Source organism: Lissotriton helveticus, chromosome 2_1, assembly GCF_964261635.1.
Source record: "Lissotriton helveticus chromosome 2_1, aLisHel1.1, whole genome shotgun sequence".
Taxonomy (NCBI): Eukaryota; Metazoa; Chordata; class Amphibia; order Caudata; family Salamandridae; genus Lissotriton; species Lissotriton helveticus.
In genome coordinates this window covers 55,025,974-56,179,406 of record NC_136059.1, presented here as the reverse complement: position 1 = coordinate 56,179,406, position 1,153,433 = coordinate 55,025,974, and positions in this window count along the sequence as shown.

Here is a 1,153,433-nt window from a genome sequence, read left to right as displayed (position 1 = left end):
ATGGTGCCTCTACATCAACAGGAGGAGCCACAACATCAGGGAGAGGACGTGCAGCGGAATTAGAGATGATTCCGAACATTCAACCTGTTTTTAATGATATTACTATAAAATGCAGGCAATGCGATGAATTGCTTTGCTATGGGGAGCAGAGCATCAACCTCATTACACGCAAGAGGCAAGAACACCGCTGCCCTCCCCAGCACTAAATTGTTCCCCTTTTTTTGCTCCTGTTGAGCAGTTTTGCATTCCCTGTTTTTGTTTTTGTTGAGAAAAAAACGAAAAAAGAAAAAAAAACAGTTCTTTTTAGAACTACCTCCAATTCTCAAAAAAGAGCTGTATTCTTAACAAATTCAAAAGGAGTAACTGAGAGAGGAAAGGAAAATGAGTGAGAAAGCAAAGAAAGGGACGAGAGGGGAAGGGAAGTGAAGTAGGGGGACTGAAAGAAGGTGAGTATGGGAGGTGAGTGAGGAGAAGGAGAGTGAACAAGTGGAATGAGGATAAGTGAAGAAAATGTAGTAAAGGAACGGGGTAGTTGAAGGGTAAGAAAAGAGCAGTGATGTTGAGGAAAGAGTGGAGATACAGACTGGATAAAGGCAAGTGAGTGTGAGACAAGGGGAGTAAGGGAGTGAAGAGACAGAGAAAGTGAAAGAAAAAGTGAGAGTAGAGGACTGATTGAGGGAAGAAAGAAACATAAGTGAGGGAGTGTGGCTGTGTTATAGGAAATGAGCGTGATAGAAGAGGAGTGACAAATTAAGGGGTTAGAGAGAATGAGGCTAACAGAGAGAGAATGAGGGAAGGGGAGGATAGAAGTAAGAGGACAGAGGGAGTAAGAGAAGGAGTTAGTGAAGTGGAGTATGGAGAGTAAGGGAAGAGAAAAGAGTGAAGGAGCGAAAGAAGGAAAGAGACAGGAAGGGAAATAAAGGAGAAGGTTTGAAAGAAGATGAGTGTGGGAATATGGCTGTGTTATAGGGAGTAAGCGTGATAGAATAGGAGTGAGAGACTAAAGGGATGTAGAGAATGAGGCTAACAAAGAGAGAATGAGGGAAGGGGAGTGTCGAACTAACAGGACAGAGGGAGTAAGAGACGGAGTTAGTGAAGTGGAGTAAGCAGAGTAGGGGAAGGGAAAAGAGTAAAGGAGCAACAGAAGGGAAGAGAGAGGAAGGAAAGTAAAGGAGAAGGTCTGAAAGAAGGTGAGTGTGGGAGTATGGCTGAGTTATAGGCAGTGAGCGTGACAGAAGAGGAGTGAGAGACTAAGGGGGACGGAGACAATGAGGCTAACAAAGAGAGATTGAGGGAAGGGGAGTGTAGAAGTAAGAGGACAAGAGAAGAAAGAGAAGGAGTTAGTGAAGTGGAGTAAGGAGAGTAAGGGAACGGAGAAGAGTAAAGGAGTGAAGTAAGAGAAGAGAGAGGAAAGAAAGTAAAGGAGAATGTCTGAAAGAAGGTGAGTGTGAGAAAGGAGTGAGGAAAAGGGGAGTAAACGTGGGGATTCTGAATAAGTGAGGCAAGCGCAATAATGGAACAGAGGTGTTGGAGCATCAGAGAAGAGTAGTGAGGTTAAGGGAAAGAGTATAGGGAAAGTAAATTTTGTACATCAAACTTACCTTATAAGTAATGTAAACTTATTTACATATTTTCATTAAAATTTATATCTGTGAAAGATAAAAAAAATAAGTTAGAATATTTATAATATATATTTTACAATGCAAGACAAAAAGTAGGAGATTAAAAGTCATAAAAGGTTAGTAAGAGATAAAGTAGAAGTGAAGGACTCAGAAAGAAAAACAAAGGAATGGTGAAGGTCAGAGAGAGTTAAAAAGAAATAGAGAGAGAGCAAATTACTAAAAGGATAATGACATGGATACATTCAGTGACAGTGAACAAGAGCAGGAGAGAGAAATAAACTGAAGGTGAGTAAGATCCTAAAGGAATATGCATTATGAAAACTAAAGGCAGAAAGGGGAGGAAAGAAAGGGGAGTGAGTGACAGTGAAGCAGGAGTGAATAACGGTGGATTAATGACAATGAGGCAAGAAAGGTGAGTGAGGGTGAATATAGGGTTGTAAGACAGTGAGGAGACAATGGGAGTGAAGTTAACAGAGAGGGAGTGAGGGAAGACAAGTGAGAATATGAGAGAACAGAGGTGAGTCAGAGAAAGAGTGACTAAACAGCAGTAAGGTGAGTGAAGGAAGGAGAATGACTGAGGGAGCAAAGGAAGGAAAGAAAGGAAAGAAAACTGGAGAAAAAAACTGGGAAAAGGTGGGTGTGTGATGAGAGAAAGAAGAAGGGTAGTTAAAGATGATGAATAAGCATAACTGTAGAAACTGAAGTAAGGGAACAAGAGTGAGGGAGGGTGAGTGAAGGAGACTGAGGCTGATGAAAAAGGGAAAATAAAAAGAGGATAAAAGCAAGTGAGCTTCAGACAAAGAAAGTGAAGGAGTGAGAACATAGAGGTAGTGCAGGAAAGAGTGGCAGAAAGGAACTGTGTAAGAGAGCAAAGAAAGATAAATAAGGGAGTATGGGTGAGTTGTAGGGAGTAAGCATGATGGAAGAGGAGTGAGAGAGTGAGAGGATCGAGAGACTGAAGATAAGAGACAGGGAGTGATGGAAAGGGAGTGAGGATGTGACAGGACAGAGGAAGTGAGAGAAGGAGTGAGTGAAGTGTAATAAGGTGAGTGAGAGAAGGGGAATTATTGAGGGAACAAAGAAAGGAAACAAGGGGAAGGGGAGTGAAGTAGAGTGACTGACAGCTGGAAAGTAGTGGATGCGAGAGAGGGAAAGGGCCGTGAAGAAGTGGAGAATGAGGATAAGTGAGGAAAGTGGAATAAGGGAAGGGAGGAGAGGGAGAGTGAAAAAAGGCCAGTTAGGGTGAGTTAAGAGGAGTGAAAGAGGGTGGAAATAGGTAAGTGAGCATAACAGAATGGAAAAATAATGTATATTTAATAATAGAAAATACAAAATGATTTCAACAACATGTTACATGGTTTATTTTTGCTGTTCTCAGAATATATTGAATTTCACTTAAAACAGTGACTTCAATAGTACTCATCATATAACAGCGGGCAAAAAAAACCAAAATCAAAATAATTGTGTTTAAAAAACCCATACAAACTTTTCTTAAATAATGTAAAATTTTGAAAAAACATATCTAAACTCACTTTTGATCCATCTACTTTTCCACAAGGCCAAATAGTATATGGAAAGTCCTTTTCTTTGGAAATTAGTCAAGAGTCTTCTTAATCTCTCATTTACCCAAGTTTCTGAAAGAAAAGCTCCAACATCTTTTACATTATGAAACAATAGTTTTATTTCCACCTCTAGCTTACTTTTTACTAATATTTTCTATAATACTCACAGCACATACTATGTGAAATACATATACTACCTCTATCAGAACTACATGTTTTTGATTATCTTCATCACTGTCACTTTGAAAGTAATTTTGAACAGCAAACTACATTTTAATAACTGCTGTAATCTTCATAGGCCAATTACCCTTCCCTAAAATTTCGGTTGTAAGAACACTAGGTAAGAATTTTGTAAGTCAGAAGGCAAACGTTGTTTGAAAGTCAATTGAGTATCATTACAGTGAATCCATCCTTTATGACACTTTAAATAAGCTGTGTAATGTCCTGATGTTGTTGAAGGACCATCATGGTAAATAATTGCTGCAGTTGTAAAGGTTCTTCCTGAAATTGGTAATTGAGAAGCCACAACATTTTTTATTAAAGTTGTCAATTTAGTTCCATCAGGTCTACATTGGAACATTAAAATTACATACTGTCCATATCTTTGTATGAATAATGTTGATAGCATTGCAGATTTACATTGAGTACAGCTTGTATAACTAGATTATTAAATGACATTGATTTGCGGTCTGGTAAAGTCAAATATATAAATCTTTCAGTGTTTATTGTAGTACTACTTGAAAAGGAGTAATTGTAGTCGTCATGCTGCCATTTATAAGAAAGGCCAAAAAGATTTTCTACATCTACACCTTCATCTTGTAAAACAACCAGCATATACATTAGAAATTCCTGACAATCTTGCTGAATATTCTGTGAAAATTGTTTTTGACCAGAACATATGTCTAAAACATTTTGAATTTCAGAAACACTTTGTATTTTTGTTCTATCACTGCTACATTTGTCAAACACAGAATTTATTAAAGAACAAAATGTTTGATCACAATTTTCAGCAATCTGTTCTTGTACAGTTTGGAGAGAAAAAACAACGTTAACCACTACATTAGCATAGCAGTTGACACCAGAACTGTTTTCAAACTGAAATCCAACAACATCTTTACCTGAATCCTTTTCCTTTCGGCTTACAATTACTGGTTCATCTTCTTTTTTTCTTTTTGCTACAACTTCACTACAATTTTATAATTTCTTCTTTTTCGGCCTACCACACGCTTTTCAAATAGAGGATATTGATGTAAATTTGGAGCATACTCTCTTCTTAACCTATTATATTCTTTTACACAATTTAGATCTGCATTTATCTTTGTCTCATCAAAATCAATCAAGTACAATCCAGATAAAGTTCTGACTCGAGATAAAGCAACATATGCCATACCCTCCTTGAACACCAAAGCAGTATCCACACTTAAACCTTGAGATTTATGAATAGTCACTGCATATGCCAAAGAAACAGGAAACTGTTTTCGGCGGACATATACATTTTTCACAAGCAAAAACGACTGATTTGTTGTACTTCTTCAATACCATCAAATTTAATTTTTATAAATTCAATTCCATCTCTATTTCGGTAATTCCCAAAATCAACAACATGACCATTTGCTCCATTTACTAAACCTCTTTCCACATGTAAATTACGTCGTAAAATTATACGACAATTGAAAGATGCATAGAGAGTCTTTTCTAATCCAGCAGTTTCAGATATTGTCTTCTCTAAAGAATCCAATTTTGATTTCAACTTTTCAGACAAAACAATAGTTGCTCCTTCGTGTCCTATTTTATCAATAGCTTCCAGTTTCACAATCTCTTGATTTTCCAACTTTAACATTTTGTTGTTGAAGATTGAACATTCTTTTAGAGTTGGCATCAAGCATATAACAGATTTGTTTTCAGGAATTTTCATAAAAATATTCTCTGTTAGAATGTTTTCTTTTGGAAACAAATTTGAAATTAATCGTCCATGTAAAGCTTCTTTGCCATGCTCAGTTAGTTTTCCAATTCTTACATCTTGTAGAATATTTTTATAATCTTCATCCTTTGCCTGTCGCATATTTTGAAGCAGTTCTGCATATTTGAAATTTAACCATATGTTAACATTTCCAATGCTTTCTAGGCACTTCCTGGTATCTTCATGCGTAAGCATTTTAAACACTGGCTGTCCTTTCACTGGAGTTAGTTGCAATAGATCTCCAAAAACGATGATGTGTTTGCCTCCAAATAACACATCATACTCTGTTTTAAGAATTTCTTGCATTCTTAAATGATCAAAAGCAAGCAATACATTTGATACCATGCTTACTTCATCAATGATAAGAAGTTTCATTTTCTTTAGGACTCTTGAAACTTCATAACAAGCTTCTCCAGATAGCTTGTGGTATTGTAATTTGTTATCATGCTCCACTGGCAGCATCAATAAGCGATGTAAAGTAATCCCTTTAATGTTTTGTGCTGCCAACCCAGTTGGAGCAGTAACAACACAAGAGAGCGATGACTCCGTTGTTTTCTGCAAATATGTTGCAATCGCTTTAATCAGGAAACTTTTTCCAGTTCCTGCTTCTCCACTCACATACAGTCGGACAGGTATAAATGATGTACATGAGCACTCTTTTTTGTCATGAGATAAACCATGCTCAAAGTGTTCTCTGACTTCATCATATATTTGTCTCTGCTCAACGTATAGTTCTTTTTCCAAATCTTCTAAGTGAACTCCATCCTCCTGAGCTTGTTCCATGGCTCTTTCGACTTCATCCATGGCAGTGGCAGCTTCATTTTGTATAATTGTTCCTCCTAGTGGATCCTGACTCAATGAAGCAGAACTCTGACAATCTTGAGAACTGTCTCTAGCAATCTCTGCTGCAATTGTAGCTTCTTGCTGTATTTCCTCGTTCAACATTTGCAGATAATTTGAAAAAAACAGGACATTCTATGGTATCCTTGGTTGCATTGAACGAATCTTCATAAGTAAGAAAATCTCCAAGTAGTTCCTCTTCTGTACGCCAAGGCTTAAAGAGTTGGAAAAGAGCTAAGTAATAAAATTCTCTATTGTCTGGAGATTCACAACTCAATTTTTGATGATTAATCAAATGGCCTTTTCTTTGTTTCACTAGACAGCCTTCACAACCAATTACTGCATATACACCTTTATTGATGTCTTCTGTGATGTTGTTTTTGAAAGTATAGGTTTGCAGAACTTCATAGAGACAAACGTTCTCAAGGTGAGTACTTCTATTTGGATAATATGTATCCAAAAGGTTTGTCTTCAAAATATCTGTACTATCTGGTTCTTTCTCCATCAAATACTCTATTTTTTGTACAGATTTCAAAACTCGGTTTCGTGTTGCAGCAAGACCTAGACTCACCCAAATGATGGTTCTAGATTTGCCATATAGACTTGCTGATGATAACCGATCAGAACATTCATATGCTCCAATTTCTCGATGCGACAACATCTTCAGACTGTAACTGTATAATTTCTTGCTTAGACTCTTTTCAATTGAAATTTCCTTCCACATTTCTTTCAGTTCTGTCTTTTCTGATTTTGTGATGTAAGACGTCACATATCGAGCCACAGCAATAGAGTTGTCAGCCACATATTGAATATCCATGTTTGCATTCCACATGGACAAAATTACTGGGTTGTAGTCATTTATGTATTTGGACTCCTCATTTCTTCTTAGGTTGTATGTATTTTTGGGTGATTTTCTTGTCACAGTATGTCGCAGAGAAGATATAAAATTGTCGACTTTTCCTTTCGATGTTACTGGACGTGGAAATGCAAAACGACATTTCGTGTAGAACTTGTCCTTGGATTTGTATTTTAGACGGCAGTATTTCCCACAACGATGGGTTTGAATGCGTAAAACTTGATGTCTTAAGTTATTTTCTTCTTACTTTTCGGAACAACACATGTAGAATTTTGCTCAATGAAACTCATCACTTTCCCATCTGAATCTGTTCCAAATTTTGGTGCATCTTTAATCCATAGCAGCATATGTATGTGAGGAGCACCTCTTGCTTGATACTCCTTTCTCCAAAAGAAATCCAACACCTCTCCAAGCGGAGGATTTTTTTTGTTTGTAATAAAAGACATCATAGCTTCAAACCTATGATTGAAATATCTGCATACATTAACTGGATCCAAAGAGCACAGTTCTCCAGGTGTCTTGTATTCAATATTTTCAATGTTTTTTTGCCTCTCGTAGAAATTCAAGTAAGTCTTCCCAAGCATACTCAGCACAGCTAAGAGTGAGGAACCATGTAGGAGTTCCTAAGTTTCTTAGCATACATTTCAATTCCCCATGACGACGGTACCAATACTCGTTAGTACCACGCTGACATGCCATGAGATTAATTTGCTGAGATTCCCAAACACTGTCTTGCAGTTTCACTTTATCCATAAAATCCCTTGCCGAAACATTTTGAAGATGTGTTGCACTTTTCAGTATGGTTTACTGCATAGGAAAGTCCAGACAAATCACTCTCAAACAGTAGATGGAACAAATATGGAATGCATTGACAAAACCGTGGATCTTCTGCATATAATCTTGAAGTCCGGTATTCAGATGCAGGAATTTGAACAGGTCGGTCGTCAAATCGTCCACCTTCACCTGTTGGAAACAACTGTGGAAAACAACGAGCTTCTAAACTTTCTTCCTATACACTAATGGGACTTCCTTCGGCTTTTTTCATCTGAAACAAGTCAATAGCATTCCCCATTACTTCTTTGGAATGCAATGGATGAACACTATAATGTTCATAAATTTCTTCACTTCTAGAGACATCAACTTTTTCTATTTACCCAGCAGAGACATCAGTGTCGTCTTGTACAGTTGTTTCCTCTTCTCCCACATACACATTTTTATAGTACTGATTATTTTTTACCAGATACAACGTTGCCTTTTTGACTTTGGTAACATCCATTAATTCTTGCCAGATTTTCTTACTTTTTGTCGGAACACCATTAACTAAAATAACCAGAGGTTCCTCTTCTACTTTTTCGACACCAATTGTATCAATATTTTTCTTAAAATCTAGAGGCAAATAAACATCTCTTCCCTTTAATCCTCTCTGTAAATCTGAAGGAGGCAATTTCCCTGTATTAGGCTCCATGCGAACAATAGCCTGAAAAGGATGTACACATTGAATCAGAATAGATTCATAGGTATTTAAATCCATCAATTCAGAAGGAATGTCTACCAACTCCAGATTATTATGAACAGCTCTAGCAGGCATTCTGTTTTCATTTAATTTATTACAACAATATTTACAAATACGTTGATCAGAGCCCAAATCAAAACAATTTTCTACCAAGAAATAAGTTGCAAAATCCTTCCACTCATTATTATTTACCTTTTTGCTTTTTACATATAAATCATCTAATCTAGTCTGATGCTTATAATGAGTTCGTTGACAACACACACAAGAAAAATTAGACCTTTCACTTGAATTGACCTTAAACTTTGTAATTTCATTTTCGAATTTTTCTGTATTTAAAATCTCTACATTCTCTTCTACATTACCTTCTATTACTGTATCAATTTCTGGACTGACCTCTTTTTCACCAAAGTAACAAAACTCAATTTCATCACAAATGTTTTTGACATCTAATTCAGTTCCATGCAAAAGAGCTCTGTTTAACTGTTTTAGTTTAAGTGCTGGACTTTTGCATAATACAACCTTCTCACTAATTTCCTCACTTTATTATGATGCACTGCTAACATCCTAAAATGGTGAAAAACACTCTGACATACTTTTCTTGAAAGACAAGCCAGTGAATGCCCTTGCAAACCTGTTTTTTCTCTCACTCTACAAGGATCTAACTCTTGTAAAATGTTCATTTTTTGTTTCACACTTTTCTTAGTATATGTCTGTTAGAAAGTGTGAAACAAATTAATTGAATCCTGTTGCACACTACAAATACTACTACAATTCCAAGTATACACTGGAGCCTTAGGACATCTCCCTAAAACGTCATCAGCTAACACCTCTTCTGTATTTCTAGGCACAATCTCTTCTTTTTCAACCGGACAACCGTCCTTCACCTCATATGCTCGACAACTGGTGTCAACTGCATGCATCACATCATTATCCTGAAAGTAACTTTCTTCATCAAAAATGGCTCAGAACTTGAACTATGCTTCCATTCTCCAGAAAAAACATCACAAAAATTAGTCTGAATAATTACTCTCCTCCACTTACATTTTGATTTGAACACATTGATTACCTTATCGAGTGTACGAATTCTATTCATTACTAAACTAAACAATTTATTTTTCACTTTAAATGCTTCATCCACAATCTTAACTATGTTTTATTTTTTCTTGTAAAAAGCGGTCTTTTTTGATACCTCTTTACATTTTCTAATAAATTTGATACTATTCTGTTATAAAACATTCATCTACGAATTTCAATAAATTGATTTCTCCTTCTTTTTTTATACAAAATATCATCTCCTTGTACAGGTCTAACATTTTTAGAATGACATCCTGTCTTCTTTCTAATTACCGGTGTTTCATTCTTGTTTGCAAAAAACATTTTTTTTCTTGACATTTCAATAAGTTCCTGAGAAAATTTTTTATTTGCTTACCAGGAGCATTTTTTTTCTCTGAAGATTTTATTTTGGTTGGTTCTTGATTTTCTTTCTCCTTAGACCTTAATTTTCTTTTATAAACTTTTTCACGTCTTTCTTTCGAAGGCTTTTTTTTCTTTGTTTGTATAGATGATTATAATCTGTGGTAAACAAAAAATAACATATTATAGACCACTACAAACATATTACATAGCAATTACAATAAGTAAACAATAAAAACACTAGTATAGAACAAAAGGCTGATTTACATTACATGTGCTTTGCTTTGTGTCAAAAACGATTTACTAATTAATGTTATGTCTTGCTTATATATAGGTGGCCTGTTTTTGGCCTGTAGATACAGTGAAATAATATGAGCAGAGACACACATACTGCTTGCAGAGACAGAGATGGTGGATTATATGTAATATTGTGGATATGTGCCTAAGATCACACTGTTGGGTGAATTAAGCTTCACTCACAGTGTGATCTTAGGCAGATTAGCAGGATGTTACATGTAATCTACCATATCTGTGTCTGCAAGCAGTATATGTGTTTCTGGTCATATTATTTCCCTATCTCTACAGACCAAGCACAGGCCACCTATATATAAGCAAGACATAACATTAATTTCTCATTACATGTAACATCCTGGGCATGTGCCTAAGAACACACTATAAGTGAAGCTAGATTCACCCATCAGTGTGATCTTAGGCAGAGACACACATACTGTTTGCAGAGACAGATATGGTACATTACATGTAACATCCTGGGCATGTGCCTAAGATCACACTGTAAGTGAAGCTTGATTCACTCATCAGTGTGATCTTAGGCACATGACCAGGATGCAAAATGTAATCTACCATATCATTAAAAAACATGTACTTCCATATTTTTAAAGACAACAACTAATCACATTATTCACCCAGATCCTTTTAAAATCAAGCTTGACTCACAGTGTGATCTTAGGCACATGACCAGCATGTTACATGTAATCTACCATGTCTGTGTCTGCAAGCAGTATATGTGTTTCTGGTCATATTATTTCCCTGTCTCTACAGACCAAACACAGGCCACCTATATATAAGCAAGACATAACATTAATTTCTCATTACATGTAACATCCTGGACATGTGCCTAAGATCACATTGTAAGTGAATGTAGATTCACCCATCAGTGTGATCTTATGCACATGACCAGGATGTAAAGTGTAATCTACCATGTATGACTCTACAAGCAGTATGTGTGTTTTAACTCATACAATTTCACAGTCTCATTAAATAAATCATATATCAGATTACACACAGGCACAAAGTAAAGTGAGACACATGCAAAGAATACTCTTTAAGCTAATTGAGGCAAACTGTTACAAGGCACAGGTGACATTATTGAAAAATGTGAAACAAACAGAAAGTCAGTGTAATGCTTCTCCAAAATTTAAAAAGCAGACTTTTTTTCCAGAAAAGATTTTGCATACTAAATCGTTTTTGACACAAAGCACATCTCATTTAAATGACCACTACAGAAACAAAGCAGAAACCTAACTCATTTTCAAAATACATTTCCAATATGCACCATTTTATTTTTAAACAACATTACAAAATAACATGACACAGAATACAAGAATAAAGAAGCACAATATGCTTCTTAATCTTCCCCATAGTGCATACAGCACTTTATCTTTATTAAAAGAATCATTACTTACCTTTAAAAATACTTTGAAAGATGTAAAACAGTGTCAGTCACACTCAACAGATTTTCTTAAGCAGAATCTCTGAACAATGCTTCTTTCACTGGAGCCTGAGAATAATGGCACAGATTCTTACTCATTTCAGACCCATATTCTTGTACATAACCAATCAAAATTGTTCCCACACAAATTCAAAACCAACTTGCACATTTTAATTGGTTGTACATTTCAAGACTATGAAACTCACATAACATTCACCCATCCCCCCAGTGCTCATTCACCCTGTAACCATGGTAACTCCCTCCTAACCCAGCGCACAGTTCAAAAGTTCATCATACTATGTTGCAAAACAATACAGCAAGGGTGTTTGACCTCTCAATGTACTCGCTAATCAATTGCAATGTTTCTTTAAATTACTATTTCTCAACCATTGAAATGACTTCTTTCAAAAAAAGCATGCACCCTAATTTTCAGTGGTTAATTTTAAGAAAGCACCAATCATTTCTTGTTTTTCAACTGCACTGAATGTCAACCACTTTTTTCATAATTCCTACTTTCAAACTGCCATTTCAAACCACAACTCATTTGACTAGAAGCACATCTACCTTCAAGATGCCAAAAGTCTGGTTTGTGGGTCATAGCTATGTCTTCTGGAGTGAAAAATTTGCAAGCAACAGAGGGATTTACAACCTTGATTTACCAAATGTGGACATTGTGTGGATTGGACAGAGAGGATTAAGAAGTCACCAATTGATACCATTGGTAAAATCCTTTATGCATTTACCACAGCCTGACCTCATAATTGTGCACTGTGGTGGCAATGACTTGGGCACTTTGACTGGGGTAGGTCTGGAAATGCTTTTAAAGGACATCTTTGGGCAATTGATGTCACTTTTTCCAAAAACTGCCTTGGTATTTTCTAATATATGCCAAAGGGAAAAATGGAACTGGTCCAACCAATTTTGTCCACAGATTGAGAAAGCAAGGAAACATGTAAATAAACTGTTTCTGCTTTCCTCAGAGACTATGGTATGGGTTCCATTTAGCACAACAACTTGCGTTATAACATGCAAGGCATCTACAGGAGATATGGTGTTCATTTTACAGATGAGGGGAATAGAGTCTTCCTCTTGAATCTGAGACTCTGCATTGGTACCTACTTGTAGGTACAAAAAACACCCACATAACACAACAGCTCTTTTAAGAGCTAACTTACCTCTAAACACTCTACATTATTTTTTTACTCTATTTTTTAACACTGTTTTTCCCCGGGGTGCGCTCAGGGTGCGCATACCGGAGAGCATACCCGGGAACACACCCAGCACTTACCTTGCAAAATAAAAAATAAAAAATGTTTGGGCCCTTCAGGGTCCTTCTAAGCCTCCCTCAAAAAACCTAGGGGGTCAGGGGGTGTCTACCCTGCCCCCTTTTAATCATTTCCCCCCTTTTTTTTTACCTCAGGTGTCTCGATTTTCCCGAGACACAAGATGGCGGACTGTCCGGACTGTTAAGAATGTTGACAGACATCATACAGCCAATCAGCTTTCCGCTCGCGCACTCCCGTAGCGCGCCGGGTACGCTCCCCGGTACGCGTACCGGTGAGTGCTCGGAACGCGCCTATTGATATATATGTTTTTTTGAAGTTGCCTTTCATAAAAACCACAGGAGCAATTTCAAAGAAATATAAAAAAGGCCCTACTATATACCAGTACCTATCATTTTGCCAACTTTGGTGTAATTCCATTCGTCCGTTCAGGCTGTAGCCGTGTCTAAATGTCCTATGGAAAATTGCAAGGGGAAAACACATTTGAAAGTATTGAAATTTAGAACCAATCAAAATATTACTTTAGTTTTGAATTTGAGTGGGATGAAGTTTGATTGGTTATGTATATAACTTAAATGAGAGGAAAACACTGCCATTTTGTGATACCCCAGTCTGAGGTACTTTTGACAGACAATTTGGGTGCTCAATTGCTGGACTTAGAATAACACAGTACTAACTCTTCTACTTTCAAAAAGGTGGGTTGTTAATTTGTAAGAGGAACTATGTTGTACACTTTAAGCTAATTTGGAAAATGTTTTCTATTAGTTATTTACGGTCCTTCTGTTATAATTATTGTTTAAGATTGGCTTCATCACATGCAGTGCTTTATATTTCTAGTTCCTGTCTGATACTATACACTGCCCAATTAAGTTTAAAGAACTAAATACTTGATTAAGCTACTTTTATGTTATGTATTACTAAAAACGATAATTGAAAGTGATTACCTTTTTCTGCAATTCACAGCAAGAAATTTGAAATTAAAATGAATCCAAATGAGGAGACCAAGAAAATTTCATTTGAAATTTCAACGATATTTACTGAAATTCAAAATGACACGGATAATTTTTGGGATGAATCTCTTGACGAAGAATTAATCGAATGTTTGGATAAAATAGAATCATCATGGCACACTTATAATGAGGACATTCCTGATCATATGATTGAAGAGTAAATTCCATATGAAGACATGCTACACGTTCTATTAAATTATGAAAATTGCAAAAAAATATATAGTTTTTTTGCCCTTCAGGGTCCTTATAGGACCCCTCAGAAAACCTAGAGGGTCAGGGGGCGTCTTCCCTGCCCCCTTTTAATCATTTCCCCCTTTTTATTTTCACCTCTTGTGTCTCGATTCTACCGAGACACAAGATGGCGGACTCTCCGGACTGTTTAGAACATTGACAGACATTCGACAGCCAATCAGGTTTACGCTTGCGCACTCCCGTAGCGCGCCGGGTGCGCTCCCCGGTACACGTACCGGAGAGCGCTCGGAGCGCGCCTATAGATATATATGTGTTTTTGAAGTCAATTTTCATAAAAACCACTGGAGCAATTTTCACCACATATAGCAAAGGCACATCTGCGTACCAGTCCCTACAATTTGTCAAAGTTTTGCGTAATTCCGTTCAGCGGTTCGGGCTGTAGACTTGTCAGAACGTCCTATGGAAATTAACATGGGGAAAACACGTTTTTGGACCCCCCTTTTTTCTCAGCCCCCACTTAACGAATCCCCCCGAAACTTTCAGGGAAGGAGCGGAGCGGAGCTGGCCAAAATTGTGGAAAATTACATGCAAATTCTTCAACCGGCGCCAGAGTTATTCCCAATAGAATGTTGCGGATTTCCTATGGTAGCTAGGTCCTAACTATAACTACCTACTATACATTACCTACTGGCGGTCGCCAGTAGGTAGTTATAGTTAGGATCTACTTTCCATAGGAAATTCGCAACATTCTATTGGGAATAACTTTGGCACCGGTTGACGAATCTTCGCGAATTTCTCAAAGAAGATGGCCCGCTCTGCTCTGCTCCTTCCCTGAAAGTTTGGGGGGGATTCGTTAAGCGGGGGCCGAGATAAAAGGGGGGTCCCAAAACGTGTTTTCCCCATGTTAATTTCCATAGGGCGGTTGGACTCACTTTTAGCCCGAACGGCTGAATGGATTTCCACCAAACTTGGCAAAATTGTAGGGACTGGTAGCCCGATGTGCCTTTGCTATGTCTCAAGATATGTGCTCCAGTGTATTTTGAGTAATTTAGGTTCAAAAAAATATATATATCTATAAGCGCGAGCGGAAAGCTGATTGGCTCTCGGGTGTCTGTCAACATTCCAAACAGTCCAGGGCGGCCGCCATCTTGTGTCTCGGTAGGATCGAGACACAAGAGGTGGCAAAAACAAAGGGGGAAATTACCAAAAGGGGGCAGGGTAGACCCCCCTGACCCCCTAGGTTTGATGTGGGGGCCATAAAAGGCCCCCGGGGAGCGTACCGGGGAGCGTAACATGGGCAAAACCCAGTGTAATAGTAAAATAATAATTGAAAGTGCTTAGAGGTAGGGTAGCTCTGAATAGAGTTGTTGTGTTGTGTGGGTGATTTAAGTACCAACATGTAGGTACCAATGCAGAGTTTTAAATTCAATGTAGACCGTCTCCTTTGTAGATAATTTGCATGTTGTTACAGAAGTTATTGTGGTATATGGAATCCATAGCATAGTCTGTCAGGAAAGTAGAAACAGATCCTTTAAGCACACCCTGAGAAGGTCTAGGGGATCATAGGTAGTCTATCCTGCTCCCTTATGATGTTTTCCAGTATTACATTTAATCTCTTCTAAATCTACACAAAATTGGCGGTGATATCGTGCATTAGAGACAGACAGTGAGAGAAAGGATGCAGGAGGTGAAAAACAGATGTCAAATACACTTTGGAGATAATGTAGTGGGAGAAAGGAAGTAACTATGAGCAAAGTTACTATGTAACTCCAAAAAATTGCACAGTATAGTATAAGTCTCACTTTATAATATAATCTTTTTGGTACGACTTCAAGAATTACATAACAATTGCATATACAAATGAATAATGTCTGAAACAATTTTTAATTATTAAAGAAAAATTTATTGTTGAGATTTTTCATACACTATTAAAACTTCTAACATCAGATTATCTGGAATCTCCTCCATAATTTCATTGCACGATTCCATTGCTTCAAGACAGTTTATTAGTTCTTGATCCCCAGACTCATCCATGAAATCAAAGTCTTCGTTAAGAATGTTGTTCTCCATAATTTCAAAAGAAATTGTATTGGTCTCCTCTTTACCTTCCATTTTTTGGCTGTAAATTGCATAAAAAATAACTATATTAGTAGAGTTAGGGCACTGTTGGGTTTAAGTTCAGACAGGTACTTCTGAGTTTTTACCAATGAAGTTATCTTTGGGCAGTGTATGGTATCAGGCAGGAAGTAGAAATATAAAAAAGTGCATGTGACGAAGCCTAAGTAAATTCATAATTATACTAGAGAAGCCTAAATCAATCCATAACTACAACAGAGAAGCCTATCTGAATCTATAACTATAACAGAGGGACAGTATCATCATCATCATCATCATTTTATTGTTTGATTAATTAAAATCTTTACAATATTTACTGATAATAAAAAAACAGTACCGCAACAAGTTTTAAAATACGAGTTAAAAAAATGTTGTAGAGTCTGAAAATTGTCTATCAATAGTCTTTATGGTTGTCATGGTCCCCGGACACAGCGTGTTAGGTCCGTTGGTTTCAGTTTAGTCATTATATATTCCTTAAGTCTGTTCCTGTTCTAATATCTGTTTTGTTGCCATGGACATAAATTTGATTCCCCGACATGATAGTGTGGGGGAGGCACCGCTTAACCATCGTATGACCGCCTGTCTGCATGTTTGGATTTTCAGTGTGTTGAAGATTGCCCGCAGATATCTTCTTCTTAAGGCTTGCAGTGCGGGACATACACATAGTAGGTGTTGCACTGTTTCGTTCTTGTATCCGCATAGTCTGCAGTTTGCGCTTTCTTTTTTTCGTTTCCAGGAAGGCATTAGGTCTTTTGTGAAATGCATGCCCAGACGGTACGCTATTAGAGTTTTTTTTAAGTACTGACAGTAGTGTTGGCCTAAGTAAACTTGTGGTTTTTGGGTGGAATAAGAGTTTACTACTGTCCAGGCGTGTCTCCGTTTGCTTAGAATTATTTTGTCTTTGACCAAGGAGATCTTTTTTGCCGCACCATTTGCTATTTTGCAAAACTGCTTGTGATCGATGTTTTTTTTCTACACTTCATGGAGTCCCAGGGTTAACAAACTCTGGTTAAGGAATTCTCCCCAATGTGTGGTGTTAGGCTTTTCTACTAAAAGGTTTATTTTCTCCCAGCACATGTTGTCCAAGGAGTCACTGGGTGCGGATCGGATCTTGTGGCAAAATTTTACAAATGTGGAGTTTGACCTAATGTCTTGGTTTTGTAAACCAAATTCTAGGCGAACTTGGGCTGCCGATGCTGTTTTTGGCAACCCAAACACCACTTTGTATATTTTGTTTTGAAGGCTGTTTAAGATTACCGATTCGCTCCCAAGCCATCCGATTAGACCGTAAGACAAGGTAGGGATTATTTGAGCGGCCATGACTTTCAGTAAGTGGGTATAGTTTGGACCACCCACAGTCTTTTGCAGTTGTCTGTATGCGTATATTAAAGATTGCGCTTTCCCTCTTATTACCTGAATGTGCTTCTTTTTTGTATTATCCCGCTCGATGGTCATCCCCAGGTATTTGTACGAGTCCTCTTCTTCGAGGAGAGAATTATTAATTGTCCATGTGTATTTCAATTTCTTACGCTCCGTAATTCGAAGCACTTTGGTTTTGTTTTTGTTCAGCTCCAGGTTTTCCTCAGTTAAGTACGTGACCAGCGTATTCCCTAGGCGTTGCAGCCCGACCGGTGTTTTGCTTAGTAAGACTATGTCGTCGGCGTACTGCATAATAGGTACCGGAACGTTGCCTAGTTTCGGTGCATGGCTTTCTATTCCATCTATTTTTCTTCCGATGTTGGCAAGATATAGGTTAAAGAGGGTGGGTGCGAGGACGCAGCCTTGTTTTAGTCCGTCTTGTGTTTCAATTTTGTTGGTAAGGCTGCTACCGTTACCTAGTTTGACCTTGGCCCATGTCTCTTTGTATAGTCTTGAAATTGCATTTATTAGATATTCGGGCATCCCCCAACCTCTTAATTTGCTCCACAACCTGGGCCTGCTTACGTGGTCGAATGCTGATTTTATGTCGACGAAACACGCATATAGGTGGTGTTTTCTTTTTTTGGCTTTCTCGGTTAGTAAGCACAGGGTAACCAGGTTGGTTGTTGTCCCCATCCCCATTCTGAATCCGATTTGAAACCTAGGTATTATTTTTGTTGAGGTTTCCCAATCCTGCAGTTCTTTCAACAGGCATGAGGCGTACAGCTTTGCTTCTACGTCAATTAATGAAATTAAACGATAGTTTCCAGGCTCCTTCCGATCCCCTTTCTTGTGAATTGGGTGGATGATGTTACCTCTCCATGTTTCTGGAAGGATTCCTTTTTTTAAGATGTCATTGAATAGTGTAGTTAATAGGTCCGCCCAGAAATCCATGTCTGTTTTGTAGACTGCGGTTGGGATGCCATTTGGCCCCGGGGCCCCTTCTGATTTTAGTTTCTGTAGTAGCCTTCTTATTTGGGATTGGGTTATCGTTGGTTCTTCCTGGTTAAAATTTGGTTCTGTGGTGACACTCACCAGTGGGTTTGTACTATAATCCTCGCTCTCCCTTGGGCTCCCTTGTTCTTTTTTTTGGGTTCTTTTGGGATCCTTTGTTAGGTAGAGATTCTTTACGTAGTTCTCCCATTCCATGTTGCTGATCCCGAGATCCTGTTGTAGTGTTTGTCCCAGATTTAGTTCATTAATGATTACCCAGAACTCTCTGGAGGAGGGTTTTTTGGTGGAAATCCGTAGCCTTGTCCATACCTGGACCGTCAACAAACAGCTGGCCGCCTTCCTCGAGACGAATGGATCCCTCGACCCCTCACAGTCTGGCTTCCGAGCGAACCACAGCACCGAGACCGCCCTCATCGCTGCCACCGATGACATACGAACTCTGATGGACAACGGAGAAACAGCGGCCCTCATCCTCCTGGACCTCTCCGCGGCTTTCGACACTGTCTGCCACCGCACCCTAGTACAGCGCCTCGGCAACATCGGAATCCAGGACAAGGCACTGGAATGGATCACCTCCTTCCTCGACGGAAGAACACAGAGAGTCCGCCTACCACCGTACAAGTCAGAGGCCACCAAAGTCATCTGCGGCGTCCCCCAGGGATCCTCACTGAGCCCCACCCTCTTCAACGTCTACATGAGCCCCCTCGCGGCCATCGCACGCCAACACAACCTCAACATAATCTCCTACGCCGACGACACCCAGCTGATCCTCTCCCTGACCAACGACCCCACCACCGCCAGAGCCAACCTGCACGAAGGGATGAGAGATGTAGCCGAATGGATGACGACCAGCCGCCTGAAACTGAACTCGGACAAGACGGAGGTCCTCATCCTGGGCTCCTCGCCCTCCGCCTGGGACGACTCCTGGTGGCCCCCCGCCCTGGGCACCGCACCCAAACCGACGGACCACGCACGCAACCTGGGCTTCATCCTGGACTCCTCCCTCTCCATGACAAGTAAACGCCGTCTCCTCGTCTTGCTTCAACATCCTGCGCATGCTACGTAAGATCTTCTGGTGGATCCCCACCGAGACGAGGAAGACGGTCACCCAGGCCCTCGTCACCAGCCGACTGGACTACGGCAACGCCCTCTACGCCGGAACCACCGCCAAGCTCCAGAAGAGACTCCAGCGGATCCAGAACGCCTCGGCCAGACTCATCCTCGACATCCCCCGACGCAGCCACATCTCCGGACACCTGAGAGATCTGCACTGGCTCCCGGTCAACAAGAGAATCACCTTCCGTCTCCTCACCCACGCGCACAAAGCCCTACACGACCAAGGCCCGAGCTACTTCAACAACCAGATCAACTTCTACACTCCCAAGCGCCTCCTCAGATCAACCAGCCACGCCCTCGCCGCCGTCCCCCGCATCCGAAGAGCGACAACAGGAGGAAGATCCTTCTCCTACCTGGCTGCCAAGACCTGGAACTCACTCCCGACCGACCTGCGCCTGACCCAAGACCACCTCTCCTTCAGGAAGAAGCTCAAGACCTGGCTGTTCGAGCAGTAACGGCACCCCCCCACCCCAGCGCCTTGAGACCCTACGGGTGAGTAGTGCGCTCTATAAATGACTTGATTGATTGATTGATTGATTCTTTATATAGGCCTTTTGCTGCCCCTAGTTTTCGCCGGTATTCCTTTCTCATGTTTCTGAGATCTACTATGTTTGTATATTGGCTCTTTACTGCTGTTCGCTGGATCCTTGCTAGTTTCTTTTTTTCTTGTTTTAGATCCTTGTTAAACCAGGGCGCTGGTGCTCTTGTTTGATTTCTATTACCTCTCGGATGCGCTGAGTGGTTTTCAATTAAAACCTCCAACAAATTTTCCCAGATTTTTATTGGATCACCATTGTCGAGGCTCCCGTGTTGCAGCATAAAGTTGGAAACAGTAGTCATTATTTTTTGTGTGTCCTCGCCCCTCCATTTTATTTTTCGTAGGTTGAATTTTTCTGTTTCTTGGTTTAATGGCCTCGTTCTCTCGGCTCTGGGTGCAGTGATATTCAACCTGAGAATTTGCGGATAATGATCACTTTCCAGGCGCTGGACTATTGTGTATTCCACGATTAAGTTTGTCAGGTACGTTGTTACTAGTGTAAAGTCCAGTACTGATTTAACGTTACCGCTCACATAGGTGATGCATGGTTGAGTCAAACCTTCCTTTTTTTTACTTTTTAATATTGATAGGCCCATTTTTTCTATTTTCCTCTGGTTAATTTGAGTGGTCGCTTCTGCTGCCCCTTTATCTCTGTTCGTTCTGGTCATTTTGATGTTGTGTAAATTTTGGTTGAAGTCTCCTGAAATTATCATGGAGCATTGTTTGTTGGTTTTTTGTAAGGTTTTGATCAGGGTTAACAGTGTTTACATTTTTTCCTTTTTTGTTTTCCTATCTGGATGTATGTAAATGTTTAGTATTAGCAGTTGTTGCCGGGGCTGTATTGTGATTTTTATGGCTTGAACCCAGTTTAGTCCAACATCCATTGTTTCTTGGGTCCAGTTATATTTCTGTGAGATGAGGATTGTTAAGCCTCCCCGGGGATGTCCATATTTTGCATGTTTTTCTGCTAGTATATGATGTTCCGTGAAACCTGGGATTCCTATTTGTGTTAAGTTCCATGTTTCTTGTAAAAGTATTATGTCCGACTTGTCAAAAAATGTTAGAGTTTCATGGTCCTGCTCCATGGAATTGAAGCCATGCACGTTCCAGGAGCATAGTTTAATTTGGTCTCCACTTGTATTATTCTTTTGTCTGCCAGTTAATTGTTTTCTGAGTATAGTTGTTTTGTGAGTTCTAGGAGCCCTTTTTGCTTAGTACAGATGGAATCCAAGACCAGTCTTGGTTACCGCCTTGGTGCCGGTAAATGAGTGTCTGATTTTTTAATCCGGTTTTTGTGTTTGTTCCTTTTTCTGGGGAAGTAGCTCTAGCTGCTTGTAAACATGATTTCATTTGGGGCATTTGGGGCTCCTTGTCCTTTTGATAATCCGAGCTGTTTTGTAAAGGATAAGGGTATTTCGGTTGCTTGTGTTGAAATATTTTAATTCCCCAGTTCTCAAATGTTTCTTTGTGTGCGTAGATTTGTGCTGCTAACTCTTTTGATTTCCAAGTGGTAACTGAGTTTTCTATTCCTGGCCCTGCTCTATTTTGCTGGAACTCTACAGTTTCCATGTCTTGGGAAACAATTCCCTTTAGGGCTGGAATTTCCTTGAACAATTTTAAGATGTTTCCTCTGTTGAGGATGTCGTGTTTTCCCTTTGTTTCAAATTCTGGCATGAATGTTATTACTGGTTCAATTTCCTCTGATGTTGATCTCATGTTGTTCGATTGAGATTCTGTGGTATTTTTTGCACTTGGGGTCCCTAATTTTGGATCACTTTCTGTTTCGTGGACTCTTAATGTCTCCCTACTGGTTTTTGCTTGCTTCTTTAATCTGATTCCTGAACATTGAGCTGGTTCCACAGGTTCGCGAAGATCTTGTTTTGTTGTGACACACCTGCCTATTGCGTTAGTCGTAATCTTTAAAGCTCTCAGATAATGATCGTGTTGTATGGTTTTTTGTTCTCTTACGGCCATGCTTGCATTTTTGATCTGGTGCTTTTTGTCCGGTTTACTTGTTTCCTCCTCCTCTTTTGATTCGGATACTGAAAAAATGGGGTGTAAGTTGCCAATGATGGTATGGATGACCTTATCTTTGTCCCCGGCAATTAGGCCGTGGTCAGCATAAGATACTATTCCTGGAGATTCTTTGGTATTGCGTCTGGGTTTGGTTTTGTCTTCGATTGATTGTTTGGGTCTTGTTGGCCCGTTAGGGGTTTTTGGTTCTGTTTTTTGTGTTTCTTCCGTCTTTGCGGAATTTTCAAAGGAAAAGCTTACCCTTTCCGTGTTTTGTTGATCTCGAGTACTTTCCGGGTTTTTGTGCCTGTTTTTTTGTTCTTCAGGATCTTGGCTTGGTCTCTTTCTAAACATTGGAAAGATATGGTCCAGGACACTGGTGAATTTTTTGTTTTGTTTGGGCTGAGCCTTCCTTGCTCTTTTTCGTTGACGTTTTGTTAATTTGTCCTGATGTTCGGTCAAAAGGGTTGGCAAGCCTTCATTCATTTGCTCTTCTTGGCTTTCCAACAACCCGTTGTCTTGTCCATTAGCTATTTTCTTCTCTACCCTATTGGGGGGTTGTTCCTGGGTTTGTCTTCCGGGTTGACCGATTGGGGTTCTTTCCTTGTGTGTACCGTTCGTTTGTTCCCGGTTTCTGTTTAGTTCGTCGGTTGATTTGACTACACCCAGGGTATCAGTTAGTATCTCTGGTAGGGTGGCCAGTTTTTCAATTATGCTGCCACAGTTACAGCGACTAAATTTTGTCTCATTTTTTGTTTGGGATCCGTTTCCTGAGTTTGTACGATTTCTGCTTTTGTTTACGTTGGTACCCCCATTTTCTTTTTTGGGTAATGAGGTTAGTATTGTGTCGACTTTAGAGCTTATTTTGGAAATGTGCTCGGCAATGATGTTTATCAGATCTATTTGTACTTCCATTTTGTCCGATTGGAAATTTAGTGCCTTTATTGCCTGGTCCAATGTACTAATTAGGGATTTCCCCCAATTTTGGTTGTGTTGAGGATCGGCTCTGTTACCTGTTATCGCGCTAGGCTGTTCGATCATGCTTGTCGATGAGATTAAAATGTGGTCCATCTGGACTTGGTTTGTAGCTTCGTTACTGGTAGTGCTGGTATCGTCAATTAGAATTATTCGGCTACTGTCGTGGTCTTTTGTGTTTCGTGGTGTGGAGGCTTTCTGTTCGCGTGTACGCCCCTTTGTAGAAGGAGATACGGTTGTCAATTGGTTGAAGTCTAGTGATCTTTTTGTTTTTTTCTTGATTGTATTAGTCAGCTTTGGTGTGTATTTGATTGAAGTGGGCTTTTCAGACTCTATCTCACTGACGATTTCCTGACTTGGTATTCCTCCCGTATCCGCTCCTTCAGCTAGTTTCTTGTTATTGATGTATTCTTTATGACTTGTGTTTTGTAGATTTGATTTGGCAAAGAGACTTTCTAGCGATTCTTGGTCTTGCATTGATGACAAATACATTTTAGAGTTCTTTTGGGCCTTTGTTTCTTGAACATGTGAGCTAGTTGAGAGTTTATTGTCGCCTTCCTGAATGGTATCTGTTATCTCGGAGGGACTGAAAACGTTGTGTACTTGGACCTGTACTGTTTCTGTCTGTTTAATCATGTTGTTGGTTTTCCCTTTATTTTCGGGAATGCCTTGTAGATTTTCCTGTGTGCTTCGATTTTTTAGCGCACTTTCCTTGTTTGCAACCCTTGTTGTATTGGACGATTTAGTTATCTCTGGAAGTATTGGGCTCGGGAGATTTTGTGACTCTGCTGTGACGGAGAAAATCGCTGAAACCGGGTCCTTCAAAAAGAAAAATGTATCAATTTTTTGTTGACTTTGAATGCGTGTCGGTAAACAAGCGTTCTCCGGTATTGCCACCAACTTTCCCGGTATCGTCACTGACTTTCCCGGGTCTTGCCTCTCCGTTGTTCTCTCGTTCTCTTTGTCTGATGGTGAAGTTAAGGACCCTTTACACACAATTCAGCGAAGACATCGCCGACTTCATCAGCCCGCACGCCCTCTGCTCCACTGACTACATCCTCTTCGGAGACCTCAACTTCCACATGGAGAAGAACAACGACCGCAACACCACCACCCTGCTGGGCAACCTCGCCAAACTGGGACTCAAGCAACTGGTGACCACACCCACCCACTACGCCGGACACACACTCGACCCCGTCTTCTCATCCAGCAAGGGCATCGCCTTCAGCCACGCCACCGGACTCCACTGGACGGACCATAGCTGCGTCCACTTCAACTTCGCAAGGACCACGATCCACCACCACCGGCAACAGGCTGCACGCAGGAGCTGGAACAAGATCACAGCCGACCAGCTCGCGTCCTCCCTGAGCATGAACCCTCCCACCAGCACAACGAACCCTAGCCAGGCGGCCACCAACCTCACAAAGTGGATCAGCGATTGCGCAGACGAGCTCGCCCCCCTGAGGACCCCGCCCAGCAGACCCGGTAGCAAGAAAGCCCCATGGTTCACCGACGAACTCAAGAGCTCCAAGAAGAACTGCCGAGCCCTCGAGAGAACCTGGCGCAGAGACCCAACACCGGACAACATGACTGCCCTCAAGCTCGCCACCCGAAAACACCACCAACTCATCCGCGCCACCAAGAAAACTGCATTCAAGGAACGACTGGACAACAACGCACACAACAGCAAAGAACGCTTCAACATCGTCAAAGAGCTCTCCAACCCCAACGCCGGAAACAACGACATCACCCCTTCGCAAGACCTCTGCAACTCCCTCGCCTCCTACTTCCACAACAAGATCGCGGACATACACAACAGCTTCAGCACTCAACCGATGAACACCACGACCGAACCACCGCCCCCCACCACCACCCTCCGCGCCTGGTCTCCGATCAGCACCGAAGACACCGTCCGCACGATGAACTCCATCCACTCCGGATCTCCGACCGACCCCTGCCCTCATCACGTCTTCAACAAGGCCGACGCTGTCATCGCACCCCACCTGCGGGACATCATCAACACATCCTTCGACACCGCTTCCTTCCCAGAGAGCTGGAAGCACGCCGAACTCAGCGCTCTACTCAAGAAGCCATCGGCTGACCCCACCGACCTCAAAAACTACCGCCCCATCTCGCTGCTCCCGTTTCCTGCAAAAGTCATCGAGAAGACCGTCAACAAGCAGCTGGCCGCCTTCCTCGAGATGAACGGATCCCTCGACCCCTCGCAGTCTGGCTTCCGGGCCAACCGCAACACCGAGACCGCCCTGATCGCAGTCACCGATGACATCCGAGCGCTGCTCGACAACGGAGAAACAGCGGCCCTCATCCTCCTCGACCTCTCCGCGGCCTTCGACACTGTCTGCCATCGTACCCTAGTACAACGCCTCAGCAACGTCGTAGTCCAGGAGAAGGCACTGGAGTGGATCATCTCCTTCCTCACCGGAAGGACACAGAGAGTCCGCCTCCCTCCGTTCAGATCTGAAGCCACCGAAGTCATCTGCGGCGTCCCTCAAGGCTCCTAGCTCAGTCCAACCCTCTTCAACATCTACATGAGCCCCCTCGCAGACATCGCACGCCAGCACAACCTCAACATCATCTCCTACGCCGACGACACCCAGCTGATCCTCTCCCTTACCAACGACCCCGCCACCGCCAGAGCCAACCTTCACAAAGGGATGAAAGAGGTAGCCGAATGGATGAAGAACAGCCGCCTGAAACTGAACTCAGATAAGACGGAAGTCCTCATCTTGGGATCCTCACCCGCCGCTTGGGACAACTCCTGGTGGCCCCCCGCCCTAGGCAGCGCACCCAAACCAACAGACCACGCACGCAACCTGGGCTTCATCCTGGACTCCTCCCTCTCCATGACCAGACAAGTCAACGCCGTCTCCTCGTCGTGCTTCAATATCCTGCGCATGCTACGTAAGATCTACCGGTGGATCCCCACCGAGACCAGGAAGACGGTCACCCAGGCCCTCGTCACCAGCCGTCTGGACTACGGCAACACCCTCTACGCCGGAACCAACACCAAACTCCAGAAGAGACTCCAGCGGATCCAGAACGCCTCAGCACGACTCATCCTGGACATCCCCCGCCGCAGCCAAATCTCCGGACACCTGAGAGACCTGCACTGGCTCCCGGTCAACAAGTGAATCACCTTCCATCTCCTCACCCACGCACACAAAGCCCTACACAGCCAAGGCCCAGGATACCTCAACAGCCGCCTCAACTTCTACGCTCCCAAACGCCAGCTTCGATCGACCAGCCACGCCCTCGCCACCGTCCCCCGCATCCGTAGAGCCACCACAGGGGGACGGTCCTTCTCCTACCTCGCCGCCAAGACATGGAACTCCCTCCCCACCCACCTCTGCCTGACCCAGGACCACCTCGCCTTCAGGAAGCAACTCAAGACCTGGTTGTTCGAGCAGTAGCAGATCCCCCTCCCCCAGCGCCTTGAGACCCTCTGGGTAAGTAGTGCGCTATATAAATGCGATGATTGATTGATTGATTGATTTAGGGATTGATTTCACTTTCGTTTTTTTTTGCTTTTTGCTGGGATTAGTTTGCCTTTTAGTGCCAGATCTCATCTTGTATCCTAGCTTTCGTGATCCTGGCCCGTCGGACAAACTGTTGCAAGGCTAGGTTCTTAGAATTGGGGTCCTTGCCTTCCCCTTGTTGGCTGTGTGTTTGAAGAGAACAGTTACAACGGCGGTGTGGTTGTCACAGCGCACCTACCGCGCTCACACCTGCCCGCCAAACCGCTTGAGCGTGCTTGGCTAGTCCTGGTCTCAGTTCCTTGCTTCTCTTTGCCGGTTTTGTTGATTTTTGTCGGTATACACTTTGTGAGGGGTCTGAAGTGCTCTTAAATGCTCAGACTACTACTCTGGGCTGTGGCTCGTCCTCCGTCAGGGCATCTGTGATGCAGCGCAAATTGTTTCTGCCCAAGGCTACCCTAGCGTTGAGGTTGAGGTTGTTTTCGGCCCCCTTCGCGACTCCTTGGAACTTGGGGGCTCTCCCTCTTCCTTAATGAGAGGATGCTTTGGTGATGGTTGGGAAGGTGGGAGGGTGTGTGCAATGTAGGAGGCCCTGTTGTAGCTGTTGTAGCTAGTGCTACTGGTGCTCAGCACACACACCCCTTCATCTCCTCTCCGCTACTCCTTCCCTCAATCCTCTGCTACCTGCCCCCCCCTCTGTCTGTCGTCTGTCTGTCGTCGTTGGTGGACAGAAGTGGCAAGGTTTTGGAAAAAATGGCTTTAGGCAATTTATTCAGAGTCTTTTTCTCTTTTTTTCCCCTTATTCTTTAAAAAAAAAAATTGTTGCCAGGTGTTTTTGTTTTATTTTGGCATTGACGGTCCAAGGGACAAGAATGGCATTGACGGTCCCGGGGGCGGCAAGGCAGCAAGGTGGCAGGGTGGCAGGGTGGTGTTGTTTTCACCGCACTGCAGCGCTCACTCCGCCCGCCTCCTCACTTTCCTTGCTTTTCAGCCAGTCCCACCCTGTGTCTCCTTACCGGCTGGGTCCCCGCAATCATTCGGATTACTCCTCCAGTTGCGGGCTTGCACGGGGTTCGCGGCACAGGGGAAGGCTCTCGTGCAGTCTCCTACGGTCTCTCTCCAATGCCCAATGCCCTTTGTCCTCGGTGTGGTGTGGTTCTCGAAGTGGCCGCGCTCCCGCGGCTTTACCGAAAACTGCTTTGCAGCTCCCGCTGCCGCCGGGGCGTTCTGGCTTTTTCCGCGTCCACCCGCAAGGCTGCAAGGGAGACTGCTCTGGGACTCGGGAGTGAGATCACCAGCAGACAAAGCGTCCCTCCTTGCTCCCTTTCTGCTCCCGGCTCAAAAACGGCCAAGGACGGCTCCCAGGCCCAGCGCAGACCACAGGAGCAGACCACAGGAGCTTCTCGCGTCCCTCGTAGGTTGCTCACGACTATCGTCTGACATCTTTGTCTTCCTGCTGACGGCTTGCTGCTGCTCTCTAGTGGTCACAGGTACTGCCGAGTCGAAGGGTTCGGGAAAAAACAGAGGGACAGTAGAAAACTATCAGAAAATGTTTTTTCCAATTTAACTAAAAGTGTCAGTCAAACCACTTTATTTGATTAATTAAAATCATAAAAGTATGCTATACAATAATACAAACAATTAAAAGCATGATAAAAAAATTTAAATTATACAATTCCATTCAAAATACATTTCCATAAAAAGCCCAAGTTAGTGGACCTATTACGATTATTCATCGAGGCCATTTTTCCCAGGTACGAGAGCTTATTTAAAGAAAATTAGCTTACAGCGTTAAACATCCAGTCTAGACCTCCTTATTCTAACAGATGCTGCCAAAGCTGGCCACACAGTACATAGTTTCAGGCGTTTCCATCATTTGGAGAAATAATAAAGCAGGTTTATGTTGTTTAAAGTTCATCTTTTTCAATAATGGTGTAATAAACCGTTTCCGAGGGATGGAAAACAAGCTACAGAAAAGCAAGAAATGTACAGTATCTTGGGGAGAGAGGTCATCATATTTACAAGGGGAAATGTCCTCCGACCTACCCCAGCCTTTCACATCCCATAATACCATAAACATTTGATTGAATCGAAATTTCGTCAGTAACCATCTGTGGAAGAAATTTGTCACAACCGACAGATAGGGAGCCAACATTAAAGACGTGGTAACCAGTACGTGGGCCCTTACTGAGGGTTTACCTAGCTCCACCGCTTCACGCTTGGCTTCACAAAGCCTAACAAAGTTAATCTTGACCCACACTAGATCAGCTTTACACAGAGAATCTGGTCTGGAAAAGATCTCTGGACGCCCAAGCTTCTCAGCCAAGCTCTTAATATAGGACAGCCACTGGATTTCCCTCACATGATCTAATTTAAGACAATCAATTATAATTTTATGGTTTAGGGAACGTTTTGGATTCAGCCAAATCTTGATCCATAGCAAGATAGGTGCTAATTTAATTATATCTATAATGTATCCCAGACACAGCTCAAGATGGATAGAATAGGTGGCTGTAGACGATGGGAGACCAAGAAGAGACCGCAAAAACTTGTTTTCCTCAATTTGAATGCGGTCAGAGTTAATGAACCCCCAAATTGCTGCCCCATACCTTGCAATTGAGACTGTCTTGGCTTTATAAATTGCCAGGATTGCCTCGGTTGGTTTCCCCCCTAATCTTTTGGCAAACCCCAATACTGCAGCAGAGGAGCTTCTCACGGCATTCGATTTTGTAGTAAGCTGTGGGGTCCAACTATTCCTGTCATCGAATAATACTCCCAGGTAGGTAAAAACCTTTACTCTGCTAATAACCTCAGTGCCACAATAAAAAGTCTTAACATTGTTTTTTGATCTTCCCATAGACATTATGTGGGATTTCCCACTGTTAATTACCAAATCAAGACTATTCATAAAATTACCGAAAGAGTCAAGCAGCCTCTGCAGTCCGATTGGAGTCCTTGCCAATAAGACCGCATCGTCGGCATAGAGGAGCACCGGGATTGGCATTCCCCCCATGCACGGAGTATCCTGTGTAGCTGTTGTCAGGTCAGTCTCCAACGAGTTCACGTACAACGTGAACAACATTGGGGCTAGAATGCAGCCTTGGCGCACCCCCCTACTGGACTTAAAACTCGCTGTGCATTTCCCCTCATTAGTCATCCTAATTGAGGCCCTCAAATCCTTATGCAACTCTGCCAAAAAATACACCAGCGAACAGTCAAGGCCCATCTTAAGCAGCATGGTCCACAGCCTTGATCTATTCACTAGATCAAAAGCTGTGGACAGGTCCATAAAACCCAATAAGATAGAGCCCCTTTTAGCCCTCGTGTATTTGGCTATAATGAGGTTAAGATTAAGACATTGGTCCTCCGTACTCCTCCCTGCTCTAAAACCATATTGAACGTCTGTCAATATGTTATTCTCCGAGGCCCAAGATGTTATTCTGGCCAAGACAACCTTCCCCAAGATTTTAATAGAGGAGTCTAGGAATGAAATAGGCCTATAACATCTCGGGTCTCCCCTCTGACCTTTCTTAAACACAGGGATTATGATCGATCTGGACCAAGATTTGGGGAATCCTACTGTTGCTGAGGCATTGAAGACCTTAGTCAAGATATCGGCCCAGTACACAGGGTTAGCCTTGTACATATCGGTAGGAACCCCATCCGGTCCTGGAGCCTTATGCCCCGCCGAACTCTCAATTGCTTTAACCACTTCGGCTGTCTCAAACCTTACTGGAGCCACAATGGAATCAGGAACGGAGGCCACCCAGGTATCCAGCTCCAAATGGCTACCATATATTTTTTCAAAATGACTAAGCCAGTCTTCTTCAGAGATATTTAATTCTAAGACTGAGTTTTGATCTCTAGAAAACAGGGGGGTGTTGATAATAGACCAAAACTTGGCACTGTCTTTTAGGGTAGCTTTATCCATGAGCTCAGCCCAGGCTTCACGTTTTAACTCCCTTTTTCGCTCCTGAATTGCCTTTGAGTACTCCCTTCTAAGCTGAGATACCAAAGCTTTGTTCCTCGGGCAAACATTAAGGGCCTTTTTTTAAATATTATGAGCTTTACTGCATTTTTGGTTGAACCAGCCCATTGCTGGTCTATTTATTGCTACTTGACAATTAAGCGTCAGTACCTGTGACACTTTAGAAAAAATGGTCTCATACGATGTTATTACATCTTCCCCTCTGGAGTGAGGATTTACACAGGTATTTAATTCCTGCTCAGCCTTAGATGTTATAGTGAGGAAAAAGTCACCGGGCACGATCTTACCCCATTTGATCCTTCTCCCCTGGTCTTTAGCTTTAACCGACAGAATGGCCTGTGGCGGGACAGAAATGTTTAAAAGAGAAAACCCGTTAAGTAGTTCAATCACCACGGGGTTATGGTCACTTAAGGGCATCGGTATAGCATTATAAAAGATAACATACTTTAAAAGACCTGATGATAAAAAGATGTAATCAATGATCGTTTGACAGTCCCGACCAGTATAAGTTGCAACCCGGGTTTTGTTATCAAAAAACTCAGCTTCAAACAAGTCATTACTGGACAATAGGTTTTCAAGTGCCTCCCCCTTCTTGCTATGTTCAAAATGTTGGGGGGATATACTATCCGGACCGTCTGGGTCAGTTAGGTCACAATGTAAACATAAATGTACATTAAAATCACCCATCAAAATTAGATGACAAAAAGTGGTTTGCTTTTCTTTGTAGGAAGAAAAAAAGTCGTTTAGCCATGCTAAATGCTCATCTGCAGAGACCCCTTGCTGTGAATTATAACAGTTCACAAGGATTAGTTTGGTGTTATTAACCAAGGTTATCTCCACAATGAGAAAATTATGTGAGACACAATCAACCTTTACAATTTTACCCCTGACATTCACCGAAACCAACAGCACAAGACCACCTTTACTTCTTCCGGCCGTCGAGCTCAGTGCAGGGACAAAAAATGAGGTAAAGCCATCCACCCAGAAATCGCAGTCCTTATCCCAGGTCTCCTGTAGGGCAACAATGTCATGTTGTTTAATAAAATTGAGCCATTTGGGATCTCCTATCTTAGCGCGCAGACCAGCAATGTTCCAACTTAACAGCCTGACTTTATCCCCCAATTCAAGATTCCCTATTACGGGGATAGCGCAACCACTCATAGGTGAAGATACAGGAGCCATGGGGGTCAGATCTGTGGTTACCTCACCACCTGGTCCCTCACAAGCCTCCCGTCAATCACACAAATCCAGCCCAGAAAGAGCATCGAAGCTATTATGAGTTACTATGTTCGGACCGGGATTTATGCCCCACTTATTATTCATATTAACATCCCAACCTGGAACTGGGGTTTTGGGATAAGTGACATTTTGTTGTTCATCATAAAAGAATTTTAGGGTGAGTGGGACAACCGTACCGCTTCTTCGTTGTGGCGGGAGCAAATTTGCAAGGACATTAGGCAGAACTCCCGGGTGTGAAAACGTCACCACCACACAGTCGCCTTTAAACTTTTTGGGACGGTTCCCTATCCACGGGACCCTTTTCGCTGTCTTAATCTCTGTCGCCAGTTGCTGTTTCCCTCCAGGGGCTAACTTCATATTCCCTGTTAACCAATGTAAATCCTTACTCAACAAGGATGCGGGTGGCTCTACCAAGCCGCGTTCTAGGAGTGGAACGTTAGCGAACACCAGAACCACAGGCGAGGCTTCAACAATAAATTGAAGAGGGTCTGTTTCCTGACCTTGAAGAGGGGGAATGTTATCTGTTAATAAGGCGTCATCTTTAACAGCTAACTGGTTAACAATATCTGCCGGAACTTGAGCAGGGGGGTTGGATAATATCGATACACCACCTACCCCTCCCCCACCCAGTATATTCTCCCCTGGGGAGATTGCTATGTTTGATACAAGAGTGGTTATATTTTCCACCTCTCCCACGACCTTAGTTTGTAAGCCTCCCAGTTTCTTGACCTCGTCATTCAATTTGTCAATTTTAGCCACCAAAGGTTTAATTATGACTTTAATTTTACTTTCAAACATCTCTGCAATCCTATGGAGAAACTCCTCGTCCATAGAGTACTTTGTTTTATCCTCGCCATGGTCCATAGTTGTTGCCTTTGATATGCCTGGAGTGATGACCCTTTTCCTCCTAACCCCAGACCGCAGCCCTCCACATTTTGGCTGTTTTTTAACACATGTTTGTACCGGCCGGGACACCTGATCTGAGGAAGAAAGTTCATCTTCAGTAGGTCGCATCTGGGCCCCATGATCAGAATCTATATCACTCTCGGGATCAGTTACGAGAAGTATATCAGGGGCAACCCCAGAGTTTATATTGGAATCGTTATTAACAGATTCATGGAAGGTAATAAGAGGAACATCAATGCCTATGGCCTGTGATGGAGTGTCTTCCAAAGAGAGTGGTAAAGATGTATTTAAGCATTGGAGATTGGGAGATTGACTCAATCCCAGTGATTCTCTCAGTTGAACATTTATCTTCTTCACCGTTTGTACCAGATAGTTATCAAGTGTGTTAGATGTGGCAGCAACAGCTCTCTTCGGCATTCTGAGATTGTACCCGGTAACCCTCTTTAACAGTGTAGTTGATTCTCACAAGTTAAGGCAATACTCAACAAGTAAATATCTTACTAGTGGGTGAGGTCTTGACGTCCCAGCGGCAGAGTGACTGGTCCTGTCCGATCGCGTCCTGTCGCGGACTATCGCAGACTGTCCCGCCCTTGTCCCGGGCTTAGCCCGGGCTCTCCCAGGCGAGAGGCGCTCCTCTCTCTTAAGGGGCGCTCCGCTGATGTCAGGTTGGTCGCGCCACGCCCGCTGGGATTGCTGGGAAGTGTAGTCCCTGCGGCGGTGGTGGTGGCTTGCTGCGACTTCGGAGGCCGTTCCCCTCACGGCGGCGTTAAAACTACTGCGGCGTCACTCCCAGGAAAGGTCCCAGGAAGGGTCAAAGAGCCGTTCCCCTCAAGGCAGCGTTTGTGGGCAGAACAGGTAAGTTTCTCAAGCGTTCTCGGTGTTCACTCGGCGCTCCTCCCTCTTAAGGGGCGCTCCGCTGATGTCAGGTTGGTCGCGCCACGCCCGCCGGGATTGCTGGGAAGTGTAGTCCCTGCGGCGGTGGTGGTGGCTTGCTGCGACTTCGGAGGCCGTTCCCCTCACGGCGGCATTAAAACTACTGCGGCGTCACTCCCAGGAAAGGTCCCAGGAAGGGTCGAAGAGCCGTTCCCCTCACGGCAGCGTTTGTGGGCAGAACAGGTAAGTTTCTCAAGCGTTCTCGCAAAAGTGCAGAACATAGTTCCCCTTACAAATTTACAAATTACCTTTCAGAAAGGAGTTGATGTTTTCAGAGGAAATCCTTTATAAATGTACCTCAGGTAGTAGTACTCAAAATGGCCGTGTTTCCCTCTCATTTTTCATATATATTCATGTCCATAACCAATGAAATGTCAGCACATAAAAATACAAAATGAAAGTAACATTTTCATTGGTTGCAAATTCTAACACTTTCATATGTGTTTTAGTCATGTAATTTACCTCAGGATATTTAGACAGGGCTACAGCCCAAATGGCTCAATGGAATTCCACCAAATTTGGGAAAATGGTAGGGACTGCTATAAAGTAGGGCCTAATCTATATATGGTGAAAGTCTCTCCAGTGGTTTTTAAGTAAATTGACTTCCAAAAATTTTTAAGGGCGCTTTCTCCTCCTCCGCTTTCTCCTCCTTCTGCTACATTCTCCCAGTACCTCTACTTTAGTCTTCTTCCTCTCTCTTCCCTTCTTTCGCTCCGTTATTCATTTTCCTTTTCTCACTTACACCCTATTACACCTTCTCTCTTTTTTACTATGTAATAAACAATCCCTCTGTGTTGCTCCCTCTAGCTCTCTTTCTCTTAACATTACTCTCTCTGTGTTCTTCCCTCATGCTCACTCCTTCATTAATTTTTTTTTCTTTTTTATGGGTGCGCGCCTCGGTGCGCGCCCCGGTGCACGTACCGGTACGCGTACCCTGCAGAAAAAAGATTGACAGAGATTCTTTAAAAATATAGGTTTATTTTTATAAATTAGAGGTAGTTCTAAAAAGAACTGTTTTTTTATTCTTTTTGTTGTTTTATATTTTTTTATTGTTTTTTTGAACATTTTTTACTTTTTTTGGCTTTTCTGAACAGTTTTAAATTTTTTATGTCTTTTTTATGGGGAGAAACAAAAAACAGGGAATTGTAAACGGCTCAACTGGAGCAAAAAAAAATCTGAAAAAAATTGAGGTTTCTTCAGGCATTTGTGGTTATCACCAGCAACGTTGATGAGCGTAATGCTTTGCTCACCATAACAAATTGTTTTGCCACAATATTTACAAACAATTTTGTATCCCCCAAACTTTGGTTGTATACTTGGAATCATCTGACTTGCCTCCGGACCCGATGGAGTTGGTTCTTTCGTTGTTGAGGTTCTGGCAGATGATTGGGGTAGGTTTCTGCAGAGTTCTCTCATCTCTGCTGCAGAATAGTTGTTGGGGTGCAAACGCTGCATGTGCCGAATCATCGTATGATTCCCAAAGGAATATTTTTTTGTAGGTTTCCCCTGGATAGCACAGCACCACAGATCAAACAGGTTACCTTCGCAGCGTTCACTTTTTTGAACCCCTTGGGATTTTATAAAATTCCAATATGAAGTGCTCCGTAGGTTTGTATGGGGCATTGTCTTCAGGCAGGAACTGCCTTGTCTCTTCCTCCTCTCCTCCTCCTCCTCCTCTTGTCCTTGACCACCAATGTAATGTTCTGGTGGTCCTTGTGGTGGCGGTGGTGGTGGTGGTGGGGCAGATGCTCCAGCTGCTGATAGTACTGTAGCCATATCTGTAAGAAAAAAGCAGGTCTTCCTCACTCAAAGAACAAAGTGAGAATGAGGAAAAAAGGTGGGGGCTTTCATCATTTGGAAAACAAAACTGTTCTGAACCAATGAAAAGTGTTATTTTCAAGTCACGTGATCCAGGCTTTCATCATTTGGAAACCAAAACTGATCTGAACCAATGAAAATTGTTATTTTCAGGTCACATGACCCGACGCGCTTACGCTACGCGCCCCGGGGCGTGCCCGGCGGCGCTTACTTTGCGCAATGGTATGCGCTTGGGTGCTTCCGGGTGCGCTTACGCAGTGCGTCATATGACGCATCACGTGGCTATGCGATACGTCACAATGTTGTTTTCGTTCGTGGCAATAGCGCTAACGGGACGCTCACCGGTGCGCGCCCCGGGGCGCGCCGTAACACTGCGCATCAGTACGCGCCCTGGGAGCGCTCCGGGGCAAAATAAATAAATAAATAAACATTAAAAAAATACTATTACATAATTATACAATATAAAATTCGTTATAAAAAATATTACTTTTCATACCTATAGAGAGTTGCTATTAAAAAACCTTTGAAATTCACTGAAAAAACCATAGGTTTCACACCAGTTATAGTTAGGAATTATCATTTAAAAAACCTTTTAAATTCACTGAAAAAACCATAGGTTTCACACCAGTTATAGTTAGCTGGAAATTTTACTCGCATAAAACCATTGAAATTCCCACGTTATAGTTAGTTGGACTCACTATAACTTACGCGTGTAATGCACTGCTGATGACATCACTCATGACATGGTCAGTGACATCACTCATTACATCACTGATGACACCATCCTTGTGACAGAGTGACAGATCTCCTTTCACTGTAATATAACCCTTGAACACATATTCGCAGCCAGTCACAGCCAGTCAAATTTGCTTTATTCGGGGTAAAAACTCATAAAAGCACAGTACATTTAAAACCGTTTTCATTCTTGATAAAAGATATAAAATATATTTACAAACTCCAATACATTTCCTTATTATCCATGTTACATAAAAGAAACAGTAGTTACATATTGGGACTTTAAAAGAATGAAGCATTTTGGCTTTACTAATATTAAAAAACCAACGATAAAACTTCAATAAAAATAATAGTACGGCCAATAAGGACCCATCAACATGGTCAAAACATTCCTTGTAATTAGCCCAGACACATAGAAGTGAAGACTTGATCTCCACCAGCCTACTATCATGCTATCAATTTCCTTCTGATAGCCCATGCCCATCCCAAGAATTTTGCAACCGTCACAGATACAACCGGCTGGGTGCTAGAACAGATTATTCTTAAAGCCACCTTACTCTCTCTCGTGCCAAGCAATCTACACATCGCCTTTAACCAGACACGACGGGATGTTGAATATACCCCACAAACAAAAAGAAGGTGGCCAATGGACTCAATGATATTATTACAAGCTGGGCAGATATTGGAATTAGCTTCTGCCCATCTTCCTGTTAGCGATCTAATTGGGAGCGACCCCACTCTGAGCTGGAAATAAAGTTTCCTGTCCTGCGGCCTAGCTATAATATCCCAATAAGGTTCCAGGGACGGGGAGACCTTCGCTTCTAAGAAGCAACCTTCCAGAGAGGTGGGATCTGCATCATTCCAGTCTCGGTTTGCTACCATTTCCCAATACCTTGTTTTTATGGAGTCTTTAGTCAGGAATTGAGCCAACTCTGTATTCTCCCATAATCCCTTCATGCCCATTTTTTCCAGTGTTCTACGCAAATCCTTTAGCCAGCCTATCTTATGGAATTTATCCATTTTAATTACATCCAGGAAGCCCCTCGCATAGTGCGCAAGTTCCTGGGTAACCCAGATGCGCCGCCAATATAAAATTGGTCGTAGCCTAGCCATGTCAGATATGGCTTTCCTACCTAGATCATAGTGTAGTGGCTTCATGGGTGTACTTTTAGGGAGGCCAATAAGGTTTCGCAGGAATTTGTTTTCAACAAGCATTAGAGGGGCCAAGTTGTCTTAGCCCCATAGTTCGGCGCCGTAGAGCGCCGCACCAAGAGCTTTGGCCTCGTACACCTGGAGAGCTGGCGAAATTGGTTTAGTCAGGGATTTCTTTTGTTCAGCACTTATGGCCCAACATTTTGGCGGAGCTGCCATTTCAGTGTGCTTTCCCCATTTTACGCCCTTACCTATATGGATTCCCAAGTAAACGAAGTCCGAAACCATTTCCACTCGTTGGCCATCCATGAAGAAGTTCCCTTTAAAGCTAGCATGAGGGTTAAATACCATGAGCTTCGTTTTAGCTACGTTTACTTCAAGCCCACGATCAACACAGAAACCCTCAAAAATTTTCAAGGCGTGCTGCAGACCACTAGGGGTTTTGGATATGATGAGCGTGTCGTCTGCAAATAGTAGAATGGGCGTTTTCACTCCATCCAAGGTAGGAGCATCTACGGAGCCAGACAACATACGCTCAACTACCCCATTAATATACAGTGAAAAAAGTGTTGGGGCCATGGCGCAGCCTTGGCGCACACCCCGCTCTACCTGAAACTCAGCAGTGACCTGCCCATGCCTCCCCCACTGGATGTTGGCATAGTTTGTCTCATGTAGTCTCATTGTTAGTGATAAGATTTCCAGCGGCATGCCCATCCCAGCTAACACTTTCCATAGCAGGGACCGGGGGACTAGGTCGAAGGCTGCTCGTAGGTCAATAAAAGCAGCATACAGACTGCCCTTCCCCAGCTGCACTACCTTCCAATGAAGCAACGTAAACCGGAATATCTGGTCTGTGGTACTGGTTAGCTTACGAAAGCCAGCTTGATAAGGAGACAAGATGTTATTTCCTTCTACCCAGGCCATAATTTTTGCTAGAGTCATTTTACCTATCACCTTTTGTACCGTGTCTATTAAGCTGATGGGCCTGTAATTCCCTGGGAGTGTCTTGTCTCCTTTTTTGTACACAGGGATTATTACAGCCCCTTTCCAAGACTTTGGTACAGGTGCCCCTAGCACCACCGCATTAGCTAGCTCCAGAATATACCTGCCCCATCACATTTTCTCATGAAGGAAGACATCCGCGGGGACCCCATCAGGTCCGGGTGTCTTTCCCCGGGCAACTGTGTCCAAGGCCTCTGCTACATCAGCGTTGTTAAAAGGAGGGACAGCGAATATGGTAATGGCTACAGGCTCCCTGATCTTATCCTCGGGACGACACCTATATTGGGGTCCAAAATAATCTAGCCAACTACTCTGAGAAACATGGTTTGACGGTGGTTCGGGGAGACCTCCCTTCCCCCACTTGACGATATTCCAGAATAATTTGGAATCCTTAGCAGAACTGGCAGCTTTAAGGTCTTGCCAGTGCTGTTCGTCCCATTGCTTCTTAGCCGTGATTAGACTGGCCTTGTAATTTCGTCTTGCTTCCCTGACGGCTATAGGGTCTCTCTTTTTAATCGCTGTACCCAGAGAAGTTCTAGCCTTCTTACAGAGCGCATTATACCACCCCATTTTTGGTGGGCGATGGATCTTGCCTGTGGGGTGTGGGGCTCTCTTGTAGAAATGACCCTTGATAGCATCAAAAAATTCACAATGCAAATTAGTGATTTTGTCCAGATCAACACATATTCAAAAATAAAAAAATAAAATATATACACATCTACTCATTCACCAACAGTTCTATGTAGTCACTCATACATATACTCACTCATCATATGTAGTGATACACCTATATATCCTGTTACACACCGACAGTCATCCAAAAGTTACTCACACACATACTCATACATGCAAATAAACTATTGAACATCCATTTATTTGCATATACAGCTATACAGACACTACCACCTTACTTCTAAGAAAACATACACATATTGACTCTCTTAAACAATCACTTCTAGAAACACATACTTATTTAAACAGGAACTCTTACAATCTCTTACTCTCACATATACTCAATTATATACATCAACATTCACATACACTAGATTAAAACATAAGTAGTTACTAATAAAGACACTAGTGAGGCAGTCATTCACTCACTAACACACACATATACACACTCATTCACCCATTCACTCCTGCACATATGCTGTCTTCAAAAACACATATAAACAGAAAGTCAGTCATTCATACATGTATGTGCTAATTAATACCCCCACTAAACCATACAAACACTCATACTGATACTAAGAAAAACATCTAATAACCCATATACATACACATGTAGCTACTCACCAACCCATGCAGCCACTTATACACAAAGTGAAACACTAATACATATATTTAAATATTTAAACATTACTCACTAATATATGTATTCACTAAGATACACTTAATAAGCCAGTTAACCAATCAATTTAAAAAAAAACATTCATTTAGACACTTATTTAAACATTTATTCTTCCATCAACTTTTACATATACATATATAAAACATATTTATTTTTCAGAACGGCACACATTCACTGGATGGTGTCATCAGTAATGTCATGAGTGATGTCACTGACCATGTCATGAGTGATGTAATATGTGACGTCATCAGCAGTGCATTACACGCGTAAGTTATAGTGAGTCCAACTAACTATAACGTGGGAATTTCAATGGTTTTATGCGAGTAAAATTTCCAGCTAACTATAACTGGTGTGAAACCTATGGTTTTTTCAGTGAATATTTTTATATATATCTGAGTGGGTATGTACAAGTGTATGAGTGGGTGTATGTATATGATATGTATATGATTGGGTGTTTAAGTGTCAGAGTGAATTTGTGAGTGTGTACATGAGTGTGTGACAGTGACCAGCGATGGTGTGTGAGAGTGTGTGTGTTTGTGTGTTGGACTTGTAGCACAAATGAAATTTTGAGGCTCCCTCTTGTTTTTTTTGCTCCGCCTCCAAGTCTTATTGACATACTCCTCATGAAACTTCCCTTCCTTCGGTCCTTCTCCTTGACTCTAAAACACATTTTCCCTTTTACAATCTGCAGGCCATCTTCAAGTCTCCTGCATGAATGAAAGGTGAAAGCTGAGCTCAACACTCACCAGTCCAGACAGACACCAAACAGTGGACATTCCCGAAGAGAATGTAGATGCACAGCCTAATTTTCTTTTAAAATTTATATTTAGAGAATTGGGTGGGTTGGTTCCCTTCCCAACTTTGAAGACAGAATATTTAGATATCTGATAACTTGGGTCTTGAGGGCAGAATGACTATTCACAATGCATATCTGTACTTTGTCATACTCATGTCTTTGTTTCCTTCCATAACAGATTGATGACAAATGATGTGCTGCTCATTGCCTAGATTAATGTTGTCCTTGAGTAGTGTTTGTCTTTGTTAAACATTTCCCAAAATCCCCCTTCCCATCTATTCATCAAACGCATAGCCTTCTTCCCCCGGGCTGACTGAGGTATTCTGATGTATATCAATTTATACCATCAATAGATCACACACTTGGTGGGGTGGATGTGGTGAAAGCAACACCAGCTTACTGCAGGATCTTCTAAGCAAGAGCTCACACTGGCCCATTTACCCACCCGCACATGAAAAGTGATCCATATCTTAGATATAGAATGAAAAAAATCTGCATCATCATTCAGGCCCTGTGTTGTACAACTGTAAAGACACTCCAGACTTTGAGTCCCTGTTTTATAACTCAAGGATTTTGCAAATACTACTAGCTCCCCATTCGACAAAAAGCACTGATATTGCAATTTTTTTATATTTTAGCACTATCAGGTATTATTGCTGTTTCATCATGTAGTACTCTGGTGTCAAAAAGCTTTCATAAAAATGTAACCCATTAACTCAGTCTTTTTTATTTCCATTTAGTTGCCGACCATGGAATATCAATCATTCAGATGAATCCCTGGGTAAAACTGGAAGTGGGACCTCACTTGCAAAGTTGAGATGCCTTCCCTGTTATTGCTTCATTTATATTCAGTTAAGACAACTAGTATGGATTCAATTGAATGAGTTAACTTAGTAAGTAAGTAACTAACTCCTACTATTGTTTATCAAGTTTGATGTAGGCAATATAGGTCATGAAAAGCATTCCCCGAATCCTATAGGCTCTATACTCTCTCTTACAGCTACAAGTACATGAACAGTGCAAAGTAAAAGTTAAACTAACTACTTCACGCATAAATATAGCTTAAAAAAAAAGGGTTCCCCCTTTATTTTTTTACAAAGAAACCCACCTGGTCCACACAACCAACATGCACAAACCTCTCCCCAATTAAACTGACTCAAGCCCCAATGTCCCAAAATTCTAAAAGTTCCATGAAAGTTAAACTTGGTCCCAACTCCCTTATCACCCTTGACACCTAGTCCCAACAACAACAAGTCCCTCCCACCAAAACAAAAAAAAGAAAAAGGGCTTAAAGAGGGTATTTTTTATATGTCGGTCCAGATCTGGTCCCGGATCTGTTCCATTGTGGTGAGTCGACTCTCGATTGAGTCCAGACACTGCCGGATGTGGTTCAGCAATGGCCTGGTGGGTTGTCAGTGTGGGAGGGGGTGGCAGCAGTTGATGGAAGCTGGCAGCGGTGCCAACAATGTAATTGCTGGGAGTCTGAGGGGGGCCGGCTGCACCGGGGCCCTGTTGAGAGGCATTTGTTGCTTACTCCTCCTCTTCCAGGACCACCAACCAGCGGTACTCTTGCTGGATATGCTCCAGCCTCAGCTGCTGTAGATGGGCCACTAGCTCCTGCCTTTTGTGGCCTATGGGTGGGCTAGCAGGAGTAGCTATATTGAGAAAAAACAAAAAACACAAATTGTAAGCAATGCTCTTTGCAAATAATTATTTTAAATTACTGGGTGGCATTGGAACAGTACATTGCTGTACCTCCAGGGCCATTGGCATTTAATGTGATTATGATTATGAGAGTCACATGGCCAATTGCATGTTTTACCCACACATGCCTTGAAAGCACTGTAGTAGAAAGAGCATCCCCAACCTCCCAAAGCATGGTTTGTGTTTTGATTGTAATGATGGTCGTCATTTCAATGAAAAAAAACCTGAAACTTAGTTTCAGTTTTTCAGTTTCAGTGCTTGTGGGGCTATCTCAGCCCCCCCCCCGAGCCATGGCACTGTTCCCTAGTGAATCCTTGCTTCGGGGCCACCAGAGGGGGCAATCCCCAAACAAGGATCCACGCACTAGCCACCAGGGAGGGAGGAGTGGCCCCTTGGGCAAGAGCCTTTGCCCCCATAACATTTTGCCACCAACAGTCTTTCTGCCCACCCCCGGGGGGAAGATGGGGCAGTAGCCCCCATTCCCCCCGGGGGGGGGGGGGCAGAAACCACCTAGATGCCATGGATAATGTTTTTTATAGGCAGGGGGGAATGCCCAGAATGAGAATCCCAATGCCCCCACCCAACCGCCAAAGTAGAAAAAAGACTTACAGCCCCCCAAGAGGCAGATGGGGCAGAAAGCCCACCAGGCACTAGAGATTTTTTTTATATACGTAATGGTTGGGGCTTCTCAGAAAGGGCATGCCAATTACACCACCTAAGAAAAATGCTACAGTCTTTCTGACCCTACCTGGACAGCTGATGGGGCAATAGCCCCTTATATGCCCCCCGGGGGGGAAGAAAGCTCACTAATCACAAGGGATTTTGTTCCCAAAGTTCAGGGTGATGAAGTCTAGAATGGCATGCCAATGCCCCCACCCCCCAAAAATACCACAGTCCTTCTGCCACTGATCTGGCCCCCGGGAGGGCAGAGAGCCCACTAGACATCAAGGTTTTTTTTATATGTAGGGGTGGGAGCTGCCCAGAATGGCAGAGGAGGCAGATAGGGGCAGTAGTCCCTGATCTTCCCAATGGGGGGCTGAGAGCCCACTAGGCGCCAGCGATTATGCTGGCTTTGTTATACATAGGGGTGGGGGATGCCAAGAATGGCCCAAATCGAAGTTTGCAGGGAATTCTGGGAAGGGAAACGTTGAGGGATCCATGCAAGCCATTCCTCCCTGGACTCCTCCTGGTCTCAAGTTTTGAGACATGTGTGAGTTTTTTGGTTTCCCTAGATGGCCGTCAAGTCCAGGACCAAAAACTCAAGAGGACCCCTGTTAAGGTTAAAAGAAAGATCCGTAGTCCAGGTGATGTAGTTCAGGATCATAGCTTTATTCTTGAGATCAGATCCATATTATAGAGGCCCATATTAAAGACCCCACCAGGAACAGCACTTCACTGTTCAGCCCTTGACACCAACTGACTTACAATCAACCCTCTCAACATTCCGATGATATTGTGTAGGCCAAGCAGTTGAGCAGGGGGAAACCATAGGGAGGATGCATAAACACTTGCTAGATTACAACACATCCCCCTTCATCAAAATTGCAAAAGAAACATGTGAATTATAATGCACACATACAGTATAATCCGCAATAAGTAGATGTGCAAAGATGTACATATTCATAAAGAGAAAATTGCAAAAGCAACATCTGAGTTAAAATGCATACATACAATATGACCAACAGTAAGTAAATATGCAGAGAATGAAATAGCGCAAAAAGAAGGTCAACAAGCTTCAGAAATAAAATAAAGCTCCAATAACATCAATGTTCAACCTTCAAAATCCTCAATCTTCAAACATTCCCAACACATTTATGAAAAGTTCCACAACACTTGGACACACCCAAAGGTTATATGGTATATCCAGAAAATGTCAGGGACTAGATTTTTCCCACCGACAATGAGAGAACACATACTCCCAATACAACCACAAAAGTAAAACATTGCTTACGGGGTGACGGTTAAACTGCCCACAGCAGGGAGAAATTGTGCACAAGTCCAAGCAGGCAAAGTAAACAAAACATCACTTCAGCACTGCACTACATCAAATAGAGCAACAAATTTCCGCCTCATCACCAAGCAGAGAATATTTCCTTTTTCTCTTTTTCTCTTTTACTGACTTGTCACGGTTCACGGGGGTGCATCACAATTCACCGCTGCCAATCTGGGCACATATCGCTGCTGCCACTTCATTTGGGATATTTATTTAATGCGTTCGAGCAATACTTCCCAAAGCTCATCCAAAAGTTATTAGACGGTCCGGACACTATGGGGTTAAGCGCAGCTCAATAAGTAACACCGGGGCTCCACATATGCCCCCGAACAACACACTATTACGATGTAAATCCACTATCATAGTATCCAAAAGGCAGATAGCACAAGTCCAATTGCACAGTACAGATGATGCTCTACAAATAGAGGTTACAGTTCAACAAAGACAGGTAGGCTTTAAGACAAGGAAGGAAACTGGCACTTACAGGAAATGTTTTTTTCAGCTAAATTTGAGGTTTGCAGGAGATTCTGAGTAGGGAAAGATTGGTTGATCCACGCAAACCATACCTCATTATAATCCCTAAGTAGTTTTCAAAAATGTGTGGGTTTGCTAGGTTTCCCAAGATTTCCATGAGGCTGTGGCTAAAAAACCTGGTGTCCCCCGCAAAAAAGTTTTATGATAGGTCATTTTTAAATTTCCACAGTATGATTTGGTCCATTTGCCGTTGCAGCCACTATGCCTATCCACAAAAGTGAGCTACCATTTTTATTGGGAGACCGGGGGGAATGCTAGGTGGTAGGATATCTGTCTCAGCCTGGTGATCCAACAACATGCCCACACAGACAAATGAGGAAAATGTGACTTTTTTCATCACAGTTTCAGGTTTGCAGGTGATTCTGGGTAGGGAAACGTTGGGGGATCCATGCAAGTGAGTCCTACCTGGACTTCCCACGGAGTCTTATTTTCAGAAATGTGTGGGTTTGGCCAGTTTCTCTAGATGGCCGCTGGGCCTGGTGCCAGAAACCCAAGTGTCCCCCCCTTGCTAAAGCAAGTCGTTTTGTGATAGGTAATTTAAATGTCTCAAAATATGTTTTGGGCCCTTACCTGTCACAGGTGCTTGACCCACCCACACAAGTAGGGTATCATTTTTATCTGAGTACTTTGAGAATTGCGGGGTGGCGGAATTTTGTGGATCCATGCAGAATTTAGAACTTTCTATCAGAGAAATATGGGGAAAATGTTTTTTTATTTTATAAAGTTTGCAAGGGATTCTGGGTAAGAGAACCTGGTGAGAGCCACACTGGTCAAATAATCCTGGATTCCTCAGGGTGTCTAGTTTTCAAAAATTTATATGCTTGGTAGGTTTCCCTAGGTCCCTAGGTGCCGTTGCCTTTTGAGCAGTTTCCTGTCATGGACACTGGGCCTACCCACACAAGTGAGGTACGATATTTTGGGGAAGACTTTGTGGAATGCAGGGTGGGATGAATTTTCTGGAACCACACAGATTCCAGAACTTTCTATCACAGTACTGTGAGGAAAATGTGATTTTTGACAATTCTTTTTATTTTTTTAAGGGATTCTGGGTAAGAGAACCTGGTGAGAGCCAGACAAGTCACGCCATCCTGAATTCCCCTGGGTGTCTAGTTTTTAAAAATGTATCGGTTTGGTAGGTTTCCTCAGGTGCCGGATAGTGCTAGGGTTCAAAATATCATTCAAGGTACTTTGCAAAAAAAAGAGTCAGTATTCACTGTAAAAACGTTGTGTGTCCATGCTGCGTTTTGCACCATTTCCTGTTGTGGGCACTAGGCCTACCCTCACAAATGAGGTACCTTTTTTACTCATTTGGGGAGTGCAGAGTGGCAGGAATTTCAATAATCCATGCAGATTCCAAAAAATGTCTTCACAGAAATGTGAGGAAAATGTGTTTTATTTTTAATAAAGGTTGATGTGTGCAAGGGATTCTGGGTAAGAGACGCTTGTGAGAGCCACACAAGTAACCCCATCCTGAATTTCTCTTGGTGTCTAATTTTCAAAAATGTATAGGTTTCCTGTTGCATGCACTAGGACTACCCATAAAGGTGAGGTACCATTATTCTTGGAAGACTTTAGAAAATGTAAGGTGGGAGCAATTTTGTGGGTCCACACAGATTCCAGAACTTTCCATCACAGTAGCTTGAGGAAATTAGTTTTTTTGATGTTATAGGTTTGCAAGGGCTTCTGGGTAAGAGAACCTGGTGAGACCCAGTCAAGTCACCTCATCCTGGATTCCCCTGGGTGTCTAGATTAGGAAAATGTATAGGTTTGCTAGGTTTCCCTACGCGCCAGCAGAGCTAGGGTTAAAAATTTACAGCTAGGCACTTTGCAAGAAAAGGGTCAGTTTTCACTGTAAAAATGTGTTGTGACGCAACTCTGAACTGGTGCTGCTGCCTTCGAGGGTCATTGCCACTGCCCGCTTACCTGCTGGACGGGGTCTTGTTCTCTACCCCGACTCTACCTGCCGCCTAGGAACTGCTGCTGCGGGCTAGTGCGCCGCGACAAGTGAGAGGGACTACATCCCCCAGAACTCTTTGCGGGTGTAGCATCACCCATCAGCGCCAGGAGGTGCTCAAATTGACCCGAGCTCTCCCGCAGCATGGGACGCGACTCTGAACTGGTGCTGCTGCCTTCGAGGGTTATTGCCACTGCCGGTTACCTGCTGGATGGGGTCTTGTTCTCTACCCCGACTCTACATGCCACCTAGGAATTGCTGCTGCTGGCCAGTACGTCGGGACAAGTGAGAGGGACTGAATCCCCCAGAACTCTAGCGTCACCCATCACCGCCCGGAGGCACTCAAATTGACCCGAGCACTCCCGCAGCACCCGTCAAAGCCAGGACAAGGCAGGGTAGGGCTACATCTCTTTCATCTGAACATCGTTCCGCCTGCCTTGGACCAGTGACTGTGGATTGTGGTCAGTGACTATTGATTGTGTTTTCCCTTTCTTATTCTCCAGCAGTGCATGTACATTTATATTTTCGTTTGATTCTCTGCCATTCTAATTGACAGTTATTTATGGCCATGAATAAGATTGGTGATAAGGAGGCGGAGGGTTCACGGGCGGGTGGGACTCTCGACTCTTTTTTGATAAGAGCGGAGTCAGTCCTGTGTCGGGAAATTGAGCTAACTGAAAAACGTTTGTCTCTGGAACATCGCCGCTCCTCTTTTGGTGTCCCTGCTATTGGTTCAATAGTGCTGTCAGAGCCAGATGCACTTCACTGGAGCCATCAGTAGTAGATCTTCCTGAAGAACGGGTTTTATCCCCTTCCCCTAATCCTCCTTCTCCACCTAAAACTCGGACTCGACAACAATGTATGAATAAAGCAAATCCAGGTGAAAACACTTGTAAATGTTACCTCAGTTAAGAGGAAAGCAGGCAGCATCCCGGTCACACTACAACAGGCCAGCAAGGTGTCTAAAAAAGGGGGTGACAAATGGGGAAAGAAGGGAAGTGCGGGTGAGGCAGTTGGCACAAGTGCACAAACTCTGTTGGACATAAGCTCTCAGGCAGGTATAGAACAGATGATGTCTGACCTGGAGAATCGAATTGTTTTAAAAATTGAGGAGAAGTTATTAGAACCTTTGGGACCCTTCTCTAGTAAACTCTCTAAGATAGACTCCAGGCTTGAGAAGATTGAACAGCAATTGATTTCTCCAGTAGCTAATCGTCAGAGTGGAGGACCTAGTAACTCTATTGCCCCGTCTGGGCCAACGGGGTCCGAGTCTATGCAGACCCGTACAGTGGTTGACATGGGGGTTGTGGCATCTTCTGATTTAGTGGGTAAGCCGGGGCTGTTACCCAATGCAATACTAAGGGAAGGTTCACGGGTTGCCACAACCAAGCCCATGGGTCGGGGGATCCATGTACTTCAGTCCACCCCAGAAAGGATAAATCTCCCCCCTGAGGCAACTCCATACACTGTTATCTTGATAAACGTCCCCCCTCTACAGAGTGGTGTGGAAGAACAATGGGTGTCACTGCGCAACAAGGCGCTACATCACGTAAATAATTTGACTGGTTTGGGGGGCTGTTTATTTAAAGAATTTAAAATGACACGTAGGATACCTTGGATAGGAATGTCTGATAAAACCTATAGAGGAGACTGTGTTATATTGAATTTTGCCTCATCGCAGATTGTGAGATTGATACTGGAGAGGGCAGGCACGAGGCACAGCTCAGAGGAGGGCATTGGCATGGTTCCCCTTGGGTTTTTCTATAGAAATTCCGCAGCCGTGTCAAACGTCATCTCAGCACGCAGATATCTACCCCTCGGGAGAGAACCCTATGAATTTTCTATACTCGTTCAAAATAGATTCGATGTCTTCTCAAATTTGAATGATATGGAGTGACTAGTAACCCCAGAAGTGCCATCCACTGTTATTGAGGCTCAAAGAAAATAATCATTAGCATCAAGTGTTCCCCCACAGATAGCATGGGCTTGACTGATACCAAAGTATGTACCAAGTTCCTAACCTGGAATATTGCAGGCCTCAAAAATAAATTAGATGACGCCATTTGGAGATGATCCTTATGGGGGGCTGAAACCTGGGATACTGAGGATCTGCTTTGTTTAGACGGTTATACAACCCATTGTATCCCAGCAGTCGCCTCTAGCATGGGGAGGGCAAAGGGTGGGTTGGTAACGTTGGTTTCGGCTAGAATCCTAGGTACTTATACTCAACTGGATACAGGGTCACCATACTGTTTGGCAGTACACATTGCCTGTAGCACCGTGGGTACCATTTTGATTATTAATTTTTACAATTCCTTTAACAGAGCTTCTACGAGTGAGCGCCTTGTTGGCCTTAATCATTTCCTTGAGGATTATAGAGAAGCTAACATAGACTCTTGCGCGATCATTGTCTTAGGAGACTTTAATATTCATGGTTGCTCTGAGAAATGCCAGGTTATGGATTGTTTAGGCCCTCCAGATCACGGAGATATCCATTTTGAGCACTCGGCTCAAGAAGAAATTCTGGAAACTTTATTGGCCGACAATGGACTAATACTCCCCTGTATGTGGAATGAGGTCGTACCCACTTTTAAAGGGAATGGAACACCCTCAATTATCGATTATATTTTTATCAGTTCTAAGGCTGGGTGCCAAGGTTCATGGCTACTCAGCCTCTTGGTCTACTTTTACTGACCACAACCCAGTGGCCATTATCATGACGGATCTGATCGACAAACCTAAGTTCAGACATCCAGCCGGTAGATTAGGCCCGTAGAATTAGATGGTGTAGAGTAGTACCTGGAGATTTTCACACCAATCTATTAACAAAGGTCGGAACAGAGATGCACATTTGTATGAATGAGCAAGCAGGGGATAAGGAGGTTTCAGAGGCATACATCAAAATTTGCTTCCAGGTCGCGGATGATCTTAAACGGCCGGGCAAGGTGAAAGATCTTCTCCCTCCCAGCTGCTCCTCCCTCCCACTGGATACTTAAGGAGGTGTCCGCGAGGCAGGGAGCTGTGACCCGACCTGACCTCGTCAGCGCCGGTTCGCTCCACCCGCCGCGTGGTCCACCCTGAGTGTGCCCGGTCTCCCCAGCCGCCGCCACTGCCAGTAATTGTATTTTGCTTCTTTGTTGTGCCAGTATCTCTTTTGCACGTCCACTGTTGTGCCCCTGATTTGTTTTCATTGCTTCCACTGTTGTGCCCCTGATGTGTTTGACGTTGCTTCCACTGTTGTGCCCCTGATTTGTTTTCATTGCTTCCACTGTTGTGCCCCTGATTTGTTTGTCGTTGCTTCCACTGTTGTGCCCCTGATTCTATTTTTGTGCTTCTACCGCCGTTCTCTCCCGATGTTCCACCCCGCTCCCTGCCGCTGCTCCCCCGCGACCCCACCCCTGTTTCGTTCTGTTCACCGCACCGCTTCCCTCCCCACTCGCCACCCGCCTCCCAGCTGCTCCTCCCTCCCACTGGATATTTAAGGAGGTGTCTGTGAGGCAGGGAGCTGTGACCCGACCTGACCTCGTCAGCGCCGGTTCGCTCCACCCGCCGCGTGGCCCTCCCTGAGTGTGCCCGGTGTCCCCTGCCGCCGCCACTGCCAGTAATTGTATTTTGCTTCTTTATTGTGCCAGTATCTCTTTTCGCGTCCACTGTTGTGCCCCTGATTTGTTTTCATTGCTTCCACTGTTGTGCCCCTGATGTGTTTGTCGTTGCTTCCACTGTTATGCCCCTGATTTGTTTTCATTGCTTCCACTGTTGTGCCCCTGATTTGTTTGTCATTGCTTCCACTGTTGTGCCCCTGATTTTATTTTTGTGCTTCTACCGCCGTTCTCTCCCGCTGTTCCACCCCGCTCACCGCCGCTGCTCCCCCGCGGCCCATCCCCGTTTCGTTCTGTTCGCCGCACCGCTCCCCTCCCCACTCCCCACCCCACTCCCGCCTCCCAGTTGCTCCTCCCTCGCTCCGCCCCCCCAACTCTCCATTTATGGCAGAGTCCGCACATACGCGCAGCGTGCCCGCGCAGCGGGCTCGCCGATTGTGCGCCAAAGGCGCGCCAAAGGCAAGCCCATCTGCCCCGTCCACAGCTGGACCGCACCCAGCGCCAGACCCCCTGGCCCCCGCAGATGCCAGTGCACCCGCCAGACTTACGCCGCCGTCACCCTCAACGCACTCAACAACGGATGGATCCCCAGCTGCTACTGAACCACCCCAAGACGCACTCACGGACCCTTCAACTGCCAATCGTGCAAGTTTTCCTGCATCCGGACCTGTACCGCACCCGCCAAGCCGAGCACCAGCAGCAACCACCTGAAGTGCATCCTGCTCAACACCCGCTCCGTCCACAGACACGCCGTAGAACTTTGGAACCTGCTCGACACCACATCTCCAAACGTCACCTTCCTCATGGAAACATGGATGAAAACCTCCTCAGCGCCCGACATCGCCATCGCCATCCCGGACGGATACAAGATCACTCGGAGGGACCGCGTCAACCAGACAGGAGGAGGCATCGCCATCGTCCACAAGAACACCATCCGTATCACGACCAACTCCGACGACACCATCACAACCACCGAACATCTTCACTTCCAGATACACACCGACCCCAAGACCACTCTCAGAGGCACCCTCATCTACAGACCCCCAGGACCCCGCACAGAATTCAGCGAAGACATCGCAGGCTTCATCAGCCCGCACGCCCTCCCCTCCGCCGACTACATCCTCCTAGGGGACCACAACTTCCAGCTGGAGAACAACAACGACAACAACACCACCACCCTGCTGGACAACCTCGCCAACCTCGGACTCCAGCAACTGGTGAACACCCCCACCCACTACGCCGGACACACGCTTGACCCAGTTTTCTCCTCCAGCAAGTACATCTCCTTCAGCCACTCCACCGGACTCCACTGGACAGACCACAGATGCGTACACTTCAGCTTCAGAAGGCCACGACTCACCACCACCCGCAACAGGTTCCCCGCAGGAGCTGGAACAAGATCACCACCTACCAGCTCACCAAATCACTGAGCCATAATCCCCCCGCTAGCTCAACGGACCCCAACCAAGCAGCCAACTACCTCACACAGTGGATCACCAACTGCGCTGATGACCTCGCACCTATGAAAAACCATCCCAGCAGGCCCGGCAGCAAGAAAGCCTCCTGGTTCAACGACAACCTCATGAACTCCAAGAAGAACTGCCGCACCATCGAGAAAGCCTGGCGAAAAAACCCGACTACAGACAACATGACCGCCCTCAAGCACGCCACCCGCAAACACCACCAGCTGATCCACACCACCAAGAAGACAGCATTCAAGGAACGTCTCGACAACAACGCACACAACAGCAAGGAACTCTTCACCATCGTCAAAGAGCTCTCCAACCCCAGCGCCGGAAACAACGAGATCACTCCCTCACAAGACCTCTGCGACTCACTTGCCTCGTTCTTCCACAGCAAGATCGCCGACATACACAACAGCTTCGGCGCACAGACCACGCACCCAACCACCGAACCGACGCCCTCCACCACCACCCTCCGCGCCTGGACCCCGGTCAGCACTGACGACACCATCCACACGATGAACACCATCCACTCCGGATCACCAACCGACCCATGCCCCCCACCACATCTTCAACAAGGCCGACTCCGTCATCGCACCCCAACTCCGGGACATCATCAACCGCTCCTTCAGCACCGCCACCTTCCCGGAGAGCTGGAAGCATGCCGAACTCAGCGCCCTCCTGAAGAAACCATCAGCAGACCCCACCGACCTCAAGAATTACCGCCCCATCTTGCGCCTCCCTTTTCCTGCCAAAGTCATTGAGAAGACTGTCAACAGACAGCTCGCCGCCTTCCTCGAGATGAACCGATCCCTCCACCACTCGCAGTCCGGCTTCCGAGCCAACCACAGCACCGAGACCGCCCTTATCGCAGCCACTGACGACTTCCGAGCCCTGCTCGACAACGGGGAAACAGCGGCCCTCATCCTCCTGGACCTCTCCGCAGCATTCGATACTGTCTGCCACCGCACCCTAGTACAGTGCCTCAGCAACATCGGAATCCAAGAGAAGGCACTAGAGTGGATCATCTCGTTCCTCACCGGAAAAACCCAGAGAGTCCGCCTCCCCCGTTCAGATCCAAGGCCACCGAAGTCCTCTGCGGCGTACCACAAGGATCATCACTCAGCCCCACCCTCTTCAACGTCTACATGAGCCCCCTCTCAGCCATCGCACGCCAACACAACCTCAACATCATCTCCTACGCCGACGACACTCAGCTCATCCTCTCCCTCACCAACGACCCAGTCACCGCCAGAACCAACCTACACGAAGGGATGAAAGACGTAGCCGAGTGGTTGATGAATAGCCGCCTGAAACTGAACTCAGACAAGACGGAAGTCCTCATCCTGGACTCCTCCCTCTCGATGACCAGACAAGTCAACGCCGTCTCATCATCATGTTTCAACATCCTACGCATGCTCCGAAAGATCTTCCGATGGATCCCCACCGAAACCAGAAAGACGGTCACACAAGCACTCGTCACCAGCCGACTGGACTACGGGAACACCCTCTACACTGGAACCACAGCCAAACTTCAGAAGAGACTCCAACGCATCCAGAACGCCTCCGCACGACTCATCCTAGACATCCCCCGAGACAGCCACATCTCCGGACACCTGAGAGACCTGCACTGGATCCCCACCGAAACAAGAAAGACGGTCACACAGGCACTCGTCACCAGCCGACTGGACTACAGGAACACCCTCTACACCGGAACCACAGCCAAACTTCAGAAGAGACTCCAACGCATCCAGAACGCCTCCGCATGACTCATCCTAGACCTCCCCCGACACAGCCACATCTCCGGACACCTGAGAGACCTGCACTGGCTCCCCTTCAACAAAAGAATCACGTTCCGACTCCTCACCCACGCACACAAGGCCCTCCACAACCTGGGCCCCAGGTACCTCAACAACCGCCTGACTTTCTACACTCCCACCCGACAGCTGCGATCGACCAGCCACGCCCTCGCCGCCATCCCACGCATTCGAAGATCCACAATGGGAGGAAGATCCTTCTCCTACCTGGCAGCCAAGACTTGGAACTCCCTCCCCATCCACCTCCGTCTGACCCAAGACCACCTCTCCTTCAGGAAGCAACTCAAGACCTGGCTGTTCGAGCAGTAGCGGACCCCCCTCCCCCTAGCGCCTTGAGACCCTCCGGGTGAGTAGCGCGCTATACAAATTTATTGATTGATTGATTGATTGATTGAGGGCTGGTTCGATCAAAATTGTTCGCTAGCACTCCGAAATTTAATGGTGGCCCTGAAACATAATCCAGTGGATAAGAACGGTGTGGTATCTTTAAGGAAAGCCTATAAAGCTGCCCTGGAAAGCAGAGGACAATAAATCAGGGATGGGGCTTGGGAAGAACTAGCCACTACTGATGTTCTCAACAATAGTTCCAAATTCTGGGCAGTTGTCCAAAAACCTTTTTTAAATGATTCCAATAATGGCCAATTAGATTGTGACATACAGGAACAGGTGTGGTGTTCCCATTTTAAATCAGTCTATGAAGGGGATGAATCGGGGGTGCGGTTACATCCCCACTCATTGAGGATCCTTATACTTTATCGGTGACCGAGATAGAGGTGGTAGAGGCCATCAGCACGATGACAAGTAATAAGGCCCCTGGCCCTGATGGCGTTCCAGCCGATCTCTTTAAATCGGATGTCAAGACATGGTCGAAGGTTTTATGTAATGTTTTTAACAGTGTGTGCAAATCAGGCTTGCCGGGTACCTGGTCTGAATCAGTTATTGTACCCATTTTTAAAAAGGGAAATAGAGGGGAACCCAGCTGCTACCGCCCCATTTCCCTTATCGACTCTGATGTCAAAGTCCTCGGCCGGGTGGTTTTAGGTAAACGTACAGGGTGGTTGGCTGAAACAAATACCCTTTCAGGTCTACAATTTGGGATCAGGAAAGGGAGAGGCACAATCGATCAAAGCCTCAACCTCCAACTTTTAATTGGGAAGTACACAATCCCCAAAAGGGGCACTCTATACTTAGCCTTTATGGACCTTTCCTCGGCCTTCGACCGAGTGAATAGGTCCAAATTATGAGTGATGCTCCTTCATTTGGGCGTGGATAAAAACATTGTGTACTTCCTCGCTGATCTCCATAGGGACCTATCTGCCTCATTAAGATACAACCACAAGGGTAATTGCACAGGAAAGATTCGTTTCACCAATGGTGTGAGGCAGGGTTGCATTTTGGCCCCCCTACTCTTCACCTTATACATTAATGACCTAGGTACTGTTTGAACAAAGGTGTGTAAGGACATACCAAGGGTAGGCGAGCGATTCATCCTGGCATTATTATATGCGGATGATGCCGCCCTCTTAGCACGCACAGCAGTAGGGTTGCAATGTCTCTTAAACTCATTTGCTGATTTTATGAAAGCGCTAGATCTTAGTGTCAATTTCTCATAATCTCATATAATAATCGTGGGCATCAAATCAAAGAGGGCAAAAACGTTATCTGTTGAATGGAATCTCTTGTCTAGGGTCTCCACTTTTCCATATTTAGGCGTCATCTTTGATGAGAAGTGCAAATGGTCACCCCAGATAGTAGCTAAACGTAATGTCTTTGCAAGATCCATTTTGGCTATCTTGGGCTTTGCTCGAAAACTGGGAGTTAAACCTCTGCAAGCTCTGTTGAAGATATATGACGCCAAATGCATCTCCCTAGCTATGTGCAGAGCGGACCTTTGGGGGTTTAAGAATGTGAAGGCCATTTAAGTGGCTGAGGATAAGTTTCTGAAATCTATCTTATCCGTCCCTCAATCTACCTCTGGTTATATTGTCCACCAGGAGTGTGGGGTGGGGTACTTGGAAGATCGTATAGCTATAGCCCCACTGTTAAAAAGGATTTCCTCCTGGTTGAACCCTGAGTTGGAGCTGAATCACGAACTACTCAGAGATTGCCTAGCCCTTGACCGTGGCCATTATATCCCCTGGCTGAGTTATGTTCAAAATTACCTGCTAAATTAGGGCGTCCAGAACTGTTTAACTCGCCTAACAGCCTAGTGAAGGGGGACCTTAAGTGGGTCAAAGACTCCCATAGGCCAGAGAGGACAAGGAGCTGGGTAAATCTACAGTAAGGGCTCACCAACTATTAAAAACTTCAGGATTGATTGAACCATACCTGAAAATCGTAAACAATGCGAACCACCGATTCTTACTGACGAGATTCAGGCTCAACAAATTCCATCTTCTTTTCACTGACTCCCCAGGGTGGACTAGAGAGAAAGATCTGGGGATCTGTTCATGTGATGGCTTCTCCATAAAAGACACTGTGCATTTTATCTTTTTTTGGGAGCACTTTTGTCCCATTCGCAAACGCTTCATCATTCCACTTATAAAAGACAAAGCTTTACGCAAGTTAAACCAGCTCTCCTTTACTTGCAGTTACTCTCGAACGTGTGGGAGATTTTTAATATAGCCAATTTTCTCACTAAGAGAAAAATCAAATGGAATTATTTATCATGGCGATATGTGAGCAAAGGAATTCTGATGGAGCATTTTACCCTTTTTTTATCAAAATGTTTTAAAGGTTTGAACAGATATTTACATTAGTAATGATTGTTTGTACTGTATACATTCTTATTTTTTTTAATTTTTTTTATTAGTGATGATAATTTGTACTGTATATAATGATAATTTGCTTCTTTTATTATATTTAAATCTGGTCTTGACATAACATGTGTAGTATTCTTTTATGGTTTTTGTTATAAACCAAAGAAAGTATTTTGACTGACTGTGTTGTGTCCACATTGCGTTTTGGGCTGTGTCCTTTCGGGGTCACTAGACCTACCCACAGAAGGGCGGTACCATTTTTATCAGGAGACTTAGGGGTACACAGAATTGTAGAGCAACTTTTATTACCTTTTGACTCTTGATGAACTTCTGCCTTCCAAATGTAAGACAATGTGGGAAAAAAGGGTCAGTTTTCATTCTAAAAATGGGGTATGTCCACATTCCATTTCGGGCCGTGTACTTTTGCGGGCACTAGACCTGCCCACACAAGTGAGGAAGAATTTTTATCCGGAGACATAGGGTAACACATAATTGTAGAGCAACTGTTAATACCATTTGACTTTTGCTGCATTTCTGCCTTCCAAATGTAATACAATGTGTTAAAAAGAAGTCACTTTGAAAAATATCCTGTAATTCACATGCTAGTATGGGTACCCACAATTTCGGAGAAGTGCAAATAGCTCCTGTTTCTAAACTCTATTTTTTGTTCCTTTTTCAGAAATACATAGTTGTCTTTTATACCGATATTTAACTATTCATATTTCCCAAATGAATTACTATATACCCGGCAAGCAATGAAAAACCATTGCAAGATGCTGCACAGTTATTGGCTCTGGGTTCCTCAGGTTCTTGGTGAACCTACAAGTCCTATATATCCCTACAACCGGAAACGGCCTTCAGACGTAACTGTATATTGCTTTTAAAAATATGAGTTACTTAGAAGAAGTTACAGGTGAAAACATTAGCACACATTGCTGTTTCTTTCTACTCATTTTCAATTTTTTCTGTTTTCAACAGTTAGTTTCTATAAGAAAACCTTGATGGATCTACACAAATGACCCCTTGCAGAATGCAGAATCTTGTCCACTGTTTAGAAATGTATAGCATGCCAGGATCCATTATTGATTTTATTCCCATGTTTACCATTATCTGGATGGAGGTTGAAAGCACAGAAAATAGCTAAAATAGTCTATGATCTAGTAACATGCCAAAACTGTGTAAAATATTTAGCTTTTCTGACAAATGTCTGTCAGTTCCTGAAAGAAGGATTGATGGGGATTTAATCACCATAAATCCATTGTCTAATGACATTACTGACACAAAGAGCCTATGATGACATCAGGAAAGTAGGAACATTTTAGAATCATAAAGTTGAACTTTTAAAATAAATAAATAAAAAAAAACTAAAAAAACTTCACTGCTTACGAACCAAGGAAATGTGAATGTTTTATTCTCTTTCATTAGAACTGTACTTTTATTATTCTTTGTTCTTAACCTATTTTTTTTGTACTGTAATGGTTTTAAGTAACTATGCGAAATAAATTACTTACTTACCATTGTTGATACAATTTGCAGGGAGAATACCAGAAGCTTTAAACTGCAGCACTTTTTCCCATTAACATTATTTTCTAATTTAGAAGTATTTTGGCAAATATCAACAAACCCTTAGTACCTTTTAAATCCCCATGATGTTGGAAGAAAAAGATGCAAATTTGGCGTGGATAATTATGTGGTCAAAGTGTTACAGGGGCCTAAGGGCGTACTACACCAAACAGCAAAAAAAAGGTTTACCACAGGGAAGGAAAAGGCATAGCAGCGAATGGATTAATAACACCAGAACATTGCAAAAAGTGAAATTCTGGTATCACTGATTCACTATATCTATAGGAGAACATTCTGCAATGGCTTCTTACTTAATCAGCCAAAGCAAGCGTCAGTGATAAGTACAATTAGGTACCGCTGAGCACCTGCCTAGCAGAAACTAAACACTAGATCATTCAATAATATTGCAATGTAACCTAAGCATAACTTGCCTCTGAGTGTGAGCAGCATGCTATTTGGAAAAAAAAGGTTGGTATTGTAGAACAAAAACAGAGAAAATATTTGTAAATATACACAGAGCCCTAGAATCTTGAATCTTAGCAGGTCGAGCAGTTCCTGTCACTGTCAAAAATAGCCATCCAGCAGTGCCTCAGATGCTGGATGCTGCGCCTAACCAGGCTGATGCGCCACATGCACCGGCGCACACTCCCCCAGCACCGCCGATACTCTGCGCAAGGAGTATCTGCAACTGGCCCTGCCTGCATGGAGGGGAGGTGGCACTGCACAAAAAAACGTTTTGCCACATCATCCTCACCAAAGTTCACACGGGGTTGCACACCGGTGAGGCGGTGACGCCCACAACACAGCCACCCTGCCTCTGCTATTGCACTGGGTGGGGTTGAATAAAAAGAAAAGGAAAACAAAGAAGAAAGATCAGCAAGTAAAGGAAAATTAACAAAATGTCACAAAAAGAAAAAAAAAATCCCCAAAACGTAAAATAAACAAACATAAAGATACACACTAATATAAAAAATTTAAATGTTATGGTATGTTAAGTGGCGTTTGTAAAATACGCAGCTACTCAGTTGAGTGTCCCGGCTCTGAGGTGTGATAACAACATTAGCTGTGTGCTATGACAGTCCAGGTTGATTGTTATTGCTGGAATAACCAGGTTTTTAAAGACGTCCTAAATGCAAGAAGGTTCTGCATTAGTCTTAGTTCCAGTGGCAGACTTTTCTGCTTGTACCTGAAAGGAATGTCCCCCTATCCACGCTTGAAGGTATCTGAGGATGCGTGCCATCTGAAGTACTGAGGACCTTAATGTGCAATGAGAGCAGTAGAACTGGACTCTCTTCTTGATGTACCCGGCACCTATGCCGCGGAGAGCTTAAAAGCCAGGCCCATGGCCTTAAAATGGATCCTCTTGTGGACCATGAGCCAGTGTAGGGATTTCAACTGTGTGGACATCTGTGCTCTTGGGCCAAGCATGAGTATTGCTCTGGCTGATGTGTTCTGAGCCACCAGCAGCCTTACTAATAGATGCTCTGGCAAACCTAGGTACAGTACATTTACGTAGTCCAACCTGGAGCCTACTAGTGCTTGTACTACCGTTTTCTTATGCATGATAGGCAGGAGAGGCAGAAACTGCTTTAGCATTTTCAACACAAAGAAGGATCCAACCACTGTCTGAATCTGTGCCTGCATGGAGAGATTCTGATCCAGCTTCACCCCTAAATTTTTCACCGTTTTTACGGAAGTTGTAGGGGGAGACATATCAGCTGTCCATCAGTTACGACAAAAGTTGCTGGGGGGTGACCAAAGAAGATGATCACCGACTTTTCCAGATTGCATTTAAGCTGATTAGACTGGAGCAAGGAGAACCCTTCTGTTAAGCAGGAGTTAATTATGTCTCCTTTAAAATCTGTATCTTTATCGCAGGTAAAGAGAAGCTGCGTATCGTATACATATGATACAATTTTAGCTCCAAGCCCCTCCTCCAGAGTAGCTAAGGGTGCCATATATAGATTAAAAAGGGTTGGGCTCAATATTGAGGCCTGAGGAACTCCCTCCTCCAAAGGGCAGATAGGGGTAGCAAAAGGCGGGGACCAAACTGCTTGCTGGCGATCCTTTATAAAGGAGGCAAACCAGTTGAGTACCGTAACCCCAAAAACGCACTCCTGAAGTCTTACTAGGAGTCGATCATGGGGGACGGTATCAAAGGCCGCAGATAAGTCCAATAGTATAAGCACAGCCTTGCCACCCTTATCCCAAATGTCCTGTAGTATTGAATTGGTTTCTACAAATGAGGTGATGGCATGATTCACAACTTTTTCCAGGGCCTTAGAAAAGAACGGAAGCAGAGGTATCAGCCTGTAGTTAGAGGCTAACTCTGGGTCCAATGTCGTTTTTTTTAATAAGGTAAGAATTTTTGCCCTTTTCTATCTATCAGGGACGTGCAGAGAGAGATGAAGGATCCGATTTACCGCTGTATTATTAATATTTGCTATTGATGCCAGAATGGCAGTAGGGCATGGATCAGGGGGAGAGCCGGATTTTAGGCCTTTCATGATTTCTAAGGATTTGTCCATGGAGACCAATGGGAACTGTTCCAGAGATAGTTCTCTGACTTGAGTTAAGGAGGAGTCAAACTCACAACTGTCTCTGAGTGCCGGAAATGTTGTCGGAAAGTTCTCCCGAATATTTTTGATCTTGGCATGAAAAGAGGAGGCCATACGGTCACTCCATGCCTGAGAAGGGATGAATGGCATGGCTGCCACTGCAGGGGAGGAACATTCACTAACTATTCTAAAAATGTCCTTTTTTTTGTTAATTTCAAGTTCAATTTTAAAGGAGAGAAAAGGTTTTTTCTCCACAAGAACTTGTTTGAAGTGAGCCTTCAGTGCCTGTTTGTAAATACGTTTTTATAATTTGTGTCAAAGTGCTTGCGCCAGATCCTTTCTAGGTGTTTGCATATCCTCTTACTTTCTTTAAGGGTAGTCATTAACCAAGGAGCAGGGGATCGGACAGTCTTTCCTGGACGCAAAGGGGTGCAAGTTCCCCTGCCTGAAGCTGGAGCCAGTTACGCAGGCCCGCCAACATCCGCCTCCAAATCTCCGCTAAATGAATTAAAAGTAATTCGATGAAAATGAGGGGTAGATTAGTTTTAAAGGAGGGAGGTTTAGACAGATAAAATAGAGATTACATTTTATGCCCAGTACCATACTGAGATCAGACAATCAAGATGGCCACGCCCATGTGAATTGTGTGGGCTAGTTCGTGCAACATTTATAATACAAAAACGCACTTGAGAACCGCGTGATGTTGTTTCCATGTAATATGGAAAAAGAGAACGGATACTGTGTTCCCATTGCAATGCGAACAGGTGCGCTGGCAAACTTCGCCCGCGAGTGGAACTCTACTTTGTGCAGCAGAGGTCTTTTGCGACGTTGAGCAACTCCCCGATTTCCGCCCATGACTAGTAAGTAATATTTACGTGCCAAAACAGTCACCTTTAGGCCAAAATATCATAAAAAATTCTGACCATGCACCTGACTCACATGTGTGGCATCTCTAATTTGGGTGAATGCTAATTTAAATGAATCTCTAATGTCTGAAATTAGAAATACTAGTGTTTTGCCCAACTAACATTAACTAAATATTGCTGGGTTTTAACACACCTTTAGCTGGTTGTTTACCACACAAAACAAAGGTAAATATTGGTGTATAGGTAAAAGGGAAAATATTTTGCCTGAGGAGAAAATAAATAAGGGAAAAATATTTTTTTTTGTTAATTTCACTATGAATTGTTCAGTAACGTGACATCTATAGAGATAATGTGGTGAAGTACATCCATGAGCAAAGCATACACAAAAACATGGTCATCAATTATTTCCATATATTCTTGTGACTTCGGAGTCAATGGATGCAAATGGAATAACAGACTTCAGAGATTCTGTATAGATTTATACATTTAAATAACTGACTCATAAAAAGAAACCCATATGTTATTCTTCCGTTGTAATTACAACAACTGAAGATAGAGCGAGTCAAGCATCCTCACTGTATCAAAGTGTACGCAGGGCATAGCTTAGAAGGGATACCTGAGGCAGACTTGCAATGACAGATCCATTTTGTGACCCATTGAAATGCCAGATGAGGGTGCTCTCATTGATGGAAAGCTGATGTCCTGGTGGTGCTGATTGATCAAAAGTTCCAACTTGGACTCTTGAGATGGTTTCATTAGGAAAGAAGTCCCAAGACAAAACATCAAAAACAGCTGGCACTTCTCCATTGCCATTAAAACCAAACTCAGCTCCAGCCGGTGTCTTGAAATTAATCTTCTGAAGGAATTCATTTACCTAAAAATAAGATAAAATATATTTGATATGGGTGAGAGTTAAAGTATGATAGCATTATTGTTTGTATACTTCTGAGTCATTAATTATTTAATGCCTGTTGAAAATAACACATTTGTTAATCAGTGAGATAAATTCTGGCACACTAGTATTCCACATTTTTTAGAGCTTCTATTTATTGATTTTGGGTGAATAAAAATAAATTGAGTGAGAAGAGAACCCATTATGAATATTTGCACTTTATTCATGCCAAGTACAGTTTCAAGTGAACTACAGATTAAAGTCAAGTGGGCCAGTGCAGTTTAACTGTTAGATGGAGCATAGTTCACAAAGCTTGGGGTTGAAGAGGTGCTCCTTATTAAATAAGGTAAATCTGTGTGCACCTAATGTAGGTTGCAGAGGTTGTTTGCACTTAGGTCCACAAACCATATGGGACAGTGTCACAATTATAATATGATGTCATCAGTGATCTGTCACATGTCATCAAAGATGTTATTTCAGATCATGGTGCAAGAGTACCTGTGTAGTAAGCAGGATTGTTTTTGGGCAGGAAGGTGCACCTCCCTGCACAAAAACAATTCTCAGAATGCAGTACACATTGAAATTAACAAAGAGAAATAAAGGTATTTCTCCTTGTTACGCCTCACCAGGGAAGGCTTACCATTTTGACTCATTCCCATGTCGGCCAGTTTTGATAATATTTAATCTGAGAATGTACCAAAATCCACTGTTGACTATGTGCGAACCCCATGCCCCACCTAAGGAACACCTCCCTAGGACAGGGTAATGCAACACAGTGATTTGCACCGCATCGCGTTACTCTAGATTTATCAAGCCATGCAATGCTTGACAAATCTTACTTAAAAGTTGCATCGCTCTTGCTCCACATTGCTTGGCGCAAGGGCGATGCAATGCTTTAAGAAATATGCCCCTAGCTATATATGCATGTTGATGTCTACATTGATCTTCCTACAGAGTTTAAATGATGTTCCATGTTGTGTCCTGTATTGCAAATACATCTAAAAGTTGCAGATTCAAACAAGATAAAAGGAAGGGCTTTCAACGTACTCAGATGAAATGCAAAGATCTAATGCACATACTACAAAATGTAACTGAGCGTGTAATAAGTTGCAATGACATTCGCAGCCACTTAGTCTTATGGCCCCTTTTGATACCTGGGATGCCCGTGTTTGGGGCTGACAAGAAAAGTGTGAATCTAGGAATCCCTCTTTTAGAGATAACAAATGATAAAAATACGTTAAGTATATTTGGTCCAGGGATATGGGGTGATGATCAGGTACTGGACCAGGTACTGGATGATCAGGCATTCTTAATTCCGGTAAAAATGGATAATGTAAATAAAGGGTGCTCAGAGCCCTGCAGATCTTTCATTCTTGGACAAATATGACATTTTACCCAATGTTGATGGTCACATTATAAAAAATATAAACAGATGATATCTGTGTATTGAAAAGTGTACTAAATACAATGAAGGTAACAACAAGGTGCACTTGACTTCCATTCGAATAAACTTGAAATCCAGGTGGATCTGTTAAATACTTTCGCAGTCTATGTGGCCGGTATTGACTCAAAATTACAAAACCTGACAGGATTGGTGGTTAAGGCCCAGGCCGAGGTTAATGACCAATTTATAAGATGTACATGTTCTCATATGTTGGATAAAATGTCTGAGCTCCAAGAAATGTTAGGTTCTCTTGTGAAAGACGTTAAAAAAACTGCAGGGAAACTGGTTTTGGATAGAAACTTGGTTTGTACAAAGGGAGGGGGTGATAGAGTATATTGTGAAAAAAAGTTGCGGCGAAAGTGGGTTGTGATAACTCTGGTTTGCTAAAAGAGGTAGATGGGGAGGCCAAGGTCAGTCTATGTCTAGATGTACATTTTGAGGATGGTCATGTCTCCAATGGATTCAAGAAAGGCAAGTCACTATCTACTGCCAAACCCCTGTGCATTAGCTGAGGGGAAATCTTAAGTGATTGCCCCCATTATCTAAAGGTTCAAGGAAAAGGCTGCAGAAAGAGCAGAATAAGGCCAGAGGACAGTTGCCTTACCAGCTACAGCAGCAAAATCTACAGATTATTATCCTATATTTAAACCAGCTGTTAAGAAATGCTTACATCAGGTCCATGTTGTAGCAGGCGGGGATTCCTCTATAGTATTGTTGTTACCAATGAGGGATAATGATCAGGGATCTGTAAATGGTAGTAATATTTAGGCTCTTAGACCTAAAGGCATAATAACATCAGACTTGGTAGATATCAGTAAGGAATGTGGGATTAAATTGGATAATAAACCCCAGGTGCCAGGACTTTTGCCCAAAGAACAAGTTGTTGATACACGGAAACGTTTAAGTACCATAGAAATGCTAGAATCTGCTAAAGTCTATCACCATTAAAAATATTCCCTAAATCAACTTTACCTAAAGAAAGTAATTTAGGTTTATTAAGCCCCATGTGTGGCCAACAGGAATGCAGAAATGGGGACACCAAACTAGTAATGCACCCCTTGTATGTATCCCAGGCATCCTATGACAGCCTCAACAGGGGTTTAATTTTGAAAATCATTTCAACTATCCCTGACATAGCATATATTAAATCCACTGATTTGGTGTTGGTACAATTTAGACAGGTACAGCCCAACACTCCTGGAGAGTCCACTATTACAACTTGGTCTTCAAGTGATATTGTGACTAAGATTTTAGGATCAAGTATGCACTTTATGGAATGCGGAATTAAGGTCAAGATCTGGGCCAGTGTACAATATCCCCTGATCTTGAAGGTATTGGCCCTTAAGGTGGATAAAGTTTGCAAAATAGTTGAAAGTACCAAGCCAAATCCAGTACTTAGAGGAGCAGCGGGTCAATCAAATAACCAATCTTGCAGTTCTGGTCTGTTGATTACCAATCCACAGTGAGGGGGTCGGGTTTCCGAGTGGCTACCTGAAAACAACGTGCAAATGGAGGACTGGTCTTGACTGCCAGCATCATTGGCAAAGGTGCCACGTGGAGATAGCAACTGAATAACCGGAGCTATTGATATTAACGTAAATGAGATAAGTCTATGCTCCTTGAATGTCCACAGACTGAATCATTTATTCTCTGACCCAGATACATCATTAATTTTAAATTCATTTGCATTTCTATTCTTCCAGAAAACATGATGAGAACAAATGACTCCTTTGTCTGGATTTAATGAATATAGTATTCCGGCAGTAAAAACCAATACATTTGGCCATGCAAAATGTGGATTGGTGTGTTATATTGCAGCCGACTTAAACCTAGTTGTGGAAGTGGTAGACTTTAATTTGGGTTGGCTACAATGCCATGTGGTAAACACCATTTACTATTGATTTAAGTTTAGTTATTCTTAACGTGTACCTGAGTGCCAATAAAAATAAGTCTGCACAGTTGTATATCTTGCAGGATATTCTGAGTGCATTAATAATCCAATATCCAGGTGTTTGCTTAATAGTATCAGGTGATTTTAATTTGCAACTATTTTGTTTTTCAGAATCTGATTGTAAGTCGGGAGGTCTGGCAAAGGACTGCTGTGACATTACCTAGAATTATCTAGAATTCTAAGCAAGGTTCAATCATTGAGTATACATTCATTTCAGACAATTTGAGATCACGTATATCTCAATGCAAGGTAATCGGCCGGGCAGAAAGTGATCACAACCCCTAGGTTGTAAAATTGTATTTTTCTGTAGAATGTCATTCTAAATCCAATGATCTTCCCAACATGGCATATTCTGCATATACTTGTAAACAACAAGAGAGGTAGGGTTAAGAGACACTACTCTACCCCAGTTCAGAATATATATAACAACAAAAGAGTGACTACTGTTTGATGGCAAAACACGAAGGGACTAGTGTCTTGAACCAGGAAAAAAGTAAGGAAAGTAAGAAAAAGTGAAGTATGTAACAAAGTGTTAAAAAACCTTAGAGGTTTTTAAGAAAACCCTCACTCACCCACCTAGTGGGTGACATGCTTCATCATCAGGTTCCACCGGGCGGGCAGAGTGCTTACCCGGTGTGCTACAACACCTGCAATTGCAGTGGAGCTGGTTTTTCGTGTGTGAATAGTGCATTAGTGACAAAGTGAGGTTAAAAAAGAGCGAACTTTAGCCAAAGATTAATTTTAATAGAGGCAAAGTAAGCTTATATTAAAATCAGATAAGGACAAACAATTGCCCATTAATTTCAGCCGACTGTATCCAATTAGTGTTCAAAAGGTCGACATGTTTCTGCTCTATATAGCCCAATCGGCTGAGCGTTTATCAGGACCACATAAATAGTGAAGGGAATTACCACTGGGCGGTGTACACATGCTAAGGCATAACCTAACCTCAGTGTTGTGTGTGAAAAAATGCAAAACTCACAGTTTTGTACCAGACTGTCCTGGCATTTCCAGGTGTCCCAACCTGTGAGGAAAGAAAAAAGGACATACAAACAGAACAACATTTAAATTTGCATGCACCCTTTATCATGCAGGTATTAGCTGAGTTCAAATGTCAACCCAGTTTAGTGTACACACCACACAATTCTAGCACCAAATGGTGATCACAGGAATCCCCTGCTCTAATATGCAGAAGACGATTTTGCCACAATATTTATTCTTTATAAATATAGGCCCCAAAAGGAAGCCTAATCGGCTCTTTACCCTATTGTCATATGCCCGTTATGATATTTTTGACGCTTAAGAAGGTAGTCACTATCGCGTATTTTTTTATAAATTTTTCGGACTTGTGCGCAATAAAGAAGGCTCGAAAAATAACTAAGTAGTCCTATAAACAGTATTAAAAGCACCCAAGCATGGAAGTATGGCCAAGAAACAAAGAAAGAAGTAAAGTTAAAATATTTTAAGTGAAAGCACTCTACGCCTCACTTCATGGGACCGGTGGCGGGGGTTACTTCACGTCAGAGAAGCTAGGATGAAAGAGAGGGGAGTGGTCAAATGAATTTGGTAATCAAATATCCGGTAAAGCGACTATCCGGTACGCTCCACAGGGCATAAAATAACCTCTCACTTACTTCACTCCAGACTAATCCCAGCGTGTGACCTAGCCTGCTCACATCCATTGCCCGAATACTAAGGTTTGTGTTTGGTCTGGATGTTGAAAAAGCTTCACGCTCAATCACGTGAAACCCTGAAGAAAGTGCTGTTTTGGAAAAAGGATTAGGCTTTATACCCAGAGCACGGTTGGATCACTTTAAATTACATTGCGAGCTGTCTGAGTTTTTTCACAAATTACAACGCACATTTTTTTTTGAGAATAGGACAGAAGAGGGTTCTCAGTCTGTCACCAATTATATGGTATTCAGAGTAAAATCTACCTTTACCCCTCCCCTCCATGCTGTTCCACCGGAACTTATTCCTTTTGAGCAGGCTGTGTTTAATGAAGTGGAAACACGACAAGAGCCGACCCCATTCAAGAACATGAAAGCCACTGAATATCAGGCGTTACAAACCCTCCAACAGAACCCTAAAATTGTCATAAAACCCGCTGACAAAGGGGGCGGGGTTGTAATACAAGATGCCACTGCATATGATGCTGAGTGCAGACGCCTCCTGAGTGACGGAACCAACTACATACGCCTTGAGGTAGATCCCTCGGCAGCTCTTCGGGATGAAATCATTGAGCTAGTGTCGGAGGCAGAACACAGTAATAATATTTCTAAACAAGAGGTGGATTTCCTCACTAGTTCTGAAGGACAGTACTCAAGGCGCCACCTAGCTTGAGCTCTTTGAGGGCATTTGTGAACCATGCTTTGGACGGAGCACACTGCGATTGTCTTCTGGAGAAGGGTTTGGAGATAGAGTCAACCCCCTGGCTAATCCAGGTGGAGAAGCTCTCCACTGCCTCTTCCACATTTGGTGCAGCAGCCGGACCAGCCAATACCAGAGCTTCGGACAGAGCTGGAATGTTAATCTTCAGGGGCAGCGGACCCGTTGGCAAGGGGGGAAGAAAAGTGGCTTTCCTATGCCCCAGGAAAACCTGATTGGAAAGTGATCTGACCATGTAACCGGGGTGGGATCTACATCAAAAAGAAGAAAGGTGGAGCACACTATGTCGATCAGATGGCCACATTTATGCATGGCCCCCTTGATCCACTGGGTCAGGTGAGCAAGATTGCATGAGTCCATAAGATCCCTGGCCCCTGGGGCCTCAGGGCTATCCAGGTGAATATTAAAGTCAGCCAACAGCAAGAACTTGGAAAAGCAGGGAGCCCCCGAGGCAATGGCGTCGTCAAGCGATTTCAGAAAAGCTCCAGGAGGGCCAGGTGGGTGGTAGACCAAGGTACCACCCAGCGTAAAGTGGGGGGACAGGACCAATGAAAAGTCCAAGGCCTCACCATCCTCTATCTCCTCGGAAATCTCACTGGTGAAATTGATTGCGCGTGTCAAGTTGCCATCTAGTAGGTCCGTGGCCGTGTGATAGATCTGTATACCGAGGTATTTAAAGGTGTCAGGAGCTATGTGGTAGGTCCGGAGGCCGAAAGTAAATTGGCTGATTCTCGCTGAATTATAAAAGAAATATGCATACGACTTGGCTGCATTAATAGCCAGGCCAGAAAGTTCCTGGAATGACTCAAAGAAGGAGGGTATCAGGTGTGCATCTACTTCCATTTCTTTGATATAAAGAATGAGATCATCTGCATATGCGGAGACAGTGTGAGATACACAACCCCGCATTATTCCCCTACATCCTGCAAAAGAACGGAGTCTGTGCAGAAGCGGCTCCAGTGCTAGGATAAATAACAACGGGGCAAGGTGCAGCCCTGTCGTGCCTGCGCCATAGTATTCGTGTACTGCAGGCGCACTGATGCAATATATTTCTCAGGGAGACCAAATCGTGTGAGGGCATAGAACATATAATTCCAACGCAAAGAGTCGAATGCCTGCCTCAAATCAAGTGATATACGGCCTTCCCTGGTACCCGTGCCAAGTGTGCCCAACATGACCCGGTGCAGGCGTCTGATGTTAAGTGCCGTGTTCCTACGAGGCACAACCCCACATTGATCAGTATGAATTAGTGTGGGGATAAACTGACAAAGGCGGGTGGATAACAACTTACTCAAAATGTTATAGTCCGTGTTAAGGAGTGATAAGGGCCTATAACTCGAAATGAGAAAAATATCCCTCCCAGGTTTTAGCAAAGAAACACTAGTGCTTGCAATGAAGTAACAGGGAGCCCACCCTTTTCCAAAGCCTCATGATAAATGCCTTGTAAATGAGGGACTAACCAATCGGAGTATATTGTGTAGAACTCAACCGGTAGGCCATCGTTCCCCGGGGTTTTATTGCAGCAAAGCTTTAATCGCCAGTCTGATTTCCGCCCCGGTTATTGGTCATGTTAATTCATCACGCTGTTCTTGTGTGAGCTGCGGTAAGTCTAGTCCGCCTAAGAACGGTTCAAAATCAGTGTCTGTAAGTTCCGGCGATGGACCATAAAGATGCTCATAATAGTCCCTAAACGCGGTATTAATGTCTATTTGCGTGTTTACCACAGCACCCTCCCGTTGCGAATTTTCAATAAGGGTGTGGCCGAAGAAAAGTTTCGGACCAACCGTGCCATCAATGGCCCTAATTTGTCAGCCTATGTGTGTTGCTTCTGTGTGTACAGTCGGCGATCAACAATGCGTAGTTCCTCTAGTAATTCAGCGTACTGGATGTTAGCCTCCCGTAATTCCCGTAATTGCGCCAATTGCTCATTTGTCCCTGAAGCCTCCCCTTCCAACACATCCAAACTACCCTCAACCTTGGCTATTCGGTCCACCAGAGCAATTTGAACCCCAGTCTTACTGCTAATAACCACTCCCCTGATGACCGTTTTAAAGGCATCCCATTCCATATGGCGAGTACTAGCAGTCCCCGTGTTTTCTGAGAAATAATGTGCAATCGCTTCCGAGATGGCATCACGGAATACTGGGTCCTCTAGCATCAGGGGTTGTAGTTTCCAAGTCGGTATGGGAGTTGGAACCTTGCCCCACCTCAGCATTAATTCCACCGGGTTATGATCCGATAGGGTTTTACCCATATGGAGCACAGAAGCAACAGACCCCATTAGGGCTCCAGAACAGAGGAACCAATCTATCCTAGTGTAGAGCCTGTGTGGTGGTTAATAAAAAGAATATTCCCTGTGTACTGGGTGTTTTACTCACCATGCATCATGAATTTCCCACCCCTCTGTCCACCTCTTGAGTGCTTCAGCTTGTCTTTTGCTTTCTGTAGCATGCAGTGGGGGATGAGACCTGTCTCACTCAACGCTCAATACCGCATTAAAGTCGCCGCCTAGCACCCAGGGGTATTCTGCCCAGTCAGTCAATGCTATACTTAGGGTAGCCAAATATGTATCCTGGTCAATGTTTGCTGCATATATATACAACCCATAACCACATGAGCCCCGTCAAACAAGCCATGAAGTATCCCATATCTACCATTAGCATCTATTTTCTGCCCTAGAAGCCTAAAAGGAACATTACTTACGCACCCACACCGCCGCTCCACTGGAAAAAGCTAATTTGTGGTGAACAGTTGCCCCCTCCACTTCTTCTGTAGTTTGGCTGCCTCAGCAGCATTAGGATGGGTTTCCTGTAAGGTATGGCAATCTTCCTCCTATTGAGTTGTGCCAGGATACGGTGTCTTTTATGGATAGAACCCATGCCCCTCACGTTCCAGGTGCAGTAGGTGTACTTATTAGGTACTGCCATCGTGGTGCAGATAGTGTAGTTGCCACATGAGATGTGGAGACCAAATACCTGTAAACATGAACTGCACATAAGCCGAGCATGCGACAACATATTAATACCCCAATACTAGGTTCCCACAGACAACATCACATGACCAAACATGGATTATGAACAAGACATGCCATATAGCAATTGCCTGGGGGGAGAAGGCCTGAACTGTGACAGTTCGTATAAACAACACATTGCCCATTTGGAACTGTCCTGGTTACATTAGCATAGTTCCCTATATAGCTACTTCACTCCAGACCCACTCAAGAAGCCATTCTACATAATATACATTGCAGAACCCCATTATACGTTACTACTAGTCAGTAGTTAGTTAGAGCGCACTGTGTCCGCATCCGATGAGTGCACCAAAGTCACAGCATCTTGGGCATCATGAGCAGCCAACGCCATCGCCGTCAGTAGTGCATCGTTTTGGCTGTTTGTGATGTGTTCCGACATTGGGCAATTGTTTATAGTGTTCCCACCACTGTCATGACTCGGTCCGGGTATCCCAGTAGATCATATCGGAGAGGCCCTGCGCAATTGTCCCGATGGAAGTGAGGTTTGAGAGGTCGCCGGAGTAAAAGTTATTTCAAGCTAGTCCGCTGCTTCCTCCGGGTGTTCAAAGAAATATGATTTTTGTCCATATACTACTTTCAGCTGGGCTGGGAAGAGCAATGCATATTTCAAGTTGCGTACACGTAAGTTCTTCTTGACTCCTAGAAAACTAGCTCTGGCTTTCTGGTCTGCCGGGGAAAAATCTGGGTAGAGAGAGATTGTCTTGTTCTCAAAGCGTATGGTAGCATTCTCCCTGGCTGCCCGCAGGATCGTGTCACGGTCCTTATAATGTAGTATGCGTGCTATCAGCGGACGAGTGGTGCACCCAGCTGGGGAGGTCTGGAAGGTACCCGGTGCGCCCTTTCAACACCGAACAGGGGTGTGAGGCCCTCTTTCGCCACGTAGTCCCTTAACCAGTCCTCCACAAAGTGTGTGGGGTTAGATCCCTCACTGCGTTCCGGTATTCCAAGTATGCCGGAGTTATTGCGCCAAGACCGCACTCCTGCTTCGTCCACTCTATCCTGTAAACCCAAGTTGACATTGAAATTGTTCCAGTTGAGGGCCAACTACCCCTCTTGTTACCACCAGTAAATCCCACACAGTAGGATTGCTGTTATAGTTAGTTGAGCTAACTATAACCTGCGCCCCCGCAATGCACATGTTGCATATTACATCATTCTTGACATGGTTAGTTTCCTCCCTGCTGACATCACTGTTGACATCTCAAATGACATCACTGATGACATCACCCACGTGATAATCTGATGCACCTCCTCATACCCTAATATAACCTTTGATATACCCACTCTAAAATACTGACTACCATTTTTGAAGCCATAGGTACACCAATACCAGTTACTACATACCCACTCACTGATTCCTAGGTCTACACACACATCCACTCATTCACCTATAGTCACTCATACTTGCAGTCACTCATCAACACCAAGAGAAGCATTTAAAAAAAAAAGAGAAAAACAACACAGAACAACTGGTATGCGTAACCACGATCTGCCCTCGTACCACTTTTTTGAAAAAGGTGATCAATCAAAACTACCTCCTGGTTCAGAAGGTACATAATTCCTGCACCAGACTGCTGTTTGCCTTAAAAAAAGATTAACGCATTGGAAATTTGATCATCCAGCCAGCAGTGCCCAAATCAACAAACAGGAAAACCTTAAGGGCACAACTCAGTTTATCCCCTATTGCGGGACACCACAAATGTGGCACATGTGTGTGTTGCTCACAAACGATTGAGGGATCACTCTTTACATTCAAAGGTACAAATTGAAACACAATGCTTTTTGGAACTGTAAAACAAAAAAAGTTGTATGTGGCATTTTGTGTCCATGTCCCAAACTTTACATTGGGAAGACAAATCAGGAAGCTTGTCAGCGAATTATACAATATATGTCAAGGATTCGCAAGAAAACAGCGAATGATGTCCAAAACTTTACATTGGGAAGACAAATCAGGAAGCTTGTCAGCGAATTATACAATATATGTCAAGGATTAGCAAGAAAACAGCGAATGCACCACTAGTCAATCATTGCACAACACATAATCACACTGTAAATGAGCTCAAATGGAGCGTGCTGTCAAAAATCAGAAAAACACATGGAAAGGATATTAATGCAAAGATAAGCAATGCTAATTGTTAAATTTAACAACACTGTAGACAGACTGAATGAGCTATCAGAAATTGTATTATCTATTACACATTCTTGCAGTGCTAACCTAACAGACTGAATGAGCGATTGAAAATTATGACTTATGTACAGACCACCTTTACAATGCAGCCCGATCTAACTTATAAGCTGAAGTCCTATGAGAAATTCCTACTGACCCGTTTTAGGTTTAATATCTCCCATCGTTTGGTGACTTTTCCAGAACCAAATGATTGGTCTAAGAACTCTGTCTGTCCCTGTGATGATGTATCTTTTCCATCTCTGATTCATATAGTTTTATTTAGTAAATTTTACAAAGAGCCTAGGAAATATTGGATTATACCAATTTTAAAAACGTTGGGACTGCGTAGCTGTTGCCCTGCTTTTCTGGTCCTTCAATTTTTGGAAGCAGAAACGTATGCAAAAAATATTGCCTGTTTCCTAAAGTTTTGTGTTAACCATCGATCAAACCTTGGTTAAATCTATGCCTAGTCAAATTCTCTTAACAATCCAGAACTAGTTTACAACTTATCTGTCTAGATATTTTTATTGTACTTTAATGTCGCCAATTTTAAACATTTTTGGAATATTGTAATGTGATGATTTAAATATATTGATTGTATGTGTTTTTAGTTGTACTTTTATGGTTTTCTATGAAATTTTGGAAACCGAATAAAGGAATTTGAATGAAAAAGGACTTATGCACATGCTTACAACACTGCGCCACCTTGGAGCGATAGTACATGTCCGACTATCCTAGTTTGTATACCTCTCTTAACTAGAAGTGGAGTCAGAAGAAGGATGCCAGCCCACATTAAGGGGGTCATTAGGATGGCGGATTTCCCGCATACTCCGGGCCGGCGGAAGCCACCGCCGGCCCGGAGTATGCGGGAAATCCGCCGAGGAGGCCTGAAAGACCCACCGCCAAATCAGGATGGCTGGTGGGTCTCCCAATCCGTCCGCCGCTTTTCCGCCGCGGTCGGAAGGCGACCACGGCGGAAAAGCAATAACATGGCTGGCGGTGTCTATCAGACACCGCCAGCCATATTAGGATGCAGGGTGAGTCATGCTTTTCCGCGGCGGCTTTTCCGCTGTGGAAAAGCATACGGACAGTCACTTTGGGGGCCCGTTGCGGGCCCCCTGGGTGAAGGTTGCGTGGGGGGTGCACATGGGGGGTACCTATGGTACCCCCCTGCCCTTGCGTGCACGAAGCGGCAGGCACCGCGCGGTGCCTGCCGCTTTGTGCATGCAAATGCACACCTTTCGTTTTTTCCATTGCGGCGGATGCTGCTTCAAGCAGCATCCGCCGCAATGTAAAACATACAGGATGTGACCGCCAGGGTGGCGGTCACATCCTAATTGCTATGGAGGGACCGCCGCTGCCCATGCGGACGGTCCCTCCAACTCAGGGGTGGCGGACGGACGCAAATCCGTCCGCCATCCTAATCGGCCCCTTATTGTTTTGAGCTTAGTAGGCACTGACACTCACAAGTGTCCATGCCATCCTGTTAAGGTTACATTTAAACATAAATATGTTATGTACAGCAGGCACAGCCATCTGCAAGTGTCCTTGCAATCCTATTACGGTTATAGTGAATCATGTTGTCCAAATAAAAGTGTATGGATTTTGACAACCCTTTTTTTAAACTATAAAAATAAGCTAATCTAATGTTTTTAAACAAACATCAAGTGTTTCTTATTCGTTTGTCTCCAACAGCTTTAATCAGATATGTGGATTGATATAATCCCATCTACATGATTGTAAGCGCAATGAGAACAATAAAGTTTATTGAGAAGATCAGACGCTGTTTCGCATCATCAACCACTGGGCACGGCTTCTTTGTCATAAATGGGCAGACACGAAGAAACCAGGAAGTGGCCACATTGCGGTGGAGGAGAGATGCGGAAGTTTCTCAGAGGAGCAACAGCTTTCTAAACAGCAAACAAAAGGTATGTGGACTTTGGCCCCATTTCCATTCTGCTCCAGCTTGTCATAGCTGACATAGGATTTTAAGAGCAGTTTCCCCTGGTGGTTCCGTTTTTTAGATTACATTGACAGTCATTTTCACAATGGACATACGCATGCCGTAGATATCTCATTAAGGTAAACCAAAGCTCCTTTCATTTTTCATGTTAGTGAAATTGGACTTCTCCGGGGCCGGTTTCAAGTTTCTAAGTAGGGTTTAGCCCATCTCTTCAAACTTTGTGTTTAATTTCAAAACAAATGCTATCTCAGTCAGTGTGTACACATTTTCTGCCTCAGAACTAACAATATAACTCTTCGATCTTCAAACGCAGGAATTTTGTAGCATAGGCGACAGCTTGGCGTAACATAAGACCCCCGCTTGACTGATTATCCATGCTTCCTTCCTCAATTTGAAGAGTATTTACAAAGCTCAACTTTCACGACAAACAAGCTTGATTTTGAAGATAACCTGGTCATGCAAGTGCTTTTTAACTCAAACGTTTCTGACAACAGGAGCTCGTGTAATCCAGAGACATGTGTAAATCTTGAGACAAACTGACACGGTCCTTTTTCCTATTTGCTTTCCTGCTGACTTTCTCCATTTTTCTTTCTTTCTCTATTGTTGTCTCTACAGTTATCAGCCTAACTAAAAGTGGCACAAATACTGTGTTGGATGATAGCCCATATAAGGTAATTACAAACTTGGGGAAATAGGTTTGGAGTGTTTGGATAAATGAAAGGATGGATGGTAACACAAGCACCTTTTTCTTTTCTTTGTTTTAGCTCACCTGTAACAAGGTCCTGAGGAGAACCCTGTCCATAGTCTATTAGGGGTTTGAAACACGTTGATCTGTAAAACCTGTCCATACTAGCTAATTAGAGAATAAAATATCAGGCTAACCCTTCCCTTTTTTTATTTGTGTATGTAAAAAAAGAGTCTGAATCTTGATTGATTTTTAGCATCAGAGCGGCCTGAATATATTTCAGGTTGGACAGTGCCCTGTATGGGGTTGTGTTGTTCTTGAAATCTCAAAAAGTTGGGTTCTAAAAATAATTCTCCAACCCCCTCTCCTGGGTTCCTTTTCTTTTTCTGTTTTTTTCTTTTTTTGAAAAAATGTATTTAATTTATTTGATCCTTTTATGTACTAATAAACATAGGGAACCTGAGCTTGCACGTGCATTTGTTTATTTTTGCACTTTGCGGCATGTGATGTTTATTATTGTAATATACCTGTGAGTCAAGAGTAATGTCATACATCTGGTGAATTTCGTATGTGGTCTATTTGAAATAGTTGAATTGGTTATTGAATCACAAACTGAATTGATAAAGTTTTGATGAAATTGCATTTTTTACAAAATAAAAATTAAAATATTTTTCAGTCACTAGGAGTGTCACGTGTGATTGGTTAAAATAATTAATATAGTGAACATCAGTACTGGCAATCGTGTTGTTGTTAGAGACACTCATCAATACAGCACTATCATATACACTCATTGTCAGATGTTGTTTTCCTCAGGGTCTGACGCGATGACACAATGGCCCACCTCTCGACACCTTCAACTCTGACTTTTACTTTACAGAGTATTGAAGTGATCAAGTGGGGGGAAGGGATTTAGGAAGGGGACAGCAGGGAAGAAGATCTGAAAAGTAAAAGTTAGTACACAAAATAATAAGCATTCAACATTCTAATATGGCTCTTTGCAGCTTTATTAGATGTACCTTAAATAAATACCACACAAAGCTTTTGTCATTAAACTACTATTGCTCAATTGTGACTCTAGATTATTAAATGCCACCAAAAACCACTAATCTGTTTGTCTCATACTTATTCAAAAAACAATGCTGCACTAATAGTTGAATACTCCTTTTAGGAATGCATCAGTTCGGAATACTAAAGGTTAAATCACCTGTAAATATGCAGAAATATTCACTTTGTAAAGTCTCAAAACTACAAATTATATTCCAAATAGTTTCCAGTAAAATAATCAAAAACAAAACCTAATAACATGAGCAAAGAAAATCAATTGCAGTGTTTCTTCTTTCTGATTCGGCAAATATGCAAATGAGCCAATTCTCACATGAGAAATAAAGGGGCACATGCATCAACATTGCAGTTTGCAATTCCTTAATTGTGAAAAATAAGGAATCGCAATTAAGGAATCGCAAACTGCAATGTATCAAGAAATCGCTAAATAAATTGCGATTTCTTAAAATTCCTTAATTGCGATTCTCAATTTGAGAATCGCAATTAAGGAATCTCTTCCCATTCATTCCTTTGGGACTAGAGGCCCATAGGAATGAATGGGAAGACATTCTCAATTTGCGATTCTCAATTAGAGAATGGCAAATTGAGAATGTAATTTCAAGGGTGCAGGGGGGGTCCAAAGGACACCCTGTTGCACCCCTGAAATCTACCTTTAAGTACATTTTTCACACACACATGCCCCAAGGGCATGTGTGTGTGTAAAATGGAACTTTGAAAAATGCACTTTTGTGCATTTTTCAAAGTTTTCGCAAATTACCATGAAGGTCAACTTCATGGTAATTTGCACCCCTTATTTGCAAATTCGCAAATTTTCAAAGTTTGCTGCATTGCATTTACGGAATCTCAATTTGAGATTCCCTAAAGGCAATCGCTGCGATTTCTTAAATTGCAAAAAATTAAAAATGCATAATGCATCCCAAAAATGGGAATTGCATTCGCAAACGGCCGAATTTTGCGATTCGCACCGTTTGCGAATGCAATTTCCCCTGTTGCATGTGCCCCTAAATGCTTATAATATTCATTAATAAGTAGGATTCTACCCTACCTACAGAGTACAACCTACTCTGTCTTCTTTAAATCTGAGGAATGGACTTCAGACAGAGTTTTCTGCGAGAGTCGGCACGCGCTGGTAAAAGGATGATATCCTTTGAAGTGCCGCATGAAACTGGCACGCATCACCGCACAAGAAGAATGCCGTAAATAGAGCCGCGGGAGGCGGACTCAATCCAGAGCCTCCCTGAGAGGCCAAAAAGGTAAGGAAACTCCAAGAATGGAACCCAAGCCCCAATGAAACAAACAAGCTCACTGCAAATGGGGCACAACCTCTCCAAAGGCCCCAAACACCGGAGCTCCAACAAACGATCCACTCCAGCCAACGTCAGGGGAATAGTGAGCACAGAGAGAAGAGCGTGGTTGCTGACATTGAACGTGACCACGTCCTATCTCTCACTTGGCATGCTGGGAAATGCAGTTATCAATAATAGAAGACTGCATATGTTTAAACAACAAAGAAGGAATTCTGAACCTGTGAAATAAATAGAAATTTTATAAACAGCAGACTTTTTGTGAATCAATAAATGCATAATGTGCAAACAAGAATTTTATAATCATACTTTGTAAGTTGTCATACATGCATATCAATGCAAATGAGAACACAGTAACCACCAGCGACTTATAGAGGCCGACACATGCGCTTTGCCACAAAGCGTCTTTGCACATAATGGCATGCATGAGCGAGAGATGAGTGGGGCAGACCCTAGACCGCGCGGTGCCACCCTAGTCCTGACACTCCTACACCTATACAGAAACTCATACACTGCCACTCATCCATAGAGTTACTTACACACCTAGACAGTCATGCAAAGAATAAATCACACTCCCATCTACACACCTATACAGGTATGCACACACCACCTCACTTCCTTTATACAGATACTAACACATACTTACTCTCCTTTACAATCACTGATATAAGCACACACTCATCCATACAGCCACTCTCACAATCACTCACTCTCACATATAGTAATGTATATACTCCAACACTCACATACACTGCCTTTCACATATGTAGTTACTCACACATATACCACTGAGATATCTATTCACTAACCAACATACCCATACACACGCTCACCCACCCATACATCCGTTCCAACATGCAGTCTGAACTCATACACCCAATGAATCACCCACTCACACATGTATGCACAGAGTCACACACTCCCAACCCACCCTCGCAGACACTCAGGCACCATTCAGATAGTCAGACAACCAATCAATAACCTATATAGAAACTCATGTAGCTACTCACCAACACATGCAGCCGCTTACACGCCAACTATCAGACTGATACAGACATTCACACAGTTTAATCACTCACCCATGCATTCAGTAAGACAAGCTTAATCACTCACTTATACAGTCAGTCACACACCTACTAAATCATCCATGTAGACACTCAAACACCCACTCATTCTTCAATACACCTTGGCATTTAAATGTATAAAACATATTTAAACTTTACAGAAACACAAAGTCACTGGATGATGTCATCAGTGATGTCATTTGAAATGTCATCAGTGATGTCCCTGCCCATGTCATGAATGAGGTAACATGTGACGCCATGAGCAGTGCATTGCGGAGGTGTGAGTTATAGTTAGCTCAAATAACTATTACAGACACATTTTTCTGATTTTGTATGAGTGAAATGTCCAACTAACTATAATGTCCCTGAAACCTATTTTATTTCAATGAATTTCTAAGGTTTTTTAATGCTAATTTCTAACTATAACGTCACTGTTTTTTTCAGTGAGTTATAGCTGTGTTGGTAAGCGAATGGATGTCTTAGTGGTATATGTGTAAATAACTACCTACGTGAAAGGCAGTATATGTGAGTGTTGGAGTATATAAATGTGTGTATGTGACAGTGAGTGATTATGACAGTGGCTGCATGGATAAGTGAGTGCTTATGTCAGCAATTGTTGAAGAGAGTACATATATGGTACTACCAGTATGAATGAGTGGGGTATTGTGTGTATAACTGTATAGGGGAGTAAATGGAAGTGTAATCAATTCTTTGGGTGACTGACTAGGTTTTTGAGTAACTCTTTGGGTGAGTGGCAGTGTATGAGTGTCTCTATGAGTTTATGAGTGCATGCGTGTCTAGGCTTTTTCCTATTGACAAGTTAAATGAAAATAAACATACAAAAACTTGTATATATTGTTTACTACATGCCCTGCAGTTACGATTACTGTATGCCGATTCTGTCATTTATGTGCTAACATTTGATATCTCATATCTTGGTGAGTAATACATTGTGAGATCCCATTGGGAGGTACAAAGGCAGGACAGGGCTGGTGACAATCACAAAATATGATGGCCAGGTTGGCTGAGGTAATTCCCTCTACCACTCTAATGGATGGAGTATATCATTCCATACTTTAATCATGCCCTACATCAAAAGGTAAACTTTTTGACTCAGTCGATGCACTAAACTAAAATAAAATATCCTGCTCTCTTGTTAACTTTTCTTGATATTTAGCAATTAATTGTGGTATTGTATATTGCACTGTTTTTTTGAATTTTTCTTAGTGTGTTGGTACTGCTAAATACTTTAAAAAAAATCTAAGTTAAGCCTGCTGTGTACCATATCTACCATGGGTTGACCCATGGTTAAAATATGATAATTTTAGATTAGGATGAAAGCTTTGTGGACTTAGGGCCAGATGTATAACCTTTTTTCATGCACAAAATTGTTCACAAAGGCCCACATGCATCAAGCATTTTTGTAGTCGCAAACGGTGCGATTCCTTAAAATCGGCCGTTTGCGAATGCAAAAGTGCTTTTTGGGATGCATGAAGCAATTTTAGAATTCGTAATATTTTTGCGAGTTCTAAAATTGCGGGTGCTTTTAAGAAGTCGCAGATGTGCGACTTCTTAAAAGCAATGCATCATTACTTTGACAAGTTGAAATTCGCAATTAGGGTGCCAAATTTACCGAGTGGTTGAACCACTCGGTAAATTTGGAAAAAGTGTTTAAAATGGTGAAAAAGTATTTTTTTCAACATTCATGTTTAACACACACATGTCCTTAGGACATGTGTGTGTGAAACATGATGCGAAAAATACATTTCAGGGGTGCATGGGGGGGTCCTTTGGACCCCCCCCTGCACCCATGAAATTTTCTAAGTGCCACTCGCAATTCCCATTGACTCCTATGGGCCTTTTGGCCCATAGGAATCAATGGGAATTGCGAAAATTAACTTAAGAATTCGGTATTCATTTGGGATTCGGTCAAAATTGCGATTTTTACCGAATCACAAATGAATACCGAAAATAATGATGCATAGCATTTTGTACTTCTTAATTTGCGATTCCTTATTTTTCGCAAATTAGGAAGTGCAAAATGTCACATTGATGCATGTGGGCCAAAATGATTTGCACACAGAAAAATGGTTGTATACAATGTACTAAAGGCAATTGCAATTGCAATTGCCCTAATTCTTTTGTGAGCAAATACCAAGTCCCAAAATAGGCACACACTTTTTGCGTTACCAATTTGCGACTCACAACATGTGACACGCAAAATTGCATATACAGAGCAGTCGAAATTGCGACTAAGCGCAACAAAGTACATTTGTGCATGCAATTTACCACTAAGCAGAAACAGGTGGTAATCAGGAACAACCTAAAAAAACAGACCCAGAAAGCATCACAATCCTTTCCACAATGGCTGCCCTGTCTGTGTTAGCAAGGAGGGGGCGGATAATGGCGGCATTGCAGAGGAGGAGAGGACAGAAGAGGATATTCAGAGTCAGGCTGACTTTGTTGGATGAGACAGAGGAGAAGGTTTGTGGACAAGCCAGGCTAAGTAGCAGGGTCATACTAGACCTCATTGAGCCACAACTTAAGCGCAGAACCTTGCGCATAAATGCAATTCACACACATATACAAGTATTGTGCTCCTTCCACTTCTTGGCCATTACAGTGGCTGGTGGTGTGTCACAGAGTGCGCTTTCATGTTTTTTCCATAATTTCCTAGACGCCATGCTATACCACATCCATCAACACATATACATGACCAGAGATAAGGAAGTAGACCAAGCAAAATTAAATTTTACAGAATAGCAAGGTTCCCACAGGTCACAGGGTGCATAGAAGGGACCCATGTGCCCATATGTCCACCACCCCGCATTGAATACATTTTCGTAACAGAAAAAGCACGCATTAACTCAATATCCTAGTAGTGTGAGACCCTAAAAATCTAATCACAGACATTGTAGCCAAATTCCCTGAAAGTACCCAGGCTGCATATATTTTCAGGCACAGAGGTCTATACCAAAGGTTAGAAAGAGGTGACTTTGATGATGGATACCTCCTAGGTAATGTTATTACCAGTCCCCAGACAAATGTTTATACACTTGTATGTTTGTAAGTATTTAACTTCACCATCACATATCTCACAACAGGTTACAGTGCATATGCCCTGCGTCCGTAGATACTCACACCGTATCTGTCTCCCAACAATATACATGAAAGGCAGTACAACACTTCACATAGGCGCACAAGGAGAGTGATTGAGTGTACTTTTAGAATATTGAAATTGTGCTTCAGATGACTACATAAGAGTGGTGGAGCTCTGCAGTATGCACCAGATATAGTTTGTAAAATATTGGCAACATGTGCCATGCTGCACAACATGGTTTGCAGGGGTGGAATGCCCATGGATGTGTCTGACACAGATTCTAAGGATGAGGACCCGGGACCACCTGCCATACATCAAAGGGATGGTAGGGCTGCAACAGAGGGGAGAAGTTGCAGGGACCATATTGCCAACAGCTATTTCTGAAAGGTACATACACATCAGTTATACACTCAGCTGTACATAAGACAGAACAATTTGTGAATATCAGGTGGGTGTTTTAATTTTCAGGCATCCACTCTCAAACTTAGGATAACATGTCCATCAGTAGCTGTAGGCATAAGCAAAACAAAAGTAATTTGGGATTACGTCACCACAGATATTAAGTCATTGAAAGGTTGATTTGGGAGACAAAAAAGTTAATTTCCTGCCCCTCCGTGTAGCCTGGCCGGAGGGGCAGGAAATTATAGGACACTACCCAACCCAAGGTGCCGGCTGCTGCTTCAGCGCATCATTGGTGTCTCTGTGGCTAAAATGCTGCTACGGCTTGACACTTCTCTGTCAGTGCCAGCAATGCCAACACCACCAATGATCTGATTGGTCTGCAGTGTTTCCATTGCTGCAGTTACTTTCTCAAGGCCACGAGCTATATCCTCACTGTTGTGGCCCTACAGGCCAAGTGTGCGCTGGCTCTGTTTGTTTGTAGCATTCGCCAGCCTATTGATGGCCCTGCTCAAAGTATCAAGTTTCTGGTCCCTGCTGCGCTCCGAGCACCTAAGACTTGCCCTTTCTCTCTTATGCTAAGCCTGCCACAGTGTAGGTGAGGGCATCCAGTTTTGATTCAATACTGGCCTGATTCTCTGCCAGCTTGTTAGTGATCATGCGGAAGTCCTGGGACAGCCTGAAATTTGGTTGTCTTTGGATTTTGTTTTGCAGGCGCTGTATTTGCAGCAGTTTACGGTCTAGTGAGGCAGACATGGCCTGACTGACTGATCCAGTGGAGGACAAACCTTTGTTCTGACACAGGGACTGCTGTGTTGGCTGTGAGAAATGCAAATGGTGGACCGAGGGCCTCGTTGTGTTGTGTCCTGCTGTGCAGCTGAGGTGACAGTGGGTGTGGACTCAGAAGTGGTTGCAGCCACAGTAGAAGGGACATCAGAAGTCCTGTGCCCACCTTTTTCCCCAACGTCCTGCCCTTCCTCTATCTGTTCCGGCTTGTGGCTACCCGCTATGTCTTATCAGTGTTGTCTGCTTCCAATTGTGCATCTATAAGCCGACAAATAATAGAAAATAAAAAAAATATGTTTTAGTGGTGTTGAAATGTTTATCAGCTAAAGTCATTCCCTCACTACACTGAATTTGTCACAGACTACATCTTCCATGATGCAACACTAGTATTGTTTGTTGTTCGTACATGGATGTTTGCTTGTGGTTGATTAGTATGATTGCACAGTACAGACGTTAGTGGCTATTCACACATTACATGCACATTTTTCACTTACCAGGATTTATTGATGGCTGGGGTGTATCAAGGCTCACAAAGCCTGCTACAGCTGCCCTCTCCAGGGTAGCTTCCACCATTGCTTCAGCTGGTGATGGCTCTGCTGAAGTGGATGGTCCCCCTCCGGTTGTTTTTGCCTCTTCCAGCCATGCTGCCACCCTCTCCTTTGCCCTGGAGCGAAGATCATACAAGTGCTTTTTAATGTTGTCTATGGAGCGGTGTGCAATCCTAGCGCATTTATCCGTTGCTGCATACGGCACCAGATTTTCCTCTTTTCAGTCTCGGGCATATGGTGTGAGGCACTACCGAATAGCTCCTTGTGGTGGTTGCAGCATTCCTCCGTGATTATATCCACCTCTTTCTCTGCAAACTTCAGCTTTCTCAGCCTCGCCTTGCTTCCCTTCGTGCTGTCCTTGCTGATCATGATGTCTCTGGTCTAAATCAGCGTGTGTAAAAGTGCTGCTGCAACTGAACTTATGCCTGATATTTGTTCAGGAGTATCCTTGGGCACTGCTTCCTGTTTTGGGGTCCTTCTTTTAATGGATTTCGCTATTTGCGAGTGCCTTATTGACCTGTTTAATGCACACTTGCAAATAGTGGATGCAAAATAGGTCTTTTTGAAGAGACATTAGCGACTCGCAAATAGCGAATGAGCCAAATAGCGTTGTGATTCAATATCGACTCGCAATCATGTTGTCTGTGGTGATATTATGTACCAAATAGCGACTCGCTATTTGCGAATCCCAATTTGTCACAAATATCAAGTTGCTAATTTCACGGGTGGTACATCTGGCCCCTATTCCTTCTGGTGGATGTATATCCACTCAAACTAATAACCCTTACAAACTCTTCATTGGTAGTTAGTTGAGGTCCACACATTAATGAGCAAATATACTCAGGTACGAAGTAATGTTTATAGGAGCAAAATCTCCTGGTCCAATGCAGCTGTCTTGAAGAAAGTAGAGGTGCTGAGAAAGTTGGGAAATAAAACAAACTGTGCTGTTAAATAAAATTGCAAGACTTAACAACAATTCCTGCCCATCGGGCTATATTCCTTGATGTTAAGTAATCTATGCCTCATTTTGAAGCTCACTTTGTGTCTGGATAAATGGTTTATACACCCATAACATATGGGTGAAATTACCAGTTATTGATAACATGAACCAATTGCTTTAAATGCATTACAGCCAGGATGACATTGCTGTGGTGCAACTATTACAGCAGCACTTCTTCTGAATAAACAAGAACACCTTCCTCACTCAACATGATAATTTATCTTATCGGTATCGAACAGCTTTGCCAAGTGCCATGGGATGTTTCTTGTAATACTCACATTTCCAAGGTGAATATAAGTGTTCATAGTTCTGAGACTCCTAAAAGATTCCATAGAATGTATTCAAGTTGAAATACTCCTATTGTGTGATAGCTTTAGGGATATTTGAAAAGGTTCAAAAATGCAAAATATGCTGACATGGACCACTGAAAAGGCAATGGGACATTAATAGTACTTTCAACAGAGAATGTTGATAAAATATTTCTGTTGTAGCTTACTGCTGTGCAAAAGAAGCGAGAGAGTACCTATAAGAATCCGGACACTCCTTGGTACGGCCCATTGAAAATCACCTCAATAAATATTTTGAAATATGATCTCAAAATGTTCTTCCAAAGCAGATACTCTAAGGAGAATTTTCTCCATACCATTGATCTTAATGTATAATATTATCCTTAAGATCCTGTTGTGGTCTGTTGCACCTTACCACAGCAGTATTTCACTATAAGGCATCCACCTTGATTATATTTATTTTTCCTCAGAAACCTCGCCACAGGATGTGTATTTACTTGTTGAAAATCATTTTAAAAGGGTCTTGCTTCAATTATACTTCTCAATGCTGTTCATTCAATACCTATGTCATTGCCCTTGACATTTTGGGGTAACACCTAGTAGATTGTCAAAATTAAGGTACACCCTTTCCCGAGAAAGGAAAACCAGGCACAAGTCCCACATCACTCTCACATAGCTATGCTTTTGTGGGTAGATGTGTTCAGAAATAACAAACCTGCCAGAGAATCACTTACCTTCGGGTAATTTTATACCGAGTCTCATAATAACTATTCACATGTGAATTGCTATTTTATAATTTATTATTATGCTTTTTTCTTTTATGTGCCACTCTTATGCACAAGAATAAATTATTGCCATCATTATAAATTAATAGAAAGGTGAAGGTCAAATACACTTCAATCACATTCCATTTCAATTTGGAGTCAGTGATCGACAATTTACTATCTCATTGGTTGATTGTGTATATTTTATACCAACTTGTGTACAGCCTAGTAAATACTTTGATGCCATTAGACCTAAAGCTAGAGCAAGTTTGTAATCATCCCTTTCAGCCATCTTTCCCCACTCTAATGAGATATACTTGTTATACTTTTTCATTAGATGGTTATTTATAAAGAAAACATACCTTACTTGTGCTCAAGTCCTGATTTGGTTGTATCTCATAATAAATATAATATAAGTACTGTGACATAAGCACAGTATTTTAAAATAAACAATACACTGTGTGTCAAAATTGAGAAAACAAAAATAAACTGTACAGAATTTTGCATACATAAATATTAATACTTAGCACTTTTTTTTCAAACCAAAATGTTATTTACATTTCTAATTATATGATCAATATATATTAAAAAAAATATTTGGCAAATTATTGATTATTTAAAGTAACAAAATCTTGCACGTTGTTTAAGCAGACTATATTTTTGCCTTAAATATATGTGTTTTTCGGTAACTACACATAATTATTAGTTTATTAAGAATTATTTAACTGTACAAAACTGTTCTTCTAAATTAAGTTTAATAAAATACAAAACAATTACTCTTTTATCGACAAGTGTTAATACTTGAAATTGATATTTTTATATCCAAAGGGCGCATTGTTCTTTACAACCTTGGAATTTACTATGATGCCTATTTGTTATAAATATTTTCAACCTCTGTCTAAAATGTCAAACATTTCAGGAATAATTTTAAATTTTATATTAAAACCAAAAATATTGATGAGAAAAATGTGAATTTCCTATACTAATCCACTGCTACAAACAGTGGGGCAATAAATAATCCAGTTCATATCAGTAGAATTCTAAAAATTAGAGAAAATATTAATTTTTGTGGAGAATAATTTACTTTTTTAATCAGACAACAATCATTGAGGCAGTGGTAACTATTTGTATAACTCTAGCAGAGCAACATACTATTCAATGTAGGGGGGATATACTTCCCATATTAATGGTTTTACAATACATCAAAAATACACTAAGATTAAAGACGTTATGTAAATGTGGGGGGAATCATATTCCCTATTCTAACTCAATCCCCAAAAGACTGCGAAAAGTGCATAAATCATACTATTTTAACTTGACTATTTTGGGGTGAAGAGTAAGAATAACAAATTTGAATGTAAACCCCTATACATAGGGGAGAGTTCCTACAACTAGGGGTGGGGTTAAAATGCAATATTATCTATCTGTTCCTGCAAACATTGTCAAAAGTGCTCACATTTGGAGGTGACTAAATCCACTTTTATAACTCCAGTCCTACAATCAATGTAGAAAATATACATTTGAAGGGATGAGATTTACTCTTCTAATTATTGTCTAAGAAATATTAGGCAAAATGCATACATTGACAGGGAGGGGAAGGAGGAGATTTGAATAATGTAACCGCAGTCCCTCTAACATAAGGAAAAGTGCATGAATCAAAGGGCTGATATTTGTTGTTGTAAATTGCAATGACACAAACATTGGGGAAAGCGTTTATGTTTGTGAAATGGGGTGTCAGATTTACTAATGCAATTCATATCTCACAAATAAAGGGGGCAATGCATAAAAATGTAGGGGGTCAGAGTTACTATTCTTTGTCTCCGCTCTGGGAGACGTTTTCACACCTTGTCTGGGAGTGGGCACTCAGAGGTCTGCAGCTGGAGGTTAATGCAAATTAACCTCCCAAAGATTTAGGTATGGAAAATGTCAATGATTAAAAATTCAGTTTTACTGTCAAACTGGATTTTGAATAGCAATTAAAACAATTGTTGAGTTATAAGATGATATTTTCCTATATGACACCCCAATCAGATAGCATGGAAAACTACCAAACTCCATGAGAATAGTCATCCTCATGGAGGAAAACCAGGAAAGACCCCAAGAATTGGTATACATTCTTGTAGGAAAATGGACTCACATATGCATCAGCTATCTGGGTGTCCTGTAGTGTGTCTGTACCGGGAAATAAGTCCCAGATAGGTATGGACTCAGTTGTTTCAGTGTGTAGACTGCTGCAAATACTTCTCTCTCAATTGAACTGCACCTCTGCTCCCTGGATGTGGTCATCTCCCATGTAGTTCCCACTAATCCGTAAAACCTGCACATTTGTTTGGACTACATAAACTTCAGGTGATGTGGTTCTGAAAATTCTTGACTCGTGTAATAAACTTTGTCGTAGCATGATGATTTTTATATCAAAAGACCGAGAATGGCTAGTACACTATGTACAAGCATTTTCGTCATATTCCAGTAACGATTTCACCTCGAAATCGTTATTTTCGTCCTGAACCCTTGGCTTCCATTTTGTGTACGGCAGCCATTTTGTGAGTTGCCCTCACATAGGCTTATAACTACAGCCAAATTCGATTTCAAAGGACACGTACACCTTAATTGACTTCTCTGTGACCTGGGCAAGCTGGAACCATTGCCCCAGGCCAAACCTGTTCGGTCAGTTCCTCTCCCAGTGGCCGAACGAGATAGCATCAAGGCACAACATGCCATAAACCCTTTTCATCGCACACACACCCTGCCTAATCTTGCTCACACCTGTCCCTGTTTCTTTACACATGTCTTGCTTTACGAGGAGGAGGTGCCCGTTTTTATTGGGGGTCCACTGATATCTGATGAAAATGTTGGGCCTTGCCGGGTAATTTGTTGTGGGCTGGACGAAATGAAATGTGGGCTTGTCATCATGACTCTGCTTTTTCTTTGTAGTGAAAATATGTGAATAGTCTACTGTAAATCTAAGAATGTTTGCCTGGAGCTTAATATTTTGTATAAAAAGAGAAGCCTGGCTTTGTAAGATTGAGCAGTCTCCTGAGAATATACACACCGTGTGGTTGTACTTCTAGGACGCCTGTGACTTGGTTGCAGCCAATAAATTCGATCTTTGACTTCACCTAGAAGACTCTGAGTTTCTGTGTCTGAATCAGGAAAGTACTCGAGGTCTTAGGGTGTACCCTGACACCGCTGGGTTACCGGTTCGGTACCGGTTCTGAAAAACCCAGTACCTCAGCTGGCGCCCAACGTGGGGCGATACCAACGGTACCAGTCCAAGCCAGAGGTTCGTGAGGAGCTTTGTGTGAAAATTCTGGAGGAAGGCCGCCACTTCATCGACCCCTGCATGTCGACGTGGTCCGAAAGTCTTTGCTGCGAGGTTCCCCGCTTCCCGACGGCTACGAAGGACTGCTGCCCTGGCTATCGCCCTGATTTGGACCCTTGATGTTTGGTAGAGCGAAACGATAGACGAGTCTTCTGCTGACGTCATCGATATCTCAGTTAATTATAAGTGGAGCGTCTCCCAGTCCTTAGTTGGTCTTAGTTTGGGTATCCCCTTGGGATCTTTGATTTGGAACTTCCAAGTACCAAAGCCGAAGGACTTGTGTATTCACAAGAATATCGTAATCGATAATCCTTTGAAGTTTGAAGCTAGACTAGAGAGCGAAGATGCCTGGTCTTAGCAGACTTGGAAATTTGTTTTGTTGTGGTAGTAATAGGGATTCCCAATTGGAGGACTCGTGTCCGGTTCCTCCGATTGGAACTCCAACTTATGAATTATATGTGAAACATGGAGTAGGCCCCATCACATATAATGAAGTATGGATCCGATACACCTGAAAAGATGGTGTTTTAAAATGGCCCCAATATGGTAGCTTTGACACGGAAATCTTAGATAACCTTGAAGTTAAACTTTTTAAGAAGAAAGCCCGGCCGGCGATGTTTGACTCTTTCCTCCTATGGCGTAAGGAAGCCAAACAGAAGCAAATTAAATTAGCGAAGAAAAATAAGAGAGAAAGGGGTATTTCGATCATGCAAGCTGCTATGCAGTTTAAAGATAACGAAGAGGAACAGATGAGTGAGCAGTTGCACAGGCAACGTAAAATGGCAATAGATAAATGCTATCCAGTTTTGCCACCTCTTCAGCAAGATGCAGCAAAAGAGCTTGAAAAATACCCCCTAATGTCACATTTGTTAAGTTCGCCACCCCCTTATGCGCAGAATGCTACGGCACCTCCGCAACCTTTAGCTGCGCAACCTCTAGTTGTTTTGCCTCCTGCTCCTCCACAGCCACCAGCTGCTCTTCAGTTGGCTCCTGCTCCTCCGATGCAGCCTCCTCAAGGGCCACCGGCTTTTACATCTGCTCTTCCTATACTTCCTACAACTTTGACTACTATATCGACTACCACTCCTGGTATTCCTCCTGACACTGCCTCTACATCTGCCTTGACTCCTCCTGCTTTCCCTCTTGTCTTTTCATCGACTTCTCCTTCTGTTCGACAGAGAGTGACTAGTACTGTTACTAGTCTTCTATATCCTTTCTTTGGGGTGACAAGTACGACTCCTACTTTAGAGCGTACACAGTTGCGTAGCCGACTGCCTCATTCTAGGGAGAAGGAAACGTTGAATTATTTGGCACATAGATGGATGACCGAACCGACAAAATATGGTCTAGCGTTTGTTATGGATGTCTTCCATCAGTGGGAAGCATCGAAGCAGAGATACGTTTTTGAGAAAATGTGTGCTTTTCTGTGAGAAGATTTAGAGGACAATGATTTGGAACCTAATCAGCCCGAGTTGAGCCATGTACGGTTCGAGTTTTCAAAAGGCGCAATTGTGGGTTCGGATGTTGAGAAAGCAGTTGCGACGTTGTTGTCGCTTAGGACTGAAGGTGTTTCCAAGTCGTTGTTTGAGTCTGATTCTTCTGTCAAAAAGAAGGGAAGACAATATCCCATGAGAGAAGTTCCTCCAGTATGGAAGGAAGAAGTAGCGGCTGGACCTGGTAATTTTCCACCAGCTATAACAGCACATTTTCAGCGTGTGTGGGTACATGTTCCATGGAAGCGAGCTGAAGTTTTGGCCCTTAAGCAGACATTACCTGATCCCCGTAAAAATCCTGCAGGGTATTACAAGGAATTGTCACAGACTGCAGGGTCATGCATCATGAATTTAGCGGATATAGCCATGTTGTTTGGGAATGTTGTTCCACAGCCTTTATGGGGAAAGATTCGTCATGCATATCATGATCAGGAGTTAGGCGACTCATGGGCTAATATTACGGCTGCAGATGGCCGACAAGTTGGTGGTGCTAAACCTGAGCCTTTAGTAGCAGAACTTCCTGGTAAGATCATTGATTACATGAAGACTTTAATGCCTGCGATGCGAGTAAATTGGGATAAATTGTCTGCGTGTAAGCAGAAGAAAGATGAAACGGTGTCTGATTTCTTCACCAGGTTTGAAGAGACGTTTGTCGACCACAGTGTTCAAGATATGAGTACAGAAGGTGGTCAACGGTTGTTCGTCGATAAATTTGTGCATAATTTGCTTCCCGAGTTGTGTAAAAAGTTGAAAGATTCAGAGAGTTCTTGGGCAGTTTCCTCTTCAGCACAGATATTGGCTACTGCACAGTACTACGAAAATAGGGACAAAGTTGAGAAAGATAGAGCAGAGAAGAAAACTAAAGAGTTAAAAACGAAGGTTCTGTTACAGCAAGCGTACCCGCCACGTGGTGGTCAAAATAGTGGTGCTCAGAGTAACTATCAGAATAACTATCAGCAGCCTCAACAGTTTCAGAGGAACTCGCAAAGAGTCGAGTATACTCAACCACGTGTCCCTGTAGGTCCCAACCAGTGTTCGTATTGTAAGGAAGAGGGTCATTTCAAGTATAGTTGCCCTATTTTGTTACAGCGCGCAAATGGTGTTTCTGGCTCAAGAGGTCGAGGTGTTCAACAAGCACCTAGAGGTAGAGGACGTGGAATTTTCCCCCTGAACGCTCGTTCCCTTCCGCCTCAAAATTCAATGAATAGTTTTGATCAGCAGAATAACGCGTCTGGTAGGACGGCTCAGTACTATGCTGATGATTACTATGCAGAAGATGAGCATGTGGAAGGTAATGATTGCTAGGACAGCCATAGACAAAGAGAGGGAGTTGTTTCAGTTCCAGTAGATCAGAGTGGACCTTACGTTGAGGTGATTACATCAGGTGTGTCAGAGCCTTTTCTGTTGGATACTGGTGCTACAAAGAGTTCTATTATGCACTCCAAATTCCCTGGCACACCTTTGTCTGGCGAAACGAATGTATCAGTAGGTTTTTCTGGCGCCCCGGTTAGAAACCAAGTTTCTAGGCCTATGTCTCTTTCTGTTGGTCCTTGTGAATTCGAAGCACCCCTTATTCTGACAATAGGTTGTGGTGAAAACTTGTTGGGATTGGATCTGTTAAAAAGATTGTATGCGACTTTGTACTGTTCTCCTTCGGGAGTACAACTTACACTGGGTAAGAAAGTGGTTTCTCCAATGTATTTGTCAAGGGATAAACTTCCGACAGAATTGTCGTTTCTTCCTAATATTCTTTGGGCTACTGGTCCTAATGATGTGGGTCTCTTGGAAATACCGCCATATGTTGTGACATTGAAAGCTAATGTTAAAATGCCACGAATTCCCCAATACAAAATTTCTTGTGAAGGTGAAAAAGCTTTACTAGCGATCATTTATGATCTGATTGAAAAAGATGTAATTGAAGAGACAAGAGGCAACGTTTGCAATAGTCCTGTTCTGCCTGTTTTGAAACAAACTGACCCTTCCCAGCCACCTGTTTACAGATTTGTGATTGATCTTAGAGAGGTGAATAAAATAGTTGTGCCACATTTTCCAGTTGTTCCTGACATTACTGCCCTATTGACTATGATTCCAGCTTCTGCCACCTGGTTTTCGGTGATTGACTTGAAGAATGCTTTCTTCAGCATCCCGATTGCTGAGGAGAGTAGGGATATTTTTGGCTTCAGTTTAGGAGGTCGAAGCTTTTGCTTTAAACGCGCTCCCCAGGGCTACTGTGAAAGTCCATCAATATATAGTCAAGCTTTAAAAACACAGCTTGATACGATTGTTTTACCTGATGGTGCTACCCTCATTCAGTATGTTGATGATTTGCTTATTGCTGCAGATACTGAGGAAATCTGTAAAGAAGCCACGTTGTCTTTGTTGCGTCATCTGTGTGATTTGCATCACAAAGTGTCTCTCTCAAAATTGCAATATTGTCGACAAGAAGTGACCTACTTAGGTCATCTCTTATCGAAGGAGGGAAGGAAACTGACCCCACAAAGAATTCATGCAATAGCAAAATTGAGTGTGCCAAGAACACAGAGAGAAGTGCGTGCTTTCTTGGGTATTACATCGTACTGTAGACAGTGGATACCAAATTTTTCCTTGCTGGCCAAGCCCTTGGTGGCATTAACGTGTAAAGATACACCGAACCCCCTTCCATGGTCTGAAGAGTGTCAGAAAAGTTTTTCCGAATTGCGCACAGCATTATGTTCGGCTCCTGTGTTGGGTACCCCCGACTACAGTAAGCCCTTTACATTGTATGTCCACGAGAAAGAGGGTTGTGCATTGTCAGTGTTGACACAGTTGTTTGGAGACAAGCAGCGTCCATGTGCGTATTTTTCGTCGACTTTGGATCCAGTAGCTAAAGCATTGCTGAGTCGTTTAAGAGCAACAGCGGCAGCAGCTGTTTCTATTCAACAGTCTGCTGGTTTAGTGATGAATAACACGTTAATTGTGATGGTTCCACATGCAGTGGACACGTTGTTAAACAGAACCAAGACACAGCACTTAACTAGTGCTCGATTGTCAGGTTACGAGTTGACATTGTTAGAGAGTCATGTGCACATAAAAAGATGCAACACTCTTAACCCAGCTACGTTGTTGCGGAGTGTAGAGGAATTAGATGCTTCAGAACAGCATGATTGTTTTCTTGGAACAGAAGAAGAAACGAAAGGGAGAATAGATCTTAGGGACACTCCTCTTGTAAAATGTGATGGTACCTTATGGGTGGATGGTTCATGCTCCAAGCTTCCGGATGGTAATACGACTGCAGCATATGCTGTCACGACTTTACATACAATTGTTGAAGCTGCACGTATCCCACATAATTCAGCTCAAGCAGCAGAGTTGATTGCACTTACAAGAGCATGTGTGTTGTCGAAAGGAATGAAAGTGACTATCTATACCGACAGCCAGTATGCATTTGGAGTGGCTCACAGTTTTGGACGATTGTGGAAAGAACGTGGGTTCCTGACTTCGCATGCAGCTAAGATACAGCATGGTCAGTTGGTGAATGAGCTTCTTGAGTCACTTACTTTGCCGTTGCAAGTTGCGATTGTGAAATGTAGCGCACACAAGAAGGTGACTGATGATGTTGGTCGTGGAAATGCATTTGCTGACTAAATCGCAAAAGAAACAGCGAGGAATGTGGTCAGCCGAATGTATGTTGCAGGCCCTGCAAGATGGATTTGGTGACGTTGGAATGTGTGAAGACACGATAGAGAGTGTGAAATCGATCCAAGCTGAAGCTACAGAGAAAGAGTTGAGTGTGTGGAGAGAAAGTACGGGTAAAATGGATGCAAATGGTTGTTGGGTTGAATTTTCAGAGCATCAGAGATGGTTGTTACCCGATGGATATGTGCTTGCAGTGGTTACAATGGCCCATGGAATGGCTCACATCAGTGTGAAAGGGATTTGTAAGTTGTTGGCTCCGGTATGCCAAAATGCTGGAATTCCCAAGTGTGCATAGAATGTGGTCAAGAATTGCATGGTGTGTCTAAAATACAATCCTGGTAGGGGAACCCCAACTCCAGCTGGTCATTTTGCACCTCCTACGTATCCGTTCGAGGTTTTGCAGCTAGATTTCATCCACATGGAAAGGTGCAACAATTTAAAATACGTACTCGTTGTTGTTTGTGCCTTTTCAAGATGGGTAGAAGCATACCCCCTAAAGGACAACACTGCCTTGTCCATAGCTAAAGCCCTTGTGAAAGAATTCTTCCCTAGATTTGGAATGCCGAGAATGGTCTAGAGTGACAATGGAAGTGAATTTGTGGGTCGTGTGATGAAGAAAGTATGCGAAGGGCTAAGCATCCATCAGAAATTCCACGCTGCAAATCACCCCCAATCAGCTGGACTAGTAGAATGCTACAATGGCACGTTAAAACTTAAATTGGCCAAAATTCAAGCGAGCTCCGGTCTTAAATGGCCTGACGCTCTGCCCTTAGCACTCCTATCAACCAGAATGACTGTTCATTCGCGAGTGGGACTTAGTCCCTATGAAATAGTTTTCGGCCGCCCGGCCAACATATGGGGAGTGCCAAGGCCTACAAAGTTCAGTGAAATCGAATACCCTGTTTTGCTTGACTATTTGTACGAATTGACGGCTAAATTGCGTGTTTTACACCAACAGGTGCATGATACACTGCCTCAGGTCTCTGAAGCTCCAGGTCATCAGATAGTTCCTGGATCCTGGGTGCTGGTCAAGAACTTCCAGTGAGCAAAGAACGACCAGCCCAGGTGGACCGGCCCACACCTCGTCCTTCTGTCAACAAGATCAGCTGTTCGAGTAGAAGGGAAAAAGCACTGGATCCACGGTTTACACTGCAAGAGGGTGCCTTTGCCTCTGCCGTACGACCGGTGGGTCCAGGAGGGTGTCGCCGACTCAGAGACTGAAACTGTGCCACGTTTTCTGCCTTTCAGTGATGCACGTATAAAAGGAACAATTACTGAAAAAGAGAGTGACAATATTTTGCAACCAGCTGTATCACCATCAGTTCGATTGGACACTACAGAGCCTGAACTCCTGTTTCAGGACCAGACAGTACCTGGAAAGAAGCGCTATATTTTGAGGCCGAGACCTATGGACAAATAAAATGGTTTTTTTTTCGCTATTTTTGGATAGCGCAGCTCTCCCATCTGAGAAACTTGCTCTTTTTTGCTTTTCGAACCGCCATCCGGGTTCCGCTGCTAGGGTCGCGATTGCCCAAAGTCTTTGGGGTGCAGCTGACGACGTTAGGTCGACAGTTCTGGTTGGTCTAAGGGAGTTGCCCTAGACTGACAGAAGCATTCCTTAGCAGAAACAACCTACCATCGCGAGCAGCATTTTAGAGAGGATGGAGTTTTTCGAGATGGAGGGATCTGCCAAAACTGTGAACTTTAAAGCTAGAATATGTGAAATGATGACAAAAAAACATTTTCTGATAGTATGCATTTTTGTTCTATTCAGTGTAATGACATTTTTAATAGGATATGTTTTATTCTCTTTTCGAGTGACATTTGCACCCACTACTTCGCCCATACCTCTTCCTTCTACTGTTTCCCCACACTCTTTTCAACCTCTTCCTGAACATGAATCCGCTAGGAGATTAAAGTTTATTAATAACTCCTTCGTTCAGCTCTTGCACCAACACCAACTTGTAATGAACGCGATTAACTGTTGGGTGTGTGGTCTTATGCCTCACACAACGGATAAAGGTATCCCTTATCAGGTCCTGCCTTTCAGCCATAATGACTCTGTGTGGGCATACAGAACAATGTTCATCTATGCACATGAAGTCTACCCCCTACGCTCTGTAACAGACAATCCTAAAAATAGCGCTCTAGTTAAGGGTATAGTAGACATGATTAAGGAATATATTTCCTACGAGACTATCCCGAGAGATGAGACACTAGTATACATAGGATGGAACGTGACCGGATATGGAGCTACTCTGAGTGAGAAACAGCAAGCTAAGAGATCTTCCCCGATTTGGATTGTACCCCATCAGGGTCACCTGTGTCTGCAAGGTACTAGCAAGAATCCCAGAGCTCAGTTAGGGAAGAGTGTCTGTACTGAAACGTATGTTTTTGCATCTCAGACTTCCCCTTCGTTTTTAGCAGCTAAGGGTACCTATTTCATCTGCCATGATAGAGCCTATACATGGTTGCCCCCTGACTTTTCAGGCACATGTTTTGTTTCGTTCCTGTTGCCTCCCACCTACACAGCAGCGGCAGACTACCACAAGACAAGGATAGTTAGAGGTGTCTTGAGTAAAGAAGACACTGCAGGACAAGAATTTGGGGACTTCGTAAAGGGTTTTCTGCCGTTCTGGGGACCAATGGTTAACAGCAGGAACATAAGGCAATTGACAAGGGTGGTTGAATCCACCGTAGTTGAAACTGCCGGCGCCCTTAGTAACTTGACTGCTGAGCTCCAGTCGGACCGTCTTATGACCCTTCAGGACAGGGTCGCATTAGATGTCATACTTGCAGACCAAGGTGGGGTATGTAAATTGATCCAATCGAGGTGCTGTGTTTTCATTCCAGATAACGCTTCAACAGTGTACCAGGCCATCTCCAAACTGCATAAGATTTCCGAATCTATTCATGTGGATAAAGGAGATTGGTCGTTAATGGGATGGTTCTGGGAACTGATATCCGCCTGGGGATGGAAAATTCTGATGGTCATTTGAATGGTCTTAGCCATTCTTTTCCTGTTCTGTCTGTGCGTGCAGCGTGCTCCTGCAATATGTGGCCTCTGTGCTACATCATGTGTAAGGAAACCTGTATCAAAAGAGGAACTAAGTAATAGGATGATGTTACAGCAACATCTCAATGACTTTAGAAATATAGACCTGGACTCAGATTAGCATGAGGATAGATTAATTGCCTATGTAAGGGCAAAAGGAGGGTTTGTGGTTCTGAAAATTCTGGACTCGTGTAATAAACTTTGTCGTAGCATGACGATTTTTATATCAAAAGACCGAGAATGGCTAGTACACTATGTACAAGCATTTTCGTCATATTCCAGTAACGATTTCACCTCGAAATCGTTATTTTCGTCCTGAACCCTTGGCTTCCATTTTGTGTACAGCAGCCATTTTGTGAGTTGCCCTCACATAGGCTTATAACTACAGCCAAATTCGATTTCAAAGGACACGTACACCTTAATTGACTTCTCTGTGACCTGGGCAAGCTGGAACCATTGCCCCAGGCCAAACCTGTTCGGTCAGTTCCTCTCCCAGTTGCCGAACGAGATAGCATCAAGGCACAACATGCCATAAACCCTTTTCATCGCACACACACCCTGCCTAATCTTGCTTTACGAGGAGGAGGTGCCCGTTTTTATTAGGGGTCCACCAATATCTGATGAAAATGTTGGGCCTTGCCGGGTAATTTGTTGTGGGCTGGACGAACTGAAATGTGGGCTTGTCATCATGACTCTGCTTTTTCTTTGTAGTGAAAATATTGAATAGTCTACTGTAAATCTAAGAATGTTTGCCTGGAGCTTAATATTTTGTATAAAAAGAGAAGCCTGGCTTTGTAAGATTGAGCAGTCTCCTGAGAATATACACACCGTGTTGTTGTACTTCTAGGACGTCTGTTACTTGGTTGCAGCCAATAAATTCGATCTTTGACTTCACCTAGAAGACTCTGAGTTTCTGTGTCTGAATCAGGAAAGTACTCAAGGTCTTAGGGTGTACCCTGATACCGCTGGGTTACCGGTTCGGTACCGGTTCTGAAAAACCCAGTACCTCAGTGACATGCCTGGAATGATCCCAGGTACCCCACAGGATATGTTGGCCTAGACACCAGCTAGCTCACAGTGCTAATGTTAGCTCCCCCTAACTTTACCAGGGAGTGAATGTTTTTTGGCAACCACTAAGCGTGACAACCCTGACTCCTCAGAGATTTTGTGGAAACAGATCTGAACCTTTTGCTTAGTCGCTAGTCCTGACTTGTGCTCAGAGAAATACACAGAATACACAGTGGAACATTATCAACATATTTATTGAACCAACGTTATTCTTGTGTAGAATACCTGTGCTGTCATAATCAGTAGACAGAAGCAGATAACAGTGATTGCGAGCATCAAAAGAGTAAATACCAGGTACAGCTCTACCATGGTGCTTAAACAATGTATATATGCAGGCATATAAAGAAGGCAATAATCTGGCATACTCCTATTATGAAAACCCCTACTCTGAGTATAGCTAGAGGGTGTGTAGGTGTAGAACCAAGAATTGCCCCCAGGGATGACCCAACCTCATTACCTGGCGGGTGGAAGGAAGGACCCCGCCTTGGTCAAGAATTGGACACCCCATATGAGATGCTAGACCAATGCATGGTAGAGCCTCAACATGCAGGGACCCTAGGCATCAGCTGAACTACCTCCTCTGCTAATCTATCAGGATGCTCATTATTTATGATAGAAAGCAGCCTTGTGATGTAGGTTGTAAATTAGTGATGTTACGAATATGTAGAGAGCTCTGTCGCCCAATGGATGAAGATTGAACAACATTTGTACATAATGCGTCGAAAGGCCTAAAGCATGTTGTTCGAGGCATCATGATAATGTTGTGCGAAGCTATATGTTTAAACAAAATAGATTCAGAGAAACAAATCCAATATTGTTGTGTATGAAAATATGTGCAAAAGTTCACAGCAGAAACGGTATTGTGAAAAAGTGGACAATGTCATGAAATGAGCAGTTTCAATACATGAGCTTAACTCAGGATCATAACAATCTACTGATGAAGGCTACAGGTTGATCTTTCCTTCCTCATTAGGCTGTGAAACCATTTGTCTATGCAGAAATGTCATTGCATTTGGGAATCAGCTCTGTCAGGGGTAATAGAATGGTGCCATCACACCTTGTAAACCCCCAATAATATCCAATGAGGCTTAAAAAAGGTTCTTACCTGGGTCTTGTCGAGGGAGTCTCCTAGGCCAGGATGGTCTGATTTTTGGGATGAACAGGCTGTACATATCCACAAACTACTAGGAGACCCATGTACACAAGAGAACAGTGCCCTATTTGGCATATACTGGTCTTGATAGTCATGTCTGATTACTTTAGGACATAAAGTAATTCCTTCACATTGATCAGGTGGAGCTGAAGACAGCTATGTTATCCAGGTAAGTAGCAATGAAGTACTCCTATCTAGCCAGGTCCCGGTTGACCAAACTTTAAAAGGTGACAGGGGCATTCCTCTAACCAAAGGGCAGGACACGGAACTACAAGTTATATTCTGGTGTGGAAAATGCTGAACTTTCTTTGGCTGCCTTAGTTAGAATGATCTGCCAATTCGGTACTACCAAGTAAAAAGTACTGAGGAACATGGAAGCTCCTAACCTATCAAGATCTCATCAGTACCAGGGATCTGGTGTATCAGTTTTTTTGACTGGATTGAAGCCCTTGCAGTCCACATAAAACCACAGTACTGGAGTGCTACTTGGTGAGGCAGCCTTTAATACCATTACCGCTGTGCTCAATCACCTGTATATCTTGGACACCTAATGCTTGATGCTGGCTCTCACCCTATCAGACAGCCTGTAAACTTTGTTTTTGATTGTCCTTGTGTCCCCTGAATAAATGTCACTGTTGCATCATTTTCTGAGTAATATGGTTAGTAAGAACATTGAGGCAAATTGTCAACTGTCATCTCAGAACCATCAAGGGCAACTACCACAAACTTGAGAAGCTAAGGCGCGCCACTAAGATACCCTCTTTCAGAGCCGCTCACAAAGCAGCCCTCAGCAACTACCGCCTGTGCATCAAGGAAGCCAAGAGACCAGCCATCACTGCTTTCATCGATACCTTGGCCAACGTGGAAGAGTTTTTCTAAATAGTCAAGGAATTCTTCAACCTGACAGCACAGAGAACACCATCATCCCTTCCCAAGACCTTTGTGACACTCTCTCTGATTACCTCCACAACAAAATCACCCCATCTACAACAACTTAAACTCCCATACCACCTCTCTCAGCCTCGACAATCTCAACCTCACAGTCGTTTCCACATACTTTGCATGCTCCGCAGAATCTTTATCTGTATCACAATCAACCACAGAAAAAATTCACATATGCCATCATCATCAGCCGCCTCAACTTTGGCAATACTCTCTATGCTGGAATTTCCACAGAGCTCCTCAGAAGACTCCAAAACATACGGAACATTGCAGCCTGACTCCTCTTGGACCTCCCCAAATGGACCTATGTCACCCTCACCTCAGAAATCTCCAACGGCTTCCCATCCAGAAAAGATGCCATTAAAGCTCTTCTTGACCAAGGAACATTCTACATCAACCACTGACTGAAACTTTCATCCGCCTTCAAGACACCTGAGCTTCTCCTCACTCACCCTTGCACATACCCCAAATCTACTACAGAAATAGCGGGGCTACTCCTTCTCCTACATAACCACCAAGACCTGGAATGACCTCGCCATCCACCTCTGAACAGAACCCTCCCTGGGGGACTTTAGAAAAAAACTCATTATCTGCCTATTCAACCAAGACTTGGCATCCTCAGCATCCAGATACCCTTATGGGTGACAGTGCTGCACTTTACAAATATTAATTTAACAGTCCCTCTGATGGCCTTCTGTCGGTGTGGGGGACAGAATTATTCTTTGATTTCATTCAGCACCGTCCACTTATATTGAAACATTCAGAGCTCCATAGGTTCTCCAATTCATACTTCATGGCCGGGTTGGTATTCCACTAGAGTGGCCTACTGGTCATGCAATTGTTTGATCATTTCCTGACTGTCCTCATTTTCAGTGGCCTATTTCATGCAGCATCTACATTTTATGAGGGTTATTGCTTTCTCCCATCCCTCTTTCACAAGAATGATAAGTCATTTCACAGAGTGCCCTAAAAAAACCCTCTAAGGCACTAAAGCCTGCTATCTTGTGTACTACCACCCTGTAAGCAAATATTAGGCATGGTAACAAGGCATCGCAATTGCTTTTTAGAGGGTGAAAGAGGCCCATGAGTATGTCCCCAGGGTCTTGTTACATTTTGCAACACGTCCATTGGTCTGATTGGTTGATAACTCTATCTGACACTACCCAAATAGGGACCCCAGCAAAGGTAACAAAAGCCCCATCAGTTCCCTGGCTACCATGGGTATAACCCCTGCATACAGGGTGGCACGGTCCACCATCACCAGGATCAACCTTTCCGCTGGGGCTGTCTTGTGATTAATGGGACCAACAATGTTTACACCCACACTGTCAAACGGAGAGCTAACATTGGTAAATTCTGGAGGGGAGCTGTGCACTTTCAAACAGACTTTTCAGTGGCCTGACAAGAAATACAGGATCTGTAGAATACATCAGACTTGATCGTTATCTGAGGACAATGAAATTGGATGACCAGGCAGCCAAGGGTTGTCGGCCTACCCCAGATGTCCTTCCAAGGGAATATCATGAGCCAGCTCCAGTAGGAAGGACCTATAAAACTGGAGGAACATCAGCTCTCTGGTTGACACAGGCTTAGAGAAATTAGCATCACTATACAGGAGAACATTATGATAGTAAATGAGGAAATCACTACAAATGTTTACATTTTCTGGGCCTCCGTCTGTCACCATAGGCCCTCCAGAGTGGAACACTCCCTCTGTGCCTTGCACAACTATGCCTGGGACGGTCCTCCTGCAGTCTGCCACCCAGCCTTGGTCAGGAAGGTCTTCCATGGCGGAAATGTATTCACCTGTAGTTAAGATATCAGGTCTTCCACCTCAGGATTTGACTCCTTTTTGACTCTGGGAAATATGTGGTCTGATTTCCATGCAGACTGACCCCTCTCTCACTCTGGCACATTCTGGCTCCACTGCTTCAGGCTCTGGGTCCTTCCGACTCCCACGATAGACTGCCCTGGACACTCTGGTCATAAGCACCCACTCAGGCAGTCAAAACATCTAATGATGTAACCAGAGCTCAACCTCGTTCTCTTCTGGTCATACCCTAGCAGACAATCACAGGTATATCTAGAGTCACAGCTACCTTCTGTAAGCAGAGGATGAGATTTCCTTTTCTAACTCCAGTTTCTCCGAAATTGACAAAAGTGATTAAATTAACAGGGTGAGATTTATGGTTCTAAATTATACCAGCACAAATATTGGGGCAGTCCATATATTAGTAGAATGGGGTGTCAGATGTACTACTGTGACAAATATTACCTTAGCTACTTGTCATTTCTTTTCACTTCAAATGATTCTTATGTGTTTAGGGTTTGTAAGACATTTCACGACAATTACTTATTCTATTCAGAATGAATCATCCATACTCATTTAAACACTGGCTGACTGTCATTACCCACCATCATGTTGTACTATGTGCTGGCTTGTCTCTCTAGTGTCCTTGTGTAATACAGCTTAGAATGTGTTCAACATCTCATGTTAATCCTCACAAAACCCGTTTTTACTTGTTGCACATGTCTGTACACTACTCATAGTTTCAAAATGTTTTTCATTTTCTTTTCCTAGGGAAAATACTGGCATGCTTCTCACATTTTATCATTAATGTGGCTTTTTTTAAGTATTCTCTCGTGCCACATATGTTCTTCATATTGTATGGAATAATCGGGAAATAAATCAGCAGTTTCTGGGTATTGTCCAGTCGAAGATAGACTGATAAAAAACTTCAGGTGAAATTTCAGATTTCCTAGTGGTAGGTTAAAATATTTTTGGGAACCAAGATGGCTGCTGAGACTTTAATATGTTTGTTTTGATTAATTATGATCCTGTTAGTTTACTTGATCTCTTAACCTTGCATGGACTCATCTATCTGTATGATGATGTATTCTACACATTTGTACAATATGTTACACTAAGAGAGCACCAAAATAAATAAGCATTACAACCTTACACCCTTCTATACATCAGACAGCCAAGAAACAACCGATGCCACAGTGCTCCTGTGCATACAATAGCTCCCCGGCGTCTGCACACATGGCACAGGCAATCCCTCTGGTGCCCCCTGTGCACCGAGGCACACTATAGAGGTATCATTGCAAAGAGTAGAATCTCCCCTTTCTAATGGTTCCCCTCCCTAGTGATCCCTGCTTGGGGATCACTGATGAGGAAACCAGGGATTTTTATTTTTATACATTTAAGGGTGGGGGCTGCCCAATTGGGTGTGCCAATGCCACCACCTGTTAACAAATTTCCACAGTATTCCATCCCCTCCCTGTGAGGAAGATGGTGGCAGTAGCCCTTGATCTGTCCCCTGGGGGGCAGAAAGCCCCCTAAGCACCAGGGATTATGGGTTTTATTATGCCTAGGGGCGGGCACTAGCATTCCCTTTTTGGGCAGCCCTCACCCCCTACTAATTAGACAGTCTTTCTGCCCCTCTTGGGGGCAGATGGGGAAATAGTCCTAGATCTGGGGGGCAGTAAGGCTATTAGGCAGCCAGGAAAAATGTTCTTTTGCAGTTGAGGGCTTAGGCCTGCCCAGAGTGAGCATGCCAATGCCCCCACCCCCTAAAACAATTTGCCAAAGTCTTTCTGCCCCCCTGGGATGCAGGGTGTCTAGCGCGGGGACACGTCGAGAGACGTCACCAGGCGCTTTATAAGCCCCTATAATAATAATAATAATAATCTGGGAGCAACAGCCCCTTATCTACCCCCAGGGACGGGGGGGGGGAGAAAGCCCACTAGCCACCAGGGTTTTTTTTTTTTTTATTTAAACGTAGGTATTGGAGCTGTCCAAAGTCGGAGTGCCAATGCCCCCACCCTTCCAAAACTAATTGGAGAGCTGATGAGGGTAATATATCCTGATATGCCCCACTAGAAAGCCAGGGACACCTTTTTTTGTAAGTCAGTGGTGGGGCCTCCTGGGATGGGCATGCCAATTCCCCCACCCCCCAAAAATTGCTGCAGTCTTTCTGCCCCCCCCCCCAGGCAGAAAGCCCACTAGGCAGAGAGGATTATGTCTTTCTATATGTAGGGGTGAGGGCTGACCAACATTTACATGCGGGTGCCCCCAAACACAAACTAAACAGTCGTTCTGCCCCCCCTGGGGGCCATATGGGGGTTATTACCCCGATCTGCCCTACAGGGGGGGCAGAAAGCCCACTAGGCACCAGAGATATGTTTATATGCAGAGTGGGGGCCCATGGACAAGGGTTGCTCACCTTTTTTTAGGGACACATTTTATCTGTTTGTACCCCTTCTGGGGCAGATAACCAATATTTAAGGGCTCATCTGACTACCATGGGGGGCATAAAAACCACTACATACCAGGGAAAGTTTGTGTGTGTGTGTGTGTGTGTGTGAAGTGGAGTTCTGCTGACAGTCTGCGTGTACTGGCATTTGGCTGGCTGTATGTCTACTGGTATTTTGTTGGTGGTGTATGTGGACTTGTACTTGGCTTGTGGTGTGTGCATGGACTAATGCTTGCTTGATGGTGTGCATATACTGGCGCTTGGCTGGCAGTGTGGTTGGACTAGTGCTTGGCTGACGGTGTGCATGGATGGTGCTTGGCAGGCAGTGTGTGTGGATGTTGCTTGGCTGGCGGCGTGCGTGGATGGTGCTTGGCTGGTGGTGTGCACCATAGCAGCAGCTCTTCCACTATGGCAGAGGATCATCACCCCCCAAAAAAGGGCAGGAAAGGAAAAATAAAACAATTTTAAACACTCAATTTATTTGCCTTTTCTAGCCCAGTCTATGGGGCAGGGCAAGGTGGGGAGGCTGAGTGGAGTGGCAGATGCACTCACTTCAATGTCCATAGCTATTTGGCCAGCTGTCTCAGGTTGGATAAATCATCATGTGCAGTGAAAGCTCTCTTCAACCCAGCAATGCAGCTGAGAGCAGGCACAGACTCACAATTTATCCTGGAGAGCCAATTAAGGGTGTTCAGGCCAATCCTAATTCTGCTCTCATGTGTGAGTGCTGCTTCAGGATTGACCACAAGGCATCTGGGAGCCTGTGCTGCCTGGAGAAGAAGAGAAGAGCATGGCACGGCCATCTGCAGATAGGTTTTACATTTTTATTTTTTATTTTTCCCGCCTGTGACACCTATGCCTGCCCCCTTCGCCAATGCCGCCGCTCATTCAACACACTGGCTGTGCCTGGGTGTGCACGAAGAATCTGTGTGACTTGCGTGGATCCCCCAGTGCTTTTTTTACGACAAACCTCATGTTTAGATAAAATGTAATATTTTCCGGACATTTCTGTGTGGAACCGTTGTGAGATCACTGATGCCAGTAAAAATTTCCTAACACCTAGTGTACCCCTTGGCCTATTGATCAAAATGATACCTCCCTTGTGTGGGTGTCCAATGCAGAGCCAGCTTAAAACATATATAAAAATAACGCAGGCAAAGGGACCCACCACCTTACCGGGCTACTTGGGAGCACTCCTCTTCTTCCCCCGCCGCCGCAGCTCCTCCATAGTGGCCGCCAAGCGGGGAAGGATTGTAGGAGAAAGACTACAAATCCCAGCATCCCCTGGACACCGGACACCGGGACCGCAACCTCGCACTTCCTGCCTGCTAGGCCTAAACTCCAGCAGCCACTCCCGCCTCGCGGGACACGCGCGGGCTGAGCCCGGGCAGAGGGCGGGCCGTCTGTGGCCGTCTGAGGCAGAAGGAGGCAGGGCCGGGCCACCCCCCTATCATCTTCCATGTTGTGGGTAAGCGCAAAAATCTTGCAAGCTTGGATGCAGGGGGGAAAAAAGCAAAGGTTGCAAGACAGTCTGACTCAATCATGTCCTACCTGACAACAGCTGTAGGGGCCCTATCTAAAGAAATAGAATCTGCACAGCAAGAACTGGGTCTGATTGCCAACATACCCACCACACCTCAAGCGACTTTGCAGCCAGCCATTCCCTTGGAACCTGCTATAATTATCACGAATCCCATTCCCAACACAAATCCAACACAAGGCTGCGCCCCTACAGCCCCGCACCCCGCCCTTCCTCTTGACACTGCCATCCAAGGAAAACCAATGAACAACAAGAGGAATAAGGGGGAGGGGGACAAAACTGCTAAGAAAGTGTTCGTGACTGTGGATCCTTTTAAGGAACTCTTGGAAGCACTTTTTGAGGAACGGATTGAACCCCTGTTAGTGGGCATTGCAAAAGACATCATTGATACTATGAACACGTGCCTAGAAGGGTTACTAAAGAAATGCGTTCTGATTGACAATCTGCTTAAAAAATTTGATAATTTTCATTCACTGCAGCAATGTTGTTCTCAGGGGCTTGAGGGAACTATTCAAGCTTTAGTTAACGCTCTGTTACCTTTACCTACAAATACGCCCATGGTTGCAAACAGTGTAGGGGCAGGCATGAAAGACTCCATCAGGTCCCGCCACCACAACTGCGGCTCGCACGTCTACACAGTGTAAGGCACACCTAAATCTTCCCCCATCTGCTGCTCCCTTTGTGGCGGTCTTTGTAGGGGTACCCACATTAGCAGAAGAGGAAGTCGAATCAACCACAGCACTTATACAAAAGGGTAGATTATGGTGTGACGATAACAGTAGTAGAGGATTAAAAATTGCATCTAGTATAATTTTTGCTAGAAGAGTGGGTTGGGTGGGTCATCGAGCCAAAATAGTGCAGGGTGACTGCGTAGTGGTGAACTTTGAGAATATACAATGCCCAGACAGACTTTTCTGGGATGCCTCAGAAATCCGAGAAAATGACACTCTTAGAGCAGTACCTTTGGGTTTTTTCTACCCCCCTCAAAGGCGGACCACTCTATCTGGGAGATATTCCAACATACTCCCTAGAAAGGGCCCAGTGAGAAATGAGTGGCAAACTGTACCAAACGGTACAAATCAGTGTAGAACTACCCTCACCAATACTGACTCCAACTTGGCATTGGTACATAGATTTTCCCCACTAGCAGACCTTGACACCAATGACTGACAACCAGCTTTAGTACAACTACCCACACGACCATCTTTGGGGGTGGGGGCCTTTAAGCCATGTAAATTCATTAGCTGGAATGTTGCAGGTACAAGAGTTAAAAGGTCTGACCCTCTTTGGGTCAACTTTATTTCCAGATACCATGTGTTAGCGTTTCAAGAAACTTGGGATACCTCACAGGGTTTTTGGTTAGATGGTTTCTCAAGTTTCACTGTCCCAGCAATACCAAGTAGTGCAGGGAGAGCGAAAGGGGGCCTCATCTCACTGTTTTCTTTAGATCTGGTGGGGTCCTTTAAGCAGTTAGAGTCCGGTTCCCATAACATCCTAATAATTGAATGGACAGTCTCACCTGGTTGTATCGTCCTGGTAATTAACTTTTATAACTCATGGGTAAGGGCAACTGATAAAGATCATGTGGACCTTTTGGAAATCTTTTTATACAATTACAGTCAAAATGCACATACTCAGTACGAGCTTATTTTAATGGGTGATTTTAACACCCATCAATGTAAATTACCATGTCACATAGGATTATTCGAGGGTCTAAATGGTGCCGATTCCCCGCATTTCGAACATACCAAATCAGGGGAGGCACTTGAAATTTTTCTAGCCAGTTTTAATTTGTACGAACCGGGGGGTAGTGATATGGTACCCACCTACAAAGGCTCGGTCAACGGGTCGACCATTAATTATATTTTCACCTCCCTTGGTCTGATTCCGAGGGTGGGGGAATATAAGGCGGTGGTCTCACCCTTCAGTGACCATAATCCTCTGCTAGCTGAGTTAATCTGGAGTGACTTATGGCGCAAACAAGTGGGTCATCCCAAGGTTTGTCCCGCAGCGGTGCCCAGTGATCAGGGCAGATGGCTAAAGTGGGGTAAGGTGGTACAAGAAACCTTTATGGCTAACCTATTACCAAAAATTGAGGGGTCAATGGCTATCTGTTTGGATCAAACTGTTTCCAATCACCAAATTATTACGGCCTTTGACTCCATCTGCGTACAAATTTCCAGGGATCTTACAGTACCCCAATCACAACTCCCTCCGAAGCCCTATAAATGGTTTGACACCAGCTGTTCACGCACTTGCAGATCTTTGAAATGTGCACTAAAGGCTATTCCGAGGGACAAGGCACTAATTTCCAACCTGAGGCGGGATAAATTAGCCATAAAGAGGAGGAAAAATAACATCAAAAACAATGCTCGGCATGATCTCCTCACGACAGATGTCCTTAAAGATAGTAAGAGATTCTGGGACATCATAAAGCACCCGTTCTTTACAGGGGATGACAATACTGCCCTAGATTGTGTTATACCAGATGAAAAGTGGGTACAACATTTTAGTAATGTGTATGGTGGTAAGGGTAGAAAAGCTTTTAACACTATGGTGGAGGGCCAGGTCTTACCAGAGGTGGAGTTTAACGAGGAGGAGGTGCTCAAGGCAATTATTGAGTCCTCTAAAAATAAGGTGCCGGGACCAGATGGCGTACCGGTGGACTTCTTTAGACACTCCCCAATAGCTTAGTCTCAGGTGCTCACGAGAGTTTTCAGGGCAGCTAACAATAATATATTCCCGGCAACATGGGCAACATCCATCATAGTACCGATTTACAAAAAGGGAAGCCGTGAGGACCCTGGGTGCTATAGACCTATCTTCCTCATTGACTCTGCCTTTAAGATCCTGGGCAGAGTATTACTAGCTAAATTGAGGGATGGCCTGGAGAGTTGTGGAGGACTTTCTGAAAATACAGTACGGTTTTAGAGAGAACCGGGGCACCCTGGACCAATGCTCAAACTTGCACCTTTTAGTCTCCAAATACACGGTGGCCGGGGAGGGGTCTGTATATTTGGCTTTCATGGACCTCTCCTCGGCCTTCGATTTGGTGAATAGGTCCAAGCTATGGTCCCTACTATATGAGCTCGGAATAGAGGCCCCTTTAGTAGCTCTCATTGCAAACTTGCACCAGGGTCTCTCAGCCAAAGTGCGGGTCTCCAAGGAAGGTAGGTGTACCGATAGTTTTCACTCTGAGAAGGGGGTGCGCCAGGGTTGTATCTTGGCCCCCCTTCTCTTTACGATCTACATTAACGGATTAGGGAAATACCTTGAAGCAGGGAATGCTGATGTACCACGTATAGGAAGAAAGCAGATCCCGGCACTCCTATACGCGGACGACGCTGTCTTAATAGCGCGTACAGGCAATGGCCTACAGATCCTTTTGGATCTTTTTGGTTCTTTTATGGAGAACCTAGACCTAAAAGTTAACATAACAAAATCCCATACTATGATTGTAGGCAGTCAGAGACATAAGCTGCACGCAAAATCCTTCACTTGTAGGGGAGAGGCACTCTCTAGGGTCCCTGTCTTCCCATACCTGGGGGTCCTATTTGATGAGAGAGGTTCATGGGGCCCCCGGATAAAGGTGAAGAGTATATCTCTTGCCCGTTCTACATCAGCCCTCCTGGCTTTTACAAAAAGATTGGGGGCCAAGCCTATGGAGGCAGGGTTAAAGGTTTATAATAGCAAGTGCATTCCTATTGCTTTGTATGGGTCTGCCTTGTGGGGGTATGTCAACCAGGATAAAATTCAGAGGGTGGAAAATGGGCTTATTAGACAATTTTTATCTGTCCCTAAGTCCACTCCGACCCTCCCTATCCACGAGGAAGTTGGTCTGCCCTATATAGCGGATAGGCTTAAGTTGACTCCATTAATTTTTTGGGCTAAAACATGGATGAACCCTGAATTGACACTCAACCACAGCATATTGGAGGGTGTGATCTCACGGGACCGAGCTATGAGAATTCCCTGGTTGAAATATATTAAATCCTCTTTCACGTCACTAGGGAGACCGGAGCTTTTTTCAACTCCACTAAATATTAGGAAGGAGGATGTAAAAAGGATTAAGCAGGAATTTCTGGTGAGGGCCTGTTTACAGAGAGAGGAGGTGGAATTAAGAAAACCTCTTGTAAGAGCTTATTCGATTTTAACTACCACTCCTTCTCTGGAACCCTATTTAAAAATTGTCATTAACCCCCTCCACAGATCCCTGCTAACAAAATCTAGAATGAATCAAATTCACTATTCACTTGGCTGTTTTCATTCATGGGCTAAACCTGAAGATGCTCCGCCCTGTGGCTGTGATAAGTTTTCAAATCAGGACACTCTCCATTTTATGTTTTTTTATGGGTATTATACTGTTGAGAGACAAAAATATTTAATCCCAATCCTGAAGGATACCGGTTTTTCCCAAGTCAGACCAGCATTAATTTTTTTGCAAACACTGCCTAACACTTTTATTATGTTCAGTGTTGCAAGTTACCTAACAGCTGCTCTTAGATCAAGGTGTAAGAGGGTGCCGCAAACTGTCCCCTTTTAACCTGTTTACACTCTTAATTAAATTGTAACATATTTTTAATGCATTATTAATATTTTAATGATTATGAGATGTAATTATGTATATTGTGCATTTTAAATTTGTTCGTACTATATTTGCTTTTTATGATTTAAAAAAAATCGAATAAAGTGTATTTTGACTGACTAACTTTTGATATATAAAAATATAGTGCTTGGAGGACACTGTACTATCCCCTCAATCTCGATAGTTTTTGCCCTTCCCTGTCACTATCTCTTCGCCAACTAACACAAGTAAGGTACCATTTTAATGTGAAAACTGAGAGGAACGCTGGGTGGTAGACAATTTGTGTAGGCGCGGCGATCCCTCACAGAAATGAGAGAAAAATTAGATTTTTTTTATCTGAATTTGAGGTTTGCAGGGCAATCTGTGTTGGAAAACATTGGTGGATCCATGCAGATGGCAGCTCCTTGGACTCCCTTGGGTGTTGTTTTTCAGAAATGCCTGACATATTGTTTTAAAATATGTAGAATACATCATCATACAGCTAGAGGAGTCCATGCTTCAAGGTTAAGAGATCAAGGAAACTGATAGGATCATAATTAATCAAAACAAACATTTTGAAGTCTCAGCCGCCATTTTGATTCCCAAAATATTTAAAACTACAAAGAAGAGTATTCCTTGATATGCAATCTGAAATTACACCTGCAGTTTTTTTTATCAGTCTGTGTCCTACTGCACAACACTTAGAAACTGTAGATTTATTTCCGGATTATTTCATACAATGTGAGGAACACATTTGGCAAAGCATGAATACCCTAAGAATGGAAAGAAGATTTAAAAAAGTCAAATAAATGATAAAATGTGACATGCATGCCAGCGTTTTCACTAAAAAATGAAAATGAAAAGCATTTTTAACCTATTAGTAGCAGACGTGTGCAACAACTAGAAGGAGGTTGTGAGAGGATTCACATGATCTGTTGAACACAGTCTGAGTTGTATTACAGAGGGACACTGGAGAGACAAGACAGCACAAAGTACAGCAAGGGTAAAAATTAGGCCTGTGCAAATGTAACTATGCTGGAGTAATCAGAGTAATTTCAGAAATTACACATTACTCTTGAAATGCGAAATTACTGATGTTACACATTTTACTCCAGCTCGAGTAATTAAGAGTAATTTGGGGCAAGATTACTACTGCAGGAGCGCAGGAATAAGGATCTTATATAGAGCAAAACGTCAGGTGGCTTAGCATTGCCTGGACCATTTAGAGCTATTGTCTTAGTGCAAAATCCACCCTCAGGCCCCGTTTGGACACAAGGGTGTATCTCTAAGAAAATAGTGCTAAATGCTGGATTATGCTTCTCGTGTAATTACGTATAATTATGATAATTGCGAGTAATTGCGCTATGTAGAATTACTCCAGTTACGCCAAGCCTAGTGAAATCCATATATGGGATTATACACTATGTAGCATATTTTCTAACACCATTCTATTGAAGATAATATGACATATCATGTCGGGTGTAGCTCATATCAGTAGAGGTTTGATCTGCCAGTATTTAACCGTTCCTTCAACCGAACATCCAAAGAATGCTTTACCTTATGCAGCAAACTCTCAACAGATATATTTAAAATCTATATTAAATTAAATACATGAAGCTACTGTAAAAAAGTCATGGCAAGCGGTTCAATGTTATTGTGGAAAGAGACACATATGACATTGTAGGTGTTTGCAAGATCCCTTACCATCCAGGGCTTGAGTTCCTGATGGAAGCTCCCAGCAGCACCAGCTGTTCCTTCCTTGGAGTGTGATTCAAGCATCTCATGTAAAGCGTGTGCTAGAGCATAGACAGCTGTGTAGACACTGAATGTATATCTAAAGTTCACTACATCATATTCAGTCACATCAACAGCTTGCAAAGTTTCATTTCCTGAACAAAAAGGGTAATTAAACCCACTCTTATTCCCTCTTCCAGCTTGTGTACATTCAAAAAACCCTTCCCAGAGGATATCTAAGGGACCAAACTCTGGAAACATGTCAGGATTGATACCACGAAGAACATCTGTAAATCCAATGATTTCCCCTTTCTTGATTGAAAATGTTATGATTTTATTAAATGTTTTCCAGGCACCTGGTACATTAAATATGTTCTCAATAAGGGCTTCACCTGATACAATCCAAACTTTCTGAGGCACATGGTTCCAAAGAGTAAACGCAAAAAAGTGTCCCATTACTGTGCCGGTGTCATACAGAACGATGACCTGAGCGGTGAACCTTTTGATAGCCCTTGCGATCAGCGACAGTCTGTCGCTATTCACTCCTGTAACTGCAACAGGTAACATATAAAAGAACTCAACACATCCTCCGCTCTCGGTGATCAACGACATCAGTTGTCGCAAAACTCTCTCACCGCTGTCATTCTCTGGAACAAGAATCCCAACCCATCTCCAGGAAAAAAGTTTTAACAACTGAGAAATACCTTCCAGCTGGGAGAATTCATTGGGAACAGTCCGGTAAAAGGATGGGAATCTCAATTTGTCACTAAAAATGGGATCCATAGCCCCAAAACTAATCTGTAAACGAGAACAAAATATAGAGAGAGCTAGTGAAAACTTTCAACACACTCTTATATAGGCTATGAGAGAAAGACAATATTTTAACATAAAAATGGCTAATTAAGAGAGTAAACATACAACAAAATATCACTGGTACGAATGAAGTAAAAATATTTTAATAGCAAACACGATCTTCAAAAACAATGATTAAATATTTAACAAAAAATAGATTCTAATCAAAACATTTTGTGTCAAGATATTTTAGATAAAATATCTGTTTCACCTCTGGTTATTTGCAAAGCATGTCTATAAACAGTTGGATTGAGCTTCATGTCTTCTTTCAAATATGTTGATATGCGGAGCTCCTTTTTTTCTAAAACATGCGCACAGTGTCGTAATTTGGCAGCAACTGGATTAGCATTTAGCTCAGCTACGAACTTTCATTGTTAACTTGACCAAACGTGCGGGGTCCATTTTGTATTTGTTGGCTTCCATTTTGTATGAACATGCGGCCTCGTGGTCAGCATGCCCTTTCGTCCATCCTCCATGCCAATGACCATTTACCTTGCCCAGCAACAAGCTATTTTTAGTACTGGTCAAGCTCACGCATGCGTACTTGAACATTTGAATTAATGAGTGGTCACCTCTTAGGAATGTTCTCTAAACTGACCAGTGGTACTAAACTCCTCCCACATGCTGGTTGTGTTCCAAAAATGCCCTTATATGTACCTAAATTGTGAAAAGAGTATACCGCCTACCTTTTATTACTGTTGAAACTGTATAAAAGAGGTCGCGCACCGATGTTCGGTGTGATACTTCTTGCATTGCCGAAGGGTGCTGTAGGAATGTACCACCACCCCATGGGGTCTTAATAAATTTGTCTTTTGCATTTTCCAGTTTCCGTGCCAACCTCTATTCTATGGTGTTCGAGAGTTTTGCAGAGTATGTAGACCTGACGAAACCCAATACCACAAATTGGCGACCACGAAGGGACTCATCGGCGACTCGGATGCCCGAAGGAGAGGTCGCGACGAAGGACTGGAAGCTCGCCATGGACGCGTACGCTGCCACTGAGTGACCCGAGTCTTGGCATCCGCGGTGTTTCTTCCTTTCCTTCTGACTCGACCTTCCAGGTGGTGCCGGTCCTCGACTGAGATCCTGATCGGTTGGGTTGTCGTGCAGTGCATGTTTGGCTGATTCGATTATGGAACTTGGCAGTTGGAACCTGGATGTTTGAAAATATTTGGTAAGCTTGTGATTGGTAAGGTAGTCTACTGACACTTACTGTGGATTTTTGAATTTGTTTGAGTTATCTAACGTTTGGACCTATGATTTGAGTTATATGTGGAGTGCACCTCACATAGACAGGCATGTAGAGATATTTCTCTGACTTTGTATTTGTTTGAACGGCACACCGTGTGTAAAACATATTTAAGTGCCATTTTATGTAATATCACGTTTTCGTGATATTTTGACATGCCTGTTCTAAGCACACTTCGAGGAATGTGCTGTTTTGGAAATGGTAACACTTATCGACTAAATGAATCTCAGCCGGCTCCCCCAGAGGGGACTCCTAATCGCGAAATGTACATAAAATTTGGCGTTCCTTCCATTATGTATAGTACATTATGGCATAAATATACAAAAACTGATCGTGAATTGCAATGGCCACTACATGGGTCGTTTGATCTGCGAAACGTTCAGTATGTGGAGCAGTGTTTGTTTCAGCGCAGGTCTAGACAGGATATGTTTGATTGTGTGCGTATGTGGGAGAAAGCGGTGCGTGAACGAATGAAGCGTGAACAAGCCTTGGCAGACAAGGAGCAGCAAAAGGTTGCTCGTGATAAAGCTTTATAGTTACAGGAAAAAGAATTGCAGGAACAGAAAGAGAGGGAGATTCGAGAATGTAATTTGCAGGTTAATGGTCAGTTTCCTATTCGAAATCCTCTTTATCCTGTCCTTACTAATGAGTCGGAGGATTTTTCATTGCTAGATCGTTGCCCACCTCCGTATGTTCTGCCTACGGCCCCGAATGAGGACTCGAGCGAGGAAGATCAGGATAATCAGCGTACCAGGTTAACGGCTGAGTGAACCACGGAACTGCGCTCGGTTGCTCGCAAACTTAATACAAATGCTATAACTGTTTTAGAGGTTGATGGTCTTATGAGTACGTGGTCTGAAAAGGAACGATTGTATTTTCTAGATCATTTTGCAGACAAAGTTGTTGAGCGGTTTAGGCTGTATTCTCCTGAGTTGGAACCTAAAGTTATATCAGTTGGTCGTGAGAATTTCCGTAAAGGTATTTTTGTTCTTGCAGATGCATAAGAGTTTTTCCAGCGTTTGGTTAAGCTACGGGATGAGGCGACACGGCAGCGAGCGGCGAAAAAGGCATCGAGTTCGTCTACACCTGGATCAACGGAAGCATCCAACGAGTGCCCTATCTTTGGAACAGATAAGAGCGCTGCAGTTCATGTTATGCCTATGCGGGAAGCTGCGCCTTTGTATGTCCCTCCTAAAGGGCAAGGCACAGATGATGATTAGAGGTCTAAAGATGAGAAGGGTTATTTCGTGTATAATTGGGTCTATACGCCATGGAATAGAACGGACGTTATGGCGCTTAAGAATGCTTTACCTGACCCCCGTAAAAATCCAGCAGCTTTCTATGAAGGAGTGGAAGGTGCTATTTCTTCGTGTGTTATGACATTAGTTGATATTGATCTTTTCTTTGGGTTGATATTGCCTCCTGATATGTGGAGAGCGATTCGTAAGTTTGATGATCGAGCGATTTTAGGTGCAGAGTGGAAGGAAATAGCTCGAGCTGATTTGGATAGAGAACCTGCATGTAAGCCATGTCAATTGATTTTAGATCTTCCAGTGGCTATTTTGAATAAATTAAAAACGCTTGTTCCTCCTAAGAAAATTGATTGGACGATGTTGGCTTCTTGCAAACAGAAACCGGATGAATCTGTTTCTGATGTCTTTTCACGTTTTGAGGAAGCATTCCATGATTACAGTGGGCAATCATTAACAGAGGATACGGAGATGCATTTGTTCGTTGATAAGTATGTGGCTAATCTCCTACCGGAGATTGCAAAACATTTAAAAACTAGTGAAAGTTCATGGACCAAAGCAACCCGCGCTTCTTTATTAACTATGGATCAGTATTATGAACAACAGGAATTGGAGGCTAAAGAAAGTAGTGATAAGAAAGCGAAGGATTTAAAGACGAAGGTGATGTTGGATCAGGTTTATGCGACACAGTCGAGAGGGAACGATAGGGGTAGACGAGGATCGTACGGTCCGCCTTCTACTCGTACTGATTTTTCTGAGGATCAGTGTGCATACTGTAAACAGTTTGGACATTGGGCTTCGGATTGTCCGGTGCTTCGAGAACAGCGTAATCAGCGTGGACAAGGGAGTGGAAGGTCACGGAATAGTTATGCAGGATCGAGAGGTGGAGAGAATGATCGTGGTAGGTTTGAGGCAAGGGGTCGTGGTCAGACTGACTATAATACTTTTGATCGACGGAATCAGTATCAGATAGCTGAAGGAGAGTTTACTGAGCCTCAGGATAACAATTATGCATAAGAATGCGTAGGATGGGGTGTGGAATCGGTTGAAGTACCAGTCGATCAAAGGGGTCCATATATATCAGCACATGTTTTGGGTTCTACTGATCAGTTTCTGGTCGATACAGGAGCTACTCGTAGCGCTCTGTCCAAACACTTGGTTCCAAGGTCTCCCCTGCCTGGCGAAATAATTACTTCAATAGGGTTCGACGGAACACCTTCTCTCAGCCCATTGTCTCAACCCCTTACATTTCACATTGATAAATTCACTGCCCCATGCCCGTTTCTGTTATCTCCAAACGCACCAGATAATATTGTGGGACTTGACATGTTGAAACACTTTCGAGCAACAATACGTTGTGCCCCTGAAGGGGTGCGGGTTATTTTGAATGAGAACTACCCAGAGGTTGAGAGATCGTGCCTCATGCAGGAGGCCGATGCTTTAGCTCCTCTTCCAAGCACTTTATGGGCCTCTTCTGACACTGATGTGGGTCAAATGATTATTCCTCCTGTACGTATTACTGTTAAGGAGGGAGCGTCTTTGCCTCGGGTACCAGAGTATAAAATCTCCAGAGAAGGCGAGATAGCTTTGACACATATTGTGAATGACTTGATAATGGCAGGGGTGGTGGAGGAAGTTCCCTATAATGTTTGTAACAGCCCAATTCTTCCGATCCTAAAGAAAGACACAGACACTAAGATCTATCGTTTCATTATTGATTTGAGGGAAATTAATAAGATAGTTGTACCCCAGTATCCGGTGGTGTCTGACATTACCACCTTACTCACTTTGATTCCACCCACAGCCACTACCTTTACGGTAATCGACTTGAAAAATGCTTTCTTTTTGATTCCCATTCATCCTGACAGTCGATATTTGTTCGGCTTCACATTAAATAACAAATCATATAGATTCTGTCGAGTTCCTCAAGGCTACACAGAAAGCCCTAGTATTTATAGCCAGGCTTTGAAAAGACAGCTTGATTCTTTTGACTTACGGTCTGGGGTGGCTCTTATTCAGTATGTTGACGACATTATGCTTGCAGCAGACACGCAGGATCAATGTGAGGAGAGTACTCTCTCCCTACTTTCTTTTCGGGCTAAAAATAATCACAAGGTCTCAAGGAAGAAGTTGCAATATTGTAGACCAAAGGTGACCTACCTCGGTCATCTTTTGTCTAAGGAGGGGCGTGCATTGACATCAGATCGAATTCAAGTAATTTTAGATACACCAGTCCCTTGCACTCAGAAGGATGTTCGTGCCTTCATAGGTTTGACGTCCTTTTGTAGGCAATGGATACTAGTATTTTCGCACATTGTAAAACCCTTGTTAGCGTTGTTGTCCAAAACTGCACCAATCCCCCTTGAATGGACAGATGAATGTCAGAATGCTTTTGAGCAATTGAGACAAGCTCTTTGTTCTGCACCAGTGTTAGGTACACCGGATTATACAAAGCTCTTTACAGTATATGTACATGAGAAGGATGGGTGTGCATTGTCAGTCTTAGTGCAGTTACACGGGGATAAACAGAGACCTTGCGCGTACTTTTCAGCAGTACTCGATCCTGTGGCTCGAGGACTGCCTGGATGTTTACGAGCAGTTGCAGCAGCAGCAGTGGCTATACGACAGAGTGAGGGAATAGTTCTGTCACACAAATTGTTGGTGTTAGTTCCCCATGCGGTAAATGCTTTATTGAACCAAACGAAAACACAGCATCTAACTAGCGCTCGTTTAACAGGATACGAGCTAACACTGTTGGCGCCACACATTACACTGAAGAGGTGCGCCACTTTGAACCCTGCTACGTTATTGCCATATCCTGTTGCTGAGACCCAGAAAGAAGAACATCATGATTGTGTTTTTCTGACTGAAGAACAAACAAAGGGTCGTATCGATTTACAGGATACGCCACTTCCAGATGTAGATGGGGAACTGTGGGTTGATGGATCGTGTTTGAAGCTGCCAGATGGCACGACTTCCGCAGCCTATGCGATCACGACACTTAAAACAGTGATAGAAACAGCACGAATACTGCAAAAATCGGCCCAAGCAGCTGAATTGATAGCCTTAACGAAAGCATGTGAGTTAAGTGCTGGATTATGTGTGAATATCTACACTGATAGCCGTTACGCTTTTGGAGTAGTGCACGTTTTTGGCCTACTCTGGAAAGAACGAGGGTTTCTGACCTCACATGGAGCACACATCATGCATGGAGAGTTGGTACGTGATCTCCTGAATGCACTATTATGTCCCAAGAAGGTAGCGATAATTAAATGTAGTGCACACAAGAAGGTGACAGACAAAACAGGACAAGGAAATGCTTTTGCAGATCGCATAGCGAGGGAGACTGCCATGTTACAAAATGTCTCTCCTATGTATGTGGTGAGATCACAAGCTGAGCGATGGCATGACGCTAGAGAGGAAATTTTAGACATACAAAAATCAGCATCTGAAGCAGAACTCGCAACCTGGGCAACAGAGGGAGTGCTGGATGATGAGGGTTGCTGGCGTAGTAAAGATATGGAGAGATGGAAATTGCCTGCCGCTTACTTGCAAGCAATGGTTCAAATGACACATGGGCTGGCACATGTTGGAGCTCTTGCAATTACTAAATTGCTTACACGAGTTTGGGAGCATCCTGAGATTGCCAGCATGGCCAAGAGAGTAGTACAGACCTGTCTGATATGCCTACAGTACAATCCTGCTAAAGGGACTTATACTCCTAAAGGAGGGTTCGTTCCACCTACTGCACCATTCGAAGTACTGCAAATGGATTACATCCAGCTTGAGCGCTGTAATAACCTCAAATATGTCCTGGTGGTGGTGTGTGCCTTCAGTAAATGGATAGAGGCCTACCCCATGAAGGTTAATACAGCATTGACAACAGCTAAGGTGTTACTCAAAGAGTACTTCCCACGCTATGGTGTTTGTAAATTTTTGTGGAATGATAATGGTCCTCATTTCGTTGGGAAAGTAGTGGAGTATGTCCTGAAAGGATTGGGGATTAAGCAAAAATTTCACGCTGTATTTCACCCGCAGTCAGCAGGTCTAGTAGAAAGGTATAATGCGACTCTGAAGCTGAAGCTAGCAAAGATTGTGGCATCCACGTCTTTGAAATGGCCGGACGCTTTGCCTTTGGCATTGATGTCTATCTGATCAGTACCACATTCCCGATCTGGCCTCACACCCTATGAAGTGGTGTTTGGAAGGCCGATGAACATCTGGGGAGTTCCAAAGCCTCGTCTGATACATGATGTGCCTTGTATAATGATGAACGATTATTTGGCACGATTAACAAATGATTTACTTTCTATTCATCAACAGGTTCGAGAACAACTCTATTGGAGAGGCTCACGATCTCCGTCCTGGGGACCACGTGATGGTCCGCGCGTTCGAGAGAGCCAGTAGTTTGGAGCCGAGGTGGCATGGCCCATAACAGGTGTTGCTGGCAACTCGGACGGCTGTGCGAGTCACGAATAAGAAGCTGTGGATACATTCAACTCACTGCCGACGTGTCTCTCCGTATGTGGTGAGCCCTGTGGTGCTGTCTGATTATCGAGACATCCTGGATGCGGAGAAGAGCCCAGCTGTTACGCCTCACGAGTCGGAGGGAGCCTTCCCGGACCACACTGTTTCTGGTGGAGCGAAGTATAACCTACGGCCAAGAAAATAAAGTTTTTTAAATATTTTTTCGAGACTGGTTAGTAACCGTTCCGAGGTTTGTGAAAACGGAAGCCGGGAATATCAAGGGGGGGGATCAGTTCTGGCCAGTGTAGCGACACCCGTCTTGAATCTCGGAGAAGAAACCAGCGGCAGCCTCGGTTCTCAGCACTCAATTTTTATTTTTTAGTTTGATTTTTGAAACTTTGTTCTTTGTACTATGGAACCTACGACAATGAGAAACAGAAGAATTTTGGGTGCAGTTCTTTTTGCTACAACTATAGTGGTAATAGCAGTAATAGCTTGGACTATGGAACGACGGCTTCCTGCACGAGAATATTTACTGCCTACCACTCCAATTCGATCTGAGCATTTCCATTTTAATTTGCCCTATCATGAAGAGAGACATAGAAAGACTTACTTAAATAATAGCTTTATTCAAAGTCTGCATCATACCCACAACATGACGAACACGTCGAACTGTTGGGTATGTGGAATGTTGCCTGGACATCAAAAGAAAGGAGGAACTCCGCTCATTCCTCTTCCGTTCTCACATAATGGTTCTTGTAATGCTTGGTACACTCTTCTTTTTACTCTGAGATGGCCAACAAAAGGTGGACTACTTTTTCGACTTAATAAAATATGCTACAATGATAGAGATGGCTACCCACAGGCAGAAGGAACTAAATTTGAGTGGGAAGAATATCGACCGGACAATGTATCTACACCTCGTGTTTTCACCAATCAAAGATTTATAAATATGTCTAGTTTGCATGTGATTACGGTTATTGATACTAAAGCTGATCTTTGCATAAGAAATAAAGGAACAATTCCGGTAGGGAGAAGTGAATGTAATACTACCCTCACATTTGACAGACCAAGTGGTATTGCTTTTGTAGCCTCACGAAATACTTATTTTATCTGTGGTAATAAAGGATATCATCGTCTTCCCCTTGAATGGTTAGGGACTTGCTATATATCTTTTGTACTACCCCCTGTATTTATTGCCCCGCCTATGTATCATAATGATTTTGTACTATATCATGACTTTATATTAAATAGGGTTAAAAGAACATTAGAGATTGAAAATGTGGACCAAACAGACACCTCCTTACAACAATATGTAGATTTTAATTTAGGCCTGTTCTCTTTTGTTGGTGCTGCTTTAAACAGCAGGAAAATAAGACGGCTAACACGTGTTGTGGAAGCTGTTGCTAATGAAACTGCCTCTGCTCTAGGGAACTTAACTGAGGAACTCCAAATTACTAGAATTGTAACACTTCAGAACCGAATGGTTCTTGATGTAGTATTGGCTGATCGTGGGGGTGCATGCCGCATTATCGGAAGTAGTTGTTGTGTTTATGTTCCAGATAATTCACCGTCTGTGTATGATGCTATTTCCAAATTGCACAAAATTGCTGCTGAAATTCACCCCGAAAATGGTACATGGACATTCTCTAATTGGATCTGGACTTTGCTTAGTACTTGGGGTTTGAAATTGCTAACTATCCTTTGTATGATTATTGGAATACTCTTTTTCCTTTGTTTATGTATCCAATGTGGTCCTACCCTATGCTCTATATGTATTACGGCCTGTATTCCATCTAAACGAGCTATCCCTAAAAATGAGCAAATGGTTAATACGGAAGTGATGAAAATAATGATGATCAATATTGATGATGAACATCCTGACTATTTCCATTATGAGGTAGCTTCAGCTAAATGCTAAAAGGGCCGTCTGTAGTAATTTGGCAGCAAATGGATTAGCATTTAGCTCAGCTACACGAACTTTCATTGTTAACTTGACCAAACGTGCGGGGGCCATTTTGTATTTGTTGGCTTCCATTTTGTATGAACATGCGGCCTCGTGGTCAGCATGCCCTTTCGTCCTTCCTCAATGCCAATGACCATTTACCTTGCCCAGCAACAAGCTATTTTTAGTACTGGTCAAGCTCACGCATGCGTACTTGAACATTTGAATTAATGAGTGGTCACCTCTTAGGAATGTTCTCTAAACTGACCAGTGGTACTAAACTCCTCCCACATGCTAGATGTGTTCCAAAAATGCCCTTATATGTACCTAAATTGTGAAAAGAGTATACCGCCTACCTTTTATTATTGTTAAAACTGTATAAAAGAGGTCGTGCACCGATGTTCGGTGTGATACTTCTTGCATTGCCGAAGGGTGCTGTAGGAATGTACCACCACCCCATGGGGTCTTAATAAACTTGTATTTTGCATTTTCCAGTTTCCGTGCCAACTTCTATTCTATGGTGTTCGAGAGTTTTGCAGAGTATGTAGACCTGACGAAACCCAATACCACAACAGTTTGGATTTAAACAGAATCATAAACTGCTTACTGGGTGAAGAGAATTTGTTAATGACCAAGTGTGCACCAAAAGTACAACTTTAGTTGCATTTTCCTTAGTGGTCAGATTTAATGTAACCAGGTACGTTTTTTAGCGTGAAAAAATATTTTTGCAACACGATCTTTCAAGCTCTGTTATAGATTATAAGTCCCTTGCTTTCTTTTCAGTCATCTACTTTTGTTTTGGAAGAAGTTGACACCTATTTATTTTTCCAGTAGCACTACTTCTAGTTTTATTCAAACATACAACTGTTTTGGGTAGGTGTTGCTGTTTGATATGTTGGGTTCCGGCTGACACGATTCTGAGCTACACTTGCTTGTGGCTTGTGACAGGTTTTGAAAACTGAGTAGAGTACGGGAGGTACTGGAGATTGAAAAGCCTCTGAAGTCCCCGGACTGGTTTATGACCGATGTTACGTTCTTCCGAGAAAGTAACAAAGCGAGGCCCTCTCCACTAGATTGTTTTTTGGTATTAGATTATGATGGTTTCATATGGTCAGGTGACCTCTGCTCTACGTAATTTATTTACGGCATTATCAAAATAATTTTTTTCCAAATCTTGTATTTTCAATGAAATAACCACCGAAGACTCTGTTTTTATATTAAAAACATAGCTTTGGACAATACCATTTCCCGCTGAAAGGCAATACTTCTCTCCATGTGTTCCCTCCCATACCTGGCTTGTCACCCAATTTGGTGCTTACTTTTCCCCAAATTAAAAAACAGTAAATGTTTCAGCACCCAAGCTAATGTGCTGCATGGCTAAATACATACAAGGCCCCAAAGGCGAGACCGATGCATTGCAAATACTTGTTCTATCTGTGCCACTCATAGAGTGATAAAACAAGGTAACCTGGGTAACGTATGCAGTTTTTTTAATGTGGTCAGATGCAACATATCTTACCTTCTAAGGACAGCACATAAAAAGGATTAGTGTAGGGTTCTGATTGTCTTCATCCCTGGAGTTTTAACAGGAATGCATTGCAGCTCATAGTTTTTAAGTTTCTTTAAGATTGTGTCACAGATGCTTCACACCTTCCTCGCAGATTTACAGACCATGCACCCACTCAGATAAAACTGCAAATTCCACCGCAATACGTACAACCATTTAGCTGGAGATTCCTGTCAAAGGCTCTGCTAGACCAGGTCTTTCGCGAAGATATCAGGGAGAAACTTACTGAATATTTCGAGTTAAACAAAGGATCAGTCCAATCGTCTGGGACACTGTGGGGGGCTTTTAAGGTGGTCACTAGGGGACACTACATGGCTCTAAAGACGGGGGTGCTAAAAACTATACGAAACACACTACGAAACTTTGAAGGAGATATTAAAGACCTAGAAAGGTAAAACCAAGAACACCCATCCACTACCACTCAGGCTACACTTCGGGCAAAGCTGACTGAATTTCAGGAGGAGGTGGAGAGGGAAACAGCATACCTACACAAATATGCTCAGGCCAGGCGGTAAGGTGAGGGGGGACTGGGCAGAGAAAACACTAGCTAATCTATTGCGCGCTCCGAGGAGAGCAGAATTCATTACTGAGCTTCACACGGGTGCTGGGGAGGTAGTCAGAACCCCACAGGGTGTTCTTCAAACTATGACCAATTTCTATCAGTCACTGTATACATCCCACACCAACCCGCCACAAGCAGATATATCTAACTATCTAGATACCATAGCATTGTCATGGTTTACTAATGGTGCTAGAGAATACATGGAACTTCCCATCACAGTAGATGACGTGAAACAGGTGATATCTGGTATGCCAGCCGACAAGTCTCCAGGGGAGGACGGACTTAATGCGGCCTTCTATAAGGAATACGTAGTTATGGTGGCCCCTCGTTTACTTCAGGTATACGTGGAGGTGATGGAAACTGGCATGCTCCCTCCTACCCTTAGAGGCCACAATATTCACCCTGTTGAAACCTGATAAGGATCCCACTAAGCCAGATTCCTATTGCCCCTTATTGTTGATTAACCTGGACGCTAAAATATACGCTAAGCTCCTACCTAATAGATTACAGCCCATGCTCCCACAGATTGCGCTGCCTGATCAATCCTGGTTTATACCGGGTAGGTCTACGTCATACAATCTAAGAGTGATATTCGGACTGCTACACTACTTGCCCCACATGTCCAGGCAGTAGCAGCGTTATTGGACGCAACTAAAGCGTTCGATTTTCTTGAGTGGAAGTTCCTCTCCGCCATAATGTCCAAAATGGAATTTAGCCCTATATTCATGAAACAAATTCAAAAAACATATACCAACCTAACGGGACGTATTGCAATTACAAAAATGGTCAACCTACCCAAACTATTATATTTATTTGTAAATATACCCATGCCACTAAACACTCACTTCTTTAAACGACTTTGAACAGGGATCATCAAATTAGTCTGGGCGGGTAGACAACCCTGAGTATACTGAAAGCTACTGACTCTCCCATTTTCTCAGGGCGGTCTAGGGGCTCCAGACTTTGAACATTACGCCTACATTGCACAAGCACAGTACTTGAACTACTGGCAACACCCAACCCCGTACCAGTCACATGTGGCTTTAGAATTAGATATAACTGCGCCCACTCTACTGAATACAGCAGTTTACCACCCATATATACGATCTCACTCGGACATAAATACGGTTAAAACTACACGTTGGGCATGGAGAAATATAGCAAAGCGGGCGGGCTACAAAGAACTTAATGCCCCATCTATGCCGCTGGGAGTTAATCCGCTAATTGGTCCTTTAACGGACAAGGCGGTCACTGAACATGCAACGGGGCATGGTTTATGGGTGAGACAGGACCTATACCCAGATGCCGAGTTCTTGTCTCTTCAAAAGATGTGTGACCCAGATACACCCTCGGCATCTGATATGATGTTATACTACCAGCCCAGGGCGGTGTGTAGGGCGAGATATGCTGGGTTCCCATGTGCTCCAGACCCACTACCGGCGCTGGAAAACATTTTGTCAAATAATTCCCCTCGGAAATTGATAACACAAATTTATAACCTAACAGAAGAGACATCCCCCATCATTTTAAGTACATCTAAAGTGAGTGGGAAAGGGAAGCAGATATTACGATCACGGACAAACAGTGGCAGTTCTGCTGTTCTCAATTGGAACTTCTCTCACCAAACTATAGGCTACGACTCATACACTTTAATTACCTGCATAGAACTTATCGCACACCTATACAGCTACATCGTATGGGACTACAGCAGGATGCAAATTGTTGGAGATGCGGAGGGCGGGAGGCATCGTTCCTCCATTTGACTTGGCTCTACAGTCGGATAGCGCACTACTGGTCCGACATTATTGGACACATTGGACACATTATCGGCACACAGTTGCAGGTTACTCCACTTGTGGCACTTTGGCATTTGTCCTGGATGTGCATAGAGCTTCCCGCAAGTTGGCATCCATGTTACTGCTGCTTGCCAAGCGCCAGGTAGCGTTGCACTGGAAGAAATCACATCCACCTACCATAGCGGGTTGGATAAATGCGGTCATATATTGCAAAGACCGATTGTCGACCTATTGGGAACTTTTGCCCAGTGGCTCTAGGCCTTTGGATGTGTGGGAACCTTTCGTAACTTGTTTGGGACAGGGGGGCTCTGACCTTTGAGCAGATTAGTATAGTGAATAGGTCTCAGGTGGCAACCATATGGATGTGGTACTTACCAGGTTGTCAGATTTCAAAACATGAGTGAACTAACCTCTCAAGGCAGGATACAGCAGGAGCGATGGTGATGCTTAATTCCACTACCCCTATCTGCAATACCCCGTTGGAGCGATGTTAAACAACTCCACCACAGGCATCACACACGGGGAAGGGGAAAAGTGGATAAATAAACATAAAAATGCAGCGGTGTAAATCAGCAGGTCTTGATAGATCAGAATGGCAGAATCACTTCTTCCAAATCAAGGACCAGTAATCACTGCTGCAGATGGCAATACTCAAAACAGCACAAAAGAGAAAAATAAAGTAAAGATAAAGAAAAAACGATAATGGCAGCAGATAGCCACTCTCTTATACACAGAGAAAATATTCCTGCTGCGCGTTCAAACCCTTCATTCGCTACTTATCTGACCAGTGAGAGTCCTTTGTAGTTCTTGGTCCGCATAAAGCAGTATCCGTTGCAACTGCTACACACTCGTTAATCTCACGAGTCGGAACCTCTCTAATCCAGCGCGGCATGCGCGAAGAGGCTAACTACAGCGTCTTGAAATCCTGCACGACTTGTAAAAGTCCCCGCGACAGTCTTTCAACAAAATCAAGCGTTTCCTCACGCTTCCAGAATTGCACAGCGCCTCTAAACAGTCCGCGCCTCAGCAATACGAATAATAATCTTCGCGGTTTCCAATCCAGCGCGTTATGCGCTACCGCACAAACAGGGGAAAACAGCGTTTTCTCTTCTCGGCTCCAAAACACGAGTGTTCCTTCCAGGACCAGGACTCTCACTGAAAAACAGGTGACAAGCACCGGAGCACAGGAAAAGGAAAGCCTAAATGCGTGAAGGGAGAAATAGAAAGAGGACACACATAACGCCAGGCATTCTGGGAGTAGTAGTTCCATCAAATCCAACCCTTAAAAACACACACTCACTCAGAGTCATGACAGAACCCCCTCACAACGACCGACGTCCCGGCGGTCCACCAGGCTTTCCAGGAAAGCGAACATGGAAACGCCGCAAACGGGCTGGACAATGCAAATTAGACCGGGGTACCCAAGAGCGATCTTCAGGCCCATACCCTTTCCAGTCGATCAAGTACATCACTCTGCCCCGAACCCTCTTGGAGTCAAGAATCGCCCTCACTTCATACTCCAAATCACCCTCCACATCCAAAGGACAAGGCTTCAAGGGTAGCCGAACGCCAGGAGCACAAGGCTTTAAAAGGGAAACATGAAACACTGGATGTATGTGCCACTTAAGAGGAAGGACAAGCTTAACAGCAACAGGATTGATCACACTATGGACAGCATACGGCCCCACAAACTTTGGCTGCAATCTGGTGTTCCCTTTGAATTTCAAATGCCTAGTGCTCAACCACACCATATCCCCTATTTGATAGGAAGGCTCCTCTCGTCTCTTTTTGTCAGCATAAAGCTTATCCCTATCCCTCGCTTCCCCCAAATGTAACTTAGCCTCCTTCAACACTGATCGTAAATTGGCATGATGGCGTTGTATTGAGGGATGTGAGGAAGTGACAGGATGGGTAAAAGGCAACATATTGGGATGACAACCTAACAAACAAAAGAAAGGTGAACACCCTAATGAAGAGTGAGTGGCATTATTATAGGCAAATTCGGCAGTCCATAGAAGTGTACTCCATTCAGAACAATGCTGGAGAGTAAAACAATGAAGATATTGTTCAAGGGTTTGGTTTAACCTCTCAGTTTTACCATCTGTCTGAGGATGGTAACTCGAAGACAGACGAGCATCGATATTCATACTAGTACACAACTCCTTCCAAAATCGTGATGTAAATTGCGTCCCCCGGTCAGTTATCAAAACTGATGGAAGGCCGTGTAATCTCACAACATGTTGCAAAAATGTCATGGCCAATTCTCCTGATGTAAGCAATTTAGGCAAGGCAACAAAATGTCCCATTTTAGACAAATGATCGACAATGACCAAAATGGCAGTGTTTCCATGAGAAGGGGGCATTTCAACAATAAAATCCATAGAAACTGTATGCCACGGGGAAGGAGGCACTGGTATTGGACGCAACAGACCACTTGGAGATTGATGACTTGACTTAGCTTGGGCACAGATAGAACATCTGGAAACATAATCTATAGTGTCTTTTCTGATCGAGTTCCACCAAAAAAAGCGAGACATGTTCAGTAAGGTTTTCTGTTGTCCTAAATGACCCCCTAGAGAAGAATCATGAATCCATTGCAAAGCTTGTTGACGCAAAGGACCCACAGGAACATACAGCTTGTTATCTTGCATCAGCAACCCATCCTTCATGCCTCGATGAACAGGATCCAAATCCACCCAGGCCTGTGTATCCGGTATATAACATTGGCTCCTCACATCGTCCAGAAAACTCGCAGATGTAATAACCGCTGTCAAACCCTCCTGATATATGGCGTTACGAAGAATGGATGGCGGCTCCTCCTTTTCATCAGGACAACAAACATCTGCCGGAATTGCAGGTCTAGACAAAGCATCGGCCTTTCCATTCTGTGGACCTGGACGATACTTAATAATAAAATCGAAGTCCGCAAAAAATAAAGACCATCTGAGTTGGCGAGGTGTCAACGCCTTGGCACTTTTCAAAAAGAGGAGATTACGATGATCTGTATATATTTCCACCGTATGCCTGGCCCCCATTAAATGGTGTCTCCACTCTTCACATGCTCTTTTTATCGCCAACAGCTCTTTATCTGTAATGCTGTAATTTATTTCAGAAGGAGTCAACTTTTTTGAAAAGAAAGCAACTGGATGGATTTGCCCAGATTCAGGATGTCTTTGAGACAGGACACCCCCCAAAGCATAGTAGGATGCATCTGTTTCCAGCATGAATGGTAGATCAGGGTCTGGATGTCGTAAAACAGGAGCACTAGTGAAGCATCTCTTCAAAGTCTGAAAGGCAACTTCTGCGGCCTCAGTCCAACAAAAAGTAACTCCTTTCCGCAACAGCAATGTCATTGGTTGAATGATGGAAGAAAATCCTTGTATAAACCTTCTGTAAAAGTTAGAGAATCCCAGAAAACTCTGCAAGCTCTTCACACTGGTAGGGGACTCTCACTGAATGATGGCATCAGTCTTCTTTTTGTCCATGAATATACCCCCTGGGCCAATAACATAACCCAAAAACTCCACCTCTTTAGCAGGGAACAAGCATTTCTCCAGTTTCACAAATAAAGTATTCTGTTGCAATCGTTGCAACACCGCCTCCACATGCTGGACATGTAGGTCGATTGTCTTGGAATATATTAAAATATCGTCAATATAGACCATACATGATACGTCCAACAAACCTCTTAAAACCTCATCCATGAAAAACTGGAAGGCGGCAGGGGCATTGCATAGGCCGAAAGGCATCACACAATATTCATATAGGCCGTATTTCGTTCGGAATGCAGTCTTCCACTCGTCGCCCCGCTTCACTCTCACCAAATGGTATGCACCCCTGAGATCCAATTTAGTGAACACTGTGGCTCCTTTCAGCTGGTCCATAAGCACCGGTATCAAAGGCAATGGATACCTATTCTTTTTTGTGACCCGATTTATTGCCCTGTAATCAATGCATGCCCGCAAACCGCCTTCTTTTTTCGAAATAAAAAAAAGCGGCGAAGAGGCAGGTGAGGTAGACGGTCGAATAAAACCAGATGCTAACATTTTCTTCAGGTAGGATTGCAAATAAGCATTTTCGGGCTCCGTGAGTGCATATATCCTACTACACGGTATGCTTGCGCCGGGTTCTAACTCTATTACGCAATCATACTCCCTATGGGGAGGTAATCTACTCGCTTCCTTCTCACAGAACACATCCTGGTAGGCCACATATTCCTCGGGTAAAGTTGATACAAGGCATACTGACTGTACACCACACCCAGAGGCCAGTAACACAGCCGGGTTCTCCTCCTTGAAGGTATCAGTTGCATAATGTGCTCTAGTACAATGCTCAGCGCAGAATATCGAATTCATATTGATCGTTCTAGCAGCCCATTGAACATGTGGATCATGCGTGGTGAGCCAGGGCATTCCCAATATCAACTTAAAATTTGGGGCGTCAATAAGATCAAATTGAATTTTCTCAAAATGCGTTGTTCCCATTTGCATCACAATAGGGTGCGTATGATAGCACACTGGCCCAGAAGTCAATGCTGTCCCATCCACTGCCTTAACAGGTTCTGGCTTCAGTTTTCGAATACAAGGAATGCCCAACTCATGAGCATACGTTTGATCTATAAAATTCCCTGTAGCTCCACAATCAAGCAGGGCATGTACCAATTCCTGTTTTCCAACAGCCACCTCCAACGTGACACACACATTCATGTGGGCAACAGTATTTTGGATTGTATTAATCAGAAAAGAAGAGACATCGTTTTCCTCAGACCTCAAACAAGGCGTCTCCTTCATGCTTGAGGTATTCAGTTTTCCGCCGGCTCTTCAGCCCACTCCACCACAGGTACCTTTTTTACAGCTTGCCTTTCTTTATAGGGGGTCTTATTTCTCATGGAGAAGTTTTGTATGAAATGGCCCGCCTTCCCACAGTACATACACAACTTCAGCTGTCTTCTCCTCTGTCGTTCTTCTGCACTGATAGGCCCTCTAAGGCCCCCTACTTGTCTTGATTCAGTTCCATTCAGATTTGATGAATTTCCTTCTGCCAGCACTCTGGGCCTAATATATGGAATTTTGAATTCACCACGTTGCCTATCCTCCTTTCTTTCCTGCAACCGATGGTCCAACTGCACTGTTAAATCTATAAGACCCTCACAAGTGATAGGTAGGGGAACTACTGAGGCTAAGACATCCTTCAAGTCACTACGCAGCCCCTGATAGAATAATGAAATACGTTTTTCTTGAGGCCACTCTGTTTCTACCACTAATCTATTAAAATCGGTTATATAGGGCAATAAATCCTGTGTGCCTTGTTTTAATGTGATTAGTTCCCTATCCAGGGACAGAGAATAAGCCTTCCTATCAAATAACTTCCTCATTTCATCACAAAACTTAGTAAAGTCGACAAGAACAGGGTCGTTTCTTTCAATTAACGGAAAAGACCATGTAGCCGCATTGCCACCCAAATACGACATAACAAACGCTGTCTTGGACTGATCATCAGGAAAAACAGCCGGCTTACACATAAAGTGCAAGCGGCATTGTCCCAAAAAGATGTTAAACTTCTTTGGATCCCCAAAGAATCGTTCAGGCGGTGAAAGAGGTAGTTGAAGGGGCTGTATGACCTGTATAGTAGAGGGACCAGCACCCCCACTTTGACCTTGTAATGTTTCCTTCGTAACCGGAGGAGGCAACGTCCCTGCCTTAATATAATGACCTCCCTGTGCACCAGCAGGACCACCCCGTGAAAAACCTGCGATTTCCCTGCGCACTGTAACCATCTCAGAACGCATAGCAGCGTGTTCTCCTCTCAAAGCCTCTACCTCCATCCTTAGGGCAGACAATGTTTCCAACACTGAAGTTAACACAACATTAGAATCCATCGCTCAGGCCGTATTCAATCCGTGGGCTTGTCACTCTGTCAGATTTCAAAACATGAGTGAACTGACCTCTCAAGGCAGGATACAGCAGGAGCGATGGTGATGCTTAATTCCACTACCCCTATCTGCAATACCCCGTTGGAGCGATGTTAAACAACTCCACCACAGGCATCACACACGGGGAAGGGGAAAAGTGGATAAATAAACATAAAAATGCAGCGGTGTAAATCAGCAGGTCTTGCTAGATCAGAATGGCAGAATCACTTCTTCCAAATCAAGGACCAGTAATCACTGCTGCAGATGGCAATACTCAAAACAGCACAAAAGAGAAAAATAAAGTAAAGATAAAGAAAAAACGATAATGGCAGCAGATAGCCACTCTCCTATACACAGAGAAAATATTCCTGCTGCGCGTTCAAACCCTTCATTCGCTACTTATCTGACCAGGGAGAGTCCTTTGTAGTTCTTGGTCCGCATAAAGCAGTATCCGTTGCAACTGCTACACACTCGTTAATCTCACGAGTCGGAACCTCTCTAATCCAGCGCGGCATGCGCGAAGAGGCTAACTACAGCGTCTTGAAATCCTGCACGACTTGTAAAAGTCCCCGCGACAGTCTTTCAACAAAATCAAGCGTTTCCTCACGCTTCCAGAATTGCACAGCGCCTCTAAACAGTCCGCGCCTCAGCAATACGAATAATAATCTTCGCGGTTTCCAATCCAGCGCGTTATGCGCTACCGCACAAACAGGGGAAAACAGCGTTTTCTCTTCTCGGCTCCAAAACACGAGTGTTCCTTCCAGGACCAGGACTCTCACTGAAAAACAGGTGACAAGCACCGGAGCACAGGAAAAGGAAAGCCTAAATGCGTGAAGGGAGAAATAGAAAGAGGACACACATAACGCCAGGCATTCTGGGAGTAGTAGTTCCATCAAATCCAACCCTTAAAAACACACACTCACTCAGAGTCATGACACAGGTAATGTTTGATTTGATTCCAAGTATGGCTCCTTGTGCGTGATGTGGGGTGGGCATCTGTAGTTGAGGATGGCTGAGACATGTGGCAAGTACTCTTGGGTGGGCAAATGCAGACTTAATCTAGGTATACTAATTTGTTGATATGCAGGGGGACGAGGGTAGTTCACTAGTTTTGGAAATATGCATTCTATATTGTAAAAGACACTTAACATCATCCATATCGAGCACAAGTTGATTAGCATGCGCATTAGAAATCCTGATCCGCAGCCTGGCCCCCGGGATGTCGGATCAAAGGCAGTGTTCTTACAGGAAACACAATTTTCTTACATGCTGCCGGCCCCAAGGTTGTAGGCAAACAGCTGTGTTCCTTGTGCGGATAACAATAAATGTTTTTGAAAAAAAAAGTCCTATCAGAGACCGCTTAAAGTCCCTAACGGACACCAACAGTCTGCTCCATGCTCTTGAATGATCCATGGATGACATTGTTGGAGTCATGACTCTGAGACAAGACCAACAGTCAGAGTGGCTCTAGCGATCTCATCAGGGAGTTGGGACAGATGCGGATGGCCATGGAAAACATGGAGCAGAGGCAGGTGGAAAGAATGGCTGCCATGGCTGCACACCAGCGAGATGGGGCTGGGACCTTCCATTCCCTGCAGATCCTCATCAGGACATTGCTGCCACAAGGCATGGCACCAATGAATACTGCTGCTTCTACTTCTATATCCACATCTCCGCCCCCTGATGTGTCAGTGCCACAAAGTGCGGCAGACATTCCACCTCTGCCCACATGTGAGGCACATGAGACATCAGAGGAGGAAGATGTGGATAAATCTGCATTAGTGGTAAGAAGGAGCCAGTAGCATTCATCTGCGCCATATAGCCTGTTTCTGCTTGGTTCTGCCCTCTGCATCGTCACTTCTGTGACACTCACCTTGGACCTTGGCATGGACTGCCAAATTCTGTTTGGTCACCAATGACACAGTTATCAGACTGCGGACTGAACTCTTCCTCTTTCGATATACTTGTCATTCCCTGAAGGACTCTGGCTGGCCCTCCACAGGCCGACAATGTAAAGTGGGGTTTGCACAGCCCTGTACTGCTCCAGCTACAACACTCCCCTGAATGTGCATTAAACATTCCAATTCACACAGATATGTCATGTCTGTGATCATTCAAGTATGAAAATATGGATGAATGTAGGGTCAGTGATTCCCCCTTATGTCAATGTTGCTCATGCTGTAGTACTTTAGTCACAGGGTGCAACATTACAGATTGCGGTCCGGGTGGCGCCGACACTACAACAGACACATAAGCATTAGTTACTTTCGTGTCCAGTCCAGAACTGAACCACGCCCTGAGCCCCGGGGTCATTGTTCACACCCCTACGCTGGACTGGCATAGGCCAGCCCAGCCAATTCCGCTTACACTTACAGGGGGGACGATTACGCTATATGTCCCAGGTCTTCCCTGTAGTGATCTGCTGATCACAGGTCTAGCGCCCATCCAGCACAGGCATCACAGAATATGTGATCCTGCCATGAAAAGGGGCCGGGCGCACATGCTCGAGACTATTTCCATATCTATCTGAGTGTGTCCGTGTGGTCATTATTTATGCATGAGGTCCTAGGGCCCTACCACATCATATTCCCCACAGCGGGAAGAGACATGATGGTGTCCACACCACAAGACTCAATCATTAAGGGCCTATGACTTCTGGTGCACAGAGTTGGTGGCAGCCAAGGAACTTTGGCTAGCATGGCCTACCGCCACGGGACGGTAACTTGCAGGGCACAGAGTTGGTGGCAGCCGAGGTACTTTGGCCGGCACAGGCCTACCATAATGGGACGGTTAACTTGCAGTGCACTGAGGTAGGGGCACCGGAACAGCAAAGCAGGTGTGCAGCCGGCGATGATGTGTAGGCTTTGCTACACCATCCTGCCAATCAAGATTCAATTCGAATTGTGAGCCCAGCTGGACCGCAGTGTACGCCAAAGGCAGCAGGCTTCACAGACATGGCTCCGCAGTGCAGTGCAGCAGGGTGCGCTGGGGGCCTGTGGCATGGAATCCAGTGATTGGCTGAGGAGGTTGCACCGGCATGTGGTGGGCCCTCTTGGAGACATGCAGGTGGCGGCAGGTGAGCATTGAGGCCTAGGTGCACAGGGGCAGGCAGTCATTGCTGGGTTGCGGACTGGAGCGGGGACCAGGGCTGTGGTGCAGCAGGCGCACCCCAGCCCCGGTCCAGGATCGCGTAGGTACCACCGGTCACGGTGGCGCCCTCGTGGCTGGGTGGGGGGAGTGAAGGTGCAGGAGTATCAAGCTGATACAAACCGTGATGCTTACAGGTCTGGGAAATCCTGCATCAAGAGACCATAAGAGAAGTTTGTGTGACCGTAACCTTCCTTTTCTTTCCTATGAAGGTTACGACCACACGCACTTCTGTTACGGTCTTTTCATGCAGGATTTGTCTTTCCTGTAAGCATTCCTGTTTGTCCAAGTGCTATACACTGTATCATATTAGGTTTGTGACTTTACGGTGACTTTTGTCACCATTTGTCAACAGGTTTCTGGATACTGACTTCTGGAGTATGGAATTGTATTGGGGAGTTCCCGCAGCATATGCAGTTGCTTGAATCCACACGTTGCCCTGATGAGGTTCCCCGTTGGGCGTAGGGTGTACTTTTCGTATTGTTTATTTGTGTATTTGAAATAAAGGACTGTTTTTGCAGTACTGTTGACTACTGGACTTCATGACCATGTGCACCCCCATTACAGTTACAACAATCTTGGTTCTGGGGCACAGAGGTGTCTGGCAATGGCTGGCGTTGGGGTTGGTTGCGCAGGAACACTACAAATTGGGACTGTTGTGTGGTGGTGATACAGGGGCCCACCCTTGCTATTGTGGGCATGCATCCAAGACATGTGTAAGGTAGTGTGATAGGGCTGGCCTTGAGACTCCTCTGACAATGGCAGTTGTTGGTTGGAAGGTACCAGGGGCCAACAGGTGCAGCACAGCCAGCAACTTTGGCTGCTGAGGGATGTTGGTTGTCCGCTGTGTTGGTAGCGTCAGCCTGTGGGCAATGTGGGTCAAGATGTGGAGGATCATTGTCCTTTTGTGCCTGTAGTGGGCAAAGACTTCCTCTGGCGTTGAGTCTCTGAGGCTGGTCTGTTTTAGGAACGTCCGCTGTCCTATTCTGTACTACATCAGTGGTAGTCTGGGGAGGGGTGTCGTCCTGGGTGGGGGCATGGGAGTGGTGGCTGTAGGTGTTGTGGCCCTCTTGAGTCTCCGAGCTGCATGATCAATGGCTCCATGACATGTGTTGGTGTTCAGATGTGGATCTGAGCTGGTCTCCCTTTCATGCTGCAGGTTGTCGTCCTGCTTAACACCAGTAAAAGGCAGGTGTTTAATCCCTGCTGCTAACCAGCCATATCGCCTGTTTTTGGATCGCATCGCAGGTCTGTCTGGTCATTGAGAATATCGCGAAGTGGTGTTTTTGCACAGGAATACCTACTCTGAATCTCATTAGCGTGAGTTGTCTCTCTCGTCCGTGGCGTTGTTTTTTGCAGAAGCTATCGTTTGAAAACTGGCGATATCGGCAGTTTGCACCAGCTTGAGAATGGGCTGATAATTCTTTCACCACTTTTGCTGCACTAAAGTGTGGATAACTCAGCGATAAGTCCTTGACAAGAGGTGATGGTGGCATGCAAAGCACAGTGAGTCTCCATCAATATTCTAAGCTGTCAGCACGCAAATGGGTGGTGGGAGACAGCACACAACAGCCTCACTAGTATTTCAAACCAAAACACAAGTCAAGGGAATGATTGTGTTTCTGTCACTGCTGCAATCCACTCACTAACTTTATTCTATCCAAAAATCCAAATAAATCTGCATTTGGTATGGTTTCCCCTATGAGGCACAGAGGTCTAGTTCAAAACAGTGACTGCTTGTCACTCTCCAGTCTATAAGATGTCAGTCGCATTTAATACAAGTTTGAACCATTTAAACTCCATTATTGGGTTTAGTTAGATGATCATCTTTGTTCATCTGTGTACATCCAGAGTTCAGCAGGCAACACTCTTAAGATTTCAGTCTTTGAGTTCATTGTCTGTGGGGTGTCTGATGGAGAAGACACTGGTGAGGTTCAGAGCATCTCTTTCTCTCTTCTTAAGTCTTCAATCTACCTTCTCTTCTTTCCTTCACATGTAGGTTCGCTTTCCAATCCTCAGTAAGTAGTATTCAGGTAGCCGGTTCATATAGGTGAACAGGTTATAGGTTTATTGAAGAGGTTTCAGGTTACTTCATAGAATGCCTCAACAGGAGCAGCATCCTCTCTGTTCAGCTCACTTTCTCCGTCACACATTCATTCCACTCACCAAGATTCTTGACATCACACACTGCCTGGCAGGGCAGGAAAGCTGTGCACAGAATGTAATACAACCACCTCAGATTATAACAGAATGTGTGTTGTTTGATCTTTGTTGTTTGTGATAGTTATGCATTTATTTTCTGTGAACGTGGCAGAAAAGGAATGCAAAACATTGAGGGTTAACTTGTGGGATCTACAAATATATTACTGGTGGAAGGAGATTGGGTCAGGTATCATACAGCACTCACTTGTGTTTGGAAATACCGACAGGAGACATGCATCTTGGCACAGGTTTCAAGGTAACACCCATAATCAGCCAGGCTATCTTGAATCCAGTGGTGCAGAGATTGCATTGTTCAACATTCTGTCCATCATCTGTTGTTTTTGCATTTGTCTATTTAAGTGGGAAGGGTATTCTCAGACGTGGGTCCCGTGCGCTCTGCATTACTGGATTCAAGCTAGCCTGGCTGTTCATGGACGATATCCCGAAACTGGTCCCTGAATGCTTGTTTCGGATCCAGGAAAGACCTGGCTCGGCGGTTCAGGCTGGACTGTTCCTTTGCATGTGGGTGGGTCAAAACTGGGGTGGGATGTAGGTAGTAACACAATGGATTAAACCCGGATCTGTTGACTGGGGGTGAATGATTGCAATTATTAACTTTCCGTCCATTATCTGTTCTTTTTGCAGTGCATTTCAAGGTAAAAAGAGGTTTCTCAACTTTGGTCTCCCCCACATTGATAATAGGCCATCTCTTGTTGATCACTTTTCTGATGCCGCTGATGTCGGGGTGAACGTAGTCACATAGGTCTGTTTCTGGTTAGGTGTTCTGCAGCTTGGGCCAGGATAGCCTCCCGGGGGCTATTGCGAGCTCTCTTATTTTTATGATCCTCTTGGGTCGTTTCTCTCCTGTAGTTTCTTTTCCAAAACATCAGATTGTTTTCCAAAAGTGATAATATAACTGCAATTACTCCAGAGCCTGAGAACTTGGCTGAAAGGTTGATTACTCCTAGATGAGTGGGGGTGATGATTCCCACATAACTGAATACTATTTGGGTTTGCCGGTTTGTGGAATGTTTTCCTCTTCAAGCGGCCCTTTTACAAAAATATTGTGAGGCAAAAAAAGTAGGTTATTGAGTTGAGATGGTGTTGGTAAACCTTAGATAAGGGTCCGGGATATTTACCCAAGATGGGAATCTTCCTGTGTTCATGATGTCCCATTTCCAAATGATCAGGATATCATCACTGTTTCTCCATCATAGTTGAATTCTTAGGCCAAAAGGGTTAGATGGATCCAGAAAAAACGTATTTTCCAAATTATGCATATATAAACATTACATACGTGGGGCAAAGGTACTGCTCATCAAAGTGCCCTAGTATTGGAGGAAGAATTATTGTCAAACTGGAAGAAATTTTCTTTGAGAGCAAGAGTTGCACAAGTCATCAAATGGTCTGTGGGAGTCGCAACAACTCAGTCTTTTCTTCTCAGGATATTTTCAATCACCTCTAAGGTTGAATCTTGGGGGATGTTAGAGTATAATGCTTTGACTTCCAGTGCCATCAGTAAATCCACATTGATGGTGGTGTTGATCTATTCAATGAGGTTCAGGATGGCCTTAGTGTCTTTAAAATATGTAGATGTCCTCTTCACTGGGATACAAGGACAAACCCTCAACTGGATCCACTCCTTTCTCTCTGGAAAACCCACAGATATCAACTGCAGAGTACTACAAGGATTATCACTCATCCCCATGCTTTTTAACATCTAAATGGCCCCCCTCGCCACTACCGTCAGACAGCATGGGCTCAGCATAGTATCTTACGCTGATGACACCCAGCTCATCCTCTCCCTCACAAAGAACCCCGAAGACACCAGACTCAGCCTCCAGGAAGGAATGAAGGACGTCGCAGCCTGGATGAAAAACAGCTGCCTAAATCTCAACTCGGTGAAGACTGAGGTCCTCATCCTCGGACCCTCCGCCTCCGCCTGGGACAACACCTGGTGGACCCACGCTCTCGGGAGTCTGCCTACCCCCACAGACCACACACAGAACCTCAGCATCATCCTTGACTCCGCCCTCACCATGACCCACCAGATCCAATCCATTGCCTCCACCAGTTTCAACTGCCTCCGCATCCTCCGCAAGATTTTCAAATGGATCCCCCCGAATGCAGAAAAACAGTCACCCACGCTCAATGCACTCTATGCCGGAATCAACAAACTCTCCTACACAAGCTCCAAACCATCCAGAACACCACAGCCAGGCTCGTACTCGGAACCAAATGGCACGAGCACATGACCCAACACCTACAAGACCTCCACTGGCTGCCTCTCGAGAAGAGAGTAACCTTCAAACTGCTTACCCCCGCCTACAAATCCCTCCATAACATTGGACCCGGATACCTCAACGAAAGAGTCTCCTTCCACGTACCCAAAAGGAACCTCCGCTCTGCCGACCTCACCTATGCAGAGACCCCTGCATCCGCAGAACCAGAGCAGGCGGAAGAGCCTTCTCCTACGTCACAGCCAGAGCCTGGAACGAGCTCCCAGTCATCATCAGACGCTCCCCGACCCTGCACACCTTCTGGAAGAACCTCAAGACCTGGCTCTTCAAATGAACCAGAGCTGCACCCCCCACGCCTTGAGACCCTCACGGGTGAGTGGAGCGCTTTATAAATCCCTGATCGATTGATTGATTGATGTTCTCTATGCATAGTGGGTGCCAACATCTTTATATGATACAGAGGATTGTGCAGAGATGTTTTATATTTAACACATACTTTTATATTCACTATCCACCTTTTGTAACAGCTTTTGCATACCTGATTGTGTGTAATGTAGTCATACATTACTTATATAAAAATATTAAATACTGAGTATGGAAAATAAAGTGTATTTATCATTTATCTACAAAATGTGATTTTTGTGAGTTGAAACATGCATCTTTGTTACTATTAGAAGCCCAGAAATATTAAACATGCGTATCACATGGTTTGCCTTAAACAAGCATCTGGTTAATCATATAATAACATTGTCAAATGTAAATAAAAGGTCATATGTTGTTTCTCTAATTTATTCGTCATCTATGATGTACGATTCACATATGGGAGGTAAGATTTCAGTTTTGCCTAACCGTACAATTTACTGCTTCTAAGATTCCATCCAAGTAATTCAGCAGTGTCTGGAAGTGTTTACATTTAATATTTGTAAGGCCCAGCTCTAGTCATAGCGATGATATAACTGACCGCTTGACAGACCTACCACTGACTTCCAATTCTTAATTTCAATTTCTTCCAAACGTTTAATGTCTTTCGCTTTATAAAATGTCAGACTAATAAAGCAGCATGTTTGCTATTTTGTTATGTTTTTTTTTTATATACACTTGATATAGCACATGAATTGCTCCTGAGCAGTGTGTCTTGGCACTTTGCAAGCTTAGCAGCCCCTTCACATCCTAAAACAGCCAGGTGATTCAAGGTACATGTCTCCCTCAGCACCTCCAACATTGAATGGCTTATCATTTCCCAAGTAAAAGTTTGCATTTGATGGACACAAAACTGTGTGAGACGGATTCTGAGAACACCATTAAGATATGTTGGCCTAGGTCTTGCTAGCTCACAGTGCACCAACTGTACCCCTAACTTGGCAAGGTAACAAGATTGTGCGCCCTCAGAACATGACAACCCTGACTACCCAAGCAAATCATGGAGACAGATCTACAACATTTCAGTTTGATTACTTACACATACCCAAAGAGATGCACAAGAAATTCACAGTGAAACATCTCAATATTTATTGAAGCATTGTGAATCTTGAGAAAATACTTGTGCTGCAATAATTAATAGACAAAATAGAATAAAGAAATTAGCATTATGAGAATGGTGAAACAAAATAAACAGTTATACCATTTTCCTGTAACCGAAAAGTACTGTAATATGTTGTACTCCTACCTAACGCTACCTAACCTAACCTAACCATCTGCCAGATCCCTGTAGGGTGATCTAACTCCTGGTTACCTGTGGGGAAGTGTCACCTGGGTGCCCATCTTGGTACAAAGCTGGGCAGCATTTCTCATACGGGGTAAATAGGAATCAAATGGGATGAAATTCTGGCATGCGTGACTTCTCAGTGCCATCAAAGTACTCCTCTGTCTAAACAAGGAAGTAATGTTGTTTATATAATAAACATTGTCTATGTTGCCATGCCAAAGTCTCAGTCAGGCTGCTAATATTTATTCAATTGTGATAGCCCTGTCGCCGACCAGACAATATTATCAATAATAATTTGTAGTGCAAACTTATCCCTTGTACAGAATGTTCATGGTAGTGTGATAATTTGCCTATGAAGTAGAAATGTAAGCAAAATTAGTGCAGGGAGTATTATCTTGCACTGGCCCACAAGCGGTTGTGTGTCAAATGTCACAGTTCTTACAAAAGAATTCAACTTAAGAACGTGAACATGTAAAATGGTGGTCAACCTATTTAGGCATAATGCAACCCGATGACACCACTGAGTTGTTGTCAAATTCCTTATTTAGTCTCACAAATGCACCTGCCGCTGTCACGTGGCCCATTGTCGTTTTCTCTAAGTTAGCATGGGCACGCTGCAGCTTGCCTGCTGCTTTGTGCACGTTACTACACAACTTTATTTTGCAATAACTTCTATGGCTGTTTTCACATGAGATCTCATCGCTGTGTTCACTCTCTGCATGTTCCTGGGATGTATACTGAACATTGTGAGCAAGGTCAAACAACAATGTCCCTTGTTATTTTGTTCTTGCCAGGCCTTAGCCCTTAGACAAAACATACCAATGCAGCTATTGTTTGGACAAACGTACTTTGGTTTTATTAGAATACACAAATAGGTAGCACCCACTTGGATAGGGACCTTTCCAGAGAGAACTGTGAAACAGAACCTATGATCTAGATCTACCATCTATAGGCTAAGGTATGGGGCCTGCTGACAAAGCCCAGAGATCTTCTAATATATACAAATACTGCTTCCTAGCAAGGGGAGGGAGGTTAGGCTCTATTGTCTTTTCATGATGACATCTCCCTACATGATTTATGGAATAGCTGCTATGCTGACTGTGTTTCCTGCTTGTTGTGGCACGTACACTGCACGTTAGGGCACATTAGTTAAAATACATATTTTAAACTGTTTCATATCTCTTTCAGATCTTACTGAGGAAAAGTTCAAGAGTGTGAGTGTAGGAGAGTAGGGTCTGCTATCCTATGGTCACCCCAAATTTTTGCTTTTTGCTTCACTGGTTTATGACTCAATGTGGCTGTGGGCCTGCTAATCAGACCCACAGCCTGCTGTTCTCTCCCTAAATTGATGCCAATGCACACTAGGTGCATTACGAATTGGAACTGGTTCACCTTATTGGCCCCTGTAACAGTGTACCCCAGGTACCCAGGGCATAGGTGTTTCCAAGGCCTACCAGGGGCTGGAGCATGTATTATGCCACCCCTGGCCTGGCCTCCATATTTGACACAACTGGCTGATCACTCAGCTGGGGCAAGTCGGTGTAATCACCCCTTGCTTAGGTATAGTCTGCCTGTACCTAACCTAAAATGGACACATATGTTCCTATCAGCCACTCCTATGGAAGGCCTCATCAATCCTGGAGGCAGAGTGCTTGGAAATATGTGAGATGGTGCTCTAGCATGAGCTGAGCCTGTCTGCAGCTTTCGGAACCACTTCCTGTAGCTGTTCCATGATACTACCATACCATATACTCTTAAGTGCATTATAATCCTCCTGGTTATTTGCTAACTTTGGTTTGGCTTTATCAAAACATGTCGAGTAAGGTGTCATACGATTTGGAATACTATCCCCTCGACAGTTCTGTCGACGGGGATAGCATTCCACCCTTCTAGAGGGACACGACATGTACATAACCTGAACCCCGGTTAAAGTTAACCAGAGCCTCAGCATCACAAAATGGATGCTGCCACACAGACACAAGTCTGACCTCCTGCTGCTGGGAGTCCTTCCAGCGAGGGAGGCTTGGACAAAGGGTTTCCTGCCTTGGGAGGTGCGAGCACCACCCCAGACAGGATTTTGTGTATTGTGTAGGACAGGGCTGAATAGAATCAAACATGCCTGGGGCACACAAGGTGTCCCTGGGCATAAGCCAGTTCAAACCGGTGCTGGGGCTCGCCAGCCCCAGCCCTGGTGCGAAGCTGGACAAAGGAGAGGGGGTGTAACCACTCCCCTTCCTGGTCCCACCCAGAGGAGGGACCTAGCATGTGGTGCGGTCCCCAGATTTGGAATAAGAGTTGGAGCTGTATCCTAAGACTTCAGATCATCCTGCATCAACTTGAAACTAAGAAGACGACTGGACTTCGACATTCTGATGCACAGAAGACTGAAGAGCATCTCCCTTGTGGCCTCGGAGTGGCCACCCTGTGAACACAGGCACCATCCAGCAACTCAACGTCTGCTTTTCCGCTGCCTCCCGCCGGAGCCCGAGCCCAGAGCCTGACGAGACCCAGACTCCCAGACTTCTCACAGCCCGATCCACAGTTCCTGCAAAAAAGGGACCCGTGGAGGCACAGAGAGACGTGGGACCGGACATCTTGAAAGACCCAGAGTAGCTGACTACGCAGCACCCGAGGCTTCCTCAACGCTGTACTTTGGGGATTAAGAAGCCCCACAACCGAGCAGCCCCTGCACCGAAGATCAGCCCCCCAGCATCTCCACGATCTGTGTGGGGCCCTTTTGCCTCGTACCACTCGATGTGCCACCCCGGCCTCTTGCCACGTGGTCAGCGGCCATCTTGGCGACAAAACCTACAATTTACACTGCAGGTCTGGTTGCTCCAGATTTGCCCTCGCTCCTGTAAAAAGGAGCACCCGCTCTGACCTTGCTGGTCCGTGTGAGAAGCTTGCATTGATTCCTGCGTGGCTTGCATTAGCCAAGGCCTGTTTGCTTCGATCAAGAAGCCGACAACGCCATCAGCTAGAACCTTTGTGGGACAGCTGATGACCAACGCCTGGACATACTCGACCTCTTCGTGTCCACGTGGCTGCAGAGACAATCTTCACCTCATCGCCTGTTTGCACCCGACATCGCCTGGTTCCATCCTGGTTCCACGGTAGTCACTGGCTAGTGACTTTGAACATTGTCCCCTCTGCTTTCAGGTCTTCATCACTTCAGATCCACCCTTGGATCCACCGGAACTCTTCACATCGAGCCGCCTGCAGCATCTTCAGCTCCAAGCACCATCGACCTGCGTGATCAAACCCGACACTAGATCGCACCTGTGCACCCGCTTCCTGTGGGTGAGGTAACTCAGAAACACCGGTGTTCCCACACTGGTACACACCTTTAGTGTCTGTGTCTAAAGTTTCATTCTCCTAGGTCACTCGGAAGGTTCCTTAATAACTAACTTTGTAACTTTTACGCACCATTGACTTAACATTGGTATATGCGTGCACTTTCCGCACTGCACCCGAGTCCCGCGGGCCTTTCCCGACTTCTTCACTGTTAGTCCCGAACAGCTCCAGCGATTCCCCAGGCCCTAGGCCTACTTCCTTTCAGCTATGTGGTTCTTATACCACTATTTTAGTATATGGTTTAGGTGGCCCCTAGGGCTCATCCATATTGTGCAACTTTTGTGTATTTATACTGTGTTTTGCTTTAACGCATTTGCTTCTGTGCTCCTAAAGAGTATAGGGGATACTTTTAGTAATAAATATATATATATTTTCAATATATATCTGTGTGGTGTCCTTTCATTTGGTATTCAAGGAGATTGTATATGGTAAAACAGCTTGCTTCACATGCTTTTACAGAGTTTAGCCTAAGACTGCTTTGTCCACGCTACTAGGATAGCTGGTCTATAAGGTTGACTTACAACCAATCATCATAAGGGTTGCTTGGCATGGTACAAGGTGATCACTAGAACTAGTGAGCTTCATATACCAGGCCAACTTCTCACGTTGGTGAGCAGCGGTTGGGATTTGAGCTTGCTGTTGTTTTACCATTACAATCTTTGAAAGTATCATTTGAAAGATCATACAGGTACCTACTAGGTACATATAAAACAAGACTAGTATACTTAAGTTCTACTGAACGTAGTTGTTGTAGAGGATAGGGAGTAGCACACCCTGACTACAACTACTAGATAGGTTTAGTAGGTAAACACCACTGTAGGTAAATTGCAACATATCCACCCACACTAGAGCAATGTCTGGAGCAGAGGGGTCCAGTGGACTTACTCCTGTTGAGAGTGACCCTCCAAGGGCACCATCCAAATTTGCTATACTTAATTTTAAAGAACTGAGGCAGATCTGTACCTTAAGAGGTCTCAAGACTGGTCCATCCCCTACCACAGATCACCTCAGAGAGCTTTTAGACCAGTCTGAAGCTCTAAAGACCTCCAAAACAGACCCCACAGGGAATGTGGATAGAGGCTCTCCCACTGAAGATGACAATACTGACACCCCTGTCCCTGTAGTCCAAATAGATGAGGATGACCAAGTCACTGGAGATATTCAGCCTGAGGAGGAGGAAGAAGAGGAAGAGGGGGAGAGCAGTGAGTCTGATGATGATGATAGAAATAGTCAGGTGCTGGTCAGCAGACTGAACCAGGCTAACTTAAGCCTATTTGGGACTGATACTGGGAACAACCCATTCAGACCCCCAGGTGGACTTAACCAGGAGCCTAGGTGGAGAAGGAATCACTCAGGTGACTCCAACAACTCCCATGCTTCTAGAGGTTCTCATGGTCACTCCAGAAGGGGGATGACTAGCCCTCAGAGAAGAGAACATGAGGCCAAAATGAGAGAGGCTGAGCTTAGGATCCAGAAGCAAGAGTTAGAGGTTGCCCTGGCCCGAGAGAAGCTTGCTAGAGCAAGACAGCCTAGAGAGAGTGGGTTAGGACCCACTGGTGGCAGCATTATCCCAAAGGATAAAGACATGTCTTTTGATAACAGAAACCTGAGTAAGATTGTGCCCCCGTACAAGAGTGGGGATGACATCCACAAAAGGATGACTGCACTTGAGAGAGCCTGCAGAGTACAGCAGATCCCTCCAGAGCAGTGGGCAGCAATCTTGTGGCTCTCCTTTGAAGGTAGAGGCCGAGACAGACTCCTCACAGTTAGTGATGGGGATTCTAGAAACTACCTGGTCCTGAAGAGTGCTCTGATTGATGGGTTAGGATTAACCACTGAACAGTACAGGTTAATGTTCAGAGAAACCCAGAAGACACAGACTCAGGACTGGTCTGAATTTGTTGAATGTGCCACTAAGGCTCTGGAGGGATGGTTGCTGGGAAGTAAGGTTACAGACTATGAAGGATTGTACAATTTGCTTATGAGAGAACATTTTTTAAATAATTGTCAGAACCAGCAGTTGCATCAACATTTGGTTGACTCAGATCTGACCTCTCCCCAAGAATTGGGAAAGAGGGCAGACAAATGGGTTAGAACCAGAGTTAAGCAAAAGAACCAGAACCAGAACCAGGGTGGTGACCAAAAGAAAACAGACCAGAAGGGTGGGGAGCAGAAAGCTAAAGACCAGAAGTCTTCAACAGGGCCCCAAACTAATACTGAGGGTGGGTCCCAAACTTCCAAGAAGAAGAAGAAAGAAGGTCAAAGAAAACCCTGGTGTAGTACTTCAGATCAAATAACTTTATTCGGTTATTCATAGTAACAACCATAAAAGTGCATTTCATAAACATACATTGTTAAAAGCAACATCTAGTATAAAGTCACAAGCAGTATAGACATTTAAAAATATAAGTTATATTAATTAAAAATATATCTATCCACAGCACAATTACCCCTCCATACTTTTCCTGAATTTAAGTGCTAATTTTAAAAAGCTGCATACAAATAAAGTGCAATCACAGCTTAAAAGTTGAAGGTAGTAAAGTGCTGGTTTGATTTGTGCAAAATTCAGCTGTTTGAGGCATGGTGTTAGATATAGCCTCCGTGGTACAGTGTAAAAGGGGCAGATGAAAAGAAAGTGTGCCAGGTCTTGCAGAGACTTTTCGTCGCAGCCGCAAGCTGGCAGCACTTGGCCACGATGGGCCCCCCTAGGTACGGCTAATAAAGATGGAATGTAGGCGAAACCTTGTCAACAAAAAGCGATCATAACCTGACAAGGGCCATGACAGGTACGGTTCCATGCGCAATGATGTTTTTAATAGCACATGTTTCCGTACACTGTCTTTCATTAGTTCGCCCTCCTCCCGGGCTAGATACCTAGATGTAGTAAAGGTCTTTTTCACAAAGATAACATCAGATTTAGTTATAGACGTTGGGGTTACAAAAAGATCGGGCGCCCTAATTCAGAGAAACAGTTGCTGATGTATTTATTCCAAGGGACTTTGAACCTGTTATCCCATGTTAAAGATTCTTGCAAGATTTGTTGTGTAAGGGGTAGATCAGTATTTAGCCAACAGTTTAGCCAACAAAGTAAAGGGTTTACGGCTATTCTGTCGCATAAATATGACATCATGCACTGAAAAATTAGCTGTTCCCCTTGGGACCCTCAAGATCCGTTTTAAAAAACTATTTTCTGCGACCTCCAGGCCACCAAGGGAGGCATACCCCCATAACTCGCTTCCATAACATGCAATAGCAATACTCTTGGCTTGATAAAGTTGAAGCAGTGCGGCCACTGGACTGTTACCCATTTTGCTTGCAAAGTCAAGTATTGCTGCATTTGATCTGGTTATCTCGCCCGTTTTCCTCTCTACTGCAGGTCCCCAATTTAATTGATAGTCAAAGAGGACACCGAGGTACGAAAATGTTTTAGCTACAGGTATTTTTTCGCCGTTGACGGTAAAAGAATTTGGCTTTTTTTTCCCTTGGCCTACCTTCATGACATATGATTTTGAGTTATTAATACTCAGGTCCCGGGACGTCATAAAGGCGTGGAAAGAGTTTAACAGAGTTTGCAGGCCAATTGCAGTCCTGGATATCAGGACTGCGTCATCCGCATAAAGCAGGACCGGTAGGCCTTTCCGTCCGACATAGGGGTAATCTGCTCCTGTGCTTAAAAGATGCTCTTCCAAGTGGTTAATATATAAATTGAAGAGGAATGGAGCTAAGATACACCCTTGTCGGACGCCCCGATGAATTCCAAAGTCCCTCGTTACTTTTAGGTCTTGTGTGTAACGGACCTTTGCTCTTGTGTCGGAATGCATGTCGGCTAACAAGTTAATCAAACTCTGCTCCACTCCCATTTTTACCATGGCATCCCATAGCCTACCACGGTCTACACAGTCGAAGGCCGACGATAGGTCCATGAATGCCATGTGGATTGTACCTTGCCGGGCCATAGTGTATTTTCCTATAATCATATACAGGTTCAGACACTGGGTAACTGTTGAGTGACCAGGCCTGAAGCCGTATTGAATCGGGGAAATTATATTATTTTCATCTGCCCATGCTGTTAGCCTGTTTAAAATTACACCCCCCACTACTTTCACTACAGAATTAATTAAAGATATTGGTCTGTAGCAGTGGGGGCTATTACGGTCACCTTTTTTAAACACAGGTACTATAGTGGAGATCCCCCACGACTTTGGGCAACCAGAGGCCGCTGCTGCATTCACTACAGTGGTGAGAACAGGAGCCCATAGTGATGGACAAGATTTAAAAAGATCTGGGGGAAGGCCATCAGGCCCTGGGTCCTTATTACAGGTTAAACCTTGAATTCCTTTTTCAACCTCATTAATTGAAAAATGCAAAAGATTCTCCTTAGGAGTGACAAAACTATGCTCAGCTTGTGGCTCGTTGCTTTTAAAAATGGTACTAAAATAGGTGACCCAATCCTCCTCTGGGATATTTGTGCCAAGAACGGTATTACTTGGGTGTTCAAACAAGGGTTATTAATAATATCCCAAAACTTGGTACTATTAACCAAAATTTTGGGATCCAGAAGGGACTCCCAAGTACTTGCCTTTACTTCTTTTTTTCGTGTCGCAAGTGATTTATTATAATTGGCGCGCATAGCCTTAATACGGGCCGGATCTCTGGGTCTAGCTTTTAGGGCAGTCTTAAGGTCTCGACTAGCTTTAGAACAGGAGTGATCAAACCATTTAGGATTACTGCCAGCATGCCCATTTGCTGGCACCATTAACAAAGACCCTACTGTTGATACAACCCCATCAAATGCAGACAGGGTTTGACGAGGGGATGATGTAGGTGATACACAAAGTGAGAGATCAGAACTACATAGGTTATTAATTGAGACATACAAGCTATCATGGTTCACCAATGTCCATTTCAAGCGACGCTTTCCGTTTATACACTTTAAAAACCCAAGGCCTTTACGTTGCTTTCGCATTTCAAAGATGCCTCCACCCAGTTTGATAGAGATTGGGTTATGATCGCTATGAATATTCATTTGGATACAAAAATCTGAGGCAAAGTTGGCAAGGTCAGCAGATAATAGGATATGATCTATATATGATCCGTTTATGTTGCCTTTATACGTGGGGACATGAAAAAGTGTATGCTCCGCCATCACAGACATGGCTGCCACTAAATTGTTTTCGTTCATCACGGTGTTAAGTTGGGTTCCTCGCCGAGAGTGATCAAAGTGAAAGCCTTCCTGGCTAATACACCCCAAATGTCCCATGGGCGTCACTCCTGGGTTCCCACATGTATGGGTGTTAAAGTCACCTGCAATCAATATGTGGCGCGGCAAATTTCCCACATTGGCTCTCAGAAAGTCGCACAACTGTAGTAAGTTACACTCTCCATGTTGATTCACTGCATTATAGAAGTTGATCAAAGTCAGAGTATATTTGCCCCTCTTTAACTCTAGGACTTGGATATACCTATTGCCTAAGTGGCGATTGTTTATTTTACAAATGAGAGCCAGATTAATGTAAGTTGCCAGGCCACCCTTTGCTCTTCCACTACTCGATGGTTCAGCTGGCATGAAGAAACTTTGATATCCCTCGATGTGGTTATTTTTCCCATCTACCAACCATGTTTCTTGGAGGCATATCACTGCATGTTGCTTGACAAAAGACAGCCAAGTGGGATCACAATCTTTATCAGCCAGGCCCGCTACGTTCCAGGAGACCAAGCTTTTGTTACTTGATGGTATTATGTCTGCTTCGACGACTGTGTCATTGTCGGCTAGATTTAGGGCAATACCTTCTGTGCGTATAACTACCTGCTCTTCCATGATGCAGGGATTTTATTCTATACAGGTTGAAACAGGGCTATAGGCCTCTAAGAAGTCAATGGGTGAACTCGGTTTATCTTGTAAAAGCGAGCTCTCTAGTAGGGATCTCATTTCTGGGCCTATCTGGTCATCTAATTTTGGCTCCTCAACAGGGATGGATTCAATCAGTCCCTTTATGTCTGCGTCTTTACCAGATGATATGTCAGGGTGTACATGCTCAGCATAGACAGGGGGGATTAGTGTTGCGGGTAGTCAATCGACCCCCTCCAAACTGCTCTGTTAGTACAAGGCATTAAACTATTTGAGATAGAACGTTGTACTGATTATGCAAATAAGTTGAGTGGGGATACACTTGTTGATGTACTTGATGTATACCTTCCCTCCTTTCTGGATGCCTAACATTGTGGTTAGCATTTCTATAGGCCCTGGGTATGGCTTGATATGAATATGATGGATCAGTTGGCGTATATTCACCATAATTCCCTGTATTATCCCAGTATTGGTATTGATTAGCAAAAGTATAGGATCTCCCCTGTTCCTGGGAAAAATTTTGGTACATATTATTTAGCCCAGGATCGTTTGAGGGGTAGAAGTAGCTAAGATCCATAGTGCGAATCAAGCTATTTGCGAGGCCATCCCTCCAGCTACAAATATAGCCTGCCACATGAGTGTCGCTGAAACTTACAATGATGCACTCGCCCTCGGTAGACTTGAATCTATGGCCCACCCAATCTACTCTCCTAACATGGGATATTTGCCCATTAAGGTGTGAGGGGAGCGGTCTATGTGTAGTTAGCCAGTGGCTCACTTTATTTTTTAATTCCCCATACGTTTCTGTTTTCCCCTCACCCAATTTCGGGACGCCTATCATTACTATCGTATATGGGTGAGACTCAGGGGGAAGATTGATATAAATTGGTTTTTTAACTGGTATGTGATTTAAGGGTTTCTTGGGGCAATCATTTGTGGGCATATTTTGAGGTACTATGGGCCTTAAAAGCCCAGGCTGGTCAATTTGTTTATCGGTACATAAGCCCTCTGCAGCCCATTCGCTCTCATCATTTTCAGTCGTAGAAGACTCAGGAGCTATATTAGGGTCTAAGACCGTTACAGATGCTTCTTTAGCAGTAGGGATAGCTACAGGAACAGATATAGGAACAGATATAACCGTCTGGGCTGTACCTGAGCCTACCAACTCCTTGTTGATCGCTGGAGTGGGAACTTTTTCCTTACTGGTTTTAGGTAGCTTGGACAGTTTAGTAACAGAGGGTGAGATGACTCTGAGAGTGGGTTCAACGAGGCCCTTAACATCACGTTTGATCCTTTTTAGGTGGACCTCAATCTTTCTCAACCTCTCTTCTAGTGGAGCTAACAGGAGCTCAATAGAGTCATAGATAGCATTAGGCTCCACCCCTCTGTGGCATTTCTTGGCTTGGTGACCCATCTAAGACCTCTACTGCCCTACTTGGCAGAATGGAACCTGTTAAAACAAGAGGTGAATTGGCGACAACTTGCACCGCAATAGGTGGATTTGCTTTCCTGGCCTTACGACCTTTATTTCTCCCCCCACCTGTATTATTAGATAATTGGTGGGTCTTTTTAGGTATTGCCCCTGGGTCCTTCCCACACTTTTGCCTAGTATTATACACCTTTACTGCTCTAGGTGCGGTGAGAAACATTTGAGGCGACAGCAGCAATGATTCTGAGGCTGTGGATTGGCTGCTAAGGGTTGTCTGTGACAAATTACAAAGGGGAAGCTGTGGAATTGGGAGCTCTAGAATGGGGGAAGCACTTAAGCCACTATTGGCAATCAAGTTATCAGGAGTCCGAGCGTTCGCGATTGGTCCCATAGACGATCTTCTTGCAATGGCTAGCTCATGCGAAACACGTCGCTCCATTATAGTAATCCCCTCATCAACAACATTGTTCATCTTAATAATGAATTGGTCCATAGCTCCTGTGAATATTGCAGCACCCACCCTCCCCTTGGCCTCTTTAGTAGGCATTCCAAGATCTCTCAGTTCGTCGCATAGAATTTTAATGATAATGTACTCACTCAGGTGTGCAGAAAGGTAAATGGAAGGGGGGTAGCCCGGCCCGGCCTCTCAGGTCTTGAACGGGCCCGCCCTTGGCCCGGGCTTCGCCCCGGGCGCTCCCGCGACGCGGGTGGTGACGGCAATTTGAGGCGCCTCCGGGCGCATGTGTGCCGTGTCCGCCGCAAATCCCTCTGGGAAGAGTAGTTCTCCGCTCGGCGGCCGCTTGGTTGAGATAGCGGCGGCGGGGGGACTGCAGGGCAGGGCCAGCGGCAGTAGTGAAACGATGGTGCGGGGCTCCCAAACACTGTGCAGGACCAAGAAACAAGAGTAGCACCTGGTCCCAGGAAGCGGAATCGGCAAAAGCGGAAGTACATACTAGTAAACACCTATAGTTCCTATAGAAACACCCTCAGGTGTCCCGATATATTAAAGGCGTAGTACTTGTAAAAACACCTCTCACTGGACAAGTGAGTGTAAAAAGGGTGGAGCCCCCAACACTGCAGCCCCTAAGGCACCTGCACCCACTAGTACAGTTAGCAGTGTTGGTCCACAAACTAAGGGGGTAGTGGGTATCACCTTGGGAACTGAGGGAGATTCTGGCCTAGTCAGAACCCCTACACAGGCTGTTCTGATTTGTGATGGGGAACTGGATTGGACCCCTACTGTCAGTCCCAGTAATCTGGGCAAGTACAGGCAGATGCCTTTGATTAATCAAAAAGTGGCTCAAGCTTACAGGGACACATGTGCCAGTGTCACTATGGTGACACCTAGCTTTGTGGACCCTGGACAATACCTGCCAGGTGATAATTACCTGGTGACCAATTCCAGCAATGTCACCACTACACATAGTGTGGCAATTGTTAACTTTTCCTGGGGAGGGGTAACTGGCCTAAAAAGAGTTGTGGTTAGTGCTGATCTCCCAGTTGAATGTTTGTTGGGCAATGACCTGGAGAACTCTCTATGGTCAGAAGTTGAGTACAGGACTCATGCAGAGATGTTAGGGATATCATCACACGTCCTTGCTGTGACCAGGTCACAGGCCAAAAAGTGCCTCTCTGAACCTCAGGTCTTGGATCCTGGAACAATGGACCAATCACCTTCCAAGAAGAAGAACAGGAGGGTAAAGGATGTGCCTTCCCAACTGCCTACAAGTGAGGATCAGCCTTCACAGGAAACTGATTTGGAGACCCCTGAAGGAACTGTCCCTGAAGAACTTGAACCTGATCAGGTTGCGTTTCTGGGGACAGGGGGACCTTCTAGGGCAGACTTGGGGCAGGCCCAGTTAACCTGTCCTTCTCTTGAACCCCTCAGACAGCAGGCTGCTGCTGAGGCTGCTGGGAATGCTCAAGGTACCCATAAAGTTTATTGGGATGATGGGCTCCTTTATTCAGAGGGTAGAGACCCCAAGGCTGGTACAACCAGGAAGTTGGTCATACCTCTGCAATTTAGGGGCTTCCTTCTTACCTTGGCCCATGATATTCCTTCAGCAGGACACCTAGGCCAGAATAAGACTTCGGACAGGCTTGTCCCTCACTTTCACTGGCCTCACATGTCTGAAGACACCAAGGAGTTGTGTCACTCTTGTGTAACCTGCCAAGCCAGTGGCAAAGCAGGTGGTACCACAAAGGCCCCCCTGATACCACTACCTGTGGTGGGGGTGCCCTTTGAAAGAGTGGGGATTGATATTGTAGGACCAATGGATCCCCCTACAGCATCTGCGCACAGATTCATACTGGTGGTGGTGGACCATGCCACCAGGTTTCCAGAGGCAATTCCACTTAGGACCACAACAGCTCCTGTTGTGGCCAGGGCCTTACTTGGAGTTTTCTCCAGAGTGGGGTTTCCTAAGGAGGTAGTATCTGACAGAGGTGCCAACTTCATGTCAGGATACTTGACAGCTATGTGGAAGGAATGTGGTGTCAACTACAAGTTCACCACTCCCTACCATCCACAGTGCAATGGGCTTGTTGAACGATTTAACAAGGCCCTAAAGGGTATGATCAAAGGATTACCTGAAAAGCTCAGGCAAAGATGGGATATCCTTCTACCCTGCCTTCTGTTTGCTTACAGAGAGGTCCCACAAAAGGGGGTTGGCTTCAGCCCCTTTGAATTGTTGTTTGGGCACCCTGTAAGAGGACCCCTATGTCTGGTGAGGGAAGGATGGGAGTTACCTCTCAAAAAGCCTAAACAAGACATAGTGGACTATGTACTTGGTCTCCGCACCAGGATGGCTGAGTATATGGAGAAGGCATCCAAAAACCTTGAGGCTAGCCAAGAATGACAGAAAGCTTGGCATGACCAAAAGGCTGTCTTGACTGAGTATCAGCCTGGACAGAGAGTATGGGTGTTGGAGCCAGTGGCCCCAGCAGCACTCCAAGACAAATGGTCTGGGACCCATACTATAATTGAAAAGAAGGGAGAGGTTACCTACTTGGTGGACCTAGGAACTCCCAGGAGCCCCACAGGGTGCTCCATGTTAACAGACTAAAGGCATATGTTGACAGGGCAGACATGGGCTTGCTCATGGCTACAGATGAGGGGCAGGAGGAAGAGAGTGACCCTCTCCCAGACCTGCTGACTCAGAACCCCGAGGATGGCTCAGTTGATGGTGTGGCCCTAGATGGCAGCCTCACTGAACATCAGCAATATGACTGTAGACGAGTTTTGCAGTCATACAAACATATGTTCTCATTGACACCCAGTCAGACTAACTGGTGTACCCATGTGGTGGACACTGGTGACAGTCTTCCTGTGAAAAACAAGATTTACAGGCAACCTGACCATGTCAGGGACTGTATAAAGACTGAGGTGCAAAAGATGCTGGAACTAGGTGTTATTGAGCCTTCAGAGAGCCCCTGGGCTAGCCCAGTGGTCCTGGTCCCCAAACCTCACATCAAAGATGGCAAGAGAGAGATGAGGTTCTGTGTGGATTACAGAGGACTCAATGCTGTCACCAGGACAGATGCACACCCTATTCCAAGGGTAGATGAGCTCATTGACAAGTTGGCTTCTGCCAAATATTTGAGCACATTTGACTTGACAGCTGGCTATTGGCAAATCAGGTTATCTGAAGACTCCAAAGCCAAGACAGCATTTTCTACCCCAGGTGGGCATTACCAATTTGTGGTGATGCCCTTTGGTTTGAAAAATGCACCTGCCACCTTCCAAAGGTTGGTGAATCAAGTCCTTACTGGGTTGGATGACTTTTGCGCAGCATATCTGGATGATATTGCTGCCTTCAGCTCCACCTGGGAGGAAGACCTGGTCCACCTGAAGGAAGTGCTAGAGGCTCTTCAGAAGGCAGGCCTCACTATCAAGGCCACCAAGTGCCAGATAGGGCAGAGTAAGGTTGTATACTTGGGTCACCTTGTAGGTGGAGGCCAAGTTCAGCCACTGGAGAGCAAGATCCAGACCATAAAGGACTGCTCCCCTCCAACTACCCAGACTCAGGTCAGAGCTTTCTTGGGCCTGACTGGGTACTAGAGGAAGTTTGTTAAGAACTATGGGTCCATTGTGACTCCTTTTAATGATCTGACATCCAAGAAGATGCCCAAAAAGGTTCAGTGGACAGTAAACTGTCAAAAGGCATTTGTGACCTGAAGAAGGCCATGTGCTCTGCACCTATCCTGAAGAGTCCTGACTACTCAAGAGAGTTCATTGTCCAAACAGATGCTTCTGAGTGTGGAGTGGGAGCTGTGCTTTCACAACTTAATGTAGATGGTCAAGACCAGCCCATTGCTTTTATTAGCAGAAGGATGACCCCCAGAGAGAAACGTTGGTCAGCCATTGAGAGGGAGGCCTTTGCTGTGGTTTGGGCCCTGAAGAAGTTGAGACCATACTTGTTTGGCACTCACTTCAAGATTCAGACCGACCATAAGCCCCTCTTATGGCTTAATCAGATGAAGGGTGAAAACCCCAAACTACTCAGGTGGTCCATTTCCCTACAGGGGATGGACTTTACAGTGGAGCACCGCCCAGGGACTGACCATGGCAACGCAGGTACTTCCACTTAGAACATGAAGACACAACTGGTCAAGGTTAGTCTAATGTCCCTGCGTTTGGAGGGGGGGTTGTGTAGGAGAGTAGGGTCTGCTATCCTAAGGTCACCCCAAATTTTTGCTTTTTTCTTCACTGGTTTATGACTTAATGTGGCTGTGGGCCTGCTAATCAGACCCACAGCCTTCTGTTCTCTCCCTAAATTGATGCCAATGCACACTAGGTGCATTACAAATTGGAATTGGTTCACCTTATTGGTCCCTGTAACAGTGTACCCCAGGTACCCAGGGCATAGGTGTTTCCAAGGCCTACCAGGGGGTGCAGCATGTATTATGCCACCCCTGGCCTGGCCTCCAGATTTGACACAACTGGCTGATCACTCAGCTGGGGCAAGTCGGTGTAATCACCCCTTGCTTAGGTATAGTCTGCCTGTAGCTAACCTAAAATGGACACATATGTTGCTATCAGCCACTGCTATGGAAGGCCTCATCACCCCTGGAGGCAAAGTGCTTGGAAATATGTGAGATGGTGCTCTAGCATGAGCTGAGCCTGTCTGCAGCTTTCGGAACCACTTCCTGTAGCTGTTCCATGATACTGCCATACCATATACTCTTAAGTGCATTATAATCCTCGCGGTTATTTGCTACCTTTGGTTTGACTTTATCAAAACATGTCGAGTAAGGTGTCATACGATTTGGAATACTATCCCCTTGTCATTTCTGTCGACGGGGATAGCATTCCACCCTTCTAGAGGGACACGACATGTACATAACCTGAACCCCGGTTAAAGTTAACCAGAGCCTCCAGATCCACATCAACCCCAAGACCACCCTCAGAGGCACGCTCATCTACAGACCCCCGGGACCACGCACACAATTCAGCGAAGACATCGCCGACTTTGTCAGCCCGCATGCCCTCCCCTCCGCTGACTACATCCTCCTCGGGGACCTCAACTACCACCTGGAGAACAACAAAGACCGCAACACCACCACCCTGCTGGACAACCTCGCTAACCTCGGACTCAAGCAACTGGTGACCACCCCCACCCACTACGCCGGGGACACACTCGACCCCGTCTTCTCCTCCAGCAAGGACATCGCCTTCAGCCACGCCACCGGACTCCACTGGACGGACCACAGCTGCGTCCACTTCAGCTTCAAAAGCACCACGATCCACCACCAACAGCAACAGGTTGCACGCAGAAGCTGGAACAAGATCACAGCCGACCAGCTCGCAACCTCCCTGAGCAAGAACCCACCCACCAGCGCTACGAACCCCAGCCAAGCGGCCACCAACCTCACGAAGTGGATCAGCGACTGCGCAGACGACCTCGCCCCCCTGAGGGCCCCGCCTAGCAGACCCGGCAGCAAGAAAGCCCCATGGTTCACCGACGAACTCAAGAACTCGAAGAAGAACTGCAGAGCCCTTGAGAAAGCCTGGCGCAGAGACCCAACACCGGACAACATGACTGCCCTCAAGCTCGCCACCCGAAAACACCACCAACTGATCCACACCACCAAGAAAACTGCATTCAAGGAACGACTGGACAACAACACACATAACAACAAGGAACTCTTCAACATCGTTAAGGAGCTCTCCAACCCCAACGCCGGAAGCAACGACATCACCCCTTAGCAAGACCTCTGCAACTCCCTCGCCTCCTACTTCCACAACAAGATCGCGGACATACACAACAGCCTCAGCACTCAACCGACGCACGTCACGACTGAACCACCGCCCCCCACCATCACCCTCCGCGCCTGGACCCCGATCAGCACCGAAGACACCGTCCGCACGATGAACTCCATCCACTCCGGATCTCCAATCGACCCTTGCCCTCACCACGTCTTCAACAAGGCCGACGCTGTCATTGCACCCCACCTGCGGGACATCATCAACACCTCCTTCAACACCGCTACCTTCCCGGAGAACTGGAAGCACGCCGAACTCAGCGCCCTACTAAAGAAGCCATCAGCCGACCCCACCGACCTCAAGAACTACCGACCCATCTCTCTGCTCCCGTTCCCCGCTAAAGTCATGGAAAAGACCGTCACCATGCAGCTGGCCGCCTTCCTCGAGACTAACAGATCCCTCGACCTCTCGCAGTCTGGCTTCCGGGCCAACCACAGCACCGAGACCGCCCTGATCGCAGCCACCGATGACATCCGAGCTCTGCTCGACAACGGAGAAACAGCGGCCCTCATCCTCCTAGACCTCTCAGCGGCCTTCGATACTGTCTGCCACCGTACCCTAGTACAGCGCCTCAGCAACGTCGGAATCCAGGAGAAGGCACTGGAGTGGACCATCTCCTTCCTTTCCAGAAGGACACAGAGAGTCCGCCTCCCCCGTTCAGATCAGAAGCCACCGAAGTCATCTGCGGTGTTCCTCAAGGCTCCTCACTCAGCCCAACCCTCTTCAACGTCTACATGAGTCCCTTCGCAGCCATCGCACGCCAGCACAACCTCAAAATCATCTCCTACGCCGACGACACCCAGCTGATCCTCTCCCTCACCAACGACCCCGCCACCGCTAGAGCCAACCAACACGAAGGGATGAAAGAGGTAGCCGAATGGATGAAGAACAGCCGCCTGAAACTGAACTCGGACAAGACGGAAGTCCTCATCCTGGGATCCTCACCCTCCGCCTGGGACGACTCCTGGTGGCCCCCAGCACTGGGCAGCGCACCCAAACCAACAGACCACGCACGCAACCTGGGCTTCATCCTGGACTCCTCCCTATCCATGACCAGACAAGTCAACGCCGTCTCCTCGTCGTGCTTCAACATCCTACGCATGCTACGCAAGATCTTCCGGTGGATCCCCACCGAGACCAAGAAGACGGTCACCCAGGCCCTCGTCACCAGCCGACTGGACTACGGCAACTCCCTCTACGCCGGAACCACCGCCAAACTCCAGAAGAGACTCCAGCGGATCCAGAACGCCTCAGCACGACTCATCCTGGACATCCCCCGTCGCAACCACATCTCAAGACATCTGAGAGACCTGTACTGGCTCCCAGTCAACAAGAGAATCACCTTCCGTCTCCTCACCCACGCACACAAAGCCCTGCACAACCAAGGCCCAGGATACCTCAACAGCCGCCTCAACTTCTACGCTCCCAAACGCCAGCTTCGATTGGCCGGCCACGCCCTCGCCGCCGTCCCCCGCATCCGAAGAGCCACCACAGGGGGAAGGTCCTTCTCCTACCTCGCCGCCAAGACCTGGAACTCCCTCCCGACCCACCTCCGCCTGACCCAGGACCACCTCACCTTCAGGAAGCAGCTCAAGACCTGGCTGTTCGAGCAATAGCGGACCCCCCCTCCCAAGCGCCTTGAGACCCTCCGGGTGAGTAGCGCGCTATACAAATGCTTTGATTGATTGATTGATTGAGCCTCAGCATCACAAAATGGATGCTGCCACACAGACACAAGTCTGACCTCCTGCTGCTGGGAGTCCTTCCAGCGAGGGAGGCTTGGACAAAGGGTTTCCTGCCTTGGGAGGTGCGAGCACCACCCCAGACAGGATTTTGTGTATTGTGTAGGACAGGGCTGAATAGAATCAGACATGCCTGGGGCACACAAGGTGTCCCTGGGCATAAGCCAGTTCAAACCGGTGCTGGGGCTCGCCAGCCCGAGCCCTGGTGCTAAGCTTGACAAAGGAGAGGGGGTGTAACCACTCCCCTTCCTGGTCCCACCCAGATGAGGGACCTAGCAGGTGATCCGGCCCCAGATTTGGAATAAGAGTTGGAGCTGTGTCCTAAGACTTCAGATCATCCTGAATCAACTTGAAACTAAGAAGACGACTGGACTTCGACATTCTGCTGCACAGAAGACTGAAGAGCATCTCCCTTGTGGCCTAGAAGTGGCCACCCTGTGAACACAGGCACCATCCAGCAACTCAACGTCTGCTTTGCTGCCACCTCCCACCGGAGCCCGAGCCCAGAGCCTGACAAGACCCAGACTCCCAGACTTCTCACAGCCGGATCCACAGTTCCTGCAAAGAAGGGACCCGTGGAGGCACCGAGAGACATGGGACCGGACATCTCAAAAAGACCCCCGAGAAGCTGACTGCGCAGCACCCGAGGAACCCTCGATGCTGTGCTTTGGGGATTGAGAAGCCGCACAAACGAGCAGCCCTTGCACCGAAGATCATCCCCCCAGCATCTCCACGATCTGCGTGGGGCCCTTTTGCATCGTGCCACTTGACGGCCACCCCGGCCACTTGCCACGTGGTCAGCGGCCATCTTGGCGACGAAACCTACAATTTACACTGCGGGTCTGGTTGCTCCAGATTTGCCCTCGCTCCTGTAAAAAGGAGCACCCGCTCTGACCTTGCCGGTCCAAGTGAGAAGCTTGCATTGATTCCTGTGTGGCTTGCATTAGCCAAGGCCTGTTTGCTCCGATCAAGAAGCCGACACCCCCATCTGCTAGAGCCTTCATGGGACAGCTCTTGACCAACGCCTGGACGTCCTCGACCGCTTCGTGTCTACGTGGCTGCAGAGACAATCTTCACCTCATCGCCTGTTTGCACCCAACATCGCCTGGTTCCATCCTGGTTCCACGGTAGTCACTGGCTAGTGACTTTGAACATTGTCCCCTCTGCTTTCAGGTCTTCATCACTTCAGATCCACCCTTGGATCCACCGGAACTCTTCACATCGAGCCGCCTGCAGCATCTTCAGCTCCAAGCACCATCGACCTGCGTGATCAAACCCGACACTACTTCGCACCTGTGCACCCGCTTACTGTGGGTGAGGTAACTCAGCAACACCGGTGTTCCCACACTGGTACACACCTCTAGTGTCTGTTTCTAAAGTTTCATTTTCTTAGGTCACTCGGAAGGTTCCTTAATAACTAACTTTGTAACTTTTACGCACCATTGACTTAACATTGGTATATGCGTGCACTTTCCGCACTGCACCCGAGTCCCGCGGGCCTTTACCGACTTCTTCACTGTTAGTCCCGAACAGCTCCAGCGATTCCCCAGGCCCTATGCCTACTTCCTTTCAGCTAGGTGGTTCTTATACCACTATTTTAGTATATGGTTTAGGTGGCCCCTAGGGCTCATCCATATTGTGCAACTTTTGTGTATTTAAACTGTGTTTTGCTTTAACGCATTTGCTTCTGTGCTCATAAAGAGTATAGGGGATACTTGTAGTAATAAATATATATATATATTTTCAATATATATCTGTGTGGTGTCCTTTCATTTGGTATTCAAGGGGATTGTATATGGTAAAACAGCTTGCTTCACATGCCTTTACAGAGTTTGACTTACAACCAATCATCATAAGGGTTGCTTGGCATGGTACGAGGTGATCACTAGAACTAGTGAGCATCATATACCAGGCCAACTTCTCACAGTGAGCAAAAGGGTGTGTCTGTTACCGCGGTTCCTGAGAGATCTGGGAGTGTTGTCTTTTGGGGTGTCTAATCATTTGTTTCTCTGTGAGTGAGTAGGAGAATAGGTGAAACACAATAGCTAGTTGGTCCCGGGATCACGGATACTAAGGTGGTAGAATGACTCAGGGGCATATTATCAAGGGGTTTATCTCCGCTTTTTTGGCTTTAAAAGCCAAGAAAGCGGAGATAAAATTATCTTCCTATTACCAAGCTGTCGCTAACACCAGTTAGTGACAGCTAATAGGAGATATCGACCATCTTGGGCCCCGCTTTGCATGTCAGTGATATTTATCACTAATGATATGCAAAGTGGGCGTGCCAAGATGTTAGCGACTGGAAACAGTCGCTAACATCGCTATCTCCTATTACCAACTTTTGGAGATATTCGCGCTAAGCGCGAATATCTCCAAAAGCTAACACCTGCCCTGAGCAGTTCTTCACCATGTTATCCAATGGGAGGTGGATAACATGGCTAAGAGCATTTGCTCGATAATGCATGAATATCGCTGACTTTTCAGCGATATTCATGCATTGCGGCCGTTTTTTATCGCATTTGCGATAAACCTTGCTAATAGCAAGGTTTATCTGCGATAAAAATCGCCGATGTGCGGCGATAATTTTTGTCTCTAAACAAGTTAGAGACAAAAATTATCGCTAGTTGTTGGTAATATGCCCCTCAGTTCCTATATATCAAGGTCCTATAATCCTGCGCATAGTTCTGTTCTTGGGCAGAATCCCTGCAAAATTGCACCACCAACGTTTGGTCTGGTACTTATTCACGAGACCCCTGAGTTGAGCTTGTGGTTATCCTCTCTACCCTCTCACCAGTTCCTGGGGAATTCCATTGTGGGAGGGCATAGCCTCATGTATTTGTAGGGTAGCCCTATTTATATAGGTTTTTCAAGCTTGAATTTTGAAAGGTTTTGTGACCGAGTTTTGGCCTACCATTTTGTTAGTTGATTTCTTTATAAACATGGCACAACCGGTCACTATTGTGGCACCTAACTGTGCGGCAGTTACAGCACATTTAACTCAATACAGAGTCCCCAATTCAGGGACTACCATTTTTTTGTGGTCGAGGCCGACCCAGCTTACCACTTAGAATTTTTCTATCCTTTGGTTTCCTTTGCCACTGTTGATGGGAATGATAATTTTTTTCATGAATATCAAAGAGGAGCTTCTCCAGTGACGTATCATCCTCATGCATTACTTGAAGTTCCATTGACGTCCTGAGCACATACTATTAGGTTTAATGGAGCCCTTGCTCACCATATCTCTATTGTTTGTATGGACTCCTTATATGTTGATGGGTCCACTTGACCGGTTATGGCTGGTTTCACATCACATCCCAATTATCTGAATGTTATTGTTGCAGAGCTGCATCTGTTATATACACAGTTGCTTCATATTCACATAGGCACCCTGGTTCTCCGAATACCTGAGACTTCTAAGGCAGGGGTGTAGGAGCAGCGAGAGAAGTTGGAGGAAATCGTGGGATCCCAAGGATCGGGAGGTTCATAAGTCCGCTTTGCGGGAGTACAAACGGAGAGTGGTAATGGAAAAGCAGGAGTATTTCTCCAATCTGACAAGTTCCCTAACTTCATCTAGGGAACTTTTTAAAATTGCTGATTCATTATGCTCTCTTCAACTCCCCGATCCAGTGGTTAGTTCTCAGGATCTTTGTAATGACATCTCGGACTTCTTCCACAGCAAAATTTCAGACATTCATATCTCTCTAGAAGCCCAATGCCACTCGCTGGATAAGGATGTCCCTCCTGCCATAGCCAGTCTGGATATTTTGGGTGAAGGCCCTTCCGAAGTATTCACGCAATTTCCACTACTGTCTTTGGAAGGACTGAACCTCCTACTTGACAAGATTAAATCCTCCTCTCCAATGGATCCCCTACCGCTTAAAAAATTTAAAGAGTGTAGAACCAGCATTCTTCCGCCTATGCTGGAAGTCATGAATAGGGCCATTGTCCAAGGTTCTTTTCCACCAGTGTGGAAGAAGGCTATTGTGAAGCCTCTCCTTAAAAAAACGTCTTTGGGCGCATGTAGACATTAAAAAGTGCGGGGCTCAGGGAGGAGCCCTGAGGCACCCCACACTGCAGCAGCAATGGCATCCATTTGGAAGTGGCAGAATCGTAAAAAATTAGAAAGGACCGATCTGCAAGGAAGGACTCAAGCCATTTGAGTAACATTCCAGTCACCCCAATCTCACTGAGTCTTGCTATCAATAATGGATGATTGACAGTGTCGAAGGCCGCGCTGAATTCTAATTAAATAATGGCAGCAGACCCCCTGACATCCAGAATTGTCCTGGATTCTTCAATAACCACTAGCAGGGCTGTTTCAGTACCTTGCTGGGGTATAAAGCCTGTTTGGGAGGGATGTAGGCAATTTTTCTCTTCCAAAAAAGCAGAGAGAATGGAATTAACATACTTTATGTTCAATTTAGCAATCCCAGGCAAAAGCGTGATTGGGCGATAATAAGCAAGGGAACAGCCCCAGAGGAGGAGTCCCAGAGGAGAAAGAGCTGTTGACCAGATCAAGAATAACAAGGGCAATCAAATCAAATACCTGATTAAGGATGATGGGGGATGCAGCATCACAGGGTGAGCCAGATTTTAGACGATCAAAGTGCATTTTTAAAATGTCCATATCCATGGGTGGGATGGATTCAATGAAAGGGTTTCAGAGTTGGGATTGGTCCTTGGTCAAAGGGTAACTTGCCGCACTTGCCAAGGCAGAAAGGGAGGGGAAAAGCAGAATAAATACCTTGGATTTTCCTATAAAAAAAAGTATGCCAATTTATTGCACCGTCCTGGGGCATCTTCAGGGGACAAAGAGGGTCCAGGAGGTTACAAGAAAGAGTGATTTAGTTATTTCAAAAATGTCACCCTGGTAATTGGAGGCTAAAAGAATATTCTATTTGTAATAACCAGATTGGGCAGTTCTAATTTTTGCCTTATAGTTCTTAACGGTATCTCTGTATTTAATATTCTCAGATGTGGAAAAATCCTTTCTCCAAATTCCCTCAAGGTGCTTACATAGCTGTTTCAATTTCGGGGAGTCCCATACTGCACCTTGTCCAACTTTTTTGCTATTTGTCCAGTTTTTAGGGATTGCATTGTCTAATGACGTCTCAAGCCAGTGATTAACTTTAATATTTTCAGATTCAGGGTTATTACCTAACACAGGTAAACAAGGGTGACAAGGGTAAAGAAAAGAGAAAACGCCGGTGATAATCCAGCCCCAGTACAGCACAGGGAATACACTGTGGGACATCAACAATGACAACGGGGAATTCCCTTATTTCAACTTCAAAACAGAACTGCGAACTCGTCTCAGAAGACTCCTGGAGTCTCTTTTTACCATGAAAGTCCACAGTCCAATAACTACAATGGGCAAATCTGGCAGCACTCTTGTCCCTCCAGGCAAAACTACCCAGGGAAACATCCTTCCAGTGCTCCCCTAGCCGGGCAGCAAATAAATTCTAGTATCACTCTCTTCACCCCAGAGTACGACTCTAAAGAGATCTGTGACACCCTGAATAGAGGGAATATTCTCCAAGTACTGGCCACAATACCAACCTTAAGAGACATCAACACAACCGGTCTCCTTCCCATGGAATTTATAAAGGCAGACAGGGCCAGGGTAGGGAATCCGCTAGGGCCACCTGGGGCTCAAATAAAATTACAAAGAAAGTCTTGAACAAATGGTTTCAAATCATGGGGCAGACAAACCTCACCATATCACAACATAGGATTACCTGTCCCACTACTTGCCACCAAGCGGCAGACAACCACTGGCAACAGAGAAAAAACATCCTCAGTGCTCGGAGGTGCTTTAGGCCGGTCACCTCAAAGGGAGCAGGCACCGGGCACCGAAATAGGCCACAATCACCATCATCCAACGCTTCCTGTAAACACTCAGATTTTTAGAACTATCAATATAACCGGACCGTCTCAATGACAAAAAATAGCACATAACACCCAGGAAAACCATGACAAAACAACCCTGAGACTATGCTCATAGAACATCAATGGGCTGAACAGTAATGTAGGGATGCTGAATTCCGTGCATACTTAAACACCTTTGACATTGTCCTCCTGCAGGAAACATGGTTCGTGGATCCATATCAACTACAGGGGTACAGTTGCTTCCATACTCCAGCACTGATAACATCCAAATACGGTTACCTATCAGGGGGCCTAGCCTCCTATATTGCCATAACAAAATTTGATATTGCACAAGAAATTCAATCTCCAATGCCATCAGTAAACTCAGTCAAGATCCACCTAAACCTCAGTGGTTCTAAAGATGAGGTGCTAGTGGTCAACACATATATAAATCAGAGACAGAAAAAGCAAGAGTCAAAACAATTAATCGAACATCTGCTCACTATCATAAGCTCACATAATACCTCCAATCTCATCCTCTCTGGGTATCTAAACCAACAAATCTTAGGCACATCATCAAACGATGACATAAAGGCTCAGTCTTTCTACTGGAACATACCAACCCAAAACAAAGGCAGTCATGGCAGTCCACCCAAGATAGGGATAGGGCTGCTAGAAGACATGGAGCACATCAACCTAAGGGTTCTAAACTGAAGATTTACTGATGACTCCCCTCTGGCCGCCTCATTCTACTCGGAAACTGCAAACTCCATCATAAACTACAGTACTTAGTGTCTCTATCTTTCTTTCAATACGTATCACGATTTCGCTTAGGCGACATAGAGGACAGTGATCAAAGGCCCCAGGAAGTCTCAATCCAAGCATTTCCGCACAAACTGATGCTTAATCCAGTTGGCAGGCATGCATGCCACACAATAACCTTAAATCTTAAAAAACCTAGTAAACTCTAGGGAGGTGCTCCTGGCTGCATATCATTGCTAGGTGATCACATTAATTTCAGTGTCATCCCAAAAAGTTCATGGGAAACCTTCACAGTTACACTTGCAAGTTATAGCCAGATGCACCCCTTCAAGCGATGCAACAGTTGAGGGGAGGGCCATGAGAGGACAATGAACCAAAATAAAATTGCTCGAAAAATTGATAAACTTCTTAGATTGTTGAGGCTTCACCCTGGGGACTTGGGCCTAAACCACCAACTCCGCCAAAGGAAAGCCCAAACCAAAAAACTCAAGTGGGACATCAAAATGTCCAACAAAACTGCATTTTAGGCAAAACTCAACCACGACTCCCAAGCAACTAACATCGCGCGTTTCTGGGCCACTGTGCACAAAACTTTACAAACAGCACAGGGACGCCTAACATCATATATCACAGAGAACTCATGGACAACTTTTTTAGAATCCCATTTCAACCAGCAAACATCTAGACAACAAGCAATTCTGAACAACCAACTAATCCACCAAACACAACTTGAAAGGAACCTAGAAATGAAGTAAAAACAATTAAGAACCAAATTATAAAAGGAAGGAGAGAAGGGGCCCGAGCCTAACAGGAGTCCACCAGCTCTCTTTAAACAAGACCCTGACTACTGGTCAGAAATACTGGCCTCCCTCTTTCATACAGGACTCCTACCCGCTTCATGGAAGGGTTCCATAATTTCTCTGACTTTCAAGGATGGCGACAAAAGTTCCCTAAAAACTATCGTCTGATTGAATTTTTAGATACAGAGGCAAATACTTCACTGGTACCTTACTCATAGAGCTTCAGGACTGGCCAAAAGAAAAGAAAATAATACCCCCTTACCAAACAGGGTTTTGTAAAGACACAGAACATCAACCAATATACTAACCATGTCATTGCTTATTGACAAGGCATTGACAAGGCAAAATCATCCAAACAGGGAATTCACTTTTGTTTCATCAACTTCAAGGCAGCCTTCGACAATGTGAACCGAGCAAGACTGTTGAGAAAGCTGGCCTCCTGGGGAATTCCATCATCTCTTTTGAACCTTTTAATACACCTCCATTCCAACACATGTATACAGGTAAAACTGGGTAACGGATCCCATCTTTTGAGGCGTATCCCAACTACCAAAGGGCTTAAATAGAGATGTGTGCTTGCACCAACACTGTTCAACCTGTATACAGCGGATATGACACAAGTCCTCGGCACCTGCAATGCCCATGCTCCACGGCTCGGAGGCACAGCTATCTACAGTATTTCGTATGCCAACGACGTTGTCCCAATAAGCCACACTCAAGTCGGCTTGCAACACTTACTCAATAAAATACAGGAGTACGCTGTGGAAAACCACTTAGAAGTGAACATCAATAAAACAAAAGCTTTGACAATAAATGGCAAACGACGGGCCCACTCTTGGTATTTTTGGAAAAAACTAAAAATTGCGAACACCCCTGCCTACAAATACCTAGGCGTAACCATCAATGAGAACAATCAGTTCTCTAACCAACTTGAGACTATCAGGAGGGAGGGGGTGGCAATAGCAATAGCACTAAGATAGTTAAAAAAAAAGCTCACAGAACCTATCCTCTCACCTTTCCACCGGGTCGTCGAAGCCAAAATCCTACCCTCCATCACATATGGCAGTGAGGCACTGAGAGGCAGGAATGCAAAACTGTTGGACACCACCATCGCCAGGGCCTATAGAGTTATGTTTAACCTTCCAACTTACTCCTCACTCCACAGATACGTTTAGAGTTCGACCTAACTGAACAACTCTTGGCAAGGCAAGATTCTTACATAATGTGCTGGCACAAAATTAACAACTCTACACGCAACACATTGAACCATCATCCATGGCAAGAATTTTGTAACATATCCAACTCACCTGTCAGAAAGTACTTTGTGGACTCACTTGCTACTACCCGGCTAGTCTATCTATGGGAAACTCAAATTACCCATTCACTCTTTAAGCAAGTAGTAAAAAAGGTCATCAAAGAAATCTCTCTTGTTGACGATAAAGCCGCCATTGATAGCAGGAGCCACACCTGGATGACTCTGAGCGGCTACTTCTGTCACAGGTGTACTTCAATCTGGGATACTCCGGAAAGACCAAATAACAATTGTTAAAATACAGGCTTAGAATGCTGCCAGCCACCCCGCACCTTCCACCTTGGCAGAGGGAGAAATATGGAAACACATGCAGACTATGTGGGAAAGGCACGGAAGACATGGAACATCTAATCTGCTCCTGCACCAAACTAAAAGCGCACTTTAACGAACAAGAGATTCAAGCCCAGAGTGATTGCATGCTTTGACTCCAAAGACCCGCAGGTAAATGGGAAGCTAGTGAAATTCCTGTCACTAGTAGAATTCAAGCAAGGAAGAGTAGCGCCACGTGTACATGCAAGTACCAAATAAGGACGTTTTAACCTACATAACCAAAAACGTAGAGCACAGACCTTTGAACTGCTTCATAAGAAGCTGAACAAAGTTGCTTCTTTTGTCTCAATACGTATGAAATCTTTTTAACGTGTAGTTTTGTAACGGTTGTAATTAACCAAAACCAATAAAAAATGTACTTACTATGATAAGCTAAGCAGACTCAAAGTGCTATTGTTTCAACAATAAGTGGCTCTCACATCAGTTCATGAGAACTTTATATTGCAGGTGGCAAGAACCGCAAGGGGGATTAGGGGCATATTAGCAAGAACCTTGTTCAAATTATCGCCGTTTTAGTGGCAGGAAACTGCAGCTAAAACGGCGATAATGGGCTTGCTAATATGCGTTATATAATTCGATTAGAAGCCCAGGCTAGATGTGCAGGTCATCGAACCTGGGCTTCTATTGGAATTCTATAATGCGTATTAGTGCATTATCCCCGTTTTAGCAGCAGTTTCCTGCCACTAAAACGGCGATAATTTTAACGAGGTTCTTGCTAATATGCCCCTTAGTCATTGCTAAACACAAATCTCCTACTCTCTTTTGTAGAATTAATATACCAAATATTTAATGCGTCTAATACAGAGAGCCATGCCCACTTTTCTAAACTTATGGGATCCACATTTGTCACCTCCTTTTAGACTATTTTTGGAGTAAAATCCGCTTGTATTAATTCTATTTTTTCCAGCACCTTTGGGGGGTTTCTTCTGACGCTCCTGCTAATTTGCTGCATACTTGTATTTCTATTGCTGCTCCACAATGGCTGCTCGATCTGTGGAGCTGTCAAACCTGGTCCAGTTGCAGCTATATCTTGATCGGATGAGCCAGATTTTTGGTTCAATGCCATTAAAGATTCTTAACATCAACTATTGGCTGTCCTTCCATTATGTCTATTTTACTTGCCTGCAACCTGTGTTTCACTGCCTCAGGTGCCCTTTTCAATGGGCCCTGGATGTCTGCCTCTTCAATACAATGCACACTGCCCTGGATTATAAACTGTTAATGAGTCCGTTGAAGGCCCATGACCAGTAATGTTCCATGGGTAGATGCCTAACGTGCAATCTTCTACTTGGGCTAACGGCAGACTTGAGTACCTGTGCTCGGGCACAGCTCCTCTTGGATCGGAGTTTCATCGAAGTTAATGCAGGTTGTCGTGATATGCTCCTAACGGTCTATGTATATGAGGAGCATGTGTGCTCGTTCAACTTACTTAATTGGATGGCATATCTTTTTACAATGGAAGGTACAGACAACATTCTGGAGTTTATGACATTCCGTTTTTCCCACAACATTTCTGACTCTGAAGATTTGCTATGAATGGATATGTTTTTGGGTATCTAGTTGACTATTTTTAAATGTAAAAAGAAAAAAATTGGTTCTAATATATTCTAATTTGGATATAACTGAGAAGCTTTGCCTCTGCTTACCTCTGATTTTAGTTTTAGCCCAGTGCTAATATCCTGTCCAAGGGCAGGGTGTCACGTGGTCCATAGGAACATTGTCATTTTCTGTAAGTTAGCATACGAACGCTGCAGCTTGCCTGCTGCTTTGCGCCTATTACTACACAACTTTATTTTGAAATAATATCTATGGCTGTTTTCACAGGAGAACTCATCGCTGTGTTCACTCTCTGTATGTTCCCGGGATTTTGACTGAACATTGTGAGCAAGGTCGAACAACAATGTCCAGTTTTATTTTGTTCTGACCAGGCCTTAGCCCTTAGACAAAACATACTGAAGCAGCTGTTGTTTAGACAAACGTACTTTGGTTTTAATAGAATACAAAAATAGGTAGTACACACTTAGAGAGGGACCTTTCCAGGGAGTAGAGCGAGACAGCCCCTATGATATTGATCTACCATCTATAGGCTAAGGTATGTTGTCTGCTGACAAAGCCCAGGGATATTCTAAAATATAATAATACTGCTTTCTAGCAAGGGGAGGGAGGTTAGGCTCTATTGACTTTTCATGATGACATCTCCCTTCATGATTTATGGACTAGCTGCTATGCTGTCTGTATTTGCACTATGCATTTTTCTGTTTGTTGTGGCACATATACTGCATGTTAAAATAAATATTTTAAACTGTTTTGTGTCTCTGTCAGATCTTATTGTAGACAAGTACAAGTGTGCAAGTGAGAGGGTGTGTCTTATTACCACAATTCATGCGAGATCTTGGAGTGTTGTGTTCCGGGGTATCTAGTCATTTGTTTCTCTGTGGGTGAGTAGGAGAGCAAGTGGGACACCGCAGCTAGTCGGTCCTGGGCTCATGGGTACTAAGGTGGTAGGGTGACTCTGTCCCTATACACCAAGGTCCTATAATCACGAGCATAGTTCTTTGCTTTACTATTCTGTTCCTGTGCTCTGAGATGTGTTTTCAAATTGACATTCCAGCTAAAGTTCACACCCAGATAATTACATTCTATTTGAAACTCGGCACATTGGCCGGTTTTCCTTAATTTATGCTTATATATTTTAGACATAGCTTTTGTTTTGACACATGGTTTGCATCCTATCTGCAACATCGGTCTCAGCAAATAAAAATAAACAGCTGTCTCGAGACCTGCTCCAGCTCTGCAAGGTAATGTAATGTAATGTAAGTATGCACTTATATAGCGCGACTGTCACTCCAGGGAGCATCTTGGCGCTTGTAGCCCGTAGCCTAGATGGAAAGGCCGGAAAAAGTCAGCTCGCACATCTATCTCATCTATACTGATCACCCTGTGTCTAGACCAAAATCATACAAACTCTATCTGGGAGGTTGAAAACCCAGGTTTTCAGGGCCTTACGGAAATTTTTCTCAGCAGAAATAAGGCGCAGGTTAAGTGGAAGTTTATTCCAAGCTTTTGCGCCCAGTGTTGCGAGGGATTTTCCTCCTTTTGTTGACAATCTGAATTTGGGGGTCAGTAACAGATTCATGTTGGCTGATCTAAGGGTGCGTGTTGGTGCGTACTGTTTAAACCAGGGGAGAAAGTATTTGGGTCCTTGTTGGTGATACGCTCTGAAAGTGATCACCAAGATCTTAAACAGTATAAGTTTATGGATGGGTAGCCAGTGTAGAGCCCTGAGAGCAGCCGAGGCAGATGACCTCCTAGGCCATTTTAAGACCAGGCGGGCGGCAGCATTTTGGACAACCTGCAACCTACGCAGGACAGATCGATTTAATCCTGCATATAAACTGTTGCAGTAGTCCAAGCGAGATGTTATAAGCGCTACTGTCACCGTCTTCCTGGCTGTCAAAGGGAGGAAATCAAAAAACTTTCTGAGTCCTCTGATGATATTAAAACAGGACCCTGCCACTACCCCTGCCTGCTGTTTAAAAGATAGGGCACTATCAAACCTAATCCCTAGGTTGTGGGCCGTATCAATAGTATCAGGGAGAAACTCCGCATCCAGTGGCCACCATAGACTGGGGGAAAAGGGGTTTTGGGGGCCGAACGGTATAATTTCGGTCTTCCCGGTGTTACATTTTAGGTGGTTCTCACGCATCCAAATAAAGGTTGCGGTAAGGCAGTCTTTTAGATTTTCCTCTGCCTTTCCATTTTCCCTGTCTAATACCAGAATGAGCTGAGTATCATCAGCGTATGATATGGTGCTGATGTTAAAGGACGAAATCAGCTCAATCAAGGGGGTCATGTATAGGTTAAACAGTACCGGGCTCAGACTAGAGCCTTGAGGTACCCCTGTTTGTGTGATTTTTTCTTCGGAGCAATATTCTCCCAACACCGTGACCTGTCTGCGATGGGCAAGGAAATTCTTCAACCAGTCCAGCACAGTGCCCGCTATCCCCGCTGCTACCAAGCGACTGATCAGTATTGAGTGGGACACCGTATCGAAGGCCGCCGATAGATCAAGTAAGATAAGGACAGCCTTCTTCCCTTGATCCATGGCGGTCTTCAGTGTCTCCACGGTGTACAGGAGGGCAGACTCGGTGGAGTGTGAGGCCCTGAACCCAGATTGATTAGGGTGCAGAATGTCCTCATCCTCCAAAAACTTAGTCAGTTGTTTGTTCGCCACAGTTTCAGTCATTTTAAAAAGCAGCGGAAGCAGGGAAATTGGGCGAAGGTTGGAGAGTGTTGAGGGGTCTGGCAGGGGCTTTTTTTGCAGAGGTTTTACTGCCGCCAGTTTCCATTCAGATGGAATCCCGGCAGAGGACAGAGATGAATTTATGATGTTATTTATGGTGGGGTTGACTGTATCTACTAGAGCATGTAACAGCATGGGGGGCAAGGGTCAAAGGGGGAGCCAGATTTAGTAGACAAAATCAATTGACGTGAATCTTCTGAACTAATGGGCAGGAAATCACGAAAATGTACTGCTCCAGGGGCAATTTTTTCGTCCTCTACTACCTTAACAGCAGGCTGTTCAGGAAAGTCTTTAGTGAGGTTTAATATTTTCTGCTCAAAGAAATCTGCAATCGAGTTACATAAAGTAAGGGAGGGAGGGATCTCTGATAGGAGGAACCTTGGTTTCATAAAATCGTTTACTTTAAAAATCTCCTTCTGTTTAATATTCGAAGAATCAATTGCCTTTAAGTAGTATTCCTTTTTGACAGTTTTAATCTGTGCGTGGTACTGCCTCCTGGATTCTTTATAATGGCTAAGATCTTCTTCCCTGTATAGGCGGCGCCATTTCCTCTCCAATATTCTGACCTCTGCATGTTTCTCTTTCAGGGAGAGTGAGAACCAAGGTGCCGATTTTTTATTATGGTGTAGTTTGCTAGGGTTTGTGGCCTTAGGTGGTCCACAGATTTCCTTAATTCAGTGATTGAAATTTTTGATATCTGTCTCCGTGACACCCGTGGGTATAGGTTTAAGTTCCACAGCTCTCCGCTGCAGGTCTGGATCATTACTTATTTTCTTCCAGTCATGTTTCATACGGGCGTCAACCCTAGGGAGGCCCTTTCTGATCACCTTCCCCTCCACTAAGAGCTCCAACGGGATGAACATGTGGTCAGTCCAGGTTAGAAGGCGGGGTGGTTTTACCTTTAAAGATGTTAAATTTGTACATACGCAGTCCAGTAAATGTCCTGCCTTGTGGGTGGGGTCCCGTGTCAGTAGGGTCAGCCCTAGTACATCTATTAAATCTTTGAAACAGGACGCATTTGAATCTGAATCAGAGTCAAGTTGAAGATTTAAGTCGCCCAATAATGTGAAATTTGCGAATTTGAGGGCGAGATTACTAATCACCTCCGCCAGACTATCGAGGAAGTTTTTCTGTTGACCAGGTGGCCGGTATATCAGTGCTCCAGAAAACGTAATAGTATTATATATATGGAGATTGAAACCCAGGCTTTCCGCCCCCCTGATATCTGGGAGTTCAAATGAAGTACATTTGATCGAGTCGCGATGGATAATGGCGAGTCCCCCCCCCCAGCGTTTTTTCTGCCTATCCAATCGCTGGATGTGATACCCTTGCGGCAAGGCTGAAACAACATCAGGGGTGCACCAGGCTTTAAGCCACGTCTCTGTAACGAACAGGCAATCAAGATGGTTTTCCGCAATTAGATCATGTACATGCGCTCCATTTTTGCACATTGACCTAGCGTTAATGAGTCCTCCTCGAAAGGTAGTGAGGCCGTTAGGCATTGCAATTTGTTTCTCAGGGATTAGCTCTACTCTGCAGTGTTTACAGCATGTTGGTCCCTGCCAGGTGTCTGCTTGTAGTATGTTATAGCAGTGACTATCCTGGGTCTGTAGCGAGTATATCTTATCTCTGGGGATGTGTATATTGAGATTAGGGTGGCTAAGGGGGGTGTCCCTGGGCCCGGCCGCGGCACGGACGGGCACAGACGGGCTTACCTCTGGCGCACCTCCGGCGCGCCATCGGTGCACCCGCTGCGCGCGTCCGCTGCGCGTCAGCCCCATGTGAGCTTTAAATAGGAGGCTCCTGATGGTCCTAGTGCAACCACTAGACCGTCACCTCTCTAAGATGGCCCCCGGAAGTGAGGGTGATGGACTCCCTCTGTACCGCGCTAGTCCACTCCCTCCACAACAAACAGCACAAGCTGCGGTGGAACGGGGAGATGAGCGGTGTCATTAACACAAAAGGTACAGTTTTGCTAATGTGCCCAACAATTAAAAGATTATACTGTGCAAATTGTAATCATTTACTGACAGTACATACGGTGATTTTAAAAATGTTATAATGCAAGTAGGATCAATAGCATGCTAGCGTGCTCAGGTAATTCAGCAGCGTGTCAGCAGGTCAGGGTTTCTATGCGAGTGAGTGCTTCAGCGCGGCAAAATTCCTCACCCTAAATAGGAGGCTCCTGATGGTCCTAGTGCAACCACTAGACCGTCACCTCTCTAAGATGGCCCCCGGAAGTGAGGGTGATGGACTCCCTCTGTACCCCGCTAGTCCACTCCCTCCACAACAAACAGCACAAGCTGCGGTGGAACGGTGAGATGAGCGGTGTTCTTAACACAAAAGGTACAGTATTGCTAATGTGCCCAACAATTAAAAGATTATACTGTGCAAATTGTAATCATTTACTGACAGTACATACGGCGATTTTAAAAATGTTATAATGCAAGTAGGATCAATAGCGTGCTAGCGTGCTCAGGTAATTCAGCAGCGTGTCAGCATGTCAGGGTTTCTATGCGAGTGAGTGCTTCAGCGCGGCGAAATTCCTCGCCCTAAATAGAAGGCTCCTGATGGTCCTAGTGCAACCACTAGACCGTCACCTCTCTAAAATGGCCCCCGGAAGTGAGGGTGATGGACTCCCTCTGTACCGCGCTAGTCCACTCCCTCCACAACAAACAGCACAAGCTGCGGTGGAACGGGGAGATGAGCGGTGTCCTTAACACAAAAGGTACAGTATTGCTAATGTGCCCAACAATTAAAAGATTATACTGTGCAAATTGTAATCATTTACTGACAGTACATACGGCGATTTTAAAAATGTTATAATGCAAGTAGGATCAATAGCGTGCTAGCGTGCTCAGGTAATTCAGCAGCGTGTCAGCATGTCAGGGTTTATATGCGAGTGAGTGCTTCAGCGCGGCGAAATTCCTCGCCCTAAATAGGAGGCTCCTGATGGTCCTAGTGCAACCACTAGACCGTCACCTCTCTAAGATGGCCCCCGGAAGTGAGGGTGATGGACTCCCTCTGTACCGCGCTAGTCCACTCCCTCCACAACAAACAGCACAAGCTGCGGTGGAACGGGGAGATGAGCGGTGTCCTTAACACAAAAGGTACAGTTTTGCTAATGTGCCCAACAATTAAAAGATTATACTGTGCAAATTGTAATCATTTACTGACAGTACATACGGCGATTTTAAAAATGTTATAATGCAAGTAGGATCAATAGCGTGCTAAGGTAATTCAGCAGCGTGTCAGCATGTCAGGGTTTCTATGCGAGTGAGTGCTTCAGCGCGGCGAAATTCCTCTCCCTAAATAGGAGGCTCCTGATGGTCCTAGTGCAACCACTAGACCGTCACCTCTCTAAGATGGCCCCCGGAAGTGAGGGTGATGGACTCCCTCTGTATCGCGCTAGTCCACTCCCTCCACAACAAACAGCACAAGCTGCGGTGGAACGGGGAGATGAGCGGTGTCCTTAACACAAAAGGTACAGTATTGCTAATGTGCCCAACAATTAAAAGATTATACTGTGCAATTTGTAATCATTTACTGACAGTACATACGGCGATTTTAAAAATGTTATAATGCAAGTAGGATCAATAGCGTGCTAGCGTGCTCAGGTAATTCAGCAGCGTGTCAGCATGTCAGGGTTTCTATGCGAGTGAGTGCTTCAGCGCGGCGAAATTCCTCGCCCTAAATAGGAGGCTCCTGATGGTCCTAGTGCAACCACTAGACCGTCACTTCTCTAAGATGGCCCCCGGAAGTGAGGGTGATGGACTCCCTCTGTACCGCGCTAGTCCACTCCCTCCACAACAAACAGCACAAGCTGCGGTGGAACGGGGAGATGAGCGGTGTCCTTAACACAAAAGGTACAGTTTTGCTAATGTGCCCAACAATTAAAAGATTATACTGTGCAAATTGTAATCATTTACTGACAGTACATACGGCGATTTTAAAAATGTTATAATGCAAGTAGGATCAATAGCGTGCTAGCGTGCTCAGGTAATTCAGCAGCGTGTCAGCATGTCAGGGTTTCTATGCGAGTGAGTGCCATAGGGCTCAATCCTCTCCACAGCTTTATTTATATTTATTCTGCTCATGTAATCCCTCACAGTTATTCTAAATCAAGAAGGGGTCAAATATCACCTATATGCTGACGACACAAAACTCTACTACATCACCCAGAGATGTTTGCGATCTAACTACCAAACTAAATACGATGCTAACATGGTTAAACTCCAATCACCAATACTAAACCCCAGCAAGAATGAACTAATACCCTTCTCCCTAAATAATCCTGTACAAATCCAAGAATGGGTCAAGAATCAGAATGCACTAAACTGTTCTCTTTTACTTTTAAACACGGTAAAGTTACTCAGTATCACACTGGACCAAAACATGTCAATGAAAATCCACATCAACATTTCCTCCCAAGGGATGTTTTTCACCCTAAAAGATCTCAAGAAAATTAAGCCATTTATCCCACTTGAAGATCTAAAGAGTGTAGTGCAATCACTTGTCCGCTCCAAGCTTGATTACGACAACTCCACACAGGCACCAAAAGATTTGACCTAGTCTCAACTGGCTCCAAATAGAAGGAAGATGCATCTTCAAGACAGCTTATATCACACACAAAGCTTTTCACACAGCAAATTCCTTGTATATAGAACATAAACGTGCAAGGGGGGACAGAAATAGGGCCCTAAAGAGCTCCAACTCACTACTTCTCAACCCTCCTAAACTGAGGAAAGATTCATCCCAGAAATTATCTCTCCCAGGGAACGCTCCAAGACCTCTGCTGTAATACATTCTATACTTGTTAGAAAATAGAATGTCAAATCACTACTGATGAACAAATATTTCAACTTGCTCTGGTGAACTTGCTACACCAACAAGGAACATTTGATACAGTCACCAGACCCGATGTAGCATTTTATTCTATCATCAGTGCCTAGGAGGGATGTAATATGTGTAATATTTTAGATTTACTTATATATTGCTGCACTATTTTTCTTCTTTTCTCACGTCCTAGAGATATTATGTCAAATGTGAAACGTCCAACTCCTTGTCCTATTAAGCAATATGTTACCTTTGGGTCTAGCTAGCACTAAATAAAACTCTCAAATAAATGCATTGATTTATAAATCATCAAGTTGTTTTCAGTACAATGACCTGACAAAGCCTCTAAAAATCTCTGCATACCAACTAGTGTAAGGTTCATAATGAGAGTACAGTATACATAGAATAAATACAGTATTCCAATTTACCCTAACCTTGGCAGAAATGACCTCACTTTCATCAATGTACTTGGGATGTCTTTTATATAAATAGAGAACAAAAGAGGAGCAAGGAAACAACCTTGCCTCAAGCCATTTGCGGTTTTGATTTTTTGGGAAAGTACATGATTATTCCCCAGCTTTATTTGTGTCCACATACCTTGCATAGTTGGGCTAAGTTTCCAGTAAACCTCCTGGAATTCCCCAAGTTCTAATTTCTTTCAGCAGCCTTGGCCTGCTGATCTTATTGAAAGTAGATCATAGATCAATATATGTCACCTATAATACCTGATGGTCACATAAATAATATTTTTCTGCAAGCAGCTTTAATGCTAAATATCAATCAATTGTTAAGGGACCTTTCTTAAAGCCGAGAAATATATTGAAAATATGAATACAGCAGGAAGAATAACCCAGATAAAAGAATTAATTATGAAACTGAGAAAATGGGGAGATGTGAATAAATGGAGAATAAAATGGGCAAAGAAAAAGGAAGAAGCCAGTGATAAATCTATATTGGCTTTTCCTGTGAGAGAAAAAGAGACAGTTGCAAATGAATTCCCAATGAGAGATATACCTGGAGGAGGATATGTGCATGTTCCGTGGTCGAGACAGGACATATTGTCATTTACAAATGATTTTCCCCGTTTGAGAGAAAAACCAGTAGAATGGTATTGACAAGTAGAAAGATTTGTGAAAGTTTCAAAAGTATTGTGGGTTGATTTACATGGATTGTTTGACATACTTGTACCAGCAGATCTGTGGACTGAGTGTAAAATATCCATAGACTGGCCGAGGGAAGAATGCCCTTGTGATAAAGTAACAGGTGCTCCATCACCCGAAGTTATGCGAAAATATGAACAAGTGATAGTGTTTTTGAAGAATAAGGTTCCACCAAAAGAGACAGATTGGGTTAAAATAGACAGAACAACACAGGAACCGAAAGAATGTGTACATTCATTTTATGAGAGGCTGCTGTTGGTATTTAAACAATACAGTGGATATGAAGAATTGAGTGAAAAGGACATGAGTCATTTTATATATTGATTTGTATATGGATTAAGACCAGAAATTGGAGATATGATCAAGAATAACATGATTGGTTGGCAATCAAGCAGTGTAGATGATGTTTTGAGAAATGCAAAATATTGTAGTGAAGAGATTGATGCTAAACAAAAGAGACTGAAAGAAAAAGCTATGTGGGCACAAGTAAAAGTGGCAGAACAACAGTTAGCACAATTAGAGAATAAGAATACTGATGAAAATCAAGGGAAATTCAAAGGGAATTTCAATAAAACAAAATTGGTAGGAAATACAGAAGAATTGAGGAAGAAATTCCCTTGTCATAATTGCGGCAGGATAGGGCATTGGAGAAAAGAGTGTAAGTATCCACCAAGAGGTAATCCCGAAAAAGCATCATTGAATCCGCAGATGCAGTATGAGGTAATTCAGCAGCAACCGCCACAACAGCAGGTTTTTGTTTTTTTGTATGTCCTTATATAGCGCTCGAATCACCGGGAGGCATCTCGGCGCTTGCCTTGGGAACCCGTCCTGGCTTTTCCCTGTGAGATAGCCCCTACAGGGCATTCCCAAGGTGAAAGCCAGTCATCCCGCCGCGGGGGGCCGTTGTGGAGATTAAGCAAGCTTAATGCCCAGAGTTGCAGAGTGTGAACCCATGATTAGGGCAGGCACCGAAGCGAGAATTATCGAGTCCGTGGACATTTGAGCTCAAGACCCTGCTGCGTCAGGAATTGAACCCTGGTCCCGGGTCTGACCTCTGCTTCAGGGTCTGCCTGCTCTAACCAGTGAGCCACACTTCTCCACTCCAGCAGGTAGTTACTCAGCAAAGCCAGGTGCCACAACTGCCACTTCCACAGTGTAAATCTACAGAGGTACAGTGCAGAAACGGGATTCAGCGGAGGCAAACAGGTAAATCAATCACCTAGAGTGAATGTGAGTCCCCAGTATTGGTTGCAAGAGGAAGGTGGGAGTAAGTTGGACGATAGTTTCTGACGTTGCCTGAGAGAGGAAGAAGAGTGTGTGCTTGGAGCCACTCTCGAGGTAGATCAATCTGGTCCGTTTGTGAATGGAAAGGTGAATGATGTAGAAGTGACTTTCCTTGTGGACACAGGTGCTACCCTTTCTACTGTTAGATCAGTGGAAATTCAAAATCTTCCTCTCTCAGGTGATCACATCCAAGTCATAGGTGTAGCTAATAGGCAAATTAAAACCTTCTTAATTGAACCAGTTGAAGTAGAAATTGGAAATCTCAAAGACATGCATTGATTCGTGGTGTGTGACAGCAGTCTCGTTAATCTGTTAGAAAGAGATATTTTGTGTAAAATAAATTGTGCCATATACTGTTCACCAGATGACATAGAGCTTCAATTCCCAGATGAAGATAGTCTGTACAAAATGACTATGGCAATGATTGAATCAGAAAGAAGTGAACTATTTCCCGTGTTTGATAAAGAAAAGATACTAGCAGAATTGAAAGAGACAGTGAAAGAGCAAGTTTGGGATGAAAGGTGTAGATCCCGTGTAGATCCTGTGAAAGTGTCTGTGAAAGAAGGAGCTAGTTACCCAAACATTCCTCAGTATAAAATGACAGCAGAAATAATTGAGGGAATAACGCCAATAATAAACAAAATGATTGAACAGGGTATTTTGAGAGAAATAGAGAGCAGTCCTTGTAATTCACTGATAATGGGATTGAAAAAGCCAAACGGAACATTTAGGATTGTACAGGATCTTAGAAAGGTTAATAAAATTGTTGTCCCTTGTTGTCCAATTGTACCAAATCCAGCAGTGATTCTATACCAGATTCCACATGATGCAGAATGGTATACCATTATAGATCTGTGTAACCCTTTTTTTACGGTTCCATTGCATCCAGAAAGCCAGCCAATATTTGCGTTCTGTTTAGGAGATCGTATTTTGGCCTCGTGCCAAATTTCTCAAGGGTATACTGAAAGTTCATCCATTTTTAATCAGTTGCTAAAGAAATCATTAGAAGGTTTAAATATGCCCTGGAGAGTCTATATTGGTTCAATATATCGATGACCTATTGGTGGCATCAAAAACAAAAGATGAATGCATTCAAGATGCAATTGCTTTGCTAAATCATTGAGCCAAAGAAGGACATAAAGTAACTCCTTCGAAGTTACAATTTTGTCAAAAGGAATACCTAGGTCATAAGATTGCAAAAGGGACTAGACAAGTCACAGCAGAAAGAATAAAAATGATACAAGCAATGCAACCGCCAAAAACACAGAGATAAGTCAGGATGTTTCTAGGGATGGTAATTTTTTGCAGACAGTGGATCAGTGGATTTTCTTTCATTGCAAAGCCCTTACAAAGACTCACAAAAGCAGATATAAAAGACCCCATTGTGCTGACTAAAACTGAAATGGAAGCATTTGAACAGCTGAAAACGAGTTTGTGTAAAGCTCCAGCGTTAGGAATGCCTGATTATAAGAAGGAATTTGAATTGCATTGCAGTGAGCGAGAAGGATGTGCATTGTCAGTACTAATTCAGAGACATGGAAAACGGAGAAAGCCAATCGCGTATTTCTCAGCAGTTTTAGATCCAGTTGCAAAAGCTTTGCCAGGATGTTTGAAAGCAGTAGCAGCTACAAGTGTGAGTTTGGAACAGAGAGAAGGAATTGTGATGAGATTTCCTGTGAGAGTGTATGTACCTCATTCTGTGGAGATTCTCCTCACAAGGACAAAAACTCAGTATCTCACCAATAACAGGATGACAAAGTACCAAAAGGTCATTCTGGGTGCAGACAATGTGACCATTTCCCGTTGTGTGAATGTCAATCCCTCTACATTGTTACTTGATACCATGGATGTGGAGATGAAAAATGAAGTTGATCACAAATGTTTGGACGTTCTTGAGTACTGTACAAAGCCAAGACCGGATATAAGAGATGAACCTTTACCTGAATCTGACTATGTGATGTTTGTTGATGGTTCATGTCTGAGAATGGAAGAGGGTGCTGTAAGTGCTGCATATGCAGTGTGTACTGTTGCAGATGTTTTGGAAGCATCTTGTCTGAAAGGAATTCGTTGTGCTCAGATAGCAGAATTGTTTGCTTTTATTCGAGCATGCGAGTTGGGAAAATAGATCAGAGTTACCATAGTGACTGACAGTCAGTATGGGGTTGGGGTTGTCCATGATTACGGGCAACTGTGGTCCCAAAGAGGTTATTTGACTTCTGCAGGATCCCCCATCAGGAATGCTGAGTTTGTGAAAATGTTGATTGATGCTATACAACTGCCAGACAAAATAGATGTGGTCAATGTGCAGCCCCCAAAACAGGTGATGACTATATCACACGTGGAGATAGGTACGCTGACTTAATTGCAAAATATTGTGCCAGAAACCTTGCATTTATAAATCGGGACAGGGAAAAGGAGAATGTTTCAAGTCCTTTAACGCTAACCACAATAGTTAAAACTTGGCAGGAAGTGAGACAAATGCAGGAAGAAGTTAGTGAGGAGGAGAAAAACATTTGGTTAAAAGCAGGATGTAGGCAAAGAGAAGAAGATGACATTTGGGTTTACAAAGATGAAAGACCAGTCATGTCTGACAGCATGATTTCCAACATGGCTCGATTGTACCATGATCAGGCTCATATTGGAAGGGATGCCATGATTAGGCTGTTCAGACAAACCTGGTATAACCCGAAATTTAGAATAATTGCTGAAAGTCTGTGCCAGAGATGTCTGATCTGCCAACAGTTCAATCCAAACAGAAAAACTGTTGTAAGCTTGGGAACCATAGGGCGGGAGGGAAGTCCATTCACTCGAATGCAGCTTGATTTTATCGAATTGCCTCCTCACAACAAACTGAGATATGTACTGGTGATAATCGGTTTGTTCTCTCGGTGGGTTGAAGCTTTTACTTAGTAGGAATGATGGAATAACTTTTGCAAAATTGCTTTTACGAGAAATCATACCAAGGTATGGGTTTCCAGTAATGATTGAAACTGATCGTGTCACTCATTTTCATAATAAGTTGTTGCAGATGATATGTGAAGCACTGGACATTACATTGTGCTTACAGACCAGAAGCTTCAGGGGTAGTTGAGCAGGTGAATGGAACAATCAAAAACAGGATTGCAAAGATGTGTTTGGCCGGATGCATTACCACTTGTTTTGATGACCCTAAGAAGCATGCCAGATAAAAAGACTGGATTGAGTCCACATGAGATTTTGATGGGCAGGGTCATGAGACAGGCATATGTACCAGTTGATAAACTGTTAACTATTAATGATGATATCATACTGGAGTACTGCAAGAATCTGTCTAATGTGGTAACTTCTGTGTTCCATCAGGTGGGAATGATCTAGTTCCTGGAGATTGGTTGATAATTAAAGTGCACCGAAGGAGAAACTGTTTGGTGCCTCGTTGGCAGAGGCCCAGACAAGTCATTCTGGTTAGCACAACTGCAATCAAGTGTGATGGAGTGAAAAGATGGGTGCATGCCAGCCACACAATCCGTGTGCCAGAATCTGAAAATCCTCACGAAGAAGGTGAAAGTACAACTGACTCTGACTCAGAAGATGAACCAGAAAGAAATCCATATATTGAAGATTGACAAGAATGTCGAAATATGGAAGTATCAGACGCAAGTTCTGCATCAGAAGGAGAAGGTGAAGCTGTTGAAATGCCACATTTTTAAGATCGACCTGAATGTCAAGATTTGGTAAGAAGTGAGACCAGTGAAAGTGTTGAGCAAAGCACAGAAAAGACTGGTGATCAATAAGGTATTGAAAAGCAGTCAGAAAACTCTGAAGGCAGGGACCAAAATCCTGACACTGGAAAAGCGAAAGTAACTCACGACCAGGATGAGATTTCAAGTACCAGTTATGGAGATGTTCCTAACAGAGTGGAGCTGCCGAGTAAAGAAAAACCTGATCTTGAGAAAGACACAGATATCATAAAATTCATCGTAAATGAGACTGTTGAAAATACAGAAAGTGAAACAGATGACAGTGGAGATGAAACAGAACTGAGAAGAAGTTCCTGGAAAAGAGCTTGGAGAGTGGAGCATAAAACTCTGGAACCAAAGACAAAGAAAGCTCGAAAAGGAGATAATTGGCCTGAAGAAAGTGATGGAATGAGATTTAAATTGGTTAACAAAGCAACAAAACCAGCTGAGCAAGTGAATGAGATAACAAGTCAGAAAGAGTTAGTGGGAAAGAAAATCGAAGTGGTTCAAAGGCCAAAAAGAGTGAAGAGACCAAATCAGAAATACAGATCACCTGAAGGGACTTATATCATATTGCCTCCTATTGAAGAAGTAGGAAGTAGTCAAGAAAACCTGGACATTAAAATTGGGGAAAAAGGAAAGTGAAATAAAAAGATTAAGATTCAAAGAAGGAAAAAGAATATTGAAATTCTGACAATGAGAAATAAGACTTGTGAAAAACTGACATGTAGACAAGCATTATGAATGCATACTGATTTATTGGAAAAAAGAATAAGAATAAGGGTAGAAGAAAATTTGTTAGTAAAACTCGCTGTGCTAAAAAAAAAAATTATGGCTACTATTCAACGAATTACTAATTGTTCAATTTTCAGAAGTTGTTGTAAAAGGTCTATGATATGCACAGTATTGATAATTTTAGTATGGTTCATTTTAGCTGTTATTATTCCTTTTAGACATGATTTTGAAAAATTGAGACCTAATGTGACTAAGAATGAATTGAAAACTGATAAACAACATGTGTATAGACCAGAACTTCACCAAGATAGATCTATGAGTGATTTCCCAAGAAATACTTTTTCAAGATTGTTGTCTGAATATACTAGAACAATTGGTGCCAGTGATTGTTATGTTTGTGTCAAGCTGCCAGCATCTGTGTCAGAGGGTGTAACTTACCATCACCTCCCACTTACATATGGGGTGACGTGTAGTGTCATAGCAAGTCTGTTTTATAATACTGGAAAGCTGGAATATTATTATTCAAATTCTGATGATATATTTGCAAAACTGAAAGTTTTTAATGCATTGAATAAAGTCATGGGAGAATTGTTCTTAGTAACACAGGAACTCACTCACGAGTATGCATTTAGACATAATTTGACTTGTAAGATGAGGAGTGAAGAAAAAGCATTTTTAGATATGGTTGAAGAAAGGAGGGCTATGTACAAAAGAAATGAGAAAATGAAGCACACAAAATAAAAATGTTGGCAATATGAAGATGAGAAATTAAATGGTCAAAACATGAATGTTGCTATAAATATAGATACTCCATCTTTAGGGAAATTCTGTATTCGAAGAGATAACACTTTGTATGACAATTATTTTGTGGGAGCGAGTCAATGTGAAGACACCTATCGTATAATAGGGGTTTGGGAATTCAAAGGTGGTAGAGATCCAATATTTCCTTGGATTTATTTTGTTTGTGGGAACAAGGCTTATTATAAGCTCCCTGACCATTGGTATGGGACATGCTATGTTGGATTTGTCTTTCCTAAAATCTTTCAGGTAGATAGAAGCACTAGGGGAACATATGAGATACGCAAACATTTGAGTCGTAGCTGAGCACTGATACCGATGGTGGGGATATCTTTTAATGCAAACAGAATTCGAAAATTGTCAACAATAGTAGACCGAATATCAACAGACACTGCAGGTGGATTTGTAATGGTAAATACTGAATTAGTTGCTATGAGAGCTATGGTGATGCAGAATCATCTTGCTCTTGATATAATTTTGGCAAAAGAAGGAGGAGTTTGTGGAACCTTACATGTACAACCCTGTTGTACCTATATTCCTGATAAAAGTCAAAACATTGAAAAGTATATTAGAAATATTACAGAGTTGCATAAGGAAATTGAACCACTAGAGGTTGATGGTGTTCTCCAACGAATGGGTTAAGGTTTTGAAGCAGTCAAACATTGGTTACATGAAATAAGAAGTTCTATCATAGGTAAAATAGTTTTTCCAATAATGATAATATCAATAGTTATATTAGTATTAAAGGTATGTTGTATGATCAGAAAAAGGAGGAATGTGAAAAGAGCAAAGAAAATAATGATTAAAGAAATACAAGATAGAGAACTAGAAATGGTTGATATAGAGATGGAGGAGTTACAAGAATTAGTGTATCAGAATAACAAGAAGTTGAATGAAACAAAAGTGTAGATTAATACTAATAAAAGAATTTGAAACATGTTCTTATGAAAATTTGCTAAATTTTGGGAGTGATTTGGTGATAAGATAGCTTGTTAAATATTTGTTTACCGTAAATGATAATATTGTTTTGGGTGAAGATATATGTTTTTAGCTGCTTATGAATGATGGAGGTATTAACCTTTCAATAGATTTGCAGCATTCAATGTCCGTAAGCATAGGTACATGGTCATGTGCTGACATCAATGGCCACTATCTGATGGTGAGGTGACCTAAAATGTGTATGTTTTGAGGTCAGCCACTACAATTTGCTACTGAAAGTCATGTGACGGCTTTCCGCACATATTTCAATACTAGTGCTCAATTGACTTGCCATAGTTCTTTGGTTATAATGTTTATAAATACACTGTGTGGTTCTTTTTCACTGAACCTATACCAATAAGATTAAGATCTGGTAAAACAAGTTGCTTTACACTCCTTCTGGACTAAGCTTGAAGGCTGCTCTCCACAGCTACCAGTTAGAGACCTTTCTAAGGTTGCCTAACACCACTAAATACACCATAATTTTTGTAACTTGGAGAGCATACTTCTTCTTCCTCATTGCAAATCTTCAATATCCTGGAGGAAAACTGCTAAATCATTCAAGAATTAACTGGTGAGAATCCTTTTCCTATAACCATGCCATCCACTGAAGCTACTTTGCAAAGTGGTGCATCTTCCTCTGTTGTTACCCCTGAGAGAGTTAATAAAGATTGACCTTCTCCAGGAAAATCGCCATCAACAATCTCCATGGGCTCCTTTTGAAAGACATTAGTGCTCTGAAACCTTATATGAAGGAAAATAATAAAAAACGTTGGCACGCAGATGTGGCGCTCTACAAGATGTTTCTCGACAATTTCATCACCTTCAGGTTGATGTAGGTCATCTTAAATAACATGCTGAGGAAATTGAAAATCATAACCGCACAAATTATCTTCGTATTTGTGGCTTAGGAAAAGGCTCTGATTCTATCACGTTTTTTTCCAAATCTGTTACCCAAATTTCTTGAGATGCCTGCTAACATTAAATATTCAATTAACACATTGTCTTCGACACCCTCCCAGAGGATGTTGATGACAGCGACCTAGTGGTGTCATTCTCCTCTTTTTGTAATATACAAACCTCCTCAAATTCCTATGAGTGGCTGTTGGAAGTGGGGGTCCTTACTAGGGGTGGGCGTAATTTGCATAATCGCGTTACGCAAATCTTTGTGAAACGGAAAAAAATCTCGGCAAACACGCAGAAATTCTGCCAACACGCGGAATTGCTTGTTCGCAATGCTTTTTTACTGTTCACAATCGCTGTTTGCGTGCTTGGGGAGAAATATCTTGCGAACATGCATTTGAGAGCGCAAACAAGCAAAAGATTTCGGGAAGTCGCGGAATGCAGGATATTGGGCAATTTCGGGTTTTCTGCAGAACGCAAAATTACCCAAATTCCGCAAATTCCACGAGCAGAATGGAATTTGCCACCCAGCCCTAGTCCATATCCCTCACCACCGCCACCAAATGATGGAGGCGGGAGTCTCTGTCCCACACTGCTGTTGCCAGGTGCGAGATCCGGACCCCTCGTTTCAACGTTAGGCTAAGTAAGGACATCTTCTGAGATATCTCCAAGGCGCGAGTGTACATTATGTGCAACCACACTCACAGCAAGCCAATGATGTCACCACAAATAGACTCCACACGAGTTTTTATAAAAACTAATATAATCTTTATGAAGGAAGATATATGATATGACCGCATGATACAAAACCAACACATAAGGATGGGTAGTATTCCTTTCGGTGGAGAGGTAGGTTCCTATTCCAACCACAGCTTCTAACCAACAGTTAAGCTTACTTCTAACCGTTTCCAAAAGGTTAGGCTGGTAATATTGCTAGAATCCCACATGTTGCAAAAAAAATGAAATACTGCGATGCGTAACGATATACTCTTGTACTGTGCAAGAGAGAAACAATGCACTACATAGCACCACAATCGTGTACTTTGCCTTAGAAGGAATAATGCAATGAGTATCACTACCAGCATGCCCTGTGCAAGGAAGAAACAAAGCAATGCGTCACGCTACAATCATGTACTCTGCAAGGAGAACCAATGCAATGCGCCACGTTATAATTATGAACTGTGCAATAAAGAAACAATGCAATGCACCATGCTACGATCATATACTCTACAAGGGAAAAATAATGCAGTGCGTAGCCCACCAAGCACGTAGGTTGTCAGGCACAAATATAGTCAGGAGTCATATGACAGTGCGATAGTTCGTTAGCAGCAATAATGCAAAGTGTAATACAAGAGCCTAAGTGCTCCACCAACAGTTGCCCCCAACACGGAACAATGATGACAGAAAAGTACAGCTTCTCACTCTGGCACCAGTACTGCCCCTCCTTGGGCTAGCAGGGGTCTCGATCTCAGCCGAAGCAAAAGGCTCAAGCAGCTGACAGAAGCGAAAGGCCGAGAGAGTGTCCCTCCGAACTTGCACCCAACTCCAGGCTCGCACCTCACTCCAGGTAGTGATCCACGCTACCTGGGGAGGGGGGGGGGCGCAAACCCACTCTCCTCTCCTCCTTCAGCAGTTTTGGCCTTGATCCAGAACTCCGTCGATGGGCACGGCGAGCTCGGGCTGGCAAATTGGCTCCTCCGGGGCTGCCAGTCTGGGCTGCTACTGTATAACTCTGAGGGCCTGATGATCTGGCCCTCCTTCCAGCAGACTCAGTGGACACCAAGACCCATAATCAGCACTGTGGAGACTTGCTTTGATTTCAGTGCACACAATACCCAGGCACTCCTCACCAGCCCCTCGAGTTGCACCTCGACATACACTCCGCGCATCAGAGACTCGCCTCTACTCTGGTGCCCACAATGACCAGGCGCTCCTCACCAATGCCTTGGCTTGCACCACCACAACCAGCCTGCGTGTCCAAGTCTCACCTCTTCTCCCGGTGCACACGATAACCAGGCACTCTTCACCAACGCCTCAGCTTGCACCACGACATGAACCCTGCGCTACCGAGTCTCACCTCTTCTCCCGGTGTACACAATGACCAGGCGCTCTTCACCAACGCCTCGGCTTGCACCACTACACGCACTCTGCGCGTCCGAGTCTCCTCTCTTCTCCCGGTGCACACGATGACCAGGCGCTCTTCACCAACGCCTTGGCTTGCACCTCGACATGTACTCTGTGCATCCGAGACTCACTTCTTCTCTACCGGTGCACACAACGACCAGGCGCTCTTCACCAATGCCTCGGCTGCACCACGACATGCACTCCGCTTGTCCGAGCCTCACTTTTTCTTGCGGTGCACACAACGACCAGGCGCTCTTCACCAATGCCTCAGCTGCACCACGACATGCACTCTGCGCGTCCGAGACTCAGTTTACTTCAGCGTGCCCACGATCACAAGGCAAAACATCTAAGGGTCTGAAGCTGTAAAAGCACACGCACAACGCGTTGCCTGGGACTTCTCCGGAAACTTTTATGTTCCTGTGTTTCCAAACAGGAAGCCAGCTCACCTCGGATCCTTGGAGTTCGGGACACAGCGCAAAGCGCAGTCCTGTTGAAGAAGGGGGGGACACCACCCACAGTAATGTCCTTTCAGTCTCTTCCTTAGTAAAAGCTACAAACTGCAGGGCAGCCCCAGATCACAAAGCCCGGGTCAGTCCTATCCAGCAGTCTCTTCAGCAACTTCTTCCTTGGCAGAGGTTCTTCCTGACCATGAAAGAGGTCAAAGCCTTTGCAGACTCCACCTGTCTATTTCTCCATTCAAAACTACATCAAATTCTAGGGGGTTCAGTTCTCTTAGTTATACCCCTTCATGTCTTTGAAGTTCTTTGTGCTCAGGGATCCCTGACCCCTGCCTAAATCAGTTCTGGGTGTCTCCCTTCCAGTGTCACCTTTCCCCCTTTGATACTGGGGTCTAGATCCTTAATCACTCAGTTGGAGATGGGTCAATTGTTTTATAGCACCAACCCAGGCTTTTTTGCCTCCCCCTGCTCTCCAGATGCGGGCCAGCTTGGTGCCAGCTCAAGCCCCTCCTGGGTCAAGACCTCTCCCAATGCCTCTCACCTCCCAGATCCAGACAGTCAATCCACATTCAGCAGAGACACACAGAAATGCTTAAAGCACAAAACTCAGCCACTTTGTAAAAGAGTGGTTTCTGAACACACAGTGACAAAACCACCTTCATAGAAACATGCGTTATGACACTGTGAGTTCATAGAAACTCAGCTTAACTTCTCCATTTTAAATCTATAGGAAACTAGGTTAACACACACAACACCAAGACTCCCCTATTCTGTCCTATGGGCAGAATGGCCTTTCACCAGTGAAAACAAAATGGAGTACATTACACCGTCCGAACATAGCACACACCTCAGCATATGTCCTGACTTTTACCTACACTGCACCCTGCCCAGGGGTTACCCGGAACCTGCCATAGAGGCACCTCTTGTGTATGCAAAAGGGAAAGTAAGGCCTGACTAGTGGTTGCACTTGTCAGGACAACATGCTAACTTAGCAAACTGCGTGCAAGCCATACACTGCAGGCCTGAGTTCCCTTCTCTGCTCACCCTTGCATTACTAGCCCTGGCACACACAATGCACATCACTAGGGACTTTACTAGTAAGGAAAATATACCAATCATGGACAACCAAGTACCATTATAGTTTAAGCAGGGAACTTCTGCACTTTGACACTGATCAGCAGTGGCAAGGCACCCAAAGAAGCTAAATCTGCAACTCTATGTCAGAAAAACGTTCTAGGGGGAAAGCAAAAAGTTTAGGGAATCATAGCCAAAAAGGCCAAGTCCTACAGTGGCTAAACTCAAAGGTCAGATATCTTAGTATGGTAGTAATCTCTATTTTAACCAAGACTTGGCTATGTCTAATGCAGATCAATGAAGGAGAGAAAAATCATCATTGACTCCCAAAATGTCCATAGAGTTTCTGGGATTCACTGTAGATACAATACATTGTCTTCTTCTTCTCCCCTGGGAAACAATCTCAAAAATAAAAAAGGAAATAAGGTATGTTTTGAAACATCAGGACCTACCCTTGAGGGAACTTGCCAGACTCTTAGGCCTTCTCTCATCTTCTATCCAAGCCATATTTCCTGGACCACTCGATTATCTGGACCTTTAGAGGATCAAAGGAAGAGCCCTGAGATCCGTACTTTGGTACAGAGATCGGATTTGTTTGGACCAAGAAGCCTGTTCAGAATTGAATTGGTGGCTGAACAACCTAGAAGCGTGGAATGGCAAAGTAATCTTTGGTCCGAAACCAGAAATTGTTTTGGAATCAGATGCGAGCCTTCATGGCTGGGGAGCCTGTCTACTCAATCAAAACCATGGTGGTCTGTGGTCTCGAGAGGAATCTCTTCACCACATAAACTTCCTCGAATTAACTGCCGGACTGTACGCCCTTATTAGTTGCAAACACTCTCTTCAAGGAAGATCGGTAATTCTAAAGATGGACAATGTAAATTTATACTTGTATAGCGCACTACTCACCCGCAAGGGTCTCAAGGCGCTTGTACGAATACCGCTGTGGAACCTATCCTGGCTTTCCCTGTGAGGCGTCCACTCCTGGGCACCCCCAAGGTGGAGGCCAGGCATCCTTAGCGTTGTGGCGGCTGTTGTGGAGATTAAGCAAGCTATTGCCCAGAGTTGCAGAGTGGGACTCTATGATTGGAATAGGCACCGAGGCGAGAATTATCAGGGCCGTGGAATTTTTTAGCCCAAGACCCGCCGAGGCGGGGAATTGAACCCTGGTCCCGGGCTAGACCTCTGCATCAGGGTCTGCTGCTCTAATCATTGAGCCACACATATGTCGGCTGTGGCTTATATCGACTGTCTGGGTGGCACGAAATCTGCAGATTTATCGAATCTAGCCAAGAAGCTTTGGATGATTTCCCTCAAAGCGGAATATCTTCCAGGGAAAGCAAACTTCTCGGCGGATTGGAACTCGAGGTTCCTTATAGATTACAGTGATTGGAAACTGAATGTTTCCATATTCAATGGCATGAACAAGTTCTGGGGCCCACTAGAGATAGACTTGTTCGCAAGCAGATTGACTTTCCAAATCAAGAACTACTTCAGCTGAATGCCCGACCCGGGTGCTCTAGCAGTCAAGCCTTTCTGCAATTTTGAAAAGAGATCCGAGGTTATGCCTTTCCTCCCTTTGCCATGATTCAAAGGGTTCTACAGAAAGTGAGACAAGAATAGAGTTGCCTCTTATTGATAACCCTCTTCTGGCCTTCTCAGGCTTGGTTCCCGACCATTGTAGAACTGACTTGCAGTTTCCCCTTTTTAATTCCTTCTCTGGAAGATTTCCTTACAGACGTAGACGGTCGAATTTACCTCCTAACTCTGAATGGGAGTTTATCCCTTCTTGCCTGCAAAGTGTCAGGAGATCCAATGAAATCTCAGGCCTTTCGGAGAAGGCTTCAAATCTCCTCAGAGAATCTTGGGCACCAGGCACACATTACAGATATAATAATATCTGGAAAGTATGGGTACGTTGGTGCTTGGAGAGGAATCTGGATCCCTTGGAGGCCCCTATTGTTGACATAGTCAACTTCTTGGTTGAACAATTTGAGAGGGGCCTGAGTTATAGATCTATCAATTGCTATAGATCCTCTATTTCCTATGGTCATTCCCTCATCAATGGTAAGACTATTGGTAAAAATTTCATTATCTGTAGAGTCATGAAAAGTATCCGCTTGAGGAGACCTCCTAAAGCGAGATATGAGACACTTTGGGATGTCAATCTAATTCTGGACCTCTTCAATAATTGGCCATCTAATTCTCTTCTTAACAGGAAACACCTTTCTATTAAACTAGCCACTCTTTTGTACCTAATCGCTTGTAGAAGAGCTTCTGACATCAGAGCTCTGGAAATTTCAAGACGTTCTTACAATGTGTTTGGTGTCAAATTTGATATATTTAAGAGAACTAAAACTATGTCTGGTTCTAACTTTTATCCTCGTTTCGAGCTTTGTCCCAAACTCTGCGTTATGGAGTGCATGAAAGAATATGATCAACGGATGGTTCACCTTCGTCCTCAAGGTGTTAATCAATTGCTCATTTCTTCTGTTAAGCCCCGCAAAGGAATGTCCTCCTCTTCTATTGCTAGATGGGACAAAACTGCTATGATTCTAGCTGGTATTGATGTAAATAGATTTCAAGCTAATTTATTAGGAGGTGCTATGGCCAGTAAATCGCTCTGGTCGGGAGGTAAGTTGGATGACATCCTTAAAGCTGCTGATTGGTCCAATGCCAGTACTTTTGCATGTCATTACTGTAAACCTATTGAACACATGTCTATTGTTGTTTTAGATAGCTACCAACATGCATAATGTAGCCTCCGGTCTTGTAATGAATTGCGATTCTCATATTAACATGACTAGAGAATCTGGATTTAACATTTCATTGTAATGCATTCTATTACTGTATTATGCTGGAATTTTTGCTTTTTGTCAATTATTTTGCGCTCTAATTTCCTTCTCTTTTCAGATAACCCTTGAACTGGTTTTTTATCATTATCATCAATGGATTCCTTATGTCATCTATCTCCTCACCGATGGAAACCTTCACTTTCTCCATTCGTTCTGAAGATTAACTTGGACTCTGAGGCTTCAACTTCTTCCCTTTGGATTCCTCAATCATTTAAAAGAGGCTGATTATTATTATCTCATAGGCTTTATGTGTTGCCTTTATTCTGTTTTGGAACTTTACTTATTGTGATGTATGCGGTTGCTTGGGTCTGCGTTAAAGGAATATGCATAATGTCAGCCTCTGTGTCTTTAATGAAATCCATATTCTCTAGTCATGTTAATATGAGACTCGCAATTCTCAATTGATGTCCGTTTGCCTAAAGAGTCTAGTTTCCTTGTCTGTATCGAACTATTACTAATCCCTATTTTGCAGGGTCTACGAGCCAGGCCAAGAACATGCCAGCTTTATCTCTTTCTGCATGAGTTCTGATCATATAGGCTTTATAATCAAAGTATCTAAGTCCTTCAATATGCGCTCCTACCTTCTGCTTAGCCTCCAATAATGCAGGCTGGAGGTCTGGGCTGAACGGTCTATGTTGTTCAAGGTCCCTCAATGCTCCTTCTGAAGCTAACACCTTAACCTCTTGCATGCTCATGACGGAACGGTTCCGTCATCAGCGTCGGTGCTCCGGTGCTGATGACGGAACATTTCCGTCATGAGCCAATATGCTTTTAAACCCTTCAGCACTGCAGCGAAATTTGCGCAGCACTGAAGGGGTTAAACAATAAAGAACTCCCCGCTGCCACTGATTCAGCTATACATGTCCCCCTGAGAGCCATCTTCAAGGTATCCAACTCCGCCTTGAGGAAAGATGGTCTTCTAGATTTGTCCTCAAAGAATTGTCTAATTCCATGTCCCACTGATTCCCAGGATACGTGGTCCTCTAAGGATTCTGATTTTAGATTCCACGTGGGAATACACATCAAAAGTCTTCGCCATCCCAATTGTAGTAATACCGGGTTATGATTGGATATGTTTCTAGAAAGATATTCTACAGTGGGTACTGATTCACCGACATCTGGGGTGCAGAGAAATACATCCAGGAGCATGTGGAGATCATGAAGGATTAGTTCTGCTATTGCAGGTGGTAACGCCGCCAGGAGTCAACAAGTCCCCATTCTGACTGGCTACTCGAATAACTGGAGAGTCCCTCTGCGAGGTTGAGATCGGTCAAGAATGGGTTTTGCAACATAATTATAATCCCCTCCCATAATAACAGAGCCACCTCAGTATGGGACAAATTTCCTTGATAGCTCAGCTAAACCTCCCCTTGATCCTTGAGGATCAATGACATAATATTGACACTCCTAAAATTGAACAACAAAATTATCAACGCACTAATATCGTCAATAAAAATATCGACATCCTATATTTATTTGAAAAAATATACAAACGTTGAATTAAACATATTGTCAGTAAAAACATTGATACATCTAACATCGAAACGCAAATATTGTAAACAAAAATGGGCCTCATTACGATGTTGGTCGGCAACGCTCCGAATGACATTCTTCCAACCGACTCAGAAAAATTTCCGACTGACCAATTACGATAGAAGGTAACCATTTGGTCTTTCTGACTCGGTTCTGACCAGCATTTGGAGAAACCGAGTCGGTCGAGCTGAATCGTACAGGTTAATTGACCGCGTTTTCGGCTGACGTGTTACGATGTCAGATTCAGTAGCCTTTCCGACTCAGTTTGTCAGACTGGCTGTTGGAAACTGACTTTGGGGGCCCATTGGAGGTCCCCTTCACCCGGAGGCCTCTAGGTTGGGGCCCATGGGGCTACCCATGGTACTCCTCTTTACAACCATGCATAGTGTGGCAGGTCCCATGGGGTGCCTGCCACAAAAGTTCAAGACTTTCCGCAATGACCACTTTCTTCAATAGGAGCTTGTGATGTCGGTCGAACATAGGCTCCCATTGAAGTCAATGTGAGTCCGGCCGAAAAGTGTTCGGAAACATCATAATTGGTTGGTCGGACTCACTGACCCTGAGTCGGTCGGAAACCATTCCGTCAAGGGATCGATCTGAAATCTTCATAATGAGGCTCAATATCGTATTGTATTGGGCCGCTTGGTTCACTTTATGACTGCCTCATTATGATGGAGGCGGTTGGAAAGTAAACCACCTGGTCATTCCTGCTGTCTTCCGACTGGCTCAGAGAGCCTGTCCACCTGTCGAAAGCCAGCTAGTAATCTCAAGGGGGGTCATTCTGCCCATCTGATTACGATGCACGGTTTCCGCCATGTTTTCCATGCCAGCCTGTCCGACATGGAAACCATGTCAGAAAGAGTGTTTGGGGCCCCCTTTGCTGCACGGCCTCTGTTTGGAAGCAGAGGGTACAGCTATGATGCCCCTCTGATAATCCCTGCACCTTGTGACAGGCACCTTGTGGCACCTGCCACGGGGTTGCAGAGATGAACTGCACCCCCATGTCCTCAATGGGAGCCTATCTTACAGGTGGTTTACTGGCATAACATGAGCTCCCATTGAGGAAAGGGAGCATGTGACTAAACAGTGTTCAGTCACATTGAAATGAGTCAGTCGGGCTGCCAACCGGCTGTTGGTCGGTCCTAGGACCTAGTCTGTGCTTCTGCCTAACATAAAAATAAGCCCCATCATATTAATAATATAAAAAAATCCACACACAAACAAAGATTAATTAACTAAAAATAAATGTAATACTGAAATAAACCACCACTACACAATATGCAACCTTACTATCATCACAACATAAATAAATGTAAGAAACAAAGTAACTAAATAAAAATAAAAATGTTATGCATTTACTCATTATTATCTAATAAAGAAATATTTAAATATTTCTAAACTTAAAACATATAACAAAATAAACCATTATTTATCATTATTTAGCATTTTCCAAATAAGGAAACAACTGCCAAAACAATTTTAACCCAAGCTTTAAAAACCAATAAAAATTAACTACAAACCAAATCAACCAATAAAAATGAAAATGAAATTAAATAAATGCTATAAAAACAAATTAGAAATCAACATAAATCTGTATATACTAGCAAAATTTAGATTTTTCACAGCCTGCTTGGCAGAAAATCTGGATTTTATTAATGACACGGAGGCCTTATTAAGCAAATCTCCTTTAATGCCACACCTCAGCAGCAACAATTAAACAACATAGAACTTCAATAAACATTCTAAAGAAGCATAAAGTCCCATCGTGACCAGTCATCTTCCTTCTTTGTTGCTGCTGCTCAGAAAGATAAGTACACCCTTTCAGCTAAAGCTTCTATATTTTGTTCTCATTATCTATATATTCCATGACTGAATTCGAGTGCTTGCTTACTATTTTTTATTTATCTCAGTGTCTCTCCTTTGTGTATGATGTGTACACTCAAGACCATTATGTTATATGTACTTTTTTACTCTCTATGACGCTCTTGCCTTGTGCCTATATCTCCCACTTGACGGGCTGACACCTCTTCCCCTATTCCCCTGCTACTCCCTTCACCCCGGTTCTATTTCAATATGGATTAGGCTTTTAGTTAGACATATTTACTTTTACATTTTGCCTACCGGTCTCCGCTTTTCCGCACGATCACGCTCCTGCTTCACTCGCTTCTGTGCCTGTTCTGGTATCTCGGGTCTCCCCCCGTCTCATCGGCATGACGGGCATCTCTCTTGATACTTGTGCCTCCCTAAATTGATTGATGATCTTTTCAACCACATTCTGGCCCCCGCGAAGCGATCCTTTGCCATAACGAGGAACGGACATGAACTTTGAGGAAAGTACCTTGGGAGCAACCCACGCATGCACGTTGCATGCGTGGGGGAGATTTTGAGATTTTGGGACACTGCCCTTCCTATCCTACAATCGCGACCGCATAGTCAGCTGTTCTGACATCTTTTCCCTACTGGCAGTTGAAATAACTGTCCGTTTCCTTTGCGATCAGCTGCTCGACTCCAATCGACTGTCATTTTACCTTGCTAGGCTACTAAGTAAGAATTCACTGCCCAATTATTATAAAAATAAATAAAAGAGAAAAGGGTGACAATCACTTATAATATTAAGAGCTTCAATAATAATTTGTCTATTTTTTTAAAATAAATCAATTACAGACACAACAATATCAGCAACGTGTCCCCACGCCCCTCTAATAGCAAACAGGCAGGAACAACTAAGGCTCCAAAGAAGAAGGCTTCTGGAGGCAAAGAACAAAAGGACTCAAAAAAAGCAAAGACCTCCATCCCCTCATCACGCTCCCAAGGCGGTGACAAGAATGGTGCCTCGGGCACCCCATATTGGCAGGAAGAAGGCCCTGAGCTCCCTATTGATATTAATAGTGACAAAAGTTTTGATCCAGAAATTGAGCTTTCCTTGTCTTCTGACTTTAATACAGAGGTGGAGGAGGCACAAGCAAGGGGAATGGGAAGCTCTGAAGAGGCTTCTAAGGCCTCAGATCCTAACATGGGACTCTTGGATCCGTTTGGAGATCTAATGTTTGACCCATTACTAATAAAGCACCCTTTATCCCCAGAATGGACCCCATCAAAACATGTAGCTGACTACCTCTCCTTTTGGTTGAGGAAAAATATCCCAAAGGAGGTTAGATCTAGACTCTGTTCTGAATGTTCGAGACGCTCCCTTCCAAATAAAGTTGCTGCAACACCAGAATTGGACCCCCAAGGTGGTAGCCTTTATATCAAAAACCTTCATAGATCCAATGAAGGGCATAGATAAAGGTGTAAAATCCTGTCAGGACTGCCTTCTTGATACCATAGGCCCACTTAAAAAAAATGTTGAAATGGCTGAATCAGCCTATTTGGGAGACTGCCCAGTTGACCCTAATGAACTATGGGCACCCACGAGGAGGCCTATCAACATACGTGTCGCAAAAATTTAACTGGGAGACAGAGGAAAAGGACGTAGGGCTAAGCTGGGTCCAAGTTACAAAAATCATAATAAAGCCTCAGCTGCAGCTGCTATTTTTAAACGTTTACATTCACCCTGACCGAGAAGCAAAAAAAATAAAAAATGGCAACGCTTACAAAACTAATTAAAGTACTACAAAAATCTAACAAACAAAGCCCACTGATAATAACAGGGGACTTTAACTGCAATCTAAGGAGCTTTGATAAGGGTAGCAACAATCAGAAGAAAGGTTCAAATTAGCCTCACCGTGTAAACTTAAAACAATGGGCCTAATAATCCTAAACAGCGAAAAAAACGGTTACTCTCCGCCGGTACCAACATACATGAGTGGCAAGGTTAAGTCTACTACAAACTTCACAATAGTAAGTGACAGTCTAAAAAACGCCATTGAGGATTACACCATAGTTTAACGCATAGAAAGTGACCACCTCCCCCAAATTTTACGGATGACCGTTGCAGTTTCTAGGGCTGAAAAATTGTCCTCCTTATTGCAACAACATGAGAAATTTAACCTCCAGAAAATAAAGTGGAGGGGAGGAGAAACGAGGAACATTCAGACCTCAGTCAGTAACTTTATGACAAAACGCGGCCACTTAGAAGACGGAGACCTTGTGAAAAACTGGGAAATCCTGGTAGAGGATCTGATGGAAAAGCACTCCGCTCCACGAGGGACACAAAGAACAGTTAAAGTACAGATAGAACCCTGGTACAACACCGACTTAAGACTCGAAAAGAGAAAAATAGGCCGGAAGTTACAGACCCAACGGAGAATGGAAAAACAGGGAACTAAACCAAATTGTAACATCATTAGGAGGTTGAGGAAAAACTACCAGAAAAAGTTGTGGACCGCTAAGGCAGTATATAAGGAATCGATTTGGGAAATCTCTTAATCATGAGCAAAAAAACGAATTCTCGAGAATTTTGGAGTATCATAAACAATCTAAACAAAGGTGAAGCACTGCACCAGGACCCTGGAATTGGGGATACAGTTTAGGGAAACCATGTGAGGAACCTTTACTTTAAAAAGGAACCACACAGCAACGAGAAGAACCAAGGAACATCAAACGATACGGAAAAGGTTCACCTAAAAGCAATCAAAGTCAGTGAAAGAACACACAAAGACTTGGAAAGTGAAAAAGAAGGTTTTCAACAATCCAATATGACCACATGCACCCAATTAAAAAAACTAATTCAAAAACTGAAAGCAGAGGGGGCCCCTGGTCCAAATGGTCATTCTCAACTTGGTGCCCCACCTCGCGTGCCTTGCCTGAAGTAGTATTATCTCCCCCACCGGGCCATCACCATTAGGTCATGGCAGTTGCAGGGAGGGTGGGTTTTATGCAAGGGCCGCACAGGGAGGCAGGTTTTATTTGCCCATTATCACCTACCCCCAACACCTTTGATCAGCAGCAGTGTGTTTCGTGACACCTCCCTTGCCAGGTAAATGCCCTGAGGCTATAATGAAAGGGATGATCACAGAATGGGGGCCACTTTCTTTTAGAATGCCCAAGCCTAATTTTGACCCCAATCCAACCCTGGTTCCGTGTCATGTTGTGTATGTCAAATAAAGTAATGTCCTCATCAGGCATGTACATTCAAACCACAAAATAATCGGAGAAATACACATTTTTTCGTTGGAACAGGAATGGCCATGTGCACATATATGTATGTATCACAAAGTGAATGCATGAGCACACCACAACACACAATTAAAAGTCACAGGGGAACTGAACTTCAATGTACTCACAAAAGTATGTCCACAGAGACATATTCACTGGCACCATGCCTGCAGCTACATGCATGTGTTCCACAGGCTAAATCCTAATATCTAAAACACATACAAAGACCACAACATCTAATGTCATAGGAAGTCACATTGCAGCAAGTGACACCATTCATCCTAATTACCTTGCTACTTACAAAATGCCATAACAGAAGTACATTATCTACTCTGGATAGCTTCAAAAGAAACAACATGTATAAATCATACAGGAAAGTGAAGTCAAATTCTATTGCTTATAAACCAAGTAGCAAGACCATACATCCACCCAATCAGATTGAAAACCTATGCCTAGCTTGTTTACTATCTCACACCTCACTTAACCGGATGCAACAATTATTAACAGATCAATACATGTCTACACAAAAGCTTGTACTGCCACTCCCCCATCAGCCCAATCACACAGTCCCACATCATGTGACCTGATGAGTACAGCAGTGTCAGAGTAGGCATCCAACAAAGCCTCCATCACTATTATCTCAGCCTCACCGCAGGGCACGTAGGCATGTCATCACAGGGAGATACAACCAGAATGGGATGCAGGATATGTCAGGAATAACATAATGAGAAGGATCCAGCTCAGAGCAGACCAGAGCAGGTCGCAAACAGATGAATTCCTTACATACAATCCTTACCATGAACACAGGTAACTGCATGCACACCGCACTCAGGTACATTGGGACACAACTATCTTGGGGCACCCTATGCTTTGCCATGCCAGGTGACACGCCCCTAGTAGACCCATGCCATTCACCAACCACTGTTCACTCAGGCCAGCCAGCAGGGCATGGGATGCAATACCTACCTGTACAGTCAGGGCATGGTATCAAAATGTCACACTTGCATTCACAGCACTCAAAAAAGGTATAAACTAATAACAGTCCGCACAGAGCAGGCATCAAATCTGCAAGTGCACAAGGGATGGTTCATCATCCAACAGCTTGGATGAAGGAAGACACACATCTCCAAACTAAAACAATTTCTCACATACAAAAGACAGACACAGGGAAATGTGTTTTCTGGCTTATGGCACAATGATTGTTCTTGCATACGAGTCACAAGACATTTCAACATCAAAACCAAAACCTCACTGTCAGGTCATTATCATGTCCCGGGCACAAGTTGGGATGGATAGTAATTCATCTCTCATTAAGCAAGAAATGTAGTTCTGGTCAGATGGGCAGAACAAACATCCAGCAATGAGTCAAGCATACTACAACAGGAGCATATGGAACACAATCAACAACACGATAAACATAAAGAGAGAGAACAGCACAGAAGGATCATGTGTATTTGGAAGGTCAGCAACACACACACCTCACAACCCAGGCATAGGGGGTTAGACCGCAGCCTCTAATACAATAGCCTTTGTCAACAGTTGACATTATAGTATATGTGTAGTCTAAAAGACACCCCTACAATTGAACAAAGGAGGAAATGTCATGCAGACAGTCTGCTTCACATGACAGAGCAGCTGCCTCCTATAGCCTTGTCTGGAACACCTCTCATAGGTCCACCCATCCATCTCTGACGCTCACCCTACAACGTCCTACACCCATCCAGTGGCTCTTCATGTAACAAATTGTCCCACAGCTTAGCTATTGCAATCCTCTGGAGGCGCACAACTCACTCACTGTGCTGTGCAGTAGCCTCAGCCCGACATCATAAGCAAGTCACTGTGCACAAGTGTTGTAGGTTAGGGAATGCAGTGGCATAGAAATGTTTGCAAATGGCCTAACATGTGATGAGCATTTACAAATCTTTACTTTCATTGGATACCTTTAAAACCATCATCTGCTGGAATTTCCCTCTCAGCATCTTCTCCAATGAAGGAGGTTGAACTAACCTCTCACTCTGCCAAGTAAATCTGTAACTCCACAACACAGGTTTGCAACATACAGCCATGTCTAGAACATATGTATCAAAATCAAATTAGGTGCATTACATTGTGTGTACAATGGGCAGGGCACAAACTTTCTGGGTCAGACAGTTGAGGTGATACATGCCCTGTGTCAGATGTCTAATTAAATGGACTGGATTTTGGTATCAGGAGATATTGTACATCTGTAGTGCCTCGGCAGTGGAGGACTCAAACTATATCAGTGTCCCATAGCTAGTGAGTAGGTGATAGTGATTCTTCATGTTTGCAAGCACATGAATAAATAAGATCACAGTCACCAAACTACACACATGACGCGCAAGCCATGGATTAGGGGCCAATGTGCAGAATCAGGATATGACACTCAGCCATTATTGTGCCATGTGCCAAGAAATGGACCTTTGCAATGTCAGGATCTTCCTGCAACTGGACACATGTTATGTGCTCCCACACCATGATTAGGTCCCCCACTGAGCTCAATCCTATGTCTCTCCATGCTGTCAGTCCTTCCCAACAATGGTTTTATGGAAATGATCCAGGACGTGCATAATACGAGACTGAGAGTATGGGATCCTATCCCTCAGTAGCCACAGGCCTACTACCCCCAAAACACATTTTCACCAGGTTGTCAGCTCCACAAGTGAGCTGTGCTCAGGGAGCATCATTGATCCTGCTATCTCATGTTCTCTGCCATTTGAGAACATGCTTGCTTTGTACAACTGCCTAACAATCAAACTTCGCACTGGCCATTGCAGTGGTCTTGCCACATAACATTCCTTTCAAAATGCACAGCCTGGACAGCCTTTGCTTTGCCAGATGCAGCGTACACAGAGCCACACTTATCATGCCACTATAGGAGATCAACCCGCACAGCATGGTGTCAAACTCACTCGAGGTGGCACCAGGCGCAGCCACTGTATGGTAATGGCAAGATAACAAGAAGCAGGAGAGCAGTGTCTCCTCAGGAAGTGAAAAGCAGCATAGGCCTGTAACTGGAAGAGTGATAAAATAAAACATCTGTGGACTTAATGAGGATATGGCCATGATAAGATTTACACAATGAGATACCTTGCATCATCACAGTTACAGCTCCATAAGTACCGAAAAACATTAAGGTCACACATGACACTCTGCTCATCCGCCATCACCTCTTGTGTAGGATAACCCATACAGAGGGCAAAAACACAACACTTGGCACATTTAACACACAAACTCGACACATTCTGCAGATCAGATTGTTTTACAGAATTATATGAAATGTCCCTGCAGATAGACTGGTTGTAGAGCAGCATGTTGTCTGCATCAATGGATACTATTTTGTTCCTCATTGTCCAGTTAAACTCCTCTTTATTAACACCCCTGGCAAATTTGTTGGCTAGTGGCTACATTAGCAGGGCAAAGAGAAGTTGGGAAAGGGGACAGCGCAGATGAGTCCCCCTGCACAATCTTAAAGAGGGTGACACTTGACTTGTGCAGTTGGCTTGGCATCAAAAACACATCTGTGTTGTTGCAGCTGCCCTGCCATTTCCACCTTTGACAGAGTGGCAAACATGTATACACAATCAAAGGAATTGTATGCTTTTACCAATAGAAGCACCAAGCAGGCTACTTAGCAACACCTCACGTGGACCAGCTACAGCACACTATTTTGCATAAGAATGTCAAGCCTTGTGGATCTATCAGGGATAGATTTCTTCTTCACACCATGCACTTGATGCTGTTGGTGTACCAGCAGACAAGGCGCCTATACTATACTAAGGATTAACGATTCCTTGCAAACAGGGATTAATGAGTTTGGGACCATAAGTCCCTGTTGGGTTTTACCAATGCATGACAAGCAAATTACCACATGGTTTGAGGGTGTCTTCAATCACTAAAAGTTGCCCAAGAGCGATACAGTCACCTGTGTTCAAGTACAAGCTCATAGGCATCATCAAGACTAGGCAGGAGGCAAAAGGGTGCAAAAAAAATAAAATAATAAAAATGGGGAAAGCGAGCTACCGCTGTCAAGATCAGTTTAAGTTTGAATTCAGCCAGAGGTTTTTCTCCTGGGATTCCAAAGGCGGTGTCATCGTCTGGTATGTTGGGGGGGTTCCTCTGGGGGGAGAGGGGGTTGGGGCTCTGGGTGGAGGGCGTAGGGGGGGGAAAGATAAAAAATCCTCATATATGGAAGAAGTTCTTTTATACAAGGTTCTAGATGGGCGGGAAATAAGAGCTGGGTCATGAGTAGGTTACACAATTTTAAAACCCTCTCATGGAATGTGAATGAGTTGGGGGAAAGAAGGAAGCAGTCCCGGGTCTGTGAGTTTTTAAGAAATTCAGAAGCGCACCTTATGATGCTTCAGGAAACCCATCTTGAGGCAAATGCTTGTAGTGCACTTTTTAGGAAATTGAGGTGGGTGCAGGAAATTGTATGCTCCAGGCATATGGGAACAACTAGGGGGTCACAATAATTATTCGGGCAAATAGAGGGATTTGTCTGAAAAAATATGAAACTGATCAGACAGGAAGATGGTTGGTGGCAGTTATATCCATTTATTAGATCCCTTATACGTATGCTGCGTACTATGGCCCCAACGATGATAACCCTGGTCCGTTACTTAAGTTAGCGGCAGCTTTACTTGGGACCATGGGCCCAGTGATCTTAGGGGGTGATTTTAACCTGGTTTTTGATCAGATTCTAGATAGAACCTCCAAAGCCAAGTATCACGCTCCCACTAAATCACTCTCTGCCTTAGGCTGTATGATGAAAGACTTCAACCTGTTAGACGTATGGAGGACTAAATACGGTTCTACTAGGGGGTTTACATTTTATAGTAAAAAGTACAAACACTATTCAAGGATAGACCACTTTCTAGTCGTTCAACACCTTCTCTCAGATATCAGCTCCATCTCATTTACACCTGTTGGGATATCAGACCACGCTGTTCTGGAATTGGTCCTCCTATTAAGTTTGAGTCCCTTAAATACCAGATGGACATTGGAGAGGACATTGCTACTTGGTGATCAGGTCAAAAGAGAAGTGAGAGAGAAGACTAATGAATTCTTTGCAATTAATATCGGCTCCTCTACCCCTCAGGGTGTCTGGGAAACTTACAAGGCCTTTTTGAGAGGGGTCCTGAGTTCTCTAATGGGGTATAAAAGGAAGGCTATAAAAAACAAAAGGTGGGAAGAACTGGAGGCTATAATCAGAAAAGACTCTGAGTTACAAAGAGCCATCTCTTCAAACACAGAGAGGATCACGGCATTAGAGAAGGAGCTTTCAGATTTACAACTTCAACTTAAAATCAGTGACGAGAAAATCATAAAAGAAAAATGGGAGACCAGCAAATTAAAGAACTTTGAATATGGAGAAAAATGTGGGGCCCTCCTAGCGTGGAAATCTAGAGAGGAAAGAAACAGGAATAACATTAAAGTTCTAATTCAGAGAGAGACAGGGGTCTTAATTGTGGAAGATGGAGGTATCAGAGAGGAAACCAGGAGGTTTATGCAAAGTCTCTACACCGAGGATAAGAATCCAGAGCTAGAAGAGATCAAGACCTGGCTGACCCAGAGAAATCTACCCCAAATTTCTGATCCAGATAGGAGGTATTTAGAAAGTGATATTATGGAGGGAGAAGTAATAAATCAATTAAAGAAAATGAAGCGGGGCAAAGCCGCAGGTTCAGACGGGCTACCGGTCGAGGTTTACTTAGACGATACAGAACAACTGGTGCCCGTCCTTACTACACTTTTTAATTGTTTATTGACCCAGGGTCACAGTATCCCCCCTACATGGGCTGAAGCTACAATAACGCTTTTTGCAAAACCCAATAAAGACCTTAAGAAAATAGAATCTTATAGGCCAATTTCCCTACTGAACTCAGATATGAAGTTATATTCCGGGATTTTAGCTACTAGACTTGCTAAAATAATAAAATCCATAATTCACTCTGATCAAAGGGGTTTTATCCCGGGAAGACAATTGAACGAATTAACCTTTCAGGTGATAGGAGCCATAGATTACGCTGAAGGTAAAGGCCTTCCGTTAGCCTTGGTCGCAATAGACGCGGCCAAGGCTTTCGATCAGGTTAATTGGAAATATCTAAGGGCCACTATGGTTGCGTTTGGCTTCCCTCCAACTTTTATAGAGGGTATTAAATCATTGTATCAGAACCCACTAGCAAAAGTCTTGGTTAACGGGGCTCTATCTGATTGGTTTAATATATCCCGAGGAACCCAGCAGGGTTGCCCCCTGTCCCCCGTTTGGTTTGACATTTATATGGAGACTTTTGTTTGTGGTATTAGAGAAGATAATGTAATTCAACCCTTTAGAATGGCAAACATGGAGCTAAAAACTGCCTTATACGCAGATGACCTTCTCTTATATACCTCTAATCACATAGAAGCCATACCTAGGCTATTTGCCTTAGCTGAGGAATTTGGAAGGTTGTCAGGCTACCAGATTAATAGGGAGAAGACAGAAATAATGGGGTGGAACAACAATATTCCTATTCAGGGGGTAAAACAAAAAATGCGATATTTAGGAATTTACTTAACTCAAGAACTAAAGAATATCCCGAAAATCAGTTGGCAGACTGTAGTGAAAGACATTATTAAAACATTAACAAGATGGGGTAGTCTACCATTAAATATATATGGATGAGTTAATCTCATTAAAATGTCCATACTTCCTAAGTTGACCTTTCTATATAACTCCATCCCTTTATCTTTTCCGTTGAAAGAAATTGCGAACCTTCAGGGCAAGATTGACTCTTTTATTTGGGCTTGCAAATCTCCCAGGATAGCCTGGAAAAAATTAGGGAGGGGTCTAAAGATTGGGGGTCTGGCCTTACCAGACCTATTATTGTACTGTCATGCCTTCCATTTTAAAAACTTCAGGCTACTCGCTAACGTATTAGATTCATCTTCACAGGGCCGTTTATTTCAGGCTTTATAACATGATTTATCAAAAGGCCAAGAGTTTTTTTTTTTAAGTTTGGCGACCAGAAATTCTTTAAGAAAGTCCATCTTAAGATTTTGCAGACCGCACTTAGGAATTGGGGGTTTATCCGGAAGGCCTTGGGAATTCCATACTACCACATATATACTCCAATCTGGGATTCCCCGGGCACACAAGTGTGTCTTCAGGACCAGCTATCTCTGCCTCTGAGAACAGCTGGAGTCCAGAAATGGGGGGATTTATGGGTGGTCTCAGGTCTTATGGATTGGAACTCCCTGATGTCACTTACAAACGGGTCACTGACATGATTTAAATTTTATCAACTATCCGCATGGTGGTCAAGCTAGGCATTACAGCGGGAAAAAGATACTGGAATTCTTGACTCAATTTGCAGGGGGGGCAGGAATCGAGAAGTGTCATTTTGGTATAAATTGCTCACAGAGGCAAAAGGAAATCTAGATCTCGAGCTGATAAGCCTCTGGGGTAATACCATAGCTGAATATCCCGAAGAGATTAGTAAGATATGGACAGATTCTTTCTCCTTGTCCCAGAGATTAATAAAACCAGCTAATTTAAGGAGGAACCATCTGTTTACGGCTTATCGGGTGTATTGGACCCCGGCTAAATTGTGTAAGGTAACACAGGAGAACTATTATTGCCCCTGTTGTAAATTCTTAGCAGCAAATGACATGCATATATTCCTAGAGTGCCCTGAGATTCGGGAGTATTGGAGGGCGATAGTTGGCTTTCGGGGGGAGGTCTTATCAACAACTATTCCCTGTTCTCCTAGGCTAGTATTCTTTGGTCTCCCATGTGAGTATAATATTAACAACTTTTCCTCACAGTTTATTTTCTACGTGGTAGTTATAGCTAGGAGGGAGATATGTAAAGAGTGGAAGTCAGTGGCTCCTCCTAGATTTGCAGACTGTTTAAAAAGTATTATGGAAGTTTGTAAGATGGACAGGGCTGGTCGAGCTGAAAGCTCAGAGAATGTATGGTCGAAACTAGAGGCCTGGTCAAATAAGTAAACGGTCCGATGATTATGCCAGAGGTTTGTGTCGGTCTTGTCCTCCCCTAGTCTGAGGTACTCCATCAAAAGGTAGGGGAGTTGGATAAGGAAACAACCCACCTCTGGGAGATCTCTGTCAGCTATATAGTGACCCCGGGGCGGCTTCAGGAATGTCAGTATAGAAGGCAACAGAGAGACCCATCTAGAGCATATAATATCTGGTGGCATATATGAGGACAAAAAAAAGAAGAAAAAAAAAAAGACTAGGCAGGAGGCTGTCCAACGCATGAGTGGTCAATGTGGCAGTGCGCAGAACCACTCTGAGTATCTCATGTACCAGCCAATGGGGTGTTGATGACTGCATGTTCTGCCAGATCACGTACAGGTAGATTCAATCCAGTCAGGAATCTAGAAACATCTAGCTTGCGTTTTTACACTAAGGGGAATGTATAGGCCACAACAACACATCGTGAAGGATTCATTGATGGTTACTTGACTAGCGTGCATCTGGGGCAGTTGATCCATAAGCATATAACATCTTCTAGATTGTTGTTGAGCAACAGAGGAGGCAGGACAGGAGATGCCCTGACTTATCTTACTCTGTGTGCATTCCAGCTTGTTATGTTGCAAAGTAAAAGCGAAGCATTTACTCAATCTGATGGGGGTGGTGTGTTTAAGCATCTGTCAGCATGGCTAACATCACAGGTTGCAACTGAACCACAGTCTATTTCTGACATAGTGATGCCTCAGTCTACAGCCAAGCTCTGGGGATAGTGGCCCTAGACAACTCGCAAGTCCCCAGACCCAGAAACTCAGTACTGATTACAGTACTTACCACTACAACAATCTAGAAGTTATAGTGTCCCAGTTGTCACCGAAATATTGGGAGACTGAATCCCTCAGGAATGTGAAAAATGCATGGACAAACAACAACGTAGGATGCCGTCACCATGTGTGTACTGGGGGCACTGCATAACACACCCAATATGTATGTGTATTGGGTCATCTTCTTAGAATGTTATTCCCAGCTATTCAGTATCAAGCTCCTCAGGATGTAGTGTCAGCTGCTAATGAATAATAACATTTAGAATATGCAGATTATGTACTGGAGAGTAGTAGGAGAACTCATGAGTCTCTGGATGTAGGATCCAACAACAGTGTTGGAGGGACCAGTGAACAGCCCATTGTGTAAGGTAAGCTGCCAGCACTAGCGAGGATGCTGGGGGACAGGGTGCTTAATCTGGGGCTCTTCCACACAATTGACATAGCCATCCTTAAGCCAGAGGATATGGGTACACCATGTGAGGATGATTGATATTTGCAGAAAGAAGTCTGCTTTGTCCACATTCTGCACTGAAACACAAACCCCTATTCTTTAAAAACATCAAGGATACCCTTTCCTAAGACATATAGCCCTCCGGCTCCGTGGCAGTGTTTAATGGGCTAAATGGCATCCCGTATGGACCCTCACAAGGGCTACCCTAGCCAAACGACAATCAGAGGATGAAAAAATGTTGACAATACAACGACTTATGGAATTGGGTATAATGTTCCGGTGTCACATGTTTCTCTTGTAACAGAGCAATCTCTTATCATTAGCACATCCAGAGATATCATTCCAATACGTTTCGCTACCTCAATGTCCCCATAACTCTGACATTCAAAGTCAGAATGCCATTAGTTCCTGTGTGTGTGTAATAATAATCCACATTTATAAAGCGCGAACAATCACCTGTAAAGGTCTCTAGGCGCTGGGGGCCGTCGGGAAGATTAAGCAAGCTATTGCCCAGAGTCACATGGTGCTGGGCTAATCTGCCGCCGGTGCCAGGGATCGAACCGTGATCCCCAGATTCCAGCGTCGCCCTGGCCACGGCACCAAACCTCTCCCTGTGTAGTATACTAGCAAGTGTGGGGATGCGTTCCAGGAGTAGTCTGTCCCCAGGTGGTCCACCACCACACATCCTTGACTTTTCACTTCCAGGGGCTATGGCCCTCTAAGCAATGGACTGCTATCCAATGCTTCTGCATCATGACAGTACAATATGAGCAATCAACACCTCCATAACAGGGCAGTATCAAAGGGCAGGAATGAGCAATCAGTGAAACCATCTACCTACAAAAGTGTAACATAGCACTTATGCCCCCACATAACTCAGCCAAGGAAAGACTAGGTGGAGGCAACATGTCCTGTGATGCCAATAGGTTTTGCATATGCCGGTGTTCTCAAAGCGGCCATTTTAACAATCTGTAATGAACATTCAGTGGCATACAGCAAGCTGCAGCTAAAACATACTACATCCTCAACTTTAACTGGAAACTGTTTTTGCTTACTTACATCCACATAATCTCCACAAGTGTACATTTCAACATTACATCTTGGCCTGCATAATCTCTACTTGTGTGGGTATGACCCCTCTGAAATCCACTTCAAAGTACATGTTCATCTCTCGAAGTATCCTACACACACCAGCTCTTGTACCCAACCAAAATCAGGATGGAATGACTGATATCTAAATTTTAAGGCACTGGCCAATCAAGACCACAGACACCTTGCCTAACAGGAATATCTGCAGAAAGTGGATTCCTTGGAGTTAACAGGGTAGGGACACTGTCAAAAAAATGCGCACCTTATACTCACCATGGGGGCAGAACATTTATCAGATGGTTCTACAGCCTTGATGGGTATTGGCCTACAGTGGCATGCCACCTATATCAAAGTTGTCATTGTCACTAGTCAGATACCAGATTTATAGAAGGCACAGACATGGGCCCACCACTATCTACTCACAAACAAGTCTTGTAACATTACTTTGTGTTAATGAGTGTGCCCCAAGTCACTACCATGTAGTCATAGTCCATATGTACCCAGGTGTGCTGTGGAGACAGGTGCACATTACAAACATATGCAGCATGCTTTTGAAAAACTGTTGGCCTTTGCCACACTTGCACTACGTTGACATCTGAAACCATGAGCCAGGTGGAACTGTGCTTTCCTAAACAAAGCTGTGTGACTTCATGTCACACTCATTAACTGAACCAATGCTAACATTGACATCAAGCCAAAGTAGGCACAACAACCTAGGATCCACACTAACCAAGTGCTTGTACTCCATGGACCATATGCAATCCACCCCAGCGTCGTTGTATACCAACATCACAATTTACACAGGAAGGACATTTCAACCAAAATTCATTTTGAGGACACAGAAGTATGGAAAAATAAATATAAAATGCTTTATTCAGCAAAATCATATGTGTACTGTGGTAAGAAAAAAGGCCAATGGCCAGTCCAATAAATTCCAAAGCTTGGAGAGCAACAAATCATAGTTTGCATTGCTTTCCTACACTTTGCTTTCAAAGAGACACCTCCCATAGAAGGGGCATTTAAGGGGCATGCCAAGCACCAAAGGGACACACCTAGAGGGGACTGGGTTGGGTTTGGGGAAGAATGGAATCAGGAAGGATGTCTAACTGTAGTGGCAGGGTCAGATTGAGAGGGGTTGGTCCACTGCATTGGTAGGGATAGATTGAGGGACAGTGGGTTCACTGCAGTGGTAGAGTCAGAATAAGGGGGTCATCTATAGTGGGAGGGCTAGAAGAGGGGAATGGGATGGGCTTTACAAGTTTGGAGATGCAGTAAAGTGGAATGGTATAACAGGAATAGAGGGAAGTGGATTTTTGGGACTGGTTATTTTGGGTTTGGAGGTACTGGGCTGGGGAAGTATGGGTTACTGGAGGGTGTTTGGATTTAGGAGACTGGGAGGGATTTTCTAGTAAGGGTGATTTGGAGCTCTTTTTTTCTCAGTGGGCGGGTGGTGGGCCAGATGTAGATGGCAGGCCCGGCGGTGGGTTTCCTCTTCTTGGGACGGGGTTGGTAGGTTTGAGTAGGGAAGAGGTCAAAGGCACAGACGTGGAGTTTCTGGGCTGCGTGTGTATGAGGAGAGGCAAGGATAGAGTTGTGGAGGCAGAGGGTTGTGTGGTCTGCGGTGTGTCTGTGGATGCATGTGTACTGTCTGGTGGTATGTCTGTGGGGCGGGTGTGCTGTCTGTCTTGTGAGTGTGCATGCATGTGGGTTTATCCTTGTTTGTGTATTTGTGTGCTGCATGTAGATGTTGAGGTAGGGAGGGTATGCACCTGGAGAACATTCAGCACTGCTGTCTGTCCTACAGAGATCTGCCTCAGGATGTCAATGTCCTCCACACTCAGGGCAACAGGGGAGATGGGGGCAGGGGGTCAGGTGTCTGTTGCAAAAGAGACAGCTTCCATTCTAGGGGAGCGGCCAAGGACAGTGGGATGAGGAGCAGTTGGGAGGATTGAGATGTTAGGGGTGGTGGTGGACTTGGATGTAAATGATTCAGTTCCTGGGTCCTCCCCCACCACATGAGAGTCCTAACTGGAGCTCAAATTGGTCAGTGACCCAACAGATGTTTAGTCTGAGGTGCCCTCAGTAAGGTTCCCCTCACTATCGGTGCCACAGGTTCCCTCCTGCTCAGACTCAGCACTGTGTCAGTTTACCAAGCGGCTTCCCCTTGCTGCATGGTGCTGCCTCCACTGCTGGCTGGTTCTGATGCTGTGAACAAGATGGAAAATTAATCAAATTAATTGTCCGTATGTAGTTGACACATAGGTATCACCGCAAATCTCAGAATGTTGTGCACATTGTAAATGTCTGACCAGTTTCTCATGTGAACAATGATCAACACACAGCCAAGTCCAATGACTGCATCTCCACAATACTTTATGTGGATCACTAGGCCACTGGGCCATCTGGGTGTATCGTCTGTACAGACTTTCAGTAATGAACATTTTTTCTCTAAGAGTTTAGTCAACAGTGTGTACTATTCTGTCCAGACTGCATGAATTCACATTTGTACCAGCCAACTCTGAATGTCCCTCACTTCTTTTTTACATTGTGCTCACTTTGTCTAGCTTATTTTGCTCCTATTTACCAAATATAATTTTCTTTAATCACAGTGATGTATCAAACGTATTACTTAAAAAGGCATCAAGTATGTAAATGTAATGTAAATTGATACTTGTATAGCGCACTACTCACCCGCAAGGGTCTCAAGGCGCTTGTACGAATACCGCTGTGGAACCCATCCTGGCTTTCCCTGTGAGGTGTCCACTGCTGGGCACCCCCAAGGTGGAGGCCAGGCATCCTTAGCGTTGTGGGGGCCGTTGTGGAGATTAAGCAAGCTATTGCCCAGAGTTGCAGAGTGGTACTCCATGATTGGAATGGGCACCGAGGCGAGAATCATCAGGTCCGTGGAATTTTTTAGCTCAAGACCCGCCGAGGCGGGGAATTGAACCCTGGTCCCGGGCTAGACCTCCGCATCAGGGTCTGCCGCTCTAACCATTGAGCCACACTTCTCCACTCCAAGTATGAATAGTCAAGGGCATTTACACATATGGAAACCATTATGAATGTGAATCTCACATCATACCTTACAATTCTAGCCCTGTTTCCACCAGTGACCACCTTTGTTTGCCATAGAATGGCATGTGTCAACACCATTGCAGAGTCAGACACATGGACTCATTCTTGTGAATGGAGAGAATATTATACCCGATCACGTGAAAGGCCAATGTGACAGGTGACTTGAGTTAACAAACTTGTAATTAGCACATGGGATACATTGGAATACACTGAGCAGCAGTGCCGGGACCTAACATTGGCACACTGACCAATCCAAACTCACCAAGTCCTCATCATAGACATCCTCAGTTAAGGGGATGTATAGCATGGGCCTTTCACACTTGAGTGCTCCAACAGCAACATACCTCACAGATTTGGTGTGACCACAATGAGAACAGTTCAGACATTAGTCAATGTGCTGATACATATTGAGCAATCACATTATTCCTGAAGGTTATCTCCATGTACATGTTGTTGTCATTTGTTCAGATCACATGAGCATGGCACTACTGTCACTTCAGTGAACATTTTTTCCTCCCATGTTCTAGATGAGAGGGGCATAAACAGGCATGTACTTATCCATGTGCATATGCATATTTTAACACTGAACGGTGGTTTTGGGTATCTTGCAACTTGTAAAAGGCCAGCAGGCTAAGATACTTCAAACTGCTTGGTCAAAAAAGTTGTGCAAAAATGCACATACTCACCGCCTCCTTGCTGCTGTGTGGCTTTCAAATTCCCACCCATGTCAGGGAAGGCCACCACTCGGATGCATAGCATGTGAGTGGTCAGTGTCCGGTGTGCACCCTTCTTGCCTTGAGGTGCCAGGTCCAGCTGGACTTCTGAGATCTTCTTGGTCCAGCCACGAAAATCCTGCCACTGTTTCCAACAATGATGGGTGCTCCGATTGGCGACCCCCATGGAGCGCACCTTCCTGTGAATGGTCCTCCACAGCTTGACCTTCTGATGGGAGTTGACCTGTAAGGATTACATGGTGAAATGCCCTTAGTTCACATGCAACATGTTTCTGATTCACAAAAAGTTGCATACATAGGTCATGGTAGATTGACAACACTGTTTTAGGGTTAGGCAAGTGGCAGTGGTGTAACAAAACGTGAGCCCCCCCCTGCAAAGACTACTAAGAAGGGGGACCCCATGATAGATAAGGGCAGGTAAACAGGGGAACAAATAAAAGACCTACAACAAGGACTACCTGCCCTGACAGATGAAACAAGGCCCCACAGGAGGGGTCCTTAGATTAACACACTGTTACCGGAGTAATTTAAGTGCAGAGAAGATCAGTTACACCAAGATGTACAAACATATACAAATTGTTATTCATTTTTAACAATTTTTTCAAAAAGATAAGATACTTTTCATAATACAAATCAGTACATCAAAAACAGAGTATTTCAAAATGTCCAATCCCACACTCCTCTTTCATACTACACATTTAGTCATTCACATATTGCCAACAATCAACACACAACTCCATATCTCAATCAAACAATTCACCACATTCACAAAGGCAGAAAATAAGAAAATGCCACAATATGGTCCTGAGACAGAATAATACAGCTCATCATGGCAAAGGGGATAGGGGTAGATATCATCCAGCTTCCTCTTCATGAAAGACGCCAACGCGCGTTTCAGTGTGTTTGCCCCAGCCGGGGCTACACCTTCATCAGGGCTAAAAAAGAACAAGGAATAGAGGGAGGGGTCAAGAATCCTGTAAAGGACATGGAGAGCCCCCCAGGCAGCCTGGCCCACCACCTACCACTTTGCCCCACCACCCAAAGATCTGGTGATGAGGCAGCGGCGAGGTGCAATGACGGCAAGCATAATGTAAGTTACGTAACCTACCACTTCTCAGATGTATGTGTGTAGTGTTTGTTGGCTGCGCGGCCACGGAGCGGGCCCCTCGAGCACAGGTCTGTCTTACGCCCATGGTTTGAACTGTTGCACAAACACTTTACACACAGCCTCTAAAGTTAAGCCTGACTGCCCAGTGCCAAGCCACAAGACGGGTGCACACAGGCTAATTAAGGGGTTGCCTACCTCTTACCTCGACTAGGATTTTGGCTGTTTTTTGACCAGGGCTCATATCTTAATCCCAATGGAAGGAAGTTACCAGCCATTTTAATTGGGGTCTGAGGTTTGTGGTGCCAGAGGAACCAGCAACTCTCATTCTGGAGCAGTCACTCTTGATAGGATCTCATCCCATGACTCAGCCCTCCTCTACCACACATTAAGGTGACCAAGGCAAGTTGTTGCCATGATCTGGAAGAATAGGAAGGTACCGACTGTTCGCTTTCGGTCACAAGGGTCTAGCTTGCATTGCCAATGGAAAGGCTGACAAGCAATATGAGTCACATAGAACACACATTCAGCAGAAGTTGATGCAATGTTTGCATTACCGTATTATTTATATTTTTTTGCTTAATCTGTGTGTTTTGCTGAGTTTATTGAATGCTACTCTCCTGTTTTTTAGTTGTATATTGTTATTTCTCCCTTCCCTCATTTTTGTTCCTTCCCTTTTTCCAGGGCCCGCATTAACACTGGTGGCGCCCTGTGTGAAAATGTCTGTTGGCGCCTCCCCAGTGACCAATTCTGCTACACTCCTTCACTAGCACCCTTTAGGATGCCCCTCAAGTCTCCATGACCACTGTCTCTCAGATTCATTTAGTTTTCAAGCACCTCTCATACCAGTGTAAGTGTCAGAGCACTTTACATAATGCATACATTCCACAGAGAGAATCAAATGTGTGTAAATCAGTGTATAGGAAATGTTACATCAGACAGGACTACAAAGTATAGGAGTCACTTGTCATCGATAGTGGTAGGCAACTTAGTTTAGGAGTTCTAATTCTGGAACAGTACAAATTCAGAATTTAAAAGGTAACACCATTGTTAGGGGTTCTCTTTAATAATAAGAATTGCTTTCTACCCAAATGAACTCTTTTGGCAAGATTAGAATAATGAAAGACAAGGGTAAAAAACATATAGCTCTAACATATACCTTGCAGTTTTCATGCAGCTCTTCGAAGACAGTTAATAGCTCACTGTTCTCTGTTAGGATTTTAGCATACAAATTGCAAGTAACAAAAGGATCTCTCTGTCAAAAGCAGTAACCTACTGACCTATTTACATTATGTGCACTTTGTGATCTGTATGGTATAGGTCTTAGAAGCAGGCACATTAACCCTCTGCGCTACCTTACCATGAGTCAAAACTTCCACTAGACAAACCTCTGCCTCTTTCCAGAAAGACGATTAATCACTGGAGTTATTTTGACATTTTAATTGATGCCTGAAGTTGCTGGAGGCAAGGATCGATAGTTTTTATGTATTTCATAGTTGTTTTGATATGCATATTTTCCATGTCTTAGGTTCTTTTTCTTAGATCTACTTATTATAATGTATTTTGTCTTTAATAAAGCTGATTAAACACAAGAAGTTGATGCAATAACTGAGATTTGTGGTGGGGTCTCTGCGCTCACCTAAACCTGTTTAGGCGAACAAATACGTGGGAGACTACTCCAATATCTGGACATGATGGTTGGGTTCCTTCTTTATATCTGGACATGATGGTTGGGTTCCTTCTTTATTATCTTTTACTCTTCAAACATCACCGGTACCTGTGGTATGGGGTGATTAGGAAAAAGAGGACTAGAGGTGTAGGAGAAGTAAAGCTGTAAGTGCTACTGTTTAGGTTAGCCAAGATGGTTTGAGGGGCTTTCAGCCAGCATCTAAATGAACAATATTCTCAGATGCTTTGAAAAAGCAATGTTACATGCTTAACAGCATATAACCAATTCACAAAAATGAACTATTACAATGAAAACATTAGGTAATGAGAGAGCTGATGATTTTGGGGTCCCCCTAACCTAGGGGGAGCACCAAGCAGATGCCTTGAACACAAAGAGCATAAACAAAAAGCACATTTTGTTGAACTTCAGTGGTGATCCCATCATTTTAGGACCACCCCAAGCACAGTTATTGGCAAAAAACAATCCCAACCAAAGGCCCTGCAAAGCATTATGGGACAAGATTAGCAGTGGCAGTGAATATTATAGTATCCAATATCAAAATAATTCTACAAAGAGCTGCAGTTCCACTGGTCGTCCCTAGATGTCCCTCACAAGTCAAATGCAAAGCATTGAAATTATTCTTATATCAAGCTGTAGTTACACTGGTCGTCCCTAGATGTCCCTCACGAGTCAAATGCAAACCATTGAAACCCTTTCTTCAAGCATTTGCATTTGACTCGTGAGGGAAATCTAGGGACGACCATTGGAACTGCAGCTCTTTGTAGAATTCTTTTGATATTGTATACTATATAATATTCACTGCCCACTGCTAATTTCATCCCATAATGCTTTGCAGGGCCTTTGGTTGGGAATGTTTTTTTGCCAATAACTGTGTTTGGGTTTGTCCTAAGAGGAGGGGACCACAACTAAATCGCTCAATAAGATGTGCTTCTTTGTTTTCAAGGCATCTGTTTGGTACTCTCCCTAGGTAGGGAGGATCCCAAAAACATCACATCTCCCACTGCTTGACAATTTTTTCAATTTCACAATTGTGAAAGTACTATATGCACTTTAGCATATAAAGATAGAAAAGATTATTTTATCATATCTGGTCATGTACAGGAAGCTTTTTGCAATTATTTTGCAATTTTAGCACAGTACAGACAAGTACACAGTGTCTTCAGCTACGTTAAATATGTGTGCTTCCAAACTAATTGCTTTCCATGACACCTTTGAGAAGTGATTGCAAGGACTAGCAAGGATATGAACATTGTGAAGATTGGTTTGGGCGTATTTCTATGCTGCTGTAAATAGTTAAGTTTGCTGGGGAGCTACACCCAGGGAAGCGTATGTTTCTTGAGGGGAACAGCCAGACCCAGAGAACCCAACTACCATGCGGCCAAATGTAGCACATCAAGTTTCCACTTCGTAGGATTGCATAGCTGCGAGAAAAGCATTCAATCTACATTAAGCATCATCCTGTGAAACACTGCAGAGTTAGTCAATAGCTGGCACCCTGGCCCCATCATGAATGTGGCTGTATGCTGCTCAGCCCACCCCACCCTCTAGGTGAGTCCTGGGCCTCGGTCCTCCAACAGACTCACCTGAAGCCTGGCCTGCCCCCCTCCTGGAATGAAGCCATGTTGCTTTGATTTTAAAACCATCTAAGTCACCTAGCCAATGTGATTCATATAGGCCCATCTGCTTGGTTTGACTTTCCACATCATGCCAGCGCCTCTTGACCTCCTACATTGACCTCCTCAACACTCCGACTGCATTCATGTTATTCATGAAGGACTGCCATGTTTCCGTTTGTGTTGCCATGAACACGTTGGAGGTGACGAACAGTTGTTGGTAGTGTTCTATCACCTCTGTGACGATGATCCAGTTTTTCTGCAGACTGAACCCAGTCTTCCTCTTCCTCTTCTCCTTGCCCTTCCGCATCCCTGGGGTTCCTGGCTGGTCCTACGTGGGGCTTGTGGGATTCGAGTTGTCCTCTGCACTTGGTCCGGGTGCATCATGATGCAACGCAGTTTATTTTTGTTTGTATAGTGCATTTTGCCGCATGACGTATGGGCATTGCAGGCCTGTCACAGGTTATCACTGATTTTTGTATAGAAATTTGGGACGTCAGCAATTTTTTTACGTTTGTGTTTTGTATTTTTTTGGCGTCCCGTTAAGTTTTACACATCATTTGTCATGTTGTCGTGAGACTATCGCATGGTTCCACCGTGTCGGGAATACTACGTTAACACAGTGTTATTTTCCCGTGGTGTGCAAAGTTGCATTAAGCTAATTTTGCGATAATTGACACGTGTTTTTGAGAATATCCCCAAAGAGTGTTGTCTCACCTAGCTAAATTGAAATGCCATGTTGTTTTATTAGAAGAAACTAATTTTAAGGAACAATATATACTCTCTTTACATAGACAATGGGTTTGAAATGTTTTCCACTCTCCAGCAGTAAATTAGAATGGTGTAGTAATATTATTTCACAAATTGTTAAGTATTCTTTTGCTAAATGAGATTAAGGATAATAATGGTAGACATCTCTTACTGAACATTAAAGTAAATAATACTCCTTTTTCTATATGGAATGTCTATGGTCCCAATGGTATAAATTTAGTATTTTGGAATGAGATTTCCACTGTTCTCTCTTCTCATGCTTCAGAAAATCTTATAGCGTGTGCTGGATTTAAACCAAATTTATTTCAAATAAAATGCAAACGACCTTCCACAAAGCTATTACTTCCAGAAGGTTGACAGATGTTTGGAGAATTTCTCACCCTGATATCTTGGAGTTCTCCTTCTTCTCCCCTGTTCATAGGGCTCATTCTAGAATAGATTACATATTTTTTCACCCAATCATTTCATCAATTTATGACTCATGCTGAGATAGGCTCAATTCTTATCTCTGATCATCCCCCACGTCATTGTAGATCTTGAATACCCCACTTCCACAACTATCTCGCGGAGATGGCGATTTAATAATGCCCTTTTGTTGGACACTCAATTTACAGAACAATTTTCATAGTTTTTACAAGAATTTTTCAAGAATAATCTTTCATCGGACTCACTGATGAACTTTATTTGGGATGCATTTAAACAACTGCCAGGGAATTTCTAATAGATTTTGTCGCCAAAAAAAGAAGGCATTTAAAGACCCGACATTCATTTTAAAACAAATAAAGGCCTTAGAACATGAATATTTTACTTCAAATTGCAGTGACACTCTGTCCAATCTTATTAAAGCTATATTGCAATACAGCAAACATTCCTGGGATAATGCTTGCTGTAGTCTGCTCAAATTGAATGCTAAAATGTATGAATAAAGCTGGCAAATCCTAAGCTCACTACCTTAAAATGAAAAAACTGAAATCCAAGAAATGCTGATATTACGGACAGCACGGGGGTTAGGCACATTAGCAACTCTAAGATTTTAGAATGCTTTACTGATTATTATACTACTCTGTATAATCCTGAGTCCTCCCCTTCAACTGATCAGATAGATCAGGTCTGGCTTGACACCGAGAGAAAATGGCTGCTCGCTAAGTGAGCTCCTTGGTGGCTCAGAAGGAGTGGCGGCTTTTCTCACTTCCACGTTGCTGGTGAGCGTCATTACCATTCAGCTGTGGCAGGACTGTTTCCCTCCCAGGGCTTGCGCCCGCCATTTTGTTTTCTGATACGGCCCGTATTTTGTAGATGACGGAAACGGGACCGTTCAGGAACTATCTCTAATGCCTGATCATATTTCAGGGCCCTATATTATTTTTATTAATGGGCAATATTTATGAATATGTGGAGGACACTGGAGCATGAAAAAATATATTTTTACTAAAAGAGATTTTCCACTAGGTCAGTCTTGCATTGCCTCAAATGTGCACAGAACTGCGGTGAATGACTTAAGATGGAAACTTTACCAAAGTGAGTCTCTGGTTTTGTTCTAACAAAAAATCGAAAGTAGAATTAACTGTTTGGAAGGTACCATTTTGCTCTAGATTGTGCTTTTTCCCCACATGGGTTTTGACGCTCATCATTATGTTTCATTATGGTCTCATGTCAAGCAGGATTGGACTATAACTAAGTTGAGTTCGTTATGGCTTAAGATTATTGTCTGGTTTATTAGTCTTAACCTCTTTATTTCCAAGGGAGTTCTTGCTGTTATTTCAACAACGGTTTTCTTTTGGCTGCTACAACACATCACCTTTGTGTTCCTAGTCTGAAACTACATTTTTACATCATATTTTGCACGTTGTGAACTGCTATTTTTAGTGATTTCAATTCACACTCAGCATTTTATGGGGAGAACAAAATCTATTTGTCGTGTTACTGGTTCTTCATTACCATTCTCATCTTTGGCAGACCATAATCCTTATTCTGTTCTTTCAACAAATATGGAGAACACTGAAAGCAATTCATCACTTTCCAATAAGGAAACATTGGTAGCTTCATCTAATATTCCACTCCCAACAACAAGCGTACTTCTAAATTGACCACTTCATCTATATTTGTCTTCCAGAAAACGCATCAAAAAGGATCCTCCTTCATCTACTGCGTCTCCTCCACCAAGTACTATGGATGTGCCTCTTGAAGAGATACTGGTACTTCGACGTTACATGGAGGAAACTAATAAAAGGCTCCAAGCTTTGGATGACAAGTGGTCTACTATGGAGAATAGGGTGATACTGATTGAACAGCAAGTAGACTTTGTTCAGGGTGTGATGAACCTAGTTCCTTCAATGAAATCCGAAAGTTCGCTACCCAAATGTGGAAAATTTGGAGAACTGTAACAGGCATAATAACTTGCGCAATTATGGTCTGGTAGAAGGCTTAGAAGGCTCGACTCCATTTCATTCTTCAAATAATTCCTTCCACAAGTTCTTGGTATACCTAACTCCTCTGTCTTAAACATTCACAGAGCCCATCATTTGGGTCGTATTCCAACAATGGCAGCCTCTTCAGCCAAACCTCGAGGAGTAATTATATACTTCTTGGAATACACAGATTTATTGAAAATGTAACAAGCAGCTAAACTCAAAGGCCATATTTCATGGCAAGGCTCTAATCTCTTCTTTGCACAGGAATATGCCAAAGGAACAGTGGATTGAAGAAAGAAATTCCTAGATATGAGCCCAGCACTCCGTTCTCTCAATGCCAGATTTGGTCTCTTTCATTCTTGTCTTTTCAAAGTGACATATAAGAATAGCATTACGAAGATCCTGCTTTACTACAAGGGTTCGTGGAGCAGTGCAGAGAAGAAGATATGGATGTGTCCAGACACGCTACTGTTAAATCTCTGCTGTTAATGGTCTAATATGCTCTGTTGTTCAGATTATTTTGTTTTTGTTCCTGTCTAATTAAGTTTCTCAGATTTCCCTATGTTATACCTACCTGTCATGTTTTGCTCTTTTATTAGGTGTGGTATTTCCTCCATGCAAATTTTTTGTTATCCCCGGTCGGCTTGGATGAGGTCCTCCCTCCCTGGTCCACCCTGAGTTACCTTGTAAGTTTTGCCATTCCCCTCATGTGGCTTCACCACCCTAATCTTGTTGATGTTTTTTGTATTCAGGTATTATGTTTGTGGTATATGTTTTTTGTTTGTTGTATGTGTTTCTCTCTCCATGTCTTTTTTCAGACACCGTTCTCCCTTCTCCAATGATTTTTTCTTTTACCTCTTCTTTCTTTACACTTTCCCGTCCCTTTCTGTTTATACCTGACTTTCTTATTTTTTCCTTTTTCCATAATCACTCATTTCCTCCTCTATGCTATTCACCTTTGCTGGTACGATTTTGCAAATGTTTTGCTGAATATCATTACGTATAGCATATTTTTTTAGTTGTTTTAATTATTGTTACATAAACTATATATCTTATTGATTAATATAGATGGCTTTGAAGGTTGTTTCATGGAATGTTAAAGGTTTGGGTTCTCCTGTAAAACGTCAACAGGTATTCTGTCATTTATCTAATTTAAAATGTGATCTAGCTTTGTTACATGAAATTCATGTTTTAGAAAAAGAAATTCCTAAACTCTAACGAAAATTGGTTGGAGATGTTTTTGCCTCTCTGCGCACAAGTATTCATAATGGTGTAGCCATTTTATGTCATAAACGTCTTGATTTATGAATTCTCTCAAAAGATACTGGGGATGTGGGTTTCTGTTTCACTGTCATTGAATAATATTCCCCAGGACTCTTTTTATTCTGTATGCACCTACTGCCCCAGATATTGTTTTTTAGCCTAAAACATTATCTAAACTGATGTACTTTCATGATGAATACTTATTAGTTGGTGGGGATTGTAATTTGGTTATAGACCCTATTATTTACAGTAATTCTCAATCCAAATTAATTTCATATCCTCTGCATTCTCAATTCATATCTACTATTCAACAAAGATCACTAGTGGATGCTTGGAGATTATGCAATTCTACACTTGGAGAATACTCTTTCTTTTCCCAAGTACACTATTCCCAATCTCGCTTGGATTATCCATTCACTTCAAAAGCGCTCATTAAACATATCACTCATTCGGATATTGGTTCTATATTAATTTCCGATCATGCCCCTGTTACCTTAGATTTGGATCTTCTTCTTCCTATTGAGGGTACACGGAGATGGAGATTCAACAACTCCCTCCTCTTAGACTTCAAGTTTACTCAGCAATTTGAACCCTTTATCACCACTTTCTTTCTTGAGAATTAAACTTCATACATCTCTCCACAGATTACCTGGGATGCTTTTAAAGCAGCCCCCACAGACTTTATTATTTCCTTTGTGTCCCAGTGAAAGAAATCTTCTTTACTTAGTTTGTAATCACTTACTGCACACAATAAACAATTAGAATATACCTTTTTCCATACAAATTCTAAAACCTGCTTGGATGAGCTAGTCCCATCCAAATTCAAATTAAACAAAATATCTACTAAAAACGCTAACTAATTTTTGCTCACACTCTTAGCCAAATACTATGGGGCTCAAAATAAAGCTGGGAAACCTTTAGAAAATTATCTTAAAGTTAAAAAGTTTGCACCAAGATTAGTTCTATCCTTTCTTCTAACAATAACATAGTTTCCAGAAAGAAGATTTATATTAGAATTCACAAAAAATTTTCAAGCTCTTTACACTCATGAGTCGTCGGTACCTCGGGATGCTATACTTCAATACTTATCTTCTATTAATCCACCTTCTTCCGATCTAGATTTTCCAGAGAACTAGTCATCCTTTCTGCTATTCGCTCTATTAAACGTGGTAAAGCTCCAGGACCTGATGGTTTTACGATTCAATTTTATTCTTATTTTTCTCGAACTCTTATTCCTAAATAACATCAATACTTTCACTTCTTTATTTCTTCCAGAAAGTCCAGTGGCTCGTTTAAGAAGCTTTGATATGCCTTCTTCCCAAGGAAGGTAAGATCATACTCTATGTAAAAATTACAGACCCAATTATTTAATTAATTTTGACTAAAAAATGCTCTCAAAAATTCTAGCCTTACGCTTCGAGAAAGTTTTACTCCTATAAATTGGGAGAGAACAATGTGGATTTATTAAAGGTAGACATCTCTCGGACAACACTAGACTTTTCTTTAACATCCTTACCACGGCCAAATCGTGTAAAGTTTCCTTAGCGGCCATCTCTTTGGGTGCTAAAAAAGCTTTTGATACAGTCTGTTGGTATTACATTTCGGGGTCTCTAATTGGCAGGGGTAGGTACCTTTGACCAAATAGGGACCCTTGCATCTAGTCAGGGTAAGGGAGTACACTCCTAGAATATCCTCTGCTCATCCCATTGGTAGCTTGGCACGAGCAGACAGGCTTATCTCAGTGGCAGTGTGTAAAGCATTTGTGAACACATACAGTAAACCAATGACAAAACTACAGATGGACACCACACACGTTGTAGTATAAAAAGAAGTATTTTTATATAGACTCAACACAAGACCATAAATGACAAAAAATCCACAATACTGTACTTTAAAATTTTTTGATATAGCTTAGTTCTCTTAAGATGGTAAATCCGACACTTTGAGTTCAAAGTGCCTTGGGATGCATAACGCTATACAACAAAGTGTTGCAAGGAAGGTGATGCGTCGGCTCCTTACATGCAAGAACGGTGATGCGTTGGGTCCCTACTGATGCGCAGGGGATGAGTCGGTTCTTCTCTGCAAGGGGAGGTGATGAGTCGCTTTCTTACTGTGCTTCCATGGCGGTGCGACCAGCAGCGATGTGATTCAATGAAGATCCGGTGCAATGGGTACAATTGTTGATATTGTTAAATATGTAAATTGAGGTGGGATTGAATTTTTGAAAATCTAATTTGATGAAATTGCTGAAGTACAACAAGTTAATCATTGTGCAGCTCGTTTTTTGCTTGTAAAAGATGTGTATGTCTGCAGAAAACAGTTTCCGGTTTGTTTGGCATATGCATTCATCATTCATAAATCTCAAGGTTTAAGTGTAGATTGTGCTTTAGTGAATATTGGAAGTAACATGTTCAAAGATGGCATATGTTGCTTTGTCTCGAGTGAGAACTTTATCTGGATTGTACTTGATTGATTTTGATGAGACAAAGGTTTGTGCAGATGCAAATTGTGTGAAAGAGTATAATAGGTTAAGAAGAGAATATGCACCCATTGGGGTCTTCCAAAAACATTAATGGAAACATTAATGGCACTATATAGTGGAACATGGGCAAAAGTAAAACTGGGAGACGGAAGAAGAGTATCCGCAGAACAAAAAATAACTAACGGCCTCAAACAGGGCTGCGTGCTTTCACCAACCCTTTTTAACATATATCTGGCTGATTTGAAATGTATGTAAATGTAAATGTATAGGCATTTATATAGTGCACTACTTACCCGTAGGGTCCCAAGGCGCTTCGACCGCTGCGAAACCCTTCCTGGCTTCCCTGAGAGATGGTCCCTTAATGGGTATCTCCAGGGTGAGACCAGGCATCCCCGGCGGTCTGGTGGGGCCGTTAGTGAAGATGAGGCAAGCTAATGCCCAGAGTTGCCGAGTGTGAACGCTGATCAGAGTGGGCACCGAGGCGAGAGAATTATCGAGTCCGCTGACCCTGGTCCAGAAACCTGCCGCGCCGGGAATCGAACCCTGGTCCCGGGCCGTCCTCTGCTCTCGGGTCTGCCGCCTCTAACCAGTGAGCCACACTAAAGACCAACTAAAAAACGTGAACGGACACCCGCCTAAACTGGCAAATGAAAGCATTCAATTCCTCCAATACGCGGATGATATTGCAATCTTAAGTCAAACACCAATAGGCCTACAAAGAACAATAGCCGAATTAATTATTTTGAGAGAGAAGGCCTGGAACTAAACATCAAAAAAACAAAAGTGGTGAGATTGTCGGGCTCCAGTAAAAGATCTTTTAAGTGGTTCACAAATGGCAGACAGATTGAGGAAGTAACGGCTTACAAATACCTAGGGGTCTCAATAAGCAAAAACATGTCCCTTTCAACTCAAAAAAGAACAATCGCTGCAAAAGCACAATCACTGAGCTTTGCGTACAAAGTTCTCCAAAAGAAACTGCAATGTCCATCACACGACCATCTGCTAAAAATAATGGCAGCCCAAGTTCTACCCTCTCTCTCATACGGACTGGAAATATGGCATGGGAAAGAAGCAGCCGTTTTAAATACCCTCCAGACAAAAATATACAAATCCGTGTTTCACCTACATAAAGGATCGGCCCCGGCCCAAATTAGGCTGGAATTTGGTCTACAAAACCAAATATACCAAAGGAAAGCTGCCCCCACCGAAATGGTGCTGGAAATTGAGAACGGCAGAAACAGGATCCTTAAACAATTTATGTTGGCAAGAAATTAAAAAACAATACGACCAACAGGAATCTAACTCATGGGGCAATGATCTGAGAGCATCTTTGGAAACCCTCAAAATGGAGGAGATCTGGAAGAATCCACCAGAAGAAGCTGCCTTTAAAAAGATTTGCAAGCTAAATGCAAAAGCCTTATCTCTGGTTGAAGATAAAAAGACTCTGGCCAAACTGCGACATGCATGGACTATTTTAAACTCGTATAAATGTTTAAAACCTCAACCCTACCTCTTGGCGCACTTCAGGCTATCCTTAAAAAGAAAATTTATGGCCCTCAGAATGGGTGATCATTTCTCTAAAGACTTGATTCCATCATGGAAGGACACACATCAGGGACCAAGATGTAGATCATGTGATTATCACAGTGAGACTCTGTGCCATCTACTGTGTACATGTGTGCCCTTAAAAGAAAAGAGGAACATTTTATTGAAACCTATTTTTAACATGCTACAGATTTGTACCTGCAGGCAAGCTGTGATCAGCTGGATGGGAGGAGGCTCAAACATCCTATCATGCCGCGGGGTAAAATTTATGAATTTTGTAGAGTCTCAGCTTCAAAAAGTAGAGATAGATCACAGATAAGGCCTGAGACAAAGTGTGTAATCAATGAACGAGAAATACATTTTAACTAAATGATTTTTTTTTTTTAACTTGCTGCTATTTTATATGGAATTCTTTTTTTGTATATGCATGCTTTATGGTTATGACTAACCAAATAAAGTAAACTTTTGACTGACTTGACACCCAATTTAGGTCAATATCCAGTAGTTGAAAAGCGTGTGGTAGGTAGAAAAAGAAGATTTGAGAATATCTGTTGTGAAATTGTAGAGAAAGAAAAAAACACAAGATGAAGTTGCCCTTGCAACCAAAAAGAAAAAGGACAGTGTTGAAGAGAATGTTGGTTATCGATTTGAAAATAGTTGTGGTGTCAACTGCTATGCTAATGTAGTTGTTAATGTTTATTTTTTCTTGAAAGTTTGCAACAGCAAATTGTAGAAAATTAGGACAAAAGATTCTGTTCATTGTTAAATTCTGTTCATGAGAAATGTAGTAGTGATAAAAGTAAATTACAAAGTGTGTCTGATATTCAAAATGTTTTGGACATATGTTCTGGTTGTACTCAATTTACACAGAATATTCAGCAAGATTGTCAGGAATTTTTAATGTTTATGCTTGGTGTACTGGAAGATGAAGGTATAGATGTTGAAAACCTTTTTGGCCTTTCTTATAAATGGAATAATGAGTGTCGAAATTGTTTGTTTACATGTAGCACTGACATGAACACTGAGAGATTCATATGTTTGACTGTAAATCAGTGTCTTTTAACAATCTAATTAGAGGAGCAAGTCAAAACATGGAGTGTAGCCAATGTAAATCACAAATGTCATCAACATTACTTATACAAAGAGATGGACAGTATGTTATTTTAATGCTGCAATGTTGTAGAGCTGATGGAAGGAAATTGAAAAGTTTATTAAAAAATGTTGTAGCTGGTCAATGTTCAATATGAGGAAGAACTTTTGTAGCTGTTGGTATTATTTTTCATGATGGACCTTCTACCACATCTGGACATTACATTGTTCATTTAAAATGTCTGAAAGGTTGGATACATTGTAATGATACTCAATTAATTTTTAAGCAACGTTTGCCCAAAGAGTTACCAAATTCTTACCTAATATTTTTAAAGGCAAAATTTTAAGATGAAAATTTGCCCTTTAGGATTACTGCTGTTAAGGTAGATTAGTCTGGTGTTGTAGAGTATTTTGTAAGTGAGGGTGAGGAGCTTTAAGGTGATCCTTTTGTTGATATTGAGGCATTGTAGTTGTATCAGGTGTTGGGTGATGTGGGTGCAGCCGGGGACTTTGATGATCACTCAGATGGAGGTCTTTTGGATTTTTTGTAGTTGTTGTAGGTGTTTGGCTGGAATTCATGTGTGGAGTGTTTTTCCACAGTGTAGTCTGCTGCTGATGAGGGCCTGTGTCGCTCTTGTTCTTCTTTTGGTTAGGGTCCACTTGTAAATGTTGCGGAGCATGTGGAGGGTGTTATAGTGGTACAAGGAGATGGTGTAGACTTGGTTACACATGGAGAGGGAGGAGTTGAGGTTGAATCCTATGTTGTGGACATGGTTGATAGGTGTTAGTACTGTTCACAGTGTAGTCAGGTAGCAGGAGTTGTGTGAGGTTGAGGGGGTGGGTCTGATGATGAGTATCTTCATCTTGTGCCAGTTTGTGTTTACAGTGCTGCTCTTTATGTAGTTGGTGACGTCCTTCATTGTATTGTGGAGGTTGCTTTTGGTGGTATGTGGCTTCTTGGTGAGGAAGAGGATGAGGTGAATGTTCTTTGTGTAGGAGATGTTGTTGAAGTTGTGATGGTGGTCTACTTGTGTTAGGGTGGCCATGTAGATGTTGAACAGCGTCCAACTCATGGATGAGTCATGGGGGACCTGTAGATGATGTTGGTGGTTTTGGATCACAAGGCTGGGAGGCGGACTTTCAGGATTATTATTCAACAACTTCCAAACAAAGGACTTGATGCATACTATTTGGCCGTAAGGAAAAGTGTGTGAAACCATTAAGGAGTTTTTGCTGTGTATTTTGTCAGCATATATTTGTAAGTAACATTATTTATAGTGTAAGAAAATTTATCATAATGTTTTGTTATTTTATGATTGTTTGAGATGTGTCATATTTACGTAAGAAATTGCTCTTAGAAAAAAACATTTACGATATGTTTTATTTCAATTTTTTACATTGTTATTGAGAATGTTGAGTGTTTTTTTTTAAGATGTCCTTCTGGATTGTCTTTTTTTTGCCCGCTGTTATTTGATGAGTACTATTGAACTCACTATTTGTAGTAAAATTCAATATATTCTGAGAACAGCAAAAAAGGCAAATGAAATGTTTTACAAATTATTTTGTTTTAAATTATTTACTGTAACTGTGTGTTTTTTGTATCTTCCACAGGTGATCATTTTATAATATATAATTTTTATTTTATTTATGACTCAGCCGCGGCACATGGAGGCAGTTGTGGTGGGGTAGGCAGGTGGGGCGGGGGAGGGGCAGGGTGGGGGGTTATAAACAGCAGAATCGGGATGATTGCAGGTAAATAAACAATTAAATTAATAAAATGAATTTCGTATCTTGCGCCCTGCATCGCAAAATGTGATGCTGGGCACGGAAAGAAGGGGCATATTATCAACCAAAGGTGATAAATTATTGCCGCTTTTATCTGCAGGAAACTGACGATAATGGGCTTGATAATAGGGCCTTGGAAATTCCCATAGCAGCCCAGGTTCTGGTGTTAAATTGAGCTGTTATGGGAATTCACAAGGGCTTATTATCAAGCCCTTTATCGCCGCTTTATCAGCAGTTTTCCTGTCGATAAAAGTGGCGATAAGCTAATGCGTTTTGTTGATAATTTGGCCCGAAATTCGTTTTATTAATGTAATTTTTTACTTACCTGCAATCATCCAGATTCCGTTGTTTATCACCCCTCACCCTGCTCTTCCCCCGCCCCCCCTGCCTGCCCCATCGCAACTTCCTTTACGGGCTGTGGCTGAGACACGTTGGCGGTCTAGTCATTTACCACAGACCTGTGGGGAATCGTTGGTGAGGTGCGCGGTCACTAACGAGTGTGCACTTCACCGAAGACGTTCCGGAGTTCAGACCCATTTTCAATTGCTCCTTAGACATTCCTGAAGAGGAAGTGGAAATATTTCAGTGAGAGTTAAAGAACGTTGTTTGACAAGTTCGTGAGTAAGTAAACTTACCTGACATTATAGACAATATTGAATGTACTCAGTCAATGTATTATCTCTAACTTAAAAGAAGAAACAATAACGTTTGTGATAAGCTAGGTCTTAAGGGAAAAGAACACATATAGTAAGAAATAGTAGAAAGAGTTTTGAATTAGGAAGGAACATTATTGAAAAACACAAGGTATTGAAGGATTGACTGGATACGTACCAAGCAACTGCATAAAGAAAAGTTAGTAGAAGAACACAAGAAAATTAATAATATAAAAATGAGATAATAAACTGAGAGGCCTAGGTTAATGAATCTTACGTAATTATAGGTTATAAGCAGTGATAAAAATAAAGAATCTGTAAGCTACAAGGTTGCAGATAAATAGTAGAGGAGAGGCTAGTTCAAAATTGGAAGGGGTAGGTAATTAGTAGGGTTAGACTAAGTTATAGATGAGGAATAGCGATAGAGTAAACACATGAAGTATTCAAAATGTAGTGTGATAATGATGTCTAAATATACACAGATACACAGTGTTATTCTGGAGAATGAATAATATCTTTTCCGTTTTAGTAAAACACATTTACTATTTTCGAAAGGGTAAGGTGAATAGACATATTCTACATTTATTTTTTAGTAGTGTATTTTACTATAACAGCCTGAGTCTTTTCCTATAGTCATAAGGAGTGACTGCTTTCAAAATTTAAGAAAATCTAAGAACAGGATATCCTTATAAGTCATTATAGATGTATAATTTTGCAAACGACTAAAACTCTACTAATGGAATGTTATTAGATAATACTATTTATATATTATTTTTGTAGGTGAAAACGGTAGGTTTTGTGTTATATATTACGAAAAGTGATAAAATTAACTGTTTATATTTTTATACAAGGAGGAAGAACATAAAGGAAAAATGTTGGTAAGAGAAGAGCCTCATACTCAGGAGATTTTGGATATTACTTTGAGTATAATTGAAGAACTAATCGTATCTGTCACAAGCAATGAAAGTGAAGAAGGGGAAATTAGTCCTGGAGATATGAGGTGTGATTTTGAAGAGGAAAGCTTGGATGGAGAACTTCTGGAAGCATTAAATTATGTTGAAAGTTTAGAACAAATTAATTCAGAAACTGCTAATGAGGGAATTGATCTGTATGACATATCTGATGAACTTGTATTGGAATGTGTGTTAAATTATGAGATGTTAATAGAATACATTTATTGTTTAAAAATAATAAAGGGTAGAGCACTCTCTACTAATGTATTGTTTGTACTAAAAGTGAAGCACTTATAGATTCAGTTATATATTCTTTAAATGTTTGCATTGATTTGAAATATGCAAAGTGGGTCTGAGGGTATGGATTGCTTAAACTCCATATGGAGTATACATGCAGTCTTGTATGCACCTGTAAACTTGTGTTTTATGCCTTTAATTCACCAGTCTGTATCCTTGGACTTCCTCCGAATACTCTGACACTGCTGTTTTAGTATTGTAGTGAGCCTGTCAGCAGTATGTTCTTTTCCACTGTACCGTGGTAAAACTGAAGTTGTAATAAATTTAGTGAGGAACATTCTTTGCAGAAGTGTAAGGATCCAGTCAGTATCTAGATACTCATGGATTGAAAGAGGCCTTAGTCCATAGGCTGTTTCACAGCTCTGTAGATTGTGCATGCATTGTTCTATGCACCAGCAAACTTATATTGTATACGTTCAATTCCTTAATGTGTATCCTTATACTTCCAGCAAACATTCTCACACTAGTGTTTCATTATTGTAGTGAGCCATTCAGCAGTATGTGTTTATCTGTATACTGTGGTAAAACTGAGGCTGTTATGAATTCAATCAGGTTCTTTTTCTTGCAGAACTGTAATCATGCAGTCATTACCTAAGTACTCATGCTTTAAAATAGGTCTTAGGGCATAGACTGCTTCAAACCCTTATAGACGATGTATGCAGTCTTCTATGTACTTGCAAATTTGTCTTTTATATGTTCAATTTACCAGTTTGTATCGTTAGACTTCCACCAAACAGTCTGTCACTGTTGTTTTAGTTTTGTAGTGACTCATTCATTGATATGCAGTAATTCATTTACTACATTAAAACACTATTGGGCACATATACAATAACTGGCATATCCCCAGGAATATGTCAGTTATTGTGCTCCGTGACACCACCACCATGGATGTGCCGTGTTTACAATGTGGTGTGCCATGGGATAAAAATGGCACATATATGTGATGTATCTGTGCTGTAAAGGTGGTGCATTGTTTGAGTTATGTTGCAAGTGCAATGCTTCTCCAGCAATGCTGTGATGGCCTATTCTCAGAATTCTTCTGTCAATCCTTACATCTGCTTCAAGGTAATGCAGGGTTTTGACACAGCATGAGCCCAAAAGTGATAAAGTGAAATCTTGTAGATTTCAGTCAGCCACTTTTAGGAGGTGTTCATGCGCCGGAACACCCCCCACCCCCCATGTAGGAATGTCTCCTTCTGGTACAGGGATTTACAATGTGACGCACCTCCCAGATACGTCACATTCTAAATACCACATACCATGGCGCATCTTTTGCACCACTGCTTCATCAGAAAAGTGATGCAACGGCGGTATAAAAGAGGCACAAGGGTGTTGTAAATCTGCCAGTAACAAACAGTTACAAATGCACCCAGTCAGTTTCACTAGTAGTGCATTCTTTTTTAATTTACTTTTGTTATTATTTTACATTAAAAATGTGAACCGTAACTTTAAAAATAAAATAAATATAAGTAATTATAATAAAAATGTAGGAAATTACTATAAAAAGAAATAAATATATTAATTAGTACATTTTAAAATTATCGTTTACAAAACCTTAGAAATTCCCTGAAAAAAACCCAGGTTTCAGGCAGGTTATAGTTAGGAATTAGCATTTAAAAAACCTTAGAAATTCACTGAAAAAACCATAGGTTTCAGGCACGTTATAGTTAGGAATTAGCATTTAAAAAACCTTAGAAATTCACTGAAAAAATCATAGGTTTCACCCATGTTATAGTTAGCTGGACATTTTTCTCATACAAAACCATTGAAATTCTTCCGTTATAGTTAGTTCAGCTAACTATAACTCGCGTGCCCGCAATGCACTACTGATGACGTCACATATTACATCACTCATGACATGGTCAGTGACATCACTCATGACATCACTGATGACATCATCATTGTGAAAGAGTGGCAGACCTCCTCTCAGCGTAATATAACCCTTGATACAGACATTCAAAAATAGAAAGTAACATTTTTAAAAAATGGAGATACCAATTCCAGTTCCAACAACCTATTCAGTAATTCCTAAATCTACATACATATCCACTCATTCACTAACAGTTCGATATAGACAGTCATACATGAACTCACTCATCATATATTCTCATACATATATACATCCTGTTACACAATGACACTCATCCATAGAGTTACTCACACATATACTCACACATGCAAATAAAGTTTCAAACATCCATTTGATTGCATTATTATTATTATTATTAAGGCTTTTATATCGCGCTCTATTACTAAAAAAATAGTATCCTGGCGCGTTGAAGGCAGAGCAGTGTGGGAGAGAACAGATGACTGGAATTACTAAAAATGGAGAGTTTTAGACAGTGATATTGAAGAGGTAAGTTTTAAGGCCTTTCTTGAAAGCACTAAGAGTCGAAGCAGTTTTTAAGGAAAGAGGAAGAATGTTCCAGGATTTTGCTGCTCTCACTGAGATTGATTGGCCGCCGTATATAGCTATACATACACTATTACACTTCTTTATACAGGAATATACACATACTAACCCTCTTAAACAATCACTTATAGAAACACATACTTATTTATACAGGAACTCTACCAAAGTCTCATTCTCACATATACTCACGTATATACATCAATATTCACATATACTAGTTTAAAACATATGTAGTTACTCATTAAGATAGTATTGAGACAGTCAGTCACTCACTAACACTCCCATACACACACTCATCTACCCATACAGTCCTGCACACATGTTGTTTTCAAAACACATACAAACAATGAGTCAATCATTCATGCATCTATGCGCTAAGTAATACCCCCCACCAAACCATACACACACTCATACTGATACCCAAAAATAGCCCATATGGACACTCATATAGCTACTCACCAACCCATGCAGCCACTTATACACAAAGTGAGACACTGATACAGATATGTATATATTTAAACATTATTCGGTAATACATGTATTTAATAAGGTTTACTTAATAAGTCAGTTATACAATCAATTTTATAAAAATAACAATCATTTAGACACTTATTTACCCATTTATTCTTCCATCGACCTTTAGATATACATATATAAAAAATATTAAGACACACATTCACTGGATGATGTCATCAGTGATGTCATCAGTGATGTCATTTGAGATGTCATCAGTGATGTCATGAGTGATGTCACTGACCATGTCATGAGTGGTGTAATATGTGACGTCATCAGTAGTGCATTGCGTGCACGTGAGTTATAGTTCGCTGAACTAACTATAACGGAGGGAATTCAATGGTTTTGTATGAGAGAAATGTCCAGCTTACTATAATATGGGTGAAACCTATGTTTTTTTCAGTGAATTTCTAAGGTTTTTTTAAATACTAATTCCTAACTATAACGTGCCTGAAACTTATGTTTTTTTCAGTGAATTTCTAAGGGTTTTTAAATGCTAATTCCTAATTATAACGTGCCTGAAACCTGTGGTGTTTTCAGTGAATATATATATAATTCACTGAAAAAAACATAGGTTTTAGGGTTGTTTTAGTTAGCTGGACATTTCACTCGTACAAAACCAATGAAATTCCCCCGTTATAGTTAGTTGTACTAACTAACTATAAGTCGCGCGCCCGCAATCCACTGCTGATGATGTCACATATTACATCATTCATGACATGGTCAGTGACATCACTGATGACATTACTGATGACATCTCGAATGACATCTCGAATGACATCACTGATGACATCACTGATGACATCTCAAATGACATCACTGATGACATCACTGATGACATCTCAAATGACATCACTGATGACATCATTCTGCAAATGTTGTTTGGTTCGATATTTAAATATGTATTATATTACCTACTGGCGGTCGCCAGTAGGTATATATAGTTAGGATTTTTTCTCTATGGGTTTTTTGAAAATTCTATGTCTAATAACTTTGGCGTTTGTGGACGGAATCGGCTGAAATTTTCAGGAAAATGGCACATTTTGTTTCTGAGCAGCCCTTGAAAATTTGGGGGGGGTTCGTCCAGTGGGGGCCGAGAAAAAAGGGGGGTCCCAAAACGTGTTTTTAACATTGAGTTTTCCATAGGGCGGTTGGCCTCACTTTTAGCCCGAACGGCTGAATGGATTTGCACGAAACTTGGCAAAATTGTAGGGACTGGTAGCCCGATGTGCCTTTTGTAGGTCTCAATATATGTGCTCCAGTGGATTTTGAGAAATTAACGTTTAAAAAAAGATATATATCTGTAACAGCGGACCGGTTAGCGCTCTGGTTCGCGGACTTTTCGCGCAACGGAGCTTTGTGAAGCGAAGCTGATTGGTTCTCCGGTGTCTGTCAACATTCCAAACAGTCCGTAGCGGCCGCCATCTTGTCTCTCGGTAGGATCGAGAGACAAGAGGAGGTCAAAACAAAGGGGGAAATAACTATAAGGGGGCATAGTAGATCCTCGCTGACCCCCTAGGTTTGATGTGGAGGTTTTAAAAGGGCCCCGCGGGGCAAAAAAAAATAATAATAATAATAATCGAACGGCTGAATGGATTTGCACGAAACTTGGCAAAATTGTAGGGACTGGTAGCCCGATGTGCTTTTGCTAGGTCTCAATATATATGCTTCAGTGGATTTTGAGAAATTAACGTTCAAAAAAAGATATATATCTGTAACAGCGCACCGCTTCGCGTACTTTTCGCGTTACGGAGCTTTGCGAAGCGAAGCTGATTGGCTCTCCGGTGTCTGTAAACATTCCAAACAGTACGTAGCGGCCGCCATCTTGTCTCTCGGTAGGATCGAGAGACAAGAGGAGGCCAAAGCGAAGGGGCAAATGACCATAAGGGGGCATAGTAGATCCTCGCTGACCCCCTAGGTTTGATGTGGAGGTTTTAAAAGGGCCCCGCGGGGCAAAAAAAAAAAATAATAATAATAATCGAACGGCTGATGACCATAAGGGGGCATAGTAGATCCTCGCTGACCCCCTAGGTTTGATGTGGAGGTTTTAAAAGGGCCCCGCGGGGCAAAAAAAAAAAATAATAATAATAATCGAACGGCCGAATGGATTTGCACGAAACTTGGTAAAATATTAGGGACTGGTAGCCCGATGTGCCTTTGCTATGTCTCAATATATGTGCTTCAGTGCATTTTGAGAAATTAACGTTCAAAAACAAGATATATATCTGTAACAGCGCTCCGCTTCGCGGAGATAAAATTATATCTGTATTACCTAGCTGTTGCTAACACCAGTTAGCGACGGCTAGTAGGAGATAGCGACCATCTTGGGTCCCACTTTGCATGTGAGTGATATTTATCACTAATGACATGCAAAGTGGGCATGCCAAGATGTTAGCGACTGGAAACAGTCGCTAACATCGCTATCTCCTATTATCAACTTTTGGAAATATTCGAGATAAGCGCGAATATCTCCAAAAAGTAACAGCTGCCCTGAGCAGTTCTTAGCCATGTTATCCAATGGGAGGTGGATAACATGGCTAAGAGCATTAGCTCGGTAATGCATGAATATCGCGGAGTTTTCAGCGATATTAATGCATTGCGCTCGTTTTTTATCGTATTTGCGATAAACCTTGATAATAGCAAGGTTTATCTGCGATAATTTCTGACGGTAAAAAAATCTTTGCAATGCATCGTTAGGGATAAATATCGCTTAACTTTGGTAATATGCCCCAACGTCTGTTAACGTTCGATTCGAAGGAAATCAGGAATTGTTGAAAAACATTGTGTGCGCCATCTTGTCTTTTTTCAAATGCCACACTTTTGTCGTGCACGGCAGCCATTTTAGATGCCTTGACCAGATCCACTCTGTGCACGCTGTCGATCCTTAGCATGGCTCCCCACCCTCGCAAGCATCTCCCCCAGGCAGTGGTCACCCCCGCTCTCTGTTTTATGCATGGGTAATAAATCTCCCCCCATCTGCGCTGTTCTTCCCTGAGAATCACACCCTGTGCCCGCCCGACACCTCCCTTTCGCCCTATTCACTACCGCACCCTCTGACACTCCTTTTCCTCTGTGTCCGATTGTCCAGGCCGGTCCTAGGCTATCAGCTAGCCCTGCAGATGTAGTTTATGGCCACAGCTGTAAAGAATCACCCGTCTTCAAAGGAGTTATAGTAGATCAAGGCCCACACTCGATGAGATCCGTCACAGCAGAAGCGTTGCTATTATCTGAAAACCATCCTGTATTGTGATTGGGGAGGGGACCGAGCGTGAAGCGGAAGATTCCAGGGATGACTCTTTGTACATCAAAGTTTTTACAATTATGTGTCACATTAAAAATATATAGCACTCCGACAAAGTAGTAAGATTATAAAACTTTAATAATTTATAAATATATACAAGAAAACAAAAATAGTAATAACATATAAACATTTTTAGAGAAAAACAACGAAGTAGCGGTCGGCTGTGCGAATAGTCCCAACGCAGCACAACGTCCAGATTTCCGGCGTGGGGCGTCGCGGGGGGTGGGTCATCAGTAGCAAACTGTTGTGCGAATAGTTCCAAGGCAGCAGAACGCGCCGAAATCTAGATGACACGAAAGTGATGTCTAGTAAGTTGCCACCCAGCAAATAACGGCGTGGGGCGTCGCGGGGGGTGGGTCATCAGTAGCAAACTGTTGTGCAAATAGTTCCAAGGCAGCAGAACGATGGCACCAAGGTGATGTCCAGTAAGTTGCCGCACTGGTTTTGGTATCCTACAATGCTGCTCCGAATAACGGCGTGGAGCGCCCCGGGGGAGGCGGCGTGAACGGGCCTCTCCAGGTGGAGTCTCATCTGTTTTAGTGGGGCGCCCCTTTACCGTTTCAGTTGCCATTCCGTCCGCTTTTGGTCCACTGTGTCAAAATCCGCCATTCAGCTGAGTTGCGCCCACTCTTGCGGTGCAGCGATAGGCGGCTGTCACAGGACTCTCAAAATGGCGGCAGGCTGTTTCCTTTTTGGGCCTGGTCCACTGAAATGGCCCTGGGACACCTTGGAAATCGGACGCTTGTCTGCTAGGTCTTGGACCCCATTCTCGAAAGCGTCCCCTCCGCCTTGAGAATTCATCAAAAGTTTTGGGGGCTCCGACTCCTGCAGGCTTCTGGTGGGGAGCGGCTGCCATGATTGCTCGCGGAATGACCACGACTGAGCTACGAGATGGTGGTGCTTTCATGCTGACGCCAGCTTCAGTCTGAAACATCCAGAAACAAGGTGGGGCTTTCATCGTTTGGGGGAAAAAAAAAGTTTTCATCCAATGAAAAGTGTTGTTTTTAGGTCATATGATCAAGCCTTCCATCATTAGGAAACCAAAAGTAAAATGAACCAATGAAAAGTTTTATAAACAAGTCACATGACCTGTTATGCGGCATAGGGTATAAAATGCGGAGAAAATACGTTGGCACGTGAGGCGGCGTCAGTAGCGGACCGATGTGCGAATAGGCCGAAGGCAATACAACGCGCCAAGATCCGGATGGCACCGAGGTGGTGTCATAGTTGAGAGTTCTGAGCAGCGGTTGTAACACTGTCTGAAGCTTATTTGCAGCTGCTGCAGCTTCACTACGCGCCAAGATCCGGATGGCACCGAGGTGGTGTGTAGGAAGTTGCCGCACTGGTGTGGCCATCCTACAATGCTGAAAGTCGGCGTGGGGCGCCCCGTTGGCCTGTGAGTTTGCGTCAGTAGCGGACCGATGTGCGAATAGGCCGAAGGCAGCACAACGCGCCAAGATCCGGATGGCACCGAGGTGGTGTCTAGTAAGTTGTCGCACTTCTGTGGCCATCCTACAATGTTGAAAGTCGGCGTGGGGCGCCCCGTTGGCCTGTGAGATGGTGTCAGTAGCGGACTGATGTGTGAATGGGGCCAAAGGCAGCGCAACAATATTTTCTACTATATTTCCGGTGTAGAAGACACCACAAGGCGCTGAGATGCCAAGATCCGGATGGCACCGAGGTGGTGTGTAGCAAGTTGCCGCACTGGTGTGGCCATCCTACAATGCTGAAAGTCGGCGTGGGGCGCCCCGTTGGCCTGTGAGATGGCGTCAGTAGCGGACCGATGTGCGAATAGGCCGAAGGCAGCACAACAATATTTTCTGACTGACACCACAAGGCGCTGAGATGCCAAGATCCGGATGGCACCGAGGTGATGTCTAAGTTGCGGACTGATGTGCGAATGGGGCCAAAGGCAGCGTAACAATATTTTTTGTATGGAAGATACCACTAGGCGTTGAGATGCCAAGATTCGGATGGCACTGAGGTGATGTCTAGCAAGTTGGTGTGGTCATCCTACAATGCTGAAACTCGGCGTGGGTCACCCCATTAGCCTGTGAGATGGCGTCAGTAGCGGACCGATGTGCGAATAGGCCGAAGGCAGCACAACGCGCCAAGATCCGGATGTCACCGTGGTGCTTTCATAGTTGAGAGGCACTTCATCTGCAGTGGGGCGCCGAGATCCGGATGGCACCGAGGTGATGTCTAGCAAGTTGCTGTACTGGTGTGGTCATCCTACAATGCTGAAACTCGGCGTGGGTCGCCCCATTAGCCTGTGAGATGGCGTCAGTAGCGGACCGATGTGCGAATAGGCCGAAGGCAGCACAATGCGCCAAGATCCGGATGTCACCGTGGTGGTTTCATAGTTGAGAGGCACTTCATCTGCAGTGGGGCGCCGAGATCCGGATGGCACCGAGGTGATGTCTAGCAAGTTGCTGTACTGGTGTGGTCATCCTACAATGCTGAAACTCGGCGTGGGTCGCCCCATTAGCCTGTGAGATGGCGTCAGTAGCGGACCGATGTGCGAATAGGCCGAAGGCAGCACAACGCGCCAAGATCCGGATGTCACCGTGGTGGTTTCATAGTTGAGAGGCACTTCATCTGCAGTGGGGCGCCGAGATCCGGATGGCACCGAGGTGATGTCTAGCAAGTTGCTGTACTTGTGTGGTCATCCTACAATGCTGAAACTCGGCGTGGGTCGCCCCATTAGCCTGTGAGATAGCTGTTCTTTGGATTTGGGCCTGGTCCACCAAAATGGCCCTGGGACACCTTAGAACTCGGACGCTCGATTTTTTTTTCCTTTCCTGTACATGCAAAAAAAGGTAAATGCCCGGTACGTTACACGCTTCATCTGCCACGATGAACTCTCCAGAGGAACCGAAAAAAAATATAGTTGTGGTAACTATACCATGCATCGTCATATGGAGAGGTGGCACCAATTAATTATAGTGCTGCATAAAAGAGAGATTTGGAGGAGAACCCCTGACCTGCTAGTACATTCATCAAAGAAGTGGCACTGAGAGCTTCAGAGGCAAGGGAAACGGTCCCAAATATTTAGAAGAACTTTGGAAAGATTAAAATGACATGTTTAGATTGTGGCAAATTAATTTCATGTGGACAGATGAGTGTTACTCTAATAAATACAGCATATGAACATCATCATAGTCGATGGTTGGTAGAGACATTTTGACTATATCCTGGACCTGCCCGTCCTCGCCCAAAATGGCGCCAGAATAAATGGGACTCGTAACTCCTTGTTGTGTACTGGTTGCAGAACCTTGAAATCACGAGATACGTATGCAGTTTTGAAGCACATGGCGGGCGGGGACGAGAATTGATTGAATATTTCGACATCCCTATTGATATTAAGTTCTGATGTGTTATTGATTACTGTACTGTTGAAAGTTCGAATTAACGTCACCCATGGTACTTGCCCGCAAATGTATATCTAGATAATTTTATTGTAACTGGCCCTGTCGTATTTTAATTATAAAATGTACGTCCACCGATTCCGTAACTGTTAGACACCTTAGTTCTTGCAACCTAATGGCCCGCCCGTTACGTTCCTCTACAGTGTAAATGTCTATTCATCATATACGATTACAGTTTGCTCCGTGGCCGGCCCACGTGGTTATAGGCTCGTATTTGTATAATGAAATTTTCACAATAAAGGTTTTTAAAAGAAAACATGGTAGTAGTATATACATTGGTAAAGTTTTTAATAATAGTCACTGTTTTAGAATCATTAAAAGGCAAGTGAAATAAAGCAGACCAATTACATGAAGGGTAAAAGGTATAATACGAAGGAACGCAGTAAAGATAAATGGTCAAGGGCTGTTGTGTTTTCTATTCCTGCAACATAAAGTGATCGATAAGAATCTCATATTCAGGCGTATCGGCGACTAAGACAGCAGGTCGACCCTCTTTTGCTCAACGGCTCCGTCATGGGACGAAGAAACGCTCTTTTTCTCGAAAAAAGAATATATTTTACTTGCAGGACAGTTGTAAAATTTCCGGGAAAGTACATTAGCCTGGAACATTATAACATATATTTAAGAAAAAATAATGTTCGGAAGTAATGAAAAGCGTAATTTTTAGGTCATATGACCAAGCCTTTCATCATTACAATAAGAAAAGTAAAATGAACCAATGAAAAGTTTTATTAACAAGTCACATGACTTGTTATGCTTACGTTACGCGCTGCGCGCCCCGGATGACTTCCGGATGCGCTAACGCGGCGCGTCATATGACGCATTACGCGACAACGCAGGTACAGAATATAGTCAAAATGTCTCCACCAACCAGCGGTCGGAACACAACCCCTTTCAGCAGGCTAAATAGTTCTGTTAAATGACAACAGAAGGGACAGGCAACAAGAACCATCAGTCAAAGAGGGGAGGGCTAGTTCTTCTCTACCGGGTTACATTGGGGCGCTACCGGAACTGATCGAATTGGTAGTCTACAGTGTTTCTGGATGTTTCAGACTGAAGCTGGGGTTAGCATGAGAGCAGCACCATTTCGTAGCTCCGTCGTGGTCATTCCGCAACCAATCATGGCAGCCGTTCTTTATCGTTATTTTGGGCGGGGTGGGTGGCGGAGCCGAGCTGTTTTGCAGCCATCATTGTGTGGAGTTCAGTTCATCTCACTAGTTTTGTATTTGTCATGAGGGGTTGTTCCTAATGTTTCTATTTTAGCGAGGTCAAAAAGAGATCCCATTAGTGGCCTACTGATTTTGCTCGATTCCTTTTCTTTTTTTTTACACGATTTTTCGTTATCTGCAAAGACTAAACAGAGTATTGCGACTCTGTGTTTGTTTGTAAATAGAGAATGAACCAAAGAGAACTAATTCTAAAACAGTAAATACTTGGATAACAATGAATCAAATGGAGAGAGAAGCAGGCACGACGGATTACAATGGGGGCAAAGACCTGCGTTAACTACCTTTCACTATCTGCAAAGAGAGAGTACTCCTAATAGAAATGAGGGGGGGGGGCACCATTCAAAGCAGATCAGTGTGCATAAACACGAAAATGTTTTCACTTACCACGTACTTGACATTCGACAGCTTATGATATTTGCTATTAAAAAACCATTGAAATTCACTGAAAAAACCATAGGTTATAGACCATATATAGTTAGGAATTAGCATTTACAAAACCTTGAAAATTCACTGAAAAAACCATAGGTTATAGACCATATATAGTTAGGAATTAGCATTTAAAAAACCTTATTTTACTCACACAAAACCATTGAAATTCCATATATAGTTAGTTGCACTAACTATATATCGCGCACCTGCAATCCACTGCTGATGATGTCACATATTACATCATTCATGACATGGTCAGTGACATCACTGATGACATCACTGATGACATCTCAAATGACATCACTGATGACATCACTAATGACATCTCATTTGACATCATTCTTGTGCTAATACGATAAACCTCTTCAGACTCTAATATAATCTTAGATACAGTCAGTGTATACAGACACTCACACACTTCCACTCATCCATGGAGTTACTCACACACCCAGTCAGTCATGCAAAGAAACAATCTCATCTCCATTTCTTCAACTATACAGTTAAACACACCTTACTTATTGAAACATATACTAACACATATTTACTCTCTTATACAATCCCTGATACAAGTTCACAATGATCGATACAACCACTCACTCATTCGGTGGCTCTCATGCACAGTTATTTATATATGCCAACTCTCACATGTACTGTGTTTTACATATGTACTTACTATGACATGTAGCATTGAGATATCCATTTACTCATCAATACACTCATGCACACAGTCAACTGCCCATGTAGCTGTTTCCACATGCACTCTTGAACTCATACACCTAGTGAATAAACTGTTCACACATCTATGCATAGAGTCACACACCTTTCAGCCACCCCCACACAAACTCAATCTCCCATAGAAATACTTGGGCAAGCAATTAATAACACATATAGCCTCTCGTATAGCTAATGATCAACACATGCAGCAGTTTACAGAACAACAGACATAATGATGCACAAATTAAGACAGTTTAGTCACTAACCCATGCATTCAGTGAGACACATTTAATCACTCACTCATACAGTCAGTCACGCACCTACTAAATCCTTGGCTTCATTCTAGACTCCTCTCTCTCAATGTCCAGACAAGTCAACGCCGTATCGTCCTCCTGCTTCAACGTCCTTCGCATTCTCAAAAAGATCTTCCGCTGGATCCCCCTCGAAACAAGAAAGACTGTCACCCATGCACTGGTCACGAGTCGACTGGACTATGGCAACACTCTCTACGCCGGTATTACAACAAAATTGCAGAAAAAGCTCCAGCGCATCCAAAACGCATCAGCGAGACTCATATTAGACATCCCGCGCCAAGAGCACATCACCGGTCACTTAAAAAACCTCCACTGGCTTCCCGTCAACAAAAGAATTACTTTCCGCCTTCTTACCCACGCACACAAGGCCCTTTATAATCTAGGACCAGAATGCCTCAACTCCCGACTGTCCTTCTACTATCCCACCCGCCAACTAAGATCATCCATTCAAGCCCTCGCCGCAGTCCCGCGCATCCGAAAAACCACCATGGGCGGCAGATCCTTCTCCTTCCTGGCTGCCAAGACCTGGAACTCACTCCCCACCCACCTCCGCCTTACTCAGAATCACATCTCCTTCAGAAAAGAATTGAAAACTTGGCTATTCGATAAACAATGAACCCCTCCCTCTAGCGCCTTGAGACCCTCTGGGTGAGTAGTGCGCTTTATAAATGCCTGAACTTGAACTTGAACTTCATCCAGACACTTATACATCCACTCATTCTTCAATATGTAAGATATATTTTAACTTTACAGAAACATACAGTCACTGGATGTTGTCATCAGTGATGTCATCAGTGATGTCATTTGAGATGTCATCAGTGATGTCATCAGTGATGTCACTGACCATGTCATGAATGATGTAATATGTGACATCATCAGCAGTGGATTGCAGGTGCGCGATATATAGTTAGTGCAACTAACTATATATGGAATTTCAATGGTTTTGTGTGAGTAAAATAAGGTTTTTTAAATGCTAATTCCTAACTATATATGGTCTATAACCTATGGTTTTTTCAGTGAATTTTCAAGGTTTTGTAAATGCTAATTCCTAACTATATATGGTCTATAACCTATGGTTTTTTCAGTGAATATATATATAGCAATCAGCATTGAAGAATGAGTGGATGTATAAGTGTCTGGATGGAGCATTTAGTAGCACTGTGGTTGACTGTCTAAGTGACTAATTTAAAGTGTCTCACTAAATATATGGGATAGTGATTAAACTGTGTAAATATCTCCTTCACTGTATCTCTTGTTGTGTAAACTACTACATAAGTTGGTTTCTACCTCAAAGTCTTTATTACTATTAAGTAGTTAAGTGGGTATCTCTATGGGATAGTGAATGTATTTGTGGTTGGGTGGGAGGTGTGTGACTGTCCAAACATGTATAAATAGTTAATTTAGTAGTTATATGAGTTTAATCCTGCACGTGGAAACACTTGTTTGGGTGAGTGAATCTCTTTATGGGTGTGGTGATGAGTAAATATATTTCTCAATGACACATTTCCAACAAAGTTGAAATATAAAAGGCAGTGTATTTGACACATGGTGTTTATAAATAAGTATACATAAGACTCAGTGATTGTATGAGTGACTGTATTGAAAACTGTATACCTGCAATTGCGATTTTATAACACACTAAGTATAAGTTAGTATCTATATGAATAAATAAAGTGTTTTTTTAGAAGTGTGTAGCTTAGTAAATGTAAGTATGATCAATTGTTTGCATAACTGTGCATGATGACTGCATAAGTGAATAAGATGTGTGCTGGTGTGTAATGTTGATGTAGGTGTATAAGTATATTTGATAATGTTCTGTTGATCTTTGTTAGCATGTGTGAGTGAATCTATAGGTAAGTGTTTAGATGTGTGTAGCTGTGGGAATCACTTAGTGGCTTTTTCCAAACTTGTATTGGTGTGTCAATAGTTTCAAACATGGTACTCCATATTTTATATTGAGGGTTAAAAGGTTATGCTACTGTATGATGAGGTGTATCAGATTGTCACATGGATGATGTCATCAGTGATGTCATCAGTGATGTCATTTGAGATTTAATCAGTGATGTCATCAGTGATGTCACTGACCATGTCATGAATGATGTAATATGTGACATCATCAGCATTCGATTGCGGGCGCGCGAGTTATAGTTAGTACAACTACCTATAACGGGGGAATTTCAATGGTTTTGTATGAGTGAAATGTCCAGCTTACTATAACACCTCTAAAACCTATGTTTTTTTCTGTGAATTTCTAATGTTTTTTAAATGCTAATTCCTAACTATAACATGTCTGAAACCTATATTCTAATTTCGAAGGTATTTTAAATGATAATTTTTAAATATATTTATTGTTTTTTTAAAATATTTTTAGATATGTTATTTTTAAATAACATTACACGTATTTTTTATTTAAAAAAATTAAAAGAAAAATATATATTTTTTATTATTTGATATTGTTTAAAATATACTTAAATTATTTTTATTAGTTTTTTCTTGTTTTTTTGGAGTCCGCACCCAAAGCACACCCTTCTCGTTCACTGCGCGGAACATGTCCGTCATTTTAGGATTGCTGTGTAGGATCTGCGTAGGGTGTGCGACTTTCCCAACACGGATGCTACTCAACTGGTACGCGACTTATAGCGCATACGCGACATGTACGTATTATGCAGCGCGCCAGTCGCGCGGTTGCGTGTGACGTCAAACACGCATCGGACGTGGTGGGTGCGCGACTCCCGCAAACATTTTTAATGTTCAAAAACGTATATATATATATTTAAAAGAAATATTAAGACAAGACAATATCTGAACTAATCGTAAAAATAATATTCTTTAACTTTAAATAAAGTTACATTACTTTAAATGATGGGTGCGAGTTGGGTGCAAGCTGCGTGCGCGCACCCTACGCGGACCCCATGGGACCAAAAAGAAAGAGATTTGATTGGTTCATAACACTTCCTATTCTAAGTATTGAAATACCCCACCCATTTCAATCGCTCTTCTAAGACCTTCCTTGGGAGAAGACCTCTTCCAAGAAGACCTTCAATTTTTGGGAGATTAGAGACCTGGTTGTGTTCCAACTATCAACAATGACTTCACAACAAGAATCTTCAGATTCTGAACCCTCTCATCAAGAAGAATTTGTTCCAGAACCACCACGTCCCAAAAAGTATGAATCCATTGTCTGGAAATGTTTTACTTATCCAGAGGGACTTAAAAAAGTCAATGCCACGAAGGTAACCTGCAAAATTTGCAAGTCAGTTTTATCTCGTGGAGAACCCAACAAGAAATATTCTTGTGCAACTGAGAGCATGCTTAAACAGTTCCAATGCTTGCATCCAGTAAACCTTGCAAAAGAGGAATGCAGAAGACTGCAGAAGGGTGTACCACCAGCACCACAGGCTCCAAGTACTTCGGGAGCGTCCAGTTCAACATCTAATTTGGACATACGGCCTCAACTGGCTAACGCAAAAATATATTGCACAAAATGCAATAGATTGCTGTGCTATGGGGAGAAACCTGTTGATTTCGTTTGCAGGGCACTGGATAACTATCACTGTTAGTTTTTTTTTTTGTTCATCCCGTTGATTTTTTTTTCATTTTACAAAAAAAAAAAATCCCAAAATTGTTCCAAAAATATAAAACAACAAAAAGAAAAAAAAAGTCCTTTTCAGAACTAACTACTATGGTTAAAGGAAGAGCTAAACTTGTATGCTAGTGTGTGAAAGTTTACATGAATGTATGTCTAGTAGATAATTGAGTGAAAGAAAGCCTTTGTGGTGTATGGTGAATGGATAAGTGCAGGACTATAAGGAAGTGCTGCAGCATGATACTGTAAACTGTTTAGCTACAGCATGCTGTGGTACTTCCGAAGCACATGGATGCAACATATGTATATAAATATGTTGCAAGTCTGTGCTTCCCTCTGCACAGCTGCTTAAACTGCAGCCATGTGGTGACACAGGTACCCTTGCACCATGGTGCAAGGATGTCTGTGTTATGCATGGATTGTTTTTGCTCAGGAAGGGACACTTTCCTGCACAAAAACAATCCTTCAATATATGCTGTGCATTATAGCATATATTTAATGAGAAAAAAAGAATAGAAGTGAAAACAATTCTCCTTGATGTGCTTTGCTACACCAATTGGAGGATGGTGCAGCATTCACAAACAAGACCAGATGTATCATTTTTTTAAAAATTGGACATATGTCTTGTTCTATGAGTGTTCTGTGGAAACACACACAGCAAAACCTAAAGAACACCTTTTCAATTAAATGTGCTGTGTATGATGAGATTATATTTACATGGAAAACAAAAAGTATACAGAATGCCTTTTTCTAACCTTGTAAATAAGAAAGAGAGTTAATGGCTAGGCCAATTCCTATTATAGGAGTACATTTCTGTACTGCTAACACATAGCAAGATACATTTATAAGTACTTATGTTTTAGGAAACTTATAGCACATATTTATATATGACTGAAGAGAATGGATGGGGCCTACTGTGACACGTGCAAAAACACTCAGTGATGTGCTTTAAATTTAATCGTTTTATATCTTATAATTATAAAATTACCAGGACCTACAAGACAACGATATGTCTCTATTATGTACTATACCATGTATCTTGCAGACAGGTGCTCTGAAGCTGTCTCCTATTTGATACCTGTCTGCAATGGAATTCTCTGGCACAAATTTAGTCCATCCATCTTCCTTTTTTTCAACTGTGTGCAAACAAAGGCCATTGTGCGTTTTAAGACTTACTTAAACTTACCTCAGCAGTAATACATCTAAAAAACGCTGCACATTTTATTCCATTGTTTTTTGTAATGTAAAATATAGTAAATTGCATATTTTAGAATTAGGATGTGTAAAAGAAAAGAAAAATAGTTATAACACATGTAATAATACATGTTTAACGGTGCACAGACATAATATCGACTCCAAAATATCGTTTGGACATAATATCGACTCCAAAATATCGTTTGGAGAAAATATCGACAGGACAGAATATAGACAACCAAAATATCGTTTTTAAGGTAAGTGAAGTAATATCGTTTTTAAGGTAAGTGAAGTAATATCGTTTTTATTTTTAGGGTTCAGGGTCAGTTTTGGGTTTTTGGGTAAAGGGGTATTTTTAGGGTTCAGGGTCAGTTTTGGGTTTTTGGGTAAAGGGGTATTTTTAGGGTTCAGGGTCAGTTTTCAGTTTTTGGGCAAAGGGGTATTTTTAGGGTTCAGGGTCAGTTTTCAGTTTTTGGGCAAAGGGGTATTTTAGGGTTCAGGGTCAGTTTTCAGTTTTTGGGTAAAGGGTTATTTGTAGGGTTCAGGGTCAGTTTTCAGTTTTTGGGTAAAGGGGTATTTTTAGGGTTCAGGGTCAGTTTTCAGTTTTTGGGTAAAGGGGTATTTTTAGGGTTCAGGGTCAGTTTTCAGTTTTTGGGTATTATTGTATTATATTTTATTACTATATATATATGTTTAATAAATATGAAATAAAAAAATATTTATTTAACTTTCATTAATTATTTAATTATTATAAGTTAATTTAAGTAATTTTAAGTATATTTTAGTAATTAATTATTAATATTAATTTAATTTAACACTGTTTTTAGTAAATACGATATTTTTTACAACTATATTTTTGTTAACAATATTTTTAACTCGATATTTTTGTACTTACCTGTTTGTAGATAGAAACTCGATATTTTGACTGTCGATATTTTCTCAACGATATTTTTGATGGTCGATATTCTGTCCGTCGATATTCTTTCAGTGATCCATTTTTAACAGCACTATGGGATTGCATGTACTTATGTGTCTGCAAACACATCAACCAACCAAATCATTCTCTCTCAATTTTCCCAAATGGACACTGACTCACAGTGTGATTCTAGACAAATAACAGTATTTCTTGCACTTCACTGAAAGGATTACTACATGCTAATGAAAGAGTCACTGTGGGATTGCAAGAGCACTCACACGGTGTTTACTGGAGTATATGGATACTAACTAGGGAATTGTAGTCCTGAATCAGAAGTGTGAAGGTGGTTACACTACTACATGCATAGTGCATAGGAGTTTCAAGTACTGCGTACCCTAAAGCCTGGCTCACTGCAAAAGTTCATGTACTTATGTGTCTGCAAACACATCAACTAACCAAATCATTCTCTCTCAATTTTCCCAAATGCACACTGACTCACAGTGTGATTTTACAAAAATAACAGTATCCATTGCAAAGGATTACAACATGCTACTGAAAGAGTCACTATGGGATTGCAAGAGCACTCACACAGTGTTTGTTGGAGTGTATAGATGCTGACTGGGGGAATGTAGTCGTGAATCCCAAGTGTGAAGGTGGTAAGACTACTACATTCATAGTGCATAGGAGTTTCAAGTGCTGCGTACCCTAAAGCCTAGGTCACTGCAAGAGTACATTTATTTATGTGTCTGCAAACACATCAACCAACCTAATCATTCTCTCTCAATGTTCCCAAATAGACACTGACTCACAGTGTGATTCTAGACAAATAAAAATATTTCTTATAAATGGAGTAGTAGGGTAGTACAGTGGTGTTTGGGTAGAGTAGTGGGTTGGTGCTAGTATACTGTTTTAGAGTTTAGGGTAGTGCAGTGGGTAGCGTAGGGGGTCGTGGTAGAGTAGATGTAAGGTTTAGAGTACTGCAATGGTGTTTGGGTAGTGTAGGGGGTTGTGCTGGGGTAGTGTTTTAGCATTTAGGTTAGTGCAGTGGTGAATGGGTAGTGTAGGGGGTCATGCTGGAGGTAGATTTTGGGTTTAGGGTGGTGTATTGCTGTTTATGTAGTGTACGGGATCATGCCGAATTACTCTTTTAGCGTAGTAAAGTGTTATTTCGGTAGCGTAAGGGTTTGTGCTGCGGTAGGTTTAAGTTTAGGGAAGTTGAATGATATTTGGGTAGTGTAGGGGGTTGTGCTGTGGTAGTGCTTTAGGGTTTAGGGTAGTGCAGTGGTGTTTGTGTAGTGTAGGGGGTTGTGCTGTCATAGTGTTTTATGGTAGTGCAGTAGTGTTTGGGTAGTGTAGGGGGTCGTGCTAGAGGTAGTGTCACTGACAGAGTACATGTACTTATATGTCTGCAAACACATCAACCAACCAAACCATTCTCTCTCAATTTTCCCAAATGGACACTGACTCACAGTGTGATTCTAGACAAATAACAGTATTTCTTATAAATGTACTGTATAGATACTGACTGGGGAAATTTAGGCCTGACACACAAGTGTGAGGGTGATTACACTACTACTTGCATAGTGCATAGGAGTTTCAAGCACTGCCTGCCCTAAAGCCTGGCTCACTGCAACCGTACATGTACTTATATGTCTGCAAACACATCAACCAACTAAATCATTCTCTCTCAATTTTCTCAAATGAACACTGACTCACAGTGTGATTCTAGACAAATAACAATATTTCTTATAAATGGAGTAGTAGGGTAGTACAGTGGTGTTTGGGTAGTGTAAGGGGTCGTGCTGGGTTAGGTTTAAGGCTTAGTGTAGTGCAATGGTGTTTGGGTAGTGTAGGAGGTCATGCTGAGAAAGTGTTCTAAGGTAGTACAATGGTGTTTGGGTAGTGTAAGAGGTTGTGCTGTGGTAGATTTAAGGTTTAGGGTAGTGCAATGGTATTTGGGTAGTGTATGAAGTTGTGATGTGGTAGTGTTCTAGGGTAGTGCAGTTGTGTTTATGTTGTGTTCGGGATCATGCTAGGGATAGTGTTTTAGGGTTTAGGGTAGTGCAATGGTGTTTCAGTAGTATAGGGGGTCGTGCTAGGGTAGTGTTTTAGGGTTTAGAGTAGTGCAGTGGTGGATGGGTTGTGTACATGGTCGTGCTGGATGTCGATTAAGGATTTAGGGTAGTGCAGTGGTGTTTGTGAAGTGTAGAGAATCGTGCTGGGGTAGTGTCACTGCAAGATTACATGTATATACATGTCTGCAAACACATCAACCTACCAAATCATTCTCTCTAATTTTTTCCAAATGGACACTGACTCACAGTGTGATTCTAGACAAATAACAATATTTCTTATAAATGGAGTGTATAGAAACTGACTGGAGAAATTTAGGCCTGAAACACAAGTGTGAAGATGGTTAAACTACTACTTCCATAGTGCATACAAGTTTCAAGCACGGCATGCCCTAAAGACTGGCTCACTGCAACATTATATGTACTTATATGTCTGCAAACACATCAACCAACCAAACCATTTTCTTTCAATTTTCCCAAATGGACACTGACTCACAGTGTGATTCTAGACAAATACTAGTATTTCTTATAAATAGAATATATAGATACTGACCGGGAAAATGTAGGACTGAAACACAAGTGTAATGGTGATTACACTACATCTTGCTAAGTGCATAACACTTTCAAGAACTGCTTGCCCTAAAGCCTGGCTCACTGCAACAGTAGATGTACTTATATGTCTGCAAAAACATCAATCAACCAAATTAATGTCTCTCAATTTTCTCAAATGTACACTAACTTACAGTGTGACTCTAGACAAATAACAAAATTACTTATAGAGAGTTTAGATACTGACTGGGGAAATGTAGGCCTGAAAGACAAGTGTGAAGATGCTTAGACTACTACTTGCATAGTGCATAACAGTTGCAAGCACTGCATGCCCTAAAGCCTGGCTCACTGCAACAGTAGATGTACTTAAATGTCTACAAACAAATAAACCAACCAAATCATTCTCTCTCATCTTTCCCAAATGAACACTGCCTCACTGTGTGATTCTACACAAGCAACTCTATTCCTTGCATTTTACCAAAACAGTTTTGCTCTCATTTTGCACACATATACACCTTAACATCAAATCACAATGCTTCCCACATTAATTCAAAAGCAAACACACATTTCTATTGGTTACACATTTCAATCCTTTTCAAATGACATACATTTCAACCCTACCCCCAATCTGCCTTCTGCCTGTTACCATAGAAACAGTTCATTGAACACGTAACTGAGCACACAGGTCAAATGTTCATCACAAAATGTTTTGCTAATCAAAACAGCAAGTGTTCTTCCCTTTTCAACATATCAGCTTATCTTATATAATGTTCCTTTCAATCAGTTTTTGTTCACCAATAAGAATCATGCTTTTTAAAAAAAAACAATCATTTATTTTCTCTTTTCAAAACTGCATCTTATCCGCCATTTTAGAAAATCATAGTTTTCAAACTACTATTTCATTTACAGAGACCATCTGAGTGCATCCCGACCTCCCTTCAATATGCTTAGAGTGTGGATTGAGGGACACAGCTATATTTTCTGAAACTAGAGGTATAAAGAAAACAAAGGAATTCACAACTACCTAGGTTTACCAAATACAGAAATTAAATGGATTGGACAGAGAGGTTTAAAGTGGCACCAATTGATGCCATTGGTTAAATCCTTGTTGCATCTCCAACCCCCTGACTTCATAATTGTGTACTGTGGTGGCAATAACCTAGGCACTTTGATTGGGGTAGGACAGGAAATGCTTTTGAAGGACACCTTTGGAAAATTGATGTCACTTTTCCCCCAAACTGCCTTTGTCTATTCTAACATATGCCAAAGGCAGAAATGGAACTGGTCCAATCAATTTTGTCCACAGATTGAGAAAGCTAGGAAACATGTGAATAAATCTGTTTCTGCTTTTCTCCATGACTATAGAATGGGGTCCATTTACCACAACAACCTATCACAAATTTTTTTTATCCCTGGGGACCCCATCCCACGGGGCTTATAAAAAATGTTAGGGACCGTGGGGGGAGCTCCAATGCCCCCACAGTCCCAGACGGCTCTACGCATCTTTCGGGAGCCGACATTGCTTTTCCACATGGGAAGCAGCTAACATGCTTTTCCCCCTGTGGAAAAGCAATCTTCGTTTCTATTTGGAAGAGAGAGAAGGTTTCCTGCTCTCTCTTCCAAATAGGAAAGCAGTTTGCAAAGACAGGTTGGGAGCCACAAAGCTCCTGCCCTATCATTGCAAGTGGCAGTGTCCAAGGTTGGGCTCCCCGGGACACTGCAGGAGCCTGCTTAAAGGGGTGGCAGTCCCCAGGGCCATCTTGGGCTCCAGGAGGGGGGCCATGTGGCCCCCTCCCCCACTTTCAAGAAGCCCCATGGGGTGGCAGTCCCTGGCTCTGGGGGGGCCTGAGAGCCCCCCACCCATTTTAAACAAGCCCCGGGGGGTGGCGGTCACCGGGGCTGTGGGGGCCCAGTGAGCCGCCCTGCATATATTACCTTAAAGGGTGGTGGGCCCCGGGGGATTGTGGGGGGATTGGGACCTCCCATACTATTTTTTTTCAAATGCCCCTGGGATTTTGCCCCCCCGGATTTGGCCCCCGGGGGCTAATAACCTTTAAAGCGCGGGACTCATACTTAGTTTTTTTTTCCAGCAGCGGGATACGCTCATCCTACGTGCATCCCGCGATTAAAAAAAAAAAAAAAAAAGAAAATTTGGGGGGGCTTTGGGGGTCCTTTTGGAACCACATGAGCAGGCCTAGGGGATCAGGGTGTCTCTACCCTTCCCCCTGTTCAAGTTTTGCGGCGTTTTTTGGGGGGTTTCTTGTGCCTCGGTTCAATAAATACCTTTTATTGAAAACGCCCGTCTCTCTATTTTCTCAGCCGCTCAATTGACTGAGTGAATTAGTTATCTATTGTTTCCGCGACTCTAGAGATTTGATTTCTTATTCTTGGGAAACAAAGTTATCATGTTTATGCGGTTGTCAGAAACTAATCCCTTCTTGTGAAATCAAGAACGTTTCTAGTGACCTCTGAGCTAGCTGGCACTCACAATTAAGTCTAATATATTCGGTAGAGACCTAGTAGACCTCAGTCCTACGTCTAAGCTACAGGATATATCATTCCAATGTGCAGAGCCTATTGGGAGTATAGGAACTACACTAAATGGCGCCCAACGTTTGGTAAGGCGATAATTTAACACTAGATACTAGAGTAACTCAGTCGTGCTTCTCACACAGACCCCTCTTTCAAGTAAAAACTCTGATAGACGTCTGGAGTGGGTGATAATATCCACCAAAGCTAAGTAGGTCGAGAATCCTATGTATTAGTTTTTGGTTTATTCAACATTGAAGGATACAGTTTTCTAAAATATGGTGCACATAATCTTTGTTTCCTTGAAACTTGTTCTGCAAACTTTCATTAAACAATGCCGAATAACGGCGACGAGAACGCAACCGGAGGAGCTGCAGTTGATGCAAACCCACCGGGTTCAGACGTTACAGGGTTTAATGAAGACGACAATGATGCTATGATCATCCCGGCAAATATAAGAAAAACCATAACTATAAAACTTATAGAAAATGGGGTATCATCGAGAGGTGGTAAAGTTATTTTTGTGATAGAGGCACATGAATATCGGCAGACAGAGGTATTCTGTTCATAGATTACTTTTCCACAAGCAAATCCAGTAACACTGGAGTTCCACTACTACAAAGCAGAGGAACCTCCAGCGGAATACGTTTCTTTCGAGGACGTTGAAATTCCACTAACTTACCAAGAGCATCAACTCTGGTTTAATGGTGCCCTACAACATCAAAATCAAATTACCAGGCTCGGTCCACTAGGTAGACCAGGAGCAACATGGCCGGTACTAGCCAGCTATACACCACATCCTGACATAGAAAATATGACAGCTCAAGAACTTTTAACACAGCTGAAACAGTTAATAAAAATACATAGACAATTGGTTCAATATGTCATGAGGACTTTAACAGTCCGACCAGCAATAAAAATTCCACAGCACACCCTGTACCAGGGGAACACAAACAAAATTACACCACAGACTATCCAGTCAGTCATTGGTAAATTGCCCGCCAAGAGGGAACAAATTCCGTTTTGGCTAGCACAAAACATCACTCAAATAGAGGCTATATTTCCCGATAGTACACCCGATAGTACACCTAACCTCATATCTGTTTACCAATGGAGATTGCACCACATGTGGAGAACTGTGATACTTGGGGTACAGTCTTTGCTTCAATCTACACAAAAACACATGGTGTACCGTCCATGGCGGTAATACCAGACGTTCTGAGACAAATTCAGAATGAATATGGCCCAGAACCAGCCTTAAATGTAGGTATGAAATTACTGAAAGATTTCAAACAGGTCTCAGCTATATTATTAGCTAACATTAGAGGTGAAGCAGCATCCGTGGCAATCCGCCAAAAATTGAAAGGAACAGATATAGCAGACCAACCATTTGAAATTGCTAGAATTATTGAAAAATCATATGAAGAATTAGGTAGAGATAGTTTGGGTGGAAAACCGGTGAAGCCCCAACTAACTGAAAATCATGAAAAAACTTTTAATAAAAACAATCTCACTAGTGGGAAAGTAATAAACAGACTCCTCCTAGGGAAAAATATTCTCAGCCTAGGGGAAGATCTCCCCAACAGAGAGACAAGTCTCCCCAAAGGGAGCCCTCTGAAAAGAGATATAATCTTAGGAATAGGGATAATTTGAAAAAACCTGACAGATATCAAGATAATTATACACGTCCCTCTCGATCTTTTCAGACTTGGAAAGAAGAGGACGGTCAGAACACAAGGAAGAATGCTTCAAGTCCAAAGACAAGGAACCCGTTCACCGAAGTAAAAAATCTAAATTTTCCAAAAAGAAGGTAGCAAGCATAAAAGTCAGACATGCCGAGGATCTTGAGGACACAACTCAAGAACGGGGAGTGGGCTCAGACAATGCTAGACAGTGCAGCAGAAGTAACCATAGTTCGCAGGATCCTGAAGGATCATCTGGAGACAGTGGATTGAATTAATGCATTCAAGTTGAAACTGCGGACACCAGGGTTATTGTACCCCACAAGTTATATGAAGTAACACTCCGGATGGAAGGGAACATAACTAGAAAAATAAGAGCTTTCTTTTGGGAAAAGCTCTCTAAGGGCTATGACATTCTTTTAGCAGAACGATACTGGCCACCTGAATTTGTCAGGGATTGCCCACATGGCAAGGAGATAATTATGCCAGACTTCTCTAATCACATTCCAATTCATAAAAACTATACATATGCCAGAAAATGGGCAGTAGCTCAGGCTCCAGCTTTGTATATAAATCATGTATGATGGGATGAGGACTCACCTCACCACAAAATCCAGTTAAAAAATCAGCCCACTGCACAACGGCAGTACCCAGTTAAGCAAGAAGCTAAAAAACAGGTCAGGGAGATTTTAAATCAACTTGAATATCAAGGGGTGATTGAAACCAGCACCTCGCCAATGAACAATCCTTTGTTTCCTGTCTCCAAACCAGACAATACATATCATCTGGTATTGGAATACAGACACTTAAACTCTTGTTGCAAAACATTTGCAGTACAAAACTCACACAGTGCAGCACTGATGAATAACATAGTGGGCAAAAAATATAAAACAACATTAGATATTTCAAACTGATTTTTTGTCGAAATATTGCACCTGAAAGCAGGCATTTGAGCGCTTTCTCAATTATGGGGACCAAGCGACAATTTTGCCGTCTCCCCCAGGGATACAAGAATAGCCCAGGGTTATTTTCAGCCAGAGTAACAGAGTTACTACAAACGTACAATGATGAGGCATTATCTTATGTCGAGGACATCTATCTTACTGATGACGACTTGGACAGACACTTGAAGAGAGTGAACACCATAATACTTGGGTTCGCTTCTGAAGGGTATAAATTCAACTTTAAAAAATCATGAATTGCCCACCTCAACGTCCAGTTTCTGGGATATGAGTTATCAAGTGAAGGCAAAAGCCTAGCAGCAAACTTTCTAGGGAAATGTGCGCTGCTCCAACCTCCAAAAACGCGGAAAACTTACAGTCAATTCTAGGTTTCCTGAATTTTGGAAGAACGTACGTTCTGAACTACGCAGAGACGGTTAAACCTCTCTACGAATTAATCAAGCCTGATTTTAAACCAACACAACAGAAATTTTGCGTTCAGTCCAGACAGACATGTTAACAAAGACAAAAATAGACACACGTGAAAACGTGTGCAACCTTGTAATCCGAATGATCCCAGGAAGATGCGGATTCACGTACCTCACCTTTAATGAAGGACAAACGGTACCAATAGCTTACAAATCACACTTGTACACACAAGCAGAAATGAAGTTCACTACTACTGAGAAAATTCTGACAGCTGTTCAAACTGCTGTAGCAAAAGAGAGAGCTCTCGCACAGGGTAAACGCATAATGATCGTTACACCTGTACCTGCCTTAGAGGCAGTGACAAAGGCAAGCATCCCAAATGCGAAAACCTTACATCCGAGATGGATACAATGGGTTAACTCTCTTGCTGCAACAGACGTTGAATACTTTTTTGACCCGAAATTAAAGACACAAGAATTTCTCCAATATGAACACGAATGTCCTCTGCCGACCGAGATTCTGCCTCTTGAACATTGTGGCTGTATAATATATACTGACGGTTCAGCACAACCCGCAATTGGGGGTAAACAGTACCTATAGTGCTGCGTGCGCGATAGTTAAAGGTCGCTGGCGCGAAGGCAAATTCAGACCGATGGTCACTAAAACTCAATCACTTAGAGACTGTACAGCTCAGCGAGCTGAACTACATGCTTTCAAGATGCCGCTTGATAAGTACCGATCGCGAATTCCCCACACTAATAGTGTGCGATTCGTATTACTGCGTCGAGTCTTACAATGAGTATCTGCGGAACTGGGTTCAAAATGGTTTCAAAGACGCTAAAGTTGGTACAATAAAACATAAGTTGCTTTGGGAACAAGTAGTTCTTTTACAGAAAGAACTACAAAAGACTCATGATACATACACTGAGTCATCAGTGTGATGGCGTTCACGTTGCAGGGAATTCATTGGCTGATGAAGCCGCAAAGGCAGCTGTGCAAACTGCTTCAATAGCTGCTATCACACGGTCAAAAACAAAAATAGACAGCGAAATAATGCAAGCTGTTACTGCTTCAATCAAAGACAGTTGTAAAACACTCCCGAAAGGCTTTCCAGTAAAGTACTCATATATAACTGATGCAAACAGTGTTCCTTTTGCTCAAATCCCTGGAGTGGGGGATAGGGCAATTCCAAACATGGAACATAGGTTAGGACTAATCATAGCAGCACATGAAGGGCTCGCATCTACACACGCAGGAGTTTCTGCCACTGTATCATTATTAAAACAGAGATACTGGTGGCCGCGAATGAGGAAACAAACTAGAAACTATGCCCAGAAAAGTAAAGTTTCTACAGTGAAACATCCTGCACAGACGCCCCTTCTGATTTCAGATAAACCACTAGCATGTGTTTACCTGGACCACAGTGGTCCCTTGACACGGGATGGCAACTATAAATATATCATGGTCGCAGTGGATTCCTGCACAAGATTTATTTGGATGTGGCCCCAGCGCTCGGCTGACGCCAGAACTGTTATAAAGAATCTGCGAGAGCCTTTATCGGCACATACGCAATTGGCACGCTACATTCTGACCATGGTCCTGCGTTTAGCTCTCGAGCTTACATGGAGGCCATGGCTAGCTTGGGCATTGCAATGTGGTATTCTAGTCCCTTCCATCCTGAGGGTAATGCGGTAGTGGAAAGAAAAAAACGTGACATAGCAATCCATAACAGCTAAGGTGTTAGGATCAGGTGAAGGGTGGGTCAAACATCTAATAAGTGTCCAACGTAGTCTTAACAATCTGCCAAGAAATTCTCTGGGGGGAATCACTATTTGGAACTAGAATGATAATTGTGGATCTCGATTGTCATACTTCAGTGGTAGAACAAAAACCCTTTGATATCAAAGATCGTTTGGCTCTCTTACAGGACTTAAATGAAACAAGAAGAAGTCTGAGTAATACAACACAAAAGCCAAAAGCCACTGAAGATAAACCACCTGTCCCAGCAAGACCTGTCTGTATTCCAAAGATTGGGAATCTAGTCAGGGAAAAAAATAGCGGTGAAGAAGGAATTTGGGCCTTCTTACAGAAAAGCAGTACCTGTATTAGGAATACAAGGAACAAGATCAGTAGTACTACCGCCCCTTGCTGGTAAAAAGGAGAACAGAGTCATGTCCATCGACCTGGTAAAACCACAACATGTGGCCGATAATAAGTAGTAGGCCAAGTGAGCTCCCAAGATGTAGCAGACAGCCAAACCTTGCTATGATCCAAGAGGTTCAAACTGAAAGACTTATCACATTTGATAAACCTGCAGTGAGAAAAGAAGGACTATGCAACAAAGCAATGGAACTCATGCCTCTTGAGACCCAAATAACAGTTCGTCCTGAAACTCCAGTCTACAATCATGTAGCAACTGAATATACAAATATGAAAAGGAAATATCAGTTCCAGCAATTTCAACAAACCCGGATGCTATTCAAACAATTGACAGAACTGCATCTGAATACTTCATCAACTTTGATAGCTTTTCTTAGGATCCCAGTGAACCGGAAGAAATAACAGCAAAAAAAAAATAAACTCTCAAAGAAAAAACAACAGAACTTTTTCATCAACTTGAAAAAATATTTAGGTGCATTTTTCCTCCTGCTCTGGCTAATATTGGTTTTAAGCTTGGGACAAATGATAGATGGAAAATACAGTACAATGGACACAGCAAGTCAGAAACTCAAGTTGGTCCTAAAACCCCACAAATCATTGCATGTTGAAAAAAAAGACCTGTGATGAGTGAACATCACAGCCATCCCTGTACCAGGTTGTATAGCATGGGATAGAACTGACTATGATATATATGGCCTGGTGGAGATGCTGAGGATTCCACATCAGTTTAAGGTTTCTCTGAATGACTTTGTATCACCCAGCACATTCTCTGATGATTGGGACTTTGAGACTATTAATAACATGATGTCAGATTTAGAAATGTCAGCAAAATATACTGAACATGACTATTTAGAAGGGTCATCAGACTATGAACAAAGTTATTGTTTTAATCATTATGGTCATCATTATTTACATAAATCGGCAAACCCTAGAAATGTTTTAAAATATAATCAATGGGAACATTGTCCAACGCCACCAAAAGGCAGCTCTAAAACATTTATTGAAAAATGTCCTTATTTCTCAGGATTTAATGTTACAGATCCAGAAACGTTTCATTTTAAAAATATGAATAAGACAGGATTGAAAACAATGTTGACCAATACCAAACAAATGTATTCTGTAAACTTTTATGCTAAGTTGTCCACACTAGGTTTTGACTTCTGGAAAGACAACATAGAGGCAAAGACTGTCTGGGGCACAAAAGAGTGGCAGGTGCAAGGTCTAGAAGCTTTATTCAGAGCCTGTGTTATACCTGAACAAATAATGTTTTTAAATGACACCGTGCAACCAACATCTTGTCTGGGATTAGCAAAAATAAAAGATCTAAATAAACCGTCTATACCAAAGCACATACCTGAAACTAATGATATTACAGAAAGGGAGATAGACGTACAATATATTTTTAATCAGAACAGAACTAGTCCAGAGTGGAAAAAATGGTTAATCTGGCCCACAGACACAGATAACTGTCAAGATAGATTCCTGAACAAAACACAGGGGTTTACATTTAACAGGCCAGATCCAAGATACTCCCAGAGACAACATCCAGGGATAGTAACAACATATAGTGTAGGGAAACTATGCCTTGAATGGCTGAAAATATCTACACTCCTGGAAATTAAACAACACTTAGCTTTACTTAAAGAAAGCAATGATTTGCAAGATTTCTTATTGGGACCTCGCAAGCCACGGCAGAAACGTTTCATATACACCGGTATATATGCTGCGTACAACGAAGCTTGGAAAATGACACAATGGGTTAACGACTCTGTCCTCCAGAATATATTCATTGGACAGCATTGTATCCTATGCCATAGACATAATGGAACAGGACTTGCTAATGTTACAACATGGGCAGTCTCAATTACGTTCTATAATGCAGCTTGGATGGACGTTGCAAAATCTGTGTTCAGGCTACGTGCCATGGAGGCTAATCAACACAACGTCACTGTTTTCTGTGTTTAACCTTACAGATAAACAAATCTCTTTGGCACAAAGAGGAGCAGACTATACGGTGCTGAGCATTGAAAAACTGGAAAGATTACCATGACAGTTTTTGAGAAACCTGTCATCGAATGGATAATTCATGGCACCATCATGATACCAGTGACGATTTTCCAGTTTCAGTATTGTCTACAGCATATACCAGAAGGCCTGTATGAAAGGTTGGGTAAAGAATACATTAAGTCAACATGGACTTTACCATATACACACAAATGTTGGAACATGGGAAAAGAGGTATTCCTTAGCGGGAAGAATTGTAAAAACTCACTAAGTGGTACACTTCTGTGCCAAGGTATTCATTTACACGGAGCCTGTGACGGTTCTGAGAATAACCTTTCATGCCACCTGCATGGTACTCCCTCCACACTGATATAACCTGTTTTCAGGCAGCTATCCAATGGCAGTTACATTATGTTGAATGATCACAGCTGCTGTGGCATGGTGCCAGGAAAAGTTTATCTGGTTAGTGTGTCGTCCATGGTCACTTGTTGTATGCAAGTATTGTATCCAACTCGCAAGTCAGACAGTGAGACGGCAATATGGCCTTCACTGAATATCTCTTCTATACGAATTGATACTTTAAGCAGACCAAAGGCTATTCTTTTGCAAAAATCTGTGCCACTGACATCATCAAAAGAAAAGTATGATCTGCAAGTTGCAAGGACATCTGCAGAGATACATTCATTATTATCAACAAACTGCCCTATACATTTCGCAGAAATGTTAAGCCAAATCTTAAACATGTCTGATACCAGTGGCATCGCACATGTATTTAAGAAATTTTTTTCTGGACTGTTAGCACCATTTGAAGCAGTCCTCTGCATTTTTCCAAATTTCGGGCACTCTGTGCTCGGCGGCCTGCCTCTTATCTTGGGACTCGTAGCAGGAATACTATTTTTATTTCTTCTGTCCGATATAGCAAGTCCGGTAACCAAGGATACCCAGCACATCATGGAACAAACGGTCCATGCCCAGAGGTATCGTGAGAGAATAACACAGATTCTCAGCTTGGCTCGTTTAAGAGATCTGAATACGACATGGCTTCTCTCGTTCAGACCAATCTGGCAAGATTGCATCTTACCTGTTCTACGATGCCTGCTTTGCGGAGAAGCAGTCCTGCCATCGGATGTCGGCACCCTGCTAGGTCCGGTAACGGCTCATGCTTTGTGTTGTCCCCAACGGCTACAAATCCTGAAGACGGCATTCATTGAGATCCCACCACTAAGTCTGACTGAAGGTGAAATACAAGAAACAACAGGCACACAGGTAGCATCTGATATGTTTTATAAACAAAAGGAATCCATTAGGAAGGGGGAAGGGGGTGTCCATACGATGGTTGGGAACACACTGGTTGTTTTTTGGTACCCCTCACACACCAACATGCCCCTTGGTGTCATGCTTCATCATTGGGGTCCTCGCACCCCTCTACGGGATGTGGTGTGCTGCGACCTACGGTTGTGTGGGAGCACTTGTGGTGGCTATGTGTGGTGTGGGTGAGGGAATTTAAGTGAGTGCTGTGGTGGGGTTTGATAGTGAGTGAAGTTTAAAAAGTGCCTGGCTCGTGGGGTAACAAAAGCTTTATTTGGCCCCCGGGCTGGTACTAATAAAAAGGGTGAGAGAGGAGGTATTGACGTAACCTATGTGTGTGTCAACATGTTTCTGTGTAAAAACACCTTCTTCAGGACTGGGGTACACAAATCCCCACCTTACTCACGTTTCTCTACTTTTGCAGAATATTTTATACTAAAAACGTGAAATTTACAAGTGCAGGTAATAGAATGTACCTACTGGATAACCGCTATTTAGCTGACCTGTAAAGGAAAAGGACAAAACATTTTTTCTGGTGGTCCGTTCCTTAAAAAACCATAGGTCTGTCGACCTGTGGATACAGTGGAGAAGTATGGCTCACTGGTTAGAGGAGGCAGACCCTGAAGCAGAGGTCAGACCCGGGACCAGGGTTCAATTCCCGACGCGGCAGGGTCTTGAGCCCAAATATCCACGGACTCGATAATTCTTGTTTCGGTGCCTACTCGAATCACAGGTTCACACTCTGCAGCTCTGGGCATCAGCTTGCTTAATCTCCACTACGGCCCCCCCACGGCGGGATGCCTGCCTTTCACCTTGGGGATGCCCAGTACGGGTATCTCACAGGGAAAAAGCCAGGACGGGTTCCCAAGGCAAGCGCCGAGATGCCTACGGGTAATCAAGCGCTATATAAGAACGCATAATAATAATAATAATAATAACAGTCATAAAAAGGTGCGGTTCGGGTTTCTAGACACGTTGGTGTCATTCTACACATGGAGAACGTGCCTGTAGGGAAAATGTATAAAAAAGACAAATACTAGACAAACACACATAGAACATAAAACACACACTCTATTATTAGGCGGATCCTGGGTTTTAGTTAGCCCCTGTGATTATCGTTGAGTCAAAAACATATTGTGGGAAAAAAAATACTCTGTGAAGCTCACAGTGGGCATAACATACTGTTTTGTCAGGAGTCTACTACTCCATGAGACCGTGTTTAACGTAGGGGTCCCTCGCGTTTCCTTGCTGCCTGTGGGGAATAAACAAGAAATACTGCTTTGCCCGGTACTTACATATTCGAAGAGGTGGTAAGATAGTTTTGTTAGGTTTGTATTACTCGCGAGTCTATGAGGAGAATCCCTCTTCGCTGCCCCTTACGCCGGCTCCGTTGGTTGTGCAGTGGTGTTTGTAAAGAGTCCTTTGATACCGTTCGTGACTCGCCTAATTGAATAATTGTCAATATAGTGGACCGGGTATGCCCGTATTTGGTTTGCCGGTAATTGAATCTGCCTCTCTGCTCTTATCACGACCGCGCATGCGTGGTCGCGTGTTTACAAAGAGAGGCGCATGCGCGTTGGGTTATGAGGCCTTTCTATCCGACGCGCATGCCTGGAGAGGCTTGTACTTTCACTAATCTTTTTACCAGTAGAATGGAGTTCGTGCCTGCTCTGCTATTGATGTTACATTAAAGAAAAACAGAAAACAAATCGGATCAGTCCGATTTTGATAAGGTTGTGACATACTCAGGCATGTCAGTGGTAAAAAAGTACAGAATAATAAAAGGAGTTGGCTTATCATTTAGTCTAATACCTTCCATAGTAGTTCTGTCGACTAAGTTTACCTAATTTCCTTTAATTTGGACACATCCACTATGGAGTATTCCGGGCTCAATATATTATATTTCTTTTATGAAAATTGTCTAAATTCAAAATAGGGGGGTGTTACCGCCGTTAATCCAGGCTGATACATACGGATATGTTTTCTTATGCGAGTAGGTCAAGGCATCATCCGAGTAGCTCAAGGTTTCAGTTGTCCCCAGGGAATGGCATCGTTCAGCCCAGAGATGTGGGTACTGAGGCGGAAAACCCAGCGTTGTTCTTTCTCAAATAGACCCTGCTCTGTGGTAAATTGCTCGATAACCGTTCATTTGACGTTGTTATCGTAGTGCTCCATCTCTAGGAAATGAGCCGCCATTTTAGTGGTACTCTTTTTGCAGTGGATGTTACTCTTATGTTCATTGTTTTTACGGCTCTGGTGGTCATGCCAATGTACTCAAGGTTGCAGGGACACACAATCATGTAGATTACGTTCTTGCTGTTGCAGTTCGTAAATTCACGTTGATCCCAACTTGTTCCATTGGCAAAGGTCAGCTGCTTGCTTTTTTTGGTTAGGTGGCAGCTTGCACAGTTGCCACAAGGAAAATGTTTTTGTACTCCTTGTATCGGAAGTTGTTGTTGTTGCTGTGGTTTTGGGCGGGTGTGGACTAGTATGTCTTTAAGGTTCTTTCCGCCTCTGTGGGAAAACATGACCTGTTTACTCTGACTCTACAGCAGATCTGCTGACCTGGTTCTCTGGCTCTAGAGCATCTATGCTGACCTGGTTCTTAGGCTCTAGAGCAGCTCTACTGACCTGGTTCTATGGCGCTAAAGTAGCTCTGCTGACCTGGTTCTCCGGCTCTAGAGCGGATCTGCTGACCTAGTTCTCTGGCTCTAAAGCAGCTCTGCTGACCTGGTTCTCTCCCTCTAAATCAGCTTTGCTGACCTGGTTCTCTGCCTTTAGCGCAGCTCTGCTGACCTGGTTCTATGGCTCTAAAGCTGCTCTTTTGACCTGGTTCTCTGGCTCTAGAGCAGCTCTGCTGACCTGGTTCTCTGACTCTAAAGCAGCTCTTCTGACCTGGTTCTCTCCCTCTAAAGCAGTTCTGCTGACCTGGTTTCTCTGGCTCTAAAGCTACTCCGCTGAGCTGGTTCTCTACCTCTAAAGCAGCTCTGCTGACCTGGTTCTCTGCCTCTAGAGCAGCTCTGCCGACCTGGTTCTATGGCTCTAAAGCAGCTCTGCTGACCTGCATAACAGAGCTAAACACCAGAGAGATAAGGTGCATTGATGATACAGCAGAATTCCACATTTTACGAGGGTGGGGGGGCTGAATTAGGAGAGGCTGTCAGGGGCCAGTAAAAGTGTGTGGACGGCGCTGCAAATTAGAAAAAAAAGTGCTTGTTCGCAAGATATTTCCCCAGAGCACGCAAACAACGATTGCGTACAGGAAAAAGACATTGAGAACAAGCAATTCCGCCTGTTATCGGAATTTCTGCGTGTTCGCGGAGATTCTTTACCGTTACACGGAGATTTGCGTAACCCGATTACGCAAATTCCGCCCACAACTAGACAAAAGTATGGCACACCTGAAGCCATCTTGATTGGTATAAACTGGTAACACTTAAAACATTTAATTTAAAAAGGAACACAATGAGGGGGTTCATTTTGTCATACAAATTATGATTGGTGCTGAAAAAGAAAAATGAGGGCACATTTTGAGTGACTTCTCAAACCCTTTTCTATTTCAATAAAGAATTCTGACATGCAGACTGAAACATGCACTTTGAATACCAGCAGCAGACTTCCCTGGTGAGCAGTAGCTTTACTACAGTGATCTAATGGGCAACTAGAGTGCTAACATTCTGAATTCATGGCAAATGTTTGACACATCTAATTGCCTTCTTGATGGAACCAAGTAAAAAAACTAAAAGTATTTCCTACTGAGGAGACTGTAGTAAATGAGGAAATTAGGAAACTTCATAACAAATAAGTCTCCTAAGATGGCCACCAGAGACAAAAGAGCCCAAATGTAGGACAAATATCACCCAGATGTAGCCCAAGTATATCCCAATGACAGAATGTCCCAGAGTGTTCTAAAGAACAACTAGAGCGCTAACAGTCTTACTTATGACAAAAGTATGGCACACCTGAAGCCATCTTGATTGGAATAAAGTGGTAACACTTAAAACATTTAATTTGCAAAGGAACAAAATGAGGGGGTTAATTTGCCATAGAAATTATGATTAGTGCTGTGGAAAGAAAAATTAGGGCAACATTTTGAATTCTCAAATCCTCTTCTATTTCATTAAAAAATTCTGACATGCAGACTGAAACATGCACTTTGAATACCAGCAGCAGACTTCCCTGGTGAGCAGTAACTTTACTACAGTGATCTAAGGAGCCACTAGAGTGCTAACATTCAGAATTTATGGCAAATGTGAGACACATTTGAATGCCTTCATGATGGAACCAAAGTATACTTAAAAAATGGCCTAGCAGCTAATACAAGTGCAGTTATAATATTCTGTACACTATGCATGCAGACCTTTAACCAGCTACATACAATTGACAAGCTCTTCTAAATATCCTGTTAGTACCCATGCAGTGTAAGAATTCTCATTGTCTGTCCCATGCATTTCTCCAATCACCCATCCAGCACTAGCTACTTATCCTATCACTCCACCAATACATAAGCACTTATAATAACTGATTTCTTTAGCATTTTTTTATATGTACTACTGTCAAGTTAAGATTAAGTAATCCAAACACTATCAATGCACAACTACATTCAGCTGTGCATTATATATATAAACCTCTAACCAGCTGCTTAGTAAAGTACTACCCATGCAACCTCGGAATCCTCCTGTCTGTCCCATGAACTTCTCCAATTGCCCATCCAGCACTATCTACGTATCCTATCACTCCGCAATAGCTAAGCACTTATAAATTCAACATGTACTCTTTTTGCAGCACTGAAAGTATTCTAGTTATTAGTCATATACTTAAGGAATGGCCTAGCCACTTACACAAGTGCAGGTACAATATTTTGTACACTATAAATGCAGACCTCTAACCAGCTACATACTATTGATATGCTCTTCTAAATACCCAGTTAGCACCTATGCAGTGTGGGAATCCTCCTGTCTGTCCCATGTACTTCTCTAATCACCCATCCAGCACTATCTACTTATCCTATTACTCCACCAATACCCAAGCACTTATAAATTCACTATACACTCTTTTTGTAATACTGTAATTATTCTAGTTACTAGTCATGAACTTATGGAATGGCCTAGCTACTAACTCAAGTACAGCTATAATATTTTGTGCGCTATCCAAGCAGACCTCTAACTAGCTACATACTATTGATACACTTTTCTATATACCCTGTTAGTACTCATGCAGAGAAGGAATCGTCCAGTGTTTCCCATGCACTTCTTTAATCACTTATCTACCACTATCTACTTATCCTATCACTCCACCAATACGTAAGCACTTATAAATTGAGTGTTCACTCTATTTGCAGCACTGTCATCATTCCAGTTACTAGTAGTATTCTTATAAAATGCCCCAGGCAAGAACACAAGTACACATAAAATATTCTGTGCGTAATGCCTACAAATCTCTAAGCAGATACATATTATTGATACAGTACTCGGAGATTTTAATTTTCATTTGGAAAATACAGCAGATAAAGATACATCAAATCTCATTGATGATTTTAAGGCAGCTGGGCTAAATCAGCTAGTCACCTCAGCCACGCATACTGCAGGCCATATTCTTGATGGCCTATTTACGAGCAATCCAGCTATGACCCCCCCCACGGTTGTCCCAGTTGTGTGGTCAGACCATGCAGTAGTGGTCTTCCACATCCCCGTTAAACAACACAAAAATGTACAGATGGCTAAAAGTAATCATAGGCTATGTAGGGACTGGAAAAACATAAATACCAAAGCTTTAGCTGAGAAGCTTGAAAACAACAAACCACTTATAGTGTCAGATTCTCATCTAGCAGCCAATAATTACAATCAATGGCTCACAGACACTATTAACCAAGTAGCGCCCTTAAAGAAATTGCGCCCGAATCGCGTAACACCATCGGCCCCTTGGTTCTCAGAATCTTTAAGACTGGAGAGGCAGAAATGCCGCAATCTTGAAAGACGCTGGCGAGTCAGCTATGACAACAATGATAAAGAAAGATATAAACGAGCATGGTCAGGCTAGCGAAAGACATTAAGAACGGAAAAAAGCAGATACTTCTGCGAACAAATAGAGTTGGCCCAGAACTCCAGCAAACAACTATACCAGGTAGTGGCAATATTATCAAATACCCCAACTCCCACAACCTTAGATACGAATCAAGAATTCTGTAACAAAATGGCTGATTTTTTCAGGACTAAGGTCACAGAAATCTTTGACAAATTTAATAACATTACAGAAGTGGAACCCTCGAGCTCACTGAACAACATATCGCCCACTACTCCCTCTTTGGTTGAATTTAACCCTCCATCTCTGCTAGAAATAAAGGATCTCATTAAAGCCACCATGTCGGGTTCTCCTCTGGACCCCTGTCCACCGGCCATTATAAAATCATCCATCGACGTGGTGGCCCCAATATTGGAAAATATTTTCAATACTACCTGCAAATCAGGGAATTACCCTCAAAGCTGGAAATCAGCTATAATAAAGCCACTTTTGAAGAAACCTACTCTTGATACCTCAGAACTAAAAAGCTATCGTCTGATAGCAGCGTTGCCTTTCCCTGCCAAAATACTTGAAAAGGTAATAAATAAACAGCTAGCGAGCTACATTGACCAGAACAACATGCTTGACAACACCCAGTTTGGGTTCAGAGGAGGCCATGGCACGGAGACAGCGCTTATAAAGGCCTCTGAGGAGATCAGACAGATCATGGACCAGGGTGGCACGGCAGTCCTGATTCTGCTGGATCTCTCAGCGGCCTTTGACACGGTCAATCATAACACTCTGATCGACCGTGTCACCGCCATGGGCATACAGGGAAAAGCTGTCGAACTCCTGGCTTCTTTTCTGTCGAACAGGGAGCATTCGGTAAAGATGGGAAGTTTCTATTCGCCGACCTTTATGTTGCCCTGCGGAGTCCCCCAGGGATCCTCGCTAAGTCCGACACTCTTTAACATCTATGTGTCGGACTTGGCGAGGGTCATCAAAACCTTTGGGATAGGAGTGACTTCGTATGCAGACGACACTCAACTGGTGCTGGTAGTGAGAAAAAACGGGAGTGAGGTCGCAGCTAACTTCCAGTCAGGCATGAGAGCAATTAGTCAATGGATGGATAGGAACTGCTTAAAACTAAACACTGATAAGACTGAGGTAATGGTGTTTGGAGATCTACAGCCATCATGGTCTCCAACTTGGTGGCCTTCGGAGATGGGTAATCCACCTATCCCGGTTCCGAAGGTCAGAAATCTGGGAGTGTTGTTTGATAACAAGTTAAACTTTACCAGTCACGCCAACGCGGTGGTATCCTCATCCTTTTTTACGCTTCGTAAGGTGAAAAAGTTGTTACCATTCCTTCCTCTATCGGCTGGAAAAACCCTCATGTCCTCCTTGGTGTTGTCCAAGGTGGACTATTGTAATGGGCTTCTGTTGAAGGCCCAGGAGCAGGTTTTTAACAAACTACAAATGGTACAGAACGCAGCCGCACGAATTCTGACCAAAACCCCAAGGTTTGCTTCCATTTCCCCCATTATTCACCAACTTCATTGGCTCCCGGTCAGAAAGAGAACTAAATTTAAAGCTTTATGCATAACCTACAAAGCATTAAACAGCTTGGGACCTGAGTTTTTCAGGGAATCTCTGTGTAGATATGTCCCTAACAGAGTCTTAAGATCTGCCTCTTCTGCGGCTCTATGTATTCAACGGGTGAGAACGGTCACATGGGGAGACATACGCTTCCTTGTGGCCGCATCTAAACTCTGGAACTCTTTGCCTACCCACATAAAAAGCAGCCCATCTTTGATGATTTTCAGAAAGAAACTGAAGACATGGCTATTTACTCAATAATTTACAGGGAGTGCCGCCTTTTTTTCTGCTAACTCAGCGCCGAGACACCACTCGTGGTATTTGTTGCGCTCTACAAATCTTAAAAATAAATAAATAAAATAAATAAATTGATCCACTCCGTTAAATACTGAAGTAGTAGCTATGCAGCATTGGATACCTCCTGTCAGTATCATGCAATTCTTCAATCACCCATCCAGCACTATGTTATTACTGTATCAGTCTGCCAATACCTAAGCACTTATGGGGAAGATTTACAAGCACCCTACACCACCAGTACGTTACTGTTTGTAACGTAGTGCCACCCTGCGTGGTTTTTCCTCTCCTTGTAAATACGACCGCTTCATACACAGAACTTTGCTTTGAAGGGGGTTCCATAGGTGCTGCTGTGGTTGTTCCCATGCAACACCCATAGAACAAGACACATCTCCAGATTTATGAGAAATCGTAAATCTGGAGATGTGTGTGAATGCTGCACCATCCTAAGGGTGGTGTAGCAAGAGGCAACAAGGAGAATTGTATCATTTCTCCCCTTTTTTTCCTCTTTCAATGCATGCTGCATTCCACAGCATACATTGAAAGAGGAAAATGCCTTTACTGATTGTTTTTTTGCAGGAAGGTTTCCCTTCCTGCACAAAAACAATCTCCGCACGACACATACATCATTGCACCATGGTGCAAGGGTGCCTGTGTCACCGCATGGCTGCAGTTTGTGCAGCAGTGAAGAGGGAAACACAGAGTTGCAACATATTCATGTACATATGTCACATCCCTGTGAACTTTAGAACTTTAGAACTCCTAAATGCCTTCTGTGAATACCGAAAGTCTTAAAAATTGGATTTTTCTCAATTTAGTAGTAGTAAAGTTAGGACTCCTAACTTTCAGACTCCTAAATGACTTCTGTGAATACCGAAAGTCTTAAAATTAGGACTTTTCTCAACTTTACTACTACTAAACTGAGAAAAATCCTAATTTTAAGACTTTCGGTATTCACAGAAGGCATTTAGGAGTCCGAAAGTTAGGAGTCCTAACTTTACTACTACTAAATTGAGAAAATCCTATTTTTAAGGCTTTCGGTATTCACAGAAGGCATTTAGGAGTTCTAAAGTTAGGAGTCCTAACTTTACTACTACTAAACTGAGAAAAATCCTAATTTTAAGACTTTCGGTATTCACAGAAGGCATTTAAGAGTCCAAACGTTAGGAGTCCTAACTTTACTACTACTAAATTGAGAAAAATCCAATTTTTAAGACTTTCGGTATTCACAGAAGGCATTTAGAAGTTCTAAAGTTAGGAGTCCTAACTTTACTACAACTAAACTGAGAAAAATCCTAATTTTAAGACTTTCCGTATTCACAGAAGGCATTTAGGAGTCCTAAAGTTAGGACTCCTAACTTCTGTGAATACCGAAAAGGGTAAGTGTCTTCTGTGAATACCAAAATGAGTAAGTGCCTTCTGTGAATACGAAAATGGTAGTAAGTTTAGGATTTTGTCTTAAGTTAGTTCTGTGAATCGGGCCCTCTGCGCTCATGAAGCACGCACCTGACGCAACTTCCCAAAAATATATTTAAAAATAATATAAATTTATTATAAGTACAAATATATAATTTTTACGAATATCTTAGATAACCTCTTGCCCTGATATGTATATTAAAGACACATACACATCATTTTAGAACATTAAATAAATTGCGGGACTCGCGCACCGAGCATGCCCCAGCACAAATATGACATCACGCGGGACCCGCCACGGCGCAAGCATCGCGTACCCTAATGTGCATGTGTTGCAAATGCGCAGGAGCAGGAGTCGCAGACTGGTGGCATACCAATCGCGCACATCACGTAATAATACATTTATATGATGTAACTGAAAAACACGCAGCTGTCGCAGACTGTAAGTGGATCCTTCATGACTTTTCTAAAATGGTGGCTAGAATCCGCGCACTCATCGTGATGTGTAAGCTTTGGTTCAGCGACTCAGAAAAAAATCTGATTTTTTTAAAGATAATAATATAAATATATTAAAAGGAAAAAAAATAAACAATATTTCAGTTTGATTCCCCCCCCAATTTTTTTTTGCAATTTTCAGAAAAATATATCATGTTATTTAATGAATAAAATATTCATCAATAACCAGTTAAATAACTGTAGAAAATCAGTACAAAAAAATTGTTATAACTATTATTACACTTAAAAATTACCATTTAAAAAAGCTTTGAAATTCACAGAAAAAAACATAGGTTTTCAGAGACGTTATAGTTAGAAATTAGCATTTAAAAATTCACAGAATAATGCATGGCTTTCAGGGGTGTTATAGTTAGCTGAACAGCTCACTCATACAAAACCATAGAAATTCCTCCATTATAGTTAGTTCTGCTAACTATAACTTGTACGCCCGCAATACACTGTTGATGATGTCAAATATTACATCATTCATGACATGGTCAGTGACATCACTGAAGACATCTCAAATGATATCACGGATGACATCACTGATGACATCATCCACATGACAATCTGATTCCCCTCAACATACACTAGTATAATCTTTCATCACTCACTGTAAATTACAGAGTACCATATTTGAAACCATTGACACACCAATACTAGTTACTACATACCCACTCACTAATTCCTAAGTCTACAAAGACAACTACCCATTCAACAACAGAATCACTTATACATGCGGTCACTAATTAATAGAACACTATCACATGCACTTATACACATATATAGACATTGACACATCAGCAGTCATCTTATTCGGTTATGCAGTCATCCTACTCACTCAAAAAATTAATCACACTTACATTTACTCACTTACACAATTATACACAGAACACAACATTTATTCAAACACATAGTAACTCATGGTTAATATTTTCAAAAAAGTCACCATTACAATTATACACTCATTCATATAGTTACTCTCACAATCACTGACTCTTACATACACTTATTCATATACACCAACTCTCACATACAATGCCTTTTATTTTTTTAACTTGGTTGAAGATGTGCAACTAAAACATATATTCGTTCACCATCACACAAATAAATACACTCAGTCACCCAAACAACTGTTTCCACATGCACTCTTAAATGTATACACCTAGTCAATCAACCATTCACACACCGATGCATAGAGTTACACACACCCCATCCAACCACACACAAACTCAGTGTCCCATACAAATACTCACCCAACTAATCAATAAATAATATACACTCATACAACAACAGAGACAGTGATGCACATATTCACATAGTTTAGTTACTACTCCATGTATCAAGTGAGACACTTTTAATTATTCACTTATGCAGACAGTCAGACAGCTACTAAATCCTCCATCCAGACCATTATATATGCACTCAATCTTCAATACATATTGGTATATATATATAATACATATTTAAATTTCAAACTAAACCACATTCCCTGGATGATGTCATCGGTGATGTCATTAGTGATGTCATTTGAGTTGTCATCAGTGATGTCATCAGTGATGTCACTGTCCATGTCATGAATGATGTAATATGTGACATCATCAGCAGTGCATTACGGGTGCGCAAGTTATAGTTAGCCGAACTAACTATGACGGAGGAATTTCTATGATTTTGTATGAGTAAAATATCCAGCTAACTATAACACCCCTGAAACCTATGTTTTTTTCTATATATATATTACTCCAATCCTTGGTATTTTCAAACCATAAAGAACCGAGCCAAAATCCTTAGTGTGTGGTGAAATTAATTTATTTCAGTCAGCGGAAAAACCTTGCCCGACGTGTTTCTGAGCTAAGCTTCTATGTCACGGGTCAACTCAGTTTGTTTTAATAAAGTATAAATACACATGAAAAAAGAGTGAAACCATCACAAAAACATACACATCAAAATAGGACTACTACACCACATCTAAGGCTTAGTGAAAATAGCAGCCATCTTAGAGTGTTGGTGAAAAGTTCATATTAATGTCTTTATAGTTCAATGGATCAGAACTTCATCTCATATGTAAACATGGTATGCATGAATTAAGTATATGTCCTTATTTTCAACTTAATACAGTTGAAATATTATCATTTATGTTTAAAAAGAAAATAATAATAAACAATTCCGCCCCAGTGAGCAAACAATAATCATATGTTCAAAGTTCCAAATAAGTACTCCATATTTATCTTCATGGTATAATATTATCAATTCTGCCTATGTGGGCTGGTTCCACAATACAACATGTGCAATTCAGGCTTCTCACTAGTCTCCCCATAATTTAATGATGATGTCTCCGTCTCCTATGATAAAAACATACAAGTGATCAATATTCATCTAATATCAATTAAAATATATACAAACAACTTACAGGCTACTCTATTTCTTTTACACAGTGCATTACATCATCCTAAATGAACTGACAGTTCCTCATCCTTGCTCAACCCAAGGGGATACTTTGTCTCATACTTTCTAATCATTTTAGATTCTCGGCGCCTTAATTCTTTTAAGCGATTCCCTCCCCATTCCATATATAATGCTCGTAATGTGCATAGGGGCAGATTTACAAGTTCATTGCGTTACTATTGCATCACTTTTAAGATGGGAAAAGTTACGTGAAAATGGCGCAAGGGGGTTGTAAATCTGTTACACAGTGTTCTGTTTTACTTTGCTTTCCTTTCTGTCATGTAGAAGATCATGGGTAAATATAACGGTTTCTGTACAGCCAGTACCTTTCAACCCTACCCCCAAACGGCTTCCTGCCTGTTACCATAGTAACAGTTCATGGAACTATTAAGTGAGCACAGAGGCTAGAAGTTCACCACACTATGTTGCTAATCAAAACAGTTAATGTGCTGGAGTTTTAAAACTTTTCCATAGGAACCGTTAGTCGTCGCTATAGATTCTGGTAAAGAGCTGATAAAGAGTTACCCTCAGTATTATACTTCAAATTATAAATATAATTTCTATTTTTAAATGTTTTCTAACTATATCAATATCACACTAAATAATAGTGAAATGTCAGAAAAAGAAGACGTATATACTTTTTTAAATTACATTTTAATAAAACAATAATACATAACTGGAAGCGTAACTTAAAGATAACAATGTAATAAATAACTAGAAACATAACTTTAAAACAACAATTAACCCCTTCCATGCTGCGGTCGGCCGTTGGCCGTCGCAATCCCTACCTCACTAGTGCTGCGAACGTCCAACGGCTGACGCGGCCCAGCCCATTTTGCAGAAGTGCCGCACTGCCGCGAAATCGCGTCCGCAGCAAAGGGGTTAAACAAAATGTGATATAGACTCCAATAGTAGTAGGGTCGGTAATCTGCAAAACAAAAATGAAAACAAGTGTTCAAAATTAGATCGATGTGAGTAAATGAGGTCAAACATTACAAGTTAAGGTAATACTTGGTGATATTTGGTTTTTTGCACGTCTGCAGTGTGCCTGATACATTTCACCTTTCTTATAGGCCCGCGTTCATGAGGTGTCTGTATGGAAGTGCCTACTTCGTCAGATTTACACTATGGACCAACAGGTTTTTAAAATGATTCAGAGATGAGACAGAATTAGGTGAGATATCAAGTCATTATGCAGGACAGTATTCTTTAGGGCTTATTTACAAGACTCTTGCCCCACTTTTCCCATGTTGAAAGTGACACAAACGTGGGGCAAGGGGCTTGTAAATAAGCTTGTTTATATATAATGCATTTAATCTGAGGCATTTTATATGTAGGCCGCTCTGCTCACCTTTTGTGAACACTGCGGAAAACAGAGTTCACAACTTGAACTTAGCTTTGGTTGTACACGCCAGAGTGGACAGCAGCTTCCATAACTTTAAAAGAGAAAGAAAAATGATGTGAGACTGCACACATATATTTTTGCTTTATTTATTTGTACACTCAGTATAATTTACTTCATCAACTTCCACTGTAAGAAGGTGTCTGTGAGCTGTTTGTCTTCCAAAGTAGTATATCCCATGCACTCCCACTGCATAGTGGTGAGTTCTCAATATTGTGTACCTAGACTGTTGCACCCCATTGACTCGCAGAGTGCGGAGGTGAGTGTTTTTCTTGGGAAGTCAGAGGCATATTTACAAGCTCCTTGCGCCACTTTTCCCCATGTTAAAAGTGACACAAAAGTGGCGCAAAGGGGCTTGCAGATCTTGCCCTCAGACTGTCACTGCCCTGAGGTAATTGTACATTCCTACACAGTGAAGCTGCTGCACACTATCCACTCTCTTTTTTCACAGATGACTTGTCGTAGTTTCATAAACAAGCTTCTTTGCTCACCATGTGCCATCAGCGTGATTGAAAGAGGGTGCACCACATCTCTTAGCAACCTTCTCAGGCGTTGTTACGATGGACACGCATCATCGCAGAATCCACAAACATCGAGCTTTGAAGGTGTTTTGGGGGGGATGACGCCAATTTGTGAAACACAACCTGTAAGATAAAAAGGAAGTTAACATTGTGTGTCATTTTTTTATCAAAGGAGAGAGGAAGTGAGAGAGTGACTGAAAAGAATATTCAGAGCTCACTTTTCTCTCACTGGTGTGTTTTTCACCACGTGCCAGGACATAATGCACCCTGAAGCTCTACATATACAAGATAGTAAAGGAAAGATGTTATGATTGGTGTTTGTTACTATGTTCATGTGGAGTTCAAGTGAAGTAGGTTTTTAGATACTTGTATTGCTGTGTCAATGGAATCAAATATGGTACTCTGTATTTTACAGTGAATAATGAAAGGATATAGAAGTCCATGATGAGGTGATTGTCACATGGATGATAAAACAGTGATGTCATCAGTGATGTCATCAGTGATGTCACTGACCATGTCATGAATGATGTAATATGTGACATCATCACCAGTGGATTGCAGGCGCGAGGGTTACAGTTAGTACCACTAACTTTAACGGAGAAATTTCAATGGTTTTGCATGAGTGAAATGTCCAGCTAACTATAACACCCCTGAAACCTATGTTTTTTTCAGTGAATTTCTAAGGATTTTTAAATGATAATTCCTAACTATAACCTGCCTGAAACCTATGTTTTTTTTCCAGTGAATTTCAAAGTTTTTTAAATGATAATTCCTAATTATAATGTTCATTAAGCATATCTGTTTTTTTCTATCTCTTTTAATTATCAGAATTCAGAATTCATAAATCTTTATTTCGGTAAATTATCACCATAAAAAATATTGAAGCAACATTTCATTAAGAATTATTAAAACATTAAAACATTATAACATTGCACATCCAGCGGAGTCCATAAAAGTATTTCATAGTACGAGGTATAACAGTTTTACTACGGTAGAATTCAGAGACCGGCCTTGAGGCATTGTCTTCTCAGAGACCACATTGAACCTAGAAATTTAGCCACAGCAAAAACAATGTGGTCCGTCAGGTCAGTTTTAAGCACTCTGAATGCGGCCAGACACTCCACAAACCCCAAATTCCTGCATACAGGAACAATCCATTTCTTACGAATTGCGCTATAAGCCGGGCAGAAAAAAATTATATGCAGCTCAGATTCCTTGGACACTCTGCAGGCCGGGCATGAACTGACGGCGTGTTCACTCCACTTGCTAGTAAGGGCTCGAAGTGGAAGAGTCCCGTGCCTCCATTGCAAGTAGAGTTTCCTAAGTAAGGCAGGGTATAAATTGTCCAGGACTAGTTCAAAACTGTAGGTGTCCTTGATACGTAAAAATGACTCCGTGAGTGTCCCAAGGTTTGATCGACAACAGAGTACCGCTATTTTGCTGTTGTGGTAAACCTTTGCCAGCCTCTTTTTGGGAATTAATGGACAGGTGGATAAGGGGTCAGATCAAAGGGTCAGTAGGCCTAGACCCTCCAACTCAGTTCTAATAAATGTAAGCCATTTAATTTTCCCTGCATTAGGCATAGCAAGCACCTCCTGGAGCCCCTGCCTATAGCTAATCAGTTCTGGAACCGCCCACAGCCTACGCCAATAAACCAAGGGACGCAGTGCCAGATCTTCATCAAGAGGTCTCATCCCCCAATCTAACCTTAATGGGACAAGAGGCGTGCTGGGGTGAAGTGCTACCACCCGCCTGATGAACTTATTCTCCTCTTTCACTAGGTCTGGAGAGACTGCATGGCCCCAGAGCTCACTGCCATACATGGCAGCCCCTCTTGCCTGTGCCCTGTAGATCTGGAGGGGTGGGCCAACGGGTTGGATGAATGACCTATTTTTCCCCACGAGCTTCATAATCCCACCGAGTACTGTGCCAGTTTGAGTAGTGCTTTCTCTTGGTGTGGGCACCAAGACATTTTCTCGTTTAGCGTGACTCCAAGGTACTCGAAGGTTCAGACCCTTTCGAGTCTACTTGGCCCGATGTGGGGGATAGAGAGGAATTTTGATGGGGGATTGAAGGCCATAAATTTGGTCTTTAGAGTGTTAATTTCTAGACCGTGTTCCCCGCAAAAGTCCACAAAACCATTAAGAACACGCTGGATCCCCATCGGTGACTTTGAAAGCAGCAGGGTGTCGTCAGCGAACATGATCGCCGGCACCCTGCTGCCTGCCAGCTTAGGAGCGTCAGAGTTATCAACCCCATTCAGGTGGGAGATTACCCCGTTGACGTAGAGGCAGAACAGGGTCGGTGGAAGCACACAGCCCTGCCTTACCCCCCTGTCAACGGGGAATCTGTTCGATAGGGCCCCCTCCTTACCACACCTTACCTGTGCAAAGTTGGCAGTGTGGAGGCGGATAATCATCTCAATTCAGAAAAGGGGGTGGTGATGAACAGAGTGTCTGAATTAAGCAGACCACTCTTACCCAGTCCAAAGATCAGGGCTTGATCCATCACCGTTATTTAGCTCACTGCCCCCATCCCAGCTCAGAACCTGGCTATATGCAAATTAGTCTGTCCCTGGCCCAGTGCATCATGGGAACAGGGCAGACCAAACTACCAAGCCAATTCTTCACCAGAAAGGAGACAAGCTTCCGGGGACCGGTTTCTGCCATATCAGGCGTCGTCGGCCCGGCTTGCTTGAATCCTGATGGAGCAGTGAGCAAGGGACTCATGTCTGAGTATACCCTGCCACACCTATAGTGGCCAAAAACGATTCAGAAAAGGGGGTGGTGATGAACAGAGTGTCTGAATTAAGCAGACCACTCTTACCCAGTCCAAAGATCAGGGCTTGATCCATCACCGTTATTTAGCTCACTGCCCCATCCCAGCTCAGAACCTGGCTATATGCAAATTAGTCTGTCCCTGGCCCAGTGCATCATGGGAACAGGGCAGACCAAACTACCAAGCCAATTCTTCACCAGAAAGGAGACAAGCTTCCGGGGACCGGTTTCTGCCATTTCAGGCGTTGTCGGCCCGGCTTGCTTGAATCCTGATGGAGCAGTGAGCAAGGGACTCATGTCTGAGTATACCCTGCCACACCTATAGTGGCCAAAAACGATTCAGAAAAGGGGGTGGTGATGAACAGAGTGTCTGAATTAAGCAGACCACTCTTACCCAGTCCAAAGATCAGGGCTTGATCCATCACCGTTATTTAGCTCACTGCCCCATCCCAGCTCAGAACCTGGCTATATGCAAATTAGTCTGTCCCTGGCCCAGTGCATCATGGGAACAGGGCAGACCAAACTACCAAGCCAATTCTTCACCAGAAAGGAGACAAGCTTCCGGGGACCGGTTTCTGCCATTTCAGGCATCGTCGGCCCGGCTTGCTTGAATCCTGATGGAGCAGTGAGCAAGGGACTCATGTCTGAGTATACTCTGCCACACCTATAGTGGCCATAAACGATTCAGAAAAGGGGGTGGTGATGAACAGAGTGTCTGAATTAAGCAGACCACTCTTACCCAGTCCAAAGATCAGGGCTTGATCCATCACCGTTATTTTGTAGTGTAGTTCCTATTATCCCAATAGGCTCTGCGCATTGGAATAATACCTTCAATAGTATAGGCCTAGACCAGACGTTAACTAGGTCTACTACTGTCGATATTAGACTTAAAGTTTTGGGTTTGCCAGCTAGCTCAGAGTTCACTAGAAACTTTCTCGAATAGGCAAGGATGAGTTGAACCTCCCTGGATAGACAAGAAGGGATTTAGTTTCTGACAACCATAGAACATGACAACTTTGCTCTCCCCTAATCAAGAGTGTATCTCGAGAGTCGTGTGAACAAAAGGCAATTTATTTTACTCAGTCAGTACGTGCATTCTTAGTCTCATCAGATTGTAGAGAAAAGGAAGAGACGGGCGTGTTCAATAAAAGATGTTATTTATTGATCAGTCTCTTTTCTCATACAAGAGAAATGGATCGATATTATTGCAATACTTATGGTTAAGTAAAGTGCATACATTAAAAGCAGAAGTATAAAATAATACTGTAAAAACATTGATATGGTTTCTAAGCCATATGAAGGTTTAAAATGAATAAGATATATTACATACACATATACATTTGACTACTCGTACTCAACTGGTGTTTCTAACTACGCCTACCCCGTGTACCTGACCTAAGTCTAATGCGTGGGCGGGAATAGAAAGTTACAGTTTAAGTTAAGTTTGTTTTGCCAAGTGACTGACTAAAGAATTCTCTGTGAGGGGTTATTCAGTTCTGTACCTGGAGTCTAGGATGGATGAGGGATGGTATCTCTCGTCTCTGGTCTCGATATTCCAGGCTGCCTGCGAGGGCTACCCGGAAGCGCCGGAGCTGGATTTCTCGGCAGGAGAATAGACAGCTTCTCGTTCTCAGCGCGTCAGGAAGGCGGGGCTGCGCCAGCGGGGTCTGCTCTGCTCTGGGCTTCGGCAAGTCTGGCTGCTCCGATCTCGTCACCACCGCGTGTGTTTGCATAGGGCAATATCGGTAATATTTATACCTTTAAGGTGCCGAGATTGACGTAAGGATGGACATAGATGCGTCAATAAGGATGTCATACGACCAGGTCGTTAGCACATTCTTTTGCTGAAGTTCTCGGTGAAATCAAAACAATGGCCGCAGGGTTTTTCCCAGGTTGTCATAGGTTTGATTTGTTTTGAGAACTCCGTATGCCTTATCAGGGGCTGGAGGAATATCGCTTGTCTAATTAGATGGCAAGCGTTATGACCTAATCAGATAACACGTTCCTGTGCCGTAGTGTGGCTTTATCAGATAACGGTTCCTGCATCATGGGGGTTTTCTGCCTCATGGGATGGCTGCTAGTTACCTTGTTAGTTTGTTAACCAGAATAGGGTCAGGAATAGGGGGATCGATACAGAACCTATAGGAATACATCACAATTTAGCTCACTGCCCATCCCAGCTCAGAACCTGGCTATATGCAAATTAGTCTGTCCCTGGCCCAGTGCATCATGGGAACAGGGCAGACCAAACTACCAAGCCAATTCTTCACCAGAAAGGAGACAAGCTTCCGGGGACCGGTTTCTGCCATTTCAGGCGTCGTCGGCCCGGCTTGCTTGAATCCGGATGGAGCAGTGAGCAAGGGACTCATGTCTGAGTATACCCTGCCACACCTATAGTGGCCAAAAACGATTCAGAAAAGGGGGTGGTGATGAACAGAGTGTCTGAATTAAGCAGACCACTCTTACCCAGTCCAAAGATCAGGGCTTGATCCATCAACGTTATTTAGCTCACTGCCCCATCCCAGCTCAGAACCTGGCTATATGCAAATTAGTCTGTCCCTGGCCCAGTGCATCATGGGAACAGGGCAGACCAAACTACCAAGCCAATTCTTCACCGGAAAGGAGACAAGCTTCCGGGGACCGGTTTCTGCCATTTCAGGCGTCGTCGGCCCGGCTTGCTTGAATCCTGATGGAGCAGTGAGCAAGGGACTCATGTCTGAGTATACCCTGCCACACCTATAGTGGCCAAAAACGATTAAGAAAAGGGGGTGGTGATGAACAGAGTGTCTGAATTAAGCAGACCACTCTTACCCAGTCCAAAGATCAGGGCTTGATCCATCACCGTTATTTAGCTCACTGCCCCATCCCAGCTCAGAACCTGGCTATATGCAAATTAGTCTGTCCCTGGCCCAGTGCATCATGGGAACAGGGCAGACCAAACTACCAAGCCAATTCTTCACCAGAAAGGGGACAAGCTTCCGGGGACCGGTTTCTGCCATTTCAGGCGTCGTCGGCCCGGCTTGCTTGAATCCTGATGGAGCAGTGAGCAAGGGACTCATGTCTGAGTATACCCTGCCACACCTATAGTGGCCAAAAACGATTCAGAAAAGGGGGTGGTGATGAACAGAGTGTCTGAATTAAGCAGACCACTCTGACCCAGTCCAAAGATCAGGCCTTGATCCATCACCGTTATTTAGCTCACTGCCCCATCCCAGCTCAGAACCTGGCTATATGCAAATTAGTCAGTCCCTGGCCCAGTGCATCATGGGAACAGGGCAGACCAAACTACCAAGCCAATTCTTCACCAGAAAGGAGACAAGCTTCCAGGGATCGGTTTCTGCCATTTCAGGCGTCGTCGGCCCGGCTTGCTTGAATCCTGATGGAGCAGTGAGCAAGGGACTCATGTCTGAGTATACCCTGCCACACCTATAGTGGCCAAAAACGATTCAGAAAAGGGGGTGGTGATGAACAGAGTGTCTGAATTAAGCAGACCACTCTGACCCAGTCCAAAGATCAGGCCTTGATCCATCACCGTTATTTAGCTCACTGCCCCATCCCAGCTCAGATCCTGGCTATATGCAAATTAGTCTGTCCCTGGCCCAGTGCATCATGGGAACAGGGCAGACCAAACTACCAAGCCAATTCTTCACCAGAAAGGAGGCAAGCTTCCGGGGACCGGTTTCTGCCATTTCAGGCGTCGTCGGCCCGGCTTGCTTGAATCCTGATGGAGCAGTGAGCAAGGAACTCATGTCTGAGTATACCCTGCCACACCTATAGTGGCCAAAAACGATTCAGAAAAGGGGGTGGTGATAAACAGAGTGTCTGAATTAAGCAGACCACTCTTACCCAGTCCAAAGATCAGGGCTTGATCCATCACCGTTATTTAGCTCACTTCCCCATCCCAGCTCAGAACCTGGCTATATGCAAATTAGTCTGTCCCTGGCCCAGTGCATCATGGGAACAGGGCAGACCAAACTACCAAGCCAATTCTTCGCCAGAAAGGAGACAAGCTTCCGTGGACCGGTTTCTGCCATTTCAGGCGTCGTCGGGCCGGCTTGCTTGAATCCTGATGGAGCAGTGAGCAAGGGACTCATGTCTGAGTATACCCTGCCACACCTATAGTGGCCAAAAACGATTCAGAAAAGGGGGTGGTGATGAACAGAGTGTCTGAATTAAGCAGACCACTCTTACCCAGTCCAAAGATCAGGGCTTGATCCATCACCGTTATTTAGCTCACTGCCCCATCCCAGCTCAGAACCTGGCTATATGCAAATTAGTCTGTCTCTGGCCCAGTGCATCATGGGAACAGGGCAGACCAAACTACCAAGCCAATTCTTCACCAGAAAGGAGACAAGCTTCCGGGGACCGGTTTCTGCCATTTCAGGCGTCGTGGTGCAATGAGCTAAAAAACGGTGTTGGATCTAGCCCTGATCTCTTGACTGGGTGAGAGTACTCTGCTTAATTCAGAGACTCTGTCCATCACCACCCCTTGTTGTAAATAATTTTGTCCACCCTCAGCGTGGAAGGGTATACTCAGATGTGAGTCCCTTGCTCATTGCACCATCAGGATTCAAGCAAGCCGGGCCGAAGACGCCTGAAATGGCAGAAACCGGTCCCCGGAAGCTTGTTTTCTTCCCAGTGTAAGAATTGGCTTTTGCAGTCTGGTCTGCCCTGTTCCCATGATGCACTGGGCCAGGGACAGACTAATTTGCATACAGCCAGGTTCTAAAACTGGGATGGTGCAATGAGCTAAAAAACGGTGTTGGATCTAGCCCTGATCTCTTGACTGGGTGAGAGTACTCTGCTTAATTCAGAGACTCTGTCCATCACCACCCCTTGTTGTAAATAATTTTGTCCACCCTCAGCGTGGAAGGGTATACTCAGATGTGAGTCCCTTGCTCATTGCACCATCAGGATTCAAGCAAGCCGGGCCGAAGACGCCTGAAATGGCAGAAACCGGTCCCCGGAAGCTTGTTTCCTTCCCAGTGTAAGAATTGGCTTTTGTAGTCTGGTCTGCCCTGTTCCCATGATGCACTGGGCCAGGGACAGACTAATTTGCATACAGCCAGGTTCTGAAACTGGGATGGTGCAATGAGCTAAAAAACGGTGTTGGATCTAGCTCTGATCTCTTGACTGGGTGAGAGTACTCTGCTTAATTCAGAGACTCTGTCCATCACCACCCCTTGTTGTAAATAATTTTGTCCACCCTCAGCGTGGAAGGGTATACTCAGATGTGAGTCCCTTGCTCATTGCACCATCAGGATTCAAGCAAGCCGGGCCGAAGACGCCTTAAATGGCAGAAACCGGTCCCCGGAAGCTTGTTTCCTTCCCAGTGTAAGAATTGGCTTTTCTAGTCTGGTCTGCCCTGTTCCCATGATGCACTGGGCCAGGGACAGACTAATTTGCATACAGCCAGGTTCTGAAACTGGGATGGTGCAATGAGCTAAAAAACGGTGTTGGATCTAGCCCTGATCTCTTGACTGGGTGAGAGTACTCTGCTTAATTCAGAGACTCTGTCCATCACCACCCCTTGTTGTAAATAATTTTGTCCACCCTCAGCGTGGAAGGGTATACTCAGATGTGAGTCCCTTGCTCATTGCACCATCAGGATTCAAGCAAGCCGGGCCGAAGATGCCTGAAATGGCAGAAACCGGTCCCCGGAAGCTTGTTTCCTTCCCAGTGTAAGAATTGGCTTTTGTAGTCTGGTCTGCCCTGTTCCCATGATGCACTGGGCCAGGGACAGACTAATTTGCATACAGCCAGGTTCTGAAACTGGGATGGTGCAATGAGCTAAAAAACGGTGTTGGATCTAGCCCTGATCTCTTGACTGGGTGAGAGTACTCTGCTTAATTCAGAGACTCTGTCCATCACCACCCCTTGTTGTAAATAATTTTGTCCACCCTCAGCGTGGAAGGGTATACTCAGATGTGAGTCCCTTGCTCATTGCACCATCAGGATTCAAGCAAGCCGGGCCGAAGACGCCTGAAATGGCAGAAACCGGTCCCCGGAAGCTTGTTTCCTTCCCAGTGTAAGAATTGGCTTTTGTAGTCTGGTCCGCCCTGTTCCCATGATGCACTGGGCCAGGGACAGACTAATTTGCATACAGCCAGGTTCTGAAACTGGGATGGTGCAATGAGCTAAAAAACGGTGTTGGATCTAGCCCTGATCTCTTGACTGGGTGAGAGTACTCTGCTTAATTCAGAGACTCTGTCCATCACCACCCCTTGTTGTAAATAATTTTGTCCACCCTCAGCGTGGAAGGGTATACTCAGATATGAGTCCCTTGCTCATTGCACCATCAGGATTCAAGCAAGCCGGGCCGAAGACGCCTGAAATGGCAGAAACCGGTCCCCGGAAGCTTGTTTCCTTCCCAGTGTAAGAATTGGCTTTTGTAGTCTGGTCTGCCCTGTTCCCATGATGCACTGGGCCAGGGACAGACTAATTTGCATACAGCCAGGTTCTGAAACTGGGATGGTGCAATGAGCTAAAAAACGGTGTTGGATCTAGCCCTGATCTCTTGACTGGGTGAGAGTACTCTGCTTAATTCAGAGACTCTGTCCATCACCACCCCTTGTTGTAAATAATTTTGTCCACCCTCAGCGTGGAAGGGTATACTCAGATGTGAGTCCCTTGCTCATTGCACCATCAGGATTCAAGCAAGCCGGGCCGAAGACGCCTGAAATGGCAGAAACCGGTCCCCGGAAGCTTGTTTCCTTCCCAGTGTAAGAATTGGCTTTTGTAGTCTGGTCTGCCCTGTTCCCATGATGCACTGGGCCAGGGACAGACTAATTTGCATACAGCCAGGTTCTGAAACTGGGATGGTGCAATGAGCTAAAAAACGGTGTTGGATCTAGCCCTGATCTCTTGACTGGGTGACAGTACTCTGCTTAATTCAGAGACTCTGTCCATCACCACCCCTTGTTGTAAATAATTTTGTCCACCCTCAGCGTGGAAGGGTATACTCAGATGTGAGTCCCTTGCTCATTGCACCATCAGGATTCAAGCAAGCCGGGCCGAAGACGCCTGAAATGGCAGAAACCGGTCCCCGGAAGCTTGTTTCCTTCCCAGTGTAAGAATTGGCTTTTGTAGTCTGGTCCGCCCTGTTCCCATGATGCACTGGGCCAGGGACAGACTAATTTGCATACAGCCAGGTTCTGAAACTGGGATGGTGCAATGAGCTAAAAAACGGTGTTGGATCTAGCCCTGATCTCTTGACTGGGTGAGAGTACTCTGCTTAATTCAGAGACTCTGTCCATCACCACCCCTTGTTGTAAATAATGTTGTCCACCCTCAGCGTGGAAGGGTATACTCAGATATGAGTCCCTTGCTCATTGCACCATCAGGATTCAAGCAAGCCGGGCCGAAGACGCCTGAAATGGCAGAAACCGGTCCCCGGAAGCTTGTTTCCTTCCCAGTGTAAGAATTGGCTTTTGTAGTCTGGTCTGCCCTGTTCCCATGATGCACTGGGCCAGGGACAGACTAATTTGCATACAGCCAGGTTCTGAAACTGGGATGGTGCAATGAGCTAAAAAACGGTGTTGGATCTAGCCCTGATCTCTTGACTGGGTGAGAGTACTCTGCTTAATTCAGAGACTCTGTCCATCACCACCCCTTGTTGTAAATAATTTTGTCCACCCTCAGCGTGGAAGGGTATACTCAGATGTGAGTCCCTTGCTCATTGCACCATCAGGATTCAAGCAAGCCGGGCCGAAGACGCCTGAAATGGCAGAAACCGGTCCCCGGAAGCTTGTTTCCTTCCCAGTGTAAGAATTGGCTTTTGTAGTCTGGTCTGCCCTGTTCCCATGATGCACTGGGCCAGGGACAGACTAATTTGCATACAGCCAGGTTCTGAAACTGGGATGGTGCAATGAGCTAAAAAACGGTGTTGGATCTAGCCCTGATCTCTTGACTGGGTGACAGTACTCTGCTTAATTCAGAGACTCTGTCCATCACCAACCCTTGTTGTGGATAATCATCTCAAGCAAGCCCTTAGGGACCCCCAATTTGGCCAACACCTCCCAGAGTTTTCTGCGGGGAACCAGGTCGAAGGCCGCCCTTAGGTCCACGAATACAGTGTAGAGGCTGCCACCCTCCAACTGTACCGTTTTCCAGAAAATAAGGGCCAGCCTAAAGACCTGGTCTATCGACGAGACCTTCCTTCTGAACCCTGCTGGATATGGGCTCAGAATGTCATGTTCCGTCATCCAATCCGACAGACGATCCAGAATTAGCCTAGTGAAAAGCTTCTGGGAAACGTCTATCAGGCTTATTGGCCTGTAGTTGGCTGGGAGCAGAGGCGAGCCCTTCTTGAATATGGGCACTATCTCTGCCCCCAGCCAAGTTGGGGGGATCGTCATGCCATTCAAGATCGCATTGAACAACACCCTAAGATACGGGGCCCAGATCTTAACTTCGTGCCTGAAGAGGTCACCGGGGATCTTGTCTAGGCCTGGGGCCTTTTCAGCAGCAAGGCCCATAATCGCCATAATGAGCTCCTCCAAAGTAAACCCATCCATAGGGGATGTGCGTTCAGTGGGTTGGGCCATTGCTACTTCGGATGGGTTCCCCAGTTGGTCCAAATCGACGGCGCTATACAGGGTTTTGAAATGGTCCTCCCACACAGCAGATGCAATATTTGCGTCTACTGCCGCAATAGGTTCAGCAGAACCATGCTTGACGATCTGCCAGAATTTCCGGGCATCTCGTAGTGCGAGGGCAGCCGTCATTTCAGACCAGTTATCATGGTCCCATTCTATTTTAGCATTGCGGAGGACAAGCTTGTAGGCCAACCACTTTTCCCTAATCATACTGGGGGTTTTCCGAATTTTGAGGGACTCCAAAAGATCAGCCTTTGCTCTCCTGCAGGAAGCATTGAACCATGTGGCTCTCCTCCCCTTGGCCTTTTCTATCCTAGCCACAGGGTACAGTACCTCTGCTAGGGTAGAGCAGAGCTCAGAGTGAATGTCCCCAAGCACGGTGAACTCAACAGAGGTGGATAGCTGGGGGATAAGATCCACAACTTTTTCAAGGGCAGGCACCACAATCGCGTATAACCTCTGGATATCATTGGGATTCTCCAGGAGTTTTGGCCATCTGATTCTACGTCTGTTGCTAGTTGCAACTAACCCGGCAGGAAATGCTGGATTTTCTTCTTGGGTACTGGTGGGCATTCCCTGGACCACGAACCTCAGCGATAGTACTTTGTGGTCACTGTCGGTCCTTGTGACTATCCCAAAATCCCTCACTTTAGCCCAATCCTTCGTTGAAACCAGGATATAATCTATCCGTGACTCCTGGCCCACTCTATTAAACGTGGGCTTAGGAGGAATATCTCCCTTGAACCGCCCATTACAGGCCCTCAGTGAGTGGGATAAGGTAAAAGATGGTTTTTGGGTGACTAGAGGTGACCATGACTTTACAGGAGGGCCCGACAGGGTAGGTATCTCCCAAAGATCATCCTCTTTGCTAGTTACCCCTTCCAAAAAATCCGGGAGGGGCTCATACTGGGTATTAAAGTCCCCCCAACTACAAGTGAGGGACAGAGGGTGGCAGAGTCGAGGAACAAAGCTAGATCCTCAATTGTCCCCGAAGTACCTGTTATCCCAGCCGGTCTTGAGTATACATTTATTAATGCCACACTCTCACCAGATGCCCACTCCAAGACAACGCACTGGAAGTCCGCTGAGTTGGTTTCAAGGTTTTTCGCCCTACACCCGAGGTGGGAACCTACCCAGATCAGCAGGCCACCAGACGGTCGTCCCTTCCCACCCCATTTGGCCGGAATGTCAAAAGAAGCGTACCCTGTGCGGCACTGTTTTTCCCTGGCCCACGTTTCCTGAAACAAACATATGTCGTGTTTCTCAATGAGTTCCACCCACTCCGGGGAGTCTATTTTATTGGCCAGCCCGGCAACGTTCCATGAGAGTATGGACACTGCGCCGAAAACCCCCGCCTTATCATTGGTGTTAGATACAGAGATGCACCGGCCTGCCCTGCACTGACTGAACTTAGGGCAGGGCAGACCCTCTGTTGGCAGCTTTGGGAGAGAGTTAGCCTTCGTGTTTTGGCCACCTGGATCTAGATAGATGGTTTTATCAGTCATTGGGTCAGGGAGTGTACCACCCGCACGATCTTCAACAACATCCCCTTCTGTGTACTTAGTTACTCCTATAGTTAGATTGCTGTTTCCAGGGAGACATTGTGTTGGTCGAGGGGCAAGGCGCGGTGATGGGCAAGACAAGGAACAGTATGAATCTGCTGAAAACTGTGTATCAAGAGCCCTGTGAGAAAGTCAATCCACGTCCTCAAGGCACCCAAATCTGTTGTAAGTGGGTGCCCCATTCCACCCGCCATGTGTATCTTGCCAGAAGTTGGATAGCCCACCCTGTGCACAGGTTCTCGCCGGGATCCAGGTCCAGTTTCCCCCCATATTAGGATGTGATCGCGGGGGATAAAAATAATTTAGGGGTCTAGGTGTAATGGGCGAATTTACTCCGTTGTTGTTCCATGAATAAATATGGTGTGCTGTGTTGGGGTCTTCGAAAGAGACAATAACACAATCACCTGTGATAGATTTGTGCGAGGGACCTATCCAAGGGACCCGTCGCACCATAAGAATTTTGCTTCTCAGGTGATTGGGTAGTGGCCTGTTTACATTGAACGAATGAATTACCTTATTTTTTAATGACCCAAAGTCTTCCTGCTGATGGTATGAAATTTCCGGCACCCCCGTTAACACAACTACATAGGGTCTTACATCTGGGGGAAGATCAACATAGCCCCTGTAGTGATTTTTATTAGATTTTATTCTCCGTGGAGTGTGGTGGTAAGTATTGTGATCTTTAGCTCTCGGGACCGCCAAGGTTTTTGGGGCTGATGCAACTTGAGCCGGCAGCTGATTGTCGCCCTCCACTACTCTATTGGCAGAAGTAGTTGTATTGACCTTATGTCGAGGTTTCGGAATAGGTTTAATCACTGGAGCCGCTGGTGGAATGACAGGGGGCACTGGTGGAATAGGATTGACGGCTGGTGGGCTGATTGGTTTATTTTCGGGTATGTTCAGGGTTGCTAAAGTTAGGATTTTTTTTCTGTCTCAAGCAGCTGGTTTTCTATTCTTGAGAGTCTGAGTTCCAAAGGGGTTAAGAGTTTTTTTAACGTTTCCCAAACTATCGTCAAAAATTCCACATCCTTCCCTTCTATCGTGCAGAGTGGTACCTCGCCATTCTCACTTTCTATTGCGAGATTGTCATATTCCCCCACCGATTTTGCTGAGCTAGATTCTATTGCGGAGGGGCAATTGTTTCCCATAGGAAAGGATGCGTGGAATACATGAAGCAGTGCATGAAAGGGTAACTGGGGAGGGGGGCAACCCTCCCCCTTAACATTAAGCTTTGTCCCCGTAAAGAGCTGAGCCTCTGCAACCTTAGCCTTTTTCCTAAAGTAGGCAGATGTGTTATTGCGCTTTCGTTTGTGGATGGCGCCCTTTTGGGGGGTAGGGGAAATCCTCCCACTCATTACCTTACACTTAACAATAGATACCATCTCCAAGGGGTCCCCCTCAACCCTTGCCGCCCCACCTAATGATGGACTAAGGATGGGGGGGGATGAACATGGAGACCCCACCATCGATGCAGAGGCTGGAAAAGATACGACTGCTGGCTGATGGATAACTGCGTGCGTCAAATTAGGAGCTGGTCCCATTGAGCGTTCAGGTGTTTTGGCAAGAGCAAAGTGACCTAAAGAAGACTTTTTGGCCATAGTCAGCTCCTGGGATAGCCTTCTAGCAACGTCGAGTTCGATGGAGACCCTATGCTGCATTTTATTGATCTCCATATCTATTGCGGAGTTAGTCCTGGTGATAAAATCATCAAGTGTTCCATTTTCCAGCTTCCCTTTGGCTGCCCTACTTCTATACTCACGCGTAGACATGACACCTTATGGTCTGCGAGCGCCTCAGACAGGTGGATTTGCGATAACAAAGTAGAGGCCAAGGGAAGTAGTCCAGTCCAGTCTCCACCGGTCTCGAACGGCCTCAAACGGCCCGCTCTTTGCCCGGTCTTCGCCCGTGCTTCTGTCCGCGCGCGTCCCGCGTTCGGGTCAGGAGGCCGGGCTAAGTAGGAGGAAGGGGGCGGGAAGAGGCACCAGGTGCACGTGATATCCTGGCGCAAGCACCTCTGGACCTCACAGTCCCGCTCCCGGTGTCAGGGGCGTAGGCTTTCCCCACAGCAGCACCCAGCAAGGATAGCAACCGAGCACACGGGCTACCAGGTTGCAGGACAAAGTTACACCGTGGAAAAGCAGGCGTTGGCAGGAAAGTCTCTGCAGCGTGTGTGTCTCCTACGACTATGAGCGGCTCCCGCGAATCGGGGGGCGTGAGTCGTGATATGGTCCACAGGAAGGAGGGGGCGGGAAGAGGCACCAGGTGCGCGCGATATCCTGGCGCAAGCACCTCTGGACCTCGCAGTCCCGCTCCCGGTGTCAGGGGCGTCGGCTTTCCCCACAGCAGCACCCAGCAAGGATAGCAACCGAGCACACGGGCTCCCAGGTTGCAGGACAAAGTTACACCGTGGAAAAGCAGGCGTTGGCAGGAAAGTCCCTGCAGCGTGTGTGTCTCCTACGACTACGAGCGGCTCCCGTGAAGCGGGGGCCGCGAGTCGTGATATGGCCCACAGGAAGAAGGGGGCGGGAAGAGGCACCAGGTGCACGCAATATCCTGGCGCAAGCACCTCTGAACCTCGCAGTCCCACTCCCGGTGTCAGGGGCATAGGCTTTCCCTACAGGAGCACCCAGCAAGGATAGCAACCGAGCACACGGGCTCCCAGGTTGCAGGACAAAGTTACATTGTGGAAAAGCAGGTGTTGGCAGGAAAGTCTCCGCAGCGTGTGTGTCTCCTACGACTACGAGCGGCATTTAAAATATTTAGGCAAAGCACTTGAACCGTAAAACAAACAACAAACGGGGTTATTATCTCTGTCCGCCCCTGCTGAGATTCGAAGGGTTTAATTATCATCCCATTCTCAACCTAGTAAAAACTGCAAATATTATCACTCTTCAATGTATTGCTTCCTCCAAGAAATCGCTACACACCAGAACCAAAACTAACATTTGTTGGTACTGGCCCTTTTTGCTTCTTCCTCCCTTATTTTTCCTGACCTGTGGCTGTTGGCAATAGGACTCTGGGCACTTTTCCACTGCTGATCAGTGCTAAAGTGCCTATGCTCTCTGTGTAAATTGATATTGTGATTAGATATACATGATTGGCATATTTTTATCACCAAATAGTCCCTAGTAAAGTGCATTGGGTGTGCCAGGGCTGGTGATGACAAATGCTACTAGTGGGCCTGCATCACTGATTGTGCCACCCACATGAGTAGCCCTAAAATGGTGTCTCAGACCTGCCACCGCAGTGCCTGTGTGCAGTCTGTGAACTGCCATGTCCTCCTGGTCAGTGTCCCCAATGACCGGGCCTAACCATTCCCTTTCTGTGCACATTGGTCACCCTTATGGAAGGCCCAAGGTACCCCCTTGGGCAGGGTGCAGTGTATGTGAAAGGTAGAGCATGTACTGGTGCAGGTGACATGCTCTGGTAGTGAATTACAGCCATTTTCGTTTTTCACTGCTGCAAGGCTATCTTCCCCCATAGGCTATCATGGTGGATGCTGGCTACAGTGGCTACCAGCATTTCTTCCCATGGGAGCAAGATAGGACATAAAAGTCTGGTATCCCTGAACTCAGAATTTAATAACACATCTTTTAGGAAAGGTTGTTTTTAAATCCTGTGTTTGAGAACAGCACTTTTAGAAGGTAGCTGTTCTCTTGTCTGACCTTTATGTGTGCCTTGGCCTGTTTGTAAATTGACTGTCTGGTTTGTGAGAGGCAGGGGCTGGGTGTCTCCCAAGAGGCTGAGTGGGCCATCCCTGGACTGAATGAGTGCATCTGCATCTTGAGTGAGGGGAGGGGATAGCACCTGGGCCTGAATAGGGCTGTCCCTGCCTTCCACAATGCTGGCTCCACCTCCAGCTGGGCGGCTGATGACCCTGCCCCTCTCTCTGAAAGGAAAGTGGAAGCCATGAATACAAAGTGCTCAAGGACCACCCAGAGCTGGCCCAGACCGGGCTAAGAGCGCTCCTGCACAAAGGGAACAAATACTTTTAGGGGTATAAGAACAGGACCCCTGACAACAGAAAATGTGATCATCCTGGAATCAAGAAGGAACGTCTGCCAAGGAGAAAGCTGAAACTGAAGAAGGAAGATTGTCCTGCTGTGTGATGCTGGATTGCCCTGCTGTTGCTTTGCTGCCATGGAGAGGGGAAGGACTTTGCTTTGTGCTTTGTGCTGTGTCCCCTTGCTTGAAGGAATCTCCAAAGGCCTGAGAAGAGCTGGCTCCCTGTTTTGAAGTTCCAGGAACAAAAGCACTTCACCCCCACTTCCCTGAGCTCTGCTGGGAGAGCTTTGTCCTTCCTGGAGTATGTGGCCCATGTTTGATGCCTTTGGAAGTGGTACCTTTGTTGGGAAGCTGGAAACCAAGCTTTTAAAGAACATTCTGCAAGTTTTGTCGCTAACCCGGATGAGTGAGAAAACTCCTGCCGCTACGTAGACCGAGATCGTCGCAGCGCCTGCCGCTGCTGCCCAAAGACGTCACATCCTTCGTTAGCGGGGAGATTTCCGCCGCTGCGAACATTGTCGCGGAGCCTGTCACCGCTGGGTGAGATCACCGCATCGCATCACTGCGAGAATCGTCGCAGAGCCATCGCATCGAGTAGCTGCGTGAGGAAGATCGCCGCTGGACCGCGCATCGTCACCCCAGAGATCGTCGCAACCTCCGAGAATCATCACATCGTGCCTTTGCGTGAGTAAACTTCCTACGGAACCTACGCATCAGAATCCATACAAGTGGCCTTCCTCCCCATACAGACCGGATTCATCGCTACACTCCCGCTGCTGCAGCAGGACTGTTGCTAACGCCTCCCTAGGGTCTCAGGAACAACGCATCGCTTGTTTTCCATCGCTACAACTTCTGTGCTTGGAACTTTTTATCGCTAACAAAGGTACGGTGGCTAAACGTGACGCAACTGTGATCTTTTCACGCAACTGTGGATTATTTTATTGCTAACATTAACAACTCTTTTGCAACCATATTCTTGAACTTTGTTGGATTTTTGTCATTTTGGTCTTGCGTAGTTTAGATTAAATACCTTTATTTTTCTAAACTGTTGTGGAGTCAGTTTGTGGTGTTTTCACTGTGTTACTGTGAGTGTTGGTACAAACACTTATACATTGCCTTGTCTGCTCGTGCCAAAAAAAACATCCATTTAGACATGTATTTACCCATTTATTTTTCCAACAACCTTTAGATATACATATATAAAAAATATTTATTTTTCATTAAGACACACATTCACTGGATGATGTCATCAGTGATGTCATCAATGATATCATTTGAGATGTCATCAGTGATGTCATGAGTGATGTCACTGACCATGTCATTAGTGATGTAATATGTGACGTCATCAGCAGTGCATTGCGGGCACGCAAGTTATATTTAGCTGAACTAACTATAGCGGGGGAATTTTAATGGTTTTGTATGAGTGAAATGTCCAGCTAACTATAACATGTGTGAAACCTATGTTTTTTTCAGTAAATTTCCAAGGTTTTTTAAAAGCTAATTCCTAACTATAACGTGTGTGAAACCAATGGTTTTTTCAGCAAATTTCCAAGGTTTTTTAAATACTAATTCCTAACTATAACTTGGCAGAAACCTATGGTTTTTTCAGTGAATATATATGCACTGGAAAACTAAACACCCACTTCCTTTACAAAGAAATTGAAAGTTTGCATCTCTGCAACCTCTCTAATTGTTCACCTTAGTCATCTTCCGCTCAATCAACACAACAACTACAAATACACACACCTACTTGCTACCATTCTTGGCTGAGCTTATCAATTATTCTCCTTTAATTCAAATTGAAAGTGCAGGCCCTTTATTCAGCCTTCTTGGTAACTACTACCCGTGAATAGCAGTGGGTAATTTGCACACTTCCGTCCTTTCTTGCGTCTTTTCTACCACACACTGGGGGAGGTTTACAAGCCTCTTGCGCCACTTTTGCATCATTTTTCCCACGAGCTTGTAAATCTGCACAACTGTGTATACTTTATGCAATAGCTTTCTTCCTTAGATGTGGTACTAGTTTCTCTTGCTCCCACTGCGGAATCCAACACCCTATCTGTGTAATGACCTGGAAATTCAAAGATCCACTTCACTGACAATGCAGTGGGTAGTTTGCGTCTCTCCAGCCTTTCTTATTTTTTTTTTCATCTTCCTCTCAATCTACACATCATCCACACATACACACATCTACTTGCTGCATTCCTTAGCTGTGATTATCAACTATTCTTCTATTTGATATTCATATTCAAAGTGCAAGCCCTTTATCGAGCCTTTTTGTTGTAACTACTGTTCCAGGAATTCTGCTCATACACAGAACTATGCATAAAGACTTAGGACCTCAGTGAATTACGGTGTACCAAAACCCACCTTACTACACAAACCCCCTACCAGACTAGCAATCAGTGACTCATTGGTTCTTCGCCTTAGAGCAAAACACCAATGACTAGTTGTGAGAAGTTGGCCTGGTATATGATGCTCACTAGTTCTAGTGATCACCCTGTACCATGCCAAGCAACCCTTATGATGATTGGTTGTAAGTCAACCTTATAGACCAGCTATCCTAGTAGCGTGGACAAAGCAGTCTTAGGCTAAACTCTGTAAAGGCATGTGAAGCAAGCTGTTTTACCATACACAATCTCCTTGAATACCAAATGAAAGGAAACCACACAGATACATATTGAAAATATATATATATATTTATTACTACAAGTATCCCCTATACTCTTTATGAGCACAGAAGCAAATGCGATAAAACAAAACACAGTTTAAATACACAAAAGTTGCACAATATGGATGAGCCCTATGGGCCACTTAAACCATATACTAAAATAGTGGTATAAGAGTCACTATCAGGAAAGGAAGTAGGCCTAGGGCCTGGGGAATCGCTGGGGCTGTTCGGGACTAACAGTGAAGAAGTCGGGAAAGGCCCGCGGGACTCGGGTGCAGCACTTACAGCACACGCATGCACCAATGCAATGTCAATGGTGCGTAAAAGTTACAAAGTTAGTGTTTTAGGAACTTTCCGATCGACCTACAAGGACAAAACTTTAGACCTAGGCACTAGAGGTGTGTACCAGTGTAGGAACACCGGCGTTGCTGAGTTACCTGACCCACAGGAAGCGGGTGCGCAGATCGATGGTGCCTGGAGATGAAGATGCTGCAGGCGGGTCGTCGCGGAGAGTTCCGGTGGATCCAAGGATGGATCTGAAGAGGTGAAGACCTGAAAGCAGAGAGGACAATGTTCAAAGTCACTAGCCAGTGACTACCGTGGAACCAGGATGGAACCAGGCGACGTCGGGTGCAAACAGGCGATGAGGCGAAGATTGTCTCTGCAGCCACGTAGACACAAAGAGGTCGAGGACGTCCAGGCATTGGTAACTAGCTGTCCCACAAAGGCTCTCGCTGATGGCGGTGTCGGCTTCTTGATCGGAGAAAACAGGCCTTGGCTAATGCAAGCCACGCAGGAATCGATGCAAGCTTTTCACTCGGACCAGCAAGGTCAGAGCGGGTGCTCCTTTTCAGGGGAGCGAGGGCCAGTCTGGATCAACCAGACCAGCAGTGTTGATTGTAGGTTTCATTGCCAAGATGGCCACCAGCTGCGTGGCTAGTGATCGGGATGGCGCATCGAGTGGCAAGATGCAAAAGTGCCCTGCGCAGATCGTGGAGATGCTGGGGGGCTGATCTTCGTTGCAAATGCTGCTTGGTGGTGGGGCTTCTAGAACCCTAAAGCACAGCATCGAGGGTGCCTCGGGTGCTGCGCAGTCAGCTTCTCGGTGGTCTTTCAAGAAGTCCGGTCTCAAGTCTCTCGGTGCCTCCACGGATCTCTTCTTTTCAGAGACTGTGGATCGCGCTCTGAGATGTCTGGAAATCCAGGTCTTGTTGGGCTTTATGCTCAGGCTCCGGCGGGAGGTGGCGGCAAAGCAGATGTCGAGTTGCTGGTTGGTACCTGTATTCACAGGGTGGTCACTCCTTGGCCACAAGGGAGATTCTCTTCAGTCTTCTGTGCAGCAGAATGTCGAAGTCCAGTTTTCTTCTTAGTTTCAAGTCGAGTTCAGGATGATCTGAAGTCTTAGGACACAGCTCCAACTCTTATTCTAAATCTGGGGGCCGGATCACCTGCTAGGTCCCTCCACTGGGTGGGACCAGGAAGGGGGGTGGTTACACCCCCTTTCCTTTGTCCAGCTCTGCGCCAGGACTGGGGCTGGAAAGCCCCAGCACCGGTTTGGACTGGCTTATGCATGGGGACACCTTGTGTGCCCCGGGCATGTCTGAATCTATTCAGCCCTGTCCTACCCAATACACAAAATCCTGTCTGGGGTGGTGCTCGCACCTCCCAAGGCAGGAAACCCTTTGTCAAGCCTCCCTCACTGGAAGGACTCCCAGCAGCAGGAGGTCAGACTTGTGTCTGTGGTGGCAGCATCCATTTTGTGATGCTGAGGTTCTGGTTAACTTTAACCGGGGTTCAGGTTATGTACATGTCGTGTCCCTCTAGAAGGGTGGAATGCTATCCCCGTCGACAGAACTGTCGAGGGGATAGTATTCCAAATCGTATGACACCTTACTCGACATGTTTTGATAAAGCCAAACCAAAGTTAGCAAATAACCGCGAGGATTATAATGCACTTAAGAGTATATGGTATGACAATATCCCGGAACAGCTAAGGGAGTTGTTTCCGACAGCTGCAGACAGGCTCAGCTCGTGCCAGAGCACCATCTCACATGAAACCACGCACTCTGCCTCCAGGATTGTAGAGGCCTGCCATAGGAGTGGCTCACAGGTTAACATGTGTCCAGTTAGGTTAGATATAGGTATACTATATCTAAGCAAGAGGTGATTACACCAACTTACCCCAGCTGAGTGATCAGACAGTTGTGTCAAATATGGAGTCCAGAGGTGACACAATACATGCTGCAGCCCCTGGTAGGCCTTGGATACACCTATGCCCTGGGTACCTTGGGTACACTGTTACAGGGGCCTATAAGGTGAACCAGTTCCAATTCGTAATGCAACTAGAGTGCATTGGCATTAATTTAGAGAGAGAACAGCAGGCTGTGGGTCTGAATAGCAGGCCCACAGCCACATTAAGTCATAAACCAGTGAAGCAAAAAGCAAAAATTTGGGGTGACCATAGGATAGCAGACCCTACTCTCCTACACTAGTCAACCCAGAGCATGCGACTTAGATTCCATGAAGTAAAGTGGATAACAAGAGCACTCTTACATTATAGTCTTACACCTGTCCAAAACAAGATGTAAATAAAGACACGTGCAACTTTGAAATATTTATTTCTAACACCATAATCTCATGCACAGTACCTTAGATAATACAACCAAACATATTATCAGAAACAAGGTTGTCAGCATTGTTACTATTCTATGAAATACAAACGGAAAAAGCATCCTATAATGTTAAAGGTAAACAAATTTAAAATATACCTATATTTCACCCTCCCTACCTAGCAGATTCGTTTATAACTACAGAAAGTCTCATAGGATTACATGGGCAGACCCTGTAGTCTGCAGTAGTGGATCACATTCAGTGCTCCACAAACTGTCAAGATACGAATGTTCTCCAACTGTGTGTAACTTTGCCTCCACAATGCATTATGAAACGCTCAAGTATCAGAGGTGGCCACAGCTGCATATGTGTTATGTCTTGAACATGCGAGGATCATTCTGAATAACAGACACAGTATTCAAGATAACCTTGATGTTCCATGCTCTCACTATACATACAAAACTAGCGAGGCAGTTTACAAATCTAGCATACCAAATTATTCTCATATAAACCAAAATACTCAGCGTTCTCTAAACAATATCACAAGTACGTGTCGTGTGCAAAGCAGAGCCGGAAAGCAAAAGTAGCGTGTAAGCTTCTATTAAACCCATGCTAATTTAACAGGGTGTGAGTGTAAGGCTTAGCCCCACGGCACCCTTCCTTGATCGAAGCACGTGATATAAACGTGGGCGAATAAGGAATGCAGAGTCAAGTTCACATTTCCCCAAAAAAGTTATTCGCTCTTTGATAGAAAGCAGTAGCTAAATAACAAAGAATACGTAGAAAAATCAAAGAGTCTTAATCCAACAGCGTGTAAGCACAGTATGTAGCACATCTGAAAACATTTCACCCATCCAATTCAATAGTGGGAATGAACATAAATGTTGCTCAATGACCGTAACCTCTATCACCATCAGGGGAAAACTCGGGTCATCTTCAATGTAACTGCATGCCAGGAAGTCATGTGCCGCTGCAAAAACATTCCAACGTCCCATTATTCCATGTATCAGCTCAGGCAATGGAACACAGGTTGAACGCATGAAAAAAAGGAAAATCGAAACGATAATCCATAAGCTGCACTCAATGTAGCCAGAGGCAGCGCTCCATAATAACTAATCATGCGGTTGTCAACCATCAACAGCAGGGACATATTGTCGTCTGCTGCAGGATGTGCATCCATATTTATGTAAACAAATTAATAAAAGCACACCGTCAACTAATGTGAGTATTAAGCGCAATCCACCAAGGGTGCTGGAAAAAATTGAATGAAGAAATTCCGAAAAGACACAAAATATACTTTCTACCTAAGTCACAAGGCCACTGCTTCTAACTTTAAAAAAGTAAGGTAACCACATATTCAAATACACATTAAAGATACTCTAAATTAACTCCCCAAAATTCAAGAGCACATCTGTATTTAATAAAGCATGCGCTTCTGTGCGGGTGTTTGCTACATGAAGGACAAATGTTTCTGTAGGAGATATAAGAGCGACCTCTTTTTGAGACAATAGCGCTCTTTTACGACTCATTTGGTTGACTCTGCTTTCAAGGTTTGAAATCGAAAGCCAGATGGAAACATCCAGCTTCCCATGCAGAGGAGTTAACACAACTTTTTTTTTTTTCAAACCACACGCTCAGTTACCGTAATCATGTAAGCGATGCCTGCTAACATTGCACAACAATCTCCATTATTTCAAAGTAAACAACTCCTGTTTCCAGTAAACTGAACGTTGTTATGATAGCAGGTGTCGGACTACCTTTCAAAACTCAGTCCAAATTATGCGCATCTTGTTTACAAGAGCCATGCAATTGTATGTGTCTACAAATTAATGAGTGATCTGGTACTATTGTGCAATCCTCGCCATTCACATAGACTTCTTTTCCCTCCCTCAGGCACCTATATGTAAATGGTAATAACCAAGCTTCATGGAGATAAGCGCTGCCTAAACATCCATATCTGCCTATAGCATAGTATTTCATGCAAACCTCAAACTTAAACAGGTAAACAAATAACGTTATGATATTGTGGATAAGCCACACACCTGAATTGGATCTCCAATGAGTGACCACTTCTAACCATTCTCATAGCACGCCCTGTGCTCTGATTTGACAGTGAGAGAGTGATCGCACCATAGTTTGTACTGCTAATCATTTTCAGCATACGCTACGAATATGCTTTGACGTTACGCGTCGCATCAAAGCTTCCGTGTGACGTCATGTACGGTGCCCCGTACGCGAAATACGCGAATGTTTTTAATTGTTTAAAAACATATATTCATGTATTTAATGAACATACTAACAAAAGACTTAATCTAGGATAAACATGAAATCATATTTTTACTTTAAAAAATCCTATATTACTTCTATATTGTATGAGTGGAGCTGCGTGGCCCTCCGCCTGGTGCCCTAGACTCCACCACGCCCAGACCACGGTTCATAAGCACGCGTGATCCTTACCACAAAACCATTAGCACGCATATCGCTTTACCACACATGCTTTTACAACTAGTATGCATTTACCACGCATGATAAACGCATAATCTTAATATTGTTTTTTTGTTGACGAACACGCGTTGTAATGGCTGTGGCTTACGTCCTTCAAATTAGTTTCTAGTTATACGTGTGACCAAGTCTGATAAGATCAGGGGCCAAGGACAAACACTGTGGTGTCTGTGGCAGGAAATCTCATCGATCACAGAGAAAATATGTGCAGGGTAAAATGAAAGTAACAGGTATAATAAAAATTAAAGGAGGAAAACTACTAAAATGGCGGTTGAACGGAGTATGTAATTAACGTTTGCCGCCTCGACACCACATTTCAAAAATACATACAATATGTTTATTAATATATTACAAAAGTATAACACCGGATGACACATACGACCCAGGAAAAGAAAGCAGCAAATTTAATACCTAAAATCAGGAGAGGTTTGCTTGGCGAACTTGAAGAAAAAGAAAAAAAAAGAGCACTTGCAAACAAGGCTGTACATGCGTAGAGAGTACAACTGATGCAGGAAAAAAAAAACGGAATGTTTTACATATTTGCTCCCTGAGACCTAATGAATAAAACAGACTTCTACTTTTTTTCCCTTTTTTCCACCTCGTACGAGAACCATACGCGTATGCCGCAATTTTTTATTTAAAAAAAATAAAAATTGACCCTAAAAATCCATGTACGACCCCCTGAGCAAGCCTAGAAAGTCAGGATATTTCTACCCTGCCCCCTTTCCTTATTTCTCAACTTTGTTTTACTGTTTTCTTGTGACTTGCTTCTAGCGACGAACAAAATGGCTGCCAACACTTCCTGGTTTGCAGTGTTCACAGACAGTTGACATCCAACCAGCATGCAGCTCGCGCTCGTAATTCAACGGATCTCCGTCCGCGTCTTGAAATCTGTCTCTAGATATCGCTATGATTTTACTTGTAATTTTCTCTGAAACTACTGAACGGATTTACACCATTCAACAAAACACACAATCTGCAAAACAAACTCTACCTCTCTGCCAAATTTGGTGTAATTCCGCTTAGCCGTTCGGGATGTAGCCCTGGCTAAAGGTCTCGATGGAAAATTGCATGGGGAAAACATGTTTTGGAATCCCCCTTTTTCTCAGCCCCCACTTTAAGAATCACCCCCAAACTTTCAGGGAAGAAGCAGTACTGAGCAGGCCATTTTCTTGAAGAAATTCAGGAAGATTCGTCCTCCAGGGCCAAAGTTATTCCAAATAGAATGTTGTGGATTTCCTATGGAAACTAGGTCCGAACTATAACTACCCACTGGCGACCGCCTGTAGGTAATATATAAATATATATATATATATATATATATATATATATATATATATATATATATATATATATATATATATATATATATATATATATATATATATATATATATATTTATATATTACCTACTGGCGGTCGCCAGTAGGTATATATAGTTAGGATTTTTTCTCTATGGGTTTTTTGAAAATTCTATGTCTAATAACTTTGGCGTTTGTGGACGGAATCGGCTGAAATTTTCAGGAAAATGGCACATTTTGTTTCTGAGCAGCCCTTGAAAATTTGGGGGGGGTTCGTCCAGTGGGGGCCGAGAAAAAAGGGGGGTCCCAAAACGTGTTTTTAACATTGAGTTTTCCATAGGGCGGTTGGCCTCACTTTTAGCCCGAACGGCTGAATGGATTTGCACGAAACTTGGCAAAATTGTAGGGACTGGTAGCCCGATGTGCCTTTTGTAGGTCTCAATATATGTGCTCCAGTGGATTTTGAGAAATTAACGTTTAAAAAAAGATATATATCTGTAACAGCGGACCGGTTAGCGCTCTGGTTCGCGGACTTTTCGCGCAACGGAGCTTTGTGAAGCGAAGCTGATTGGTTCTCCGGCGTCTGTCAACATTCCAAACAGTCCGTAGCGGCCGCCATCTTGTCTCTCGGTAGGATCGAGAGACAAGAGGAGGTCAAAACAAAGGGGGAAATAACTATAAGGGGGCATAGTAGATCCTCGCTGACCCCCTAGGTTTGATGTGGAGGTTTTAAAAGGGCCCCGCGGGGCAAAAAAATAACAAAATAATAATAATCGAACGGCTGAATGGATTTGCACGAAACTTGGCAAAATATTAGGGACTGGTAGCCCGATGTGCCTTTGCTAGGTCTCAATATATGTGCTCCAGTGGATTTTGAGAAATTAACGTTGAAAAAAAGATATATATCTGTAACAGCGCTCCGCTTCGCGTACTTTTCGCGTTACGGAGCTTTGCGAAGCTGATTGGTTCTCCGGCGTCTGTCAACATTCCAAACAGTCCGTAGCGGCCGCCATCTTGTCCCTCGGTAGGATTGAGAGACAAGAGGAGGCCAAAGCGAAGGGGGAAATGACCATAAGGGGGCATAGTAGATCATTCCTGACCTCTTAGGTTTGATGTACCATTTTGCCAAGTTTGGTGTAATTCCGTTCAGCCATTCAGGCTGTAGACGTATGTAAATGTCCTATGGAAAATTGCATGGGGAAAACACATTTGAAAGTGTTGAAATTTAGAACCAATTAAAATGTTACTTTGGTTTTGTATTTGTGTGTGATGAAAGTTAATTGGTTATGTATATATGTCAAATGAGAGGAAACCACAGCCATTTTGTGATACTACTGTCTGAGGTACATTTGTGAGGAATTTTTGGTGGTGAATTTCTGGTGTTTGATTTACACAGTACTAACACTTCTGCTACTTTTAAAAAGGTGAGTTGTTAATTTGTAAGGGGAACTATGTTGTACACTTGAAGATAATTTGAAAAATGTTTTCTGTTATTTATTTGCAGTCCTTCTGTTATACTAAATACTTGATGAAGTTAGTTTTATATTATGTATTACTAAAAACGATAAATGAAAGTGATTATTTTTTTCTGCAATTTACAGCAAGCAATTTCAAAATAAAATGGCTCACAATGAAGAGACCGTGGCAATTTCTTTTGAATTGTCCACTACATTGATTGAAATTGAGAGCACCAATAATGAAATATTGTCACAAGGAGGACATGACTTGTATGATTCCATTAGATTGATTGAAATGGACAGCACCAAGAATGAAATATTGTCACAAGGAGATGACTTGAATGATTCCACTACATTGATTGAAATTGAGAGCACCAATAATGAAATATTGTCACAAGGAGGAGATGGCTTGTATGATTCCATTAGATTGATTGAAATGGACAGCACCAATAATGAAATATTGTCACAAGGAGGAGATGACTTGAATGATTCCACTACATTGATTGAAATTGAGAGCACCAATAATGAAATATTGTCACGAGGAGATGACTTGAATGATTCCACTACATTGATTGAAATGGACAGCACCAATAATGAAATATTGTCAGAAGGAGGAGATGACTTGAATGATTTTTTTGATCAATCTCTTGATGGCGAATTTATCGAGTGTTTGGAGACCATAGAGTTACAAGAATCATCATTGCAGACTTTTAATGAGGAGATTCCAGATGAGATGATTGAAGAGGAAATTACTGATGAGGACATGTTACTAGTTGTTTCAAATTTAGAAAATTCTGAAGAATAAATTTATATTTAGAAATCAAAAATTGTTTGAGACATTATTTATTTTTATTTTTAATTTATGAGGTTGTAGCGAAGTGATTGTAGTATAAAATGAGACTTATAGTATAGAGTGCAACATTTTTATGTTACATGGTAAGTTTACTCATATTTACTTCCCTTCTGCCACTATATTATCTCCAATGTGTATTTGACATGTCTTCTTCATCTCCGGCCTCCTTTCTCTCACTGTGTGTCTCCGATGCATCTTATCGCTGGTATTTTGTGTAATTACAGAAGAGAGTAAAATAAAATAGTTCGGAACGTGAAAAGGGGGCAAAGTAGAGTACTCCTCACCCCCTAGGCCTTTTTAGGCGGTCCCAAAAGGATCAGTTTCTGCTTTCCTGAGAGATTATGGTATGAGTTCCATATACCACAATAACTTGCATTACAACATGCAAGATATCTATCTCCTATTACCAACTTTTGGAGATATTCGCGCTAAGCGCGAATATCTCCAAAAAGTAACACCTGCCCTGAGCAGTTCTTAGCCATGTTATCCAATGGGAGGTGGATAACATGGCTAAGAGTATTAGCTCGGTAATGCATGAATATCGCTGACTTTTTAGCGATATTCATGCATTGCGGCCGTTTATTATCGCATTTGCGATAAACCTTGATAATAGTAAGGTTTATCTTCGATAATTTCTGACGATGCTTAGTGGTAAAAAATTGGTTGGTAAGCATCGTTAGCGATAAATATCGCTTAACTTTGGTAATATGCCCCAACGTCTGTTAACGTTCGATTCGAAGGAAATGAGGAAGTGTTGAAAAACATTGTCTGCGCCATCTTGCCTTTTTTGAAATGCCACACTTTTGTCGTGCACGGCAGCCATTTTAGATGTCTTGACCAGACCCACTCTCTGCACGCTGTCGATTCGTAGCATGGCTCCTCACCCTCGTAAGCATCTCCCCCAGGCACTGGTCACCACCGCTCTCTGTCTTATGCATGGGCAATAAACCTTCCCCCATCTGCGCTGCTCTTCCCTGAGAATCACACTCTGTGCCCGCCCGACACCTCCCTTTCGCCCTATTCACTACCGCACCCTCTGACACTCCTCTTCCTCTGTGTCCGAATGTCCAGGCCGGTCCTAGGCTATCAGCTAGCCCTGCAGATGTAGTTTATGGCCCCAGCTGTAAAGAATCACCCCTCTTCAAAGGAGTTATAGTAGATCAAGGCCCACACCCGATGTGATCCGTCACAGCACACGCGTTCCTACTATCTGAAAACCATCCTGTATTGTGATTGGGGAGGGGACCGAGCCTGAAGCGGAAGATTCCAGGAATGACTCTTTGTACATCAAAGTTTTTACAATTATGTGTCACATTAAAAATATATAGCACTCCAACAAAGTAGTAGGAATATAAAACTTTAATAACATATAAATATATACAACAAAACAAAAACAGTAAAAACATTTAAACAACGAAGAGACCGTGGCAATTTCTTTTTAATTATCCAATAGATTTATTGAAATTGACAGCACCAATAATGAAATATTCTTGTCAGTAGCGGTCTGTTGTGCGAATAGTTCCAAGGCAGCAGAACGCGCTGAAATCTAGATGGCACGAAAGTGATGTCTAGTAAGTTGCCGCCCAGCAAAAAACGGCGTGGGGCGCCGCGGGGGTGAGTGAGTCCAGTAGGCACCACAGCTATTCTTACCGGCATTGCAGAATTACTGCTGGGGACAATGCCTGTGCTGTAGCAGGGTCACAGCAGAAACAAAAAGGATTCTGTTGAAGATGTTGTTGGTTTTCAATTTGAAAACAGTTCTGGTGTCAACTGCTATGCTAATGTAGTGGTTAATGTTTTGTTTTCTCTAGAAAATGTAAAAGAGGGGGAGGCAGTCCAAAGTTCCGTTAAAAGGGCAAAGGAAAGGATCGGTGGTTTGAACTATCAGTCAAAAAGGGGAGGGGGTGCAATAATTTTTCCTACCGGGTCACACTGTGCTTTCACCGGAAGTAAGGTCTGCAGGATTGTAGTAATTCAAAGTGAGGCTGGCGCCAGCATGGGAGCGCCGACGTCCCGCGGATACAGTTTCGTCACTCCACGGGCGATCATGGCAGTCATTCCCCATCGGGGGTCGGAGACTCCCGCGGCTCCTCTAGAATCTTCAAGGTCGTGGAGGACTACGGTGGTGGAGTCAACCAGTGACCGGGCCATTTCTTTATGTTGGGCCCGCTCTTGCCAGGTCGACCGCCATTTTGAGAGTTCGGCAGCTACCGGCGATCGCGGGGTCACATGAGCGGACGGGCTCCACCCTGCCGGGCGAGACGTTGCAGCATGGCCACAGTGGAAGAACCGTTATCTAGGTCGTTCCGAAACTGTGCAGCACTGTAGTTGTTAGGATGCCACCGCCTGGAGCGCTGAGGGTGCAGCTGGGAAGCCTCCACCTGGGGAGGCGGGAGAGGCCTGTTCGCACCGTCTCTCCCTCCCAGTGCACCCCACGGCGTCTCGCTTGAGATTTGTTATGGCCGGACCAGGCGATGAGGACGAGGGGGGGGTCGGAGGCATGTGCAAGACATCCCCCTCCAGTGTTGTCGCAGCCATTATAAAAGAAAGAAGTGTCCCGTCCGTCTTCGGGCCGGGCTTCCGGTGGATGTCGGCCGGACGCCCCTGGCTCTGGCCCCATGAACGGGTTTCTTGGTTTATCGGCTGCAGCCGGATCCCGTCGGCCTCGGCCCCCCGACCGTTGGTGGTCGGACCGGAAGAGCATGTGGCGGGACTACCTGCAACTCTCAAGGGCCACCGCGGCCGGACTGGGAGAGAGAGGGGAGGGTCGAGGAGACATTCCCCCCCCCTGCAACTGTTCAGCGTTGTAAAGGCAATCCCCTGGCCGGGTCCCGCTGGTCTCGGCCTCTCCTCCGGCTACACCCTACGTTAGGATCTCCTGGCCGAGGCGTGGCAGCAGGACCTGCCTTATATGGGCTGCTCCCGGCTGGGCGTAGCCGGAACCCTGCCCCACCTTGGAAGTTTCCAGAGTGGGGGTGGATGTTCTACTGACTTGCATTTTCCCTAGTCTATCGATTTTTTTGGCGTGGCAGGCGGTGGGACAGCGAGGGGTGATTTGGTTTCTCTTACTGTTTTTCTGGTCTCTCACCACTGGCATATTTTAACGTTTTCTTGTTTCTAGGACATTAATAGGTTTTATCATTACGTTATGTTATCGTTTCTTTGTTCGTTGTTTAATAAAAGTTCATGTTCATCAGTGGCCTACTGATTTTCGTTTTCCTATTTTTTTCTTTCCAGGTTGTTTCATGGTAAAGTTTCTGTTAACAGGATACAGTGATCACTTCGTTATTATTGCATATGTCCTTTTCACTAGGGGTGCTCTCTGGTCGGGCCAGATGACGTATCTCTAGTAAATGGTCCGGGTGAAAAAGGTGCATCAATCAGTGGGGAGTAGATAGGCATGACAGATTACAACGGGGGAGAACGGTCCGCATTACGTACCCTTTCACTACTTGCAAAGATTTTCCTACGTTTATTTGCAAACAGGGAATACCTCCAAAAAGAACTAATTCCCAAACAGTCAATGTTCGGACAATCAATCAATCAATGAGGAATGAAATAGGTACGACGTGTTAAAGGCTTGCGTTACCTACCCTTCACTATCTGCAAAGGGAGATAGAATATTCCTATTCTTCCTCGTTTGCAGGTAGAGAAGATCGTTAAGAGAATTAACTTCGAACAATTCAATGCTCGATTGAAACAATCAACAAGGGGTACTGTGAACACAAATGAACGCCGCTTATGTACATACGCATTGCTATTTTCAACAGGTTGTTCCTAATGTTTCTATTTTAGCGAGGTCAAAAAGAGATCCCATTAGTGGCCTACTGATTTTGCTCGATTCCTTTTGTTTTTTTACACGATTTTTCGCTATCTGCAAAGACTAAACAGAGTATTGCGACTCTGTGCTTGTTTGTAAATAGAGAATGAACCAAAGAGAACAATCAATCAAATGGAGAGAGAAGCAGGCACGACGGATTACAAAGGGGGAAAGGGCTGCGTTAACTACCCTTCACTATCTGCAAAGAGAGAGTACTCCTAATAGAAATGAGGGGTGGGGGGCAGCAATCAAAGCAGATCAGTGTGCATAAACACGAAAAAAAAAATTCTTACCACGTACTTGACATTCGACAGCTTATGATATTTGCTATTAAAAAACCATTGAAATTCACTGAAAAAACCATAGGTTATAGACCATATATAGTTAGGAATTAGCATTTACAAAACCTTGAAAATTCACTGAAAAAACCATAGGTTATAGACCATATATAGTTAGGAATTAGCATTTAAAAAACCTTATTTTACTCACACAAAACCATTGAAATTCCATATATAGTTAGTTGCACTAACTATATATTGCGCACCCGCAATCCACTGCTGATGATGTCACATATTACATCATTCATGACATGGTCAGTGACATCACTGATGACATCACTGATGACATCTCAAATGACATCACTGATGACATCACTGATGACAACATCCAGTGACTATGTTTCTGTAAAGTTAAAATATGTCTTACATATTGAAGAATGAGTGGATGTATAAGTGTCTGGACGAAGGATTTAGTAGGTGCATGACTGAATGTATGAGTGAGTGATTAAATGTGTCTCACTGAGTGCATGGGTTAGTGACTAAACTGTCTTAATTTGTGCATCATTATGTCTGTTGTTCTGTAAACTGCTGCATGTGTTGATCAGTAGCTATATGAGTAACTATATGGGTTATTGATTGATTGCCCAAGTATTTGCATGGGAGACTGAGTGTGTGTGTGGCTGGATGGGAGGTGTGTGACTCTGTACAGATCAATGTGTACTTGTATCAATGATTGTATAAGAGAGTAAGTATGTGTTAGTATATGGTTGAAAACGTAAGGTGCTGTATGTTTAACTGTATAGAGTAGAAAATGGAAGTGTGATTGATTCTTTACAGGACTGACTAGGTGTGTGAGTAACTCCATGGATGAGTGGCAGAGTGTGAGTGTCTGTATAGGTGTATGAGTGCATATGATTGTGTTGTAAACATGAGTGATTGTATGTATGAATGATTGTATGGGTGAATGAGTGAATGTGTGTGTAGACGTAGGAATCAGTGAGTACGTATGTAGTAACTAGTATTGGTGTGTCAATGGTTTCAAAAATTATACTCTGTTTTTAACACTGGGTGAAACAGAGGTTATATTAAAATGTGAGGAGATGCATTGTATTGTCACATGAATGATATCATCAGTGATGTGATCATTGATGTCAAGTGAGATGTCATCAGTGATGTCATTTGAGATGTCATCAGTGATGTCATCAGTGATGTCACTGACCATGTCATGAATGATGTAATATGTGACATCATCAGCAGTGGATTGCGGGTGCGCAATATATAGTTAGTGCAACTAACTATATATGGAATTTCAATGGTTTTGTGTGAGTAAAATAAGGTTTTTTAAATGCTAATTCCTAACTATATATGGTCTATAACCTATGGTTTTTTCAGTGAATATATATATATATATATATTACCTACTGGCGGTCGCCAGTAGGTATATATAGTTAGGATTTTTTCTCTATGGGTTTTTTGAAAATTCTATGTCTAATAACTTTGGCGTTTGTGGACGGAATTGGCTGAAATTTTCAGGAAAATGGCACATTTTGTTTCTGAGCAGCCCTTGAAAATTTGGGGGGGGTTCGTCCAGTGGGGGCCGAGAAAAAAAAGGGGGTCCCAAAACGCGTTTTTCCCATGTTAATTTCCATAGGGCGGTTGGCCTCACTTTTAGCCCGAACGGCTGAATGGATTTGCACGAAACTTGGCAAAATTGTAGGGACTGGTAGCCCGGTGTGCCTTTTGTAGGTCTCAATATATGTGCTCCAGTGGATTTTGAGAATTTAACGTTTAAAAAAAGATATATATCTGTAACAGCGGACTGGGCAGCGGCCCAGGACGCGTACTTTTCGCGCAACGGAGCTTTGTGAAGCGAAGCTGATTGGTTCTCCGGCGTCTGTCAACATTCCAAACAGTCCGTAGCGGCCGCCAAATAACTATAAGGGGGCATAGTAGATCCTCGCTGACCCCCTAGGTTTGATGTGGAGGTTTTAAAAGGGCCCCGCGGGGCAAAAAAAAAATATAATAATAATAATCGAACGGCTGAATGGATTTGCACGAAACTTGGCAAAATTGTAGGGACTGGTAGCCCGATGTGCCTTTGCTAGGTCTCAATATATGTGCTTCAGTGGATTTTGAGAAATTAACGTTCAAAAAAAATATATATCTGTAACAGCGCACCGCTTCGCGTACTTTTCGCGTTACGGAGCTTTGCGAAGCGAAGCTGATTGGCTCTCCGGTGTCTGTAAACATTCCAAACAGTACGTAGCGGCCGCCATCTTGTCTCTCGGTAGGATCGAGAGACAAGAGGAGGCCAAAGCGAAGGGGCAAATGACCATAAGGGGGCATAGTAGATCCTCGCTGACCCCCTAGGTTTGATGTGGAGGTTTTAAAAGGGCCCCGCGGGGCAAAAAAAAAAAATAATAATAATAATCGAACGGCTGAATGGATTTGCACGAAACTTGGTAAAATATTAGGGACTGGTAGCCCGATGTGCCTTTGCTATGTCTCAATATATGTGCTTCAGTGCATTTTGAGAAATTAACGTTCAAAAACAAGATATATATCTGTAACAGCGCTCCGCTTCGCGGAGATAAAATTATATCTGTATTACCTAGCTGTTGCTAACACCAGTTAGCGACGGCTAGTAGGAGATAGCGACCATCTTGGGTCCCACTTTGCATGTGAGTGATATTTATCACTAATGACATGCAAAGTGGGCATGCCAAGATGTTAGCGACTGGAAACAGTCGCTAACATCGCTATCTCCTAGGGACTGGTAGCCCGATGTGCCTTTGCTATGTCTCAATATATGTGCTTCAGTGCATTTTGCGAAATTAACGTTCAAAAACAAGATATATATCTGTAACAGCGCTCCGCTTCGCGGAGATAAAATTATATCTGTATTACCTAGCTGTTGCTAACACCAGTTAGCGACGGCTAGTAGGAGATAGCGACCATCTTGGGTCCCACTTTGCATGTGAGTGATATTTATCACTAATGACATGCAAAGTGGGCATGCCAAGATGTTAGCGACTGGAAACAGTCGCTAACATCGCTATCTCCTATTATCAACTTTTGGAAATATTCGAGATAAGCGCGAATATCTCCAAAAAGTAACAGCTGCCCTGAGCAGTTCTTAGCCATGTTATCCAATGGGAGGTGGATAACATGGCTAAGAGCATTAGCTCGGTAATGCATGAATATCGCTGAGTTTTCAGCGATATTAATGCATTGCGGTCGTTTTTTATCGTATTTGCGATAAACCTTGATAATAGCAAGGTTTATCTGCGATAATTTCTGACGGTAAAAAAATCTTTGCAATGCATCGTTAGGGATAAATATCGCTTAACTTTGGTAATATGCCCCAACGTCTGTTAACGTTCGATTCGAAGGAAATCAGGAATTGTTGAAAAACATTGTGTGCGCCATCTTGTCTTTTTTCAAATGCCACACTTTTGTCGTGCACGGCAGCCATTTTAGATGCCTTGACCAGACCCACTCTGTGCACGCTGTCGATCCTTAGCATGGCTCCCCACCCTCGCAAGCATCTCACCCAGGCAGTGGTCACCCCCGCTCTCTGTCTTATGCATGGGTAATAAACCTCCCCCCATCTGCGCTGCTCTTCCCTGAGAATCACACCCTGTGCCCGCCCGACACCTCCCTTTCGCCCTATTCACTACCGCACCCTCTGACACTCCTTTTCCTCTGTGTCCGATTGTCCAGGCCAGTCCTAGGCTATCAGCTAGCCCTGCAGATGTAGTTTATGGCCACAGCTGTAAAGAATCACCCCTCTTCAAAGGAGTTATAGTAGATCAAGGCCCACACTCCATGAGATCCGTCACAGCAGAAGCGTTGCTATTATCTGAAAACCATCCTGTATTGTGATTGGGGAGGGGACCGAGCGTGAAGCGGAACATTCCAGGGATGACTCTTTGTACATCAAGGTTTTTACAATTATGTGTCACATTAAAAATATATAGCACTCCGACAAAATAGTAAGATTATAAAACTTTAATAATTTATAAATATATACAAGAAAACAAAAATAGTAATAACATATAAACATTTTTAGGGAAAAACAACGAAGTAGCGGTCGGCTGTGCGAATAGTCCCAACGCAGCACAACGTCCAGATTTCCGGCGTGGGGCGTCGCGGGGGGTGGGTCATCAGTAGCAAACTGTTGTGCGAATAGTTCCAAGGCAGCAGAACGCGCCGAAATCTAGATGACACGAAAGTGATGTCTAGTAAGTTGCCACCCAGCAAATAACGGCGTGGGGCGTCGCGGGGGGTGGGTCATCAGTAGCAAACTGTTGTGCGAATAGTTCCAAGGCAGCAGAACGATGGCACCAAGGTGATGTCCAGTAAGTTGCCGCACTGGTTTTGGTATCCTACAATGCTGCTCCGAATAACGGCGTGGGGCGCCCCGGGGGAGGCGGCGTGAACGGGCCTCTCCAGGTGGAGTCTCATCTGTTTTAGTGGGGTGCCCCTTTACCGTTTCAGTTGCCATTCCGTCCGCTTTTGGTCCACTGTGTCAAAATCCGCCATTCAGCTGAGTTGCACCCACTCTTGCGGTGCAGCGATAGGCGGCTGCCACAGGACTCTCAAAATGGCGGCAGGCTCTTTCCTTTTTGGGCGTGGTCCACTGAAATGGCCCTGGGACACCTTGGAAATCGGACGCTTGTCTGCTAGGTCTTGGACCCCATTCTCGAAAGCGTCCCCTCCGCCTTGAGAATTCATCAAAAGTTTTGGGGGCCCCGACTCCTGCAGGCTTCTAGTGGGGAGCGGCTGCCATGATTGCTCGCGGAATGACCACGACGGAGCTACGAGATGGTGGTGCTCTCATGCTGACGCCAGTTTAGTCTGAAACATCCAGAAACAAGGTGGGGCTTTCATCGTTTGGGGGAAAAAAAAAGTTTTCATCCAATGAAAAGTGTTGTTTTTAGGTCATATGATCAAGCCTTCCATCATTAGGAAACCAAAAGTAAAATGAACCAATGAAAAGTTTTATAAACAAGTCACATGACCTGTTATGCGGCATATGGTATAAAATGCGGAGAAAATACGTTGGCATGTGAGGCGGCGTCAGTAGCGGACCGATGTGCGAATAGGCCGAAGGCAATACAACGCGCCAAGATCCGGATGGCACCGAGGTGGTGTCCAGCAAGTTGCAGCACTGGTGTGGCCATCCTACAATGCTGAAAGTCGGCGTGGGGCGCCCCGTTGGCCTGTGAGTTTGCGTCAGTAGCGGACCGATGTGCGAATAGGCCGAAGGCAGCACAACGCGCCAAGATCCGGATGGCACCGAGGTGGTGTCTAGTAAGTTGTCGCACTTCTGTGGCCATCCTACAATGTTGAAAGTCGGCGTGGGGCGCCCCGTTGGCCTGTGAGATGGCGTCAGTAGCGGACCGATGTGCGAATGGGGCCAAAGGCAGCGCAACAATATTTTCTGACTGACACCACAAGGCGCTGAGATGCCAAGATCCGGATGGCACCGAGGTGATGTCTAAGTTGCGGACTGATGTGCGAATGGGGCCAAAGGCAGCGTAACAATATTTTTTGTATGGAAGATACCACTAGGCGTTGAGATGCCAAGATTCGGATGGCACTGAGGTGATGTCTAGCAAGTTGGTGTGGTCATCCTACAATGCTGAAACTCGGCGTGGGTCGCCCCATTATCCTGTGAGATGGCGTCAGTAGCGGACCGATGTGCGAATAGGCCGAAGGCAGCACAACGCGCCAAGATCCGGATGTCACCGTGGTGGTTTCATAGTTGAGAGGCACTTCATCTGCTGTGGGGCGTCGAGATCCGGATGGCACCGAGGTGATGTCTAGCAAGTTGCTGTACTGGTGTGGTCATCCTACAATGCTGAAACTCGGCGTGGGTCGCCCCATTAGCCTGTGAGATGGCGTCAGTAGCGGACCGATGTGCGAATAGGCCGAAGGCAGCACAACGCGCCAAGATCCGGATGTCACCGTGGTGGTTTCATAGTTGAGAGGCACTTCATCTGCAGTGGGGCGCCGAGATCCGGATGGCACCGAGGTGATGTCTAGCAAGTTGCTGTACTGGTGTGGTTATTCTACAATGCTGAAACTCGGCGTGGGGCGCCCCATTAGCCTGTGAGATGGCGTCAGTAGCGGACCGATGTGCGAATGGGGCCAAAGGCAGCGCAACAATATTTTCTGAAGAGAAGACACCAAAAGGTGCTGACATTCCAAGATCCGGATGGCACCGAGGTGGTGTCTAGCAAGCTATGCAGTTGAGTTGTGTGCGCACTTGCGGCGAATAGGTCGAAGGCAGCATAACAATGTTTTCTGAATAGGAGACACCACAAGGCGTTGAGATTCGGTTACCACCGAGGTGATGTCTAGCAAGTTGCCGCACTGGTGTGGCCATCCTACAATACTGCTCCGAATAACGGCGTGGGGTGCCCGAAGAGGGGGGGAGCCGGCGTGAATGGGCCTTCCTAGGTGGAGGCTCGTCTGCTGTAGTGGGGCGCCCCTTTACCGTTTCAGTTGCCATTCAGCTGAGTTTCGGCTGCTCTTGATGCTACAGCGACAGGCGGCTGCAAGAGGACTCTCAAAATGGCGGCCTGTTCTTTGGATTTGGGCCTGGTCCACTAAAATGGCCCTGGGACACCTTAGAACTCGGACGCTCGATTTTTTTTTCCTTTCCTGTACATGCAAAAAAAGGTAAATGCCCGGTACGTTACACGCTTCATCTGCCAAGATGAACTCTCCAGAGGAACCGAAAAAAAATATAGTTGTGGTAACTATACCATGCATCGTCATATGGAGAGGTGGCACCAATTAATTATAGTGCTGCATAAAAGAGAGATTTGGAGGAGAACCCCTGACCTGCTAGTACATTCATCAAAGAAGAGGCACTGAGAGCTTCAGAGGCAAGGGAAACGGTCCCAAATATTTAGAAGAACTTTGGAAAGATTAAAATGACATGTTTAGATTGTGGCAAATTAATTTCATGTGGACAGATGAGTGTTACTCTAATAAATACAGCATATGAACATCATCATAGTCGATGGTTGGTAGAGACATTTTGACTATATCCTGGACCTGCCCGTCCTCGCCCAAAATGGTGCCGGAATAAATGGGACTCGTAACTCCTTGTTGTGTACTGGTTGCAGAACCTTGAAATCACGAGATACGTATGCAGTTTTGAAGCACATGGCGGGCGGGGACGAGAATTGATTGAATATTTCGACATCCCTATTGATATTAAGTTCTTATGTGTTATTGATTACTGTACTGTTGAAAGTTCGAATTAACGTCACCCATGGTACTTGCCCGCAAATGTATATCTAGATAATTTTATTGTAACTGGCCCTGTCGTATTTTAATTATAAAATGTACGTCCACCGATTCCGTAACTGTTAGACACCTTAGTTCTTGCAACCTAATGGTACGTTCCTCTACAGTGTAAATGTCTATTCATCATATACGATTACAGTTTGCTCTGTGGCAGGCCCACGTGGTTATAGGCTCGTATTTGTATAATGAAATTTTCACAATAAAGGTTTTTAAAAGAAAACATGGTAGTAGTATATACATTGGTAAAGTTTTTAATAATAGTGACTGTTTTAGAATCATTAAAAGGCAAGTGAAATAAAGCAGACCAATTACATGAAGGGTAAAAGGTATAATACGAAGGAACGCAGTAAAGATAAATGGTCAAGGGCTGTTGTGTTTTCTATTCCTGCAACATAAAGTGATCGATAAGAATCTCATATTCAGGCGTATCGGCGACTAAGACAGCAGGTCGACCCTCTTTTGCTCAACGGCTCCGTCATGGAACGAAGAAACGCTCTTTTTCTCGAAAAAAGAATATATTTTACTTGCAGGACAGTTGTAAAATTTCCGGGAAAGTACATTAGCCTGGAACATTATAACATATATTTAAGAAAAAATAATGTTCGGAAGTAATGAAAAGCGTAATTTTTAGGTCATATGACCAAGCCTTTCATCATTACAATAAGAAAAGTAAAATGAACCAATGAAAAGTTTTATTAACAAGTCACATGACTTGTTATGCTTACGTTACGCGCTGCGCGCCCCGGATGACTTCCGGATGCGCTAACGCGGCGCGTCATATGACGCATTACGCGACAACGCAGGTACAGAATATAGTCAAAATGTCTCCACCAACCAGCGGTCGGAACACAACCCCTTTCAGCAGGCTAAATAGTTCTGTTAAATGACAACAGAAGGGACAGGCAACAAGAACCATCAGTCAAAGAGGGGAGGGCTAGTTCTTCTCTACCGGGTTACATTGGGGCGCTACCGGAACTGATCGAATTGGTAGTCTACAGTGTTTCTGGATGTTTCAGACTGAAGCTGGGGTTAGCATGAGAGCAGCACAATTTCGTAGCTCCGTCGTGGTCATTCCGCAACCAATCATGGCAGCCGTTCTTTATCGTTATTTTGGGCGGGGTGGGTGGCGGAGCCGAGCTGTTTTGCAGCCATCATTGTGTGGAGTTCAGTTCATCTCACTAGTTTTGTATTTGTCATGAGGGGTTGTTCCTAATGTTTCTATTTTAGCGAGGTCAAAAAGAGATCCCATTAGTGGCCTACTGATTTTGCTCGATTCCTTTTCTTTTTTTTTACACGATTTTTCGTTATCTGCAAAGACTAAACAGAGTATTGCGACTCTGTGTTTGTTTGTAAATAGAGAATGAACCAAAGAGAACTAATTCTAAAACAGTAAATACTTGGATAAGAATCAATCAAATGGAGAGAGAAGCAGGCACGACGGATTACAATGTGGGCAAAGGCCTGCGTTAACTACCTTTCACTATCTGCAAAGAGAGAGTACTCCTAATAGAAATGAGGGGGGGGGGCACCATTCAAAGCAGATCAGTGTGCATAAACACGAAAATGTTTTCACTTACCACGTACTTGACATTCGACAGCTTATGATATTTGCTATTAAAAAACCATTGAAATTCACTGAAAAAACCATAGGTTATAGACCATATATAGTTAGGAATTAGCATTTACAAAACCTTGAAAATTCACTGAAAAAACCATAGGTTATAGACCATATATAGTTAGGAATTAGCATTTAAAAAACCTTATTTTACTCACACAAATTCATTGAAATTCCATATATAGTTAGTTGCACTAACTATATATCGCACACCCGCAATCCACTGCTGATCATGTCACATATTACATCATTCATGACATGGTCAGTGACATCACTGATGACATCACTGATGACATCTCAAATGACATCACTGATGACATCACTGATGACATCTCAAATGACATCACTGATGACATCACTGATGACAACATCCAGTGACTGTATGTTTCTGTAAAGTTAAAATATGTCTATATTGAAGAATGACTGGATGTATAAGTGTCTGGATGATGTATTTAGTAGGTGCATGACTGACTGTATAAGTGAGTGATTAAATGTGTCTCACTGAGTGCATGGGTTAGTGACTAAACTGTTTTAAATTGTGCACCATTGTGTCTGTTGTTTTGTAATCTGATGCATGTGTTGATCATTAGCTATATGACTAACTATATGGGTTATTGATTAGTTGGCCAAGTATTTGTATGGGAGACTGAGTGTGTGTGTGGGTGTCTGGGAGGTGTATGACTCTGTGCATAGATGTGTGAGCAGTTGATTCACTAGATGTATGGGTTCAAAAGTGCATGTGGAAACAGCTGTATGGGCGGTTTACTGTGTGCATGAGTGTATTGGTGAGTGAATGGATATCTCAGTGCTACATGTCAAAGTAAGTACATATGTAAAACACAGTACATGTGGTAGTTGACATATATAAATAACTGTGCATAAGAGCCAGTGAATGTGTGAGTGGCTGTATGGATTATTGTGAACTTGTATCAGAGATTGTATAACAGAGTAAATATGTGTTATTATATGTTTCAATAAGTAAGGTGTGTTTAACTATATAGTTGAGGAAATGGAGGTGTGATTGATTCTTTGCAAGACTGATTAGCTGTGTGAGTAACTCCATGGATGAGTGACAGTCTGTGAGTGTCTGTTTACACTGAGTGTATCTAAGGTTATATTAGAGTCTGAAGAGGTTCATCGTATCATCACATGAATGATGTCATGAGTAATGTCAAATGAGATGTCATCAGTGATGTCATCAGTGATGTCATTTGAGATGTCATCAGTGATGTCATCAGTGATGTCACTGACCATGTCATGAATGATGTAATATGTGACATGATCAGCAGTGGATTGCGGGTGCGCAATATATAGTTAGTGCAACTAACTATATATGGAATTTCAATGGTTTTGTGTGAGTAAAATAAGGTTTTTTAAATGCTAATTCCTAACTATATATGGTCTATAACCTATGGTTTTTTCAGTGAATATATATATATATATATGGAAGAAAGAGTTGCCCCTGGGTGGAATGCACGTACAGGTAAGAATTAATGCCAAGGGCGCGAGCCGCGAACAAAGTCCTTTTCCTGCCAGACGCGTTTCGGGCCAACGCCCTCTTCAGTGGCAGACCATGTGACATGACGGCAAGCACCAGTAAATACCCACAGTAATTATACGCAGGTGTAACACCTGAAGCAATGCTTTCTGGGACTGGTGGTTTAGAAACACCCAAGTGGGTCGACGCCGCAATTCACATGCAAAAAAGTATTAAAAGGATTGCCAATGTCCCCGCAGGCACCCCGCAAGTAAAAGGCACCTCCCGTACCACAGTAAGCTGCCCAAATGAGGTAGCTGTGGACCTGCAGTTTTTCCGCGGTAGTGCAAACCCGCGACCGGGCCGGCCGCTAACAAATTGAAGAAAGAGTTGCTCTGGGTGGGATGCACTTACAGGTAGGAATTAATGCCAATGCAAGAGCGCGAGCCGCGAACAAAGTCCTTTTCCTGCCAGACGTGTTTCGTGCCAACGCCCTCTTCAGTGGCAGACCATGTGACATGACGGCAAGCAGCAAGCACCAGTAAATACCCACAGTAATTATAAGCAGGTGTAACACCTGAACCAATGCTTCTTAGTCGAAAGCGTGTTTTATTTAAGACAGCTTAGCTCGACGCGTTTCGCAGGCCAAGCCCGCTTTTTCACAAGAACAAGACAACTGTTTACAATGAAATAAATAGTAGTCACATGGTATTCACCTCATGCCAAAAAACATAAATAACAGACTCGATGAAGTTTTCACGGAGCTGAATTCTGTTAGGGCCATTTGACAGCATGCTTGTTTAAACATTATTATTTCATAAATGTCATGTCATTAAATTGCAAACACACTGTGATTCCTGCACTCATGTTGAAATAAACATTCAGTTGCAATTCGGCATAATAACAACAAAAGAAATACTCAATTATTGCAGAGTGTCTGCCAGAAAGGAAATCAATAGAGCATCGTAGTGAGAAAAAACAGACAGCAAAGTGGACTGTCAATTCCTTTTAGCGAAGCCGAAGGTTTACTATAATGCCCCAGTGGGTTGAAATGGTGTACTGAGTGCGCTAAGCTCAACTTACAGAAAAAATGTCAATTGTACCACTTAAACTGTCAAGAGCAAACACTATAGTCAATAAACTTAGCATCCTGTTTTCATGGTGAGAACCGTTAAGACTTTCTGCATCATTTTACGTTACATGTAGCCCCAGTGGGCCAAGTGAAAAAGTCCACTCAAATATCCAGTTTCCAATAGGCAAATGTATGCCCCATGGGTGTCAGTCGACGGCATAACCAGGAATATATATATATATATATATATTACCTACTGGCGGTCGCCAGTAGGTATATATAGTTAGGACTTAGTTTCCATTGGAAATCCTCAACATTCTATTGGGAATAACTTTGGCGCCGGTTGATGAATCTATGTGAACGTCTCAAAGAAGATGGCCCGTTACGCTCCGCTCCATCCCTGAAAGTTTTGGGGGGATTCGTCAAGTGGGAGATGATAAAAAAGGGGGTCCCAAAACGTGTTTTCCCAATGTTATTTTCCATAGGACGATTAGACACGGCTACAGCCCGAACCACTGAACGGAATTACACCAAACTTGGCAAAATGGTAGGGACTGGTACGCAGTACGCCCTTTTGTTTAAATGGTGTAAATCCCTCCAGTAGTTGTTGAGAAAATGTAATTTGAAAACATTTATATATCTATAGGCGCGTGCCGTGCGTGCATAGTGTGCGCACCTTCCCGTGCGCGAGCGGAATTCTGATTTGCTGTTGGACGTCTGTCAACATTCGAATCGGTCGAAATCAGGAAGTGTTGGCCCCTAAGGCCCAAAATGCAATTTTTTTTCGAAAAATAGCGAGGTGCGCGCACGGTGCACGCACCCCACGAGATTGAAGAGTGATGAAAACTAATGTGGAGAACGTGAAAAGGGGGTAGGGTAGAGTTTCCCTGACCCCCTAGGCCTTCTCAGGGGGTCCCTGAAGGACCCCAAAGGGCAAAAAAACCTTTTCTTTTTTAAATTGATTAAAAAAATACAATTAAAAATCAAGTTTGAGTGTTTAGATGAACTCTTTTTTTTCTTCTTTTTTTGTTTTGTTTTTTTTTGTAATTTTTGGAACAGTTTTATATTTTTGGGGAATTTTTAGGGGGAGAAAAAATGAACAGGGAATCAAAAATTGTTCAACAGGAGCAAAAAAATGGGGAAAAATTATTGCTGGGTCGAGCAGCAGTGTGCCTGCTTCCTCCGCACGATAAGTTCAAAGCTCTGCTCCAAATTAACAGGGAATCAAAAATTGCTCAACAGGAGCGAAAAAATGGGGAAAAATGACTGCTGGGTCGAGCAGCAGTGTGCCTGCTTCCTCCGCAGGATGAGTTCAATGCTGTGCTCCACATAGCAAAGGAGCTCATTACATTTTTTACATAGAATTTTCATGTCGGCAAACTCAGGCTGGATGTTGGGCACCAGAGATGAGGATGCACCAGAAAAAATACCCGGTGTTGCCATTGATGTGCTGGGGCCAGCAAATCCACGATTTCCTGCAAGATCCCTTGTGCACGCCCGTGCATAGTTGTTGGGGGTGCAGTTTTTCCATGTGGCGGATGAGGCTGGCAATTCCAAAGCTATAATGCTTTGAGGGATTCCCTCTGCTCAATGTGGTGTCGCATATCCTGCATGTGGCTTTCGCCGCATTTACTTTTTTTTGTCCTTGTGGATAGGAAAAAAATTGCCAAACGACACTCTCCTTTACTTTCTTCTGAGGTGGCTGTTCAAGCACAAAGTCAATGTCTGAGTCAGACGAAGAAGGAGGAGCGGCAGCAGACATTTTCACCAGGAAACAGGGTCTAAAAGCAAGCAGGATGTCAGTGGAGGTGTTGCTCCCAACAAAGGCAAAGTGAAAGTGAGGGAAATGGGTAGGGTCTTTCAATAGTTGCAAAAGAAACTATTGTAAACTATTGTAAACCAATTAAACGTGTTGTTTTAGAGTCACATGACTTTGTGTTCAAGTCACATGTCTTGACGTGCGCGCACCTTGCGCGCACCCTCGAGGCAGGAGTGACTTGAAAACACAAGTGGATAACGTGAAAAGGGGGTAGGGTAGAGAATCCCTGACCCCCTAGGTCTTCTCAGGGGGTCCTCGTAGGACCCCAAAGGGCAAAAATGTGTTATTTTCTTTAAAAAAAATTGCGAGGTGCGCGCATGGTGCACGCACCCTTATCCGCCATTTTGTATTTCTGAGGTACAAGAGGGCCAAAAACAAAAGTTGATAACGTGACAAGGGGGCAGGGTAGAGTCTCCCTGACCCCCTAGGCTTTCTCAGGGGGTCCCTGAAGGACCCCTGAAGGACAAAATAATATATTTTTTTTTTGTAAATCGCGAGGTGCGCGCACGGTGCTCGCACCCTATAGCCGCCATTTTGTGTAGTTTCAGAAGAGAGTGAAAAACTAAAGCAGAGAACGTGGTAAAGAAGGCAGTGTAGAGTCTTCCTGACCCCCTAGGCCTTCTCAGGGGGTCCCTGAAGGATCCCCGAAGGCCCCAAAAATGTTTTGTTTTTTTTTAAATCGTGAGGTGCGTGCGTGCGTGCACGTAAGAATAAAAAACAAAAAAAAATACATTCAAATAACAAGTTTGTGTGTTTAGATGTAGGTGGCTCTAAAAAGAGCTGTTGTGTTCATTGAGTGTTTTTTGTACCAACAAGTAAGTACCGATGCAGAGTCGAAAGTTTAAAAGGAAGACTTTGTTCCCCTCATCTGTAAAATGTACTCCATCTCTCCTGTAGATGCCTTGTATGTTGTAACGCAAGTTGTTGTGGTATATAGAACCCATACCATAGTCTCTGAGAAAAACAGAAACAGACTTATTCACATGTTTCCGTGCTTTCTCAATCTGTGGACAATATTGGTTGGACCAGTTCCATTTTTGCCTTTTGGCATATATTTGAATATACAAAGGCAGTTTGTGGAAAAAGTGACATCAATTGCCCAAAGGTGTCCTGTAAAAAAAATTCCAGACCTACCCCTGTCAAAGTGCCCAGGTCATTTCCACCACAGTGCACAATTATGAGGTCAGGGTGTGGGAGATGTAACACGGATCTTAATCCTCTCTAGCCAATCCACATAATATCCACATTTGGTAAATCAAGGTTGAGAAAGAATCTATTTGCTGCATACCTTTTACTCCAGAAAATATAGCTGTGTCCTATAATCCAAACTTTTAACATTTTTAAGGCAGATCTGGTAGTACTCAGATGGGCTCTTGACGTCAAATGGCAGTTTGAAGCTGAGAGTTTAGAAAAAAATGTGGATGAGATTCAATGCAATTGAAAAACTCGAAATGATTGGTTGTTTCTTAAAATTTAACGTTGAAAACTAGGGTGCATGCTAATGTTTTTTAAAAAGGAAAAATGCTATTGGTTGGGAAAAAGTAATCAAAAGTAACATAGCACTGGATAAGCAGGTGTATTGCAAGGTCAAACAGCCTTGCTGGATTTATTTGCAACATTGAGTTATGAACTTCTGACCTGTGTGTCCACCCAGGTGCTGTATGGAGTGTTACCATTGTAACAGGGAGATTGGGCAGAGGGGAAAGGTTGAACTATATGTGACTTTTCAAATGTTGAAAGGTAGAACCAATTGAAATGTTAGTTTGGTTTTGAAATTGTGTGGCAAGAAATTTGATTGGTTATGTACAAGAATATGGGTCTGAAATGAGAGGGAATCAGTGCCATTACTGGTTGCAGTGTCTGTGGTACATTTCAGAGATTCTGCTAAAGAAAATCTGGTGTGTGATTGACACTGTTCTAAATCTTCAAAAGCATTTTTAAAGGTGAGTTAATAATTTGTAAGGGGATCTATGTTTGTGCACTTTAAGTTAATAAGATAAATGTGTTCTAATATGGAAGTCCCTCACTGTCCCCGTGTTTGTCTTTCTTTCTTTCTTTCCACCACTGTTCTTTTTCGTTCCTCTCTTTTTCTATAAATCTTTCTTTTTCCCTCCTTTCCTTTTTATCACCTTTACATATCTTCCCTTACTGACACCGTCTTTCATTGAATTTTAATTCTTAATTTCCAAATTAGTGTTTATGCTGCTCCATAAAGATATAGGGTGTGCTCTTGCAATGAGAAAGGAATGTAATGTCTTGCTCATATATATGGTCTCTGTTCTGCCTCTAAAATATAGTTTTTGCTTGCATCATGTTCTTTTCTGTGTGCACTATATCTCTCTCTCTGTCTGGCATAGTGTTATGTGTCTAAGATCACACTGTGCATCATGATTCATTTAAGATAAATCTGGCGGAATAATTTGCTTAGTTGATGTGTTTAAAAATATGGTAATGATGTATTCTTGAAGTGAGTAAGACTATAGGACATATAAAGCTAGACAGACCTATGCAGAATGTGTGTCAGGCCTCTTAATTTCCCAATTACTTTCTATGCTGTGCAATAAAGATATAGGGTGTGCTCTTGCAATGAGAAAGGAATGTAATGTCTTGCTTATATATATACGGGCTATGTTCTGCCTGTAAAATATAGTTTTTGCTTGCATCATGTTCTTTTCTGTGTGTAATATAGCTCTCTCTCTGTCTGGCATATTGTTATGTGTCTAAGATCACACTGTGCCTCATGATTCATTTAAGATGAATCTGGCTGAATAATTTGCTTAGTTGATGTGTTAAAAAATATGGTAATGATGTATTCTTGAAGTGAGTAAGGCTATAGGACATGCAGAGCTAGACAGTCTTATACAGAATGTGTGTCAGGCCTCTTAATTTCTCAATTAGTCTCTATGCTGTGAAATAAAAATACAGGGTGAGCTGTTGAAATGGGAAAGGAATGTAATGTCTTGCTTATATATATGGTCTCTGTTCTGCTTCTAAAATATAGTTTTTGCTTGCATCATGTTCTTTTCTGTGTGAACTATAGCTCTCTCTCTCTGTCTGGCATATTGTTATGTGTCTAAGATCACACTGTGCGTCATGATTCATTTAAGAGGAATCTGGCTGAATAATTTGCTTAGTTGATGTGTTTAAAAATATGGTAATGATGTTTTCTTGAAGTGAGTAAGGCTATAGGACATGCAGAGCTAGACAGTCCTATACAGAATGTGTGTCAGGCCTCTTATTTTCTCAATTAGTCTCTATGTTGTGCAATAAAGATACAGGGTGAGCTTTTGAAATGGGAAAGGAATGTAATGTCTTGCTTATGTATATGGTCTCTGTTCTGCTTCTAAAACATCGTTTTTGCTTGCATCATGTTCTTTTCTGTGTGCACTATAGCTCTCTCTCTGTATAGCATATTGTTATGTGTCTAAGATCACACTGTGCGTCATGATTCATTTAAGATGAATCTGGCTGAATAATTTGCTTAGTTGATGTGTTTAAAAATATGGTAATGATGTATTCTTGAAGTGAGTAAGGCTATAGGACATGCAGAGCTAGACAGTCCTATACAGAATGTGTGTCATGCCTCTTAATTTCCCAATTAGTTTCTATGCTGTGCAATAAAGATATAGGGTGTGCTCTTGCAATGAGAAAGGAATGTGATGTCTTGCTTATATATATGGGCTGTGTTCTGCCTGTAAAATATAGTTTTTGCTTACATCTGTGTGCACTATAGCTCTCCCTCTGTCTGGCATATTGTCATGTGTTTAAGATCACACTGTGCGTCAAGATTCATTTAAGATGAATCTGGATGAATAGCATCAATTGGTGACATCTTAATCCTTTTAATTTTCCTCAGGGGTGTCACTGATTTGTAGTCCTTTTGAGCCCACAATAATAAGAAGTAGGCACAGAAGATGACGTTTAAAAGATCATTTTTAATAAACTCAAATGAGTTGAGAATATGTCTCAAAGAGGCCTTATCAATTGAAGGGAACAGTTTAAAGAGTACAGAACACTGGGGCTTTATGTATGTGAGGGTTACATACTCCTGGCACATGTAGGCATGCAAAATGTCTAAGTTGGGCAGGTAAAACGTGCTTGCTTAGCAAACTGTGAGGAGAATTACTACTCCATATAACAGCAAAAATAGTCTGGCAGTTATATTAGTGTAGCAGGCGTATTCTATTAGCTAGGCTCTTGTGGGCAAGGATGAAGTGGAGGATGCCAAACATAGTTTGTGTCTAGGCAGGCTAGAAGAACCGTTAACAGAAAGGTAGGGAATAGCACATGGCAAACAGAATGGCAGACAGAAATACAAAATGGATGCCATGTTAAATCTTTTTCTTCTGTGCGTGTAGTCTCACACCCTCTGCTTGTACCATTTTCACTCAGTTTTCACTATCTTCCCCTCTGTCTGCACCAACCCTCTCCCACTGCTTGCACCCTTTCATGTCCATCTGCAGAGGCCTATTATGATATGGCTGCTGGTGTGTGTTAGACAGCGCTTACATGTTAAATCTTTACCTTCTCTGCCTGTAGTCTCGCACCCTCTGTGTGTACCATTTTGTCTCTGTTTGTACTTTGTCTCCCTCTGTGTGCTAAATCACCTAAATCATGAACTGAGTCATGGTTTAGGTGATGTAGTTATAGAAAGTCCTATGTAGTATGTGTTTCAGGCCTCTTAATTTTCCAATTGTGTTTAAGCTGTGCAATTTAGATGCTGGCTGTGCTGTTGAGATGCTAAAGCAACTGTGTCTGTAGCCTGTAGTAATTATTTCAATGAATTTGATTTGTACATTCTCAGTCCCACCTTAACTCACTACACTGGTTCAAGTTCACTACATTGTTCTAAGCAGAGACAGACATGGTACACATAGAGGATAGAAGATGGATGGCTGTATGCAGAGGGAGAGATAGTGCAAGCAGACACAGCCATGGTACATACAGAGGATAGATGGTGTAGGGCTGCAGGCAGAGGGACAGATGGTGCACTCACAGAAAAGATGGTGCAGAGAGAGGGTGAGATGGTTAAAGCAGAGACACAGACTGTGCAAGCAGACACAGATATGGTACTCACAGAGGATATATGGTAGAGGTCTGTAGGCAGAAGGACAGATAGTGCAAGCAGACACAGACATGGTACATACAGAGGATAGATGGTGTAAATACTGCTTTAAATTCATTTTATTGTCCTAAATCATGAAACTCCATTCCTAGAAAAATATTGTAAACTCTTGCAACACAAATGCAGTGTTGTAAACTCTGAAAGAATATTTCCAGCAAGGTTTCCTACAGTGTGAGTCATTTCACTTCCTCGGTGTATGTGTTTTAAGACATGTGAATACATGTACTCATGGAGAGAGTTAGACTTTAGGACATGCAGTGCTTTATAGTCCTAGCCCTTGCATGATACTATACACTGCCGAAGCACAACTGTATTGCTCTAAAGTCAGAAATAATTATACAACCATGACTTTCTACACTGTCTAAACAGTACTGTACTGTTCTGAACCCTGAAACACCATTCTTAGCAAATTACCCAACAATTTTAAAACACCATTGCACTGCCATAAACTCAGAAACAGCACTCACTGCATGATTTCCTACTCTGCTCAGACACTGTTGCTGTATCTTCATATTACTTATGAAGTGAATCAGTGTTTACATTATATAGTTGTTCTAATTGCTATATACTATGTTAGTAGTGGTCTATAACATGTTTTTTTTTCTTTATAATAGATTGTTATTATCTACAGAAAGAAAAAACAAGATGCCTACCAAGGATACTAAAAGAAAAAAATATAAAACAAGAAAACACAATTGCAAGATGTATCTAAACAGCATTGTATAGAGAAAAAGAAGAATGCTCCTGGTAAGACAACAAAGGATTTTTTAAGGAAATTAACTGCAAGAAAAAAAATGTGGATAATGTGGAAAAGATTAACAAAACATCTGTAAGAGGAAAGAAGAAGGACTTAAAAAAGAAAAATGTTGCAAAAGTGTCTGACGATCACAATGGCTCTATTAATAGATGCAAAAATCGGTTCGCCGACATTCGTAAGAGAATGTTTTATAACAGAGTAGTATTACATTTATTGAAAAGTGGAAAGACTTCTAAAAGGAAAACAGCTTTTTATAAGCAAAAAAAAGAATTGAAAGTATTGTTGATCAGGCGTTTGAATTAAAAAAGGAATTGTTTATTTTAGTAATCAATAGACTTCGTACACTAGTCAAGGCAATTAATCTTTTGAAAGCGAAAAGTAAGAGGAAAAGATTATTTAATAGAACTAATTTTTGTAATGTTTTTTCTGGAGAATGGAAGCATAGTTCAAGTTCAGAGCCATTTTTTAATGAAGAGGCTTACTTTCACACTAATAATTTGTTGCATGCAGTTGACACCAGTGGTCAAGCATATGAGGTGAAGGATGGATGTCCGATTGAAAAAGAATAAAGAGAAAATTGTCCCAAGAAATGCAGAAGAGGTGTTAGTTGATGAAGTTTTAAGGAGATGTCCTAAGGCTCCAGTGTACACTTGGAATTGTAGTACTATTTGTAGTGTACAACAGGATTCAATTGATTTTTTCCGCAATTTCTTACGTAAGTATACTAAGAAAAGTATTAAACAGAAGGTTAAGATGTTGCAAGAATTAGAACCCTGCCAAGCGAGAGGAAAAATGGGTTTGCAAGGTCATTTTCTGGCTTATCTTTCTAAAAAAGTATGCCAGAGTGTTTTTCACCATTTTAGGATGTTAGCAGTGCATCATACTGAAGTGAGGAAATTAGTGAGAAGGATGTATTATGCAAAAAGTCCAGCACTTAAACTAAAACAGTTAAACTGTGCTCTTTTACATGGATCTGTTTTAGATGTAAAGAACATTTGTAAAGAAATTGAGCTTAGTTACTTTTGTAAAAAAGTGGACAGTGCAGAAACTGAAACAGTAATAGAAGGAAATGTGGAAGAAAATGCACAAAATTTTAGTACAGACAATTTTGACCAAGAAATTACAAGGTTTAAGGTCATTTCAGAAGAAAGGCCATATTTTTCTTGTATTTCTTGTAGAAGAATTCATTATAAAAATCAGACCAGATTAGTTGATCTATATTTAAAAAGTGAAAAGGAGAAGAATAATGAGTGGAAGGATTTTGCAACTTATTTGTTGGTAGAGGATTGTTTTGATTTGGGTTTTGATCAACATATTTGTAAATATTGTTATAATAAATTCAATGAAAACAAAATGCCAGCTAGAGCTGTACATAATAATCTTGAGTTGGTAAATATTCCTTCTGAACTGATGGATTTAAATATTTATGAGTCTATTCTGATTCAATGTGTGCATCCATTTCAGGCTTTTGTTCGTATGGAGCCTAAGACAGGGAAATTGCCTCCTTCTGATTTACAGAGAGGATTAAAGGGAAGAGTTGTATATTTGCCTCTGGATTTAAAGAAAAATATTGAAACAATTGGTGTTGAAAATGTGGAAGAAGAACTTCTAGTTATTCTTGTTAATGGCGTACCTACGAAGAGTAAGAAAATCTGGCAAGAATTAGTGGATGTTAGGAAAGTCAAAAAGGCAACGTTGTATTTGGTAAAAAATAATAAATACTATAAAAATGTATACGTAGGAGAAGAGGAAACTGCTATAGAAGAAGACAGTGATTTGTCAGCTGGACAAATTGAAAAAGTGAATGTGTCCAGAAGTGAACACATTTATGAACATCATAGTGTTCATCCACTGCATTCAAAAGAAGTAATGGGGAATGCTATTGAGTTATTCCAAATGAAAGAAGCAAAAGGAAGTCCCATTAGTGTATGGGAAGAAAGCTTGTAAGCTCGTTGTTTTCCTCAGTTATTTCCAACAGGTCGAGGTGGACGATATAATGACCGACCTGTGCAGATACCAGCATCTGAATACCGGACATCAAGATTGTATGCAGAAGATCCAAGATTTCGACAATGTATTCCATATTCGTTTCATCTTCTGTTTGAGAGTGATTTGTCTGGACTTTCTTATGCAGTGAACCACTTACTGAAAAGTGGAGTACATCTGCAGAATGTTTCGGCAAGGGACTTTATGAATGAAGTCCAAGAGAAAGACACTGTTTTGGAATCTCAGCTAATTAATCTCATGGCATGTCAGCGTGGTACTAACGAGTATTGGTACCATCGTCATGGCGAATTGAAATGTATGCTAAGAAACTTAGGAACTCCTACATGGTTCCTTACTCTAAGCTGTGCTGAGTATGCTTGGGAAGATTTACTTCAATTTCTTCGAGAGGCAAATGCAAACATAGAAAATATAGAATACAAGACACCTGGAGATTTGTGCTCTTTGAATCCAGTTAATGTAAGCAGGTATTTCAATCATAAATTTGAAGCTATGATGTCTTTTATCACAAACAAAAAAAAATCCTCCTCTTGGAGACGTTCTGGATTTCTTTTGGAGAAAGGAGTATCAAGCAAGAGGTGCTCCTCACATACATATGCTGCTATGGATCAAAGATGCCCCCAAATTTGGAACAGATTCGGATGAGACAGTGATGAGTTTTATTGAACAGTATTCTACATGTGCTGTTCCTAAAAACACAGAACAAAAGAATTTAAAACATCAAGTCTTGCGGTTTCAAACCCATCGTTGTGGAAAATACTGTCGTCGAAAATACAAATCAAAGGACAAGTTCTACACAAAATGTTGTTTTGGATTTCCACGACCAGTAATATCAAAAGGAAGAGTGAACAATGTTATGTCATCTTTGCGACATACTGTGACAAGAAAATCACCGAAAAATACCTACAACTTAAGAAGAAATGAAGAGTCAAAGTATATAAATGACTATAACCCAGTCATTTTGTCCATGTGGAATGCAAACATGGACAACTCCATTGCTGTGGCTCGATATGTAACTTCTTACATTACGAAATCTGAAAAGACAGAACTAAAGGAAATGTGGGAAGACATTTCTCATGAAAAGAGCCTAAGCAAGAAAATGTACAGCTTCAGTTTGAAGATGTTGTCTAATCGAGAAATCGCAGCATATCATCTGCAAGTCTATATGCCAAATCTTTAACAATCATTTGGGTGAGTTTAGGTCTTGCAAGAACACGAAACCGAGTTTTGAAATCTGTACAAGAAATTGAGTATTTAGCAGAGAGAGAAACAAACAGTACAGATATTTTGAAGACAAATATGCTGGATACATACTATCCAAATAGAAGTAATCATCTTGAGAATGTTTGTCTCTATGAAGTACTGCAAAGCTATACTTTTAAGAAGAACATTACAGAAGATATCAACAAAGGAGTATATGCTGTGATTGGATCTGAAGGATGTCTGGTGAAACAAAGAAAAGGACATTGGATTAATAACTCCTGACAAAAGGGAATTTTACTATTTAGCTCTTTTGCAACTCTTTAAGCCATGGCGTACAGAAGAGGAACTACTGACTGACTGACTGAACCATTTGTGTAGCGTTCTTATGCCGAGGCGTCTTGGCGCTGTAGGACATAAGTAAAGCAGAGGGAGGTTACAGTAGCATGAAGAGCCAGGTTTTCAAGGCCCTTCTGAACCTGGATAAGTTCTTTTCAGAGCGCAGTGTGTTGGGCAGACTGTTCCATTGCTTAGAGGCTTGGTAGGAAAAGGATCTGCCGCCCCAGTGGGCCCTTTTTATTCTGGGAATTTGAATGAGGTCGAGGGAGCTGGATCTGAGTGAGCGCGCCGGCACATAGCGGGGAAGAAAACTGAAAAGTTGCTTGGAGGAGTTTCCGTAGAGAGATTTATGGACCAAGCACATGGCCTTGAATTGGATTCTGCGCCTGATCGGGAGCCAGTGAAGTTCCCGTATGGCTTTAGAGGTAGAATGTCTTTTAGGGAGGTCAAGCAGGACTCTAGCCGCTGTATTCTGGATTGACTGGAGCCTAGTGAGCTGTGTTTCCCCGGCTCCAATGTACAGGGCGTTACAATAGTCCACCCTGGACATAACCAGTGCTCCTACCACCATTTTCCTGAGGGTAAAATGTAGGTAGGGCAGAATTTTCCTGAGGATTTTCAGTGTGAAAAAACAGGATGAGGTGACCTGGCTGATGTGAGCTGTGCAGGAGAGATCTTTATCCATTATGAAACCTAGATTTCTATCCTTATTAGTCGGAACCGGGCAGCTGCCTGCCTCTGGGGGCCACCATAGGTGGCTCCATATGGATGATTTTTGACCGAACTCAATCACCTCGGTATTCTCGGTGTTAAGCTTTAGAAAATGATCGTTCATCCAATTCATTACATCTGACAGACACTTCCTGAAACTGGCTGCAGTGGCTTCCACAGACTGTGTGAGTGAGACAACTAATTGTGTATCGTCGACGTATGATACCAATTGTAGACCATGGGATTTTATCAGTGCAGCAAGGGGAGTTACTGCACTGATAAAATAAAAAGAAGATTAAAAAGAGTGGGTGAAAGGGCAGATCCCTGTGGGACACCGCATGGGAGATGGAACTCATCGGATTGGAGGCCGCCTCAGTGAATCTGGTGAGTACAAGCATTTAGAAAAGACTCAAGCAGAGCTAGGGCCGTGTTGGTAATGCCCAGCGTCCGCAGCCTGGTCACTAGGACCCCATGGTTAACGGTGTCAAACGCCGCCGTTAAGTCGAGTAGGATCAGTGCAGCACTTCTCCCATCATCCATGGTCTTACGGATATCCTCAGTAGCCAATAGTGATTGGCCCTAAAGCTGTGTTGTGTAGAGTCCAATAGGTGATTATTGTCTAGGTGTTTTGTAAGCTCCTGATTCATGGCACTCTCAAGCCTTTTAGCTGGAAGGGGCAGGCAGGAAATTGGCTGATAATGTTTGGTTACCATCGGATCCAATGATTCCTTTTTAAGGATGGGTCTTATGCTTGCTTTCCTCCAGCTACTGGGGAAAAGTCCCGAACTTAAGACAATATTAAGAAGTGGGTTAAGAGCCCGACTAATTGTTTCAGGGACCGCATGTAATATATATGTGGGGCAAGGATCCATTGGAGATCCAGATTTGGTATGTAGAAGCAGGGTGGTGACCTGAATGTTGTTTAACAGTGAGAATAGGGAGAGTTCGGAGGTCACAGATGGCTGGTCAGTTGTATGGTTGGTTTCCCCGCTGCCAGATAACGAACGGAGATCGTCGTAGACCGCCTGGACTTTTTGCTGGAATAATTGGGCTAAGTTCTCCATAAAGTCCTGATCCGGTGTAAATATAGCATCCCTGGGGCTTTTGGCTAGATAAGCAACCGTCTTGAACAGTTCTTTTGGGGAATTAGAAGATTCAAGAATTTTCTATGAGTAGAAGTTCGCCTTAGCTTGTTCAATCTTAAGCTTATATTCTTGTAGGACAGATGTGTATTCCTTTATGGTATGAGGACTATAGTCGGCCCGCCATAATCTTTCATAGCGCTGGCATTTTTGCTTAATCAGTTTGACCTCCGGAGTGTACCATTGAGCGGTAGCTGAGCGTATCCTGGGTTTTTGTGTTTCAATTGGGGCAAGCTCGTCCGTGACACAGGTAAGCCACGTGTGGTATTTTAAAGCTCCACTATTACTGTTGCAACCTGCAAAGGAAGGAAAGTCCCTACCAATTGTATTCGAGAGTAAGGTGGCTTCGAGATTCTTCCATGGACGAGTTTTAGTAGGTAGAGTTAAATCTTTTCGCCTAATATTCGTCAGTGCTAGACTCAGACTGAAATTAATGACAGCATGGTCAGACCATGTAACCTGAGTGATTGACGTGATCTTTTGGTGATTATTATTGGTGAAAATAGCATCCAGGGTGTGCCCTGCTTTGTGAGTAGGTCCTGCCACCCATAGCTGCAACTGTTCTCTAAAAGAGTGGTGGTTTCCCTAGAGTTATTTTCTTCTAGGTGGAAATTAAAGTCTCCCAGTGCCGTGAAAGTTGTTTGATCTAGTGTGGATTCCAGAAAAGTCTGAAAGGCATTGATGAACGGGCCTCTAGGCCCAGGGGGTCTGTATAGCAAAAGACCAGTAAATATCGTTTGGATACTGTGTTTGACCGTAAAGGAAAAGGACTCAGCTTCAAACCCTGCTTGTGGGAGGATGCTTATTTTAAAATGAGAACGGTAGATTATTGCTATACCCCATCCCATGGATCCCTGTCTATCAGCATGGACTACAGAGTAATTTGTGGGTACTGCAGTGCACCAGTCAGGCCCCGAAGTTTCAGTAGCCCACGTCTCCGTTAAGAAAGCTAGGTCTATCCCATTATCGGAGATGAATGCTTCTATTTCGTGCTTATGTTTTGGCATCGACCTTACATTTATGAGGATATTTTTCAAGGTCATGGTATTACGTTTGCGCAGTTTATTAGCATCCGGGCTTAAGGTAGAGGGCCGTATTGCCACTATCCCTGGACTCAGCTTATTGGGTAGATCCTTAAAAGGACTATCTTTTTTCAAGACACCACAGTCCGGGCATTTAGAGGATACGTTTTCGTGGAACGGCGGCATGTGCGGACAGGCGTTATGCCTTAGATTCATTAGTCCTTCTCTTGAGTAGGTATATTTGGTGTGAGGGGCAGGGATTTGGGCCCTAGGAGTGGGTCCGGCGCAGATGGGCGCAGGCGGGCGCGCCGCCAGCGTGCCCGCTGCGCTTCCGGAAATACATAGGGCTAAATAGGCTTGTGTCACGGAAGTCGCGGCAACTAGAGCGCATCGCCCCCGACCACCACACCTAAGATGGCGGCTTGGTGTGGAAAACAGCCCTGTATTCCCTCCGCTACAAACGGGACTTCCAGCGGCGAATGGGGAATGGGGTGTCAAGTAAGCAATGCAATTTGTTATTCAATTGTGCAGAGAAGGCAATCTGAACATGCAGGCAGCTCTGGTGGCAATATCCTACAAACGTGCTCATTAGAGATAAAAACAGTGCAAGTTAAAACGTAGTATTCACAGTTTAAAATGTACAATTAAAGCAGGCAACATAGGTATTGCTCAATGCTAAGAGAAGCGCTAGCCACTCTGCTGTCTTGCGTCCTAATGCCGAGCCTCCATCCGAGTCCTGTATTAATAGGCTAGTGTCACGGAAGTCGCGGCAACTGGAGCGCGTCGCCCCCGACCACCACACCTAAGATGGCGGCTTGTGGCCAGATGGTGTGGAAAACAGCCCTGTATTCCCTCTGCTACAAACGGGACTTCCCGTGGCAGAATGGGGAATGGGGTGTCAAGTAAGCATTGCAATTTGTTATTCAATTGTGCAGAGAAGGCAATCTAAACATGCAGGCAGTTCTGGTTGCAATATCCTACAAATGTGCTCATTAGAGATAAAAACAGTGCAAGTTAAATCGTAGTATTCACGGTTTAAAATGTACAATTAAAGCAGGCAACAAAGGTATTGCTCAATGCTAAGAGAAGCGCTAGCCGCTCTGCTGTCTTGAGTCCTAATGCCGAGCATCCGTCCGAGTCCTGTCTAAATACTTGGAGATTTTCTCAGTTATGAAGAATCATTCAACGCAATCAAAAATACTATAGCATGTCCTGTTTTTACTAATTATCTCCAAATGTTGAATGAGGAAATACAGCAAGAAGCTACAATTGCAGCAGAGATTGCTAGAGACAGTTCTCAAGACAGTCAAAGTATTGCTTCGTGGAGTCAGGATCCACTAGGAGGACCACTAGGAGAGCCACTGCCATGAATGAGGTGGAAAGAGCAATGGAACAAGCTCAGGAGGATGTAATAGACTTAGAAGAATTGGAAAAACAACTAAATGTTGAGCAAAAACAAACATATGATGAAGTGACAGAGCAGATTGAGCATGGTTTATGTCATGAGAAAAAAGAGTGCTCATGTACGTCATTTAAACCTGGCCGACTGTATGTAAGTGGAGAAGCAGGAACTGGAAAAAGTTTTCTAATTAAAGCAATTACAACTTATCTACAGAAAATAACTGAATCGTCACTCTCTTGTGTTGTTACAGCTCCAACTGGGTTGGCAGCACATAACATTAAAGGGATTACTTTACATCGTTTATTGATGCTGCCAGTAGAACACGATAATAAATTAGAATACCACAAGCTATCTGGAGAAGCTTGTTGAAGTTTCCAGAGTCTGGAAAAGAATGAAACTTCTGATTATTGATGAGGTAAGCATGATATAAAATTGAATGCTTGCCTTTGTGCATTTAAGAATGCAACAAATTCTTAAAAGAGAATATGCTGTGTTATTTGGAGGCAAACACGTCATCGTTTTTGGAGATCTACTACAGCTAACTCCTGTGAAAGGACAACCAGTGTTTAAAACCCTTACACATGAAGATACCAGGAAGTGCCTGGGAAGCATTGGGAATGTTAATATTTGGTCATATTTAGAATATTCAGAACTCATTCAAAATATGCGTCAAGCAAAGGATGCTGATTATAAAAGTATTCTTCAAGATATAAGAATTGGAAAACTAAGTGAACATGGCAAAGAAGCTTTACAGGCATGATTACTTGCAAATTTGTTTCCAAAGGAAAATGTTGGTGCAGAGAATATATATAGAAAAATTACTGAAAGTAAATCAGTGATTTGCTTAATGCCAACTCTGAAAGAATGTGCAATCTTCAATGAAAAAATGTTGAAGTTAGAAAATCAAGAAATTATAAAATTGGAAGCTGTTGATAGAATAGAGCATGAAGGAGCTACTATTATTTTGTCACAAATGTTGAAGTCAAAATTGGATTCTTTAGAGAAATCAATATCTAAAACGGCTGGATTAGAAAAGAATCTAAATGTATGTTTAAATTGTCGGATAATTTTACGACGTAATTTACATGTGGAAAGAGGTTTAGTAAATGGAGCAATGGGACATATTATTGTTTTTCTGAATTACCCAAATAGAGATGAGATTGAAATTGTGAAAATTAAATTTGATTATATTGAAGAAGTACAACAATTGAGTCATTGTTTGACTCGATTTTTGCTAATAAAAGATTTATATGTCTGCCGAAAACAGTTTCCTGTTTGTTTGGCATATGCAGTGACTATTCATAAATCACAAGGTTTGAGTGTAGATAGTGCTTTGGTTAATATTTGAAGCACTGTGTTCAAAGATGGTATGGCATATGTTGCGTTATCTCGAGTCAGAACTTTATCTGGATTATACTTGATTGATTTTGATGAGACAAAGATTAGTGCAGATCTGAATTGTGTGAAAGGGTATAATAGGTTAAGAAGAGAATATGCTCCTCATTTACCTCAATATCCTTTATATGAAAAGGTTGTGGTACGTCGTAAAAGAAGATTGGAGAAAAATTGTAGTGAGGTTGTGGAGAAAAGAAAAAAACTGGATGAACCAGTAATTGCAAGGAAAAAGGATAGTATTGAAAAGGGTTGTTTGATTTTAGTTTGAAAACAGTACTGGTGTCAACTGCTATGCTAATGTAGTGGTTAATGTTGTTTTTTTTCTTCAAACTTTACAGCAACAGATTATTGAAAATCGGAATCAAAGATTTTGTTGTTTGTTGAATTCTGTGTTTGAGAAGTGTAGCAGTGATAAAACAAAAATAGAAAGTGTTTCTGATATTCGAAATGTTTGAGACATATGTTCTGGAGTAAATCAATTTTCACAGAATATTCAGCAAGATTGTCAGGAATTTCTTATGTATATGCTTGTTGTATTGCAAGATGAAGGTATAGATATTGAAAATATATTTGGTGTATCTTATCAATGGCAACATGACTGTGATAATTGTTTGTTTTCAAGTAGTACTCAAATATGTGTATATGTATGTATGTAGTTGAGCTTATATAGCGCACAGCTACCCGCAGTGGGTTTCCCAGCGCTTGCTTAGGGAACCCTTCCTGGTATTCCCCTGTGAGATAGCAGGGTATCCACAAGGTGAAAGTCAGGCATCCCGCCGCGAGGGGCCGTTGTGGAGATTAAGCAAGCTATTGCCCAGAGTCGCAGAGTGTGAACCCGTGAGTCGAGGAGGCACCGGGGCGAGAATTATCGAGTTCGAGGAATTTTTAGCCCAAGACCCGCCGAGGCGGGAATTGAACCCTGGTCCAGGACCGATCTCAGCTTCCGGGTCTGCTGCCTCTAACCCCTGAGCCACACTTCTCCAAATAGACACAGAAAGATTTAAATATTTGACATTGCAAGACTGCAAATCAGTGACTTTTAATAATCTAATTAGAGAAGCAAATCAAAACATGGTTTGTTCCCAATGTAACTCAGAAATGTTATCAACATTATTTATACAAAGATATGGACAGTTTGCAATTTTAATATTCCAACGATGCAGACCTGACGGAATAAAATTGACAACTTTAATTAAAAAGTTTGTGGCTTGTCAAATATCAATTTCAGGAAGAACTTTTGTAACTGTAGCACATTTTTCCCATGATTGTTCTTCTACAACATCAGGACATTATACAGCTTACTTAAAATGTACAAAAGGCTGGACTCATTGTAAAAACACTCAATTAACTTTTAAACAACGTTTGCCTTTTGACTTACCAAATTTTAGGGAAAACAATTGGCCTAGAAAAATTTGTGCTGTAAAAAAAGGTTAATCTGCTGCTGAGAATGACTTTATAAGTCAGAGTGATCAAGATATAAAAAAAACGTAAACTTGTCGTAGAGGTATTGTAAGTGTATCATATAGTGAGTGATATGAGTATTACATGAAATGTTGATCATGAGTGAGACAGTGGTGTTTTAGATTTGTTGTAGTTGTTGAAGATGTTGATGATATTTTTTATTCCCTTGTAGAGGTTTATTGTAATGGTATACTGCTCCTTGGTGAAATAAAGGATGAGAAGAGTATGATTGGCATACCAAATGATGTTGAGGTTCTGATAGCATGCTATTTGTTTAAGGTTCTATGTTCATGATAAATACTATCCGGTGGAGATATAACCATTGTTAGATGGTCCAAAAGATGTGGGTGCTTTTGTTTCAGAAGGTCGGGAGATGGATGTTTAAGAGTACTATTAAGTAACTTCCAAACTAAGGATTTCGCAGATACTATTTGGCCATGAGGAATAGTATCACAAACAAATGACTATTTCGAGTAAATGTTATTAGCATATGTTTGGACATTACTTTATTTACAGTGTATAAGAAAGAAGTAGTATTGTTTTATTACTTTGTGAATATTTTTCACATTCTATACATATGTCTGAAATTGCTGTTTGAAAAAGACATTTAAGATATGTTTTTTTTTAATTGTTACATTGTCAATGAAAATGTTGAATGGGTTTTTTAAACACAATCTTTTTGATTGTGTTTTTTTTGCCTGCTGTCATATGATGAGTTGTATTGAACTCACTGTTTTTAGTGAAATTCAATATATTCTGAGAACAGCAAAATAAAATATATAGCATATTGTACAACTTTTTTTGTATTTTGTATGGAGAAAAATATATTATAACTCAATTGTTTTTTCTCTTCCACAGATATTATATTTAGGTAAGTACGACACAAACATTGTTTTTCATTACTTTTTTATTTTTATTTCTCTTTATCCTTTCTTCACTGTCTCTCTTACTTCTTTGCCTTTCCTCATCTTACTCCTCTTCCCTCATTCTACTTACTCCCGTTCATTCACCTTTACTCTGCTTCTCTCACCATCAGTACTCTTCCTTCACCCTCACTCATCTTGTCCAACTCCCTCTTTCCTCTATCTGTTCCTCACTTCTCTTTCTTATCTTCCTCCATCACTACCTTTGTCTTGCTGTATCGATGAGTCTCTTGTCACTGCCCCCTTACTCTCTTTCCTTCATATGATCACTGAGTGACTTTCAATCACTCCACTTCTTTCAGTTTCTTACTCCCTTTCGCTCACTACCCTTTTTTCCATTTGTGTCTAAGTTTGTTCCTCTGTGTCTTTCTCTCTTTTCCATTCTTTAATCTCTCTCTTACTCCTCTTCCTCTACTCATCTTAGTCTCATTTTCTCATTGTTATTACTGGCCTTCATTGACTTTTATAGTATTTGTGTCACTATCAGTACTCTGTCTTTACCCTCACTCAACTTGTTCAACTTCCTCTTTCCCCTGTCTGTCTCTTATTTCTGTTTCCTATCTTCTCCATCACTACCCTTGTGTTGCTGTATTGCTTAGTCTCTTCTTACCCACCCCTTACTCTCTTTGAATAACATCATTTCTCATTCACCTTGACTCACTCCCCTTCTCTCACTCCTTCACTCTCTTTTGCTCTCTCCCCTTCCTTTATACCTTCCCTCACTCCCCTTTCCTCCATCCGCCTCTAAGTCTATGCCTGTGTCTCAGTCACTATAAGTGTCTCACTCCCTCACAGTCCCTCCCTCTCCCTCTCTTTCTCTCTCTCCCTGTGTGTCTCTCTGTCTCGACAAATCTACCTTTTTTCCTGTGTCTTTCTATAAGTTCTTCTCTCTCACTCACTACTTTTTCCTCTATCTTTATAAGCTTCTTTTTCGCTCACTCCTTTTCCCCTACCCTCATATCCCTTCCCTCTATATCACTGCCCTTCATTCAATCTCACTCCTCTTCTCCTACTTCATATTCTCCTCTCTGTGCATCACTCCCATTTACTTTCTCCTGCTCCCATTTCACCACTCCCCCTCACTCTCTTTCCCTCACTCTATATGTTAGTCTCTTTCCCTTACTCTTCTTTCCTCATTCACTTTTGCTAACTCCCATGCCTTTAGTTATTTAGTACTTACTGCCCTTCATTCACTTTTACACTTCTTCTCTAACCATCAGTACTCTTCCTTCACCCTCATTCATTTTGTCCAACTTGCTGTTTCCCCTGTCTGTCCCTCACTTGTTTTTTCTATCCTTCTCCATCATTACCCTTGTCTTGCTGTATCAATCAGTGTCTTTTCACTGCCCCCTTACTCTCTTTCCTTCACATCATCACTCAGTGACCTTCATTCACTTCACTTCTTTCACTTTATCACTCCCTTTCGCTTATTCCCCTTTCTTCTATCCGTCTCTAAGTCTGTTGCTCTCTATCAGTCACTATAACTGATTTAGTCCCTCACAGTCCATCACTCTCCCTGTTTCTCTCTTTTAGTGTCTCCTCGCTCTCTACCAGTCTTCCTTTTCTTTTCTCTCTCTTTCCATAAATCCTTCTCTCTCACTTACTTCTTTTTCCTTTCTCTTAATATGCTTATTTTTCCATCACTCCCCTTCCCTTACCTTTATATCCGTTCCCTCACTGTTACTGCCCTTCTCTCAATCTCACTCCTCTTCTTCTACTTCATATTCTCCCATTCACTTTCTCCTGCTCCCATTTCCCCACTCCCCCACACTCTCTTTCCCTCACTCCATCCGTCAGTCCCCTTCGCTTACTCCCGTTTCCTCATTCAGTTTTGCTAACTCCCATTCCGTTAGTCCCTCACTCACCTTCACTTCATTTCTCTCTCCCTCTCTCCCTCTGTGTCACTCAGTCTAACCGCCTCACTTCCTCTCAATCATTCGCTCTCCCTTTCTTTCTGTCTCCCTCTCTCTCTGTCCCTCACCCTTCTTCTCTTTACCTTTTTTGTTTCTGTGGAAAATTAGTACGGTTTGGTAAACATTATCTGCGCCATCTTGCCTTTTCCCCTGATGCCAAACTTTTTGTCGTACGCACCCGCCATTTTAGGTGCCTCTATCAGAACCACCCTCTGCACGCCACTGGCCCCCAACACAGCCCTTCGCCCTCACAAACCCCCCCCCGCTCTCACATGCCTTGGGTCATAAACCCCTCTTCAGCGCAGCTCTGCCTCAGAACCCCATCCTGTTCCCAGCGTGACACCTCCCTTCATTCCTTTCATGGTCCCAGGCCCTTTGATACAAACCCCCTTTCCTGTGTGCCCGTTTGCCTTCCTCGTTCCCAGGCCGCCACCTAGCTCTGCGGATACTGTTTATTGCCCCCCCCCGTACAGTAGGAAGCTTCCCCCCATTAAAGGACCCTCGAGTTGATCAAAGCCCCCACCCTCTGAGATCCGATCAACCCCCCACATTCCGTGAATCGGCGGAATGTCCAGCTGCGCGATGATCATCACCTGTTGTGACCGGGGTGGGGACTTCAACTGTAAATGTGTGTGGGAACGGGCCTGAAGGGGAGATTCCGAGGATGTCCTTTCATACTTCAAAGCATTACAAGAATGTGTTACCTGCAATAAAATTCGTAAACTGTGTATAAGAGGCCAGGCCTCAGAGATGCGGTTAGAGCACCTCGTGACGATACTGGCTGTCTGAACTGATGTGTTCTCCTCCGGAGAAAATAAACCTTGTTTCCTGCCTTCCAGTCTCCAGCGCCTGCCTCTTCATTGATTAATATTTTGTGGGTTAAAGAGGCGATACCGCCGGGCAAATATTGATTGTCCCTGACCTAGTTTTTACAATTGGCGTCCCAAGCGTGGGGCCCATCAGCGACACGTGGATCCAGTGGGAGAGGTCCTGACGACAGAGTGAACGACTTCAACGATCGGGAGAGCTCTTGCCCAATAGACCCTCTTCTGGCAGCCGATCATCCGAACTTCACTGGTTCCGAACAGACCTCTCTCGAGTGATCTACGGTCCTGACTGGGAACCATCAGGAGTGCCGCGAGGAATACGAGGAAAAGAGGACAATCGGGCGCTGGATTCGGAAGACAAGAAACTGTCCATACGGTCCGGGTAAGGTCGTGTAAACACGACAAATTGCGAAATGATTGTTTAATGGTTCAGAAAATACTAGTATTACTCTTTGTTGACTTATTTGGAGATTCACTGTCTGCACACGGAGAAACAATAGGCTCTTTCTCTTTGCAAACAGTGAAGGATAGGTAACGCAGCCAGCGTGCCTATCTTTCTCCCCCACTGATTGATTATTTGTTCACGGATTGTTTTCGGGAGATTTCCCTCTCCCACACTGATTAATTGTTTTTTCCCCGAACTACTGTTCGCGGATTGTTTTCTGGAGATTCTCTGTCTACAAACAGGAAAGAACAGGTTCCTCTTTGCAGATAGTGAAAGGGTAGAGGACGCAGACCTTTTGCGGGCCTACTTATTCTCCCCACTGGTTGTTTATTGACTATTTGATATTGGTTCATGAGGTATTCACTGCCTGCAAACAACGTAGAATGGAAATATTCTGTCTAGTCTTTGCACGCAGTGATAAGATAGGCAGTGCTGACTTTTTGTCCTCGTTGTGAGCCGTCATGTCTGTCTTCTCCCCACTGATTGGTAGTTGGTTCAGCCCGGACCGTTTATTAGAGGTGGACCATCTAGCTCCGCTGGAAGGCACCCCTAATAAAGACATGTTCACAAACTATGGATTAGTTACCATAGCCTATAGTAAGCTGTGGCACAGGTATACCAAAGAAAATCAAGAGAAACAGTGGCCACTGATAGGATCCTTCGATCTTGATAAAATAGAAACGTTAGAAATAGCCCTTTGTAGTAATAAGACAACGCCTATTATGCTCGACAGTCTCGGTATGTGGCGCAAAGAAGCAATACAACGAAAGAAAAGAGACGAAGTCAGAGTAGGTAAAGGAATATATCGACAGGACAACCCCAAGACACTACGACCCGAAAGTAATACCCCGACACCACGCACAGGACGACCAGACGTAGGGCAAAACCAATGTGCTTTTTGTAAATGTTCCGGGCACTGGAAAGCCCAATGCCCGACTCTACTGAACGAGGGTAGGAGCAGAGGGCCGACAGGAATAACAGGCCGGCAGAAAGGGAAAAAGCGTGACACACAGATGAATCAGACTGACATGGACAGGCCAGATAGAACCACCACGTTTGATTATGCCCGATGGCACAGATTTCGCCAGACCAATTTCAGCGACATGTTTGAGTCTTCATAGATCGAACAACGCTAAGACGGGAAACCCAGTCTAGCTCTAAGTTACCCGGTGACGAACCCCGTACTACCGCTACTGTTCCCTAACACAAAAAGCCACCCTTTTCGGATAACCTACAGAAACAATACACAGAGTAGTCTCGGACAGATTAGTATACATTCCATTAATGAACTCAAACTTCGAGTGCAATGGGACTGATTACTCTCTGCCGCACCCCCCCCTCTGTGAAAAGAAAAAGCAATTACAGGCCTGCATAGACAACCCCCCCATTACCCAGACATGCCTGTCCAAACAAAATACCTACCCCCACTCCCGAAGTTCCCGAAATGCCACAGGTCACCGGTCACGCCCATCCGGAAGGTGAAACACACAGCACGTGTGGGGCGGGGCCTGCTGACAGCCATCGATCGAATCTCCAGTGGGATGTCCATGAGGCACCACGGGCCCGGCATGAAATGGCTGTCTCATCCTCTTCTTCGTGGGGTGGGCTCGGAGGGAGAGGCGACGCAGACGGGCCTCTCCCACTTCCTCGGATAGGAGGTTTCCCAGCCCCAGTCCGGCCATCACAAATACCTCCGCTGAAATTGGTACAGGGTGGGCTGGGAGGGAGAGGCGACGCGGACGGGCCTCTCCCACCTCCCCGGATAGGAGGTTTCCCAGCCCCCGGCCCGGCACCGAAATCCTCCAGCCAGGCGGCGCCCATACTTGCGCAGCACCGAACATACAACAGCGGCGCCCATACTTGCGCAGCACCGAACATGCAACGGCTGCGCCCATACTTGCGCAGCACAGGACATGCAATGGCGGCGCCCCTACTTGCGCAGCACAGGACATGCACCGCAGGTGGCCATACTTCCGCAGCACAGGACTTGGGACTTGTGGAGCACGGGATGTGGAGTGGCCATCATGCATGCCCATGAAAGAGGGCAGCGTGGAGTGCACCGGGAGAGGGAGACGGCGCGAACGAGTCTCCCTCGCCCCCCCAGGTGGGGGCGCCACAGCTGCACCATAGCCGGATGTCCTGCTCCTACGGCACGATGTTCCATTTTTTTCACCCCGAAAGGTCTCTTCCACTCTTGCAGACTCGACGAAGGGCGGCTGCTGCAGGGCCTCAAAATGGCGTCTGGGCCCCCTGGAAGGCGGGTCTAGGCCGCTAGAGTAACTTTGACCAGCAATGTAACTCGGACGCTTGCCCACCGGGGCACGAGTCCCCACCTCCGACAGCATCCCCACAGCCTTGAAGATTCTACAAAAAGTCCCAGGAGCCCTCGGCCCCTGCCGGCTTCCGGTGAGGAACAACTGCCTTGGTCGCTAACGAAATAACCACGACGTAGCCACCCCTTCTGTTAGCATGAATTTTTGAACTGCCGAAAAGGACTCTGGTCCAACCGCCGGTTGTAGGAAGCATTTTTTTCCTGGTGCTACTTCCGGACTAACCCGGCCCCGCCCAAAATGGCGCCGGTATCAATGAGAACTTACGAACACCTCGTGGTGTTTTTAGCTAAAAAGACTCGATGTTCTGAGATATATATATGATCCTTTGTACACTTGACGAAAACGAGGGAGGGTTCACTCGACGAACATGTAAAAGGACCCCGTAAAAAATGTTGTTTTCAATGTACGATTTATTATGATATTATTATAACTAATACGTAACCTCGCTTGTGACACACGCCCACGGTATGCATATAGGAAATTTGATTGCAACTAGTCTGACTGTGCTTCCATTTATGAAATAAATGCCCCTTGGTCCCTCGCCTATTGATAGACCTTTTTAGTTTCCTGCAAATGACTAAATAAACCCTTTTTAATGTTTTTAATGCTGCAAAATACCCCCCCTTACTGTACGTGCTTCAGCCATCGCCATGTCCGGCCAAATACGATTGCACCCTCATATCTACATGCTGAACGATTGTGCAAATAAATGTTTTCCAAACTATGAACAGGTATTGCATGCTTTTCTTAAAATGTGGGATCAGCGGGAGAGTTTTTTTCTGTGCACCCTGCTTTGCTCTCTTTTTAAGGGTATTAGAAGATGGTTGCTCAGCCCCGGATGGAGGATCGAATCTAAGACACGATACTCTGCCTCCAAGTATGCGACTGGCTCAGGAACTAACGCATGGAGAAGGACCTTGACTTCTGAGGACGGGTAAAGTGAAGCGGTGTAAATGATAGAATGTTATAAAGGTACGACACTCAAAGGTACTAGGGAACAGAGTTGGCCGAAGAACTGATATGCCTTAGAACATCACAGCGTTGAAAGAGATTTAAGGACCCCGATAGCTAGATACACCTACCAACTAGATACCTCGCACTAAGTACTTCTGATTTTTAACGTTTCCCTACACACGGCCTATAAGGACACACTGCCCCCCCCTGGCTTCAGAAACCAAGACCCCAGGGATTCTATCCCGAGGAGATAAGACGAGTATGAGGTAAGTAAAGGACTTTCGTTCCCATGCATTTGATATGCTCGAATGTTGTCCCCCTCCCTTCCCCTCTTTTCCTCCCTCTACTGGTTACATTGGAATCACGACTGAGGTATGGTGAAGATCTGAAGCCTCGCCATGTCTGATACATGAAGCGGACTAACGCTGCAAGGTGGCACCTAAGCACACCCACAAACTGCTCTTGTAACGAAAGAGCCAATAAGTTGTATGATATGATGAAACACGATCACCCCTAATCCGTGTTGCGTGAATGGGCACATGTCACGTGTGTCTGAAACTATGAGAGAATGTTTTTGAGTGACTGAAGCGTTGACTTAACTGGTCAAAGGACCGAGAGTGCGAGAAGTGTGACACAATGGTGCCTTTTACTCAATGCATGTCCCCTGTACCCGGCCTAATGCTCGTCCGTCCCAAACTGCATGCTTTCGAAATTCTAACACAGACCCGTGATGTCTCATGTTGTGTAATACGCTGAATAGCCTATCTTAATACACTACCACCCCCAATGTCGCACGTGTACTAATTAGCCTATTGTTGCACATCTCTCTCTCTCTCTCTCTCTCTCTCTCTCTCTCTCTCTCTCTCTCTCTCTCTCTGCCTCTCTCTCTCTCTCTCTCTCTCTCTCTCTCTCTCTCTCTCTCTCTCTCTCTCTCTCTCTCTCTCTCTTTCCTCCATACTCTCACTCTCCCGAACGACTAGCACCTAGTTGGCAAACCGCCACCCCTGGTGCACCACCCAATGGGCTCCAAATACCGCAAGTATTTGCACAAAATTTGTCTTAAATAAAATCACCCTGATGCCGTGTCACTACCTCTCCTTTCTGCTAAAAATTGATGAAACCTAGAATTGGCCAAAAGGGAAAGGACAGGTAAGACGACTGAGGTTCCCCAATCTGACCCGTAATAAGGGAACTACACGTCAGTGGCTTCTATGATAATAAAAAAATGCCTCAGATAACGCGACCTTCCCTGTCCCGAATTGTCGCAATACCCAAACAATAAAAGTGATCGAAACATCCCCACCTTCCCAGAACACCCTCAGTTTTGTATCAGCTGCCCCGGACGAGAGTTTTAAAACTGTCCCTCACCCCTGGTTGTAAGAGATGGGTCGACTTACGACTAACACAGGCCAGCCGTTGTTCCTAGAAATGATTTGTTGATGAGCAAGCTACAGAGTTTAGAATTCGAGAAATGTCACTGAACGCTTACCAACCGAACTGTGACCTTCTGCTAGATAACGCTCTCATGACACAAAGCAAGACGATAGTCCCTCACCACAGTTTGCTATGTCCCTAGTTGTTTTCCATAAGACCCCGTTTTTTTTAATGAAGTAGTCAGGTTGTAAGAGACCATGTAGGAATTAGAATGATATTTGCAAAATTAAGATTAGACCGAAATGAAGAAATTGTTGCAATGAACCCTGTTAAAAGAAAATGTTTAGCTGAAAGGTAGGATGCATTGATAGAATAAAAAAATAAAAAAAATGTTTAGCCTATGTTCGTTCCTCATTAAGATACCTATCAGACCATGGTGATAGCACGTTGCACTCTTTCGTAAAATATAAAACCCTGGAGAACGGTATAGCTTCGTAAGGCTCGTACTAGGAAAGTGGGTCTCTGCCAGAAGAACTGACGTAACTGTAATAAGTAAAATGCAATGAATAAGTACCAGATCTCGTACCACGACAATGAATGTAACACCAACGAAATAGTTACGAAGGAAAGTTATAGGAAATTCAGCAAACCCATCATCAATTATTTATGTGTTGGTTGTGAACCCCAATATAACGGATGTTTCTCATTTGCTTGGAGCTGGGAGAGAAATAGACTTATGTGATTACCTTCCTCTGCCAATTCTCTAAAGACTGTCTTTTCAAACTCATTTAAGGGTACCACTGTCGGAGGAGAGAGAGACCGGATGTGGGAGCACGCGGCCTGACTACAGATTGTGGAACATCTGCGACATTGGCCAAGGCGAGACCGCGACAGTAAGGAGTTGCAGGACGAGGCACTGTTTTCGACAAAATGAGAGGAAAGGGCTGACCTGATGCCCCTGCTCGACGATCAACATGTGCCGAAAAGTCCCCGCTCTCTGAACTCGGTCATGGGCCCGCCTACCTAAAATTTTCCGCCCCCTGGTCTGTTCCCGATCTGGCCCTGCTCCATCCCCTTTTCCTCCGACCTACCCTAAGGACTACTCACACGCCCTCTTCTTCCACCTGAACTCTTTGACAATCGACTCAAAAGGACACATGGAGAAAAGGACCTTTTTGACCAGGAAAGCGAGGAAAAGGTCATGCCCTGCAACGCGGGACCTAGAATAGAGCTGGACACATAGCTCCACCGCCGGTGCTCCACAGTGCCAACAGAAGACGACAAAGAATGCTGAGAACTCACTAATAATGGTCCATGACAATAGGACTTCCCCTTCGAACAACGACACCCCAGATTATCGTTTTTACTACGTCTCATTTCTCTCCCAGCCACCCTTGTATTGATTATGCTCCAATAACTTACATATGTAATAACCTATCAGTTCATATTCCGAATGACTATAAGCATCTATGAAATGTACTCAACGCTCTCACTACAGAATCGTTTTTGTCTGATATTGCATTACTATAACTTTCCTGCAAACGAGCTTATCGATAGACCCGCCTCCTAAGACGAAAGATTTTAAATGTTATGTTTATAGCTCCTTCACCTGGGTTCCTACTTCTTTACTTATGACCGCCACAGTAGACATGGATAGGAAATAGGCCAGCAAGATGTCTTGGAAATGGTAAAGGGAGGACTGTGGAAAATTAGTACGGTTTGGTAAACATTATCTGCGCCATCTTGCCTTTTCCCCTGATGCCACACTTTTTGTCGTACGCACCCGCCATTTTAGGTGCCTCGATCAGAACCACCCTCTGCACGCCACTGGCCCCCAACACAGCCCTTCGCCCTCTCAAACCCCTCCCGCTCTCACATGCCTTGGGTCATAAACCCCTCTTCAGCGCAGCTCTGCCTCAGAACCCCATCCTGTTCCCAGCGTGACACCTCCCTTCATTCCTTTCATGGTCCCAGGCCCTTTGATACAAACCCCCTTTCCTGTGTGCCCGTTTGCTTTCCTCGTTCCCAGGCCGTCACCTAGCGCTGCGGATACTGTTTATTGCCCCCCCCCCGTACAGTAGGAAGCTTCCCCCCATTAAAGGACCCTCGAGTTGATCAAAGCCCCCACCCTCTGAGATCCGATCAACCCCCCACATTCCGTGAATCGGCGGAATGTCCAGCTGCGCGATGATCATCACCTGTTGTGACCGGGGTGGGGACTTCAACTGTAAATGTGTGTGGGAACGGGCCTGAAGGGGAGATTCCGAGGATGTCCTTTCATACTTCAAAGCATTACAAGAATGTGTTACCTGCAATAAAATTCGTAGACTGTGTATAAGAGGCCAGGCCTCAGAGATGCGGTTAGAGCACCTCGTGACGATACTGGCTGTCTGAACTGATGTGTTCTCCTCCGGAGAAAATAAACCTTGTTTCCTGCCTTCCAGTCTCCAGCGCCTGCCTCTTCATTGATTAATATTTTGTGGGTTAAAGAGGCGATACCGCCGGGCAAATATTGATTGTCCCTGACCTAGTTTTTACAGTTTCCTTTACTCCTACTTTATTTCTCAGTCACCTTTCCTGACTTTTAATCTCCTTCCTTCTCTCTTATATTGTGAAATATATATTATATATATTATAACTCATTTTTTTCTCCTCTTTCACAGATTTTATTTTTACAAAAAAATATGTTATTTACTTTTCATTACTTATAAGGTAAGTTTGACAAAGAAAATATATTTTCTCATCACTCTCTTACTTCTCTTTCCCTTTTTCACTTTCTTCACTCTGTCTGTTACTCTACTTACTTTGCTCATCTTACTCCCCTACCCTCAGTCTCTTTACTCTCATTAAATCACCTTTATACTCCTTCTTTCACCATCAATACCCTTCCCTCACCCTCATTTAACTTCTCCTGCTCCCTCTTTGCTATCTGTGTCCCTTGTCTCTCTTTTCTTTCTTCCTCTATCACTACCCTTCTTTTGCTTTATCCATCACTCTTTTCTCTCTCCCCCTTCACTCTCTTTCCTTCACACCAGCCTTCACTCACTTTTAGTCACTCCTCTTTTGTTATTCTCTCACTTCCTTTCCCTCACTCCCCTTTCTTTATTGCCTACCTCACTATTCTTTTCATTTAATTTCTCTCTCCTTCTCTCCCTCTATCTCACGTAGTGTAACCACCTCACTCCCTCTCAGTCACTTGCTCTCTCTCTCTTTCTGTGTCACTCTCTTTCTCTCTTTCTCTCCCTCACCGTTCCTGTCTTTCTCTTTCTGTTTGCTTCACTCCTACTTTATCTCTCAATCCCCTTTCCTCTCTCTTAATGTCCTTCCTTCTGTCTCATTCTCCTTTCGTCATCCTCATACCCATTCTTTCATTGTTACTGCCTTGCACTCGCCTCAGTTCTTTTTCCTCACTCATCTTCCGTCACTCCTTTTCCTTCACTCCCCTTTCCCCACTCCCTCACTCCATGTCACTTACTCCCGTTTGTTTATCCCTTTCCCCCTCTGCACTTTATCCTATCTGTATTTCTCACCCCTTCACTTTCTTGCTCCCTTTTCCTCACGCCCCCTCACTCTGTTTCTCTCACTCCCCTTCCCTCACTCTTCTTCCTTTAGTCCTCTTTCGTCACTCCGTCACTCCTTTAGTCACTCTTTAACTCCCCTTTCCTCACTCACCATTCTACCCTTTCCTCACTCATTCCATTAGTCCCTTTCCCCCCTACACTCAGTCATTTCAGTTATTCATTTATGCGCTACACATTTATTCAAAAAAAGTATGACACAGTGTATAAGACATATAGCCCTTCATGGAGAAGTGAAGTGAGTTCTGAAAATAACTGTTTTTTTTGTCTTTTTCGTTTTTTTGGTTTTTTTGAGTTATTTAACAATTTTATATATATTTTTTTTTTAACAAAAAAAAAAGTTAACCATAAAGTGCTTAACAGGAACAAAAAAAAATTAAATGAAAAAAATTATTGCCAGGAGCATTGGTGGTTGCGAATTTTCAGCTCCATTAAATTCAGACTTTGCTCTCCGTAGCAAAGTACTTCATTGCATTTGTTGCAACAGAGATGCACATCCTTGAAAAGTGGCCAGATGTTGAGTTGTGATGAAGCAGGAGTTGCCCCTCCAGATGAAGAGCTGGGGACATCAGGTGGTAATTGTGTTGCCAAGGCTCTGGTGGATGCCTGTGCAGGATGCACATTCCTTACATGCCTCAACATAGTATGAATACTAAATGAATACTTTTTATTTGGATAGCCACTTGACAGTACACTCTTGCAGATGGTACAAGTAACTTTTGGTGCATTCACCTTTTTTAATGCCTCAGGGTATGTAAAACATTTCCAGATGAATCAGTCTTTTGTTTTTTTTTGCAGTTGGCTGGTGTTGCTGCACATCAGAGTCTGAAGAGGAGGCATCCTGCTGTCTCTCTGCCATCTTTTCTTCAAGGAAACTCCAAAGGAGGAACACAGTAGTAAAGGTGCTTCCTCCAAAACAGTGAAAGAGATAGTGAGGGAAGTGGGTGGGGTGTTTGAAGATTCTGGAACAGAAACTAATATGAACCAATCAAAAGTGTTGTTATCAAGTCACATGACTTTGTATTCAAGTCACATGTTTTGACGTGCGCGCAACTTGCGTGCACGCATGCGCGCACGGTGCATGCACAGCCCGGAAATAAATGACATTTTATCCGATTTGCAGTGTTGCGCTAATGACATACAATGGACCATTATTGAACAGTTACCATCAGAAGCAGGCCTCTTTGAAAAAGAGCAGAGATGGGTGGTCCGTCTGGGAACACACTTAATAGGCCTCAATGATGCCATACCATGGGGCCAACTACGCTAAATTTCTAACTAGAAAATGCAATGAGGAGCACACAATCAAAATCTACATCACACTCTTAATATACCTCTTTTATGTACTAATCCATGCTGACGTTAATGAGTACCTTATTTGGCCAGTTTTTACTCAGTCACAACCAGTCTAACATCCTTCAGTTTGTTAACTAGTCTATCGATACCAATTTTCAAATACTGCGGATGCCACACCAGTTTGTAGGACCCTCCCCAGCTGGATCGCAACTATCCCGATCCAACTTAGCATTAGAAAGCTATGATCGCTTGCAGAAAAACTGAAACCAGCATTTTCGCACATGCCGCGCATGCGCGGAATAATTTCTCAGTCCGGCACATGCGCTCAACCGCTTGCACGGGACACTGTTACCGGCATGCGCAGAACTGAAACAGTGAGCACTTGCGCATTACCGGCACACATTGACGCAAGGGTACCGAGCAGCCCTTGTTTGGGCATATATCCGCCTTCAATTTACGAATCAATTGGCAATTTTAAGTGCATCGTGACAGTATATAAAGGCACACCTCTCCCCACAGCGGCATTATCAGCGGAGCCGCGTTGAGGGGAAGAACACAGATCGTCTCCTGAATAACCGTGAGTTAACTAAACCCTGAAAGAGGAGGGCAACAGATGGACTCTGTAAGTAGGAGAACTCAAACGGCCTATTTTCACATTTTCAGATCGCTACAAATTGGGCCAGATGGAAACCCCCCCCCGTACACGTAAAAGGCTAATGGAGCATTGTAATCAATATCAGAAAGTAAGACAATCGCTTTTCTGTTTTTTTCCCTCCACATATCACAGGAATGCAAAAAACGAATATGTGTGTTTTTAATGTTATATGTGTGTTTTGTCCAGTCTTTGTCACTTTACTTTACAGGGTGCACGACCACTTAAGGCATAATATATGTATGTAGGAACCGGCAACCCTTCACTTTTTCCTAAGATCACCGCAACCTGCATGATAGCAATAGATTATTGTGAGAACAAGTATCTAATGTGCTTATCTTTCCCTCCAGGTCTTTAATATACGCCAATTGGGCGAGGAGAGACTACGACTTTGAACTACATATTAGGTACATATCACCTATAGTTCACTTCTTTTTTGTATAATACACTTTTACATTTACATCCATGTGAGTAAGTTGGGGATCTTTGTGCTAACCCCGTCCTGAAGAAGGAGTTTTTCTCTCCGAAACATGTTCATATAGACGCACATATGAGGTTGATGTACATAATTATACACTAACAACCTCCCACTGCACCCCTCTTAATGATACCAGCCGGGGGCTTAATAAAAGTCTATTTTTCATCCCACGAGCCAGCTCCATGATGTACAGGTTCTATGATATACTACGCTCTAGACTACTGTTTGACTATGTAAAGCACTCTGATACCCTCACGGGTTCAGCTAACTATAACTCGCGCACCCGCGCGCCCGCAATGCAATGCTGTTGACATCACATATTACATCACTCATGACATGGTCAGTGACATCACTCATGACATCACTGATGACATCTCAAATGACATCACTGATGACATCATACTTGTCAAAGAATGGCAGACCTCCTCTCACCCTAATATATCCTCTGATAAACACATTCAAAAAAAGAAACTAACATTTTCAAAAAAATTAAGATACCAATACCAGTTACAACAACCTATTCAGTAATTCAAACATCTACATACACATCCACTCATTCACCAACAGTTCTATATAGTCACTCATACATGTACTCACTCATCATATATACTCATACACCTATACATCCTGTTACACACCAGTACTCATCCATAGAGTTACTCACACACATACTCACACATGCAAATAAACTATCAAACATCCATTTTTTACTTGCATATACAGCTATACACACACCACTACACTTACTTCTACAGAAATGTACACATACTTACTCTCTTAAACAATCACTTATAGAAACACATACTTATTTATACAGGAACTCTTCCAATCTCTCACTCTCACATATACTCACTTATATACATCAATACTCACATATACTAGTTTAAAACATGTGTAGTTACTCATAAAGATACTATTTGGACAGCCATTCACTCACTAACACACCCATACACACACTCATCCACCCATACAGTCCTCCACGTATGCTGTCTTCCAAACACATACAAACAGTGAGTCAGTCATTCATGCATCTGTGCGCTAAGTAATACCCCCACCAAACCATACAGACACTCATTCTGATGCTCAACTAATAACCCATATAGACACTCATGTAGCTACTCACCAACACATGCAGCCACTTATACACAAAGTGAGACACTGATACAGATATTTACATATTTTAACATTACTCGCTAACACATGTATTCACTAAGATACACTTAATAAGTCAATTAAACAATCAATTTTACAAAAAAAACATTCATTTAGACACTTATTTACCCATTTCTTCTTCCATCGACCTTTAGATATACATATATAAAAAATATTTATTTCTTAGAAAGACACACATTCACTGGATGATGTCATCAGTGATGTCATTTTAGATGTCATCAGTGACAGAGTGTTTGCTGGAAGTGTAAGGATACAGGCAGGGGAATTGAAGGAATAAAACACAAGTTTGCAGGTGCATAGAAGACTACATGCATAGTCTATAAGGGTTTGAAGCAGTTCATGGCCTAAGGTCTACTTTGCTCCAAGACTACTTGGGTACTGACTGGATGATTACAGTTCTGCAAGGAGAGTGCCTGACTGAATTTATAAGAGCTTCCAATTTAGCCCAGTGCATAGATAAGCACATACTGCTGAATAGCTCACTACAATACTGAAACAGAAGTGTCAGAGTGTTAGGTGGAAGTGTGAGGATACAGACATGGGAATTGAAGGTATAAAAGACAAGTTTGCAGGTGCATAAAAGACTACATACATAGTCTATGAGGGTTTGAAGCATTCCATGGCCTCAGGCCTTCTTAACTCCATGAGTACTTGGGTACTGACTGGATGATTACAGTTCTGCAAGGAGAGTGCCTGACTGAAATTATAACATCTTCATTGTTAGCACAGTGTATAAATAAGCACATACTGCTGAATGGCTCACTACAATATTGAAACAGCAGTAACAGAGCGTTTGCTGGAAGTGTAAGGATACAGACTGTGGAATTGAAGGTATAAAAGACACGTTTGCAGGTGCATAGAAGACTGCATGCATAGTCTATAGGGGTTTAAAGCAGTCCATGGCCTAAGGCCTACTTTACTCCATGAGTACTTCAGAACTGACTGGATGATTAAAATTCTGCAAGGAGAGTTCCTGACTGAATTCATAAGAGCTTCACTTTTAACACAGTGCGTAGATAAGCACATACTGCTGAATGGCTCTCTACAATACTGAAACAGCAGTGTCAGAGTGTTTGGTGGAAGTGGAAGGATACAGACTGGGGAATTAAAGGTATAAAACACAAGTTTGCAAGTGCATAGAAGACTGCATGCATAGTCTATAGGGGTTTGAAGCAGTCCATACCCTAAGGCCTTATTTGCTGCATGAGTACTTAAGTACTGAGTGGATGATTACAGTTCTGCAAGGAGAGTGCCTGACTGAATATATAAGAGCTTCAGTTTCAGTATAGTGCATAGATAAGCACATACTGCTGAATAGCTCAGTACAATACTGAAACAGCAGAGTCAAAGTCTTTGCTGGAAGTGTAAGGAAACAGATTGAGGAATTTAAGGTATACAATACAAGTTTGCAGGTGCAAAGAAGACTACATGCATAGTCTATAGGTGTTTGAAGCAGTACGTGTCTTAAGGCTGACTTCGTTCCATGAGTACTTGAGTACTGACTGGATGATTACAGATCTGCAAGTAGAGTGCCTGACTGAATTTATAACAGCTTCAGTGTTAGCACAGTGCATAGATAAGCACATACTGCTGAATGGCTCAGTACAATATTGAAACAGCAGTGACAGAGTGTTTGCTGGAAGTGTAAGGATACAGAATGGGGAATTGAAGGTATAAAAGACAAGTTTGCAGGTGCATAAAAGACTGCATGCATAGTCTATAAGGGTTTGAAGCAGTCCATGGCCAAGGCCTACTTTGCTCCATAACAACTTGGGTACCGACTGGATCATTACAGTTCTACAAGGAGAGTGCCTGACTGAATTATAAGAGCCTCAGTTTTAGCACAGTGCATATATAAGCACATACTGCTGAATAGCTCAGTACAATACTGAAACAGCAGAGTCAGAGTTTTTTGCTGGAAATGTAAGGATACAGACTGAGGAATTGAAGGTGTAAAAGACAAGTTTGCAGGTGCATAGAAGACTGCATGCATAGTCTATAGGGGTTTGAAGCAGTCCATGTCTTAAGGCCTACTTTGCTCCATGAGCCTTTGGGTACTGACTGGATGATTACAGTTCTGCAAGGAGAGTGCCTGACTGAATTTATAAGAGCTTCAGTTTTAGCACATTGCATCGATAAGAACATACTGATGAATGGCTCACTAAAATACTGAAACAGCAGTGTCAGAGTGTTTGGTGGAAGTGTAAGGATACAGACTGGGGAATTGAAGGTATAAAAGACAAGTGTGCACGTGCATAGAAGACTGCATGCATAGTCCATAGGGGTTTGAAGCAGTCCATGGCCTAATGCCTACTTTGCTGCATGAGTACTTAGGTACTCAGTGGAAGATTACAGTTCTGCAAGGAGAGTGCCTGACTGAATTTATAAGAGCTTCAGTTTTAGCACAGAGCATAGATAAGCACATACTGCACTACAATACTGAAACAGCAGTGTCAGAGTGTTTGGTGGAAGTGGAAGGATATAGACAGGGGAATTGAAGGTATAAAAAACAAGTTTGCAAGTGCATAGAACACTGCATGCATAGTATATCGGGGGTTGAAGCAGTCCATGGCCTAAGGCCTACCTTGCTGCATGAGTACTTAAGTACAGAGTGGATGGTTACAGTTCTGCAAGGAGAGTTCCTGACTGAGTTTATAAGAGCTTCAGTTTTAGCAGAGTGCATTGAGAAGCACATACTGCTGAATGGCTCTCTACAATACTGAAACAGCAGTGTCAGAGTGTTTGGTGGTAGTGTAAGGATACTGACAGGGGAATTGAAGGTATGAAAAACAAGTTTGCAGGTGCAAAGAAGACTCTATGCATAGTTTATAGGGGTTTGAAGCAGTCCGTGTCTTAAGGCTGACTTCGTTCCATGAGTACTTGAGTACTGACTGGATGATTACAGTTCTGCAAAGAGAGTGCCTGACTGAATGTATAACAGCTGCAGTTTTAGCACAGTGGATACATGAGCACATACTGCTGAATTACTCAGGACAATACTGAAACAGCAGTAACAGAGTGTCTGCTGGAAGTGTAAGGATACAGACTGGGGAATTGAAGGTATAAAACAAGTTTGCAGGTGCATGGAAGACTGCATGCACAGTCTATAGGGTTTTGAAGCTATTCATGGCCTAGGGCCAACTTTACTCCATGAATACTTCAGTGCTGACTGGATGATTACAGTTCTGCAAGGAGAGTGCCTGACTGAATGTATAACAGCTTCAGTTTTAGCACAGTGCATAAATGAGCACATACTGCTGAATTGCTCAGGACAATACTGAAACAGCAGTAAAAGAGTGTTTGCTGGAAATGTAAGGATACAGACTGGGGAATTGAAGGTATAAAAACACGTTTACAGGTGCATAGAGGACTGCATGCATAGTCTATAGGAGTTTGAAGCAGTCCATGCCCTAAGACCTACTTTGCTGCAGGAGTACTTAGATACTGACTGGATGATTACAGTTCTGCAAGGAGTGCTCGTAATGGTATGCGTACCGTACGCATACGGTACTTTGTCTATAGATACATCTATGATTTTACTTTTGATTTTCTCAGGAACTGCTGAGCGGATTTACACAATTTAATAAAAAGCGTAAACTGCAAACCAAACTCTACCTTTTTGCCAAATTTGGTGTAATTCCGTTCAGCAATTCGGGCTGTAGCCTTGCTTTAAGGTTCCTATGGAAAATTGCATGGGGTAAACACGTTTTGGGACCCCCTTTTTTCTCGGACCCTACTTCACGAATCACCCCAAAACTTTCAGGGAAGAGGAGTATGTGTGTGAATAACTATGGATGAGTGTTGGTGTGTAACAGGATGTAAAGGTGTATGAATACATATGATGAGTGAGTACATGTATGAGTGACTATATAGAACTGTTGGTGAATAAGCATGGGGCAAAAATCCGTTTCGCTCGTGAAAATTGCAGATTTTCGTCAATTTTGTGATCTTGCGAATCTCTCGAAATTTCCGGAAAATTCGCAAAGTTGCTCGTGGGTGGATTTATTTTTTTTGATGGCCAGCTCACTCAAGGGACCAAAGTTACAGGCACATACGGTCACTGGAGGCAAATCTTTTTGCCCTTTACACAGCTGCAGTGTAGGAATAGCACTATACATTTACCCAACGAGGTAGCACTTACTGATTAGCCAGTAGAAAGTACTCCAGTTGAGTAGAGGTATCACACAAATCGGTGGCCAATTCTAGGGGAAATATGCAGGGCAGGATTCATTCTGGCACGATTTCTCCTGTCACAAAATTAAACCTCAACAGGAAGCACTTACAGAAAGCAGGTGCCCAAGTTGAAGCTCAAAATAAAGTAAATGCTTGATGGAGGCCTTTGCACGAACGCAATCCCCGTGCAGTTCCTGTGACCAGGAGATACTTTCTCCTCATCTGCTGCTCTGCTGCTCTCTGACCTTTTATAAGCAGAAGTGAACTCACCTAGAAGCCCTGCCTGTTAGGCCCCACCCACACACTAGCGGTGTGCACTGTCTTCCCACCCTTTACCCTCATGTGACATAAATGTGGCTTTGCTCCAGTCAGGGCTGGCGAAGCTGCTGATGCCAGTAGCCGCTTGACAGCTGCACTGCTTCAAGCTTTTACTTACTCCCCGAAGACCACTCTACCTGGCACTGTGGACAGTATCCTTGCCTATCCCAATAGAGAGCTGCATAACCGGTCCTTGCCCTGAAAAGTAGGAGATACTGTCCTCTTACACAAGCGACCGCAATCAACATGCGGTGAGCTGGGACGGCCCTCCATCCTCAACCTCCCTTCCTCTCCCTTGTCAACGGCCAGGATGTCCACATAGATTTTCACCGCTCATAGACAATTTGGCATTACCACTTAAGCAGCTCATATTCAAGTCTGGATTGGGCAATGCCTAGATCTGCCTTTACACAGTTCAGTTACAGCCTTGCAGGGATCCAGATGACCAAGATAACCTCTTGTGGCTGTGGAGTGACTATACTACTGCTGTGGACTTGACTTTGTAGGGCTGCATGTGCTGCACTACACACCAGGGGAAAACTGTGAGTGCAAGTAAGCGCTGACTATTACTGGCTCCTGCATTGAATGTACCTCATTATTGGCCTTGGACAATCACACTAGGAGCCTCTGCGTGTCCCCATTATCATCGCCCTTCCACGCTGGACAGGCAACCCACACGTTCGCTATAGACTGCCTTACCTTCAGACGGGAGGACAGGGCAGCTCATGCTGCAGTGTTGTGGTGTACTTCTAGACACCCACAAGCAGCCCATTTTCTCTGTGGAATTGATTTTACTCCTATGGCTTTTCCATTTTGGTTCCAAATGGTCACCTATGCACAGGAACACATGGAGCACCTTCGCACCTGCCCATAACTTCTGGTCCATCAGCAGAATCGGCGTATCCTTCGGGCAATCCCAGAGAACCTGAGTCCCTTGATGAGAAATTGGATATTGTCCTGACAGCTATGGAAAAATCCTTGGTCTCTCTGGAATGCAAAACAGACACTGTAGCGCATGACCTCACGCTATTGCACGCTTATCACCGTAAGCTGGCAGACAAAGTTCGGGCTGCAGAACAGAAAATTGCTGCACTGCAGCCTCAAGTTTAAGAAACAAAGGCACACTTGTATCATCTCACGGACAGGATTCGGGTTCTGAAGGAGAGGGCAGGGGATGCTGTTGGTCCCTCAAGGTGGAAAATGTTCAAGTGACTGCCCCCCCCATAACCATGGAAAAATAGGAAACATTGGGTATGTGGGATTGTCCTCCACATGGCTCTATCACCATTCCAGCAAGGAAACCTCCCCCACCCACCAACCCCTGGAGCCTGACCATTAGTGTTTCATCTACCGCATTATGGACAGCTCACTCAAGGGACCCCAGTGCCCTTCCACGCGATGGCAAAGTTACACACACATGGTCACTGGAGACAACTCTTCTGGCACTTTACGCAGCTGTAGTGTAGGAAAAGCACTATACATTTACCCAACGAGCTAGCACATCCTGATTGGCCAGAAACAGTCTATTTGTGCAAATCCGCGAGTTTGCGAATTTTTTCGCGAACGCGTGAATTTTGTTGCGATTTCGTCCGAATTTGCGGACCGCAAATCCGCAAAATTTGCCCATACTTATTGGTAAATGAGTGGATGTGTATGTAGATGGTGGAATTACTGAATAGGTTGTTGTAACTGGTATTGGTATTTCCATTTTTTTGAAAATGTTAGATTCTATTTTTGAATGTGTGTATCAAGGATTATATTACTCTGAGAGGAGGTCTGCCACTCTTTCACAAGGATGATGTCATCAGTGATGTCATTTGAGATGTCATCAGTGATGTCATGAGTGATGTCACTGACCATGTCATGAGTGATGTAATATGTGACGTCATCAGCAGTGCATTGCGTGCGCGCGAGTTATAGTTAGCTGAACTAATTATAACGGGGGAATTTCAATGGTTTTGTATGAGTGAAATGTCCAGCTAACTATAACGTCTGTGAATCCTATGGTTTTTTCAGTGAATTTCTAAGGTTTTTTAAATGCTATTTACTTACTATAACATGTTTAATAGCGATGTTTTTTTCAGTGAATTTCAAAGGTTTTGTAAATGTTAATTATTAAATGTATTAATTATTATATTTCTTTCTTTTTATACTAATTTCTTACATTTTTATTATAAATATTTGTATTAATTTTATTTTTTTAAATTATATTTCATATTCTCAATGTAAAATAATAACAAAACTAAATTGAAAAATATATTTTTTTTAATTTATTTTCTTCCCAATATATAAAACTTGAATTCTATATAATTACTTTTTCATTGTTTTTTTTTGGTAATCATACCGTACGCGTACGGTGATGGCACCATACTTTGTACTGCTAATCATACCCAATGCGTACCCGCGCATACGCTACAAAATACGCTTTGACGTTACGCGTCGCATCAAAGCTTCGGTGTGACCTCATGTTCAGCGCCCTGTACGCGAAAGGCGCAAATGCTTTTAACCGCTTCAGCGCGGCGCAGATTCCTGCGCTGTGCTGAACGTTCCATTGAGCCAATGGAACGATGACGGAACGGTTCTGTCATGAGCACAGCTCAACCGTCGCTCATGACGGAACCGTTCTGTCATAATCATGGAAGGGGTTAATTGTTTAAAAACACATATTAATGTATTTAATGTACATAGTAACAGAACATATTATCTAGGGTAATTATGAAAATAGTTTTTTTTAAACAGCATATGTGGTGATTCATATGAAATACATTAAATATTTATTTTGGAAATGAAGCAACAATATTTTGTACTTGAGTGTATATTATTTTGAAAATATTCGAAAAATAAATACAGTGTCACTATGCATTGTGTCAAGTGCTTTATTTATGATATACAGGAATATGTTACCTTGATTGTGATGACACACAAACCAAGACAAGATAGAACACTGCAACTCAAGCGCATTACATAATGGTATAAAGCATGTCATTGGAATGTTTTGTATTAGGATGGCATACTCAGCTCACATATGAAAAGATTTCAGAAACGTGTTACTTTTTCGATGATAAGGATTAGTAATGTCTTTCCAAAAGATTTGAATATTTAAAAGGGTAAACTAGGAGGTGAAGAACATAGGAAAGAGGTTACATCTCAGGATGCAAGAATGGATGAAAAGGGTGGTCCAAGGTCTGCATGTACAATGGCCAGTGGAGACGTTTTGATGGCGGGTACACTCAAGGTGTTCTATAATGTGCAATATGTGGTGTTGGTACCACCACACAGAATGATGGGCAGGAGCAGATAAAATGATGGATTGTATGTGCTTCGACTATGATGAAAATACACTGTATGAGGACCACGGTCAAGTGCAGAGATTAAATACCTAAGACACAGCAAACGAGGTGGCAACAAGGACCAGGAGAGTCCAAGAGTGGTGGAGGCTGGGTTTCTTAACCCGTGTCCTACTTACAGTGTTGCAAGCTTAAAACAGTGATGACAGGAGTGCCTTACTTTGACTCCCCCCATTACGTTGTCAATTAGGATAGAGGGAGGGAAAGGAAAGGAGTAAACTACATGTCTACAGATGTACTGCTATGTTCAGGACACTGGATCAAACACTGAATAACCAAAGTCAGATACAAAAGAAGTCTGCACAAAAGATACACAAAGGAAAGCTACACAAATAGGACGACAAATCTTGAACACAAACTGGTAAGTCAGCAAAAGAACAAGAAGGCTAAGAACACTGCAACGGCGCTACGCTGTGGAACTCATTGTGATGAGAGGTAGAAAGATACTGTAAATAAAGCGGAATTCAAATAAAGTAAAAAAGATACATGGATGACAAAGACACTTGGGTAATACGCTGTTGCCCAACACAGAAAAGATTTTGCAGAAATTATATTTTTGAATGTTTAAGGAGCTGCAAAGGGGGTACACAAACGCCAACACCCTAGTGAACACACACTGCCAACCTAGAATCGACCTGTATAAGCTCCCTTTAGACTTAGGTACACAAAGCCACGGGGAGAAGAAATACTATCTGCGACAGCCAAACCCTAGTCAACACACACTGCCAACATACATTCATAGATTCAACATACAAAGTTAAAAAAAAAAATAGCCTCTATCACTCAATTTTTATAACCCCGAGGACCCCATCCCCCGGGGCGAAAATATAACGTTGGGGACCGTGGGGGGAGCCCCAATGACCCCATGCTCCCAGCCGGCTTTCCGCTGATGAAAAGCAATCTGCTTTCCTACTTCAAAGAGAGAGCAGGTTAACTTACTCTCTGTTTCAAATAGGAAAGCGGTTTGCTGTGGTAAAGTGGGACCTGCAACGCTCCTGCCCTACCATAGCAAACAGCAGTGTCTTGGGGATAGGCACCCCAGGACACTGCAGGAGCCGGCCCTGGGAGGTGTCGGACCCCAGAGCCATGAAAGGCTCCAGGAGGGGCGCCGCGCGACCCCCTCCCAAAATTCAAAAGCCCCGGGGGGTGCAGGTCCCCGGGGCTGGGGGTCTTTTAAATATTACTGCCCCATAAAGGTGGTGGTCCCCGGGGTGTGTGGCTGAAAAAATACTTTAAAATTCTTTTTTTTTTTAAAAGCTCCGAGGGGGTGGCGGACCCCGGGGCTCGGGGGGCCTTACATGAATTATGGAAAAAAATTGCCCCCAGAATTTGGCCCCCCACGGGGACTAATTAGGAATAAAGCGGACTTCTAGTTTTTTTTTCCTTTTTCATCGCGTACGCGTATGATACGCGTACCCGTGATTTTTTATTTAAAAAAATAAATACAATTTGGGCCTAAAGATCCATGTGGGGCCCCCTGAGCAGGCCTAGAGGGTCAGGATGTTCCTACCCTGCCCCTTTTTCTTATTTTTCAACTTTCTTTTACTGTTTTCTTAAGTGTGGATTTAGAACCCCCTTATGCCTCTTTTACACCACCGTTGCGTCACTTTTGAGACGCAGCGGTGGTGCAAAAGATGTGCCATGGTGTGTGGTATTTACAATGTGACGCATTTGGAAGGTGCATCACATTGTAAGCCCTGCGCCAGAAGGAGGCATTCCTGCACGGGGAGAGGATGTTCTGGTGTAGGATCGACCCCTAAAATTGACTAAGTAAAATCTATGAGATTTAATTCACTCACTTTTGGGCTTATGCTGTGTCAAAACCCTGCACCTGCTTGAAGCAGGTGTAAGGATTGACACAGCATTATGAGCATAGAGTCCCAAGAGCATTGCTGGAGCTGCATTGCACTTGCAACAAAAGTCAAGCAATGCGCCATCTTCACAGCACAGATACATCACATATCTGTGCCGTTTTTGCCCTATAGTGCAACACATTATAAATATGGTGCATCCATGGTGGTGATGTTACACTGCACAATAACTGGCATATGTATAGGGATGTACCACTTATTGTACATCTACTGATTAGTGTTTTAATGTAGCGAATGCCTTACTATACACTGATCACTACAAAACAGAGTGTTTAGTGGAAGTGGAAGGATAGAGACTGGGAAATTCAACATATAAAAGGCAAATTTGCAGGTGCATAGAACAGTGTGTGCATTTCTATTGGTTTCGTTATTTCAAACTTTTCCAACTGACATAACTTTCCACCCTACCCCCAACAGATCATGCAGAAGTCAACTGTCAACAGAGGTCAAAAGTTCAGCACACTATAAAACACTGCTCCTCAATAGACTAGGCGTAAGTACTTGCTTATAGGTACTAAAAAAGAGAAAAGGTTTCATTAGAACCAACCAACAAATAAACACATACACGTGATAGATATCTGTAAAATATAATTTTTCATTGATTTTTTCTTGCCTAGGTACGCTTACGGGACGACTTACAGATTTCGCACCGTACGTGATCCGTAAGAGCATGGTATGCGTACGGTAAATCTAGCGTAAAAAAAAAATAGCCGGTATTACTAATTTTTTATAATCCCGGGGACCCCATCCCTGGGGCTCAAATATAACGTTGGGGACCGTGGGGGGAGTCCCAAAGCCCCCACGGTCCCAGTCGGCTCCCCGCGTCCTTCGGGAGCCGGCATTGCTTTTCGTCAGAGAGAGCAGCTTACATGCTGCTCTCTCTGACGAAAAGCAATCTGCTTTCTACTCTCTCTTTCAAATAGGAAAGCAGTTTGCTGTGGTAGGGTGGGAGCCGCGAGGCTCCCGCCCTACCATAGCAAACAGCAGTGTCCGGAGGGTAGGCACCCCAGGACACTGCAGGAGCCAGCCCTGGGAGGTGGCGGTCCCCAAGGCCATTGAGGGGTCCAGGAGGGGCGCCGCATGGCCCACCTCCCAATGATCGTAAAGCCCCGGGGGGGTCATCCCCATGGCATGTGGGGGGGGGGGCTTGAGACCCTCACACATATATTTAAATGTTTTCTTTTTTAAAGCCCCGGAGGATGGCGGTCCCCGGGGCTGCGGGGGGCCGTGTAACCCCACTATTATAATTACTTTATCCCGGGGGATGGGGTACCTGGGGATTATAAAAAATTAGTCATAGAGGCTATTTTTTTTTACAATAGATTTACCATGCACGTAACATGCATGTACGTACAACGTACCGTGCGAGGTCTGTAAGTCGTCCCGTGAACGTACCTAACCAAAAAAAATAAAGATGTTGACATTGTGGATCATTGTAAAACCCCCTAAGCAACCCTAGGAGGCCAGGAAGTCCTATAGAAAAGAGAAAACATTTCCTGTCCATCTACACACTCAATCTACACACATATACAAATAAAAAACAAATCACATGTATTCCCACATTAAATCAAAATGAAACACACTTTTCTATTACTTGAACTTTTGAACCCTTTCCAACTGACAAAACTTTCAACCCTTCCCCATTCCACATTCTGCCAGTTACCATAGAAACACTTCACAGAACACCTAACTGATCACACAAGTGAAAAGTTCATGATACATTGTTGCAAATCAAAACAGCAAGTGTGCTTGACTTCTCAATATACCAGCTTATCTTCAGTAATGTTCTTTTCTAGCACTTTTTCTTAACCAATAAATAACAGGCTTTTAAAAAACAGAAACATGCACCCTAGTTTTCAGTGTAGAATGTTCTCAAACAACCAATCAATTATTTTTTTATTTCAAAACTGTATCTAATCCACCATTTTAGAAAAATCTTAGTTTTCAAACTGCCATTTCATTTACACAGACCATCTGAGTGCATCCAGACCTCTCTTCAAGATGCTTACAGTGTGGATTGTGGGACTCTGAGGTTCCGTGAGAATCATTACGATGTTTTGGGCATGCTCGGATATGGACGAGTTTGGTATCTATGAACCGTAAATGACGAGATTAGTAGGTGTATGCGTTTACGCTACACTACTTAGAAGGGTTCGTCTCCTTTACGGGTTTTCCCATCTGAACCCTCGGGTTCCATTTTAGATACGGCATCCATTTTGTTTCTTGCCCTCACGTAGCCAGCGAAGGGACAATGTCTGCTTCGTGACCCTGGGATTCCCAAGCTCTGGCGGAAGATGAATATTCTTTGGGGTCGTCTTTACGACCGGGGGAATGACACGGCAAAGGCAGATGGCTCAGCTTGAGGCTTATTCTGCCGTGTTGGTCTATTGTTTCAGCTTTACATATGTTAGGTTTGAGTCCTTTGATCCTGTGATCACGCTTCCGATATTGCCCCCACACTCTTCTGTTACGGTTGTCTGTCTTTCTTACACCTGTTCCTGTCTCTTTCTTTCGCCTGTTTACAACTAGAGTGGAATGTGCCTCATGGAGAGATGATGTGCTTTTACAGTTGGGAACCGGCAATGTTACTATAATCATGTTCCGGGCTTCTGACAACATGAATGCAATCCTTTTGAAGTTTACTGTGGGAACTGAGTTGTAACCTTTTGTTCGTTATGTCGAGCAATGACGAAAATGTGTATAAAAGAAGTGATTCCCTTTTGCAATTTGAAGCAGACTCTCGGAACCTACACTATGTTGTACTTCTTGCGATTTCTGTATCCCTGCAGTAATAAACGCTGATCTTTGACGCCGAAGGAAGTGTCCCGTGTCTCTGTCACTTGTACGCCAGAGCAGGTAACCTACGAAGGTTTCAGGTGTTGTTCCCTGGCACCGCTGGGCCTTAAAGAACCCAGTCCTTCAGTTGGCGCCCAACGTGGGGCGACATCAGCGGTACCGGTCCAAAACCTGACGATCGTGAGGAACTTCGTGTGAAATCTCCGAGGAAAGGTGCACCCCGCTTCATCGATCCTGTTGTCGAAATAAGTGGTTCGAAGACTTTTCCTGCGAAGATCCCCGCCTCCTGACGGTTGCGACGGACCGATGCTCTGACTGTCGACCTGTTTTGGCACCTGGCGTAGTCCTTTGTATAGGCGAGACGACAGACGGGCCTTCCTGATGACGCCATTGAGCTCTCAGTTAAGTATTTGTGGGTCGCTCCCAGTATCCTTGGTTGTTGTTGGTGCTTAGTCATTTTTGCATGGTTCCATTGCATTTGTGGTTCTTAGTTGTTGGTTCTTAGTTGTTATTTGACAGTTGCAATTGCCAAAAACCAAGGGTTTTGTATTTCACGAAGATTTTGTACTTCGATAACCCTTGAAGTTTGATACTAGGTTAGCGTGCAAGATGCCTGGCCATAGTGGTTTCCTTGGTTTCTTTAAATGTCACAGTATGGACTCCCGGTTGGAGGACTCGTGTCCGATACCTCCAGTTGGAACTCCGATATATGAGCTCTATAGTCGACATGGTGTGGGCCCTATTATATATAATGAATATTGGATTCGTTATACGAAAAATGTTGGTGACCTTAGTTGGCCATCACATGGAAGTTTCGATACTGAAATTTTAGATAATCTCGAAGCGAAACTGTTTAAAAGAAAATCTAGGCCGGCTATGTTCGATTCCTTTCGGTTATGGCGCAAAGAGGCCAGGCAGAAAGAAATCAAACAGCTTAAGAAAAATAAGAAAGAAAGTAGTATCATTACGATAATGCAAGATGCAGGACGTCACCATCAAGATAAAGCAGATAAAGAAACGGAAGTTTCAGTTAGACTGCATCACATGTGGGCGGATAAATGTTATCCGGTGTTATCGTCAAATCTCGATAAAAAGGAAGAAGACTCGAAAGAGGATCCTTTGTTAGCGTATTTAATGAAATCACCGCCTCCTTATGCTCAGGGTGCTACGGCTCCTGTAGTTCCTCCTGTTCCCCCTCCTGTTGTTTTGGCGGCTACTGGTCAGCCTGGTGTTGGTCCTGTTCTTGCTCCTCTACCTGTTCCTCTTCCTACTGCTTCTTTGCCTGTACCTTCTCAGTCTATTGTTCCTGCTACCCCCACTGATCCTATAACCACTTCTAATGCTGTTGCTCCTGTTCTTTTTTCCTCTTCTCCTTCCGTTTGTAATCGTATCCCTAACTCAGTTGCTACCCTCTACTCCCCACTTTCCGGATCGTTACTTCAATCTGATGTCTCTGAAACTCCCCAGAGACGAAGTCAAATCCCTGGTGGAAGAGAGAGAGCGACGTTAGAAACTATGGCGCGTAGATGGATTAGACACCCTGCTAAATACACCTCACGCATAGTTTTCGATACATTTTCTCAGTTCAATGAGCCGACACAGAGATTTGTGTTTGAAGAAATGTGCAACTCCTTGAGGGAAGAGTGGGATAATGATGACTTAGATGATGTACCGCCCGAGATGACCGAACTTCAGAGTTGTTTTTTGAATGGTATGATCGTAGGTGCAGATGTACGACGTGCATTAGAGCGATTATTAGCCTTTAGGTCTACAGTGCCTTCTCGGGTGTCGTTTGATGACGATTCCGATACTCCAAAAGCGAACTCCGGTCAGTATCCTATGAGAGAGGTTCCGCCAGTTTGGATGCCAGGGGATCCGAACGCTAATCCTGTGGTTCTGCCGTATTTCCAAAGGGTTTGGATACACCTCCCATGGAAGCGATCAGAAGTCTTACAGGTGAAGCAATCCTTGCCTGATCCACGCAAAAATCCGGCGGGTTATTATAAGAAGTTATCCCAACTGGTGGATGCTTCTATTATGAACCTTGCTGACATCGACATGTTGTTTGGTAATATTGTACCGCAACCGATTTGGGCAAAAATCCGCCAAGAGAATCATTTGGCTGAGTTGGGTGGTGATTGGGCTACGCTATTAGCGGCTGATGGACGACAAATTGGTGGGGCTAAGCCCGAGCAGTTAATTACGGATTTGCCGCAAAGAATCATTACGCTCATGAAAACGCTTATGCCAGCGATGAGGGTGAATTGGGACAAATTGTCGGCTTGTAAGCAAAAGAAAGACGAAAGTGTCCCCGATTTCTTTACTAGATTTGAGGAAGCATTCATTGATCATAGTGGTCAGGACATGAGTACGGAGGGAGGACAGCGGTTATTTGTTGATAAGTTTGTGTTAAATTTGTTGCCTGAACTATGCAACAAATTGAAAAATTCAGAAAGTGCATGGGCCGTTTCAACCACTGCTCAAATACTAGCGACGGCTCAATACTACGAAAATAGGGAAAAAGAAGAAAGTGATCGTTCAGATAAGAAAACGAAGGAGCTTAAAACGAAGGTTTTGTTGCAACAAGCGTATCCTCCGCGTTCGAATCAAAATGATTCGCAACAGCAGTATCGGCCACAGGCATAGTCTTCCAGGATGCAGTCACGCTCTGACTCCTCTGACTTTAGATCTATGCTTGGATATAATCAGTGTGCATATTGTAGGGGAGAGGGACATATCAAATTTAATTGTCCCACTTTACGTGATCGCTATAATCATGTTTTGGCTCGAGGGGGACGTGGTGGTCCCCAACAGGCATTTTGAGGTAGAGGTCGTGGTAACTCTCAGAATCAGAATGAGCGCTCTCCTACTTCGTTGGATGCGAATAATTGTTTTGATCAGCGGAATGCGAGGTCCGATAGATCGGCACAGTACCATGTGGACGATTATTACATTGGACATGAGATTGAGGCAGGTGATCATTACTAGGACAGCCACCGACAAAGAGAGGGAGTAGTGTCAGTTCCGGTTGATCAGAGAGGGCCTTACGTCGCAGTTGCTACATCTGGCGTAGTTGAGCCTTTTCTGTTGGACACTGGTGCAGCAAAAAGTTCCATCATGCATTCAAAACTCCCTGGCGCACCTTTGTCCGGCTTAACGAATGTTTCCGTTGGATTCTCTGGTGCCCCTGTTAGCAATCCTGTCTCCAGCCCTTTGCCCCTTACGATTGGTCCTCGTGAGCTGGAGGCTCCCTTGATTCTCTCCACTGGTTGTGGCAAGAATCTCTTGGGTTTGGATTTGTTAAAACGGTTATATGCGACTTTGTACTGCTCTCCTGCGGGAGTGGAGCTTACATTAGGTCAGAGAATAATCTCTCCTATGTACTTATCGATCGATAAGTTCCCACCGGAACTGAGTTCCCTTCCTGCGTCACTATGGGCCACGGGCCCCAATGATGTGGGTTTGTTGGACATTCCACCTTATGTGGTCCAGTTGAAATCAAATGTGCGATTACCACGTATACCTCAATATCGTATTTCTCTTGATGGTGAGCGAGCGCTATTAGCGATCGTTTATGACCTGATCGAAAAGGATGTCATTGAAGAAACTTGGGGAAATGTGTGTAATAGTCCTGTGTTACCCATCCTGAAACGAACTGATCCATCTAAACCTCCTGTGTACCATTTTGTAATTGATTTAAGAGAGGTGAATAAGATCGTGGTCCCACAATTTCCTGTGGTGCCAGATATCACGGCCTTGTTGACCTTAATTCCAGCTTCTGCCTCCTGGTTCACGGTGATTGACCTAAAGAATGCTTTCTTTAGCATTCCGATTGCTGAGGAAAGCAGAGATCTATTCGGATTCTCACTAGGTGGTCGCAGTTTTAGATTTAAACGCGCACCACAGGGCTATTGTGAGAGTCCATCGATCTACAGTCAAGCCCTTAAAAGTCAACTGGATGCATTTGTATTTCACCAACGGGTGCAGCTTTGATTCACTACGTTGATGACTTATTAGTGGCTGCTGATACCGAGGTTATTTGCGGAACCACTACAGTGTCGTTGTTGCAGCATTTATGTGCCTTACATCACAAGGTGTCACCTTCTAAGCTGCAATATTGTTGTCAAGAAGTAACCTATTTGGGTCACTTATTGGCAAAAGAAGGGAGAAGGTTGACCCCAGAAAGAATTGCAGCGATTGCGCGAATGACTGTGCCAAAAAACTCAGAGAGATGTGCGTGCCTTTCTAGGTATTACGTCATACTGCAGACAATGGATTCCAAATTTTTCATTATTAGCGAAGCCATTGTTAGCTCTCACGTGCAAGGATGTTTCGACTCCTTTGCCTTGGACTGAAGAGTGTCAGCAAAGTTTTTCGGAATTACGTGATGTGTTGTGTTCGGCTCCTGTGTTAGGTACTCCCGATTACGGTAAGCCGTTCACACTGTACGTTCACGAGAAGGATGGTTGTGCGTTGAGTGTCTTGACGCAACAATTTGGCGACAAACAACGCCCATGTGCGTATTTTTCCTCAACCTTAGACCCAGTAGCTAGAGCATTACCGAGTTGTCTGAAAGCAACAGCAGCAGCTGCGGTGTCCATTCGACAGTCCGCAGGTTTGGTCATGGATAATATGCTTACGGTGATGGTTCCGCATGCAGTTGACACTCTTCTGAACCGAACGAAAACTCAACACCTGACGAGCGCAAGGTTGTCTGGGTATGAGCTGACACTTTTGGCAAGTCATATACGGATAAAGCGTTGTAATGTGTTGAACCCAGCAACATTGTTGCCGATCAACATGGAATCAGATGATGTAGCACCACATGATTGTTACTTGAGAACTGAAGAAGAGACGAAGGGTCGCATTGACCTGAAAAACACTCCATTGATAGATCCCGATGGTACTTTGTATGTTGATGGCTCGTGCTTCAAGTTGCCGAATGGTGATACGACGACTGCGTATGCTGTAGTGACGTTGAGTACGGTTGTGGAAACTGCGAGATTGAGACAGAATTCGGCCCAAGCAGCTGAATTGATCGCGTTGACGAGAGCGTGTGTGTTGTCTAGAGGAAAGCGGGTGAATGTGTTTACCGATAGTCAGTATGCATTTGGCGTAGCGCACAGTTTTGGTCGATTGTGGAGAGAACGAGGGTTTTTCACGTCGCATGGCACGAAGATACAGCATGGACAACTTGTGAATGACCTTTTGGATGCACTTACATTGCCTAAACAGGTGGCAATAATCAAATGCAGTGCGCATCGGAAAGTGAAAGATGATGTTGGCCGCGGTAATGCGTTTGCGGATAATATTGCTAAGGAGACAGCTAGAGACCTGACAAATCGAATGTACGTTACGAATTCAGTAAGATGGCCAGCGGAGACTGGTATGTGTGAAGACACAGTTGAGAGTGTGAAAGAGATACAGAATGAGGCTACCGAGATGGAAAAGACTCAGTGGAAAGAAAGCACGGGGAAGTTAGATGAGAATGGATGTTGGGTTGATTTGTCAGAAAGGCGGAGATGGATGTTACCGGATGCATATGTGCTTGCCGTTGTTACCATGGCTCATGGCACGTCACATATTAGCGCAAAAGGCATATGTAAGTTGTTGTCCCCAGTATGGAAGAATGAGGGGATTACTAAGTGTGTGGAGAGAGTGGTTAAGAATTGCATGGTATGTTTGATGTATAATCCTGGCAAGGGCACCCCTACTCCACCTGGTCATTTTGCCCCTCCTACATGTCCCTTTGAAATTATTCAGTTGGATTTCATCCATATGGAGAGATGCAACAACCTGAAGTATGTCTTGGTTGTAGTTTGTGCATTCTCTAGATGGATTGAGGCTTACCCCCTTAAAGATAATACTGCCCTATCTACAGCAAAAGTGTTGCTCAAAGAGTATTTCCCTAGGTATGGCATGCCACGGATTGTATGGTCGGATAACGGAAGTGAGTTTGTGGGAAGTGTGATGAAAAGTGTATGCAGTGGCCTTGGTATTCATCAAAAATACCATAGTGCTAATCATCCTCAGTCGGCGGGTTTAGTGGAAGGATACAATGGTACCCTGAAACTGAAACTTGCCAAAATCCAGGCCACAACTGGTTTATCATGGCCAGATGCTTTGCCTCTAGCCCTCTTATCGACCAGAGCGACTGTGCACTCTCGAGTAGGGCTTAGCCCATATGAGATTGTGTTTGGCCGTCCTGCGAACCTTTGGGGAGTCCCAAGGCCTAAGGAATTTAACAGACTTGAATATCCAATGTTGATTGACTATCTTCATGATCTGACTGCTAAATTAAGTTTGATTCACCAACAGGTTTACGAGGGTCTACCGGCACAAACAGAAGGTCCTGGTCATCGGCTCCAACCTGGCGACTGGGTCGTTACCCGAAATTTTGGACGAAAACGCAATCTTGAGCCAAGATTCGTGGGACCCCACCAGGTGTTACTGGCGACGAGGACTGCAGTTCGACTGGAAGGAAGAAAGCACTGGGTGCATGCCACCCACACCAAGAAGGTTCCGCTTCCTTTGCCAGTAGACACATGGATGAAGGAAGGAGTCGCCTCGACTGAAACAGGGGCCCCTTTGTACTATGTACCATTTAGTGATGCCCAGCCTGTAGGGAACGATTTAGTTCAATCAGATATCCCTGTCGAATCATCGAAAACGATACCGTTATCATCAGCATTGGAGAGTTCAAGTTCTGAACTGTTACCTGAACAATCGAACACTGTTGTGCCATCAGAACCGTTATTTGAAGAGCAAACTCAACCTGGAAAAACTCGATATTTTCATCGATCGCGCAATAAAGACTAATGCATTTGTTTATTTTTGAATTCACGTTACCCCTTACAGTTGCCATGAATGTTATGATTTTGCATATTGTGTGTGCATTATTTTTTTCCTTGCAGCTAGGAGACTTATGCTAATTAAAAGATAAATTAATTAGACCTACCATCTGGGTTGACCGTAGGGCCGTGCGGGTACCTCCTTCTGTTTAGCAGGTTTCTGACACTAGGTCGATTGCCTTTTATCAATTTCTGGGAACTCCTGGGAATTGATAGTCGCTACTCAGAACGAAGTGCGTCAAGAACGTCACGGACGGTTTTTAGAGGATGGAGTTTTCTAAGCTGTCGGACATAGACAAAATGGCGGTACAAAGATCCAAATTGCATAAGATGTTTCGAACAAAATGTTTTCTGTTTCAGGTTTTTATGTTGTTCCTGACTGTTTCTATGCTACTAGTGGGTGGAGTGTACTTTGGGATTCGATTATTATTGCCTTCCATTTCACCCGTTTCCTTCTCACTTGACCTAAATTCTGTTTCTACTATTTCACCACATTCCTTTCATCTTCTGCCTCAACATGAACAGGCCAGACGTGCGGAATTTATGAACAATTCCTTTGTCCAACTCCTGCATCAGCATCAGTTGGTGATGAATACTACCAATTGTTGGGTGTGTGGGTTAATGCCACATACTATGGATAAAGGTATTCCGTATTTGGTTCTTCCTTACAGCACCCAGGGGTCAGCTCGAGGATTCCAAACTATGTTCTGTAGTGCACTAGATTCCTACCCCCGTCGAGAGCCTCGCTCCACAGACCTTAGTCCCGGCCCGTACCACAAGCCTTTGGCGATAGCGATTGCTGATTTAGATAAAGATATTTTTGATGCAACAATTATCCCAGAGGAAGAGGTGCGAGCTTACAAGGATCTGAGTGAGGTTGAGTATAGTATGTTAGTAAGTTATAGACAGCTTAAAAGCTCATCTCCGATTTGGATCGTACCTCATCTCGGCCATTTCTGTCTGCAAGGCCTTGGTCGAAATCCAAGAGCTCAGCTTGGGAAGAGTGCTTGTACTGAGACGTATGTCTTACCGATGCTCTCTTCCCCTGTCTTCCTGACTGCCAAGGGTACTTATTTTGTGTGTTAAGATCGTGCTTATACGTGGTTGCCTCGTGACTTTTCAGGCACCTGCTATATCGCGAATCTTTTGCCACCAACTTTTACGGTTGCCTCAAACTATCACAAGACTAGAGTTGTGAGAGGCGTCGTTAGTAAAGAGGACACTGCCAGTCGAGAGGCAGGAGACTTCTTTAAGAGTTTCCTACCGTTTTGGGGTCCTATGGTTAATAGTAGGAACTTTAGACAGTTGACTCGTGTGGTGGAGTTGACTGCTAATATCACTGCAAGTGCCCTTGGTAACCTGACAGCAGAGCTTCAAGCGGATAGACTTATGACGCTACAGAACCGTATGGTTCTAGACGTTGTGCTTGCAGATAGAGGTGGTGTGTGCAAGGTAATCCATTCGAGCTGCTGCATTTTCATCCCTGATAATGCTCCAACTGTTTATCAAGCCATCTCAAAGTTGCATAAAATCTTGGAGTCCATACACGTGGACGAGGGAGATTGGACGCTTCTAGGATGGTTTTGGGGTCTGATGTCGACTTGGGGTTGGAAGCTTCTGATGATCATAGGAGTGGTTGAAGCGTTTCTGTTCACGTGTTGTCTTTGTGTGCAGTGTGGTCCTGCCTTATATGGCCTTTGTGCTACAACGTGTATAAGAAGGCCATCTGTGACCAAAGAGACATTGATGGATAGGATGATGTTTCAACAACACCTGAATGATCTGATGAATATCGAAATTGATTCTGATTTCGACTAGTGCTTGCCTACCTGAGGGCAAAAGGAGCGTCTGAGGTTCCGTGAGAATCATTACGACGTTTTGGGCATGCTCGGATATGGACGAGTTTGGTATCTATGAACCGTAAATGACGAGATTAGTAGGTATATACGTTTACGCTACACTACTTAGAAGGGTTCGTCTCCTTTACGGGTTTTTCCATCTGAACCCTCGGGTTCCATTTTAGATACGGCATCCATTTTGTTTCTTGCCCTCACGTAGCCAGCGAAGGGACAATGTCCGCTTCGTGACCCTGGGATTCCCAAGCTCTGGCGGAAGATGAATATTCTTTGGGGTCGTCTTTACGACCGGGGGAATGACACGGCAAAGGCAGATGGCTCAGCTTGAGGCTTATTCTGCCGTGTTGGTCTATTGTTTCAGCTTTACATATGTTAGGTTTGAGTCCTTTGATCCTGTGATCACGCTTCCGATATTGCCCCCACACTCTTCTGTTACGGTTGTCTGTCTTTCTTACACCTGTTCCTGTCTCTTTCTTTCGCCTGTTTACAACTAGAGTGGAATGTGCCTCATGGAGAGATGATGTGCTTTTACAGTTGGGAACCGGCAATGTTACTATAATCATGTTCCGGGCTTCTGACAACATGAATGCAATCCTTTTGAAGTTTACTGTGGGAACTGAGTTGTAACCTTTTGTTCGTTATGTCGAGCAATGACGAAAATGTGTATAAAAGAAGTGATTCCCTTTTGCAATTTGAAGTAGACTCTCGGAACCTACACTATGTTGTACTTCTTGCGATTTCTGTATCCCTGGAGTAATAAACGCTGATCTTTGACGCCGAAGGAAGTGTCCCGTGTCTCTGTCACTTGTACGCCAGAGCAGGTAACCTACGAAGGTTTCAGGTGTTGTTCCCTGGCACCGCTGGGCCTTAAAGAACCCAGTCCTTCAACACAGCTATATTTTCTGGAGTTAAAGGTACGCAGAACAGAAAGGAATTCACAAAGACCTAGGTTTACCAAATGTAGACATTAAATGGATTGGACAGAGAGGGTTAAAGTGTCACCAATTGATGCCATTGGTGAAATCCTTTTTGCATATCCAACACCCTGACCTCATAATTGTGCACTGTGGTGGAAATGACCTGGGCACTCTGACTGGGGTAGGTCTGGAAATTTTTATGAAGGACACCTTTACTGAACTGATGTCACTTTTCTCTCAAACTACCTTTGTCTATTCTCATATATGCCAAAGGCAGAATTGGAAGTGGTCCAATCAATTTTGTCCACAAATTGACAAAGCTAGGAAACATGTGAATAAATCTGTTTCTGCGTTTCTCAGAGACTACAGAATGGGGTCCATTTACCATAACAATCTGCGCTTTAATATGGCATCTATAGGAGAGATGGTGAACATTTTACAGATGAGGGCAACAGAGTCTTCCTTTTGAACTTTAGTCTCTGCATCGGTACTTACTTGTAAGTACTAAAATCTCCCAATAAACACAAGGGCTCTTTTTAGAACCACCCAACATCTAAACACATACACTTCATAAATATCTGAAAAATATTTTTATTTATCTTGCTTAGGTACGCTTTCGGGACGACTTACAGACTTCGCACTGTACTTCGTCCGTACGAGCATGGTTTACCATAAAAAAAAATAGCCGGTATTACTAATTTTTTACAATCCCCGGGGACCCCATCCCCCGGGGATCAAATACAACTTTGGGGACCGTGAGGGGAGCCCCAAAGCCCCCATAGTCCCAGCCGGCTCCCCACGTCCTTCGGGAGCCAGCATTGCTTTTCTGCATGGGGAGCAGCTAACATGCTGCTCCCCATGCAGAAAAGCAATAGTCTTTGGTTTTTGGAAGAGAGAGCAGGTTTCCTGCTCTCTCTTCCAAAAACCAAAGAAGTTTGCTATGGTAGGGAGGCAGACGCGAGGCTCCTGCCCTACCATAGCAAACAGCAGTGTCCCAGGGTAGGCACCCTGGAACACTGCAGGAGCCGGCCCTGGGAGGTGGATGTCCCCAGGGCCATCGAGGGCTCAAGGAGGGGGGCCGTGCAGCCCCCGTCCCACCTGATAAAAGCCCCGGGGAGGTGGCGGTCCCCAGGGCTTGTGGGTCGGCTTGAGCACCCCACACAGGTTTAAAAAAACAAACAAAGCCCCATGAGCCCCCCGCATACTTAGTCATAAAGCCCCGGGCGGTGGTGGTCCCCGGGGCTCAGGGGGCCTTAGAGGCCCTGATCATCAATATCAAAGCCCCGGGGGTGGCGGTCCCCTGGACTGTGGGGGGGCAGTGTGCCCCTCGCTATCATAATTACTTTGCCCCGGGGGGTGTCAGTCCCCGGGTCAGTGTGGGGTGGGATTGTGCCCCCCACAAATTTTTGCATATGCCCCTGTGATATGCTCCCCCAGGGGCTAATTTTAAAAAAGCAGACCGTTTTTTTTTTTTTTTACAGGGTGCGCGTACCTGCATGTATCCCGTGATTTAAAAAAAAATACATTTGTTTTTGGCCTTGGGGGTCCTTGTGGGACCCCCTGAGCATGCCTAGGGAGTCAGTGTGTTTCTACCCTGCCCCCTTTTTGCATTCTGCACTTTTGTTTTTCTGCTTTCTTGTGCCTCAGTTCTACCGAGGCACAAGATGGCTGCAAATACATCCTGGTTTGGAGTGTTGACAGACAGTTGACAGCCAATGAGTATGCAGCTGGTGCTCGTAATGGTACGCTTTACCGTACGTTTACCGTACGCGTACGGTAAGCTCCTTAAGATGTATCTATTATTTTCTCAGGAACTACTGAACGGATTTACACCATTTAACAAAAAGGGTAATCTGAGAACCAAACTCTACCTTTTTGCCAAATTTGGTGTAATTCTGATCAGCCATTCGGGCTGTAGCCCTGGCTAAAGGTTCTATGGAAAATTGCATGGGGAAAACAGTTTTTGAACCCCCTTTTTTCTCGGCCCCCACTTGACGAATCAACCCCAAACATTCAGGGAAGGAGCGGAGCGGAGCAGACCATTTTCTTGGAGAATTTTGCAAAGATTCCTCCACCGGCGCCAAAGTTATTCCAAATAGAATGTTGCGGATTTCCTATGGAAACTAGGTCCTAACTATAACTACCTACTGGCGACCGCCAGTAGGTAATATATATATATATTCACTGAAAAAAAACATAGGTTTCAGGCACGTTATAATTAGTAATTAGCATTCAAAAAACTTTAGAAATTCACTGAAAAAATCATAGGTTTTAGGGAAAGTTATAGTTAGTTGGACATTTCATTCGTATAAAACCAGAGAAATTTCCCCGTTATAGTTAGTTCAGCTAACTATAACTCACGCCCCCGCAATGCACTGCTGATGACATCACATATTACATCACTCATGACATGGTCAGTGACATCACTGATGACATCACTGATGACATATCAAATTACATCACTGATTATATCAGTGATGACATCATCCATGTGATAATTTGATACATCTTCTCACACCCTAATATAACATTTGCTACACCCACTCTAAATTACAGACTGCCATCCTCAAAACCATTGACTCCAACACCAATAACTACATATACACTCACTGATTCTTAGGTTTACACACACATCCACTCACTCACTCGTACAGTACAGTCCTTACATCTAAGATTTTTGAAAATGATAATAAATTACCAATGAGTAGGGTTCAAGTTGATGAAGAGAGAGACAGAGTACAGGTTAACAAAGACCTACAGAAGCCACTTTTGGTGGAGGAGAAGGGGCTACTCTTGACTGAGGACACTAAGTTGAATAATGAGCTGGCTAACCCACCCAAGAACAATAGAAGGGACATTAGAAATCATCACCTTACTCACAATTCTAGAACAGAAGACGGGCGAAAGAAACAAACTAAGGCGGACTGTCGAGGAGAGATAAAACTGATCTCCTGGAATATTGCAGGGCTTAAAGGGAACATAGAAGATGTTGTATGGCAGGAATATATTGGGCAGAGTGAAATAATTTTGTTGCAAGAAACTTGGACCTTAGAACCTTTTTATGAAGTAAGCTTTAAATCCTTTAATAAAGATGCCATCACTTCAGTTAGAGGGAGGCCCTCAGGAGGCCTCTCTATTTGGGTAAAGGTGACTCTAGGTATTGACGCTAAAGTAGTTAAGTCTCCATCGCAGGATATTCTGGGAATACAGTTTTTCACACCTGACAAAAAAGAAGTTTATATTCCTAACATATATTCTTGGCCATATTCGACGCCACTGCTCAAGACTCGTGCTGGACGATGCTGTGTTTTCTGGTTTGTTGGTGGTTTACACTAATTTTGAAGACTCTTAGAAGCGATTGACCTACATCGCCACAAACCTCTCTTTTTTGCTGAATAATTCTCGTGCTTAACTACAGCGATACTGCTTGTCATTTATTTTCATAAAGAACCAACCTTTATCATTAGCCCTGAGGAAGTCTGTGGCTTATACCACTAAAGACAAAACACGTGTTGGTGGCTCGGATTGTTAAGGAAGAAGTGCTGTGTAATAAACGAAGATAAGAAGACCGTCTTGACCTTAATTTACTAAGAACTCTATTTACTGTTGATCCAAGCTCAGGATATATCCGTGTCATATTCCACAAGTAAGCAATCGGAGGTCATTGAGCATTTAGATAATTTCCTAAGCTCCATTGACTCAAGGGCTTTCATAATTTTGGGGGGCGATTTCAACCGCAAATTTGAACCTGTGGTTGGATTGGAAAATATCTTTGAGGAAGAAGATCTAGCCAATAATATCCCACCATTGGAAAGCACCCCGGTAGTGCCCTGTACAACTGCTGTTGTGCAGTTATTATGACTCGTCTCGGGGCACTGCTTATGAGCTTGCAGTGGCCGATTGTCCTCTGATAGTCCAAAAGCCCCTACATTCAGTAGAAGAGTAATATAGATTACATATTAGTTTCGATTGAACTGTGGCCGATGGCTCACAACTTAGTAGTCGATGATAGAACTGAGAGCAACTATTTACCCACTATGTTTGACATTGGTGATACATCTTTTTCATTTATTAAGTAACAATAGTAGAGCTTTGAAATGGCCTTTGATAGGGGGAAATGTAGTACAATACTTTTGCAAATACGGTTTCCCCGTATGTAGACTCACATGCTTCAGAGATCCCAATTGTGGAAATTCATTGTAGATTAGTCAAAGATTTCACACCAATACTAAGTAAAATTCGGAAGATATCCAAAAATGGGATCGTAGAGGCTGGAGAGTTGAGTAGTCTGTGTTACAATAAAGAAAGCCGCATTGTAAAAAAGGAGCTTATTCTGGCTTCTAAAACTAAAAATATAGTGGCCTTAAGGGAAAAAAGGGCTGAATATTAGCGACTATTAGCTTATACAAGAAAAGAATGGGAAGACAACATTTGGACAGAATTAATTGTTGCAGCCAAAGCAAAAGACCAAATTGTTTTTTGGCGGTTGGTATCAAAAGGCAATAAGAATGGGAGATGTAGTAATGACCTTTTCCTAGATGCAAATATTTGGGTAAAACACTTTTCCAGTCTTTACTGCTCTTCCTCGAATGACATTGACTATTGCCCATCAGACTATGAAATAGCCCTAAGTGCAGCTCCATTATCTTTTAGTCTGAAAGAAATAATGGCAGCAATAAATGTAGTAAAACCAGGGAAGGCTCCTGGTCCTGATAAAATACCTGGAGACTTATTGAAGCATGGTGTTTGTGGTCCTTATATCAATTAGTTGTGTAACTCTGTCACCTCAGGCGCACCTATACCAGAAACCTGGAATGGGGCAGAGATCACAACTATTTCTAAAAAGGGTGATCGCCATAACCCTTCACACTATTGACCAATCAGTCTTATTGATGTTTTACAGAAGATATACGCTAGGCACATTTTAAATAAATTGACCGACTGGATTGAGAAATACAATATTTTATCACAATATCAGGCAGGTTTTAGATCAAAGACTAGCACGACTGACCAGGTTTTTAGATTTCTTTGTATAGCCTGGAAATATACAGTATTCAGGAAGGGCCACTTATATATTGCCTTTGTGGACCTAAAGGTGGCGTTCAACCTTAATCTCCTTTGGAAGTCTTTAAAAAATCAGGGGGTACCGGGAGAAATTCTCCTGCAGATAATAAGACTACATGAAGATAACTGGGCAAGGGTTAGATAGGGTCCACTGGGTGAACTTACTGAACCCATTGATGTTAATATGGGTGTAAGGCAAGGGTGCGTTTTAGCTCTCACAATATTCTTTCTATACATCAATGACATCCCTGAATACCTCATGGGTTGCAAAGTTGATTCCCCTAAGCTGGGGGGGGGGTGCCTGTACCGGCACTCCTCTTTGCTGATGATACGATTCTAATTTCCCAAACTCCCAGAGGCCTGCAAAGTCTAATAAATATTTTTGGGCTATACTACGAAGCTAATGGTTTAGAAATAAACGAAATATATGGCAGTTCACCCACGCAAAACCTTTAGGAAAAATTTAGCTGTGAACAACCATAAGATTGAGTATGTGCATGATTTAAATTATTTAGGCATTACTTTGAACTCCAAAATGTCTTGGAGACCAAAGTTAGAAAAAATTAAAACTATATTAGTCCAAAACACTTTCCCAATAACAAGAAAAATTGAAAGTAGTTTGTTTAAAGCAGTCTCACCCGCTCTTGAAGTATACAAACATAAGGCACAATCAGCTTCATTATATGGGGCGGAGCTGTGGGATGAAAATAAGTTTCTTAGGAAAGCTTTAAACATTCCGATACGTACACAACTAGCCCCTGTTTGAATGGATTTAAACGTTCACAGCGCGGACGATCAGGCAAACCTAAGACCATTGCTATTTTGGGTTTGCCAGTGGTCTACAGATCAACTTATTCATTATAGAGAGGGGCTGAGGAAATCCTAAGATTCAAAGGAGGTACTGGCTTGACTTGGTTAAAGCACATATACAACAGTTTTTTTTAAATTGGGACTTAGGCCCTTTGGGAAGTGCCCTCTGGCTTGACCATGGCCTCAAAAAAGCTCTTAAAGCAAACCTACTGGTCTTCTATACATCATTTTTTGTCTCATTCTTCTATTGTCGGATCATTGACAACACGGTTCCTCCTAATAAAAACAGTTTTGAAGTTTGAGCCTTTTTTAGACTAAATACAATCACAGTTAGACAAATCTTTATATCTAAAATATCGTTATGGTGTCCTCCAGATAAAGGCAAATACAGCGAAATGGGCGTTAGGTGAAGCAGAGGAGGGTATATGTTGTTCATATGATTTAGATTCAATAGAAAACAAATCACATCTATTGTTCTTCTGCCCAGTCTATTCACGATGTAGGAGGAAATGGATTAAACCCATTTGTCGACTTCTTTGTACTAGATCCTGCCATGAAGAAGAAAGACTATTACGATCGGACACCACGCAAACAGTCGTTTTTAGCATCAGTAGGTATTTGCTTTGTGTAAGCTTAGTAAGGAAAAGGGTAGGCCCGAAACTCTATGTTGATGTATTAGAAACATAATCGACTTGTCATATGCGCTTTATGATTTCAAAATGAAATGTATAATGATCTATAGACTAGTCTTTATATTTATTATTGAAGCAAGCCTTTTTTTACATACTATATTAGATGTATTTATTGAATTGTATAGTTGAATTTCTTTTACAGCCTGATATGAATATTCATCATATCTGTTTTAATTTATTTTTAAATCAAAATGACAAAACATTTTTTTTAATGTTATAATATGCTTGATTATCCTATAGAGTGTTTATTGAGTTTGGTAGTATTGTATCCTAAGTTCGTTATGATAAATGTAGATCTCTTGTACTGTATTTTTATTTGTTAACCTTTTATGGTCTTTTATACCGAAATAAAGATTGAATTGAATATCAAAATTAACATTCAGTAACTCAAATTTAAACAGTTAAAAAAATAACACATATAAAAATAAAAATCTTACCTTAAGAATGCACTGTAAAGTCATGCGTTGTAAATGCACATGCGTTGTAATGGTGTGCGCTGTAATGGCGCTAACGATGTAATGCCTGCATTGTAAAGGTATTATGATATAATGCCTGTCTTGTATTGGATGTTTCCGGCTCTGTGTTGCTGTGCTATTGGCATTGTCCTAGGCTGCTGCGTTTGTCAGGATAGGGGTCAACTCAAAACTCTCCATGACCAAGCAAGTCAACGCCGTCTTGTCCACCTGCTTCAACACCCTCCGCATGCTCCACAAGATCTACAGATAGATCCCCAATGAAACAAGAAGAACGGTAACCCAGGCCCTCGTCAGCAGCAAGCTGGACTACGGAAACGCCATCTACACAGGAGCCTCGGCAAAACTCCTGAAATGACTACAACGCATACAGAACGCCTCTGCACGCCTCATCCTCGACATCCCCCACCACAGCCACATTACACCTCACCTGAGAGACCTGCCCTGGCTTCCCGTCAACAAGAGGATCACCTTCAAGCTCCTCACCCACGCACACAAGGTGCTCCACAACACCGGACCGGCATACCTCAACAGACGACTCACCTTCTACACCCCGAATTGACAGCTCTGCTCCGCCGACCTCACCATCGCCACCTTCCCCCGTGTCCGAAGGGCAACCACCGGTGGCAGATCATTCTCCCACCTCACCACCAAGACCTGGAAAACCCTCCCCATCCTCCTACGGCAGACCCAGGACCTACTAACCTTCAGGAGGCTTCTCAAGACCTGACTATTCGAGCAGTAGCAGCACCCTTCCCCCCAGCAACTTGAGACCCTCACGGGTAAGTAGTGTGCTTTACAAATGTATTCATTGATTGATTGATTGGGTGGGAAGAGTGTGGGTAAGACTGAGCCTGATGGGAGTCAGAGTAGCAGCAAACATTCCTCCACACACACACACACCAAAACCTCTTCATCTTGTCCTATGGCTACCTGACAGTGAGTGGAGGTGTACTAGCAAGATGGATGACAACGGGGACTGCTGTCTGACCCTATTACAACTACCACATTTGCCCTTGTGCTCCAAACACCAGGCACCAGTGACAACAATCTTGCAAGTACACTTGCTATCATTGTCTGGACAACACTATTCCAGGTGGCCTAGTTGGGCTGGGTGGGAGGAGGAATGTAAGTTTCACAGATAGACCATCAGCAATGGTTCCATGTTTAAATATCGATTACAAGAATATAGTTTACAAAAATATAGATGTAAAAATATCGATTACAAAAATATCGACTCCCTATACTTAAACAGGTAAGTACAATAATATCGACTCAAAAATATAGATGTAAAAAATATAGATGTAAAAAATATCGACTTTAAAAAATATTATAACTTAAATTAAATAATTAAATATTATTTATATCATTAACAAAATAAATTACATTACTTTTATATTTTAACTATTTATAACAAATAAACTTAATTTAATCATTGTAAACTTAATAAATGTGTACATATATATATATATATTTTCTTAAATACATTTTATTATTATCTTTATTTAATGTATAAACTTTATTAATTATATAAAAATAAAATAAAAACATATATAAAACATTTTGAATAAAATAAAATGTTCTATATTTAATTAACACATAAAAGTATTTAAAAATTATAATACATACATTTACTAACAAAATTAAAACATTAGTAGTTAAAACATTTGATAGCGGAGGGGTAAAAATTACTATTCCCACTCCAAAGGGTGCAACAGTAGGGAAAGCGCTGGATAGCGTAGGGGTAAAAAATACTATTCCGACTCCATTGAGTGCAACAGTATGGAAAGCGCTGGATAGCGTGGGGGTAAAAATTACTATTCCCATTCCAGAGGGTGCAACAGTAGGGAAAATGTTAGATAGCGTAGGAGTAAAAATTACTATTCCCACTCCAAAGGGTGCAACAGTAGGGAAAACATTGGATAGCTTAGGGGTAAAAATTACTATTCCCACTCCAAAGGGTGCAACAGTAGGGAAAGCGTTGGATAGTGTAGGGGTAAAAATTACTATTCCCACTCCAGTGAGTGCAACAGTAGGGAAAGCGTTGGATAGCGTAGGGGTAAAAATTACTATTCCCACTCCAGTGAGTGCAACAGTAGGGAAAGCGTTGGATAGCGTAGGAGTAAAAATAACTATTCCCACTCCAGAGAGTGCAACAGTAGGGAAAACATTGGATAGAGTAGGGGTAAAAATTACTATTCACACTCCAAAGGGTGCAACAGTAGGGAAAGCGTTGGATAGTGTAGGGGTAAAAATTACTATTCCCACTCCAGTGAGTGCAACAGTAGGGAAAGCGTTGGATAGCGTAGGGGTAAAAATTACTATTCCCACTCCAGTGAGTGCAACCGTAGGGAAAGCGTTGGATAGCGTAGGGGTAAAAATTACTATTCCCACTCCAGAGAGTGCAACAGTAGGGAAAGCATTGGATAGCGTAGGGGTAACAATTACTATTCCCACTCCAGAGGGTGCAACAGTAGGGAAAACGTTGGATAGCGTAGAATTAAAAATTATTTTTCCCACTCCAGAGGGTGCAACAGTAGGGAAAGCATTGGATAGCGTAGGGGTAAAAATTATTAGTCCCACTCCAAAGGTTGCAACAGTAGGGAAAGCATTGGATAGCGTAGGGGTAAAAATTACTATTCCCACTCCAGTGAGTGCAACAGTAGGGAAAGCTTTGGATAGCGTAGGGGTAAAAATTACTATTCCCACTCCAGAGAGTGCAACAGTAGGGAAACCGTTGGATAGCGTAGGGGTGAAAATTACTATTCCCACTCCACAGGGAACAACAGTAGGGAAAGCGCTGGAACCCAAAACAATAAAAAAAAACTATCAAATGTTTTAATAAATTTAATTTCCAATATAAAAATAATTAATATATACATTAAAATATATTATTATTAACAAAGAAAATAAAAAATATATATTTACACAATATTTAACACTATAATATTCACCACACAGTTAAACTTAATTACACAATTACATTTAATATTTACTAATTAATTAATGAAAATTAAAGTATTTTTTGAATTAATGAATTAATTATTTAATTGACAGATTTCACACCATATACACTTATAAACACGACAACACGAACCTAAAATTATTTACACATTTACAATTACTAATTACTAATTATTTAATGGTAATTAATTTATAAAGTATTTAATAATTAATCAATAACAATTTAATTACTTCACACCATTTACACATATAAACTCCACTACACACACCTAAAATTAATTAAACAGTTAACATAATTAATTAACATAATTAATTAATTAACATAATTAATTAATAATTGACTCATTGAAATTAATTAACAAATAATTAGTAAACTAACACAATTAATTTTATATATTTAAATTACTTCCCACCCTATTCCCCTATAAACCCACAACCCGCTACGGAACTAATAACACAAAATTCAACATAATATACATTAATTACTATTAAAATTCAGCAAAATATATTAAAATGATAAAAAATTATCATTTAAAACACTAAAATACATAACATTATTAAAAAATCGATATTTTTGTAAACTATATTTTTGTAAACGATATTTATTACAACTATATTATTGTTATCGATATCACTTACCTGTCAGTCGATATTCTGGTCAAACTATATTTTTGTTATCGATATTTCTTCAATTCGATATTTCTGCAGGGATATTTATGTCAGACGATATTTCTCCGTCGATATTCCCGCTCTGCACCATCAGCAATCATACCCCAGTTCAGGAAAATAGTTTGATACAAAATAGAAGTAAACTGAGTTTATGATCTCATTTAAATATGGAGTACATTTAAAAATACATGATCTGTGTAGGCACAAAGCTAAGCAGTCACACATTTGGCTCCTTACAGGCATTCACTTGAGTGCCACTGCTGTTCAAACCACAAGGCTATGGTGGGAGTTGCTGTCAGCTCAAATACCGTGCAGCAGTGCCAGCCATCTTGCTAGTGCACTTCCATTCACCGTCAGATGCCCATAGACACCAATGAGCTGGTTCTGCTGGGTGGGAGGAGGAGTCTTTGCACTGACTTGCATACCCCATCAGGCCATGTCCCACACACACATTCCGACCCAGCCCAAACCGACCACCTGGAACTATGCTATCACTGATAGTGAGTGAAAATGTACTAGCAAGATGGCTGACACTGGGGAATGCTGTTAAAACCACAAGGCCAAAAAGAGTTGTGGTCAACTCAGGCATCTTGATAGTTACTTCCCATCATTGTCAGGTACCCATAGGGCCAGAAGAGTGAGAGCAGGAGTATTTGCAATAGCTACATCTCCCTTCAGGCCCTGTACCATACACACTCGTCCCACGCAGCACCACCAGTTCATCTGGGCCCATGGCTACATAAGAGTGAGTGGAAATAGACACTCAAGATGGCTGAAACTGGTGCCTTGTGTTTGACTTGACCACAACTCCAATCATTGCCTTGTTTATTTATTTATTATATGTATTTATATGCTTTATATAGCATAGCTAGACCTGTGGGTATTAGAGCGCTTTACAAACACGAAAGAAATAGAATGGTGAAACATGGTAAAAGGATGCATAAAGAGATAGGCATAACATTTTAAGACAGACTATATTAGTGGGGTGAGTGACAGCTTAGGTAGATGAAACAGACAAATGACCACCAATCCATGGTGGTCTAGATTGTAAGGAGAGTCAACTAAGTTATCAGTGGAGAAGTGTGGCTCACTGGTTAGAGGCGGCAGACCCGTAAGCAGAGAACGGCCCGGGACCAGGGTTCGATTCCCGACGCGGCAGGGTCGTGGACCAGGGTCAGCGGACTCGATAATTCTCGCCTCGGTGCCTACTCTAGTCAGAGACCACACGCGGCAACTCTGGGCATCAGCTTGCCTCATCTTCACAACGGCCCCCCCAGATTGCCGGGGATGCTTGGTCGCACCTTAGAGATACCCATCTGGGACCATCTCTCAGGGTGAGCCAGGACGGGTTCCCCAGCGGTCGAAGCGTGGAGATACTCCTCCGGGAGTCGATTCCTAGCGCTATATAAACCCGCAATTAAATTAAATTAAATAAATTAAATCAGACCCTGGATCAGTTGGCTTTGGCAGTAAAGTATTTTTTTAGGAGATGGAGTTTCAAGTCCCTTTTGAAGCAGGAGTAGGATGAGTTGAATCTGAGTTCAATAGGGAGTACGTACATCCTGGGCACATTACCCGAAAAAGATCAGGACTGGGTTGTTTCCTTTTTCAATTTCTGGGGGATGAGAAGAAGTGAGTTAGAGTTTCTCAGAGTTCTGACACTTCCTGTTTTCTAAGGTTACTGTTTAGGCAGTAGAGGGAATATGTGTGAAGGGTATTGTGTGTGATGCATGCAGACTTGTAAATACATCTACCTTCAATAGGAAGCATGTTGAGAGATTTAAGGGTTGGTGTGAGGTGTTCAAACACTTTAACACCTGTTATGAGCCGGGCTGCCATGTTTAGGACTAACCTTAGTGGGGCTAGGTGAGCTTTTGGCGTCCCTGCTAGGATGGGTTTCCCATAGTCCAGTCTAGAGAGAAAGGGATTGAGCTATTGTCTTGAAATAATCCTGGGGGTGAAAGCTTTGATTTTCTTGAGGTGTTTTTGAGAGTACAGTGAAGCTTTGGCAGAGTGTTTGATGTGGTCCTTTATTGACAAGTTCTTGTCGAAGGTAATGTCACGTGGCCCATAGGGACATTGTCATTTTTCCCTCACTTAGCATGAGCACGTTGTATCTTGCCTGCTGCTTTGCACACGCTACTACACGTCTGTATTTTTTGCAATAATTTCAAAGACTGCTTTCACATGAGAACTCATCGCTGTGTTCACTCGCGGAATGTTCCTGGGATTTTGAAGGAACCTTATGTGGAAGGTCGAACAACAATGCCCCTTGTTATTTTGTTCTGACTAGTCCTTAGCCCTTTGACAAAACATACAGATGCAGCTGTTGTTTGGACAGCGTACTTTGGTTTTTAGTGGGGTACACGAATAGAGGACACGCGCTTGGAGAGGGACCTTTACGGGGAGAAGAGCACCCATGATGTAGATCTGCCATCTATGGGCTGAGGTATGGGATCTGCTGATGAAGCCCAGAGATCTTGTATTATATAATAATACTTCATATCAAGGGGAGGGGGGTTACTATAGTCCATTGTCTCTTTATGATGACATCTCCCTTCATGATTGATGGACTGACTGCTATGCTGACAATATTGGTACTATGCATTTTCCTCTTGTTGTGGCACGTATACTGCATATTATGGCATGTTAGTTAAAATAAATAGTTTAAACTGTTTCATGTCTCCATCAGATCTTATTGTGGACAAGAACAAGAGAGTGAGAGAAAGGGTGTGTCATGTTACTGCAATTACTGGGAGATCTTGGAATAAACCTGTGCTCCACATTGAGGGGTGCCTTGTCTGTTTATACACAGACAATGTTCAATTACATAGTGTACTCATGCCCGGATGATCTGTTTATCTGACAATGTCTGTTTGTGTATTGAAATGTTGCTTTGTTTTACAACAGTATAGTCAATGAGGATCAATACCATGTACTATGGGTGTTGTGATGACATGGTTGTGTGTATCTCTCATGCTGTGTCAGGTTAGATTTAATCACAAGCCACTATGTGAAATCCTGAACCTGTTTCTCAGCCAATGTTATTGACATTCAATTATTAGCATTTTTGTGCATTATTTCAATCTGTACAATTGTGTTTCAGTCATTTTGTTTTTCCTTTAAAATCTTTATTCGATCTGTTAACAATTAGATCACAAAAGCACAATTTCATCATATCAAAAAAATATTGTAAAAAGCCATAAAACTGTTTAAAATAATAGTTGAGTTTAGGTGCCCCTTAGTGTACTTTAAAACAGTACGCCCATCAACTTTGCTTTTCTCATACAGGCCCACAGAAAGGATGCTACCGAGAAGCAAACTTAGGGGTTGGGTAAGGACTTTAAAAAATACAGTGCCACCCTGCACCTTGCTTCTCTTTCACTTTGGTAGAACTTACAAAACAGTATCAAGTGTTGATGCGATTGGGCCGAAAATTTGTCCCAGGGACATATACTCAGGTCAGCATGCTTGAAATTCCTCTCTGGAAAACCTAGCATCAGCGGAATGAAGTTCAAGCGAAAAGGCAACAAAATAAATCTATGCTGGACTATAGTGATGCGTGAGAGTTAAGAGTAATCTACACCGGATCTTGGTGGGACAAGGGGCTTAAGAGGTGAACGCTTTTTGATGGTGATTCTTTTCCATGCAAATAAAACTAGCCCTCTGCATGTATAGATCAATTATTTTCTGTTTAGGGACCTTTCTACTAGAGGCAGGGTCCTTAAACAAATCTGCCTGCCCAATAGCAGTTACTTCTGCTTCTACATATAAGAGCCAACCAATCCTGCAACGACCACCAGCTTCAGGCAGTCCCAACTACGCATTGAGGTAAGTTAACTGTCAACCTTCACCAGATAGAGAGCCACAGCAGGATCAGCGCCAGTCTAATAGAGTCAGACAAATAGGGAAGCCCTAGTTTGAGATGTAAAATATGATTAGATGATGAAGGAGGTAATGAAACCCTTGCCTTAAAAAATATGTTTTCCAATCTCTGCAGTTGTTCAATATGGGCCATCCCCTAGACTACTGCCCCATAGGTTACCACCGCCTTTGTTTTAGCTTGGTAGATGCTTTTGGTTGTGTCCATGGGGCTGGCTCCTAGCTTATTGGTGAAATCTTTTGTAGCTAGAAGGCTTCTTTCCCTACCCAGGGCTCTTACTGCCACCAAATGCGACCAAGTTTGTTTACTGATGAATAGAACTCCCAGGTATGCAAAAGAATCAACCACGTCAATTTTCTTTGAGGCCAGATGGAAGTAAGAGGATTTTGCACCACTGGCAGCTGCAGCTATAATGATGAAAGATTTGGATTCATTAATTCAAAGGTCAAAGGAGGCTGTGAATGTGGCATATCTCCCCGGACCTGATAATTCTCGCCTCGGTGCCTAGTCTAATCATGGGTCCCATCCTGTAACGCTGGGCAATAGTTTTTTTAATCTCCACAACGGCCCCAGCAGCGCTTGGATGCCTGGCTTCAGCTTGGGGGTGCCCAGGAGTGGACATTTCACATGGAAAAGCCAGGAAGGGTTCCACAGCGGTATGAGTGCAGTGCCGGGACGCCCCGTCGTGCGGGCAGCCGTGCGCTATACAAATACAACACATTTACATTTTACATTTACATTTACATTTACATATGCAGTTTTGATGCTCTGGAGAGCTACCCCAGGCCTAGCAATTAACACTGCATCATCAGCGTAAGCCAATATTGGCAGGGGAGTGTTGTCACATCTAGGCACATCTGGAGTTGAGCCAGACAGGGCTACCTCCACCCCGTTTGTGTAGATGGAAAAAAGAAAAAGGGAGAGGGCACATCCCTGCCTGACACCTTTCTCGATTTTAAATGAACGTGTGCATTCCCCATTTAAGCCGTACCTCACACAGGCAGTAGCATTGGCGTATAGCTGAAGGATGAAGTGAATGATCAGGGGATCATTCCCCATTTCCTCCATCAAAAGCCACAGCTTCTGGTGGGACACGTAATCAAAGGCAGCTGGCAAGTCTATAAAGGCTGTGTTTAACTTCCCAGCTTTAGCCTTTGTGTATTTATCTATGCTGAGCGAGAGGTTGAGGCATTGGCCCACTGTCTCCTTCCCTTTCTGGAAGCCATATTGCACCTGCATTAAGATGTTTTGCTCCAGTGCCCAGTCCTCCAGCCTGGCTAATAACAGCCGGCCCATTAATTTGGCAGTTGTATCCAGAAGGCGGATGGGTCTATGGTTCTTCGGGCTGCTCCTGTCCCCCTTCTTAAAAATTGTGACTATGACACTGTGTTTCCAGGATGGAGGGGGCCCCTCTACCACTATGCTGTTAAAAACATTTGTAATTAGGGGAGCCCACATATCACAATTGGCCTGGAAAAGGTCAATTGGGACCCCATCAGGGCCCGGGGCCTTTCCCGGGACACAGACTTCCGACCCTATTCTGACTTTGTGTTACGCGAATATCAGGGGTCTATGGGGAGGGGGTGCTAAGTCTAGTTGTTGGGGCTCCAGGGTGGATTTTCGTCCAAAATACTTTCAAAATGCTCTACCCATGCCTCCTCCTCTACATGCGTGTCCAGGTATGGGTCTTTTGTTTCTTTAAAATAAGGGGTATTTATAACCCTCCAAAATTCTCTACTATTTCCTGAGCTGGTGGCTTGTTCAAGGTCATCCCAGGCCTTCTCCCTTATGTCCTTTACTCATTTGTTCCTAGTCTGCTTGTACTCCATTCACAATGATCTTACCAACACCGGGTCTCTGGGCTGAGATTTTAAAGCCCTAACAAGAGATCTCTTTGCTATAGAGCATGATATATCGTTCCAGCGACTCGGTTGAAAGTCACTTACTGGCATGTGTCGAGTAGGAGCGGCATTTATTTTTATTAATAGGGTTCTAAACTGCGTGACTAGTAGAAGGACTCCTCGTCCAGGCAGCATAGGATGTTGTCCCTTACTTGGGCTATTATTGCAGGAGCCAAGTTCTACTTCACAACCTGTGTCCACTTTAGTTGGTAACCGTTGTTCCTAGCTAATACAATATCATCCGCTACCTGCTGGGGTCTTTTCATTTTTTGAGGGCGGTTTAGATGGATATATAAGATTGCTTGATTGCTATAGCATGTGAACAAGTTGGCTGAGTGGTCCACTCTATCTCGAGACTAAAATTAAATCAATCGTTGACTCAGAGTTGTTCCTCCAGAATGTTCTTTCTATGTGGCCAGACTTCAAGCTATTAATTACACTCAGTTGCCTCGAATAAAGTAATCTATTGAGGGTGTCGCCATATTCATTGTGTGTAAAATGGAGGCGGGGATTGCCCTGGAGATCGTCCAACCCACACACCGTAGCCTCATTGTACTTACACAAATGTGTATTAAAATACCCCATCCAGATTAGGCTAAATGGGCCCTTGTGAGTACGTGAATTAAGTATACCTAACTCGTTGTTTAGGTTATATGCCACTCGCTTCATGTTTCCCCCAAATTAATTGTTATAAAAATTAATTAATTAAGGTCCAATAGCTGTCATTTATGGGATAGAAATTGAAGAATTTGGAAGTATTTATTCCGGGCAACTACCTGCTTTACTTGAAAAGATAAGGCATTAGAGATTAGGGTTAATAGTCCCCCTTTAGCTCTACTTGACACTGAGGGCACTGCTGGGGTATGAGTCAGTCAGTCAAAACAAGCTTTATTCGATTGATTAAAATCATAAAAGCAGAATTCGATATTTCTGCAGGGATATTTATGTCAGACGATATTTCTCCATCGATATTCCCGTTCTGCACCATCAGCAATCATACCCCAGTTCAGGAAAATAGTTTGATACAAAATAGAAGTAAACAGAGTTTATGATCTCATTTAAATATGGAGTACATTTAAAAATACATGATCTGTGTAGGCACAAAGCTAAGCAGTCACACATTTGGCTCCTTACAGGCATTCACTTGAGTGCCACTGCTGTTCAAACCACAAGGCTATGGTGGGAGTTGCTGTCAGCTCAAATACCGTGCAGCAGTTCCAGCCATCTTGCTAGTGCACTTCCATTCACCGTCAGATGCCCATAGACACCAATGAGCTGGTTCTGCTGGGTGGGAGGAGGAGTCTTTGCACTGACTTGCATACCCCATCAGGCCCTGTCCCACACACACATTCCGACCCAGCCCAAACCGACCACCTGGAACTATGCTATCACTGATAGTGAGTGAAAATGTACTAGCAAGATGGCTGACACTGGGGAAAAAAGAAATGTGGTCAACTCAGGCATCTTGATAGTTACTTCCCATCATTGTCAGGTACCCATAGGGCCAGAAGAATGAGAGCAGGAGTATTTGCAATAGCTACATCTCCCTTCAGGCCCTGTACCATACACACTCGTTCCACGCAGCACCACCAGTTCATCTGGGCCCATGGCTACATAAGAGTGAGTGGAAATAGACACTCAAGATGGCTGAAACTGGTGCCTTGTGTTTGACTTGACCACAACTCCAATCATTGCCTTGTTTATTTATTTATTATATGTATTTATATGCTTTATATAGCATAGCTAGACCTGTGGGTATTAGAGCGCTTTACAAACACGAAAGAAATAGAATGGTGAAACATGGTAAAAGGATGCATAAAGAGATAGGCATAACATTTTAAGACAGACTATATTAGTGGGGTGAGTGACAGCTTAGGTAGATGAAACAGTCAAATGACCACCAATCCATGGTGGTCTAGATTGTAAGGAGAGTCAACTAAGTTATCAGTGGAGAAGTGTGGCTCACTGGTTAGAGGCGGCAGACCCGTAAGCAGAGAACGGCCCGGGACCAGGGTTCGATTCCCGACGCGGCAGGGTCGTGGACCAGGGTCAGCGGACTCGATAATTCTCGCCTCGGTGCCTACTCTAGTCAGAGACCACACGCGGCAACTCTGGGCATCAGCTTGCCTCATCTTCACAACGGCCCCCCCAGATCGCCGGGGATGCTTGGTCGCACCTTAGAGATACCCATCTGGGACCATCTCTCAGGGTGAGCCAGGACGGGTTCCCCAGCGGTCGAAGCATGGAGATACTCCTCCAGGAGTCGATTCCTAGCGCTATATAAACCCGCAATTAAATAAATTAAATCAGACCCTGGATCAGTTGGCTTTGGCAGTAAAGTATTTTTTTAGGAGATGGAGTTTCAAGTCCCTTTTGAAGCAGGAGTAGGATGAGTTGAATCTGAGTTCAATAGGGAGTACGTACATCCTGGGCACATTACCCGAAAAAGATCAGGACTGGGTTGTTTCCTTTTTCAATTTCTGGGGGATGAGAAGAAGTGAGTTAGAGTTTCTCAGAGTTCTGACACTTCCTGTTTTCTAAGGTTACTGTTTAGGCAGTAGAGGGAATATGTGTGAAGGGTATTGTGTGTGATGCATGCAGACTTGTAAATACATCTATCTTCAATAGGAAGCATGTTGAGAGATTTAAGGGTTGGTGTGAGGTGTTCAAACACTTTAACACCTGTTATGAGCCGGGCTGCCATGTTTAGGACTAACCTTAGTGGGGCTAGGTGAGCTTTTGGCGTCCCTGCTAGGATGGGTTTCCCATAGTCCAGTCTAGAGAGAAAGGGATTGAGCTATTGTCTTGAAATAATCCTGGGGGTGAAAGCTTTGATTTTCTTGAGGTGTTTTTGAGAGTACAGTGCAGCTTTGGCAGAGTGTTTGATGTGGTCCTTTATTGACAAGTTCTTGTCGAAGGTAATGTCACGTGGCCCATAGGGACATTGTCGTTTTTCCCTCACTTAGCATGAGCACGTTGTATCTTGCCTGCTGCTTTGCACACGCTACTACACGTCTGTATTTTTTGCAATAATTTCAAAGACTGCTTTCACATGAGAACTCATCGCTGTGTTCACTCGCGGAATGTTCCTGGGATTTTGAAGGAACCTTATGTGGAAGGTCGAACAACAATGCCCCTTGTTATTTTGTTCTGACTAGTCCTTAGCCCTTTGACAAAACATACAGATGCAGCTGTTGTTTGGACAGCGTACTTGGGTTTTTAGTGGGGTACACGAATAGAGGACACGCGCTTGGAGAGGGACCTTTACGGGGAGAAGAGCACCCATGATGTAGATCTGCCATCTATGGGCTGAGGTATGGGATCTGCTGATGAAGCCCAGAGATCTTGTATTATATAATAATACTTCATATCAAGGGGAGGGGAGTTACTATAGTCCATTGTCTCCTTATGATGACATCTCCCTTCATGATTGATGGACTGACTGCTATGCTGACAATATTGGTACTATGCATTTTCCTCTTGTTGTGGCACGTATACTGCATATTATGGCACGTTAGTTAAAATAAATAGTTTAAACTGTTTCATGTCTCCATCAGATCTTATTGTGGACAAGAACAAGAGAGTGAGAGAAAGGGTGTGTCATGTTACTGCAATTACTGGGAGATCTTGGAATAAACCTGTGCTCCACATTGAGGGGTGCCTTGTCTGTTTATACACAGACAATGTTCAATTACATAGTGTACTCATGCCCGGATGATCTGTTTATCTGACAATGTCTGTTTGTGCATTGAAATGTTGCTTTGTTTTACAACAGTATAGTCAATGAGGATCAATACCATGTACTATGGGTGTTGTGATGACATGGTTGTGTGTATCTCTCATGCTGTGTCAGGTTAGATTTAATCACAAGCCACTATGTGAAATCCTGAACCTGTTTCTCAGCCAATGTTATTGACATTCAATTATTAGCATTTTTGTGCATTATTTCAATCTGTACAATTGTGTTTCAGTCATTTTCTTTTTCCTTTAAAATCTTTATTCGATCTGTTAACAATTAGATCACAAAAGCACAATTTCATCATATCAAAAAAATATTGTAAAAAGCCATAAAACAGTTTAAAATAATAGTTGAGTTTAGGTGCCCCTTAGTGTACTTTAAAACAGTACGCCCATCAACTTTGCTTTTCTCATACAGGCCCACAGAAAGGATGCTACCGAGAAGCAAACTTAGGGGTTGGGTAAGGACTTTAAAAAATACAGTGCCACCCTGCACCTTGCTTCTCTTTCACTTTGGTAGAACTTACAAAACAGTATCAAGTGTTGATGCGATTGGGCCGAAAATGTGTCCCATGGACATATACTCAGGTCAGGATGCTTGAAATTCCTCTCTGGAAAACCTAGCATCAGCGGAATGAAGTTCAAGCGAAAAGGCAACAAAATAAATCTATGCTGGACTATAGTGATGCGTGAGAGTTAAGAGTAATCTACACCGGATCTTGGTGGGACAAGGGGCTTAAGAGGTGAACGCTTTTTGATGGTGATTCTTTTCCATGCAAATAAAACTAGCCCTCTGCATGTATAGATCAATTATTTTCTGTTTAGGGACCTTTCTACTAGAGGCAGGGTCCTTAAACAAATCTGCCTGCCCAATAGCAGTTACTTCTGCTTCTACATATAAGAGCCAACCAATCCTGCAACGACCCACCAGCTTCAGGCAGTCCCAACTACGCATTGAGGTAAGTTAACTGTCAACCTTCACCAGATAGAGAGCCACAGCAGGATCAGCGCCAGTCTAATAGAGTCAGACAAATAGGGAAGCCCTAGTTCGAGATGTAAAATATGATTAGATGATGAAGGAGGTAATGAAACCCTTGCCTTAAAAAATATGTTTTCCAATCTCTGCAGTTGTTCAATATGGGCCATCCCCTAGACTACTGCCCCATAGGTTACCACCGCCTTTGTTTTAGCTTGGTAGATGCTTTTGGTTGTGTCCATGGGGTTGGCTCCTAGCTTATTGGTGAAATCTTTTATAGCTAGAAGGCTTCTTTCCCTACCCAGGGCTCTTACTGCCACCAAATGCGACCAAGTTTGTTTACTGACGAATAGAACTCCCAGGTATGCAAAAGAATCAACCACGTCAATTTTCTTTGAGGCCAGATGGAAGTAAGAGGATTTTGCACCACTGGCAGCTGCAGCTATAATGATGAAAGATTTGGATTCATTAATTCAAAGGTCAAAGGAGGCTGTGAATGTGGCATATCTCCCCGGACCTGATAATTCTCACCTCGGTGCCTAGTCTAATCATGGGTCCCATCCTGTGACTCTGGGCAATAGTTTTCTTAATCTCCACAACGGCCCCAGCAGCGCTTGGATGCCTGGCTTCAGCTTGGGGGTGCCCAGGAGTGGACATTTCACATGGAAAAGCCAGGAAGGGTTCCACAGCGGTATGAGTGCAGTGCCGGGACGCCCCGTCGTGCGGGCAGCCGTGCGCTATACAAATACAACACATTTACATTTTACATTTACATTTACATTTACATATGCAGTTTTGATGCTCTGGAGAGCTACCCCAGGCCTAGCAATTAACACTGCATCATTAGCGTAAGCCAATATTGGCAGGGGAGTGTTGTCACATCTAGGCACATCTGGAGTTGAGCCAGACAGGGCTACCTCCACCCCATTTGTGTAGATGGAAAAAAGAAAAAGGGAGAGGGCACATCCCTGCCTGACACCTTTCTCGATTTTAAATGAACGTGTGCATTCCCCATTTAAGCCGTACCTCACACAGGCAGTAGCATTGGCGTATAGCTGAAGGATGAAGTGAATGATCAGGGGATCATTCCCCATGTCCTCCATCAAAAGCCACAGCTTCTGGTGGGACATGTAATCAAAGGCAGCTGGCAAGTCTATAAAGGCTGTGTTTAACGTCCCAGCTTTAGCCTTTGTGTATTTATCTATGCTGAGCGAGAGGTTGAGGCATTGGCCCACTGTCCCCTTCCCTTTCTGGAAGCCATATTGCACCTGTATTAAGAGGTTGAGGTACGCTTAAATGGAGAAGTGTGGCTCACTGGTTAGAGGAGGCAGACCTGGAAGCAGAGGTCAGCCCGGGACCAGGGTTCAATTCCCGGCTCGGTGGGGTCTTGAGTCCTAAAATGTCCATGGACTCGACAATTCTCGCTCCGGTGCCTACTCGATTCACGGGTTCACACTCTGCGACTCTGGGCAATAGCTTGCTTAATCTCCACAACGGCCCCTCGCGGCGGGATGCCTGGCTTTCACCTTGCGGATACCCTGCCGGGGTTATCTCACAGGGGAATACCAGGACGGGTTCCCTAAGCAAGCGCTTAGAAACCGCTAGGTGATTTGCGCTATATAAATTCCTGTACATTTAAAATGTTTTGCTCCAGTGCCCAGTCCTCCAGCCTGGCTAATAACAGCCGGCCCATTAATTTGGCAGTTGTATCCAGAAGGCGGATGGGTCTATGGTTCTTCGGGCTGCTCCTGTCCCCCTTCTTAAAAATTGTGACTATGACACTGTGTTTCCAGGATGGAGGGGGCCCCTCTACCACTATGCTGTTAAAAACATTTGTAATTAGGGGAGCCCACATATCACAATTGGCCTGGAAAAGGTCAATTGGGACCCCATCAGGGCCCGGGCCCTTTCCCGGGACACAGACTTCCGACCCTATTCTGACTTTGTGTTACGCGAATATCAGGGGTCTATGGGGAGGGGGTGCTAAGTCTAGTTGTTGGGGCTCCAGGGTGGATTTTCGTCCAAAATACTTTCAAAATGCTCTACCCATGCCTCCTCCTCTACATGCGTGTCCAGGTATGGGTCTTTTGTTTCTTTAAAATAAGGGGTATTTATAACCCTCCAAAATTCTCTACTATTTCCTGAGCTGGTGGCTTGTTCAAGGCCATCCCAGGCCTTCTCCCTTATGTCCTTTACTCATTTGTTCCTAGCCTGCTTGTACTCCATTCACAATGATCTTACCAACACCGGGTCTCTGGGCTGAGATTTTAAAGCCCTACCAAGAGATCTCTTTGCTATAGAGCATGATATATCGATCCAGCGACTCGGTTGAAAGTCACTTACTGGCATGTGTCGAGTAGGAGCGGCATTTATTTTTATTAATAGGGTTTTAAACTGCGTGACTAGTAGAAGGACTCCTCGTCCAGGCAGCATAGGATGTTGTCCCTTACTTGGGCTATTATTGCAGGAGCCAAGTTCTACTTCACAACCTGTGTCCACTTTAGTTGGTAACCGTTGTTCCTAGCTAATACAATATCATCCGCTACCTGCTGGGGTCTTTTCATTTTTTGAGGGCGGTTTAGATGAATATATAAGATTGCTTGATTGCTATAGCATGTGAACAAGTTGGCTGAGTGGTCCACTCTATCTCGAGACTAAAATTAAATCAATCGTTGACTCAGAGTTGTTCCTCCAGAATGTTCTTTCTATGTGGCCAGACTTCAAGCTATTAATTACACTCAGGTGCCTCGAATAAAGTAATCTATTGAGGGTGTCGCCATATTCATTGTGTGTAAAATGGAGGCGGGGATTGCCCTGGAGATCGTCCAACCCACACAACGTAGCCTCATTGTACTTACACAAATGTGTATTAAAATACCCCATCCAGATTAGGCTAAATGGGCCCTTGTGAGTACGTGAATTAAGTATACCTAACTCGTTGTTTAGGTTATATGCCACTCGCTTCATGTTTCCCCCAAAATCATTGTTATAAAAATTAATTAATTAAGGTCCAATAGCTGTCATTTATGGGATAGAAATTGAAGAATTTGGAAGTATTTATTCCGGGCAACTACCTGCTTTACTTGAAAAGATAAGGCATTAGAGATTAGGGTTAATAGTCCCCCTTTAGCTCTACTTGACACTGAGGGCACTGCTAGGGTATGAGTCAGTCAGTCAAAACAAGCTTTATTCGATTGATTAAAATCATAAAAGCAGAAACAATACAGTAAAATGGCACATTTCATCAAATTGGGAACATACAGCAATCATGATAATAAGAATACATTCAATAGTTATAAAAAGTGGGCATACTGCAAATGGATTAAATCACTAAAAACAATAAAAACAGTAAAATCCGTGTCTTTAGTCACTCCACCTGAAAGTTCGAGGATAGCTTCCCGGTCTCAGAACGCAATAGCAGCTACCAGGAAGCTAGCAGCCCCGTGTCTTTAGTCACTCCACCTGAATGTTCGGGGATAGTTTCCTAGTCTTGATACGCATAGCAGCTACCAGGAAGCTAGCAACCCCGAGCATTACTTTGGTAGTACCCAATAATTGTAGATACAGCAAGGCTGGGCGTACTTGTCGGAGGCCTACTTCTCTCAGGATAGGAATTAGAAACCGCCTTCTACCCTCCTTCTAGTGCTCACAGAACATGACAAAATGCATCAGGGTCTGCTCTGAGAAATTGTCACAGCTGCAAGGACTTGGGGTATGAAATGTGCGGTACCCTGCAAAAAACACAGGGTCCTTGGCCCATGTTTTTTGAAAGCAGATGATATCCAACCTTTGCCAAAAGGTCTGCCACTCGGCATTGCCTACCTTAGAGGCAATCCTCGCCACATTCCATGATGCCAGACTGATCTTATTTCCAAACACTAATCTCTGGGTTAGGGGGAACATGATCTTATACCTAAACGTTAATTCCTGGGTTAGAGGGGACGTGAGGGACACCTGCTGGACTGGGGCTAAATTGTCTGGTATAATGACTGGAGTGTGGGTGGATATTGATGGTCAATCACAAGCTTCCAAGTCTGAGAGGGGAGTAAATCGATTGGCTATCTCGACCCCTGAGGCAGTGCTCGCGAGATCCAACTATCGCGGAATATGTGTGGCTGGCCTTATTCCCCCCCCCCGGTCAATTCATGACGGGGACCCTGCTTATAGAAGTACTCCAGTTCTAGAGGAATTATCTGCCTGCTCCTAGAAGGTGTTCTATGGAGATTTTTAAGAAGAGCGTTGCCGAAGTGGGCTTTATTAAAATGTATCACCACGCTTTCTCCTGCGAGGGATTTAATGGAGTTACCAACCCACCCCACTCTCCTCGCCATGATAATCTTATTAGCTAGCTGATGACTCCCCATGCCCCAGTCCATGAGACGATTCGATAGCCAGTGCAGACATTTACTGAATAACTGCTTGGTGGATTCATGCAGCTAGTCCCGTAAAGGCATATAATTTGCCAGGACCAAAACAAGCGGGGAATCTGCAGGTGGAAGATGAAGGGCTTGCTGTAGATGGTTGACCCCTGTTACTGCGAGGAGTCTTGAATTCCTGATGGATAAGGTCCCAACCTTGTTTCACCCAGTCCTCGTGGTGCCCTGTATTCTGCCCAAGAAGGTTAAACCTCCAGTTGTTCAGTAGGTTGAGCGCAGGCTGAAGGGGGCAATCCTCCCCTCACTGATGTCCATGTTGAAATATCCAGGGACAGTGAGGGAGTTACACCCCGACAGGCATGCACGTCAGATTCAGGCATATCTGTGGCTGCAGATGAGAGGTCAGCAGGCTGACTCATCATTAAAAGGGGGGCAGATGTTTTTTGGGCCTCTAAGTCAGCTAGTCTCTCTTCAATTTTATTTAGCTTCAGCATGATGGGATCAAGTAAGGTGGACATAAGTTTAATTACTTCTGACCAGAAAGCTTTATCAAAAACTGTTTCACGAGGTGAGGCACTAGCAGTTAAATGCATCAATGTTGTAGGAGTATTTGAGGTGACTGTCTTAGCGTTAAAAGCCTAGGGTTTAGTAGCTTGGATGGTCTTGGGCAGTTGGGACTTATCGACACTAGGGCCCCTGCATCACTTTTGTGGGGGTTCAGGTGCAGGATCGTTGAGGGATGGTAATGCAGCATTCCTCCTATTGAAAATGGGGGTTAATTGAAGCGTGGGGGAAGGCTCCTGTTGGCCAGGCGGAAGGACATCAGATGAGGCCAATTGTGTTAATGGAATAAGTGAGGCATTTTCTGAGGTATTCCCTAAGGCTGACCTGTTAGAAAGAAGTAGTGGTTCCATGGATAAGCGTCTCTCTGTCAGTTTGATTTCGAGTGAGAGAATGCTTGCAGCTCTTGAAAAGAACGCATCAAGTGTTGCTACCTTTCAGGCCACTGTTTTCTTCACAGGGGGCTTCCTTCTCCACCTGGAGTCAAATAACCAGTAAAAGAAAGAAACTACCTCATATCAGAAGCAGGACGCTAGAGGAGGGGCCCAACCCAGCCTCTTCTGGGCTCCAACGGGTGTGGATGGGCCCGGGCTCTGCCCGGGCACGGCCCAGGCACGTCCCTTGCTGCAGGCTGTCGACCCCCTTTAATAGCTCTTCTGCGCCCTATGGCTCCTGGGTGTTGTGGTCCTACTGGACCAAGTTGCGGGAAGGCATGTGCGAGCTTCAATGATTCCCACAGTGAAAAGCGGCAACAGGTGCCACGGGCCAGCGACCTCCTTTAATAGCGCTTCTGCGCGCTATTGTTCCTAGGTGTTGTGGTCCTCATGGAACAAGTTGCGGGAAGGTGTTTGCGAGCTTCACTGACCCCCACAGTGAAGAGTGGCAACAGGAGCCGGGGGCCATCTACCTCCTTTAATATCGCTTTTGCCTGCTATGGCTCCTGGGAGTTGTGGTCCTCCTGGGCAAGTTGCGGGAAGGCGTGTGCGAGCTTCAATGGCTCCCAACGGTGAAGAGCGGCTACCTTTTTTTCAGTCAAGACATAAGCTAATATTCTGAGAAAAGTGATTTATTTCAGTGCATGAGTTGATGTAAACACAATGGGATAGTGCTGTACAAAATATGATGGACAAAGTGCAGAGAGGAGTTAGAAGTGCCAGTAGTTGAAATTTTCAGAGGCAAGTCCACAGTCATTTGAGTCAAAGTGCCAACTTTAATCAATCAGGGGAATTGTAAGCGTACTACTCCCCCGTGAGGGTCTCAAGGCACTGGAGGTGTTAAGCAGCTCTGTTCAGTTGAAAAGCCAGATCTTGAGTGTCTTCCTGAAAATGTTCAGGGATGGGGCACGTCTGATGTCGATCAGGAGTTAGTTCCAGATCTTGGGCACGATGTAGGAGAAAGCTCTTCCCCCTGTACTGGTTCTGCAGATCCACTAGATTATGGCAAGGTCGGCGGATCTGATGTTTCGTTTGGGTGCGTGGAAGGAGATTCTCTTTGGGTCCAGTGTTGTGAAGGCATTTGTAGGCATGGGTGAGTATCTTGAAGGTGATTCCTAGTTCTATGAGGAGCCAGTAGAGGTTCTGCAGGTGTTGGGTGATGCGCTCGTGTCGAAGGATGCCGAGGACAGGTCTGGCGGTAGTGTTCTGTATGGTCTGGAGTTTGCGGAGCAGGGACTTGTTGATCCTGGCATAGAGGCCATTTCCGTAGTTCAGTCTGCTGTTTGACGGTCTTCCTTGATTTGGCAGGGATCCATTTGAAGGTCTTTCGGAGGATGCAGAGAGTGCTGAAGCAGCTGGAGGTGATGTTGTTGACCTATCGGGTCATGAAGAGGTAGGGGTAGAGTACGATGCCGAGGTTACGGACGTGGTCCATGGGGGTGGCAGGGCTGCCGAGGGCAGTGGGCCACCAGGTGTTTTCTCATGCAGAGGGGGAGGGTCCGAGCACGAGGACTTCTGCCTTCTCCGAGTTGAGCTTCAAGCAGCTGCTGCTCCTCCAGGATGCAACATCTTTCATTCCTTTTCTGGAAGTTGAGCCTGGTGGTGATGGGGTCCTTTCAGAGGGAGAGGCTGAGCTGGGTGTCGTCGGCATAGGATACTATGCTGAGCCCGTGCTGTCCGACGATGGCAGCCAGGGGGGCCATGTAGATGTTGAAGAGTGTGGGATTAAGCAATGATCCTTGGGGTACTCTGCAGTTGATTTCCGTCGGTTCGGAGAGGAAGGGTGGCAGTCTGATTCTATGGGTTCTGCTGGTGAGGAAGGAGCAGATCGAGTCGAGGGCGGTTTCCTGTATTCCAGCGTAGCAGAGTCTGCTGGTGAGTGTGCGGTGGGGGACAGTGTTGAATGCTGCAGAGAGGTCGAGTAGGATCAGGGCCGTGGTGTTTCCTTGCTCGAGTAACGTGCGGATGTTTTCTGTGGCCGCGAGTAGAGCGGTCTCGGTGCTGTGGTTGCTTCAGAATCCGGATAGGGAGGGATCGACGATGGAGTTTTCTTCGATGAATCTTATCAGCTGGGCATTGACGGTCTTCTCAGTGACTTTGGCCAAGAACTGGAGGACGGAATTGGGCCGGTTGTACATTAGGATGAGTGTGTGTACATGTATTGTCCTCCATCTGCACAGATGCTGGCCTATATTTTCTGAGGATAATGTAATATTTAAACATGGATGGATGGATGGGTTTTTATATAGCGCAATATCACCGCCAGGTCTCAAAGCGCTTTGCATTGGGAACCCATCCTGGTTTTTCCCTGTGAGATAGCCCCTACTGGGTATCCCCAAGGTGAAAGCCAGGCATCCCGCCGCCGGGGGCCTTAGGGGAGATTAAGCAAGCTATTGCCCAGAGTTGCAGAGTGTGAACCTGTGATTCGAGTAGGCACCGAAGCGAGAATTACCGAGTCCGTGGACATTTTGGGCTCAAGACCCTGCCGCGTCGGGAATTAAACCCTGGTCCCGGGTCTGATCTCAGCGTCCGGGTCTGCCTCCTCTAACCAGTGAGCCACACTTCTCCACCCCAAACAGATGGGGTTTGCTGAGCATGTCCAACTCTATGCATATATATGCATGATGGGTTTATTTGAATTTACATGTACAAAGACATTGACTGTTTAGTGACACCCTGTGCATGACATCTGTGCGTTGTCAATGACATACGTACTCTTACTCTTATGATATGTTCCAAAATTTGTGGGTGTGTTCTGGGCTATGGGCACGACTTTTGCTGTCACATTGGTGTGGCTCCCTACACACTCACAGTGTGGTATGTATGTTAGCATTGTTGGATGGTATTTTGAGGGATGTGCTCCTTGTTCTCATCTCATTGTGCACCTGGGAATAGCTGTGAGTAGCAGATTGTGTTACTGCTTTGAGTTGTGCCTTATCACATTATGTATATTGGCCTTGTCCTCCATGGACAAATGAGTTAACCAAGTCTGCCTTCTAGAGTTTTAGTGGCACCTAGCTTAGTTTGCTTGTGTTCTGCTCAGGAGACTTGCACCTCGTCTTCCACCCAGGGCAGCTTACTCCTCATAGACAAAGGCTCACTTACGGTAGGTGGAGTAGAGTGGCAAGGAGGCTGAGACTGCTGCATGATGTTGGACTTGTATACAACTCCCATCAATTCCTTGTGCACATGACACCATGCAACAGTGTCGGCCATCATGCTGGTGCACTTCCATTCTCTCTCTGGTAGCCATTGGCCCTGACGAAAAGGTTGCTTTGAGTGTGTGTAGGGATGTGTGCTATGACTCCAACTTCCATCAGGCCCTGTCTTCCATACACCTTCCGAGCCAGACCAAACAACACACCTGTCACTATGCATTCACTGAGAGTAGCAGCAAGATGGGTGAAATTGGTGACTGGTGTGAGGAGCACAAGGCCACGATGTCAGTTTGGGTCACAGCAATGGCATCTTGCTTCAGGATCAACACCTTCTAGCAGTGCAAGTCATCTTGTAAGAACACCTCTCCATACTGTGATGTAGCCATAGGCCCAGATGGACAATTTGGAATGTGTGTGAGGAGGAGTGTTAGGTGTGACTACAACTCCCCTCACGTTTGTACCCACACCTACCTTCCCAGCCATCCCAGACACCCTTCCTATGACTCAAATTTCCTGGGAGTGAATGTGTGCAGACAGATGGCTGACACAGGTGACTGGTGTTCAGATCCAATAGTTTGCTGTGAGTTAGCAATAAGAATGTACATGTTCTGAAATGGTGAGATTTTAAAGTTACTTTACAGGTATATTGTTAGTCAAATTGGCATACACACTACACGCTCTTTTGCTCTTGTTTTTTTAGTTTCGTAAACAATGTTTGAGTTTATCTGTGTATTTGTTAACATTATTGGCTATTTGAGTATGTACTCACCAGGCTCTGGTGCTCTTGGTATTACATAGACTCCCTCCGGCGGAAGGATGGCGTGCACCTACTCCATCCAGGAAGTGAAGTGCATGAGTGGTGCAGGAGGGTCACCACCGGTCCCCTGACTCAGGGCATGGTCATTGGCCTGCAGCTTCTTGACCCTCCTTCGCACATCATAGTACCATGTTCCTTATATTATCCAATGTGCCAAGGCAAAGTGCTTGAGCATTCACTTTGTTAACTATCCTCTCCCATATCTTATTTCTCTGGGACGGGGGTCTGTTGGACTAGGTTCCTAAATAGTTGTGGTTCTACTGTGATAATTTCACTTCCAGCTTCTTCTCTGTAAACTTCATGATTTTGGCTCTTTATATGCATAGAGATGTGGGTGTGGTTGATGATTAGATTTGTTTTTGTATTGTAAATGCTTGTTTGGACATTTTCTGTCTGTTTCTGTTTTACTTTACTGATCAAAAGCAATACTTTATGTTGACAGCACCAGATGCTTAATCATGTATTTGCGGGGTGGTCAGAGTTGTCCCATACACGCTAAGCTATCTTTCAGCATTTACTTCTGAGTCGGTCGCATCTGCTTTGTTTAAGGAGGATTCGCTCAGACGTATTGTTTCCATACTTCAGACATTCATATTGTTCTCTGTGCGAGTCATTTGGATTTGACATGCATTGCATCGTACTCCGTTGTTCGGACTGCGCACGTACGAGTCCTTTGGAAGGTATACCCGATTCGAGTCGTTGGTAAGGCTTTCACAACGAGATTGTAATCAGGCCCTAAAATATAATTAAGTTAATTGTCACAATATAGCCCTATAATACACACAACCCGCTCCTAAAATGTACTTAACAAAACAGTATTTTCATAATTAACATAATTAATTTCCAATTTATAATTAACATAAATTAAAAATGAACTATTACTTAATTAAAAATAATTTACTTCTCACTCTATACTCCTACAAAACCCACAACCAGCACATAACATTTTACTTAATAAAGAAATGTCACAATTAACTTAATAAAGTATCACATTGTTGATATTAATTAAAAACAAATTGTTATTATTTAATTATAATTAAATTATTGCCCCTGAATGCCTATAAACCCACGACCCACAACTAAAATATAACTTTAAAAAACATATTGCATAATTAACATCATTGATTATCAAATAAATAATTATTATTAATAAACAACTAATTGTTTATTAATTATAATTACATTAATTTCCACCCTGTACCCCTATAAACCCACAACTAGCTACGGTACTAAAAATAAAACATTTTATTAACATGAAACTTGTTATCTACTAAAAATATACAAGTATAATTAAAAACATAAACAATAATTATTCAAAAACTTTACAGGATATACATTTAAATATATACTAAAATATATTACAAAGTATTTAAAATGATATTATTAACAACTATATTTTTGTACACACTATTAATGACTTCGATATTTTCAAAATTGATATTATTTTCGTGAAATCGATCTTCTTGACAATGATATTCTTGCAGACGACCTTTCCATATCACAATATTTTGCACACAATATTTTGCTAGCATGATATTTTGGCTTCGATATTTTGTCCAAGTACAGCCAGGAAATGTAAACTTAATACTGATAAGTTTATTGAACGTTTAAAAAAACATTAAACATTTGGAACATTTATAGTATACTTCTAATTTCAAATTCCACCTTAATAAGTTACTTAATGCTAAATGCCATTTTATTGAGATTTCTGCTGAACATGCAACTGTTTATTTACTTAAGTCTAGTGCCAAATATTGCAGCTGACAATAAAGCCAGTAAAATCTTAACCAATTATCTTAAGATTAGGAAAGAGTGCATTAGAGTGGACTTTGTTTTAAAGGAGGACAATAACCCTCCAGCTGGAAACCCTGAAATCTTGAAAGAATTTAAATCCTGTTATTCTAATGTATGCACTTAAGAATCACTCCCTTTCTCCTCAATAATTTTCACAATTTCTATCTTCTATTTATAAAGAACACAACTCCTCTATTGACCTCTATCCTTTGGAAAGAGAAGATTACTGTTCATGAAGTCAGTGGAGAAGTGTGGCTCAATGATTAGAGCGGCAGACCCTGATGCAGAGGTCTAGCCCGGGACCAGGGTTCAATTCCCCGCCTCGGTGGGTCTTGGGCTCAAAATTCCACGGACCTGATAATTCTCGCCTCAGTGCTTATTCCAATCATGGAGTCCCACTCTGCAACTCTGGGCAATAGCTTGCTTAATCTCCACATCGGCCCCCACAACGCTAAGGATGCCTGGCCTCCACCTTGGGGGTGCCCAGGAGTGGACACCTCACAGGGAAAGCCAGGATGGGCTCCACAGCGGTGTTCGTACAAGCCCCTTGAGACCCTTGCGGGTGAGTAGTGCGCTATACAAGTATCAATTTACATTACATTACATTACATCATGTCAATGAATGTACTCAAGAAAGGCAATGCTCTAGGACTTATTGAATTACCAATTGAATTTCAAAAATCAAATTACTTAAACTTATCAAGTTATTTTCATGTTTATTAATAATAAATCAACAAAGGGAACATTCTAAGAAGCTTTAATCCTACTTATCCTAAGGAGGGTGAAGATCCCACATTTTGCAAAACTTATAGACCATCTGGATTATAAAATGTTTGGAAAACTCATTGCTGTTTGGCTTATTGGTTGAGAACAAACAGGATTTGTTAGTGGCAGGAACCTGATGGACGACTTTATCTTAATATAATAAGCAAACCACATTAATTTAAATATTCTTCAGCAGGGGCCTCTATAGAAAGCTATTGGCCATATGAATCGGTCCTTCCTTTTCAATGCTCTTAAATGGTTTGGTTTTGGTCAGTATTTTCTTAGGGGCTCATTATGATGGCGGACGGAAGTACGACCGCAGCCCTGGAGTAAGGGGAAAATGCCTTTTCCGTATCCGCCTGCCGCGTTCACTCCGTCCGCCATATCAGGATAGGAAAGAGTGTCAAAATTCCGTCCGCGACGGAAGAGCACGCACCGCCGCCTAACTACACCCGACCCCGCGGTGGACGTAACCAATCCAGAGACACCGCCGTACGGACTGACGCCAACGACCGTCCCCCAAATCAAGATGGCGGAAACACACATAAAAACGCTGCGGAAAAACAACCTGCCTGAACACGGCGGATTCCCCACAGCGAAGATACTATACATAGCAGAGATACCCACCACAAGCTGCTCGCCGTCATGGACCCAGCTCTACACCCATTTCTGATACTCTTCGCGATCCACCACCTGCAAGTCATGGCCCACTATCGACGACGACGCAGGTACGCAACACACCATTCGCTGTCTGAAGGGGAGTACCTGCCAGGGTCGTGACGTTGGGAGGAGGAGTGTCATGTTTGATAAACCACATCTCTTCGCAAATACAAATCCACAACTGGAGTACACAAGCAGGAATGACAATGACAAACCACGACACATGATTGACTTGCTTTATTACACATAATAGGGGTATAATCACGGAGTATGCAAGAGCATGGGCATTGTGGGCACCAGAGCAGGTACATCAGAGGCAGCACATGAGAGGGCAGACTGCAGTATCAGAACACCAACAGGGCATTGAGGCCAACACAGCAGGTACATCAGAGGCAGCACATGAGAGGGGCTAAGTGCATCAACAGTCCATGGCATCGAACAGGTACATCAGAGGCAGCAGATGAGAGGGGCTAAGTGCATCAACAGTCCATGGCATCGAACAGGTACATCAGAGGCAGCACATGAGAGGGGCTAAGTGCATCAACAGTCCATGGCATCGAACAGGTACATCAGAGGCAGCACATGAGAGGGGCTAAGTGCATCAACAGTCCATGGCATCGAACAGGTACATCAGAGGCAGCACATGAGGGGGGCTAAGTGCATCAACAGTCCATGGCATCCAACAGGTACATCAGAGGCAGCACATGAGAGGAGCTAAGTGCATCAACAGTCCATGGCATCAAACAGGTACATGAGAGGCAGCACATGAGAGGGCAGACTGCAGTATCAGAACACCAACAGGGCATTGAGGCCAACACAGCAGGTACATCAGAGGCAGCACATGAGAGGGGCTAAGTGCATCAACAGTCCATGGCATCGAACAGGTACATCAGAGGCAGCAGAAGTACGTGGTACAAGGTACCCGTCCCAAGGACAAGAACAATGCAAATGTGGTTTCCATGGACAATATACACACCAACTCGAAATAGATGTGAGTGAAGGTAAACACACCGCACATCATGGAGCAGGTGGACTGCCTGAAGTACCTGCCCCTGACACACTGGTAGCACCAGAAACTGGAGTGTGAGACACAGCCACAGCCCTAGTGACTGACACATGAGCCATAGACCCAGACACACTGCCAGCACCAGAACCAGGAGTGTGACACACAGCCACAGATGTAGTGACTGACACATGAGCCATAGACCCAGACACACTGCCAGCACCAGACATAGGAGTGTGAGACACAGCCACAGCTCTAGTGACTGACACATGAGCCATCGACCCAGACACACTGCCAGCACCAGACATAGGAGTGTGAGACACAGCCACAGCTCTAGTGACTGACACATGAGCCATCAACCCAGACACACTGCCAGCACCAGACATAGGAGTGTGAGACACAGCCACAGCTCTAGTGACTGACACATGAGCCATCGACCCAGACACACTGCCAGCACCAGAAACAGGAGAGGGCACAACTGAGACAGTGCCACTACATGATGCATGACAGCAAACAACAGACACAGTGCCACCATCTGACAACTGAGAGTGATCCTCTGATGCGCCACTGAGAACACCGGATTGATGAGCCACAGGGCTGTATGGGCCAGGTGGCACGGTGGCATCTGGGAGCCGGAGATAGCTGTACTGGAGCTACATCGGTGTGGTCAGGTGTCAATGGTGTGTGTCTACGTTTCTTAGGGATATGTGAGGGCACCCTGGACATGACAGGACTGGCAAGTGGTGCGGACTCCAATGTAACATCACCCACCAAAGGTGGAGCATCTGCTTCTGGGGCTCTGCTCTCTGGGGACGTGCTGGACCCTGCTTGTTGTTTGCTGTGTGCCTGCCGTCTGGACTCAGCATCATGTGTAATGGGGGATGCAAGAACAGGGGACTCCTTCCTCAGCTTCTGACGGGCCAGGATGGGATTGGAGGTATGGGGGTACTCGGCCGCGGAGACATCTGTTTTCCGTTCCTTCAACAACATCAGCCTCAGTGCAGCCAGGGGTGATGTATTCCTGTCCTTGATGGAGCTAGTGTCTATGGGAGGAGCCTTGTCCCTTGGCTGTGCCTTGGCCGTAGGAGGAGTGTTGTCTCTCGACTTTCCCTGTTCCCTGGACGGTGCCCTGTTCCTGGCAGCAGACTTGTCCTTTGTGGTGTACCTGTCTCTAGAAGACACCTTGTCCCTGGGAGTGTCCCTGCTCTTGGGAGTGGCCCCTTCCTTAGTAGTGTCCCTGTCCTTGGGAGTCTCCCTGCTCTTTTGATGTGCCTTTGTGTTTGGACTGTCCTTGTCCCTGCCCTTGGGAGTGGCCCCTTCCTTAGTAGTGTCCCTGTCCTTGGGAGTCTCCCTGCTCTTTTGAGGTGCCTTTGTCTTTGGACTCTCCTTGTCCCTGCCCTTGGGAGTGGCCCCTTCCTTAGTAGTGTCCCTGTCCTTGGGAGTCTCCCTGCTCTTTTGAGGTGCCTTTGTCTTTGGACTCTCCTTGTCCCTGCCCTTGGGAGTGGCCCCTTCCTTAGTAGTGTCCCTGTCCAAGGGAGTCTCCCTGCTCTTTTGAGGTGCCTTTGTCTTTGGACTCTCCTTGTCCCTGCCCTTGGGAGTGGCCCCTTCCTTAGTAGTGTCCCTGTCCAAGGGAGTCTCCCTGCTCTTTTGAGGTGCCTTTGTCTTTGGACTCTCCTTGTCCCTGCCCTTGGGAGTGGCCCCTTCCTTAGTAGTGTCCCTGTCCAAGGGAGTCTCCCTGCTCTTTTGAGGTGCCTTTATCTTTGGCCTGTCCTTGTCCCAGCTCTTGGGAGTGTCCCCTTCCTTAGTAGTGTCCCTGTCCAAGGGAGTGTCCATGGACTTGGGAGTATCCCTTGCCTTGGGAGTACCTTTTGTGTGGGATGCCTGTGTAGCATGTGAAGGCATTTCCCCCAACACCACTTGTGGATCCTGTGTGTGAACTCCAGTGTATCTCACGTTGTCTTTGTGAACAGATTTTGCTGACCTAGGGGGTGGTGTCTGTGCCCTCCGTGCCCTGATTTGCTGTTTGTGGCTGCTTCTAGTGCAATAACCTGTATAAGAGTCCTGGTCAGAATATTCACTCCCCCCTGAGACATCAAGTGGTGTAGATGGGGGAACAGAAGTAGCACCCTGTCCATGCGACTGTACAATGGCAGAAGACACAGTGTTTGCCAATGACTGAACTGTCCTGTGTAGACCAGCAACATCGCCATGCATCCCTTCCATGAATGCCACCACCTGCCCCAACTTCCTATCGTGGTCTTGGAATGCATTGATCATATTGGTCTGCCTCACACACAGCTGTCTCAGCAGATCAACAGCCTGAGCACAAAGTGCACTTTGGGTCACCGGGACAGGGGCACCGGTGCCTGCACCGAACGCCACTCTGCTCCCCCTACTTCTGCGTGCACGAACAGTACATGGTGCAGTTGGCGGCAGTGTGGGCCCTGTGTGCTGTGTCCCGACCGAAGGTGTTGATTGCCCACTCCCAGTCTGTGACAACAGTGCTGACTCACCAACACTGTCGGAAGATGAGGACGATGGTGTCTCGATATGCGAGTCCTCAGGGACGTTCCTGTCCCCCTCTCCGGGGCTGCCCTCTTCTGTGTCAGTCTGCGTGTGTGTGATGTCTGATCCGGATGCATTGCCACCACTCATCTCCGTCATCTGTGGCTGAGTGCCCTCTGCCAAAGCTGAAATACAGAGAAAGGAGGTGTAAGTCATGGCCACACTCACGTACAGAAGGACAAGAAATCTCTAATTCCATTTCTGACAAAGAACATGTAGCCCCCATCCTGCACACGGCCCACCCCTACCAGTCATCCTCACATGAAAAAAATGCTGGTGGCCGTGAAACATGTACAGCATGCGGACAGGGCAAGTGCATGTAGATCTGCACACATGTCTTGCCATGGGGCCACAGACCTCTACGGCATGTGCATGAAGACTCAACTACTAAGCGAGTGGCGTGTCAACATGGTGGACATGGATGTCAAATTACACTCCGCCAATGGCACCTACATGGCATTGCTGCAAAACATACGCACCACGGAAGTCACTACTTTGTCTGAGCACCAATACATGCATTGCACTCCCAAGTAACATACACATACAGTCTGCTTACCGCTAGTTTGCTGTTGATCCACACTCAGCCGTTCGGACAGGTCAGGATGCGTCACAGCAATGATATGGTGCATAAGAGGGGTCATGGAGCGTCGTGCCAGACGAGGCATTCTTGGGATCATCCCCAGTGTCACCTCCGCTACATTCTTGCTCAGCCTGGATATGTCGTCCCAGCGTTTGTGGCAGAGTGTGTGTCGTCTTTTGCACACCCCCACTGCCCGTACATCACGTGCTATGCTCCTCCACACGGCCTTGCGAAGGTGCAGCTTTACCTACCATGATGGGAGACATGAGGATAACGTAAGTGGACAGTTTGACATGCACATACTACGTAGAAAGACGCATCTACATCCAGCCATGCTCTGCAAAACACATGTGAAGGTCCCACAGCACACCTGCAGGCCTACAGAAGACAGGAGCCACTTACCACCTCAGAGCCAACAATATGTACACCACTGCACTTACCACCTGTTCAGGTGCGCCGTACAGCTGTTCGTAGTGGCTGAGCACACCGCCCACGAGAACATCTAGTTCCGCTGCGGTGGTCAGCTCAGCAGCAGCAGGTCGAGGTGATGGTCACAGGCAGCAGTAGGTGGTCAGCTCAGCAGCAGCAGGTCGAGGTGATGGTCACAGGCAGCAGTCGGTGGTCAGCTCAGCAGCAGCAGGTCGAGGTGATGGTTACAGGCAGCAGTCGGTGGTCAGCTCAGCAGCAGCAGGTCGAGGTGATGGTCACAGGCAGCAGTTGGTGGTCAGCTCAGCAGCAGCAGGTCGAGGTGATGGTCACAGGCAGCAGTCGGTGGTCAGCTCAGCAGCAGGAGGTCGAGGTGACGGTCGCAGGCAGCACTGGTTCACAGCAGTGAATGAGTGCTTTTGGAACTCACACATATATAGGGCCCTGAGCCCATGTCAGTGGCATACGTCGGCAGCAATTGGTTACCCCTGGATGCCTCTTTGAAAATGGGCCAATGACTGGCCCTGGTGTTGCTGTGCACTGCTTCCGCTATTTTCGATTGGGCATACGCGTCCCGCGCTCCCTCTTCCCATTGGTTGCATGTGCACGGACCGTCACGGTCACACATCGGCAACCGCATGTGCAAGCTTCCGGGACGGATGCTTCTTTTGCAACAATGTTCAATCACTGGCGCCACCGTGGCGGTGCAGGCATTCCGCGGGGGAGGTGCAGGCCAACACATCCTTCTGATGATGTCAATGGCCATGGCTGTTCATGACCCCCCTTACAGTCACATTGCATCATCCACCGTACACCGGCCGGCCCAGCCCGGTCCACAACCGCCGTGCAAGGCATGTCACCCATGGCCGGCCCAGGCCCGTCCACAACCGCCGTGCCAGGCATGTCACCCATGGCCGGCCCAGCCCGGTCCACAACCGCCGTGCCAGGCATGTCACCCACGGCCGGCCCAGGCCCGTCCACAACCGCCGTGCCAGGCATGTCACCCACGGCCGGCCCAGCCCGGTCCACAACCGCCGTGTCAGGCATGTCACCCACCGCCGTGCCAGGCGAGTGAACACCCGTCGGTGTTTGTGGACCGGGCTTGGCCGGCCGTGGGTGACATGCCTGGCACGGCGGTTGTGGACGGGCCTGGCCCGGCCGTGGGTGACATGCCTGGCACGGCGGTTGTGGACCGGGCAGGGCCGGCCGTGGGTGACATGCCTGGCACGGCGGTTGTGGACCGGGCTGGGCCGGCCATGGGTGACATGCCTTGCATGGGGGTTGTGGACAGCCCTGAGCCGGCCGGTGTACGGTGGATGATGCAATGTGACTGTAAGGGGGGTCATGACCTGCCATGGCCATTGACATCATCAGAAGGATGTGTTGGCCTGCACCTCCCCCGCGGAATGCCTGCACCGCCATGGTGGTGCCAGTGATTGTACATTGTTGCAAATGAAGCATCCGTCCCGGAAGCTTGCACATGCGGTTGCCGATGTGTGACCGTGATGGTCCATGCACATGCAGCCAATGGGAAGAGGGAACGCGGGCCGCGTATGCCCATTTGAAAGTAGTGGAATGCATGCACCGCCATGGTGGCGCCAGTGATTGTACATTGTTGCAAATGAAGCATCCGTCCGGGAAGCTTGCACATGCGGTTGCCGATGTGTGACCGTGACGGTCCGTGCACATGCAGCCAATGGGAAGAGGGAACGCGGGCCGCGTATGCCCATTTGAAAGTAGCGGAATGCGTGCACCGCCATGGCGGCGCCAATGATGTTATTTTTTAACCCGCTGCACCGTGGTGTATAGCCCGCACTTGCGTTATGAGGGTTGTGACCGTGCTGGCGAAACTGCATATGTCATGCACTATATCATGTGTGTTCATACTATGCTCATTGATGTGCACACAATGTGCTACACATGTGCATGTCGACGTGTTGATGTCTTGTATTTCCCTACACACGTTTCAACTTCTTCACATCTACACAGTACATCAGGGCTGTCTCCCCACATTCTGAATCTGTTGTCAGTGTGTAGTTAATGTGTGCTAATGACAATGGTGGGGGTACACATGCATTCTGTGTATGCGTATGTGTGTTGCCTGTTGTGTGACCATGCATGTAATGAGCGGATGCTCACCATTGTCAGTGTTGTCATTGGTGCATGTTGACATGGAGTGTGTGTAGCATTAGCGTTTTGTGTTTGCACGTGCATGTGTGTCTGTGATGAGGCTTGTACACATTTGGGTCCTTACACATGCCTTGTTGTCAGTAATGTTGACATGAGACTAAGTTGCATTGTACATGTTGACACACTTCATGTTGCTAGTGGCTGCACATTGTTCATACGGCACTCCGTATTGTAGTAACTTTCAGAGATGTCACACATATGACAATTGTCTACAACATTTATTTTCTTGCTAGTGTTGGCTTACATGTGATGGAGTTGCACAGCCATGCGTTGTTTGTAAATTGACTTCTATTACATCTACTCCCACACAGGAGGGCTCCAAATGTCCATCGCCCATACACTGTGCTGGAGGATATGGTTGACGAGGAGGTGATCAGGAAATTCCGGCTAGATCGACGTAGATTGATGGAGCTTGTAGACCAATTGTCTCCTCATCTGCAGCCACGAAGATCGTATCCTGGTTCCATTACACCCACAGCAAAGGTGATGGCGGCACTACACTTTTTTGCAACTGGCACCTTTCAGTACACAGTTGGACATGCCGGGGGGATGTCACAGTCCATGTTCAGCATGGTACTTCGGGATGTTCTTAATGCCATGATGCTGTACAAGGATGACTACATCCATTTCCCACGGCCGGCAGAGTTGGCAGCAGTCAAAGCAGACTTCTATGCACTGGGCCAGATACCACACCTAGTGGGTTCCATTGATGGCACACATATCGGTCTCATTACACCACGGGCACGTGAGCCGGTATATAGGAATCGGAAGCACTTTCATTCGCTCAACTTGCAGGTGGTGTGCCTGGCGGACAACATCATCTCCCATGTGTGTGCAAGATTTACAGGCTCCGCACATGACTCCCACATCATGCGGAGCTGCATTGTCCCCCAACTGATGGCAAATGTGCATCCAGAACGTGCGTGGCTTGTTGGTGAGTATGCTGTGGGGACAGTTGTGTTTTCTGTGTGGCATGGGGTACCCACCAATTCTGGTTGTGATATTTGTGTCTGTCATCCCCCTACATAGGCGACTCGGTGTACCTAACCGGCCTTGGCTGCTGAGTCCCATACGTAATCCAACTACAGCGGGTGAAATGCGCTACAATGATGCCCATGGAAGGAGACGTAGAGTGGTGGAACGTACTTTTGGACTACTAAAGTCTAGGTTTCGGTGCCTGGATAAGACCGGAGGGGCCCTGCCTTACTCACCAGGCAAAGTATGCAGGATCGTGATTGCCTGCTGCATGCTCCACAACCTGGCCTTGCGCAATAACATTGAACTGCTCTTAGACCCTGAAGACCAACACGTTCCTCGGCCTCCCATCCCACCCATGTGGACTGATGAGGATAGTGGTGAAGAGGAAGGTGTGGACCAGAGGCGTCAGCTCATTGATCGATATTTCCCTTGAATGTGAGTGACTACCTCTTGTGCCGGTTGACAATGCGTTATGTATGTTTGCTGGTGGTGTGTGGATGTGGTGTTCATCAGCTGCTTGTTCTGGTATGTAATATTTGCATGTGTGTGTGTTTATTTCTTTGGACATGCAAGTCTCCATGATGTGTGTCCTCTCATCCACTGATTTTGTGATGAGTGTGGTTTGTGGAATGTTGCACTGCAGTGTGTTGTGATGGGTGTGATTCACTTTCCTGACGTGTGTTTGCTGTCTCTGATTTTCCCTAGGTCACTCCCACAGCGGCATGATTCTGTACGACATGGATCTCTGCACCTGGTAAGGTCTGTTTCTGAGTCAATCATGAGAATAAACATGGAGGCAACACATCATTGAGTGTGTAAGTGAAATGTATTTACAGGTTGTGCATTGGTGCTGGTGGATATATACAAGTAAGTGTTGGGTGGGGGAGTGTGAGTTGAAGGTCATGGTAGATGAAATGTCCGTGCTGACACCACATTGGGTGATGTCCGGCTAGTCCAGCAGACCTGTGCCAATACTTGGCGTAGTGGGACAGGATAGTTTGCGGGTGGATGGCAGCCTCAGGAAGTGTTAGAGTCATTGTTGGCCCCTCTTTGAGCGTGTAGATGGAGCATCCCCACTGCTCTCACCTACATCCAGCCTCGGACGGCCCCTCCATCTTGGAGCCGGAACGGAGTCAGCTTGTGGGGCAGGTTGCTCAGGGGCCACATCTGTGTCCAGGGGCACAGGTGGCGGTGGCGGTGGTGTTGCTGACCGTGGCGGCTGGACACTTGGTTGAGGGGGGGGTGTTGCGGTCTAACCATTCCCCCCACTGTGATGTGTGCTGGCCCAGGAGGTCCACTATTTGGCCAAGGCGGCTGTCAATGGACCGCAACACATTGGTGTTTTCAACCGAGTCCTGGTGGGCATGATCAGCCTGTTCCTGCCCACGCTCATAGGAAGCCTTGACTCTGGCTAGGGCTTCCAGTGAATCAGCGCCAGGATGGGGTGGGTGTCCTTCCCCAGCTCGCCGGTGTGAGGTACGCCTGCTTGGGTGATGTGGCCTCGGCTCTCTCCTTTCCCGTCCACTCTCCCTGCTTGGCTGGGATGTCGATGGCCCTGAGTCTTGCGGTGGGTCAGGCAGGGTGGCACAGGCAGGAGTGGTGGTACTGGTGGTGGTGGAGTTGGTGGTGGTGGCTGTACGGCTCACTGTGGCAGGTGTTTCAGGAGTGACACAGGCCACGGTTGTTGAGGCAGGCATTTCCAGTGAGCCAGATGGCCCTGGCAGTGTGCTTTGGCCCGCTCCCTCCTCCGCACCGGAGCTGGCTGTGGCATCGTCCCCAGAGAGTCCTGGATGTGAGTGAGGAGAGTGTTGCGGCCGGTTGCTGGTTTCACCAGTCAAATTGCGATCACCTGAGGGACAAGATTTTGATGATCAATACTTTGGACATGACATGTTTTATTTTCCATACATTACATTTCAGTGACCTCTCGCACACACCCCACCCACCACCACCACCATCCCTGTGGACATGGGGGCCTGTTGGGAGTTGTAGTACTATCCTCTCACACACCCCACCCACCACCACCACCCTCCCTGTGGACATGGGGGCCTGTTGGGAGTTGTAGTACTATCCTCTCACACACCCCACCCACCTCTCACCCCACCCACCACCACCATCCCTGTGGACATGTGGGCCTGTTGGGAGTTGTAGTACTATCCTCTCACACACCCCACCCACCACCACCACCCTCCCTGTGGACATGGGGGCCTGTTGGGAGTTGTACTACTATCCTCTCACACACCCCACCCACCACCAAAACCCTCCCTGTGGACACGGGGGCCTGTTGGGAGTTGTAGTAGTGACCTCTCTCACACACCCCACCCACCACCACCCTCCCTGTGGACATGGGGGCCTGTTGGGAGTTGTAGTTCTATCCTCTCACACACCCCACCCACCTCTCACCCCACCCACCACCACCCTCCCTGTGGACATGGGGACCTGTTGGGAGTTGTAGTACTATCCTCTCACACACCCCACCCACCACCACCCTCCCTGTGGATATGGGGGCCTGTTGGGAGTTGTGGTACTATCCTCTCACACACCCCACCCACCTCTCACCCCACCCACCACCACCCTCCCTGTGGACATGGGGGCCTGTTGGGAGTTGTAGTACTATCCTCTCACACACCCCACCCACCACCACCCTCCCTGTGGACATGGGGGCCTGTTGGGAGTTGTAGTAATATCCTCTCACACACCCTACCCACCACCACCACCCTCCCTGTGGACATGGGGGCCTGTTGGGAGTTGTAGTACTATCCTCTCACACACCCCACCCACCTCTCACCCCACCCACCACCACCCTCCCTGTGGACATGGGGGCCTGTTGGGAGTTGTAGTACTATCCTCTCACACACCCCACCCACCACCACCCTCCCTGTGGACATGGGGGCCTGTTGGGAGTTGTACTACTATCCTCTCACACACCCCACCCACCCCCACCACCCTCCCTGTGGACATGGGGGCCTGTTGGGAGTTGTAGTAGTGACCTCTCACACACCCCACCCACCACCACCCTCCCTGTGGACATGGGGGCCTGTTGGGAGTTGTAGTACTATCCTCTCACACACCCCACCCACCACCACCACCCTCCCTGTGGACATGGGGGCCTGTTGGGAGTTGTAGTAGTGACCTCTCACACACCCCACCCACCACCACCCTCCCTGTGGACATGGGGGCCTGTTGGGAGTCGTTTACATTTTGGTGAGTATGTGGCCCACATGCATGGGTTGGAGCCTGGGAGATGTGTCTTCTCAGTTGTGTGAGGCAGGCCATGTCTGTGTGATCGTGGTGCTTGGTTTGTACTTACCAGCCTCTTCTTCCTCAATTCCTTCCAGGCTCTCTGGGTGCAGTATGCCCAGCACCTTTACCTCCCAATCAGTGTAGGGTATGGGCTCCGGGGGTGTGCCGCCGCCAGTGTGATGTGCTCGCAGATGGTTTTTAGCACGGATGCCTTTGACCCTGGTTTTTAGGTCATGCCACCGCCTTTGGATCTCGTGCTTTGTCCTTGGCACGGTCCCTGACGCATTCACCCAAGTTACTAACCTGTCCCACGTGTGATTTTTGTTAGCCACAGTGGTCTGCTGGACTAGTGTCCCGAATATGTGGGGTTCAACATGGATGATTTCATCCACCATGACCTTCAACTCTGACTCCGTGAATTTAGGGTTTTTCTTGGGTGCCATGGTGTGTGGTGCTCAAGGTGTGGGTTGAGTGGGTTGGGAGGTGCAGGTGTGTGGTGTGTAGGAATGGTGTGGTGGGTGTTTGTGTGATGGGTGTGTTTGGGTGGTGGTTGTATGTGTGCAATTTGTGTCTGCTGTCCGTTGTCTTGGGCCTCTTGCTAGCAAAGGATTGTGGTAGTGGGTGGGAGTCATTTTATAGTCTGTGTCGTGGTTGTGTCTAAGCATGGGCGGATCTCGCGTACGCGAATTTGCGAATTTACGGATTCGCAATCCGCAAAAATACGCGAACTCTCGCGGATTTGCGGATTTGTACGGTTTTTGTGTTGGCGAGCGTTCGTGAGGATTTGTGGACCATTTCGCAATTGCGAACTTACTTTTCGGCTCGCAACGGCCGCGACTATGTTGTTTCTACGTCTGGTTTATCATCACAGGTTCACAGCACCCTCTGTTTCACCACTGCCACCCTCTGGTACACCCATGCCACCCACTGGTACATCCTCACTGCCACCCATTAGGTTTGTTTATCACTGTAGATTATGGGGGTGAAAAAAAGCAAGCACACCTGCCCTGCTTCAACTGCCATGAATTAATTTGGGGTTGATTAATGTGTCAGTGATTTAGAAACTTCCAGTCTGGCTGGCACCTGCTTCCTTCCTTATCTGTAATTTGCTTTCTGTTGCAGTGAAAGCAAGCACACCTGCCCTTCTTCAACTGCCATGAATTAATTTGGGGGTGATTAATGTGTCAGTAATTTTGAAACTTCCAGTCTGGCTGGCACCTGCTTCCTTCCTTATCTGTAATTTGCTTTCTGTTGCAGTGCAATTTTTTTTCACAGGACCTTTATGGTCTACTTGTAGCTATTCTATGAGCCTGCTGTTTGGGTCATAGCAGGGTCATAGAATAGTTGCAAATAGGCAACTGAACTCTGGAGGGGCCCCTCAGGAAGCACTAGAGTGAATGGTTACTAATGTTAAGTTTGAACTTTTGCACCTGGTGATTGCTTTCAGTTTAGCAAAAATCGTTTTTCTGCACTTTCGCGCAATTTGCGGGGCGCGAATCCGTGCAAAATCGATTTCGGAAGCCGCGAATGCGTGCGAATACACAATTTTTTTTTTTGCGGCGTGTATGTTCGCGTGATTTTTTGCGTGTTCGCAAGGCGCTTGTAGTGATACGTTTGCGAACTTACCCACGCGGTCGTACACGGGCGCGGCCATCTTGTTTGCGTGACGTAATTCCGTTTCCGGCCGCTATGTGTAATCTCGCAAAGTGTGCTGCTCGCTAGTACAATTTCGCGCGTGATCGCGAGGAAAATCTCGCGCGAACTTACCCACGCGGTCGTGAATGGGCGCGGCCTTCTTGTTTCTCATTCATTGCTATGGTTCTGGGCATGCTTTCTGTATCCTCTCTGAATCTCTGCCATCCATTGCTTGTTTGAAGTTTATTTGATCTATTTTACTTATTATCTATCCCTCTATTTTTCTAGCTCTATATTTTTGTGTTTTCTGCTACTTTTAGTTAATTTTAAACTACTTTTTTAAACTCTTTTCTTTTCTTCTTCCCTATTCTATTTCTTCTTTATCATTTAACTTAATTTCTGCCCAGACCACGGTAAAGGGAGCCGGGAAGCACCCTGAGAAGGGGAAGGGTCCCGCACCCCGTGCCCGGCTCCCGTGCGGGCGTTTGAGGGGGGAGCAAGTGATGCCACGGGAGATCTTTAGCGTGGAGGAGGTGGGCGCACTAATCTTCTACGTCCAGCGCCGCCTCCCCAAGACCATCCTGGGAGGCGGCAAGATCGCAACCGGCTATGGCACCTGGGAGCGCCGGAAGCGGTGGGAGAAGGTGTGCCGGGCCATGTTTAAGCTCTCTGGGGTCCGGCGCACCTATAACCAGGCCACCCACCGCTGAACGGATGTCATGGACCGGGAACGGGACTTGCTGGACGCGCTCGGCGTAGAGGTCCCCGGGCTTGGTGAGTAGTAGTAGCTATTTCTAGCTATTTCATCACTACTCTGTTTTATCCGGCTCTGTTATTTGCAAATCTTTGTTCTTTACCAAGAGCAATAATGCTGCCGATTACATTGTAGGTAAATTATATTTCAAAATCTTCTTTGCATTTCAGGTGCACTGCTCTCCTTCTCAGTAGCCTTGCTTGCTACTATGCTTATTAGTTTTGTATTTTGTGTTCATTTCATTGGCCTGAGAAATTATGTATGAGTGTAGTGTAAAGAACTGCGTAATGCTAGACACTAAGGGTCATATTTTCAATTACCGGCGCATCCCTGCAAAGTAGCAGGGATGCGGCAGTAATTGTGCGCCATGCCACCACCACCACCCATGGGCCCAAAAGTCACAGAAGCCTTACGCATCTGTGCCGTAAAGGCGGCGCATTGCTGGAGTTGCATGCCAACGATGGCGCAGATCCAGCAATGCTCTGGGGTGCCCTATCTCCCCAATGCTGCATCAAGCCGTACGTCGGCTTCAAGCAGGCGCAGGGTTTCAATCACGCATCATTGTCCTAAAAGTGACTGATTGACATCTTGTAGATTTCCCTCAGCCACTTTTAAGGATTCGTTCCTGCGCAGGAACGCCCTCCCTTGCGCCGGAGGAATGGAGGAATGTGAGCCGCAAGGGACTTCTAAATCAGCCCCAACAGACTGAAGTCCAGTACTTCCTTTTAGACACATGGCTATAAGAAGAAATAGTGGTGGTGGTCGGTAGATTGATAGTTTGAGTATTCACTGATCTGCAAGCAGGATGGACTTTGTCTGTCACTTCGCGTGCTGCGGACTGCTGCCTGCCAGGCCTAGGCAAACCTTTTTAGTAGTCTGTTTAGTGAGTTACATAGGAACTTTCAAAGTCAACGGTCCGCAAATCAGGCAATACGAATAACGTAGTATACCACATGAGATAGGTCAATATATCCTGTGGAATAGTTGTCTATCTATTTGCTATTTCTCCAAAATATTTTGTTATTGTTCTTTTGAAATGTTTGATTTGGTTGACAAATCTCATCCATGTTTTCTGGTCTTTCTTTCTTTCATGTTGTACATCAGCTCCCCCCAAGGGCAAGAGGACACAGGAGGAGAAGGAGGAGGGTGCTGTTCAGGAGGATGCAGGCCAGGATCGGGCAGGCGAGGGCTCCTTTGCTGGCCCCAGTAAGTTTTAATTTTAATATAGAGTACCTATTTTTTCCTAGCGTTCCTCATTCGATTTTTTCTAAATCGTTTTTGATCTTCTTATAGACTGGATCTAAATTCTTATCCTGCCTCGACTATGACTCCCTGTGGTATTACTAGATTATTCTTATTAGTCTGTCTGTGTAGCTAACTAAGATTGCACATTTGGCAATTCCATTGGACTCCCATTCTAGTCAGCAATAGCTCTATGCACTGAGTGCAGTCCTCTGGGATTGTCCATAATGTCTTTTCAAGTCTTCTAAATGTTTATGCTTTGACAATTGCCAACAATAAAAAGGTGAATGACCACCAAGAAAGAATAAGATACTACTTTACTTTTGGTTTGGATAGGAGGACAATCCATTCTACTACTGTTGCAGGGACAAATCTGCACAAACCGAACTATGAACACTAAATAGTGCATTGTTTATCAATTATAATAGGCGCAGGTAGACTTTCTTTCCACATACCTCAGTGATATCAGACTTTGAAGAACCCCCAATCTCCTTAATGACTAGATAGTGTGGCAGAGTCATTTAGCTCCCAAAGTCACCGATGATTGATCCCCAATGATCATTAGATTATCCAACGCAGGACAAGAGTACGGAGTCAGAGTCAAGAAGTGCCAGAGGCACTCATGCTTGCAAAAATTCCAAAACCTTTAGCTCATCCACTCTAGTCTAGAGGACCAAAAACCACAGAGTCTATTTAAGTTTAAAAGCTTTATTAAAAGTAAACACATTTATTAAAATCAAATTTGTCATAAAAGTAAACGTTTAACTGAAAATGGAAAAGTGCTTAGTGCTAACGATTAATTGGACACATTTCTTGTGGAAAAAGGGACATTTATACTTTAGAGTAGACAGTTACAAATTATTACATTGTATTTCGTTTTTTTAACATTTGTTTATTCCTCCTAGACCAAATATTATATAGTAGTGAGTGGTGTATTCTAACATTCTTAAATGTACTTTGTAGGTGGAACATCTGGTGGCGGGGCCAGCGCGGAGGTGGTGGTGTTGGGCGAGGACTCTGGGGAGGAGGCGGTGCAAGTGCCGGACGTTCCTGTGAGGGTTTGCACGGTGGTGGCGGGAAGAGGTAAGCTATATATTCCTTACTTATTGAGATTGAAGACTGCATAGTGTGCTTTCTGCACGGGTGTATTATAAATCAACCAGGTAGTAGCCTCCTCTAAATGTACTTCGACTTAGCTGTGAAGTTTTTGGTGAGAAGAATCCCAATAAGATCTTAGATGAACTTGATGGATGGGATGAACGAAAAGCGAAAGAAGGGTGTAAGTAAGTGTGGAAGGACGAGAAATTTTATGATGGCTGGCAAAGAAGAATGATATGTGTTTGCTTGGCCCCCGAGGTGGCTGGGAAGGAAAGAATATGGTATGGTGCATGGCTGGGTCAATGATGAAGTAAGGATGGGTGGAAGGACAACAGCCTGGGTGGGTGAAACAGAAACTGTATGTGTGCATATACTTTGAATGGATGGATGCCTGGAGCATGGTATTATCTGACTCTTAGATAGCACATGTGTATCTAGAGAGAGTAGATGGTCACTGGATGAACTAAGTGTTACCTTGACGAGCATGTAACACCGCACCCGCACGTCCGTTCCAGTGTAGGGAAGGCAAGGAAAATAAATTGTAAATTTGTCCAATACTACCATGAATAGTAGCAGTAGTTTGTATTGCAACTGCAAGCACCGCATATATCCGGTTATTACGGTGGACACTCCGTACCTCTCTTAATAACTTAAGTTTAGTAGTAGTACCTCATTCATGTGTGGGTGTATCACTGTTCACTCAATAATAAGCAAAGCACCTAAAGTCATCCCATATGTCATCAAATACATCCCATGTGAAGTGATAGATAATCAAATTATTTAGCTTCATTTTCCTTTTCTAGTACTCATTTGCACTGTAGGGTGAAAGGTAAATTAATTAAGCAGTAGCCCTTGTAACAGAGTATTCTCAGTGCCACCCGTAATAGAAAAGTAATAGCTTCACCACCTGCATGTACTGGACCGGTACAGTAACGCAAGTCTGTCTCCCTCATCATGGTGTGCGTCTGTTTTTCTCGGGTGCAAGTTCACTGCGCTGGCATTCTGCCGGCTTGCATAAGATAACGTACCAATTTTCCTAAACAAGAGAGAAGAAGAAGAATAAGACTGGTGCACTGTCCTAGTCGACTGTAATGGAAGTCCATAGTGGTCGTAGAATTTGTTCATTAAACTCCCACTAATGTTAGAGCAAGGATGCAGAAGTGGGAGGTTAGATAGATACTGTCCTCAATAGTTATGTACTGTGCTTTCAATTTGCTACTTGTACTGTGACACAACTTTCGGCTCAATCACTTTGTGTTATTAATGTTAAGGAGCATTGGTTACAGACTATGTCTTTCTTTCTTCATATAGTTGCTCCTTCCAAATCGACATCACGGAGGGAGCAGGCTCGAATGGCCCGGCAACGGAGGCTGGATGCCACTGTCGCCGAATATCGGCGGCTGGTGGCCCTGGAGGAGGAGGACACGCAGTCAACCGGTGGAACCACAACATCCTCCACTGGGACAGCTGCATCCTCCTCCGTGCCCCCACGGGCTGCCAGCCAGCGCAGTGCTCCAGCGGTACGGAGCCGGGCTAACAAAGCCAACCGCCACCGCCAAGCAGCAAAAAGACCAGCTGCCCCCCACAGGAGTTGCAAGGCACGCCAGCGCCGCCTAGGAGTCAGAATGTCCTACCTGGAGCAGGAGGTCCTTAGGTACAAGAACTTGGTGGAGGGCCTCCGCTTCGACCATGCCACCCTCCGCAAGGAGTATGATGCCCTGGCCGCAAAATTCACCAGCACTCTCCAGTAGTGGAGTGTCCCTTGCCCTTTTTTTAGAGACTTTTGGGGGGTGGGATTTGGGAGTTGGGTTCTTTTTGGGACTTTTCAAAGACAATCGTTGGGGTTAGGGAGGGTCTTGAGGGAGATTATTTTGTTAGGGCTACATAAATATACTTTTTTAAACTTTATCTGACCATACCTGTTTTTTACTGCTTTTCAGTCTGGTGGGTGGGGGTTTAACAGTAAGTTTGTTTTCCTGAAGAGTCCTAGGACTTTAGTAGTACTACCGTCAATCTCTCGTCTACTCCTAATACTCCATTATACTACCTCCCACCAAACGCTTATCTTACCTGTAATTTGTGTTAGAAATTAGGGCTAGGCCCAGGGCTGGCTCCACGGGAAATGGGGATTAAGGTTGGCAATCCTGGGCGGATGAAATTTCCTCGTTGCGGTGGTACTAGTGGTGTGACACAGTGGCAGTTGCATGCCTATGGAAAAAAAGAAAACGAAACCTGGTTTGTCCTTACTGTAGCATTACAACGGTTACGGTACGATAGAGAATATAGCAGGTGACAGTACACTAGAACAGTGCCACAATGTAGCCTAACAAATGGTAAAGTATTGCAAGTATAACTAGTACTTGCGTTGAATTTATTTGACATTGGCTCCTACTACTACAAGAAATAGTACTGAAGCCGAGTAAGTCTAGAATATATCCTCGTATTCCTTCACCAGCCTGTTGCTATGACCTTATCCTCCCCAGCAAGTGTGTGGAATTATTGATGTCATTTAGTCAGACATCAAGCAAAACCACACAGCCCGGGGGAAGAGGGTTAGGGTTTGGAAAATGGATGGGAATGGGGGTTTCTTTTTGGGTAGGTTTTGTTGAGAGAAGAAAAAAAAAGCACAGCATGGACAAACAATAATTGAAGATAAAGAAATCTTTGGGTACAAACTAAAGCTAACCACATGCAGTCACACTCATAGAAGAAAACAATGGATACTGTATCTGTATTCTGTATGTTGTTGGAGTTGTCCTGTTGAATTTGGTAAGTAAGTTGCATGCAGCAAACAATTCCTCTTATTAGCGGCACTCCTCCATTCCAGCTGACGCTTCGTCCATCAATGTTGGTGACCAGTGACCACTGACAGAAGACACCCTGTCCACTGCCTGCCTGGCGGATGTTGACTGAAACCCGGCCTGTAATTATTGAACGGAAAACAGGAAGTGCTATTACAATACCACTGATAAATAAATATAAGGTATGTACGCTGTGTGGTGCAAAAAGTCACACTTTGATTTTCCTAATAGACAGTACAATATTTTTGAAATTGCGTAATCTGTCTGAGTCACCTTTTTAAGGATAAATAAGTATGGCCAAATTAATTTAGCGGATCTTTCCCCTCAAGCTAGGTGTACTGTAAACTGTGTTTTAGAACAAAATTAGACCTTCCCAGCAATGCTCCCACCAAGACCCTTACTTAAGCCAGTCGCAAAAATGTAGAAGACCCCCAATCAGATCTCAAAAAACGAGGCCTAGCAGAAAAATGGTGACAAAACGTACTTTGAAAGTAAAAGTAGGCCCAAATACACCCTTACCCACCGTGGATTGTATTCAAACCACTTGCAAGCAAGCAAAAGTATCCATAGCCAGCATCGCTCCAAGAGTGCTCTAAGACCCCAGAACTCAGTTGCAAAAATCTAGAACACCCCGAAACACATGCAATCCTGCTGCTAGGGCTAACCCTAACGAACCCTAAGTTACAAAAAGTGCCAAAAGGCTTTTCCTTATGGATTTTGTCCAAACCACTTCTATCCGGTATTAGACCTTCCCAGGAATGCCCCAAGAGACCCGCCAACCCACCCGCAAAAAAGCCCGCGACAACACCCCCAAACAGCCAAAAAGCCAAATCTCATACTTACAATATCTCTCGGCCTTCGGTCCAAACGCGCTGTGCATCTAGGTCATCATCATAACTCCTGTTTTCCACCACGGATTTCCTGAAAAGCAAATGCAATCAAGATTAGACTGTCGCAGCAGTGCTTCGACAGAGACCCCGCAACCCACCCACAAACACCAGGAAGCCCCCCAAACAGGCCCCCGAAAACGCTACATTGAGCAAGATGTCAGAAGAAATAGCAAAAAAAAGGCTTTTCCTTATGGATTTTGTCCAAACCACTTCTATCCGGTATTAGACCTTCCCAGGAATGCCCCAAGAGACCCGCCAACCCACCCGCAAAAAAGCACGCGACAACACCCGCGCCATTATCCGTGGAAACATAACCAATCTGGCGTTTTTTTGGGGACAGCCAGTGAAAGACCTTTTTGTTAAACTCTTCCAAAATGTTTTGTGATGTGTGACTTTTCTCCAAGCCAAACATGGCTAGTGCTGCATGTTTCCGAGCAGCTTTAAAAACTTGGTCCGGGTCAACACCTGCGTTTAGCTTTGCTTTAACACCTGAAAAAGAGACCCAGTGTGCAGTGATGCACATGTAATCAGCGCCTGCGCCACTGGTCCACATGTCTGTTGTCAGATGTATTGTGTGAACAGCACTCTTCTGCAAAGCTGCCCCAATCGCCTCCAGCACATCTTCATGTAGTGCTGGAACCGCAACTCTGGCAAAATAGAACCGGCTAGGAACCTTCCATTTAGGGCAGAGCGTTGCCACTAATTCTAGAAAACATACCGCTTCTACAAAAGAAAAAGGGAGAAGGTCCACAGCTAGCATTTTAGCCAGCTTAGTGTTATACAGACACGTCAGTGGGTGGTTGCGTTCATATGGCGCGTCTGAAGAAAACATGGTTCTAATGTTGCCCTGGACCAAGCATTTACGGGATGATAATGACTTCGTTGACCCAATTATGCTCGCTGGTGAACTTTTGCGCGTTGGTGTCTCACTCGCTCCAACACTCTTAGTGTGCCTCACATTGGGTTTGCTGCTGACAGGGGTACTGGGTGTAAGTGAAGTGTTTGACACGTCTTCTTCCTCCTCGTCATCATCAGATGCAACATCAACGTTTTCTTGACTTCCAATTCGGGCTTCCTTGATCGCCTTTAGGTGCGCAAACCATTGGACAGTGTGCTGTCTCCTAAGATGACCTCTCTGGCCTCCGGTACCATAGTTGGTACCTGACTTACCACGACTAACTGCAGGCTTTCAAAGGGTACAAATGGCAAACTTTTCCCTTTTTGGGCAAACAGTAAAGAAGTCCCAAACTGGGGACTTGAAGTGTCTGTGGGGCCTGGAGGAGGCGGCGATACTGGTGGTGGTGGTCATGCTGCTAATGCCAGATGAAGTGGAGGATCTGGATTGCCCAACTTTGTACGTTGTGCACTTTCACCGCCACTAATTAAGGTCGAGGTGGATGGAGGTCCCTTCTTGTGAGAAAGAAATATGGAAGCGGTACGAGTTGGTGTACTTAACTCCAATGATTGTGGTGTTTCCACTGCCTCCTCGTCGACAACATCATCATCATCACGCTCAGCAGCTTTTCGGGCTAGGGTCAAAATGTCTGTTTGCTGCATGCCCGCTGGGGCTGCAGTGACCTTTATGATGACTGGGTCATCGTTGTCAGAGTCTTCATCAGCAGCAGTATCCGCCACTTCTTGTTGAGCCTCATCATCACACTCCATAACTCTGAGACTTTGGACGAGCTTCCTTTTACACTTAACTACCTTTGTCAGATCATGTGCCTCACTCTCAGACGGCAGTGGTGCTGGTTCCCAATTTTGATCCGTATCATCAGAAGGAGGTGTGCTTGAAGAAGATGTAGACACCACCCTTGATCTCTTCCTTGCTAGGGTTGTGGAAGACAATGAATGATCATCAGGAGGAGTGTCTTCCTCAAATGATACCTCGCCTTGATTGTCGATTTCCTGATGTGCCCCTACTTCGGGAGGAACAACTATTGTGGGCACTTGTGACCCTCCATGCACCTCTGCTTGCGCATCTCCTTGCGCTGCCTCTCCTTCCACATGTACTTGGGCTTGTACTTGCACATGTGGTTTTTGTTGCGGCTGTGGTTGTTCAACACTCGTCAGATAAGTTACAACAACCTGTGTTGATTGAGGGACATTGCTGCTACTTTCTTGCGATGAGCCAACATCACTGGTCGATGGTGATTGAACAACTAGACTAAGTGCCTCTGCAGCACTGAAGGGCTTGGACTTAAGTTGGCGTGGTGGTGGTGGTGGCACTGAGCCCAATGGAGTGGGGGTGCTGCTCCCAGCTTGGTCCCCAGCAGATCCCGCTGCTGCTGCAGGCATACTTTTTTTTTTACTCCCAAAAAAAGGGGCGGCCGGCACACCAGTCTCCTTGGTAACTTGCTTCTTCTGCTCCTTACTGGCAACTTTCTTGCTAGAGGAGCTACGGGTCACTTTTTTGGGGCCATCTTCTTCAGAACAGCAGGCAGCAGTTGCACGAGTTGCAGAGTTGTCTGTGTCAAGACGTGACGTCGCAAGACGTTATGCTGCACACACACACCGCTGCAGGACTTCTTCCTGGCACTGGTGGTTCTCTAGAGTCTTGTGCACCTAAAAGCAATGGAAGACAGAGGAACATCAGTTCAGTTATACACCCCAAAAAATGGAAAAACACAGAAAAATAAGCACAATCCCATGCCATCCATGATGTTTACATTCAAGACACCACACAGAAAGACTAGGCCCATGCAACACTCACTACCCCTGGAGATAATGGATAAAAAGTAGGCTAAATAAGTGCAGGCCTCAGACACTGCCTCTCTTCAAAATGGCCCCTTGCACCCCAAGCACATGTTGGCTGTACCAGCCAGCACTCAAGATGGCCACCACCACCACCCACATGGCCAGTCCACATCAACAGTACACCCCAAAAAAACAGAAAAACACCCAAAAATCACCACAATCCAATGCCATCCAGGATGTTTACATTAAAGAGAGTGAGACCCCACAAGCACACTCAGTCCATGCACCACTACCCCTGGGCAAAAGGCCACACCAGCAGCCCCAAAAAAACGACAAAAAACACAAAAAACAGCACAATCCCAGCCCATCCATGGCCTCAATGGTGTTTAAATTCAAGAGGACACCCCACAGAAAGACTAGGCCCATGCAACACTCACCACCCCTGGGCAAAGGGCCCTACAGCAGCCCCAAAAAACGACAAAAACCACAAAATTCAGCACAATCCTAGCCCATCCATGCCCTCAATGGTGTTTAAATTGAAGAAGACACCCCACAGAAAGACTAGGCCCATGCAACACTCACTACCCCTGGGGATAATGGATGAAAAGTAGGCAAAATAAGTGCAGGCCTCAGACACTGCCTCTCTTCAAAATGGCCCGATGCACCCCAAGCACATGTTGCCTGTACCAGCCAGCACTCAAGATGGCCACCACCACCACCCACATGGCCAGTCCACATTAACAGTACACCCCAAAAAAACTGAAAAACACCCAAAAATCACCACAATCCAATGCCATCCAGGATGTTTACATTAAAGAGAGTGAGACCACACCACAGGCACACTCAGTTCAAGCACCACTACCCCTGGGCAAAAGGCCACACCAGCAGCCCCAAAAAAACGACAAAAACACAAAAATCAGCACAATCCCAGCCCATCCATGGCCTCAATGGTGTTTAAATTCAAGAGGACACCCCACAGAAAGACTGGGCCCATGCAACACTCACCACCCCTGGGCAAAGGGCCCCACCAGCAGCCCCAAAAAACGACAAAAACAACAAAAATCAGCACAATCCCAGCCCATCCATGCCCTCAATGGTGTTTAAATTCAAGAAGACACCCCACAGAAAGACTAGGCCCATGCAACACTCACTACCCCTGGGGATAATGGATGAAAAGTAGGCTAAATAGGTGCAGGCCTCAGACACTGCCTCTCTTCAAAATAGCCCCTTGCACCCCAAGCACATGTTGCCTGTACCAGCCAGCACTCAAGATGGCCACCACCATCACCCACATGGCCAGTCCACATCAACAGTACACCCCAAAAAAACAGAAAAACACCCAAAAATCACCACAATCCAATGCCATCCAGGATGTTTACCTTAAAGAGAGTGAGACCCCACAGGCACACTCAGTCCATGCACCACTACCCCTGGGCAAAAGGCCACACCAGCAGCCCCAAAAAAACAACAAAAAACACAACAAAACAGCACAATCCCAGCCCATCCATGGCCTCAATGGTGTTTAAATTCAAGAGGACACCCCACAGAAAGACTGGGCCCATGCAACACTCACCACCCCTGGGCAAAGGGCCCCACCACCAGCCCCAAAAAACGACAAAAACCACAAAATTCAGCACAATCCAAGCCCATCCATGCCCTCAATGGTGTTTAAATTGAAGAAGTCACCCCACAGAAAGACTAGGCCCATGCAACACTCACTACCCTGGGATAATGGATGAAAAGTAGGCAAAATAAGTGCAGGCCTCAGACACTGCCTCTCTTCAAAATGGCCCCTTGCACCCCAAGCACATGTTGCCTGTACCAGCCAGCACTCAAGATGGCCACCACCACCACCCACATGGCCAGTCCACATCAACAGTACACCCCAAAAAAACAGAAAAACACCCAAAAATCAGCACAATCCCAGCCCATCCATGGCCTCAATGGTGTTTAAATTCAACAAAACAGTTGTATCATGCACCCATAACCAACACTGGTCCTACTGGATACTGTGGCTACCCACAATATATTTTATTTAATGTTCTGAAAAAGTTCCAAAATTGTAGTTGCAGCAACTGTAATGCCCCAAACAAACTTACTTGTGAAAGTTGATTTCTAATCCAAAAGTGATCCAAAGAAAGTCAAAAAGGCCTCAAATCCAAATATCCAGCAGCACCCACAAAAAGTAATCCTTCCAGGTCAAGGTCCAAATGAAAGTGACCAGCACATGAAGAAAGCACTGGGAGGAGCCTGCTGGACAGGAACAGGAAGTTGGAGACTGTGGGGCACTTCCTTCCTCCCCCCCCCAAAAATGGACTCCTTGTAAAAAAAAGGCCATGCAAATGTCAACCTGAGGAGTGATTCTGATAAAAATCATCATTTTCTGAAGGTTTATCCTGTTTGCTGGTGGATTTCTTGTGCAGTATTGCTAAATCTCTATTTCGCGAGTGCGAGATTGTTCCTTTCCCCCGCAACTACGTGTTCGCAATTGCGAACTCTCGCGAGGCGTGCTGTGCAAGGTGGCAAGCCGCGATTACGTATTCGCGGGCGCCAAACTCCCGCGGGATCCCGCAGCAAGATCCAAAATGGCGCAGCACTCGCAAAATATGATCGAGAAAAACAACTCGGCAAACGCTGAATGACGGAAAGTGAACGCCGTGCACCACGCCGCGCGCCGCAATATTGTATCACCAAGCAAAAAATCCGCCGCGAGTGAATTCACGGATTTTCGACAAATTCGCGAGAGTTTGCGGATTGCGAATTTGCCGAAAATCCGAAAAATCCGCGAGCGGAGCGGATTTTACGCCCATGCTTAGTTGTGTCCCAATGGTTGTTGGCAGTCAGGTGCTAGGTGGGTGTGTTGACTAGTGTGGATTAGTAGGTGCTTGGGAGAATGTCATTGTGGCTTGTGATTGGTGTAGGTGTTTCAGGTGGGTGGTAGTCCTATTTCGTGTGTTTTCTATTAACTTCCGTCAGACATTTTGCCATTGGTTTGACGGTAGGGATGTTGTTCATGTTGGCCTTCCGCTGGGATGCACAGTTTCTCGTTGCATCGTTTCCGCTGTGGCCGTGGATGGAGGTGAGTACCGGGGAACAGGCGGCGTTATCCTAATCGCTGCCACGGAGCCTCCACAGGTATTGCAGTGGCTGTGGCTGTTCCCGCGGTCATGTTCGTCCGCGGCGGTCGGTGTTTAATAGGTTCCGTCCGCTTGCGGCGGTCTCAGGTGTACTCCGTTCGCCGCGGACGGAGTTTGATGTGGTCCGTCCGCTGCGGTTGGAGTTTCGTCCCATTTTCATCCTAATTGCTACGGAGGTTTATCGGCGGAGCGGTCCGGAGTACCTTGGCTGCTTCCTTGGCGGACGGAACCCGTTTCCGTCCGCGATCCTAATCGGCTCCTTAGTTTGGATACTCTCCTATACTCATCTCTGATGCCTAATATCTTTGTTGAAGTTCTGCTATCAAAGCACTTTTCATTATACAGAGGTTCAGGCAAGGCTGTCTGCTTTTGCCTCAGCTTTTTATTTTGGCTTTAGAACCTTTCCTCTTTGGGATATGGCAAAATGTGCCACAGGCTTTTAATATGGTAAGAGACAGACATTAAATTAGCTGTATATGCAAGGACATTTTTTGTTCGTATCTAACTGATCCTCTTTGTTGCTGACTATTTTTAATGAAGTAAATAATTTTTCTATGATTTTGGGTTATAAACACTGACAAATGTGAAACTCTCCTTTTCCATTGTTATTCCCTTTCCCATTCTTTTCTCTCAGCTATTTTTAATATTTCACTATTGTTTTATATTATTTCATATTATATGATATATCATTTTATTGTTAAGAGATGCATCTTAGGGGGGATTACAATGCCGGACGGACCTGAGTCCGCCGGGCATCCGTCTGAAACTGATACCTAAAGACCTCCAGTCGTCGGTTCCAACCCAGGAATAAGGATGCGACTGAACAGGAGTTCGGTTGCAAACCTATACTTTGCTATGGGAGCATGCATTCTGAATGGAATGCATGCTCTCATAGCAAAATGCTAAGGTGCAGTTCATCCCTGCACCCGAGCCACGCACCTCAAGGTACCTGCCACTGGGTGCAGGGATCAACATGGGGGCGCCATAGGTGCCCCTGAGGATACCAATATGTGGCCTTGCACCCATGGGGGCCCTGCTGCGTACTCCCCAAAGCTGTTTCCACTGCCTTTTTGTGCCGGAAAGGTAATTTCAAAATGGCAGTAGGAAACTACCATCATAATCTCGGAATCGGTTCCTTTATCTATAATAACATTTTATTCAAACTCATTTCTGCCCTTCTAATAGTGAATGTAGAATAAAGTGCCTATTCAGAATGTATTCACTGCTACAAATGTGCAATTGAGGTGCTCCCAGAAAGAGAACATTATGGGTGTTCCACCTTGTTGAAAACAATACCATCTTCCATCTGACCAATTGTTATCTCATTTCTCAAATAGCTTCTCAGGATTCATGTCTGTGATTCTGGGCTCATTGGTAGATCTGCACTGGTCCAAGTCATCTTTTCGTTTAAAGGGCAGCACAGTGTGAAAGGAGAGTGCAGTGGTCTACTTCTCCAGTGCTTCTCTAGATGACTCTGCGTTTTGCTGCTCATCAGCAGAGGATTTCTTTGTCCGCGTCGTCTTGTTCTGACGAACAAGCATGTGTTCTTCTTGCAGAAATTAAGCACAGACATTATATGGACTAACAATATGGGTCATTTACATTTTGTGATGATGTCTTGGAAAAGCCTCTACAAACATGATTGAGAACTATCCATTGAATAGACAGAACCTTTGGAAATGGCAAAACGAATTACTGTAACCTTTTGGTCTTTATGACAATCATAACCAGCTTAAATGATCAAAGTGTTGCATAAGGGCTCTATGACATTGTATTGTGTTTTCCAATGGTTGTGCTGGCTGAGTTCTCCAGGCATAGAGAGAGTGCTGGAAAGGAGGAGAACCGAGGGGAGAAATATATTATGTAGCCCACGGCAAAACCATCTTCAGAACTCCTTACTGCGGGTGTCATTATCTCAGCACAAAAGGGGTGCATTCTGTTCCCTACGAGAATCTAACCCATTCCCCCCAGGAGCAAACACCTTCATTAGTTTTATTGGCAAAGCCAATCAGTCTTGCTTTGCCAACGTATGACATTGCTAGTTGTCTCTGCAAATGGTTAAAGGTCGGTCCAACAAACACTGAAAAAGTTACAGCAAGCGCATATCTTGGAGTGAAAACTTGTATTCTTCCAACATTGCCATGATTTTGTGTCTTGGTGAAAGCTGATAGCCACCTTGTAAGAGTGTTACTATAAAGCATACAATTTAACTTTCCAAGATAGAAGTCATGTTATATCTAAATAAAATGGGAAGTCTATTTTAGAATGCTAAAGCATGTATTTTGTGCACTTATTGGTATACTGTTCCAACATTACAGTCATGTTGAGTCCACACGCAATGTAATTACCATCTTAAAAGTATACAATCTAAAATTCCAAGAAGATTTTGCCAATCTTGGTGCAATTCTTTAGAATGAGTGAAGCCAATGGAAACAGTGGCAGGCAGCAGTCTGTGGGGTGAGGTTATGGAAAGAAAGGAAGGAGAGAGAGAGAGACCCTTAGGACCTTATTACAATGTCAGGCTGCCCCACTGTGTTCTGCCATTTAACACAGACTTCCATGGGGAAATGGGTTGTGTGTGTAAAACCATGCACCCTGTTGCAGGCACCCCATGGTGCCAGCCACACAGTGCAGGGTTTTACAGGGGGGTTCCTCAGGTACCCCCTCGGCCACCAACTGGAGGCCGCAGGATGAAGGGGGGGCCTACTAGTGGCCCCCAAATTCACTTTTTGACAGCCTTTTCATGTCGGACAGACCGACTCAGAAAGGCTGTTGGAAATCAATCTTGTAATCTGTCAGCCGGAAACACTGTTAAGAGAGGGGCAGGATGCAGTTCTGACTGACACGACTTCTCCGAGAGCCAGTCATAACAGATTTGGAACAACTGCACAGTTTACCTTCCTACCATGAACAAATTGTAAACCGACCGAGTCGGTTGGAAGGGTTCCGACTCAGTCGAGGAAATTTCAAATGTCGGGCGGAGGCTTTTCCTCCCGATATCACTATGAGGACTGAAGTTACAGCAATAGAGTCAGTGGTGAAAGGTGGGGGAGAGACCAATAAGGGCATAGGAAAGGAGGCCAAGGTGGTCTGAGCAAGTTCATTGTTTATCATAGTCTATGCCACTCTAGAAAGAGATTTGTCACATTTAAATCAAGCTAATTTCTACTCCACTGGGAACAGTCACCCCAAACTTCCAGAACAGATTCACTGCAGACTACAATACAAGCACCTTAGTCGCATTTCAGTCTACTAATTTCATCAACATGGTGTACCCTTGCTTTGTTTATTTTCCTTATTTCATATGTTTACAGTGAACAGGACATCCATTTTCAAGAATGGCCTAAACGAGTTGCGTAAACACAGAACTCTTTGGGATGTTCACTCACTAAACACGTTTCCTACCTGAGGATACCTGTAGATTCCTAGGAGCTGGGCTATAGAGAAGGATGTTGTAGATGACAGGTCCCCAATAAGGCCAACCAGTGTGCCATTACTCTGGCAGCTGTAGTTTGGGACTGGATACTCCCTCTTTGACAGTATGTTAAGCGTGGCTTGAAGAGCTTTCATCACACTATTGCAAGAATCATAGATCTGATAACCCAGAGTAAAATTTCCTAAGAGATTAGGGTTTCCGTTGATCTCTTCTGTGGCATAGATTAGAGCCAGCAGGTGGCGAAGATGGCGGAAGGATGGCCTGAAAGATAAATAGCTAATTTGACCCATTGTTCATGAAATTCATATTTTAGCAATTAAAACAATAACATTAACACAGTCAGTCAGTCAGTCAAAAGATTACTTTATTTGGTTGGTCATAACCATAAAGCATGCATATACAAAAACGAATTCCATGTAAAATAGCAGCAATTTAAAAATTCATTACGTTAAAATGTATTTTTTGTTCATTAATTACACACTTTGTCTTAAGCCTTATCTGTAGTCTTTTTCTACTCTTTGAAGCTGAGACTCTACAAAGTTCATAAATTTCACCCCGCGGCATTATAGGACGTTCGGGTCTCCTCCCATCCAGCTGGTCACAGCTTGCCTGCAGGTGCGAATCTGAAGCATGTTAAAAATAGGTTTCAATAAAATTTTCCTCCTTTCTTTTAAGGGCGCACATGTACACAGAAGATGGCACAGAGTCTCACTGTGATAATCGCATAGTCTACATCTTGGTCCCTGATGTGTGTCCTTCCATGATGGAATCAAGTCTTTAGAGAAATGGTCACCCATTCTGAGGGCCATAAATTTTCTTTTTAAGGATAGCCTGAAGTGCGCCACGAGATAGGGTTGAGGTTTTAAACGTTTATACGAGTTTAAAATGGTCCATGCATGTCGCCGTTTGGCCAGTGTCTTTTTATCTTCCACCAGAGATAAGGCTTTTGCATTTAGCTTGCAAATCTTTTTAAAGGCAGCTTCTTCTGGAGGGTTCTTCCAGATCTCCTCCATTTTGAGGGTTTTCAAGGATGCTCGCAGATCATTGCCCCATGAGTTCGATTCCTGTTGGTCATATTGTTTTTTAATTTCCTGCCAACATAAATTATTTAAGGAACCTGTTTCCGCCGTTCTCAATTTCCAGCACCATTTTGCTAGGGCAGCATGTCTTTGATATATTTGATTTTGTAACCCAAATTCCAGCCTGATTTGGGCCGGGGCCGAACCTTTGTGTAGGTGAAACACGGCTTTGTATATTTTTGTCTGGAAGGTATTTAAAACGGCTGCTTCTTTCCCATGCCATATTTCCAGTCCGTATGCGAGAGAGGGTAGAACTTGGGCTGCCATGACTTTTAACAAATGGTCGTAAGATGGGCATTGCAGTTTCTTTTGAAGAACTTTGTACGCAAAGCCCAGTGATTGTGCTTTTGCAGCGATTGTTCTTTTTTGAGTTGAAAGGGACATATTTTTGCTTATTGAGACTCCTAGATATTTGTAAGCCGTTACTTCTTCAATCTGTCTGCCGTTTGTGAACCACTTAAAAGATCTTTTACTGGTGCCCGCCAATCTTACCACTTTTGTTTTTTTGATGTTTAGTTCCAGGCCTTCTCTCTCAAAATAGTCTGTTATTTCGGCTATTGTTCTTTGTAGGCCTATTGGTGTTTGGCTTAAGATTGCAATATCATCCGCGTATTGCAGGGATTGAATGCTTTCATTTGCCAGTTTAGGCGGGTGACCGTTCACGTTCTTGAGTCGGTCTTTCAAATCGGCCAGATATATGTTGAAAAGGGTTGGTGAAAGCACGCAGCCTTGTTTAAGGCCGTTAGTTATTTTTTGTTCTGCGGATACTCTTCTTCCGTCTCCAAGTTTTACTTTCGCCCACGTTCCGCTATATAGTGCCATTAATGTCTCCATTAATGTTTTTGGAAGACCCCACTGGTCCAGTTTTTTCCATAGGCGTTTTCTGGGCACTCGATCGAAGGCGGATTTCAGATCTATATAGCAGGCTATTAACCCGGACTTCCTTTTCACTGCACCTTCGATTAGTAATGACAGTGCAGACAGATTGGTTAAACAGCCCATGCCTTCTCTGAAACCGGTTTGGAATTTGGGTATTATTTTATTGTCCTTTACCCATTTTCGTAGAAGAGACAATATACAAGATGAGAAAAGCTTTGCCTCCACATCGATTAAAGCTATTAATCTATAGTTCCCGGGTTCCATTCTGCCTCCACTTTTGTATATTGGATGGAAGATGTTTCCTTGCCAGGAAGGTGGAATCTTTTTTTCTTTATGAATGTAATTAAATAATGGTGTTAGGTATATTGCCCAGAAGTCGGCATCGTATTTGAATAAGGCGTTTGGCATTACATTCGGTCCTGCTGCTCCTTCCGCTTTCATTTTCCTTATTAGGTCGGTTAGCTGTTTGGTAGTTGTCAGCGGCATTTGTTCATCTTTGTCTGTGTCGCCCTGCCGATCATTTTTTCTTTGTCCAAGAACTGATTCTTCTTGTTCTATACCCTTTTTTGGGTTTTTGAAAGCTTCTCTGTTGATTGGATAACTTTGGCGGTTATACAGATTATCAATGTAAGTGGCCCATGTTGTTTCACTTATTCCTATATTGAGTTGGCCTCCTGCTCCTCTCGAAAGTTTATTTATTACATTCCAGAATTCTCCACTATTTGGTAATTTACTTGTCCTTAACAGCTCTACCCAGATTTCCTCTGTGTGGGATTTTTTGGCTTTTCTACATTCCTCTTTATATTCTTTCCTCATTTTTTGTATGTCATAGTTGTCTCCTTTTTTTCCTAACCTTTTTTCTGCAGCCTTTTTCCTTAGTTTTTTCGCAATTTCCCTTTTCCTGTCTCTTAGGTTAGTGTTATACCATGGCTCAGTATTTACGTTTTGGCCATGGGTTACTGATGTACTGATCGCGAATTTTCCAAGCACAAATTTGTGCAAATTCTCCCATTTAGTTATGGGTGATTGATTTTCAAAGCCCATCATAGATTTTCCGTATTCTAATACTGCGTTCATTATCTCCTTTTTTACTGGGCCCTTGCTTTTAATTTTCTTCAGTTTATATATTTCCGGAAGTGCAGTCAGATATTCTAATTGTGTTTTTTCCTCGATGTTTTTCCTCATTATTATCTCTTGAGGGGAGTGATCACTCTCTGGTTGGATTTGTAATCCAAAATGCACTATGTCCTTTCTTAGTTCCTTGCTTATTATGGTGAAATCAATTATGGAGTTCCTTTTACCACTGGTGAATGTGGTCTTGGCGGGTATGTCTCCCTCCGTGTTTCCATTAAGAATTGATAAACCTAGAGGTTCCAGATCATTCCAAATTTTCTGAACTTTGTCCTTGGACCGGTTGGTTTTTATTAAGTTACAATTGAAGTCACCGGAGATAAATATCTCAAAAGATTGGTAAGTTCTGTGTAGAGTTTTTATCAAATTTATTACTGTTTGAGCTTTTTTCCCTTTTGTGGTCTTGTCTGGGTGGATATATAGGTTTATAATTAGTAAGTTCCATCCGTCTCTTTTTTTGCTCACTTTGGCCTCTACTTTGATCACTTGTAACCAGTTCTCCCCTGATTCAAGCAGTTCGGTTTTCCAGTCTAAATTATTCGTGATAAAAATGGACAGGCCACCCCTTGGGTGTCCATATTTTGCAATTTTCTCTGCCATTATGTGATGTTCCTCATAACCCAATATTTGTCTCGGGGTTACATTCCATGTTTCTTGAAGTAGTATTATTTCGAATTTGCTCAGGTATTCTATTGTCTCTTTGTCTTGGGACATTTCTTTGAAGCCATGTACATTCCATGAGCAAATCTTTATTTTTGTTTCTGGTTTTAAGGTTAGATTGATGTTTTGTCTTTGGGTTCTTTCAGCTACTTTGCCTACATCAGGATCGATGGGTGTTTAGTACTTGTGCCAACCACGACCAGTCTTTATTTTCCTTCAAACCCTGGTATTGCTGTTTTGTTTTCGAGCTACTCAGATCTTGTTCGGAGATTGATTTGCTTCTTGCTCCCATCAAGATTGTTTGGATTGTTTCCTTTGATTTGTTGGGTTGAGAGATCTTATTCTTTAATAGGGGGAATGGATATTTTGTTGGGTTGTGACGCTCTAAAGTTATTCCCCATTCAGAGAAATGTGTCCTGGTTGAGAAGATAAGCTCTGCTATTTCTTTAGAAGCCCAGGTGGTACTGCTTATTTCTGAATTCATATTTGTGTTTCCTTGAATGAATTCTACAGCCTTTAGGTCGCTTGTTGTAATTCCTCTTAGAATTGGTATCTCTTTGATTAGTCGCAGGATGTTTCCCCTGTTCAGCGTATCTGAATTCCCTTTTGTTTGAAATTCCGGCTTAAATAGTAATTTACATTCTGTTACCATGCTTGCTGTGTCAAGATTTCGATTTTGATAGACTCTCCTTTTTCCCTCTGCTGTCTCAAGCTGAATATGAGGTATGTTATCGGTCTGGTAGACCGTAATTATCGAATCTGGTCGAATGTAATCTGTCATAGATGCTTCTTTTAGGGGGTACATTTCTCCTTGGCTTATTTGTGTGTTGCTTGCGTTGTATCTTGACTTATCGTTTGTCTCAGTTTCATGACGGTCTCTGCAAAATCTTCCTTTATTTCCTGCTGTAATTATCAGACCTATATTTGGTTCCCTCGCTTGGTCTGCCTTAATTTTGAGGCTTTGATCTTTTACCATTCTTTCCTTGATAAAAGGTAGATTTCCTCCGGTCTGCCCGTTTAATCCTGTAAGAGTCATAGTTTCACATTCCCTCTGTGACTTGTTTTCCTGTGTTTTTTGTTGTTCTGTGGTCTCTCTTTGATTTGATTTTAATTTTTCACTTTTATCCTTAACTTTGTTTGTGCTTGACTTTTCCTCGTCTTCTGACTTCCCTTGTTTACTTGCTATTATTTTGATCTGATCTAGAGATTGTGATTGGTTTTCTGCTTCGTCTGAGGTATTTCCTTTGTTGATTCCTTTATTTCTGTCTTCTTTGATAGAAATGTTTGTAATTTGATTTATTGGGGCCTCTTTTGTCTTTTGTTCGAAGATGGAAAAAAGATGTTTTGCCTGTTTATTTTTTATGGCATTTTTTCTCGCCTTCCTTGCCCGTTTCCGCTGTCTTTTGGTTAAGGGTTCTGACATACCCGATGAACCCGTTGTTTTGTTTTCTTCCAGACATCGCTTTGATGAACTATTATCATATGAGTCATTTAAAGTTTTTTCCCCTTCTAATTTGGGGGTAGTTCTGTTTTGATTTCCCATTTTATTGGTCTCTGTATCGGGGTTCTCACCTTTATTGGTTTTCTCACAAGTTACTGCTAATATTTCTTTCAGGATGTCTGGTAGTGAAACTAATTTATCAATAATGTCCTTGCAGACGCAGTTTTGTTCCGTTAGTTTCTCTTTCCATCGTTTTTCTTCTTCCTTTTCTTTTGTGAGGTATAACGCAATGTTTTCCAGTTTTAGATTTATTCCCGATATATGTGATGCTATTAGGTTCATCAGATCTACCTGCACATCAAGTTTATTCAATTGGAAATTCAGCGCATTTATTGCTTGTTGTAAGCTTTTTAGGAGCACATCCCCCCAGAGTGTGGATTTCTCTTTGGTTTGAAGTGGCTGTGCCCATGTTGACCTATTTAGACTCTCTGAAGAAGAGATCGTTATAGGGTGTTCTTCTTTTATTACATTCTTTACTGTGTCTGAGGCCTGACTCTTGTCGGCCGATTGTCCAATTGGGCTTGATGTTAGAATTATTGGTGAGGATATTGGCTTCCTTTTTTCTCCAATTGCCTTCCTTTTGCCCGTGTTTTCGAGTTCTTCCAGTTTTCGCAAATTTTCGAGACTCAGTTGCATTGGGTCTGCCTCCTTATGTGTGTTTTCCTCGAGCATTCTCCGTAGTTCTGATTCTTCGAAAATCGAGAACGATTTAGACCACTCTGTCTTTTGTGCGCTTTTCTGCAGGTTTATTTGAGATCCTAAATTGCTCTGATTAATGATTACTGGGCTATTTTCGTTGATCTCACCAGTAGTTGAGTTTGGGGTTAGCTTTATTTGGTCACAAGTTGCATGCACTTGTGCCGTGGTTTTGATCAGCCAGTTTTTTATTGTTGATTTTACATTAACACTACCAGTTGACACAAAATGTAAATGTGTTGTATGTATTCTCCTTAGACTGTGTTGCAAAAAAAGAGTCTCTACTGATACCATGAATCCACATACAAAAGTGCATTTAAAAATAGATCATGGTTCTGGAATGTGGCATAAACATACACAAATGTGAAGCTGCAGGTGCTAAAAGCATTGATGTTATACTATGTGACATCACTGGGTGTATTGTTCTATGCTATGGTGTTCAGTTGGGTTAGAATAGTTTGAATAGTTTCAACAAACTTTTTCTTCCTGATAGCAGAAATCATCAGTGCCCAGATTCTTTATGTGGTGCATGTCAAAGAAGTGATATTGTGAATGTGTTCCTGACATGTTGTTTGGGGTACAACTCTAGCTGTTGTGATGTAAGGAGTGATAGAAAGAGGGGCTTTAACTTATTATTCTCCTCATTGAGGACATAGACTGCAGACACAAACTGACGGCCTGATCATGAAACCCACAGCTTGCAGTTCGGCATAGGGAGTCCTGCACACCTTCAACACCTCATCAGAAACAAACTGGAATAAAGTGTCCAAATTGTTGACTGTGTGTGTGACCTGAGGCACATTGCAGAGGAAGTTATCACCTGTCAGGCAGTAAGGTCTCTGGAGGCGGGGCAAAAGCGGCAAAGCTGGTGGCGCCCCTCTGAACAGTTAAATGTGGGCATGACACGCTATACTGATTAGTTGTAGATTTCCCAGTTCTGATTTCATGGAGACTGATTCTCACCTCTATCCACGAGGTGGCAGTAAACTACGGCTTGCTAGTGAGCAGTGCTCAGACAAGTAGCTTGGGTCTGTGTTTGTTTCTTGTAGTAAATGAGCATGGACAATGTTGTCTAGGAGGCAATAAGGACAAGTTCCTCACTTCAGGAAAACAAAATGAGAAGTCCATCTTCTCCAGCTGCTTAGCGACCTGGCTGGCAAGGATCTGTTTAGGGGCTTTGAGGCTGACACACAATGTTCTAGTTTGACATCTTGGATATGCAGCCAAGCATGCATGATTATGGTGTGAACAGAGTTCTCAAGGTGTCAAACACCACATAACTAAGCAGAGGTGTCTAATATATCTATATCCCCTTTGTAGGCCTTGGTACTGTAATGCAGAGCCAATATATTCATGGGTGATGGGGTTTAATTCTGGGTTTCTAGCTAACTGCTTTGGTAGCAATCCTCATCATAGTGGAGGTCATCAAGGGAACACAGTCATTTATTATCCTGGGTCATTCTTGAACACGCTCTAGATGACACAAAGCAGAGATCTCCAAAGTGGCTGAAAGGCATGGAACGTTTCAGGTTTTTAAGGCATTCCTATATAATTCTAGGCATTATCCAAGTTTACATATAAAGATGGGTGCCCATGACTGATAAGAAGCTACCCCTTGCCATAGTGGAATCAACATTTATAGCCAGATTTCGAGTGTGGTGGTCCATGGACACCGTTCTGCAATGGCAGTGAGCCCCATGGTCCACTCCGCCCTATTACAAGTTACGATGTCTACCAATCTGAGAATTGTTGCTACTCTGCAACAGAGCCACCCCCCACACAGCGTGGCAGTAGCGGTTGTGCAAAATCTGGCTCTGGGAGGCAGAGGCCACCACTAAACCCACCTGGCCTATCACAAATTGCATTTCAGCTGGTAGAAGTGATACAGGCTAACCTCCAGATAAGATGCAGGAAAAAGGGAGTGATATAAGGAAGAAACTCACTTTCACTCACCTCAACAAGGTACCTGCCGCCATGGAGGCCATCCTACCCACCAAGCCACTGCTCTACCTTGATCGACCACCTCCAAAACAGACCCTATCACGGACACCATTGCCGGTGAGTCACACAAATCCAACTTATCATTGTTCACACAGTTAAACAAAGTGATGCCTTAGCTCAGGCAAAGGAGGTGGCGTATCTAAGGACAAATCCAGTATACAGGGGGTTTGCATCTTAATGTAAAGTAACAAGATGATGGATTAAATATGCTTAGTCCCCTCGTTGTGTCATACGTCTGTACAACACAAGCAATTACGTACACAAATGGACATGTGATAGTATCATGATGAAACTGAAGGTGACATCTGCATCAATTTGTATACACCAATGCCAACACAACAACATACTGTTAAATTTCACGCACACTTGACATTTTATGACTCAGCAACTACGCAACTATATGTCATCAATCGGGCACCTCATCATTGTAGAAATATAGCCAAAGTACCTTGAGAACACTACAACTACCATTTTGCCTTGCCATCCAAACTCTGATCAAAATACCTCACTGAACATCACACCATCACATTGTACACATCCTCCACCCATTGTTGACCTCATTATTGAACAGTCTTAAAATTCAAATACACCTTCTCGCATTCACAGCTGTAGAGGACTCACACATATCCCACATCAAAAGGCAATGTCACTCCTTGGCATCACATGGAAGCAATGAGAAAAATCGATAGAGAGCATAGTATAAACACTACTTTCCCAATACCCATTCCACCATTGTAGGAAACATGAAACTCTGGGACAGTGGACCACACATTAACTAACACATGGATGAAAAACTACAATTACACTGGTCACATGTATTAACTGTACACAGTGACAAATAAAAGGATAACAAAATATCACACATGCTTATGAAATGGTCACGTGCAATTTTGAAAAGCAAGCAGCACACATATCATCTGGAAAACATCTACAGGGAGTAGTTGCAAGATACACGCTGCTCAATGGATACATCCCCATGCAGAAAACACACAAGGGAATGACAAGCTGATGTGCTTCATGTGTGGATCCACAAATATGAAATGGCAACTCACCTAACACAAATCCAAAATACATCAGTGGGAGAAGGGCAAGGTACGAGTGATAAACACTGATTAAGCCCAAATATTTACCTCATGTAAACAAACACAATGCCAGGTTACCTACATTATGTTAACTTCCACCATCTCATATCAAGGAACATGTCTCCTTGTCCACTGGAACTCCAGAAGAGGTGCCAAGGTTAACCTACAATAAACCCTTTCAAATGAACGCCAATGTGATTCAAAAGATAGCAGAAATCCAATTATGCGTTTACCATTAAATGAAATTAATTTACCACACTATTATCAAATGTCAGATTGATTGAAGGAACAAATCAAGAAGGCCAATGGCCAGTCCAAAGTCCAGATGTGGCGCAGCACATTGCTGTACCACATTACTTGCCAACATGACACTGCCAGGGAAACTCCTCAGGAAGAGGCATCTAGTGGGCAGGCCAGGCACCTTAAAAATAATAAACTAGGGAGTTCTGGGGTCTGTAGTGGGAGGATATGGGTCGACTATGGAAGAGGGGGCAGTGGCTGGGGTTAGAGGCAAGGTTAAGGGGAACCAGAGGGACATTCATGGGAGCCAGGGCAGGTGAGATGACAAGGGGTATGCTTTGGGAAGTAGAGGGATTGTATGTCTCTGTCATGGGTGTGTCTGTTGATAGTGCTGGCATCTGGGAGTCTGGTGTTGGTTGTGTTTGCGCTGTGTTTGTTGCTGAATGCTTTGTGGGTATGAGTGAGCTGCTGGTGCTAGTGAGGATGATCTGTTCGGTGGGTGATTACGTGGATGACTTACTGCGTTTGCAATACGGTGTGGAGCTTGTGGATATTGTTCTGCGTGCATGCTTGCATCTGTATAGCTCTGTGACAGGTATGGGCAAAGGGATTTGGCTTTGGGAGGAGGCATGAGGTGTGGTGTAAAGCTCAGTTGGGGGGAAGGCTGCTCTTGGTGAGGAGACCAGAGCCAGAATTGATCTGTATGGGGCAGACATACCACTGTCAATGCCCCCAAAGAAGTCAACCGTCTGGGCCATCACACTGGACTGACCCTGGAGGGCACTCAGCAGTGGATTATTCCCAACAGAGACTCATCTCAGGAGGTTAATAGCCTACCCACTCAGGGCAGCTGGGGGCACCGGAGCGGGGGGGAGGTGCCTGTACCAAGGAACCGGACAACTTGGTGGAAATAAGTAGGGAGGGATAGGTGTAGAAAAAAGGTACAGTGGCAGACAAAGATGTTGAAGTCACAGGTCCTGTGGTGTCCACCACCAACACAGAGCTGTCACTGGAGGTTGACTCAGTTGATCAAGAAGAATCCTGATCCCCACAGAATGCTTCTCACACTCTGTGGCAGTGATTACATTGCTTTCATCCACATGACAGGAGCCAATTTGCAAGCTGCATTACCCATGTCACCGGCAACATCTTCAATGCTAGCCTCATTCAATGCTGAAAAGTGCAAATAGTTGAAAAGCATCTGTTTAAATCCAATACACAAAAACATTTAAAATATATCATCATCAAATTAGCACACAAAACTACTACAACAATGTCCCATAAGACTTGCAGAAAACGTATGTGGTCTAGCAAAGAATGGCCTTATTACAACACATATCCATGGCAATATCATTCCAGCCACTCCTAGGGATATCCCCAGGACACATTGTCCTTGGTAGTGGCACCATCCTCACAATGTGCATCAACAAATCTAAGTTAAGTAGGTAGCCATAAGATATTCAGCTAAGCTTCAGGCAATGAAAGGGAGGCATATGATATAACACAAAATTCTTTGGCACACACAAAAAAGGACCATCACGGTGTTCCAAAACCCACATCTGTCAACACAAATCCTATAAGTCACTTACTAGGGCATGTTGGCAGTCACACTGGAATGGAATGGAATGGAAGCAGATTTATAGAGCGCATGGTTACCCGGAGGCATCCCAGCGCTATACAACCAAAGATACTGAGGGAAAAGAACTAGGTTAGAGGCCCTGTGGGAAGAGGAAGGTTTTGAGAAGTTTCCGGAACCGTAGATAGCAGGGTTCAGCTTGCATCTTCAACGGTAATGAGTTCCACAGAGTCGCTGCATTAGCGGAGAATCGACGACCTCCTGTTCGCGACCTCTTCACTCTGGGAATTTTGGCCAAACATTGACAATCTGAGCGGAGGGTCCTGTTAGCCTTATAGGGGGGCACTAAGCTTTTCAAAATAGGATCCTGCAGAGATTTATGGACAATACACAGAGATTTAGACTTTATCCTCTCCCGGATTGGCAGCCAATGGAGAGGTCTAACGGCCGGTCTCGCTCAGGACCTTGTCGATGTACCTGTGAGCAGCCTCGCTGCAGAATTTTGAATCTGTTGAAGTTTGTTGATTGTAGCTTCTGGGGCGCCCAAGTAAAGGGCGTTACTGTAATCCAGCCTTGACAGGATCAGCCCTTGAATTAGAATTTTCCTTGAGTAAAAAGGAAGAAGTGGAAGGACCTTCCTGGCTGAACGAAGTAGGCCAAAGCAGATGCCAGCCGTTTTTTTGGCTTGAGTTCTAAATGAAAGGTCCTGTTCAAGCCAAACCCCTAAGCTCTTAATTTCATTTCTTGGGGTGGGAGAGCCCCCATACAGGCAGGCAAAATGGAGTTGGATAACGATGTCAGCTTGTGCCCTAAAAGCATAAGCTCGGTTTTGGAGCCGTTTAGTTTAAGTGAGGACTTGCTCATCCAGGCGTAAATTTCGGACAGACAGGAATGAAAGTTTCCGGAGCACTGGTCAGCTAAGAAACACAAGGCAAAAAAGGGCAGAGAGGAGAAAAGCAGGGAAAAACTGGCTGAGAGACACAGGGGCAGCGAGGGGTAGTGAAGGAAAAACTGGGCAGAGACAAGAGTGTCAGCGAGGGGTACAGAAGGAAAAACCGGTCTGAGAGACACGGGGGTAGCGAGGGGTACAGAAGGAAAAACCGGGCTGAGAGACACTGGGACAGCGAGGGGAACAGAGGGAGGAAAACGGGCATGGACCACGAAGAGGCAGCGGGGTGAGACAGAACAACAGCAGTCACAGACACATCAATGAAATACAGGCAATACAATAAAACAATAAAGCAGAAGATGAACAAACCTATGGCCTACCACAGGGATAAGGCTCAGGTGGTAGCCTGCGGGTGGTAGAGGGCCTCGAACATCCTCAGCAGCGGCAGCTGGGGCAGGGACACACAGGCGGTGCTGTGCGGAGGGGGAGTGGAGGGATAGCGACCTACCTGGTGGGGTCAAGGGTCGCTCGTGTCACGACTCAGATGCCCACATGTAATTTAATCATATGCTTAAATCAAACTCTGCCCCTCGGTCTTAGGCACCGATTACGCTGGCGGGCGGAACTTCATCCCGACCGACATGATAATGGGAAAAGACCGCCCGCATATCCTGTGGCACCACCGCTGGTAACATTAATGTACTGCTGGAAAAATCCGACCGCCGCGGTCAGATTCCCTGAAAGCCCGCCGTGTGGAAAACCTGAAATTCAGGCCACGGTGGTCAGATTCGCCGCGGAAAGGTCACAAACCGCCAAAACACCCACAGAATTCCTGTGAGTGCAATTATGATGTCACCGTGGTGATAGCGGTATGACTGTTTGTTTCGGACCACCGCGATTGTCATCAATGATGAATGGGAGAGGCGGAGAAATTACTATTGCAGTCCGACCGCGGCAGTCGTGCGGAAATAGCAATGGCGGTCGGAAGCAACTACACTACAAAACTACCAAATGTGTCTGTGTATCTGGCTCAGCCAATAAAAACAACCAACACAACCCATTGACACATGCCCCAGGCAAAAAAAACTACAAATCCCAGCTCAACACTGACATCAATCAATCAATCAAAACATTTGTAGAACACGCTACTCACCCGTGAGGGTCTCAAGGCGCTGAGTGGAGTGGGGGGGGGGGCAGCTACTGTTTGAACAGCCAGGTCTTGAGACGTCTCCTGAAAGTCAGCAGGTCCTGTGTTTGACGCAGGTGAATGGGGAGGGTGTTCCATGTCTTGACGATGAGGTGGGAGAATGATCTTCCACTGGTGGTTGTTCGGTGGATGCGTGGGACGGTGGAGAGTGCAAGGTCAGCGGAGTGAAGCTGGCGGTTCGGGGTGTAGAAGGACAGTCGTTCATTGAGGTATGCTGGTCCGGCATTGTGGAGTGCTTTGTGAGCATGGGTGTGAAGCTTAAAGGTGATCGTCTTGTTGACCAGAAGCCAATGCAGATCTCTTAGGTGGGTGATAATGTGGCTGTGACAAGGGAGTCCGAGGATGAGGCACGGCGAGGTGTTTAGTGTGCGTTGGAGTCTCTTCTGGTGTGTGGCTGTGGTTCCTACATACAGGCCATTGCCGTAATCCAGCCTGCTGCTGACGAGTGCTTGGGTGCAGAGTTCAGACGCTTCCCCAGAGCTTCCACCTCAAAGAAGCTTTGCCGCCTGCCGGAGTCCACCAGAGCCAGAGAGCCGTTTGAGCCGAGACCCTTGACAGCCTTGTGACAGCCTTGTGGTTACCGGGGGCAGCTCCCAGGTGTAGGCGGCCCGCCCCCCGTAAAGTCGGTACGGCGGGAACAGCGGGAGCGGCCCGGGAGAGGTGGGCACGGCAGCCGAGGCAAGCTGTTCAGGAGCAGGAGCAGGAGCCGTAGTAGCAATCTCGGCGGAATCAGCGGGAACGGCCCGAGGAGCAGCGAGAGCCGTGGCAAGCTGTTTAGGGGGCCGAGCGGTGGAGGAGCTGCTAACCATACCTGGGGACAAGTGAGCAAGGCTAGCAAGGTAAGAGGCGGCGGCTGGAGGGGGAAAGCAAGCGCGGCAGCCGTTAGAGGCGGCCGCAAAGTAAGAGCCGGGGGTGGATACAGAGAGGCCGGTTGACTAGGTTCTCCCAGCCAGAGTGCCCCCCGTGTGCTCCACTTGCTCCGTTTTCTACCTTGCCCACCTCCCTCGCAGACTGCCAGTTGCAGAGGCAAGCCTCATTTTGTCTACAGGCCAGCCCTCAACTCTACCCTTCACATACTGATGGTCACCGCTCGCCAGGAGGGAGGCTAAACGCCACACAGAGTGTTTGGAGAGGGTAAAACACCCATTACACAAAGGGTGCTGCACCACGCCGTGGAAAATCTTTCAAGCTCAGCCACAACAATCAACATAAACCACTAACCAAAAGTTACACAATCCACGCATCCCAGCCCACGCACCTCAAGTCCAAAGTCGAAGGACTCACGAGGAAAAGTCACGGCTAGGAACCAATCACAGCTCTGTCCAAACCCGACTCACTCACCCTGACCATAGAGAATATACTCGGTCAATTTGACCGGCTGGCAGTATTAATTTGCTGAGAAGCTGAAAAAGCTCGGCCACGACCCAACATAATACAACGGGCCGAGAAACGGAGTTCTCAAAAAAAGGGCGAAGACATCAGTTCAGGTTTAAGACCAAAACCTTGGGTCGTTCAAATGAGATTGGGAACAGTCCGCCAAGCGGCAATAGGCAAAAAAACAAACAAAAAAACGAAATCAAAAAACTCCAACGAGGAGACTTCACACCTTAATAAAACAATAAAGGAAACAAGTTCAAGGGAGAGGCTGGTCTCAGCACCAACCCCAACTACAACAACGCCAAGCCCGAAAAACAAAACAGGGATCCGTAAATTCTTCTTCTTAAAGGATCCAATGGCGGCATTATACGCTTCTACTGCTGAAATTGCTCAGCTACCAAGCCCAATTCTCCCTGGTAACCCAAAAGTTCCCACCTTACAGACACACGTAAACCCGAATAATGCACCTCAAGGGGATCACCTCCCGAAAAAAGGCACGGCAAGTTTATATTCGGGAAAGCTTGTAACTACAACAGCTCAGGTGTACCAGACAACACCCATTACGCTCGCCTCAAAACTTTTAAACAAATTTGAAGTGATTGCCAAAAAATCTAATACTCAAGTACTTGAGCAAGGTAACAACATCATACAAGATGGGGGGCATGACACCCCCAAGGAGAAAACGAGAGAATGGAAAAAATATAATGACATCACCGCAGCTCTCAACACAGCTCCGGATGGCCAGACAACAGCCATGGGATCCAAGAAGGAAAAACCTTTAGCAGACCCAAACGAAGAAGGTCTTCTAAGAAAAAAAGGGACAAAGGACGAAACATCATTTCCAACAACCCAGGCAACGACAACGAAAGAAGCTTCCGCCAAATCATTTTCTATGTTAAATGATTCGAACTTGGTGGAAATCCTGGAAAAATTGGAATCCAGCAGTCAGGAAAAAACACTCCCAGGAAAGGATCCACAATTAGACTCAAGTAAAAAAACTCCAAAGAGTAGTTCCAAAATAGCGGCATCCACCCCCCTAAGCTCACTATGCAAGCCAGTCCTCCAGTATCCCATAATAGTTGAGGACATGCATAGCTCTATAAAACCTAAGCATCCAAACTTTTCACCACCAATAACCATTTCATCAGTCAGTAGGATAGACATCGGGTCAGAGGTCTCGACAAAGCTTAACGAAGACTATTTCCACACACAATGGACCCAAACCCTGTTAACCACACTGGAACAAGCAATAAGGGCTCTGAATTTTCAGTCAGACAAAATGGATGTCCAAATAGACCTCGTAAATCTAATTGCCAGCCATATATCGGGCATAAACAGCAAAATGGACATAATAGCATCCCTACTAACACGCAGGGGAGACATGGATCAGCGAACAGAATACAATAAACAATCTTCAAATTGTTGCTGTGGCTCAATTATAGAGAAATTAGTAACCCTCCCTGAAATCCTAAACGATATCCTGGGGGTAGTAAAACAATCCTGCAACAGCAAACAGCAAAATAAACTGCAAAAAACAGCCGATCCAGAGGAAGAAACAGACCTCACCAATTTAGTAATAGAGGAAACTAGCAGCGTCAACAACCAAACAAAGAAAGTGGAGCCCCAAGCCCAACTGGATTTAACGAACCTCCAATCAGAAGCCCCATAGCCCACCCTGAAGCAAGAGGTGGTTGCAAAACCTACAAAACGGGAAAGAAAGCGTGCAAGGAAGGCCCGGCTCAAATATAACATACAGCCAAGCCCAGCTCTGAAAAAAATATTCCCGCTATTTACTAGAAATCCATTGCAAGGGAAAAAGAATAACCACTCCCCCTGTGGTGCTGCACACCTGGAAACAGATCTCTCTAAAGCCCCCCAGGCCCCCAATGAACCACAACAAAGTACTACGCCCCCCAAGATACTCCAAAAGACAGATCAAATCTTCTACACGCTCACAGGATCCTCTCCGAAGGGTAAAGTAGGCCAGAAATCTACTCAGGAAGCGCTGCAATCTGAAAATAATGAAGTAAAAGAAAAAGGAGAAGGACGAGGGAAAACAATTCAGTTGTCAAGCAAAGGAGAATCCAGGTGTAATAGAGATTCAAGCACAGATACACAGGAGCACCCCAAAGAGGAAAGGAAAAAAGGGCCAGAACCGGCAATTCGAAACACCTCCTCAGCTAAGAAGCTTCAGGCAATAACAACCTCTCAGGCTGAAATCCTCACCAACCCAATAGAGATCACAATAACTGGCACTGCTCGTCACTGCAAACTCCAACATCAGGATCTAGAACCGGTGCCATCAGGGAAAAAAGCTATCAAAAAATCAGGAACCAGGGGATGTAACACGAGGGAATGGAACACGTGGGAGGCAAATGCTACAGCCAAAGAGCAAGAACCACGATCCGAAAAGGCCACCTCATTAACAACAACCCCTGAAGCCGGAAGCAAGGAAACTTTATCCCCCAGCCATAGTGACCATAACCAGTTAGAGGGGTTTGAATCGAAATTGACATTCGTTCCCGAATATATGACTAAAGGAAAACAAGATATCCTAAATAGAGGGAACCTGTTGAGGTTATTTAACGAAATTTCGGAACTAAAAGGAATTCGCTCTCAAGATCTAATCGTCGTAGAATTTAAACAATCCCCAAGGACGGGAATCGAAGAGACCCTGACAACCTGGTCCTCAAAGGAAGAGGTGGATAAAATATACTCAAAGAACGCTAGGTTTCTAGCCTGGGGAATTACGCTGAAGGTCCATGAACGCCCCAGGTATCCCCACCCCCTCCTCAAAAATCTAAAAGATGTGGACTTACCAGGGAAAATTCGTAACACATGCGTGCGCGGTGCACGCTCCAATTCGCCTCCCATCCCTTTCAACGAGAACAGGTTGAAGAAAAAGGGAAGTCCCAGAAAAACAGAGGGAAGTTCTCAGGAAAATAGGGATTGGTCCTGGGTCTCAAAAACATTAAACAACAAGTATACCTAACGTAGAAACGAATAGAGCATCAGGCAAATGGAGGCGGGCACCCGATATGGAAAAAGTTCGATCAGCTTACGTCACGTTCTGCTCATAGAATGTCCATGGGTTCAAAGATATGGGGCAGGACCATGAAACACTAGCGTTCCTCATTCATCACGACATAATCCTGCTCCAGGAAACGTGGAATCTGTCTCCAACCTCAATTCCCGGATTCATAGAATTCCACATTTTGGCAGAAAAATTTTCGAGCTTCGGGCACCAAAGAGGGGGCCTTTCAACTTACATAAAACAAAATCTGGACTGGTCAACCGAGGAATTGGACACGGGGACCAATTGGGTCCAAGTGACCAAAATAAATGGCAATCAGTTGTCTGATGAAAGTAAGAGGCAACTACTAATAATCAACGTTTATATCCATCCTGAAAGAAAAAAGCAGAATGAAAAATACACAACCCTAACAAATTTAATAAAATCTCTGCAGAAAAGTCATCAGCACTGCCAAATGGTTATTTCAGGTGACTTCAATTGCAACCTCATAGCGAACTCCCTGCACAAAAGTAAAAGGCAAGATAATCTGGGAGCCAGAACACTTGTGGACGAACTAGAACCTCTCGGTCTGACAATTTTGAACGGGAAAATCACGGGTGACATTCCAGCGGCCGCTACATTTTTGAGCGGAAAAGTGTCCTCAACAGTAGATTTTTTCATTGTCAGCAATAATCTGCTTTCACAAATCGACACCTTTAAAATTACTTCACGTGTCGAAAGTGACCATCTGCCCCTTATTGCAAGAATGACCTCCAAAGAAAAGCTTGCCCAAAAAATCAAGTCCATAGAACAATACCCTGAAAAGTTTAGCCTCCGAAAACTAAAATGGCAGGGAGTAGTGCCACAAGCCATTCAGGAGACAGTCAGGGAATACTTGGACAAACAGGACCCACAAGCAGTAGTTGATTGCATCAAAACTTGGGAACAGTTGGCCCAGCTACTAGTCCAAAGGTTCCCAGCCACATTAGGACGGACCTCAAGGAAGGTGACCAAAAGAGAGCCCTGGTTCACTAATGAGCTGCGAGATCAAAAAAGAGGGCTCGCTAGAGAGGTACGACAACAATCACGAGCAGCAAACAAAGGAAGTAAAATAAAAAATTGGAAGCTGTGCCTATTAAGGATCAATTACAGGAGGAACCTGAGCAGAGCAAAAATAGCTTACAAGGGGGCAATCTGGACACAATTACTGCATGCAAGCAAAAAGCCCAATAGTAGCGACTTCTGGGGCATAATAAACAAATTATCAACTGGCCCAACATTACAGCAAGAAGCGGGAATCGGTCAAGAATCGTGGGTTCACCATGTGAAAACTCTGTACAGCAACATAGCATCAGGCCCTGTAGAACGGCCTGGAGGGCAGCATCCTGTTCAAGTTGAAATGCAATCAGTTCCCAACCCGCACTATTTGGGAGGACGAGTAACAAGTCCTGAGGCAGTTAGTAAAGAGCCGAACAATCTGACCAGCGCAAAGGAACTTAGAGGTCACATTTTAAAACTCAAATCCAAGGGAGCGGCAGGTCCAAATGGCCTCCCCAACGCTATCTTCAAGAATGACCCAGATTTCTGGTCCTCCTACCTTACTCCCATCTTCAATGAGATCTACACACAGTCCAAAGTCCCGGCTTCTTGGAAAGGGCATATCATCCACCCTATATATAAAAAGGGTGACCACCGTAAGCCAGGCAATTACAGACTGATCTCGCTGATCGATGTGGAGGCCAAGCTGTACGCTTCTTGTCTGTTAGCCCAGCTCCAAGATTGGATGGAGGAGAAGAACATAATCCCCAAGTTCCAGACGGGCTTCAGGCAAGGGATGGGCACCTCAACCAACTTAGCCACCCTAGCACTCTTAACTGAAAAAGCGTTAAGAAAGAAATCCCGACTCTTTGCATGCTTCGTGGACATCAAAGCCGCATTCGACCGAGTAAGCAGGAGTCTTCTCTGGAACAAACTTAAGGGCTGGGGCTTGCCAGGAGAAATGCTTAACGCCATAACTGCCCTTTACACGGAAACCTGGGCTAGAGTAAAGCTGGGCGACGGGTGTAGTACAACCCCGAGCATTTTTACGCAGCGAGGATTGAAACAAGGATGCGTTCTAGCTCCCAGCCTCTTTAATTTGTTTCTTTCAGATATCGAACAGTACATAGAAAAAGCCGATTGTCACCCTCCGAACATGGCCAACGAGTCAGTCGCCATCCTACAATATGCTGACGACATTGTCTTGTTGAGCCAAACTCCCATTGGCTTACAGCGATCAATAAACAACTTAGCATCCTACTTGGATCAGGAACAACTGGAGCTAAACAAAGAAAAAACAAAAATTGTTCGCTTAGTGGATCCCAAAAAAACAAATTTTAAATGGACGGTAAAAGGGGTAACTGTGGAAGAGCAGCGCTCATATAAATATCTTGGCATAATAATTGAACAGGGCACATCTCACAAGGAACACAAACTAGCTTTAAAAGCCAAAGCCCAATCACTAATTTATGCTTACAGACTACTTCGTAAAAAACTAGACTGCCCGAACTACACTCATCTGCTAAAAGTCATGGCCGCACAAATCCAGCCCAGCCTATCGTACGGTTTAGTCACCTGGTGTGGAAAAGATGCAAACTTATTGAATGAGCTCCAGACTAGGATTTACAAGGCTGTTTTTGTGCTACCAAAATCTGCCTCTCCTTCTCAGGTTCGACTGGAATTTGGCTTACAGCACCAGAAATACCGGGTAATGAGTAGCTTCGTCAAACTTTGTCATAAATTCCGCTGTTCCAATCCGGACACCCTGAACAAACTATGCTGGGACGAAATTAAGCACCAAATGATCCTAGAAACACCAAGCTCATGGGGAAGCTTTTTGAGAACAGCTCTGACTGAGCTGGAACTACAAACATTGTGGGAAAACGGGGAAGATAGAGTAGACTTCGGCAAAGCCGTAAACGCCGTAGCCAAAAAGAAATCCCTGCTGGCTGACAAAAAAGCAATCACCAAGCGCCGGCATGGGTGGACAGTCATCAACTCATATAGAACCCTAAGGCCCCAAAATTATGTATCTGCTCACTTCAGCTTGCAATTAAAAAAGAGCTTTATAAAATTCCGCATGGGCGTGCATGACTCAAAAGACCTGCACCCAACTTGGAAAAAGCCCTATCAATCTGCAAACTGTCGACTATGTGGTTTTAAATCAGAATCTGTAACCCACTTATTATGTGCTTGTCCAGCAGTCCTGGAACAGAGGAGACAGTACCTAAAATTCATCTTCAATGATTTGAACTTTCGTTCATGTATACAAGCAGTGATAAGCTGGTTGGAAGGCGCTTCCATTATCTTGGTCTGCAGGGGCGTCAAATTCATGACAATGGTCAGAAACCTCTTACGGCAAGCTGACGGAGAATAAAAGAAATAAGCAGAATCAACGTCACCTCCCAACAGCCGACCAATAACATTAATGAACGGTCAGCATGCTTACCAGCCTCTAGCAGCAGATCGTAAAAAGTGGAGCACGAATATTAAAATTTGGAACACTGGGGCTTATACTATACAACTACCTTTTCCAAAAGGTCCCCACATTTTTTATAAAAAGTAACAATTTCCTTTTATAATTATGGAACATGTCAAAATCAGGTGTATTTATAAATGTAATGATATTTTTACTACGTTGTAATGGACATTTGGGGGGTTTGTAATGATTTTAATTAATCAAACAATAAACTTATTCAGATTCAGATTCAGAGTGCTTGGGTGACCGTTGGTTTCAGTGGGGATCCATCTGTAGATCTTGCGGAGCATGCAGAGGGTGTTGAAGCAGCAGGATGAGACCGAGTTGACTTGCTGGGTCATAGTGAGCGTTGAGTCCAGGATAACTCCCACGTTGCGTGCATGGTTGGTGAGTGTCGGGGCAGCTCCCAGTGTGGCTGGCCACCAGGAGTTTTCCCATGCGGAGGGGGTGGAGCCAAGGATGAGGACATCTGTCTTGTCCGAGTTCAGTTTCAGCCGACTAGTCTTCATCCACTCTGCAACGGCCTTCATTCCTTCATGTAGGTTGGATTTGGCGGTGGCCGTGTCCTTGGTGAGGGAGAGGATCAGCTGGGTGTCGTCGGCATATGAGACAATGTTGAGGCGGTGCGCTTGGGCGATGTTGGCGAGCGATGCCATGTAGATGTTAAAGAGGGTTGATCCTTGGGATACGCCGCAAGTGATTGTGCTGGCTTCGGACCTGAAGGGGGGAGGCGGACTCTCTGCGTTCTGCCGGTGAGGAAGGAGGTTATCCGGTCAAGAGCTTTGTCTTGGATCCCTGTGTCTTGGAGGCGTGGTCGCAGGGTGTGGTGGGAGACAGTGTTGAAGGTGGCCAAGAGGTCCAGGTGGATTAGGGCCGTAGTTTCACCGCTGTCCAATAAGAAGCCGGACTGGGAGGAGTCCAGGACATTTTTCTCCTCCAGGAAGTGGGTCAGTTGTCTATTGGCGATCTTCTGAATGACTTTCGCTGGGAACAGGAGCAGGGAGATGGGTCGGAAGTTCTTGAGCTCCTTTGGGTTCGCTTTGGGTTTCTTGAGAAGGGTGTTGATCTCAGCGTGTTTCCAGCTACCTGGGAAGGTGGTGGTCTCAAAGGAGCTGTTGATGATCTTCCGGAGTTGGGGTGCGATGATGGAGCTTGTCTTGTTGAAAATGTCATGGGGGCAGGGGTCGTAGGGTGAGCCGGAGTCGATGGTGTTCATGATTTTGATGGTGTCTTCGACGTTGACGTTGTGCCAGGAGAGTAGAAGGTCGATGTGCTTGGTGGGTGTAGAGTCAGGGTTGATGGCGTCTGTCGTCGGTGTCTGGGTGTCGAACCTGTTGTGGATGTCTGCGATCTAGCGCTGGAAGAAGGTAGCCAGGGAATCGCAGAGTTCATGTGATGGTGGTATGTCATTGGAGCTGGAGCTGGCAGTGACAAGTTTGTTCATGATGTTGAAGAACTCCTTGCTATTGTGTGTGTTGTTGTCGATGCGTTCTTTGAAGGAGGTTCTTTTGGCGGATCGGACAAGTTGGTGGTGTTTGCGTTTGGCGTGCACGAGGGCTGCATGGTTGTCTCGAGTCTTTTGCAGGTGTGCTTGGAGTTTTTGTGGTCGTTGTTGAACCAGATGGCTCTCGTATCGGTGTGCCTGTTGGAGGGTTTCCTGATCAGGGTGATGGTGTTGGCACAGTCTTCGATCCATTGTCTGAAGTTGTGGGCTGCTGCATTGGTATCGGAGGGCTGTGGTGGAGGGTCTCGGGCAAATGTGGTGGTGAGCTGGTCTTCGGCAACTTCTTTCCAGCTGCAGTGCGGGATACGTTGCGTTTGGTTGAGTGCGGTGTGTTTCTCGAATGAGAAGTGGATGCAAGGGTGGTCAGTCCAGTAGAGTTTGGTGGTATGGCTGAAGGTGACATGGTCGCTGGCGGAGAAGATGGGGTTGAGCATGTGACCGGCAGAGTGGGTGGGTGTCGTGATGAGTTGTTTTGAGTCCGAGGTTGTCGATCAACGTAGTAGAGTTGCTGTCATTGGCGTTCTCGAGGTGGAAGTTCAGGTCTCCGAGGAGGATGTAGTATGGAGGCGAGGGCGTACGTGGTGATGAGGTCGATGATGGATTCGCTGAATTGTGGTCAGGGTCCCGGGGGTCTGTAGATGAGGGTTCCTCTGAGGGTGGTGTTGTGATGGCTGTGGATCTGGAAGTGTAGGTGTTCGGCCATGTTGAAGGAGTCTTCAGTTTTGGTTGTTATCCTGATAGTGTTCCTGTGGACGATGGCTATTCCTCCTCCTGGTTTGTTGTTGTTTCGGTCCCTGCGGGTTATCTTGTAGCTGTCCAGGATGGCTATGGCTATGTCAGGCGCCGAGGAGATGTTCATCCAGGTCTCTGTCAGGAAGGCAACGCCCTGGGCGGACAAGTCGAGGAAGTCCCAGAGTTTGACGGCATGCTTGTGGACTGAGCAAGTATTGAGTAGTATGCAGCTGAGGTGCTTGTGCCCTATATTGTTGGGATGGGCAGAGCGTGCAAGTGTTCACTGGCTGGTGTAGCTGCAGTTTCGGCAGGTGAAGGATCCGTGGGTTAACTTCGGGGTGGCCTAGAAGCAGGTGGAAGTCTATCCAGCTTTGCATGCATGGAGGGTGTTTGTGTCGCAGCGACGATGGATCCTGTAGTCGTTGCGGGTGCCAGGCTGTCTAGCGCTGGGTGCAGTCCAGGCATGGACATGAGCAGACGGGTCTACCTTAGGCACGCCTTTGGGTCGGTCGCCATATAAAGGGGAGGGGGCAGGAGCAGAGGTTGGGAGGCGAGAGCGGGGTTGAGTAGGGTGCGGGCCGCAGGGGGTAGCACCGGTGGGAAAGCAGGCAGAGGGGGTCAAAACCCCAGGAAAAAATGGTGAGGGGCCAAGAGTGAGTCTAGGACTCACGTAAATTAAGAATAAATTAGCCCAAGACTAAAGAACAGTGCGTGCAATACAGGAGGAGCAGGAATGCAGTGAGGAAAATAAAAGCGGACACAGAGCAGGCACAGAGCTGACCTGCGAGTGGCAGGCTCGAACCCTGAGCGGCAGGAGGACTCTTGTGCTGGCACGGAGCGGCTTGCTGCTGGGGAGGGTGCTGGCCTTGTCCACGAGGGCAAAGTTACACGCTCGCTCCCCCCGCAGAGACCACCATAAACGGGAGGGGGCGGGGGCAGAGGTCGGGAGGCCGGAGCGGGAAGAGGGGGTCAAAGCCCCAGGAAAAAAATGGTGAGGGGCCAAGAGTGATTCTAGGACCCAAGTGGATTAAGAATAAATTAGCGCAAGACTAAAGAGCAGTGCTTGCAATGCAGGGGTAGCAGGGATGCTGCGAGGAAAATAAAAGCGGATGCGGAGCAGGCACAGAGCTGATCTGAAGAACGGCAGGCTCGAACCCTGAGTTGCGGCAGCAAGAGGACTCTTGTGTTGGCACGGAGCGGCTGAGCTGCTGGGGAGGGTGCTGGCCTTGTCCACGAGGGAAAGGTTTCATCCATGAATACTCTGTTTGGACCCACCCATATAGCCGAGCATAAAATCAGCCCCTGCCTGAGAACAATTCTTAGCACAACTCCAGGACTGAAGGGCCTCATCATACTACAGAAAGGGTAGGCAAACCTGCACACATCATACCATCACAAACACACACACACAGCACACATCACCACCTTCACACCTGCACTCATAACCACTCAGCACATCACAAACCATGGCACAGAAGATGCCCAAATTCACTGATGGTGAGTTGTCAGTCATGGTGGATGAGATCATGAGAGTAGAGCCATATATTTTAGGAAGCAGGGTCCAACAGACCTCAGCAGCCAGGCAAAACCAAATGTGGCAAAGGATAGTCGACAGAGTCAATGCTGTAGGAAAAGTTTCACGCAACAGGAAGGAGATCAGGAAGAGGTGGACTGACCTCAAGAGCAAAGTTAAGGAGAAGAACAGCAAGAGCCGTGAGCTGGCTAACCGGACTGACAGTGGCCCTCCCATTCCACCAAAAACATTCAACCCATGGGAGGAGAAAGTGCTTGGCATACTGCACCCAGAGAGTTGCACTGGAATTGAGGGGGGAATGGAGGCTGGTAAGTACCAACAAAAGTCTGCCATAACACTGCTATGTAGTATCGTGCACAACTATAAATCAACACCTCCAAGGCCCAAATGTACTCATGTCCACCATACTCCCCCCAAACATGCCTCACAGATCCCACATTAACTCCCTCCCATTCACCAAAAAGCTACATAGCAATATTTACATGGGGGCACACGTAAAGGCAGCCAGTCCTACAACTCCCAACAGGCCCCCTGTCCCACAGCTGAGCAGGGTGGAGCATTCCTCACACTCACAAGCATGGGGCAGCCATTTCCCTACAATGTGTAACCTTCCAGATAGGTAGCCATCTTCACAGGGAGGGGTGTTTGTGGCTGGGAAGTCTGCACTATAACTCCCAACAGGCCTCCTGTCCCACAGCTCAGCAGGTGGAGCATTCCCCACACCCACAACCATGGGCAGCCATTTCCCTCCAATCTGCAACCTTACAGGTAGGTAGCCATCTTCACAGGGAGGGGTGTGTGTGGCTGGGAAGTCTGCACTACAACTCCCAACAGTCTCCCTGTCCCACAGCTGAGCAGGGTGGAGCATTCCTCACACCCACAATCATGGGGCAGCCATTTCCCTAAAATGTGTAACCTTACAGGTAGGTAGCCATATTCACGGGGAGGGGTGTTTGTGGCTGGGAAGTCTGCACTACAACTCCCAATAGGCCCCCTGCCCCACAGCTGAGCAGGGTGGATCATTCCCCACACCCACAAGCATGGGACAGCTATCTCATTGCTCTCCCAAAACGTACACGTAGGTAGTGACTGCTGGCACCTGCCATACTTTTCTACATGCATGTCGCCACATGACCACACCAGCACTAACATGTCAGCCAACCTGGCACACTTTTAAATGCCACATCCACTGTGCAGACATCTAAGTGCACGTAACTGTCACATATGTTGAACTCACACTCACCAAGTCACAAGTGAAACAAATTTATGCCACAATCATGCACAGCTCAGAATGCAATGTGGAGGTGCCATGGTGGCTGAGCATGAAGGCCCATCTCAATACAAAACATGCATGGTCTACATGGAAAACAAAGGAAAGTACATGTGATCACAAAGCTATATATAACATGATAATGGGTCCTTCTAGCTCTGTTGAAATAGATCACACGAGGAGCTAAATGAAAAGATGCATAACTTAAAGTCGATGGCACGCAATTGCGTAGATGACGACATGTCCATGTAGTTACACTATTTGTACATTGCACCAAGTTACAAATAACAAAGGACACCATCTACTACTATGGTATGCACTTCAACATCATGTCATGGTGCACAGTATTTTGCAGACATACAAAGTCATTGCATTATAAAGTGTGTGTTGAATCAAATGTCACAAATAATAGTCTAACACCAAGCTTGTTGCATGCAACTCAATTACCATATGACCTCTGTTCATCAGGAGAAAAACAGCTAACTGCAGAGGATGACACCAACATGCAGAGCCAGTCTCCCCCCCGGAATGTGATCTCTCGGATGCAGATTCCACAACTGTCTCGGACAGGGATTCTCAAGCTGGCCCCTCTGGCATGGCAGGGACTAACAATTATCAAGCCCTCATTGTCCCCACCACCACACCAACTGTGAGAACAACTGTGCTGCCCCCTGCCACTATGACCTGTGTGGCATCCACCACCACCATCACCATCACCACAGCGAGAACAACTGTGCTGCCCCCTGCCACTACGACCGTGTGGCCTCCACCATCACCACTGCTGTCTGCAACACTCACCCGACCATGGTGGTTACCAACACCACCACACAATCTCAGCATACCAGGGAGAGTGTGCCATTGCGTCGGGGGACAATGCCACTGGTCCGTGTCAGGAGGGCAGGTGGGAGGACAACTGGGGCAGAGACACAGAAGGATGATGACCCTGAATCCCTGGAAACCATTGCAAGAGCGCTTGGTTCCTACCAAGAGAACCAGGAAGTAAAATGCCAGATTGCCAAAGACATGCATGAGATCCGCCTGCTGCTGCAGTCCATGGACACATAGATGAGCCAACTCGTCGACCTTGTTGGCCGGCTAGTGGGTGTTCTGAGGGACAGACTCCCAGCCCCAAGTGCAGTTCACCCCCCTCCAGTTGCATGCCTGCTGTGCAGCCCACCATTCCAGCTGCAGCCACAGAGAGGGGTGTGCTGGAGGAGAATGAGTCATCAGACACCACAGATGTCCCCCCTACCAGACGCACCAGGGGCCAACCGAGAATCCACAGGGGAGGATCAGGTGGCAGGCCACCATACCAATGCCACTCACTGAGCCAGCCATGATGGTACCTTGTTGTTCCCCTCTGCAGTGACATTGTTGACTCAGCTTGCCCACATTTCCATGTTGATGGCCTGAGTCTGTTGGACTGTGTGACTTCAGCTTTGTGGTGACTACTCTATTTGTCTCATCACTGACAACTCATTTATTCACCTTTCACATTTATGTTCATTCATATTCACTGCACTTGCACAGATACTTATATCAAATAAACACTCATCACATACCCATGTCTGTGTCAGCTTCATGTTTATTCCACTATGTACAATGACAAATCAAATTACAATGTTCCAACAGCTCTGAATGTGAAGCGGCATTGAGAGGGTGAATATACCTGGAAAGACACAAGAGAATGACATTTACTGATCAGGTGACGCCATTACAGCTGAAACACAACACTAGGCATCAAGGTACAAAAACAAGCACAGATAGCAATCAACAACCTCAACATACGCAGGTCAACACCTCCCTCTTCACCACTATCGTCCTTGCTGGGAGTATGTGGGTTTGCATGGGGCTGCATCTGCTGCTCATAGTCATCCAGGATCAGCGGACCGGCATTGCGCAAGGCAAGGTTGTGAAGCATGCAGCATGCTAGAACAATCCGGCACACCTTTTGTGGGGAATACAACAGTGCACCTCCACTCCAAGCACTGAAATAGGGACTTCAGGAGGCCAACAGTGCGCTCCACCACAAGTTGTGTCCTACCATGTGCTTTGTTGTAGCTGACTTCACCCGGGGTACTTGGATTCCGCAGTGGGCTCAGCAACCAAGGCCTTTTGGGATATGCTGAGTCACCTAGCTGTGACACAGGGACATTTTGTGATAGAAACAGTTGAAGAGAACAGCATGCCACACACAGAACACTACTTGACCCAGTGTCCTCACCTACAAGCCATGCACAATCTGGATGTAGATTTGCCATCAACCGGGGTACAATGCTGTGCCACAGGATGTAGGATTCATGGGGTGAACCTGCAAATCTTTCCCAAACATGGCTGATGATCAAATCAGCTTGACATACCATCTGAACATTTATGGAATGGTAGTGCTTCCTGTTCCTATACACATGCTCATGTGCCTGTGGTGAGACAAGGCCAATGTGTGTGCTGTCAATGGAACCCACTACATGAGGAATCCATCCAAGGGCATAAAAAACAGTCTTCACAGCAGGCAATTATTGTGTGCTTGGGAATCGTATGAATTGGTCCTTGTATAGTATCATTGTGGACACAACATCCCATAACACCATGCTGAACGTTGCTTGCCACCGTGTATTGGGAAGAGCCAGTTGCAAGGCTGCCATGACCTTGACTGTTTGGAACAGGGGAGTAGGATATGTTCTTGCAGTGTACAGCGATCCAGATGGAATTTCCTGATGATGTCCACATCCTCCATGTCCAGGCACATTTGGTCGTCGCCTACATGAAATGGAAGAGGACTAATGTAATTCAAATTACACAATGAGATGTGTCAAACTTCTTACATCTTGACTCACACAGCACAAACAATTTATGGACTATTACAATTGCTTAATCCACAATGCAGAGACACCTTTTCATACATGTGGTGTTACATGTGGTCATGTTGTACATAATGACTACCTCAAAAACAGAATCAGACGTTGTGAATGGTACATCAATACATCTTGTGTCCCCAGCCCTACGAGTAGGTGACCCTGAAGATGTATGAGACAGCAACACTGCTGACTTATATGTAGCTGCTCTGCCTGCCACACCTTCTTGCTTAAGTTGCACAGACCACTACTTGTCATCACAATGTGCACAGTGTGTGTAAAATGATCCCATAGCCCACTTAACTCAGCTATGGGCACAGAAAAATACAACTATTATGTGGTAAGGCAATCATTAGTGTGGTTTGATTAGCCATCTCACACAATGAGTTGATTTGAAACATAAGGCAACATTATACAACCAATATATGTATATCCGCACACATATCCTAGGTGACATGAGTAATTGCATGGCTATGCATGTTACATTTCCCACAGACATGGCATGTGTATGCATCAGTGAGTTGTATGTCACACTAGCATTCATTGTGCAAACAAGTGCGGTAAGACACTGTGGAGGTATAGATCCTGGATTTTCATTCTAGTGCCGAACAATAGTTCGTATGGAGTGAAACCCTTTAGAGAATTTCTTGGCAGATTGTTAAGACTACGTTGGACACTTTTTAGATGTTTGACCCTCCCATCACCCAAACCTAATACCCTTGCCGTTATAGATTGCTTTATGTAACGTTTTTTTCTTTCCACAACCACATTTCCCTCAGGATGGAAGGGAGAAGAGTACCGCAATGCAATGCCCATGCTAGTCATGGCTTCTTTGTAAGCTCGAGAGCTAAACGCAGGACCCTGGTCAGAATGTAGCTTGCCAATTGCGTATGCGCCGATAAAGCCTCACAAATCTTTTATAACAGTTCTGGCGTCAGACGAGCGCTGGGGCCACATCTTTAGTGGAACTAGTCCTAATAATTATGGGGCTGCAGTTGTCCGGTCGGACGTCTGCGCATAGATAGCCCGATGCTATCTAATAGTGGTGTCTGGGCTGGTGCCTGGTCCGGTTCACAACTGCGATCTCTGTTCCAGTCCTCACAATTCATTGTAAAATTGTAAATTTCTACGCTCATCCCCGGCCACCAGTATTGTGATTGTAATTCTATCAGAGATTTCAGGATCTCTTGGTGCCTCATACCCAATCCCATGTGTGCTTCTTGTATCAAGAAGATTCTCCGGTTCATGTTTGGAATTACTCTCTCCCCCACTCCAGGGATTTGAGCAAACGGAACGGAGTTCGCTACAATTATGTATGTATTATTGAGTGGATAGTTGAGAGGTAATGCCGCATAGTCGCCTTTTAATGAGGCTTTTACTGCCAGCATGGTTTCTCCATCTATTTGTTTTTCTGAATGCTTTTTTGTGGCTACGGAAGCCGGTTGACCAGCTGCCGCTGTGGCTCTATCAGCCAATGAATTCCCTGCAACGTGAACGCCATCACGTTGATGACTCAGTGTATGTATCATGTGAGTCTTTTGTAGTTCTTTCTCCAAAAGAATTACTTGATCCCAAAGCTTTTTATGCTTTATTGTGGCACCTGTGTCATCTTTGTAACCGTTTTGAATCCAAGTCTGCATGCTCTTATTGTAAGATTGGATGCAGTAATGTGAATCGCACACTATCAGTGTGGGGAATTCGCAATCGGCATTTTCAAGCACCATCTTTAGAGATCTTATTTCAGCTCGCTGAGCTGTACAATCTCCTAGAGATTGAGTTTTAGTGACCAGTGGTCTAAATTTTCCTTCGTGCCAACGACCTTTAACAATCGGGCACACAGCACTATATGCTTGTTTACCCCCAACTGCGGGTTGTGCTGATCCGTCTGTATATATTATACAGCCGTAATGTTCTAGAGGCAGGATTTCGGTCGGTAGAGGACATTCATATTCATATTGGAGAAATTCTTGTGTTTTTAATTTAGGATCAAATTTGTATACTACGTCTGCTGCAGCAAGAGAATTAACCCACTGTATCCATCTTGGATGTAGTGCCTTAGCATTTGGAATGCTTGCTCTTGTTACTGCTTCTAAAGCAGGTACAGGTGTAACTATTATTATACGTTTACCTTGTGCAAGGGGCTCTTTCTTTTGCTACAGCAGTTTGAACCGCTGTCAGAATTTTTTCTGTAGAACTGAATTTCATTTCAGCTTGTGTGTACAAATGTGATTTGTCTGTCTGTAATGATCTCAAAATTTCTGTGTGTTTTTGAGTCAAATTAATTGATTCGAAATCAGGTTTCATTAATTCGTAGAGAGGTTTAACCCTCTCTGCATAATTTAGAATGTATGTTCTTCCGAAATTCTGGAAACCTAGTATTGGTTGTAAACTCTTCAGCGTTTTAGGTGCTTGGAGAACTGCACATTTCTTTAAGAAATTGTCGGCTAGGCTTTTGCCTTCACTTGATAATTGATTTCCTAAAACAGGACAGTTAGATGGGCTATTCTTGACTTTTTAAAGTTGAATTTGTAATCTTCCGATGTGCACCCAAGTATTATGGTGTTCACTCTTTTCAAGTGAGTCTCCAGGTCATCGTCTGTAAGATAGATGTCATCGACATAGGATAATGCCTCATCATCATATATTTGTAGTAATTCTGTTACCCTTGCTGAGAATATTCCTGGGCTATTCTTGAATCCCTGTGGGAGTCGACAACATTGTTTTGCAGCCCCTTATTGAGAAAGCGGTCAAATACCTGCTTTCAGGTGCAATGTTTTGACAGAAGATTCCATTAGAGATATCTAATGTCGTTATATATTTTTGCACACAATGTTATTCATTAGTGCTGCACTGTGTGAGTTTTGGACTGCAAAACTTTTACAGCAGGAGTTTAGATGTCTGTAATCCAAAACTAGACGATATGAATCATCTGGCTTGGAGACAGGAAACAAAGGATTGTTCATTTGTGAGGTGTATGTTTCAATCACCCCTTGATATTCAAGTTGATCTAAGATCTCCCTGACTTGCTTTTTAGCTTCCTGTTTAACTGGGTACTGCCTTTGTGCAGTAGGTTGATTTTTTACCTGGATTTTGTGGGTAGGAGAATCTTCATCCAATCCTACATGATTTTTATATAAAGCAGGGGCTTGGGCCACTGCCCATTTTCTTGCAAATGTGTATTTTTTATGAATTGGGATATGATTTGAGAAGGCAGCATAATCATTTCTTCGCCATGAGGGCACTCCCTGACAAAGTCTGGTGGCCAGTCTTTTTCAGCTAACAGGATATCATAGCCTTTAGATAGATTCTCCCAAAAGAGACCTTTTATTTTCCTAGTTTTATCTCCCTCTATACGTAATGTTATTTCATATAGTTTATGGGGCACGCTAACTCGCGTGTCTGCAGTTTCCACCTGAATGTATTCATTCGTGTCCACTGTCTCCAGAAGATTCATCAGGATCTTGCGAGCTATGGTCACTTCAGCTGCACTTTCTAGCATTGTCTGGGCCCACTCTCCATTTCTCAGTTGTGTCCTCAGGATTCTCGGCATGTTTCATTTTAATACTTGCTACCTTCTTTCTGAGAAATTGTGATTTTTTACTTTGATGAGCAGGTTCTTTGTCTTTGGACTTGACGTGCTCTTCCTTGTGTTCTGACCGTCCTCTTTTTTCCGATTTCTGTGAGGAAGTCTGAAAAGATCGAGAGGGACGTGTAGACTTGCCCCCTCCTTCTGGAGATCTATTTCTCCATTGGGGAGACCTTCCTCTGGACTGAAATTGTTTTTCTCTGGGAGTCGTTAGTTTATTACGCTCCCACTTCTTCTTTTGAGAATTGAGATTGTTTTTAATAAAGGTTTTTTCAGGATTTTCAATTAGTTGGGGTTTTACTGGTTTACCACCCAAACTATCTCTGCCTAATTCTTCATAGGATTTTTCAATTATTTTAGCAAGCTCAAAAGGTTGGTCAGTTATGTCTGTCTCCTTCAATTTTTGGCGGATTGCCACACATGCTGCTTCTCCTTTTATGTTGGCTAATAATACAGCCGAGGCCTGCTTAAAGTCTTTCAGTAATTTCATACCCAGAGTTAAAGCATGTTCTGGACCGTATTCGTTTTGAATCTGTCTTAGTACATGTGGTATAACCGCCACTGACGGAACACCATGTGATTTTGTGTAGATAGAAGCAAAGACCGTGCCCCAAGTGTCACAGTCCTCCACATGTGGTGCGATCCCCTTTGGGAGACAGATAGTCAGAATTCTGTGTTTTTCGTGAGGGGTAGTATCAGGAAACACTGCCTCTATCTGTGTGATTTTTGGAGCCAACCAGAAAGGAATTTGTTCCCGTTTTGCGGGTGTTTTACCAAGAGATGATTGTATATTCTGTGGTGTAATTTTATTTGTGTTCCCCTGATGAGGGGTGTTTTGTGGGATTTTAATTGTAGTTTGGACTGTTGAAGTCCGCATGACATATTGGACCAATGAATTTTAATTAGTTGTTTTAGCTGAACCAAAAGTTCTCCGCTTGACATTGTTTCAATGTCGGGTTGTGGTGTGTAGATGGCTAGAACCGGCCACGTGGCTCCTGGTCTACCTAGTGGACCGAGCCTGGTAATGTGATTTTGACGTTTTAGGGCGCCATTAAATAAGAGCAGGTGCTCTTGGTATGTTAGTGGAATTTCAATTTCCTCGAAAGGAGAGTATTCCTCTGGAGAATCTGCTATTGTATAGTAGTGGAACTCACGTGTCACAGCATGTGCTGCTGGAAAAGGTATCCAGGAATAGAATGCCTCTGTCTGCCGATATTCATAGGCCCCTACCACAAATACAACTGTACCACCTCTTGATGATACCCCATTTTCTATAAGTTTTATAGTTATGGTTTTTCTTATATTGACCGGGATGAGTATTGCATTCAGGTCGTCATTTTGGATGACTGTGTCCTCCGCTAAGAGTTGAGCTGCTAGTCTAATTCTCTCCCTTTCGTCCTCACTGTCTGACATTTTTACTGACAGAGAGTCTTTTGTTGCAGATCAAGTTTCAAGGAAACAAAGATTAGGTGCACAATATTTTGGAACACTGTATCCTTCAATGTTGACTACACCATAAACTAATACATAGGATTCTCATCCTACTAAGTTTCGGCGGATATTAACCTTTCACCCACTCCAGACGTCTATTGGAGTTTTTACGGGAGAAAGGGGTTTGTGTGAAAAGAACGACTGAGTTACTCTAGTATCTTGCATTAGATTATCGCCTTACCAAACGTTGGGCGTCATGAAGTGTAGTTCCTATATTCCCAATAGGCTCTGCGCATTGGAATAACATAAACAGCAGTGTAGACGTAGGACTGAGGTCATCTAGGTCTCTACTGACTAGGTTAGACTTAATTAGTTTTGCCAGCTAGCTCAGAGGTCACTAGAAACTTTCTCAAATGAATAGGGAGGGGTTAACTTCCCTGATTTAGACAAGAAGGGATTAGCTTCTGACAACCATATAACATGACAACTTTGCTCCCCCAGAATACGGAGTATATCTCTAGAGTCGTGTGAAAACAATAGACAGCTATTTCACTCAGTCAATCGTGCATGCTTAATTTCACCAGGGTGCAGACAAATAGAGAGACGGGCGTTTTCAATAAAAGGTGTTATTTTATTGAGCAGTCTTCTTTCTCATGCAAGAGAAATGAATTGCCACAATTGCAATACTTATTATGAAGTAAAGTGAATACAGTAAAAGGAGTATTATGAAATAATACTGTAAAAGCATTGATATGGTTTCTTAGCCATATGATACTTTAAAACGTTTAAAATATTTACATACATAAAAACATTGACTAACAAACTCAACTGGTGCTTCTAAGATACGCCTACCCCGGTGTACCTGACCTAAGCCTAACACGGGGGAAGGAGTGAGTAAGTTGCAGTTTTAAGTTAAGTTGGGTTTTTGCCAAGAATCTGAATCAAGAATTCTCTCTAAGGTTTGAATCAGCTCCGTACCTTGGTTATAGAATGAAGGAGGTCTTGTATCTCGCTTCTCAGGACTCGATCTCCCAGTAACCCGCAAGGGTGACTGGAAACACCGGAGATTGATTTCTCGGCGTGAGAAAAGGCAGCTTCTTTCCCGGTGTGTCAAAGGGGAGGGACGGCTTCCTTCGGCTCTCGCATCAGCTGGGCTTCGGATAAGTAGATAGCCGCTCTGCTCCACACCACCGTGTGTTGCATAAGGCAAGTGTTGGTATATTTATACCTGGAAGGTGCCGTGTTTGACGTAAGGTTGGACATAAGACGTCAATAAAAGATGTCACTAAGAACTGGCTGTTCTTTTAGTGCTTGCAGGAGTTCTATGACAAATCAAAACAAAGACATGGGGAATTCCCAGGTTGCTGAATGTTTGGTGTGTCGAAAGAACTCGTTGTGCTCTCTAGGAATCTAAGGAAGTAGCCTTGCTGTATTTGGGCTGCGTGGGCTATGACTAAATATGGGTATGATTCTTATGCCTTCATACGTACATGATTTATCATAACCACATAAGGGCATGAATTAGGAATATTTAATTAGGGTCCTAGATACATTCACAACAATAGTGTCCAATAATAAAGTTGCCTATTACCATTGCTAGTGCCTATTGTGTCCATATGTGCGGTAGGCGTGCACTGCCTCCACGGGCCCGCTCATTGGACACACTTGAAAGATGCAGCATAGCGGTGGCGACTGCCTGACCTCCGCGGTGTGACACCGCAAATGCCATTGTAGCCAATAGGAACCGTGGGAGTGAGATGCAACTTTGAAACCCGCGGTAGGCGTGCACCGCTACCGTGCGCCCCCTAATTGGACACACTTGAAAGATGTGGCATAGGGCTGGTGACCGCCTTGCCTCTGCTGTGTGACACCGCAAATGCCATTGTAGCCAAGAGGAACCACAATCGCGGGAGTGAGATGCAACTTTGAAAACTGCGGTAGGCGTGAACAGCCACCGCTGGCCAGCTCATTGGACACACTTGAAAGATACAGCATAGCGAAGGTGACCGCCTGGCCTCTGCAGTGTGACACTGTAATGCCATTGTAGCCAATGGCAACTGGGATCGCAGGAGTGAGATGCAACTTTAAAATCCGCGGTAGGCATGCACTGCCCCCGCGGGTCCACTCATTGGACACAATTGAAAGATGCCATCAAGGCAGACCAATTGCAGCAGCTAACTACCACTGATAGCACCCTAGGGGCCTATAAATCTCTGTGGGAGAGCCAATCAATCAATCAAGGAATTTGTAAAGTGCAGTACATACCCGTGAGGGTCTCAAGGTGCTAGGGGGGCTGTTACTGATCGAAGAGCCAGGTCTTGAGAAGTCTTCTGAAGGCCAGCAGGTCTTGGGTCTGTCGTAGGTTGGTGGGGAGGGTGTTCCAGGTCTTGGCGGCGAGGTGGGTAATGGATCTGCTGCTATCGGCTGTCATTTTCGAGATGTGTAGGACTGTGGCGAGGGCGAGGCTGGCTGAGTGGAGGCTGCGGGTGGGGGTGTAGAAGCTAAGTCGTCCGTTGAGTTATGCTGGTCTGGCGTTGTGTAGGGCTTTGTGTGCGTGGATGAGGAGCTTGAAGGTTATCCTATTGTTGATGGGGAGCCAGTGTACGCCTCTCAGGTGGGGGGTGATGTGGCTGCGTCGGGGGATGTCGAGGACCAGTCTTGCCGAGGTGTTCTAGATGCGTTGCATCCGTCTCAAGAGCTTGGTTGTTGTTCCTGCGTAGAGGGCGTTTCCGTAGTCCAGCCTGCTGGTGACGAGGGCCTGGGTGATGGTTTTTCTTGTTTTGGGGGGATCCATTTGAAGATCCTGTGGAGCATTCAGAGGGTGTTGAAGCAGGAAGTGGAGACGGCGTTGACCTGGTTGGTCATGGGGAGGGTGGAGTCCAGGACGACCCGAAGGTTGCGTACATGGTTGGTGGGAGCTGGGGCTGTTCCCAGCGAGGTAGGCCACCATGAGTTGTCCCAGGCTGAGGGGGTGGAGCCGAGGATGAGGACCTCCGTCTTGTCAGAATTCAGCTTCAGCCTGCTGTCCTTCATCCATTCCGCGATGGCCTTCATTCCCCTGTGGAGGTTGGCTTTGGCGGTAAGAGGGTCTTCGGTGAGGTAGATGATCAGCTGTGTGTCATCGGCGTAGGAGATGATGTTGAGGCTGTTTTGACATGCGACATGGGCAAGTGGAGCCATGTAGATATTGAACAACGTTGGGCTGAGAGAGGATCCTTGAGGTACGCTGCAGATGATCTCGGTGGTCTTGGAGCGGAAGGGTGTGAGGCAGATACTGTGGTTTCTGCCAGAGAGGAGGATGTGGTCCAGGCCAGGGCCTTCTTTTGGATTCCGGCGTCGTGGAGTTGCGCTGTTAGGGTGCTGTGACAGACCATGTCGAAGGCGGCTGAGAGGTCCTGAAGGATGATGGCGACTGGTTCTTCTTTGTCCATCAGGGTTCTGATGTCATCAGTGGTGGCGATGAGGGCGGTTTTGGTGCTGTGGTTGCTGTGGAAGCCAGACTGGGATGGGTCCAGGATGTTGTTGTCTTCGAGGTATCGGGTCAGTTGTCTGTTGACAATTTTCTCTGTGACTTTCACCGGGAACGGGAGCAGGGAGATGGGCCGGAAATTCTTGAGGTCCTTGGGGTCTGCCTTGGGTTTCTTAAGTAAGGCGTTGATCTCAGCGTGATTCCAGCTCCGGGAAGGTTGCTGTCTCGAAGGAGATGTTGATCGTTTCCCGGAGATGGGGGGCGAAGGCTGTGCTGGCTTTCTTGAAGACGTGGTGTGGGCATAGGTCAGACGGGGATCTGGAGTGGATGGAGATCATGGTCTTGATGGTGTCTTCATCGCTAACGTCGGACCAGGCGATCAGGCGACTGGTGCGGATTGTGGTCGCAGGGGTGGTGGGCTCGGCGGTGGATGTGGGGGTCGTGGTGTTGAAGCTGTTGTGGATGTCGGTGATCTTGCGGTGGAAGAAGGTGGCCAGTGAGTCGCACAGGTCTTGAGAAGGGGGAATGTCGTTAGTGTTGGAGCTGGGGATGGAGAGTTCTTTCACGATGCTGAAGAGCTTTTTGCTGTTGTGTGAGTTATTGTCTAGGCGGTCCTTGAAAGCGGTCCTCTTGGCGGTCCTGATGAGTTGGTGGTGTCTGTGGGTGGTGTTCTTGTGGGCCGTGTAGCTGTTTGGTGTTTGTTCACCGAGCCAGTTCTTCTCCAGTTTTCGACAGGTACGCTTGGAGGCCTGCAGGTCTTCGGTGAACCATGTAGCTTTCTTGCTGGAGTGGTTGGCGGCAGGGGTCCTGAGTGGAGTGAGGGTGTTGGCGCAGTCATTGATCCACTGTTTGAGGTTGAGGGCGGCGGTGTCTGGGTCAGTGGGATCAGGGGGTGGTCTCAGGGCAAGGGTGGTGGTCAGTTGGTCTTCGGTGACCTTGCCCCAGCAGCGGCGTGGCATCTGTTGGGTGCGATGGTACGTGGTGGGTTTCCTGAAGGCGAAGTGGACGCATCTGTGGTCGGTCCAGTGGGGTTCGGTGGTGTGGTTGAAGGAGAGGTGGGGACTTGCGGAGAAATGGGATCCAGCGGTGTGGGTGGGTATTGTTATGAGCTGTCTGAGTCCGAGGTTGACGAGGTTGTTGATTAGGGCGGTGGTGTTGGCATCATTGTTGCCCTCGAGGGGGAAGTTCAGGTCCCCGAGGAGGATGTAGTCCGTAGAGGCGAGGGCGTGGGTGCTGGTGAGGTCGGCGATGGAGTTGCTGAACTGTGGTGGGGGTCCGGGTGGTCTGTAGACGAGGGTTCCTCTGTGGGTGGTGTTGAGGTCTGTGTATATCTGGAAGTGCAGGTGCTTGGCGGTGTTGAGGGTGTCGTCGGTGTTGGTCGAGACTCTGATGGTGTTCTTGTGGATGATGGCGATTCCCCCTCCCACTCCGTTGGTGCGGTCCCTGCGGGAGATCTTGTAGCCTTCTGGGATGGCTGTGGCGATATCTGGTGCTGAGGTGGTGTTCAGCCAGGTCTCTGTCAGGTAGGCGACGTCATAGCTGTTGAGTCGAGGAGGTCCCAGAGTTCGATGGCGTGTTTGCGAGCGGAGCGGTTGTTGAGGAGGATGCATTGGAGGTGGTGGGGAGCCACACATTTCACATGCCTTCAGACACTGCCGACTGCCATTCCTCAAAAACAACTGCATAATTTCCTGGATCCAGAGATGGCGAGAACAGAGCATGTCAGGACACGTCCCTAACCCTATAGAGGAGCTGGAGCTTCTGATGGACGAAGTCCTTGTACAGTATGGAAGGCTTTTTGGTGCGTCAGATGTACTGGTAAGTGTTTCTGAATCCAAGTGTGAGAGTGCTCAAAATGATAACATGTTGATGCTGTGCAGTAGTATGTGCCTGTGAGTGCAAGTCGATGTGCAGGCATCCATATAGTTACCATAGCATGCTACATACATGGGCAGTGGAAAATGCATTTGAATATGTGGTGAGGCTGGAAAATGGACACTTCTACAGCCATTCTTGCACAAACTTAATAAACATGTTGGTCTGAGACTAGGTAATGTAAATGTGTGTTACACTGCCATGCATGCTAACCTCATGTAAATGAAGTCGGTAGACTTATTTCCACACATACCTGACTGGATTAAAGGTAGGGAGTGACATGCATTGTTTAAAGAGGCACACAGATAAAATGGTGGTTTGCTATAGTCCAAGTTGGGACTAACTTTGACTGTGCCATGTGATGTAATTGTCCATTCACTCTTCACAACCTCATTGGTAACTGTTGAAATGTATTTTGCTATAGGCCAATGAATGAGGTGTGTTGTATATTACTATAGTGCAGTATGTTGATGTGAGCATTATGCACAGTAGTCCAATGCATGAGTGTAACACACTTGTCGATAATGCAACTATGACACTTCAGATCCATGTAAGTAGTGGACGTCATCCTTACGTTATTTTGAACATGTGTTCCGTCTCGCATATGTTGGCACTTTTCAACCTCTCATTTTGTACATCCATGTGATTTCTCTGAGGGCCCAAGATGATCCGCAGTGTGAGTTCCTCTGGCTTGCACAGACACTGGCCAATGTTGCTATGAGCCATGCCTAGCTGGACTGAGTCAAACATGTGTTAAGTCCACACACCTATTACTCACTGTGCCATCATAGTCCTGAGAATTGCACAATACAGGACTTAACATTGTTATAAGGGTGTGATAACTCAGATTATGTCCCAATATGTGTCCTCAAATATGCAGTGAGCCATCAACAGGCCAAGAGCATTGAGGGGTGTGTAGTGGTAGACCCAGTGAGTCTGCCACAAAACACCATTAGCACTGTAGTGCATGTCTCGCTCACTCACATACTGCATCGATGTGGGCCTTCTGCACATAGCTTTCTGTGCTGCCATTGTGCATGTGTATGAGGTGGCCATGTACTGTGTCCAGCACTATACATACATACATATCTATTTACTAATGCAATGCAAATGTACTATGTGTCATGCTGTATGGCCTCTGATGAGGATGTACCTATTTGTGTGCCAAGCATTTCCGTTCTCCTGTACTGACACACAGTGTGAAATGACACAGGGTCTCAGATACTTCCTTTTCTTGTCTCCCATGCCTGCAGCTGAAGGTACACCAGCGTAAGGCTGCATGGAAGAACATTGCACGGAAGTTGCAGGCTCTGGGTTTATCCAACAGACTGCACACACACTGCCACAACAGGTGGGACAACATCTTCTGTCTGAGCAAGACCGTGGCAGAGGTGACGGTGGGGGTGTTCCCTCGTAGTGGCAGGTTGGCGCGCCGAACCATGACTCCACTGATGTCCCGCATCTTGTCTGTGACACAGCCAGAGATGTATGGACGCAGAAATCTTGTGGTGAGTATTCTGAGACGGATGACTTTATGTGTGAGTGACTGCATGAATGGAAACCATGAGCCATTTCTGATCATGGTGATGTGTCAATTTTTATGATATTTCTTCTAAGTGGCCTTTGATTTGAGTGTAGGTGTCATGTATATTCCATAGATTGACTTTCTCATCTGTTTCATACAATGGCCCTTGGCATTGCGTGATGAGATGTGGACTTATGACATCTTCTGCATTCATGGTGTCATGGACATCACCAGGCAGTGTACAGCAGTGTGCAACATGTAAGTGTGCATTTGACGATGTGTGCACTGCAGGACTTGTAAATGGTGTGAACTACACATCTGACAACAACATGCAAAGGTCGGCGAGAGGAATTGCACAACTTGTTAGATATCAGCAGCTCATGGACATTGTAAAATTACAATTTAGAGTAAGTATCTGTGTTGTCCCCTTACAGTGACTCCATATGTGACAGGCAACATGCTGATATTATGCTTATCCCACATACAGGCACGTGGGTATGGTCCAGAAATGTTTATGTTCGATTACAAGAAGGCAAAGACATGCTACTTGCCTGTTTGAACATCACATGGGTCATAGATGTCAACAATGCATGTTTCCATGCATCTTCTGTGTTTAGCATTATTGTTGCACATGCAGACTGCAATGTAGTACTAGCAGTATGCCATGGTAAACATACAATACTTTAGAATTGGTGTTTTATTATTGTTAAAAACGAACTGGACTCGTAACACAGAAAAGGGGTGTACTGCAATTTTGCAATGTGGAGTCATTTAGTATTATTGTAGTCTGTCAGAACATTTAAGATGGCGAAAACTCAGGGATGTTAACAAGTACCAACTTTGAGCGTTGGATATAAATATGGGTCACTGTTGTTTTTCTGATATATTCTCCTTGTTATATGACTATATTATACTTGGTTGGTACAATTGTATTACATGAAACACTTTGTTTGTATTCCTAGATTTCCCTGAAGAAGGGAGTGTTATTTCCCGAAATGCATTGGGCTTTTTGAAAATAAATCATGGCTGAAAATTCACCCTATGCTATCGAGCCTTTTTTGAAAATGGACGTCAACATGGATTGAATATAATGAATTGAATTAAAAGTGTGAAAAAAATGAACGGATAACATTGAGAAAAAGCATTAAAAAGTACATGAACTTAATTCATTGGATTCAATGGGCTGTGCAGCTTTATGGGACCACAGTTGGTTCCCTTTGTGGTGATGTAAGGAGGTTATACCACATCAGAGGTGGATTCTACACACAATCTAACTTGCGTGATGACCATAGTTGGTGATATCTGTGTGATATTTTTGGATGTGTAAAGAGCAGTGTCTTTGTGTGTGTGATGTTCATGTGTAGGCCTGTATTCATACACACATGGGTACATTGAATGCCTGCACTTGAGTAGTCAGACAGTGTGCTTGGCCTGTCCTTGTCAGTGGTGTTGAGGTGTATGTGGCCCTGAACATGCCAACCACACACGTGTCTGATCCAGGTGAGGATTGCCTATTTGTTAATTTTGAGAGACATGTGCCTCAAATTGTTGGCACATGGATGAGTTTGATGTTGGGCAGCGTGTCCTTGAACTCCCGGGGGACACAATCCTGTTGTTGCTGTCAGTTGGAAGTATGCAGAGTGTGTGACTGCAAAGTCTGTGCTGTGTATTGTTGGTAAGCCATGTGTGTCACGTAATTTTGAGCTAATTGTGCTGTCCTGCTCAGCCACACAGACATTATTTGAGGTTTTTCACATGCCTTGCTGTCACTTGTTAAATTGTTTGTTACAAATGCAGTGTGTGGTGTGTGTAATCATAGCATCCCCTATGGGTGCTTCTAATGGGTACACATTCTGAATCACTCGTCTATGTGTTTTTTCATGTGCACTCATCACCTGTACAATACTGATATACACAACACTTCTGTCTCATGTGTTCCACTCTATGCCTTGCCAGTGTGCGACCCTCCCCAGCACTTCATAGTGTGAAATTGTGCTGTGAGGGCTGCTCGGTGTACTGGACCAGTGTGCCACTCAGGACAGTTCTACAAGTATTTGTGTGTCATTTTAATGTACTTGATTGCAGTCATGGTTGCACATTTTATGTTATGTTATGTTGCATTTGTAGTGCGAACTGTTACTCTAGAGTGTCCTGGCGCGAAAGAGAGCAAAGGTAGGAGCAGGAATCGAGTTAGTAGATCATGCTGAACAGGTGTGTTTTTAGCTGCTTCTTAAAGAGCTGAAACTCCGAGATGTGTTGGAGATCAGCATGGAGCGTATTCCAAGCTTCCGCAGCCTTGACAGAGATAGACTTGCCTCCCAGTCGCACTCTGTGGAAGCGGGGGACAACCATCCGGTGTTGTGCTGCTGAACGCAGAGGGCGTTTTGGCACGTAGAAAGCGAAACGCTTCCTAAGATAGATGGGGCCCAGACCGTGAAGCGCTCTATGGGCCAGAGTAATCGCTTAAACTGCACCCTCTGGGCTACGGGAAGCCAGTGTAATTCACATAAATACTGACGCGCGCTAGATCTCGTTGGGGCATGAAAGAGCATCCTGGCTGTGGCGTTCTGAATAATTTGGAGCCTGCACAGCAAATAGTCTTGCAGCCTCAGGAACAGGGCATTAGTGTAATCCACTCTAGACAGGATCAAAGCGAGGGTGACCGTCTCCTTGGCTGCTCTCGGGAGAAAGGGAAAACATTTTCTAAGAGTTTTGAGAGTGCCAAAGCAGACCCCGTCAGTTTTTTTATATGGTCGCTGAATCGAAGGTCCTCGCTAAACCAGATGCCCAGATTCTATGCTGGCCCTGCTTCGGACACCGGGCAAGGGAAACCCGGAGGCCACACACGGGTCCTGAAATCATCCAGAAACTGGCCGTAGAGAAGGACCTCCGATTTATCCTCGTTACATTTGAGGGAAGCCCTGGCCAGCCATTGAAATACTGAGGCTAGACACGTCTGAGCAGTATCAGTATTCAAGTTAGAGTCACCCCAGGTGAAGAGCAGCTGCGTATCATCTGCGTACGCGATCACCTTAGCGCCCAACTCCTCTGCCAGGTAGACCAGTGGCGTCAAGTAGATATTAAAAAGGAGGGGGCTGAGGGTTGAACCCTGTGGCACCCCAGTAGCCAAATTCCTGACAGAGGAAGTGCAAGAGGCCATGCACACCTGTTGTGAGCGGGAGTCCAGAAAGGATTTAATCCATTTCCAGACCAGGCCCGAAATCCCTACAGCAGACAGCCTGTCCAGGAGCCGCTGGTGGGGCACCATGTCGAAGGCGGCAGAGAGGTCAAGTAAGATCAGGGCAGCCCTGACACTCTCTGATGGCCTCCGACATTTCCACCAGGGCAGTCTCCGTACTGTAGGAAGATCTAAATCCTGACTGGGCTGGGTGGAGTGCCCCTGATAATTCCACGAACGCCTCAAGCTGCCGGAAGACCACTTTTTCACATACTTTAGCGAGTGCAGGAAGAAGAGAGATGGGCCAATAGTTGGCCGGCCGCAGGGGGTCCAGTGTCGGTTTCTTCAGGAGGGGGAGAAGTTTAGCACGCTTCCATTTAGCAGGAACGTAACTAAACCGAAGGGACAGATTAACCATACCCACTACTGCTGGGCAAACTACCTCTGCTACACCAGCTAAGACCCGTGCTGGGCAGGAGTCAGCTGGAGATCCAGACTTCAGATCCCTCAGGAGGGCCAGTACGTCCGCCTCAGTAGTGGGCAGAAATGAAGAGAACAGGGCAGGTCCTACTAGGGGGTTTAAAGAGGATTCAGGAGATGGAGTCTCAGTGGGCCTAGAAGCAGGGCCAACACTCTCTTGAATCTTGGCAATTTTATCAATGAAAAAAGAGGAGAGCTCCTCGCACCACTCGTTAGATATAGGTAGCGCCCTTTGTTCTGCACAGGGGGGGAGGAAACTCCGGACAATCGCAAAGATCTCCTTGCTATTATTCCGGGCCAACATAATCCTCCCGGCGAAGTAGTCACTCTTTGCCTTTATGACAGCCATGTAATATTCTCTCTGGGCTAGTTGTAGGGTCGCCTTTGCTGTCGTATAGTAGTTCTGATGCCAGCCGAGCTCCAGAGATGTGCAGACAATGTGTTTGAGCAGCACTTTCCTCTTGACCAATTGTTTGCATCTGTGTGTTGCTTAGTTGGTCAGCTGTGGCCGATGTCAGGGCTGTATGATGTTTGCTGAAGTACTGCTATACTGGCTGTGTGTGATGTGATCTGTGTGCTTGTGGTGTGTATTTACATGCTGGTGCAGTCAGATATGTGTGATTTTGTTTTGGTTGTTGTAGGAGAGTAGGGTCTGCTATCCTATGGTCACCCCACATTTTTGCTTTTTGCTTCACTGGTTTCTGACTTATTGTGGCTGTGGGCCTGCTAATCAGACCCAAAGCCTGCTGTTCTCTCTCTAAATTAATGCCAATGCACTCTAGGTGCATTACCAATTGGAACTGGTTCACCTTATAGGCCCCTGTAACGGTGTACCTTAGGTACCCAGGGCATAGGTGTATCCAAGGCCTACCAGGGGCTGCAGCATGTATTGTGACACCCCTGGCCTGGCCTAGCTATTTGACACAACTGGCTGATCACTCAGCTGGGGTAAGTTGGTGTAATCACCTCTTACTTAGATATAGTATATCTATATCTAACGTATATGTACACATGGTAACCTATAAGTCACTCCTATGGCAGGCCTCGACAATCCTAGAGGCAGAGTGCTTGGTTTCATGTGAGATGGTGCTCTGGCATGAGCTGAGCCTGTCTGCAGCTTTCGGAACAACGTCCTTTAGCTGTTTCATGATATTGCCATACCATATACCCTTAAGTGCATTATGAACCTCGCGGTTAAATGCTATCTTTGGTTTGGCTTTATCAAAACATGTTGAGTAAGGTGTCATACGACTTGGAATACTACCCCCTCACTAGTTCTGGCGACGGGGGTAGCATTCCACCCTTCTAGAGGGAGACGACATGTACCTAACCTGAAACCCGGGTAAAGTTAAACATGAGCCTCAGCATCACAAAATGGATGCTGCCACCACAGACACAAGTCTGACCTCCTGCTGCTGGGAGTCCTTCCAGCTTGGGAAGCCTGGACAAAGGGTTTCCTGTCCGGGGAGTTGCTCACACCATCCCAGACAGGATTGTGTGTAGTGTGTTAGGGAGGGCTGAATAGATTGAGACATGCCTGCGGCACACAAGATGTCCCTGTGCATATGCCAGTTCAAACCAGAGCTGGGGCTTTCCAGCCCCAGTCCTGGCGCGAAACTGGACAAAGGAAAGGGGGTGTAACCCCCCCCTTTCTAATCCCACCCAAAGGAGGGACCTAGCAGGTGATCCGGCCCCTAGATTTGGTTTAAGAGTAGGAGCTGTATCAATAGACTTCAGATCATCCTGAACTCGACTTGCAACTAAGAAGAAAACTGGACTTCGACATTCTGCTGCACAGAAGACTGAAGAGAATATCCCTTGTGGCCAAGGAGTGACCACCCTGTGAACACAGGCACCATCCAGCAACTCGACATCTGTTTTGCCGCCACCTCCCGCCGGAGCCCGAGCTCAGAGCCCAACAAGACCTGGATTCCCAGACACCTCAGAGCCCGATCCACAGTCCCTGAAAATAAGAGAACCGTGGAGGCACCGAGAGACGTGGGACCGGCCATCTTGGAAGATCCACGAGGTTCTGACTGCGCAGACCCTGAGACATCCTCAATGCTGTGCTTTGGGGTTTGAGAAGCCCCACCACCGCGCAGTATCTGCACCGAAGATCAGCCCCCCAGCATCCACGAGATCTGCGTGGGGCCCTTTTGCATTTTGCCACTCTACGCGTCATCCCGGTCACTGGTCCGTTGGCTAGTGGCAATCTTGGCGACGAAATATGAAATCTACACCACTGGTCTGGTTGCTCCAGACTGGCCCTTGCTTCTGTAAAAAGGAGCAGCCCCTCTGACCTTGCTGGTCAGAGTAAGAAGCTTGCATCGTTTCCTGCATGGCTTGCATTAGCCAAGACCTGTTTCCTCCAATCAAGAAGTCGACAACGCCATTAGCTAGACCCTTTGTGGGACAGCTCGTGATCGACTCCGGGACGTTGCTGACCTCTTCGTGTCCATGTGGCTGCAGAGGCAATCTTCACTTCTTCACCTGTTGGCACCCGACATCACCTGGTTCCACGGTAGTCACTGGCTAGTGACTTTGAACATTGTCCCCTCTGCTTTCAGGTCTTCACTTCTTCAGATCCACCCTTGGATCCACCGGAACTCTTCTCGACTGGCCGCCTGGCAGCATCATCATCTTCAGGCTCCCTTGAACTGCACGACGAAAACCCGACCCACTTTCACACCTACGCACCCGCTTCCTGTGGGTGAGGTAACACTGGCACTCCAGTGCTCCTGTGTAGAGTAACATCTCTAGTGTCTAGGTTTCAAGTTGTTAGGTTCTGGTCCATCCGGAAGACTCCCTTTGCAGTAACTTTGTAACTTTTACGCACCCATTGGAAGTCTATGGGCGCTCGCGTGCAACTTCTAATACTGCACACGCACTCCGTGGGCCTCCTGGTCACTAACTCTTGTTAGCTCCTTGTAGTCCCAGCACAAGAAATTACAACAACTTTGTTCCAAACGTAGTTACCGGACTATGTGACCATGTCTAAGTGGTATAAACTCTTTCTGTAAATTTGTTAAATTGTCTTGACTCTATCCCATATTTACTGTACCGTTTGGTAGTAGAGTAGTCTTTAAGCAGACGGCTGTCCTACAATTTGCACTATGTCCTATTACACATTGCTGGGAGTGTTATCCCCGCAATGTCAACTTTTGCGCACATGGCTTAGAGTGTATTTCCCCCCATTGCTCCTTGTTAAGGAGCAATGGGTGTTTCGAGTGATAAACTATCCTCTCTAGACAGGAAAGGGGCCCAACCACTTTCCAGAAGGCTGCACTGTCTATAAACGTTGATGCAGTGATTAATGCTTCCCACAACTCCTTTTTGATAGTGGCCTTCCTAGCCGTTAGTGCTAAATTATATGCATCTCTTGCCGCCTTTACTTCAGTACCATTCCTCGGGATTTTATGTAGTGCCTTTTTCAGATAGGAGAGAGTTTGAGTACATCTGCCCATCATAATATGGTGGTCGGGCAATCACGTTCATGATTGTCAAAACAGCACCCGCCAGACCGGTGGAAGGCACCATCGGCCCGGTGGTGGCGATCCGCCCACCATCCTACTCAGCCCCTTAGTCCTCTGAGCTATAAAGAGCCACGCAAACAGTGACACCGATGCTTGATAAAAAATAAGAAATTAAATAAACAAATAAATCCCTGGGCATTATATATATTACCTACTGGTGGTTGCCAGTAGGTAGTTATAGTTAGGACCTAGTTTCCATAGGAAACCTGCAACATTCTATTTGGAATAACGAATCTTCACAAAATTCTCAAAGAAGATGGGGCACTCCGCTCCGCTCCTTCCCTGAAAGTTTCATGGTGATTCGTGAAGCGGGGGCTGAGAAAAAAGGGAGGTCCTAAAACGTGTTTTCCCCATGCAATTTTCCATAGGGACCTTTAAGTGAAGCTACAGCCCGAACTGCTGAACGGAATTACACCAAAAGTAGCAAAAGGGTAGAGTTTGGTTTGTAGTTTACACTTTTTGTTAAATGGTAAAAATCTGTTCAGTAGTTCCTGAGAAAATCAAAAGTAAAATCATAGATATATCTATAGACGAAGTACTGTATGCGTACTGTCCGAGTATTATACGCATATCATTATGAGCACGAGGTGCATGCTAATTGACTGTCAACTGTCTGTCAACACTCCAAACCAGGAAGTGTTGGCAGTCATCCAGTGCCTCGCAAGAACCGAGGCACAAGAAAACTGAAAAACAAGTGGGCAAAAGGTGCAAAGGGGGCAGGGTAGAAACACCCTGACACCCTAGGCCTGCTCAGGGGGTCCCACAAGGACCCCCAAGGCCCAATTAAAAGAAAAAAAAATGTAAAAAATCGCGGGATGTACGTATGGTACGCGTACCCTGCCGATAAAAAGAAATCAGATGTTTTTTTATAGTCCACGGAGGGGCAAATTCCAGGGGCATTGACTCTTTGTAAAAGGGGGGCCCCAGCCCCAGGGACCACCACCCCCGGGGCTTTACTAAATTATGGGCAGGGGGCTCTGAGGCCCCCCTAGCCCCGGGGACTGCACCCCCGGGGCTTATTTTAATAGGGTGAGGGGCTCTGAGACCCCCAACCCTGGAGACCGCCAACCCCGGGGCTTATTTTAATAGGGTGGGGGGGCTCTGAGGCCTCCCAGCCCCAGGGACCATCACGCCTGGGGCTATTTCAAAATGAGTGGGGGGCTCTCAGGCCCCCCCAGCCCCAGGGACCGCCACCTCCCTGGGGCACTAGATTTTGAAATTGGGGGGTTCGTGACGGACTCCCCAGCCCTGGGAACCTCCACCTTGGGGATTTTAACTGTTATGAGGGGGCTGCACAGGCCCCCTCCTGGAGCCTTGTGGTGGCCCTGGGGACTGCCACCCTCTAGGGCCAGCTCCTGCAGTGTCCCGGAGTGCCTACCCCTGGTACACTGCTGTTTGCTATAACGCCGTTATAGCAAACTGCTTTTTGGTTTTTGAAAGAGAGAGCAGGAAACCTGCTCTTTCTTCCAAAAACCAAAGCCGATTGCTTTTCTGCATGGGGAACAGCATGTTAGCTGTTCCCCAAGCAGAAACGAAATGCTGGTTCCCGCAGAGTTTGGGGAGCCGGCAGGGACCATGGGGGCTTGAGGAACGCCCCACGGTCCCCAACGGAGTGGGCCAGCTCCGGGGATGAGGTCCCCAGGGCTACAAGTGGCCCTGGAGGGGGGCCACGCGGCCCCCTCCCCCCAGAAAATAAATAAATAAAATGGCCGGCCCCAGGGGATGTGGTCCCGGGGGCCAAAAGTGGCCACAGGAGGGGGCAAGGCAGCCCCCCCTCCTAATTAATTTTTTTTTTTTAAATACCCATGCCCCAGGGGATGGGGTCCCCGGGGCAGAGTATGCCCTTGGGAGGGGGGCTACGTGGCCCCCTTCCCAATTTAAAAAAAAATAAATACAAAAATTGTGGACAGGCCCTGGGGGATGGGATACTCAGGGCCAAAAATCAAGAAAAAGTAGCCCCCCTTCTTGAAAGTAAATTTAAAAAAAAAACGGGATCAGGAGGAGGCCATGCCCCCTCATTGCACCTCTCTGCAACACAGCCCCCTGGCCCGTTTGCAGAGGGGGAACTAATTCCCCTTGCATACTGGTGGTCCCTGGAGGCCAACTAGCCCACCAAGAGACTCCAGTATGTTCCAGGGGGGTGTGTTGCAGATAGGTGTAAAAAGGGGTGTGGCCTCATTACACCTCTCTGCAGCACAGGCCCCTGGTGCATACTGGAGCTTCCTGGTAGGCTAGTTGGCCCCCAGGGAGCCCCAATATTCAAGGGAAATTAGTTCTCCCTCTGCAAACGCGCCAGGGGGCTGCATTGCAGAGAGGTGTAAAAAGGGGTGTGGTCTCTTTACAACTCTCTACAATGCAGCCCCCTGGTGCATACTGGAGGTTCCTGGTGGGCTAGTTGGCCCCCAGGGACCCTCAGTATGCAAGGGGAATTGGTTCCCCCTCTGTAAACACACCAGGGGGCTGCGTTGCAGAGAGGTGTAAAAAGGGGCATGTCCACATCGCAAGTTTCTAAGTGTTGATTTTTGAAACGTACAAATATTCCTCTAAAATCAGCTGAACTACGAATTCTGATTTACTCACCTATTATCAGGAGTGACCTCAGTGCTGCTTCTTTTAGCCAGCACTGACCCTGAAAAGTAATTCTAACCATACTTACCAGTAACTTGTATTTCCTTCCGTAGGAATCCATTGTGTGGTTTTCAGCAGAAAAGTTTCTAAGTGTTGATTTTTGAAATGTACAAATATTCCTCTAAAATCAGCTGAACTACAAATTCTGATTTACTCACCTGTAATCAGGAGAGAATTTCCTTCCATAGGCTAACATTGACTGGTTTCACTTGGAAATTCTTCTAAGTGTGGAGTTTTGGAACTTTAACAATTCCTCTAAAATCTGTGAACTACGAATTCCTATTTACTCACCTGAGACCTCAGTGCTGCATCTTTCAGCCCAGTTCTGATCCTGAAAAGTAATTTTAACCGTACTTACCACTAACTTGAATTTCCTTCCATAGGATTTATATATACATTAAAAATAATATAATAAAAAAAATATTACAATTTCAATATTTTTAAACACATTTTTTTTCAATTTATTTTAAAAATATGTAATGTAATGTAATTTAAAAAATAAAATATCTAAAAATAAATAGTTTGAAACAATGTAGTAAATCAGTTAAAAAAATATAACAATTAGTACATTTAAAAATGATAATTTACGAAACCTTTGAAATTCACTGAAAAACCATAGGTTTCAGCCACGTTATAGTTAGGAATTAGCATTTAAAAAACCTTAGAAATTCACTGAAAAAACAATGGGTTTCAGCCACGTTATAGTTATGAATTAGCATTTAAAAAACCTTTCAAACTCACTAAAAAAAACATAGGTTTCACACATGTTATAGTTAGCTGGACATTTCACTCATACAAAACCATTGAAAATCCCCTGATATAGTTAGTTCAGCTAGTTATAACTCGCGCCCTCAATGCACTGTTGATGACATCACATATTACATCACTCATGACATGGTCAGTGACATCACTCATGACATCACTGATGACATCTCAAATGACATCCCTGATGACATCACTGATAACATCATTCTTGTGAAAGAGTGGCAGACCTCCTCTCACCGTAATATAACCTTTGATACACACATTCAAAAATAGAAACTAACATTTTCACAATACCAGTTACAACAACCTATTCAGTAATTCCAACATCTACATACACATCCACTCATTCACCAACACTTCTATATGTACTCATACACCTATACATCATGTTACACACCGACACTCATCCAGAGAGTTACTCACACACATACTCACACATGCAAATAAACTATCAAACATCTATTTACTTGCATATACAGCTATACACACACCACTATACTTACTACTACAGAAACGTACACCTACTTACTCTCTTAAACAATCACTTATAGAAACACATACTTATTCATACAGGAAATTTCTCACTCTCACATAAACTCACTTATATACATCAATACTCACATATACTAGTTTAAAACACATGCAGATACTTATTAAGATACTATTGAGACAGTCATTCACTCACTAACACACCCATACACACACTCATCCACCCATACAGTCCTGCACACATGCTGTCTTCAAAATACATACAAACAGTGAGTTAGTCATTCATGCATCTATGCGCTAAGTAATACCCCCACCAAACCATTCAAACACTCATTCTGATACTCAAAAAAACAACTAATAACCCATATAGACACTCATGTAGCTACTCACCAACCCATGCAGCCACTTATACACAAAGTGAGACACTGATACAGATATTTACATATTTAAACATTACTCGCTAATACATGTATTCACTAAGATGCACTTAATAAGTCAGTTATACAATCAATTTTACAAAAAAACATCAATTTAAATACTTATTTACCCATGTATTCTTCCATTGACCTTTAGATATACATATATGAAAAATATGTATTTTCAAGAAAGACACACATTCACTGGATTATGTCATCAGTGATGTCATTTGAGATGTCATCAGTGATGTCATGAGTAATGTCACTGACCATGTCATGAGTGATGTAATATGTGACAGCATCAGCAGTGCATTGCGGGCGCGCAAGTTATAGTTAGCTGTACTAACTATAACGGGGGAATTTCAATGGTTTTGTATGAGTGAAATGTCCAACTAATTATAACATGTGTGAAACCTATGGTTTTTTCAGTGAATTTCTAAGGCTTTTTAAATTCTAATTCCTAACTATAACATGGCTGAAACCTATGGTTTTTTCAGTGAATTTCAAAGGTTTTTTAAATGCTAATTCCTAACTATAACGATTGTGAAACCTCTGGCTTTTTCACTGAATTTCAAACGTTTTTTAAATGCTAATTCCTGACTATAACAAATGTGAAACCTATGGTTTTTTCAGTGAATTTCAAAGGTTTTTTAAATGCTAATTCCTAACTATAACGATTGTGAAACCTCTGGTTTTTGCACTGAATTTCAAAGATAATTCCTTTCTATATCGAGTTTGTATCCTACGATTTTTAGTGTTTTTTTATTTGCTGTTTTGTGTAAGTAATAATTATTATTAAGTTATTTTAAAAAAATATTTTTTCAATGTATTTTTCTTTTTTTTATTAATTTTTTCCTGGTGCGCTCAGGGTGCGTGCACCGGTGAGCTTACCCGTATCATTTTGCCTTGGAGCGCTCCGGGTGCGCGCACCGGTAAGCTCTCCCGAGAGCGCAGCGAGAGCCCTATTTTGCGTTCGTAAAAAAAAATATGTATGAAAAGTAAATAATAATGCAAGACATTCAGTACCATGCGTATAAAAGTAGTATTTTTGATTTACCGAATGAAAATGATTTTGCATATCCGTAAAGCTACCAAAACGTCACTCAGGCGCGCTGCGTAAGCGCCCCCGGAAGCGCCTACGTTCGTGCCGCGTAAGTGCTCCCGGAAGCGCCAACGTTCGCGCCACGTAAGCGACCCCGGAAGCGCTCCGATGCGCGCAGCATAAGCGCGTCAAGTCATGTGACCTTAAATTAACACTTTTCATTGGCTGCTAACAGTTTTTTTTTCAAAGAATGAAAACCTCACCTATTTCCTTCACTTCTTCTTTCACTTTTGTGACTGAAAGACCTGTTTTTTGCTGCTCATCCTTTTTGGAATTATAATGGCTGCTAGATCCTCCAGTAGCAGTGATGACTTGAATGAGTTTATAGATGAAGAGGTTCCTCAGCGCAGGAAGTTTTTCTCAATACCACAAGATAAAAAAAAAGTAAATGCTCCAAAGGTGGAGTGCCGAATTTGTAATACTGTCCTCTCACCCTAACAGGAAATACTCTTTTGGAAATTCGACCATGATTCGGCACATTGAGAGAAGGCACCCCCAGAACTATGCCCAGGAGAGTGTCAGGGCTCTGACACGAGATGCTCCAAGGGATGCTTCTACTTCGACTGGATGAGCAACTGCATCATCGGTGAGGGGGCAACCAGAACAGCTGATTCCAAATATTCAGCCAGTTTTCGAAGGAATCACAATCAAATGTAAAGATTGTCATGAATTACTTTGTTATGGTGAACAAAGTATTATGAACATTGTCAGAACAAGAGAAAATCACCGCTGCCGCCCTCAGCCCTAATTTTGATTCTCTTTTTTTTTGCTCCTGTTGAGCAGTTTTGCATTCCCTGTTTTTGTTTTTGTTGAGAAAAAAACGAAAAAAGAAGAAAAAAAAGTTCTTTTTAGAACTACTTCCAATTCTCAAAAAAGAGCTGTATTCTTAAAAAAAATCAAAAAGAGTAACTGAAGTGGAGTGCAGTGAGAGAGGAGAGGAAAATGAGTGAGAAAGCAAAGAAAGGGACGAGAGGGGAAGGGAAGTGAAGTAGGGGGACTGAAAGAAGGTGAGTGTGGGAGGTGAGTGAAGAGAAGGAGAGTGAACATGGAGAATGAGGATAAGTAAAGAAAATGTAGTAAAGGAACGGGGGTGTGGAAGGGTAAGAAAAGAGCAGTGATGTTTAGGAAAGAGTGGAGATACAGAATGGATAAAGGCAAGTGAGTGTGAGACAAGGTGAGTAAGGGAGTGAAGAGACAGAGAAAGTGAAAGAAAAAGTGAGAGTAGAAGACTGAGTGGGGGAGGAAAGAAACATAAGTTAGGGAGTGTGGCTGTGTTATAGGGAGTGAGCATGATAGAAGAGGAGTGACAGACTAAGGGGTCAGAGAGAATGGGCTAACAGAGAGAGAAGGAGGGAAGGGGAGTGTATAACTAAGAGGACAGAGGGAGTAAGAGAAGGAGTTAGTGAAGTAGAGTAAGGAGAGTAAGGGAAGGGAAAACAGTGAAGGAGTAAAGGAAGGGAAGTGACAGGAAAGAAAGTAAAGGAGAAGGTCTGAAAGAAGGTGAGTGTGGGAGTATGGCTCAGTTATAGGGAGTGAGCATGATAAAAAAGGAGTGAGAGACTAAGAGGACGGAGATAATGGGAGTAACAGAGAGAGAGTGAGAAAAGGGGAGTGAGTAAGTTAGAGGACAGGGGGATTGAGAGAAGGAGTTACTGAAGTGGAGTAAGGGGAGTAAGGGAAGGGAAAAGAGTGAAGGAGCGAAGGATGGGAAGAGAGAGGAAGGGAAGTAAAGAAGAAGGTCTGAAAGAAGGTGAGTGTGGGAGTATGGCTGAGTTATAGGGAGTGAGCGTGACAGAAGAGGAGTGAGAGACTAAAGGGATAGAGAGAATGAGGCTAACAGAGAGAGAATGAGGTATGGGGAGTTTAGAAGTAAGAGGACAGAGGGAGTAAGAGAAGGAATTAATGAAGTGGAGTAAGGAGAGTAAGGTAAGGGAAAACAGTGAAGGAGTAAAGGAAGGGAAGTGAGAGGAAGGAAAGTAAAGGAGAAGGTCTGAAAGAAGGTGAGTGTGGGAGTATGGCTGAGTTATAGGGAGTGAGTGTGACAGAAGAGGAGTGTTTGACTAAAGGGACGGAGAGAATGGGGGTAACAGAGAGAGAGTGAGAGAAGGGGAGTGAGTAAGTTAGAGGACAGAGGGATTGACAGAAGGAGTTACTGAAGTGGAGTAAGGGGAGTAAGGGAAGGGAAAAGAGTGAATGAGCGAAGGATGGGAAGAGAGAGGAAGGAAAGTAAAGGAGAAGGTCTGAAAGAATGTGAGTGTAGGAGTATGGCTGAGTTATAGGGAGTGTGCGTGACAGAAAAGGAGTGAGAGACTAAGGGGACGGAGACAATAAGGGTAACAGAGAGAGAATGAGAGAAGGGGAGTGTAGAACTAAGAGGACAGAGGGAGTAAGAGAAGGAGTTAGTAAAGTGGAATAAGAAAGTAAGGGAAGAGAAAAGAGTGAAGGAGCAAAGGAAGGAAAGAGAGAGGAAGGAAAGTAAAGGAAAAGGTCTGAAAGAAGGTGAGTGTGGGAGTATTGCTGAGTTATAGGCAGTGAATGTGAAGGAAGAGGAGTGAGAGACTAAGGGGATGGAGAGAATGAGGCTAACAGAAAGAGATTGAGGGAAGGGGAGTGTAGAACTAAGAGGACAGAGGAAGAAAGAGAAGGAGTAAGTGGAGTGGAGTAAGGAGAGTAAGGGAAGGGAAAAGAGTAAAACAATGAAGTAAGAGAAGAGGGAGGACAGAAAGTAAAGGAGAAGGTCTAAAAGAAGGTGAATGTAAGATAGGAGTGTGAAAAAGGGGAGTAAATGTGGGTATTCAGAATAAGTGAGGCAAGCGCAAATAGGGAACAGAGGTGTGGGAGCATCAAAGAAGAGTAGTGAGGTTAAGGAAAAGAGTATAGGGAAAATACATTTTATACATCAAACTTACCTTATAAGTAACGTAAACTTAATTTCATATTTCCATTAAAATTTATATCTTTGAAAGACAAAAAAAGTTAGAATATTTATAATATATATTTTACAATACAAGAGACAAAGTAGGACATTAAAAGTCATAAAAGGTTAGTAAGAGATAAAGTAGAAGTGAAGTAGTCAGAATGAAAAACCAATGAATGGTGAAGGTCAGAGAGAGTTAAAAAGAAATAGAGAGAGAGCAAATTGCTAAAAGGATAATGACATAGATACATTCAGTGACAGTGAACAAGAGCAGGAGAGAGAAATAAACTGAAGGTGCTAAAAATCCTAAAGGAATATGTAAATGTAAATGTAAATGTATTTATATAGCGCAAATCACCAACACGGTATCTAAGCGCTTGCTTAGGGAACCCGTCCTGGTATTCCCCTGTGAGATACCCCGGCAGGGTATCCACAAGGTGAAAGCCAGGCATCCCACCGCGAGGGGCCGTAGTGGAGATTAAGCAAGCTATTGCCCAGAGTCGCAGAGTGTGACCCCGTGAGTCGAGTAGGCACTGGAGCGAGAATTGTCGAGTCTGTGGAATTTTTGAGTCCGAGACCCGCCGAGGCGGGGAATCGAACCCTGGTCCACGGCCGATCCCAGCTTCCGGGTCTGCCGCCTCTAACCACTGAGCCACGCTTCTCCACTTTCGCATTACGAAAACTAAAGGCAGAAAGGAGAGTAAAGAAAGGGGAGTGAGTAACAGAGAAGCAGGAGTGAATAACAGTGGATTAATGACAATGAGGCATGGAATTTGAGTGAGGGTGAATGTAAGCTTGTAAGACAGTGAGGACACAATGGGAGTGAAGGTAACAGAGAGGGAGTGAGGGAAGTGAGAATATGAGAGAATGTAGGGAGTAAGACAAACAGTGAGTAAAGGGCAGTAAGGTGAGTAAGGGAAAGAGAATGACTGAGAGAGCAAAGGAAGGGAAGAAAGGGAAAAAAAGTGAAGCAAAGGGACTGGGAAAAGGTGAGTACGTGACAAAAGAAAGAAGAAGGGTAGTTAAAGATGATGATTGAGGATAACTGAAGGAACTGAAGTAAGGAAACAAGGGTGAGGGAGGGTGAGTGCAGGAGAGTGAGGGTGATAAAAAAGGAAAATAAAAAGAGGATAAAAGCAAATGAGCTTGAGACAAAGGAAGTGAAAGAGTGAGAACATAGAGGTAGTGAAGAAAAGACTGGCAGAAAGAAACTGAGTAAGAGAGCAAATAAATATAAGTAAGGGAGTGTGGGTGAGTTTTAGGGAGTAAGGATGACGGAAAAAGAGTGAGAGAGTAAGAGGATCGAGAGACTGAAGCTAAGAGACAGGGAGTGAGGGAAAGGGAATGAGGATGTGAGAGGACAGAGGAAGTGAGAGAAGGAATGAGTAAAGTGTAATAAGCTGAGTGGGAGAAGGGGAATTATTGAATGAACAAAGAAAGAAAACAAGGGGAAGGGGAGTGAAGTAGAGTGACTGACAGCTGGAAAGTAGTGGATGGGAGATAGGGAAAGGGCCTTGAAGGAGGGCTTAATGAGAATAAGTGAGGAAAGTGGAATAAGGGAAGAGAGGTGAGGGAGAGTGAAAAAAGGCCAGTGAGGGTGAGTTAAGGGGAGTATAAAGGGTGGAAATAGGTAAGTGAGCATAAGAGAATGGGAAAATAATATATATTTAATAATAGAAAATACAAAATAATTTCAACAACATGTTATATGGTTTATTTTTGCTGTTCTCAGAATATATTGAATTTCACTTAAAACAGTGACTTCAATAGTACTCATCATATAACAGCGGGCAAAAAAAACACAATCAAAATGATTGTGTTTAAAAAACCCATAAAATATTTTCTTAAATAATGTAAAATTTTGAAAAAACATATCTAAACTCACTTTTGATCCATCCACTTTTCCAAAAGGCCAAATAGTATATGGAAAGTCCTTTTCTTTGCAAATTAATCCAGACTATTCTTAATTTCTCATTTACCCGACTTTCTGAAAGAAAAGCTCCAACATCTTTTACATTATGAAACACGAGTTTTATTTCCACCTCTAGCTTACTTTTTATAAATATTTTGTATAATACTCACAGCACACTCTATATGATATACATATACTATCTCTATGAGAACTACATGTTTTTTTATTTTTATCACTCTCATTCAGAAAGTAATTTTGAACAGCAAATTTAGTTATATTAACTGCTGCAATCTTCATAGGCCAATTACCTTCCCTAAAATTTCGGTTGTAAGAACACTAGGTAAGAATTTAGTAAGTCAGAAGGCAAACGTTGTTTGAAAGACAATTGAGTATCATTACATTGCTTCCAACCTTTTTCACATTTTAAATAGGCTGTGTAATGTCCTGATGTTGTTGAAGGACAATCATGGTGAATAATTGCTGCAGTTGTAAAGGTTCTTCCTGAAATTAATAATTGAGAAGCCACAACATTTTTAATTAATGTTGTCAATTTAGTTCCATCAGGTCTACATCGTTGGAACATTAAAATAAAGTTGATAGCATTGCAGATTTACATTGAGTACAGACCATGTTTTGATTTGATTTGCTTCTCTAACTAGATTATTAAAAGACACTGATTTGCAGTCTGGTAAAGTCAAATATATAAATCTTTCAGTGTCTACTGTAGTACTACTTGAAAAGGAGCAATTGTCGCAGTCATGCTGCCATTTATAAGAAAGGCCAAAAAGATGATCTACATCTACACCTTCATCTTGCAAAACAACAAGCATATACATTAGAAATTCCAGACAATCTTGCTGAATATTCTGTGAAAATTGTGTTTGACCAGAACATATGTCTAAAAGATTTTGAATTTCAGAAACACTTTGTATTTTCGTTCTATCACTGCTACATTTGTCAAACACAGAATTTAATAAACAATTTTCAGCAATCTGTTCTTGTACAGTTTGTAGAAAGAAAACAACATTAACCACTACATTAGCATAGCAGTTGACACCAGAACTATTTTCAAACTATAATCCAACAACATCTTTAACTGAATCCATTTCGTTTCTGCATACAATTAGTGGTTCATCGACCTTTTTTCTTTTTGCTACAACTTCACTACAATTTTTCTCATTTCTTCTTTTTCGGCCTGCCACACGCTTTTCAAACAGAGGATATTGAGGTAAATTTGGAGCATACTCTCTTCTTAACCTATTATATTCTTTTACACAATTTAGATCTGCATTAATCTTTGTCTCATTAAAATCAATCAAGTACAATCCTGATAAAGTTCTGACTCAAGATAAAGCAACATATGCCATACCCTCCTTGAACACAGAATTTCCAATATTCACTAAAGCACTATCAACACTTAAACCTTGAGATTTATGAATAGTTACTGCATATGCCAAAGAAATACTTCTTCAATACCATCAAATTTAATTTTTATAATTTCAATTCCATCTCTATTTCGGTAATTCACAAAATCCACAACATGACCCATTGCTCCATTTACTAAACCTCTTTCCACATGTAAATTACGTCGTAAAATTATACGACAATTTAAAGATGCATACAGAGTCTTTTCCATACCAGCAGATTAAGATATTGTCTTCTCTAAAGAATCCAATTTTGATTTCAACTTTTCTGACAAAATAATAGTTGCTCCTTCATGTTCAATTTTAGCAATAGCTTCCAGTTTCACAATCTCTTGATTTTCTAACTTTAACATTTTGTTGTTGAACATTGAACATTCTTGCAGAGTTGGCATCAAGCATATGACAGGTTTGTTTTCAGGAATTTTCTTAAAAATATTCTCTGGGAGAATATTTTCTTTGGAAACAAATTTGAAATTAATCGTCCATGTAAAGCTTCTTTGCCATGCTCAGTTAGTTTTCCAATTCTTACATCTTGTAGAATATTTTTATAATCTTCATCCTTTGCCTGTCGCATATTTTGAAGCAGTTCTGCATATTTGAAATATAACCAGATATTCACATTTCCAATGCTTCCTAAGCACTTCCTGGTATCTTCATGCGTAAGCATTTTAAACACTGGCTGTCCTTTCACTGGAGTTAGTTGCAGTAAATCTCCAAAAACAATGATGTGTTTGCCTCCAAATAACACATCATAGTCTGTTTTAAGAATTTCTTGCATTCTTAAATGCACAAAAGCAAGCATTACATTTGATACCATGCTTACTTCATCAATGATAAGAAGTTTCATTTTCTTTAGGACTCTTGAAACTTCACAACAAGCTTCTCCAGATAGCTTGTGTTATTGTAATTTGTTATCATGCTCCACTGGCAGCATCAATAAGCGATGTAAAGTAATCCCTTTAATGTTATGTGCTGCCAACCCAGTTGGAGCAGTAACAACACAAGAGAGCGATGACTCCGTTGTTTTCTGCAAATATGTTGCAATCGCTTTAATCAGGAAACTTTTCGCAGTTCCTGCTTCTCCACTCACATATAGTCGGACAGGTACAAATGATGTACATGAGCACTCTTTTTTCCCATGAGATAAACCATGCTCAATGTGTTCTGTGACTTTGTCATATATTTGTCTCTGCTCAACGTTTAGTTCTTTTTCCAAATCTTCTAAGTCAACTCCATTCTCCTGAGCTTGTTCCATGGCTCTTTCAACTTCATCCATGGCAGTTGCAGCTTCATTTTGTATAATTGGTCCTCCTAGTGGATCCTGACTCAATGATGCAGAACTCTGACTATCTTGAGAACTGTCTTTAGCAATCTCTGCTGCAATTGTAGCTTCTTGCTGTATTTCCTCGTTCAACATTTGCAGATAATTTGAAAAAACAGGACATTCTATGGTATCCTTGAATGAATCTTCATAAGTAAAGAAAATCTCCAAGTAGTTCCTCTTCTGTACGCCAAGGCTTAAAGAGTTGCAAAAGAGCTAAATAATAAAATTCCCTTTTGTCTGGAGAATCACAACTCAATTTTTGATGATTAATCAAATGGCCTTTTCTTTGTTTCACTAGACAGCCTTCACATGCAATTACAGCATATACACCTTTATTGATGTCTTCTGTGACGTTCTTTTAGGTTTGCAGAACTTCATAGAGACAAACATTCTCAAGGTGAGTACTTCTATGTGGATAGTATGTATCCAACATGTTTGTCTTCAAAATATTTGTACTGTCAGGTTCTTTCTCCGCCAAATACTCTATTTCTTGTACAGATTTCAAAACTCGGTTTCGTGTTGCAGCAAGACCTAGACTCACCCAAATGATGGTTCTAGATTTGGCATATAGACTTGCTGATGACAACCGATCAGAACATTCATATGCTCCAATTTCTCGATGCGACAACATCTTCAGACTGTAACTGTATAATTTCTTGCTTAGACACTTTTCATGTGAAATTTCCTCCCACATTTCCTTCAGTTCCGTCTTTTCTGATTTTGTGATGTAAGATGTCACATATCGAGCCACAGCAATAGAGTTGTCAGCCACATATTGAATATCCATGTTATCATTCCACATGGACAAAATGACTGGGTTGTAGTCATTTATGAATTTGGATTCCTCATTTCTTCTTAGGTTGTATGTATTTTTGGGTGATTTTCTTGTCACAGTATGTCGCAGAGAAGACATACAATTGTTGACTCTTCCTTTCGAAGTTACTGGACGTGGAAATGCAAAACAACATTTCGTGTAGAACTTGTCCTTGGATTTGTATTTTCGACGACAGTATTTCCCACAACGATGGCTTTGAAAGCGTAAAACTTGATGTCTTAAATTGTTTTCTTCTGTACTTTTTGGAACAGCACATGTAGAATACTGCTAAATGAAACTCATCACTTTCTCATCTGAATCTGTTCCAAATTTTGGTGCATCTTTAATCCATAGCAGCAAATGTATATGAGGAGCACCTCTTGCTTGATACTCCTTTCTCCAAAAGAAATCCAAAAGACATCATAGCTTCAAACCTATTATTGAAATACCTGCATACATTAACTGGATGCAAAGAGCACAGTTCTCCAGGTGTCTTGTATTCAATATTTTCAATATTTGTATTTGCCTCTCGTATAAATTCAAGTAAGTCTTCCCAAGCATACTCAGCACAGCTAAGAGTGAGGAACCATGTAGGAGTTCCAAAGTTTCTTAGCATACATTTCAATTCCCCATGACGACGGTACCAATACTCGTTAGTACCACGCTGACATGCCATGAGATGAATTAGCTGAGATTCCAAAACACTGTCTTGCAGTTTCACTTTATCCATAAAATCCCTTGCCGAAACATTTTGTAGATGTGTTCCACTTTTCAGTATATGGTTTACTGCATCGGAAAGTCCAGACAAGTCACTCTCAAACAGTAGATGGAACAAATATGGAATGCATTTACGAAACCTTGGATCTTCTGCATATAATCTTGAAGTCCGCTATTCAGATGCAGGAATTTGAACAGGTCGGTCATCATATCGTCCACCTTCACCTGTTGGAAAGATCTGTGGAAAACAACGAGCTTCCAAACTTTTTTCCCATACACTAATGGGACTTCCTTTGGCTTTTTTCATCTGAAACAAGTCAATAGCATTCCCCATTACTTCTTTGGAATGTAATGGATGAACACTATAATGTTCATAAATGTCTTCACTTCTAGAGACATAAACTTTTTCTATTTGCCCAGCAGAGACATCAGTGTCCTCTTCTACAGTTGTTTCTTCTTCTCCCACATACACATTCCTATAGTACCGATTATTTTGTACCAAATACAACGTTGCCTTTTTGTCTTTCCTAACATCCACTAATTCTTGCCAGATTTTCTTACTTTTTGTCGGAACACCATTAACTAGAATAACCAGAGGTTCCTCTTCTACTTTTTCAACACCAATTGTATCAATATTTTTCTTAAAATCTAGAGGCAAATAAACAACTCTTCCCTTTAATCCTCTCTGTAAATCTGAAGGAGGCAATTTCCCTGTCTTAGGCTCCATGCGAACAATAGCCTGAAAAGGATGTACACATTGAATCAGAATAGATTCATAGGTACTTAAATCCATCAATTCAGAATGAATGTCTACCAACTCCAGATTATTATGAACAGCTCTAGCAGGCATTCTGTTTTCATTTAATTTATTATAACAATATTTACAAATACGTTGATCAGAGCCCAAATCAAAACAATTTTCAACCAACAAATAAAGTTGCAAAATCCTTCAACTCATTATTATTTATCTTTTCGCTTTTTACATATAAATCAACTAATCTAGTATGATGCTTATAATGAGTTCGTCGACAACAAACACAAGAAAAATTAGGCCTTTCACTTGAATTGACCTTAAACTTTGTCATTTCATTTTCAAAATTTTCTGTACTTAAAATCTCTACATTCTCTTCTACATTACCTTCTATTACTGTATCAATTTCTGCACTGACCTCTTTTTCACCAAAGTAACAAAACTCAATTTCATCACAAATGTTTTTGACATCTAATTCAGTTCCATGCAAAAGACCACTGTTTAACTGTTTTAGTTTAAGTGCTGGACCTTTTGCATAATACAACCTTCTCACTAATTTCCTCACTTTATTGTGATGCACTGCTAACATCCTAAAATGGTGAAAAACACTCTGACATACTTTTCTTGAAAGACAAGCCAGTGAATGCCCTTGCAAACCTGTTTTTTCTCTCACTCTACAAGGATCTAACTCTTGTAAAATTTTCATTTTTTGTTTCACACTTTTCTTAGTATATGTCCGTAAGAAAGTGCGAAATAAATCAATTGATTCCGGTCGCACACTACAAATACTACTACAATTCCATGTATACACTGGAGCCTTAGGACATCTCCCTAAAACTTCAGCAGCTAACACCTCTTCTGTATTTCTAGGCACAATCTCTTCTTTTTCAACTGGACAACCGTCCTTCACCTCATATGCTTGACCACTGGTGTCCACTGCATGCACCAAATCATTATCCTGAAAGTAACTTTATTCATTAAAAAATGGCTCACAACTTGAACTATGCTTTCATTCTCCAGAAAAAACATCACAGAAATGAGTCCGATTAATTACTCTCCTCCACTCACATTTTGATTTGAACACATTGATTACCTTATCAAGTGTACAAATTCTATTCATTACTAAACTAAACAATTTATTTTTCACTTTAAATGCTTCATCCACAATCTTAACTATGTTTTTTTTTCTTTTTAAAAGCGGTCTTTTTTTGATACCTCTTCACATTTTTTAATACATTTGATACTATTTTGTTGTAAAACATGCATCTACGAATTTCAGTAAATTGGTTGCTCCTTCTTTTGTTATACAAAATATCATCTCCTTGTACAGGTCAAACATTTTTAGAAGGACATCCTGTTTTGTTTCTAATTACAGGTGTTTCAATCTTATTTGCAAAAAAACTTTTTTTCTTGACATTTCAATAAGTTCCTGAGAACATTTTTAGTCTGCTTACCAGGAGCATTTTTTTTTTCTCTGAAGATTTTTTTTAGGTTGGTTCTTGATTTTCTTTTTCCTTAGACCTTAATTTTCTTTTATAAACTTTTTCACTTCTTGCTTTCGAAAGCATTTTTTTCTTTGTTTGTATAGATGATAATAATCTGTGGTAAACAAAAAATAACATATTATAGACCACTACAAACATATTACATAGCAATTACAATAAGTAAACAATATAAACACTAGTATATAACAAAAGGCTGATTTACATTACATCTGCTTTGCTTTGTGTCAAAAACGATTTACTAATTAATGTTATGTCTTGCTTATATATAGGAGGCCTGTTTTTCGCCTGTAGATACAGTGAAATAATATGAGCAGAGACACACATACTGCTTGCAGACACACAGATAGTAGATTACATGTAATATTGTGGACATGTGCCTAAGATCACACTGATGGGTGGATTAAGCTTCACTCACAGTGTGATCTTAGGCAAATTAGCAGGATGTTACATGTAATGAGAAATTAATGTTATGTGTTGCTTATATATAGGTGGCCTGTTTTTGGTCTGTAGAAACAGTGAAACAATATGAGCAGAGACACCCATACTGTTGGCAGAGACAGACATGGTGCATTATATCTAACATTCTGATCATGTGTCTAAGATCACACTGTGACTGAAGCTTGATTCACCCATCACTGTGATGTTAGGCAGAGTCACACATACTGTTGGCAGAGACAGACATGGTACATTATATGAAACATTCTGATCATGTGCCTAAGATCACACTGTGACTGACGCTTGATTCACCCATCACTCTGATCTTAGGCAGAGTCACACATACTGTTGGCAGATACAGACATGTTACATTATATGTAACATTCTGATCATGTGCCTAAGATCACACTGTGACTGTAGTTTGATTCACCCATCAGTGTGATTTTAGGCAGAGTCACACATACTGTTGGCAGAGACAGACATGGTACATTATATGTAACATTCTGATCATGTGCCTAAGATCACACTGTGACTGAAGCTTGATTCACCCATCAGTGTGATCTTAGGCAGAGTCACACATACTGTTGGCAGAGACAGACATGGTACATTATATGTAACATTCTGATCATGTGCATAAGATCACACTGTGACTGAAGCTTGATTCACCCATCAGTGTGATCTTAGGCAGAGTCACACATACTGTTGGCAGAGACAGACATGGTACATTATATGAAACATTCTGATCATGTGCCTAAGATCACACTGTGACTGACGCTTGATTCACCCATCACTCTGATCTTAGGCAGAGTCACACATACTGTTGGCAGAGACAGACATGTTACATTATATGTAACATTCTGATCATGTGCCTAAGTTCACACTGTGACTGAAGCTTGATTCACCCATCACTGTGATCTTAGGCAGAGTCACACATACTGTTGGCAGAGACAGACATGGTACATTATATGTAACATTCTGATCATGTGCCTAAGATCACACTGTGACTGAAGCTTGATTTACCCATCACTGTGATCTTAGGCAGAGTCACACATACTGTTGGCAGAGACAGACATGGTACATAATATGTAACATTCTGATCATGTGCCTAAGATCACACTGTGACTGAAGTTTGATTCACCCATCAGTGTGATCTTAGGCAGAGTCACACATACTGTTGGCAGAGACAGACATGGTACATTATATGTAACATTCTGATCATGTGCCTAAGATCACACTGTGACTGAAGCTTGATTAACCCATCACTCTGATCTTAGGCAGAGTCACACATACTGTTGGCAGAGACAGACATGTTACATTATATGTAACATTCTGATCATGTGCTTAAGATCACACTGTGACTGAAGCTTGATTCACCCATCACAGTGATCTTAGGCAGAGTCACACATACTGTTGGCAGAGACAAACATGTTACATTATATGTAACATTCTGATCATGTGCCTAAGATCACACTGTGACTGAAGCTTGATTCACCCATCACTGTGATCTTAGGCAGAGTCACACATACTGTTGGCAGTGACAGACATGGTACATTATATGTAACATTTTGATCATGTGCCTACGATCTCACTGTGACTGAAGCTTGATTCACCCATCACTGTGATCTTAGGCAGACTCACACATACTGTTGGCGGAGACAGACATGTTACATTACATGTAACATTCTGATCATGTGCCTAGGATCACACTGTGACTGAAGCTTGATTCACCCATCACTGTGATCTTAGGCAGAGTCACACATACTGTTGGCAGAGACAGACATGGTACATTATATGTAACATTCTGATCATGTGCCTAAGATCACACTGTGACTGAAGCTTGATTCACCCATCAGTGTGATCTTAGGCAGAGTCACACTTACTGTTGGCAGAGACAGACATGGTACATTATATGTAACATTCTGATCATGTGCCTAAGATCACACTGTGACTGAAGCTTGATTCACCCATCACTCTGATCTTAGGCAGAGTCACACATACTGTTGGCAGAGACAGACATGGTACAATATATGTAACATTCAGATCATGTGCCTAAGATCACACTGTGACTGAAGCTTGATTCACCCATCACTCTGATCTTAGGCAGAGTCACACATACTGTTGGCAGAGACAGACATTGTACATTATATGTAACATTCTGATCATGTGCCTAAGATCACACTGTGACTGAAGCTTGATTCACCCATCACTCTGATCTTAGGCAGAGTCACACATACTGTTGGCAGAGACAGACATGGTACATTATATGTAACATTCTGATCATGTGCCTAAGTTCACACTGTGACTGAAGCTTGATTCACCCATCACTGTGATCTTAGGCAGAGTCACACATACTGTTGGCAGAGACATACATGGTACATTATATGTAACATTCTGATCATGTGCCTAAGATCACACTGTGACTGAAGCTTGATTTACCCATCACTGTGATCTTAGGCAGAGTCACACATACTGTTGGCAGAGACAGACATGGTACATTATATGTAACATTCTGATCATGTGTCTAAGATCACACTGTGACTGAAGCTTGATTCACCCATCACTGTGATGTTAGGCAGAGTAAAACATAATGTTGGCAGAGACAGACATGGTACATTATATGTAACAATCTGATCATGTGCCTAAGATCACACTGTGACTGAAGCTTGATTCATCCATCACTGTGATCTTAGGCAGAGTCACACATACTGTTGGCAGAGACAGACATGGTACATTATATGTAACATTCTGATCATGTGCCTAAGATCACACTGTGACTGTAGCTTGATTCACCCATCACTGTGATCTTAGGCAGAGTCACACATACTGTTGGCAGTGACAGACATGGTACATTATCTGTAACATTCTGATCATGTGCCTACGATCACACTGTGACTGAAGCTTGATTCACCCATCACTGTGATCTTATACAGACTCACACATACTGTTGGCGGAGACAGACATGTTACATTATATGTAACATTCTGATCATGTGCCTAGGATCACACTGTGACTGAACCTTGATTCACCCATCACTGTGATCTTAGGCAGAGTCACACATACTGTTGGCAGAGACAGACACGGTACATTATATGTAACATTCTGATCATGTGCCTAAGATCACACTGTGACTGAAGCTTGATTCACCCATCAGTGTGATCTTAGGCAGAGTCACAATTACTGTTGGCAGAGACAGACATGGTACATTATGTGTAACATTCTGATAATGTGCCTAAGATCACACTGTGACTGAAGCTTGATTCACCCATCAGTGTGATCTTAGGCAGAGTCACACTTACTGTTGGCAGAGACAGACATGGTACATTATATGTAACATTCTGATCATGCGCCTAAGATCACACTGTGACTGAAGCTTGATTCACCCATCACTCTGATCTTAGGCAGAGTAACACATACTGTTGGCAGAGACAGACATGGTACATTATATGTAACATTCAGATCATGTGCCTAAGATCACACTGTGACTGAAGCTTGATTCACCCATCACTCTGATCTTAGGCAGAGTCACACATACTGTTGGCAGAGACAGACATTGTACATTATATGTAACATTCTGATCATGTGCCTAAGATCACACTGTGACTGAAGCTTGATTCACCCATCACTCTGATCTTAGGCAGAGTCACACATACTGTTGGCAGAGACAGACATGGTACATTATATGTAACATTCTGATCATGTGCCTAAGTTCACACTGTGACTGAAGCTTGATTCACCCATCACTGTGATCTTAGGCAGAGTCACACATACTGTTGGCAGAGACAGCCATGGTACATTATATGTAACATTCTGATCATGTGCCTAAGATCAAACTGTGACTGAAGCTTGATTTACCCATCACTGTGATCTTAGGCAGAGTCACACATACTGTTGGCAGAGACAGACATGGTACATTATATGTAACATTCTGATCATGTGCCTAAGATCACACTGTGACTAAAGCTTGATTCATCCATCACTGTGATCTTAGGCAGAGTCACACATACTGTTGGCAGAGACAGACATGGTACATTATATGTAACATTCTGATCATGTGCCTAAGATCACACTGTGACTGAAGCTTGATTCATCCATCACTGTGATCTTAGGCAGAGTCACACATACTGTTGGCAGAGACAGACATGGTACATTATATGTAACATTCTGATCATGTGCCTAAGATCACACTGTGACTGAAGCTTGATTCACCCATCAGTGTGATCCCAAGGCAAAGTCACATATGCTGTTGGCAGAGACAGACGTGGTACATTATATGTAACATTCTGATCATGTGCCTAAAATCACACTGTGACTGAAGCTTGATTCACCCATCACTCTGATCTTAGGCAGAGTCACACATACTGTTGGCAGAGACAGGCATGTTACATTATATGTAACAATCTGATCATGTGCCTAAGTTCACACTGTGACTGAAGCTTGATTCACCCATCACTGTGATCGTAGGCAGAGTCACACATACTGTTGGCAGAGACAGACATGATACATTATATGTAACATTCTGATCATGTGCCTATGCTCACACTGTGACTGAAGCTTGATTTACCCATCACTGTGATCTTAGGCAGAGTCACACATACTGTTGGCAGAGACAGACATGTTACATTATATGTAACATTCTGATCATGTGCCTAAGATCACACTGTGACTGAAGCTTGATTCACCCATCACTGTGATCTTAGGCAGAGTCACACATACTGTTGGCAGAGACAGACATGGTACATTATATGTAACATTCTGATCATGTGCCTAAGATCACACTGTGACTGAAGCTTGATTCTCCCATCAGTGTGATCTTAGGCAGAGTCACACATACTGTTGGCAGAGACAGACATGGTACATTATGTGTAACATTCTTATCATGTGCCTAAGATCACACTGTGACTGAAGCTTGATTCACCCATCAGTGTGATCTTAGGCAGAGTCACACATACTGTTGGCAGAGACAGACATGGTACATTATATGTAACATTCTGATCATGTGCCTAAGATCACACTGTGACTGAAGCTTGATTCACCCATCACTCTGATCTTAGACAGAGTCACACATACTGTTGGCAGAGACAGACATGTTACATTATATGTAACATTCTGATCATGTGCCTAAGATCACACTGTGACTGAAGCTTGATTCACCCATCACTGTGATCTTAGGCAGAGTCACACATACTGTTGGCAGAGACAGACATGGTACATTCTATGTAACATTCTGATCATGTGCCTAAGATCACACTGTGACTGAAGCTTGATTCACCCATCACTCTGATCTTAGGCAGAGTCACACATACTGTTTTCAGAGACAGACATGGTACATTATACGTAACATTCTGATCATGTGCCTAAGATCACACTGTGACTGAAGCTTGATTCACCCATCACTGTGATCTTAGGCAGAGTCACACATACTGTTGGCAGAGACAGACATGGTACATTCTATGTAACATTCTGATCATGTGCCTAAGATCACACTGTGACTGAAGCTTGATTCACCCATCACTCTGATCTTAGGCAGAGTCACACATACTGTTTTCAGAGACAGACATGGTACATTATACGTAACATTCTGATCATGTGCCTAAGATCAAACTGTGACTGAAGCTTGATTCACCCATCACTGTGATCTTATACAGACTCACACATACTGTTGGCGGAGACAGACATGTTACATTATATGTAACATTCTGATCATGTGCCTATGCTCACACTGTGACTGAAGCTTGATTTACCCATCACTGTGATCTTAGGCAGAGTCACACATACTGTTGGCAGAGACAGACATGTTACATTATATGTAACATTCTGATCATGTGCCTAAGATCACACTGTGACTGAAGCTTGATTCACCCATCAGTGTGATCTTAGGCAGAGTCACACTTACTGTTGGCAGAGACAGACATGGTACATTATGTGTAACATTCTGATAATGTGCCTAAGATCACACTGTGACTGAAGCTTGATTCACCCATCAGTGTGATCTTAGGCAGAGTCACACTTACTGTTGGCAGAGACAGACATGGATCATTATATGTAACATTCTGATCATGCGCCTAAGATCACACTGTGACTGAAGCTTGATTCACCCATCACTCTGATCTTAGGCAGAGTAACACATACTGTTGGCAGAGACAGACATGGTACATTATATGTAACATTCAGATCATGTGCCTAAGATCACACTGTGACTGAAGCTTGATTCACCCATCACTCTGATCTTAGGCAGAGTCACACATACTGTTGGCAGAGACAGACATTGTACATTATATGTAACATTCTGATCATGTGCCTAAGATCACACTGTGACTGAAGCTTGATTCACCCATCACTCTGATCTTAGGCAGAGTCACACATACTGTTGGCAGAGACAGACATGGTACATTATATGTAACATTCTGATCATGTGCCTAAGTTCACACTGTGACTGAAGCTTGATTCACCCATCACTGTGATCTTAGGCAGAGTCACACATACTGTTGGCAGAGACAGCCATGGTACATTATATGTAACATTCTGATCATGTGCCTAAGATCAAACTGTGACTGAAGCTTGATTTACCCATCACTGTGATCTTAGGCAGAGTCACACATACTGTTGGCAGAGACAGACATGGTACATTATATGTAACATTCTGATCATGTGCCTAAGATCACACTGTGACTAAAGCTTGATTCATCCATCACTGTGATCTTAGGCAGAGTCACACATACTGTTGGCAGAGACAGACATGGTACATTATATGTAACATTCTGATCATGTGCCTAAGATCACACTGTGACTGAAGCTTGATTCATCCATCACTGTGATCTTAGGCAGAGTCACACATACTGTTGGCAGAGACAGACATGGTACATTATATGTAACATTCTGATCATGTGCCTAAGATCACACTGTGACTGAAGCTTGATTCACCCATCAGTGTGATCCCAAGGCAAAGTCACATATGCTGTTGGCAGAGACAGACGTGGTACATTATATGTAACATTCTGATCATGTGCCTAAAATCACACTGTGACTGAAGCTTGATTCACCCATCACTCTGATCTTAGGCAGAGTCACACATACTGTTGGCAGAGACAGGCATGTTACATTATATGTAACAATCTGATCATGTGCCTAAGTTCACACTGTGACTGAAGCTTGATTCACCCATCACTGTGATCGTAGGCAGAGTCACACATACTGTTGGCAGAGACAGACATGATACATTATATGTAACATTCTGATCATGTGCCTATGCTCACACTGTGACTGAAGCTTGATTTACCCATCACTGTGATCTTAGGCAGAGTCACACATACTGTTGGCAGAGACAGACATGTTACATTATATGTAACATTCTGATCATGTGCCTAAGATCACACTGTGACTGAAGCTTGATTCACCCATCACTGTGATCTTAGGCAGAGTCACACATACTGTTGGCAGAGACAGACATGGTACATTATATGTAACATTCTGATCATGTGCCTAAGATCACACTGTGACTGAAGCTTGATTCTCCCATCAGTGTGATCTTAGGCAGAGTCACACATACTGTTGGCAGAGACAGACATGGTACATTATGTGTAACATTCTTATCATGTGCCTAAGATCACACTGTGACTGAAGCTTGATTCACCCATCAGTGTGATCTTAGGCAGAGTCACACATACTGTTGGCAGAGACAGACATGGTACATTATATGTAACATTCTGATCATGTGCCTAAGATCACACTGTGACTGAAGCTTGATTCACCCATCACTCTGATCTTAGACAGAGTCACACATACTGTTGGCAGAGACAGACATGTTACATTATATGTAACATTCTGATCATGTGCCTAAGATCACACTGTGACTGAAGCTTGATTCACCCATCACTGTGATCTTAGGCAGAGTCACACATACTGTTGGCAGAGACAGACATGGTACATTCTATGTAACATTCTGATCATGTGCCTAAGATCACACTGTGACTGAAGCTTGATTCACCCATCACTCTGATCTTAGGCAGAGTCACACATACTGTTTTCAGAGACAGACATGGTACATTATACGTAACATTCTGATCATGTGCCTAAGATCAAACTGTGACTGAAGCTTGATTCACCCATCACTGTGATCTTAGGCAGAGTCACACATACTGTTGGCAGAGACAGCCATGGTACATTATATGTAACATTCTGATCATGTGCCTAAGATCACACTGTGACTGAAGCTTGATTCATCCATCAATGTGATCTTAGGCAGAGTCATACATACTGTTGGCAGAGACAGACATGCTACATTATATGTAACATGCTTATCATGTGCCTAAGATCACACTGTGACTGAAGCTTGATTCACCCATCAGTGTGATCTTAGGCAGAGTCACACATACTGTTGGCAGAGACAGACATGGTACATTATATGTAACATTCTGATCATGTGCCTAAGATCACACTGTGACTGAAGCTTGATTCACCCATCAGTGTGATCCCAAGGCAGAGTCACACATACTGTTGGCAGAGTCAGACATGGTACATTATATGTAACATTCTGATCATGTGCCTAAGATCACACTGTGACTGAAGCTTGATTAACCCATCACTCTGATCTTAGGCAGAGTCACACATACAGTTGGCAGAGACAGACATGTTACATTATATGTAACATTCTGATCATGTGCCTAAGATCAAACTGTGACTGAAGCTTGATTCACCCATCACTGTGATCTTAGGCAGAGTCACACATACTGTTGGCAGAGACAGACATGGTACATTATATGTAACATTCTGATCATGTGCCTAAGATCACACTGTGACTGAAGCTTGGTTCACCCATCACTGTGATCTTAGGCAGAGTCACACATACTGTTGGACGAGACAGACATGTTACATTATATGTAACATTCTGATCATGTGCCTAATATGACACTGTGACTGAAGCTTGATTCACCCATCACCGTGATCTTAGGCAGAGTCACACATACTGTTGGCAGAGACAGACATGGTACATTATATGTAACATTCTGATCATGTGCCTAAGATCACACTATGACTGAAGCTTTATTCACCCATCACTGTGATCTTAGGCAGAGTCACACATACTGTTGGCAGAGACAGACATGGTACATTATATGTAACATTCTGATCAGGTGCCTAAGATTACACTGTGACTGAAGCTTGATTCACCCATCAGTGTGATCTTAGGTAGAGTCACACATACTGTTGGCAGAGACAGACATGGTACATTATATGTAACATTCTTATCATGTGCCTAAGATCACACTGTGACTGGAGCTTGATTCACCCATCACTTGATCTTAGGCAGAGTCACACATACTGTTGGCAGAGACAGACATGTTACATTATATGTAACATTCAGATCATGTGCCTAAGATCACACTGTGACTGAAGCTTGATTCACCCATCTCTGTGATCTTAGGCAGAGTCACACATACTGTTGGCAGAGACAGACATGGTACATTATATGTAACATTCTGATCATGTGCCTATGATCACACTGTGACTGAAGCTTGATTCACCCATCACTGTGATCTTAGACAGAGTCACACATACTGTTGGCAGAGACAGACATGTTACATTATATGTAACATTCTGATCATGTGCCTAAGATCACACTGTGACTGAAGCTTGATTCACCCATCACTGTGATCTTAGGCAGAGTCACACATAATGTTGGCAGAGACAGACATGGTACATTATATGTAACATGCTGATCATGTGCCTAAGATCACACTGTGACTGAAGCTTGATTCACCCATCACTGTGATCTTAGGCAGAGTCCCACATACTGTTGGCAGAGACAGACATGGTACATTATATGTAACATTCTGATCATGTGCCTATGATCACACTGTGACTGAAGCTTGATTCAAACATCACTCTGACCTTAGGCAGAGTCACACATACTTTTGGCAGAGACAGACATGTTAGATTATATGCAACATTCTGATCATGTGCCTAAGATCACACTGTGACTGAAGCTTGATTCACCCATCACTGTGATCTTAGGTAGAGTCACACATACTGTTGGCAGAGACAGACATGGTACATTATATGTAACATTCCGATCATGTGCCTAAGATCACACTGTGACTGAAGCTTGATTCACCCATCAGTATGATCTTAGCCAGAGTCACACATACTGTTGGCAGAGACAGGCATGGTACATTATATGTAACATTCTGATCATGTGCCTAAGATCACACTGTGACTGAATCTTGATTCACCCATCACTGTGATCTTAGGCAGAGTCACACATACTGTTGGCAGAGACATACATGGTGCATTATATGTAACATTCTGATCATGTGCCTAAGATCAAACTGTGACTGAAGCTTGATTCACCCATCAGTGTGATCTTAGGCAGAGTCACACATACTGTTGGCAGAGACAGACATGGTACATTATATGTAACATTCTGATCATGTGCCTAAGATCACACTGTGACTGAAGCTTGATTCACCCATCAGTGTGATCTTAGGCAGAGTCACACATACTGTTGGCAGAGACAGACATGGTACATTATATGTAACATTCTGATCATGTGCCTAAGATCACACTGTGACTGAAGCTTGATTCACCCATCACTGTGATGTTAGGCAGAGTCACACATACTGTTGGCAGAGACAGACATGGTACATTATATGAAACATTCTGATCATGTGCCTAAGATCACACTGTGACTGACGCTTGATTCACCCATCACTCTGATCTTAGGCAGAGTCACACATACTGTTGGCAGAGACAGACATGTTACATTATATGTAACATTCTGATCATGTGCCTAAGATCACACTGTGACTGAAGTTTGATTCACCCATCAGTGTGATTTTAGGCAGAGTCACACATACTGTTGGCAGAGACAGACATGGTACATTATATGTAACATTCTGATCATGTGCCTAAGATCACACTGTGACTGAAGCTTGATTCACCCATCAATGTGATCTTAGGCAGAGTCACACATACTGTTGGCAGAGACAGACATGGTACATTATATGTAACATTCTGATCATGTGCATAAGATCACACTGTGACTGAAGCTTGATTCACCCATCAGTGTGATCTTAGGCAGAGTCACACATACTGTTGGCAGAGACAGACATGGTACATTATATGAAACATTCTGATCATGTGCCTAAGATCACACTGTGACTGACGCTTGATTCACCCATCACTCTGATCTTAGGCAGAGTCACACATACTGTTGGCAGAGACAGACATGTTACATTATATGTAACATTCTGATCATTTGCCTAAGATCACACTGTGACTGAAGCTTGATTCACTTTTCACTGTGATCTTAGGCAGAGTCATACATACTGTTGGCAGAGACAGACATGCTACATTATATGTAACATGCTTATCATGTGCCTAAGATCACACTGTGACTGAAGCTTGATTCACTCATCAGTGTGATCTTAGGCAGAGTCACACATACTGTTGGCAGAGACAGACATGGTACATTATATGTAACATTCTGATCATGTGCCTAAGATCACACAGTGACTGAAGCTTGATTCACCCATCAGTGTGATCCCAAGGCAGAGTCACACATACTGTTGGCAGAGTCAGACATGGTACATTATATGTAACATTCTGATCATGTGCCTAAGATCACACTGTGACTGAAGCTTGATTAACCCATCACTCTGATCTTAGGCAGAGTCACACATACAGTTGGCAGAGACAGACATGTTACATTATATGTAACATTCTGATCATGTGCCTAAGATCAAACTGTGACTGAAGCTTGATTCACCCATCACTGTGATCTTAGGCAGAGTCACACATACTGTTGGCAGAGACAGACATGGTACATTATATGTAATATTCTGATCATGTGCCTAAGATCACACTGTGACTGAAGCTTGGTTCACCCATCACTGTGATCTTAGGCAGAGTCATACATACTGTTGGACGAGACAGACATGTTACATTATATGTAACATTCTGATCATGTGCCTAATATGACACTGTGACTGAAGCTTGATTCACCCATCACTGTGATCTTAGGCAGAGTCACACATACTGTTGGCAGAGACAGACATGGTACATTATATGTAACATTCTGATCATGTGCCTAAGATCACACTGTGACTGAAGCTTTATTCACCCATCACTATGATCTTAGGCAGAGTCACACATACTGTTGGCAGAGACAGACATGGTACATTATATGTAACATTCTGATCAGGTGCCTAAGATCACACTGTGACTGAAGCTTGATTCACCCATCAGTGTGATCTTAGGTAGAGTCACACATACTGTTGGCAGAGACAGACATGGTACATTTTATGTAACATTCTGATCATGTGCCTAAGATCACACTGTGACTGGAGCTTGATTCACCCATCACTTGATCTTAGGCAGAGTCACACATACTGTTGGCAGAGACAGACATGTTACATTATATGTAACATTCAGATCATGTGCCTAAGATCACACTGTGACTGAAGCTTGATTCACCCATCTCTGTGATCTTAGGCAGAGTCACACATACTGTTGGCAGAGACAGACATGGTACATTATATGTAACATTCTGATCATGTGCCTATGATCACACTGTGACTGAAGCTTGATTCACCCATCACTGTGATCTTAGACAGAGTCACACATACTGTTGGCAGAGACAGACATGTTACATTATATGTAACATTCTGATCATGTGCCTAAGATCACACTGTGACTGAAGCTTGATTCACCCATCACTGTGATCTTAGGCAGAGTCACACATAATGTTGGCAGAGACAGACATGGTACATTATATGTAACATGCTGATCATGTGCCTAAGATCACACTGTGACTGAAGCTTGATTCACCCATCACTGTGATCTTAGGCAGAGTCCCACATACTGTTGGCAGAGACAGACATGGTACATTATATGTAACATTCTGATCATGTGCCTATGATCACACTGTGACTGAAGCTTGATTCAAACATCACTCTGACCTTAGGCAGAGTCACACATACTTTTGGCAGAGACAGACATGTTAGATTATATGCAACATTCTGATCATGTGCCTAAGATCACACTGTGACTGAAGCTTGATTCACCCATCACTGTGATCTTAGGTAGAGTCACACATACTGTTGGCAGAGACAGACATGGTACATTATATGTAACATTCCGATCATGTGCCTAAGATCACACTGTGACTGAAGCTTGATTCACCCATCAGTATGATCTTAGCCAGAGTCACACATACTGTTGGCAGAGACAGGCATGGTACATTATATGTAACATTCTGATCATGTGCCTAAGATCACACTGTGACTGAATCTTGATTCACCCATCACTGTGATCTTAGGCAGAGTCACACATACTGTTGGCAGAGACATACATGGTGCATTATATGTAACATTCTGATCATGTGCCTAAGATCAAACTGTGACTGAAGCTTGATTCACCCATCAGTGTGATCTTAGGCAGAGTCACACATACTGTTGGCAGAGACAGACATGGTACATTATATGTAACATTCTGATCATGTGCCTAAGATCACAGTGTGACTGAAGCTTGATTCACCCATCAGTGTGATCTTAGGCAGAGTCACACATACTGTTGGCAGAGACAGACATGGTACATTACATGTAACATTCTGATCATGTGCCTAAGATCACACTGTGACTGAAGCTTGATTCACCCATCACTGTGATCTTAGGCAGAGTCACACATACTGTTGGCAGAGACAGACATGTTACATTATATGTAACATTCTGATCATTTGCCTAAGATCACACTGTGACTGAAGCTTGATTCACTTTTCACTGTGATCTTAGGCAGAGTCACACATACTGTTGGCAGAGACATACATGGTGCATTATATGTAACATTCTGATCATGTGCCTAAGATCAAACTGTGACTGAAGCTTGATTCACCCATCAGTGTGATCTTAGGCAGAGTCACACATACTGCTGGCAGAGACAGACATGGTACATTATATGTAACATTCTGATCATGTGCCTAAGATCACACTGTGACTGAAGCTTGATTCATCCATCACTGTGATCTTAGGCAGAGTCACACATACTGTTGGCAGAGACAGACATGGTACAATATATGTAACATTCTGATCATGTGCCTAAGATCACACTGTGACTGAAGCTTGATTCACCCATCTTTTTTTTTTTTCTTATTGAGAATCCATGTGGCATAATAAGAAAACAATATACATGATCTCAATGAAATAGACAGGATACAATATAAACAAACCACCAAAATTAACAATAAAAAGGTACTGTAGAGGTCGGTTGTCGAATTACATAGCTTAGTATCTGATTGAATTAATTCTTGTAAATCATGAGGTAGTTAATATTATTAATATGAATATTGATATGGGTGTTGTACACATTATGCTGGCTACCGCAAACAGAAAAAAGATGAGAAGAGAATATAGCAGATAAGAGCACTGCCGTAGCCATAATCCTGAGAATCAATGAGTTTGCTACAATCTACTAGCACGTCAAGCAGCCACTGGTGCCCAGGTCTTCATCCCCAATTCTCTTAATTTTTTACCCTTGAGTTAATACAAAGCCGCCTACACATTATGTATTCCCAATAGTCTGGACAACCACATTTGAAAGGTTGGGGCCTCAGTATCTTTCCAAGCTGCTGAAATTAAAATTCTAAGTACAGCTGTGGAGATAAAAATTAAAGCTTCAGTCTCAATATTTAATTTCACTTTGCTTTGGCATCCTATAATCATGAGTGTCGGAGACAAGGTTATCTGAGCATCCAGCAGCCCTGACCAGAATGATTCAATCTCTGTTTTGATTGATTCAAGTTTCTCGCACTGATAAAACATATGGATAATATCAGCTGGACCTTTTTAGCATCTGGGGCAGTTACTGTTCTCCCTCTTACCCCAATCATAAAGTTTAGAGGGGGTATAATAGAGATTAAATAATGTTTTGAAGTGCTGAGCTCTTAAATTGGAGGATCGTAGGAATCTTCTATCCATTACGAGGGCTCTGTCCAGGTCAATGTCCGGATCCTCCAGTTTTGAAGCCCAGACTGCCTCAGTTTTGCCCATATCGTCCTGGGATTCCTTCAAAAACAGCCTATACACACCGTTAATTCTAGGTTCACCCCCCTTCAAATAATCCAATATCCTACACCTCTCCCTTAAGATGATACGGGGCCTTATTGATCTGATTGTACTGACCACCTGAGCATATTTATATTCTTGTATACCCTGGAGGGAGTGCCTTTGTCTTAGTTCATCCAGAGTTCTACACTCATCCCTGACCATAACTTGCCCCAGTGTCAGGATACTCTGTCGCGCCCAGTGTCTCCAAGACCCATCATTGTGACTGAAGCTTGATTCACCCATCACTGTGATCTTAGGCAGAGTCACACATACTGTTGGCAGAGACAGACATGGTACATTATATGTAACATTCTGATCATGTGCCTAGGATCACACTGTGACTGAAGCTTAATTCACCCATCACTGTGATCTTAGGCAGAGTCACACATACTGTTGGCAGAGACAGACATGGTACATTATATGTAACATTCTGATCATGTGCCTAAGATCACACTGTGACTGAAGCTTGATTCACCCATCAGTGTGATCTTAGGCAGAGTCACACATGCTGTTGGCAGAGACAGACATGGTACATTATATGTAACATTCTGATCATGTGCCTAAGATCACACTGTGACTGAAGCTTGATTCACTCATCACTGTGATCTTAGACAGAGTCACACATACATTGCGCAAGGGGCTTGTAAATATGCCAATAAAACCATTACACTATCTCTATACCAGCATTAATGTCAAACATTGCTCAAGGGGCTTGTAAATTTGCCAATGAAACCATTACACTATCTCTATACCAGCATTAAAGTCAAAAATTGTGCAAGGGGCTTGTAAATATACCAATGAAACTATTACACTATCTCTATACCAGCATAAATGTCAAACATTGCACAAGGGGCTTGTAAATATGCCAATGAAACCATTACACTATCTCTATACTAGCATTAATGTCAAACATTGCGCAAGGGGCTTGTAAATATGCCAATGAAACCATTACACTATCTCTATACCAGCATTAATGTCAAACATTGGGCAAGGGGCTTGTAAATATGCCAATGAAACCATTACACTATCTCTATACCAGCACTAATGTCAAACATTACGCAAGGGGCTTGTAAATATGCCAATGAAACCATTACACTATCTCTATACCAGCATTAATGTCAAACATTGCGCAAGGGGCTTGTAAATATGCCCCTCTTTATCTTATATTCCATCTCAATTGATGCCATTACTGAAATACTTTATGCATCTCCCACACCATTTCATATGGTTTTCTATCTGCTATTCCTATCCCTCTGGATTACATTCACTGCTTCCACCCATGTTAAAGGTTGCACAAGGCGCTTCTAAAAAAGGAGCATATTTACAAGTCCAATAAAACCATTACACTATCTCTATACCAGCATTGAATCCAAGCATAAAAAACAATTTAAAAAGAAGTCTACCTTATAAACTAAAACATACAAACTGCAAGCACACACAGCTAACATTATGGAAAAAGGTAAAAATATAATTCCTTAATTCACACAGACACTCACTGTGATACTTGTCAAAAATCTTTAAGCTCTCTATCTTTTTTAAAAGAATCATTACTCACCTTTAAAAATGCTTTGGAATATGTAAAACAGTGTCAGTCACACTCAACAGATATTCTTAGGCAGAATCTCTGAATAATGCTTCTTTCACTTGAGCCTGAGAATAATGGCACACATTCTTTCTCATTTCAGACCCATATTCTTGTACCTAACCAATCAAAATTGTTCCCACACAAATTCAAAACCAAACTGCACATTTTAATTGGTTGTACATTTCAAGACTTTGAAACTTACCTAACATTCACCCATCCCCCAGTGCTCATTCACCCAGTAACCATAGTATCTCCCTCCTAACCCAGCACATAGTTCACAAGTTCATCATACTATGTTGCAAAAGGATCCATCAAGGGTATTTGACCAATCAATCTACTAGCTAATCAACTACAATGTTTGTTTAAATGACTTTTTCTCAACCATTGAAATGACTTTTTACAACAACAAAAAATGCATGCACCCTAATTTTCAGTGGAGATTTTTAAGAAAGCACCAATCATTTCTGTTTTTTCAACTGCACTGATTCTCAACCACTTTTTTTCATAATCAAACTGCCATTTCATTTCCACAACTCATCTGACTAGAAGCACATCTACCTTCAAGATGCAAAAAATCTGGTTTGTGGGTCATAGCTATGTCCACTGGAGCCAAAAATACGCAGCTAACAGAGGTATTTACAACCTTGATTTACCAAATGTAGACATTGTATGGATTGGACAGAGAGGATTGAGGAGTCACCAATTGATACCATTGGTAAAATCCTTTATGCATTTACCACACCCTGACCGTATAATTGTGCACTGTGGTGGAAATGACCTAGGCTCTTTGACTGGGGTAGGTCTGGAATAGCTTTTAAAGGACATCTTTGGGCAATTGATGTCACTTTTTCCAAAAACTGCCTTGGTATTTTCCGATATATGCCAAAGGCAAAAATAGAACTGGTCCAACCAATTTTGTCCACAGATTGAGAAAGCAAGGAAGCATGTGAATAAATCTGTTTCTGCGTTCCTCAGAGACTATGGTATGGGTTCCATTTACCACAACAACTTGCGTTACAACATGCAAGACATCTATAGGAGAGATGGTGTGCATTTTACAGATGAGGGGAATAGAGTTTTCCTCTTAAATATAAGACTCTGCATTGGTACCTACTTGTAGGTACAAAAAAAAACACATACCACAACAGCTCTTTTCAGAGCTAACTTACCTCTAAACACTCTACATTATTTTTATACTCTATTTTTTTACCCAGCGCTTACCCCGCGAAAATTTTAAAAAAAAACTTTTTTTGCCCTTCAGGGTCCTTCTAGGCCCCCCTCAGAAAACCTAGGGGGTCAGGGGGTGTCTACTCTGCCCCCTTTTAATTATTTCCCCCTTTTCTTTTTCACCTCTTGTGTCTCGATTCTACCGAGACACAAGATGGCGGACTCTCTGGACTGTTTAGAATGTTGACAGACACCCGACAGCCAATCAGCTTTCCGCTCGCGCACTCCCATAGCGCGCCGGGTGCGCTCCCAGGTATGCATACCGGTGAGCGCTCGGAGCGCGCCTATAGATATATATGTGTTTTTGAAGTTAATTTTCAAAAAAACCACTGAAGCAATTTTCACCAAATATAGCAAAGGCACATCTGCGAACCAGTCCCTACAATTGTGCCAAGTTTGGCGTAATTCCATTCAGCAGTTCGGGCTGTAGACTTGTCAGACCGTCCCATGGAAATTAACATAGGGAAAAACATTTTGGCACCCCCCTTTTTTCTCAGCCCCCACTTCACGAATCCCCCCAAAACTTTCGATATATATTACCTACTGGCGGTCGCCAGTAGGTATATATAGTTAGGATTTTTTCCCTATGGGATTTTTGAAAATTCTTTGGCGTTTGTGGACGGAATTGGCTGAAATTTTCTGGAAAATGGAACATTTTGTTTCTGATGAGCCCCTGAAAATTTGGGGGGGGTTCGTCCAGGGGGGGCCGAGAAAAAAGGGGGGGTCCCAAAACGTGTTTTTAACATTGAGTTTTCCATAGGGCGGTTAGCCTCACTTTTAGCCCGAACGGCTGAATGGATTTGCACGAAACTTGGCTAAATTGTAGGGACTGGTAGCCCGATGTGCCTTTTGTAGGTCTCAATATATGTGCTGCAGTGGATTTTGAGAAATTAACGTTCAAAAAAAGATATATATCTGTAAGCGCGGACCGGGCAGCGCCCCGGTTCGCGGACCTTAAGCGTACCGGAACTTCGCGTAGCGAAGCTGATTGGCTCTCCGGTGTCTGTCAACATTCTAAACAGTCCGGAGCGGCCGCCATCTTGTCTCTCGGTAGGATCGAGAGACAAGAGGAGGCCAAAACAAAGGGGGAAATAACTATAAGGGGGCATAGTAGATCCTCGCTGACCCCCTAGGTTTAATGTGGAGGTTTTAAAGGGGCCCCGCCCCGTGGTTAGCGCCCGGTCCGCGAACCGGGAAGCGTTCTGGGGAACGTACTACAATGAAAAATGAATGATAGTCTTTTCAAATGCTGTATGTTAATTGATTGTTGGATTTTTTGATTATTTTTTATTTCCTTTATCTTCCTAGGGAGCGACCCGGTACGCGAACCGTTGAGCGCCTCGGTTCGCGGACCTTAAGCGTTCCGGGAGTCCACCATTTTGTGTTTCGGTCGAATTAAGATACAAGATGGAGGGCAAATAATGTTCGGAATGGGTAGAAGGGGGCACGGTAGAGTTATCTTGACCCCCTAGGTTTTCTGAGGGTGGCTGAGGAGGTTTATATGTGCGAAAAAAAAACATTTTTTTAAAAAAATTTCGCGAGGTTAGCTCCCGGTACGCGTACCGGGTAGCGCCCCAGGGAGCGTACTTTGTTGAAAATTAGTGAAAAAAGTTAGAGTAAAATAATAATTGTGAGTGATTAGATGTAGGGTAGCTCTGAGAAGAGCTTTTGGGTTTATGGTACATTTAGGTACTTATAAGTAGGTACCAATGCACATTCTTAAATTCAGAGTGAAAACTCTGTTGCCCTCATCTGAGAAGTGAACTCCATCTCCTCTGTAGATATCTTGCATGTAGTAACGCAAGTTATTGTTGTACAGGGAGCCCATTCCATGGTCTCTCATGTAAGCTGAAACAGATTTGTTTACATGCTTCCTCGACTTCTCAATTTGTGGACAAAATTGGTTTGACCACCTCCATTTCTGTCTTTGGCATATATTTGAATATACCAAGGCAGTCTGAGGAAAAAGTGCCATTAATTGCTCAAAGGTGTCCTTTAAAAGCATTTCCAGACCTACACCAGTCAAAGTGCCCAAGTCATTACCTCCACAGTGCACAATTAACAGGTCAGGTTTTGGCAAATGCATAAAGGTTTTCACCAATGGTATCAATTGGTGACATTTTAATCCTCTGTGGCCAAACCACTTAATTTCCACATCTTGTAAATTGAGGTTAGGTAAATTCCTGCTTTCAACGTACCTTTGAGCCCAGTGAATATAACTATGACCAACAATCCAGACAGAAAACATGGTGAGAGAAGGTTCTCCTGCAGTCAGATGAAGTGTGGCAATGAAATGGCAGTTGAAAAAATGAGAGTGTAAAATGAAAAAAAAACTGTGGAGTTTCTGTGTTCATGAAGCAGTAACAGTGATTGGTGGATTTTGATTGATGAAAACAGAAAGTTAGGGTGCACAGATGTGTTCTTTGAAAGATGTATTTTGAGTGGTCAATAAAAAATCATTAAATGAAAGAATGCACTGGATATGCAGGTGCACTGAGAGTTCAGAGTTCAATTGCAACATTGTTGTGTGAACTTGCAAACACCAGAGTTTTTCCAAGAGGTGGTTGCTATGGAAAATAGGCAGAAAGGGCAGAGGGGGAAGGGTTTTCATTTGAAAAAAAGTGAGGGAAGAGTTTTGATTGGGTGACATGAGAAATATGTGTGAAGAATTACAGCATTTCTGTGCTTTTGATAGCTGCAGACTCTGGAGTGCATACCTTTTGTTTTGCTGAAGACAAATTGGTGTGTTTCTTAGACTGTTTTCAAACTCAAAGTATTTGCTAAGGTGAGAAAATATTTCTTTAATTTAGATAGAGAATAGTGTGCTTTAAGGAGAAAATTATGATTTATGTGGCGCAAATTGCTTGTAAATATGCTCTCACATGTGTATGGAAAATTTTGATTTTGAATGTTTGTGTTACATAGCCATGTTAAAAGTGACCCAACCATGCTGGAAAGCCAATCAAAAAATGCTTTCATGTGTTTTAATGACATTTTAAGTCATTTTCCCATGTGCAGTGTTTAGAAATTATGATTTGAAAATCGTTTTTGGGGAAAAGGAATTGTTTTTAAATTCATGACAAGGACATAATGGTGTATGCTTCTTTATAAGGCAATTGACTGTCCCTGGTGTTATTTTTCTCATTTTAGTGTAAGACCTTTCTCTGTGGCGCAAATTGCTTGTAAATATGCTCTCACATGTGCATGGAAAATTTAGATTTTGAATGTTTGTGTTACATAGCCATGTTAAAAGTGACCCAACCATGCTCGAAAGGCAATCAAAAAACGCTTTCATGTGTTTTAATGACATTTTAAGTCATTTTCTCATGTGCAGTGTTTTGAAATTATGATTTGAAAATCGTTTTTGGGGAAAAGGAATTGTTTTTAAATTCATGACAAGGACATAATGGTGTATGGTTCTTTATAAGGCAATTGACTGTCCCTGATGTTATTTTTCTCATTTTAGTGTAAGACATTTCTCTGTGGCGCAAATTGCTTGTAAATATGCTCCCACATGTGCATGGAAAATTTTGATTTTGAATGTTTGTGTTACATAGCCATGTTAAACGTGACCCTACCATGCAGGAAAGCCAATCAAAAAACGCTTTTATGTGTCTTAAGGACAATTTAAGTAATTTTCCCATTTGTAGTGTTTTGAAGTTATGATTTGAAAATCGTTGTTGAGGTAAAGGAATGTTGTTAAAATTTATGTGCGCCATATGCCCCCAAATTTCTTTTTTAGGGTTGCAGCAGGGTGTTCTTGAGACACCCCTGCACCTTTGGAATAAATTCCTAATTTGTGATGAGCAAATTGTTAATCGCAAATTGCACCTTCATTTATATGAGCCTCCAAGCCCATGGAAATGAATGGGTAAAATAGCAATTAGCAATTTTCTCATCGCAAATTAGGAATGGTAAAGAATCGCTAATTATTCCTTAAAATTTGCTTTTTTGGAAATGCAAAATAGTTATATGATACATATGGCGGTTGATGTCTAACAAGATAAGAAGCTTATGGATTCATTTATGGTGACTGGCGCAATGAAGTAGACATCACTTACTTCATTGGTAGAGCTTTACATGTATTATCTCCTCTGTATTCTTCATCAAGCGTAAATTTAATCTGCAATCCTGAGTAGGCCTCACTTTAAACAAACCTCTGGATAGGCTACATCTTATTGTTATCCTGTATTAATCATTTAAAATGCTAGGGACAGATTTATGATAGGTGTATACCTCTTTTGCGCCACTTAGAAAACATTGTCCATGGGGAAATGACTTAAAATGTCCTTAAGACACATGAATGTGTTATTTTAAAACGTTTGCAATTTTTTTGGGTCACTTTCAACATGGCTATGTGACTGAAACAGTCAAAATCTAAATTCGCAATGCACAGGTGGGAGCATATTTACAAGGAATGTGCTTCATGGGGAAAGGTCTTATAATGTAATATGGGAAAAATGACATCAGAGACACTGAAATGCCTTATAGAGAAGCATACACCATTATGTCCTTGTCATAAATTTGCAAACCATTACTTTTCCCCAAAAACGATTTTCAAATTATATTTTGAAAACACTGCACATGTGGAAATGACTTAAAATGTCAATAATTCAAAATTTCCGATTCCTTAAATGCAATGTATCAAAAAAAAAATATGTAAAAAATGATATTAAGGATTTGGAAACTACCACCAACTTCTAGTTTGTGGTAATTTGCGAATTCTTTTCAAAAAGCATTTTTTTCAACAACAAAAAAAGGTCCCATATGACGCCCATACATGCCCTTAGGGCATGTAGGTGTGCCATATGCTCCCAAATTTCTTTTTCAGGGGTGCAGCAGGGTGTTCTTGAGATACCCCTGCACGCTTGAAAAAAATCCTATTTTGTGATGAGCTAATTGCTAATCACAAATTGCAACCTTCATTCCTATGAGCCTCCTAGCCCATGGAAATGAATGGGTAATTTGCAATTAGCAATTTGCTCATTGCAAATTAGGAATAGTAAAGAATTGCTATTTATTCCTTAAAATTTGCTATTTAGGAAATGCAAAATAGTTTAATGGTACATATGGTGGTTCATCTGTAACAAGATAAGAAGCTTAGGGATACATTTATGATGACTGGCGCAATAAAGTGCACATTACTTACTTCATTGGTAGTCCTTTATATGTATTATCTCCTCTGTATTCTTCATCAAGCGTAACTTTAATCTGCAATCCTGAGTAGGCCTCACCTTAAACAAACCTCTGGATAGGACACACTTTATTGTCATCCTGGATTAATCATTTAAAATGCTAGGGACAGATTTATGATAGGTGTATGCCTCTTTTGTGCCACTGTGCGTCAGTTTTATGATGCAGCGGTGGTGCAAAAGATTTGCTATGAGGCGACAACATTACAAATTGATGCATTTAGGCAGATATGTCATGGTGTAAAAAAAACGTACCACATAAAACCCAAGCAGCAGTGATGCAAAAGATGCACCATGTCGCAAGACAGGCCTCACTTGGGGCCATATGTATCAAGCTAATTAGCATTTGCAAAGATCAAAATTCTATGAATTTCGGCCTTTGCGAATGTTAATTAGACAAATGGTATGTATCAAACAAGTTTGATGCAAAATAAGGAGTAGCAAAATTTGCTATTCCTTATTTTGCGATTGCACTGAAGCATTTGCAAATTTTGTGACTACTTAAATGCAATGTATCAAACAAAAACTATGTAAAAAATGACATTAAGGATTTGGAAACTATTGTGGTAAATTGGTGGTAATTTGTGAATTCTTTTCAAAAAGCTTTTTTTCAAAAAAACAAAAGGTGCCATATGACGCCAAATTTGTTTTTCAGGGGTGCAGCAGGGTGTTCTTGAGACACCCCTGCACCCTTGGAAAAATTCCTAATTTGTGATGAGCAAATTGCTAATCGCAAATTAAACCTTCATTCATATGAGCCTCCTAGGCCATGGAAATGAATGGGTAACTTGCAATTAGCAATTTGCTCATCGCAAATTAGGAATGGTAAAGAATCGCTATTTATTCCTTAAAATTCGCTATTTAGAAAATGTAAAATATTTTGATGATACATATGGCAGTTCATCTGTAACAAGATAAGAAGCTTAGGGATAGATTTATGATGACTGGCGCATCACCAGGGATGTGACAGTCATCCTGCGCCACTGTTCCGCCACCCATGTTGTGCTGCATTTACAATGCGGCGCAGCATGGGGCAAAAACGGCACAGATGCGTGACGCATCTGTGCCGTAAAGGTGGCGCATTGCTGGAGTTGTATCGCAAGTGCGATGCAGCTCCAGCAAGGCTCAGGGGTGCCCCATCTCCACAATGCTGCGTCAAGACCTATGCCAGCTTCAAGCAGGCGCAGGGTTTTGACGCAGCTTTCTCCTATCTGATTGTAAATGCGGCACACCATGGGTGGTAAAGCAGTGGTGCACATTAACTGGTGCATGCCTGGGGATGTGCCATTTAATATAAATCTGCCCTTTAACATTTAAGTATGTGCAGGGGACACAGAGTCGGTGAGGCTTATCCAAGGTTAAGAAGAGATGAGTCCTGTTCAGTGAAAAATTAGACATAGGCTTCACCTGCTCAGCATTGCTGGACATGGCTAAATAATAGCTGCAAAATGTTATTCTTGTTAAACAATTTTACTATTATAATCTCTGAGATTTGTTTCTTACTCTGCAACATCTCATTGTTGTTATCTTTCTTTAAAGATAAAGACAACCTCAACATGAGCGACAATCTGCAATCAGTTGATTTTGACCTCATCATTGAACTTGTAATTGAAACATCAGTGGATGTTGATCCTTTGGATGATTTAAATCCTGAGGATGAAGAAGAGCGTGATGAGGATGCAGATTTGTCCGAATTATATGATATAGGATGGGAAGCTGACCTGCTTGAGCCTTTGGAAATATAAACATTTATTTTTAAAATTTATAATCAATAAAAAGTAAAAAGGTAAACCGTTTAATTTAAAAATAAAGACACCTTCAAAAACAGGTTATGTGTAGTGTCTTCAATAAAATATTAAAATATGCTCATAAAATTAGATCAGATTCACATATAAAATAGCATAGGTAACATAAATATAAATGTCATTTCTTTTCTGGTATTTCTGTATTGTAAAATTGCCAATGACTAAAAAATCTTCAAATTAAAATGTCAAGTAGTGTGTTATGTTTTTGATCACTATTACTGATTTACTGTTTGATAATAATGTTTATTAACATTTTTTATTATATTTTTCCACAGATTCAACTGCAGATCATTTCAAGATTTCACCATGCCTACAATACAAAGACAGATAAAGGCTGCAAAACGTCAAAGACAGCAGGTGAAAAAAAAAACGCAGCAGTCCTCTAACAAAAAGATTTCTCAAGCCACGAAGAAAGCACCGGGTAAGAGCTCTAAATATTTCATAAGAAATATTTGTAATAAAAAAAATATTACTACAGAAAATGTTTCAGTCCATAAAACGAGAAGGAAATCAAATGGAAAGAAAAGGACAATGAAAAATGTTACTGCTAGAGCAAGAGATAAATCTGTGCATGATAGTAGAAGGAAACAACAGTTTAGGGAGATTCGTAAACGAATGTTCCGCAACAGGATAATTGGCAATTTGTTAAAAAATATTAAGAAAGGTCAACAGAAACTAGTTTTTTATAAGAGAAAAAAAAAAGTTGAGAAAGTTATTGATCAGGCATTTGAAATTAAACGTAAGTTATTTATTTTGATAATCAATAGAATTAGGAAGCTAAACAAGGCAATTTTTGATTTCAAAAGAAATAGTAGATGGAAGAGAATAGTTAATCGTAGTAATTTTTGTGAAGTTTTTTCTGGAGAATGGATGCATAGTTCAAGCTGTGAGGCATTTTTTAATGAGGAGAGTTATTTCCAGGATAATGATTTGGTGCATGCAGTTGACACCAGTGGTCGTGCTTATGAAGTGAAAGATGGTTGTCCAGTTGAAAAAGAAAAACTTGTGACAACAGAGGCAGAAGAGTTGTTAGGTAATGAGGTTTTAGGAAGACGTGCTAAGGGTCCTGTGTACACCTGGAAGTGTAGTAGTATTTGCAGTGTGCGACAGGATTCCATCAATTTGCTTTGTGATTTTGTACGGTCATTTAACAAAAAAAGTTTGAAGCAGAAAATGATGTTGTTGCAAGAATTAGATCCTTGCAGAGTAAGAGAAGTGACAGGTTTGCATGGTCATTCACTGGCTTGTCTTTCCAGGAGAGTATGCCAGAGTGTTTTTCATCATTTCAGGATGCTAGCAGTGCATCATAACAAAGTGAGGAAATTAGTTAGAATGTTGTATTATGCTAAGAGTCCAGCAATTATGCTGAAACAATTATGCGCTGCTCTTTTGCATGGTTCTGAAATAGATGTGAAGAATATATGTGAAGAAATTGAGTTTTGTTACTTTGGAAGTAAAGAGGAGAATGTTGAAATTGAGCAAGAAGTAGAGGGTCATGTGGAAGATAGTGTACAGGTTTCCAGTACAGATAATTTCCAGAGGGAAATTGCGACGTTTGACGTGAAATCAAGTGAGAGGCCTAATTTCACTTGTGTGTGTTGTAGACGCACTTATTATAAGAATCAGACTAAGTTAGTGGATTTATATGCAAAAAGTGAAAGGGAAAATAATAGTGAATGGAAGGATTTTGCAACATACTTGATGGTAGAAAATTGTTTTGATTTGGGATTGGATCAACGTGTGTGTACTTATTGTTGTAACAAATTAAAACAAAACCAGATGCCTGCTAGAGCAGTTCATAATAATCTGGAATTGGTTGAGATTCCTTCTGAATTGAAGGACTTAAATACTTATGAATCTATTTTGATTCAAAGTATCCATCCCTTTCAGGCTATTGTAAGAATGGAGCCAAAGACAGGGAAATTGCCTCCATCAGATTTACAGAGAGGATTAAAGGGAAGAGTTGTTTATTGGCCTCTAGATTTCAAGAAAAACATTAACACAATTGGAGTAGAAAAAGTGGAAGAGGAACCTCTGGTTATCTTAGTTAATGGGGTTCCGACAAAGAATAAGAAAATATGGCAAGATTTAGTAGATGTTAGGAAAGTTAAAAAGGCAACATTGTATTTGAAAAAAAATAATAAATACTATAAGAATGTATATGTTGCAGAAGAGGAAGTAAGTGAGGAAGAGGATAGCGATTTGTGTGCTGGTCAAATTGAGAAAGTAGAACCCTCTACTAGTGAAGAAATATATGAACATTATAGTGTTCATCCTTTGCATTCCAAGGAAGTCATGGGGAATGCTATTGAGTTGTTTCAAATGAAACAAGCCAAAGGGAGTCCCATTAGTGTTTGGGAGGAAAGTTTGGAAGCTCGGTGTTTCCCACAGCTTTTTCCAACAGGTCAGGGAGGAAGATATGATGAGCGACCTCATCAAATTCCTGCTTCTGAATACCGGACTTTGCGATTGTATGCAGGAGATGCTAGGTTTCGACAATGCATTCCTTATTTGTTTCATCTCCTGTTTGAAAGCGATCTGTCTGGACTGTCATATGCAGTGAACCACATCTTGAAAAGTGGTATACACATGCAAAACATCTCGGCAAGTGATTTTATGGATAAAGTGAATGTCCAAGATAGTATTTTGGATTCTCACCTGATTAATCTCATGGCGTGTCAGCGTGGTACTAATGAGTACTGGTACCGTCGTCATGGTGATTTAAAATGTATGCTGAGGAACTTAGGTACTCCCACATGGTTCCTCACTCTGAGTTGTGCCGAGTATGGCTGGGAAGACTTACTTCAATTTCTACGAGAGGCAAATGCTAACGTAGATAACATCGAATTCAAGACACCCGGAGAACTGTGCTCTTTGGATCCAGTCAATGTATGTAGGTACTTCAATCATAGATTTGAAGCTATGATGTCTTTCATCATGAATAAGAAGAATCCACCTCTTGGAGAGGTGTTGGATTTCTTCTGGAGAAAGGAGTACCAAGCAAGAGGTGCTCCTCATATACATATGTTGCTGTGGATCAAGGATGCACCTAAATTTGGAACGGATCCAGAAGACTCAGTGATGAGTTTCATCCAACAGTATTCTACGTGTGCTGTTCCAAACGCAAAGGAGAAGAAAAGCCTAAGAGAAAAAGTTCTGCGTTTCCAAAGCCATCGATGTGGAAAGTACTGCCGTCGTAAATTCCGAAACAAAGACAAGTTCTACACCAAATGTCATTTCGGCTTTCCACGACCGGTGATTTCTAAAGGAAGAGTAAACAGTTTGATGTCTTCGCTGCGACATAATGTGATGAAGAAATCACCTAAAAACACATACAATTTGAAGAGGAACGAAGAGTCCAAGTACATCAACGACTACAACCCGGTGATTTTGTCCATGTGGAATGCTAACATGGATATACAGTTTGTGGCTGATAACTGTATGGCTGTGGCTCGGTATGTGACGTCTTACATCACCAAAAAAGAGAAGACAGAATTGAAGGATATGTGGGAGGACATTTCCCATGAAAAGAGCCTCAGCAAGAAGTTGTACAGTTTCAGTCTGAAGATGTTGTCGCATCGAGAAATCGGAGCGTACGAATGTTCTGACCGGTTGTCTTCAGCAAGTCTCTATGCCAAGTCCAGGAGTATCGTTTGGGCGAGTCTTGGTCTTGCTGCAACGCGTAATCGAGTTCTCAAACCTGTGCGGGAAATTGAGTATTTGGCGGAAAAGGAGCCAAACAGTACCGACATTTTGAAGACAAACATGTTGGATACATATTATCCAAATCGAAGCAGTCACCTCGAGAATGTTTGTCTGTATGAGGTTCTGCAAAATTACATATTCAAGAGGAACATCAAAGAAGATACTGAGAAAGGAGTGTATGCTGTAATAGGAAGTGAGGGATGTCTGGTCAAGCAAAGAAAATGCCACTTGGTAAACCATCGAAAATTGAGTGGCGAATCTCCTGAAAAAAAGGAGTTTTTCTATTTAGCACTTTTGCAACTTTTCAAGCCTTGGCGTGCAGAAGAGGAACTGCTTGGAGATTTCCTCTGTTACGAAGACTCTTTCAATGCCGCCAAGGAGACCATAGAATGTCCTGCTTTTCCCAAATATGTAGAAATGTTGAATGCGGAAATTGAGCAGGAAGCAACGATTGCAGCCGAGATTGCCAGAGACAGTTCTCAGGACAGTCAGAGTTCTGCTTCATTGAGTCAGGATCCACTAGGAGGACCTCTTATCGAAAATGAAGCTGCCACTGCTATGAATGAAGTGGAAAGAGCCATGGCACATGCTCAAGAGGATGCGGTTAACTTAGAAGAGTTGGAAAGGCAACTCAACGTTGAGCAGAGGAAAATATATGACGAAGTTACCATGCAAATTGATCATGGATTAAGTCATGATAAGAAAGAGTGCTCATGTACGTCGTTGAAGCCTGTCCGACTGTACGTGAGTGGAGAAGCGGGAACTGGAAAAAGTTTCCTCATTAAAGCAATTTCATGCTATTTGCAGGAAAGGACAGAGTCATCGCTGTCTTGTGTTGTCACTGCTCCAACTGGACTGGCAGCACATAACATTAAAGGGATTACTTTACATCGTTTACTGATGCTGCCAGTGGAGCATGACAACAAATTAGAATATCACAAGCTATCTGGAGATGCTTGTTTTGAAGTTTCAAGAATCTTGAGGAAAATGAAACTTCTTATCATTGACGAAGTAAGCATGGTTTCCAATGTCATGCTTGCCTTTGTGCATTTGAGGATGCAAGAAGTTCTCAAAACAGAGTATGATGTGTTATTTGGTGGCAAACACATCATTGTTTTTTTTCGGAGATCTTTTGCAGCTGACACCAGTGAAAGGGCAACCTGTGTTCAAAATGCTCACGCATGAAGATACCAGGAAGTGCCTAGGCAGCATTGGCAACGTCAATATATGGGTAAACTTCAATTATGCTGAACTGCATGAAAATATGCGTCAGGCGAAGGATGAAGTTTACAAGACTATTCTACAAGATGTTAGAATTGGAAAAGTGACCGAGCATGGGAAAGAAGCTTTACATGCACGATTACTGTCAAATTTATATCCAGAACAAGATGTTGTGCCTGAGAATATTTTTCAGAAAATTACTGAAAAGAAATCTGGAATATGTTTGATGCCAACTCTTGCAGAATGTGCCAAATTTAACAACAAAATGTTGCATTTAGAAAAGCAAGAGATTGTGAAACTGGAAGCTATTGATAGAGTAGAGCATATGGGATCAACAATTATTTTGTCTGAGAATCTGAAAACAAAATTGGATTCATTAGAGAAGAGTATATCTAAAACTGCAGGTTTTGAAAAGACTCTGAATGTGTGCTTGAACTGCCGTATAATTTTAAGAAGGAATTTACATGTTGAAAGAGGTCTGGTAAATGGATCAATGGGTAATGTTGTTGATTTTGTGAAATACAGAAATAGAGATGGAAATGAATTTTTAAAAATTAAATTTGATGGCATTGAGGAAGTACAGCTAATTGCTCGTTGTTCTGCTAGATTTTTGCTTGTAAAAGACTTATATGTTCGCCGTAAGCAGTTTCCTGTTTGCTTGGCATATGCGGTGACAATCCATAAATCGCAAGGTTTAAGTGTAGACAGCGCATTGGTGAATATTGGCAGTTCTGTGTTCAAGGAGGGTATGGCATATGTGGCATTGTCACGAGTTAGAACTTTATCGGGATTGTACTTGATTGAGTGTGATGTCACAAACATTTCTGCAGATCTAGATTGTGTTAAGGAATACAATAGGTTAAGAAGAGAGTATGCGCCACATTTGCCTCAGTTTCCTTTGTTTGAGAAACATCTGGTAGGCCGGAAACGAAGAAATGAGAACAATACTGGGGAGGTTATAGCAAAAAGACAAAAAGTGAATGAACCTAAAATTACAAGCAGAAACAAAAAGGATTCTGTTGAAGATGTTGTTGGTTTTCAGTTTGAAAACAGTTCTGGTGTCAACTGCTATGCTAATGTAGTAATTAATGTTTTGTTTTCTCTAAAAAATGTAAAAGAAGAGATTGTGGTCAATTCTGATCAAAGATTTTGCGGTTTGTTAAATTCTGTGTTAGAGAAATGTACCACTGATAGAAGAAACATAGAAAGTGTGTCTGAAATTCGAAATCTGTTAGACAGATGTTCAGGCCAAACACAATTCTCTCAAAATATTCAGCAAGATTTTCAGGAGTTTTTAATGTATATGCTTGATGTATTACATGCTGAAGGTGTAGATGTAGATCAGCTGTTTGGGCTTTCTTATCAATGGCAGCATGACTGCAAGAACTGTATGATATCAAGTACTACTAGTGTAGACTCAGAAAGATTTATATATTTAACTTTGCCAGACAGTAAATCAGTCTCCTTTAATAAGCTAGTAAAAGCTGCTAATCACAACATGGAGTGTAGCCAATGTAAATCTGAAATGATGTCCACATTATTTATACGAACATATGGCCAGTACGTCATTTTAATGTTCCAACGATGTAGGCCTGATGGAACAAAATTGACAACTTTAATAAAAAATTTTGTAGCTTTGCAGTTGTCAATATCAGGAAGGACTTTTGTAACTACAGCAATTATATATCATGACGGCCCTTCAATATCATCAGGACATTATACAGCTTATTTAAAGTCTAGAAATGGCTGGTCATTCTGCAATGATTCTGTTTTAATTTTCACAAAAAAATTGCCGTATGACCTTAAAAACTCTTACCTGGTGTTTTTAAAACCAACATTTTAGGGAAATAATCTCGGGATGTGCTCTGTGGAATTTCAAGAAGTTCATATGGCTCCTACACAATTTGGCCTTGAGGATAAGTGTAGTTCAGAGACATAACTTCTAATCATAGGACTGGACATCATGGAGATATATGTGCACTTTGAATGAGTTCAGAAAAACTGTTTCTTTTTATAAGCTAATTGAAGCAGCCAATGAAAACATGGAGTAGAGGGAATGTAAGTCTGCAATGCTGTCTACTGTTTTACATTGCTTTGTGATTAAAAGTGATGTAGAGAATTAAATAATTGTATCAGTCATAGAGGTAGTGTAAGTCTGCTTCATATTAAGCAGTATCAGTGTCATAGGAAATGTAGAACATGACTGAGCAAGAAGGGGAAGATATTACTATTCCAGGATTGTGAAAATGATCTTCAACATTTTAATTCTGAAAGTTGCGGAAATGCCAAATGATGGGATTGGCTTACAAGAAATCCAAGAGTTATACATGGCTCTGACAAGATTTGGCCTTGTGGAATCTTGTGGTAGAGAGCAAGAAGTCATTTATTGTATGTAACATGTTTTTAAAAACGATGGAGATTTTCTTTCAGAAAGTGGCGGGCTGAAAGTAATAACAGCACAAAAGAGTGTAAGCTATTCATAGGACATCCTTGGACGTCATGGAAAGTAAGTTAACTTTAAGGAGTTCTGATTTTTGATTTCTGATGTTGTATGGGTTTTTTAAACACAATCATTTTGATTGTGTTTTTTTTTCCCCGCTGTTACATGATGAATACCTTCAAGTCACTGTTTTTAGTGAATTTTGATACATTCTGAGAACAGCAAAAATAAACCATTTAACATGTATAATTAATTCTGTACTGTTTGCATTTATGATGTATATGTAGAACTGTGTAGGAGGCATGGAGAAGGTGAGGCTTCTGTAAGTGTCAAAGTTGTTGCATGCAGTGCTGCACTTCTGCGTATTCTTTCATATGCTAGACTACATCTGCACAATGAGATACCTAAGCAAAGGAAACACAAGTGATGTGATTGTGAAATGAGCAAAATAAATTGCACGTATTTCAATTACATCACCTGTGTTTCCTATCATTACGAATCACATTGTGCAGATCAAGTTTAGGTCTGTGCAGGGAAACATAGGAGGTTTGGACTTTGTTCAAGAGTGCAGTGGACATGACTCACTTCATTGGTAGACCTTCACATATATTATCTCCTCTGTACTCTTCAACAAGTGTAAATCTCATCTGCAACCCTGAGTAGGCCTCACCTGAAACAAAACTCTGGATAGTAGACATCTTATTGGCATCCTGAAGCAATTATTTTAAATTTTAGTGTCTTGCGACACTTTTCTGAGACAACAGCAATGCAAAAGATGCACCATGTTTTAAGATAGGCCTCACTTCATCTGCATCAAGATAGTGTTAGTTTAAAATGTATATCTTTAGGACTGTGTAGCTTCTGTAAGTGTCAAAGTTATTGAAAAACTGTTTGTCCTTCAATCTTTGCCCTTGTCTTTTGTAATTTTTTAATACATGTTTTTATATTTTTCAAATGTTTGTTCTCTCTTTCACAGATTGAAAGTATAAAAATAAAAAATGAGTAATTTAACGACAATTATAAGGTAAATATTTTGTACTCTTTTCGTTACATTTCTATCACATTGAACTACTATTAGTTCCACTGCTTCATTTCTTTAATCCTCAGTTTCCTGCCTTTGCTACTTCCCTCATTCCTTTCTCTATTACCTACTTACTCAACTCCTTCCACTCTTTTTCTCAGTCCCTTTCTTCTCATAGTTCCTCACTCTTGTTCACTCACTCCGTCTCTATTACTCTTAGTGTCTTTGACTGATCACTGTATCACTATTTGTTCATAATGCTTTCTCTGTGTAGTTGAAGCACACTAAGGGGCATATTATGAATGCAGCCAATAAAATTATTGCTCTTTTTATTGGCAGAAAACTGGTGCAAAAGCGGCTTTAGCGGCAGTTTTCTGCCGCAAAAGCAGCTTTAGCGACACATTTCTGCCGATAAAAGCTGCAAAACTTTTATTGCCTATGTTGATAATATGCCCCTATGTTATTTACATTAGGGCTATATTGTCCAGTATAACAATCAAAATTGCTCTCCAAAGACACCAGGCAAAGCAGACGCTCCCTGAAACAGATCACCAAGCGCAATTTACCCTACTTACAGCCTAGCCTGTTCTCTGTCGAGACTTTAGCAATCTTTAGAGCACAAGATAAGATCTTTTCACATGGAAGAGCCAGACGTATTGCAATTCTACTTAAGAAACAAGCATTGGCATAGACAATAGGTCTCGCCTTTGGGACCTTATACGTGTTTAGCCATGCAACAGTTGATGTTGCTGCACCAAGGATATTATGCTGCATAACTAAATACTTAGAAGGTCCCAAAGTCGATACCTATTGGCTATGCCAATGCTTGTTTTTCTTTCACTTCGTTATCTATTTTGTTTTTCACAATTATACCCTCTTCTGTCTGTTCTTTGGTAAATAGATCTATTAAACAGTATCTCTTCTTTACTCCCTACAGCTGTCTTTCTTGAAACATCACTCTCTGTTTACTTTCCTTATACTTACACTTTTTTTTTTTTTTAATTTTTTTTTTTGGTTAGCTCCCGGTCCGCGTACTGGGAAGCTAACCCGGGAGCGAACCAAAAGAAATAGAGCTTGCCAGAGTGCTAAACATTGTAGCAATTTTTTTGGAAAGGGAAGGTAGTTCTGAAAAGAACTTTTTTTTAATATTTTTGTTGTTTTATATATTTTTTTTATTTTTTGAACATTTTTTGTTTTTTTTGTATTTTTTGAACGATTTTATAATTTTTTTTGTTTTTTTTTGTGGGGGGGAAACAACAAAAAACAGGCGTTGAAAAGGGCTCAACAGGAGCAAAAAAAAATTACTGGGGGCGGTTAGGGCAATCATGGTGTTCATACGCCAGGTTCAGTGCATTGATGCTCATGTTGCCACAAGCTATTAATGCACGACAGTGCATACATAAGTGAATCATGTGCCCAAAATTTGGTTGGATATTTGGCCAGTTTCCCGTGCCTCCTCTGGTGATAAAGAAACCGATGTTGTTGGTCTCGCCACAGGAGTTGGTCGAGGATTGTCCATCATATCCCTTAATTCCGCCCGGCTGTAATTTAGGGGATGTTTCCTCGTCATGTGCCTATGCATGGTATGATTACCATAGCTGTATTTTTTGTCCGTCCCTCTGGACAATTGTTCCTTGCATATGAGGCATGTTGCGTACCTGGCATTGACCTTTTTTTGGCCACGAGGGATGGAAAAAAACTGCCAGATGAAACTGGGTTTCTTTCTTGAAACCCGGGGCAACTCTTCCAGGAATTGTGGTTGTTCTCCCTCCTCATCCATCTCTTCATCTTCCTCCTCAGTGTTGGTAACCACCTGGGGAGGTGGTCCTCTCTTCCCATGAGGAGGTGGAGGTGGTGGTGGGGGTGCACCAGCTGAAGCAATCAGTGAAGCCATTTTCATACAATCAAAATAGGTCTTCCAAGAAGCAAAATAGGTCTTCCTCTCACAATAATGAAAGTCAGAGTGAGGAAAGAAGGAGTGGTTTTCATCATTTGGAAAAAACAATACTTCTCAACCAATGAAAAGTGTTATTTTTAGGTCACATGACCTAGCCTTCCATAATTATGAAACTAAAAGTGAAATGAACCAATGAAAAGTTTTATTAACAAGTCACATGACCTCTCACGCTCATGTTACGCGCTGCGGAACGCTCCCCGGTTAGCTTCCGGGTTGCTCCCGTTCGCGCCGCGGTCCGCGCCCCGGGACACTTCCGGGTGCGCTAACGCGATACGTCACAAGACGCATTTCACGGCAACGCGATACGTCGCGCTTTCGCGCCGGGGATCGCTTCCGGGGAGTTGCGTTTCGCGCCTCGGTCCGCGCCCCGGGGCACTTCCGGGTGCGCTAACGCAGTACGTCATAAGACGCATTACGCGGCAACGCGATACCGTCACTATGTTGATTTGTTACCGGTTCGCGGACCGGATCGCGGAATCGAATTGAGCTAACGGGAAGCTTCCCGGTTAGCGGACCGGGAGCGAAACAAAAAAAAATATTTAAAAAATTTTATTAATAAACATATAAAATATATTTTTGGATTCAAAGAAGAATACATTTTACAGCTGTAGATATTAGCTTTTAAAAAACCAATGAAATTCACTGAAAAAACCATAGGTTATAGACCATATATAGTTAGGAATTAGCATTTACAAAACCTTGAAAATTCACTGAAAAAACCATAGGTTATAGACCATATATAGTTAGGAATTAGCATTTAAAAAACCTTATTTTACTCACACAAAACCATTGAAATTCCATATATAGTTAGTTGTACTAACTATATATCGCGCACCCGCAATCCACTGCTGATCATGTCACATATTACATCATTCATGACATGGTCAGTGACATCACTGATGACATCACTGATGACATCTCAAATGACATCACTGATGACATCACTGATGACATCTCAAATGACATCACTGATGACATCACTGATGACATCTCATTTGACATTACTGATGACATCACTGATGACATCAGTCATGTGATAATACGATGAAGCTCTTCAGACTCTAATATAACCTTAGATACAGTAAGTGTAAACAGACACTCACAGACTGTCACTCATCCATAGAGTTACACACACACCTAGTCAGTCATGCAAAGAATCAATCACACATCCATTTTCTCAACTATACAGTTATACACACCTTACTTATTCAAACATATACTAACACATATTTACTCTCTTATACAATCCCTGATACAAGTTCACAATGATCCATACAGCCACTCACACATTCACTGGCTCTTATGCACAGTTATTTATATATGTCAACTCTCACATGTACTGTGTTTTACATATGTACTTACTTTTACATGTAGCACTGAGATATCCATTCACTCAGCAATACACTCATGCACACAGTCAACCGCCCATACAGCTGTTTCCACATGCACTTTTGAACCCATACATCTAGTGAATCAACTGCTCACACATCTATGCACAGAGTCATACACCTCCCAGCCACCCATACACACTCTCAGTCTCCCATACAAATACGTAGGCAACCAATCAATAACGCATATAGTTAATCATATAGCTAATGATCAACACATGCAGCAGTTTATAGAACAACAGACATAATGATGCACAAATTAAGACAGTTTAGTCACTAACTCATGCACTCAGTGACACACATATATTCACTCACTCATACAGTCAATCATGCACCTAATAAATCCTTCATCCAGACACTTATACATCCACTCATTCTTCAATATGTAAGACATATTTTAACTTTACAGAAACATACAGTCACTGGATGTTGTCATCAGTGATGTCATTTGAGGTGTCATCAGTGATGTCATCAGTGATGTCATTTGAGATGTCATCAGTGATGTCATCAGTGATGTCACTGACCATGTCATGAATGATGTAATATGTGACATGATCAGCAGTGGATTGCGGGTGCGCGATATATAGTTAGTACAACTAACTATATATGGAATTTCAATGGTTTTGTGTGAGTAAAATAAGGTTTTTTAAATGCTAATTCCTAACTATATATGGTCTATAACCTATGGTTTTTTCAGTGAATATATATATATATATATATTCACTGAAAAAACCATAGGTTATAGACCATATATAGTTAGGAATTCGCATTTACAAAACCTTATTTTACTCACACAAAACCATTGAAATTCCATATATAGTTAGTTGCACTAACTATATATCGCGCACCCGCAATCCACTGCTGATGATGTCACATATTACATCATTCATGACATGGTCAGTGACATCACTGATGACATCACTGATGACATCTCAAATGACATCACTGATGACATCTCAAATGACATCACTGATGACATCTCATTTGACATTACTGATCACATCACTGATGATATCATTCATGTGATAATACGATGAACCTCTTCAGACTCTAATATAACCTTAGATACAATCAGTGTAAACAGACACTCACAGACTGTCACTCATCCATGGAGTTACTCACACACCTAGTCAGTCATGCAAAGAATCAATCACACCTCCATTTCCTCAACTATACAGTTATACAAACTTTACTTATTCAAACATATACTAACACATATTTACTCTCTTATACAATCCCTGATACAAGTTCACAATGATCCATACCGCCACTCACACATTCACTGGCTCTTATGCACAGTTATTTATATATGTCAACTCTCACATGTACTGTGTTTTACATATGTACTTACTTTGACATGTAGCACTGAGATATCCATTCACTCACCAATACACTCATGCACACAGTCAACCGCCCATACAGCTGTTTCCACATGCACTTTTGAAACCATACATCTAGTGAATCAACTGCTCACACATCTATGCACAGAGTCATACACCTCCCAGCCACCCACACACACACTCAGTCTCCCATACAAATACTTGGGCAACCAATCAATAACCCATATAGTTACTCATATAGCTACTTATCAACACATGCAACAGTTTACAGAACAACAGACATAATGATGCACAAATTAAGACAGTTTAGTCACTAACTCATGCACTCAGTGAGACACATTTAATCACTCACTCATACAGTCAGTCATGCACCTACTAAATCCTTCATCCAGACACTTATACATCCACTCATTCTTCAATATGTAAGACATATTTTAACTTTACAGAAACATACAGTCACTGGATGTTGTCATCAGTGATGTCATCAGTGATGTCATTTGAGATGTCATCAGTGATGTCATCAGTGATGTCACTGACCATGTCATGAATGATGTAATATGTGACATCATCAGCAGTGGATTGCGGGTGCGCGATATATAGTTAGTGCAACTAACTATATATGGAATTTCAATGGTTTTGTGTGAGTAAAATAAGGTTTTGTAAATGCGAATTCCTAACTATATATGGTCTATAACCTATGGTTTTTTCAGTGAATTTTCAAGGTTTTGTAAATGCTAATTCCTAACTATATATGGTCTATAACCTATGGTTTTTTCAGTGAATTTTCAAGGTTTTGTAAATGCTAATTCCTAACTATATATGGTCTATAACCTATGGTTTTTTCAGTGAATATATATATATACATACATATATAAACATATATCATCTGTATATCTATATAAATACAAACATAAATGCATGCATACATATACTTATATGCATACAGATGCATGTTATTTACATGAAAGTTGAAAAAACACTAATAAAAGCAAAGCTAAAAAGCCACCTCATTACAAACAGAATGGCTTTAACTTAAACGAGGGCGAGATCTATTGCATTTTCAATGCTTGTTTACTTTGGTTCCATCAAGAAGGCATTCAGATGTGTCACACATTTGCCATAAATTCTGAATGTTAGCACTCTAGTTGCACATTAGATCACTGTAGTAAAGCTACTGCTCACCAGGGACGTCTGCTGCTGGTATTCAAAGTGCATGTTTCAGTCTGCATGTCAGAATTTTTTTAATGAAATTGAAGAGGGTTTGAGAAGTCACTCAAAATGTGCCCTAATTTTTCTTTCTGCAGCACTAATCATAATTCATATGGCAAAATATACCCCCTCATTTTGTTCCTTTTTAAATTAAATGTTTTAAGAGTTACCACTTTATTCCAATCAAGATGGCTTCAGGTGTGCCATACCTTTGTAATAAGTAGGACTGTTAGTGCTCTAGTTGTTCTTTAGAACTCTCTGGGACATTCTGTCATTGGGCTATACTTGGGCTACATCTGGGTGATATTTGGGCTACATTTGGGCTCTTTTGTCTCTGGTGGCCATTTTGGGAGACTGCATGTCAGAATTTTTTAATGAAATAGAAGAGGATTTGAAAAGTCACTCAAAATGTGCCCTAATTTTTCTTTCTGCAGCACTAATAATACCTTCTATTGCATAATATACCCCCTCATTTTGTTCCTTTTTAAATTAAATGTTTTAAGAGTTACCACTTTATTCCCATCACGATGGCTCCAGGTGTGCCATACCTTTGTAATAAGTAGGACTGTTAGCGCTCTAGTTGTTCTTTAGAACACTCTAGGAGGCTGCAGTAGAACACAAAGGAATCAACTGACAGTCTCTGTCCTTGTTGGATGTACATGTTTTACTGAGAATGTCAGACTTCATTTTCACATGACTGAGAAAGATAATGTGAATTTACAGAAAATATGCTTTCAGTTTAGCTTATAGATCCCCTTCCAAACCACTGTGGGAAAATCATGAGATATTAGTTTTCTTTCAAACAATATTCATGATATCACAGCAGAAGGTTTTTTCACATGGTAAAATCACCTTAGAACCCACCACAATTCCTAAAACGAGTATGGTACCATCAACAAATGATTTATAATGTAACTAAAGTCCTAAAACCCTCTATTAACTACAATGCTTTTTAATGAGGTGCTATCATGTATATTGGTCCCAAGATGGCTGCCAACACTTCTTGGATGAAGTGCTGACAGCCAATCAGATCAGATGTGTGGTTAGGCTCCGCCCAGATATATATCTTTTTTTGAACCTAAATTACTCAAAATCCACTGGAGCACATATATTGAGACCTACAAAAGGCACATCGGGCTAACAGTCCCTACAATTTTGCCAAGTTTCGTGCAAATCCATTCAGCCGTTCGGGCTAAAAGTGAGGCCAACCGCCCTATGGAAAACTCAATGTTAAAAACACGTTTTGGGACCCCCCTTTTTTCTCGACCCCCCCCTGGACGAACCCCCCCCAATTTTCAGGGGCTGCTCAGAAACAAAATGTTCCATTTTCCTGAAAATTTCAGCCAATTCCGTCCACAAACGCCAAAGTTATTAGACATAGAATTTTCAAAAATCCCATAGAGAAAAAATCCTAACTATATATACCTACTGGCGACCGCCAGTAGGTAATATATATATATTTATATATATATATATTAAAGCTCGTCAGTCCCCTCACAGCTTGTAAAAGAAGACTTAAGCACTCCGGGTACGGCAACAAGGGTTTATTCAAAGTCTACGGCAGAGATGACAGACGCGTTTCAGACAAAAGTCCTTCCTCAGTGTCAGCAACATGCTGCTCACGGCTCATTTTTGTAAACGCGCTCATTGAAACTGAGAGCGGACAGGATTTCAGTACTTGCACATTTCATACGAAACGCTGGTAAAACGTGGCAGCCATTTTACATATTTATAAATGCAGTCGTATAAATAACATTTTTCATTTAGCAAATGCCTTAGATCTATATCTGCATATTATGTACTTTTTATAGAGGCTAACAACCACTGCCAAAAATCAATAAAATATCGCCGTGTATCGGCATTGCACTGGCTGAATTTACCAAAAGGAAAGTTTTTTTCTCAAACATCAAATACATTACCCTTTGCACCATAAACTTAAACCGGGGGCAAATTACAATCCAGCCGTGTATCGGCATAGCTCCGGCATCACAAAATATAATGTGTTCCGGAGATAAAGTTACAAGAAATTCATTCAATCAAGCTTCTAAAAAGCACAAAATTAAGAAAGACATACTTTGCATTATCTATTAGTATAAAGCATGATACCATTTTTCATCGTTCTTATTTACGGTATTCCGTACTCACTCTGTGAGTAAACATATAAACATTTGAGAATGATAATGCAATGAGAAAGAAAGATTGAAAAGTTAAAAAGGAAGATGAAAATGCCTTGTCTAATGAACACAGATTCAGAATCACATTAAGACATTTCATTACATCAGGAACATTTCGGACATAATCTATCACTAAAGAAAGACATAACCAAGGTGAGATTCAAGGATCATCTACCAAGATGTACTGTTAGTTCTTCCCCTGTATTGAGCCCGGATGGATTCCTAGTTTGTAAGTCTATTATAAATCTGGACTCCAGTCTACGAAGACTCAACAATCTATCTCCCCCTCTAGGATGCAGGAGTACATGATCATTCCATAGTAACGCAGCAATTCTCTGTTGCTGCCATGTACTTTGGCGAAATGTCGAGCAACCGGGTAGGTTGCGTCCTTGTTAGTGATTGCCCTTTGGTGTTCCAATATACGGAGTTTTACGTTGTTAATTGTAATACCGATATATTGTAATGCGCAGGGGAAGACCAGACAGTACACTACATATGGAGTCGTACAGGTGATGAATTTATTGATCATTCTGGGTTTGCTAAGACCTGGAACATTGTAATTTAATGTCCGCCTACTGTTCTCACAGGCACAGCATTTTCCACAAGGAAAGAACCCCCTCATATCTTTTAGAGTACCAACAGGTTTGGGATGAAGCGGCATGAGATGACTTTGTACAAGATTATCCCTTATTGACTTAGATTTCCTAAACGTCTGCAAAGGTTTTTCTGGAACATCACCCCCTATTATGGGATCCGTACGGAGTATGTGCCAGTTCCTTGTAAGGATTTGTCTTAATTTGTTTGCTTCATCAGAGTAGGTGGTAATCATGCGAAATTTGGTATTCAAATCTGACTCATCGCTAATCTTGGACGTTTGTGCTAGTAGATGTTTCCTAGGTATTCTCATTACTCTCTTAAAGGTATCATCCAACAGAGATTGGTCATATCCTCTAACCAAAAATCTAGCTACACATTCCTTGACTGCCAGGATGAAATCAGCTTCCAAGGAGCAATTATGTCTTAATCTTAGCAGTTCCCCGTAGGGGATGCTACGAATCAGACTGGGGGGTGGCTACTTCCAGAATGTAATATGCTGTTGCCGGCTGTCGGCTTTCTATATAGGGTCGTCTCCAGCCTGTCTTTGTGGACAAAAACCCTTAGATCAAGGTAGTGCACCTCCCTCTCACTTATGTCAAATGTAAACCTTAGGTTCAATTCATTATGGTTGAGATCCTCAATGAATTCCTCTGCCTGTGTGGTGGAGCCCCTCCACACTAGGAAGAGGTCGTCGATGTATCGACGTCATACAACGATGTGCTTGGCCCACCGCTGATTTTCGCCAGCTAGGGCAACCTGCTCCTCCCACCAGCCTACGAAAAGGTTCGCATAGCTGGGGGCTAAGCAGGTTCCCATCGCCGTACCACTGGTATGCCTAAATAGATCATTCTGGAAGAGAAAGATATTATTTCTTAAACTGAAATCCAAGCATTCTATTAGCATCTTCCCATGAACTGCATATTTGGCTGATCTTTTATCCAAAAAGTATTTTATAGCCTCTATACCGTGATCATAATGTATACTAGTATAGAGGCTGGCTATGTCCAGAGTGATCAAAACATATGATGGATCCCAAACAATTTGATCGATTCGTCCGATAAAGTCCTTAGTGTCTTTAACATAAGATTGTAAATCAAAAACAAAACCAGAGAGAAAAGAATCAATGTATATAGATAGATTTTCCGTCAGACTTCCCTTCGAAGAAACGATGGGTCGTCCCGGTGGGTACTGAGGGTCTTTGTGGAAATTTGTTAATTGATAAAAGGTCGGAATCACAGGTTCTGCATTTCTTAAGAAAAGAAATTCATCCATGTCTAACATCGATTTATTACGCCATTTAGTCAGGAGATCATGATAAGCCTTGATACTATCTGTATATTCTTCTTTCATTATCTTCTGGTAATTTCTTGGATCTTAGAGCTGTCTCAATGATTCCTGACAATATTGGTCACGAGTTAGTAAAACCACATTGCCCCCTTTATCTGAGGGTTTGACAATTATCTCCTTGTTGTTGTTTAGATTAGAAAGGGCATCATTTGTTGCAGTGGTCAAGTTATTCCTTTTCTGCGTTCTTTTATTGTTTGAAAGTCTGTGGTTTATAAGATCTTGCGTCACAGCCTCTGCAAAGGTATCTATTGCATCATACGGCATCTGTGGATTGAACTGAGAAGGAGCCTTAAAATTTGTTAATGGTGATTGTTGCTCGATGTTTTCCACATTTGTTGTTAGAATATCTCCAACAGTCTCTACCAATTGTTCGGTTCTCAGTTCCTCCAGTGCTTGTGCCGTATGAAGATCCTTGATGGATAGAATGTCTGTAGGACATGCTGTGATTTTCTTTCTAGTTTTCCTCATGCCTTCAGATTGAGGTTTTATTTTGTGAAACTTATGTAGTTTGATCTTTCGGGTCAGTTTGAACAGATCGATACGAGTTTGAGTGTATTCTAGTCCTTTATTGGGGCAAAAGCTCAGCCCCAATTGCAAAGTGTCCTCCTCCTCCCATGTTAGCACCTGATCAGTCAGGTTGACAACCGTCGTACTAGAGTCTACCATTTCTTCCCTCTCTTCTTGCGGATAGTTTGAGCTGCCGCTCTGCCCCTTCCTCTTCCTCTGCCAGCCACCTCGTCGGGTTCTCCGTCGTTTTCTGGAGGCTTCAGTTTGCCCCCTCTGAGCCGCGTACTGCGGATGAGGTCGAATTCCAAATGAAAAGGTGTCTTTCTCCCTTCCTTGCTTGATGTTGGCCTCTCATCTCCTGATAACTCTTCTTCCGTGGCTGAAGATTCGGAAGTGGGGGGTGGTTCTATCGGTCCGATATTTTTAGTCTTGTTGAGGGCTTTACGAGGACCGTCGAATTTCTTTGAAAAGGTAAGAATTCTTCCTTGAGCGTAATCACGCTCGTCTTGTGATGTATTCCTATAGGTCCTGTATCGATCCCCCTATTCCTGACCCTGTTCTGGTTAACAAGTTAACTAGCAGCCATCCCATGATGCAGAAACCGTTATCTGATTAAGCCACACCACGGCACAGGAACGCGTTATCTGATTAGGTCATAACGCTTGCCATCTAATTAGGCAAGCAATATTCCTCCAGCCCCTGATAAGGCATACGGAGTTCTCAAAACAAATCAAACCTATGACAACCTGGGAAAAACCCTGCGGCCATTGTTTTGATTTCACCGAGAACTTCAGCAAAAGAATGTGCTAACGACCAGTTCGTATGACATCCTTATTGACGTATCTATGTCCATCCTTACGTCAATCTCGGCACCTTACAGGTATAAATATTACCGATATTGCCTTAAGCAAACACACGCGGTGGTAACGAGATCGGAGCAGTCAGACTTGCCGAAGCCCAGCACAGAGCGGACCCCGCTGGCTCAGCCCCGCCTTCCTGACGCGCTGAGAACGAGACGCTGCTTTCTCCTGCCGAGAAATCCAGCTCCGGCGCTTCCAAGCAGCCCTTGCAGGCAGCCTGGAATATCGAGACCAAAGACAAGAGATACCATCCCTCAACCATCCTAGATTCCAGGTACAGAACTGAATAACCCCTTGCAGAGAATTCTTGAGTCAGTCACTTGGCAAAAACAAACTTAACTTAAACTGCTACTTTCTATTCCCGCCCACGTATTAGGCTTAGGTCAGGTACACCGGGGTAGGCGTAGTTAGAAGCACCAGTTGAGTACGATTAGTCAAATGTATATATGTATGTATCTATTTTATCCATTTTAAACCACCATATGGCTTAGAAACCATATAAATGTTTTTACAGTATTATTTTATACTTCTGCTTTTATTGTATGCACTTTACTTAACCATAAGTATTGCAATAATATTGATTCATTTCTCTTGTACGAGAAAAGAGACTGATCAATAAATAACATCTTTTATTGAACACGCCCGTCTCTTCCTTTTCTCTACAATCTGGTGAAACTAAGAATGCACGTACTGACTGAGTAAAATAAGTTGTCTTTTGTTTTCAAACGACTCTAGAGATACACTCTTGATTAGGGGAGAGCAAAGTTGTCATGTTCTATGGTTGTCAGAAACTAAATCCCTTCTTGTCTATCCAGGGAGGTTCAACTCCTCCTTGCCTATTCGAGAAAGTTTCTAGTGAACTCTGAGCTAGCTGGCAAACCCAAAACTTTAAGTCTAATATCGACAGTAGAAGACCTAGTTAACGTCTGGTTTAGGCCTATACTATTGAAGGTATTATTTCAATGCGCAGAGCCTATTGGGATAATAGGAACTACACTACATGGCGCCCAAACGTTTGGAAAGGCGATAAAACTAATGCAAGACATTAGAGTAACTCAGTTGTGCTTTTTCACTCAGACCCCTTTTTTTCCCATAATACTCCAAAGACGTCTGGAGTGGGTGAAAGGTCATATCCGCCAAACCTCGCAGGAGGAAACTCCTATGTATGGTTCTTGGTTCAATCAACGTTGAAGGATACACTGTTCCAAAATATTGTGCATCTAATCTTTGTTTCCATAAGAAACCTGATCTGCAAACAAACGGAATAACCTTCTGGACAGTACAATGTCAGACAGTGAAGGAGAAAGAGAGGCAGTTAGAATAGCAGCTGAACTCGAGGCAGCTGATAATACTATGCAAGAAGCAGACCCGGATATAATACTCATCCCGGTCAACATAAGAAAATCTGTAACTTTAAAACTTATAGAAAATGGACTGACACCTAGAGGTGGCACAGTCATATTCGTAATAGAGGCACACGAATATCGGCAGACAGAGGTATTCTATTCATGGATACACTTTCCAGCAGCAAACGCTGTAACAAAGCACTTCCTTTATTACAAAACAGTGGAACCTCCTAATGAGTACACTCCTTTCGAGGAGGTGGAAGTACCACTTACATTTCAAGAGCACCTGCTCTTGTTTAATGATGCCCTAAAACACAATAATCACATCACCAGGCTCGGTCCATTAGGTAGACCAGGAGCAACGTGGCCGGTCCTAGCCGGATACACACCACATCCAGACATCGAAAGAATGTCTGCAGCAGATCTATTAATACAACTAAAACAATTAATAAAAGTACATAGACAATTAGTCCAATATGTAATGCGGACTTCAACAATCCAACCAGCAATTAAAATTCCACAGCTGACCCCTCATCAGGGGAACACAAATAAAATTACACCACAGAACATACAGTCCTGCCTAGGTAAAGTACCAGCTAAACGGGAACAAATACCATTCTGGTTAGCACAAAAAATCACCCAAATAGAGGCGGTGTTTCCAGACACCACCCCGTTAGAAAAACACAGGATTCTGACTATCTGTCTTCCAATGGGAATCGCACCACACGTGGAGGACTGTGACACTTGGGGTACAGTCTTTGCTTCCATTTACACAAAAACGCATGGTGTTCCATCCATCTCAGTAATACCAGATGTGCTAAAACAAATTCAAGATGAATACGGTCCAGAACCCGCTTTAACTCTTGGTATGAAATTACTAAAAGACTTCAAGCAGGTCTCGGCAATACTATTAGCCAACATAAAGGGAGAAGCAGCAAACGTGGCGATCCGCCAAAGGTTAAAAGAGACAGATATAGCAGACCAACCAGCTGAAATTGCCAGAATTATAGAAAAATCCTATGAGGACCTAGGTAGAGCTAGTTTAGGTGGAATACCAGTAAAACCCCAACTGATTGAAAGTCCTGAAAATGTATTTTTTTAAAATAATTTAACAACACAGAAAAAGAGCTGGGATGGAAACAAACAATCCAATCCTGAAGAAAAGAAATTCCAGTCCAGAGGAAGGTCTCCTCGGCGGAGAGAAAGATCTCCGAACCAAGGACGCAGGTCTCCCCAAAGTGAGCCCTCTAGGAAAAAATACAACCTTAGAAATAGGGATAATATAAAGAAGCCTGATAGATATCAAGAAATTGATACACGTCCCTCTCAATCTTTTCAGACTTCCTCGCAGAAATCGGAAAGAAGAGGACGATCAGAACACAGGGAAGAGCACGTCAAGTCCAAAGACAAGGAACCTGCTCATCTAAAAAAGAAATTACAATTTCCGAAAAAGAAGGTAGCCAGTATTAAAGTAATTAACAATGCCGAGAATACTGAGGACACAACTGAAAAACGGAGAATGGGCTCAGACAATGCTAGACAGCGCAGCAGAAGTGAGCATAGCTTGCAAAGTCCTTATGAATCATCTGGAGACAGTGGACACGAATGAATACCTTCAAGTGGAAACTGCAGACACCAGAGTTAGCAAACCTCACAAAATATATGAAATAACGTTACGTATAGAAGGGGATAAGACTAGGAAAATAAGGGGCCTATTTTGGGATAATCTCTCCAAGGGCTATGACATCCTTCTAGCTGAAAAAGACTGGCCACCAGAGTTTGTCAGGGAGTGCCCTCATGGCGAAGAAATAATTATGCCTGCCTTCTCAAATCATATTCCAATTCATAAAAAATACACACTTGCTAGGAAGTGGGCAGTAGCTCAAGCTCCTGCTTTATATACAAATCATGTAGGATGGGATGAGGACTCTCCTCCTCACAAAATCCAGTTAAAATCACAACCTACTGCACAAAGACAGTATCCAATCAAGCAAGAAGCTAAAAAACAGGTAAAAGAAATCCTAGATCAACTAGAATACCAGGGGGTGATTGAAACTTGCACCTCACAAATGAACAACCCTTTGTTTCCTGTCTCCAAACCAGACAATTCATATCGTCTAGTTTTGGATTACAGACACCTTAACTCATGTTGCAAAACTTTTGCAGTGCAAAACTCGCATAGTGCTGCACTAATGAATAACATAGTGCGCAAAAAATACAAAACAACATTAGACATCTCTAATGGATTCTTTTGTCAAAATATAGCACCAGAGAGCAGATACTTGTCCGCGTTCTCAATAAATGGCGCTCAAAAACAATTCTGTCGGTTACCCCAGGGGTACAAGAACAGCCCAGGATTATTCTTAGCGAGAGTAACAGAGTTACTACAAACATATGATGACGAAGCATTATCTTATGTCGACGACATATACCTAACAGATGATGACTTGGATACTCACTTGAAGAGAGTGAACACCATAATACTTGGGTTCGCAGCAGAGGGTTACAAATTCAACTTTAAAAATCTAGAATTGCCCATCTAACAGTCCTGTTCTTAGGATATGAATTATCAAGTGAAGGCAAAAGCCTGGCTGACAATTTCCTAGAGAAATGTGCCGTACTCCAAGCACCTAGAACACTAAAAAACCTACAGTCAATTCTAGGCTTCCTAAATTTCGGAAGAACATACATTGCAAATTACGCGGAAAGGGTCAAACCCCTTTATGATCTAATAAAACCAGATTTTAAAAGAACCAATTGGACTCAAATACACACAGAAATTCTGAGATCCTTACAAACAGACATGTTAATTAAAACAAAATTAGAAACACGTGATAACACACGCAATCTTGTGATTCGAGTCATCCCAGGAAGATGCGGATTCACATACCTGACCTCTAATGAGGGAGAAAAGGTACCGATTGCATTCAAATCACACTTGTACACAGAAGCTGAAAAGAAGTTCAGCATTAAAGAAAACATTGTTCATGCAGTTCAAACCGCAATAGCTAGAGAAAAAGATAAAGCTGACGGTAGACGTATCACAGTCAGAACAGCAGAATCAGCCTTTGAGGCATTAACAACACCGTGTAATTTACCAACAACAGCATTGAATCCGGAATGGATACAATGGGTGAATTCCATTACAATGGACAAAGTAAAATACTACTTTGATCCAGAACTAAAGGAATTAAAATATCTAGAATATGAAAGAACATTCCCTCGGCCAATCGACATTCTGCCATTACGACAGTACACTTGTGTAATCTATACAGACGGACATGCTCAACCCTCCGTTTGGGGAGAACAAGCATACAACCCCACATGTGAGATTACAAAAGAAGTGTGGTGCGGAGGTAAACTAAGACCTCTATTAACCCCTTAAGTGCTGCCGTCGGCCAACGGTCGTCACGGGCACTACCTCCCCAGTGCTGCGTGCGACCGCTGGACGTCCAGTTCAGCACCGGATAATGGACAGCGCAGCACTGGGGAGGTTTGTTTACTAGCTCCCAAGTGGTTAACAAAAACACACTCAGTAGAAACTAATTCAGAACAACAGACTGAAATAATAGCATTGAAAATGGCGCTAGATAATGCAGATCGCACACTTATAGTGTCCGATTCATATTACTGCGTCAAATCATATAATAACGATTTGCAGAAATGGATTCAAAACGGTTACAAAGATGACACAGGTGCAACAATACAGCAAAAACTGCTTTGGAAACAGATAGTTCTGTTACAGAAAGAACTACCAAAGACTCACGTGATACACTCACTGAGTCATCAGCGTGATGGCGTTCACGTTGCAGAGAATTCATTGGCTGAGACAGCCACAGCGGTAGCAACTAAATCGGCTTCCGTAGCTAGAAAAAAGCGTACAGTGAAATACATTGACGGTGAAACAGTGCTGGCGGTGAGAACGTCATCAAAAGGCGACTGCTCAGCGCTACCGATCAACTATCCACTCAATTATACATACATAATCGATGCAAACTCCGTTCCTTTTGCTCGAATCCCTGGAGTGGGGGATAGAGTAATTCCAAACATGGACAGGAGAACTTTGTTAATTGTAGACACACATATAGGTGAGGGTCTTAGTCATCTCAAACTAAAAGATTCTCTGGAAGAACTACAATCAGTGTACTGGTGGCCAGGCATGAGCCTGCAGCATCACATTTTTGTAAAAAAATGCCCGGACTGCAACAGAGATCGCAGCGGCGAGAGAAACGGTGTAATACCATGGCGTTTCACTCAAGAAGGGCTAAACAATAATCAATAAGACCAGTGTAAATAATGCGTCCTATTAACAAACAAAGACTAGTTTCCACTTATAATGTAGACCCCAGCACTCGGCTGACGTCGGGACTGTTATACAAAGATTTGCGAGTCTAAATGGCATATACGCTAGGAGCATGCTACGTTTGACCAATGTTTTCACTTTAATCATTGCCAAATGAGCATAGCACAGCGGGATTCTTCTCACTTCCTTCCTGAGGGATACGGGATGGTGTAAAGAAAAAACCAAGACATAAAGCTATCTATAACAGAAAGGATATTAGGTTCGGGAGCTGGGTGGGTCAAACATCTAATAAGTGTCCAACGTAGTCTAAACAACCTGCCAAGAAATTCTCTGAAGGGATTCAGTCTGTACGAATTGTTGTTTGGGACTAGGATGATGGTCTTAGATCTTGACAGTCAGACTTCAGTGGTGAAGGAAAAAAGCTTTGATATCAAAGATCGTTTGGCTATTTTGCAGGACTTAAACGAAACAAGAGAAGACCTGAGCAACATAAAGTTGAAACAGCAGCCAACAACCACTGAAGAACCACCACCTGTCCCAGCAAGACCTGTCTGGATTCCAAAAGTCGGGGATCTAGTCAGAGAAAAGATCGCGGTAAAGAAGGAATTTGGGCCATCTTACAGAAAAGCAGTTCCTGTCTTGTCTATCAACGGGACAAGATCAGTTGTACTACCGCCGCTTGCTGGTAAAAAGGAGAACCGAGTTGTATCCATCGACCTGGTAAAACCACAATCATGTGGCCGATAACAAACAGTAGGCCAAGTGGACTCCCGATAAGTAGTAGAACACCAAGGTTTGCTACAAAAACAGAGGTCCAAACTAAGAGGCTAATCACATTCGAAACGCCTACAGAACAACAACAAGGACTAAGCAACAATGCATTGGAACTCACACCTCTAAAAACCCAAATAAAAACATTTAGTAGAGACACACCAACCTACAATGAAGTAACAAACGAATATGCAAGAAACAGTAATCCTGAAGCAATTGGAACAATTGACAGAACGGCATCCGGCTACTTCATAAACTTCAATGATTCCTCTGAAGACCTCAGTGAATCAAAAACACAGCCATCAACAAAAACCTTTAAAGATAAAGCTAAGGAACTTTTGAAACAACTGAAAGAAACCTATCTGATTTCTCCATGGATTGAATTTTGGGTGGCCTTTGGTGCATCTATCCTCATACTTTGGCTCATCATGGTACTATGCTTGGGACGCTTCATTGAGGGAAAATATGCTAAAATGGACACAGCAAGCCAGAAAATCAACTTGATCCTCAAGCCACACACGTCTTCACACGTCGAGAAAAGAGAACTTTCTTCAGTCAACTTCACAGCCAATCCTATACCGTGGGGTAGCATGGGACAACACTGACTATGAAATTTATGGTCCGGTTGAAATCCTGAAATATCCACACCAAATCAAGATCTCGTTGAGTGACTTTGTAAAACCAAGCTCATTTGCTGATGATTGGGACTTTGAAAGTATAAATGATATGATGTCTGACTTAGTGATGTCTGCTAAATTTACCAAACATGATTATTTGCAGGGTTCGTCTAATTATGATAGTATGTACTGTTACAACCACTATGGTAACCATTTTCTACATAAATCTGCACAACCTAGAAATGTTTTAAATTATAATCAATGGGAACATTGTGCAACCCCTCCAAAAGGAAGCTCAAGAACCTTTTATGACAAATATTCATACTTTTCAGGGTTCAACATAAGTAATGCTGAAACATTTTATTTCAAATTGTCAAATAAGACAGGAACAAAAACCATGCTTACAAACACGAAATTGATATATTCGGACTCATTTTTTGAACAAATAAATACATTTGGTTTTGATTATTGGGACAAAAATGTTGAAGTAAAAAGTGTTTGGGGTACAAAAGAATGGCAAGTACAAGGTATAGAATCATTGTTTAGAGCCTGCATGATCCCAGAACAAATTATATTTTTGAATGACACTGTTCAACAAACTACCTGTCTTGGCCTAGCCAAAATCAAAGACTTAAATAAACCGTCTATTCCAAAGCCAACAATGAACAGCAATAGCTTTACAGATGAAGAGATAGATGTAAACTATGTATTAAACCAAAACAGAACACATCCTGATTGGAAACAATGGTTAATCTGGCCCACAGATACTAATAACTGTCAAGACAGATTCCTGAACAAAACACAGGGGTTCACATTGACCAGGCCAGACCCTAGATATTCCCAAAGACAACACCCAGGGATCATTACCACCTACAGTGTGGGCAAACTCTGCCTCCTATGGCTACAAACTTCCACACTGACAGAAATTAAGCAACACCTAACTTTACTTACTGATGGTGCTGACTTGCGTTATTTCATTATGGGACCGCGCAAACAGCGTCAAAAACGCTTCATAGCGGCCTCTGTATATGCAGCTTACAACGAGGCCTGGAAGGTAACTCAAATTGAGACAGCAGAAAGTATACGGGAAATTGACCGTATTAATTTGGAAAAATCACTTTCTGTAGTGGACAATGGGTTAATGACTCTGTCCTCCAGAATCTTTTCATTGGACAGCATTGTGTCTTCAGCAATCGACATAATATCGCAAGACTTACTGTTGTTACAACACGGTCAGTCTCAATTGCGTTCTATTGTACAGCTTGGCTGGACGCTACAAAATCTGTGTTCAGGCTATGTGCCTTGGCGTTTAATCAACACAACGTCACTATTCAATATCTTTAACCTTACTGATAAACAAATCAGTATGGCACAGAAGGGTGCTGATTATACAATCCTGAGCATTGAGAAACTCGAGAGATTACCAGTGACAATGTCAGAACGACCTGTCAGTGAATGGATAATACATGGGATAATTAATATTCCAATATCTACCTTCAGGTTTCAATACTGCCAAAAATATATACAGGCTGGCATGTACGAAAAATTGGGAAAAGGGTACATTAAGTCAACATGGAACTTGCCCTATTCACATGCATGTGTCAGTAATAAAGGACAGAAAGTGTTTCTTAGTGGCAATAATTGTGTGATGTCACTAAGCGGTACACTTCTGTGTAATGGAATTAGTTTGCATGGAGCCTGTGAAGGGAACTCAAATAACCTTTCATGTCACCAGCTAGGCGCACCTGCAACAGAGATAGAACCATTCTTTAAAAGACTCTATAACGGGAGTTACATTCTAATTGTGGATCGCAGATGTTGTAGTTTACTGCCCGGGATTCCTTATCTCATAACTACGACTGCGAAGGTCATGTGCTGTGGACGCTTATTGTTCCCCAGCTCCTTTCCAGACAGGGAGGCAAGGGCATGGCCTAACTTGAAAATTACTTCTATTCGAATTGATACTTTAAGCAGAATGAAAACAGTGCTTCTTCAGACGCAGACCAGGCTCACGTCATCAAAAGAAACGTATGATCTCCTAGTCGCAAGGACGACTGCAGAGATTCACTCATTGTTATCAACTAATTCCCCCATACATTTCGCAGAAATCCTGAATGAAATCTTAAATATTTCTGATACCAGTGGAGTCTCAAATGTATTTAAGACAGTATTTTCGATGGCATTAACACCATTCAAAGCCATACTGGGTATTTTTCCAGACTTCGTCCATTCGATTTTTGGAGGACTTCCCCTCATTTTGGGACTAATTGGAGGAATCCTATTCTTGGTCCTTATATTTCGTTATGGCAAACCATGTCACAGACAAAACACCTGCGACAAGGGAAGAAACAATCCGAGCCATTGGATACCGGGACCGGATATCAAAAATCCTGGGACTTTCCCGGCTTAGAGACCTGAACATGACTTGGTTTCTTTCATTTCGACCAATGTGGCATCGATGTGTTTTACCTGTTTTAAGGTGCTTGCTGTGCGGAGAAGAATGCGTGTTGGACACCTGTCTGATGCTACAATCGGATGCGCCAATGGATGCAGAAACATTGTTGGGTCCGGTAACCGCTCATGCATTGTGCTGCCCTCAACGGCTGCCAATCCTGATGACGGCATTCGTGGAAACTTCACCACTACGATTGAGGGGTAGTGAAGTTCAAGATGAAAGCAGCATCGATCAGGTACGACCTTCTGTCAGCAATACTAATCAAAACGTCAATGGAGACAATCATGCACATGAATGCATGGTTACATCTTTTTCCGAGTTAGTGGAACTTTCGCAGGAAGCTGTTGACAGCTTTTTCGACAGTCTCAATGATATGATGTTCTCTCCAGAGCAGAAATAACGACTTTTGAGCAAGCTAGCACACGGCGTTCCCAACACCCTGAATTTGGCCTTCAACTTTAATAATAAAGTAGCATGAACAATTTTCCCTCCAGTTCACGGACAGCAATTTTTTCAGCAGCCCCAAAATATTTTTACGATTTTTCAGGACACTTATCTTCTGCTTAAAGTAAGAACTATTCTTAGAGAACTAAATTTCTATTTTTAGAAACTTTATAGACATTAGCTGCCCGCTGGTATGTTCATAATTATTTTTATTCTGTGATGAAGTGGTCTCGAACCTTTTTCTTCTGTATTAAGAGCCATTTCATGTGTAATTCTCATATTCGATTAGTAATAATGTATACATATGCGTGATTACTTTAGCATTATTCTACAGCTTGAGTGCATATAGTACATGTGACTGTTTTTTCCGTATATTACATAATTTCGAAATGCATTATATGTATTTTGGGGTGGTAAGGTATACAAGATACTCTACAGTATGTTTTACTATGCCTAGATTCGTAAATATGGCCATAGTTAGCGTGGAGTGGGTGTGATGTATTCCTATAGGTCCTGTATCGATCCCCCTATTCCTGACCCTGTTCTGGTTAACAAGTTAACTAGCAGCCATCCCATGATGCAGAAACCGTTATCTGATTAAGCCACACCACGGCACAGGAACGCGTTATCTGATTAGGTCATAACGCTTGTCATCTAATTAGGCAAGCAATATTCCTCCAGCCCCTGATAAGGCATACGGAGTTCTCAAAACAAATCAAACCTATGATAACCTGGGAAAAACCCTGCAGCCATTGTTTTGATTTCACCGAGAACTTCAGCAAAAGAATGTGCTAACGACCAGTTCGTATGACATCCTTATTGACGTATCTATGTCCATCCTTACGTCAATCTCGGCACCTTACAGGTATAAATATTACCGATATTGCCTTAAGCAAACACACGCGGTGGTGACGAGATCGGAGCAGCCAGACTTGCCGAAGCCCAGCACAGAGCGCACCCCGCTGGCTCAGCCCCGCCTTCCTGACGCGCTGAGAACGAGGCGCTGCTTTCTCCTGCCGAGAAATCCAGCTCCGGCGCTTCCAAGCAGCCCTTGCAGGCAGCCTGGAATATCGAGACCAAAGACGAGAGATACCATCCCTCAACCATCCTAGATTCCAGGTACAGAACTGAATAACCCCTTGCAGAGAATTCTTGAGTCAGTCACTTGGCAAAAACAAACTTAACTTAAACTGCTACTTTCTATTCCCGCCCACGTATTAGGCTTAGGTCAGGTACACCGGGGTAGACGTAGTTAGAAGCACCAGTTGAGTACGATTAGTCAAATGTATATATGTATGTATCTATTTTATCCATTTTAAACCACCATATGGCTTAGAAACCATATAAATGTTTTTACAGTATTATTTTATACTTCTGCTTTTATTGTATGCACTTTACTTAACCATAAGTATTGCAATAATATTGATTCATTTCTCTTGTACGAGAAAAGAGACTGATCAATAAATAACATCTTTTATTGAACACGCCCGTCTCTTCCTTTTCTCTACAATCTGGTGAAACTAAGAATGCACGTACTGACTGAGTAAAATAAGTTGTCTTTTGTTTTCACACGACTCTAGAGATACACTCTTGATTAGGGGAGAGCAAAGTTGTCATGTTCTATGGTTGTCAGAAACTAAATCCCTTCTTGTCTATCCAGAGAGGTTCAACTCCTCCTTGCCTATTCGAGAAAGTTTCTAGTGAACTCTGAGCTAGCTGGCAAACCCAAAACTTTAAGTCTAAAATCGACAGTAGAAGACCTAGTTAACGTCTGGTCTAGGCCTATACTATTGAAGGTATTATTCCAATGCGCAGAGCCTATTGGGATAATAGGAACTACACTACAGTCTCTCTCGAACTTTTCTTGCTTTCGCTGTCGTATCTTAAGTTTATATTTGACCAAACGTTTCTTCATATCCTCTCGTAGTTGTGTTAATGTTGCTGAATCAGTTTCTTTGGCAATTTCAAGTTCCAGGGAGGCTATCTCATCAATGGCTTTCGCTCTATCGCTCCAAGCAAATTTTACGAGCAACTCGAGCATGGCTTTACAGGCTGCTGCTGTGATTCCAGCCCATTGTTCCAGAAGCATGGGATCAGGACTCTCATATGCAGGTACCGTGTATATGCGAACCCCCCTAGGCACTCGATCCACATCGATATAATTTTGTAGGGAGGTGGCCTCCCACCATTTTTGTATCTCTCTCTCACTTAATCGTTCCATTTTTAGAAAAAGATTTTGTAGGGAACTCTGTGGTACATTCCCCCTGCCTCCGGTGTTAGGTGCAGTAGTTAAATTTGGTGTGCGTTTCTTGAGCACATCCAGAGCTGCTTCGCGGCGTTCTTCCTCATCACACATGCCTGTAGACGTTTCTTTGAAAACCACAGGGAAGCCTCCCCGGGTTATGCTGCCGATACCCACTCGCCTTACTGTCTATTTTGTATATATATATATATACAACAAGCCAAGAATCGGGTCCTGCTGGGATCCTTTCTCCCGAGTCAGGTGGCGCACAGGAATCGGCAGACCACACAGCCGAATTAAAGTTTCAAATCCAAGTTTGCTTCAAAGCAATCAAATGCGCACTCAGGAATCCATATTCAGCAAAATAAGTTTATTTTCAGAATACACGCTACACGTTTCGACACTCCTTGTGTCTTGATCACACGTGAACCACCCAAGTCAGGTTAGCTTGTTATGCACAAAAAGGTAAACACAAAAGGGGTAACTTAGAAGTATGTACAACATTTCATGTTTAAAAGGTACCGCTATCTTGTAATGTAGTATCCTTACAAAAAAGCATACACTTTAGAGGAACACGCTTTGAGTAGCCCTCCCGCTATATATACTTACAAATTGTCTTGATAAACAAACAAAAGTAATACATATCCTGGTCATATTAACAAATATGTAAAGACAGTTTTTGATTTATGAGGTCTAGTGCCTAGAATCATTGCGGGTGTCATGTCATGCGTACTCCTGCCCAGAAGCAAATCAGAATTATTCGATATCAGTCCACATAATCTTTTCTTTCGGTCTAGTGCCTATTTTGTGATATCATGTACTGGGATATATATATCCAACAGCACAAAAAGGTAACCCTCATGGGAGACACCAAAACAGGTAGTAAAATATTCCATTTATTCACCATGACACAGCTCAGGCAGGCACTTTGCAGCAAACCAGCAAAAAGTTTGTTATCAGCCAGACGCGTTTCAGGGTGTAGCCCTTTCTTCAGTGGCTTTGTTAAGAAAAAACGGAAAGCGGTTCTCCTCCACATTTCAATATAAAGTCCCCGCCCTCATGGGCGCGGTCATATCACTGGCCTTATGGATCTTGTAGTGGTAGGGCATAAAAACTACAGTGAGTCCTGCTTTCACGAGCTTCAATAAAACTAGGTATTGATGCTCATGTGGGGGATGCACAGTTTTCGCAGCAGCGCCTGTTCGGTTTCTGCGTGTCATTCTTGGAACCACCTTCTGTATTTCTGACAGCACCTCACATGGCGCCATCACAGATCCGCTGCTCAGCGGTGGGGGAACTCCCGCGGCTGGGCTCAGCCGCTGATATCTAACAGCAAAAAAGGTAACCCTCACGGGAGACGCCAAAACAGGTAGTAAAATATTCCATTTATTCACCATGACACAGCTCAGGCAGGCACTTTGCAGCAAACCAGCAAAAAGTTTGTTATCAGCCAGACGCGTTTCAGGGTGTATCCCTTTCTTTAGTGGCTTCGTTAAGAAAGAACAGAAAGCGGTTCTCCTCCATATTTCAATATAAAGTCCCGGCCCTCATGGGCGCGGCCATTGTTGTGAATGTATCTAGGACCCTAATTAAATATTCCAGATTCATGCCCTTTTGCGGTTATGATAAATAATGTCCTTATGAAGGCATAAGAATCTTACCCATATTCAGTCATAGCCCATGCAGCCCAAATACGGCAAGGCTACTTCCATAGATTCCTAGAGAGCACAACGAGTTCTTTCGACACACCAAACCTTCAGCAACTTGGGAATTCCCCATGTCTTTGTTTTGATTTGTCATTGAACTCCTGCGAGCACTAAAGGAACAGTCAGTTCTTAGTGACATCTTTTATTGACGTCTTATGTCCAACCTTACGTCAAACACGGCACCTTCCAGTTATAAATATACCAACACTTGCCTTAAGCAACACACGGTGGTGTGGAACAGAGCGGCTATCTACTTATCCGAAGCCCCGCTGATGTGAGAGCCGAAGGAAGCCGCCCCTCCCCTTTGACACACTGGAGAAGCTGCCTTTTCTCACGCCGAGAAATCAGGCTCCAGTGTTTACAGTCATCATTGCGGGTTACTGGGAGATCGAGTCCTGAGAAACGAGATACAAGACCTTCTTCATTCTATAACCAAGGTACGGAGCTGATTCAAACCTTAGAAAGAATTCTTGATTCAGATTCTTGACAAAAACCCAACTTAACTTAAAACTTCAACTTACTTACTCCTTCCCACGTATTAGGCTTAGGTCAGGTACACTGGGGTAGGCGTATCTTAGAAGCACCAGTTGAGTTCGTTAGTCAATGTTTTTATGTATGTAAATATTTTATCCGTTTTAAAGTATCATATGGCTAAGAAACCATATCAATGCTTTTACAGTATTATTTTATAATACTTCTTTTACTATACGCACTTTACATCATGATAAGTATTACAATTGTGGCAATTCATTTCTCTTGCATGAGAAAGAAGACTGCTCAATAAAATAACACCTTTTATTGAAAACGCCCGTCTCTCTATTTCTCTGCACCCTCGTGAAATTAAGCATGCACGACTGACTGAGTGAAATAGCTGTCTATTTTTTTCACACGACTCTGGCGATACACTCCTTATTCTGGGGGAGCAAAGTTGTCATGTTATATGGTTGTCAGAAGCTAATCTCTTCTTGTCTAAATCAGGGAAGTTAACCCCTCCCTATTCATTCGAGAAAGTTTATAGTGACCTCTGAGCTAGCTGGCAAAACTAATTAAGTCTAACATAGTCAGTAGAGACCTAGATTACCTCAGTCCTACATCTACACTGCTGTTTATGTTATTCCAATGCGCAGAGCCTATTGAGAATGTAGGAACTACAATACATGGCGCCCAACGTTTGGTAAGGCGATAATCTAACGCAAGATACTAGAGTAACTCAGTGGTGTTTTTCACACAAACCCCTTTCTCTTGTAAAAATTCCAATAGACGTCTGGAATGGGTGAAAGGTTAATATCCACCGAAACTTAGTAGGATGAGAATCCTATGTATTAGTTTTCGGTATAGTCAACGTTGAAGGATACAGTGTTCCAAAATATTGTGCACCTAATCTTTGTTTCCTTGAAACTTGATCTGCAACAAAAGACTCTCTGTCAGTAAAAATGTCAGACAGTGAGGATGAAAGGGAAAGAGTCAGACTAGCAGCTCAACTCTTAGCGGAGGACACAGTCATCCAAAATGCAGACCCTGATGCAATACTCATCCTGGTCAATATAAGAAAAACCATAACTATAAAACTAATAGAAAATGGGGTATCACCGAGAGGTGGTACAGTTGTATTTGTGGTAGGGCCACATGAGTATCGGCAGACAGAGGTATTCTATTCCTGGATAACTTTTCCAGCAGCACATACTGTGACACATGAGTTCCACTATTATAAAATAGCGGAATCTCTAGAGGAATACTCTCCTTTCGAGGAAATTGAAATTCCACTAACAGACCTAGAGCACCTTCTCTTATTTAATGGCGCCCTAAAACATCAAAATCACTTTACCAGCCTCGGTCCACTGAGTAGACCAGGAGCCACGTGGCCGCTTCTAGTCAGCAACACACCACACCCAGACATTGAAGGAATGTCAGACGGAGAACTTTTGGTTCAACTAAAACAATTAATTAAGATTCAGAGACAATTGGTCCAATATGTCATGCGGACTTCAACAGTCCAAACTACAACTAAAATTCCACAAAACACCCCTCATCAGGGGAATACAAATAAAATTACACTACAGAATATTCAATCATGTCTTGGTAAAACACCCGCAAAACGGGAACAAATTCCCTTTTGGTTAGCTCAAAAAATCACTCAGATAGAGGCAGTGTTTCCTGATACTACCCCTCACGAAAAACACAGAATTCTGACTATCTGTCTCCCAATGGGGATCGCACCACATGTGGAAGACTGTGACACTAGGGGCACGGTCTTTGCTTCTATCTACACAAAAAACACATGGTGTTCTGTCAATGGCAGTTATACCAGATGTACTAAGACAGATTCAAAACAAATACGGTCCAGAACCTGCTTTAACTCTGGGTATGAAATTACTGAAAGACTTCAAGCAGGTCTCAGCTATATTATTAGCCAACATAAAAGGAGAAGCAGCATGTGTGGCAATCCGCCAAAAATTGAAGGAAACAGATATAACAGACCAACCTTTTGAGCTTGCTAAAATAATTGAAAAATGCTATGAAGAAGTAGGCAGAGATAGTTTGGGTAGTAAACCAGTAAAACCCCAACTAATTGAAAATCCTGAAAAAACCTTTATTAAAAACAACCTCAATTCTCAAAAGAAGAAATGGGAGGGTAATAAACAAACTACTCCCAGAGAAAAACAATTTCAGTCCAGAGGAAGGTCTCCCCAATGGAGAAATAGATCTCCAGGAGGGGACAAGTCTCCCCAAAGGGAGCCCTCTGAAAAAAGGTACAACATTAGAGGTAGGGATAAATTAAGAAAACTTGACAAATGTCAAGATATTGATACACGTCCCTCTTGATCTTTTCAGACTTCCTCACAGAAATCGGAAAGAAGAGGACGGTCAGAACACAGGGAAGAGCACGTCAAGTCCAAAGACAAAGAACCTGCTCATCAAAGTAAAAAATCACGATTTCCCAGAAAGAAGGTAGCAAGTATTAAAATTAAACATGCCGAGAATCCTGAGGACACAACTGAAAAACGGAGAGTGGGCCCAGACAATGCTAGACAGTGCAGCAGAAGTGACCATAGCTTGCAAGATCCTGAGGAATCTTCTGGAGACAGTGGACACGAATGAATACATTCAGGTGGAAACAGTAGACACGCGAGTTAGCGTGCCCCATAAACTATATGAAATAACATTACGTATAGAGGGAGATAAAACTAGGAAAATAAAAGGCCTCTTTTGGGAGAATCTTTCTAAAGGCTATGATATCCTGTTAGCTGAAAAAGACTGGCCACCAGAGTTTGTCAGGGAGTGCCCTCATGGTGAAGAAATGATTATGCCTGCCTTCTCAAATCATATCCCAATTCATAAAAAATACACATTTGCAAGAAAATGGGCAGTGGCCCAAGCCCCTGCTTGATATAAAAATCATGTAGGATGGGATGAGGATTCTCCTCCCCACAAAATCCAGCTAAAAAATCAATCCACTGCACAAAGGCAGTACCCAGTAAAACAAGAAGCTAAAAAGCAAGTCAGGGAGATCTTAGATCAACTTGAATATCAGGGGGTGATTGAAACATGCACCTCACAAATGAACAATCCTTTGTTTCCTGTCTCCAAGCCAGATGATTCATATCATCTTGTTTAGGACTACAGACATTTAAACTCCTGCTGTAAAACGTTTGCAGTCCAAAACTCTTTCAGTGCAGCACTAATGAATAACATTGTGCGCAAAAAATATAAAACGACATTAGATATCTCTAATGGATTCTTCTGTCAAAACATTGCACCTGAAAGCAGGTATTTGACCGCTTCCTTAATAATGGGGTCGCAAAAACAATTTTGTCGACTCCCCCAGGGATTCAAGAATAGCCCAGGATTATTCTCAGCAAGGGTAACAGAATTACTACAAATGTATGATGATGAGGCATTATCCTATGTCGATGACATCTATCTTACAGATGATGACCTGGAGACTCACTTGAAAAGAGTGAACACCATAATACTTGGGTTCGGATCGGAAGGTTACACATTCAAGAATAGCCCATCTAAATTGTCCTATTTTTAGGATGTGAATTATCTAGTGAAGGCAAAAGTCTAGCCTTGAGCAATGTGCAGTACTCCATCACCGAAAACGCTGAAGAATTTACAATCAATACTAGGTTTCCTGAATTTCGGAAGAACATACATTCTAAATTATGCAGAGAGGGTTAAACCTCTCTACGAATTAATAAAACCTGATTTCAAACCAAATAATTGGACTCAAGAATACACAGAAATTTTTAGATCATTACAGACAGACATGTTAACTAAACTGCAAAAACGCGCAAACGAACGCAATCTTGTAATCCGAGTCATCCCAGGTAGATGCGGATTCACATACCTGACCTCTAATGAGGGAGAAACGTAACCAATAACTTACAAATCACATTTGTACACACAAGCTGAAATAAAATTCAGTTCGACAGAAAAAATTCTGACAGCGGTTCAAACTGCTGTAGCAAGAGAAAGAGCCCTAGCCCAAGGCAAGGGAATAACTGTTTTTACATCAGAATCAGCCATTGAGGCATTAACAAGCCCACGCAATCTAAATGCTGTGGCATTGGATCCTAAATGGATACAATGGGAAAATTCTCTTGCTACAGAAGACGTGAAACACTATTTTGGTCCGAAAATGAAAAAACTAGAAAATCTGGAATACGAATATGAATATCCTTTGCCGACCGAAATTCTGCCTCTCGAACAATACACCTGTGTAATCTACACAGACAGATTTGCACAACATTTTGTTGTGGAAAAGCAAATTTACAACAACGCGTGCGCGATTATTAAAGGTCGTTGGCGCTTAGGTAAATTCAGACCAATGGTCACTAAAACTGAATAATTCAGAAACTGTACAGCTCAGCGAGCTGAAATAGGATCCCTAAAGATGGCGCTTGAAAATTCCATGCGCGAATTCCCCACACTGATAGTGTGCAATTCAAATTACTGCGTCCAGTCTTACAATAAGAGCCTGCAGACTTGGATTTAAAATGGTTACAAAGATGACACAGGTGCCACAATAAAGCATAAAAAAACTTTGAGAACAAGTAGTTCTTTTGCAGAAAGAACTACAAAAGACTCACGTGATACATACACCGAGTCATCGACGTGATGGCGTTCACGTTGCATGGAATTCATTGGCTGATAGAGCCACAGCTGCGGCTGGTCAACCGGCTTCCGTAGCCACTAAAAAGCGTTCAGAAAAAGAAACAGATGGAGAAACCATGCTGGCAGTAAAAGCCTCATTAAAAGGCGACTATGCGGCATTACCTCTCAGCTATCCACTCAATAATACATACATAATTGATGCGAACTCCGTTCCGTTTGCTCGAATCCCTGGAGTGGAGGATAGAGTAATTCCAAACATGAACCGGAGAATCTTCTTGTTACAAGAAGCACACATGGGATTGGGTCTGAGGCACCAAGAGATCCTGAAATCTCTAATAGAATTACAATCACAATACTGGTGGCCGGGGATGAGCGTAGAAATTTACAATAAGCAATAAATTGTGAGGACTGCAACAGAGATCGCAGTTGTGAACCGGACCAGGCACCAGCCCAGACACCACTATTAGACAGCATCAGGCTATCTATGCGCAGACGTCCGACCGGACAAATGTGGTCCCATAATTATTAAGACTAGATTCACTAAAGATGTGGCCCCAGCGCTCGGCTGACGCCAGAACTGTTATAAAAGATTTGTGAGTCTTTATCGGCACATACACAATTGGCATGCTACATTCTGACCAGGGTCCTGCGTTTAGCTCTCGAGCTTACAAAGAGGCCATGAGCAGCATGGGCATTGCATTGCGGTACTCTTCTCCCTTCCATCCTGAGGGAAATGCAGTTGTGGAAAGAAAAAAAGTGACATAAAGCAATCTATAACAGCGAGGGTATTAGGTTCGGGTGATGGGTTGGTCAAACATCTAACAAGTGTCCAACGTAGTCTTAACAATCTGCCAAGAAATTCTCTAAAGGGTTTCACTCCATACAAACTATTGTTCGGCACTAGAATGAAAATCCAGGATTTAGATTGTCAAACTTCAGTGGTGGAAGAAAAAACCTTTGATATCAAAGATCGTTTAGCTGTTTTACAGGTATTGAATGACACAAGAAAAAGTCTAAGTAATATAAAGTCTAAGCCAACAACCACTGAAGAACCACCTGTCCCAGCAAGACCTGTCTGGATTCCAAAGATTGGGGATCTGGTCAGAGAAAAGATCGCCGTGAAGAAGGAATTTGGGCCTTCTTACAGAAAAGCAGTACGTGTCTTAGCTGTCAGCGGAACAAGATCAGTCGTACTACCGCCACTTGCTGGTAAAAAGGAGAACAGAGTTGTATCCATCGACCTGGTGAAACCACAATCATGTGGCCAATAATAAGTAGTAGGCCCAGTGGACTCCCAAGAAGTAGCAGAAGACCAAATCTTGCTACAATCCAAGAGGTTCAAACTGAAAGACTAATCACTTTCGATAAACCATCAGTAAATAAAAAAGGACTATGCAACAAAGCCATGGAACTTGTGCCTCTTGAAACCCAAATTGCAACAAATTGCAACAGTTCAAGAAACACCAGTCTACAACGATGTAGCCTCGGATTACAAATGTAACAAAAGAAAATGCAAAGATCAATGGAAATCCGAAAGCAATCCCACCAATTGACAGAACTGCATCTGGCTACTTTATCAACTTTGATGACTTTTCCAATGATCCGTGTGAACATGGAGAAAAGCCAGCAACAAAAACTTTCAAAAAGAAGAGCTCTTGAAGTATCCACACCAATTCAAGATTTCATTAAGTCAGCAAAATTTACAGAACATGATTATTTACAGGGCTCATCGAATTTTGAAGGGATGTACTGTTATAACCACTATGGTCATCATTATCTGCATAAGTCGGCGAATCCTAGAAATGTTTTTACTTATAATCAATGGGAACATTGTCCAACTCCGCCAATAGGCAGTTCGAAAACGTTTTATGAAAAATTTCCATACTTTTCAGGGTTTAATCACACTGATCCAGAAAAGTTTTATTTCAAGATGTTAAATAAGACAGGAATGAAAAACATGCTGACAAATACAAAATTGATTTATTCTGAAAAATTGTATGACAAAATGTCAACATTTGGTTTTGAGTTTTGGAAAAACAACATTGAAACAAAAACCATCTGGGGAACAAAAGAATGGCAGGTACACGGTCTAGAAGCATTATTCAGAACCTGCATGATCCCAGAACAAATAATGTTCCTGAATGACACAATTCAGCAAACAACCTGTCTTGGCTTAGCTAAGATAAAAGATTTAAATACCCCGTCTATACCAAAACCTATGCCTGATAGAAACACCACTACAGATGAGGGGTTAGACGTTTCCTATATTTTAAAACAAAACAGAACAAATCCTGATTGGAAAAAATGGTTGATCTGGCCCATTGACACAAATAACTGTCAAAATAGATTCCTGAACAAAATACAGGGGTTCAAACAGAACAGGCCAGACCCTAGATATTCTCAGAGACAACATCCAGGGATAGTTACAACATATAGTGTAGGAAAACTATGCCTTGACTGGCTACAGAAATCCACACTTCCCGAAATCAAGCAACTCTTAACTTTACTTAAAGAAGGTGCTGACTTGTGAGATTTCATAATGAGACCTCGCAAACAGCGTCAAAAAGGTTTCATATACGCCGGTATATACGCAGCTTACAATGAAGCTTAGAAATTGAAACAAATTGAAACTGCAGAAAAAAATACGGGAAATTGACCGTATCAATTTGGAGAAATCACTTTCTGTAGTGGACAATGGGTTAACGACTCTGTCCTCCAGAATCTATTCACTGGACAGCATCGTATCATCTGCTATTGATATAATAGAGCGGGACATGCTAATGTTACAACATGGCCAGTCCCAATTACGTTCTATTGTACAGCTAGGTTGGACTTTGCAAAACCTGCGTTCAGGCTATGTGTCATGGCGTTTAATCAACACAACGTCATTGTTTTCTATCTTTAACCTTACTGATAAACAACTCAGTTTGGCACAAAAAGGAGCAGACTATACGATACTGAGCATTGAAAAACTTAAGAGATTACCATTGACAATGTCAAAAAGACCTGTCATTGAATGGATAATACATGGCTCCATTACAATCCCGATTACGACTTTTCAGTTTCAATACTGCCAAAAATATATACAAGCAGGCCTGTATGAAAGGTTGGATAAAGGATACATCAAATCGACCTGGAATTTACCTTATAAACACAAATGTTACAGTGAAGGGAAAAAAGAGGTATTTCTTAGTGATAATGATTGTAAAAAAATCACTAAGCAGTATACTCCTGTGTCAAGGTATTATCTTGCATGGGGCCTGTGAAGGTTCTTCGAACAACCTTTCATGTCATCTTCAGGGCACCCCTACTACACAGATAGAGCCATTTTTCAGACATCTTTCCAACAGTAGCTACGTTCTAATAAGTGATCACAGCTGCTGTGGCATGGTGCCAGGAAAACCCTATCTCGTAACTGTGACGGCCGGGGTCATTTGCTGAATGCAAGTATTGTAGCCAAACAGCAATCCAGACACGGAGGCGGCAATATGGCCTTATGTGAATATCTCTTCTATTCGAATTGATACTTTAAGCAGAATGAAGTCTATTCTTTTACAGACAACTGTGCCTTTAACCTCATCCAAAGAGACGTATGACCTGCAAGATGCAAGGACAGCGGCAGAGATACATACCCTATTATCGACAAATTGCCCGGTGCATTTCGTAGAAATGTTAAGTCAAATCTTAAACATGTCAGATACCAGTGGCATCGCACATGTATTTCAGACAATTTTTTCGGGACTGCTAACACCCTTCGAAGCAGTTCTTAATCTTGGCATCTTCACGAATTTTGTGCATTCGCTCTTCTGTGGCCTGCCTCTTATTTCGGGACTCGTAGCAGGAATTTTATTTTTGTTCCTTCTGCTCCGATATGGCAAGCCAAGTCACAGACAAAACTCTGGCAACGATGGAAGAAACGATCCTAGCAATACGATACCGAGAACACATCACTAAAGTCCTCGGATTGGCCCGGCTAAGAGATCTGAATACTACCTGGTTTCTTTCATTCGGACCAATTTGGCAAAATTGCATCTTACCTGTGCTTCGATGTCTGCTATGCGGAGAAGAATGCGTGTTGGATATTTGTCTTACACTACCATCAGCAGTACCAATGGATATCGATGCTTTGCTTTGTCCGGTAACGACTCATGCAACGTGTTGTCCCCAGCGGCTACCTATTCTGATGACGGCATTCGTTGAGACTTCACCATTACGATTAAGTAGCGGTGAGGTACGAGATGAAAGCGGCACCACACAGGTACAACCTTCTGTGAACATTGCTGATCCTGACATCGATGATGGCAATGCATCGCACATATGCACTATTTTCACCTTTTCGGAGTTGGCCCAACTTTCACCTACTGTTGTAGACTAATTTTTTACCGACCTATCAGAAGTAATGTTCTCCCCTAACAACGAGAATAATATTTGAAAAAGCTAGCTCACAACGTTCCCTGAACTCTAAATTCGGCCTTCAGTTTTGATAAACAGAACTCTAAAAAGACAGTGAAACTATTTTTTTTCTCCCTTCCCGAGAACGAAATTATTTTCCCCAAATTTCCAAAATATTTACCGTTTTTTGGAAAATGGTACTCTGCTTAAAGTAGAACTATTCTAGAGAACAGAAGTTCTTTTTTTAGAGACTCTAGAGACAATATTTTGAGTTAGCCACTAGCACATGTACAATCTTGTATGAATATGTGATGAAATGGTCTCAATTTTTTTTCTGTATTCAGAGCCATTTTATAAATGTAATTTTCGCAATTCATTAAGCCGATATTTATATTTGCATTTCCTGAATGATAACTCTGCTTGAAAGTGTACAGTATAATACTCATTTCGTGTATCTATACCATTTGAAATGCATTCATTGTATTTTGGGGTGGGTTGGAAAACACATGCATACCTATATGTTTATATATTGCTTAGTATTTAGTAATGATGGACATTATACATGGAGTGGGTGTTGTGAATGTATCTAGGACCCTAATTAAATATTCCTGATTCATGCCCTTATGTGGTTATGATAAATCATGTCCGTATGAAGGCATAAGAATCTTACCCATATTCAGTCATAGCCCACGCAGCCCAAATACGGCAAGGCTACTTCCTTAGATTCCTAGAGAGCACAACGAGTTCTTTCGACACACCAAACCTTCAGCAACCTGGGAATTACCCATGTCTTTGTTTTGATTTGTCTTTGAACTCCTGCAAGCACTAAAGGAACAGCCAGTTCTTAGTGACATCTTTTATTGACGTCTTATGTCCAACCTTACGTCAAACACGGCACCTTCCAGGTATAAATATACCAACACTTGCCTTAAGCAACACACGGTGGTGTGGAGCAGAGCAGCTATCTACTTATCCGAAGCCCAGCTGATGCGAGAGCCGAAGGAAGCCGCCCCTCCCCTTTGACACACTGGAGAAGATGCCTTTTCTCACGCCGAGAAATCCAGCTCCGGTGTTTCCAGTCATCATTGCGGGTTACTGGGAGATCGAGTCCTGAGAAACGAGATACAAGACCTCCTTCATTCTATAACCAAGGTACGGAGCTGATTCAAACCTTAGAGAGAATTCTTGATTCAGATTCTTGGCAAAAACCCAACTTAACTTAAAACTGCAACTTACTTACTCCTTCCCACGTATTAGGCTTAGGTCAGGTACACAGGGGTAGGCGTATCTTAGAAGCACCAGTTGAGTTTGTTAGTCAATGTTTTTATGTATGTAAATATTTTATCCGTTTTAAAGTATCATATGGCTAAGAAACCATATCAATGCTTTTACAGTATTATTTTATAATACTCCTTTTACTGTACGTACTTTACTTCATGATAAGTATTGCAATTGTGGCAATTCATTTCTCTTGCATGAGAAAGAAGACTGCTCACTAAAATAACACCTTTTATTGAAAACGCCCGTCTCTCTATTTCTCTGCACCCTCGTGAAATTAAGCATGCATGATTGACTGAGTGAAATAGCTGTCTATTGTTTTCACACGACTTTGGAGATACACTCCTTATTCTGGGGGAGCAAAGTTGTCATGTTATATGGTTGTCAGAAGCTAATCCCTTCTTGTCTAAATCAGGGAAGTTAACCCCTCCCTATTCATTCGAGAAAGTTTCTAGTGACCTCTGAGCTAGCTGGCAAAACTAATTAAGTCTAACTTAGTCAGTAGAGACCTAGATGGCCTCAGTCCTACGTCTACACTGCTGTTTATGTTATTCTAATGCGCAGAGCCTATTGGGAATATAGGAACTACACTACTCCATATCACTGGCCTTATGGATCTTGTAGTGGTTTGCTTCAAAGTGCCTGCCTGAGCTGTGTCATGGTGAATAAATGGAATATTTTACTACCAGTTTTGGCGTCTCCCTTGAGGGTTTCCTTTTTTGCTTTTGGATATAAGCGGCTGAGCCCAGCCGTGGGAGTTTGCCCACCGCCGAGCAGCAGATCTGTGACGGCGCCATGTGAGGTGCTGTCAGAAATACAGAAGGTGGTTCCAAGAATGACACGCAGAAACCGAACAGGTGTTGCTGCGAGAACTATGCATCCCCCACATGGGGCATCAATACCTAGTTTTATTGAAGCTCGTGAAAGCAGGACTCACTGTAGTTTTTATGCCCTACCACTACAAGATGCATAAGGTCAGTGATATGGCTGCGCCCATGAGGGCGGGGACTTTATATTGTAATGTGGAGGAGAACCGCTTTCCGTTATTTCTTAACGAAGCCACTGAAGAAAGGGCTACACCCTGAAACGCGTCTGGCTGATAATGAACTTTTTGCTGCTTTGCTGCAAAGTGCCTGTCTGAGCTGTGTCATGGTGAATAAATAGAATATTTTACTACCTGTTTTGGCGTCTCCCTTGAGGGTTACCTTTTTTGCTGTTGGATATAACGTCTGAGCCCAGCCGCGGGAGTTCGCCCACAGCCGAGCAGCGGATCTGTGACGGCGCCATGTGATGTGCTGTCAGAAATACAGAAGGTGGTTCCAAGAATGACAAGCAGAAACCGAACAGGCGCTGCTGCGAGAACTGTGCATCCCCCTGAGGAAAATGATATTTTGCCTGATCAAATATGTCCTCTACATATACCCTATGTTACATGTCATGTGCATGTCACCCATGCATATTTCCCGTAGTGGCCTGAATCACTAGGCCCCTGCAATCATGTCCTGCATTAGAAATGCCAGTCATCAAAGTCTCCCAAACGTTAAGTTAGCATAAGGCCCATGTATTTGCATTTTGCATTGTACACCTCTAATAAATATCGTACTGAACCCTTTTTGTGGTTCAGATTGAACCACCAGTCCCTGAATTAATGTTTTCATGACTCCTGACACACTGGAGCTGCCGTTACGTCCCTCTGACCTCGCATACTTCTAGCTCAGCCGCAAGAAGCCCAGTAAGGGTTGCCAAGACAGTATATTTTGCTTAACAGTTATCTGCCTGCCCGGTGAGGAAAAGTACACAGAACCCGTCCGAGGGAGATAGGCCTAGCCATTCTGTCTCCATTTAATTAAATCACAGTGCTTGCACCCATAGAAAGCTCATGCAACGAATAAATATGCCCTCTCTGTCTTTTAGTGACGAACAACCTTTGCTTCTTTTGCTTGCTGACTCTAGATATCAGTTGTACTAGATGTGCTGGTCGCCTTGACATAAGAGATCTCTCTGCTAGGTTCCTCCCAGTTACACGTCAATTGCACGTCATGATCAAAGTTGCACAATTAGGGCACAGTTCGAGCTGGTCATGCCAACTCCTCCTCTGTGTACCACCTACCCATGACACCTACCTATCACCTACCTATGACTCATCAAAGTACACACCCTCATGCACACCCACATGCTCTTATCTCATTTTCTGTCTTGCGCCTGCTCCTATGTACAAGGAGTGAAAAGTATATAATATGATGTTTTGTTATTAAAAGATCAGAAGACTCTTCCTGAACCTCTGTGGTGATGGAACATATTCTCCCTTTGACTCGAGTTATTGGAATAAAGCCCATTTTAACTCAGATACCACGGACTCTGCTTCTCACTTGATGCATGCTAATTGTTAATGCCTAGAAATTCAGCCAGGGTAATATTTTATTTACCACATAATTTGGCGCCCTTACCGGGACATATCCCTTTCCCCACTCGCCGGAGTTGTGGGTCTAGTCTTTGCCCCCTTCTACAGCCGTGACGGACTTCAAAGTGCACCAGCAGGACTTCCTGCCACTCCCTCAGGCCCACGGAGGAGGACAGACTGCGACCAGGCATCCATGTGAGGCGGTGAGGAATGCAGGTCGTCTCAACCAGAGGCCCAACCCGTGAGAGAGCAAGGTCCGAGGTCCCCAGAGGTCCACCTGTTCCAAGGCGTAAGCGTAGTCAAGTCAAGTTTCCGAGGCCTTCAAGTTTCAAGTTCTGCTTTCCCGGTGAGTACCACTATGGGAAATGTATCAAGTTTCAAGACAGGCCCACGGTAAAAGGTGGGCCCGGTAAAGACGTGTCTCAATTTTTTGGGACCGGTATGGTTGTACTGCATTTTCAGTGCACAAAACTGTTTTTCAAGTACATGTTTTATTCCATGTATCAGGTTAGACTGTGTCTGTTTTAGTGTTATAATGTGTCTTGTATGAATGATTGTTGAATGTTTCAGTCTATTCTTGTGTATTGTGTTTCCATTGTATTGGTTTCTGTTTTCAAAATTACGTCAGATAGGGACCAGAAGAGGTTTACTAGAATAGACAGTTAAAATCCGGCCTAGAGACACACCTGGTCATTTTATGTATAATAAGCATGGGCTAAAGGCCATTTGAAAAAGAAAGTAGAGACCCTCTCAGAAAGATGCCATTGAGTTATGGCGCAAAGAGTCACATAGGAGAACAGAGAAAGAATTCAATAAAGCAGAGAGAACTAAACAAGCCAAGAAATGCCGTTGTTAACTGGTATTTATCCCGTTCTGTCAGAAAAACTAGCTCAAGTGACCACCTCAGAAAAACCCAGTAGGTAGAGAACGCCCCCACCTGTACCCTTTAGAGTATGTAGAACTAAAGCCAACAACATCTGAAGAGTTCATTTCCTTGTATCTAGACAAGTCCCTTCTGGACTGCGAAAGTGCCTTGTGAGTAACTAGTTGGTTTATTTGTGAATTGCGTTTTGTGCTTAAGACTTGTGAATAGTTTGTTACATCCATGTGTGTAAAAGCCTTGTGAATGGCTTGTAGTTGCTTGTGAATAGCGACTTGAGATTAAGACTTGTGAGTAGTTTGTTGAATTTTCCTAAGTATAGCTCCTTGTAAATATGCCTTGTGAATAGCGTGTCATTTTTGTGACTTGTTGAGTTTCTTGTAAATATGGCTTGTAGATAGCGCCATGTAGTTATGTTTTGTGCAGAGCATGTTATCATCAGGTCCCTAGCCATTACGTTAGTCAGGAGAGAGCTGGATCTCTTTCAAGTGCTTAGAGACAATGTTTTGAAGATGTACGTATGTGTTATGTGATAACGTGGAGAGATGAGTTCATGACTTTCCCATGTACTGCAGTCATTGGGGAATGATTGTGCTTCGGCTGCCAAAGAGTTAATATCTTTTATTGAGAAGGCAGTATTTGTTTTAACAAGGTGTTGAGGAATTTTGGCGTTTTTTTTTGGGGTGTTTGCGGGGGGGGCGTGTTTTTGAGCGGAAATTCGTACCCGTTCCAGTGGAGGGATTTAGTTGCTGTTTGGTGAGGATTTAGGGAATAGCTTGAACTACTGTGATGCAAAATTTGAAAAGGATCTGAGCTGTGGAAGTGGTGGAAAAAGCATGTTTTGTGTGGAGGTGCGATTTGCCATGTTATCCAATGGGCGTATTCAGTTTGCAGATTGAATGGTAAAATGTTGCATGGAGAGTAAAGAAGTGTATTTGTAAGGGTTTTTGTCTTGGAACACTTGATTTAATGTGTTTGGCTCAGAGGTCGGTAAAGTTGTAAATAGACCAGTCGAATTGAGATAAGGGTTTGCACAAAGAGTGCTTAGATGTTTTCAGGGTTGACAAGAAAATATAAATCAGATCCTTCATAGAATGCGTTTTTATTAGTGTAATAGAACAGTGTGTTTTTTAAATAGGAATGTTTCTACAGAATATTTTTCCCAATGCAAGCTGCCCTTTAGAATAGCGTGTGAATGTTAGCACACTCACTTAGGAAAATGGCTATTTGTAAATTAATGAACGTGGCCCTTTTTGATAGCTATAATACACTACCATCTTAGTGTATTGCTAAGAGTCCCCTACATTAGTTTGATTTGCATTCATTTAATTTCAAGGCTCACCTATGTACTTTGACAGACTGCTTCAATTAATATGTGCAGAGAACAGTCCCCACTAAAATTAGAAAACATGGCCTTTTGAAAAAGTATGAATCTGACCCTTTTAATAGGTAGAATAGAAAAGGTTGCACACTTGCTTATGAAAATATTGGTTATGCAATGCAGAATTAAGAAGTTCGACATGTTATTTTCAAAAAAGTAAAATATGGTGTGTTTCCATGCCATGATTGTTTTGTTCTGTTTATTGTTTCCCTTGCAGCTAGTAGCAGTACAGAATTATTTTAAAATGCTAGCATGTCACTCAGTTACAGAAAAATATATGTCTTTATTAATTTACTGTTTACCACGTTTTAAAGTTTGCTTCAGTTAAAGTTAGAAAAGCTCTGGCCTGGGAAGAGATATGTTATGACGTACAAGGAATGTGTTTTTTTAACCTTGAGTCAGTCCGCCCGAGACAGAGATGGCCTGGTTCCCAGTTAATTGCTTTTTCTCTCTTGGAGTGCCTGTCTGTTGATATTGGCCATCCTCCAATTCCTTTCCGCGGACGATTATTGGCTGTTCTCCAGCTAAGTCAGGCTTCCTTCGCAAGCAGAATAAAAATACTTGACGAGCCATGGAGAAAATGTTTATGTGAAGGGAGGGCTACTGCTGACTTACACTAGCTTCCTTCGCCTGTAGAGGGTGGAAGCTTGCATTCCAACCAAGCCCACTCTTTAAGAAACTTGGCAGACGATTGACTCTTTCAATGAGCTCAGCGTTGGCAGCGACCCAATTTTAGAGAAGCAGAGACGAGTGAGAGGCTTGTCTCCTCTTAGTGATGTTTGACACTGAGCCAGCTCCTGGCTCTGAGGGGAGGGGTAGGTGAGCAAGGAGTGAGTTCGTAGCGAATTTACCTCCCCAGCCCCTCTGACTTGTGTACAGAAAAAGTGTTCTTCATTACAGTCAACACTATAAGCTTCATTGACTTCAGATAAAGTCACGCTTGCAAATGGATAGTTATTCCCCCAGTAGTGTAAACAGAATAATTGGCAGGAGTCTTGCTCTTGCGATGGGTTCAGCATCTGGCAGTCATTCAATTGTAGATCTCAGTGTAGCCCGGCTTGGAATTGATTCAAAGCTCCGAGCGCGAACATAATTCTAGAGGGAGGGGCTGTTTCTCACAGAGGCTCCAGCCTTCTGTCTATGACAAGTTTGCTTTGGTTTTATTCAAATACATTTAGAGAACATATTGTAGGTAGTATGGTCATACTGTTCCCAAGATCTAGAGTCAGCAAGCAAAAGAAGCCAAGATCTAGAGTAGGATTTATTGTAAAAGTGCAGAGGTTTAGGATAGAGGTTCCCCAATATAAGATAGTGCTTTTGAATTGTGAATTCATTTTTTTTATTATTTATTTATTTTTATATTATTTTTGCTAGATTGATGACAGTGGGCCCTAGCATTTACAGTCAGACACTGAAAAGACAGCTAGACAGTATTCACATGCCTACCAACACAGCGCTAATACAGCAAGATCAGAACCAGACTGTGACATTTCATCTCTGACAGTCTTGCACTTTCTGTGTAAGGCAAGTGGTGTACAACACTTGCTTTCCAAGGTGGGTTCACCAGGTAGACAGCTAACACAAGAATCATACAGCTCATTACTAACCTTTCACAGCCCAGGACACAAAAGGACGTACGTGCCTTTATTGGCCTCACTTCTTACTGTAGGCAATGGATTCCCCAGTATGCATATCTAGCCACACCACTCATACAGTTAACTACACAGAAGGCAGCCATTTTGACTGTTCTCCCTAGGACACAAGAACACACCTTGGCATTTGAGGAATTAAAAAGAGCATTATGTCACGCGCCAGTTTTAAGCGACTCCATGTTACAGTAAACATTTTATGCTTTTTTATTTTTTATTTATTTTTACATTTGACTGTAGCGAGTCTGACAGGATATGAACTGACATTATTTCAACCACACATAGAGATCAGACGTTGTAACATTCTGAATCCTGCAACACTTTTGCCCTCAAGTACAGTAAATGCATCACCACATGACTATGTGGAAGTAATGAATAAACCAAGACAAGACCTGACAGATATTGCACTTCTAGACCCAGACCAGACGCTTTATGTAGATGGATCATGCATGAGAACAAGTACAGGAGAATTAGTAGCAGCGTATGCCGTGACCACTGAAGTCATAGAGACACAGACAATAGACATAGCCACAACAGATGAGATAAAGAAATGGACTTTACAAGGAGGGGTCCAGACTAACCAAGGTTAGATGACTAAGGGAAAAAGCACATGGTTTCTTTCAGGTTCTATGGTACAAGTAATCATATGCCCAACACATAGTCCCGCACACTTAGGAGAGAAGGCAATGCTAGACTGTTTACAGTATATTTGGTTTAACAAGCACCTATGTGCAGCAGTGAAGCAGAAAGTACGAACATGTACGATCTATTGCCAGTTCAATCCAGGTAAAGGCATTCCGGTGGAACAAGGCGGATTTCATCCTCCTGACCACCCTTTTGAGGTTCTCCAGATGGATTATATCCAAATGGACAGATGTAGAGGATCAAGGAATCAACAAATATGTCTTAGTAGTTGTGCCCTGTCTAGATGGACAGAAGCATATCCAGTTCCAGATTATACTGCTGTTACAACAGCCAGACAATTAGTGCGCAGTACTTCCCCAGCTATGAATCACCTCATGTGATCTATTCAGATAACGATCAGCCATTCTCCTCTGAATTAATGAAACAAGTGTCCCTTCGAGGAAATTCCATTGTGTCAGACACCCAGAAGCCGCAGGCCTTGTAGAAAGACAATTAAGACAGAGAATTGCTAAGATCTGTACAGAAATAGGCGTGGATTGGATGGTTGCCTTGCCGGTCGCCCTCTTTTACATGCGTATGGTAGCTCGTTCCAGAACAGGCCTATCTCCTTATGAACTGTATATGTGAGGTACGCCTATGCCTAGAAAGAAAATAACTGATGTTGACAGTAACATGCTGACAGATTACCTGGCTTCCTTGATGTCTGCACTACTCTCTTTTCATTCACAGGTTGCTGCCGCCTTCCCTGACAAACACCCAGGTCGAGGAACATGCCATAGCACCAGGAGAATTTGGACTTCTCAGGATCTTTGATCGTTCAAGTCCCCTTGAGCCACGTTGGAAGACGCCGAAGCTGGTGGAAGGACGTAAAGGCCGAACTCACCTTCATCACTACAAAAGACACTTTAGAAAAAAGGACACTGACCTTTGCTAGAAAATACCCCTCAGCAAGAGTATAGGTCTAGATTAGCAAGATAGCAAGTCAGACGTAGTTTAATTGTTTAAGCCCACCCGGTGGTGAATCGGTTAGACTCGATTCTGACATGTATAAGATCACAAACAAGAATAGTAAAAACGAGAATAGTAGGAAGAGAGATAAGAAGGAAGTATACTGCAAGAGATTACGCAGTAGATGTATAGTTACCTTAATCGTCCTTTTTATTCTGTGCATTGTTATAATTGGTGTTAGTTTATTGCTACATGTTTTCTTTCCCATTTCCTCACATATACACTCTTCCAGTAACAGCACCGCAGAGCACACATTTAGTGACCTGCCTCCCCATGAATTGTCATATCGACTTGCACTACGTAACAATACCTTTATTCGAATGTTACACCATTCTCACCAGACTAGCAATGCGACTAATTGCTGGGTATGTGGCCAACTGCCCCCTTATCAAGAGACGAAGGGAGTATTGCCCTTCTACCCTTTACCGTTCTCACACAATGGTTCGTGTGGAGCATGGTTTGCTCTAATGACCTCAATAGATAGAAGGTACATAGCTTATTCAGGTGGCTGGATATACGGAAACCTGAATAAAGTAATGAATGAAGCATGCTTTCCAGACAAAGATGGATTCCCCCAAAGAAAGGGATCCGATTTAGAGAATGAAGAGTACGAACAGGGAAATGCATCTGTTAATTTTATAATGTTAAATGTTCAGCCCAAGCAAAATACAGGTCCACCGTTTATTTCAGTCCTGCCAGCAAAAGGTGATTTATGTGTTAGTAAGAAAGGCTCAGTACATATGGGACACAGCAAGTGTAACACTGTAGTAGAGTTTGATGATAACGGACTATCTTCTTTCAAAACATCACGCCATACCTATTTCATTTGTGGTCAGACAGCCTATGTACATCTGCCCTTAGACTGGGGTGGGACTTGTTATATAGCATTCTTATTGCCACCCGTTTTTCTAGCCCCATCAAATTATCATAGAGATTCACGACTAGAACATGTTAGACAAAAGAGAGAGACAGATTCTGCAGGGATCGATCAGACTGAAACAGCATGGGAGCAATATACAGATTTCAACAGAGGATTCTTTTTCTTCATAGGTCCCGTCCAAAACAGTAAACTGATACGCAGGTTAACAAGGACTCTTGAAACAGTTGTAAATATAACTGCATCTGCCCTGGCGAACTTAACCCAGGAACAGACTGCTATTAGACTTGTCGTTCTTCAAAACCGCCTCGTTCTAGACGTCATCTTGGCGGATAGGGGCGGAGCTTGTAGAGTCATCCGATCTAGTTGTTGCGTTTTCATCCCAGATAATGCACCATCTGTATATGAAGCAATAACAAGACTCCACAAGATTGCTAATGCCATACATCAAGATCCAGGCACATGGACTTGGTCCAGTTGGTTCTGGGGTGTAATATCTGCATGGGGATGGAAAGTTATGTCCTTCCTAGGAATGGCCCTGTTTATGGTATTTGGTTGCTGTCTCTGTCTGCAGTGCGGCCCGGCGATTTGCAGCCTGTGTGCTACTGCCTGTATTCCACATCCACGTAAACAAATGATAAAAGATGAAGAAATGATGCTGTATGATCAACTATACGGTCTCATGAATATAGATGTATCCTAAAGGGTTATGTAGGGAACAAGGAGGGAATGAGGAAAATGATATTTTGCCTGATCAAATATGTCCTCTACATATACCCTATGTTACATGTCATGTGCATGTCACCCATGCATATTTCCCGTAGTGGCCTGAATCACTAGGCCCCTGCAATCATGTCCTGCATTAGAAATGCCAGTCATCAAAGTCTCCCAAACGTTAAGTTAGCATAAGGCCCATGTATTTGCATTTTGCATTGTACACCTCTAATAAATATCGTACTGAACCCTTTTTGTGGTTCAGATTGAACCACCAGTCCCTGAATTAATGTTTTCATGACTCCTGACACACTGGAGCTGCCGTACGTCCCTCTGACCTCGCATACTTCTAGCTCAGCCGCAAGAAGCCCAGTAAGGGTTGCCAAGACAGTATATTTTGCTTAACAGTTATCTGCCTGCCCGGTGAGGAAAAGTACACAGAACCCGTCCGAGGGAGATAGGCCTAGCCATTCTGTCTCCATTTAATTAAATCACAGTGCTTGCACCCATAGAAAGCTCATGCAACGAATAAATATGCCCTCTCTGTCTTTTAGTGACAAACAACCTTTGCTTCTTTTGCTTGCTGACTCTAGATATCAGTTGTACTAGATGTGCTGGTCGCCTTGACATAAGAGATCTCTCTGCTAGGTTCCTCCCAGTTACACGTCAATTGCACGTCATGATCAAAGTTGCACAATTAGGGCACAGTTCGAGCTGGTCATGCCAACTCCTCCTCTGTGTACCACCCACCCATGACACCTACCTATCACCTACCTATGACTCATCAAAGTACACACCCTCATGCACACCCACATGCTCTTATCTCATTTTCTGTCTTGCGCCTGCTCCTATGTACAAGGAGTGAAAAGTATATAATATGATGTTTTGTTATTAAAAGATCAGAAGACTCTTCCTGAACCTCTGTGGTGATGGAACATATTCTCCCTTTGACTCGAGTTATTGGAATAAAGCCCATTTTAACTCAGATACCACGGACTCTGCTTCTCACTTGATGCATGCTAATTGTTAATGCCTAGAAATTCAGCCAGTTATATCCTACCTAGTTTTATTGAAGCTCGTGAAAGCAGGACTCGCCCTACACCTACAAGATCCATAAGGCCAGTGATATGGCCGCGCCCATGAGGGCGGGGACTTTATATTGAAATGTGGAGGAGAACCGCTTTCCGTTCTTTCTTAACGAAGCCACTGAAGAAAGGGCTACACCCTGAAACGCATCTTGCTGATAACAAACTTTTTGCTGGTTTGCTGCAAAGTGCCTGCCTGAGCTGTGTCATGGTTAATAAATGGAATATTTTACTACCTGTTTTGGCATCTCCCATGAGGGTTACCTTTTTTGCTGTTGGATATATATATATATATATATATATATATATATATATATATATATATATATATATATATATATATATATATATATATATATATATATATATATATACCCTTGACATATAATGGCTCTATACGAGCATTGTACATGATACTGGTCTAAGAGCGTTGGAGTATTTGTTGGGAAAAAGACCGATCAACTGTTATAAACATAACAAAATGATTGTCGAATTAACAACTTGGTGTCTTTACAATAATTTATTTTTGTTTGGCAGCGATATTTATTTGCAAAAACGGGGCCTGCTTCTCCTCATCTATGCGTGTCTTCACGTTGGCTGGTGGGAGGAGCAGGTCCTACGGCACACCTATGGGGCTATCTTGGATGAACACGTAGTGCATTGGATGCGCTACATTGATGACGTTTTTATTTTGTGGAGGGGTGATGTAGATAGTTCTGAGAAATTTGTTAGTTCTATCAATAACAATCATGAAAACCTTAAATTTACGTCATCCATCAATAAGTATGAAGCAGAATTTCTAGACGTTAAGGTTTTCATACACGATTCACATCTAGCCACCAAGTTACACCGAAAAAGCACTGCTGGAAATAGTGTTTTACACCCCAGCAGTGCTCATCCAAGACACGTCATCAATAATATCCCCTTTGGGGAGCTTCTTAGACTTAAAAGAATTTGCAGCACAGATGATGATTTTACTGCATGTTTGGAAGAAGCACTAGATAGATTCCGCCAAAGGGGCTACAAAGAATCAATATTGATAGTGATAGACTCTTGAGGCGGAAGCTGGGAGTCAGGAATTGCATCTCGCACCTTTTATGTTATTTTATTCTTTTGTGCACCATTTAGTTGATTGTAATTCTAGTGTGTGTCAAGCTTTCTTTTGTCTCACCTCACCTAGTTTGCACCACCAGTAGACCATAAAACTAAATTTGTGTGTCACTTTTAAAAACTGCTGCGCTTGATTTTAAAAAGTGCGCTTTGCCCTTACCTACTCGTTCGTTCGCCTAGAGAGTTCGCGCTGGGACATTCAGCAATACTAGCCGCCATGCACTCCACCTTTACGATCCTTGGGGATCTCAATATCCATTTCGACAAGGGTTAAGACAAACTAGCCGCTGAGTTAATATCAGACCTGGAAACCCTCCAGCTCAGACTGCTAAGTAGGCACCCCACCCATACAATGGGTCATCTCCTGGACCCTATCTTTTCTAGCATTCCCGATCTTATGACTCTATGTCCTACTCCGCTACCATGGTCAGATCACTTTTTAAATTTCATTAAACTGGCGGCTTCCCACCATCGCTCACCCCAAACCTCCAGTTAGCAAACCTACTCGACTTTGGGCCACACTAGACCTAGAAAAATGGAAGCATAACTTGGAGCAATCCTCCCCATCTCTAGTCCCCGACACTGATTTAGCCGAACTCCAGTTCTCCAAAAGGATTGAAGAGTCACTGGACAAGACTCTGCCAAAAAAATCCACCTGCAAACCTCGGGGCAAAATTACCTCGCCATGGTTCACCCAGGAAATACGCCTCCTAAAAAAGATCTGCAAAAAAAACGAAAGAGAGTGGAATTTTTTTTTTGACCCTATGAAAAAACTAGAATATAAACGTACGATGCGGAATTATAAAAAGGCTCTTAAAACCGCTCAATCAAATTTCTTTGAAGAAAAAATCAAATCATCAACTAACTCATCTAGAGCGACCTTTCAAATTGCTAAAAAACTTCTGAAAACCCCGGATCCGCCCCCCCCCGTTGAACCTTCGGTCAGCCGGTGCAATGAACTAGCTGAATTTTTTGACTCAAAGATCAAGAACATCCTCAATTCCCTCCCATCACAAATACCAGACATACCCTCCCTTTCCAACCAGTCCAGCTCCATTCCACATACAGGCGAACCTCATCTAACTCGGTTCACCCCCATGACTATACTCTATCCTCTATACTTCACACAATTAAAAGTGGATCCCCATTAGACCCGGCACCTTTTAACATCCTAAAATCAGTTGCCCCTACCATCCTTTCGGCCATGGCAACATTGATTAACACCTCGCTGGCCCAGGATATTGTCCCACGTACCTGGAAAAAAGCAATTATTAAAGCCCTAATTAAAAAAACGTACCTAGATCCTCTAGAGTTAAGCAACTTCCGTCCGATATCCCTGCTCCCAGGCATAAGCAAGATCGCTAAAAAATGTGTCATCCATCAACTCTTGAACTTCCTTGAAATCAATGATCTCCTTAGGCCCTCACAAACTGGCTTCAGACCCGGCCAGAGTACGGAGACCGCGATGTTGGCGGTTGTCGAAGAGGCGAGAATGATCATTGACGCAGGAGGATCAGTGGGAGTGATCCTCCTGGATCTAAGCGCAGCCTTCGACACCGTCAACCACTCGATATTGGTCCATAGGCTTAGGGACCTCGGTATAGCTGAGACGGCCTTGTCATGGCTGGAATCCTTTCTGGACAACAGGTCATTTCAGGTAGCGGATAGTAATTTTATCTCCAGGCCTACTGCCATACACTGTGGGGTACCTCAGGGCTCTTCTCTGAGCCCGACCCTTTTTAACGTTTATATGTCCCCCCTTGAGAAAATTGTCACCCAATTTGGAATTAAGCTTTTAACATACGCTGATGACACCCAGCTGGTGGTCTCTCTTAGTCAACATAACTCCCCCACTAATCTTTACACCTGTCTCAGCGACATTACCGAATGGATGAACATGTCCCATCTCAAGCTCAATAGTGGAAAGACGGAGATCATGTCTTGGGCAACCAATTACACTTCCGCCCTGAAACCCTGTGGCCACCTTGCATGGGCACACCACCTAACCCTAATCACGGGATCAAGAGTTTAGGAATCTGGCTGGATGAAGATCTTAACTTCTCCAACCAAGCAAGGAAAACGGCCGGGGTTTGCTATGGCCTCCTACGGACGGCTAGAAAAATCCTTCCCTTACTCCCGGCCCAATCTCAAAAACTATTGATCCAGGGTCTGGTGATGTCCCGTCTGGACTACGGCAACGCCTTATATTTAGGGGCTCCTAAAAAGGTATTGACAAAACTCCAAACGGTGCAAAATACTGCTGCTACAGGAACACACCGCCGCTGCTCAGCCAAGCCAGCCCTCAAAGCCCTGCACTGGCTGCCCATTCAGGAAAGAGTGCACTTTAAGGCTCTTTGCACTACCCATAAAATCTTGCAGGGAAAGGCCCCACCCATTCTAAAAGACCTTGTCACCCCCTACAGGACTAACCGAATTCTCCGCTCTTCGCACGACAATCTGGCATCCGTACCCAGGATCAATAAAGCCCGCTCTGGAGGCCGACTATTCGCTTATAACGCCTCTAAGTTATGGAACTCACTACCCTCTGACATTCGGGCCCAGCCCAATCTTCTTCCATTCCGTAAGGCACTCAAGACCTGGCTGTTCCCATAACACTTCTTCCTCAACCCCCTCTGTCATTCATATCACTAGCGCTGGGACGCTCACGGGCAGCCATGTGCTTTAAAAATATGTAAAATAAATAAATAAAATAAATAAATATTAAAACAGGCCGTCCAAAAAACAAAAGAAAGAACTCGTGAATCACTTCTAGCCCCTGAAGATCCAAGTAATGCTGTTCCTGTTCCCGATTCCAATGACTCCACACCCAGATTAATCATGACCTTCAACAAACAAGAGAGTAAAATCAGGTCCATCATAAAACAAAGATGGCCTGTTCTTAAGACGGATTTGGTGTTATCACCCAGATTATCTGACGGGCCCATGCCTCAGATCACAAATCAGTAGGGAATTTCCAGAGCTGGGCAAAAAAGAACAGTGGTTATCCCGGCCGGGCTTTACCCGTTGCTTCAGCTGTCGTGCTTGCAAGTTTGGGGTGAACACGACCAAATACCCCACACCCTTCAATCCTGATATGATTGCTATTAAGGGGTCACACACTTGCAAGTCAGATTTTGCTGTCTATGTCCTGACATGTACCTGCGGCCTCAGATATGTTGGCAGCACGAGGCTCCAGGTACATGTCAAGATTCTTCAGCACTTACGTGCCATTGTCAATAACGATGGCACGTATCCCGTGGCCAGGCACTTCAAAGCCATTCATAACAACAACCTTCAATGCCTGAGCTACCTTTTCATCGCCTCTATCCCCAAACCACGTAGAGGCGGTGACAGGGATAAAATGCTTAGAAGACTGGAATCCCAATTTATTTTGGTGTTAGACAGCCGTTTCCCGAATGGGTTAAACACCACTGAGGACCTTCGTGTCTTTCTATAATATTCAATTTTTCCTCTCTATGGGATTTTATTCGTCATGAGTTTCCTGTCTGTCTGCCTGTTCTTACTATTTAGTCTCTGATAGAAAAGATTTTCTTTTCCTCCCATATATTTTTATGGATCAGTACTTTTGTACAATCCAGGATTTTTTTCCCCCACCCTCACTATTTTTAGTAGCTACCATTTTTTCGGGTACTTTTCATTGAGAACATAGACATTGTGGGCTAAATATGGAGGTCTGCCGACTAATTTGGCCATTTGGGGGATTTATCCCTCAATTGTCTTTTCTCCAATATTGGTTTATTGCGACTTTTTGAATTGACTGCGCATGCCTGCACTATGTGAACATATATCGTCTATTATTGGCCAATCAATATATTATGCATTTATGCACTATACAATATCTTACAGAGTCTCTATGAATTTATTTATATTGTTGGGATTGTGTCTAATTTGCACTATGAGTATTTGTTTACATATGATGCGTATTTTGCACATCTTAAGTATGCACTTTATTGCTAAATATTTGCACAGCGTATTTTGCACATTTCAATACCGACATTAGTTTACACATGTACTCTGTTTATCAAATATTTATACAAGAAACCATAATGAGGTTTTTTAATCTGTGAATAATTTCTTTTACTGGTGTTGACCATTGCATTTATGCAGGAATGTGGACGATGTTCTATTTTTAACAGGCGCGCAGTCTCCTTTTTATATATTTGTCTTTTATATCTTGACATGTGCGCTTATGTGAATTTTAAAATGTTTTATTTAAAATGTTTAAATCATTGTAACTCATGAATTAATGCAATATTGTGTTAATCGCACAATCGCAATTATAACCATTAGCAAATTGATTTGAAGTGGAGTTAGATAGTTTGGCAATAAGGAAAAGTAGACCGCTATGACTATACTTTGTAGTGTGTCCTCTATGTTCATTAATCACGTGTGAGTTTTCAAAAAAATGGTGAAAAAAATCAAGAAAAAAATGTGTACTTAAACTGTGGAGAAATCAATGTCTGACGATCTGTGAGCAAGGGCGGATGCCCGAAACGCGTCGGATCTAGTGGCTCTGTTGGATTAAAAGAACTTATGCCAAATCTGCACGTTGGAGTTGCGTGATCTTTTCTTTCACTCGTGCGAGCGGATGTATTGAAGATTGCACCTTTGTGGATATATATATATATATATTCACTGAAAAAACCATAGGTTATAGACCATATATAGTTAGGAATTAGCATTTAAAAAACCTTATTTTATTCACACAAAACCATTGAAATTCCATATATAGTTAGTTGCACTAACTATATATCGCGCACCCGCAATCCACTGCTGATCATGTCACATATTACATCATTCATGACATGGTCAGTGACATCACTGATGACATCACTGATGACATCTCAAATGACATCACTGATGACAACATCCAGTGACTGTATGTTTCTGTAAAGTTAAAATATGTCTTACATATTGAAGAATGAGTGGATGTATAAGTGTCTGGATGAAGGATTTAGTAGGTGCGTGACTGACTGTATGAGTGAGTGATTAAATGTGTCTCACTGAATGCATGGGTTAGTGACTAAACTGTCTTCATTTGTGCATCATAATGTCTGTTGTGATGTAAACTGCTGCATGTGTTGATCATTAGCTATACGAGAGGCTATATGTGTTATTGATTGGTTGCCCAAATATTTGTATGGGAGATTGAGTTTGTTTAGGGGTGGCTGGGAGGTGTGTGACTCTGTGCATAGATGTGTGAGCAGTTGATTCACTAGGTGTATGAGTTCAAGAGTGCATGTGGAAACAGCTACATGGGCAGTTGACTGTGTGCATGAGTGTATTGATGAGTGAATGGATATCTCAATGCTACATGTCATAGTAAGTACATATGTAAAACACAGTACATGTGAGAGTTCGCATATATAAATAACTGTGCATGAGAGCCACTGAATGAGTGAGTGGTTGTATCGATCATTGTGAACTTGTATCAGGGATTGTATAAGAGAGTAAATATGTGTTAGTATATGTTTCAATAAGTAAGGTGTGTTTAACTGTATAGTTGAAGAAATGGAGGTGAGATTGTTTCTTTGCATGACTGACTGGGTGTGTGAGTAACTCCATGGATGAGTGGCAGTGTGTGAGTGTCTGTATACACTGAGTGTATCTAAGGTTATATTAGAGTCTGAAGAGGTTTATCGTATTAGCACAAGAATGATGTCAAATGAGATGTCATCAGTGATGTCATCAGTGATGTCATTTGAGATGTCATCAGTGATGTCATCAGTGATGTCACTGACCATGTCATGAATGATGTAATATGTGACATGATCAGCAGTGGATTGCGGGTGCGCGATATATAGTTAGTGCAACTAACTATATATGGAATTTCAATGGTTTTGTGTGAGTAAAATAAGGTTTTTTAAATGCTAATTCCTAACTATATATGGTCTATAACCTATGGTTTTTTCAGTGAATTTCAATGGTTTTTTAATAGCAAATATCATAAGCTGTCGAATGTCAAGTACGTGGTAAGTAAAAACATTTTCGTGTTTATGCACACTGATCTGCTTTGAATGCTGCCCCCCACCCCTCATTTCTATTAGGAGTACTCTCTCTTTGCAGATAGTGAAGGGTAGTTAACGCAGGCCTTTGCCCCCGTTGTAATCCGTTGTGCCTGCTTCTCTCTCCATTTGATTGATTGTTCTCTTTGGTTCATTCTCTATTTACAAACAAGCACAGAGTCGCAATACTCTGTTTAGTCTTTGCAGATAGCGAAAAATCGTGTAAAAAAACAAAAGGAATCGAGCAAAATCAGTAGGCCACTAATGGGATCTCTTTTTGACCTCCCTAAAATAGAAACATTAGGAACAACCTGTTGATAATACCAATGTGTATGTACATAAGCGGCGTTCATTTGTGTTCACAGTACCCCTTCTTGATTGTTTGAATCGAGCATTGAATTGTTCGAAGTTGGTTCTCTTAAGAATCTTCTCTGCCTGCAAACGAGGAAGAATAGGAATATTCTCTCTCCCTTTGCAGATAGTGAAGGATAGGTAACGCAAACCTTTAACACGTCGTGCCTATTTCGTTCCTCATTGATTGATTGTTTCCCCAAACATTGACTGTTTGGGAATTTTTCTTTTTGGAGGTATTCCCTGTTTGCAAATATACGTAGGAAAATCTTTGCAAATAGTGAAAGGGTACGTAATGCGGACCTTTCTCCCCCGTTGTAATCTGTCATGCCTATCTACTCCCCACTGATTGATGCACCTGTTTCACCCGGACCATTTACTAGAGATACGTCATCTGGCCCGACCAGAGAGCACCCCTAGTGAAAAGGACATATGCAATAATAACGAAGTGATCACTGTATCCTGTTAACAGAAACTTTAGCATGAAACAACCTGGAAAGAAAAGAATAGGAACACGAAAATCAGTAGGCCACTGATGAACATGAACTTTTATTAAACAACGAACAAAGAAACGATAACATAACGTAATGATAAAACCTATTAATGTCCTAGAAACAAAAAAACGTTAGAAATATGCCAGTGGTGAGAGACCAGAAAAACAGTAAGAGAAACCAAATCACCCCTCGCTGTCCCACCGCCTGCCACGCCCAAAAAATCGATAGACTAGGGAAAATGCAAGTCAGTAGAACATCCGCCCCCACTCTGGAAACTTCCAAGGTGGGGCAGGGTTGCGGCTACGCCCAGCCGGGAGCAGCCCATATAAGGCGGGTCCTGCCACCACGCCTCGGCCAGGAGATCCTAACGTAGGGTGTAGCCGGAGGAGAGGCCGAGGCCAGCGGGACCCGGCCAGGGGATTGCCTTTACAACGCTGAAGAGTTGCAGGGGGGGAATGTCTCCTCGACCCTCCCCTCTCTCTCCCAGTCCGGCCGCGGTGGCCCTTGAGAGTTTCAGGTAGTCCCGCCACATGCTCTTCCGGTCCGGCCACCAACGGTCGGGGGGCCGAGGCCGACGGGATCCGGCTGCAGCCGATAAACCAAGGAACCCGTTCATGGGGCCAGAGCCAGGGGCGTCCGGCCGACATCCACCGGAAGCCCGGCCCGAAGACACTTCTTCTTTCTTGAATAATGGCTGCGACAACACTGGGGGGGGATGTCTTGCACATGCCTCCGACCCCCCCCCTCGTCCTCATCGCCTGGTCCGGCCATAACAAATCTCAAGCGAGACGCCGTGGGGTGCACTGGGAGGGAGAGACGATGCGAACAGGCCTCTCCCGCCTCCCCAGTGGAGGCTTCCCACCTGCACCCTCAGCGCTCCAGGCGCCCGGAAAAGGGTTCTTCCACTGTGGCGATGCTGCAACGTCTCGCCCGGCAGGGTGGAGCCCGTCCGCTCATTTGACCCCGCGATCGCCAGTAGCTACCGAACTCTCAAAATGGCGGTCGACCTGGCAAGAGCGGGCCCAGCATAAAGAAATGGCCCGGTCACTGGTTGACTCCACCACCGTAGTCCTCCACGACCTTGAAGATTCTAGAGGAGCCGCGGGAGTCTCCGACCCCCGCAGACACCCCCGATGGGGAATGACTGCCATGATCGCCCGTGGAGTGACGAAACTGTATCCGCGGGACGTCGGCGCTCCCATGCTGGCGCCAGCCTCACTTTGAATTACTAGAATCCTGCAGACCTCAGTTCCGGTGAAAGCACAGTGTGACCCGGCAGGAAAAATTGTTGCACCCCCTCCCCTTTTTGACTGATAGTTCAAACCACCGATCCTTTCCTTTGCCCTTTTAACGGAACTTTGGACTGCCACCCCTCTTTTAAATTTTCTAGAGAAAACAAAACATTAACCACTACATTAGCATAGCAGTTGACACCAGAACTGTTTTCAAATTGAAAACCAACAACATCTTCAACAGAATCCTTTTTGTTTCTGCTGTGACCCTGCTACAGCACAGGCATTGTCCCCAGCAGTAATTCTGCAATGCCGGTAAGAATAGCTGTGGTGCCTACTGGACTCACTCACCCCCGCGGCGCCCCACGCCGTTATTTGCTGGGCGGCAACTTACTAGACATCACTTTCGTGCCATCTAGATTTCAGCGCGTTCTGCTGCCTTGGAACTATTCGCACAACAGACTGCTACTGACGACCCACCCCCAGGCAACATCTTCTGAATTTTCATAATTTGAAAGAACTAGTAACATGTCCTCATCAGGAATTCAAAAGAAATTGCCACGGTCTCTTCGTTGTTTAAATGTTTTTACTGTTTTTGTTTTGTTGTATATATTTATATGTTATTAAAGTTTTATATTCCTACTACTTTGTTGGAGTGCTATATATTTTTAATGTGACACATAATTGTAAAAACTTTGATGTACAAAGAGTCGTTCCTGGAATCTACCGCTTCAGGCTCGGTCCCCTCCCCAATCACAATATAGGATGGTTTTCATATACAGAATGGGTCGCACTCCGACTCCACTGGACTTACTTGTATTCAGGCTCCCTTGGGCCGGTGGGGCTGACGAGCCCGGGTTGCGCTCCTACGTGCCACGAGCGGTACCAAACCTGAAAATATTTTTGGCAGCCTACGCAGCACCCCTTCACACTTTCCTACTCCCTGCTGACGAGAGGCAACAACCTCGAAACACCGGTGTCCAGGGATGGCCAACGCGACTGATTTTTCTTCGAGACCCAGGCAGAGGCGCACCCGCTGATGCTGACTACAAGGACCACAACGCACTGGGGCTACACGCTGGTAGGATAAGTAGTGAGCGACCCACTGGACTTACTTGTACATTCAGGCTCCCTTGGGCCGGTGGGGCTGACGAGCCCGGGTTGCGCTCCTACGTGCCACGAGCGGTACCAAACCTGAAAATATTTTTGGCAGCCTACGCAGCACCCCTTCACACTTTCCTACTCCCTGCTGACGAGAGGCAACAACCTCGAAACACCGGTGTCCAGGGATGGCCAACGCGACTGATTTTTCTTCGAGACCCAGGCAGAGGCGCACCCGCTGATGCTGACTACAAGGACCACAACGCACTGGGGCTACACGCTGGTAGGATAAGTAGTGAGCGACCCACTGGACTTACTTGTACATTCAGGCTCCCTTGGGCCGGTGGGGCTGACGAGCCCGGGTTGCGCTCCTACGTGCCACGAGCGGTACCAAACCTGAAAATATTTTTGGCAGCCTACGCAGCACCCCTTCACACTTTCCTACTCCCTGCTGACGAGAGGCAACAACCTCGAAACACCGGTGTCCAGGGATGGCCAACGCGACTGATTTTTCTTCGAGACCCAGGCAGAGGCGCACCCGCTGATGCTGACTACAAGGACCACAACGCACTGGGGCTACACGCTGGTAGGATAAGTAGTGAGCGACCCACTGGACTTACTTGTACATTCAGGCTCCCTTGGGCCGGTGGGGCTGACGAGCCCGGGTTGCGCTCCTACGTGCCACGAGCGGTACCAAACCTGAAAATATTTTTGGCAGCCTACGCAGCACCCCTTCACACTTTCCTACTCCCTGCTGACGAGAGGCAACAACCTCGAAACACCGGTGTCCAGGGATGGCCAACGCGACTGATTTTTCTTCGAGACCCAGGCAGAGGCGCACCCGCTGATGCTGACTACAAGGACCACAACGCACTGGGGCTACACGCTGGTAGGATAAGTAGTGAGCGACCCACTGGACTTACTAGGATGGTTTTCAGATAGTAGGAACACGTGTGGTGTGACGGATCTCATCGGGTGTGGGCCTTGATCTACTATAACTCCTTTGAAGAGGGGTGATTCTTTACAGCTGGAGCCATAAACTACATCTGCAGGGCTAGCTGATAGCCTGGACAATCGGACACAGAGGAAGAGGAGTGTCAGAGGGTGCGGTAGTGAATAGGGCGAAAGGGAGGTGTCGGGCGGGCACAGAGTGTGATTCTCAGGGAAGAGCAGCGCAGATGGGGGGAGGTTTATTGCCCATGCATAAGACAGAGAGCGGGGGTGACCAGTGCCTGGGGAAGATGCTTGCGAGGGTGGGGAGCCATGCTACGAATCGACAGCGTGCAGAGAGTGGGTCTGGTCAAGGCATCTAAAATGGCTGCCGTGCACGACAAAAGCGTGGCATTTCAAAAAAGGCAAGATGGCGCAAACAATGTTTTTCAACACTTCCTCATTTCCTTCGAATCGAACGTTAACAGACGTTGGTGCATATTACCAAAGTTAAGCGATATTTATCGCTAACGATGCTTACCAACGAATTTTTTACCGCTAAGCATCGTCAGAAATTATCGAAGATAAACCTTGCTATTATCAAGGTTTATCGCAAATGCGATAAAAAACGGCCGCAATGCATGAATATCGTTAAAAAGTCAGCGATATTCATGCATTACCGAGCTAATGCTCTTAGCCATGTTATCCACCTCCCATTGGATAACATGGCTAAGAACTGCTCAGGGCAGGTGTTACTTTTTGGAGCTTAGCGCGAATATCTCCAAAAGTTGGTAATAGGAGATAGATATCTTGCATGTTGTAATGCAAATTATTGTGGTATATGGAACTCATACCATAATCTCTCAGGAAAGCAGAAACTGATCCTTTTGGGACCGCCTGAAAAGGCCTAGGGGGTGAGGGGTACTCTACTTTGCCCCCTTTTCACGTTCCGAACTATTTTATTTTACTCTCTTCTGGGCAGCGCTCCAGTTCGCGTACTTTTACACAAAATAGCAGCGATAAGATGCATCGGAGACACACAGTGAGAGAAAGGAGGCCGGAGATGAAGAAGAGATGTCAAATACACATTGGAGATAATATAGTGGCAGAAGGGAAGTAAATATGAGTAAACTTACCATGTAACATAAAAATGTTGCACTCTATACTATAAGTCTCATTTTATACTACAATCACTTCGCTACAACCTCATAAATTAAAAATAAAAATTAATAATGTCTCAAACAATTTTTGATTTCTAAATATAAATTTATTCTTCAGAATTTTCTAAATTTGAAAGAACTAGTAACATGTCCTCATCAGCAATTTCCTCATGAAAAGTCTGCAATGATGATTCTTGTAACTCTATGGTCTCCAAACATTCGATAAATTCGCCATCAACAGATTGATCAAAAAAATCATTCAAGTCATCTCCTCCTTGTGACAATATTTCATTATTGGTGCTGTCAATTTCAATCAATGTAGTGGAATCATTCAAGTCATCTCCTCTTTGTGACAATATTTCATTATTGGTGCTGTCAATTTCAATCAATGTAGTGGAATCATTCAAGTCATCTCCTCGTGACAATATTTCATTATTGGTGCTCTCAATTTCAATCAATGTAGTGGAATCATTCAAGTCATCTCCTCCTTGTGACAATATTTCATTATTGGTGCTGTCAATTTCAATCAATCTAATGAAATCATACACGTCATCTCCTCCTTGTGACAATATTTCATTATTGGTGCTCTCAATTTCAATCAATGTAGTGGACAATTCAAAAGAAATTGCCACGGTCTCTTCATTGTGAGCCATTTTATTTTGAAATTGCTTGCTGTAAATTGCAGAAAAAAATAATCACTTTAATTTATCGTTTTTAGTAATACCTAATATAAAACTAACTTTATCAAGTATTTAGTATAACAGAAGGACTGCAAATAAATAACAGAAAACATTTTTCAAATTATCTTCAAGTGTACAACATAGTTCCCCTTACAAATTAACAACTCACCTTTTTAAAAGTAGGAGAAGTGTTAGTACTGTGTAAATCAAACACCAGAAATTCACCACCAAAAATTCCTCACAAATGTACCTCAGACAGTAGTATCACAAAATGGCTGTGGTTTCCTCTCATTTGACATATATACATACCCAATTAACTTTCATCACACACAAATACAAAACCAAAGTAACATTTTAATTGGTTCTAAATTTCAACACTTTCAAATGTGTTTTCCCCATGCAATTTTCCATAGGACATTTACATACGTCTACAGCCTGAATGGCTGAACGGAATTACACCAAACTTGGCAAAATGGTACACCAAACCTAAGAGGTCAGGAAGGATCTACTATGCCCCCTTATGGTCATTTGCCCCTTCGCTTTCGCCTCCTCTTGTCTCTCGATCCTACCGAGAGACAAGATGGCGGCCGCTACGGACTGTTTGGAATGTTGACAGACGCCGGAGAACCAATCAGCTTCGCTTCACAAAGCTCCGTTGCGCGAAAAGTACGCGAACTGGAGCGCTGCCCGGTCCGCTGTTACAGATATATATCTTTTTTTAAACGTTAATTTCTCAAAATCCACGGGAGCACATATATTGAGACCTACAAAAGGCACATCGGGCTACCAGTCCCTACAATTTTGCCAAGTTTCGTGCAAATCCATTCAGCCGTTCGGGCTAAAAGTGAGGCCAACCGCCCTATGGAAAACTCAATGTTAAAAACACGTTTTGGGACCCCCCTTTTTCTCGGCCCCCCCTGGACGAACCCCCCCTCAAGGGCTGCTCAGAAACAAAATTTGCCATTTTCCTGAAAATGTCAGCCAATTCCGTCCACAAACACCAAAGTTATTAGACATAGAATTTTCAAAAATCCCATAGAGAAAAAATCCTAACTATATATACCTACTGGCGACCGCCAGTAGGTAATATATATATTACCTACTGGCGGTCGCCAGTAGGTATATATAGTTAGGATTTTTTCTCTATGGGATTTTTGAAAATTCTATGTCTAATAACTTTGGCGTTTGTGGACGGAATTGGCTGAAATTTTCAGGAAAATGGCACATTTTGTTTCTGAGCAGCCCCTGAAAATTTTGGGGGGGTTCGTCAAGGGGGGGCCGAGAAAAAAGGGGGGTCCCAAAACGCGTTTTTCCCATGTTAATTTCCATAGGGCGGTTGGCCTCACTTTTAGCCCGAACGGCTGAATGGATTTGCACGAAACTTGGCAAAATTGTAGGGACTGGTAGCCCGATGTGCCTTTTGTAGGTCTCAATATATGTGCTCCAGTGGATTTTGAGAAATTAACGTTTAAAAAAAGATATATATCTGTAAGCGCGCTCTGGGCAGCGCTCCAGGACGCGTACTTTTCGCGCAACGGAGCTTTGTGAAGCGAAGCTGATTGGTTCTCTGGCGTCTGTCAACATTCCAAAAAGTCCGTAGCGGCCGCCATCTTGTCTCTCGGTAGGATCGAGAGACAAGAGGAGGCCAAAACAAAGGGGCAAATAACCATAAGGGGGCATAGTAGATCCTCCCTGACCCCCTAGGTTTAATGTGGAGGCTTTAAAACGGCCCCGCGGGGCAAAAAAAAAAAAAATTTTTTTTTTGTTTTTTTGCGTGGGTAGCGCCCGGTCCGGGAACCGGGAAGCTTTCTGGGCAGCGTACTGCAATGAAAAATGAATGATAGACTTTTCAAATACTGTTGTTAATTGATTGTTGGTTTTGTTGATTATTTTTTATTTTTTTTTATTTTTTAAGGATTGTTTATTGTGTTTAATAATTTATTAAACTTTCTAACGCGGCACGTCATATGACGCATTACGCGACAACGCAGGTCCAGAATATAGTCAAAATGTCTCCACCAACCAGCGGACGGCACACAACCCCTTTCAGCAGGCTAAATAGTTCTGTTAAATGACAACAGAAGGGACAGGCAACAAGAACCATCAGTCAAAGAGGGGAGGGCAAGTTCTTCTCTACCGGGTCACGTTGGAGCGCTACCGGAACTGATCGAATTGGTAGTCTACAGTGTTTCTGGATGTTTCAGACTGAAGCTGGCGTTAGCATGAGAGCACCACCATTTCGTAGCTCCGTCGTGGCCATTCCACGAGCAATCATGCTAGGCGCTCCCCACCAGAAGCCTGCGGGAGTCGGGGGCCCCCAAGACTTTTGTAGAATCTTCAAGGATGAGGGGACGCTTTCGAGAATGGAGCCCAAGCTCTAGCAGACAAGCGTCCGAGTTCCAAGGTGTCGCAGGCCCATTTTAGTGGACCACGCCCAAATCTGAAGAGATGGCCGCCATTTTGAGAGTCCTGTGGCAGCCGCCTATCGCTGCACCGCAAGAGCGGGAGCAACTCAAGTACATGGTGAGCGAGACGCTGTAGTCGAAAGAGCGGGCGGTAAACAGCTGAATAGCGGAAGAGGCACAGTGTAGCAAAAGCGGGCTGAATGGCAAATGAAACGGAAAAGGGGTGCCCCACTACAGCGTGTCTTTAGGTGAAACGGATTGTGGGACAAGGTGAAGAATGGAAGAGTCACCAAAAGGAAAAAAGTTCCGCTTGACCCCGGGAGCCGGCCACCTATGTCGGGGGCGATCTCAGGCCACACCAGGGCAACACGACTTGGGGAGGGGGCCGGAGCCAAGCGCCCCCTCCGAGTCCGCGACATGACACCGTCCCTCGGGGGCCTCCGTCAAGCGGTTCAGGGTGGCACCGCATCACAACAGCCCCCACTTACTTTAAGAATAGTGAAGATGAAGCAATTGCAAATAGGCTTCAGACAATGTTACAAGCACTCCTCAAAACTTTGAACTTTCAGAGTGCATGAGTTGGGACAGCGAGGGGTGATTTGGTTTCTCGGACTGTTTTTCTGGTCTCTCACCACTGGCATACTTTAACGTTTTCTTGTTTCTAGGACATTAATAGGTTTTATCATTACGTTATGTTATCGTTTCTTTGTTTGTTGTTTAATAAAAGTTCATGTTCATCAGTGGCCTACTGATTTTCGTTTTCCTATTTTTTTCTTTCCAGGTTGTTTCATGGTAAAGTTTCTGTTAACAGGATACAGTGATCACTTCGTTATTATTGCATATGTCCTTTTCACTAGGGGTGCTCTCTGGTCGGGCCAGATGACGTATCTCTAGTAAATGGTCCGGGTGAAAAAGGTGCATCAATCAGTGGGGAGTAGATAGGCATGACAGATTACAACGGGGGAGAAAGGTCCGCATTACGTACCCTTTCACTACTTGCAAAGATTTTCCTACGTTTATTTGCAAACAGGGAATACCTCCAAAAAGAACTAATTCCCAAACAGTCAATGTTCGGACAATCAATCAATCAATGAGGAATGAAATAGGTACGACGTGTTAAAGGCTTGCGTTACCTACCCTTCACTATCTGCAAAGGGAGAGAGAATATTCCTATTCTTCCTCGTTTGCAGGTAGAGAAGATCCTTAAGAGAATTAACTTCGAACAATTCAATGCTCGATTGAAACAATCAACAAGGGGTACTGTGAACACAAATGAACGCCGCTTATGTACATACGCATTGCTATTTTCAACAGGTTGTTCCTAATGTTTCTATTTTAGCGAGGTCAAAAAGAGATCCCATTAGTGGCCTACTGATTTTGCTCGATTCCTTTTGTTTTTTTACACGATTTTTCGCTATCTGCAAAGACTAAACAGAGTATTGCGACTCTGTGCTTGTTTGTAAATAGAGAATGAACCAAAGAGAACAATCAATCAAATGGAGAGAGAAGCAGGCACGACGGATTACAAAGGGGGCAAAGGGCTGCGTTAACTACCCTTCACTATCTGCAAAGAGAGAGTACTCCTAATAGAAATGAGGGGTGGGGGGCAGTATTCAAAGCAGATCAGTGTGCATAAACACGAAAATGTTTTTACTTACCACGTACTTGACATTCGACAGCTTATGATATTTGCTATTAAAAAACCATTGAAATTCACTGAAAAAACCATAGGTTATAGACCATATATAGTTAGGAATTAGCATTTACAAAACCTTGAAAATTCACTGAAAAAACCATAGGTTATAGACCATATATAGTTAGGAATTAGCATTTAAAAAACCTTATTTTACTCACACAAAACCATTGAAATTCCATATATAGTTAGTTGCACTAACTATATATCGCGCACCCGCAATCCACTGCTGATCATGTCACATATTACATCATTCATGACATGGTCAGTGACATCACTGATGACATCACTGATGACATCTCAAATGACATCAATGACCACATCACTGATGATATCATTCATGTGACAATACAATGCATCTCCTCACGTTTTAATATAACCTCTGTTTCACCCAGTGTTAAATACAGAGTATAATTTTTGAAACCATTGACACACCAATACTAGTTACTACATACGTACTCACTGATTCCTACGTCTACACACACATTCACTCATTCACCCATACAATCATTCATACATACAATCACTCATCTTTACAACACTATCATATGCACTCATACACCTATACAGACACTTACACTCTGCCACTCATCCATGGAGTTACTCACACACCTAGTCAGTCCTGTAAAGAATCAATCACACTTCCATTTTCTTGTCTATACAGTTAAACATAGAGCACCTTACATTTTCAAACATACACTAACACATACTTACTTTCTTATACAATCATTGATACAAGTACACATTGATCGGCACAGAGTCACACACCTCCCAGCCAGCCACACACACACTCAGTCTCCTATACAAATACTTGGACAATCAATCAATAACCCATATAGTTAATCATATAGCTACTGATCAACACATGCAGCAGTTTACAGAACAACAGACATAATGATGCACAAATTAAGACAGTTTAGTCACTAACCCATGCACTCAGTGAGACACATTTAATCACTCACTCATACATTCAGTCATGCACCTACTAAATCCTTCGTCCAGACACTTATACATCTACTCATTCTTCAATATGTAAAACATATTTAAACTTTACAGAAACACACAGTCACTGGATGATGTCATCAGTGATCTCATCAGTGATGTCATTTGAGATGTCATCAGTGATGTCATCAGTGATGTCATTTGAGATGTCATCAGTGATGTCATCAGTGATGTCACTGACCATGTCATGAATGATGTAATATGTGACATGATCAGCAGTGGATTGCGGGTGCGCGATATATAGTTAGTGCAACTAACTATATATGGAATTTCAATGGTTTTGTGTGAGTAAAATAAGGTTTTGTAAATGCTAATTCCTAACTATATATGGTCTATAACCTATGGTTTTTTCAGTGAATTTTCAAGGTTTTGTAAATGCTAATTCCTAACTATATATGGTCTATAACCTATGGTTTTTTCAGTGAATATATATATATATATAGTTAGGAATTAGCATTTACAAAACCTTGAAAATTCACTGAAAAAACCATAGGTTATAGACCATATATAGTTAGGAATTAGCATTTACAAAACCTTATTTTACTCACACAAAACCATTGAAATTCCATATATAGTTAGTTGCACTAACTATATATCGCGCACCCGCAATCCACTGCTGATGATGTCACATATTACATCATTCATGACATGGTCAGTGACATCACTGATGACATCACTGATGACATCTCAAATGACATCACTGATGACATCATCTAGTGTCTGTGTGTTTTTGTAAAGTTTAAATACGTTTTACATATTGAAGAATGACTGGATGTATGGAAGACTGAGTGTGTGTGTGGCTGGCTGGGAGGTGTGTGACTCTGTGCATATCAATGTGTACTTGTATCAGTGATTGTATAAGAGAGTAATTATGTGTTAGTATATGTGTGAAAAGTATGGTGTTCTGTGTTTAACTATAGATGAGGAAATCGAAGTGTGATTGATTCTTCACAGGACTGACTAGGTGTATGAGTGCATATCATAGTGTTCTAATAATAACTGACTGTATGTATGAGTAATTGTATGGGTGAATGAGTGAATGTGTGTGTAGACGTACGAATCAGTGAGTGCGTATGTAGTAACTGGTATTGGTGTGTCATGATGTCATCAGTGATGTCATTTGAGATGTCATCAGTGATGTCATTTCAGATGTCATTAGTGATCTCATCAGTGATGTCACTGAAGTATGGTGTTCTGTGTTTAACTGTATAGATGAAGAAATGGAAGTGTGATTGATTCTTTACAGGACTGACTTGGTGTGTGAGTAACTCCATGGATGAGTGGCAGTGTGTGACTGTCTGCATAGGTGTATGAGTGCATATGATAGTGTTGTAATAATGAGTGACTGTATGTATGAGTGATTGTATGGGTGAATGAGTGAATGTGTGTGTAGACGTAGGAATCAGTGAGTGCGTATGTAGTAACTAGTATTGGTGTGTCATGATGTCATCAGTGATGTCATTTGAGATGTCATCAGTGATGTCATCAGTGATGTCATTTGAGATGTCATCAGTGATGTCATCAGTGATGTCACTGACCATGTCATGAATGATGTAATATGTGACATCATCAGCAGTGGATTGCGGGTGCGCGATATATAGTTAGTGCAACTAACTATATATGGAATTTCAATGGTTTTGTGTGAGTAAAATAAGGTTTTGTAAATGCTAATTCCTAACTATATATGGTCTATAACCTATGGTTTTTTCAGTGAATTTTCAAGGTTTTGTAAATGCTAATTCCTAACTATATATGGTCTATAACCTATGGTTTTTTCAGTGAATTTCATTGGTTTTTTAACAGCTAATATCTGTAGCTGTAAAATGTATTCTTCTTTAAATCCCAAAATATATTTTATATGTTTATTAATAACTTTTTTTTTAATATTTATTTTTCTTCGTTCCCGCTTCGCGAATCTGGAAGCTTCCCGTTAGCTGACCTTGATGCCGCGAAATAGACCGCGAGCCGGTAAACGTTTCTTTACCGCAACTGCCGCGTTAGAAAACAACATCGTGACGCCTCCCGTCCGCATGACGTTTCGCGTTGTCGCGTGATACGTCATATGACGTGCTACGTTAACGAACTCGTACGCTTACCGAGTCGCAAAGCACAGGTTTCTGGAAGCAAACCGGGAGGCCCTGCAAAGCGCGTAACGTAAACACAGCAGGTCATGTGACTTGGTAATAACACTTTTCATTGGTTCATTTCACTTTCGGTTTCCTAATGATGTAAGACTAGGTCATATGATCTAAAATGAACACTTTTGATTGGTTGGGAACTCTTGTTTTTCCCAAATGATGAAAATCCCTCCTTTTTTCCTCACTCTGACTTTCATCATTGTGAGAGAAAGACCCTTTGTGATCACTGAGCAATGGCTTCTTTAGTAGCTTCAGCTGGTGCTTCCCCACCACCTCCACCACATCCAAGGAAGAGTGGACCACCTGCTCAAGTTGTAATTCAACAAGAAGAAGAAGAAGAGGAACAGGAGGACGAGCACGAAGAGAGGCAGTTTTTGCCTGAGCAGCCCAGGACGTCTCACCGGAAAGAAAACTTCATTTGGCAATTTTTTAAAATTCCCAAAGGTCAGAAAAAAGTAAATGCAAGATACGTAACTTGCCTTATATGTCAAGATAGACTGTCCAGAGGGACCGACAAAAAATACAGTTTCGGAAACTACACAATGCATCGCCATATGACTAGGTGGCATCCTAACAACTACAGTGCTGCACAGTTTCGGAACGACCTAGATAATCTCCCTATTATGGCCAAAAGATCTGTTGTACCGGAAGTAACGGGACCAGAGGGCAGGGAGATGGTGCCAAATATACAAATGAGATTTGGTGATGTAAAACACATCTGCGCATTTTGCGATGGATTCATTTCCTACGGAGAAAAAAGCATCACTCTGATCAACTGAGCTATTGACTATCATATGCAAGTTTGTCCGAAACGCCCAAAATAATAAATACTTCTTTTTTTTGTTTTGTTGCTCCTGTTGAGCCCTTTACAATGAATCGTTTTCATTGCCCCCTCCAAGAAAAACCCCAAAAAATATAAAACTGTTCCGAAAAATTCAAAAACAGTAAAAAAATGTTCAGAAAAATAAAAAAAAAAGTTCTTTTCAGAACTACCTCCCCGTTATTAAAAAATTGGTACAATATTTGGAACTGTGCCAACCTCTATTTCTCTTAGTTCGCTTCCCAGTTCGCTCGCGGGTACGCGAACCGGAAGCGACCCAAAAACAGTAAGTATAAGGGAAGGAAACAGACACTTATGTTAAAAGAAAGACAGCTATAAGGGAGTAAACTAGAGATACCATTACCCGTAATCCACTGCTGATGATGTCACATATTACATCATTCATGACATGCTCAGTGACATCATCAGCAGAGGATTGCGGGTTTTTTGGCAACATGCCTTATCCACGGTTTAATAACGCTGCCTTTTGCTTTATATAAGTTTTCAAATTGTATGAAATATATACCAATAGGTCGTTATGAACCTTTAGGTAGTGCTTTTCTTCATGAGGTCTGGTCGCTTCCATACACATACAGATGTTTCAAAGATGATCAAGAAGTTTATCTGAATGGAGAGGAATGCACTGAGACGCCAGATCATTCACTAATGTGTAGGCACATACATTTACACGGTTCATGCAACAAACACCGACCAAATATGGCTTGCGTGTTGCAAGGCACGCCAGTTCCTGCTATCATCCCCACGTTCAAGTTGTTGGAAAATGGTAGTTATTTGATGCTCAATAATGAAGATTGTTCTGAGTTAATTAAAAGTATTCCTTTTATCGTAACAGTAAGTGAACGGGTTATTTGCTGCAGAAATGTTCTATTTCCTCCCACACATGAACATAGGGAGTTTTCAATCTGGCCACAAATACCAACCTTGAGACACGTTTCAACGGCATGGCAAGAATAAGAGCTCTTTTGTCTCAGAGAGAGGTGGCCTTGAGTTCGGCCCGTGAAACTTTCGTACTTCACATAGCGAACACCCATACAGAGGTGCAAAACCTTTTTCAATTAACATTTGCCTTTCAATTTCAGCAACATGTTTCCGACTATCTGTAACGCATCCTCCACAAAGTCCCTGGTGCACTTTTTTAAAGTTGTTACCAGTGGTCTCGTGACTTCATTTGAGAAAATCTTTGGAGTCATCCCTGCTTCCTTTCATTGTATTTTCTGCACTCTGGTTCGTGGATTGGCATTTTTACTTGCATTACCAGCGGACGCTCTTGTGCTTTTTTACATTTTTAAATATGGATGTCCCTCCTATGCAACCTCCGACCCTGCAGCTGCTGACACTGTTCCGCAATCGTATGCTAGAATATTATGGCACAATGCCGTTGGCGATATTAAGCACGGCATATGGATTATCTTTTCGGTTCTCCTACTTCACCTGTGTCCAGCCTGTATTTCACTGCCTGACCTGTGATTTCGATTGGGCCATTGATTTGTGTCTCTGCGGACCGGTTTCTCCTGACGTCGACTTTAATCAGCTGATGACTCCTATCATTACTCACGAGTTGGTTTGTCCTGGCGAAAGGATTATGGCTGTGGCATTGATGCATGGACTACTTGGTCCCTGGAATTTACTGGCGGCAGCACAGTCTTTCTTGGAACAGAGCTTTCTTGAAAACCCACCGAGCTGTCCTCTGATGGTGATAGAGGATCCGGTGCTGGGAGAGCACGTATGTTCTTTTCCGCTTTTAAATTGGATGGCTGAACTGTTTTCGGATGAAGACGGTGACTTCCTATTGGAGGCTGTTGCAGCTTATTTTGCATACACAGTTATGTCATAGACCTTTTTCATGTTTGATATGCTGAGTACTAGCATTTCATTGACAATTCATTGACTTATTTGTCAAGTTTTTATTATTTACCTTGCCTATTGGCTTAAGACTCGATAAAGTACTTGGCTGTTTTATTTTTCTTTAGCATTAAATTTTCCTAGTTTTTAATGCTTTACCTTGCGGACCGTCCACATATAAACTTGCAATCTGCTCTCATGAGATGGCACTTCTATTATCTTATTCAGTTCGTTTCCGGATCATGAGGAGGTGTCATCTAGGTCCTGGATATCTTTACACCGTGTTAAGTTAGCATGGGCTCATTACCGGTTTAAACGCCATTTTTCCTTTTTTGCAACTTCTGCACACGACACTTAGTTGTTGCTTTAGCTTTCCACCTAGTAGTTCATCGTGGTTTACATGAGAATAATATGTTATTGGTCTACTATCTGCTTTACTTGTTAAACTATATCTGTACAGCGAGTGCTAAAGTTTCAAGAACAACACGATACAGAATTGTTATGAGGTCTGATCTCCACGACTTCATACTCATAACATAAGTGCAACTTCTGCCAATTCTGGGCATGAGGCGGGTTTTATATTGCTTTGCCGAACACACATACACAACAGTTGATGCGGTTCACATGAAGAGAGAGCTGGTGTATGCTGATGTGATTCCTTCAAATCTAAGACACTAAAGTATGGGCACGCCCTAAACCAACACAAAGAGACCTTCTTAGCAAATAATATAATATGTGTATTAGGGAGGGTGAGATATAAGCAGCCGCGGGCCGTGGAGGGAGTTACGATGGGGCAGGGAGGCGGGGAGGGGGAGAAGCAGGGTGGAGCCCTCTCTACCTTGCCCCTCCCCCTCCCCGCCTCCCTGCCCCACCGTAACTCCCTCCACGGCCCGCGGCTGCTTATAAGTGTTGCTAACTCTTATTCATTTACAGCATGTTAACATACTGTCACCATTCGCTTTTTATGTACTAGTAACTATGCTGGTATTTTTGCTACTGATAATATGTGTACTTGTATTCTCCACCCTGCTTCTCCCCTCCCCGCCTCCCTGCCTCACCGTAACTCCCTCCACGGCCCGCGGCTGCTTATAAGTGTTGCTAACTCTTATTCATTTACAGCATGTTAACATACTATCACCATTCACTTTTTATGTACTAGTAACTATGCTGGTAATTTTGCTACTGATAATATGTGTACTTTTATTATCTAAGGTACTACGCCTGAGAAGACGGCATTAGTAAATAAACATTTCAAATACACATCTGTTCTTCTTAACTCCATGTTCTGGTTTCTAAGAAATCTATAACGACCGACTGTTCATGAGTTCCACGTATCCTGAGGTACTATAAGTTCATATTCTGGATTGTCTAAACATTGAGAGTTTGTTATATCCAATGTGACACTGTACCTAGCTTGCTAAATAGTTTTTGATTACTAACGTGAGTTTTGGGACACCCTAATTCGCCGAGGTTCCAATCCTCTGTCCACAGTTCTGTGTGAGAACAGAAACCCTGCGACAGGGGCACCCCCGACCCTTGCTGGAGCTTCATCACACTTGCGATACAACTCCAGCAATGCATTCGCCGAGGTTCCAATCCTCTGTCCACAGTTCTGTGTGAGAACAGAAACCCTGCGACAGGGGCACCCCCGACCCTTGCTGGAGCTTCATCACACTTGCGATACAACTCCAGCAATGCGCCACCTTTACGGCACAGATACATCACGCATCTGTGCTGTTTTTGCCCCATGATGCGCCGCATTGTAAATGCAGCACACCATAGGTGACGGAACAGCGGCACAGAATGACTAACACATCCCTGGTGATGCGCCAGTCATCATAAATGTATCCCTATGCTTCTTATCTTGTTAGAGATGAACCGCCATATGTATCATCAAAGTTATTTGCATTTCCTAAATAGCGAACTTTAAGGAATAAATAGCGATTCTTTACCATTCCTAGTTTGCGATGAGCTATTTGCTAATTAGCCGAATGTAGCCCAATGAAGCCCAATGTAGCCCAATGTAGCCCAAAGATGGCCGCCAGACACACAAAAAAACAAATGTAGCCCAAATATCAGCCAGATGTATCCCAACTATAGCCCAGTGACAGAATGACCAATCAGCTTCGCAAACCTCTGTTACGCGAAGCGGAGCGCTGTTACAGATATATATCTTTTTTTGAACGTTAATTTCTCAAAATCCACTGGAGCACATATATTGAGACCTAGCAAAGGCACATCGGGCTACCAGTCCCTAATATTTTGCCAAGTTTTGTGCAAATCCATTCAGCCGTTCAATTATTATTATTATTATTTTTTTTTGCCCCGCGGGGCCCTTTTAAAACCTCCACATCAAACCTAGGGGATCAGCGAGGATCTACTATGCCCCCTTATAGTTATTTCCCCCTTTGTTTTGACCTCCTCTTGTCTCTCGATCCTACCGAGAGACAAGATGGCGGCCGCTACGGACTGTTTGGAATGTTGACAGATGCCGGAGAACCAATCAGCTTCGCTTCACAAAGCTCCGTTGCGCGAAAAGTCCGCGAACCAGTGCGCTGCCCGGTCCGCTGTTACAGATATATATCTTTTTTTAAACGTTAATTTCTCAAAATCCACTGGAGCACATATATTGAGACCTACAAAAGGCACATCGGGCTACCAGTCCCTACAATTTTGCCAAGTTTCGTGCAAATCCATTCAGCCGTTCGGGCTAAAAGTGAGGCCAACCGCCCTATGGAAAACTCAATGTTAAAAACACGTTTTGGGACCCCCCTTTTTTCTCGGCCCCCACTGGACGAACCCCCCCCAAATTATCAAGGGCTGCTCAGAAACAAAATGTGCCATTTTCCTGAAAATTACAGCCAATTCCGTCCACAAACGCCAAAGTTATTAGACATAGAATTTTCAAAAAACCCATAGAGAAAAAATCCTAACTATATATACCTACTGGCGACCGCCAGTAGGTAATATATATATATATATATATATATATATATATATATATATATATATATATATATATATATATATATATATATATATATATATATATATATATATATATATATTTTTTTTTTTTAAGTATTTCTGCCGAAACACCAACGCCAGAGTAAACTTAACCGTCTGGCTGGCATTGCATTAATATCCAGAAACCCCTCCAAAATTGAAAGCCAGAGGCCGCAGTAGGGGACTAAACCGGAAAGTCTTTATTCCAAAATGATGCAGCAAAGGGCCTTGCAGTCAATACGACACTCCAGGAACTATCACAGGTGATATGAATCACGATGAAGGCGGAGCGAACTTTAACTATTTCAGTTGGGACAAGACACACCTTTGAGATCACATCTCCCTTTCCTGTTTCATTCTGGGCGCTGAGGAGGCCACTGTGTGCATCTCAAATGACATCACGGATGACATCACTGATGACATCTCATTTGACATCAATGACCACATCACTGATGATATCATTCATGTGACAATACAATGCATCTCCTCACATTTTAATATAACCTCTGTTACACTCAGTGTTAAATACAGAGTATAATTTTTGAAACCATTGACACACCAATACTAGTTACTACATACGCACTCACTGATTCCTACGTCTACACACACATTCACTCATTCACCCATACAATCATTCATACATACAATCAATCATCTTTACAACACTATCATATGCACTCATACACCTATACAGACACTCACACTCTGCCACTCATCCATGGAGTTACTCACACACCTAGTCAGTCCTGTAAAGAATCAATCACACTTCCATTTTCTAATCTATACAGTTAAACATAGAGCACCTTACGTTTTCAACCATATACTAACACATACTTAGTCTCTTATACAATCATTGATACAAGTACACATTGATCTGCACAGAGTCACACACCTCCCAGCCAGCCACACACACACTCAGTCTCCCATGCAAATACTTGGGCAATCAATCAATAACCCATATAGTTACTCATATAGCTACTGATCAAAACATGCAGCAGTTTACAGAACAACAGACATAATGATGCACAAATTAAGACAGTTTAGTCACTAACCCATGCACTCAGTGAGACACATTTAATCACTCACTCATACATTCAGTCATGCACCTACTAAATCCTTCGTCCAGACACTTATACTTCCACTCATTCTTCAATATGTAAGACATATTTTAACTTTACAGAAACACACAGTCACTGGATGATGTCATCAGTGATGTCATCCGTGATGTCATTTGAGATGTCATCAGTGATGTCATCAGTGATGTCACTGACCATGTCATGAATGATGTAATATGTGACATCATCAGCAGTGGATTGAGGGTGCGCGATATATAGTTAGTGCAACTAACTATATATGGAATTTCAATGGTTTTGTGTGAGTAAAATAAGGTTTTTTAAATGCTAATTCCTAACTATATATGGTCTATAACCTATGGTTTTTTCAGTGAATATATATATATATATATATATATATATATATATATATATATATATATATTACCTACTGGCGGTCGCCAGTAGCTAGTTATAGTTAGGATTATTTTCAATAGGGAAATCGCAACATTCTATTATGAATAACTTTGGCGCCGGTTGAGGAATCTGCCTGAAATTTTCCTCAAATTTGCCTCGCGGCGCTCCGGTCCTTTCCTGAATGTTTGGGAGGAATTCGTCAAGCGGGGGCCGAGATAAAAGGGGGGTCCCAAAACGTGTTTTCCCCATGTTAATTTCCATAGGGCGGTCGACCTCACTTTTTGCTCGAACGGCTGAATGGATTTCCACCAAACTTGGAAAAATTGTAGGGACTGGTAGCCCGATGTTTCTTTGCTATGTCTCAAGATATGTGCTCCAGTGAATTTTGAGTAATTTAGCTTAAAAAAAATATATATATCTATAATGCGCCCCGGTACGCGAACCGGGGCGCGTAATAGCGCGCTACGCGAGTTCGCGAGCGGAAAGCTGATTGGCTCTCGGGTGTCTGTAAACATTCGAAACAGTCTGGAGCGGCCCCCATCTTGTGTCTCGGTAGGATTCAGACACAAGAGGTAGCAAAAACAAAGGTGGAAATGATCAAAAGGGGGCAGGGTAGACCCCCCTGACCCCCTAGGTTTGATGTGGGGGCCATAAAAGGGCCCCGCGGGGCAAACAAAAAAAATTAAAAAAAATAGATTTTCGCGGGGGGAGCGCCTGGTACGCGCACCGGGGAGCAGACCGGGGATCGTACCATGGGGAAAAAGAATGAGAGTTTTAAAAAAAGATGCTGATCAAAAAAACATTTGGTTTATGTTTTTTTTTTTGATTTAAGTATCTACATGTAGGTACCAATGTAGAGACTTAAATTTAATGTACACCTTCTCCTCTGTAGATATCTTGCATGTTGTTATAGAAGTTATTGTGGTATATGGAATCCATACCATAGTCTGTCAGGAAAGCAGAAACAGATACTTTAAGGCAAGCACTCCCTGAGAAGGCCTAGGGGATCATGGGTAGTCTATCCTGCTCCTTTATGATGAAAAAGAGATGTAAAATATACATTGTAGATAATATAGTGGGAGAAAGGAAACTTACTATGTTACACAAAAAAGTTGCACAGTATACTATAAGTCTCACTTTATATTATAATCATTTGGTAGTACTTCATGAATTACATATAAAAATGAATAATGCCCCAAACAATTTTAAATTATTAAATATAAATTTATTCTTCTGATTCTTTTTCAAAATTTTATAAAACTTCCAACATTATATTGTCCGGAATGTCCTCATAATTATTATTACATGATTCAATTTGTTGCAAATAGTCTATTAATTGTTGGTCTGAAGACTCATCCATGAAATCCAATTCATCTTTTTTTTCTTCTGGATTTTCAACCTTTACTTCGAAAGAAATAATATTTGCTTGTTGTTTTCCTTCCATTTTCTTTCTGTAAATTGCATAAAAAATAACTATATCAGTAGAGTTAGGGTACTTTTGGGTTTAAGTTCAGACAGGTACTTCTGAGTTTTTAACAGTGAAGTAATTTTTGGGCAGTGTATGGTTTCAGGCAGGAAGTAGAACTATTAAAAAGTGCATGTGATGAAGCCTAAGTAAATTCATAATTATACCAGAGAAGCCTAACTCAATCCATAACTATAACAGAGAAGCCTATCTCAATCTATAACTATTACAGAGGGACAGTATATAACTATCAGAAAACGTTTTCCCAAATTAACTTAAAGTGCACAACATAGTTCCCCTTCCAAATTAACAACTTACCTTTTTAAAGCAGTTGAAGTTTTCTGTGAAAATTGTTTTCAAATGTACCTCAGGTAGTATTAGTCAAAATGGCTGTGTTTCCCTCTCATTTTTCATATATATTCATGTTCATAACCAATCAAATGTCAGCACATAAAAGTACAAAATGTAAGTAACATTTTAATTGGTTGTAAATTCTAACACTTTCATATGTGTTTTTGTCTAGTAATTTACCTCAGGATATTTAGACAGGGCTACAGCCTAAATGGCTCAATGGAATACCACCAAATTTGGGAAAATGTTAGGGACTGCTATGTAGTAGGGCCTATTCTATTTTTGGTGAAAGTGTCTCCAGTGGTTTTTATGTAAATTAACTTCCCACATTTTTTTGGGAGCGCTTACTGGTGCGCATACCGGTAGGCGCACCGGCAGCACTACGGGAGTCCTCCATTTTGTGTTTCAGTACAATTGAGACACAAGATGGAGAACAAACAACGTTCGGAATGGGTAAAAGGGGGCACGGTAGACAGCTCCTGACCCCCTAGGTTTTCTGAGGGGGGATTAGGAGGCCCATATAGGCCAAAAAAAAATTAAAATGTTCGCGGGGGGAGCGCCCGGTACGCGCACCGAGGAGCGTACCGGGGGGCGTACTTTGGTGAAAAATAGTGAAAAAAGTTAGAGTAAAATAATTATTTTGAGTGATCAGAGGTAGGGTAGCCCTGAAAAGAGCTTTTGGGTTCTGTGGCTGATTTAGGTATCTACAAGTAGGTTCCAATGCACAGTTTTAAATTCAGGAGGAATATTCTATTCCCTCATCTGAGAAGTGCACACCATCTCCTCTGTGGATATATTGCATGTTGTAACGCAAGGTATTGTTGTATATTGAACCCATTCCATAGTCTCTCATGTAAGCAGAAACAGATTTATTCACATGTTTCCGTTGGACCACTACCATTTCTGTCTTTGGCATATATTGAAATATACCAAGGAAGTTTGTGGAAAAAGTGCCATCAACTGCCCAAAGGTGTCCTTTAAAAGCATTTCCAGACCTACCCCAGTTAAAGTGCCTAGGTCATTTCCACCACAGTGCACAATTAACAAGTCAGGGTGAGGCAGATGCAAAAAGGGTTTCACCAATGGTATCAATTGGTGACATCTCAATCCTCTCTGGCCAATCCACTTGATGTCCACAGTTGGTAAATCAAGGTTGTGAAAATTTCTGCTAGCTGCATACCTTTGAGCCCAGTGGATGTGATAGAGCGCGCGAGGCCACCCGACCAACAGTTTTCGCCGTTTCCGGCTTCAGGGCCCATATACTTTTCAAATCACCATATACATCGATCAGGTGACTTCACGAGCTCTATCAAGTTGGTGTGTGTGTGTTCCCTGCTACCAATTTTCAGTGCACCCGACTTACCATCCACCGATGCGGGTGCCTAATGACCACAATGAATCAGGGAGCTAGCTGTAAAGGAAAAGCAGCAAAATACAAACCCAACCAATATCATTCAAATACTGTTTAAATGACCACGGACAACTGGAAGTTTTTAAAAAGTTTATCTAAATTCAATATTTTCTTGCATGAGGTACAGTAAGATAAGGCAATCAATAACTAAGATAACGTAAATCACATAGGCAGCAAGAAATAATGACAGAGTAACCATCAAAGTACTAATAAAATGTAACGAGAAAAATACTATGTAAAATCAGTATTATCTAACAGAGATAGACTAAGTGTGTGTGACTATAGAAGAACTTATAATGAATAACACGCTTCACTTAAGGTGAAAGGGCCTTTGAACAACCTAGGCAACGAAGTTCTAGACCATATCAGAAAATGACACACTGCTATGCAAAATATAATTTCTAATAATTGAGAAGGCATAGGAATAACTTTGCAAAATTATAAATGACTGTTCAATAGTTGCGGAAAGGCATGGAAATATAACATATGCAATGTTGATCTTTATTTAAGCAAAAGTTAGAAATTCAGAAGGTGCAAGAATTTCAAGAGGTTCAGAGTAATATTTACCTAGAAAAAGGTGTGGAAACCAAACCCTGGCCACGGGTCAGTTAAGGACAGGAAACCCTCAAGGAAGGATACCCCTCAAAGGACAGCAGGTGCAGAATGGACACCCAGGACAGGACAGGATACCCTCAGAACAGGAATCAGGACAGGACCCTCAGGACAGGACAGCAAACCCTCAGGACAGGACCCTCTTCAGGACAGGACCGGAACCCACAGTTCGGAAGCAACGCCTGCGCTCCACCCGCTCTGCAGCTATCGATCAAGACCCCGATTGGGTCAGCGAACTCCCAGCTAAGTGCCTTGCCAGCACTTTAAGGTTCAGTAGAACCTTAGTCTATGGTCAAATTCGGACAGAGTGCTCCGCAGCGCTCTGTATCTTCAGTCACCTATTGAGTGCGTTGGGTCAGTGACAGGTCAGCTAAACCAGACAAGTCGGACGGTTCACTAGGTGAACCCAGGGTAGATATACAGTTTGGGGACAGTGTACCACCCCCCAATGTTGCAAAGTGTCAGAATCCCTCAATTTCGATTGGTCCTAAGGTAGGGTTTGGGTAACACACCAATCACAATACGCGAATTGAAGCCTTCATTAACATATTTGGGTACCGCCTAGCAGATTTGGGGTTCCCATGAGCTAACAGTAGCACATCAATACATTGTATCATATAAGAAGCCACATTCGCTGTTCTCGCAGGGCAGAGGTGACTTTCTCAGGAGCATCTCGCCCATCACTGCCAGCTGGCTATGTTCCATCAGCCAAGGTCCCTCGTGCTGCCGAATGTCGCACAGGCGCAGAAGGGACCTCCAATATGGCTCTCCTCTCACTCAGACCCCCATTTCCCGCGGTACATGAAAAGTAAGCGAAAACAAATTAATACATAATAATGTCATTATGAAAACACATCACAGGGTTTGTACTTTTAACTCATCATCAAGAAATAAACTTATTGCATTTAAATGTTAGCTACATTGACACGATCACAAGAGCAGTGGCACGAGCAGTACCACATGATAAGCACAGCTATGAATTACGCATGCGCATAACTTTCCCTCCACTTCTGCAGACGCGTCAGGACACGTGAGTGTGGCTGACGCATGCGCAGTAACTAAAATACAAGCGGCGGCCATTTTAGGGGACACGAGTAATTATTTTAGTAAAACACATGTGCAAGCTTCACGGTCTTTCTCCAAACCAAATATAAATGTTAGTAAAACATACACGGGTTACCTTGTTACACATAAACGAGGTTCTTGATTTCGGCAAGCCGCAAAATATGCAAAGCTTTGCTTCATCAATCCCCTCTTTGATGATATTTACTATCATCACAAATTATAATGGAACCAGATGCCAACTTTCTTTCACACTTTATAAAGTTCTATTTCTTCCAGCAACCGTTCTAACTTTTCTCTTTCAGTTTTAGCAGGGTGAGAAGTCTTCACCTTTTTGTATATCTGATCATTCACTTCCTCTAATTCAATCTCATCCACACTTCGTTTCACTCCTCTTGCATTTATCTCGTGCTTTTTGGTGCGCTTGCGGTATTTACAGCATAAGAAAATGGAAAGTATAATAAGACCTATAATACCAATTGGCATCAGAATTTTGAATAATAAGCTTTTACCTATGCTAGCAAGCCAATGACCTACATTTGAGAGACCATCTACCAGTCTCTTCCAGGCACTATCAACCTCGAGTGGTTTGAGTTCCTTTGCCAAATTAGTAATGTTTTTCACATATCTTTTGATCTGTACACTTTTGTCCGGAATATAAGTGCAACAATGTTGCGCCTTCAACATCCGGCAGACTCCGCCCTCTTTCGCTAATAAGGTGTCAAGAGCAAGTCGATTTTGTAAAACCATTGATCTGATCGCAACCATTTCAGTATTGACCAGCAGAAATCCATGAGCTGTTTCAGTAGACAGCACATCTACTATAGTAGACAATTTGCAAATTCTGTGAGTGTTCAGAACCACTCCCACTCCAGGTATCAGTGCACTGAAAATACTACCCATAATTTCACCTATACTTTCTCTTTTACTACGCACTAAGCCATTAGTATCTTCATTGCTTCCAGCTTTTCCATTCACATGGTATATTTTCGGGAAAACAATGCCAAAGTAGCAGCTTCCATACCAGTGATCCGGCAATTTGAAATAAGCCTTGTCCCCACAAATATAATAAATTCCAGGAAACACAGGCTCTGACCCATTTTTGAAACCCCAACCTCCAATTACCTTGTAATTATGTTCGCATTCACTGGAACCAATGAAAACATTATTATAATAGCTAGTCTTCTCGCGGTGAAGACATAGCTTGCCTTTCTTTTCAAAATCCAGCAACAGAGCAGGACCCGCTCCACCAGATGAGGTGCCTTCCATGTTTTCTGCCCACTTTGGCTTTTTCTGACTTTCGTCATTAGCCTTCTTCTGAATTTTAATTCTCCTTTTCTCTGCCATGTTCAGGAACATCTTTTCCTGCTCATGCAAAGAACAAGTCAAGTTATCTCTGTGTGCGTCTGCTATGTCAATGTTCCCTATAGTCAGAAAGTAGTCTCCCATATATCTTATGGTGTCAGTTTTGGTATGTACAGGATTCAAGTTCCCACGTATAGGAAGTTCAGAAAAGATCACGTCATTGTTAGAGTAATAATACTGTAACGGTCCCCTTTTGTAAAATAAACTAGCTAAAATGCTACAGGAAATTCCATAGGTTAATGGCAGATGATGGTATGTCACGCCTTCAGCCACCGAGGTAGGTAGCTTCATGCAGACATAGCAATCTTCAATTTCCATAGTCTCTACATAGTGTATTAATAAGTTTGCGAAAACATTTAAATGTGTCCTGTTCTTCATGCCATGATAATGTAGTCCTTTCTCATCTGATGCTTCTAAGTCTCGTTTAGTTTGTCTCAATGCTCTTTCATGTCTTTCTACACTCTGTGTTGTCAGCTCCTCATTGTCAGTATTTACAACTTCAGTAGGGACAATGTTAGTATCTTTACTTACAGCAAAGGGAATGAAAATTGTTAATCCTATCCAGATAACTATCAATACTACTACACTACATATACACACCTTGCAACACGTCTTAAAACGGCTGCAACTAGGACTACCATTCACTGTTGAATCAGACATTTTAGCTCAGAAGGAGTGTTCTCACCCCTCTTTTTTACTTTTTACACAACTAGCTTACTTTGTGCAAATTCACGGTGGTTCGTCTTCCTCTTCAGCTGAGTACTCTGGGACAGGTTCTCCGTCGCTTACGTCAGTTATATCAAGATCTTCAAGTTCTTCCAAAACCAGTGTCCATTCAGGAGACTTGTACTTTTTGTTTTGTCTCTTTATTCGCTCACTCCTTCTTTTGGAAGAGTCTTCTTCTTGTTCTGCTATTCGAGCACTTCTTCTTGCTTCTGCACGTTTTTCTTCCACTGTCTTTATCCTTAGTCTCAGTCTTTTTACAAACCTAGGCTCAAGGTTGTTTCTTTTCTTTAGTCTCTTAGTCGGTACTTGGACTTCACTTTCTTTTCTTATTCTCTTGTTCTATCAATCTTGCCATTGTGCCAAGCAAGTGTCGGGGTAACACAGGCATACCAGTTGGGCCTATGATGACACCATCCACACGTCTCGGTCTACATCCATCCTCCTTCCATTTCTCCCTTTCTTGCCAAGGAGCCGACTCCTGCCACTCTCTCACCTCATCCCATGTAGGCACTTCCTCAAACACCTGAAGCTGGCAGCTGGTTCCTGGCCCCCCTCGTTTTGGATTTACAATATACCGATCTTTGGCACACCATTGAGCCACTCGATCAGCATAATCGTTTCCCAGAGATACTCTGTCCATGCTCCTTTGATGAGCAGTACATTTTACCACTGCCAGTTCTTTGGGCAACTGGATGGCCTCTAAAAGGTCATGAACAACTTTTGCATTCCGAATGGGAGTACCTGAGGAAGTCATGAATTCCCTCTGCAGCCATAATTGGCCAAAGTCATGCACAACGCCATAACAGTACTGACTGTCAGTATACACTGTTATGCGTAAATCCTTCCCAATTTTGCAAGCCATTATCATGGCTATCAATTCGGCTACTTGTGCAGACTTGATGTTATATAGGTAACCTGCTTGTTCAATTTTTGTGAAAGACACTACTGCATAAGCAGCACTCAAGCCTCCTAATTCATGTCTTAGACAGGAACCATCCACAAATAGTTCTTTATCATGCACAGGCAATGGTACTTCTTTTATGTCAGGGCGTGGCTTGGTACTGAACTCTGTCAGATCAATACAATCATGTTCATCATCATCCCCACCTTCCATTTCCAAGGGGTCGGGGAGTAAAGTGGCAGGGTTCAGAATACCGCACCTAACAATGCTTACATTTGCTGCACCCACAAGAATCCTCTCGTATTTAGTCAGCCGACTAGGGGTGAGATACTGTGTTTTAGTTCTGGTCAATAGAATTACCACTCCATGTGAAACATACACGGTCACAGGATGTCCCATGACAATGGACTCACTCTGTTCCAAACTTGCACAGGTAGCAGCTACTGCTTTCAGACAGCCTGGTAACCCAGCAGCTACTGGGTCCAGTGTGGCAGAGAAATAGGCCACAGGCCTTCTGGTCGTGCCATGTTCTTGAGTCAGGACAGACAATGCGCAATTATCGCGAGTGTCACAGAAAAGGGCAAACTCTTTGGAATAATCTGGCATTCCCAACGCAGGAGCTGTACACAGACAGTTTTTCAATCTTGTGAAAGCCATTAGACTTTCATCGTCCCACTGTACAACATCTGGCATTCCTCTTGTGGTCATTTTTATCAAGGGCCTGGCTAAGGCTGCAAATCCCAGAATCCACTGCCTGCAGTACCCTAATACACCCAGGAACATTCTGACTTCTTTTTGAGTACGGGGCAACTGCATCTTTTGAATTATTCTCACTCTTTCTGAAGTGACTTTTCTGACACCCTTTTCTATCTGGTGTCCTAGATATTTCACTGATTTTGCACAGAACTGTAGTTTGTCAGGGGCCACTTTATGCCCTTTCTCACACAGATGATTTAGGAGGGCAATGGTGTCAACTACACAGTCCCGGTGACTTTTAGACGCCAGTAGAAGGTCGTCTATGTACTGGACTAAGACAGAGTTCCCAGGTAAGGTCAAAGTCTCTAGACATTTCTTCAAGATCTGATTAAAGATAGAGGGACTCTCTGTATACCCTTGAGGGACCCTGTTCCAACAATACACGTGACCCTCGAAAGCAAATGAGAAAAGAAATTTGCTGTCGGGGTGCAGGGGTATCGAAAAGAATGCATGACACAAATCAATCACAGTGAACCACTCAGCATCCCAAGGAATCTGGTACAGAATTACTGCAGGGTTCGGGACAATAGGGCAGCAAGGAACTACAATTTTGTTAACCTTTCTCAGGTCCTGCACTACCCTATACTTGCCACTAGGCTTTTTAATGCCCATAATCGGTGAGTTGCACGGGCTGCTCATCACTTCCTGTATGATGTTTCCTTCCAATAATTTTTGTATTTCCAGAGTGACACCTGCTTTCACCTCAGCATTCATTCGGTAGGGCCTAGTGTTAGGATATACTGCATTGTCTTTGATGGCTATTTGTATGGGGTCCACATCTTTCATCAACCCCACATCCTTACCAGTGAAATCCCACACCTCTGGCTTTACGGCTTCCTGTAGTTCTTGGGGCAAGTCCTGCAGGGTCAATCTTTTAATTTCTGAGTCAGGTCTAAGCAATAATAATTTATAAATGCCGTCTTCATCTGGGGTCTGTATTTCAACACCTTTTGGTGTGCAAAAGATGGTACAGTTCATTTTGCACAGCAAATCACGTCCCAGTAGATTCACTGGACTGGTGTCACAGACGACAAATCTATGCATCTGTTTAAAATTTCCAATTGAAATCTCCATTGGTTCGGTAACAGGAGTACTAATCAATTGATTAGATACACCTACTACTTGGATATTTTCTCCCGAGAGGGGTAGGTTTGGAACGTCCACTGTTCTTACAGTAGAACGGGTAGCGCCAGTGTCCAACAGAAAGGTGACATCATTTCCGTCGACCTTTCCTTCAATATATGGTCCAGACTGGTCTACCGGCAAGGAAGCGCCAAGTACGCACTCCTCGTCCTCCCCTCTCAGGCCCCGTCAGTCCTGATCGTTACAAAGGAAGGTATCATTTAGCAGATACTGCGAAGTTGCTGTATTTCTGTTCTCCCCGCTTTCCCAAACCTCTATCTCTTCATTTTCTGCCTGCCTTCCCCTGTATACCTGTTTGGGTGCTCGAGGCACCTGAACTGTTTTTTACCTGGGGTTGAGTCTTTCTTGGTCTTTCTTTCTGCGTCTGTGGAATTAAATCAGGAGTTTTCTCATTAACATCGACTAATTGGGGACACTCGTTTCGCCAGTGTCCAATTTCGCCGCACTGATGGCAGGGAAATTTTTTCATAGCCTCTTCCCTGCTAAATTTGGGCCGGGGCTTTCCTCCACCCCCTCCCCCAGGACTTTTGTTTTCAGCATTTTTAACCATGTTACTCAATTGTTTTTCCTGTTGTTCTGCGAGCTTCACCTGAGCCCACATAACCTTCTCCTTAAGGGCCTTTTTCTTTTCTGCCATCTCGTCCTCACAGTACTTAGCGTACCGCAGGACCTCATCCATTTTCTTAGTATGCCAACAGATTTTATTGTCTTTTATCCACTGACAAATTTCAGGTCTTAAACCATTTACAAACCTGTAAATAAAGTGCGTCATATCCTTCAGGTCGATGTTGTCAATACCACTGTATGTTTTAAATACCTGCAATAACCTCTCATAGAAGGAGTGCACTGTCTCGTCCCTTTCCTGTGTTGTTCTATCTATTTTTGTCCAATCAGTTTCCTTAGCGGGCACCTTTTCTTTCAAGTGCTGAATTACCTGCTCATATTTTCGCATGACATCCTTTGATGGCTCCCCTGTTTCCTTGTTTCTGGGATACTCTTCACTGGGCCAATCTATGGCTATTTTACACTGGGTCCATAAATCTACTGGAACCACAATGTCGAAAAACCCATCCAGGTCCTTCCACAGACATTTTTGTACCTTCACGAACCTTTCCACCTGCCTGTACCAGTCAACTGGTTTCTCTCGTAATTTTGGAAAATCGTTCGTGAAGGACACAATATCCTGCCTAGACCAAGGGACATGCACATATTTCCCTCCTGGAACTTCGCGCATGGGGCATAACTGCTCAGGTTTTTCTACCTCTCTTAAAGCAAACTCGGGAGTCACTTGTCGGGAGCGAACCTCTTCCCTCTTTTTCGCCCACCTGCTTCTCCATTTTTCCACATCTCCCCATTTCTGCAGTACCCCCATTAATTCTTTAATCTGCAACTTCTTCCCTGCCACATTCAGGTGTTCTATATCTTTGTCTGAGAAGTCTGCTCTGTACGGTTTCTGTAAGGGCTTGGATTTTGAGATATCTACCCCCATACTAACTGCTGTTTCGGTCAGTTTTTCATGGAGCACTCTGGTATTCCTTGTAAAGCTTTTACATATGAACGACAATTCTTCCTCAGAGTAGGTATTCAAACGATCCAACCCCACATTTCCTGCCATTAATTCTTCTATTTCGACCCTCAGCTTGTAGAGGTCTAAAGGTTTTGTTTGCGGAGTCTGTTTCTCTAATTCACGACTCCAACTCTCAATTTCATCCGGAGTTACCAGAGAGACATTCCTAGTACCTGTTGCTGTCTCTAATTTAATTTCTTTTGTATTAAAAGGGTTATACCTCTGCTGTATTCCCTTTCCCGTCTGTTTGTTTGGCAATTCCAAAAACGCAACTTCAGACTCGCATTCACTGGACTGATCATCTATGATGATTGGTTCCTGTCTCGGGGTTGCTATGACTGGGGTCATAACTGGAGTAATCGGATTTCCCTGACCATTTCCGTATAACGGGACCACCGGTCCAATAGTTACTGGAATAGTCAATGCCTCAGGACTGGTATTTATCTGAGAAATTTTCTGAATTATTTCTGTTCTTTGTCTAGCTAGAGCCTCTTGCTCCTTTTCCACTAGTACCCTTCTTAAAGTTGTGTCATGTAATATTTGTGGGGTCAATGGAGGAGTAAAACTCGGGGCAGTAGGATGCGTTTCACTTGGTCCTCCCCCATAATTTGGTTTCGGGAATAAAGTTCCAGTATTAAAGGACCTGCGCTCTTCCCCATATGGAGGTTGAACAAAAGGCAGTCCTGAATTCGATGGTTTCTCTTCGCTTTCATACAAGGGTCTGGGAAAAAAGGTTTTTGTACGTGAATATTTTTCTTCCTGACTTGCGGGCACTTTGGGATATATGTCCCTTGTTTCCGTCAGTTCGGGTTTTTCAGGATAGGGCAATACTTGACCACCCCCTCCCAGTCCCAGGGACCTGTCTTCTTCCTTTTGGAAGTGGCGTCGGGGAACATCTCCTACACTGGAAGGTCGGGTTCCCTCATTGTAAGGTGGCGGACTTCGGGTACAGATGTCATCTATTAATTCATCATCTGAATCCCCCAGGGCCCCCCAATGCTTACATTTTTCAGTACTTTTCTCACCCGCTCCAACGTTATGACATGCCGGCATCATGGGAAACAGACCCTCAACAATCATGCTCTGCCTCCACTGTTTCATCCTTTTATCCCTGGACTCCTGTTTCTGCCTGGGGTACCACTTGGTCAAACCCTTGTCCATTCGGGGTCTTTCTCTTTCAAAAGCCTCAATCTCCCATTCCTCTAATGCCTCATACTGCGTTAGTCTCGGTCTGGGATGCAGTTCATTCATTCGGGTTCTTAAATTAAATAAGATCCTACCATTGAAAGTACCATCTAACGGAAAAGCCAATACTCCGTCATCTTTTGTGTACTTCACCCAATTTTCCAGCCACACACAGGTATTGTACCCTCGGTCAAACATCATGAATGAGGCAGGAGTATTGGGTGCTGGGACAAGAACACCTTCCCTAGATTTAATCGGTTTGTCCGTTTTAAAATAATTTTTCACCTTATTTATAAGGGACATTTTTCTCTTGGTTCCGTACATAATATCGTATCTGTTAGCCTTCCACTGATCCCTTTCAAACCCTAGATGCCTTGGATCAGGTCGCGTCTCTGTAGTCCGCGAGTGCCACATACGACTTCTGCGCTAACTTTGTTTACAAACTACCTCCAATCAGAACGCGCTTCAGAAAATCGTGCAACCTATGGGTGCGCGACACAAAATACGCTCCGCCAATGGGTGCGCGGCCCCTTCGTGAGACAGTTCCCACGCTCTGGCGCTCACCCCTCCTTTACAATTTTCAGCTCCGCTACCCGCCCGCTGCGTCCACCAATCCCAGCGCGGCACAGAGTGACGTCAGAGGCGCTTCGCGACTGACTCCCTCCCTTCACAAGGTAACGGAAACTTTCTTTCTTTTAAAGTGCTCAGTGCTTGGTTATTTTACAACAAATACACATTCGCCACAGTGCTCAAGTGTCTAGACAGAGAAAGAATTCTATTGCTGCAAGTAAACTACTTCCATTTACTTTTCACTCGCTGCGGGCAGATCTCTTCCGCCTACCCTTCACTCTAGCATCGATGAACCTGTTATTCCCCTAAACTCATCCACTTCTTTCCGGGATATGTTCCGAGTTTAAGGTTTCTCAGCGGACCCCTCTGCTTTCACGCTAGCTCTGAGGAACCTGCTACTCTTCCGATGTGACCCTTACTAGGTTACGCCACTATGGGAATTTTGCCAATGAACCCCGTTACTGTCATTTATTCACACATGTATTCAGAAAACCCTAGTTAGTGCTTCCCGGTTATCCTAACCTGCACCTAACTTTCCTCGAACCTGTGACCTCAGGACAATGGATTCTATTCACCACTTGCCCTTTCAATTCCCCGGGGAGTTCGGACAACAAGAAACAAGACGGTTGACAATTGCATGGATTAGTACATATAACAATATAAGAACAAGAATAATAGTAATACAGTAATTCATAAATTTCAGCAGCGTATTCACAAGAGAGTGATCAGTTCCCTCAGAACAGCCGCTCTTTTAGCAGCATTAATATAATAGCAGCTTCCGACTTAACTAGTCTAACTGGTCCTACCTAACCTTTAGCTAGTCCCTAACCATCCTCTGATCTACCAGAAAACTGATAGAGCGCGCGAGGCCACCCGACCAACAGTTTTCGCCGTTTCCGGCTTCAGGGCCCATATACTTTTCAAATCACCATATACATCGATCAGGTGACTTCACGAGCTCTATCAAGTTGGTGTGTGTGTGTTCCCTGCTACCAATTTTCAGTGCACCCGACTTACCATCCACCGATGCGGGTGCCTAATGACCACAATGAATCAGGGAGCTAGCTGTAAAGGAAAAGCAGCAAAATACAAACCCAACCAATATCATTCAAATACTGTTTAAATGACCACGGACAACTGGAAGTTTTTAAAAAGTTTATCTAAATTCAATATTTTCTTGCATGAGGTACAGTAAGATAAGGCAATCAATAACTAAGATAACGTAAATCACATAGGCAGCAAGAAATAATGACAGAGTAACCATCAAAGTACTAATAAAATGTAACGAGAAAAATACTATGTAAAATCAGTATTATCTAACAGAGATAGACTAAGTGTGTGTGACTATAGAAGAACTTATAATGAATAACACGCTTCACTTAAGGTGAAAGGGCCTTTGAACAACCTAGGCAACGAAGTTCTAGACCATATCAGAAAATGACACACTGCTATGCAAAATATAATTTCTAATAATTGAGAAGGCATAGGAATAACTTTGCAAAATTATAAATGACTGTTCAATAGTTGCGGAAAGGCATGGAAATATAACATATGCAATGTTGATCTTTATTTAAGCAAAAGTTAGAAATTCAGAAGGTGCAAGAATTTCAAGAGGTTCAGAGTAATATTTACCTAGAAAAAGGTGTGGAAACCAAACCCTGGCCACGGGTCAGTTAAGGACAGGAAACCCTCAAGGAAGGATACCCCTCAAAGGACAGCAGGTGCAGAATGGACACCCAGGACAGGACAGGATACCCTCAGAACAGGAATCAGGACAGGACCCTCAGGACAGGACAGCAAACCCTCAGGACAGGACCCTCTTCAGGACAGGACCGGAACCCACAGTTCGGAAGCAACGCCTGCGCTCCACCCGCTCTGCAGCTATCGATCAAGACCCCGATTGGGTCAGCGAACTCCCAGCTAAGTGCCTTGCCAGCACTTTAAGGTTCAGTAGAACCTTAGTCTATGGTCAAATTCGGACAGAGTGCTCCGCAGCGCTCTGTATCTTCAGTCACCTATTGAGTGCGTTGGGTCAGTGACAGGTCAGCTAAACCAGACAAGTCGGACGGTTCACTAGGTGAACCCAGGGTAGATATACAGTTTGGGGACAGTGTACCACCCCCCAATGTTGCAAAGTGTCAGAATCCCTCAATTTCGATTGGTCCTAAGGTAGGGTTTGGGTAACACACCAATCACAATACGCGAATTGAAGCCTTCATTAACATATTTGGGTACCGCCTAGCAGATTTGGGGTTCCCATGAGCTAACAGTAGCACATCAATACATTGTATCATATAAGAAGCCACATTCGCTGTTCTCGCAGGGCAGAGGTGACTTTCTCAGGAGCATCTCGCCCATCACTGCCAGCTGGCTATGTTCCATCAGCCAAGGTCCCTCGTGCTGCCGAATGTCGCACAGGCGCAGAAGGGACCTCCAATATGGCTCTCCTCTCACTCAGACCCCCATTTCCCGCGGTACATGAAAAGTAAGCGAAAACAAATTAATACATAATAATGTCATTATGAAAACACATCACAGGGTTTGTACTTTTAACTCATCATCAAGAAATAAACTTATTGCATTTAAATGTTAGCTACATTGACACGATCACAAGAGCAGTGGCACGAGCAGTACCACATGATAAGCACAGCTATGAATTACGCATGCGCATAACTTTCCCTCCACTTCTGCAGACGCGTCAGGACACGTGAGTGTGGCTGACGCATGCGCAGTAACTAAAATACAAGCGGCGGCCATTTTAGGGGACACGAGTAATTATTTTAGTAAAACACATGTGCAAGCTTCACGGTCTTTCTCCAAACCAAATATAAATGTTAGTAAAACATACACGGGTTACCTTGTTACACATAAACGAGGTTCTTGATTTCCGCAAGCCGCAAAATATGCAAAGCTTTGCTTCATCAGATGTAGCTATGTCCAATACTCCAGACAGAATACATAGTGAGAGAAGGTTCTGGTGCTATCAGATGAAGTGTGGGAATTAAATGGCAGTTGGAACAGTAGGAGTTTAAAAAAAAAATAATTTTGCAGTTTCACTGGTCTTGAATCAAAAGCAATGATTGGCGGATTCAGATAATTGTAAACTGAAAGTTAGGGTGCATGGTTGTGTTTTGTGAAAGAAGCAATTTGAATGGTTAAGAAAAAGTCAATTAAACAAACATTGCACCGGTTAAGCTGGTGTTTTGAGAGATCAAACATCCTTGCTGAGTTCATTTGCAACATTGTAGAATACACTTTTGAACCTGAGAGCTCAGTGAGGAGGGAGTTGCTATGGTAACAGGCAGAAAGGGCAGAGGGGGGAAGGGTGTTAGTTTGAAAATAGTGAGGAAGGATTTTGATTGGTTGAAATGAGGCATATGTGTGTAGAATTAGAGGTTTTCTGTGCCAGTCATGGTTGCAGTGGGTTGAGTGCATACCTTTTGCTCTCCTAAAGACAAATTGGTGTGTGTGTCTGACACTTTTCTTGATCTCCCAAAGCATTTATAAAGGTGAGTAATGATTCCTTTAATATAGATAGAGACTTCTATGCTCTATGGAGAAGATTTGGAAGCAGATTGTGTTTTTTTAATGTTGCTTTGTGTCATGTTTTCTGATAATGCTTGGTAAAATGATTTTGCTGCATAGAGGAATTGTATTATGTGAAATTGAGAAGTTTCAGTAGTGACCTGGTATGCTTGTACATAGGACCTGTGCTGTGTTTCTTAAATGTGATGCGAAAAACGATGTTGGTGCAAATGAATGGTTTTTACATTTTTGAGAAGGAATAATGATGTCACCTGCGTTATCTCAGATTAGGAAGCAGATTGAGTTTCTTTCTTGTTGGTTTGTGTGGTAAAAAGATTTTGCTGCATAGAGGAATTGTATTATGTAAAATTGAGAAGTTTCAGTAGTGACCTGGTATGCTTGTACATAGGACCTGTGCTGTGTTTCTAAAATGTTATTTAAAAAACCATTTTGGGGTAAATGAATGGCTTTTATATTTTTGAGAAGGAAAAAATACTGTCTGCCTCATTAAATAAATATATTTGAACCTTTCACAATGATGTCACCTGCGTTACGTCAGATTAGGAATCAGATTGAGCTTGTTTCTTCTTGGTTTGTGTCATGTATTTTTGATAATGCTTGTTAAAAAGATTTTGCTGCATAGAGGAATTGTATTATGTAAAATTGAGAAGTTTCAGTAGTGGCCTGGAATGCTTGTACATAGGAACTGTGCTGTGTTTGGAAAATGTTATTTAAAAAACGATTTTGGGGTAAATGAATGGCTTTTATATTTTTGAGAATGAATTAATAGTGTTTGCCTCATTAAATAAATATATTTGAACCTTTTAGAATGATGTCACCTGCGTTACCTCAAATTAGGTAGCAGATTGAGATTTTTTTCTTGGTGGTTTGTGGCATGTTTGTTGGAAATGCTTGATATCAACATATGCAAGATAGAGGAATTGTCTTTTGTGAAATAATGAGGTTTCAGTAGTGAAATTGTCTGCTTGTACATAGGGCCTGTGCTGTGTTTCTTAAATGTGATGCGAAAAACGATTTTTGTGCAAATGAATGGTTTTTACATTTTTGAGAAGGAATAAATAGTGTAGATGAGGTGATGCCTGTCCAGGGGGGTAGATGCGGTGAGGCCTGTTCAGGGGTGCAGATGAGGTGAAGTCTATTCAGAGTTGCAGATGAGGTGAGAGGTGTACAGGGGTGCAGAGGAGGTGAGGCCTGTGTTCAAGAGTGTAGTGGGAGAGAAGCCTGTCCTGGGGTGCAAAGGAGGTGAGGCCTGTGTCTAAGAATGCAGTGAGGGACAGGCTTCATGAAGTCCAGTGCACTGCATTCTTAGACACAGGCCTCATCACCTCTGCTTCCCTGGACAGGCCTCACCTCCTCTGCGCTTTTGGAGAGGCCTCACCTCATCTGCACACTCTGCTTCCTAATCTGAGGAAACACAGGTGAAATGTGCAATCATGTACACAGTATCTAAGCCTTGTGAATAATGAAAAACCAATTCATGTGTTGTAAATCAATTTTTACATAACATTTAAAAAACAGAGCATAGGTCATATGTACAAGCATTTCATTACACTACTGAAACCTCACTTTTTTACAAAATACAATTTCTCTTTGAACTAACATTTTTTTACCAAGTATTATCAAGAAATATGACACAAAGGAAGACTAAAAAAGCTTAATGTGCTTCCTAATCTGGTAAATAGATTTTGCTGCATAGAGGAATTGCATTATGTAAAATTGAGAAGTTTCACTAGTGACATGGAATGCTTGTACATAGGACATGTGCTGTGTTTGTAAAATGTTATTTAAAAACCGATTTTGGGGTAAATGAATGGCTTTTATATTTTTGAGAATGAATTAATAGTGTTGGCCTCATTAAATAAATATATTTGAACCTTTTAGAATGATGTCACCTGCGTTACCTCAAATTAGGTAGCAGATTGAGATTTTTTTCTTGGTGGTTTGTGGCATGTTTGTTGGAAATGCTTGATATCAACATATGCAAGATAGAGGAATTGTCTTTTGTGAAATAATGAGGTTTCAGTAGTGAAATTGTCTGCTTGTACATAGGACCTGTGCTGTGTTTCTTAAATGTGATGCGAAAAACGATTTTTGTGCAAATGAATGGTTTTTACATTTTTGAGAAGGAATAAATAGTATAGATGAGGTGATGCCTGTCCAGGGGGGTAGATGCGGTGAGGCCTGTTCAGGGGTGCAGATGAGGTGAAGTCTATTCAGAGTTGCAGATGAGGTGAGAGGTGTACAGGGGTGCAGAGGAGGCGAGGCCTGTGTTCAAGAGTGTAGTGGGAGAGAAGCCTGTCCTGGGGTGCAAAGGAGGTGAGGCCTGTGTCTAAGAATGCAGTGAGGGACAGGCTTCATGAAGTCCAGTGCACTGCATTCTTAGACACAGGCCTCATCACCTCTGCTTCCCTGGACAGGCCTCACCTCCTCTGCGCTTTTGGAGAGGCCTCACCTCATCTGCACAATCTGCTTCCTAATCTGAGGAAACACAGGTGAAATGTGCAATCATGTACACAGTATCTAAGCCTTGTGAATAATGAAAAACCAATTCATGTGTTGTAAATCAATTTTTACATAACATTTAAAAAACAGAGCATAGGTCATATGTACAAGCATTTCAATACACTACTGAAACCTCACTTTTTTACAAAATACAATTTCTCTTTGAACTAACATTTTTTTACCAAGTATTATCAAGAAATATGACACAAAGGAAGACTAAAAAAGCTTAATGTGCTTCCTAATCTGGTAAATAGATTTTGCTGCATAGAGGAATTGCATTATGTAAAATTGAGAAGTTTCACTAGTGACATGGAATGCTTGTACATAGGACATGTGCTGTGTTTGTAAAATGTTATTTAAAAACCGATTTTGGGGTAAATGAATGGCTTTTATATTTTTGAGAAGGAATTAATAGTGTTGGCCTCATTAAATAAATATATTTGAACCTTTTAGAATGATGTCACCTGCGTTACCTCAAATTAGGTAGCAGATTGAGATTCTTTCTTGTTGGTTTGTGGCATGTTTTTTGGAAATGCTTGATATCAACATATGCAAGATAGAGGAATTGTCTTTTGTGAAATAGTGAGGTTTCAGTAGTGAAATTGTCGGCTTGTACATAGGACCTGTGCTGTGTTTCTTAACTGTGATGCGAAAAACGATTTTGGTGCAAATGAATGGTTTTTACATTTTTGAGAAGGAATAAATAGTGTAGATGAGGTGATGCCTGTCCAGGGGTGTAGATGAGGTTAGACCTGTCCAGGGGTGCAGATGAGGTGAAGCCTGTTCAGGGTTGTAGATGAGGTGAGGCGTCTACAGGGGTGCAGAGGAGGTGAGGTCTGTGTTCAAGAGTGTAGTGGGAGAGAAGCCTGTCCAGGGGTGCAAAGGAGGTGTGGCCTCTGTCTAAGAGTGCAGTGGGGGAGAGGCTTCATGAAGTCCAGTGCACTGCATTCCTAGACACAGGCCTCACCACCTTTGCTCCCCTGGATAGGCCTCACCTCATCTGCTCAATCTGTTCACTAATCTGAGGAAACACAGGTGACATGATTGTGAAATATGCTAATATATTTTTTTAATTATGCAGATACTATCTAATCTTTGTCAATAATGAAAAACCAATTCATGTGGCAGAAATATTTTTTTTAAAAACATTAAAAAAAACAGAGTGCAGGTCATATGGAGAAGTGTGGCACACTGGTTAGAGGAGGCAGACCTGGGCGCTGAGATCAGACCCGGAACCAGGGTTCAATTCCCGACGCGGCAGGGTCTTGAGCCCAAAATGTCCACGGACTCGATAATTCTCGCTTCGGTGCCTACTTGAATCGCAGGTTCACACTCTGCAACTCTGGGCAATAGCTTGCTTAATCTCCACTACGGCCCCCCGCGGCGGGATGCCTGGCTTTCACCTTGGGGATACCCAGTAGGGGCTATCTCACAGGGAAAAACCAGGACGGGTTCCCAATGCAAAGCGCTTTGAGACCTGGCGGTGATATTGCGCTATATAAAAACCCATCCATCCACCCATATGTACAAGTATTTTATTACACTACTGAAATGTCACTTATTTTGAAAATACAATTCCTTTATGCATCAACATTTCTTTACCAAGCATTATTATTATTTTTGCACCTGTACCCTTCTAACACCCTCTCTCTGACTTATTCCTTTTTACATCCTGACTCTGTGTTACACTGTCTTACACTCTCTCTTTGACTTACTTTCTGTTACACCCTGTGTCTGATTTATTCCCTTTCTCTCTTTTTTACAGCAATTTCTAAATCATACTCTGTCTTACATCCTCTTCTTGATTTACTCTGTCTTACAACATTTCTCTTTCTAACATTCTCTTCCTGTCTTACTCCCTATTACACCTTTTGTCTGTTTTACATCCTCTCTCCCTCTTTCTGACTTTTTTATTCTTTTCCTTTATTCCTGTTACATCCTCTGTGTGACCTATTTCTTGTCTTTCTCTGTCCTTTTTTTACTTCCTCTCACACCCTCTCTCAAGCTTACTCTCTCTCTCCCTCTTACAGGCTCTCTCTGTTTAAGTCTCTTTTACATCGTCTTCCCTTCTAACACCCTCTCTCTGTCTTACACCCTCTTACACCCTTTTTCTGATTTACTCATGCTCTCCCTTTTTTTACTTACTTCCTCTCCCTATTACATACTTTCTCTGTTTTACAACATATTAAACACTCTCTCTGTCTTACTCCTTCTCTATGTTTTACTCCCTCTACCTGTTTCTTTGTCTGACTCTGTCTGTCTCTTTGTGTTACTCCGTTTAGCTGTTTTTCTCTGTCTTACTCCTAGTTATATAGTTGCTGTGATATAAACTTAGATATTTTTTAAACTAGTGTTTATATTGTTTGCTTATTGTCATTCCTTTGTTGTTTGCTAATAGTGGTTTATAATGTGTTATTATTTTCTTTACCACAGATTGACATCAACAATTAAAAAGTAAGGAAATATGCCTTCAAGGCAGAGGAGAAGGAAAGATGCCATACCGAAAAAATCAAAAACAGGAACGGAATTAAAGCACTCACCTACAACAAATACTTCAAAAAACACTAGAAAAGCTCCTAGTAAGACAACTAAGTCTTTTTTTCGGAACATATGTAGAACAAAAAAAATGTTAATAGGAATGTAAATAAACAGAAGGAGACAGCAAATTTGAAAAGGAAGGACAGGCCCACCCAAAATTTTACTACTGGAGCAGGAGACAACAGTATGTATAGGAATAGAAGGCAAAATCAATTTAGGGACATTCGTAGACGAATGTTTCGCAATAGGGTAGTTTTAAATTTGTTAAAAAATGTTAAGAAAGGTAAACAGAGAGCTGCTTTTTACAAGAAAAAGAAAAGTGTAGAGGAGATTGTTGATCAGGCTTTTGAAGTTAAGAAAAAATTATTTATTTTAGTAATCAATAGAATTAGGATACTTAACAAGGCAATTGATGTTTTCAAATCAAACAGTAGATGGAAAAGAATAATTAATCGGACTAATTTTTGGGAAGTATTTTCTGGAGAATGGATGCATAGTTCAAGTTCTAAGCCATTTTTTAATGAGGAGAGTTACTTCCAGGAGAATGATTTGGTGCATGCAGTTGACACCAGTGGTCGAGCATATGAGGTGAAAGACGGTTGTCCGATGGAAAAAGAGAAACTTGTGTCTAGAGATGCTGAAGAGGTGTTAGCTGATGAAGTTTTAGGGAGACGTACTAAGGGTCCAGTGTACACATGGAAGTTTAGTAGTATTTGTAGTGTGCGACAGGATTCAATCAATTTGCTTCATAATTTCTTACGTACATATAGTAAGAAAAGTGTGAATCAGAAAATGAAGATGTTGCAAGAGTTAGATCCTTGCAGAGTGAGAGAAAACACAGGTTTGCATGGACATTCACTGGCTTGTCTTTCTAGAAAAGTATGTCAGAGTGTTTTTCATCATTTTAGGATGTTAGCAGTGCATCATAATAAAGTGAGGAAATTAGTGAGAAGGTTGTATTATGCAAAAAGTCCAGCACTTAAACTTAAACAGTTAAACAGTGCTCTTTTGCATGGATCTGAATTAGATGTGAAGAGCATTTGTGAAGAAATTGAGTTTTGTTATCTTGGAGAGAAAGAGGACAGTGTAGAAATGGATATAGTAATAGATGGTAATGTGGAAGACAATGTACAGATTTTAAGTACAGAAACATTTGACGAGGAAATTACCAAGTTTAAGGTGAAATCAAGTGAAAGGCCTAGTTTTACTTGTGTGTGTTGTCGACGGACTCATTATAAGAGTCAGACTAGGTTAGTTGATTTATATGCAAAAAGAGAAATGGAAAACAATAGTGAATGGAAGGATTTTGTAACTTATTTGTTGGTGGAGAATTCTTTTGATTTGAGTTCTGATCAGCGTATTTGTAATTATTGTCTTAAAAAATTAAATGAAAACAGAATGCCTGCTAGAGCTGTTCATAATAATCTTCAGTTGGTAGATATTCCTTCTGAATTGATGGATTTAAATACTTATGAATCTATTTTGATTCAATGTGTCCATCCTTTTCAGGCTATTGTTCGCATGGAGCCTAAGATAGTGAAATTGCCTCCTTCAGATTTACAAAGAGGATTAAAGGGAAGAGTTGTTTATTTGCCTCTAGATGTCAAGAAAAATATTGATACAATTGGTGTAGAAAAAGTGGAAGCGGAACCTCTTGTTATTCTAGTTAATGGGGTTCCGACAAAGAGTAAGAAAATGTGGCAAGATTTAGTGGATGTTAGGAAAGTCAAAAAGGCAACGTTGTATTTGGTCAAAAACAATGAGTACTACAAACATGTATGTGTTGGAGCAGAGGAAACAGCTACAGAAGAAGACAGTGATTGTTTAGTCTGCCAAATTGAAAACGTTGATGTGTCTAGAAGTGAAGAAATATATGAACATTATACTGTTCATCCTTTGAATTCCAAAGAAGTAATGGGGAATGCAATTGACTTGTTTCAAATGAAAGCAGCAAAAGGAAGTCCCATTAGTGTATGGGAAGAAAGTTTGGAAGCTCGTTGTTTTCCACAGTTATTTCCAACAGGTCGAGGTGGACGATATGACGATCGACCAGTTCAAATTCCTGCAGCTGAATACCGGACTTTAAGATTATATGCTGAAGATCCAAGGTTTCGTCAATGTATTCCGTATTTGTTTCATCTACTGTATGAAAGTGACTTGTCTGGGCTTTCTTATGCAGTGAACCATATACTGAAAAGTGGAGCACATCTGCAAAATGTTTCGGCGAGGGACTTTATGGAGAAAGTCAATCTGCAAGACAATATTTTTGAATCTCATCTAATCAATCTCATGGCATGTCAGCGTGGTACAAACGAGTGTTGGTACCGTCGTCATGGGGAATTGAAATGTATGCTAAGAAACTTAGGATCTCCTACATGGTTCCTCACTCTTAGCTGTGCTGAGTATGCATGGGACGATTTACTTCAATTTCTACGAGAGGCAAATGGAAACATACAAAATATAGAATTCAAAACACCTGGAGAACTGTGTTCTTTGGATCCAGTGAATGTATGCAGATATTTCAATCATAGATTTGAAGCTATGATGTCTTTTATTACCAACAAAAAAAATCCTCCCCTTGGAGAGGTTTTGGATTTCTTTTGGAGGAAGGAGTATCAAGCGAGAGGTGCTCCTCACATACATATGTTGTTATGGATTAAAGATGCACCCAAATTTGGAACTGATTCGGATAACACAGTGATGAGTTTCATTGAAGAGTATTCAACTTGTGCTGTCCCGAAAACTACTGAAGAAAACAATTTAAGGCAACAAGTTTTACGCTTTCAATCCCATCGTTATGGAAAGTACTGTCGTCGAAAATTTAGAAACAAGGACAAGTTCTACACAAAATGTCGTTTCGCGTTTCCACGACCAGTGATTTCTAAAGGAAGAGTAAATAATTTGATGTCTTCTCTGTGACATACTGTGACGAGGAAATCACCAAAAAATACATACAATTTGAAAAGAAATGAGGAGTCCAAGTACATCAACGACTATAACCCAGTGATTTTGTCCATGTGGAATGCTAACATGGATATTCAGTTCGTTGCTGACAACTCTATTGCTGTGGCTCGATATGTGACGTCTTACATCACAAAAAAAGAAAAGACAGAACTGAAGGAAATGTGGGAGGACATTTCACATGAAAAGAGTCTAAGCAAGAAATTATACAGTTTCAGTCTAAAGATGTTGTCGCATCGAGAAATTGGAGCATATGTATGTTCTGATCGGTTATCATCAGCAAGTCTCTATGCAAAATCTAGAACAATCATTTGGGTGAGTCTAGGTCTTGCTGCAACTCGTAACCGAGTTTTGAAATCTGTACAAGAAATTGAGTATTTGGCAGAGAAAGAACCAAACAGTACATATATTTTGAAGACAAACATGTTGGATACATACTATCCAAATAGAAGTACTCACCTTGAGAACACTTGTTTGTATGAAGTTCTGCAAAACTATAGTTATAAGAGGAACATCACAGAAGATATCAATAATGGAAAATATGCTGTCATTGGGTATGAAGGATGTCCAGTGAAGCAGAGAAAAGGCCATTTGATTAATCATCGAAAATTGAGTTGTGAATCTCCAGACAAAAGAGAATTTTACTATTTAGCTCTTTTGCAACTCTTTAAGCCATGGCATACAGATGAGGAACTACTTGGAGAATTTCTCTGTTATGAAGATTCTTTTAATGCAACCAAGGATACCATAGAATGTCCTGTTTTTCCAAATTATCTGCAAATGTTGAACGAAGAAATAGAGCAAGAAGCCACAATTGCTGAAGAGATTGCTAGAGACAGTTCTCAAGACAGTCAGAGTTCTACTTCATTGAGTCAGGATCCACTAGGAGGACCAATTATCCAAAATGATGCTGCCACTGCCATGGATGAGGTGGAAAGAGCTATGGAACAAGCTCAAGAGGATGTAGGTAACTTATAAGATTTTGTAAAGCAACTAAACGTTGAGCAGAAAAAAATATATGACGAAGTCACAGAACAGATTGAACATGGATTCAGACATGAGAAAAAAGAGTGCTCATGTACATCATTTAAGCCTGTCCGACTGTACGTAAGTGGAGAAGCGGGAACAGGAAAAAGTTTTCTCATTAAAGCAATTGCAACTTATCTGCAGAAAAGGACTGAATAACCGCTGTCTTGTGTTGTAACCGCTTTAACTGGACTGGCAGCACATAACATTAAAGGGATTACTCTACATCGTTTACTGATGCTGCCAGTTGAGCATGATAATAAATTGCATTACAACAAGCTATCTGGAGATGCATGTTCTGAAGTTTCCAGAGTCCTGAAGAAAATGAAAGTTATCATTGAGGAAGGAAGCATAGTCTCAAATCTAATGCTTGCTTTTGTGCATTTGAGAATGCAAGAAATTCTTAGAACAGAGTATGATGTGTTATTTGGAGGAAAACACATTATTGTTTTTGGAGATCTACTGCAGTTGACTCCAGTAAAAGGACAACCAGTGTTTAAAATGCTCACGCATGAAGATACCAGGAAGTCCCTTGGAAGCATTGGAAACGTTAATATATGGTTAAATTTCAAATATGCAGAACTGCTTCAAAATATGCGACAGGCATAGGATGAAGATTATAAAAATATTCTACAAGATGTAAGAATCGGAAAAGTAAGTGAGCATGGGAAAGAAGCTTTACATGCACGAATAATTTCAAATTTGTATTCATAAAACATTCTTCCAGAGAATATTTTTAAGAAAATTACTGAGAACAAATCTGGGATATGTTTGATGCCAACTCTGCAAGAATGTTCCATGTTCAACAACAAAATGTTAAAGTTCGAAAATGAAGAGACTTTGAAACCGGAAGCAATAGATAAAATAGAGCATATGGGAGCAACAATTATTTTGTCAGAAAATTTGAAATCAAAATTGGATTCATTAGAGAAGAGTATATCTAAAACAGCTGGTTTTGAAAAGACTCTGAATGTGTGTTTAAATTGTCGTAGTATTTTGAGAAGGAATTTAAATGTTGAAAGAGGTCTGGTAAATGGAGCAATGGGTCATGTTGTTGATTTTGTGAATTATAGAAATAGAGATGGAATTGAATTTTTAAAAATTAAATTTGATGGCATTGAGCAAGTACAACAAATCAGTCGTTGTTCTGCTAGATTTTTGCTTGTAAAAGACTTATATGTTCACCGAAAACAGTTTCCTGTTTGTTTGGCATATGCAGTGACAATTCATAAATCTCAAGGTTTAAGTGTAGATTGTGCTTTGGTGAACATTGGAAGTTCTTTGTTTAAAGAGGGTATGGCATATGTGGCATTATCACGAGTCAGAACGTTATCAGGATTGTACTTGATTAAATGTGATGAGACAAAGATTTGTGCAGATCTAGATTGTGTTAAAGAATACAATAGGTTAAGAAGAGAGTATGCTCCACATTTGCCTAAATATACTCTGTTTCAAAAACGTGTGGTAGGCCGAAAAAGAAGAAATGAGAATATTTGCAGTGAGGTAGTATCAAAAAGACAAAAAGTAGATGAAAATGTAATTGTAAACAGAAAGAAAAAGGATTCTAATGAAGATGTTGTTGGATTTCAGTTTGAAAACAGTTCTGGTGTCAACTGCTATGCTAATGTAGTGGTTAATGTTGTTTTTTTTCTTCAAACTTTACAAGAACAGATTGTTGAAAATCGGGATCAAAGATTGTGCGGTTTATTGAATTCTGTGTTTGAGAAATGTAGCAGTGATAGAGCAAAAATAGAAAGTGTTACAGAAATTCGAAATATTTTAGACAAATATTCTGGTCAAGAAAAATGTTCACAGAACATTCAGCAGGATTGTCAGGAATTTTTCATATATATGTTTGGTGTTTTGGAAGATGAAGGTGTAGATGTAGAAAATCTTTTTAGCCTTTCGTATCAATGGCAGCATGACTGCGACAATTGTAGTTTATCAAGTACTACTAGAATAGACACTAAAATATTTATATATTGGACTTTACCAGACTGCAAATCAGTGTAATTTAATAATCTAGTTAAAGCAGCTGTTCATAATATGGTGTGTACCCAATGTAAGTGTCCAATGCTGTCTACATTATTTATACAAACTAATGGTCAGGATGTCATTTTAGTGTTCCAACGATGTAGACCTGATGGAACTAAATTGACAACTTGTATTAAAAATTTCGTGGCTTCTCAGTTATCAATTTCAGGAAGAACCTTTGCAACTGTAGCTATTATTTATCATGACGGTCCTTCGACAACATCAGGGCATTATACATGCTACTTAAAATGTCAAAAAGGTTGGAGTTACTGCAATGATACTCATTTGACTTTCAAACAACGTTTGCCTTTTGACTTAAAAAATTCTTATCTAGTGTTTTTAGAACCAAAATTTAAGTAAAGGTATTTGTCCTATGAAGACGGGTGTAGTTAATAAAAGTTAGTCTACTGTTTAAAATTATATTGTGAGTGAAAGTGATCAACATAATATAAAAAATCCAGTTCTCAAATAGGTACTATAAGTGGATCTCATAGTAAGTGATATCATTATTATAGGAAATGATGAACATGAGTGATCCAAAGATGGGAATATGAATTTTTAAACATTGTGAAAATGTTGTATGAGCTTTTCTTTCAGAACATCGGGTAAACGGTTATTTCAGAGTTAGATTTGAGTAATTTTAAAACATACTGATATATCTCACACTATTTAGCCGTAAGGAAAGGTGAAGGAATGAGCAAGGAGTCATGACTTAACACAAGGAGGAAATGAAAACATTGAGATATATTTCAGATGTTCTTAAAGCTTTTTTTATAGAAAGTCGATGAAATGGAAGTTTTAGAGACCAGCAGAGTATTTTCCAATGAAAAGGACCTTCACGATCTACTATTTGGCCTCAAGGAAAAGTATGTGAATCAAAGATTAGTGTACATATATGATTTGTAAGTTTATATGTTTTTCTTTAAACACAATCTTTTAGATTGTGTTTTTTTTTTCCCGCTGTCATATGATGAAGAGTTTGAATTCACTGTTTTTAGTCAAATTCAATATATTCTGAGAACAGCAAAAATAAACTATCTAACATGTTGTATAAGTTATTCTATAGTTTGTATTGTGTAATTTATATGGTATTCCCATTGTCTCACACTCACTTTCCCTTTTCCACCCTTTTTCAGCTCTCTTTACTCACTCACACTGCCTTTCTCTCACTCTATTTCATCCCTGTTCCTTTACTCCACTTCTTCCACAACCCCTCAATTCCATTTCAACTGTCTGCATCCCCTCTCTCCCTTGCACTACTTTTCAGCTTTCAATCTCTCTACTTTACTTCCTTTTTCCATATTTTCCTCCTTTGCTCTTTTACTAATTCCTCTTTACTCACTCACCTCTTTTGTCACACTCTGTCACTATAACTCACCCATTTTCCCTCACTTATCTTTCTTTGCTTCTTTCTTTTGACCTCTTTTTTCGTTCACTACCTCTATGTCCTCAGTCCCTTACTCTCCTTGTGTTATGCTTACTTGTGTTTATCTACCTTCTATCATTTCTCTAACAACAACTTCACTGCTCCTCTCTTATCATTCTTCACCCCAGTTCTTTTACTCCGATTCCATTACTACCCGCATTGCCTACCTTTCAGTGTTCTTTTCTTTACTTTCATCACCGAATCACATTGTCTCTGTACCACTGCTTTAGTCCTCTTGCCCTTTCTTTCATTCTTTTGCTCCCTTAACCATTTTCCTTTCCTCACTCATTGTACTCCACTTCACTCAGTCTTTCCCTTAGATCTCTATATACTTAATTCCTCACTCCTTTTCCTTCAATTCTTCTATAATATACTCACCCCTTTTCATTCCTTCATTATGTGACTCCCCTTCACTCACTCTCAGTCACCTTCCATTCCTCCTTCTTATAAATGGATCCTAAATCAGACTCCTTACCCTCTCACTCATTCCCCTTTTACTTACTCCTCTTTCCTGATTTAGTTTTGCTAACTCACATTCTTTTAGTATCTTACTTACCTTCAGTTTATTTTTGTCTTCTTCTCTTCCTCTCTGTCACTGAATTTATCTGCCTTACTCTTAGTAATTTGCTCTCCTTCTATTTCTTTTTCTTCTTTTTCTTTTTCTACTTCTACATTACTTTATTTTCCTTTCTGTATCCTTCACTCTTGCTTTATTTCTTAGTACACTTTTATGATTTTTTACCTCTAGACCTGTCTCTTCTATTTTAAAATATATATTTTACTAACTATAACTTATTTTTTCTTCTCTCTTTCACAGATACAAAGTGTAGTAAAAAAATGTAATTAAGTTTACATTAATTATATGGTAAGTGTGACTAAAAAAATCTAGTTTGTCATCACCCTTTGCTTTAACCTCACTACTTTTCTCTCATCCTACCTCACCCCTATTTCCTTACTCTGCTTCCCTCACTTATTCTTATCCTCCATGTTTACTTCTCTTTTCCTTAGTTTCCTACCACATTCAACTTTTTTCAGTGCCCCTGCTCATCCACACTCCCTCACTTACCTTTTTTTTCTGGTTCACTTAGTCCCTTTCTGTCACTCCTTCCTTTACTCTCTCTGTTCTTTCTCTCTGTCACTCCCCATGTCTTACCCCTATTCACTTTTATCCACCCTCTTTCACCCCTCTTTACTTACACTCACTGCTCTTTTCTTTCCCTCCGTCACCGCTGTTCCTTTTCTCTGGTTCCGTCACTACCCGTCATTCCCCATCCTTTACTCTCCTTCCTTTTACTTTCATCACCCATTCACATTCTCCCAGAACCTCTGCTTTAGTCTTCTTCCTCTTTCTTCTCTTCTTTCGCTCCCTTATTCATTTTCCTTTTCTCAGTTACTTCCTCTTACACCTTTTCTCTGTCTTACTATCTATTACACAGTCCCTCTGTGTTCCTCCCTCTAGCTCTCTTTCTCTTTACACCACTCTCTCTGTCCCGTTTCCACATGCTCACTGCTTCATTATTTTTTTTTATTTTTTATTGGTGCGCTAACGGGACGCGCCCCGGTACGCCCCGAAAAACTGCGCTTACCGGTGCACTTACCGGTACGCGCACCGGGAGCGCTCCAGGGTGAAAAATAAAAAATAAAAAAATATGAATATACTTATAAAAAAATAGTATTATATTAATATACAATATAGGATTCATTTAAAAAAATACCTTTCTTAGCTATAGACATTTGTTATTAAATAACCTTAAAAATTCACTAAAAAACACATAGGTTTGAGGCCCTATATATAGTTAGGAATTAGCATTTAAAAAACCTATGAAATTCACTGAAAAAACCATAGGTTTCACACCAGTTATTGTTAGGAATTAGCATTTTAAAAACCTTTGAAATTCACTGAAAAAAACATAGGTTTCACACCTGTTATAGTTAGGAATTAGCATTTAAAAAACCTAGTAAATTCACTGAAAAAACCATAGGTTTCACACCAGTTATAGTTAGCTGGAAATTTTACTGACATAAAACCATTGAAATTCCACGTTATAGTTAGTTGGACTCACTATAACTTGCGCGCCTGCAATGCACTGCTGATGACGTCACATATTACATCACTCATGACATCGTCAGTGACATCACTCATGACATCACTGATGACACCAGCACGTCAAGACTACCCATAATTGTAACCTGCCTGCAACTACTCTCATTAAAGTGCTTTTTACACCAGTGAAGCGTGTGCGACTCACGTTGCTCTCCGGAAGGGGAGAGTGCCTGTTCTCATATTCAGCGACTGTGTCCTGTCGCAGAGTGCCGCACCGACAGCAAGAGCGCCGAGTTTCCCGCATTACAAGGACACACTTTTGAATACCCGGTAAAACGGCAAATGGGAAACTGGCTGCCGCCTCACACCAGAGTGGGGTATGTTTCCTCACCAGCCTTTGAAAATGAAGCTGTGACGAGGAGCTACACAACTGGACACTCCGGTTCCAGTGAGAGACAGTGAATACACCGGCAGCAAACAAAAGGAAGACGGGGGAACTACACGCACCAGCATGCTGTGCAAGCACCAACAGGTGTCCACTAGAGGGCCAGCTACGCCACAAAAACAACTCTGCAATCCCCCACACAGCTTTTCCTTTTGCTGGGCTGACCTCTGAGGAAGTTGACAGCCGTCAACGAAACGCGTCAAGACTACCCATAATTGTAACCTGCCTGCAACTACTCTCATTAAAGTGCTTTTTACACCAGTGAAGCGTGTGCGACTCACCTTGCTCTCCGGAAGGGGAGAGCGCCTGTTCTCATATTCAGCGACTGTGTCCTGTCGCAGAGTGCCGCACCGACAGCAAGAGCGCCGAGTTTCCCGCATTACAAGGACACACTTTTGAATACCCGGTAAAACGGCAAATGGGAAACTGGCTGCCGCCTCACACCAGAGTGGGGTATGTTTCCTCACCAGCCTTTGAAAATGAAGCTGTGACAAGGAGCTACACAACTGGACACTCCGGTTCCAGTGAGAGACAGTGAATACACCGGCAGCAAACAAAAGGAATACGGGGGAACTAAACGCACCAGCATGCTGTGCAAGCACCAACAGGTGTCCACTAGAGGGCCAGCTACGCCACAAAAACAACTCTGCAATCCCCCACACAGCTTTTCCTTTTGCTGGGCTGACCTCTGAGGAAGTTGACAGCCGTCAACGAAACGCGTCAGGACTACCCATAATTGTAACCTGCCTGCAACTACTCTCATTAAAGTGCTTTTTACACCAGTGAAGCGTGTGCGACTCACCTTGCTCTCCGGAAGGGGAGAGCGCCTGTTCTCATATTCAGCGACTGTGTCCTGTCGCAGAGTGCCGCACCGACAGCAAGAGCGCCGAGTTTCCCGCATTACAGGGACACACTTTTGAATACCCGGTAAAACGGCAAATGGGAAACTGGCTGCCGCCTCACACCAGAGTGGGGTATGTTTCCTCACCAGCCTTTGAAAATGAAGCTGTGACGAGGAGCTACAAAACTGGACACTACGGTTCCAGTGAGAGACAGTGAATACACCGGCAGCAAACAAAAGGAAGACGGGGGAACTACATGCACCAGCATGCTGTGCAAGCACCAACAGGTGTCCACTAGAGGGCCAGCTACGCCACAAAAACAACTCTGCAATCCCCCACACAGCTTTTCCTTTTGCTGGGCTGACCTCTGAGGAAGTTGACAGCCGTCAACGAAACGCGTCAGGACTACCCATAATTGTAACCTACCTGCAACTACTCTCATTAAAGTGCTTTTTACACCTGTGAAGCGTGTGCGACTCACCTTGCTCTCCGGAAGGGGAGAGCGCCTGTTCTCATATTCAGCGAATGTGTCCTGTCGCAGAGTGCCGCACCGACAGCAAGAGCGCCGAGTTTCCCGCATTACAAGGACACACTTTTGAATACCCGGTAAAACGGCAAATGGGAAACTGGCTGCTGCCTCACACCAGAGTGGGGTCTGTTTCCTCACCAGCCTTTGAAAATGAAGCTGTGATGAGGAGCTACACAACTGGACACTCCGGTTCCAGTGAGAGACAGTGAATACACCGGCAGCAAACAAAAGGAAGACGGGGGAACTACACGCACCAGCATGCTGTGCAAAAACCAACAGGTGTCCACTAGAGGGCCAGCTACGCCACAAAAACAACTCTGCAATCCCCCACACAGCTTTTCCTTTTGCTGGGCTGACCTCTGAGGAAGTTGACAGCCGTCAACGAAACGCGTCAGGACTACCCATAATTGTAACCTGCCTGCAACTACTCTCATTAACGTGCTTTTTACACCAGTGAAGCGTGTGCGACTCACCTTGCTCTTCGGAAGGGGAGCGCGCCTGTTCTCATATTCAGCGACTGTGTCCTGTCGCAGAGTTTCGCACCGACAGCAGGAGCGCCGAGTTTCCCGCATTACAAGGACACACTTTTGAATACCCGGTAAAACGGCAAATGGGAAACTGGCTGCCGCCTCACACCAGAGTGGGGTATGTTTCCTCACCAGCCTTTGAAAATGAAGCTGTGACGAGGAGCTACACAACTGGACACTCCGGTTCCAGTGAGAGACAGTGAATACACCGGCAGCAAACAAAAGGAAGACGGGGGAACTACACGCACCAGCATGCTGTGCAAGCACCAACAGGTGTCCACTAGAGGGCCAGCTACGCCACAAAAACAACTCTGCAATCCCCCACACAGCTTTTCCTTTTGCTGGGCTGACCTCTGAGGAAGTTGACAGCCGTCAACGAAACGCGTCAGGACTACCCATAATTGTAACCTGCCTGCAACTACTCTCATTAAAGTGCTTTTTACACCAGTGAAGCGTGTGCGACTCACCTTGCTCTCCGGAAGGGGAGAGCGCCTGTTCTCATATTCAGCGACTGTGTCCTGTCGCAGAGTGCCGCACCGACAGCAAGAGCGCCGAGTTTCCCGCATTACAAGGACACACTTTTGAATACCCGGTAAAACGGCAAATGGGAAACTGGCTGCTGCCTCACACCAGAGTGGGGTATGTTTCCTCACCAGCCTTTGAAAATGAAGCTGTGACGAGGAGCTACACAACTGGACACTCCGGTTCCAGTGAGAGACAGTGAATACACCGGCAGCAAACAAAAGGAAGACGGGGGAACTACACGCACCAGCATGCTGTGCAAAAACCAACAGGTGTCCACTAGAGGGCCAGCTACGCCACAAAAACAACTCTGCAATCCCCCACACAGCTTTTCCTTTTGCTGGGCTGACCTCTGGGGAAGTTGACAGCCGTCAACGAAACGCATCAGGACTACCCATAATTGTAACCTGCCTGCAACTACTCTCATTAACGTGCTTTTTACACCAGTGAAGCGCGGGCGACTCACCTTGCTCTTCGGAAGGGGAGCGCGCCTGTTCTCATATTCAGCGACTGTGTCCTGTCGCAGAGTTTCGCACCGACAGCAGGAGCGCCGAGTTTCCCGCATTACAAGGACACACTTTTGAATACCCGGTAAAACGGCAAATGGGAAACTGGCTGCCGCCTCACACCAGAGTGGGGTATGTTTCCTCACCAGCCTTTGAAAATGAAGCTGTGACGAGGAGCTACACACTTGGACACTCCGGTTCCAGTGAGAGACAGTGAATACACCGGCAGCAAACAAAAGGAAGACGGGGGAACTAAACGCACCAGCATGCTGTGCAAGCACCAACAGGTGTCCACTAGAGGGCCAGCTATGCCACAAAAACAACTCTGCAATCCCCCACACAGCTTTTCCTTTTGCTGGGCTGACCTCTGAGGAAGTTGACAGCCGTCAACGAAACGCGTCAGGACTAACCATAGTTGTAACCTGCCTGCAACTACTCTCATTAAAGTGCTTTTTACACCAGTGAAGCGTGAGCGACTCACCTTGCTCTCCGGAAGGGGAGAGCGCCTGTTCTCATATATGTATATATATGTATATATATAATATACATATATATACATATATATATATATATTCACTGAAAAAACCATAGGTTTCAGGCCTTATATAGTTAGGAATTAGCATTTAAAAAAACCTTTGAAATTCACTGAAAAAACCATAGGTTTCAGGAGTTATATAGTTAGGAATTAGCTTTTAAAAAACCTTTGAAATTCACTCAAAAAACTATAGGTTTTAGTGGTCTTATAGTTAGCTGGACATTTTACTCATACAAAACCATTGAAATTGCTCCTATATAGTTAGTTGTACTAACTATATTTCGCGCACCCGCAATCCACTGCTGATGATGTCACATATTAGATCATTCATGACATGGTCAGTGACATCACTGATGACATCTCAAATGACATCACTGATGACATCACTGATGACATCATCCACGTGACAATCACATACACCTTTTCATACACTATTACAATTTTTCATCACTCTTTGTAAAATACAGAGTATCATATTTAAATCCATTGTCACAGCAATACAAGTATCTAAAAATCCACTCAGTGATTCATAGATGAAATGAAATGAAATGAAATGAAATGAAATGAAATGAAAGAAATACTTCTAGAGCGCACTGCGGCCAAGCGGCTTCCTGGCGCTAAGGAACACAACCATATCAGCCAAAGGGTCCGGGGGAATTTAACCAGGAAAAGCCTGAAGAAAGAAGAAAGTTTTTAGAGCTTTGCGAAAATGTGAGAAGATAGGAATGGAGCGAATCGAGAGGGGGAGAGTATTCCAGATCTGGGGAGCCCGCACCGAGAAGCGAGTGCCTCCGGTGCGGGATTTGCGGAAGCGGGGGACGTGAAGAAGAGAAAGGGAAGACAAACGAAGAGAACGACAAGGGGCATGAGAAGAGATTAAAGAATTGATGAAGAGAGGAGCGGAGCGGGCATGCGCCCGAAAAGCCAAACAGGCAAGTTTAAACTGGGATCTGAAGTGAACGGGGAGCCAGTGAAGGGATTTAAGGGCAGGAGTGATGTGGGAAAACTTAGGAAGACGAAAAACAAGACGGGCCGCCTGGTTCTGGATGGCCTGGAGCCGGCGGGTTTCGTAGGCCGGAATGCCTACGTACAGGCCATTACCATAATCCAGGCGGGATGTGATGAGGGCAGAGATGATGACTTTGAGGGCATCAACAGAAAAGAACCGGGAAATTTTACGAATGAGACGGAGGGAAAGAAAACAGGAGGAAACAACGGAACTGATGTGCGCATGCATAGAAAGATCATTGCTGATCTTGATGCCCAAGGTCCGGACAGAGGAAACTGGGGAGGGGGGAGGACCGAAGGAAAGGGGCCAGTGAACAGAGGACCAAGGGTTAGAGGGACCACCAGTGAGGACAAGCTCTGTCTTGTCAGGGTTGAGCTTCAGATGATTGAAGCTCATCCATTGGGAGATAAAGACAAGAGTGGAGCTGAACTTGGAGAGAGAGTGAGTAGGAGAAGATAGATCAAAGACGAGCTGGAGGTCGTCTGCGTAGTTGTACACAGAGACCCCCAGCCCGAGAAGGGAAGAAATAAGGGGGCGGATATAAAGATTGAAAAGAAGAGGGGAAAGAGAGGAGCCTTGGGGAACCCCACAAGTGACCGGGAGGGGGGGTGCAGCGAACTCAGAAAGGTGAACTGCCTGTGATCTGCCCTGAAGAAAGGACGCGATCCAGGAGAGAGCAGTGCCCTGAATGCCCGCTGCGCTGACACGGTCGAGAAGAATGGCGTGGTCGACCGTATCAAACGCAGCGGACAGATCCAGAAGGACTAGGGCCTGGGGGAGATTACTGTCGGCCTTCCCCTTCAGTTCATCCAGGACCGCGAGGACCACACTCTCGGTAGAGTGGCCTGGTCGTAAGCCAGCCTGGTGAGAGGCCAGGATGTTATTCTCCTCGATGAAATTGGAGAGGCAAGATGTTACGTAGCTCTCAAGAATCTTCCCAAGATAGGGAAGAAGGGAGATCGGCCTGAAGTTCGATGGGAGGGAGGGGTCCAGGCCAGCTTTCTTCAGGATAGGAAGCACAATGGCAGTTTTGAAGAAAGAGGGGACAGAACCCAGAGCCAAGCAAGAATTGAGAAGGGTTAGAGGAGGGGTGGGACAGCAAGTGTATAGGGTTCTAAGGATCCGTGCAGGTGCACAATCCGCCGGAGAGCCGGACTTGACCTTAATAAGAAGGTCGCGGAAGAGCTCAGGTGAAATGGGTATAAAATGGTCCAGAACAGAGGATGAAGAGAGGGCATGATCCGGCAAGTTAGGTTGAGGAACAATCGGAATGTTAGCCTTGATGGTGATTATTTTATTGATAAAATAATCATTCAGAGAATGACAGAGGAATTGAGGAGGAGCAGGGGACAGGCTAGCACGGTCGGAGGTGGCAAGACTACGCACCAGTGAAAAAATCTCGCGTGATTTGTTGGCCGAGAGGGCTACGCGCTCCGAGAAATATTTGGATTTGGCCGCTAAGATGGCCAGTTTATAAGTATTTAGAAGGGCCTTGTAAGTGAGGCGAAGGGTAGGGCAATAGTTACGGCGCCAGCGACGCTCAGAACGCCTGAGATCTAATTTCAGGGATCTGAGGTCGCTGGAAAACCACTTGTGAGCATCGTGGGGGCGGGCTGATCTGATCTTTTTGAGTGGAGCAGCCCGGTCACAGGCAGAGGAAAGCCAGATGTTAATAGCGTCCGCCTGATTCTCCACAGAGAGGTCGGTCAGGGTGGGAGCCGATGAGGACAGAGAGGAAGAAAGATCATTAAGATCAATCTTGTTCCAACTCCGGGCCCAGATGTATACACACATCTAATCACTTACCTATAGATTCACTCATACATGCTGTCAATGAACAATAGAACACTGTCAAAAATACTTATACATCTATATCGACATTAAACAACAGCACGCATCCTATTCACATATGAAGTCATCCTACTCACTTATGCAACCAATGGATCATACTTACATATTTACTTAGCAAAACACTTATACAAACACCACTTCTTCTATTCATTTAGATGGTAAGTCATACTTAGTGAATTATAAAATCATTATTACAAGTATACAGTTATCCATACAGTCACTCACACAATCATTGTGTCTTATGAATACTTATTTATATGCAACAACTGACACATACACTGCCTTTTATTTTTCTAGTTTGTTGGACATGTACCATTGAGAAATATATTTGCTCATCACCACACCCATAAAGAGATTCACCATTGTTTTTTAAAGTATTTCTCGCGCCATCACCAAGGCAACTGAAACAGTGGATGGACTCAAACGGCACATCCCCATTCTCCGGGGGCCGGAATCCCGCCATCTTTAAATGCCATCTTTAAATGTCAATACGTGTACGATTCTTAACAATAGTGTATATACGATGTTCAAGTTTCTCTTAATTCTGAGAACTAATACGACTATTCTAATTCATAATCATGAGGGTTTTTATACCCTCTGTTATGGTCTTATGTTTAAACAACAGACTTTCTTAGATCCCATGAGCGGTTGGATCCCATGAACATTTGTTGTGCATTTTTAATATTATATCAGAAGTGCAATTGCAATAATATATAAATATGGACAAGGCGGGGTAGGTGTATTCTGTACCAGTCTGCTTAATTTCATGTCTCATTATTGATGCTTTAAGTTGCATTAATGTAATGGGGGTGCTGCTACTTTTATATTCCCCCTTCCCGGAAGGTTGATTGTGCCCATCATGGACTCCTCACCCCTCCCAAGTACTGCCAACCAGGGAACCCCCGGAGGGCGGTTACCTGGCCCACCCCACACCAGTGCACCTTTCGTTCTCACACCTGTCGTCACCAGATAGACTCGTTCCACAAATGACTGATAGCATCCCGCATTTCCAATAGTATGCATTCCCCATGTATGAAAGGTGCACTCTGTCGTCGTGAAAGAGAAGGGGCTCCTCGAGCCACAGCCCCACATGAGCAATTACTTTGATCCCATGGTCACCGCAAAAAAGTCTCATAGCCCTATTCAGCTTTGCCTCGCCCTTTAAATGGCTGCAGGCTTCAGTGCCCCCTTCCAGACACGTTGTGGCACAAACTCAGTCCAAACAATGCAGGCGCCAGCCAGATTGCTCCAACAATCCAGGTAACCGTCGTGGCTCCCAGCCCCGGAACGTAACCTACGAAGGAAAAAGATTAGCACTACAACCAATACATCTTCAACGCGCCAGCAGCAGCCCTGCCTAACCAAAACGTCCCCTTTGTCATTTTCGCACATAGCGTTCGCAACAGCGAGACCTCCAACGCCCAATCCTCCTGATCTCATCACACGACCACCCAAACCTAGCTGCTGCCGTGGCCGCCCCTATCTGGAACGAGTGCATCCCATACTTAGCAGGATCCCAGCCCACTTGCCACAGCGCCATCCTCAACACCTCCAGCAACTGGAAGGAAGTCAAACGCTTCTGAGTGGCATGACAAAATATTTCCCCCACTGTCGTCTGCGCCTTGCCGCAAATCTCTCTCCACTCACGCACCGGGCACACCTCTGCACAACCACTCTTACCCACTTGCCCCATCCGACCTGGTCCTTTTTATAACGGTGAAACCAAATACCCAGACGAGACCCATCCAGACGTGTGTCCTCAAACATTCTACCAGGCGTGCCTCTTGTCCCCACCAACTAGGACACCCAAAAAGCCCCAAAAAATATCCAAATCATGCACAACCAGAACAAAGCCACTTCATGGCCATCATAACAGCAATGTGGCAACTCCGCCAAACAAGACCCGCAACAACTCAAACATAATCGCCTCTCTAGGTGCCAACCCACCACCCTCCCCCCTCTCACACCCCCAACCTTTCAACATTCTGCTCAGTAAATCTTTCCTAGCCGGATCAAAACCCAAATACAACATGCAGTATAAAGAAATCCCTGCCAGTTTTCCAGAAATTGTCATCTGCAACAGTCCCCTGTCCATGCAATCCAGCACACAGCCCCCTGCTCACAGTTGCGCCTGGGCATACGCCATGCATCCCTGGTCCAACCCAAAAAGGCACCAAATTCAGACCACGCCAGCCTGTAAGAGCGCCTCGTGGAGTCCGCTATAGATTTTCCCACCAAACCCACTACTCTCACTCCCCCAGGCCCAGATACCCTCCGGCACCTTGGTCTTGCAAGCTTCCGCTCCCGGCGCCAGCCACCTGAAACGCTGCCACTGCAAACGAGACAATGCATCCGCAATGTCATTGCTTGCACCCAGGACATGTTGCGTGCGAAACAGCACATTAAATCGCAAACATAGCAGCATAAAACTTCGTAGTAAGCGCAACACTCGCAGGTCCCTCGCCTTCTGATTGTTTACCAAGTCCACCACTGTTCTGTTGTCAATATGAAACAAAAACGACCTGTTCTGAAACTCCGGACCCCACACCTTCAGTGCCACCAATAAAGGGAAGAATTCAAGAAAAGCAATGCTCCTACCCTGCCGCATCCAATGGAACGGCCCCTGCTCCGCGCACCATCGTCCGTCCCAGAAAATACCACGCCTGCAGCGTCCGAATAGAGTTGCACCAGCCACACCATCTTATTGTGCGCAAAATCCAGGGACACGCCATTGAAATTCTTCAAGAAACGTAGCCACACCCGCAGATCCGACCGGACCCCCAGAGTGACCCTGACCCTGTGATGAGGGAGCACTGCCCCTGACATGGCCATGCCAAAGGCACCAGCAAAACATATTTCCGGCCCTCACCACCCGGCACGCAAAGTTCAGCAACCCCAGGAGATGCTGCACTGTCCTCAGATCAATCTTTCTTTCTCCGATCACATGTAACAGAAAAACCTGCATCTCATTCACTTTCTGCTAAGGCAGTCGTGCCAACCATGCCACCGAATCCAGCTCGATACCCAAAAAAGTCAAACAGCAACTGGGACCAGCAGTCTTCTCGGGTGCCAAAGGAACTGCAAAATCCAAAGCCATACTCTGGAACTGCTCCAAAGCCACCCCAAACTCCCCCCGTCCGTCCCCTTCCAACAAACAAAAAGTCATCACGGTAGTGCAACACCAGCTGATGCCCACTCCTGTCCACGAAGGCCCACTGCAGAAAGGAACTGAATGTCTCAAACAAAGCACAGGAAATCGCACAACCCATCGGCAAGACCCTGTCCACAAAACTGGCACCTTCAAACTGCATTCCCAGTAGTGGGAAATCAGCCGGATGAATGGGAAGGAGGAGAAACGCCGACTTGATGTCACATTTCACCATTTCCGCCTCCCGACCACACGCCCGCACCAGACCAATGGCATCAACGGCCGAAGCATACAACACCCTAGAATCCTCCTCCGCAATGAAATCATTCACTGAAATCCCTTCCGGCCAGTACAGATGATGAATCCGCCTGAACTCCCCCTGCTCCTTCTTAGGTACCACACCCAAAGGAGAGGTAATGAGATCCGGAACAGGCCAAGTATCGAACGGGCCCATGATCCTGCCTTCCAATACTTCTTTCTGCAATTTCGCCGCCACCAAACCTGTTAATTCCTTCACTGACCGCAAGTTCTCCACCCATCTCCGCTCCCGAGGACCCTGATAACCTACCTGCAACCCTTCCGTAAACCCCCAATTGATCTTCAATGCCGCCTCTCTATCAGGGTACCGAGAGAGCCATGGACTCATGGCCTCAACGTCAACCGGTGTAGGGGCCCTTTGGCCCAGCTTGCCCTTGTCTCTTGGTAATCCTACACTGCTCGGAGGGCGTGGCCAGCGTGAAACATTGGGTGACAGGGTGGCATCCACCACACTTGGAAAACTCATGCTTAAACTTTCACAGGTGTTGCGTGCAGAAACATTTATTAAAGTTCCAACAGGCCCCAGTTGTAGCCCCCCTGGGCTTGGGCGACTGACCAGCCGCCCCGGTGTAGGTGGACTGCCTTCCCCCTCCAGCTGAAGCTCCCTGACCCCCCACCCCATACTGGGTGGGAGGCGACTGAAACAACCGGTATGCAACTGGGAGGCCACTGGCTGTATGTGTAGAGGCCACCGACTTTGTCAAAGACATCCACTGTACCCAGAGTTCTTGGTCCACCTTCCCCCATGCCATATCTGGGTTGACGCTAATCCTGGCCCTAAACTCCCCATCATAACTGAGCCAGGCAAACCCCGCGAAATGCATCTGGGCTTTCCTGATTATGTCCATATACTTAAGCAGAGCTATCGCCCTATCCAGATGCTTCTCGCAATAAATGCTGGCATAAATCAAAAACGCCAAAGTCCAATTCTCCATAGTTACCGGCACCCTCGGCCGCCTCGTCAACTCCCACTCCTCCTCCTTCTAACCCTCCTTGGCCTGAATCTCCCTGTATAACAGTTTGAACACGTCCACATACTCATGCTTCCATATCCTAGACCTCATCTTCTCCGACAAGTGAGAACCGAGAGGCATTGCCAGACCCATGTATGGCAACTTCTTCCGGTGTTTGTCCCTACATCTTCCTTCCCACCCGGGTCCTCAGTCTTGTCAGTCTGCACACTGGCCACCAACACCTGCGTCTTCCCCCAGTTGTAGCTCCCACCAAATCCCCTTGCGCCCCTGACAGACCCATCCCCCACACCCACTGACCGGCAGGCCTTCTTACGTCCCCCTTTGGGGCCATCCCCCCAAGCATCCCACCAGGCACCCTCACCTGAAATTTTCGTGGGCACCTCCTGGTCCTTTCCTCTGGCATCCGCCGTCTTCGGACCCCCCTTTGTGGTCCCACCAGTGCTGATCTGTGCCACTTGTAAAACACCAAGCTGTCCTGTTGCCACCTCACTCTTCCCCAACATGCTTCTTCTCACACTTCACCTTCTTCCAGTTCTTCACCATCCTCATCATAGTCCAGTTGTTCCTCATCCACAACCTCCACAGCAGCTCTCCGCACCTCACTCACCACTCTCTTCGCTCCTTTCCCTTTCACACCAGGCACAAATTCGCACTCCAGGACCGCTGTTTTCCGCTCCTTCGGTGGAGGGCAGGCCGTTGCGGACCCCCCTGCTGATTTGCCCCGGCGTTTGGAGGCCGTCTTGCACCCTGCCGGCCCACCCTTGCCTCTGCCAGCCTCCACTTCTGGCTTGCACCCCCCCAGGCCATCTGTGCCCGAGGAGGCCCAGCGCCATCAGGTCTCTGCACTGGCAAAGAAGTCCCTGCCCCCTCTATCCAGACCCACTCACCATGAGACCCTGAGGTCCCTGTGACCTGTGCCTTAACCGCTCCTGCGTAATGCAGGGGCACACCCCCCAACCTGCCTCTCTCCCTAGCTGCACACAGAACCTGTCATCTCCTCTCCGTCTCTTCAATGGTGCGACGCTGATTGCGGATCCTCTCCTCAAACGACATGCTGTCCCACCTATCAGCCCAGGACTCAGGGTCCGGCACAACCGGGGCCTGCCCCCTCCCAGGGGAGGGGGCCCCCCCCTGTGGGTACTTGGGTAGTCTGTGCCCTGGGACCCTTCAAGGGGCCCTTCCCTTTGGTACAGTGAGGCCGGCACACCTCCTTTCTCCAGCAGGATAGTTCAACTGGCTGCTCATCCCTGGCCCCCTCCCTCTCCTCCTCAGAATCCCCAGCTGACAGTGGCAAAACAAAGTCCTCCCCCACAGGTTCCTCGTGGCGCTCTCCCCCTCCCCTCCACTAGCCTCACTGGAGTCCTCCCCAGCCCTTTTCCCTTCAACCTACAGGCCTGCATTTTCCCATGCGCAGCGCCATCCCCCATGCCCGCAGGGGCTCTGAATTCACTGTGGGCCAACCCGCCCCCCCTCCTCACCCTCCGGCCCCTGAAGTGGGCCAGGACATTAGGGACACGCGTGGGGAGGCTCTGACGCCTGCCCCCGTGCTTGCTATTCTCCGGCTGCTTTCTGCCCACCCTCTCCCCGACGTACCTCTACTGGGCGATGGCGGCTTCTCCTGACATGCCGCCACCACTGCGGCCACTCCCACGGACGCAGACCTCGGCGTGCGGGTCATGCTGACCCACACCTGCTCCAGCACACCGGGCCACAGGAGATATGTTCTCCCGGCCTGGCCCAGTACAATCAGCGCGGCATGATCCGCCACTGAATCGGGGTCCACCATGCTCCTGCCTCTATTCGCCCTGAAAGGGCGTATCACTCCGGGGAGACCCTTCCCTCCAGCCGACACTCGCCCTCCGCAGAAAAAGCACACTGGGACACCAGTGACTTGCCTCCTCACCCAGCCGACTGACTGGGGACTACCGCTGTTCCTGACTCTACTGTGAACACACTCCTAACACTGCGATAAAACAACTTCTGTGATCTCTCCCTTTCTCTCTCTCTCCACCCCACTCCCTTTTTCACCCTTTTGGAATGTTCCTACAGTTCAGCCAGAGGCTGCCTTAGAATGTTGACAAGGCAGCCTGACTGGCTTGGTCGCTGGCTGGAGCACAACGTATTAGAGGTTCCTCAGTGGAGGTCGTATTAAAGGCTTTTGTTCTTCACTTACCTGTTCTAGGCGTCTTTGTAACAGTTGGGTTGTTCAAGTTCAGCTCCTGTACGTGTTAAATGAATTGGTAAACAAGATATTTGTTCAGCTGCTGCTTCTGTTTCTCTCTAGTACTTCCTGTAGGGGACATTGTGAGGTTTTTTACGTTTGCAGAGAAATCTTCAGCCTCCATGAAGTGTAAAATGTTATGTGGAAGAAATGTCTCTGACTTTTTACTGTGATCAGCAAAAATATGTGACAAACTTCAGGACACACGATTGTAGAAACTATGGAGCTGACCCCAATTTTTTGTTCTGGGAAGCGGTGGAGGATTCACTAGAAGAGGCCCTGGAATATCTCCAGAATGGCAGCATTGAATGGTGTTGCTGGGGCCTCTCGGATCTGTCTTGATTCCAGAAGAATCTGATAAATTTGGGCTGCATGGTGGCAAACAAGATATTGCTCAAAAATGGGGAGACGGGTTTTGCCCGTATTGAGATTGGAAGGAATTCATCGAACATGATGTAAAGCGAGGTCTACAAAGAGGGGGGGCTGTACTAAAGTTAGGTGAGTCTTAGGACCTAGAAATCAACAAAGAAACAACAGGGTAAGACAATGTCAGATGTAATTGATAAAACATCAAGTCACATAGTGTTCTGAGAATATCTGCGCAGATAAACTGGTGTGTAATGCTCACATAGCCACTGGTGAAGATTCCGACCCAGCGGTTCCTAAAGAAATATTTTCTCACAGCGTTGTGAAGAATTTCCCGTGATTCTATAAGTCTGTAAGAAGAATGACTCCTAGGAGTAAAACCGGTGATGACGTACAAACTATTCTTAAACATCAGATAGGATGAGTAATGAATAGCAAATACATCAACGTCTTACCCCAAGTAAATGGTAATGTAGATCAGGTCCTCAATATGAGTTCCTATGTAAGGCAAATTGAGCTGTGTTACTTATTTTAAAACAGAATAACTGTGCGCCTCATTAGGCAAATCATATCCATTTTGCGTCAAACGCCATAAAACACACAGCTGTAACCAAATCAAGAGGAAAGAATTAGAGCCCTCCAGGGACCACCTTGTGTAATTAAATATACATTGCCAACAGTCCTGCCAAGTATCAAGCATCATTCGTTAGACTAGCGCATTTCAGTGTGGTGCACCGCATCACCGCACTGAAATGCGCTGTCACGCATATAATGCATTCAGCATTGTGCCTCAGCTGAAGCACTTTCTAAAACTGTTGTGAGTGTGAGGCAGCTGGAAGCGCATTGCCTGTTGCTTGTACACTCTGCTCCTGCAGGCTTGTGGCGATTGCAGCTCAGCTTTGGGCTGCTAGTAGGCTGGCTTTGCTGCCACAATGTATCTAGTTATTGTGATGCCTGCAGCGTGGCGCCGCACGGCTCTGACTCAGGAGATAATGCAAAAGTCTGAGGACTGCAAACGTGTCTCCGAGCATCCTGCCAAAATGGAGTCTGCTCTTGGTGTGCCTGGCTCCAGGAGCCAGGATGGGTCTACCTGGTGGTGAATAGGGAGATCTGCATGTAGATGGGATGGAGGAGTTGCACCTGGGACCTGAATAGGGCTGTGCCTTCCCTCCACAATGATGGCTCCGACCCCTGTGGTGCGTCTTATGTCCCTAGCCTGTCCTGTGAATAGGGAGAGGGGCTGAGCACAACAAAGTGCTCCAAAACCATTTTTATCTGGTTTTCCCCTTGCCCTGCACCCTTGAGACAAAGGAAAATGTGTGTATAAGAAGGGGCTGTGACTCCAGGTAAAATGTTCTCTCTTGATCGTGACTTGAGGGGGGCCTGCTGCGGCTGCTGGGCGCCAGGAGGAACCGCCACTGGGGACTGCCTCCCTGCTGAGGGGCCCTGTGAGCTGGCCCCTGGGCCCAGCCTTTGCCCCCTGCATTCTTAAAAAGACTCTACTGGACTTGTGCATCTACGCGCCTGGGAAGCGCTTTATTCACATTCCTAAAGAAGCGCTGGATCTCTCTTTCCTGGGGAGCGCTCTACCTTGATTTCTTAAAGGATCTCTGCAGCATCGCGCTGCTTGGGGAGAGAGAGGGAATCCCCAGCGTAGGGATTCCCACGTACTACCGACCTTAGCTGGTGCCCACCCCGCCTATTTTTATTGTGGTTAAGCAGGTGCCCACCCTGAATTTTGCCTACATTTATATTCTAATCCGAGCGCGTGCCCACCCTGTGACTTTACCTGTGTTTTGATGCGCGGGTGCAACCCCAAACTTCTATTTTTAAATTAGAGCGGGAGCCACCCTGCATCTATGCCTGGTTACAGAGAGGGGCCACTGCACTGCCCGCGGTGACCCTGAAGTCTACCAGGAACCTGCCTGCGGGCGCAAGCTACGAGAAGACACCAGCGGGGCTCTCATGCTTTAGGGGAAGCCCACGTGCCCAGGCACCGATCCACAGGAGCCAGGGGAGACGTCTGGAGGCTCGAGAGACTCCCCGCTGAAGCCTTGGGCCGGGCAAAGACAGGAGAGCCCCAACGGAGTCCTGAGGGCTCTCCCAACCCCGCCTGCAACCCCTGCCACACTGCCGCAGAGAGGAGATGGCACAGAGAGAGAGAGCAGCCCGGTGAGTGTAAACAGGCTAGTGGGAGCTCCGGGCATGTTCGAGGTGCCTGATTGATGCACAGTGTCCTGCCGGGTGCTGAGCGGCCCCGTCTTTTCAGCAGGCTGCTCCAACAGGAGGCACCTTTGCTTTGTGAGCCCCGATTGGCTCCACCAGTGGGCCGGCCCTGTTCTGGAGCGCCAGTCAGCTCCAACCTTTGGGGGCATTATTTAATCAACAAGCCCGAGTGGCTCCAACATGGGTGGCATTTGTTTTAGGGCCCCCGTCATGCCCAGAAATTTTTCATGGCCCCATCGCTTGAAGACATATTACTTTAAGGGTCCTGACTATGACAAAGGGGCCAGAAGGACCCGTGGTTTCTCCAACGTTGGGGGAAAGTTCTTTCTCTGTATTGGGTCCAATGATTTACAGCGCCAGCGTGCTCCACCCTGTTCAGGGACATGTTTATTTTTCAGATGGCTCCCACGCTGTGCATCATGATTCCTGGAGCCCAGGTGGCTCCAACGTGTGGCACATTTTGTCCTAAGGGGTACTGAGAGCCCCTGCCACATTTGCTAACTTTTCCTGCTGCCCTGCAAGTAGTGGGCAGCTGCAACGTTTAGGCGCATTGAGAGCCTTTGCCCATTATTCAGATTCTACAGCTGCCCAGCAAGTAGTGGGCAGCTACCACATTTAGGCTTGTTCCCTTGCGTTGTTGCTTTTGGCTGCGTGCGCAGCCTGCCCTGACTGGGGACAGTTTTGCTGTGTTGTGCCCCCACCTGGGGCGCACTGTGTCGATACCTAATGTGATTTGCGCGTAATGTATGTATTCACCCTGTTTTTTTTTACCTGCGTAATCTATGCCTAAGGTGATTAGTATTGCATAGTGTCTACCTACCTTTTACCAGTGGTTACTGGTTTTGTTCTACAATTATTATTTTGTGCTATTTCTACTAAGTGCTGATTCTGACAGTGGCCCACGTGGCCCTGTCATGTGTATATAATCCCCTGTAAATACTGCCCTGTTCCAGTTGGTACAGTGTATCTGTGTGATTATGCTCTAATGTGTTTATGGTAATACAAAGGCTATTTTTATATGTAACCTTGTGTGGAGTTCCTTTTTGTGGTGTGCCTAATGTGTTCCTACTCTGTGTGTGTGTTGCGCAAACGCTTTGCACATTGCCTCCGGGATAAGCCTTACTGCTCGTGCAAAGCTGCCAAGGCGGTGAGCAGGGGTTATCTTGGCGTGTAACTCCCTTTCCCTGACTAGAGTGGTGGTCTCTGCCTGGCTTTGGCGCAAGCCTTAGCCAACCAGAGATCCCATTTCTAAGACTGGAAGCAGCGGATGGATTGAGATTATTGTTTTTGAGTTTTATTTTATTGTTTCTCCTAAGAGTGCCATTTTTAGATTGCGTACTCTTGCTTCAGCTCAGACATTTAGGTCCCCTTGTTGCACGTGTCTCTGAGCATCCTGCCAAAATGGAGTCTGCTCTTAATTTCGTGGTCTGTTTAGATACAGTATGTATGAGTTGGTAGAGTTCTGTGAAGAGAGGGACATAGCAGTGAGTGTGTCAGACACCCAGTCCAAACTTAGGGACAACCTAATCCAATGGCAGAAGGATGACGGGGAACGTGAGCGCAGTGTGGAGGAGAGGGCCCGGGCTGCACACCATGAGGGTGGTGGGTTTGAGTGGAGCCCTAAGGAGTCTAAAGAGGAGGAAGTGTAGTGTAGTTCCTATATTTAAAACATTTATTGCACATCTCACTGCTTTAGCGAGAATACTCGGCCCCCTCGCTCCCGTTCGCCATCTTGGGTGAAGGACCAGGGGATTCTTACACGCTCCCAAGACGCCATCTTGGGTCGCGCACTAGTGTTTTAGGAAATTGCTTCTGTTCGCCTTCTTAAAGGCAAGGGATGCAAGCGCGCAGCTACCTAGACTGAGAACTGTCAAATGCTGATCTCCACGCCTGGAGGGGGAAGGTCCCTTCACGATATCTGTTATTTTCGCTGAATTGTTTTAAAATGTAAAACTTAGTTTGTGCTTATGGTGTTCCTTGTAAAATTTGTTTTAAAATGTTTTAATAAATCTGTCCTACCTGTCAGGTCCGCATACCCGCATTTAAAACATTTATTACACATCTCGCTGCTTTAGCGAGAATACTCAGCCCCCTCGCTCCCGGTCACCATCTTGGGTGAGGGACCAGGGGATTCTTGCATGCTCCCAAGACGCCATCTTGGGTCGCGGACTAGTGTTTTAGGAAATTGCTGCTGTTTGCCTTCTTAAAGGCAAGGGATGCAAGCGCGCAGCTACCTAGACTGAGAACTGTCACATGCTGATCTCCGCGCCTGGAGGGGGAAGGTTCCTTCACGATATCTGCTATTTTTGCTGAATTGTTTTAAAATGTAACATTTAGTTTGTGCTTATGGTGTTCATTGTAAAATTAGTTTTAAAATGTTTTAATAAATCTGTCCTGCCTTTTCATCTCAGCATACCCGCATTTAAAACATTTATTGCACATCTCGCTGCTTTAGCGAGAATATTCGGCCCCCTCGCTCCCGGTCGCTATCTTGGGTGAGGGACCCGGGGCTTCTTTCACGCTCCGAAGACACCATCTTTGGTCGCGCACTAGTGTTTTAGGAAGTTGCTGCGGTACCCCTACATAAAGGCAAGGGATGCAAGCGCGCAGCTACCTAGACTGAAAACTGTCACACGCTGATCTCCGCACCTGGATGGGGAAGGTCCTTTCAGGATATCTGCTATTTTCACCAAATTGTTTTAAAATTTAAAATTTAGTTTGTGCTTATGGTGTTCATTGTAAAATTTGTTTTAAAATGTTTTAATACATCTGTCCTACCTGTTTAGGTCTGCATACCTGCATTTAAAACATTTATTGCACATCTTGCTGCTTTAGCGAGAATACTCGGCCCCCTCGCTCCCGGTCGCCATCTTGGGTGAGGGACCAGTGGCTTCTTGCACGCTCCCAAGATGCCATCTTGGGTTGCGCACTAGTGTTTTAGGACATTGCTGCTGCACTCCTACTTAAATGCAAGGGATGCACGCATGCAAGGGAGGCAAGCCCGTCTGCGCCCGTCCGCGCCCTACTCTAGCCACACTGCCCGACAGAGTACAGATCAAGGCAGGATAAAATATTCCAAGAAGAGCTTACTGGATATCGGTAAGAGGAGAGTGGAGGAGACGTCTCAACAAACTATGGCGACGGGTGGTAAAAGCAGTTTCCTCAACTGTGGGTTGGTGAACTGCAGATCTATGAGATAAAACATCACTTGGAGATCGCCAGCATGGCAGAGGATATGGACCTAGATGTTCTATTCTTAACAGAGACATGGACACACGCGGACTCCTTGGTGGAATTAGGTCTCGCTTGCCCGAAAGGCTATAACATTTCCAATATACCAAGGGCTGTGGGGAGAGGAGGAAGGGTTGGGATGCTGTATAAGGAGAAGTGGGACTTTGCTCTCCTAGAGATAGAGATGATTCCAGGAATAGAGATAATGGGTTTCTTCTTACAGAATGTCAGAGGGAGATTAATCACAGGGATGGTCTGTTACAGGCCACCAGGATTGGATACTCAGTATCAAACACTACTTGATGCTATTTCTGATCTGTCCCTTACCCACTCTAGAGTCATCATACTTGGTGACTTCAATCTGTGGGAGAATGGGACTCTTGACAATCATTTAAGAGACCTAAAGCAAACATGCGAGAACTGCAATCTATCTCAATTGGTCCAGAATCCAACGCACCAAATGGGACATGTTTTAGATCTCCTATTTGCCGATCAGTCAAACACTAAGATAGTGGATATACTACCTCTATGCTGGTCGGACCACTTTTTAGTTCACGTTTGCATATTGATACCGCAGCAGGAGGTTAATAATACCTGTTGGACGACTTCCCGACTTGGAAGAGAATGGGCTAAGTTGGAAAAAAATAAGATACATAAGAGACTCCTGAATCAAAATGTGTTTATCCCCACAAATTCCATTGCTGAAAACTATCGAGCATTTTGTGGCTCTATAGCCAGCTCTCCGGACAACATAATCCTCATAAGGAGACTCAAAAAAAGAAAAAAGCCTCAGCTCCATGGTTGAGTGAGGAACTGAAAGCGTTAAGACTGAATTGTAAGCAGGCGGAGAGGAAATGGAGAAGGGCATATTTAGAGATGGACAGAAAGGAATTGAAATCTATACAGGCCAGATATAAAGAGTCCATAGCCAGGGCCAAAACAGATTATTATGCCAACTCCATCCTGACAGATTCAAATAGTACCAAAGCTCCATTCAACATCGTTAGGGAGCTAGCCCATCCAGCCTGCACCGGCAGCAAGGTGACTGCTTCGCAGAAACTCTGTGATGTAATCGCTGTACACTTTGAAGAAAAGATAACCAGAATAGTGGGCGAGCTCAGTCCCAATATTACTGACCCACTGGAGAGACCAGGATATGGACCTAGAGCAGCGTCCTGTTTGGAAAACTTTCCTGTCCTCACAGAGGTCATTTTTGATGAACTTGCCCAAAGCATCGCCTCGGGCTTTCCTCAGGATCCGTTTCCACATAGAATCTGGAAAGATTCTGGAAAAGAAACTCTTCCCTGGCTGTGATTAATTTGCAACCAATCTTTGGAAGATGGAGTGGTTTCGGAGGCCTGGAAACACGCAGTAGTTACCCCGATGCTCAAGAAGCCTTCCCTAGATCCCCTGATCCCGGCTAACTGTCGACCGATATAATTGTTGCCCTACCCGGTTAAAATCCTTGAGAAAATGGTCAGCAAAACAATGTCAGGGCATCTAGAGGATAACCAGTTAATAGATTATGATCAATTTGGTTTACGCTCAGCCCACAGTACTGAGATCGCGCTGGTCACTGTAATGGATAACCTACGGATGCGTGACATAGGGGATTTCTCTGTGTTAGTGCTACTAGACTTGTCAGCCGCATTTGATACGGTGAGCCAAACAGTACTGCTGGATAGACTAACTCATCTGGGAATAAAACGTCGGGCTCGGCAATGGGTACAATCCTATCTCTCATGGAGGCAACAGACGGTTACTATGCCACCGTTTGAGGCCAGTCGGGTTCCTGTACTTCACAGAGTTCCACAAGGGTCTGCTATTAGTCCCATCCTCTTTAATATTTACTTGTGACCTTTACTCTTGTTAATTAAGTCCTATGGAATCGACCTGACCAACTATGCGGATGACACCCAACTGGTGTTCTCCCTCGATGGAAAACAGGCGGTGTCCATGGAAAAAGTTCAAGAGTGTATGCTCCAGACAGTGGGCTGGCTTAAGCAAAACTCCCTGCAATTTAACAGCGGAAAAACAGAGGTTTTGTTTTGCCCACCTACCAGCCTGTTTAAGCTCATCCCAGAGGAAGATCCTCTAGTCCCTGCCAAAGTGGTGCGTAATCTGGGGGTATTAGTGGATGGTGGTCTCCAAATCGAGTCTCAAGCAAATAAAACTGCTAAGGTTTGTTTCTCTCTGTTACGGATGGTTCGCTAGATCCTTCCATTTCTGCCTCACGATTCCCGCTCACTTGTGGTACGGAGCATAATCCTTAGTAGATTGGATTACTGCAATGCCCTGTATTTGGGTGCACCCCAGTACATTCTACAGAGATTACAGAGAGTCCTGTGTTTGGCAGCAAAACTGGCACTGAACAGGCCCCGCAGGACTTCCATGACTGGTGCCCTGAGAGATTTACACTGGCTGCTTGTGAAAGAGACAGTGTGTTTTATATCTCTCTGTATTGTGTATAGAGCAGCGCATGGCCTGGGCCCCGTCCCACTACAGGAAAGATTTGCTTGGCATAACCCGAAAAGACAGCTACGTTCTTCGAATGTGAACCTAATAAGAACAACCAGATTCAAGAAAACCAGGATGGGGGCAGAGCCTTTGGTGTGGCAGCCCACGTCTCTGGAATGACCTGCCCCAGCCCATTACAAAGGCCAGCTCACTGTTATGTTTCAGAAAGAGTCTGAAAACATGGTTATTTCCAAGGGCGGGAAAGTAGATCTTCCCTCCCAGCTCAGGCTGTTCTTTGTGCTGATTTGTCCGCAGTGTAAGTGCCAGGATACCCGCAGGGAGGCAGTTTTGCGCTATATAAATGCCTGATACATTACAATACAATACAATATTCCCAATAGGCTCTGCGCATTGGAATATTATATCTATAGAATTGACGTAGGACTTAGGTCGACTAGGTCTCTATTGAATATATTAAACTTAATTGTGAGTGCCAGCTAGCTCAGAGGTCACTAGAAACTTTCTCGAATAAACAAGAAGGGATTCGTTTCTGACAACCGCATAAACATGACACCTTTGTTTCCCAGGATAAAACGTATCTTCAGAGTCGTGGAAGCAATAGATAGATATTTCACTCAGTCAATCATGCATGCTTTGTTTCACCGGAGGTGCAGAGAAATAGAGAGATGGGTGTTTTCAATAAAAAAGTATTTATTGAACAGTCTTCTTTCTCATGCAGAAGAAATGAACTGCTACAATGAACGCCGTAACTCACAGCCTGCACTGACTGGATCTCTGCCGTGTCTGGTTTTTGGTGGTCACGTGAGCGGAGCAGAGGAGCAGAGTAGGGTGGAGCACGGAGCACAGAGCATGAAGCGGAGCGGAGCAGCGGAGAGTGAGCTGCCGCGGGAGAACAAATTGCGGAACGGGGGCCGGGACCGGTACCGTGAGGAGCAGAGCGGAGCACAGTGGTGAGGGAGAGCGGCAGCAAGGAGAACAGGGGGAGTCGTTGTGAGCTGCTGCTGAGCCGCGGTTGAGCGGTTGAGCCGCGGTCGAGCCGCGGGTGTCTTCGCCGGCGAGCTTTCGGGCTGTGGTGGAGGACTCTGAAGCTCCCTCCCGCACCTGAGGAGACAACAAGAAGCACACAGGGAGCATACAAGTACACAAGCAGCAGATTGCCTCCCCTCCCGAGAGGAAGCCTGGTGCTTGAGATCTGGCAGGTACTCTGTGAGAGCGTGGGAGCAAGCAGGCAAACGAGACCACGTGACCAGGAGCCTCGAGCAGGAATAAAGTGGTGGTGGCGGCATCTCTGACTATGCGGTTTGTGTTTTGCGGTTTGTGAATTGCGCCTTGCCCGTGGCGGCGTCAGCAAGGCAAAAAGGTGGCAGAGCAGTACAGAGCTGAGGAAAAAAAAAAAAAGACAAGAAAATAAAAAAACGGCAAGCAAGAGCGACATTGACGGTGGCAGTGGAGCGGCAGTGGAGCGTGGGGGCTCGGAAAAGCTCGGGGAAGAAAGGAAAGAGACCGGGCAGCGGATCTAGACGGTAAGCACCCTGCAAATGCAGAGCTGTGCTGCCTAAAACCGAATGCCCCTGTCACATATGTCACGCATTTAGTTTGCATTCAATCTGCATAAAAGCAAAACATAGAACACTGTACTCTGAGTAGGGTAGAGCCGTCACACTGCCACATACCGCAACGCTACTACGCTGCCCCTCCCAGATGGCAGCTGCTCCAACCTTCTGTGAGCCGTGTCCCAGCCGCCCCACACCACCTCGTACCACACCCCAGCTTGAGGTTGTCAGCGGTGGTGGTGGTGGCCCGGCAGGGAGTGGGTGCACGGCTGGACACAGAGGGAGTAGACAGGCTAGGAAGGTTTGTGTGGATTCGTGCTCACAGGCAAAAAGAGGGAAGAAGCAGGGCACGCAGGGCACACATAGAGCGGAGTGGCAGTCTCAGGATTACGGCCGCACCAGCATTGTGGAGGGTCTTGGGAAAGCCCAGTGAGTAAAACAGAGTGGAGGAGCAGCGAGAAAAAAAAATAAAAACACGACTAGCCATCTAAAAACGAACTCGGAGAGCTAAATCCGGAGAGACGGGAACACGTGATTGCGACGGTTCTTATTAAGTAAGCTGGTAAGAATGAGATCCGGGAAAGTGCGGCAGGAGATAAGCGACGAGACACAAAGAAACGAAGTAGATGAAGACCAGGGCACACAAAAGATCGGGAAAAAAAAGAAGAAGAAGGCCGTACAACAAAGAGAGAGACTAGTGTCTGCATCTGAACTGTCAACAACTAGTCCCAAAAAAAACATTGGGTTTGAAAAATTGTTTTTCCTAAAGGACCCCATGGCGGCCATTTATGGCCAAACGCAGGAACAAGTCCACCTACCAAGTCCAATCATACCAGCAACAAGGATAAATAAGAGTGAACAGCTGCAACCAATGAGCAAGAAGGAGGAAAAAGAAGTACAAAAAACCTATATTGAGAACGATTCTCCAAATAAACCAACAAACCAGTTACAAATTTCTCAGACTACTGCCAAGTCAAAAAGCAATTCTGACGATTGTAAGTTAGTCGTGGTATCAGCCCAAATACACAAGAACAATTCCCAAGTTCTGGAAAAAGAAATAGAAACAAAGACCATGGATAAGGACAAGGACAATCCAACTACAAAGGAAAAAAAATTAGGGTTGAGCACATTGCCATACAAGAGGACACATGGTCAACCTCCTTTTACCTACCCGTTGATATAAGTTTGGACAAACAAATTGAAATAGAAAAGCTCACCCAATCCCAATTGGAAGAAGATCCCAAGAATAAACAAGGTCTGCAAGCTAGACATAGACCAGTACAAGACCAGGAAAAGGGACTGGGTGGTAAAGAAAGGTTGGAATCTATACCATTACATTCAGATAAAAACCCCGACAAACGTGATGAGAACCATGAAAAAACTAAAAGATGGCCAAAAAAACTAAACTTGACGTCCCCAATCACAATCTCCTTCATGAGCAGGTCAGAAGAAGTCTCAGACGTCCTGGAAATACCAGCCAGAGTGATCTATAAGGCCCCATGGAGCGAAACACTATTAAATACCTTGGCTCAGGCAATTAAGGCCCTGAATTTCCAGTCTGATAAAATGGATGTTCAGATCGATCTAATAAACCTTATTGCTGGTCACATTTCAAGTATAAACACCAGACTGGACCACATGGCAACCCTGCTACCGAGGAGGGTAGATAAGGTACATCACACAGATCTCTCCCAGCCAAGCTGTGTATGTGGTAAATTGGTGGACAAATTGTCAAACCTACCGGACATACTAAAAGATATCCTAAGGTCAGTTCAGTGATCAGTAGTAAAAAACAAAAATAACATGAGCCCCAGAGGGGTAAAGGAGGTCGAAGAGGAAAACAGGAATCCAAACGAAGTCAAAGAACTTAACCAAAACAACGACCTGGAACAAGAGACAAAAAAGACAAACGAGGAACATTTAGATCATAGAGCTTGTCAAATTGATGACACACAAAGCGCAACGGACAATATAAAAACTAAGTTAACAAAAAGACAAAGAAAGCGCGCTAGGAAGGGGAGGACCCAGCTCAAGGACCGACCTCCGATAAACGTTCATACGTATCCCATCTTCCACCATACCACCTCAAGGAAAGAGAAACTACCTACTGAAGTAAACGTTTCAAAGTATATAGACAAGGCCCCAGATCAATCAACCCAGTCATGCACAGAGAATGGATGCAGCTCGATTAACGAATCATCGACCTGCCCCATGTCCGCACAGTCAAATCATACACAAGGAAGCAAAAATGTGCTCATTCAAAAACATAAAATTACACAATTACAAGACAAAGATTGGACCCAAGTTGAAGGTGATGAAAGGCGATCAGGCCAAGAGGACTATGGAAATCGGGCAGTTATGATACAGCGGATAGATGAAACCCCAACACGTGAAGTAAAAAAAGCAAAGCGAGATATGTGGACCCAAAACTCCCCGAAGAACGAGGAAATACAACAAAAAGTAAGCGACAAAATTACCCAAAGGCAACTCATAAAAAAAGTCGACAAAGATGGAAATACAAGAACGGCGATGAAAATAAAGTCAAATGGTCACGGACGAACCTGCCACCTTCATCAAATACACCAACATATACTGTATACACAGATACCCAAATATACAAAGAATGACAAAGGCGAAGATATAAAAAACAAAGAGAATAAGTCGAATACAGATAGGACCATTGTACCCATCTTTCAGCCAAATAGAACAGCTGATGCAACTGGAGAAAGAACAAAAAATATTCAGGGGCTAGGTAGAATAATAAATGCAAAGGGAGAAATAATAGAAAATACACAACGGCAAGTTGAAAAAGAAGCAACATTGGCACCCCAAACACAAGGAGAAACTACTGAAAAATTGTCATTTGTACCGGAATACCAGACAACTGGCGGACAAGACTTTTTGAACAGAGGGAACATAATGCGGCTTTTGAAAGAAATTCCAGAATTAGATGATATATCATCGCAAGATCTTCTGTCAGTAGAATTTAAAAGCAATAAAAACAATCCAGAGGTAGAGGAGTCCTTAACTACCTGGTCGTCCAAGGCCATAGTAGATAGAATATTCGCTATGAGCATGTCCTTTGAAGAATGGGGCATCGGGCTCAGGCGTCTTCAACGGAAAAAATATCCATTTGCCCTTTTAAAAAACATCAAAACAGAAAAGACGGAAATGGAAGAGGGAAATACCCAGAAATCATGCCTAAAGTGTGCATGTTCAGTGACCCCACAAAAAACATCACAAAGTATAAGGAGACAGAGAAAATCAGAGGAACAAGGATGCATGCTGGAAAAGAGCACTGACTGGTCTTGGGTTGCAAAGCTATTGAGTAATAAGAGTTGCTAGCCAGCCTAAAAAGACAAACGAGAACAATAAATTACAGCTACGGATAACATTTTGCAACCAAAAGGAATCGGGAGAAAACCTAACATGTAAGGACCAATTAATCGCTTTGAACTTACATACGATCAGCATTTGTTCTTGGAACGTCCACGGCTTCAACAGTTTGGGGCAAGATCACGAAACCACAAATTTCTTGGAACAACATGACCTAATACTATTACAAGAAACCTGGAATTTGAGCCAAGTATCCATCCCCGGTTACATAGAGTTTCATGTTCTAGCCGAAAAATTCTCAAAATGTGGGCACCCGAGAGGAGGCTTAACAACATACATCATCCAGCAGTATAGATGGCAAGTGGAAGAAGTAGATACTGGGGTAAATTGGTTGCAAGCAATAAAACTCACAGAGAGGCCCAATTCAAATTTACACATTCACAACCTATTAGTACTCAATGTCTACGTACACCTGGAAAAGAAACAGAAAAAGGAAAAACTGATAACATTAATGACCTTGATCCGGGCACTACAAAGCTCACATGAATTATATTCCATGATCATCTCAGGAGACTTTAATAGTAACTTAACAAAAGACAATAACATAACCCAAGATTTCGGAGACTTGGGCCTTTCAATTTTGAATGGGAATGTAAACGGGGACAGAGTTACACCAATAACCTTCTTAAGCGGCAATCGGAAATCATCAATAGATTTCACAATAATGAGCAATAACCTAATGCCGATGGTAAGCACGTTTTCGGTTGGGCAACGCACAGAAAGTGATAATTTCCCATTAATTACCAAAATTAACATTTTGGCCAACAAAATCCCAAAAATAAATACTGTCATTCAACATACTGAAAAATTCAACCTACGGAAATTGAAATGGGGTGGAAAGGATATAAAACCAACAATGGACAAATTCAAAAAAGAATTGCTCAAACTCACATTAAAAGAAAAAGAAAACCCTATAAAAATATGGGAACATCTATGTGATGTCTTAACCAGAAATCCCCCAATTACGAAATTGAATAACGTAAGAATCAATACCGGGAAGAAGCCATGGTACAACATCACCCTCCGGGAGGAAAAAAGGAAAATTACATGTGAAGTCCGGTAGCAGGTAATAACGATGAAAAACGGAAAGAAACCGGATCAGGCGAAATTAAAGGCCATGCGCAAAAAATACAGGATTTTGCTGAGTAATGCAAAAAAATCATACCAAGAAGAAATCTGGACAAAACTACTAATCGCTGGTAAAAACAAAAATGGCCGGACATTCTAGGGTATCATTAATAAACTGACAAAGGGCAACCTTCTAAGACAAGAGGCAGGAATTGGAGAAAATAAATGGATCCAGCATGTCAAAAACATGTTTATTGACAGGGAGGATGGACAAAAGTGGCATCGCAAAAAAGAGTGCAAAATATGCGCCAGAAACTCGGAGCATGCGAAAAATATTTTAGGAACACGAGCAATTCCGCTATGAGGAAGCCATCTCATGACAATGAAAATTGGACCAAAGATAACATTGGTAACAGGCCAACCATACCATCAAAAAAATCAGAAGATACAGTACTAGTCCCAAACACCCTTGTAACAGTTGAACGGCTACAAGGAATAATAAAACGCCTGAAAACAGAGGGTGCAGCAGGTCCCAATGGGCTCCCAAACGCAATTTTTAAATATTCCCCTGAGTTCTGGGCAGAATACTTAACACCACTTTTTAATTCAATCTACAGCCAGAATAAAATTCCCAAGTCTTGGAATGGGAGTATAATATACCCTATTTTCAAGCAAGGCGATCATAATGAGCCGGGAAACTATAGGCTGATATCACTGATGGACGTGGAGGCGAAACTATACGGGTCATGTTTATTGCTACACCTTCAAGACTGGATAGAGGACACAAATATAATACCCATGTTCCAAACGGGTTTCCGGCCAAGGACGGGCACACTGACAAACCTGACAACCCTGACAAGTTTTTTGTAAAAGAATGGCTTTCATTCTGCTTCAAGTATCAATTCATATAGAAGAGATGTTCAGTGAAGGCCATAGCGGCTACTCCCCATCAGTCTTAGTTTTAGGAAACAATACTTGCATACAACAAGTGACCCTGGCTGACACACTACAGAGATAGGCTATTCCTGGCTTCATTCCAAAACAGCTGTGATCATTCAACAATATGTAGCTTCCATTAGAAAGCTGCCTAAAAACTGGATCTATCACTGCTGCCGGAGAAGACAGCAGGTGGCATGATAAGTTGGTCGAAGAACCCTCGCATGCTCCGTGTAAATTAATACCTTGACACAAAAGTGTACCGCTTAGTGAGTTCTTGCAATTTTTACACTAAGAAATACTTCCTTTCCCCCACTCCAACATTTGCGTGTGTATGGTAAATCCCAGGTCGACTTAATGTATTCTTTATCCAACCTTTCATACAGACCTGCTGGTATGTGTTTCAAGCAATATTGAAACCCGGAAAAATCTTCACTGTTATCGTGATGGGGACATATATTATCCATTCCATGACTGGTTTCTCAGAAACAGTTCATGGTAATCAGTTTTTCTATGCACCGTATAGGCTGCTCCCCTCTGCGCCAAAGAGATTTGTTTTTCTGTAGCCACTCAAGGCACAGTATTCCTACTCTGTAAGTTGTTATTATACCTGGATGTTGTCTCTGGACATATCTTGGATCTGGCCTAGTTACCGTAAACCCTTGTGTTTTGTTCAGGAATCTGTCTTGACAGTTATTCGTGTCTGTGGGCCAGAGTAACCATTTTTTCCAATCAGGATTAGTTTTGTTTTGTTGTAAAATATATTTTACGTCTACCTCCTCATCCGTAGTGGCATTACTATCAGGACTGGGTTTTGGTAAAGACGTTTTTTTTAAATCTGTTATCTTGGCTAGGCCAAGACAGGATGTCTGTTGAACAGTGTCATTTAAAAACATTATTTGTTCTGGGAAGATGCAGGCTCTAAATAAAGCTTCTAATCCCTGCACCTGCCAGTCTTTTGTGCCCCAGACAGTTTTTGTCTCAATGTTGTCTTTCCAAAAGTCAAAACCTAATGTAGACAGCTGAGCATAAAATGCTGCAGAATAAATTTTCTTAGTATTAGTCAACATACTTTTCATTCCTGTGTTATTAAAATTTTTAAAGAAAAATGTTTCTGGATTTGTGACATTAAAACCTTAAAAGTATGGACATTTTTCATAGAATGTTTTTGAGCTACCCTTTGGTGGCATTGGACAATGTTCCCATTGATTATAAGTATAAACATTTCTAGGGTTTGCAGATTTGTGCAAATAATGATGACTATAATGATTAAAACAATACATTTGTTCATAATCTGATGAACCTTCTAACTATTAATGTTTTGTGACTTCTGCTGACATTTCTAAGTCTGTCATCATGTTATTAACAGTCTCAAAGTCCCAATCATCAGAAAATGTGCTGGGTGTAACAAAGTCACTCAAAGAAACCTTAAATTGATGTGGAATCTTCAACAGCTCTACAGGACCGTGAATGTCATAATCAGTTGTGTCCCATGAAATACCACCAGGTAGAGGAACGACTGTGATGGTCACTGATGACAGGTCTCTTTGTTCACGATGAGGTGATTTATGAGGTTTCAGGAGCAAGTTGAAGTTCTTACTTTCTGTGTCCATTTTACTATATTTTCCATGTATCAGCTTTCCCAAACTTAAAACAAGAATGAGCCAAAGTAGGAGAAAAAGTACACCTAACACAATCCAAAATTCAACCCATGGTAAAACCAGGTATGTTTTCTCAAGTTCATGAAAGAGTTCTGTTATTTTTTCTTTGAAAGTTGTATTTGCTGGTGTCATTTCAGGTTCACTGGTATAATCAGAAAACGTATCAAAGTTGATGAAATAGCCAGAGACAGTTCTGTCAATTATTGGTATTGCATCCTGATTACTTGAAATCGCCGGAGCTGCTTGATCCCTTATCATATTAGTATAGTCAGAGGCTATATCATTGTAGACAGGTGTTTCTTGACAAACTGTTAAGTAGGTTTCAAGAGCTACAAGTTCCATGGCTTTATTGCATAGTCCTTCTTTTCGCACTTCAGATTCTTCAAAGGTGATGAGTCTCTCAGTTTGAACCTCTTGAATAATAGCAAGATTTGGTCGTCTGCTACATCTTTGGATTCCACTGGGCCTACTACTTATTATCGGCCACCTGATGTGGTTTGATCAGGTCGATGGGCATGACCCTTTTCTCCTTTATTCCAGCAAGGGGCAGCAGTAACACTGATCTTGTTCCGTGGATTGCTAAGACAGGTACTGGTTTTCTGTAAGAAGGCCCAAATTCCTTCTTATCCGCTATTTTTTCCCTGACTAGATCCCCAATCTTTGGAATAAAGACAGGTCTTGCTGGGACAGGTGGTTTTTCTTCAGTGGTCATTGGCTTCTGTATTGTGTAGCTCAGACTTCTTCGTGTTTTATTTAAGTCCTGCAAAATAGCCAAACGATCTATGATATCAAAGGATTTTTGTTCTACCACTGAAGTGTGACGATCAAGGTCCTGGACAAGCATTCTAGTACCAAAAAGGATTTCATATGGAGTGATGCCACCCAGAGAATTTCATGTTTCATGGCAGATTGTTAAGACTACGTTGGACACTTATTAGATGTTTAACACACCCGTCACCCGAGCCTAATATCCTAGCTGTTATAGATTGCTTTATGTCTCGGTTTTTCATTCCACTACCGCCTTACCCTCAGGATGGAATGGACTTGAGTACCGCAATGCAACGCCCAAACTGGCCATGACCTATTTGTAAACTCGAGAGCTAAACGCAGAGCCCTGGTCAGAATGTAGCGTGCCGATTGCGTATGTGCCAATAAAGACTGGCAAATCTTTTATAACAGTTTGTGCGTCAGCCGAGCACTGAGGCCACATCCAAATGAATCGGTCCTAATAGTTGTGGGACCGCATTTGTCCATGGTGACATCTGCGTGTAGAAAGTCTAGTGCTGTCTAACATCGTTGTCTGACCTGGGCTGGCTACACTGGTAGTCTGGTATCTGGTGGCATTCAAAACTATGGTCTCTGTAATAGACATCTCAATTGATTCCAAATTTGTAAATATGGGCATTCAGCCCTGGCCACCAGTACATCTATTTTAGTTCTAGTAGAGATTTTGAGATCCCTTCATGTGTCAGACCCTCTCCCATGTGTGCTTCTTGTATCAAAGCACCTCTACGTTACCTGTTTGGAATTACTCTGCCCCCCCACTCCAGGGATTCGAGCAAAAGGAACGCAGTTTGCATCATTTATGTATGAATATTTGAGTGGATAGTTTAGAGGTAACGCAGCTCTGCTGCCTTTGCTTGTGGCATTAATAGCTAACATTGTTTCACCGACTATTTGTATTTTTGAACAAGTGATTGCAGCTACGGAAGCCGTTTGCACAGCTGCCTTCGTGGCTTCATCAGCCAATGAATTCCCTGCAACGTGAATGCCATCACACTGATAACTCAGTGTATTGATCATTTGAGTCTTTTGTAGTTCTTCTGTAATAGAACTACTTGTTCCCAAAGCATTTTATGCTTGATTGTGCCACCTTTTGCGTCTTTTAAACCGTTTTGAACCCATTTCTGCAAGTATTCATTGTAAGACTGAACGCAGTAATACGAATCGCACACTATGAGTGTGGGGAATTCGCAATCTGTATTTTCAAGCACCATCTTGAAAGCCTATAGTTCAGCTCATTGAGCTGTACAGTCTCCTAGAGATTGAGTTTTTGTGACCATGGGTCTGAATTTACCATTGTGCCAGTGACCTTTAAAAATCGCGCACGCAGCACTATATTCTTGTTTTCCCCCATTAGCGGGCTGAGCTGACCCGTCTGTTTAAATTATACATCCATAATGTTCTAGAGGCAGAATCTCAGTGGGCAGAAGACATTCTTGTTCGTATTGTAGAAATTATTTTGTTTTCAAGTAGGGGTCAAAAACGTATTAAACGTCTGTTGCAGCAAGAGAGTTAACCCATTGTATCCATCTCGGATGTAAAGCTTTTGCATTTGGAATGTTCGCTTTTGTCACTGTGTCTAGGGCTGGTACAGGCATAACGACCATTATGCGTTTTCCCTGTGCGAGGGCTCTCTCTTTTTCTTCTGCAGTTTGGAGCGCTGTCAGAATCTTTTCTGTGGAAGTGAATTTCATTTCAGCTTGTGTGTACCAGTGTGATTTATAAGCTATTGGTACCTTTTCACCTTCATTAATGGTTAGGTATGCGAATCCGCATCTCCCTGGGATGATTCGGATTACAAGGTTGCGTACGTTTTCGCATGTTTGTAAATAGGTTTTTGCTAACATGTCTGTTTGCATTGAACACAAAATTTCTGTGTGTTTTTGAGTCCAATTAGTTGGTTTGAAATCAGGTTTGATTAGTTTGTAGAGAAGTTTAACCTTTTCTGCGTAATTTAGAATGTAAGTTCTTCCAAAGTTCAGGAAACCTAGAATTGACTGTAAGTTTTTCAGCATGTTTGGAGGTTGGAGCAGCTCACATTTTTCTAAAAATTTTGCTGCCAGGCTTTTGCCTTCACTTGAAAGTTCGTATCCTAAGAATAGGATGTTGAGGTGGGTAATTTGTGATTTCTTAAAATTGAATTTGTAAACTTCGAATGTGAAGCCAAGTATTATGGTGTTCACTCCGTTCAGGTGCCTGTCCAAGTCATCGTCTGTTAGATAGCTGTCATCGACATTAGATAATGCCTCATCATCATACGTTTGTAGTAACCTTGTTACTCTGGCTATAAATAACCCTGGACTATTCTTGAATCCCTAGGGGAGACGGCAAAAATGACACTGTGTCCCCATTATTGAGAAAGCGGTCAAGTTTCTGCTTTCAGGTGCAATGTTTTGACAGAAGAAACCGTTAGAGATATCTAATGTGGTTTTATATCTTTTGCGCACAATGTTATTCATCAGTGCTGCACTGTGTGCATTTTGTACTGCAAAGGGTTTGCAACAAGAGTTTAAATGTATGTAGTCCAAGACTAGACAATATGTATTGTCTGGTTTGGAGACAGTAAACAAAGTATTGTTCATTGACGAGGTGCATGTTTCAATCACCCCTTGGTATTCAAGTTGATCTAAGATCTCCCTGACATGTTTTTTAGCTTCCTCCTTAACTGGATACTGCCTCTGAGCAGTTGGTTGAGATTTTCATTGGATCATATGGTGAGGAGAATACTCATCCCATCCCACTTAATTTTTATATAATGCTGGAGCTTGGGCGACTGCCCATTTTCTGGCATAGGTGTATTTTTTATGAATTGGAATATGATTTGAGAAGGCTGGCATAATGATGTCTTTGCCATTTGGGCACTCCCTGACAAATTGAGGTGGCCAGTCTTTTTCAGCTAGGAGAATGTCATAACCCTTAGAGAGCTTCTCCCCAAAGAGTGCTCTCATTTTTCTAGTTATGTCCCCCTCCATCCGGAGCGTTACTTCATATAACTTATGGGGTACAGTAACCCTGGTATCGGCAGTTTCAACTTGAATACATTCATTCAAGTCCACTGTCTCTAGATGATCCTTCAGGATCCTGCGAGCTATGGTAACTTCTGATGCACTGTCAAACAGCGTCTGAGCCCTATCCCCGTTCTTGAGTTGTGTCCTCAAGATCCTCGGCATGTCTGATTTTTAAACCTGCTACTTTCTTTTTGGTGAATTGTTTTTTTTTATTCTTTGGAGCATGTTGATCGTCTTTGGACTTCACACGTTCTTCTTTGTGTTCTGATCATCCTCTTCTTTCCGATTTCTGTGAGGAAGTCTGAAAGGTACGAGAGGAACGCGTATCAGTATCTTGATATCTATCAGGTTTTCTCAAATTATCCCTATTTCTGAGGTTGTACCTCTTTTCAGAGGGCTCCTTTTGAGGAGACCTACCTCTGGACTGGGAAAGCTTCTTTCTAGGAAGTGTCTGTTTAGTGTTTCCCCACTTCTTTTTAGGAGTAGTGAGAGTGGTTTTAATAAAAACTTTTTCTGGATTTTCTGTTAGTTCGGGTTTTACTGGTTTCCCACCCAAACTATCTCTACCTAGTTCTTCATAGGATTTTTCAATTATTCTGGCAAGTTCATAAGGTTGCTCAGTTACATCAAGTTCTTTTAGTTTTTGGCGGATCGCCACGGATGCTGCTTCACCTTTAATATTAGCTAATTTAGCTGAGACCTGTTTGAAATCCTTCAGTAACATCATACCGAGATTTAAAGCAGTCTCTGCCCCGTATTCATTTTGAATCTGTTTCAGGACGTCTGGTATTACTGCCATAGACAGAACACCATGTGTTTTTGTGTAGATTGCAGCAAAGACTGTACCCCAATTGTTACAGTCCTCCAGGTGTGGTGCGCTTCCCATCGGTAAAGAAATTGTTAGACTCCTGTGTTTCTCATGAGGTGTACTATCAGGAAATACTGCCACTATTTGAGTAATTTTCTGAGCTAAGCAGAATGGATTTGTTCCCTTTTGCGGGCAATTTACCAATGACTGATTGTATAGTCTGTGGTGTAATTTTATTGATGTTCCCCTGGTGAGGGGTGTGCTGTGGAATCCTTATAGCATGTTGGCCTGTTAGAGTCCGCATGACATATTGAACAAATGGTCTATGGATTTTTATTAATTATTCTAGCTGAGCTAACAGTTCTGGACCTGTCATTTGTTCATGGGCAGGATGTGGTATATAGCTGGGTAGTAGGGGGCAGGTTGCTCCTGGTCTACCTAGTGGACCAAGCCTGGTAATGTGATTTTGATGTTGTAGGGTGCCTTTAAACCAGAGCGCATGCTCTTGGTATGTTAATGGAATTTAACATCCTCGAAAGGAGCGTATTCCGCTGGAGGTTCCTCTATCTTGTAGTAGTGGAACACATGTGTTGTTGGATCCGCTTGCGGGAAGAGAATACATGAATAGAATACCTCTATCTGCCGATATTCGGGTGCCTATATGACAAATATAATCCTTCCACCACTTGGTGATAGGCCATTTTCTATAAGCTTTATAGCTATTGTTTTCCTTACATTTTCCAAGATGATTATTGCATTATCATCGTCTTCAGTAAACCCTGTAGTGGCAAAGCCTGGTCTGGCTGCTGCTGCAGCTCCACCGGCCTCGTTGCCATTAAGCGACATAGTTTAATGAAAGTTTGCAGAGCAAGTTTCAAGCAAACAAAGATAAGGTGCACAATATTTTGGAACACTGTATCCTTCAACGTTGAACAAACCAAAAAATAATACATACGATTTTCATCCTTCTCAGTTTTGGCGGATATTTTCCTTTCACCCACTCCAGACGTCTATTAGAGTAAAAGGGGTCTCTGTGAAAAGCAGGACTGAGTTACTCTAGTATCTAGCATTAAATTAGTGCCTTACCAAACGTTGAGCGCCATGTAGTGTAGTTCCTATATTCCCAATAGGCTCTGCGCATTGAAATAATATATACTATATAATTGACGTAGGACTTAGGTCGACTAGGTCTCTATCAAATATATTAAACTTAATTGTGAGTGCCAGCTAGCTCAGAGGTCACTAGAAACTTTCTCGAATAAACAAGAAGGGATTAGTTTCTGACAACTGCATAAATGTGACAACTTTGTTTCCAAAGATAAAAATATCTTCAGAGTTGTGTAAACAATAGATAGATATTTCACTCAGTCAATTGTGCATGCTTCGTTTCACCAGAGGTGCGGAGAAATAGAGAGACGGCGTTTTCAATAAAAAGTATTTATTGAACAGTCTTCTTTCTCATGCAGAAGCAATGTACTGCTACAATCGTAATACTGGCTGCAAAGTATAATGCGTACAGTAAGAAGAGTATTATGAAATAATACTGTAAAAGCATGGTATGGTTTCTAAGCCATAAAATACATACATAAATACCAATGACTAAAAGTACTCAACTGGTGCTTCTTAAATACGCCTACCCCAATGTATCTAACTTAAGTCTAGTATGAGGGAAGAAGTAAGTATGGTGTAGCATAGGTTTAGTATTCTTGCCAAGAATCTATCCAAGATTTCTCTTAGGGTCTAATCAGCTCCGTACCTTGGTTTTAGAATGAAGGAGGTCTGGTATCTCTCTCTTCCAGGACTCGATTTCCCAACACCCCGCAAGGGGAGCATGGAAACACTGGAACTCGATTTCTCGCCAAGAGAAAAGACAGCGTCTCTCTCAGTGCATCTGCTGGAGGTTCGGCTTCCTTCGGCACTTGCTGCAGTGAGCTGTGTCGGGCAAGTAGATAGTCAAACTGCTCCAAACCACTGTGTGTTTGCTAGGGCAAGTGTGGGCATAGTTGTACCTTGAAGGTGCCGAGTTTGACGTAAGGTTGGACATAATAACGTCATTAAAGACTTGCAGTTCTTTGAAAACTCCATGAGTTCTTGGATAAATCAATATTGGAGATACCCAGCAGGGACCATCTCACTGGGAAAGCCAGGACGGGTTCCCCAGCGGTCTACAGCGCTGAGATACCCCATGGCGGGGTGATACATGCACTTTACAAGACACCATTACATTACATTACATTACATTACAATATTCAAGCAAGGGGAAGTCCCTGACTGCTGAAGGCGAGTTTTCCAAGAAATCGTGAGCTATGTCTAAATATGGTTATGATTTATATGCCTATAAAAGGAAAGGGTGATTTGTACCTATATAAGGGCATGAATCAGGAAAATTCCACTAGGGTCCTAAAATGCTATACAACAGAAGGAAATGACAGTACATGGACGTCAGTAGACAGTGAGGACCCCATATATAGCCCCATATATAGGGAGTCCCTTGCTGGGTCCAGTGTCGGCGGCAGTGTCCCATCCCTTTCCCTGTCCCCAGAGGAGTGGATAGATAGGAGGGAGCACCAGCTGGCTTTGGAAAATCTCAGGTTAGAGCATGCCAAGGAGATAGCGCAGCTGGGTGTGGAGAAGAAAAAGCTAGTGACTGAGAGGGTCTTATCGCAGGAGAGGATGGCAGAGGCTGAGAGGGCCTTTGCCAGAGAGAAATTAGCTCAGGAGGGTAGATTTTTCCCTGAGTGCAGCTGTAGTTTTCTGGATTCTCCAGTGAGGGCGGAGTCCAGTGGAAGCAGCAATATAGAGTCCAGTGCAGAAAGTCCCATTCCCAGTTCCCAATGTCTGGTACCTTGTTCCCAAGAGGAGGAGTACTGGTTGAAGTTCACGGACTGTAAGAAACTGTCTCACCAGGATTGGGAAGATTTTGCGGATGATTGCCATGATGCACTGATGGTTTGGCTGAAGGTTTACCCGGAGCAGGATTTGGATGGAGCAGTGAATATTCTTATCAAAGAGCAGATGCTCAGTCGTTGTTAGCCAGGGTTGCGCCAGCACCTGATGAAGTGTAACTCCTTTTGTCCTTGGTACCTTGCAGAGGAAGCAGACTGCTGGGAAAAGGCCCACGGTTCTGAAGAGGCATTGGGGAGTGATCCCAAAAGTAGTGGTTCAGGTATCTTTGCCAGCTACCACCTGGAAACGCTACCTGTGAAGTGCTAACATTTATTTCAGTATCTGTCAGCTGTTCGAGTCATTTTAATAGTTTTATTTGTAATTTTAAAAGTGTGTATTTTCACTCTGTGGTGCAGACGGCATACCCCTAGGCCACCTGCATGCATTTTCGCTATCACTTTACGGCTATAGCGGCCGTTTGGGCTTTAATTTGGGGTTAGGGAAATCATCCCACGGCGGCCATCTTGAGTGTGGCCCAGAGCGGTGTGAGCGCTCTAGTGGAACACATAAAAGGAAACGGTTGGTCTACCGCGCTAGCGGTCGCGTTTGCGGAAGCACCGTCCCTAGCGCCGGAGTCTCGCCTGAGTCAGCCCGTCTGCGCCCGTCCGCGCTCAGACGGGCTCAGGGCACCGGCGAGACCCCTATTTTTCCGTGAGTAACTTTGTGTTCTTTGTTCCTATTTTACACACTATGTTTCTCTCGTATTCTGCTGAAGAACTATATTTATGGCGCCGTACTCCCAGTAAGAACTGCTCTGTATGCACACTACCCTTCCCCAATTTTAAATGTCACCACTGCGGATTTGCACTGGGAATGTCGGCGAGCTGCAGCTCGCTGAAACGCCATTGCAGACGCAGCAGGCCTGTTTTATTCAAAACTGTTTCTTTACACTCCTCTTTACAGTTCTGGAGTATCAATTGTAGATCTCTCCCACAACATAAGTATAACATCTTTGATTTTATTACTGATGAGCAACCGGATGCAGTGTTTCTCACGGAAACCTGGCTACATGACAGTTCTGGCCCTGATATTGCTGCTGCAATTCCCCCTAATTATGTCATCGCAAGAAAGGATAGAGGTTCAGGTAAAGGGGGGGGGGGGTAGCCATGATTTTTAAAACTAAGTACACCTGTACATTTGAAGACATTCCTCTTAAAGGTTGCGAGGCAGCCCTGTTTAAGTTGACTACTAGCCCCCAGTTTACTAATTTACCGCCCCCCTGGGAATGCTAATTCCTGGGTTTCTTCTTTGCCGGATTTCCTAGCCCCCTTGCTGCTTAGAGCAGCCAACTTCACGATTCTTGGGGATTTAAATATTCATCTCGAAGACTCCGATTGCACGTCTAGTAGACAGCTTATTTCTATTCTTGAAGTCTTTAATATTCAGCTACTGAATTCTGCCCCTACACACCATGCTGGTCACTTATTAGATCCCATCTTGTCAAATCTGCAGTTGGACTGCTCTCATAAAGCACGCCCAATAGAATGGTCCGACCACTTTGCTGTTCCTTTTTCATTAGATACTACCAGGACAGCATCATGGATCGGAAAGGGAATAGACAAACAGACACGCAGTTGGGGGAAAATGAACATGCCAGCACTCAATAAACAATTATTAAGGACACTTCCTAACACTGACCTTCCTATCTCTGCACTAAATTGCGCAGTCGGTCAGTGGCTAAATAATGCTGTTGATTCTATGCTTCCTTTGACATCCAAGAAATCTATGCCTCATCACCCCCCTGCACCATGGTTTTCTGACAAGCTTAAGTGCCTTCGCACCCAATGTAAGACCCTAGAAAGAAAGTGGAGGCATAACTATTCCCCTACTCGCAAAGTAGCATATATAAAGAAGCCCTGAAGGGCTATCATAAAAGCTGTAAAACAGCCAGAGCAGACTTTACAAAAAAATAGTTTCAGATGCACAAAATTGCCCCAAGGTGCTTTTTTCAGTTGTAAAAAAACTGACAGGAGCAGACTCCATTCCTACGCCCCCCGCCCTTGACGCGGTTCAATGTCAATCCTTAGCTGACTTTTTCGTCAAGAAAGTGGAGACGATTTATGATCTTTTTACTCCGTTACCGGTGGTGACACCTTCTGCATCTGGCTCTGTTCAGTCATTTGCTAGTGCTGATGATGTCGTAAAACTCTCTGTATGGCAGCCACTAGACAATGTTTCTTTTTCTTCTTGTTTAAATAGTGTGCGCTCTGGTTCCCCGTGCGATGCACTTCCGGTCAAAATATTGAAACAACTAGATTCTTCCACCCATCAGATCTTTGTTAAGTTGTTAAATGCCTCACTTACTGAGGCATATGTCCCCCAGCCATGGAAACACGCTATGGTAGTGCCCTTATTAAAAAAGACTGGTGCTGATATTTTGAATCCTGCTAATTTTCGTCCTATATCTTTGCTGCCCATCTTTTCTAAAGTGTTAGAGAGACACATTAACACCCAGCTTACTGAACTGGTGGAAAGCTCTGGTTTTTTACATTCCTCCCAGTCGGGTTTTCGGGCCCGCCACTCGACCGAGACAGCCCTTCTTGGGGTAACAGAGAGTCTCCGACACGGTGTCCATCAGGGTGAAACTATGGCGCTCATCCTGTTGGATTTGAGCGCAGCTTTCGACACCGTGTCACATTCCATCCTCCTTGACTCTCTGCGGTCTCTTGGTGTGACTGGTATGGCCTTAGCCTGGGTGGCCTCCTTTCTTGGTGAGCGAACCTTTCAAGTGTTCTCCTCTAAGGCGGCATCAGCGGTCTGTCCATCAGCGCGGGGTGTCCCCCAAGGGTCAATACTCAGCCCCCTATTGTTCAATCTTTATGTAAAACCCTTGGCTAACATCGTAGAGCTGGCGAGCTGACTTTGTTCTCTTACGCAGACGACACCCAGATTGTCTTCTCCCTATCAGGGCGAGACGAGAATAACCCCTCTGCACTAAAGTCTGGCCTCACTCTTGTGGCCGACTGGATGCAGAGAAATTGTCTCAAACTGAATGGGGAGAAGACAGAGGTGGTCATTCTGGGCAGAAATAAGAACTTATGGGGCCCTCAGCACTGGCCAAATGAGATGGGTTCACTTCCTGTGCCCACACATGCTGTACGCAATCTGGGCATCCTAATTGACGACAAGTTAACAATGAAGCAGCAGGCCACTAAGGTCGCAGCAACCTGTTTTTCCATTCTTAGGTGGCTACAAAAGATCCTATGGATGCTTCCTACTCCCTCCCGTAGAACGGTTGTCCAGGCATTGATAACATCTCGCCTGGACTATGGTAATATACTCTATTTGGGTGCGGACGCAGCCACTATTAAAGTACTGCAGGTTGTACAAAATGCAGCCGCGAGACTTTTGAAGAATGTTCCTAGAAGAATTTCGGCATCATTTGCCTTGCAGGATCTTCATTGGCTTAAGGTCTCTAGTCGCATAAAGTTTAAAACATTGTGCTACATGTTTAAAATCAAGCAAGGCACTGCACCTACATACTTACAAAAGCTGGTGCAACCTTACAGGCCCAAGCGCACTTTACGATCTTCGGAAATTGGGAATTTCATTGTACCAAGATTTAAGCTGGTAAGGACGGGGGGACGATCCTTTTCCTATCTTGGTCCCAAATATTGGAATCCCCTGCCCACAGCTCTCAAACTAGAGACTAGTCTTCTTCGCTTTCGCAGAGCACTGAAAACGCTGTTGTTCACATAAGTAGTTGGTACCTATATGCTGGCTTTGTTTGACATCTTCTTCTCTAGTCTATCCCTAGCGCCGGGAAACCCACTGCGGGTAGCTGTGCGCGGTAAAATTTCAAATAAATAAATCTTCCAGCCCAGAGTGGTGGAAGAGGTTCAGAGTAGCCCAGCTAGGTCCCAGTGTAGCGAGAGGGGTGTAGGGGCTCACATCTTGTCTCAGTGGAGTAGGAGTGAGTGTGGGACTGAGTGTTCCTTGGTGCCCGAAACCCAGTCTTAGAACCAGGATGGTTTCTTCAGGGAACACCAGGTTGGGGACCCAGGCTGTTCTGTTAGTCCATTTGAGGGGGATCTCCTAGTGTCTAGGGAACCTGGAGCATCTGTAAATAGAGCTCCAGTGGTTCTAGTGTCTGAGCGACCTCTGACCCTGTCACCAGGCAGGTCACTCCCCTCACCACCACGCAGCCCCCTGTGTGACCTGTGACCCGCAGCCGCCCGTGCTGGCCGGCCTGCATCGCCTCTGAGTACTGTTCTGCCTTGTATTTGGTGTCTATCCTTTGTTTTTAATTTTTGTGTCCATCCTGTGACTTTTGTACCCCTGTGCCCGTTTTTGGTGTCCACCCTTGCACTCTGTACCCCTGTGCCCGTTTTGCCCCTGTGCCCCTTCTTTTCCCCGCCTTCCCTGTCCACTGCTGTTTTACCGCCGCTGCGTCCCTGAGGCCCAGCCCCCCTGTCTCCCATTGGCCGCCCCGCTCCCACCTCCCAGCTGCTCTTCCCTCCCTCTGCCCCTCAAATGGAGGCCGCACAGTGGGCACGCAGCATCCGCATGCAGCAGGCGCGCCAAAGGCAAGCCCGTCTGCGCCCCTCCGTGCCTAAACCGCACCTACCGCCAGAACCCCTGGACCCCGCAACCCCCGCAATGCCAGACTGCACTACGACTCCAACACCCTCCATGCACTCAACACCGGACGAGGACACCCCTGCTACCGGGCCACCCCGAAGCGCACCCAAGGTCCCTTCGCCTGCCGGAACTGCAGATTCACCAGCATCCAGCCCACCAGACCACCAACCAGAGAACCCAACCACCTCTGCTGCATCCTCCTCAACACCTGCTCCGCTCGCAAGCACGCCATAGAACTCTGGGACCCCCTAGACTTGGCTACCTCGGCACCAGACATCGCCATAGCCATCCCACAGGGCTACAAGATCACCCGCAGAGACCGTACCAACGGAGTTGGAGGGGGGAATCGCCATCATCCACAAGGACACCATCAGAGTCTCGACCAACACCGACAACACTCTCACCACTGCCGAGCACATGCACTTCCAGATCCAGACCGACCCCAACACAACCCTCCGAGGAACACTTGTCTACAGACCACCCGGACCAAGACCACAGTTCAGCAACACCATCACCGACCTCGTCAGCACCCACGCCCTTGCTTCCATGGACTACATCCTCCTCGGGGACCTGAACTTCCACCTCGAGAACAACAACGACGCCAACTCCACCGCCCTGATCGACAACCTCGCCAACCTCGGACTCAAACAGCTCGTGATGACACCCACCCACGGTGCTGGACGCACACTGAACCCCATCTTCTCCACAATTCCCAACGTCTCCTTCAACCACACCATCGAACTCCACTGGACCGACCACAGATGCGTCCACTTCACCTTCAGGAAACCCACCACACACCACCGCACCCAACAGCTGCCACACCGCTGCTGGGGCAAGGTCACCAAGGACCAACTGACTACCACCCTTGCCCTGAGACTACCCGCCAACCCCACCGACCCTGACACCGCCGCAGCCAACCTCAAACAGTGGATCAACGACTGCGCCTACACCCTCGCCCCTCTCAAGACCTCCACAACCAACCACACCAACAGGAAAGCCGTCTGGTGCACCGAAGACCTCCGGATCTCCAAGCACACCCGTCGGAAGCTGGAGAAGAAATGGCTCCGTGACCGAACACCAGACAGCCACACAGCACACAAGAGCGCCACCCGCAGACACCACCAACTCATCAGGACTGCCAAGAGGACAGCCTTCAAGGACCGCCTAGACAACAACCCACACAACACCATAGAGCTCCTCAGCATCGTGAAAGAACTCTCCAACCCAAGCTCCAACACCACAACATCCCACCGTCACATGACCTGCGCGACTCCCTCGCCACCTTCTTTCACCGCAAGATCACCGACATCCACGACAGCTTCAACTCCGAGACCCCCACACCCACCACCAAGTCCACCACCCCCGCGACCACTACCCGCACCAGCCGCCTGGCCGCCTGGTCCAATGTCAGTGATGAAGACACCATCAAAACCATGAACTCCATCCACTCCGGATCCCCATCCAACCCCTGCCCTCACCACGTCTTCAACAAAGCCAGCACAACCATCGTGCCCCACCTCCGGAAAACAATCAACAGCTCCTTCGAGACAGCAACCTTCCCAGAAAGCTGGAAGCACGCGGAGATCAACGCCCTTCTGAAGAAGCCCAAGGCGGACCCCAAGGACCTCAAGAACTTCCGGCCCCTCTCCCTGCTCCCATTCCCGGCAAAAGTGACAGAGAAGATTGTCAACAATCAGCTAACCAGCTACCTCGAAGACAACAACATCCTGGACCCTTCCCAATCCGGTTTTCGCAGCAACCACAGCACCGAGACCGCCCTCATTGCCGCCACTGACGACTTCCGGATCCTGATGGACAAGGGAGAAACAGCCGCCCTCATCCTCCTGGACCTATCAGCTGCCTTCAACACAGTCTGCCACCGCACCCTATCAGCACGCCTCCATGACGCCGGAATCCAAGAGAAGGCCCTAGCCTGAACCACCTCCTTTCTCTCCGGCAGAACCCAGAGCGTCCGCGTACCACCCTTCTGCTTGCAAATCACCGAGATCATCTGCGGCATCCCACAGGGATCCTCCCTCAGCCCAACGCTGTTTAATATCTACATGGCACCGCTCGCCCACGTCGCACGACAATATAACCTCAACATCATCTCCTACGGCGACGACACTCAGCTGATCATATCCCTCACCGAAGACCCCCAAACCCAACCTCCACAGAGGAATGAAGGCCGTAGCCGACTGGATGAAGGACAGCAGACTGAAGCTGAATTCAGACAAGACAGAGGTCCTCATTCTCGGACCCACCCCATCAGCCTGGGACGACTCTTGGTGGCCCACATTGCTAGGCACAGCTTTGGAACCCACAGACCACACACCCAACCTGGGGGTCATCCTCGACTCCACCCTCTCCATGACCAGGCAAGTCAACGCCGTCTCTGCATCGTGCTTCAAAACCCTCCGAATGCTCCACAGGATCTTCAAGTGGATCCCTCCCGACACGAAAAAACCCGTCACCTAGGCCCTCATCACTACGGGAACGCCCTCTACTTGGGAACAACAACTAAGCTCCTGAGACTACTACAACGAATCCAGAACACCTCGGCACGTCTGATCCTCGACGTCCCCCGACGCAGCCACATCACACCCCACCTGAGAGGCCTGCACTTGCTCCCCATCAACAAGAGGACCCCCTTCAAGCTCCTCGTCCACGCACACAAAGCACTACACAACACCGGACCTACATACCTCAACAACCGACTCAGCTTCCACACCCCCACCCAAACCCTCCGCTCAGCCGACCTCGCCCCCGCCACAGTTCCTCGTATCTGGAAAACCACCGCCGGCGGCAGATCCTTCTCCTACCTCCCTGCCAATACCTGGAACGCTCTCCCTACCAGCCTGCGACAGACCCAGGACCTGCTGGCCTTCAGAAGACTTCTCAAGACCTGGCTCTTCGATCAGTACCCCCCCCCCCCCAGTGCCTTGAGACCCTCACGGGTATGTAGGGCACTTTAGAAATACAGTGATTGATTGATTGGCAGTGATACTCCAGTTGGGAGGCAACAGAATTCCGAAGTGAGGAGTGAATTAGGGATGTGTTCCCCAGTGGAAGAACCAGTGGGTCAGGGACTAGCCAGTTGGGCTAAGTTCCCTTGGAGTGACCATGGTGACACCACTTCTGTTCTGGGGGATCTTCGCGCACTGTCAGGTGGACAGGGGATGGGAGATCTGCACCTCGCAGACGGTCACTCAAAATATGAGTCGTGTTTACCCTCGGGGGGATAGTGTGTGAGTCCCCAGAAGTCCTGGAGTGCCAGGCAAGTACTCCCCCAAAGGTTTTAGACTTAAGGTTGGGAGGCCAGGTTCAGGATCTGCCTGACCTGGAGGGAAGGACATCTGTAACCAGTGTCCTGACCGGTTCATCTTCCAGGGGTACATAACTGTGGAAGGGGGTGTAGAGGGTGGGAATCCTCACCTCTGACACCGGTGCAACCTGAGGGGTTAAAACCTAGGTTGGGAGACCAGTTATGGGAGAGAAGTGCTGAACTGGTGGGAGAGTGGTGTTCTATGGGCACCTCTTCGAGGAGGAGAGGGCAGAACCCTAGAAGGAGAGGTAGGGGAGGAGAACCTCACCGTGTCTTCTGGTCAGCCTGAGGGTGCAGACCCTAGGCTGGAGGATCAGTGGAAGTCTAGAACTGTCCTGAGGAGAGGAAGAGTTGAGAATGGCTACTATGTGCCAGGGGTTACTACCCCCCTCTGTGAATAGGCAAGGACCAGTGGCATCTGAGTGGCCTGGGGCCTGGTCCGGGCCACGGACAGCTTGGGAGTACCAGTGGGGTAGCCCAGTTGTTCCGGAGAGCTTTTTCAGAAGGAACCACATGGGTTCACAGTGGTGTAGAACAGGAAGGTGCCCCTGCAGTTGCGGGCCCACGTCCATGTTCTATCGCCCCAAGCAGTGAAGCCCATCACTGTGGTGATTGGTCTGCCCTGCGTTTTGGCTGGAAGGGTGCTGTGTCGGACTTGGCCCTTTTGGCAGGTTCTCCCCTAAACTTTTTGCTTTTAAATGTGACCTGGTGTTAGTTGTTTTGGTTTCTGCACACTTTACCACTGTGTCCCAGTGTAAAGTTTGTGCGCAATCTGAGTGCGTGTGGTGAGATTGGCCTGCCCTCCCTGAGGAATGCAAGGGGGATATGTTTGTCCATGGTAGTTCCTGATGTGAGAGGAGTGCAGGGGCGAGCTTTGTATGTGCAAACTCGTGAGATTAAATTCTGTGTGACGGTGTGCGCAAATTTAATGTGACTAGTTTAGAAGTGCCACTTTTAGAAGTTGGCATATCTGTGTGCAGTGAATGTGAATTGCCTGTCTGGCTTGTGAGTGACAGGAACTGGTTGGTGTGCCTGGCTCCAGGAGCCAGGATGGGTCTACCTCAATCAATCAATCAATCAATGGCATTTATAGAGCGCGCTACATACCCGTAGGGTCTCAAGGCGCTGGGGGGGGGGGGGGTGCCGCTACTGCTCGAACAGCCAGGTCTTCAGCTTCTTCCTGAAGGAGAGGTGGTCTTGGGTCAGGCGCAGGTCGGTCGGGAGGGAGTTCCAGGTCTTGGCGGCCAGGTAGGAGAAGGACCTTCCTCCTGTTGTCGCTCTTCGGATGCGGGGGACGGCGGCGAGGGCGTGGTTGGCTGATCGGAGGTGGCGTTTCGGAGCGTAGAAGTTGACTCGGCTGTTGAGGTAGCTCGGGCCTTGGTCGTGTAGGGCTTTGTGTGCGTGGGTGAGGAGGCGGAAGGTGATTCTTTTGTTGACGGGGAGCCAGTGAAGGTCTCTCAGAGGTCCGGAGATGTGGCTGGTTCGTGGGATGTCGAGGATGAGTCTGGCTGAGGCGTTCTGGATCCGCTGGAGTCTCTTCTGGAGCTTGGCGGTGGTACCGGCGTAGAGGGCGTTGCCGTAGTCCAGCCGGCTGGTGACGAGGGCCTGGGTGACGGTCTTCCTGGTCTCGGTGGGGATCCACCAGAAGATCTTCCGTAGCATGCGTAGGATGTTGAAGCACGCCGAGGAGACGTTGTTGACTTGCCTGTTCATGGAGAGGGAGGAGTCCAGGATGAAGCCCAGGTTTCGTGCATGGTCTGTCGGTTTGGGTGCGGTGCCCAGGGCGGGAGGCCACCAGGAGTCGTCCCAGGCGGAGGGTGAGGAGCCCAGGATGAGGACCTCCGTCTTGTCCGAGTTCAGTTTCAGGCGGCTGGTCGTCATCCACTCGGCTACCTCTTTCATCCCTTCGTGCAGGTTGGCTCTGGCGGCGGCGGGGTCGTTGGTAAGGGAGAGGATCAGCTGGGTGTCATCGGCGTAGGAGATTATGCTGAGGTTGTGTTTGCGTACGATGGCCGCGAGGGGGCTCATGTAGACGTTGAAGAGGGTGGGGCTCAGAGATGATCCTTGGGGGACGCCGCAGATGACTTCGGAGGCCTCTGACTTGTACGGTGGTAGGCGGACTCTCTGTGTTCTTCCTTCGAGGAAGGAGATGATCCATTCCAGCGCCTTGTCCTGGATTCCGATGTTGCTGAGGCGCCGTACTAGGGTGCGGTGGCAGACCGTGTCGAATGCCGCGGAGAGGTCTAGGAGGATGAGGGCCGCTGTTTCTCCATTGTCCAGCAGGGCTCGGATGTCATCGGTGGCGGCGATGAGGGCGGTCTCGGTGCTGTGGTTGGCTCGGAAGCCGGACTGTGAGGGGTCGAGGGATCCGTTTGTCTCGAGGATGGCGGCCATCTGCTTGTTGACGGTCTTCTCGATGACTTTGGCGGGAAACGGGAGGAGCGAGATGGGGCGATAGTTCTTGAGGTCGGTGGCGTCCGCTGTTGGTTTCTTGAGTAGAGCGCTGAGTTCGGCGTGTTTCCAGCTCTCCGGGAAGATGGTGGTGACGAAGGATGTGTTGATGATGTCTCGCAGGTGGGGTGCGATGACAGCGTCGGCCTTGTTGAAGACGTGGTGAGGGCAGGGGTCGGTCGGTGATCCGGAGTGGATGGAGTTCATCGTGCGGATGGTGTCTTCGGTGCTGATCGGGGTCCAGGCGTGGAGGGTGGTGGTGGGCGGTGGTTGTTCGGTCATGGTGTGCGTTGGTTGGTTGTTGAAGCTGTTGTGTATGTCCGCGATCTTGTTGTGGAAATACGAAGCGAGGGAGTTGCAGAGGTCTTGCGATGGGGTGATGTCGTTGTTTCCTGCGCTGGGGTTGGAAAGCTCTTTCACGATGTTGAAGAGTTCCTTGCAGTTGTGTGCGTTGTTGTCCAACCGGTCCTTGAATGCTGTTTTCTTGGCGGCGCGGATCAGCTGGTGGTGCTTCCGGGTGGCAAGTTTGAAGGAGGTCCTGTTGTCCGGTGTCGGTTCCCTTCTCCAGGCTTTCTCGAGGGTTCGGCAGTTCTTCTTGGAGCTCTTGAGTTCCTCGGTGAACCATGGGGCCTTTTTGCTGCCGGGTCTGCTGGGCGGGGTCCTCAGTGGGGCGAGTTCGTCCGCGCAGTTGCTGATCCACTTCGTGAGGTTGTCGGCGGCCTGGCTGGGGTTCGTTGAGCTGGCCGGAGGGTGCTGGCTCAGGGAGGTGGCGAGCTGGTGTGCTGTGATCTTGTTCCAGCTTCTGCGGGCGGCCTGTTGCTGGTGGTGGTGGGTCGTCGTTCTCTTGAAGGTGAAGTGGACGCAGCTGTGGTCCGTCCATTGAAGCTCGGTGGCGTGGCTGAAGTCGGTGTCTGTGCTGGATGAGAAGACTGCGTCGAGTGTGTGTCCGGCGAGGTGGGTGGGGGTGGATACCAGTTGCTTGAGTCCCAGGTTGGCGAGGTTGTCGAGCAGGGTGCTGGTGTTGCGGTCGTTGTTGTTCTCTAGATGGAAGTTGAGGTCTCCCAGGAGGATGTAGTCAGCGGAGGGGAGGGCGTGCGGGCTGACGTAGTCGGCGATGTCCTCGCTGAATTGTGTGCGTGGTCCCGGGGGTCGGTAGATCAGGGTGCCTCTGAGGGTGGTGTTCGGGTTGGTGTGGATCTGGAAATGCAGGTGTTCGGCGCTGGTCAGGGTGTTGTCGGTGCTGGTCGTGAGATGGATGGTGCTCCTGTGGACGATGGCGATGCCTCCTCCCATCTGGTTGGCGTTTCGGTCCCTCCGGACGATCTTGTAGCCCTCTGGGATAGCGATGGCGATGTCGGGAGCTGAAGAGGTGTTCATCCAGGTCTCCGTGAGGAAGGCGACGTCAGGGGCAGTGGTGTCGAGGAGGTTCCAGAGTTCGATGGCGTGTCTGTGGACGGAGCGGGTGTTGAGCAGGATGCACTTGAGGTGGGTGCTGCTGGTGTTCGACTTGGCTGGTGCGGGGCAGGTCCGGATGCAGGTGAACTTGCAGGCGTGGCAGCTGAAAGGTCCGTGGGTGCGTCGTGGAGTGGCTTGATGGCACTCAGGGAGTCGGCCGGTGTTGAGAGCGGTGAGGGTGGCGGCGGAGTACGTCAGGCGGGTCGGTCGGGGTCGTCGTAGGCCAGGGGTCCTGGCGCTGGGCGCGATCCGGTCGCGGACGGGCGCAGACGGGCTTACCTTTGGCGCGCCTTCGGCGCACAATCGGTTCGCCCGCTGCGCGTGACCGCTGCGCGTGACCGCTGCGCGTTCGCACGGTCGCCATTTAAGGCGAAGTGCGCGGGTGGGCGGAGCAGCTGGGAGGCGGGAGCGGGGAGGGTTACAGAAGAGAAAAGGGGCGGGGACAAGCGGCTATGGCGGGAAGGGAGGGCGGAGGGCGGCGAGGTAGGCGGACAACAAGGAAGGAGAGCAAAACTCGGGCAATATGAGAATTAAGCTCAACAGGCACAATTGATCGACAAAACAGGGAAAAAAATGAAGTGAAACGCTGTTAAACAAAAGCAGGCACAATTGATCGACAAAACAGGGAAAAAATGAAGTGAAACGCTGTTAAACAAAAGCAGGCACAATTGATCGACAAAACAGGGAAAAAATGAAGTGAAACGCAGATAAACAAACGCAGGCACAATTGATCGACAAAACAGGGGAAAACAATCCCCGCAGCGGAGGCAGCCGGCAACCGGCAGACGAGGCAGCAGCGAGGCAGGGGGCAGGCAGGGGGCACACGCAGCAGCTGGTGGCCGTGCGGCGCGGGGGTGTCCCACAAGTACCTGGTGGTGAATAGGGAGATCTGCATGTAGATGGGTGGAGGAGTTGCACCTGGGACCTGAATGGGGCGGTGCCTTCCCTCCACAATGCTGGCTCCACCCCTTGTGGTGCGTCTGATGTCCCTAGCAAGCCATGTTACTAGGGAGAAGGGCTGAGCACAACAAAGTGCTCCAGGATCAGTTGCATCTGGTTTTCCCCTTGCCCTGCAACCTTGAGACAAAGGAAAATATGTGTATAGGAAGGGGATGTGACCCCAGGTAAAATGTTCTCTCTTTAATCCTGACTTCAGGGGGGCCTGCTACGGCTGCTGGGCGACAGGAGGAACTGCCACTGGGGACTGCCTCCCTGCTGGGGGGCCCTGTGAGCTTGCCCCTGGGCCCAGCCTTTGCCCCCCCTGAATTCTTAAAAAGACTCTACTGGACTTTTGCATCTAAGCGCCTGGGAAGCGCTTTATTCACATTCCTAAAGAAGCGCTGGATCTCCCGTCCTGGGGAGCGCTCTACCTTGATTTCTTAAAGGATCTCTGCAGCATCATGCTGCTTGGGGAGAGAGAGGGAATCCCCAGCGTAGGGGATTCACCCGTATTACCGACCATAGTGGGTGCCCACCCCGCTTATTTTTATTGTGCAACTTTGCCCAAACTTCTATTTTTAAATTAGAGCAGGAGCCACCCTGTATCTACGCCGAGTTACAGAGAGGGGCTGCAGCACTGCCCGCAGCGACCTGGAAGTCTGGCAGGTACCTACCTGGGGGCACAGCTACGCGCCCTCTGGGGCGGAAGCTACGAGAAGACACCAGCGGTGCTCCCATGCTTTAGGGAGAGCCCTGCGTGCCCAGGCACTGATCCACAGGAGCCAGGGGCATTCTCTAGAGCCTTGAGAGGCTCCCCGCTGAAGCCCTGGACCCGGCAGAGACAGGAGAGCACTAACGGAGTCCTGAGGGCTCTCCCAACCCCACCTGCAGCCCCCGCCGCACCGCCACAGAGAGGAGACGGCACAGAGAGAGAGAGCAGCCCAGTGAGTGTAAACGGGCTGGGGGTAGCTCCGGGCATGTTCGTGGAGCCTGATTGAGGCATAGTGTCCTGCTGGGTGCTGAGCAGCTTTTCAGAGGGCCGCTCCAACAGGAGGCACCTTTGCTTCACGAGCCCTGAGAGGCTCCACCAGTGGGCCAGTCCTGTTCTGGAGCGCCTGTCAGCTCCTACCTTTGGGGGCATTATTTAATCACCGAGCCCCGAGTGGCTCCAACGTAGGTGGCAATTGTTTTAGGGCCCCCGGCATGCCCAGAGCCTGTGCGTGGCCCACCGCTTAGGGACATATTACTTTAAGGGTCCTGACTATAAAAAAGGGGCCAAAAGAGCCCGTGGTCTCTCCAATATTGGGGGCAAGTTCTTTCCCTGTAATGGGCCCATTGATTTACAGCACCAGCGTGCTCCACCCAGTTCAGGGACATGTTTTTTTTTCAGAAGGCTCCCAGGTGGCTCCAACATGTGGCACATTTTTTCCTAAGGGCTACTGAGAGCCCCTGCCGCATTTTCCAGCTGCCCAGCAAGTAGTGGGCAGCTGCACCATTTAGGCGCATTGAGAGCCTGTGCCCAATATTTGGATTCTACAGCTGGCCAGCAAGTAGTGGGCAGCTACCATGTTTAGGCTTGTTCTCTTGCATTGTTGCTTTTGGTTGTGTGCACAGCCAGCGCTGACTATTTGGGACAAAGGGCGTTTGAGCCCCATGAGAGTCCAGTTGGCCTGGGGGCAGTTTTCCTGTTTTTTGCCTCCTCCTTGGCCGCACTTTGTCTATGCCTAATGTGATTTGTGCGTAATGTATGTATGCAACATGTTTTAGACCTCTAACTGTGTGTTCATGTTTAGGAGGTTGTTTTGCCTAGTATGGTTTATGCTACCGAGTTTATGTTTACCTGCGTGATCTATGCCTAAGGTGATTAGTATTGTGTAGTGTGTATCTACCTTTTACCAGTGGTTACTGGTTGTGTTCTACAATTATTATTTTGCGCTATTTCTACTAAGTCCTGATTCTGACAGTGGCCCAAGTGGCCCTGTCATGTGTATATAATCCCCTGTAAATACTGCCCAGTGTCAGAGAGCGTACCTGAATTCCTTTGAATCCGTGGGAGCAGATGACCAGAAGGTTCTTGCTAGGTGAGAATTTCCCAACTCCCCTACACCCCTGTACCCAGAGAACTCTGAGCCCAGGAATGAAAGGGAAAGGGGAAGTGGATAACAAACAGAGAGACTGCCACACATATAATCTTCTTACTGTTCGTTCAGGAAGATCATCTCCTTTAAAAGTAAGCAAAACATTACTACAGTTCCCCACTATATTATGGCACTATCTCCTACTCACTATTAATACACTACTTTCAAGTACCTGAATGTGTGCGGACTTTAGCCCCTCTCTATAAATGAATCTGGAAAGTGGAAGTCCAGATAGAAGCATTAAATCCAGTTTAGAGTTGAGTTTTGACAGTTCTTGTAGTATGAACGTCTGCTGCTAAATTCACAGTTGGTATAATACTGTATAATTAATATGCATATCAGAATATACACTACTATACTTGAAGTCATCTAGGCTCAGGAAGGATGAAGACCAATTGCTGCTTGATCATACTCCACAATTGAGTCTCTAGCTCTCGAAAGTATAGTATTACTCAAATGCTGTTTATAGTCTGCCCAAGGCTGATAGCGAATACACATACGCTATAGTTCTTCTTACTCAGACGAAATTCAAATTCAAATGCAGGTACTGAGTGTTTAGGAGAACACTCGCTATGAAGCTTCACAGGAGAATACTGGATTCAGAACTGGAACTGAGTAGGGCTGAAACTCTTACCTCACTCTAGTAGACTTTGACACCCACACAAAGAAGAAGAGTCCTACCAGGAGAGTGAGGCAAGAATACTGAGCAGCCGCTGAAGCGCGAAAATCAGGAACTGGAACGGAAAAGCACTAACAGACTAACTGAAGTTTTAGCGCTAGGTAATACTCAGGGACAAGGGCTTGCTCAACTTAAAATTGAACTGACTGGATTTACTCGAAAAGACGTGCTAACACAGAAGCGTCTTATCCTCAGGAATTTGACCGTTGAAGTGCGCAGAGCAAAAGGCTCGAGCGCACAAAATGGCCGCCCCAGAAAGACTAGAACGTTAAAGCAACTAGTCAGTGGCACAATCAGGAAATGTCTCTTTGCCTCTAGATTGCGCTACTTGTTGCCTCCAAAAACAGACAGAAAGCGTGTAATTGGAACCTGTCTTGATCTTATAACGAACTCTTGGTGTAGAATTCTCCACCACCCGCAGGGACCTGACAGTACCCCCCACCAAAGCCCCCTCTCTAGGCTTTTGAGGATATGTCTTGTGAAAATCAGCTACCAGCCGCGGGGCGTGAACATTCTTACTAGGCTCCCATGATCGGTCTTCAGGACCGAAACCCTTCCAATGTACTAGGTAGAACAAGGTGTTTCTTCTCATTTTAGAGTCCAGAATTCTCTTAACCTCAAACTCCTCTGCGGATTGGACTTGAACTGGAGCTGGGGGATGAGAACGTTGAAAATTTGGAGGATTGCGTTTAATCAAAGAAACATGGAAAGTAGGATGAATCTTCATAGACTTGGGAAGAGCCAACCTAACACTAACAGGATTGACCATGTCCACTACTGGATAGGGACCCACAAATCGAGGCTGAAACTTTCTGTTCCCCATCAACCGCATATGGCGAGTGGAAACCCAAACCAAATCCCCTGCCTCAAATTCTGGACTCTCCCTTCGTTTCTTGTCTGCCTGCTTTTTATAGTTCTGTTTTGCCTTGGCTAGATTCTCAGATGCTGACTGAAAAGCCTTATGTAAGTCTTGAATTACCTCTTCTGCTGCAGGGGCCTCTACTTCTACTCTACCCACTAACATATTTGGATGTCCACCTGAATTAAGGAAAAATGGGGAGTAGCCGGTGGCAGAATGGACTGAATTATTGTAAGCAAACTCCGCAGTACTCAATAGAGAGGGCCATTCTCCCTCTTGATCCATCAAATACAAACGAAGGTACTGTTCCAAATCCTGGTTCACCCTCTACGTCTGTCCATCCGTCTCTGGATGGAAGCTGGTGGACAGACGAGAATCCACCCCCAGACCTCTCAAAAAAGATCTCCAAAATCGAGAAACAAACTGGGGACCTCGATCGGAGATCACGATCTTAGGGATTCCATGCAATCGCACAATATGTTGAACCAACAAGTCTGCCAATTGAGAAGCTGTTGGGAGGCCTTTTAGGGGAACAAAGTGACTCATTTTTGTGAACTGATCCACCACCACCCAAATTACAGAATAACCTTGACTAGAGGGTAACTCTACAATAAAATCCATGGAAATGGTATGCCAATGAGAAGGCGCTACGGGCAAAGGCCTAAGTAACCCTTGGGGTGGCTGTCTAGAACTCTTCCCCTTAATACACTGTTCACAAGTGGCGATGTGCTGCCTAACCTGTGCTTCCATGCCTGGCCAAAAATAAATCCTCTTCACCAGCTCCAACGTCTTGACTGCTCCCTTATGACCGGCCAATGGATGATCATGAAACTGTTGGATGATTACTGACTGTAATTCTTCAACTGGAACAAACAGTTTCCCTTGAAAGTATGGTTTCCCATCCTTTAGTTCTCTTTCAGGACCTTCGGAAATCCAATTCTTGAATTTTTCCCCCTGGAAGGCTTCACGCACCCGCTTTTCCAACTCATCCTCCCCAATAGCAGCTACAATTTTATTCTGTGGAATGATATAGCCTTCCTCCTTCTTGTCTGTAACATCTCCCAGGCTTAGGCGAGAAAGGGCATCAGCTTTCCCATTAGCCGATCCAGGTTTGTATGTCAAAACAAAGTCATAGTCCGCGAAGAAAAGGGACCATCTCAACTGACGAGGGGAGAGGGTTCTGACAGACTTTAAGAACTGCAGATTGCGATGATCTGTGAACACTGTGATGACATGTTGAGCTCCAAGCAGATAATGCCTCCAGACCTTAAAAGCTTCTTTGACTGCCAGAAGTTCTTTGTCTGAAATGGGGTAATTTATTTCAGCAGTCGAAAGCTTCCGAGAATGATAGGCCACAGGATGTAATTGTCCCGTTTGTTTCTGTCGCTGAGATAGAATGCCTCCAATTGCAAAATTGGAAGCGTCCGCTTCCACAAAAAAAGGTTCCTTCAAATCGGGGTGTTGCAAAATGGGTGCAGATACAAAAGCTTCTTTTAGCTGTTGAAAGGCCTCTTCAGGTTCTTTTCCCCAGACAAAACGCTCATTCTTCTTTAGAAGTCGAGTAATTGGGCTGACCTTCTCAGAGAAATTCTGAATAAACCGCAGATAAAAATTGGCGAATCCCAAAAAACTCTGTATTTCCTTGATGGAGCGGGGGGCAGGCCAGGACCTTATGGCTTCCAGTTTAGAATTATCCATGTTGACACCTTCGGAAGAAAGGATGAAACCCAAAAATTCCACCTTGGCTGAATGAAAGACACATTTCTCCAATTTTACATTGAGCTGGTTCTTAAGCAGGCGTTCTAAAATGACACGAACATGTTGAACATGTTCTTCCATGTTGTTTGAAAAAATTAGAATGTCATCAATATAGACAACGGCAAAGCGATCCAAAAAATCTCTTAGACGGTCATTTACAAAATGCTGAAAGGCTGCTGGAGCGTTGCATAACCCAAAAGGCATGACCTGATACTCAAACAGACCCAATCGTGTGCGAAATGCCGTCTTCCATTCCTCACCCTCCGCCATTCGCACCAAATGGTACGCTCCCCTCAAATCCAATTTCGTGTAGATTCTTGCACTCTTAACTTGATCTAGGAGCTCCGAAATGAGAGGCAAAGGATAACGGTTCTTTTTGGTGACCAGGTTTAACGCACGATAGTCTATGCAAGTTCTCAAGGTCCCATCTTTCTTAGGAATGAAAAAGAGGGGGGAAGAAACTGGCGACTGAGAGGGTCGGATGATTCCACTCTCTAAATTCTGTTCAATATACTCTTTAAGATGCTGGTTCTCGGGTTCCGATAGTGCATAGATGCGACTACATGGTAAAGTAGCTCCAGGCTCCAACTCGATACGACAATCATATTCCCGATGAGGAGGTAATCTTTTGGCTTCTTTTTCATTGAAGACCTCCTTCAAATCGAGATAAACTTCAGGAATCTCTGGAACTTCCACAACGCAAACCATGGGCATTTGATTTGCCAAATGAGAAGACATTGTCGTCGGCGAAGCCTCTGCAGGTGGATGAAAACAAATTTCGGTAAAAAATTCGGAAGTCATCTCCACAGTACGTTTTGCCCAATCGATCCTTGGGTTATGCTCGGTGAGCCAGGGCAGCCCCAAAATCATTTGAAACTGTGGAGCGTCAATGAGGTTAAAACTGATAAAACTCCGATGTTCCTCTGGACCAACGACAGTAATAACCTCGGTATCAAAAACTATTGGGCCAGAAGATAACTCAGTTCCATCCACTGCTCGCACCGGTTCGGGCTTTAGCTTCTTTTCAAACTGGATTCCCACCAGTTTAGCAAATTGAAGATCACAAAAGTTTCCAGTGGCACCAGAATCCAACATTATAGATACCTTTTCCTTCCGACCCTTACCGAACCATACTGTACATGCCAAGATCAAATGTGGAGCCACAGCCTGCCATTCATTTGCTAGTAACTGAGTCTTGGGAGTTGTCTCAGGGGCTGCTCCCACCAGTGCAACTCCGTCTACTGGTGGAGCTTGTCTTTTACCCATGAATTGGTCTTTGGTTTCTTCGGGCATTCTTTGACAAAGTGGCCTGACTGACCACAGTACATGCATAATTTTCCTAGGCGTCGCTTTTCTCTCTCCTCCTGAGACAAAGGGCCACGAACCGCACCAATCTGCATGGGTTCCTCACTGGTATGAACTTCGCTATTCTTAATGGGCTCTGAGCGAACTCGATCGAAACGTGGTGGAAAGGGTTTGACATCTCTTCGTTTCTCACTCCGACGTTCCGCTTGCCTTTGATCAATTTGAAGGACTAAGTCGATTAATTCAGAGACATCAGTAGGTCTTCTAGGAATTTGGGACAACCCATCCTTTAACTCATCCCTTAGGCCTCTGTAGAAAATTGCCGCTCTTTTTGCTGCAGGCCAATTAGTTTCCACAATTAGCTTGTTGTATTGTGCCAAATACGCAACTAGTTCTCTGTTTCCCTGTTTTAGATCCAATATCTCATTATCAGTGGTCTGAGATATTGTACGACGATCAAAGATTCGAAGAAACTCCGCCTTGAAATCTTCAAATTTATACAACACCGGATCATTAGAGGAGACCAAAGGCATAGACCACGCTGCAGCGTCACCACTAAGATAGGACAGCACAAACGCCACTTTAGACTGATCCTCTTTAAATAAAATGGGCTTACAGAGGAAATGCAGGGAACACTGGGTCAAAAAGATTTGAGCCTTATGCGGATCTCCTTGAAATCTTTCGGGGGGGGCAAAGGTATGGTAGGGGACATTGCATGGACAACTTGCGTAGTTAACGCAGATAAGGACGAAGAGGTAGGAGCAAAAGTGGGAGCCTTAAGCCCTCCGAAATTAGGACTGGGGCTCACAGAAAGTTCTTCTACCCGCTGCCTAAGGTAACTAGCCTCCTGATTGGACTTCCTAACCTCCTCCCTGGTTTCACTAAGCTGCTTTTGCAAATCCTCTAGAATAGTTGCCAAAGCCTTCACATCTAAGCCTTCTGCCATTCTGCCCAGACGGAAAGAAATGTTCCGGCACTTCAATCTGTCAGAGAGCGTACCTGAATTCCTTTGAATCCGTGGGAGCAGATGACCAGAAGGTTCTTGCTAGGTGAGAATTTCCCAACTCCCCTACACCCCTGTGCCCAGAGAACTCTGAGCCCAGGAATGAAAGGGAAAGGGGAAGTGGATAACAAACAGAGAGAATGCCACACATATAATCTTCTTACTGTTCGTTCAGGAAGATCATCTCCTGTAAAAGTAAGCAAAACATTACTACAGTTCCCCACTATATTATGGCACTATCTCCTACTCACTATTAATACACTACTTTCAAGTACCTAAATGTGTGCGGACTTTAGCCCCTCTCTATAAATGAATCTGGAAAATGGAAGTCCAGATAGAAGCATTAAATCCAGTTTAGAGTTGAGTTTTGACAGTTCTTGTAGTATGAACGTCTGCTGCTAAATTCACAGTTGGTATAATACTGTATAATTAATATGCATATCAGAATATACACTACTATACTTGAAGTCATCTAGGCTCAGGAAGGATGAAGACCAATTGCTGCTTGATCATACTCCACAATTGAGTCTCTAGCTCTCGAAAGTATAGTATTACTCAAATGCTGTTTATAGTCTGCCCAAGGCTGATAGCGAATACACATACGCTATAGTTCTTCTTATTCAGACGAAATTCAAATTCAAATGCAGGTACTGAGTGTTTAGGAGAACACTCGCTATGAAGCTTCACAGGAGAATACTGGATTCAGAACTGGAACTGAGTAGGGCTGAAACTCTTACCTCACTCTAGTAGACTTTGACACCCACACAAAGAAGAAGAGTCCTACCAGGAGAGTGAGACAAGAATACTGAGCAGCCGCTGAAGCGCAAAAATCAGGAACTGGAACGGAAAAGCACTAACAGACTAACGGAAGTTTTAGCGCTAGGTAATACTCAGGGACAAGGGCTTGCTCAACTTAAAATTGAACTGACTGGATTTACTCGAAAAGACGCGCTAACACAGAAGCGTCTTATCCTCAGGAATTTGACCGTTGAAGTGCGCAGAGCAAAAGGCTCGAGCGCACAAAATGGCCGCCCCAGAAAGACTAGAACGTTAAAGCAACTAGTCAGTGGCACAATCAGGAAATGTCTCTTTGCCTCTAGATTGCGCTACTTGTTGCCTCTAAAAACAGACAGAAAGCGTGTAATTGGAACCTGTCTTGATCTTATAACGAACTCTTGGTGTAGAATTCTCCACCACCCGCAGGGACCTGACACCCAGTGCTAGTAGGCACAGTGTATCTGTGTGATTATGATCTAATGTGTTTATGGTAATACAAAGGCAATTTTTATATACAACCTTGTGTGGAGTTCCTTTTTGTGGTGTGCCTATTGTGTTGCTACTGTGTGTGTGTTGCTCAAACGCTTTTCACATTGCCTCCGGGATAAGCCTTACTGCTCGTGCCAAGCTGCCAAGGGGGTGAGCAGGGGTTATCTTGGCGTGCAACTCCCTTGCCCAGACTAGAGTGGTGGGCTCTGCTTGGCTTTGGTGCAAGCCTTAGCCAACCCATTTCTAACACAGATGGTTTGCAGGACTTCTGCGCCGGCCTCACAGTGCTTCCTGCTGCTCACACCGCCGCCTACGTTGTCTTGTGCGTGTAATTATGACCTTAGCTTGCGGCAAAATGAGTTTTTACCATGCCGTACCTGGGAGAGAGGAAGTCGTAGAGACTCAGTGACTGACATGGTTGGGCAGCACGGCCACCAGCATATACTTTGTGTGCTGATTGGACTTAAGACTGAGCAGCCTGGACTAAGGATGCAGGTGGTAAACCAAAATAATGGCGCCCGCTCGGTCAGAGTGGCTCGCCACTTGAAGAGCCTGTAGTCAATAGGCTGTGGGGCTTTCGCAGAGGTGGTGTGGAGGCACAAGGTAAGAAGGTAGCAGCCCGTGCCAGTTCTAGCCCCCTGACACAGTAGAGGACTTCTGCTGCCCCGACCTCAATGCCGCTTTTGCCTGCTTTCTGCTGAGTGCCCAGAGACTAGCAGAGGTCCATTGGCGCATTGGTGTGCGCAAGAAACAGCTATGCAAGGAGTATAAGGTGAGTTCAGCTCATAGTACTGCTGCAAACTAAAGTCTTTGAACCACTATTGCTTAATAGCAACTGCAGAAAAGCCAAATTGCTGCCAAACACCTGTTTATAGCTAGCAGCCTACAATTGGTATCCTACAGGCGGCAGGCTTCAGCTTACAGCTACAGTGTAGACAGGGAAGCCTGCAAAGAGGCTGGCGTGATCCCCTGTAATTTGTATCACCTGAACCTGTGCAGACTACTCACCTACGCAGTCAAGCTGCCTGCTAACTGCCTACTTACTAAAAGTTAAGTAGTTAGCAACCACCACCTGATTGTGTCAGCCATCTTGATACACAAATTCCACGTGATTAGAAAGGTGCCCCACAGCCTACATCCACATCTCTGCAATGCCCTGCAGCCCCGACCGGCCAGATCAATTAGTTGTCACTAACGTCATCAACCTTTTACTTCTCTAGGCACATCTGCAGCCTGTGTGGGAGGTGTTTCGCTTTCCTTTCCTAGCCAAGCACACAGCACTATTTGTGTGACACACAGCTAATGAGAGTTGGGGTCCTTGAATCTGTAGCTGTGATGCACCTCTTCACAAGCTGTTTTACGTAAATAAACTGGCAATTTGGCATCCACTTATCACAACAAGGACCTCCCGCGAAGTTATTACCCTTCCATTTCTGGTGTTTTGAAGTAGTTTTAAGATGATCCTAGAGTTTCTCGTAGCTGTGGTTGTAGTGTCATTCAAGTTGCTGAATGTCACTCATAAGTATACTGACTTTTTGAAAATGTCACACATTAGTAATCTGAAACCTTGGGAGCTATGAGGCAAGGATTTCAAAATGGTTAAAAAGGATTGCGTCTAGCTTACCCAGGTGAGTACGTTCTGATTTCTTCTCATGGGAACCAGGAACCAGTGTTGGCAGATTTTTAGACCCGTCCCAAACCCAAAGCCGCTCAAATATAAGGCCACAATAAGCCCAATCAGACCATTTTCAGCCCAAAAAGCAGCCCAAACTCGCAACGCTCAAATTAGGCAGAAATAGTCATCAGAAACCACTTAAAGGATGAATCTAAAATCTAAATTATATTCAATATACAGGTAGTGGAAAGGGGCACATGTGTGAATGCTACTCATGTTCCTGACCCGTCACCACTGTGACAGTGCATAGCTGCCAAGGTTTCAATTGCTTATCTGTGACATTTTCATAATTTCAGTGTAATTATGAGTGACATTCAATGACTATGAGTGACACTTTCTGCGAGCAAAAATCAAGTATTGAAAATGAGGGAAACATATCTAACAAATACAGCCATTTCAGCAACGAGAAACTCTATGAAGATCTTAAAACTATTGCAATGCACCAGAAATGGAAGGGCACTATTCAACATGAAAACAGACTGCATAGTTGCCACGTTTTAAGAGTGCTTAGGTGTGACATTTTCAAGGTTTCAGAGTTCTTATGAATGATATTCAATTGTTAAATGTATGACACTAAAAGTGGCATTTTTTTGCGAGCAAAATCAAGAAATTAAGTTCATGTAAACAGATAAACATAAGAAATTACACTCATTTAAGCAAGGCCAAGCTATGAAAAAAAAAATGAAGCTGATGCAAATCACCTGATCCTACTGACAAACGATTGTATACCCACAATCTAATCATACATGCTTTTACACTTGTGATTAAGCATGGGCGTAAAATCCGTTCCGCTCGCGGATTTTGCGGATTTTCGGTAAATTCGCAATCCGCGAACTCTCGCGAACTTGCCGAAAATTCGTAAAATCCGTGCGAAGCGGATTTTTTGCTTGGTCGCACTTGCCAACTAGAATACTATACAATTCCGCGAGAGTAAATACTTCCGAAGACGTAGATGCGGCGGGCAGCGACAATCTCGCAATTGCGAGATTGCAAAATTTGCAATTTCGCACAAGAAATCCACCAGCAGGCAGCATAAACCTTGAAAATTATGATTTTTATCAAAATAACTCCTCAGGTTGACATTTACCTGCACTTTTTCTTTGCAAGGAGTCCATTTTGGGATGTGGGGGTGGGAGGAAGGAAGTGCCCCACAGTCTCCAACTTCCTGTTCCTGTCCACCAGGCTCCTCCCAGTGCTTTCTTCATGTGCTGGTCACTTTGATTTGGATCTTGACCTGGAAGGATTACTTTTGTGGATGCTGCTGGATATTTGGATTTTTGCAAAACTGAAAGCACTCAGCAGGTGCAAAAGTTCAATCTTATCATTAGTAACCATTCCCTGTAGTGCTTCCTGAGGGGCCCCTTCAGAGTTCATTTGCATACTTGCAACTATTCTATGACCCTGCTCTGACCCTCACAGCAGGCTCAGAGAATAGCTACAAGTATACAACAAAGGTCCTGTTAAAAAAATTACACTGCAACAGAAAGCAATTACAGACAAAATTGAAAGCACTCAGCAGGTGCAAAAGTTCAATCTTATCATTAGTAACCATTCCCTGTAGTGCTTCCTGAGGGGCCTCTTCAGAGTTCAGCAAATTACAGATAAGGAAGCAGGTGCCAGCCAGACTGGAAGTTTAAATTCAGTGACACATTAATCAACCCCAAATTAATTCATGTCAGTTGAAGCAGGGCAGGTGTGCTTGATTTTTTTCACCCCCATAATCTACAGTGATAAACCAACCAGAGGGTGGCAGTGATGTACCAGAGGGTGGCATGGGTGTACCAGAGGGTGGCAGTGGTGAAACAGAGGGTGCTGTGAACCTGTGATGATGAACCAGATGTAGAAACAACATAGTCGCGGCCGTTGCGAGCCGACAAGTAAGTTCGCAATTGCGAACTGGTACAGAACCCTCGCGAAGTGGCAGAAATCCTTGTGAACACAAAAAAAAAAAATCCGCAAATTCGCGAGAGTTCGCGGATTTTGCGGATTGCGAATCCGTAAATACGTAAGTTCACGGATTGCCAATTCGCAAAATCCGCCCATGCTTACTTGTGATCACCACTGCTGCTTCCAGAGCCACCAAGAAATTGCACTGACAGTGTAAAATTGCCACACCATGACTGGGTCACAAAGGGCAAATGCTAGCAGCTGTAGAACTTAAGTTTACACAGTGCGCTATATGTGTCTTTTAAAAAAAGCCTCACTGTGACCGAAAACAACCTATGAAAGGACCCAAGCAACATTTTCTTTAAAGTTACCTACACAAGGATTTTGTGATGGAGAGCTAGAGTTGAGGTTGAGTAGTAGGCTCTTGAGATAAGGTGAGCTTGTAGTCAGCCAAAAATCAAAACACAGGGTAACTTCAGGATGGAAAGTCCAAAAACTGGAAAATACAGAGGCAAAAAAACAGCTGCTCACTTTTGTACTTACGCACAAGATAGCTTGTAATGCTTAAAAAAGAAATGTTCATTATGCCAAGTGCAAAAGTTACCGAAACAGAAACCAACCAACTTTAGAAAACAAAAACATCTTTCACTCTTACTATAGTAATAATATGACTTAAATTGCATTGACTGCAGTTTTGCTGCACTGTTTCTTTTTGCCAACTTGTCTGAAACCCTTCCAATCAACCTTTGAAGGATGATGGGGTGAGGTGGCCTGCCTGTATCCGAACATGTATCCAGCAGGTCAATCACAATTATGAGCTTGGAGCACTTAACTCATTGCCATAGCTCAAAGCAGCTGAAATATCCAGGTGAAAAACCCGGGACGAATTAAAACGTAGTAGAGAATAGTATCGAAAATTACAGATTCCACCACAATTTTTTATTTCTAATGAGTCCACCAAGGTGCCAGTAGTAACTCCCTCCCCTTTCCACCCTCCCAAGGTGTCCCAACCCTCAGAGTTTGCTTAGAGTAGTATCGGTAACTCAGAGAGGCAAATGTATGTGATTGCGGGCATATTCAACAGCGCGTAGCACCTGAGACCCCACTTAATACTTGCCCATTGAAGCTCTATGCTTTATACCTGCCTTTTCCATTCAGGAATCAGATCAGCGCAGCACAGGGCTGTGAATCATTGGTAGAGCTTTTGCGCGCTACAAGATTGACAGATGTGGGGACTCACTTCAGCCCGCACACCCAACTACCAAGCTAGGTGGTGGTTGTGATCTGGTGCAGTGCTGCGCATGTGCAGGTGTGCTTGGCTGCACTTCACAATTTTACGCGCAGACTGCACTCGTGTGATGGGAGGGTAGAGGGTGGGTGGGGTCATGTGCGCACAGGCAAACATTGATGGGTCCTCCTCCTCCTCCTTGATAGAAACACGCGACCCTGAGGCGGAAGCCGGGAGCCAAGGGCTTTATTTAAAAAAAAAAATTCTCATTGTATTTTCTTGTGATATATTTTAGCAACGTTTTTATTATCACTTCGAATGTTGTGTGAGTTGGACACAGCTCATTAAAAAGCTTTTTGACCTACCCCGAACCTCCTCGTGATTCCCCCGAGGTCTCGCGCTCCTTTGGTGGCCAATTTAGGGTCTCCTGGACCACAGGACTAGGCAGGCAAAACAGCGTTTTGCACAGGCGCCATCTTGGGAAGGATCGGTCGGCGCTCTAGTGTTGTGGCCGATTTAGGCCCTCACACTACATATAGGGCGCACTGAGAGACAAGACTCATTGATAGAAACACGCGACTCCTGAGGCGGAAGCCGGGAGCCAAGGGCTTTATTTAAAAAAATTGTTCTCATTGTATTTTCTTGTGATATATTTTTGCAACGTTTTTATTATCACTTCGAATGTTGTGTGAGTTGGACACAGCTCATTAAAAAGCTTTTTGACCTGCCCCGAACCTCCTCGTGATTCCCCCGAGGTCTCGTGCTCCTTTGGTGGTTGATTTAGGGTCTCATGGACCGCAGGACTAGGCAGGCAAAACAGCGTTTTGCACATGCGCCATCTTGGGAAGGATCGATCGGCGCTCTAGTGTTGTGGGCGATTTAGGCCCTCACACTACATATAGGGCGGACTGAGAGACAAGACTCATTGATAGAAACACGCGACTCCTGAGGCGGAAGCCGGGAGCCAAGGGCTTTATTTTAAAACATTGTTCTCATTGTATTTTCTTGCGATATATTTTAGCAACGTTTTTATTATCACTTCGAATGTTTTGTGAGTTGGACACAGCTCATTAAAAAGCTTTTTGACCTACCCCGAACCTCCTCGTGATTCCCCCAGGTCTCGCGCTCCTTTGGTGGCCGATTTAGGGTCTCCTGGACCACGGGACTAGGCAGGCAAAACAGCGTTTTGCACAGGCGCCATCTGGGGAAGGATCGGTCGGCGCTCTAGTGTTGTGGGCGATTTAGGCTCTCACACTACAAAATACCCCCTCCTCGCCGGACACGCAGCGGACGAGCGCAGCGGGCGTGACGTTGGCGTGCCGGAGGTGCGCCAGAGGTAAGCCCGTCTGCGCCAGGACGGGCCTAGGGCCAGGCACCATGGACCCTACCCACCAGAATAGGCTATCCTACTCCAGAGAATTCCTGTGCCAGTTGAACCAGCCCCCTCAGTCCCTTTGCACCCAATCCATCAGAGGTGAGAGCCCTCGCACCCATTGTCTCCACTGCCCATTCAAACTTACCTCCGCTAAGACCAGTTACTCTGCCCAGACGGTCATCAATATGGCCCTGTTAAACTGCAGACCTCTGCCTAAACATCTTTCGTGTAGATTTCACGACAGCCCCCTTTCGGACTGTGAAAATGTGTACTTCTCCATCCAAATGTCCCCACGTAACTCCCTCTCGGGAGCTCGTATTTATTGCCCCCCAGGGGCTTGGGGACAGTTTTGTAGCTCCCTCCTGGAAACCTCCATGGCCATGGCTAGCACCCTACCCAATTTCTTAATTTTAGGGGACCTTAATATCCACTTTGATAATAGCAATGACAACACGGCCTCGGAACTGCTTCTAGACCTAGCAACCCATCAACTCCACCTAAAGAACGACCAACCCACGCATACTCTTGGGCATCTGCTTGATCCCATCTTTTGTAACATCCCTGACCTCAAAGTGAGAGCACCAATTCCATTGCCCTGTTCCAACCACCTGCTTATCCCCTTTAGCTGGCGGATCTCGATCACTCCACCTCCCAACCAGGCTCCTGGTAGACCCTCTCGCCCCTGGGCCAAACTGGACACTGGCAAATGGAAGCATGTCCTGGAGCTCTCTAGCCCTAACTATGAAGAAGACCCCGCAACAGCGGATGCCGAGTTTTCTTCCTGGATTGAAAACTCCCTCAACACCGTCCTCCCCAAAAACACGTATCCAAAACCCCGGAAAAAAAACACCTCACCATGGTTTACACATGAGGTTCGCCTCCTGAAAAAACTCTGTAAGAGGTCTGAAAGAGTGTGGAGGAAAGACTTTGACCCTAACAGCAAGAGGGATTATAAATTTGCTTTTTCAATGAAAAAATTAGAACTGCATCTTGCTCGTCGAGAGAAACCTTTCAAGTTGTAAAAAAACTTCTAAAAGCCCCGGAGCCTATATGCACCAGTGATCTCTCAGACAATCATTGCAACGAGCTAGCGACATACTTTGACCAAAAGATCCAAAACATCCTCCACCAACTCCCCCCTCTCACCTCCACGGACCCCCCACATCTGGGCCCGATTCAGGTCCAGAACCTTAATACAGGACTAGACATGTTCACCCCTATCAGTGAGGACACCCTGTCTCCCATCCTCCAATCACTCAAGAGTGGCTCCCCGCTTGACCCAGCCCCAGTTAAGACCTTAAAACAGGTAGCACCTACCATCCTTGCTCCGATGGTGAATTTGATCAATGCCTCGCTAACAGACGGAACGGTACCCCCTAGCTGGAAGAAGGCGGTAGTCAACGCCTTACTTAAAAAACCTAACCTTGACCCCCTAAACCTGACTAATTTCAGGCCGATCTCTCTCCTTTCATGCATCAGTAAGATGGCTGAAAAATGTATTAACGGCCAGTTGTCCAATTACCTGGAATCCAATGAACTGCTTAAACCTTCACTGACAGGTTTTCGCCCGGGCCAGGGCACTGAAACAGCGATGGTGGCGGTTGTCGAAGAGGCCAGGAAGATCATCGATGCAGGAGGATCAGTGGCAGTGATCCTCCTGGATCTAAGTGCGCCCTTCGACACCGTCAACCACCATATTTTGGCTCAGCGGCTGAAGGACCTTGGTATTTCAGGGCTCGCCCTGTCTTGGTTAAAATCCTTTCTTCACTGTCGTTCCTTCCAGGTGGCGGAGGGCAACTACTTCTCCAAAGAGACCTCTGTACGCTGCGGAGTGCCACAGGGCTCTTCAATGAGCCCTACGCTCTTCAATGTGTACAAGTCTCCTCTCGAAAAAATTGTCACCCCATATGGGATTAAACTTCTGACATATGCGGATGACACCCAGCTGGTGGTTTCTCTCAGTCATCAGGAAAATCCTACCATCGATCTGTACTCCTGTCTGAGAGATATAGCCAGCTGGATGGACAGGTCCCACTTGAAACTCAACAGTGAAAAAACTGAGATATTGGTGATGGGCAACCAGTCTCATTTTCGTCCGGTATCCTTGTGGCCCCCGTGCATGGGCCTGCCCCCAACCCCCAAATCCGACATCAAAAGCCTTGGGATTTGGCTAGACCAAAACCTCACCTTGAACACCCAAGCTAGGAAAACGGCTGGAGCCTGCTACGGCCTCCTGCGCACTTCTCGTAAGATCCTTCCGTTGCTCCCCTTTCAGTCAAGGAAGCTCCTTATCCAAGGCCTTATTCTGTCCAGACTGGACTACGGAAATGCCCTGTATCTTGGCGCACCGAAGAAAGTGACAACCAAGTTCCAGGTAGTGCAAAACGCTGCCGCCCGGATTCTTACTGACACCAAGAATTGCTGCTCGGCCAAACCGGCCATCAGAGCACTTCATTGGTTGCCCGTCTTGGAAAGAGTGCATTTCAAGGCCCTTTGCCTAACCCACAAAATTCTCCATGGGAAAGCTCCACCGATCCTTAAAGACCTCATTGTCCCCTATACTACCTCCAGAACCCTCAGATCCTCAAATCTCCATCTGACCTTGCCACCCAGGATCAAGAGGTCACGCTCCGGAGGCCAGCGTTTTTCATATACCGCCTCTAAACTATGGAACTCACTCCCTCTTGACCTACGTGCCCAACCCAACCTCCTGCCATTCCGGAAACTTTTAAAGACGTGGCTGTTCCCGTAACTTCCCTCATCTGTTTTCGCCTGTTTCTTCTGTCAGCGCTGGGACGCTCACGGGCAGCCATGCGCTTGAGAAATCTTATAACATTAACATTAACAATGATTTGCACTGTGCTGCCTGCGCTGATGTTAGCGCGGCGCAGCGTGCTCATTTGCCAATAGACCTTCTGCACCATTGTGATAGGCATGCGCCACGGGCTCCCGCCCCAGCCTGTAAATCGCGCACACAGGCTTAAAACCAGCCCATAAAGTAGCCCCCCACCAGGCATGGTTTTTTCCCCGCACAATTCGGAAAAATGTCGCCCTATTGTGCGGGAAATAGCCCAATCTGGCATCACTGCCGGGAGCGCGTATACCGGAAACAGATAAGGCGCAACTTGGAAGCATATAAATAGGGAGCTACGAATGTGAAAAGCAAAAAAGACTAGACCGCAACTCTCGATTGGCACTTCTACCGTGAATGCGTGAGCTGGTGACTTGTCATGCAAACGCCTATTGTGTAAGGATCAATGCTTCAAACTAATCAGACAATTTGAAAGCATTTTTGTAAGGAGAAGGTATCCTAAAGTACATGTAAAATTGAAGGATTAGGATTGATAGAAGAGACATGCGAGAAAGAGTTGAGGCTAAAACATGTCTGACAATTTGCATAAAATAAGGAAAACCAATGTTGGATCCCAAGTTCAAACGTATTTTGTCCAAATGCACCTAAGACATAGAGCACTAGGCAAGAGAGAAAAGGATCGCATATTATATAAATATCTAAGTGTGATTGAGAGAAAGTAATATATGTGAACATTAGAAATGGATCGCCTATTGCATACACATTTGAGTATGTTTGAGAGAAAGTAATATAAGCGAAAATAAGAGTTTAAACACAATTCTAACGTAGTAATTTTGAGCTTCGGTTGAGACAATATGTACATCGTAACAGATGACTGACAGTGATTAGCAACAAACAAATAGTATTAAGAATACTGGGAGGGCATGTACACTTACGACGTATCAGGCATCATATAGTGTCCTAAGCAGGTAGTGGGCAAAACAGGTGCATTAAAAATACAGTTGCAAATACACATGCAATAACCTGCAGATTATAGCATCCTGCGTGTGATTACCATCTGCTACCTAACCTTTTCCCTCCTGAGGCGGAAGCCGGGAGGTCTCCTTTCTTTTCTTGGCAATTTTAAAATCGAGTGTGTTTGACTTGCGTGTTATTCACCTTTTAAAATAAATTGTGTGCAGCTTAGGATCGCGCTTGTGCTGTAAGCGTGCTGCTGCCTTGCCTCAGACTTCCCAGCGCTTGTAAGCGCTTCGCCTGCTCCCTCCTCCTTGCTTGGGGTTTCAGACCGCCCTCGGCCGAGTATTGACGCCGAGGGCTGGGATCTGATTTCGGCCGCCATCTTGGGGGTAGGACTCTCCGCCCTCGCGCTCTAGTAGCGCTATAAAAGGGAACTGTGACATCCTGCGTGTGATTACCATCTGCTACCTAACCTTTTCCCTCCTGAGGCGGAAGCCGGGAGGTCTCCTTTCTTTTCTTGGCAATTTTAAAATCGAGTGTGTTTGACTTGCGTGTTATTCACCTTTTAAAATAAATTGTGTGCAGCTTAGGATCGCGCTTGTGCTGTAAGCGTGCTGCTGCCTTGCCTCAGACTTCCCAGCGCTTGTAAGCGCTTCGCCTGCTCCCTCCTCCTTGCTTGGGGTTTCAGACCGCCCTCGGCCGAGTATTGACGCCGAGGGCTGGGATCTGATTTCGGCCGCCATCTTGGGGGTAGGACTCTCCGCCCTCGCGCTCTAGTAGCGCTATAAAAGGGAACTGTGACATCCTGCGTGTGATTACCATCTGCTACCTAACCTTTTCCCTCCTGAGGCGGAAGCCGGGAGGTCTCCTTTCTTTTCTTGGCAATTTTAAAATCGAGTGTGTTTGACTTGCGTGTTATTCACCTTTTAAAATAAATTGTGTGCAGCTTAGGATTGCGCTTGTGCTGTAAGCGTGCTGCTGCCTTGCCTCAGACTTCCCAGCGCTTGTAAGCGCTTCGCCTGCTCCCTCCTCCTTGCTTGGGGTTTCAGACCGCCCTCGGCCGAGTATTGACGCCGAGGGCTGGGATCTGATTTCGGCCGCCATCTTGGGGGTAGGACTCTCCGCCCTCACGCTCTAGTAGCGCTATATAAAGCTCCTCTCTCTCTCCGCGCAGCGGACGCGTATTGCGGAAGCGCCGGAGTCGCGCCAGAGTCCTGCCCGTCTGCGCCTGTCAGCGTCCTGGAGGCGTTTGGCGTGGCAGGTTCTCTTGGTCGACACTTCCTACTCCCTTGCAATATTATGCTGTCATATACATCCAAGGAGCTCCACTCCCTACGCTCTGGCAATAGGTCCTGTCATTCAGTTTTTCCTGGTCGCTACAGGGGCAAACACAAATGCCCAGTTTGTAATTGGCATTTTACCAGCGTTCTCCCTCACAATACCCACACGAAGGGCTGTAGCATTAAACATCTTTGCTTACTCCTTAATACCAGGTCACTGCACAGACATACTCAGGAGATTTTTGATTTGCTCTCTACGAATAACCCCACTTGTCTTATACTCACCGAGACATGGCTGAATGAGTCCTCCCATCCGGACATAGTGGCAGCCATTCCCTCTGAGTATAACATCTATAGACAAGATAGAATTAAGGGAAGGGGGGGAGGAGTCGCCCTTGTTGTGAAAAAATCTTTCACGTGCGCAGTGGTGTGCACGGAAACCATCACGGGTGCTGAATCCCTTGCCTTTACCCTGTCCTTATCACCTCAACAAACGGTGAAGGGTCTCGTAGTATATAGACCTCCGGGCCCTGTGGGTTCCTTTTTTGAGGATCTCCAGCAGGTCCTGTCGATACTAGTTCTGAGATCAGAGCAGTGCATATTGGTGGGAGATTTTAACTTCCACATGGAAGATCAGATGGACCAGGATGCCAATAAGCTGTTCGATATCACGTCTGCTTTGGGATTGCTCCCTTACCTTTCTGGCCCGACACATGACAAAGGCCACACATTAGATCAGGTTTTCTCTACCTCCCCAATTGCGGTTACTGCACTCCTGCCGGTACTGTGGTATGATCATCATCTTGCCCATTTCCAAATATCTAGTACTGAGAAACCATCTGCCAGGGCCTCGAGACAGTTGGGTAGTAGCTATAGGGCGTATCATCGGGTGACTCCTGACCTGTTAGCTCAGGCCCTGGTGAATCACCCTCCCTCTTATACGGGTGATCTGGAGCATGATCTGGACACCCTGCAGTCCTGGCTCTCAGTTAGATTGAACGAGCTGGCCCCTATACAGCCGCCTAGATCTGATACTAAACGCTCTACGGCCCCCTGGTTCTCGGCAGAGTTGGCCCTCTCCCGGAGACAATGCAAAGTCGCCGAACGGGCCTGGAGAGCCCAATATGATGATGAGGCAAAACGGACCTACAAAGCCATGATGAAATCTTATCATGGTCTAATCCTGCAGAGTAAGAAGGACTACTTTGCTAAAAAAATTGAGGAAGCAGCCAACTCCTGTAAGGAGATCTTTTCGATTGTGCGAGAATTTACGACCCCGCGTTCGACCATAGGTCAGGAGATTTCGGATGAGACCTGGGCTGACACTATTGCTAATTTTTTTACGACTAAAATTAGACAGATTCAGGACTCTTTTCTTCTGAGACCGACAGCTGCTCCTCGTATATTGCCGAATGAGATAGCCCACCAGCCGATCCCTGGTCCGGTTTTGTTGAACTTTCCGCCTCTCACGATCTCCTCATCTTTAGCTTTGATGAGGAATCTTAAATCTGGTTCGCCATGTGATCCCTGCCCGGCAAAATTTTTAGCTAGAATGGCTGATGTTGTTAATCCCCTAGTTAATCCTATTCTCAACCTTTCCTTGAGTAAGGGGATCCTGTCTCAATCCTGGAAACAGGCCATGGTGATCCCTCTCCTTAAAAAGCCCAATCTTGCCCCGGAAGCCCCGTCCAACTATCGACCAATTTCGCTCCTCCCTGCACTTACTAAAATCCTCGAGAAGCACGTCCATAGCGTGCTTTCTAACTTCCTGGAGTCGAATGAGCTGCTCCATGCGTCGCAATCGGGCTTTCGATCTAACCTAAGCACCGAGACGGCGCTCTTGGAAGTCTCAGAGATTGTGAAGGAGGTGCTGGATGATGGAGGCAGGGTGATGTTAGTCATGTTAGACTTGTCGGCGGCGTTCGACACCGTCCCCCATGAGGATCTCCTCATTAGACTACATGACATCGGTCTAGGGGGGACGGTGCTCAACTGGTTTCGTTCCTTCTTAGCCAACCGCCGTCAAACGGTCTGGGCCTCGTCTGGATCTGCCGAAATGCCGCCATTGGGAGTCGGAGTTCCTCAGTGCTCAGTTTTGAACCCTACCCTATTTAACATCCTCATGACCCCTCTGGCGGATCTGGTGGAGTCCTACGGGGCCCGGATAGTCTCATACGCTGACGACACCCAGCTTCTTTTCACCTGCTGCAAGAGCGAAGAATTCGATGGGGAAAGTATCCGTGAGTGCCTTGGGGCTGTTTTCAATTGGTTCCATCTGAACAGCCTCAAGTGCAACTCGGATAAATCCGAGATACTTTTCTTTGGATGCCCCGTGGATCCGGACTGGCATGATTGGTGGCCTGCTGACAAGTTCCCTCCAGCCCAGTCTTCTAAATGGGCCAAGAACCTGGGAATTAAAATTGACAACGGGCTCACGCTCAAATCCCAGGTGGCAACCTTGACTGGGACCTGTTTCGGGATCCTCAGGATGCTCCGAAAGTTTTTCCCTCTGCTGTCTGAGGAGCATCGGAGAATAACAGTTCAGGCCCTCATTGGATCCAGATTGGATTATGCTAATATTCTGTATCTGGGTCTCCCAGAATACCTTTCACAGCGCATGCAGGTGACCCAGAATGCTGCAGCACGAGCGATTTTCGGTCTGCACCGTCGAGCCAGTGCCTCTAACCTGCTGCAATCCCTCCATTGGCTTCCTATACGGAAGAGGATAATGTTCAAGCCTTGACATTAGCCCACAAAGCACTGCATGCCACGGGTGCAAAATACCTACAGAAGAGGCTGAATTTTTATCAGCCGACGCGATCCTTACGATCGGAGTCTTTAGCACTTGCTGTAGTTCCTCGTATAAAGAGGGCACGTCTGGGTGGGCGATCTTTTAGATTTCTGGCCCCTCAGTTATGGAACTCTTTACCATTGGTCTTACGATCCACATCCAATCTGTTAGCTTTTAGGAAGGGTCTCAAGACTTGGTTATTCGCTGGGTAGAGTGTTGTTCCCCCCTTTCTTCTGTTGTTCTGTCTACTGTTATGTTTCTTTTTTAGTCTCTTTTCTGGGTCTGGAGCACAAAGCGCCGGGACACTCCTTTGGAGTAGCCGTTGCGCTATACAAGACCCATTAATAACATAACATAACATAACATAACATAGCAAGTAGAATCTAATCATATCCTCACTACATTGGTATGAGTTCCTAGGACTTGGTGCAACATAGACTAGAAATTCAGAATGACAGTGGGGTTAGGAAGTATTAATGTAAAGTTATTCTCACGTTCTCAGTCACCCAGAAAATAGTGCATCTCACGATCGCTGTTAAGACCCTGTTCATAAGATTTCAAACTCATTATCCAAAATGCTTCGGAACGTCTCAGGCGTAATTCTCTACTTCCTCCTCTTGGGCTGTGTTCAGTAACATCAATTCTATAGAAATGAAATTGCTTGTGTGGACCTTGGGAGGGACAACCCCATACATGTAGGGGGTCCTGTTGTTTCAAAGCTCGGACATGTTCTCCTATTCTTTCCCTAAGGGTCCTGATGATACCACCAACATACTTGCCTCTGCAGACACATTCTAGTACATATACAACACATTTTGTAATGCAGGTAATGTTATGTCTAATGTCATATGTTCTGTTGGGACCAGAAAAGGCTCTCCTGCGGTTGTTAGCCCATCTACACATTCCACAAGACCCACATTTATAGAAACCCAGTGTGTGAGGTGTTAGCCACGTGTCTCTGTTTTGAGTTCTTGGATAGCTTGGACCTAATCTTGTTCTTAATGTTCTACCCATTCTATAGGCAATTTGTGGTCTACTACCAATGTGTTCAGCTAGGGAGGTGTCATTTGTGAGCAGTGTTTGTTCAGACTTTTTGACAAAGCCCCACTGTAACCATTGAAGTCAGTAACTAGTCTAACTGTCATTTTCTCAGTGTTACGTGTTCTGTCGCAAAAAGTTTCTTCTCTTTGAGTATGACTAATTTTGGTTTCGCTTTGGTAAGATTCAGGTGTGTATAGTCCCTTTTACTAAATCTCAGTTTCATTGCTGATAGACAGCTTTCAACATGTTTGTGTGTTGCCACTGTGATGCAGCTCTTTTATGCAGAAAGTGTGAAATCGCTTCAATACCCAGATCTGGTCTAATGCATGTATAAAGCGATACCATATCCAAGGTCACAAGGGTCATGTTATCATCCCATGTGTGAAGTCAGATAGAACATGAGTATGTGCTTTGTATCCCTGATAGATATGGGGAGATTTTGGACCAGAGGTCCCAGGAAAAGATCCACTTATTCCGTAAGCCGCTCGGTGAGACCTCCTATTCCTGACACAATGGGTCTGCCTGGGGGGAAAGGTAAGTGCTTTTGTAGAATAGTTTGAAATCCTGCTACGGTTTTACTCATGGGAGTAATTCTTACACAGATTTAAAGAATCACGGGAAATTCTTCACAACGCTGTGAGAAAATATTTCTTTAGGACCCGCCGGGTCGGAATTTTCACCCGTTGCTAGGTGAGCATTACACACCGGTTTCTCTGCGCAGATATTCTCGGGCCACTATGTGACTTGATGTTTTATCAATTACATCTGACATTGTCTTACCCTGTTGTTTCTTTATCCTCCTCTAGGTCCTAGGACTCACCCAACTTTAGTACAGGTATGCTTGGGTGGAGCTCGTATTTTGGGATAAATAATAATAATAATAATAATAATAATTCTGAATTTTTAAAGTGCCTGGTTACACCTATCGGTGTGTCCCCGTGCTGTCAAAACTGAGCAGCAACCATGAGAGGTGTCGCAAGGCATGTGCCAGTAGATTAGGACTTTGGAAACAGAAAAGTTTTCAGTTCTTTCCGGAACACTGCCTCAGAGGGTTCCAAACGAAGATCCTGTGGAAGGGAGTTCCATCTTTGTGCGGCTAAAAAGCGAAAGGAACGCCCTCCCATTCTAGCCCTATTAATTCTAGGGACCAAGAACAGGCCTGTGCCCATGGAGCGCAGGAGACGGATAGGCTTGTATGGAAGAAGCAGGTTGCGCAGAAAGCCTTGCCCCTTTCTGTGAGCAATCCTGTGACTGATACAGAGTGCTTTAAATTCTATACGTTCCCTGACAGGGAGCCAATGCAGCGTCACCAAAGCTCTTTTGGAGGAAGATCTCCTGGGAAGCTGTAGCACTAGTCGCGCAGCTGCATTCTGGATACGCTGTAATCTTAAAGTGCAGCTCGCGTTAGCTCTCAGGTAGAGGACATTTGCATAATCCAGCCTAGATGTAACCAAGGCATGGACCAGGGCACCTCTGGCAGATGCTGGGAGAAGATCGAGTGTCTTTCTTAGACTGCGGAGTATTCCAAAGCACGTCCCTGCGACGCGCCGAGTATGGTAATCATAGGACATTCTAGAGTCCAGCCACATGCCCAAGTTCTTCACATGTTCTTTGGACAGGTAATGGGCCCAGAGCCTGAGGCCACCAGGCAGAGGTCCACACCGAGGGGGACTTGCCAACAATGAGCCCCTCGGTTTTGTCCCCGTTCAATCTGAGACAATTTTTGGCCATCCATCCTGCCAGATCTTGAAGGCAGGATGCGAATCAGTTGGCTGCATGCTCAGCTGACTGCGACAAAGCCACAACGAACTGAGTATCATCAGCATAGGTTACCACCTCTACCCTATACTGCTCAGTAATAGTCGCCACCGGCGGTACATACAAATTGAACAGGGTAGGGCTGAGGCTGGATCCCTGGGGGACACCCTGCCTTAGGTCCAGAACCTCTGACCTATGAGCACCCTGTTCCACATAAAAATTGCGGTCATGGAAGAAAGATTCCAGCCATGACCAGGCTCTCCCAGTCACTCCACTTTTCCTCTGACACTGTAGCAGAGTGTGGTGAGCTACAGTGTCGAACGCAGTGCTGATATCAAGAAGAATCAGCGCTGCTGTCTGACCCTCATTGACATGTTTCTTCAGAGCCTCTGTGGAAAAGAGAAGGGCAGATTCGGTGGAGTGAAAGGCCCGAAAGCCAGCTTGGGTAGGGTGGTAGAGTCTGTGCGCCTCAATATGAGCTGTCAGTTGTTGATTAGCCAGCCTTTCGGCTATTTTAGAAAAATAGGGGAAAAGGGAGATCGGGCGAATATTATTTAGTTGAGTAATACTGATTTGTGGCTTTTTCTTAAGTGGGAGCACAACAGCCTGCTTCCATGTGTTCGGCACCCTGCCAGATCCAAATGACAGGGCTAAGAGATGCTTAACATAAGGTGCTAGTACCTCCATGCCACCACTCAGAATCTTGGCAGGGGCTGGATCTCTGGGGGAGCCAGATTTGACCCGCCTCTCTACTGCTATAAGCGTAGCCTCATCTGGGACCAAGAAGACACTGATGCTGTCTTCCTCCAAGATGGTACAAAAGAGGGTGGTGATGGACGGAGCATCTGAACCAATCAAACACTCACACCCAGTCAGAAGATCTGGGTTAGATCCATCACCGTTCTTTAGCCCACTCTGCCACCCCAGTTCAGACATGGCTATATGCAAATCAGTCTGACCCTGTGCCTCATGGGAACAGTCCAGCCCGAACTGCCAAGCCATGCCTTCCCTGGACCGGAAACAAGCTTCCGAGGACCGGTTTCTGGCATTACAGCCGTCTTCAGCCCGGCTTGCTTGAATCCAGTGGCAAAGTGAGCAAGGGACTCACGTCTGAGCATACCCTGCCACACTTATGGCGGCCAAAGCGGTACAAAAGGGGGTGGTGATGGACGGAGCATCTGAACCAATCAAACACTCACACACAGTCAGAACATCTGGGTTAGATCCATCACCGTTCTTTAGCCACTCTGCCACCCCAGTTCAGACATGGCTATATGCAAATCAGTCTGACCCTGTGCCTCATGGGAACAGTCCAGCCCGAACTGCCAAGCCATGCCTTCCCTGGACCGGAAACAAGCTTCCGAGGACCGGTTTCTGGCATTACAGCCGTCTTCAGCCCGGCTTGCTTGAATCCAGTGGCAAAGTGAGCAAGGGACTCACGTCTGAGCATACCCTGCCACACTTATGGCGGCCAAAGCGGTACAAAAGGGGGTGGTGATGGACAGAGTATCTGAACCAATCAAACACTCAAACCCAGTCAGAAGATCTGGGTTAGATCCATCACCGTTCTTTAGCCCACTCTGCCACACCAGTTCAGACATGGCTATATGCAAATCAGTCTGACCCTGTGCCTCATGGGAACAGTGCAGCCCGAACTGCCAAGCCATGCCTTCCCTGGACCGGAAACAAGCTTCCGAGGACCGGTTTCTGGCATTACAGCCGTCTTCAGTCCGGCTTGCTTGAATCTAGTGGCAAAGTGAGCAAGAGACTCACGTCTGAGCATACCCTGCCACACTTATGGCGGCCAAAGCGGTACAAAAGGGGGTGGTGATGGACGGAGCATCTGAACCAATCAAACACTCACACCCAGTCAGAAGATCTGGGTTAGATCCATCACCGTTCTTTAGCCCACTCTGCCACCCCAGTTCAGACATGGCTATATGCAAATCAGTCTGACCCTGTGCCTCATGGGAACAGTCCAGCCCGAACTGCCAAGCCATGCCTTCTCTGGACCGGAAACAAGCTTCCGAGGACCGGTTTCTGGCATTACAGCCGTCTTCAGCCCGGCTTGCTTGAATCCAGTGGCAAAGTGAGCAAGGGACTCACGTCTGAGCATACCCTGCCACATTTATGGCGGCCAAAGCGGTACAAAAGGGGGTGGTGATGGACGGAGCATCTGAACCAATCAAACACTCACACCCAGTCAGAAGACTCACCCCCTTTTGTATTGATGTCTTCCTCCAAGATAGCACCTTCCATTGGCGAATCAACGCTGAGGCCAGTCCTGGCCTCATTAGGAAAGGTGGTATAAATATTGTGCTTTCTTATGGAAGAAAACAGCAATTTGGTTGCATTATTGTACAGAGGAATCAACTTGTTCGCTTCTTGAAGCCATCACTGATATCTCCTTATAGACTACAAAGAGTTCCTTAGTCGAACACTCAGCCTTATCAATGCGATCGGTATAGTGGATGGAACGAGTTTTCCTAATCAAGGCGTGATAGCGTCTGAGACTCTCTTTATATGCCATACCCGGCTCCGGGAGGTAGCCCTTCCTCCAGGCTCTCTCCTTGCGTTTGCATGCTGTCTTAGCTTCTTTCAACTCCGCATTAAACCATGCAGCTGATTTAGTTCGACGCACTGGGCTGTTCATCGACCAGGGGGCAGTCAGATCTAAGGCCGTCTCGATGCGTATATCAAGCGCCGCACATGCTCCCTCAACTGTGACACCTAACCCATCCGGGGCACCCCCCTGTTTTATGCTGGCATAAAAGTTGTCGAAAGATTATTTAGCCCACTTCCTCTGTTTCTTTTTAGTGTCACTACCATTCTTCGGGTTACTGCCCTCCGTAGATTTAAAGCAGAATGGAACTAAATAATGGTCTGTCCAGACCATCGGGACAGGGCACCTGGCCTTGACGCCCTCCCAATTGCAAAAGAGAGGATCCAATTGATGACCCAATCGATGAGTGGGAAGTGTTGACTGCAGTGTCAATTGCATGGTCGACAGCTCTTGGCATACCTCTTGGGCCGCCATGTTGGAGCCATCATCGAAATGCATATTGAGATCGCCAAGTATGAGGAATTTGTCATTTCTCATAGCAGGGGATAACAGATTGCATATTAAGCTCTCCGCAAACTTGCTGCCGCCGCCCGTGGGTCTATAAATTAGAAGGCCTTTAATAATAGTATTACTAGTCACTATTATGGAGAAAGCCCCTGTCTCACTGCCCGCTATACTGGCAGGCTCCATAGTGCAGATATTATTGTCCCTGTGGATCAATGCAATCCCACCTCCCCTTCCTCGGGGTCTATCATGCCTACAAATGCCATATCCCTGGGGCAGGGCCTCTAGTATTTCAGGGTCTGACTCGCCATCAAGACAGGTCTCTGTTAGAAAGAGAATGTCTAAATTGTTATCCAGCAATAGGTCCCGCACTTCCATGTTGTGTTTTTTTAAGGACCTACAGTTAAGCAGCGCACAGATAACTTCTTTAGTGGTACCTCCCACTCGGATGTCACCCTTCAGCTTAATACCACAGTTTTTGCAGGCACTCACTACATCTCCCCTACTGGGATCCAGTCCATGGATACACTGGGGGCTGACCGTCAGGCGTAGGTCAGTCAGCTGTTGCCGAGTGTAACAAAGGTTTAACCCCGATCCAACAGAGGTTCTGGCCCCGGGCCCCGGTCGGCTGCGGACGGGCGCAGACGGGCTTGCCTTAGGCGCGCCTTCGGTGCGCATCCGGCACTCCCGCTGCGCGTCCGGTGCATGAGTGGCTAAATACCCTTCCTTCCGGCGGACGACTCGACCGTGTCCTGCCGGAAGTAGGGATTCTGAGGACTAGTGGTTGCCGCCCTCCGCACAAATGGCACACCAGCCGCGGCGGAACGGGGTCGGCAGCGAAGGTAAATGTTTAAAATGCCCCCAACAGTGCCCCAACTCACAGCCCAAAATCGTATCAAATAAAATATTCACAGGTTTTAAATGAGCACAAGAGTTGCACACTTTTACACAAAATTACAGCAGAGGACCAAATCACTAGCGCTTAAGGTTTGCGGCGCCTCCAGGGCTACTCACAGTCCCCAAATAATCTCTTCGCGCACAGGCACTGATATTTGTCACCAATAATGTAGGCTCTCCCATTGATTGTACCCCATTCCAAATTTGGTTATAGGCGTTCACCTGATCATTTTCACTGTTCACGAATACATTTATCTACCCTATCACCCCAGCTTCAAACAGCAACAAACAACGACTTACCGGCACCTCGAGTACACTCCACGTCACATGTGATTGTGTACTGCTTCAATCCATGCATTAATGTAACAGTAAGCATCAGACCTGCGATCTATTCGCCACACCACGCTGAAATTTGCTCTTTTTCCTGAATTGTTTTATAAATCGAGAGACTTTTTAAAAAATTGAAGTTCATATATTCCTGTTTTCAACTTTGTGGGAATTTTCATTTGGGTGGGCTTCACTGGAGCCGGAGGGGGAATCGAACCCTGATTGTTAGTGCACTTTCGACCGCCACTGCCATTCTGCTAGACGGTGCGGTATAGTTGTTTTTACGTTGCCCTCACGCCCTCACGCTGCCCTACTTAATGGGGACGCTGCACGAGCGCGCTAGACCCAGAAAGCATCAGACCCGCGATCTATTCGCCACACCACGCTGAAATTTGCTATTTTGCCTGAATTGTTTTATAAATCGAGAGACTTTTTGAAAAATTGAAGTTCATATATTCTTGTGTTCAACTTTGTGGGAATTTTCATTTGGGTGGGCTACACTGGAGCGGGAGGGGGAATCGACCCCTGATTGTTAGTGCACTTTCGACCACCACTGCCATTTTGGTAGACGGTGTGGTCGAGTTGTTTTTACGTTGACCTCACGCTGCCCTACTTAACGGGGATGCTGCGCGGGCGCGCTAGACCCAGAAAGCATCAGACCCGCGATCTATTCGCCACACAATGCTGAAATTTGCTATTTTGCCTGAATTGTTTTATAAATCGAGAGACTTTTTAAAAAATTGAAGTTCATATATTCTTGTGTTCAACTTTGTGGGAATTTTCATTTTGGTTGGCTTCACTGGAGCGGGAGGGGGAATCGAACCCTGATTGTTAGTGCACTTTCGACCGCCACCGCCATTTTGGTAGACGGTGCGGTCTAGTTGTTTTTACGTTGCCCTCATGCCCTCACGCTGCCCGACTTAACAGGGAGGCTGCGCGAGCGCGCTAGACCCTGATACTTACCTTTCACAATCCCCAGGGAGCTCTCAATCCCGCCCAGTGGGCAGAGCTGGGGGCGGGCTCTTGGACTTAAATGCAAAATGTCATGCGGGAGCGCAGCGGACGGGTGCAGCGGGCGCGCCGGTGGTGCGCCAAAGGCAAGCCGTCCGCGCCCGTCCGCACCCGAATGGGCCCAGGGGCCAGTTACAATGCCGGGATCAACACTTATTCCGCTGCATCGCTCCGAAGCATGCACCGCACCCGCCTGCTCCCTACCAATGGTAGGCTATATTTACTGCTGAAATATGATGTATTCATAAAAAGGACCTCTTTCCCTGAATTATCGATTTATACAGCACCCACATGCCCTTTACAGAACCAGGATAAGCCAGGAATCAGGCAAGACCTCATGGTTTACTATTTGAATACTCGCTCTCTTGTCAAACACCAGTTGGATATCTTTTCTCTGATGCTCTCAGATAATCCCAATATTCTTCTGCTGACCGAGACATGGCTTACGGATGACTCAAGCCCCGATATGCTGGAGGCCATCCCTAAAAATTATTATATTATACACGCGGACCGCTCTTCTGATAAAGTAGGAGGTGGCGTGGCAGCTATCATTCAAAATGATTATAGGTTCTGTTCCCTGTCTAGCCTTTCCCTTAAAGACACCGAAAACTTGGTGATAAAAATAGAATCCTCCCATGACTCTTTTGTCGGTGTACTTCTCTATAGGCCCCCCAATAAGACCTCCTCTTTTCCGTTGGAACTTAGCGATTATATAGCTAAACTTGCTACTGATCATGCCAAGGTACTACGGGTGGGAGACTTTAGCTATTGGTATAAAGACCCCGAGGAGGGACCACACTCGGCAGAATTGACGGATTTTCTTATGAACCTGAACTTCACTCAGCAAGTTCTGTCCCCTACCCATCAGAAGGGACACATCCTAGACCAAGTCTGGACGAATGGGGTGGGGATCTCTACTCCCACCGTTACACCCTGTACTAGGTCTGATCACTGATCCAGCGGCCTATAGAAAATATATCATAAACAACGCTACCCAACTTCATAACCTATAAACAAAATTCTATACTAAATATGGACCCATTTATAAACCTGACATATTTTGGGCCTACTGAATCAGGTGGTCAGATTAAATCTATATACACATTATCTACAAACTATATACATTTTTATACATCTGCGAAAAGAATATTGTCATTAGAATAAAACTTAACCATTTAAATGACCACCATTGGCGACGTGATCTAGCTAATAGTAACCTACACTTCTGAATAACCAAGACCAGCTTGTTTGTCAAAAGTAAGATTTTATTTACTAAATTATGGTATATAAGTTGATAGTTTTATAAATGAATTTTATTAGCAATAAAGCAAGCATGATTGTAAAGAAATGTGAGAAAATACAATTTAAGTAAGTGAATCAAATTTAAAGTGAATATATAAAGTTTAGCATTTCTAAAACCTAATTCCCTAACTGAGCTAAATAGATAGAATTTAAAGTAAAGTTCTTTGAGGATTCTTACGTGCTCCACGCAAAGTCCGACAGCACATCACCCTCATCGGAAAGTCAGAAAGCAGCAGCCAGCCCATCCCTAGGGGCATGACTTTTTATACCTTTCTACGCTAACTAAACTACGCAAAGGAAAGTTTTCAGAAATCTTCGAAGTCCCATTGGCTGAGAGTGACAAGTGACATGTCACCCACTTTTCAAAAGTTCCATTAGATCATGTTTCATAAAGACCATTGTCTCTTCCACGTGAAACCAGGAGCTTCCTGAGTTTGCAACAAATGTTCAAATTTGTTCTCACTACGTCCAAGCAACTTCCGCGGATGCCAAGTTAAGGCTGACAAAATGTTCACTTTCGACCTTGGCCATGTCCGACAGAATGATGACAGCACATCAGTTTTTGCTTTGTGAATGCAGCTTTGATAAACGCTTTAATTCAGAATGGGCGTCTCGTGACTTTTGCAGAATTACAAGTCAGCTCTTTTCTGCGACTCAAGTGACTAGGCCCAAAAGCAGGCAACTTAAGCTTTCTAGTATAAAACAAACACAAGAAAAGTATTAATGTAAGAAATAATGTAGATTCTGTATCCACCCCAAGATTTACTAATTAATTAACCCACCCGATTAATCAAAATGTTATCTAGCCATTGCAAACAATTAAAGCAGCGTTTATATCTACCAGTCTCCGTTATTCCATGAGACTTATATGCACCTAGAATAGTAGAAATGACATCACACAGACAAGGAAAAGCAAAACAAGCACATGCTTCTTTTAAGTTTGCAGCAGTTAGTAATGACAAAAACGAAAACAATAAATTATTTTATTATTTTGCACGAACAAAAAGATGCAACAATTATGCACGTTTATGAGCACACATGTTAGTCCCCCCATGTGTAAAGTTTAATCTAAGTTGTATTAGCACGACATATCACAAATCATTAATATTATTATTCATGTTATGGAAATGTGACTTCACGAGTTTAAACAAAATTTTGTTTTCTATCTCGCTCCATCAACTCCCTCATCTGGTGATTAACAAATCACCACACTAGCACTCAAAATTTTGATAATTTAAATTTCTAAGAAATCGATTCAAATTCATTTGTATCAGTAAACCTAAAAGTCTGTTTCTGCATAATCTTTGGAATTAGCATAACGCTCTCTATGTAACTCCTGTAATTCGATCTCTCTTTCTTCTTCTTTTCTGAGTTTATAGATTCTTTTCTTTTCTTTCAACTGTTTCTTTCTTTTATGTAACAAACAACCTATTTTGGTCAAAATAAAAATGAATACTATTATAATCAAAGGTGCCAGAATCTTGCCAAGAATTGAACTTCCAATATCATGAAACCAGTTTTTAATTGCTTGAAACCTTTTTGAAAGTTTCCCTGTAAAATCATCTTCTTCTAAAGGAATTATCTCTGAATGCATTTGTGTAATATTCTTAATATACATTTCAATATTCTTACTTTCATCAGGTATATATGTACAACAATGTTGTACATGTAAAATGCCACAGACTCCTCCCTCTTTTGCTAGGAGTATGTCTAAAGCAAGGCAGTCTTGTATTACCATAGATCTAATTGCAATAACTTCAACATTCACTAATTGAAATCCATCAGCTGTGTCAGTTGATAATCTATCAACTATAGTGGACAATTTTCTGATTCTCCCTGCATTTAGGGTTATACCAACAAAAGGTATTACAGCTTGAAAAATATCTCCCAGAACTTCAGTAAAAGTTTCTCTTTTAACTCTATTTACATAATTATGAATTTTAAACAATCCTTCTGAATCTCTGTCAACATGAAACACTTTAGGAAAAACAATTCCCACATAACAAGTTCCATACCAGTGGTCTGGAAGGTTGTAGTAGGCTTTGTCACCACAAACAAAATAAATCCCAGGAAAGATAGGATCTTTTCCACCTTTAAATCCCCAACCTCCCAAAATCTGATAAGTATCTTCACAGTTACTTGCACCTACAAAGTAATTATCAAAAAGTGTATTATCTCTTCTAATGCAAAGTTTTCCACTAATTGGTTTGTCTATGTGAATTGCAATATTTTCAAGCATTTTGCCATTTAATTTCTCATCCTCTTTCTGCCAGAAACTTGACTTAGTCTGCTTGACTAATTCATTCCTCTTATAAATTGCTCTTCTCTCCTCAACCATGTTCAAAAATTTCTTTCCTTCAGCACTTAATTTACATGTTAGATTATTCTTGTAAGCATACTCGTAAGTGAGTTCGTTAGTAACAAGGAAAAATTCTCTCATTTGTTTTGCTTTCTTATGCTTATTTAAAGCATTATCAATCTTAATATTTGCAAAAATTTCATCATAATTTGAATAGTAATATCCTAAACGTCCAGTTTGATAAAATAAACTAGTTAATACACTACATGTTACAGCATAAGTGAGAGGAAGCATATTATATGTTACTCCCTCAGAAACAGAAGCAGGTAACTTAACGCAGACGTAGCAGTCTTTTGCATCCATTACCTTAACATATTCACTCAATAGCTTTGTGAATGTATTACTTGAGAAATCACCAATTGATTTATCTTGATGAATGTTAGGCTGATGATCAATAACTTTTGTAGACGCACTATGTTTAGTTTGGCTAACCAGAGCTTTGCTTGTTATGTTAACTTTGTGTAATTCTCTATTCATTTCCAAAGGGATAATCACAGCTAGAACCAACCAGAGCAGAATTAAAATGAGCAGACACACCAGAGTCATCTTACAGCATCTTTCAAAAACAGAACACTTTGAAGTGCTCTCCTTAACATAAGGCATTCTTGGTTAATTTTAGCCTCAAAAAAATAAAATAAATTTTAAAATTCTAAATTTATATTTACACCCCCCTTTTAAAATATTTTTTTTTTTTTTTTTTTTTTTTTAAACCCTAAACAAGATTTCTTCGACCTTATGTCATACATAAGTTTTCTTCAACTAAACAGTTTTTCTTCGACCTTGTGTCAACTAACAAATTTTCTTCAGCCTTCTGCCAATTTAATATTTCTGTACTTCAATCATTGTCACTAATTTCTTGGATTTCGTTTTCTTCTTCACTACTATCATATATGTCAATAACAGGTGGAATTACTAAGTAAGTCCACTCAGGAGACTTGTATTTTTGGTTTGGTCTTATTATTCTCTTCCCTTTTCTCGATATCACTTCAATTTTTCTTCCAACTCCAACTTCTTTTCCAGGACTCTTTTGACTACTGATTTCTTCAACTTGTTCTTTTGGCTTTTTAATCAATCTGACTCTCAATCTTCCACCTGGCCAATAGTCTGCTTTTCTCACGTACTTCTTCTTTGGTTCAGAATTATTTGATTCTGACTTCCAAGTCCTTTTCTTTCTGTTTTCACTTTCACCTTCCACGTCACTTTCTTCAGTTTCGTAGTCTGAAATTTCAATTGACTCAGGAACTTCTCTATTCGGCAATTTCACTCCTTCAGGAACACTTTGTCTTCCATCACTGGTACTCGGTAATTCGTCTTCCTCCTCTTCCTCAATTACTCCCAACTTCCCAGATTTCGGATTTCTGTTCCTTACTTCAGAGTTTGTTCTCTGCCTTTCGATACTCTCCTGGTCTGAAGCTTCTTTTTGTTTTGCTTCTTTGTCTTCAATGGAGACAACCGAATCCTCAGTTATCTTTCCTTTTAACAGATTCTCTTCACCTTCAGAATCTATTTCAATTATTTCCAAGTCTTTTCTTGTCAAATTTCCATTCACTGGCACAGTTTCCAGATGTCGACTGTCTTGTCGATCTTCAGAATCTGGAATTATTTCACCTTCTGTTTCGCCTTCTGCTTCAGAATCAGAATCGTCTGTAGTATCACTTTCAACATCAGAACTCTCAGGAGTTGGTACTGGAATAGTATGACTAGGATGAATCCAACGTTTCAATCCTCTGCACTTTACAGCATTAGTAGTGATCAAAATTATCTGCCTAGGTTTCTGCCATCTAGGAGCTAGACAATTCCTTCTCCGATGTACTTTCGTTCTGACCCAATCGCCAGGTCTCAGATCATGTGTCAAAACCTTTTCATCTGATTGAGCTTCAGTTCCCACCTGATTAGACACAGAAGTTACCATATCAGATAACCTTTTACAGTAATCCAAAATAGCACTGTCATTTATGCTCAACAGTTTACCTACAGGTACAAAAGCTTGCCTCATAACTCTTCCCATTAAAATTTCATGAGGACTCAAACCTGTCTTTTTATCTGGTGTACTTCTTAATGACATCAAAACAAGTGGAAGAGCATCAGTCCACTTTACACCTGTTTCAAGACACATTTTTCCAATTCTGTTTTTAATTGTTCCATTTATTTGTTCAACTACTCCTGATGCCTCTGGTCTGTATGCACAGTGTATTTTCTGCTCAATGCTCAAAGCTTCGCAAATTAACTTCATCAGTTTGTTATCAAAATGGCTTCCTCCATCACTCTCAATAGTGACTGGAAAACCGTATCTTGGGATGATTTCTCTGAGCATTAGTTTTGCCACTGTAATTGAATCACAATGTCGTGTAGGGAAAGCCTCTACCCATCTTGAAAATAAGCACACAATTACAAGCACATATTTCAAACAATTGTGTAAGGGCATTTCAATGAAGTCCATTTGTAACCTGGTAAAGGGACCACCCTCTCGACCAATTATTCCTGTCCCCACCACTGATTTTCTGTTTGGATTCATTTGTTGGCATGACAAACACCTTTGACAAAAGGATTCTGCAATAGTTCTAAACTTGGTATTGAACCATGTTTCTCTGAAAAGTCTAACCATAGAATCTCTTCCTAGATGTGCTGGACCATGATATAATCTGGCCATGTCAGCAATCAAACAATTTGGTAAGACTACTCTGCCATCTTTGTAAACCCACACTCCATCTTCTTCACGTGGTCTACAATCTGATCTTAACCATAAGTCTTTTTCTTCATCTTCTGCTTCATCTTGTAAATCTCTAATCTCATGCCATGTTTCTACAACAGTTGTTAGCATTAATGAATTTGAATCAGTTTCTTTACTCCTCTCCCGATTGTATGAATAATTTTTCCTTGCACAGTATTTAGCTGTTTCATCTGCGAAGGCATTTCCCTTGGAAATATAATCAGTTCCTCTAGTGTGCGCTGCACACTTAACAATGGCGATTTCTTTTGGCAATTGTATTGCTTCAATTAATCTCCTAATGAAAACTGCATTTTTAATTGGTGATCCTGCTGATGTCATGTATCCTCTCTGTGACCAGAGTTGTCCATAATCATGCACAACTCCGTACCCATACTGACTATCAGTAATGATGGTAACTCTTATATCCTTTGATATTTCACATGCACGAATTAAAGCAATTAATTCAGCCACCTGTGCTGAACGAACTCCTTCAAGACATGATGCTTCTTCAACATCTACGACTGTACAAACTGAATATGAAGCTTTTAAGACACCTCCTTCGGATCTTAAGCATGACCCATCTACAAAGTAGACAAAATCCGATTCAGACAAAGGTCTGTCTTTAATGTCTTTTCTTGGTTTAGTGCAGAATTCCATGACATCTAAACATTCATGTTCTGTTTCAATGTCATCAACAATTTCAGAATCAGGCAGTAATGTAGAAGGATTCAGATTTAAACATCTTGAAATCGAAACATTATCTGCTCCCAGTATGATTTTCTCATACTTTGTCAATCTGCTACTTGTTAAATGTTGAGTCTTACCTCTTGTCAGTAATATTTCAACTGAATGAGGCACAAAAACTTTCACAGGAAATCCCATAATGATTCCTTCACTTTGTTCGAGGCTGATACTTGTAGCTGCAACTGCTTTCAAACAACCTGGTAATGCTTTAGCAATTGGATCAAGAACTGCAGAGAAGTATGCAATAGGTTTCTTTAAATTTCCGTGTCTCTGAATTAACACAGATAATGCACATCCTTCTCTCTCACTGCAATACAGTTCGAAATCTTTCTCATAATTTGGCATACCTAAAGCAGGAGCTTGGCATAAGCTCTTTTTCAGGTTCTCAAAAGAGTCCATCTCAGCATCATTGAGAATAATTGGATCTTTTACATCTGACTTTGTCAGTCTTTGTAGTGGTTTTGCAATTACTGAAAATCCACTTATCCATTGTCGACAGTAACCAACCATTCCCAAGAACATTCTGACCTGTCTTTGTGTTCTTGGTGGTAACATTGCTTGAATCATTTTTATTCTTTCTATTGTTACTTGTCTTTTTCCCTTTGCAATTCTGTGACCAAGATATTTTACTTCTTGTTTGCAAAACTGTAGTTTTGCTGGGGACACTTTATGTCCTTCTTCTGCAAGGCGATTTAACAGAATTATTGTGTCTGTCACACAATTTTCTCTTGTCTTTGCAGCTATTAACAAATCATCAATATACTGCACTAGCGTAGACCTACCAGGTAAGTCTAGGTCTTCTAATGATCTTTTTAACAATTCGTTAAAAATTGAAGGACTTTCTGTATAGCCCTGAGGGATTCTTGACCATCCGAGGGTCTTACCTTGGAATCTGAAAGCAAAGATTTCATAACTGTCTGGATGTAAGGGAACAGTAAAGAATGCATTGCAAAGGTCAATGACTGTATACCATTCAGCATCATGTGGAATCTGAAATAGAATTACTGCTGGATTTGGAACCACAGGACAACATGGAACGACAATTTGATTAACCTTTCTCAAATCTTGTACGATTCTAAATGTTCCGTTAGACTTTTTAACTCCCATAATTGGTGAATTACAAGAGCTACTCTCCATTTCTTTTAATACACCTTGCTTGATTAATTTTTCAATTATAGGTGTAATACCTTCAATTGTTTCTGTTTTCATTTTATATTGTGGAGTGTTTGGAAATTCTATTCCCTGTTTCAATGTAATTTTTACTGGATCTACGTTTTTCATCAGACCCATCTTATTTCCAGTAAAATCCCATATTTCAGATTTCACTGTTTCTTTGAGTTCTTCAGGTAAATCTTTTTCTTCAAATGCAGGAAACAATTTTGTTTCTTCTGCTTCCATCATCATCATAGTCATTCTGTATAAACCATCTTCCTCCATTGTTTGTAACTCAACTCCATCAGGAGAACAATATATTCTACAATTCATTTTACATAGGATGTCTCTGCCCAATAGATTTACTGGACTACTATTACAAACCACAAATCTGTGTTTATCTCTGTAGTTTCCAATTTCAACTGGTACTGGATCAGTTAAGTCAGTTTTAATTTGTTGATTACTTACTCCGACAACTTGGATGGTATCCCCAGAGAGAGGTAGGTTTTCAATTTCCACTGATCTAACAGTAGAACGGGTAGCACCAGTGTCCACTAGAAAAGTGATGTCTACATCATTAACTTTCCCGTTTACAAAAGGACCAGACTGGTCAACCTCAAGAGTGGCTCCAACAACACACTCTTCCTCCTCTCTCGGGCACCGTCAACAATAATCATCAGAATCGCTGTCTTGACTTTCTGCTAATAAAAATTGTTGTGAAGCATTTTGCATTTGAACCCTTTGCTGCTTTTGCTGTTTTTGTGGTTTTATTACCTGTTCACTTCCCTGAAATCCCACGTTTGGATTATATTTTTGAACTCCCCCACAATTCGGAAAAGGTGGTTGTGGCAATTGGTCTTGACGATTATTCACCTGTTGTTGTTGCTGTTGCTGTAACTGTCGTTGAATATTTAATTCGTTTAACCCCTGTTGTATCTGTAGCTGTCGCTGCAGGTCAACACCATTCTGCATCTGTGGATTCAATAAGGGATTCTTTAAGTTTTTAGGAGGATGAGGACACTCGTCTCTCCAATGTCCAATTTCGCCACAATTAAAACAAGGTAATCTTTGTTTCAACTCCTCAATCTTTGGGCTAAATTTCTTTGGGAAATTATTACCTTTAAACTTTCCTTGTATCTGGTTTGTATTCCCAGTTTGAACAAAATTAGTGTTCTTATTACCCATACTGGCAATTTGTTGCTCAGCCACTTTTACTTGAGCCCACATGGCTTTCTCCTTCAGCTTCTTCTGTTTTACTTCTATTTCATCACTGCAATACTTAGCTTTTCTTAGAATATCATCTACAGATAGTGATTGCCATCCGACAATACTATTTCTGATCATTTCTCCAATTTCAGGTTTTAGTCCATAAACAAATCTATAGACAAAATGGCTCATGTCTTTTTCATCTAATTTTTCATAACCACTGTATTGTTTAAAGATTAACAGTAGTCTTTCATAAAAAGAATGAACTGATTCTTTTGTTTCCTGTTCTGTTCTTTCTATTTTAACCCAATCGACTTCTTTGGGTGGAATTTTGTTTTTCATCCAAACAATTACTTTTTCATAAAAATCCATTACAAGTGGATTTGGAGCACCTGTTTCTTTGATTCGCTCAGGTTCTGTTTTTGGCCAACTAATCGATATCTTGCATTCTGTCCAAAGATCTGATGGAACGACAATGTCAAAAAATCCATCTAAATCAATCCACAGAACTTTTGACACTTTGATAAATCTATCAACTTGCCTGTACCACTCAACTGGTTTCTCCCTCAATTTCGGAAAGTCATTTGTGAATAACAGAATGTCCTGTCTCGACCAAGGGACATGAACATATCCTCCACCTGCAATTTCTCTCATTGGAAATTGTTTTGACAATTTTTCCAATCTTTCATCTTCCTTCTTTTTCGTCCATTTTACTCTCCATTTGTTCAGTTCTCCTAGCTTTTTGATATAGACAATCAAATCTTTAATATGAACTATTCTTCCCATTGAGTTTAAACTCTCGATGTCACTTTCTGAAAAGTCTAATCTGTAATGTTTCGCAAAATTCTTTTGTTTACTCACATCGATTTCAAGTTCTGCTGCTAGATCCTCTAGCTGATCATATTTATTTTTCGTTTTCCACTGAATGCTTTTACAAATGAACAGTAGTTCATCATCTCGATAGTAATTTAAACTATCTGGACCAATTGTTCCAATTATTAATTCTTCGATATTCGCTTTTAATTTGGCCACATCAAGTTTTGGTGTGGTTACCCTGACTTCAGGACTCCCTATATCTGATATAGCACCCATTGGTGTTTTTGGAGATAAATCCTCATTAAAGGTTAAATCAGGCATTCTCGATTTAGAAGAGTTTATTTCAGATAAGTCTGAATAAAATTTTTCAGCAGCCTTTTGAATTTCTGTATTTAAAGGAATAGTTAATCCAGTTTTGTTTGTTTCCTTTTGATCAAATACGGGCTGAACAGGACCAATTGTTACTGGAACTGTCACAGCTTCCATGCCTTTTGTCATTCTTTTTATTAATTCTTCTTTTGATCTTAAATATTCATTATAATCAACATCTTTAACATTTCTTGCCTCTCTTGTATAATCTTTTGGAGGTTCTCTTGCTCTTGGAGCCATTGTAAAATGTCTACCTTCATTTCGAGCATTCTCGAATTCTGGTCTTCTAGGAGTTTCAATGATTTCACAATTATTTGGATAAAGTTTAGGAGCTTCATTAATTGGAGGTGCACTCGGTGAAGTTTCAGTAGAAACCACCGGAGTAGACCATGATCTAGGAGGTCTCAAAGGCTGATTCTTTCTAGCAGTTGTATATATTTCTTCCATAACTGCATCCTCAGATTCACTTTCCATAGATTTCCCTGTAGGAGTACCCATTACCATTTCATGAATTAAATACAATCCTTCACTCATGTTTCCCTGTCTCCACATTCGCAATCTATCTTCATGAGTTTCTCTTCTCCAAGGTGGATTTTTAGAAGGTCTTTTAATTCCACTAGCTTCTCTTTGTAACTGATACATCTCGTCTTCCCACTCAACTAAAGCTTCAAATTGAGTTGGTCTCGGTTTCGGAATAAGAGCATTCATTTTCTCTCGTAAATTTCTTAAGACTTTTACATTAAATGAACCATCATCAGGCCAAGTTAAAACACCGTCGTTCTTAGTATAGCGTTTCCAACTATCGAACCATAAGACAGTATGATATCCATATTCACCTTCCATATACGCTGCAGGTGTTTTATACTTATGAAGTAGTTTACCACCTCGCGTTTCGATTTTCTTGTCAGGTGAAAATAAATTCTTAAACTTCTGAAATAATGTTGGCTTTTTCTCAACATGTTTAAAATGATAACTCATTTTTAAGAGTTAAATCTAATTCACAAAATCGTTCGTAAAATATTTCCGGGATGTTCCGTAAAACAACCAATCCGTGCGCGAAACACACCAACAAGCCAATGACAGTTGAGCTACGTCACTTTTCTGCTCAACCAATAAATTTGGAGTTTTTCCGAAGGACCAATCAGCTCACAGGCCGTCAGAGACTCAAGAGCCAATCAGAATATAGCTTGTGACGTAGGTCACCCAATCCCAGCGCGGCTCTGTGACGTACACAGCAGCTGCGGTTTCTCGTTTCTCACTACTGGCGCTTACCCCTCCTTTACAAAATCTTTTCACAGCGCCATTTTAAGAACACTTTTCAGTGTAAATTAATTCTTAACAATGACTATAATGACAACATCTGTTCGTTTCACTATTTAGGATAGTTTACATACATTCAAGTATCCACACTTCGGAATAGACGGCGCTATTCACACTAAGGATAATATTCAATTGTTAGTAGAGTAACCTTACCCCACCCTTCTAACACGTATAATTATGAACTCGCTTTGCTCTGAACCCACCGCGAAGTGAAAGTTCTAAGAGTTCCACTTGAACATAAAATACAATTCAAACTTGCACTTTCACACTGAAATTTCCCTAATTTCAAACACACATGAAATCCGTACAGGACTCTCACCTGTTTATAGAAATCATGCACCGTTAGCAAAATAACGACGTTATCCGTACAGGGCTCTCACCTGTTTATAGATATGAAACATGTACCCGTACAGGACTCTAACCTGTTTATAGATAATCATGCACCGACGCTAATTTACCCTTCACTCAAGCTCGGATATAACTAATACTCTCATCACAGTGAGTTTTATGGAAGGCGCTTTGTCCCTATTCTCATGCTGCTTTAATTTCTTAGAAAACCCTCACTATACAAGATTCAGACCTAGCCCTAAAACTGTGCTGCTCGGCGACAACACTATGGTACACGGCGATACCTCTTGTGATACTCGGCGATATCACTACAAACAGAACAGATGGCTTGCGTGACTAATTTCTCGCCACACAATCTATACCGGTATAGCTTACAGATAGCACGAAAAACGAACTCAACATGTGTTAAAACATCGATCCTATTTCCATACCATAATACTTTAGTAACCCTTAGCAACCACCATATTACCTTGGTTACTCTTAGCAACCATCAATTTCTGCTACCAGAGAATTGATCCAGCGGCCTATAGAAAATATATCATAAACAACGCTACCCAACTTCATAACCTATAAACAAAATTCTATACTAAATATGGACCCATTTATAAACCTGACATATTTTGGGCCTACTGAATCAGGTGGTCAGATTAAATCTATATACACATTATCTACAAACTATATACATTTTTATACATCTGCGAAAAGAATATTGTCATTAGAATAAAACTTAACCATTTAAATGACCACCATTGGCGACGTGATCTAGCTAATAGTAACCTACACTTCTGAATAACCAAGACCAGCTTGTTTGTCAAAAGTAAGATTTTATTTACTAAATTATGGTATATAAGTTGATAGTTTTATAAATGAATTTTATTAGCAATAAAGCAAGCATGATTGTAAAGAAATGTGAGAAAATACAATTTAAGTAAGTGAATCAAATTTAAAGTGAATATATAAAGTTTAGCATTTCTAAAACCTAATTCCCTAACTGAGCTAAATAGATAGAATTTAAAGTAAAGTTCTTTGAGGATTCTTACGTGCTCCACGCAAAGTCCGACAGCACATCACCCTCATCGGAAAGTCAGAAAGCAGCAGCCAGCCCATCCCTAGGGGCATGACTTTTTATACCTTTCTACGCTAACTAAACTACGCAAAGGAAAGTTTTCAGAAATCTTCGAAGTCCCATTGGCTGAGAGTGACAAGTGACATGTCACCCACTTTTCAAAAGTTCCATTAGATCATGTTTCATAAAGACCATTGTCTCTTCCACGTGAAACCAGGAGCTTCCTGAGTTTGCAACAAATGTTCAAATTTGTTCTCACTACGTCCAAGCAACTTCCGCGGATGCCAAGTTAAGGCTGACAAAATGTTCACTTTCGACCTTGGCCATGTCCGACAGAATGATGACAGCACATCAGTTTTTGCTTTGTGAATGCAGCTTTGATAAACGCTTTAATTCAGAATGGGCGTCTCGTGACTTTTGCAGAATTACAAGTCAGCTCTTTTCTGCGACTCAAGTGACTAGGCCCAAAAGCAGGCAACTTAAGCTTTCTAGTATAAAACAAACACAAGAAAAGTATTAATGTAAGAAATAATGTAGATTCTGTATCCACCCCAAGATTTACTAATTAATTAACCCACCCGATTAATCAAAATGTTATCTAGCCATTGCAAACAATTAAAGCAGCGTTTATATCTACCAGTCTCCGTTATTCCATGAGACTTATATGCACCTAGAATAGTAGAAATGACATCACACAGACAAGGAAAAGCAAAACAAGCACATGCTTCTTTTAAGTTTGCAGCAGTTAGTAATGACAAAAACGAAAACAATAAATTATTTTATTATTTTGCACGAACAAAAAGATGCAACAATTATGCACGTTTATGAGCACACATGTTAGTCCCCCCATGTGTAAAGTTTAATCTAAGTTGTATTAGCACGACATATCACAAATCATTAATATTATTATTCATGTTATGGAAATGTGACTTCACGAGTTTAAACAAAATTTTGTTTTCTATCTCGCTCCATCATCACCATCTGCTGAAATTTACTTTAAGGTTCCCGTCAACTGAGAAACCTAGCACCACTGATGGTGGTTTTGCTAGGAAATGGAATTCCGCAAACAAGGAAGAATTTCTTCTCTCTTTAGCCGACACTGTCCCTTGTGCTGGGCCGAATATAGAGACAACAGAAACTAACATCTCGAATTGTTTAATGAATGCTAGTAATAAACATGCCCCTCTCACCAGAGTAAAAACCACCCGGCGCACTGATGCAATGAGATGGTTCTCTACCGAACTTAAAAATCAGAAGTCGCTGCTCCGCAAACTGGAGAGACAATGGCGATTTAAGTACTGCCAGGAAAAAAGACTAACCTATCTAACTGCCAGGAAAGAATATAAAAAAAACATTCTCATGGCCAAAGCCGCTTATTTTTCTACCCGTATCATAAACTCAAATAACAACTCCAAAGAGATTTTTAATATTGTCAATGAACTCTCTAACCCGGAGAGAATACTATTGAGGGCTGTACCATCTCAGGAATTGTGTAACTCCCTCAATGATTATTTCATTGACAAAATCATTACTATTAAAAATAACATCCGTAAGCTACCTTGTTCATCTAGCCCCTCTGACCAGTTCAAAAATATTAATTCGTTAATTCAATTTCCCAATATTGACATTAAAACCCTTCAAAAGCGCTTAGTGAAGGTTAAATCAGGTGCTCCATCTGATTGTTGCCCGCCCCACATGCTTAAAGACTGTTTTGCTGCCTTCCCTGGCCCTGTACTTGCTCGTCTGAATGAGTCTCTTACCCTGGGCAAAGTTCCTATGGCCTTTAAAAAGGCTATAGTCGTCCCCTTACTAAAGAAACTCGGAGCTGACCTCACACTGTTATCTAACTATCGCCCGATTACTCTGCTCCCATTTTTTGCAAAGCTACTAGAGACTCATGTAGCCAACTGTCTCTCTGACTTTTTGGAGGAATCTAAATATCTTGATCCCCATCAGGCAGGTTTTCAGCTGTCTCATTCTACTGAAACTGTCATTGTGGCAGTGCTGGACACTCTCCGAGACCATGCTGGTAGGGGTTCTCCCCGGGCACTGGTACTTTTAGATCTATCCGCCGCCTTTGACACGGTCGACCATGCAGTTTTGACCGTGTCGAACTTGCTGGTGTCTGGGGGGCGGCCGCCTGTTGGCTTTCTTCTTTTTTGAATGATAGGTCTCAGGCGGTCTGTCAAGGGCCCTTTCTTGCTTCCCCTCATAAAATCACATGTGGGGTCCCGCAGGGTTCGGCACTGTCCCCCCACTTATTTAACGTCTATATCTCCCCTCTGATTCGATCTTTTAAGGAGAGAAAGGTGACAGTTTTCAATTATGCAAATGACCTGCAGCTGGTCTTTGAGATAGATGGCTCTGACCGCTCAGTGACGGATTTTCAGGAATCACTGTTATACATACAACAGTGGATGGACTATAACCATCTGAAACTGAACTAAGACAGAGCTAGTTCTGACCGGGGACAGCTATTAATTTTGGGGCCCAAATTACTGGCCTGTGGAGTTTGGTGCATCACCTTCCCCCTCCGGTTCAGCCAAAACTCTGGGAGTCTCTCTTGATAAGGAACTTACACTGAAATCCCAGGTAGGCAATGTGTTCTCAAAGTGCGTCTTCCAGATGCGCAAGATCAGGAAAATTCACCGCTTTTTCACCCAGGATGCTCTGATCCGGATTATAACTGCCACTGTTACATCTCATCTGGATTACGCAAATTATGTGTACCTGAGCATCCCACTCTATGTGTTCAAACGCCTGCCGCTGGTACAAAACCAGGCAGCTCGGTTGGTCATTCAACAACCCCGATGGCAATCAATTAGCCCCGCGCTTAAAAAATTACACTGGCTCCCGATCTCCCAGCGATGTGTTTTTAAAACAGGCTGCCTTGTGTTCAAGGCCCTGCATGCCAAAAGTCCTGTATCTATACCACTATTATAAAGGAAGAACTTTGAACCTTTGAGGCGGGTAAACTCCGGAACCACAGCGCCAATCCACACACCCGATACATCATTGTAATCGTCAGGGTGTGCAGATGGACATAGGCTATATAAACGTAATAAATATACGTTATTTAAAAAATTTACCGAAAAAAAGTAGTCCCTTGGAAGAATCGCCGGCTGCGACGTGCGTGCTCGACGTGAGGAGCGCGGGGAGGAGCGGTGTCCAGGAGCGCGAGGAGGACTGGCGGACATGGCGCGGGGAGGAGCGGTGAGGAGCGGCGGACAGGCGGTGAGGAGCAGCGGACAGGCGGTGAGGAGCGGCGGACAGGCGGGGAGGAGCAGTGAGCGGCGGATGAGGTAGGTTATTTATTTATTTATTTAGGAGCGGTGAGCGGCGGAAAAATTAAGCACAAATGAAAATCGTGAGCAAGAGGAAACAAACGGAGCATTACAAAAGTGAGCCAAACGGTGCATTACTGGAGGAAAAAGTTACGTGTGCAGGTTACAAAAGCGTAGAAAGTAAACAGAGGTATAGGAGGAAAAAGTGACGTGTGCAGGTCTGAAGAGGAAGCAAACGGAGCATTAAAAAAGTGAGCCAAACGGTGCATTACAGGAGGAAAAAGTTACGTGTGCAGGTTACAAAAGCGTAGAAAGTAAACATAAAGGTATAGGAGGAAAAGGTGACGTGTGCAGGTAGCAAGAGGAAGCAAACGGAGCATTAAAAAAGTGAGCCAAACGGTGCATTACAGGAGGAAAAAGTTACGTGTGCAGGTTACAAAAGCGTAGAAAGTAAACATAGAGGTATAGGAGGAAAAAGTGACGTGTGCAGGTAGCAAGAGGAAGCAAACGGAGCATTAAAAAAGTGAGCCAAACGGTGCATTACAGGAGGAAAAAGTTAGTGTGCAGGTTACAAAAGCGTACAAAGTAAACATAGAGGTAAAATACTGCAATATATGGAGGAAGGCTCAGGGGGACCCACGGACAACGTCGGGGCGGGCGGGGACTCTGAAACCTAATTGCTTCCAGACAACGTCGGGACGGGCTGCTAGTTTATTAATAATTTACTACCCAGATATGTTCCCAATCGGACCCTTCGATCAGCCCATCTCTCCTTGCTATCTGTTCCAAAGTTCAAACGAGTGCGTCAAGGTGGCCGCCGATTTGCGGTCCTGGCACCAAAACTCTGGAACTCTTTTCCTTTGGCAATTAGGTCTTGCACGTACACTATGCAGTTTAGGAAGCTTCTTAAGACCTGGCTGTTCCGGCAAGCATATAACATGGGATAGTGGATAGCCTGCTGTCTGTTTGGTCTGCTTCAGCATACTCTGTTTTCTGGTCAGCGCCATGAAGCCACCCGGTGTAAGCGCGCTTTATAAATAACCACTAACACTAACATTAACATTAACACTGGATCATTTGGAACTTGCGTCGTCTTTCTTTGTGTGCTTCCCTTCGCGTTTGTTTTATTAAGTCCTTGCGCATCTTTGTGCATTAAGACTTGGTTGGTCACAGACCTGTAACTCTATGTATATTTGCTGGTGAATTTTGTAATTTTCCTTGTTTGCTTCCAGCCCTGAAGAAGTCAAGGGTTTTACACCAACTTGACGAAACATGTGTTGGCTGGCCTGTGAAGTAATACACTATTAAATAACAACACATCAAGAAACAACATTTGTTTACATCTTTGTCATCAATGACATTGTATTTTGTTTATCTACTCATTTGCGTGTGCACAGGGCATGTTGTTGTTTCTGATTGAAGGTTCAGGGGTTTCTCCCTCACCTGTACCACTGCATAGGTATTTCATTTGTGAGCTAATCTCACATGATCTGGGAAGCGCCATTCCATACCCTGTGATAATAACACCCACTTTTGTTGTTCCAAAGGGGGGGCTGTCAGCAGAAATGTGAGAACATTTGGGCAGCTGGGGCTCAGGGACCACTGAAGGGATTTGACAAGGTGGCACTGTTGGGGCGTTCACCTGCCGGACACAGCGGAGTGAGTGATGGAGCGAGTAGGGTCATGCACCTGGGCGATGGGCTGGATTACTACCAGCTGTAGGAAACAGTGTGTTCCACTGTCTGACCCTCGACTGTTTTATGGGAGGTTGGAGGGTTTGATGGGTGCTTGGGGTGCAATGTAGCACGATGCTTGCATTTGTTTGTTTAGCTATGCATAAAGAAATAAACACATTGAAACAACAAATATGTGACAACTCAGCACATATAATTTGTAAGTTTGCATAAAGTGCAATCATTTCGAAAAACCTATAAAACTGCTTTTAACCATATATTTACCTCCTTCTTTATCAGATCAAGGTTGTGTTGACTGAATGGAGCCTATGGTTCCAGTTCGGAGTTTGCAGCAGACCGACCGACCGAGCGAGCCGAGCAGCAGCTGTGTGAGCCAAGCAGCAGAGGTGGACTAGTGGAGTGGCGGCGGAGCTTCAGTAGGGCAACCGCCGAGAAAACCACCGAGCAACTGCCTGCCTCTGAGTCCTGCCGGCGGCCAGCCCCCTCCCCCCACGCCGCCAGCCGCTGTACACGGAGGTGTGAGGAGCCGGGAGACTGAGAAGTGCTGAGAAGTGCGGGCTGCAAGAGGAGTGGAGCTGGGGGCTCGATGGTGGCTTGCGTGCGGTGGGGCCCGCGGTTTGCAGCGGAATAACAGCGGAATAGCAGAGTCAGCACTGCCCGTGTCCAAGCCTGCTCCCCTAGGTTTTCTCACAGCTACGACCGCGACCGACCGGGTAGGTGTCATGCATGAAGCTCTTATCTGCTCATAGCGACCCCTGAACCACCGAGTGAACTGCATTGGGACTTTGGTGGGGAGGGCTGCTGGCGCTAGCAGTGCAAGGCTGCTGGCGGGAATAAGCTTGAGGTGGTGAGAGTAGAGGCAAGAGGCAAAAGGCGAAGTGAGAGTTGAAGACCTAGCCAAACCCTCATTCCACATATTGCCATATTGCCAAGTCAGACCACATTGTTGCTATACATTGTCAAGAACCATCTGCCAGGAAAAAGGCATAACGCCACACAGCGAAGCCGGATGGAGAAACTTAGAGGGGGGAAATAACCACTGCACAGTGAGTGCCGCACTAACAAGGGAAAAATTCAAAGTGGCAGCTGGCACAATTATCCCCTATTAACGACTAACCCCGCGGCGTCTGTGAGCCGCGAAAAGAGAGTGCCACGAGTTGAGCCCACGAGCAGTGAGAATTAAGCAGAGGAGCAGCTGCCGGCTCCGGCTCCGGTGGTGGCAGGGAAGAGAGAGAGGTGAGACCACCAGCAGTGAGCAGAGACAAAGATAGTGGGAGCGGTGGGCTTTCCTTTTGCGTGACCTAGCCCGCCATTAGAGCCACTAAAGACTGTGAAATCCACAAAGCCCATACAGCCAGCAAAGACTGGTGAGACTCGGAAAACGCCATACACGAAAAGACGACGTTTACAAGAGACGTACCACTGAAAACACTCTTGCTTCTGCCACCTGTCCTGCCCCCTGTCTCCTGCTCCTGCTCCCCAACATCGGAGGGAGCCATGGCGGTGTAGCAAGTGGGGCGCAGGCGGAAGCGGCAAGCGGCAAGGTTCACTGATTACCGGACCCGATTTCCCTGCTGGACTGCCCGTGTGTGTTTCGCTTCACGCCTCGCGCCGCAGGTACGGGAGAGCCCGAGTGCGGGAGGACCGGGCAGAGATGGGCTGAGAAGAGCAGGCAGAGCCGTAGTGTGCGGGCGGGCGAGTGAGAGTGAGAAGGTGCGAGCGCTGCCGAGCCGAGTCTAAGGCTAAGCGCTGAGATAATAGTACCCCTCCGTCTGCATTTGTGTCTTTTGGTATCTCTTACGTCTAACTAAGTGCCGATAAGAGGGGCTGCAGGTCTACGCAGGAGTGGTACAGGAGTGTTACAATCGCACCGGAATCGTACCCACAAGGAGCAAAAGCAAAAGCAAATATATAATCAAAAGCACAGTCCTAGACATGAGATCAGGCAAGGTAAGGACTGTGGGAACAGCAATCAAATGCACAAAAAAATTACAGCAATCAAATATGGCAAAAAAATTAAAAATAAACACTCCAGGTCAGAATCATTCTCCTATATCCCCGATTGCACGGATGTTCGAGAAATCTGTCAATACCAGACAAATTTCAAATTCTGAAGGATCCTGCGGGTGGTATGATGTCAATGACAATGGAAACAAATAAAGACAAAGAAAAATTACAAACACCAATGAAACCCTATAATACTAATACTAATACTGATGCCCTACATCAGTCACAAAACACCAAAGAAATAAAAGATTCGGACCAAATTGAATTTATCCGGAATGGAAATTAATCTGTGGATCTAGAAACACAAACTGCAGCCCAACAGCGGGGGAAAACTGAAGAACAACCCTCAAAAGATATGGGAAATTGCTATATGACGAAAGAAAACAATACAGCTGTAACATCTAACCTGGTTGTCACTACCGCAAACAAACTGCTGCCGCAATCTATGGGATCCTACCAACAAGACGACCACGATATAACTGAGCAAGCTGGGCAGACAGTACAAGGGTCCCTTTTGATGTCAACGTTGAGATAGCAAAAAGGTCGGGCATAGTCTCTGAGGTAACTGAAATACACCCAGACCATCAACAGGAATCCCAAAGGAGTATTCAGACTGACAACATATCCAATGAAGTGGCTGATAACAGTGTAAACAAGGTTGAAATTAGGGAGCAAACACTAGACACCGCGGGAGCTGAAGAATCCAAAGATGAAACTTTAGAAACTGGAGTAAAACACCAGGGTGTAGTCAAACCCTGGGATATCTTCTACCAAACATCAACCCTTACGCTGGAAGCCCTTCACTATCAATCAAACAAAATGGATATACAAATTGACCTTCTAAAAATGATGGCAAATAATGTGGCTGGGATCGACAACAAACTGGCCCAATTAAATGACCTGATAAGCCGAGTACAAAGAGACAATGAAAAAACATCCTCTGACAGCATCTATGTGCCTATCATCGATAAGCTATCAGCCTTGCCTGGGGTATTAACAAGCATAATAGATGATGCCAAAAGAACCATCCATCACAGTAAGGATAATCCTAAAACGAACACCACAAGTATGATGGGAATGGAAAAAATTACATCTGGGGAAGGTACGGACAACTCTTTTCCCGTAGAACCACAACAATTAATAAGTCAATTTGATGATTCAGCTAACATACATATTTTACAGGCAAAGGATTATCTGGACAATGAAATCCCGTGTGAAGCCCCGTGTAAACCCCCCAAAAACTACCAAAATTTGATCAATACCGAGCCGGATGGATTCTCTTCAATGACAAAACGCCAAAAGAAAAAACTCCGCAAAGCAAGAAAAAATGAGAAACAGAAGTTGAATACTACAAGTATTACACCTAAGGACCTCAAATCACCTAACTCAGGACCTAACAACTTCTTCCCTATCTTTGGAAAAAAAACACTAAACGTTCATGGTTCGTTAAAAACTAATGAATTACAAAACCAGGAATGGGAGGAAGATAGAGAAGTGGAAGTACGAGTAATAAACAGTATGCCAGAGAGTCTACAAATGGAATCTAACCAGGATGAAAACCTAAACAAGGAAGAAAGAGATCAAACTACTAACAACTCTGATACAATGAATGGAAGCATCGCTACTAAAGAGACAGAAACAATGAATCCTCACCTCAAAGCACTTATGAAGAAAAATACAAAAAAAGACATCGTCGGAACAGAGAGAAGGGCAGAAAGTAACCACGATATAATATCTGAACGAGACTACTTGCAGATTAAATGTGTGGATGGGAATAAAACAGTAACCTGTACAACGAAACATACTAAAAAACAGAGGCCGTAAATCAACACACTACTGTAACTAATGAGAAACTCAAATTTACACCAGCATTCCACTCTAGAGGTAGACACGATATTCTTAATCAAGGGAATTTACTGTGACTTTTCAAATCCATACCTTCACTCAACAAAATTGTAACTAATGACATCATATCTGTTCAATTTATGGAGGATGACCGGAATAGCCAGACTCCAACCTTAATCTCACTATCTTCAATATCCATAGCTGATCAGATAATGAAGGAGCAAAAGATATTCAAATCCTGGGGCATAATACTTACAAAACAGATTCCAGAGGTTTACCATAGTCCTTTTTTAAGAGCTGACACCCCAATGAAAGAAAAGAAGGTAGGGACAAAGACTGTATCAGTCCTAAGAAATGCAATTGGCAGATCTCCAGAAAAAAATGAATGTCCCACCTTGAAAAAAGAGGTAGAAAGAAACACAGAAATAAACGTAAAATGGATCAACTTGGCTCTGCACAGTAATCAGAGTCAATGAAACAGAAGTCTACTAGAAATTGGAGTGAAAAGCACAAACAAAGAAATAACAAGTCTATGTTGCAAAATTCTTACTTGGAACGTGGCTGGACTAAGTGCAAAAACTTCTGATCCTTTATGGCAGGGCTTTGTTAAGCAGTATGATATTTTGGCCTTTCAAGAGACATGGGATACATCACCCAGTTTTTCGTTAGATGGCTTTCTTAGTTTCTCAACCCCAGCAGTACCAGGGCTGAGAGGAAGAGCTAAAGGGGACTTGCTTACACTGTTCTCACTTAACTTGGTTGGGGTTTTTAAAAAAGTAGATCCTACCCCTCTGAATTCATTAATAATTGAATGGACCATTCCGGACCAACAAAAATTTCTCATTATTAATTTTTATAATCCCAGGGCGGGCTCATCTGAGAATGAGCATTTGACTGCCCTGGCAGATTTTCAGTCAGTCTACAAACATGATCGCACTTCTGTCCCAGAGATGGTTATCATGGGAGATTTTAATATTCACCCTTGTGAGGGGGATTGTTATAACGATGTACACGGAGGATCACCTGGGGAGGGGATCCCCATTTTGAACATAGTAAGGAAGGTGATGCCCTTGAGAGTTTCCTTGCCAACTCAAACTTATTCGAACCAGGCTTAGGTAATGACCAGTCTAGAGCGCCTACATTTATTGGGAGGGACGCAAACACAGTTATCGACTATATTTTTGTTTCCCCTGGGGTGCTAGTCAAAACGCAGGAGTACAGTGTAGTGACCGCAATTTTTAGTGACCATAACCCCGTTTTATTGGCTATGGATCTTGAGAGTTTCTTGCATGGGAGGAACTCAAGCGTGGTGGCCTCAAGAGACTTGTCAACTGGAGGGCAGGGCAGGAGGGTAAAGTGGGAGAAGGTTATTCCAGAAACCTTTTTTAAAACACTGGCACAGGAAACAGAGGACAATATGGCTGTCTGCTTAGACTCCACTGCATCAGGGGCTGATGTTGTGGATGCCTATGTAGAGATATGCTCACGGATTTCCAAGAATCTGGAGTCTAGAAACAGCTCACATTGTGAGAAGGTGTTTAAATGGTTTGACAAAAAGTGCTCACTCGCCCATAGTGCCCTGCTTAAAGCACTAAAACTTAGACCCAGGGATAGGTTAATTGTGGCGAACCTTCATAAGGAATACAAACTGGCACTTGCAAATCGCAAGAACCAAATCAAGGAAGAAGCCTGGGATCATCTACAATCTGTAGATGTGTTGAGAGATAGCAAAACATTTTGGGCTATCATCAATCAGTCGTTTTTCACCGAGGAGGGGAAATCAGATATGGACTGCGTAATTGAAGATGAGAGTTGGCTTAATCACTTTAGAAACATCTATGACATTGAGCTAGGGGTTCCTACTCCCCCTGACTTAGTAGTACCTCGGAAAAATATGTCCATTAAGTTTAACACCTCTGAAGTGGAAAAGGCGATCAAAGACCCCCGGAAGATATCAAACATCTGAATTCCACGCTTATTAACACCCCATCTTAGCTGGCCGATAATCACCTCAAACTAAATGCTCTAAAAACTGAGTTCCTACTCATCTCACCCCCGGCGAAAATCTCCACCACCCAAACCTGGCTCAACAACCTAACAGCACTCAATGTCCAACCTACCATCGTGGACTCGGCGAAATCCCTAGGCATCACACTCGACGCCGAGCTCAACATGCAGCAGCACGTCAGCAAAGCCACAAAAGCAGCTAATTTCCAAATTAACACGCTGAGGAAAATGAAACCCTTCCTCCCGGCCAAAGACTTCCAAACTGCTGTACAAGCTTTAGTCATCCCTCGAATAGACTATGGAATTGCGGCCCTCAGCGGTCTCACGCTATCCACAACAGCACCCTTAAGAGCCTCCCTGAACGCTGCCGCGAGACTCATTACTGGCTCTAGAAAGCATTCGCACATATCCCCAGACCTAAAGTCTCTAAAATGGCTGCCTTTTGAAGCCAGAATACAGCTAAAAATTGCAGTTATGACACACGCGGCCGTGCACCACAAGGCACCTAACTACCTCGCTCAAAAGCTGTCTATATCAGGAGGTTCGAGATCCAATAGGAGCACAAAAAATCTTCTCCTGAAACCTCGTAGATTCCGGAAAGTGAAAACTTACAAGCGCTCCATCTCAGGGATGGCACCCAGGATCTGGAATGCGCTCCCTCCTGAAACCAGGCTGATCTCCTCCACTGCACTCTTCAAGAAAGAGGTGAAAACCATCCTTCTGGCCAAGATCTCCTGATCGTTATAGATGTTGGTTCAGAGACTCTGCATTGCTTTGTATCACTGCTCACCCTATCCCCTGGCACTATACTCTACTTGTTGGGGGCACTACTACGCTACTCTCTTACTACCGACCAAGATTTGATACACGTTGGTTTACTGATCCACCTGTACACCTCTGTAGTGTGATCAATGACTTGTGTTGTCCTATATTACTCCCTTACCTGATTGTATATGGATTGGTTTTATGTATGTTTTTATTATCCATGTTATTACCATGTTATTGACTATTATACTGTTTCCCATTATCTCTGTTGACTCCTACTGCCCCTTCCCTGTCTTTGTGAAGCGCTCTGATATCTGTAAGGATCCTGTTCGCGCTATATAAAACTTTGAATAAATAAATAAAATAAAATAAAGACACTAGCAAACATAAGGCCCCTGGCCCTGACGGGGTCCCTGCAGATCTATACATCTTGTACCCACAATTCTGGTCCAAAATTCTAACAAATGTTTTCAATGCAATACCCACCGCAGGCTTTCCATCCTCTTGGTCAACCTCCATTATTGTTCCGATTTTCAAGAAAGGGAACAGGGGGGACCCAGCTTGATACAGGCCAATCTCCCTGCTGGACTCTGCCGTAAAGATCTTAGGCAGAGTTATTTTACAGAGATTGGGAGATTGGTTAAAGGATGTGGGGTTCTTTCTGATCTCCATTAGGGCACACAGGGGGACCATGGATCAATGCCTAAACCTTCATTTTATTATTAGCAAGTACACTGTGGTGAAGGAGGGGCTTCTATATTTGGGTTTTATGGATCTTTCTTCCGCATTTGATTTGGTCAATCGTTCTAAATTATGGTTTATTTTGCGGGATATGGGTTTGGAAATTACGTTGGTTAATTTTCTAAATGATCTTCACCAGAACTTGTCGGCTTCTGCTAGGGTAACAAGGGAGGGCAGATGTACCGAGCAAATTAGATCAAGAATAGGGGTCAGACAAGGTTGCATTCTGGCCCCTCTCCTATTTACGCTCTACATTAATTCCTTGGGTAAATCCCTAGATCTGGCCACCCTGGACGTCCCGCTTATGGGAGGGTCGGCTATACCGGTCCTCCTGTACGCGGACGACGCCGTCCTACTTGCTCGAACTGGTACTGGATTACAAAGATTGTTATATCATTTTGGCTCCTTTATGGAGGCCTTAGACTTAAAAATCAACACCACGAAATCCCACGTAATGGTGGCTGATTTACGCAGGAAAACCATGAAGATCAAAACCTTTAGATGCAATGGAACGCCAATCTCAAGGGTACCCTTCTTTTTTTACCTAGGGGTTATATTTGATGAAAGAGGAAATTGGGGCCCCCAGCTGAAACTCAAGGGTAACGTGGTTGCAAGATCTACCACAGCCCTGATGAATTTTTCAAAAAGATTGGGTGCAAGACCCATGGAGGCTATGATCCGCATCTATAAATCAAAGTGCGTAGCAATCGCCTCATATGGGGCTGATATTTGGGGCTATGTTCCAACAACAGGGATCCAAATTATAGAAAATAAGTTCATACAATCCCTTCTGTCACTCCCTCAATCATCCCCTACATATTCCATCCACTGTGAAGTAAGCTTGGGGTATATTTCTGATCATTTAAAAATGGCCCCTTTACTACGATGGGTTAAAACCTGGCTAAATGAGGAGATCACGCTTAACCACCTAATACTCAAGGACTGTATGGCCCTGGATAGAGTGGATAGAATACCCTGGCTTGCGTATGTCAGAGCGGCATGCGTGAGGCTGGGGCGTACGGAAATGTATCTATCACCACAGGGTCTCAGGAATGAGGACGTAGGGTGGATTAAGCGCAACTTCCTCAACTTACTTGAGTCAGAAAGGGAGGAGGTTGAACTCAGGAAACCTATGGTGAGATCAATCTATCAACTTGTGATCTCCCCAGTCATGGAACCCTATCTGAAGTACGTGACCAACTCTTACCATCGTTTCCTTTTAGTTAGATTCAGGTTCAACCTCATCCACCTTACACTTGGTACCTATCTGAAGTGGGGGACCCCTGAAGATACTCCACCCTGCACCTGTGATAGTTTCTCTACACAGGACACGCTCCACTTGGTGATGTTTTGCGAGCACTATCTGGTGGGCCGTAAAAAAATTTTATATCCTGTTCTGAAGGAACTAAAATTCGTCCAGGTGAGGCCTGCCCTCCAACATTTACAAATGCTTCACTCTATGCAGGTCACTTATAGTGTAGCCAGTTTTTTGGTAGCGGCAGCGCGTATAAATAAAATTAGACTCACCCAAATGAACTCACTATCAGGAGGACACATAACTGAATGAGGATTGTTTGAAATTAGGGTTGGGCCTCTATATTTATGATACAGATTTTGTCTCTTTTCTGTTTGCATCAAAGATTTTAACTGTTTTAGATTGTTTTGTACTGCAAGCATGTGTATATCTTATTTCTGTACAAATTTTAATGTGTATATAATGTGTATATAATGAATTTTTGTATTGCATTGCTTTTATGTTTTTTTTTAACCGAAATAAAGATGCATTGACTGACTGACTGAATGGAGCCCTGATGGGTCGAACTTTTTTTTCTGGTCTTGAGAAAGTTTTGCAAAGGTGTGAAGGTTGGTGCATCATAAGGGGGGGGACTTACTGACCAGGGGAGAGTTAGTTATACCCCAGCATTCCTGACTCTTGTGGTCTGAGGCCCCCTAGTGGTGAAAAGCAGGGCTTCCTGCATCTCAAAGGGGTTGCTTTGGCAGGTGTGATGGCAGGGTTTAGGCTGCAGCAGTCAGGCTACACCTGCATTTAGAGCATTAGTGATTCAAGGGGCCCAGGGTTCAATGTCTTCCATATAGAGTCTATAGGGACCCGCCTGGGCTGGGGGTGAGTGCACAGGTCTAACTTTAATAGCCTCAAACACGTCACGGCGCTCAAATCTGATGTATGAGGGGACGGTTCGGTGCCTTATGACGAATGTGTGTGTAATGCAGAAGAGAATCAGAGTAGTGCTCGCTTTGAGATAGTTAAACATGGAATAACTTACTGGTCACACCACCATGGCTCTCCGAAAACTGTGTCCTCACCCTCATTCCAGGGTAGTTCAAGAATCATCACATTTACAATCCCTCCGAGCATGAAGTCCCCCTCCTTGTAGTATCTCTGCTGGAAGCTGCTCTTCAGGGCGCGGCCAGATGTTTGCATCACAGCTTCCCACAGTGCACACTGAGGTACGAGTGACAGCAGCAGTAAACTCTGCCACAGCACACTAGTAAAGCAGCTCATATCCAGGGCATGCATTGCTGCTGGTGATGGAGGGCAGGGTGTGAATGACATCACACAGAAGCAGACTGATGCCCCTGCAGTGTGACGCGGATCTGTGACCTCTGACGTGGATCTGTGACCTCTGACGGTGCCCCGATGCCTTTTTCTTCTGCTTCACCCTGAAACCTGAAACACAAACTCCCTTTAATCAACAAAAATCAGCGTGAAGGCTCCTACTCTCACACAGTGATTCTGAAGGGTCAGAGGGCAGCTGTCTCTCTCTGACTTCACCCAAGCTGCACCTCTGATGAATAGAGCCTCGAGGCGCTAGAAGAACAACCCTTCCCCTGGACTCTGGGTCTCAGTGCAGCTGTCTATCTCTGGCATCACCCAAGCTGCACCTCTTATGAATAGAGCCTCGAGGCGCTAGAAGTGCCCCCCTCCCCTGGACTCTGGGTCACAGTGCAGCTGTCTCTCTCTGGTGATAAACATGTTACTCACAGAATCACTGGTTGGTGCCTCGAAAACTTGTCTTGGTGCTTTGAACTCTCTCACTTCACCTTCTTGCCACATAAAATCACTAATGTCCCCTGCATTGATGGTCAATCGACCTTTGCACAGGTCCCACTGCAGCTTACAATGGTGAAGGAAACACAAGTAAATACTCAGGAAGATCTGTGTGAGTAATCCAGGCTGCCCTGGGATCGAGCAAGGGCAGCCTCTCTTTACCCCCCTCTGTGAGCCTTTGTCTATCCTCACACTTGCCCCCTCCCCTCATCAGCTCATCCCTCCACTGACCTCTGCACCCACCCCCTCCTCTCCTCACCCCTCCACTGACCTCTCCCCCTCTGTGAGTCCATGTCTGTCACCATACTTGCCCCATCCCATCATCAGCTTACCCCACCCACTGACCTCTGAATCCACCCCTCCTCTCCTCACCCCACCCACTGACCTCTGCCCCCTCTCCCCTCCTCTCCTCACCCCTCCACTGACCTCTGCTGGGTCAGCCTCACCTCATGCACGTTTGTTGCTTCTGCTCGATTTGTGGAGCTCACATTTCATCTCCAGCAGCTCCCTCAATCCCTCACATGACCATGTGCCGAGGGTCACACGTCCACGTGCACTTCATTTCACAGCCCGCCCTAAATGAAGACCCTGCCAGTCTGCCCACAACCTCTGTTCTGTAATGAGCTGCACAAAGAATAGCACCAGATAAAAATGAGGAATTACGCAAATAAATACCCGGGTAAATATATGACAGGTGGACCCTCATGGACCCCCTGTTCAGACCTGTACCCAGGGTACCTGAATAGAAGCTGGCACTGGTCGAAGACCCCTGCTGCTGTGTGCCCGCCCCTCCTTCTACCAAAGTCCTCTGAAACCTCCATCTAACTTCGGTGCCCACTACAGAGAAATGAAAGCACTTTTAGAAAGCAGTTCCTTTTAAACAACCAAGGAAGCATCATTTATGTCAAGGTGTAATGTTCTTTTCACTTAAGCTTCTCCTCGCTATTTAAACCATTTTAAATAATTCTACATTTTCTTCTAGTGGGTTTTTTTCTCCCTGCTCTGTCCCAAGCAGGCATTTCAATGCTGCAAAGCAGAGCTCTTCTTATCACTAATCAAAATCCCAGCTAAAAAAGCACAAGTAAAGCACACAGGCTGAGCACTTCTGACATACCTGGAGTCTGGCTTCACAGCATCAGCGCCTCTGCTCTTGAACACATCTCCCTTCTTGCAGCAGAAACAACACATAAGAGTCTGTGAAATGGGGCAGCAGGAAAGACTGCACATGGTACAGGCCATGCTCTCTTCTTATAGACGAGACCAGCTCCATGTGATGAAATATTGCATCAGGATTACAGACTTCTACTTCGACCTATACATAGACTGCAGGTCAGAGCACCTGATGGACTAACAGCACAGTCGATTATTCCATTTTAATACTGCATTCTGAAGGGGATACTGATTAAAACATATTTGTATCTTGAGGTTTACATCTCTGAGGTTTGCAGAGTAGAGCATATGAGTGAAAAATAAATAGTTGAATTGTACAACCATCATCACTGATTTATGGAAGGTCTCTGGGCCTGATTCACAAAGGGTAACTTACACTTTAGTGTAAGTTTACGATTGTTTGCTATTCACAAAAATATTTTACGAGTAGTATCTTTACTACTTCTGAGTCTCTGCACGTGAAAAGATCGGACTGTCCTATCTTTTACGTGCAGAGGCTCCGCTGTCGTAAATATACGACTCGTAACATATCTTTGTGAATAGCAAACAAACCTAAACTAACACTAAAGTGTGAGTTACCCTTTGTGAATCAGGCCCTATGTTTCTAAACATTAAAGCACTGACAGACAGGACTATTGCAATCCAGAATAGAAGAACAGAGCAAGAAAATGCATAATGGAATAATAAAGAATGTAAAAAGGTGTACTTCAGATTGATTTAAAGATACATGTCATATCATACTTTATTCGATTAATTAAAATCATAAAAGCAATTACAGTACATTATTCCAAATTTAAAGCAATTTGAACCAATTCATCATCATAAATGTACAATTAAGAATGGATAAATAACACCATACACGGGAGAATAAAATAATAGCTAAAATAGAATCACACCTCAGAGACGTTCACCATCGATCCTTTGGCCTTAATACGCATAAAGATACAATATGAATACAACATACGTAAGTTTTACAAAGGATCTACCACATTGTTCAAAATAGAATTTGTAGAAATAAGAACACATAGAATCTCCAGTATTGTGCTCCCGATTTAGCCAATGCAATGATCTGCCCATCGGCTGACTGATTTCCGTCCATCGTACTTGTTCTTTGCCTGATGGACAGCTGTCTGTTAGGAAGAGGCAGAGAATTGGATGGTTTCCTTGAATATTATGGCGATTATTCCACCGTGCTTTTTAGGGCTGTCCTGATGTCTAGGGTCAGGCTGGTGATGGTGTCCCAGATTTCTGTGGTGTGTTTGCTGAAGGAGCAGGCATTGAGCAGGATGCAGTGTATTGGTTCTTAGTTGTTGGTGGTCTTATGGGAGGTAGTGGTGTTGGGGCCTGTGTGGGTAGGTGGTCCTGAGAGGCAGAAGAAGTGGCAGTGGTGATAGGTGAAGGGTCTCTCGGTGGAGCACAGGGGGGAGGTGCAGCGGCAGTCATCCTGGCATCCGGTATTGAGGTCCTGCTGCTCCTAATGTCTTTGACCTGTTTTTCTGCTGCAATGTACGTGCCTGTGCTCCATACATGAAACTGTCCAAGGCCTGTGGGCATCCAAGACACCTGAAGAAATCTCCCTTGAAGTGAAGGAGTCATTCCCTGCATCTGCAGGCACCGCAACTAAGCTGACCGGTCTGTTGATCATGAACTCCCATCGTCTTCAAAAAGCCCAGCAAATACATATCATGATTCTTCACATTCTTCACATCCTTTGAGGCCTGCCTTGTACTATCACTAAGTTTAAGTCCAGTATCCCTCGTCAGAGCTGCAGGACTTAAACCCCTGTACATCGCATCTACTTGCAGCTGCAAATGCTTGTTGCCTTCCTTCCATCAAGGTCTTCGGGCTCCAAGAAGCCCCGACCACAAGCCTCTTCAGTGACCCGTATCTTTGACCTCACCGCATAGATTGCACCGTGGGCCTGCTTCTTTTGTGAGCTGCTCTAGGTCCTGTTGTGACTCCGGTGCCACCAGTCTGGGGGTCCTATTGAGGGTCACCTTTGAATTCTGTGGGCTCCTCTGATTTCTAGGGGCCTACCCTGACTCCCCTACTTGTGGTGAGTCTCCTGGACCTTGATAGTCCGGACACTGTACCTCCTTCGCTTTACACGTTGTTTGCAATTACTAAGGCTTGTTGCTGCTCCCGAAGGACTCTGACCCCTCAACTCTCAACATCCGATGTGGGACAGCTCATGAATGGCTCCTGGTCTTCCACAGCATTGCCCAGTCCTCACAGCTGCAGCTCCAAGGACACTGTAATTGTTTTTGCAACAACCAACATCAGTGGGCATTCATCTATCGTGCCTCCTGGTAACCCAGGAGTGACCTAGACTCTGTCCCATCTGCTTGGAGGTACTCTCCATTATGAATCCTCGGGTTCCACCGGACACTTTCACCTTCTCCAGCAGTGGCATCTTCCTGAAGTCTCCCATTGAGTTTGACGGCAGTTTCTGATGCCACGTCACACCTATGCACCTGGTGCAGGTAAACTGGTTCCAAGGGTATCCATGGGTGTGGTGGCCCGCCAACCTCTTGACTTCCTCTGGGTTTCTTTAAAAATATATATTTTTATTCGCATTTTAAACTAATACAAAACAATAAGCATGTCACATTTGATCACAGTCATGCAAAGATAGTTATATACGATCCACATCATAAGGCATGTCACCTAAGTTGGCAGGGTATGCCCAGACCTGGGTCCCTTGCTCACTTTTCCACTAGATTCAAGCTAGCCTGGCTGATGAGGGCTGCTAGCCTCAAACCAGACCCATGATGCTTGTTTCCAGTCCAGGAAAGACATGGCTTGGCAGTTTTTTCTGGACTGTTCCCATGAGGCACAGGGTCAAGACTGATTTGCATGTAGCTGTGTCTGAACTGGGGTGGCCAAGTGAGCTAAAGAACGATGATGGATTTAACCCAGATCTGTGACTGGGGGTGAGTATTAAAAAGTCTCAGTGCTCCGTCAATCATCTCCTTTTGTTTGCTTTGTTCACCCTAAGTTGGAAGGGTATGCCCAGATGTGGGTCTCTAGCTCACTTTGCAACTGGATTCAAGCTAGCCTGGCTGATGAGAGTTGCTAACCTGAAACCGGTCCCAGGATGCTTGTTTCTGGTCCAGGGAAGACATGGCTTGGCAGTTCGGGCTCGACTGTTCCCATGAGGCACAGGGTCAAGACTGATTCGCATATAGCTGTGTCTGAACTGGGGTGGCGAAGTGAGCTAAAGAACAATAATGGATTCAACCCAGATCTGTGACTGGGGTTGAGTGTCTGAAAAGTTTCAGCGCTCCATCCATCATCTCCTTGTGTTTGCTTTTATGTTTGAAAGTGTGGCAAGCAGCCATTTTGAGTAGCCAGCCAGTGTGCTTTTGTCATAGGCTTTCATGTGTTCTTTTTTGTCCATTCCTTCTTGCTTGCTGTTGTTTGAACTTGTGGCCGGTGGCTATTTTGTGTAATAGACAGTGTGCATTAACCATAGGCCTGCATGTGTTCTTAGTCGTCCGTGAATTCCTACTTCTTGCTTTTTGAACATATGCCGGAGGCTATTTTCTGAAGCCAGACAGTGTCCTCCTGTCATTGGCCTGCATGATTTCTTTGTGGTACATTTTTTCCAGTTTTCAAAGGCATATTCTAGGGACATCATAAAAGAGGGCTATGCCTTTTTGTTTTTTGTTAATTTTTTCACTTTTTTCCTGATATCAGTTTAGTGTGCTTGAGGATGATTGTATTATCAATGTGCAGTTTTTATATAATATTATATATATTTTTTACTTTTCATTTCATTCTTTGATTGGTTTCGGCACCCCCGACTGCCCGGTCTCTTATGCCATATGCGCCTACCAGCATTATGTTTTTTCCCATCTGTATTCATTGTTTAAGGATTATTTCATTTTCGCCTGCCATAAGCACACTAAGCACTTCATTTTTTAGGGATTATTCAATTTCACCCTGCATCCCCTGTTTGCAATAGGGGCACACCAGTATTCATTTATTTTCATGTCCCCCTGCACCCACACGTTTCTCAAAGGCCTGATAGGCATATACAGTAAATCTTTAAATCTGCATGTTGCTGTTGAAATATTATGGTATGTGCTGGATTGAAATGGATACACTATTGTTAATTATTTGAGATAACCTCATTACATTATATTTTTTATGAATAATTCACATTGCAAAATGCCATGTTTCGCTGAATGTTAGCTTTTAGGTGCACAAGAGACATCGCCCGCAGTACTGCCATACAGAAGGCCGGCATAAAGTGACACCACACCACCTGATTCCTCCTGTGCTTCCACTTGTGCAGCTAAGTGCCAACTGACAGAGCTTGGCAATGGACCAAAAGAAAGGTGTTCCTGTCAAGAAAGTGACCAGTGAGGAGGACAAGAAGATGGATATTGCCACCACTGGTTTGCCACCCTCCAACCTTTACACAAAATATAGTGTGCCTACTGCACTGTCCTCCGGGCAGTAAAAAGCTGGGGAGCAGATGCCACACATCAAAGGCCCAACCAAACCTAAGCACAAGCTCATGTCTCAGCAAACCATTGCAGTCATGGCATAAAGGATGCTCCACCATTTTCTCCAAGTCGTCCTTCGGATGATCTTGACATGGATAGCACACCAGCTAAGTCCAAGACCCGCCATGAGAGGACAGGGAAAAGGAATGTTCCCCAAAGTCTTTGAATTATGGAATGTAACAGTGATGACGAAGAGCCAGTGATTGTCAATATGTAGAGGACTCAGAGGACACCGAGATGGCCCTCCCAGTTCCACCTGCTTTTCACACACTCCATCATGATGTGCTGCAACTAGCTGATCGTGCTATGCAGCGGAGTGCTGTTCGTATTATCCATCTGGTGATAGACAGATGGACCACTCGTCAAGCAACTGATTACATGTGTATTAAACAAATGGAGGTGCACTGAAAATAATACAAAAAATGCAAGTTGTTTTTCTTTCTTTGGTCATTTCTCGTGTATTTATAAAAATAAAAATAAACTTTTTTCCTTTTTTGTATTTTGTCTGTAGTTTATTAACGTGGATTGTTTTTAAACTAATGAATTCATATAGAAGGATTTAAAAAACATGTTTATAATTTAAATATAAGTCTTGTCCTTCAATTGTATTGTGTTATCTGTTCAGTGCATTGATGAAGTTCCAAAAACTGTTTTCTTGTTGAGGAACGAAACGCTTTGGCTGTCTTTTTGCACCTTTATGTCGATTTTGAAATTAAAGACGAAAAGAAAGAAAAACAACTTGGACTTTTTTGGTATTATGTCCATTGCACCTCCATTTGTTTAAAACGCTTTGAGAATCCGTAACCAGAGGCTCTAAAAGGTGACAGTTGCCGGAGTGTTGTGCACAACAATCCTGATAGGGTAGCAGTGAGAGAGTGAATTGCTATCCGATTGGTCGGTCACCGTGTAGCTACGTTTAGGTTTATTGTTAATTTTGAACTGGATTGCACTCACTTCTGCTTTTTATAACTGTGACATGTCTCGCTTCAATGACGGACATGAAGAGTTAGCACAAGATTGGTTTGGACGAAATTCCACCATCACACAAGTTGTACAAAATGCTCAGAGTACACTCTGTCTGCGGGCTCTTTTTTTAAAAACTAGAGTGTTTAAAAAAGCAAAAATTAGCCCAATGGTGGAATGGAGTTATACTCCAGCAGTATATAGATATAAAAAGATTCCAAGAGGTCTGCGAATTTTAATCTTTCCTACTTTCGAGGATCTCAGCTCAGACCTCTTAAAATAATGGGAGGCGAACTTAGAAGGAGCATCTCTAATCATGATGCAGATCTTGATTAGGCATGCAATTAATAAAGGGGCTAAACTACTATAAAAAAAACAAGCAGTAGAACAAGAAATATATGCATTAGACTCCAAACACTGAATTGACAACAATTATGAGATTCTGAAGAAAGAAATCATCAGTCATCAACAGTATCTTAAAGACAAGAAGATGAGAAAGATCAGACGTTATGACAGAGATTATAAAGCGGAATGCATATATACGTTCGAAAAGAACTATGACTCATTACAAGTATCAGAGGATAGAAAGAGGGGAAGGGAAGAAGTGAAGGATACACGGTCATCAAGTAGTATCTCAATTTTATCACAGAGTAGTGCTGCTTCAAGCAGCAACTAAAATAAGATCCCTTTAGGGGAAGGAGCATCATCTTTCCAAAAAGAGCAAGCAAAACTGGGGATCATCAGAAATCAAAGTAAAAAACAAAATCTAAAACAAAGAGAGGGGGTAGGAGAAGCAAAAAGAAAGGGAAAAGAGGTTTGACAGAGCTATAGAAAATGACACTGAGATCCCAGAAAAATGTAAATGTTATACATGATGTAAATGCTGATACTGTAGAATTGACTTACATTATTGAGAAACATAATGAGTTGGAAATTGTTAATTTGTCACAGAGGATTATAGATGTTGATAAATTAACTCCTTCGACGCTCATGACGAGCCCAGCTCGTCATGTAGTTTCCATTGATTTCAATGGAAATTACATTGAAGATCCAAAATAGCCTTAGCATCCAAGTGGTTAAGTATGTTGAGTAAGGGTTTGGGCTTTTGCCCAACACAGTCGGGTGATCTATATGATGTACATGTGGACTTGTTGAAATTCATAAGAACATTGAAATTAAATGATTTGTTTCACAATCAACACTGTGTTGTGTCTGAACAGACAGAGGGCCATAATGTGGTATCCCACAGCATTGAGGATGTTCGTAATATCGAGTGTCTCCTGTCTATCAAAGAGGGTTCGAATAGGTAGATAGAAACACTGCTGCAAGATTCCGACATCACTGAGAACATTCACGTAGACAGTGGTCTGCAACCAACATCCAAAATTACACCTAGGAACTTTTGCCATCTAAACATTGATCATTTCTACCTGACAGTGACAGAAGACTCACACAAACTAGAACATTCTGGCACATTTTTAAAACAAGCCAATATGAATTTGTCTAGAGGTGAAAGAGAGGCAATACATAGACTTGAGGATGATGATAGCATTGTCATCAGAAAGGCCGACAAAGACAGTAATATTGTCATAATGAATAGAACGGACTATATGTGGGGAATTGATCGACAACTAAGTGACCCTAATTGTTACGAATTACTGACAGGGAACCTCATGGTTGAATTGACTTCTCAGATCAGCCTTAGACTCAGTGAGTGGAAAGACATATGCCTCCTGAGCAATTATGAATAAACATTTCTAAAGGTAGATCAACCTAGATTTCCTTGTATATATATGTACTGCCCAAAGTGCATAAAAAAGGCCCATTTCCACCTTGAAGACCAATTATTTTGGTTGTGGGCTCACCCACCGAAAAATATCTGAATTTGTTGACAAATAAATGCAGAAATATATGTTCGACTTACTGTCCTTCATTAGGGAAAGTAAGGATGTGTTGAACAAATTAAAAGACTTTGACGCTTAGAACCTTACCTCCACAACAGAGCAGAGCCGTGAGGGAAACGGCTGGGGGTTTATCCACCAACCCAAGCGCCGTGAGGGAAACGGCCAGCAAGACCAGGGTGATGCCACTACATCTCCCAGCAGCCCCGGGACACCAGACACACCTGTGATGCTGCAGCCTGCGCCCGGAGACGCTTGAAATTCAGTGACTGCGCCCCGCAGCGCGGGACGCTTAGAATCTTACCTCCACAACAGAGCGGAGCCTTGACGGAAACGGCTGGGGGTTTATCCACCAACCTACGCGCCATGAGGGAAATAGCCAGAGTGACGAGGGTGACGACACTACATCTCCCAGCAGCCCCGGGACACCAGGCACACCCGTGACGCCGCAGCCTGCGCCCGGAGGTGCTTGAAATTCGGCGAATGCATCCCGCAGCGCAGGACGCGTAGAATCTTACCTCCACAACAGAGCAGAGCCATGAGGGAAACGGCTGGGGGTTTTTCCACCAACCCACGCGCCGTGAGGGAAACAGCCAGCGAGACCAGGGTGATGGCACTACTTCTCCCAGCAGCCCTGGGACACCAGGCGCAACCGTGATGCCGCAGCCTGCCCCCGGAGGCGTTTGAAATTCGGCAACTACGCCCGCAGCGTGGGACGCACGCAGGCGGCGCCTGGTCCAAGTTCGGGCCAAGGGCGGGCCCGTCCTTGCCCGTCACTAGCCAGAGATGACTGGGCTTGGCCACCCCTCTTGGCATTTATCCTTGGGACTTTTCACGATGCCTATAACTAGTGTTCCTGCTCGTACCCAAAGAAAGCGTGCATGTACTGTTAAAAGACCTCGTATTAGTCCAGTCACTTCCCCAGTAACCCTGCCCACAGCAATTGACTTAATGCTACAGAAGGTGATTGGGGTAGTTACTACGGAAATTGAACTTATGGAAAGACGTTTAGCTATTACCCCTGACTTTTCCCATTTTGTAGAATCGACTTCTGCTAATGTTGTAAACCTCTCTGAATCATCTGTACTTGAATACCCCCCTTGCAAGACTCTGTGTTAACATTCTCACCCAAAGCGGAACCTGCTCGTAAGGGTACTGTCTAAACACTCAAGAGAGATAGGAAGAGAAAGCAGGGTAAAACTAGGGGGCTTAAGGGGAAAAAGGCAGGGGAGGGCAATATAGAAGGTACTTTAAATGGCCCCAGGTCAGAGAATCGTCTGGGCAATATCCTTGTGTCTTTGGCATCCCAACCAGATCCATCTTGGGCCCAAGCGCTATTATCAGATCTCCTCACTCAATGTAGGATTATTGTGAAGGAAGAGATTGCCCCACTTTATGATCATGTTCAAAACCTACTAGCTAGTGTGGGTAAACTTCATGCCACTAGGCAGCAAAGTACTAATACCAACCCACTATCTAGACAACAAATAAGGGCTGAGATCCACCAGAATCCTCCTGAGACTCAACAAATTCAATCCCGTCCAGAAATTATTTCGGACCTGGCTATAGTTAATTCTAAAGAGGTAGCTCCACTATGCTAGATAAGACTTTCCCTCAATTGGTTGGAGAAGCCCCGATAGAGATCCATCTCAAAGCAAGGAGGGAGGACCAAAACCAAACCCATTGCATAAGGGCAAACCCAACTTGCAATGAGGAAATGGGAAACACATCTACGGAGGGCAATAGAGGTGGGATCCCCCCACATAGGGAAACACTAAATCTGTCCCTTCCAACTATCAATCTACCTCCTTCGGCAGCACCTTATGTAGTTATTCTGGCTGGAATTCCGGAACTTAAGTATGGCCAAAATGAGTCTCAACTAGATCTCAGAAATAAGATATTGTTCTGGTTGGCTACTTGCAAACAATTCCCCTATATTAGGGCTGGCGAGATCTTGATGGTGTGTAGGGTGTCTTGGGTGGGTCCCACAAAAACAACAATCCCTGGGGACTGCATGATTATTAATTTTAAGTACCCTGAAGCTGTTTGAAGACTGATAATCTTTCCTTCCCGCCCTTTGGGCCAACAAACTGCCATAAGAGCCCTTCCTCTGGACCTTTTCTACCCCTCCTCCCGAAACATTGGTGAAATGTATTTTCCCCGTGACCATGTCATTTGGCATATGGATTCCTACATGATTCCCCCAAACGTCCCATCCATATTTAATATACCGGTTTCAAATCAGTTCGCCCCTTTGGAGGATGTAGACTGACTGAGAGGCCTGGAAGTTTGTCTTAACTATAAATCTGGAATGAGGGCATCTGAATGTTTTTCTGATCCAACTCAGGACCAGAGACAGGCTATGGTACACATGGGGGAGGGTATGGAGCCACAAAAACAGCATACTTCCCTCTGTAAGAGGCTACACAAATCTGGTGGTTCTCAAATGTCTACCCATTCTCCCTTAGCCCCTGCCCACTTGGTTCCTCCCGGGGGGGGGAATTATGCAGGAGAATAAAATTAATATTCTGTCCTGGAATGTGGAAGGCTTAACCAACAAAATTGCTTGCCCTGATTGAGGGTATTTTATAGATCAATATGATATTTGCCTACTCCAGGACACGTGGGCAAGGGAGAAGACAGCAAGGCTGGGCTTTGCTTCATTTCATCATCTGGCATTGATGGGGGAAAGGGGTAGACCCTATGGGGGTTTAGCTATGTGTCACACTTAAGTTCCAATCCAATCTCAGGGTGACTTTCATTAATGTTTATTCTCGACCTGTTAGTATTGGGAAAGAATCTGTAACACTGGCCCTGCTTGATACCTTTATTCCCATTGTTTCTGGCAATAGCCTACTGATCATTGCTGGTGATTTTAATTGTCAATACGATCCCTTACCTGCCCTTGGAAACTCTATTACTATAGGAGAAGATGAGCAATGGTCCATACCTGAGCTCCAAAGTGCTCCATTTAAGTCCTGGTCTCCATTGTCTGTCCAATTGAATTCAATACATATGGCCCATTCTATGAGAGCCTGCCACGGTCGTACTGAGTCCGATCGTGAAGGAAAGGCCATGTTTAACCGCATTGGCCAAGCATCTCGGATAGATTACATCCTGGTCGAGACAAGGTCATGGCCTATGGTCACCGATTTTGAGATTTAATCACGACATGACAGTGACTATAATGCTTTGGCCTTAAATTTGAGTCTACCTGACACTGGCATCTCCGGTGGGAGTAAGCCAGAATAGTGAACTGAATCTCTGTAACAATAGGAGAAGGCTTAAATGGCCTGCGGTAAAATAATCTTTTGTTAAAATGAGTGCCCTATATTCAACTGTCCTTAAGACCTTTATGGAGGTTAGTGGTTGTATTGAGCTTGGAGAAGATGAGGTGGCAAATAAAATTGCTAAACTACATTTGGGGCTGGTGAAGGCACTGGGTGATCTACTTAATCCTGTAGTGACTAGGCACAGGACAAACCAGAAAACTGAGACATGGTTTGATGAGAACTGTAAAATGGCAAAGTCTGTTTTAATTCAGTCAATTAAAGCCCCTTCAATGAGTTTAGTCAAAGTGAGGAGGCAGGAATACAAGCAGGCCATTGCAGAGGCCAAGCAGCAATGGGAAAACAACAGATGGGATAGTATAAAAACTGCCCTGGGTAATAGGAATATGCGGGCGTTTTGGGCAATCGTTAGAACTGGCAGTAGCTATGGATATGTTACAGATCAACCGAGTATTGCACCTGAGAGATGGATGGAGCACTTCGGGGCGCTGTATTCAATGAAAGTAGGCTCTTCTACGAGCATGGTAACCCCCCAAAATATCCATAATGAATTTCAATATAGACTGCAAGATGCCCCCACACTGACTACTCTTACACCAGCTCTAGGCATAAAAATGACATTGTTGGACGTGGAGGGTGCGATAAGAGACTCCCGGCAGGAAAAGCCCCTGGTATTGATAAAATCCCCGGGGACTTGTATAGGGACCAACCTGAGATCTGGACCGCGTACTTCTGTCTGATGTTTAATGCCATACTTCATGCTTCCCCAATACCTGAAACTTGGTTGGGGGCAGAAATCGTCCCAGTATTCAAAAAAGGCTCCCCATTACTCCCTGCAAACTACCGCCCGACCAGTTTGATCGACGTGAGTCAAAAACTCTTTGCACAGATTATTCTCGATCGCCTCCAGACCTGGATGGAGGAATCGGAGATATTGAACCCCTACCAAGCTGGATTTAGGGAAAAATATCTGCCGTTGACCAACTTTTAAGATTGCAACTCTTATATTGGAAAACGGTTAAAGTAGAGGGTGGCAGCCTCTACTTAATTTTTGTTGACCTTAAGACGGCATTCAATCTGGTACCCCGGGATACTCTGTGGGACGTTCTGGCAGATATGGGGATTCCAATTTATCTCCTTAATATTCTTAGGAGACTCCATTCGAACAACTTTGCGCAGGTCAGAAGTGGTAAAAGGTGTGCCCTGACTCCTAGGTTTGTGATCAACAGAGGAGTGAGACAGAGATGCGTCTTGGCGCCTACCCTTTTCTGTCTCTTTGTTAATGCCCTAAATGCCCTTCTCAAAGGGGTCAAAGATATTGATGCACCCAAGATACGTGGCGAGCAGGTAGTGGCACTTTTGTTTGCCGATGACACCCTCCTTTTGTCCAAATCCCCAATGGGAATACAGCATGCCCTAGATAGCTTTGCCAGTTTTTGTGAGAAAAGGGGGCTGGAGATTAATATCCCAGAAACAAAGTACATGATCTGTAATCCACCAAAGATCACTCGCTCCAATCCTTCTCTAAATGGCACTGCCCTGGACAGGGTAACTGTATTTGAATATCTGGGCATTACCCTGAATGACACAATGGAGTGGGGCCCTCAAATATCGAAGGCCAAACTTAGGCTGGTGCAGATGACAGGAGGTGTTCTAAAATTGCACCGGGAAACCACCGCCAAACCAGTTGCCTCCATTCTGGAAATGTATAAAGCACAAGCCTGGGGAGCCATTCTGTATGGGGCAGAACTGTGGGGTCACTGCCCGACTGAACATATCCTCAAGGCGGAAAACTGCATTTTGAGATCTCTGTTGTCTCTCCCAGTTTATCCCTCTAAGAATGGACCTAGATATTAGACCCACTGAGAGGTAATTTGTCTTTGCCCTTTATCATATTGGCGTAGACTATGGGTAACTCCAGAATTGAGGTACTTTAGAGAGGAAGTGAAAGAACTTATGGGACTCCCTGGAACATATAAAATTCAATGGTTCGCTCACATTAGAAAAGAGAGCAAGAGGCTGGGTTTCCCGGATTTTTGGAGCAAACCTGAGGTAGCGTGCATGAAGGTGTCCCGCATAGATCTGGTGAAACTCCATCGTAATCAACAAATGGAGGATGTTGTTACCAACTCCGCGCTGGGATCCCTAATGTTAGACTTCTTGAGACACAAAGATGAGTACAAAATTGAGCTATTTCTGGATGAGAGTGTCCCTAGCAAAGCAAGGAAACTCTACGTTCAGTTCAGACATGGCACATTACCACTTAGGGTTTTTTCTAAGTATGGGCTGAAAATCCGTTCCGTTTGCGGAATTTGAGGATTTTTGGCAATTTTGCGGTCTGCGAATCCCACGAATTTGCCCAAAAATCCGCAATTTGCAAGCTGGTGGATTTTTTTGCTTCGTCGCGCTTGAAAAATACAATCTTGCGTGCGCAGCGTTGACTTACAGTGATTCTGAGTTTGCTGAGTTGTTTTTCCTCCCGGTTTGCATGTGCTGCGCCATTTTGGATCTTGCTGCGTGATGGCGCGAGAGTTTTTCGACCGCGAGTACGTCATCGCGGCCCGCCATCTTGCATAGCGAGAGTTTGACAACGCGAGTACGTCATAAGGGCCCGCGATCACGCATCGCGGGAGTAAACAATTGCGAACACGTAGATGCGGCACGCAGCTGACTTCCGGCAGGAGATTTGAACAGCTCGCTTTCCCGAACTTGCAAAAATTGCAATTCTGCACAAGAAATCCACCACAGGCAGCATAAACCTTCTGAAAATGATGATTTTGATCGGAATAACTCCTCAGATTGACATTTGGCTGCACTTTTTTGTGCAAGGAGTCAATTTTTGGGAGGGTGGGAGGAAGGAAGTGCCCCAGAGTCTCCAACTTCCTGTTCCTGTCCAGCAGGCTCCTCCCAGTGCTTTGTTCATGTCCTGGTCACTTTTCATTTGGATCTGGAGCTGGAAGGATTACTTTTTGTGGCTGCTGCTAGATATTTGTATTTGAGGACATTTTGGACTTTGGAGTTTGGATCACTTTTGGATTTGAGATTTTACAAGTAAGTTGGTGTTGTTTGTTTGGGGCATTGCAGTTGCTGCAACTACAATTTTAAAACTTTTTCACAACTTAAAAAAAATATATTGTGGGTAGCCACAGTATCCAGTAGGCCCAGGGTTAGGGTGAATGATACAACTGTTTCTGTGAGTTTTGTTTAACTTAAATCTCATTTGCGTCATGGAATTTTAGCTCAATGTTGTATGTGGATTTTTTTTTTAGATTTTGGGGTGCCTGTAAAGCCACGCTAGCCAGTAGGCCCAGGGGTAGTGAGTGGTGCTGTTGTGAATGTATCTAGGACCCTAATTAAATATTCCCAAACAAATCATATCCTTATAAAGGCATTAGAATCATATCCATATTTAGTCATAGCCAATGCAGTCCAAATACGGCAAGGTTATGCCCATAGACTCCTAGAAAGTACAACGCGTTCTTTAAACAAACCAAGCCTCCAGCAGCCCGGGAATTTCCCCTGCTTTTGTTTTGATTTGTCCAAGAACTCCTAGAGTCCTGAAAGAACTGTAAGTTCTTAGTGACGTCTTATGTCCAACCTTACGTCAAACTCGGCAACTTCCAGGTATAAATATACCAGCATTTGCCTTAAGCAAACACACAGTGGTTCGGAGCAGATCGCTATCTACTTTCCCGATGCCCAGCTGATGCGAGTGCTGAAGGAAGCCGGCCCTCCCATTGAAGCACTGTGATTCCAGTCATCCTTGCGGGTTGCTGGGAGATCGAGTCCTGAGAGAGAGATACAAGACCTCCTTCATTCTATTACCAAGGTACGGAGCTGATTAGATCCTTAGAGAATTCTTGATTCAGATTCTTGGCAAAACTACCTTAACTAAAACTATATCTCACTTACTCCTTCCCACGTACTAGACTTAGGTCAGGTACACCGGGGTAGGCTTATTTTAGAAACACCAGTTGAGTACTTTTAGTCAACTTTTATCATTGTATGTATTTTATCCATTTTAAGTATCTTATGGCTCAGAAACCATATCAATGCTTTTACAGTATTATTTCATAATACTCTTTTTACTGTACGCACTTTACTTTATAACAAGTATTGCAATTGTGGCAATCCACTTCTCTTGCATGAGAAAGAAGACTGCTCAATAAATAACAACTTTTATTGAAAACGCCCATCTCTCTATTTCTCTGCATTCCTGGTGAAACTAAGCATGCACGATTGACTGAGTGAAATAACCGTCTATTGTTTTCCCACGACTCTGGAGATATACTCCTCACTCTTGAGGGAGCAAAGTTGTCATGTTTATGCGGTTGTCGGAAGCTAATCCCTTCTTGTCCATTCAGGAGAGTTAACCCCTTCCTGTTTACTCGAGAAAGTTTCTAGTGACCTCTGAGCTAGCTGGCATTCATAATTACGTCTAGCATATTCAATAGAGACCTAGATGACCTTAGTCCTACGTCTAAACTATTGTTTATGTTATTCCAATGTGCAGAGCCTTTTGGGAATATAGGAACTACACTACAAGGTGCCCAACGTTTGGTAATGTGATAATCTAACGCTAGACATTAGAGTAACTCAGTCGTGCTTTTCACACAGACCCCTTTTTCCCCGTAAAAACTCCAATAGACGTCTGGAGTGGGTAAAAGGTTAATATCCGCCAGAACTTAGTAGGAAGAGATTCCTATGTATTAGTTTTTGGTTTAGTCAACGTTGAAGGATACAGTGTTCCAAAATATTGTGCACCTAATCTTTGTTTCCTTGAAACTTGATCTGCAAACTTTCAGTCAGTAAAATGACGGGAAGTGAAGATGAAAGAGAAGCGTTAGCAACTCAACTTTTAGTGGAAGACATAAGTCTCCAACAAACAGAACCGGATGCAATACTCATCCCGGTAAATGTAAGGAAGAGTGTAACTTACAAACTTATAAATAATGGAGTGTCAACAAGAGATGGTAAAGTCATATTTGTGGTAGAGGCCCATGAATATCGACAGACAGAGGTATTCTATTCCTGGATACATTTTCCAGCAGCAAATGCTGTAACACACGAGTTCCACTACTACAAAATAGAGGAATCTCCAGAGGAATATGTCCCCTTCGAGGACACTGAAATTCCGATAACATACCAAGAGCATCAGCTCTGGTTTAATGGCATCCTAAAACATCAAAATCACTACACCAGGCTTGGTCCACTAGGTAGACCAGGAGCCACATGGCCGGTTCTAGCCAGCTACACACCACATCCCGACATTGAAAAGATGTCAAGCAGAGAACTTTTAATACACCTAAAAAAACTGATTAAAATACATAGACAATTAGTCCAATATGTCATGCAATAAAAATTCCACAGCACACCCCTCACCAGGGGAACACAAATAAAATTACACCACAGAATATACAATCAGCCATTGGCAAAATATTCGCAAAACGGGAACAGATTCCATTCTGGTTAGCTCAAAAAATTACCCAGATACAGGCAGTATTTCCTGATACTACCCCTATTGAAAAACACAGAATTCTGACAATCTGCCTACCAATGGGGATCGCACCACATGTGGAGGAGTGAGACACTTGGGGAACAGTCTTTGCTTCAATATACACAAAAACACATGGTGTTCCGTCTATGGCGGTTATACCAGACGTACTAAGACAGATTCAAAATGAATACGGTCCAGAACCTACTTTAACTCTAGGTATGAAATTACTGAAAGACTTCAAGCAAGCCTCGGTCATACTACTAGCCAACATAAAAGGAGAAGCAGCATTTGTGGCGATCCGCCAAAAATTAAAAAAAACAGATACAGCAGAACAACCATTTGAACTTGCCAGAATAATTGAAAAATCCTACGAAGAACTAGGTAGAGATAGTTTGGGTGGGAAACCACTTAAACCACAATTAACTGAAAATCCTCAAAAAGCTTTTTATTAGGAACAATCTCAATGCTCCAAAAAAAAGGTGGAAGGGTAATAAACAAACCAATGCCAGAGAAAAACAGTTTCAGTCCAGAGGAAGGTCTCCTCAATGGAAGAATAGATCTCCAGAACGAGAAGACAGGTCTCCCCAAAGGGAGCCCTCTGAAAAAAGATACAACCTTAGAAATAGGGACAATTTGAGAAAACCTGACAGATATCAAGATAATGATACACGTCCCTCTCAATCTTTTCAGAATTCCTCACAGGAATCGGAAAGAAGAGGACGGTCAGAACATAAAGAAGAGCGCGTCAAGTCCAAAGACAAAGAACCTGCTCATCAAAGTAAAAAATTACAATTTCTCAAAAAGAAGGTAGCCAGTATTAAAGTAAAACATGCCGAGGATTCTGAGGACACAACTGAAAAACGGAGAGTGGGCCAAGACAATGCTAGACAGTGCAGCAGAAGTGACCATAGATCGCAAGAGCCTGATGAATCTTCTAAAGACAGTGGACACGAATGAATACATTCAAGTGGAAACTGCACACACCAGAGTTAGTGTACCCCATACATTATATTAAATAACATTACGTATAGAGGGGGATAAAACTAGGAAAATAAAGGGTCTCTTTTGGGATAACCTATCTGAAGACTATGACATCCTTCTAGCAGAAAAAGACTGGCCACCAGAGTTCATCAGGGAGTGCCCACATGGCGAGGCGAAGAAATAATTATGCCTGCCTTCTCAAATCACATTCCAATTCATAAAAAATACACATTAGCTAGAAAATGGGCAGTGGCACAAGCTCCTGCATTATATAAAAATCATGTAGGATGGGATGAGGATTCTCCTCACCACAAAATTCAGTTAAAAAATCAACCTACTGCACAAAGGCAGTATCCGGTTAAGCAAGAAGCTAAAAAGCAAGTCAGTGAGATCTTAGATCAACTTGAATATCAGGGGGTGATTGAAACATGCAGCTCACAAATGAACAATCCTTTGTTTCCTGTATCCAAACCAGACAATACATATCGTCTAGTTTTGGACTACAGACACCTAAACTCCTGTTGCAAAACATTTGCAGTACAAAACTCACACAGTGCAGCACTAATGAATAACATTGTGCACAAAAAATATAAAACGACATTAGATATCTCAAATGGCTTCTTCTGTCAAAACATTGCACCAGAAAGCAGGTATTTGACCGCTTTCTCCAGTATGGGAGCAGAAAAACAATTCTGTCGTCTCCCACAGGGATTCAAGAATAGCCCAGGATTATTCCCAGCCAGGGTAACAAAGTTACTAAAATGTATGATGATGAAGCACTTGAAAAGAGTGAACACCATAATACTTCGGTTCGCAACTGAAGGGTACAAATTCAACTTTAAAAAATCACAAATTGCCCACCGCACAGTCCTATTTTTAGGATATGAATTATCAAGTGAAGGCAAAAGCCTAGCAGACAACTTCTTAGAGAAGTGTGCAGTACTCCAAGCTCCAAAAACGCTGAAGAACTTACAATCAATCCTAGGTTTCCTGAATTTCGGAAGAACATACACTCTAAATTATGCAGAGAGGTTTAAACCTCTCTATGAATTAATAAAACCTGATTTCAAACCAATTAATTGGACTCAGAAACACACAGAAATTTAAAGAACATTACAAACAGACATGTTAACTAAAACAAAACTGCAAACACACGCAAACGAACGCAAACTTGTAATCCGAATCATCCCAGGAAGATGTGGATTCACGTACCTGACCTCTAATGAGGGAGAAACGGTACCAATATCTTATAAATCACACTTGTACACACAAGCTGAAATAAAATTCAGTTCTACTGAAAAAATTCTAACTGCGGTTCAAACTGCTGTAGCAAAAGAAAGAACCCTAGCCCAAGGGAACAGCATATCTGTTTTAACAGCAGTATCAGCCCTGGAGGCAGTAACAAGGCCACGCATTCCGAATGCTGAAGTCTTAGATCCAAAATGGATACAATGGGAGAATTCTCTTGCCACAACAGACGTGACACACGCATTTGATCCTAAAATGAAAAAACTAGGTAAACTAGAATACGAACATGAATTTCCTCTGCCTATCGAAATTCTGCCTCTCGAACAATACAACTGTGTGATCTACACAGACAGATTTGCACAACACTACGTTGTGGATAAAAAAGTTTACAATGCAGCATGCGCAATTGTTAAAGGTCGATGGCGCTTAGGTAAATTTAGACCAATGGTCACTAAAACTGAATCGCTCAGAAACTGTACAGCTCAACAAGCTGAAATAAGATCTTTGAAGATGGCGCTTGAAAATGCCGATCGCGAGTTCCCCACACTAATAGTGTGTGAATCGCATTATTGCGTCCAGTCTTACAATAAATCCATGCAGACCTGGATTATAAATGGTTACAAAGATGAGACAGGTGTCACAATAAAGCATAAAAAGCTCTGGGAACAAGTAGTTCTCTTACAGAAAGAACTACAAAAGACTCACGTGATTCAAACAGTGAGTCATCGACGTGATGGCGTTCACGTTGCAGGGAATTCATTGGCTAACAAAGCCAGAGCGGCAGCTGCTCAACCAGCTTCCGTAGGCACAAAAAAGCGTTCTAAAAAACAAATAGATGGAGAAACCATGCTGGCAGTAAAAGCCTCAATAAAAGGCGACTATGCAGCATTACCTCTCAACTATCCACTCAATAATACATACATAATTGATGCAAACTTTGTTCCTTTTGCTCAAATCCCTGTAGTGGGGGATAGAGTGATTCCAAACACGAACCGGAGGGCTTACTTGATACAAGAAGCACACATGGGAATGGGTCTGAGGCACCAAGAGATTTTGACATCTCTAATAGAACTACAATCACAATACTGGTGGCCGGGAATGAGTGTGCATATTTATAATTTTGCAATAAACTGCCAGGACTGCAACAGAGGTCGCAGTTGTGAACCGGACCAGAGACAAGCCCAGACACCTCTGTTAGACAGCATTAGGCTATCTACACGCAGAAGTCCGCAAGGAAAAATGTGATCCCACAAATATTAAGACAAGATTCATTTGGATGTGGCCCCAGCGCTCAGCTGACGCCAAAACCGTTATAAAAGATCTGCGAGTCTTTATCGGCACATACGCAATCGGCATGCTACATTGTGACCAGGGTCCTGCGTTTAGCTCTCGAGCTTACAAAGAAGCCATGACCAGAATGGGCATTGCATTGTGGTACTCTAGTCCATTCCATCCTGAGGGAAGTGCGGTAGTGGAGAGAAAAAAACGTGACATAAAGCAATCTATAACGGCGAGGGTATTAGGTTCGGGTGAAGGGTGGGTCAAACATCTAATAAGTGTTCAACGTAGTCTTAATAATTAATAATAGCTACAAGTATATAACAAAGGTCCTGTCAAAAAAATTACACTGCAACAGAAAGCAATTACAGACAAAACTGAAAGCACTCATCAGGTGCAAAAGTTCAATCTTATCATTAGTAACCATTCCCTGTAGTGCTTCCTGAGGGGCCCCCTCAGAGTTCAGTTGCCTACTTGCAACTATTCTATGACCCTGCTCCGACCCTCACAGCAGGCTCAGAGAATAGCTACAAGTAGGCCACAAAGGTCCTGTGAAAAAAATTGCACTGCAACAGAAAGCAAATTACAGATAAGGAAGCAGGTGCCAGCCAGACTGGAAGTTTAAATTCAGTGACACATTAATCAACCCCAACCCAGAGAGTGGCAGTGATGTGCCAGAGGGTGGCATGGGTGTACCAGAGGGTGGCAGTGGTGAAACAGAGGGTGCTGTGAACCTGTGATGATGAACCAGACGTAGAAACAACATAGTCGCGGCCATTGCGAGCCGACAAGTAAGTTCGCAATTGCAAACTGGTACACAACCCTCCCGAACTGGCAGAAATCCTTGCGAACACAAAAAAACCCCAAAAATCTGCAAATTCGCGAGAGTTCGCGGATTTTGCGGATTGCGAATCCGTAAATACGCAAGTTCGCGGATTGCCAATTCGCAAAATCCGCCCATGCTTATTGTAGACCAATTATTTTCAACACTATCTGAGTTAATGTTCTCTCCTAACAACGAGAATAACTTTTAGATAAACAAACGAGCACACAGCGTTCCCTGAACTCTGAATGCAGCCTTCAGTTTTGATAAACAACACTTCTGAAAACAATTTGAACTATTTTTTCAAAAAATGTTCCCTTTCCAAAATATTTACTTTTTTTTGGCACATGGTACTCTGCTTAAAGTAGAACTATTCTTAGAGAACAGAACTTCAATTTTTAGAGACACTAGAGACAATATTTTGACTTGGCCTCTAGCACATGTACAGTCTAGTATAAATATGTGATGAAATGGTCTCGACCTTCTCTTCTGTATTAAGAGCCATTTCATAAATGTAATTTTCGCAAATCATTCAGCCGATATTTCATATGTACTATCTGAATGATACCACTGCTTATAAGCGTACAGTATAATGCTCATTTTCGTGTATATACCATTTCAAATGCATTTTATGTATTTTGGGGTGGGCTGGTAAACACATGCTTCGTTATATGTTTAATACTGCTCAGTATTTAGTAATGATGGACATTATACGTGGAGTGGGTGTTGTGAATGTATCTAGCACCCTAATTAAATATTCTCGATTCATGCTCTTATGTGGTTATAACAAATCATATCCTTATAAAGGCATAAGAATCATATCCATATTTAGTCATAGCCAATGCAGTCCAAATACGGCAAGGCTACACCCATAGACTCCTAGAAAGTACAACGCGTTCTTTAAACAAACCAAGCCTCCAGCAGCCCGGGAATTCCCCCTGCTTTTTTTTTTATTTGTCCAAGAACACCTAGAGTCCTGAAAGAACTGTAAGTTCTTAGTGACGTCTTATGTCCAACCTTACGTCAAACTCGGCACCTTCCAGGTACAAATATACCAGCATTTGCCTTAAGCAAACATACGGTGGTTTGGAGCAGATCGGCTATCTACTTCTCTGATGCCCAGTTGATATGAGTGCTGAAGGAAGCCGACCCTCCCATTGACTCCCTGCGAGAGACGCTGTCTTTTCTCCTGCCGAGAAAATCCAGCTCCATTGTTTCCAGTCACTCTTGCGGTTGCTGGGAGATCGAGTCCTGAGAGAGAGATGCAAGACCTGCTTCATTCTATTACCAAGGTACGGAGCTGATTAGATCCTTAGAGAACTCTTGATTCAGATTCTTGGCAAAACTACCTTAACTAAAACTATATCTCACTTACTCCTTCCCACGTACTAGGCTTAGGTCAGGTACACCGGGGTAGGCTTATTTTAGAAACACCAGTTGAGTACTTTTAGTCAACTTTTATCATTGTATGTATTTTATCCATTTTAAGTATCTTATGGCTCAGAAACCATATCAATGCTTTTACAGTATTATTTCATAATACTCTTTTTACTGTACGCACTTTACTTTATAACAAGTATTGCAATTGTGGCAATCCACTTCACTTGCATGAGAAAGAAGACTGCTCAATAAATAACAACTTTTATTGAAAACGCCCGTCTCTCTATTTCTCTGCATTCCTGGTGAAACTAAGCATGCTCGATTGACTGAGTGAAATAACCGTCTATTGTTTTCACACGACTCTGGAGATATACTCCTCACTCTTGAGGGAGCAAAGTTGTCATGTTTATGCGGTTGTCAGAAGCTAATCCCTTCTTGTCCATTCAGGAGAGTTAACCCCTTCCTGTTTACTCGAGAAAGTTTCTAGTGACCTCTGAGCTAGCTGGCATTCATAATTAAGTCTAGCATATTCAATAGAGACCTAGATGACCTCAGTCCTATGTCTAAACTATTGTTTATGATATTCCAATGCGCATAGCTTATTGGGAATATAGGAACTACACTACAGTGCATGGACCAAGTCTTTCTGTGGGGTGTCTTAAATTTAAACATCATTGAGGGCATAGATGGCATTGGATTGTGGTGATGTGTGTGTGTTTTTAGACTTTTTGGGGTGTTGCTGGGGCCTGGCCATGTGGGTGGGGGCCATTTTGAGGCCTGGTCCAGACAGGGCCTAGGCAATGTGGCTGGGGGTCAAGGGGCCATTTTGAAGCCAGGCAGTGTGCTCAGGCCTGCACCCAGTTTGCCTTGCTTTCATCCATTATGCCCAGGGGTAGTGAGTGGTGCATGGACCAAGTCTTATTGTAGGGTGTCTTGAATTTAAACATTATTGAGGGCATGGATGGCATTGGCTTGTGGTGATTTGTGTGTGTTTTTCAACTTTTTGGGGTGTTGTTGGGACCTGGCCATGTGGGTGGGAGCCATTTTGAGGCCTGGCACAGGCAGGGCCTGGCCATGTGGCTGGGGGTCAAGGGGACATTTTGAAGCCAGGCAGTGTGCTCAGGCCTGCACCCAGTTTGCTTTGCTTTCATACATTATTCCCAGGGGTAGTGAGTGGTGCATGGACCAAGTCTTTCTGTGGGGTGTCTTGAATTTAAACATCATTGAGGGCATGGATGGCATTGGATTGTGGTGATTTTTGTGTGTTTTTTGACTTTTTGGGGAGTTGTTGGGGCCTGGCTTGTGGATGGGAGCCATTTTGAGGCCTGGTACAGGCAGGTCCTGGTCATGTGGCTGGAGGTCAAGGGGCAATTTTGAATCCAGGTAGTGTGCTCAGGCCTGCACCCAGTTTACTTTGCTTTCATCCATTATGCCCAGGGGTAGTGAGTGGTGCATGGACTAAGTCTTTCTGTGGGCTGTCTTGAATTTAAACATCATTGAGGGCATGGATGGCATTGGATTGTGGTGATTTTGAAGCCAGACAGTGTGCTCAGGCCTGCACCCAGTTTGCCTTGCTTTCATCCATTATGTTCAGTGGGAGTGACTGGTGCATGAAACAATTCTCTCTGTGTGGTATCTCTTCTATTAATGTAAACATCCATTTTTGATTAGAATTGCAATTTCTTTTTTGGGTCTTTGGGTGTGTTGTAATAATAATAAATGCCTAGTTGCAAATATTAATTGAAGCACAACATATGCAACATTTATTTAACAGATGTTCCTCTGGCTTCCTTTGCTTTTAGGTGCACAAGAGAACCACATCAGTCATCGTTCATCATCAGTGCCAGGAAGAAGTCCTGCAGCGGTTTGTGTATCACGTCACGTGACGTCACGTGTGGCCACAGACAACTCTGCAACTCGTGCAACTGCGGCCTGCTGTTCTGAGTTGACATCTGAAGAAGATGGGCCCAAAGAAAGGTGGTTGTAGCTCCTCTACCAAGAAAGTTGCCAGTGCTACTGCCAGTAAGAAGGAGCAGAAGAAGCAAGTGGCGCCACTTACCAAGGAGACTGGTGTGCCCACAGACACTATTTTCGGGGAAAAAAAACTATGCCTGCAGCAGCGGGGTCCGCCGGGGACCAAGCTGGGAGCAGCACCTCCGTTTCATTGGGCCCAATACCACCACGCCGAGTTAGGTCCAAGGCCAAGAGTGCTGCAGAGGCAGCCACTTTAATTGCTCAATCGCCATCGACCAGTGATGTTGGCTCATCGCAAGAAAGTAGCATCCAATCAACGCAGGGTGTAACTCATCTGACGAGTGTTCAACAACCACAGCCGCAACGAAAACCTCAGGTGCAACTAGTACAAGCATAAGTACATGCGCAAGGAGAGGCGCAAGTAGAGGCGCAAGGAGAGGCGCATGGAGAGGCGCATCTAGAGGCGCATGGAGAGGCGCAACTGGAGGCGCATGGAGCGGCACAACTGCCAACAATGCTTGTTCCTCCATAAGTAGGGGCACATCAGGAAATCGAGATTCAAGCGGAGGAATCATCCGAGGAAGTCACTCCTCCTGATGATGATCCATTGTCTTCCAGATCCCTAGCAAGAAAAAGGTCAAGGAGGGCTACTACAAGTTCTTCTTCAAGCCCCCTTCCTTCTGATGATCTTGATGTTGATTGGAACCCACCAATGCAGTCTGAGAGTGAGGCACGCCATAAGCCGACAAAGGTAGCTAACCCTAAAAGGAAGGTTCCTGCAAGGCTTTCACTTATGGGTGATGACGACGAACAAGAAGTGGTGTATTCTGCTGCTGATGAGCAGTCTAACTGATAGAGCGCGCAGGTCACCCGGCTATAATTTCCTCATACTCACCTGGGCCCATAAATTCAATTTTTGAACATCAGGTAACCTTTGCGCTATTACCAGTGCATGCCACTCCAAATTTTCTATACCATTGACTTACCAATCCTTGTCGCTGGTATTTATACACCTATTAGATCAGGGTGTTAGATTAATATTAGCTAGCAAGAAAAATAACATTTGCACTCATATAATAACCACAGACTCAAGGGAAGTTTAAAATCTTTATCTAAATTTCATCATAAGTCATGATCCAAAAAGCAAGGAGACTATCAATAACCAAGATCAGAAATAGAGTATAACTATGTAAAAAGTATATTAAGCCAACCATTGAGCAAAATGAAATAAAGGGAAGGTAAGAACATGGAACATGCTATTCAATACCTAAATTCACAATTTACTAAAGGTGGGTAAGGAAAAGGAACACACTGAATAATGCAATTTAAGCTTTTATCAAAGGGTGGGTAAAAAGAGGGAACATGCTATGTAAAAACAGTTTTAGCATATAACAAAATCATGAATGATGCTTTTAATATTCGACTAAAAGGTGAGGAAGAAAGTGGAACACGCTATTAAACAGCAAAACGTTTATTTAGCATTTACCAAGGGAAAGGTAGAAAAGGAACATATGCAATCAAAGTTAACTAACAGAGCCTTTACCTATAGGGAGGGTAAAGAGAAAGGAACAACTAAGTGCAATACGTTTTTTTTTTCCAACAAGGTGGGGAGAGAGAAAGGAACAATAAGATGACGGATCCACACAGACCTATATTTACCTAGAATGGTGTGAAGACCAACCCTGGCCACGGGTCAGTCAAAGGACAGAAGAACCCCAAAGGTTTCAGTTGCCAGTAGGCCAGCAGGTGCAGAATCAGGACAGGAAAACCGAGATTTGGATCAGGACAGGACCACCCAAGGTTAAGACCAGCACCCGCAGTTCAGTTGCAACGCCTGCGCTACTCCCTCTCTGTAGCCAACAGCCAGAACCCCGATTGGGTTATCAAATTTCCCAATAAAGTGCTTCGCCAGCACTTCAGCTTCCTAGGACCCCGATTGGGTCAGCAAATCTTCTGACAGAGTGCTTCACAACACCTCTGCTCTCGAATCTATTGAGTACGTTGGGTCAGTGACAGGTCAGCCATTCGGACGAGTCGGACAAATTCTCTATCTAAACCTACTCTAGTTATACTATTTTCCAGGGCAGTGTACCACCCCCAATGTTGCAAGTGAAAGGATCCCTAATTTGTATTTGACAAAAGAAGAGGAGAGGTCATCACACCATCTCAAAAATGATACATTAGTGTTGAATATTAATTTTAACGCTCCCGCCCATCAATATTATTTCACATGACGCTCTATTCCGCCAAACAATGAATGTTCTGATAGTATATACAATGTTATAACTTTGTGCAGTTCAGCTTGCTTCGGTGGAGGTGAGAGGTTAAGTTCCCAGGATTTTCGCAGTTCATACTGAGGTTGGCACACGTTCAATACCATTGCTGGTAGACTCGGGGGAATTTCAGCACTTGCGCAGTGTGTGTTTCAAAATGGAGTTACAGCACATCCCAGGCCCAAAGTTATCGCAACATAAAAGAATAGAAAGAAACAGTTTTAGAACACAGAATAAATTAGTACAATGTACACCATGAACTTCTACTCTACACCCATTACTTTATTTTCAATTATAGCATTAGGATTAGGCAGAACGAACAGCTTAGCAAAAGCAGCAGTGCAAGCTTCTCGCGTGTGAGAACATAAAGCAGCCATCTTAATGTTAGTGCGCAGATGCAAAGAATTCCCTCCAAAGCAGAAAGTACGTCATGTCACGTGAGTGTGACAGACGCATGCGCAATAGAAAACCCTGCGTAGCAGCGGCCATTTTATGTGCAAGCGGATTACGGTTAGTGAAACACATAAGTAAGCTTCTCTCGGACACTCCGTGTTCTTGAAAAGTGATGTTAATAAGACAAACATGTTGATTAGGGTTTTAATAACGTTATTCGAGGTTCATGAATACGAGCAAGTCGCTTATTATGCGAATCTTTGCTCCATCATGACGATGACCCAGTCACCACAGTCGTCACTCCAGCCCCAGCGGGCATGCAGCAGACAGACATTTTGACCCTATCCCGAATTGCTGCTGAGCGGGATGTGGGCGGCGTGGCACTGGTACCACCACCAACACAGTTAACTACTACACCAACACGACCTACAGCTTCCATATTTTCTCGTCAGAAGGGCCGGCAGGGACCTCCATCCAGCTCGACCTCCATTACCTCAAGTAGTGGTGCTGTAAATGCACAACAGAGTCAAATTCAGCCACGTCCATCCTCCACTTAATCTGGCATTGAAAGTAGCACCTCAACCACCATCAGACATCTCCAGTTCCCAGTTTGGGACTTCTTTAGTGTTAGCAAAAAGGCGGGAAACATGGTTGTTTGTTCGATTTGTAAAACTGTAGTTAGTCGGGGTAAGCTTGGTACCAACTATGGTACCGGAGGCCGGAGAGGTCATCTCCAAAAACACCACACTATCACTTGGGAGGCGCACCTAAGGAAGATCCGGGAAGCCAAAAGTACAACAAACCCAAATGTATCCATTGATATTGCAATATTGCATCTGACGATGACGAGGAGTTGATCGTGCAGGGGGAGGTGAAGAACCGAGAGACATTTTTTCTGGTACACACAATACCCCTGGCAGCAGCACTGCAGTGGTAGCGCCCACACACTCTACCCCAGCAGCATGTATGAGGCACACTAAGAGCCTGTGAGAGACACCAATGCAAAAAAGTACATTGATGAGCCTAACTGGGTTGAAGAAGTCTGCATCACCATCATCACGTATGAAAACGGTCCAGACCACCATTAAAAGCATGTTTTGGTCGGATGCACCATTTGAACGCAACCACCCAACTGCACGTCTTTATAATGCATAGCTCGCTAAAATGTTAGCGCTGGACCTTCTCTCTTTTTCTTTCGTGGAAGGGGTGGGTTTTCTAGAATTTGTGGCAACAGTCTCCCCTAAATGGAAGGTTCCTAGCCGGTCCTATTTTGCCAGAGTTGCGGTTCCAAATGCAAAACAACAGCTGATGGACAGAATGCAAAACAATGTCATACATTCACCCCAGTCACAGATCTTGGTTTAATCCATTGTTATTTTGCTCACCAAGCCACCCCAGTTCAGACATGGCAATATGCAAATCAGTCTTGACCCTGTGCCTCATGGGAACAGTCCAGCCCGAAATGCCAAGCCATGTCTTCCCTGGACCGGAATCAAGCATCCTAGGACGGGTGTCTGGCTATCAGCCATCTTTAGCCAGGATAGCTTGACTCCAGTGGTGTGGAGAGCATGGGACTCAAGTCTGAGCATGGCTTGGTGATCAAAATAACGATGGATTAAACCCAGATCTGTGACTGGGGGTGAATGTTTTTCCATTGTGCAACATTCCGTCCATCACCTTGTGTGTTTTGCTGTTCACCCTATGTGGGAAGGGTATGCCCACCATGTGTGATGTACTTTGGGAACACTGTTATTACCTTAATTGTAAAGGCGTTCTTATTTTAATGTGATGTAATACTGTCACACCACCTTTACCACGTCCCACACATACCTTTCACTCCCCTTTTCCTATCCTCACTGAGAGCAACATTTGTGTAATGATTGTACAAATTACATAAATGATATGCAGATGATTTATAAATATTGGTATGCAGTCAAAAGTAAAGTACTGCACTACTATGGAATAAATACAGTTCTTTGAATACTGCATACTATACCTTCATTTCGCTGAATATATGTATTGTGAAAAATAATTGTGGTGTGTAAGATTCTATTATATACCAGTACGTAATAATTGCAAAATACATATCCAACTCGGACCACCTGATCTTTGTACTTACATACCGAGCCAGGTCCATGAGTTACGAGGGCACACCCCTTTATTACTCATACTCTAAGAGCAGGAGCACTCTTGCGAGGGTTTTTCGCATCTAAGTAATACTACTTACGAAACGAGTATTTTGCATTCAGGGAGGGTGATACAAGTATGTCACTAGAGACCCTCTCCTACACGGAAGACTATATAAAGGACTTGATCGGGGGAGACACAGGGAATGCTTTCCTTTCAGCTAATAGCACCAGCATAGACTACTCTCTAAATGAGCATTTTGAAGTATACTACATGAAGACCCCAATTACTACACTAAAGACGCCGGATTTAAATTTCGAAATCAAAGGAGCAAATCCAAGCCCAAGACGCGACGCCAGACTTGCCGTCCACCTCACACCATGCTCTCCACCTTGTCCTGATGAAGACCCCATCATGAGGGAAGAATAACCCTTCTATATACTCGGGGTCGAAACGTAGACTACGCCGAACCCAACACGCCATAGGAACAAATGAACAATTTTCTCTAACCTATGTGTGATGTACTTTGGGAACACTGTTATTACCTTAATTGTAAAGGCATTATTATTTTAATGTGATGTAATACTGTCATACCACCTTTACCACGTCCCACACATACCTTTCACTCCCCTTTTCCTATCCTCACTGAGAGCAACATTTGTGTAATGATTGTACAAATTACATAAATGATATGCAGATGATTTATAAATAATGGTATGCAGTCACAAGTAAAAGTACTGCACTAATATGGAATAAATACAATTCTTTGAATACTGCATACTATACCTTCATTGCGCTGAATATATGTATTGTGAAAAATAATTGTGGTGTGTAAGATTCTATTATATACCAGTACTTAATAATTGCAAAATACATATCCAACTCGGACCACCTGATCTTTGTACTTACATACCGACCCAGGTCCATGAGTTACGAGGGCACACCCCTTTATTACTCATACTCTAAGAGCAAGAGCACTCTTGCAAGGGTTTTTCACATCTAAGTAATACTACTCACGAAACGAGTATTTTGCATTCAGGGAGGGTGATACAAGTATGTCACTAGAGACCCTCTCCTACACGGAAGACTATATAAAGGACTTGATCGGGGGAGACACAGGGAATGCTTTCCTTTCAGCTAATAGCACCAGTATAGACTACTCTCTAAATGAGCATTTTGAAGTATACTACATGAAGACCCCATTTACTATACTAAAGACGCCGGATTTAAATTTCGAAATCAATAGGAGCAAATCAAAGCCCAAGATGCGACGCCAGACTTGCCGTCCGACTAACACACTGTGCTCTCCACCTTGTCCTGATGAAGACCCCATCATGAGGGAAGAATAACTCTTCTATATACTCGGGGTCGAAACGTAGACTACGCCGAACCCTACACGCCATAGGAACAAATGAACAATTTTCTCTAACCTATGTGTGATGTACTTTGGGAACACTGTTATTACCTTAATTGTAAAGGCATTATTATTTTAATGTGATGTAATACTGTCATACCACCTTTACCACGTCCCACACATACCTTTCACTCCCCTTTTCCTATCCTCACTGAGAGCAATATTTGTGTAATGATTGTACAAACTACATAAATGATATGCAGATGATTTATAAATAATGGTATGCAGTCAAAAGTAAAAGTACTGCACTAATATGGAATAAATACAATTCTTTGAATACTGCATGCTATACCTTCATTGCGCTGAATATATGTATTGTGAAAAATAATTGTGGTGTGTAAGATTCTATTATATACCAGTACATAATAATTGCAAAATACATATCCAACTCGGACCACCTGATCTTTGTACTTGCCCACCCGCAAGTGTGTCTTCTGAACGTGTTTTCAGTGCTGCTGGTGCCATTGTAACTTCAAAAAGGACCCGCCTCTTGCCCAAAAATGTGGAGAGGTTAACAATGATCAAGATGAATCAGCACTTCATACCACCAGATTACAAAATACGTGAATGCACCCAGGAAGAAGAGGACACCAACTTAAGTGACGGAAGTTCTTCTCTGTTAGCTGACCTACTCTCTCTCAATTCACAGAGGCCTGAAAATGACTTCATTTTTTCCATCCTTATTCACTTTTATTCCTGTGTGTCTTTCTTTGTTTTGCAACTTTTATCACAACAAAACTCTAATCACCTAATCACAACAAATCCATCGGCAGCACTGTCTTCATCTTATTTCCTTATTGATTTGAAGGCTCCGCTGTCTGCATTCCTGAGGTTTACAAGTTCACAACTCAGTCATGCTCCTCTATCCTCCTCCTTCAGACTCCCCCTATCCATTTCCCTCAAGGCAGATGGCTGGATTACACAGAATCAAGAAAAATTTGCTTTGTAGACGAGTCCCCTCAAGTGGGACTGGAATTACTGACTACATGCTGATTGCTGACAGTTACTTCTGAAATTGATAGGAGAGGCTGCCCTGTGGGCCTTTAAGAACAAGATGCGGACAAAAAGTGGAACAGGTAATGAATAATGAGAAGATGGCTTGGAATGCTTCGGACAGCAATGGCTGTCTGGCTCTGATGAAAGCAATTGCTGTTTGTTTGTTGTGCATGAAATGAAACATATGTCTTCTGTTATTATGTAATCTTTTACACACTAAATGTAACTCAAGTCTACTCTTCTTTTTTTTACCTTGTTTAATTCAAATTGTACTTCAACTGCAGGGGCCACTACGTTGCATTTTCCAATATGCAAAATGTCCTTGGACTCACTGTTTGCCAATATACCATGATGATGATGAGTGTTACAGCAGAACTACATGTCTGTCTAGTTGTGGTATGGAGTGGTCGAGCCAGTGTAGTGTTGTTATGCCAGAGTCCAGACAGCAGTTCATGTAAAATTGTGGCTATGTGGCCTGCTGCATACAATTAGATATGCTTTGTCTGTGTCAAAGAGGTATACTACATCAGGTTGCTTCACTCAGTGGTGCTTGCCTTGACCGTCTGCATGGCCCTGGCCTGCTGTGTGCTAATTACTATCCGTGAAAAGGAGACTCAGAGCACGCACTTTAGAAATGATGCTTGTATGTCACACTGTCGCCTCTGAAACTGAAAGTGTTATTTTTGCACTTCACAGCGTACCTTATATTTTTTTCTCCGAGGTGTTACTATCACTTCCTGTTTTTCCATCAACAATTACAGGGCGGCTTTTACCCTGTGCGATGGGAAAAACAATTAACTCAGGCTTACCATTAGCGATCCGCAATTTCGTATCCGCCAGGCAGGCAATGGACAGTGTGTCTAGTCACCAAGATTGATCGACGGAGCATCAGATGGAATGGAGGAGTACCGCGAATAAGAGGAATGAGTGGATGCATGCAACTTCCCAAATTCAACAGGACAACTACAACATACAGTTACAGTATCCTCTTCACTTCTCCTTATCTTTAAATAATGTTTATTGTTGTGAACTTCTATGAGTGTGACTCTGTGCATTTGTTTGCTCTCTGCTTCAAATTCATCCCTCCAGCCATTGTTTAGATTTTTCTTAGCTATTTTTAAAACTAATGTAATGTACTAAGTGTTTATTCTCTCTCAGGGCAGATAGGCAAGTGAAATTGTGTAATTACTGCAGCCCTGTACTGTTACATTGTTTCTTCATAGTTAGTAAGTTGTAGAAAGTACTACTTAGTTTTGAGTAACCTAACCATCCATTTAGCAAACAACTTCATGCATGCAGTAGTGCATGCACTTCCTTTATGTCCCTTAAAAGATTTATGGATATCTTCGTATCCAAAGATTTGTTTATCTTCATTTGTTGTTTGTCCATGCTGTGTTTTTTTTCCTCTCTCCATAAAACTTTCCCAAAAACCCCCATTCCCATCCAATTTTCAAACCCTAACCCTCTTCCCCCGGGCTGTGTGGTTTTTATTGAGGTGTGACTAAATGACAACAATAATTCCATACACTTGCTGGGGAGGATAAGGTCAAAGCAACAGAAAAATCATTAAAATCTGAATTTCTTGTGCGCCATCGTGGATTGATCATCAACAACATCCTCCTCCTACACCTGATGAATCGAATGCTTAATGGTTACGCTGCTGTGTCCTTCGCCTTCAAAATTATTTCTTATAGTAGCCATACTCCACGCAACTAGTACTTATATTTTGAATACTTAAGCACTGCTTAGGCTACAATTTATGGCACTGTTATCTACCGTACTATCTATCGTACTGTTTTAATGCTACGCTTAGGCCACTCAATGTTTCATTTCCTTTTTTTTCATATGCTGTTACTGCCAGTGTTTACCACTACTACTACCAGCACAACGATGACATTTCATCCAACCAGGATTCCATACCCAACCTTAATCGCCATTTCCCATGCAGCCAGCCCTGTGCCTAGCCCTAGACTCGGAAGAGAGGAGAGACTGACATTAGTAGCCATCAATATTCAGCACAAATTGCCTCCAGCTTCCGGGCCCTGACCCGGACAGCCATCTCCTTCCTGGTAAGCTTTTGTTGTGGAGCATCTATATGAAGAAAGAAAGAAAAATAATGTAACCAATACTCTTTAACATTAACACGAAATATTTCAACAGAAAGTTGTCTCACAGTAACACTAGCAACTTCCAAGAGCATTATAACATTTTGGCATGTACCTTTCCTCCGTCTTTGTAGGCCTGTAACATTAGTGGAAGTTTCAGGAATTCTACTAGCAGCACTATGGACTCACTACATAGTCAGAGAGTACACCAGTCTTCTTTTTTTTTTCTCTTGTTTTGCGAAAGAAATTACTTGTATGTGAACTTGTGGTAGCCGGCATAATGCCATCTCCCTCAGCTTACACCCAAGAAAAAGAGACACAAGTCATGATGACGCAGACTCGCATTACTTTAAGCAGTACATGCAGGTGGGGATAGGGAAGCTCTTACTTTTCTATAGGGGTGGCACTGGCCATACTCGGTTACATCAAGGGCTACTGCTCAATGTAATTTATATTTTGCACTGCCCCCCCGGGCCTTGACTACTACAAAAGGAAAATGAAGATTATTCATTTCTGATCATATATTCTGCCGATCACATGATCTTTGCTTATATGATGGATAACTTTAGGTGCTTTGTTTTGATAGATTGATTGAACAACAGCGATAGTCCACCCATGACACAGCTGAAAGAAAATGATTAACATAGGGAATGAGTGTGGTACCCATAATTGCCAGAGGAAGGGACTTGACTTGATATAATGTCAACTATACAATACATACACAATATATGCTGTGCTTGCAAAGTAAACTACTGTACTGTTAGTCAAGGGTGTATTTCTGAACAATCACAACTTCTAGTATTTGGATTTCCTCTGCTTTGCTACTCTGGCATGGACATGCTGTTCAAAAAAACCCTCTTCATCCACTGAGCATCTGCTTTACATATCTATGCTATCTATGAGGAAGAAGATACCATCCAGGCTTCCAAAGTAAACGTCTATCATTCTTCTTAATGTCTCAACTGTACCAACTTTACTTTCCCACAACAACCAACTAACACCCTTTCAATTCTATTTGGTAAACCACCGTCTTGACTTGCATTTGAGTTTCAACCAAATGATATATTGCAATACACACCACGCATGCATTTTCTGATTCACCCACACAGGCAGTCATCTTTTCTTTTTCCTCCAACCATCCTTGCTTCAAGCAGCCATGCATCTGATTCCTTCCTATCAGCCACCTCCGCCTGCATTCAAAAACATGTATCATTCTTTACAGTCATAAATGTTACGAGTACGACTCGTTCGTCCTGCCTTTCACCCTTCTTTCCCTTTTCGTTCATCACATCCCTCAAGTTCATCTGATATGACTGGGCTCCACGATAAAAGTTTCCCAGCTGAGCTGAAGTCAAATAGAGGGGGGCCATTGCTTACTCGAGAACTACCGCTGCTAATGCTATTGCTAAGTCAAGGGTGACTGTCTTCTCCATGATTGGCAAAAATGTAGTTCTAAATTAGTAACTGTTCTTACTGTACAGTACATCATACACTGCTTTGCGAGCCTACGCTCAAATGTCAATAAGTAAGGAGTATAATAACTTACCACCGTCCGCCGCTGCTGAGCCATCCCCAACAGCTCCTCCTTGTGGCACTTGGGGCGCTGCCGCATCACCCCCTGGAGTGGACGCTTCCGCGCTGCTGGCCCCGGCACTAGTGGTGGTGGTAGTATGTGCCACATCCGATGTTGTGACGCCTAGAAAAACATGTCATATTTTTAGATGCCATACACCACCCCCTATTTCGTCTCATAATGGAAGAAAATGTTAATACATAACCAATTTTTAATTATTGGGAATGAAAAAAAGTGACGGTTTTGGGGAGGGAGTTAACCTTTTATATGCTTAGCCATTACATGCTACACTTATTGGCACAACTGATGAATGCTTGCTTTTTAAGGTACACCATTTTTCTAATTACAGACAGAAGATTCCATTGCCCTTCTGCCAACAAGAGCTTTTCAATTCACCACCTACTCCTCATCACCACCAGTACTTGAAGTTCAAACAAGGTGAGGGCTCCCGCACAGTTATTATAATAATTAGATGTGTTAAGTTGAAGTATATTGATTCTAGGGAAGGGTGTTTAAACTTTAACCTCATCTATCACCACTGCTCGCTCGGAATACTGCGCTATTAAAAATAAAGAAATAGTTTTTTTATTTCTTATTTGAAAATAAAACTAAAAAACTAAAAAACACTGTGTAGTTTTTGTTCACGAGCGAGTGAGCGGAAGGGTTTGCACTACTGCACTTTGCAGGCATGCTTCCGTGACTCTGATAGGTCGGGACTCGGCTGTAGTCTTCTTCTGTTCTTCTGGGTCTTATAATCATTGGTCAGACACACTAGATAGTCGGTCAGGGGATTGGGGGTTCAACTTCTGATCGGACTGAGGTATGTGGAAAAAGTCGAACTGCACCTATCATCAACAATGTCCTATCCTCTTGTCCATACTTCTGTACGTGCAGAATAGTCCCTGAAACACTAGCGGTATGGTATGTGCTCCTATCAAATCAAATAAGCCAACTACTAGCTTATTCTTGGTGGACACATTGACATTTTGTTATTGGAAATTGTCAAAGCACTTACATTAAGAAGACTGGAATAGACAGCAAGGGCAACCCAGAGGACTGCACTAAGTGCATAGAGCTATTGCTGGATCCGAGTTTTGTTTAACACTGTTTGTTGACTGGGCAAGCTCAGCTGCCTACACAGACCGAATCATAATAATAGTAAATAATAATACACAGAGAGTGATAGTGGAGGCAGGATATGAATGTACAAAGTAGAAACAGTCTACAAGAACATCAAAGACTATTTTGTAAAAAACAGAATTAAGAAACAGTTTGGAATGAATAGGTGCTGTAAAATTTAGGGAAGTATTGTAATGTAGTTCCTATATTCCCAATATGCTCTGCGCATTGGAATAATATATACTGCAGCATAGACGTTGGACTTGAGACGACTAGGTCTCTGCCGAATATATTAGAGGTAATTGTGTGTGCCAGCTAGCTCAGAGGTCACTAGAAACTTTCTCGAAAATACAAGAAGGGATTAGTTTTGACAACCATATGACATGACAACTTTGTTTCCCCAGAATGGAATGTATCTCTAGAGTCGCGGAAACAATAGACGGCTATTTCACTCAGTCAATCGTGCATGCTTCGTTTCACCAGAGTTTGCTAAGAAATAAAGAGACAGGCGTTTTCAATAAAAGGATTTATTGAACAGTCTTATTTCTTAAGCATAAGAAATGCACTGCTACAATTGAAATGCTAGTTAAGAAGTACAAGGTATATAATACGAATAGTATTATAAAATAGTACTGTAAAAGCATGATATGGTTTGTAAGCCATAAACATAGAATACATAAATTGCATAAAATACATACAGTGATAAAAGAGCGGCTAAGCGTACTCAACTGGTGCTTCTAAATACGCCTACCCTGGTGTACCTAACCTAGGTCTAGTACGAGGGAGGAGTAAGTGTGGTGTAGCTTAAGTCTAGTAGTTTTGCTGCCAAGAATCTGTTCCAAGAATTCTCCAAGGGTCTAATCAGCTCCGTACCTTGGTTTAGAATGATAAAGGTCTTGTATCTCTCTCTCAGGACTCGATCTCCCCGCAACCCGCAAGGGCAGCCAGGAAACACCGGAGCTGGATTTCTCGGCAGGAGAAAAGACAGCGTCTTCTAAGTGCCTCAGTTGGAGGGTCGGCTTCCTTCGGCACTTGCAGCAGCATAGCGTCAGGCAAGTAGTTAGTCGATCTGCTCCAAACCAACGTGTGTTTGACTGGGCAAATGTAGGCATATTTATAGTTAGAAGATGCCGAGTTTGACGTAAGATTGGACATAATAACGTAATTGAAGCCTTAGTTCCTTGAAAACTCTAGGAGTTCTTGTATAAATTAATATGCAAGCAGGGAGAAGTTCCTGACTGCTGAAGGCGGGTTTTTCCAAGAATTCTCGGAGGTTAGTGGAAGTAGCCATGCCGTATTTGGGCTGCATAGGCTAAGACTAAATAAGGTAATGATTTCTATGCCTATATAAGGATATGGTGAATTATACCTATATAAGGGCATGAAACGGGAAAATTACACTAGGGTCCTAGATTCCTACATAACAGTATAATTATTAATATTAACATTACAACAGAACAACTTACTGGGGCCAGCAGAAGAGAGTTCAGAGGACCGATCCTGCCCACCTTGTTCTGCCGGTGGAGCTGTCGTCCTCTTGCCCCTCGGAGTTGCTGATTATCATGAAATAAACACAAACATGGATGATTGTTTTTTCGAAATATTTGATTTCTTTGACCACAATCTAAAATTATCTCGGGGAAACGAAATTACCAACAATTGCACTACATGTATTGACCTGTCTGATCCGGTCAACTAGGAGGATAGTACAGTATTGCTGGATTCGCAGACCCTCCACTTGGAAAGTTATGTAAATCATTAACTAAACCAACAACAAAAAGGTTCTACTATGACCGCCAGCACTCAGCAGCACACGACGTGACAGACACAGTCCGTCATCATGATTGCAGAGCACTAAAAAATGTCCTACTACTAACAAGTCATAATATACTCAACCTATCAATCCATCACTATCTTTCTTCTAGTCTCTCTAGCAATACGCAGTTCTGTAAAGTACTAAACTCATACATATTCAGGCCAAATGAGCACAAAGTTGCAAACAAGTAAGCATAGTAGCAACGCCACTCAGGAGGCGCGCACCTGCAATCACAGAAGCTATTTAAACATTATTTTACCTGCAATGTAATCAAATAGGCGGCATTCTTGCTCTTCGGGAAAAACATATATTAGCAATATAACACAGAGCAGAAGAATACAAAGTAGTTATTAAATAGCTACTCACCAAGACCAGGCATCTCCACGCCTAGCAGGTGGAGCAGGTCCTGCTCCCGGTCGAGGACGTCTGCCCACCGGTGCGTCGCTTGGTCATAGGTGCGCCGGACCCCCGACTCCCTCCGCATGGCCCGGCACACCTTATCACACCGCTGGCGACGCTCCCGGAGGCCATACCCTTGACCGGGCCTGCCCCCTGCAGCCACGGTCTTAGGGAGGTGGCGCAGAACAAAAAATATATGGGCGGCCACCTCCACCGTGGTGAAAATCTCCATGGCCAACACTTGCTCCCCCCTCAATCGCCCGCATGGGAGCCGGGTAAGGGGTAAGGGACCCTTCCCCTTGCTCTTCCCGGCTCCCTTTGGCAGAAAAGAAAAGAGTTTAAAAAAGTAGCCCCCCCCAAAACCGTCACTTCTTTTCAGTCCCAATAATTAAAAATTGTTTAACATTTTCTCTTCCATTACGAGACGAAGTAGGGGGTGGTGTATGGCATCTAAAAATATGACATGTTTTTTCTAGGCGTCACAACATCGGATGCAGCACTCGCCACCACCAGTGCCGGGGCCAGCAGCACGGAGGGGTCCACTCAAGCATCGGATGCGGCGGCTCCACAAGTGCCACCAGGAGGAGATGAGGGGGATGGCTCAGCAGCGGCGGACGGTGGTAAGTTATTATTATACTCCTTACTTATTGACATTTTAGAGTAGGCTCGCAAAGGAGTGTATGATGTACTGTACAGTAGACAGTACACTACTACAAGTACACTGTACTGTTAAGAACAGTTACTGATTTAGAACTACATTTTTTTAGCCAATCACGGAGAAGACAGTCACCCTTGACTTAGCAATAACATTAGCGGCGGTAGTTCTCGAGTAAGCAATGGCCCCCTCTATTTGACTTCAAATCAGCTGGGAAACTTTTATCGTGAAGCCAAGTCATATCACATGAATTTGAGAGATGTGATGAACGAAAAGGGAAAGAACTTAGGGTCAATGGAAGGACGAGCGAGTCGTAACATGTATGACTAAAGAATGATACGTGTTTTTGAATGCAGGCAGAGGTGGCTGATAGGAAGGAATCAGATGCATGGCTGCTTGAAGCAAGGATGGTTGGAGGAGAAAGAAAAAATGACTGCCTGTGTGGGTCAATCAGAAAATTCATGTGTGGTGTGCATTGCAATATATCATTTGGGTGAAACTGAAATGCAAGTCAAGACGGTGGTTTAACAAATAAAATGAAAAGGGTGTTATTTGATTGTTGAGAAAAAGTAAAGTTGTTACATTTGAGACATTAAGAAGAATGATAGACGTTTACTTTGGAAGCCTGGATGGTATCTTCTTCCTCATACATAGCAGAGGTGTATGTAGAGCAGACGCTCAGTGCATGAAGAGTGTTACTTTGTTCGAACAGCATGTCCGTGCCAGAGTAGCAAAGCAGAGGAAATCCAAATACTACAAGTTGTGATTGTTCAGAAACTCTCCCTTGCCTAAAGTAACAGTACAGTAGTTTTCTTTGCAAGCACAGCATATATTGTGTAGGTATTGTATAGTTGACAATTATATCAAGTCAAGTCCCTTCCTCCTGCAATTATGGTTACCACACACACTCCCTATGTTCATAATTTTCTTTCTGCTGTGTTAATCATGGGTGGACTATCGCAGTTGTTCACTCAATCCATCACAACAAAGCACCTAAAGTCATCCATCATATAAGCAAAGAGATCAAGTAATTGGCTGGATACATGATCGGTAATGAATAATATTCATTTTCCTTTTGTAGTACTGAAGGTCCAGGGGGGGCAGTGCGAAATATAAATTACATTGAGCAATAGCCCTTGAGGTAACCGAGTATGGCCAGTGCCACCCCTATACAAAAGTAAGAGCTTCCCTATCCCCACCTGCATGTACTGCTTAAAGTAATGCATGCAAGTCTGCTTCATCATGGCTTGTGTCTCTTTTTCTTGGGGGCAAGCTGACTGAGCTGGCATTATGCTGGCTACCACAAGTTCACGTACAAGTAATTTCTTTCACAAAACTAGAGAAAAAAAGAAGAATACTGGTGTACTCTCTGACTCTCTGACTTATGTATTGAGCCTGGTAGTAGAATTCCTGAAACTCCCACTGTTACAGGCCTACAAAGACGGCGGAAAGATACATGCCAAAATGTTATACTGTGCTTGCAAATTGCTAGTGTTACTGTGAGACAAATTTCTGTTGAGTTATTTTGTGTTATTGTTAAACAGTATTGGTTACATTATTTTTCTTTCTTTCTTCATATAGATGCTCCCAACAAGCTCACCAGAAGGGAGATGGCTTTCCAGGCCAGGGCCCGGAAGCTGGAGGCCATTCGGGTGGAATATTGCCGGCTGTGGGCTCGGGAACAGGAGGAGGGGGTGTCAACAACCTCCTCCAGCACTGCCCCCGTGTCCACCAGCCAGCAGCCTCCAGCATGGCGCCATGCTCGGACAGCCCCCCGCCGCCGCCCAGTTGCTAGAACACCAGCAGCTGGCCCCCCCAGAGCCTGAAAGGCACCCGTGCCTGCCTAAGCCTAGGAGTGGACTACCTGGAGCGCAAGGTGGACGAACTTGAAAAACAGCTCCGGGACCTTCGCAAGTAGCATCGGGACCGCCTGTCCAAACATCGCCGGAAGTGACTGTGTCCTTTGCCCCTTTTTTAGACTGTTGGGGTAGTGGGAATCAGGAGTTGGGGATTCTTTGGGACTAGTGGACTATTTGAAATGGACAATTGTTTGGGTTAGGGAGGGTGGGACTAGTTTATTTTTCTTAGGGGAAATATATCATTATTCATTTTACATACTTCAACATAGTGTATGCATTGATGTTATTTTGTGGGGTGGTGGGCGGGGGTTACAGCACCTTTGGTTTCCTCAAACTTACCAGCATGAATTATCTAAAACATCCAAAAATGTTCAAAAGTGCCACTAACAGAGTAACTGAATTCAATTGGCCTACTAGTACTTTACTAGTACTACTGTCAGTCTCTCCTCCGAGTCCTAGCCCATTAACCTACCTCTCCAAAATTCTTATCTTACCCGTGATTCGTGTTTGAGAATAGAGCTAGGCACAGCACTGGTTGCATGGCAAATGGCGATTACGCCATCCCGGACCGAAATTACATTGTTTTGGTGTTAGTAGGAGTGGTACCACACTAGCAGTAGCAGCATATGAAAATCATAGTAAAAAAATGAGACATTGAGTGGCCTGAGAGGAGTATTAGAAGATACAGTAGTCTAAGCAATGCTGAAGATTAGATAAGTATGGGGAAAAAATAATTGCATGGATGATTATGGCTACAACAAGAACAGTGACACAGCAGTGTAACAACAAGTCTTCTTGACATGTAGGAGGATGATGTTGACGATGGATCCAATTGATGGTGGGCATGAAATTTAGAATTTATTTTAAAATACTCATTGTTGTTTTTTTAACCAGAATGACAATATCCTAGGATTCATCTAGCTGCTTTAAAATTGATTTGAGGAGGTTGCTTGCACGTTATCCTCCCCAGCAAGTGTGTGGAATTATTGTTGTAATTTACTCACACCTCAATGAAAACCACACAGCCCGGGGGAAGAGGGTTGGGGTTTGAAACTTGGATGGGAATGGAATTTGGGGGGAAAGTTTTGAGGAGAGAGGAAAAAAAAACACAGCATGGGCAAACAACAAATGAAGACAAACAAATCTTTGGATACAAAGCTATCCATAAATCTTTTAAGGTACATAAAGGAAGTGCATGCACTACTGCATGCATGAAGTTGTTTGCTAAATGGATAGGTTACTGAAAAGTAAGTAGAACTTTCTACAATGTACTAACTATGAAGAAACAATGTGACAGTACAGGGCTGCAGTAATTACGCAATTTCACTTGCCTATCTGCCCTCAAAGAGATGAACCACTTAGTACATTAAATTAGTTTAGAAAATAGCAAAGAAAAAAGTATACAATGGCTGGAGGGATGAATTGAGCCAGAGAGCAAACAAATGCACAGAGTCACACTCATAGAAGTTCACAGCAATAACATTACTTAAAAGATAAGTAGAAATGAAGATTGATACTGTAACTGTATGTTGTTGTAGTTGTCCTGTTGAATTTGGGAAGTTGCATGCATCCAGCCATTCCTCTTTTTCGCGGTACTCCTCCATTCCATCTGATGCTCCGTCGATCAATGTTGGGGACCAGAAGACACCTTGTCCACTGCCTGCCTGGCGAATGCTGATTTGCGGGTCGCTAATTTTAAGCTTGAGTTAATCCTTTTTGCCATAGCACAGGGTAAAAGCCGGCCTGTAATTGTTGATGGAAAAACAGGAAGTGATATTAAAACACCATGGAGAAAAAAATATAAGGTACGCTGTGTAGTGCAAAAATATCACTTTCAGTTTCAGAGTCGACAGTGTTACAATACATACAAGCATCATTTCGAAAGTGCGTACTCTGAGTCTCCATTTCAAGGATAAATAAGTGTGGGCGAAATCTGAGGATCTTTCCCCTCAAGCTAGGTGTAAAGTGTAAACTGCGATTTTAGAATAAAATGAGACCTTCCCATCAGTGCTCCCAGACCCCTTCAACCCACCCCTAAACATCTTGAACACCCCCAAGCAGCCCCCAAAAAACATGCGATACTACTAGTCCTAACTTTTAACCGTGCTAAAACGCTCTCTGCAACTAGGGCTAGTGCAACTAGGGCTAGGCCCAAACCCCCCTTTTCACCATGGATTTCCTCCAAACCACTTGACCCGATATTAGACCTTCCCGGCATTGCCCCCAGACCCCTCAACCCACCCGCAAAAAAGTAGAACACCCCCAAACAGGCAAAAAGCAAAAACGGAAAAAAGCCACACTTAGAAAATTTGAGGCGTACCTAGAAATCACTCCAAACGCGCTCTGCAGCTAGGCCCTAACTCACTTTTTCCACCATGGAACCAACCACTTGCAATCAAAATTAGACATTCCCAGCAAGCCACAAGGGCCAATTTTACATGACCTGCTGTCTGGACTCTGCCTGGCTTAACAACAACACTACACTGCCTCGACTGCTCCATAGTCCATACCACGACTAGACAGTCATGTAGTTCTGCTGTAGTAGTTGTTGTAGACTGGTTTACCTGTTTGCCACTCATGTCACGAATTAGCTATAGTTCTTCCATAAACCGACGATGTTGATCCATCCATCCCAGTGAGTGACTGTAAAGAAAAAAGATATATTATTTAACTTTGATCATCAACACTCATCATCAATCAGCATGGTATATTGGCAAACAGTGAGTCCACTCCAAGGACATTTTGCATATTGAAAAATGGCTGTAACGTAGTCCCCCTGCAGTTGAAGTACAATTTAAATTAAACAAAGGAAAAAAAAGCAGAGTAGACTTGAGTTACATTTAGTCTGTAAAAGATTAAATAATACCAGATGACATATGATTCATTTCATGCACAACAAACAAACAGCAATTGCTTTCATCAGAGCCAGACAGCCATTGCTGTCCACTGCATGCCATCTTCTCATTATTCCTTACCTCTTCCACTTTATGTCCGCATCTTCTTCCAAAAGTGAAGGCCCACAGCAGGGCAGCCTCTCCTGTCAATTTCAGAAGTAACTGTCAGCAATCAGCATGTAGTCAGTAAACAGTGAGTCCCACTTGAGGGGACTCGTCTCCAAAGACAAAGTTTCTTGATTCTGCGTAATCCAGCCATCTGCCTTGAGGGAAATGGATAGGGGGAGTCTGGAGGAGGAGGATAGAGGAGCATGACCGAACTTGTGAACTTGTTGTGAACCTCAGGAATGCAGACTGCAGCACCTTCAAATAAATAAGGAAATAAGATGAAGACAGTGCTGAGTGCTGATGGACTTGTTGTGATTAGGTGATTGGAGTTTTGTTGTGGTAAAAGTTGCAAAACAAAGACAGACACACAGGAATAAAAGTGAATAAGGAAGAAAAAAAGGAAGTCATTTTCAGGCCTCGGTGTCAGGGAAGTAGAGCTCGTCCTCAAACTCTGTAAATTGAGATGGGAGTAGGTCAGCTAACCGAGATGAACTTCCGTCACCTAAGTCAGTGTCCTCTTCTTCTTCCTGCGTGCATTCACGTATTTTGTAATCTGATGGTATGAAGTGCTGATTCATCTTTATCTTTGTTAAACTCTCCACATTTTTGGGCGAGAGGCGGGTCCTTTTTGAAGTTACAATGGCACCAGCAGCACTGAAAACACATTTAGAAGACACGCTTGCGAGTGGGTAAGACAAATAATTTAGAGCCAGGTTGGCGATCAGTCGCCATAGTGGCCTTTTCACATACCAATACTGCAATGGGTTTGTATTAACCTCTGTTCGGTCATCCAGATAGGCCTGGACCATCGACTCAAGGTTCTCCAGGGTTGCTCCAGGGTTGCTCCACTTTGCGTACCATCTTTGGCCTTTGCATCACTGAAAGAACGAGCAAACCCTTGCTGAGTTAGCCAATCCGCTTCCGACAATATTATGGCTGGGCCTGGTGCAGGTGATGATGATGATGATACGGTTGCTGGTGTCTTTAGCGGCTGTGATGGAAAATGACTCCCTTCGGCCACAGATTCAAAAGTGGACCGTGAGGCCGGATGGCCTGCTGATTCAGTAGTACGGCTGCCGGGTTCATCAATTTTCTGCCGCTCTTTTTAGAACCGAGTGGCTGACAGAGCTAGCCAATGTTTGTACTTTGAAACATCTGCTTCATTTAAAAGGAAAGAATGCTTTGCTGGCAACAGCATTTTTGTAATTACCGTGGATCCAGAATAGTGGCACAAATGTAATGTTGTTCTGTATGTATTTTTTTAAGCCTTTCATTGTCAACTAGGCAGCTTAATAACCTCTCTGCCAACTGATATGTGTCTTGCTTTTCAGCATCATCTCAGAACGTTAAAGACACTGCCTTCAGTTGGTGCTCTACAGAAAAGGGGGTGGTGATGAACAGAGTGTCTGAATTAAGCAGACCACTCTTACCCAGTCCAAAGATCAGGGCTTGATCCATCACCGTTATTTATCTCACTGCCCCATCCCAGCTCAGAACCTGGCTATATGCAAATTAGTCTGTCCCTGGCCCAGTGCATCATGGGAACAGGGCAGACCAAACTACCAAGCCAATTCTTCACCAGAAAGGAGACAAGCTACCGGGGACCGGTTTCTGGCATTTCAGCCTCTTCGGCCCGGCTGGCTTGAATCCTGATGGAGCAGTGAGAAAGGGACTCATGTCTGAGTATACCCTGCCACACCTATAGTGGCCAAAAACGATACAGAAAAGGGGGTGGTGATGAACAGAGTGTCTGAATTAAGCAGACCACTCTTACCCAGTCCAAAGATCAGGGCTTGATCCATCACCGTTATTTATCTCACTGCCCCATCCCAGCTCAGAACCTGGCTATATGCAAATTAGTCTGTCCCTGGCCCAGTGCATCATGGGAACAGGGCAGACCAAACTACCAAGCCAATTCTTCACCAGAAAGGAGACAAGCTACCGGGGACCGGTTTCTGGCATTTCAGCCTCTTCGGCCCGGCTGGCTTGAATCCTGATGGAGCAGTGAGAAAGGGACTCATGTCTGAGTATACCCTGCCACACCTATAGTGGCCAAAAACGATACAGAAAAGGGGGTGGTGATGAACAGAGTGTCTGAATTAAGCAGACCACTCTTACCCAGTCCAAAGATCAGGGCTTGATCCATCACCGTTATTTATCTCACTGCCCCATCCCAGCTCAGAACCTGGCTATATGCAAATTAGTCTGTCCCTGGCCCAGTGCATCATGGGAACAGGGCAGACCAAACTACCAAGCCAATTCTTCACCAGAAAGGAGACAAGCTACCGGGGACCGGTTTCTGGCATTTCAGCCTCTTCGGCCCGGCTGGCTTGAATCCTGATGGAGCAGTGAGAAAGGGACTCATGTCTGAGTATACCCTGCCACACCTATAGTGGCCAAAAACGATACAGAAAAGGGGGTGGTGATGAACAGAGTGTCTGAATTAAGCAGACCACTCTTACCCAGTCCAAAGATCAGGGCTTGATCCATCACCGTTATTTATCTCACTGCCCCATCCCAGCTCAGAACCTGGCTATATGCAAATTAGTCTGTCCCTGGCCCAGTGCATCATGGGAACAGGGCAGACCAAACTACCAAGCCAATTCTTCACCAGAAAGGAGACAAGCTACCGGGGACCGGTTTCTGGCATTTCAGCCTCTTCGGCCCGGCTGGCTTGAATCCTGATGGAGCAGTGAGAAAGGGACTCATGTCTGAGTATACCCTGCCACACCTATAGTGGCCAAAAACGATACAGAAAAGGGGGTGGTGATGAACAGAGTGTCTGAATTAAGCAGACCACTCTTACCCAGTCCAAAGATCAGGGCTTGATCCATCACCGTTATTTATCTCACTGCCCCATCCCAGCTCAGAACCTGGCTATATGCAAATTAGTCTGTCCCTGGCCCAGTGCATCATGGGAACAGGGCAGACCAAACTACCAAGCCAATTCTTCACCAGAAAGGAGACAAGCTACCGGGGACCGGTTTCTGGCATTTCAGCCTCTTCGGCCCGGCTGGCTTGAATCCTGATGGAGCAGTGAGAAAGGGACTCATGTCTGAGTATACCCTGCCACACCTAAGCGTGGAAGGGTATACTCAGATGTGAGTCCCTTGCTCATTGCACCATCAGGATTCAAGCAAGCCGGGCCGAAGACGGCTGTAATGCCAGAAACCGGTCCCCGGAAGCTTGTTTCCTTCCCAGTGTAAGAATTGGCTTTTGTAGTCTGGTCTGCCCTGTTCCCATGATGCACTGGGCCAGGGACAGACTAATTTGCATACAGCCAGGTTCTGAAACTGGGTTGGTGCAATGAGCTAAAAACGGTGTTGGATCTAGCCCTGATCTCTTGACTGGGTGAGAGTACTCTGCTTAATTCAGAGACTCTGTCCATCACCACCCCTTGTTGTAAATAATTTTGTCCACCCTAAGCGTGGAAGGGTATACTCAGATGTGAGTCCCTTGCTCATTGCACCATCAGGATTCAAGCAAGCCGGGCCGAAGACGGCTGTAATGCCAGAAACCGGTCCCCGGAAGCTTGTTTCCTTCCCAGTGTAAGAATTGGCTTTTGTAGTCTGGTCTGCCCTGTTCCCATGATGCACTGGGCCAGGGACAGACTAATTTGCATACAGCCAGGTTCTGAAACTGGGATGGTGCAATGAGCTAAAAAACGGTGTTGGATCTAGCCCTGATCTCTTGACTGGGTGAGAGTACTCTGCTTAATTCAGAGACTCTGTCCATCACCACCCCTTGTTGTAAATAATTTTGTCCACCCTAAGCGTGGAAGGGTATACTCAGATGTGAGTCCCTTGCTCATTGCACCATCAGGATTCAAGCAAGCCGGGCCGAAGACGGCTGTAATGCCAGAAACCGGTCCCCGGAAGCTTGTTTCCTTCCCAGTGTAAGAATTGGCTTTTGTAGTCTGGTCTGCCCTGTTCCCATGATGCACTGGGCCAGGGACAGACTAATTTGCATACAGCCAGGTTCTGAAACTGGGATGGTGCAATGAGCTAAAAAACGGTGTTGGATCTAGCCCTGATCTCTTGACTGGGTGAGAGTACTCTGCTTAATTCAGAGACTCTGTCCATCACCACCCCTTGTTGTAAATAATTTTGTCCACCCTAAGCGTGGAAGGGTATACTCAGATGTGAGTCCCTTGCTCATTGCACCATCAGGATTCAAGCAAGCCGGGCCGAAGACGGCTGTAATGCCAGAAACCGGTCCCCGGAAGCTTGTTTCCTTCCCAGTGTAAGAATTGGCTTTTGTAGTCTGGTCTGCCCTGTTCCCATGATGCACTGGGCCAGGGACAGACTAATTTGCATACAGCCAGGTTCTGAAACTGGGATGGTGCAATGAGCTAAAAAACGGTGTTGGATCTAGCCCTGATCTCTTGACTGGGTGAGAGTACTCTGCTTAATTCAGAGACTCTGTCCATCACCACCCCTTGTTGTAAATAATTTTGTCCACCCTAAGCGTGGAAGGGTATACTCAGATGTGAGTCCCTTGCTCATTGCACCATCAGGATTCAAGCAAGCCGGGCCGAAGACGGCTGTAATGCCAGAAACCGGTCCCCGGAAGCTTGTTTCCTTCCCAGTGTAAGAATTGGCTTTTGTAGTCTGGTCTGCCCTGTTCCCATGATGCACTGGGCCAGGGACAGACTAATTTGCATACAGCCAGGTTCTGAAACTGGGATGGTGCAATGAGCTAAAAAACGGTGTTGGATCTAGCCCTGATCTCTTGACTGGGTGAGAGTACTCTGCTTAATTCAGAGACTCTGTCCATCACCACCCCTTGTTGTAAATAATTTTGTCCACCCTAAGCGTGGAAGGGTATACTCAGATGTGAGTCCCTTGCTCATTGCACCATCAGGATTCAAGCAAGCCGGGCCGAAGACGGCTGTAATGCCAGAAACCGGTCCCCGGAAGCTTGTTTCCTTCCCAGTGTAAGAATTGGCTTTTGTAGTCTGGTCTGCCCTGTTCCCATGATGCACTGGGCCAGGGACAGACTAATTTGCATACAGCCAGGTTCTGAAACTGGGATGGTGCAATGAGCTAAAAAACGGTGTTGGATCTAGCCCTGATCTCTTGACTGGGTGAGAGTACTCTGCTTAATTCAGAGACTCTGTCCATCACCACCCCTTGTTGTAAATAATTCAGTTGGTGCTCTAGCATGCGCAACAATGGGATAGCTTTGCCCAAAGTACAGTCCTCCCTGCTGACTTCACGCGTGAAGATCTCAAAAGGACGAAGCAGGTCTGTCAGGCTTTTAACTAGCTTCCATTCCTCCAACTGAAGACACATGTCTTTCATGGTAGAACCCAGTTCAAAGACATACTGATTGATTACCACCCTCTGACAGACGCTCTAGCATGTGGAAGGTTGAGTTCCAACGTGTTGCCACCTCCTGGATGAGCCCTTTGACTGGCAGTCTACGTTCATGTTGCATCTTCCTCAGCTTCTTCCGGGCCTTAAAAGAATGGCTGAAATGTGTGCAGATTATTCGGCAGGTGGTCAGTAACTTGTTGACTGTATTTTCTTGTTTAAAGAAATCTTGCACAACAATGTTAATACTGTGCGCCAAACACGGCACTCTGAAATAGCTATCTTCCTGCATGGCCTTAACTATATTACTGCCATTTTCCGTGGAAACATAACCAATCATGCGCTTTCTTGGATGCAGCCATTCATAGACCTTACTCTGAAACTCATCCAAAAGGTTTTGTGCAGTATGAGATTTCTCCATGGCAAACATGGCTACTGTTGCATGTTTTTCCGAGTAGCCTAATAAACTGTTTCCGGGTCAACATCAGCACTTATTTTTTCTCTAACCCCTGCAAAAGAGACCCAGTGTGCAGTGATGCACATGTAATCAAGGGCTTGGCAACTGGTCCACATGTCTGTTGTCAGGTGGATAGTGTGAACAGCACTCTTCTGCAAAGCTGCCCCAATCACCTCCAGCACATCTTGCTGTAGCGCTGGAACCGCAACTCTGGCAAAATAGGACCGGCTAGGAACCTTCCATTTATGGCAGACTTTTGCCAGAAATTCTAGAAACCCCACCCCTTCCACGAAAGAAAAAAGGAGAAAGTCGAGCGCTAACATTTTAGCCAGCATTGCATTATAAAGACGTGCCATCGGGTGGTTGCGTTCAAATGGCGCATCCGACCAAAACCTGCTTATAATGGTGGGCTGGACCGTTTTTTTCATACGTGATGATGATGATGCAGACTTCTTCAACCCAGTTAAGCTCATTGGTGTACTTTTTCGCATTGGTGTCTCTCCCAGACTCTTAGTGTACCTCATACATGTTGCAGGGGTAGAGGGTGAAGGTGCTACCACTGCAGTGCTCCTGCCAGGGGTACTGGGTGTACCATAAAATATGTCAGTCGCTTCTTGACTTTCCCCTGCACGATCAGCCCCTCGTCATCATCATATGCAATATGAATGGATACATTTGGATCTGTTCTACTTTTGTCTTCCTGGATCTTCCTTAGGTGCACCTCCCACTGGATCGTGTGGTGTTTTTGGAGATGACCTCTCTGGCCTCGGTACCATAGTTGTATTTGTATTTGTATTTGTATTTGTATCTGAGTTTTATATCGCACCAAATCACCGACAGGTCTCAAGGCGCTTCTGACAGAGTACAGCAACAAGAAGTAGGGTGACGAAGAGTACAGATTACCGACCAATCTTACAGGGATGCAAAAGCGTCCCTGAAGAGCAATGTCTTCAGACATTTCCTAAAACGGAGAAGATTAGATTCTTTACGGAGGACCTCCGTTAGCTTATTCCAAATGGTAGGGGCTTGGACTGAAAAGGATCTACCACCTTTGGTCACCATTTTAAAACGCGGGCATGATAGCAGTAGAGAATTGGCGGATCGTAGAGCTCGCTTGGGATTATACACTTCAAGCCTCCCTTTTATATAGGCGCCTGCCCATAAATTGCCTTATGGGCGATGCACAGGCTTTTAAATTCAACCCTCTGCTTTATAGGGAGCCAGTGTAACCTGTAAAGTAGAGGGGAAGCATGGGTCTGTCTAGGTAATCCAAAGATCAACCATGCTGCATCATTCAGGGTGACTTGTAGACGGTTGATTAAATTTTTGGGAAGACCTAGATATAGTGCGTTCCCATAGTCGATTCTGGAGACTATTGTAGCTGAAAAAATAGTTCGAAGCATATTTGTAGAAAGCAAAGGGGCTAGCTTTCGCAACTGCCTAATCAAGTTGGTACATAATCCGACCACAGCGGATACTTGGCTGGTCATCGAGAGCTCCTGGTCGATCTTAATTTACCAAGGCTCTTTACGCTGGGGCATGGCTTTGGGGTGGGTCCAAGTTCTTGGGGCCAGAACAGATCATTCCAGGGTGAGGCAATAGTTGAAACTACTAGGACCTCCGTTTATCTGGATTGATTTTTAATAGGTTAGACGTCATCCAGTTCACTGTAAACCGCAATATCTTTTGGGCCATGGACTGAGCCGATGTTGTATTATCGATACTCAGAAGCAGCTGAGTATCATCGGCATAGTTAAAAACTTTACAGCCCATGTTTACCAAAGAGTCTATCAGTGGCTGCAGATATAAATTGAATAGGAGTGGCAAGAGTGCGGACCCTTGCGGGACTCCACATTCCAAGACACCTACATCAGATACACGATCTGCTAATTGGATCCTCTGCGTCCTCCCTGACAGGAAAGATGTTAGCCATTGGAGAGCTTGTTCTTTTATCCCAGACATGGCTAGTCTGTCCAGGAGCAGTGCATGGTGCATAGTTGGTACCAAGCTTACCCCGACTAACTAGTACTTTACAAATCGAACAAACCACCATGTTTGCAGCTCTTTCTGCAACGGTCTGATAAGTTTCTAGCTTATCTGCAAGTAGTTTATTCTGACATCGCAGCAGCGTGTTAGCATTTTTCACTTCCACATATTGTTCTTTGAATTCTTTACACTCACGCTGCATTTTCGTATAATTTTCATGCACTAATCTGTAAGCATTTAGAAAAATCCATCCCCTTCGTCCTAATATAGGAAGCTCTTCTCCCTTCACCACCGGCACTTTCTGTAAACATGACGCCACCTGAGCCGGTTCAGCCTCTAACAGAAATGAATTCCAGTTTTTACTTAAATCCGTCGAATTAGCCCATTCATGAGCCAGTTCTCCATATGGAGTCGACTCCCATCTGGGAATCTCCAAAGTCAATTGAAACTCGGTCTATGTTTTCCTAGAAAACATAATGTATCTTTTCTTTGAAATTCACTTAACTTCAACTCTTTAATTGTACGCAGCCAAAATATCATCGATTTCCCCTACACAATTTCCACCCGACAATCCTGTGAGTCACAACGCCAAGATGTAAAGACATATTTTCCTACTTTTCGGGTGTTTTCAGCTTAATTAGCTATAAAGTCATTACTCATCACAGTCCCTTCCCAGAATATCTAACAACAAACATAACACTCTAGACTACCTACCTGAGAAAGGAATAGTATAGATAACTAAAAGATCATAGCTCTGAGGGTATGTATAGCAACATCTCCCTACGAACAACGCAATTCCACGCGAGCAACGCACCCTGGTGCGAGTTTAGCAATGTCTCCCGACGAACAACGCGATTCCACACGAGCAACGTGGCTCCATCCACACACTCACTACTCTGTTCCATCGTGGCTGCATCCTCACACTCACTTCTCTGTTCCATTGTGGCTCATGACCCACAGTACTTCTCTGTTCCATCGTGGCTACTGACACACACTAACTTCCCTGTTCCATCGTGACTACTGACCCACACTACTTCTCTGTTCCATTATGGCTCCTGACCCACACTACTTCTCTGTTCCATCATGGTTCCTGACCCGCACTCACTTCTCTGTTCCATCGTGGCTCCTGACCTACACTCACTTCTCTGTTCCATCGTGGTTCTAGCCTTACACTCACTTCTCTGTTCCATTGTGGCTCCTGACCCACACTACTTCTCTCTTTGATTGTGGTGTCTGTCCCACACTTACTCTCTGCCACGAATGTATGACTTACAACACATGCATTTACAATGAATGCCTTTACATCGCAGTTTTTACATCGCAACATCCTTTACAACGCATTCTTTTACAATGCATACCATTACATTGCATTTGAGGTAAGTATTGGATAGTATAGGGGTAAAAATTAGTATTATAACTCCAGTGAGTGCAACAGTAGGGTAAGTGTTGGATAGTGTAGGGGTAATAATTACTATTCCTACTCCAGTGAGTGCAACAGTAGTGACATGCAATGTAATGGCTGTACTGTAATGACATGCGAAGTAACAGATTTTGCGATGTAATGACTGCTATGTAATGGTAGTACGATGTAATGACTGCGTTGTAAAGGTTGTTTCCCCTCTGCCACATCTTGGCTCCAGTCCCACACACACTTCTCTGTTCCATCGTGACGCCGGTCCCCACACTCACTTCTCTGTTTCATTGTGGCTCCATCCCCACACTCACTACTCTGTTCCATCGTGGCGCCATCGCAACACTTACTTCTCTGTTCCATTGTGGCTCCTGGCCCACACTCAGGGGCATATTATCAAGACAGGCGATAAAATTATCGCCGCTTTAGCGGCAGAAAACTGCTGCTAAAGTGGCGATAATTGGCTTGATAATATGCTCTATGAATTACAATTGAAGCCCATGTTAGATGTCCTTCATATTTAACATGGGCTTCAATTAGAATTCCATAGAGCATATTATCAAGCCAATTATCGCCGCTTTAGTGGCAGTTTTCTGCTGCTAAATCGGCGATAATTTTATCGCCTGTCTTAATAATATGCCCCTCACTTTTCAGTTTCATAGTGGCTCTAGCTTTACACTCACTCACTTGTCTGTTCCATCATGGCTCTAGCCTTACACTCACTTGTCTGTTCCATCATGGCAACATCCCCACACTCTCTTATCTGTTCTATCGTGGTTCTAGCCTTACACTCACTTCTCTGTTCCAATGAGGCTCCTGACCCACACTCACTTCTCTGTTCCATCGTGGCAACATTCCCATACTCTCTTATCTGTCCCATCGTGGCTCCAGACGTACACTCACTTCTCTGTTCTATCGTGGCTCCTGACCCACACTACTTCTCTCTTTATTTGTGGTGCCTGTCCCCAAACGCACGTCTCTGCCCCATCTTGACTCTTGCCTCACACCCATATCTTGGCCTTATCTTGGCTCCAGCCTCACACCCAGCTCTCTGCCCCTGGCCGGACATTGTGCTCTACCATTCATATATTTGATAACAGAGAACTTGCACTGTGAATTCCCACCTAGGTTTTTTTTTGTATATAGGCATGGATGACTGTAATGGTTTACCTGTCTTCCAATTGCAGTTGGTCACCTGCAGAAGAAAAGATGAAAAGGTTAGGAGGTGACCAGAGGTTCCATCTTAATCGACACACACAATCAGAAGTGAATGCACAGAACTAGGCCCTGACCTGTGCAGTTTTTCACACATGCATATTACTATGCCCAGGTAGCTTACTCCCCAGGCCTAGAATGCATGCTGAGGGAACCTTATCCTGCTGGACTGCCCCACATACAGAGCTCAAGACCCTGCTCTGAGCTCATGTGCACACATGCACATGCATGTAAGCAGGCACACATGACCAGAAGCTTATGCACAGAACCAGTATTTGCCCTGAGCAATCTCTCACACACCCTTATACATATGCATATGGCCAGAGCTGCTTACTGACACAAGCCCAGAATGGCTTCAGTGGGAGATGGGATTTAGGTCTTGATCTTGCAACTGAGTTTTTCCAATTGCGGCCAGAGCATGCATGCACACACGCACACACAAACACACACGCACACACATACACACACACTCACTCACAGACCCACTCAGCCACTCACACATCCACTCACACCCTCAATTACACACCCACAATACCACTAACACACACATACAACCACCTACACATCCAACCCCACACCCACAGAACCTCTCACAGACACACATAGCCACCCACAACACCACACACTCAACCACCACTTGCACATACACATATATGCACACATACACATACACACACACACAAATGCACACACAGAGGGCAGAAATATAACATTCCTTCACACAAGTACAGCACAGCCAGCACCAGTGCTCTTTGTTTGCATACGTACAAAGAATAGGACCCAGAGTTGCACTGCAAGCTTCCCTAGTGCACAGTAGGCACAGCACAGGCAACACCTGCGCAGGCTTCATTTAAACGCTGATGAGGCTCAGCACCAGCTGCAGTTTGTTTTGCACGGAGAAGGCGCGGTAAGGACAACTTTGAAAATCACTCTCAAACACACCAGTGCACTGCTGTGAGCAGGAAGAGGGCAACTGATGCTGGTACATGATGCAGAAGGTGCCACCTCATGCCCCTCCCACTGGATCATGCCCTAACCTGTGGGTCTCACCAAGGGATGATCTCACACCATCCAGCAGCAATAACAGTTCACACAATAAGCCAGTTCTTGTTAAATTAAGGGGAGGATTACAGAAATGAGGCAGTCTGAGGGATGCATTACAGGTTATTTTCTCACATGAAAGAGAGGAGTCAGGCAGGTAGCTGTCAGGAGGTGTGTGATTGCAGGATCAGGTTACAGAGACAAAACACCCATCTGTGGCCTGGGCAGAGTGGTGGGGCTTTCAGGTTGTCATTTTCTTCTAAATACCTCTGCAAACAAAGAGCTTTAATTGTTTCCCCAGGTGCAATAATTCAGTTGTTTATTAATTCCCTTTCAAAAGCTAAAAGAGCGGAATGATCTCAGTCAAAGTCACTTAAGTCATGAAAATGCCCCCCATGGGGGTGTGGGGGCAGGAAGCACCCACAGATGGAAGGTGTGCCCTGCTCCTGTGCCCAGCTCCTGTGGGTGAGAGAACTGTCAGCTGTCTCATGATCAGGGAGCACCTTGCTGCAGCCTGACCTGTGTAAGCAAGAGCCCCTTGCATTTGTACGACCATTTTAGAGCAGCATCAGCAGTTACAATCAGTGAAACAATACACTCTGTAATACCTGCATTCATCTGTTAGAACATATTTGTGTGACACAATTGTGACTGTGACATGCATTTATTACATCAAACCTCAGCAAGAATAATATTCTAATAGTTGCATTTAAAGCCAAACAATGATCTGTGTTTAGGCATTGAGCCTCCTACTGTTTGTTACTATGACAAATGGAATATAAAATAGGCATTTCAACTGCCAGCAAGTATCAACAATACCTGGACTATTGGAGGCTCATGTGTACACGAATATCCAATGAGACATGGGGAGCACCTGTCATGAGTACTGTTTCCACAATGGCTCCTTCCTGCTTTTGACATTGTCTTGCAGTTATCCCAATCCACAGTTTACAGCTCTAAATATGTGATCTGTCCCAGGGAGTAAATATCAGGCATATGGGATCCCAGAGCAGCCATGATCCCAATGCGGGTCCCAATTTCAAGTTCACCCTTGATGGGTGCGGACTCTGTACCCAGTTGTTGCAGTGCCATGAGGTGACAATTGAGCAGTGCCATACAATTATGGGTACAATCCCAGGGATTGGGTAATATTATTCAAGACCCACAATTACTGAATGATAATACCACACCATATACCCTTTTCTGGAGGGTTTAAAGCACACGTGTACCACCTACTCTGAACACATGATATATGTGTACAGGGGGATGTTGTGTGATGCAGGGCAAGGGATGGGTTTGTGCTGTGGAGGGCAGGGGTGAAAGAGGCCAGGTGGGGGGACATCTTGCTCCTTTGTACCTTAGGATGAGGGGCATCCATAGGCCTGGATACAAGCAGAGCCATAGCCGCGGGGGGCCCACAGGGGCCAGGACAGCCTAAAGATTCTTGTGGCCCCTCCAAGATTGTCCAGTCTTGTCCATTGTAGAGTAGTCACATTCAACATTTCTACAGATAGACCTCATTATAATCAGGAATGCTGGGCTCGCCATGAGTGCACCTAGGCCTTGGGTGGGGAGAGACTTATGGGGCAGCATAACCGAGGTCGATCAGCTCAGAAACCGAAAGTGAAAGTGAGGGCTGAAGTTGCTGAACCTGTGCTCACCTGTGCTCACCTTGATTGTTTGCCATCAAATCAGCACCTTCAGTGCAGTCAATCCTCTACCCCCTCTGCCCACCATGGAGCAGCTCCACAGAGTCAGTACATGTCCTGCTGCTGTGCAGGCCCACAGCTTCTGTTCCTGCATGCCCCTTGCACTATCCCCATGCAGGGGGTCCTTCAAAGCAAGCACTTGGGGCCCACATTCTATTTGCAGCATAACCAGTCACCTTTCTCCAGAGCTGTGCCTGGCTGTCAGCATCACCAGTGCAAAGACACTGAAACTGGGATGGACTCCATTGCCTTCCTAAGAATGTACTTCTTTCCTTTTAAAAAAAGCTGACTCCTGTCAAATTAATTTACTACATGACCACTGTATTTATTTAACATGGTGTACTCTTTATCTCCTGTGAAAGTATGGTCCTTTGCTGTCAGATGTGCTCTAGAAGGAGAGAGTGGCTGATTTGCCCAATCAGTTGCAACCTTGAAAAAAAAGTGCGATCTTAGTCAAATTATTGACCAGCTCCTGAGGTGTCAAAGCACAGAATGGTCATGCTGGTTGCCCTGCTTCTAATGAACCCCTCTGTCCCCCACATTCGCAGCATGTGCCGCCGGCTTCCTCCCTCGCTTGTGTCATCAGAAAGGGCAGGAGCCATCAACCTGACTCTGACCACCAACATCTCCTGCACAGAGAGGCTGCTATCAGCTCCTGACTGCCTAGAACCTTGTACTTTAAAAAAAAAAGAAAGATGTCTTTCCCATGATTAATTTACCATGTGATCAGTGTATTTATTCAGCACAGTGCACTGTCTAACTCTTGAATAAACAAAATGAAAGTTCTTTGATGAGAAATGCATCATGGGAGACAATATCACCGAAAGAGCAAAAAAATCCCTTGGGAACCAATGCGCATCTGCAAACTTCATATAACCATACTACTCATTCATTTGGTTCACGCCCCATTCACCACGTTTTTAAATCTCGATAGAGCCACCAAATACAAAGGAAAATTATTTAACCAATTAATAAAAAAATGTAATACACAATTTATTAAGCCTAATACAAAATCTTCTCAGATTAAAACACAGCAAATAAGTACATAATTAAAAAAAGAGGATTAAATTAACATTTCATAAAAATAAATCCTAACTAATGCATGAAAAATGAACTGCGAGTGCACAGACATTACACATCTGTTATGGATTTATATACTAGAACACAGCTTGGAGCAATCACTGTTAATGCTTCTCAGACACCGATGTTCCCCAAGCAGATTGTGTACAGAAATTTTGCGTCAACGCGTTTCGGTGGAGAAATCTTTAAAGGTCCATCTTTATCAAGACTAAAATGGATATACACTCAGTCTGGAAATTTCTTTTTCATGCGATAACCTATAATAAGACATAAGTATTATTGTACTATCACTTGCAAATATATATGCTCTATCTCTTGCAAATCCATATAAATAACATACTTGGTATGACATGTGTTATACATACATGCAATATTAATATGAGAGGGGGAGGACATGGAATGTTGGTAAGAGAGAGAATAGGAATAGACTAGAAACCAGAGAGCAAGAAAAAATATAAAAACCAGAGAAAATAGAACAAAGAAGAAAAAAACAAATGCAAGAAGAACAAAAGAAATGAGAGAAAGAAAACAGAATAGAAAGAAAAGAGAAAAGAAAGCTACCACTTCCGCTACCTTTCCTCTCCTAATTGTCGCTCAAAGATTCCATTCTCTAATAATTATAGATGTTAACCGAAATCCCAAATATAATTCAGATTTACAACCTCCCTATCGTGCAATGTATATTTATAAAAAGAGAAGAAAAATAGTAAGGCTATAAACACTTATCAACATTTCTCCTTTGTAAGTTTGGCTCCATCTTCTACATAGTCCCAGTATCTGAGCGCCACTTATCCAAAAATCATCCATACGTACCCAGCTCAAACACTATTCCACTCTACATAGATATTTATATTGTCTCTTACCTTTTGATAAAGGAAAGAGCGAAGAAGGGGAAAAAACCTCCCTCATAAGCGACAATTTGGGGTTGAACAGAATAATTGTTCCTCCAAATGGCTGAAAAATAAGGATGCACGCGTTAAGACCACCAAGTTCACTGTCCCCTTATTGTTTTTAATGATTCTAAGGTAGGCTCACCTCACTAGAACTGTATGTGAAAGAAGCCAGAGGTTTCTCTGCAGTTCGTCTTTTCTGGCAATCTGTTCTTATTTAAGTAGTGGATCCTAATCAGGAATTTTTAAAAATACAGTTACTAATATTATATATCCTGTCTTAATTTTGCATTAGGAGGCTGTCCTACTAAGGGCAAATTAATTACCTTTCCTCCAAGGGGCGAAAAGGTAGACTCAGAGATTGTTGGTTTTTGGCACCGCCATCTAGGTCAATGCAATATGTTTAAGTTCATTTTGAAGGGATCCTAGATGTCTGCATTAAGAGTGTAGATGGAATACTGGCAGTAGAATTATACAGCAAACCTGACAAAAATACCTTACTCCACTACCAAAGTCACCACCCCAAGTCGCAGAAAGACAACATCCCCTTCGGGGAATTTCTGCGTCTTCGGAGAAACTGTACGAGTTTGGAGGACTTTTATGCCCATGCAGAAATTTTTAAAGAAAAGTTGCCAGTAAGAGGCTATCCTAAAAAACTAATTAAAAATTTGTTTAAAAGAGCAAGATTTTACAATCGTGTAGCCATGTTAGACATGAACAAAAATAAGGATGCGAAAAAGAACGTGGAGAAGATTGTCTTTGTTAGCAAATTCTCCAATGTAAGCAACCAAATAAAAAATAATACCAATGGAAGTTGGAAAATCTTAAATGATGAAAGAGAGAACCAAATAGAGAAGCCACTTTTTGCTTTTAAACGCAACGCTAATTTGAGAAATTCACTGGTACATACGTACTCAGAAAAAGGAGAAGGCTTTCAGAGCACCTTACATGAAACTAGAGCCATTGGTAACAACAAATGGGGGGGTTGCTCTATTTGTGAACAGGGCCTGGTTGGTAAAACCATAGAATACAAGGGTGTAATGTACCATTCGAAAGATCTTACAAACAGCAGAACCAAAAATGTAATTTATCTTTTGGTTTGCACATTGAGTGTTTGGTAAAGTGTAATGCATGTGTGCTAGCTGAAGATAATTATGAACATGTTCAGCCTGATTTAAGAGGCACACCTTTCCACGATGGAGATATAGCTCTAATTCTGGTTAATGCTTTAGCAACAACACAGGCTCGCTGCACAATTCTTAAACAGTGGGCACGGCTAGAAAAGTACTGGAAGGGGGAAAGATTATAAGGGTTGTACCTAATTGAATGGCGCAAGGAGAAGTACTATTTTAGGTATGCATCTAAAAGAATGTTTTCATTTCTAGGCTCTTCAAAGAAATATAACTAATTATATTGTAAGGTGAATATGCTAAAATGCTTTTTAAAGCAGTGTATTCGCAAGGGCCCACCAAGGATTTGGACACAGAGTTGTAATATTATGTTTATTAATTGATCATTAGTAATGAATATATGCAAATACAGAAGGATAGTGTGCATTGAATAACTGTGCTTCGTAATATGATGTTTCAAGGATACAATGTGCACTCATTTAATATGTCTTTTAATATACAGGTGCAGTCTTGAAAGGTGTTTGTGAATAGGTGTCCTGAAGAAAAAAAAAACACTTGTCCCTTTTGTGCCATGTAATGCGGCGACAAATTATGGCAGCAATATCCTTATATAAGATCTCTAAAATAGCATTTCTGAATATGCCAGGGCTCCTTCCATAGTAGGGTTTGAATACTAACTATTACCTTATGCTAACCCGTGCCACAGATATACATACAGGGGCTGAAGGCAATGGTAAGAAAAAGTTACAGGGCTGAAATGCCGTTGGAGTATGCGCAAAACTACTAACGTGCATGTTTTAAGGGTTTTCACCAGCTCTTCTCTGAAAAATGTTCCCATGCTGAGACAGGTTTGATTTTTACTCCTGAAAGTGGCAGACATAATACTTCTTCCGAGGTTGGATACAAGTGGAGGTGTAGATTTTCGCATGAGAAGATCTACACCTGCTTATTTGCTCATGCTTAAATGCAGTTCACAAATATTTTCTAGGAGTACTGTTTCTTGACCTATTTCTGTAAACTCTTGTGAATTAACAACAGTTGTATATCTGCACTTAATGAAAGAACGTGGGTGCACTTTATTTCATAACTGGGCATCTAATTATGTCTGGCATTAACAATGACCTTCTGTGTTTATTAAAATGTCGTCTCTCTCCCTCTCTCTCCATGAGGGAATTCCTCACATCCATAGGCCACCAAATACAACATGTACAGTTGATAAGTGACCTCCTCCAAGCATTACTAAGACCACCGAAAGTAGCCATAATAAAATGTGCAGCGCACACATCATCAAAGGAGTATGTATCGAAGGGCAACACATTTATTGACGGGGAAGAAAAGAGAGTAGCACTGACAGGCTGCCAGTTAGCAATGGTACAAAATAACAAGCAGCGAGAAGACCACTAAAGATAACAGTGACTCATTACACTCTGACCCAATAAATATTCAGAGGAATGGGCCAAAGGAGGATGTGTGCAAAGAACGGAGGGGTTATGGACAAGGCCCAATGGAAATATATGCCTGCCTTCAGCAATGCTTCCTTCTGTCACACACCTTTTTCACAGTCCCTCACATGATGGCCGAGATGGCAGGATCAGACTGTTTTCTCTATGTTGGTACAAATCCATGATCCGCCAAATAGCAGAAAGACTTTGCAGACAATGCACTGTTTGCGCACAATACAATATTGGAGAGGACACACCAAATGCACCTGGTCATTTCCCACTTCCCCATGGACCATTCGAAAGTCTCCAGATGGACTTCATAGACATGGCCCCCACTCAAAAGTACAATATGTTTTGGTAATAGTGTTCATGTTCGGCAAGTGGACAGATGAGTATCCCACCAAGAACTGTAATGCAGAGACTGGGGCCAAATGCTTTCTAAAAGAACTCATTCCGCAATTTGGGATTCCATCCCTCCTGAGCTCAGAAAATGACCCTGTGTTCATCTCTCAAGTGAAAGAGAACTATAAAAGGGGCTTGGGGTCACACAGAAGTTACACTGCGCCTATCAGCCACCCGCAGTGGGCGCGGTGGAGAGAAAGAATGGGGTGTTGAAGAATACGATTGGAAAAATGTGTGCATCAACTGAACTTTCATGGGTAGATGCACTACTACTATCCCTGCTGGCAATGAGGAGCACACCAGATAGAGTAACAAAACTCAGCCCTCACAAAATAGTATTTGGCCGCCCCATGAACATTGCAGGCCATATGTCCACAGCCCCACTATCAGTAACAGATGATCTGCTTTTATGTTATTGTGAGAAATTAACAGAGACTTTACGTTATCTTCACCGCCAGGTCCTGCAGGCTCTTCCAGAAGCAAGAACTCCACCGCCACATGACCCGCAGCCTGGTGACTGGATCTGGGTAAAGGCCCACAGCTGACGGCACTGCCTCCAGCCAAGGTGGAAGGGACCACACCAGATCATCCTGACTAATGCAACAGCAGTCAAGTGCCAAGGGCTGACCTCCTGGATTCACCGCTCCCACGCCAACAAAGAAGAAGGGCCAGACAACAGAGAATCAGCTCCACCAGCACCACCCGCGACATCTAAGGCACCTCTCAGGTACACCCTCCGATCCACCACGCAAGACAAGACCAACGGGAAGTAAGAGGCAGATACCTGCTCGGGACAGGCTAGGCCTAGAACAGATGACAATAGACACCAAAGGCAGTTACCTACTGCCCACAACAAGTCCAGGTCCAGGCCTCTAGTTATCAATCCCCAAAGACGCCTGCCTTCCGAGGGAGTGCCAACTGTCATGTGTTAGTAACCTCTGACAGTAGACCATCAAGGCACCAACGTTTTCTTCTAAATGGTTGACTGGCGTCTTCACCAATAGACCCCTAGGAGGTGCAGAGTTTCTGGTGATGCTCCAATTAGGCACATAGTGGTGCATCACCCGCTAGTTATATATCAAAGACAAGACTTTGGAACATCAAAGATCTGAATTGAACACTTGGTTAAGGGCATGCAATGACCTAAGTAGATCACAATTACGACAAATGCCAGCAACAAGATCTGGAAGGCTTAGATCTATACAAGTGAGGGTAGAAGAGTAACGCCTAATAATTCATGTAAGGTTATTGTGTCCTGGAATAAATTTATATAGTGTGCTGGAACTAACTGTGCCAAATACTCCGCTATTGAGTGGGTTAAGAGACTTTATCTTGCAAGACATTATTCCCCACTTTTGGACAAAAAAAAACTGCACAAGATATCGCAGACATGCGACTTGACATTTTGGATTGCGTGATTTATGCAATAGAAGAGATCGGATCTGGTCTTATAAAAGACATTAACTGAACAAGTGAAAGAAAGGAACAATGCCGAGTATGAAAAGAACGGACTGAAAATAGCCATCATTGTTAGGAGCAATATTGACATCTGTCCCAGGGATAATAGTGACTGAGCTGATAATAATATTTGCAAAGGACATTGAATTACCACTCATCTATGGCCGGCAGGGAGGTGATGGGGGTTAGAAGATAGTGATTTGATATCAAACAGGGCAATGTAGAAGCCATCTTTCTTGTAAGATACCAAATGCTGTAAGTTTTTAGGCCCTGCTAAGTTGACATATAAAGCAGTGCACAAATGCTTGTACTTTTCTAGGTTTGATCAAGAATAATACGTGACAGGGAAGATGCTCACTTAGACCCAGACATTTCAGCATAGCATATTTTGCAATATGTCTGGTCCTTTGTAATATGTTGCAATTAATAACTGGAAAAGCACCAGACTTATATCTTACATTACAGTGGAAAGGCCCAGAAGCTGCCCACTTGGGGCACGTGGTCAGCAACAGTATGGTTAGGACCTTACAAGGTATAAACTGTTTCAGACCCTTGCTAATTGGTCAAATGACTAGGGCTTAATTTGTGCTACGTATGTGATGAAGCCACATCCTTTGTGGTTTTGGCCTATAAAAGCTGTCACCAATGTCACATCTTTGGGCATTCAGTACTTATTGTCTGCCTCCGTGCTGCACGTACTTTTGCATTATTTGTTGTGCTGAGAGAGACTTGTGTTAATTATATTATTCCTTATTAATTCTATTTTCAGCTTCTACATAGTACCGTAAAAGGTTATCCCCAATATAACTGGTGACTTTGGGGCATATTATCAATAAATGGCATTAACATTATCGCCGCTTTAGTGGTGCAGAAAACTGCCCCTAAAGCAGCAATAATGGGCTTGATAATACGCCCTTGTGAATGTTCTGAACATAGGCTTCTATGGGAATTCTCTACGGCGTATTATCAAGCCCATTATTGCCGCTTTAGCTGAAGTTTTCTGCCGCTAAAGCGGCGATAATGTTAACACCATGCTTGATAATATGCCCCTTTATCTTTACTTACATTGTTGTTCTGTTTTGGAAACATCTATATCACGGTGCTAGTGAAAGATGAAAGTAATTTGAGTGGTGGATTTGTTATTTGTATTAAGAAGGATAGCAGAGGGATAGAAGAGGGAAAAAGGTTTGTATTTATATAGCTCTTGCTATCCCTGATTGGGTGTTATGCCCTAATTTGGTAATACATTAGACCCCCCTCCTCCCCTTTGAATTAAGGTGTCCAAGCTGCCATAAGTGACATCACTTGGACACTGGCTTGGCCCCCAGTTTCCCCATTATTACTCCTCCGCTGCAGGGGTCTGCATTCGACCTCACGGTCACAGGTCCTGATTCTGACAGGTCCAGTCAGCCTTTCATCTTTCTAAGGTAGTTAAAAGAAATATCTTTGAGCTGCAATACACATTCTTTAACAGCAACAGTGGACCTCTGGTAGAAAATGTAAGCTGTATAAACACGCCTGTCCTTTTGTATGAAAACCCCAACATCTCTATTTGCTACCAGGCTGTGACATGTTCTCTAGTGCGTTGTTTACAATATCTCATGCCTCCCGCACAAGGACAGTGGGTGCGGCTAGGTGGCAGTGGTGACCTCGGTGTGTTTGTTAATAGTGCTAGTGGGAGAGCAGACACCGGCCTTTGTAAAGTTTCCCTAATAATTAGCAGTCTTGGGTAGACCAGTTTAATGGCTGCTGCAGTGCTGAAAGAGCTCCAGGTGGGTGGGTTTGAGACATCAGTCACCCCCCACCGAGCAGAAAATGCCAATATATTTAAGGACTGGTTATCCCCTCGCAGAGGAGGTGGCGCCATCATGAACCAGCCAAAAGCCATACGTTTTCAGATAATAATCTTTACAAGTGACTGGGGTGGGGGAGGACTGTTTATTCTCAATAATATATTCCTGTATGCGGGGAGCTGAGTGCCCCTCCTCTGGTGGGGAGTGCAGAGAGCACAGTGAGGTATTTGTCTCAGGTTGAATGGTCTGGCGGGCCCATTGACTGCTTAGGTCTGTCCGACTTGCTGCCCTGCCAGCTCACAGGCAGCCATGATAACCGTGTCAGACTGGGCCGAAGCAGGTCAAGGGGTGAGTCTGGTGTTTGGCCAATCTGGAAATGGCTCATTGTGCCACTAACACAATGCCAGGCTAGACATGACAGCTTGGTGGAGGCAGACAATGCTGTCTCCCTGCCCCCACACAGTCAAACCACCCATGCCTCTTTAAATCTGTCTCTGCGAAACAGAGGTGCCTCAAGAGCACCAATGGAGCCACAGCAGTTGCTTGTTGGGGATCGAAGTGTCCCCAACCTTAAGTTATCCCGTACTTGCACAAACCGTGTATTCCAGAGTAACCCACTGGAAGGAGTCCTGTGGCGGCCCGTGGCCAGGAGTTTCTTCCATGTATCGCCTCTTGTGCCCCATTCTGTGAAGAAGTCAGGTGATCCTGAAATGGGGTACTCCTGAGACAGTTTGTGGTCCATATCCTTTCAAGCTGCCTGAATCAAGCACCTGCTTCAAGTTGTGCGAGCTAGATCGGGGTGGATGGAATCCAAGCCAGATTTTCAGGATGTCTATGAGAAGCACGCTTCCATACAATGAATATATACATGGTAAATGTTTTGGTAGTTTTGAGTTTGGTTGTAATCCTGCTATGGCTCCAGCATACTGGAGCTATGTTGGACAGCTCTGCCTTTGGTGTTGTTATGACTTTCTGTAGTACCCAACTCTGCAGTTCTGGTACAGGACACCACCTGCGGTAACACACAGAAAATTAACCTATGCTTTATTTATTCACTTTATTTATTTATAAAGCACCATCACCCCATCAGGATATCTCTGCGTTCAAACTACTATAGGACTCCAAGGCTATGCTAGATTAGAATAAAGTTGCATATAACATCTTTCTAAACTTTGGATAGCCCGTACATAGTCATAAGTGGATGGGAGTTTGTTATAGTATCGTTGGGAAAGTTGGTAGAAGGCTTTGCCACCTAATAGCACATTTTTGAAGCGGGAGACTTGAAGCAGAGCTTTGGATTCAGAGCGGAGGGCTCTGGTGGACAGGTACCTGAGAAATGTGTCTTTTAGATAACTGGGGCTTAATTTTTTAAGGATTTATAAGCCTTTCAACAGATCCTAAATGTGATCCTCTTTCGCACTGGGAGCCAACGCAAATTTTGGAGAAGGGGGAGAGACTCAGTTCTGGGGTGGGGGGCATTAGTCACCAAGCGGTCCGCCGTGTTCTGGACTACCTGCAATTTGTTTAAAGAGCTTTTGTTAGCTGCAATCAGTAGTGCATTGCAGTACTCCAGACGGCTCAATACCAATGCCTGTACCAAGGTTTTCAGAGTGGACAGTGGCAGAAAGAGGAAGACTCTCCTAAGAAGACTGAGACTATGAAAGCAAGCTCCCACTGTAGTGGAAATATGTTCCCCCAATGTAAGTTTCTGGTCTATTTTAACGCCCAGGTTTTTTACTGCCGGTTTGGATTAGGGGCAGGGCCCAGAACCTCCGGCCACCAGCTTGGGGACCATCTAACTGTTGCTTCCCTAAATAGTATTATTTCTGACTTTCCTGCATTTAATTGTCGGAAATTATCCTTCATCCAGTCCGCTATAGATTTGATGCCCTCCGCAAAGGTGGTTGGAATGTTGGGGCGTTTTTTGTCGAAGGAAAGTATAAATTGTGTGTCTTCATCGTAGGATATGGGACAGGATCCCAACTTTTTCAGTAGGCTTGCCAAAGGGGTGACATAAATATTAAAGAGAGTAGGGACCAAACGGAGCCCTGTGGTACACCCTAAGTCACCCTGGTGGTCTGTGAGCGGAAGGGGCCTATGTGGATGGTTTGGGTTCTTTCGGACAGAAAGTTATCAATCCATTTCAGGGCGTTCCCATTAAGGCCTATATCCTCTATCCTCCACAGTAGAGTCTGGTGAGAGATGGTATTGAATGCTGCGGACAAGTCAAGCAGCACCAAGAGTACTGCTTGAGCTCTGTCTATCAGCGCTCACATGTTGTCAGTAACTTCCACTAACCAGTCTCTGTACTGTGCCTGAGTCGAAATCCAGATCGAGAGGCATCCAGACAGTTTGAGGATTCTATGAATTTAGACAATTGCTTGTTGATGTGTTTTTCTAGGAGTTTACTCTGTAGAGGTAGCAGAGAGATGGTGCAATAGTTGGAAACATCCTCCGTGGGGATATTGAGGTTTTTCCTGATGGGAAGAATTTGTGCAGCTTTCCATTCTGGTGGGAGAGTGACTTCCTTCATGGAGGTATTTAAGATCGAACAGATGGGTACGGCTAATTCCTTGGATAGAATTGTGGCAATTCTAGCAGGGATAAGGTCTAATGGAGACCCTGACTTTACAGATTTAAGGAGAGTCTCAGTCTCCTCTGGAGTGAGTGTCGGGTAGTTCTCCAGAGTTGCACCATGAGGGATAGCTGGTGGGGGTCAATCTTAGGGCCTAACTTAGATTGAGTGATGTTGTCATACATTATTTCAATTTTCTGGGTTATGTGGATAGCTATATTGTCACACAGGGCTTGAGATGGGGCAGCCTCAACATCGCAGGCCTTGGGGTTAGTAAACATTTTTAAGATCTGATAGAGCATTCTTGAAGTGTTTACTTCTCGTTTAAGTTGGGAGGCAATGTGTGTTTTTCAGGCATTTTTTAGGTTTTTGTGATACACGGTCAGAGCTTGTTTGAATCTGTCTTTATCCTGTGGGTCGTGTGAGTGGCGCCATCTTTGTTCGTGTTTTTTACATTGACTTCTTTTGGTCCATAAGGAGTCCAAATACCTTGCTGCCTGCTTGCACTTAATAATGGTAGGGCATTGTTTCAGAAGGGCTAGGTGGTTTATGGTGGATAGCAAGCTGGTATTAAAGGAGGCTAAGTGCTGCACTTTAGATGAACATGCATTACTTTCAAAGGGTATTTTAATTTTCACAAGAAAAAACCTTGCCCTCACTACCAAATTGAGCCCACTGGAGCATGGCATCTGTGATTGCATCAGTTCTGAGTGGCATGGCAAACAGCAAGAGGCAAAACATCTCTTGCAAGACAGAACATCAAAAAACTGCAGCACCCTAATGAGAGCCTGCACTGTAGTCTCCCTGGACGGGAACATTACTCATAGGCCATGGCACCGCCAAGCAAATCTAGTTGCATTGAAGATTTATTTCCTACATACCATTTGTTTCCATACTTTGAAGCATTTGTGTAGTTGTGCATCACAGCGAACGTTGTTTGGTTTCCAGAGTAGCGTTCTAGTCACCGAAAACGACTGTGATGCCTTGTCAAGGGTAGTAAGTGCTATATAAATACAATACCAAAGTTCATATGATTCTCTCAAAATACCTCATAAACTGGTTAGACCTAATTGGCCTACATTAGTACAATTTTCAAGAAAATGTTCAAGTTAATATAAGAGCATCAAATTCATGTTCAGCGTTTCCTGTATAGACATCAAGTCCATGTTCAAGTGCTCCTACAGAGACCTCAAATCCATGTTCAAGTGCTCCTACAGATAAATCAAGTTCATGTTCAAGCGCTCCTACAGAGACCTCAAGTCCATGTTCAAGTGCTCCTACATAAGTATGGGTGAAATTTGCAAAATCGTGTTCCGCGAATTCGTTCGAAATCAAATTCGCAATCCGCAAAATCCGCAAATTCGTGCAAATTTGCGGATTTTTGTTTTTTTGCGGGGTTTTTTACGTGTTCGCGGTTTTTTTTGCGTGTTCGCTGGGCTTTTTCCATGTTCGCGGACCGCTTGCATGGCGAAGTTACCCATGCGTTCGTGTATGGGCACAGCACCCTCTGGTTCACCACTGCCACCCTCTGGTTCACACCTGCCACCCTCTGGTTCACCCCTGCCCCCCTCTGGTTCACCACTGCCACCCTCTGGTTCAGCACTGCCACTCTCTGGTTCACCCCTGCACCCTCTGGTTCACCACTGACACCCTCTGGTTCATGACTGCCACCTTCTGGTTCATCACAGCACCTCTGGTTCACCACTGCTACCCTCTGGTTAACCACTGTCACCCTCTGGTTCAGCACTGCCACCCTCTAGATCACCACTGCCACCCTCTGGTTCACCCCTGCCACCCTCTGGTTCACCACTGCCACCCTCTGGTTCATCACAGCACCCTCTGGTTCACCCCTGCCACCCTCTGGTTCACCACTGTCACCCTCTGGTTAACCACTGTCATCCTCTGGTTCAGCACTGCCACCCTCTGGTTCACCACTGCCACTCTCTGGTTCACCACTGCCACCCTCTGGTTCACCTATGCCACCATCTGGTTCACCACTGCCACCCTCTGGTTCATCCCTGCCACCATCTGGTTCATCACTGCCACCCTCTGGTTCAACCCTGCCACCCTCTGGTTTACCCCTGCCACCCTCTGGTTCAGCACTGTCACCCTCTGGTTCACCCCTGCCACCCTCTGGTTCATCACTGTCACCCTCTGGTTCATCACTGCCACCCTCTGGTTCACCACTGCCACCTTCTACCGAGACCTTTTGTGACGCCGCGGCAGCACACAAGATGCGCCTTGGTGCTGGGTATTAACAACGTGACGATTCTTAGAGATGCATCATGTTGTAAAGCCCTGCGCCATCAGGAGGCGTTCTGGAGCAGGGGAGGGCGTTCCTGCACAGGAACACCTCCTAACGCATTGGCCTAAAAGTGGCTGAGTGAAATCTACAAAATTTCACTTAGTCACTTTTAGGCCAATGCTGCGTCATAACCCTGCGCCTGCTTGAAGCAGGTGCAAGGCTTGATGCAGCATTGGGGAGATAGGGCCCCCCAGAGCATTGCTGGAGCTGCATCGCAAGCACGATGCAGCTCCAGGAATGCACTGCTTTTACGGCACAGATGCGTGACGCATCTGTGCCGTTTTTGCCACATGGTGCGCCGCATTGTAAATGCGGCGCACCATGGGTGGCGGAGCTGCAGCGCACAATAACTGGCGCATCCCTGGGGATGCACCAGTTATTGTAAATCTGCCCCTATACATTTAGCCAACGAGGGAGCACTTACTGATTAGACAGTAGAAAGTACTCCAGTTGAATAGAGGTATTGCACAAAAAGGTGGCATCTTCGTGGACAAACACGCAGGGCGGGATTCATTCTGCCCCCTGTTAGACTCGTTTTTTGTGCCCTTCTGCCCTCTGTTAGACTCGTTTTTCCCTTGTTTTTCTGCCCTTGTGCCCCCTGTTAGACTCATTTTTTGTGCCCTCTGCCCTCTGTTAGACTCGTTTTTGTGCCTTTCTGCCCCGTTAGACTCGTTTTTGTGCCCTTCTGCCCTCTGTTAGACTCGTTTTTCCCTTGTTTTTTTCCCCTTCTGTCCTTTGTTAGACTGTTTTTTTGTGCCCTTCTGCCCTCTGTTAGACTCGTTTTTCCCTTGTTTTTCTGCCCTTCTGCCCTCTGTTAGACTGCTTTTTGTGCCTTTCTGCCCTCTGCATCACCATATCATCACTCAGCGCTACCCCAGCATCACTCAGCACCACCACATTATCACTCAGCACCACCACATTATCACTCAGCACCACCACAGCACCACTCAGCACCACCACAGCATCACTCAGCACCACCACAGCTTCACTCAGCACCACCACAGCACCACTCAGCACCACCACAGCACCACTCAGTGCCACCACAGCATCACTCAGCACCACCACGGCATCACTCAGCACTGCCACATTATCACTCAGCACCACCACAGCACCACTCAGCACCACCACAGCACCACTCAGCGACACCACAGCACCACTCAGCGCCCCCACAGCATCACTCAGCGCCACCACAGCATCACTCAGCGCCACCACATTATCACTGAGCACCACCACAGTCCCACTCAGCACCACCACAGCATCACTCAGCACCACCACAGCATCACTCAGCACCACCACAGCACCAATCAGCACCACCACAGCACCACTCAGCGCCGCCACAGCATCACTCAGCACCACCACAGCATCACTCAGCACCACCACAGCACCACTCAGCACCACCACTGTATCACTCAGCACCATCCCAGTATCACTCAGCACCACTACAGCACCACTCAGCATCACCACAGCACCACTCAGCACCACCACATCACCACTCAGCGCCACTCCAGCATCAATCTGCACAACCATTCAACAACAACTGGTTCAAATATGTTCTCTCAATGTTTCAAACTTTATTACAAATGTCACAAAAAGATGTTAATATTTCATTTCTGTTCTTGGATTTTCGTCACAATAAAATACACTGAACATAATCTTCACAAAAGTTATTTACAAAAGTTTAAGCTATTGCCATTATAAATTAAAATCACTTTTATTTAAGTATTAATTATTTAAAAAAATTAAAAGCCATTTTAATTTGTAATATCGATACAGCTAAGTCACGTAAATACAAAACATGTTGCATTACAAATGCTATAGGTGTCACATTTGCGAAAGTTATAACTATTGGCATTGTAAATGACAAAGCTATTAATTTAGCTATTTTCAAAACCAACACATAAATAAAAAAAAATGTCATTTACAAGACCAATAGCTCAAACTTTCCTAATGCGAGACCTATTGCATGGCAAATGCTTGTTTATATATCTGTCAGTGCTTCCTGTTGAGGTTTAATTTTCGTGACAGGCGCCTCATTGCCTACTTGTAACTATTCTCTGACCCTTCTTCAAGGGTCAGAGCAGGGTCAGAGAATAGTTGCAAGTAGGCAACGAGGCGCCAGGAAGAACTTACAGGCTTAGAGCAGCATGTGCCCAAGTTGAAGTTAATTTCTTTGTAACCCTTTTGTAAAAGGTTACAAAAAATTAGCTACAACTTTTGCACCTGCTGCTGTAACCCTGTAAGTGCTTGGCTGAAAATGTGTCCCCGCTGATTCGCGGATTTTACAGTGATTTCGCGAGATTCGCAGATCGCGAAATCGTGGAAAATCCACAAATTCTGCGAGCGAAACGAATTTTCAGCCCATGCTTACTCCTACAGAGACATCAAGTCCATGTTCAAGTGCTCCTATAGAGACGTCAAGTCCATGTTCAAGTGCTCCTACAGAGACCTCAAGTCCATGTTCAAGTGCTCCTACAGAGATATCAATTCTGTGTTTAAGTGTTCCTACAGAGACATCAAGATCATGTTCAAGTGCCCCTACAGAGGCTTCAAGACCCTGTTCAAGTGCTCCTAGAGAGACATGAAGCCCATGTTCAAGTGCTCCTACAGAGACATCAAGATCATGTTCAAGTGCTCCTACAGAGAACTCAAGTTCATGTTCAAGTGGTCCTACAGAGACATCAAGATCATGTTCAAGTGCTCCTACAGAGACATCAAGTCCATGTTCAAGTGCTCCTACAGAGACATCAAGACCATGTTCAAGTGCTCCTAGAGAGACATCAGCCCATGTTCAAGTGCTCCTACAGAGACATCAAGAAGACCATGTTCAAGTGCTCCTAGAGAGACATCAAGCCCATGTTCAAGTGCTCCTACAGAGACATCAAGATCATGTTCAAGTGCTCCTAGAGAGACATCAAGTCCATATTCAAGTGTTCCTACAGAGGCTTCAAGACCATGTTCAAGTGCTCCTACAGAGGCATCAAGTCCATGTTCAAGTGCTCCTACGGAGACCTCAAGTCCATGTTCAAGTGCTCCTACAGAGACATCAAGTCCATGTTCAATTGCTCCTACAGAGACACCAAGATCATGTTCAAGTGCTCCTACAGAGACATCAAGTCCATGTTCAAGTGCTCCTACAGAGACATCAAGTCGATGTTAAAGTTCTCCTACAGAGACATAAAGTTCATGTTCGAATGCTCCTACAGCGACCTCAAATCCGTGTTCAAGTGCTCCTACAGACACTTCAAGACAGTGTGCAACTGCTCCTACAGAGACATCAAGATCATCTTCAAGTGCTCCTACAGAGACATCAAATTCATGCTCAAGTGTTCCTACAGAGGCTTCAAGACCATGTTCAAGTGCTCCTACAGAGGCATCAAGTCCATGGTCAAGTGCTCCTATATTGACATCAAGTCCATGTGCCTGTTTCTGCACCTCTATTGCCTCTTTCTGTACCTCTGTTGCCTCTTTCTGCACCTTTCTTGCCTCTTTCTGATATCCTTTTGCCTCTTTCTGCACCTCTGTTGCTTGTTTATGCCTGGTGAGCAGCTCCCGAGCTTTTTGTCTTTTCCCTGTTTGTCACTTGAGATTATGGCTCAGCTTCTAGACAATACTAAGTCGGGCTCTCCCTTAGACTCTTGCCCGGTTAAAGTATTGAAAGCCTGCCGGGAAGTGGTTATTCCACCTCTCATGAAGGTTATGAATCGTGCCATTCTGGAGGGAGTTTTTCCCTCCCTATGGAAGACGGCGGTTGTAAAACCGCTTCTGAAGAAACCTGCTATGGACCCAGGTGTCCTGAACATTTTTCGCCCTATCTCCCTTCTTCCCGCTCCTGCAAAGATGTTGGAGTCCTATCTTAATTTCCATCTTAGCACCTATCTCAGGGACTTTGCCCTTTTGGATAGCTCCCAACATGGTTTCAGGAGACATCATAGTAGTGAAACTGCTCTCACTGCAGTTGTTAACAATATCCGCTCCCAGGTTGACAAGGGCCATACCACTCTTTTGGTCCTGTTGGACCTTACAGCGGCCTTCGACACTTTGTCTCCATCCATAATGGTGTCTCGTCTTAGAGAGATAGGTGTCAAGGGCCCTGCCCTGAGGCTTCTTGCCTCCTTTCCTAATGAAAGGGAATAGAGAGTGAAACTGGGTCAGTTACTTTCTGCCTCCAAACCTGTGCACTGTGGGGTCCCTCAGGGCTCTTCATTGAGCCCTACAATTTTTAACATCTATGTGGCCCCCCTTGTTAGGGTGGTGAGATCATTTTGGTTGGAGGTGTTGTCCTTTGCAGACAACACCCAAATAATGGTATCTCCCACTCACCCAGTGAAGGACTCTGCCCAGAATTTCAGGAGCTGCATGGAGGCTGTATCTCAGTGGATGGTTCAGAACTTCCTGAAATTGAATGGGGAGAAAACAGAGGTATTCATTTTTTGGGGGCAATCATGAAATCTGGTTGAGGGACTGGTGGCCGCCCTCACTTGGGGAATGTCCCCACCCAGGCCAGTATGGCAAGAACTTAGGGGTGCCAATGGACACTGCCCTTTCCTTTGACCGTCAGGTTGATAGGACTGTTTCTACCGGCTGTGGGATCATTAGAATCCTCCGAAAGATCTCCCATTATCTTTCCCCAGATGCCCGGACACAGGCCACATTAGCTTTAGTCTCCTCCAGACTGGCTTCCGATGCATTGTAGGATCACCTTTAAAATCCTATGTTTGTCCCATGGAGCCTTTTATGGCACTGGCCCGGAGGGTATCAAGTCACTTTTTCATCTTTATATCCCCAGTAGATCTCTTCGCTCTTCTAATAAAAACTTTCTTGTGGTCCCTAGGTTTGCCAAGGCAAAATGGGGTGGCAGAGCGTTTTCCATTGTGGCGCCCAGATTGTGGAACTCTCTCCCTCCTGAGTTAAGAGGGAAGCCCTCTTTCTCTCTGTTCCGTAAGGCCTTAAAAACCATGCTTTTCTCTGAGGCATACTTGTAAAGCTGACCCCTATGACTGTGTGTTAGATGACTCCTGTTAGCGCCTTGATGCCCTTGGGCTAAGTTGCGCTTCATAAGATCCTATTCATTCATTCACTTCTGCTGCCTCTTTCTGCACCTCTCATGCTTCTTTCTGTACCTCTTTTGCCTCTTTCAGCACCTCTGTTGCTTTTTTTCTGCAGACCTCCTGCCCCTTTCTGCACCTTACTTGCCTCTTTCAGCACCTCTGTTACTTTTTTCTGCAGATCTCTTGCCTCTTTCTGCACTTCTCTTTCCTCTATCTGCATCTCTGTTCAATCTTTCTTTTCCTTACTTGCCACTTTTTGCACTTCTCTTGCTTCTTTCTATACCTCTATTGCTTATTTCTTCACTTCTCTTTCCTCTTTCTACACCTCTGAGTTAGGGGTAGTTTTAATCCTGCTTCCTTATAATGTACTAGGGTCTTACAGGGGAGGTCATGCCAATCAAAGGGGTACCCCAACCCATAATGTACCCTAGTGTTTGCATGTGTGTTCACCGTATTCCAAGTGTCTTTCAGCATAGCATTGGCCTGGTTAGTCAGAGTCAGTTACCACCAGTACCAGTCAGCAAAAAAGTTGGGGCACAGGATGACTTTGCAACATGGCCTCTTTCTGTACCTCTGTTGTTCTTTCTGCATATCTCTTACTTCTTTTTGCACTTTTCTTCGTCTTTCTGGACTTCTGTTGCCTCTTTCTGCGTTTCTCTTGCTTCTTTCTGCACCTTTCTTTCCTCTTTCTGCACATGTCCTACCTCTGTAGGCATCGTTAGAAATTAGCATTTAAAAGACCTTTGGAAATTCACTGGAAAAAAATATAGGTTTCGGGGACGTTACAGTTAGTTGGACATTTCACTCGTATAAAACCAGAGAAATGAGGCTGTTATCGTTAGTTGACCTAACTATAACTCGCTCCCCCCAATGCACTGTTGATGGCGTCACATATTACATCACTCATGATATGGTCAGTAGCATCACTGATGACATATCAAATGACATCACTGATGATATCATCCACTTACTATCTGGTGCACCTCATCACACCCTGACTGATTCATAGGTCTACACAGACATCCACTCACCCATACAGTTACTCATACATGCAGTCACTCTTCAATACAGCCACATATATATGCACTCATACACCTATACAAATACTCACTCAAAGAATACAAATACTCACTCAAAGAATCAATCACACTACGATTTACTCTTTATACAGTTATACCCAGACCACCTCACTTATTTATACAGATACCAACACATACTTACTCTCTTCTACAATCACTGACACAAGCAAACACTCATCCATACAGCCACTCTCACAATCACTCACTTTGAAATATAGTCACTTATATACTCCAACACTCACATATACTGCCTTTCTCATATGTAGTTACTCACATATGTCACACTGAGACATCCATTCACTCATCAACACAGCCAAACACACACTCACCAACCCATACAACCACTTACAGATACACTCATGAGCCCAATAACACAGTGAATCACCCACTCACATATCCATGCAGTGAGTCACACACCCCCCACTCACCCACACAGAGACTCCGGTACCCATACAGATAACCAATCATTAACCCATATGGATAGTCATGAAGATACTCACCAACCCATGCAGCCACTTACATACCAACTGAAAGACTGATACAGACATTCACACACATTAGTCACATATCCCATGCATTCACTAAGACATATTTATTCACTCACTTATACAGTCAGTTACACACCTACTAAATCATCCATTCAGACACTCATACACCCACTCATTTATCAATACACCTTGGCATATGTATAAATGAAACTGGATGATGTAATCAGTGATGTCATTTAAGATGTCATAAGTGATGTCACTGACCATGTCATAAGTGATGTCATATGTGACGTCATCAGCAGTGCATTGTGGGGGTGCGAGTTATACTTACCTCAACTAACTATAACAGCCAAATTTCTCTGGTCTTGTTTGAGTGAAGTGTCCAAATAACTATAAGGTCCCCTAAACCTGTGTTTTCTTCAGTGAATATAATATATATATATATATATATATATATATATATATATATATATATATATATTACCTACTGTCGGTCGCCAGTAGGTAGTTATAGTTAGGACCTAGTTTCCATAGGAAATCCACAACATTCTATTTGGAAAAACTTTGGCGCCGGTGGACGAATCGTCGCAAATTTCTCAAAGAAGATGGCCCGCTCCGCTTCTTCCCTGAAAATTTTGGGGGGATTTGTCAAGTCGGGGCTGAGAAAAAAACGGGGGTCCCAAAACGTGTTTTCCCCATGTTATTTTCCATAGGACGATTAGACACGGCTACAGCCCGAACTGCTGAACGGAATTACAAAAAATTTAGCAAAATGGTAGAGTCTGATTCGCAGATCACGTATTTGCTTAAATGGTGTAAATCCCTCCAGTAGTTCCTGAGAAAATCAAAAGAAAAATATATATATATATCTAGCATTCCGAGCACGAGCTGCATGCTGATTGGCTGTCAACTGTCTGTCAACACTCCAAACCAGAAATTGTTGGCAGCCATCTTGGGACCAATATACATGATAGCACCTCATTAAAAAGCATTGCAGTTAATAGAAGGTTTCAAGACTTTAGTTACATTATAAATCATTTGTTGATAGTACCATACTAATTTTAGGAATTGTGGTGCGTTCTAAGGTGATTTTACCATGTGAAAAAGCCTTCTGCTGCGATATCATGCTTTTCCCACAGAGGTTTGGAAGGTGATCTATAAGCTAAACTGAGAGCATATTTCCTGTAAATTCACATTATCTTTTTCAGTCATGTGAGAATGAAGTCTGGCATTCTCAGTAAAACATGTACATCCAACAAGAGCAGAGACTGTCAGTTGATTCCTTTGTGTTCTACTGCAGCCTCCTAGAGTGTTCTAAAGAACAACAAGGGCGCTAACAGTCCTACTTATGACAAACGTATGGCACACCTGAAGCTATTTTGATTGGAATAAAGTGGTAACTCTTAAAACATTTAATTTAAAAAGTAACAACATGAGGGGGTTCATTTTGCCATACAAAGTATGATTAGTGCTGCAGAAAGAACAATTAGGGCACATTTTGAGTGACTTCTCAAATCCTCTTCTATTTCACTAAGAAATTCTGACATGCAGACAGAAACATGCACTTTCAATACCAGCAGCATACTTCCCTGGTCAGCAGTAGCTTTACTACAGTGATTAAATAAGCAACTAGTGTGCTAACATTCTGAATTCATGGCAAATGTGTGACACATCTGAATGCCTCCTTGATGGAATCAAAGTAAAACACTGAAAGTATTTCCTACTGAGGAGACTGTAGTAAATGAGGAAATTAGGAAACTTCATAACAAATACGTCACCCAAGATGGCCACCAGAGACAAAAGAGCCCAAATGTAGCACAAATATCACCCAGATGTAGCCCAAGTATAGCTCAATGACAGAATGTCCCAGAGTGTTCTAAAGAACAACTAGAAAGCTAACAGTCTTACTTATGACAAAAGTATGTCACACCTGAAGCCATCTTGATTGGAATAAAGTGGTAACACTTAAAACATTTCATTTGCAAAGGAACAAAATGAGGGGGTTCATTTTGCCACAGAAATTATGATTAGTGCTGCAGAAAGAAAAATTAGCGCACATTTTGACTTCTCAAATCCTCTTCTATTTCATTAAAAATTCTGACATGCAGACTGAAACATGCACTTTGAATACCAGCAGCTGACTTCCCTGGTGAGCAGTATCTTTACTACAGTGACCTAATGAGCAACTAAAGGGCTAACATTCCGAATTCATGGCAAATGTGTGACACATTTGAATGCCTTCTTGATGGTACCAAAGTAAGCAAGCATTGAAAATGCAATAGGTTTCGCCCTCGTTTAAGCTAAAGCAATTCTGTTTGTAATTAGGTGGCTTTTTAGCTTTGCTTGTATTAGTGTTTTTCAAACGTTCATGTACATAACATGCATTTGTATGCGTATATGTATATGTATGCATGCATGTATATGCGTATTTATATAGATATGCATTTTATATATATGTTTATATATGTATGTATATTCTAACACCTCTCCTTGGGGAGAGAATGAGTCGTACACACATCGCGGTGAGTTCAAGCTTTTTATTTCAAAATGGGAGCTCCGCTGTCCTTATGCATTTCGGCCATCACCTTTGGCCTTCTTCAGAGGAGGAGCCGGGCGTGCATCACGGGGTTGTGATCCAACTAACAGGGCCAAGTCATTGCTCATTTTAATATCTGTAAACCCTCCAGTGGGCGTTGCTACAATATCGAGCCTTCTGGTACCTGTAGTCATGACACAGCCTCTCAGTAATTTCCCTTCAGTGGGCGATGCTTTATTGATACTGCCACATGCTATTGTTGCGCGATTCCCTCACAAACCATTTTCATGTTTGTTTGAGTCTAGAACCAGGGGTCAGTCCCTGGCGGCTATCACTCCCCTAATGCCTTGCGGCGGGAATAGTTGCTGGGTCTATTCCGGGCAGTTATGTCGCTCTTTCCCTGGCGGTGCGGTGTTCCACGACAATACCAAGCCGTAATATATTCCAACACCTCTCCTTGGGGAGAGAATGAGTCGCACACACATCGCGGTGAGTTCAAGATTTTTATTTCAAAACGGGAGCTCCGCTGTCCTTATGCAATTCGCCCATCACCTTTGGCCTTCTTCAGAGGAGGAGCCGGGCGTGCATCACAGGGTTGTGATCCAACTAACAGGGCCAAGTCATTGCTCATTTTAATATCTGTAAACCCTCCAGGGGGCGTTGCTACAATATCGAGCCTTCTGGTACCTGTAGTCATGACACAGCCTCTCAGTAATTTCCCTTTGGTGGGCGATGCTTTATTGATACTGCCACATCCTATTGCTGCGCAATTCCCTCACAAACCATTTTCGTGTTTGTTTGAGTCCAGAACCAGGGGTCAGTCCCTGGCGGCTGCCACTGCCCTAATGCCTTGCGGCGAGAATACTTGCTGGGTCTATTCCAGGCAGTTATGGTGCTCTTTCCCTGGCGGTGCGTTGTTCCACGACAAGACCAAGCCGTAATATATTCCAACACCTCTCCTTATGGACAGAATGAGCCGCACACACATCGCAGTGAGTTCAAGCTTTTTATTTCAAAATGGGAGCTCCGCTGTCCTTTTGCATTTCGGCCATCACCTTTGGCCTTCTTCAGAGGAGGAGCCGGGCGTGCATCACGGGGTTGTGATCCAAATAACAGGGCCAAGTCATTGCTCATTTTAATATCTGTAAACCCTCCAGTGGGCGTTGCTACAATCTCGAGCCTTCTGGTACCTGTACTCATGACACAGCCTCTCAGTAATTTCCCTTCAGTGGGCGATGCTTTATTGATACTGCCACATCCTATTGCTGCGCGATTCCCTCACAAACCATTTTCGTGTTTGTTTGAGTCCAGAACCAGGGGTCAGTCCCTGGCGGCTGCCACTGCCCTAATGCCTTGCGGCGAGAATACTTGCTGGGTCTTTTCCGGGCAGTTATGGCGCTCTTTCCCAGGCGGAGCGTTGTTCCACGACAAGACCAAGCCGTAATATATTCCAACACCTCTCCTTGGGGAGAGAATGAGTCGTACACACATCGCGGTGAGTTCAAGCTTTTTATTTCAAAATGGGAGCTCCGCTGTCCTTATGCATTTCGGCCATCACCTTTGGCCTTCTTCAGAGGAGGAGCCGGGCGTGCATCACGGGGTTGTGATCCAACTAATAGTAACTAACTAACTATATATATATTCACTGAAAAAACCATAGGTTTCACACCAGTTATAGTTAGGAATTAGCATTTAAAAACCTAAGAAATTCACTGAAAAAACCATAGGTTTCACACCAGTTATAGTTAGGAATTAGCATTTAAAAAACCAAGGAAATTTACTGAAAAAACCATAGGTTTGACACCAGTTATAGTTAGCTGGAAATTTTACTGACATAAAACCATTGAAATTCCACGTTATAGTTAGTTGGACTCACTATAACTTGCGCGCCTGCAATGCACTGCTGATGACATCACATATTACATCACTCATGACATCGTCAGTGACATCACTCATGACATCACTGATGACACCAGCCAGTGAATGTGTGTCTTTCTAAAAAATTAATATGTTTAATATTTGTATTTGTAAAGGTTGATGGAAGAATAAATGGTTAAATAAGTGTGTAAATGGATGTTTTAAAAAACAAAATGATTGGTTAACTGCCTTATTAAGTGTATTTTATTGAATACATATATTAGCTAATAGCTTTTAAATATTGAAATATATGTATCAGTGTTTCACTTTGTGTATAAGGAGCTACATGGGTTGGTGACTGACTCACTGTTTGTATGTGTTTTGAAGACAGCATATGTGCAGGACTGTATGGGTGAATGAGTGTGAATATGTGTGTGTTAGTGAGTGAATGACTGTCTCACTATTGTCTTTTTTAGTAACAACATATATTTGATGTAGTGTATGTGAGTTTTGATTTATATAAGTGAGTATATGTGAGAGTAAGACATTGTAAGAGTTCCTGTTTAAATAAGTATGTGTTTATATAAATGATTGTTTAAGAGAGTAAGTATGTGTAAGTTTCCTTAGAAGTAAGGAGGTAGTGTGTGTATAGTTTTATATGCAAATAAATGGATGTTCAATAATTTATTTGCATGTGTGAGTATATGTGTTAGTAACTTTTGGATGACTGTCGGTGTGTAACAGGATGTATAGGTGTATCACTACATATGATGAGTGAGTATATGTATGAGTGACTATATAGAACTGTTGGTGAATGAGTGGATGTGTATATAAATGGTGGAATTACTGATTTGGTTGTTGTAACTGGTATGGGTATCTCCATTTTTTGGAAAATGTTAGTTTCTATTTTTGAATATGTGTTTCAAGGGTTACATTACACTGAAAGGAGGTCTGTCACTCTGTCACAAGGATGGTGTCATCAGTTATGTCATGAGTGATGTCACTGACGATGTCATGAGTGATGTAATATGTGACGTCATCAGCAGTGCATTGCAGGCGCGCAAGTTATAGTGAGTCCAACTAACTATATCGTGGAATTTCAATGGTTTTATGTCAGTAAAATATCCAGCTAACTATAACTGGTGTCAAACCTATGGTTTTTTCAGTGAATTTACTAGGTTTTTTAAATGCTAATTCCTAACTATAATTGGTGTGAAACCTATGATTTTTTCAGTGAATTTCTTAGGTTTTTAAATGCTAATTCCTAACTATAACTGGTGTGAAACCTATGGTTTTTTCAGTGAATTTCATAGGTTTTTTTAAATGCTAATTCCTAACTTTATATAGGGCCTCATACCTATGTGTTTTTAGTGAATTTCTTAGGTTATTTAATAGCAAATGTCTATAGCTAAGAAAGGTAATTTTTTCTAAAAATGAATCCTATATTGTATATTAATATAATACTATTTTTTTTAAGTATATTCATTTTTTTTTAATGTTTCACCCTGGAGCGCTCCCGGTGCACGTACCGGTGAGCGCACCGGTAAGCGCAGTGGTTCGGCGCGCCCCGGTGCGCGTACCGCGGCGCGTCCCGTTAGCGAATCCAAAAAAAATAAAAAATAAATAATGAAGGAGTGAGCATGAGGAAAGGGGACAGAGAGAGTGGTGTAAAGAGAAAGAGAGCTAGAGGGAGAAACACAGAGGGACTGTGTAATAGATAGTAAAACAGAGAAAAGGTGTAAGAGGAAATAACTGAGAAAAGGAAAATGAATAAGGGAGCAAAAGAACAGAAGAAAGAGGAAGAAGACTAAAGCAGAGGTTCTGAGAGAATGTGAATGGGTGATAAAAGTAAAAGGAAGGAGAGTAAAGGATGAGGAATGACGGGTAGTGACGGAACCAGAGAAAAGGAACAGCAGTGACGGAGGGAAAGAAAAGAGCAGTGAGTGTAAGTAAAGAGGGGTGAAAGAGTGTGGATAAAAGTGAATAGGGGTAAGACATGGGGAGTGACAGAGAGAAAGAACAGAGAGAGTAAAGGAAGAGTGACAGAAAGGGACTAAGTGAACCAGAAAAAAAAGGTAAGTGAGGGAGTGTGGGTGAGCAGGGGCACTGAAAGAAGTTGAATGTGGTAGGAAAGTAAGGAAAAGAGAAGTACACATGGAGGATAAGAATAAGTGAGGGAAGCAGAGTAAGGAAACAGGGGTGAGGTAGGGTGAGAGAAAAGTAGTGAGGTTAAAGCAAAGGGTGATGACAAACTACATTTTTTAGTCACACTTACCATATAATTAATGTAAACTTAATTGCATATTTAAACTACACTTTGTATCTGTGAAAGACAAAAGAAAAAAAAGTTATAATTAGTAAAATATATATTTTAAAATAGAAGAAACAAGTCAAGAGGTAAAAAATAAAAAAAATGTACTAAGAAATAAAGCAAGAGTGAAGGATACAGAAACGGAAATAAAGTAATGTACAAGGACAAAAAGAGGGAAAAAGAAATAGAAGGAGAGCAAATTACTGAAGGTAAGTAAGATACTAAAAGAATGTGAGATACCAAAACGAAATCAGGAAAGAGAAGTAAGTAAAAGGAGAATGAGTGAAAGGGAAAGGAGTCTAAATGAGGATCCATTTACAAGAAAGAGGAATGGAAGATGACTGAGAGTGAGTGAAGGGGAGTCACAGGGTGAAGGGATGAAGGGAATGAGGTTAATATAGAACGATAGAGGAAAAAGGAGTGAGGAACTCAGTACACAGAAAGACTAAGGGAAGGACTGAGTAAAGTACAGTACAATGAGTGAAGAAAGGAAAAAGAGTAAAGGAGCAAAAGAAGGAAAGAGAGGGGAAGAGAACTGAAGCAGTGGTACTGAGAGAATGTGAGAAAGCTGAAAAGTGGTGCAAGGGAGAGAGGAAATGCAGACAGTTGAAATTGGATAGAGGGGTTGTGAAAGAAGTGGAGTAAAGGAACAGTGATGAAACACAGTGAGAAAAGGCAGTTTAAGTGAGTAAAGAGAGCTGAAAAAGGGTGGAAAAGGGAAAATGAGTGTGAGACAATGGGAATACAATATAAATTACACAATGCAAACTATAGAATAAATTGTACAACATGTTAGATAGTTTATTTTTGCTGTTCTCAGAATATATTGAATTTCACTAAAAACAGTGAGTTCAAACTCTTCATCATATAACAGCGGGAAAAAAACCCACAATCTAAAAGATTGTGTTTAAAAAAAAACATATAAAGTTACAAATCATATATGTACACTAATCTTTGATTCACTTACTTTTCCTTTAGGCCAAATAGTAGATCGTGAAGGTCCTTTTTGTTGGAAAATACTCTGCTGTTCTTTTAAATTTCCATTTCATCGACTTTCTATAAAAAAAGATCTAAGAACATCTGAAATAATTCTCAACGTTTTCATTTTCATCCTTGTGTTAAGTTACGACTCATTGCTCATACCTTCAACTTTCCTTACGGCTAAATAGTGTCAGATATATGAGTAGATTTTTAAATTTCTCTAATTAAACTCTGAAATTACCGTTTACCCGAAGTTTTCAAAGAAAAGCTCATGACATTTTCACAATCTTTAAATATTCATATTTCCTTTTTTGATCACTCATGTTCAACATTTCCTATAATACTGATATCACTTACTATGAGATCCACTTACAGTACCTATATGAGATAAATAATTTTAAACATTAGACTAACTAACTAATTAACTTTTATTAACTGCTCCCGTCTTCTTAGGCCAATTACCTTTACTTAAACTTTGGTTCTAAAAACACTAGGTAAGAATTTTTAAAGCCAAAAGGCAAACGTTGTTTATAAGTCAAATGAGAATCATTGCAGTAACTCCAACCTTTTTGACATTTTAAGTAGCATGTATAATGCCCTAATGTTGTCGAAGGACCGTCATGATAAATAATAGCTACAGTTGAAAAGGTTCTTCCTGAAATTGATAACTGAGAAGCCACAAAATTTTTGATACAAGTTGTCAATTTAGTTCCATCAGGTCTACATCGTTAGAAAACTAAAATGACATACTGACCATAAGTTCGTATAAATAATGTGGACAGCATTGAACACTTACATTGGGTACACACCATATTATGATCAGCTGCTTTAACTAGATTATTAAATGACATTGATTTGCAGTCTGGTAAAGTCAAATATATAAATCTTTCCGTGTCTATTCTAGTAGTACTTGATAAACTACAATTGTCGCAGTCATGCTGCCATTGATAAGAAAGGCTAAAAAGATTTTCTACATCTATACCTTCATCTTCTAAAACACCAAACATATACAATAAAAATTCCTGACAATCCTGCTGAATGTTCTGTGAAAATTTCTCTTGACCAGAACACATGTCTAAAATATTTCGAATTTCTGTTACACTTTCTATTTTTGCTCTATCACTGCTACATTTCTCAAACACAGAATTCAATAAACCGCACAATCTTTGATCCCGATTTTCAACAATCTGTTCTTGTAAAGTTTGAAGAAAAAAAACAACATTAACCACTACATTAGCATAGGAGTTGACACCCGAACTGTTTTCAAACTGAAATCCAACAACATTTTCATCAGAATCCTTTTTCTTTCTGTTTCCAATTACATTTACATCAACTTTTTGTCTTGTTGCTACTACCTCACTACAATTACTCTCATTTCCTCTTTTTCGGCCTACCACACGTTTTTCAAACAGAGGATATTGTGGCAAATGTGGAGCATACTCTCTTTTTAACCTATTGTATTCTTTAACACAATCTAGATCTGCACAAATCTTTGTCTCATCACACTTAATCAAGTACAATCCTGATAAAGTTCTGACTCGTGATAATGCCACATATGCCATACCCTCTTTAAACACAGAACTTCCAATGTTCACCAAAGCACAATCTACACTTAAACCTTGAGATGTATGAATTGTCACTGCATATGCCAAACAAACAGGAAACTGTTTTCGGCGAAAATATAAGTCTTTTACAAGCAAAAATCTAGCAGAACAACGACTGATTTGTTGTACTTGCTCAATGCTATCATATTTAATTTTTAAAAGTTCAATTGCATCTCTATTTCTATAATTCACAAAATCAACAACATGACCCATTGCTCCATTTACCAGACCTCTTTCAACATTTAAATTCCTTCTCAAAATGATACGACAACTTAAACACACATTCAGAGTCTTTTCAAAACCAGCTGTTTTAGATATACTCTTCTCTAATGAATCCAATTTTGATTTCAAATTTTCTGACAAAATAATTGTTGCTCCCATATGCTCTATTTTATCTATTGCTTCCAGTTTTACAATCTCTTCATTTTCGAAATTTAACATTTTGTTGTTGAAGATGGAACATTCTTGCAGAGTTGGCATAAAACATATCCCAGATTTGTTCTCAATAATTTTCTTGAAAATATTCTCTGGAAGAATGTTTTCATTTGGATACAAATTTGAAATTAATCGTGTATGTAAAGCTTCTTTTCCATGTTCACTTACTTTTCCGATTCTTACATCTTGTAGAATAATTTTATAATCTTCATCCTTTGCCTGTCGCATATTTTGAAGCAGTTCTGCATATTTGAAATTTAACCATATATTAATGTTTCCAATGCTTCCAAGAGATTTCCTGGTATCTTCATGCGTGAGCATTTTAAACACTGGTTGTCCTTTTACTGGAGTCAACTGCAGTAGATCTCAAAAAACAATAATGTGTTTTCCTCCAAATAACACATCATACTCTGTTCTAAGAATTTCTTGCATTCTCAAATGCACAAAAGCAAGCATTAGATTTGAGACCATGCTTACTTCATCAATGATAAGAAGTTTCATTTTCTTCAGGACTCTGGAAACTTCAGAACACGCATCTCCAGATAGCTTGTTGTAATGCAATTTATTATCATGCTCAACTGGCAGCATCAGTAAACGATGTAGAGTAATCCCTTTAATGTTATGTGCTGCCAGTCCAGTTGGAGCGGTTACAACACAAGACAGCGGTGATTCAGTCCTTTTCTGCAGATAAGTTGCTATTGCTTTAATCAGAAAACTTTTTCCTGTTCCCGCTTCTCCACTTACGTACAGTCGGACAGGCTTATGTCTAAATCCATGTTCAATCTGTTCTGTGACTTCGTCATATATCTTTTTTTGCTCAATGTTTAGTTGCTCCACCAAATCTCCTAAGTTAACTACATCCTCTTAAGCTTGTTCCATAGCTCTTTCCACCTCATCCATGGCAGTGGCAGCTTCATTTTGGATAATTGGTCCTCCTAGTGGATCCTGACTCAATGAAGTAGAACTCTGACTGTCTTGAGAACTGTCTCTAGCAATCTCTCCAGCAATTGTGGCTTCTTGCTCTATTTCTTCGTTCAACATTTGCAGATAATTTGGAAAAACAGGACATTCTAAGGTATCCTTGGTTGCATTAAAAGAATCTTCGTAACAGAGAAAATCTCCAAGTAGTTTCTCTTCTTTTCGCCATGGCTTAAAGAGTTGCAAAAGAGCTAAATAGTAAAATTCTCTTTTGTCTGGAGATTCACAACTCAATTTTCGAAGATTAATCAAATGACCTTTTCTCTGCTTCACTAGACATCCTTCATTTCCAATGACAGCATATTTTCCATTATTGATATCTTCTGTGATGTTCCTCTTATAACTAAAGTTTTGTAGAACTTCATACAAACAAGTTTTCTCAAGGTAAGTACTTCTATTTGGATAGTATGTATCCAACATGTTTGTCTTCAAAATATCTGTACTTACTTTGAAAAAAAAAAAAAAGATTTTGACAAAATATCTGTACTGTTTGGTTCTTTCTCCGCCAAATACTCAATTTCTTGTACAGATTTCAAAACTCGGTTTCGTGTTGCAGCAAGACCTAGACTCACCCAAATTATTGTTCTTAATTTGGCATAGAGACTTGCTGATGATAACCGATCAGAACATTCATATGCTCCAATTTCTCGACGCGACAACATCTTCAGACTGTAACTGTATAATTTCTTGCTTAGACTCTTTTCATGTGAAATGTCCTCCCACATTTCCTTCAGTTCTGTCTTTTCTTTTTTTGTGATGTAAGATGTCACATATCGAGCCACAGCCATAGAGTTGTCAGCAACGAACTGAATATCCATGTGAGCATTCCACATGGACAAAATCACTGGGTTGTAGTCGTTGATGTACTTGGATTCTTCGTTTCTTTTTAAATTGTATGTATTTTTTGGTGATTTCCTCGTCACAGTATGTCGTAGAGATGACATCAAATTATTTACTCTTCCCTTAGAAATCACTGGTCGTGGAAACGCAAAACGACATTTTGTGTAGAACTTTTCCTTGTTTTTGAATTTTCGACGACAGTACTTCCCACAACGATGGGATTAAAAGCGTAAAACTTGTTGCCTTAAATTGTTTTCTTCAGTAGTTTTCGGAACAGCACATGTTAAATACTCTTCAATGAAACTCATCACTGTTTCATCCGAATCTGATCCAAATTTGGGTGCATCTTTAATCCACAACAACATATGTATATGAGGAGCACCTCTCGCTTGATACTCCTTTCTCCAAAAGAAATCCAAAACCTCTCCAAGAGGAGGATTTTTTTTATTGGTAATAACAGACATCATAGCTTCAAATCTATGATTGAAATATCTGTATACATTCACTGGATCCAAAGAACACAGTTCTCCTGGTGTTTTCAATTCTATATTTTGTATATTTGCATTTGCCTCGCGTAGAATTCAAGTAAGTCATCCCATGCATACTCGGCACAGCTAAGAGTGAGGAACCATGTAGGAGTTCCTAAGTTTCTTAGCGTACATTTCAATTCCCCATGACGACGGTACCAATACTCGTTTGTACCACGCTGACATGCCATGAGATTGATTAGATGAGATTCCAAAATATTATCTTGCAGATTGACTTTCTCCATAAAGTCCCTCACCGAAACATTTTGCAGATATGCTCCACTTTTCAATATATGGTTTACTGCATATGAAAGTCCAGACAAGTCACTTTCATACAGTAGATGAAACAAATATGGTATGCATTGACGAAACCTTGGATCTTCAGCATATAATCTTAAAGTCCGGTATTCAGAAGCAGGAATTTGAACTGGTCGATTGTCATATCGTCCACCTCGACCTGTTGGAAATAGCTGTCGAAAACAACGAGCTTCCAAACTTTCTTCCCATACACTAATGGGACTTCCTTTTGCTGCTTTCATTTGAAACAAGTCAATTGCATTCCCTATTACTTCTTTGGAATGCAAAGGATGAACAGTATAATGTTAATATATTTCTTCACCTCTAGACACATCAACTTTTTCAATTTGGCCGACTGAACAATCACTGTCTTCTTCTGCAGCTATTTCCTCTGCTCCAACACATACATGTTTGTAGTACTCATTGTTTTTGACCAAATACAACGTTGCCTTTTTGACTTTCATAACATCCACTAAATCTTGCCAGATTTTCTTACTCTTTGTCGGAACCCCATTAACTAGAATAACTAAAGGTTCCTCTTCCACTTTTTCAACACCAATTATATCAATATTTTTCTTGAAATCTAGAGGCAAATAAACAACTCTTCCCTTAAATCCTCTCTGTAAATCTGAAGGAGGCAATTTCCCTGTCTTAGGCTCCATGCGAACAATTGCCTGAAAAGGATGGACACATTGAATCAAAAAATATTCATATGTATTTAAATCCATCAATTCAGCAGGAATGTCTACCCACTCAAGATTATTATAAACAGCTCTAGCAGGCATTCTGTTTTCATTTAATTTATTATAACAATATTTACAAATACGCTGATCAAAACTAAAATCTGAAGAATTCTCCACCAACAAATAAGTTGCCAAATTCCTCCATTCACTAATATTTTCCATTTCAATTTTTGCATATAAATCAACTAACCTAGTCTGAATCTTATAATGAGTCCGTGGACAACACACACAAGTAAAATTAGGCCTTTCACTTGATTTCAACTGAAACTTGCTAATTTCCTGGACAAACTTTTTTGTACTTGAAATCTGTACATTGTCTTCCACATTACCTTGTATTACTGTGTCAATTTCTACACTGTACTCTTTTTCACAAAAATAACAAATCTCAATTTCTTCACAAATCTTCTTCACATCTAATTCAGTTCCATGCAAAAGAGCACTGTTTAACTCTTTAAGCTTAAGTGCTGAACTTTTTGCATGATACAACCTTCTCACTAATTTCCTCATTTTGTTATGATGCACTGCTAACATCCTAAAATGATGAAAAACACTCTGACATACTTTTCTTGAAAGACAAGCCAATGAATGTCCATGCAAACCTGGGTTTTCTCTCACTCTGCAAGGATCTAAGTCTTACAAACATCTTCATTTTCTGTTTTAGACTTTTCTTACTATATGTACGTAAGAAATTACGAAGCACATTGATGGAATCCTGTTGCACACTTCAAATACTACTACATTTCCAATTGTACACTGGACCCTTAGTACGTCTTCCTAAAACTTCATCACTTAATACCTCTTCTACATCTCTAGACACAAGTTTCTCTTTTTCAATCGGACAACCGTCTTTCACCTCATATGCTCGACCACTGGTGTAAACTGTATGCACCAAATCATTCTCCTGGAAGTAACTCTCCTCATTAAAAATGGCTCACAACTTGAACTATGCATCCATTCTCCAGAAAACACTTTACACAAATTAGTTTGATTAATTACTCTTTTGCATCTACTGTTTGATTTGAAAACATCAATTGTCTTGTTAAGTGTCCTAATTCTATTGATTACTAAAATAAATAATTTGTTCTTAACTTCAAAAGCTTGATCAACAATCTTCTCTACATTTTTCTTTTTCTTATAAAAAGCAGCTCTCTGTGTACCTTTCTTAATGTTTTTTAATAAATTTAAAACTCCCCTATTGCGAAACATTCGTTTACGAATGTCCCTAAATTGATTTTGCCTTCTATTCCTATACATATTATTGTCTCCTGCTGCAGTAATAAGATTTTGGGGGGGCCTCTCCTTTCTCTTCAAATTTGGTCTCTCCTTCTCTAAATTCACATGTAGATTATCATTTTTTTTTATCTACATATGTTCCAAAAAAAAGTCTTCGTTGTCTTACCAGGAGCTTTTTTCGCATTTTTTGTAGTATTTGTTGTAGAAGACTGCTTTAATTCCGTTGCTGTTTTTCTTTTTTTCCGATTACCATCTTTCCTTCTCCTCTGCCTTGAGGGCATATTTCTTTACTATTGAAATGTTGATTTAAATCTGTGGTAAACAAAAAAAAACCAAAAAACACATTATAGACCACTATTTCCAAACAACAAAGCAATGACAATAAGTAAACAATATAAACGCTATAATGCTTATACATATGAACTTATCTCTGTTTTTTAAATGTTATTCTAAAAAAATATTTTGGGCATATGAATTGGTTTTACATTATTGACAAGGATTAGATAGTACCTGCATGATTAAAAAAATATTAGCACATTTCACAATCATATCACCCGTGTTTCCTCAGATTAGTAAGCAGATTGTGCACATGAGGGGAAGCCTGTCCTCGGGAGCTTAGGTGGGGAAAGCCAGTGTCTAAGACTGCACTGGACTGGACTTCATGAAGCCTATCCCCCACTGCACTCTTAAACACAGCCCTCACCTACTTTGTACCCCTGGAAAGACCTCTCTTGCAGTACACTCTTCAATACAAGCATCACCTCCTCTGCACCCCTGGACAATCCTCACCTCATCTGCAACCCGGAATAGACCTCAACTCATCTGCACCCCTAGACAGGCCTCAGTTCATATACAGCCCTGGACACGCCTCATCTCATCTGCACCTTGTTACCATCAATTATACCCAATATATTGAGGCCTGTCCAAGGGGGCCAGATTAGATAAGGCTTGTCTAAAGGTATATTTATTTATTCTTTCAGACACTATTTATTCCATCTCAAAAATTTAAAAACCATTCATTTACCCCAAAATTGTTTTTTGAATAACATTTTAGAAACACAGCGCAGGTCCTATGTACAAGCATTCAATTTTACTACTGAAACCTCACTATTTCACAAAATACAAATCCTCTATCTTGCAAATGTTGATAGCAAGCATTATCAAAAAGCAAGACACAAACCCACAGCAAAGAAACTCAGGGCCTTATTTCTGAATGCCTTGCGCCACTGGTGCGTCACTTTTTCCCATGTTAAAAGTGACGCACCAGCGGCACAAGACCATCATAAATAAGGTCCAAATGTAAATACCATTGATTTGCCCCTAAAATCGTTTTTTTAATAACATTTTAGAAACACAGCGCAGGTCCTATGTTCAATCATTCAATTTCACTACTAAAACCTCACTATTTCACAAAATACAAATCCTCTATCTTGCAAATGTTGATAGCAAGCATTATCAAAAAGCAAGACACAAACCAACAGCAAAGAAACTCAGGGCCTTATTTATGAAGGCCTTGCGCCACCGATGCGTCACTTTTTTCCTTGTTAAAAGTGACGCACCGGCGGCACAAGACAATCATAAATAACGCCCAAATGTAAATACCATTGATTTGCCCCTAAAATCGTTTTTAGAATAACATTTTAGAAACAAAGCGCAGGTCCTATGTACAAGCATTCAATATCACTACTGAACCCTCACTATTTCACAAAATACAAATCCTCTATCGTGCAAATGTTGATATCAAGCATTATCAAAAAGCAAGACACAAACCAACAGCAAAGAAACTCAGGGCCTTATTTATGAAGGCCTTGCGCCACCGATGCGTCACTTTTTCCCATCTTAAAAGTGACGCACCGGCGGCACAAGGCAATCATGAATAATGCCCTCAGTGTGCGTCCTAACCTAAGGTAACACAGGTGACAGGATTGTGAAAGTTTCAAATATTTTTAATTAATCACACAGACACTATTTATTCCTTCTCAAAAATGTAAAACCCATTGATTTGCCCTAAAATCGTTTTTTAATTAACATTTTAGGAACAGAGCACAGGTCCTTTGTACAAGCATTCTTTTTCACTACTGAAACCCATTGATTTGCATTAAAATCGTTTTTCAATTAACATTTTAGGAACAGAGCATAGGTCCTATGTATAAGCATTCATTTTCACTACTGAAACCCATTGATTTGCAATAAAATCGTTTTTCAATTACCATTTTAGGAACAGAACACAGGTACTATGTACAAGCATTCATTTTCACTACTGAAACCCATTGATTTGCCCTAAAATCGTTTTTTAATTAACATTTTAGGAACAGAGCACAGCTCCTATGTACAAGCATTCATTTTCACTACTGAAACCCATTGATTTGCCCTAAAATCGTTTTTTGATTAACATTTTAGGAGCAGAGCACAGCTCCTATGTACGAGCATTCATTTTCACTACTCAAACCCATTGATTTACCCTAAAATCGTTTTTTAATTAACATTTTAGGAACAGAACACAGGTCCTATGTACAAGCATTCAATTTCACTACTCAAACCCATTGATTTACCATAAAATCGTTTTTTAATTAACATTTTAGGAACAGAGCACAGGTCCTATGTACAAACATTCATTTTCACTACTGAAACCCATTGATTTGCACTAAAATCGTTTTTTAATTACCATTTTAGGATCAGAGCACAGGTCCTATGTACAAGCATTCATTTTCACTACTGAAACCCATTGATTTGCCCTAAAATCGTTTTTTAATTAACATTTTAGGAACAGAGCACAGGTCCTATGTACAAGCATTCAATTTGACTACTCAAACCCATTGATTTGCCCTAAAATCGTTTTTTCATTAACATTTTAGATACAGAGCGCAGGTCCTATGTACAACCATTCAACTACACTACTGAAACCTCACTATTTTTCAAAATACAAATCCTCTATCTTGCAAATTTTGAAACCATGCATTTTCAAAAAGCATCACACAAACCAACAGCAAAGAAAAGCAATGTGCTTCTTAATCTGAACTCTCTATCTATATCAAATGAATCATAACTCAACTTTACAAATGCTTTGGGAGATTGAGAACAGTGTCAGATACACACACCAATATTTCTTTAGCAGAGCAAAAGGTTGGTTCTCCAGGCACTGCAACCATTAATGGCACTGAAAACCTCTAATTCTACACACATATTGCTCATGGTAACCAATCAAAACTCTTCCCTCTGTATTTTCAAACCAACACCCTTCCCCCCCTCAGCCCTTTCTACCTGTTACCATAGCAACTCCCTCCTCATTATACTCTCAGGTTTAAAAGTTTATTCTACAATGTTGCAAATGACCTCAGCAAGGATGTTTGACCTGTGAATACACCAGCTTATCCGCTGCAATCTTTCTTTAAATAACTTTTTCTTAACCATTCAAATTACCTTTCACAGAACAGAACCATGCAACCTAACTTCCAGTTTTCAACTATCTGAATCCACCAATCATTGCTTGTGATTCAAGAGCACTGAAAATCCACAGTTTTTTTTTTTACAAACTCCTACTCTTCCAACTGCCATTTCATTCCCACACTTCATCTGACTGCAACAGAACCTCCTCTTACCATGTATTCTGTCTGGATTATTGGACATAGCTACATCCACTGGGCTCAAAGGTATGCAGCTATCAGAAATTTTCACAACCTTGATTTACCAAATGTGGATATCAAATGGATTGGCCAGAGAGGATTGAGATGTCACCAATTGATACCATTGGTGAAAACCTTTTTGCATTTGCCACACCCTGACCTCTTAATTTTGCACTGTGGAGGAAATGACTTGGGCACTTTGACTGGGGTTGGTCTGGAAATGCTTTTAAAGGACACCTTTGATCAATTGATGGCACTTTTTCCACAAACTGCCTTGGTATATTCCAATATATGCCAAAGACAGAAATGGAAGTGGTCCAACCAATTTTGCCCACAATATGAGAAAGCACGGAAACATGTGAATAAGTCTGTTTCTGCTTACATGAGAGACTGTGGAATGGGTTCAATATACAATAATAACTTGCGTTACAACATGCAAGATATCTACAGAGGAGATGGTGTGCACGTCTGGGGGGAATAGAATATTCCTCCTGAATTTAAGACTGTGCATTGGAACCTACTTGTAGGTACCTAAATCAGCCACAGAACCCAAAAGCTCTTTTCAGGGCTACCCTACCTCTGATCACTCCAAATGATTATCTTTTTCTAACTTTTTTTCACTATTTTTCACCAAAGTACGCTCCCCGGTACGCTCCCCGGTGCGCGTACCAGGCGCTCCCCCGCGAAAAATAAAAAAAAACAAATTTTTTTTTGGCCTATATCAGCCTCCTAAGCCCCCCTCAAAAAACCTAGGGGGTCAGAGGCTGTCTACCGTGCCCCCTTCTACCCATTCCCAACGTTGTTTGTCCTCCATCTTGTGTCTCAATTGTACCGAAACACAAAATGGAGGAGTCCCGTAGCGCTGCCGGTGCGAGTACCGGGGCGCGCACCGGTAAGCACCTCCTAAAAAAATGTGGGAAGTTAATTTTCATAAAAACCACTGGAGACACTTTCACCAAATATAGAATAGGCACTACTACATAGCAGTCCCTACCATTTACCCAAATTTGGTGGTATTCCATTGAGCCATTTAGGCTGTAGCCCTGTCTAAATATCCTGAGGTAAATTACATGACAAAAACACATATGAAGTGTTAGAATTTACAACCAATTAAAAAGTTACTTTCATTTTCTACTATTATTTCCTGACATTTGATTGGTTATGTACATGAATATATATAAAAAAAAAAGAGAGGGAAACACAGCCATTTTGACTACTACTTCCTGAAGTACATTTGAAAAGGATTTTCACTGAGAACTTCAACTGCTTTCACAAAGGTAAGTTGTTATTTTGGAAAGTGAAGTATGTTGTGCACTTTAAGATAATTTGAGAAAAAATATTCTGATAGTTATATACTATCCCTCTGTAATAGTTATAGATTGAGATAGGCTTCTCTGTTATAGTTATGGATTGAGTTAGGCTTCTCTTGTATAATTATGAATTTACTTAGGCTTTATCACATACACTTTTTTATATTTCTACTTCCAGCCTGATACCATACACTGCCCAAAGATAACTTCACTGTTAAAAAATCAAAACTACCTGTCTGAACTTAAACCCAACAGTGCCCTATCTCTACTGATATATTTATTTTTTATGCAATTTACAGCAACAAAATGGAAGGAGAACAGAATATTTCTTTCGAAATTGTTTTGGACAACAACCCTGAAGAAAAAATTGCTGAGAATGATGACTTTGATTTTATGGATGAGTCTCTGGACCATCAATTAGTTCAGTGTGTGGAACCAATAGAATCACAGAATGAAAATGAGGACATTCCAGACAATATATTGTTAGAAGTTTTATTAAATTTTGAAAAAGAATCAGAAAAATAAATTTATATTTGATAATCAAACATTGTTCGAGACATTATTCATTCTTATGTAATTCATCAAGTAGTTCCAAAATGATTAAAATATAAAGGGAGACTTATAGTATACTGTGCAACTTTTTTGTGTTACATAGTAATTTTGCTCATAATTACTTCCTTTCTCCCACTTTATTTTCTCCAATGTAAATTTCACATCTCTTTTTCATCTCCTGCCTCCATGTTGTTTCTGCTTTCCTGACAGACTATGGTATGGATTCCATATACCACAATAACTTCTGTAACAACATGCAAATTATCTACAGAGGAGACAGTCTACATTGAATTTAAGACTCTACATTGGTACCTACATGCTGGTACTTATATCACCCACACAACAGAACAACTCTATGCAGAGCTACCCTACCTCTAAGCACTTTAAATTATTATTTTACTGTTTCACTGGGTTTTCCCCTTAGTACGCTCCTCGGTACGCTCCACGGTGCGCGTACCGGGCGCTCCCCCCGCGAAAATCGAAAAAAATAATAATTTTTTTTTGCCCCGCGGGGCCCTTTTATAACCCCCACATCAAACCTAGGGGCCCGGGGGGGTCTACCCTGCCCACTTATGGTCTTTTCCCCCTTGGTTTTTGCCACCTCTTGTGTCTCGATCCTACCGAGACACAAGATGGCGGCCGCTCCGGACTGTTTGGAATGTTTACCGACACCCAAGAGCCAATCAGCTTTCGGCGCGCACCTCGCGCGGCGCGCCCGGTACGCTCCCCGGTGCGCATACCGGAACGCTGCCATAGATATATATATTTTTTTTAACCTAAATTACTCAAAATCCACTGTAGCACATATCTTGAGACATAGCAAAGGCACATCGGGCTACCAGTCCCTACAATTTTGCCAAGTTTGGTGAAAATCCATTCAGCCGTTCGGGCTAAAAGTGAGGCCAACCGCCCTATGGAAATTAACATGGGGAAAACACGTTTTGGGACCCCCTTTTATCTCGGCCCCCGCTTGACGAATCCCCCCCACATTATTAGGGAAGGAGCGGAGCGGGCCATCTTCTTTGAGAAATTCGCGAAGATTCCTCCACCGGCGCCAAAGTTATTCCCAATAGAATGTTGCAGCTTTCCTATGGAAAGTAGATCCTAACTATAACTACCTACTGGCTATCACCAGTAGGTAATATATACACACATACATATATATATTCACTGAAAAAACCATAGGTTATAGACCATATATAGTTAGGAATTAGCATTTAAAAAACCTTATTTTACTCACACAAAACCATTGAAATTCCATATATAGTTAGTTGCACTAACTATATATCGCGCACCCGCAATCCACTGCTGATCATGTCACATATTACATCATTCATGACATGGTCAGTGACATCACTGATGACATCACTGATGACATCTCAAATGACATCACTGATGACATCACTGATGACAACATCCAGTGACTGTATGTTTCTGTAAAGTTAAAATATGTCTTACATATTGAAGAATGAGTGGATGTATAAGTGTCTGGATGAAGGATTTAGTAGGTGCGTGACTGACTGTATGAGTGAGTGATTAAATGTGTCTCACTGAATGCATGGGTTAGTGACTAAACTGTCTTAATTTGTGCATCATTATGTCTGTTGTGATGTAAACTGCTGCATGTGTTGATCATTAGCTATACGAGAGGCTATATGTGTTATTAATTGGTTGCCCAAGTATTTCTATGGGAGATTGAGTTTGTGTGGGGGTGGCTGGAAGGTGTGTGACTCTGTGCATAGATGTGTGAGCAGTTTATTCACTAGGTGTATGAGTTCAAGAGTGCATGTGGAAACAGCTACATGGGCAGTTGACTGTGTGCATGAGTGTATTGATGAGTGAATGGATATCTCAATGCTACATGTCATAGTAAGTACATATGTAAAACACAGTACATGTGAGAGTTGGCATATATAAATAACTGTGCATGAGAGCCACTGAATGAGTGAGTGGTTGTATCGATCATTGTGAACTTGTATCAGGGATTGTATAAGAGAGTAAATATGTGTTAGTATATGTTTCAATAAGTAAGGTGTGTATAACTGTATAGTTGAAGAAATGGAGGTGAGATTGTTTCTTTGCATGACTGACTGAGTGTGTGAGTAACTCCATGGATGAGTGGCAGTGTGTGAGTGTCTGTATACACTGAGTGTATCTAAGGTTATATTAGAGTCTGAAGAGGTTTATCGTATTAGCACAAGAATGATGTCAAATGAGACGTCATCAGTGATGTCATCAGTGATGTCATTTGAGATGTCATCAGTGATGTCATCAGTGATGTCACTGACCATGTCATGAATGATGTAATATGTGACATGATCAGCAGTGGATTGCGGGTGCGCGATATATAGTTAGTGCAACTAACTATATATGGAATTTCAATGGTTTTGTGTGAGTAAAATAAGGTTTTTTAAATGCTAATTCCTAACTATATATGGTCTATAACCTATGGTTTTTTCAGTGAATTTTCAAGGTTTTGTAAATGCTAATTCCTAACTATATATGGTCTATAACCTATGGTTTTTTCAGTGAATTTCAATGTTTTTTTAATAGCAAATATCATAAGCTGTCGAATGTCAAGTACGTGGTAAGTAAAAACATTTTCGTGTTTATGCACACTGATCTGCTTTGAATGCTGCCCCCCACCCCTCATTTCTATTAGGAGTACTCTCTCTTTGCAGATAGTGAAGGGTAGTTAACGCAGGCCTTTGACCCCGTTGTAATCCGTCGTGCCTGCTTCTCTCTCCATTTGATTGATTGTTCTCTTTGGTTCATTCTCTATTTACAAACAAGCACAGAGTCGCAATACTCTGTTTAGTCTTTGCAGATAGCGAAAAATCGTGTAAAAAAACAAAAGGAATCGAGGAAAATCAGTAGGCCACTAATGGGATCTCTTTTTGACCTCCCTAAAATAGAAACATTAGGAACAACCTGTTGATAATACCAATGTGTATGTACATAAGCGGCGTTCATTTGTGTTCACAGTACCCCTTGTTGATTGTTTGAATCGACCATTGAATTGTTCGAAGTTGGTTCTCTTAAGAATCTTCTCTGCCTGCAAACGAGGAAGAATAGGAATATTCTCTCTCCCTTTGCAGATAGTGAAGGGTAGGTAACGCAAACCTTTAACACGTCGTGCCTATTTCGTTCCTCATTGATTGATTGTTTCCCCAAACATTGACTGTTTGGGAATTGGTTCTTTTTGGAGGTATTCCCTGTTTGCAAATATACGTAGGAAAATCTTTGCAAATAGTGAAAGGGTACGTAATGCGGACCTTTCTCCCCCGTTGTAATCTGTCATGCCTATATACTCCCCACTGATTGAAGCACCTGTTTCACCCGGACCATTTACTAGAGATACGTCATCTGGCCCGACCAGAGAGCACCCCTAGTGAAAAGGACATATGCAATAATAACGAAGTGATCACTGTATCCTGTTAACAGAAACTTTAGCATGAAACAACCTGGAAAGAAAAGAATAGGAAAACGAAAATCAGTAGGCCACTGATGAACATGAACTTTTATTAAACAACGAACAAAGAAACGATAACATAACGTAATGATAAAACCTATTAATGTCCTAGAAACAAGAAAACGTTAGAAATATGCCAGTGGTGAGAGACCAGAAAAACAGTAAGAGAAACCAAATCACCCCTCGCTGTCCCACCGCCTGCCACGCCCAAAAAATCGATAGACTAGGGAAAATGCAAGTCAGTAGAACATCCGCCCCCACTCTGGAAACTTCCAAGGTGGGGCAGGGTTGCGGCTACGCCCAGCCGGGAGCAGCCCATATAAGGCGGGTCCTGCTGCCACGCCTCGGCCAGGAGATCCTAACGTAGGGTGTAGCCGGAGGAGAGGCTGAGGCCAGCGGGACCCGGCCAGGGGATTGCCTTTACAACGCTGAAGAGTTGCAGGGGGGGGAATGTCTCCTCGACCCTCCCCTCTCTCTCCCAGTCTGGCCGCGGTGGCCCTTGAGAGTTTCAGGTAGTCCCGCCACATGCTCTTCCGGTCCGGCCACCAACGGTCGGGGGGCCGAGGCCGACGGGATCCGGCTGCAGCCGATAAACCAAGGAACCCGTTCATGGGGCCAGAGCCAGGGGCGTCCGGCCGACATCCACCGGAAGCCCGGCCCAAAGACGGACGGGACATTTTTTCTTTTCTCCTTCGTAATAGCAGCGGCAACACGCCAGGCACCACTTCTTTCTTCAAAAATGGCTTTGACAACACTGGGGGGGATGTCTTGCACATGCCTCCGACCCCCCCCCCCGTCCTCATCGCCACCGGCCATAACAAATGTCAAGCGGGGCGCCGTGGGGTGCACTGGGAGGGAGAGACGGTGCGAACAGGCCTCTCCCGCCTCCTCAGGTGAAGGCTTCCCAGCTGCACCCTCAGCGCTCCAGGCGCCCCGAAAAGGGTTCGTCCACTGTGGCGATGCTGCAACGTCTCGCCCGGCAGGGTGGAGCCCGTCCGCTCATGTGACCCCGCGATCGCCGGTAGCTGCCGAACTCTCAAAATGGCGATCGACCTGGCAAGAGCGGGCCCAGCATGAAGAAATGGCCCGGTCACTGGTTGACTCCACCACCGTAGTCCTCCACGACCTTGAAGATTCTACAGGAGCCGCGGGAGTCCCCTCCCCTTTTTGACTGATAGTTCAAACCACCGATCCTTTCCTTTGCCCTTTTAACGGAACTTTGGACTGCCTCCCCCTCTTTTACATTTTCTAGAGAAAACAAAACATTAACCACTACATTACCATAGCAGTTGACACCAGAACTGTTTTCAAATTGAAAACCAACAACATCTTCAACAGAATCCTTTTTGTTTCTGCTGTGACCCTGCTACAGCACAGGCATTGTCCCCAGCAGTAATTCTGCAATGCCGGTAAGAATAGCTGTGGTGCCTACTGGACTCACTCACCCCCGCGGCGCCCCACGCCGTTATTTGCTGGGCGGCAACTTACTAGACATCACTTTCGTGCCATCTAGATTTCAGCGCGTTCTGCTGCCTTGGAACTATTCGCACAACAGACTGCTACTGACGACCCACCCCCAGGCAACATCTTCTGAATTTTCATAATTTGAAAGAACTAGTAACATGTCCTCATCAGGAATTCAAAAGAAATTGCCACGGTCTCTTGGTTGTTTAAATGTTTTTACTGTTTTTGTTTTGTTGTATATATTTATATGTTATTAAAGTTTTATATTCCTACTACTTTGTTGGAGTGCTATATATTTTTAATGTGACACATAATTGTAAAAACTTTGATGTACAAAGAGTCATTCCTAGAATCTTCCGCTTCAGGCTAGGTCCCCTCCCCAATCACAATACAGGATGGTTTTCAGATAGTAGGAACACGTGTGGTGTGACGGATCTCATCGGGTGTGGTCCTTGATCTACTATAACTCCTTTGAAGAGGGGTGATTCTTTACAGCTGGAGCCATAAACTACATCTGCAGGACTAGCTGATAGCCTGGACAATCGGACACAGAGGGAGAGGAGTGTCAGAGGGTGCGGTAGTGAATAGGGCGAAAGGGAGGTGTCGGGCGGGCACAGAGTGTGATTCTCAGGGAAGAGCAGCGCAGATGGGGGGAGGTTTATTGCCCATGCATAAGACAGAGAGCGGGGGTGACCAGTGCCTGGGGAAGATGCTTGCGAGGGTGGGGAGCCATGCTACGAATCGACAGCGTGCAGAGAGTGGGTCTGGTCAAGGCATCTAAAATGGCTGCCGTGCACGACAAAAGTGTGGCATTTCAAAAAAGGCAAGATGGCGCAAACAATGTTTTTCAACACTTCCTCATTTCCTTTGAATCGAACGTTAACAGACGTTGGTGCATATTCCCAAAGTTAAGCGATATTTATCGCTAACGATGCTTACCAACGAATTTTTTACCGCTAAGCATCGTCAGAAATTATCGAAGATAAACCTTGCTATTATCAAGGTTTATCGCAAATGCGATAAAAAACGGCCGCAATGCATGAATATCGCTAAAAAGTCAGCGATATTCATGCATTACCGAGCTAATGCTCTTAGCCATGTTATCCACCTCCCATTGGATAACATGGCTAAGAACTGCTCAGGGCAGGTGTTACTTTTTGGAGTTATTCGCGCTTAGCGCGAATATCTCCAAAAGTTGGTAATAGGAGATATATATCTTGCATGTTGTAATGCAAATTATTGTGGTATATGGAACTCATACCATAATCTCTCAGGAAAGCAGAAACTGATCCTTTTGGGACCGCCTGAGAAGGCCTAGGGGGTGAGGGGTACTCTACTTTGCCCCCTTTTCACATTCCGAACTATTTTATTTTACTCTCTTCTGTAATTACACAAAATAGCAGCGATAAGATGCATCAGAGACACACAGTGAGAGAAAGGAGGCCGGAGATGAAGAAGAGATGTCAAATACACATTGGAGATAATATAGTGGGAGAAGGGAAGTAAATATGAGTAAACTTACCATGTAACATAAAAATGTTGCACTCTATACTATAAGTCTCATTTTATACTACAATCACTTCGCTACAACCTCATAAATTAAAAATAAAAATGAATAATGTCTCAAACAATTTTTGATTTCTAAATATAAATTTATTCTTCAGAATTTTCTAAATTTGAAAGAACTAGTAACATGTCCTCATCAGCAATTTCCTCTTCAATCATCTCATCTGGAATCTCCTCATTAAAAGTCTGCAATGATGATTCTTGTAACTCTATGGTCTCCAAACATTCGATAAATTCGCCATCAACAGATTGATCAAAAAAATCATTCAAGTCATCTCCTCCTTGTGACAATATTTCATTATTGGTGCTGTCAATTTCAATCAATGTAGTGGAATCATTCAAGTCATCTCCTCCTTGTGACAATATTTCATTATTGGTGCTGTCAATTTCAATCAATGTAGTGGAATCATTCAAGTCATCTCCTCGTGACAATATTTCATTATTGGTGCTCTCAATTTCAATCAATGTAGTGGAATCATTCAAGTCATCTCCTCCTTGTGACAATATTTCATTATTGGTGCTGTCAATTTCAATCAATCTAATGAAATCATACAAGTCATCTCCTCCTTGTGACAATATTTCATTATTGGTGCTCTCAATTTCAATCAATGTAGTGGACAATGCAAAAGAAATTGCCACGGTCTCTTCATTGTGAGCCATTTTATTTTGAAATTGCTTGCTGTAAATTGCAGAAAAAAATAATCACTTTCATTTATCGTTTTTAGTAATACATAATGTAAAACTAACTTTATCAAGTATTTAGTATAACAGAAGGACTGCAAATAAATAACAGAAAACATTTTTCAAATTATCTTCAAGTGTACAACATAGTTCCCCTTACAAATTAACAACTCACCTTTTTAAAAGTAGGAGAAGTGTTAGTACTGTGTAAATCAAACACCAGAAATTCACCACCAAAAATTCCTCACAAATGTACCTCAGACAGTAGTATCACAAAATGGCTGTGGTTTCCTCTCATTTGAGATATATACATAACCAATTAACTTTCATCACACACAAATACAAAACCAAAGTGACATTTTAATTGGTTCTAAATTTCAACACTTTCAAATGTGTTTTCCCCATGCAATTTTCCATAGGACATTTACATACGTCTACAGCCTGAATGGCTGAACGGAATTACACCAAACTTGGCAAAATGGTACATCAAACCTAAGAGGTCAGGAAGGATCTACTATGCCCCCTTAGGGTCATTTGCCCCTTCGCTTTGGCCTCCTCTTGTCTCTCGATCCTACCGAGAGACAAGATGGCGGCCGCTACGGACTGTTTGTAATGTTGACAGACGCCGGAGAACCAATCAGCTTCGCAAAGCTCCGTAACGCGAAAAGTACGCAAAGCGGAGCGCTGTTACAGATATATATCTTTTTTTGAACGTTAATTTCTCAAAATCCACTGGAGCACATGTATTGAGACCTAGCAAAGGCACATCGGGCTACCAGTCCCTAATATTTTGCCAAGTTTCGTGCAAATCCATTCAGCCGTTCGATTATTGACATTTAGATATGTCTACAGCCTGAATGGCTGAACGGAATTACACCAAACTTGGCAAAATGGTACATCAAACCTAAGAGGTCAGGGAGGATCTACTATGCCCCCTTATGGTCATTTGCCCCTTCGCTTTGGACTCCTCTTGTCTCTCGATCCTACCGAGAGACAAGATGGCGGCCGCTACGGACTGTTTGGAATGTTTACAGACGCCGGAGAACCAATCAGCTTCGCTTCACAAAGCTCCGTTGCGCGAAAACTACGCGAACTGGAGCGCTGCCCGGTCCGCTGTTACAGATATATATCTTTTTTTAAACGTTAATTTCTCAAAATCCACTGTAGCACATATATTGAGACCTACAAAAGGCACATCGGGCTACCAGTCCCTACAATTTTGCCAAATTTCGTGCAAATCCATTCAGCCGTTCGGGCTAAAAGTGAGGCCAACCGCCCTATGGAAAACTCAATGTTAAAAACACGTTTTGGGACCCCCCTTTTTTCTCGACCCCCCCTGGACGAACCCCCCCCCCAATTTTCAGGGGCTGCTCAAAAACAAAATGTGCCATTTTCCTGAAAATTTCAGCCAATTCCGTCCACAAACGCCAAAGTTATTAGACATAGAATTTTCAAAAATCCCATAGAGAAAAAATCCTAACTATATATACCTACTGGCGACCGCCAGTAGGTAATAAATGCATATGCACATATATATGTGCATATATATATAGGTGCATATGTGTGCGTGTAGAGAGAGGTAGAGAAAGGTAGAGAGGTAGAGGTAGAGAGGTAGAGGTGTAGAGGTAGAGGTGTAGAGGTAGAGAGGTAGAGGTAGAGAGTAGTAGAGAGAAAGGTAGAGAGTAGAGAGTGAGTATTAGAGAGTAGAGAGTGAGTAGTAGAGAGTAGTAGAGAGAGTAGCAGAGAGTGAGTAGTAGAGAGTAGTAGAGTCAGTAGTAGAGAGTGAGAGTAGAGTAGTAGAGAGTGAGTATTAGAGTGAGTAGTAGTGAGTAGTAGAAGAGAGCATTAGAGAGTGAGTAGTAGAATGAGTAGTAGAGTGAGTAGCAGAGAGTGAGTAGTACAGAGTAGTAGTGAGTAGTAGAGAGAAAGAGAGTAGTAGAGAGTGAGTAATAGAGAGTAGTAGAGAGTGAGTAGTAGAGAGAGTAGGAGAGGGTGGTAGAGTATTAGAGAATGAGTAGTAGAGAGTAGTGGAGTAGTAGAGAGTGAGTAGTAGAGAGTGAGTAGTAGAGTGAGTAGTAGGGAGTAGTAGAGAGTGAGTGGTAGAGTGAGTAGTAGAGAGTAGTACAGAGCACGTAGTAGAGTGTGTAGTAGAGAGTGAGTAGTAGAGAGTAGTAGAGAGAGTAGTAGAGTGAGTAGTAGAGAGTGAGAAGTAGAGAGAGAAGTAGAAAGTGAGTAGGAGAGAGTAGGAGAGAGCGAGTAGTAGAGAGTGAGTAGTGGAGAGTGAGTAGTGGAGAGTAGTCGAGAGTGAGTAGTAGAGAGTGAGTAGAAGAGAGTGAGTAGTAGAGAGTGAGTAGTAGAGAGAGAGTAGTAGAGAGTGATCAGTAGAGAGTAGTAGAGTGAGTAGTAGAGAGAGAGTAGTAGAGAGTGAGTAGTAGAGTAGTAGAGGGGGTGTGGCAGAGAGTAGTAGAGAGTAATAGTGAGTAGTAGAGTAAGTAGAGAGTGAGTAGTAGAGAGTAGTAGAAGGGAGTAGTAGAGAGTGAGTAGTAGAGAGTAGTAGCGAGTGAGTAGTAGAGAGTATTAAAGAGTGAGTAGTAGAGAGTGAATAGTAGAGAGTGAGTAGTAGAGAGTGAGCACTAGTGAGAGAGTAGTAGAGAGTGAGTAGTAGAGATTAGTAGGGAGTGAGTAGTAGAGAGAGAGTACTAGAGAGTAGTAGAGAGTGAGTAATCGAGAGTGAATAGTAGAGAGTAATAGAGAGAGAGTAGTAGAGAGTGAGAAGTAGAGAGTGAGTAGTAGAGAGTGAGTAGTAGAAAGTAGTAAAGAGTGAGTAGAAGAGTAGTAGAGAGTGAGTAGTAAAGAGTGAGTAGTAGAGAGTGAGTAGTAGAGAGAGAGTGGTAGAGAGTAGTAGAGAGTGAGTAGTAGAGTAGTAGAGAGTAGTCAGTCAGTGTCAGTCAGTCAGTGTCAGTGTCAGTCAGTCAGTGTCAGTCAATCAGTGTCAGTCAATCAGTGTCAGTCAGTGTCATTCAGTCAGTGTCAGTCAATCAGTGCCAGTCAGTCAGTGTCAGTCAGTCAGTGTCAGTCAATCAGTGTCAGTCAATGTCAGTCAGTCAGTGTCAGTCAGTCAGTGTCAGTCGGTGTCAGTGTCAGTCAATCAGTGTCAATCAGTCAGTGTCAGTCAGTCAGTCAGTGTCAGCTAGAGCAGCTCTGCTGATCTAGTTCTCTGGCTCTAAAGCAGCTCTGCTGACCCGGTTCTATGGCTCTAAAGCAGTTCTGCTGACCTGGTTCTCTCCCTCTAGAGCAGCTCTGCTGGCCTGGTTCTCTGGCTCTAGAGCAGCTCTGCTGGCCTGGTTCTCTCCCTCTAAATCAGCTCTACTGACCTGGTTTCTCTGGCTCTAGAGCAGCTCTGCTGACCTGGTTCTCTTGCTCTAGAGCAGCTCTGCTGACCTGGTTCTCTGTCTCTAAAGCAGCTCTGCTGACCTGGTTCTCTGGCTCTAAAGCAGCTTTGCTGACTTAGTTATCTGGCTCTAGAGCAGCTCTGCTGACCTGGTTCTCTGACTCTAAAGCATCTCTGCTGACTTGGTTCTCTGGCTCTAGAGCAGCTCTGCTGACCTGGTTCTCTGGCTCTAAAGCAGCTTTGCAGGTCAGGTTCTCTGGCTCTAAAGCAGCTCTGCTGACCTGGTTCTCTCCTTCTAAATCAGCTCTGCTGACCTGGTTTTCTGGCTCTAGAGCAGCTCTGCTGACCTAGTCCTTAGTCTCTAGAGCAGCTCTGCTGACCTGGTTCTCTGGCTCTAAAGCAGCTCTGCTGACCTGGTTCTCTGGCTCTAAAGCAGTTCTGCTGAACTTGTTCTCTGGCTCTAGAGCAGCTCTGCTGACCTGGTTTCTCTGGTTCTACAGCAGCTCTACTGACCTGTTTCTCTGGCTCTAAAGCAGCTCTGCTGACCTGGTTATATGGCTCTAAAGCAGCTCTGCTGACCTAGTTCTCTGCCTCTAGAGCAGCTTGGCTGAACTGGTTCTATGGCTCTAAAGCAGCTCTTCTGACCTGGTTCTCTGGCTCTAGAGCAGCTTTGCTGACCTGGTTCTCTGGCTCTAAAGCAGTTCTGCTGACCTGGTTCTCTCCCTCTTAAGCAGCTCTGCTGACCTGGTTTCTCTGGCTCTACAGCAGCTCTGCTGACCTGGTTCTCGGCCCCTAGGGCAGCTCTACTGGCCTGGGTCTCTGGCTCTAGAGCAGCTCTGCTGACCTGGGTCTTTGATTCTAGAGCAGCTCTGCTGACCTGCTTCCTAGGCTCTAAAGCAGCTCTGCTGACCTGGTTCTCTGGCTCTACAGCGGCTCTGCTGACCTGGTTTCTCTGGCTCTACAGCAGCTCTGCTGACCTGGTTCTCTGCGCTCATGATGCACGCTACCGACTTTTCGAAAATATATTTAAAAATAATATTTTATTTTAAGTACATATATATTATTTTTATGAATATCTTAGATAGCCTTCTCACACCGTACGCGGATCGTTCACGACTTTTCTAAAATGGCGTCTAGAATCCACGCACCCACAGTGATGTGTACGCTTTGAGTGCGCGACTCCGAAAAACATTTGGGAACTTCTTTTTTTTTTTTAAAGAAAATAATATAATATAAATATATTCAAATAAAAAATTAAAACAAAAATATGTATCAATATTTCAGTTTGCATTTTTTAAAAATATTTTTTGCAATTTTGAAAAATATATAATGTTATTTAATGAATAAAATATTTATAAATAAACAGCTAAAAACTGTAGAAAATCAGTACAAAAAATAGATATAACTACTATCACACTTAAAAATTAGCATTTAGAAAACCTTTGAAATTCACTGAAAAAACCATAGGTTTCAGAGACGTTATAGTTAGAAATTAGCATTTAAAAAACCTTAGAAAATCACAGAAAAAAACATAGGTTTCACGGGTGTTATAGTTAGTTGGCCATTTCACTTGTACAAAACCATAGATATTCCTCCGTTATAGTTAGTTCTGCTAACTATACCTTGTGCTCCCGCAATGCACTGCTGATGATGTCACATATTGCATCATTCATAACATGGTCAGTGACATCACTGATGACATCTCAAATGACATCATCCACGTGACAATCTGATACACCTCATCATACACAAGTATAACCTTTCATCACTCACTGTGAAATACAGAGTAGCATATTTGAAACCATTGACACACCAATACCAGTTTCTACCAACCCACTAAGTGATTCCTACATCTACACACACATCTAAACACTTACCTATAGATTCAGTGGAGAAGTGTGGCTCACTGATTAGAGGAGGCAGACCTGGAAGCAGGGGTCAGCCCGGGACCAGGGTTCAATTCCCGGCTCGGCGGGGTCTTGAGTCCTAAAATGTCCATGGACTCGACAATTCTCGCTCCGGTGCCTACTTGATTCACAGGTTCACACTCTGCGACTCTGGGCAATAGCTTGCTTAATCTCCACAACGGCCCCTCGCGGCGGGATGCCTGGCTTTCACCTTGCGGATACCCTGCCGGGGTTATCTCACAGGGGAATACCAGGACGGGTTCCCTAAGCAAGCGCTTAGAAACCGCTTGGTGATTTGCGCTATATAAATTCCTGTACATTTATAATTACATTTACATGCTGTCAATGATCAATAGAACACTATTAAATATACTTATACGCTTACATCAACATTACACACCAGCATACATCATATTCACTTATGCAGTCATTTTACTCACTTATGCAAACAATTGATCATACTTACATTTACTAAGCTACACACTTATACAAACACCACTTTATTTATTCGTATAGATAGTAACTCATACTTAGTGTGTTATAACATTACTATTACAAGTATACAGTTTTTGATAGTCACTCATACAATCACTGAGTCTTATGTATACTTATTTGTATACAACTGTCACATACAATGCCTTTTATATTTCTAGTTTGTTAGACATGTATCATTGAGAATTATATTTACTCATCACCATACCCATAAAGAGATTCACTCACCCAAATAACTGTTTCCACATACAGTCTTAACCTCATATACCTAGTAAATCAACTATTTACACATCTTTGGACAGTCACACACCTCCCACTCAACCACACACACATTCACTATCCCATACAAATACTCACTTCACTAATTAATAACTAATATAGACGTTCACATAGCTAGTAACCAACGTATGTAGTAGTTTACACAACAAGAGATAGAGTGATACAGGTATTCACACAGTTTAATCACTATGCCATATATTTAGTGAGACACTTTAAATTAGTCACTTAAACAGTCAATCACATTGCTACTAAATCCTCCATTCAGGCACTTATACATCCACTCAGTCTTCAAGGCAGATTTATATATATATATGTATATATATATATATATTCACTGAAAAAACCATAGGTTATAGACCATATATAGTTAGGAAATAGCATTTAGAAAACCTTATTTTACTCACACAAAACCATTGAAATTCCATATATAGTTAGTTGCACTAACTATATATCGCGCACCTGCAATCCACTGCTGATGATGTCACATATTACATCATTCATGACATGGTCAGTGACATCACTGATGACATCACTGATGACATCTCAAATGACATCACTGATGACATCACTGATGACATCTCATTTGACATTACTGATCACATCACTGATGACATCATTCATGTGATGATACAATGAACCTCTTCAGACTCTAATATAACCTTAGATACACTCAGTGTAAACAGACACTCACAGACTGTCACTCATCCATGGAGTTACTCACACACCTAGTCAGTCTTGCAAAGAATCAATCACACCTCGATTTCCTCAACTATATAGTTATACACACCTTACTTATTGGAACATATAATAACACATATTTACTCTGTTATACAATCCCTGATACAAGTTCACAATAATCCATACAGCCACTCACACATTCACTGGCTCTTATGCACAGTTATTTATATATGTCAACTATCACATGTACTGTGTTTTACATATGTACTTACTTTGACATGTAGCACTGAGATATCCATTCACTCACCAATACACTCATGCACACAGTCAACCGCCCATACAGATGTTTCCACATGCACTTTTGAACCCATACATCTAGTGAATCAACTGCTCACACATCTATGCACAGAGTCATACACCTCCCAGACACCCACACACACACTCAGTCTCCCATACAAATACTTGGGCAACTAATCAATAACCCATATAGTTAGTCATATAGCTAATGATCAACACATGCATCAGATTACAAAACAACAGACACAATGATGCACAATTTAAAACAGTTTAGTCACTAACCCATGCACTCAGTGAGACACATTTAATCACTCACTTATACAGTCAGTCATGCACCTACTAAATCCTTCATCCAGACACTTATACATCCACTCATTCTTCAATATGTAAGACATATTTTAACTTTACAGAAGCATACAGTCACTGGATGTTGTCATCAGTGATGTCATCAGTGATGTCATTTGAGATGTCATCAGTGATGTCATCAGTGATGTCACTGACCATGTCATGAATGATGTAATATGTGACATCATCAGCAGTGGATTGCAGGTGCGCGATATATAGTTAGTGCAACTAACTATATATGGAATTTCAATGGTTTTGTGTGAGTAAAATAAGGTTTTCTAAATGCTATTTCCTAACTATATATGGTCTATAACCTATGGTTTTTTCAGTGAATTTTCAAGGTTTTGTAAATGCTAATTCCTAACTATATATGGTCTATAACCTATGGTTTTTTCTGTGAATTTCATTGGTTTTTTAACAGCTAATATCTGTAGCTGTAAAATGTATTCTTCTTTAAATCCAAAAATATATTTTATATGTTTATGAATAATTTTTTTTTTAAATATTTTTTTTTCTTCGTTCCCGCTTCGCGAATCGGGAAGCTTCCCGTTAGCTGACCTTGATGCCGCGAAATAGACCGCGAGCCGGTAAACGTTTCTTTACCGCAAGTGCCGCGTTAGAAAACAACATCGTGACGCCTCCCGTCCGCATGACGTTCCACGTTGTCGCTTGATACGTCATATGACGTGCTACGTTAGCAAACTGGTACGCGAAGCGAGTGCCAAAGCGCAGATTTCTGGAAGCAAACCGGGAGGCCCTGCAAAGCGCTTAACGTAAACACAGCAAGTCATGTGACTTGGTAATAACACTTTTCATTGGTTCATTTCACTTTTGGTTTCCTAATGATGTAAGACTAGGTCATATAATCTAAAATGAACACTTTTGATTGGTTGAGAACTCTTGTTTTTCCCAAATGATGAAAATCCCTCCTTCTTTCCTCACTCTGACTTTCATCATTGTGAGAGAAAGACCCTTTGTGATCACTGAGCAATGGCTTCTTTAGTAGCTTCAGCTGGTGCTTCCCCACCACCTCCACCACATCCAAGGAAGAGTGGACCACCTGCTCAAGTTGTAATTCAGCAAGAAGAAGAAGAAGAGGAACAGGAGGACGAGCACGAAGAGAGGCAGTTTTTGCCTGAGCAGCCCAAGACGTCTCACCGGAAAGAAAACTTCATTTGGCAATTTTTTAAAATTCCCAAAGGTCAGAAAAAAGTAAATGCAAGATACGTAACTTGCCTTATATGTCAAGATAGACTGTCCAGAGGGACCGACAAAAAATACAGTTTCGGAAACTACACAATGCATCGCCATATGACTAGGTGGCATCCTAACAACTACAGTGCTGCACAGTTTCGGAACGACCTAGATAATCTCCCTATTATGGCCAGAAGATCTGTTGTACCGGAAGTAACGGGACCAGAGGGCAGGGAGATGGTGCCAAATATACAAATGAGATTTGGTGAAGTAAAACACACCTGCGTATTTTGCGATGGATTCATTTCCTACGGAGAAAGAAGCATCACTCTGATCAACAGAGCTATTGACTATCATATGCAAGTTTGTCCGAAACGCCCAAAATAATAAATACTTCTTTTTTTTGTTTTGTTGCTCCTGTTGAGCCCTTTACAATGAATCGTTTTCATTGCCCCCTCCAAGAAAAACCCAAAAAAATATAAAACTGTTCCGAAAAATTCAAAAACAGTAAAAAAATGTTCAGAAAAATAAAAAAAAAAGTTCTTTTCAGAACTACCTCCCCGTTATTAAAAAATTGGTACAATATTTGGAACTGTGGCAACCTCTATTTCTCTTAGTTCGCTTCCTAGTTCGCTCGCTGGTACGCGAACTGGAAGCGAACCAAAAACAGTAAGTATAAGGGAAGGAAACACACACTTATGTTAAAAGAAAGACAGCTATAGGGGAGTAAACTAGAGATACTATTACCCATAATCCACTACTGATGATGTCACATATTACATCATTCATGACATGCTCAGTGACATCATCAGCAGAGGATTGCGGGTTTTTTGGCAACATGCCTTATCCACGGTTTAATAACGCTGCCTTTTGCTTTATATAAGTTTTCAAATTGTATGAAATATATACCAATAGGTCTTTATGAACCTTTAGGTAGTGCTTTTGTTCATGAGGTCTGGTCGCTTCCATACACATACAGATGTTTCAAAGATGATCAAGAAGTTTATCTGAATGGAGAGGAATGCACTGAGACGCCAGATCATTCACTAATGTGTAGGCACATACAGTTACACGATTCATGCAACAAACACCGACCAAATATGGCTTGCGTGTTGCAAGGCACGCCAGTTCCTGCTATCATCCCCACGTTCAAGTTGTTGGAAAATGGTAGTTATTTGATGCTCAATAATGAAGATTGTTCTGAGTTAATTAAAAGTATTCCTTTTATCGTAACAGTAAGTGAACGGGTTATTTGCTGCAGAAATGTTCTATTTCCTCCCACACATGAACATAGGGAGTTTTCAATCTGGCCACAAATACCAACCTTGGGACACGTTTCAACGGCATGACAAGAATAAGAGCTCTTTTGTCTCAGAGAGAGGTGGCCTTGAGTTCGGCCCGTGAAACTTTCGTACTTCACATAGCGAACACCCGTACACAGGTTTGCCTTTCAATTTCAGCAACATGTTTCCGACTATCTTTAACGCATCCTCCACAAAATCCCTGGCACACTTTTTTAAAGTTGTTACCAGTGGTCTCGTGACTTCATTTGAGAAAATCTTTGGAGTCATCCCTGCTCCCTTTCATTCCATTTTCTCCACTCTGGTTCGTGGATTGCATTTTTACTTGCATTACCAGCGGACGCTCTTGTGCTTTTTTACATTTTTAAATATGGATGTCCCTCCTATGCAACCTCCGACCCTGCAGCTGCTGACACTGTTCCGCAATCGCATGCTAGAATATTATGGCACAATGCCGTTGGCGATATTAAGCACGGCATATGGATTATCTTTTCGGTTCTCCTACTTCACCTGTGTCCAGCCTGTATTTCACTGCCTGACCTGTGATTTCGATTGGGCCATTGATTTGTGTCTCTGCGGACCGGTTTCTCCTGACGTCGACTTTAATCAGCTGATGACTCCTATCATTACTCACGAGTTGATTTGTCCTGGCGAAAGGATTATGGCTGTGGCATTGATGCATGGACTACTTGGTCCCTGGAATTTACTGGCGGCAGCACAGTCTTTCTTGGAACACAGCTTTCTTGAAAACCCACCGAGCTGTCCTCTGATGGTGATAGAGGATCCGGTGCTGGGAGAGCACGTATGTTCTTTTCCGCTTTTAAATTGGATGGCTGAACTGTTTTCGGATGAAGACGGTGACTTCCTATTGGAGGCTGTTGCAGCTTATTTTGCATACACAGTTATGTCATAGACCTTTTTCATGTTTGATATGCTGAGTACTAGCATTTCATTGACAATTCATTGACTTATTTGTCAAGTTTTTATTATTTACCTTGCCTATTGGCTTAAGACTCGATAAAGTACTTGGCTGTTTTATTTTTCTTTAGCATTGAATTTTCCTAGTTTTTAATGCTTTACCTTGCGGACCGTCCACATATAAACTTGCAATCTGCTCTCATGAGATGGCACTTCTATTATCTTATTCAGTTCGTTTCCGGATCATGAGGAGGTGTCATCTAGGTCCTGGATATCTTTACACCGTGTTAAGTTAGCATGGGCTCATTACCGGTTTAAACGCCATTTTTCCTTTTTTGCAACTTCTGCACACGACACTTAGTTGTTGCTTTAGCTTTCCACCTAGTAGTTCATCGTGGTTTACATGAGAATAATATGTTATTGGTCTACTATCTGCTTTACTTGTTAAACTATATCTGTACAGCGAGTGCTAAAGTTTCAAGAACAACACGATACAGAATTGTTATGAGGTCTGATCTCCACGACTTCATACTCATAACATAAGTGCAACTTCTGCCAATTCTGGGCATGAGGCGGGTTTTATATTGCTTTGCCGAACACACATACACAACAGTTGATGCGGTTCACATGAAGAGAGAGCTGGTGTATGCTGATGTGATTCCTTCAAATCTAAGACACTAAAGTATGGACACGCCCTAAACCAACACAAAGAGACCTTCTTAGCAAATAATATAATATGTGTATTAGGGAGGGTGAGATATAAGCAGCCGCGGGCCGTGGAGGGAGTTACGATGGGGCAGGGAGGCGGGGAGGGGGAGAAGCAGGGTGGAGCCCTCTCTACCTTGCCCCTCCCCCTCCCCGCCTCCCTGCCCCACCGTAACTCCCTCCACGGCCCGCGGCTGCTTATAAGTGTTGCTAACTCTTATTCATTTACAGCATGTTAACATACTGTCACCATTCGCTTTTTATGTACTAGTAACTATGCTGGTAATTTTGCTACTGATAATATGTGTACTTGTATTCTCCACCCTGCTTCTCCCCCTCCCCGCCTCCCTGCCTCACCGTAACTCCCTCCACGGCCCGCGGCTGCTTATAAGTGTTGCTAACTCTTATTCATTTACAGCATGTTAACATACTATCACCATTCACTTTTTATGTACTAGTAACTATGCTGGTAATTTTGCTACTGATAATATGTGTACTTTTATTATCTAAGGTACTACGCCTGAGAAGACGGCATTAGTAAATAAACATTTCAAATACACATGTGTTCTTCTTAACTCCATGTTCTGGTTTCTAAGAAATATATAACGACCGACTGTTCATGAGTTCCACGTATCCTGAGGTACTATAAGTTCATATTCTGGATTGTCTAAACATTGAGAGTTTGTTATATCCAATGTGACACTGTACCTAGCTTGCTAAATAGTTTTTGATTACTAACGTGAGTTTTGGGACACCCTAATTCGCCGAGGTTCCAATCCTCTGTCCACAGTTCTGTGTGAGAACAGAAACCCTGCGACAGGGGCACCCCCGACCCTTGCTGGAGCTTCATCACACTTGCGATACAACTCCAGCAATGCGCCACCTTTACGGCACAGATACATCACGCATCTGTGCTGTTTTTGCCCCATGATGCGCCGCATTGTAAATGCAGCACACCATAGGTGACGGAACAGCGGCACAGAATGACTAACACATCCCTGGTGATGCGCCAGTCATCATAAATCTATCCCTATGCTTCTTATCTTGTTAGAGATGAACCGCCATATGTATCATAAAAGTTATTTGCATTTCCTAAATAGCGAACTTTAAGGAATAAATAGCGATTCTTTACCATTCCTAGTTTGCGATGAGCTATTTGCTAATTAGCCGAATGTAGCCCAATGAAGCCCAATGTAGCCCAATGTAGCCCAAAGATGGCCGCCAGACACACAAAAAAACAAATGTAGCCCAAATATCAGCCAGATGTAGCCCAACTATAGCCCAGTGACAGAATGACCAATCAGCTTCGCAAACCTCCGTTACGCGAAGCGGAGCGCTGTTACAGATATATATCTTTTTTTGAACGTTAATTTCTCAAAATCCACTGGAGCACATATATTGAGACCTAGCAAAGGCACATCGGGCTACCAGTCCCTAATATTTTGCCAAGTTTCGTGCAAATCCATTCAGCCGTTCAATTATTATTTTTATTATTTTTTTTTGCCCCGCGGGGCCCTTTTAAAACCTCCACATCAAACCTAGGGGGTCAGCGAGGATCTACTATGCCCCCTTATAGTTATTTCCCCCTTTGTTTTGACCTCCTCTTGTCTCTCGATCCTACCGAGAGACAAGATGGCGGCCGCTACGGACTGTTTGGAATGTTGACAGACGCCGGAGAACCAATCAGCTTCGCTTCACAAAGCTCCGTTGCGCGAAAAGTCCGCGAACCAGAGCGCTAACCGGTCCGCTGTTACAGATATATATCTTTTTTTAAACGTTAATTTCTCAAAATCCACTGGAGCACATATATTGAGACCTACAAAAGGCACATCGGGCTACCAGTCCCTACAATTTTGCCAAGTTTCGTGCAAATCCATTCAGCCGTTCGGGCTAAAAGTGAGGCCAACCGCCCTATGGAAAACTCAATGTTAAAAACACGTTTTGGGACCCCCCTTTTTTCTCAGCCCCCACTGGACGAACCCCCCCCAAATTTTCAAGGGCTGCTCAGAAACAAAATGTGCCATTTTCCTGAAAATTTCAGCCGATTCCGTCCACAAACGCCAAAGTTATTAGACATAGAATTTTCAAAAAACCCATAGAGAAAAAATCCTAACTATATATACCTACTGGCGACCGCCAGTAGGTAATATATATATATATATATATATATATATATATATATATATATATATATATATATATATATATATATATATATATTACCTACTGGCGGTCGCCAGTAGGTATATATAGTTAGGATTTTTTCCCTATGGGATTTTTGAAAATTCTATGTCTAATAACTTTGGCGTTTGTGGACGGAATTGGTTGAAATTTTCAGGAAAATGGAACATTTTGTTTCTGGGCAGCCACTGGAAATTTGGGGGGTGTTTGTCAAGGGGGGGCCGAGAAAAAAGGGGGGTCCCAAAACACGTTTTTCCCATGTTAATTTCCATAGGGCGGTTGGCCTCACTTTTAGGACGAAGGGCTGAATGGATTTGCACGAAACTTGGCAAAATTGTAGGGACTGTTAGCCCGATGTGCCTTTGCTAGGTCTCAATATATGTGCTCCAGTGGATTTTGAGAAATTACCGTTCAAAAAAAGATATATATCTGTAAGCGCGCTCTGGGCAGCGCTCCGGTTCGCGTACTTGACGCGTAACGGAACTTCGCGTAGCGAAGCTGATTGGCTCTCCGGTGTCTGTCAACATTCTAAACAGTCCAGAGCGGCCACCATCTTGTCTCTCGGTAGGATCGAGAGACAAGAGGAGGCCAAAACAAAGGGGGAAATGACCATAAGGGGGCATAGTAGATCCTCCCTGACCCCCTAGGTTTGATGTGGAGGCTTTAAAAAGGCCCCGCAGGGCAAAAAAAAAAAAAAATGTTTGTTTTGTTTTTTTGCGTGGAGAGCGCCCAGTCCGCGAACCGGGAAGCGTTCTGGGGAGCGTACTAAAAGGAAAAAAGAATGATAGACTTTTCTAATATTGTATGTTAATTGATTGTTTTGTTGATTATTTTTTAAATTCTTTATTTTTTAAGCAATTATTTATTATTGTGATTGTGTTTCAAAATGTAATAAAATGTCTAACATTTCACTGTCTGAAATGTCGTTATTTTCATTGAACATAGCTTGTAATGTTTGAGTGTGTAAAATGTCCTCATTTTCAAGGAGGACATCTACTGGTTGCACACATTGCAGTAGTTCTTGGTCCCAAGTTTCATCCATAAATTCTATATATAATTTGGATCAATTATTTCTTGGTTGTTCTCTTGCAGGACAATTTGAAATGAAACTTTCTGTTCGCCTTCCATTTTGCCTGAAATTTGGATAAAAAAAAATATATTAGTACAGATAGGGCACTGATGGGATTAATTTTAGATAGGCAGTTTTTATCAGTGAATTTATCTTTGGGCAGTGTATAGTATCAGAGTGGAAGTAGGAATATAAAAAAGTGTATGTGATTTAACGTAAGTAAATTCATAATTATACAAGAGAAACCTAACTCCATCCATAACTATAACAGAGAAGTCTATCTAAATCTATAACTACTATAGAGGGATAGTATATAACTATCAGAAAAAGTTTACCATATTAACTTATAGTGCACAATATACTTCAGTTTTTAAAATAACAACTTACCTTTACAAAGAAGTTGAAGTGATTACTGAAAATCCTATTGAAATGTACACCAGGAAGTAGTAGTCAAAATGGCTGTGTTTCCTTCTCTTCCTTTATATATATTCAGGTATATAACCAATCAAATGTCAGGTAAAAAAAGTAGAAAATGAAAGTAACATTTTCATTAGTTGTCCATTCCAACACTTCAGATGTGTTTTGTGAAGTAATTTACCTCACGGTATTTAGAGAGGTCTACAGGCTAAATGGCTAAATGGAATTTCAATAACATTTGTGAAAATGGTAGGGATTGGTATGTAGTACGAGCTAATCTATATTTGGTGAAAGTGTCTCCAGTCGTTTTTCTGTAAATTACTTTCCCACCTTTTTTGATGGAGCGCTTCCCGGGGAGCGCCCCGGTAGGCGAACTGGCGAGCGCCCCGGTACGCGAACCTGAAGCGTTACGGGAGTCCACCATTTTGTGTTTCGGTCGAATTAAGATACAAGATGGAGGGCAAATAATTTTCAGAATGGGTAGAAGGGGGTACGGTAGACGTATCTTGACCCCCTAGGTTTTCTGAGGGTGGCTGAGGAGGCCCATATGTGCGGGAAAAAAACATTTTTTTTTTTAAATTCACGCGGTTAGCTTCCGGTTCGCGTACCGGGTAGCGCTCCGGGGAGCGTACTTTGTTGAAAATTAGTGAAAAAAGTTAGAGTAAAAAAATAATTGTGAGTGATCAGATGTAGGGTAGCTCTGAGAAGAGCTTTTGGGTTTATGGTACATTTAGGTACTTATAAGTATGTACCAATGCACAGTCTTAAATTCAAAATGAAAATTCTGTTGCCCTCATCTGAGAAGTGAACTCCATCTCCTCTGTAGATATCTTGCATGTAGTAACGCAAGTTATTGTTGTACATGGAGCCCATTCCATGGTCTCTCATGTAAGCTGAAACAGATTTGTTTACATGCTTCCTCGACTTCTCAATTTGTGGACAAAATTGGTTCGACCACCTCCATTTCTGTCTTTGGCATATATTTGAATATACCAAGGCAGTTTGAGGAAAAAGTGCCATCAATTGCTCAAAGGTGTCCTTTAAAAGCATTTCCAGACCTACCCCAGTCAAAGTGCCCAAATCATTTCCTCCACAGTGCACAATTAACAGGTCAGGTTTTGGCAAATGCATTAAGGTTTTCACCAATGGTATCAATTGGTGACATTTTAATCCTCTGTGGCCAAACCACTTAATTTACACATCTTGTAAATTGAGGTTAGGTAAATTTCTGTTATCAGCATACCTCTGAGCCCAGTAGATGTAACTATGTCCAACAATCCAGACAGAAAACATGGTGAGAGAAGGTTCTGCTGCAGTCAGATGAAGTGTGGCAATGAAATGGCAGTTGAAAAAATAAGAGTTTAAAATGGAAAAAACTGTGGAGTTTCTGTGTTAATGAAGCAGTAACAGTGATTGGTGGATTTTGATTGCTGAAAACAGAAAGTTAGGGTGCATGGATGAGTTCTTTGAAAGATGTATTTTAAATGGTCAAAAAAAAATCATTAAATGAAAGATTGCACTGGACATGCAGGTGCACTGAGAGTTCAGAGTTCAATTGAAACATTGTTGTGTGAACTTGCAAACACCAGAGGTCTTCCAGGAGGTGGTTGCTATGCAAAAAAGGCAGACAGGGCAGAGGGGGGAAGGGTTTTGATTTGAAAAAAGTGAGGGAAGAGTTTTGATTGGGTGACATGAGAGAAATGTGTGATGAATTACAGCATTTCTGTGCTTTCTATAGCTGCAGCCTCTGGAGTGCATACCTTTTGTTCTGCTGAAGACAAATTGGTGTATTTCTGAGACTGTTTTGAAACTCATAAAGTATTTGCTAAGGTGAGAAAAGATTTATTTTATTTAGATAGAGAATAGTGTGCTTTAAGGAGAAAATTATGAAGAAAGTTGTGTTTTTAAAATGTTGCTTTGTCTCAAGTGTTTTACAAATAGATTTTGTTTCTTTGAGAAATTGTAATTGGAGAAAATGTGAAGTATTAGTACTGACAGGGTGTTTTTGTGCATAGGAGCTGTGCAGTGTTTTCAAATTATGACTTGAAAATCGTTTTTGTGGAAAAGGAATGCTTTTAAAATTTATGACAAGGAAATAATGGTGTCTGCTTCTTTATAAGGCATTTGACTGTCTCTGATGTTATTTTTCCCATTTTAATTTAAGACCTTTCCCCGTGGTGCAAATTCCTTGTAAATATGCTCCCACCTGTGCTTGACAAATTTAGATTTTGATTCTTTGAGTTACATAGCCATGTTAAAAGTGACCCAAAAATATTGCAAAGGCAATCAAAAAACGCGTTCATGTGTCTTAAGGACATTTTAAGTCATTTCCCCATGTGCAGTGTTTTCAAATTATGACTTGAAAATCGTTTTTGAGGAAAAGGAATGCTTTTAAAATTTATGACAAGGACATAATGGTGTCTGCTTCTTTATAAGGCATTTGAGTGTCTCTGATGTTATTTTTCCCATTTTAATTTAAGACCTTTCCCCGTGGTGCAAATTCCTTGTAAATATGCTCCCACCTGTGCTTGGCAAATTTAGATTTTGATTCTTTGAGTTACATAGCCATGTTAAAAGTGACCCAAAAATGCTGCAAAGGCAATCAAAAAACGCTTTCATGAGTCTTAGGGACATTTTAAGTCATTTCCCCATGTGCAGTGTTTTCAAATTATGACTTGAAAATCGTTTTTGTGGAAAAGGAATGCTTTTAAAATTTATGACAAGGAAATAATGGTGTCTGCTTCTTTATAAGGCATTTGAGTGTCTCTGATGTTATTTTTCCCATTTTAAATTAAAAGACCTTTATCTGTGGTGCAAATTCCTTGTAAATATGCTCCCACCTGTGCTTGGCAAATTTAGATTTTGATTCTTTGAGTTACATAGCCATGTTAAAAGTGACCCAAAAATGCTGCAAAGGCAATCAAAAAACGCTTTCATGTGTCTTAAGGACATTTTAAGTCATTTCCCCATGTGCAGTGTTTTCAAATTATGACTTGAAAATCGTTTTTGTGGAAAAGGAATGCTTTTAAAATTTATGACAAGGAAATAATGGTGTCTGCTTCTTTATAAGGCATTTGAGTGTCTCTGATGTTATTTTTCCCATTTTAAATTAAAAGACCTTTATCTGTGGTGCAAATTCCTTGTAAATATGCTCCCACCTGTGCTTGGCAAATTTAGATTTTGATTCTTTGAGTTACATAGCCATGTTAAAAGTGACCCAAAAATGCTGCAAAGGCAATCAAAAAACGCTTTCATGTGTCTTAAGGACATTTTAAGTCATTTCCCCATGTGCAGTGTTTTCAAATTATGACTTGAAAATCGTTTTTGTGGAAAAGGAATGCTTTTAAAATTTATGACAAGGAAATAATGGTGTCTGCTTCTTTATAAGGCATTTGAGTGTCTCTGATGTTATTTTTGCCATTTTAATTTAAGACCTTTCCCCGTGGTGCAAATTCCTTGTAAATATGCTCGCATCTGTGCTTGGCAAATTTAGATTTTGATTCTTTGAGTTACATAGCCATGTTAAAAATGACCCAAAATTGCTGCAAAGGCAATCAAAAAACGCTTTCATGTGTCTTAAGGACATTTTAAGTCATTTCCCCATGTGCAGTGTTTTCAAATTATGAATTGAAAATCGTTTTTGAGGAAAAGGAATGCTTTTAAAATTTATGACAAGGACATAGTGGTGTGTGCTTCTTTATAAGGCATTTGAGTGTCTGTGATGTTATTTTTCCCATTTTAATTTAAGACCTTTCCCCGTGGTGCAAATTCTTTGTAAATATGCTCGCACCTGTGCTTGGCAAATTTAGATTTTGATTCTTTGAGTTACATAGCCATGTTAAAAGTGACCCAAAAATGCTGCAAAAACAATCAAAAAACGTTTTCATGTGTCTTAAGGACATTTTAAGTCATTTCCCCATGTGCAGTGTTTTCAAATTATGACTTGAAAATCGTTTTTGTGGAAAAGGAATGCTTTTAAAATTTATGACAAGGAAATAATGGTGTCTGCTTCTTTATAAGGCATTTGAGTGTCTCTGATGTTATTTTTCCCATTTTAAATTAAAAGACCTTTATCTGTGGGGAAAGTTCCTTGTAAATATGCTCCCACCTGTGCTTGGCAAATTTAGATTTTGATTCTTTGAGTTACATAGCCATGTTAAAAGTGACCCAAAAACGCTGCAAAGGCTTTAAAAAAACACTTTCATCACCTGTGTTTCCTAAGTTTACGAATTACATTGTGCAGATGAAGTTTAGGTCTGTCCACGGACATAAAAGAGGTCTGGCCTTTGTTCAAGAGTGAAGTGGACATGACTTACTTCATTAGTAGGCCTTTACATGTATTATCTCCTCTGTATTCTTCAACAAGCGTAAATTTGATCTGCAACCCTGAGTAGGCCTCACCTTAAACAAACCTCTGGATAGGCCACACCTTATCGTCATCCTGAATTAATCATTTAAAATGTTAGGGACAGATTTATGATAGGTGTGTGACTCTTTTGCGCCGCTGTGCGTCACTTTTGTGACGCAGCGGCGGTGCAAAGATTTGCTATGTGGCGACATATTTAAAAATTGATGCATCTAAGCAGATGTGTCATGCTGTAAGTTCCTGTGCCACATGAAACCTGTGTCAGTTTTCATATAGGTGTTTTGTTGCAAGGTATGCATTAATTTGCAAGAAAGCCCCTTTACATTTAAGTATGAGCAGGGGACACAGAGTTGGTGAGGCTTATCCAAGGTTAAGAAGAGATGAGTCCTGTTCACTGAAAACTTGGACATAGGCCTCACTTCCTCAGCATCGCTGGACATGGCTAAATAATAGCTGCAAAATGTTACTCTTGTTAAACAATTTTACTATTATAATTTCTGAGATTTGTCTCTTACTCTGCAACATCTCATTGTTGTTCTCTTTCTTTAAAGATAACGACAACATCAACCATGAGTGACAATCAGCAATCAGTTGATTATGACATTATCATTGAACTTGTAATTGAAACATCAGTGGAAGTAGATCCCTTGGATGATTTAAATTCTGAGGATGATGAGGATGCCGATTTGTCAGAATTGTATGACATAGGGTGGGAAGCTGACGTGCTTGAGCCTATGGAACTATAAACATTTATTTTTAAAATTTATAATAAATGAAAAGTAAAAATGTAAACCGTTTGATTTAAAATTAAAGACACCTTCAAAAACAGGTTATGTCTAGTGTCTTCAATAAAATATTAAAATATGCCGCTCTGCCACCGCACTCAAAAATTGCATCTTACGCGGCCGGCCTCGATACGAGGTTGTAGGCTCATCGCTGTGTTTAAAAAATAAAACAGACTTGAATATAAAATTAGATCAGATTCACATATAAAAAACATAGGTAAAATGAAGAAGAATTCTATTTCTTTTCTGCTATTTGTGTATTATAAATTTGCCAAAGCACTAAAAAATGTTCTATGTAAAAATGTCAAGTAGTGTGTTAAGTTTTTGATGACTGTTATTGATTTACTGTTTGGTAACAGTGGTTAATAACATTTTTTATTATATTTTACCACAGATTCAACTGCAGATCATTTCAAGATTTGAGCATGCCAACCAAAGAAAGACTTAGAAAGGCTGCAAAACGTCAAAGACAGCAGGTCCATGAAATAATGCAGCAGTCCTCTACCAAAAAAACTTGTCAAGTCACCAAGAAAGCACCGGGTAAGACCATAAAAACATTCATAAGAAATATTTGTAGTAAAAAAAGTATTACTACAGAAAATGTTTCAGTCCAGAAAAAGAGAAGCAATTTAAACGGAAAGGAAAGGCCAATGAAAAATGTTACTGCTAGAGCAAGAGATAACTCTGTGCATGATAGTAGAAGGAAACAACAGTTTAGGGACATTCGTAAACGAATGTTCCGCAACAGGATAATTGGCAATTTGTTAAAAAATATTAAGAAAGGTCAACAGAAAGTGGTTTTTTATAAGAGAAAAAAAAAATGTGAGAAAGTTATTGATCAGGCATTTGAAATTAAACGTAAGTTATTTATTTTGATAATCAATAGAATTAGGAAGCTAAACAAGGCAATGTATGATTTCAAAAGAAATAGTAGATGGAAGAGAATAGTTAATCGTAGTAATTTTTGTGAAGTTTTTTCCGGAGAATGGATGCATAGTTCAAGTTGTGAGGCATTTTTTCATGAGGAGAGTTATTTCCAGGATAATGATTTGGTGCATGCAGTTGACACCAGTGGTCGAGCTTATGAAGTGAAAGATGGTTGTCCAGTTGAAAAAGAAAAACTTGTGACAACAGAGACAGAAGAGGTGTTAGGTAATGAGGTTTTAGGAAGACGTCCTAAGGGTCCTGTGTACACCTGGAAGTGTAGTAGTATTTGCAGTGTGCGACAGGATTCCATCAATTTGCTTTGTGATTTTGTACGGACATTGAATAAGAAAAGTTTGAAGCAGAAAATGAAGTTGTTGCAAGAATTAGATCCTTGCAGAGTGAGAGAAGTGACAGGTTTGCATGGACATTCACTGGCTTGTCTTTCCGGGAGAGTATGCCAGAGTGTTTTTCATCATTTCAGGATGCTAGCAGTGCATCATAATAAAGTGAGGAAATTAGTTAGAATGTTGTATTATGCTAAGAGTCCAGCAATTATGCTTAAACAATTATGCGCTGCTCTTTTGCATGGTTCTGAAATAGATGTGAAGAATATTTGTGAAGAAATTGAGTATTGTTACTTTGGAAGTAAAGAGGAGAATGTTGAAATTGACCAAGAAGAAGAGGGTAATGTGGAAGATATTGTACAGGTTTCCAGTACAGATAATTTTCAGAGGTAAATTGCGACGTTTCAGGTGAAATCAAGTGAGAGGCCTAATTTCACTTGTGTGTGTTGTCGACGCACTTATTATAAGAATCAGACTAAGTTAGTGGATTTATATGCAAAAAGTGAAAGGGAAAATAATAGTGAATGGAAGGATTTCACAACATACGTGATGGTAGAAAATTGTTTTGATTTGGGATCAGATCTACGTGTGTGTACTTATTGTTGTACCAAATTAAATCAAAACCAGATGCCTGCTAGAGCAGTTCATAATAATCTGGAATTGGTTGAGATTCCTTCTGAATTGAAGGATTTAAATACTTATGAATCTATTTTGATTCAAAGTATCCATCCCTTTCAGGCTATTGTAAGAATGGAGCCAAAGACAGGGAAATTGCCTCCATCAGATTTACAGAGAGGATTAAAGGGAAGAGTTGTTTATTTGCCTCTAGATTTGAAGAAAAACATTAACACAATTGGAGTAGAGAAAGTGGAAGAGGAACCTCTGGTTATCTTAGTTAATGGGGTTCCGACAAAGAATAAGAAAATATGGCAAGATTTAGTGGATGTTAGGAAAGTCAAAAAGGCAACATTGTATTTGAAAAAAAATAATAACTACTATAAGAATGTATATGTTGCAGAAGAGGAAGTAAGTGAGGAAGAGGATAGCGATTTGTGTGCTGGTCAAATTGAGAAAGTAGAACCCTCTACTAGTGAAGAAATATATGAACATTATAGTGTTCATCGTTTGCATTCCAAGGAAGTCATGGGGAATGCTATTGAGTTGTTTCAAATGAAACAAGCCAAAGGGAGTCCCATTAGTCTTTGGGAGGAAAGTTTGGAAGCTCGGTGTTTCCCACAGCTTTTTCCAACAGGTCAGGGAAGAAGATATGATGAGCGACCTCATCAAATTCCTGCTTCTGAATACCGGACTTTGCGATTGTATGCAGGAGATGCTAGGTTTCGACAATGTATTCCCTATTTGTTTCATCTCCTGTTTGAAAGCGATCTGTCTGGACTGTCATATGCAGTGAACCACATCTTGAAAAGTGGTATACACATGCAAAACATCTCGGCAAGTGACTTTATGGATAAAGTCAATGTCCAAGACAGTATTTTGGATTGTCACCTGATTAATCTCATGGCGTGTCAGCGTGGTACTAATGAGTACTGGTACCGTCGTCATGGTGATTAAAAATGTATGCTGGGGAACTTAGGAACTCCCACATGGTTCCTCACTCTGAGCTGTGCCGAGTATGGCTGGGAAGACTTACTTGAATTTCTACGAGAGGCAAATGGAAACATTGAAAACATCGAATTCAAGACACCCGGAGAACTGTGCTCTTTGGATCCAGTCAATGTATGCAGGTACTTCAATCATAGATTTGAAGCTATGATGTCTTTCATCATGAATAAGAAGAATCCACCTCTTGGAGAGGTGTTGGATTTCTTCTGGAGAAAGGAGTACCAAGCAAGAGGTGCTCCTCATATACATATGCTACTGTGGATCAAGGATGCACCTAAATTTGAAACAGATCCAGAAGACTCAGTGATGAGTTTCATACAACAGTATTCGACGTGTGCTGTTCCAAATGCAAAGGAGAAGAAAAGCCTAAGAGAAAAAGTTCTACGTTTCCAAAGCCATCGTTGTGGAAAGTACTGTCGTCGTAAATTCCGAAACAAGGACAAGTTCTACACCAAATGTCGTTTCGGCTTTCCACGACCGGTGATTTCTAAAGGAAGAGTAAACAGTTTGATGTCTTCGCTGCGACATAATGTGATGAAGAAATCACCGAAAAACACATACAATTTGAAGAGGAATGAAGAGTCCAAGTACATCAACGACTACAACCCAGTGATTTTGTCCATGTGGAATGCTAACATGGATATACAGTTTGTGGCTGATAACTGTATGGCTGTGGCTCGGTATGTAACATCTTACATCACCAAAAAAGAAAAGACAGAATTGAAGGATATGTGGGAGGACATTTCCCATGAAAAGAGCCTCAGTAAGAAGTTGTACAGTTTCAGTCTGAAGATATTGTCGCATCGAGAAATCGGAGCTTACGAATGTTCTGACCGGTTGTCTTCAGCAAGTCTCTATGCCAAATCTAGGAGTATCGTTTAGGCGAGTCTTGGTCTTGCTGCAACGCGTAATCGAGTTCTGAAACCTGTGCGGGAAATTGAGTATTTGGCGGAAAAGGAGCCAAACAGTACCGACATTTTGAAGACCAACATGTTGGATACATATTATCCAAATCGAAGCAGTCACCTCGAGAATGTTTGTCTGTATGAGGTTCTACAAAATTTCATATTCAAGAGGAACATCAAAGAAGATACTGAGAAAGGAGTGTATGCTGTAATTGGAAGTGAGGGATGTCTGGTCAAGCAAAGAAAATGCCACTTGGTAAACCATCGGAAATTGAGTGGCGAATCTCCTGAAAAAAAGGAGTTTTTCTATTTAGCACTTTTGCAACTTTTCAAGCCTTGACGTGCAGAAGAGGGACTGCTTGGAGATTTCCTCTGTTACGAAGACTCTTTCACTGCCGCCAAGGAGACCATAGAATGTCCTGCTTTTCCCAAATATGTAGAAATGTTGAATGCGGAAATCGAGCAGGAAGCAACGATTGCAGCCGAGATTGCCAGAGACAGTTCTCAGGACAGTCAGAGTTCTGTTTCATTGAGTCAGGATCCACTAGGAGGACCTGTTATCGAAAATAAAGCTGCCACTGCCATGAATGAAGTGGAAAGAGCCATTGCACATGCTCAGGAGGATGCGGTTAACTTAGAAGACTCGGAAAGACAACTCAACGTTGAGCAGAGGAAAATATATGACGAAGTTACCAAGCAAATAGATCATGGATTAAGTCATGAGAAGAAAGAGTGCTCGTGTACGTCGTTTAAGCCTGTCCGACTGTACGTGAGTGGAGAAGCGGGAACTGGAAAAAGTTTCCTCAATAAAGCAATTGCATCTTATCTGCAGTAAAGGACTGAATCACAGCTGTCTTGTGTTGTTACCGCTCCAACTGGGCTGGCAGCACATAACATTAAAGGGATTACTTTACATCGTTTACTGATGCTGCCAGTGGAGCATGACAACACATTACAATATCACAAGCTATCTGGAGATGCTTGTTGTGAAGTTTCAAGAATCTTGAGGAAAATGAAACTTCTTATCATTGACGAAGTAAGCATGGTTTCCAATGTCATGCTTGCCTTTGTGCATTTGAGAATGCAAGAAGTTCTCAAAACAGAGTATGATGTGTTATTTGGTGGCAAACACATCATTGTTTTCGGAGATCTTCTGCAGCTGACACCAGTGAAAGGACAACCTGTGTTCAAAATGCTCACGCATGAAGATACCAGGAAGTGCCTAGGGAGCATTGGCAACGTCAATATATGGTTAAACTTCAATTATGCTGAACTGCATGAAAATATGCGTCAGGCGAAGGATGAAGTTTACAAGAATATTATACAAGATGTTAGAATTCGAAAAGTAACCGAGCATAGGAAAGAAGCTTTACATGCACGATTACTGTCAAATTTATATCCAGAACAAGATGTTGTGCCTGAGAATATTTTTCAGAAAATTACTGAGAAGAAATCTGGAATATGTTTGATGCCAACTCTTGCAGAATGTGCCATCTTCAACAACAAAATGTTGCATTTAGAAAACCAAGAGTTTGTGAAACTGGAAGCTATTGACAGAGTAGAGCATATGGGATCAACAATTATTTTGTCTGAGAATTTGAAAACAAAATTGGATTCATTAGAGAAGACTATATCTAAAACTGCAGGTTTTGAAAAGACTCTGAATGTGTGCTTAAACTGTCGTATAATTTTAAGAAGGAATTTACATGTTGAAAGAGGTCTGGTAAATGGATCAATGGGTAATGTTGTTGATTTTGTGAAATACAGAAATAGAGATGGAATTGAATTTTTAAAAATTAAATTTGATGGCATTGAGGAAGTACAGCTAATTGGTCGTTGTTCTGCTAGATTTTTGCTTGTAAAAGACTTATATGTTCGCCGTAAGCAGTTTCCTGTTTGCTTGGCATATGCGGTGACAATCCATAAATCGCAAGGTTTAAGTGTAGACAGTGCATTGGTGAATATTGGCAGTTCTGTGTTCAAGGAGGGTATGGCATATGTGGCATTGTCACGAGTTAGAACTTTATCGGGATTGTACTTGATTGAGTGTGATGTCACAAACATTTGTGCGGATCTAGATTGTGTTAAGGATTACAATAGGTTAAGAAGAGAGTATGCGCCACATTTGCCTCAATATCCTTTGTTTGAGAAACGTGTGGTAGGCCGGAAACGAAGAAATGTGACCAATACTAGGGAGGTTGTAGCAAAAAGACGAAAAGTTGATGAACCTGAAATTATAAGCAGAAGCAAAAAGGATTCTGTTGAAGATGTTGTTGGTTTTCAATTTGAAAACAGTTCTGGTGTCAACTGCTATGCTAATGTAGTGGTTAATGTTTTGTTTTCTCTAGAAAATGTAAAAGAAGAGATTGTGGTCAATTCTGATCAAAGATTTTGCAGTTTGTTGAATTCTGTGTTAGAGAAATGTAGCACTGATAGAACAAAAATAGAAAGTGTGTCTGAAATTCGAAATCTGTTAGACAGATGTTCAGGCCAAACACAATTCTCTCAAAATATTCAGCAAGATTGTCAGGAGTTTTTAATGTATATGCTTGATGTATTGCATGCTGAAGGTGTAGATGTAGATCACCTGTTTGGGCTTTCTTATCAATGGCAGCATGACTGCGAGAACTGTAGGGTATCAAGTACTACTAGTGTAGACTCAGAAAGATTTATATATTTAACTTTGCCAGACAGTAAATCAGTCTCTTTTAATAAGCTAGTAAAAGCAGCTGATCACAACATGGAGTGTAGCCAATGTAAATCTGAAATGATGTCAACATTATTTATACAAACATATGGCCAGTATGTCATTTTAATGTTCCAACGATGTAGGCCTGATGGAACAAAATTGACAACTTTAATTAAAAATGTTGTTGCTTCACAGTTGTCAATATCAGGAAGGACTTTTGTAACTGCAGCAATTATATATCATGACGGTCCTTCAATAACATCAGGACATTACACAGCTTATTTAAAGTCTAGAAATGGCTGGTCATTCTGCAACGATTCTGTTTTAATTTTCAAAAAAAAATTGCCGTATGACCTTAAAAATTCTTACCTGGTGTTTTTAAAACCAAAATTTTAGGGAAAGAATCTCGGGATGTGCTCTGAGGAATTTCAAGAAGTTCTAATGGCTCCTACACGATTTGGCCTTGAGGATAAGTGTAGTACAGAGACATAACTTCTTACCATAACACTTGACGTCATGGAAAAATAACTGCACTTTGAATGAGTTCAGAAAAACTGTTTCTTTTTATAAGCTAATTGAAGCAGCCAATCAAAACATGGAGTAGAGGGAATGTAAGTCTGCAATGCTGTCTACTGTTTGATATTGCTTTGTGATTAAAAGTGATGTAGAGAATTAAATAATTGTAGTAGTCATAGAGGTAGTGTAAGTCTGCTTCATAGTAAGCAGTATCAGTGTCATAGGAAATGTAGAACATGAGTGAGCAAGAAGGGTAAGATATTACTAGTCCAGGATTGTGAAAATGATCTTCAACATTTTAATTCTGAAAGTTGCGGAAATATAAAATGACGGGATTGGCTTACAAGAATTCCAAGAGTTATAAATGGCTCTTACATGATTTGGCCTTGTGGAAACGTGTGGTAGAGAGCGAGAAGTCATTTATTGTATGTAACATATTTTTCAAAACGATGGAGGTTTTCTTTCAGAAATTGGCGGGCTGAAAGTAATAATAGCACAACAGAGTGTAAGCTGTTCATAGGACATCCTTCGACGTCATGGAAAGTAAGTTAATTTTAAGGAGTTCTGAATTCTGATTTGTTATGTTGTATGGGTTTTTTAAACACAATCATTTTGATTGTGTTTTTTTTTCCCGCTGTTATATGATGAATACCTTCAAGTCACTGTTTTTAGTGAAATTTGATACATTCTGAGAACAGCAAAAATAAACCATTTAACATGTTTAATTAATTCTGTACTGTTTGCATTTATGATGTACATTTAGAACTGTGTAGGAGGCATGGAGAAGGAGAGGCTTCTGTAAGTGTCAAAGTTGTTGCATACAGTGCTCACATTCTACGTAGTCTTTCATATGATAGACTACATTTCCACAATGAGATACCTAAGCAAAGGAAACACAGGTGATATGATTGTGGAATGAGCAAAATAAATTGCACGTTTTCCTATTATATTACCTGTGTTTCCTAACATTACACATCAAATTGTGTAGATGAGGTTTAGGCCTGTTCCAGGAGACAGAGGAGGTCTGACATTTGTTCAAGAGTGCAGTGGGCATGACTCACTTCGTTGGTAGGCCTGCACATGTATTATCTCCTCTGTATTCTTCAACAAACCTAAATTTCATCTGCAACCCTGAGTAGGACTTACCTGAAACAAATCTGTGGATAGGTTACACCTTATCGGCATCTTGAAACAATCATTTAAAATGTTAGGGTCAGATTTATGATGGCCGTGTGCCTCTTTTGCGCCGCTGTGGGTCACTTATGTGTAAAAGATGCACCATGTTGCAAGATAGGTTTCAGTTCATCGCCAGCAAGATACCATCAGTTTAAAATTTATATAATTAGCACTGTGTAGGGGGCATGCAGAAGCTGAAGCTTTTGTAAGTGTCAAAGTTGTTGCATGCAGTGCTGCACTTCTGGGTACTGTTTCATATGCTGGACTACATCTGCACAATGAGATACCTAAGCAAAGGAAACACAAGTGATGTGATTGTGAAATGAGCAAAAGAAATTGCACGTTTTTCAATTACATCACCTGTGTTTCCTAAGTTTACGAATGACATTGTGCAGATGAAGTTTAGGTCTGTCCACGGACACAGAAGAGGTCTGGCCTTTGTTCAAGAGTGAAGTGGACATGACTTACTTCATTGGTAGGCTTTCACATGTGTTATGTTCTTTGTATTCTTCAACAAGCGTAAATTTGATCTGCAACCCTGAGTAGGCCTCACCTTAAACAAACCTCTGGAGAGGCCACACCTTATCGTCATCCTGAATTAATCATTTAAAATGTTAGGGACAGATTTATGATAGGTGTATGCCTCTTTTGCGCCACTGTGCGTCACTTTTGTGACGCATTGGCGGTGGAAAAGATTTGCTATGAGGCGACAAAATTACAAATTGATGCATCTAGGCAGATGTGTCATGCTGTAAAAAACCCGTGCAACATGAAACCGATGCAGCAGTGATGCAAAAGATGCAGCATGTTGCAAGACAGGCCTCACTTCATCTCCAACAAGATAAGAAGCTGAGTCTTCTGTAAATGTCAAAATTGTTGTATACACTGCTCAACTTTTGTGTACTCTTTGATATGCTAGACTCCATCTGCACTATGAGATACCTAAGCAAAGGAAACACAGGTGATGTGATTGTGAAATGAGGAAAAGAAACTCCACATTTTTCAATTACATCACCTGTGTTTCCTAAGTTTACGAATGACATTGTGCAGATGAACTTTAGGTCTGTCCACGGACACAGAAGAGGTCTGGCGTTTGTTCAAGAGTGAAGTGGACATGATTTACTTCATTGGTAGACCTTCACATGTATTATGTCCTCTGTTATCTTCAACAACTCGAAATTTCATTTGGAACCCTGAGTAGGCCTCACCTCAAACAAACCTCTGGATAGGACACATCGTATTGGCATCTTGAAACAATCATTTAAAATGTTAGTGTCTTGCGACACTTTTGTGAGACAACAGCAGTGCAAAAAAAGCACCATGTTCTAAGATAGGCCTCACTTCATCTGCATCAAGATACTGTTAGTTTAAAATGTATATCTTTAGGACTGTGTAGGGGGCCTGGAGAAGCAGAAGCTTCTGTAAGTGTCAAAGTTGTTGAAAAACTGTTTCTCCTTCAATCTTTTCCCTTGTCTTTTCTAATTTTTAAATACATGTTTTAATATTTTTCAAATGTTTGTTCTCTCTTTCACAGATTGAAAGTATAAAAATAAAAAGTGAGTAATTTAACGACAATTATAAGGTAAATGTTTTTTAGTCTTTTCGTTACATTTCTATCACATTCACCTACTATTAGTTCCACAGCTTCATTTCTTTAACCCTCAGTTTCCTGCCTTTGCTACTTCCCTCATTCCTTTCTCTATTACCTACTTACTCTTCTCCTTCCACTCCTTTTCTCAGTCCCTTTCTTCTCATAGTTCCTCACTCTTGTTCACTCACTCCGTCTCTATTACTCTTAGTGTCTTTGACTGATCACTCTTTCACTACTTGTTCATTATGCTTTTTCTGTGTAGTTGAAGCACACTAAGGGGCATATTATGAACACAGCCAATAAAATTATTGCTGTTTTTATCGGCAGAAAACTGCTGCAAAAGTGGTTTTAGCGGCAGTTTTCTGCCGCAAAAGCGGCTTAAGCGACACATTTCTGCCGATAAAAGCTGCAAAACTTTTATTGCCTATGTTGATAATATGGCCCTATGTTATTTACATTTCTTTGCTGTTTCAATTATTCTTTTTCTGTTACTTCTTCATTTCTGCTTTCTGTTTTTTCTCTCTGTTATTCCACATGTTTTAATCTTATTTTGAACATTCACTCATATTCTCTAAGAAACTCTTCTTTGTTATTGTTCTACTCTCTTTTTTTTCTTTCACTTCCTTATCTATTTTGTTTTTCACAATTATATCCTCTTCCCTCTTTTCTTCGGTAAATAAATCTATTAAACAGTATCTCTGGTTTAGACCCTATAGCTGTCTTTGTTTTAACATTACTCTCTGTTTACTTCCCTTATACTTACTCTTCTTTTTTTTTTTTAATTTTTTTTTGGTTCTCTCCCGGTTCGCGTACCGGTGAGCGAACCAGGAAGCGAACCAAAAGAAATACAGCTTGCCAGAGTGCTAAACATTCTAGCAATTTTTTTTGAAAGTGGAGGTAGTTCTGAAAAGAACTTTTTTTTAATGTTTTTGTTGTTTTATATTTTTTTTTTATTTTTCTGAACATTTTTTGTTTTTTTTGTATTTTTTGAACAGTTTTATGTTTTTTTTGGAGGGGAAACAACAAAAAACAGGCATTGGAAAGGGCTCAACAGGAGCAAACAATTTTTTTACTTTCTGGGGCGTTTAGAGCACTTGTGATTTTCAAATGCTCTGTTGATTAAGTTAATGCTCATATTGGCACATGACAGTAATGTACCGCAATACAAACAGGTAATCTTCATATGGACAAAGTTGTCCTGAATGTTTGGCACGGTTTCCCGTGCCTCTGGTCCTGACAAAGATACCTGTGTTGATGTCGTGGCCACAGGAGTTGGTGGGTTGTCCTGCAGGTCACGCATCTCTGCCCGGCTGTAGTTTAATGGATGCCACCTGTTCATGTGACGGTGCATGGTGTAGTTGCCGAAGCTATACTTTTTTAAGGTGCCTCTAGATAACTCCTCTTTACATATGAGGCACGTCACATATCTAGCATTAACTTTTTTCTGCCCTTCAGGGATTGAAAAAAACTGCCAAATAAAACTAGTTTTACGATGAGAAACCCGGGGCTCCTCTACTAAAAACTTTGGTCCCTCTGTCTCCTCTTCCTCTTGTTCATCCTCTTCCTCCTCTGTGTTGCTGATGAACTGTGGAGGTGGTCCTCTCTTCCCATGAGGAGGTGGTGGTGGTGGTGGGGGTCCACCAGCTGAAGCTACCAATGAAGCCATTGCTCAAATATCAAAAAAGGTCTTCCTCTCACAAAGATGAAAGTCAGAGTGAGGAAAGAAGGAGGGGTTTTCATCATTTGGGAAAAACAATAGTTCTAAACCAATGAAAAGTGTTATTTTTAGGTCACCTGACCTAGCCTTACATCATTAGGAAACCAAAAGTGAAATGAACCAATGAAAAGTTTTATTAACAAGTCACATGACCTGTTACGCTTATGTTACGCGCTGCGGAACGCGCCCCGGATCGCTTCCGGGTCGCTGCGCTTCGCGCCTCGGTTCGCGCTCCGGAGCACTTCCGGGTGCGCTAACGCGGCACGTCATAAGACGCATTACGCGGCAACGCGATACGTCGCGCTTTCGCGACGCGCCCCGGATCGCTTCCGGGGAGCTGCGCTTCGCGTCTCAGTTCGCTTACCGGAGCACTTCCGGGTGCGCTAACGCGGCGCGTCATAAGACGCATTACGCGACAACGTGATACGTCGCGCTTTCGCGACGCGTCACGATGTTGATTTCTAACGCGGCAGTTGCGCAAACGGAACGTTTACCGGTTCGCGGACCGGGTCGCGGCATCAAATTGAGCTAACGGGAAGCTTCCCGGTACGCGAACCGGGAGCGAACAAAAAAAAATATTTTAAAAAAAATTATTAATAAACATATAAAATATATTTTGGGATTTAAAGAAGAATACATTTTACAGCTACAGATATTAGCTTTTAAAAAAAACAATGAAATTCACTGAAAAAACCATAGGTTATAGACCATATATAGTTAGGAATTAGCATTTACAAAACCTTGAAAATTCACTGAAAAAACCATAGGTTATAGACCATATATAGTTAGGAATTAGCATTTAAAAAACCTTATTTTACTCACACAAAACCATTGAAATTCCATATATAGTTAGTTGGACTAACTATATATCGCGCACCCGCAATCCACTGCTGATGATGTCACATATTACATCATTCATGACATGGTCAGTGACATCACTGATGACATCACTGATGACATCTCAAATGACATCACTGAAGACATCACTGATGACATCATCCAGTGACTGTGTTTCTGTAAAGTTTTAATATGTTTGATATATTGAAGAATGAGTGGATGTATAAGTGTCTGGATGAAGGATTTAGTAGGTGCGTGACTGACTGTATGAGTGAGTGAATAAATGTGTCGTACTAAATGCATGGGTTAGTGACTGAACTGTCTGAATGTGTGCATCAGTATGTCTGTTGTGATGTAAACTGCTGCATGTGTTGATCATTAGCTATTCGAGAGGCTATATGTGTTATTGATTGGTTGCCCAAGTATTTGTATGGGAGATTGAGTTTGTGTGGGGGTGGCTGGGAGGTGTGTGACTCTGTGCATAGAAGTGTGAGCAGTTGATTCACTAGGTGTATGAGTTCAAGAGTGCATGTGGAAAAAGCTACATGGGCGGTTGACTGTGTGCATGAGTGTATTGATGAGTGAATGGATATCTCAATGCTACATGTCATAGTAAGTACATATGTAAAACACAGTACATGTGAGAGTTGGCATATATAAATAACTGTGCATGAGAGCCACTGAATGTGTGAGTGGCTGTATGGATCATTGTGAACTTGTATCAGGGATTGTATAAGAGAGTAAATATGTGTTAGTATATGTTTGAATAAGTAAGGTGTGTATAACTGTATAGTTGAGGAAATGGAGGTGAGATTGTTTCTTTGCATGACTGACTAGGTGTGTGAGTAACTCCATGGATGAGTGACAGTGTGTGAGTGTCTGTATACACTGAGTGTATCTAAGGTTATATTAGAGTCTGAAGAGGTTTATCGTATTAGCACAAGAATGATGTCAAATGAGATGTCATCAGTGATGTCATCAGTGATGTCATTTGAGATGTCATCAGTGATGTCATCAGTGATGTCACTGACCATGTCATGAATGATGTAATATGTGACATCATCAGCAGTGGATTGCGGGTGCGCGATATATAGTTAGTGCAACTAACTATATATGGAATTTCAATGGTTTTGTGTGAGTAAAATAAGGTTTTTTAAATGCTAATTCCTAACTATATATGGTCTATAACCTATGGTTTTTTCAGTGAATATATATATATATATATTACCTACTGGCGGTCGCCAGTAGGTATATATAGTTAGGATTTTTTCTCTATGGGATTTTTGAAAATTCTATGTCTAATAACTTTGGCGTTTGTGGATGGAATTGGCTGAAATTTTCAGGAAAATGGCACATTTTGATTCTGAGCAGCCCTTGAAAATTTGGGGGGGTTCGTCAAGGGGGGGCCGAGAAAAAAGGGGGGTCCCAAAACGTGTTTTTAACATTGAGTTTTCTATAGGGCGGTTGGCCTCACTTTTAGCCCGAACGGCTGAATGGATTTGCACGAAACTTGGCAAAATTGTAGGGACTGGTAGCCCGATGTGCCTTTTGTAGGTCTCAATATATGTGCTACAGTGGATTTTGAGAAATTAACGTTTAAAAAAAGATATATATCTGTAACAGCGGACCGGGCAGCGCTCCAGTACGCGTACTTTTCGCGCAACGGAGCTTTGTGAAGCGAAGCTGATTGGTTCTCCGGCGTCTGTAAACATTCCAAACAGTCCGTAGCGGCTGCCATCTTGTCTCTCGGTAGGATCGAGAGACAAGAGGAGGCCAAAGCGAAGGGGCAAATGACCATAAGGGGGCATAGTAGATCCTCGCTGACCCCCTAGGTTTGATGTGGAGGTTTTAAAAGGGCCCCGCGGGGCAAAAAAAAATAATAATAATAATAATTGAACGGCTGAATGGATTTGCACGAAACTTGGTAAAATATTAGGGACTGGTAGCCCGATGTGCCTTTGCTAGGTCTCAATATATGTGCTCCAGTGGATTTTGAGAAATTAACGTTCAAAAAAAGATATATATCTGTAACAGCGCTCCGCTTCGCGTAACGGAGGTTTGCGAAGCTGATTGGTCATTCTGTCACTGGGCTATAGTTGGGCTACATCTGGCTGATATTTGGGCTACATTTGTTTTTTTTGTCTCTGGCGGCCATCTTTGGGCTACATTGGGCTACATTGGGCTTCATTGGGCTTCATTGGGCTACATTGGGCTACATTTGGGCTCCAACATATATATAGGCCAATGTAGCCCAATATATATTTTTCAAAGTTAATTTTCGTAAAAACCACTGGAGCATATATCTTGAGACATAGCAAAGGCACATCGGGCTACCAGCCCCTACAATTTTGCCAAGTTTCGTGGAAATCCATTCAGCCGTCGAGCTAAAAGTGAGTCCAACCGCCCTATGGAAATGAAGGAAATGAATGGGTAATTTGTAATTAGCAAATAGCTCATCGCAAACTAGGAATGGTAAAGAATCGCTATTTATTCCTTAAAGTTCGCTATTTAGGAAATGCAAAAAACTTTGATGATACATATGGCGGTTCATCTCTAACAAGATAAGAAGCATAGGGATAGATTTATGATGACTGGCGCATCACCAGGGATGTGTTAGTCATTCTGTGCCGCTGTTCCGTCACCTATGGTGTGCTGCATTTACAATGTGGCGCATCATGGGGCAAAAACAGCACAGATGCGTGATGTATCTGTGCCGTAAAGGTGGCGCATTGCTGGAGTTGTATCGCAAGTGTGATGAAGCTCCAGCAAGGGTCGGGGGTGCCCCTGTCGCAGGGTTTCTGTTCTCACACAGAACTGTGGACAGAGGATTGGAACCTCGGCGAATTAGGGTGTCCCAAAACTCACCTTAGTAATCAAAAACCCCTTAGCAAGCTAGGTACAGTGTCATATTGGATATAACAAACTCTCAATGTTTAGACAATCCAGAATATGAACTTATAGTACCTCAGGATACGTGGAACTCATGAACAGTCGGTCGTTATATATTTTTTAGAAACCAGAACATGGAGTTAAGAAGAACACATGTGTATTTGAAATGTTTATTTACTAATGCCGTCTTCTCAGGCGTAGTATTTTAGATAATACAAGTACACATATTATCAGTAGCAAAATTACCAGCATAGTTACTAGTACATAAAAAGCGAATGGTGACAGTATGTTAACATGCTGTAAATGAATAAGAGTTAGCAACACTTATAAGCAGCCACGGGCCGTGGAGGGAGTTACGGTGGGGCAGGGAGGCGGGGAGGGGGAGGGGCAGGGTGGAGAGGGCTCCACCCTGCCCCTCCCCCTCCCCGCCTCCCTGCCCCACCGTAACTCCCTCCACGGCCCGCGGCTGCTTATATCTCACCCTCCCTAATACACATATTATATTATTTGCTAAGAAGGTCTGTTTGTGTTGGTTTAGGGCGTGCCCATACTTTAGTGTCTTAGATTTGAAGGAATCACATCAGCATACACCAGCTCTCTCTTCATGTGAACCGCATCAACTGTTGTGTATGTGTGTTCGGCAAAGCAATATAAAACCCGCCTCATGCCCAGAATTGGCAGAAGCTGCACTTATGTTATGAGTATGAAGTCGTGGAGATCAGACCTCACAACAATTCTGTATCGTGTTGTTCTTGAAACTTCAGCACTCGCTGTACAGATATAGTTTAACAAGCAAAGCAGATAGTAGAGCAATAACATATTATTCTCATGTAAACCACGATGAACTACTAGGTTGAAAGCTAAAGCAACAACTAAGTGTCGTGTGCAGAAGTTGCAAAAAAGGAAAAATGGCGTTTAAACCGGTAATGAGCCCATGCTAACTTAACACGGTGTAAAGATATCCAGGACCTAGATGACACCTCCCCATGATCCGGAAACGAACTGAATAAGATAATAGAAGTGCCATCTCATGAGAGCAGATTGCAACTTTATATGTGGACGGTCCGCAAGGTAAAACATTAAAAACTAGGAAAATTTAATGCTAAAGAAAAATAAAACAGCCAAGTACTTTATCGAGTGTTAAGCCAATAGGCAAGCTAAATAATAAAAACTTGACAAATAAGTCAATGAATTGTCAATGAAATGCTAGTACTCAGCATATCAAACATGAAAAAGGTCTATGACATAACTGTGTATGCAAAATAAGCTGCAACAGCCTCCAATAGGAAGTCACCGTCTTCATCCGAAAAGAGTTCAGCCATCCAATTTAAAAGCGGAAAAGAACATACGTGCTCTCCCAGCACCGGATCCTCTATCACCATCAGAGGACAGCTCGGTGGGTTTTCAAGAAAGCTCTGTTCCAAGAAAGACTGTGTTGCCGCCAGTAAATTCCAGGGACCAATTAGTCCATGCATCAATGCCACAGCCATAATCCTTTCGCCAGGACAAACCAACTCGTGAGTAATGATAGGAGTCATCAGCTGATTAAAGTCGACGTCAGGAGAAACCGGTCCGCAGAGACACAAATCAATGGCCCAATCGAAATCACAGGTCAGGCAGTGAAATACAGGCTGGACACAGGTGAAGTAGGAGAATCGAAAAGATAATCCATATGCCGTGCTTAATATCGCCAACGGCATTGTGCCATAATATTCTAGCATGCGATTGCAGAACAGTGTCAGCAGCTGCAGGGCGGGAGCTTGCACAGGAGGGACATCCATATTTAAAAATGTAAAAAAGCACAAGAGCGTCCGCTGGTAATGCAAGTAAAAATGGGAATCCACGAAGCAGAGTGGAAAAAATAGAATGAAAGAAAGCAGGGATGACTCCAAAGATTTTCTCAAATGAAGTCACGAGACCACTGGTAACAACTTTAAAAAAGTGCGCCAGGGCCTTTGTGGAGGACGCGTTAAAGATAGTCCGAACCATCTTGCTGAAATGGAAAGGCAAATCTGTATTGAAAAGGGTCTGCACCTCTGTACGGGTGTTCGCTATGTGAAGCACGAAAGTTTCACGGGCCGCCCCTTGCTCACTGGTAACAAAGGGTCTTTCTCTCACAATGATGAAAGTCAGAGTGAGGAAAGAAGGAGGGATTTTCATCATTTGGGAAAAACAAGAGTTCTCAACCAATGAAAAGTGTTCATTTTAGATTATATGACCTAGTCTTACATCATTAGGAAACCAAAAGTGAAATGAACCAATGAAAAGTGTTATTACCAAGTAACATTACCTGCTGTGTTTACGTTAAGCGCTTTGCAGGGCCTCCCGGTTTGCTTCCAGAAACCTGCGCTTTGCGACTCGCTTCGCGTACCAGTTCGCTAACGTAGCACGTCATATGACGTATCACGCGACAACGTGAAACGTCATGCGGACGGGAGGCGTCACGATGTTGTTTTCTAACGCGGCAGTTGCGGTAAAGAAACGTTTACCGGCTCGCGGTCTATTTCGCGGCATCAAGGTCAGCTAACGGGAAGCTTCCCGATTCGCGAAGCGGGAACGAAGAAAAAAAAATATTTAAAAAAAAAATTATTCATAAACATATAAAATATATTTTTGGATTTAAAGAAGAATACATTTTACAGCTACAGATATTAGCTGTTAAAAAACCAATGAAATTCACTGAAAAAACCATAGGTTATAGACCATATATAGTTAGGAATTAGCATTTACAAAACCTTGAAAATTCACTGAAAAAACCATAGGTTATAGACCATATATAGTTAGGAATTAGCATTTAAAAAACCTTATTTTACTCACACAAAACCATCGAAATTCCATATATAGTTAGTTGCACTAACTATATATCGCGCACCCGCAATCCACTGCTGATGATGTCACATATTACATCATTCATGACATGGTCAGTGACATCACTGATGACATCACTGATGACATCTCAAATGACATCACTGATGACATCACTGATGACATCACTGATGACAACATCCAGTGACTGTATGTTTCTGTAAAGTTAAAATGTGTCTTACATATTGAAGAATGAGTGGAAGTATAAGTGTCTGGACAAAGGATTTAGTAGGTGCATGACTGAATGTATGAGTGAGTGATTAAATGTGTCTCACTGAGTGCATGGGTTAGTGACTAAACTGTCTTAATTTGTGCATCATTATGTCTGTTGTTCTGTAAACTGCTGCATGTGTTGATCAGTAGCTATATGATTAACTATATGGGTTACTGATTGATTGTCCAAGTATTTGTATGGGAGACTGAGTGTGTGTGTGGCTGGCTGGGAGGTGTGTGACTCTGTGCAGATCAATGTGTACTTGTATCAATGATTGTATAAGAAGGTAAGTATGTGTTAGTATATGTTTGAAAATGTAAGGTGCTCTATGTTTAACTGTATAGACAAGAAAATGGAAGTGTCATTGATTCTTTACAGGACTGACTAGGTGTGTGAGTAACTCCATGGATGAGTGGCAGACTGTGAGTGTCTGTATAGGTGTATGAGTGCATATGATAGTGTTGTAAAGATGAGTGATTGTATGTATGAATGATTGTATGGGTGAATGAGTGAATGTGTGTGTAGACATAGGAATCAGTGAGTGCGTATGTAGTAACTAGTATTGGTGTGTCAATGGATTCAAAAATTATACTCTGTATTTAACACTGGGTGAAACAGAGGTTATATTAAAATGTGAGGAGATGCATTGTATTGTCACATGAATGATATCATCAGTGATGTGGTCATTGATGTCAAATGAGATGTCATCAGTGATGTCATCAGTGATGTCATTTGAGATGTCATCAGTGATGTCATCAGTGATGTCACTGACCATGTCATGAATGATGTAATATGTGACATCATCAGCAGTGGATTGCGGGTGCGCGATATATAGTTAGTGCAACTAACTATATATGGAATTTCAATGGTTTTGTGTGAGTAAAATAAGGTTTTTTAAATGCTAATTCCTAACTATATATGGTCTATACCTATGGTTTTTTCAGTGAATTTTCAAGGTTTTGTAAATGCTAATTCCTAACTATATATGGTCTATAACCTATGGTTTTTTCAGTGAATATATATATATACATATATATATATATATATATATATATTCACTGAAAAAAACATAGGTTTCACACACGTTATAGTTAGGAATTAACATTTCAAAAACCTTGCAAATTCACTGAAAAATCATAGGTTTCACACACGTTATAGTTAGGAATTAGCATTTAAAAAACCTTGCAAATGCATTGAAAAAAACATAGGTTTCACACATGTTATAGTTAGCTGGACATTTCACTCATACAAAACCACTGAAATTCCCCCTTTATAGTTAGTTCAGCTAACTATAACTTGCGCGCCCGCAATGCACTGCTGATGACGTCACATATTACATCACTCATGAAATGGTCAGTGACATCACTCATGACATCACTGATGACATCTCAAATGACATCACTGATGATATCACTGATGACACCATCCAGTGAATGTGTGTCTTTCTGAAAAATAAATATGTTTTATATATGTATATCTAAAGGTTGATGGAATAATAAATGGGTAAATAAGTGTCTAAATGGATGTTTATTTTGAAAAATTGATTGGTTAACTGACTTATTAAGAGTATCTTAGTGAATACATATATTAGCAAGTAATGTTTAAATATTTAAATATATGTATCAGTGTCTCACTTTGTGTATAGGCGGCTGCATGAGTTGGTGAGTAGCTACATGAGTGTGTATATGGGTTATTAGTTGTTTTTTTGAGTATCAGTATGAGTGTCTGTATGGTTTCGTGGGGGTATTACTTAGCACATAGATGCATAAATGACTGACTCACTGTTTGTATGTGTTTTGAAGACAGCATGTGTGCAGGACTGTATGGGTGGATGCGTGTGTGTATGGGTGTGTTACTGAGTGAATGACTGTCTCAATAGTATCTTTATGAGTAACTACATATGTTTTAATCTAGTATATGTGAGTATTGATGTATATAAGTGAGTTTATGTGAGAGTGAGAGATTAGAAGAGTTTCTGTTTAAATAAGTATGTGTTTCTATAAGTGATTGTTTAAGGGAGTAAGTATGTGTAAGTTTCCATAGAAGTAAGTGTGGTAGTGTGTGTATAGCTCTATATGAAAATAAATGGATGTTTGATAGTTTATTTGCATGTGTGAGTATGTGTGTGAGTAACTCTATGGATGACTGTCGGTGTGTAACAGGATGTATAGGTGTATCAGTACATATGAAGAGTGAGTACTTGTATGGGTGACTATATAGAACTGTTGGTGAATGAGTGGATGTGTATATAGATGGTGGAATTTCTGAATAGGTTGTTGTAACTGGTATTGGTATCTCCATTTGTTTGAAAGTTTTAGTTTCTATTTTTGAATGTGTGTATCAAAGGTTATATTACGCTGAGAGGAGGTCTGCCACTCTTTCACAAGGATGGTGTCATCAGTGTTGTCATGAGTGATGTAATTTGAGATGTCATCAGTGATGTCATGAGTGATGACACTGACCATGTCATGAGTGATGTAATATGTGACATCATCAGCAGTGCATTGCGGGCGTGCGAGTTAAAGTTTCATTTCATTTCATTTTAATTTTTTACATTTGTATAGCGCATAAATCACCCGAAGGTCTCAGAGCGCTTGCAGAGAAACCTCCTAGCAGAGACCCGGGCAGGGCAAAGACAGGTCTAGAAGAGCCATGTTTTTAGCTGTCTGCGGAATCTCAGGTAGTCGGGTTCAGTCCTAATCTGGAGGGGCAGGGAGTTCCAGGCTTCAGGAGCTGTTTTGCTGAAAGCCCTGTCACCGTTTCTGGCCGTACGTACCCTAGGGACACTTAGAAGAAACTTGTATGTATGTATGTATGTATAAACCATTTTATAGCGCGCTCCGTTACTTGGGAGTATCCTGGCGCGATAGGGGAGAAACAGAAAACAGAACAGCAGGAGGGCATTTTTAAATTGTACTCATGAATAAGTGTGTTTTTAGATTTTTCTTAAATAGGGCCACAGTTTGCGTAGAACGTAAGTGAAGAGGGAGAGCGTTCCAGGCCCGAGCCACGGTCACAGAGATCGATTGGCCACCGAGCCTGGCTCGTTTAAAACGGGGAAGAGACAATTTGAACAGAGTGGATGATCTAAGGGTACGAGCGGGGGTATAGCAAGTGAATCTCTTTCTTAGATAGTGGGGGCCTTGATCATGGATAGCTCTGAACGCAAGCTTGCTGGATGATCTAAGCGTTCTCACCGGGTGGTAGACCTTAAGCTTTTGTTCTAGGTATGCCGGGCCATGCCCGTTGATGGATTTATGGACGAGGCAACATAGTTTGAATTTAATGCGTTTTTGTATTGGGAGCCAATGCAAGGTTTTTAAGCATGGTAGTGAAGGGGTGCGGGAAGGAAGGTCGAGCACCAGCCTTGCAGTTGTATTCTGTAAAACCTGTAGGCGGGCCAGCAGGGTGGTATTTGTTGTGGACATAAGTGCGTTCCCATAATCAATCCTACTGACAATGAGTCCCTGTACTAATGGCATACGAGCTGAGAGGGGAAGCCACTTAAAGATATTCCTCAGAGTGCGCATGAGGCCATAACTGGTGCCTTCTACTTTGCTAATATGATCAGACATGGACAGCTTATTGTCGATTGTTACCCCAAGATTCCTCACTGAGGATTTAGGTGAGGGGCATGAGCCAAGGGAGGCTGGCCACCAATCATCGGACCAGATTTTATCGGCCTTTCCAAACAGCAGGACCTCCATCTTTCCCGCATTCATCATTAGATGATTAGGGAGTGATATAGGATCGGCTGAAGGTTTTTTTAAAATAGGTCTTATTACGGCCTCCTTCCAATGTAGTGGGACAGAGGAGTGTAGTAGGGACTGATTTAAAGTTTTCGTTAGGGCAGGGATCAGAACAGGAGCTATTTTTGATAGAATTTGAGTAGAGGCAGGGTCTCCAGGGGCCCCAGACTTCATTTGGTGTAAGATTGTCTCAACCTGTGCTTCGGTGCATGATGAGAATTCCCTTAGTGTGGGAATGCAATTGTTTGGGTCCCTGCAACTGTTGGTGGGCGAGACTATTGTCTGACAAATGGGAGGTGACTGAGGAAAACGTTTATGGATTTCGTTGATTTTTTCGTGGAAGTATGTTGCCACAGAATCCACCCATTCTTTAGATTCGTTGAGTGGCTGTTGGCTGGCAGGGGGGTTAGTGAATTATTTCACTATACTGTAGAGCTCTCTGTGTGAGTTGGCCGCCTGAGATATCCTATTACCAAGGTATGCCTTCTTCGCCTCGGCGATTCCTTTCATATACTGCCTGTGTGCAGCTTTATACAGATCCCTATCACTCAGATCTTTAGTTTGGTGCCATTTCCTTTCTACTACTCTGACTGCATGTTTAATTTGTTCCAGATCTGGCGTAAACCAAGGTGAGTTTTTCTTAGGAGGTCTTGATATCCGAGCTGGGCACTGCAATCTAACGCCAAAACTATTGCGGATTCCAGCTCCCTGGCAGCTGCGTTGTCGGTGATGGCGGGAGGGGGAAAGTGCGCAGAAAAGGATTCTGAGGTGATCTTGTTCCATGGTCTGCTCAGTTTTACTTGAGTGATTTTCCGGGATTCGATCTGAGGACCCGTGATGTTAAATTTTATAACATAATGGTCAGTCCACAGGACAGGAGCAATCTGCATAATTTTGACTTTAGGGGAGTTCGTACATATAAGATCTAATGCATGTCCCGCAATATATGTTGGGCCTGTCGGGTGTAGGCTTAGCTGTAGGGTATCAAAGCTCGTGATAAGATCAACAGTATGGGGGTCATGGGTTTGATCCAGATGATAATTTATGTCTCCTAATATTAGAAAATTCTCTGTTGCTAGAGCGTAGGGCGCTATTGCTTCGACGAGCTTCTCCACAAAGTGAGTCTTGGCACATGGGGGTCTATAGATAAGAGCCACTTTCCATGACTCTTGATTTCCTAAGTCATTGGTGTGAAGCTTGATATTGGATTCATAAATTATTGCTGTTCCTCCTCCCTTCTTTCCTGAGCGGTCAAGCCTGTGTACTTTATAGGCGGGAGGTAAGGCAACTGAGATGTCGGGTGAGGAGGACTCCTGTAACCAGGTTTCTGTGGAGCATCTTAATCAATCAAACACTCACACCAAGTCAAAAGATCTGGGTTTAATCCATCACGGTTCTTTAGCCCACTCTGCCACCCCAGTTCAGACATGGCTATATGGGAACAGTCCAGCCGGAACTGCCAAGCAATGTCTTCCCTGGACCGGAAACAAGCTTCCGAGGCCAAAAGCAGTACAAAAGGGGATGGTGATGGACGGAGCATCCGAAGCTTGTTTCCGGTCAAGGGAAGACATGGCTTGGAAGTTCGGGCTGGACTGTTCCCATGAGGCACAGGGTCAGACTGGTTTGCATATAGCCATGTCTGAACTGGGGTGGCAGAGTGGGCTAAAGAACGGTGATGGATTAAACCCAGATCTTTTGACTGGGTGTGAGTGTTTGATTGATTCATATGCTCCGTCCATCACCACCCCCTTTTGTACCGCTTTTGGCAGCCATAAGTGTGGCAGGGTATGCTCAGACGTGAGTCTCTTGCTCACTTTGCCACTGGATTCAAGCAGGCCGGGCTGAAGACGGCTGGAATGCCAGAAACCGGTCCTCGGAAGCTTGTTGCCGGTCCAGGGAAGACATGGCTTGGCAGTTCAGGCTGGACTGTTCCCATGAGGCACAGGGTCAGACTGATTTGCATATAGCCATGTCTGAACTGGAGTGGCATAGTGGGCTAAAGAACGGGGATGGATTAAACCCAGATCTTTTGACTGGGTGTGAGTGTTTGATTGATTCATATTCTCAGTCCATCACCACCCCCTTTTGTACCGCCATGTAAGGTGAACAGCCCAGGGGGGTAGAGGGCTGGGGGGAGAAAAGAAGAAAAAAGTAGGAAAACAAGAAAAAGGCAGAGTACCTGGCGTCTGGAGTCGGCCAGGAGCCGATGGGCGCAGACGGGCTTGCCTTTGGAGTGCCGCCGGCTCGCCGCTGCACGCGTCCGCTCGGCGCATTTCGTGATAAAGGGAAAGTGGGCGGGACCGCAACAGTGGTAGAATGGCCCTAGAGCGCTGACCCTGCTAAATCCAGGAAGTGAGTCGCTCGTAGGGATGGTGTTGACCCCTCCGCTCAAACGGCACAAGCCGCGGCGGATCAGGAACACCGAGGTACAGGTACACAAACAATGCAAGTTTTAAAAACAGTGTGCAAATAAGCAGTTTAAAACACGAGCAGGATTGCCAGTGCCTGTGGCGTTCGTTTAGGAGGTCTCAACTGCGCGCGTCCGCTCGGTGCACTTCGTGATAAAGGGAAAGTGGGCGGGATCGCAACAGTGGTAGAATGGCCCTAGAGCGCTGACCCTGCTAAATCCAGGAAGTGAGTTGCTCGTAGGGATGGTGTTGACCCCTCCGCTCAAACGGCACAAGCCGCGACGGATCAGAGACACCGAGGTACAGGTACACAAACAATGCAAGTTTTAAAAACAGTGTGCAAATAAGCAGTTTAAAACACGAGAAGGATTGCCAGTGCCTGTAGCATTCGTTTAGGAGGTCTCAACAGCTGAACTAACTATAACAGGGGAATTTCAATGGTTTTGTATGAGTGAAATGTCCAGCTAACTATAACATGTGTGAAACCTTTGGTTTTTTCAGTGAATTTCATAGGTTTTTTAAATGCTAATTCCTAACTATAACTGGTGTGAAACCTATGGTTTTTTCAGTGAATTTCATAGGTTTTTTAAATGCTAATTCTTAACTATATATAGGATCTCTATCCTATGTTTTTTTCAGTGAATTTCAAAAGTTTTTTAATAGCAAATTTCTATAGCTATGAAATATATTTTTTTAATGAATCCTATATTGTATATTTATGTAATACTATTTTTTTTATGTATATTGTTCATGGTTTTTTTTGTTGTTTTTTTTGCCCTGGAGCGCTCCCGGTACGCGTACCGGTACGCGCACCGGGGAGCGCACCCCCTCAAAAATGTAAAAATGAAGGAGTGAGCATGAGGGAAGGGGACAGTGGGAGTAATGTAAAGAGAAAGAGAGCTAGAGAGAGGAACACAGAGGGACTGTGTAATAGATAGTAAGACAGAGAAAAGGTGTAAGAGGGTATAACTAAGAAAAGGAAAATGAATAAGAGACCAAAAGAAGAGAAGAGAGAGGAAGAAAACTAAAGCAGAGGTACTGTGAGAATGTGAGTGGGTGTTGAAAGTAAAGGGAAGGAGAGTAAAGGATGGGGAATGAGGGGTAGTGACGGAACCGAAGTAAAGGAACAGAGGTGAGGGAGGGTGAGAAAAGAGCAGTGAGTGTAAGTAAACAGGGGTAAAAGAGGGTGGATAAAAGTGAATAAGGGTAAGACATGGGGAGTGACAGAGAGAAAGGACAGAGAGACTTAAGGAAGGAGTGACAGAAAGGGACTGAGTGAAGTAGCAAAGAAAGATAAGTGAGGGAGTGTGGGTGAGTTATCGGGAGTGAGCATGACGAAAGGGTAGTGACAGAGTGAGGGGACAGAGACAGTGAGGGTAAGAGAGACGGAGTGAGGGAACGGGAGTGAGGAACTGTGAGGACAGAGGCACTGTGTGAAGGAGTGAGAGGAGTGGAGTAAGTGAGTGAAGGAAATAGAATGAGTGAGGGAGCGAAGGAAGGGAAAGAGGGTAAGGGAAGTAAAGCAGGGGGACTGAAAGAAGTTGAATGTGGTAGGAGAGTAAGGGAAAGAGGAGAAAACATGGAGGATAAGAATAAGTGAAGGAAGCAGAGTAAGGAAACGGGGGTGAGGTAGGGTGAGAGAATAGTAGTGAGGTTAAAGCAAAGGGTGATAACAAACTACATTTTTTTAGTCACACTTACCATATAATTAATGTAAACTTAATTACATGTTTTTACTACACTTTATATCTGTGAAAGAGAGAAGAAAAAATAAGTTATAATTAGTAAAATATATATTTAAAAAAAGAAGAGACAGGTCAAGAGGTTAAAAATCATAAAAGTGTACTAAGAAATAAAGTAGGAGTGAAGGACACAGAAAGGGAAATAAAGTAATGTAGAAGTACAAATAGAGGGAAAAAGAAAAAGAAGGAGAGCAAATGACTAAGAGTAAGGCAGATACATTCAGTGACAGAGAGGAAGAGAAGAAGAGAGAAATGAACTGAAGGTAAGTAAGATAGTAAAAGAATGTGAGTTAGCAAAACTAAATCAGGAAAGAGGAGTAAATAAAAGGAAAATGAGTGAGAGGGAAAAGAGTCTGATTGAGGATGCATTTACAAGAATGAGGTATGGAAGATGACTGAGAGTGAGTGAAGGGGAGTCACAGAGTGGAGGGATGAAGAGAGTGAGGATAATATAGAAGGATTGAGGGAAAAGGAGTGAGGAAGTTAGTAGACAGAGGGACTAAGGGAAGGACTGAGTGAAGTGGAGTACAATGAGTGAGGAAAGGAAAATGAGTAAGGGAGCAGAGAAGGAAAGAGTGAGAGAAAGGCAGTGTGAGTGAGTAAAGAGAGTTGAAAGAGGGTGGAAAAAGGAAGGTGAGTGTGAGACAATGGGAATACAATATAAATTACACAATACAAACTATAGAATAAATTGTACAACATGTTAGATAGTTTACTTTTGGTGTTCTCAGAATATATTGAATTTCACTTAAATTAGTGAGTTCAAACTAATATGACAGCGGGAAAAAAAAACACAAAAAAAAACATATAAACTTAAAAATCACATATGTCCACTAATCTTTGATTCACTTACTTTTCTTTAAAGCCAAATAGTACATCATGAAGGTCCTTTTCGTTGAAAATACTCTGATGTTCTCTAAAACTTCCATTTCATCGACTTTCTAGAAGAAAAGCTCCAAGAACATCTGAAATATGTTTCAATGTTTTCATTTCCTCCTTGTGTTCAGTCACGACTCTTTGCTCATTCCTTCACCTTTCCTTAAGGCCAAATAGTGTCAGATGTATCAGTATGTTTTCAAATTACTCAAAACAAACTCTGAAATTACCGTTTTCGCGACGTTCTGAAAGAAAAGCTCATACAACATTTTCACAATGTTTAAATATTCATATTTCCATCTCTGGCTCACTCATGTTCAACATTTCCTATAATACGGATATCACTTACTATGAGATCCACTTACAGTACCTATATGAGAACTAGAATTTTTATATTATCTTGATCACTTTTACTCACAATATAATTTTAAACAGCAGTCTAACTTTTATTAACTGCTCCCGTCTTCATAGGCCAATTACCTTTACTTAAATTTCGGTTCTAAAAACACTAGGTAAGAATTTTTTAAGTCAAAAGGCAAACGTTGTTTGAAAGTCAAATGACTATCATTACAGTAAGTCCAGCCTTTTCGACATTTTAAATAAGCTGTATAATGCCCTGATGTTGTCGAAGGACCTTCATGATAAATAATAGCTACAGTTGCAAAGGTTCTTCTTGAAATTGATAACTGAGAAGCCACGAAATTTTTAATAGAAGTTGTAAATTTAGTTCCATCAGGTCTACATCGTTGGAAGATTAAAATGACATACTGACCATGAGTTTGTATAAATAATGTGGACAGCATTGTACACTTACATTGGGGACACACCATATTATGATTAGCTGCTTTAACTAGATTATTAAAAGACACTGATTTGCAGTCTGGTAAAGACAAATATATAAATCTTTCAGTGTCTATTCTAGTACTACTTGATAAACTACAATTGTCGCAGTCATGCTGCCATTAATAAGAAAGGCTAAAAAGATTTTCTACATCTACACCTTCATCTTCCAATACACCAAACATATATATTAAAAATTCCTGACAATCCTGCTGAATATTCGGTGAACATTTTTCTTGACCAGAACATATGTCTAAAAGATTTCCAATTTCTGAAACACTTTCTATTTTTGCTCTATCACTGCTACATTTCCAAACACAGAATTCAATAAACAGCAGAATCTTTGATCCCGATTTTCAACAATCTGTTCTTGTAAACTTTGAAGAAAAAAAACAACATTAACCACTAAATTAGCATAGCAGTTGACACCAGACCTGTTTTCAAACTGAAATCCAACAACATCTTCAACAGAATCCTTTTTCTTTCTGCTTACAATTACAGATTCATCTACTTTTTGTCTTTTTGCTACTACCTCACTGCAATTATTCTCATTTCTTCTTTTTCGGCCTACCATACGTTTTTCAAACAGAGGATATTGAGGCAAATGTGGAGCATACTCTCTTCTTAACCTATTGTATCCTTTAACACAATCTAGATCTGCACAAATCTTAGTCTCATCACACTTAATCAAGTACAATCCTGATAAAGTTCTGACTCGTGATAATGCCACATATGCCATACCCTTTTTAAATACAGAACTTCCAATGTTCACCAAAGCACTATCTACACTTAAACCTTGAGATTTATGAATCGTCACCGCATATGCCAAACAAACAGGAAACTGTTTTCGGCGAACATATAAGTCTTTTACAAGCAAAAATCGAGCAGAACAACGACTGATTTCTTGTACTTTCTCAATGCCATCAAATTTAATTTTTAAAAATTCAATTCCATCTCTGTTTCTGTAATTCACAAAATCAACAACATGATCCATTGCTCCATTTACCAGACCTCTTTCAACATTTAAATTCCTTCTCAAAATGATACGACAATTTAAACACACATTCAGAGTCTTTTCAAAACCAGCAGTTTTAGATATATTCTTCTCTAATGAATCCAATTTTGATTTCAAATTTTCTGACAAAATAATTGTTGATCCCACATGCTCTATTTTATCTATAGCTTCCAGTTTCACAATCTCTTCATTTTCTAACTTTAACATTTTGTTGTTGAACATGGAACATTCTTGCAGAGTTGGCATCAAACATATCCCAGATTTGTTCTCAGTAATTTTCTTAAAAATATTTTCTGGAAGAATGTTTTCATTTGGATACAAATTTGAAATTAATCGTGCATGTAAAGCTTCTTTACCATGCTCACTTACTTTTCCGATTCTTACATCTTGTAGAATATTTTTATAATCTTCATCCTTTGCCTGTCGCATATTTTGAAGCAGTTCTGCATATTTGAAATTTAACCATATATTAACGTTTCCAATGCTTCCTAGGGACTTCCTGGTATTTTAAGGCGTGAGCATATTAAACACTAGTTGTCCTTTCACTGGAGTCAACTGCAGTAGATCTCCAAAAACAATAATGTGTTTACCTCCAAATAACACATCATACTCTGTTCTTAGAATTTCTTGCATCCTCAAATGCACAAAAGCAAGCATTAGATTTGAGACCATGCTTACTTCATCAATGATAAGAAGTTTCATTTTCTTCAGGACTCTGGAAACTTCAGAACACGCATCTCCTGATAGCTTGTGGTATTGCAATTTATTATCATGCTCAACTGGTAGCATCAGTAAACAATGTAGAGTAATCCCTTTAATGTTATGTGCTGCCAGCCCAGTTGGAGCGGTTACAACACAAGACAGCGGAGATTCAGTCCTTTTCTGCAGGTAAGTTGCAATTGCTTTAATCAGAAAACTTTTTCCAGTTCCTGCTTCTCCACTCACGTACAGTCGGACAGGCTTAAATGATATACATGAGCACTCTTTTTTCTCATGACTGAATCCATGTTCAATCTGTTCTGTGACTTCGTCATATATCTGTTTCTGCTCAACGTTTAGTTGTTTCACCAAATCTTCTAAGTTAACTACATCCTCTTGAGCTTATTCCATAGCTCTTTCCACCTCATCCATGGCAGTGGCAGCTTCATTTTGGATAATTGGTCCTCCTAGTGGATCCTGACTCAATGAAGTAGAACTCTGACTGTCTTGAGAACTGTCTCTACTAATCTCTGCAGCAATTGTGGCTTCTTGCTCTATTTCTTCGTTCAACATTGGCAGATAATTTGGAAAAACAGGACATTCTATGGTATCCTTGGTTGCATTAAAAGAATCTTCGTAACAGAGAAAATCTCCAAGTAGTTCCTCTTCTTTACGCCATGGCTTAAAGAGTTGCAAAAGAGCTAAATAGTAAAATTCCCTTTTGTCTGGAGATTCACAACTCATTTTTCGATGATTAATCAAATGGCCTTTTCTCTGCTTCACTAGACATCCTTCATAGGCAATGACACCATATATTCCATTATTGATATCTTCTGTGATGTTCCTCTTATAACTATAGTTTTGCAGAACTTCATACAAACAAGTGTTCTCAAGATGACTACTTCTATTTGGATAGTATGTATCCAACATGTTTGTCTTCAAAATATCTGTACTGTTTGGTTCTTTCTCCGCCAAATACTCAATTTCTTGTACAGATTTCAAAACTCGGTTTCGTGTTGCATCAAGACCTAGACTCACCCAAATGATTGTTCTAGATTTGGGATAGAGACTTGCTGATGATAACCGAACAGAACATTCATATGCTCCAATTTCTCGATGCGACAACATCTTCAGACTGAAACTGTATCATTTTTTACTTATACTCTTTTCATGTGAAATGTCCTCCCACATTTCCTTCAGTTCTGTCTTTTCTTTTTTTGTGATGTAAGACGTCACATATCGAGCCACAGCAATAGAGTTGTCAGCAACGAACTGAATATCCATGTTAGCATTCCACATGGACAAAATCACTGGGTTGTAGTCATTGATGTACTTGGACTCTTCGTTTCTTTTTAAATTGTATGTATTTTTGGGTGATTTCCTCGTCACAGTATGTCGCAGAGAAGACATCAAATTATTTACTCTTCCTTTAGAAATCACTGGTCGTGGAAAACCGAAACGACATTTTGTGTAGAACTTGTTCTTGTTTCTGAATTTTCGACGACAGTACTTTCCACAACGATTGGATTGAAAGCGTAAAACTTTTTGCCTTAAACTGTTTTCTTCGGTAATTTGCGGAACAGCACATGTGGAATACTCTTCAATGAAACTCATCACTCTGTTATCCGAATCTGTTCCAAATTTGGGTGCATCTTTAATCCATAACAACATATGTATGTGAGGAGCACCTCTCGCTTGATACTCCTTTCTCCAAAGGAAATCCAAAACCTCTCCGAGGGGAGGATTTTTTTTGTTGGTAATAAAAGACATCATAGCTTCAAATCTATGATTGAAATATCTGCATACATTCACTGGATCCAAAGAACACAGTTCTCCAGGTGTTTTCAATTCCATATTTTCTATGTTTGCATTTGCCTCTCGTAGAAATTGAAGTAAGTCGTCCCATGCATACTCAGCACAGCTAAGAGTGAGGAACCATGTAGGAGTTCCTAAGTTTCTTAGCATACATTTCAATTCCCCATGACGATGGAACCAATACTCGTTTGTACCACGCTGACATGCCATGAGATTGATTAGCTGAGATTCCAAAATACTGTCTTGCAGATTGACTTTCTCCATAAAGTCCCTCGCCGAAACATTTTGCAGATGTGCTCCACTTTTCAGTAAATAGTTCACTGCATAAGAAAGCCCAGACAAGTCACTTTCATACAGTAGATGAAACAAATACGGAATGCTTTGACGAAACCTTGGATCTTCAGCATATATTCTTAAAGTCCGGTATTCAGATGCAGGAATTTGAACTGGTCGATCGTCATATCGTCCACCTCGACCTGTTGGAAATAACTGTGGAAAACAATGAGCTTCCAAACTTTCTTCCCATACACTAATGGGACTTCCTTTTGCTGCTTTCATTTGAAACAAGTCAATTGCATTCCCCATTAATTCTTTGGAATGCAAAGGATGAACAGTATAATGTTTATATATTTCTTCACTTCTAGACACATCAACTTTTTCAATTTGGCCGGCTGAACAATGACTGTCTTCTTCTGCAGCTGTTTCCTCTGCTCCAACACATACATGTCTGTAGTACTCATTGTTTTTGACCAAATACAACGTTGCCTTTTTGACTTTCCTAACATCCACTAAATCTTGCCAGATTTTCTTACTCTTTGTCAGAACCCCATTAACTAGAATAACCAGAGGTTCCTCTTCCACTTTTTCTACACCAATTGTATCAGTATTTTTCTTGAAATCTAGAGGCAAATAAACAACTCTTCCCTTTAATCCTCTCTGTAAATCTGAAGGAGGCAATTTCCCTATCTTAGGCTCCATGCGAACAATAGCCTGAATAGGATGGACACATTGAATCAAAATAGATTCATAGGTATTTAAATCCATCAATTCAGAAGGAATGTCTACCAACTCAAGATTATTATGAACAGCTCTAGCAGGCATTCTGTTTTCATTTAATTTTTTAAGACAATAATTACAAATACGCTGATTAGAACTCAAATCAAAAGAATTCTCCACCAACAAATACGTTGCAAAATCTTTCCATTCACTATTATTTTCCATTTCACTTTTTGCATATAAATCAACTAACCTAGTCTGAATCCTATAATTAGTCAGTCGACAACACACACAAGTAAAATTAGGCCTTTCACCTAATTTCACCTTAAACTTGTTAATTCCTGGTCAAACTTTTCTGTACTTGAAATCTGTACATTGTGTTCCACATTACCTTCTATTACTATGTCAATTTCTACACTTTCTACACTGTCCTCTTTTTCACCAAAATAACAAAACTCAATTTCTTCACAAATGTTCTTCACATCTAATTCAGATCCATGCAAAAGAGCACTGTTTAACTGTTTAAGCTTAAGTGCAGGACTTTTTGCCTAATACAACCTTCTCACTAATTTTCTCATTTTATTATGATGCACTGCTAACATCCTAAAATGATGAAAAACGCTCTGAAATACTTTTCTAGAAAGACAAGCCAGTGAATGTCCATGCAAACCTGTGTTTTCTCTCACTCTGCAAAAGATCTAAGTCTTGCAACATCTTCATTTTCTGTTTGAGACTTTTCTTACTATATGTACGTAATCCTGGTGCACACTACAAATACTACTACATTTCCAAGTGTACACTGGACCCTTAGTACGTCTCCCTAAAACTTCATCAGCTAACACCTCTTCTGCATCTCTAGACACAAGTTTCTCTTTTTCAATCGGACAACCGTCTTTCACCTCATATGCTCGACCACTGGTGTCAACCGCATGCACCAAAACATTCTCCTGGAAGTAACTCTCCTCATTAAAAAATGGCTCACTACTTGAACTATGCATCCATTCTCCAGAAAAAACTTCACAAAAATTAGTCCGATTAATTATTCTTTTCCATCTACTGTTCGATTGAAAACATCAATTGCCTTGTTAAGTATCCTAATTCTATTGATTACTAAAATAAATATTTTTTTCTTAACTTCAAAGCCTGATCAACAATCTTCTCTACACTTTTCTTTTTTTTGTAAAAATCAGCTCTCTGTTTACCTTTCTTAACATTTTTTAACAAATTTAAAACTACCCTATTGCGAAACATTCGTCTACGAATGTCCCTAAATTAGTTTTGCCTTCTATTCCTATACATACTGTTCTCTCCTGCTCCGGTAGTACTATTTTTGGGGGGCCTCTCCTTCCTCTTCAAATTTGCTCTCTCCTTCTGTATATTCACATTCCCATTAACATTTTTGTTTGATCTACATATGTTCCGAAAAAAGACTTAGTTGTCTTACCAGGAGCTTTTTTTGTGTTTTTTGAAGTATTTGTTGTAGGGGAGTGCTTTAATTCCGTTGCTGTTTTGGTTTTTTTCCACTTCGCATCTTTCCTTCTCCTCTGCCTTGAGGGCATATTTCCTTATTATTGAAATCTTGATTTCAATCTGTGGTAAAGAAAAAAATAACACATTATAGACCACTGTTACCAAACAACAAAGCAATGACAATAAGCAAACGATGTAAACACTAGTTTACAACATATCTAAGTTTATACCACTGCAACTATGCAACTAAGAGTAAGACAGAGAAAAAGAGCTAGAGGGAGTAACACAAAAAGACAGGGAGAGTCAGACAAAGAAACAGGTAGAGGGAGTAAAACATAGAGAAGGAATACGACAGAGAGAGTGTATAATATGTTGTAAGACAGAGAAAGGATGTAATAAGGACAGGGAGTAAGTCAAAGAAAGGGAGAAAGGGAGTAAGTCAGAAAAAGGGTGTAACAGGGTGTAAGACAGAGAGATGGTGTACGAGGATGTAAGACAGAGAGAGGGTGTTAGAAGAGGAGAGGATGTAAAAGAGACTGAAACAGAGAGAGGCTGTACAAGGGAGAGAGAGAGAGTAAGTTTGAGAGAGGGTGTAAGAGGAAGTAAATCAGAGAGAGGATGTAACAAGGAGTAAGTCAGACAGAGGGTGTAACAGGAAGAGAGGAAGAGAATAAAAAAGTCAGAAAGAGTTAGAGAGGGTGTAAAACAGACAAAAGGTGTAATAGGGAGTAAGTCAGGGAGAGAATGTTACAAAGAGAAAGGTTGTAAGACGGAGTAAATCAGGAAGAGGATGTAAGAGAGAGTATGACTTAGAATTTGCTTTTAAAAAAGAGAGAGAGGGAATAAATCAGAGACACGGTGTAAGAGAAAGTAAGTCAAAGAGAGAGTGTAAGAGAGTATAACACAGAGCCAGAATGTAAAAAGGAATAAGTCAGAGAGAGGGTGTTAGAAGGGGACAGGTGGAAAAATTGAGTAAGTCAGGAAGAGAATATTAGAGAGACTAATACATTCTTGATAATGCTTGGTAAAGAAATGTTGGTGCATAACGGAATTGTATTTTGTAAATGAGTGAGGTTTCAGTAGTGTAATGAAATGCTTGTACTTATGACCTGTGCTCTGTTTTTTAAATGTTATTTAAAAAACGATTTCGGGCACATGAATTGATTTTACATTATGGACAAGGATTAGATAGTATCTGCATGATTTAAAAAATATATTAGCACATTTCACAATCATGTTTTCTCAGATTAGTAAGCAGATTGTGCAGATAAGGTGAAGCCTGTTCAGGGGTGCAGAGGAGGTAAGGCCTATGTCCAATAGTGCAATGGACAGGACTCACCTCCTCTAACCCCTAGACAAGCCTCACCTCCTCCGTGCCCCCTGGACAAGCCTCAATGTATTGGAAATAATAGATGGTAACAGGATACAGATGAGGTGAGACCTGACCAGAGGTGCAGATGAGGTGAGGCCTGTCCTGGGGAGCAGAGGTGGTGAAGCCTGTGTCTAAGAGTGCAGTGGACTGGACTTCATGAAGCCTCTCCCCCACTGCACTCTTAGACACAGGCCTCACCTCCTTTGCACCCCTGGATAGGCCTCTCTCCCACTACACTCTTGAACACAGGCCTCACCTCCTCTGCACCCCTGTACAAGCCTCACCTCATCTGCAACCCTGAACAAGCCTCACCTCATCTGCACCCCTGGACAGGCCTCACCTTATCTACACCCCTGGACAGGCCTCACCTCATCTGCACAATCTACTTCCTAATCTGAGGTAACACAGGTGACATGATTGTGAAAGGTTCAAATATATTTATTTAATCATGCAGACACTATTTTTTCCTTCTCAAAAATGTAAAAGCCATTCATTTACCCCAAAATCGTTTTTTAAATAACATTTTAGAAACAGAGCGCAAGTCATATGTACAAGCATTCAATTTCACTACTGAAACCTCACTATTTCACAAAATACAATTCCTCTACCTTGCATATGTTGATACCAAGCATTATCAAAAAACATGACACAAACCAACAAGAAAGAAGCTCAATCTGCTTCTTAATCTGAGGTAACACAGGTGACATCATTGTTAAAGGTTCAAATATATTTATTTAATCATGAAGACACTATTTATTCCTTCTCAAAAATGTAAAAGCCATTCATTTACCCCAAAATCCTTTTTTAAATAACATTTTAGAAACAGAGCGCAGCTCCTACGTACAAGCATTCAATTTCACTACTGAAACCTCACTATTTCACAAAATACAATTCCTCTATCTTGCAAACGTTGATACCAAGCATTATCAAAAAACATGACACAAACCAACAAGAAAGAAGCTCAATATGCTTCCTAGTCTGAGGTAACACATGTGACATCATTGTGAAAGGTTCAAATAAATGTATTTAATCATGCAGACACTATTTATTGCTTCTCAAAAATGTAAAAGCCATTAATTTACCCCAAAATCGTTTTTTAAATAACATTTTAGAAACAGAGCGCAGGTCCTATGTACAATCATTCAATTTCACTACTGAAACCCCACTATTTCACAAAATACAATTCCTCTATCTTGCAAATGTTGATACCAAGCATTATCAAAAAACATGACACAAACCAACAAGAAAGAAGCTCAATCTGCTTCCTAATCTGAGGTAACACAGGTGACATAATTGTAAAAGGTTCAAATATATTTATTTAATCATGAAGACACTATTTATTCCTTCTCAAACATGTAAAAGCCATTCATTTACCCCAAAATCGTTTTTTAAATAACATTTTAGAAACAGAGCGCAGGTCCTATGTACAAGCATTCAATTTCACTACTGAAACCTCACTATTTCACAAAATACAAATCCTCTATCTTGTAAACGTTGATGCCAAGCATTATCAAAAAACATAACACAAACCAACAAGAAAGAAGCTCAATCTGCTTCATAATCTGAGGTAACACAGGTGAAATCACTGTGAAAGGTTCAAATATATTTATTTAATCATGCAGACATTATTTATTCCTTCTCAAAAATGTAAAAGCCATTCCTTTACCCCCAAATCGTTTTTTAAATAACATTTTAGAAACAGAGCGCAGGTCCTATGTACAAGCATTCAATTTCACTACTGAAACCTCACTATTTCACAAAATACAATTCCTCTATCTTGCAAACGTTGATACCAAGCATTATAAAAAAACATGACACAAACCAACAAGAAAGAAGCTCAATATGCTTCCTAATCTGAGGTAACACATGTGACATCATTGTGAAAGGTTCAAATACATTTATTTAATCATGCAGACACTATTTATTCCTTCTCAAAAATGTAAAAGCCATTCATTTACCCCAGGTCCTATGTACAAGCATTCCATGTCAATACTGAAACTTCTCAATTTTACAAAATACAATTCCTTTATGCAGCAAAATCTTTTTAGCAAGCATTATCAAAAAACATGACACAAAGCAACATTAAAAAACCACAATCTGCTTCCAAATCTTCTCCATTGAGCAGACAAGTCTCTATCTATATTAAATGAATCATTACTCACCTTTACAAATGCTTTGGGAGATTGAGAACAGTGTTAGACACACACACCAATATTTCTTTAGCAGAGCAAAAGGTATGCACTCCAGACACTGCAACCATGACTGGCACAGAAAACCTCTAATTCTACACACATATTCCTTTTGTCAACCAATTAAAACTCTTCCCTCACTATTTTCAAACCAACACCCTTCCCCCCTCAGCCCTTTCTGCCTGTTACCATAGCAACTCCCTCCTCACTGAACTCTCAGGTTTAAAAGTGTATTCTAAAATGTTGCAAATGAACTCAGCAAGGATGTTTGACCTCTCAATACACCAGCTTATCCGGTGCAATGTTTCTTTAAATGACTTTTTCTTAACCATTCAAATTACTTCTTTCACAGAACAGAACCTTGCACCCTAACTTACAGTTTTCAACTATCTAAATCAACCAATCATTGCTTGTGATTCAAGAGCACTGAAACTCCACAGTTTTTTTTTTGCAAACTCCTACTGTTCCAACTGCCATTTCATTCTCACACTTCATTTGACTGCACCAGAATCTCCTCTCACCATGTATTCTGTCTGGAGTATTGGACATAGCTACATCCACTGGGCTCAAAGGTATGCAGCTATCAGAAATGTTCACAACCTTGATTTACCAAATGTGGACATCAAATGGATTGGCCAGAGAGGATTGAGATGTCACCAATTGATACCATTGGTGAAAACCTTTTTGCATCTGCCACACCCTGACCTAATAATTTTGCACTGTGGTGGAAATGACCTAGGCACTTTGACTGGGGTAGGTCTGGAAATGCTTTTAAAGGACACCTTTGGGCAATTGATGGCACTTTTTCCACAAACTGCCTTGGTATATTCCAATATATGCCAAACACAGAAATGGAAGTGGTCCAACCAATTTTGTCCACAAATTGAGAAAGCACGGAAACATGTGAATAAATCTGTTTCTGCTTACATGAGAGACTATGGAATGAGTTCAATATACAACAATAACTTGCGTTACAACATGCAAGATATCTACAGAGGAGATGGTGTGCACTTCTCAGATGAGGGGAATAGAATATTCCTCCTGAATTTAAGACTGTGCATTGGAACCTACTTGTAGGTACCTAAATCAGCCACAGAACCCAAAAGCTCTTTTCAGGGCTACCCTACCTCTGATCACTCAAAATGATTATTTTGCTCTAACTTTTTTCACTATTTTTCATCAAAGTACGCTCCCCGGTGCGCGTACCGGGCGCTCCCCCACGAAAAATAAAAAAAAAAATAATAATTTTGGGGCCTATATGAGCCTCCTAAGCCCCCCTCAGAAAACCTAGGGGGTCAGAGGGTGTCTACCGTGCCCCCTTTTACCCATTCCCAACGTTGTTTGTCCTCCATCTTGTGTCTCAATTCTACCGAAACACAAAATGGCGGACTCCCGTAACGCTGCCGGTGCGTGTACCGGGGCGCGCACCGGTAAGCGCTCCCAAAACATTTTGAAAGTTAATTTACATAAAAACCACTGGAGAGACTTTCACCAAATATAGAATAGGCCCTACTACATACCAGTCCCTACCATTTTCCCAAATTTGGTGGAATTCCTTCGAGCCATTTGGGCTGTAGCCCTCTCTAAATGGGGATTGCCGTTTGAACTTTGTGGAGCTATTATCAGCCGCAAACAGCCCTTGGGAGGCGAGTGCTGACACGAAGCAACACCTCGCCGCACCCGCTTCGCGGGTGCCGCTTTGCGCTGTGGACATTGGAGGGAGCCGCCTTTAAAGAAGAGGACCTTTCTGTAAGTGTCTTGGTGTGTGGGCTGTGATAAGAACTCGCCGAACGCTAGCAGTGACTCCGAGTACCAGGAGCCCCTGCCCGACCTGGTCAGCTGGTCACGCGTTCGGCGGATAGCCCCGCCCACATCTGCCTGCTTGTTATTAATTCCCTCGAGTTCCTCGTGAAGGTGGGATTGCCGTTTGAACTTTGTGGAGCTATTATCAGCCGCAAACAGCCCTTGGGAGGAGATTGCTGTCACGAAGCAACACCTCGCAGCACCCGCTTCGCGGGTGCCGCTTCGCGCTGTAGACATTGGAGGGAGCCACCTTTAAAGAAGAGGACCTTTCTGTTTGTGTCTTGGGTGTGTGGGCTGTGATAAGAACTAGCCGAACGCTAGCAGGGACTCCGAGTACCAGGAGCCCCTGCCCGACCTGGTCAGCTGGTCACGCGTTCGGCGGATAGCCCCGCCCACATCTGCCTGCTTGTTATTAATTCCCTCGAGTTCTTCGTGAAGGTGGGATTGCCGTTTGAACTTTGTGGAGCTATTATCAGCCGCAAACAGCCCTTGGGAGGAGAGTGCTGACACGAAGCAACACCTCGCAGCACCACCTTCGCAGGTGCCGCTTCGCGCTGTGGACAATGGAGGGAGCCGCCTTTAAAGCAGAGGACCTTTCTGAAAGTGTCTTGGGTATGTGGGCTGTGATAAGAACTCGCCGAACGCTAGCAGGGACTCCGAGTACCAGGAGCCCCTGCCCGACTTGGTCAGCTGGTCACGCGTATGGCGGATAGCCCCGCCCACATCTGCCTGCTTGTTATTAATTCCCTCGAGTTCCTCGTGAAGGTGGGATTGCCGTTTGAACTTTGTGGAGCTATTATCAGCCGCAAACAGCCCTTGGGAGGAGAGTGCTGACACGAACCAACACCTCGCAGCACCCGTTCACGCTGTGGACATTGGAGGGAGCCGCCTTTAAAGCAGAGGACCTTTCTGTAAGTGTCTTGGGTGTGTGGGCTATGATAAGAACTCGCCGAACGCTAGCAGGGACTCCGAGTACCAGGAGCCCCTGCCCGACCTGGTCAGCTGGTCACGCGTTCGGCGGATAGCCCCGCCCATGGTCACCTGATGCACTATATTTTTTACTCCAACACCCGCGTCGCGGGAGCGCGCGGGAGTGTGCCGGGCTAAGCCCGGGCAAAGGGCGGGCCCTCTACGGCCCTCTGAGGCCAGAAGAGGCTGGTCTGGGTCACCTTTCTAACTTCTTTCCTGCACCGTACAAGGTATTTATATAACTCTACAGACATCTTGTACCCCAAGTCCCCCTTGCTGATATTGGGTGGTATATTTCCAGTGTTATTGAGGAAAAGACATTCGTCAAGTGCTGACCACACAAAGTACTGACCTGAGCAGCATGAGGAAGGTAACAAAAACCACCAGGATGCCTACCCTAAGATCTAACACTAAACAGAAGGCGGACACCCTTCAACCAGTACCCACACTTACAGCGATAGACATAATGTTAAAACAGACTATAGGGGCAGTATCCACTGCTATAGCGAACACAGAAAGTAGGATGTCCTTACCACCGATGATAATTACCCAAGATGTAGAAGACGATGTTTCAGTAGTCACTATAGATGCAACAGATGATCTAGACCCAAGTCTTGGTGTCACCTCCTCCTTCGCCGAGCTCCCGTGTGCTCAGGCCCCTATTGAGACCACTGGGGATACAGAGAATACTCAGTCCAATCTAAGCACTGCACGGGGTATAGAGAAGGCGAACTCAAGCAATACAGAGACAAAAAGAGCTAGTGAAGTTCGTGCACACAATAAAAAAAAGGGCAAAAATAATACACTAAACCATAACTTAGTGGCTCCAATAACCAATTCTACACCAGGAATACCTTGTTGGGTGGCAAACATGGTAGCCGACCTTAAGGCAGACCTTGAAGACATTATTATTGCCCACATCAAACCGCTTATGTCAAAAATTGACAGATTAACATCCCTAATAAATAACAAAGGGTTGGGTTCCACTAGGCAAGTGGGAAACAACGGCACATTTAACTAAAGGGGGGCCAAAAGGGGGAATTGTTAACCATACACCTAAAGATAAAGCAGCACCAGTTAATGAATCCACAGCAAATAGATCAAAGAAAGTTACACAAAGTAATAACCCGATTGTGAAGAAAGCCCCTGTATCCCTGAAGCCCAGTGCACCTAGTACTACCCCACAGGTCCAATCGAAGCAAGGAAATGGAACCCTTTTAGTCTCAAACGATAAAACGGGCCAAAAACCTAAAGAAAGTACAAGCACAAACACCCCTCTACAAAAAAATCTACCTGAAAAAATAAGATTGGCTCGCTTCCAGACAGTTAATCTCCCGCCGGAAGCTTTGCCCTTCGTGGTGGCACTGACAGGAGTACCACCCATGAAAGAAGGAAAAAAGGAAACACACCTTGAGCTAAAAAATAAATGTGTGCAATGGATAAAGTTAAATAGACCCCTACCCCCAAATATCTTTGGGGAAATACTCACGGTCAGAAGAGGGGAATGGGTAGGGAGAGGTATAAAAACAATAGCAGGGGACATCATAACAATTAATTTCAGAGACACGGCTGCAGTGAATTATATATGTAATGCACCCCCCAGTGGAACTAACACACAAATCCATCCTTTACATCTATCATACTTCTACCCGATCATACCCCAAAGACCAATGCAGTCAAATAGGACACCGATGAGTAGGGTTCACCAGTTAGCACCCCAGCTTAGATTTCACCAATGGCAAATGCCCTGGCAAGGCACTCCAGGCTATGATTCTTTTCCATCCCAGTATGCGCACTGGAATAGGTTCTGTGCACTGGATGAGGTGGACTGACTCGCACCTGAGGAAACCAGCATCCCACTATCCGACACGAGACCAGATGATGAAGGGTTTACAGGGACAGGAATTCACACACCAATTGCCCCAGAAGATAGTGGGGGCAGGAGGGCTAGTACAAGGAATTCTAAAAAACAAAAAGGGGGAACTAAAATGTCAGATCAAATAGTTCAAATGACAACAGTAGATCAAATTAGGTGGAATACGGAAACTATTCATGCACCCCACACTAAGACAACAACAGTAGGGGAAGACAAGGAAACGCATCCAGTAAGGGTATTGAAAGGGCCCATAATGGGGGACAACCAGGATAGCCTCCGAATTATATCTTGGAACATCGCAGGATTGGCAACCAAATATGATTCCCAGGAATGGCGGAAGTACATAAACAATTTCCAAATTATATGTCTGCAAGAGACCTGGGCGGTCGACCCCAACCAGTATAGCATTGAGGGGTACAAATGCTTTTCTGTCCCGGCCATAAAATCATCATCAGGGAGAGCGACCGGAGGACTAATAATGTATGTAGACCTCCTCATTCAAGGGACTTGGTTTAATTACATTTGGGATTCACGAAATATACAAGCAATAGGGTACCGTTCCAAAAGGCTCAATCTTCTCTTATTAAACTGGTATAATGCGGTATGTACGATGGGAAAAGGGAATGTCACAAAAGACCTGGACTCTCGTTTAGACAGGCAGATTTTATCAAACAAGACACCAAATTGCCCCAGTATAATACTTATGGGGGATTTTAACTGTCACCTCTGCGAGAATCTAAGACCATTGAATAAGGACTGGTCGCGATGCACTGTATTAAAAAGTTCCACATTTTGCACACACCACAGAGGGATGGGACTTAGAGAAACTAGCAAAAAGGCACAACCTGGCCCATACCATGGACCTGATAGAGCTAGGCAGCAACGGAGACCCCAATCCTACATTTAGGGGCAGAGGCTGCCACTCGTATATTGATTTCACCTATAATAAAAAGAAGTACCAGCAGTATGACTATTGACTTAAGCATATTTAGCGATCACAACCCACTGGTCTTGGTATTAAAAGGTAGTAACTTAAAAAAACCATCACATAGAATAGACATTATAGAAAAGGCGGTGGACCAGGGGAGAAGGATCACGTGAGCCAGGACAGACGGAGACACATTTTATAGAAGACTATTAGCAGAAGGGTAAAACACTATAGATATATGCCTTGATGCCAGCATGGGGGGAGCGATGGTGGTCAGTGCATTCGAAGAAATTGCACGTCACGTAGATTATTTACTCAAGTCCTCCAAAGGCAGTAATATAGCCCCAATACCGCGTTGGTTTGATCAAGACTGCATCAAGGTGCACAAAAACCTTAAACTTAGCCTCAAATCGTGCCCTAGGGATAACCTTAAAATAGTACACTACAGATTAGAATACAAAAAGGCCCTGAAATCCCGTAAAAATAGCTTACAAATACAAGCATGGGAGGACCTAAGGGAGGCAGCAGAAAGGGGAGACATGTCGGGATTCTGGAAAGTCATTAATACACCATGTTTCCAGGATCCAGGCGTGCCTAAAATAATAAATACCATTTTACCAGAGCAATGGTATACCCATTTCCAGAGGCTTTATAATCATATAGGACAACTAATACAGGATGAAGGATTAAGGTTAAACCCAACTACCCGATTAGACTTTTCCCTGGCAGAAGTAGAACTGGCTATAGCAGGACTAAGCAAAAACAAAGCAACCGGCCCTGACGGTATACCCCCTGACCTCTACCTGAGCAATACAGAGCTGTGGGCTCCACTACTCACGAGGGTTCTGAAAGAGGCAGTGGTGGCAGGGCTAACTCGTTCCTGGTCAACAGCAACTATTGTCCCAATTTACAAAGAAGGGAATCGTGATGACCCACAATGTTACCGTCCTATATCCCTTATAGATGTGATGGCTAAGGTGCTGGGCCGTGTCATTCTATATCGTTTACAGGAATGGGCGGAGGAGAACCAGGTCCTCACAGACATACAATACGTGTTCAGGGAGGGCAGATCTACCACCGACCAATGCCTAAATCTTTACCTCCTGACAGCCAAATACACCATCGCAGCCAAGGGGGCTATATACATGGGGTTCATGGATCTCTCTGCGGCCTTCGACCGTGTAAATAGAGAAAAACTATGGGCCTTATTGTCAAACTTAGGAGTGGAACAAAAACTGGTAGACCTCCTAAAAGCCTTACACTGGAACACTTCTGCATCAGTTCGATATAATCAAGAGGGAAGCAAGACTGAGCAGTTTTTATGTACGAGCGGAGTGAGGCAGGGTTGTATTTTAGCGCCTTTTTTATTTTCTATATATATCAACCTTCTGGATAAAGAACTCCTTGAACTGTGTGTGGATTCACCCCAAATAGGACACCGAGCGATGCCCGTTCACTTTACGTGTGTTGTTAGCCAGAACACCGCTGGAGCTCCAGAAGCTGATTGATGGATTTGTTAACTTCATGGCTAAACTTGACCTATCTGCCAACCTGGAAAAATATTATGTCATGACAGTGGGAGGCAGGGAAAAAGGTACTTCACCTACAAAATCGGGCCACACAAGATAGGCCAGGTCAAGTCTTTCTCGTATTTAGGTGTATTGTTTGACGAACACCTAAATTTTAAACCCTTGATGGATAAACACGCAGCGAAACTGGTGGCGTCATCAGGGGCCATAATCGGCTACGGGAGAAGACTTGGCAGATGGTCTCCGGAGCAAATCCTAAACCTGTACAGATCAGTTTGCTGTGCTAAAGTAGTTTACGGAGCAGAAGTATGGGGTTTTACAAATAAACAACTTCAGCAGATTTTGCCAAGTTTGGTGTAACTCCATTCAGCCGTTCGGGCTAAAAGTGAGTCCAACCGCCCTATGGAAATTAACATGGGGGAAAACACGTTTTGGGACCCCCCTTTTATCTCGGCCCCCGCTTGATGAATCCCCCCCAAACTTTAAGGGAAGGAGCGGAGCGCAGCGAGACACATTTCAGGAAAATTACAGTCAGATCCCTCAATCGGCGCCAACGTTATTCCCAATAGAATGTTACGATTTCCCTATACAAAATAATCCTAACTATAACTACCTACTGGCGACCGCCAGTAGGTAATATATATATATTTATATATATTTACACATACATAAATCCATACATACATTACCTACTGGCGGTCGCCAGTAGGTATATATAGTTAGGATTTTTTCTCTATGGGATTTTTGAAAATTCTATGTCTAATAACTTTGGCGTTTGTGGACGGAATTGGCTGAAATTTTCAGGAAAATGGAACATTGTGTTTCTGAGCAGCCCCTGAAAATTTGGGGGGGGGTTTGTCAAGGGGGGGCCAAGAAAAAAGGGGGGTCCCAAAACGTGTTTTTAACATTGAGTTTTCCATAGGGCGGTTGGCCTCACTTTTAGCCCGAACGGCTGAATGGATTTGCACGAAACTTGGCAAAATTGTAGGGACTGGTAGCCCGATGTGCCTTTGCTAGGTCTCAATATATGTGCTCCAGTGGATTTTGAGAAATTAACGTTCAAAAAAAGATATATATCTGTAACAGCGGACCGGGCAGCGCTCCAGTTCGCGTACTTTTCGCGTTACGGAGCTTTGTGAAGCGAAGCTGATTGGTTCTCCGGCGTCTGTAAACATTCCAAACAGTCCGTAGCGGCCGCCATCTTGTCTCTCGGTAGGATCGAGAGACGAGAGGAGGCCAAAGCGAAGGGGCAAATGACCATAAGGGGGCATAGTAGATCCTCCCTGACCCCCTAGGTTTGATGTGGAGGTTTTAAAAGGGCCCCCCGCGGGGCAAAAAAAAATAAATAATAATAATCGAACGGCTGAATGGATTTGCACGAAACTTGGCAAAATTGTAGGGACTGGTAGCCCGATGTGCCTTTGCTAGGTCTCAATATATGTGCTCCAGTGGATTTTGAGAAATTAACGTTCAAAAAAAGATATATATCTGTAACAGCGCTCCGCTTCGCGTACTTTTCGCGTTACGGAGCTTTGCGAAGCTGATTGGTTCTCCGGCGTCTGTAAACATTCCAAACAGTCCGTAGCGGCCGCCATCTTGTCTCTCGGTAGGATCGAGAGTCAAGAGGAGGCCAAAGCGAAGGGGCAAATGACCATAAGGGGGCATAGTAGATCCTCCTTGACCTCTTAGGTTTGATGTGGAGGTTTTTAAAGGGCCCCCCGCGGGGCAAAAAAAAAAATAATAATAATAATCGAACGGCTGAATGGATTTGCACGAAACTTGGCAAAATTGTAGGGACTGGTAGCCCGATGTGCCTTTGCTAGGTCTCAATATATGTGCTCCAGTGGATTTTGAGAAATTAACGTTCAAAAAAAGATATATATCTGTAACAGCGCTCCGCTTCGCGGAGATAACATTATCTCCCTATTACCTAGCTGTTGCTAACACCAGTTAGCGACCGCTAGTAGGAGATAGCGACCATCTTGGGCTCCACTTTGCATTGTCAGTGATATTTATCACTAATGACATGCAAAGTGGGCATGTCAAGATGTTAGCGACTGGAAACAGTCGCTAACATCGCTATCTTCTATTACCAAATTTTGGAGATATTCGCGCTAAGCGCGAATATCTCCAAAAAGTAACACCTGCCCTGAGCAGTTCTTAGCCATGTTATCCAATGGGAGGTGGATAACATGGCTAAGAGCATTAGCTCGGTAATGCATGAATATCGCTGACTTTTCAGCGATATTAATGCATTGCGGTCGTTTTTCATCGCATTTGCGATAAACCTTGATAATAGCAAGGTTTATATGCGATAATTTCTGACGAAGCTTAGCGGTAAAAAATTTGTTACTAAGCATCGTTAGGGATAAATATCGCTTAACTTTAGTAATATGCCCGAACGTCTGTTAACGTTCGATTTGAAGGAAATCAGGAAGTGTTGAAAAACATTGTCTGCGCCATCTTGCCTTTTTTCAAATGCCACACTGATTGGTTCTCCGGCGTCTGTAAACATTCCAAACAGTCTGTAGCGGCCGCCATCTTGTCTCTCGGTAGGATCGAGAGACGAGAGGAGGCAAAAGCGAAGGGGCAAATGACCATAAGGGGGCATAGTAGATCCTCCCTGACCCCCAAGGTTTGATGTGGAGGTTTTAAAAGGGCCCCTCGGGGCAAAAAAAAATAAAATATTAATAATCGAACGGCTGAATGGATTTGCACGAAACTTGGCAAAATTGTAGGGACTGGTAGCCCGATGTGCCTTTGCTAGGTCTCAATATATGTGCTCCAGTGGATTTTGAGAAATTAACGTTCAAAAAAAGATATATATCTGTAACAGCGCTCCGCTTCGCGTACTTTTCGCGTTACGGAGCTTTGCGAAGCTGATTGGTTCTCCGGCGTCTGTAAACATTCCAAACAGTAGCGGCCGCCATCTTGTCTCTCGGTAGGATCGAGAGTCAAGAGGAGGCCAAAGCGAAGGGGCAAATGACCATAAGGGGGCATAGTAGATCCTCCTTGACCTCTTAGGTTTGATGTGGAGGTTTTAAAAGGGCCCCCCGCGGGGCAAAAAAAAAAACATAATAATAATCGAACGGCTGAATGGATTTGCACGAAACTTGGCAAAATTATAGGGACTGGTAGCCCGATGTGCCTTTGCTAGGTCTCAATATATGTGCTCCAGTGGATTTTGAGAAATTAACGTTCAAAAAAAGATATATATCTGTAACAGCGCTCCGCTTCGCGTACTTTTCGCGTTACGGAGCTTTGCGAAGCTGATTGGTTTTCCGGCGTCTGTAAACATTCCAAACAGTCCGTAGCGGCCGCCATCTTGTCTCTCGGTAGGATCGAGAGTCAAGAGGAGGCCAAAGCGAAGGGGCAAATGACCATAAGGGGGCATAGTAGATCCTCCTTGACCTCTTAGGTTTGATGTGGAGGTTTTAAAAGGGCCCCCCGCGGGGCAAAAAAAAAAATAATAATAATAATCGAACGGCTGAATGGATTTGCACGAAACTTGGCAAAATTGTAGGGACTGGTAGCCCGATGTGCCTTTGCTAGGTCTCAATATATGTGCTCCAGTGGATTTTGAGAAATTAACGTTCAAAAAAAGATATATATCTGTAACAGCGCTCCGCTTCGCGGAGATAACATTATCTCCCTATTACCTAGCTGTTGCTAACACCAGTTAGCGACCGCTAGTAGGAGATAGCGACCATCTTGGGCTCCACTTTGCATGTCAGTGATATTTATCACTAATGACATGCAAAGTGGGCATGTCAAGATGTTAGCGACTAGAAACAGGCGCTAACATCGCTATCTTCTATTACCAACTTTTGGAGATATTCGCGCTAAGCGCGAATATCTCCAAAAAGTAACACCTGCCCTGAGCAGTTCTTAGCCATGTTATCCAATGGGAGGTGGATAACATGGCTAAGAGCATTAGCTCGGTAATGCATGAATATCGCGGACTTTTCAGCGATATTAATGCATTGCGGTCGTTTTTCATCGCATTTGCGATAAACCTTGATAATAGCAAGGTTCATCTGCGATAATTTCTGACGATGCTTAGCGGTAAAAAATTCGTTGCTAAGCATCGTTAGGGATAAATATAGCTTAACTTTGGTAATATGCCCGAACGTCTGTTAACGTTCGATTCGAAGGAAATCAGGAAGTGTTGAAAAACATTGTCTGCGCCATCTTGCCTTTTTTCAAATGCCACACTTTTGTCGTGCACAGCAGCCATTTTAGATGCCTTGACCAGACCCACTCTCTGTACGCTGTCGATCCTTAGCATGGCTCCCCACCCTCGCAAGCATCTCCCCCAGGCACTGGTCACCCCCGCTCTCTGTCTTATGCATGGGTAATAAACCTCCCCCCATCTGCGCTGCTCTTCCCTGAGAATCACACCCTGTGCCCGCCCGACACCTCCCTTTCGCCCTATTCACTACCGCACCCTCTGACACTCCTTTTCCTCTGTGTCCAATTGTCCAGGCCGGTACTAGGCTATCAGCTAGCCCTGCAGATGTAGTTTATGGCCCCAGCTGTAAAGAATCACCCCTCTTCAAAGGAGTTATAGTAGATCAAGGCCCACACCCGATGAGATCCGTCACAGCACACGCGTTCCTACTATTTGAAAACCATCCTGTATTGTGATTGGGGAGGGGACCGAGCCTGAAGCGGAAGATTCCAGGGATGACTCTTTGTACATCAAAGTTTTTACAATTATGTGTCCCATTAAAAATATATAGCACTCCAACAAAGTAGTAAGATTATAAAACTTTAATAACTTATAAATATATACAACAAAACAAAAACAGTAAAAACATTTAAACATTTTTAGGGAAAATGAAGGAAGTAGCGGTCGGCTGTGCGAATAGTCCCAACGTAGCACAACGTCCAGATTTCTGGACGGCACCCAGGTGATGTTGCCTGGGTGCCACACTGATTTCGGTATCCGGCGTGGGGCGTCGCGGGGGGTGGGTCATCAGTAGCGGTCTGTTGTGCGAATAGTTCCAAGGCAGCAGACGATGGCACCAAGGTGATGTCCAGTAAGTTGCCGCCCTCCGAATAACGGCGTGGGGCGCCCCGGGGGGGGGGGGGCGGCGTGAACGGGCCTCTCCAGGTGGAGTTTCGTCTGCTGTAGTGGGGCGCCCCTTTACCGTTTCAGTTGCCATTCCGTCCGCTTTTGGTCCACTGTGTCAAAAGCCGCAATTCAGCTGAGTTGCGCCCACTCTTGCGGTGCAGCGATAGGCGGCTGTCACAGGACTCTCAAAATGGCGGGAGGCTCTTTCCTTTTTGGGCCTGGTCCACTGAAATGGCCCTGGGACACCTTGGAAATCGCACGCTTGTCTGCTAGGTCTTGGACCCCATTCTCGAAAGCGTCCCCTCCGCCTTGAGGATTCAACAAAAGTTTTGGGGGCCCCCGACTCCTGCAGGCTTCTGGTGGGGAGCGGCTGCCATGATTGCTCGTGGAATGACCACGACGGAGCCACGAGATGGTGGTGCTTTCATGTTGACGCCAGCTTCAGTCTGAAATATCCAGAAACAAGGTGGGGCTTTCATCGTTTGGGGAAAAAAAAAGTTTTCATCCAATGAAAAGTGTTGTTTTTAGGTCATATGATCAAGCCTTCCATCATTAGGAAACCAAAAGTAAAATGAACCAATGAAAAGTTTTATAAACAAGTCACATGACCTGTTATGCGGCATAGGGTATAAAATGCGGAGAAAATACGTTGGCACGTGAGGCGGCGTCAGTAGCGGAACAATGTGCGAATAGGCCGAAGGCAGCACAACGCGCCAAGATCCAGATGGCACCGAGGTGGTGTCTAGTAAGTTGCCGCACTGGTGTGGCCATCCTACAATGCTGAAAGTCGGCGTGGGGTGCCCCGTTGGCCTGTGAGATGGCGTCAGTAGCGGACCGATGTGCGAATGGGGCCAAAGGCAGCACAACAATATTTTCTGAATAGAAGACACCACAAGGCGCTGAGATGCGAAGATCCGGATGGCACCGAGGTGGTGTCTAGTAAGTTGCCGCACTGGTGTGGCCATCCTACAATGGTAAAAGTTGGCGTGGGGCGCCCCGTTGGCCTGTGAGATGGCGTCAGTAGCGGACCGATGTGCGAATGGGGCCAAAGGCAGCGCAACAATATTTTCCGAATAGAAGACACCACTAGGCGCTGAGATGCCAAGATCCGGATGGCACCGAGTTAGTGTCTAGGTTGCCGCACTGGTGTGGCCATCCTACAATGCTGAAAGTCGGCGTGGGGCGCCCCGTTGGCCTGTGAGATGGTGTCAGTAGCGGACCGATGTGCGAATGGGGCCAAAGGCAGCGCAACAATATTTTCCGAATAGAAGACACCACTAGGCGCTGAGATGCCAAGATCCGGATGGCACCGAGGTGGTGTCTAGTAAGTTGCCGCACTGGTGTGGCCATCCTACAATGCTGAAAGTCGGCGTGGGGTGCCCCGTTGGCCTGTGAGATGGCGTCAGTAGCGGACCGATGTGCGAATGGGGCCAAAGGCAGCGCAACAATATTTTCTGAATAGAAGACACCACAAGGCGCTGAGATGCCAAGATCCGCATGGCACCGAGGTGGTGTCTAGCAAGTTGCCGCACTGGTGTGGCCATCCTACAATGCTGAAAGTCGGCGTGGGGCGCCCCGTTGGCCTGTGAGGTGGCGTCAGTAGCGGACCGATGTGCGAATGGGGCCAAAGGCAGCGCAACAATATTTTCTGAATAGAAGACACCACAAGGCGCTGAGATTCGGTTAGCACCGAGGTGGTGTCTAGCAAGCTATGCAGCTGAGTTGCGTGCGCACTTATTTATTATTTATTTATTATTACATTTATTAAGCGCACAGCTACCCGGAGGTTTCCCGGCGCTATAGGTCGAAGGCAGCACAAAAATGTTTTCTGAATAGGAGACACCACAAGGCGCTGAGATTCGGTTACCACCGAGGTGGTGTCTAGCAAGTTGCTGCACTGGTGTGGCCATCCTACAATACTGCTCCGAATAACGGCGTGGGGTGCCCGAAGGGGGGGGGAGGCGGCGTGAACGGGCCTTCCCAGGTGGAGGCTCGTCTGCTGTAGTGGGGCGCCCCTTTACCGTTTCAGTTGCCATTCAGCTGAGTTTCGGCCGCTCTTGATGCTACAGCGACAGGCGGCTGCAACAGGACTCTTCTTTGGATTTGGGCCTGGTCCACTAAAATGGCCCTGGGACACCTTAGAACTCGGACGCTTGAATTTTTTTTCCTTTCCTCTACATGCAAAAAAAGGTAAATGCCCGGTACGTTACACGCTTCATCTGCCACGATGTACTCTCCAGAGGAACCGAAAAAAAATATAGTTATGGTAACTATACCATGCATCGTCATATGGAGAGGTGGCACCGATTAATTATAGTGCTGCATAAAAGAGAGATTTGGAGAAGAACCCCCGACCTGCCAGTACATTCATCAAAGAAGTGGCACTGACAGCATCAGAGGCAAGGGAAACGGTCCCAAATATTTAGAAGAAGTTTGGAAAGATTAAAATGACATGTTTAGATTGTGGCAAATTAATTTCATGTGGACAGATGAGTGTTACTCTAATAAATACAGCATATGAACATCATCATAGTCGATGGTTGGTAGAGACATTTTGATTATATCCTGGACCTGCCCGTCCTCGCCCAAAATGGCGCCGGAATAAATGGGACTCGTAACTCCTTGTTGTGTACTTGTTGTAAAACTTTGATATCACGAGATACGTATGCAGTTTTGAAGCACATGGCGGGCAGGGACGAGAATAGATTGAATATTTCGACATCTCTATTGATATTAAGTTGTGATGTGTTATTGATTACTGTACTATTGAAAGTTCGAATTAACGTCACCCATGGTACTTGCCCGCAAATGTATATCTAGATAATTTTATTGTAACTGGCCCTGTCATATTTTAATTATAAAATGTACGTCCACCGATTCCGCAACTGTTAGACACCTTAGTTCTTGCAACCTAATGGCCCGCCCGTAACATTTCTCTACAGTGTAAATGTCTCCTCATCATATACGATTACAGTTTGCTCCGTGGCCGGCGCACGTGGTTATAGGCCCGTATTTGTATACTGACATTTTCACAATAAAGGTTTTTAAAAGAAAACATGGTAGTAGTATTTACATTGGTAAAGTTTTTAATAATAGTCACTGTTTTAGAATCAGTAAAAGGCAAGTGAAATGAAGCAGACCAATTACATGAAGGGTAAAAGGTATAATACGCAGGAACGCAGTAAAGATAAATGGTCAAGGGCTGTTGTGTTTTCTACTCCTGCAACATAAAGTGATCGATAAGAATCTCATATTCAAGCGTATCGGCAACTAAGACAGCAGGTCGACCCTCTTTTACTCAACGGCTCCGTCATGGGACGAAGAAACGCCCTTTTTCTCGAAAAAAGAATATATTTTACTTGCAGGACAGTTGTAAATTTTCCGGGAAAGTACCTTAGCCTGGAACATTATAACATATATGTTTAAGAAAAAATAATGTTCGGAAGTAATAAAAAGCGTAATTTTTAGGTCATATGACCAAGCCTTTCATCATTAGAATAAGAAAAGTAAAATGAACCAATGAAAAGTTTTATTAACAAGTCACATGACCTGTTATGCTTACGTTACGCGCTGCGCGTCGCGCCCCGGATCACTTCCGGATGCGCTAACGCGGCGCGTCATATGACGCATTACGCGACAACGCAGGTCCAGAATATAGTCGAAATGTCTCCACCAACCAGCGGTCGGAACACAACCCTTTTCAGCAGGCTAAATAGTTCTGTTAAATGACAACAGAACGGACAGGCAACAAGAACCATCAGTCAAAGAGGGGAGGGCTAGTTCTTCTCTACCGGGTTACGTTGGGGCGCTACCGGAACTGATCGAATTGGTAGTCTACAGTGTTTCTGGATGTTTCAGACTGAAGCTGGGGTTAGCATGAGAGCACCACCACCATTTCGTAGCTCCGTCGTGGCCATTCCGCGAGCAATCATGGCAGCCGCTCTTTATCGTTATTTTGGGCGGGGTGGGTGGCGGAGTCGAGCTGTATTGCAGCCATCATGGTGTGGAGTTTAGTTCATCTCACTAGTTCCGTATTTGTCATGAGGGGTTGTTCCTAATGTTTCGTTTTTAGCGAGGTCAAAAAGAGATCCCATTAGTGGCCTACTGATTTTGCTCGATTCCTTATGTTTTTTTACACGATTTTTCGTTATCTGCAAAGACTAAACAGAGTATTGCGACTCTGTGTTTGTTTGTAAATAGAGAATGAATCAAAGAGAACCAATTCTAAAACAGTAAATGCTTGGATAACAATCAATCAAATGGAGAGAGAAGCAGGCACGACGTATTACAACGGGGGCAAAGGCCTGCGTTAACTACCTTTCACTGTCTGCAAAGAGAGAGTACTCCTAATAGAAATGAGGGGGGGGGGGCAGCATTCAAAGCAGATCAGTGTGCATAAACACGAAAATGTTTTTACTTACCACGTATTTGACATTCAACAGCTTATGATATTTGCTATTAAAAAACCATTGAAATTCACTGAAAAAACCATAGGTTATAGACCATATATAGTTAGGAATTAGCATTTACAAAACCTTGAAAATTCACTGAAAAAACCATAGGTTATAGACCATATATAGTTAGGAATTAGCATTTACAAAACCTTGAAAATTCACTGAAAAAACCATAGGTTATAGACCATATATAGTTAGGAATTAGCATTTAAAAAACCTTATTTTACTCACACAAAATCATTGAAATTCCATATATAGTTAGTTGCACTAACTTTATATCGCGCACCCGCAATCCACTGCTGATGATGTCACATATTACATCATTCATGACATGGTCAGTGACATCACTGATGACATCACTGATGACATCTCAAATGACATCACTGATGACATCTCACTTGACATCAATGATCACATCACTGATGATATCATTCATGTGATAATACAATGCATCTCCTCACACTCTAATATAACCTCCGTTACACCCAGTGTTAAATAGAGTATAATTTTTGAAACCATTGACACACCAATACTAGTTACTACATACGCACTCACTGATTCCTATGTCTACACACACATTCACTCATACAATCATTCATACATACAATCACTCATCTTTACAACACTATCATATGCACTCATACACCTATACAGACACTCACACTCTGCCACTCATCCATGGAGTTACTCACACACCTAGTCAGTCCTGAAAAGAATCGATCACACTTCCATTTTCTCATCTATACAGTTAAACACAGAACACCTTACATTTTTTAAACATATACTAACACATACTTACTCTCTTATAGAATCACTGATACAAGTACACATTGATCTGCACAGAGTCACACACCTCCCAGCCAGCCATACACACACTCAGTCTCCCATACAAATACTTGTGCAACCAATCAATAACCCATATAGCTACTTATATAGCTACTGATCAACACATGCAGCAGCTTGCACAACAACAGACATACTGATGCACACTTTCAGACAGTTTAGTCACTAACCCGTGCATTCAGTAAGACGCATTTAATCACTCACTCATACAGTCAATCACGCACCTACTAAAACCTTCATTCAGACACTTATACATCCACTCATTCTTCAATATGTAAAACATATTTAAACTTTACAGAAACACATAATCACTGGATGTTGTCATCAGTGATGTCACTGACCATGTCATGAATGATGTAATATGTGACATCATCAGCAGTGGATTGCGGGTGCGCGATATATAGTTAGTGCAACTAACTATATATGGAATTTCAATGGTTTTGTGTGAGTAAAATAAGGTTTTTTAAATGCAAATTCCTAACTATATATGGTCTATAACCTATGGTTTTTTCAGTGAATTTTCAAGGTTTTGTAAATGCTAATTCCTAACTATATATGGTCTATAACCTATGGTTTTTTCAGTGAATTTTCAAGGTTTTGTAAATGCTAATTCCTAACTATATATGGTCTATAACCTATGGTTTTTTCAGTGAATATATATATATATATATATATATATATATATATATATATATATATATATATGTATATATATATATATATATATATATATATATATATATATATTACCTACTGGCGGTCGCCAGTAAGTATATATAGTTAGGATTTTTTCTCTATGGGTTTTTTGAAAATTCTATGTCTAATAACTTTGGCGTTTGTGGACGGAATTGGCTGAAATGTTCAGGAAAATGGCACATTTTGTTTCTGAGCAGCCCCTGAAAATTTTGGGGGGGTTCGTCAAGGGGGGGCAGAGAAAAAAGGGGGGTCCCAAAACGCGTTTTTCCCATGTTAATTTCCATAGGGCGGTTGGCCTCACTTTTAGCCCGAACGGCTGAATGGATTTGCACGAAACTTGGCAAAATTGTAGGGACTGGTAGCCCGATGTGCCTTTTGTAGGTCTCAATATATGTGCTTCAGTGGATTTTGAGAAATTAATGTTCAAAAAAAGATATATATCTGTAACAGCGGACTGGGCAGCGCTCCGCTACGCGTACTTTTCGCGCAACGGAGCTTTGTGAAGCGAAGCTGATTGGTTCTCCGGCGTCTGTCAACATTCCAAACAGTCCGTAGCGGCCGCCATCTTGTCTCTCGGTAGGATCGAGAGACAAGAGGAGGCCAAAGCGAAGGGGCAAATGACCATAAGGGGGCATAGTACATTGTCGCTCACCCCCTAGGTTTGATGTGGAGGTTTTAAAAGGGCCCCGCGGGGCAAAAGAAAATAAAAATAATAATAATCGAACAGCTGAATGGATTTGCACGAAACTTGGGAAAATTGTAGGGACTGGTAGCCCGATGTGCCTTTGCTAGATCTCAATATATGTGCTCCAGTGGATTTTGAGAAATTAACGTTCAAAAAAAGGTATATATCTGTAACAGCGCACCGCTTCGCGTACTTTTCGCGTTACGGAGCTTTGCGAAGCGAAGCTGATTGGCTCTCCGGTGTCTGTAAACATTCCAAACAGTCCGTAGCGGCCGCCATCTTGTCTCTCGGTAGGATCGAACAGCTGAATGGATTTGCACGAAACTTGGCAAAATTGTAGGGACTGGTAGCCCGATGTGCCTTTGCTAGGTCTCAATATATGTGCTTCAGTGCATTTTGAGAAATTAACGTTCAGAAACAAGATATATATCTGTAACAGCGCTCCGCTTCGCGGAGATAAAATTATATGTGTATTACCTAGCTGTTGCTAACACCAGTTAGCGACGGCTAGTAGAAGATAGCGACCATCTTGGGCCCCACTTTGCATATGAGTGATATTTATCACTAATGACATGCAAAGTGGGCATGCCAAGATGTTAGCGACTGGAAACAGTCGCTAACATCGCTATCTCCTATTATCAACTTTTGGAAATATTCGAGATAAGGGCGAATATCTCCAAAAGCTACCACCTGCCCTGAGCAGTTCTTAGCCATGTTATCCAATGGGAGGTGGATAACATGGCTAAGAGCATTAGCTCGGTAATGCATGAATATCGCTGAGTTTTCAGCGATATTAATGCATTGCGGTCGTTTTTTATCGTATTTCCGATAAACCTTGATAATAGCAAGGTTTATCTGCGATAATTTCTGACGGTAAAAAAATCGTTGCTAAGCATCGTTAGGGATAAATATCGCTTAACTTTGGTAATATGCCCCAACGTCTGTTAACGTTCGATTCGAAGGAAATCAGGAAGTGTTGAAAAACATTGTCTGCGCCATCTTGTCTTTTTTCAAATGCCACACTTTTGTCGTGCACGGCAGCCATTTTAGATGCCTTGACCAGACCCACTCTGTGCACGCTGTCGATCCTTAGCATGGCTCCCCACCCTCGCAAGCATCTCCCCCAGGCAGTGGTCACCCCCGCTCTCTGTCTTATGCATGGGTAATAAACCTCCCCCATCTGCGCTGCTGTTCCCTGAGAATCACACCCTGTGCCCGCCCGACACCTCCCTTTCGCCCTATTCACTACCGCACCCTCTGACACTCCTTTTCCTCTGTGTCCGATTGTCCAGGCTGGTCCTAGGGTATCAGCTAGCCCTGCAGATGTAGTTTATGGCCACAGCTGTAAAGAATCACCCCTCTTCAAAGGAGTTATAGTAGATCAAGGCCCACACTCGATGAGATCCGTCACAGCAGAAGCGTTGCTATTATCTGAAAACCATCCTGTATTGTGATTGGGGAGGGGACCGAGCCTGAAGCGGAAGATTCCAGGGATGACTGTTTGTACATCAAAGTTTTTACAATTATGTGTCACATTAAAAATATATAGCACTCCGACAAAGTAGTAAGATTATAAAACTTTAATAATTTATAAATATATACAAGAAAACAAAAATAGTAATAACATATAAACATTTTTAGGGAAAAACAACGAAGTAGCGGTCGGCTGTGCGAATAGTCCCAACGCAGCACAACGTCCAGATTTCCGGCGTGGGGCGTCGCGGGGGGTGGGTCATCAGTAGCAAACTGTTGTGCGAATAGTTCCAAGGCAGCAGAACGCGCCGAAATCTAGATGACACGAAAGTGATGTCTAGTAAGTTGCCACCCAGCAAATAACGGCATGTGGCGTCACGGGGGGTGGGTCATCAGTAGCAAACTGTTGCGCGAATAGTTCCAAGGCAGCAGAACGATGGCACCAAGGTGATGTCCAGTAAGTTGCTGCACTGGTTTTGGTATCCTACAATGCTGCTCCGAATAACGGCGTGGAGCGCCCCGGGGGAGGCGGCGTGAACGGGCCTCTCCAGGTGGAGTGTCATCTGTTGTAGTGGGGCGCCCCTTTACCGTTTCAGTTGCCATTCCGTCCGTTTTTGGTCCACTGTGTCAAAAGCCGCAATTCAGCTGAGTTGCGCCCACTCTTGCGGTGCAGCGATAGGCGGCTGTCACAGGACTCTCAAAATGGCGGCAGGCTGTTTCCTTTTTGGGCCTGGTCCACTGAAATGGCCCTGGGACACCTTGGAAATCGGACGCTTGTCTGCTAGGTCTTGGACCCCATTCTCGAAAGCGTCCCCTCCGCCTTGAGAATTCATCAAAAGTTTTGGGGGCTCCGACTCCTGCAGGCTTCTGGTGGGGAGCGGCTGCCATGATTGCTCGCGGAATGACCACGACGGAGCTACGAGATGGTGGTGCTTTCATGCTGACGCCAGCTTCAGTCTGAAACATCCAGAAACAAGGTGGGGCTTTCATCGTTTGGGAAAAAAAAAAGTTTTCATCCTATGAAAAGTGTTGTTTTTAGGTCACATGATCATGCCTTCCATCATTAGGAAACCAAAAGTAAAATGAACCAATGAAAAGTTTTATAAACAAGTCACATGACCTGTTATGCGGCATAGGGTGTAAAATGCGGAGAAAATACGTTGGCACGTGAGGCGGCATCAGTAGCGGACCGATGTGCGAATAGGCCGAAGGCAACACAACGCGCCAAGATCCGGATGGCACCGAGGTGGTGTCCAGCAAGTTGCAGCACTGGTGTGGCCATCCTACAATGCTGAAAGTCGGCGTGGGGCGCCCCGTTGGCCTGTGAGTTTGCGTCAGTAGCGGACCGATGTGCGAATAGGCCGAAGGCAGCACAACGCGCCAAGATCCGGATGGCACCGAGGTGGTGTCTAGTAAGTTGCCGCACTGGTGTGGCTATCCAACAATGCTGAAAGTCGGCGTGGGGCGCCCCGTTGGCCTGTGAGTTTGCGTCAGTAGCGGACCGATGTGCGAATAGGCCGAAGGCAGCACAACGCGCCAAGATCCGGATGGCACCGAGGTGGTGTCTAGTAAGTTGCCGCACTGGTGTGGCCATCCAACAATGCTGAAAGTCGGCGTGGGGCGCCCCGTTGGCCTGTGAGTTTGCGTCAGTAGCGGACCGATGTGCGAATAGGCCGAAGGCAGCACAACGCGCCAAGATCCGGATGGCACCGAGGTGGTGTCTAGTAAGTTGCCGCACTGGTGTGGCCATCCTACAATGCTGAAAGTCGGCGTGGGGCGCCCCGTTGGCCTGTGAGTTTGCGTCAGTAGCGGACCGATGTGCGAATAGGCCGAAGGCAGCACAACGCGCCAATATCCGGATGGCACCGAGGTGGTGTCTAGTAAGTTGCCGCACTGGTGTGGCCATCCTACAATGCTGAAAGTCGGCGTGGGGCGCCCCGTTGGCCTGTGAGATGGCGTCAGTAGCGGACCGATGTGCGAATTGGGCCAAAGGCAGCGCAACAATATTTTCTGATTTGAAGAAACCACAAGGCGCTGAGATGCCAAGATCCGGATGGCACCGAGGTGGTGTCTATCAAGTTGTGGTACTGGTGTGGCCATCGTACAATGGTAAAAGTCGGCGTGGGGCGCCCTGTTGGCCTGTGAGATGGTGTCAGTAGCGGACTGATGTGTGAATGGGGCCAAAGGCAGCGCAACAATATTTTCTACTATATTTTCGGAGTAGAAGACACCACAAGGCGCTGAGATGCCAAGATCCGGATGGCACCGAGGTGATGTGTAAGTTGCGGACCGATGTGCGAATGGGGCCAAAGGCAGCTCAACAATATTTTCTGAAGAGAATACACCACAAGGCGCTGAGATGCCAAGATCCGGATGGCACCGAGGTGATGTCTAAGTTGCGGACCGATGTGCGAATGGGGCCAAAGGTAGCGTAACAAGATTTTCTGTATGGAAGATACCACTAGGCGTTGAGATGCCAAGATTCGGATGGCACCGAGGTGATGTCTAGCAAGTTGTGCCACTGGTGTGGCCATCGTACAATGGTAAAAGTCGGCGTGGGGCGCCCTATTGGCCTGTGAGATGGTGTCAGTAGCGGACTGATGTGCGAATGGGGCCAAAGGCAGCGCAACAATATTTTCTGACTGACACCACAAGGCGCTGTCATGAATGATGTAATATGTGACATCATCAGCAGTGGATTGCGGGTGCGCGATATATAGTTAGTGCAACTAACTATATATGGAATTTCAATGGTTTTGTGTGAGTAAAATAAGGTTTTTTAAATGCAAATTCCTAACTATATATGGTCTATAACCTATGGTTTTTTCAGTGAATTTTCAAGGTTTTGTAAATGCTAATTCCTAACTATATATGGTCTATAACCTATGGTTTTTTCAGTGAATTTTCAAGGTTTTGTAAATGCTAATTCCTAACTATATATGGTCTATAACCTATGGTTTTTTCAGTGAATATATATATATATATATATATATATATATATATATATATATATATATATATATATATATATATATATATATATATATATATATATATATATATATATATTACCTACTGGCGGTCGCCAGTAGGTATATATAGTTAGGATTTTTTCTCTATGGGTTTTTTGAAAATTCTATGTCTAATAACTTTGGCGTTTGTGGACGGAATTGGCTGAAATGTTCAGGAAAATGGCACATTTTGTTTCTGAGCAGCCCCTGAAAATTTTGGGGGGGTTCGTCAAGGGGGGGCAGAGAAAAAAGGGGGGTCCCAAAACGCGTTTTTCCCATGTTAATTTCCATAGGGCGGTTGGCCTCACTTTTAGCCCGAACGGCTGAATGGATTTGCACGAAACTTGGCAAAATTGTAGGGACTGGTAGCCCGATGTGCCTTTTGTAGGTCTCAATATATGTGCTTCAGTGGATTTTGAGAAATTAATGTTCAAAAAAAGATATATATCTGTAACAGCGGACTGGGCAGCGCTCCGCTACGCGTACTTTTCGCGCAACGGAGCTTTGTGAAGCGAAGCTGATTGGTTCTCCGGCGTCTGTCAACATTCCAAACAGTCCGTAGCGGCCGCCATCTTGTCTCTCGGTAGGATCGAGAGACAAGAGGAGGCCAAAGCGAAGGGGCAAATGACCATAAGGGGGCATAGTACATTGTCGCTCACCCCCTAGGTTTGATGTGGAGGTTTTAAAAGGGCCCCGCGGGGCAAAAGAAAATAAAAATAATAATAATCGAACAGCTGAATGGATTTGCACGAAACTTGGGAAAATTGTAGGGACTGGTAGCCCGATGTGCCTTTGCTAGATCTCAATATATGTGCTCCAGTGGATTTTGAGAAATTAACGTTCAAAAAAAGGTATATATCTGTAACAGCGCACCGCTTCGCGTACTTTTCGCGTTACGGAGCTTTGCGAAGCGAAGCTGATTGGCTCTCCGGTGTCTGTAAACATTCCAAACAGTCCGTAGCGGCCGCCATCTTGTCTCTCGGTAGGATCGAACAGCTGAATGGATTTGCACGAAACTTGGCAAAATTGTAGGGACTGGTAGCCCGATGTGCCTTTGCTAGGTCTCAATATATGTGCTTCAGTGCATTTTGAGAAATTAACGTTCAGAAACAAGATATATATCTGTAACAGCGCTCCGCTTCGCGGAGATAAAATTATATGTGTATTACCTAGCTGTTGCTAACACCAGTTAGCGACGGCTAGTAGAAGATAGCGACCATCTTGGGCCCCACTTTGCATATGAGTGATATTTATCACTAATGACATGCAAAGTGGGCATGCCAAGATGTTAGCGACTGGAAACAGTCGCTAACATCGCTATCTCCTATTATCAACTTTTGGAAATATTCGAGATAAGGGCGAATATCTCCAAAAGCTACCACCTGCCCTGAGCAGTTCTTAGCCATGTTATCCAATGGGAGGTGGATAACATGGCTAAGAGCATTAGCTCGGTAATGCATGAATATCGCTGAGTTTTCAGCGATATTAATGCATTGCGGTCGTTTTTTATCGTATTTCCGATAAACCTTGATAATAGCAAGGTTTATCTGCGATAATTTCTGACGGTAAAAAAATCGTTGCTAAGCATCGTTAGGGATAAATATCGCTTAACTTTGGTAATATGCCCCAACGTCTGTTAACGTTCGATTCGAAGGAAATCAGGAAGTGTTGAAAAACATTGTCTGCGCCATCTTGTCTTTTTTCAAATGCCACACTTTTGTCGTGCACGGCAGCCATTTTAGATGCCTTGACCAGACCCACTCTGTGCACGCTGTCGATCCTTAGCATGGCTCCCCACCCTCGCAAGCATCTCCCCCAGGCAGTGGTCACCCCCGCTCTCTGTCTTATGCATGGGTAATAAACCTCCCCCATCTGCGCTGCTGTTCCCTGAGAATCACACCCTGTGCCCGCCCGACACCTCCCTTTCGCCCTATTCACTACCGCACCCTCTGACACTCCTTTTCCTCTGTGTCCGATTGTCCAGGCTGGTCCTAGGGTATCAGCTAGCCCTGCAGATGTAGTTTATGGCCACAGCTGTAAAGAATCACCCCTCTTCAAAGGAGTTATAGTAGATCAAGGCCCACACTCGATGAGATCCGTCACAGCAGAAGCGTTGCTATTATCTGAAAACCATCCTGTATTGTGATTGGGGAGGGGACCGAGCCTGAAGCGGAAGATTCCAGGGATGACTGTTTGTACATCAAAGTTTTTACAATTATGTGTCACATTAAAAATATATAGCACTCCGACAAAGTAGTAAGATTATAAAACTTTAATAATTTATAAATATATACAAGAAAACAAAAATAGTAATAACATATAAACATTTTTAGGGAAAAACAACGAAGTAGCGGTCGGCTGTGCGAATAGTCCCAACGCAGCACAACGTCCAGATTTCCGGCGTGGGGCGTCGCGGGGGGTGGGTCATCAGTAGCAAACTGTTGTGCGAATAGTTCCAAGGCAGCAGAACGCGCCGAAATCTAGATGACACGAAAGTGATGTCTAGTAAGTTGCCACCCAGCAAATAACGGCATGGGGCGTCACGGGGGGTGGGTCATCAGTAGCAAACTGTTGCGCGAATAGTTCCAAGGCAGCAGAACGATGGCACCAAGGTGATGTTCAGTAAGTTGCTGCACTGGTTTTGGTATCCTACAATGCTGCTCCGAATAACGGCGTGGAGCGCCCCGGGGGAGGCGGCGTGAACGGGCCTCTCCAGGTGGAGTGTCATCTGTTGTAGTGGGGCGCCCCTTTACCGTTTCAGTTGCCATTCCGTCCGTTTTTGGTCCACTGTGTCAAAAGCCGCAATTCAGCTGAGTTGCGCCCACTCTTGCGGTGCAGCGATAGGCGGCTGTCACAGGACTCTCAAAATGGCGGCAGGCTGTTTCCTTTTTGGGCCTGGTCCACTGAAATGGCCCTGGGACACCTTGGAAATCGGACGCTTGTCTGCTAGGTCTTGGACCCCATTCTCGAAAGCGTCCCCTCCGCCTTGAGAATTCATCAAAAGTTTTGGGGGCTCCGACTCCTGCAGGCTTCTGGTGGGGAGCGGCTGCCATGATTGCTCGCGGAATGACCACGACGGAGCTACGAGATGGTGGTGCTTTCATGCTGACGCCAGCTTCAGTCTGAAACATCCAGAAACAAGGTGGGGCTTTCATCGTTTGGGAAAAAAAAAAAGTTTTCATCCTATGAAAAGTGTTGTTTTTAGGTCACATGATCATGCCTTCCATCATTAGGAAACCAAAAGTAAAATGAACCAATGAAAAGTTTTATAAACAAGTCACATGACCTGTTATGCGGCATAGGGTGTAAAATGCGGAGAAAATACGTTGGCACGTGAGGCGGCGTCAGTAGCGGACCGATGTGCGAATAGGCCGAAGGCAACACAACGCGCCAAGATCCGGATGGCACCGAGGTGGTGTCCAGCAAGTTGCAGCACTGGTGTGGCCATCCTACAATGCTGAAAGTCGGCGTGGGGCGCCCCGTTGGCCTGTGAGTTTGCGTCAGTAGCGGACCGATGTGCGAATAGGCCGAAGGCAGCACAACGCGCCAAGATCCGGATGGCACCGAGGTGGTGTCTAGTAAGTTGCCGCACTGGTGTGGCTATCCAACAATGCTGAAAGTCGGCGTGGGGCGCCCCGTTGGCCTGTGAGTTTGCGTCAGTAGCGGACCGATGTGCGAATAGGCCGAAGGCAGCACAACGCGCCAAGATCCGGATGGCACCGAGGTGGTGTCTAGTAAGTTGCCGCACTGGTGTGGCCATCCAACAATGCTGAAAGTCGGCGTGGGGCGCCCCGTTGGCCTGTGAGTTTGCGTCAGTAGCGGACCGATGTGCGAATAGGCCGAAGGCAGCACAACGCGCCAAGATCCGGATGGCACCGAGGTGGTGTCTAGTAAGTTGCCGCACTGGTGTGGCCATCCTACAATGCTGAAAGTCGGCGTGGGGCGCCCCGTTGGCCTGTGAGTTTGCGTCAGTAGCGGACCGATGTGCGAATAGGCCGAAGGCAGCACAACGCGCCAATATCCGGATGGCACCGAGGTGGTGTCTAGTAAGTTGCCGCACTGGTGTGGCCATCCTACAATGCTGAAAGTCGGCGTGGGGCGCCCCGTTGGCCTGTGAGATGGCGTCAGTAGCGGACCGATGTGCGAATGGGGCCAAAGGCAGCGCAACAATATTTTCTGATTTGAAGAAACCACAAGGCGCTGAGATGCCAAGATCCGGATGGCACCGAGGTGGTGTCTATCAAGTTGTGGTACTGGTGTGGCCATCGTACAATGGTAAAAGTCGGCGTGGGGCGCCCTGTTGGCCTGTGGGATGGTGTCAGTAGCGGACTGATGTGTGAATGGGGCCAAAGGCAGCGCAACAATATTTTCTACTATATTTTCGGAGTAGAAGACACCACAAGGCGCTGAGATGCCAAGATCCGGATGGCACCGAGGTGATGTGTAAGTTGCGGACCGATGTGCGAATGGGGCCAAAGGCAGCTCAACAATATTTTCTGAAGAGAATACACCACAAGGCGCTGAGATGCCAAGATCCGGATGGCACCGAGGTGATGTCTAAGTTGCGGACCGATGTGCGAATGGGGCCAAAGGTAGCGTAACAAGATTTTCTGTATGGAAGATACCACTAGGCGTTGAGATGCCAAGATTCGGATGGCACCGAGGTGATGTCTAGCAAGTTGTGCCACTGGTGTGGCCATCGTACAATGGTAAAAGTCGGCGTGGGGCGCCCTATTGGCCTGTGAGATGGTGTCAGTAGCGGACTGATGTGCGAATGGGGCCAAAGGCAGCGCAACAATATTTTCTGACTGACACCACAAGGCGCTGAGATGCCAAGATCCGGATGGCATCGAGGTGATGTCTAAGTTGCGGACTGATGTGCGAATGGGGCCAAAGGCAGCGTAACAATATTTTCTGTATGGAAGATACCACTAGGCGTTGAGATGCCAAGATTCGGATGGCACCGAGGTGATGTCTAGCAAGTTGGTGTGGTCATCCTACAATGCTGAAACTCGGCGTGGGTCACCCCATTAGCCTGTGAGATGGCGTCAGTAGCGGACCGATGTGCGAATAGGCCGAAGGCAGCACAACGCGCCAATATCCGGATGTCACCGTGGTGGTTTCATAGTTGAGAGGCACTTCATCTGCAGTGGGGCGCCGAGATCCGGATGGCACCGAGGTGATGTCTAGCAAGTTGCTGTACTTGTGTGGTCATCCTACAATGCTGAAACTCGGCGTGGGTCGCCCCATTAGCCTGTGAGATGGCTGTTCTTTGGATTTGGGCCTGGTCCACTAAAATGGCCCTGGGACACCTTAGAACTCGGACGCTCAATTTTTTTTTCCTTTCCTGTACATGCAAAAAAAGGTAAATGCCCGGTATGTTACACGCTTCATCTGCCACGATGAACTCTCCAGAGGAACCGAAAAAAAATATAGTTGTGGTAACTATACCATGCATCGTCATATGGAGAGGTGGCACCAATTAATTATAGTGCTGCATAAAAGAGAGATTTGGAGGAGAACCCCTGACCTGCTAGTACATTCATCAAAGAAGTGGCACTGAGAGCTTCAGAGGCAAGGGAAACGGTCCCAAATATTTAGAAGAACTTTGGAAAGATTAAAATGACATGTTTAGATTGTGGTAAATTAATTTCATGTGGGCAGATGAGTGTTACTCTAATAAATACAGCATATGAACATCATCATAGTCGATGGTTGGTAGAGACATTTTGACTATATCCTGGACCTGCCCGTCCTCGCCCAAAATGGCGCCGGAATAAATGGGACTCGTAACTCCTTGTTGTGTACTGGTTGCAGAACCTTGAAATCACGAGATACGTATGCAGTTTTGAAGCACATGGCGGGCGGGGACGAGAATTGATTGAATATTTCGACATCCCTATTGATATTAAGTTCTGATGTGTTATTGATTACTGTACTGTTGAAAATTCGAATTAACGTCACCCATGGTACTTGCCCGCAAATGTATATCTAGATAATTTTATTGTAACTGGCCCTGTCGTATTTTAATTATAAAATGTACGTCCACCGATTCCGTAACTGTTAGACACCATAGTTTTTGCAACCTAATGGCCCGCCCGTTACGTTCCTCTACAGTGTAAATGTCTATTCATCATATACGATTACAGTTTGCTCCGTGGCAGGCCCACGTGGTTATAGGCTCGTATTTGTATAATGAAATTTTCACAATAAAGGTTTTTAAAAGAAAACATGGTAGTAGTGTATACATTGGTAAAGTTTTTAATAATAGTCACTGTTTTAGAATCATTAAAAGGCAAGTGAAATAAAGCAGACCAATTACATGAAGGGTAAAAGGTATAATACGAAGGAACGCAGTAAAGATAAATGGTCAAGGGCTGTTGTGTTTTCTATTCCTGCAACATAAAGTGATCGATAAGAATCTCATATTCAGGCGTATCGGCGACTAAGACAGCAGGTCGACCCTCTTTTGCTCAACGGCTCCGTCATGGGACGAAGAAACGCTCTTTTTCTCGAAAAAAGAATATATTTTACTTGCAGGACAGTTGTAAAATTTCCGGGAAAGTACATTAGCCTGGAACATTATAACATATATTTAAGAGAAAATAATGTTCGGAAGTAATTAAAAGCGTAATTTTTAGGTGATATGACCAAGGCTTTCATCATTAGAATAAGAAAAGTAAAATGAACCAATGAAAAGTTTTATTAACAAGTCACATGACTTGTTATGCTTACGTTACGCGCTGCGCGCCCCGGATGACTTCCGGATGCGCTAACGCGGCGCGTCATATGACGCATTACGCGACAACGCAGGTCCAGAATATAGTCAAAATGTCTCCACCAACCAGCGGTCGAAACACAACCCCTTTCAGCAGGCTAAATAGTTCTGTTAAATGACAACAGAAGGGACAGGCAACAAGAACCATCAGTCAAAGAGGGGAGGGCTAGTTCTTCTCTACCGGGTTACATTGGGGCGCTACCGGAACTGATCGAATTGGTAGTCTACAGTGTTTCTGGATGTTTCAGACCGAAGCTGGGGTTAGCATGAGAGCAGCACCATTTCGTAGATCCGTTGTGGCCATTCCGCAACCAATCATGGCAGCAGCTCTTTATCGTTATTTTGGGCGGGGTGGGTGGCGGAGCCGAGCTGTTTTGCAGCCATCATTGTGTGGAGTTCAGTTCATCTCACTAGTTTTGTATTTGTCATGAGGGGTTGTTCCTAATGTTTCTATTTTAGCGAGGTCAAAAAGAGATCCCATTAGTGGCCTACTGATTTTGCTCGATTCCTTTTCTTTTTTTTTACACGATTTTTCGTTATCTGCAAAGACTAAACAGAGTATTGCGACTCTGTGTTTGTTTGTAAATAGAGAATGAACCAAAGAGAACTAATTCTAAAACAGTAAATACTTGGATAACAATCAATCAAATGGAGAGAGAAGCAGGCACGACGGATTACAACGGGGGCAAAGGCCTGCGTTAACTACCTTTCACTATCTGCAAAGAGTGAGTACTCCTAATAGAAATGAGGGGGGGGGGGGCACCATTCAAAGCAGATCAGTGTGCATAAACACGAAAATGTTTTCACTTACCACGTACTTGACATTCGACAGCTTATGATATTTGCTATTAAAAAACCATTGAAATTCACTGAAAAAACCATAGGTTATAGACCATATATAGTTAGGAATTAGCATTTACAAAACCTTGAAAATTCACTGAAAAAACCATAGGTTATAGACCATATATAGTTAGGAATTAGCATTTAAAAAACCTTATTTTACTCACACAAAACCATTGAAATTCCATATATAGTTAGTTGCACTAACTATATATTGCGCACCCGCAATCCACTGCTGATCATGTCACATATTACATCATTCATGACATGGTCAGTGACATCACTGATGACATCACTGATGACATCTCAAATGACATCACTGATGACATCACTGATGACATCTCATTTGACATCAATGACCACATCACTGATGATATCATTCATGTGACAATACAATGCATCTCCTCACATTTTAATATAACCTCTGTTTCACCCAGTGTTAAATACAGAGTATAATTTTTGAAACCATTGACACACCAATACTAGTTACTACATACGTACTCACTGATTCCTACGTCTACACACACATTCACTCATTCACCCATACAATCATTCATACATACAATCACTCATCTTTACAACACTATCATATGCACTCATACACCTATACAGACACTCACACTCTGCCACTCATCCATGGAGTTACTCACACACCTAGTCAGTCCTGTAAAGAATCAATCACACTTCCATTTTCTTGTCTATACAGTTAAACATAGAGCACCTTACATTTTCAAACATATAGTAACACATACTTACTTTCTTATACAATCATTGATACAAGTACACATTGATCTGCACAGAGTCACACACCTCCCAGCCAGCCACACACACACTCAGTCTCCCATACAAATACTTGGACAATCAATCAATAACCCATATAGTTAATCATATAGCTACTGATCAACACATGCAGTAGTTTACAGAACAACAGACATAATGATGCACAAATTAAGACAGTTTAGTCACTAACCCATGCACTCAGTGAGACACATTTAATCACTCACTCATACATTCAGTCATGCACCTACTAAATCCTTCGTCCAGACAGTTATACATCTACTCATTCTTCAATATCTAAAACATATTTAAACTTTACAGAAACACACAGTCACTGGATGATGTCATCAGTGATGTCATCAGTGATGTCATTTGAGATGTCATCAGTGATGTCATCAGTGATGTCACTGACCATGTCATGAATGATGTAATATGTGACATGATCAGCAGTGGATTGCGGGTGCGCAATATATAGTTAGTGCAACTAACTATATATGGAATTTCAATGGTTTTGTGTGAGTAAAATAAGGTTTTTTAAATGCTAATTCCTAACTATATATGGTCTATAACCTATGGTTTTTTCAGTGAATATATATATATATATATTTATATATATGTATATTCTAACACTTTTTGAAAGTAATACCATATACTGATTACTGTCATTAGTTTAGACTCCTCTGTGTCACACATCACCAATAGAAGAGATCAAAGCCATGATCTGAAACCATGCCCTGATGGTGCTATGGACCAACTGGTACCCACTTTTTTCAACATTACTGGTCAGTAGGTTTATTCCTTCATGCCTAGAGCTTACTGTGAAATAGATTGGTGATATTCTGGATAATAACATAAAACTGATTTTGCCAGAATTAATTCTGAATGCAATGCCTTCATTTTGAAGTATTTTCTATGTAGGTTTGCATTTAGATGTAAGCCACAGGGCATTGATCTAGCCAGTTCTGCATTTTTGCCGTGGAGCCGCACTGTGCCTTTTGAAAACATGTTGTTCACAGAAGAGGCTTGCAGCTGCTCTCACACTGAGTCCTGATTTAACACTCCTGAGGGGTATCTATCATTACCTACCTTTTGCTTTAATGTGTTAAATTTTTGATGTATACTTACTGCCCACTCTCCAATGAAGGGGTTCAAAGCATCTCTGAGACCTGAGGTCACATAGCAATCTGTGCAAAATGTCCCAACACTCTTGTGGCATTCCAGAGCACCTGCCCCCTCCATACACACAAGTCATTTTTCTCCCTGATGCGGTCACTGCTGTCCCTACAGCTCCCAGGGCCTCAGGTGCTGTTTCAACACCAGCCCCAATGGACCTGGACTGTAGGAGTTTTGAGGAGGTTTTTGACAGCTGCATCTTTAGGACAACAACTATCCCCCTTCAGGCTTTCTGCCCACTTCAAGGAGAGGAGGGTGATGTCATGCCAGTTATTACCAGAGATCAGCTTACAAACTATGAAGTAAAATATTAAACTGATAGAGAAAATACAGCTCCACATGTTAATACATTTACTAATACAGAACACAGTGTAAATGCCACAGTTCCATGTCTTAATATATTTATGAATAGAGAGTGAGGTGTAACTACCACAGTTTCATGTCTTGATATATTTACTAATAAAGAGCACAGTGCAAAGACCAAAGCTCCATGTCCTAATATATTTACTGATAGAGAACACAGTGTAAATACCACAGCCCAATTTCCTGATAGAGAGACTGCAGTGTATAAAAAGTCAGAGGAAATGCCACAGGTCCATGTCGTACCATATTCACTAATAGAGATAACAAAGTACAAATAACACAGTTCCATGTGTTCGTTACTAAAAGAAAAACACTGTGGAAATACCACAGCTCCATCTTGTAATATATTTACTAATAAAGAGCACAGTGTGAACACCGCAGCTCCAGGTCTTCAAATATTTACTCAGCTCCTTGTGGAGAGAACACAGTGTAACTAACACAGCTACATGTGATACTATATTTACTAACAGAGATAGAACAAAACAATATGAATACCACAGCTTCATCTCACATTATATTTACTAATAGAATATTGGGTCAAATTTTCTAAGGACTTGCGTTGTCCTTCGCTGAAGCAAGTCATCATAAGGTAACCCATGTCCTTAGCTGGGATTTACTAAACCATGAAGCAACACTTGAGGTGGCTTTGCTGGTTTAGTAAGTACAGAGTAATGCAGCCCAGCACTTAGAGTTCCCTTATGATACTTTGCATCACATAGGTGTTACATAGATGGAGTATGGGCATTTCCACACAACCATTCGTAGATTTTGATGCAAACCCTGATTTAAAAAGACTTGTGAACCTGGCTTTGTGGCAAAAATGGCGCACCTACATGACAGAGGCATAATGACAAGGAATATCTTTATTTCTCTGTGTTAATTCTGCTTTCTAGATGTGCTGCAGTCGACAGGTCACATAGAAAGAGGAAAATGCTTCAGAAAGTACTTTCCTGCAATAAACACCTTGTCTGTATCACAGGAATCCTTGCCCTCTGGTGCAGGGGTGCCTCTGTTAGCTCTAGGCAGCACACAGTGGCCAGCACCAGCAGACAACAGGAATGTGTCATATTTTTATAAATATAGAGAATTTCTGTTCTATCGCTTTCATGCAAAGCAGCTCAGTGCAGCAAGTTGCCTAAATCTGCTCCAAAGTAAAATACCACACCTCCATCTTGTATTGCATTTACCAACAAGAGAACACAGTGTAAATATCACAGCTCCATGTCATATTATATTTACTAAAAGTAAAGAACACAGAGTAAATACTACAGCTCCCCACTGTATTATATTTACTAATAGAGAGACGACAGGGGCATAGTTATGATGTTGATTGCATCATGTTTGCACCACTTAATGTGGTATATATACAAAGCAAACTTTAAGTAGGATTTATGAATCCACGCGAGGCCCCTTTGTGAGGCCCTGAGTCGCTCCATAAATCTAGAGTAAAGCAGCGCAGCACAGATACGCGAGGCCCCTTTGTGTGGCCCTGAGTGGCTCCATAAATCTAGAGTAAAGCAGCACAGCACAGATACGCGAGGCCACTTTGTGAGGCCCTGAGTGGCTCCATAAATCTAGAGTAAAGCAGCGCAGCACAGATACGCGAGGCCCCTTTGTGTGGCCCTGAGTGGCTCCATAAATCTAGAGTAAAGCAGCGCAGCACAGATACGCGAGGCCCCTTTGTGTGGCCCTGAGTGGCTCCATAAATCTAGAGTAAAGCAGCGCAGCATAGATACGCGAGGCCACTTTGTGTGGCGCTGAGTGGCTCCATAAATCTAGAGTAAAGCAGCGCAGCACAGATACGCGAGGCCACTTTGTGTGGACCTGAGTGGCTCCATAAATCTAGAGTAAAGCAGCCCAGCACAGATACGCGAGGCCACTTTGTGTGGCCCTGAGTCGCTCCATAAATCTAGAGCAAAGCAGCGCAGCACAGATACGCGAGGCCACTTTGTGTGGCCCTGAGTCTCTCCATAAATCTAGAGTAAAGCAGCACAGCACAGATACGCGAGGCCACTTTGTGTGGCCCTGAGTCGTTCCATAAATCTAGAGTAAAGCAGCGCAGCACAGATACGCAAGGCCACTTTGTGTGGCCCTGAGTGGCTCCATAAATCTAGAGTAAAGCAGCACAGCACAGATACGCGAGGCCACTTTGTGTGGCCCTGAGTCGCTCCATAAATCTAGAGTAAAGCAGCACAGCACAGATACGCGAGGCCACTTTGTGTGGCCCTGAGTGGCTCTATCAATCTAGAGTAAAGCAGCGCTTTGTACATTACGAGCAAAATAAGTACATAACTCTTCGAATTCTTTATTGATCACAATTAGACAGTGTTGCTTCACAATTCACAATGCACTTCACTAAATACTTTGTGCCTTTTTAAATGGGAGACGGGATTGTCGACATTACAAAACTTAGGGGCATATTTACGAGGACGGCGTTACAAATGTCGCCGCTTTAACAGCAGCAGACTACAACTAAAATGGCGATAATGGACTTCAAAATCCTTTGTTATCTTACCAGAAGATTTTTTCAACATTGCTTTATGCTATGCAAGAGTGAGAGCCGAGGCTCTCGCCCTGCCATAGCAAACTTGGGGGCATATTATCAAGTACAGTGTTAACATGTTCTGGTGTAAACCTGGACTTCTATTGGAATTCTCACGAATTCTCAAATGCCTATTATTAAGCCATTATGGGCGCTTTAATGACACATTCCTAATGCTAAAGGGACAATAATTTTAACACTGTCTTTGTAAATATGCCCCGATATCACGAGAAATACAGCGATAAGTTATGTTCGCAAGTGAAAAGCTTATTAATATAAGACTTTGGACTCAACATATCAATCCACCTCGCATATTAAACATGCTTAAGTCCACTTCAGAACAGATGTTAGGATCTGACATAAACAGCTATTAGCTAGAGTTTTCCTATCGGTCCTCAAATCCAGGGCCGCCTTGTAAATACAACGCTATTGTCATACCTCCCTCTTCCTTTTTATATTCTCATAGAAATACCTACCTTATCACTGAGAACACCTACATTGCAACTCATTGGAGATACGAGGCGAGCTCTTAGCAAACCAGCTGCTAACATGCATTAATGCATCTTAGAGTCACCTAGTAAATAGGGTGATATCATTTTCACTGCATTTTTGGCTTTTTAAAAAAAATTGAGGCGAAATGGCACTTATTCATATGCCCTCAAGTTTGCTATGACACAACGGGAACCTCGACTCCCACCCTGCCATACCAAGTAGCATTATCCTGGGGGTAGACACCCCGAGACACAGCAGGAGCTGCTCCTGGGGGGTTGGTGTTCCCCAAGGCTTTTGACTGGTCCAGAATGGAGACCACACGGCCCCACTCTCAAAATATAAAAATCCCCGGAGGGTGGTAATCCTTGGGCCTTAGACGAACCTTTGAGCTCCCTCACCCATTTATTTTATAGCACCGAGCTGTATGGGCATCGGGCTGCAGGGCTCCTCTGGACCCCCATCAAATGTAATACTTTAGACCCCGGGATTTGGCCCTCCCAGGTAGCTAATTTTTAAGCCAGCACAGGAACCCCAGCTTTGTTTTTTTTTTATTAAGGCGTATCCATGCACCCAACGCACATTTCTCTGGCTTTTGGCCCCCCAAAAATTTGGGGGGACCTTAGGGGTCCTTGTGGGACCCCCTAAGCAGGTCTACATAATCAAAATATTCCTTACATGCCCCCTTTATACGTGTTGAACACTTGTCCCACTATTTTCAAGATCCTTGCTTCTACCGAGGCACAAAATGGCTGCCAATACTTCCTGGTTTCCAATGTTGACAACCACTTCACAGCCAATTAGCATTCAGCGCTTGATCGGGACGGTGCGCTTAAAGTGCGCACAAGATGCGTGGATACACCAAGGCTATAAAAATATAGGATTTTCTCAGGATCTACTGAATGGTTTTACACCATTTAAGCACGAGTCTGAACCAAGGACTACTACTTTGCCAAATTTGGTGTAATTCTGTTCAGCCTGTAGCCGTGATGAATGGTTCCTATGGAAAATTCCATAGAGAAAACACGATTTGGGACCCCCCATTTTTCTCGGCCCCCGCTTCAAATGCAATGATTTAGACCCCGGGATTTCTCCTTCCCAAGTAGCTATTTTTTAAACAAGCACATGACCCCCGCTTTGTTTTTATATTTTTACGGTGTGGAGTGTGGAGGAGTGTGGCTCAATGGTTAGAGCGGCAGACCCTGATGCAGAGCTCTGGCCAGGGACCAGGGTTCAATGCCCGCCCCGGCGGGTCTTGGGCTCAGTTTCCTCAAACCTGACAATTCTCACCTTGGTGCCTATTCTAATCATGGGCCCCACGCTGCAACTCCGGGCAATAGCTTGCTTAACCTCCACACCAGCCCCAACAGCGCTAGGATGCCTGGCTTCACCCTGGGGGTGCCCAGGAGTGGATACTTCACAGGGAAAGCCAGGAAGGGTTCCACAGCGGTATGAGTAAAAGCGCCAGGAAACCGCTTGGTGGCAGTGCGCTCTACAAATACCTTGACATTTACATTTACATTTACTGTGGATCCATGCACCCAGCGCACATTTCACTGTTTTTTCAACAACAACAAAAATTGGGGGGATTGGGGGGGCCTGGGGGTCCTTGTGGGACCCCTAACCAGGTCTAGAGGGTCAAAATATTTCTTACCTTCCCCCTTTATACATTTTAAACACTTGTTCCACTAATTTCTAGATCCTCGCTTCTACCGAGGCACAAAATGGCTGCCAAAACTTCCTGGTTTCGATTATTGACAACCACTTCACAGCCAATCAGCATTCAGCGCGTGATTGGGACGGTGCGATTATATACCGCGCAAGATGAGTGGATGCACCGAGGCCATAGATGTATATGTACTTTAAATTGTAATTTTCTCATGAACAACTGAACAGATTTACACCATATAAGCAAAAGGCACGAGTCTGAACCAAGGACCACAACTTTGCCAAATTTGGTGTAATTCCGTTCAGCCATTTGGGCTGTAGCCACAATGAACGGTACCTATGGAAAATTGCATGGGGAAAACAAGTTTTGGGACCCCCTTTTTTCTTATCCCCCCCTTCACGAATCACCCCAAGACTTTTAGGATAGGAGCGGACCGGAGCGCCCCACCAGTTTTAAAAATGTCGTGAAGTTTCGTCAACCGGCGTCAAAGTTATTACCGTGAACCCTAAAAATACCCCTTTACCCAAAAACCCAAACCTAGCCCTGAAACCTAAAAATACCCCTTTACCCAAAAACCCAAACCTAGCCCTGAAACCTAAAAATACCCCTTTACCCAAAAACCCAAACCTAGCCCTGAACCCTAAAAATACCCCCTTACCCAAAAACCCAAACCTAGCCCTGAACCCTAAAAATACCCCTTTACCCAAAAACCCAAACCTAGCCCTGAACCCTAAAAATACCCCTTTACCCAAAAACCCAAACCTAGCCATGAACCCCTAAAATACCCCTTTACCCAAAAACCCAAACCTATAACATTTTAAATATAATTATATACTTACCAATACTTACGTTGTAATGGTATGCGTTGTAAAGGTATCTGCGTTGTAAATGTATGCGGTTGTAATGGATGTTGCGTTGTAAAAGTTTCGTTGTAATGGTATTGCGTTGTAAAAGTTGCATTGTAAACGTTGTATACCGCTGCCGAAGCACACTCCAAATACAATCAATGGTTATGAGTGGGCCCAGCCATGGCATGACAGAACTGATTTACAAGACGGAACCAGTAGGCTTCAGATAAAAATGCCTTGACTCCTCTACTACAATCAGCTGCCACCAACTGCAAGTAGTGTAATGGCCTAGTCATGGGGTTGGTAGTCACACATGTTAAAATAAGTTTCACTTCGGGTGAGACCCCAGACACCCAGCAGAGTCTAGCCCTTGTGAGCATAGTAAATGTAAATGTACAGGAATTTATATAGCGCAAATCACCAAGCGGTTTCTAAGCGCTTGCTTAGGGAACCCGTCCTGGTATTCCCCTGTGAGATAAACCCGGCAGGGTATCCGCAAGGTGAAAGCCAGGCATCCCGCCGCGAGGGGCTGTTGTGGAGATTAAGCAAGCTATTGCCCAGAGTCGCAGAGTGTGAACCCCTGAATCGAGTAGGCACCGGAGCAAGAATTGTCGAGTCCATGGACATTTTAGGACTCAAGACCCCGCCGAGCCGGGAATTGAACCCTGTCCCGGGCTGACCTCTGCTTCCAGGTCTGCCTCCTCTAACCAGTGAGCCACACTTCTCCACATAGTGCTATAATCATGTAGAGAACTGACCAGGAGACTCCAGACTCAGATCTGTTGCAGAAGTAAACAGTAAGTAAACATACTGGTTCTGTCAGAATGATTAAGAAAAGGAAGACTGTTTTCACTTTTCAGCACTGTAGTCTTCAAAACATCTTTTTAGTGGCTTATCACTTTATAAGAAATATGGAAATCCCTTCATAGATTTAGAGTATCTGAAAATGCAAAAAATGTTCAAAGTCGTTCAATACATTTTATGACACAGCTCGGGTAAGCGACAAAACAGGATTCTAACAAGATTTAAAAATCTGCTTTGGCTTGGTACCGAAACGGGTAAGGTGTTAAAAAAAACAGTCAAGCTTGTTTATTTAGATGCTTATTTTGTACCGGTACTGACATCGGCTCTGGGCTGAAAAGTTCCCTGTTCCAAAACTATCTCTAGGCCCCTGTCACAATTAGCATGATGTGCATACTTTGTTTAATGGCAAGAAAAAAACACATTTTCTCAAGCTCCTCGAAGCTATTTACCCCTTCTAGTCTGCACGAGAGCCCAACTCTTTTAAACGACGTCCAAATTCCGAGCGCAACCTGACTCCTCTACAACTACTTTTCAAACAAATAATAGGCCTTTAAGTAAAGGGATGAAGCCTCTTTATCTAAGTCCCTGTCTGTTGCCTCTTCCTGCCAGATGGCACCCGAGGTCTCGAGGTTTGTCCACACTCCCAGCTAGGGCTTATGAGGGACGGGCCATTCCTCCACGGACCATCGCTCCACTGGAGGTGAGGGTGCAGCATCTCATGCTCCCAGGCCAGCGTTTCAACACGGAGCCATTGTCCCTTGAAAGACGGCCGAGTTTCTTTCATGTGCAGTTCCTGTGTTCTTTGTTAGACATTAATAAAGGCTTTTATTTTGAGTGCAAATGTAAAATCATCCAATTTCTGCCGGACTGCGAAAACCGCAGAATAATGTGGCAGTGGATGTGCTCCACGTGCTGTACCTAAGGTGGGAGTGCTCTACGAATGTATGCCAGAACATTGAGTTTTAAATATGATGCTGTCAAACTTACCATAGCAAAAATATTGACTTCCAAAATATGGAAAAGGTAAGTATAGATGTACTATTTATAACTGCGCATCTCTGTCCCTCTATATATATACATATATGTGTGTATATATACAGACATATATATATACATATATATATGTATATATATATTACCTACTGGCGGTCGCCAGTAGGTATATATAGTTAGGATTTTTTCTCTATGGGATTTTTGAAAATTCTATGTCTAATAACTTTGGCGTTTGTGGACGGAATTGGTTGAAATTTTCAGGAAAATGGAACATTTTGTCTATGAGCAGCCCCTAAAAAGTTGGGGGGGGTTCGTCAAGGGGGGGCCGAGAAAAAAGGGGGGTCCCAAAACACGTTTTTCCCATGTTCATTTCCATAGGGCGGTTGGCCTCACTTTTAGCCCGAACGGCTGAATGGATTTGCACGAAACTTGGCAAAATTGTAGGGACTGTTAGCCCGATGTGCCTTTGCTAGGTCTCAAGATATGTGCTCCAGTGGATTTTGAGAAATTAACGTTCAAAATAAGATATATATCTGTAAGCGCGCTCCGGGCAGCGCCCCGGTTCGCGTACTTGACGCGTAACGGAACTTTGCGAAGCGAAGCTGATTGGCTCTCTGGTGTCTGTCAACATTCTAAACAGTCCGGAGCGGCCGCCATCTTGTCTCTCGGTAGGATCGAGAGACAAGAGGAGGCCAAAACAAAGGGGGAAATGACCATAAGGGGGCATAGTAGATCCTCCCTGACCCCCTAGGTTTGATGTGGAGGCTTTAAAAGGGCCCCGCGGGGCAAAAAAAAATGAAACTTTTTTGTTTTTTTTTGCGTGGGGAGCGCCCGGTACGCGCACCGGGAAGCAGTCCGGGGAGCGTACTATAAGGAAAAAAGAATGATAGACTATGATATCTTGAAATATTGTATGTTTATTGATTGTTCTTTTTGTTGTTTTATTTTTTTATTTAAGTAGCAGTATTAATGATTTTTAAATATAAATGTATTTTTGGAATTGTGCACAGTATACTATAAGTCTGACTTTACATTATAATCAATTTGGTACTAGTTTATGAATTACATATAAAAATGATTAAAGACTCAAACAATTTTTTAATATTAAATATAATTTTATTTTTCTGATTCTTTTTCAAAATTTAATAGAACGTCTAACATTTGACTGACCGATATGTCCTCTTGTTGAGTGAACATAACTTCCCACATTTGACCGTCATCATAATGAAGTAAATAATCCACAGATTCTACACATTGTAGAAGTTCATGGTCTCGTGATTCATCCATGAATTCCAAGTCAATCGGTTCAATTATTTCCTCATTATTCATGTCTAGGACAATTTCAAAGGAAACGTTCTGTTCTCCTTGCATTTTTGTGCTGAAATTTGAATAAAAAATAAATATATCAGTAGAGATAGGGCACTGTTGGGTTTAAGTTCAGATAGGTACTTTTGATGCATGAAGTAGTACTATTAAAAAGTGCCTGTGAAAAAGCCTATGTAAATTCATAATTATACCACAGAAACCTAAATCAATCCATAATTATAATAAACAAGCCTTTCTCAATGTCTAACTCTTACAGAGGGATAGTATATAACTATCTGAAAATGTTTTCAAATTTATAAAATAATATCTTACCTTTTAAAAACAAGTTTAAGTTGTGAGTGAAAATGATCTTGCAATGTAGTTCAGGAAGTAGTAGTCAAAATGGCTGTGTTTCTCTCTCTTTTTTTATATATATTCAGGTACATAACCAATCAAATGTCAGGTAAAAAAAGTAGAAAATGAAAGTAACATTTTAATTGGTTGTCAATTCCAACACTTCAGATGTGTTTTGTGAAGTAATTTACCTCAGGGTATTTAGAGAGGTCTACAGGCTAAATGGCTAAATGGAATTCCAACCAAATTTGTGAAAATGGTAGGGATTGGTATGTAGTATGAGTTAATCTATATTTGGTGACATTGTCTCGAGGGTTTCTTCTGTAAATTACTTTCCCACCTTTTTTAATGGAGCGCTTCCCGGTGAGCGCCCCGGTACGCGAACCGGTAGCGTTACGGGAGTCCACCATTTTGTGTTTCGGTCGAATTAAAATACAAGATGGAGGGCAAATAATGTTCAGAATGGGTAGAAGGGGGCACGGTAGACGTATCTTGACCCCCTAGGTTTTCTGAGGGTGGCTGAGGAGGCCCATATGTGCGAAAAAAACTAATTTTTTTTAAAAATTTCGCGCGGTTAGCTTTCGGTGCGCGTACCGGGTAGCGCTCCGGGGGGCGTACTTTGTTGAAAATTAGTGAAAAAAGTTAGAGTAAAATAATAATTGTGAGTGATCAGATGTAGGGTAGCTCTGAGAAGAGCTTTTGGGTTTATGGTACATTTAGGTACTTATAAGTAGGTACCAATGCACAGTCCTAAATTCAAAATGAAAATTCTGTTCCCTTCATCTGAGAAGTGAACTCCATCTCCTCTGTAGATATCTTGCATGTAGTAACGCAAGTTATTGTTGTACATGGAGCCCATTCCATGGTCTCTCATGTAAGCTGAAACAGATTTGTTTACATGCTTCCTCGACTTCTCAATTTGTGGACAAAATTGGTTCGACCACCTCCATTTCTGTCTTTGGCATATATTTGAATATACCAAGGCAGTTTGAGGAAAAAGTGCCATCAATTGCTCAAAGGTGTCCTTTAAAAGCATTTCCAGACCTACCCCAGTCAAAGTGCCCAAGTCATTACCTCCACAGTGCAAAATTAACAGGTCAGGTTTAGGCAAATGCATAAAGGTTTTCACCAATGGTATCAATTGGTGACATTTTAATCCTCTGTTGCCAATCCACTTAATTTCCACATTTTGTAAATTGAGGTTAGGTAAATTTCTGTTATCAGCATACCTCTGAGCCCAGTAGATGTAACTATGTCCAACAATCCAGACAGAAAACATGGTGAGAGAAGGTTTTGCTGCAGTCAGATGAAGTGTGACAATGAAATGGCAGTTGAAAAAATAAGAGTTTAAAATGAAAAAAACTGTGGAGTTTCGGTGTTAAGGAAGCAGTAGCAGTGATTGGTGGATTTTGATTGCTGAAAACAGAAAGTTAGGGTGCATGGATGAGTTCTTTGAAAGATGTAATTTGAATGGTCAAGAAAAAATCATTTTATGAAAGATTGCACTGGATATGCAGGTGCACTGAGAGTTCAGAGTTCAATTGAAACATTGTTGTGTGAACTTGCAAACATCAGAGGTCTTTCAGGAGGTGGTTGCTATGCAAAAAAGGCAGAAAGGGCAGAGGGGGGAAGGGTGTTGATTTGAAAAAAGTGAGGGAAGAGTTTTGATTGGGTGACATGAGAGATATGTGTGAGGAATTACAGCTTTTCTGTGCTTTTTATGGCTGCAGACTCTGGAGTGCATACCTTTTGCTCTGCTAAAGACAAATTGGTGTGTTTCTGAGACTGTTTTGAAACTCATAAAGTATTTGCTAAGGTGAGAAAAGATTCATTTAATTTAGATAGAGAACAGTATGCTTTAGGGAGAAAATTATGAAAAAAGTTGTGTATTTAAAATGTAGCTTTGTGTCAAGTGTTTTACAAATAGATTTTGTTTCTTTGTGTTACATAGCCATGTTAAAAGTGACGCAAAAATAGTGCAAGGGTCTTTCATGTGTCTTAGGGTATTTTAAGTCATTTCCCCTTGAATGTAGGTATATGATTGATTTAAATGATGGGTTTAAAAACTTTTTTTGAAATCAATTAGGTTTCTTGATATGTACTGCTAGAGTTTCATAGGTTGCTTGGGGCATATTTTCAAGGCTTTTGAGTTCCTTTGATGTAATTTTTCCCATTTTAATTTAAGACCTTTCCCCGTGGTGCAAGCTCCTTGTAAATATGCCCCCATTTGTGCTTGGCAAATTTAGATTTTAATTCTTTGACTAACATAGCCATGTTAAAAGTGACCCAAAAATGTTGCAAGGGCCTTAAAAAAAACGCTTTCATGTGTCTTAGGCCATTTTAAGTCATTTCCCCTTGAATGTAGGTATATAATTGATTTAGATGATGTGTTTAAAAACGATTTATGAAAACAATTAGGTTTCTTGATATGTACTGCTAGAGCTTCATAGGTTGCTTGGGGCATATTTATAAGGCCTTTGAGTCTCTCTGATGGTATTTTTCCCATTTTAATTTAAGACCTTTCCCTGTGGTGCAAGGTCCTTGTAAATACGCCCCCATCTGTGCTTGGCAAATTTAGATCTTGATTATTTACTTACATAGCCATGTTAAAAGTGATCTAAAAATGGAACAAGGGTTTAAAAAAAACGCTTTCATGTGTCTTAGGGCATTTTAAGTCACTTCCTGATGAATGTAGGTATATAATTGATTTAGATGATGTGTTTTAAAACGTTTTTGGACATCAATTAGGTTTCTGGATATGTAGTGCTAGAGTTTCATAGGTTTCTTGGGGCATATTTATAAGGCATTTGAGTCTCTCTGATGTTATTTTTCCCATTTTAATTTAAGACCTTTCCCCGTGGTGCAAGGTCCTTGTAAATATGCCCCCATCTGTGCTTGGCAAATTTAGATTTTAATTCTTTGACTAACATAGCCATGTTCCATACAGTTCTCACCTTCTGCGTAGTCTTTGATATGCTAGACTCCATCTGCACTATGAGATACCTAAGCAAAGGAAACACAGGTGATGTGATTGTGAAATGAGGAAAAGAAACTCCACATTTTTCAATTACATCACCTGTGTTTCCTAAGTTTACGAATGACATTGTGCAGATGAGGTTTAGGTCTGTCCACGGACACAGAAGAGATCTAGCCTTTGTTCAAGAGTGAAGTGGATATGACTTACTTCATTGGTAGGCCTTCACATATATTATCTCCTCTGTACTCTTCAACAAGCGTAAATTTCATCTGCAACCCTGAGTAGGCCTCACCTTAAACAAACCTCTGGATAGGCCACACCTTATTGTCATCCTGAATCAATCATTTAAAATGTTAGGGACAGATTTATGATAGGTGTATGCCTCTTTTGCGTCTCTGTGCGTCATTTTTGTGACGCAGCGGCGGTGCAAAAGATTTGCTATGTGGCGACATATTTACAACTTGATGCATTTAGGCAGATGTCTCATGCTCTAAAGTCCCGTGCCACATGAAACCGATGCAGCAGTGATGGAAAAGATGCACCATGTTGCAAGACAGGCCTCACTTCATCTCCAACAAGATAAGAAGCTGAATCTTCTGTAAATGTCAAAATTGTTGTATACACTGCTGAACTTCTGTGTACTCTTTGATATGCTAGACTCCATCTGCACTATGAGATACCTAAGCAAAGGAAACACAGGTGATGTGATTGTGAAATGAGGAAAAGAAACTCCACATTTTTCAATTACATCACCTGTGTTTTCTAAGTTTACGAATGACATTGTGCAGATGAGGTTTAGGCCTGTCCACAGACACAGAAGCGGTCTGGCCTTTGTTTCAACAAGCATAAATTTCATCTGCAACCCTGAGTAGGCCTCACCTCAAACAAACCTCTGGATAGGCCACACCTTATCGTCATCCTAAATCAATCATTTAAAATGTTAGGGACACATTTATAATAGATGTGTGCCTCTTTTGCGCCGCTGTGCGTCACTTTTGTGACGCAGCGGCGGTGCAAAAGATTTGCTATGTTGTGACATATTTACAACTTGATGCATCTAGGCAGATGTGTCATGCTGTAAAGTCCCGTGCCACATGAAACCGATGCAGCAGTGATGCAAAAGATGCACCATGTTGCAAGACAGGCCTCACTTCATCTCCAACAAGATAAGAAGCTGAATTTTCTGTAAATGTCAAAATTGTTGTATACACTGCTGAACTTCTGTGTACTCTTTGATATGCTAGACTCCATCTGCACTATGAGATACCTAAGCAAAGGAAACACAGGTGATGTGATTGTGAAATGAGGAAAAGAAACTCCACATTTTTCAATTACATCACCTGTGTTTCCTAAGTTTACGAATGACATTGTGCAGATGAGGTTTAGGTCTGTCCACGGACACAGAAGAGGTCTGGCTTTTGTTCAAGAGTGAAGTGGATATGACTCACTTCATTGGTAGGCCTGCACATGTATTATCTCCTCTGTATTCTTCAACAACCCTAAATTTTATCTGCAACCCTGAGTAGGCCTCACCTCAAACAAACCTCTGGATAGGCTACACCTTATCGTCATCCTGAATCAATCATTTAAAATGTTAGGGACAGATTTATGATAGGTGTGTGCCTCTTTTGCGCCGCTGTGCGTCACTTTTGTGACGCAGCGGCGGTGCAAAAGATTTGCTATGTGGCGACATATTTACAACTTGATGCATCTAGGCAGATGTGTTATGCTGTAAAGTCCTGTGCCACATGAAACCTGCGTCAGGTTTCATATAGGTGTTTTGTTGCAGGGTGGGCATTCATTTGCATGAAAGCCCTGTAAAACTAACACAGTGAAATTTAGAAGATTTCACTGAGTCAGCTTTATAGCATTGCTGAATCAAATCCTTATGCCTGTTTGAAATAGCCTAAGGAGTGATGCACCATGCAATGTGTGGCTTCCTCCTGTGCATTGCAGTAGACATGTCGTGCTTATGACGTGATTCCTGCAATGTGCTGCTTTTGCGGCACAGATGCGTGACGCATCTGTGCTGTTTTTACTCAATGGTGCTCCACATTGTAAATGCGGCACACCATGGGTGGCAGAGCAGCGGTGCACGTTAACTGGTGCATCCCCGGGGATGTGCCAGTTAACATAAATCTGCCCCTTTACATTTAAGTATGTGCAGGGGACACAGAGTCGGTGAGGCTTATCCAAGGTTAAGAAGAGATGAGTCCTGTTCACTGAAATTTGGACATAGGCCTCACCTCCTCAGCATCGCTGGACATGGCTAAATAATAGCTGCAAAATGTTACTCTTGTTAAACAATTTTACTATTATAGTCTCTGAGATTTGTGTCTTACTCTGCAACATCTCATTGTTGTTCTCTTTTTTTAAAGATAACGACAACATCAAGCATGAGTGATAATGAGCAATCAGTTGATCTCGATCTTATCGTTGAACTTGTCATTGAAACGTCAGTGGAAGTAGATCCCTTAGATGATTTAAATCCTGGGGATGATGAAGAACATGATGAGGATGCCGATTTGTCAGAATTGTATGACATAGGGTGGGAAGCTGACCTGCTTGAGCCTATGGAACTATAAACATTTATTTTTAAAATTTCACGGAAATAAAAAGTAAAAATGTAAACCGTTTCATTTAAAATTAAACACAACTTCAAAAACAGGTTATGTGTAGTGTCTTTAATAAAATAGTATAATATGCTCATAACATTAGATCAGATTCACATATAAAACAGCACAGGTAAAATGTAGACGCATTCCATTTCTTTGCTATTATTTGTGAATACTAAATTTGCCTATGCACTAAAAATTATTGTAAGTGAAAATGACAAGTAGTGTGTTAAGTTTTTGACGACTGTTATTGGTTTACTGTTTGGTAATAGTGGTTAATAACATTTTTTATTATATTTTACCACAGATTCAACTCCAGATCATTTCAAAAGTAGAGAATGCCGTCTAAGGATAGAATCAGAAAGGCTACAAAACGTCAAAGACAGCAGGTTCATCAATTATTGCAGCAGTCCTCTACAATAAAAAATCGTCAAGTCACCAAGAAAGCACCGGGTAAGACAATGAAATCATTCATAAGAAACATTTGTAAAAAAAAAAGTATTACTACAGAAAATGTTTCAGTCCAGAAAAAGTGAAGCAATTTAAACAGAAAGGAAAGGCCAATCAAAAATGTTACTGCTAGAGCAAGAGATAACAGTTTAGGGACATTCGTAAACGAATGTTCCGCAACAGGATAATTGGAAATTTGTTAAAAAATATTAAGAAAGGTCAACAGAAAGTTGTTTTTTATAAGAGAAAAAAAAAAGTTGAGAAAGTTATTGATCAGGCATTTGAAATTAAACGAAAGTTATTTATTTTGATAATCAATAGAATTAGGAAGCTAAACAAGGCAATTTATGATTTCAAAAGAAATAGTAGATGGAAGAGAATAGTTAATCGTAGTAATTTTTGTGAAGTTTTTTCCGGAGAATGGATGCATAGTTCAAGTTGTGAGGCATTTTTTAATGAGGAGAGTTATTTCCAGGATAATGATTTGGTGCATGCAGTTGACACCAGTGGTCGAGCTTATGAGGTGAAAGATGGTTGTCCAGTTGAAAAAGAAAAACTTGTGACAACAGAGACAGAAGGGGTGTTAGGTAATGAGGTTTTAGGAAGATGTCCTAAGGGTCCTGTGTACACCTGGAAGTGTAGTAGTATTTGCAGTGTACGACAGGATTCCATCAATTTGCTTTGTGATTTTGTACGGACATTTAATAAGAAAAGTTTGAAGCAGAAAATGATGTTGTTGCAAGAATTAGATCCTTGCAGAGTGAGAGAAGTGACAGGTTTGCATGGTCATTCACTGGCTTGTCTTTCCAGGAGAGTATGCCAGAGTGTTTTTCATCATTTCAGGATGCTAGCAGTGCATCATAATAAAGTGAGGAAATTAGTTAGAATGATGTATTATGCTAAGAGTCCAGCAATTATGCTTAAACAATTATGCGCTGCTCTTTTGCATGGTTCTGAAATAGATGTGAAGAATATTTGTGAAGAAATTGAGTTTTGTTACTTTGGAAGTAAAGAGGAGAATGTTGAAATTGACCCAGAAGAAGAGGGTAATGTGGAAGATAGTGTACAGGTTTCCAGTACAGATAATTTTCAGAAGGAAATTGCCACGTCTCAGGTGAAATCAAGTGAGAGGCCTAATTTCACTTGTGTGTGCTGTCGACGCACTTATTATAAGAATCAGACTAAGTTAGTGGATTTATATGCAAAAAGTGAAAGGGAAAATAATAGTTAATGGAAGGATTTTGCAACATACTTGATGGTAGAAAATTGTTTTGATTTGGGATCAGATCAACGTGTGTGTACTTATTGTTGTAACAAATTAAATCAAAACCAGATGCCTGCTAGAGCGGTTCATAATAATCTGGAATTGGTGGAGATTCCTTCTGAATTGAAGGATTTAAATACTTATGAATCTATTTTGATTCAAAGTATCCATCCCTTTCAGGCTATTGTAAGAATGGAGCCAAAGACAGGGAAATTGCCTCCATCAGATTTACAGAGAGGATTAAAGGGAAGAGTTGTTTATTTGCCTCTAGATTTGAAGAAAAACATTAATACAATTGGAGTAGAAAAAGTGGAAGAGGAACCTCTGGTTATCTTAGTTAATGGGGTTCCGACAAAGAGTAAGAAAATATGGCAAGATTAAGTGGATGTTAGGAAAGTCAAAAAGGCAACATTGTATTTGAAAAAAAATAATAAGTACTATAAGAATGTATATGTTGCAGAAGAGGAAGTAAGTGAAGAAGAGGATAGCAATTTGTGTGCTGGTCAAATTGAGAAAGTAGAACCCTCTAAAAGTGAAGAAATATATGAACATTATAGTTTTCATCCTTTGCATTCCAAGGAAGTCATTGGGGAATGCTATTGAGTTGTTTCAAATGAAACAAGCCAAAGGGAGTCCCATTAGTGTTTGGGAGGAAAGTTTGGAAGCTCGGTGTTTCCCACAGCTATATCCAACAGGTCAAGGAGGAAGATATGATGAGCGACCTCATCAAATTCCTGCTTCTGAATACCGGACTTTACGATTGTATGCAGAAGATGCTAGGTTTCGACAATGCATTCCCTATTTGTTTTATCTCCTGTTTGAAAGCGATCTGTCTGGACTGTCATATGCAGTGAACCACATCTTGAAAAGTGGTATACAGATGCAAAACATCTCTGCAAGTGACTTTATGGATAAAGTCAATGTGCAAGACAGTATTTTGGATTGTCACCTGATTAATCTCATGGCGTGTCAGCGTGGTACTAATGAGTACTGGCACCGTCGTCATGGTGATTTAAAATGTATGCTGAGGAACTTAGGAACTCCCACATGGTTCCTCACTCTGAGCTGTGCCGAGTATGGCTGGGAAGACTTACTACGAGAGGCAAATGGAAACATTGAAAATATCGAATTCAAGACACCCGGAGAACTGTGCTCTTTGGATCCAGTGAATGTATGCAGGTACTTCAATCATAGATTTGAAGCTATGATGTCTTTCATCATAAATAAGAAGAATCCACCTCTTGGAGAGGTGTTGGATTTCTTCTGGAGAAAGGAGTACCAAGCAAGAGGTGCTCCTCATATACATATGCTGCTGTGGATCAAGGATGCACCTAAATTTGGAACAGATCCAGAAGACTTAGTGATGAGTTTCATACAACATTATTCTACGTGTGCTGTTCCAAACGCAAAGGAGAAGAAAAGCCTAAGAGAACAAGTTCTACGTTTCCAAAGCCATCGTTGTGGAAAGTACTGTCGTCGTAAATTCAGAAACAAGGACAAGTTCTACACCAAATGTCGTTTCGGCTTTCCACGACCGGTGATTTCTAAAGGAAGAGTAAACAGTTTGATGTCTTCGCTGCGACATAATGTGATGAAGAAATCACCTAAAAACACATACAATTTGAAAAGGAACGAAGAATCCAAGTACATCAACGACTACAACCCAGTGATTTTGTCCATGTGGAATGCTAACATGGATATACAGTTTGTGGCTGATAACTGTATGGCTGTGGCTCGGTATGTGACATCTTACATCACCAAAAAAGAAAAGACAGAATTGAAGGATATGTGGGAGGACATTTCCCATGAAAAGAGCCTCAGCAAGAAGTTGTACAGTTTAAGTCTGAAGATGTTGTCACATCGAGAAATCGGAGCTTACGAATGTTCTGAGCGGTTGTCTTCAGCAAGTCTCTATGCCAAATCCAGGAGTATCGTTTGGGCGAGTCTTGGTCTTGCTGCAACGCGTAATCGAGTTCTGAAACCTGTGCGGGAAATTGAGTATTTGGCGGAAAAGGAGCCGAACAGTACAGATATTTTGAAGACCAACATGTTGGATACATATTATCCAAATCGAAGCAGTCACCTCGAGAATGTTTGTCTGTATGAGGTTCTACAAAATTACATATTCAAGAGGAACATCAAAGAAGATATTGATAAAGGAGTGTATGCTGTAATTGGAAGTGAGGGATGTCTGGTCAAGCAAAGAAAATGCCACTTGGTAAACCATCGAAAATTGAGTGGCGAATCTCCTGAAAAAAAGGAGTTTTTCTATTTAGTACTTTTGCAACTTTTTATGCCTTGGCGTGCAGAAGAGGAACTGCTTGGAGATTTCCTCTGTTACGAAGACTCTTTCACTGCCGCCAAGGAGACCATAGAATGTCCTGTTTTTCCCAAATATCTAGAAATGTTGAATGCGGAAATCGAGCAGGAAGCAACGATTGCAGCCGAGATTGCCAGAGACAGTTCTCAGGACAGTCAGAGTTCTGTTTCATTGAGTCAGGATCCACTAGGAGGACCTGTTATCGAAAATGAAGCTGCCACTGCCATGAATGAAGTGGAAAGAGCCATGGCACATGCTCAGGAGGATGCGGTTAACTTAGAAGACTTGGAAAGACAACTCAACGTTGAGCAGAGGAAAATATATGATGAGGTTACCAACCAAATTGATCATGGATTAAGTCATGAGAAGAAAGAGTGCTCATGTACGTCGTTGAAGCCTGTCCGACTGTACGTGAGTGGAGAAGCGGGAACTGGAAAAAGTTTCCTCATTAAAGCAATTTCATGTTATTTGCAGAAAAGGACTGAGTCATCGCTGTCTTGTGTTGTCACCGCTCCAACTGGACTGGCAGCACATAACATTAAAGGTATTACTTTGCATCGTCTACTGATGCTGCCAGTGGAGCATAATAACAAATTACAATACCACAAGTTATCTGGAGATGCTTGTTGTGAAGTTTCAAGAGTCTTGAGGAAAATGAAACTTCTTATCATTGACGAAGTAAGCATGGTTTCCAATGTCATGCTTGCCTTTGTGCATTTGAGAATGCAAGAAGTTCTTAAAACAGAGTATGATGTGTTATTTGGTGGCAAACACATCATTGTTTTCGGAGATCTTCTGCAGCTGACACCAGTGAAAGGACAACCTGTGTTCAAAATGCTCACGCATGAGATACCAGGAAGTGCCTAGGGAGCATTGGCAACGTCAATATATGGTTAAACTTCAATTATGCTGAACTGCATGAAAATATGCGTCAGGCGAAGGATGAAGATTACAAGAATATTCTACAAGATGTTAGAATTGGAAAAGTGACCGAGCATGGGAAAGAAGCTTTACATGCACGATTACTGTCAAATTTATATCCAGAACAAGACGTTGTGCCTGAGAATATTTTTCAGAAAATTACTGAGAAGAAATCTGAAATATGTTTGATGCCAACTCTTGCAGAATGTGCCATCTTCAACAACAAACTGTTGCATTTAGAAAACCAAGAGATTGTGAAACTGGAAGCTATTGACAGAGTAGAGCATATGGGATCAACAATTATTTTGTCTGAGAATTTGAAAACAAAATTGGATTCATTAGAGAAGACTATATCTGAAACTGCAGGTTTTGAAAAGAGTCTGAATGTGTGCTTAAATTGCCGTATAATTTTAAGAAGGAATTTACATGTTGAAAGAGGTCTGGTAAATGGATCAATGGGTAATGTTGTTGATTTTGTGAAATACAGAAATAGAGATGGAATTGAATTTTTAAAAATTAAATTTGATGGCATTGAGGAAGTACAGCTAATTGGTCGTTGTTCTGCTAGATTTTTTCTTGTAAAAGACTTATATGTTCGCCGTAAGCAGTTTCCTGTTTGCTTGGCATATGCGGTGACAATCCATAAATCGCAAGGTTTAAGTGTAGACAGTGCATTGGTGAATATTGGCAGTTCTGTGTTCAAGGAGGGTATGGCATATGTGGCATTGTCACGAGTTAGAACTTTATCGGGATTGTACTTGATTGAGTGTGATGTCACAAACATTTGTGCGGATCTAGATTGTGTTAAGGAATACAATAGGTTAAGAAGAGAGTATGCGCCACATTTGCCTCAATATCCTTTGTTTGAGAAACGTGTGGTAGGCCGGAAACGAAGAAATGTGACCAATACTAGGGAGGTTGTAGCAAAAAGATGAAAAGTCGATGAACCTGAAATTATAAGCAGAAAGAAAAAGGATTCTGTTGAAGATGTTGTTGGTTTTCAATTTGAAAACAGTTCTGGTGTCAACTGCTATGCTAATGTAGTGGTTAATGTTTTGTTTTCTCTAGAAAATGTAAAAGAAGAGATTGTGGTCAATTCGGATCAAAGATTTTGCAGTTTGTTAAATTCTGTGTTAGAGAAATGTAGCACTGATAGAACAAAAATAGAAAGTGTGTCTGAAATTCGAAATCTGTTAGACAGATGTTCAGGTCAAACACAATTCTCTCAAAATATTCAGCAAGATTGTCAGGAGTTTTTAATGTATATGCTTGATGTATTGCATGCTGAAGGTGTAGATGTAGATCACCTGTTTGGGCTTTCTTATCAATGGCAGCATGACTGCGAGAACTGTAGAGTATCAAGTACTACTAGTGTAGACTCAGAAAGATTTATATATTTAACTTTGCCAGACAGTAAATCAGTGTCCTTTAATAAGCTAGTAAAAGCAGCTGATCACAACATGGAGTGTAGCCAATGTAAATCTGAAATGATGTCAACATTATTTATATGAACATATGGCCAGTATGTCATTTTAATGTTCCAACGATGTAGGCCTGATGGAACAAAATTGACAACTTTAATTAAAAATTTTGCGGCTTCGCAGTTGTCAATATCAGGAAGGACTTTTGTAACTGCAGCAATTATATATCATGACGGTCCTTCAATAACATCAGGACATTACACAGCTTATTTAAAGTCTAGAAATGGCTGGTCATTCTGCAACGATTCTGTTTTAACTTTAAAAAAAAAATTGCCTTTTGACCTTAAAAATTCTTACCTGGTGTTTTTAAAACCAAAATTTTAGAGAAGGAATCTTGGGATTTGCTCTGAGGAATTTCAAGAGGTTCTAATGGCTGCTACATGATTTGGCCTTGAGGATAAGTGTAGTACAGAGTCAAACGTTATTTTTGAGTTTTAAATAGTTCCTGGAAAATAAGAAGATTTTCTTACAGAAAGTGGTGGGCACAGATTAGTTGAAGGACAACAGAGTATTTCCCAAAGCAAACGGTGTTCTTACCATAACACTTGACGTCATGGAAAAATAACTGCACTTTGAATGAGTTCAGAAAAACTGTTTCTTTTTATAAGCTAATTCAAGCAGCCAATCAAAACATGGAGTAGAGGTAATGTAAGTCTGCAATGCTGTCTAGATTATTGGTCCAAACTTTTGATTATAATGTCATTTTAAAAATCCAACTTTATAAACCTGATGAAAGTAAGTCTTCAACTTTAATTACAAATGTTGTGGCTACACAGTCGTTGATTTTAGGAAGAACATTTGTAACTGCAGCTATTATATGGCATGATGGTCCTTTGACAAGATCCGCTTATTACACAGCTTATTGAAAATTTAAAAAAATTTGCTGTTTTGGAAATGATTCCCATTTGACTACGATACAATGTTGCCTTTTTACTTAAAAATTTTCTTACTTTCTGTTTTCAGAAAAGAGAATTTAGGGTAGGTAACTGGCGTATAATGATTCTAGGGGTTGATATAATTGTATCTACTGTTTTATATTGCTTTGTGATTAAAAGTGATGTAGAGAATTAAATAATTGTAGTAGTCATAGAGGTAGTGTAAGTCTGCTTCATAGTAAGCAGTATCAGTGTTATAGGAAATGTAGAACATGAGTGAGCAAGAAGGGTAAGATATTACTAGTCCAGGATTGTGAAAGTGATCTTGAACGTTTTCTTTCTGAAAGTTGCGGAAATAGAAAATGACGGGATTTGCTTACAAGAATTCCAAGAGTTATAAATGGCTCTTACATGATTTGGCCTTGTGGAAACGTGTGGTAGAGAGCGACAAGTCATTTATTGTATGTAACATATTTTTCAAAACGATGGAGGTTTTCTTTCAGAAAGTGGCGGGCTGAAAATAAAAACAGCACAACAGAGTGTAAGCGGTTCATAGGACATCCTTCGACGTCATGGAAAGTAAGTTACTTTTGAGGAGTTCTGATTTCTGATTGGTTATGTTATATGGGGTTTTTAAACACAATCATTTTGATTGTGTTTTTTTTTCCCCGCTGTTATATGATGAATACCTTCAAGTCACTGTTTTTAGTGAAATTTGATACATTCTGAGAACAGCAAAAATAAACCATTTAACATGTATAATGAATTCTGTACTTTTTGTATTTATGATGTACATTTAGAACTGTGTAGGAGGCATGGAGAAGCTGAGGCTTCTGTAAGTGTCAAAGTTGTTGCATACAGTGCTCACATTCTACGTAGTCTTTCATATGATAGACTATATTTCCACAATGAGATACCTAAGCAAAGGAAACACAGGTGATGTGATTGTGGAATGAGCAAAAAAAATTGCACGTTTTTCAATTACATTACCTGTGTTTCCTAACATTACACATCACATTGTGTAGATGAGGTTTAGGTCTGTTCCAGGAGACAGAGGAGGTCTGACATTTGTTGAAGAGTGCAGTGGACATGACTCACTTTGTTGGTAGGCCTGCACTTGTATTATCTCCTCTATACTCTTCAACAAGCCTAAATTTCTTCTGCAACCCTGAGTAGGACTTACCTGAAACAAATCTCTGGATATGTTACACCTTATCAGCATCTAGAAACAATCATTTAAAATGTTAAGGGCAGATTTATGATGGCCGTGCTCCTCTTTTGCGCCGCTGTTCCGTCACTTTTGTGACGCAGCAGCAGTGTTAAAGATGCACCATGTTGCAAGATAGGCCTCAGTTCATCTCCAGCAAGATACCGTCAGTTTAAAATGTATATAATTAGGACTGTGTAGGGGGCATGCAGAAGCTGAGGCTTCTGTAAGTGTCAAAGTTGTTGCATGCAGTGCTGCACTTCTGGGTACTGTTTCATATGCTGGATTACATCTGCACAATGAGATACCTAAGCAAAGGAAACACAAGTGATGTGATTGTGAAATGAGCAAAAGAAATTGCACGTTTTTCAATTACATCACCTGTGTTTCCTAACATTACACATCACATTGTGCAGATCAAGTTTAGGCCTGTCCAGGGAAACAGAGGAGGTCTGGCCTTCGTTCAAGAGTGCAGTGGACATGACTCACTTCATTGGTAGGCCTGCAAATGTATTATCTCCTCTGTACTCTTCAACAACTCTAAATATCATCTGCAACCCTGAGTAGGCCTCACCTCAAACAAACCTCTGGATAGGACACACCTTATTGGCATCCTGAAACAATCATTTAAAATGTTAGGGACAGTTTTATGATGGCTGTGCACCTCTTTTGCGCTGCCATTGCATCACTGTTGTGAGACAGCAGCAGTGCAAAAGATGCACCATGTTGCAAGATAGGCCTCACTTCATCTGCATCAAGATACTGTTAGTTTAAAATGTATATTTTTAGGACTGTGTAGGGGCATGGAGAAGCAGAGGCTTCTGTAAGTGTCAAAGTTGTTGAAAAACTGTTTGTCCTTCAATCATTTCCCTTGTCTTTTCTAATTTTTAAATACATGTTTTAATATTTTTCAAATGTTTGTTCTCTCTTTCACAGATTAAAAGTATAAAAATAACAAGTGACTAAGTTAACGACAATTATAAGGTAAATGTTTTGTACTCTTTTCGTTACATTTCTATCACATTTAACTTCTATTAGTTTCACTACTTCATTTCTTTAACCCTCACTTTCCTGCCTTTGCTACTTCCCTCATTCCTTTCTCTATTACTTACTTACTCTACTCCTTCCACTATTTTTCTCAGTCCCTCTCTTCTCATACTTCCTCACTCTTGTTCACTCACTCTGTCTCTGTTACTCTCACTGTTTCTGACTGATCACTCTTTCACTACTTGTTCATTATGCTTTCTCTCTGTAGTTCAAGCACAGTAAGGGGCATATTATCAACAGAGGCAATAAAATTATCGGTGCTTTTATCGGCAGAAAACTGCCGCAAAAGTGGCTTTAGCAGCAGTTTTCTTCCGGAAATGCAGCTTTAGCAGCAGTTTTCTGCCGATAAAAGCAGTAATTATTGGCAGAAAACTGCCGCAAAAGCGTCTTTAGCGTCAGATTTCTGCTGATAAAAGCAGCAAAATTTGTATCGCCTATGTTGATAATATGCCCCTATGTTATTTACATTTCTTTGCTGTTTCAATCATTCCTTTTCTGTTACTTCTTCTTTTCTGCATTGTGTTTTTTCTCTCTGTTATTCCAATGTTTTAATCTTAATTTGATCATTCAGTCACATTCTCTAAGAAACTCTTGTTTGTTATTCTTCTACTCTCCTTTTTTTTTCTCACTTCCTTATCTATTTTGTTTTTCACAATTATACCCTCTTAAATCTTTTCTTCAGTAAATAGATCTATTAAACAGTATCTCTAGTTTACTCCCTATAGCTGTCTTTCTTTTAACATAACTGTCTGTTTCCTTCCCTTATACTTACTCTTCTTTTTTTTAAAAATTTTTTTTGGTTCGCTCCCGGTTCGCGTACCGGAGAGCGAACCGGGAAGCGAACCAAAAGAAATAGAGGTTGGCAGAGTTCCAAATATTCTACCAATTTTTTTATAACGGGGAGGTAGTTCTGATAAGAACTTTTTTTTATTGTTTTTGTTGTTTTATATTTTTTTATTATTTTTCTGAACATTTTTTTACTTTTTTTGTATTTTCTGAACGGTTTTATAATTTTTTTGTTTTTTTTGGGGGGGGGGGGAAACGAAAACGATTCATTGTAAAGGGCTCAACAAAAAAAAAAGAATTTATTCTCTGGGGCGTTTCGGACAAACATGATTGTCGATAGCTCTGTTGATTAGATTGATGCTACTTTCTCTGTAGCAAATGAACTGATTACAACGCACGCACACTTGTTTCACTTCCCCGAATCTCATCTGTATATTTGGGACCATCTCCCTCGCCTCTGGTCCCGTCACTTCCTGTACAACTGATCTTCTGGCCATAGAAGGGAGATTATCTTGCTGGTCACGTAACTGCGCAGCACTGTAGTTGATAGGATGCCACCTATCCATATGGCGATGCATTGTATAATTGCCGTAACTGTACTTCTTATCTGTCCCTCTGGACAGTCTATCTTTACATATAAGGCAAGTTACGTACCGGGCATTGACTTTTTTTTGGCCCCGGGGATATTTAAAAAATTGCCAAATATAATTTTCTTTGACATGAGACATCCTGGGCTCCTCACGCAAAAACTGCCTCTCTTCCTGCTCTTCCTCTTCTTCCTCTTCTTGCTGAATGATAACTTCAGCAGGTGGTCCTCTCTTCCTTGGAGGTGGTGGCGGTGGTGGGGAAGCACCAGCTGAAGCTACTAATGAAGCCATTGCTCAGTGATCACAAAAGGTCTTCCTCTCACAAAGATGAAAGTCAGAGTGAGGAAAGAAGGAGGGGTTTTCATCATTTGGGAAAAACAATAGTTCTAAACCAATGAAAAGTGTTAATTTTAGATCACATGACCTAGTCTTACATCATTAGGAAACCAAAAGTGAAACGAACCAATGAAAAGTGTTATTACCAAGTCACATGACCTGTTGTGTTTACGTTACGCGCTTTGCGCCGCGTCCCGGATCGCTTCCGGGAAGCTGCCCGTTCGCTTCCGGGTACGCTAACGTGGCGCGTCATATGACGTATTATGCGACAACACGATACGTCACGCTGAGGCGACGCGTCACGATGTTGTTTTCTAACGTGGCAGTTGCGGAAACGGAACGTTTACCGGTTCGCGGACCGGGTCACGGCACCAAATTGAGCTAACGGGAAGCTAACCGGTTCGCGGACCGGGAGCGAAACAAAAAAAATAATTTAAAAAAAATTTGTATAAAAAACATGTAAAATATATTTTTTGATTTAAAGAAAAATACATTTTAAAGCTTTTGTTATTTGCTATTAAAAAACCATTGAAATTCACTGAAAAAACCATAGGTTATAGACCATATATAGTTAGGAATTAGCATTTACAAAACCTTATTTTACTCACACAAAACCATTGAAATTCCATATATAGTTAGTTGTACTAACTATATATCGCGCACCCGCAATCCACTGCTGATCATGTCACATATTACATCATTCATGACATGGTCAGTGACATCACTGATGACATCACTGATGACATCTCAAATGACATCACTGATGACATCACTGATGACAACATCCAGTGACTGTATGTTTCTGTAAAGTTAAAATATGTCTTACATATTGAAGAATGAGTGGATGTATAAGTGTCTGGATGAAGGATTTAGTAGGTGCATGACTGACTGTATGAGTGAGTGATTAAATGTGTCTTACTGAGTGCATGGGTTAGTGACTAAACTGTCTTAATTTGTGCATCATTATGTCTGTTGTTCTGTAAACTGCCGCATGTGTTAATCATTAGCTATATGATTAACTATATGGGTTATTGATTGGTTGCCCAAGTATTTGTATGGGAGACTGAGAGTGTGTATGGGTGGCTGGGAGGTGTATGACTCTCTGCATAGATGTGTGAGCAGTTGATTCACTAGGTGTATGGGTTCAAAAGTGCATGTGGAAACATCTGTATGGGCGGTTGACTGTGTGCATGAGTGCATTGGTGAGTGAATGGATATCTCAGTGCTACATGTCAAAGTAAGTACATATGTAAAACACAGTACATGTGAGAGTTGACATATATAAATAACTGTGCATAAGAGACAGTAAATGTGTGAGTGGCTGTATGAATCATTGTGAACTTGTATCAGGGATTGTATAAGAGAGTAAATATGTGTTAGTATATGTTTGAATAAGTAAGGTGTGTATAACTGTATAGTTGAGGAAATGGAGGTGTGATTGATTCTTTGCATGACTGACTAGGTGTGTGAGTAACTCCATGGATGAGTGACAGTCTGTGAGTGTCTGTTTACACTGAGTGTATCTAAGGTTATATTAGAGTCTGAAGAGGTTCATCGTATTATCACATGAATGATGTCATCAGTGATGTGATCAGTAATGTCAAATGAGATGTCATCAGTGATGTCATCAGTGATGTCATTTGAGATGTCATCAGTGATGTCATTTGAGATGTCATCTGTGATGTCATCAGTGATGTCATCAGTGATGTCAAATGAGATGTCATCAGTGATGTCATCAGTGATGTCATTTGATATGTCATCAGTGATGTCATCAGTGATGTCACTGACCATGTCATGAATGATGTAATATGTGACATCATCAGCAGTGGATTGCGGGTGCGCGATATATAGTTAGTGCAACTAACTATATATGGAATTTCAATGGTTTTGTGTGAGTAAAATAAGGTTTTTTAAATACTAATTCCTAACTATATATGGTCTATATCCTATGGTTTTTTCAGTGAATTTTCAAGGTTTTGTAAATGCTAATTCCTAACTATATATGGTCTATAACCTATGGTTTTTTCAGTGAATTTCAATGGTTTTTTAATAGCAAATATCATAAGCTGTCGAATGTCAAGTACGTGGTAAGTGAAAACATTTTCGTGTTTATGCACACTGATCTGCTTTGAATGGTGCCCCCCAACCCTCATTTCTATTAGGAGTACTCTCTCTTTGCACATAGTGAAGGGTAGTTAACGCAGGCCTTTGCCCCCGTTGTAATACGTCGTGCCTGCTTCTCTCTCCATTTGATTGATTGTTATCCAAGTATTTACTGTTTTAGAATTGGTTCTCTTTGGTTCATTCTCTATTTACAAACAAACACAGAGTCGCAATACTCTGTTTAGTCTTTGCAGATAACGAAAAATCGTGTAAAAAAAAAGAAAAGGAATCGAGCAAAATCAGTAGGCCACTAATGGGATCTCTTTTTGACCTCGCTAAAATAGAAACATTAGGAACAACCCCTCATGACAAATACAAAACTAGTGAAATGAACTGAACTCCACACAATGATGGCTGCAAAACAGCTCGGCTCCGCCACCCACCCCGCCCAAAATAACGATAAAGAGCGGCTGCCATGATTGGTTGCGGAATGGCCACGACGGAGCTACGAAATGGTGCTGCTCTCATGCTAACCCCAGCTTCAGTCTGAAACATCCAGAAACACTGTAGACTACCAATTCGATCAGTTCCGGTAGCGCCCCAATGTAACCCGGTAGAGAAGAACTAACCCTCCCCTCTTTGACTAATGGTTCTTGTTGCCTGTCCCTTCTGTTGTCATTTAACAGAACTATTTAGCCTGCTGAAAGGGGTTGTGTTCCGACCGCTGGTTGGTGGAGACATTTTGACTATATTCTGGACCTGCGTTGTCGCGTAATGCGTCATATGACGCGCCGCGTTAGCGCATCCGGAAGTCATCCGGGGCGCGCAGCGCGTAACGTAAGCATAACAAGTCATGTGACTTGTTAATAAAACTTTTCATTGGTTCATTTTACTTTTCTTATTCTAATGATGAAAGGCTTGGTCATATGACCTAAAAATTACGCTTTTTATTACTTCCGAACATTATTTTTTCTTAAATATATGTTATAATGTTCCAGGCTAATGTACTTTCCCGGAAAATTTACAACTGTCCTGCAAGTAAAATATATTCTTTTTTCGAGAAAAAGAGCGTTTCTTCGTCCCATGACGGAGCCGTTGAGCAAAAGAGGGTCGACCTGCTGTCTTAGTCGCCGATACGCCTGAATATGAGATTCTTATCGATCACTTTATGTTGCAGGAATAGAAAACACAACAGCCCTTGACCATTTATCTTTACTGCGTTCCTTCGTATTATACCTTTTACCCTTCATGTAATTGGTCTGCTTTATTTCACTTGCCTTTTAATGATTCTAAAACAGTGACTATTATTAAAAACTTTACCAATGTATTTACTACTACCATGTTTTCTTTTAAAAACCTTTATTGTGAAAATTTCATTATACAAATACGAGCCTATAACCACGTGGGCCGGCCACGGAGCAAACTGTAATCGTATATGTTGAGTAGACATTTACACTGTAGAGGAACGTAACGGGCGGGCCATTAGGTTGCAAGAACTAAGGTGTCTAACAGTTACGGAATCGGTGGACGTACATTTTATAATTAAAATACGACAGGGCCAGTTACAATAAAATTATCTAGATATACATTTGCGGGCAAGTACCATGGGTGACGTTAATTCGAACTTTCAATAGTACAGTAATCAATAACACATCAGAACTTAATATCAATAGGGATGTCGAAATATTCAATCAATTCTCGTCCCCGCCCGCCATGTGCTTCAAAACTGCATACGTATCTCGTGATTTCAAGGTTCTGCAACCAGTACACAACAAGGAGTTACGAGTCCCATTTATTCCGGCGCCATTTTGGGCGAGGACGGGCAGGTCCAGGATATAGTCAAAATGTCTCTACCAACCATCGACTATGATGATGTTCATATGCTGTATTTATTAGAGTAACGCTCATCTGTCCACATGAAATTAATTTGCCACAATCTAAACATGTCATTTTAATCTTTCCAAAGTTCTTCTAAATATTTGGGACCGTTTCCCTTGCCTCTGATGCTGTCAGTGCCACTTCTTTGATGAATGTACTAGCAGGTCAGGGGTTCTCCTCCAAATCTCTCTTTTATGCAGCACTATAATTAATTGGTGCCACCTCTCCATATGACGATGCATGGTATAGTTACCATAACTATTTTTTTTTTCGGTTCCTCTGGAGAGTTCATCGTGGCAGATGAAGCGTGTAACGTACCGGGCATTTACCTTTTTTTGCATGTACAGGAAAGGAAAAAAAAATTGAGCGTCCGAGTTCTAAGGTGTCCCAGGGCCATTTTAGTGGACCAGGCCCAAATCCAAAGAACAGGCCGTCATTTTGAGAGTCCTGTTGCAGCCGCCTGTCGCTGTAGCATCAAGAGCAGCCGAAACTCAGCTGAATGGCAACTGAAACGGTAAAGGGGCCCCCCACTACAGCAGACGAGCCTCCACCTAGGAAGGCCCGTTCACGCCGCCCCCCCCCCCCTTCGGGCACCCCACGCCGTTATTCGGAGCAGTATTGTAGGATGGCCAAACCAGTGCGGCCTATAAACAACAAAAGGTACCAGAGGGTCTCAGAAGGTGTGCCCACAAGGAATAGAGAGCCAACCAATCCCTGCAAGTCAAAGTGATGCGTCACAGAAAATTCTCAACAAGATGAGGAAAATACCCATCAGTCACCATACGGATCCGCCCTTCATCATTTGGGATTTTATCCGTACCACCCGTCTGAGAAGCTCGGTGCCACACTTAGAGGTCAACCCGGTGGTAAGGGGGTTCCTCACAAGGTAAAGGCAGTGACAGTGTGGTATACCACTCGATGTTTACGAGTGGCCCCAAATATGGGACTGGGGTGTGCAGTGCTAGAAAGAGTGAAGGAGTGAAAGAAACCAAAAAAGAGTGTATTTAAAATTGGTCTGAAAAAGGCACTTGACAACAAGTTTATTCGGTGTGTGCCTAACATACCAAAGTTTAAAATCAATACAACCTAAGGCTGTCTCATAATGTAGACTGCTTGAGGTAGGGAAAGGTCAACTAGTTTCTGCAATACTGGGACTATTGTTCCCTTGCATTCGTCAGGACCATTAAACAATTAAAACTACTGCACCAAGTGAAATAAAATAAAGTGAAGGGAGACACCAGGATAACGAAAACAAGTGCATAAAGTCACCTGAATGCTCCAGATGCCCTTACAGTCTGTGTTGATCACTCGATCTGTAAGGTGGACTGACCTCACCCCACCTGGCAGCAGCTCAGGGGAAAATGAAGCACCGCTCTCTCCGTCGGTACTCCGGGCCGGCGTCCTGGCCGACAGTGCGGCAACTTGCTAGACATCACCTCGGTGGTAACCGAATCTCAGCGCCTGGTGGTGTCTCCTCTTCAGAAAATATTGTTGCGCTGCCTTTGCCCCATTCACACATCGGTCCGCTACTGACGCCATCTCACAGGCTAATGGGGCGCCCCACGCCGAGTTTCAGCATTGTAGGATGACCACACCAGTACAGCAACTTGCTAGACACCACCTCGGTGCCATCCGGATTTTGGCATCTCAACGCCTAGTGGTGTCTTCTATTCGGAAAATATTGTTGCGCTGCCTTTGGCCCCATTCGCACATCGGTCCGCTACTGACACCATCTCACAGGCCAACAGGGCGCCCCACGCCGACTTTTACCATTGTAGGATGGCCACACCAGTGCCACAACTTGCTAGACACCACCTCGGTGCCATCCGGATCTTGGCATCTCAGCGCCTTGTGGTGTCTTTTATTCAGAAAACATTGTTGCACTGCCTATGGCCCCATTCGCACATCGGTCCGCTACTGACGCCATCTCACAGGCCAACGGGGCGCCCCACGCTGACTTTCAACATTGTAGGATGGCCACACCAGTGCACCTTACTAGACACCACCTCAGTGCCATCCGGATCTTGGCGCGTTATGCTGCCTTCGGCATATTCGCACATCGGTCCGCTACTGACGCCATCTCACAGGCTAATGGGGCGCCCCACGCCGAGTTTCAGCATTGTAGGATGACCACACCAGTACAGCAACTTGCTAGACATCACCTCGGTGCCATCCGGATCTCGGCGCCCCACTGCAGATGAAGTGCCTCTCAACTATGAAACCACCACGGTGACATCCGGATCTTGGCGCGTTGTGCTGCCTTCGGCCTATTCGCACATCGGTCCGCTACTGACGCCATCTCACAGGCTAATGGGGCGCCCCACGCCGAGTTTCAGCATTGTAGGATGACCACACCAGTACAGCAACTTGCTAGACATCACCTCGGTGCCATCCGGATCTCGGCGCCCCACTGCAGATGAAGTGCCTCTCAACTATGAAACCACCACGGTGACATCCGGATCTTGGCGCCTTGTGCTGGTTCCGGCCTATTCACACATCGGTCCGCTACTGACGCCATCTCACAGGCTAATGGGGCGCCCCACGCCGAGTTTCAGCATTGTAGGATGACCACACCAGTACAGCAACTTGCTAGACATCACCTCGGTGCCATCCGGATCTTGGCATCTCAATGCCTAGTGGTATCTTCCATACAGAAAATATTGTTGCGCTGCCTTTGGCCCCATTCGCACATCGGTCCGCAACTGACACCATCTCACAGGCCAACAGGGCACCCCACGCCGACTTTTACCATTGTAGGATGGCCACACCAGTACAGCAACTTGCTAGACATCACCTCGGTGCCATCCGGATCTTGGCATCTCAGTGCCTTGTGGTGTCAGTCAGAAAATATTGTTGCGCTGCCTTTGGCCCCATTCGCACATCAGTCCGCTACTGACACCATCTCACAGGCCAACAGGGCGCCCCACGCCGACTTTTACCATTGTAGGATGGCCACACCAGTGCCACAACTTGCTAGACACCACCTCGGTGCCATCCGGATCTTGGCATCTCAGCGCCTTGTGGTGTCTTCTATTCCGAAAATATTGTTGCGCTGCCTTTGGCCCCATTCGCACATCGGTCCGCTACTGACGCCATCTCACAGGCCAACAGGGCGCCCCGCGCCGACTTTCAACATTGTAGGATGGCCACACCAGTGCGGCAACTTACTAGACACCACCTCGGTGCCATCCGGATCTTGGCGCGTTGTGCTGCCTTCGGCCTATTCGCACATCGGTCTGCTACTGACGCAAACTCACAGGCCAACGGGGCGCCCCACGCCGACTTTCAGCATTGTAGGATGGCCACACCAGTGCTGCAACTTGCTGGACACCACCTCGGTGCCATCCGGATCTTGGCGCGTTGTGTTGCCTTCGGCCTATTCGCACATCGGTCCGCTACTGACGCCGCCTCACGTGCCAACGTATTTTCTCCGCATTTTATACCCTATGCCGCATAATAGGTCATGTGACTTGTTTATAAAACTTTTCATTGGTTCATTTTACTTTTGGTTTCCTAATGATGGAAGGCTTGATCATATGACCTAAAAACAACACTGTTCATTGGATGAAAACTTTTTTTTTCCCAAACGATGAAAGCCCCACCTTGTTTCTGGATGTTTCAGACTGAAGCTGGCGTCAGCATGAGAGCACCACCATCTCGTAGCTCCGTCGTGGTCATTCCGCGAGCAATCATGGCAGCCGCTCCCCACCAGAAGCCTACAGGAGTCGGGGGCCCCCAAAACTTTTGATGAATCCTCAAGGCGGAGGGGACGCTTTCGAGAATGGGGTCCAAGACCTAGCAGACAAGCGTCCGATTTCCAAGGTGTCCCAGGGCCATTTCAGTGGACCAGGCCCAAAAAGGAAACAGCCTGCCGCCATTTTGAGAGTCCTGTGACAGCCGCCTATCGCTGCACCGCAAGAGTGGGCGCAACTCAGCTGAATTGCGGCTTTTGACACAGTGGACCAAAAACGGACGGAATGGCAACTGAAACGGTAAAGGGGCGCCCCACTACAACAGATGAGACTCCACCTGGAGAGGCCCGTTCACGCCGCCTCCCCCTGGGCGCCCCACGCCGTTATTCGGAGCAGCATTGTAGGATACCAAAACCAGTGCGGCAACTTACTGGACATCACCTTGGTGCCATCGTTCTGCTGCCTTGGAACTATTCGCACAACAGTTTGCTACTGATGACCCACCCACCGCGACGCCCCACGCCAGAAATCTGGACGTTGTGCTGCGTTGGGACTATTCGCACAGCCGACCGCTACTTCGTTGTTTTTCCCTAAAAATGTTTATATGTTATTACTGTTTTTGTTTTCTTGTATATATTTATAAGTTATTAAAGTTTTATAATCTTACTACTTTGTCGGAGTGCTATATATTTTTAATGTGACACATAATTGTAAAAACTTTGATGTACAAAGAGTCATCCCTGGAATCTTCCGCTTCAGGCTCGGTCCCCTCCCCAATCACAATACAGGATGGTTTTCAGACAATAGGAACGCGTCTGCTGTGACGGATCTCATCGAGTGTGGGCCTTGATCTACTATAACTCCTTTGAAGAGGGGTGATTCTTTACAGCTGGGGCCATAAACTACATCTGCAGGGCTAGCTGATACCCTAGGACCGGCCTGGACAATCGGACACAGAGGAAAAGGAGTGTCAGAGGGTGCGGTAGTGAATAGGGCAAAAGGGAGGTGTCGGGCGGGCACAGGGTGTGATTCTCAGGGAAGAGCAGCGCAGATGGGGGGAGGTTTATTACCCATGCATAAGACAGAGAGCGGGGGTGACCACTGCCTGGGGGAGATGCTTGCGAGGGTGGGGAGCCATGCTAAGGATCGACAGCGTGCACAGAGTGGGTCTGGTCAAGGCATCTAAAATGACTGCCGTGCACGACAAAAGTGTGGCATTTGAAAAAAGACAAGATGGCGCAGACAATGTTTTTCAACACTTCCTGATTTCCTTCAAATCGAACGTTAACAGACGTTGGGGCATATTACCAAAGTTAAGCGATATTTATCCCTAACGATGCTTAGCAACGATTTTTTTACCGCTAAGCATCGTCAGAAATTATCGCAGATAAACCTTGCTATTATCAAGGTTTATCGCAAATACGATAAAAAACGACCGCAATGCATTAATATCGCTGAAAACTCAGCGATATTCATGCATTACCGAGCTAATGCTCTTAGCCATGTTATCCACCTCCCATTGGATAACATGGCTAAGAACTGCTCAGGGCAGGTGCTAGCTTTTGGAGATATTCGCGCTTATCGCGAATATTTCCAAAAGTTGATAATAGGAGATAGCGATGTTACCGACTGTTTCCAGTCGCTAACATCTTGGCATGCCCACTTTGCATGTCATTAGTGATAAATATCACTCACATGCAAAGTGGGGCCCAAGATGGTCGCTATCTCCTACTAGCCGTCGCTAACTGGTGTTAGCAACAGCTAGGTAATACAGATATAATTTTATCTCCGCGAAGCGGAGCGCTGTTACAGATATATATCTTGTTTTTGAACGTTAATTTCTCAAAATCCACTGAAGCACATATATTGAGACCTAGCAAAGGCACATCGAGCTACCAGTCCCTACAATTTTGCCAAGTTTCGTGCAAATCCATTCAGCCGTTCGATTATTATTATTATTATTATTTTTGCCCCGCGGGGCCCTTTTAAAACCTCCACATCAAACCTAGGGGGTCAGCGAGGATCTACTATTCCCCCTTATGGTCATTTGCCCCTTCGCTTTGGCCTCCTCTTGTCTCTCGATCCTACCGAGAGACAAGATGGCGGCCGCTACGGACTGTTTGCAATGTTTACAGACGCCGGAGAACAAATCAGCTTCGCAAACCTCCGTTACGCGAAGCGGAGCGCTGTTACAGATATATATCTTTTTTTGAACGTTAATTTCTCAAAATCCACTGGAGCACATATATTGAGACCTAGCAAAGGCACATCGGGCTACCAGTCGCTACAATTTTGCCAAGTTTCGTGCAAATCCATTCAGCCGTTCGATTAATTATTATTATTTTTTTTTTTGCCCCGCGGGGCCCTTTTAAAACCTCCACATCAAACCTAGGGGGTCAGCGAGGATCTACTATGCCCCCTTATGGTCATTTGCCCCTTCGCTTTGGCCTCCTCTTGTCTCTCGATCCTACCGAGAGACAAGATGGCGGCCGCTACGCACTGTTTGGAATGTTCACAGACGCCGGAGAACCAATCAGCTTCGCTTCACAAAGCTCCGTACCGCGAAAAGTCCGCGAACCGGAGCGCTGCCCGGTCCGCTGTTACAGATATATATCTTTTTTTGAACGTTAATTTCTCAAAATCCACTGGAGCACATATATTGAGACCTAGCAAAGGCACATCGGGCTACCAGTCCCTACAATTTTGCCAAGTTTCATGCAAATCCATTCAGCCGTTCGGGCTAAAAGTGAGGCCAACCGCCCTATGGAAAACTCAATGTTAAAAACACGTTTTGGGACTCCCCTTTTTTCTCGGCCCCCCCTTGACAAACCCCCCCCAAATTTTCAAGGGCTGCTCAGAAACAAAATGTGCCATTTTCCTGAAAATTTCAGCCAATTCCGTCCACAAGCGCCAAAGTTATTAGACATAGAATTTTCAAAAATCCCATAGAGAAAAAATCCTAACTATATATACCTACTGGCGACCGCCAGTAGGTAATATATATTTATATATATTACCTACTGGCGGTCGCCAGTAGGTATATATAGTTAGGACCTAGTTTCCATAGGAAATTCGCAACATTCTATTGGGAATAACTTTGGCGCTGGTTGATGAATCTTCGCAAATTTCTCAAAGAAGATGGCCCGCTCCGCTCTTCTCCTATATTCAGGCTTTAGAAATGTGTGAAGATTTGATTGCTTGGCAAGATAAAGCATAATTTAAAAAAAAATGTTTTTAAAGCCTTTGTTTATTCATGCATTTATTTATAAACGTATGTGTATTGCACAAAGCCGTAAAGGGTGATTACCAAAAGAAATGGCTGTGCGCAATCTGCTCTCAGAAGACTGGCACCTGTGTAAAGGTATTTTGGGGAATGTAGGTATCTTTATTCGGTCGGTGCAAAAAGCACTTTCAATTATACCAATTTAAAGTAAAAAAAAAAGCCACACAAGACGTATAATAAGCTTGGCATTTGTATGCAAGAACTGCAATTTCACGCACATACGACTGTTTAGTACGAGTGTGTGTAGTACAAGTATTATTAGGCCTGGCTTAGAGACAACTTTAGTTGCCTCACCAACCTCATGCTTTCCAGAAAAAAATCTTAACAAAAATGCATATATGTAACACATATTGGCTTTCTGTCAGACCTCTTCTGACTTATCACTTTTGTTTCAGTGTCATCCACATTTTGCTTTCTCCCTCCACAGTGGCACAATCAGGAGGGCAGATGCCAAGAAATATGGCACATCAGGGGGGCAGAAGCAAGAAATACGGCACAATCAGGGGGGCAGAAGGCAAGAAATATGGCAAAATCAGAGAGCATCTTGCTCCGGTCCAGAAATCGGATCCCTAGGGCTGTTCAGGTGGTCCCACAAGGATATTAACATATTTAAACGTTATCCGCTAATAAAATTAGTATTTTAAAAACCTTGCAAATTCACAGAAAAAAACATACGTTTCAGGCCTTATTTAGTTAGGAATTAACATTTAAAAAACCTTGCAAATTCACTGAAAAAAACATAGGTTTCAGGCCTTATATAGTTAGGAATTAGCATTTAAAAAACCTTTGAAATTCACTGAAAAAAACATAGGTTTTAGGCCTTATATAGTTAGGAATTAGCATTTAAAAAACCTTGAAAATTCACTGAAAAAAACATAGGTTTCAGGCCTTATATAGTTAGGAATTAACATATAAAAAACCATTTAAATTGCTCCTATATAGTTAGTTGTACTAACTATATTTGGCGCACCCGCAATCCACTGCTGACAATGTCACATATTACATCATTCATGACATGGTCAGTGACATCACCGATGACATCACTGATGACATCTCAAATGACATCACTGATGACATCACTGATGACATCTCATTTGACATCACTGATGACATCACTGATTACATCATTCATGTGATAATACTATGCACCTCCTCACACTCTAATATAACCTTTGATACACCCAGTGTTAAATACAGACTACCATTCTTGAAACCACTGACACACCAATATCAGTTACTACATAGGTACTCACTGATTCCTAGGTCTACACACACATCCACTCATTCACCCATACAATCACTCATACATACAGTCACTCATCAATGCAACACTATCATATGCACTCATACACCTATGCAGACACTCACACACTGCCACTCATCCATGGAGTTACTCACACAAGAATCAATCACACTTCCATTTCCTCATCTATATAGTTATACACACAACACCTTACTTATTCAAACATATACTAACACATACTTACTCTCTTATACAATCACTGATACAAGTACACATTGATCTGCACAGAGTCACACACCTCCCAGCCAGCCACACACACACACTCAGTCTCCCATACAAATACTTGGGCAACCAATCAATAACCCATATAGCCACTCATATAGCTACTGATCAACACATGCAGCAGCTTACACAACAACAGACATACTGATGCACACATTCACACAGTTTAGTCACTAACCTATGCATTCAGTAAGACACATTTAATCACTCACTCATACAGTCAGTCATGCACCTACTAAATCCTTCATCCAGACACTTATACATCCACTCATTCTTCAATATGTAAAACATATTTAAACTTTACAGAAAAACACAGTCACTGGATGATGTCATCAGTGATGTCATCAGTGATGTCAAATGAGATGTCATCAGTGATGTCATCAGTGATGTCATTTGAGATGCCATCAGTGATGTCATCAGTGATGTCATTTGAGATGTCATCAGTGATGTCATCAGTGATGTCATCAGTGATGTCACTGACCATGTTATGAATGATGTAATATGTGACATCATCAGCAGTGGATTGCGGGTGCACCAAATATAGTTAGTACAACTAACTATATAGGAGCAATTTCAATGGTTTTTTATATGTTAATTCCTAACTATATAAGGCCTGAAACCTATGGTTTTTTCAGTGAAAATATATATATATATATTACCTACTGGCGGTCGCCAGTAGGTATATATAGTTAGGATTTTTTCTCTATGGGATTTTTGAAAATTCTATGTCTAATAACTTTGGCGTTTGTGGACGGAATTGGCTGAAATTTTCAGGAAAATGGAACATTTTGTTTCTGAGCAGCCCCTGAATATTTGGGGGGGTTTCGTCAAGGGGGGGCCGAGAAAAGAGGGGGGTCCCAAAACGCGTTTTTCCTATGTTAATTTCCATAGGGCGGTTGGCCTCACTTTTAGCTCGAACGGCTGAATGGATTTGCACGAAACTTGGCAAAATTGTAGGGACTGGTAGCCTTTTGCTAGGTCTCAATATATGTGCTCCAGTGGATTTTGATAAATTAACGTTCAAAAAAATATATATATCTGTAACAGCGCTCCGGGTAGCGCTCCGGTTCGCATACTTGATGCGTAACGGAACTTCGCGAAGCGAAGCTGATTGGCTCTCCGGTGTCTGTCAACATTCTAAACAGTCCGGAGCGGCCACCATCTTGTCTCTCGGTAGGATCGATAGACAGGAGGAGGCCAAAACAAAGGGGGAAATGACCATAAGGGGGCATAGTAGATCCTCCCTGACCCCCTAGGTTTGATGTGGAGGCTTTAAAAGGGCCCAGCGGGGCAAAAAAAACCAAAAAAAAAACATTTTTTGCGTTGGGAGCGCCCAGTACGCTTTTGTGCAATGGGCGGTGGTAATCTAAATGATGAGGGGGGGGGGGCAGCGTTCAAAGCACATCAGCGTGCATAAACACGAAAATGTTTTTATCTACCACGTACTTGACTTATCTCTCTGAGATGCATTCCTTTGTGTTTCGGCAATGGTAGTCTGTTCATTACATAGATCGCCCGAGGGCGGTACTACAGATCGCGCGTAGGAAAGGGTCAAAAGCCAGGGGTATAGGAGTATGTAACAAGCGAGCCATTTAATTGAAAAAACTAAACGTGACAAACGGTTGCAGGATCAGTGAAGGTTGATTTTATAATTGAAAGTATAACAGGATCAGTTACAATAAAATCGTCCATACGCACACCATGGGCGAGTATCATGGGTAACATTATTTCGAAGCTTTATTAATACAATAATCAATAATGAAAAATCGACATCAATAGGGTTGTCCGTATTCCTAGTCAGTACCCTTCCCCGCCCGCCATGTGCACAAAGACCGCATACATCCCCCATAACGTCAAGGCTAAGTAACTAGAACGTCATAAGGAGTTGCAAGTCGCTCCCATACTTGCTCCATTTTGGTCGAGGCCAGGCAGGTCCAGAGTATAGTTCAATGTCTCCAATAAGTAGCGGCAGGAGCAGAATCCCTTTCGGCAGTTCTGGCTTCGTCATTACGAGCACTAGAAAACAAGACATTCTGGGCAATACCACCCTTGACGCAGCCCTTTATTCTACAAGATGGTGTCTTTCAAAAGCCAGGGGTATAGGAGTATGTAACAAGCGAGCCATTTAATTGAAAAAACTAAACGTGACAAACGGTTGCAGAATCAGTGAAGGTTGATTTTTTTATTGAAAGTATAACAGGATCAGTTACAATAAAACCGTCCATACGCACACCATGGTCGAGTATCATGGGTAACATTACTTCGAAGCTTTATTAATACAATAATCAATAATGAAAAATCGACATCAATAGGGTTGTCCGTATTCCCAGTCAGTACCCTTCCCCGCCCGCCATGTGCACAAAGACCGCATACATCCCCCATAACGTCAAGGCTAAGTAACTAGAACGTCATAAGGAGTTGCAATTCGCTCCCATACTGGCGCCATTTTGGTCGAGGCCAGGCAGGTCCAGAGTATAGTTCAATGTCTCCAATAAGTAGCAGCAGGACCAGAATCCCTTTCGGCAGTTCTGGCTTCGTCATTACGAGCACTAGAAAACAAGACATTCTGGGCAATACCACCCTTGACGCAGCCCTTTATTCTACAAGATGGTGTCTTTCAAAAGCCAGGGGTATAGGAGTATGTAACAAGCGAGCCATTTAATTGAAAAAACTAAACGTGACAAACGGTTGCAGAATCAGTGAAGGTTGATTTTTTAATTGAAAGTATAACAGGATCAGTTACAATAAAACCGTCCATACGCACACCATGGGCGAGTATCATGGGTAACATTACTTCGAAGCTTTATTAATACAATAATCAATAATGAAAAATCGACATCAATAGGGTTGTCCGTATTCCCAGTCAGTACCCTTCCCCGCCCGCCATGTGCACAAAGACCGCATACATCCCCCATAACGTCAAGGCTAAGTAACTAGAACGTCATAAGGAGTTGCAATTCGCTCCCATACTGGCGCCATTTTGGTCGAGGCCAGGCAGGTCCAGAGTATAGTTCAATGTCTCCAATAAGTAGCAGCAGGACCAGAATCCCTTTCGGCAGTTCTGGCTTCGTCATTACGAGCACTAGAAAACAAGACATTCTGGGCAATACCACCCTTGACGCAGCCCTTTATTCTACAAGATGGTGTCTTTCAAAAGCCAGGGGTATAGGAGTATGTAACAAGCGAGCCATTTAATTGAAAAAAGTAAACGTGACAAACGTTTGCAGGATCAGTGAAGGTTGATTTTATAATTGAAAGTATAACAGGATCAGTTACAATAAAATCGTCCATACGCACACCATGGGCGAGTATCATGGGTAACATTACTTCGAAGCTTTATTAATACAATAATCAATAATCAATAATGAAAAATCGACATCAATAGGGTTGTCCGTATTCCCAGTCAGTACCCTTCCCCGCCCGCCATGTGCACAAAGACCGCATACATCCCCCATAACGTCAAGGCTAAGTAACTAGAACGTCATAAGGAGTTGCAAGTCGCTCACATACTGGCGCCATTTTGGTCGAGGCCAGGCAGGTCCAGAGTATAGTTCAATGTCTCCAATAAGTAGCGGCAGGACCAGAATCCCTTTTGGCAGTTCTGGCTTCGTCATTACGAGCACTAGAAAACAAGACATTCTGGGCAATACCACCCTTGACGCAGCCCTTTATGCTACAAGATGGTGTCTTCCATTCAGAAAATATTGTTGGCAGCATTTTGAAAGGAAAGATAAACGGCCGTTCTCCTAGTGAGTCTCACATTGTTACATTTATGAAGAATGTTGAAGAGTAGTATGTTGAAAATCTGAAGCCATCGTTCTACAAACTCTCAACCAGCCTTGGATGGAAAAATCCTGAAGAATGTACAAACTGAAAACCAGTTTTTGTCTGCATAGCATCAGCAGCAACACTTGAGTCAGCTTTGTGTGAAGCCGCCATCTTGATCCAATCAATACCGTCCCCCTGCACACATTCAGGGACCAGGCCGCATTGCGAGGGCACCGCAAGACGTGTCTTCAGGTCAAACGGATTGTGGGACAAGGTCCAGAATGAAGAGTCACCAAAAGGCAAAAAATTCCGCCGGACCCCGGGAGCCGGCCGCCTATGTCGGGGGCGATCTCAGGCCACACCAGGGCAACAAGACTTGGGGAGGGGGCAGGAGTCAAGCGCCCCCTCCCAGTCTGCGCCACCACACCGCCCCTCGGGGGCCTCCGTCAAGCGGTTCAGGGAGGCACCGCAGGCAGCGGTTCTTCAGATCAGTGGCTCTCACCGGCAAGGCTCCCCTCCGTCAGCAGCGATCGTTGGCGCTGTGGTTGCGGCCGGAGGCCCCGCCTAGTCAACGCCCCGGCCTCTCCATGTCATAGGCCGCAAGAGTGGGCGCAACTCAGCTGGATGGCGGGTGAGATGCTGTAGCCGCAAGAGTAGGTTAAACTCAACCGGCCGAGTGAGGCACTGTGCCCCAAGAACAGGCGGAACTCAGCTGGCCGAGCGAGACTTGGGGAGGGGGCAGGAGCCAAGCACCCCCTCCCAGTCAGCGCCACCACACCGCCCCTCGGGGGCCTCCGTCAAGCGGTTCTGGGAGGCACCGCAGGCAGCGGTTCTTCAGATCAGTGGCTCTCACCGGCAAGGCTCCCCTCCGTCAGCAGCGATCGTTGGCGCTGTGGTTGCGGCCGGAGGCCCCGCCTAGTCAACGCCCCGGCCTCTCCATGTCGTAGGCTCAAGAGTGGGCGCAACTCAGCTGGATGGCGGGTGAGACGCTGTAGCCGCAAGAGTAGGCGAAACTCAACCGGCCGAGTAAGGCACTGTGCCGCAAGAGTGGGCGGAACTCAGCTGGCCGAGCGAGACTTGGGGAGAGGGCAGGAGCCAAGCGCCCCCTCCCAGTCCGCGCCACCACACCGCCCCTCGGGGGCCTCCGTCAAGCAGTTCAGGGAGGCACCGCAGGCAGCGGTTCTTCAGATCAGTGATGTCACTGACCATGTTATGAATGATGTAATATGTGACATCATCAGCAGTGGATTGCGGGTGCACCAAATATAGTTAGTACAACTAACTATATAGGAGCAATTTCAATGGTTTTTTATATGTTAATTCCTAACTATATAAGGCCTGAAACCTATGGTTTTTTCAGTGAATATATATATATATATTCACTGAAAAAACCATAGGTTATAGACCATATATAGTTAGGAATTAGCATTTACAAAACCTTGAAAATTCACTGAAAAAAACCATAGGTTATACACCATATATAGTTAGGAATTAGCATTTAAAAAACCTTATTTTACTCACACAAAACCAATGAAATTCCATATATAGTTAGTTGTACTAACTATATATCGCGCACCCGCAATCCACTGCTGATCATGTCACATATTACATCATTCATGACATGGTCAGTGACATCACTGATGACATCACTGATGACATCTCAAATGACATCACTGATGACATCACTGATGACATCTCAAATGACATCACTGATGACATCACTGATGACAACATCCAGTGACTGTATTTTTCTGTAAAGTTAAAATATGTCTTACATATTTAAGAATGAGTGGATGTATAAGTGTCTGGATGAAGGATTTAGTAGGTGCATGACTGACTGTATGAGTGAGTGGTTAAATGTGTCTCACTGAGTGCATGGGTTAGTGACTAAACTGTCTTAATTTGTGCATCATTATGTCTGTTGTTCTGTAAACTGCTGCATGTGTTGATCAGTAGCTATATGAGTAACTATATGGGTTATTGATTGGTTGCCCAAGCATTTGTATGGGAGACTGAGTGTGTGTGTGGGTGGCTGGGAGGTGTATGACTCTGTGCATAGATGTATGGGTTCAAAAGTGCATGTGGAAACAGCTGTATGGGCGGTTGACTGTGTGCATGACTGTATTGGTGAGTGAATAGATATCTCAGTGCTACATGTCAAAGTAAGTACATATGTAAAATACAGTACATGTGAGAGTTGACAGATATAAATAAGAGCCAGTGAATGTGTGAGTGGCTGTATGGATCATTGTGCACTTGTATCCAGGATTGTATAAGTGAGTAAATATGTTTTAGTATATGTTTGAATAAGTAAGGTGTGTATAACTGTATAGTTGTGAAAATGGAGGTGTGATTGATTCTTTGCATGACTGACTAGGTGTGTAAGTAACTCCATGGATGAGTGACAGTCTGTGAGTGTCTGTTTACACTGAGTGTATCTAAGGTTATATTAGAGTCTGAAGAGGTTCATCGTATTATCACATGAATGATGTCATCAGTGATGTGATCAGTAATGTCAAATGAGATGTCATCAGTGATGTCATCAGTGATGTCATCAGTGATGTCATTTGAGATGTCATCAGTGATGTCACTGACCATGTCATGAATGATGTAATATGTGACATGATCAGCAGTGGATTGCGGGTGCGCGATATATAGTTAGTACAACTAACTATATATGGAATTTCATTGGTTTTGTGTGAGTAAAATAAGGTTTTTTAAATGCTAATTCCTAACTATATATGGTGTATAACCTATGGTTTTTTCAGTGAATTTTCAAGGTTTTGTAAATGCTAATTCCTAACTATATATGGTCTATAACCTATGGTTTTTTCAGTGAATTTCATTGGTTTTTTAAAAGCTAATATCTATAGCTGTAAAATGTATTCTTCTTTAAATCCCAAAATATATTTTATATGTTTATTAATAATTTTTTTTAAATATTTTTTTTGTTTCGCTCCCGGTCCGCGAACCGGGAAGCTTTCCGTTAGCTCAAATTGATGCCGCGACCCGGTCCGCGAACCGGTAAGAAATCAACATAGTGACAGTATCGCGTTGCCGCGTAATGCGTCTTATGACGTACTGCGTTAGCGCACCCGGAAGTGCCCCGGGGCGCGGACCGAGGCGCGAAACGCAGCTCCCCGGAAGCGATCCGCGGCGCGTCGCGAATGCGCGACGTATCGCGTTGCCGCGTAATGCGTCTTGTGACGTACCGCGTTAGCGCACCCGGAAGTGTCCCGGGGCGCGGACCGAGGCGCGAAGCGCAGCAACCCGGAAGCTAACCGGGGCGCGTTCCGCAGCGCGTAACATGAGCGTGAGAGGTCATGTGACTTGTTAATAAAACTTTTCATTGGTTCATTTCACTTTTGGTTTCATAATGATGTAAGGCTAGGTCAGGTGACCTAAAAATAACACTTTTCATTGGTTGAGAAGTATTGTTTTTCCCAAATGATGAAAACCCCTCCTTCTTTCCTCACTCTGACTTTCATCATTGTGAGAGGAAGACCTTTATTACTATATCAGAAATGGCTTCATTGGTAGCTTCAGCTGGTGCACCCCCACCACCACCTCCACCTCCTCATGGGAAGAGAGGACCACCTCCCCAGGTCATGACCAACACTGAGGAGGAAGAGGAAGAAATGGATGAAGAGGAGGGAGAAGAACCACAGTTCTTAGAAGAGGTGCCCCGGGTTTCCCATAAGAAAGCCAGTTTCATCTGGCAGTTTTATTCGATCCCTCCTGGCCAAAAAAAAGTCAATGCGAGGTATGTCACCTGCCTCATCTGTAAAGAAAAATTATCCAGAGGGACGGATAAGAAATATAGTTACGGGAACCATACTATGCACAGGCACATGACAAGGAAGCATCCACTCAATTATAGCCGGGCGGAAATACGGGATTTGCAGGAAAATCCAAGATCAACTCCTGTGGCCAGATCAAGAATATCCATTTCATTGACACCAGCAGAGGCACGGGAAACTGTGCCAAACATACAAGAAAATTTTGGTCACATGATTCACACTTGTATGCACTGTCGTGCGTTGTTAGCATGTGGCAATATGAGCATAAATGCTATCAACCTGGCGTATGAACATCATAATTGCCCTAACCGCCCCCAGTAATTTTTTTTTGCTCCTGTTGAGCCCTTTTCAATGCCTGTTTTTTGTTGTTTCCCCCCCCAAAAAAACCAAAAAAAATATAAAATCGTTCAAAAAATACAAAAAAACCAAAAAATGTTCAAAAAAAAAAAAAAAATATAAAACAACAAAAATATATAAAAAAAAGTTCTTTTCAGAACTACCTTCCCTTTCAAAAAAAATTGCTAGAATGTTTAGCACTCTGGCAAGCTCTATTTCTTTTGGTTCGCTTCCCGGTTAGCTTCCCGGTACGCGGACCGGGAGCTAACCAAAATTTTTTTTTTTTTTTAAAAAGAGTAAGTATAAGGAAAGTAAACAGAGAGTGATGTTGAAAGAAAGACAGCTATAGGGAGTAAAGAAGAGATACTGTTTAATAGATATATTTACCGAAGAAAAGACGGAAGAGGGTATAATTGTGAAAAACAAAATAGATAACGAAGTGAAAGAAAAAAAAAGAGAGTATAACATTAACAAAGAAGAGTTTCTTGGAGAATGTGAGTGAATGTTCAAAATAAGATTAAAACATGAGGAATAACAGAGAGAAAAAATAGAAAACAGAAAACAAAAAATAACAGAAAAAGATTAATTGAAACAGCAAAGAAATGTAAGTAACATAGAGCCATATCATCAACATAGGCAATAAAAGTTTTGCAGCTTTTATTGGCAGAAATGTGTCGCTAAAGCTGCTTTTGCGGCAGAAAACTGCCGCTAAAACCACTTTTGCACCAGTTTTCTGCCAATAAAAAGAGCAATAATTTTATTGGCTGTGTTCATAATATGCCCCTTAGTGTGCTTCAACTACACAGAGAAAGCATTATGAACAAATAGTGATACAGTGATCAGTCAAAGACACTAAGAGTAATAGAGACGGAGTGAGTGAACAAGAGTGAGGAACTATGAGAAGAGAGGGACTGACAAAAAGAGTGGAAGGAGTTGAGTAAGTAGGTAATAGAGAAAGGAATGAGGGAAGTAGCAAAGGCAGGAAACTGAGGGTTAAAGAAATGAAGCAGTGGAACTAATAGTAGTTAAATGTGATAGAAATGTAACGAAAACAGTACAAAACATTTACCTTATAATTGTCGTTAAATTACTCACTTTTTGTTTTTATACTTTCAATCTGTGAAAGAGAGAACAAACATTTGAAAAATATTAAAACATGTATTTAAAAATTACAAAAGACAAGGGAAAAGATTGAAGGACAAACAGTTTTTCAACAACTTTGACACTTACAGAAGCTTCTGCTTCTCCAGGCCACCTACACAGTCCTAAAGATATACATTTTAAACTAACAGTATCTTGATGCAGATGAAGTGAGGCCTATCTTAAAACATGGTGCATCTTTTGCATTGCTGTTGTCTCAGAAAAGTGTCGCAAGACACTAAAATTTTAAATAATTGCTTCAGGATGCCAATAAGATGTCTCCTATCCAGAAGTTTGTTTGAGGTGAGGCCTACTCAGGGTTGCAGATGAAATTTCGAGTTGTTGAAGAGAATAGAGGACATAATATATGTGAAGGTCTACCAATGAAGTGAGTCATGTCCACTGCACTCTTGAACAAAGTCCAAACCTCCTATGTTTCCCTGGACAGACCTAAACTTGATCTGCACAATGTGATTCGTAATGATAGGAAACACAGGTGATGTAAATGAAATACGTACAATTTATTTTGCTCATTTCACAATCACATCACTTGTGTTTCCTTTGCTTAGGTATCTCATTGTGCAGATGTAGTCTAGCATATGAAAGAATACGCAGAAGTGCAGCACTGCACGCAACAACTTTGACACTTACAGAAGCCTCACCTTCTCCATGCCTCCTACACAGTTCTACATATACATCATAAATGCAAACAGTACAGAATTAATTATACATGTTAAATGGTTTATTTTTGCTGTTCTCAGAATGTATCAAAATTCACTAAAAACAGTGACTTGAAGGTATTCATCATATAACACCGGGGAAAAAAAAACACAATCAAAATGATTGTGTTTAAAAAACCCATACAACATAACAAATCAGAATTCAGAACTCCTTAAAGTTAACTTACTTTCCATGACGTCAAAGGATGTCCTATGAACAGCTTACACTCTTTTGTGCTGTTATTACTTTCAGCCCGCCACTTTCTGAAAGAAAATCTCCATCGTTTTTAAAAACATGTTACATGCAATAAATGACTTCTTGCTCTCTACCACAAGTTTCCACAAGGCCAAATCTTGTCAGAGCCATTTATAACTCTTGGATTTCTTGTAAGCCAATCCCGTCATTTGGCATTTCTGCAACTTTCAGAATTAAAATGTTGAAGATCATTTTCACAATCCTGGAATAGTAATATCTTCCCCTTCTTGCTCAGTCATGTTCTACATTTCCTATGACACTGATACTGCTTACTATGAAGCAGACTTACACTAACTCTATGACTAGTACAATTATTTAATTCTCTACATCACTTTCAATCACAAAGCAATGTAAAACAGTAGACAGCATTGCAGACTTACATTCCCTCTACTCTATGTTTTGATTGGCTGCTTCAATTAGCTTTTAAAAAGAAATAGTTTTTCTGAACTCATTCAAAGTGCACTTATTTCTCCATGACGTCCAGTCTTATGGTTAGAAGTTATGTCTCTGAACTACACTTATCCTCAAGGCCAAATTGTGTAGGAGCCATTGCAGTCATGCTGCCATTGATAAGAAAGCCCAAACAGCTGATCTACATCTACACCTTCAGCATGCAATACATCAAGCATATACATTAAAAACTCCTGACAATCTTGCTGAATATTTTGAGAGAATTGTGTTTGGCCTGAACATCTGTCTAACAGATTTCGAATTTCAGACACACTTTCTATGTTTGTTCTATCAGTGCTACATTTCTCTAACACAGAATTTAACAAACTGCAAAATCTTTGATCAGAATTGACCACAATCTCTTCTTTTACATTTTCTAGAGAAAACAAAACATTAACCACTACATTAGCATAGCAGTTGACACCAGAACTGTTTTCAAATTGAAAACCAACAACATCTTCAACAGAATCCTTTTTGTTTCTGCTTGTAATTTTAGGTTCATCGACTTTTCGTCTTTTTGCTACAACCTCCCCAGTATTGGTCACATTTCTTCGTTTCCGGCCTACCACACGTTTCTCAAACAAAGGATACTGAGGCAAATGTGGCGCATACTCTCTTCTTAACCTATTGTATTCCTTAACACAATCTAGATCCGCACAAATGTTTGTGACATCACACTCAATCAAGTACAATCCCGATAAAGTTCTAACTCGTGACAATGCCACATATGCCATACCCTCCTTGAACACAGAACTGCCAATATTCACCAATGCACAGTCTACACTTAAACCTTGCGATTTATGGATTGTCACCGCATATGCCAAGCAAACAGGAAACTGCTTACGGCGAACATATAAGTCTTTTACAAGCAAAAATCTAGCAGAGCAATGACCAATTAGCTGTACTTCCTCAATGCCATCAAATTTAATTTTTAAAAATTCTATTCCATCTCTATTTCTGTATTTTACAAAATCAACAACATTACCCATTGATCCATTTACCAGACCTCTTTCAACATGTAAATTCCTTCTTAAAATTATACGGCAGTTCAAGCACACATTCAGAGTCTTTTCAAAACCTGCAGTTTTAGATATACTCTTCTCTAATGAATCCAATTTTGTTTTCAGATTCTCAGACAAAATAATTGTTGATCCCATATGCTCTACTCTGTCAATAGCTTCCAGTTTCACAATCTCTTGCTTTTCTAAATGCAACATTTTGTTGTTGAATTTGGCACATTCTGCAAGAGTTGGCATCAAACATATTCCAGATTTCTTATCAGTAATTTTCTGAAAAATATTCTCAGGCACAACATCTTGTTCTGGATATAAATTTGACAGTAATCGTGCATGTAAAGCTTCTTTCCCATGCTCGGTCACTTTTCCAATTCTAACATCTTGTAGAATAGTCTTGTAAACTTCATCCTTCGCCTGACGCATATTTTCATGCAGTTCAGCATAATTGAAGTTTAACCATATATTGACGTTGCCAATGCTGCCTAGGCACTTCCTGGTATCTTCATGCGTGAGCATTTTGAACACAGGTTGCCCTTTCACTGGTGTCAGCTGCAAAAGATCTCCGAAAACAATGATGTGTTTGCCACCAAATAACACATCATACTCTGTTTTGAGAACTTCTTGCATTCTCAAATGCACAAAGGCAAGCATGACATTGGAAACCATGCTTACTTCGTCAATGATAAGAAGTTTCATTTTCCTCAAGATTCTTGAAACTTCAAAACAAGCATCTCCAGATAGCTTGTGATATTGTAATTTGTTGTCATGCTCCACTGGCAGCATCAGTAAACGATGTAAAGTAATCCCTTTAATGTTATGTGCTGCCAGTCCAGTTGGAGCGGTGACAACACAAGACAGCGATGACTCTGTCCTTTCCTGCAAATAGCATGAAATTGCTTTAATGAGGAAACTTTTTCCAGTTCCCGCTTCTCCACTCACGTACAGTCGGACAGGCTTCAACGACGTACATGAGCACTCTTTCTTGTCATGACTTAATCCATGATCAATTTGCATGGTAACTTCGTCATATATTTTCCTCTGCTCAACGTTGAGTTGTCTTACCAACTCTTCTAAGTTAACCGCATCCTCCTGAGCATGTGCCATGGCTCTTTCCACTTCATTCATGGCAGTGGCAGCTTCATTTTCGATAACAGGTCCTCCTAGTGGATCCTGACTCAATGAAGCAGAACTCTGACTGTCCTGAGAACTGTCTCTGGCAATCTCGGCTGCAATCGTTGCTTCCTGCTCAATTTCCGCATTCAACATTTCTACATATTTGGGAAAAGCAGGACATTCTATGGTCTCCTTGGCGGCATTGAAAGAGTCTTCGTAACAGAGGAAATCTCCAAGCAGTTCCTCTTCTGCACGCCAAGGCTTGAAAAGTTGCAAAAGTGCTAAATAGAAAAACTCCTTTTTTTCAGGAGATTCGCCACTCAATTTTCGATGGTTTACCAAGTGGCATTTTCTTTGCTTGACCAGACATCCCTCACTTCCTATTACAGCATACACTCCTTTCTCAGTATCTTCTTTGATGTTCCTCTTGAATATGTAATTTTGAAGAACCTCATACAGACAAACATTGTCGAGGTGACTGCTTCTATTTGGATAATATGTATCCAACATGTTGGTCTTCAAAATGTCGGTACTGTTTGGCTCCTTTTCCGCCAAATACTCAATTTCCCGCACAGGTTTCAGAACTCGATTACGCGTTGCAGCAAGACCAAGACTCGCCCAAATGATACTCCTGGACTTGGCATAGAGACTTGCTGAAGACAACCGTTCAGAGCATTCGTAAGCTCCAATTTCTCGATGCGACAACATCTTCAGACTGAAACTGTACAACTTCTTGCTGAGGCTCTTTTCATGGGAAATGTCCTCCCACATATCCTTCAATTCTGTCTTCTCTTTTTTGGTGATGTAAGACGTCACATACCGAGCCACAGCCATACAGTTATCAGCCACAAACTGTATATCCATGTTAGCATTCCACATGGACAAAATCACCGGGTTGTAGTCGTTGATGTACTTGGACTCTTCGTTCCTCTTCAAATTGTATGTGTTTTTAGGTGATTTCTTCATGACATTATGTCGCAGCGAAGACATCAAACTGTTTACTCTTCCTTTAGAAATCACCGGTCGTGGAAAGCCGAAACGACATTTGGTGTAGAACTTGTCCTTGTTTCGGAATTTACGACGGCAGTACTTTCCACATCGATGGCTTTGGAAACGCGGAACTTTTTCTCTTAGGCTTTTCTTCTCCTTTGCATTTGGAACAGCACACGTAGAAGACTGTTGGATGAAACTCATCACTGAGTCTTCTGGATCCGTTCCAAATTTAGGTGCATCCTTGATCCACAGCAACATATGTATATGAGGAGCACCTCTTGCTTGGTACTCCTTTCTCCAGAAGAAATCCAACACCTCTCCAAGAGGTGGATTCTTCTTATTCATGATGAAAGACATCATAGCTTCAAATCTATGATTGAAGTACCTACATACATTGACTGGATCCAAAGAGCACAGTTCTCCAGGTGTCTTGAATTCGATGTTATCTACGTTAGCATTTGCCTCTCGTAGAAATTCAAGTAAGTCTTCCCAGCCATACTCGGCACAGCTCAGAGTGAGGAACCATGTGGGAGTACCTAAGTACCTCAGCATACATTTTAAATCACCATGACGACGGTACCAGTACTCATAAGTACCACGCTGACACGCCATGAGATTAATCAGGTGAGAATCCAAAATACTGTCTTGGACATTGACTTTATCCATAAAGTCACTTGCCGAGATGTTTTGCATGTGTATACCACTTTTCAAGATGTGGTTCACTGCATATGACAGTCCAGACAGATCGCTTTCAAACAGGAGATGAAACAAATAAGGAATGCATTGTCGAAACCTAGCATCTCCTGCATACAATCGCAAAGTCCGGTATTCAGAAGCAGGAATTTGATGAGGTCGCTCATCATATCTTCCTCCCTGACCTGTTGGAAAAAGCTGTGGGAAACACCGAGCTTCCAAACTTTCCTCCCAAACACTAATGGGACTCCCTTTGGCTTGTTTCATTTGAAACAACTCAATAGCATTCCCCATGACTTCCTTGGAATGCAAAGGATGAACACTAGTAGAGGGTTCTACTTTCTCAATTTGACCAGCACACAAATCGCTATCCTCTTCCTCACTTACTTCCTCTTTTGCAACATATACATTCTTATAGTATTTATTTTTTTTTTTCAAATACAATGTTGCCTTTTTAACTTTCCTAACATCTACTAAATCTTGCCATATTTTCTTATTCTTTGTCGGAACCCCATTAACTAAGATAACCAGAGGTTCCTCTTCCACTTTTTCTACTCCAATTGTGTTAATGTTTTTCTTCAAATCTAGAGGCAAATAAACAACTCTTCCCTTTAATCCTCTCTGTAAATCTGATGGAGGCAATTTCCCTGTCTTTGGCTCCATTCTTACAATAGCCTGAAAGGGATGGATACTTTGAATCAAAATAGATTCATAAGTATTTAAATCCTTCAATTCAGAAGGAATCTCAACCAATTCCAGATTATTATGAACTGCTCTAGCAGGCATCTGGTTTTGATTTAATTTGCAACAACAATAAGTACACACACGTTGATCCAATCCCAAATCAAAACAATTTTCTACCATCAAGTATGTTGCGAAATCCTTCCATTCACTATTATTTTCCCTTTCACTTTTTGCATATAAATCCACTAACTTAGTCTGATTCTTATAATAAGTGTGTCGACAACACACACAAGTGAAATTTGGCCTCTCACTTGATTTGACCTGAAATGTGACAATTTCCCTCTGGAAATTATCTGTACTGGAAACCTGTACACTATCTTCCACATTACCCGCTTCTTCTTGGTCAATTTCAACATTCTCCTCTTTACTTCCAAAGTAACAAAACTCAATTTCTTCACATATATTCTTCACATCTATTTCAGAACCATGCAAAAGAGCAGCACATAATTGTTTAAGCATAATTGCTGGACTCTTAGCATAATACACCATTCTAACTAATTTCCTCACTTTATTATGATGCACTGCTAGCATCCTGAAATGATGAAAAACACTCTGGCATACTCTCCTGGAAAGACAAGCCAGTGAATGACCATGCAAACCTGTCACTTCTCTCACTCTGCAAGGATCTAATTCTTGCAACAACCTTATTTTCTGCTTCAAACTTTTCTTATTAAATGACCGTACAAAATCACAAAGCAAATTGATGGAATCCTGTCGCACACTACAAATACTACTACACTTCCAGGTGTACACAGGACCCTTAGCACGTCTTCCTAAAACCTCATTACCTAACACCTCTTCTGCCTCTGTTGTCAAAAGTTTTTCTTTTTCAACTGGACAACCATCTTTCACTTCATAAGCACGACCACTGGTGTCAACTGCATGCACCAAATCATTATCCTGGAAATAACTCTCCTCATTAAAAAATGCCTCACAGCTTGAACTATGAATCCATTCTCCATAAAAAACTTCACAAAAATTACTACGATTAACTATTCTCTTCCATCTACTATTTCTTTTGAAATCATAAATTGCCTTGTTTAGCTTCCTAATTCTATTGATTATCAAAATAAATAACTTACGTTTAATTTCAAATGCCTGATCAATAACTTTCTCAACTTTTTTTTTTCTCTTATAAAAAACCACTTTCTGTTGACCTTTCTTAATATTTTTTAACAAATTGCCAATTATCCTGTTGCGGAACATTCGTTTACGAATGTCCCTAAACTGTTGTTTCCTTCTACTATCATGCACAGAGTTATCTCTTGCTCTAGCAGTAACATTTTTAATTGGCCTTTCCTTTCCATTTGAATTGCTTCTCTTTTTATGGACTGAAACATTTTCTGTAGTAATATTTTTTTTACTACACATATTTCTTATGAATGTTTTTGTACTCTTACCCGGTGCTTTCTTCGTGACTTGACAAATCTTTTTGTTAGAGGACTGCTGCTTCTTTTGATTCACCTGCTGTCTTTGACGTTTTGCAGCCTTTCTCTCTCTTTCTTTCGTTGGCATGGTGAAATGTTGAAATGATCTGCAGTTGAATCTGTGGTAAAATATATTAAAAAATGTTATTAACCAGTATTACCAAACAGTAAATCAATAACAGTGATCAAAAACTTAACACACTACTTGACATTTTAAATAGAAGATTTTTTAGTCCTTTGCAAATTTACAATACAGAAATAGCAGAAAAGAAATGGAATTTATGTTCATGTTACCTGTGCTATTTTATATGTGAATCTGATCTAATTTTATGAGCATATTTTAATATTTTATTGAAGACACTACACATAACCTGTTTTTGAAGGTGTCTTTATTTTTAAATTAAACGGTTTACACTTTTACTTTTTATTTATTATAAATTTTAAAAATAAATGTTTATAGTTCCTTAGGCTCAAGCAGGTCAGCTTCCCACCCTATGTCATATAATTCGGACAAATCTGCATCCTCATCACGCTCTTCTTCATCCTCAGGATTTAAATCATCCAAGGGATCAACATCCACTGATGTTTCAATTACAAGTTCAATGATGAGGTCAAAATCAACTGATTGCAGATTGTCGCTCATGTTGATGTTGTCTTTATCTTTAAAGAAAGATAACAACAATGAGATGTTGCAGAGTAAGAGACAAATCTCAGAGATTATAATAGTAAAATTGTTTAACAAGAGTAACATTTTGCAGCTATTATTTAGCCATGTCCAGCGATGCTGAGCAGGTGAAGCCTATGTCTAATTTTTCAGTGAACAGGACTCATCTCTTCTTAACCTTGGATAAGCCTCACCAACTCTGTGTCCCCTGCACATACTTAAATGTAAAGGGGCAGATTTATGTTAAATGGCACATCCCCAGGCATGCACCAGTTAACGTGCACCGCTGCTCTGCCACCCATGGTGTGCCGTATTTACAATCAGATAGGAGAAAGCTGCGTCAAAACCCTGCGCCTGCTTTAAGCAGGTATAGGTCTTGACGCAACATTGTGGAGATGGGGCACCCCTGAGCCTTGCTTGAGCTGCATCGCACTTGCGATACAACTCCAGCAATCACTACCTTTACAGCACAGATACGTCACGCATCTGTGCCATTTTTGCCCCATGATGCCCCGCATTGTAAATGCAGCACACCATGGGTGGCGGAACAGCGGCGCAGGATGACTGGCACATCCCTGGTGATGCGCCAGTCATCATAAATCTATCCATAAGCTTCTTATCTTGTTACAGATGAACCGCCATATGTACCATCAAACTATTTTGCATTTCCTAAATAGCGAATTTTAAGGAATAAATAGCAATTCTTTACCATTCCTAATTTGCAATGAGCAAATTGCTAATTGCAAATTACCCATTCATTTCCATGGGCTAGGAGGCTGATAGGAATGAAGGTACAATTTGCGATTAGCAATTAGCTCATCGCAAATTAGGAATTTTTCCAAGGGTGCAGGGGTGTCTCAAGAACACCCTGCTGCACCCCTGAAAAAGAAATTTGGGGGCATATGGCGCACATACATGCCCTAAGGGCATGTATGGCGTCATATGGCACCTTTTGTTTTTTTAAAAAAAATGCTTTTTGAAAAGAATTCGCAAATTACCACCAACTAGAAGTTGGTGGTAGTTTCCAAATCCTTAATGTCATTTTTTACATATTTTTAGTTTGATACATTGCATTTAAGGAATCGCAAAATTTGCAAATCCTTCAGTGCAATCGCAAAATAAGGAATAGCAAATTTTGCTATTCCTTATTTTGCATCAAACTTGTTTGATACATACCATTTGTCTAATTAGCATTCGCAAAGGCTGAAATTTGCAGAATTTTGATCTTTGCGAATGGTAATTAGCTTGATACATATGACCCCAAGTTGGCATGTCTTGCAACATGGTGCATCTTTTGCATCACTGCTGCATCGGTTTCATGTGGCACTTTTTTTTACAACATGACACATCTGCCTAAATGCATCAATTTGTAATTTTCTCGCCTCATAGCAAATCTTTTGCACTGCCACTGCATCATAAAAGTGACGCACAGTGGCGCAAAAGAGACATACACCTATCATAAATCTGTCTCTACCATTTTAAATGATTAATCCAGGATGACGATAAGGTGTGGCCTATCCAGAGGTTTGTTTATGGTGAGGCCTACTCACAATTGCAGATTAAAGTTACGCTTGATAAAGAATACAGAGGAGATAATACATGTAAAGGCCTACCAATGAAGTAAGTAATGTCCACTTTATTGCGCCAGTCATCATAAATGTATCCCTAAGCTTCTTATCTTGTTACAGATGTACCGCCATATGTACCATCAAACTATTTTACATTTCCTAAATAGCGAATTTTAAGGAATAAATAGCAATTCTTTACCATTCCTAATTTGCAATGAGCAAATTGCTAATTGCAAATTACCCATTCATTTCCATGGGCTAGGAGGCTCATAGGAATGAAGGTTTAATTTGCGATTAGCAATTAGCTCATCACAAATTAGGAATTTTTCCAAGGGTGCAGGGGTGTCTCAGGAACACCCTGCTGCACCCCTGAAAAAGATATTTGGGGGCATATGGCACACATACATGCCCTAAGGGCATGTATTGGCGTCATATGGCACCTTTTGTTTTTTGGAAAAAAAGCTTTTTGAAAACAATTCACAAATTACCACCAACTAGAAGTTGGTGGTAGTTTCCAAATCCTTAATGTCATTTTTTACATATTTTTTGTTTGATACATTGCATTTAAGTAATCGCAAAATTTGCAAATCCTTCAGTGCAATCACAAAATAAGGAATAGCAAATTTTGCTATTCCTTATTTTGCATCAAACTTGTTTGATACATACCATTTGTCTAATTAGCATTCGCAAAGGCCGAAATTCGCAGAATTTTGATCTTTGCGAATGCTAATTAGCTTGATACATATGGCCCCAAGTGAGGCCTGTCTTGCAACATGGTGCATCTTTTGCATCACTGCTGCATCGGTTTCATGTGACACGTTTTTTTTACACCATGACACATCTGCCTAAATGCATCAATTTGTAATTTTGTCGCCTCATAGCAAATCTTTTGCACCGCCGCTGCATCATAAAAGTGACGCACAGTGGCGCAAAAGAGGCATACACCTATCATAAATCTGTCGCTAGCATTTTAAATGATTAATCCAGGATGACGATAAGGTGTGGCCTATCCAGAGGTTTGTTTAAGGTGAGGCCTACTCAGGATTGCAGATTAAAGTTACGCTTGATGAAGAATACAGAGGAGATAATACATGTAAAGGCCTACCAATGAAGTAAGTTATGTCCACTTTATTTCGCCAGTCATCATAAATGTATCCCTAAGCTTCTTATCTTGTTACAGATGAACCACCATATGTACCATCAAACTATTTTGCATTTCCTAAATAGCGAATTTTAAGGAATAAATAGCAATTCTTTACCATTCCTAATTTGCAATGAGCAAATTGCTAATTGCAAATTACCCATTCATTTCCATGGGCTAGGAGGCTCATAGGAATGAAGGTGCAATTTGCGATTAGCAATTAGCTCATCGCAAATTAGGAATTTTTTCAAGGGTGCAGGGGTATCTCAAGAACACCCTGCTGCACCCCTGAAAAAGAAATGTGGGGGCATATGGCGCACATACATGCCTTAAGGACATGTATTGGCGTCATATGGCACCTTTTGTTTTTTGGAAAAAAATGCTTTTTGAAAAGAATTCGCAAATTACCACAAACTAGAAGTTGGTGGTAGTTTCCAAATCCTTAATGTTATTTTTTACATATTTTTTGTTTGATACATTGCATTTAAGGAATCGCAAAATTTGCAAATCCTTCAGTGCAATCGCAAAATAAAGAATAGCAAATTTTGAATTAAGGACATTTTAAGTCATTTCCACATGTGCAGTGTTTTCAAATTATGATTTGAAAATCGTTTTTGGGGAAAAGGAATGGTTTGCAAATTTATGACAAGGACATAATGGTGTATGCTTCTCTATAAGGCATTTCACTGTCTCTGATGTCATTTTTCCCATATTACATTATAAGACCTTTCCCCATGGAGCACATTCCTTGTAAATATGCTCCCACCTGTGCATGGTGAATTTAGATTTTGACTGTTTGAGTCACATAGCCATGTTAAAAGTGACCCAAAAAAATTGCAAACGCTTTAAAAAAACACATTCATGTGTCTTAAGGACATTTTAAGTCTTTCCCCGTGGACAGTGTTTTGTAAGTGGCGCAAAAGAGGCATACACCTATCATAAATCTGTCCCTAGCATTTTAAATGATTAATTCAGGATGACGATAAGGTGTGGCCTATCCAGAGGTTTGTTTAAGGTGAGGCCTACTCAGGATTGCAGATTAAAGTTACGCTTGATGAAGAATACAGAGGAGATAATACATGTAAAGGCCTACCAATGAAGTAAGTGATGTGCACTTTATTGCACCAGTCATCATAAATGTATCCCTAAGCTTCTTATCTTGTTACAGATGAACCACCATATGTACCATCAAACTATTTTGCATTTCCTAAATAGCGAATTTTAAGGAATAAATAGCGATTCTTTACCATTCCAAATTTGCAATGAGCAAATTGCTAATTGCAAATTACCCATTCATTTCCATGGGCCAGGATGCCCATATGAATGAAGGTGCAATTTGCGATTAGCAATTAGCTCATCGCAAATTAGGAATTTTTCCAAAGGTGCAGGGTTGTCTCAAGAACACCCTGCTGTACCCCTGAAAAAGAAATTTGGGGGCATATGGCGCACATAAATTTTAACAACATTCCTTTACCTCAAAAACGATTTTCAGTTCATAATTTGAAAACACTGCCCACAGGGAAATTACTTAAAATGTCCTTAAGATACATGAAAGTGTTTTTTGATTGCCTTTCCAGCATGGTTGGGTCACTTTTAACATGGCTATGTAACACAAACATTTAAAATCTAAATTTGCCATGCACAGGTGGGAGCATATTTACAAGCAATTTGCGCCACAGAGAAAGGTCTTACATCAAAATGGGAAAAATAACATCAGGGACAGTCAATTGCCTTATAAAGAAGCATACACCATTATGTCCTTGTCATAAATTTAAAAACAATTCCTTTTCCCCAAAAACGATTTTCAAATCATAATTTCAAAACACTGCACATGGGAAAATTACTTAAAATGTCCTTAAGACACATAAAAGCGTTTTTTGATTGCCTTTGCAGCATGTTTGTATCACTTTTAACATGGCTGTGTAACACAAACATTCAAAATCTAAATTTTTAATGCACAGGTGGGAGCATATTTACAAGCAATTTGTGCCACATAATTCATAATTTTCTCCTTAAAGCACACTATTCTCTATCTAAATTAAAGCAATATGTTCTCACCTTAGCAAATACTTTGAGTTTGAAAACAGTCTCAGAAACACACCAATTTGTCTTCAGCAGAGCAAAAGGTATGCACTCCAGAGTCTGCAGCTATCAAAAGCACAGAAATGCTGTAATTCTTCACACATATCTCTCATGTCACCCAATCAAAACTCTTCCCTCACTTTTTTTCAAATGAAAACCCTTCCCCCCTCTGCCATTTCATGCCTTTTCTGCATGGCAACCACCTCTTGGAAGACCTCTGGTGTTTGCAAGTTCACAGAACAATGTTGCAATTGAACTCTGAACTCTCAGTGCACCTGCATATCCAGTGCATTCTTTCATTTAATGATTTTTTATTGACCATTCAAAATACATCTTTCAAATAACTCATGCATGCACCCTAACTTTCTGTTTTCAGCAATCAAAATCCACCAATCACTGTTACTGCTTCATGAACACAGAAACTCCACAGTTTTTTTCATTTTAAACTCTCATTTTTTCAACTGCCATTTCATTGCCACACTTCATCTGACTGCAGGAGAACCTTCTCTCACCATGTTTTCTGTCTGGATTGTTGGACATAGTTATATCCACTGGGCTCACAGGTATGCTGAGAACAGAAAATTACCTAACCTCAATTTACAAGATGTGGAAATTAAGTGGTTTGGCCACAGAGGATTAAAATGTCATCAATTGATACCATTGCTGAAAACCTTTATGCATTTGCCCAAACCTGACCTGTTAATTGTGCACTGTGGAGGTAATGATTTGGGCACTTTGACTGGGGTAGGTCTGGAAATGCTTTTAAAGGACACCTTTGAGCAATTAATGGCACTTTTTCCTCAGACTGCCTTGGTATATTCAAATATATGCCAAAGACAGAAATGGAGGTGGTCAAACCAATTTTGTCCACAAATTGAGAAGTCGAGGAAGCATGTAAACAAATCTGTTTCAGCTTACATGAGAGACCATGGAATGGGCTCCATGTACAACAATAACTTGCGTTACTACATGCAAGATATCTACAGAGGAGATGGAGTTCACTTCTCAGATGAGGGCAACAGAATTTTCACTCTGAATTTAAGACTGTGCATTGGTACCTACTTATAAGTACCTAAATGTACCATAAACCCAAAAGCTCTTCTCAGAGCTACCCTACATCTGATCACTCACAATTATTATTTTACTCTAACTTTTTTCACTAATTTTCAACAAAGTACGCTCCCCGGGGCGCTACCCGGTACGCGAACCGGGAGCTAACCTCGCGAAATTTTAAAAAAAAATGTTTTTTTTTCGCACATATAAGCCTCCTCAGCCACCCTCACAATAACCTAGGGGGTCAAGATAAGTCTACCGTGCCCCCTTCTACCCATTCTGAACATTATTTGCCCTCCATTTTGTATCTTAATTCGACCGAAACACAAAATGGTGGACTCCCGTAACGCTTAAGGTTCGCGAACCGGGGCGCTCAACGGTTCGCGTACCGGGTCGCTCCCTGGGAAGCGCACCATCAAAAAAGGTGGGAAAGTAGTTTACAGAAAAGCCACTGGAGACAATTTCACCAAATATAGATTAGCTCATACTACATACCAATCCCTACCATTTTCACAAATTTGATTGGAATTCCATTTAGCCATTTAGCCTGTAGACCTCTCTAAATACCCTGAGGTAAATTACTTCTCAAAACACATCTGAAGTGTTGGAATTGACAACCAATTAAAATGTTACTTTCATTTTCTACTTTTTTTACCTGACATTTGATTGGTTATGTACCTGAATATATATAAAAGAAGAGAATGAAACACAGCCATTTTGACTACTACTTCCTGGTGTACATTTCAATTGGATTTTCACTAATCACTTCAACTTCTTTCTAAAGGTAAGTTGTTATTTTAAAAACTGAACTATATTGTGCACTATCAGTTAATATGGTAAACTTTTTCTGATAGTTATATACTATCCCTCTGTAGTAGTTATAGATTTAGATAGACTTCTCTGTTATAGTTATGGATGGAGTTAGGCTTCTCTTTTATAATTATGAATTTACTTACGTTAAATCACATACACTTTTTTATATTCCTACTTCCACTCTGATACTATACACTGCCCAAAGATAAATTCTCTGTTAAAAAATGCCTATCTAAAATTAATCCCAACAGTGCCCTATCTCTACTAATATATATTTTTTTTATCCAAATTTCAGGCAACATGGAAGGCGAACAGAAAGTTTCATTTCAAATTGTCCTGCAACAGAGCAGCCAAGAATTAATTGATCCAAATTATATAGAATTTATGGATGAAACTTTGGACCAAGAACTACTGCAATGTGTGCAAGCAGTGGATGACCTCCTTCAAAATGAGGACATTTTACACCCTCATAGATTACAAGCTATGTTCAATGAAAATGACGACATTTCAGACAGTGAAATGTTAGAAATGTTATTAAATTTTGAAACACAATCACAATAATAAATAATTGCTTAAAAAATAAAAAAAAATAAAAAATAATCAACAAAACCAACAATCAATTAACATACAGTATTTGAAAAGTCTATCATTCATTTTTCATTGCAGTACGCTGCCCAGAACGCTTCCCGGTTCGCGGACCGGGCGCTACCCACGCAAAAAAACAAAAAAAACATTTTTTTTTTTTTGCCCCGCGGGGCCCTTTTAAAACCTCCACATTAAACCTAGGGGGTCAGGGAGGATCTAGTATGCCCCCTTATGGTTATTTCCCCCTTTGTTTTGGCCTCCTCTTGTCTCTCAATCCTACCGAGAGACAAGATGGCGGCCGCTCCGGACTGTTTAGAATGTTGATAGACACCGGAGAACCAATCAGCTTCGCTACGCGAAGTTCCGGTACGCTTAAGGTCCGCGGACCGGGGCGCTGCCCAGAGCGCGCTTACAGATATATATCTTTTTTTAAACGTTAATTTCTCAAAATCCACTGGAGCACATATATTGAGACCTACAAAAGGCACATCGGGCTACCAGTCCCTACAATTTTGCCAAGTTTCATGCAAATCCATTCAGCTGTTCGGGCTAAAAGTGAGGCCAACCGCCCTATGGAAAACTCAATGTTATAAACACGTTTTGGGACCCCCCTTTTTTCTCGACCCCCCCTGGACGAACCCCCCCCAAATTTCCAGGGGCTGCTCAGAAACAAAATGTTCCATTTTCCAGAAAATTTCAACCAATTCCGTCCACAAACGCCAAAGTTATTAGACATAGAATTTTCAAAAATCCCATAGAGAAAAAATCCTAACTATATATACCTACTGGCGGTCGCCAGTAGGTATATATAGTTAGGATTTTTTCTCTATGGGATTTTTGAAAATTCTATGTCTAATAACTTTGGCGTTTGTGGACGGAATTGGCTGAAATTTTCAGGAAAATGGAACATTTTGTTTCTGAGCAGCCCCTGAAAATTTGGGGGGGTTTCGTCAAGGGGGGGCCGAGAAAAAAGGGGGGTCCCAAAACGCGTTTTTCCTATGTTAATTTCCATAGGGCGGTTGGCCTCACTTTTAGCTCGAACGGCTGAATAGATTTGCACGAAACTTGGCAAAATTGTAGGGACTGGTAGCCCGATGTGCCTTTGCTAGGTCTCAATATATGTGCTCCAGTGGATTTTGATAAATTAACATTCAAAAAAATATATATATCTGTAACAGCGCTCCGGGTAGCGCTCCGGTTCGCGTACTTGACGCGTAACGGAACTTCGCGAAGCGAAGCTGATTGGCTCTCCGGTGTCTGTCAACATTCTAAACAGTCCGGAGCGGCCGCCATCTTGTCTCTCGGTAGGATCGATAGACAGGAGGAGGCCAAAACAAAGGGGGAAATGACCATAAGGGGGCATAGTAGATCCTCCCTGACCCCCTAGGTTTGATGTGGAGGCTTTAAAAGGGCCCCGCGGGGCAAAAAAACCCCAAAAAAAACATTTTTTGCGTGGGGAGCGCCCGGTACGCTTTTGTGCAATGGGCGGTGGTAATCTAAATGATGAGGGGGGGGCAGCGTTCAAAGCACATCAGCGTGCATAAACACGAAAATGTTTTTATCTACCACGTACTTGACTTATCTCTCTGAGATGCATTCCCTTGTGTTTCGGCAATGGTAGTCTGTTCATTACATAGATCGCCCGAGGGCGGTACTACAGATCGCGCGTAGGAAAGGGTCAAAAGCCAGTGGTATAGGAGTATGTAACAAGCGAGCCATTTAATTGAAAAAACTAAACGTGACAAACGGTTGCAGGATCAGTGAAGGTTGATTTTATAATTGAAAGTATAACAGGATCAGTTACAATAAAATCGTCCATACGCACACCATGGGCGAGTATCATGGGTAACATTATTTCGAAGCTTTATTAATACAATAATCAATAATGAAAAATCGACATCAATAGGGTTGTCCGTATTCCTAGTCAGTACCCTTCCCCGCCCGCCATGTGCACAAAGACCGCATACATCCCCCATAACGTCAAGGCTAAGTAACTAGAACGTCATAAGGAGTTGCAATTCACTCCCATACTGGCGCCATTTTGGTCGAGGCCAGGCAGGTCCAGAGTATAGTTCAATGTCTCCAATAAGTAGCAGCAGGACCAGAATCCCTTTCGGCAGTTCTGGCTTCGTCATTACGAGCACTAGAAAACAAGACATTCTGGGCAATACCACCCTTGACGCAGCCCTTTATTCTACAAGATGGTGTCTTTCAAAAGCCAGGGGTATAGGAGTATGTAACAAGCGAGCCATTTAATTGAAAAAACTAAACGTGACAAACGGTTGCAGGATCAGTGAAGGTTGATTTTATAATTGAAAGTATAACAGGATCAGTTACAATAAAATCGTCCATACGCACACCATGGGCGAGTATCATGGGTAACATTACTTCGAAGCTTTATTAATACAATAATCAATAATCAATAATGAAAAATCGACATCAATAGGGTTGTCCGTATTCCCAGTCAGTACCCTTCCCCGCCCGCCATGTGCACAAAGACCGCATACATCCCCAATAACTTCAAGGCTAAGTAACTAGAACGTCATAAGGAGTTGCAAGTCGCTCCCATACTGGCGCCATTTTGGTCGAGGCCAGGCAGGTCCAGAGTATAGTTCAATGTCTCCAATAAGTAGCGGCAGGACCAGAATCCCTTTCGGCAGTTCTGGCTTCGTCATTACGAGCACTAGAAAACAAGACATTCTGGGCAATACCACCCTTGACGCAGCCCTTTATGCTACAAGATGGTGTCTTCCATTCAGAAAATATTGTTGGCAGCATTTTGAAAGGAAAGATAAACGGCCGTTCTCCTAGTGAGTCTCACATTGTTACATTTATGAAGAATGTTGAAGAGTAGTATGTTGAAAATCTGAAGCCATCGTTCTACAAACTCTCAACCAGCCTTGGATGGAAAAATCCTGAAGAATGTACAAACTGAAAACCAGTTTTTGTCTGCATAGCATCAGCAGCAACACTTGAGTCAGCTTTGTGTGAAGCCGCCATCTTGATCCAATCAATACCGTCCCCCTGCACACATTCAGGGACCAGGCCGCATTGCGAGGGCACTGCAAGACGTGTCTTCAGGTCAAACGGATTGTGGGACAAGGTCCAGAATGAAGAGTCACCAAAAGGCAAAAAGTTCCGCCGGACCCCGGGAGCCGGCCGCCTATGTCGGGGGCGATCTCAGGCCACACCAGGGCAACAAGACTTGGGGAGGGGGCAGGAGCCAAGCGCCCCCTCCCAGTCTGCGCCACCACACCGCCCCTCGGGGGCCTCCGTCAAGCGGTTCAGGGAGGCACCGCAGGCAGCGGTTCTTCAGATCAGTGGCTCTCACCGGCAAGGCTCCCCTCCGTCAGCAGTGATCGTTGGCGCTGTGATTGCGGCTGGAGGCCCCGCCTAGTCAACGCCCTGGCCTCTCCATGTCGTAGGCCGCAAGAGTGGGCGCAACTCAGCTGGATGGCGGGTGAGACGCTGTAGCCGCAAGAGTAGGCAAAACTCAACCGGCCGAGTGAGGCACTGTGCCGCAAGAGCGGGCGGAACTCAGCTGGCCGAGCGAGACTTGGGGAGGGGGCAGGAGCCAAGCGCCCTCTCCCAGTCCGCGCCACCACACCGCCCCTCGGGGGCCTCCGTCAAGCGGTTCAGGGAGGCACTGCAGGCAGCGGTTCTTCAGATCAGTGGCTCTCACCGGCAAGGCTCCCCTCCGTCAGCAGCGATCGTTGGCGCTGTGGTTGCGGCCGGAGGCCCCGCCTATTCAACGCCCCGGCCTCTCCATGTTGTAGGCCGCAAGAGTGGGCGCAACTCAGCTGGATGGCGGGTGAGATGCTGTAGCCGCAAGAGTAGGTTAAACTCAACCGGCTGAGTGAGGCACTGTGCCCCAAGAACAGGCGGAACTCAGCTGGCCGAGCGAGACTTGGGGAGGGGGCAGGAGCCAAGCACCCCCTCCCAGTCCGCGCCACCACACCGCCCCTCGGGGGCCTCCGTCAAGCGGTTCTGGGAGGCACCGCAGGCAGCGGTTCTTCAGATCAGTGGCTCTCACCGGCAAGGCTCCCCTCCGTCAGCAGCGATCGTTGGCGCTGTGGTTGCGGCCGGAGGCCCCACCTAGTCAACGCCCTGGCCTCTCCATGTCGTAGGCTCAAGAGTGGGCGCAACTCAGCTGGATGGCGGGTGAGACGCTGTAGCCGCAAGAGTAGGCGAAACTCAACCGGCCGAGTGAGGCACTGTGCCGCAAGAGCGGGCGAAACTCAGCTGGCCGAGCGAGACTTGGGGAGAGGGCAGGAGCCAAGCGCCCCCTCCCAGTCCGCGCCACCACACCGCCCCTCGGGGGCCTCCGTCAAGCGGTTCAGGGAGGCACCGCAGGCAGCGGTACTTCAGATCAGTGGCTCTCACCGGCAAGGCTCCCCTCCGTCAGCAGCGATCGTTGGCGCTGTGGTTGCGGCCGGAGGCCCCGCCTAGTCAACGCCCCGGCCTCTCCATGTCGTAGGCTCAAGAGTGGGCGCAACTCAGCTGGATGGCGGGTGAGACGCTGTAGCCGCAAGAGTAGGCGAAACTCAACCGGCCGAGTGAGGCACTGTGCCGCAAGAGTGGGCGGAACTCAGCTGGCCGAGCGAGACTTGGGGAGGGGGCAGGAGCCAAGCGCCCCTCCCAGTCCGCGCCACCACACCGCCCCTCGGGGGCCTCCGTCAAGCGGTTCAGGGAGGCACCGCAGGCAGCGGTTCTTCAGATCAGTGGCTCTCACCTGCAAGGCTCCCCTCCGTCAGCAGCGCTCGTTGGCGCTGTGGTTGCGGCCGGAGGCCCCGCCTAGTCAACGCCCCGGCCTCTCCATGTCATAGGCCGCAAGAGTGGGCGCAACTCAGCTGTCCGAGCGAGACTTGGGGAGGGGGCAGGAGCCAAGCGCCCCCTCCCTGTCCGTGCCACCACACCGCCCCTCGGGGGCCTCCGTCAAGCGGTTCTGGGAGGCACCGCAGGCAGCGGTTCTTCAGATCACAACAGAGTCTCATGCTCGATCGATTGAGCTGGCCGAATCAGGCAACAAGAAGGTGGGGGGGGCACCTCTTGCTCAACTACCACTTGAGGAGGTGGTACTCTCTTCCTAGGAGGTGGTGGTGGTGGTGGGGATGCACCAGCTGAAGCTACAACACTTGCCATTGCTAAGTGATGAAAAAAGGTCTTCCTCTCACAAAGATGATAGTCAGAGTGAGGAAACAAGGAGGGGTTTTCATCATTTGGGACAAAAAATAGTTCTAAACCAATGAAAAGTGTAATTTTTTGGTCACATGACCTAGCCATACATCATTAGGAACGCAAAAGTGAAATGAACCAATGAAAAGTTTTATTAACAAGTCACATGACCTGTTATGCTTACGTTACGCGCTCCGCGCCGCGGCCCGGATCGCTTCCGGGAAGCTGCGCTTCGCGCCTCGCGCACCGGAGCACTTCCGGGTGCGCTAACGTGGCTCGTCATATGACGCATTACGCGACAACGCGATATGTCGCGGTTACGCGACGCGTCACGATGTTGTTTTCTAACGTGGCAGTTGCGCAAACAGAACGTTTATCGGCCGGGCATATGGAATACATACACATTCATACCATACAATCAGGGCATGTACGCTCAGTCACACCATACAATTTTTCTCGTTCACAGTGATGGTCTGCCCTCAATGCAATATCTCACAGCGCTTGTCTATGTCTTTCCCTACATGGAGCACGGTGCGGTTCATGTCCACTCCATTCTTCAGTCGGAACTCTGATGTAACCTACAGAGGAGAAAAGAAAGGGGGGGATACAGCATTCAGAGGATGTCAGCGCGCGCAAACACGAAAAAGCTTCTACTACCCATGTATCAGACTAGCTGCAGGAACGTGTGATACAACAGATCTTGGCTATCCCTTTCGCATTATTTTTCTGTGTAACATATCCTCCCCTTCTTATGATGCCAAAAAATGTTTCATTTTGTTTGTCTCTAAATTCGAGTTCCCTCTTCGTGTATTTGTTTCTCAATTAGTCTTATTTTATGGGACAAAATACCACACCTTACATTCGGCAGATACCTTAAGCTACGGTCGACCATTTTCTAACAATTCTGGAAAAAGGGCAGGTGTGACGGATACAAATTTCAATCAATCCAAAATTCAGGCAAAGGGTCTGCATTATCTGTCTTCTATTGTTTGGGAATAACAGCCATTATTCTTAAAATCCTACCAACCTAGACGATTGTTATGACGCTGATTCCATACTTCCTTCGAAAACTTTTTTTTTTGCAAAAATGTCACTATACAAATACGGGCCTACAACCACGTGGGCCGGCCACGGAGCAAACTGGAATCGTATATGTTGAGGGGACCTTTACACTGTAGAAAAACGTAACGGGCGGGCCTTTAGGTTGCAGGAATTAAGGTGTCTAACAGTTGCGGAATCGGTGGACGTTAATTTTATAATGAAAGTACGACAGGACCAGTTACAATGAAATTATCTAGATATACATTTGCGGGCAAGTACTGTGGTATATAAATAAATAATACCGGATCTAGGTTTGACTGGACATAGCAATAACAGATAGCTCAATAAATAAGAGTCAAGATTCGAGGTAGTAGGAGTTTGCAGGTTTAATACAGCATAAAGGACAGGAACAGGACAACCTGCACAGGAATAGGATGGCAGAGCCCGGCAGCTGCCGGGGCTGGATCTGGGATGAGCGCGCTAACTTTAATAACAATACACAAGAATATATACTAAAACAGTTGCAATTGCAATACATACAATAGGCGGAGCAGTGGGTGTGGTCAATAGCAGTCGCGAAAGATAAGGGTGAAAGTAGGTGTAACAGGAGGCGTATACATAGACATGTGATGTAAATGTAACGGAATATGTCATAAATGGGGCGGAAACATGGAGGGGGCTACCTAAGGAGCCGGGACCTCTAACCTAATGGTGCGCGCAAACTGACAATGACGCGTTACTAGGAGAATCTGGGGGCTATGACTTCTGCGCTAGGAGCAGAGACTGAAGTCTGGAGAGTCAGGGCGACATGTACCTAACACTATCTAGTATCTGATGTTTAGAGAACATGTTGATATAAACTAAAAGGTATCGGGGTAAAGGCTAACAGACTCTAAGACTGGTGCATGCATTATTCTACATGTAGTGCGTGATGAAGAATATTAATGACCATTAAATGCAGTATTTCTCTTAAATGGAGACGTATAGGCTAGACCATGACGGAAACTATTGATGCGATTCAGTAGCTTAGGAATGCAGAGAAGGAGGGCTGGACTGATAACTAGAATCATAACATACTCTTGGCAGACTCGCAGGCAGAGCCAGGCCGAGCCGGGCACTGCGAGGCAGGAAGTAAGTGAAGGGTCAGGAACACAGGTGGGGGCTGTATCGCTCCTCAGCGAAGGCTCAGGAGACAGGAGCTGAATCTGGTGTCCGGGCCCTTTTGAGGCCTAGAAACGGGGACTTTTCAATGAAATAACGTGCACACTGAGAAACGTGGCAACGTAACTTTACATAGGCCTAATACTCGTAGCTTTCACGAGAACTGAAAACTGGCATACTAGAGACGGACACAACTGTAATTGCGTCTTTAATCAATCATGGGGAATACATATGCATATTAATCATGCACACATGACATAGGATGGGGAACACGTAGGGACACAGAACATGGCAAAATTTACTTTTCCACATTCCCTCCTTGTCACTACGTTTCCATCAGGAAACATCAATATTCATGATACCATCTATCATTTCATACAGTATCATTTGCTCATCTCGAATTTTCTTGGAACGGGATTTAGAACGGGACTTGGGACTAGGAATACAAGAGGTAGCACAAATGCCACAAATCGCAGGGCCACATTGTATACAGAGGCAGCAACTGAATATGATCGCTACTGCAATACCTAGAAAAGACAATACTTTCCATCCCCAGGCGGAAATTATATTCCAGAACCAACCGGACCATGTCCAGGTGCCTGGATCTTTGTGTAACAGATGGGCAATTTTATGGAGTCTGGTTATAGCTGAATAAACAGACGGCGCGTTATTAGGAATGAAAATGCAGCAACTAGATCCGATGACTCTACAAGCCCCGCCCCTATCGGCCAGTATGACGTCAAGGACGAGACGATTCTGGAGCACGACAATTCTCATAAAGGATTGCTCTTCGGTTAAGTTACTTAGAGCAGAAGTAGTCTCAATCACTACTGCTTCAAGGGTTCTGGTTAATCTACGTATCAGTTTACTATTCACGACAGTACCTAAATAAGGGAAGACACCTTTATTGATATCTATGTATTGTTCTAGAGCAGTTTCAGTATAATCGACAATCGGGAGGTCTCTCTTGTGTCTAGTATGTACTAGGTGGGAATTCCTATGATAGTCAGGTGGGGCTAGAAAAACTGGTGGCAGTAGGAATGCAATGTAACAGGTTCCCTCCCAATCGAGGGGCAGACGAACATATGCGGTCTGACCACAAACAAAATAAGAAATGACGTGAAGCTTTAAAAATAGATTTCCTACTGTCACTATACTTGACAATAGTAGTACAATCACTATGTCCTACATGTACGGAACCATTCTTTCGGACACATAATTCACCTTTAACTGGTAGTACTGACATAGCAGGTAAGTCTGGAGTAGTATCAGACTGAACATTCAGGACCATGAAATTCGAAGAATAATTACCTAAATTATAAACTTCATTTTCTAGATCTAACCCTGTTCTGTGGGGAAGACCTTGCTTGTCTGGAAAACATGTACTGTTAAGAAAGGACATATCATTTGAAGATGACGTTAACGTGGACCATGCTCCACATGAACCATTATGTGAAAATGGATAAGGAAAGAGTGGCAGAACTCCCTTCGGTGTCTGGAAAGGGGGGAGTCGACCACACACCCAACAATTAGTGGCATTGCTGGTCTGGTGTGCATAATGTAACATGCGGATAAATGAGTTATTACGCATAGCAAGACGATAAGATAGTTCATGAGGAGGCAGATCACTAAACGTGTGCTCTACTGTAGCATTAGAAGACTTATTTACATGAGAAACTGGAAAACACAAATAAAAAGCATAACCTGTACAGGTAATCATAAGGCTGAAAAACAATATGAAACTTAGAAAAACGATACATCGGATTGAGTTTTGACTAACTCTCTCACTATGGGGGTCTATTTTATACATGTCAGAAACCGGTCTAACCGTTTCACCTAGGGGAGGACTTAGACAATCAAACTGGCTGACTTATTTTACTAGACCTTAATTTTAGCTTATACTCCTGTTGCGGAGTTTTCTCTAACAGGGAGGGTTTAGTATCATTGTCTTTTGCGGGACAGTCCTTAAGAATAGTACTTTGGCAATCCTAAAAATCCTGGGAAATGTTCTTTAATCCATAAAACTTTTTCACGTGAGACAGATGCACCCAGCCCTTCCTGCCTTCCAGCTTGACGGCAGTACGGGTGGCCAGGAGGACCTGTTTTGGCTCCTTCCAGCGGGGCTCCAGCGGACTTGAACGATCAAAGTTCCTCACAAGAACCAGATTTCCGGGAACGATCTCATGCGGTGCCACCTCGGTATTGTCTGGAAATGCGGCGGCAACCTGTGAACGACAAGAGTGTAGGGCAGACATCAAGGAAGCTAGGTAATCTGTCAGCATATTACTTGAAACATCTGTAATACTTCGGGGTCTAGGTGTACCCCACATGTTAGGGGGGCGGCCGAATACGACCTCGTACGGGGACAGACCTGATCTAGAATGTGCGACCATGCGCATATAAAACAGAGCGACTGGCAGAGCTACTAGCCAGTCTACACCTTTCTCTTGACAGACTTTGGCAATGCGGATTTTCAGGGTCTGGTTATGTCTCTCTACGAGACCGGCTGCTTCTGGATGGCGTACACAATGGAACTTCCACTGGTACCCTAACAACAGGGAAACGTGTTTCATCAATTCAGATGAAAATGGCTGGCCGTTATCAGAATATACGACCCTAGGGAGTCCGTAACGGGGGAAGAATTCACGAACCAACTGCTTGGCAGTGGTCGCGGCTGTGTAATCTGGAACTGGATATGCTTCTGTCCACCTGGACAAAGCGCATACAACTACAAGGACATACTTGAAACCTCGACATCGCTCCATCTGAATATAATCCATCTGGAGGACTTCAAAAGGGTGGTCAGGGGGCTGGAATCCACCTTGTTCCACCGGCACACTTTTACCTGGATTAAACTGGCAACATATCATACAGGTACGGACTTTCTGCTTGGCTGCAGCTCGTAAATGCTTATTGAACCAAATGTTTTGGATACTGTCTAACATAGCTTTTTCTCCTAAATGTGCTGGACTATTTGCGGTATTGATAATGACTTGAACCATAGAGTCGGGGAGAAACCATGTGGCTCTACCCTTCGTTACCCATCCCTGATCTGTCTGGACCCCTCCTTGTTCGGACCATTTCTTGATTTCATCGGGAGTAGCATGTAACTGGATATCTATGACATCTTGAGTAGGGTCCTTAACTGTCATACATGTAGTCGGATCGGGAGTATATGTCTGTGTCGGGTTAACTGAAATGTCTGGAGTCTGTGCTGTAAGCTTGGCTGTGCGATCTGCTAGATCATTACCTTGGGAAATAATATCAGTAACTTTCGTATGTGCTTTGCACTTCATGATAGCAATAGATGTCGGTAAGTGTATGGCATCTAACAGAGCTTGAATAAGGAGACCATGCTGAATCTTGGTTCCATGAGAAGTCATGAAACCTCTCTCCTGCCAGAGCACTCCAAATTCGTGTACGACTCCGAATGCGTAGCGTGAATCTGTATAAACATTAACTTTCAGGTTCTTGGCGTGTATGCAGGCTTGTGTCAGAGCAACTAGCTCTGCTGCTTGAGCAGACAGGGTGTCAATACGGTGTGTTTCTATAACTTCAGTGTCAGTAGTTACTGCATACGCGGCTACTAGTTCTCCTGTACTTGTTCTCATACATGAACCATCCACATAAAGTGTCAGGTCGGCATCTGGTAATGGAAAATCTGTCAGATCTCGTCTTGGCTTTGTCATAATATTAACTACTTCCACACAGTCGTGTATGGCAGGATTCGAATTAACTGACGGTAATAGTGTAGCAGGATTTAGAACGTTGCAGCGTCTGATTTCTATGTGTGGCTGGAACAGTGTCAGTTCATAACCTGTTAAACGTGCAATTGTCAAGTGCTGAGTCTGTGTTCGGTTTAAAAGAACTTCCACGGAGTGTGGAACTTGTACTGTCAAGGAATGTCCTAATACTATGGAATCACTTTGTCTGATAGCTAGTGCTGTGGCTGCAACCGACTTGAGGCACGCAGGCAGAGCCTGGGCTACAGGATCTAATGTGCTCGAAAAATAAGCACAGGGCTTGTATTGTCCTGCTTGATCTTGTGTGAGAACAGATAATGCTGTACCTTCGCGTTCTGTGACGAAAAGTGTAAAAGGCTTACTGTAGTTCGGTGTAGCTAGAACTGGAGCTTGGCATAAAGCTTTCTTCACTAGAGGCTCAATTCATGAACCTACCGGAAAATTCTTAGACCGCTACCTCCAACCCATGGTCTTGCACCTACAAAGCTACATAAAAGACACGACTGAATTTTTGAACAAATTAAACTCAGTACAAGTTGGTGAGAACGAAAGATTATACCTGTGCACAGCTGACGTCAAAAGCCTATACACTTCGATTCCCCATGATGGGGGGATTAACGCCATTGAACAAGCGTTACTTTCAGCAGAGATGGATGAGTCCTTGAAACCTTTCATATTGGAACTGATGATATACACTTTATATCACAGTTACTTCAAGTTTGATGACAAGTGGTACCTCCAGATGTCCGGGATGGCCATGGGCAATTGTGCGGCACCGACGTACGCAAATCTCTACATGGGCAACTTCGAACTTTGTCACATTTACCAAAATGCCAACTGGATGAGCCATTTAAAACTTTATGTACGGTACATTGATGACCTGTTTTTTATTTGGAACGATTCTAAAGAAAACCTGGAATCGGCCCTCATTGAACTCAACATGAAAGACGACCGCATTGAGTTCACCTGGAACATCAGTGCTCAGGAGATAACTTATTTGGATGTTCTGATTAAACTCACCCCCCAAGGCATCGTAACAGATCTGTTCCGTAAGCCCACTGACCGCAACAACTCTTTACTCTTTAGCAGTTTTCATCAAAATTCATTGAAGCGACATTTACCTTTCAGCCAACTCCTTAGAGTGACACGGATCGTGTCAGACCCAGCAACAAGGATGACCCAAATTGAATCTATGAAAACCAGGTTCAAAGACAGAGGATACCCCGAGGATATCCTACAAGACGCAGTTCAGCGAACTACCGCAATTCCTCGTGAGCAAACCTTACAACAAACTGTGAAACCAGCTGACCATAGGATGGTTCTTGTGTCGAGGTACTCCACCTCAAGTAAACGCTATAAAAACATAATTTTAAGACATTGGAGAATTCTCTCCTCAGAGCCTGACTTTAAGGATCTGTTCAAAGAACCACCTATCTTCGCATACACTAGACCAAAGAATCTCAAAGAAATTCTCTCGAAACCACCGTTGACAGGAGACACCACGCAACACACTGGGACACGCCCTTGTTACCACTGCAACAACTGCAATAACATCATCAAAGGCAACAACATCAACCACCCAATGCGAGGATTTAACATCAAATTAAATGTGGATGCGACCTGCGATTCATCCAACTTAATTTACCTCTTGAAGTGCCCATGCGGAAAAATCTATGTGGGAAAAACCAGCCGAAAGATAAAAACCCGACTTAATGAACATAAGTCTAATATCCGCACAAAGAACTCCAAATCCAACGTCGCCACTCATTTCAACGAGGCTAATCATAATGTGGCCCAACTCAAATACCTAGTCCTTGAGTTGGTTCCAAAAACAGAAGGGAGAGATAACAATAAGACTTTGCTTCAACGTGAAACATCGTGGATTTACAGGCTCCAATCCCAGAAACCACTTGGTCTTAACGATCGTACAGAACTTAGCTGTTACCTGTAAAGATTTATTCATCCATAGCTTTGCCCTGACATTCTGCTGTTGTTGTATCTTAATCGTTTGCATTTGATTCTGCACTTTTTTAAGCCTTCTTAAAAATGGCCGCCGTTATCACCAAGCTAGTCTATCATTCACCTTGCTCATGTATAGTCCTTCGTTGATTTTTGTCACCACTTTCATATATCAATCACACACTTCCCCTGCCGAACTCACACAACTGTTCCCGACTCGTTGCATGCGACACGTCCCGGTATTGAAGTAAGTACCGCCATGCCACGCTAGCACCCGCTTGACTCACGCTGTTTTCGAAGTTCTGTGCATGTTTGTTCAGCCGGCATTTCTATAACGCTGTGGTACTACATGGATGTTTTCTCTGCTTAAACGTTAACGCACGCTGCAACTTAAACATCACCTTAGTGAACTTCACCATCTCTCCAATCCGCCCGTTACAGTTCATTTTTGCACGTTTCATCATTTAATCTTAAAAAACACGGTGTTCACCCGGCCTGTTGAAGACTTTAATTGTCACGTTTTGGAATTTTGTTTCACTGGTCATTTTAACTTGGGCTGCACGCGGTTGCTTTTACTACACTGACACGGAAATAAGTGCACACTTTTTCATTTTTCTCGTGAAGGCTGTTTTCTTGACTCTATGTTTTGTTGCATCTCTTGTAGAGCTCCTTGACAAAGGACAGAACGTCCGAAATGCATTGGAGCACTGTATAATACTATGACATTAACGTCATTCCTTCAGACCATATGAAAAAATATGAACTTTATGGAATAAACTACGTTTGAAAAATCATTTTTCTTGTTGAACATTCAATTGGAACTCTACGGCACAGGGTGCCTGAGACCACACCAGTGTGCTCCACACAGGGATGTGCCTACACTGCTGTAGCACACTTTATACCTGATACTCTGGATACTCAGACTGTGCATACTGGTACATCTGCTGTGTAACATGCTGTGTTGCAGCAATAGGCTGCGGTGCTGGAACTGTCTGTTGTGCATTCTGGAGCTGAGAAGTCTGTGAAACTTGTTCTTGTCTAGGCGGACGTGGTCTTTCTTTAGTCTTACCAGTAGCTATATTGTGTTTCAGAACTGCACACTCGTTTACGAAATGACCTGGCTGTTTACAATAATTACAGGTCCCTTTAACGGGAGCTGCAGGATGACTGGCTTGAGTCGGACCCCTCTTCTGACTGTCTTGAGAAACAGATTGTGCAACTAGTACTTTCATTTTCGTGTCTTTCATACGTTTCCTTTCATGATCTTGCTCTTCTCTGATTCTATTCTGGTGATACTGGAGCATCTGAAGCATTTGGGACGGGGTACTAGCTTGCCATGTACTTTCGACTTTCAAAACTCGATTCTTAACTTGTGGACTTGAATTCTCGACTAATTTAGTAACAAAAAGATGAGGGTACGACTCGCTACTCGTCTTCAAGCCACTGTTTATAATAAAGCATTTCTCGAATCTAGAATAAAAATCACTAGTGTCTTCGTCTTGTTTCTGTTTACAGGCTGAGATTGCATCCCAGTCTTCCTTTTTAGTTGCTAATAATCTGGGCAAAACTTGTATTAACAGTTCAGGTAATTCTTTACATTTCTCTCCAAGACCGGTACCTGGTACTCGTATCTTATCTTCAGCTTCTAGAACTGCCCAATCGATCTTTTTCTCTCCCACCTCCCAATCTTTTTCCTTGAGTTTCTCGTATACCCCTGCGGGTAATAGGACTTTTAGCATTTTAATAATATCTGGATAAGTGTATTCTCCCATACGGAGCATGTCTTTTAATTCTCGGTGGAACCCTGCTGGATCTTTGTCGTGACAAGGAATTAATTTCTTCATCTCTAAGAGTTCCATCTTTGTAATCGGAGTGTAAACAAATACTCGTTGCATTTCACCATCTGCTGTCCTGACTGGGTGTACTTCTCGTAACGGATTCTGTCTATCTATGTAAAACGGTTTACTTTCTGGAGGTGAGACATGAACAAAATGCGGGTTCAGAAACGTTCTATATTTGTGACGCTGTTCTAAAATGACACTAATTAAATCGATACCTAAACCTTTCCGTCTATACTGGAGTAACTCGTTCAGGACATCATGTAACGGACCTGGATCAGAATGTTGACCTTCATACAATGTAATGAGGTGCTGGATCATATACATACCCACCAGTCGCTGCTCGGCTGGGGGCAATTTCAGGAACATTTGTGCCACTATTTCGTCTGGAAAAGTGGTAGAATCAGTAATCCATCGGACTGCTGATCGGACTAGTTCTTGTTCATGCATGGTACTCAACTCACTGTAACCGATTCGTGATTTCAGAATGTGATCGGTAGCTTGAAATACTTGTTCTAGAGAACCTTGCTCTGGTGCTGGATGATGAAAAACTGACTTGTGTTCTAGGCTTAAATGGCGGTCTGGAAATCTAGATTTTCCTACATACGCTATTCTGGCGGGATTCTCGTCGTCTACCTCTTCAGTAGAAGAGTCATTCTCTTTCTCGCTTACTTGTGCTGCTTTACGTTGTTCGTGTAACTTTATTATTTCCTTACGAATTCTCTTGTACATACTCTCTATACTACTGATAGTTCTGTGTTTACCCTCGGCTATATTATCACTCCACCTTGTCAGGATTCTCATTTCGGCCGGATCTTTGGTCGGATAATCTTGTTCCCTTATTAAACAATTAATCAGAAACTTTAATAGCATGAGCTGGATCTCAGCTTTCCTTTGGGACATGGCTTCGCCAATACTTTCTGGATCATCCCCTGTACGGATGAAACAATATATTCTGTCTAGATCTTCTTTCATATTCGGTAGGGTGTCCAAATACCCGGTCACCCGTCTTACACGGATGGAATATATAACTGTGCTATCATCACCTGCAACTGGATCATAGCGGCTTTCAGTGAGAGCTCGTCGGATATCTGCAACGGACTTATATTTGGGCGTACGCTGTAACGCACTTTCATGTAACTCGACTAATGTTACACGTTGGTGTGGTGGCGGGGTACCAGGAGGACCTCCTCCTGCGGCCCCTAAACTTCGTGCTGGCAGAGTGGTGGGAAGTTGTAATGTAGGCTGGACCGGGGGTACCGTAGCAGGTACTCCGGTATCTGGAGGAGCAGGAATGGCATGATTTACAGGGACTGGCGGAACAGGATTTGCATATTCTGGGACTGTGTCGTCCAAGTAGGACGAGATGAAAATATCAGCTGCGGTCGGTTTGTGACGTAGCTTGGTCGGAACTAATGGTGGCGGAAAATTACTGGATGCCTCCGGGGTCGCTTTTGGCAAGCCCTCGGCAAGAAGAGGATACATACCCTTAATGAGGGCATTCCTCTGTCTGTCTGACTGTTCGGTTTTGACTCGTTCACCTAACTCGATTAATTCCCTTTCTTGGGCTCGTTCTAAGGATTCTCTACTTAGTTCTGACTTTCTGATTTCTTTTTCGGTTCTTTTATGAGATTCTTTGCGCCATAACTCGATGGCATCTTTCTGTGACTGTCTGGCTTTCTTTTTCCATAATGCTTCTTCTACTCGCATGATGCACTCGGCATCCCATGTACCCGATACGGGCCATCTATACTTTTCTTCTAACTGTTTGGTATACTCTACCCATAAATCTAGATATAATATGGCACTTATGCCATGCTTCTGATACATAAAATGACCTGGACTGTCCCTAGGCGGGACAGGAACTGCTTCTTCTAACAGACCTTTTCTAGTTCTTAACTGACGTAGTCTGGAAAATAACGGCATGACTGAACTGTAATCTAGACACAATACAATACACAATGAACACGATAATACAATAACGATAATTACACCACTTTCATACCACGACATTAAAATACATGAGGAACATTTAAAATAACAGTTCTGACAAAATACTACCTGGAATACGGAAAACAGAATACATGAATTTCTCGAGAACAGAACTGACTAGAACAGAAACTAGATGCACTGCTGAAACAGTACGAAACTTACCGGTCTCATAAAGAGACACGTCAGGACCCGCATCCACCGGAGTGGACACTTCGTTTTGGGATCTGTGTACCACCAAACCCCACGGACCAGAGACAATTAGATTGACCCTGTCTAGATACTACCCCAGCAACGGTACTCACCGGGCAGCAAGAACGGAAGGCCTCGGACTGGACTGGACTGCTTCGACGCCGGACGGACGAACTTCGGACTTCTGTTACGGGTGGGCCTCCGGATACCTCGGACCTTGGACTCTCGGCTTGGGCTCTGGTCGGGACTCGCCGCGTTCCTCCACCGCCTCGTCTGGATGCTGGACCGCAACCTCCGTCTCCTCCGTAGGCCTGAGGGATACTTGAAATATCTGCACGTGCACGGTATGGTTCCGTCACGGCTGCAGAGGGTCAGGGGGCATACGTGGCTTCACCGGCGCGTGGGGAAAGGGCAAGTCCCTGTTAGGGCGCCATTATGTGGTATATAAATAAATAATACCGGATCTAGGTTTGACTGGACATAGCAATAACAGATAGCTCAATAAATAAGAGTCAAGATTCGAGGTAGTAGGAGTTTGCAGGTTTAATACAGCATAAAGGACAGGAACAGGACAACCTGCACAGGAATAGGATGGCAGAGCCCGGCAGCTGCCGGGGCTGGATCTGGGATGAGCGCGCTAACTTTAATAACAATACACAAGCATATATACTAAAACAGTTGCAATTGCAATACATACAATAGGCGGAGCAGTGGTGTGGTCAATAGCAGTCGCGAAAGATAAGGGTGAAAGTAGGTGTAACAGGAGGCGTATACATAGACATGTGATGTAAACGTAACGGAATATGTCATAAATGGGGCGGAAACATGGAGGGGGCTACCTAAGGAGCCGGGACCTCTAACCTAATGGTGCGCGCAAACTGACAATGACGCGTTACTAGGAGAAGCTGGGGGCTATGACTTCTGCGCTAGGAGCAGAGACTGAAGTCTGGAGAGTCAGGGCGACATGTACCTAACACTATCTAGTATCTGATGTTTAGAGAACATGTTGATATAAACTAAAAGGTATCGGGGTAAAGGCTAACAGACTCTAAGACTGGTGCATGCATTATTCTACATGTAGTGCGTGATGAAGAATATTAATGACCATTAAATGCAGTATTTCTCTTAAATGGAGACGTATAGGCTAGACCATGACGGAAACTATTGATGTGATTCAGTAGCTTAGGAATGCAGAGAAGGAGGGCTGGACTGATAACTAGAATCATAACATACTCTTGGCAGACTCGCAGGCAGAGCCAGGCCGAGCCGGGCACTGCGAGGCAGGAAGTAAGTGAAGGGTCAGGAACACAGGTGGGGGCTGTATCGCTCCTCAGCGAAGGCTCAGGAGACAGGAGCTGAATCTGGTGTCCGGGCCCTTTTGAGGCCTAGAAACGGGGACTTTTCAATGAAATAACGTGCACACTGAGAAACGTGGCAACGTAACTTTACATAGGCCTAATACTCGTAGCTTTCACGAGAACTGAAAACTGGCATACTAGAGACGGACACAACTGTAATTGCGTCTTTAATCAATCATGGGGAATACATATGCATATTAATCATGCACACATGACATAGGATGGGGAACACGTAGGGACACAGAACATGGCAAAATTTACTTTTCCACAGTACCATGAGTAACGTTAATTCGAACTTTCAATAGTACAGTAATGAATAATACATCAGAACTTAATATCAATAGGGATGTGCAAATGTTCAATCAGTACCCGTCCCCGCCCGCCATGTGCTCCAAAACTGCATACATATCTCGTGATATCAAGGCTGAGCAACAAGGAGTTACGAGTCTCATTTATACCGACGCCATTTTGGGTGAGGCCGGGCAGGTCCAGAATATAGTCAAAATGTCTCCACCAACCAGCGGTCGGAACAGAACCCCTTTCAGCAGTCCAAAAAGTTCCATTAAATGACAACAGAAGGGACAGGCAACAAGAACCATCAGTCAAAGAGGGGAGGGCAAGTTCTTCTCTACCGGGTCACGTTGGGGCTCCACCGGAACTGATCGAATTGGTAGTCTACAGTGTTTCTGGATGTTTCAGACTGAAGCTGGTGTCAGCATGAGAGCACCCCGTGGCTACGTCGTGGCCATTCCGCGAGCAATCATGGCAGTCGCTCCCCACCGGAAGTCTGCGGGAGTCGGGGGCCCCGGTGACTCTTGTAGAATCTTCAAGGCTGAGGGGACGCTTTTGGAAATGGGGCCCATGCCCTAGCAGTCAAGCGTCCGAGTTCCAGGGTTGCCCAGAGCCATCCTTGCAGGCCAGGCCCAAGTCTGTGGAGCCGACCGCCATTTCGTGAGCTCCATGGCAGCCGCCTGTCTCTGTACCACAAGAGTGGGTGCAATTCAGCCGGATGGCGGGTGAGACGCTGTAATGGCAAGAGCAGGCGAAACTCAGGTGGCCGAGCGAGGCACTGTGCCGCAAGAGCGGGCGCAATTCAGCTGGCCGAGTGAAGCGCTGGGGTGCAGCTGAGAAACCTCCACCTGGGGAGGTGGGGGAGGCTCGTTCGTGCCGCCTCTCCCTTCCAGTGCACCCCACGCTGTCTCCTGGCGCAGGTATATGTGATGGTCGGACCAGGGCACCGCAGGACGTGTCTTCAGGTCAAACGGATTGTGGGACAAGGTCCAGAATGGAAGAGTCACCAAAAGGCAAAAAGTTCCGCCGGACCCCGGGAGCCGGCCGCCTATGTTGGGGGCGATCTCAGGCCACACCAGGGCAACAAGACTTGGGGAGGGGGCAGGAGCCAAGCGCCCCCTCCGAGTCCGCGCCACCACACCGCCCCTCGGGGGCCTCCGTCAAGCAGCTCAGGGAGGCGCCGCAGGCAGCGGTTCTTCAGATCAGTGGTCTCACCGGCAAGGCTCCCCTCCGTCAGCAGCGATCGTTGGCGCTGTGGTTGCGGCTGGAGGCCCCGCCTAGTCAACGCCCCGGCCTCTCCATCTCGTAGGCCGCAGAGTAGTCGGGGAGAAATCCCGGGAACGGCGGCATGTATTTGGATCGATGTTGCAGCAGGCTGCCATGTAAATAGTTATTTAATAAAACGTTTTACCCTGTTACTTTGCTGGTGTGTTGTATATATTTATAATATTTGCATAGGGTTTGTCGTTATTTTGGGTGGGGTGGGCGGCGGAGCCGAGCTGTCTTGCAGCCATCATGGCGTCGAGCTCGGTTCCTCTCACTAGTTTCATATTTCTCATGAGGGGTTGTTCCTAATGTTTCTATTTTAGCGAGGTCAAAAAGAGATCCCATTAGTGGCCTACTGATTTTGCTTGATTCCTTTTGTTTTTTCTAACGATTTTTCACTATCTGCAAAGACTAAACAGAGTATTGCGACTCTGTGCTTGTTTGTAAATAGAGAATGAACCAAAGAGAAGCAATTCCAAAACAGTAAATGCTTGGATAACAATCAATCAAATGGAGAGGGAAGCAGGCACGACGGATTACAACGGGGGCAAAGGCCTGCGTTACCTACCCTTCACTATCTGCAAAGAGAGAATACTCCTAAAAGAAAAGAGGGGGGGGGCAGCGTTCAAAGCACATCAGCGTGCATGAACACGAAAATGTTTTTACCTACCACGTACTTGACATTTTAAAGCTTTAGATATTTGCTAATAAAAAACCATTGAAATTCACTGAAAAAACCATAGGTTATAGACCATATATAGTTAGGAATTAGCATTTACAAAACCTTGAAAATTCACTGAAAAAACCATGGGTTATAGACCATATATAGTTAGGAATTAGCATTTACAAAACCTTATTTTACTCACACAAAACCATTGAAATTCCATATATAGTTAGTAGCACTAACTATATATCGCGCACCCGCAATCCACTTCTGATGATGTCACATATTACATCATTCATGACATGGTCAGTGACATCACTGATGACATCACTGATGACATCTCAAATGACATCACTGATGACATCACTATTCAGTGAATATATATATATATATATATATATTACCTACTGGCGGTCGCCAGTAGGTATATATAGTTAGGATTTTTTCTCTATGGGATTTTTGAAAATTCTATGTCTAATAACTTTGGCGTTTGTGGACGGAATTGGCTGACATTTTCAGGAAAATGGAACATTTTGTTTCTGAGCAGCCCCTGAAAATTTGGGGGGGTTTCGTCAAGGGGGGGCCGAGAAAAAAGGGGGGTCCCAAAACGTGTTTTTAACATTGAGTTTCCCATAGGGCGGTTGGCCTCACTTTTAGTCCGAACGGCTGAATGGATTTGCACGAAACTTGTCAAAATTGTAGGGACTGGTAGCCCGATGTGCCTTTGCTAGGTCTCAATATATGTGCTTCAGTGGATTTTGAGAAATTAACATTCAAAAAAAGATATATATCTGTAACAGCGGACCGGGCAGCGCTCCGGTTCGCGGACTTTTCGCGGTACGGAGCTTTGTGAAGCGAAGCTGATTGGTTCTCCGGCGTCTGTGAACATTCCAAACAGTCCGTAGCGGCCGCCATCTTGTCTCTCGGTAGGATCGAGAGACAAGAGGAGGCCAAAGCGAAGGGGCAAATGACCATAAGGGGGCATAGTAGATCCTCGCTGACCCCCTAGGTTTGATGTGGAGGTTTTAAAAGGGCCCCGCGGGGCAAAAAAAAAAAATAATAATAATAATCGAACGGCTGAATGGATTTGCACGAAACTTGGCAAAATATTAGGGACTGGTAGCCCGATGTGCCTTTGCTAGGTCTCAATATATGTGCTCCAGTGGATTTTGAGAAATTAACGTTCAAAAAAAGATATATATCTGTAACAGCGCTCCGCTTCGCGTACTTTTCGCGTTACGGAGCTTTGCGAAGCTGATTGGTTCTCCGGCGTCTGTAAACATTCCAAACAGTCCGTAGCGGCCGCCATCTTGTCTCTCGGTAAGATCGAGAGACAAGAGGAGGCCAAAGCGAAGGGGCAAATGACCATAAGGGGGCATAGTAGATCCTTCCTGACCTCATAGGTTTGATGTACCATTTTGCCAAGTTTGGTGTAATTCCGTTCAGCCATTCAGGCTGTAGACGTATGTAAATGTCCTATGGAAAATTGCATGGGGAAAACACATTTGAAAGTGTTGAAATTTAGAACCAATTAAAATGTTACTTTGGTTTTGTATTTGTGTGTGATGAAAGTTAATTGGTTATGTATATATCTCAAATGAGAGGAAACCACAGCCATTTTGTGATACTACTGTCTGAGGTACATTTGTGAGGAATTTTTGGTGGTGAATTTCTGGTGTTTGATTTACACAGTACTAACACTTCTCCTACTTTTAAAAAGGTGAGTTGTTAATTTGTAAGGGGAACTATGTTGTACACTTGAAGATAATTTGAAAAATGTTTTCTGTTATTTATTTGCAGTCCTTCTGTTATACTAAATACTTGATAAAGTTAGTTTTATATTATGTATTACTAAAAACGATAAATGAAAGTGATTATTTTTTTCTGCAATTTACAGGAAGCAATTTCAAAATAAAATGGCTCACAATGAAGAGACCGTGGCAATTTCTTTTGAATTGTCCACTACATTGATTGAAATTGACAGCAGCAATAATGAAATATTGTCACAAGGAGGAGATGACTTGAATGATTCCACTACATTGATTGAAATTGACAGCACCAATAATGAAATATTGTCACAAGGAGGAGATGACTTGAATGATTTTTTTGATCAATCTGTTGATGGCGAATTTATCGAATGTTTGGAGACCATAGAGTTACAAGAATCATCATTGCAGACTTTTAATGAGGAGATTCCAGATGAGATGATTGAAGAGGAAATTCCTGATGAGGACATGTTACTAGTTCTTTCAAATTTAGAAAATTCAGAAGAATACATTTATATTTAGAAATCAAAAATTGTTTGAGACATTATTCATTTTTATTTTTAATTTATGAGGTTGTAGCGAAGTGATTGTAGTATAAAATGAGACTTATAGTATAGAGTGCAACATATTTATGTTACATGGTAAGTTTACTCATATTTACTTCCCTTCTCCCACTATATTATCTCCAATGTGTATTTGACATCTCTTCTTCATCTCCGGCCTCCTTTCTCTCACTGTGTGTCTCTGATGCATCTTATCGCTGCTATTTTGTGTAATTACAGAAGAGAGTAAAATAAAATAGTTCGGAACGTGAAAAGGGGGCAAAGTAGAGTACCCCTCACCCCCTAGGCCTTCTCAGGCGGTCCCAAAAGGATCAGTTTCTGCTTTCCTGAGAGATTATGGTACGAGTTCCATATACCACAATAATTTGCATTACAACATGCAAGATATATATCTCCTATTACCAACTTTTGGAGATATTCGCGCTAAGCGCGAATATCTCCAAAAACTAACACCTGCCCTGAGCAGTTCTTAGCCATGTTATCCAATGGGAGGTGGATAACATGGCTAAGAGCATTAGCTCGGTAATGCATGAATATCGCTGAGTTTTCAGCGATATTAATGCATTGCGGTCGTTTTTTATCGCATTTGCGATAAACCTTGATAATAGCAAGGTTTATCTTCGATAATTTCTGACGATGCTTAGCGGTAAAAAATTCGTTGGTAAGCATCGTTAGCGATAAATATCGCTTAACTTTGGTAATATGCACCAACGTCTGTTAACGTTCGATTCGAATGAAATGAGGAAGTGTTGAAAAACATTGTTTGCGCCATCTTGCCTTTTTTGAAATGCCACACTTTTGTCGTGCACGGCAGCCATTTTAGATGCCTTGACCAGACCCACTCTCTGCACGCTGTCGATTCGTAGCATGGCTCCCCACCCTCGCAAGCATCTTCCCCAGGCACTGGTCACCCCCGCTCTCTGTGTTATGCATGGGCAATAAACCTCTCCCCATCTGCGCTGCTCTTCCCTGAGAATCACACTCTGTGCCCGCCCGACACCTCCCTTTCGCCCTATTCACTACCGCACCCTCTGACACTCCTCTTCCTCTGTGTCCGATTGTCCAGGCTATCAGCTAGCCCTGCAGATGTAGTTTATGGCCCCAGCTGTAAAGAATCACCCCTCTTCAAAGGAGTTATAGTAGATCAAGGCCCACACCCGATGAGATCCGTCACACCACATGTGTTCCTACTATCTGAAAACCATCCTGTATTGTGATTGGGGAGGGGACCGAGCCTGAAGCGGAAGATTCCAGGGATGACTCTTTGTACATCAAAGTTTTTACATTTATGTGTCACATTAAAAATATATAGCACTCCAACAAAGTAGTAGGATTATAAAACTTTAATAACTTATAAATATATACAACAAAACAAAAACAGTAAAAACATTTAAACAACGAAGAGACCGTGGCAATTTCTTTTGAATTATCCAATACATTTATTGAAATTGACAGCACCAATAATGAAATATTCTCACAAGGAGGAGATGACTTGAATGATTTTTTTGATCAATCTCTTGATGGCGAATTTATCGAATGTTTGGAGACCATAGAGTTACAAGAATCATCATTGCAGACTTTTCATGAGGAAATTCCTGATGAGGACATGTTACTAGTTCTTTCAAATTATGAAAATTCAGAAGATGTTGCCTGGGGGTGGGTCGTCAGTAGCAGTCTGTTGTGCGAATAGTTCCAAGGCAGCAGAACGCGCTGAAATCTAGATGGCACGAAGGTGATGTCTAGTAAGTTGCCGCCCAGCAAATAACGGCGTGGGGCGCCGCGGGGGTGAGTGAGTCCAGTAGGCACCACAGCTATTCTTACCGGCATTGCAGAATTACTGCTGGGGACAATGCCTGTGCTGTAGCAGGGTCACAGCAGAAACAAAAAGGATTCTGTTGAAGATGTTGTTGGTTTTCAATTTGAAAACAGTTCTGGTGTCAACTGCTATGCTAATGTAGTGGTTAATGTTTTGTTTTCTCTAGAAAATGTAAAAGAGGGGGAGGCAGTCCAAAGTTCTGGTAAAAGGGCAAAGGAAAAGATCGGTGGTTTGAACTATCAGTCAAAAAGGGGAGGGGGTACAACAATTTTTCCTACCGGGTCACAGTGTGCTTTCACCGGAACTGAGGTTTGCAGGATTCTAGTAATTCAAAGTGAGGCTGGCGCCAGCATGGGAGCGCCGACGTCCCGCGGATACAGTTTCATCACTCCACGGGCGATCATGGCAGTCATTCCCCATCGGGGGTGTCTGCGGGGGTCGGAGACTCCCGCGGCTCCTCTAGAATCTTCAAGGTCGTGGAGGACTACGGTGGTGGAGTCAACCAGTGACCGGGCCATTTCTTTATGCTGGGCCCGCTCTTGCCAGGTCGATCGCCATTTTGAGAGTTCGGTAGCTACTGGCGATCGCGGGGTCAAATGAGCGCACGGGCTCCACCCTGCCGGGCGAGACGTTGCAGCATCGCCACAGTGGAAGAACCCTTTTCCGGGCGCCTGGAGCGCTGAGGGTGCAGGTGGGAAGCCTCCACTGGGGAGGCGGGAGAGGCCTGTTCGCACCGTCTCTCCCTCCCAGTGCACCCCACGGTGTCTCGCTTGAGATTTGTTATGGCCGGACCAGGCGATGAGGACGAGGGGGGGGGGGTCGGAGGCATGTGCAAGACATCCCCCCCAGTGTTGTCAAAGCCATTATTGAAGAAAGAAGAAATGTCCCGTCCGTCTTCGGGCCGGGCTTCCGGTGGATGTCGGCCGGACGCCCCTTGCTCTGGCCCCATGAACGGGTTCCTTGGTTTATCGGCTGCAGCCGGATCCCATCGGCCCCGGCCGTTGGTGGCCGGACCGGTAGAGAATGTGGCGGGACTACCTGAAACTGTCAAGGGCCACCGCGGCCGGACTGGGAGAGAGAGGGGAGGGTCGAGGACACGGACATTCCCCCCCCTGCAACTCTCCAGCGTTGTCAATCCCCCTGGCCGTGTCCCGCTGGCCTCGGCCTCGGCCTCTCCTCCGGCTACACCCTACGTGATGATCTCCGAGGCGTGGCAGCAGGACCCGCCTTATATGTGTTGCTTCCGGCTGGGCGTAGCTGAAAACCTGTTGCCCTTTGGAAGTTTCTAGAATGGGGCGGATGTCTGCTGACTTCTATCTTTCCCAGTTTGCCGTTATTTGGCCGTGGCAGGCGGTGGGACAGACACGTTTTGGGGCAGTGAGGGGCGATGTTTTCAGGTTTCTTATTACGGGCTTACTTCTAACGTTTTTTGTTTCTAGGACAATAATAGGTTTTATCCTTACGTATTGTTATCGTTTCTTTGTTTGTTATTTAATAAAAAGTTCATCAGTGGCCTACTGATTTTCGTTTTCCTATTCTTTTCTTTCCAGGTTGTTTCATGCTAAAGTTTCTGTTAACAGGATACAGTGATCACTTCGTTATTATTGCATATGTCCTTTTCACTAGGGGTGCTCTCTTGTTGGGCCAGATGACCTATCTCTAGTAAATGGTCCGGGTGAAACAGGTGCATCAATCAGTAGGGAGTAGATAGGCATGACAGATTACAACGGGGGAGAAAGGTCCGCATTACCTACCCTTTCACTACTTGCAAAGATTTTCCTACGTTTATTTGCAAACAGGGAATACCTCCAAAAAGAACTAATTCCCAAACAGTCAATGTTCGGACAATCAATCAATCAATGAGGAATGAAATAGGTACGACGTGTTAAAGGCTTGCGTTACCTACCCTTCACTATCTGCAAAGGGAGAGAGAATATTCCTATTCTTCCTCGTTTGCAGGCAGAGAAGATCCTTAAGAGAACCAACTTCGAACAATTCAATGCTCGATTCAAACAATCAACAAGGGGTACTGTGAACACAAATGAACGCCGCTTATGTACATACACATTGCTATTTTCAACAGGTTGTTCCTAATGTTTCTATTTTAGCGAGGTCAAAAAGAGATCCCATTAGTGGCCTACTGATTTTGCTCGATTCCTTTTGTTTTTTTACACGATTTTTCGCTATCTGCAAAGACTAAACAGAGTATTGCGACTCTGTGCTTGTTTGTAAATAGAGAATGAACCAAAGAGAACAATCAATCAAATGGAGAGAGAAGCAGGCACGACGGATTACAACGGGGGCAAAGGCCTGCGTTAACTACCCTTCACTATCTGCAAAGAGAGAGTACTCCTAATAGAAATGAGGGGTGGGGGGCAGCATTCAAAGCAGATCAGTGTGCATAAACACGTGTCGTGTATTTCTATAGGTTCTGAATCGATCCCCCTATTCCTGACCCTATTCTGGTTAAACTACCTAGCTAGTCAACTAACAGTCAGCCCATGAGGCAAGAAAACCCCCATGATGCAGATACCGTTATCTGACGCAGTCACACTACGGCACAGGAACGTGTTATCTGATTAGGTCATAACGCTTGAGATCTAATTAGACAAGCGACATTCCTCCAGCCCCTGATAAGGCATACGACGTTCTCATAACAAATCAAACCTATGACAACCTGGATAATCCGTGCGGCCATTGTTTTGATTTCACAGAGAACTTTAGTAAAGAATGTGCTAACGAGCAAGTCGTATGACATCTTTATTGACGTACCTATGTCCATCCTTACGTCAATCCCGGCACCTTTAAGGTATAAATATTGCCGACCTTGCCCTATGCAAACACACGCGTGGTGACAAGACGGAGCAGCCATACTTGCCGAAGACGAGAGCAGAAGCAGACCCCGCAGGCAGCAGCCCCGCCTTCCTGACGCGCTGAGAGACGCGCTGCTATCTCAAGCCGAGAGACCCAGCACCGGCGCTTCCGGGTAGCCCTCGCAGGCAGCCTGGAATATCGAGAGCAGAGAAAGAGATACCATTCCTCACTCATCCTAAATTCCAGGTACAGAACTGAATAACCCCTCCTAGAGAATTCTTTAGTTATTCACTTGGCAAAAACAAACTTAACTTAAACTGTAACTTTCTATTCCCGCCCACGTATTAGACTTAGGTCAGGTACACGGGGTAGGCGTATTTAGAAACACCAGTTGAGTACGTTTAGTCAAATGTATATGTGTATGTAAATATATTTTAATCATTTTAAACATCATATGGCTCAGAAACCATATCAATGTTTTTACAGTATTATTTTATACTATTGCTTTTAATGTATGCACTTTACTTAACTATAAGTATTGCAATAATATCGATCCATTTCTCTTGTACGAGAAAAGAGACTGATCAATAAATAACATCTTTTATTGAACACGCCCGTCTCTTCCTTTTTCTCTACATTCTGATGAGACTAAGAATGCACGTACTGACTGAGTAAAATAATTGCCTTGTGCTCACACGACTCTGGAGATTGACTCTTGATTAGGGGAGAGCAAAGTTGTCATGTTCTATGGTTGTCAGAAACTAAATCCCTTCTTGTCTAATCAGGGGAGTTAATTCCTTCCTTGAACATTCGAGAAAGTTTCTAGCGAACTCTGAGCTTAGCTGGCAAACCCAAAAATTAAGTCTAGTATCGACAGTAGTAGACCTAGTTAACGTCTGGCCTAGGCCTTTACTGATGTAGGTACTATTCCAATGCGCAGAGCCTATTGGGAAAATAGGAGCTACACTACATGGCGCCCAACGTGTTTGGAAAGGGCGATAAAACTAACGTAAGACATTTAGAGTAACTCAGTCGTGCTTTCTCACTCAGACCCCTTTTCCCAAATACTCCAAAGACGTCTGGAGTGGGTGAAAGGTTATAATATCCTCCAAAACCTCGCAGGAGGGAACTCCTATGTATGGTTCTTGGTCTAGTCAACGTTGAAGGATAAAACAGTTCCAAAATATTGTGCATCTAATCTCTGTTTCCATAAAGAAACCTGATCTACAAATAAACATAATACCATCCTGTCAGCAAAATGGACAGCGATGAAGAACGAGAGGTTACTAGATTAGCTACTGAAATAGCAGATGCTGATGCTACCATGCAAGCAGCAGACGCGGATATAATACTCATTCCGGTCGCCAAAAGGAGATCTATAACCTTAAAACTTATAGAAAATGGACTGACACCTAGAGGTGGCACAGTCATATTCGTAATCGAGGCACACGAATATCGGCAGACAGAGGTATACTATACATGGATACATTTTCCAGCAGCTAATACTATAACAAAGTACTTCCACTATTACAAAGTAGAGGAACCTCCTAATGAGTACACTCCTTTCGAGGAGGTGGAAGTACCACTCAAATTCCAAGAGCATTTGCTCTTATTTGATGGCGCCCTAAAACATAATAATCACATTACAAGGCTCGGTCCTTTAGGAAGACCAGGAGCAACGTGGCCGGTCCTAGCCGGATACACACCATATCCAGACATTGAAAGAATGCCTGCAGCAGAGCTGCTAATACAGCTAAAACAACTACTAAAAATTCACAGACAATTAGTTCAGTATGTAATGCGGACTTCAACAATTCAGCCAGCGATTAAACTTCCACAGCTGACCCCTCACCAGGGGAACACAAATAAAATTACACCACAGAACATCCAATCCTGCCTAGGTAAAGTTCCAGCTAAACGGGAACAAATACCATTCTGGTTGGCACAGAAAATTACCCAAATAGAGGCGGTGTTTCCTGACACCACCCCATTAGAAAAACACAGAATTCTGACTATATGTCTCCCAATGGGAATCGCACCACACATTGAGGACTGTGACACTTGGGGTACAGTCTTTGCTTCCATCTACACAAAAACGCACGGTGTTCCATCCATTTCGGTAATACCAGATGTGCTAAAACAAATTCAAGATGAATACGGTCCAGAACCTGCTTTAACTCTTGGTATGAAATTACTAAAAGACTTCAAGCAGGTCTCGGCTATATTACTAGCCAATATAAAGGGTGAAGCAGCAAACGTGGCGATCCGCCAGAGGTTAAAAGAGACAGATATAGCAGACCAACCAGCTGGAATTGCCAGAATCATAGAAAAATCCTATGAAGAACTAGGCAGAGATAGTCTAGGTGGAATACCAGTAAAACCGCAACTGACTACAAGTCCAGAAAAAATATTTTTTAATAATAATAATTCACCAAAAAAGAACTGGGATGGAAACAAACAATCCAATCCTAAAGAAAAGAAATTCCAGTCCAGAGGAAGGTCTCCTAGGCGAAGAGAGAAATCTCCAAACCCGAGACAAAGGTCACCCCAGAGTGAACCCTCTGGGAATAGATATAACCTTAGAAATAGGGATAATATTAAAAGACCTGATAGATATCAAGACATTGATACGCGTCCCTCTCAATCTTTTCAGAATTCCTCGCAGAAATCGGAAAGAAGAGGACGATCAGAAGAGCACGCCAAGTCCAAAGACAAGGAACCTGCTCAACTGAAAAAGAAATTACAATTTCCAAAAAAGAAGGTAGCCAGTATCAAGGTAGTTAACAATGCCGAGAATACTGAGGACACAACTGAAAAACGGAGAGTGGGCTCAGACAATGCTAGACAGCGCAGCAGAGGTGAGCATAGCTCGCAAAGTCCTTATGAATCATCTGGAGACAGTGGACACGAATGAATACCTTCAAGTGGAAACTGCAGATACCAGAGTTAGCAAGCCCCACAAAATATACGAGATAACATTACGTATAGAGGGAGATAAGACTAGGAAAATAAGGGGACTATTTTGGGATAACCTATCCAAAGGCTATGACATCCTTCTAGCTGAAAAAGACTGGCCACCAGAGTTTGTCAGGGAGTGCCCTCATGGCGAAGAAGTAATTATGCCTGCCTTCTCGAATCAAATACCGATTCATAAAAAATATACACTTGCTAGAAAGTGGGCAGTGGCCTTAGCACCTGCTTTATATAAAAATCATGTAGGATGGGATGAGGATTCTCCCCCTCACAAAATCCAGTTAAAATCACAACCTACTGCACAAAGGCAGTACCCAATTAAGCAAGAAGCTAAAAAACAAGTAAATGAGATACTAGATCAGCTAGAATACCAGGGGGTGATTGAAACTTGCACCTCACAAATGAACAATCCTTTGTTTCTGGTCTCCAAACCAGACAATTCGTACCGTCTAGTTTTGGATTACCGACACCTTAACACATGTTGCAAAACTTTTGCAGTGCAAAACTCACACAGTGCTGCACTAATGAATAACATAGTGCGCAAAAAATACAAAACAACCTTGGACATCTCCAACGGATTCTTTTGTCAAAACATAGCACCAGAGAGCAGATATTTAACTGCATTCTCAGTAAATGGCACTCAAAAACAATTCTGTCGGTTAGCCCAGGGGTACAAGAATAGCCCGGGGGTATTCTCAGCGAGAGTAACAGAATTACTACAACAATATGATGATGAAGCATTATCTTATGTCGATGACATTTACTTAACAGATGATGACTTGGATACTCACTTGAAAAGAGTGAACACCATAATACTTGGGTTCGCTGCAGAGGGTTACAAATTCAACTTTAAAAAGTCCAGAATTGCCCATCTGACGGTCCTATTCTTAGGATATGAGTTATCAAGTGAAGGCAAAAGCCTAAACACAACACAATTGGGTCAGAGCTATTGACTGCCTGCACACTATTCCACTATTTTTGGTCTAGTATCTGGTATTCTGTAGCCTGTGCGTATAGGTCGAGGGCGTGACCCGTAAACACCCCCTAAAGTATGATGAAAAACATCACATCCAATGATAATAGCAAAAGGACCCGCACAAGGGAAATTATATATACACTGTACTTTTTTGCTCAGTATAATATATAAGTGATTCACTTGGAAGGGACGATACACTCGGATCCGGGAAACCTGCGAAAATGCCCAATACTTAATGAAGAAATTACTGATGGTTCCGTAAATTACATTCATTGAACTCGGAGGATAGAAAACGAGAGACGCCACATTTAATATATTATACTACCTCTGATATTATCCTGGTGATTCAGATGGGAATACTATTAAAAGCTGCACGTTAGAGGAAAGACTGATAAGTCAGATCAACAATACAAGGAATTGAAGGAAGGAATACATTCCCTTATCTTGTGCTCAGATTGATAAATTTTGGTGCAAAAAGACGCAAGGTGTATGTTTTACAGCTCAATCAACCGTAGAGCCCTGAAGAAGTCACAGTGGTGACGAAACGCGTTGGCTGCTAGCAATACCTTGAACACCATGCTTATCTTTGAATAAAAAGCCTTACTACATACCTGTCAAGATCTGGACTTCACTTCTTTTTGGAAAGCGCTAAAGTTTTATTTATGTTAACATTATTGCATTACTGAGCAAAAAAGTACAGTGTATATATAATTTCCCTTGTGCGGGTCCTTTTGCTATTATGAAGGCAAAAGCCTGGCAGACAATTTCCTAGAGAAATGTGCCGTTATCCAAGCTCCTAAAACACTAAAAAACTTACAGTCAATTCTAGGCTTCCTAAATTTCGGAAGAACATACATTGCAAATTACGCAGAAAGGGTCAAACCCCTTTATGATCTAATTAAACCAGACTTTAAAAGATCCAGTTGGACTCAAACACACACAGAAATTTTGAGATCCTTACAAACAGACATGCTAATTAAAACAAAATTAGAAACCCGTGATAATACACGCAACCTTGTGATCCGAGTCATCCCAGGGAGATGCGGATTCACATACCTAACCTCTAATGAGGGAGATAAGGTACCAATTGCATTCAAATCACATTTGTACACAAAAGCTGAACAGAGATTCAACAACAAAGGAAAAATTGTTCAAGGTGTTCAAACCGCAATAGCTAGAGAAAAAGACATAGCTGACGGTAGACATATCACAGTCAGAACAGCTGAATCAGCCTTTGAGGCATTAACAACACCGTGTAATTTACCAACAACAACATTGGATCCAGAATGGTTACAATGGGTAAATTCAATCACAACGGACAAAGTATATTACTTCTTTGATCCAGAACTAGAAGAATTGAAAAATCTAAAATATGAAAAGACGTATCCTCTGCCAATCGACGCCTGTGTAATCTATACAGACGGACATGCTCAACCCTCCGTTTGGGGAGAACATGCATACAATCCCACATGTGAGATTACAAAAGAAGTGTGGCACGGAGGTAAACTAAGACCTCTATTAACAAAATCACACTCAGTAGAAACTAATTCAGAACTACAAACTGAAATATTAGCTTTGAAAATGGCGCTAGATAATGCGGATCGCAAATTCCCGACACTTATAGTGTCAGATTCATATTACTGCGTCAAAGCATATAACAAGGATTTGCAGACCTGGATTCAGAACGGTTACAAAGATGACACGGATGCACCAATAAAGCAGAGACTGCTCTGGGAACAGGTAGCTCTTTTGAAAAAAGAACTACCAAAGACTCACGTGACACACTCACTGAGTCACCAGCGTGATGGCGTTCACGTTGTAGGGAATTCATTGGCTGAAACAGCCGCAGCGGCAGCCAGTAAACCGGCTCCCGTAGATCGGAAAAAGCGTACATTAAAATACATTGACGGTGAAACATTGCTGGCGGTGAAAACGTCATCAAAAGGCGACTGCTCAGCGTTACCGATCAACTATCCACTCAATTATACATACATAATCGATGCAAACTCCGTCCCTTTTGCTCGAATCCCTGGAGTGGGGGATAGAGTGATTCCAAACATGGACAGGAGAAACTTGTTAATCGCAGACGCACACATGGGCGAGGGTCACAGACACCTTAAATTAAAAGATTCTCTGGAAGAATTACAATCACGGTACTGGTGGCCAGGCATGAGCCTGCACTACACCATGTTTGTAAAAAACTGCCCAAACTGCAACAGAGATCGCAGTGGGGAGAGAAGCAGTTTAATACCTCGTCGTAGCAAGGCGGATAATATTACCAACAAAAAGAATGGCTTGCGATTAACATATACAGGCTAGTTTCCACTTATAATGTAGATCCACAGCACTCGGCTGACGTCCGGACTGTTATACAAGATTTGCGAGTCTAAATGGCATATACGCTAAGAGCATGCTACGTTCGACCATTTTTTTCTTTTTCTCAGGCAATCCAGCCTGGGGGGGGGAAAGAATGGCCAAATGAGCACAGCCCAGCGGGAATCTTCTCACTTCCTTCCTGAGGGTATGGGATGGTGTAAAGAAAAAACCAAGACAGAAAGCAATCTATAATAGAAAGGATATTAGGTTCGGGAGCTGGGTGGGTCAAACATCTAATAAGTGTCCAACGTAGTCTAAATAACTTGCCAAGAAATTCTCTGAAGGGATTCAGTCCGTACGAATTATTATTCGGAACTAGGATGTTGATCTCTGACCTTGATAGTCAGACTTCAGTGGTAACAGAAAAAAGCTTTGATGTCAAAGACCGTTTGGCTATTTTGCAGGACTTAAACAAAACAAGAAAAGACCTGAGCAACATACAGTTGAAACAACAGCCAACGACCACTGAAGATTCACCACCTGTCCCAGCAAGACCTGTCTGGATTCCAAAAGTCGGGGATCTAGTCAGGGAGAAGATCGCGGTAAAGAAGGAATTTGGGCCTTCTTACAGAAAAGCAGTTCCTGTCTTGTCTGTCAACGGGACAAGATCAGTTGTACTACCGCCACTTGCTGGAAAAAAGGAGAACCGAGTTGTATCCATCGACCTGGTAAAACCACAACATGTGGCCGATAACAAACAGTAGGCCAAGTGGACTCCCAATAAGTAGCAGAACACCAAGGTTTGCTACCAGTACAGAGGTTCTATCAAAAAGGCTCATCACATTCGAAACGCCTACAGAAGAACAACAAGGACTATGCAACAATGCAATAGAACTTAGACCTCTGAAAACCCAAATAAAGACATTTAGCAGAGACACACCAATCTATACTGAAGTACCAAGTGAAAATGCAAGAAACAAAAATCCTGAACCAATTGGAACAATTGACAGAACTGCATCCGGTTACTTCATCAACTTCGATGATTCCTCTGAAGGTTTCAGCGAACAAAAGACACAGCCATCATCAAAATCCTTTAAAGACAAAGCGAAGGAACTTTTGAAACAACTAAAAGAAACATATCTGATTTCTCCATGGATTGAATTTTGGGTGGGTTTTGGTGCATTTATCCTCATACTTTGGCTCATCATGGTATTTACCTTGGGACGCTTCATTGAGGGAAAATATGCTAAAATGGACACAGCAAGTCAGAACATCAACTTGGTCCTCAAACCACACACATCTTCACACGTCGAGAAACGAGAACTTTCTTCAGAACTTTCTTCAGCCAACTTCACAGCAATTCCAATACCTGGTGGGGTAGCCTGGGACAACACTGACTATGAAATTTATGGTCCGGTCGAGATCCTGAAATATCCACACCAAATCAAGATCTCCTTGAGTGACTTTGCAAAACCAAACTCATTTGCTCATGATTGGGACTTTGAAAGTATTAACAATATGATGTCTGACTTAGTAATGTCTGCTAAATTTACAAAACATGATTATTTGCAGGGTTCTACAAATTATGACAGCATGTACTGCTATAACCATTATGGTAACCATTTCTTGCATAAATCTGCACAACCTAGAAATGTTTTAAATTTTAATCAATGGGAACATTGTGCTACACCTCCAAAAGGGAGCTCAAGAACCGTGTATGGCAAATATTCATATTTTTCAGGTTTTAACACAAGTAATGCGGAAACATTTTATTTTAAATTGTCAAACAAGACAGGGACCAAAACCATGATAACCAACACAAAATTGATTTATTCTGACTCATTCTTTGAAAAAATGAATACTTTTGGATTCGATTATTGGGACAAAAATGTTGATTTGAAAAGTGTTTGGGGGACGAAAGAATGGCAAATACAGGGTTTAGAAGCTTTGTTTAGAGCCTGCATGATCCCAGAACAAATGATATTTTTAAATGACACTGTTCAACAAACCACCTGTCTTGGCTTAGCCAAAATCAAAGATTTAAATAACCCGTCTATTCCAAAGCCAACAATGTTTAGCAATAACTCTGATACAGATGAAGAAATAGACATAAACCATATACTTAACCAAAACAGAACACATCCTGATTGGAAACAATGGTTGATCTGGCCCACAGATACAAATAACTGTCAAGATAGATTCCTGAATAAAACACAGGGTTTCAAAATGACCAGGCCAGACCCTAGATATCCCCAAATACATCACCCAGGGATAATAACAACCTACAGTGTGGGCAAATTATGCCTTCAATGGCTACAAACTTCCACACTGCCTGAAATTAAGCAACACCTAACTTTACTTACTGATGGTGCTGACTTGCGTGATTTCATACTGGGACCACGCAAACAGCGTCAAAAGCGTTTCATAGCAGCCTCTGTATATGCAGCATACAATGAGGCCTGGAAGGTTACTCAAATTGAGACAGCAGAAAGAATACGGGAAATTGACCGTATTAATTTGGAAAAATCACTTTCTGTAGTGGACAATGGGTTAATGACTCTGTCCTCCAGAATTTTTTCATTGGACAGCATTGTGTCTTCAGCAATCGATATATTATCGCAAGACTTACTGTTATTACAACATGGTCAGTCACAATTGCGTTCTATTGTACAGCTTGGCTGGACGTTACAAAATCTGCGTTCAGGCTACGTGCCTTGGCGTTTAATCAACACAACGTCACTATTCCAAATCTTTAACCTTACTGATAGACAAATCGGTATGGCGCAGAAGGGTGCTGATTATACAATCTTGAGCATTGAAAAACTAGAAAGATTACCGTTGACAATGTCAGAACGACCTGTCAGTGAATGGATAATCCACGGAATCATAAATATTCCAATCTCAACCTTCAGGTTTCAATACTGCCAAAAATATATACAGGCTGGCATGTACGAGAAATTGGGAAAGGGGTATCTTAAAACAACATGGAACCTGCCCTATTCACATGCATGTATCAGTAATAAAGGACAGAAAGTGTTTCTTAGTGGCAACAATTGTGCTATGTCACTAAGCGGCACGCTTCTATGTAACGGTATTAGTTTGCACGGAGCCTGTGAAGGGAATTCATACAACCTTTCATGTCACCAGCAAGGCGCACCTGCAACTGAAATAGAACCATTCTTTCAAAGACTCTATAATGGGAGTTACATTCTTATTGTAGACCGCAGATGTTGCAGTCTTATGCCCGGGACTCCTTATCTCGTCACTACGACAGCGAAGGTCAAGTGCTGTGGACGTTCTTTGTTCCCCAGCTCCTTTCCAGACAGGGAGGCGAGGGCATGGCCCAGTTTGAAAATTACTTCTATTCGAATAGACACTTTAAGCAGAATGAAAACAGTGCTTCTTCAGACGCCTACAAGGCTCACGTCATCTAAAGAAACGTATGATCTACAAGTCGCAAGGACGACTGCAGAGATACATACATTATTATCAACTAATTCCCCCATACATTTCGCGGAAATCCTGAGCGAAATCTTAAATATTTCTGATACCACTGGGGTCTCAAAGGTATTTAAGACAGTATTTTCGATGGCATTAACACCATTCAAAGCCATACTGGGTATTTTTCCCGATTTCGTCCATTCGATTTTTGGCGGACTTCCCCTGATCCTGGGACTAATTGCAGGAATCCTATTCCTAGTCCTTATTTTTCGTTATGGCAACCCATGTCACAGATCAAACTCTCGCGACAATGGAAGATACGATCCTAGCCATTGGATACCGGGACCGGATATCAAAAATCCTGGGACTCTCCCGGCTTAGAGACCTAAACATGACTTGGTTTCTATCATTTCGACCAATGTGGCAAAGGTGTGTTTTACCTGTACTAAGGTGTCTGCTATGCGGAGAAGAATGCGTGTTAGACACCTGTCTGACGCTACAATCGGATGCGCCGGTGGATGCAGATACACTGCTGGTTCCTACCAAGGTTCACGCACTGTGCTGCCCTCAAAGGCTGCCAATTCTGATGACGGCATTCCTGGAATCTTCACCACTGCGATTGAAGAGTAGTGAAGTTCAAGATGAAAGCAGCATCGAACAGGTACGACCTTCTGTCAGCAATGCAAATCAGAATGTCAATGGAGACAATCATGCGCACGAATGCATGGTTACCCCTATTTCCGACTTAGAGGAACTTTCCCATGAAGCTGTTGACAGTTTTTTCGAAAGCCTGAATGATATGATGTTCTCTCCGGAACAGAAATAGAGACTTTTGAGTAAACTCGCACACGGCGTTCCCTGAATTCGGCCTTCAACTTTAAAAATAAAGTCACATGAACAATTACAATCCAGTTCACGGACAGCAACTTTTTTCAGCAAGCCCCTAAAATATTTTTCTATATATTTTTTCCCGGGACACTGATCTTCTGCTTAAAGTAAGAAACTATTCCTAGAGAACTAAGATTTCTATTTTTTTAGATACTTTATAGAGTTTATATAGACTTTAGCTGCCCGCTGGTATGTTCACAATATATTTTATGTGATGAAATGGTTTCGACTTTTTTCTGTATAGCCATATTAGGAGCCATTTCATGTGTATTTCTCATGTACCAACAAGCAATAATGCATAACAATGCGTGTTTACTTTTGCTTTTAATTCATAGCTTAAGTGCATACAATATATATGACTGCAATTTTTCAGTATATTTGAAAATTTCGAAATGCATTTATGTATTTTGGGGTGGTAAGGTATACACTATACTCTATAGTATGTTGTACTATGTTATACTATGCATAGATTAGTAGATATGACCATAGTTAGCGTGGAGTGGGTGTCGTGTATTTCTATAGGTTCTGAATCGATCCCCCTATTCCTGACCCTATTCTGGTTAAACTACCTAGCTAGTCAACTAACAGTCAGCCCATGAGGCAAGAAAACCCCCATGATGCAGATACCGTTATCTGACGCAGTCACACTACGGCACAGGAAAGTGTTATCTGATTAGGTCATAACGCTTGAGATCTAATTAGACAAGCGACATTCCTCCAGCCCCTGATAAGGCATACGACGTTCTCATAACAAATCAAACCTATGACAACCTGGATAATCCGTGCGGCCATTGTTTTGATTTCACAGAGAACTTTAGTAAAGAATGTGCTAACGAGCAAGTCGTATGACATCTTTATTGACGTACCTATGTCCATCCTTACGTCAATCCCGGCACCTTTAAGGTATAAATATTGCCGACCTTGCCCTATGCAAACACACGCGTGGTGACAAGACGGAGCAGCCATACTTGCCGAAGCCGAGAGCAGAAGCAGACCCCGCAGGCAGCAGCCCCGCCTTACTGACGCGCTGAGAGACGCGCTGCTATCTCAAGCCGAGAGACCCAGCACCGGCGCTTCCGGGTAGCCCTCGCAGGCAGCCTGGAATATCGAGAGCAGAGAAAGAGATACCATTCCTCACTCATCCTAAATTCCAGGTACAGAACTGAATAACCCCTCCTAGAGAATTCTTTAGTTATTCACTTGGCAAAAACAAACTTAACTTAAACTGTAACTTTCTATTCCCGCCCACGTATTAGACTTAGGTCAGGTACACGGGGTAGGCGTATTTAGAAACACCAGTTGAGTACGTTTAGTCAAATGTATATGTGTATGTAAATATATTTTAATCATTTTAAACATCATATGGCTCAGAAACCATATCAATGTTTTTACAGTATTATTTTATACTATTGCTTTTAATGTATGCACTTTACTTAACTATAAGTATTGCAATAATATCGATCCATTTCTCTTGTACGAGAAAAGAGACTGATCAATAAATAACATCTTTTATTGAACACGCCCGTCTCTTCCTTTTTCTCTACATTCTGATGAGACTAAGAATGCACGTACTGACTGAGTAAAATAATTGCCTTGTGCTCACACGACTCTGGAGATTGACTATTGATTAGGGGAGAGCAAAGTTGTCATGTTCTATGGTTGTCAGAAACTAAATCCCTTCTTGTCTAATCAGGGGAGTTAATTCCTTCCTTGAACATTCGAGAAAGTTTCTAGCGAACTCTGAGCTTAGCTGGCAAACCCAAAAATTAAGTCTAGTATCGACAGTAGTAGACCTAGTTAACGTCTGGCCTAGGCCTTTACTGCTGTAGGTACTATTCCAATGCGCAGAGCCTATTGGGAAAATAGGAGCTACACTACACACGAAAATGTTTTTACTTACCACGTACTTGACATTCGACAGCTTATGATATTTGCTATTAAAAAACCATTGAAATTCACTGAAAAAACCATAGGTTATAGACAATATATAGTTAGGAATTAGCATTTACAAAACCTTGAAAATTCACTGAAAAAACCATAGGTTATAGACCATATATAGTTAGGAATTAGCATTTACAAAACCTTGAAAATTCACTGAAAAAACCATAGGTTAGAGACCATATATAGTTAGCTGGACATTTTATTGACATAAAACCAATGAAATTCCATATATAGTTAGTTGCACTAACTATATATCGTGCACCCGCAATCCACTGCTGATGATGTCACATATTACATCATTCATGACATGGTCAGTGACATCACTGATGACATCACTGATGACATCTCAAATGACATCACTGATGACATCTCATTTGACATCAATGACCACATCACTGATGATATCATTCATGTGACAATACAATGCATCTCCTCACATTTTAATATAACCTCTGTTTCACCCAGTGTTAAATACAGAGTATAATTTTTGAAACCATTGACACACCAATACTAGTTACTACATACGCACTCACTGATTGCTACGTCTACACACACCTTCACTCATTCACCCATACAATCATTCATACATACAATCACTCATCTTTACAACACTATCATATGCACTCATACACCTATACAGACACTCACAGTCTGCCACTCATCCATGGAGTTACTCACACACCTAGTCAGTCCTGTAAAGAATCAATGACACTTCCATTTTCTTGTCTATACAGTTAAACATAGAGCACCTTACATTTTCAAACATATACTAACACATACTTACCTTCTTATACAATCATTGATACAAGTACACATTGATCTGCACAGAGTCACACACCTCCCAGCTAGCCACACACACACTCAGTCTCCCATACAAATACTTGGGCAATCAATCAATAACCCATATAGTTACTCATATAGCTACTGATCAACACACGCAGCAGTTTACAGAACAACAGACATAATGATGCACAAATTAAGACAGTTTAGTCACTAACCCATGCACTCAGTGAGACACATTTAATCACTCACTCATACAGTCAGTCATGCACCTACTAAATCCTTCGTCCAGACACTTACACATCCACTCATTCTTCAATATGTAAGACATATTTAAACTTTACAGAAACAAAAAATCACTGGATGTTGTTATCAGTGATGTCATCAGTGATGTCATTTGAGAAGACGGCTGAAATGCCAGAAACCGGTCCCCGGAAGCTTGTTTCCTTCCCAGTGTAAGAATTGGCTTTTGTAGTCTGGTCTGCCCTGTTCCCATGATGCACTGGGCCAGGGACAGACTAATTTGCATACAGCCAGGTTCTGAAACTGGGATGGTGCAATGAGCTAAAAAACGGTGTTGGATCTAGCCCTGATCTCTTGACTGGGTGAGAGTATTCTGCTTAATTCAGAGACTCTGTCCATCACCACCCCTTGTTGTAAATTATTTTGTCCACCCTAAGCGTGGAAGGGTATACTCAGATGTGAGTCCCTTGCTCATTACACCATCAGGATTCAAGCAAGACGGGCCGAAGACGGCTGAAATGCCAGAAACCGGTCCCCGGAAGCTTGTTTCCTTCCCAGTGTAAGAATTGGCTTTTGTAGTCTGGTCTGCCCTGTTCCCATGATGCACTGGGCCAGGGACAGACTAATTTGCATACAGCCAGGTTCTGAAACTGGGATGGTGCAATGAGCTAAAAAACGGTGTTGGATCTAGCCCTGATCTCTTGACTGGGTGAGAGTATTCTGCTTAATTCAGAGACTCTGTCCATCACCACCCCTTGTTGTAAATTTCACTCCAAACCAGCATGCATTATTATTTCCTGCCCTCCAGTGGGCTTTTATCATCGGTAATGTCTCTCAGGTGAGTGTTCTAAAACCGCCTTGCATTCTGGAACTCGCAAATTCTTTCTGCAGCATACTTTTTCTCTTTCAGTAGGTTCTGTTAACAAATGCAAAATTAAAGCGTTCGTTTTTGCCCTCCAGTGGGCCACAGGCATGTCTCCGCTGTCTCATTTCAACATTCGTTACTGAGCTGAACTGGGACTCGAACCCTGTCGATCCCAACAGACAATTCATGACATTAGAAAGCGGTGCAAACCTCCGCGGCTTGGACGTGCCGCGTACAAATCCTTTCTAAAGTTGCCCAACGCTTAAGGACGCACTCCACAGCAACGCATCCACAGGATAATTTTATTTAGAGGGAGCCAGCGTTTACAAGATCGCATTCATTCGTGCCTGACCGGTTTCTGAGCCCCCAAGCTCCTTAATCATAGGGGTTCTCTGCAGTTGAACAGCTTTCTCTGTGGCTTTCACTCCAAACCAGGATGCAATATTATTTCCTGCCCTCCAGTGGGCTTTTATCATCGGTAATGTCTCTCAGGTGAGTGTTCTAAAACCGCCTTGCATGCTTGAACTTGTAGTTTCTTTCCGCAGCATACTTTTTCCCTTTCAGTAGGTTCTGTTAACAAATGAAAAATTAAAGGGTTAGTTTTTGCCCTCCAGTGGGCCACAGTCATGTCTACGCTGGCTCATTTCAACATTTGTTACTGAGCTGAACTGGGACTTGAACCCTGTCGGTCCCAACAGACAATTCATGACATTAGAAAGTGGTGCAATCCTCCGCGGCTTGGACGTGCCGCGTACAAATCCTTTTTAAAGTTGCCCAACGCTTAAGGACGCACTCCACAGCAACGCATCCACAGGATAATTTTATTTGGAGGGAGCCATCATTTACATAATCACATTCACTCGTGCCTGACCGGTTTCGGAGCCCCCAAGCTCCTTAATCTTAGGTGTGCTCTGCAGTTGAACAGCTTCCTCTGTGGCTTTCACTCCAAACCAGCATGCATTATTATTTCCTGCCCTCCAGTGGGCTTTTATCATCAGTAATGTCTCTCAGGTGAGTGTTCTAAAACCGCATTGCATGCTGGAACTTGAAGTTTCTTTCCGCTGCATACTTTTTCCCTTTCTGTAGGTTCTGTTAACAAATGCAAAATTAAAGCGTTAGTTTTTGCCCTCCAGTAGGCCACAGGCATGTCTCTGCTGGCTCATTTCAACATTAGTTACTGAGCTGAACTGGGACTCGAACCTTGTCGTTCCCAACAGACAATTCATGACATTAGAAAGCGGTGCAATCCTCCGCGGCTTGGACGTGCCACGTACAAATCCTTTCTAAAGCTGCCCAACGATTAAGGATGCACTCCACAGCAAAAAATCCACAGGATAATTTTATTTGGAGGGAGCCAGCGTTTACATGATCGCATTCCCTCGTGCCTGACCGGTTTCGGAGCCCCCAAGCTCCTTAATCTTAGGTGTGCTCTGCAGTTGAACAGCTTACTCTGTGGCTTTCACTCCAAACCAGCATGCATTATTATTTCCTGCCCTCCAGTGGGCTTTTATTATCAGTAATGTCTCTCAGGTGAGTGTTCTAAAACCGCCTTGCATGCTGGAACTTGAAGTTTCTTTCCGCAGCATACTTTTTCCCTTTCAGTAGGTTCTGTTAACAAATGCAAAATTAAAGCGTTAGATTTTGCCCTCCAGTAGGCCACAGGCATGTCTCTGCTGGCTCATTTCTACATTCGTTACTGAGCTGAACTGGGACTCGAACCTTGTCGGTCCCAACAGACAATTCATGACATTAGAAAGCGGTGCAATCCTCCGCGGCTTGGACGTGCCGCGTACCAATCCTTTCTAAAGCTGCCCAACGATTAAGGATGCATTCCACAGCAACAAATCCACAGGATAATTTTATTTGGAGGGAGCCAGCGTTTACATGATCGCATTCCCTCGTGCCTGACCAGTTTCGGAGCCCCCTAGCTCCTTAATCATAGGGGGATCTGCAGTTGAACACCTTTCTCTGTGGCTTTCACTCCAAACCAGAATGCATTAATATTTCCTGCCAACCAGTGGGCTTTTATCATTGGTAATGTCTCTCAGGTGAGTGTTCTAAAACCGCCTTGCATGCTGGAACTTGTAGTTTCTTTCCGCAGCATACTTTTTCCCTTTCAGTAGGTTCTGTTAACAAATGCAAAATTAAAGCGTTAGTTTTTGCCCTCCAGTGGGCCACAGGCATGTCTCCGCTGGCTCATATGTATATGACCTACTGGCAGTCGCCAGTAGGTAGTTATTGTTAGGACCTAGTTTCCATAGGAAATCCGCAATATTCTATTTGGAATAACTTTGGCGCCAGTCGACGAATACACACAAAATTCTCCAAGAAAATTACCTGCTCCGCTCCTTCCCTGAATGTTTGGGGGTGATTCGTGAAGCGGGGGCTGAGAAAAAAGGGGGGTCCCAAAACATGTTTTCTCCATGCAATTTTCCATAGGAATTACACCAAATTTGCCAATAAGGTAGAGTTCGGTTCGCAGATTACGCTTTTTGTTAAATGGTATAAATTCGTTCAATAGTTCCTGAGAAAATCATAGATATATCTATAGATGAAGTACCGTACACGTACGGTAAGTGTATGTTTAACGTACAATTACAAGCACGAGCTGCATGCTGATTGGCTCTCAACTGTCTGTCAACACTCGAAACCAGGAAGTGTTGGCAGCCATCTTGTTCCTCGGTAGAACCGAGGCACAAGAAAACAGAAAAATAAACGCGAAAAACATGAAAAGGGGCAGATTAGAAACACCATGACCTCCTTGGCCTGTTTAGGGGGTCCCACAAGGACCCCCAAGGCCCCCAAATTCTTTTTTTTGAGGTACGCGTACGCGGTGAAAAGAAAAAAAAAACTTGAAGTCCGCTTTATTCTTAATTAGCCCCAGGGGGGCCAAATCCCGGGGGCAATTTTGTTTACGTAATGGGGGCCCCAGCCCAGGGACCGCCACCCCATGGGGCTTTTTTTGTAAAGTATGCGGGGGGCTCACAGCCCCCCTGCAGCCCCGGGGACCGCCACCCCCCGGAGCTTCAAATTTAATTATAAAAAAACCTGTGTGGGGGCTCAAGTCCCCAACTCACCCCGGGGACCGCCACCTCCCCAGGGCTCTAATATTTAGAATAGGGGGGTCCATGATGGACCCCCAGCCCTGGGGTCCACCACCCCCTGGGGCTTTTCAATGTTGGGAGTGGGGCCGTGTGGCCCCCTCTTGGAGCCTTGTGGTGGCACTGGGGACTGCGACCCTCCAGGGCTGGCTCCTGCAATGTCCCAGGGTGCCTATTCCCGGGACAATGCTTTTTGCTATGGTAGGCCGGGAGCCTCGTGGCTCCCGCCCTACCATAGCAAACTGCTTTCTTATTTGAAAGAGAGAGCAGGAAACCTGCTCTCTCTTTCAAGTAGAAAAGCAGATTGCTTTTCGTCAGAGAGAGCAGCATGTTAGCTGCTCTCCCTGATGAAAAGCAATGCCGGCTCCCGAAGGATGCGGGGAGCCGGCTGGGACCGTGGGGGCTTTGGAGCTCCCCTCACGGTCCCCAATGTTGTATTTCAGCCCCGGGGAATGGGGTCCCCGGGGAATATAAAAAATTAGTAATAGAGGCAATTTTTTTTTTTGGATAGATTTACCGTACACGTTCCATGCACGTACGGACGACGTACTATGCGAAGTCTGTAAGTCGTCCCGTAAGCGTACCTAAGCAAGAAAAATAAAAATATTTTTAAATATTTATGACGTGTGTGTGTTTACATGTTGTGTGGCTCTAAAAAGAGCCCTTGTGTTTATTGGGAGAATTTAGTACCTACAAGTGAGTACCGATGCAGAGTCTTAAGTTTTAAGTTTATGAGGAAGACTCTGTTCCCCTCATCTGTAAAGTGTATAGGGTATCTCTCCTATAGATGTCAGGCATATTGAAGCGCAGATTGTTATGGTAAATGGACCGCATTCTATAGTCTCGGAGAAAGGCAGAAACAAATGTATTCACTTGTTTCCTAGCTTTCTCAATCTGTGGACAATATTGGTTAGACCAGTTCCATTTCTGCCTTTGACATATATTAGAATAGACAAAGGTAGTTTTGGGGGAAAAGTGACATCAGTTCTGTAAAGGTGTCCTCAATAAACATGTCCAGACCTACCCCAGTCAAAGTGCCTAGGTCATTGCCACCACAGTGCACAATTATGAGGTCAGGGTGTTGGAGATGCATAAAGGATTTCACTAATGGCATCAACTGGTGGCACTTTAACCCTCTCTGTCCAATCCATTTAATGCCTACATTTGATAAACCTAGGTCTTTGTGAGTTCCTTTATGTTCGGCGTACCTTTCACTCCAGAAAATATAGCTGTGTCCCACAATCCACACTCTAAGCATCTTGAAGAGAGGTCTGGATGCACTCAGATGGTTTCTGTAAATGAAAGGGCAGTTTGAAGATTTATTTTTTCTAAAATGGTGGATAAGTGGACTTTTGAAAAAATCAAAGAAGTGATTGGTTGTTTGAAGCGTTATTAGCTACAAAACTAGGGTGCAATTTTCTGTTTTTTAACTCATTGCATGCTAATGACGAGCTCAGCTCGTCATGAGGCACGGTTGAGCTGCACTCATTACGAGCTGACCTCGTCACGGCCGTTGGAACGTTCGCACGCGGGGATGCGAGTAAAATTTCCACCTAACTATAACTGGTGTGAAACCTATGGTTTTTTCAGTGAATTTAATAAGTTTTTTAAATGCTAATTCCTAACTATAACTGGTGTGAAGCCTATGTTTTTTTCAGTGAATATATATATATATATATATATATATATTCACTGAAAAAACCATAGGTTATAGACCATATATAGTTAGGAATTAGCATTTAAAAAACCTATTTTTACTCACACAAAACCATTGAAATTCCATATATAGTTAGTTGCACTAACTATATATCGCGCACCCGCAATCCACTGCTGATCATGTCACATATTACATCATTCATGACATGGTCAGTGACATCACTGATGACATCACTGATGACATCTCAAAATTTTTTTTCTCATATGTTTTATATGTTTTTAATACAATTTTTTTATGTATTTTTTTTTATTACTTTTTTTTTTGTTTCGCTCCCGATCCGCGAACCGGGTAGCTTTCTGTTAGCTCAATTTGGTGCCGCGACTCATTCCGCGAACCAATAAACGTTCTGTTTGCGCAACTGCCGCGTTAGAAAACAACATCGTGACGCGTCGCGTAACCGCGACGTGTCGCGTAATGCGTCATATGACGCGCCGCGTTAGAGCACCCGGAAGTCCTCCGGTGCGCGAAGCGAGGCGCGAAGCGCAGCTTCCCGGAAGCGATCCGGGGCGCGGCGCGGAGCGCGTAACGTAAGCATAACAGGTCATGTGACTTGTTAATAAAACTTTTCATTGGTTCATTTCACTTTTGGGTTCCTAATGATGTAAGGCTAGGTCATGTGACCTAAAAATAACACTTTTCATTGGTTTAGAACTATTTTTTTCCCAAATGATGAAAACCCCTCCTTGTTTCCTCACTCTGACTTTCATCTTTGTGAGAGGAAGACCTTTTTTCATCACTTAGCAATGGCAAGTGTTGTAGCTTCAGCTGGTGCATCCCCACCACCACCACCACCTCCTAGGAAGAGAGGACCACCTACCCAGTTCCTTCCCAACCCTGAGGTAGAGGAGAAGAAGAGGAAGGGGAAAGAGTATTCTTGCCTGAACAGCCCCGGAAATCCCACCATAAGAACCATTTCATATGGCAATTTTTTTCCTTTCCAGCATGGCAAAACAAAGTCAATGCCCGTCATGTCACATGCCTGATATGTAAAAACGTTCTGTCCCGAGGCACAGACAAAAAATATAGCTTTGGGAACTATACAATGCATCGCCACATGCTAAGGTGGCATCCAATAAATTACAGCGTGGCTGAGGTGCGTGACTTGCGTGAAAACCCGCAAACTCCTGTAGCCACCACCTCAACACAGGAAAGTTTTTCAGGACCAGAGGCGAGGGAGACGGTCCTGAATATTCAAAACAATTTTCAGCACATCAAGCTGGTGTGTATTTATTGTGGGGGACTACTTTGCGACGGGGAGATGAGTGTCATTTTAATGAACACGGCATGTGAAAATCACAACTGTCCAAAACGCCCCAGAAAATAAATTATCTTTTTTTTTTGCTCCTGTTGAGCCCTTTATAATGAATCATTTTTGTTTCCCCCGCCAAAAAAAAAACCCAAAAAATATAAAACCGTTCAAAAAAATACAAAAAAGTAAAAAAATGTTCAGAAAAACAATTAAAAAAAAAGTTCTTATCAGAACTACCTCCCCTTTATAAAAAATTGCTAGAATGTTTAGCACTCTAGAAACCTCTATTTCTTTTGGTTCGCTTCCCGGTTAGCGTGCAGGTACGCAAACCGGAAGCGAACCAGAAAAAAAAATGTTTAAAAAAAGAAAAGAAAGTATAAGAGAAGGAAACAGAGAGTAATGTTAAAAGAAAGACAGCTAGAGGGAGTAACACAGAGATACTGTTTAATAGATCTATTTACCGAAGAAAAGATGTAAGTGGATATAATTGTGAAAAACAAAATAGATAAGGAAGTGAAAGAATAAAAGGAGAGTAGAAGAATAATAAACAAGAGTTTCTTAGAGAATGTGAGTGAATGTTCAAATTAAGAAGAAAAACAGTAAAGGATGTGGAATGGGAGGTAGGGATAGAACCGGACTAAAAGAACAATCCTGAGGGAAAGTGTTAAGAAAAAAGTGAGCAAAAGTAAATAGGAATAAAACAAGATGTATGATAGTGACTAAGGTTAAAACATGTGGAATAACAGAGAGAAAAAACAGAAAGCAGAAAAGAAGAAGTGACAGAAAAGGAATGATTGAAACAGCAAAGAAATGTAAATAACATAGGGGCATATTATCAACACAGGCGATAAAATTATCGCTGCTTTTATTGGCAGAAAACTACCGATAAAGCCGCTTTTGCGGCAGAAAACTGCCGCTAAAGCCGCTTTGGCAGCAGTTTTCTGCCGATAAAAGCAGCGATAATTTTATCGCCTGTGTTGATAATATACCCCTTAGTGTGTTTGAACTACAGGGAGAAAGCATAATGAACAAGTAGTGAAAGAGTGATGAGTCAGAGATAGTGAGAGTAATAGAGACGGAGTGAGTGAACAGGAGTGAGGAACTATGAGAAGAGAGGGACTGAGAAAAGGAGTGGAAGGAGTAGAGTAAGTAAGTAATAGAGAAAGGAATGAGAGAAGTAGCAAAGGCAGGAAACTGAGGGTTAAAGAAATGAAGCAGTGGAACTAATAGAAGTTAAATGTGATAGAAATGTAACGAAAAGAGTACAAAACATTTACCTTATAATTGTCGTTAACTTAGTCACTTGTTATTTTTATACTTTCAATCTGTGAAAGAAAGAACAAAAATTGGAAAAAATATTAAAACATGTATTTAAAAATTAGAAAAGACAAGGGAAAAGATTGACAATCATCCAATTTTACAAAGAAATAAAGTTAGAGGCCTCCGCTTCTCCATGCCCCCTACACAGTCCTAAATATATACATTTTAAACTGACGGTATCTTGTTGCAGATGAAGTGAAGCCCATGTTGCAACATGGTGCATCTTTTGCACTGCTGCTACATCACAAAAGTGACGCAACAGTGGCGCAAAAGAGGCGCACGGCCATCATAAATCTGCTCCTAACATTTTAAATGATTGATTCAGGATGATGATAAGGTGTGGCTTATCCAGAAGTTTTTTTGAGGTGAGGCCTACTCAGGGTTGCAGATGAAATTTAGGCTTGTTGAAGAGTACAGAGGAGATAATACATGGGCAGGCCTACCAATGAAGTGAGTCATGTCCACTGCACTCTTGAACAAAGGCCAGACCTCTTCTGTGTCCCTGGACAAGCCTAAACCTCATCTGCACAATGTGATTCGTAATGTTAGGAAACACAGGTAGTGTAATTGAAAAACGTGAAATTTTTTTGCTCATTCCACAATCACATCACCTGTATTCCCTCAGCTTAGGTATCTCATTGTGCAGATGTAGTCTAGCATATCCAAGAGTACGGAGAAGGTGAGGACTGTATGCAACAGAGCAATGTACATTACTCACCTCCCTTGACACTTACAGAAGCCTCAGTTTCTCCATGCCTCCTGCACAGTTTTCAATGTATATCATAAATACAAAAAGTACAGAATTAATTAAACATGTTAAATTGTTTATTTTTGCTGTTCTCAGAATGTATCAAATTTCACTAAAAACAGTGAGTTGAAGGTATTCATCATATAACAGCGGGGAAAAAAAAACACAATCAAAATGATTGTGTTTAAAAAACCCATATAACATAACCAATCAGAAATCAGAACTCCTTAAAAGTAACTTACTTTCCATGACGTCAAAGGATGTCCTATGAACAGCTTATACTCTGTTGTGCTGCTATTATTTTCAGCCCGCCACTTTCTGAAAGAAAAGCTCCATCGTTTTGACAAATATGTTACATACAATAAATGACTTCTCTCTCTCTACCGCACATTTCCTCAAGGCCAAATTGTGTAAGAGCCATTTATAACTCTTGGAATTCTTCTAAGCAAATCCCGTCATTTTCTTTTTCCGCAACTTTTAGAAAGAAAACGTTCAAGATCACTTTCACAATCCTGTACTAGTAATATCTCATCCTTCTTGCTCACTCATGTTCCACATTTCCACATTTAACTTTTTACTCTGTACTACACTTATCCTCAAGGCCAAATAGTGTAGGAGCCATTAGAACCTCTTGAAATTCCTCAGAGCAGATCCCGAGATTCTTTCCCTAAAATTTTGGTTTTAAAAACACCAGGTAAGAATTTTTAAGATCAAAAGGCAATTTTTTTTTGAAAGTTAAAACAGAATCATTGCAGAATGACCAGCCGTTTCAAGACTTTAAATAAGCTGTGTAATGTCCTGATGTTATTGAAGGACCGTCATGATATATAATTGCTGCAGTTAAAAATGTCCTTCCTGATATTGACAACTGCGAAGCTACAAAATTTGTAATTAAAGTTGTCAATTTTGTTCCATCAGGCCTACATCGTTGGGATATTAAAATGACATACTGGCCATATGTTCGTATAAATAATGTGGACAGCATTGCTGACTTACATTGGCTACACTCCATGTTGTGATCGGCGGATTTTACTGGCTTATTAAAGGAGACTGATTTACTGTCTGGCAAAGTTAAATATATAAATCTTTCTGAGTCTACACTAGTAGTACTTGATACCCTACAGTTCTCGCAGTCCTGCTGCCATTGATAAGAAAGGCAAAACAGATGATCTACATCTACACCTTCATCTTGCAATACATCAAGAATATACATTAAAAACTCCTGACAATCTTGCTGAATATTTTGAGAGAATTGCGTTTGACCTGAACATTTGTCTAACAGATTTCGAATTTCAGACACACTTTCTATTTGTGTTCTATCAGTGCTACATTTCTCTACCACAGAATTCAGCAAGCAGCAAAAACTTTGATTCGAATTGATCACAATCTGTTGTTTTAAAGTTTCTAGAGAAAAGACAACATTAACCACTACATTAGCATAGCAGTTGACACCAGAACTATTTTCAAATTGAAAACCAACAACATCTTCAACAGAATCCTTTTTCTTTCTGCTTATAATTTCAGGTTCATCGACTTTTCGTCTTTTTGCTACAACCTCCCTACTATTGGTCACATTTCTTCGTTTCCGGCCTACCACACGTTTCTCAAACAAAGGATATTGAGGCAAATGTGGCGCATACTCTCTTCTTAACCTATTGCATTCCTTAACACAATCTAGATCCGCACAAATGTTTGTGACATCACACTCAATCAAGTACAATCCCGATAAAGTTCTGACTCGTGACAATGCCACATATGCCATACCCTCCTTGAACCCAGAACTGCCAATATTCACCAATGCACTGTCTACACTTAAACCTTGTGATTTATGGATTGTCACCGCATATGCCAAGCAAACAGGAAACTGCTTACGGCGAACATATAAGTCTTTTACAAGCAAAAACCTAGCAGAGCAACGACCAATTAGCTGTACTTCCTCAATGCCATCAAATTTAATTTTTAAAAATTCAATTCCATCTCTATTTCTGTATTTCACAAAATCAACAACATTACCCATTGATCCATTTACCAGACCTCTTTCAACATGTAAATTCCTTCTTAAAATTATACGGCAATTTAAGCACACATTCAGAGTCTTTTCAAAACCTGCAGTTTTAGATATAGTCTTCTCTAATGAATCCAATTTTGATTTCAAATTCTCAGACAAAATAATTGTTGATCCCATATGCTCTACTCTGTCAATAGCTTCCAGTTTCACAATCTCTTAGTTTTCTAAATGCAACATTTTGTTGTTGAAGATGGCACATTCTGCAAGAGTTGGCATCAAACATATTCCAGATTTCTTCTCAGTAATTTTCTGAAAAATATTCTCAGGCACAACGTCTTGTTCTGGATACAAATTTGACAGTAATCATGCATGTAAAGCTTCTTTCCCATGCTAGGTCACTTTTCCGATTCTAACATCTTGTAGAATATTCTTGTAATCTTCATCCTTCGCCTGCGCATATTTTCACGCAGTTCAGCATAATTGAAGTTTAACCATATATTGACGTTGCCAATGCTCCCTAGGCACTTCCTGGTATCTTCATGCGTGAGCATTTTGAACACAGGTTGTCCTTTCACTGGTGTCAGCTGCAGAAGATCACCGAAAACAATGATGTGTTTGCCACCAAATAACACATCATACTCTGTTTTGAGAACTTCTTGCATTCTCAAATGCACAAAAGCAAGCATGACATTGTAAACCATGCTTACTTCGTCAATGATAAGAAGTTTCATTTTCCTCAAGACTCTTGAAACTTCACAACAAGCATCTCCAGATAACTTGTGGTATTGTAATTTGTTATCATGCTCCACTGGCAGCATCAGTAGACGATGCAAAGTAATACCTTTAATGTTATGTGCTGCCAGTCCAGTTGGAGCGGTGACAACACAAGACAGCGATTTTCTGCAAATAACATGAAATTGCTTTAATGAGGAAACTTTTTCCAGTTCCCGCTTCTCCACTCACGTACAGTCGGACAGGCTTCAACGACGTACATGAGCACTCTTTCTTCTCATGACTTAATCCATGATCAATTTGGTTGGTAACTTCGTCATATATTTTCCTCTGCTCAACGTTGAGTTGTCTTTCCAAGTCTTCTAAGTTAACCGCATCCTCCTGAGCATGTGCCATGGCTCTTTCCACTTCAGTCATGGCAGTGGCAGCTTCATTTTCGATAACTGGTCCTCCTAGTGGATCCTGACTCAATGAAACAGAACTCTGACTGTCCTGAGAACTGTCTTCAGCAATCTCGGCTGCAATCGTTGCTTCCTGCTCGATTTCCGAATTCAACATTTCTAGATATTTGGGAAAAACAGGACATTCTATGGTCTCCTTGGCGGCATTGAAAGAGTCTTCGTAACAGAGGAAATCTCCAAGCAGTTCCTCTTCTGCACGCCAAGGCTTGAAAAGTTGCAAAAGTGCTAAATAGAAAAACTCTTTTCTTTCAGGAGATTCGCCACTCAATATTTGATGGTTTACCAAGTGGCATTTTCTTTGCTTGACCAGACATCCCTCACTTCCAATTACAGCATACACTCCTTTATCAATATCTTCTTTGATGTTTCTCTTGAATATGTAATTTTGTAGAACCTCATACAGACAAACATTCTCGAGGTGACTGCTTCTATTTGGATAATATGTATCCAACATGTTGGTCTTCAAAATATCTGTACTGTTTGGCTCCTTTTCCGCCAAATACTCAATTTCCCGTACAGGTTTCAGAACTCGATTACGCGTTGCAGCAAGACCAAGACTCGCCCAAATGATACTCCTGGATTTGGCATAGAGACTTGCTGAACACAACCGGTCAGAACATTCGTAAGCTCTGATTTCTCGATGCGACAACATCTTCAGACTGAAACTGTACAACTTCTTACTGAGGCTCTTTTCATGGGAAATGTCCTCCCACATATCCTTCAATTCTGTCTTTTCTTTTTTGGTGATGTAAGATGTCACATACCGAGCCACAGCCATACAGTTATCAGCCACAAACTGTATATCCATGTTAGCATTCCACATGGACAAAATCACTGGGTTGTAGTCGTTGATGTACTTGGACTCTTCGTTCATTTTCAAATTGTACGTATTTTTGGTGATTTCTTCATCACATTATGTCGCAGCGAAGACATCAAACTGTTCACTCTTCCTTTAGAAATCACCGGTCGTGGAAAGGCGAAACGACATTTTGTGTAGAACTTGTCCTTGTTTCTGAATTTACGGTGACAGTACTTTCCGCAACGATGGCTTTGGAAGCGTAAAACTTGTTCTCTTAGGCTTTTGTCTTCCTTTGCCTTTGGAACAGCACATGTAGAATACTGTTCTATGAAACTTATCACTAAGTCATCCGGATCTGTTCCAAATTTGGGTGCATCTTTGATCCACAGCAGCATATGTATATGAGGAGCACCTCTTACTTGGTACTCCTTTCTCCAGAAGAAATCCAACACCTCTCCAAGAGGTGGATTTTTCTTGTTCATGATGAAAGACATCATAGCTTCAAATCTATGATTGAAGTACCTGCATATATTCACTGGATCCAAAGAGCACAGTTCTCCGGGTGTCTTGAATTCGATATTTTCAATGTTTCCATTTGCCTCTCGTAGAAATTCAAGTAAGTCTTCCCAGCCATACTCGGCACAGCTGAGAGTGAGGAACCATGTGGGAGTTCCTAAGTTCCTCAGCATACATTTTAAATCACCATGACGACGGTACCAGTACTCATTAGTACCACGCTGACACGCCATGAGATTAATCAGGTGAGAATCCAAAATACTGTCTTGCACATTCACTTTATCCATAAAGTCACTTGCCGAGATGTTTTGCATCTGTACACCACTTTTCAAGATGTGGTTCACTGCATATGACAGTCCAGACAGATCGTTTCAAACAGTAGATGAAACAAATAGGGAATGCATTGATGAAACCTAGGATCTTCTGCATACAATCGTAAAGTCCGGTATTCAGAAGCAGGAATTTGATCAGGTCGCTCATCATATCTTCCTCCTTGACCTGTTGGAAATAGCTGTGGGAAACACCAAGCTTCCAAACTTTCGTCCCAAACACTAATGGGACTTCCTTTGGCTTGTTTCATTTGAAACAACTCAATAGCATTCCCCATGACTTCCTTGGAATGCAAAGGATGAACACTATAATGTTCATATATTTCTTCATTTTTAGAGGCTTCTACTTTCTCAATTTGACCAGCACACAAATCGCTATCCTCTTCTTCACTTACTTCCTCTTCTGCAACATATACATTCTTGTAGTACTTATTGTTTTTCTTCAAATACAATGTTGCCTTTTTGACTTTCCTAACATCCACTAAATCTTGCCATATTTTCTTACTCTTTGTCGGAACCCCATTAACTAAGATAACCAGAGGTTCCTCTTCCACTTTCTCTACTCCAATTGTATTAATGTTTTTCTTCAAATCTAGAGGCAAATAAACAACTCTTCCCTTTAATCCTCTCTGTAAATCTGATGGAGGCAATTTCCCTGTCTTTGGCTCCATTCTTACAATCGCCTGAAAGGGATGGATACTTTGAATCAAAATAGATTCATAAGTATTTAAATCCTTCAATTCAGAAGGAATATCAACCAATTCCAGATTATTATGAACCGCTCTAGCAGGCATCCGGTTTTGATTTAATTTGTTACAACAATAAGTACACACACGTTGATCCGATCCCAAATCAAAACAATTTTCTACCATCAAGTATGTTGCGAAATCCTTCCATTCACTATTATTTTCCCTTTCACTTTTCGCATATAAATCCACTAACTTAGTCTGATTCTTATAATAAGCGCGTCGACAACACACACAAGTGAAATTAGGCCTCTCACTTGATTTCACCTGAAATGTGGCAATTTCCTTCTGAAAATTATCTGTACTGGAAACCTGTACACTATCTTCCACATTACCTTCTTCTTCTGGGTCAATTTCAACATTCTCCTCTTTACTTGCAAAGTAACAAAACTCAATTTCTTCACAAATATTCTTCACATCTACTTCAGAACCATGCAAAAGAGCAGTGCATAATTGTTTAAGCCTAATTGCTGGACTCTTAGCATAATACAACATTCTAACTAATTTCCTCACTTTATTATGATGCACTGCTAGCATCCTGAAATGATGAAAAACACTCTGGCATACTCTCCTGGAAAGACAAGCCAATGAATGACCATGCACACCTGTCAGTTCTCTCAATCTGCAAGGATCTAAGTCTTGCAACAACTTAATTTTTTGTTTCAGACTTTTCTTACTATATGTACGTAAGAAATTACAAAACAAATCAATTGATTCCTGTCGCACACTGCAAATACTACTACACTTTCAGGTGTACACTGGACCCTTAGGATGTCTCCCTAAAACTTCATCACCTAACACCTCTTCTGCCTCGGTTGTCACAAGTTTTTCTTTTTCAACCACACATCCATCTTTCACCTCATATGCTCGACCACTGGTGTCAACTGCATGCACCAAATCATTATCCTGGAAATAACTCTCCTCATTAAAAAATGCCTCACAACTTGAACTATGCATCCATTCTCCTGTAAAAACTTCACAAAAATTACTACGATTAACTGTTCTCTTCCATCTACTATTTGATTTGAAATCATAAATTGCCTTGTTTAGTTTCCTAATTCTATTGATTATCAAAATAAATAACTTTCGCTTAATTTCGAATGCCTGATCAATAATTTTCTCAACTTTTTTTTTCTCTTATAAAAAACCACTTTCTGTTGACCTTTTTTAATATTTTTTAACAAATTGCCAATTATCCTGTTGCGGAACATTCGTCTACGAATGTTCCTAAACTGATTTTTCCTTCTACTACCTTGCACAGAGTTATCCCCTGCTCTAGCAGTAACATTTTTGATTGGCCTTTCCTTTCCATTTAAATTGGCTCTCTTTTTCTGGACTAAAACATGTTCTGTAGTTAAACTTATTTTTCTACAGATGTTTCTAAGGAATGATTTCGTTCTCTTACCCGGAGCTTTCTTGGTGACTTGACAAGATTTTATTGATGAGGACTGCTGCAAGCATTTAGTAATCTGCTGTCTTTGACGTTTTGTAGCCTTTCGGCTTCTTTCCTTAGACGGCATTCTCTAATTTTGAAATGATCTGCAGTTGAATCTGTGGTAAAATATAATAAAAAATGTTATTAACCACTATTACCAAACAGTAAATCAATAACAGTCGTCAAAAATTTAACACACTACTTGTCAATTTTACATACAATAATTTTTAGTGCATTGGCAAATTTAGTAGTCACAAATAGTAGCAAAGAAATGGAATGCTTCTGCATTTGACCTATGCTCTTTTATATGTGAATCTGAACTAATTTTATGAGCATATTTGACTATTGTATTAAAGACACTACACACAAGCTGTTTTTAAAGTTGTGTTTAATTTTAAATGAAACGGTTTACATGTTTACTTTTCATTTCCAGTAACTTTAAATAATAAATGTTTATAGTTCCATAGGCTCAAGCAGGTCAGCTTCCCACCCTATGTCATACAATTCTGACAAATCAGCATCCTCATCATGTTCTTCATCATCCTCAGGATTTAAATCATCCTCAGGATCTACTTCCACTGATGTTTCAATCACAATTTCAATGATAATATCGAGATCAACAGATTGCTCATTATCACTCATGCTTGATGTTGTCGTTATCTTTAAAGAAAGAGAACAACAATGAGATGTTGCAGAGTAAGAGACAAATCTCAGAGACTATAATTGTAAAATTGTTTAACAAGAGTAACATTTTGCAGATATTATTTAACCATGTCCAGCGATGCTGTTTCAAACAGGCGTAAGGATTTGATTCAGCAATGCCATAAATGTGACTCAGTGAAATCTTCTTAATTTTACTGTGTTAGTTTTACAGGGCTTTCATGCAAATGACTGGCCACCCTACAACAAAACGCTCACGTGAAATCTGACGCAGGTTTCATGTGGCACAGGACTTTACAGCATGACACATCTGCCTAGATGCATCAAGTTGTAAATATGTCGCAACATAGCAAATCTTTTGCACCGCCGCTGCGTCACAAAAGTGACGCACAGTGGCGCAAATGAGGCACACGGCTTTCATAAATCTGTCCCTAACATTTTAAATGATTGATTCAGGATGACGATAAGGTGTGGCCTATCCAGAGGTTTGTTTGAGGTGAGGCCTACTCAGGGTTGCAGATGAAATTTAGGCTTGTTGAAGAGTACAGAGGAGATAATACATATGCAGGCCTACGAATGAAGTGAGTCATGTCCACTTCACTCTTGAACAAAGGCCAGACCTCTTCTGTGTCCGTGGACAGGCCTAAACCTCAACTGCACAATGTGATTCGTAAAGTTAGGAAACACAGGTGATGTAATTGAAAAATGTGGAATTTCTTTTCCTCATTTCACAATCACATCACCTAAGTTTCCTTTGCTTAGGTATCTCATAGTGCAGATGGAGTCTAGCATATCAAAGAGTACACAGAAGTTGAGCACTGTATACAAGAATTTTGACATTTACAGAAGATTCAGCTTCTCCATGCCCCCTACACAGCCCTAAATGTTTACAGTTTAAACTGACGGTATCTTGTTGGAGATGAAGTGAGGCCTGTCTTGCAACATGGTGCATCTTTTGCATCACTGCTGCATCGGTTTCATGTGGCACAGGACTTTACATCATGACACATCTGCCTAGATACATCAAGTTGTAAATATGTCGCAACATAGCAAATCTTTTGCACCGCCACAGCGTCACAAAAGTGGCGCACAGCGGCGCAAAAGAGGCACACGGCCATCATAAATCTGCCCCTAACATTTTAAATGATTGATTCAGGATGACGATAAGCTGTGGCCTATCCAGAGGTTTGTTTGAGGTGAGGCCTACTCAGGGTTGCAGATGAAATGTAGGCTTGTTGAAGAGTACAGAGGAAATAATACATGTGCAGGCCTACCAATGAAGTGAGTCATGTCCACTTCACTCTTGAACAAAGGCCAGACCTCTTCTGTGTCCGTGGACAGGCCTAAACCTCATCTGCACAATGTGATTCGTAAAGTTAGGAAACACAGGTGATGTAATTGAAAAATTTGGAATTTCTTTTCCTCATTTCACAATCACATCACCTGTGTTTCCTTTGCTTAGGTATCTCATTGTGCAGATGGAGTCTAGCATATCAAAGAGTACACAGAAGTTGAGCACTGTATACAACAATTTTGACATTTACAGAAGATTCAGCTTCTCCATGCCCCCTACACAGTCCTAAATGTTTACAGTTTAAACTGACGGTATCTTGTTGGAGAAGAAGTAAGGCCTGTCTTGCAACATGGTGCATCTTTTGCATCACTGCTGCATCGGTTTCATGTGGCACAGGACTTTACAGCATGACACATCTGCCTAGATGCATCAAGTTGTAAATATGTCGCAACATAGCAAATCTTTTGCACCGCCGCAGCGTCACAAAAGTGACGCACAGTGGCGCAAAAGAGGCACACGGCCATCATAAATCTGCCCCTAACATTTTAAATGATTGATTCAGGATGACGATAAGGTGTGGCCTATCCAGAGGTTTGTTTGAGGTGAGGCCTACTCAGGGTTGCAGATGAAATTTAGGCTTGTTGAAGAGTACAGAGGAGATAATACATGTGCAGGCCTACCAATGAAGTGAGTCATGTCCACTTCACTCTTGAACAAAGGCCAGACCTCTTCTGTGTCCGTGGACAGGCCTAAACCTCATCTGCACAATGTGATTCGTAAAGTTAGGAAACACAGGTGATGTAATTGAAAAATGTGGAATTTCTTTTCCTCATTTCAGAATCACATAACCTGTGTTTCCTCAGCTTAGTTATCTCATTGAGCAGATTTAGTCTAGCATATCCAAGAGTACGCAGAGGATGAGGACTGTATCCAACAGAGCAATGTACATTACTCACCTCCTTTGACACTTACAGAAGCCTCAGTTTAATATTTCTCAGTTCAATATTTATTTAAAGAAGCACACAAAATATGACCTTCTCATAAATGTGAAAAGCGTTTTTTTTAAAAAAAAACGATTTTCTGGTCATAATTTGAAAACACAACACAGGTCCTATGTAGAAGCACATCCTATCAGTACTTAAATTAGCCAAGCACACATGGGGCGTATTTACAAGGACCTTACACCACAGGGAAATAACTTAAATTAAAATGGGGAAAATAACATCAAAGGGACTCAATGGCCTTTTAAATATGCCCCAAGCAGCCTATGAAACTCTAGCAGTACATATCAAGAAACTTAAATGACTTCAATAAACGTTTTTAAACACATCAACTAAAGCAGTTATTCAACTACATTCAAGGGGAAGTGACTTAAAATGCCCTAACACACATGAAAGCGTATTTTGAAGGCCCTTGCACCATTTTTCCATCACTTTTAACATGGCTATGTAACTCAAAGAAACAAAATCTAAATTTGCCAAGCACACATTGGGGCGTATTTACAAAGACCTTGCACCAAGGGGAAATGACTTAAATTAAAATGGGGAAAATAACATCAAAGGGACTCAAAGGCCTTGTAAATATGCCCCAAGCAGCCTATAAAACTTTAGCAGTACATATCAAGAAACTTAAATGACTTCAATAAATGTTTTTAAACACATCAACTAAAGCAGTTATTCAACTACATTCAAGGGGAAGTGACTTAAAATGCCCTAACACACATGAAAGCGTATTTTGAAGGCCCTTTCACCATTTTTCCATCACTTTTAACATGGCTATGTAACTCAAAGAAACAACATCTAAATTTGCCAAGCACACATGGGGGCGTATTTACAAGGACCTTGCACCACGGGGAAATGAATTAAATTAAAATGGGGAAAATAACATCAAAGGGACTCAAAGGCCTTGTAAATATGCCCCAAGCAACATATGAAACAAAGCAACATTTTAAATACACAACTTTCTTCATAATTTTCTCCTTAGAGCATACTATTCTCTATCTAAATTAAATGAATTGTTTCTCACCTTAGCAAATACTTTTTGAGTTTCAAAACAGACTCAGACACACACCAATTTGTCTTCAGAAGAGCAAAGGGTATGCACTCCAGAGGCTGCAGCCAAAAAAAGCACAGAAATGCTGTAATTCATCACACATATCTCTCATGTCACCCAATCAAAACTCTTCCCTCACTTTTTTTCAAATCAACACCCTTCCCCCCTCTGCCCTTTCTGCCTTTTTTGCATACCACCTCCTGAAAGACCTCTCATGTTTGCAACTTCACACAACAATGTTTCAATTGAACTCTGAACTCTCAGTACACCTGCGTATCCAGTGCAATCTTTCATAAAATAATTTTTTCTTGACCATTCAAATTACATCTTTCAAAGAACTCATCCATGCACCCTAACTTTCTGTTTTCAGCAATCAAAATCCACCAATCACTGCTACTGATTAATTACCACAGACACTCCACAGTTTTTTTCATTACATACTGTTTCAACTGCCATTTCATTACCACACTTCATCTGACTGCAGCAGAACCTCCTCTCACTATGTTTTCTGTCAGGATTGTTGGACATAGTTATATCCACTGGGCTCAAAGGTATGCTGATAACAGAAATTTACACAACCTCAATTTACAAAATGTGGAAATCAACTGGTTTGGCCACAGAGGATTAAAATGTCACCAATTGATACCATTGGTGTAGTTATTTGGCTGACCGTACCTGGTGTTTGGAGGAGCGCGGCGGACTTGTTGCCTTAGCAGAGCTGACCCTTGCCACCACTCTCTTCACGACTCGCCGGACCCGCTTCGCGGGTCCCGCTGCGCGTCGTCTGTTCCTGGAGGCTGCAGTGAATCAGACAGGAGGAGTGCGGGGAAAGGCGCTTTCACCAGCGGGGCTGCGAGCATAGGCAGGGACTCCAGCGTCCAGGAGCCCCTGCGCGCCCAACTTGCAACACCTGGGCTGCTCTCCCCGCTGGCCACGCCCCCCGCCGACGGAGTGAAAAGCGGGCTTTGCCTCTGAGCCTGTGGGACCCTTCTGTAGTTATTTGGCTGACCGTACCTGGTGTTTGGAGGAGCGCGGCGGACTTGTTGCCTTAGCAGAGCTGACCCTTGCCACCACTCTCTTCACGACTCGCCGGACCCGCTTCGCGGGTCCCGCAGCGCGTCGTCTGTTCCTGGAGGCTGCAGTGAATCTAACAGGAGGAGTGCGGGGAAAGGCGCTTTCACCAGCGGGGCTGCGAGCATAGGCAGGGACTCCAGCGTCCAGGAGCCCCTGCGCGCCCAACTTGCAACACCTGGGCTGCTCTCCCTGCTGGCCACGCCCCCGCCGACGGAGTGAAAAGCGGGCTTTGCCTCTGAGCCTGTGGGACCCTTCTGTAGTTATTTGGCTGACCGTACCTGGTGTTTGGAGGAGCGCGGCGGACTTGTTGCCTTAGCAGAGCTGACCCTTGCCACCACTCTCTTCACGACTCGCCGGACCCGCTTCGCGGGTCCCGCAGCGCGTCGTCTGTTCCTGGAGGCTGCAGTGAATCTAACAGGAGGAGTGCGGGGAAAGGCGCTTTCACCAGCGGGGCTGCGAGCATAGGCAGGGACTCCAGCGTCCAGGAGCCCCTGCGCGCCCAACTTGCAACACCTGGGCTGCTCTCCCCGCTGGCCACGCCCCCCGCCGACGGAGTGAAAAGCGGGCTTTGCCTCTGAGCCTGTGGGACCCTTCTGTAGTTATTTGGCTGACCGTACCTGGTGTTTGGAGGAGCGCGGCGGACTTGTTGCCTTAGCAGAGCTGACCCTTGCCACCACTCTCTTCACGACTCGCCGGACCCGCTTCGCGGGTCCCGCAGCGCGTCGTCTGTTCCTGGAGGCTGCAGTGAATCTAACAGGAGGAGTGCGGGGAAAGGCGCTTTCACCAGCGGGGCTGCGAGCATAGGCAGGGACTCCAGCGTCCAGGAGCCCCTGCGCGCCCAACTTGCAACACCTGGGCTGCTCTCCCCACTGGCCACGCCCCCCGCCGACGGAGTGAAAAGCGGGCTTTGCCTCTGAGCCTGTGGGACCCTTCTGTAGTTATTTGGCTGACCGTACCTGGTGTTTGGAGGAGCGCGGCGGACTTGTTGCCTTAGCAGAGCTGACCCTTGCCACCACTCTCTTCACGACTCGCCGGACCCGCTTCGCGGGACCCGCAGCGCGTCGTCTGTTCCTGGAGGCTGCAGTGAATCTAACAGGAGGAGTGCGAGGAAAGGTGCTTTCACCAGCGGGGCTGCGAGCATAGGCAGGGACTCCAGCGTCCAGGAGCCCCTGCGCGCCCAACTTGCAACACCTGGGCTGCTCTCCCCGCTGGCCACGCCCCCCACCGACGGAGTGAAAAGCGGGCTTTGCCTCTGAGCCTGTGGGACCCTTCTGTAGTTATTTGGCTGACCGTACCTGGTGTTTGGAGGAGCGCGGCGGACTTGTTGCCTTAGCAGAGCTGACCCTTGCCACCACTCTCTTCACGACTCACCGGACTCGCTTCGCGGGTCCCGCAGCGCGTCGTCTGTTCCTGGAGGCTGCAGTGAATCTAACAGGAGGAGTGCGGGGAAAGGCGCTTTCACCAGCGGGGCTGCGAGCATAGGCAGGGACTCCAGCGTCCAGGAGCCCCTGCACGCCCAATTTGCAATACCTGGGCTGCTCTCCCCGCTGGCCACGCCCCCCCGCCTATCAGCCCATGAACACACAGTTGTAGAGATATAAGGAGCACAGTGTCTTCTCTTCGCGGGAGCGACCGGGAGAAGCCCGGGACAAGGGCGGGACCGTCTGTGGCCGTCCGTGGTCGGACAAGGTTGGGTTGGGCCCAGAGTCCTGGGATAAATAATATTCTGTCTCATACTATTTGTTATGTGTGGAATCTAGCAGTATTGTACCATATTTATCTACCATTAGAGAGGGGGCCCACTGGTATCTATTAGGTGGCATAGTGGATTTATTCTTATTTATATTTATATTTTACCTTTATATATTTCCCCACTCAGCTCCCAAATATGGCATTAAGATCTGGAAAACAACGCCTAGTTCATATACAAACTTCTAAGGGTGTTGTTTCTGGTCCCCTCGATGCTTTTATCACCAGAGCGACGGGAATTCTGGAAAAGGAAATTGAAATGGTAGAACATAGACTGTCCCTAGATTTAGTTACCGGGAAGCGTTCTTCAATTGGTGCCCTAGCCCATGTTAAAAGCCTTGTCTCTCATGCAGCTTTTAATTGTATTTCTACCACAGAGACAGATGCGATAGTCCATGTAGATGGAGATGGGGTTACTATATCCCCACCCCACGATAACAGTCAGTATTTTGAGGATGACAAACACAGCCTGTTCGACGCCTCCCAACCTTATGTTCCTACCCCCCCCAGTGTGTCCAACCTGCCTCAAAATAGCACAAACCCAATATCTCGGAAAAGAAAACATGTATCTAGTCCACAGGGGGAAATGGCCCAAAAACAACCCAAAATTGATCTTATTAATAGTGTGAGCTTACCTCCTTCCCAGCCCCATCAAGGTTTTCCAACGGTGTATTGTCCCTCACTAGCTACTTCTGGGTCATCAAATCCTTGCCCAACCTGTCTTAACAGCGATGATATCTTATTGGCTAAGATGGAAGCAATACTAAAAACTATACTGCTCCCGGTCTTAGAGAGAACAAGGTTGATGACCGCTAAAATAGATGTATTGGAATTAGCTGTAAACACCAACTTGGGTCTTTTGCAAAAACTAATAACGCCCGTTACCGGGATGGGGGCCTGTAATTCAACTCTGGGCACAAACCAACGAACGGGAAAACCCACAGCGATCCCTGCAAATTAGTTTGTACCTGCAGGGATTTCCGCTGCCAATAATAAACCCTTATTAGGGGCAAATCCCGCTGCCTCCTTGACTACTGTCGGTAGAGTTCCCGTAAAGGATACTTCAAGGGATAAACGCCCACCAACTACTAATAAAGCCCCAGCGAAATATCTCCTCCCGAAAGGCTTGACAAATCAACCAAATAATACCCCAGTACAATTACCAACAATAGGTAAAGACCAAAAAAATTCCCAATCATCAAGGTCTCAGACGTTGGATAACCGAAAAATACGACCAACACCCGAGTTAATTTACCCCCAGAAGCGTCCCAATATACCATCGTTTTAACTGGGGTGGCCCCTCTAAAAGATGGCACTAAAGAGACCCAAGGGGACTTACGGAATAAAGTTATATATTGGGTTAAACAAACACCGCCCCCTCCCACCCTCATCTCCCACCGAAATCCTCTATGTAAGGAGAGTTGATTGGGTGGGTAAGGGCTCTAAAGATCTAGAAGGGGACTGTATCTTGATTTCTTTCAAAGATCCCTGGGTGGTGGACAGAATCCGACGGAAAGCAAGATTTGCCCGTCTAGGTGACGTTCAGACCCTGGACCTTGCCTATTTCTACCCCCACACTCACATTAACTACCCCATGGGCTCTAACCAGTGGAAAACCAGAGGGGGGAGGTTCCAATGGCCGATAACACCTTACCCTCAACAGTACCCCCCGCTCTTTAATCATTTTGAGGTGCTGTCAGACTTAGAATACATAGATTGACTGTGTTCACCCAGCCTGTTATCTAACCTGTCTGATGAGAACAGGGAAGTAGCACAATACCCACCCAACCCTGTTATGGAATTAAACTTGGACAACCAACCCACGTCCCACTTGGAAGCTAGTATACCGGCTGCGCCAGTTTGGGAAAGGGTGCCAATCCCCAAAAATGAAGAAAATAGAGCCAGAAATAGGCCATCAAGTGTTAGTTTATCCAACGTCCACCCCTCTCCCAATGTAAGTAATAACCCTGTAGAACACGACACATTGATATCTAACATTGTATCCTGGAATGTAGCTGGAGTAAAGACCCGTCTGGACTCTGAGGATTGGTTAGAGTTCATTGATAAATATGATGTCGTGTTACTACAAGAAACTTGGGCTATCGCACCGATATACAAAGCTGGGTTTATAAACTTCTTCAAACCCGCTATAAAGAGTAACAAAGGGCGTGCTTCTGGGGGTCTGACAACGTGGGTAAAACAGGCATGGGGTTATTCAGTTACTGAACTGTATGTGGAAAATCCTGATATTTTGGCGATTAGGTTGTGCAAGGTAGGGGGCCAGGATATACTTATTATTAATATTTATTCTCGAGGTCTTCCTGGCGGCCGATGCTCCCAGCTGGTAGGTGTTCTGGACAATCTTTTGGCTGGCTGGAATAAGGGAACATTTATCCTGTTAGCTGGTGATATAAATTGCACTATCGAGCCGCTATATCTGCCTGAGGATAACTGGGGGTTTGTAGAGGATGCAACATGGAAAATCCCGGAACTAATGAATAAAAAACCTGTTAAAGCAACGGAGGCCGCCCTGAGCTGGACTGCTTTTTGTCTTACCTGGGGCCTAAGGGCCGCGAATGGTCATACCGAATCGGACATTGATGCCAACTTCACATTTGATAATGGTCTGAGAAAAAGTCGCATAGATTACATTTTTTTAAAAATGGAATTTTGGAGCCTTATGGTTGATATGAAAATTGTTATGCGTCCTGAAAGTGACCATAATCCCCTGTCTTTGAAACTTAAATTGCATGATCTGACAAGATTGGCGGGACCAGTTCCTAGGGGGCAGGGGGTTATAACCTTATCAAATGATCGGAGAAGACTGAAATGGTCCACAATTTCATGTGATGCAACTATAATGGCCAGTATAGAAAATGTGGTGAAGTTTGCACTAAATAACATGATGACAGATGTTGTTGGGAGGGGTTATACTGAACAAGATAAGATTATGGACATACATGATAAATGTTTTATCGAGCTCAAACAACTTCTCTCGAGACCCTGCAAGAAAGGTATTGGGCATCCTCAAGCCTCAAGAGCAAAATGGTACAACAAAGAGTGTAGGGAGGCCCATAGTTTACTAATTGAGAAAGTCAAATCTAGAAACATGAGCTCAGTAAAGGCAGCTAGGCATTGGTACAAAAGAGTACAGTGGGAAGCAAAGAGGGCGTGGGAGGATGATTATTGGGCGGATCTTTTGGATGCCAGCAAGTCTAACAACCAGACTAAATTCTGGGATATTGTTAAATGTGGTAAGGATGGTGACTTCCGTACTCCATCCAATCATATATCCCCTGAAGCTTGGATAAACTATTATTCTTCCCAATTTTGCTCAGAAGCCATTGATCCCCCGCCCATTTTGAACCTGTTACATGTAATGCCCCCATGTGATATGATCATGACTTTCACTGAAACAGAAACGGAGCTAGCCCTAGGCCTGACAAACCGGGGGAATGCCCCTGGGTTGGATCAAATCCCAGCCGATCTGTTTAAGGCCAATACAGCCCTTTGGGTACCTTATTTAACAAATATAGCTAATGCTATAGCGAGGGGTGCCTGTATCCCCACAACATGGAAGGGGGCTGAGATTCTCCCTATACATAAAAAGGGAGACAGATCAAACCCAGGCAACTATCGCCCGATTAGTTTAATCGATTGTTTCCAAAAATTCTTCGCTCGCATGATCCTGGCGAGAGTGCAGGGGTGGATGGATCTTGAAAACATACTGTTTTCTATGCAGGCGGGCTTTAGATCTGGAACACGTACCATTGATCAGGTGCTACGTTTTTGTATGATCTTTTGGAAGGTTGTCACGCTTGGCGGTGGTACTATCTTTGCCGCCTTCATAGATCTGAAGTCAGCCTTCGATCTGGTGCCAAGGGGCAAATTATGGCAGGTACTGAGGGACTTGGGTATGCCGGGTGAATTGGTGGAGATGATTATTAGACTACATGAGGAGAACTATGCCAGGGTAAGGTGGGGAGCACAAGGTCAATACACGGACTCCTTTCCAGTAACACGAGGAGTTCGTCAGGGGTGCGTTCTCGCTCTGATGAAGCAAAGCTTTGCATATTTTGCGACTTGCTGTACTCATGAACCTCGTTTATGTATAACAAGGTAATAAGTGTACGTCTTACTAATGTTCATTTTATGTTTAAACGAGGTTTCCAGACGCTTGCCTATGTGTTTTACTAAAATAATTTACTCGAGTCATTTAAAATGTCTGCCGCTTGTATTTAGTTACTGCGCATGCGTCAGCCACACTCACGTGTCCTGACGCATCTGCAGAGTTGGAGGGAAAATTATGCGCATGCGTAATACATAGCTTGGCCCATAATGTGGTACTGCTCGTGCCACTGCTCTTGTCACCGTTTCTATGTAGCTAACATTTAGACTGCATAAGTATATTTTTATAATGATAAGTTGAAAGTACAACCCTGTGATGTGATCTCATAATGTTATTTCTATGTATTAATTTGTTCTCGCTTACTTTTCATGTACCGCGGGGAATGGGGGTCCAAACTGATTGGGAGCCATATTGAAGGTCTCTTCTGCGCATGATCCTGGAGCACTGAAAGGTGGCAACTTTGGACAGCGGAACTCAGCCAGCTGGCAGCCACAGTCATGATGCTCCTGGGAAAGCCACCTCTGCGCTATGAGAGCGGAGAATGTTGCTCCTCATATGATACATTGTAAAATTGCCATTGTATTTCTGCACAGTTTCTCATGGGAACCCCAATCTTGTTAGGCGGTACCCAAATATGATAATGAAGCATCTAAATGGCACGTTATGATTGTTGTGTTACCCAAATCCTACCTTAGGACCAATCCAAATTGAGGGATTCTGACACTTTGCAACATTGGGGGGTGGTACACCGTCCCAAAGGAGTATATCTACCCTGGGTTCACCTAGGGAAATTGTCCGACTTGTCTGGTTTAGCTGACCTGTCACTGACCCATCGTACTCAATAGGTGGCTGAAGATACAGAGCGCTGCGGAGCACTCTGTCCGAAATTGACCATAGACTAAGGTTCTACTGAACTTTAAAGTGCTGGCAAAGCACTTTGCTGGGAGTTCGCTGACCCAATCGGGGTCTTGATCGATAGCTGCAGAGAGGGTGGAGCGCAGGCGTTGCTTCCAAACTGCGGGTGCGGTCCTGTCCTGAGCGGTCCTGTCCTGAGGGTTTGCTGTCCTGTCCTGAGGGTATCCTGTCCTGTCCGGGGTGTCCATTCTGCATCTGCTGTCCTTTGAGGGGTATCCTTCCTTGAGGGTTTCCTGTCCTTAAACTGACCCGTGGCCAGGGTTTGGTTTCCACACCAGTCTAGGTAATTTCTGCTCTAAGTTCTTTAAACTTGCACCTTTCTATTTTTCTATCTTTTGCTTTAATAAAGAGACATCTTGCACATGTTGATTTTCCATGCTTTTGCCGCAAACTATTGAAACGTAAAGTTATTTGCATATTTTCTTGATATGTTCCCATGTTACCCTACCTTTTAGAAATCATATTTTGCATTGCATTTTGTCATTTCCTGATTTGGTCTAGAACGGCATTACTAAAATTTTCTAAAGATTTCTTGCCTTGAATGCATAGCATATTTCCTTTGCATCACATAATTACATTTAAATGATTACTCTGTCTTTATTTCTCTATAGTTACATAATTTACATTATCTTGGTTATTGATTGCCTTATTCTTGTATATCTTATGCATGAAGAAAACGGACTTTAGATAACGCTTTTAAAACTTCCAGTTGTCCGTGGTCATTTACAACAGTATTGAATGTCATTTGAGAATTGCATTTGCTGCCTTTCCTTTTACAGCTAGGCCCCTGATCCATTGAAGTCATAGGTACCCGTGTCGGTGGATGGTAAGTCGGGTACACTGAGTAATAACAGTAGGGAACACACACAATTGGTAGTAGCCCGTGAAGTCGCCCTGTCAATGAATAGTGTGAATTGAAAGTATATGGGCCCTGAAGCCGGAAACGGCGGAATCATTGGCTGGGTGACCTTGCGCGCTCTATCAGTTTTCTGGTAGATCAGAGGATGGTTAGGGACTAGCTAAAGGTTAGGTAGAACTAGTTAGACTAGTTAAGTCGGAAGCTGCTAGTACATTAATGCTGCTATAAGAGCGGCTGTTCTGAGGGAACTGATCACTCTCTTGTGAATACGCTGCTGAAATTCATGAATTGTTGTATTGTTATTATTCTTGTTCTTATATTGTTATATGTATTAATCCATGCATTTGTAAACCGTCTCGTATTGTGTTGTCCGAACTCCCCGGGGGAATTGAAAAGGGCAAGTGGTGAATAGAATCCATTGTCCTGAGGTCACAGGCTTAAGGAAAGTTAGGTGCAGGTTAGGATAACCGGGAAGCACTAACTAGGGTTTTTCTGAATACGTGTGTGAATAAATATCAGTAACGAGGTTCATTGGCAAAATTCCCATAGTGGCGTAACCTAGTAAGGGTCACATCGGAAGAGTAGCAGGTTCTTCGGAGCTTGGGTGAAAGCAGAGGGGTCCGCTGGGAAACCTTAGACTCGGATATATCCCGGAGAAGTGGATGAGTTTAGGGGAATAACAGGTTCACCGATGCTAGAGTGAAGGGTAGGCGGAAGAGATCTGCCCGCAGCGCGTGAAAAGTAAATGGAAGTAGTTTACTTGCAGTAAAAGAAATCTTTCTGTCTAGACACTTGAGCACTGTGGCGAATGTGTATTCGTTGTTAAATAACCAAGCACTGAGCGCTTTAGAAAGAAAGAAAGTTTCCGTTACCTTGTGAAGGGAGGGAGTCAGCCGCGAAGCGTCTCTGACGTCACTCCGTGCCGCGCTGGGATTGGTAGAAACAGCGGGCGGGTAGCGGGGCTGGAATTGTAAAGGAGGGGTGAAGCGCCGAGGAGTGAGGACAGTCTCACGAAGGGGCCGCGCACCCATTGGCCGAAATTATTGGAACGCGCGCACCTCATTGGTCGCACGGCGTTGCAAGGCGCATTCTGATTGGAGGTAACTTTGTAAACAGAATTAAGCGTAGAAATCGTATGTGGCACTCGTATTGTCCAGAGACTAGACCCGATCCAAGAAACCAAGGGTTCGAAAGGGATCAGTGGAAAGCTAATAGATACGATATCATGTACGGAGCTAAGAGAAAGATGTCCCTTGTAAGTAGGGTAAAGAATTATTTCAAAACGGACAAACCGATTAAGTCTAGGGAGGGCGTTACTATCCCGCCACCGAATACTCCTGCCTCATTCATGATGTTTGACCGAGGGTACAACACCTGTGTGTGGTTGGAGAATTGGGTAAAGTACACAAAAGATGACGGAGTATTGGCTTTTCCGTTAGACGGTACTTTCAATGGCAGAATTTTATTTAATTTGAGAACTCGCATGAATGAATTGCATCCCAGACCGAGACTGACGCAGTATGAGGCATTAGAGGAATGGGAGATTGAGGCTTTTGAAAGAGAGAAACCCCGGTTGGACAAAGGTCTGACCAAGTGGTACCCCAGGCTGAAACAAGAGACCAGGGATAAGAGGATGAAACAGTGGAGGCAGAGCATGATTGTTGAGGGTCTGTTTCCCATGATGCCAGCAGGAAACCCTTCTGGGGGAGAGAAAAAGACAGAAAAGAGTAAGCATTGGGGAGCCCCTGGGGAGTCAGACGATGAATTTTTAGATGACATTTTTACGAGAAGTCCGCCACCTTATAATGAGGGAGCCCGACCTTCCAGTGCAGGAGAAATTGCCCAACGCCCATCTATTAAGGAGGAGGATAGATCCCTATGTAGGGGGGGAGGGGACCAGGTATTGCCCTATTACGAGAAGCCAACCCCCAGAAGTAAGAACTATATATCCTAGAATGCCCGTAAGCCCAGAAGAAAAATATTCCCATGAAAAGCTCTTTTATCCCAGACCTCTTTATGAAAACGAAGAAAAGCCAGTAAGTTCAGGAGTGCCCTTTTTGCAGCCTCCATATGGGGAGGAGCGCAGGTCATTCAGCACAGGAACTTTGTTCCCAAAACCAAATTATGGTGGGGGACCGAGTGAAACGCATCCTACGGCCCCGAGTTTTACGCCTCAACTGACCCCACAGATAGTGCCTGAACGAACATTAGGAAGAATACTGGAAGAGAGGGAGCAAGAAGTTCTAGCTAGACAGAGAACAGAAATAATTCAGAAAATCTCCCAGTTAAATACCAGTCCTGAAGCTTTGACTATTCCGGTAACAATCGGACCAGTGGTTCCGTTGTACGGGAATAGTCAAGGAAGTCTCAACCCTCCGGTTATGAACCCAGTGATGGCCCCGCCGAGGCAAGAGCCCCTACTGATAGACGATCAGTCCAGTGAGTGTGAGTCTGATGTGGTGTTCTTGGACCTGCCAAACAAACAAGCAGGGAAGGGAGTGCAGAAGAGGCATAATCCTTTTAATGCGAAAGAAATTAAATTAGAATCAACGTCAGGCACTAGGAGTGTGTCTCTGGTAACTCCGGAAGAAATTGAAAATTGGAGTCGTGAATTAGAGAAACAGGCTCCGCAAACGAAACCTTTAGACCTCTACAAACTGAGAGTAGAAATAGAGGAATTGATGGCAGGAAATGTGGGATTAGACAGATTGAATACCTATTCTGAAGAAGAGTTGCTGTTTATGTGTAAAAGTCTTACCCGGAGTACTAGGGTGCTCCACGAAAAACTGACAGACACCGCAGCTAGTATGGGAATAGATATATCCAGATCAAAGCCCTTGCAGAAACCATACCGAGCTGAGTTCTCAGACAAGGATTTAGAAAACTTGAATGTGTCAGGAAGGAAGTTACAGATTAAAGAGTTGCTTGCAGTTTTGCAAAAATGGGGAGATGTGGAAAGATGGAAAACGAGGTGGGCGCGAAAGAAAGATGAGGCCCGATCCCGACAAGCCACCCCTGAGTTCCCTTTGAGGGAAGTCGAAAAGCCAGAAACGTTATGCCCCATGCGGGAAGTACCAGGTGGGAGGTATGTGCACGTTCCGTGGTCCAGACAGGATATTGTGTCCTTTACTAACGATTTCCCGAAACTGCGCGAGAAGCCGGTTGAATGGTACCGGCAAGTGGAAAGGTTCGTAAAGGTACAGAAATGCCTGTGGAAAGACCTGGATGGGTTTTTCGACATTGTGGTCCCGGTCGATCTATGGACCGAGTGTAAGATAGCAATAGCCTGGCCTAGTGAAGAGTACCCGAGGGACTCTACCACAGGGGAACCGTCAATTGAAGTGATGAAAAAATATGAACAAGTGATTCAGCATTTGAAAAATAAGGTGCCAGCTAAGGAAACTGATTGGACCAGGATAGATAGAACAACGCAGGAAAGAGAGGAGACAGTGCACTCCTATTATGAAAGGCTGTTGCAGGTGTTTAAAACATACAGTGGTATAGATAACATCGAGATGAAGGATATGACGCACTTTATTTACAGGTTTGTAAACGGTTTAAGACCTGAAATTTGTCAGTGGATAAAGGATAACAAAATCTGTTGGCACTCCAAAAAGGTAGACGAGGTCCTGCGGTACGCAAAGTACTGCGAGGACGAGATGGCAGAAAAGAAAAAGGCTCTCAAGGAAAAGGTGATGTGGGCTCAGGTGAAGCTCGCAGAACAGCAGGAAAAGCAGTTGAGTAACATGGTTAAAAATGCTAAGAACGAAGGTCCTGGGGGAGGGGGAGGAGGCAAGCCCCGGCCCAAAATGAGCAGGGAAGAGGCTATGAAGAAATTTCCCTGCCATCAGTGCGGCGAAATTGGACACTTGCGTAACGAGTGTCCTTACTTGCCCGAAGATAACCCCAAAACTCCTGATTTAACTCCACAGACGCAGAAAGAGAGACCGAGAAAGACTCAACCACAGGTAAAAACAGTTCAGGTGCCCCGAGCACCAAAGCAAGTATACAGGGGAAAACAGGCAGAGGGAGATGAGATAGAAGTCTGGGAAAGCAATGAGAACAGAAATGCAGCAACTTTGCAGTATCTTTTAAACGATACCTTCCTTTGTGATGACCAGTACTGACGGGGCCTGAGAGGGGAGGACGAGGAGTGCGTACTTGGCGCCTCCTTGCCGGTAGACCAGTCCGGACCATACATTGAAGGAAAGGTTGACGGAAATGATGTCACCTTTCTGTTGGACACTGGTGCTACCCGTTCTACTGTGAGAACAGTGGACGTTCCAAACCTACCCCTCTCGGGAGAAGCCATCCAAGTAGTGGGTGTATCTAATCAATTGATTAGTACTCCTGTTACCAAGCCCATGGAGATCTCAATTGGAAACTTTAAGGAAATGCATAGATTTGTCGTTTGTGACACCAGTCCGGTAAACTTACTGGGACGTGATTTGCTGTGCAAAATGAACTGTACCATCTTTTGCACACCAAAGGGTGTTGAAATTCAGACCCCATATGAAGACGGCATTTATAAATTAATGCTGGTCCGCCCTGACTCGGAAATTAAACGAATGACCATGCAGGATTTACCCCAAGAACTCCAAGAAGCAGTGAAGCCAGAGGTGTGGGACTTTACTGGGAAAGATGTAGGGCTAATGAAAAATGTGGACCCCATACAGATAGCAATAAAGGATAATGCTGTATACCCCAATACTAAACCCTACAGAATGAATGCAGAAGTGAAAGCTGGTGTTGCTGTGGAAATACAGAAATTGCTGGAAGGAAACATCATACAGGAGGTAATGAGTAGCCCATGTAACTCTCCGATTATGGGCATCAAGAAGCCTAGTGGCAAGTACAGAGTAGTACAGTGTGGTGTCGGGTTCAAATCAGGCCTACATATTCTGCTAAGCTCTCGAACACCTTAGTATAGAAGTTGGCACGGACACTGGAAAAGGTAAAAGACAAGTTTTTTAAGACCCCATGGGGTGGTGATACATTCCTACCGCACCCTTCGGCAGTGTAAGAAGTAGCACACCGAACATTGGTGCGCGACCTCTTTTATACAGTTTAATAGCAATAAAAAGATAGGCGGTCACAAGTTACACATTTTAGGTACATATAAGGTCATTTTTGGAACACAGCCAGCAGGTGGGAGGAGTTACATAGTACTGGTCAGTTAGTACCAACATTCCTAAAGAGTGACCAGTGAATGCATGATGCGCATGCGCGCTTGACCAGTACTAAAAATAGCCTGTTGCCGAGCAGAATAAGGGACCATGAATATCAAGAAAGGACAAAAGGGCACACTGACCACGAGGCAGCGTGTTCATAGAAAACGGAAGTCAGAGGGATTCAAAATGCTCCCCGTTCGTTTTGGTCAAGTTAACAGAAAAGACCGTGTAGCTGTGCTAAACGCTATCTCAGGAGCTGCCAAAACACGACAGACGGCCCTTTTAGCGTTTAGCAAAAGCTACCTCATACTGAACATAATCAGAATGTTCATCATTAATGTTAATAGCCATTAGTTTCAATACTTCGTCGTTGATCAGTTTCTCTTGCTTAACAATAGCTCGTTTGGACGGAATACAGGCTGTGATACATACAGAACATAACGTAGGGCCGCATTGAATACATAGACAAAGGGTAAATAGTACTCCAAGAAAGACACAGAGAATCGTTAATAATTTCCAACCCCAAGTAGTAAGCAGAGTCCAGAACCACCCAGAAAAGGTCCATGCTCCATTTTCTGGATGGATCTCAGCAGCTATCTTATGTAATTTCGTAATTGAATCATACACAGAAGGTGAGTTATCTGGCACATACACACAACAACTACTCCCGATGACGCGGCATGCTCCACCCCTATCAGCTAGTATCACATCTAAAACCATTCGATTCTGGAGCGCTACAATTCTGGTAATTTGCAATTCCTCAGTAATATTCCCTAAAGCAGAGGCAGTTTCATTGGCGACAGCTTCCACCACAAGTGTAAGCCGCCTTATCTTCCTGCTATTCAGTGCAGCTCCTACAAATGAAAATAACCCCAAGTTGAAATCTACATATTGTTGTAAAGTGGTATCAGTCTGATCAATTTCATCAAGATCTAATGTTCGTTTAACTCTGTTCAGCACGAAATCATGGTACAGAACGTAATCATTGTGATACATGGGAGGAGCAATAAACACAGGTGGTAATACAAAAGCTATATAAAATGTTCCCAACCATCCCAATGGTAGACGATGGTATCCCTTATTTCCACAAATGAAATATGTGTTACGTGAAGCTACAAATGCAATTCCAATCGGTGTATCAAAGGTAAGTGTAATATTACATTCACTGCGACCTACAGGGATTGTACCTTTATTTCTAATACACAAATCTGCTTTTGTATCAATGACTGTTATCATATGCAAATTCGTCACATTTATAAATCTTTGATTCGTATATACACGAGGTGTAGAAACATTGTCCGGACGATACTCTTCCCATTCAAATTTAGTTCCTTCAGCATGTGGATAGCCTTCTTTATCGTTATAGCATATTTTATTCAATCGAAAAAGTAGTCCACCTTTCGTTGGCCATCGCAAGGTGAAGAGAAGAGTGTACCAAGCATGACAAGAACCATTATGAGAAAACGGGAGAGGAATGAGTGGTGTTCCTCCCTTCTTCTGATGTCCGGGCAACATTCCACATACCCAACAATTGGACATGTTGGTCATGTTATGAGTATGATGCAAAATCTGAATAAAGCTGTTATTCAAATAAGTCTGCCTATGTCTTTCTTCGTGAAAAGGCAAAGTAAAATGAAAATGTTCAGATGGACTCGGAGTGGTGGGAAGCAAATGTTCTCCTACAGGAAACAATAGTTCTATAGTCCAAGCTAATACTGCGATCACCACTACGGTCAAGACAAAAAAAAACAGCACCAAGAATTCTCCCTTTTCGTGTCGAAGGAGATGCCATAGTTCACAAAACAATATTCTTCAAAAGCAACACTAAGCGGAAAAATAAAAACGATGGTTCTGGACCGAGGCTGCCGTTGATTTGTTCTCCGGGATTCAAGACGGGTGTCGCTACACTGGGTAGAACTGATCCCCCCCCCTTGATATTCCCGGCTTCCGTTTCACAAACCTCAGAGCGGTTACCAACCAGTTTCAAAAACACAAAAGGAAATCTTATTTCCTGGGACGTAGATTGTACTTCACTTTATCAGAAACAACGTGGTCCGGGAAGGCTCCCTCCAATTCATCAGGCGTGACAGCTGGGCTCTTTTCTGTATCCAAAATCTTTCTGTAGTCGGATAGCACCACAGGGCTCACCAGATCCGGAGAGACACGTCGGCAGTGCGTTGAATGTATCCACCGCTTCTTGTTGGTGACTCTCACAGCAGTTCGCGTAGCCAGCAGCACTTGTTCAGGGCCATGCCACCTCGGTTCCAAACTGCTGGATCGCTCAAATACTTTGACCATCACGTGGTCCCCAGGGCGGAGATCGTGAGCCTCACCAGTGGAGTTATCAGGGAGCGCCTCTCGAACCTGTTGATGAATAGAAAGCAAATCATTTGTTAATCGTGCCAAATAATCGTTCATCATTATACAAGGCACATCATGTATTAAACGAGGTTTTGGAATTCCCCAAATATTCATCGGCCTTCCAAACACCACTTCATAGGGTGTGAGGCCAGATCGAGAATATGGGACTGATCGAATGGACAGTAATGCCAAAGGCAAAGCATCCGGCCATTTCAGAGATGTGGATGCCACTATCTTTGCTAGCTTCAGTTTCAGAGTTGCATTGTATCTCTCGACCAAACCTGCTGATTGTGGGTGAAAGACTGCGTGGAATCGTTGTCTGATTCCCAATCCTTTCAGGATGTACTCTATTACTTTCCCGATGAAATGAGGACCATTATCACTCCACATAAGTTTACAAACACCATAGCGCGGGAAGTACTCTTTGAGTAACACCTTAGCTGTTGTCAATGCTGTATTGTCTTTCGTAGGGTAAGCCTCAATCCATTTGCTGAAGGCACACACCACCACAAGGACATACCTGAGATTATTACAGCGCTCCAGCTGGATGTAATCCATTTGCAGTACTTCAAATGGTGCAGTAGGTGGAACAAACCCTCCTTTGGGAGTATGAGTCCCTTGTCCAGGATTGTGCTGTAAACATATCAGACAAGTCTGTACTACTCTCTTAGCCGTGCTTGCAATATCAGCATTTTCCCAAACTCGTGTAAGCAATTTAGTAATTGCGAGAGCTCCAATGTGTGCCAGCCCGTGTGTCATTTGCACCATTGTTTGTAAATAGGCCATGGGTAGTTTCCATCTCTCCATATCATTACTACGCCAGCAACCCTCATCATCCAATACTCCTTCAGTGGCCCATTTCATAAGTTCTGCCTCAGATGCTGACTTCTGTATATCTAATATTTCTTCTCTAGCATCATGCCACCGCTCGGCTTGTGACTTCACCACATACATGGGGAAATTATTTTGCAGCATAGCGGTCTCTCTCGCAATGCGATCTGCGAAAGCATTGCCTTGCCCTATTTTGTCCGTCACCTTTTTGTGTGCACTGCACTTGACTATTGCAACTTTCTTTGGGCATAACAGTGCATTCAGGAGATCGCATACCAATTCTCCATGCATGATGTGTACTCCGTGTGAAGTCAAAAATCCTCGTTCCTTCCAGAGTAGGCCAAAATCATGCACTACTCCAAAAGCGTAACGACTATCCGTGTAAATGTTCACACATAGTCCAGCACTTAACTCACATGCTTTCGTTAAGGCTATCAGTTCAGCTGCTTGAGCCGATTTCTGGGGTATTCGTGCTGCTTCTACAACTGTCTTAAGTGTCGTGATCGCGTAGGCTGCAGAAGTCGTACCATCTGGTAACCTCACGCACGATCCATCAACCCACAGTTCCCCATCTACATCTGGAAACGGTGTATCCTGTAAATCGATACGACCCTTTGTCTGTTCCTCAGTCAGAAAAACACAATCATGTTGTTCTTCCTTCTGAGTCTCAGCAACAGGATCCGGCAGTAAAGTAGCAGGATTCAGTGTCGTACATCGTTTTAGTGTGATGTGCGGCGCCAACAATGTTAGCTCATATCCTGTCAAACGGGCGCTGGTTAGATGCTGTGTTTTCGTTTGATTCAGTAACGCATCTACCGCATGGGGAACTAACACCAACAATTTGTGTGACAAAACTATTCCCTCACTTTGTCGTATCGCAACTGCTGTTGCTGCAACTGCCCGAAAACATCCAGGCAATCCTCGAGCCACAGGGTCGAGTACCGCCGAGAAGTATGCACAAGGCCTCTGTTTGTCTCCGTGTGTCTGCACTAACACTGACAATGCGCACCCATCCTTCTCGTGTACATACAATGTGAAAATCTTCGTGTAATCAGGTGTACCTAACACTGTTGCAGAACAAATAACTTGTCTTAATTGTTCAAAAGCATTCTGACATTCATCCGTCCATTCAATGGGGATCGGTGTATCTTTAGACAACAATGCCAACAATGGTTTAACGATATGTGAAAAACCCAATATCCATTGCCTACAAAAAGACGTCAAACCTATAAAGGCACGAACATCCTTCTGGGTGCGAGGAACTGGAGTGTCTAGGATTGCTTGAATTCGATCTGGTGTCAATGCACGGCCCTCCTTAGACAAAAGATGACCGAGGTAGGTCACCTTTGGTCTACAATATTGCAGCTTTTTCTTCGAAACTTTATGATTATGTTTGGCCAGGAAGGAAAGCAAGGAAAAGGTACTCTTCTCACATTGTTCTGGCGTGTCTGCAGCAAGTAAGATATCATCTACATATTGAATAAGAGCCACTCCATCTTGTAATTCAAAGGAATCAAGCTGTCTTTTTAATGCCTGACTATAAATGCTAGGACTTTCAGTATAGCCTTGAGGAACTCGACAGAATCTGTACGATTTATTGTTCAATGTAAAGCCGAATAGATATCGACTATCAGAATGTACAGGGATCGAAAAGAAAGCATTCTTCAAATCGATGACTGTAAAAGTAGTTGCCGTCGATGGAACCAACGTAAGCAACGTGGTGATGTCAGACACCACCGGGTATTGAGGCACTACTATCTTGTTTATTTCCCTCAAATCAATAATGAAACGGTAAACCTTAGCATCTGTATATCTTTTAAGGATCGGTAAAATGGGGCTATTGCAAACATTGTAGGGGACTTCCTCAACCACTCCTGCCGAAATCAAATCATTGACAATGCGTATCAAAGCAAGTTCACCCTCTCGGGAAATCTTATATTGTGGGACACGTGGTAGAGATACTCCCTCCTTTACAGTAATACGTACTGGAGGAATTATCATCCGCCCCACATCCGTATCGGAAGTGGCCCACAACGTTTTCGGTAAGGAGGCCAGTACTTCAGATTCGTGGAGAAAACACACTCGCTCTAATTCTGGGTAATTCTCATTCAACACAACTCGCACTCCTTCTGGGGCACAGCGAATAGTGGCTCGAAAGTGTTTTAACATATCGAGTCCCATAATATTATCTGGTGTATTTGGAGACAACAAAAAGGGACAAGGGGCAGCAAATTTATCAACATGAAATGCAACTGGTTGAGACAGTGGGCTAGAAGTAGGTGTTCCATCGAACCCTATAGCTGTAATTACCTCGCCAGACAGGGGAGCCCTTGGAACCAAGTATTTGGACAAGGCGCTACGAGTAGCTCCTGTATCGACCAGAAATTGATCAGTAGAACCCAGAACATGTGCTTCTATATATGGACCCCTTTGATCAACTGGTACCTCAACCGATTCCACACCCCATCCTACGCAATCCTATGCATAGTGCTCATCCCGTGGCTCAGCAGAACCACCCTCATTTATCTGATATTGATTACGATTATCAAACGTATTATAATCTGTCTGACCACGACCCCTTGCTCCATATCCTCCTCGATCATTCGTGCCATAACCTCCTCGATCAGTCGTTCCATAGCCTCCTCTTGACCCCCCATAATTAGTTCTAGACCTCCCACTTCCTCGTCCCCTCAAATTACGCTGCTCCCGAAACACCGGACAGTCTGCAATCCAATGCCCAAACTGTTTGCAGTATGCACATTGATTCACAGAAATGTCAGAACGAGGGGGAGGAGCATTACTGTACGATCCTCGCCCTCCTCTATTGTTTCCTCTCGTAGCCTGAAACTGAGCTAACATTACCTTCGTCTTCAAATCCTTCGCCTTCTTTTCACTACTTTCTTTTGCCTCCAATTCCTGTCGTTCATAATATTGAGCCATAGTCAATAAAGAAGCAGGGGTTGCTGTGGTCCATGAACTTTCACTCGCTTTTAATCGTTTCGCAATCTCCGGTAGGAGATTAGCCACATACTTATCAACGAATAAGTGCCTGCCTGTATCTTCTGTCAATGATTGACCACTGTAATCATGAAACGCTTCCTCGAAGCGAGAGAAAAAATCAGAAACCGATTCATCCATTTTTTGTGTACAAGAAGCTAACATAGTCCAATCAATCTTTTTAGCGGGAGCAAGAGTCTTTAATTTTGTTAGTATGGCCTGTGGAAGGTCTAATATTAATTGACACGGCTTACATGCTGGTTCTCTATCTAAATCAGCCTGAACAAGATCTTTCCAAGTGGCCCCGAGAGTCGTCAGGTCATCAAACTTACGAATCGCTCTCCACATATCAGGAGGCAATATCAACCCGAAAACAGGTCAATATCAACTAACGTCATAATACACGAAGAAATCGCGCTTTCAACATTTTCATAAAAAGCCGCAGGATTTTTACGGGGATCAGGTAAAGCATTCTTAAGCGCCACAACATCTGCTCTATTCCAAGGCGTATAAACCCAGTTATATACAAAATACCCTTTCGCATCTTTGGATCTTTTATCATCATCTGTGCCATCCCCTTTATGAGGGACATATATCGCAGCGATCTTATCTGTTTCAAAGATAGGGCATTCTTTGGATATCCCCGTCGCTCCGGACGCAGACGAATTCTTCGACTTTGCCAACTCCCGTAGTCGTGTCGCCTCATTTCGCAGTTGAATCAAACGCTTGAAGAAGTCGTCCGCATCTGAAAGAACAAAAAGACCTTTACGAAAATTCTCACGACCCTCGGATATCTCCTTTGGCTCTAACTCGAGAGAATATTTTCTGTACCGCTCAACAACTTCATCTCCAAAATGATCTAAAAAATACAGTCGCTCCTGATCAGACCACTGTTCCATTTTCGCAGTAATGTCAGAAACAGTAACAGTATTAATATTTAGCTTTCGTGCAAACGAACGTAATTCCGCAGTTCGTTCCGCATGTAACCTGGTACGCTGTGTTCGATCACTATCCTCGTCTGATTCCTCGTTCGGAGCCGTAGGTGCGACGTACGGAGGCGGACAACGATCTAGTAATGAAAAATCATCTGTTTCATTAGTAAGGACTGGATAAAGAGGACGCCTGATAGGGAATTGACCATTAACCTGTAAATTGCGTTCTCGTCTCTCCCTCTCTTTCTTTTCCTGTAATTCCTTCTCCTGTAGCTGTAAAGCTTTGTCATGTGCAGCCTTCCGCTGCACTTTCTCCGCCAAGGCTTCCTCACGCTTCGCTCGTTCACGCACCTCTTTCTCCCACATACGCACACAATCAAACATATCTTGTCTAGACCTTCGCTGAAACAAACACTGCTCTACATATTGTACCTTTCGAATGTCAAACGATCCATATAGTGGCCACTGTAATTCACGATCAGTCTTAGTATACTTATGCCATAATGTACTATACATTATTGGTGGAATACCGAATTTGACATACATTTCACGATTTGGAGTCCCCTCTGGGGGAGCCGGCTGTTTTTTACTTAATCGATAATTGGTACCATTTTCAGGACAGCACATCCTGCGGAGTGTGCTAAAAACAGGCATGTTTCAAAAAGTACCACGAGAACGCGATACTACAAAAATGACACCTAACGCGGTGTACCGTTCAAATCAAATAAATCAGAGAAATATCCCTACATGCCTGCCTATGTGAGGTGCACTTCACATATTCAAATTCAAATTCAAAGATTCAAACGTTAGCTAACTTCAAACAAATTCAAATTCAAATTCAAAATTCAAAAAGCCACAGTAAGTGTCAGTAGACTACCTCACCAATCAAAAGCTTACCAAATATTTTCAAACGTCCAAAGTCCAACTGCCAAGTTCTGTGGTCAAATCAGCCAAAACGGCACATCACGACAATCCAAGATCAGAATCTCAGTCGGAGACCGGCGCCACCTGGAAGGTCAGATCGGAAGGAAGGAAAAACACACCGTGGGTGCCAAGACTCGGGTCACTAAGTGGCAGCGTACGCGTCCATGGCGAGTTTCCTGACCTTCGTCACGCCCTCTCCTTCGGGCATCCGAGTCGCCGATGAGGGTCAAGTTAACAGAAAAGACCGTGTAGCTGTGCTAAACGCTAACTCAGGAGCTGCCAAAACACGACAACAGGATCTACGAAAAGTCAACAAAATAGTAGTTCCCTGTTGCCCTATTGTCCCGAACCCAGCAGTGATTCTGTATCAGATTCCCTGGGATGCTGAGTGGTTCACTGTGATAGACTTGTGTCATGCATTCTTTTCCATTCCTTTGCATCCAGATAGCAAATTTCTTTTCTCATTTGCCTTCGAAGGTCACGTGTATTGCTGGAACCGGGTCCCTCAAGGGTATACAGAGAGCCCCTCTATCTTTAATCAGATCTTGAAAAAATGTTTGGAAACTTTAGTCCTACCTGGGAACTCTGTCTTAGTGCAATATATAGACGACCTCTTGGTGGCGTCTAAAAGTCATAAGGATTGTGTGATTGACACCATTGCCCAACTGAATCACCTGTGTGAAAAGGGACATAAAGTGTCACCTGACAAGTTACAGTTTTGTGCAAAATCGGTGAAATATCTGGGGCACCAGATAGAAAAAGGTGTCAGAAAAGTGACATCGGAAAGAGTGAGGATAATTCAAAGGATGCAGCTACCACGTACTCAAAAGGAGATCAGAATGTTCCTGGGTGTGATAGGATACTGCAGGCAGTGGATTCTGGGATTTGCAGTCCTAGCCAGGCCCTTGATAAAAATGACCAAGAGAGGAACACCCGAGATTGTAGAATGGGATGATGAAAGCTTAACAGCCTTCACCAAACTGCGAGATTGTCTGTGTACAGCCCCTGCATTGGGAATGCCAGACTATTCCAAAGAATTTGCCCTATTCTGTGACACTCGCGATAATTGCGCACTGTCAGTCTTAACTCAAGAGCATGGCACAACCAGAAGGCCTGTGGCATATTTCTCTGCCACCTTGGATCCAGTGGCTGCTGGATTACCAGGTTGTCTGAAAGCAGTAGCTGCTACCTGTGCCAGTTTAGAACAGAGTGAGTCAATTGTCATGGGACATCCGGTAACTGTGTATGTTCCACATGGAGTGGTAATTTTGTTGACCAGAACAAAAACTCAATATCTCACCCCTAGTCGGCTGACTAAATATGAGAGGATTCTTGTGGGTGCTGCAAATGTCAACATTGTTAGGTGCAGTATTCTGAACCCAGCCACCTTACTCCCCGACCCAAAGGACATGGAAGGGGGGGTGGATGATGAGCATGATTGTATTGACCTAACAGAATTCAACACCAAGCCACGCCCAGACATAAAAGAAATGCCATTGCCTGAGCATGACAAGGAATTATTTGTAGATGGTTCATGTCTAAGGCATGAACAAGGAGGCCTGAGTGCTGCCTATGCGGTAGTCTCCTTAGAGAAAATTGAAGAAGCAGGTTACCTTTATCACATAAAGTCTGCACAAGTAGCCGAATTGATTGCTATGATAAAAGCTTGCCAAATTGGGAAGAACTTACGCATAACAGTGTATACTGACAGTCAGTACTGTTATGGGGTCGTGCATGACTTTGGCCAATTGTGGCTACAGAGGGAGTTCCTGACTTCATCAGGTACCCCTATTCGAAATGGAAAAGTGATTCAGGACCTTTTAGAGGCAATCCAGTTACCAAAGGAACTGGCAGTGGTAAAATGTGCTGCTCATAAGAAGAGCATGGACAAGGTATCACTGGGAAACGATTATGCTGATCGAGTGGCCCAATGGTGCGCAAGAGATCGGTATATCGTAAATCCAAAACGAGGGGGGCCAGGAACCAGTTGCCAACTTCAGGTGTTTGAAAAAGTGCCTACATGGGATGAAGTGAAAGAGTGGCAGCAGGCGGCACCTTGGCAAGAAAGAGAGAAGTGGAAGGACGATGGGTGTCGACCAAGGCGTGTGGATGGTGTCATCTTAGGTCCAACTGGTATGCCTGTGTTACCTAGACACTTACTTAGCACAATGGCGAGGTTGATACATGAAGGGTCACACATTGGTAGGGATGCCATGATTCTAGTATTCCAACAGACTTGGTACAGTAAAAAGTTCAGGAAAGTAGCAGAATCCCTCTGCCAGAGGTGCCTGTCATGTCAAAAGATGAACCCAGGGAAGAAAACTTTGGTGGAACTGGGAAAAATTGGGAGGTCCGGGGGTCCCTTTGTAAGAATACAGGTTGATTTCATCACCATGCCCCGTTGTGAAGGGAAACGATATGTCCTTGTCATGGTCTGTTTATTTTCCAAGTGGGTGGAAGCTTTCCCTACTCCCCAAAATGACGCAAAGACAGTAGCCAAGTGTTTACTAAAAGAACTGATACCTAGGTTTGGGGTGCCAGTCACTATTGAATCAGATCAAGGCTCACATTTTCAGAATGCGGTGATCGACGAACTCTGTAAGGCCTTTGGAATTGCCCAAAAGCTTCACTGTGCCTACCGTCCAGAGGCTTCTGGAGTAGTGGAACAAATAAATGGAACTATCAAAAACAGACTAGCGAAACTGTGTGATGCATCTAAATTGACCTGGGTGAAGGCCCTGCCCCTGGTCCTGATGGGACTGAGAAGTGTTCCTGATCGCAAAACAGGCCTAAGTCCCCATGAAATCATTATGGGAAGAGTGATGAGACAAGCATGGGTGCCAGGAAGCAAACTGTTGAGTATTACTGATGATTTGGTGCTTGAATACTGCAAGAGATTGGGTGACCAAGTGCGTTCTATCTCTCGCCAGATCGGAGAAGACGCCATCCTCAATCCAACGACTCCTCTCCACAAACTGGTCCCAGGGGACTGGGTGAAGATAAAGAAACATACTCGGAAGAGCTGCCTGGAGCCAAGGTGGGGAGAAAAACGTCAGGTGATCCTGGTAACTACCACAGCAGTAAAGTGTGCAGGAGTTCCACGCTGGGTACACGCCAGCCACACCCAGAAGGTATTGCCAGACGAGGAGCCTGAAGCAGAAGGGCGTCCAGCAGAGGACTCTACAGGAGCCAGACCGGAAGTAGCTAACGACGTACTGCCCAGTACCAGTCGAGCTGCAGAATCAGCAGACGTTGGCCCAAGAATAGTTGATGACGAACTACCAAGAGTCCAGCCTGCTGAAGGGGTCCAAGAAACTGAGCCAGGAGTAGCTGAAGACGAGCTGCCAAGCATATGGCCAGAAGAGTGGATTCCTTTGATTGATCTCACTGAAGACCCTATTCGAACAAGTGAGAGACTTTGGGAAGGTAGAGAGTGGACTAGTCAGGAAAAGCAAGGCACAGGCGAAGAACCTCAGAATCTTGAGATTCACATCAAAACTGAGGAAGGAGAAGGTCAGACAGGGACAGAGCACGTGATTGATACAGAACAAGTGAATAAGACTGAACAAGGGCCTGATATTCGACAAGTGCAGGATACAGAGCAAGTGTTTGATACTCCTCCACTGACTCCTGATATCGGGAAGGGACAGACTAGATATAGTGTAATAGTTCGAGCAGAAGAAAATCAAGAGATCGAAGTGCTTGAACAGGATCAGATAGTACCAGAAGAAAGTGTTCAGGAACCAAAAACAGAGACTTTTGAAGAGCAAACACAAAATTTACCTGAACAATGCCAGATTAGTAACCAGGCAGAAGAAATAGATACGAGCCCTGGTATTAGTCAGATAGAAGAAGAAGAAGCTGAAACAGAAATTCCAACAGTAAATGAGAACAAAAGGGCAAGAGAAGGAAACGAAGTCCAAGTACCAACTAAAAGACTTAAGAAAAGAAAGCATCTTGAGCCCAGGTTCGTAAAGAAGTTAAGACTAAGGATAAAGACGGTAGAAGAAAAACGTGCAGAAGAAAGGAGAAGTGCACGCATAGCTAAACAACAAGAGGATACTTCCAACAGAAGGAGTGATCGAATAAAAAAACAGAACAAAAAGTACAAGTCACCTGAATGGACACTTGTGTTGGAAGAACTAGAAGATCTTGATATAACTGACGTAAGCGACGGAGAGCCCGTCCCTGAGTACTCTGATGAAGAAGAAGACGAGCCACCGTGAATTTGCACAAAGTACGATACTCGTGTAAAGTCACAAAGAGGGGTCGAGAAACTTCTTCTGAGCCAAAATGTCTGATTCAAACGTGAGTGGTAGACCTAGTCGCAGCTGTTGCAAAACATGCTGCAAGGTATGTGTCTGTAGTGTAGTTGTCCTGATATTGCTTTGGATAGGACTAACAATTTTCATTCCCTTTGCTGTGAGTAAAGATACTAACATTGTCCCTACTGAAATTGTAAATACTGACAGTGAGGAGCTGACAACACAGAGTGTAGCAAGACATGAGAGAGCACTGAGACAAACAAAACAAGACTTAGAAGCATCAGATGAGGGAGGACTACATTATCATGGAGTTAAGAACAAGACACACTTAAATGTTTTCGCAAACTTGTTAATACACTATGTAGAGACTATGGAAATTGAAGATTGCTATGTCTGCATGAAGCTACCTACTTCTGTAGCTGAAGGCGTGACATACCATCACTTGCCGCTGACATATGGAATCTCCTGTAGCATTTTAGCTAGTTTATTTTACAAAAGGGGACCGTTACAGTACTATTACTCTAACAATGACGTGATCTTTTCTGAACTTGCTATACGTGGGAACTTGAATCCTGTACATACCAAAAGTGACGTAATACGATATATAGGAGACTACTTTCTGACTATAGGTAACATTGACATAGCGGATGCACACAGAGATAACTTGACTTGTTCTTTGCGTGAGCAGGAAAAGATGTTCCTGAACATGGCAGAGAAAAGGAGAATTAAAATACAAAAGAAGGCTAATGACGAAAGTCAGAAAAGGCCAAGATGGGCAGAGAACATGGAAGGCACCTCATCTGGTGGGGCGGGTCCTGCTCTGTTGCTGGATTTTGAAAAGAAAGGCAAGCTATGTCTTCACCGCGAGAAGACTAGCTATTATAATAACATTTTCATTGGTTCCAGTGAATGCGAACATAATTACAAGGTAATTGGAGGTTGGGGTTTCAAAAATGGGTCAGAGCCTGTGTTTCCTGGAATTTATTATATTTGTGGGGACAAGGCTTATTTCAAATTGCCGGATCACTGGTATGGAAGCTGCTATTTTGGCACTGTCTTCCCGAAAATATACCATGTGAATGGAGTTGCTGGAAGCAATGAAAATACTAATGGCTTAATGCGTAGTAAAAGAGAAAGTATAGGTGAAATTATGGGTAGTATTTTCAGTGCACTGATACCTGGAGTGGGAGTGGTTCTGAACACTCACAGAATTTGTAAATTGTCTACTATAGTGGATGTATTGTCTACTGAGACAGCTCATGGATTTCTGCTGGTCAACACCGAAATGGTTGCGATCAGATCAATGGTTTTGCAGAATCGACTTGCTCTTGACACCTTATTGGCGAAAGAGGGCGGAGTCTGCCGGATGTTGAAGGCGCAACATTGTTGCACTTATATTCCGGATAAAAGTGTACAGCTCAAAAGATATGTGAAAAACATTACTAATTTGACAAAGGAACTCAAACCACTCGAGGTTGATAGTGCCTGGAAGAGACTGGTAGATGGTCTATCAAATGTAGGTCATTGGCTTGCTAGCGTAGGTAAAGGCTTATTGTTTAAGGTACTGATGCCAATTGGAATTATAGGTCTCATCCTATTTTTCATATTTGTCTGCTGCAAATGCCGCAAGCGCACCGGAAAGCATGAAGTGAATGCAAGAGGGGTGAAACGAAGTGTGGATGAGATTGAATTGGAGGAAGTGAATGATCAGATATACAAAAAGGTGAAGACTTCTCACCCTACCAAAACTGAAAGAGAAAAGTTGGAATGCTTGCTGGAAGAGATAGAATTGTATAAAGTGTGAAAGAAAGTTGGCATCTGGTTCCATTATATCTTGTGATGATAGTAAATATCATCAAAGAGGGGATTGATGAAGCAAAGCTTCGCATATTTTGCGACTTGCTGTACTCATAAACCTCGTTTATGTATAGCAAGGTAATAAGTGTACGTCTTACTAATGTTCATTTTATGTTTAAACGAGGTTTCCAGACACTTGCCTATGTGTTTTACTAAAATAATTTACTCGAGTCATTTAAAATGTCTGCCGCTTGTATTTAGTTACTGCGCATGCGTCAGCCACACTCACGTGTCCTGACGCGTCTGCAGAGTTGGAGGGAAAATTATGCGCATGCGTAATACATAGCTTGGCCCATAATGTGGTACTGCTCGTGCCACTGCTCTTGTCACCGTTTCTATGTAGCTAACATTTAGACTGCATAAGTATATTTTTATAATGATAAGTTGAAAGTACAACCCTGTGATGTGATCTCATAATGTTATTTCTATGTATTAATTTGTTCTCGCTTACTTTTCATGTACCGCGGGGAATGGGGGTCCAAACTGATTGGGAGCCATATTGAAGGTCTCTTCTGAGCATGATCCTGGAGCACTGAAAGGTGGCAACTTTGGACAGCGGAACTCAGCCAGCTGGCAGCCACAGTCATGATGCTCCTGGGAAAGCCACCTCTGCACTATGAGAGCGGAGAATGTTGCTCCTCATATGATACATTGTAAAATTGCCATTGTATTTCTGCACAGTTTCTCATGGGAACCCCAATCTTGCTAGGCGGTACCCAAATATGATAATGAAGCATCTAAATGGCACGTTATGATTGGTGTGTTACCCAAATCCTACCTTAGGACCAATCCAAATTGAGGGATTCTGACACTTTGCAACATTGGGGGGTGGTACACCGTCCCAAAGGAGTATATCTACCCTGGGTTCACCTAGGGAAATTGTCCGACTTGTCTGGTTTAGCTGACCTGTCACTGACCCATCGTACTCAATAGGTGGCTGAAGATACAGAGCGCTGCGGAGCACTCTGTCCGAAATTGACCATAGACTAAGGTTGTACTGAACTTTAAAGTGCTGGCAAAGCACTTTGCTGGGAGTTCGCTGACCCAATCGGGGTCTTGATCGATAGCTGCAGAGAGGGTGGAGCGCAGGCGTTGCTTCCAAACTGCGGGTGCGGTCCTGTCCTGAGCGGTCCTGTCCTGAGGGTTTGCTGTCCTGTCCTGAGGGTATCCTGTCCTGTCCGGGGTGTCCATTCTGCATCTGCTGTCCTTTGAGGGGTATCCTTCCTTGAGGGTTTCCTGTCCTTAAACTGACCCGTGGCCAGGGTTTGGTTTCCACACCAGTCTAGGTAATTTCTGCTCCAAGTTCTTTAAACTTGCACCTTTCTATTTTTCTATCTTTTGCTTTAATAAAGAGACATCTTGCACATGTTGATTTTCCATGCTTTTGCCGCAAACTATTGAAACGTAAAGTTATTTGCATATTTTCTTGATATGTTCCCATGTTACCCTACCTTTTAGAAATCATATTTTGCATTGCATTTTGTCATTTCCTGATTTGGTCTAGAACGGCATTACTAAAATTTTCTAAAGATTTCTTGCCTTGAATGCATAGCATATTTCCTTTGCATCACATAATTGCATTTAAATGATTACTCTGTCTTTATTTCTCTATAGTTACATAATTTACATTATCTTGGTTATTGATTGCCTTATTCTTGTATATCTTATGCATGAAGAAAACGAACTTTAGATAAAGCTTTTAAAACTTCCAGTTGTCCGTGGTCATTTACAAAAGTATTGAATGTCATTTGAGAATTGCATTTGCTGCCTTTCCTTTTACAGCTAGGCCCCTGATCCATTGAAGTCATAGGTACCCGTGTCGGTGGATGGTAAGTCGGGTACACTGAGTAATAATAGTAGGGAACACACACAATTGGTAGTAGCCCGTGAAGTCGCCCTGTCAATGAATAGTGTGAATTGAAAGTATATGGGCCCTGAAGCCGGAAACGGCGGAATCATTGGCTGGGTAACCTCGCGCGCTCTATCAGCTCCCACCCTCTTTTTACTTTTTATTGACCAAGTAGCCAAATTTTTCATGTCCACCAACACCGATGCTCCATCTTTGGCGGGGACTAAATTCCCAATGTTGATCTTCGCCGACGACACCCTACTCCTATCAAAGACCCGGGGAGGCCTACAGCGGGCTTTAAACCGCTTTGAGGAGTTTTGTAAAATAAATGACCTCCAGATAAATGTGGGTAAAACCAAGTTTATGGTTTTATCCAGGAAAAACCTAATACGTAGTAGCGTGCAAATGAGTGGGGTCAACTTGGAACAAGTTGAAACCATGACGTATCTGGGGGTCACTTTGGACCGTCGTCTGTCTTGGAAAGATCAAATAGCGACTCAGCAGCTAAAACTCGCCCAACTGACTGGATGTCTTCTGCGCGAGCAGAAGAAATCCATCACAAAGCGGGTCATTCCTGCTCTGAGAATATATGACACCAAAATAAATACAGCCACACTTTACGGGGCAGAGTTATGGGGGTTTATGGACCTTTTGAGTTTATATAGAATCCAGTGTAGATTTCTTCGGAACCTGGTAGGGTTACCCCAATCCACTCCATTGACCCCCCTCTGCCATGATATGGGTTGTCTGCCAATCACGGACATGGCTAGATTTAGAGTAGTGTCTACTTGGAGGCGCTTATGGACCTCTGAGGATCTTGTACTTTTTGCAAAGGAGTTAGCAGAAGTGAAGTCCATGGGGGGTTCTGAGCGAATCCCATGGCTTCGCTCGGTAAAAAAGAGTCTGTGTGATATGGGCTTAACTCATCTGTGGGTGTCCCCAGGTACCAATACCTTTCCATCGAAAAAAGAATTTAAGGATCTATTTTGGGCCTCAACCCGTCTTTCCCTGGTACATGCCTCCAGTTCTGGGGGTCTAACGGGGCGTTTTCTAAGCTTTAAACTGGATCCTGCCCGCGAGACTTATTGGGATTCTATTACCAGGCCATTGGACAAAAAACTGTATCATCAATTTCGGGTGGGCTCATTACCCCTGAATTCTTTTACTTCATCCTGGGGTAAAACCTCTTCTAGTTTTTGTAGCTGCTGCCCAGATCATAAAGAAACCGAGGGTCATTTATTGTTTGCCTGTCCCCAGTATTCAGAACCCCGTTCCAAGTGGTTAAAACCCATATTCAAACGATTACCCTGCAGAAAATCCTCGGATGCAATATGGGCCCTGAAAACAAACACTTCTGAAATCATTGTGATATGCTTGGCCACATTTTTAGGCTGGGCTTGGGCAATCAGAGCCAGAAGGAACCCATCTTTTTCCTAATTATATCTTGAAATGTTATTTGTGACTATTGTATTTTTAGATTCAGGTTTATTTATGTCTTGTGGAATTGACAAATAACTTTTTAATTGTGATTTTAGTCCTAGCGTAAATTTAATAATATGTTTAAATTTGTCTTTACATAAATGTGTATATGTAGTGGTGGTTTTGATTTGTTCATGAATGTTTTCATCTTGTCTTTTATGATTTTATTATCGAAATAAAGACACTAAAACCTGAACCTGAAAACCTTTTTCCATTTGCCAAAACCTGACCTGTTAATTGTGCACTGTGGAGGATATGACTTGGGCACTTTGACTGGGGTAGGTCTGGAAATGCTTTTAAAGGACACCTTTGAGCAATTGATGGCACTATTTCCTCAAACTGCCTTGGTATATTCAAATATATGCCAAAGACAGAAATGGAAGTGGTCCAACCAATTTTGTCCACAACTTGAGAAATCGAGGAAGCATGTAAATAAGTCTGTTTCAGCTTACATGAAAGACCATGGAATGGGCTCCATCTACAACAATAACTTGCGTTACTACATGCAAGATATCTACAGAGCAGATGGAGTTCACTTCTCAGATGAGGGGAACAGAATTTTCATCCTCAATTTAAGACTGTGCATTGGTACCTACTTGTAGGTACCTACATCAGCCACAGGACCCAAAAGCTCTTTTCAGAGCTACCCTACATCTGATCACTCACAATTATTATTTTACTCTAACTTTTTTTACTAATTTTCACCAAAGTACGCTCCCCGGAGAGCTACCTGGTACGCGCACCGGACGCTAACCGCGCGAAAATTTGAATTTCTTTTTCTCGCACATATGGGCCTCCTCAGCCACCCTCAGAAAACCTAGGGGGTCAGGATACGTCTACCGTGCCCCCTTCTACCCATTCTGAACAATATTTGCCCTCCATCTTGTATCTCAATTCTACGGAAACACAAAATGGAGGACTCCCGTAACGCTGCCAGTTCGCGTACCGGGGCGCGCACCGGGAAGCGCTCGCTCAAAAAAGGTGGCAAAGTAATATACAGAAAAACCACTGGAGACACTTTCACCAAATATAGATTAGCTCATACTACATACTAATCCCTACCATTTTCACAAATTTGATTGGAATTCCATTTAGCCATTTAGCCTGTAGACCTCTCTAAATACCCTGAGGTAAATTACTTCACAAAACACATCTGAAGTGTTGGAATTGACAACCAATTAAAATGTTACTTTCATTTTCTACTTTTTTTACCTGACATTTGATTGGTTATGTACCTGAATATATATAAAGAAAGAGAGAGAAACACAGCCATTTTGACTACTACTTCCTGAACTACATGCAAGATCATTTTCACTGACAACTTACACTTGTTTTTAAAAGGTAAGATGTTATTTTATAAATTTGAAAACATTTTCAGATAGTTATATACTATCCCTCTGTAAGAGTTAGACATTGAGAAAGGCTTGTTTATTATAATTATGGATTGATTTAGGTTTCTGCGGTATAATTATGAATTTACTTAGGCTTTTTCACAGGCACTTTTTAATAGTACTACTTCACGCCTGAAAAGTACCTGTCTGAACTTAAACCCAACAGTGCCCTATCTCTACTGATATATTTATTTTTTATGCAAATTTCAGCACAAAAATGGAAGGAGAACAGAACGTTTCCTTTGAAATTGTCCTAGAGATGAACAATGAGGAAATCATTGAACCCATTGACTTGGAATTCATGGATGAATCACGAGACCATGAACTTCTACAATGTGTAGAATCTGTGGATTTCTTACTTCAATATGAGGACGGTCAAATGTGGGAAGTTATGTTCAGTCAAAAAGAAGACATATCGGACAGTCAAATGTTAGACGTTCTATTAAATTTTGAAAAAGAATCAGAAAAATAAAATTATATTTAATAATAAAAAATTGTTTGAGTCTTTAATCATTTTTATATGTAATTCATAAACTAGTACCAAATTGATTATAATGTAAAGTCAGACTTATAGTATACTGTGCACAATCACAAAAATAAATGTATTTTTAATAATCATAAATACTGCTACTTAAATAAAAAAACAAAAAAAAACAACAAAAAGAACAATCAATAAACATACAATATTTCAAAATATCATAGTCTATCATTCTTTTTTCCTTATTGTACGCTCCCCAGACCGCTTCCCGGTGCGCGTACCGGGCTCTCCCCACGCAAAAAAAAAATTTTTTTTTTTTTCTTTTTGCCCCGCGGGCCCTTTTAAAGCCTCCACATCAAACCTAGGGGGTCAGGGAGGATCTACTATGCCCCCTTATGGTCATTTCCCCCTTTGTTTTGGCCTCCTCTTGTCTCTCGATCCTACTGAGAGACAAGATGGCGGCCGCTCTGGACTGTTTAGAATGTTGACAGACACCGGAGAGCCAATCAGCTTTGCTTCGCGAAGTTCCGTTGCGCGTCAGGTACGCGAACCGGGGCGCTGCCCGGAGCGCTGTTACAGATATATATATTTTTTTGAACGTTAATTTATCAAAATCCACTGGAGCACATATATTGAGACCTAGCAAAGGCACATCGGGCTAACAGTCCCTACAATTTTGCCAAGTTTCGCGCAAATCCATTCAGCCGTTCGGGCTAAAAGTGAGGCCAACCGCCCTATGGAAATTAACATGGGAAAAACGCGTTTTAGGACCCCCCTTTTTTCTCGGCCCCCCCTTGACGAAACCCCCCCAAATTTTCAGGGGCTGCTCAGAAACAAAATGTTCCATTTTCCTGAAAATTTCAGCCAATTCAGTCCTCAAACGCCAAAGTTATTCGACATAGAATTTTCAAAAATCCCATAGGAAAAAAATCCTAACTATATATACCTACTGCCTATCGCCAGTAGGTAATATATTCACTGAAAAAACCATAGGTTAGAGACCATATATAGTTAGGAATTAGCATTTAAAAAACCTTGAAAATTCACTGAAAAAACCATAGGTTATAGACCATATATAGTTAGGAATTAGCATTTAAAAAACCTTATTTTACTCACACAAAACCATTGAAATTCCATATATAGTTAGTTGCACTAACTATATATCGCGCACCCGCAATCCACTGCTGATGATGTCAGATATTACATCATTCATGACATGGTCAGTGACATCACTGATGACATCACTGATGACATCACTGATGACATCTCAAATGACATCACTGATGACATCATCCAGTGACTGTGTGTTTCTGTAAAGTTTAAATATGTTTGATATACTGAAGAATGAGTGGATGTATAAGTGTCTGGATGAAGGATTTAGTAGGTGCGTGACTGACTGTATGAGTGAGTGAATAAATGTGTCGTACTAAATGCATGGGTTAGTGACTAAACTGTCTGAATGTGTGCTTCAGTATGTCTGTTGTGATGTAAACTGCTGCATGTGTTGATCATTAGCTATACGAGAGGCTATATGTGTTATTGATTGGTTGCCCAAGTATTTGTATGGGAGATTGAGTTTGTGTGGGGGTGGCTGGGAGGTGTGTGACTCTGTGCATAGATGTGTGAGCAGTTGATTCACTAGGTGTATGAGTTCAAGAGTGCATGTGGAAACAGCTACATGGGCGGTTGACTGTGTGCTTGAGTGTATTGAGGAGTGAATGGATATCTCAATGCTACATGTCGTAGTAAGTACATATGTAAAACAGAGTACATGTGAGAGTTGGCATATATAAATAACTGTGCATGAGAGCCACTGAATGTGTGAGTGGCTGTATGGATCATTGTGAACTTGTATCAGGCATTGTATAAGAGAGTAAATATGTGTTAGTATATGTTTGAATAAGTAAGGTGTGTATAACTGTATAGTTGAGGAAATGGAGGTGTGATTGATTCTTTGCATGACTGACTAGGTGTGTGAGTAACTCCATGGATGAGTGACAGTGTGTGAGTGTCTGTATACACTGAGTGTATCTAAGGTTGTATTAGAGTCTGAAGAGGTTTATCGTATTAGCACAAGAATGATGTCAAATGAGATGTCATCAGTGATGTCATCAGTGAGGTCATTTGATATGTCATCAGTGATGTCATCAGTGATGTCACTGACCATGTCATGAATGATGTAATATGTGACATCATCAGCAGTGGATTGCGGGTGCGCGATATATAGTTAGTGCAACTAACTATATATGGAATTTCAATGGTTTTGTGTGAGTAAAATAAGGTTTTTTAAATGCTAATTCCTAACTATATATGGTCTATAACCTATGGTTTTTTCAGTGAATTTTCAAGGTTTTTTAAATGCTAATTCCTAACTATATATGGTCTCTAACCTATGGTTTTTTCAGTGAATTTCAATGGTTTTTAATAGCAAATATCATAAGCTGTCGAATGTCAAGTACGTGGTAAGTAAAAACATTTTCGTGTTTATGCACACTGATCTGCTTTGAATGCTGCCCCCCCCTAATCTCTATTAGGAGTACTCTCTCTTTGCAGATAGTGAAGGGTAGTTAACGCAGGCCTTTGCCCCCGTTGTAATCCGTCGTGCCTGCTTCTCTCTCCATTTGATTGATTGTTATCCAAGCATTTACTGTTTTAGAATTGGTTCTCTTTGGTTCATTCTCTATTTACAAACAAGCACAGAGTCGCAATACTCTGTTTAGTCTTTGCAGATAGTGAAACATCGTGTAAAAAAACTAAAGGAATCGAGCAAAATCAGTAGGCCACTAATGGGATCTCTTTTTGACCTCGCTAAAATAGAAACATTAGGAACAACCCCTCATGAGAAATACGAAACTAGTGAGATGAACTGAGCTCCACACCATGATGGCTGCAAGACAGCTCGGCTCCGCCACCCACCCCGCCCAAAATAACGATAAACTCTATGCAAATATTACAAATATATACAACACACCAGCAAAGTAACAGGGTAAAACATTTTATTAAATAACTATTTACATAACTATTTTATTTTTGTTGCCCGATCCGGCTAGCTCAATCGATCGAGCATGAAACTCATGCACTCTGATAGTTCAAAGTTTTGAGGAGTGCTTGTTAGACTGTCTGAAGCTTATTTGCACCTGCTACAGCTTCACTATTCTCAATGTAAGTGGGGGCTGTTTGAGGACGTGACTGTATTTGAAAACAATGTGATGATGTGCCTCCCTGAACCGCTTGACGGAGGCCCCCGAGGGACGGTGTGATGGCGCGGACTCGGAGGGGGCGCTTGGCTCCGGCCCCCTCCCCAAGTCGTGTTGCCCTGGTGTGGCCTGAGATCGCCCCCGACATAGGTGGCCGGCTCCCGGGGTCAAGCGGAACTTTTTGCCTTTTGGTGACTCTTCCATTGTTGACCTTGTCCCACAATCCGTTTGACCTAAAGACACGCTGTAGTGGGGCGCCCCTTTACCGTTTCAGTTGCCATTCTGCCCGCTTTTGCTACACTGTGCCTCTTCCGCTATTCAGCTGTTTACCGCCCGCTCTTGCGACTACAGCGTCTCGCTCACCATGTAGTTGAGTTGCTCCCGCTCTTGCGGTGCAGCGATAGGCAGCTGCCACAGGACTCTCAAAATGGCGGCCGGCTCTTCAGATTTGGGCGTGGTCCACTAAAATGGCCCTGCGACACCTTGGAACTCAGACGCTTGTCCGCTAGGGCTTGGGCTCCATTCTCGAAAGCGTCCCCTCAGCCTTGAAGATTCTACAAAAGTCTTGGGGGCCCCCGACTCCCGCAGGCTTCTGGTGGGGAGCGGCTGCCATGATTGCTCGTGGAATGGCCACGACGGAGCTACGAGATGGTGGTGCTCTCATGCTGACGCCAGCTTCAGTCTGAAACATCCAGAAACACTGTAGACTACCAATTCGATCAGTTCCGGTAGCGCCCCAACGTGACCCGGTAGAGAAGAACTTGCCCTCCCCTCTTTGACTGATGGTTCTTGTTGCCTGTACCTTCTGTTGTCATTTAACAGAACTATTTAGCCTGCTGAAAGGGGTTGTGTTCCGACCGCTGGTTGGTGGAGACATTTTGACTATATTCTGGACCTGCGTTGTCGCGTAATGCGTCATATGACGCGCCGCGTTAGCGCATCCGGAAGTGCTCCGGTGCGCAAAGCGCAGCTTCCCGGAAGCGATCCGGGGCGCGGCACGCAGCGCGTATCCTAAGCATAACAGGTCATGTGACTTGTTAATAAAACTTTTCATTGGTTTTCATTTGTACTTTTCTAATTCTAATGATGAAAGGCTTGGTCATATGACCTAAAAATTACGCTTTTTATTGCTTTCGAACATTATTTTTTCTTAAACATATATGTTATAATGTTCCAGGCTAATGTACTTTCCCGGAAAATTTAAAACTGTCCTGCAAGTAAAATATATTCCTTTTTCGAGAAAAAGGGCGTTTCTTCGTCCCATGACAGAGCCGTTGAGCAAAAGAGGCTCGGCCTGCTGTCTTAGTCGCCGATACGCCTGAATATCAGATTCTTATCGATCACTTTATGTTGCAGGAGTAGAAAACACAACAGCCCTTGACCATTTATCTTTACTGCGTTCCTGCGTATTATACCTTTTACCCTTCATGTAATTGGACTGCTTTATTTCACTTGCCTTTTACTGATTCGAAAACAGTCACTATTATTAAAAACTTTACCAATGTAAATACTACTACCATGTTTTCTTTTAAAAACCTTTATTGTGAAAATGTCAGTATACAAATACGGGCCTATAACCACGTGGGCCGGCCACGGAGCAAACTGTAATCGTATATGATGAGGAGACATTTACACTGTAGAGGAACGTAACGGGCGGGCCATTAGGTTGCAAGAACTAAGGTGTCTAACAGTTGCGGAATCGGTGGACGTACATTTTATAATTAAAATACGACATGGCCAGTTACAATAAAATTATCTAGATATACATTTGCGGGCAAGTACCATGGGTGACGTTAATTCGAACTTTCAATAGTACAGTAATCAATAACACATCAGAACTTAATATCAATAGGGATGTCGAAATATTCAATCAATTCTCGTCCCCGCCCGCCATGTGCTTCAAAACTGCATACGTATCTCGTGATATCAAGGTTGTGCAACCAGTACACAACAAGGAGTTACGAGTCCCATTTATTCCGGCGCCATTTTGGGCGAGGACGGGCAGGTCCAGGATATAGTCAAAATGTCTCCACCAACCATCGACTATGATGATGTTCATATGCTGTATTTATTAGAGTAACACTCATCTGTCCACATGAAATTAATTTGCCACAATTACCATAACTATATTTTTTTCGGTTCCTCTGGAGAGTACATCGTGGCAGATGAGAAAGGTAACGTACCGGGCATTTACCTTTTTTGCATGTAGAGGAAAGGAAAAAAAATTCGAGCGTCCGAGTTCTAAGGTGTCCCAGGGCCATTTTAGTGGACCAGGCCCAAATCCAAAGAACAGGCCGCCATTTTGAGAGTCCTGTTGCAGCCGCCTGTCGCTGTAGCAGCAAGAGCGGGCGAAACTCAGCTAGACGGCGCTCCACTGAAGGAACATAGACTTGCTGTGGACCTTTCATCTTTTCAACACACACCAGTGCGGCAACTTGCTAGACACCACCTCGGTGCCATCCGGATCTCGGCGCCCCACTGCAGATGAAGTGCCTCCACATGGAGGGAGAGACTCGTTTGCGCCGCCTCCCCCCGCTTCTCAGAACTCTCAACTATGACACCACCTCGGTGCCATCCGGATCTTGGCGCCTTGTGCTGGTTCCAGCCTATTCACACATCGGTCCACTACTGACGCCACCTCACATGCCAACGGGGCACCCCACGCCGACTTTCGGCGCAGCATTGTAGGATGGCCACACCAGTGCGGCAACTTGCTGGACACCACCTCAGTGCCATCCGGATCTTGGCGCGTTGTGCTGCCTTCTGCCTATTCGCCGCAAGTGCGCACGCAACTCAGCTGCATAGCGAGTGAAACACCAAGGGGCGCCCCACTGCAGCCGAGGAACCTCCATCTTGGGGGCGACGCACAGCATCATATTGCTTTCCAATGCAATCAGATCCTCAAACAGCCCCCACTGACTGACGCGAACTTACAGGCCAACGGGGCGCCCCACGCCGACTTTCGGCACAGCATTGTAGGATGGCCACACCAGTGCGGCAACTTGCTGGACACCACCTCGGTGCCATCCGGATCTTGGCGCGTTGTGCTGCCTTCGGCCTATTCGCACATCGGTCCGCTACTGACGCCGCCTCACGTGCCAACGGATTTTCTACGCTTTTTATAGCCCTCTGCCGCATAACAGGTCATGTGACTTGTTTATAAAACTTTTCATTGGTTCATTTTACTTTCTATTTCCTAATGAAGGAAGGCTTGATCATATGACCTAAAAATAACACTTTTCATTGGATTAAAACATTTTTTTTTCCCAAACGATGAAAGCCCCACCTTCTTTCTGGATGTTTCAGACTGAAGCTGGCGTCAGCATGAAAGCACCACCATCTCGTGGCTCCGTCGTGGTCATTCCGCGAGCAATCATGGCAGCCGCTCCCCACCGGAAGCCTGCAGGAGTCGGGGGCCCCCAAGACTTTTGTAGAATCCTTAAGGCTGAGGGGACGCTTTCGAGAATGGGGTCCAAGACCTAGCAGACAAGCGTCCGAGTTCCAAGGTGTCCCAGGGCCATTTCAGTGGACCAGGCCCAAAAAGGAAAGAGCCTGCCGCCATTTTGAGAGTCCTGTGGCAGCCGCCTATCGCTGCACCGCAAGAGTGGGCGCAACTCAGCTGAATGGCGGATTTTGGCACAGTGTACCAAAAGCGGGCGGAATGGCAACTGAAACGGTAAAGGGGCGCCCCACTATAGCAGACGAGCCTCCACCTGGGGAGGCCCGTTCACGCCGCCTCACCCGCCCCCCGGGGCGCCCCACACCGTTATTCAGAGCAGCATTGTAGGATACCAAAGTCAGTGCGGCAACTTACTGGACATCACCTGGGTGCCATCCACATCTCAGCGCGTTCTGCTGCCTTGGGACTATTCGCACAACAGACCGCTACTGACGAGGCCTCCACCCGCACCCCCCGGGACGCCCCATGCCGTTTTTCGGAGCTGCATTGTAGGATACAAAAAACCAGTGCGGCACCCAGGTAACATCACCTGGGTGCCGTCCAGAACTCAGCACGTTGTGCTGCCTTGGGACTATTCGCACAAAACACAGCTACTGACCATTGTTGCTTCTTTTTTCAAAAAATTTTTTAAATGTATTTACTGTTTTTGTTGCGTTGTATATATTTATAAGTTATTAAAGTTTTATAATCCTACTACTTTGTTGGAGTGCTATATATTTTTAATGTGACACATAATTTTAAAAACTTTGATGTACAAAGAGGCATCCCTGGAATCTTCCGCTTCAGGCTCGGTCCCCTCCCCAATCACAATACAGGATGGTTTTCAGATAGTAGGAACGCGTGTGTGGTGTGACGGATCTCATCGGGTGGGGGCCTTGATCTACTGTAACTCCTTTGAAGAGGGGTGATTCTTTACAGCTGGGGCCATAAACTACATCTGCAGGGCTAGGTGATAGCCTGGGACCGGCCTGGACAATCGGACACATAGGAAGAGGAGTGTCAGAGGGTGCGGTAGTGAATAGGGCGAAAGGGAGGTGTCGAGCGGGCACAGGGTGTGATTCTCAGGGAAGAGCAGCGCAGATGGGGGGAGGTTTATTGCCCATGCATGAGAGAGAGAGCGGGGGTGACCAGTGCCTGGGGGAGATGCTTGCGAGGGTGGGGAGCCATGCTAAGGATCGACAGCGTGCAGAGAGTGGGTCTGGTCAAGGCATCTAAAATGGCTGCCGTGCACGACAAAAGTGTGGCATTTGAAAAAAGGCAAGATGGCGCAGACAATGTTTATCAACACTTCCTGATTTCCTTCAAATCGAACGTTAACAGACGTTATCTCTCCCACACTACCGGTCCCCCTGGGCTTAAACGCCGAGATAGTAGGGACTACATCCCGTGGAGATAGGCCGAGACGTCACTCAGCAGAAAGAAAAAAAAATCAAAAAAAGTCTATAAACATACAATAAGTTAAAAGTCAATCATTCTTGTTTCCTTGTAGTACGCTCCCCAGTCCGCTTTCCGTTACGCGTACCGGGCGCACCCCACGAAAAAAAACGATTTTCAGGGAGGATCTACTATGCCCCCTTATGGTCATTTGCCCCTTCGCTTTGGCCTCCTCTTGTCTCTCGATCCTACCGAGAGACAAGATGGTGGCCGCTACGGACTGTTTGGAATGTTTACAGACACCGGAGAGCCAATCAGCTTCGCTTCGCAAAGCTCCGTAACGCAAAAAAGTACGCGACCCGGATCGCTGCCCGGAGCGCTGTTACAGATATATATCTTTTTTTTAACGTTAATTTCTCAAAATCCACTGGAGCACATATATTGAGACCTAGCAAAGGCAGATCGGGCTACCAGTCCCTACAATTTTGCCAAGTTTCGTGCAAATCCATTCAACCGTTCGGGCTAAAAGTGAGGCCAACCGCCCTATGGAAATTAACATGGGAAAAACGCGTTTTGGGACCCCCCTTTTTTCTCGGCCCCCCCTTGACACCCCCCCCCAAATTTTCAGGGGCTGCTCAGAAACAACATGTTCCATTTTCCTGAAAATGTCAGCCAATTCCGTCCACAAACGCCAAAGTTATTAGACATAGAATTTTCAAAAATCCCATAGAGAAAAAATCCTAACTATATATACCTACTGGCGACCGTCAGTAGGTAATATATATTGAGCAGCAACTGAACATGAAATAAACGTTTTGAACTGAGATTCACGGAGTCAGCGCCTTCTTTGAATGGAAAAGTTTGGTGTGGTAAAGAATATATATATATATATATATATATATATATATTCACTGAAAAAACCATAGGTTTCACACCAGTTATAGTTAGCTGGAAATTTTACTGACATAAAACCATTGAAATTCCACGTTATAGTTAGTTGGACTCACTATAACTTGCGCGCCTGCAATGCACTGCTGATGACGTCACATATTACATCACTCATGACATGGTCAGTGACATCACTCATGACATCACTGATGTCACCATCCAGTGAATGTGTGTCTTTCTGAAAAATAAATATGTTTTATTTATGTATATGTAAAGGTCGATGGAAGAATAAATGTTTTAATAAGTGTCTTAATGGATGTTTTCTTTAAAAAGAAATGATTGGTTAACTGGTTTATTAATTGTATTTTAGTGAATACATATATAGTATTGTTTAAATATTTAAATGTTTGCATCAGTGTTTCACTTTGTGTATAAGTGGCTGCATGGGTTGGTGAGAAGCTACATGTGTGTGTATATGGGTTATTAGTTGTTTTTTTTAGTATCAGTATGAGTGTCTGTATGGTTTGGTGGGGGTGTTACTTAGCACATAGATGCATCAATGACTGACTCACTGTTTGTATGTGTTTTGAACACAGCATATGTGCAGGACTGTATGGGTGGATGAGTGTGTATATGTGTGTGTTAGTGAGTGAATTACTGTCTCACTAGTGTCTTTATCAGTAACTACATATGTTTTAATCTAGTATATGTGAGTATTGATGTATATAAGTGAGTATATGTGAGAGATTGTAAGAGTTCCTGTTTAAATAAGTATGTGTTTCTATAAGTGATTGTTTAAGAGAGTAAGTATGTGTTAGTTTCCTTAGAAGGTAGAAGTAAGGTGGTAGTGTGTGTGTATAGCTGTATATGCAAATAAATGGATGTTCAATCGTTTATTTGCATATGTGAGTATGTGCGTGAGTAAGTTTTGGATGACTGTCGGTGTGTAACAGGATGTACAGGTGTATTACTACATATGATGAATGAGTATATGTATGAGTGACTATATAGAACTGTCAATGAATGAGTGGATGTGTATATAGATGGTGGCATTACTGAATTGGTTGTTGTAACTGGTAAGGGTATCTCCATTATTTTGAAAATGTTAGTTTCTATTTTTTAATATGTGTTTCAAGGGTTACATTACACTGAAAGGAGGTCTGTCATTCTGTCACAAGGATGGTGTCATCAGTGATGTCATGAGTGATGTCACTGACCATGTCATGAGTGATGTAATATGTGACGTCATCAGCAGTGCATTGCAGGCGCGCAAGTTATAGTGAGTCCAACTAACTTTAACGTGGAATTTCAATGGTTTTATGTCAGTAAAATTTCCAGCTAACTATAACTGGTGTGAAACCTATGTTTTTTTAAGTGAATTTACTAGGTGTTTTTTAAATGCTAATTCCTAACTATAACTGGTGTGAAACCTATGTTTTTTTCAGTGAATTTCATAGGTTTTTTAAATGCTAATCCCTAACTATAACTGGTGTGAAACCTATGGTTCTTTCAGTGAATATATATGTATATTAATATAATACCTTTTTTTTAAAAATATATGCATTTTTTTTATGTTTCACCCTGGAGCGCTCCCGGTGCGCGCCCCGGTGCGCGTACCAGGGCGCGTCCCGGGAGGGTAACCAAAACAAAAAGAAAAAAAAAATAATGAAGGAGTGAGCATGAGCAAAGGGGACAGAGACAGTGGTGTAAAGAGGAAGAGAGCTAGAGGGAAGAACACAGAGGGACTGTGTAATAGATAGTAAAACAGAGAAAAGGTGTAAGTGGAAGTAACTAAGAAAAGGAAAATCAATAAGGGACCAAAAGAAGAGAAGAAAGAGGAAGAAGACTAAAGCAGAGGTTCTGGGAGAATGTGAATGGTTGATCAAAGTAAAAAGAAGGAAAGTAAAGGATGGGGAATGACGGGTAGTGACGGAACCAGAGAAAAGGAACAGCGGTGATGGAGGGAAAGAAAAGAGCAGTGAGTGTAAGTAAAGAGAGGTGAAAGAGGGTGCATAAAAGTGAATAAGGGTAAGACATAGGGAGTGACAGAGAGAAAGAACAGAGAGAGTAAAGGAAGGAGTAATAAAAAGGGACTGAGTGAACCAGAAAAGAAAGGAAAGTGAGGGAGTGTGGGTGAGCAGGAAGACTGAAAGAAGTTGAATGTAGTAGGAAAGTAAGGAAAAGGGAAATAAACATGGAGGACAAGAATAAGTGAGGAAAGCAGAGTAAGGAAACAGGGGTGAGGTAGGGTGAGAGAAAAGTAGTGAGGTTAAAGCAAAGGCTGATGACAAACTACATTTTTTAGTCACACTTACCATATAATTAATGAACACTTAATTTCATGTTAAAACTACACTTTATATCTGTGAAAGACAAAAGAAAAAAAAGTTATAATTAGTAAAATATATATTTTAAAATAGAAGAAACAGGTCAAGAGGTAAAAAAATCAAAAAAAGTGTACTAAGAAATAAAGCAAGAGTGAAGGATACAGAAACAGAAATAAAGTAATGTAGAAAGACAAAAAAGAGGGAAAAAGAAATAGAAGGAGAACAAATTACTGAAGGTAAGTAAGATACTAAAAGAATGTGAGATACCAAAACGAAATTAGGAAAGAGAAGAAAGTAAAAGGAAAATGAGTGAAAGAGAAAGGAGTCTAAATGAGGATCCATTAATAAGAAAGAGGAATGGAAGATGAGTGAGAGTGAGTGAAGGGGAGTCACAGAGTGAAGGGATGAAAGGAATGAGGTTAATATAGAACGATAGAGGAAAAAGGAGTGAGGAAGTAAGTACGCAGAAAGACAAAGGGAAGGACTGAGTGAAGTGCAGTACAATGAGTGAAGAAAGGGAAAAAAATAAAGGAGCAAAAGAAGGAAAGAGAGGGGAAGAGAACTAAAGCAGTGGTACTGAGAGAATGTGAGAAAGCTGAAAAGTGGTGCTAGGGAGAGAAGAAATGCAGACAGTTGAAATTGGATTGAGGAGTTGTGAAAGAAGTGGAGTAAAGGAACAGCGATGAAACAAAGTGAAAGAAAGGCAGTGTAAGTGAGTAAAGAGATCTGAAAAAGGGTGGAAAAAGGAAAATGAGTGTGAGACAATGAGAATATAATATAAATTACACAAAGCAAACTATGGAATAACTTATACAACATGTTACATAGTTCTTTTTTTGCTGTTCTCAGAATATATTGAATTTCACTTAAAACAGTGAGTTCAAACTCTTCATCATATAACAGCAGGAAAAAAAACACAATCTAAAAGATTGTGTTTAAAAAAACCCATCTAAACTTACAAATCATATATGTACACTAATCTTTGATTCACTTACTTTTCCTTGAGGCCAAATAGTAGATAGTGAAGGTCCTTTTTGTAGGAAAATACTCTGCTGTTCTCTAAAACTTCCATTTCATCGACTTCCTATGAAAAAAGATCTAAGAACATCTGAAATAATTCTCAACGTTTTCATTTTCCTCCTTGTGTTAAGTTATGACTTATTACTCATACCTTGAACTTTCCTTACGGCCCAATAGTGTCAGATATATGAGTATATTTTGAATTTTCTCTAATTAAACTCTGAAATTACCGTTTACCCGAAGTTTTCAAAGAAAAGCTCATCTGACATTTTCACAATTTTTGAAAAATTCATATTCTCTTTTTTGATCACTCATGTTCAACATTTCCTATAAAACTGATATGACTTACTATGAGATCCGCTTACAGTACCTATATGAGATAAATAATTTTAAACATTAGACTAACTAACGAACTAACTTTTAATAACTGCTCCCGTTTTCAAAGGCCAATTACCTTTACTAAAACTTTGGTTTTAAAAAAAACTAGGTAAGAATTTTTTAAGTCAAAAGGCAAACGTTGTTTATAAGTCAAATAAGAATTTTAAGTAGCATGTATAATGTCCTGATGTTGTCGAAGGACCGTCATGATAAATAATAGCTACAGTTGTAAAGGTTCTTCCTGAAATTGATAACTGAGAAGCCACAAAATTTTTGATACAAGTTGTCAATTTAGTTCCATCAGGTCTACATTGTTGGAAAACTAAAATGACATACTGACCATAAGTTTGTATAAATAATGTGGGCAGCATTGGACACTTACATTGGTTACACACCATATTATGATCAGCTGCTTTAACTAGATTATTAAATGACACTGATTTACAGTCTGGTAAAGTCAAATATATAAATCTTTCAGTGTCTATTCTAGTAGTACTTGATAAACTACAATTGTCGCAGTCATGCTGCCATTGATAAGAAAGGCTAAAAGGATTTTCTACATCTACACCTTCATCTTCCAAAACACCAAACATATACATTAAAAACTCCTGACAATCCTGCTGAATGTTCTGTGAAAATTTATCTTGACCAGAACACATGTCTAAAATATTTCAAATTTCTGTTACACTTTCTATTTTTGCTCTATCACTGCTACATTTCTCAAGCACATAATTCAATAAACCCCACAATCTTTGATCCCGATTTTCAACAATCTGTTCTTGTAAAGTTTGAAGAAAAAAAACAACATTAACCACTACATTAGCATAGCAGTTGACACCAGAACTGTTTTCAAACTGAAATCCAACAACATTTTCATCAGAATCCTTTTTCTTTCTGTTTTGAAATACATTTTCATCTGCTTTTTGTCTTTTTGCTACTACCTCACTGCAATTATTCTCATTTCTTCTTTTTCGGCCTACCACACGTTTTTCAAACAGAGGATATTGAGGCAAATGTGGAGCATACTCTCTTCTTAACCTATTGTATTCTTTAACACAATCTAGATCTGCACAAATCTTTGTCTCCTCACACTCAATCAAGTACAATCCTGATAAAGTTCTGACTCGTGATAATGCCACATATGCCATACCCTCTTTAAAGACAGAACTTCCAATTTTCACCAAAGCACTATCTACACTTAAACCTTGAGATTTATGAATTGTCACAGCATATGCCAAACAAACAGGAAACTGTTTTCGGCGAACATATAAGTCTTTTACAAGCAAAAATCTAGCAGAACAACGACTGATTTGTTGTACTTGCTCAATGCCATCAAATTTTATTTTTAAAAAATTCAATTCCATCTCTAATTCTATAATTCACAAAATCAACAACATAACCCATTGCTCCATTTACCAGACCTCTTTCAACATTTAAATTCCTTCTCAAAATGATACGGCAATTTAAACACACATTCAGAGTCTTTTCAAAACCAGCTGTTTTAGATATACTCTTCTCTAATGAATCCAATTTTGATTTCAAATTTTCAGACAAAACAATTGTTGCTCCCATATGCTCTATTTTATCTATTGCTTCCAGTTTCACAATCTCTTCATTTTCTAACTTTAACATTTTGTTGATGAAGATGGAACATTCTTGCAGAGTTGGCATCAAACATATCCCAGATTTCTTCTCAGTAATTTAAAAAAAAATATTCTCGGAAAGAATGTTTTCATTTGGATACAAATTTGAAATTAATCGAGCATGTAAATCTTCTTTCCCAAGCTCACTTACTTTTCCGATTCTTACATCTTGTAGAATATTTTTATAATCTTCATCCTTTGCCTGTCGCATATTTTGAAGCAGTTCGGCATATTTAAAATGTAACCATATATTAACGTTTCCAATGCTTCCAAGGGACTTCCTGGTATCTTCATGCGTGAGCATTTTAAACACTGGTTGTCTTTTTACTGGAGTCAACTGCAGTAGATCTCCAAAAACAATAATGTGTTTTCCTCCAAATAACACATCATACTCTGTTCTAAGAATTTCTTGCATTCTCAAATGCACAAAATCAAGCATTAGATTTGAGACCATGCTTACTTCATCAATGATAAGAAGTTTCATTTTCTTCAGGACTCAGGAAACTTCAGAACACGCATCTCCAGATAGCTTGTTGTAATGTAATTTATTATCATGCTCAACTGGCAGCATCAGTAAACGATGTAGAGTAATCCCTTTAATGTTATGTGCTGCCAGTCCAGTTGGAGCGGTTACAACACAAGACAGCGGTGATTCAGTCCTTTTCTGCAAATAAGTTGCAATGGCTTTAATCAGAAAACTTTTTCCTGTGCCCGCTTCTCCACTTACGTACAGTCGGACAGGATTAAATGATGTACATGAGCACTCTTTTTTCTCATGTCTGAATCCATGTTCAATCTGTTCTGTGACTTCGTCATATATGTTTTTCTGCTCAATGTTTAGTTGCTCCACCAAATCTTCTAAGTTAACTACATCCTTTTGAGCTTGTTCCATAGCTCTTTCCACCTCATCCATGGCAGTTGCAGCTTCATTTTGAATAATTGGTCCTCCTAGTGGATCCTGACTCAATGAAGTAGAACTCTGACTGTCTTGAGAATTGTCTCTAGCAATCTCTTCAGCAATTGTGGTTTCTTGCTCTATTTCTTCGTTCAACATTTGCAGATAATTTGGAAAAACAGGACATTCTATGGTATCCTTGGTTGCATTAAAAGAGTCTTCATAACAGAGAAATTCTCCAAGTAGTTCCTCTTCTGTACGCCATGGCTTAAAGAGTTGCAAACGAGCTAAATAGTAAAATTCTCTTTTGTCTGGAGCTTCGCAACTCAATTTTCGATGATTAATCAAATGGCCTTTTCTCTGCTTCACTAGACATCCTTCATTCCCAATGACAGCATATTTTCCATTATTGATATCTTCTGTAACGTTCCTCTTATAACTGTAGTTTTGCAGAACTTCATACAAACAAGTGTTCTCAAGGTGAGTACTTCTATTTGGATAGTATGTATCCAACATGTTTGTCTCCAAAATATCTGTACTATTTGGTTCTTTCTCCGCCAAATATTAAATTTCTTGTACAGATTTCAAAACTTGGTTTCGTGTTGCAGCAAGACCTAGACTCACCCAAATGATTGTTCTTGATTTGGCATAGAGACTTGCTGATGATAACTGATCAGAACATTCATTTGCTCTAATTTCTCGATGCGACAACATCTTCAGACTGAAACTGTATAATTTTTTACTCATACTCTTTTCATGTGAAATGTCTTCCCACATTTCCTTCAGTTCAGTCTTTTCTTTTTTTGTAATGTAAGATGTCACATATCGAGCCACAGCAATAGAGTTGTCAGCAACGAACTGAATATCCATGTTAGCATTCCACATGGATAAAATCACTGGGTTGTAGTCGTTGATATACTTGGACTCTTCGTTTCTTTTTAAATTGTATCTATTTTTTGGTGATTTCCTTGTCACAGTATGTTGCAGAGAAGACATCAAATTATTTACTCTTCCTTTAGAAATCACTGGTCGTGAAAAGGCGAAACAACATTTCTCCTTGTTTTTAAATTTTTGACGACAGTACTTTCCACAACGATGAGACTGAAAACGTAAAACGTAAAACTTGTTGCCTTAAACTGTTTTCTTCAGTAGTTTTCGGAACAGCACATGTTGAATATTCTTCAATGAAACTCATCACTATGTCATCCAAATCAGTTCCAAATTTGGGTGCATCTTTAATCCATAACAACATATGTATATGAGGAGCACCTCTCGCTTGATATTCCTTCCTCCAAAAGAAATCCAAAACCTCTCCAAGGGGAGGATTTTTTTTGTTGGTAATAAAAGACATCATAGCTTCAAATCTATGATTAAAATATCTGCAAACATTCACTGGATCCAAAGAACACAGTTCTCCAGGTGTTTTCAATTCTATATTTTGTATGTTTCCATTTGCCTCTCCTAGAAATTGAAGTAAGTCGTCCCATGCATACTCAGCACAGCTAAGTGTGAGGAACCATGTAGGAATTCCTAAGTTTCTTAGCATACATTTCAATTCCCCATGATGACGGACCTAATACTCGTTTGTTCCACGCTGACATGGCATGAGATTGATTAGCTGAGATTCCAAAATACTGTCTTGCAGATTGACTTTCTCCATAAAGTCCCTCGCCGAAACATTTTGCAGATGAGCTCCACTTTTCAGTATATGATTAAGTGCATAAGAAAGCCCAGACAAATCACTTTCATACAGTAGATGAAACAAATACGGAATGCATTGACGAAACCTTGGATCTTGAGCATATAATCTTAAAGTCCGGTATTCAGCTGCAGGAATTTGAACTGGTCGATCGTCATATCGTCCACCTCGACCTGTTGGAAATAACTGTGGAAAACAACGAGCTTCCAAACTTTCTTCCCATACACTAATAGGACTTCCTTTTGCTGCTTTCATTTGAAACAAGTCAATTGCATTCCCCATTACTTCTTTGGAATGCAAAGGATGAACAGCATAATGTTCATATATTTCTTCACTTCTAGACACATCAACTTTTTCAATTTGGCCAACTGAACAATCACTATCTTCTTCTGTAGCTGTTTCCTCTGCTCCAACACTTACATCTTTATAGTACTCATTGTTTTTGACCAAATACAACGTTGCCTTTTTGACTTTCCTAACATCCACTAAATCTTGCCAGATTTTCTTACTCTTTGTCGGAACCCCATTAACTAGAATAACCAGAGGATCCTCTTCTACTCTTTCTACACCAATTGTATCAATATTTTTCTTGACATCTAGAGGCAAATAAACAACTCTTCCCTTTAATCCTCTTTGAAATCTGTAGGAGGTAATTTCCCTATCTTAGGCTCCATGCGAACAATAGCTTGAAAAGGATGGACACATTGAATCAAAATTGATTCATAAGTATTTAAATCCATCAATTCAGAAGGAATATCTATCAACTGAAGATTATTAGGAACAGCTGTAGCAGGCATTCTATTTTCATTTAATTTTTTCAAACAATAATTACAAATACGCTGATCAAAACTCAAATCAAAAGAATTCTCCACCAACAAATAACTTACAAAATCCTTCCATTCACTATTATTTTCCAATTCACATTTTGCATATAAATTAACTAACCTAGTCTGAATCTTATAATGAGTCCGTCGACAACACACACAAGTTAAATTAGGACTTTCACTTGATTTCACCTTAAACTTGGTAATTTCCTCGTCAAACTTTTCTATACTTGAAATCTGTACATTGTCTTCCACATTACCTTCCATTACTATATCCATTTCTACACTGTCCTCTTTGTTCCCAAAGTAACAGAACTCAATTTCTTCACAAATAGTCTTCACATCTACTTCAGATCCATGCAAAAGAGCACTGTTTAACTGTTTAAGCTTAAGTGCTGGACTTTTTACATAATACAACCTTCTCACTAATTTCCTCATTTTATTATGATGCACTGCTAACATCCTAAAATGATGAAAAACACTCTGACATACTTTTCTAGAAAGACAAGCCAGTGAATGCCCATGCAAACCTGTGTTTTCTCTCACTCTGCAAGGATCTAACTCATACAAGATCTTCACTTTCTGTTTTACACTTTTCTTACTATATGTACGTAAGAAATTTCGAAGCAAATCGATTGAATCCTGTCGCACATTACAAATACTACTGCACTTCCATGTATAAACTGGACCCTTAGTACGTCTCCCTAAAACTTCATCAGCTAACACCTTTTCTGCATCTCTAGACACAAGTTTTTCTTTTTCCATCAGACAACCATCTTTCACCTCATATGCTCGACCACTGGTGTCAACTGCATGCACCAAATCATTTTCCTGAAAGTAACTCTCCTCATTAAAAAATGGCTCAGAACTTGAACTATGCATCCATTCTCCAGAAAATACTTCACAAAAATTAGTCTGATTAATTATTCTTTTCCATCTACTGTTCGATTTGAAAACATCAATTGCCTTGTTAAGTATCCTAATTCTATTGATTACTAAAATAAATAATTTTTTCTTAACTTCAAAAGCCTGATCAACAATCTTCTCTACACTTTTCTTTTTCTTGTAAAAAGCAGCTCTCTGTTTACCTTTCTTTTCATTTTTTAGCAAATTTAAAACTACCCTATTGCTAAACATTCGTCTACGAATGTCCCTAAACTGATTTTTCCTTCTATTGCTATCCATACTCTTCTCTCCTGCTCCAATAGAGACATTTTTTGAGGGCCTCTCCTTCCTTTTCAAATTTACTCTCTCCTTCTGGATCTTCACATTACCGTTAACATTTGTTTTTGTTCTACATATGTTGCGAAAAAAAGACTTTGTTGTCTTACCAGGAGCTTTTTTGGTGTTTTTTTAAGTACTTGTTGTAGAGGATTCCTTTAATTCCGTTGCTGATTTTGTTCTTTTCCGTATGGTATTTTTTCTTCTCCTTTGCCTTGACAGCATTTTTGCTTACTTTTGAAATGTTGATTTCAATCTGTGGTAAAGAAAAAAATAATACATTATAGACCACTATTAGGAAACAATAAAGCAATGACAATAAGCAAACAATATAAACACTAATTTGCAAAATATCAAAGTTTATACCACAGCAACTACTATAACTAGAAAAACAGCTAGAGGGAGTAACACAAAAACACAGAGAGACTCAGACAAAGAAACAGGTAGAGGGAGTAAAACATACAAAAGGACTAAGACAAAGAGAGTGTATCATATGTTGAAAGAAAGAAAAAGGATGTAATAGGGAGAGGGAGTAAGTAAAAAAAGGAAGTAAGTCAGAAAAAGGATGTAACAGAGTATAAAACAGAGAGAGGGTGTAAAAGGAACTAACACAGAGAGAGGGTGTTAGAAGAGAAAAGGTTGTAAAAGAGACTAAAACAGAGAGAGCCTGTAAAGGAAGAGACAGAGAGTAAGTTTGAGAGAGGGTGTAAGACGAAGTAAATCAGAGACAGGATGTTACAAGAAGTAGGTCAGACAGAGGGTGTAACAGGAAGAGAGAAAAAAAGTCAGAAAGAGAAAGAGAGACGGTATAAAACAGACAAAAGGTGTAATAGGGAGTAACTCAAGGTTAGAATATTACAAAGAAAAAGGTTGATTAGATAGTATCTGCATGATTCAAAAAATATATTAGCACATTTCACAAACATGTCATCTATGTTTCCTCAGATTACTCATATTTTTGGATAATGCTTGGTTAAAACATTTTGCTGCATAGAGAAATTGTCTTTTGTGAAATAGGGAAGTTTCAGTAGTAAAATTGAATGCTTGTACATAGGACCTGTGCTGAGTTTCTAAAATGTAATTTTAAAAACGACTTTAGGGTAATTGAATGGCTTTTATATTTTTGATAAGGATTTAATAGTGTCTTCCTCATTAAATAAATATATTTGAACCTTTTACCATGATGTCATCTGCATTACCTCAGATTAGGAAACAGATTGAGCTTCTTTCTTGTTGGTTTGAGGAATTGTATTCTGTAAAATTGAGAAGTTTCACTAGTGACCTGGAATGCTTGTACATAGGACCTGTGCTGTGTTTGAAAAATACTCTATCTTGCAAATGTTGATAGCAAGCATTATCAAAAAGCAAGACACAAACCAACAGCAAAGAAACTCAGGGCCTTATTTATGAAGGCCTTGCGCCACCGGTGCGTCACTTTTTTCCCATGTTAAAAGTGACGCACCGGCGCCACAAGGCAATCATAAATAAGGGCCAAATGTAAATACCATTGATTTGCCCCCAAAATAGTTTTTTTTAATAACATTTAAGAAACCCAGCGCAGGACCTATGTACGAACATTCAATTTCACTACTGAATCCTCACTGTTTCACAAAATACAAATCCTCTATCTTGCAAATGTTGATATCAAGCATTATCAAAAAGCAAGACACAAACCAACAGCAAAGAAACTCAGGGCCTTATTTATGAAGGCCTTGCGCCACCGGTGCGTCACTTATTTCCCATGTTAAAAGTGACGCACCGGCGCCACAAGGCAATCATAAATAAGGCCCAAATGTAAATACCATTGATTTACCTCTAAAATCGTTTTTTGAATAACATTTTAGAAACACAGTGCAGATCCTATGTACAAGCATTCAATTTCACTACTGAAACCTCACTGTTTCACAAAATACGAATCCTCTATCTTGCAAATGTTGATAGCAAGCATTATCAAAAAGCAAGACACAAACCAACAGCAAAGAAACTCAGGGCCTTATTTATGAAGGCCTTGCACAACCGGTGCGTCACTTTTTTCCCATGTTAAAAGTGACGCACCGGCTCCACAAGGCAATCATAAATAAGGGCCAAATGTAAATACCATTGATTTGCCCCCAAAATCGTTTTTTAAATAACATTTAAGAAACACAGCGCAGGACCTATGTACAAGTATTCAATTTCACTACTGAACCCTCACTGTTTCACAAAATACAAATCCTCTATCTTGCAAATGTTGATATCAAGCATTATCAAAAAGCAAGACACAAACCAACAGCAAAGAAACTCAGGGCCTTATTTATGAAGGCCTTGCACCACCGGTGCCTCACTTTTTTCCCATGTTAAAAGTGACGCACCTGCGCCACAAGGCAATCATACATAAGGCCCAAATGTAAATACCATTGATTTGCCCCCAAAATCGTTTTTTGAATAACATTTTAGAAACACAGCGCAGGACCTATCTACAAGCATTCAATTTCACTACTGAAACCTCACTGTTTCACAAAATACAAATCCCCTATCTTGCAAATGTTCATAGCAAGCATTATCAAAAAGCAAGACACAAACCAACAGCAAAGAAACTCAGGGCCTTATTTATGAAGGCCTTGCGCCACCGGTGCGTCACTTTTTCCCATGTTAAAAGTGACATAGAGGTTGGCACAGTTCCAAATATTGTACCAATGTTTTAATAACGGGGAGGTAGTTCTGAAAAGAACTTTTTTTTTTATTTTTCTGAACATTTTTTTACTGTTTTTGAATTTTTCGGAACAGTTTTATATTTTTTTGGGTTTTTCTTGGAGGGGGCAATGAAAACGATTCATTGTAAAGGGCTCAACAGGAGCAACAAAACAAAAAAAAGAAGTATTTATTATTTTGGGCGTTTCGGACAAACTTGCATATGATAGTCAATAGCTCTGTTGATCAGAGTGATGCTTCTTTCTCCGTAGGAAATGAATCCATCGCAAAATACGCAGGTGTGTTTTACTTCACCAAATCTCATTTGTATATTTGGCACCATCTCCCTGCCCTCTGGTCCCGTTACTTCCGGTACAACAGATCTTCTGGCCATAATAGGGAGATTATCTAGGTCGTTCCGAAACTGTGCAGCACTGTAGTTGTTAGGATGCCACCTAGTCATATGGCGATGCATTGTGTAGTTTCCGAAACTGTATTTTTTGTCGGTCCCTCTGGACAGTCTATCTTGACATATAAGGCAAGTTACGTATCTTGCATTTACTTTTTTCTGACCTTTGGGAATTTTAAAAAATTGCCAAATGAAGTTTTCTTTCCGGTGAGACGTCCTGGGCTGCTCAGGCAAAAACTGCCTCTCTTCGTGCTCGTCCTCCTGTTCCTCTTCTTCTTCTTCTTGTTGAATTATAACTTGAGCAGGTGGTCCACTCTTCCTTGGATGTGGTGGAGGTGGTGGGGAAGCACCAGCTGAAGCTACTAAAGAAGCCATTGCTCAGTGATCACAAAGGGTCTTTCTCTCACAATGATGAAAGTCAGAGTGAGGAAAGAAGGAGGGATTTTCATCATTTGGGAAAAACAAGAGTTCTCAACCAATCAAAAGTGTTCATTTTAGATTATATGACCTAGTCTTACATCATTAGGAAACCAAAAGTGAAATGAACCAATGAAAAGTGTTATTACCAAGTCACATGACTTGCTGTGTTTACGTTAAGCGCTTTGCAGGGCCTCCCGGTTTGCTTCCAGAAACCTGCGCTTTGCGACTCGCTTCGCGTACCAGTTCGCTAACGTAGTACGTCATATGACGTATCACGCGACAACGTGAAACGTCATGCGGACGGGAGGCGTCACGATGTTGTTTTGTAACGCGGCACTTGCGGTAAAGAAACGTTTACCGGCTCGCGGTCTATTTCGCGGCATCAAGGTCAGCTAACGGGAAGCTTCCCTATTTGCGAAGCGGGAACGAAGAAAAAAAAATATTTAAAAAAAAATTATTCATAAACATATAAAATATATTTTTGGATTTAAAGAAGAATACATTTTACAGCTACAGATATTAGCTGTTAAAAAACCAATGAAATTCACAGAAAAAACCATAGGTTATGGACCATATATAGTTAGGAATTAGCATTTACAAAACCTTGAAAATTCACTGAAAAAAACATAGGTTATAGACCATATATAGTTAGGAATTAGCATTTACAAAACCTTGAAAATTCACTGAAAAAACCATAGGTTATAGACCATATATAGTTAGGAATTAGCATTTAAAAAACCTTATTTTACTCACACAAAACCATTGAAATTCCATATATAGTTAGTTGCACTAACTATATATCGCGCACCCGCAATCCACTGCTGATCATGTCACATATTACATCATTCATGACATGGTCAGTGACATCACTGATGACATCACTGATGACATCTCAAATGACATCACTGATGACATCACTGATGACATCTCATTTGACATCATTCTTGTGCTAATACGATAAACCTCTTCAGACTCTAATATAACCTTAGATACACTCAGTGTATACAGACACTCACACACTGCCACTCATCCATGGAGTTACTCACACACCCAGTCAGTCATGCAAAGAAACAATCTCACCTCCATTTCTTCAACTATACAGTTAAACACACCTTACTTATTGAAACATATACTAACACATATTTACTCTCTTATACAATCCCTGATACAAGTTCACAATGATCGATACAACCACTCACTCATTCAGTGGCTCTCATGCACAGTTATTTATATATGCCAACTCTCACATGTACTGTGTTTTACATATGTACTTACTATGACATGTAGCATTGAGATATCCATTCACTCATCAATACACTCATGCACACAGTCAACTGCCCATGTAGCTGTTTCCACATGCACTCTTGAACTCATACACCTAGTGAATAAACTGCTCACACATCTATGCATAGAGTCTCACACCTTCCAGCCACCCCCACACAAACTCATTCTCCCATAGAAATACTTGGGCAACCAATTAATAACACATATAGCCTCTCGTATAGCTAATGATCAACACATGCAGCAGTTTACATCACAACAGACATAATGATGCACAAATTAAGACAGTTTAGTCACTAACCCATGCATTCAGTGAGACACATTTAATCACTCACTCATACAGTCAGTCATGCACCTACTAAATCCTTCATCCAGACACTTATACATCCACTCAAGACATATTTTAACTTTACAGAAAAATACAGTCACTGGATGTTGTCATCAGTGATGTCATCAGTGATGTCATTTGAGATGTCATCAGTGATGTCATCAGTGATGTCACTGACCATGTCATGAATGATGTAATATGTGACATGATCAGCAGTGGATTGCGGGTGCGCGATATATAGTTAGTGCAACTAACTATATATGGAATTTCAATGGTTTTGTGTGAGTAAAATAAGGTTTTTTAAATGCTAATTCCTAACGATATATGGTCTATAACCTATGGTTTTTTCAGTGAATATATATATATATATATATATATATATATATATATATATATATATGTAAAATGTCTATGGCAAAATGAAACCCCTCATTTTGTTCCTTTTCAAATTAAATGTATTAAGTGTTACCACTTTATTCCAATCAAGATGACTTCAGGTGTGCCATACTTTTGTCATAAGTAAGACTGTTAGCATTCTAGTTGTTCTTTAGAACACTCTGGGACATTCTGTCATTGGGCTATAGTTGGGCTACATCTGGCTGATATTTGGGCTACATTTGGGTTCTTTTGTCTCTGGTGGCCATCTTCGGAGACTGCATATCAGAATTTTTTTAATGAAATATAAGAGGATTTGAGAAGTCACTCAAAATATGCCCTAATTTTTCTTTCTTCAGCACTAATCATAATTTTGATGGGAAAATTAACCCCCTCATTTTGTTCCTTTGCAAATTAAATGTTTTAAGTGTTAACACTTTATTCCAATCAAGATGATTTCAGGTGTGCCATACTTTTGTCATAAGTAAGACTGTTAGCGCTGTAGTTGTTCTTTAAAACACTCTGGGACATTCTGTCATTGGGCTATAGTTGGGCTACATCTGGCTGATATTTGGGCTACATTTGTTTTTTTTCGTCTCTGGTGGCCATCTTTGGGCTACATTGGGCTACATTGGGCTACATTGGGCTACATTTGGGCTCTAACATATATATAGCCCTATGTAGCCCAATATATATTTTTTCAAAGTTAATTTTCGTAAAAACCACTGGAGCATATATCTTGAGACATAGCAAAGGCACATCGGGGTACCAGTCCCTACAATTTTGCCAAGTTTGGTGGAAATCCATTCAGCCGTTCGGGCTAAAAGTGAGTCCAACCACCCTATGGAAATTAACATGAGGAAAACACATTTTGGGACCCCCCTTTTAACTCGGCCCCCGCTTGACGGATCCCCCCGAAACTTACAGGGAAGGAGCGGAGCGCAGCGAGGCAACGATAAGGAACATTACAGGCAGATCCCTCATTCGGCGCCAAAGTTATTCCCAATAGAATGATGCGGATTTCCTATGGAAAACGATCCTAACTATAACTACCTACTGGCGATCGCCAGTAGGTAATATATATATATATGTATATATATATATATATATATATATATATATATCCTCTCACCAATCTTTTTCGTACAAAAGATAATCGGACACCTTCCTTCTGCAAAGAGTGATTTATTGCGGCAACATCTATTAAGTTGGTGATTTGTGTTCTGGTTTGTTTTGACTTATTCTAAGTTGCGCTTATTCGATGAAAAGCTATGGAATGAGCACAATATGATTATGTACACTTCAGTAGTTAAATGTATGTACACAGGTGTGTAGATATGACTGTAACGATTTTGCACATTTCCAAATGGCCGATATAAATAATGCCAAAGCCTACTTAGGCGAAACCGTCCCAGTTCGCCGCATGACTTAAGATTGTGATTGTTTCAAATGAATTGTCATGTCTCATATTGGAGTTACACCATTTGTACGTATACTTATGAATGACTAGTACGTGATTAAGTACAAGTTACAATCTCAGCTACGTGCGTTTATAATTGTTTACGTGTGGCCGGAATAATTTTGCACACCGTAAGATGGCCGATACATTTACCAGCATGGACACAGCACGAGAAAGTAGTCCTATGTTAATATTTATGATTTGTTTTACACCAATGGATATAAATTTGATTGTGTGCATTGAGACTCTCGAACGTGATCAAGGCTTAATCGCCGAAACGCGTTGTTTGTTGCCGCAATAAATCACTCTTTGAAGAAGGAAGGTGTCCGAGTATCTTTTGTACGAAAAAGAGTGGTGAGAGGACGTTTTGGGACTTCCGGTGTCCCTGCTCGGACCGCCCGACGACAGCTTGTCCAATTATACCGGAGATCGGTGGGAGAATACATATATTACCTACTGACGGTCGCCAGTAGGTATATATAGTTAGGATTTTTTCTCTATGGGATTTTTGAAAATTCTATGTCTAATAACTTTGGCGTTTGTGGACGGAATTGGCTGAAATTTTCAGGAAAATGGAACATTTTGTTTCTGAGCAGCCCCTGAAAGTTCGGGGGGGGTTCGTCAAGGGGGGGCCGAGAAAAAAGGGGGGTCCCAAAACGCGTTTTTCCCATGTTAATTTCCATAGGGCGGTTGGCCTCACTTTTAGCCCGAACGGCTGAATGGATTTGCACGAAACTTGGCAAAATTGTAGGGACTGTTAGCCCAATGTGCCTTTGCTAGGTCTCAATATATGTGCTCCAGTGGATTTTGAGAAATTAAGGTTCAAAAAAATATATATATCCGTAACAGCGCTCCGGGCAGCGCCCCGGTTCGCGTACTTGACGCGTAACGGAACTTCGCGAAGCGAAGCTGATTGGCTCTCCGGTGTCTGTCAACATTCTAAACAGTCCGGAGCGGCCGCCATCTTGTTTCTCGGTAGGATCGAGAGACAAGAGGAGGCCAAAACAAAGGGGGAAATGACCATAAGGGGGCATAATAGATCCTCCCTGACCCCCTAGGTTTGATGTGGAGGCTTTAAAAGGGCCCCGCGGGGCAAAAAAAGAAATACATTTTTTTTTGTTTTTTTTGCGTGGGGAGCGCCCGGTTCGCGAACCGGGAAGCGGCCCGGGGAGCGTACTATAAGGAAAAAAGAATGATAGACTTTTCAAATATTGTATGTTAATTGATTGTTTGTTTTGTTGATTTTTTTTATTTATTTATTTTTTAAACAATTATTTATTATTGTGATTGTGTTTCAAAATTTAATAAAATGTCTACCATTTCACTGTCTGAAATGTCGTTATTTTCATTGAACATAGCTTGTAATGTTTGAGTGTGTAAAATGTCCTCATTTTCAAGGAGGACATCTACTGATTGCACACATTGCAGTAGTTCTTGGTCCCAAGTTTCATCCATAAATTCAATATCATTTGGATCAATGATTTCTTGGTTGGTCTCTGCAAGGACAATTTCAAATGACACTTTCTGTTCGCCTTCCATTTTGCCTGAAGTTTGCATAAAACAAATATATATTAGTAGAGATAGGGCACTGTTGGGATTAATTTTAGATAGGCAGTTTTTAACAGTGAATTTATCTTTGGGCAGTGTATAGTATCAGAGTGGAAGTAGGAATATAAAAAAGTGTATGTGATTTAACGTAAGTAAATTCATAATTATAAAAGACAAGCCTAACTCCATCCATAACTATAACAGAGAAGTCTATCTAAATCTATAACTACTACAGAGGGATAGTATATAACTATCAGAAAAAGTTTACCATATTAACTTAAAGTGCACAATATACTTTAGTTTTCAAAATAACATCTTACCTTTTAAAAACAAGTTTAAGTTGTCAGTAAAAATGCTCTTGCAATGTACTTCAAGAAGTAGTAGTCAAAATGGCTGTGTTTCTCTCTCTTTTTTTATATATATTCAGGTACATAACCAATCAAATGTCAGGTAAAAAAAGTAGAAAATGAAAGTAACATTTTAATTGGTTGTCAATTCCAACACTTCAGATGTGTTTTGTGAAGTAATTTACCTCAGGGTATTTAGAGAGGTCTACAGGCTAAATGGCTAAATGGAATTCCAACCAAATTTGTGAAAATGGTAGGGATTGGTATGTAGTATGAGCAAATCTATATTTGGTGAAAGTGTCTCCAATGTTTCTTCTGTAAATTACTTTCCCACCTTTTTTGATGGAGCGCTTCCCGGGGAGCGCCCCGGTACGCGAACCTGCAGCGTTACGGGAGTCCACCATTTTGTGTTTTAGTCGAATTAAGATACAAGATGGAGGGCAAATAATGTTCAGAATGGGTAGAAGGGGACACGGTAGACGTATTTTGACCCCCTAGGTTTTCTGAGGATGGCTGAGGAGGCCCATATGTGCGAAAAAAAACATTTTTTTTTAAAATTTCGCGCGGTTAGCTTCCGGTTCGCGTACCGGGTAGCGCTCCGGGGAGCGTACTTTGTTGAAAATTAGTGAAAAAAGTTAGAGTAAAATAATAATTGTGAGTGATCAGATGTAGAATAGCTCTGAGAAGAGCTTTTGGGTTTATGGTACATTTAGGTACTTATAAGTAGGTACCAATGCACAGTTTTAAATTCAGAATGAAAACTCTGTTCCCTTCATCTGAGAAGTGAACTCCATCTCCTCTGTAGATATCTTGCATGTAGTAACGCAAGTTATTGTTGTACATGGAGCCCATTCCATGGTCTCTCATGTAAGCTGAAACAGATTTGTTTACATGCTTCCTCGATTTCTCAATTTGTGGACAAAATTGGTTCGACCACCTCCATTTCTGTCTTTGGCATATATTTGAATATACCAAGGCAGTTTGAGGAAAAAGTGCCATCAATTGCTCAAAGGTGTCCTTTAAAAGCATTTCCAGACCTACACCAGTCAAAGTGCCCAAGTCATTACCTCCACAGTGCAAAATTAACAGGTCAGGTTTAGGCAAATGCATAAAGGTTTTCACCAATGGTATCAATTGGTGACATTTTAATCCTCTGTGGCCAAACCACTTAATTTCCACATCTTGTAAATTGAGGTTAGGTAAATTTCTGTTCTCAGCATACCTCTGAGCCCAGTAGATGTAACTATGTCCAACAATCCAGACAGAAAACATGGTGAGAGAAGGTTCTGCTGCAGTGAGATGAAGTGTGGCAATGAAATGGCAGTTGGAAAAATAAGAGTTTAAAATGAAACACACTGTGGAGTTTCTGTGTTAAGGTAACAGTAGCAGTGATTGGTGGATTTTGATTGCTGAAAACAGAAAGTTAGGGTGCATGGATGAGTTCTTTGAAAGATGTAATTTGAATGGTCAAGAAAAAATCATTTAATGAAAGATTGCACTGGATATGCAGGTGCACTGAGAGTTCAGAGTTCAATTGAAACATTGTTGTGTGAACTTGCAAACATCAGAGGTCTTTCAGGAGGTGGTTGCTATGCAAAAAAGGCAGAGAGGGCAGAGGGGGGAAGGGTGTTGATTTGAAAAAAGTGAGGGAAGAGTTTTGATTGGGTGACATGGGAGATATGTGTGATGAGTTACAGCATTTCTGTGCTTTTCATAGCTGCAGACTCTGGAGTGCATACCTTTTGCTCTGCTAAAGACAAATTGGTGTGTTTCTGAGACTGTTTTGAAACTCATAAAGTATTTGCTAAGGTGAGAAAAGATTCATTTAATTTAGATAGACAATAGTATGCTTTAGGGAGAAAATTATGAAGAAAGTTCTGTAATTAAAATGTTGCTTTGTGTCAAGTGTTTTACAAATAGATTTTGTTTCTTTGAGTTACATAGCCATGTTAAAAGTGACCCTTAAAAAACGCTTTCATGTGTCTTAGGGCATTGTAAGTCATTTCCCGATGAATGTAGGTATATAATTGATTTATATGATGTGTTTAAAATCGTTTTTTGAAAAATATTAGGTTTCTTGATATGTACTGCTAGAGCTTCATAGGTTGCTTGGGGCATATTTATAAGGCATTTGAGTCTCTCTGATGTTATTTTTCCCATTTTAATTTAAGACCTTTCCCCGTGGAGCAAGGTCCTTGTAAATATGCCCCCATCTGTGCTTGGCAAATTTAGATTTTAATTCTTTGACTAACATAGCCATGTTAAAAGTGACCCAGAAATGGTGCAAGGGCCTTAAAAAAACGCTTTCATGTGTCTTAGGCCATTTTAAGTCATTTCCCCTTGAATGTAGGTATATAATTGATTTATATGATGTGTTTAAAATCGTTTTTTGAAAAATATTAGGTTTCTTGATATGTACTGCTAGAGCTTCATAGGTTGCTTGGGGCATATTTATAAGGCATTTGAGTCTCTCTGATGTTATTTTTCCCATTTTAATTTAAGACCTTTCCCCGTGGAGCAAGGTCCTTGTAAATATGCCCCCATCTGTGCTTGGCAAATTTAGATTTTAATTCTTTGACTAACATAGCCATGTTAAAAGTGACCCAGAAATGGTGCAAGGGCCTTAAAAAAACGCTTTCATGTGTCTTAGGCCATTTTAAGTCATTTCCCCTTGAATGTAGGTATATAATTGATTTAGATGATGTGTTTAAAAACGATTTTTGAAATCAATTAGTTTACTTGATATGTAGTGCTAGAGTTTCATAGGTTGCTTGGGGCATATTTATAAGGCATTTGAGTCTCTCTGATGTTATTTTTCCCATTTTAATTTAAGACCTTTCCCCGTGGAGCAAGGTCCTTGTAAATATGCCCCCATCTGTGCTTGGCAAATTTAGATTTTAATTCTTTGACTAACATAGCCATGTTAAAAGTGACCCAGAAATGGTGCAAGGGCCTTAAAAAAACGCTTTCATGTGTCTTAGGCCATTTTAAGTCATTTCCCCTTGAATGTAGGTATATAATTGATTTATATGATGTGTTTAAAATCGTTTTTTGAAAAATATTAGGTTTCTTGATATGTACTGCTAGAGCTTCATAGGTTGCTTGGGGCATATTTATAAGGCATTTGAGTCTCTCTGATGTTATTTTTCCCATTTTAATTTAAGACCTTTCCCCGTGGAGCAAGGTCCTTGTAAATATGCCCCCATCTGTGCTTGGCAAATTTAGATTTTAATTCTTTGACTAACATAGCCATGTTAAAAGTGACCCAGAAATGGTGCAAGGGCCTTAAAAAAACGCTTTCATGTGTCTTAGGCCATTTTAAGTCATTTCCCCTTGAATGTAGGTATATAATTGATTTAGATGATGTGTTTAAAAACGATTTTTGAAATCAATTAGTTTACTTGATATGTAGTGCTAGAGTTTCATAGGTTACTTGGGGTATATTTAAAAGGCATTTGAGTCTCTCTGATGTTATTTTTCTCATTTTAATTAAAGACCTTTCCCCGTGGTGCAAAGTCCTTGTAAATACGCCCCCATCTGTGCTTGGCAAATTTAGATTTTAATTCTTTGACTAACATAGCCATGTTAAAAGTGACCCAGAAATGGTGCAAGGGCCTTAAAAAAACGCTTTCATGTGTCTTAGGCCATTTTAAGTCATTTCCCCTTGAATGTAGGTATATCATTGATTTAGATGATGTGTTTAAAAACGATTTTTGAAATCAATTAGTTTACTTGATATGTAGTGCTAGAGTTTCATAGGTTGCTTGGGGTATATTTAAAAGGCATTTGAGTCTCTCTGATGTTATTTTTCTCATTTTAATTAAAGACCTTTCCCCGTGGTGCAAGGTCCTTGTAAATACGCCCCCATCTGTGCATGGCAAATTTAGATTTTAATTCTTTGACTAACATAGCCATGTTAAAAGTGACCCAAAAATGGTGCAAGGACCTTAAAAAAACGCTTTCATGTGTCTTAGGCCATTTTAAGTTATTTCCCCTTGAATGTAGGTATATCATTGATTTAGATGATGTGCTTAAAAACGATTTCTGAAATCAATTAGGTTTCTTGATATGTACTGCTAGAGTTTCATAGGTTGCTTGGGGTACATTTAAAAGGCATTTGAGTCCCTTTGATGTTATTTCTCCCCTTTTAATTAAAGACATTTCCTCGCGGTGGAAGGTCCTTGTAAATACACACCAATGTGTGCTTGGCAAATTTAGATTTTGATTATTTAACTTACATAGCCATGTATGCCTCTTTTGCATCACTGTGCGTCACTTTTGTGACGCAGCGGCGGTGCAAAAGATTTGCTATGTGGCGACATATTTACAACTTGATGCATCTAGGCAGATGTGTCATGCTGTAAAGTCCCGTGCCACATGAAACCGATGCAGCAGTGATGCAAAACATGCACCATGTTGCAAGACAGGCCTCATTTCATCTCCAACAAGATAAGAAGCTGAATCTTCTGTAAATGTCAAAATTGTTGTATAGACTGCTCAACTTCTGTGTACTCTTTGATATGCTAGAGTCCATCTGCACTATGAGATACCTAAGCAAAGGAAACACGGGTGATGTGATTGTGAAATGAGGAAAAGAAACTCCACATTTTTCAATTACATCACCTGTGTTTCCTAAGTTTACGAATGACATTGTGCAGATGAGGTTTAGGTCTGTCCACAGACACAGAAGAGGTCTGGCCTTTGTTCAAGAGTGAAGTGGACATGACTTACTTCATTGGTAGGTCTTCACATGTATTATCTCCTCTATACTCTTCAACAAGCGTAAATTTAATCTGCAACCCTCAGTAGGCCTCACCTTAAAAAAACCTCTGGATAGGCCACATCTTATCGTCATCCTGAATCAATCATTTAACATGTTAGGGACAGATTTATGATAGGTGTGTGCCTCTTTTGCGCCGCTGTGCGTCACTTTTGTGACGCAGCGGCGGTGCAAAAGATTTGCTATGTGGCGACATATTTAAAAATTGATGCATCTAGGCAGATGTGTCATGCTGTAAAGTCCTGTGCCACATGAAACCGATGCAGCAGTGATGGAAAAGATGCACCATGTTGCAAGACAGGCCTCATTTCATCTCCAACAAGATAAGAAGCTGAATCTTCTGTAAATGTCAAAATTGTTGTATACACTGCTCAACTTATGTGTACTCTTTCATATGCTAGAGTCCATCTGCACTATGAGATACCTAAGCAAAGGAAACACAGGTGATGTGATTGTGAAATGAGGAAAAGAAACACCACATTTTTCAATTACATCACCTGTGTTTCCTAAGTTTACGAATGACATTTTGCAGATGAGGTTTAGGTCTGTCCACGGACACAGAAGAGGTCTGGCCTTTGTTCAAGAGTGAAGTGGACATGACTTACTTCATTGGTAGGTCTTCACATGTATTATCTCCTCTATACTCTTCAACAAGCGGAAATTTAATCTGCAACGCTGAGTAGGCCTCACCTTAAACAAACCTCTGGATAGGCCACACCTTATCGTCATCCTGAATCAATCATTTAACATGTTAGGGACAGATTTATGATAGGTGTGTGCCTCTTTTGCTCCGCTGTGCGTCACTTTTGTGACGCAGCGGCGGTGCAAAAGATTTGCTATGTGGCGACATATTTACAACTTGATGCATCTAGGCAGATGTGTCATGCTGTAAAGTCCTGTGCCACATGAAACCGATGCAGCAGTGATGCAAAACATGCACCATGTTGCAAGACAGGCCTCATTTCATCTCCAACAAGATAAGAAGCTGAATCTTCTGTAAATGTCAAAATTGTTGTATAGACTGCTCAACTTCTGTGTACTCTTTGATATGCTAGAGTCCATCTGCACTATGAGATACCTAAGCAAAGGAAACACAGGTGATGTGATTGTGAAATGAGGAAAAGAAACTCCACATTTTTCAATTACATCACCTGTGTTTCCTAAGTTTACGAATGACATTGTGCAGATGAGGTTTAGGTCTGTCCACGGACACTGAAGAGGTCTGGCCTTTGTTCAAGAGTGAAGTGGATATGACTTACTTCATTGGTAGGCCTTCACATGTATTATCTCCTCTGTACTCTTTAACAAGCGTAAATTTCATCTGCAACCCTGAGTAGGCCTCACCTCAAACAAACCTCTGGATAGGCCACACTTTATCGTAATCTTGAATCAATCATTCATGTTAGGGTCAGATTTATGATAGGTGTATGTCTCTTTTGCGTCACTGTGTGTCACTTTTGTGATGCAGCGGTGGTGCAAAAGATTTGCTATGTGGCGACATATTTACAACTTGATGCATCTAGGCAGATGTGTCATGCTGTAAAGTCCTGTGCCACATGAAACCTGCGTCAGTTTTCATATAGGTGTTTTGTTGCAAGGTATGCATTAATTTGCCTGAAAGCCCTGTAAAACTAACACAGTGAAATTTAGAAGATTTCACTGAGTCAGCTTTATAGCATTGCTGAATCAAATCCTTACGCCTGTTTGAAACAGGCATAAGAAGTGATGCACCATACAATGTGAGGGTTCCTCCTGTGCATTGCAGTAGACATGTCGCGCTTATGACGTGATTCCTACAATGTGCTGCTTTTGCGGCACAGATGCGTGACGCATCTGTGCTGTTTTTGCTCAATGGTGCTCCACATTGTAAATGCGGCACACTATGGGTGGCAGAGCAGCGGTGCACATTAACTGGTGCATCCGTGGGGATGCGCCACTTAGCATAAATCTGCCCCTGTACATTTAAGTATGAGCAGGGGACACAGAGTCGGTGAGGCTTATCCAAGGTTAAGAAGAGATGAGTCCAGTTCACTGAAAACTTGGACATAGGCCTCACCTCCTCAGCATCGCTGGACATGGCTAAATAATAGCTGCAAAATGTTACTCTTGTTAAACAATTTTACTATTATAATCTCTGAGATTTGTCTCTTACTCTGCAACATCTCATTGTTGTTCTCTTTCTTTAAAGATAACGACAACATCAACCATGAGTGACAATCAGCAATCAGTTGATTTTGACCTTATCATTGAACTTGTAATTGAAACGTCAGTGGAAGTAGATCCCTTGGATGATTTAAATCCTGAGGATGATGAAGAACATGATGAGGATGCCGATTTGTCAGAATTGTATGACATAGGGTGGGAAGCTGACGTGCTTGAGCCTATGGAACTATAAACATTTATTTTTAAAATGTATAATAAATGAAAAGTAAAAATGTAAACCGTTTCATTTAAAATTAAACACACCTTCAAAAACAGGTTATGTGTAGTGTCTTCAATAAAATATTAAAATATGCTCATAAAATTAGATCAGATTCACATATAAAACAGCACAGGTAAAATGAAGAAGAATTCCATTTCTTTTCTGCTATTTGTGTATTCTAAATTTGCCAAAGCACTAAAAAATATTCTATGTAAAAATGTCAAGTAGTGTGTTAAGTTTTTGATGTTTGTTGCTGATTTACTGTTTGGTAATAGTGGTTAATAACATTTTTTATTATATTTTACCACAGATTCAACTGCAGATCATTTCAAAATTTGAGAATGCCAACCAAGGATAGAATTAGAAAGGCTGCAAAACGTCAAAGACAGCAGGTCCATGAAATAATGCAGCAGTCCTCTACAAAAAAAACTTGTCAAGTCACCAAGAAAGCACCGGGTAAGACCACGAAAACATTCATAAGAAACATTTGTAGAAAAAAAAGTAGTAGTACAGAAAATGTTTTAGTCCAGAAAAAGAGAAGCAATTTAAACGGAAAGGAAAGGCCAATCAAAAATGTTACTGCTAGAGCAAGAGATAACTCTGTGCATGATAGTAGAAGGAAACAACAGTTTAGGGACATTCGTAGATGAATGTTCCGCAACAGGATAATTGGCAATTTGTTAAAAAATATTAAGAAAGGTCAACAGAAAGTGGTTTTTTATAATAGAAAAAAAAAAGTTGAGAAAGTTATTGATCAGGCATTTGAAATAAAGTGAAAGATATTTATTTTGATAATCAATAGAATTAGGAAGCTAAACAAGGCAATTTATGATTTCAAAAGAAATAGTAGATGGAAGAGAATAGTTAATCGTAGTAATTTTTGTGAAGTTTTTTCCGGAGAATGGATGCATAGTTCAAGTTGTGAGGCATTTTTCAATGAGGAGAGTTATTTCCAGGATAATGATTTGGTGCATGCAGTTGACACCAGTGGTCGAGCTTATGAGGTGAAAGATGGTTGTCCAGTTGAAAAAGAAAAACTTGTGACAACAGAGACAGAAGAGGTGTTAGGTAATGAGGTTTTAGGAAGACGTCCTAAAGGTCCTGTGTACACCTGGAAGTGTAGTAGTATTTGCAGTGTACGACAGGATTCCATCAATTTGCTTTATGATTTTGTACGTACGGACATTTAATAAGAAAAGTTTGAAGCAGAAAATGATGTTGTTGCAAGAATTAGATCCTTGCAGAGTGAGAGAAGTGACAGGTTTGCATGGTCATTCACTGGCTTGTCTTTCCAGGAGAGTATGCCAGAGTGTTTTTCATCATTTCAGGATGCTAGCAGTGCATCATAATAAAGTGAGGAAATTAGTTAGAATGTTGTATTATGCTAAGAGTCCAGCAATTATGCTTAAACAATTATGCGCTGCTCTTTTGCATGGTTCTGAAATAGATGTGAAGAATATTTGTGAAGAAATTGAGTTTTCATCATCATTTTGACTTTATTTCGGTTTGTTAATGAACCATAAAAGTACATTACAATTAGAGAAAAAATACATTTACGTGCGGTTTATAATATGACAATTAAAAAACAACAATAAAATACAGACGCTAAAAAATTTCCTTTAGGACACAATAAAAAACTAGTTATTACTAAGACAGAGCCGTCTACCCACAATAAGCGGGTTACTACAAACGGATCAGTCTTCATCTAGTTAACCACATCGAAAACAAGAATTTAGCAATAGCAGTAACTATCAATGCATTAGTGTCGGTTTTTAAAATTCTAAAATAGTCTATGTAGTTCCTCAGTCCTAGATTGACACATAACTGTATAATCCATTTTTTCCTGCTGGCAGAATAAGCAGGACAAAACAAGATTACATGGATTAAAGATTCATTCGGATCATTACAACCTGGACAAGGACGAGCTAAACCCGATTTCCATTTATCAGAATAGGAATAAAGGGGTAGTGTACCATATCTGAATTGGAGAAACAATTTTTTTGCTAAGACAGGTTCTATGGCATCTAATTCTTTCTCAAAACTATAAACATTTTTGAAGTCCAAAAAACTGTCAGTGAGACTAGAGGGCCTGGCTGATCGAAGGACCTCTTCAAGGTTATGATGTTTTATAGACTCAGCCAGGGTTCTCTTTGAGATAGATTTGCATGTGTCCTCCGGATTAGACCAGAGATTCTCCATGCCAATCTTGGACGCCTGCCCCCTTATAAAAGATAACCACTTTATCCTCCCTACACCCGGGCGAGCCATGACAATTTTTAGTTCTTCTCTATAACACTCGAGCTCTGGGACACTCCACAATCTACGCCAATAAAGAAGCGGGCGTGAGGCAATTACTTCTGCAATTGGCCTCAGATTTGTATCCAACCTTAGTGGGACTAGGGGGGTGTTAGTAGGTAAGGAGAGCAGCTGTCTAACAAATTTATTCTCTGTTATACTAATCTCGTTCGCTGGACAATGGCCCCAGAGTTCTGCCCCATATAGGGTGGAGGATCTGGTTTGTACCTTATATATTTCCAGCGGTACACTGACTAGCTTGTGAACACAGGATTTCTGTACTTTAAGAATACCCCCCATAGACTGAGAAAGGGTTAGATTAGCCTTAGTCATTTGGGTTTCCCAACTCATTCTATCATTTAAGGTCAGGCCTAGATAGGTAAAATTATTTACCCTTTCCAGGGCTCGTCCATCCATAGTTGGACAAGGGCAATTAGTTGTAGTGCCATTAAACACCATGTACTTAGTTTTGTCTATATTAATTACCAGATTCCTGTCCCTACAGAATTTGGTAAATTGATCTAACACCCGCTGCATCCCCATAGATGTTTTTGAGAGCAGCAGGGTGTCATCCGCAAACTTGAGTGCAGGAAATTTACCACCAGCTAGGTTAGGGGCATCACTGTTTTGTACACTAGTTAAATCATCAACGAGGCCATTTAGAAAGAGGGAAAATAGCGTAGGGGCCAGTACGCATCCCTGCCTAACTCCCTTCTCAATGGGGAAATCTCTTGTTAGCTGGCCATTTTTGCCATAGCGAACCTTTGCATAGGTTCCATCGTGAAGTCTTTTGAATTGGAGACATAGGTAGGGTGGTATCCCCATTGTTGTTAATATGCTCCAAAGTTGGTTTCTGTCCACCATGTCAAATGCGGATTTTAGGTCCACAAATGTCAGGTAGAGGCTCCCCCCTTCCATCACCACATGCTTCCAGTAAAGAACCTGGAGCCGTAGTAGTTGGTCGATGGTCGAGGTTTTGGCACGGAACCCTGCTTGCAAGTGGGAGAGGATGTTATTCTCGCTAATCCAATCTTGCAAGCGTTGCAAAAGCAGTTTGGCATAGATTTTTTGGGTAACGTCAATTAGACTAATCGGTCTATAGTTTGACGGGGCCAGCGGAGAACCCTTTTTGTAAATCGGAATAATTTCGGCCCCCAGCCATGTGCTTGGAAGCTCTTGGCCGTCAAGAATGGCATTAAATATGACGGTCAAGTAGGGGACCCAGATCTTCGGCTCATCTCTAAAAAGATCACCGGGGATCTTGTCCAGCCCAGGGGCCTTATTACTTTTTAACCCTTGAACTGCAAGGGTAACTTCCGACATAGTAAAGGGAGTGGAGGGGCATTCTAGACTCGGTCTCGAAAACGTTATAGGTAACAGATTGTGGGGGGAAGCGGTGTTAGAGTAGAGATCACCAAAATATGCACACCAAGCTTCCTCGGCTATATTGGGATCGATCTTTACCTTCCCTTCTGCCTTCCCAGTAAGGACCAAGTTCCAAAAGGTTCGGGCGTCTTTCACTATTAGTGCTTGTTTAATGGCCTTCCATTTCTCTGTTTCCCATTCAGATTTTGCATGAGAAAGGAGATTCTTATAGAAATTCCTTGCAGCCAAAATATTAGCCCTGTGACATGATTTGATGGCAGAAATTAGGGTAGACTTCGCCTTCCTACAGGACTGATTGTACCAGGGATTTGTGGCACATGCCTGTCGGTTAGTACGTTTAACTGGTTTAGAGAAACTAGCTGCTAATGTCAGCATTAATTCTTTGTGTATAGCTAAACATTTAACATCATTATCAGGATTGGAGGCGTTTTCATACAATGTATTCAGACGCTCAAGCTGGGGAATGACGCTTTTATACAGTAATGCCAGGTTGTCTGGGGACGACTTAATAGAAGACCATCGAATTTTTTTACCACCCTGTGTAATCCTAATCGCACCGGAGACCAAATCAACCCCTTGATGCTCCCCGCCATAATTTGGCACATCCAATTCTGCTACCAAGGGGTTGTGATCACTTTCCACGCGATCCGAGACGTGGAAACATCGAATCAGGTGCCATACAGACATACTAACCAACAAATAATCTATTGTTGACGAATGGCCCATTCCATTATAAGTACTTTTGCCTGGGCTATCCCCCGGAAAGTGGCCATTGCAAGCTCTAAGTGAAAATGTATATGTCAATGTGGTGAGCTGCATGGCCATTGGAGTCCAGTTTTTAACTGGATAAATGTTCGGGGGTGGAATCCAACAGGCGTCATCCTCATCTGATGTTAACTGAGAGACACCCCCGAGTGGTTCGAAATGGCAATTAAAATCCCCCCCTATTATCACCTTGGTATCAGTTGAGAAGCTGTTTAATAGGGCAGTTAAGGACTCTAAGATATGAGAAACTGTACCACCCAAAACCGGACGTAGGTAGATATTAATGATCGCTATTTTGGGTGTGTTTCTGCGGGTTAAAAGGATACACAGAATATCACAAGAATTGGTGTTAATTCTTTTGACCGAAAACCCAAGATGAACAGCCACCCATATGGTCAATCCACCAGATGGTCTGCCCCTAGGACCTTTGGTTGCGGGCTCAGCATAAGTTACAAAGCCCAATCTGTGGTGTATAGTCCTGGCCCATGTCTCTTGGAATAAACAAATACCATGGTTGTCCACATAATCACACCACTCCATGTTCTCTAGTTTCACCACCAAACCCGCCACATTCCAAGATAGCAATAACAAATTTTCATTATTGGAACACAGTAAATCAGCTGGCTTGCCTGGAGGTATAACAGTTTCCACATAAAGATCACCCACTTCAAGACTCATCTGTTTCTTCGGGATCTCACGGTTAGTTACAGTGCAGTTATCATCATCTGTGCTAGAGGGAGAACCACCATATTGGGGAAATGTAAATGTGCAGCTTGTCCTACTCTGGATATTCTCCTCCAAAAGCCCCCCATCCCCAACACTAGAATCTTTAGCTGATACCTTTGCTGGAAGTCAATCGCAGCCATCGAGGCCAGAAATGGCTCCATATCTATTCGAGGTTTCCAGTGGAGTAAAAGGAATCAAATGGTCCATATTTCTATTCCGCTGGAAAAACTCTTGCCCCGCAGGTTGCTGGCTACGTCCGTTGGCAGGGACTATATTCCACGCTAAATTGTTCCTAGGAGGGGGAGGCATCTGCAAGTGGCGCGTATAGTTATTGTTTGGAGGCAAGTGGGTGTTCCTAATACCATTAGGATCTAGGACCCCCCCAGAAAAAAGAGCAGGAGTCACGTACGACCTTGGATAGAAGTAAGTTAGGTCGTATGGGACAATGGCGGTATTCGAGTTCATAGAGGGGCCTGTTAATATAGCCCCAACAGCTACTGGGTTCCTAAAATTAATAACAACTATATCACACTCAATATTTTTTTCCCTTGTACCCAGCCAAGACAGGCGTCTAACGTGGACTATCTCCCCGTCGATATAATAAGGGAGTGGTCTGTTTTGACCTAACCAATGTAGAATTGTATTCTTAAGTTGGGGATGGCCCTCCTTCCTGCCTGCTTCTAATGGGGGGACACCTGTGAGTACAACTACAAAAGGTAGCGACTCTGGGGGTAATCCTACATTGGGTCCATATGAAGTACCATTAGTGGGCCTTGAAAACCTCCCCCTACTCAAGTACTTGGTCTTAGTACTAGAAGTAGCGTCGCCCGTCTGGGCTTCTGTTGGAGCCTGGGCCATGGATTTTGTTACTATTTGAACAGGAACCTGGGCCTGTTGAGAAGCCAGGTTTTTCTGCTGGTTATTATTCAAAGACTTACTGGTTACAGTAATTGTCTTGAAATTGAGTTTTGTTACTTTGGAAGTAAAGAGGAGAATGTTGAAATTGACACAGAAGAAGAGAGTAATGTGGAGGACAGTGTACAGGTTTCCAGTACAGATAATTTTCAGAAGGAAATTGCCACGTTTCAGGTTAAATCAAGCGAGAGGCCTAATTTCACTTGTGTGTGTTGTCGACGCACTTATTATAAGAATCAGACTAAGTTAGTGGATTTATATGCAAAAAGTGAAAGGGAAAATAATAGTGAATGGAAGGATTTCGCAACATACTTGATGGTAGAAAATTGTTTTGATTTGGGATCGGATCAACGTGTGTGTACTTATTGTTGTAACAAATTAAATCAAAACCAGATGCCTGCTAGAGCGGTTCATAATAATCTGGAATTGGTTGAGATTCCTTCTGAATTGAAGGATTTAAATACTTATGAATCTATTTTGATTCAAAGTATCCATCCCTTTCAGGCTATTGTAAGAATGGAGCCAAAGACAGGGAAATTGCCTCCATCAGATTTACAGAGAGGATTAAAGGGAAGAGTTGTTTATTTGCCTCTAGATTTGAAGAAAAACATTAATACAATTGGAGTAGAAAAAGTGGAAGAGGAACCTCTGGTTATCTTAGTTAATGGGGTTCCGACAAAGAATAGGAAAATATGGCAAGATTTAGTGGATGTTAGGAAAGTCAAAAAGGCAACATTGTATTTGAAAAAAAATAATAAGTACTATAAGAATGTATATGTTGCAGAAGAGGAAGTAAGTGAGGAAGAGGATAGCGATTTGTGTGCTGGTCAAATTGAGAAAGTAGAACCCTCTAAAAGTGAAGAAATATATGAACATTATAGTGTTCATCCTTTGCATTCCAAGGAAGTCATGGGGAATGCTATTGAGTTGTTTCAAATGAAACAAGCCAAAGGGAGTCGCATTAGTGTTTGGGAGGAAAGTTTGGAAGCTCGGTGTTTCCCACAGCTATTTCCAACAGGTCAGGGAGGAAGATATGATGAGCGACCTCATCAAATTCCTGCTTCTGAATACCGGACTTTACGATTGTATGCAGGAGATGCTAGGTTTCGACAATGCATTCCCTATTTGTTTCATCTCCTGTTTGAAAGCGATCTGTCTGGACTGTCATATGCAGTGAACCACATCTTGAAAAGTGGTATACACATGCAAAACATCTCGGCAAGTGACTTTATGGATAAAGTCAATGTCCAAGACAGTATTTTGGATTGTCACCTGATTAATCTCATGGCGTGTCAGCGTGGTACTAATGAGTACTGGTACCGTCGTCATGGTGATTTAAAATGTATGCTGAGGAACTTAGGAACTCCCACATGGTTCCTCACTCTGAGCTGTGCCGAGTATGGCTGGGAAGACTTACTTGAATTTCTACGAGAGGCAAATGGAAACATTGAAAACATCGAATTCAAGACACCCGGAGAACTGTGCTCTTTGGATCCAGTCAATGTATGCAGGTACTTCAATCATAGATTTGAAGCTATGATGTCTTTCATCATGAACAAGAGAAATCCACCTCTTGGAGAGGTGTTGGATTTCTTCTGGAGAAAGGAGTACCAAGCAAGAGGTGCTCCTCATATACATATGCTGCTGTGGATCAAGGATGCACCTAAATTTGGAACGGATCCAGAAGACTTAGTGATGAGTTTCATACAACAGTATTCTACGTGTGCTGTTCCAAACGCAAAGGAGAAGAAAAGCCTAAGAGAAAAAGTTCTACGTTTCCAAAGCCATCGTTGTGGAAAGTACTGTCGTCGTAAATTCAGAAACAAGGACAAGTTCTACACCAAATGTCGTTTCGGCTTTCCACGACCGGTGATTTCTAAAGGAAGAGTAAACAGTTTGATGTCTTCGCTGCGACATAATGTGATGAAGAAATCACCTAAAAACACATACAATTTGAAGTGGAACGAAGAGTCCAAGTACATCAACGACTACAACCCAGTGATTTTGTCCATGTGGAATGCTAACATGGATATACAGTTTGTGGCTGATAACTGTATGGCTGTGGCTCGGTATGTGACATCTTACATCACCAAAAAAGAAAAGACAGAATTGAAGGATATGTGGGAGGACATTTCCCATGAAAAGAGCCTCAGTAAGAAGTTGTACAGTTTCAGTCTGAAGATGTTGTCACATCGAGAAATCGGAGCTTACGAATGTTCTGACCGGTTGTCTTCAGCAAGTCTCTATGCCAAATCCAGGAGTATCGTTTGGGCGAGTCTTGGTCTTGCTGCAACGCGTAATCGAGTTCTGAAACCTGTGCGGGAAATTGAGTATTTGGCGGAAAAGGAGCCAAACAGTACCGATATTTTGAAGACCAACATGTTGGATACATATTATCCAAATCGAAGCAGTCACCTCGAGAATGTTTGTCTGTATGAGGTTCTACAAAATTACATATTCAAGAGGAACATCAAAGAAGATATTGAGAAAGGAGTGTATGCTGTAATTGGAAGTGAGGGATGTCTGGTCAAGCAAAGAAAATGCCACTTGGTAAACCATCGAAAATTGAGTGGCGAATCTCCTGAAAAAAAGGAGTTTTTCTATTTAGCACTTTTGCAACTTTTCAAGCCTTGGCGTGCAGAAGAGGAACTGCTTGGAGATTTCCTCTGTTACGAAGACTCTTTCACTGCCGCCAAGGAGACCATAGAATGTCCTGCTTTTCCCAAATATCTAGAAATGTTGAATGCAGAGATCGAGCAGGAAGCAACGATTGCAGCCGAGATTGCCAGAGACAGTTCTCAGGACAGTGAGAGTTCTGTTTCATTGAGTCAGGATCCACTAGGAGGACCTGTTATCGAAAATGAAGCTGCCACTGCCATGAATGAAGTGGAAAGAGCTATGGCACATACTCAGGAGGATGCGGTTAACTTAGAAGACTTGGAAAGACAACTCAACGTTGAGCAGAGGAAAATATATGACGAAGTTACCAAGCAAATTGATCATGGATTAAGTCATGAGAAGAAAGAGTGCTCATGTACGTCGTTGAAGCCTGTTCGACTGTACGTGAGTGGAGAAGCGGGAACTGGAAAAAGTTTCCTCATTAAAGCAATTTCATGTTATTTGCAGGAAAGGACTGAGTCATCGCTGTCTTGTGTTGTCACCGCTCCAACTGGACTGGCAGCACATAACATTAAAGGTATTACTTTGCATCGTCTACTGATGCTGCCAGTGGAGCATGACAACAAATTACAATACCACAAGTTATCTGGAGATGCTTGTTGTGAAGTTTCAAGAGTCTTGAGGAAAATGAAACTTCTTATCATTGACGAAGTAAGCATGGTTTCCAATGTCATGCTTGCCTTTGTGCATTTGAGAATGCAAGAAGTT